Genomic DNA, 1,153,433 nt, shown 5'->3' with positions numbered 1-1,153,433 from the left:
GCCTTCAGCGTGTACTCTGCAGACCTCTGCCATTGCACATTGCCACTCATATCTGGTGTCACAAAAGTGTGCATTTAAAACCAAAAAACTTTTTTCACTGTTATAGATTGAATAGCAGTTAGTTGTCTTCAAGCCGGTGTGTCAGGCCTACAGCGTGTACTCTGCCAACCTCTGCCACTGCACAGTGCCACTCATATCTGGTCTATGTCTCAGTCAGGCATCATTACACACATACGGTGTGATGATGATGATGTTGTACCCGCTGCTGCTTATTTGCTGAGTGTCAGGGTACCTGAGGACTCTACCTCTAAGGGAGGTAGAGACTTGGTGGTTTGCCCGTCCAGGCGAGCTGTTTCCTTCGTTCCTCGCGGTTCATCCAGTCACTTAAACACCGGCCGCGAGGAATCCACGTCCTTTTCTAGCAGGACGCTCAATACGTGACGTCATGACGCTATCACGAGCGACCTGTCACTCAAGTGCCCGATATCCAATCGGTACTTGTCAGAGGCGTGCTTACCATCCGGAGCCAGGGTATTTAAGCTTACTTCTCTCTTCAGCTCATTGCCCTGTCGTGGTTCTAGCTTGTCTAGTCACTCAGTGCTCTGGTATTCTAGTTTGCTCTATTTGGTTTTGACTCGGCTTGTTGTACTACCCTGCTTCTCTGTTATCCCTTGACCCGGCTTGTCTCTCGCTTATCTGTCTTCTCGTTCCCTCGACCTCGGCTTGTCTCTGACTATTCTCTATTACTCTCGGTACGTTAGTCCGGCCATTCTAAGGCCCGGTATACGTACCTTTCCACTCTTTGTACTCTGCGTGTTGGATCCCTGTCCCGATCCTGACATTACGACAGGGCCAATGGATCCTGCAGGTACAAACAGTCAGCTTGGTTCTTCGGATCCCAGGTTTGACGCCATGGAGCATAGGATGGATCAGATGGCTTTGGCACTACAGGCACTTTTGTCTCGTGCTAGTAATCCACCTGAGGAGACACGTACTCCTTCTATTTCTCCTGCAGTCTCAGGTCTAGAGGTAGCCACTGTAGGTGCTTCTTCCCGTATTACCCCACCAGTACGTTATGGCGGGTCACCGGAGAAGTGTCGTGGCTTTCTGAACCAGATTAGCATCCATTTCGAATTACAACCCCGCTCTTATCCTACAGATAGAGCGAAGGTTGGATTTGTTATTACTTTACTCATTGAGAAAGCTCTGAGATGGGCCAATCCTTTATGGGAGAATGATAATCCACTAGTCTATAATTATAATGCCTTTGTAGCTGCGTTTAGAAGAACTTTTGATCCTCCTGGTAGAAAGGTCAATGCAGCTAGATTACTGTTGCGCCTTAGACAGGACAATCGAACACTGGTGGATTATGCACTAGAGTTCAGGTCCTTGGCGGCAGAAGTTAAATGGAACGAACAGGCTTATATAGATGTGTTTCTGAATGGGTTATCAGATGTAATCCTTGACGAGGTCGCTACTAGAGAACTCCCTGAGAATTTGGAGGATTTAATTTCTTTTATATCTCGTATTGATGAACGCTTAAGAGAGAGGCAGAACACTCGAGATAGGACCCGTAGACCCTCCTTTAAACTAGCGCCTACTTTTCAAAATTCTGAGTTCGAGGACTTACGTATTCCTGAACCTATGCAGATAGGCAGTACTCATCTCACAGAGAGGGAGAGACAGTACAGGAGAAGGGAGGGTTTATGTATGTATTGTGGAGTCAGAGGTCATTTACGCCTAAATTGTCCCAATCGTTCGGGAAACGCTCGCACCTAAGTTTCTCTAGAGGACAGGCCTTGGGTGTTTCTACTTTGTCCTCTATTCACAACTACAAAGAGCTCAGGCTTCTGTTACCCGTTTCTTTAAAGTGGGAAAAGGGAGTAGTTAAGACTATGGCACTAATCGATTCTGGAGCTGCTGAGAGCTTTATAGATCAGGGTTTTGCTGCCAAGCATGCTATTCCATCCCAGTTAAAAGAGACACCACTGGCTGTTGAGGCCATCGATGGTAGACCGTTACTTGAGCCTGTTATTTTCCATGAGACCATACCGATTAACTTAACTGTTGGCATCCTACATAGAGAGGACATATCCTTACTGCTCATTTCTTCTCCTTCTATTCCCATAGTCCTGGGGTACTCCTGGTTGAGGAGACATAACCCTATTATTAATTGGGAGTCAGGGGAGATAGTTTCGTGGGGACAGAATTGTCAGGAAAAATGCTTGCGGAAGGTCTCACCCCTCGGATTAACCAACACATCGGCTAACTCTGACAATCCTACAGAGACACAAATTCCGCCTCAGTATCTAGATTTAAAGGCAGTATTTGACAAAAAGAAAGCCGATACCTTACCCCCACACAGGTCCTTTGATTGCAAAATTAACCTACTCCCTGGTACCATGCCCCCCAGAGGTCATGTATACCCATTATCTACGAAAGAAAACTCAGTTCTAGAGGAGTATATTCACGAAAATTTAGACAAGGGATTCATTAGGAGGTCCTCCTCCCCTGCCGGGGCTGGATTTTTTTTTGTTAAAAAGAAGGATGGTTCTTTGAGACCTTGTATTGATTATCGAGGCCTAAATAAGATAACCATTAAAAATGCCTACCCGATTCCCTTGATCACCGAACTCTTCGATCGTTTGAAGGGCTCTACAATTTTCACCAAGTTAGACCTCAGAGGGGCATATAACTTGGTGAGAATCCAGCAGGGACATGAGTGGATGACGGCATTCAATACTCGCTATGGCCACTATGAATATACGGTTATGCCTTTTGGGTTATGCAATGCACCAGCTGTATTCCAAGATCTGATAAATGAGGTTCTTAGGGAATTTCAGCAAGATTGCGTCATTGTATACCTAGATGATATACTTATACATTCTAGTGAGATTGAGACTCATCACAAGCAAGTCAGGAGGGTTTTGCACAAGCTTCTCCAGCATGGCTTGTACTGCAAGTTGGAGAAATGTAGCTTTGATCAAACCCAGGTAACCTTTCTCGGCTATGTGATCTCTGGGGAGGGATTTAAGATGGATCCGGATAAACTCCAGTCCATTCTAGAGTGGCCTTTACCCAAAGGTCTTAAAGCCGTACAGAGATTTATTGGTTTTTCTAACTATTATAGGCGCTTTATTAAGGGCTATTCTTCAATTATCGCACCTATCACTAATATGACCAAACAGGGGGCTGATACTAAGAATTGGACTACTGAAGCTCTTCTTGCGTTCAAAACTCTCAAGGAGCTTTTCGCTTCCGCTCCAATTATAGTTCACCCCGACACTTCACTGCCTTTTCTACATGAGGTAGACGCATCAGAGACTGGTTTAGGTGCTGTCCTATCTCAAAGGTTGGGTGTTGATAAACCATTACATCCATGTGGATTTTTCTCTAAAAAATTGTCCGGTACTGAGAGCAGATATGACATTGGTGACAGAGAATTACTAGCGGTTATCAAGGCTTTGAAAGAGTGGAAACATTTATTGGAAGGTACTTTACATCCTGTTACCATTCTAACAGACCACAAAAATTTGTCTTATATCGGAGAGGCCAAGCGTTTGTCCTCCAGGCAGGCTCGTTGGTCGTTGTTTCTTACCCATTTCAATTACGTTCTGACTTACAGACCTGGCTCAAAGAATTCTAAAGCCGATGCGCTATCTCGCCAATTTGAGCCTTCTGCTTCAGTTGAACCACTTTTGTCCTCCATTGTACCCAAATGCAATATTATTGCTAATACCAGTCTTAAAATTCATTCTCCGCTACTTGACCAGATCTTGAAGTCACAACATCTAGCTCCCGGAAACACTCCTGAGGGAAGAAACTTTGTTCCTCCCGAACTTCAACTGGAGCTCTTACAATGTTTTCACGAAAGTAAAATAGCTGGTCATCCTGGTATTCGCAAGACATACTCTCTGATATCCAAGGATTTCTGGTGGCCTTCACTTCGAAAAGATATTGAGGAGTTCGTCGCAGCTTGTGAGACTTGTGCTAAGACTAAACTACCTCATGCATCTCCATGTGGCCTGTTACACCCCTTGGACATTCCTGAGAAACCCTGGTCCTGTTTGTCCATAGACTTTATCGTTGATTTACCCACTTCCAAGAGACAGACTGTTATTCTCACGGTGGTGGATAGATTTACTAAGATGGCCCATTTCGTGCCATTACCTAAACTTCCGACTTCTCCTGAATTGGCGGAGATTTTCGCGAGAGAGGTTTTTCGCCTACATGGGATTCCTTCGGAGATTGTTTCTGATAGAGGTTCTCAATTTGTCTCACGTTTCTGGAGATCCTTTTGTTCTCAAATGGGTATCAAATTGAACTTCTCCTCTGCCTATCACCCTCAGTCTAACGGAGCTGCTGAACGTACCAATCAAAAGATCGAACAGTATCTGCGTTGCTTTGTTTCCGAACACCAGGACGATTGGGTCGGTCTGATTCCTTGGGCGGAGTTCGCACACAATAACCTTGTTTGTGATTCAACTCGCTCTAGCCCTTTCTTCATGAACTATGGCTTTCATCCTTCGATTTTTCCTTCGGTTTCCTCTTCTCAGGGGATACCGTCGGTTGATGATCATGTCGCCAACCTGAAGAAATTATGGGATCAGACTCGGCAAATTCTGTTACATAGTTCCTCGTTGTTCAAGAAACACGCTGACAAGCATAGAAGAGCGGCTCCTGTTTTTGTTCCTGGGGATAGGGTATGGTTGAGTACTAAGAATATTCGCCTAAAAGTTCCATCTATGAAATTTGCTCCTCGCTACATAGGTCCTTACAGGGTTCTCACTCGTATCAATACGGTTGCGTATCGCCTTGCTCTGCCACCTGCCTTACGCATTCCTAACTCTTTTCATGTCTCCTTGTTGAAACCTCTTATTTGCAACAAATTCTCCTCTAAGGTCTCCTCGCCTCGTCCTGTTCAGGTGGAGGGTCGGGAGGAGTACGAGGTCAGCTCCATCATTGATTCCAGAATTTCAAGGGGAAAATTGCAATATCTGGTCAACTGGAGGGGATATGGTCCTGAGGAGAGGAGTTGGGTACCTCAGGAGGACGTTCATGCTTCTCGCCTTCGCAGAGCATTTCACCTCCGCTTCCCATCTCGCCCCGGTTCCTTCCGCCCGGTGGGCGTATCTGAGAGGGGGGGTACTGTCAGGGTACCTGAGGACTCTACCTCTAAGGGAGGTAGAGACTTGGTGGTTTGCCCGTCCAGGCGAGCTGTTTCCTTCGTTCCTCGCGGTTCATCCAGTCACTTAAACACCGGCCGCGAGGAATCCACGTCCTTTTCTAGCAGGACGCTCAATACGTGACGTCATGACGCTATCACGAGCGACCTGTCACTCAAGTGCCCGATATCCAATCGGTACTTGTCAGAGGCGTGCTTACCATCCGGAGCCAGGGTATTTAAGCTTACTTCTCTCTTCAGCTCATTGCCCTGTCGTGGTTCTAGCTTGTCTAGTCACTCAGTGCTCTGGTATTCTAGTTTGCTCTATTTGGTTTTGACTCGGCTTGTTGTACTACCCTGCTTCTCTGTTATCCCTTGACCCGGCTTGTCTCTCGCTTATCTGTCTTCTCGTTCCCTCGACCTCGGCTTGTCTCTGACTATTCTCTATTACTCTCGGTACGTTAGTCCGGCCATTCTAAGGCCCGGTATACGTACCTTTCCACTCTTTGTACTCTGCGTGTTGGATCCCTGTCCCGATCCTGACACTGAGTTGTCAGATACAAGTGAAGCGGTTGATGATGACTAGTGATGTCGCGAACACGAAATTTTCGGTTCGCGAACGGTGAACTTCTGCAAACGTTCGCGAACCGCGCGAACCGCCATTGACTTCAATGGACAGGCGAATTTTAAAACCCACACGGACTGTTTCTGGCCACAAAAGTGATGGAAAAGTTGTTTGAAGGGGACTAACACCTTGACTGTGGCATGCCGGAGGGGGATCCATGGCAAAACTCCCATAGAAAATTACACAGTTGATGCAACTAACATTCCTAAATCGCAATGAATGTGGATTGACACCTGACATATGACATATTGACACCTTGACATATGGATTGACACCTGTCCTCAGAGCCCCTGATGCACACGGACACAGAGCAGAATAGGGATTGTTCCCCCTACATAGGGTCACTTGGCGGGTCACTCAAAGCCCCTGATACACACTGACAAAGAGCGTAATAGAGACTGTTCCCCGTCCTCAGAGACCATGATACACACTGACAAAGAGCAGAATAGAGACTGTTCCCCGTCCTCAAAGCCCCTGATACACACTGACACAGAGCAGAATAGAGACTGTTCCCCGTCCTCAAAGCCCCTGATACACACTGACACAGAGCAGAATAGGGACTGTTCCCCCTACATAGGGTCACTTGGCAGATCTGGATTGACACCTGTCCTCAGAGACCCTGATACACACGACACAGAGCAGAATGGGGAATATTCACTAAATGCCAAACATTGTTATACAGGGGAATATTCAGTACTGTCCTCCCCCCCGGCCCCCACCCCTGCGCGGTGGGTGGGGGGCATAAATCACAATGGGGGGGACCTACTGTCCTCCCCCCCACCCCCACCCGAGAGCGGTGGGTGGGGGCCATAAAAATAATGAGGGGGGGGACCTACTGTATGATGTTGTATCGATCAGGTAGTGTAAGGGTTACGCCCGCTTCACAGTGACAGATCAAACTCCCCGTTTAACGCACCGCAAACAACCGCAAACAGTCCATTTGCACAAGGTTGGATACCAAGCTAGCCATGTCCCGTTCCTTGCCATGTCATTGAAGGTCTCTTCCTCCACCCAGCCACATACAACACCAAGGGTCCCCAAAAGATGACAACAAGCCCCCTGGGACGCCTGCTGTGTTTGGTCTTCCACCTCCTCAAAGCTACCTTCCTCCTCTGACTCCTCTTCTTCAGACTCCTCTCTCTGCGTTGCCTCTCTCGGCGTTATTATAAGGTGTGTTCACTTAGTAGTACTATTCTTATCAGTTTAATACCTGTTGCGTCTCCTATCAGTGGACGTGTATATGGCAGCGATTTTTGGAACAGGGAGATGGAAGAAGATGCTTGGTCGGTCCTCCTTCTTCAAATTTGAGGCACTGCGCGTGCAATCTAATGTGCCACCTGATAGGAGTGGTGTGTTTAGTACTATTCTTATCATTTTAATATCTGTTGCGTCTCCTATCAGTGGACATGTATATGGCAGCGATTTTTGGAACAGGGAGATGGAGGAAGATGCTTGGCCGGTCCTCCTACTTCAAATTTGGGGCACTGCGCGTGCAATCTAATGTGCCACCAGATAGGAGTGCTGTGTTTAATACTATTCTTATCAGTTTAATACCTGTTGCATCTCCTATCAGTGGACGTGTATATGGCAGCGATTTTTGGAACAGGGAGATGGAAGAAGATGCTTGGTTGGTCCTCCTACTTCAAATTTGGGACACTGCGCGTGCAATCTAATGTGCCACCAGATAGGAGTGGTGTGTTTAGTACTATTCTTATCAGTTTAATACCTGTTGCGTCTCCTATCAGTAGACATGTATATGGCAGCGATTTTTGGAACAGGGAGATTAAAAAAGATGCTTGGTTGGTCCTCCTACTTCAAATTTGGGGCACTGCGCGTGCAATCTAATGTGCCACCAGATAGGAGTGGTGTGTTTAGTACTATTCTTATCAGTTTAATACCTGTTGCGTCTCCTATCAGTGGACGTGTATATGGCAGCAATTTTAGGAACCGCACACCTGGGACCCGAGTGTCAGGATCGGGACAGGGATCCAACACGCAGAGTACAAACAGTAGCCAGATACGTATACCGGACCTTAGAATGGCCGGACTAACGTAAGTAGTACAGTATAGAATGGTCAAAGACAAGCCGAGGTCGAGGGTAACAGAAGACAGGTAAGCGGGAGACAAGCCGAATCAAGGGTAACAGAGATAAGCAGAGTAAGGTATACAAGCCGGGTTCAAAACTAAAAGGGATAATAGAATACACAAGCACTGAGTGACTAGAACAAGCTAGAACCACGACAGGGCAATGAGCTAATGAAAGAAGCTCTGTTAAATACCCTGTTCAGAGCAGTAACCACGCCTCCAAGGCGTCCTGATTGGTCCTGCAGCAATTGAGTGACAGGTCGTTCCGGAGGAGTGTCCTGATGACAACTTCCTGCCTAGATGCTGTAAAAGGCAGTCACTCCCTCGCGGCCGGCCTTGCATGACCGGATAGACCGTGGGGAAGGGAGCCATCAGGCCGTCTGGATGGAGGAACAGCTAAGTCTCTACCTCTTTCGGATGTAGAGACCACAGGTACCCTGACAGTACCCCCCCTCTCAGATACGCCCACCGGGCGGAATACACCAGGGCGAGAAGGGAATCGAGAGTGAAACGCCCTGCGGAGACGGGGAGCATGCACCTCCTCCTGAGGTACCCAACTTCTCTCCTCAGGACCATAACCCTTCCAATCGACCAGATATTGCAGTTTCCCCCGGGAGATTCGAGAATCAACGATGGAATTGACCTCATACTCCTCCTGACCTTCCACCTGAACTGAGCAGGGAGGGGCGATCGTGGAGGAGAACCTGTTACATATTAATGGTTTTAGCAAGGAAACATGAAATGAATTAGGAATGCGTAAGGCATTAGGCAACGCTAAACGATACGCAACTGGGTTAATTTGAGACAGTACCCTGTAAGGTCCAATATATCGAGGAGCAAACTTCATGGACGGCACTTTTAACCGAATGTTTCTAGTACTTAACCATACTCTATCGCCTGGAACAAACACCGGTGCTGCCCTTCTACGTTTGTCAGCGTGTTTTTTAACCAGCGTAGAATTGTGCAGAAGGATTTGTCGAGTTTGATCCCACAACTTTCTTAAATTGGCAACATGAACATCCACCGACGGTATCCCTTGAGAAGAAGACTCCGAAGGAAGGATGGAAGGATGAAAGCCATAATTCAAGAAAAAAGGGCTAGAATGCGTAGAATCACAAATGAGATTGTTATGTGCAAACTCCGCCCAAGGAATCAAACCGACCCAATCGTCCTGGTGTTCTGAAACGAAACAACGTAAATATTGTTCAACTTTTTGGTTAGTGCGTTCAGCAGCTCCATTGGACTGAGGATGATAGGCAGAGGAGAAATTCAATTTGATGCCTAGTTGGGAGCAGAATGATCTCCAAAAACGGGAAACAAATTGGGAGCCTCTGTCAGAGACAATCTGGGAAGGTATCCCATGCAAACGGAAAATCTCCCTGGCGAATATCTCCGCTAATTCGGGCGAAGATGGGAGTTTAGGTAAGGGAATGAAGTGAGCCATTTTAGTAAATCTGTCTACCACAGTGAGGATGACAGTCTGCTTTTTAGAGATAGGCAAATCAACAATGAAGTCCATTGCCAGGCAGGACCAAGGCTTTTCAGGAACCTCTAAAGGGTGCAGAAATCCGCATGGAAGCGAATGGGGTAGCTTGGTCTTGGTACAAACTTCACATGCCCCTATGAATTCTTTAATATCCTTGCGTAAGTCAGGCCACCAAAAATCTTTAGAGACCAGTCTTGCGGATGTCAGGATGCCCAGCCACCTTGCTGTTATGGAGACAGCGTAGCACCTCCAGTTGGAGAGCGGCAGGAACGAAGTGTCGATCCCCAGGGGTCTGTTTGGGTGCCAAATGCTGAAACTTCATGATCTCAGAAAGCAATGGAGAGTGAATCCTGAGATTCGTGTTCGCGATGATATTCCCCTTAGGAACTATGGAGGACAGAAGTGGTTCAGTTATAGTGGATGGTTCATATTGACGAGACAATGCATCGGCTTTAGAGTTCTTAGAACCAGGTCTATACGTAAGTACATAATTAAAGTGAGTGAGGAACAAGACCCAGCGAGCCTGCCTGGCGGACAAGCGCTTCGCCTCCCCAATATAAGACAAGTTCTTATGATCCGTTAGAATAGTAACAGGGTGTAGTGTCCCTTCCAGTAAATGTCTCCACTCCTTTAAAGCCTTAATGACCGCTAACAGTTCCCTCTTCCCGATGTCATATCTGCTCTCAGGCCCAGAACATTTTTTAGAGAAGAAACCACAAGGGTGTAACGGTTTATCCACCCCTAACCTTTGAGACAGAACAGCCCCAACTCCTGTCTCAGAAGCATCGACCTCGAGCAAGAAAGGCAGAGTCGTATCAGGATGAACTAGAATGGGAGCTGAGGCAAAAAGTTCCTTGAGAGTCTTAAAAGCACCAAGAGCTTCCTCAGACCAGAACTTAGTATCAGCCCCTTGTTTGGTCATATTGGTAATAGGCGCAATGATAGAGGAGTAACCCTTAATGAAGCGCCTATAGTAGTTGGAAAAACCAATAAACCTTTGGATAGCCTTGAGTCCTTTGGGCAAAGGCCAGTCTAAAATAGATTGGAGTTTACCAGGATCCATTTTAAAACCTTCCCCAGAAATCACGTACCCAAGAAAGTCTACCTGAGACTGATCAAAACTGCACTTCTCCAATTTGCAGTATAGGCCATGTTGCAGAAGTTTGTGTAACACCTTTCTGACCTGTCTATGGTGAGTCTCAATCTCCTTAGAGTGTATTAGTATGTCGTCCAGGTAAACAATGACACAATCATGCTGAAACTCCCTAAGTACCTCATTAATCAAATCTTGAAATACTGCAGGAGCATTGCATAGTCCAAATGGCATAACAGTGTATTCGTAATGGCCATACCGGGTATTGAATGCCGTCATCCACTCGTGACCTTGCTGGATTCTCACCAAATTGTAAGCCCCTCTGAGATCTAACTTGGTGAAGATTTTGGAGCCCTTAAGACGATCAAATAACTCGGTAATCAGTGGGATAGGATAGGCATTTCTGACAGTTATTTTATTCAAGCCCCGGTAATCGATACAAGGTCTCAGAGTGCCATCCTTCTTCTTAATGAAAAAGAACCCCGCCCCGGCCGGAGAAGAAGACCTCCTGATAAATCCCTTTTCTAAATTCTCCTGAATATACTCCTCTAGAACCGAGTTTTCCTGAACAGACAAAGGATATACATGGCCCCTGGAGGCATAGTCCCGGGTAGAAGCTTAATTTTACAGTCAAATGACCTGTGTGGCGGCAAAGAATCGGCATTCTTCTTGTCAAACACTGCCCTTAAGTCTAGGTAAAGGTCTGGTATTTGTCTGTCTGTGGACTGAGTAGGATTCTCCTGTATGTTAATATTAGCTAATGGAGAAACCTTGCACAAACACCGATCCTGGCAGCCCTGGCCCCACGAGAGTATCTCCCCTAACTCCCAATCGATAATAGGGTTATGTTCTTTCAACCATGGGTACCCCAGAACTATGGGAACGGAAGGAGACGAAATGAGCAGAAGAGATAAATTCTCCACGTGTAGGATACCAACATTTAACTCAATGGGTATGGTCTCACTAAAGATAACAGGGTCTAGTAGTGGTCTACCATCTATGGCCTCAACGGCCAAGGGTGTCTCCCTTAGCTGAGATGGGAAATTGTTTTTACTAGCAAAGGCTTGGTCGATAAAATTCTCAGCAGCACCGGAATCTATCAAAGCCATAGCCCTTACTACTTCCCTCCCGCAAGTTAAGGAAACTGGTAGCAGAAGCCTGTGATCTTTATAATTAGGAGTAGAGGACAAAATAGAAACACCCAAGGCCTGTCCTCTAGAGAGACTTAGGTGCGAGCGTTTCCCGGGCGGTTAGAACAGTTCGAGAGTAAATGACCCTTAGCTCCACAATACATACACAAACCCTCTCTTCTCCTGTACTGTCTTTCCTCCTCAGAGAGGCGGGTATACCCTATCTGCATAGGTTCAGGAAGCAAAGATACCGTGGAGTCAGGACTTGGAAAAGCGGGGGCTAACCTAAAAGAAGGTCTCCGGTTCCTCTCTCGAGTGTTCTGTCTCTCTCTTAAACGTTCATCTATACGAGAGATGAACGAAATTAAATCCTCTAAATTCTCAGGGAGTTCTCTGGTAGCAACCTCATCAAGGATTACTTCAGATAAGCCATTCAAAAATACATCCATATACGCCTGCTCATTCCACTTGACTTCTGACGCCAGAGACCTGAACTCTAGTGCATAATCCACCAGTGTTTGGTTCTCCTGTTTCAGACGCAACAGTAATCTGGCTGCATTAACCTTTCTACCTGGAGGGTCAAATGTTCTTCTAAAAGCAGTTACAAAGGCGTTATAGTTATAAACTAATGGGTTATCGTTCTCCCATAATGGGTTGGCCCATCTCAGAGCTTTCTCAATAAGTAGGGTGATAATAAATCCTACCTTTGCCCTATCTGTAGGATAAGAGCGAGGTTGCAATTCAAAGTGGATACTAATTTGGTTTAAGAAACCACGACACTTCTCAGGAGCCCCACCATAGCGTACTGGGGGGGTAATGCGAGAAGAAGCACCCACTGTGGCTACCTCTAGACCTGAACCGACAGGAGAAACAGGGGTATTACGTATCTCCTCTGGTGGGTTATTGGCACGAGATAACAGAGCCTGTAGCGCAAGCGCCATCTGATCCATTCTGTGATCCATGGCTTCAAACCTAGGATCAGGAGAAGCCAGCTGACTGTTTGTACTTGCAGGATCCATTGGCCCTGTCGTAATTGGCCCTGTCGTAATGTACAGGGATCCAACAGGCAGAGTACAAACAGTAGCCAGATACGTATACCGGACCTTAGAATGGCCGGACTAACGTAAGTAGTACAGTATAGAATGGTCAAAGACAAGCCGAGGTCGAGGGTAACAGAAGACAGGTAAGCGAGAGACAAGCCGAATCAAGGGTAACAGAGATAAGCAGAGTAAGGTAAACAAGCCGGGTCAAAACCAAAAGGGATAATAGAATACACAAGCACTGAGTGACTAGAACAAGCTAGAACCACGACAGGGCAATGAGCTAATGAAAGAAGCTCTGTTAAATACCCTGTTCAGAGCAGTAACCACGCCTCCAAGGCGTCCTGATTGGTCCTGCAGCAATTGAGTGACAGGTCGTTCCGGAGGAGTGTCCTGATGACAACTTCCTGCCTAGATGCTGTAAAAGGCAGTCACTCCCTCGCGGCCGGCCTTGCATGACGGGATAGACCGTGGGGAAGGGAGCCATCAGGCCGTCTGGATGGAGGAACAGCTAAGTCTCTACCTCTTTCGGAGGTAGAGACCACAGGTACCCTGACACCGAGCAAGGTCACCTCGTTCAACAGGCTACAACATTTGTCCCTGGAAACCTAGCCTGGACATCATGCACAACTTGAATGGAAAGCAAGACTAACAGGTCAACCCTGCTTACGGAGACTCTCAGGTCATTGATCGTGTCAAGAGGAGGGGAACAACTTCAAAAAAAGATTACTGGCAAATTCTTAAAAAAAAAGTGGTAACTGCTGCTGCCGAAAATTCCAATACCTGACTAGAACGCTACAGATCCCATTACCCAATGCGTACTTGCGACGTCTACAAAGGACTCTCACTAGCTTCGTGTGGGCACACAAAAAAATCAGGGTAGCTACTAGCATACTCACCAAACCCCTAGAGCAGGACTACCAGAGGTGAGAACCTACTATAGGGCAGCGCTGATGACCACCGCCCTGCAGGCACACACAGCCCACAACACACCACAATGGGTGGACATGGAATCAACGTGGGCTTGCCCCAAGGGCCTTAGGTACTTATTCCGGGTCCCACATAGACATCGCCCTAAACTACCAGACACACCGGCCACTACCGCAATCCTGCTGAAAACCTGGGATACGATTAAGCCACAATTAGGTTATACATATAAATGGGCGCTGGCCACACCACTATACTGCATACACATGATGAATCCCACATTTGACCATCGACTATGTACCGAGCGACGATGCACGTTGGTTAGACACCTCTATAATCAAGGACAGCTGAGACAATTCCCCGACCTGCAACAGAGTTACGATTTGCCACAAAGAGCCATATTCTCCTACCTACAACTAAAGGGAGCACTGACAAACTCCACTATCCTGACAACCCCGACCCACACGCGTTGTATAGAGAAAGCATGCGAATCAAGAACAATGCCCAAGAAACCGCTTTCACTCATGTCTGCAATTCTAAATAATCCTACCCAACAGCCACCACCGCAGCTAGACAAATTCAGAGAGGCATGGCATAAGGATTTGAGTACAGTCTTCTCAGAAGAACAATGGAACCAAGCCTTCATAGCCCATAAAGGTAGATCCAGATGCGCATCCCACCTAGAGCTAATGCGCAAGATACAATATAGGTGGTACTTGGTACCGACTAGACTAGCGACCATATATCCCAACACCTTGAGACTTTGCTGGAGATGTTTAATAGAGTAGGGCACAATGCTCCACATCTGGTGGGCCTGCTCGGCCATCAGAGGATACTGGAAGGCAGTTGAGGGGGTGATACAAGGGGCACTGGTCACGAGAACCAACCTGAGACCAGAAAATGCCCTACTCTTCATCTCGATTGACCCATTACCAAAAGCACATGCCGACCTAACATATCATATTTTGATTGCTGCCAACTTATTAATAGCCAGAGGGTGGAAACAACAACAGCCACCGGAGAGATCTAGCCTTCTCCAACAGATCTCCCTAAACCTAGCATATGAAACAAAAACCTGCCAGCGGCTACACCCCCCACACCACATAGTGGAAGCCAGGAACATATGGGAGGCGTATCTGAGGAAGGAGGAGGAGGGGGTCGTGTTAGAACAATAACATATATCACATATATATATATATATATATATATATATATATATACACGAAGGGTGAATAGTACCACTCCTAAGACCTAAGTGCTCTGACGCAGAGAGACAACGACTCCAAACACCATGGTACAACAGCCAACATTGAGGTATACCAAGCTGAGGTTAAACAATCTACAGGGCATAACGGAACAAACACCCACATTGGACATAGTTAAGTAGTTAGATAAGGGAATAGACCCGGTGACCGCACACAGCGTGTTTACTAAGAAAGAGACAAATGGAGATGAGGGGCTTCCGACGTCTATTTCCCCCATTCTTCTTCCCCTACCGTAGCCTGTTCCCAGGTTTACCCCTTCCCATACCCCGGACCAAACCCAGGTTTAGGAGAGAAAGACAACCCTGACATGGTACTAGACCGAAGGCACAAGGGCAGCGGAAAAACTCCCACGAGAATGAATAACCAGTTTGCTCTTGAATGTATAAGATGTGAATAAGATCGATGTACCTTAACCGCTTACCCTCCCTTTTTTCCTTTCTGTATCCCGAACAAGTTCTCTGATAAAATAAAAATTGTCAGATTCAAGTTCTTGTGCCCCACAGTTCAAATTAACATTCAAATGACAATTCATGACAGATCACACAAGTGAATAGCCCTGCCAATGTCGTCTCAGATTTTTTTTGTTATCTAAGAAGAAATAGAAATGCAAGAGCAGAATAGAGACTGTTCCCCGTCCTCAGCGACCATGATGCACACTGACACAGACCAGAATAGGGACTGTTCCACCTACATAGGGTCACTATGTGCCTTTTTTTGGTTTGGTTTTTGAAGCCACAGTGCTGCACCAGTGGGCCTAAAAATTAGGCATGTACACATGCCTGAAAAATTTGGTATTGTTGCAGCCGCTGCTGTAGCAGCGGCCATAAAAATTGATGTTTGTTTCACAGGCAGAAAGTGCCCTAAAACATGGTGGCTTGAACCCTAGTTGGTGGCGGATAAGTCACACAAGTCAACCGGCATTCAGAGCTAAAATACAGCAGCGTGTGGACCATTTTTAGCCCAAGGCAGCTCATCTCATCAGGCCTTTTTTAATCTAATGTATCGCCCAGTGTCAGTCCCTTCGGGATCCATCCCTCATTCATCTTAATAAAGGTGAGGTAATCTAGACTTTTTTGACCTAGGCGACTTCTCTTCTCCGTGACAATACCTCCTGCTGCACTGAAGGTCCTTTCTGACAGGACACTTGAAGCGGAGCAGGCCAGAAGTTCTATCGCAAATTGGGATAGCTCAGGCCACAGGTCAAGCCTGCACACCCAGTAGTCAAGGAGTTCATCGCTCCTCAGAGTGTCGATATCTGCAGTTAAGGCGAGGTAGTCTGCTACCTATCGGTCGAGTTGCTCTCTGAGGGTGGATCCCGAAGGGCTGTGGCGATGCGTAGGACTTAAAAAGGTCCTCATGTCCTCCATCAACAACACGTCTTTAAAGCGTCCTGTCCTTGCCGGCGTGGTCGTGGGAGGAGGAGGATGACTTCCACCTCTCCCCCTGTTAGATTCCCGTTGTGCTGTGACATCACCCTTATACGCTGTGTAAAGCATACTTTTTAATTTATTTTGCAAATGCTGCATCCTTTCCGACTTGTTGTAATTCGGTAACATTTCCGCCACTTTCTGCTTATACCGGGGGTCTAGTAGCATGGACACCCAGTACAGGTCATTCTCCTTCAGCCTTTTTATACGAGGGTCCCTCAACAGGCAGGACAGCATGAAAGACCCCATTTGCACAGGGTTGGATGCCGAGCTACTCATTTCCCGTTCCTCCTCCTCACTGATGTCATTGAAGGTATGTTCTTCCCCCCAGCCACGTACAACACCATGGGTACCAGATAGGTGACAACACCCTGGGATGCCTGTTGTGTTTGGTCTTGCTCCTCCTTGAGTGGCAATGTGCACTGGCACCGGTCTGCAGAGCACACACTGTAGGCCTGACAGAGCTGCTTGAAGGACACTGACTGGCTGCTATTAGCTTACACTGGAAACCTTTTTTATTTGTAAAAGCACGCTACAGAGACACCAGATAACTGGCAATGTGCACTGGAACAGTTCTGCAGAGCACACACTGTAGGCCTGACAGAGCCGCTTGAAGGACACTGACTGGATGCTATTAGCTTACACTGGAAACCTTTTTTATTTGTAAAAGCACGCTACAGAGACACCAGATAACTGGCAATGTGCACTGGAACAGTTCTGCAGAGCACACACTGTAGGCCTGACAGAGCCGCTTGAAGGACACTGACTGGATGCTATTAGCTTACACTGGAAACCTTTTTTCTTTGTAAAAGCACGCTACAGAGACACCAGATATGAGTGGCAACTGTCAAAGTACGCTGGCACAGGTCTGCAGTGCACACGCTGAAGGAGGCCTGACACCCAGACGCTTGCAGACAACTAACTGCTATTTTTTTTTTAAATGTAAAGCTTAAGCTATTGTGACAACAGATATGAGTGGTGGCACTGACTGTATAAATGGGCACAGCATCCAGCCTGACACAGAAGATGGCAGGCAGGCAACTGCTCTTCTATTACAGTGAAAAAAAATATATATTTTTTTTAAATCTAAAGCTTAAGCTATTGTGACAACAGATATGAGTGGTGGCACTGACTGTGCAAATGGGCACAGCATCCAGCCTGACACAGAAGATGGCAGGCAGGCAACTGCTCTTCTATTTTAGTGAAAAAAAATATTTGTTTTTAAATCTAAAGCTTAAGCTATTGTGACAACAGATATGAGTGGTGGCACTGACTGTGCAAATGGGCACAGCATCCAGCCTGACAAAGAAGATGGCAGGCAGGCAACTGCTCTTCTATTACAGTGAAAAAAAAATGTTAAATCTAAAGCTTAAGCTATTGTGACAACAGATATGAGTGGTGGCACTTACTGTGCAAATGGGCACAGCATCCAGCCTGACACAGAAGATGGCAGGCAGGCAACTGCTCTTCTATTACAGTGAAAAAAAATATTTTTTTTAAAATCTAAAGCTTAAGCTATTGTAAAAACAGATATGAGTGGTGGCACTGACTGTGCAAAATGGGCACAGCATCCAGCCTGACACAGAAGATGGCAGGCAGGCAACTGCAATTACATTTCACAAAAAAAAAAAAAAAAAAAAAAAGCAGACTGATGTTCTAGCCCTAAAAAGGGCTTTTTGGGGTGCTGTCCTTACAGCAGAGATCAGATGAGTCCTTCAGGATTGTAGTGGACACTGAATACCATAGCCTAGCTATCAATTTCCCTATCTAATCAGCAGCAGCTAAACTTTCCCTCCTCTCACTAAGCATGCAGCTTCAGAATGAATCGAAAATGGATGCTGGGAGGGAGGTGGGAGGGTGTGGAAGGGAGGGTGTGCTGCTGATTGGCTGGAATGTGTCTGCTGACCGAGAGGCACAGAGTCAAAGTTTGCTCAATGATGACGAATAGGGGGCGGATCGAACCGCGCATGTGTCCGCTCGCCGTGGCGAACGCGAACACACTATGTTCGCCGGGAACTATTCGCCGGCGAACAGTTCGGTACATCACTATCAAGGATCAAAGATTGAACGTAAAAGGATGTGTTGAGGATCCATCTTGTAGCATGCTGTTATGTTTCAAGAGAACGTGAAGTATGATGTTTGGCATAGAGCCTCCCTTGAGAAGGATGTTTCAATGCTTTCACCCTCGTCTTTACGCCTGTGCAATCTGCCCAGATGCAGATAATCTCATAGTGGTTTTGATTTTAAGAAGCACAGGGGCTAGGTTTGATATATTGGACATAGAACTAGATATGGCTGTAAAGTCCACTTATGAAACCTAGAGTAATTTAATACCTAATATCAGATCTGGGTGACAGTGGCATCATGTTGGCAGCAGATATTGTGGTGTGCATAGTGCCATGTCAAATTTGGCATAAATTAGAATTCTATGACACATGTATCCATTAAGATAAAATATTGGATTAACGTTCATTACATTTTTCACAATTTATCTATAGTCTTTTGTATATTTATTCTGCCATAGCAAAATTGTAGAATAGAACTAAACAAAGTTGAAAACTAGTATAAAAAGATTTGGTCCATATAGGTGACATATGCTTCAAAACACCATTTGTCAATTGATTAATAAAGCACAGATTGCTAGAAGGGGATTAATGTTTCATTACTGAAAAGGATTCAGCAGCTTGATTCACCGCAGGATATTTCATTATAACCACTGGCATTTAAAACTAGCAGAGTATTTTGAACAGCTTTTCACAATAAATTAAATTTAGAACATATCACACAGTGCAACAATAATGGATCTATTTGAAAACAAGGCATATACTGTACAATAAAGTCAAGCAGACCACAAAATTATAACAATAATAATAATAATAATAACAATAAATATCCAACCCTGTTGAGCATACCCTAAAATAAATATGTTTAGAATAAGTTGACAAACAATGAGGAAACTGTGGTATGATCAATCAATCTCAAATATACACATTCATATTTACAGACACAGATAGAAAGATTTACTGACAGGTGCGTACACTATCACAGATACCGCCACAGCAACATACACACACTCTCATTCTCAAATACAAAACTGGATTAAGATTGACCACTACCCTAAACAGGAAGCCATATTGGGGCCCCTTCTTAGTGCCCTGTGATCTATTTTGCCAGGGCTGTGTGATTGTGTGGTGGCTCAGTGTTGTATGTGTGTGGAGGAGATGTTGTGTTGTGTGTGGAGGAGACTATGAGTATGAATGTAGGTTTTTTGGGGACTGTGCTGAGTGTTGTGTGTCGAGGTTGGAGAAGGTTTTTCAATGACCTCCCTGCTTAACTTTTGGCATAAAGGGTTATAATGCCTGATGGTCTGGTGAGGGAGCATATTTGATCTGCACCAATACTGAGTGTGGGCCACTTTAAGAGCTCCCAGGCAGTCTCGTTGTTCAGTTAATCACTCAGAGTGTTGGCTTTGGCTGTTTGAGAAACTCCAGATCCGCACCTGATAGAAGTGCATGCACATTTTTCGAACTGAGGGGTATGCAGGCTGAATAGGGAGATCTTTTGATTTCCGTGACAGCTCAGGGAAGACAAAGCCACAGCTGCACACCCAGACAGTGGATCACTAGGCCCTTGTCTGAGCCCATGCCCTAAGCAGCTGCTTTTTCCACATACTCACAGTCACATTAACAAAAAAATCAAATATAGTGGAGGAAACCTAACAAGTGAGCATGATCTGCCTCAGTCTGCAGGCTAATTTGCATAGCACGGGATCATAACTTTTTATAAACTAGTTTGCTGACTTACAGCACTGACTGCCTTGAGGTGTCTAGGCTGACAAAAGACAGCTAACATTGTTACACTCAACAGTTACAGCTGCAACTCACAGGGATACTCTCTCCAATCTGTCAGTGAGCACCCTATTCAATAGGGATGTGCATGGGGAAAATATTCGGTTCGGTTAGGCATTCCAAACTTCGGAACTTCGGCACTTCGAACACATTTGACTCATAACAACACTCTGATTGGTTGACTGAAAGTAACCAATCAGAGAGTTATGAGTCAAATTACACAGCGTGGGAAAATTCCAAAGAATTTTCCCACTCTGTGTAAAATGACACAGAATACACTGATTGGCTGGATTTCAAGCTAACCAATCAGAGTGCTGTGACACGTAAATGTAGAGATTTGCCCGTCAATCCCTTCATTTACCTGTCAGAGCACTCTGATTGGATGGCTTAAACCAACCAACCAGAGTGCTCTGAGCCTAATTGCATGGTGGGGCTCAGTCTGCGCGGAGACTTCCACGGGTGAAGATGGATTATTTTTTTTTGCGCTCTGTTTTTTTTGTTTTTTTTCAAAGTGCGACGGTTATTATGGATTTTTATTTGTCCTTTTTGGGGCTGAAAAAATAAGATTTTAGAACAAAGAAGACATCAAATGGTAAGTTTAATTAATTTTTTTACAGGTACTTATTTATTGTTCCCCCTCACTATTTTTAGGGTGAGGGGGGATAGGTAGGGGACAATAGGTTCCCCCCTTATTTTAATTTAGGGCCCCCTGCCACTCAGGGGTGGGGGCCAGGGGGGAGGACAATAGGCCCCCCCCTTATTCTAATTTAGGGCCCCCACACACTGCTCAGGGATGGGGCCAGGGGAGAGGACAATAGGTCCCTCCTTATTGGTATTTAGGGCCCCCTCCCACCACTTAGGGGTGGGGCCGGGGGGAGGACAATAGGTCCACCCCCCTTTTTCTAATTTAGGGCCCCCACCAGCCACTCAGGGGTGGGGGCTGGGGAGGAGGACAATAGTTTTCCCCCTTATTCTAATTTAGAGCCCCCACCCGCCGCTCAGGGGTGGAGATCAGGGGGGAGGACAATAGGTCCCCCCCCTTATTTTACTTTAGGGCCCCCACCCACCGCTCAGGGGTGGGGGCCGGGGAGGAGGACAATAGACCCCCCCTTATACTAATTTGGGGGTATGCAGGGCTGAATAGGGAGATCTTTTGATTTCCGTGACAGCTCAGGGAAGACAAAGACTGGCTAAGTAACTTACATTTTATATGAATGTATGTTCTTGATTGTTGTAAGTGTTGCAAATGCTTACAGCTGAATCCTTTGTATACTTTTTATTTAAACTTGTATACAGTGTAACATTCTTCATTCTTCCACTGGGTAGGTATATTAGTACTTCGGCAATACTGTGCTTCGGAACTTCGGCACTTTGAAACTTCTACACTTCGGAATTTCGGCAATTTCGGAACTTCGGCAATTCGGGACTTCGGCAATTCAGCAATTCGGACATTCGGAAGTCTCCGAATGTCCGAATTGCCTGAATTTTGTCAAAATTCACATTCGGAACGAAACGAATTGCACATGTCTACTATTCAACCTATAGCCACCCCTGCCTCCAAGTCACGTACACCTGTACTAGGGCTATTCACTAAAGTAAGAATTTACAAGAATTCAAAGTGAATTCAAAGTCAGTTTCAAATTGTCACAATTTGGTTTATTCTCAGTCTGGTGCAGTACCTCACAGTGCCACTACCTGTATGTGGTGCTTTCCCAGGCTGCTGCACCCAGACTGAGATCTCTCTCTGTTCCTAGCTGGCCTTACTTTGTGATTAACATCTCCCTATTTAGTTGAGCCTCGCCCATTCTTGTTTGCCAGTTCATTAATGTTAATGCTGTTGGTTTGGTCCTTTTATCCTGAGTTCATGTGTGTCATGCCGCCCGCCGGCGCTGCACCTGTCAGAGGGCAGCATGGATCCCAGCGGGCTCATATCGCTACGGCGGTATTCCCACAAACTAAGGGGAATACCGCCAAACACTCACCGGTGGTGATCTCTCCTCTCTCAGCAGCTGGGTCTGTATCATTAATGATACATTAGAATCAGCACACTTTAAACATAAACCCTTCCAAAAATCACACCAATCCCTCCAGTGAATCAAAAGTAAGGTGGAAGTCCTTTATGACCGACCGCAAGCACAATTTCCTGCCCAAAACAGTTCCATAGATTTGGGCTGTGCGGTCGGTCAATTCCATGCAGAAAATCGGCTAAGTCCCATTTCGAACGGGACTTAGTCTCTGGAGCTGCAAGTTCAGTATGGGAGAAGGTAAGGGTCAGCGGTGTTCGGCAAAATGTGTAGCCGATTTCAGTTCCACAGAATCTTTAGCATACACCGCTGACCGCATCTGAATGAACAAAGATGGCCGCCGCCACGTGTTCGTTTGCACGAACTGAGGCCACCCAGCGCTCGGCAATTAACCTGCAGTAACCTCACAGCCTGGGAGGTAAATTGCCTGCACACTTTAACTTTTGGGTGGTCTGCCTGTGTGGTACTTGGTTCAGTAAGCCCTATTTACTGAACCAAGAGGGAGAAAGCCAGGAACAAGTTATTTTACAGGTCTGGGGACATAGTCTTAAAGGAGCGTTGTTCACCACAGTTATAAGATGTCCCCAGACGGTTCTTAAAGGGCCATACACACCCAATACAAGTCCATACGTTTTCAGGGGCCATAGTCTTAAAGGGTATTGTTACCCAAAGTCTCAATATGTCCCCAGACAGTTCTTAAAGGGCCAGCAGCAGTACAATAAAATACCATTCCCTGTGCTTAAAGGGCCAGCAGTCGCACAATAAAATACAATATGCCCCAAATAACCCAGGGGCCATAGTCAGCAGGTAGGAGGCGGGCAAACAGGCTTCTCCAGGGCCCAGTGGCGAGGTTGGTTTCACCACAGCTGACTTGCAGTATTTTTCCCATTTGGCAGTTGGGAACCTGGTATGTATCAGAGAGATCAATTGTAATGTTACATCTTACTTAATGCTATGATTAATTACACTACAGGTTAATGAATTAAAGGGGGGACTTTGGGGGATGAAGACCCCATCAATCTCTACAGCTGGTTGAGGTGACAGGAGGCCCTGCTTCATAAAAACATCCCCAGATGAATGTGGCAGGGTGTTTCGGTACATGTCTTAGTTAGTTAGATAGCATGATGGAAATCACACTGAATACCTAAATGTATAGAATGAGTATGTTTTGGGCTTATGCTTTCATTGAGTTCCTGAAGAGCAACAACAGAATGCTATTCATGGGTAGAGTGGTGAGAAGTTACCATAGAAATGTAGGGATATGTCATGACATACCCCCACCTATCTGTTAGTTTAGGGGTCATCAAGATTTCATTGAGGCTCAAGCCCAGGATTTTCTGGAACCTAGCAATGTCCCTGATAGAAGAATTCTACACTTTGTAGATGTAGGAATTGCACACAGATAAAGTCACTCAATCATATACACCATTGGTGCATCATGTGGCAAGCCTCTCACTTAACCCCTTAAGGACACATAACATGCGTGACACGTCATGATTCCCTTTTATTCTAGAAGTTTGGTCCTTCAGGGGTTAAAGCAACTCCTAATTATGTGCAGTGCTGCAAATCTATGACACAGGCTTGTAGAAAGTCTTAGAACTTTGTTTATGAATTCTTGGAAAAAGACCAAAAGGCATCACTGTATATTTGTAGTGCCCACTACATGTGTTAAATGCCATCTTCCGTTCATGTTCTTTATTTCTTACTAGGTTGTATGCTCCTCTGAAATCCAATTTAGTAAAGCTGTTAGACCCTTTAATCCAGTCAAACAGTATGGTTGTCAGGGGAATCGGATAAGTATCTTTTATGGTGATTTTATTTTATCATTGGTAATCTATCCAAGGGCATAATTCTCCTTTTATTTTCGACAAAAAATAATTCTACTCTTTTGCATATGGGGATTTTGTATTCTTTAACAAATTGAGCATCAAAAACATTTTCAACTGCCCCTGAATCCAAAAGAGTTTAGGCCGGGATTGTGACTCATTTGCAGCTTAGCATGATGGGAACAAAGAAAGAGAGTCTGGATTGTTTAGGGGACAAAATATCCCCTTGAATGGACTTATTTGAAGGTATTTCCTGACCTAATAGGACATGAGGCTCTGAGATGCCCTTTGTTCCCACAATACATACAGAGGCCCTCCCTCCTGCAGTATTGTTTTTCAGCATCCGTGAGTCTAATCAGGCCAAGCTGCATTGGTTCCTCCTTTAAGGGAACCGAAGCAAGTCCAGTAGAGGGTTTCAGATCATGATAGGAGAATTTGGGAGTGAGACGGACAAAAGTTCTCCTAGTCCTCTGCTTTTTTTTAATGTATTTATTTTTAAATATATTTATTTATTTATTTTTGCCTGAAATATATGGATTTGAGTGTAAAATACACAACTAGGTCTTTAAAGTAAGGAGTGGGGTCTCTAGCTGCAACTTCATCCAGAATTATGTCAGAGTCCCATTAAAGTGCTTACTAGGTCATGATTATAAGAGTTAAGTTCAGCCTCATATGTCCTGACAGTTCATGAATTCCAGCGCCTGGAGACTTGTTTTAAATGGAGTAATGATTTAGGGGCAGAGGCATAAAGGGTCAAAAACCTTTCTGAAAGATTCCAGAAATGACTTACAGTCTGAAACAATAGAACGGTATTTTCCCATAAAGGATTCGTCAAAGCAAATGCTTTTCAAGTTAATTGACTAATGATATATCCCACCTTTAGTCTGAATGAAGGGAGAATTTGAAATTAATAATCTGGTTAGGTAAATCTCTACATCCAAGTGTGTTATCTCCATATGGGGAAGGATCAAAGGGGTGCAAGGCGGGAGACAAAAATGCATAACAAGTGCAAAGTAAGGGGAGATAGTTGGGTGTATTAATAGATCTTAGAGTATCTGGACTTAACCAAAGAGCAGGGTCTATGCAGTAACAGAACTTAATAAAATGAATTATTCAGACCAGGAGGAAAACAATGAAAATGTAAACAGTCATAGTAACCTAGTCGGGTACACATACATGTGGGTATCGACGAAAAAGGTATTTGCAGTCTTGTACACTATACAGGAATAGAATACTCATGGCCAAAGTAGCTGGGTCTGATAATTAAGCCGGATTAAATAACAAGAAACCAGAACAAGACTAAGCTTATGGGCTCTGAATAGTTACTAAACAAAGGAGTGAGCATGGTAATAAAGTTATGATGTTGGTGTGACATCATTACGTTGTTAAAAAGGGGCAGAGCTACAGTCTCTATCCCGATAAATGCTGGCAGAGATATCTGAGTATGGTTACAGATGCACAGCCCCATAATTGTGGCTGCACTAATACAGTTACAATTTTATTAAAGACACGGAGGCTCCTATTATGCATATCTCTTTCTTTATTACTCTCAGCAGCAAAGATAGAGAAATATAAATATATCAAAATGAAAGAAAAAACTGTATAGGTACACAGGAAACCAATCACATAACAGAGGAAGTGACTATAAAAGGCCTGTGTCTCCCACAATCCCCCTCTTTCTTTGCTGCTCTCAGACCAGATAAGTACTCACTTGCTCTGCTATGCTGGCTATTGTATATTTATTATATATTTCATTGCATATATTTTACTGTGCTGTTTGGGGCTTTTACTTAACTTGTTGCCCTATCCTATGCCTGTGTGGTGTGCCCCGCTGGGATTCTCCCCTCCCGACCGGTCAAGCCTTTTCCCTGCCGTTTTTCCCCTCCCCTGCCCCTCTCCTTGGGTCGTGGGTGGCCTCCTGTGGGTGGCCATGTGGGTTTGCGGTCGGGCAGGCTGTGGCTGAAGATGCTGGACCAGGAGGAGGATGGCGGCTTTGAGTTTGTGTGCTGCTTGTACTCACGTGTTGATCCCATAGGCATTTGTGATGTGCGGTCATGTACCTCCGCAAAGCAGTTGTACCTAGGTGGGTGTTGGACTTCCCACGACTCAGTTTCTTTTGGCACAGGTTGCAAATGGCATCGCTGTTGTCAGAGGCAGACACACAAAAAAAATTCCACACTGCTGAGCTCTGCAATGACGGCATTCTGGTGGTGGACACAGCATGCGTTGATTGGCGTGCTGTTGGGCTGACCCCGGGTGCCGATGCATGCTGTCTGACTGTGCCACTAGCTCCTTGCGATGACCTCCCCCTGCTTCAAACTCGTCTCCTCCTCCTCTCTGTCTCCCCATCTGAACTTTCGCCCTGTTCTTCTTCTTGCCGAGCGGGCACCCACGTGACATCCATGGACGCATCATCATCATCAACCACTTCACTTATCTGACAACTTAGCAAAGGAAGCAGCAGCGGGTACAACATCATCATCACACCGTACGTCCATGTGTGTAATGCTGCCTGACTGAGACATATCCCTGTTATCTACATCATCTGGCAATAATGGTTGCGCATCACTCATTTCTTCAAACGGATGTGTAAAAAACTCCTCTGACAGATAAAGTGAAGCGGCTGTGATGCTAGTGTTGGTGGTGGCAGCAGGCGGGTGAGTGGGATCTTGAGAGGTGGCCGAAGCTAAGCTGGAGGAGGATGGTGCGTCAAGGTTCCGAGCGGAAGCTGTAGAAGATTGGGTGTCCTGTGTTAGCCAGTCAACTATGTCCTCAGAACTTTTCAAGTTCAGGGTATGTGGCCTCTGAAAACTGGGCATTATTCTAGGGCAAAAGGGAATCACAGCACCACGACCACGAAGGCCCCTGTGGGGTGGCGTGCCTCTGCCTGTTATTTTTTTTGGATTAGTGGTTCTATGCGTGCAAGCTACTGTGAGACCAGATATGAGTGGCACTGTGCAGTGGCAGAGGTTGGCAGAGTACACGCTGTAGGCCTGACACACCCGCTTGAAGACAACTAACTGCTATTCAATCTATAACAGTGAAAAAAGTTTTTGGGTTTTTAAATGCACGCTATTGTGACACCACATATGAGTGGCACTGTGCACTGGCAGAGGTTGGCAGAGTAAACGCTGTAGGCCTGACACACCCGCTTGAAGACAGCTAACTGCTATTCAATCTATAACAGTGAAAAAAGTTTTTTGTTTTTAAATGCACGCTATTGTGAGACCAGATATGAGTGGCACTGTGCAGTGGCAGAGGTTGGCAGAGTACACGCTGTAGAACTGACACACACGCTTGAAGACAACTAACTGCTATTCAATCTATAACGGTGTAAAAAAAATTTTTGGTTTTAAATGCACGCTATTGTGACACCAGATATGAGAGGCAATGTGCACTGGCAGAGGTTGGCAGAGTACACGCTGTAGGCCTGACACCCATTTGAAGACAACTAACTTCTATTCAATCTATAACAGTGAAACATTTTTTGGGGTTTTTAAATGCACGCTATTGTGACACCAGATATGAGTGGCACTGTGCACTGGCAGAGGTTGGCAGAGTACACGCTGTTGGCCTGACACACAGACGCTTGCAGACAACTGACTGCTATTCAATCTATTACAGTGAAAAAAGTTTTGGGGTTTTTAAATGCACGCTATTGTGACACCAGCTATGAGTGGCACTGTGCACTGGCAGAGGTTGGCAGAGTACACGTTGTAGGCCTGACACACACGCTTGAAGACAACTAACTGCTATTCAATCTATTACAGTGAAAAAAGTTTTGGGGTTTTTAAATGCACGCTATTGTGACACCAGCTATGAGTGGCACTGTGCACTGGCAGAGGTTGGCAGAGTACACGCTGTAGGCCTGACACCCGCTTGAAGGACACTGACTGCTATTAGATTACAGTCAAAAAAGTTTTTTTGTTTTAAATGCAAGCTATTGTGACACCAGATATGAGTTGCACTGTGCAGTGGCAGAGGTTGGCAGAGTACACGCTGTAGGCCTGACACACACGCTTGAAGACAACTAACTGCTATTCAATCTATTACAGTGAAAAAAGATTTTGGGTTTTTAAATGCACGCTATTGTGACACCAGATATGAGTGGCACTGTGCACTGGCAGAGGTTGGCAGAGTACATTCTGTAGGCCTGACACCCGCTTGAAGGACACTGACTGCTATTAGATTACAGTCAAAAAGTTTTTTTTTGTTTTAAATGCTAGCTATTGTGACACCAGATATGAGTTGCACTGTGCAGTGGCAGAGGTTGGCAGAGTACACGCTGTAGGCCTGACACACACTTATGAAGGACACTGACTGCTATTATATTACAGTCGAAAACTTTTTTGTTTTTAAATACACGCTATTGTGACACCAGATATGAGTGGCACTGTGCACTGGCAGAGGTTGGCAGAGTACAAGCTGTAGGCCTGACACACACTTATGAAGGACACTGACTGCTAATATATTACAGTCAACAACTTTTTTTTGTTTTTAAATGCAAGCTATTGTGACATCAGATTTAAGTGGCACTTTGCACTGGCAGAGGTTGGCAGAGTACACACTGTAGGCCTGACACCCCCTTGAAGGACACTGACTGCTATTAGATCACAGTCAAAAAGTTTTTTTGTTTTTAAATGCACGCTATTGTGACACCAGATATGAGTGGCACTGTGCACTGGCAGAGGTTGGCAGAGTACACATGTAGGCCTGACACACACTTATGAAGGACACTGACTGCTATTATATTACAGGCAAAAACTTTTTTGTTTTTAAATGCAAGCTATTGTGACACCAGATATGAGTGGCACTCTGCACTGGCAGAGGTTGGCAGAGTACACGCTGTAGGCTTGACACCCGCTTGAAGGACACTGACTGCTATTAGATTACAGTCAAAAGCTTTTTTTTTTTTAAATGCACGCTATTGTGACACCAGATATGAGTGGCACTGTGCACTGGCAGAGGTTGGCAGAGTATACGCTGTAGGCCTGACAAACACGCTTGAAGACAACTAACTGCTATTCAATCTATTACAGTGAAAAAAAGTTTTTTGTTTTTAAATGCAAGCTATTGTGACACCAGATATGAGTGGCACAGTGCACTAGCAGAGGTTGGCAGAGTACATGCTGTAGGCCTGACACACAGACGCTTGCAGACAACTAACTGCTATTCAATCTATTACAGTGAAAACATTTTTTTTTAAATGCACGCTATTGTGACACCAGATATGAGTGGCACTGTGCACTGGCAGAGGTTGTCAGAGTAGACGCTGTAGGCCTGACACACCCGCTTGAAGAGAACTGCTATTCAATCTATAACAGTGAAAAAAAAAAAAATTTTTTAAATGCACGCTATTGTGAAACCGGATATGAGTGGCACTGTGCACTGACAGAGGTTGGCAGAGTACACGCTGTAGGCCTGACACCCGCTTGAAGGACACTGACTGCTATTAGATTACAGTCAAAAGCTTTTTTTTTTTTAAATGCACGCTATTGTGACACCAGATATGAGTGGCACTGTGCACTGGCAGAGGTTGGCAGAGTATACGCTGTAGGCCTGACAAACACGCTTGAAGACAACTAACTGCTATTCAATCTATTACAGTGAAAAAAAGTTTTTTGTTTTTAAATGCAAGCTATTGTGACACCAGATATGAGTGGCACTGTGCACTGGCAGAGGTTGGCAGAGTACACGCTGTAGGCCTGACACCCGCTTGAAGGACACTGACTGCTATTAGATTACAGTCAAAAAAGTTTTTTTGTTTTAAATGCAAGCTATTGTGACACCAGATATGAGTTGCACTGTGCAGTGGCAGAGGTTGGCAGAGTACACGCTGTAGGCCTGACACACACGCTTGAAGACAACTAACTGCTATTCAATCTATTACAGTGAAAAAAGATTTTGGGTTTTTAAATGCACGCTATTGTGACACCAGATATGAGTGGCACTGTGCACTGGCAGAGGTTGGCAGAGTACATTCTGTAGGCCTGACACCCGCTTGAAGGACACTGACTGCTATTAGATTACAGTCAAAAAGTTTTTTTTTGTTTTAAATGCTAGCTATTGTGACACCAGATATGAGTTGCACTGTGCAGTGGCAGAGGTTGGCAGAGTACACGCTGTAGGCCTGACACACACTTATGAAGGACACTGACTGCTATTATATTACAGTCGAAAACTTTTTTGTTTTTAAATACACGCTATTGTGACACCAGATATGAGTGGCACTGTGCACTGGCAGAGGTTGGCAGAGTACAAGCTGTAGGCCTGACACACACTTATGAAGGACACTGACTGCTAATATATTACAGTCAACAACTTTTTTTTGTTTTTAAATGCAAGCTATTGTGACATCAGATTTAAGTGGCACTTTGCACTGGCAGAGGTTGGCAGAGTACACACTGTAGGCCTGACACCCCCTTGAAGGACACTGACTGCTATTAGATCACAGTCAAAAAGTTTTTTTGTTTTTAAATGCACGCTATTGTGACACCAGATATGAGTGGCACTGTGCACTGGCAGAGGTTGGCAGAGTACACATGTAGGCCTGACACACACTTATGAAGGACACTGACTGCTATTATATTACAGGCAAAAACTTTTTTGTTTTTAAATGCAAGCTATTGTGACACCAGATATGAGTGGCACTCTGCACTGGCAGAGGTTGGCAGAGTACACGCTGTAGGCTTGACACCCGCTTGAAGGACACTGACTGCTATTAGATTACAGTCAAAAGCTTTTTTTTTTTTGAAGGGGGGCGGAGCTTGCTAGCTAACGGAGCGGTCGCATGCACCCTGAGCTCCGACGCCGAAAACGACTGAATACCCACATTACCCCGATCGGAATAACGGATATACGCTCCCAAAACATTACCCGAAGCAGGAGAACATGGGCAAACACTCCCGCAAATCTCGGGGCTCGGGTGAGCACAACACCCGAGATATTAGCTTTTTACTCACCCAGACACCCAGGCCTAAAATGGCGGACCGCAGGGCAGAAACACCTCACGGCTCCACATCGGCCTCCGAGGAGGAAGATCCTGAACTGGAAGAGACTCAGCTGCACACCCGAAGTGGCAGAGTTGCCCCCCAGAGGCAATCCGACCCGCAACTGGCTACAAAAAACGACATAGCCGCGATGGTGGCGGAACTCAAAACGTACATAGCCTCTGAAATGGCGGTCCTGAAAACGGACCTCAGCACTCTAGCAGGCAGGATACAATCCACAGAGGAAAATGTCCGCGGCCTCAGGGTTAAACAAGACATCACTGCATCCCAATTGCAGGGAGTAACCCTCGCATGTGCAGAGCTGACAGCGAAGGTGGGACAGCTGGAAGATGCGGCAAGACAGCGCAACCTCAAAATTAGAGGGATCCCAAACAACATTGATGCTGGAGAGCTCCCACAGTACGTCAGGAGATTACTCTCCACTACACTGACACCCAAGCAGGCTAAAGGTATGCAGCTTGACGGGATATACCGCCTCCCGGGTAGCCTCACAACCAAACCCTCGGGGTCAAGGGATGTCATCGTTTGCTTTCGAACACGAACCGACAAGGACATATTCATGGCGCAAACTAAAGGCCAATCACCATTCCTCTTTGAACAGCACGCACTGTGCTTTTTCCAGGACCTCAGCAGATCTACACTGCAGTGGCGCGCCACATTCAAGGAGGTGACGACTCAACTGCGTACAGCAGGACTTCCGTACCGGTGGGGGACCCCACGGGCACTTGTGGTAGAGAGAAGTGGCAAAAAACACAGAATCACCTCACTGTCCGACGCTAATAACTTTCTGCACTCCCTGGGACTGACTGCTACCACCACCACCAGTCAGAACGGCTCAACACACGTGTGGGATGTCGACAACGTAGCGGTCTTTACGCCCGCCAACTCGAAGGCCCCAGGATGAGGCGCCTCATGGACAGACTCTCTTTTTGCTGACACACAGCCTACAGTTATGCTTGCGTTATGCATTGTTATACTCATGCAACTGGTTTTGTTTATGTTTATGTTCTTTTTTTTTTTTTCTCCTTTTACGCTCCGACTCACCTAACCGTAGATAAGTCCCACGGGACAAGCGGCCCCACGAGGGTAGTTCATGCCTTTGTGCAAAGCGCTATAACCAGCAAGCGCTCCTGAAATGCACCCCCCCCCCCCACAGGCTCCGGGGATATGGAGCTTACTTAACTCCCCACCGGGCTCAATCCGCTTCCGCTGTTTATGTGCACAACACAGCCCTTACAAGCTGACAGGACACCGTTGTGTCCATTAAACACCCGCATTGGGGTTCCTGGGAACCAAAACTTTCGGTTACCCACCTGCCACTAAGTTCTCCCTTCCATGCCTTGGCGTGGCTCATTCACCGAACCAAAATTTGGCAGTCTCACTGACTAAAATGTCCCTCCCGGCAACCCACCTTGCGGCCGGCTATCGGTGGCAAACGTACAAATGCATACACAGTGATAGCCCTAGCATGTTCCTCACGTTCTAGCTGGCCTTCCCTATGTGAAGGGCAGTAATAGACTGCAACCACACTAATATCACGACACTCTTCAACATTACTGTGCAATGTACAGTTTTCCATCAAAGCAACATGTTATTATCATAAAAGGTGCCTTATCGCTGACATATGTTGATACCCTAAAGTTATCCTTAACTTATATTTTATGTATAGCACTAATTGTCTTTATATGCTTGTTACCCATCTTGGCACTACAAAAATAAAGAATTTAAAAAAATAAAAAAAAAAAAAAAAAAAGCTTTTTTTTTTTTAAATGCACGCTATTGTGACACCAGATATGAGTGGCACTGTGCACTGGCAGAGGTTGGCAGAGTATACGCTGTAGGCCTGACAAACACGCTTGAAGACAACTAACTGCTATTCAATCTATTACAGTGAAAAAAAGTTTTTTGTTTTTAAATGCAAGCTATTGTGACACCAGATATGAGTGGCACAGTGCACTAGCAGAGGTTGGCAGAGTACATGCTGTAGGCCTGACACACAGACGCTTGCAGACAACTAACTGCTATTCAATCTATTACAGTGAAAACATTTTTTTTTAAATGCACGCTATTGTGACACCAGATATGAGTGGCACTGTGCACTGGCAGAGGTTGTCAGAGTAGACGCTGTAGGCCTGACACACCCGCTTGAAGAGAACTGCTATTCAATCTATAACAGTGAAAAAAAAAAAAAATTTTTAAATGCACGCTATTGTGAAACCGGATATGAGTGGCACTGTGCACTGACAGAGGTTGGCAGAGTACACGCTGTAGGCCTGACACCCGCTTGAAGGACACTGACTGCTATTAGATTACAGTCAAAAGCTTTTTTTTTTTTAAATGCACGCTATTGTGACACCAGATATGAGTGGCACTGTGCACTGGCAGAGGTTGGCAGAGTATACGCTGTAGGCCTGACAAACACGCTTGAAGACAACTAACTGCTATTCAATCTATTACAGTGAAAAAAAGTTTTTTGTTTTTAAATGCAAGCTATTGTGACACCAGATATGAGTGGCACTGTGCACTGGCAGAGGTTGGCAGAGTACACGCTGTAGGCTTGACACCCGCTTGAAGGACACTGACTGCTATTAGATTACAGTCAAAAGCTTTTTTTGTTTTTAAATGCACGCTATTGTGACACAAGATATGAGTGGCACTGTGCACTGGCAGAGGTTGGCAGAGTAGACGCTGTAGGCCTGACACACCCGCTTGAAGACAACTAACTGCTATTCCATCTATAACAGTGAAAAAAATGTTTTTGTTTTTAAATGCACGCTGTTGTGATACTAGATATGAGTGGCACTGTGCACTGGCAGAGGTTAGCAGAGTACACGCTGTTGGCCTGACACACAGACGCTTGCAGACAACTAACTGCTATTCAATCTATTACAGTGAAAACAAATTTTGTTTTTAAATGCACGCTATTGTGACACCAGATATGAGTGGCACTGTGAACTGGCAGAGGTTGGCAGAGTACACGCTGTAGGCCTGACACACACGCTTGAAGACAACTAACTGCTATTCAATCTATTACAGTGAAAAACATTTTTTGTTTTTAAATGCAAGCTATTGTGACACCAGATATGAGTGGTGGCACTGGGCAAGTGGGCACAGTATCCACTGTGAGCCTGACACAGAAGCTGGCAGGCAGGCAACTGCAATTAGATTACACAGGGAAAAAAAGCAGACTGATGTTCTAGCCCTAAAAAGGGCTTTTTGGGGTGCTGTCCTTACAGCAGAGATCAGATGAGTCCTTCAGGACTGTAGTGGACACTGAATACACTAGCCTAGCTATCCATTTCCCTATCAAATCAGCAGCAGCTACACTTTCCCTCCTCTCACTAAGAATGCAGCTTCAGAATGAATCTAAAATGGATGCTGTACAGGAGGTGGGAGGGTCTGGAAGGGAGGATCTGCTGCTGATTGGCTGGAATGTGTCTGCTGACCGTGAGGCACAGGGTCAAAGTTTACTCAATGATGATGAATAGGGGGCGGATCGAACCGCGCATATGTTCGCCCGCCGTGGCGAACGCGAACACGCTATGTTCGCCAGGAACTATTCGCCAGCGAACCGTTCGGTACATCACTATCTAAATATAGGTTTTCATATATGCACCTATATCCTAAGAGTGGGGATTATTCCACTCCAGGCCATATGCAAGGAGCCATTAAAGCTCTGCGAAATTAGTGCTATATAAATACCAATAATAATAATAATAATAATAATAATAATAATAATAATAGAGGGCTCTAACAAATGTGAGTGTGCATTTTTATACTATTTGTTAGGTTTTGGCTTCCTGACATATTGCACTATTTTTTTTCCTTTTGTGTTTATGTTACATATGCATTCCTGATTCGGTCGGATAAAGATTTCCTCATTATGTCCATAGGTGGGGATTGTACTGCCCAGAGGCTACATCTAGAGCTAAGAGATAGCTCCCTACACGGTAAGCGTATTTCCTTCTGTTTTTAAGTTGGATATTTGACATAATGCACCATATATTTCTCCTCTCTTTTCCAACTACATGCTACTTGGAATTTGACAACCCTTCCAAGTCGATTCTCCCAGTTTTTCATCTCCTCTAGCATTTTCTAATAGTTGTCTAAGAGGCCCCTAATTCTTGCAGGTGGAATAGCTGCCCATTTGTCTAGGAAAAATGCCTCCAGTTCATGCAAAGTCTTTGGTCATGCCCTTCATGCAGGCCCAGTGTGACAGAGATTGGCCATGAGCCCAGCTATATCAGGCAGCTTCCCCTCAATGCATCCCGACGTGGTTTCTCCAGGCTTGCCCGTCGCATGTGCAGCACCAATGCCGGCTTGGAGTGCTAATGCAGTCTCCGCCGTCTCTGGTTCACACTGCCAATGGTGGGCTTCGACGTGGGATGCAGCAAGGAGGACTCACCAATTCTTGGCCAGCTTGTGGAGAAGGCAAGTTCATTCTAGAGGTCAGTTTCTGCCAGAAAGTGTGAAAAAATGCATCTAGGTGTTCAAGGCATCTTTCTGATGTGTGCAGGGGGACACCAGGCATCCGCCATCTTGGACATACCGGGTGTAGGATAGCTGAAGCCTGCAGTGTAGTGATGTACCGAACTGTCCGCCGGCGAACAGTTCCCGGCGAACTTAGCGTGTTCGCGTTCGCCACGGCGGGCGGACACATGCGCAGTTTTATCCGCCCCCTATTCATCATCATTGGGCAAACTTTGACCCTGTGCCTCTCGGTCGGCAGACACATTCCAGCCAATCATCAGCACTCCCTCCCTTCCACACCCTCCAACCTCCCTCCCAGCATCCATTTTCGATTCATTCTGAAGCTGCATGCTTAGTGAGAGGAGGGAAAGTGTAGCTGCTGCTCATTAGATAGGGAAATTGATAGCTAGGCTAGGGTATTCAGTGTCCACTACAGTCCTGAAGGACTCATCTGATCTCTGCTGTAAGGACAGCACCCCAAAAAGCCCTTTTTAGGGCTAGAACATCAGGCTGCTTTTTTTTTTCTGTGTAATGTAATTGCAGGTGCCTGCCTGCCAGCTTCTGTGTGAGGTTCACATTGGATACTGTGCCCACTTGCCCAGTGCCACCACTCATATCTGTTTTTACAATAGCTTAAGCTTTAGATTAAAAAAAAATATATTTTTTTCACTGTAATAGAAGAGCAGTTGCCTGCCTGCCAGCTTCTGTGTGAGGTTCACATTGGATACTGTGCCCACTTGCCCAGTGCCACCACTCATATCTGTTTTTACAATAGCTTAAGCTTTAGATTTAAAATAAATATTTTTTATTTCACTGTAATAGAAGAGCAGTTAGTTGTCTGCAAGCGTCTGGGTGTCAGGCCTCCTTCAGCGTGTGCTCTGCAGACCTGTGCCAGCGTGCTTTGACAGTTGCCAATCATATCTGGTGTCTCTTTAGCGTGCTTTTACAAAGAAAAAAGGTTTCCAGTGTAAGCTAATAGCAGCCAGTCAGTGTCCTTCAAGCGGCTCTGTCAGGCCTACAGTGTGTGCTCTCCAGAACTGTTCAAGTGCACATTGCCAATCATATCTGGTGTCTCTATAGCGTGCTTTTAAAACCAAAATTTTGTTTCCACTGTAATAGAAGAGCAGTTGCCTGCCTGCCAGCTTCTGTGTGAGGTTCACAGTGGATACTGTGCACTCTTGCCCAGTGCCACCACTCATATCTGTTTTTACAATAGCTTAAGCTTTAGATTTAAAATAAATAATTTTTTTTCACTGTAATAGAAGAGCAGTTAGTTGTCTGCAAGCGTCTGGGTGTCAGGCCTCCTTCAGCATGTGCTCTGCAGACCTGTGCCAGCGTGCTTTGACAGTTGCCAATCATATCTGGTGTCTCTTTAGCGTGCTTTTACAAAGAAAAAAGGTTTCCAGTGTAAGCTAATAGCAGCCAGTCAGTGTCCTTCAAGCGGCTCTGTCGGGCCTACAGTGTGTGCTCACCAGAACTGTTCAAGTGCACATTGCCAATCATATCTGGTGTCTCTATAGCGTGCTTTTAAAACCAAAATTTTGTTTCCACTGTAATAGAAGAGCAGTTGCCTGCCTGCCAGCTTCTGTGTCAGGTTCACAGTGGATACTGTGCCCTCTTGCCCAGTGCCACCACTCATATCTGTTTTTACAATAGCTTAAGCTTTAGATTTAAAATAAATAATTATTTTTCACTGTAATAGAAGAGCAGTTAGTTGTCTGCAAGCGTCTGGGTGTCAGGCCTCCTTCAGCGTGTGCTCTGCAGACCTGTGCCAGCGTGCTTTGACAGTTGCCAATCATATCTGGTGTCTCTTTAGCGTGCTTTTACAAAGAAAAAAGGTTTCCAGTGTAAGCTAATAGCAGCCAGTCAGTGTCCTTCAAGCAGCTCTGTCAGGCCTACAGTGTGTGCTCTCCAGAACTGTTCAAGTGCACATTGCCAATCATATCTGGTGTCTCTATAGCGTGCTTTTAAAACCAAAATTTGTTTTTCACTGTTATAGATTGAATAGCAGTTACTTGTCTTCAAGCGGGTGTGTCAGGCCTACAGTGTGTGCTCTGCAGAACTGTTATAGTTCACATTGCCAATCATATCTGGTCTCACAGTAGCTTGCACGCATAGTACCACTAATCCCCAAAAAAATGACAGGCAGAGGCAGGCCACCCCGCAGGGGCCGTCGTGGTTGTGGTGCTGTGATTCCCTTTTGCCCTAGAATAATGCCCAGTTTTCAGAAGCCACAGGAGTTGGTGACACCGCCACGACTTGCAGGCAGTCCTGCTGCCACCTCCTCTACTCCTCCTACTCCATCCTCTTCCATAACCTCCTCGGCTGAGTCCTCTTGTGCTGCTGCGTCTTGCTCCACATCAACGGCACCCCCCCAGCTCCCCAGGTACTATTCCACATCCCGGTTACGGCAGTGTCACGCCGTCTTGGGTTTGACTTGCTTGAAAGCAGAGAGTCACACCGGACAAGCACTCCTGTCCGCCCTGAACGCACAGGTGGAAAAGTGGCTGACTCCGCAGCAACTGGATATCGGCAAAGTGGTGTGTGACAATGGAAAAAATTTGATAGCGGCATTGAAGTTGGGCAAGTTGACACATGTGCCGTGCATGGAAAATGTGTGTAATCTGATCGTACAACGCTTTGTGCAAGTACACAGGCTTACAGGACGTCCGGAAGCAGGCCAGGAAGGTGTGTGGCCATTTCAGGCGTTCCTACACGGCCATGGCTCACTTTGCCGATATCCAGCGGCGAAACAACATGCCAGTGAGGCGCTTGATTTGCGACAGCCCTACACGTTGGAATTCAACACTCCTAATGTTCGACCGCCTGCTCCAACAAGAAAAAGCTGTTAATGAATATTTGTATGACCGGGGTGCTAGGACAGCCTCTGGGGAGCTGGGAATTTTTTTTGCCACGTTACTGGACGCTCATGCGCAATGCCTGTAGGCTCATGCGTCCTTTTGAGGAGGTGACAAACCTAGTCAGTCGCAACGAAGGCACCATCAGCAACATCATACCATTTGTTTTCTTCCTGGAGCGTGCCCTGCGAAGAGTGCTGGATCAGGCCGTAGATGAGCGTGAAGAGGAAGAGGAAGAGTTGTGGTCACCATCACCACCAGAAACAGCCTTATCAGCATCGCTTGCTGGACCTGCGGCAACGCTGGAAGAGGATTGTGAGGAAGAGGAGTCAGAGGAGGAATGTAGCTTTGAGGAGGAGGAGGAACACAACAGGCATCCCAGGGTGCTCGTTGTCACCTATCTGGTACCCGTGGTGTTGTACGTGGCTGGGGGGAAGAACATACCTTCAATGACATCAGTGAGGAGGAGGAACGGGAAATGAGTAGCTCGGCATCCAACCTTGTGCAAATGGGGTCTTTCATGCTGTCCTGCCTTTTGAGTGACCCTCGTATAAAAAGGCTGAAGGAGAACGACCTGTACTGGGTGTCCATGCTACTAGACCCCCGGTATAAGCAGAAAGTGGTGGAAATGTTACCGAATTACAAGTCGGAAAGGATGCAGCATTTGCAAAATAAATTAAAAAGTATGCTTTACACAGCGTATAAGGGTGATGTCACAGCACAACGGGAATCTAACAGGGGGAGAGGTGGAAGTCGTGGTAAGAGTGTAGCAGTCACTCCATTAAGCGTTTATGATATGTCCCCGTCTTAGGTGTACCGGTCGTGCGAGAGTGGGTCCCGTTGAGCCTCCTGTGGTGTCAGTCAAGTACGGTCCATGTCAGGGTTAGGCCTGTCGATTGTTGTGCGTGTGTCAGTCTTCTAATAGGGATCGCAACAATATAAACAATAAACCGTTTAAACATCCTTTTGTAACTCAGGTATGGTGTGAAGTTAGATAGGTTTCTCCTGACCTATGCTTTTGTATGCAATTCTTGACTCGTTTTAGACTTCACAAACCCTCGAGCTTAAAGCTCTACACCCACTAAGAGTGCAGGACAAACCCTAATCTTTGCAGAATAATGTACGTTGCCATATGGACACTTTGACGGTAGGTAATGGGTCGTATACAACCTGTACCTTTACTATGCTGCCCTCTTAAAGGCCGGCTACTGTTCAGTATTCTAGATTAGTCATCTATATATTGTCAGCATTTAATGGGATTTAGCAATATATACATTTTGTCAGACCATTTAATCTTGTTTTTGTAGCTTGAAAGTAGTGAGGTGTGTTTATTAAATTTTAGTGCCCCTATTCAGCCTTAGGAGGGTAATGTCCCCTAGTCATGGGACACTGAGCTTGGCTTTAACCTCTATCAGATGTCTGGAGACCTTACAAACTGACAGCCACCGGCTCAAAAACAGGGTTCAGGAGAAAGAACAAGGTAATAAACAATTGTGATTTTCGCATTGAGTGTACGAACTGTAGGAATTATGGTAACGTTTCCAAAACGGCACTTGGTTACCAAAATTGGGCTCACAAAAAAAAAAAATATATATATAAATATATCGTTGCCCCCAAGAACAATGGGGTACTATAAGAAATGTTAAACGTTCAATGAAAATAACTTTGCAGTCTTTAGACCTGAGGTAAAGGTGAGCGCTGGGAAGGTGTCCCTACTGTGACTCATTGTCAGCCAGTCCCTTGAGGCTGTCTTGGGTCCGAGGACCGAGGGCTTCTGTTCCGCGGTACAAACGTTGCGGTGCGCTCTGGGTCCCAATTGGTAGTAGAGGGTCTTGAGGGTGAGTTGGCGGTCGGTGGGTCCAGTCCCAAGGCCTGTATTATTGTGGGTGCCTCTTCCATGGAGGCAAGTGTGAGTTGGGATCCATTCTGTGGTATCACCAGGGATCCGTGTGCCCCCCATCGATAGGTGATGTCTGCTGCCCCAGTCTGTTGGTGAGGGAGCTGAAGGTTTTGCGCCACATGTCTTTGTAAGATCCTGGAAAAAGGTTAGGCTAGCGCCCTCAAATATCAGGGGTGTTTTACCTTTTAATGCAGACATGACCTGAATCTTGTCGTGTACATTTGGGCACCTGAGTATCACATCTCTGGGTGTGTTTGAGCGTACCTTTGAGGACGTAGGCAGGCGGTAGATCTCCTCAGTGACCATCTTCTTGACCGTGGTGTGAGGCAGAATAGTGGCCAGAAGGCGCCTTGTGTAGTGCGGTAGTTCATCTGGCAAGATGGCTGCCGGGATGCCTCTAATTTTTATATTAGTGCGCCGATGGCGTTCCTCCATGGTTGTCTGCTGTGCCATTATGGCTTTTTGTTGCGCCTGAAGGTGGTGCATTGATTCTTGCAGCTCAGCTAGGTGAGTTTGCATGTCTGTAATGTGTTTTTCATTAGTGTGTACCCTGTTTATAGTGGCAGTGATGTCCTTTTTGATGGGGGCCAGTTCTGCCGCAAGGATTTTATGGAAGTCCGATAATAGGATTTTTAGATCATGCCTGGATGTTGGGGTCATGTCTGCTGGAGGGTCTAGTTGGTGTTGTGGCCGTATGTGGGCTTCTGAGGTTGTTTCTGCCTCCGGTTGATACGTGTGTTGGTAGTGGGGCGCCGTACGCGGCGTGTCCGCGGGAGTCGTTGTAGCCGGAGCAGGCCTTTGAAGCATGGTCCCTATGTCCCGGTTTTGTTCTATGGCTTGTGGGCGCTGTTATCGGCGGCCCATGGCTGGTGTGTGTGCCGGATGGTCTGACCTTTGGAGGGAGGCTTCGTCCCGCGCTTGTCGCGCTCCGTAGCTGCCGAGTAGTTTCTCCAGGTCTGGGATTGTGAGCGTGGGGTAGGCCCCAACCTTCCGTCTCCGCTTATGCTGGGTGGAAGCCGCAAAGAAGGGCATCGATCGGCTCGGGAGTAGGTAGGGAGTCCAGCTGGGGGCTGGAGGAGGTTGGATCGGCTGAGGGTGTTGGGATTTTTAATAGATTGTGCCTGTTTACTGGGGAGCTTGTCGAGATGGCGTCCGTTTAGCTCGCTGGTTAAGCTCCATCCCCCACGCTGCTGTATTTTAGCTCTGAATGACTTTTGACTTGCGTGACTTATCCGCCACCAACTAGGGTTCAAGCCGCCATGTTTTAGGGCACTTTCTGCCTGTGAAACAAACATCACTTTTTCTACCCGCTGCTACAGCAGCGGCTGCAACAATACCAAATTTTTCAGGCATGTGTACATGCCTAATTTTTAGGCCCACTGGTGCAGCACTGTGGCTTCAAAAACCAAACCAAAAAAAATCCTCCAAGATGGCACCAATATACCAGTGGTCTAAGCATCTTCCCACCTTGGCCTAAAAAGGGGAGGTGATTCAACAATTAACCCCTTCACGACGGGTGACGGACGAGGTCCGTCATCCAGGGGATACCCTTAACGACGGATGACGGACCTCGTCCGTCACGCGGTAAAATTAACCCCAGATCGCCGCAATCGCGGCGATCGTGGGGTTAATGGTGCTCCGGTCTGCCTCTGTATTAGAGGCAGACCGGGAGCACCGGATCGGGCTGTCCCAGTACATGTGCCCGCTCTGACAGCATGCCAGAGCGGGCACATGTGCTCTGTATACTTACCTTCCGCCTCCCTGCACTTCCGGGTTCAGTGTGAAGTGCAGGGAGACGGATCAGTGCTGATCCTGCCCCCTGGGGGAAAAAAAATAAAGTTTATTTAAAATCTCACCCCCCTTTACCCCCCCTTTACCATTTTAATAAAAAATTAACCCCTTCCCTGCCAATTGATCACTGACTACAGTGATCAATTGGCAGGGATTACATTTTAATATGATCTGATTTTTTTTTTAACCCCTGAGGGTTAATTCTTTTTTTTTTAACCCTCAGGGGTTAAATTTATTTTATTAATTAATTTAAATATTTTAAAATTATAAATTTAGTTAGCGGGGGAGGGTGGAAGTTAGTGGGGAATTGGGGGATTTAGTGTTAGGCTAACTAGGGGTTAACGTTAAAAAAAGTTTTAAAATAAGCTTTAAAAAGTTAAAAAATTAAGTTAAAAAAAGTTTTAATAACGTTTAAGTAAAACATTAAAAAAAATAAACCCTTTACCCAGTCCAAATAAAAATTAACCCCTTCCCTGCCAGTCTATCACTGCCTACAGTGATCAAAATACAGATCACAGTATTATACTGTGATCTAATTTTTTTTTTTTAACCCCTGACGATTAACTTTTATTTATTTTTTAACCCTCAGGGGTTAAATTAATTTAATTAACTAATTTAAATATTGTATAATTAAATATTTTGCTAGCTGGGGTGGGTGGGAGTTATGGGAAAATGGGGAATTTACTGTTAGTGCTGCTTACTGCTAGTTAGGGGTTAACGGTAAAAGAAAAAGCTTAGAAAAATGTTAAATCTGTAAAAAAAAAGTTTTACGAAAGTTTAGGAAACTTTAGAAAAATGAATAAGCAAAACAAAAGTTTAAAAAATAGTTTTAAAAAGTAAAAAAGTTTTAAAAAGTTAAAAAATTAATTTAATAACGCTCATTACCACTACACCTGGTACAAGCTAGTGGAAAAATGATCCCACGCTAAGGTTCAAAATATGCCTTTTGAAATACCCTGGGATGTCTTCTTTAAGAAATGGTATGGCTTTATGGGGTATTTGGATTATATAGCCTGGTAAAATACTCTAAAATGGGACATGGGCACAGCGTAAAAATTTAAAGTTTGAAAAAAATGGAATGGCTGTGTCCCAAATGTGCCCCTCCGATGTCCACATATACCTGGCAAAGGTACATACGGGGGTATTTTTGTACTCAGCCGACATAGCTGAGCAACATATAAAGTATTATAGAGTGGTGGTACACATAAGGTTTGCAAAATATACTGTGCAAACTCACTTTGTGTGTCAAAAAGGCAGAAAAAACGCTTATTACCACTACACTTGGTACAAGCTAGCGGAAAAATGATCCCACACTAAGGTTCAAAATATGCCTTTTGAAATACCCTGGGATGTCTACTTTAAGAAATGGTAGGCCTTTGTGGGGTAGTTTGAATTTAAAACTTACGAAGATGCTTGGAAATTGCACATAGGCCCAGCGTCAAAATTCAAAGTTCTGTAAAAACTGATATGGCTTGGTCTCCAATATGCCACTGTAGCTTCACAAAATAGTGCCAAAGACATTCATTGGGGATGTCTTTTTACTCAGAAGACTTAGCTGAGCATAATTTGGAGGTTTTGAACTTAGTGGCACATATGAAATATACAAAATGCAATCCGTATGTCAAAAAATGCACAAAATTATTTTTTACCACATACTTTGGCATATATTGGTGAAAAAATGGGGGCATGCTAAGGCACAATATGCACCTTATGATATACCCTGGAGTGTCTACTTTTACAAATGGTAGGCCTTTGTGGGTTTTTTTTTGAACAGTCAAACTGTTATAATACCCCAAATGGAAGCATAGGCTCATTAAATCCGTCTCTCAAAATTCTACTGTGAATACTGAAAAGGACAGGTCTCCTGTATGGCACTGTAGCTTCACGAAATAGTGCCATAGAGATACAATGGGGGTGTCCTTTTACTCAGAAGACTTAGCTGAGCATAATTTGGGGGGTTTGAACTTAGTGGCACATATGAAATATACAAAATGCCCAGCAAAAATGCAATCCGTATGTAAACAATGCACAAAATTATTTTTTACCACATACTTTGGCATGTAATGGTAAAAAAATGGGGGCATGTTAAGGCACAATATGCACCTTATGATATACCCTGGAGTGTCTACTTTTACAAATGGTAGGCCTTTGTGGTTTTTTTTTGAACAGTCAAACTGTTATAATACCCCAAATGGAAGCATAGGCTCATTAAATCCGTCTCTCAAAATTCTACTGTGAATACTGAAAAGGACAGGTCTCCTGTATGGCACTGTAGCTTCACGAAATAGTGCCATAGACATACAATGGGGGTGTCCTTTTACTCAGAAGACTTAGCTGAGCATAATTTGGGGGGTTTGAACTTAGTGGCACATATGAAATATACAAAATGCCCAGCAAAAATGCAATCCGTATGTAAAAAATGCACAAAATTATTTTTTACCACATACTTTGGCATGTAATGGTAAAAAAATGGGGGCATGTTAAGGCACAATATGCACCTTATGAGATACCCTGGAGTGTCTACTTTTACAAATGGTAGGCCTTTGTGGGGGCTTTTGAACAGTCAAACTGTTATAATACCACAAATGGAAGCATAGGCTCATTAAATCCGTCTCTCAAAATTCTACTGTGAATACTGAAAAGGACAGGTCTCCTATATGGCACTGTAGCTTCACGAAATAGTGCCAAAGACATACAATGGGGGTACCGTTGTACTCAGCAGAAGTAACTGAACACATAATAAAACTTTGTACAGGAATAGCACACACCAACTTTACAAAATACACATGAGAAGTTCTTTGTTATACGTTTGTGTGCGAAAACCCCCAAAAAACACAATTTTGCTCCAATATTTAGCAGAGGTTGGCGGTAAAATGGCTACGTAGAAAGTGTCAAAACAACCTTAGGTAAATAGCCTGTGATGTCTACTTTATATAAATATATACTTTTGTGTGGCAATTTTGTTTTATTTTATGGCTATTAGGCTTACAAGACAAACATACCAAATTCTAAAATCGCTCCACATTAAAATTGTATTTTACTCCTTGTGCTTTGTGACCTGTAACTACCAAAAAAAACTTAAAATCCCAGACACATTATATATTCTGTAAATCAGAACAAATAAATGAATTTATTTTTAATTACTTTCCTTAACCTGCACTAATTATGCACACATTATGATTGCAAAAACTGTAAAAAAAAACAATATTTTTCTTTTTTTTGCATTTTTCTGTATTTTTTTTATAATAAGTAAGCATAATATATATGTTATATCAAATTAAAGCCCTTTCTGTCCTTTAAAAAACAGTATATAATATGTGTCGGTGCAATAAATGAGAGAGATGCAAATTGCAGTTGAACGCAAACAGCAAGAAAATGCAAAAATTGCTTGTGTCATTAAGCGTAAGTCAAGCTTCTGAAGCTCTGTCCTTAAGGGGTTAAAAATCGCTGAATTTACACGTCCACTGATAGGAGACGCGGAAGGTATTAAACTGATATGAACAATACTAAACTCACCACTCCTATCTGGTGGCACATTAGCTTGCCCGCGCAATGCCCCAAATTTCAAGTAAGAGGACCGACCAAGCATCTTCTTCCATCTCCCTGTTACAGAAATCACTGCCATATGCATAGAAATTGTACATAATATCCAGGAGAGTTTTACAGGGCCAAATCATGTCGCCTGTTGAAAGAGGTGACCTTGCTCGGGTCCCAGGTGTGCGGTTCCTAAAATGGCTGCCATATACATGTCCACTGATAGGAGACGCGGAAGGTATTAAACTGATATGAACATTTACTAAACTCACCACTCCGAGTGCTGTTATTTATTTAATTTTTTTGTGGTGAGGCTTTACAGGACAGAGTGCTTCTCCACGGGACATGTTAACTCACGGGCAGCTGGCTCATCATGGAACCAGAGCAGCTTGAACGAGGTGACCTTGCTCGGGTCCCAGGTGTGCGGTTCCTAAAATGGCTGCCATATACACGTCCACTGATAGGAGACGCGGAAGGTATTAAACTGATATGAACAATACTCCACTCCTATCAGTAGGTCCGCCCCATTGTGATTTATGCCCCCCACCCACCGCGCAGGGAAGGGGGCCGGGGGGGAGGAAAGTAGGCCCCCCATTGTGATTTATGGCCCCCACCCACCGCGCAGGGGTGGGGGCCGAGGGGGGGAGGACAGTAGGTCCCCCCATTGTGATTTATGACCCCCACCCACCGCGCAGGGGTTGGGGAGGACAGTAGCTCCCCCCAGTGTGTATCATGGGCTTTGAGGACAGGTGTCAATCCATACCTGCCAAGTGACCCTATGTAGGGGGAACAGTCTCTATTCTGCTCTGTGTCAGTGTGTATCATGGTCTCTGTGGACGGGGAACAGTCTCTATTCTGCTCTGTGTCAGTGTGTATCATGGTCTCTGTGGACAGGGAACAGTCTCTATTCTGCTCTGTGTCAGTGTGTATCATGGGCTTTGAGGACAGGTGTCAATTCATACCTGCCAAGTGACCCTATGTAGGGGGAACAGTCTCTATTCTGCTCTGTGTCAGTGTGTATCATGGTCTCTGTGGACGGGGAACAGTCTCTATTCTGCTCTGTGTCAGTGTGTATCATGGTCTCTGTGGACAGGGAACAGTCTCTATTCTGCTCTGTGTCAGTGTGTATCAGGGGCTTTGAGGACAGGTGTCAATCCATACCTGCCAAGTGACCCTATGTAGGGGGAACAGTCTCTATTCTGCTCTGTGTCAGTGTGTATCATGGTCTCTGTGGACGGGGAACAGTCTCTATTCTGCGCTGTGTCAGTGTGTATCATGGTGCTGTGGACAGGGAACAGTCTCTTTTCTGCTCTGTGTGAGTGTGTATCAGGGGTTTTGAGGACAGGTGTCAATCCATATCTGCCAAGTGACCCTATGTAGGGGGAACAGTCCCTATTCTGCTCTGTGTGAGGAGGAGGAACGGGAAATGAGTAGCTCGGCATCCAACCTTGTGCAAATGGGGTCTTTCATGCTGTCGTGCCTGTTGAGGGACCCTCGTATAAAAAGGCTGAAGGAGAACGACCTGTGCTGGGTGTCCACGCTACTAGACCCCCGGTCTCTATTCTGCTCTCTGTCAGTGTGTATCAGGGGTTTTGAGGACAGAAGTCAATCCATACCTGCCAAGTAACCCTATGTAGGGGGAACAGTCTCTATTCTGCTTGTGTCAGTGTGTATCATGGGCTTTGAGGACAGGTGTCAATCCATACCTGCCAAGTGACCCTATGTAGGGGGAACAGTCTCTATTCTGCGCTGTGTCAGTGTGTATCATGGTCTCTGTGGACAGGGAACAGTCTCTATTCTGCTCTGTGTGAGTGTGTATCAGGGATTTTGAGGACAGGTGTCAATCCATATCTGCCAAGTAACCCTATGTAGGGGGAACAGTCCCTATTCTGCTCTGTGTGAGGAGGAGGAACGGGAAATGAGTAGCTCGGCATCCAACCTTGTGCAAATGGGGTCTTTCATGCTGTCGTGCCTGTTGAGGGACCCTCGTATAAAAAGGCTGAAGGAGAACGACCTGTGCTGGGTGTCCACGCTACTAGACCCCCGGTCTCTATTCTGCTCTGTGTCAGTGTGTATCAGGGGATTTGAGGACAGAAGTCAATGCATACCTGCCAAGTGACCCTATGTAGGGGGAACAGTCTCTATTCTGCTCTGTGTCAGTGTGTATCAGGGGCTTTGAGGACAGGTGTCAATCCATACCTGCCAAGTGACCCTATGTAGGGGGAACAGTCTCTATTCTGCTCTGTGTCAGTGTGTATCATGGTCTCTGTGGACGGGGAACAGTCTCTATTCTGCGCTGTGTCAGTGTGTATCATGGTGCTGTGGACAGGGAACAGTCTCTTTTCTGCTCTGTGTGAGTGTGTATCAGGGGTTTTGAGGACAGGTGTCAATCCATATCTGCCAAGTGACCCTATGTAGGGGGAACAGTCCCTATTCTGCTCTGTGTGAGGAGGAGGAACGGGAAATGAGTAGCTCGGCATCCAACCTTGTGCAAATGGGGTCTTTCATGCTGTCGTGCCTGTTGAGGGACCCTCGTATAAAAAGGCTGAAGGAGAACGACCTGTGCTGGGTGTCCACGCTACTAGACCCCCGGTCTCTATTCTGCTCTCTGTCAGTGTGTATCAGGGGTTTTGAGGACAGAAGTCAATCCATACCTGCCAAGTAACCCTATGTAGGGGGAACAGTCTCTATTCTGCTTGTGTCAGTGTGTATCATGGGCTTTGAGGACAGGTGTCAATCCATACCTGCCAAGTGACCCTATGTAGGGGGAACAGTCTCTATTCTGCGCTGTGTCAGTGTGTATCATGGTCTCTGTGGACAGGGAACAGTCTCTATTCTGCTCTGTGTGAGTGTGTATCAGGGATTTTGAGGACAGGTGTCAATCCATATCTGCCAAGTAACCCTATGTAGGGGGAACAGTCCCTATTCTGCTCTGTGTGAGGAGGAGGAACGGGGAATGAGTAGCTCGGCATCCAACCTTGTGCAAATGGGGTCTTTCATGCTGTCGTGCCTGTTGAGGGACCCTCGTATAAAAAGGCTGAAGGAGAACGACCTGTGCTGGGTGTCCACGCTACTAGACCCCCGGTCTCTATTCTGCTCTGTGTCAGTGTGTATCAGGGGATTTGAGGACAGAAGTCAATGCATACCTGCCAAGTGACCCTATGTAGGGGGAACAGTCTCTATTCTGCTCTGTGTCAGTGTGTATCAGGGGCTTTGAGGACAGGTGTCAATCCATACCTGCCAAGTGACCCTATGTAGGGGGAACAGTCTCTATTCTGCTCTGTGTCAGTGTGTATCATGGTCTCTGTGGACGGGGAACAGTCTCTATTCTGCGCTGTGTCAGTGTGTATCATGGTGCTGTGGACAGGGAACAGTCTCTATTCTGCTCTGTGTGAGTGTGTATCAGGGGCTTTGAGGACAGGTGTCAATCCATACCTGCCAAGTGACCCTATGTAGGGGGAACAGTCTCTATTCTGCTCTGTGTCAGTGTGTATCATGGTCTCTGAGGACGGGGAACAGTCTCTATTCTGCTCTGTGTCAGTGTGTATCAGGGGCTTTGAGGACAGGTGTCAATGTTAGGTGATTTCTGCCCTTTATGGATTAAAAGCAGACTCTGCATCAACTGTGTAATTTTCCATGGGAGTTTTGCCATGGATCCCCCTCCGGCATGCCACAGTCCAGGTGTTAGTCCCCTTGAAACAATTTTTCCATCACTTTTGTGGCCAGAAAGAGTCCCTGTTGGTTTTAAAATTCGCCTGCCCATTGAAGTCAATGCCGGTTCGCGAACATTTGCGGAAGTTCGCATTCGCCGTTCGCGAACCGAAAATTTCGGGTTCGCGACAACACTACTGCAGTGCTATTTTCCATCTCTAAGATGGCCGGGGAACCTCCAGGGTGGGGACTGGAATCAGCCCCACCGGTCCAGAGGGGGGAGTTGCGGGCCACCTTCTTTATTCAGTCTGTGTCCTGTCTGTACCTTATCCACCGCACTAACTAGTCTGCACAGAGAATGTTGACTTAACAGCTGCCAGGGACGTAAGGGACGCTCTCAGGTCAGTTAGTTGGCTTCGGGGGTCAAGGCTAATAGTGCCTGTCCCAGATTGTGGGTTTTGAGAGGAGCTTGCCAAGAATGAATTGTGGTTACAGGAGGAGGTCTCAAGAAACCCATCCTGTCTCCATTGCAGTCAGGCATGGCCCTTACTTATATATTTAATATTGTAAAGCGCTACGGAATCTGTTGGCGCTATATAAATGGCAATAATAATAATAATAATAATAATAATAGCCCCCTGTTCTTAGCTTCTATTCCATAATAACATTCTCTGGAATATATAATGTTCTACTGTTTTTATAGGACATATATTTTATATTAAAATTACTGAATGTCCTTTGCACTAGTTCAAATTTGAAGTTAAATGAAGCCATGGATCATCAAGGATTAGTGATGTCGCGAACCCGAAATTTTCGGTTCGCGAACGGCGAACGCGAACTTCCTCAAATGTTTGCGAACCGGCGAACCGGGCGAACCGCCATTGACTTCAATGGGCAGGCGAATTTTAAAACCAACAGGGACTCTTTCTGGCCACAAAAGTGATGGAAAAATTGTTTCAAGGGGACTAACACCTGGACTGTGGCATGCCGGAGGGGGATCCATGGCAAAACTCCCATGGAAAATTACACAATTGATGCAGAGTCTGGTTTTAATCCATAAAGGGCAGAAATCACCTAACATTCCTAAATCACAATGGATATGGATTGACACCTGACATATGACATATTGACACCTTGACATATGGATTGACACCTGTCCTCAGAGACCCTGATACACACTGACACAGAGCAGAATAGGGACTGTTCCCCCTACATAGGGTCACTTGGCAGATATGGATTGACACCTGTCCTCAGAGACCCTGATACACACTGACACAGAGCAGAATAGGGACTGTTCCCCCTACATAGGGTCACTTGGCAGATATGGATTGCCACCTGTCCTCAGGGACCCTGATAAACACTGACACAGAGCAGAATAGGGACTGTTCCTCCTACATAGGGTCCCTTGGCAGATATGGATTGACACCTATCCTAATGATCCCTGATACACACTGACACCGAGCAGAATAGGGACTGTTCCTCCTACATAGGGTCACTTGGCAGATATGGATTGACACCTGTCCTCAGGATCCCTGATACACACTGACACAGAGCAGAATATGGACTGTTCCCCCTACATAGGGTCACTTGGCAGATATGGATTGACACCTGTCCTTAGGGATCCTGATACACACTGACACAGAGCAGAATAGAGACTGTTCCCCCTACATAGGGTCACTTGGCAGATATGGCGTGGTCGTGGGAGGAGGATGACTTTCACCTCTTCCCCTGTTAGATTCCCGTTGTGCTGTGACATCACCCTTATAGGCTGTGTAAAGCATACTTTTTAATTTATTTTGCAAATGCTGCATCCTTTCCGACTTGTAATTCGGTAACATTTCCGCCACTGTCTGCTTATACCGGGGGTCTAGTAGCGTGGACACCCAGAACAGATCGTTCTCCTTCAGCCTTTTTATACGAGGGTCCCTCAACAGGCACGACAGCATGAAAGACCCCATTTGCACAAGGTTGGATGCCGAGCTACTCATTTCCCGTTCCTCCTCCTCACACAGAGCAGAATAGAGACTGTTCCCCCTACATAGGGTCACTTGGCAGATTTGGATTGACACCTGTCCTCAAAACCCCTGATACACACTGACACAGAGCAGAATAGGGACTGTTCCCCCTACATAGGGTCACTTGGCAGATATGGATTTACACCTGTCCTCAGAGACCCTGATACACACTGACACAGAGCAGAATAGGGACTGTTCCCCATACATAGGGTCACTTGGCAGATATGGATTGACACCTGTCCTCAGGGACCTTGATACACACTGACACAGAGCAGAAAAGGGACTGTTCCTCCTACATAGGGTCACTTGGCAGATATGGATTGACACCAATCCTAAGGATCCCTGATACACACTGACACAGAGCAGAATAGGGACTGTTCCCCCTACATAGGGTCACTTGGCAGATATGGATTGACATCTGTCCTTAGGGACCCTGATACACACTGACACAGAGCAGAATAGAGACTGTTCCCCCTACATAGGGTCACTTGGCAGATATGGCGTGGTCGTGAGAGGAGGAGGAGGATGACTTTCAACTCTTCCCCTGTTAGATTCCCGTTGTGCTGTGACATCACCCTTATACGCTGTGTAAAGCATACTTTTTAATTTATTTTGCAAATGCTGCATCCTTTCTGACTTGTAATTCGGTAACATTTCCGCCACTGTCTGCTTATACCGGGGGGTCTAGTAGCGTGGACACCCAGAACAGGTCGTTCTCCTTCAGCCTTTTTATACGAGGGTCCCTCAACAGGCACAACAGCATGAAAGACCCCATTTGCACAAGGTTGGATGCCGAGCTACTCATTTCCCGTTCCTCCTCCTCACACAGAGCAGAATAGAGACTGTTCCCCCTACATAGGGTCACTTGGCAGATATGGATTGACACCTGTCCTCAAAACCCCTGATACACACTGACACAGAGCAGAATAGGGACTGTTCCCCCTACATAGGGTCACTTGGCAGATATGGATTGACACCTGTCCTCAGAGACCCTGATACACACTGACACAGAGCAGAATAGGGACTGTTCCCCCTACATAGGGTCACTTGGCAGATATGGATTGACACCTGTCCTCAGGGACCCTGATACACACTGACACAGAGCAGAAAAGGGACTGTTTTTCCTACATAGGGTCACTTGGCAGATATGGATTGACACCAATCCTAAGGATCCTAGATACACACTGACACAGAGCAGAATAGGGACTGTTCCCCCTACATAGGGTCACTTGGCAGATATGGATTGACACCTGTCCTTAGGGACCCTGATACACACTGACACAGAGCAAAATAGAGACTGTTCCCCCTACATTGGGTCACTTGGCAGATATGGCGTGGTCGTGGGAGGAGGAGGAGGATGACTTTCAACTCTTCCCCTGTTAGATTCCCGTTGTGCTGTGACATCACCCTTATACGCTGTGTAAAGCATACTTTTTAATTTATTTTGCAAATGCTGCATCCTTTCCGACTTGTAATTCGGTAACATTTCCGCCACTGTCTGCTTATACCGGGGGTCTAGTAGCGTGGACACCCAGAACAGGTCGTTCTCCTTCAGCCTTTTTATACGAGGGTCCCTCAACAGGCACGACAGCATGAAAGACCCCATTTGCACAAGGTTGGATGCCGAGCTACTCATTTCCCGTTCCTCCTCCTCACACAGAGCAGAATAGAGACTGTTCCCCCTACATAGGGTCACTTGACAGATATGGATTGACACCTGTCCTCAAAACCCCTGATACACACTGACACAGAGCAGAATAGGGACTGTTCCCCCTACATAGGGTCACTTGGCAGATATGGATTGACACCTGTCCTAAGGACCCCTGTATTGGGGAACATTGTCGCCCAAACTAATTTATATGCCCATCAATTCTGAGCTACAAATCCAGACTCTTTTTTGGCAAAGATACACACTGTGCCAGAATTTAAAAGATTCTGGGCATTGACTATGCTGATGGGCATCATAATTAAGCCCTCCATCCGCTCCTACTGGAGCAGTAGCCCCATCTGCTCTACCCCCATTTACTCCCAATGTATGTCGAGGAAGAGGTATGAAATGATTCTGCATTTCATGCACTTCAGCGACAATAGCCTGTGTCCCCCTAGGGAGCATCCCCAGTTTGACAGGCTGTATAAAATCTGCCCCCTGATTACCCACTTTGCTGCCAGGTTTGCAGAGGCTTATACACCTGGAAGGAATATATGCGTGGATGAATCCCTGATGAAGTATAAGGGAAGGCTGGGATTCAAGCAGTATGTTCCTTCCAAGCGCTCTAGGTATGGTGTAAAGATGTATAAGCTCTGTGATAGCGAGACTGGGTATACTCAGGCCTTCCGGGTGTACGAGGGAAAGGATAGCCACCTTGACCCTCCAGGTTGCCCAGAACAAATGGGAACCAGTGGCAAGATTGTCTGGGACCTGATATTCCTCCTGATGAACAAAGGGTACCACTTGTATACTGACAATTTTTATACAAGTGTCCCTTTGTTCAAGCTACTGTACTGTTTTGATACAGTAGCTTGCGGCACAATTAAAAAGAACAGCACAGGTTTCCCAGGACAACTTGCACGCACCCGGCTACGAAGGGGGGAGACCTCAGCTCTGCGCCAAGAGGAGCTGTTGGCGGTTAAGTACAGAGACAAGAAGGACGTCCTGTAAGCCTGTGTACTTATGCACAAAGCGTTGTACGATCAGATTACCCACATGTGCCATGCACGGCACATGTGTCAACTTGCCCAACTTCAATGCCGCCAACAAATTTGTTCCGTTGTCACAAACCACTTTGCCGATCTCCAGTTGCTGCGGAGTCAGCCACTTTTCCACCTGTGCGTTCAGGGCAGACAGGAGTGCTTGTCCGGTGTGACTCTCTGCTTTCAAGCAAGTCAAACACAAGACGGCGTGACACTGCCGTATCCAGGATGTGGAATAGTACCTGGGGAGCTGGGGGGGGGGGCGTTGATGTGGAGCAAGAGGCAGCAGCAGAAGAGGACTCAGCCGAGGAGGTTATGGAAGAGGATGGAGTAGGAGGAGTAGAGGAGGTGGCAGCAGGACTGCCTGCAAGTCGTGGCGGTGTCACCAACTCCTCTGCAGAGCCATTCATTCCATGCTTGGCAGCTGTCAGCAGGTTTACCCAATGCGCAGTGTAGGTGATATACCTGCCCTGACCATGCTTTGCAGACCAGGTATCAGTGGTCAGATGGACCCTTGTCCCAACACTGTGTGCCAGACATGCCATTACTTCCTTTTGCACAATCGAGTACAGGTTGGGGATTGCCTTTTGTGAAAAGAAATTTTGTCCGGGTACCTTCCACTGCGGTGTCCCAATAGCTCCAAATTTTTTGAACGCCTCAGACTCCACCAGCTTGTATGGTAAAAGCTGGCAGGCTAATAGTACAGACAAGCCAGCTGTCAGACGCCGGGCAAGGGGGTGACTTTCTGACATTGGCTTCTTACGCTCAAACATGTCCTTGACAGACACATGACTGTGGGCAGATGAGCGGGAACTGCTCAAGGCGGGAGACGGAGTGGCGGATGGTTGAGAGGGGGCAAGGAGGACAGCAGTGGTTGACGTGGCTGAAGATGCTGGACCAGGAGGAGGATGGCGGCTTAGAGTAGGCGTACTGCTTGTACTCATGTGTTGATCCCATAGGCGTTTGTGATGTGAGATCATGTGCCTATGCAAAGCAGTTGTACCTAGGTGGGTGTTGGACTTCCCACGACTCAGTTTCTTTTGGCACAGGTTGCAAATGGTATCGCTGTTGTCAGAGGCAGACACACAAAAAAAATGCCACACTGCTGAGCTCTGCAATGACGGCATTCTGGTGGTGGACACAGCATGCGTTGATTGGCGTGCTGTCGGGCTGACCCCGGGTGCCGATGCATGCTGTCTGACTGTGCCACTAGCTCCTTGCGACGACCTCCCCCTGCTTACAACTCGTCTCCTCCTCTCTGTCTCCCCATCTGAACTTTCGCCCTGTTCTTCTTCTTGCCGAGCGGGCACCCACGTGACATCCATGGACGCATCGTCATCATCAACCGCTTCACTTGTATCTGACAACTCAGCAAAGGAAGCAGCAGCGGGTACAACATCATCTTCATCACACCGTACGTCCATGTGTGTAATGCTGCCTGCCTGAGACATATCCCTGTTATCTACATCCTCTGGCAATAATGGTTGCGCATCACTCATTTCTTCAAACGGATGTGTGAATAACTCCTCTGACATACCAAGTAAAGCGGCTGTGGTGCTAGTTTTGGTGGTGGCGGCAGGCGGGTGAGTGGTATCTTGAGAGGTGCCTGAAGCTAAGCTGGACGAGGATGGTGCGTCAAGGTTCCGAGCGGAGGCTGTAGAAGATTGGGTGTCCTGTGTTAGCCAGTCAACTATGTCCTCAGAATTTTTCAAGTTCAGGGTACGTGGCCTCTGAAAACTGGGCATTATTCTAGGGCCAAAGATTATTCTAGGGCCCTGCGGGGTGGCCTGCCTCTGCCTGTCATTTTTGGGGGGATTAGTGGTACTATGCGTGCAAGCTACTGTGAGACCAGATATGAGTGGCAATGTGCAATGGCAGAGGTCTGCAGAGTACACGCTGTAGGCCTGACACACCCGCTTGAAGACAACTAACTGCTATTCAATCTATAACAGTGAAAAAAAATTATGTTTTTAAATGCACGCTATTGTGACACCAGAAATAAGTGGCAATGTGCACTGGCAGAGGTTGGCAGAGTACACGCTGTAGGCCTGACACCCGCTTGAAGACAACTAACTGCTATTCAATCTATAACAGTGAAGAAAGTTTTTGGGTTTTAAATGCACAAAATTGTGACACCAGATATGAGTGGCAATGTGCACTGGCAGGGTTCTGCCGGGCACACGCTGAAGGAAGGCCTGACACACCCGCTTTAAGGACACTGACTGCTATTAGCTTACACTGGAAAACTGTTTTTCTTTGTAAAAGCACGCTATAGAGACACCAGATATGAGTGGCAACTGTCAAAGTACGCTGGCAGGGTTCTGCAGGGCACACGCTGAAGGCCTGAAACACCCGCTTTAAGGACACTGACTGCTATTAGCTTACACTGGAAAACAGTTTTTCTTTGTAAAAGCATGCTATAGAGACACCAGATATAAGTGGCAACTGTCAAAGTACGCTGGCAGGGTTCTGCAGGGCACAGGCTGAAGGCCTGAAACACCCACTTTAAGGACACTGACTGCTATTAGCTTACACTGGAAAACAGTTTTTCTTTGTAAAAGCACGCTATAGAGACACCAGATATGAGTGGCAACTGTCAAAGTACGCTGGCAGGGTTCTGCAGGGCACACGCTGAAGGAAGACCTGACACACCCGCTTTAAGGACACTGACTGCTATTAGCTTACACTGGAAAACTGTTTTTCTTTGTAAAGCACGCTACAGAGACACCAGATATGAGTGGTGGCACTGGGCAAATGGACACAGTATCCACTGAGCCTGACACAGAAGCTGGCAGACAACTAAATGCTCTTAAATCTATTACAGTGAAAAAAAATGTTTCTTTTTAAATGTCAAGCTTAAGCTATTGTGACACCAGTGAGTGAGTGTTGGCACTGGGCAAATGGGCACAGTATCCACTGAGCCTGACACAGAAGCTGGCAGACAACTAACTGCTCTTCAATCTATTACAGTGAAAAAAGTTTTTTGGTTTTAAATGCACGCTAAAGAGACACCAGATATGAGTGGAAAATTACACTTGCTGAGGTTGGCAGAGCACACGCTGAAGGCTTGACACCCAGACGCTTGCAGACAACTAACTGCTATTAGCTTACAGTGAAACCCTTTTTTTGTTTTTAAAGGCACGCTATAGTCACACCAGATATGAGTGGTGGCACTGGGCAAATGGGCACAGTATCCACTGAGCCTGACACAGAAGCTGGCACACAACTAACTGCTCTTCAATCTATTACAGTGAAAAACGTTTTTTGGTTTTAAATGCACGCTATAGAGACACCAGATATGAGTGGAAAATTACACTTGCTGAGGTTGGCAGAGCACACGCTGAAGGCCTGACACCCAGACGCTTGCAGACAACTAACTGCTATTAGCTTACAGTGAAACCCTTTTTTTGTTTTTAAAGGCACGCTATAGTCACACCAGATATGAGTGGTGGCACTGGGCAAATGGGCACAGTATCCACTGAGCCTGACACAGAAGCTGGCAGACAACTAAATGCTCTTAAATCTATTACAGTGAAATAAAAATGTTTCTTTTTAAATGTCAAGCTTAAGCTATTGTGACACCAGTGAGTGAGTGTTGGCACTGGGCAAATGGGCACAGTATCCACTGAGCCTGACACAGAAGCTGGCAGACAACTAACTGCTCTTCAATCTATTACAGTGAAAAAAGTTTTTGGTTTTAAATGCACGCTAAAGAGACACCAGATATGAGTGGAAAATTACACTTGCTGAGGTTGGCAGAGCACACGCTGAAGGCTTGACACCCAGACGCTTGCAGACAACTAACTGCTATTAGCTTACAGTGAAACCCTTTTTTGTTTTTAAAGGCACGCTATAGTCACACCAGATATGAGTGGTGGCACTGGGCAAATGGGCACAGTATCCACTGAGCCTGACACAGAAGCTGGCAGACAACTAACTGCTCTTCAATCTATTACAGTGAAAAAAGTTTTTGGTTTTAAATGCACGCTAAAGAGACACCAGATATGAGTGGAAAATTACACTTGCTGAGGTTGGCAGAGCACACGCTGAAGGCCTGACACCCAGACGCTTGCAGACAACTAACTGCTATTAGCTTACAGTGAAACCCTTTTTTTGTTTTTAAAGGCACGCTATAGTCACACCAGATATGAGTGGTGGCACTGGGCAAATGGGCACAGTATCCACTGAGCCTGACACAGAAGCTGGCAGACAACTAAATGCTCTTAAATCTATTAGAGTGAAAAAAAAATGTTTCTTTTTAAATGTCAAGCTTAAGCTATTGTTAAACCAGTGAGTGAGTGTTGGCACTGGGCAAATGGGCACAGTATCCACTGAGCCTGACACAGAAGCTGGCAGACAACTAACTGCTCTTCAATCTATTACAGTGAAAAAAGTTTTTTGGTTTTAAATGCACGCTATAGAGACACCAGATATGAGTGGCAAATTACACTTGCTGAGGTTGGCAAAACACACGCTGAAGGCCTGACACCCAGACTCTTGCAGACAACTAACTGCTATTAGCTTACAGTGAAACCCTTTTTTTGTTTTTAAAGGCACGCAATAGTCACACCAGATATGAGTGGTGGCACTGGGCAAATGGGCACAGTATCCACTGAGCCTGACACAGAAGCTGGCAGACAACTAACTGCTCTTCAATCTATTACAGTGAAAAAAGTTTTTTGGTTTTAAATGCACGCTAAAGAGACACCAGATATGAGTGGCAAATTACACTTGCTGAGGTTGGCAGAGCACACGCTGAAGGCCTGACACCCAGACGCTTGCAGACAACTAACTGCTATTAGCTTACAGTGAAACCCTTTTTTTGTTTTTAAAGGCACGCTATAGTCACACCAGATATGAGTGGTGGCACTGGGCAAATGGGCACAGTATCCACTGAGCCTGACACAGAAGCTGGCAGACAACTAAATGCTCTTAAATCTATTAGAGTGAAAAAAAAATGTTTCTTTTTAAATGTCAAGCTTAAGCTATTGTTAAACCAGTGAGTGAGTGTTGGCACTGGGCAAATGGGCACAGTATCCACTGAGCCTGACACAGAAGCTGGCAGACAACTAACTGCTCTTCAATCTATTACAGTGAAAAAAGTTTTTTGGTTTTAAATGCACGCTATAGAGACACCAGATATGAGTGGCAAATTACACTTGCTGAGGTTGGCAAAACACACGCTGAAGGCCTGACACCCAGACTCTTGCAGACAACTAACTGCTATTAGCTTACAGTGAAACCCTTTTTTTGTTTTTAAAGGCACGCAATAGTCACACCAGATATGAGTGGTGGCACTGGGCAAATGGGCACAGTATCCACTGAGCCTGACACAGAAGCTGGCAGACAACTAACTGCTCTTCAATCTATTACAGTGAAAAAAGTTTTTTGGTTTTAAATGCACGCTAAAGAGACACCAGATATGAGTGGCAAATTACACTTGCTGAGGTTGGCAGAGCACACGCTGAAGGCCTGACACCCAGACGCTTGCAGACAACTAACTGCTATTAGCTTACAGTGAAACCCTTTTTTTGTTTTTAAAGGCACGCTATAGTCACACCAGATATGAGTGGTGGCACTGGGCAAATGGGCACAGTATCCACTGAGCCTGACACAGAAGCTGGCAGCCAACTAACTGCTCTTCAATCTATTACAGTGAAAAACGTTTTTTGGTTTTAAATGCACGCTATAGAGACACCAGATATGAGTGGAAAATTACACTTGCTGAGGTTGGCAGAGCACACGCTGAAGGCCTGACACCCAGACGCTTGCAGACAACTAACTGCTATTAGCTTACAGTGAAACCCTTTTTTTTGTTTTTAAAGGCACGCTATAGTCACACCAGATATGAGTGGTGGCACTGAGCAAATGGGCACAGTATCCACTGAGCCTGACACAGAAGCTGGCAGACAACTAACTGCTCTTCAATCTATTACAGTGAAAAAAGTTTTTTGGTTTTAAATGCACGCTATAGAGACACCAGATATGAGTGGAAAATTACACTTGCTGAGGTTGGCAGAGCACACGCTGAAGGCCTGACACCCAGACGCTTGCAGACAACTAACTGCTATTAGCTTACAGTGAAACCCTTTTTTTGTTTTTAAAGGCACGCTATAGTCACACCAGATATGAGTGGTGGCACTGGGCAAATGGGCACAGTATCCACTGAGCCTGACACAGAAGCTGGCAGACAACTAACTGCAATTACATTACACAGAAAAAAAAAAGCAGACTGATGTTCTAGCCCTTTTTAGGGCTAGAACATCAGTCTGCTTTTTTTTTTCTGTGGGGTGCTGTTCTTACAGCAGAGATCAGATGAGTCCTTCAGGATTGTAGTGGACACTGAATACCCTAGCCTAGCTATTAATTTCCCTATCTAATAAACAGCAGCTACACTTTCCCTCCTCTCAGTAAGCATGCAGCTTCAGAGTGAATCTAAAATGGATGCTGGGAGGGAGGTGGGAGGGTGTGGAACGGAGGGTCTGCTGCTGATTGGCTGGAATGTGTCTGCTGACCGTGAGGCACAGGGTCAAAGTTTGCTCAATGATGATGAATAGGGGGCGGATCGAACCGCCCATGTGTTCGCCCGTGGTGGCGAACGCGAACACGCTATGTTCGCCAGGATCTATTCGCCACGAACAGTTCGGTACATCACTAATGATGACGATGTGTCCATGGATGTCACGTGGGTGCCCGCTAGAAGAGAAGAAGAACAGGGGGAAAGTTCAGATGGGGAGACAGAGGAGGAGGAGGAGACGAGTTGGAAGCAGGGGGAGGTCGTCGCAAGGAGCCAGTGGCATAGTCAGACAGCATGCATCGGCACCCGGGGTCAGCCCGACAGCACGCCAAGCAACGCATGCTGTGTCCACCACCAGAATGCCGTCATTGCAGAGCTCAGCAGTGTGGCATTTTTTTGTATGTCTGCCTGTGACAACAGCGATGCCATTTGCAACCTGTGCCAAAAGAAACTGAGTCGTGGGAAGTCCAACACCCACCTAGGTACAACTGCTTTGCGTAGGCACATGATCGCACATCACAAACGCCTATGGGATCAACACATGAGTACAAGCAGCACGCCTACTCTAAGCCGCCATCCTCCTCCTGGTCCAGCATCTTCAGCCACGTCAACCACTGCTGTCCTCCTTGCCCCCTCTCAACTATCCGCCACTCCGTCTCTCGCCTTGAGCAGTTCCCGCTCATCTGCCTACAGTCAGGTGTCTGTCAAGGACATGTTTGAGAGTAAGAAGCCAATGTCACAAAGTCACGCCCTTGCCCAGCGTATGACAGTTGGCTTGTCCGAACTATTAGCCTGCCAGCATTTTTCGTTGATATGCATTTTTATTTCTTCTTAGATAACAAAAAATTCTGAGACGACATTGGCAGGGCTATTCACTTGTGTGATCTGTCATGAATTGTAATTTGAAGTTTAATTTGAACTGTGGGGCACAAGAACTTGAATCGAAAACATCTTTAAGCGAACTATGTTTTCACTAAGCTTAGTGAATAACTAACATTAACGAGTCGGATTAAACGCACTCTGCACTCGAGGTATGATCTGTTTAACCCCTTAAGGACCAAGCTTCTGGAATAAAAGGGAATCATGACATGTCACACATGTCATGTGTCCTTAAGGGGTTAAATGACCCCACTCTGGGCCCTAAATGGTAAAACGTTTCACATGGGCATACAAAAGGTACACATGGCAATTAAAATCAGAAAATATGTAAAACATTTTAAGATATACTGGAAATTAGTACACCAATAGGATTAAGCACGTTGATTAATAAACTAAAGAAATGTTAATCTATCAAAGCGGCTTGAGAAAATATATGTTTAAAAAGATACAACAATATCAAAATCTGCTTATAAAAAAGAAATACTGCCTTAAAATTCAAAATGCAAGTATGAATATTAGCACACACAAGCTATCTACCAAATGTGAAAACTATTATTTAGCTTTTCTGGCAACTAAAAGTAACATACTACAGAGTTTACTATATTCAGTGCAATAGCCAAAGGAAGTACTGTTTGTTACACGACAAGTACTTTTCTTTTTATCTGGTGAATAAAATGTTTCTACATTATATCAGACAGCTATTTGTCGTCTTCAAAAAATTCTTCTTGTGGTTTTGTCTTTCTGTACTTTCAGGATTCATGTTTGCATGTTTTTTTTGCGAATTTGCCAGGAATCTATTTGAGGACAGGTGTCAATCCCTATCTGCCAAGTGACCCTATGTAGGGGTAACAATCTCTATTCTGCTCTGTGTCAGTGTGTATCAGGGATCCTTAGAACAGGTGTCAATCCATATCTGCCAAGTGACCATATGTAGGGGGAACAGTCTCTATTCTGCTCTGTGCCATTGTGTATCATGGTCTCTGAGAACAGGTGTCAATCCATATCTGCCAAGTGACCCTATGTAGGAGGAACAGTCCCTATTCTGCTCTCTGTCAGTGTGTATCATGGTCTCTGAGGACAGGTGTCAATCCATATCTGCCAAGTGACCCTATGTAGGGGGAACAGTCTCTATTCTGCTCTGTGTCAGTGTGTATCATGGTCTCTGAGGACAGGTGTCAATCCATATCTGCCAAGTGACCCTATGTAGGGGAAACAGTCTCTATTCTGCTCTGTGTCAGTGTGTATCATGGTCTCTGAGGACAGGTGTCAATCCATACCTGCCAAGTGACCCTATGTAGGGGGAACAGTCTCTATTCTGCTCTGTGTCCGTGTGCATCAGGGGCTCTGAGGACAGGTGTCAATCCATATGTCAAGGTGTCAATATGTCATATGTCAGGTGTCAATCCATATTCATTGTGATTTAGGAATGTTAGGTGATTTCTGCCCTTTATGGATTAAAACCAGACTCTGCATCAACTGTGTAATTTTCCATGGGAGTTTTGCCATGGATCCCCCTCCGGCATGCCACAGTCCAGGTGTTAGTCCACTTGAAGCAACATTTCCATCACTTTTGTGGCCAGAAAGAGTCCCTGTGGGTTTTAAAATTCGCCTGCCCATTGAAGTCAATGGCGGTTCGCCCGGTTCGCAAACGTTTGCGGAAGTACCCGTTCGCGAACTGAAAATTTCGTGTTCGCAACATCACTAGTGACCAGACCTGCCAAGCATTGCAATTTGCTCAGACCACCACTTCTGATGATGTCAGCAGACAGAATCGGTTCAGAGGCAGAGTCAGCAGCTGCAAACTACAGCATACAAGTAAGATTTTAGGGAGGCAAGAAGGGGCCAGGGGGGCTAGATGGTGGTTTTTACATTTTAGGGTTAGAAATACATGATTGTGTTCCTGACCTTATATTGTTCCTTTAAGCAAGAGTATGTGAAGAGTAGTTAGGGTTGCCATCTTTCTTGGAAAAAAAATACCAGCCTTAATCATTTGTATAATTAGTTATGCGTGACATCACATGATGTAAATCACAAGGAGTGACATAAGAGAAAATTCTGTAAAGCAGTTTAATTCTGCTGTATAGAGGAATTGCTCCCAGTGTCTCCCTGTCTCCCAGTCTCGCAAGTCACCCAGTGTCTCAGTGTCCCTATGTATCACAGTGTCAGTGTCCCCATGTTGCCCAGTCCCCTAGTCTCCCAGTGTCTCAGTGTCCTCATTTCTCCCAGTGACCCCATGTCTCAGTGTGTCCCCATGTCACTAGGATACTAGGGGACACAGTGAGTCATGGGGACATTGAGAGACCTGGGGACACTGGGAGACATGGAGACACTGGGAACATGTGGGGGCACATGTTAATACAGACATGGGGACACTGGGAGACATGGAGACACTGGGAGACATGTGGACACTGAGACATTTGGGGACACTGGGAGAAATGGGGACACTGAGACATGGGGACACAGACACTGGGAGACATGGGGACACTGAAACATTTGGGGAACTAAGACACTAGGGACACTGAGAGACATGGGAACACAGACAGTTGGAGACTAGGGGACCCTGGGAGACTAGGGGACACTGGGAGACATGGGGATACTGAGACACTAGGGACACTGGCTGGGAGACAGACACTTGAGGACACTAGGAGACATGCGGACACTTGTGGACATAGACATGGGAGACATTTGGGGACACTGGAAGACATGGGGACACTGAGAGACATGTGGACACAGACACTGGGAGACTTGCGAACACTGGGAGACATGGGGACACTGAGGACACTGGCTGGGAGACATGGGGACACTGAGAGACATAGGGACTCTGAGTCACTAGGGACACAGAGGCATGGGAACACAGCCACTGGAAGACTAGTGGAAACTGAGAGCCATGGGGACACTGAGCCACTAGGGACACTGGCTGGGGGACATGGGGGCACTGTGTCCCTAGTGTCTCCGTGTCCCAATGTCTCAGTTTCTCCCAATGTCCCTATGTCTCACAGCATCCCCATGTCTCACAGTGTCCCCATGTCTCACAGTGTTCCCTAGTGTCTCAGTGTCCCCTAGTGTCTCAGTGTCCCCATGTTTTCCAGTGTCCCCAAGTATCTCAGTGTCCCCAGGTCTCCCAGTATCCCCTAGTGTCTGTGTCCCCATGTCTCCCTGCAGCCTTTCAACCCATCCCTCACTTACCTGATCTGTAGAGCTGCTGTCTGGACTCTCTGTGCTGTGTAGCTGCTCCCCCATGGATCAGTGAGTAGTAGAGAGAGGCAGGGATATGCTGTAACTTCCCATCCCTGCCTCTCTCCACACACAGTGGCCCCTACTGGCCGGTGCTGGTATTGCAGAGTAATGTCCGTTTATACTGAGAAAATTACCTGCACTTGTATTGCCGGTATTACTGCAATATCAGCACGGCCAGAAAGCTTTAAATATCAGCTGTGCCAGTAACAGTCAGGCGGCAAACCTAAGAGTAGTGTGTTAAAAAAAAAAAAAAAAAAAAGTAATTTTTTATTTATTCATTTTTTTAAATGGGCCTAGGCCTGGAGCTGCAGCTCCATCAGCCCCTATGTTAATCCGGCCCTGGACACTTCACTCTGGGAAAAACTCATAAAATATTGTTGCAAAGGGAATCTGCATCCCAAGAGGGGACAAATTGAAAGGCGCATGCATAAGCTCTCCTGCATGCCCCTAGCCCCTTAGGGACAGGCCACTGTAACGGATCGCCTGGCACCCCGACTGGGTACCTCCGTTAATGGATGCTCCTAGCGCTTCCTGAGGACTCCAAGCACTCTAGCCGACACCACAATCACCGAATCAGAGAAGCATATGAATCCTCTCAAGCCTCTGAATGCTGTAGACAGTTGAAAAGGAACCATACGAATAGGCTTACACTCCTAGCAGTCAACTGGAACAGCATGCAATAAATCCTTCCCCCAATAATGAGACGACACTTCACTTTGAGGGTAAAACAGTGTCAGGGTACCTGCTGTCTCTACCTCTGTGGAGGTGAGACACTTGGACGTTCTTCCTCGCAAAAGGGTTGAATCACTCGTTCCTCACGGTTCCCTCGGTCGTTTACACGCCGGCCGCGAGGGATCCACTTCCTTTTATGACGCGGCGTTCAGTAGCCGACGTCATGACGACAACCCAACCCGATCTGTCAATCAAGCCCCAAGCACGAATGAGGATTCGTCGGGGGCGTGATTACCTGTTTAGAATCAGGGTAGAAAAGAGGGCTTTCTACGTTTGTTCATTGCCCTGTCGTGGTTCTAGCTTATCTAGTCACTCAGTGCTCTTGTATTCTGTTAGTTTCTTTGGTTTTGACCCGGCTTGTCTGTTCTACCTCGTTTACCTCTATTACCCTTTGACTCGGCTTGTCTCTCGTTTACCTGCTCTCTCGTTCCCTCGACCTCGGCTTGTCTCTAGACCATTCTTTAATACTACTTACGTTAGTCCGGCCATTCTAAGGTCCGGTATACGTACCCTGTACCTGTTTGTACTCTGCGTGTTGGATCCCTGTCCCGATCCTGACAAACAGGAACTCAGGACTGGCTCCTCCAGCCTGGCTTTTATTACACTTGTACACTTACAGGCCACACCCAGGGGGAGGCATAAAATAACCAATCACATACATGGTACAACCCACACATCCCCTCCCCTCAGATAACCAGTTAACATAATTATACAGCCAGGAAAACTACAGTTTTTATACATGTGCTATAACTTTAAATCCATACACCCACTCTTCCTAAAAACTACATATTTAGAATCAGCACACTTTAAACATGCACCCTTCCAAAAATCAGACAAATCCCCCCAGTGGATCAAAAGTTAACTGGAGGTCCCTTTATGACCGACCGCAAGCACAATTTCCTGCCCAAAACAGTTCCATAGATTTGGGCTGTGCGGTCGGTCAATTTCATGCGGAAAAACGACTAAGTCCCATTTCGAACGGGACTTAGTCTCTGGAGCTGAAAAACGAAGTGTAGGAGAAGGTAAGGGTCAGCGGTGTTCGGTAAAATGTGTAGCCGATTTCAGTTCCACAGAATCTTTAGCATACACCGCTGACCGCGTTCGACTGAACAAAGATAGCCGCTGCCACGTGCAATTAACCTGCAGTAACCTCACAGCCTGGGAGGTAAATTGCCTGCACACTTTAACTTCTGGGTGGTCCGCCTGTGTGGTACTTGGTTCAGTAAGCCCTATTTACTGAACCAAGTGGGAGAAAGCCAGGGGCAAGTTATTTTACAGGTCTGGGGACATAGTCTTAAAGGGACATTGTTCACCAAAGTTACAAGATGTCCCCAGACGGTTCTTAAAGGGCCATACACACCAAATAAAAGTCCATACGTTTTCAGGGGCCATAGTCTTAAAGGGTATTGTTACCCAAAGTCTCAATATGTCCCCAGACAGTTCTTAAAGGGCCAGCAGCAGTTCAATAAAATACCATTCACTGTGCTTAAAGGGCCAGCAGTCGCACAATAAAATACAATATGCCCCAAATAACCCAGGGGCCATAGTCAGCAGGTAGGAGGCGGGCAAACAGGCTTCTCCAGGGCCCAGTGGCGAGGTTGGTTTCGCCACAGCCACCATCACTGCCACAGCTTGAACAAGAGCCTGCACAAGCCTGCCCGGCACCTGCACAATTGCAGAGGTGGTGAAACTGCAGTAACAGTGAACAATGCTGCCAGCAGCAACTGCACAATCGATCCCTGGATCGATCTGCAGCAATCCTCACCCCCAAATCTCCCATGTCACACTCATGGACTGCCAGCAGCAGAGAGATCCCAGCAGAATTAATACTGGGCACTGAATGAAAGACAGAAAACTTAACTGTAAAAATCTATTAGCAAAATGTATGGATTTAATATAAAATCTGAGATACGATTAACCCATAAGTGTAATAGGAAAATCGGAGACAGATTTACATTAGCAAATTAAAGAGGAGGATTGGAAGAACTCCCTAAAAATATATATATATAAATACATCCACTGTAAATTGTCGAACAGGTGCTATCTTACACTGAAGGTACTCTCTAAGATCTCACCAGATATTCCAACAAATTGCTGGAGGTGCAATAGGGGTACTTGAAGCTTAATCCATATTTGGTGGCAGTGTGAAAGGATTGTCAATATTTGGAAAGTTATATGGCAAGCAAAAATGGAAAATGGCATATTGATGACCAGATATAATAGAATCAATGAAATAGTACACTGGTTAAGCTGGTTAACTATATTGAAAACAGTGGTGGGAGAGGGGGCGTGTCCTGGAAGCCGAGCGCACCGGCCGCATGTGCTAGGAGCTCCGCTCAAACCGGCTTCAAACGAGCAATTAACCCGGCGATAACGGCGAAATCCAGCGCCCACCGCAACCATGTCGCAGCCTAAAGGCAAGCGGACGACTGACAAGGCTGAAAAAGCAAATTTCTTTGCGGCAAGATCCGGTCACGGCAAAAACTGGCAGCCGCCAGACCAGGCCCAAGATGGCGCCGACAGCGACCAGGAGGCTGTTTCACACACCCTGGTAGGAGAACCCCCACTCACCCACAGCATAATGAAAGACTTGCTGGAAGAAATGTCTGACAAACTCCTCCAGAAGCTAGACACTGCACTGAAAGACCTCAAGAAAGAGGTGCAAGATCTAGGACACAGAACGTCCCAAGTAGAAAACAAAATGGAGGACATCTCAGAAGCCCATAATGCACTGGCGGACAAAGTGGAAGTGATAGCTGCACAGGTACTGGCGCAAGACACCAAGATAGCAGACATGGAGGATCGCGCCCGCAGGAACAATCTGAGAATCAGGGGTATCCCTGAGACGGTGGGCACTGCTGACCTTACCGCACACACCACGGGATTACTACGACACTTAGCCCCTGATTTGCCTGCAGATGTGCTCCTCCTGGACAGGATCCACCGCATGGCAAGGCCTACATTCTTACCACCAGACACCCCGAGAGATGTACTCGTGAGACTCCACTACTTTCACGCCAAGGAGGTCATCTTGGCGGCAAACAGAGCTGGAAAACCACTACCTGCTGAATACAAAAATCATACAATTTTTGCAGACATCTCAGCCTACACTCTAAAAAGAATCACAGTGTCGCTGAGGGACCACAAACTGCCGTACAGATGGGGCTACCCCACCAAACTACTTGTCACCAGAGGAGGGAAAACAACGGCAATTGCTACTCCAGAAGAAGGGGAGAGGATCCTAAAGACATGGGACATTGCTCCGACGACAGTTCCACCTACAACAAGAGATGGGTCCAGAATCGCCCCGGAATGGAGAAAGGCCAAAAAGAAATAAGAACGAGACACCATGGACTATAGGCCGTCACAGCCTTAAACACTCCGCTTGACAGACAGACTCTGTGCAACCAGATGGGTAATGTACCGTTTTGGTAATGGGGAGGAATATGTAAAATATAGCAGGGTATGGGGGAGGCTCAAGAACCTAAGCGGGTACAGGCTACTTTAGGAATATACTCCTCTTTATAGGGCTCTCCCGAAAAGGAGTCGCCCATGCACTTCTCTCTTCCGCCACAAAAAAAAAACCAAAAAAAAAACGCTTTAAAGATAGGCACATTACGAGAGGGACACAGAGGTACGGAGAGAAGGATCTGTACAAACAGGGGAAAGACAATCAAATACAGAAAAAAAAAATATATATATATAAAGAAAAAAAAAAAGAAAAAAAAAATGCAACAGGGTTACATACGGTTACACATAACTCAGAAGCACATGAGGGAGGGAGTTCCCACAGGACGAGAGGTTGTTACCTCTACCCCCAAGGCACGTCCACGCAGTGCCTAGCCATAAGGGTGGCATACGTAGTATCAGTTCAGAATTGTTTGTATTATATGTTATTGATTATTATATGTTATGTTTATTATGTTAATGTGACTGCACACTTCATGGGGCAAATGGGTGGCCCCATTCCTCCAGGGTAACAAACAAGCAACTTATGCTAGACACGACAAACGCCCTCACACTACACTCAGGGGAAGCTCACGAAACACTATGAGGACCACCCTACTCAGCTGGACTTGGCTGGGAAGAGCAGGGACCCTTGCACAAATATACACTCCAAAGAGTAACACACAACCTCGCACACGACAACCACCGTGAGGATATGTACATATAACGTAAGGGGACTGAATGTCCCTGCAAAGAGACACCTCCTCACCCGCGACCTCCGTGCTGCTCGCACTGACGTCCTCTGCCTACAAGAGACACACTATCGCACAGGCGACTTTACCAACACGCTGCTTACAGACTTCCCACATCAGTTCCACTCCACGTCTAGTACGAAATCAAAAGGTGCTTCCATCCTGATAAGCAAGGAGATTAAATTCTCCCTACATAACCAGGACATTGACTCTAACGGCAGATATGTCATAGTGTCTGGGACGCTAAATGACATGGAGTACACGATCGCAAACATCTACTCGCCCAATACTAACCAGCGGAATTTTCTGCACCAAATCCTCCACAAATTAGCAAACATACAATACGACATCACGATACTATGCGGGGACTTTAATCACGTCCTAGACCCAAAACTAGACACTACCCTATCTATACACAGCCGCAGACACCGTCCACTAAAAAGACAAAGCAAGGCCATACAAAAACTCTTACACACACACCACCTTTATGACGCCTGGAGACTCGCTCACCCTACCGATAGAAACTACACCCACTACTCCCCAGTACATAACTCCTATTCCAGGATTGATCACTTCCTGATATCCGGCTCACATCTCGACCAAATACAGTTATGTGACATAGGCCTAATAACATGGTCGGATCACGCACCGGTTACGCTAGAGCTCAAAGATAGTTATGACTTCAGACGCCGCAGCCCCTGGAAAATAAATGACTCATTACTACGGGACAGGAGATTTACAGAGGAACTTACTGCGGAGTTACGGGATTACTTCGAGAACAATGACACGGGAGACATAGCCGCCACAGCGGTGTGGCAAGCCCATAAGGCAGTCATGAGGGGCCTATTAATAAGAAGAGCAGCGTTTGTAAAGAAATCCACACAAACACAACTCAAGGCTTGGCAGAAGGAATTATACGATCTAAACACGCGAAACCAGATCTCACCGACAGACACAGCAAAACACCGCATAACCCACATATCGAGGCTCATACACCAACAAGCTATAGATCAAGTTAACAGGCATATGACCAAGCTAAACGCAACACACTATGTCCAAGGCAACAAGGCTAGCAAATTGTTAGCACTTCGTCTAAAAATCAGACAATCGAACCAAAAAATACACCACCTCATGGACCAGGAAGGGAAAAAAGCTTCGACTCCGAAAGATATCAGCGATGTATTCGCCCAATATTACTCGGACTTATATAACCTTAAAGACAAAGCCTCCACAACACAACCGACTGAACAGGGTATAGCAGACTACCTAGACAGGACACAACTCCCGTCGTTAACCCAATCACAACAAGACACACTCAGCAACCCGATCACGTGTCGGGAAATGATAGACGCAATAAACTCATTGCCAAATGGGAAATCCCCGGGCCCGGACGGACTCAACAACGCATACTATAAAAAATTTAGAGACACGTTAGCGCCTCACCTGGTCAAAACCTTTAATGAGGCAATCACCGCCCAGTCCCTGCCCGGGGAAATCCTACTAGCACACATAGTGACGCTGCCGAAACCAAACAAGACTCCGACAACACCACAGAACTTTAGGCCCATATCACTTCTAAACACAGACGCTAAATTGCTCGCGAAAATATATGCCACGAGACTAGGATCGGTAATACCGCACATTATACACAACGACCAGGTGGGATTCGTTAAAGGGAGGCAGGGATCGGACAACACCAGGAAGGTCATAACTCTATTGCATAAAATACACACTCAGGACAAAGGGGGGATCCTGGTCTCCCTGGATGCAGAAAAGGCCTTTGACCGTCTGCACTGGGGATTCCTCCACAGGGTTCTGGAAAAGTTCAGGGTCCCGGAGGCGGTAGCGGCAGTGATAAAAGCCTTGTATAGCGCGCCGACAGCGCAGGTACTGAACTCTGGATTTCTGTCAGAGCCCTTTAAGCTCACCAACGGGACTAGGCAAGGATGCCCTCTGTCCCCGCTGCTGTATGTGCTGGCACTAGAACCCCTGGCGATAAACATTAGGGCGAACACCTCCATACATGGGGTGAGAGTGGGGAGCAATGAATACAAGGCCAACATATTCGCAGACGACATTCTACTCACACTCACACAACCCCAGGTGTCACTACCAAATCTGCTGCACGAGATCCGCATATATGGAGACCAGTCATACTACAAGCTGAATGTCACAAAGACGCAGGCAATGGGGGTGGGGATACCAGGCCATATCGCTGCACAATTAAAAGCCACGTTCCCACTGGATTGGAGAGATGCTTATCTCACTTTCCTAGGCCTCAGGATCACAAAGACGATAGCTGGACTCCATGAACACAACTACAGAAAACTCAGAAGGGACATAATAGACACCCTACAAACATGGGAGGGTAAATACCTATCATGGGTGGGAAGGATAGCAGCCATAAAAATGATGGCGATGCCTAAACTACAATATCTATTCCGTACGTTACAGATCCCACTCCCCAAAATATTCCTACAAAAACTACAACAAATCCTAAATAGATTCGTCTGGGCGAACCGTAAAATTAGAGTAGCAGAAAAAATACTGCGCAAACCAGGGACAGAAGGGGGCTTGGGGCTGCCAGATATAGGTGCATACTACAGGGCGACCCTCCTAGCTACAATGGTGCAAGCACATAAGGCAGACGACAGGCCGCAGTGGGTGGACATCGAATCGATATGGGCATGCCCAAAAGGGATACACCACCTATTCTGGATACCCCACCACATACGCCCACTACCCAAAGAGGTTCCCGACACCACCTCACTACTATTGAGAACATGGGACACAACCAAACGCCTTGTAGGATACGATAAACAGTGGTCACTAGCAACCCCGATTCAGAGCATACATATAGCCAACCCCACATTCAATTATAAACCGTGGGAAAAAGGGGGATGCACATTAGTCAAACACTTATATCAAAATGGCACATTAATGCAATTCCCGGACTTACAGGACAGGTACGACCTACCGCCCCAATCGCTGTTTTCATATCTCCAACTCAAGTCGCTCCTAGAAAATGACACAGGGGTAACCACACCAAAGAAAGCACAGGGTATTGAAAGAATGTGCATAGCCAGAACGACACCGCGAAAAATAATCTCGACCATATACAAAGCGATGACTGACCCACTAGACGAAAATAGGGAGAAATTCCAGGAGGCATGGCAAATAGATATAGGCAAAACACTAACAAACGAACACTGGCAGCATGCATTTACAGCACACAAAGGCAGATCCAGATGCGCTTCCCACCTGGAGTTGTTGCGCAAAATACACTACAGATGGTACATGGTGCCGGTTCGGCTTGCGACTATATACCCCCACACATCGGTGAACTGCTGGAGATGCGGGAGGGAGAAAGGCACGATGTACCACGTATGGTGGACGTGCCCCCGTATCAAAGATTACTGGGTAGCGGTAGGCAACATACTTTCCACAGCCCTGCACCAACCTATCAAACTGGAGCCCGAATGTGGAATCCTTTTCATGACCCTGGACAGGTTTCCCAAACCCCAGGCATTCACAATGTTCCACATACTAATAGCCGCAAATTTACACATAGCAAAGGCGTGGAAACAAACAGACGCCCCAGATATAGACACAGTGATAAAACAAATCACAATGAACATAGACTATGAAACAAGGATACACACAGGGCACAATGTGCAAGAGTACAGAATAAACGCCAAAAGCGAATGGGATAGGTCCCTGGAGGTGTTTAATAAAGGACAAGGGAAAAGGACAAGTCATAAGCTGCTCCAGTAAGCAGAAAGAGCAAGAAAAATACGGGGAAGGTGGGATAGCAGATGGAGGTACCAGAGCGCACCCAAGACAGCCCACACTAACCATGAGGGAAAGACCAGGGGAATGGACACCCATGATGTATATAGTTGTGTCGAAAGACACCCATAATGTATATAGTTGTGCTGGGGACACCCCACGCTTACGGGGGAGACAGTAAACCTACCTAATAACCACCAAATTAGAGAGACAACCATTAACAACATGATTGAGCAACATGATGAAGCTGAACAAGCCAGTAAGCTCCAGGGACACACCAGGAATTCTCTTCAGGTGGAAAAAGGAACGTGACTGGGTTCCCTCTCCCCCCCCCCCTTCACCCTCCCCCATTGCCCCCTTCCCTATCTAACCTCCCCCCCCCCCCCTACAAAAGAGCACTTACGTCAACTAAACACCAGAGGCCCTAACGGCACATCCCCAGCCTGAGTGACTCCTCTGAGGGAGCCAACACAGGCCATAGGCGAGGCAAAAGCCGGCCGAGCCACGTCAGCGTTACCAAATTGGAAGAGCAACAAGGGTAACACCGCACTTGCATCTGATAAGGGATATGTAATAAGAAAGGGCTGGCAGGATATGTGCACTATATGGATGTAAAAACGGTCAGTAGTTAAGATACCTACATCCCACCCCCTCCTTTTGTTCTGTACCCCTTGATTATCTCTGAACATAAAAAGTGTCAATTGGAAAAACAGAAAGTGTAGCACAGATAAGCCGCACGCAAATGCTGGCAATTTGGGTGATTGCAAACGCTGTGAATCTGAAAATGTAACTATGCACAAATGTCTTATTGCTATATTCCCCTTCCCCGCTTTCCTTTTGTACCCCAAAACGAATAAAAATTGTCAAATTGAACAAAAAAGAAAACAGTGGTGGGAAACAACTAGTCCAGTGGGTCTCCTAAACATAATTTAAAACATTTTTGGGAAACAACAAGGAGGGGGAGGGATGAGCTGCTTCGATTCACCTTTTTCCCTTTCTTTGGTCTTGCTTTCATAAATATAAAGGGAGAGGACAGGATGCTGTCATTGGTACTTCCCAAATAAATAAATAAATCCACAGTCCAAGCCTAGCAAGGACAAGTAGACATCTCTGATTCATCACTGAATTTCGGGCAAACATATATGGACGGGGAGACACACACACACTCTTGTATTTTTGTGTGTTGTATCAGGATCCGTGGATTCAGAGTATGTTCTTTTTAGGGTAGTATTTATGTGTGTTTGTGTAGCATGGCTGTACCAACTACTATAGTCACCAAAACAACTACCGCTTAATTTAGTTGTTCTGGTGTGTATAGTCAGTCTCGGCAGGCATTTTAATGTAAATCCTGCCTTTTCCGAGAAAAGTGCTTACATTGCTGACTAGGGACACCTCCAGTGGTAGTCACTCAGAAGGCCACTAGATGTGCTTCCTGGGTCAGTGATAGGCCAATAGCAGCACTGATGTTCAGTGTCTCCATGCTCTGCATGGAGCGCTGAACTTTCCCCACAGAGATGCATTGATTCAACACATCTCTATGAGTACATGCTAATTGGCGTAAGCAGCGTTTTGCCATGCGTGCGCATTAGCTTCCCAATGCTTTCCTATGAGAAAACAATGGAAAGGCTGAGATCTCAACCAAGGGGCAGAGCATGGGCTGAGCCAGCACCGGCTGAACTGGAATAAAGGTACGTTTATTACCTTTTTAAGCGGGGAAGGGGTGTGCTGGTGACTCAAACTGTGTTTTTAACACTATATATGCAAGTTTGTATTCTGACCCTATATTGTTCCTTTAAATACACTTTTTTAACCCCTTAAGGACACACGACATGTGTGACATGTCATGATTCCCTTTTATTCCAGAAGTTTGGTCCTTAAGGGGTTAAATTGTTATTATTCATTCTAGTATGTCCAGGACATCGGTGTGTGTATACAGGGGCATACTTATTGAGAGTCTGTATGTGTGTGTAAATGCAAGACCAAATTAGCATGTAGTTAGTGGGTGAACCCAGGTTTGCATGTGTGGAAGGTCAGTATACGTAAAAAAAGCAGGGGCATGTAGTGGTTATAGTGCGGAAAAGAGGTAATGGGGGCAATAGTGGATGCAGGGGGTAATAGAAGCCATTAAGTGTTCAGGGAAGGGATAGGGGCTGTAATAGGTGCAGAGAACAATGGTTAATAGGGGATGCAGTGAGTGCAGGGGGTAATAGGGTCTGTGGAAGGTAACAGGGGCTAAAGTCTGTGCAGGCAGTATAGGGGTTGTAGTTAGTGAAGTTGATGTAGTGGGTGCAAGGGATAATAAGGCTTGTAATGGGTGTAGGGGTTGTAGTGGGTGCAGGTGGTAATAGGGGTTGTAGTGGGTGCAGGAGATATAGGCGCAGTAGTGGGTGCAGAGGGTTGTACGGACTCTAGTTTGTGTAGGTGATGTAAGGATATGAAATGGTTAACTCTTTTTGCTTTATATGCTTTAAAATAATGTTTGAAATAATTATGCTAACTTTGGCAGATGTATTTTGTACCAAGGTCTTCCTTCTAGAGGATGTGCGACCTTGCTCGACCACAGGATGTTCCTGTCCTGTTTTTATTCAAATGCTTATCGTTTAATGTCCGACAACTATGTACTATTAACTATAAGGAAGTGATAAATCTCGCTGCTTGCATGATAAACTGTGTATAAATGCTAGCTCTGAAAATATATCCAATGAGAACTTGTTAAGCACTCTTTCGTGTCTGTGTGTTAATTTGCTAAACAAGACCTCCCATCGATTGATGTGGTGACCAGAGAATCGAGAACCGAGGGGAGTTGAGTCCAGCTTGGTGTCCAGAAGTGGGATCAGCAAAGCCATTGGGTAAGTAGCCTTTTTGTGTCTTATTGACGCTAATTGTCTATGACCCCCTTTGGTTCAGTAAGTCTGTATCCAGTAGATAGGAAAGGTGTAAGGACTTTAGTTATATTGAGACTGTAAATAGGTCTCTGTTTTTTACTGTTTTTTACTGGACAGTTGGTCTAGTATAGGGTTCTTGGTAACACAGGTTAGTATCTAAGATAGATACAGGGTATCTCAGATAGATACAGGTTTTGAGACTATAAAGGAGTCTCCGGTTTATTGAGACTATAGGTGTTCTAGGGAACACGGTTTATAGATCTAGAATAACCCAAACTTCTCGCTCCTCTGGTCACCCTGTGTCTGCTTTGTGTTTATTTTGCTTGTTAAGTAGAGACACACTATTGGTAAGTAGGAAGTGTCTCTACCCTGAGCCAGAAATATGGGAAATAATCAGTCTATTTCTTACCCTTTACCCCACCCAGGGGAGTCATGTCTTAATTATGTTACTAGACTAGGAGCACAAGGAGGATTTCTTACTATCCCCTTTGTGTCAAATTTAGCAGGATGGACAGAGAGTCATCTGATCCTTTTCCCAGGTGTGGGGCCAATGATGATTTCCATATGAATATGATTCGAGGATTGTGTTTGGGAGATAGGAAGTCATGGCCGTGGTATAGTCCTGATCCAGATTGGGATAAGGAATATATGAAAGCAGGAGGTGAAAATTGGTGGCAGATAGCCACTCATTGGTTTCATTGTAGTGTAACAGGAAAGGTTTTAAAGGGAGCTAAGAAAGACCTGGCTAAGAGAAAGGGAACTGTTGACAGTAATACCATCGACTTTCCCATAGAAGCCCCTCCTGAGAATCTATATTCACCACCAATTGTGCCCCCTACCCAGTCAGCCCCCAGCCATGCCCAATCACAACCCCCACCTCCCTATAAAGCAATGTATCCTGCTTTACCTAATGCCCCCTCAGAGGATGATATAGAATATATTTGTATTGCTGCAGCTGTTAATTCACAATCACAGCAATTACAGGAATCATCATCTACACCAGATTCTGATATAGAATATCCATCGCCATCTCCCGGTACAATTAAATTAACAGTACAAACAGGAGTTAAACTTAAAAGTGGCAAGGTGTTAAAATCATATGTACATAAGCAAGGTGATGATGATGTAGAGATGCCAGAATTAGAAGGTGCTGATCTTACTGCCCCGTTCATGACTGTTGGTAATCAGTTAATAATGAAACCCATTAATCCCGGAGTACTCAAGGACATTATTCAAGGTGCCCCAAACCCCCGTACTAATCCCTCTGCATGCCTAATGTATCTGAAAAGAATGTGCTTAGGACAGAACATGACACAGATAGACATACAGTTAATTATAAATGGAATATTAGGGTATGACTCAGATTCTGGTTTGGATTGGTCTAAGGTACCCTCTATCAGTGTGACAGACAACGGTACTGGAGTTGGAGAGGCTGGTAGTGATGGTGTTTATGAGCTTAGTACTTCAGCAGAATGTGCTAAAATGTGGGAAGAGGTGGAAGCTGAAATGTTGAGATTATGGAATAATAAGCAGTCTATATCCACTGCTTTGGCACGTAAGCAAGGTGCAAAGGAAGAGATTGGTATTTTTGTAAAGAGATTTTATAAGTGTTGGAAGGACGAGGCAGGTTTGAAGTATGGAGATTATATGGATCTCCTTAAAATACAGTCATGCCTTGGTAATATGTTGCCACAGTATTCTTTGCTTGTGAAACAATTGATTTCAGACTGGGCCAATTTGGGTGGCTCAGATTTTCTTACCAAGGTTATAGAAAAGGAAAATGCAGGTTGTTTTGACTTAAGAAAAGATTCAGGAAGTAAGGTTGCTTATTAAGCTCAGGGATTGCAACACTGTCCACCTACACAGGCCCGAGAGAGAGGATGGGATAGATCACATAGAGCCCGTGGAAGGGGTGGTCAAAGAGGGGCAAGGGGATGGGGACAGGGAAATCAGGGTTATAGGGGCAGGGGTAACCAAGGAGGAATGGACATGATCACTTGTTTCAACTGTGGCCAGCATGGTCACTGGAGGAATGAGTGTCCACACCCCAGGAAACCCCAGCAGCCCCACAATTCTCAAAATACGCCCGGTAGACAAGAACAACACCAGGCCCACTCCCAAAACCACTGGCCAACACTTCCCCCTCTCCCCTCACTCCAGCAAACCCAAACTGCACTAGGGCCATTCACAGGTACCACTGACCAGCACACCCATCACATCCCATGGCCCCAATAGGGCTGCCTTGAAGGTGACACTCCAACTTTTCCACTTTTGTCCTCTACGAATGATGATCAGCCTTTTTGCATTCTGGTCAAAGAAGGTAGATCCTTGCCATTTTTGGTAGATACTGGAGCTACGTGTTCCAGTCTTTGTGACACCTATTATCAAGGGACAAGGGAAAAGTCTACACCTTCATTGGGTATGAATGGAGTGTCAACACCCACTTTGTCACACCACCACTGTCTGTTTTCTGTCCTCTTAATGGTTCTTCTACTGTGCACCCTTTTCGTCTAATACCTAAAGGTCCTGTTAATTTGCTGGGAATGGATCTTCTTGGTATTCTTGGAGCTACCATTACTTGCACGCCCTCTGGGGGTATTAATGTGTCTATGTTGTGTTCTGAAACTATTGATTTGTCTGATGTTCCTTCCTCTGTGTGGGCTTCATCTAAGCTAGATGTAGGAATTGTCAACTGCATCCCCTTACAAAGTCAAACTAAAACCCCTGTCAGAAGCCAAGGTTGAGGGAGTTCGCCCCATGGTCCAATCTTTTCTAAAGCAGGGAATACTAAAGCCAGTAGTTTCCCCATATAACACACCTATTAATCCAGTTCCTAAAGGTAATGGTTATCGCTTAGTTCAGGACTTTAGAGCCCTGAATAGTTTAATTGTGCCCATTGCACCCATTGTCCCTGATGTGACATCCCTCATTACAGCCATTCCACATGATGCCACTTGCTTCACTGTCATTGATTTAAGTAATGCATTTTTGTCTATACCTATTGATCAAGAGACGCAGCTACTTATGGCTTTTACTTTTGAAGGCTGTCAGTATACCTGGACACGCTTACCCCAAGGCTATGTGGATTCCCCAGCAGTTTATTCGCTGGTACTCCAACATACTCTAAAAACACGGACCCCCGGTCATGGTTCCGTCATTTTGCAATATGTTGATGATTTGTTGTTATGTAGCCCTAGCTATGAGGCAAGCACTGTGGATACTGTCAGGTTGCTCAAACACTTAGCAACTGTGGGTCACAAGGTTGCAAAACACAAAATGCAATTGTGTAAATCAAAGGTTGATTACTTAGGTTTTGTTCTGGCTTCAGGCACCAGACAACTGAGTCCAAAACGTATTGAGGTCATTCAGAGGATTCCTAAACCCACTACTCGGAAGGAGTTGCTCACCTTCCTCGGCATGATTAATTACTGCCGCCAATGGATCCCTGAATGCTCCCATTATGACTCAATCCTAAGGGAGGCTGTACGCTCTGACAGCCCTGAAAATGTCTGCTGGTCACCAGACATGCTAGCTGCATATATTGCCCTCAAAGTTGCTATTGTGCAAGCCCCGGCTTTAGGACTACCTGTGTATTGTAAACCATTTCATTTGTATGCTCGGGACAACTGTAAAACCATGGCCGTGGTCTGTGCACAAGAGCACGGAGGCGGTATGCGTCCCATAGCATTCTTTTCCAAAGTAGTTCCAGCTCTGGTACAGGGTATGACGGCGTGTCTCAGAGCATTGGCAGCATGTGCAATGGCTGTTGAGACTGCTACTACTATCACACTAGGGCATCCTACAATACTCCATACCAGTCACCAGGTCACTCAGCTTATAAAAAATCTCACCACACAACACATGACAGCCCAGCGCTTAAGTGGTTATGAGATTATTCTTCTTAATACCCAGAATCTGTCTATTGTCTATAGTCCTGTTAATTCTGGTCCTATGTCTGTTTTGCATGCTATTCTCACTTCTGCATCTGACTATGTGTCTATACCATCTGAGCCTCATAATTGCATTGAACAAATACATATTGCCACATCTCCCAGAGCAGACCTCTCCTCCACAGCACTCAGTGGCCCGGATGTGACCACTGTCTTTGTGGATGGCTCTTGCTCCAGACCAAATGACGGTACCTACCTCACAGGCTATGCCGTGGTACAGCTACCTGATAAAATCATTGAAGCTGACACTATTTTGCAGCCGTCTGCAACTCATTGCTCTCACACGTGCCTGTCAGCTTTTTTCAGGACAGCGAGTGAACATCAGACTCACAATATGCTAATGGGGTAGTGCATGATTTTGGTGTGATTTGGAAACAAAGAGGCTTTGTAGGAGTCATTGGAAAAGCCATTTCACACACAAATCTCATCCAATCACTCCTAGATGCTATCCTACTCCCATCTGAAGTAGCTATTATCCACTGCAAGGCACACACTCTGGGTAGTGATGACATTTCCAGAGGTAATGCCTTGGCTGACAAAGTGGCAAGAGAAGTTGCAGCCGAGACTCTTTACTATGAAATGTTTCCTGCTATGCTCACACCTCCCACATGCCCTACTGACAGTTTTCTTTTGCAGCTTCAAGTGTTTGCAACGCAATCTGACTTTGATTTTTGGATTAAACAAGGTTTAGAGAATGATTTTTTCTCTAAAGAGGGGAGAATAGGCATACCTGAAGTCAGCTGCTTTATTTTCATCAGTCAGGCACATGGTCCCGGTCATAAAAGCATAGCAAGCACCATCCAATTCCTCATGAATTCATTTTATATTAGGAATCTCAGGCAGCATGTACAGTCTTTTGTAAGATCGTGTGAACCATGTATGAGAACACATCCTAATATTCCACACAAATCACAGCACAAACATTTGCCCCCTCCAGCTTCTCCTTTTACACACTTACAGATTGATTTTACTCATGTACCCAAAATTGGTAAGAAACAGCAATACTTACTGGTCATAGTTGATCAGTTTAGTAGATGGCCCGAGGCCTTTGTGACATCTAGGGAAGATGCTAGGAATGTAGTGAAGATTCTTGCTACTGAAATTATTCCTAGGTATGGCTGCCCTCTGCAGATTAACTCTGATAATGGCCAGGCTTTTGCCAGTAAGATTACCCAGGAACTTGCTAAATTCTTGCAAGTTACCTGGAAGTTTCATATACCCTATCATCCACAGAGTTCAGGGGTAGTTGAAAGGATGAATAGGACCATTAAGGAGAAGCTTATGAAAGCTACTGCAGGAACATGGGTAAATTGGACAAAATATCTTCCAGCTATTTTAGCTGAGATAAGAATGACTCCCCACAAGGTGACTAAATTATCTCCATTTGAGATTCTGATGGGACAACCTTTTCCCACACCCTGGGCCAGGGAACCGCTTGTTATAATGTCTAGAGATTTACAGCTAATACAAGAACAATATGTACAGGAATTGTTGATAAAACTGAATGGTATATATGGCAAAGTTTCTTCGCAGTTTCCCTTACCTCCACAGGAACCTACTCATCCATACCAGCCCGGTGACAAGGTGTATATCCGTCAGTTGAACAGGACAAAGAAAGGAGGATACCCTTTCGGACCACCTGCTACTGTGATTGCTGTAATCAGAACCGCTGTCCTCACAGATTCCCACGACATCTGGATTCACGCATCCAGAGTGAAGCTGTGTCCAAAGAGGGGAACCAAGGAAGACAACACCACTCCTCACTCGGAGAAGAATTTCCCCTTAGCGAAGCATCATGGCTTTCACACCATATCGTAGATTGAGAGGATCATACGAACCTGAGACCAAGATTATGTTGTGCGCTATGCTTTCTGGAGTTGTTATTCTCCCTCTGATATTGTTCCTTGAATGCCATTATGATTACAAGTCAATAGGAAGTTTGAAACCTGTTTGTTTCTGGAGAAAAGACTCTGACATGATATACAATTCTTCAATACCCCCAGCCCAATTAGGCCTTAGCCCCTCATCTAGCATTCGTCACACACGCTCCCTCAAGAACCTTTCTCCACCATCTTTCTATCAGCATGTAATATGCAATCACTCATTCACTGAACGCATTTGGATGAATTGGATAAATAATAACCCTTATAAGTACCAGTTACGCATATGGAATGTGTCCACAGCTAATGAAACCGATGCATTATGTTTGTTTGAAGGTTCACGTAAAATTGTTAGATCTTATAACGCAGAAATGTGCACAGTTAAGGTTGCTAATTACACTAGCATCTGTGCCACCTTATTTAATATAAGTTCTGATGGTAAGAAAAAACCACCTAAACAGGTTTGGGATATATATTATAAGAAAGTTAGTAAGGTTGCATATCAATGTAAACAGACAGGCCTTATTACTTTTAATAATGATTATACAACTGGTACCATTAATTGGAAAAGGGGACAAATGTTAGTCATTATGAACGACACTGCAATTGAGAACTGTACACTACCTTATATTTTTACACCTTATTACTGTCCTTTATCCTCTACCATAGAACCAAAAGTCAACAACGACACACACACACCTATTCCGTCCAGGGCCGGCGCTTCCTATTAGGCAAACTAGCCAGCCGCCTAGGGCGCCATATAGGAGGGGGTGCCCTGCGCCCCCATCGCCGGCCCTTTAAGTGCTGCAGCCACCTGAGCGCTCTATAAAGAGCGCTCAGGCGGCTGCCTCACTGCCTCACCTCCCCTCCCCTGTAGCGTGGCCGAGCTCCTCTCCGGTCCGCTCAGTGTGCACTTCCTGTCAGTCCTGCCGGGTACAGGAAACACAAGCTCCTGTACCGCGGACCGGACAGGCGCTTGTCCACGCTACAGGAAGGGGAGGTGAGGGGGGGAGAAGAAGAGGGGGGGAGAAGGGGAGGGGGAGAAGAAGAGGGGGGAGAAGAAGAGGGGGGAGAAGAAGAGGGAGGGGAGTGGGGAGAAGAAGAGTGGGGGGAGAAGAAGAGGGGGGAGAAGAAGAGGGAGGGGAAGAAGAGGGAGAGGAGGGGGAGATAAGAGATAACAGGGAGGGAGAGGGGGAAATAAGAGATAACAGGGAGGGGGGAATAAGAGATAACAGGGAGGGAGGGGGGAAATAAGAGATAACAGGGGGGAAATAAGAGATTACAGGGAGAGGGGGAGGGGGAAGAAGAGATTACAGGGAGAGAGGGAGGGGGGAAATAAGAGATAACAGGGAGAGAGGGAGGGGGGAGAAGAGATTACAGGGAGAGAGGGGGAAAAGAGATTACAGGGAGGGAGGGGGAAGAAGAGATTACAGGGAGGGAGGGGGGAAGAAGAGATTACAGGGAGAGAGGGGGAAAGAAGAGATTACAGGAAGGGAGGGGGGAAGAATAGATTACAGGGAGAGAGGGGGAAGAATAGATTACAGGGAGAGAGGGGGGAAGAAGAGATTACAGGGAGGGGAAGGGGGTAAAGAAGTGATTACAGGGAGGGGAACGGGGGAAAGAAGAGATTACAGGGAGAGAGGGGGAGAAGAGATTACAGGGAGAGAGGGGGGAGAAGAGATTACAGGGAGGGGAGGGGGGAGAAGAAGAGGGAGGGGGGGAGAAGAAGAGGGAGGGTAGGGTGGCGGAGAAGAAGGGGGGAGAAGAAGAGGGAGAGGAGGGGGAGATAAGAGATAACAGGGAGGGAGAGGGGGAAATAAGAGATAACAGGGAGAGAGGGGGAGAAGAGATTACAGGGAGAGAGGGGGGAGAAGAGATTACAGGGAGGGGAGGGGGGAGAAGAAGAGGGAGGGAGGGAGGGAGAAGAAGAGGGGGGAGAAGAAGAGGGAGGGGGGAGAAGAAGAGGGAGGGGGGCGGAGAAGAAGGGGGAGAAGAAGAGGGAGAGGAGGGGAGATAAGAGATAACAGGGAGGGAGAGGTGGAAATAAGAGATAACAGGGAGGGAGGGGGAAATAAGAGATAACAGGGAGGGAGAGGGGAAATAAGAGATAACAGGGAGGGAGACGGGAAATAAGAGATAACAGGGAGGGAGGGGGAAATAAGAGATAACAGGGAGGGAGAGGGGGAAATAAGAGATAAAAGGGATGGGGGAAATAAGAGATTACAGGGAGGGGGGAAATACGAGATTACAGGGAGAGAGAGAGGGGGGAAGAAGAGATTACAGGGATCTTATTTTCTACACTCATCTCTTCATAAAAAGAATGGAAAACTTTATGAGTTTGGGATGCTACGGTATCGGTCTCTATCCCTATAAATAATATTGTCCCAGGATCTAAACCCGTCCCATATATCTGGAACCCAAATAAATTACCAAACCTATCTAAAAATTGTTCAGGATTATTAATAAGTATATGGACTGGGTTACACTCCATAGACTTACAATACGGTTTGGTAGGCAACTTAGTAACAATCATATCCTTATCTACTGTCTGTCCCCAAGTTGCCCACCCCACACAAGACCAATATGGGCAATAATTATAATCCCTATCTGGGCATTTTGGACTTACGTACTTATTTTTACTACTGGGACAAATATACTTATCGTTAGACCCATACGTTCTCTCCCATTTAAGATCCCCACATACATTCCACGGCTTTCTACCACTTGATATCGCTTTACATGCATCAAATAGCAGAACACCCGAAGAATGTACGGTTTCTAATACTGTTTTATTTATAAGGGTCCCCTGTGGATCTCCATTCCGGAGGATCAACCAAATCGTACGGGGTTGATACTCTGGATTGAAGCACTTAGGGTCTCCTACTCCTAAATGGCATACACTATATTCTATACCTAAGTATCTACACCTAGACACATATCCTTTACACTCATATTGTGAATGCCAAATTAGGGTCTGGGAAATATGATTACCTGTTATAGTAGTCTTAATGCAAACCTCACAGCTAGGTGTGTCGGTACCTCTACCTTCCTGAATATTTAAAAACACAAAAATACACATTATCAAAAACACTTATTTCGACGTCTTCATCCTCAGTCTTCGTCCGTGCGATGGCACCTCAGTAGTGTTGTCGCGAACCCGAAATTTTCGGTTCGCGAACGGCGAACCCGAACTTCCGCAAATGTTCGCGAACCGGCGAACCGCCATTGACTTCAATGGGCAGGCGAATTTTAAAACCAACAGGGACTCTTTCTGGCCACAAAAGTGATGGAAAAGTTGTTTCAAGGGGACTAACACCTGGACTGTGGCATGCCGGAGGGGGAACCATGGCAAAACTCCAATGGAAAATTGCACAGTTGATGCAGAGTCTGCTTTTAATCCATAAAGGGCAGAAATCACCTAACATTGACACCTGTCCTCAAAGCCCTGCCCTGATACACACTGACACAGAGCAGAATAGAGACTGTTACCCCTACATAGGGTCACTTGGCAGATATGGCGGGGTCGTGGGAGGGGGAGGATGACTTTCACCTCTTCCGCTGTTACATTCCCGTTGTGCTGTGACATCACCCTTATACGCTGTGTAAAGCATACTATTTAATTTGATCAGCATGGCCACTTGAGTTTTTATAGTTTTCACGCTGCTTGTAGTTTATATATGGTTCACAAAAATTCAAACAAACGATAAAGTAAACGTGTAAGGATTCAGAATATTCTTTCAAACCCTTACACATTGTGTGTACGTATTTTTTGTCTTAAGTTTGTGGCTTTAAAGAGGTTTACGTTGTTTCTATGATGCGCATAACATGTTCTTGTAAATGTTTGTTAAATTTTTCCTGGAATTGCAATTTTTCAATCTGAATAAAGATAGTAAATATCCCTGATACACACTGACACAGAGCAGAATAGGGACTGTTCCCCCTACATAGGGTCACTTGGCAGATATGGATTGAAACCTATCCTAATGATCCCTGATACACACTGACACAGAGCAGAATAGAGACTGTTCCCCCTACATAGGGTCACTTGGAAGATATGGATTGACACCTGTCCTCAAAACCCCTGATACACACTGACACAGAGCAGAATAGGGACTGTTCCTCCTACATAGGGTCACTTGGCAGATATGGATTGACACCTGTCCTCAAAACCCCTGATACACACTGACACAGAGCAGAATAGGGACTGTTCCCCCTACATAGGGTCACTTGGCAGATATGGATTGACACCTGTCCTCAAAACCCCTGATACACACTGACACAGAGCAGAATAGGGACTGTTCCCCCTACATAGGGTCACTTGGCAGATATGGATTGACACCTGTCCTCAAAACCCCTGATACACACTGACACAGAGCAGAATAGAGACTGTTCCCTGTCCACAGAGACCATGATACACACTGACACAGAGCAGAATAGAGACTGTTCACCGTCCACAGAGACCATGATACACACTGACACAGAGCAGAATAGGGACTGTTCCCCCTACATAGGGTCACTTGGCAGATATGGATTGACATCTGTCCTCAAAACCCCTGATACACACTGACACAGAGCAGAATAGGGACTGTTCCCCCTACATAGGGTCACTTGGCAGATATGGATTGACACCTGTCCTCAAAACCCCTGATACACACTGACACAGAGCAGAATAGGGACTGTTCCCCCTACATAGGGTCACTTGGCAGATATGGATTGACACCTGTCCTCAAAACCCCTGATACACACTGACACAGAGCAGAATAGAGACTGTTCCCTGTCCACAGAGACCATGATACACACTGACACAGAGCAGAATAGAGACTGTTCACCGTCCACAGAGACCATGATACACACTGACACAGAGCAGAATAGGGACTGTTCCCCCTACATAGGGTCACTTGGCAGATATGGATTGACACCTGTCCTCAAAACCCCTGATACACACTGACACAGAGCAGAATAGGGACTGTTCCCCCTACATAGGGTCACTTGGCAGATATGGATTGACACCTGTCCTCAAAACCCCTGATACACACTGACACAGAGCAGAATATAGACTGTTCCCTGTCCACAGAGACCATGATACACACTGACACAGAGCAGAATAGAGACTGTTCACCGTCCACAGAGACCATGATACACACTGACACAGAGCAGAATAGAGACTGTTCCCCGTCCACAGAGACCATGATACACACGGACACAGAGCAGAATAGAGACTGTTCCCCGTCCACAGAGACCATGATACACACTGACACAGAGCAGAATAGAGACTGTTCCCCGTCCACAGAGACTATGATACACAATGACAAAGAGCAGAATAGAGACTGTTCCCCGTCCACAGAGACCATGATACACACTGACACAGAGCAGAATAGAGACTGTTCCCCGTCCACAGAGTCCATGATACACACTGACACAGAGCAGAATAGAGACTGTTCCCCGTCCACAGAGACCATCATACACACTGACACAGAGCAGAATAGAGACTGTTCCCCGTCCACAGAGTCCATGATACACACTGACACAGAGCAGAATAGAGACTGTTCCCCGTCCACAGAGACCATGATACACACTGACACAGAGCAGAATAGAGACTGTTCCCCGTCCACAGAGACCATGATACACACTGACACAGAGCAGAATAGGGACTGTTACCCCTACATAGGGTCACTTGGCAGGTATGGATTGACACCTGTCCTCAAAGCCCATGATACACACTGGGGGGAGCTACTGTCCTCCCCAACCCCTGCGCGGTGGGTGGGGGCCATAAATCACAATGGGGGGGCCTACTTTCCTCCCCCCCGGCCCCCATCCCTGCGCGGTGGGTGGGGGGCATAAATCACAATGGGACGGACCTACTGATAGGAGTGGAGTATTGTTCATATCAGTTTAATACCTTCCGCGTCTCCTATCAGTGGACGTGTATATGGCAGCCATTTTAGGAACCGCACACCTGGGACCCGAGCAAGGTCACCTCGTTCAAGCTGCTCTGGTTCCTTGATGAGCCAGCTGCCCGTGAGTTAACATGTCCCGTGGAGAAGCACTCTGTCCTGTAAAGCCTCACCACAAAAAAATTAAATAAATAACAGCACTCGGAGTGGTGAGTTTAGTAAATGTTCATATCAGTTTAATACCTTCCGCGTCTCCTATCAGTGGACATGTATATGGCAGCCATTTTAGGAACCGCACACCTGGGACCCGAGCAAGGTCACCTCTTTCAACAGGCGACATGATTTGGCCCTGTAAAACTATCCTGGATATTCTCTACAATTTCTATGGATATGGCATTGATTTATGTAACAGGGAGATGGAAGAAGATGCTTGGTCGGTCCTCTTACTTGAAATTTGGGGCACTGCGCGGGCAAGCTAATGTGCCACCAGATAGGAGTGGTGAGTTTAGTATTGTTCATATCAGTTTAATACCTTCCGCGTCTCCTATCAGTGGACATGTATATGGCAGCCATTTTAGGAACCGCACACCTGGGACCCGAGCAAGGTCACATCTTTCAACAGGCGACATGATTTGGCCCTGTAAAACTATCCTGGATATTCTCTACAATTTCTATGGATATGGCATTGATTTATGTAACAGGGAAATGGAAGAAGATGCTTGGTCGGTCCTCTTACTTGAAATTTGGGGCACTGCGCGGGCAAGCTAATGTGCCACCAGATAGGAGTGGTGAGTTTAGTATTGTTCATATCAGTTTAATACCTTCCGCGTCTCCTATCAGTGGACGTGTAAATGGCAGAGATTTTTAATTGTTGAATCACCTCCCCTTTTTAGGCCAAGGTGGGATGATGCTTTGACCACTGATATATTGGTGCCATCTTGGAGGATTTTTTTTTGGTTTGGTTTTTGAAGCCACAGTGCTGCACCAGTGGGCCTAAAAATTAGGCATGTACACATGCCTGAAAAATTTGGTATTGTTGCAGCCGCTGCTGTAGCAGCGGCCAGAAAAATTGATGTTTGTTTCACAGGCAGAAAGTGCCCTAAAACATGGCGGCTTTATCCCTAGTTGGTGGCGGATAAGTCACGCAAGTCAAACGTCATTCAGAGCTAAAATACAGCAGCGTGTGGACCATTTTTAGCCCAAGGCAGCTCATCTCATCAGGCCTTTTTTAATCGAATGTATCGCCCAGTGTCAGTCCCTTCGTGATCCATCCCTCATTCATCTTAATAAAGGTGAGGTAATCTAGACTTTTTTGACCTAGGCGACTTCTCTTCTCAGTGACAATACCTCCTGCTGCACTGAAGGTCCTTTCTGACAGGACACTTAAAGCGGGGCAGGCCAGAAGTTCTATCGCAAATTGGGATAGCTCAGGCCACAGGTCAAGCCTGCACACCCAGTAGTCAAGGGGTTCATCGCTCCTCAGAGTGTCGATATCTGCAGTTAAGGCGAGGTAGTCTGCTACCTGTCGGTCGAGTCGCTCTCTGAGGGTGGATCCCGAAGGGCTGTGGCGATGCATAGGACTTAAAAAGGTCCGCATGTCCTCCATCAACAACACGTCTTTAAAGCGTCCTGTCCTTGCCGGCGTGGTCGTGGGAGGAGGAGGAGGAGGAGGATGACTTCCACCTCTCCCCCTGTTAGATTCCCGTTGTGCTGTGACATCACCCTTATACGCTGTGTAAAGCATACTTTTTAATTTATTTTGCAAATGCTGCATCCTTTCCGACTTGTTGTAATTCGGTAACATTTCCACCACTTTCTGCTTATACCGGGGGTCTAGTAGCGTGGACACCCAGTACAGGTCGTTCTCCTTCAGCCTTTTTATACGAGGGTCCCTCAACAGGCAGGACAGCATGAAAGACCCCATTTGCACAAGGTTGGATGCCGAGCTACTCATTTCCCGTTCCTCCTCCTCACTGATGTCATTGAAGGTATGTTCTTCCCCCCAGCCACGTACAACACCACAGGTACCAGATAGATGACAACGAGCACCCTGGGATGCCTGTTGTGTTTGGTCTTGCTCCTCCTCCTCAAAGCTACAATCCTCCTCTGACTCCTCTTCCTCACAATCCTCTTCCAGCGTTGCCGCAGGTCCAGCAAGCGATGCTGATAAGGCTGTTTCTGGTGGTGATGGTGACCACAACTCTTCCTCTTCCTCTTCACGCTCATCTACAGCCTGATCCAGCACTCTTTGCAGGGCACGCTCCAGGAAGAAAACAAATGGTATGATGTCGCTGATGGTGCCTTCGTTGCGACTGACTAGGTTTGTCACCTCCTCAAAAGGACGCATGAGCCTACAGGCATTGCGCATGAGCGTCCAGTAACGTGGCAAAAAAATTCCCAGCTCCCCAGAGGCTGTCCTAGCACCCCGGTCATACAAATATTCATTAACAGCTTTTTCTTGTTGGAGCAGGCGGTCGAACATTAGGAGTGTTGAATTCCAACGTGTAGGGCTGTCGCAAATCAAGCGCCTCACTGGCATGTTGTTTCGCCGCTGGATATCGGCAAAGTGAGCCATGGCCGTGTAGGAACGCCTGAAATGGCCACACACCTTCCTGGCCTGCTTCAGGATGTCCTGTAAGCCTGTGTACTTATGCACAAAGCGTTGTACGATCAGATTACACACATGTGCCATGCACGGCACATGTGTCAACTTGCCCAACTTCAATGCCGCTATCAAATTTTTTCCGTTGTCACACATCACTTTGCCGATATCCAGTTGCTGCGGAGTCAGCCACTTTTCCACCTGTGCGTTCAGGGCAGACAGGAGTGCTTGTCCGGTGTGACTCTCTGCTTTCAAGCAAGTCAAACCCAAGACGGCGTGACACTGCCGTATCCGGGATGTGGAATAGTACCTGGGGAGCTGGGGGGGTGCCGTTGATGTGGAGCAAGAAGCAGCGGCACAAGAGGACTCAGCCGAGGAGGTTATGGAAGAGGATGGAGTAGGAGGAGTAGAGGAGGTGGCAGCAGGACTCCCTGGAATTCGTGGCGGTGTCACCAACTCCTCTGCAATGCCACGCATTCCTTGCTTGTCAGCCGTCAGCAGGTTTACCCAATGCGCAGTGTAGGTGATATACCTGCCCTGACCATGCTTTGCAGACCAGGTATCAGTGGTCAGATGGACCCTTGCCCCAACACTGTGTGCCAGACATGCCATTACTTCCTTTTGCACAATCGAGTACAGGTTGGGGATTGCCTTTTGTGAAAAGAAATTTCGGCCGGGTACCTTCCACTTCGGTGTCCCAATAGCTACAATTTTTTTGAACGCCTCAGACTCCACCAGCTTGTATGGTAAAAGCTGGCAGGCTAATAGTTCGGACAAGCCAGCTGTCAGACGCTGGGCAAGGGGGTGACTTTCTGACATTGGCTTCTTACGCTCAAACATGTCCTTGACAGACACATGACTGTGGGCAGATGAGCGGGAACTGCTCAAGGCGGGAGACGGAGTGGCGGATGGTTGAGAGGGGGCAAGGAGGACAGCAGTGGTTGACGTGGCTGAAGATGCTGGACCAGGAGGAGGATGGCGGCTTAGAGTAGGCGTGCTGCTTGTACTCATGTGTTGATCCCATAGGCGTTTGTGATGTGAGATCATGTGCCTATGCAAAGCAGTTGTACCTAGGTGGGTGTTGGACTTCCCACGACTCAGTTTCTTTTGGCACAGGTTGCAAATGGTATCGCTGTTGTCAGAGGCAGACACACAAAAAAAATGCCACACTGCTGAGCTCTGCAATGACGGCATTCTGGTGGTGGACACAGCATGCGTTGATTGGCGTGCTGTCGGGCTGACCCCGGGTGCCGATGCATGCTGTCTGACTGTGCCACTAGCTCCTTGCGACGACCCGCCCCTGCTTCCAACTCGTCTCCTCCTCCTCTCTGTCTCCCCATCTGAACTTTCGCCCTGTTCTTCTTCTTGCCGAGTGGGCACCCACGTGACATCCATGGACGCATCGTCATCATCAACCGCTTCGCTTGTATCTGACAACTCAGAAAAGGAAGCAGCAGCGGGTACAACATCATCATCATCACACCGTACCTCCATGTGTTTAATGCTGCCTGCCTGAGACATATCCCTGTTATCTACATCCTCTAGCAATAATGGTTGCGCATCACTCATTTCTTCAAACGGGTGTGTGAATAACTCCTCTGACATACCAAGTAAAGAGGCTGTGGTGCTAGTTTTGGTTGCCGTGGCAGGCGGGTGAGTGGTATCTTGAGAGGTGCCTGAAGCTAAGCTGGAGGAGGATGGTGCGTCAAGGTTCCGAGCGGAGGCTGTACAAGATTGGGTGTCCTGTGTTAGCCAGTCAACTATGTCCTCAGAACTTTTCAAGTTCAGGGTACGTGGCTTCTGAAAACTGGGCATTATTCTAGGGCAAAAGGGAATCACAGCACCACGACCACGACGGCCCCTGTTTTTAAAAGCACGCTATAGAGACACCAAATATGATTGGCAATGTGCACTTGAACAGTTCTGCAGAGCACACACTGTAGGCCTGACACACCCGCTTGAAGACAAGTAACTGCTATTCAATCTATAACAGTGAAAAAAAACATTTTGTTTTTAAAAGCACGCTATAGAGACACCAGATATGATTGGCAATGTGCACTTGAACAGTTCTGCAGAGCACACACTGTAGGTCTGACACACCCGCTTGAAGACAAGTAACTGCTATTCAATCTATAACAGTGAAAAAAAAAATGTTTTCAAAAGCACGCTATAGAGACACCAGATATGATTGGCAATGTGCACTTGAACAGTTCTGCAGAGCACACACTGTAGGCCTGACACACCCGCTTGAAGACAAGTAACTGCTATTCAATCTATAACAGTGAAAAAAAAAATTTGTTTTTAAAAGCACGCTATAGAGACACCAGATATGATTGGCAATGTGCACTTGAACAGTTCTGCAGAGCACACACTGTAGGCCTGACACACCCGCTTGAAGACAAGTAACTGCTATTCAATCTATAACAGTGAAAAAAAATTTGTTTTTAAAAGCACGCTATAGAGACACCAGATATGATTGGCAATGTGCACTTGAACAGTTCTGCAGAGCACACACTGTAGGCCTGACACACCCGCTTGAAGACAAGTAACTGCTATTCAATCTATAACAGTGAAAAAAAATTTGTTTTTAAAAGCACGCTATAGAGACACCAGATATGATTGGCAATGTGCACTTGAACAGTTCTGCAGAGCACACACTGTAGGCCTGACACACCCGCTTGAAGACAAGTAACTGCTATTCAATCTATAACAGTGAAAAAAAAAATTGTTTTTAAAAGCACGCTATAGAGACACCAAATATGATTGGCAATGTGCACTTGAACAGTTCTGCAGAGCACACACTGTAGGCCTGACACACCCGCTTGAAGACAAGTAACTGCTATTCAATCTATAACAGTGAAAACAAATTTTTGTTTTTAAAAGCACGCTATAGAGACACCAGATATGATTGGCAATGTGCACTTGAACAGTTCTGCAGAGCACACACTGTAGGCCTGACACACCCGCTTGAAGACAAGTAACTGCTATTCAATCTATAACAGTGAAAAATACATTTTGGTTTTAAAAGAACGCTATAGAGACACCAGATATGATTGGCAATGTGCACTGGAACAGTTCTGCAGAGCACACGCTGAAGGAAGGACTGACAGAGCCGCTTGAAGGACACTGACTGGCTGCTATTAGCTTACACTAGAAACATTTATTCTTTGTAAAAGCACGCTATAGAGACACCAGATATGATTGGCAATGTGCACTTGAACAGTTCTGCAGAGCACACACTGTAGGCCTGACACACCCGCTTGAAGACAAGTAACTGCTATTCAATCTATAACAGTGAAAAATAAATTTTGGTTTTAAAAGCACACTATAGAGACACCAGATATGATTGGCAATGTGCACTGGAACAGTTCTGCAGAGCACACGCTGAAGGAAGGACTGACAGAGCCGCTTGAAGGACACTGACTGGCTGCTATTAGCTTACACTAGAAACCTTTTTTCTTTGTAAAAGCACGCTAAAGAGACACCAGATATGATTGGCAACTGTCAAAGCACGCTGGCACAGGTCTGCAGAGCACACGCTGAAGTAGGCCTGACACCCAGACGCTTGCAGACAACTAACTGCTCTTCTATTACAGTGAAAAAAAATTATTTCTTTTAAATGTAAAGCTTAACCTATTGTTAAAACAGATATGAGTGGTGGCACTGACTGTGCAAATTGGCAAGGCATCCAACCTGACACAGAAGCTGGCAGGCAGGCAACTGCTCTTCTATTACAGTGAAAAAAATGTATTTCTTTTAAATGTAAAGCTTAACCTATTGTTAAAACAGATATGAGTGGTGGCACTGACTGTGCAAATGGGCAAGGCATCCAACCTGACACAGAAGCTGGCAGGCAGGCAACTGCTCTTCTATTACAGTGAAAAAAAATATGTATTTTAAATGTAAAGCTTAACCTATTGTTAAAACAGATATGAGTGGTGGCACTGACTGTGCAAATGGGCAAGGCCTCCAACCTGACACAAGAAGCTGGCAGGCAGGCAACTGCTCTTCTATTACAGTGAAAAAAAAACATTTATTTTAAATGTAAAGCTTAACCTATTGTTAAAACAGATATGAGTGGTGGCACTGGGCAAGTAGGCACAGTATCCAATGTGAACCTCACACAGAAGCTGGCAGGCAGGCACCTGCAATTACATTACACAGGAAAAAAAAAAAAAAAGCAGCCTGATGTTATAGCCCTAAAAAGGGCTTTTTGGGGTGCTGTCCTTACAGCAGAGATCAGATGAGTCCTTCAGGATTGTAGTGGACACTGAATACCCTAGCCTAGCTATCAATTTCCCTATCTAATCAGCAGCAGCTAAACTTCTCTCACTAAGCATGCAGCTTCAGAATGAATCGAAAATGGATGCTGGGAGGGAGGTTGGAGGGTGTGGAAGGGAGGGAGTGCTGCTGATTGGCTGGAATGTGTCTGCTGACCGAGAGGCACAGGGTCAAAGTTTGCCCAATGATGACGAATAGGGGGCGGATCGAACTGCGCATGTGTCCGCCCGCCGCGGCGAACGCAAACACGCTAAGTTCTCCGGGAACTGTTCGCCGGCGGACAGTTCGGTACATCACTACACCTCAGCTTCCAGGATGTAAGGGCTGCAAGAAATGGAGTTCTGCTCTACCCTTCACAGAGGTCCCTTCGAGACACCCTGGCTATGACACGTGGGTAAGTGGTCAGGCTTTATTATGGCCGTCAAAACACTCACTTACTGATCTCTGTAAATACAATTGTAATCCCAATATCTCCTCGTCACTCCGGCTGAGTCGTGCGCTTTAACCGGATCTTGCAGGGATTCTCTGGATCTGGTGTAGCTTGCCAAGAATCTACTGCTGCTGGTTTAACCCTGGAGTGATGAATCCACTGAGTCACTTCAGCCACCTTTATTGCTGTAGGGGTAGACAAAAGAACAACATAAGGACCCCTCCACTTAGGCCCTAACGGTATACTGTTCCACTCTTTAATCCACACTTGATCTCCTGGATGATAGCTACGAACAGGGGGATAAATATTCACAGGTAATCTATCTTGTACCCATTTCTGTACCTCCTCTATAGTTTTACCCAACTCTACAACCTGCTGCCGGGTAATTCCTTCTCCCAACTGACTCAAATCCCCCCTTAAGTTACCAAGTACGGGAGGTGGATGCCCATACATGATTTCAAAAGGTGAGAGACCCATCCTTCTGGTAGGTGTACTATGAATACGTAACAGAGCTATAGGCAAAAGAACATTCCACTTAAGCTGAGTCTGTTGACACATCTTTGCCAACTGGTTCTTAATAGTTCTATTCATTCTTTCTACTTTACCAGAGCTCTGAGGTCTATATGCCGTATGAAGCTTCCACTTAATACCAAGCATATGAGTCAGTTGTTGTAGGCGCTGATGAACAAAGGCTGGACCATTATCCCATCCTATAGAGCATGGTAGTCCATATCGGGTATTATTTCTCGTAACAGGAATCGTACAACTTCTCCTGCTTTCTCTGTACGAGTAGGACATGCTTCTACCCAGCCTGAATAGGTACACACAACTACTAGTAGGTAGCGATGTCCACCGGATTTAGGCATTACCGTGTAGTCTATTTGAAGATCGGACATAGGGAGTCCCCCCATATACTGGACTCCCGGTGGTTTCACTGGTCCTTGCCTTGCGTTGTTCTTTGCACATATTACACATCTTCGTACAATGGCTTGAGTCAAGTTGGACAATCTTGGTATGTAGAAATGTTTTCTGAGAGATTCTTCCATACTATCTCTTCCAGAATGTGTCCCGTTGTGATAGTTCTGGACAATTTCTACAGCTAGTGATGCTGGAATGACTATTCTTCCATCTTCTAACTGATACCATTTGTTCTCCAGCTACTTCCCAGCTTCAGTCTTTAACCACTCTTCTTCTTGAGCTGTATAAACTGGAGTCCATTGAGACAGTGGAGTCGGTATAAGTGCAGCTATATGTTCCACATATTCCTGTCTTCCTGATTCAGCGGCACGCTTAGCTGCATTATCTGCCATCCGATTTCCTTTGGTTACATCACCATCTCCTTTCAGATGCGCCCGACAATGTATAATACCAACTTCTTTTGGTTCCCACACGGCTTCCAGTAGTTGTAATATTTCAGCTGCGTACTTAATTTCTTTACCCTCTGAATTCAATAGTCCTCTTTCTTTATACAAAGCTCCGTGGGCATGAGTGGTTGTTACGACACTCACCGCCTGGGGAATGAAGCCGCCGTTTAGTCAATAATCCCCTTTCTCCAGAAATGCAATTCCAGTATAACCGATCATAAAGCTCCCGAACGGAGCATACGAATGCGGTAACTCCCGATCAGCAATCCATCCGAAATCCTTCCACAGCTAGAAATAAACGAAAACGCTGTCCCAATAGTCAATCCCTCCACAAACGAGACAAAGCTCCGTCTTGAAGGTCAAGCAGTAGTGTGTTTAATGGGGGCTACCTGCCCAGTATTTATGCAGGTCTCCACCAGGTAGACACTCCCCTAGGGGACCTGGTGGAAGACTGTAAAATATATTAGACAGTAGCCAATCACAGTGGCTATAACACAAGCCCTTCCCATCTTACCCATAATACATCTTTTCCTATCCTGGAGATAATTAGGGAGAAACCTAATTAACTCCAAGGATAGGAACCATCGCCATTTTAAAACCAAACACAAAAAATGCAATAAAATACATAAAATCAGAAGTACCGAATATATAGTGTTCGTGCAACGTATCCCCAGATAGCCTGGATCTGAGGGCATATTCCTACCGAATAGCGCTCAGGTCCGATGTACATAGTCCAATCGCCATGGAGTCAAAGTCTCTCATAAGTCCTTCGGTATACGAATGAATCCATGGGACGGCTATCTGGGTAAGTTCATACGGATGAAAGAAACTCCCGAACGGAACAGTGTTCGTATGCCTCCAAGGGAATAGAAGGGGAGACGGCCGTCTCTAGCGGTGTTCGGTAGATAAAGAGTCAGTTTTTAGATCCATGGGTTTTGCACCGAACACCGCTGATTCGCCTCGTGTCCAAAATGGCCGCCGCCTCGTGTTCGGCATACGAACGACGACCACCCGTACGGATGGAATGGAGAAGTGTTTGCGGTTAACCACAACGTTCTAATTTGTGGTCAAGGTGTTAATGAGCCGCACACTCCTCTCCTGGGTGGCCGATGTTCGGTAGTTTCAATCGGTACTTTAGAAAACGTACGAACAAAAGCATACGGACAGGAAATCCACGAATCCAATGCAAACAGACGAACCAGCAATACAGGTCTATGCAGCAGGGTTCGTCACACGGCTCCCCCCTTGTGGAACACTCCGGCAGACCCGGCTTGGCCCTTTAGTGGGTCAACTTGGGGATGACCGGACTAGGAGGAAGCAAGAACGTCGGTTTGCCGTGATAATCCATCTGCATTCCCATTCTGCTTACCGGGTCGGTAGCTGATGGTGAAGTTATAAGGTTGTAATGCTAAACTCCACCGCAGCAGTCTACCATTGTCTCCAGAGACCCGGTTAAGCCAGACAAGGGGATTGTGGTCCGTGATAAGGGAAAATTCCTGTCCATACAAATAGGGACTCAATTTTTTCAATGCCCAGACCAGGGCCAAACATTCTTTCTCCACTGCCGCATAACTCACTTCCCGGGGTAACAGCTTTCGACTGAGATATGCGACAGGGTGTTCTCCTCCATCCTCCCCGACCTGGCTTAGCACAGCCCCCAGTCCATACATGGAAGCATCTGTATGGACGAGAAAACGTTTGTTAGGAACTGGGGCAGCCAGGACAGGGGCATTCACGAGAGCCTGCTTAAGTGCTTGAAACGCAGCTTCACAAGCTGGAGACCACAGGACCTGCTTAGGGAGGTTTTTCTTAGTCAGGTCTGTCAGGGGTTTAGCTATAGAGCTGTAGTCGGGGACAAAGCGTCTGTAATACCCTGCTGTCCCTAGGAAGGCCAATACCTGGGTCTTAGTGATAGGTGTGGGCCAGTTCGCTACTGCCTCTATCTTGGCTGGCTCTGGTCTCTGGTTCCCACACCCCACCCTGTGACCCAAGTATTGTACCTCAGCCATGCCTAGATGACACTTCTCTGGCTTCAATGTCAGGCCAGCGGCCCGAATTTTATCCAGTACTACCCCTACGTGCACCAGGTGTTCCTCCCAGGACCCACTGTAGATCGCAATATCATCCAGGTATGCACAAGCAAATTCCTGGAATCCATCAAGGAGCCTGTCCACCATACGTTGGAAGGTAGCTGGGGCATTCTTCATCCCAAATGGCATAACCTTAAATTGGTATAAGCCAAATGGGGTGACGAAGGCCGACTTGGGGATAGCGTCCTTGGCCAGGGGAATCGGCCAGTAGCCCTTACACAGGTCTATGGTGGTCAGATAGCGTCCCCTGGCAATGCGGTCTAATAATTCGTCTACCCGGGGCATCGGGTAGGCGTCAGTGGTGGTCCGCTCGTTGAGCCTCCTGTAGTCCACACAGAACCGGGTGGTCCCATCTTTCTTAGGCACCAGGACTACAGGGGAGGCCCAAGGGCTATCGGAGTGCTCGATGACCCCAAGCTGGGTCATCTCCTCTATCTCCTTCCGCATTCCTTCTCGGACTGCTTCAGGGATACGGTAAGGGGGCTGTCATAAGGGGTTCTGTCCAGGGGTCTCTACCTTATGTACAGCTAGGGTAGTGTAGCCGGGTTCTTGGGAGAACGTCGCCTGCTTCTCCCACAGAAGCTGTTTCGCCTGTCCTTTCTCTGCGGGGCTTAACCTGTCCCCTAGCTGTACGAGGTCAGTCAGATCCGTCTGGGAACCTCTCGCTAATAAGTCGGGTAAGGGTAAGCTTTCGGTATCGTCTGCAGCTACATCCTCAGGTCGTTCCTGATACTCCTTTAGCATGTTCACATGAAAGGATCGCTGGATCCTGTCATTTGAACAGCTGGCTATAAGGTAGGTAGTATCACACACCTGAGCTAACACTTTATACGGGCCCTGCCAAGATGCCTGCATCTTGTTCGCCTTCACAGGTTTGAGTACTAGCGTCTTCTGCCCAACCTGGAAGACTCGCTGCCGGGCACCCCGATCGTACCATTCCCTCTGTCTCCCCTGGGCCACCTGGAGGTTCTCTCTTACCATCAGAGACAGTTTCTCCATGCGGTCCCGGAGTTCCAGAACATATGGCACTATGGGGGTCCCTTCCTGCTCCGTCTCCCCCTCCCAGTGGCCTCTAATGAGATCTAGGGGTCCGCGGACCCTTCTCCCATAAAGCAGCTCAAAGGGGGAGAACCCAGTAGATTCCTGGGGCACCTCTCTGTAGGCAAACAACAGATGAGGCAGGAATCGCTCCCAGTCTCGGCAAGTGTCAGAAAAGGTCCTCAGCATCTGTTTGAGGGTGCCATTAAATCGCTCGCAGAGACCGTTAGTCTGTGGATGGTATGGGGAACTAAGTATCGGTTTAATGCCGCATACCCTCCACAGCTGCTGGGTGAGCACAGCGGTAAATTGGGTTCCCTGGTCAGAGAGGATCTCTTTAGGGAACCCGACCCTGGGAAAGATCCTAACCAGGGCATCAGCAACTGTCTCTGCGTCTATGTTAGACAGCGCTACTGCCTCTGGATAGCGAGTGGCATAGTCCACCACGGTGAGAATGTATTTCTTACCAGATGGACTAGCCCTGGCCAGTGGACCCACAATATCAACGGCTATGCGGGCAAAGGGCTCCCCAATAATAGGCATTGACATAAGCCTACCTTTTGGGTGGTCCCCCCGCTTCCCTACCCGTTGACAAGTGTCACACGTGCTACAATATATCCGCACAGCCTGGTTAATCCCTGGCCAAAAAAAATTCTGCATAATCCTATGGCCTGTGCGGCGGGACCCTAGATGTCCGGCTAGTGGAACATCATGCCCTATCCGCAGAATCTCCCGCCGGTATTTCGCGGGCACTACCAGCTGTCGATTCGGCGGAGGGGCAACACTTTTCTGGGACGGCTTAGGGATCCGATATAACCTGTCCCCCACCCACTCATACCGCTCCCCCTCTGCTCCTTCTTCTCCAGTGTCTGCTCTGCTCCTATACCTCTGGAGAGATGGATCTGTCTGTGTTTCCCTCCCGAACTCCTCTGGGGAATCCCAACTAGCTAACGTCTGCCCTGGGGTGTCAGTCGGGGAATCGGTTCTTACCTGGGTCTCAGCAGCAGGTGGGCCGGTTCCAGCAGCACGGGTCTGAGCATGGGTAGTCACTGGATTGGCTTCGGCAGGTCCCATAGCAGCATAGGCAGAAATCAGAGGGGCCAAATCATTTCCCAGCAAAACATCGGCAGGCAAGTCCTTCATAACCCCCACATTCACATGTCCAGCTCCCACTCCCCAGTCCAAATGGACCCGGGCAACAGGCAGGCGGAACACGGCGCCTCCTGCCACCCTTACTGCTACCGTATTCCCGGTATGCTGGTGTTCCGAAACCAGGTTCTTTTGGAGCAGGGTCATAGTAGCTCCGGTGTCTCTTAGACCAGTGACCACTTTCCCATTCAACTTAACGGTCTGCCTGTGGTGTTGGCGGTTGTCCTGCTGAGCTGCTTGTACTGGGTCTGCTTCGTGAAGGAAACCCCAAAACTCCTCCTGCTCAAGGCAGTGAGCAGAAGGCTGAGGTGGCTGCTGGGCTCCGCCGGCTGGTTTTCTCCAGGACTGTGCTTGGTTGGCACTGTTTAACCCCTTAAGGACCAAGCTTCTGGAATAAAAGGGAATCATGACATGTCACACACGTCATGTGTCCTTAAGGGGTTAAGGGGCATTCTGGTCTTTTATGTCCCATCTGCTTGCATCCATAGCACTGGATCTGGTTGGAGTAACCCCGGTTGTTGAATCGGGCTGACTGCCCATGGTTGGTTGCTGGCGGCATAGTGGGGGTACGTTGTGCCGGGGGGTGGTATACATGGGTGGTTGGAGGTGCTGCTGGTTTGTACTCCACTCGGGCAGGGACCTTGGCTGCTGTCTGATCGAGCTTACGTGCATCAGTGTATTCGTCAGCCAGACGAGCAGCTTCATGGAAGGTAGCGGGTTTACGGTCTCTGACCCACTCACGAACTCCTGCAGGTAACTTGTCAAAGCAGTGTTCTAGCAGGAACACTTGCAGCACCTCTTCCCCAGTTACCGCTCGGCACCCTGTCATCCAGTGGGCTGCCGTGCGGTGTACCCGGCATGCCCATTCCACATAGGAATCACCAGCCTGTTTATTAGTGTCCCGGAATCGCCTCCGATACGCCTCAGGCGTAACAGCGTACCGGGCCAAAAGGGCATCTTTTACTGCCAGGTAACTAGTGAGTTCCTCCTCTGGGATGGCCCGAAAAGCTTCACTGGCCCGGCCGGATAATTTCCCAGAGAGGATAGGAACCCATTCTTCTGCGGGCACCTGGTGTAAAGCACACTGTCGTTCAAAGTCCGCCAGGAACCCGTCTATCTCTCCTTCAGTCTCAATAAAATTTCTAAAAGCAGCAAATGGTACTTTTTTCTTCCCATTATTATTAGGGGGTACCTCTGCTGCTGCAGCTCCTCTCCTCTGGAGCGCCTGTTGTGCTGCCACTGCGGCTTGTACTTGCACCACAATATCCGCTGCAGGGTTGTGGCCAAAGTGTGCCAGCCTTATCTGAACTGCCCGGTTAAACGCTATCTCCTCGGGTGTTAAGTCCAGCAGGCCCGGCACATTAGCTATCTCCATTCCCTGTGCCGTATCCATCTCTACCAATATAGCAATAATCTCTCTTTTCTTGAGATTGCTCGCTGATCGTCCTCTGCGCTCCAAAATGTCTTTAAGGGTAGCACGCCTTAACTCCTCATATTGCATTTCCAATCCGGGGTGTGTAGCTGGCCTTCAGGGCGGTGGGATTCATCCCGTCGCTTGCACTAATTGTTACGACACTCACCGCCTGGGGAATGAAGCCGCCGTTTAGTCAATAATCCCCTTTCTCCAGAAATGCAATTCCAGTATAACCGATCATAAAGCTCCAGAACGGAGCATACGAATGCGGTAACTCCCGATCAGCAATCCATCCGAAATCCTTCCACAGCTAGAAATAAACGAAAACGCTGTCTCAATAGTCAATCCCTCCACAAACAAGACAAAGCTCCGTCTTGAAGGTCAAGCAGTAGTGTGTTTAATGGGGGCTACCTGCCCAGTATTTATGCAGGTCTCCACCAGGTAGACACTCCCCTAGGGGACCTGGTGGAAGACTGTAAAATATATTAGACAGTAGCCAATCACAGTGGCTATAACACAAGCCCTTCCCATCTTACCCATAATACATCTTTTCCTATCCTGGAGATAATTAGGGAGAAACCTAATTAACTCCGAGGATAGGAACCATCGCCATTTTAAAACCAAACACAAAAAATGCAATAAAATACATAAAATCAGAAGTACCGAATATATAGTGTTCGTGCAACGTATCCCCAGATAGCCTGGATCTGAGGGCATATTCCTACCGAATAGCGCTCAGGTCCGATGTACATAGTCCAATCGCCATGGAGTCAAAGTCTCTCATAAGTCCTTCGGTATACGAATGACTCCATGGGACGGCTATCTGGGTAAGTTCATACGGATGAAAGAAACTCCCGAACGGAACAGTGTTCGTATGCCTCCAAGGGAATAGAAGGGGAGACGGCCGTCTCTAGCGGTGTTCGGTAGATAAAGAGTCAGTTTTTAGATCCATGGGTTTTGCACCGAACACCGCTGATTCGCCTCGTGTCCAAAATGGCCGCCGCCTCGTGTTCGGCATACGAACGACGACCACCCGTACGGATGGAATGGAGAGGTGTTTGCGGTTAACCACAACGTTCTAATTTGTGGTCAAGGTGTTAATGAGCCGCACACTCCTCTCCTGGGTGGCCGATGTTCGGTAGTTTCAATCGGTACTTTAGAAAACGTACGAACAAAAGCATACGGACAGGAAATCCACGAATCCAATGCAAACAGACGAACCAGCAATACAGGTCTATGCAGCAGGGTTCGTCACACGGCTCCCCCCTTGTGGAACACTCCGGCAGACCCGGCTTGGCCCTTTAGTGGGTCAACTTGGGGATGACCGGACTAGGAGGAAGCAAGAACGTCGGTTTGCCGTGATAATCCATCTGCATTCCCATTCTGCTTACCGGGTCGGTAGCTGATGGTGAAGTTATAAGGTTGTAATGCTAAACTCCACCGCAGCAGTCTACCATTGTCTCCAGAGACCCGGTTAAGCCAGACAAGGGGATTGTGGTCCGTGATAAGGGAAAATTCCTGTCCATACAAATAGGGACTCAATTTTTTCAATGCCCAGACCAGGGCCAAACATTCTTTCTCCACTGCCGCATAACTCACTTCCCGGGGTAACAGCTTTCGACTGAGATATGCGACAGGGTGTTCTCCTCCATCCTCCCCGACCTGGCTTAGCACAGCCCCCAGTCCATACATGGAAGCATCTGTATGGACGAGAAAACGTTTGTTAGGAACTGGGGCAGCCAGGACAGGGGCATTCACGAGAGCCTGCTTAAGTGCTTGAAACGCAGCTTCACAAGCTGGAGACCACAGGACCTGCTTAGGGAGGTTTTTCTTAGTCAGGTCTGTCAGGGGTTTAGCTATAGAGCTGTAGTCGGGGACAAAGCGTCTGTAATACCCTGCTGTCCCTAGGAAGGCCAATACCTGGGTCTTAGTGATAGGTGTGGGCCAGTTCGCTACTGCCTCTATCTTGGCTGGCTCTGGTCTCTGGCTCCCACACCCCACCCTGTGACCCAAGTATTGTACCTCAGCCATGCCTAGATGACACTTCTCTGGCTTCAATGTCAGGCCAGCGGCCCGAATTTTATCCAGTACTACCCCTACGTGCACCAGGTGTTCCTCCCAGGACCCACTGTAGATCGCAATATCATCCAGGTATGCACAAGCAAATTCCTGGAATCCATCAAGGAGCCTGTCCACCATACGTTGGAAGGTAGCTGGGGCATTCTTCATCCCAAATGGCATAACCTTAAATTGGTATAAGCCAAATGGGGTGACGAAGGCCGACTTGGGGATAGCGTCCTTGGCCAGGGGAATCGGCCAGTAGCCCTTACACAGGTCTATGGTGGTCAGATAGCGTCCCCTGGCAATGCGGTCTAATAATTCGTCTACCCGGGGCATCGGGTAGGCGTCAGTGGTGGTCCGCTCGTTGAGCCTCCTGTAGTCCACACAGAACCGGGTGGTCCCATCTTTCTTAGGCACCAGGACTACAGGGGAGGCCCAAGGGCTATCGGAGTGCTCGATGACCCCAAGCTGGGTCATCTCCTCTATCTCCTTCCGCATTCCTTCTCGGACTGCTTCAGGGATACGGTAAGGGGGCTGTCATAAGGGGTTCTGTCCAGGGGTCTCTACCTTATGTACAGCTAGGGTAGTGTAGCCGGGTTCTTGGGAGAACGTCGCCTGCTTCTCCCACAGAAGCTGTTTCGCCTGTCCTTTCTCTGCGGGGCTTAACCTGTCCCCTAGCTGTACGAGGTCAGTCAGATCCGTCTGGGAACCTCTCGCTAATAAGTCGGGTAAGGGTAAGCTTTCGGTATCGTCTGCAGCTACATCCTCAGGTCGTTCCTGATACTCCTTTAGCATGTTCACATGAAAGGATCGCTGGATCCTGTCATTTGAACAGCTGGCTATAAGGTAGGTAGTATCACACACCTGAGCTAACACTTTATACGGGCCCTGCCAAGATGCCTGCATCTTGTTCGCCTTCACAGGTTTGAGTACTAGCGTCTTCTGCCCAACCTGGAAGACTCGCTGCCGGGCACCCCGATCGTACCATTCCCTCTGTCTCCCCTGGGCCACCTGGAGGTTCTCTCTTACCATCAGAGACAGTTTCTCCATGCGGTCCCGGAGTTCCAGAACATATGGCACTATGGGGGTCCCTTCCTGCTCCGTCTCCCCCTCCCAGTGGCCTCTAATGAGATCTAGGGGTCCGCGGACCCTTCTCCCATAAAGCAGCTCAAAGGGGGAGAACCCAGTAGATTCCTGGGGCACCTCTCTGTAGGCAAACAACAGATGAGGCAGGAATCGCTCCCAGTCTCGGCAAGTGTCAGAAAAGGTCCTCAGCATCTGTTTGAGGGTGCCATTAAATCGCTCGCAGAGACCGTTAGTCTGTGGATGGTATGGGGAACTAAGTATCGGTTTAATGCCGCATACCCTCCACAGCTGCTGGGTGAGCACAGCGGTAAATTGGGTTCCCTGGTCAGAGAGGATCTCTTTAGGGAACCCGACCCTGGGAAAGATCCTAACCAGGGCATCAGCAACTGTCTCTGCGTCTATGTTAGACAGCGCTACTGCCTCTGGATAGCGAGTGGCATAGTCCACCACGGTGAGAATGTATTTCTTACCAGATGGACTAGCCCTGGCCAGTGGACCCACAATATCAACGGCTATGCGGGCAAAGGGCTCCCCAATAATAGGCATTGACATAAGCCTACCTTTTGGGTGGTCCCCCCGCTTCCCTACCCGTTGACAAGTGTCACACGTGCTACAATATATCCGCACAGCCTGGTTAATCCCTGGCCAAAAAAAATTCTGCATAATCCTATGGCCTGTGCGGCGGGACCCTAGATGTCCGGCTAGTGGAACATCATGCCCTATCCGCAGAATCTCCCGCCGGTATTTCGCGGGCACTACCAGCTGTCGATTCGGCGGAGGGGCAACACTTTTCTGGGACGGCTTAGGGATCCGATATAACCTGTCCCCCACCCACTCATACCGCTCCCCCTCTGCTCCTTCTTCTCCAGTGTCTGCTCTGCTCCTATACCTCTGGAGAGATGGATCTGTCTGTGTTTCCCTCCCGAACTCCTCTGGGGAATCCCAACTAGCTAACGTCTGCCCTGGGGTGTCAGTCGGGAAATCGGTTCTTACCTGGGTCTCAGCAGCAGGTGGGCCGGTTCCAGCAGCACGGGTCTGAGCATGGGTAGTCACTGGATTGGCTTCGGCAGGTCCCATAGCAGCATAGGCAGAAATCAGAGGGGCCAAATCATTTCCCAGCAAAACATCGGCAGGCAAGTCCTTCATAACCCCCACATTCACATGTCCAGCTCCCACTCCCCAGTCCAAATGGACCCGGGCAACAGGCAGGCGGAACACGGCGCCTCCTGCCACCCTTACTGCTACCGTATTCCCGGTATGCTGGTGTTCCGAAACCAGGTTCTTTTGGAGCAGGGTCATAGTAGCTCCGGTGTCTCTTAGACCAGTGACCACTTTCCCATTCAACTTAACGGTCTGCCTGTGGTGTTGGCGGTTGTCCTGCTGAGCTGCTTGTACTGGGTCTGCTTCGTGAAGGAAACCCCAAAACTCCTCCTGCTCAAGGCAGTGAGCAGAAGGCTGAGGTGGCTGCTGGGCTCCGCCGGCTGGTTTTCTCCAGGACTGTGCTTGGTTGGCACTGTTTAACCCCTTAAGGACCAAGCTTCTGGAATAAAAGGGAATCATGACATGTCACACACGTCATGTGTCCTTAAGGGGTTAAGGGGCATTCTGGTCTTTTATGTCCCATCTGCTTGCATCCATAGCACTGGATCTGGTTGGAGTAACCCCGGTTGTTGAATCGGGCTGACTGCCCATGGTTGGTTGCTGGCGGCATAGTGGGGGTACGTTGTGCCGGGGGGTGGTATACATGGGTGGTTGGAGGTGCTGCTGGTTTGTACTCCACTCGGGCAGGGACCTTGGCTGCTGTCTGATCGAGCTTACGTGCATCAGTGTATTCGTCAGCCAGACGAGCAGCTTCATGGAAGGTAGCGGGTTTACGGTCTCTGACCCACTCACGAACTCCTGCAGGTAACTTGTCAAAGCAGTGTTCTAGCAGGAACACTTGCAGCACCTCTTCCCCAGTTACCGCTCGGCACCCTGTCATCCAGTGGGCTGCCGTGCGGTGTACCCGGCATGCCCATTCCACATAGGAATCACCAGCCTGTTTATTAGTGTCCCGGAATCGCCTCCGATACGCCTCAGGCGTAACAGCGTACCGGGCCAAAAGGGCATCTTTTACTGCCAGGTAACTAGTGAGTTCCTCCTCTGGGATGGCCCGAAAAGCTTCACTGGCCCGGCCGGATAATTTCCCAGAGAGGATAGGAACCCATTCTTCTGCGGGCACCTGGTGTAAAGCACACTGTCGTTCAAAGTCCGCCAGGAACCCGTCTATCTCTCCTTCAGTCTCAATAAAATTTCTAAAAGCAGCAAATGGTACTTTTTTCTTCCCATTATTATTAGGGGGTACCTCTGCTGCTGCAGCTCCTCTCCTCTGGAGCGCCTGTTGTGCTGCCACTGCGGCTTGTACTTGCACCACAATATCCGCTGCAGGGTTGTGGCCAAAGTGTGCCAGCCTTATCTGAACTGCCCGGTTAAACGCTATCTCCTCGGGTGTTAAGTCCAGCAGGCCCGGCACATTAGCTATCTCCATTCCCTGTGCCGTATCCATCTCTACCAATATAGCAATAATCTCTCTTTTCTTGAGATTGCTCGCTGATCGTCCTCTGCGCTCCAAAATGTCTTTAAGGGTAGCACGCCTTAACTCCTCATATTGCATTTCCAATCCGGGGTGTGTAGCTGGCCTTCAGGGCGGTGGGATTCATCCCGTCGCTTGCACTAATTGTTACGACACTCACCGCCTGGGGAATGAAGCCGCCGTTTAGTCAATAATCCCCTTTCTCCAGAAATGCAATTCCAGTATAACCGATCATAAAGCTCCAGAACGGAGCATACGAATGCGGTAACTCCCGATCAGCAATCCATCCGAAATCCTTCCACAGCTAGAAATAAACGAAAACGCTGTCTCAATAGTCAATCCCTCCACAAACAAGACAAAGCTCCGTCTTGAAGGTCAAGCAGTAGTGTGTTTAATGGGGGCTACCTGCCCAGTATTTATGCAGGTCTCCACCAGGTAGACACTCCCCTAGGGGACCTGGTGGAAGACTGTAAAATATATTAGACAGTAGCCAATCACAGTGGCTATAACACAAGCCCTTCCCATCTTACCCATAATACATCTTTTCCTATCCTGGAGATAATTAGGGAGAAACCTAATTAACTCCGAGGATAGGAACCATCGCCATTTTAAAACCAAACACAAAAAATGCAATAAAATACATAAAATCAGAAGTACCGAATATATAGTGTTCGTGCAACGTATCCCCAGATAGCCTGGATCTGAGGGCATATTCCTACCGAATAGCGCTCAGGTCCGATGTACATAGTCCAATCGCCATGGAGTCAAAGTCTCTCATAAGTCCTTCGGTATACGAATGACTCCATGGGACGGCTATCTGGGTAAGTTCATACGGATGAAAGAAACTCCCGAACGGAACAGTGTTCGTATGCCTCCAAGGGAATAGAAGGGGAGACGGCCGTCTCTAGCGGTGTTCGGTAGATAAAGAGTCAGTTTTTAGATCCATGGGTTTTGCACCGAACACCGCTGATTCGCCTCGTGTCCAAAATGGCCGCCGCCTCGTGTTCGGCATACGAACGACGACCACCCGTACGGATGGAATGGAGAGGTGTTTGCGGTTAACCACAACGTTCTAATTTGTGGTCAAGGTGTTAATGAGCCGCACACTCCTCTCCTGGGTGGCCGATGTTCGGTAGTTTCAATCGGTACTTTAGAAAACGTACGAACAAAAGCATACGGACAGGAAATCCACGAATCCAATGCAAACAGACGAACCAGCAATACAGGTCTATGCAGCAGGGTTCGTCACACGGCTCCCCCCTTGTGGAACACTCCGGCAGACCCGGCTTGGCCCTTTAGTGGGTCAACTTGGGGATGACCGGACTAGGAGGAAGCAAGAACGTCGGTTTGCCGTGATAATCCATCTGCATTCCCATTCTGCTTACCGGGTCGGTAGCTGATGGTGAAGTTATAAGGTTGTAATGCTAAACTCCACCGCAGCAGTCTACCATTGTCTCCAGAGACCCGGTTAAGCCAGACAAGGGGATTGTGGTCCGTGATAAGGGAAAATTCCTGTCCATACAAATAGGGACTCAATTTTTTCAATGCCCAGACCAGGGCCAAACATTCTTTCTCCACTGCCGCATAACTCACTTCCCGGGGTAACAGCTTTCGACTGAGATATGCGACAGGGTGTTCTCCTCCATCCTCCCCGACCTGGCTTAGCACAGCCCCCAGTCCATACATGGAAGCATCTGTATGGACGAGAAAACGTTTGTTAGGAACTGGGGCAGCCAGGACAGGGGCATTCACGAGAGCCTGCTTAAGTGCTTGAAACGCAGCTTCACAAGCTGGAGACCACAGGACCTGCTTAGGGAGGTTTTTCTTAGTCAGGTCTGTCAGGGGTTTAGCTATAGAGCTGTAGTCGGGGACAAAGCGTCTGTAATACCCTGCTGTCCCTAGGAAGGCCAATACCTGGGTCTTAGTGATAGGTGTGGGCCAGTTCGCTACTGCCTCTATCTTGGCTGGCTCTGGTCTCTGGCTCCCACACCCCACCCTGTGACCCAAGTATTGTACCTCAGCCATGCCTAGATGACACTTCTCTGGCTTCAATGTCAGGCCAGCGGCCCGAATTTTATCCAGTACTACCCCTACGTGCACCAGGTGTTCCTCCCAGGACCCACTGTAGATCGCAATATCATCCAGGTATGCACAAGCAAATTCCTGGAATCCATCAAGGAGCCTGTCCACCATACGTTGGAAGGTAGCTGGGGCATTCTTCATCCCAAATGGCATAACCTTAAATTGGTATAAGCCAAATGGGGTGACGAAGGCCGACTTGGGGATAGCGTCCTTGGCCAGGGGAATCGGCCAGTAGCCCTTACACAGGTCTATGGTGGTCAGATAGCGTCCCCTGGCAATGCGGTCTAATAATTCGTCTACCCGGGGCATCGGGTAGGCGTCAGTGGTGGTCCGCTCGTTGAGCCTCCTGTAGTCCACACAGAACCGGGTGGTCCCATCTTTCTTAGGCACCAGGACTACAGGGGAGGCCCAAGGGCTATCGGAGTGCTCGATGACCCCAAGCTGGGTCATCTCCTCTATCTCCTTCCGCATTCCTTCTCGGACTGCTTCAGGGATACGGTAAGGGGGCTGTCATAAGGGGTTCTGTCCAGGGGTCTCTACCTTATGTACAGCTAGGGTAGTGTAGCCGGGTTCTTGGGAGAACGTCGCCTGCTTCTCCCACAGAAGCTGTTTCGCCTGTCCTTTCTCTGCGGGGCTTAACCTGTCCCCTAGCTGTACGAGGTCAGTCAGATCCGTCTGGGAACCTCTCGCTAATAAGTCGGGTAAGGGTAAGCTTTCGGTATCGTCTGCAGCTACATCCTCAGGTCGTTCCTGATACTCCTTTAGCATGTTCACATGAAAGGATCGCTGGATCCTGTCATTTGAACAGCTGGCTATAAGGTAGGTAGTATCACACACCTGAGCTAACACTTTATACGGGCCCTGCCAAGATGCCTGCATCTTGTTCGCCTTCACAGGTTTGAGTACTAGCGTCTTCTGCCCAACCTGGAAGACTCGCTGCCGGGCACCCCGATCGTACCATTCCCTCTGTCTCCCCTGGGCCACCTGGAGGTTCTCTCTTACCATCAGAGACAGTTTCTCCATGCGGTCCCGGAGTTCCAGAACATATGGCACTATGGGGGTCCCTTCCTGCTCCGTCTCCCCCTCCCAGTGGCCTCTAATGAGATCTAGGGGTCCGCGGACCCTTCTCCCATAAAGCAGCTCAAAGGGGGAGAACCCAGTAGATTCCTGGGGCACCTCTCTGTAGGCAAACAACAGATGAGGCAGGAATCGCTCCCAGTCTCGGCAAGTGTCAGAAAAGGTCCTCAGCATCTGTTTGAGGGTGCCATTAAATCGCTCGCAGAGACCGTTAGTCTGTGGATGGTATGGGGAACTAAGTATCGGTTTAATGCCGCATACCCTCCACAGCTGCTGGGTGAGCACAGCGGTAAATTGGGTTCCCTGGTCAGAGAGGATCTCTTTAGGGAACCCGACCCTGGGAAAGATCCTAACCAGGGCATCAGCAACTGTCTCTGCGTCTATGTTAGACAGCGCTACTGCCTCTGGATAGCGAGTGGCATAGTCCACCACGGTGAGAATGTATTTCTTACCAGATGGACTAGCCCTGGCCAGTGGACCCACAATATCAACGGCTATGCGGGCAAAGGGCTCCCCAATAATAGGCATTGACATAAGCCTACCTTTTGGGTGGTCCCCCCGCTTCCCTACCCGTTGACAAGTGTCACACGTGCTACAATATATCCGCACAGCCTGGTTAATCCCTGGCCAAAAAAAATTCTGCATAATCCTATGGCCTGTGCGGCGGGACCCTAGATGTCCGGCTAGTGGAACATCATGCCCTATCCGCAGAATCTCCCGCCGGTATTTCGCGGGCACTACCAGCTGTCGATTCGGCGGAGGGGCAACACTTTTCTGGGACGGCTTAGGGATCCGATATAACCTGTCCCCCACCCACTCATACCGCTCCCCCTCTGCTCCTTCTTCTCCAGTGTCTGCTCTGCTCCTATACCTCTGGAGAGATGGATCTGTCTGTGTTTCCCTCCCGAACTCCTCTGGGGAATCCCAACTAGCTAACGTCTGCCCTGGGGTGTCAGTCGGGAAATCGGTTCTTACCTGGGTCTCAGCAGCAGGTGGGCCGGTTCCAGCAGCACGGGTCTGAGCATGGGTAGTCACTGGATTGGCTTCGGCAGGTCCCATAGCAGCATAGGCAGAAATCAGAGGGGCCAAATCATTTCCCAGCAAAACATCGGCAGGCAAGTCCTTCATAACCCCCACATTCACATGTCCAGCTCCCACTCCCCAGTCCAAATGGACCCGGGCAACAGGCAGGCGGAACACGGCGCCTCCTGCCACCCTTACTGCTACCGTATTCCCGGTATGCTGGTGTTCCGAAACCAGGTTCTTTTGGAGCAGGGTCATAGTAGCTCCGGTGTCTCTTAGACCAGTGACCACTTTCCCATTCAACTTAACGGTCTGCCTGTGGTGTTGGCGGTTGTCCTGCTGAGCTGCTTGTACTGGGTCTGCTTCGTGAAGGAAACCCCAAAACTCCTCCTGCTCAAGGCAGTGAGCAGAAGGCTGAGGTGGCTGCTGGGCTCCGCCGGCTGGTTTTCTCCAGGACTGTGCTTGGTTGGCACTGTTTAACCCCTTAAGGACCAAGCTTCTGGAATAAAAGGGAATCATGACATGTCACACACGTCATGTGTCCTTAAGGGGTTAAGGGGCATTCTGGTCTTTTATGTCCCATCTGCTTGCATCCATAGCACTGGATCTGGTTGGAGTAACCCCGGTTGTTGAATCGGGCTGACTGCCCATGGTTGGTTGCTGGCGGCATAGTGGGGGTACGTTGTGCCGGGGGGTGGTATACATGGGTGGTTGGAGGTGCTGCTGGTTTGTACTCCACTCGGGCAGGGACCTTGGCTGCTGTCTGATCGAGCTTACGTGCATCAGTGTATTCGTCAGCCAGACGAGCAGCTTCATGGAAGGTAGCGGGTTTACGGTCTCTGACCCACTCACGAACTCCTGCAGGTAACTTGTCAAAGCAGTGTTCTAGCAGGAACACTTGCAGCACCTCTTCCCCAGTTACCGCTCGGCACCCTGTCATCCAGTGGGCTGCCGTGCGGTGTACCCGGCATGCCCATTCCACATAGGAATCACCAGCCTGTTTATTAGTGTCCCGGAATCGCCTCCGATACGCCTCAGGCGTAACAGCGTACCGGGCCAAAAGGGCATCTTTTACTGCCAGGTAACTAGTGAGTTCCTCCTCTGGGATGGCCCGAAAAGCTTCACTGGCCCGGCCGGATAATTTCCCAGAGAGGATAGGAACCCATTCTTCTGCGGGCACCTGGTGTAAAGCACACTGTCGTTCAAAGTCCGCCAGGAACCCGTCTATCTCTCCTTCAGTCTCAATAAAATTTCTAAAAGCAGCAAATGGTACTTTTTTCTTCCCATTATTATTAGGGGGTACCTCTGCTGCTGCAGCTCCTCTCCTCTGGAGCGCCTGTTGTGCTGCCACTGCGGCTTGTACTTGCACCACAATATCCGCTGCAGGGTTGTGGCCAAAGTGTGCCAGCCTTATCTGAACTGCCCGGTTAAACGCTATCTCCTCGGGTGTTAAGTCCAGCAGGCCCGGCACATTAGCTATCTCCATTCCCTGTGCCGTATCCATCTCTACCAATATAGCAATAATCTCTCTTTTCTTGAGATTGCTCGCTGATCGTCCTCTGCGCTCCAAAATGTCTTTAAGGGTAGCACGCCTTAACTCCTCATATTGCATTTCCAATCCGGGGTGTGTAGCTGGCCTTCAGGGCGGTGGGATTCATCCCGTCGCTTGCACTAATTGTTACGACACTCACCGCCTGGGGAATGAAGCCGCCGTTTAGTCAATAATCCCCTTTCTCCAGAAATGCAATTCCAGTATAACCGATCATAAAGCTCCAGAACGGAGCATACGAATGCGGTAACTCCCGATCAGCAATCCATCCGAAATCCTTCCACAGCTAGAAATAAACGAAAACGCTGTCTCAATAGTCAATCCCTCCACAAACAAGACAAAGCTCCGTCTTGAAGGTCAAGCAGTAGTGTGTTTAATGGGGGCTACCTGCCCAGTATTTATGCAGGTCTCCACCAGGTAGACACTCCCCTAGGGGACCTGGTGGAAGACTGTAAAATATATTAGACAGTAGCCAATCACAGTGGCTATAACACAAGCCCTTCCCATCTTACCCATAATACATCTTTTCCTATCCTGGAGATAATTAGGGAGAAACCTAATTAACTCCGAGGATAGGAACCATCGCCATTTTAAAACCAAACACAAAAAATGCAATAAAATACATAAAATCAGAAGTACCGAATATATAGTGTTCGTGCAACGTATCCCCAGATAGCCTGGATCTGAGGGCATATTCCTACCGAATAGCGCTCAGGTCCGATGTACATAGTCCAATCGCCATGGAGTCAAAGTCTCTCATAAGTCCTTCGGTATACGAATGACTCCATGGGACGGCTATCTGGGTAAGTTCATACGGATGAAAGAAACTCCCGAACGGAACAGTGTTCGTATGCCTCCAAGGGAATAGAAGGGGAGACGGCCGTCTCTAGCGGTGTTCGGTAGATAAAGAGTCAGTTTTTAGATCCATGGGTTTTGCACCGAACACCGCTGATTCGCCTCGTGTCCAAAATGGCCGCCGCCTCGTGTTCGGCATACGAACGACGACCACCCGTACGGATGGAATGGAGAGGTGTTTGCGGTTAACCACAACGTTCTAATTTGTGGTCAAGGTGTTAATGAGCCGCACACTCCTCTCCTGGGTGGCCGATGTTCGGTAGTTTCAATCGGTACTTTAGAAAACGTACGAACAAAAGCATACGGACAGGAAATCCACGAATCCAATGCAAACAGACGAACCAGCAATACAGGTCTATGCAGCAGGGTTCGTCACAGTGGTTAAAAACGCATACTTGGAATCCGTGTAGATGTTCACTCTCAAACCTTCAGCCAATTGTAACGCTCGTGTTAGTGCAATTAGTTCTGCCTTCTGTGCCAATGTTCATTTTGACAATGGCCGTGCTTCTATCACCTTGTCTATGGTTGTTACTGCATATCCTGCATAGCGAATCCCTTCTTTCACATAACTACTGCCGTCCGTATAATACTGGACATCAGGGTTCTGGATGGGAAAGTCACGAAGATCTGGTCTACTTGAGAATACTTCATCCATCACCTCCAGGCAATCATGTTGACTTTCAGTAGGTTGTGGCAAAAGGGTAGCTGGATTTAAAGTGTTAACAGTCTCTAAATGCACTCTTGGGTTTTCACACAACATAGCCTGATACTTAGTCATGGGGCTGTAACTAAACCAATGATTGCCTTTATAGTCTAGCAACGTCTGTACTGCGTGCGGGACTCGCACATAGAGTTCTTGGCCCAGAGTGAGTTTATTGGCTTCAGGTACCAGCAGGGCGGCGGCTACGGCTCTTAGACAAGGTGGAAGACCACTGGCCACTGCATCCAGTTGTTTTGACATATATGCAACAGGTCTTTGCCATGATCCCAAGTACTGTGTCAATACTCCCACAGCCATTCTTCTTTGCTCGTGTACATATAAGTAGAATGGACGTGTATGATCAGGTAGACCTAATGCTGGGGCACTCATCAAAGCCTTCTTCACATCTTCAAATGCCTTTTGCTGTTCAGGTGTCCACAGGAAGGGATCGTGTTCTGTACCTTTTATAGCTGCATTAAGAGGTTTCGCCAATATCGCATAACTGGGAATCCATATCCTACAGAAGCCTGCTGCCCCCAAGAATTCCCGCACTTGTCTTCTATTCTTGGGTATTGGTATTTGGCATACAGCTTCTTTTCTCTCTGGCCCCATTATTCTTTGACCTTCAGAGATATGGAATCCCAGATACTTGACAGTTGGCTGACACAACTGAGCTTTCTTCCTGGACACCTTGTATCCTGCCTTCCAGAGAATGTGTAGTAGATCATGTGTTGCTTGCTGACATATTTCTCTAGTAACTGCTGCTATCAACAAATCATCTACATATTGCAGTAGTACACACTCTCCTGGGATGGACTTGAAATCCAGTAAGTCTTGACTTAAAGCTGATCCAAATAGGGTAGGTGATCTTTTAAACCCTTGGGGCAGTCTTGTCCAAGTCATCTGGCGTTTCAAGCCCGTTACAGCATTTTCCCATTGGAATGCGAAGATACACTGGCTTTCCGCAGCAATTCGAAGGCAAAAGAAGGCATCTTTTAGATCTAAGACAGTGAAATAGGTAGCCCCACCCGGAATTAAAGAAAGCAGGTTATATGGATTGGGCACAACTGGATGTATACTTACGACCGCATCATTGACTGCTCTCAAGTCCTGCACAGGGCGATACTCATCTGTACCTGGCTTTTGAACAGGCAGCAATGGGGTGTTCCAGGGGGAAGTACAGAATTTTAGGATACCATACCTTATGAACTTATCCAAGTATGATTGTATATTCTTCTTGGCCTTTTGTGGGATATGATATTGCCTTAAGCTCACTGGATAGAGTTTCAGTTCGATTCGAATTGGTGGGATATTGCGAGCAAGTCCTGGTGGGTTGTTCTCTGCCCACACTCCTAGTATATTAAACAAGGATTCATCACTCTTAGGGTTTTGGCTAGTCAACGCTGTATAAAGTCGCCACTCTTCTTCCTTTGGTACAGATATTGTCATTATACCTGAAGGTCCATTGAACTTTAAAGATGTTGTTCCATTTGGTAGAAACGTTATCTGCGCTTGTAGTTTTGACAACAAATCACGTCCTAGCAGTTGGACTGGACATTCAGGCATATAAAGGAATTGATGTTTTACTACGTGGCCTCCCAATGTACAGAGTCGACTTTTAAGAACCGGTTTAGCAGCACTCCTTCCAGTTGCTCCTATTACGGTGATGGTTCTTCCAGATGGAGGAGCAACTAGGTCAGTCACCACCGAATGTTCAGCACCAGTATCGATCATGAACGCACTCCTTTTTCCCCCTATTGATACATCGACCATAGGCTCCGCTCGGCCAACGGGGATAGAGCCCGGTCGGTATCAATAGTCCTCCATGACCGTGTCAGCCAATCCTACAAAGTCCCTATCTTCTCTATCGCGGGATCTCTGCGCTGCTGGATAATACCTGTCTTCTCTAACACTTCCTCTATTGCTACCATTTTTCCCTCCAGGACCTCCTCTACCTCTCGCTCTGCCTCTATAATTACCATATCCTGCCCTAGGCCTGTCTCTCTCATACTGTTCCCTTTGTGGACACTCACTTCTCCAATGCCCTTCTTCCCTACAGTACGCAAACTGATTCCTACTCAGGGGTTCCCTATTCCACTTACTATCTTTATCTGCTCCCCTATACACCTCTTTTTCCCTTCTATCTATGCCTGCGATCGCTACCGCTAGCATATCTGCCTTTCTACGCATCTTGCGCTCTTCCTCTTTCTTCGTCTCTGTTTCCCTGTTCATATACACCTTATTCGCTACCTCCATTAGTTGGGTTATGGACATCCCTACGAACCCTTCTAATTTTTGTAGCTTGCGCTTTATATCTCCGTAGGCTTGGCTGACAAAGGCAGAGTTAACCATCCGGGAATTCTCAGGGGCCTCCGGATTAAAGGGGGTATACAAGCGGTATGCCTCCAATAATCGGTCATCACTGGGCGATTCATCACATTTCTGCAATTCCTCAGCCGTCTTAGACATGTTAATCGCCTTCTTTCCTCCAGCTTTCATGCCAGCAATAATAGCGTCCCTATAAGCTCTTAAATGAACAAAGTCTGCGCCATTGACATTCCAATTTGGATCGGCATTTGGATAATGTGCTGTGGCCCATGCTGCTGGGTTGGCCTGATTTTGTGTACGGGCCTCTTCTTCCAGCGCTTTAATTGCCGCTTGATTTATCCTAGTCCTTTCCTCGTTATTAAACAATGTCATTAATAATTGCTGGCAATCACCCCAAGTGGTATTATGTGTCTGGACTATTGAAGTAAACAGATCCGTCATGGCTTGAGGCTTTTCGGTGTAAGAGGAGTTATGGGTCTTCCAATTAAAGAGATCGGTGGTCGTGAAAGGGACATAGACGTAGACTGGATCAGCATATTGTATCTGGCCGTCATCGTTAATGTGTGTCGGGCCAGGAGTCAATCGAAGTGGCATTTGATAATGTCGGGGTTGAAGAGTACCGGTCAGTTGTCGGGTTAATATGGGGCTTCGTAGGGATGCGTCAGTTAGGGGTTCCGGTCGAGGGTTAGTAAGACAAGGGGATGGGGAAACTTTACTATGGGGAAGGTTGGTGAGTAGAATATTCCGGGCCGGGCTAGGGGGAGCCTGACCGGAATCTAGATATGGCGCCAAATCTGGGTATGTGGAGTTAACGGAAGCAGGTATCGGAAGGGGAGGGTTTGAAACAAAGGGGCTGGGCTCTGAGCTAGAGGAGGAAGTAGGTGGGGACAACGGGGCAAGGGGAGGAGCGTTTCCAGCAGCACCTCCTCTTCCTCTTCCTGTGGAGGAGGAGTAAGGGGGCGGCATAGGGATCTCAGACTCAGGGGGCGTGTCCAAAATGGGCGTAATTACGGCCTTAGTGGACAAGCGAGTCCTGGCCACCATGAGGCGACATTGTTCCTCGTGGCATACTCGGATCCATTTTGGCGTGTCATTTACGGCCTGCCTCCAACAATCAATAAAGGGAAACTGGCCGTAAAGTTCAGGCCTACCTGATACAGCCACGTGTACACGCTGTACCAGATTAGGATCCAAACTGCCACGTGGTGGCCATGCGGCAACCAAAGTAGGCCATTCCCTACTACACAATGTAATCAGGCGTGCTGGAGACATCTTTACCCCAAAATCACATACTGTATATCCCTTTTTAAAATTCTTTATCATACATCCTAAGGGATCCAAAATCGTCGAATCTGACGCGCCCATACTTAACAATGGAGCGTCGTTTCCAACAGAAACTATACAAACACTCTACCAACGGTCACACCCGTTCCCTCGGCAACAGCACCACGTGGTACAGTTACTAAGTGAAACGAACACAACAAAACACTCAGGGAATTCCCGTACACACACAGCTGTTACACCAGTCACTAAGTAACTAATACTGTGCCCTTTGGCGAAACTATACGGTCACCTACGCTATAATTTCCTATATTTGAATTACCCGTCTATAACATACCCTAGTAACATCGTCTTTACAAACAGTAGTTACAGTACGGTTAGCATAGGTTAAAGTACAATTTAAAGTCACAGTACAATTAGTAGTGGTTATGGTGTTAAACATACAACATAGACGACAATTATTAGTACTTATCTACAGTGTCAGTAATTATACATGGTTATGGTACCGTGCGCTATAATACAATTACACACTATTCACACTCTCGCTAGACGACAGAGCTCACGCTATCTAGCAAGATATAGACGCTACTACAACAATCTTTAACACATATACAATTCCCAACTAATCTATTGGCCAGTACCTTGATGGACTACCTAAAACTATCTACATACGTTTTGGTTAGCCACACTGCCCAAGCACCACATATAGCGAACTAGAGGGCGGAATTTACAACAGTACCCTCTTAGTCTATCTACTCTATCAATAGTCTAGTGGGTTCCAAATTTACACGCCTTCCCACTTAGCCAAGATAGGTTGAGATCTAGCGAACCGAATTTACACAGGCGCTGCTTAGTCTCCCGGTCCCTCCGACCTAGCGAACGTAATATACACCCTAGAACGCTAGTCTAGACAAGACACCGGTGTCCGGCTAGGGCTATTTACACCAGAACCCCGCCTGACTCCAAACCAAAATTAAACGGGCTTACTAAAGGGCGTTTAATTGAGCGGTGCGCCTTCGCTCCTTCCCTCCACTGGAGGGGGCAGATTCCAAATAACCCCTTATGGGCCTACCGCACAATCGGTATCCAATACCCCTAGTGGGTCCGCCGTCTAAAACAGCGGTCGTCTTACCTCCTCGTTCCTGAACCTGAGTTCACACTCATCGACGGGGACACCCCAGCACTTACTATGTAGAGGCTGATGATCTCCTGGACAACAAACCAGTGGCGCCGAGACGAAGGGAGGTCCACGCAGAACTTCAGGGGTGCAGCCGTAGAGAACGTGGGCAAAGATAGACCGTCTCACGCCTCTGCTTCTCAGCTACCGTTGAACGATGAGCTTCGCGGCCAATGCACCAAATGATACCGGAGAAACTGACGGAAGCCAAGCACAGAGAGATGGACACAGGTTTCTTCAGGAAGGAAGAGATTCTTTATTCGGTTCACCGATCGGGACTCAGAGGGACTAATGTCACCAAAATAAAACAAGTTCTGAGCCCCGGACAATAGTGTAGGCTCCTTATATAAGCATGTAACTCCTCCCATAAGTAGCTCCACCCACACATTCTCTTACCCAATCAATCGAATAAGAACTAACTTCCGGTTTGACCGCATGGCTTGCCCAGCACAATGGAGGAGGGGAATACTACATCCGGTATTCTCGCACATGCTCCGTACACTACTGATCGTATCTTTGCCACGTGCAACCAACCGACCGATACACCAGTATATGCACGTACACATGCCACGTGGTAATCTCGGCCTACTAAATTTATTTTTACCGAGATTCCTCCACAGTACTACACACACACTACATTCATTAAACACACTTTGCACTACACACAAACACACACACACTGCATTCACTATACACACGTTGCACTCATTAAAACACACTACATTTACAAAACACACTTTGCACTCACTACAAACACACTACATTCACTAAACAAACTTTGCACTCACTACAAACACACTACATTCACTACAAACACACTACATGCTCTGTACACACTACATTCACTATACACACTACATCCACTACAAAACACACACTCTGCATTCACTATACACACCTACATTCACTACACACACACTCTGCATCTAATGCATTCATACAAACATTACACAAAATGTACAATCTGCATCCACTATACACACTGCATCCATGACACAAATACCACATCCACTACACACATTCTACAGCCACTTTACACACTGCATCCATGACACACATTCTACATCCACTATACACACACACACTTCATCCTTGTGGGCGGACTCGGTGCTGGCCCTGGGGGCCCAGATCTTGATCTGTGTCAGGGGCCCTAAAATTTCTGATGGCAGCCCTACTCAGCAGTCTGTGTGTGTGTAAGGACTCAGCAGTCTGTGTGTGTGTGTGTGTGTGTGTGTGTGTATATGGACTCAGCAGTCTGTGTGTGTGTATGAACTCAGCAGTCTGTATGTGTGTAAGGACTCAGCAATGTGTGTGTGTGTGTTTATGGACTCAGCAGTCTCTGCGTGTGTATAGACTCAGCAGTCTGTGTGTCTGTGGGTGTATGGACTCAGCAGTCTGTGCGTGTGTATGGACTCAGCAGTCTGTGGGTGTATGAACTCAGCAGTCTGTGAGTGTATGCACTCAGCAGTCTGTGTATGTGTGTGTGTGTGTGTGTGTATGGACTCAGCAGTGTGTATGTGTGTGTGGACTCAGCAGTCTATGTGTGTGTATGGACTCAGCAGTCTCTGTGTGTGTATGGAATCAGCAGTATGTGTGTGTGTGTCTGTGTGTGTAGGGACTCAGCAGTCTGTGTGTCTGTGTATGGACTCAGCAGTCTGTGTGTGTATATGGACTCAGCAGTCTGTGTCTGTGTGTGTGTATGGACTCAGCAGTCTGTATGTCTGTGTGTGTGTGTGTATGGACTCAGCAGTCTGTGTGTGTGTCTGTGTGTGTGTATGGACTCAGCAGTCTGTGTGTGTGTGTGTGTGTGTATGGAATCAGCAGTCTGTGTGTACGTGTATAAATCAGCCTGTGTGCATTCAGCAACGCCTGTGTGCATTCAGAAATCTCTGTGTGTGTGTGTGTGTGTGTATGTATTCAGCAGTCTATCAATAATTAAAAATTTTATTCCTGTGAGTTGTTGTGTAGGAAGGGCCCCAGTGCACCGATTTGACCGGGGGCCCTTAACGCTGTTAAGATGGTACTGCTTGTGTGTGTCAGTGAGCTTCTATTTAGTGAGCATGTGTGTGTCAGCGAGCTTGTCTTTAGTGAGCTTGTGTGTGTCCCTAAACTTCTTTGTAGTGAGCCTTGTGTTTTTACAAGTGAGTTTGTCTGTAGTAAGCTTGTGTGTGAGTCAGAGAGTTTTGTCTGTCAGTAAGCCTATTTGTGCATGTCAGTGAGCTTGTGTGCTTACTGTACAATATATACATATTGACTTATAGAAATGGCATACATTTTTTTTCCAGGGCTGCTTTGGATTCTCAGTTTGGCTCTGCCAGCGAGTGAGCTTACCGCTGAATCATCTGTGTGAGCTGCCGCACACTTTAGCCCTATTACACGTGTCTGGGAGCTGCTGTTGACAGGTACTAGTAGTCTAGAGATTGGGACATGGGGTATATGCTCAGCTATCTGTATAATACTATAGTGCTGTATAATACAGATCTGTGTGTGTATAACATCCCGGGATAGTCAGTGTTCCTGTATAGTGCTGCTCTCTGTCTTGGGATATTATGCACAAACAGACCTGTATTATACAGAGAGCAGCACTATACAGGGAGCACTGACTGTCCTGGGATATTATACACACAGCCATGTATTTTACAGAGAGCAGCAATATACAGGGAGCACTGACTGTCCCAATTTATTATACACACAACCCTGTATTATACAGAGAGCACTGACTGTCCAGGGATATTATATACAGACAGTAATTGATAGCTGTGCTGCAAAATGTCCTTGGAATTTTTTTTCAAATGTTGGCAACTATGGCACTGTATCAAAGGAAATGTGTTTGTTTTTTTAATAATCCCTGGTGGAAAATAATGAATCCTCCACCAGGGATTATTAAAAAAAACAAAAAACAACACATTGTGTTGGGGGCGGGGCTTAATATGCGGCAGGAGCGGGGTCAAATTGCGGAGAGGGCAGGGATGAATGTGCGCCCCTACTTTTGTCCCTGGCCCACCATGTGCCCCCCCTAAAAATGAATCCTAGAGACGCCACTGGAAATGGTTAACTCTTTTTGCTTTATATGCTTTAAAATAATGTTTTAAATAATTATGCTAACTTTGGCAGATGTATTTTGTACCAAGGTCTTCCTTCTTAACTATAAATAAGTGATAAATCTTGCTGCTTGCATGATAAACTGTGTATAAATGCTAGCTCTGAAAATATATTCAAAAATATATTCAATGAGAACTTGTTAAGCACTTGTGGCGAAACCAACTTCGCCACTGTGAACTGGAGAAGCCTGGTTGCTAGCCTCCTGCCCAGCGATTATGGCCCTGAGAGATTGGGCCCTTTAAGAACAGTGTTCGCCCATGTAATGACTATGGGAGAAGGATTGGCACTTACTAGAGGGCACTTCGGATGCAGCCGAAGTTGCCGAAGTGTCGAAGTTACCGAAGGTGTCGAAGTCGTCGAAGTGACCGGCATCGGACAAAGGACCACGTGGCGGCGGCCATTTTAAATCGAACACTGCCGACCTGTACCATCGACTGCACTTCGACACTTCGAATAAAGTCGAAGTACCGAACACACTTCGAACGGGACTTAGTCGTTTTTATAACAGGAAGGGACCGACCGCACAGCCCAAATCCATGGAACTATTTTGGGCAAGAAAAGGTGCTTGCGGTCGGTCATAAAAGAACTTCCGTGTAACTTTTTATTTACTGAAGGGATTGGTATGATTTTTGAGAGTGTTTATGTTTAAAGTATGCTGAGTCTGAATATGTGGTTTTTTATGTGGATGTGATGTATGGTTTCAAAGTTATGAAAGTTGTGTAAAAGTATATTTCAAACTGTATGCATAGTGGGATTATGTGTCACACTAAGGGGAGGGGATGTGTGGGAGGTAACATCTGGGTCATTGGTTCTTTTATGCCTACCCCGGGGTGTGGCCTGTATGTGTGAGTTGGAAATAAAAGCCAGGCTGGATGAGCCAGTCTGTTGTTGCTGTTTAACCCTGAAGCTGGAGTGTGTCTCTTTCTTGGGGGGAAAGGGGACTGTATGCCGACTGCCAGGAGTGTAAGCTGTTCGTATTGCTTTTCCTCTTCGGCTGCTTCCAGGGTTCGTGTGTCTGCTGTTCGAGAGTTGGTGAATTCGTGCAGTTTGGGAGTTCGGGAAGTTGGTGCTTATAGTAGCTGCTGGTCTATGGAAAAGGGGATTATCGCCTAAACTGGGTTTTATCCCCTTCTGAGCGAAACGGTCCGTTACAATTGGTGGCAAGCGGCGGGATCGTTCCTACAACCAGAGGGACAGCTACAGACAACACCATTCCTGGATTACAAATTGAGGGCAACGCTAGTACCCGTACAGCGACCCTATCTACAAGGAACCAACTGCAGCAGAGCAAGCATGGCACCCAGCTACACGCAGGAGGAGTTTGACAAAGAGCTGAGATCACGGCTGATTTTCCTCGGACCCAAACCCCCGGAGAAATACGTGCAGCTTGTGAGTAGACAGGTAGAAGAGTACCTGCAGGTCGGAGCAGGGCGGGCACGGAAGTTGGCAGGTTGGGAGAGACCCCAGTGGCCAAGCAAGTTGCAGGGAGAGAAGCGTGTTGTCCTTCCTCCCCAGCAGCAGTATGTACCCCAGGGAGCTGATGGTGTCGCCCATCCTCCCCAGCGGCAGTGTGTGCCCCAGGGAGCAGAAGGTGCAGTCCTTCCTCCCCAGCTGCAGTGTGTACCCCAGGGAGCTGATGGTGTCGTCCATCCTCCCCAGCGGCAGTGTGTAACCCAGGGAGCCGAAGGTGCCGTCCTTCCTCCCCAGCGGCAGGCTGAGTTACAGGGGGCAGAGGTAGTTGTTCCTGCCCCCCAGCAGCAAAGTGATATGCCAAGAAGGCAGTGTGAAGTGAAGGGAGAGGAGAGCAGCGTCCTCCCTCCCCAGCGGCAGTGTGTACCCCAGGGAGCTGATGGTGTCGCCCATCCTCCCCAGCGGCAGTGTGTGTCCCAGGGAGCCGAAGGTGCAGTCCTTCCTCCCCAGCGGCAGGCTGAGTTACAGGGGGCAGAGGTAGTTGTTCCTGCCCCCCAGCGACAAAGTGATATGCCAAGAAGGCAGTGTGAAGTGAAGGGAGAGGAGAGCAGCGTCCTCCCTCCCCAGCGGCAGTGTGTACCCCAGGGAGCCGAAGGTGCAGTCCTTCCTCCCCAGCGGCAGTATATAGCCCAGGGAGCAGAAGGTGCCGTCCTTCCTCCCCAGCGGCAGTGTGTACCCCAGGGAGCTGATGGTGTCGTCCATCCTCCCCAGCGGCAGTGTGTCCTGCAGGGAGCAGAGACAGTCAGTCTCGCACCCCAGCAGCCGGACAAGAGAATGAAAGGGGAGACAGACGGTCCCCCTTTCCACCAGCAGAGAGAGTGGCAGGGAGAGGAGCCTGCTAACCCCTCTCCCCAGCAGCAGTTTACCGTCCAGAGAGAAGAGCTTGTGACACCCTCTCTCCAGCGGCAGCCTAACCCACCAAGGGGAGATGTTAAGCCCCACATCTGTGCAGATGGGACCGTAGTCTCTGCACTTACAGCACAAGGGGTAGGGACGGTCGGTCCTGTCCCCCAACCACAGAGCGGTGTATCCAAAGGGGAGACAGTCAGTCTCCAGCAACCAGGCTCCAACCAGACTACTCCCGTGGTAGTGCTGGCACCAGGACAGAATACCGCTGGTCTCTGCCCACTCAGCAACCCACCAAGGCAGCCTACCAGTCCCCCACACAGCCGTGGTGAGGCACCTGAACCGGGACAAGATTCTCCCTCCCCCAGGTGTAGTAACCGTTTGTTATGGGTGGGCTGCTCTGTTGTTTCTGTTTTGTGGGTGGGTTGCTGGACTAACCAGGGCACTGACCGGCAGGAGGTCAGGTACCCTGTTCGTCTAATTGGTAAAGGGGAGAATTGTGGCGAAACCAACTTCGCCACTGTGAACTGGAGAAGCCTGGTTGCTAGCCTCCTGCCCAGCGATTATGGCCCTGAGAGATTGGGCCCTTTAAGAACAGTGTTCGCCCATGTAATGACTATGGGAGAAGGAATGGCACTTACTAGAGGGCACTTCGGATGCAGCCGAAGTTGCCGAAGTGTCGAAGTTACCGAAGGTGTCGAAGTCGTCGAAGTGACCGGCATCGGACAAAGGACCACGTGGCGGCGGCCATTTTAACTCGAACACCGCCGACCCGTACCATCGACTGCACTTCGACACTTCGAATAAAGTCGAAGTACCGAACACACTTCGAACGGGACTTAGTCGTTTTTATACCAGGAAGGGACCGACCGCACAGCCCAAATCCATGGAACTATTTTGGGCAAGAAAAGGTGCTTGCGGTCGGTCATAAAAGAACTTCCGTGTAACTTTTTATTTACTGAAGGGATTGGTATGATTTTTGAGAGTGTTTATGTTTAAAGTATGCTGAGTCTGAATATGTGGTTTTTATGTGGATGTGATGTATGGTTTCAAAGTTATGAAAGTTGTGTAAAAGTATATTTTAAACTGTATGCATAATGGGATTATGTGTCACACTAAGGGGAGGGGATGTGTGGGAGGTAACATCTGGGTCATTGGTTCTTTTATGCCTACCCCGGGGTGTGGCCTGTATGTGTGAGTTGGAAATAAAAGCCAGGCTGGATGAGCCAGTCTGTTGTTGCTGTTTACCCTGAAGCTGGAGTGTGTCTCTTTCTTGGGGGGAAAGGGGACTGTATGCCGACTGCCAGGAGAGTAAGCTGTTCATATTGCTTTTCCTGTTCGGCTGCTTCCAGGGTTCGTGTGTCTGCTGTTCGAGAGTTGGTGAATTCGTGCAGTTTGGGAGTTCGGGAAGTTGGTGCTTATAGTAGCTGCTGGTCTATGGAAAAGGGGATTATCGCCTAAACTGGGTTTTATCCCCTTCTGAGCGAAACGGTCCGTTACAGCACTCTTTCGTGTCTGTGTGTTAATTTGCTAAACAAGAACTCCCATCAATTGATGTGGTGACCGGAGAATCGAGAACCGAGGGGAGTTGAGTCCAGAACAGCATTAACCCTTTCAGGGGATAATAGGGGTTGTAGTATGTGTAGGGAGTGACAGGGGTTGTAGTTTGTGTAGCGAGTAATAGGGGTTGTAGTATGTCTAGCGAGTCATAGGGGTTGTAGTATGTGCTGGGAGTAATAGGGGTTGTAGTATGTGTAGCGAGTAATAGGGGTTGTAGTATGTGTAGGGAGTGATAGGAGTTGTAGTATGTGTAGGGGATGTAAAGTGGGTATAGAGGGTGATGAAGGTTTTAGTGGGTGTGGGGTGATGAAAGGGTGTGGGGGTGATGAAAGGGTGTGGAGGTTATGAAGGGGTGTAGGGGAGATAAAGGGGTGTAGGGGTGATGAAGGGGTGTAGGGGTGATGAAGGGGTGATGAAGGGGTGTAGGGGTGATGAAGGGATGTAGAGGTGATGAAGGGATGTAGAGGGAGATGAAGGGGTGTAGGGGGAGATGAAGGGCTGTGGGGGAGGTGAAGGGCTGTGGGGGAGGTGAAGGGCTGTGGGGGAGGTGAAGTGGTGTAGGGGGTTGTGGGGGAGATGAAGGGGTGTAGGGGTGGTGAAGGGGTGTGGGGATGATGAAAGGGTGTGGGGATGATGAAGGGGGAGATGAAGGGGTGTAGGGGTGATGAAGGGGTGTAGGGGTGATGAAGGGGTGTGGGGAAGATGATAAATGTGGGAGTGATGAAGGCGTGTGGGAGTGATGAAGGGGTGTGGGGGAGATATAGGGGTGTAGGGGTGATGAAGGGGTGAGGGGCTGATGAAGGGGTTTAGTGGGAGATGAAGGGGTGTAGGGGTGATGAAGGGGTGTGGGGGAGATAAAGGGGTGTAGGGGTGATGAAGGGGTGTGGGGCTGATGAAGGGGTTTAGTGGGAGATGAAGGGGGTGTAGGGGTGATGAAGGGGTGTGGGGGAGATAAAGGTGTAGGAGTGATGAAGGGGTGTGGGGCTGATGAAGGGGTGTGGGGCTGATGAAGGGGTTTAGTGGGTGATGAATGGGTGATGAAGGGGTGTGGGGGAGATAAAGATGTGTAGGGGTGATGAAGGGGTGTAGGGGTGATGAAGGGGTGTGGGGCTGATGAAGGGGTTTAGTGGGAGATGAAGGGGTGTAGGGGTGATGAAGGGGGGTGGGGGAGATGAGGGGGTGTGGGGGGAGATGAAGGGGTGTGGGGGGAGATAAAGGGGTGTGGGGGGATGAAGGGGTGGTAAAGGGGTGTAGGGGTGATGAAGGGGTGTAGGGGTGATGAAGGGGTGGGGGTGGTGAAGGGGTGTGGGGGTGATGAAGGGGTGTGGGGGTGGTGAAGGGGTGATGAAGGGGTGTGGGGGTGGTGAGGGGATGTAGGGTGATGAAGGGGTGTGGGGGTGATGAAGGGGTGTAGGGTGGTGAAGCAGTGTGGGGGTGGTAAAGGGGTGTGGGGATGATGAAAGGGGTAGATGAAGGGTGGAGGGGGTGGAGACATAAGAGCTGTGGGAAAAAAAAAGTTAAATAATGTGTTCCCCCCTCCCTGAGCCTTACCTTTGTCTAAGGAGGGAGGAATCCTTATCCCTGGTGGGCCGGTGGCAGAATAAGCTTGTTTGCACCCCTGGTGGGTCCATGACCGATTTGCCCGAGTGCTCAGTCCGCCCCTGTACACACACACACACACATACATACATAATACACAAGATCCAGTGCACTCACTTATCTACTAAACAGCAACTTCAATGTTGACAGATTTTATTAGTTGTTTTTTTTTTTTTTAAAAACACCTACCGTATATACTCGAGTATAAGCCGACCAGAATATAAGCCGAGGCCCCTAATTTTACCCCAAAAAACTGGGAAAACTTATTGACTCGAGTATAAGACTAGGGTGGAAAATGCAGCAGCTACTGGTAAATTTCTAAATAAAATTAGATCCTAAAAAATTATATTAATTGAATATTGAGAGAAAAAAACAGGTCGCAAGAGTATTCTGAGAACGGACAGCAGCTGAAATAGCCTGCCCTTCGGTGGGTCCCCGCTCAGAACTCAAGCTGGTTTTAGCTCATCTTGTGCCATTACAGAGAGAACATATCTGAAGCATATCAGACTGGTCCCACCCATACAGGCAGTCCAGATCCGAAATGCCAGCAAGTTCTCTCTGCACGAGAGATACAACAACCCCAGACGATCGTTTCAGCCTTGTTAGGCATCATCAGTGAGGCATAGCTGATATCTCTCTAGGCACCGTGAGCAAGGGGTCCACGTCTGGATTATCCTTTAAACTTATGGAGAGAAAAAAACAGGTCGCAAGAGTATTCTGAGAATGGACAGCAGCTGAAATAGCCTGCCCTTCGGTGGGTCCCCGCTCAGAACTCAAGCTGGTTTTAGCTCATCTTGTGCCATTACAGAGAGAACATATCTGAAGCATATCAGACTGGTCCCACCCATACGGGCAGTCCAGATCCGAAATGCCAGCAAGTTCTCTCTGCACGAGAGATACAACAACCCCAGACGATCGTTTCAGCCTTGTTAGGCATCATCAGTGAGGCATAGCTGATATCTCTCTAGGCACCGTGAGCAAGGGATCCACGTCTGGATTACCCTTTAAACTTATGGAGAGAAAAAAACAGGTTGCAAGAGTATTCTGAGAACGGACAGCAGCTGAAATAGCCTGCCCTTCGGTGGGTCCCCGCTCAGAACTCAAGCTGGTTTTAGCTCATCTTGTGCCATTACAGAGAGAACATATCTGAAGCATATCAGACTGGTCCCACCCATACGGGCAGTCCAGATCCGAAATGCCAGCAAGTTCTCTCTGCACGAGAGATACAACAACCCCAGACGATCGTTTCAGCCTTGTTAGGCATCATCAGTGAGGCATAGCTGATATCTCTCTAGGCACCGTGAGCAAGGGGTCCACGTCTGGATTACCCTTTAAACTTATGGAGAGAAAAAAACAGGTTGCAAGAGTGTTCTGAGAACGGACAGCAGCTGAAATAGCCTGCCCTTCGGTGGGTCCCCGCTCAGAACTCAAGCTGGTTTTAGCTCATCTTGTGCCATTACAGAGAGAACATATCTGAAGCATATCAGACTGGTCCCACCCATACGGGCAGTCCAGATCCGAAATGCCAGCAAGTTCTCTCTGCACGAGAGATACAACAACCCCAGACGATCGTTTCAGCCTTGTTAGGCATCATCAGTGAGGCATAGCTGATATCTCTCTAGGCAGTGTGTGTATATAATGAATGCAGTGTGTGCGTATGAATGCAGTGTGCGTATGAGTGCAGTGTGCGTATGAGTGCAGTGTGCGTATGAGTGCAGTGTGCGTATGAGTGCAGTGCGCGTATGAGTGCAGTGCGTGTATGAGTGCAGTGTGTGTATGAATGCAGTGTGTGTGAGTGCAGTGTGTGTGAGTGCAGTGTGTTATATGAATGAAGTGTGAGTGTGTGATGCAGTGTGTGATGCAGTATGTGTTTGTGTATGTGTTGGTGGGGGTGGGCATTTGATATATTATTAATTATTATTTTATTTTTTTTATATTATTTTTTTTGTATTATTATTTATTATTTAAATATTATTATTTTTTTTTGTTAATTATCTTTTTTTTTTTTTTCCCCCTCCCTGCTTGCTAGCTGGCCAGGGAGGGGGGCTCCTTCCCTGGTGGTCCAGTGTCATTGGTAGTTCAGTGGGGAAGGCGGGGGTGTGTGCTGGCAGAGCTGTACTTACCTTTCCTGCAGCTCCTGTCAGCTCTCTCCTCCTCCGCGCGGTCTGTGCAGCTCCCTCTGTCAGCTCCCAGTGTAAGTCTCGCGAGAGACGCGGCTCTCGCGAGACTTACACTGGGAGCTGACCGAGGTGCTGAACGGACGGCGCGGAGGAGGAGAGAGCTGACAGGAGCTGCAGGAAAGGTAAGTACAGCTCTGCCAGCACCCCTCTCCCCCCAGTCTGTATTATGGCAATGTAAATATTACTTACTTATTGCTTTATTATTATTATTATTATTATATATTAATAAAAAATATTAATATTCATATTTAAGTCACAGCCACAATTTACATGTTCAGATTTAAGTTGCGGCCATGACTTAAATATGAATCTCTTAATTAATATATAATAAGTAAGCAATACGTAACAATTGCCTGTTATTGACTATTACATCAGGAAGAAGGAACATGAGAAGGTGGAAAAATACCAAGGACGGAAAGAAGAACTATAAAGGATGTGGAAAGTGAAGGCAGTAGTAGTCCCAGTTGTGTTAGGAGCACTCGGGGCTGTGACTCACAAGTTGGGGGAGTGGCTTCAACAGATTCTAGGTGGGACATCTGAAATTGCTGCCCTGAAGAGTGCAGTTCTAGGAACAGCTAAGAAACTGTGCAGAACCCTCAAACTCCCAGGCCTCTGGTAGATGACATGAGAATGAGGAATAAACATACCACCCAGGAGGCGTGAGAAAATCTAATTATATATATATGCAGTGGGAGATGGGAAGGTAGGGGGAAGGTGACAATATCTCTTTTCTAGGTTATTGTTCCTCACTTATTTCTTTCTCTGTTTTGTTATCCTTTTCTCGTATTTTTATTTCTTCTTTATACATATTTAAAATAATAAGCGGTCACTCTCTCTCTCTGGAATAAATGAGCAAATAGCATAACAGGTGCAATGGGATCACAGGAGGGAGGGACAGAGGTGGAAGGTTTGGAATATATACGGGGAAGCAGATAAGTATTAAGGCAATTTGGCCTGTATTTGTGGGAGGTGCTTGGTATCAACTCCTAGCCTACTTAAGGCACAGCCCTTACCTTGCTCCTTACCGTTCGAGGTCAACGTTGAATGAGGATCCACTTTTGGGTTCTCTCAGACGCCATCTTGGTTTTCAGTATCCACAAGTTTTTTCCGCGGCAAGCTGTGTCCAGGAATCCTGTTTCAGGTTTTTCCGTCTGTCCAGCTTCTTCTGACCCCGGTCATCGTCATAGATCGCGTCCCAGGAACTCCTAAACCGTAAATTAGACCTACCTGTCACGCCAGGATCGGTTCCCACGGCGTCCGGTACATCACGGGTCCTCGCTTTACGGTTTTTCCCTGTTATGTTCGCGGTTTTCATTTCGTACGGTATTCGGCTAATCAGTATATTAGTTAAAGGTTGTCATTTCGCATATAACTGTTCCGTGTTACAGTGAAACAAGTTATCCTTTCGGTTGTTTCGCCGTTCGGCACTTATTCATGATATGCTTAAACACGCTTGCTTGTTCGCATAAAAATTCATGCGTATAAACTATTCATTCCAGCTCCTGTTACCTTGACATAGGGTTTAGTTTTTTCTTGCTATGTATTATGCACAAATCCTTTTGTGGATTACATTCATTTCATGTATATACCATTCGGTTAACGATTTGCTTGATTAAATAGATAGATTAATTCTATTACTGTTTAAAGGTATCAGTATTGTATTAATTTCCATTCAAAACCAGCTCACATATCTGTATGGATCATTTTGACTCCCACGCTTTCAGGGGTTTTCCATACTTATCCATTTCAGTCAATTTGGTTTGGCCTACAATTACAGGTCTAATTTCTGTGTTTTAAACTACGACAACATATACATAAGGATACAGTTTCCTTTTCCAAGTAATGAATTCTCGGGTTGAATCACACGTACTGATCCAACCAATCATACGTCTTTTACATTACAGTAATATTATATATAACTTTACATCACTTTAAAGCATTGTTTTCATCCCTGCCCCTTTGTTGTTATTTAATTATATATCAACAAAATGCTTTGTAAATATAGGCCACACCTCCCTCACCCCATCCTCTTTTCTACTTGACACCCATCATACATCCCCCCCTGTTTTTAGACAGAATTTTGCATTAAAGACACGGCATCACTTTGCTTTGGTAACACAGTGATGGTTTATCACTACACTTCATTTACCAAATAAAACTCCACAATCAAGCCCTTAAAAAATACTGCTGGTATGGGCTACACAGTCTTCATCATTCCCACACAGTCCACACTCACTATATTACTCTTTTTTACCCATTTCCGGCTGTCCAGGTTTATATATATATTTCACCACACGAATTCCCTGTGAGATATTCATACTACCAGGTACGTACGCCTGCTCATATGGTATTCTGCCATACATTTAATTTCTCCCCCCTAGGTTAGAGTACTGGCAATAGGGTCATAGGCTTCCCAATAGGTATTTACCCCTTCTTGGCAATTTCCATCAGTTAGTGGTCCCGCGAGGCCATCACCCTGCCTCAACGTTTCAGAGGCAAACACCCATCGGGCCACACATGAGCTAGTTGCCTCGCATGTTGCATAGAGAGGGCCTCACCTGTCACTCCCTTTCCCTGTTTTTCAGTGTTACAGTCACCGAGAGGCCTACAATTCCTGCCACTACGATGGGTGGCCTCAAATCCCCTCGCGCCAATGCATAGATAGAGCCTCTCAAGCCACTTGGCAACTAGCAGGGCCTCACCTGTCACCAAACAAGTGTTATGTTTCGCCACCTGCCAGTACGATCTTGGTGGTTTTTCATACACTAATTAATTGTTTTGTTTTAGTATGTCTCAGGGAGGGGTAGAGGATTTCTCCCTGCCTAGCACTCCGGCTAGAGCTATCATTCCTACACAAGGAGGAGAGGTAACTAGTCTAGCATCAATCAGATCCTGGACGATCCCTCGTATAACTACGGAAATGAGGGGACGGCAAATCCCCTAAAGCAGAACTTTTCAAACTGCTACGTACCTCAACTAACAACTTGGATGCTGGGGAAGGACCTAGCCAGTCCAACCCAGGAGACATACATTCCATGTTGTCTTCACTCATGGCGTCCATGAGCAAGGTCAACTCCAGGCTAGAGAAACTTGAGTCGGTCACCACGGCCCTTACTCTAGCAGGGCCACCCACTGCTGCTTCACAAGCACCAGCCGACTTGCTATTAGTTGCTCCAGCCATCACCCTGGATGACCAGGACGTTAGCCCTGCTCATATGATCCCTGAGCACATAAAAAGAGATATCCTGGAAGGTAAAGACGTCAACCTGGCTTCCCTGCTGATTGCCTCTCAGGATATTGTGGAGAATAAGACTTATGCTCATGATGATGTGTCTGTTGTTGTCAGATCTAGGGACGCCCACCTAAACAGGAAACTGACTATCCCCGAGTTTGTACTGGCCTTTGGTATTTACCGGGATGATATCTGTGCGGTCTATCCCAATAGACGAGAGGAGTTTGATCTTTATATGCACAAGCTGGTAAACCTGGGCAACAAATATGGTGGTTCTGCCTTTTATGACTCTGCAAAAGTGTCTGAAGCCTTCTCCCAGTATGGAACAAGATCCAACTGGGGAAGGATTGATACCGTCATATTTTGCAGACACTTTGCAGGTCTAAGAACACCGGCTTGTGCATACTGCTCCTCTACGGCCCATATGACAAATTTCTGTCCCAACACGGCAGATGAACATGCCTCCACGCAAGGAGCTAGCTCCTCTGGTGTTCCAGAGAAATTGACCAGAGACAAACTGGGACGCCCAATCAAGTTTCTGGGCAAGTCCCAGATATGTACTAATTTCAATGTTGGGTCTTGTAATTATAACGGTTGCAGATTATTGCATATCTGTTTAAAATGTTTTAGGGCACATGCAAAAACCATGTGTCCAAATAAAATGTACTCTAACCCATACCTAACGTCCATTGATATTCCAATATTTACTGCATTTATGTCACATCACCCATCTAAACACTTGGTGGACTTTCTTATCTCTGGTTTAACAGAAGGCTTCCACACGGGTATTCTACACATAGCGTCCAGGACTCTGGAATGCCCTAATCTACAATCCGCACAACACAATCCCACAGCTGTTGACACTCTCATAGCCCAAGAAGTTGCTGAGGATTTCTTATTGGGGCCTTTCAAAGCTCCTCCATTCAGAGAATGGCGCACTAACCCCATTGGTATTGTCACAGGGAAATCTTCCCTTAAACAGAGACTCATCATTGACTTGTCTGCACCACACTCATTGGCCAACCCCAGTCTTAATTCCCTCATACCCTCCGAAGAATTCTCCCTGCAATACACCACCATAGATAACGACATTACAGCTATCATAAAAGCAGGGGTTGAAGCATGGCTTATTAAGACTGATATTACTAATGCCTTTACATTGCTGCAAATCCACCCCACACTGTGGCACCTGCATGGCATCAAGTGGTCCGGGAACTACTATTTTTTCTCCCGTTTAACTTTTGTTAAAAGGAGCCCAGATATTTTCGACACATTTGCCGAAGCATTGTGCTGGTTACTATTGAACATAGCCAAATGCCCTACGGTATTACATTACCTGGATGATTTCTTACTGGTTGAGGAGAATACTTTCCCTCCTAGTAGCCTCAAAGCTACCACTAAGCTATTCGAGCAACTAGGTGTAGCAATTAGTGATGTCGCGAACATAACATTTTCCGGGCGAACCGCCATAGACTTCAGTGGGCAGGCGAATTTTAAAACCCACAGGGACTCTTTCTGGCCACAATAGTGATGGAAAAGTTGTTTTAAGGGGACTAACACCTGGACTGTGGCATGCCGGAGGGGGATCCATGACAAAACTCCCATGGAAAATTACATAGTTGATGCAGAGTCTGGTTTTAATCCATAAAGGGCATAAATCACCTAACATTCCTAAATTGTTTGGAATAACCTGCTTTAAAACATCAGGTATGATGTTGTATCGATCAGGTAGTGTAAGGGTTACGCCCGCTTCACAGTGACAGACCAAACTCCCCGTTTAACGCACCGCAAACAACCGCAAACAGTACATTTGCACAACCGCAAACTCCCCATTTGCACAAGGTTGGATACCAAGCTAGCCATGTCCCGTTCCTTGTCCTCACTGATGTCATTGAAGGTCTCTTCCTCCACCCAGCCACGTACAACACCAAGGGTCCCCGAAAGGTGACAACAAGCCCCCTGGGACGCCTGCTGTGTTTGGTCTTCCACCTCCTCAAAGCCACCTTCCTCCTCTGACTCCTCTTCTTCAGACTCCTTTCTCTGCATTGCCTCTCTCTGCGTTATTATAAGGTGTGTTAAGTAGTACTATTCCTATCAGTTTAATCCCTGTTACGTCCCCTATCAGGGGACGTGCATATAAGGCATCGATTTTAGGAAGCGGGAGATGGAAAAACATGCTTGGTCGGTCCTCCTACTTCAAATTTGGGGCACTGCGCGTGCTATCTAATGTGCCACCAGATAGGAGTGGTGTTTTAAGTAGTAATATTCCTATCAGTTTAATCCCTTTTACGTCCCTTATCAGGGGACGTGTATATAAGGCATCGATTTTAGGAAGCGGGAGATGGAAAAAGATGCTTGGTCGGTCCTACTACTTCAAATTTGGTGCACTGCACGTGCAATCTAATGTGCCACCAGATAGGAGTGGTGTGTTAAGTAGTACTATTCCTATCAGTTTAATCCCTGTTACGTCCCCTATCAGGGGATGTGTATATAAGGCATCGATTTTAGGAAGCGGGAGATGGAAAAACATGCTTGGTCGGTCCTCCTACTTCAAATTTGGGGCACTGCGCGTGCAATCTATTGTGCCACCAGATAGGAGTGGTGTGTTAAGTAGTAATATTCCTATCAGTTTAATCCCTGTTACGTCCCCTATCAGGGGACGTGTAAATAAGGCATCGATTTTAGGAAGCAGGAGATGGAAAAAGTTGCTTGGTCGGTCCTCCTACTTCAAATTTGGGGCACTGCGCGTGCAATCTAATGTGCCACCAGATAGGAATAGTACTACTTAACACACCACTCCTATCAGTTTAATCCCTGTTACGTCCCCTATCAGGGGACGTGTATATAAGGCATTGATTTTAGGAAGCGGAAGATGGAAAAACATGCTTGGTCGGTCCTCCTACTTCAAATTTGGGGCACTGCGCGTGCAATCTAATGTGCCACCAGATAGGAGTGGTGTGTTAAGTAGTACTATTCCTATCAGTTTAATCCCTGTTAGGTCCCCTATCAGGGGACGTGCATATAAGGCATCGATTTTAGGAAGCGGGAGTTGGAAAAAGATGCTTGGTTGGTCCTCCTACTTCAAATTTGCACTGCGCGTGCAATCTAATGTGCCACCAGATAGGAGTGGTGTGTTAAGTAGTCCCCCTCATCAGGCCTTTTTTAGTCGAATGTATCGCCCACTGTCAGTCCCTTCGGGATCCATCCCTCGTGCATCTTAATAAAGATGAGGTAATCTAGACTTTTTTGACCTAGGCGACTGTGGCGAAACCAACTTCGCCACTGTGAACTGGAGAAGCCTGGTTGCTAGCCTCCTGCCCTGCGACTATGGCCCCTGGACATATTGTACTGGAAAAACTATATTTGGGCATGTAATAATGTATATTACTGCTACTGGGCCTTTAAGGGCCATCCGTGGATCTATGGGGACTTTTGGGATACTGTACCTTTAAGACTGTGGAGCGTAGTACAGTAATCCTGCCTTTAATCCTTTAATGTCATGTATGTATTTTTGTATGCAGTTAACCTGGGTTATATATATATGCAGCATTCATCTGATTGTTCGGTAGAATCACTCCCTTCATTGTATTGAGGAAACTACCGAACAACCAGACCACCCAGGACTAAGTGTGCCTCTAAATTACCGTCTGCAACAATGTTGCAAACGGGTAATTGGCAATCAGTGTAGTGTGGTCTTTGTCCTCTGGGTGGCCGCCATTCGGGAAACAAACACGTGGCGGCGGCCATCTTAAACTACCGAACAGCGGTGTTTTGCCGTCGAGTGTCTGGAACTGAAATCGGACACTCGACTAGGCAAACACCGCTGAGACCTCCAGACTTCCAGGATTTCGTGGGGAAACTACCGAACGGCCCGTCGTTCGGTAGAAAGAAACGTACGAACTAGGGGATTCATGCGAATCCCCCTTAGTCTCTATAACACCAGTAATTCGTCTGTTTCATTCACTTGTTTGTGACCGACCGCAGGGCCAAAATGCATGGAACTGTTTTCGGATACTTTACCCATGCGGTCGGTCAAATCTTTGGAACCTCATATCTCCCGAACCATTCATCCGAATGACCTGATTCTTGAATATGTTGTTCCCCTGAATAAGGGCTATCAGGGGATACCTGTTTTGGAGGTGTAGCATATGTATTTGGGGTACATCCAGGAATTGGGGAAAAGGGTGTACTTATATTAATTATATTAAGTGCTAATCTAAGGGGAGGAAATGTGTGGGAGGTACATCCCTGTGATTGGTTAATTTCATCCTCCCCCTGGGAGTGTCCTGTATGTACTTGTTTGTAATAAAAGCCAGACTGGGTGTCCAAGTCCTGAGTTCCTGCTTAACCCTCAAAATGAAGTGTCGTCTCGTTCTTGGGGGGAATTGGATTGTAAGCTGACTGCCAAGAGTGTAAGCGGATTGTATGCTTTTCTTGTTCAGCTGTTCCAGTTCGGAGTGTTATTTCGTATCCAGATCGGGAGTTTGGTGTTCTGCAGTAGCTGTGCCTGTCTCTAGGAAAGGGGATTATCGCCTAAACGGATTTTTCCCCTTTTATGCTGAATCGGTCCGTTACAGCGACTTCTCTTCTCAGTGACAATACCTCCTGCTGCACTGAAGGACACTTGAAGCGGGACAGGACACTTGAAGCGGGGCAGGCCAGAGGTTCTATCACAAATTGGGATATAGCTGGGATATAGCTTGGGATATAGCTCAGGTCAAGCCTTCACACCCAGTAGTCGCTCCAGGGGTTCATCGCTCCTCAGAGTGTCGATATCTGCAGTTAAGGCGAGGTAGTCTGCTACCTGTCGGTTGAATCGTTCTCTGAGGGTGGATCCCGAAGGGCTGTGGCGATGCGTAGGACTTAAAAAGCTCTGCATATCCTCCATCAACAACACCTCTGTAAAGCATCCTGTCCTTGCCGGTGTGGTCGTGGCAGGAGGAGGATTACTCTTACCTCTTCCCCTGTTAGATTCCCGTTGTGCTGTGACACCACCCTTATACGCTGTGTAAAGCATACTTTTTAATTGATTTTGGAACTGCTGCATCCTTTCCGACTTGCCGTAATTCGGTAACATTTCAGGCACTTTCTGCTTATACCGGGGGTCTTGTAGCGTGGACACCCAGTACAGGTCGTTCTCCTTTAGCCTTTTTATACGAGGGTCCCTCAACAGGCACGACAGCATGAAAGACCCCATTTGCACAAGGTTGGATGCCGAGCTACTTATGTCCTGTTCCTCGTCCTCAGTGATCTCTCTGAAGGTATGTTCTTCCCCCCAGCCACGTACAACACCACGGGTACCAGATAGGTGACAACGAGCACCCTGGGATGCCTGTTGTGGTTGGTCTTCCTCCTCCTTCTCAAAGCCTCCTCATCTGCCTCCTCATCTGACTCCTCTTCCTCACAATCCTCTTCCAGCGTTGCCGCAGGTCCAGCAAGCGATGCTGATAAGGCTGTTTCTGGTGGTGATGGTGACCACAACTCTTCCTCTTCACGCTCATCTACGGCCTGATCCAGCACTCTTCGCATGGCACGCTCCAGGAAGAAAACAAATGGTATGATGTCGCTGATGGTGCCTTAGGTGCGACTGACTAGGTTTGTCACCTCCTCAAAAGGATGCATGAGCCTACAGGCATTGTGCATGAGCGTCCAGTAACGTGGCAAAAAAATTCCCAGCTCCGCAGAGGCTGTCCTAGCACCCCAGTCATACAAATACTCGTTAACGGCTTTTTCTTGTTGGAGCAGGCGGTCGAACATTAGGAGTGTTGAATTCCAACGTGTCGGGCTGATGCAAGTTAAGCGCCTCACTGGCATGTTGTTTCGCCACTGGATATCGGAAAAGTGCGCCATGGCCATGTAGGAATGCCTGAAATGGCCACACACCTTCCTGGCCTGCTTAAGGATGTCCTGTAAGCCTGGGTACTTATGCACAAAGCGTTGTACGATCAGATTACACACATGTGCCATACACAGCACATGTGTCAATTTGCCCAAATGCAATGCCGCCAACAAATTTCTTCCGTTGTCACAAACCACTTTTCCGATCTCCAGTTGGTGCGGAGTCAGCCACTGATCCACCTGTGCGTTCAGGGCGGACAGGAGTGCTGGTCCGGTGTGACTCTCTGCTTTCAGGCAAGTCAACCCCAAGACTGCGTGACACTTCCATATCCGAGATGTGGTACAGTACCTGGGGAGCTGGGGGGGTGCCGTTGATGTGGAGCAAGATGCAGCAGCAGAAGAGGACTCAGCCAAGGAGGTTATGGAAGAGGATGGAGTAGGAGGAGTATAGCAGGTGGCAGCAGGCCTGCCTGCAAGTCGTGGCGGTGTCACCAACTTCTCTGCAGAGCCATGCATTCCATGCTTGGCAGCCGTCAGCAGGTTTACCCAATGCGCAGTGTAGGTGATATACCTGCCCTGTCCATGCTTCGCAGACCAGGTATCAGTGGTCAGATGGACCCTTGCCCCAACACTGTGTGCCAGACATGCCATTTTGCACAATCGAGTACGGGTTAGGGATTGCCTTTTGTGTCCCAATAGCTACAAATTTTTTGAACGCCTCAGACTCCACCAGCTTGTATGGTAAAAGCTGGTGAGCTAAGAGTTCAGTCAACCCAGCTGTCAGACACCGGGCAAGGGGGTGACTTTGTGACATTGGCTTCTTACGCTCAAACATGTCCTTGACAGACACCTGACTGTGGGCAGATGAGCAGGAACTGCTCATGGCGAGAGACGGAGGGGCGGATGGTTGAGAGGGGGCAAGAAGGACAGCAATGGTTAACGTGGCTGAAGATGCTGGACCAGGAGGAGGATGGTGGCTTTGAGTTTGTGTGCTGCTTGTGCTCATGTGTTGATCCCATAGGCGTTTGTGATGTGCGATCATGTGCCTTCGCAAAGCAGTTGTACCTAGGTGGGTGTTGGACTTCCCATGACTCAGTTTCTTTTGTCACAGGTTGCAAATGGCATCGCTGTTGTCAGAGGCAGACACACACAAAAAATGCCACACTGCTGAGCTCTGCAATGACGGCATTCTGGTGGTGGCAACAGCATGCGTTGATTGGCGTGCTGTCTGGCTGACCCCGGGTGCCGATGCATGCTGTCTGATTGTGCCACTAGCTCCTTGCGACGACCTCCCCCTGCTTCGAACTCGTCTCCTCCTCCTCTCTGTCTCCCCATCTCAACTTTCCCCCTGTTCTTCATCTCTTCTAGCGGGCACCCACGTGACATCCACGGACGCATCGTCATCATCAACCGCTTCACTTGTATCTGACAACTCAGCAAAGGAAGCAGCAGTGGGTACAACATCATCATCATCACACCGTATGTGTGTAATGATGCCTGACTGAGACATATCCCTGTTATCTACATCCTCTGGCAATAATGGTTGCGCATCACTCATTTCTTCCAACTGATGTGTAAATAACTCCTCTGACATACCAAGTGAAGCGGCTGTGGTGCTAGTGTTGGTGGCGGCTGCAGGCGGGTGAGTGATAACTTGAGAGGTGCCCGAAGCTAAGCTGGAGGAGGATGGTGCGTCGAGGTTCCGAGCGGAAGCTGTAGTAGATTGGGTGTCCTGTGTTAGCCAGTCAACTATGTCCTCAGAACTTCAGGGTACGTGGCCTCTGAACACTGGGCATTATTCTAGGGCCAAAGGGAATCTCAGAACCACGAACACGACGGCCCCTGCGGGGTGGCCTGCCTCTGCCTGTCAATTTTTTTTTGATTAGTGGTACTATATCTGTGACAAGAGATATGAGTGGCACTGGTGTGACACTGTGCCCTGGCAGGCCCTCAAATGCACACTCGTGAAGGAAACTGACTGCTATTATATTACAGTCCAAAAAGTTTAGTTTCTTTTTAAATGCAAGCTATTGGGACACCAGATATGAGTGAGTGGTGGCACTGGGCAGGCCCTGAAACGCACACTCGTGAAGGAAACTGACTGCTATTATATTACAGTTGAAAAAGTTTTTTTTTTGTTAAATGCAAGCTATTGTGACACCAGTGAGTGGTGGCACTGGGCAAGTGGGCACAGTATACGCTGTGAGCCTGACACACACGCTGGCAGACAACTAACTGCTATTCAATCTATTACAGTCGAAAATGTACACTACTGTTACACCAGATATGAGTTGCACTGGTGTGACACTGTGCCCTGGCAGGCCCTGAAACACACACTAGTGAAGGAAACTGACTGCTATTATATTACAGTCCAAAAAGTAGTTTTTTTGTTAAATGCAAGCTATTGTGACACATGATATGAGTGGTGGCACTGGGCAAGTGGACACAGTATACGCTGTGAGCCCAGTGGTGTATCCTGGTTTTGTGCTGCCCTAGGCAGGACAAAACTCAGGCGCCCCCCTCCCGCCCACACCACCCCCACCCAACCCTCCCCCCGCCCGCGCCACCCCCACCCAACCCTTCCCCCGTCCCGCCTTCTAAATACACACACACATTCACTGACAAATACGCATACACTAGGTAACAGAAACACACACACACTAACAGACACACTCACTAACAGACACACACACTCACTAGCAGATACACACACACACTCACACTGACAGACACACACACAGTCTAACAGACACACACACAGTCTAACAGACAAACACACTAACATACACACACACAGACCCACACACTAACAGACACACACACACTAACAGACACACACACACTAACAGACACACACACACTTACAGACATACACACACACACACTAACAGACACACACATACAGACATACACACACACACTAACAGACACACAAACACTAACAGACATACACACACACTGACATACACACACACTAACAGACACACAAACACTAACAGACATACACACACTAACAGACACACACAGGCCCACACACTAACAGACACACACACACACTAACAGACACACACACACTAACAGACACACACACAGACACACACACACTAACAGACATACACACACACTAACAGTCCCACACACTAACAGACACACACAGACCCACACACTAACAGACATACACACACACACTAACACACACACACACACACACACACACACTAACAGACACACACAGACCCACACACTAACAGACACACACAGACAGACTAACAGACATACACACACACACACACTAACAGACATACACACACACTAACAGACATACACACACACTAACAGACATACACACACTTACAGACACACACTTACAGACATACACACACACAGACACACTAACAGACATACACACACACTAACAGACATATACACACACACTTACAGACATACACACACTTACAGACACACTTACAGACATACACACACACTAACAGACACACACACACAGACACACTAACAGACATACACAGACATACAAACACACTCACTCACATATTTAATACTTTTTTTTTTATTTAACCCCCACAGCCTCCTTACCTTTGGGAATGCTGGGGGGGGGGATATCTGTCTCCCTGGTGGTCCAGTGGCTGCTGGGCAGTGCGGGTAGGTGGGCGGCCGGCGAGGGAGCACTTCCTCTGAGCGGTCTGCTCAGCTCCCTCGCGCGCCGAAGAGTGATGCTGGGAGGTGGAGCCGGAATATGACGTCATATTCCGGCTCCCAGCCTCACTCTGCGGCGCGCGAGGGAGCTGAGCAGACCGCTCAGAGGAAGTGCTCCCTCGCCGGCCGCCCACCTACCCGCACTTCCCAGCAGCCCGCCGGCCGCCCAGCATGCCTTGTTAGCCGCAAGGCGAACAAGGCATTTGCCCTGGGCATTTCGGGGCGGCTTTTTTTGCCGCCCCCTGAAAAATGCCGCCCAAGTTGCCTCGCGGCTAATACGCCCCTGTGTGAGCCTGACACACATGCTGGCAGACAACTAACTGCTATTCAATCTATTACAGTCAAATTTTTTTTTTACACCAGATATGAGTTGCACTGGTGTGACACTGTGCCCTGGCAGGCCCTGAAACGCACACTAGTGAAGGAAACTGACTGCTATTATATTACAGTCCAAAAAGTTGTTTTTGTGTTACATGCAAGCTATTGTGACACCAGTGAGTGAGTGGTGGCACTGGGCAAGTGGGCACAGTATACGCTGTGAGCCTGACACACACGCTGGCTGACAACTAACTGCTATTCAATCTATTACAGTCAACGTTTTATTTTATTTTTAAAAATGTACACTACTGTTACACCAGATATGAGTTGCACTGGTGTGACACTGTGCCCTGGCAGACCCTGAAACGCACACTAGTGAATGAAACTGACTGCTATTATACTACATTAAAAAAAGGTTTTTTTGTTTAAATGCAAGCTATTGTGACACCAGTGAGTGAGTGGTGGCACTGGGCAAGTGGGCACAGTATATGCCGTGAGCCTGACACACAGGCTGGCTGGCAGGCAGGCAACTGCAATTACATTACACAGAAAAAAAAGATGTTCTAGCCCTTACAGCAGAGATCAGATGAGTCCTTCAGGACTGTAGTGGACACTGAATACACTAGCCTAGCTATCAATTTCCCTATCAAATCAGCAGCAGCTACACTGTCCCTACTCTCACTAAGAATGCAGCTTCACAATGAATGTAAAATGGATGCTGTCCAGGAGGTGGGAAGGTCTGGGAGGGAGGGTCTGCTGCTGAATGGCTGGAATGTGTCTGCTGACTGTGAGGTACAGGCCAGGGTCAAAGTTTACTCAATGATGACGAATAGGGGGCGCATGTGTTCGCCGTTCGTGGCGAACGCGAACAAGCGATGTTCGCCGGGAACTATTCGCCGGCGAACAGTCCAGGACATCACTAGTAGCAATCTCCTCTAAGAAAACGGAGGGGTCAGACATGATTATCACATTCCTGGGTATTCAATTAGACTTTACCACAATGCAAGCAAGCCTGCCACACGACAAGATAGAGAACATTCTTACCTACATCAACCACTACCTTCAGCTTGGTACTTGCAACCGCAAAGATCTACAGTCTCTACTGGGTTCACTAAATTTTGCCATGCGTATCATACCTTAAGGCCGCTCCTTCATATCACGACTCTTGTATCTTTTTCCACGCTTCCTACATGACACACTCAGGTTGTCCTTAGATACTCAAGCTACGGCAGACTTACACATGTGGAATACATTTTTAACCACTTGGAATGGTAAAAGTATGTTCCTCCCTCAATTGACTGACTCATCACCTACCAATTGGTCAGATGCGGCATCTACCACAGGTTTTGCAGCAATTTTTGGGAACGAATGGCTTTGGGGCAGCTGGCCTACAGCAGTTCAGGATTTGGAAGGATTTTCCACTACCTCAGCTCTCTTTGAGATCTATCCCATCGTGGCGGCTGCCGTAGCATGGGGTAATTTATGGGCAAACATGCCAGTTCGTTGCTACTCAGATAACCAAGCAACCTGTCACATCATCAACAAAGGTCGTTCCAAATCCCTTACGATCATGAGATTTCTGAGGAAACTCACTTGGTTGGCAGCTTGTCATTTTTTCCTGTATTGTTTCCATGTTCCAGGTATATGTAAGTGCATAACATTGCATTTTTCTACGTTAAATTTCATCTGCCATTTTAGTGCCCAGTCCCCCAATCTATCCAAATCCATCTTCCTCATTAATATTTACATTTGGTGGTTTATAACATATCCCAACCAATAACGTATTTCCCTTTGGTTGCCCCAAGCAGATATCTACCCGTAAAGCTTCCACATTTTCCTCGTCACACTCCACATGCCTAAGATTTGACTTGAACTCATGGCTGACATACAAACATACCCCACCACCCTTCTTGTTTTTCCTATCCCTCCTAAATAATGTGTACCCATTTAAGTTAACTGCCCAGTCATGTGTCTCATCCCACCATGTTTCTGTTATGCCTATTATATCGTATTGTTTAGTGTATGCTATTGCCTCTAGTTCCCCCATTTTGTTATATAGGCTCCTTGCATTAGTAAGCATACATTTAATATTACCATGAGTCATTTGTACTTTTTGTGAATCAATATTACATACCTCCTCTGTTCTGAGCTTCCCCCTCCCCCTCCTTTATAAATGATCTTGAAATGGGCATTGAAAGCCATGTATCAGTGTTTGCAGATGACACAAAACTTTGTAAAGTAATAAAATGTGAGCAGGATATTGCCTTGCTGCAGAGGGATTTGGATAGATTGGGGGACTGGGCACTAAAATGGCAGATGAAATTTAACGTAGAAAAATGCAATGTTATGCACTTCGGGGTTAAGAATGCACAAGCAATTTACACCCTAAATGGTAGTGAACTAGGGATAACCACACACGAGAAGGATTTGGGAATTGTTATAGATAACAAATTGGATAGAAATATGCAATGTCAATCTGCCGTTGCTAAGGCCTGTAAGGTTTTGTCATGTATAAATAGAGGCATAAATTCTCGAGATGAAAATATAATTTTGCCTCTTTATAAATCGCTGGTAAGACCACACCTTGAATATGCTGTGCAATTTTGGGCACCTGTTCTAAAGAAAGTTATCATGGCACTAGAAAAAGTCCAGAGACTAGCTACAAAATTGATAAAAAGGAATGGAACATTTTAGTTATGAAGAAAGGTTAAAAAATTTAAATCTCTTCAGTTTGGAAAAATGGCGCCTGTGAGGGGATATGATAACATTATACAAATATATTTGGGGCCAGTACAAACCATTATCTGGAAATCTATTCATAAACAGGGCTATACATAGGACACGAGGTCACACATTTAAGCTTGAAGAAAGGAGATTTCATCTAAGGCAAATAAAAGGTTTTTTTACAGTAAGAGCAATAAGGATATGGAATTCATTGCCTGAAGAGGTGGTTTTGTCAGAGTCTATACAGATGTTTAAACTAAATTGGATAAATACTTGCAAAAACATAACATACAGGGATATAATTTCTAATTAGTGGGGTAATAGCTGCTTGATCCAAGGAGACATCTGACTGCTATTTTGGGGTCAAGAAGGAATTTTTTCCTAGTTTGTTGCAAAATTGGAAGCGCTTCAGACTGGGTTTTTTGCCTTCTTTTGGATCAACAGCAAAAGCATATGTGAGGAAGGCGGAACTTGATGGACGCAAGTCTCAGCTATTATCTATGTAACTATGTAACCACAACAGACTTGCTCTTTTTACTATCCTACATTTCATTATGGTATTTTACTCTGTACTATCATTAGCACCTAACACAAGTATTAAGGCAATTAGGCCTGTATTTGTGGGAGGTGCTTGGTATCCACTCCTAGCCTACTTATGGCACACCCCTTACCTTGCTCCTTACCGTTCAAGGTCAGCGTTGAATGACCCTCCCACCACATTTTAATATTTATTTTTTTTCTATTTCTTTTTGCTTGGTAGGCCCTCTTCTTTCTCAGGCCTGCCTCATCGTCGGTTCCGGTACACCACAACCGACTTGCTCTTTTTACTATCCTACATTTCATTATGGTATTTTACTCTGTACTATCATGAGCACCTAACACAAATATAAGAAGAGAAATGGCAAACAAATATAGATGAAATAGTATTGCATTTTAAGAAGGCCCATGAATAAGGAGATATTAGCATGTATGAGGGACATAACATGGGGAAATAAACAAATAAATAAATGATGATAAAGGTATCTATGATAAGCCAGAGAGCGGATTGGCCCTCAGACAAAATGTGAGCTGATACCTACCTGATATTTAAAAAAAAATAATAATTCTGGGCAGTGGCTGGACAGAAGCGTGTGATGGCACAACAGAAAGGCAGGAATTGGAGGCTTGGTAATCCCCAGGATCCAGCAGTTAAAGGGACTCTCCAGTGCCAGGAAAACAAACAGTTTTCCTGGCACTGCAGGTCCCCTCTCCCTCCCACCCCCCATCCCATGTTGCTGAAGGGGTTACTTACCTGTATCCAGCGCCGATGTCTCCCGATGTCTCTCGGCGCTGGTTCAGGGTCTGCCAACGCTCCTCCCCTGCTGACGTCATCCGGCGGGGCAGACCTATTGCACATGTGCAGCCGGCGGCAGAGGAGACCTAATGCTGCGCACGCGCATTAGACCCCTCCATAGGAAAGCATTGAAAAATACTTTCAATGCTTTACTATGGGGATTTCAGCGACGCTGGAGGTCCTCACATATAAACCCGGAAGCCCCCTTTAGTGGCTGTCTAGTAGACAGCCACTAGAGGAGGCGTTAACCCTGCAAGGTAAATACTGCAGTTCATGAAAACTGCAATATTTACAGTTTCAGGGATAAGGGTAGTGAGAGTTGGCACCCAAGCCACTCCAGTGGGCAGAAGTGGTCTGGGTGCCTGGAGTGTCCCTTTAAGTAGCAGATATCAAGGCAGGGTCCCTGTAGAAGGCACAGCTTGAAACAGCATGCAGTATGAGAAAGAGCAGCTTGGAGAATCCCAGGGTGAAGACCATCCAACGCAGGAACCCTCAACACTCAACAGTGAGGACCCTGTGAAGCTTGCAGAAGCTACCCTCGTATGCCCTGTCGAGAGAACCAGGGGGCATGTCCCACCTAGCTTTGGGTATGGGATTTTGTAGTGGAGAGTTGATGATTAAAGCGGCACTGTCATGCCGAACTTACCTTTCCTCAATCTCTTCCTCTTCTCCCCCTCTCTCGGGATCTGTTATTCTTTTCTTCCTGTCTTCTTTAGTTTTCTTTAAAACCATAAGACAAAGTAGGGACTCTTTGTCTTATGGGATTCCTCCGCTTGACCAGCTCTGACCAGCGGAGGAGCAAAGTGTGCTTCATTTCCGCTGGTCAGAGCAATTTTCCCATGATCCCTAGCTTTCCTCCCTGTTCCCACAATGCTTCCTGTCAGTATTGCCGAAAGTCCTGTCACTTAGACAGAACGCCGGCAAAACTGCCGAATTGCATCCTAACAGAATGAGCACTGTTTCTCCATTGGTGTTAGGATGCAATTCGGTACTTTGATCGTATCGGAATTTCATTCTAATGAATGAAACTCCGATCCTATTCATTGCTGTGGCTGCATCTTGCAGCCGCTTAGTAGATAACTCCCTAATTCCCACGGCATCAGGGAGCTATCTACTAAAAGGCTGAAAGACCTAAACTGGTCTTTCAGCCAAATTTACTAACACCAAGTAAAAATGACTTGGTATTAGTAAATAATATGCCCCTACTCGCTATACCGCGAGTAGGGGCATGTCTAGTAAGCAGTGAGCAGCCTGTGGCTGCTCACTGTAGAAAAAAAATAAAAAAAATATTGCCCCCCACCCCTAAATGACGGGTGGGGGCCGTAAAGTAAAATAAGGGAGGGAGACCTATTGTCCCCCCCCCCGGCCCCCACCCCTGAGCGGTGGGTGGGGGCCATAAAGATAATGAGGGGGGACGACCTACTGTCCTCCCCCCCGGCCCCCACCCCTGGGCGGCGGGTGGGGGCCATAATAGTAGTAGGGGGGGGGGACCTACTGTCCTCCCCCAGGCCCCCACCCCTGGCCGGCGGGTGGGGGCCATAATAGTAATAAAGGGGGGGGGGAGACCTACTGTCCTCCCCCCCGGCCCCCACCCCTGGGCGGCGGGTGGGGGCCATAATAGTAATAAGGGGGGGGGGACCTACTGTCCTCCACCCCCCGGCCCCCACCCCTGGGCGGCGGGTGGGGGCCATAATAGTAATAGGGGGGGGACCTACTGTCCTCCCCCCCCCGGCCCCCACCCCTGGGCGGCGGGTGGGGGCCATAATAGTAATAAGGGGGGGGACCTACTGTCCTCCAGCCCCCGGCCCCCACCCCTGGGCGGCGGGTGGGGGCCCTAATGGAAAAAAGGGGGGGGGGACCTACTGTCCTCCCCCCCGGCCCCCACCCCTGGGCGGCGGGTGGGGGCCATAATAGTAATAAGGGGGGGGGGGATCTACTGTCCTCCCCCCCCCCCGGCCCCCACCCCTGGGCGGCGGGTGGGGGCCATAACGATAATGGGGGGGGACCTACTGTCCTCCCCCCCCCGGCCCCCACCCCTGGGCGGCGGGTGGGGGCCATAATAGTAATAAGGGGGGGGGACCTACTGTCCTCCAGCCCCCGGCCCCCACCCCTGGGCGGCGGCCCTAATGGAAAAAAGGGGGGGGGGGGACCTACTGTCCTCCCCCCCGGCCCCCACCCCTGGGCGGCGGGTGGGGGCCATAATAGTAATAAGGGGGGGGGGGGGATCTACTGTCCTCCCCCCCCCCCGGCCCCCACCCCTGGGCGGCGGGTGGGGGCCATAACGATAATGGGGGGGGACCTACTGTCCTCCCCCCGCCCCCACCCCTGGGCGGCGGGTGGGGGCACTAAGTAAATTCCCCCCCCCCCCCATCAAGGTGACTAGGGGTGCCCAAGCCCCTAGTCACCCACCCCCCACCCAAATAAAAAATGCCCCTACCTACCCCCCTCACCCTAAAAAATAGTGAGGGGGGAATAAAATTGCTAACCTGTAAAGTAAAATTAAACTTACCATTCGACGTCTTCTTTTTTCTAAAATCTTCATTTTTCAGCCCCAAAAAAGGCCAAATAAAAAACCATCATAGCCGTCGAACTAAAAATAAAATAAAAAACCCGAGCGCAAAAAAAAAAACCCGACGAAAAAGAAAAAACCCGAGCGCACAAAAAAATAATCCATCTTCACCCATGGAGGGCTCCGCGCAGACTGAGCTCCGCAGGGCGGGGCAAGGCTTATAAAGCCTTGCCCCGCCCTGCAATTAGCCTAAGAACACTCTGATTGGTGGGTTTAAGCCAATCAGAGTGCTCTTTGTCATTTTACAAGCGTGGGAAAGTTCTTTGGAATTTTCCCACGCTTGTAAAATGACACAGAGCACTGTGATTGGATGGCTTGAAATCCATCCAATCACAGTGCTCTGTGTCATTTTACAAGCGTGGGAAAATTCCAAAGAACTTTCCCACGCTTGTAAAATGACACAGAGCACTGTGATTGGATGGATTTCAAGCCATCCAATCACAGTGCTCTGTGTCATTTTACAAGCGTGGGAAAATTCCAAAGAACTTTCCCACGCTTGTAAAATGACACAGAGCACTGTGATTGGATGGCTTGAAATCCATCCAATCACAGTGCTCTGTGTCATTTTACAAGCGTGGGAAAATTCCAAAGAACTTTCCCACGCTTGTAAAATGACACAGAGCACTGTGATTGGATGGATTTCAAGCCATCCAATCACAGTGCTCTGTGACATTTTACAAGCGTGGGAAAATTCCAAAGAACTTTCCCACGCTTGTAAAATGACAAAGAGCACTCTGATTGGCTTAAACCCACCAATCAGAGTGTTCTTAGGCTAATTGCAGGGCGGGGCAAGGCTTTATAAGCCTTGCCCCGCCCTGCGGAGCTCAGTCTGCGCGGAGCCCTCCATGGGTGAAGATGGATTATTTTTTTGTGCGCTCGGGTTTTTTCTTTTTCGTCGGGTTTTTTTTTTTGCGCTCGGGTTTTTTATTTTATTTTTAGTTCGACGGCTATGATGGTTTTTTATTTGGCCTTTTTTGGGGCTGAAAAATGAAGATTTTAGAAAAAAGAAGACGTCGAATGGTAAGTTTAATTTTACTTTACAGGTTAGCAATTTTATTCCCCCCTCACTATTTTTTAGGGTGAGGGGGGTAGGTAGGGGCATTTTTTATTTGGGTGGGGGGTGGGTGACTAGGGGCTTGGGCACCCCTAGTCACCTTGATGGGGGGGGGGGGGAATTTACTTAGTGCCCCCACCCGCCGCCCAGGGGTGGGGGCGGGGGGAGGACAGTAGGTCCCCCCCCATTATCGTTATGGCCCCCACCCGTCGCCCAGGGGTGGGGTCTGGGGGGGGGGGAAGGACAGTAGATCCCCCCCCCCCTTATTACTATTATGGCCCCCACCCGCCGCCCAGGGGTGGGGGCCGGGGGGAGGACAGTAGGTCCCCCCCCCCTTTTTTCCATTAGGGCCCCCACCCGCCGCCCAGGGGTGGGGGCCAGGGGCTGGAGGACAGTAGGTCCCCCCCCTTATTACTATTATGGCCCCCACCCGCCGCCCAGGGGTGGGGGCCGGGGGGGAGGACAGTAGGTCCCCCCCCCCCCTTTTTTCCATTAGGGCCCCCACCCGCCGCCCAGGGGTGGGGGCCGGGGGCTGGAGGACAGTAGGTCCCCCCCCTTATTACTATTATGGCCCCCACCCGCCGCCCAGGGGTGGGGGCCGGGGGGGAGGACAGTAGGTCCCCCCCCCCCCCTATTACTATTATAGCCCCCACCCGCCGCCCAGGGGTGGGGGCCGGGGGGTGGAGGACAGTAGGTCCCCCCCCCCTTATTACTATTATGGCCCCCACCCGCCGCCCAGGGGTGGGGGCCTTAGGGGAGGACAGTAGGTCCCCCTCATTCCCATTATGGCCCCCACCCGCCGTCCAGGGGTGGGGGCCTGCGGGGGAGGACAGTAGGCCCCCCGTCCCCCCCCCCTTATTACCCTTTTTTTTTTTTTTTTTTTTTTTTTTTTTTTACAGTGAGCAGCCACAGGCTGCTCACTGTTTAGTGGACATGCCCCTACTCGCGATATAGCGAGTAGGGGCATTGGGGAGATTTTAATCTCCCTTGTGCTATTATGGGGGTCATATTGACCCCCATAGAGTGAGGGGGGGACCTGGGGGGCTTATGAAGTGGTGGGGAGCTCTGCTCCCTGCCGCTTCTATAGTTACATATTACAAGGAGGGAGCTGCACGCCGGTAGCTCCCTCCTTGTAATAAACTGAACGAACAAACTAACACTGATACACAGTGTTAGTTTGTTCGTCTGATTTTTTCTATTCATTCATTCGTCTGTCTGATGAATGAATGAATAGGTGAAATTCCCGTTCGCATGTCCAGGTGTTTCACTGGGCATGTGCGGGAATCTCAGGGCTATCTAGTGTGGGCAGATGACGTGTCCCACAGGGACTTCACCTACCCACACAAAGATGGCGGCGCCCTGAATAAAGATCGGGCAGAAAATAAAGAATAAAAAATAGGTAATGTGGGGGGCATAGGGGCATTTGGGGATGACTAGGGGGTCGATTGGATGTAGTTGAGGCGGGAGGGGGGTTAAAAAAAAAACGGGATTCGGCATGACAGTGCCGCTTTAAATCTGGATATGTTAACACGGAGTCTAAAAACTGGAAAAATTATTTTGTGCCAGGTGTAGAACATTCCTGGGATATCTTCTTGTGTTATCACTTCATTACACCCCTCCAGTGAGAAACACACAGCTATATTATTCTCGCATCAGGAAACTATTCTTGGTTTTTATCAAGAACTGTGTCAAGGGAATAATCTCTTCAAGTAAATTAGCAACTGCAACAACTTCTGCAAACTAGGCTTACTAACATTATTATAAGGCTTTTCTGACATTAAAAAGGATACAGATTAGCATCTGAAAGGGTCAATCAAACTGTAGAGACCGCACTGATTGCAATCACTGTCTAACAAGCCTTGGGATGGTACGATGCCAGTATCTTGCAGGTGCTCTGGTGCCACTTAACAAGTAGTAGAGTGACCTAATTAGTCTTCCTCATGTACATAAACGCTTCCAATTCCTGCATTAAGATGTTGATGAGTTTACATGTGGTCTCCTCTGAAGCTATTTTAATCACGTATAATGCAAAGAGAGGCCCTGCTGTGAGAGAGCAAAAGATTAGGCACAGAGCCTAGGAAATGTCTTTCACAAAATGAGATAACTGAATTACAATGACTTTTTGAAAGAAGGGGTCTTATGTAGCAGTCTTGGGGAGCAGGGAAATCATGCAGCTCCTTAATAAACTAATACCAGTCAATAGATCTTCAAGTATTCACTGAAATATGGTCTAATTGTTGGAAAAAATACAACCCAAATTAAACACTTTACCAAACACATAACATGTCCATAAACAAATAACAAAACTTGTTGTTTTTTCTTTGTGTTTTTTGTCCAAAACACTCCAAAATGCTTTTCTACGGGTTGATGTTATAAATTCACTCACTTTCCATGATTAGAGTCTAAGACGCCTATTGCATAGTTTATGCAGAAGGAGATAAGCATGGTAGGACTGAGAGGAAAAAAGAAGGGGCACTAGGATCACATGCCTTCCAACTGTCCTGCTTTTGGAAGGAAAGTCCCTATTTTAGGGACTTGTCCCAATCCTTTTAATTTGTGTCCCTCATCAGGGACACTAGGGAACTGTCCCCAGGCAGAACAATGCTAATGTATGATTAGTCGCTTTTGCGCTGAGTATCAGGCACTAGGACCATGCAAAAAGGGCCTCAAAAGCACTTTTGGCATGGTCTGCAGTGTTTGGGTCCAGCCTGGAGGCTGTCAGTCAGCCTACTGTGTGTTCCCAACCGGATGACACACATTCTTTCTGTGAGCTGAGCCATTACAATACTTACCAATATTATCCATGATAGACAGCACATGAAAAATGTTGCCCTGTAGAATGTTTAAAATGGTATGCTATAGGAGCTCAATCAATTAATTGTTAATGTAGTATCAAAGATGTTAAATATATTCACTCCACTGATGTTACAATGAAGAAAACTAACTTTGAAATCCCCATTTTGCTGGCTGTTGGAAATGGTTGTAATTGTGTGGTGACTGTGTTTTATGTGTGATGTATGTGGGAATGCTGCATTTTGTAACTTTAGCCTTCCCTAACATTTAATAATGTAATTTCTATGCTGATTTGTTTTAAAAACAATGCTTATTTCCTGTTTACCTTTCCTTGCTGGTTTGGTGCTATAATTTTGTGTGGTCCAGTGGAGCTATGATTCCAAATGTTCTAACAGGCCTATGATCCCTGGTGATCCAGTAGGACCATAGTCCCTGGTAGTCCAGTAGATCCATGATCCCTGGTGGTACAGCAGAGCCATGATCTATGTTGGTCTATTGTTATTGTTATGAACTCTGGTGGTCCGGTGGGGGAGTGCTTGGTCTGTGGAAAATGCATATCCCAGTGAATGGTCTTTCTGGTTCAATGCTAGAGAACCTGTCAGAAGTTCAGACCATAAGTTCCCTGCTTGCACTCATCGGTGAGTGGACGAACCATAACGTGTGACACCACTCCTTCCCACTGAAGAATCCATTGGCATGCAAGATGGCTTTCTGCAATCTGCATCACCATGCAGGCAGCGTGCTGAAGTGCTGACTGCATAGTCCTACTGCCAGCTGCTCAGCGCGAGTGCATTCAATGTTGTGTTCATACTGGCTGTGTGTGGACACTTCCTTGATGTCCCGAGTTTCAGAACACCAGAGAACTAAACTGAGATGGCAGGATATGACCCCCAAATCAGGACCACTCCACTGAAAGCAGGACAGTTGGGATCCCTCTAATTGTTATTGAAAATATTTCCGAAATATTTAATAAAACTATTCCAAATTAACTAACCAAAATATTGAATAAGAATGTTCCAGAGGAGCACAATGGCAGAGGGGGGGCATCAGGCCTTGTAACAACTAACTAACTGCTAGTCTCACTTGTACAGTCCTATTCAATTGACAGATCAGATCAATCAGAATTCAGAGTAACCACATTTCAGGGATAGCATAGGAATTCTTCACACTCCATTGATTTGTGTCGCAAAAAACATAGTGGATCTGTTAAACACACCAGAGTAGTTGCTCCTCAATAGTTCTTGCAACATACATGTCAGGCATAAAACTAAACTACATTACTCGATGTTACTCAATTATACATTACATCACAGATTTACTAAGAGAGCATTGTCCCTATTAAGTTATTGAATGAAAGGATTTAGCAAAGTTGCCATAGGTCATGGACTGTATTGACTCTACAACCACATTTTCCACGAAATAAATTAATTGTGAAAGATTTTGATAGCTTAGTTTGGCAAAAGAGACAAAGTAAAGCTGGTTTGTATAACGTAAACAGTTTGATGAAGTAGAACTGAGTCATTTATATTTTGTTCTTGATTGCTGCTCTCTTTCCAAAACATCCCCCACTGCATGACAGACCTCTCTGTCTTTATGTGAGTGTCTCTGTCCTTATGTAATTAAGGGAGGTTTGAGGAAGTCCCTCCCCATTTCCATATTGCACTCAATCCTGGTTGACAAGTATGTTAAGCTTCACACAATGGCCAAATGATATATGCACTTGAACTTCTCATATGGGCTATAAATAGAGCAATGCTCAAAGCAGCTCCTTATAAACTGGATGTTCCTGCCATCAAATAAAATCACTAGTAACCCTAGCTTAAAAGAACATTTTCAATTTACTTGCTCCCTGCAGTTCCAGGTTTAATTTCTAAAAGTGTGCATTGTGACACAGGGCCAGGCTGGGATAAAAAAAAAATTCCTTGGCATTTTTTTTTTAATCACAGAGGCCAGTAAGAGGGGCGTGGAGCCAAAGAGGGGGCGTTTTGTCATCCCCATATATATCACCATGTCATCACTCAAAGGCCCTGTATTTGTTCTGCTCAGCACAAGATAATTTAATGAAAAGCTGGTGCCGTGCTTGCTTGTACCTCCAGTGTCTCCATAAGTGGGATACCACAGGACAAAAGAGCCAGGAGCATGTGTCCAGAGACTGCTTGTGGGATTGTGTGTTTGTAGAGTGAGCTGATTGTGGTGTTTTGTTTAAATAGGTCAGTTTTAGTTGTGTGTGGTGTAAAATGTAAGGCTAGAGACTGTAGAGAGTAAGAGACTGTGTGCATAGCGGTTATAATGTGTATAGGAGATGTAGTGAGTGTGTATAGGAGATGTAGTGATTGTGGTCACTGTGTAGGGACAGTATAGATTGTGTGTTTATGGAATGTAGTGTATGTGTTTGGGTTCAGGATCAAGTGTGTGCATAGGGGATCCGGAGTGTGAATGTCAAGAATGTGTGTATAGGTGATGCAGTGTGTGTCTACAGGGGATCTATGTTGTGTGTAGGATATCGAGTGTTTGTTGACCATCTAGTGTGTGTTCTTGAAGAGAATCTAGTGTTTGTGTAGGTGATCCAGAGTGTGTATAAAGGGTGTAGTGTGTGTGTAAGTGATATAGTGTATGTATTAGGGATGTGATGTCTTTGGTGGATCTAGTGTGTGTGGGTACAGTGTGTATGAGAGTTGCAATGTCTATTACTTACTCATGTTAAATAATAAAACAATGTTTTGGTGGTGTAATCTAGACATGTGCACCAGTGAAATTTTAGTTTCATACAAATTAATTTGTACTAAAAAGGAATTTAATTTGTCCATTCTGAATTTCGTCCATAAAAACATTTCTTTTTCGGATGAAATTCGGCAAAAAAGAATTCATTTTCGTCCATTAGGACGAAAATAACACTGTGCATGCGCAAAAATAAAAAAAGCAAGGAGGGAGCCGGCAGCGCTACCAGCACCCTCCTTGTAATAATATTAACAATTCCTCCTCCCCGCATTAAAACCTATGGGGGTCACTATGACCCCCATATTAACAAAAGAGAGGTTAATGTCGTCTAAACAGCTGCCCAGTCGCTAGTGCAATAAGGGGGGTGAAAAGAATATGATTCTCACAGTAAAGTGAGAGCAGGGTCCCTGGATATAAAGCAGTATCTTATATAGAAGTGATAGAGAGTACGTGTTACCAATAGTTATAGCAAAAAAATATAACAATGTTGCAATATGGAAAAGTAGCTATTTAGATCAGTAAATAGCTACTTTTTCATATTGCAACATTGTTATTGTTTTTGCTATAACTTTTGGTTACACATACTCTTACCATAGCTCTCTATCACTTCTATATAAGATACTGATTTATATCCAGGGACCTTGCTCTCACTTTACTGTGAGAACATTTTGGTCTTACTTTTTTTGGTGGACAGCCCAAATAACAAAAATGGGGGGATCCTAGTGTCCCCCCAGCCCACATTAGCAGTGGGTGGGGACCCTAATATAATAAAGGGGGGCACATAATGTCCCCCCAGGTCCCCACTCAGAGCTGCGGGTGGGAACCTAATTAAATATGTAATGGGGGGGGCTATCTTTCCCCTCACCCATGAGCAGCGGGCGGAGACCCTAATTAAATAAAAGGGAGGGACCTAATGCTCCCACCCATGAGCGGTGGGTGGGGGCCCTAATTAAAGACCCGGAGGGGGGCATATTGTCTCCCCTCTCCCGGTCTCCACCCATGAGCTGCGGGTGGGGGCCCTAAGTAACACAAGATGGGGGACCTATTGCCCCCCCAGGTCAAATTTACCTATCAGGGCACTATTATTGGTATTGGTTGGCTTAAACCAACCGATAAGAGCGCTCTGACTCAAATTGCAGGACGTATAAGCCTTTCCCACTCTGCGGAGCTCAGTCTGCGCCGTACCCTCGCTGGGTGAAGATGGATTTTTTTTTCGCGTCAGGTTTTTCTTTTTTCAGCATTTTTATTCTGTGCTCGTTTTTTTATTTTATTTTATAAGTTCAATGGAAATAATGGATTTTTATTTGGCATTTTGGGGGGTTGAAAAATGAAGGATTAAAAAAAAGAATAAATCTAAGTATGATATTTTTTTTTCATTTACAGGTGTTTAGTTTTTTGTTCCCCTTCACTATTTTTAGGGAGGGGGGTAGGTAGTATTTAATTTTATTGGGGTGGGGGGTGACTAGTGGCTTTGTGATCCCTAGTCACCTGTGGGGGGGGATCTTTTACATTTAGCCCCCACCCATCACCAATGGGTGTAGGCTGGAGGGGATAATAAGTCCCCCTCCTCTTTTTACTTTTGGCCCCCACCTGCCGTTCATGGGTGGAGGCCGGAGGGAGGAGACAATAGGTCGCCCTGTGGGGAAAGTAACTTTGAAACTGGTTTTTGGAGGGGCCTGTTTGCCAGCCTCCTGCCCTGCGACTATGACCCTGGGATGTATTGCCCTTCTAGGAACTGATTTTGGCATAATTGATTTTTTTATATTGCTGTTTCTGGCCCTTTAATTCCTAGAGAAAGGATTTGTACTTTTAAACTGGCACTTCGGATGCAGTCGAAGTGCCGAAGTCGAAGTGGCTGCCATTCGGAAACTGAACACATGGCGGCGGCCATTTTAACTCATTCGAACGCGGTCAGCGGTGTGTGCAGATAAATCTATGGAACTGTTTTCGGCTACCCAATTGCACGAACACCGCTGATCTGTACCTTCTACTCCACTTCGACAATGCAGCTGAAGACTAAGTCCTGTTTGAAGATTCGTCATTTTCTCAGTGTAAAATAGACACACTGCCGCTGGGGAGGAAGGATGATACCTTCAGCTCCCTGGAACTCACACTGCTGCTGGGGAGGGAGGACGACACCTTCGGCTCCCTGGAACTCACACTGCCGCTGGGGAGGAAGAACGGTCAAAAGTGACATATCTATCTCCTGATTTTGGGGTATGTTTGTATTTGAAATGTGCTGATGAACCCCTTCAGGACGGAGTCAATAGTGCACGTTCTGATCAAAACAAAACGTTAACAAAAACTGGAATTTGCGATATATGTCTGTTCACCCGTAGTTCCCCTCTTTCATATTATATGCACCCACACTTATTATATATAATTTTGTTCAGGAGAAACAGGGCTTTAATTTATCATTAACTATTCATATATGGAACATAATTTATTATGAATAAAATGTAAAAAAACTGTGAGAAAATAAGATTTTTTTTTAAATTTGTATTTCCGTATGACATTTTAACTGTGCATGTCATAACATGGTTTTACTGCAATAAAAATGCACATATTTGTAATCAGCGATGTCTCATGAGTACAACAGTACCCCCCATTAACAGGTTTTATGGTGTTTTGGAAAGTTACAGGGTCAAATATAGAACGTTCCATTTTCAAATTGAAATTTGCCAGATTAGTTATGTTATCTTTGAGACGGTGTGGTAGCCCAGGAATGAGAATTACCCCCATAATGGCATACCATTTGAAAAAGTAGTCAACCAAAGGTATTGAAAGTGGGGTATGTTTAGTCTTTTTTAGTAGCCACTTAGTCACAAACACTGGCCAAATTTAGCGTTCATATTTGTTTTTGTGTGAAAAAAGCAAAAAAACTAATATTTGGCCAGTGTTAGTGACTAAGTGGCTACTAAGAAAGACTGGACATACCCCACTTGCAATACCTTGGGTTGTCTACTTTTGCAAATGGTGTGCCATCATGGGGGTAATTCTAATTCCTGGGCTACCATACGCTCTCAAAGGCAACATAACCAATCTGGCAAATTTCAATTTGAAAATGGAATGTTCTATATTTGACCCTGTAACTTTCCAAAACACCATAAAACCTGTTAATGGGGGTTACTGTTGTACCTGTTAATAGGGGGTACTGTTGTACTCATGTACTCAATGTTCTATATTTGACCCTGTAACTTTCCAAAACACCATAAAACCTGTTAATGGGGGGTACTGTTGTACCTGTTAATGGGGGGTACTGTTGTACTCATGTCAGTGATACTCACTGTCAGTGATACACACTGACACAGAGCAGAATAGGGACTGTTCCCCCTACATAGGGTCACTTGGCAGATATGGATTGACACCTATCTTAAGGATCCCTGATACAAACTGACACAGAGCAGAATAGGGACTGTTCCCCCTACATAGGGTCACTTGGCAGATATGTATTGACACCTATCCTAAGGATCCCTGATACACACTGACAAAGAGCAGAATAGGGACTGTTCCCCCTACATAGGGTCACTTGGCAGATATGTATTGACACCTATCCTAAGGATCCCTGATACACACTGACAAAGAGCAGAATAGGGACTGTTTCCCCTACATAGGGTCACTTGGCAGATATGGATTGACACCTATCCTAAGGATCCCTGATACACACTGACACAGAGCAGAATAGGGACTGTTCCCCCTACATAGGGTCACTTGGCAGATATGGATTGACACCTATCCTAAGGATCCCTGATACACACTGACACAGAGCAGAATAGGGACTGTTCCCCCTACATAGGGTCACTTGGCAGATATGGATTGACACCTATCCTAAGGATCCCTGATACACACTGACACAGAGCAGAATAGGGACTGTTCCCCCTACATAGGGTCACTTGGCAGATATGGATTGACACCTATCCTAAGGATCCCTGATGCACACTGACACAGAGCAGAATAGGGACTGTTCCCCCTACATAGGGTCACTTGGCAGATATGGATTGACACCTATCCTAAGGATCCCTGATACACACTGACACAGAGCAGAATAGGGACTGTTCCCCCTACATAGGGTCACTTGGCAGATATGGATTGACACCTATCCTAAGGATCCCTGATACACACTGACACAGAGCAGAATAGGGACTGTTCCCCCTACATAGGGTCACTTGGCAGATATGGATTGACACCTATCCTAAGGATCCCTGATGCACACTGACACAGAGCAGAATAGGGACTGTTCCCCCTACATAGGGTCACTTGGCAGATATGGATTGACACCTATCCTAAGGATCCCTGATACACACTGACACAGAGCAGAATAGGGACTGTTCCCCCTACATAGGTGAAAGCATACAAAGCAAAAAGTAGTTTAACTGTTTCATATCCTTTCAGTTCAGCAATATTGATTATAAGCCTTATAAAATCATATGAATACATATAAGAGAAATTAACTATCTAATATTCCTTACATTTCCCCTCTTTGAGCAAAAATAACATTTGCTCATATTATTGATAAAATCTTACCAGGACTGAGAAACCTCCACATGGTATTTTCAGGGGTGCTAGTCACTCCCTGCGGGACTTTCATTAATTTATTCACCTCTATTCCCATGTGGTAATTCCTAAGGCCCAGTTTTAAAGATGGGTTGATACCCTCCAGAGGCAGAGAGGAGATTTCCAATTGTTTCTGTTCTGCATTATGAATTAATTTCTGTATTCTCTTCCTCAATATACAAGTAAGGTGGCAGTTATAAAAATTCATACACAATAAAATCAGGGCTACAATAACAAGTGGATAGAAGAATGATTTCATTATCTGGGATCCAGTAAGGGACCAACCAGTAAAGCATTGTACCAATGATGGGCTAAATCATTCTGAACTTCAGAACTCACCTTAAAGAGTTCTCCTTTTAGGATATGTGGCTACCTGTGTGTGTTATCTTTGGGAAAAATATAGTCCCCTGTGCATGTGGGTGCCCACCAGGTTAAATTAATTGCATAAACTGGTACTGGTAATGTGTTAAATTGACAAGCTAATTTAACATCCTTTGATATATGACATAGTGTAAAATAGCATGAGCATGAAAAATATGAAACATTACCAGTTAACCATTCATTGCATTTAGTGGATTGGGGTTTTAGAAGTAACCATTCATTATCTATGAGGTTAAGCATTCCTCTAATCTTCTCTAATTTAGGAATCATTAGTGTGTTTTCTAATGCCAATCTTTGTTGTTACATCCATAAATACCTGATGGCACAAGTACTCCAATTACTTAGACCTGTTGTGAATTTCATAGTTGCAACAGTTAAATTATCTAAATAATTCTACATTGATTTATCTAAATCTAATCCTGTAACCTGTGATTAAACAACATTTGGAGCCCAGTTTGCAGTAGCATGGAAACCAGTCCCTATATGCATACTGGCTGTTTTTAACTTATTCTTGAGGGTCTCCATATCTATAACTATTTAGTATACCCATAGTGGTTCCAGCAACTCCTAACAGTGTGTCATACCATTCCATTTTCTGCCTTTTGTTTGCTGTGTTACAAAAGGAGTAGTGATTTGTAATGACACATATACAGCTTGTAGGAAGGCAGTTGTATTAATACATGTGGATGGAATAGGTGTGTGTGTGTCGTTCATAATAACTAACATTTGTCCCCTTCTCCAATTAATGGTACCAGTTATATAATCATTATTAAAAGTAATAAGGCCTGTCTGTTTATATTGATATGCAACCTTATTAATTTTCTTATAAAATATATATATATCCCAAATCTGTTTAGGTGGTTTTCTTACCATCAGAACTTCTATTAAATAATGTGACACAGATATTAGTGTAATTAGCAACCTTAACTATGCACATTTCTGCGTTATAAAATCTAACAATTTTCCATGAACCTTCAAACAAACATAATGCATCAGTTTCATTAGCTATGGACACATTCCATATGGGTAACTGGTACTTATAAGGGTTACTATTTGTCCAATTCATCCAAATGCGTTCAGTGCATGAATGATTGCATATTACATGCTGATAGAAAGGTGGTGGAGAAAGGTTCTTGAGGGAGCGTGTGTGACGAAAGCTTGATGAGGGGCTAAGGCCTAATTGGGCTGGGGGTATTGAAGAATTGTTCATCGTGTCAGAGTCTTTTCTCCAGAAACAAACAGGTTTCAAACTTGCCATTGACTTGTACTCCTAATGGCATTCAAGGAACAATATCAGAGGGAGAATAACAACTCCAGAAAGCACAGCGCAAAACATAATCTTGGTCTCAGGTACATACGATCCTCTCAATCTACGATATGGTTTAAAAGCCATGATGCTTCGCTAAGGGGAAATTCTTCTGTTTCCGAGCGAGGAGTGGTGTTGTCTTCCTTGGCTCCCCTCTTTGGACACAGCTTCATTCGGGATGAGTGAATCCAGATGTCATCGGAATCTGTGAGGACAGCGGTTCTGGATACAGCAATCACAGTAGCAGGTGGTCCAAAATGGTATCCTCTTTTCTTGGTCCTGTTCAGCTGACGGATATACACCTTGTCACCGGGCTGGTATGGATGAGTAGGTTCCTGTGAAGGTAAGGGAAAACTACGAAACTTTGTCATACATACCATTCGGTTTTATCAACAATTCCTGTACATATTGTTCTTGTATTAGCTGTAAATCCCTAGACATTAAAACAAGCAGTTCCCTGGCCCAGGGTGTGGGAAAAGGTCATTCCATTAAAATCTCAAATGGAGATAATTTAGTCACCTTGTGGGGATTCATTCTTATATCAGCTAAAATAGTAGATAGATATCTAGTCCAATTTACCCATGTTCCTGGGTAAATTCTGGGCTTTTCCTTAATAGTCCTATTCATCCTTTCAACTACCCCTGTACACTGTGGATGATAAGGTATATGAAACTTCCAGGTAACTTGCAAGAATTTAGCAAGTTCCTTGGTAACCTTACTGGCAAAAACCGAGCCATTATCAGAGCCAATCTTGCAGAGAGCAGCCATACCTGGGAATTATTTCAGTAACAATAATCTTCACTACAGTCCTAGCATCTTCCCTAGATGTCACAAAGGCCTCATGCCATCTACTAAACTGATCAACTATGACCAGTAAGTATTCTTACCAATTTTGGATACATGAATAAAATTAATCTGTAAGTGTGTAAAAAGAGCATCTGGAGGGGGCAAATGTTCGTGCTGTGATTTGTGTGGAATATTAGGATGTGTTCTCATACATGGTTCTCCCCTCTTTAGAGAACAGATCATTCTGATCTTTCTCTAAACCTTGTTTAATCCAAAAAGCATAGCAGGAAACATTTCATAGTAAATATTATGGCTGCAACTTCCTTTTGCCACTTTGTCAGCCAAGGCATTTCCTCTGGAAATGTCATTACTAATTATGAGGCTAAGATGGTATAGACACAGTGTCAGATGCAGAAATGAGAATAGCACGCAAAACAAACAGGACCAGAATTAACAAGACTATAGACAATAGACAGATTCTAGGTATTAAGACAAAGAATCTCATAACCACTTAAGCGCTGGGCTGTCATGTGTTGTGTGGTGAGATTTGTTATCAGCTGAGTGACCTGGTGACTGGCATGAAGTATTGTAGGATGCCCTAGTGTGATAGTAGTAGCAGTTTCAACAGCCATTGCACATGCTATCAATGCTCTGAGACACGCCGGCATACCCTGTGCTCAAGCTACCTTGGAAAAGAATGCTATGGGACGCATACCGCCTCCTTGCTCTTATGCACAGACCGCGGCCATGGTTTTACAGTTGTCCCGAGCATACAAATGAAATGGTTTAATACACAGGTAGTCTTAAAGCCTGGGCTTGCACAATAACAACTTTAAGGGCAATATATGCAGCTATCATGTCTGGTGACCAGCAGACATTTTCAGGGCTGTCAGAACGTACAGCCTCCCTTAGGATTGAGTCATAATGGGAGCATTCAGGGAACCACTGGCAGCAGTAATTACTCATGCCGAGGAAGGTGAGCAACTCCTTCCGAGTAGTGGGTGTAGGAATCCTCTGAATGACCTCAATACGTGTTGGACTCAATTGTCTGGTGCCTGAAGCCAGAACAAAAACCTAAGTAATCAATCTTTGATTTACATTTTGTGATTAACAACCTTGTGACCCACAGTTGCTGACAGTATCCACAGTGCTTGCCTCATAGCTAGGGCTACATAACAACAAATCATCAACATTTTGCAAAAGGACGGAACCATGACCGGGGGTCCATGTTTTTTTAGAGTATGTTGGAGTACCAACGAATAAACAGCTGGGGAATCCACATAGCCTTGGGTAAACGTGTCCAGGTAAACTGACAGCCTTCAAAAATAAAATAAAAACCAAAAGTAGCTGTGTCTCTTGATCAATAGGTATAGAAAAAAATGCATTACTTAAATCAATAACAGTGAAGCAAGTGGCATCATGTGAAATGGCTGTAATGAGGGATGTTATATCAGGGACAATGGGTGCAATGGGCACAATTAAACCATTCAGGGCTCTAAAGTCCTGAACTAAGCGATATGCTGGCCAGTGGTGTTGGGAGTGGGTCTGGTGTTATTCTTATCTACCTGGCATATTTTGAGAATAGTGGGGTTGTTGGGGTGTGTGGGGTTTCCTGGGGTTTCCTGGGGTGTGGACACTCATTCCTCCAGTGGCCATACTGGCCACAGTTAAAACAAGTGTTCCTGTCTATTCCTCCTTGGTTACCCCTGCCCCTATAACCCTGATTTCCCTGTCTCCATCCCCTTCCTCCTCTTTGTGTAGGTGGACAGTGTTGCAATCCCTGAGCATAATAAGCAACCTTACTTCCTAAAAACCTTACTTCCTAAATCTTTTCTTAAGTCAAAACAACCTGCATTTTCCTTTTCGATAACCTTGGGAAGAAAATCTTAGCCACCCAAATTGGCCCAGTCTGAAATCAATTATTTCACAAGCAAGGAATACTGTGGCCACATATTACCAAGGCATGACTGTATTTTAAGGAGATCCATATCATCTCCAGACATCAAACCTGCCTCATCCTTCCAACACAAAAATCATATTACCAATCTTTTCACCTTGCTTACATGCCAAAACAGTGAATATAGACTGCTTATTCTTCCATAATCTCAACATTTCAACTTCCACCTCATTCCACATTTTAGCACATCTTACTGAAGTACTAAGCTCATGAACAACAATTCATTTCAAACATATAACTCATACTCCATACAATGTCTCACAAAACAGTATCTTTGTAGAAACACATAATGGGTACCCAGCAGAAATGCCAATACAGAAATCACATTTATGGGCACACAACTACACACTCTGTCTCCCTCCTAGGAAACACGGATAGACACAATATAATCTCCATTCCCATATAGCTATAACAGACCACAACTCTAACTATACTCAGCCAAAAAGCTAGTATTCAACAGCTAATAAAACAGTTATTTGCTAGGTTATTTAGCTGGCATTCTTATCAGTATCACTAGACTGTGACAAACTGATTCACATATAATTTTAAAACAATACAGCAACATATAAATTAAACCACTTTCAAGTTAAACTTCACACTTCACACATTATCACAATCACCATTTACACAGAATAAACAGTTAACAGCTGTAATCACAACATATTTTTATGGTATACCAATATTAGATTTATTTTAATGATTCTTATGTATACATTTTCTTAATTAACTTCATTACTTTAATCTACTATAGTATTGTATATAAAGAAAGGATCAATTTATATAGCGCGCTCATAACTCAACTATTTGTATAAAACTTCCATTAACTAATCTGAGATGCTTCTGCATCAACTTAAATCTTATAGAAATTAAACAAACATCTGGACCAGATTACACAGACATGGTTTCACCAGAATCTTTCAGAACTCTCAGAGACTTAAAAAAAATGTATTCTATACCATGTTTAAAAGGCATGGCAAACCTTAGACCGGTCAGTCTCCAAGAGCCTTAGTACAACAGGTAGAAACCTTTGTCCATGATCTCTGATTCAGGCTATATACCACAATTTAAAATAACACATAATGTGAGACATAGAAGACACAAGCAGTAGTTATTGTACTGGATCATCTAAGGCATCTGTAGCAATAAAAAGGTTAGCTTACAGCATAAAATGAAGCATGTGTTGGACCGCTGAAAATGTAAATGTTTGCTCTGTTATTTTCAAACAAAAATCATATTTAGAGTATGGATCCTTTGCAAAAAACACACAGGGCAGGGAAGATGTGCTGATTGGTGTTCTATACAATTAATCCCATATGGGGAATTAACTTTCAAATACTAATGAAGTGTCTCTTTTTTGTCTCAGTATAAAATATACTGAGCTCATCATTTAAACAATTTAACACATTTACACTTATCCCACTCTCATAGAAAGTGTAGTGGGCTTATGGTATTTTTAAAGCAACAATCATACCAGGCACACAGATCCCATGTGAAATAACTTACAATAAAACTTATGCTTCTATGTGACAGAAAGAATAAAGCAAAAAAGATGTAAGTAGGTCTATCAGGTACAACCTGTGAGTTAGTTCTTTTCTAATATACGGTACTGCTATCTTGCAGAAAGATAAGTCCTGCGCTGACTCCCATCACTACTGGGCAGCAGCAAGGACTACAATACACATCAGCCCCAATATATCATAAAACCAAAGAAAAACAAGTTACCTGCGTTCTCTCCTTAATCCCTATGTATTTGTAAAAACCTCCATTTGTTTAAAAGTACTGCTATCTTATATATACACATATACACACATATATACATACATACATATATACTTACATTCACATATTGGTCACCCAGGACATGGACTCACATTTCCCATACTGCTGACTCAGAGTGGGGACACTACTAACTTACCAAAGTGTGTCCCCAATATAGACAAACAATCACCCACAAAGAACACTTAAGACAAACAAAGGTGACCGGGAGAAAGAGAAGTTTGGGTTATACTTATAGATCTATAAACCGTGCTCCTCAGAACACCTATAGTCTTAATAAACCAGAGACCTCTTATGGTCTCAAAAACCTGTATCTACCTGAGATACCCTGTATCTATCTTAGATACTAACCTGGGTTACCAAAACCCTATATATTTAGACCAAATGTCTAATAAACCGGAGACCTCTTATAGTCTCAATATAAACCGGAGACCACTTATGGTCTTAATATAACTAGAGTCCTTACACCTTTCCTATCTACTGGATACAGTCTTACTAAACTAAAGGGAATCATAGACAATCAGTGTCAATTAAGACACAAAAAGGCTACTTACCCAATGTTTTTGCTGATCCCACTTCTATACACCAAGCTGAAAGGGTTAATGCTATAATGGACTCAACTCCCCTCAATTCTGGATCTCTCGGTCACCATTATCAACGTTGATGGAGAATCATTGTCAGCAATAAGACACGGACAAATGCTTTGACAAGACTCTCAAATGCTTTACTGTGTAATGAGTATTTATACAAATTAAGTTACTTGAGTCATGAGATATGCCATACAGAAAATAAGATTGATTACTTCCTTAAATATTACATGTTATTCTGACAATTGAAAGATATGCTTTTGAATATGTCTGGAAAGAATATCCTGAAATTGAAGATTATGCTAGCGCTAGTGTACTTATAATCTTAATTTTAATAATGACAGGAGGCGAGTATTTTGCATAAACTCTCTTTACTAACTCCACATAGCAGTAAAGAAAAGTGAAAACATTAACCAATCAAAAAGTAGTAGGAGGTATAGTATTCACAGTGATGAGGCTCCTCCCCCTCTTTCGAAAGCGACATCAAATACACATAAAAATGTTTTAAAGAAACGGATAAAGTCTTGAAACATGCACCAATGGGTGACTTTCCAAAGTGTGAAGTCCTAGAGGTTAGAGGATGGCCCAAACATGCACCAACGGGTGACTTTCCGAAGTATGAAGTCCTGGTGGCTGAAGGAAGGTCCAAACATGTCCATCCTGAGCGTAAGCTGTAATGTCTTGAAGTTATGCTGAAAAAGAGCGTGGAAAAGGTTAGGAACCGGTCTGGCAACTGTTTGCAGTGATGTAATAAACCCAACACAGATTCCACTGAAAGGTAAAACTAGTCTAAGTATGACAGTGATTAGTAACAAGGCTGTAGCTAAACAAGGTACAAGTCCGATTATATGAGGTGAGTAAGGAGACAGAGAAAAAAGGAAGGAATATACAGAGTATAGGTATACTTACATGAGATGTCATCCCTCAGAGTATAGGTATACTTACATGGGATCTCATTCCTCGAGGGTGGGAAAATACTCGCCTCCTGTCATTATTAAAATTAAGATTATAAGTACACTAGCGCTAGCATAATCTTCAATTTTACCACATGACAGGAGGCTTCATATTTTGCATTTTTAACGCTGAAACAGGAGAGACGTGGCTGCCCCCGAGTTCGGGCGGAAGTAGAAGGTCCGAAAGGTTGATTCTCGGGAACAATCTGCGGCTCGTAGGATGTCTGCCAGGGACGCGCCTGCGGCGAAAGCTGATGAGGCTGCCGCACCCCGGACGGAGTGGGCTCCGAAGGTCTCCTCTACGCCCGCCAGAGATAGAATCCATCTTACCCATCTGGCCAGGGTGGTGGTAGAGACTGGTACATGGGGTCTAACGTAGGACACCAAGAGTTGGCCCGAAGGTGAGACCCGCAATCGGGATGTGACTTCCACGTACCGATGCAGGGTGGACACCACGCAGAGAAGCGGTTCTGTAGGGAAAAAAGGGTAGAAAACTGATGTGGAATCGGATTTCATACGGCGTGAAATTTGGAAGGTAACTCCCTCCGGGGAGACCGAAAAAGCATCGATGTCGAATGCTCGTATGTCCGAGACTCTGCGGAACGAGACCAAAGAAAGTAGAAGTGTCAGTTTAGCTGATAGCTGTCGGAGCGAGAGTCTGTTGTTGTCCGGCCAGTCCCTAAGGAATTGTAGGACGGGAATAGTCGGGAATATTTAGGTATGTCCGAGACTCTGCGGAACGAGACCAAAGAAAGTAGAAGTGTCAGTTTAGCTGATAGCTGTCGGAGCGAGAGTCTGTTGTTGTCCGGCCAGTCCCTAAGGAATTGTAGGACGGGAATAGTCGGGAATATTTAGGTCTTGGAGGCCTCTGTAGTCTGATGCCCCTGAGAAGACGGCATACCAATGGGTCTTTTCCAACGGGGATCCCCTGGGTCGGTACGTGGGCTGCCGAAATTGCGGAGCGTACGACGTTGAGGGATCGATAAGATCGGCCCGTGGAGAAGAGGTGGGAGAGGAAATTCAAGATGGCTATTATAGGTGCCGTAAAGGGATCGAAATTCCGTTCACTGCACCAAGTAGACCAGGAGTTCCATGCTGATAAGTAACATCGTCTGGTTCCTGGTGCCCATGAGTCCCATAGGAGATCTCGAGACGTTTGCGATAAGTCTTCGGTTTGCTAGGCTCCCCTGAAAGTGTCCAAGCCATCAGCGTGAGACGGTCTTCCAGGATGAGCGGGTGTTGGTTCCCTTTTGGATCCGTAAGGAGTGTCGGATAGGACGTTATGAGGAGAGGATCCTTGTAGGATGCTGTTAGAAGATCTGGAAACCATGGTTGACCCGGCCATAGGGGTGAGATGAGGAGCAGGGATCCGCGTTGGGTCTTCCGGTATTGCATCGTCCTTGCCACCATGGCGAATGGGGGAAAGGCATACGCCCCCGAGGGTGGCCAAGGTTGGAGAAACGCATCTACTGCCTTGCTCCCTGGATCTGGGAGCCAGCTGAAGTACTCGTCTGTCTGCCTGTTGTTGCGTGAAGCAAAGAGGTCTAGGTGGAGGGGACCCCTCCTGGCCGAAAGACGTTGGAAGATCGCTGGGCCCAGTCTCCAGTCGCTGCTGTCCCGCCAGTGGCGTGAGAACCAGTCCGCTGTCAGGTTCGTGTCTCCCGGGAGGTATTCTGCCATCAGGGAGATTCTCTGGGGTAGACAAAATTCGAAGATGTCCTTCGTGATTTTTGACAGGAGCCTGGATCGTGCTCCTCCCAGGCGATTGATGTAGCGGACCGCTGAGACGTTGTCCATCCGGAGGAGGATGCAGCAGTCCATGCGGTCTCTCGCCAAGCTGCGGATCGTGAACGACCCCGCCAGGAGTTCTAAGCAGTTTATGAGGAGGTTGGTTTCTTGTGAAGTCCAAGTGCCTCCTGTCGATCCACCCTCGCCTGTGGCGCCCCAGCCCCAAAGGTTGGCGTCTGATTCCAGAACGATGTCGGGTGAATTCCCGAAGATGGCTCGGCCATTCCAAGCCTCCATGCTGTCCAACCACCATCCGAGTTCTTCCTTGATTTCTTCCGTTACCGGAATGTTCTGGTCGTAGGAAGGGTTCTGGCGGAGGAAGGAGGCCTTGAGATGTTGCATCGCCCTGTAGTGTAGTGGGCCTGGGAAGATTGCCTGAATCGATGCGGACAGTAGACCCACGATCCGAGCTAGGTTGCGGAGAGGAATGGTGTGGCAGCGGATGACCCTGTGTAGTTCCTTCTTGATGGCTGTGATCTTCGAGATCGGGAGTCGTAAGGTGCTGGTCCTGGAGTCTATCTCGAAGCCCAGGAACTGTATCGTCTGGGCTGGGAATAGTTCTGATTTTTGGTAATTTACCACGAAGCCTAGGGACGTCAGGAGTTGAATGGTATATCGTGTGTGTTGCGTTAGACTGTACCTGTCTGAGGAGAACAGTAGCAGGTCATCCAGGTAGATAATGCACCGAATTCCTTGAGTTCGTAGTCGTGATACAACCGGTTTGAGAAGCTTGGTGAAGCACCACGGTGCTGAGCTGAGGCCGAATGGGAGGCATGTGAACTGCCAGGGTTGGTTTTGCCATAGGAATCTGAGGAATTGACGGCAAGATGCGTGGACGGGGACCGACAGGTAAGCGTCCTTGAGGTCTAGCCTCGTAAACCAGTCCCTGTCTTGTAGAAGATCTCTCAGAAGATGGATGCCCTCCATCTTGAAGTGCCTGTACGTTACAAAAGCGTTGAGCCCCTTCAAATTTATAACCGGACGGAACTCTCCAGATTTCTTTTTTACTAGGAAAATGTTGCTCAAGAAACCCTGTCCGCCGTGAGCCGGTTCTATCGCCCCTTTCGTTTTGAGCTCTCGTAGTTCGCCGTCGATCAGGCGGCGGTCCTCCTGGGAGCATTGAATGGGATGCGGAGGAGTGAGCTGGTAAGGGGGTTCTACGAAGTCGATGACGTAGCCCCGAACTGTCTGGAGGATCCATGCGTCCGTGGAGATGGTTATCCAGTTCTGAAAAGACAGAGCAATACGGCCTGCGGTATAATGGGTAAGTGAAACAAGAGGCATGATGTTGCTTACCTGTGGGGAAGCGTGCTCTGCCACGGTTACGAGGTCCTCTGCCTCGGTCTGCTCCTCTGGTATAGGAGAAGGGTTGTCTGAAGCCCACTTCTGGGTAGAAGGGCTGTGGTCTGTGTGACCGGGGGCCAGAAGGCCAGAATCGGCTGGCTGCTCGGCCCCTGTAGCGGCCAGCCCGTCCAAAAACACCCCGACTGGGGTAGCCTCTGAAGACTAGCTTCATAGATGTCTGAGCCTTATTCAGGGACGTAAAGATGTTAACATGCTTGTTCAGCTCTTTTAGGAAGGGTTCCCCAAATAATTTGCCCTGTGCCAACGGTCCCAGCTCTTTGGTGCCCAATTCCACCAGTTTTCCGTCAATACGGAGTAATGCTGCCTTGCGCCTCTCAGAGGAGAGGGCTACGTTGGTGTTACCAACAAAACAGAAGCACCTTTGTGCCCATTCTCTGATATCATGTGCCCACTCTTTAACCATGCTAGAGTCAAACTGATCGGCTCTAATGAATGCATCATCTGCCAGGTACAATATGCGGGAGAGCGGGCCGATTGAGTACAGCAGTTTATCTTGGACCCCGTGGAATCCTTTCTCCGCGCCCCGTCGAGGGTCGCAGCCACCCCGGGACATAAAGGTGTTCATCACCTGGTCAAACTCCGGGGTCTGCGTTACGTGGTCGGGAAGCGAGGGGCGAGGGCATTCAGAGCGTAGACGGTTGCGCACCGTTTTGTCGAGTGGTTTACGGAGCCAGCGGTGCATAAATTTGGAGAGGTGATCGGGGGGTGTCCAGTCCCCAGAGCGTGGATGGCGGATATTCCGAGGGTCAAACAGACGTTGCCCTGTGGGGTCTAGGATGGTACCCTCTTCTTGAGCAGGCGTGAGGTCGTCTGGTAACTGAATGTCATCCAGGAAGGTGCCTTGTAAGAAGCCCGTATGGGAGCCGGAATCCGAGTCCCAATTGTCATTTTGTGGATCAGAGTCCGCGGCTTGCCACTCATCCAACACGGCCATAGAGCGCGTGTGTTCTTCCTCCTCATCCGAGGAGTAGTGGGCAGGTGTAGGTGGGGCTGGCCTATGGCATTTGGGTGCCTTACCCTTGGCTGGTGTATCGCCCGCTTTCCCACCTTTCCAGTGACGTTTGGCGGGGCGGGGGTCCGCCAGTACGTGTGACTCCGAGGCCTCAGAGTCCTCGTCCTGAGGTTGTGTGAGCGTGGCTTTTTTGGGTTTGCCGGTAGATGCCGACATAACTCTGGACAGCACTTTCTCCATAGAGGCGGAGATGGCTTCTGCAATCATAGACTGGAAGTCCCCAGGGGTTTGGGATGCTTCCATAGTGGATATGGTGTTGGCACAGGGTAGATGGGCTAGGGGTCAGGTGGTTATAATAAGCACTCAGTAATAATAATAAAATCTGTAATAACAACACCCCAGCAGGGTGTGTGGTAGTATAGGTACAAGTAATAGTACCCGAAATCCCAGCAGGGTAAATTGGGTTTTCTTGCTGGGCCGCACCCAGAAATGTATATATATATAACTGTGAGGGTGGCACGAAATCCACCTAATGTGAAATCAATATGGGGTTGGGATGCCCCTTTAACATATACATATATATAGGTGGCACGAAATCCACCTGATGGCAGCAGTGCAATAAGGGCTTCACCCTGTTGGAATTAAAGGTGGCACAAAATCCACCCAGTAAGTAAGTAAGGAATAATAATAATAACAGTGGACTCACCACTGAGAAAGGGCCAGCAGCCTCTGAATCCTTACAGGAAAAAAACGCCTGTGACCCCTGCCAGAGCACTAACTAGAAGTTGCAGCTGAAATAATATCCCAGACGACTGGTATGAGCGTGTGTGATCGGAGGCCGGCACTGCAGAGATCGTGGGACTCCCAAAATGGCGGGCGAGAATCTCGCGAGACGCGAGATCCAAGATGACCGCCGGGAAACCGGGAAAGAAGTTTCCCGGCGTGCCGGCAAAACAGAATGCGGCTGCGGAGCCGCAAGGGAGTACTAGGGACAGGGTGAGCATTACCCTGAGGGGAAAACAAGCTGGGAAGCCAGCGGAAACGAAGGGGTATAAAACGGAGGGACCCTGAGGGGAAATTATGGGAAATACCACATTGAAAGTCTGACATAAAACATATGAAAAATAAACACGAAATGAAAGGGGTAACCCCCCAGGATAGGAGGGAGAAATCTCCCAGAAGAAAACAGAATGTAAGAAAATAGAAAAATAACATATAAAATAGGAATACAATACAAATAAAGGGAAGAGCCTGAAACTCTGACCTGTCTGCTGATGGAGCAGTAAAGAAAGAGGGGGAGGAGCCTCATCACTGTGAATACTATACCTCCTACTACTTTTTGATTGGTTAATGTTTTCACTTTTCTTTACTGCTATGTGGAGTTAGTAAAGAGAGTTTATGCAAAATATGAAGCCTCCTGTCATGTGGTAAAATTTGGACTGGGCAAGACATCCTAAGTATTTAGCATTGTCTTACATCCTATAGAATTGTAAGTCTGTCACAGTCAGCATTTCTATGACGTACATTAAATTTAAAGCATACAAAGCAAAAAGTAGTTTAACTGTTTCATATCCTTTCAGTTCAGCAATATTGATTATAAACCTTATAAAATCATATGAATACATATAAGAGAAATTAACTATCTAATATTCCTTACAATAGGGTCACTTGGCAGATATGGATTGACACCTATCCTAACGATCCATGATACACACTGACACAGAGCAGAATAGGGACTGTTCCCCCTACATAGGGTCACTTGGCAGATATGGATTGACACCTATCCTAGGGGTCCCTGATACACACTGAAACAGATCATAATAGGGACTGTTTCCCCTACATAGGGTCACTTGGCAGATATGGATTGACACCTATCCTAAAGATCCCTGATACACACTGACAGAGCAGAATAGGGACTGTTCCCCCTACATAGGTCACTTGGCAGATATGGATTGACACCTATCCTAAGGCTCCCTGATACACACTGACACAGAGCAGAATAGGGTCTGTTCCCCCTACATAGGGTCACTTGGCAGATATGGATTGACACCTGTCCTCAAAGCCCCTGATACACACTGACACAGAGCAGAATAGGGACTGTTCCCCCTACATAGGGTCACTTGGCAGATATGGATTGACACCTGTCCTCAGAGACCCTGATACACACTGACACAGAGCAGAATAGGGACTGTTCCCCCTACATAGGGTCACTTGGCAGATATGGATTGACACCTGTCCTCAGATACCCTGATACACACTGACACAGAGCAGAATAGCGACTGTTCCCCCTGCATAGGGTCACTTGGCAGATATGGATTGACACCTGTCCTCAGAGACCCTGATACACACTGACACAGAGCAGAATAGGGACTGTTCCCCCTACATAGGGTCACTTGGCAGATATGGATTGACACCTGTCCTCAGAGACCCTGATACACACTGACAAAGAGCAGAATAGGGAATATTCACTAAATTCCAAACATTGTTATACAGGGGAATATTCAGTAAATAAGGATAAGGGGGGGACCTACTGTCCTCCCCCTGGCCCCCACCCCTGCACGGTGGGTGGGGGCCATAAATCACAATGGGGGGACCTACTGTCCCTCCGCCTGCCCCCACCCATGAGCGGTGGGTGGGGGCCATAAAAATAATGAGGGGGGGACCTACTGTATGATGTTGTATCGATCAGGTAGTGTAAGGGTTACGCCCGCTTCACAGTGACAGACCAAACTCCCCGTTTAACGCACCGCAAACAACCGCAAACAGTCCATTTGCACAACCGCAAACTCCCCATTTGCACAAGGTTGGATACCAAGCTAGCCATGTCCCGTTCCTTGTCCTCACTGATGTCATTGAAGGTCTCTTTATCCACCCAGCCACGTACAACACCAAGGGTCCCCGAAAGGTGACAACAAGGCCCCTGGGACGCCTGCTGTGTTTGGTCTTCCACCTACTTAAAGCCACCTTCCTCCTCTGACTCCTCTTCTTCAGACTCCTCTCTCTGCGTTGCCTCTCTCTGCGTTATTATAAGGTGTGTTAAGTAGTACTATTCTTATCAGTTTAATCCCTGTTACGAGTAGAGGACTATTTCCTTGTTTCGCCAAACCCCTTCAAAGATGGAAAAAGCGGTATGAGTGGAAGAAACGAGGAAATGTGTTCAGGTGGTGGTGCCAGCCCCACCGAGGGCTTGCACCCAGGTATGCTAATAAACTGAAAAAAGAAAAAATCTCCCAAGAAGGAGATCTAAAACTGGCATAGGAAAAGGTTAGACAACTATAATAAAGTGATACCTACAAATCCTAGTGAGCATAGGTGTATAATAGAGGGAGAAAGGGAAAGCAGAGTAATGCTTCCTAATACCGTGGTTAGTACCCTTTGTTAAAGTAAACTGAGTAATGGACAAAAGTCTTTATTGTATCATTTATAAATAACAAAGGGATACTATACTCATTCCCCTATAGTGGCTAATTGTGTAATAATGGTAATACTATTACCTATTATATAATATAATATAATATTATTATATAATATTGCCAGGGGCAATGAAATTCCCTCTAAATAGATGGGTATAGGCAGAGAGTATGGAGGCCGGAGTGATGCTGTCATAAAAAGTGTCAATAAGGTGATATAAAGTTAAACGTATCACAGACACACAGACACCCTTTCTCTTAGCTAGTTTCCAGAAATGCTGGATAGGTAGAAGGGCTATAAAGACTCAGAGAGGTCTAAGAAGAATCCTCTAAACTAGCCCTAATCTCCTTAACCCCTTCCCGACCGCGGACGTATCAGGTACGTCTGGCAGAAAACGGTCCATAATGAACTTGGACGTACCTGGTACGTCTGTACCTATTTTGAGCTCTGGAAGCTCTGATAGTATAGCAGTGATGCTCTGCATGTGCTGAGTGCCTTGAGGGGTCCTGGCACTCAGTGCATATATAATAATATATATTAAAAAAATATATATAAAATAAATAAAATGATCAATATTAACTCCCCCCCCCCTTTTTCTAAAGGCAGTGAATCATGGGCTTCTGGGGGCGTCCGTAGCATGCCGCATCATAAGCGGCAGGCTGGGGTCATCCAATCACAGCTTGCCCCATTAGCAATTTCATCCCAAGTGTGTTCCCCCTCTGATTAGTGTGGACCTGCCTCCCTCTCTTCACTTGTGTTTTTCGTGAGAGAAGGAGAGAGATCTGTTTTTTAGCTAGAGAGATTTAGGTATTTATAGGTAGGGATTTGTAAAATCTTGAGACCCAAAGGCTCTTTTCAGAGCCATTAACCCCTGTCTTGCCAGTGATCACTATAATCACTGGCTCTTGCACAGCAGCACATTTCTGCTGTTTGTGCCTTTTTTTTTAGGAGTTCATTTTTTGTGATCTTTTTTTCTTTTTTGAGACCCAAAAGCTCTTTTCAGAACGATTAACCCCTGTCCTGCCAGTGATCACTATACAGATCACAGGCTCTTGCACAGCAGCACTTATTTTGGTGTCTGTTCATTTTTTCAGGGGTTAGTTTTTTATTTTTTTTGTGACAGGTCACTAAGTAAAGTGATTGTGATCATGTCACATGGGTCATGGAAGTCAACCAGTGCTGAGCAGTCATATGCCACCCTTGCGCTAGATTCTGACGCGTCTATGTCAGACTCTGACCCTGATTTTGACCCTGCCAGGTGCTCAGATACATCATCACTAGATACAGTGTCTACTGCTAGTGATGTATCTGGTGATTTTGTATCTGTGCCTGCTAGTCCCCCTGCCAGAAGGAGACGTGCTGCTCCAGCTGGCAGAACTGCTGAGGAGTGGGTAGTGCCTTATCGCCAGAGGCCAGACATCCCATCCTTTACTGCAAATCCTGGCATTAATTTGGATGTCACAGGATTTAGCCCTCAGCAGTTTATGGAGGTGTTTCTGGGCGATGATGTATTGGGGAACATTGTCGCCCAAACTCATTTATATGCCCATCAATTCCGAGCTACAAATCCGGACTCTTTTTTGGCAAAGCAGCAATGGAGCCCCCATCAATGTGCCAGAATTTAAAAGATTCTGGGCATTGACTATGCTGATGGGCATCATAAAGAAGCCCTCCATCCGCTCCTTCTGGAGCAGTAGCCCCATTTGCTCTACCCCCATTTACTCCCAATGTATGTCGAGGAAGAGGTATGAAATGATTCTGCATTTCATGCACTTCAGCGACAACAGCCTGTGTCCTCCTAGGGAGCATCCCCAGTTTGACAGGCTGTATAAAATCCGCCCCCTGATTACCCACTCTGCTGCCAGGTTTGCAGAGGCTTATACACCTGGAAGGAATATATGCGTGGATGAATCCCTGATGAAGTATAAGGGAAGGCTGGGATTCAAGCAGTATGTTCCTTACAAGTGCTCTAGGTATGGTGTAAAGATGTAAAAGCTCTGTGATAGCGAGACTGGGTATAGCCACCTTGACCCTCCAGGTTGCCCAGAACATATGGGAACCAGTGGCAAGATTGTCTGGGACCTGATATTCCCCCTGATGAACAAAGGGTACCACTTGTATACTGACAATTTTTATACAAGTGTCCCTTTGTTCAAGCTACTGTACTGATACCGGAGAAACTGATGGAAGCCAAGCACAGAGAGATGGACACAGGTTTCTTCAGGAAGGAAGAGATTCTTTATTCGATTCACCGAACGGGACTCAGAGGGACTAATGTCACCAAAATACAACAAGATCTGAGCCCCGGACAATAGAGTAGGTTCCTTATTTAGGCATGTAACTCCTCCCATAATAAGCTCCACCCACACATACTCTTACCCAATCAATCGAACAAGAACTAACTTCCTGTTTGACCACATGGCTTGCCCAGCACAATGGAGGAGGGGAATACTACTTCCTGTATTCACGCACATGCTCCGTACACTACTGATTGTATCTTTGCCACGTGCAACCAACCGACCAATACACCAGTATATGCACGTACACATGCCACGTGGTAATCTCGGCCTACTAAATTTATGTTTACCGAGATTCCACCACATTCCCCCCTTTGATGCTTCTGATATTTTCACAATTCCAGAGGCATCACTTAACCATAGTTTGCATATACCTCAGGTTGCCATGAACCAGACCAGACTTTGCAACTCCCTAAAGACATGAATCCCTCAACATTCCTCTTCCTGTACTGGTTCTCCCTGATTTAGAGCCTCATATCTATATATGGCCATTATCTGTGCAGCAGCCTTTCTTTCTGCTATATTTTCTATAATGCCCTGCACAGACCTAACTACCAAAGGAACAAGACATGGTAGGAGAAGACACAGCATTAAGATTAGCATGACTCCACCTACCAATGCCTTAAGTCCTCCAAACTGCTCATACCAATTACCAAACCAACTACTTGGATTATACCCTTTCCATACCTGAGTAGGCACATGCGCCAGTTTAACCATATGGCTAGTAAGCTCAGCTATTGCTTGCCCTTCATCATCTATTTGAAGACAGCAATTGCTTAGGTTAAACTTCCCGCATACACCTCCCTCTACTGCCAATAGGTAATCCAAAGCTAATCTATTTTGGTAAACGGCTGTCCTCATCCTAGTATTATGCTTCGCTAAGAGATTGAGCGCTTGCAATGTCTCATTGGTAATTATCTTAACCACTGCCTGTAACCTTATAATACGGTTGAGCATATATATTGGGGTTCTATATCCAAAAGTACCATCCTCTGCCCATGTAGCTGGCCCATAATAATCTATAATACGCTGGGGAGGCCATTCATTATCTTCCCAGGTACCTATCTATAGGGGTCCCCTTTTCTTCCTATGATTTACATCATATACTTTAACTCCCAAAGTCTCTCCTGTTTCAATAGGCAACAAGAAGAAGGATGGTTTGAGCATGCCTAACACACATGCCCCTTCCCAGTCCTGTGGTAACTCCGAATAGGCTTTCTTACCACAGATCCAGTACAAATTTGCCGGGGCTTTCCAACTAGATGTGATAGATCAAACCATACGTCCTTTAAATTGGTATAACTTGCAAACGGGTTAGGTGGTTCTGAGACATTTGAAGCCGACCACCAAGTTGTATTCTTTGTATTATCATCATAAGCTTTTTGCCCTAGACAAGTTAGTTCTCCTACAGATGTATTAAACATTATTCCTTTCCTTGCTATGCAAACATAACCTATAATGGAGGTCTTTAATCACCACTCAGATTTACCTCTAACACTCATTTTATAATCGGCTTGAGAAGATATTATTTGTTCAATTGTCTCAGAACCAGAATACATTACCTCCTTTGCTTCCCAGGGCCATTGGTCTCCCATGTTAGTACCTCCACAAACATAGCAGTTGGTCACATTAAGACTACCAGCAATACTCTCAGCTAGCTCAATAAACAGGTTTTTACCATTATGGGGGATCTTATTTTCTACACTCATCTCTTCATAAAAAGAATGGAAAACCTGACGAGTTTGGGATGCTACGGTATCGGTCTCTATCCCTATAAATAATATTGTCCCAGCATCCAGACCCGTCCCATATATCTGAAACCCAAATAAGTTTCCGAACCTATCTATAAATTGTTCAGGATTATTAATAAGTATATGGACTGGGTTACACTCCATAGACTTACAATATGGTTTGGTAGGCAACTTAGTAACAATCATATCCCTATCTACTGTCTGTCCCCAAGTTGCCCACCCCACACAAGACCAATATGGACAATAATTATAATCCCTATATGGGCATTTTGGATTTAAGTACTTGTTTTTACTACTGGGACAAATATACTTATCATTGGACCCATATGTTCTCTCCCACTTAAGATCCCCGCATACATTCCACGGTTTTCTACCACTTGATATCGCCTTACATGCATCAAATAGCAGAACACCCGAAGAATGTATGGTTTCTAATACTGTTTTATTTATTAGGGTCCCCTGTGGGTCTCCATTCCAGAGGGTCAACCAAATTGTACGGGGTTGATACTCTGGATTGAAGCACTTAGGTTCTCCTACTCCTAAATGGCATACACTATACACTATACCTAAGTATCTACACCTAGATACATATCCTTTACACTCATATTGCGAATGCCAAATAAGGGTCTGGGAAATATGATTACCTGTTATAGTAGTCTTAATGCAAACCTCACAGCTAGGCGTGTCGGTACCTCTACCTTCCTGAATAATTAAAATCACAAAAATATACATTATCAAAAGCATTTCTTTCGATGTCTTCATCCTTATTCTTCTTCCGTGCGATGGCACCTCAGCTTCCAGGATGTAAGGGCTGCAAGGAATGAAGTTCTGCAGGTCCTCTCTTCCCTTCACAGAGGTCCCTTCAAGACACCCTGGCTATGTCACGTGGGTAAGTGGTCAGGCTTTATTATGGCCGTCAAAACACTCACTTGCTTATCTCTTTAAACACACTTGAAATCCCGATATCTCCTCGTCACTCCGACTGAGTTGTGCGCTTTAACTGGATCTTGCAGGGATTCTCTGGATCTGTTGTAGCTTGCCAAGAATCTACTGCTGCTGGTTTAACCCTGGAGTGATGAATCCACGGAGTCACTTCAGCCACCTTTATAGCTGTAGGGGTAGACAAAAGAACAAAATAAGGACCCCTCCACTTAGGCCCTAACGATACACTGTTCCACTCTTTTATCCATACTTGATCTCCTGGATGATAACTTTGAACAGGGGAATAAATATTCACAGGTAATCTATCTTGTACCCATTTCTGTACCTCCTCCATAGTTTTACCCAACTCTATAACCTGCTGCCGGGTAATTCCTTCTCCCAACTGACTCAAATCCCCCCTTAAGTTACCAAGTATGGGAGGTGGGCGCCCATACATGATTTCAAAAGGTGAGAGGCCCATCCTTCTGGTAGGTGTACTACGAATACGCAACAGAGCTATGGGCAAAAGAACATTCCACTTAAGCTGAGTCTCTTGACACATCTTTGCCAATTGGTTCTTAATAGTTCTGTTCATCCTTACTACTTTACCAGAGCTCTGAGGTCTATATGCCGTATGAAGCTTCCACTTAATACCAAGCATATGAGTCAGTTGTTGTAGGCACTGGTGAACAAAGGCTGGACCATTATCCAATCCTATAGAACATGGTAGTCCATATCTAGGTATTATTTCTCGCAACAGGAATCGCACAACTTCTCCTGCTTTCTCTGTATGAGTAGGACATGCTTCTACCCATCCTGAGTAGGTACACACAACTACTAGTAGGTAGCGATGTCCACCGGATTTAGGCATTACCGTATAGTCTATTTGAAGATCGGACATAGGGAGTCCCCCCATATACTGGACTCCCGGTGGTTTCACTGGTCCTTGCCTTGCATTATTCTTGGCACATATCACACATCTTCGTACAATGGCTTGAGTCAAGTTGGACAACCTTGGTATGTAGAAATGTTTCCTGAGAGATTCTTCCATACTATCTCTTCCAGAATGTGTCCCATTGTGATAGTTCTGGACAATTTCTACAGCTAGTGATGCTGGAATAACTATTCTTCCATCTTCTAACTGATACCATTTGTTCTCCAGGTACTTCCCAGTTCCAGTCTTTAACCACTCTTCTTCTTGAGTTGTATAAACTGGAGTCCATTGAGACAGTGGAGTCGGTATAAGAGCAGCTATATGTTCCACATACTCCTGTCTTCCTGATTCAGCGGCACGCTTAGCTGCATTATCTGCCATCCGATTTCCTTTGGTTACGTCACCATCACCTTTCAGATGCGCCCGACAATGTATAATACCAACTTCTTTCGGTTCCCACACGGCTTCCAGTAGTTGTAATATCTCAGCTGCGTACTTGATTTCTTTACCCTCTGAATTCAATAATCCTCTTTCTTTATACAAAGCTCCATGGGCATGAGTGGTTAAAAACGCATACTTGGAGTCCGTGTAGATGTTCACTCTTAAACCTTCTGCCAATTGTAACGCTCGTGTTAGTGCAATTAGTTCTGCCTTCTGTGCCGATGTTCCTTTTGACAATCGCTGAGCTTCTATCACCTTGTCTATGGTTGTTACTGCATATCCTGCATAGCGAATCCCTTCTTTCACATAACTACTGCCGTCCGTATAGTACTGGACATCAGGGTTCTGGATGGGAAAGTCACGAAGATCTGGTCTACTTAAAAATACTTCATCCATCACCTCCAGGCAATCATGTTGACTCTCAGTAGGTTGTGGCAAAAGGGTAGCTGGATTTAAGGTGTTAACAGTCTCTAGATGCACTCTTGGGTTTTCACACAACATAGCTTGATACTTAGTCATGCGGCTGTTACTAAACCAATGATTGCCTTTATAGTCTAGCAACGTTTGTACTGCGTGCGGGACTCGCACATAGAGTTCTTGACCCAGAGTGAGTTTATCAGCTTCGGCTACCAGCAGGGCAGCGGCAGCTACGGCTCTTAGACAAGGTGGAAGACCACTGGCAACTGCATCCAGTTGTTTAGACATATATGCAACAGGTCATTTCCATGATCCCAAGTACTGTGTCAATACTCCCACAGCCATTCTTCTTTGCTCGTGTACATATAAGTAGAATGGGCGTGTATGATCAGGTAGACCTAATGCTGGGGCACTCATCAAAGCCTTCTTCACATCTTCAAATGCCTTTTGCTGTTCAGGGGTCCACAGGAAGGGATCATGCTCTGTACCTTTTATAGCCACATAAAGAGGTTTCGCCAATATCGCATAACTGGGAATCCATATCCTACAGAAGCTTGCTGCCCCCAAGAATTCCCGCACTTGTCTTCTATTCTTGGGTATTGGTATTTGGCATAAAGCTTCTTTTCTCTCTGGCCCCATTATTCTTTCACCTTCTGAGATATGGAATCCCAGATACTTGACAGTTGGCTGACGCAACTGAGCTTTCTTCCTGGACACCTTGTATCCTGCCTTCCAGAGAATGTGTAGTAAATCATGTGTTGCTTGCTGACATATTTATCTTGTAACAGCCGCTATCAACAAATCATCTACGTATTGCAATAGTACACACTCTCCTGGGATGGACTTGAAATCCAGTAAGTCTTGACTTAAAGCTGATCCAATAGGGTAGGTGAATTTTTAAACCCTTGGGGCAGTCTTGTCCAAGTCATCTGGCGTTTCGAGCCCGTTACAGCATTTTCCCATTGGAATGCGAAGATACACTGGCTTTCCGCAGCAATCTGAAGGCAAAAGAAGGCATCTTTGAGATCTAGGACAGTGAAATAGGTAGCCCCGCCCGGAATTAAAGCAAGCAGGTTATATGGATTGGGCACAACTGGGTGTATACTTACGACCGCATCATTGACTGCTCTCAAGTCCTGCACAGGGCGATACTCATCTGTACCGGGCTTTTGAAGAGGCAACAATGGGGTGTTCCAGGGGGAAGTACAGAATTTTAGGATACCATACCGTATGAACTTATCCAAATATGATTGTATGTTCTTCTTGGCCTTTTGTGGGATGTGGTATTGTCTTAAGCTCACTGGATAAACCCCAAGTTTCAGTACAATTCGAATTGGTGGAATATTGCGAGCAAGTCCTGGTGGGTTGTTCTCTGCCCACACTCAGTGGCGTACACATAACCCATGGGGCCCCGGTGCGAAAATTGATCCGTGGCCCCCCCCCCTCGCGCTTACTCTGCGCGGGCCGGGGCAGCAACACATGGCGGCGGGCACCTGGTCGCAGGGGTTGCGACCGCGGTATGTACGCCACTGCATGCAGATGCACACACACTTAAAGGACCACTACAGACACCCAGATCACATCAGCTCAATGAAGTGGTCTGGGTGTCAGGTCCCTCTAGTTTTAACCCTGCAGCTGAAAGCATAGCAGTTTCAGAGAAACTGTTATGTTTCACTGAGGGTTAATCCAGCCTCTAGTGGCTGTCTCACTGACAGCCGCTAGAGGCGCTTCCGCCATTTTAAGACACTGAACGTCCATAGGAAAGCATTGAGTAATGCTTTCCTATGGGCGGTTTGAATGCGTGCGCGGCTCTTGCCGTGCATGCGCATTCGGAGCTGAGAGGCGGAGGGATCCCCAGCGCCATGGGAGTCCGGCGCTGGAGAAAGGTAAGTGCTGAAGACACACACACACTCTCACGAACAAATGCATACACACATTTACTGATAAAGACACACTCACTAACAGACATACATACACACTCACTTACAAAACATACACTCTCACTGACAAACACACACTCACTAACAGACATCAAACAGACTCACTAACACACACTCACACACACTCACACACACACTCACTCACACTCACACACTCACTCACACACACACACTCACACACTCACACACTCACACACTCACACACTCACACACTCACACTCACACACACACACACTCACACACACTCACACACACTTACACTCACACACACACACTTACACTCACACACACACACTTACACTCACACACACACACACTTACACTCACACACACACACTTACACTCACACACACACTTACACTCACACACACACACTTACACTCACACACACACTTACACTCACACTCACACACACACTCACACTCACACTCACACACACACTCACACTCACACACACACTTACACTCACACACACACACTTACACTCACACACACACACACTTACACTCACACACACACACACTTACACTCACACACACACACTAACACTCACACACACACTTACACTCACACACACACTTACACTCACACTCACACACACACTCACACTCACACACACACTTACACTCACACACACACTTACACTCACACACACACTTACACTCACACTCACACACACACTCACACTCACACACACTCACACTCACACACATACACACACTTACACTCACACACACACTTACACTCACACACACACTTACACTCACACACACACTTACACTCACACACTTACACTCACACACACACTTACACTCACACACACTTACACTCACACACACTTACACACTTACACTCACACACACTTACACTCACACACACTTTTTTTTATTTAATCCCCCCAGCCTCCTTACCTTTTGGAGTGCTGAGGGGATTCCCTGGGGTCCAGTGGTGCTGCTGGGCTCCTGGGGGGGCCGGTCACCCGGCGGGCTGGCTGGTCCTGCGGGCGCGCGAGGGAGCACTCTCCCCTGAGTGCTTCCTCTTCAGCTCCCTCGCACGCCGCGTACTGATACCGGCGCCGGAAGATGACGTCATCTTCCGGCTCCGGTATCAGTTTGGTGCGCGAGGGAGCTGAAGAGGAAGCACTCAGGGGAGAGTGCTCCCTCGCTCACCAGCCGGCCGCCGGGTGTAAGCAGGGCCAGCCTCGGGGGGCCCGGAGGTGGCCGGCTCCTGGGCCCCCCAGGAGAAGAAGCTGGCCCAGAGCGTACATACCGGGTCGCAGGGGCGGCCGTGCCCCCTGGTGGGCCGGGCCCGGTCGCAGCCGCGACCCCTGCGACCCTGGTATGTACGCCACTGCCCACACTCCTGGTATATTGAACAAGGATTCATCACTCTTAGGGTTTTGGCTAGTCAACACTGTATAAAGTCGCCACTCTTCTTCCTTTGGTACAGATATTGTCATTATACCTCAAGGTCCATTGAACTTTAAAGATGTTGTTCCATTAGGTAGAAACGTTATCTGTGCTTGTAATTTTTACAACAAATCACGCCCTAGCAGTTGGACTGGACATTCAGGCATATAAAGGAATTGATGTTTCACTACGTGGCCTCCCAATGTACAGAGTCGACTTTTAAGAACCGGTTTAGCAGCACTCCTTCCAGTTGCTCCTATTACGGTGATAGTTCTTCCAGATGGAGGAGCAACTAGGTCAGTCACCACCGAATGTTCAGCACCAGTATCAATCATGAAAGCACTCCTTTTTTCCCCCTATTGCTACATCGACCATAGGCTCCGCTCGGCCAAGGGGGATGGAGCCCGGTCGGTATCAATAGTCCTCCATGACTGTGTCAGCCAACCCCACAAAGTCCCTATCTTCTCTATCGCGGGGTCTCTGCGCTGCTGGGTAGTACCTGTCTCCACTAACACTTCCTCTATTGTTACCACTATTCCCTCCAGGACCTCCTCTACCTCTCGCTCTGCCTCTATAATTACCATATCCTGCCCTAGGTCTGGCTCTCTCATACTGTTCCCTTTGTGGACACTCACTTCTCCAATGCCCTTCTTCCCTACAGTACGCGCATTGATTCCTACTCAGGGGTTCCCTATTCCATTTACTCTCACCTTTATCCGTTCCCCATATACACTTCCTTTGCCCTTCTATCTACGCCTGCGATCGCTACCGCTAGCATATCTGCCTTTCTACGCATCTTACGCTCTTCCTCCTTCTTTGTCTCTGTTTCCCTATTCATGTATACCTTGTTTGCTACCTCCATTAGTTGGGTTATGGACATCCCTACAAACCCTTCTAACTTTTGTAGCTTGCGCTTTATATCTCCATAGGCTTGGCTGACAAAGACAGAGTTAACCATCCGGGAATTCTCAGGAGCCTCCGGATTAAAGGGGGTATACAAACGGTATGCCTCCAATAATCGGTCATAAAATCGGTCATAAAAGACACATTTCTGTAATACCTCAGCCGTCTTAGACATGTTAATCGCCTTCTTTCCTCCAGCTTTCATGCCAGCAATAATAGTGTCCCTATAAGCTTTTAAATGGACCATGTCTGCGCCATTGGCATTCCAATTTGGATCGGTGTTTGGATAATGGGCTGCGGCCCATGCTGCCGGGTTGGCCTGATTTTGTGTACGGGCTACTTCTTCTAGTGCTTTAATTGCCGCTTGATTTATCCTAGTCCTTTCCTCATTATTAAACAATGTCATTAATAATTGCTGGCAATCAGCCCAAGTGGGATTGTGTGTCTGGACTATTGAGGTAAACAAATCCGTCATGGCTTGAGGGGATCTCAGACTCAGTGGGCGTATCCAAAATGGGCGTGATTACGGCCTTAGTGGACAAGCGAGTCCTGGCCACCATGATTGTTCCTCGTGGCATACTCGGATCCATTTTGGCGAGTCATTTACGGCCTGCCTCCAACAGTCTATACACGGAAACTGGCCGTAAAGTTCAGGCCTACCTGATACAGCCACGTGTACACGCTGTACCAGATTAGGATCCAAACTGCCACGTTGTGGCCATGCGGCAACCAAAGTAGGCCATTCCATACTACATAAAGTAGTCAGGCGTGCTGGAGATATCTTTACCCCAAAATCACACGCAGTATATCCCTTTTTAAAGTTTTTTATCATACATCCTAAGGGATCCAAAATCGTAGAATCTGACGCGCCCATACTTAACCATGGAGCGTCGTCTCCAACAGAAACTAAACACACACTCTTCCAACGGTCACACCTGTTCCCTCGGCAACAGCACCACGTGGTACAGTTACTAAGTGAAACGCACACAACAAAACACTCAGGGAATTCCCGTACACACAGCTGTTGCACCAGTCACTAAATAACTAATACTGTGCCCTTTGGCGAAACTATACGGTCACCCACGCTATAATTCCCTATATCTGAATTACCCGTCTATAACATACCCCAGTAACATCGTCTTTACAAACAGTAGTTATAGTACGGTTAGCATTGGTTAGAGTACAATTTAAAGTCACAGTTCAATTAGTAGTGGTTATGGTGTTAAACATACAACATAGACGACAATTATTAGTACTTATTTACAGTGTCAGTAATTATACATGGTTATGGTACCGTGCGCTATAATACAATTACACACTATTCACACTCTCCTAGACGGCAGAGCTCACGCTATCTAGCAAGATATACACGCTACTACAACAATCTTTAGCACATTTACAATTCCCAACTAATCTATTGGCCAGTACCTTGATGGACTACCTAAAACTATCTACATACGTTTTGGTTAGCCACACTGCCCAAGCACCACATATAGCGAACTAGAGGGCGGAATTTACAACAGTACCCTCTTAGTCTATCTACTCTATCAATAGTCTAGTGGGTTCCAAATTTACACGCCTTCCCACTTAGCCAAGATAGGTTGAGATCTAGCGAACTGAATTTACACAGGCGCCGCTTAGTCTCCCGGTCCCTCCGACCTAGCGTACAAAATATACACCCTAGAACACTAGTCTAGACAAGACACCGGTGTCCGGCTAGGGCTATTTACACCAGAACCCCGCCTGACTCCAAACCAAAATTAAACGGGCTGACTACAGGGCGTTTAATTGAGCGGTGCGCCTTCGCTCCTTCCCTCCACTGGAGGGGGCAGATTCCAAATAACCCCTTATGGGCCTACCGCACAATCGGTATCCAATACCCCTAGTGGATCCGCCATTTAAAACAGCGGTTGTCTTACCTCCTCGTTCCTGAACCTGAGTTCACACTCATCGACGGGGACACCCCAGCACTTACTACGTAGAGGCCGATGATCTCCTGGACAACAGACCAGTGGCGCCGAGACGAAGGGAGGTCCACGCAGAAGTTCAGGGGTGCAGCCGTAGAGAACGAGGGCAAAGATAGACCGTCTCACGCCTCTGCTTCTCAGCTACCGTTGAACGATGAGCTTCCCGGCCAATGCACCAAATGATACCGGAGAAACTGACGGAAGCCAAGCACAGAGAGATGGACACAGGTTTCTTCAGGAAGGAAGAGATTCTTTATTCGATTCACCGAACGGGACTCAGAGGGACTAATGTCACCAAAATACAACAAGATCTGAGCCCCGGACAATAGTGTAGGTTCCTTATTTAGGCATGTAACTCCTCCCATAATAAGCTCCACCCACACATACTCTTACCCAATCAATCGACCAAGAACTAACTTCCTGTTTGACCGCATGGCTTGCCCAGCACAATGGAGGAGGGGAATACTACATCCGGTATTCTCGCACATGCTCCGTACACTACTGATTGTATCTTTGCCACGTGCAACCAACCGACCGATACACCAGTATATGCACGTACACATGCCACGTGGTAATCTCGGCCTACAAAATTTATTTTTACCGAGATTCCACCACAGTACTGTTTTGATACAGTAGCTTGCGGCAGAATTAAAAAGAACAGCACAGGTGTCCCAGGACAACTTGCACGCACCCAGCTACGAAAGGGTGAGACCTCAGCTCTGCGCCAAGAGGAGCTGTTGGCAGTTAAGTACAGAGACAAGAAGGACGTCCTGTAAGCCTGTGTACTTATGCACAAAGCATTGTACGATCAGATTACACACTTGTGCCATGCATGGAACATGTGTCAACTTGCCCAACTTCAATGCTGCAAACAAATTTGTTCCATTGTCACAAACCACTTTGCCCATCTCCAGTTGCTGCGGAGTCAGCCACTTTTCCACCTGTGCGTTCAGGGCGGACAGGAGTGCTTGTCCGGTGTGACTCTCTGCTTTCAAGCAAGTCAAACACAAGCGGGAGTGACACTGCCGTATCGGGGTGTGGAATAGTACCTGGGGAGCTGGGGGGGTGCCGTTGATGTGGAGCAAGACGCAGCAGCAGAAGAGGACTCAGCCGAGGAAGTTATGGAAGAGGATGGAGTAGGAGGAGTAGAGGAGGTGGCAGCAGGCCTGCCCGCAAGTCGTGGCGGTGTCACCAACTCCTCTGCAGAGCCATGCATTCTATGCTTGGCAGCCGTCAGCAGGTTTACCCAATGCGCAGTGTAGGTGATATACCTGCCCTGACCATGCTTTGCAGAGTGGTATCAGTGGTCAGATGGACCCTTGCCCCAACACTGTGTGCCAGACATGCCATTACTTCCTTTTGCACAATCAAGTACAGGTTGGGGATTGCCTTTTGTGAAAATACATTTCGTCCAGGTACCTTCCACTGTGGTGTCCCAATAGCTACAAATTTTTTGAACGCCTCAGACTCCACCAGCTTGTATGGTAAAAGTTGGCGGGCTAATAGTACAGACAAGCCAGCTGTCAGACACCGGGCAAGGGGGTGACTTTCTGACATTGGCTTCTTACTCTCAAACATGTCCTTGACAGACACCTGACTGTGGGCAGATGAGCAGGCCTGACACACAGACGCTTGGAGACAACTAACTGCTATTCAATCTATAACAGTGAAAAAAGTTTATTTGGTTTTAAATGCACGCTATTGTGACACCAGATATGAGTGGCACTGTGAACTGGCAAAGGTTGGCAGAGTACACGTTGTAGGCCTGACACACAGACGCTTGCAGACAACTAACTGCTATTCAATCTATAACAGTGAAAAAAGTTTTTGGGTTTTAAATGCACGCTATTGTGACACCAGATACGAGTGGCACTGTGAACTGGCTAAGGTTGGCAGAGTAGACATTGTAGGCCTAACACACAGATGCTTGCAGACAACTAACTGCTATTCAATCTATAACAGTGAACAAAGTTTTTTTGGTTTTAAATGCACGCTATTGTGACACCAGATATGAGTGGCACTGTGAACTGGCAAAGGTTGTCAGAGTACACGTTGTAGGCCTGACACACAGACGCTTGGAGACAACTAACTGCTATTCAATCTATAATAGTGAAAAAAGTTTTCGGGTTTTAAATGCACACTATTGTGACACCAGATATGAGTGGCACTGTGAACTGGCAAAGGTTGGCAGAGTACACGTTGTAGGCCTGACACACAGACGCTTGGAGACAACTAACTGCTATTCAATCTATAACAGTGAAAAAAGTTTTTTGGTTTTAAATGCACGCTATTGTGACACCAGATATGAGTGGCAATGTGCACTTGCAAAGGTTGGCAGAGTACACGCTGTAGGCCTGAAACACCCGCTTGGAGACAACTAACTGCTATTCAATCTATAACAGTGAAAAAAGTTTTTTGATTTTTAAATGCACGCTATTGTGACACCAGATATGAGTGGCACTGTGAACTGGCAAAGGTTGGCAGAGTACACGTTGTAGGCCTGACACACAGACGCTTGCAGACAACTAACTGCTATTCAATCTATAACAGTGAAAAAAGTTTATTTGGTTTTAAATGCACGCTATTGTGACACCAGATATGAGTGGCACTGTGAACTGGCAAAGGTTGGCAGAGTACACGTTGTAGGCCTGACACACAGACGCTTGCAGACAACTAACTGCTATTCAATCTATTACAGTGAAAAAATGTTTTTTTTTTAAATGCAAGCTATTGTGACACCAGTGAGTGAGTGGTGGCACTGGGCAAGTGTCACAGTATACGCTGCGGGCCTGACACACACGCTTGCAGACAACTAACTGGTATTCAATCTATTCAGTGAAAACATTTTTTTTTTTTTAAATGCAAGCTATTGTGACACCAGTGAGTGTTTGGTGGCACTGGGCAAGTGGGCACAGTATACGCTGCGAGCCTGACACACAGACGCTTGCAGACAACTAACTGCTATTCAATCTATTACAGTGAAAACTATTTTTTTTAAATGCAAGCTATTGTGACACCAGTGAGTGAGTGGTGGCACAGGGTAAGTGGGCACAGTATATGCTGCGAGCCTGACACACACGCTTGCAGACAACTAACTGCTATTCAATCTATTACAGTGAAATAAAATATTTTTTTTTTAAATCCAAGCTATTGTGACACCAGTGAGTGAGTGGTGGCACTGGGCAAGTGGCCACAGTATCCACTGTGAGCCTGACACAGAAGCTGGCAGGCAGGCAACTGCAATTACATTACACAGAAAAAAAAAGACTGATGTTCTAGCCCTAAAAAGGGCTTTTTGGGGTGCTGTCCTTAGATCAGATAAGTCATTCAGGACTGTAGTGGACACTGTATACACTAACCTAGCTATCCATTTCCCTATCAAATCAACAGCAGCTACACTTTCCCTCCTCTCACTAAGCATGCAGCTTCAGAATGAATCTAAAATGGATGCTGTCCAGGAGGTGGGAGGGTCTGCTAGGGAGGGTGTGCTGCTGATTGGCTGGAATGTGTCTGCTGATTGTGAGGCACAGGGTCAAAGTTTACTCTATGATGACGAATAGGGGGCTATGTTCGCCGGGAACTATTCGCCAGCGTACCGTTCAGTACATCACTAATACTAATGTAATCTTTTATGTAATTATATGTATTTATCTATATATATATATATATATATATATATATATATATTTGCGGTTATTTGTATTTTATGTATAGATAGATATATATAGAATGTCATTCTAAGTGTATTTTGTTACCAATATATATATATTAAAAACAAAATACAGTTAGAATGAAATTACATATGAATATATAATTTATATCACATTTTGTTTCAATATTTGATTTATTAATTTTATTATTTTATTTATTATTATTGTAATTATACATATTTATATATATATGTGTATATATCTATTATATATATATAATATATATATATATATATATATATTATATGTAACGTCATTCTAAGTGTATTTTAATACTGATATATGTACTTATTTCAATATCAAAATACACTTTGTATGACGTTATGGCCTCTGCCCCCCAAACCCCCACAGCGTGTTGCCCAGTGACCTCAGAGGAATACCCAAGTGCAGTACCTGTTCTGGGTGGGCTGCTCTTGCACTTTGCTGTTGGGGGTGGGTTGTCAGACTAACTCAGGCACCGACCGACAGAAGGTCAGGTACCTGGTTAGTCTACTCCCCAAAGGTGAGATATGTGGTGAAAGTAACCTCGCCACTGGTTTTTGGAGGGGCCTGTTTGCCAGCCTCCAGCCCTGCGACTATGGCCCTGGGATGTATTGCGCTTCTAGGAACTGATTTGGGCATAATTGATTTTTTATATTGCTGTTTCTGGCCCTTCAATTCCCAGAGAAAGGATTTGTACTTTTAAAAAGGCACTTCGGATGCAGTCGAAGTGCCGGAGTCGAAGTGGCCGCCAATCGAAAACTGAACACGTGGCGGCAGACATTTTAACTCATTCGGACGCGGTCAGCGGTGTGTGCAGCCAAATCTATGGAACTGTTTTCGGCTACCCAATTGCACTAACACCGCTGACCCGTACCTTCTACTCCACTTCGACACTGCGGCTGGAGACTGTGGCGAAACCGACCTCGCCACGTGTCCTTGGAGGGGGCTGATTGCCCGCCTCTTGCCTTTGGACTATGGACCAGACTTTATGGGAATGTGATACCCCAGATAGCCATACCATGGAGCCTATTCATATAATGAAAGACTATGGGAAAGACTTTAGCTCCATGGCAATTGTACTGTGTGAGTAGGATCTGCGCGCTATTCGGTAGTTTTGTGCGTGCAGATCCCAGCTATCTGGGGATAGGTGAAATGTCTGTGTGTTATGTGTAAATGTGACTATGTATTTTAAAGTGTTTTATGTTGTTTTGCAACCATGTGGTTAATGGAGTCTGCCTTTAGTCCTGGGTAATTGGATTACTTCTCCAATTAACTCCAGGGCAGAAGGGAGGAAACCAGGGTGCATTGTGGGGATGTTTTTCTGCCAGCCAGAAAGGAACAAAAGATACTTTTAGTAACTTTTGAACCCCTGGTCGGATTCATGCCATTTTTTAATATGTTGTTCCCCTGAATGGATTGATTGTGGATATGTATTTTTATGTGAATGTGATGTATGGTTTTAAAGTTATGAAAGTTGTGTAAAAGTATATTTTACACTGTATGCATAATGGGATTATGTGTCACACTAAGGGGAGGGGATGTGTGGGAGGTAACATCTATGTCATTGGTTCTTTTATGCCTCCCCCTGGGTGTGGCCTGTATGTGTGAGTTGGAAATAAAAGCCAGGCTGGATGAGCCAGTCCAGAGTTCCTGTTTTACCCTCAAAGTGATGTGTCGTCTCATTATTGGGGGGAAGGATTTATTGCATGCTGTTCCAGTTGACTGCTAGGAGTACAAGCCTATTCGTATGGTTCCTATTCAATGGTCTACAGCATTCATATGCTTGGGAGAATTTAAAAGGTTTCTCGGATTCGGTGATTGTGGTGTCTGCCAGAGTGCTTGGAGTCCTCAGGAAGCACTAGGAGCATCCATTAACGGAGCTACTCAGTCGGGGTGCCAGGCGATCCGTTACATTGGTGGCAAGCGGAGGGATGGCGTCCTAGTGCGAGGAGAAGCAGCTCAGAGACACTGGTAACGTTTGGAATTACAAATTGAGGGCAACGCTAGTATCCGTACAGCGCCCCTGGCTACAGCAGGATGGAATCAGCTAGTTTTTGGACAGCGTTCCATGATGAGGAGGAGGAGGCGGCCGCGGACTACAGGGATGCAGACAGAAAGGAAGTCTGGTATGATGCCCTGGAAGACGCCCAGTGGCGGCGAGGTGAGAGTCTCCCCAGTGATGAGCAGCGGCTACAGAAGCGTGTGGCGATGCGCATGTATCTATTGGGAGAGCAGCCCCTGGATGAGTGGGTGACAAGACTAGAGAACCTGGTATGGCGAGAGATCTGGCTAGACAACGCATACCAGGCCCTCTGGTGGCATACCATTCGACTTACCCCCTGGACGGCCGAGCACGACTTACCGGAGGGGGATGATTATGATGGCCCGGGTTTATTATGGGATGCCTTGGAGGACGACATTGATCTTGGCAGCACGGAGGGGTCTAGGTTTTGGGACATCTACGAATACCGGATGGGCATGTATGTCTGGGCTGACGAATGCGAGGTGAGCAAAGACATGACCCACCTGGTAACAAGGGAGTGGGAGCTGGAGCAGGACTACCAACACCTGCTCAGCTTCGTGCAGCTCCAACCTACCCGACAAGCAGAACCAGACCTCATAGACTGGTCCTGGAGACACCCACAGATGGCAGGTGGAGATGGGATTGAGGTCTCTCTACTGGCCCTACAGGGATGCTGGGCAGTCGGCCCAGATCCCCAGCGGCAGGTTACAGTTCAGAGAGAGGAGCTTGTTACACCCTCTCTCCAGCGGCAGCCTAACCCACCAAGGGGAGACCGTAAGCCCCACACCAGCGCAGATGGGACCGTGGTCTCTGCGCCCAAGTTACAGGGAGCTGAAGGAGCCGTCCTCCCTCCCCAGCGGCAGTGTGATTTGTTGGGAATTGGGAGCCCGGTCTCCATTCCCCAGCGGCAGAGTATCCAGCAGGGAATAGAGAGCCCATCCCCCTTTCCCCCACAGCAGGACTCTGTGCTGGGAGGAGAGACAGTCGGTCTCCCTCCGCAGAGACGGGAAGTATGCATGGGAGAGGAGATTGTTACCACCTCTCCCCAGCGTCGGATCATTAATGTACAGGGAATAGAGAGCCCAGTCTCCATTCCCCAGCGGCAGAGTGTTCTAATGGGAGAGGAGCTGGTTACCACCTCTCCCCAGCGGCAGCTTAATGTACCAGGGGGAGACTGTAAGCCCCACACCTGTGCAGATGGGACCGTGGTCTCTGCACTTCCAGCACAGGGGGTAGGGACGGTCGGTCCTGCCCCCCCACAACAGGGCTGTTTAGCCAAAGGGGAGACAGTCTGTCTCCAGCAGCAGCGCTGTGTAACTAAAGGGGAGACAGTCGGTCTCCAGCAGCAGAGTTGTGTAACTCAAGGGGAGACAGTCGGTCTCCAGCAGCAGAGCGGTGTAACTCAAGGGGAGACAGTCGGTCTCCAGCAGCAGAGCGGTGTATTTAAAGGGGAGACAGTCTGTCTCCAGCAGCAGAGCTGTGTAACTAAAGGGGAGACAGTCGGTCTCCAGCAGCAGAGCTGTGTAACTCAAGGGGAGACAGTCGGTCTCCAGCAGCAGAGCGGTGTAACTCAAGGGGAGACAGTCGGTCTCCAGCAGCAGAGCGGTGTATTTAAAGGGGAGACAGTCGGTCTCCAGCAACCAGGCTCCAACCAGACTACTCCCGTGGTAGTGCTGGCAACAGGACAGAGTACCGCTGGTCTCTGCCCCCTCAGCAACCTACCAAGGCAGCCTACCAGTCCCCCACACAGCCGTGGTGAGGCACCTGAACCTGGACAAGATTCTCCCTCACCCAGGTGTAGTAACTGTTTATTGTGGGTGGGATGCTCTGCTGTTTCTGTCTTGTGGGTGGGCTGCTGGACTAACAAGGGCACTGACCGGCAGGAGGTCAAGTACCCTGTTAGTCTGGGGGGTAAAGGGGAGAAGTGTGGCGAAACCGACCTCGCCACGTGTCCTTGGAGGGGGCTGATTGCCCGCCTCTTGCCTTTGGACTATGGACCAGACTTTATGGGAATGTGATACCCCAGATAGCCATACCATGGAGCCTATTCATATAATGAAAGACTATGGGAAAGACTTTAGCTCCATGGCAATTGTACTGTGTGAGTAGGATCTGCGCGCTATTCGGTAGTTTTGTGCGTGCAGATCCCAGCTATCTGGGGATAGGTGAAATGTCTGTGTGTTATGTGTAAATGTGACTATGTATTTTAAAGTGTTTTATGTTGTTTTGCAACCATGTGGTTAATGGAGTCTGCCTTTAGTCCTGGGTAATTGGATTACTTCTCCAATTAACTCCAGGGCAGAAGGGAGGAAACCAGGGTGCATTGTGGGGATGTTTTTCTGCCAGCCAGAAAGGAACAAAAGATACTTTTAGTAACTTTTGAACCCCTGGTCGGATTCATGCCATTTTTTAATATGTTGTTCCCCTGAATGGATTGATTGTGGATATGTATTTTTATGTGAATGTGATGTATGGTTTTAAAGTTATGAAAGTTGTGTAAAAGTATATTTTACACTGTATGCATAATGGGATTATGTGTCACACTAAGGGGAGGGGATGTGTGGGAGGTAACATCTATGTCATTGGTTCTTTTATGCCTCCCCCTGGGTGTGGCCTGTATGTGTGAGTTGGAAATAAAAGCCAGGCTGGATGAGCCAGTCCAGAGTTCCTGTTTTACCCTCAAAGTGATGTGTCGTCTCATTATTGGGGGGAAGGATTTATTGCATGCTGTTCCAGTTGACTGCTAGGAGTACAAGCCTATTCGTATGGTTCCTATTCAATGGTCTACAGCATTCATATGCTTGGGAGAATTTAAAAGGTTTCTCGGATTCGGTGATTGTGGTGTCTGCCAGAGTGCTTGGAGTCCTCAGGAAGCACTAGGAGCATCCATTAACGGAGCTACTCAGTCGGGGTGCCAGGCGATCCGTTACAGAGACTAAGTCCCGTTCAAAGATTCGAACGCTAGTTCGAATGGGACTTAGTCATTTTCTCAGTGTAAAATAGACCGACCACACAGCCCAAATCCATGGAACTGTTTTGGGCATGAAAATGTGCTTGTGGTCAAAAGTGACATATCTATCTCCCGAACGGCTGAACTGATTCGAATGATTTTTGGGTATGTTTGTATTTGAAATGTGCTGATTAATAATATGTGACTTTTATTAATATTGGATGTATAGTTTTAGAGTTATGGAAGTTGGGTAAAATGTATGTTTTAAACTGTGCGTCTAATTGTGTTACCTCTCAGGCTAAGGGGAGGAGATGTGTGGGATGTAACCAGTGTGTGATTGGGTAAATCCATAATTGTCTGTGAGCGTCTCCACAGGGAGAATTGCATAAAAGCAGAGCGTGTGTCATTAAACCAGAGTTCATAATGAGAAAATAAATCATTGCGGCGCACTCAGACTACAAAAAATATAATACAAAGAAGGCTACTAAAATGCCTATCTAAGAATAAATATGGGATTTGGTTCCACCATATGGCCATATGTTGTTAAGCCCACCACTACTTTCAAAGTACCCCAATATTGGTGGGCCCTACGCTAAAATGTGGGGGACAAATTAAATCGTACTAGTGTTAAAAATAAAAGGTGTTAAATTAAATCCTGGTAAGAGCATAGTGAGTATACAAAAATAAGTGATGAAAGCAATTAAAAAGTGTTAAAACTAAACAATTAATGTGTTAGTGCTAAAATGAGTATACTCACTATTGCAGATGATATCTGTGCTGACTGGAGAAAATAATAAAAGTGACCTGACTATTGAAAAACAGCTAATCTTCCATTCGTATTAATTCTCTTGTTTGGGACATTGATTTTACCAAACAAGGGGCTGACTAGTCCCTCAGTTCGGGAGTTATGGAGCTCTGGAGGTCTCAGTGGTGTTCGGTTGTTTGAGTGTCCAATTTGAGTTCCAGACACTCGACGACCAAACACCGCTGATATTTTCTTGCGTAAGATGGCTGCTGCACATGGTTCGTATGCCGAACGGCGACCACACAGGCACATACAATGTATCGATTAAGCTGCAGTTTATAGAGTGTGAACGCTTAACGAGGTGCACACTTCTCACTGGGGTGGTCTGATGGTTTGGTAGTTTCATTCCTATCAATCATACGAACAATCATACGAAAGCTACATACACTTACAGATATACAGGGAAACAATTACATGAATAAATTTTCAATACAATCCGCTACAGTAGCCAACACTGATATATATTTTTTTTAAATTGGGGTAGCCCCCAAAATATTGGGACATATACTAAAAGAAAACAAGAATAAGTGCACTTGAGTATAACAATGGCTGGGCGAGGCCGGTATAAATGTCTATTCTGCACAAGGTACAGACAAGTCTGGTGGGATCCATGCCTGGTTCATTTTAATAAACATGAGCTTGTCCACGTTGGCTGTGGACAGGCGGCTGCGATGTCTCTGATAATGCCCCCTGCCATGCTAAACACACGTTCAGACAATACACTGGCTGCAGGGCAGGCCAGCACCTCCAAGGCATAAAGGGCAAGCGCAGGCCATGTGCCCAATTTGGAGACCCAAAAGTTGAATGGAGCAGACCTGTGCACACATACTGTGGCGTGCTGACAAAGCTTTTCCACATTTCGGCCATGCTAATCCTGCCTTCTGAGGTGCTGGCAGTGCTCCAGCTGCATTGGCAACCTCTTACTCCTTCTCTGCCTTCACCTTGTGCTTCCACTGAGCCCCCGGTGTCAGTTGGGAATGTCCTCAGCAGCGCATCTACCAGCATGCGCTTGTAGTCGCGCATCTTCTGATCACGCTCCAGTGAGGGAATTAAGGATGGCTCGTTGTCCTTGTAACGGGGATCCAGCAGGGTGGCCACCCAGTAATCAGCACAAGTTAGAATGTGGGCAACTCAGCAGTCGTTGCACAGTCACTGCAGCATGTAGTTGCTCATGTGTGCCAGGCTGCCCAGAGACAAGGACAAGTTGTCCTCTGTGGGAGGTGTATCGTCTGTGTCCTCCGTATCTCCCCAGCCACGCTCCAGTGATGCCCACGAGCTGCATTGAGTGCCACCCTCCTCCTCCTCATCCTCCAGAACTGTGCCCTGGCTGGACAATTGTGTACCTGGAATATGCTGGTGCAGGAACCCATCCCTCCAAGCCACTTGAATGACTGGCCTGATAACCGTAGAAATGACCCCTCTTCCTACTCCTGTGCCACATCCTCTTCCATCATCGCCCAAAGCGATTTTTAAAGGAGACATAGAAGCGGGATAGTAAGGCTGAGAACGGTGTCTGGTTCATGTTGGTGGAGTACTCGAAACAGTGCAAAATGGCAGACAGGTCTCGCATGGAGGCCCACTCATTGGTGGTGAAGTGGTGCTGTTTCGCAGAGCAACTGACCCGTGCGTTCTGCAGCTGAAACTCCACTATCAATACAGAAAAAAGAAGGTTAACTATAAGTGCTATAATACACAGAGTACCTAAGGTTTTAAAGTGTTCCCTTACAGACACTCAAAATACAATAGTAAAAAAGAAAAGAAAAAAACAAAGGAAAAAACTGTGTAGGTTCACCACAAAGTGATAATAAAAAATAATACAAACTGGATAATGTAGGTATATTCAGCCTTAGATATATATCTATATGGAGAGATATAAAAGTATATAGTGTAATACCATTAACACATATAGAGGGTGGGGGTGGTAGAGAACTCACAAGATAAAGATGAATTCAGGCGTATCTCCCTTAATATTTAGGGAATAATGAAGTATAAGGGACCTCCAGCGATGTAATTCTGGATAGAAAGTAGCAAATCTTCTTGCCCACTCAAAATAGAAGGAAAGAAAATAGATAGTGCAGATTGTATATAAAAATAACAATTTATTATATATATTGCACTCACAATGTGTCAGATAAAAGACAGCGTGTCTCCACATCAAAGTGGAATCCACGTATTTCAGCCAGTCCAATCACAGCAGGAAAAGGCAAAAAACAGCACCAGCAATAATAAAAATAAAATGAAAATTAAAAGTTCATATGAACCAATAAGCAGCTCCTGGACTGGTAGGACAGTAGGATGTCGGCCATTATTAACAAAAAATGGACTATGCCCAGAGGAATCATGGTCAGCATTGTTCATGGTAAACTTAAAATTGGGCCTGAGGAAATTTTGGGTGATCTTATGGGCTGTGCGGCGGGACCCTAGATGTTCAGCTAACGGCACATCATGCCCAATCTGCAGAATCTCCTGCTGGTATTTTGCAGGCACCACCAGCTGCCAATTCTGCGGAGGGGCAGCCCTTTTCTGGGAAGGTTTAGGGATCCTATACAGCCTGTCCCCCACCCACTCGTAACGTTCCCCATATACCCCCTCTTCCCTAGCATCTGCCCTAGCCCTATATTTCTGAAGGGTCGGATCCTCCTGGGTTTCCCTCCCAAACACCTCCGGGGTATCCCAGCCTAAAGGGGGCCTGATCTAGGGTACAAGTCGGGGGAGAGTCTTACCTGGGTCTCAGCAGCAGGTGGGCCGGTCTCGGCGGCACGGGTCTGGGCACGGGTGGTCACAGGGTTAACATCAGCTGGGTTCATCGGAGTGTACAAGGTGGGCCAAGTCATTTCCAAGGAGAACATCAGCTGGCAAATCCTTCATGACCCCCACGTTCACATGTCTAGCGCCCACTCCCCAATCCAAATGCAACAGGCAGGCGGAACACAGTGTCCCCTGCTACCCTCACAGCCACAGTGTCTCCGGTGTGCTGGTTCTCAGATACCAAGTTATTTTGGAGCAAGGTCATGGTAGCACCGGTATCTCGCAGACCACTGACCTCTTTCCTATTTACTTTAACGGTTTGCCGGTGCTGCTGTCTGTTGTCCCGGTGGGCTGCTTGAACGGGGTCTGTTTCGTGCAGGATGCCCCAGCATTCCTTCTCTTCAATGCAGTGGGCAGCAGGCTGAGCGTTACGCTGGTTTACGCCGGCGGGTCTCCTCCATGACTGTGCTTGGTCAGGGCCGGTGCATGGATTTTTGACGCCCTAGGCAAAAGTAAAGTTTGCCCCCCCCCATGTGACATCACAATGCCCCACCCATATGATCTGCCATGTTAACTAACGCCAGTGCTGCAGTGCTGCCGTGTTTGCATTAAAAGGCCTGCAGGGACAGGCTATAGGCACCAGAACCACTACATTAAGCTGCAGTGGTTCTAGGGACTATAGTGTTTCTTTAATGTGAGGTAAATTAGAGATTAGTGCCACGAATAATATACTAGATTGCCTACTTACAACCAGATGAGGATGATGATGGGCTCTAGCTGCAGTCTGGCCCCACTGGTCTGGTGTAGAACAGGCTCGCTGGAGGCTGTTTGTAACTGTGGTCACAAAAATCAATGTTCTGGGAGAACGGGAAGCAGCTCAATTTTTGGGGCCCTTTACACAGCTCAAGGTCTGGGTCCCCGGGTCCACCTTCATGTTCCACCAATTAGTTTGTTCACAGGGGTTGGAGTGTTTAGGGGATGTCCTGATATGTGTGTAAGGAATGCATTGTGTGAATCTGTGTTTGTATGTGTAAGGGCTGCAAGGTGTGTTTCTGTGTATGTACGGGATGCAGTGTGTGCGTCTGTAAGGGGTGCATTGAGTGTGTGTAAGGGGTGCATTGAGTGTGTGTGAGAAATGCATTGTGTTTGTGTGTGTGTGAGGGATGCATTGCTTGTGTGTGTGTGTGTGTCTGTGTGTGTAATGCATTGTGTGTGTAATGCATTGTGTATTTTTCTGTGTGCAAGGGGTACATTGTCTTTGTGTGTAAGGGGTGCATTGCGTGTGATTGTGTGTGTGTGTGTGATGGATGGATGTCAATCTCTCCCCCCCCCTTGTCACTCTCTTCTCCCCCCTGTCCCTCTCTTCTCCCCCTCCCTTGTCACTCTGTTCTCCCCCCTCCATTGTCACTCTCTTCTCCCCTCCACCTCCCCACTGTCATTCCCCCTTCCTACCCTGTCACTCTCACCCCCTGTCAATTTCTTTCTCTCCCCATCAATTCCCCCCTCTCAATTTCTTTCTCTCCCCCCTCTCCCTGTTAATTTCTTTCTCCCCCTGTTAATTTCTTTCTCTCCCCTCACTGTCAAATCCTCCTACCCTCACTGTCAATTCCTCCCCCCCTCACTGTCCAATCCTCTCCCCCCCTCACTGTCCATTCCTCCCCCATCACTGTCCATTCCTCCCCCCTCACTGTCCATTCCTCCCCCCCTCACTGTCCATTCCTCCCCCCCTCACAGTCCATTCCTCCCCCCCTCACTGTCCATTCCTCCCCCGCCACTGTCCATTCCTCTCCCCCCCTCACTGTCCATTCCTCCCCCCCTCACTGTCCATTCCTCCCCCCCTCACCTCTATTGTAGTGTGGCTGAGCCCTGTATGATCCGCGGGTACTGGGAGCATCTGTCTCCTGTACCTGGCCGGACTAAAAGGATGTGCACACTGGTTCTTTCTGGTGTGCTGGGCACATTGCCTCCCTCGGTCCCTTGCTCCGTCCATCTCGGTCAGTATTGCAATGATCTCCCCCTTCTTGAGGTTACTGGCTTGTCGGCCCCGGTGTTCCAGCAGGTCTTTAAGGGTAGCTCTTTTTAGTCTTTCATATGGTACTTCCATCGGTCTAGGGTTTAGCTGCCCTTCTGGGCGGTGAGAACCATCACGTTGCTTGCCACCAGTTGTTACGGTATAACCCGGTGGGGTGAGGGTTAATACCGATTAATGGATTCACCTTTACAAGGGAACAGCAGCTCACGAACACTCGAACCCAACGAACGGGAAACATACGAAATCCTTCTCTCCTGGAACAGGCAAAAGAATACTCCACAGTAGCAATCCCCCAATCACGAGACCAAGCTCCATATTGAGGGTAAAACAGGATTCTGATTTATTGAGGGCTACCTGCCCAGTATTTATGCAGGTCTCCCACCTGGTGGACACTCCCCTAGGGGACCAGTTGGGAGATTGTGACAAGGGACAGACACATATCAAGGACAGACAGACAAGGGGTAAAACATTCCCAGGATACACTGCGTTCCTGCCTCTGTGTCCTGGGAAAGAGGCAAATCGCCATTACCCACGAGGTGACAACAGGAGAGAGAAATGCAATAAAATACACAATGTCACGAGTGATACATAAAACATATATGTGTAACACATCCCCAGATAGCTTAGGTATGAGCGCACATTATTACTGAATGGCAGTCAGACCACACACATACAGTTCAATTGCCATGCAGCCAAAGTCTTTTATTACATGAAAAGGCTCCATGGCATTGCTATCTGGGTACAACATTCACTAAATACAAAGTCCTGATAGCTCCGGCGTTCGTCAATACGACCATAGCTAGAAGCAGGGAAGGCTGCCGACTCAGCGGTTTTCACGAGTAAAAGTGTCAGTTTTTAGTTCACTAAGGCTGGGCTGAACACCGCTGGCTGTCTGAGAGCCGTAGAATGCCGCCAACGTGCGGCCGCCATGTGTAACCGCAACCACCCGGTAACAGTCAATTAAGTTGTGGTTAACTGTAGCTATGGGGAGGTCAATTGACGGCACACGCCAGCTTCCCGGTGGTCGCGCCTTTGTGCGTCTTTCGGGAAATAACAAGGGAACACACAGGGACTGTACAGGCAAGGAAATAACCGAACAAACAGACAAACGGAGGGAGAATAAACACAATCCACAGACAGACGGTTCTGTCACACACACATACAGACAGACATACACACACACACACACACAGATAAATAGAGACACATAGACACACACAGACACATACATACAAACACACATACACACAAATACATACCGACACATACATAGACACACACACAGACAGACACACATACATACATAAACACACAGACACACACATACACATACACATACAGACACACACATACAGACACATACATAGACACACAGAGACACACAGACACATATACTAACACACAAACATGCAACATATTTAGTCACCCTCCTATTACCTACCTTTTAGGTGCAGGAGGGTGACTTCCCTGGGGGCCAGTGGCTCAGGTTTATGGGAGTCCGATTTCCCCCTCTGCTTCCTCCCGTGCGGCTCCTGGTGGTTGCTGGGAGGAGTGACCGCGGCAGCCACTTCCTTCCAGCGTCTGACATCATCAGAGTTGGCCGGTCGCACTGTTACCGGGCCCACTTGGATGATGATCTTCATTTCCATCGGGTGGCCCTAACAGCATGGGCCACCTGATGGGCCCGTTTACCTGCGGCCCCTGCAATTATACTGCGGGACCTGGGCCACAACACATGGCGGAGGGCACATGGTCGCAGGGGTCCGCAGGGGTGACGGGCCCGGTCGCAGCTGCGACCCCTGCGACCGCGGTATTTACGCCACTGATTACCTGGGTAGTTCTCCCTACAGTCTTTACCATTTTCTTTTCCTTCCTAATTTCCTTATGCAACTCTCTGATGTGAATGATGATGTTATATTGCTAGTGTTCATTTCATACTATTTGTTTTTTTTATATATTTTTAGAAAATTTCAATACATCAAATTGAGAAAATACAAATGGATAGTTTCCTATTTACGCTCTATCCATATTTATTTTCTCAATTTAAAAATGTATTGACATTTTTTAATAAATAAATTACCAGACTTCTCTAAAGTGCTGTCTTTGTTGACAGAAATTATACAAGAAAAGGAAGTAGCTGCATCTACTGCTACACATTCACTATAATCCAGCCACAATGCTTGGTGACCAACATTCTATAATTTTTATCCTCCTATAAATACATGATAATATTTAAAGAGAAACTGCCACTTCTCTGGAATTTTGACCACTGACTAAAACATGATAATATTTATTATATAAGTATTTTAAATTTATTTTAGCCCCTTAACACCGTTACGGCGTTCTATGCCATCCCCATTTAAATGGGCTTTAAATCCGTTGCGGCAGCATAGAACGCCGTAACGGCTTAAGCCCACAGGAGGTGAAATTTACTTACCTCCGCTGCAATCCTCTTCGGGAGGGCTGCCTAACAAATCAGGGCCCCAGGGGCAATGTGATCGCTCTCAAAGAGCGATCACATGGCCCCCAATAGCTGGCTGTGGATCTGCCAGCAGGGGGACTGTCTGGGCTGTCAGACAGTCCCCCTGCTGGTGGGAAGTATTGAAAAAAATTATAGAAACAGGTTTAAAATAAATTAAATGTATGTATGTATGTATGTATATGTATATGTGTATATATATATATGTGTGTATATTATATATAGATCTTATATATATGTAACGTCATACGTAGTGTATTTTAACGTTAATATAAATATATATATTATTATTAAAATACTAATATATTAATATACATCTATATATATTTTATATTTATATATACACGTACTCTCCTATCATTAGGAGAGTAGATAGGGCAATATACCGCTCTGGTCGGCTCAACCGGACAGTTTGCTGTCTCCCGGGTGCTCGGGTCCGGCATGTTGCTGACAAAGTGGATGGATTATTGGGAGGGGCTGGGGATGGTCCATGTTGGTACCAATGACAAAGTAAGAGGAAGATGGAAGGTCCTAAAGAATGATTTCAGGGAATTAGGTAGGAAACATAAGAAAAGGACCTCCAAGGTGGTATTCTCTGAGATATTACCTGTGCCACGCGCTACAGTGGAAAGGCAGTGGGAGATTAGAGAGGTCAATGCGTGGCTGAAGTCTTGGTGCAGGAAGGAGGGTTTTGGGTTTTTAGAGCACTGGGCCGACTTTGCGCTTTGGTACAACCTTTATAGTAGTGATGGATTGCACCTAAACAGGGGAGGATAGTGCTGGAGGATAGGATGGTTAGAAGGTTGGAGGAGATTTTAAACTAGTAGTAGGGGGGGAGGGTCATAGCAATCTACAAAATGGAGATAGGACAGAAAGGAGATGGGCTCTAGCACAGTATAAGGGGGGTGGAGACGGGGGGAGGGGCAAGCTCAGAACAGAGAAGGTATGTTCCTGATATCTTCCTGATATAAATTGGAAAAAAAAAGTAGCTACTTGTGCCAGGAGCACACATATTCTAAACTCCCTACTGGGATTGTCTCTAAAACAAGTCGTTGAGGAGCCAACTCGTAAAGAGGCCATACTAGATTTAGTGTTAACAAATGGAGATTTGGTATCAGATATTACTGTAGGTGAAAGTTTAGGATCCAGTGATCATCAGTCAGTGTGGTTTAATATAAGAACAGTGACTGAGTCACACCACACAAAAACAAAAGTTTTAGACTTTAGAAAAACAGACTTTTCCAAAATTAGAATATGTGTAAAGGAGTCATTATCAGACTGGAGCAATTTAAATGGAGTCCAAAAGAAATGGGATTATTTAAAAGTTGCACTACTGAAGGCAACAGAAAATTGCATTAGGCTTGTCAGTAAAAGCAAAAAATTCAAGAAACCACTGTGGTACTCCACAGATGTAGCCAAAATAGTAAAAAACAAAAAGTTAGCATTTAGTAATTATAAAAAAACCCAGAGTGAGGAAGACAGAATGACCTATAAGATTAGGCAGAAAGAGGCTAAGCAAGTTATAAGAGCTTCCAAATCACACACAGAAGAGAAAATAGCACAGTCAGTAAAAAAGGGGGACAAAACCTTTTTTAGATACATAAATGAGAAAAGAAAAGTAAAACAAGGATTAGTTAGATTAAAAACAAAAGAAGGAAGGTATGTAGATGAGGATAAAGGTCTAGCTGACTGCCTCAATGAATATTTTTGTTCGGTATTTACAGATGAAAATGAAGGAAAGGGACCTCAGTTAAGAAAAAGGATAAATGAGTCATTTTTTTTTTTTTTAAATTCTTTATTTTTGGTACGGTTGAACACCACATGTACAATACACATCGATACAAATAACGCCACCTGAACATATGCAGGAATCAATAGAAACATAAGGCACATCATATAAGGTACATTATAAGTCTCTTGAAGCTTCGTCGATGTCATCGGCGGGTTGGTATCGAGGATTGCACTTGAGGTCGTGGTGTCCCTCCATTTTCATATATATAAAACTCAAAAAGAACTAGAATGGCTATAGCATGTGATATACATGACATTGAATATTTTACATATGTAGTAACATATCCTTCGGGCTATAGAAAAAACTTTGTCCGGCCTCGCCTGTTGGAACGCCTAATAGTGCAATCGTACATTTCCAAGAAAAGCTCCCTGTAGTAGCGTCCCTGTCTAGACAGGACGAGGTCTAAGCCAAGGTAGCGGAGAAAAAGAATATGCAGCCATTCAGAAGAAATAAAGAGAGAAACGGAAAGGAAGGAAAGATAGAAAAGACATAGAAAAGCGGGAACAGGAAAGATTATAGGATGAAGAGCCAGGAAGGGAAAACCAGGGAAGGGGGGGGGGGTGGGAAAGGGAGGGGATAGTAGTCGCATGTCCTCCGCCTGTAGTTCGCAAAGTAGCGCCAATAACCCCAAACCTATTGCGCTGTACGTAGCCCCGAATCTCCCTGCCCCCAAAAAGCTTGCTGCCTCCCGGAGGCCGCCAAATGAGAGCCTCAATATGCCCTCTAAAGGGAGGTAAACCGTGTTCACATCCGTCTTGCACCCAATCATAGAGGGAGGGGTCTGTAGGGCTACGCCTAGGACCCTTGCGCCCTAATCACTCATACCGCTGTCCATCCAAGGTGCCCAAACTTTATTAAATTTGGCAATTGTGCCCCTGACCTTTGCTGTGAGTTTATCCATAAGGAATGTATCTTTAATCTTCAGTAGCACTACCTGGATCGGGGGGGCGGAAGGTTGAAGCCAGACCTGAGCCAAGGCCCGCCTTGCTGCCAGGTTAATTTTGTGTACCAGTTTCTGCTCAGTTCTGGTCCATCCCTCTAGAGGTCTGGCCAGAAGGAACACCCATGGGTCCAGCTTAATCTCCCTGCCGAAGATATCCTTCAGCAAGTCCGCCACCCGTTTCCAAAATTCCTGGGCCTCAGGGCACTCCCACCACATGTGCAAATATGTACCTTTGTGACCGCAACCTCTCCAGCACATGTCCGTAGACAACCTATGCATTCTACACATCTTCACCGGGGTGGTGTACCACCTGAACATGGTTTTATAAGCTTGTTCCTGCATGGAGACACATATGGAGGATGTAGCTGCAGCCTCCCAGATCTCCTGCCAATCCACCCCCTCCAGCTCCTCTCCTAGGTCAGCCTCCCATTGTGCTATGTAAGTAAGTTCCCCCCATTCTGACGTGGATGTGCTTAAATGCGCGTATAAAGTTGTTATGAGGCCTCTTGGAAATTGCTCCTTTAGGCACATGTTTTCGAAGAAGGTGGGCGGCCGCAGCGCGCAGGCTTTATTAGCCGGGGTCTGTGCGTAATCCCGGAGTTGGAGGAATCGAAAGAAGTCAGAGGGGCGCAGAGCAGCCCTGGTCTCCAAGTCCTTAAACTGAAGGAGTGATCCTCCTTCGTACAGGTGGCAAAGGCGTTGAACGCCCGTACCCTCCAGCCCCTTAAATTCTCTAGCGTCCATTCCTGGGGGAAAAGCCTTATTCCTCAAAAAGGGAGTTAGTGGAGATGCCTGGGAGGACAACCTATATTTAAGTGACACAGTGTCCCATAATTTCATCGAATTTGCGATAGCCGGACATTCTATATGCGTCGTCGGTCTGTGTTCCCGAGGGACCCACATGAAGAACTGGGGAATATCCGGACCCATGAGGGATGCCTCCAAGTCAACCCACCTCCTTTCTTCCGGGGGGGAGTGCCAGAGTGCTACTTGTGTGAGCTGGGCCGCTAGATAATAAAAATAGAAGTTTGGTAATCCCAGTCCCCCCCTCGACTTCGCCCTGTACAGAATGTTTCGAGAGACCCTGTGTTTCCTGTTCTGCCAAATGAACTTTCCAGCTGCCTGCTGGAGCGCGCCCAGGTCCGACTTAGTGAGTCGTACCGGGAGTGCCTGAAATAGGAATAAAATCCGGGGGAGTACATTCATTTTTACCGAGTGGATTCTACCAATCCATGAGATCGGTTTGTCTTGCCAGTGCTCCATATCCGCAATAAGAGTGCGAATCAAGGGGGTATAATTCTGTTGGAAAAGCCGGGCGGGGTCCGCCGTCAAGTAAACTCCCAGATATTTAATATTACTCTTTGAGATTCGAATATTGTGTGCAGATCCCACGTGGGCAATTTCCGAGTCGCGCATACAAACAGGGAGTGCGCTAGATTTGGGTAGGTTCACCTTATAGCCGGCCAAAGCTCCATAGGACTCCAGTACCGTTGCTAACGCATGCATTGATTCCGTCGGTTCCGTCAGAGTCAACAACACGTCGTCCGCGAATGCGGACACCACGTACCGCTGATCTCCTATCGAGATCCCCCGAATCTCCTGGGTACAGCGCACTGTTTGCAGCAGAGGTTCCAGTGATAGGGCAAAAAGCAGAGGTGACAGAGGGCAGCCCTGTCTGGTTCCATTGCTCAAGGTAAAGGGTTTCGCGTTCGAGCCTGCTATGCGGACCCGTGCCTGAACACCTGTGTACATTGCCTTAATTGCAGTGACATAAGCGACAGGGAGGCCAAAGTGCCGAAGAACCTCGAATAGGTAAGGCCACTTAACTCTGTTGAAGGCCTTTTCTGCATCAAGCGATAGGATCAACGTCGGGATCTTCCGAGTCGCTTGCCTCCATATAAGGTCAATGTTGCGTCTAGTATTCTCATATAACTGTCTGCCGGGTATAAATCCCACTTGGTCTGGATGAATTAAGTGTGTTAAGAAGGGGCTTAGGCGGGTCGCCAGTATTTTGGCCAAAATCTTAGAGTCATGGTTTATCAGCGATATCGGGCGAAAGTTCTCAGGAAGCGAATCGTCCCTGCCCGGTTTTGGTAGGAGAACCACGTCGGCCAATGACATGTCCCTGTCCGGTACTCCCCCCTCCATGAGATCGTTGAACAACGTCTCAAGATGGGGTGTAAGCTCTTCACGAAAAACTTTATAGTATCCGCCCTCAAAACCATCCGGGCCTGGGGCTTTATTGCCCTTCAATGACGTAATTGCCGCGTCTATTTCGTCGGCCGTGATCCGCGCTCCCAGGACAGCAATGTCTCCTTCCCCCAGCTTCGGCATAGCCAAGCGATTCAATAAAACTCTCGTTTCCTCAATCTCGCGATGTTGTTGAGTGCTGTCGCCGCCGTCAGAGTGGTTATATAATTTGGAGTAATACTCTGTGAAAACCTTCGCGATATCGGTGGGATCTGTGCGATACGTACCTGTGGCGTCTTTAATCCGTGTGATATGGGAGTGACCCTGTCTCGGGCGAAGAGATCTAGCTAGCAACGTGTCCATCTTATTGGATTTTTCATAGTACGTCCTCTTAGACCATACCACTGCCCTAGCTGTATCATCCATAAGTGTCTCGCGTACTGACGTGCGTAGTTTCTGCACGTCCGCCAACATACTGGCGGACGGGGCAGCTTTATGTTTCTCCTCAGCTTTTCCCAAGGCCTCCAGGAGGGATGACAATAGTTGCATTTTGCGTTTCTTTTTTAACGTAGCTTCACGAATAAGTATGCCCCGTATGACCGCTTTATGAGCGGCCCATACCGTAGCCGGGCGTACGTCGGACACCGTATTCCGAACGAAGTACTCCGATAGTTCCCTGCGGACTGTCTCCACTACGGCCGGATCTTGTAGTAACGAAGTATTCAGTTTCCAGGACCATGGAGACGCCGAACACAAGTTGTCCATTGTCAACGTGACTTCAGCATGGTCCGACCAAGTGATGGATCCAATCGCGGAGTCCGAAACCCTGGACATCGCATGAGAGTTCACCAGGAACAGGTCGATCCTGAAGTAAGTGCCGTGGGGTGCAGAATAGTAAGTAAAGTCACGGTCATCAGGATGGTGGGCCCTCCAAACGTCCAATAGGCCCGTGCGCTGAATAAACGTGCGGAGCAGTTTATCTTGGCCCCCCCTACTGTGTGACCTTGGTATCCCGCTTCTATGGCTCCGGTCAGCCGCTGGACACGGGGCAGCATTAAGGTCCCCTCCTACGACAATCATGCCGTGGGGTAAACCATTGACAGTTTGGGCCATATTGTCCCAAAATGCAGCGGAAGGGTCATTGGGGGCATAAATATTTAGAAAGTGGACCGTGTGGGAATACAGACTCCCTGAAAGCAGTAAAAAGCGTCCAGCCGGATCCATTATCACATTTCCCAATCGAAAAGGGCATCTATGGTGGATGAGAACAGCTACTCCATTCTTTTTATTTAGGGCTCTCGCCTCAAATACAGTCCTGAACGTATGATCCCTCAAAGTGAACTTCGCTGGTGCTGGCACATGTGTCTCCTGCAGGAATGCTATGTCTGGGTTTATACGTTTAAGTTCTCGAAACATAAGGCGCCTTTTTCTTGGGGCATTAAGGCCCTTAACATTCAAGGATAGTAGTTTCAACGGCATTACGGTGGGTTAAAAGGTGAGCTCGTCTCAACAGGCAGACCCACCAGGGGTCGACCCATATAAAGCAAATGAGGCACAGCGACAACCCCTCCCAAAGAGACGTGGGCGGGGAAGGGGAGAGAGGAAGGGGGAAGACTGAGGAGGGTAGAATAGAGGGGAAAAAGAAGAAGAGAACAATAGAATAATAGAAAGAACAATTGCCTGGTCTTACCTATCGCCAGGACAGGACGGGGTATATGTTGAAGCTCCTCCATAGCGCCAAAAGGGCGCCGGAGATGCCTAAACATAGACCAACTAAGCAAAGCACCCCTGGGGTGCCAAGCGAACCTATATTAGAGACAAAAATCGAATAAAGGGGGACAAAAATCCCCATAAAGGCAGGGGAAGTCGGACGGGCCGCAGGGAATGGAATCCCGAGGGACTCGCATCCCACTCCCCCGGCTCACGACAGCGGGCTGTTGGGCAAGGTATCTTCATGGTAAAACTGCAGGGCCTCAACAAAGAGGGGGAAGCAACTTAGGATGCCAAAGAGGAAGGCTACCATAGCAGGCCCAGTTGCAAGAGGGCACAGCCAGGAAATACACGGGTAATATGTAAGGGGCCACATAGCGTGATAACATGACCTGAGCTAAACATGTCAAACCTCAATTTACGCATGTATAATAAGATTGGCTACATATGTTAAGTGCACAAACGGATACAACCAGTCTAGATTAAACCCTTATCCCCTGTTGCATAGTGCCTCGTGGCCGCTGAGGGCATTCTGGGGGGGGGGGGGAGTGGAACACTAGCGTTAAGAAGAAGCCCAAGGCTAAAACCCCTGAGAACCTGCCTGCCCCCCAATAGAACCCATTTTGCAACGATACCGTCAGTTGGGAAGCTATTATGTAGGGGAGGTAGGGGCATAAACGGCTTTCTTCCCCACAAGCTTAAACTTGGGCCCCGTATTACAGGACGGACCGGAAAACATAGTATGCACAGTTTCCCACATAAAATCCCCCGCCGCCCCGGGTCCCAACCCCTCCCGGCGAAATACCCCACCGCCACACAATGAGCATATAACACAATCGGTACCCGGCACAAATATATTTGCAATATACAATCCGAGGGCGCCAGGTGACTTCCTAGAGCCCAGCCCGCCGCCCACCGCCCGCCGCCCGAAACCATTCCCGCACCCCAACATCAAAACCATCAAAACGAATATAAGACCCCAATCTCGAGGAACCTAACAATAAAGTCATAAACAAAAGGGTATGTGGCATAACAAGCCAACAGTCCGCAGCTGAGGGTCAGCCCAAGGAAACTAGCGCGGGAGCCAAGGTGAGGCCCAGGGACGTGAAGCAACCCTAACCCACCCAAGTAGAACCGAGCCCACCCTCGAGACCGGGAACCCGTTGACCCACAGGAGCTATATCGGGGATCCCGCCATACTGGGCCCCAAAAAAGAAAATATAGGGAGCGGGGCTCCAGACCCACCCTCCCAAACAATATTATCCCCCCGTGAGGCCTTACCAGCCGGTACAACAGCCAGCCAGCCTGGAATTGCAACAGGAGATCCGCCTTCCTCATTCATCTGCCGCATACCACTCACGGGGGAGAACGGCGAGGACCTCCGCCGACGCCCCCGGCACTGCGAAGTCATCAGGAGTTTGGATCCCAAAGTCGCCAAGAAATTTTGTCGGGTCGCCATCCGGGAAGAGAAGTTTAGTGCGGCCATCTTTGAAGGCCATCAGCCGAAAGGGGTGCCCCCAGGCATACCTTATGGAATGTTGCTGTAACAGTTCCGTAATCGGGCGCCAATTACGCCGCCTCTGCAGTGTCAGCGGGGTGAGGTCCTGGAAGAGAGCGAGGCTTACCCCTTTGTGAACAATCGGGCGGTCCCTGCCATACTTCATCAGGGCCTCCTTCGTTTGGAAGGAAAGAAATTTAATTATCACGTCCCTGGGGTGCCGGTCATCCGCCCTCCTAGCCCGGAGAGCCCTATGCGCCCTTTCGATGTGCCACAGATGATCCGGGACGTCGGGGAGCAGCGGTTTAAAGATCCCCAGCACGACTTCTCCCAGAGACCCTTCCCCCTCTTGCTCCGGTAAGCCCCGGAGGCGGACGTTATTCCGTCGCGATCTATTACCGAGGTCATCTATTGCCGATTCTGCGGTAAGTAGTTGGGAGGTTAGACGGTTGATTTGGGTGGCGGCAGCATTGTGGGCCACGACTGTGGATTCCACCCGGTGCTCGAGCGCCGCTGTCCGCACCCCCAAGGCGTGGATTTCGGCCTTCACTTCTGCCGTGTTGCGGGTAATCTCAGTGGCCAGGTACTCACGGACTTCCGCCAATTTAGCCAGGATTTGGCCGGTATCGGAGTCTGAAGAACCCATGGTCACGCCGCTCGCTGGGCTCGAGGGTGAACGGGGCGCACCATGACTGTCCCGTCCGCCATCTTGTGTGCCTGAGCGCACTGCTCGAGAGGCCGCGAACATATCGGTCACCGTTAGACCTGTTTCCGTCACTCTTTTCGTTTGTTTTCTCGAGGCTTTCCTATCCATCCTGCTTCCCCCACCGAATTCAGATGTTTTTAGGGATTTGTCTCTGCTTTTGTTAGCCGTTGGCACCGCGGTCGCAGCAGAGCCTTACCCGGACACGTCCAGCTCGCTCGGCCGCTAACCACGCCCCCCAAATGAGTCATTTATTACACGTGAGTTTACAGAGGAAGAGGTTCTATTTCAACTGTCAAAAGTAAAGACAAATAAGTCAATGGGACCTGATGGAATACACCCAAAGCTATTAAAAGAGCTTAGTGGTGTACTAGCAAAACCATTAACAGATTTATTTAACCAATCATTGATAACAGGAGTAGTCCCAGAAGATTGGAAGTTAGCGAATGTTGTGCCCATTCACAAGAAAGGTAATAGGGAGGAGTCGGGCAACTATAGGCCAGTAAGCCTAACTTCAGTAGTGGGGAAAGTGATGGAAACCATGTTAAAGGATAGGATTGTTGAACATCTAAAAACACACGGATTTCAAGATCAGAGACAACATGGGTTTACTTCAGGGAGATCATGCCAAACTAATCTTATTGATTTTTTTGATTGGGTAACTAAAATTATAGATCAGGGTGGTGCAGTAGACATTGCTTACCTCGATTTCAGTAAGGCTTTTGACACTGTTGCACATAGAAGGCTTATCAACAAACTACAATCTTTGAGTTTGGATTCCAATATTGTTGAATGGGTAAGGCAGTGGCTGAGTGACAGGCAACAGAGGGTTGTAGTCAATGGAGTATATTCGAAGCTTGGGCTTGTCACCAGTGGGGTACCTCAGGGATCTGTACTTGGACCCATTCTCTTTAATATTTTTATTAGTGATATTGCAGAAGGTCTTGATGGTAAGGTGTGTCTTTTTGCGGATGATACTAAGATATGTAACAGGGTTGATGTTCCAGGAGGGATAAGCCAAATGGAAAATGATTTAGGTAGACTAGAAAAATGGTCAGAGTTGTGGCAACTGACATTTAATGTGGATAAGTGCAAGATAATGCATCTTGGACGTAAAAACCCAAGGGCAGAGTACAGAATATTTGATAGAGTCCTAACCTCAACATCTGAGGAACGGGATTTAGGGGTGATTATTTCTGATGACTTAAAGGTAGGCAGACAATGTAATAGAGCAGCAGGAAATGCTAGCAGAATGCTTGGTTGTATAGGGAGAGGTATTAGCAGTAGAAAGAGGGAAGTGCTCATGCCATTGTACAGAACACTGGTGAGACCTCACTTGGAGTACTGTACACAGTACTGGAGACCCTATCTTCAAAAGGATATTGATACCTTAGAGAGAGTTCAAAGAAGGGCTACTAAACTGGTTCATGGATTGCAGGATAAAACTTACCAGGAAAGGTTAAAGGATCTTAACATGTATAGCATGGAGGAAAGACGAGACAGGGGGGATATGATAGAAACATTTAAATACATAAAGGGAATCAACACAGTAAAGGAAGAGACTATATTTAAAAGAAGAAAAACTACCACAACAAGAGGACATAGTCTTAAATTAGAGGGACAAAGGTTTAAAAATAATATCAGGAAGTATTACTTTACTGAGAGGGTAGTGGATGCATGGAATAGCCTTCCAGCTGAAGTGGTAGAGGTTAACACAGTAAAGGAGTTTAAGCATGCGTGGGATAGGCATAAGGCTATCCTAACTATAAGATAAGGCCAGGGACTAATGAAAGTATTTAGAAAACTGGGCAGACTAGATGGGCCGAATGGTTCTTATCTGCCGTCACATTCTATGTTTCTATGTTTCTATGTAATGTTGATCATTCACAAAAAGTGACTCATGATATTAAATGTATGCTTACTAATGCAAGGAGCCTAAATAACAAAATGAGGGAACTAGAGGCAGTAGCATACACTAAACAATATGATATAATTGGCATAACTGAAACATAGTGGGATGAGACACATGACTGGGCAGTTAACTTAAATGGGTACATGTTATTTAGGAAGGATAGGAAAAACAAGAAGGGTGGTGGGGTATGTTTGTATGTCCACCATGATTTAAAATCTTAAGCAAGTAGAATGCGATGAGGAAAATGTGGAAGCTTTATGGTTAACCCCTTAACGCCGTTACGGCGTTCTATGCCGTCGCGGCTTTAAAGGGCTTTAAAGCCGTTGCGGCGGCATAGAACGCCGTAACGGCTTGCAGCCCCAGGAGCAGAGGTGTACTCACCTCCGCCGCGATCCTCTTCTGGGGGGCTTTCTGAGAGCCCAGGCAGCCCCCCTCCGGCAAATGAGGCCCCCGGGGGCCATGTGATCGCTCTCAAAGAGCGATCACATGGCCCCCTATAGCTGGCTATGGATCTGCCAGCAGGGGGACTGTTTAAAATATTAGACAGTCCCCCTGCTGGTAGGTAGTGTAAAAAAATAAATATTAAAATGTTATAAAATAAATTAAATGCCTTTTTATATATATATAATATGTATATATATTATATATATAATATATATACATATTATATATATGTAACGTCATACGTAATGTATTTTAATATTAATATTAGTATATATATTAATATTAAAATACACTTAGAATGACGTTACATATATATAATATGTATATGTATTATATATATAATAGATCTACATATATATATTATATATATATACGCATAATTACAATAATAAATAAATAACATAATTAAATAAATAAATAAAATATTGAAACAAAATATAAAATAAATTATATATTCATATGTAATTTCATTCTAACTGTATTTTGTTATTAATATATATATATTGGAAACAGAATACACTTAGAATGACATTCTATATATATCTATCTATATATAAAATACAAATAACCGCAAATATATATAGAGAGATAAATACATATAATTACATAAAAGATTACATTAGTATACACGTAGAATTTATATACCTATAAATGCATATATATAAAAATTCTACGTGTATATTTAAGTAATTTTTTAACATAATTATGTCATTTGATTAATTAAAATTTGATTGACATGCCTGACAACACAGGGAGAAAGTGCAGAGAATTTAATTCGCATGCACTATATTAGACCCTGTAACTCTCCAAGACACCATAAAACCTGTACATAGGGGGTACTGTTTTACTCGGGAGACTTCGCTGAACTCAAATATTAGTGTTTAAAACTGGTAAATTGTATTACAACGATGATATTTTAAGTAAAAGTGACGTTTTTTGCATTTTTCACAAACAAACGGCACTTTTATGGACTATATTATTGTTGTAATATGTTTTACTGTTTTAAAACACTAATATTTGTGTTTAGTGAAATCTCCCGAGAATAACAGTACCCCACATGTACAGGTTTTATGGTGTTTTGGAAAGTTAGAGAGTCACATATAAGGCTTGCATTTCATTTTTTTGACATTGAAATTTGCCAGATTAGTTATGTTGCCTTTGAGACCGTATGGTAGCCCAGGAATAAGAATTACCCCCATGATGGCATACCATTTGCAAAAGTAGACAACCCAAGGTATTGCAAATGGGGTATGTCCAGTCATTTTTAGTAGCCACTTAGTCACAAACACTGGCCAAATATTAGTTTTTTGCTTTTTTCACACAAAAACAAATATGAACGCTAACTTTGGCCAGTGTTTGTGACTAAGTGGCTACTAAAAAAAACTAAACATACCCCCCGTTCAATACCTTGGGTTGTCTACTTTTTCAAATGGTATGCCATTATGGGGGTAATTCTTATTCCTGGGCTACCACACCGTCTCAAAGGTAACATTACTAATCTGGCAAATTTCAATTTGAAAATGGAACGTTCTATATTTGACCCTGTAGCTTTCCAAAACACCATAAAACCTGTTAATGGGGGGTACTGTTGTACTCGTGAGACATCGCTGATTACAAATATGTGCATTTTGTTGCTGTAAAACCTAACAGTATTATGACATTTACAGCTAAAATGTGAGGCGGAACTACAAATGTAAAAAAAAAATTCAAATTTCTCACAGTTTTTTTTAATTTTATTCATAATAAATTGTTTCAAATACAAATATTTTATATGAAATGAAAGCCCTGTTTCTCCTGAACAAAATGATATATAATAAGTGTGGGTGCATTTAATATGAAAGAGGGGAACTACGGGTGAACAGACATATAGCGCAAATTCCAGTTTTTGTTTACGTTTTGTTTTGATCAGAACGTGTACTATTGACTCCGTCCTGAAGGGGTTAAATATCTGCTTGGGGGAAAAGAAGGGAAACCAACTATTGGTTGGGATATGTTATAAACCACCTAATGTTAATATTGACGAGGAACAACAGCTGTTTGAGCAAATTGAGAAAGCTGCAATTCTGGGTAACACTTTAATTATTGGAGATTTTAATTACCCGGACATAAATTGGGACAGAGGGACTAGTAGCTCAGCAAAGGGAATAAGGTTTTTAAACTTGTTAAAGGACGCCTTCATGTCACAACTTGTACAAGCACCAACTAGAATGGACGCTTGTATGGACCTGGTTTTAACAAACAACATTGATCTTTTGACCAACATTCAAGTAGGTGAGCACTTGGGAAATAGTGATCACAATATAGCGTCCTTTGAAATAAACTCAAAAAAACAAAAGCACATGGGGTATACTAAAACATATAATTTTAAAAAGGTACATTTCAATAAGTTAAGGGCAGCTTTACAATATATTGACTGGCATAAACTCTTTAGTGAAAAGAACACTGGGGATAAATGGATCATCTTCCAACAATTTCTCAGTATGTACCATTGGGTAATAAATATAAAAGAAACAAATTAAAACCAATGTGGCTTAGTAGAGAAGTAAAACAAGAGATTAAAAATAAGAAAAGGGCATTTAAAGCATTTAAATCGGACAAATCAGATGCATCCTCTAAAAGATATAAGGAAGCATATAATGTGTGCAAAAAAGATAATTAGATTTGCTAAACTTCAAAATGAAAAAATGATAGCTAAAGAGAGCAAAACCAACCCCAAAGCATTTTTTAAGTACATCAATTCTAAAAAAAAAAAAAAAAAAAAAAATGAAAGTGTAAATACACTTAATGAAGACCAGGAAAAGGCAGGAATTTAAAATAACAATTTCTCCTCCATATATATTAAAGGACCACTATAGTGCCAGGAAAACATACTCGTTTTCCTGGCACTATAGGATCTCTAGGTCCCTCCCACCCTCTGGGCCCCCCTCCCGCCGGGCTATAAGAGGGTGGAAGGGGTTAAATCTTACTGGGCGCGGGGAACTCTCCTTCTCCTTTTCGCCGACATTGGCTGAATGTGCATGCGCGGCAAGAGCTGCACGCGCATTCAGCCAGTCCATAGGAAAGCATGCTTTCTTATGGACGCTGGCGTCTTCTCACTGTGAAAATCACAGTGAGAAGCGCGGAAGCGTTTCTAGCGGCTGTCAATGAGACAGTCACTAGAGGCTGGATTAACCCATAGATAAATATAGCAGTTTCTCTGAAACTGCTATGTTTACAGCAAAAAGGGTTAAACCTACATGGACCTGGCACCCAGACCACTTTATTAAGCTAAAGTGGTCTGGGTGCCTATAGTGGTCCTTTAAGGAAGAAGCCATGGCAATAGATGTGCAAATGATTGCTACAGAATAATTGTTAACTCAAGAAAAGGTGCTGCAGCAACTAAGAACTGTTAATATAAACAAAGCTCCACGGCCTGACGGTATCCATCCACAAGTACTTAAGGAACTAAGTGTAGAAATAAGTGAACCTCTGTTTTTAATCTTTCAAGATTCCTTTCTTTCAGGAAGTGTTCCAGAAGATTGGAGGAAGGCAGATGTGGTTCCTATATTCAAAAAGGGTTCAAAATCCTTGCCTGGAAATTATAGACCTGTGAGCTTAAGTTCTGTGGCTGGGAAAATATTTGAAAGGTTATTAAGGGATAATATTCAAGAAATCCTTGAGAAGAACATGGTTATCTGAAAAAATCAGCACGGTTTTATGAAGCACAGGTCATATCAAACTAACTTGATTGCGTAGAAGTAAGTAGAAGTATAGATCAGTTGCAGTGTTGCAGTGGATGTGATCTATTTGGATTTTGCCAAGGCATGTGATACAGTTCCACACAATAGATTAGTGTTCAAACTCAAGGAAATAGGTCTAGATGAAAATGCTTGTTATTGGGTAGATCATTGGCTTAAAAACAGAGTACAAAGAGTTGTCATTAATGGTAAATGTTCAAGCTGGACAGAGGTGGCAAGTGGTGTCCCTTAGGACTGTTCTGGGACCCCTTCTATTTAACATGTTTATAAATGATCTTGAAGAGTGCATTGGAAGTCGTGTTTCAGTGTTTGCAGATGACACAAAACTCTGTAAAATAATACAATGTGAGGAAGATATTACTTTGCTGCAGAGGGATTTAGACAGACTGGGGGACTGGGCACTCAAATGGCAGATGAAATTTAAGGTTGAAAAATGCAAAGTTATGCACTTCGGCGTAAAGAATACACAAGCAACGTATACCCTTAATGGAAGCGAATTAGGGATAACAACACACAGAAAGGACTTGGGAATTGTTATAGACAACAAACTATGCAACAATGTGCAATGTCAATCAGCAGTGGCCAAGGCCAGTAAGGTATTGTCATGCATGAAAAAGGGCATTCATTCTCGGGACGAGAATATAATTTTGCCTCTTTATAAATCACTGGTAAGACCACATATTGAATATGCTGTGCAATTTTGGGCACCTGTTCTAAAGAAGGATATTATGGCACTAGAAAAAGTGCAGAGGCGGGCTACAAAATTAATAAAAGGAATGGAACATATCAGCTATGAAGAAAGGTTAACAAATTTAAACCTATTTAGTTTAGAAAAACATTGCCTGAGAGGGGATATGATAACATTATACAAATATATTCGGGGCCAATACAAACCATTGTGTGGAAATCTATTCACAAACCGGACTTTACATAGAACACGAGGTCATGCGTTTAGACTGGAAAAAAGAAGACTTTTTTACTGTAAGAACAATAAGGATGTGGAATTCTCTGCCTGAAGAAGTGGTTTTATCAGAGTCCATACAGATGTTCAAACAGCTATTAGACGCATATTTGCAAAAACAGAATATTCAAGGATATCCAAGGATAAATCTGACTGCCATTCTGGGGTCAAGAAGGAATTTTTTTCCTAGCTTGTTGCAAAATTGGAAGTGCTTCAGACTGGTTTTTTTTTTTGCCTTCTTTTGGATCAACAGCAAAAAACAAATGTGAGGAAGGCTGAACTCGATGGACGCAAGTCTCTTTTCAGCTATGTAACTATGTAACTATGTATGTATAATGACAATAATAAATAAATAAAATAAATAAAATATTTTTAAAAAAATGTAAATAAATTATATATACACATGTACTTTAATTCTAACTGTATTTTGTTATTAATATATATATATATATATATATATATATATATTGGTAACAAAATACACTTAGAATTACATTCTATATATATATATATATATATATCTATATACATCTGGCCAGTGTTTGTGACTAAGTGGCTACTACAAAAGACTGGACATACCCCAGTTGCAATACCTTGGGTAGTCTACTTTTGCAAATGGTATGCCATCATGGGGGTAATTCTCATTACTGGGCTACCACACGGTCTCAAAGGTAACATTACTAATCTAGCAAATTTCAATGTGAAAAAAAATGAAAAATAGAATGAGCTATATTTGACCCTTTAACTTTCCAAAACACAGTAAAAACTGTTAATGGGGGCTACTGTTGTACCCGTGAGACTTTGCTGAATCCAAATATGTGCTTTTTTTTTTGCAGTAAAAGCTAACAGTGTTATGACATTTACAGCTAAAATGTGAGGTGGAATTAAACATTTAAAAAAAAAAAATTAAATTTCTCACAGTTTTTTTTATTTTATTCATAATAAATTATGTTTCATATATGAATAGTTCATGTGAAATTAAAGCCCTGTTTCTTTCAGGAAGTGTTCCAGAAGATTGGAGGAAGGCAGATGTGGTTCCTATATTCAAAAAGGGTTCAAAATCCTTGCCTGGAAATTATAGACCTGTGAGCTTAAGTTCTGTGGCTGGGAAAATATTTGAAAGGTTATTAAGGGATAATATTCAAGAAATCCTTGAGAAGAACATGGTTATCTGAAAAAATCAGCACGGTTTTATGAAGCACAGGTCATATCAAACTAACTTGATTGCGTAGAAGTAAGTAGAAGTATAGATCAGTTGCAGTGTTGCAGTGGATGTGATCTATTTGGATTTTGCCAAGGCATGTGATACAGTTCCACACAATAGATTAGTGTTCAAACTCAAGGAAATAGGTCTAGATGAAAATGCTTGTTATTGGGTAGATCATTGGCTTAAAAACAGAGTACAAAGAGTTGTCATTAATGGTAAATGTTCAAGCTGGACAGAGGTGGCAAGTGGTGTCCCTTAGGACTGTTCTGGGACCCCTTCTATTTAACATGTTTATAAATGATCTTGAAGAGTGCATTGGAAGTCGTGTTTCAGTGTTTGCAGATGACACAAAACTCTGTAAAATAATACAATGTGAGGAAGATATTACTTTGCTGCAGAGGGATTTAGACAGACTGGGGGACTGGGCACTCAAATGGCAGATGAAATTTAAGGTTGAAAAATGCAAAGTTATGCACTTCGGCGTAAAGAATACACAAGCAACGTATACCCTTAATAGAAGCGAATTAGGGATAACAACACACAGAAAGGACTTGGGAATTGTTATAGACAACAAACTATGCAACAATGTGCAATGTCAATCAGCAGTGGCCAAGGCCAGTAAGGTATTGTCATGCATGAAAAAGGGCATTCATTCTCGGGACGAGAATATAATTTTGCCTCTTTATAAATCACTGGTAAGACCACATATTGAATATGCTGTGCAATTTTGGGCACCTGTTCTAAAGAAGGATATTATGGCACTAGAAAAAGTGCAGAGGCGGGCTACAAAATTAATAAAAGGAATGGAACATATCAGCTATGAAGAAAGGTTAACAAATTTAAACCTATTTAGTTTAGAAAAACATTGCCTGAGAGGGGATATGATAACATTATACAAATATATTCGGGGCCAATACAAACCATTGTGTGGAAATCTATTCACAAACCGGACTTTACATAGAACACGAGGTCATGCGTTTAGACTGGAAAAAAGAAGACTTTTTTACTGTAAGAACAATAAGGATGTGGAATTCTCTGCCTGAAGAAGTGGTTTTATCAGAGTCCATACAGATGTTCAAACAGCTATTAGACGCATATTTGCAAAAACAGAATATTCAAGGATATCCAAGGATAAATCTGACTGCCATTCTGGGGTCAAGAAGGAATTTTTTTCCTAGCTTGTTGCAAAATTGGAAGTGCTTCAGACTGGTTTTTTTTTTTGCCTTCTTTTGGATCAACAGCAAAAAACAAATGTGAGGAAGGCTGAACTCGATGGACGCAAGTCTCTTTTCAGCTATGTAACTATGTAACTATGTATGTATAATGACAATAATAAATAAATAAAATAAATAAAATATTTTTAAAAAAATGTAAATAAATTATATATACACATGTACTTTAATTCTAACTGTATTTTGTTATTAATATATATATATATATATATATTGGTAACAAAATACACTTAGAATTACATTCTATATATATATATATATATATATCTATATACATCTGGCCAGTGTTTGTGACTAAGTGGCTACTACAAAAGACTGGACATACCCCAGTTGCAATACCTTGGGTAGTCTACTTTTGCAAATGGTATGCCATCATGGGGGTAATTCTCATTACTGGGCTACCACACGGTCTCAAAGGTAACATTACTAATCTAGCAAATTTCAATGTGAAAAAAATGAAAAATAGAATGAGCTATATTTGACCCTTTAACTTTCCAAAACACAGTAAAAACTGTTAATGGGGGCTACTGTTGTACCCGTGAGACTTTGCTGAATCCAAATATGTGCTTTTTTTTTTGCAGTAAAAGCTAACAGTGTTATGACATTTACAGCTAAAATGTGAGGTGGAATTAAACATTTAAAAAAAAAAAAATTAAATTTCTCACAGTTTTTTTTATTTTATTCATAATAAATTATGTTTCATATATGAATAGTTCATGTGAAATTAAAGCCCTGTTTCTCCTGAACAAAATGATAAATAATAAGTGTGGGTGTACTTAATATGAAAGAGGTGAATTACGGTTGAACAAACATATAGCGCAAATTCCAGTTTTTGTTTACATTTTGTTTTGATCAGAACGTATACTATTGACTCCGTCATGAAGGGGTTAAAGATTTAAAAAATTATGTCTTAATCCAGTTCAGACAAGGCAATGGCAGAACACACTTTGCAAAGGAAGAAATTAAATTGAAACATTGTATTATGTCTCCTCTTCTGTGTATTCACAGCAAGTATAATGCCTGAAACCACGGAGCAACGCGGGGAGGAGTGGGCCTTGACAGAGCCAGGAGTAGGCAGGTGAAGTTTAGGTCAAGGGGATGTCCTATGGTTGTGCTAAGGGGCGTGGGTTAGAGGGGAAGTTAAATAGCGCCCATTTTAGGGTAAGTTCATTCTAACTTGAGCCTTTCTTACCTGTAAATTGTTGCAGGTTGGCTAGGCTCTTCTGTTCTTCTTTTTCAGGTGCAGTTCCTTGGAAGAAATTATGTTGGGTGTGCGGTCCGTGGTGAAGGAGAAGGGTATGGCGTGGCTGCAGGAGCAGCTGGGGGTTCCGAGCACGTCTGCTCCCCCCCATGCGGTTCCGGAGCGAAGGCCGGAGAGGAGAGCCAGGCCACCCATGTGGCTGAGTCCTGGAGCGGGTCCGGCAGCGAGACGGAGGAGGAGCTCGGCGGGAGGCAGTGCACGGCAGAGTGGTGCGGCAGCCGGAAAGCAGGGACGTGGAGCTGGTTGTCGGCCGGGACCGCCAGCCAGGCACAACGCCGGGGCGGTGAGGTTGCAGGCCAGGAGGAGGCCTCCCTTGAAGAGCGCCCCCTGCCGGATGGCGGCGGGAGGGCAGGCGGATGTGTCAGCCAGTGCTGGAGTAGAGCTGGACGAAGAGGATTCGGCTGCAGGGCCCAGGAGCAGCCCAGGACGTCCCGGTGAGTCGCCCCCTGGGGGCAGCACTGAGGGTCAGGGGGGCTGAGGGGTGCTGGCAGCGATAGGGCAGCGGTCTCACAGGTCATGGAGAGGGACCAGGTCAGCGGGGCATGGCAGGAGGCGGCTGGAATTGTGTGCAGGAAGGATGGCTCAGCGGATTTAAGGGACCAGAGGAGCATGGCCAGGAGCGTGGGAAGGAGGGGAGACGGGCACAGCAGCAGTATGTCGGGGGTCACAGGAGACATGAGGAGCGGCTGTATGGAGCGAAGTAAGGGCAAGCGCGCAGGTGTGCAGGCAGGGAAGAAGGTAGACGCAGCTGACACCGGGCGGCGGGTGGCTGGCCGGGTGGACAGTGACACCCAGGACGACAGTGGGCGGGAGGCCATCAGTGGTCACTCCCAGGAACAGCGGGATGGGAGGAGCGCCAGCAGTGGGACTAGCGGAAGACATCGGCAGGGAGGGGCAAAAATCGGCGGGACAGCAGGTTAGGATCTGAAGGCAGAAGGCGGAGAAGGGACAGGAGCCCAGCAGGGAATCGGAGCAGGGGGAGGAGGTCCACTTCTGAGGACAGGTGGCTGTGGCGCCGGCGCAGTGAGTCAGGATCGTCGGAGAGGAGCTACGCTGCACGGAGGGGGAGGAGAAGCGAGCGGGAGGGACGATACAAGCATGGGAGTAGGGATGACAGGTCTGATCCCAGGGATGAAGGGCGGGTGAGGCTGCAGTCGCACAGACCACTCAGGCTGTATTTTCCTTGCAGGTCGATGAGTAAAGTAGGACGCCCACGAGATCAACACACGAACAGGCGGGCAGGAGTTGGCGTCCCCTGGTTCCTTCTGGGTCGGTTGATGCTGTGGACAAGATGGCGCCCCCGTGGACTGAACGGTGAGTCTCCAACTGCACCACACTCAGGAAGTTTATTGGGATGTTTAGGATCGCTGTTGGAATCATGGTCGGGGGACGGGGGGTCTCCGACACAGTTTGAGAAGGTGTGGGTTGCGGATGGCGGTCAGGTGACGGGGGTGAAGGCCGCAGCGTCTGCAGCGCCTAAGGGGGGTGAGGGCACCGCGGGAACGGGTCATGGGGCATCGGGTGGTGAAGGGGAGCATGTTGATCTCTGCGGGGAAGTAACGGATGCGGCGCGGCAAAATGTACATGTGTCTTTTGCGGGGCCACTGGGGTGCCACTTAAAGGTAGAGGTTAAGGATAAAATATGGAAGGGGGAATTTGTGGAAATATTTTCCCTGCTTCCCCTGGAGGAGTTTTTAGATCTGAAGGAAGAGGATAAGAAGGATGTGAAGAAGGAAGAGGAGGAGAAGAGGCGGAGGTATCGGAAGATACCAAAGTCTTTTGGGAACTGGTTGAGGGCCTTTTGCATCCTGGCAAGCGTGATCGGGGAAAAGTACCCTGATCGCTGTTCGCAGCTTTTTTGTTATTTGGACGGAATAGGGGACTCGTATCGGACCTACGGGGGTTTAGCGTGGTGGAAGTATGACAAAAATTTCGTCAGCGTTTAGTGGCTAATCCATCCATGCGGTGGGACCAGATGGACCTGCCTTTGTGGATGCGGCTGATGATGGCGCAGAAGAGTGCCCCCTTTCTCGGAGCGGCCGGCGCATGCTCGGGTACCGCGTCGGCGGGCCAGAAGAAGGGTTTTTGCTGGCTCTACAATGAGAGCCAATGCAAGTGGGGTGCAGCGTGCAGATTCAAGCATGAGCGCTCCGGTTGCGGGGGTAATCATGGAGTCTCAAGGTGCTTAAGGAAGGGTAAGCCAAATTTGGGAGGGGGGGGCGCCGGCGCATCAACCGCTGCGTCTGCAGCTGGGGGCGTCGCCGGTGAAGGTAGGCGCGATGCTGCCTTGGTTAAAAATATACGATAACCAGGAGGTGGCGAGGTTTTTACGGCTCGGTTTTACAGAAGGCTTCAGGATTCCGTTTCAAGAAAGGGCTGCGGGCGAGTTATGTAAAAATCTTCAGTCAGTGGGGGAACATCCGGGGGTAGCTCGAGAAAAGTTATATAAAGAGGTGCAATTGGGGAGGATGGCGGGGCCGTTCGCTTCCATGCCGTTAGTTGGTTTGCGAGTGTCTCCACTCGGGGTTGTCCCCAAGAAGGAGGTGGGTAAATTCCGTATGATTCATCATTTATCATACCCGTATGGCGCATCGGTTAATGATGATATCGACGATGCCTTGTGCTCTGTTTCCTACACATCATTCGACAAGGCTGTTGAGTTGGTCAGGAAAGCAGGACCAGGGGCACTGATGGCGAAATTGGATGTGGAAGCAGCGTTTCGGCTGCTTCCCATACACCCAGATTGTCATCACTTGGGGTGCTATTTCGACGGGGGGTATTTTGTGGACTTATGCTTGCCTATGGGTTGTGCCATCTCATGTGCTTACTTCGAGAGGTTTAGCACCTTTTTGGAGTGGGTCGTGCGGCGGGAGTCGGCTGGGGGTGCGGTAGTACACTACCTTGACGATTTCTTATGCGTTGGCCCGCCTCGCATGGAGCTTTCAGTGGGTGGCGCACACGTTTGGGGTGCCGTTGGCAGAGGACAAAACGGTGGGGCCCACTACGTGCCTCAGCTTCCTGGGGTTGGAGATCGACTCTGTGCGGAGGGAGTGCAGGTTGCCCGGGGACAAGCTACGCGCCCTTCAGCGACTGGTTGACACGGTTGGACAGGCAAGGAAGGTAACCTTGCGCGAGCTTCAATCGTTGATAGGGAGCCTGAATTTTGCGTGCCGAGTGATTCCAATGGGGAGGATTTTTTGCAGAAGGTTGGCACGGGCGACAAGCGGGGTGAGGAAACCGTCGCATTATATCAGAGTTTCAGTGGACATGAGAGAAGATTTGAGGGTATGGGCAAGGTTTTTGAGGGAATTTAATGGGAGAGTGTTTTTTCGGGATCCTGGGGGTTCCTCCGCAGACGTGGGATTATTTACGGATGCATCGGGTAGCGCCGGTTTTGGGGCGTACCTGGCGGGAAAATGTTGCGCGGAGGGGTGGCCAGAGACATGGAAAGCGGTCCCCTTGATTAGGAACTTGGCCTTTTTGGAATTTTTCCCGGTTGTCATGGCGGTGGCGTTATGGAGTCCGGAGTTAGCCAATAAAAGGGTGGTGTTCAATTCGGATAACATGGCGGTGGTGCAGGCTATCAACGGTCTCTCCGCTTCCTCGTGGCCAGTGGTACAATTGTTGAGGCAATTAGTCCTCTTGTGCATGTAATTTAATATTGTGTTCCGTGCTCGGCATATTCCGGGGCTCACCAATGTAGTCGCTGATGCACTGTCTCGCTTGCAGTGGGAGCGTTTTCGGGAGGCGGCGCCGGAGGCAGAGGAAGAGGGCCTAGCCTGTCCTGCGGAGATGTGGGAGCTCGGGACGTCCTGCTTGGGGAATACGTAAAGAAGTCTCTGGCGCCTGGGACGTGGTTTTCCTATGTTAAGGTTTGGCAGGTTTGGGAGGATACAATGCAGCAGGTAGGGGCGGAGGGCTCTGGGGATAATCGGCTGGACATGCTGTTATGGATACTATGCCGGTTGTTCGCAAAGCAAGCATCGCCATCGATGGTGGATAGGCACTTGTCAGCGTTGGCGTTTATGTTTAAGTTTAATGGATGGGTGGATATGACGAAACATTTTATAGTGAGGCAAGCGGTTCGGGGATTCAGGAAGGGTAAGAAGATGAAAGATACGAGACGGCCAGTCTCGTTCGCAGTGTTGCAGGGGTTGTTAGGCACACTGCCTGAGATATGTTTTTTCCGGGTTCGAGGTGGCGTTATTTACGGTGGCCTTTTCGTGGGCCTTTTTTGGGGCGTTTCGGATTGGTGAATTGCTTAGTGCCAGCAAGAAAGGGGTTGGTGGGCTTAGGTTGAAAGATGTGACGGTTAGTGGGGACAGGGTGATGATCCGACTGGTTCGATCGAAGACGGATGTCTTCGGGAAAGGTTACATGGTGACGTTATTTGAATTGCCGGGGTCAGGGTTGTGTCCAGTGGCAAGCGGGAATGAGTTTTTGGTACTCCGCCCAGTAAGGAGCGGATGTTTCTTCATACATGCCGACGGTACGGCGCTGTCGCGGTTCCAATTTGTGCGGGTTTTCCGTTTGGGCTTACAGAGGTTGGGTCTGGAGCCCATGCAGTTTGGTACACATTCGTTCCACATTGGTGCAGCGACCGAAGCGGCTCGCTTGGGCTTAGGAGATGAGCGGATTAAACGGATCGGAAGATGGGAATCTCTTCGATTTCGCTCTTATGTGCGGCCGGATAGGTTGGTGTGACGTGGGGGTTGAAAGTGGATGTGTTTGGAGGGGTGTATGTGCTGTTTCATCACTGTTATGTTTTCTTTTAGGTTGGACGGTGTGGATAGTTGGCCATTTGTATATTCACTGGGCAAGGAGGAGGGCTGCAGTTAGAAGAAACGGAACGCAGCTGGGCTTTCTTGTGGATTGGGTGGCATTATTCTGGTTTGGTTATCGGGGGTTTGATTGGCAGCACATTAGTACGGCACTGTTTCGGAAGGTAGCAGAGGGGGCCTTACCGAATGTGGTGGTAGTTCACGGGGGTGGAAACGATTTAGGCTTGGTCCCACAACGTGAACTGGTTAAACGTATGAAGCAGGATGTGGATAAACTAAGGGGGCTTATCCCTGGCGTGAAAGTGGTATGGTCAGAGATGGTACCTCGTTTATGCTGGAGATACGCCAGGGATGCGAAGGCAGTTTCTCGATGCCAGGGTAAGGTGAACAAGACCATGTCGGTATTCATTCGTAGGCTAGGGGGAGTGGTGGTGCGGCATTGGGAATTGGAGGAAAGGTTACCCGGTTATTTTCGTGCAGACGGAGTGCACTTGTTGGATGTGGGTTATGACCTTTTTTTTTTTTTTTAATATAATTTTTATTATTGTTATAATTAGTTTCTTTCTTTACATACAAAAACAAGAACATTCATTGTGCTTGATTACATAAAACTTAGTCTTCGAGGTTTAGTCACAAAAAAGTACAATAAATACATATACATACATTACATCACCTTGCATGCCGAAAAGAGAGCAGGGGAGATCTGCTGGTTCATCACATAGTCTCAGAGTCACACCAGGGTCCTTTGCCGGTTATCAACCCCTATGTTTAGCAAGTGTGACCTGGGTATCACTCAGGGACAAACCTAATTACCGCTATCATTTTGTAGTTTTTCTCTCCAAAAAGTGCTATAAACTTTGGCTTTCAAGTCTTTGCCATGAAACTTATCTAGTTGGGATTCCATCCCCAGTTGGAACTTTACTTGAGATAGAAGTTTATCTACAGAGAAGGGAAGTGAGTTTTTCCAATTCCTAGCTATTATAATTTTTTACAGCTATCATAAAATGAATGTAGACAGTAGAATCTTTCTGAGATAGAGAATCAATATTTAAGTGTAGAATAGCATTTTCTGGACATTTGGGTATAGGCTTAAAAATCAATTTTTCAATAATAACAAAAGTTTCCTGCCAAAAGTTTCTTACATTCTCACAGTCCCACCAAATATGTATGTAAGAGCCCACTTGTCGGTTACATCTCCAACATAGGGGTGAGGTCGAGCTATACATATTAGCTAATCTGGTGGGGACAAAATACCATCTGTTTATTACTTTATATAATGTTTCCAGTAAATTTAAGCAATGAATATTTTTGGCTGTTTTAGATATAATCGTACACCAATCTTCCCTTTTAATTCTTATTTTTAGTTCTTTCTCCCATTTTTGCACTGAGGTAATAACAGGAGGTGCATCAAGTTTTAGAATAGCTTTCATTGCTAAAGCAGAGACTCTATTAACTCTTTTGTTGTTTAAAAATAGACATATCATCTTAGCCCCAGCTTGTAAATTATGGTCAATCCTTTGATTTAAAAAATGTTTTAATCTCAAGTATGTAAATAGTTCTTTATTAGGCAGCTTGAATTCCTGCTTCAATTGTGGGAAAGGTTTAATTTTATCATTTACAAACAACTGATCTGTCTGGACAATACCACTCAAAACCCAGCACTTTAAATTCAGATCTGTTACATAATATGGAATTAATTCAATTTTAAGAGTTATGGGAATTTTGATTTCCAAATTGCATTTCCTTTTTATAATATGCCAAATTTCTAATATTGAGTCTATACATGTATTTAATGTTCTTATAGATCGAACTTTGGGATCAACAGAGCTATACCATAACAAAGAACTTAGATCTTGGACCTGGCAGATCTCTCTTTCTAAATTATACCAACCCTCATTCTTAACACTTTCCAGCTGGGTTCGGTATACATGAAAAAACCCGTTTGCCAGATATATATCATTAATGGTTGGGAAGCCCAGGCCTCCTTCTTTGATTTTTTGTGCCAGAAGTAACTTGTTTAGTCTGGGTCTCTTATTTTTCCATATAAAATTGGTGACCGAATTCTGAACCATTTCAAGCCATGGTCTAGGTATCTTTATGGGAAGCATTCAAAACATATATGCCCATTTAGGGAAAAGATATGCCTTTATTAAGTTCATTCTACCCCACCAAGAAATTTCTATTTTTTTCCATCTATTTAGGGCTTTTGTCATATCTCTAAAATTACTCAAGAAATTAATCTGCATTAAATCTATAAGATCTCTTGTCAAAAGTATCCCTAAATATGGGATATTATTTTTAGCCCATTTGAAGTTGTATAAATCTTGTAGGTTGTAATAATTATACAGTCATACTCTTCTGTTCTGGTAATGTACCAGAAAAAACAGATTGGCCTCGCAACCCGCCCAAGAACCTTGGTGGGTGGAGCCATTCTCTCGAAAGTGGGTTAGAGACGAAAAAACCCTCCTAACGGTATTAGTGTCTCAACATGGACACATGGCCGGGGTGAGGAACCCTGGCCTGAGGGGAAAAACTACTTCCTCTTTTCTCCCTCTCCCTTATATTCTCTGAAAAACCATGTATTTTGACGTTAGAGAGAAGAGAGAGGGAGGGGAGAGGGAGAAGGAGAGAAGAGAGAAAGAGAAAAAAAAAAATATATATATATATATGTACATTAATCCCTATTCTTTCTTTTCAAATTATGAGTTGTGCTTGTATCTACTGTTACACATAATAGTTTAAGAATCCTTCACTATCCTATACCATCAAAAAGTATTAATCCCTGTTCTTTCTTTTTCAAATTGTGAGTTGTGCTTGTGTCTATTGTTACACATAATGTTTTAGAAAATCCTTCCTTATCCTATATTTCTTAATACCCCAAAAAAAAAAAAATACATATATATTAATCCCTTATCTTTCTTGTCCGAATTGTGAGCTATACTTGTGTCTACTAATACACAAAATGTTACAAAGATCCTTCCTTGTCCTGTGTTTATTAACCCCGTCCTAAGTTTATTACCATGGATCCCCTTCTCCCCCCCTCCTACCCTCCTCTTAGCTTTCTATTACCAGTCAAGTGGTGCTATAGGCATTGAGTGATACAAACAAGTGTCTATGGAGAAGAGAAATCAGAAAAAAAAAAAAAAAAACATATATATATTAATCTCTATTCTTTCTTTTTTACATTTTAAGTTATGCTTTTATCTACTGTTACACATAATATTTTAAAAGTCCTTCCTTATCCTATACCAAAAAAATATTAATCCCTATTCGTTCAAATTGTGAATTATACTTGTGCCTATTATTACCCATAATATTTTAGGGATCCATCCTTATCTTGTATTTAATACCATTAAAGAAAAAAAAAAAAAAAAGAAAAATATATATATATATATATATATATATATATATTAATCCCATTTCTTTCATTTTCCGATTGTGAATTATACCAGTGTCTACTACTACACCTAATGTTTCAGAAATCCTTCCTTATTCTATGTGTCTTAATATCATCGAAAATATTTACATACATAATTCCCCAATCCCGCCCCTCCCCCCAACCCTCCTCTTGGCCTTTCTATTACCAACTAAGTAATACTATAGGCTTTAGATGGTACAGGAGTCTATGAAGGAGGAGAAAAAAAAAAGAAAAAAAAAAAAGGGAAAAAGTCCTTGTTTTATTATGGGCTCCTTTCCAAGCCTCTTCATGGGTTAGTTATGGGTATTTCAAGTATATTTAGTTGTTCCATCCAAACCTTCAGTGCTTCTTTTGAGGCAAAATTAACCATTTTCCCATTCCAAGACACTCTTAATAGATAGGGAAATCCCCATCTGTAGCCTATGTTCTTCTGTCTTAAAATAGGCAGCAATTCTTGGAAGCTTTTCCTCCACATTCTTGTTGAATATGATAAGTCTTGGAATATCGATAAATTCTTGAATTTGTCTTCTAATATAGGATTATTCCTCATCGCCATCATCACTTTTTCTTTTGTTTGGTATGAATGAAATTTAACCAATACATCTCTTATAAATGTCTCCGGAACATTATGGGGTCTAGGTAGTCGATGTCGGCGATCCATTAAATAATCGTGTGAAATTACGCCTGGAATTAAATTTTGAAAAAATTCCATCAGGAAGTTGTCCAAATTCTCATTGGAGATTTCTTCTGGGATGTGACGGATTCTAATATTTGATCTTCTGGATCTGTCTTCCATATCGCTAACTTTAGCTTCCAATGTTCCTATTTTATTTTTCATCATAATAATCTCTTCTTGGCAGAGTTTATATTTGTTGTCTAACTTAGTAAAGTTATCCTCCATAGTTACTAATTTAGCTTGTATCGTTTTAAATTCTTGTTTTAGTTCTTTCGTATTTGCGGCCATATCATCAGCTAATGTTCTGGAGAATTTTTCCAAGTTTTTGGTGAGAATATCTTCCGTCATAGTGGTAGACGTTTGTGTCTCTTTAATTAAACTAAAATTCATTTCTGCATTTTCATCTGTATTTTCTTGTGTAATTTGTGTCTTATGTTGAGATGGGGAAAAGTACCCTGATAGTCTTTTGTCAGGTGGTAAGTCTCTTTTATCTTTTTTCCTCCGCTCTTCCTGAGCTTTTTTAGAAGCCATGCTGGAGAGAAAAAAAAAACCTTTGCTTTTCTTCTTAATTTTCTCCTTCTGATGCCTTGATTTCTGTTTCCTTGATTTCTGTTTCTGTAACTGTAAATCTTCCTTTGGAACAGAATCAATCCTTATTGTATAAGTGAGTGAACCATGCATATATTGTTCTCTGGGATTCCTCAAGGCTTTCTCTAAATCATGATCTTAGGGCATCAGTTCATATATTGCTTTCTTTGGACTGTATCCTTGTCAACCCCATTAAAGTTCTTTGGATTATGTTGTCTTCTGCCCCTTTAACGAATCCGTCCGCCCATCCGCTGTGTCTGGGCTTTCTCCGGGCGTTATCTGAATTGTACCCTATCTGCCCCTTTAACGTTTTCAATTATTTGGCGTTTTCCGTCGTTTATTGTTTTCTGGGGAGTCTAGGGAGTCTCTGAATGCCCACACATCCCTCCATTAATCTCCTCTGCACTCGCAGGGACTTCACAATCCTAGTATCTCCCTTTCTTGTCCTTTTCCCCTTCTGTCTCATTCCTCCACCTTCCTCCCGTCTCTCTCCTCTCCCCCTCTGGTCTCCCTCCTCTTCCTTCTGTTCTCCAGCCCCACGTTCAATTTTTCTTTATTACATTATATAAATTTTCTTTGCTGATGTTCCTACCTTTGCCCCCGGAGTCAAGCTCTGAACCCAGACCTCGTCCAGCCCCTCTTCACTGCTTTGGCTTCACGCCAAAAATCTCCCGCTTTTCAATATCTGGCCGGCCGGCCTTCCGAGCGGTCCGAGACACCCGGAGGGGAAAAAAGGTAAGGAGTCTGCTTGTGTTGCGGAATAGGGTGGACGTGGAGTAGATGGTGGGTATGCTGGAGGGCAGAGAGCAGGGAGTAGGGAGTAGGGAGAAGGCTGCTTCCACCGTGGCTGCTACTGCTTCAGACGCTTCCGAAGCTCCCCTCGGTCAGGCATTCCGACCCCGCCTCCCGATGTCAACGTGTTACGTCATACGACTGATCTCGGGTTATGACCTTTTTAATCTAGGATTGCAAGATGGGATAGCACAAACCCTGTTTCTGTGTGGTGGGGGTCGCACAAGTGTCCTTAAGGGGTCAGGGCAAGTGCTGTGGCGGAAAAGGTCTGGGTTAAACTGGAAGTTTGGTGGGTTAAGAAATTGGTAGGCCAAGGTCTAGGCTGGAGTAGGCCGGAAGTTAAAAGTATGGAGGTAGGTTCGAGACCATCAGTGGCTACGAACCAAGGGGTGTAGGGGTGTCTGGGTACACCCCTGCAGTTAGACAATTGGAGGTGGGGCCTCTTGGTAGGCCTTTCAGTTACGTGTATGTATTTTTGGTTATGTTAATGTTTATTTTGGTAGGGTCATTGTCGGGGGTATGATACAGGAGAGAGCGTAACCAAAGGAGTACTGTTGACAATGACCCTAAATTGTTAATTTATATATTGATATTAATTAATAAAAGCTGTGGACTTTATACTCCAACAGAACTTTTGGTGTCTGCGTGTTATTAAGGTTATGGTTGGCACATGCCGAATAACGACTGTGCAATAATGTCATGACATGGGATCAAGATGGAGGCACCCTCATGCAGGAAAAAGAGGTGTGGATTTGGATTTCTACATTTTATTTTTCCTTTTACAGATACAAATTTGTTGAATATAGTGGATAAGTGAACATAATATTAAAAATCTAGAGAAGTGAACATTCTTATTAAGAATAATATATTTCCATAAATAGAGTGCCTCTCCCCTGGCTTCATTCTTATATGGCCCATCTCATGTGAAACATGGCACGTTCAGAAACCAGTATGCATTTCCCAAGGTCCTGTATGTTTTGTAATAACTAGATGTCACTATAAGTCTCTATACTCTTGCAGCAGATGGAGCATGATGTTGAGATATAAAGGTTACTCTTGCCTGTAGGACTAACAAAATGTCAAAGGAAAGTATTACATGAATTGAATTCCCTAAGCAGAATGAACTTATAAATAAATATGTATATTCAACTTACAGTTTTCAAGTAACCACAATTGTGTGAGAAATCACAAATAATGAAAAGTCCAATAGACTCATATGTTTATTTTAAAAGAGGTAGAATTTATTAAAATTTGTAGCAGGCTTGCAATAGCTTCAACATAACACAAAGCAGTTCATATGACTTTATTTAAAAGCTACTTTATTCGACAATTTACTGGGAAAATACTACAATGTGGGGAAAGTCAACTCATTGTTGTAAGATGCTTAAGAGTTAAAGGACCACTATAGTGCCAGGAAAACATACTCCCGCCGGGCTCTAGGGGGAGGAAGGGGTTAAACTTACCTCTTTCTCCAGCGCCAGGCTCTCCTCCTCCTCGGCTGAATGCGCATGCGCGGCAAGAGCCGCGCATTCAGCCAGTCTCATAGGAAATCATTTACAATGCTTTCCTATGGACGCTGGCGTCTTCTCACTGTGAAAATCACAGTGAGAAGCACGCAAGCGCCTCTAGCGGCTGTCAATGAGACAGCCACTAGAGGCTGGATTAACCCATAGGTAAACATAGCAGTTTCTCTGAAACTACTATGTTTATAAAAAAAAAAAGGGGTTAACCCTAGCTGGACCTGGCACCCAGACCACTTCATTAAGCTGAAGTGGTCTGGGTGCCTATAGTGGTCCTTTAAATAGAGAGAAACTATATATATATATATATATATATATATATATATATATATATATATATAAATTAAAAAAAAATGCTGTAAAAAAATCAAAGAATAATCCGTCTGATTATTATGTAACAAGAAGTGACTTTCATACCTATATAAAAGTGCTTTAGTGATAATATAATATTAAAAATATTGATGGACTTCCCTTCAAGTGTAGAACACCTCAATACAATCTTCAATAGATATCAAAGTATAAAAATAGGGGTTGTCCTGTCAGGGAAGAAAACAGCACTGCAAAACTGTGTAATCAAATTTTAATGAAGATATTTGCCAAATGGTCACTCACAATTTGTAAATAATAAAAGAGCCTTCAGTATAGTGGATGTAGGTCTATTCACAGTCTGGATCTTGATGTATCACGTGATAAGGAAAGACAAGGTGCAATCCAATTTATTATCAATTAGTTAAAGTGTACAATGCAGATTTATTGACTTACATCAAGGTCTATAATAGCAGATGTAGTATGTCACCATAAGATAGGTCCTACTTCCTCAGGGACAATTCAGTGTTGTGCATATAACCCCTTTTTCCCTTCCCCAGTCTTTATATACCCTTTACTCAGCTGTATTCAGTGAAGTCCAATGTATTTCTGGTTCCACCTTTTCTGACGTCTCCATGCTCCCGCGTGATGACGTTTGCGTTCCAACTGTGTTCCATTGGCAGACTCCATTGTAGAGTAGTTCATAAAAATTTAGTCCATAAGGGGAATGCCTCAATAAAAGGAGATAGAAAGAGTTATATAGGGATGTGTTTTCATTAATGATAAATACATTTTATTATCAACCACAATTTTTTTATTTAAATGTGTAATAAGAACTTAATAAAAACATGATAAAAAGCTGCCTTATCTCAGCTTTACTATATGCCCTCAACCTGTAAAAATGAAGAGACGCCAGTAAACAAAGTGGAGATACAAGAAGAGGAAATGACGAACTTGCGATGTCATTTGCGGAAATCGGGAGCAGTGAGTCAAATCAACTGTGGACAAGACGCCCACAGTTCTCGCAAACTGGATTGGATAATGAACGATAGACAGGATGAATCACGGAGCGAGACACGGGTTTAAACGGAGGAAGTGAGAAGAAAATATGATGACTACGATTGAGAAAGCCCAAGGAACGGGCAAAATGCATCTTAAAGGGAGCAAGCCTTTTATGAAGACAATATTTTATTATTTTTTATACTTATGTGTTTACGTTTTAATAAATTTATCCAATGGATTTTTAAGTCCTACTGGCAGCAGACTCCATCTACCTCTAACAAAAAAGGTTACCCCTTTAGTGGGTAACAAGCTTTTTTACCTTTTTTTACCTTGCCCACAGTTCTCGCAAGCCAGATTGGATAAGGAACAATAGACAGGACGAATCGCGGAGCGTGACACGGGTTTAAATGGAGGAAGTGAGAAGAAAATTTGATGACTACGATTGAGAAAGCCCTAGGAACGGGCAAAACGCGTCTTAAAGGGAGCAAGTCTTATATGAGGACAATATTTTATTATTTTTTATACTTGTGTGAGGGGCAAATAATGCCGTATAGGAAGTAAAAAGGGAAATAAGTCGGTTGAGGTGTGCCGGAAGCGACGTCGTGGTAGGCCTGTAATAAAAGAGAGCAAAAATTGGGTACCTGTCAGAAACAAAAACAATCAATCAACAAAACCTAATTGCCTAGCTCTATGGTAAATGCAGAGTGAGGAAATAGTTGCCCAGCACTTTAAACCAGCACTCTTAATTGTACAAGGGGAAGTAAGGTATATAAACATGGATGGCCCTCCTAGGGTAGACTAAATGTGGGGTAGAGAAGGTAATCAATAGACTGCATGAATTGGTGACAATTCCTAAGAAAAAGCTGCAAGAAGGACATGGTGGCTGTGGGAAAGTATGAGAGACCCAAGAAACTGTGGAAGCGGAATAGCGGCTCAACAACTAGATTACAAAATTAAAGTGGCTAGTGCCCATCAAGTACAGCCTTCCTCACATTTGTGTTTAAACGGTTGATCCAAAAGATGGAGAAAAACCCAGTTTGAAGCGCTGCCAATTTGCAACAAGCTGGGAAAAAAATCCTTCTTGACCCCATAACGGCAGTCAGATTTTCCTTGGATCAAGCAGTTATTGCCCTACATTGAAGGTTGATGCCCGATTCGTAGTGACAGGCATTTAATAAGTCTGATAGTGAGTGAGATACTTGGATTTTGATGTGAAAACTGTAAATTTGAAATTCCCTGGAACCTGAAACGCCTTGAGTATGCTTGTAGTCTGGAATGAGGACATGAAACTGCGTATGAATGGTAAACCTGTACAACATGTGGAGTTGTGAATCAGATAGGAAGAGTTGATGCAAGTTAGAGGTGGCAAAAGAAGCAAAACCAAGATGCAGACAACATAGCTACAGGCACAGTATCGGTATACGCGAAGAAAGGAGCCTCAAAGGGGAAGAAGGCCCGAGCATTGGAAAAAGAGCCAGTAGCGAAAAAATGACGACCATGCGCCAACCAGGCTGGAAGCCCATGGTCGGGACCCCGAAAGGTGCTGGGAGCCTGGATCGGATCCAGCCAAAGTGGCAGATGCCAGTTACCCCAAACTGCCATCCGTCACTGCCCCATAGACGACAGCAGCGAAGACAACCAGGAGGCGAAACGGAGAAGTAAGAGCGAACTTGGGGGCCCCAACCAGCAACAGCGTTACCTGTGGAGTGCGGACTGAGAGTTCAGCTGTCCGAAAGGCTGATAGGTAGGAATAGCCGAAGCACCACCGCGTGAAGGGTACCAGACCAAGCCAGAGAGCCCAGACGGACAATACCACGCCAACGCCTAGCAGCGGAGACCTGCTAGAAAAAAGACGAATAGGCAGCGCATAAGCGACCCAATGCGTGTGTGTGTGGGTATGTGTATGTATATGTGTGTGTGGTGGCATACTAGCTAATGCCAAAAGGCGAAGCAATTAAAAACTAGGTTAGGTGACAGGTGAGGCCCTGCTAGATGCCAAGCGGCGAGAGAGGTTCTATCTACAGGCACGAGGGGGTAATGTGGCCACTGAACGTTGTGGCGGGGTGTCGGCCTCTCGGTGACAGTTAAACATAAGATAGAATGGGGGTGACAGGTGAGGCCCTCCATATGCCACAATGCGAGGCGACTAACTATGATTTGGCCTGAGGGGCGTAGTACCTCCGAGTATGAGGATGGGTGTTGGCCTCGCGGGACCACTAACCTAAGGCGAAGAAGCCAGGGGGAAATTACCACTGTGACGAAGTGCCCTTCGCCACTTTGTCCTGGAGAGGCCTGCTTGCCTGCCTCCTCCCCTGCGACTATGGCCCTGGACTATATTGCCCTGTAAAACTTACATTTGGGGGTGGCGAAACCGACCTCGCCACGTGTCCTTGGAGGGGGCTGATTGCCCGCCTCTTGCCTTTGGACTATGGACCAGACTTTATGGGAATGTGATACCCCAGATAGCTATACCATGGAGCCTATTCATATAATGAAAGACTATGGGAAAGACTTTAGCTCCATGGCAATTGAACTGTGTGAATAGGATCTGCGCGCTATTCGGTAGTTTTGTGCGCTCAGATCCCAGCTATCTGGGGATATGTGAAATGTCTGTGTGTTATGGATAAAAAGTAACTTTCTGTATTTTAAAGTGTTTTATGTCTTTCTGTAACCATGTGGTTAATGGAGTCTGCTTCTAGCCCTGGATAATTTGATTACTTTCCTCTTTGTCTCCAGGATAGAGGCCTATGTAAAACCTGTCTAAACCGGTTTGCCATGCGGCTAGTAAGGGACAAAAGATACTTTTAGTAACTTTTGAACCCCTGCTCGGATTCATGCCATTTTTTAATATGTTGTTCCCCTGAATGGATTGATTGTGGATATGTATTTTTATGTGAATGTGATGTATGGTTTTAGAGTTATGAAAGTTGTGTAAAAAGTATATTTTAACTGTATGTATAATGGGATTATGTGTCACACTAAGGGGAGGGGATGTGTGGGTTGTACCCATGATACTATTGGTTATTTTATGCCTCCCCCTGGGTGTGGCCTGTATGTGTACACTTGTAATAAAAACCAGGCTGGGTGTTCCAGCACCTGAGACCTCTTCTGACCCTCCATACGTAGCCTCGTCTCGTTATTGGAGGGAACTGCTATATCACACTGGAGATTACTATGCTCTGCATATTCCCCTGAGCTTAATCACTTAGCTCTTTTAAGAGCCTGTTCCGGATACGCTCTCCTGGAGGAGAGGTCTTCTCCACACGGTCCTGGAGGACAGAATCCGATCCAGGGTGGAAGGAAGACGGCGAGGCTCCAGTTAAGCTACGGCGGTTGTGGAGCCTGCGGTGGTTGTGGTGTGGTCTGCAGTGCTTGGAGTCCTCTGTAAGCTCTAGGAGCATCCATCAACGGAGGGTACTCGGTCGGAGTACACGGAGCTCCGTTACAACCACTATTGGACACCTGGTACCCCGACAGCCAGCAACAGCTACCTAAGAAGGGAGGGTAATGAGTGAGAGAGGGGACGGTAATGAGTGAGAGAGGGGACGGTAATGAATGGGAGAGGGGACGTACTGTGCGAAATTAAAAGAAAAAGGGGGCCGCGGTAAGAGGGAGAATCGTAGGGGCTGACCGTAACTGGAGGGCAAAGTGAGCCCGGCGGAGTCCAGGTGGTCAGGCTGTAGGAGTACACAAGGGAAATAGAAACAGAAAGCGCATGCACGTGTATAGCCCACAGGTCACGTAAGGCCAGAACACATTCCCGGTAACAAAACATAACGCTCCTTCTGGAAAATAACACGGTTATTGCAGGCAGACATGGCCCATCCAGGCAAAAAAATAAATAAATAAAAAAACGAAGTAAAACGCAGGACAGACCCCTTGATGGGACCAAAACTGCTCGTTAGCAGCAACCACGTATCTTAAGACCGCGTATGAAACGGTAGAGAAGGAAACTCGAACGAGATAATACACCCCCTTTTTTGGGGGGGGGGGGGAGGGGAGCCATTAATTCCTCATATCTGTGGCACAGACATGAACTTGGGAATAGGTCGGTCATTTACAGATAATAAGAGACAAAAAAAAAACACTGAATACAAATAAAACAATGTAGTAAGCTTCTTGCAATCAACACAATTTACACTGATTTTAGTCGTGATACAATCAAGTTGATTGACAGACAGAACGTTCAGTTTGTAGCAATCTGATTTTATGCGGTCATAGAACAAACCTTAAAACCAATTGATTTGGAAAAACGAAACAAAAAAAAAATTCAAGGAGAAATATAAATTAATGCATACAGTACCCGAGCAGTTGACCTGTAATAATGGTCCCTACCTACCGCCCAAAACTGCACCCAGACACAAACTGCGGCCACATGCATCCGACCGCCAGCAAGTGCAGAAGTGCACGTGCGACAGCACCGCGGGCAGCGAGGGTGGCCGACAGCCCGGAATGCTGGAGCGAGCTGCGCCGCAGCATGGCCTCCCCCTCCCCCCAGGGACACGGCCGACGGGACCGACGCGGAGGGCAAGACACAAAATCCTCAGGACAGCAAGCCCAAACAACCACAGCCACAAAACGTAAGGGACTGAGGAAGGTGAGTAGGGGAGTTTAAATAGGTACCATGCCCCTCCCACAACTGCAGGCCAAGCCTTTACATTTATGTGTGTATTTACGTTTTAATACATTTATCCAATGGTTTTTTAAGTCCTACTGGCAGCAGACTACATCTACCTCTAACAAAGAAGGTATACCCCCCTTTAGTGGGGAACAAGCTTTTTTACCTTGAGCACAACTATTTTGTTTATTCATTTATATATGACACCTGACTTACTACACTAGAAGCAATCTCTCTGTGTTTCCTTTTGAGTATACGAGGAAAGAAAGAGGGAGGGTGTCACCTTAATACACCAAAGTGGTCATGATTTGAGCCAGTTCCTACATTTGGCTCTTCACTTGTGAGTTTGTTCTTTATACATTTCTGTATACGTCACACAGTACTAAATATACTACACTATTAGATTTGTTTCTCTCCCTATTTTTATACACCTATATAGGACTTACTGATACCCATATATTAAGAGTGAATGTTTATTTACAGCGCTCCACTTAAGGGATTAATGGTGGATGTTTCCCTTTAAGTCCCTTTATCTGTACAATATCTGTAGTTTTTTTTTTTTTTTGGTTCAACAGTCTCACATATCACTTCTAAAAATATTAGCAGCATACTCAGACTTACGACAATTTAAAAATCATGATGGGAAATCTTGAATGGTTAACATTACAGTGCCAGTGAGTTTCAACATTGCAATCTAACTTCCCCTATAAGAGGTTGTTGATCCTGTGGAACTATCTAGGCTTTGTCAATTAAACTTTCTTCCTCTGCTCAGTACACTCTGGGCAATTAGGAAAATACGGTTACTCCTGCACATCTCCTTGTGTGGATGAATTTAAAGTGTCTCTGTCACTGCACAAAAACATATTTTACAGTATACTCACATTGACTGCATTGGAGTCTCTTTGAAATAACACAGGAAATTTGTATTTATTTATTGTACAGCCAATGCTGACATCATGCGACATATATATATATATATATATATATATATATATATATATATATATATATATATATATATATATTGCAAGGAAGATCCTTAGAGAGGATCATCTAAGGTTTTACATTAAAATTTCTCCTCTGAAGTTAGGGAACCAAATGGAGGCTTATAGATGCAACAATTTTGTAGCTATAAATTTGTAGTTATACAGTAACCATGCACAGTTGATACGGTGCTTTAAACTGAATATCACTACAATGTATATTTAAAAACATATTTTCCAGAACACATTACCTTACCTTGACTCAATTTGCAAAAAATGCCCTTCAAGTACAAGTGAAAGAGAAACAACTATTGAGAGAAAAGATGGTGTTCTTTTGCTGTGACCATATTGTACATTTACACGATCTGACTACAGTTTCAACAAGGAACTTGATGTATAGAGTGTGTTATCAGGCTGGAAACATGTACATTATCAGTATTGCAGACTGGCTGAGTGTTGAACACTCCTTATCTTTTCTCACTCTATAAGGAAAAGGAATCTGACAGCTTGTAGCTTTTAAATAATCAAGGACACACTCTTAGGTTATCAGCACCACCCAAACCCAGAAAACTAATTCCAAGCTCCCAAGCTAGCTTTGTCTTCAAATGGCTAAAGATTTGCACATTGCCATATTCTGGAACAGTTAGATCAAAGCTGGCTAAGGCCTAATTTGACTGGCATGTTACTGACTACTGACTTGGGTTCATGGTATGGATTTTTTTTTTCACCAACTATGGACTATATCTACTATAATTAAAATATTTTCATTAATTTTAGGAAAGGAGCTCCAATTAAGAAAACTGAAAAGCATATAAAGTTGAAACTGTCACTTTTCTGAAATTCCAACCATTGAGTAAAACATATTAATGAAAAATCACCTATATCGTGTGTTAACATTTTTAATGAGTTGCTTGCTCTGCTTTCTTTTGAATGCAAATTACAACATAATTCAGTTAAGACAAGGCATAGCCATGGCAAACATAGCAAATGAGAAGGTGAAATAAAGATGTTTTATTTATCTTCTTCCCTGAGCTGACTGACATGTGCAAAGGACATAGTTTGTATGATGACCTAAGAAAGCAGCACCTATTTGCAAGATAAAGAGATGTGAATTTCTGCATTTAATTTTATTTTTCACACTTCACAAATACATATTTATTAAATATAGGAACAAGCAAACATAATAAAAATCCTATTCTGTGACAGTTCCCCATTAAAGGGACACTCCAGGCACCCAGACTACTTCTGCCCATTGGAGTGGTCTGGGTGCCAACTCCCATCATCCTTAACCCTGCAAGAGAGGGGCACTGCAGGAACCTAGCACTGTTTTCTTGCCACTGGAAGGTCCCTTTAAGCATTTTCCATTAAAACACACACAGTAAATGGCATTCAGCTATTGTAACAGCTTGGTTATTTTAGCAATCTGGAATTCAATTCATTACAATTCCAGGTTTACTAAATTCACCATGGATTGTCTGAAATTCATAGCAAATTCTACATTTTAGAACAAAATTTTAAACTCACTGTGTTGAAACTCATGTGCTAGTGAATAACCCTGTTATTTGAATTTACTTTGAATTCTCCCCTGTTCAGTTTGGTGTAAAATGTATAAAAAACTTCCTGATCAATTTCACACTTTATGAATGACAAGTAGAGTTGAGCGCACACCTGGATGTTCGGGTCCGGCGGGTTCGGCCGAACTTTGAAAAAAAGTCTGGGTTCGGGCTCGAACTTGACCCCGAACCCAAACCCATTGAAGTCAATGGGGACCTGCAATTTTGGGCACAAAAATGGCTCTAAAAAACTCCTGGAAAGGGCTAGAGGGCTGCAAAAGTAAAATGGGGGTTAGAGTAGAACAAGTGCCCTGCAAACAAATGTGGATAGGGAAATCATTTAAAATAAGCAGCCGCTTAGTAGATAACTCCCTAATTCCCACCGTATTAGAGAGCTATCTACCAAAAGGCTGAAAGATCTAAATTGGTCTTTCAGTCAAATTTACTAATATTAAGTAAAGATTACTTAGTATTAGTAAATTCAGACCCTACTCGCTATACCGCGAGTAGGGGTGTGTCTAGTAAACAGTGAGCAGCCAGTGACTGCTCACTGTAAAAAAAAAACAACAAAAAACTATTGCCCCAACCCCTGTGCGACGGATGGGGCCCTAAATAACAATAAGGGGGGGACCTAATGTCCTCCCACCTGGCCCCCACCCCTGAGCGGCGGGTGGGGGCCCTAAATAAAAATTGCCCCCCCCCCCCAGGTGACTAGTTCGGGTTTGCTCAACTCTAATGACAAGTAACTCTTTTCTTGATTATAGGTGAAATTTCCTTTGTCAAAATCCCAATGGTTTCTTGAGTTTTATACAGTCCTGGTAATCATAGGTTATTAAAGAGTTGTATGTATCAGTATATATATACTAAAAGTTGCCATTAATTAGGACAGAATATTAATGATTCATAATGAAGGATACAATGAATTTGCTGTGTCCCTACTGCTGTATATATGGCAATCTATGGTATTAGCTCCTCAGTAATAGTATTTTATAGTCTTTATTTTTGCTATTGGTTATGTAATGTCTATCAATAATATAAGTACAGCTCCTGCGGCCACAATACGCCTGGATCTTGGGTAGTGTTTGTTCTTCTTAGTCTCAGGCACCTTCCCTCAAAAACGCACTATCGTGTCATTTTGCAAAGTTGTTCAAAACCCGGACCAATTTGTCCTCATGCCGAAAACAGTTCAAAAACATTCACGGCTAAGTCCCACTGAGGTGACCGGGAACCCACAAAGTCCTTGTGTTGAATTTAGTTACATAACGATCGTGGCTAAGTATCGCTGAGGTCAATTAGTGGGTTTCTTCATGCGAATGGCTGCCAGGGAGCTTTGTTGACTGCCAGGGAGCCCATAGTCCTTGGGCAGGAGGCTAGCTAGTATGCTCCTCCAGGAGCTCGTGGCATAGGCACGTTTGCCACAGCCTCATCAAGCACTTTTCCAAATAGCAAGTCTCTTTGAAAAGGAAGAGCTGCCTTAGAAGTGTAATCTCAGAAATGTAGCCATAAGCCTCTCCTGGATGTCACTGACAATGCCATACTTTTTTCCACCATCTTGGTGATATCCATAAATGCTTCAGAACAAAACTCAGTAGCTAATTTGAAGTCCTTGAGACTTACAATAAGATGTTATCTGCTTACATCTCTTGCAAATCCTTTTCTAGGTTTTCCAGCCAGACCTTTAGTGTTCTAGAACGAGTATTTACTGCCGAACCCAGAGATAGGTATGATATAATGAAATCTGATTCAAGATGTTTCTCCATAGGTTGCCTTAATTTGGAAACTCCAGTGCCAGGAAAACAATCAGTTTTCCTGGCACTGCAGGTCCCCTCTCCCTCCCACCTCCCAATCCTCGGTTGCTGAAGGGGTGTGTCTTCAGTCACTTACTAATGGCAACGACATGTCCCACGTCGCTGCTTCTTCCTCCGCCGCCGCTCCTCCTCTAAATTATGTCAGCCGGTGGGAGAGACTGATCCCGCCCGCTGGCCGGGGAGACCTAATGCGCATGCGCGGCAATGCCGCACATGCGCATTAGAGCTCCCCATAGGAAAGCATTGAAAATGCTTTTCAATGCTTTCCTATGTGGAACTGAGTGACGCTGGAGGTCCTCACACAGTGCTAGAGACACGGAAGTGCCCTAGAGACACGGAAGCGCCCTCTAGTGGCTGTTTAGTAGACAGCCACTAGAGGTGGAGTTAACCATGCAAGGTAATTATTGCAGTTTATAAAAAACTGCAATAATTACACTTGCAGAGTTAAGGGTAGTGGGAGTTGGCACCCAGACCACTCCAATGGGCAGAAGTGGTCTGGGTGCCTGGAGTGTCCCTTTAAGTTAACCATAGAGTCTAAAGGCAGTGTTGTCTCTTTAGACGAATGACTGCTGCGTCTATTTTTGGAATAATGTTCCATGATTTATAGTCATTAGATATACCCTAGATACTTCATTCTTAGGGGAAACTTTCTTCTCTGGTTTATTCCATTCTTGAGCAATTAATTCTTTGATCGTACAGTGAACCGGAAATGTATGTCTGTGAGTTTTGAGATCCTCAAAATATATGTCCGATTCTTGAATGTCAGATTTCTCCTCTGGAACACTCAAAGTGTAATTAGTGTAATTAATATTTCTGCATATATAGAGTCCAGAGATCTAGAAGAATGATCAACATCTTCAAGTTCTTCTACAGAAACTTCTACTATATCCTAGTTTTTATCAGATTTATCAGAGGAAGGAGGCTCAAATCTGGAACATTTAGAAGATGTAAACTTTTCTGTAGTTGATCTGAAGCCTTCAGCCATTGCTTGAGATTTCCATTGTTTCAAGTCTTCCTGAGGAGAACTCCTTTTATTCAAGTAATCTGATGCATCTACAAGACACACTCTGCATACATTCGTCTGGAGCAAGCAGATTGCAGTTCACACATCTGTTCAGATTTCCTAATGCTTACTTGGAGAGTCCTGTGTTTTGCTGGGCCTGTAAAAAAAAAAACATTTCTCTCTTTTAATCCTCCAAAATAAAATTTATTTTGCTCACCTATGCCTTCTAATTCAGAGTGTCTTGAGACAGAGGGAGAAGAATCAAGAAACACTGGGCGGTAAACTTTAACCCATTAAGGACACATGACATGTGTGACATGTCATGATTCCCTTTTATTCCAGAAGTTTGGTCCTTAAGGGGTTAAAGAAGAAGAAAACTGCACTGGGGATGACTGTTGGGAATGGCTTAGACTTGAGTCTAAGAAAGCCAGGCAGAGAAATACTACTTTGTCTCTGTATATCTCTTGACTGGGTTGTAATTTCAGTGAATTTCCAACATAGTCACAATAAGTAGTTCATAAAGATTCTATCTAAGAGAGAGGGGAAGCAGGGGTGACAAAGGTTTGAACAAATTTGATGAAGGGTGCGCCGAGTGTTCATGAACATCCATGTCAGTTTCCATGGCCGGTCTCACTATTTTACTATTTTAACTCGGTTGACTCAGTTTCTCTGAGCATACAAAATGACACAGACGATTCCGGTCATGCCGGAAATGATGCACTCAAATTTTAGGTTTCCAGAGCATGCGCTGCTAGTGGCGTGAATTCCACACCACTGGACATGTGCGAGTCCCGGTATTTAAAAGGACATGCAAAATGTGATCATCTCCATTTCTTCTGGGTATTGGTCTAAGCAGTGAATTCACCTAATTGGTATATCTAATTACATAATTGCCTTAAAGGCACAGTAGAGGCACTGTTACTGCCTCATCTGAATGAAGTGTTAGTAATAGTGTCTGATGACCCCATATGCCAACCTTCCATTCAGCATTAAACCATATTTAACATTTTATTGATAAACAAGAGTCCCCAGCAGCCCACATCCTCTGTACTGCTTTGGCTAACATGTAGCACTAGCTCAGGCATCTATGAGTGACTGTGATTGGCTAACAACAGTATCAGCTGACCACTTTCAGCCAGCAGAGCACCAATTCCTGGTATGATTTTTAATAAAGAGAATATAATTTTGCCTCTTTATAAATCACTGGTAAAACCACATCTTGAACATCCTGTTCAATTTTAGGCACCTGTTCTAAAGAAGGATATTATGGCACTAGAAAAAGTGCACAGACGGGTTACAAAATTAATAAAAGGAATGGAACATTTTAGCTATGAAGAAAGGTTAACAAATTTAAACCTCTTTAGTTTAGAAAAATGGCACCTTAGAGGGGATATGATAACATTAAACAAATATATCCAGGGCCAATACAAACCATTGTCTGGAAATCTATTCACAAACAGGACTATACATAGGGTATGAGGTCATGCATTTAGACTGGAAAAAAGATTAAGTCTAAGGTAAAGGAAAGTTTTTTTTTACCGTTAGAACAATAAGGATGTGGAATTCTCTGCCCGAAGAAGTGGTTTTATCAGAGTCTGTACATATGTTTAGACAGCAAGTTAAAAGGACATGTGAAATTTGAAAATCACCATTTCATCTAGCAGAGCACCAATTTCTGGTATGATTTGAATGAAGAGAATATATTTTGCCTTTTTATAAATCACTGGATACATCTGACTGCCATTCTGAGGTCAAGAAGGAATGTCTTTCCTGCTTTGTTGCAAAATTAGAAATACTTCAAACTAGGTTTATTTGCCTTCTTTTGTATAAACAAGAACCATATGTGAGGGAGGCTGAACTTGATGGACACATGTCTCTTTTCAGTTTATGTAACTGTGACGGTAGTAAGCTGTATCACCGTCCAGTATTCCCTTTTTCCCAATAGCAGAATAACAACAATAATCCACAGGGTAAAATAACGCTGGTATCGCCAAATAATCCACATATGAGTCAAAGCTTAATGCTGGAACAAGACTGATTTACTGGAAGCATCTGAATTCATGATAAGTAAAATTCTAAACCAGTCCAAATTAGCTTAGAATTTACTTAAATTGAAAAGGGCACAAACTGTTCAATAATTCATTCCCATATGTATGTTATATTTATTATTATTATCGCCATTTATATAGTGCCAACAGATTCCCTAGTGCTTTACAAAATTATGAGAGGGGGGATTTAACTATAAATAGGACAATTACAAGGAAATGTACAGGAACGATAGGTTGAAGAAGACAGTCTATAGGAGGTGTGGTATAAAACACATTAGGACAGGAAATAGCAATCAAATAAGATGGGAGTGAAGCAGAGCTGGAGGAGAGAGTAGAGTGCTGCCCTTTAGGAGAGAGCAAGATACAGGTATGTAAGGTAGAGGTTACTCTTGAAGGCCATAAGCTTTCCTAAAGAGATTGGTTCTAAGGCACTTCTTAAATGATTGTGTCATGGTACCTGTTGTGGCCACTGGAGAGGAGGTTGGGCATCTGGACGCCCATTCTCAGGGAGGTACACAGGCACCCATCTTCTTCAGCCAGCTCGGACGTTTAGACGCCGGCCGCGATAGCCCACCTCCTTTTATGACGCGGCGCAAATTCGCCGACGTCATGACGTCACGGCCTGCCAAAAAGTTCAAACCAGGACGTTTTGGGGGCGTGGAAATCATTTAAAGAGCCAAGGTATAAAAGGTACTCACTTACAGTGAGCCATTGCCCTGTCGTGGTTCCAGCTTGTCTGTTCCCTCAGTGCTATTTCTGTAATTGATTTTGGTTATTGACATGGCTTGTATTCTGACTTTGCTACTTTCTCCTACCCTTGTACTCGGCTTGGCTTTTACTTACCTGTCTTCTCGTTCCCTCGACCTCGGCTTGTTCCTGACCATTCTTTGTTTGTGTGACGTTAGTCCGGCCACTCTAAGGTCCGGTATACGTCTTTATATTTGTTAGTACTCTGTGTGTTGGATCCCTGTCTCGATCCTGACAGATTGAAGACTAGGGGAGAATCTGATGGCGGTAGGCATACTTTTCCATAGGAAGGAAGCCGCCCACGAGAAGTCCTGCAAGCGTGAGTTGGCCGTATGGGTGTGAGCAACGGACAGGAGAAGGTCACGGGCAGAGAAGAGAGACCAAGAAGGGGCATACCTATGGATCTGTGAAGAGATATAAGAGGGGCTAGAATTGTTCAGTGCTTTATAGGTATGAGTTAGCACTTTGAATTGACTCCTATAAGATACAGGAAGCCAATGTAAGGACTAAGGTGAGGTGAGGTGAGGTGTGAGAGGACCGACTAGAGAGGAAAATCAGTCTGGCGGCAGCATTCATTACAGACTGTAGAGGGGCAATACGGCATTTGGGAAGACCAATTAGGAGAGGGTTACTATAATCCATGCAGGGAATTACTAGAGCATGGACAAGCTCCTTGGGTAAGAAAGGGGCGGATGCGGGCTATGTTTTTAAGATGGAATCTTCAGGATTTGGCAGCATACTGAATGTAAGGCTCGACGGTGAGGTCAGAGTCACGTATGACGCCAAGACAGCGCGCTTGCAAGGATGGACTTATGTGGATACCACTAACCTGAAGGGAGAGCAAAATAGGATGATCAGTATTAGGAGGAGGAAAGACAAGGAGCTCAGTTTTAGGGAGAATATGTCTAATATAGTCAGTATATTGCATATAAACAATGATTCCTGTTTGCTGAACGCAGACACAGAGATTAAAATATGTAAACATGTGGCAGAAGTCCCAATAACTTCCCAAAAGAGATTAACTTTCTTTTTTTTTGTCACACTATATGCAGGAGGAGAGACATTTCTCACATCTAACAACATTGTATTTTTGGGGATCTTTTCACAGGGTGCATTTAGTGAAAAGTACCCCCAACCCCCCTAGTCTTATGGAGACTACCACATAATTTATTAGCCATTCATCTCTGACACATGAGGGGACTAACGGCTAAACTTATCTGATAAGTGTGACTGTCTACAATTTTTTTTTAATGCTTTATGATTTCAAGAAATGCATTAATAAATAATAGCATTTTATGTTTTTTTCACATGATTTGTATATTTTACCCATATTTAGCAGTGGGATAGGTTTTTCACCTCCTTTAGTTTTTTCCACCTCATTTGTATATTATACCAAAATTTAGCCCTGGGATAGTTTGAATGGTATGGAAATGTTTTGGGGATTGAAGAAAGAAGATTGAAGAAAGACCTTCAATCAAGACTTTAAAATGTAATGTGTGGGGGTGGAGCCGGCTCCCAAACGAGCTGGACGTGTCTCGGAGCTGCTCCGCAAGACGGCCCGAGAAAAGACTGATTAACAGTGGAATTACTCACGATCCAGACCCATGACGGCTGCTGACCGATCCCCGACACCATGGGGAAAAAGAATAAAAAGCTCAGACCCGGGATCGGGGTCCCAAGATATAGGCGCATATATGCGCAAAGCCGCGCGGCCTGCTCCCGCCAAGATGGCGCCCGCATCAGAATACACACCGCTGTCCTCAGAGGAGGACAGCAGTACAGCCGACCTCTCACCTCCACCGAGGCGGCGAACAGGGCCAGCAGTGACCGCAGTACTGGAAGACTCGGCCCCAGCCACAAATGCAGACATCAAAGCCTTGGTGGCAGAGATTTAAGCCATGTTCACTGCAGATCTGGCACCAATAAGGGAGGCAGTGCCAGCCCTCACCACACACATGTACACAGTGGAAGAGAATATGACAGGCCACAAGCTCGTACAGTCAGCCACAGATGCAGCTATTGGTGCCGTGCAGAAGCAATGCACCGATCATCAGGCTCAGTTTGCCAATTTAGAGGACAAAGCCAGGGCACGCAACTTAAGGATTAAGGGAGTACCGGAAACAGTTGCAGAAGCAGAACTCCCTCACTACTGCAGGAGACTCCTTGCCACCCTCCTCATGCCCAAACAGTCCAAACAGCTGGTGGTGGACTCCTGCTTCAGGCTCAGCAAGGCGACCATCGCAGCCCAAGAGGTACCCAGGGATGTACTGCTCAAACTGGTGTGGGACTCAGATCGGGGTGTTATCATGGGGGCAGTCAGATACACCCCCACAGTGTCCTTTGAGGGAGTACAACTAGCTTTTTTTCAGGACTTATCCAGACATACCCTAACCTGGTGGAGATCTCTCAAGCCTATCACCCAGCTTCTCCAAAAGAAATCCATTGCCTACAAATGGGGCCCCTGTCGACTACTCGCCGACAAAGCTGGGAAAACACATACTATATCACACCCTGACGCAAGCCCTCTGTAACGAGTATATACCCCTACACGCAGGATCCAGCCTAACAGAAGACAGTACAGAGGAGAGATACGTCTACCGGACCTTAGAGTGGCCGGACTCGACGTAATAGGATAAGACAGAGTCAGGAACGATCCGAGGTCAAGGGCACAAAGAGACAGCGTAAACGAAAACTAGCCGGGGTCTGGTACACAGGAATCAGCAAGCCGGCAAACAGTACAGAATAGGATAAAGCGAAAACGAAGTCAGAATACAAAGCCAAGGTCAAATACGGAGAAACACAACTGAACACAACAAGCACTAAAGGGAACTGTAGCAGAAACCACGATAGGGCAAGGAACTAAGGGAAAAGGGTAAGTATAAGTAGCCTTCAAACTAATGTGATTGGCTCCTGTCACTTCCACTCCCCCAACAGGTAAGTGTATGGGGTGATTGGCATGACAGGAGCCAATGGGAGCCTTTTTGCAATTTAGGCTCCCACTGTCTCTTTAAGAGCGCGCCCGAGATTCGCGGCGCGCTCTTAGCTGCAGGCGGGACACGTGACCGCTTCTCGCGGTCACTGCCCGCCTTCCTGTCTGAACAGTCGGACGAGCCGCGCGCGGCTCGTGCAGCCGCAGGACCGCGCGCGGCTTGAAGAGAGGACCGCGGCCGGCCCCCGGATAAGGTAAGTACCGCTACAGTACCCCCCCCTGAGGACACGCCCTCCGGGCGGGCAGGACCAGGCCTGGCAGGAAAACGCGAATGGAAAGAACGTACAAGGCGGGGAGCATGAACAGCATCCGCAGAAATCCAACTGCGCTCCTCAGGCCCATAACCCTTCCAATGTACCAAGTACTGAAGCCGACCCCTAAGAAAACGAGAGTCAATAACAGCAGATACTTCGAACTCCTCATGACCCTCCACAGAGACAGGAGGGGGAGGGGGAGTATGCCGGGTATAGCGGTTGCGTACGTAAGGCTTCAACAAAGAGGTGTGAAATACATTGGGTATACGCAGATTCTTAGGCAGACCCAAGGCATAAGAAACGGGATTAACCTTATGTAAAATGCGATAAGGACCAATGAAGCGGGGAGCCAATTTCATAGAAGGCACCCGGAGGCGAATATTCCGTGTGGAAAGCAAAACCTTGTCCCCCACAACATAGGAAGGAGCCGCTCTGCGATGCTTGTCAGCCTGAGCCTTCTGGCGGGCAGCAGAGTCCACCAAAGAACGCTGAACCTGCTCCCAAGTATTACGCAAACCAGCCAAATGCTCATCCAGAACTGGCATGCCCTGAGAGGAGAATGCAGCCGGAAGAACAACGGGATGCTGGCCATAGACAACGTAAAAAGGGTTTTTGCCGGAAGAATCATGAGTGGCATTATTCCGAGCAAATTCAGCCCAAGGAAGCAGGTCAGACCAATTGTCCTGATGGTGAGACACAAAACAACGGAGGTACTGCTCTAGAGACTGGTTGGCACGTTCAGCAGCTCCATTAGACTGGGGATGGTAAGCGGAAGAAAATGAGAGGGAAATACCCATCTCCGAACAAAAGGCTTTCCAGAACCTGGAAATAAATTGGCTACCCCTATCGGATACAATAGATAAGGGAATACCATGTAATCGAAACACTTCTCTAGCGAAGATAAGAGCCAATTCCTTGGAAGTGGGCAACTTGCGAAGAGACACAAAGTGAGCCATTTTGGAAAACCGATCTACTATCATTAGGATGACTCTGTTACCATTCGAAGGGGGTAATTCAACAATAAAATCCATTGATAGATTAGACCAAGGTCTCTCGGGAACGGGTAACGGATGCAACAGCCCACAAGGAACTCTACGAGAGGTTTTCATACATGCACAAGTAGTACAAGCACTTATATAGTCAGTAACATCCTTACGTAAGGTATCCCACCAGAAATACCGAGAAACGGCTGACACTGTTTTGGAAATACCAGGATGTCCAGCAGTCTTAGTATCGTGATAAAGCGACAGAATATCCCGTCTCTCGGGAACGTCAACGAACAATTTATCATTAGGCCTCTCGCTGGGTGCCATGCTTTGTTTCGCTTGTATGGCCTGCAAGAGGGACGAGGAAATAGACAATATAGTAGTTGCTATTATCCTGTCTGGGGGAATGACAGGAGTGACATCAATCTCCTGTTTGTCAATAGTCTCGAATTGTCTGGACAGAGCGTCCGCTTTAGTGTTCCGGTCACCTGGCCTATAGGTGATTATATAATTAAAATGAGACAAGAACAGTGACCACCTAGCCTGCCTTGAAGACAATCTTTTAGCTTCGCTAAGGTAGAATAGGTTCTTATGATCTGTAAATATGAGAATAGGATCCTTAGTTCCTTCTAGCAAATGTCTCCATTCTTTGAGTGCTAAAATGATAGCAAGGAGTTCGCGATTACCCACATCATAATTCCTCTCTGCCTTGGACATTTGTTTAGAAAAGAAGCCACAAGGATGCAATGGCTTGTCAGGAGACTCTCTTTGGGATAAGACAGCACCTACCCCTATATCGGAAGCATCAACCTCAAGTATATATGGCAATGAGGGGACAGGATGCTGTAAAATAGGGGCAGAGGCGAACGTAGTTTTAAGAAAGTCAAAAGCCTGAAGTGCCTCAGTAGACCAGACACGTGTATTGCCATCCTTTTTAGTCATACGAGTAATAGGCGCTACTATAGACGAAAAACCTTTGATAAAACGTCTATAATAATTAGAGAAACCCAGAAAACGCTGGATGGCTTTCAGACCTTGCGGCAGAGGCCATTCTATGACTGCAGCGAGCTTCTGGGGATCCATCCGAAAACCCTCAGCGGAAATCAAATACCCTAAAAACTGGACCTCGGACTGGTCGAATAGACATTTTTCTAATTTGCAATAAAGACCATTAGCAAGAAGGGTCTTCAGAACTGTTGTAACATGTCTGTGATGAGTGTGAATGTCTGTAGAATATATTAAAATGTCATCCAAGTACACAATAACAAATGAGTGAATAAAGTCCCTTAAGACATCATTAATAAATTCTTGGAACACTGCTGGGGCATTGCAAAGCCCAAATGGCATGACGGTATACTCATAATGACCTGACCGAGTGTTAAAGGCTGTCTTCCATTCGTGGTCCTTTTTAATACGTATCAAATTGTATGCTCCTCTAAGATCTAATTTGGTGAATACCGTAGCATGTTTGAGCCTGTCAAACAATTCTGTTATTAAAGGTATAGGGTAAGCATTTTTGATGGTGATCTTGTTAAGACCTCTATAATCAATGCAAGGTCTTAAATCACCTTCTTTCTTTGATACAAAGAAGAACCCCGCTCCAGCCGGAGAAGAGGATCTTCTAATAAATCCCTTGTCTAATGACTCTTTAATGTACTCCTCCATGACACGGTTTTCTTGAACCGATAGGGGGTACACCCTGCCCTTAGGAGGTATAGCACCAGGCAACAAATCAATAGCACAATCGTAGGGTCTGTGATGCGGTAATTTGTCAGCCTCTCTTTTATCAAAGACAGTCTTTAAAGTTAAATACTGAGAGGGTATAGCCGTAGATAAAGGAGGAACAGTAGGAACGTTAATAGAATTCACAGGCGTGACTTCAATAGTACATGACTCATGGCAGGCTTCACTCCATGATTTTATCTGCCCTGTCTCCCAGTCAAAAATGGGATTGTGGGCACGTAACCATGGATACCCTAACACCAACTGTGAAGAGGGAGAGGTGATGACCTGGAACCGAATGGTTTCATAGTGTAGAACCCCTGTGTACATGTGTAGCGGTGCAGTCTCGTGAGTAACAACAGGAGATATCAATGGTCTACCATCTATGGCCTCAACGGCCAAGGGTATCTCCTTCTCTCTGATGGGAATATTGTTTCTCTTTACAAAACCAGAGTCTATAAAGTTCTCGGCTGCCCCAGAATCAACCAGGGCGTCTATGTTTTCAACTATACAACTCTCTCCCATATGTAAAGAAACAGGGAGAAGCAGTCGGTTAGGAGGCAATGTAGGAGACTTAGAAATCACACCCAAGGCCAGTCCCCTATAAGGTCTTAGGTGCGAGAGTTTTCCGGGAGCAGAGGACACTCCTTTACCATATGGTCTCTCTTACCACAATATAGGCAGAGTCCCTCCCTTCTCCTATGTAATTTCTCAGTATCTGAGAGTTTGCAACCCCTAATTGCATAGGTTCCTCTTCAGATACTTTAACACTCTCCGGTATATTAACTCTGGGTTGAATAGGTGTAACAAAACGTCTATTCCTGTTCTTAGTATAGAGCCTGTCACGAATCCTATTATCTATATCGATGAGGTAGTCAATAAGGTCCTCTAAGGCAATAGGAAGCTCCTTAGCTGCTACCTCATCCAATATAGAGTCTGATAAACCTTCCATGAAGGCCGTAGTTAACCCATTATTGGTCCAATCGACCTGTGAGGCAAGGGTACGAAACTGTATAGCGTAATCAGCCACAGACCTAGAACCCTGTTTAACCCTCATTAATGCTCTAGCGGCATTCTTAGACCTTTTCATAGTATCAAAAGTTCTGCGAAAAGCTGTTAGGAAACTGTGAAAGTTATGCACCATAGGTCCATTAGCCTCCCAAATAGGGTTTGCCCATTCAAGTGCTTTGTCGGTAAGTTGGTGCATAAAGAACCCAACTTTAGACCTCTCTGTGGGAAATGAACGTGGATACATTTCAAAATGAAACTCTATTTGGTTAATGAACCCTCTGCATGTCTTAGAATCCCCTCCATACCTAGGAGGAGGCGTTAAATGTGCTGTAGCGTTAGGCATAGTCGATACTTCAGGAAGCAGGGGTGTAGGAGGGTTAGGTGCGGTTGCTGGAATGGTTCTAGCTAAGAGCGTCTGGAGAGCCTGAGCTATTTGATCCATACGGTGATCCTGCTCTACAAATCTAGCCTCATGGGTCGCCATCTGTTGAGCTAAATCTGCGGGGTCCATGGCCCTATCGTAATGTAACGAGTATATACCCCTACACGCAGGATCCAGCCTAACAGAAGACAGTACAGAGGAGAGATACGTCTACCGGACCTTAGAGTGGCCGGACTCGACGTAATAGGATAAGACAGAGTCAGGAACGATCCGAGGTCAAGGGCACAAAGAGACAGCATAAACGAAAACTAGCCGGGGTCTGGTACACAGGAATCAGCAAGCCGGCAAACAGTACAGAATAGGATAAAGCGAAAACGAAGTCAGAATACAAAGCCAAGGTCAAATACGGAGAAACACAACTGAACACAACAAGCACTAAAGGGAACTGTAGCAGAAACCACGATAGGGCAAGGAACTAAGGGAAAAGGGTAAGTATAAGTAGCCTTCAAACTAATGTGATTGGCTCCTGTCACTTCCACTCCCCCAACAGGTAAGTGTATGGGGTGATTGGCATGACAGGAGCCAATGGGAGCCTTTTTGCAATTTAGGCTCCCACTGTCTCTTTAAGAGCGCGCCCGAGATTCGCGGCGCGCTCTTAGCTGCAGGCGGGACACGTGACCGCTTCTCGCGGTCACTGCCCGCCTTCCTGTCTGAACAGTCGGACGAGCCGCGCGCGGCTCGTGCAGCCGCAGGACCGCGCGCGGCTTGAAGAGAGGACCGCGCCCGGCCCCCGGATAAGGTAAGTACCGCTACACCCTCGGCCTGACCGCGACAAAGACGCCAACGGCAGGCCACCCAGCTTGGAACATGGCCAACGTCACCCCATTTGTGTCCAGAGGGGGAGCACCTGCGGCAGAGGAACTGCCACCCTGAACTTGGGGACTGAATTTACCTGTGCATAATCTCATGCATGATAAACCTCACAAAGTTCTATCATAGTCGCTCTCCTCTAATGTTGATAACGTAAATATTGCCTTTATTATTGTGTTGCCGGCTCCGTAAGCCTTAGCTGTAGCTCTAAGTTAAAGTAATCATGTCCCCCCACCCCATCAGCACAAGGTTGCCAAGGGAAACCACTGAGCAAATGTAGCAGATCCTGATTATATAGCGCATGACACCAAACTCCCAGACCAATACTACTAAGTGAAAACCCATATCCGGCTTTGAGAAGTACTACACCCGCACCCACCTTAAATAAGCGCCTTACTAAAGCTTAAGTATCATGGCGCGACGTGAATTAGTCATTAGGCGCTTGCAGCCCAACTCCAGCACCCCCCCAAACCACACGCCTAAGGACCACCTATAGGGGAGCCTGGGTGCACGAGCTCCTAAATAACAAAAAATTGAGTAGGCCCAGCTTTGTGACGAATATATACATGTACTGTTAGAATCATCAACCTGCTGCTCACTGTAACATGTGCACTCGCAAAAATAAAGAATTGAAAAAAATAAATAAAAATGTAATGTGTTTTATTTAACCCACAAGTATTTTTCAATGTTTTTAGATTATATGTGCAATTCCTCACTAATGAATGAAGATGTGAGAAAATGTTGGTAGTGACATGCATTAGCTAGGGACAGATGATCTTTTAGCCACTCAGGGGTGTTAATTATGAGCTAAGAGCAAGGACATCTCTTGGCCTCATGACATATTTGTGAGGCTGGGTATATCCTAACCCCATGACAATAAAGAGGATAACATGCTTAGTGGGTTAACCCATTTGGAGCCAATTAAGGGAGCAGGAAACACTGACCAATCCAGTGCATCTCATAGTTAAGCATTTAGACTCAGGATGCATGTGTATAAATATATGAGAAGCATTGCCTGCAGCTTTGTTTTGGGACACAAAGCAATCAGGAAGAGTGTTCTCGAGACCTACTGCCTGACTGTTGGAAGGGTGCTACTTATCACCTTCATAAAAGTGCATATTTGTCTTGAAATATGCCCTTTAATCACATAAGAAAAAGAGACATTCTGGAGTGTTCCGGTAAGGTCTAATACAAACACTGGGGCATTCAGAATCTTTTTTTATGCTTGGCTGAATGGTTTCAGTTCAGTGTTGTCAGCATGGAAAAACTTGAATTTCGTCATAACGAAAAGGCTACAGCAATTCTGTACAGCGGAATCATCTTATTTCCCAGTGCTTACAATACTTCACTATATGGCATGAGTACACTAGGCATGCTCACATAATTCACCACACACACCCAAGTGTGATGTCCTAAAATGTTACCTCAGTAATAATTATAAGGGGGCACACTTGGTATGTGGTGCCATAAGGCACGTCTCCCTTAATTGTTCCTTTTATCTATTGGTAGAAACACCAGCTAAAAATGTGTAGAATATACAAATTGCTAACAATTCCAATTTTTCCATATATATTTACAACATAGTGCTTAAACTACAACTAGTGCTAAACCTGAAAGAAGTTAAACTTTTGACTGCAGTTCAGTACTTCCTTTCAGCATTTGACATCTTTGTAGGTCCCGCCCCCCAAAAAAATCACTGGACTTGCCTGGAGTTGTTTTATACAAAACTATTAGGGTAATGGGTAACCATAGCCCTCCGGATATTTGTTAACTGCATTCCCGTGGTGCACAGCCAGACTTCGGGGCGCTTGAGCATCATGTAAAATGTAATTCACAAACATGCTGCCATGTTTCTCATTTACTGATGCAGACAGACACGATTGGCTGGTGCAGTCAGCACAAGTCCTAAAGTTGCAAGCTTCTGTTCCAGTTTCCTTAACACTGTCCTAGACTTTAGACACCCCAATGATTTTTCCTAGGAATATACCGTAGTACCCTAGAGGTGAAGTCTCGGAAGACTAGAGCACTGCAATTCTGGTTAAAGCAGCTAACTCAGGTAGAGGATGAAATGGCTCCTCCTCTCAGTCCCTCCCTCCTGTCCTGCCTCGTGCTCAGCTGTGCTGCACTGTCTGAGCACCAGTGAGACAGAGCATAGTGTGTGGGGTGCAGCACACAAAGAGTGCAGAACCAGCTTAAATCAACGTGTGAATACGGGTTGGAAGTTGGCCACAGAGAGTTCAAAGCTTGCAAACTCTTGCGTGCAGGTGATCTAAGACTTCACTGAGTTACATGTGCAGACCGTGTGCGGAGAAGCCAGCACTGAGGACAGCAACAGAGAAAAGGTGAGTAACATCGTCATGATGTATTAGATAGATTAATTAAAGCAGAAAAAAGCTGTAGTATCAGCAACACAGAGGAGTTAAAAGCATGTTCTGATTTTGCATTACTTGTTATATGAGAAACTTGATAAAAACACAAACAAAAAACCCTGCATTTTGATATGTTCATGATTGTGTGATTGTATCAATTTATATATACAGTGTGCCCAAAAGTAGGCATACAGTTGAATCAATGGAATTCATCACTACAGATTGCAAAGTGACAGTTACATTTCAGGCATATAAATATCAGTGTGGTTGTTGGGAAGAATAGTGGAGGCAGGTAAAATAATTTAGAACTTATAATGCAAAGTTAGATATATATTTACTTTTGGACCAGACTTTATACTGTTACATACATACGCGTATATCCTGTATAACAACTGTGTTTAACTTGGAATCTTCTGAAAGACATGTGTGTGTTCATCTACTGAGGACTAATTAATGTGCATTATTATTGCAACTCACTGGCTAGGGTATATATAATATTTCAATATATGTTGTATGTTTGTTATGGTTTATTATCTAAACAGTGAGTTGTATAGAACTGGCAACTGATCTGAAAAAATGATTGGGGTGAATGGCAAAATTATTTGTAGCCAAATTTGGAAAATAAAACATTTTGAGTTGGAGAATTTTCCCAGTTTATATTGGCAAACATTTTGCAATTTGGTTGTTAATTCGCCATATTCACACATTTAGAGCAAGCATTTGTTAACATAGAAACATAGAATGTGACAGCAGATAAGTACCGTTTGGCAAATCTAGTCTGCCACATTTTCTAAACATTTTCATTAGTCCCTGGACTTATCTTAAATCTAGGATAGCCTTATGCCCATGCTTAAACTCCCTCACTGTGTTAACCTCTACTATTAAGGAGCAATGTGTGCATTTAAGAATGACATCCCTCAGTGTCCAGCTGCTCCTTAATATTGATTATATTATTATTACTTTTTATGGTCTACAGTAGGACTGTCTCTTTTAATCCCCTCGAGCCGGGGAGAGTTGTGTGTCTCACTTTGACAACCATGGGTGTCCGCAGCACAAGACAAGAGGGAGCCACTGCCCCCTTGGAATTTGCTTTTACTTTGATTTAAAAGGGGCCTGAGAGTGGCAATGCCTATACACATTATGACTTTGCCATCCCTTTGAAAATTTTCTGAGGACATTCACTGATGACATCTGCATGTACCGTAACTAACCACTGGATTACCTGCAGTCTGGTAAGCTGAGATGCCTCCTTTAGATATGTTGTCTCTGAAATCACACTGATTGACTGCACAGCCTTAACCCTGGCATTAATTCCCTCTGTCAATATAACGTACATCTTGTCTTACATCTTAACACACCACAATGGCTTTTAAAGTACCATATGCTCCTCTTGCATGTTTAATGGAATACTCCGCAAACGAAGAAGTTCCTGATGTGTAAATTGCAAGTGAACACTACATTTTATAATATCAGTCTGACTTGATGTGCAATGGATTCTTTGGAAATTCTGGAGAGGTTTATTCACTTAGCAGTGAATTTTTGATTAATTCAAAGCAAAATAAAGTTTAGATCTCTAATTGCATTTATTTTATATTACAACTCTTTTAGTCCCATTCGTTGAATTCAGCTTTTAATTACCACACATCTACTGTTTATGATATGTTCAGCTCATGCTAAGCGAAGTTGCAATCACGTTCAGTTACTGCAAGTTAAAGACTGAATTGAATGGCATTGGTGTACTCACTTTGTCACAGTACTGACAACTCAATGGGGAAACTACACAGATAAAACAATAACTATCCCTTACTGAGATAGTGAGTGATATACTAAAGTGCCTGAATAAAAGCAGCTCAACACAAAAAGTGGAATACCTTAATCCACAATAAAGTGCAAAATACAAGAAAAAGAAAGGTATAAACAATATACCAGCGAGTGGAGCGCTATAATGAATATAGATATAAATAATGAGGGGGTATACTCACCCCTCCAACGTAGTGATACAATGTGTCCAAATGTACATACAAAGTAAAACAACAACAAAAGAGAATATAGTGCAGATGGTTTGCAAAAATAAAAAATGAATAATAGTAGCAATTGGTTGAAACCACTCACGTGGGTTGGAGCATATAAGCTATTGGCTCCGTAAGTGACTCCTTTTTGCTCTTGAGGCAGCAACACACCCCGTTATCCCAAACGATGTTCTCCCGAAGCTATTGAACAAGCAGAGAGAAAAAAATGTCATAGGTGGTATTGTACAAATAGTGTATACAATATAGTGAGATAGTAATGATTATGCTCACCTTAGACAGAGCCTTGAATTCCTGGCTCTGAGGCTTGTTGGCAATATGCTAATTTATTGGGATAGCATTCCCCACATAGTGTTCCTGGAGACTAGAAATGACTATATGGACTAATATAAAAAAAAAATAACGATTTATTGTAGAGATAAAAAATAATACTAAAAACAATACTTAGACTTCTCAAAAGCATATAAGCAAAATGATAGAAAGTCCAAGTATAAAAGTCCAAACTCCAGCTACACGCGTTTCACTCTTGTATGAGCTTCCTCAGTAGCTGTGAAGTAGCCTCAGGAATCTTCCACTTTATAAGTGTTCTAAAGTTAATTTGGATCCTCCCTTTGGGGTCACAGGATGTGTAATTATCCAATCATAAGGTCAGAGTCTCTTTCAAATTTCTTATACTGATCACCTGTGGTAAAAAAGCTTACATTGGCTGAATTGCCTGTCAATCAATTAAAAAACTTGATTAGAACAAATTCTATTGGTGGTTGGATGGGGCTGTCATGCATAGCATCCATTCAGGGCAGTGGTTGGCGAAGTGACATCACTGCCACCCTCCAACATCTTCCCGAATGTCATTATTAATAAATAAAAAAACAAAAAAACAACGGAATGAATATTAACCCCTTAACGCCGTTACGGCGTTCTATGCCGTCGCGGCTTTAAAGGGCTTTAAAGCCGTTGCGGCGGCATAGAACGCCGTAACGGCTTGCAGCCCCAGGAGCAGAGGTGTACTCACCTCCGCCGCGATCCTCTTCTGGGGGGCTGTCTGAGAGCCCAGGCAGCCCCCCTCCGGCAAATGAGGCCCCCAGGGGCCATGTGATCACTCTCAAAGAGCGATCACATGGCCCCCTATAGCTGGCTATGGATCTGCCAGCAGGGGGACTGTCTAAAATATTAGACAGTCCCCCTGCTGGTAGGTAGTGTAAAAAAAAAAAAATATTAAAATGTTCTAAAATAAATTAAATGCCTTTTTATATATATATAATATGTATATATATTATATATATAATATATATACATATTATATATATGTAACGTCATACGTAATGTATTTTAATATTAGTATATATATTAATATTAAAATACACTTAGAATGACGTTACATATATATAATATGTATATATATTATATATATAATAGATCTACATATATATATTATATATATATATACGCATAATTACAATAATAAATACATAAAATTAAATAAATAAATAAAATATTGAAACAAAATATAAAATAAATTATATATTCATATGTAATTTAATTCTAACTGTATTTTGTTATTAATATATATATTGGAAACAGAATACACTTAGAATGACATTCTATATATATATCTATCTATATATAAAATACAAATAACCGCAAATATATATATATATAGAGATAAATACATATAATTACATAAAAGATTACATTAGTATACACGTAGAATTTATATACCAATAAATGCATATATATTAAAATTCTACGTGTATATTTAAGTAATTTTTTAACATAATTATGTCATTTGATTAATTAAAATTTGATTGACATGCCTGACAACACAGGGAGAAAGTGCAGAGAATTTAATTCGCAAGCACTATATTAGACCCTGTAACTCTCCAAGACACCATAAAACCTGTACATAGGGGGTACAGTTTTACTCGGGAGACTTCGCTGAACTCAAATATTAGTGTTTAAAACTGGTAAATTGTATTACAACGATGATATTTTAAGTAAAAGTGAAGTTTTTTGCATTTTTTACAAACAAACGGCACTTTTATGGACTATATTATTGTTGTAATATGTTTTACTGTTTTAAAACACTAATATTTGTGTTTAGTGAAATCTCCCGAGAATAACAGTACCCCCCATGTACAGGTTTTATGGTGTTTTGGAAAGTTAGAGAGTCACATATAAGGCTTGCATTTCATTTTTTTGACATTGAAATTTGCCAGATTAGTTATGTTGCCTTTGAGACCGTATGGTAGCCCAGGAATAAGAATTACCCCCATGATGGCATACCATTTGCAAAAGTAGACAACCCAAGGTATTGCAAATGGGGTATGTCCAGTCATTTTTAGTAGCCACTTAGTCACAAACACTGGCCAAATATTCGTTTTTTGCTTTTTTCACACAAAAACAAATATGAACGCTAACTTTGGCCAGTGTTTGTGACTAAGTGGCTACTAAAAAAAACTAAACATACCCCACGTTCAATACCTTGGGTTGTCTACTTTTTCAAATGGTATGCCATTATGGGGGTAATTCTCATTCCTGGGCTACCACACCGTCTCAAAGGTAACATTACTAATCTGGCAAATTTCAATTTGAAAATCGAACGTTCTATATTTGACCCTTTAACTTACGTACTGTTGTACTCGTGAGACATCGCTGATTACAAATATGTGCATTTTGTTGCAGTAAAACCTAACAGTATTATGACATTTACAGCTAAAATGTGAGGCGGAACTACAAATTAATAAAAAAAATAAAATTTCTCACAGTTTTTTTTTTTTAATTTTATTCATAATAAATTGTTTCATATACAAATATTTTATATGAAATGAAAGCCCTGTTTCTCCTGAACAAAATGATATATAATAAGTGTGGGTGCATTTAATATGAAAGAGGGGAACTACGGGTGAACAGACATATAGCGCAAATTCCAGTTTTTGTTTACGTTTTGTTTTGATCAGAACGTGTACTATTGACTCTGTCCTGAAGGGGTTAAGAAAGTGAAATAAATAAATAGGTACAATCAGGGCCGGACTGGGAAGAAAATTCGGCCCGGGCATTTTTTAATCACAGCAGCCCACTAAGAAGGGGGCGGGGCAGAGAGGGTGTGTGTTTTGTCATCACCAATGACAAACACGCCCCCACTCAAAGTGAGCATGTTGGTTCAATGCTCTTCCAGGGCAGACCATGCGCAGAGCTCTTCTAAAGAGCTCTAGCATGAGAAAAAAAGCCCTGTATTTGTTCTGCACAGTGCAAGAAATTTTAATAACATGCTTGCACGGTGTTTCCTTGCAACTTGTCTCTGGTGTCTCTATAAATGGATACCAGGAGACAAAAATGCCAGGAAAGAGTATTGTGCATGTGTTTGGAGCCTGCTTGTGGTATTACGTGTGTGTAGAGTGAGCTGATTGTGGTGTGGTATTGTGTAATAGGGTCGGTTTTAGTCGTGTTGTGTTTGTGGTGTAATGTAATGCATATGTGGCTAGGGACTGTAGAGAATGTGTGTATAGGGGAATGTAGCAAGTGTGTGCATACAGGCTATAGTGTGTGTGTGTATAGGTGATGTTTGTAGAGAGTGTGTGTTTAGGGGTGTAATATGTGTTTGCTTACAAGGAATCTGGTGTGTGTGTGTGTGTGTATATATATATATATATATATATATATATATATATATATGTATAGGAGTCTAGTGTGTGTTTGAAGGACCCAGAATGTGTATAGGAGATCTAGTGGGTGTGCGTATATAACGGATTCAGAGTGTATATAGGGATCTAGTGTGTGTATGTGTGTAGCTGATCCAGAGCTGGGTAAAGGATGTAGTGTGTGTCTGGAATGTAATGTGTTTAGGGGTGCAGTATGTGTGTGAGGGGTGCTATATTATATAAATATGTTTGGAAGTATTGTGTATGTGTGTGATGCAGTGTATCAGGGGGGGGTTATGTGTGTATGTGCTGTGTGTGAGGGTGCTGTGTGTGAGGGTGCTGTGTGTGAGAGTGCTGTGTGTGGGTGCGTTGTGTGTTGTGTGTGATGTGTGAGAGTGTTGTGTGTGATGTGTGTGAGTGCTGAGTGTGAGAGTGTTGTGTGTGATGTGTGTGAGTGCTGAGTGTGATAGTGCTGTGTATGATGTGTGATGTGTGAGAGTGCGCTGTGTGTGAGAGGGCTGAGTGTGATGTGTGTGAGAGTGCTGAGTGTGATGTGTGTGAGAGTGCTGAGTGTGATGTGTGTGAGAGTGCTGAGTGTGATGTGTGTGAGAGTGCTGAGTGTGATGTGTGTGAGAGTGCTGTGTGTAAATGTTGTGTGTGTAAATAAACAAATAAAAAAACTAAGGGGGTAACTAAACAAATAAAACTAAGGGGGGGTAAATAAACAAATAATAAAACTAAGGGGGGGGGTAAATAAACAAATAATAAAACTAAGGGGGGGGGGGTAAATAAACAAATAAGAAACTAAGGGGGGTAAATAACCAAATAAAAAAACTAGGGGGGTAAATAAAGAAATAAAAAAACTAAGGGGGGGGGGGTAAAAAAACAAATTATAAAACTAAGAAGGCATTAAATCCCCCCCTCCCTTCTTACCTTTAGCCGGGGAGGGGGGGACAGGCATGGTGGTACCTGGGAGGGGGGGGACCGGCACTCCGACACCATCCCTGGTGGTCCAGTGGTGAGTGAACTCTAGCCTGAGGGCTAGAGTTCACTCTCGCGAGATCCGGTCGTTGCCATAGCAACGCTCCCGATCTCGCGAGAGGAACCCGGCGGAGCTGCAAGATAGAGCTCCGCCGGGTCCTCTCCCTCCCTCCCCAGCCGCAGGTCTATTCAAGTGGGCCGGTGAGGGAGATCTCTGATCTCCTCACCGGCCCGCCATGGCACACAGCGGGGCCGGCGCTCGGATAGTGCCGGCCCTGCATAGACCGGCAGGGGAGATCATGGGACCTTCCCCTGCCGGCCTCGGCCCCTGGCCACCGCGGCCCACCGGGCATTTGCCCGGTGTGCCCGATGGCCAGTCCGGGCCTGGGTACAATAACAGAGAGGTATCCCTCAAATATAGAATAAAAGGGATTACCAAAATGGGGGTCGATTTAAAAACTTACTGGATGAGGAAGTGCAATCAAGACAAACTCCTCCCATTGGAATTAAAGACTTTTTTATAAAAAAACATTTTATAAAAGGACATAAAACCAAATAGCATAAAAATTTTTCCGATGGTACAAATATAATATTGCAGATGGTACAGATATAATATGATAATGTTAAATATATGTTGAGGATAATTAAAGGAAATGATAGAGTTCGAAATCTATATTTAAACCTTTGGGTTGTAAAGTCCCAAGGCTAAAAATCCACCTCATTTCATTTTGAGCTAAAATTTTATTAAAATCACCGCCTCTCCAATTTCCTAAAGTTTTGTGTATGCCCATAAATATGAGCCCCTGAGGATTGCTGCTGTGTGTAATCTTGAAATGATTGGATACACTGTGTCCTTCATATCCCTTCTTAATGTTCCTTATATGCTCTTCTATTCTAATATGCAAGTTACGTTTTGTGCGGCCCACATACTTGAGGCCGCATGGACATTCCAACAGGTACACTACATTGGTTTAATGGCAAGTGATGAGATTGTTTATGTTGAACTCTTCATTTTCTTTAGTACTTTTGAATTTCCCTATATGTCTTTTTTTGCTTCCAGTGTTCCTGCACGCCAAACATATTCCACAACCAAAGAAACCTTTCCTAGTATCAATTGGCTTTATGCTGCATGGTTTTCTGATGTGGTTCCTTACTAGTAATTTTTTCATGTTAGGTGCCCCTCTAAAGACCACCTTGGGTTTGTCTGGTAGAATGGTGGACAGGACTGGGTCTTCCTTTAGGATTGACCAGTGTCTATTAATAATTGTTTTTTTAAATGACGGTTACCATGACTGTAATTACAGAAAATAGGTATGTTGTCACTATCATTAAATCTTTCTTTATTCTCATTAATCCCTTTATCTGTTAATAGGGTTTCTCTCTTAATTGCCATTACTTGATTGAGATCTTTGGTTAGATCATCTTGTTTATATCCTTTTCCCAACATTTTACCTTCTAATTTATGCGACTGTTTAATAAATTTAGTCTCCTCAGTGCAGTTTCTTTTTATCCGGATAACTTGGGATTTGGGGATTCCCTTAAGCCAAGGTGTAAAATGACAGCTCGTGGTGTGAATAAAACTATTCACATCTACTTTTTTAAAATGAGTGCTAGTTTTGATTTTATAATCTTCAATAAAAATGTCAAGATCTAAAAAGTTCACTCTTGTTTTGTTAAAATCCGTAGTAAGGGCTATGCCCCAATCATTATTGTTCAATGTATTAATGAAGTCGGTTAGTGATTCTTCTGTACCTTCCCAGATAAAAAACAGGTCATCTATGTAACGGCGCCCGTCGCCCAGCCCACCCCATGATGGATAAACTGGAGCTCCCAATATGCCATAAAAAGATTGGCATTGCTGGGCGCGAACTTCGTTCCCATCACCGTTCCACAGGCCTGTAAATAAAAATGTCCATCGTACCAGAAGTAATTGCTGGTTAAAATTAAAAGAATCCCTTGCATAATAAAATCTATATATTGTTAATATTCATTCTGTTTTTTTTTTGTTTTTTTTTATTAATAATGACATTCGGGAAGATGTTGGAGGGCGGAAGTGATGTCACTTCCGCCAGCCACTGGCCTGAATGGGTGCTATGCATGACAGCCCCACCCAACCAACAATAGAATTTGTTCTAATCAAGTTTTTTAATTGATTGACAGGCAATTCAGCCAATGAAAGCTTTTTTTTTACCACAGGTGATCAGTATAAGAAATTTGAAAGAGACTCTGACCTTATGATTGGATAATTACACATCATGTGACCCCAAAGGGAGGATCCGAATTAACTTTAGAACACTTATAAAGTGGAACATTCCTGAGGCTACTTCACAGCTACTGAGGAAGCTCATACAAGAGTGAAACGCGTTTAGCTGGAGTTTGGACTTTAAAAAAAAAAAAAAAATCATTTATTTGCAGTGCAAATGTACGTTACATGCAGGCTTGGGGTGCCCCAAGAGCAGTCCTCAAGCATTTCTCCTCGCTGAACATGCGGGGTATTAGATTATCTAGCACATTTTCATATAATATAAACAAGTTGGTTCAGTGAAGCTTCAACAGTACAGTAAGGTAAGTATTCAAACAAGCTCTATCAGGTGTGTCTATTACTATCCCCAGTACTGTGGGTATACAGGTGAAATAGGTGTTGTTTTTAACAAAGATTCAACGTAGCTGCAAACATTGTTCAGGCACAGTTTAGAAGTTAAGGTGAGCCATAGTTCAACAGGTTGGTGTCTCGTTTTGTTTAAATAAGTTAGTACATAGAGTATATCAGGAAAGCTTATTCAGAGGAGTAATAGAGATGAGAGACAAGGCATGTACAGGCATAGTAAAGACTAATCTATACATTAGAAGACATGTTAGGCAATCTAGTGTGTTGGTTAAGCCTGGCTCTTGTCTGACTAAACAGGCGGTACATGTTTGCTGGTTGTGCTAGGCTGGAGCTCAAGCTAGATTGACAGTTGCTAGATTACAGTGGTGACAAAACTAAAATATGTAATAACTATAATAACCAAATACGTAATAACCATAGCATCGACATCAGAAGAGAGGTTGCTAAGCATATATATTACCCTCCCGGGGAGCAAGCCTTGTGTTTGTGTAGGCAACAATTGGGCTCAGTGTCCACAGCCATGGCATCAGCCAATACCATAGTCCCAACCCAGCAAAACCCCGGCTCCGCTTCTCGGTGATAGGGCTGTAGAGGCTTCGCCGCCGTTTACCATTTTTCCAGGAGCACCTCGTGTGGTGAGAGAGCTTTTTCTATGGTTTGACTGCCTCCTTGCTTCCCGTGCTGAGTTGTGGTCTAGTATCTGTGCCGTTCGTCTCGATGTAGGGTCAGATCTCTCCCGGGCGCTGGTGGCGGCACTGCAGTGTCTAAGGCAGCGAACTCGCTGAGTATCCATCCCGGTTCCGCCAGTAGGGGGCCGAGCACCGGCCCTCCAAGTGTGACTCCGTAGCTTGGGCTGCAGTGGACCATGGGTGGAAATTCTCAGTGTGCCGGGACCTCAGAAGGCGGTGTCTGGTGAGTGATTTGCGGGTCTTGCGTTGTGCCGCAGCCCCCCTTTTCTCTGCTGTGCTAGCCCGGTGGACAGCTTCTTCATGCGTGTTGGAGCTGGTTCATGAGTCGGAGGGGTGCCGGGCCGTCGGGTTGCCGCTTGGGTCCATGCCAGTATGGTCCCTAGACGTGCCCAAAAGCAGTCGAAGGCTGCTGTTATGCGGTCCTCGTGGGCATATGGCGCTTGTAGGGGTTGGGTGGGTTTAGGCCCTGGAGCTTGATCCGCAGCCGCCATCTTGGCTGTTGGTTGCGTGTAGCGGAGGCTTGTGAGCTCCTGTGGCCTCGCTTAGTGCAGACCGGGATGACCCCTGCTGGTACATAGGGGGGGGGAACGTGGGTTCAGTAGTGAGTCAGCCGGGTATGCAAACGGCGGCAGAGCGGCCGTCTCTCCAGTGCCGCCCGCGTGAGTAGGCCACGTGATGGTGCCGAGCGGGTTTTCAGCGTGTGAGGTGTCCATGTGTAAGTCTCGGTTTCCTCTGTTCGATACCAGCTTCCAGGAGCCCGATTTGTGTGTTGGTTTTGTCATAATCCGCTTTAATTGTCGGTCAGCTCAGGAGCTTTTGCTGTGTGCGTCCGCTCAGCTCCGCGGTCTTGCCCCGCCCCGAGTTTGGACTTTTATACTTGGACTTTCTATCATTTTGCTTATATGCTTTTGAGAAGTCTAAGTATTGTTTTTAGTATTATTTTTTATCTCTACAATAAATCGTTATTTTTTTACATTAGTCCATATAGTCCTTTCTAGCCTCCAGGGACACTATGTGGGGAATGCTATCCCAATAAATTAGCATATTGCCAACAAACCTCAGAGCCAGGAATTCAAGGCTCTGTCTAAGGTGAGCATAATCATTACTATCTCACTATATTGTATACACTATTTGTACAATACCACCTATGACATTTTTTCTCTCTGCTTGTTCCATATCTTCGGGAGAACATCGTTTGGGATAAAGGGGTGTGTTGCTGCCTCAAGAGCAAAAAGGAGTCACTTACGGAGCCAATAGCTTATATGCTCCAACCCACATGAGTGGTTTCAACCAATTGCTACTATTATTCATTTTTTATTTTTGTAAACCATCTGCACTATATTCTCTTTTTTTGTTGTTTTACTTTGTATGTACATTTGGACACATTGTATCACTATGTTGGAAGGGTGAGTATACCCCCTCATTATTTATATCTATATTCATTATAGCGCTCCACTCAATGGGGAAACTAGACTGCCTCATATGAGTAAATTGGGAAAGGCTGGAGCTTATGTGCCAAATATTGAGAAGAAAATGCATTGACATTTAACTGGCTGGTTATTATGGACAATTTCTTAGCATTAAAAAGACTACAATGGAAAAACTACTGCATTTGTTATGGTGAATATATTGTTGTAATATTCATTGCATTTAAAATACTTCATCTCACACCATCTCCATCATGTTTGTTTTTAAATTCTTGTGGGCAAGAAAAATTACAGCATGTATAATCAGCATGAATAAGTCAACAAGGTATCAGACATAAATCATACAACCACAAAAATGAGTCTTCATTTTAGTAATATTAACAAGAGTAGACACAGAAGCTACATAAACATATAAAATAGAGCCAGCTGACAAAATCTCAGATGTGAATAGTAATGTACGGAGGCCAAGAAAAGCCCAGTACGCCCATGCATTAAGGCACAGAAATAACAACCAAGTCGGATGAAGATAAGCCTCACCACACTTGGTAAATGGTAGGTGACACCCTTTAAAGCCCTCCTAATGTGTGATCACTTACCAGTGAATTATAGCGTGGTCAGGGGGGAAGAGGGATACGAAAGGCATTATAGGAAGCCTAATGAAGCACAACAAACATAACAATAAAGCTGTAAAAGTGTCAAAACTATATGGAAAAAATAAAGTAAAAAAATAAAGTCAAACCCAAAACTAAACCCCTTTCAATAAAAGTAAGTCTTGAAAATCCCATCAGTCCATGTCCTCTGATCTCTGGGGGGACAAGATTTGGGATATTGTCCACTCTGCTGACAGTCTAGCCACTGCAGTAAGTGGTGAGATACCCAAAGATTACAAATGTGCTGCAGATTCAGAAAGAGATGTTACATGCCATCTTTATCCACTAGGTGTACCCCAACAAAAGATAATTCCCAAGTCCAGTAGTCATTTGTCACTGGACTCAGAGAGAATCTCCATTGCAGGGTAAAGTGACATACGTCCTGAAAAAGGTGAGCTGCTGGTGAGCTCTTAAAAATGGAGAGGTATATTGACCGTGCCACCAGCACCTTATGATTACCCTGTTATGCTTTGAAACACTCCATCTATATCCAGTCCTTAAGCAATTTTAGATGGGCCTTAGTGTTTTTTACTTGTGAACTGTGTCATGTAGAGTGTTAACTCTTAAGGTGAGGGCTGTGTAGGAATCTGCAAATGTGTGTCGGATTGTAGTTGCACTCACAGCACACGTAATTTAGGCAGCATGGAACTTTTTTTCCCACTGCCTAATTTCAATTCTGTGCATAAAATGGAGCGTCTCCATCCCTCACTCTCTCCAGTTTTCTGAGCCCACATGTCTCCCTAGCCTAAATATGTCTGTTTTATTTTATTTTGAATAAAAATATGAAAAGCCTGTGATTGGGCCACAATCGAGCACCACTGACATTGGGTGTAGGCATGGGACAGCGCCGGGAGCTTTGCACAGCGCTGGATTTGTGGTGAGTAAAAAACTTTTTTTGCAGGTTTTATCGCTGAATGCAAATGCAATGTTGTCTAGAACAACTTTTTAATGTCATTCAGGAGATCCAATATGTCCCCTTTTTCTTTGAGCTTTGAACCCATATTGCTCCAAAGAGTTAAACAGTGATTTGCCTTCCGGCGCCACCTTTGGTCTCTGAAGCCTGATATCTGAGTCTTCAATGTTGTGTAAATAGATGAATGGGAGAATTTATTCTTCTTGGAGTTTTCAGCAATGGTGTCTAGCAATAATGCCTTTTTATTTGCAGTGTAAAATAGGCTGCTAAAACTTTCAGAGTAGAAAGTCTGCTAAGCTCTCATCAGAAACATCTCTTGTTGCTGGTAACACTGCTCCCCATCTTTATTTTTTCTATATATTAAATTCTAATATATCCCAAGCGATTTCCTGTTTAATAATCTGCTATAGCGCAATACTGGTTAAAAGCTGGTGCCCTATTGAAGATGGTTCACCTCAAGATCAAAGACAATTAGCTGATGGATAAGCTCATCTGTGAAGTTGGGAACATACTTCCTTCTTTAAAAAAAACCTGGCAACCCTGGGAAGATTTTTCGACAGTGCTGCTTTGAGTTATACTAGATACGTAAAATATTGAAATGCATGATTGTGACGAAACCAATCTCGCCACATTGTATTGGAGGAGCCTGCTTGCCCGCCTGCTGCCTTTGGACTATGGCCCTGGGAGATTGGGCCCTTTACAAACAGTATTCGGCCCTAACAGAGTGCATGTCACTCATTCTGGCCCTTTAAATACAGTGGGGCCATTCGGTACTTGCCCTGTGTGAGCAGTGATACCCCCCAGATAGCTATGCCATGGAGCCTATTCATATAATGAAAGACTATGGGAAAGACTTTGGCTCCATGGCAATTAAACTGTATTTGTGTGGTCTGCGTGCCATTCACCTAATAATGTGCACGCAGACCTGAGCTATCTGGGGATATGTTAAATGTCTGTGTTTAATGTATAAAATATGACTTTATGTATTTTAAAGAGTTTTATGTTGTTTTGTAACCATGTGGTTAATGGAGTCTGCCTCTAGTCCTGGATAATTAGATTTCTTCTCCAATTATCTCCAGGGCAGAAGGGAGGAAGCCAGGATGCATTGTGGGGATGTTTTACTTTTACTGTTTGAGCCAGGGGGAATAAAAGATACTTTTATTAACTTTTGAACCCCTGGTCTGATTCATGCCATTTTTTAATATGTTGTTCCCCTGAATGGATTGATTGTGGATATGTATTTTTATGTGAATGTGATGTATGGTTTTAAAGTTATGAAAGTTGTGTAAAAGTATATTTTGAACTGTACACATAATGGGATTAAGTGTCACACTAAGGGGAGGGGATGTGTGGGAGGTAACATCTATGTTATTGGTTATTTTATGCCTCCCCCTGGGTGTGGCCTGTATGTGTACTCATGTAATAAAAACCAGGCTGGGTGCCCAGCACCTCAGACCACTGCTTGACCTTCAACACGGAGCCTTGTCTCGTTCTTGGGGGGATTCACTGTATGCTGTTGGAGATTTGACTGCTAGGAGTGTAAGCTGATGTCTGCTTTTCCTATTCATCTGCTAGCAGCTATTCGTGAGGTTCCAGCTTGGAGTGCTATCTTATTCCCTGGTATGCAGTTCGGGAGTTTGATGCATTCGCCTGTATCTAGTTCATGAGTTTTGATGTTCTGCAGTAGCTGTGCCTTTCTGAGAAAAGGGGATTATCGCCTAAACGGATTTTAACCCCTCATATGCTGAAACGGTCCGTTACAATGATATACAATATTCCTTTGTTTGATCAGATGCCAATATATCAACAAGTGAAATTTTGAATGTAACATAATACATAATTGTCACATATTTTTCAATTATCTGTAACTTCTGATTTCCAGTCAAAAATAAATAAAGGAAATAAAATGTATTTTGCAAATATCACCCTGTCTACATTAACCCAAGCTGTCACATTGAAATAATTCTCCCTCTATAGTGGAATAATCCACCCCTTTTGTAAACTAGAACTTCCTAGCATGTCCCCTGTGCCTGCCAAAAGTGGTCTGAACGGCAGTGAAAATGTTACACTATATTTCACAACCATACAAGATGTGTAGTGTTAATGCAAGCAATCCATTACAGGCTTTTTGTTTTTTTACAAATTACAGCCACAGGCATTTTCTCCCTGATAGAATGAATTACCCTCAATTTAGGTAAGCTGTTTCACAGTCTGAATACAGCCCTCTCTCTGTCTAAAATCGTTTTACTGTGTGAGTAATACACATAGTCAGTAATTCAAAGCAATTTAGGAGTGCTTTTTGGTCAGAACTATGGAGTAGTAGTGATTAAAAACTAGTTGTTTGAAACAATTTTTTTTTAAGACTATTCGGGTTCTTTACTAAATTGAGAATCATTAGACATTCAAAGTGAATTTCACTTTAAGGCCAATGTAGCCAAACTGTAAGCACAGCTGACTGGGAGACTTTTCTTCCAAGTTTTGCTACATTGGCCTTAAAATTGAAATTCACTATGAACTCCCAACAATTCTCACTTTGGTGACCATGCTCAGTTCCTAGAATTTTTGATGATCTGGATTGGGTATACATTACATCATTATAATTTGCACTGTACACATTGCCCTAGTTATAGGGAAATAATTGGACCACTAAATTCTAAACTTCCACCAGGTAGCCTGTGACAATTTACATAGTTACATAGTTTCATAGCTGAAAAGAGCTTGCGTCCATCAAGTTCAGCCTTCCTCACATTTGTTTTTTGCTGTTGATCCAAAAAAACCCAGTTTGAAGCACTTCCAATTCCTTTTTGACCCAATTCCTTCTTTACCCCAGAAATAGTTGTAACTTCTACTATTTAGATGGAGATTCTATAAAACCAGGCTCTTCAACTGTTTTTCCCTCCAGTTTTTGTTAAACTACAACATATTGCCTGCTTTGCTTGTGAGGCTAATAGAGGATGATAAGCGTTTTAATACAAAAGCATTACTATTACTACCACAATCATAACAAAGCCATAAAAGTTACCTGCCCATGGCTTTTTTTTTTTTAGTTTTGTTTTATAAATTGGGCTGATGAATGATATAGCCATTGCTGTTGACCCAGAGTAGCTGGACTACTTTTAGGAGGAAGGAGGCAGTGCAGATAGGTGTTTAGGGACACAACTTTGGTATTACAATTACAATGATTTATATAGTGCCTAGAAGCGATTTATAATCGATAAACCAAGACAAATAATTAAGACAAAAGTCAAACACAGTCGTGGCCATTCAGCATCTCCTCATAGAGATTAATTAAATCAATGCATCTCTATGAGGAAAGTTCATTGTCTGTATGCAGAGGGTGGAGACACGGAATGGCAGTATTGCACAGTGTGCAGCACTACCCCAGGAATCACCTCTATTTATATTTTGGGTACATAGGCGAAGATGCATTTTTCCACCCCCCGAAAAACATCTTCACCTGTGTACATCTTAACCCCCCTTTTGTGTTTTTTATCCCGTCTTTTAGTTATCTTACTCCCTTTAGTGTATTGTATCTCCTATTTTTCCCCTTGTCTCCTATCTCTCCTCTTCGTATGACTTACATCCTCCCACATTTTGTGTGTCTTACTCCTCCCAGCCCCTTTGTGTGACTCCTTCTCTCCCAGCCCCTTTGTGTCTTTTACTCTTCTCAGCTCCTTTGTGTGTGTCTCTTTCCCCCAGCCCCCCTGTGTGTTTCTTTCACATTCAGCCCCTCTCCCTGTCCCTTAGTGGTCCCCTCCCTTCCCTGACCCTTACTGTTCCACTCCCCTCCCTCCTCCTTTTCCTGTCCCTCAGTGTTCCTTTCCCTTCCCCCCTCCTTTCCCTGTACCGCGGTACGCTCCGCTTGGCCACACTACACTCAGTGATGTATACACACTGACAGTCACACACACACACCCAATGACAAACACACAGACTTCTCTGACAGCCAGACTCACTTACCTGACACACTCATTCATTGACAGACACACACACATGCACACTGACCGACCTATACACTGACAGACACACACACACACTCACAGACACTCACACATAGACACACAAACTCACAGACACACACACTCACTCACAGACACACACTCACAGACACACAAACTAATTATTAATATACATTTTATTTAAATTTCCCACCAAGCCTCCCTACCTGGAGGGTTGGCGTGGGTCTCTCATTGGAGGTCCAGTGGGGCTGCTGGGAGGCGTGCGGCTGAATTAAAATACGACTATCAAAGCACCATGACCATACAATTAGTGTTCAAACTCAAGGAAATCGGTCTAGATGAAAATGCCTGTTCTTGGGTAGAACACTGGCTTAAAAACAGAGTAGAAAGAGTTGTCGTTAATGGTAAATTTTCAAGCTGGACAGAGGTGGCAGGTGGTGTCCCTCAGGGGTCTGTTCTGGGACCCCTTCTATTTAACATGTTTATAAATGATCTTGAAGACCGCATTGAAAGTCATGTTTCAGTGTTTACAGTTGACACAAACTAATACAATGTGAGCAAGATATTACTTTGCTGCAGAGGGATTTAGATGGACTGGGCACTCAAATGGCAGTTGAAATTTTATGTTGAAAAATGCAAAGTTATGCACTTCGGCATAAAGAATACACAAGCAACGTATACCCTTAATGGAAGTGAATTAGGGATAACAACACATGAAAAGGACTTGGGAATTGTTATAGACAACAAACTATGCAACAATGTGTAATGTCAATCAGCAGTGGCCAAGGCCAGTAAGGTATTGTCATGCATGAAAAAGGGCATTCATTCTCGGGCCGAGAATATCATTTTGCCTCTTTATAAATCACTGGTAAGACCACATATTGAATATGCTGTGCAATTTTGGGCACCTGTTCTAAAGAAGGATATTATGGCACTAGAAAAAGTGCAGAGGCGGGCTACAAAATTAATAAAAGGAATGGAACATATCAGCTATGAAGAAAGGTTAACAAATTTAAACCTATTTAGTTTAGAAAAACGTCACCTGAGAGGGGATATGATAACATTATACAAATATATTCAGGGGCAATACAAACCATTGTGTGGAAATCTATTCACAAACCGGACTTTACATAGGACACGAGGCCATGCGTTTAGACTGGAAGAAAGAAGATTTCGTCTAAGGCAAAGGAAAGGTTTTTTTACTGTAAGAACAATCAGGATGTGGAATTTTCTGCCTGAAGAAGTGGTTTTATCAGAGTCCATACAGATGTTCAAACAGTTACTAGATGCATACTTGCAAAAACAGAATATTCAAGGATATAATCTTTCAATGTAGGGTAATAACTGCTTGATCCAAGGATAAATCTGACTGCCATTCTGGGGTCAAGAAGGAATGTTTTTCCTAGCTTGTTGCAAAATTGTGCTTCAATCTGTTTTTTTTTGCCTTCTTTTGGATCAACAGCAAAAAAACAAATGTGAGGAAGGCTGAACTTGATGGACGCAAGTCTCTTTTCAGCTATGTAACTATGTAACTATCCGAGGTGGTGAGGGAGCTCTGATCTCTCTGCTCTGCTCCCTCGCAGGCTGTATACTGATGACGGGAGCTGGAATACGACGTCATATTCCGGCTCCCGGCATCAATAAAAGGGAGCAGAGCAGAGAGATCAGAGCTCCCTCGCCGCCTCAGATAGTCGGATTTCAATTCAGCCACGCCAGGGATCCAGAAGGTGGCCTGGTAGGAGGGAGCACTTCCCTCCTTCCAGTCATTGGAATTTTGCACCCCCAGAGCCGGTGCGCCCTAAGGCGGCCACCTGTGCCGCCTTATGGACAAGCCGGCCCTGGGGCTATAGTAACACAAAAGGTAGGTTGCACTGATGAGCACTATGTTTTTGAGAAGGAAGAGGCAGGATTTGGCGATTGACTGGACATGAGGGGTGAAGGAGAGGTTGGAATCAAAGAGAACAGCTAAGCAACAATCCTGCAATTTAGAGCTGATGGTAGCGCTGTTGATTTGGAGGTGAAACAGAAATGTGAGTAGCAGCACTTCAGCAAGGAAAAAACAGATGTACTGTTTTGAACAGGTTCAGTTTAAGGAAGTGAGCAGCCATCCAGCTCAGACACACAAGTCAAAAGGGATGACGAGAGTGGAGGATGACAGATAGATTTACATTTATCCATGTAGAAATTATTGTGGAGCCGAGTTTACCAAGAGAGGCAGTATAGATCGAGAACTGTACTGGACCAAAAACAGAGACTTGGGGAACACCAGCAGAGTGGGGTTGGGGAGAAGAGGCACAGCCAGAGAAAGAAACACTAAATGAGCGCTGAGAGGGGTAGGAAGAGCACCAGAAGAGAGCAATATCTCGTAGACCAAGATTACGGAGGATAAGAAGAAGATGTTGCTGAGCAAAAAGCAGCAAAAAGGTCAAGGAGAATTAGGATAGCATAGTGTCCATGAGTTTTTGCAGTGATTAAATCATTGGTATTTTTAGGTCTATTTTAATGCCTGGAGTTAGGGCCAGCAGGACTGTACTGTTAGGGAATTATTTATCTGTCCAGAGACAGTTACATGAAAGGTTACCCAAAGCACCATGACCACAAGAATGATTTGAAGTGAATATGGTATGGGCATGGAGTCTGTATGTACTGAGATTTCCTTTGAAATGCTGCACACAGGGCTGGCCTTAGGCCTTAAGGCACCCTATGTGGCCACACTTCGTCATGCAAAACTTTCGATCCTGTAAAAAATGCATGCCTTTATTACATAGATGTTATGTATTAATTGAATTTCTCGGCATAATATGCATATACACATGTAGATAAGTTTAAATATTATATATAAGCATAATATACATATATTAATAATACACACAATTTCATGTTTTTTTTTTAATAATGAACACAAAATGAATTAAATTATTAATTGAATTAATTCAAATTTAATTCTCAAAATTAATTAAAGTTCATTCTCCCTCCCTCTTGCATACCTTTGGCCAAGGAAGGGGGAATACTGATCCCTGATGGCCCAGTGATCTCTGCCGGATGCAGGAGCCTTCTTTCGTGAGCTCCAACACTGATGGTATCAGAGCGTTGCAATGGTAATGCACGGCAGAACTCTGAATAGAGGTAAAGCTCGTGGGAGAACTGCTCAGTATTTGCACCCGGTAAATTTGCAGAACTGAATTGCTCTGGGCTCCCCCTCCTCCACATCAGGTAGACATCCTCAATTTTTAGCATTGGCTGGCTATTAAGCATAGTAGAGGCCATTACCTGAACAAAGTGACCTTTATGGGAAACATAGTTTAGGATACCTACGGTCCTACCTAAAGGTAGACTTTGTCTGGTTTAGTTGTACAGCAATCCAGCACGGAAATGGATAATAGTTATTGCAAGCAAATTCAAGTCTTCTTCAAACTGCTTCCATTATGGACTGTTCAACTAAGTGGGAACATTAAATCTGGCCAAGCCATGTCATTAAGTTTTGTAATAAAAAAAAATCAATAATTTGCCATTTTAATGCTCACAAAAGATTTAAAAAATGTTGTTGAGCTTCCAAATGTTTAAAGGAGAACCGTCACTTCCCATGTTTTTAATATGTTTATTTATGCCTTTATTTAACAATATTTAACTTATCCTCGATCTTATTTATTTGTGTGTGAATAATAAAATCAAATGTAGAAATCCACACCTCTTTATCCTGCAGATAAGAGCCTCCATCATCTTACTTGTCAGTCATTTTTATAATCTCTCTCTTTTGCAGCATAGAGAAAGCATGTAACTGGGTTGTTTGCCTTCTTTTGGATCAACCTCAAAAACAGAAGTGAGAAAGGCTGAACTTGATAGACAGCATGTCTCTTTTCAGCTATGTAACTATGTAATCAGGGCCGTCTTTAACGCGGGGAAAACGGGGCAGCTGCCCCGGGCCCTGTCCCTGCTGGGGGCCCAAGACAGCTGCTCCATTTGCCATCTGCCCGCAAACTATGGGGGCCCATCGGGTGGCCCATGCACTTAGGGCCACCCGGTGGGCCTGTGTCAGCAGGGGCCCGGTCGGGCGCTGTGGCGCTTTAACAGCGCAACCAGGTCCTTGCTTTTCGGCAGCCGACTGGGAGGAAGTGACAGCCGCGCGTCACTTCCTCCCACAGAAACAGGTGCCGCGCGGGAGGAAGAAGCTGTTCCGGAGGGGGCCAGGCCGGGAGAGCTTAACTCCCAGCCACCCCAGCCAGCCCACTGGACCCCAGGGAAGCCACCCTCCAGGAAAAGGTAAGAAACTGGAGGGTGGTTATCAAATTTTGCATGAGTGTGTGTGTGTGTGTGTCAGTGTCAGTATATATGTATGTGTGTATGTGTTAGTGTGCCAGTATGTCTGTCAGTGTATCTGTATGTCTGTGTGTGTGAGTCTGTCAGTGTCTGTGTGGTTCAGTATGTGTGCATGTCTGTCAGTGTATGTGTGTATGTCTGTCAGTGTATCAGTATGTCTGTGTGTGTGTGTGTGTGAGAGAGAGAGAGAGAGAGTCTGTCAGTGTGTCAGTATGTCTGTGTGTGTGAGTCTGTCAGTGTGTCAGTATGTCTGTGTGTGTGTGTGTGAGAGAGAGTCTGTCAGTATGTCTGTGTGTCAGTATGTCTGTGTGTGTGTGTGTGTGTGTGTGTGTGAGTCTGTCAGTGTGTCAGTATGTCTGTATGTGTGTTTCAGTATGTCTGTGTGTATGTGTGCCAGAATGTCTGTATGTCTATGTGTGAGTCTGTCAGTGTCCGTGTGGTTCTGTATGTCTGTGTTTGTCAATATGTCTGTCAGTGTATGTGTGTTTCAGTATGTCCATCTGTCTGTGTGTATATGTGCCGGTATGTCTGTCAGTGTATCTGTATTTCTGTGTGTGTGAGTCCGTCAGTGTCTGTGTGGCTCAGTATGTATTTGTGTATGTGTGTTTCAGTATGGCTGTCTGTGTCAGTACGTCTGTCAGAATGTGTCTCTGTATCTGTATGTTGTCCATTTGTGTTTGTATCTGTATGTGTCAGTGTTTGTATCTGTATATCTGCAGGTGTGTCAGGTTGTGTATCTGTGTGTCTGTATGTGTGTCAGTGTGTGTGTCGGTGTATCTATATGAAGTCAGTGTGTGTACCTTTGTATCTGCATGCATGCCAGTGTTTGTATCTGTGTGTGTCAGTGTATCTATATGTAGTCTGTGTGTATCTGTATGTTCTTGTGTGTATCTATATGCGGTCAGTGTGTATCTGCGTGTGTTTGTCAGGTAGTGTATTTGTGCGTATCTATATGTAGTCAGGGGGGCCCAAGTAAATGCTTGCCCATTTCAATCCAAATTAAAGACGGCCCTGTATGTAATATAGACCGTTTTCATTGAATGACCTGTTATGAGGCCATTTGCTAAATTGTTAATGTGAATTTAAAAGAAAACTGTGCATCTCATTTAAAAAAAAAAGCTTAAAACAAGTTGAAGGCAAATTTAATTTTTTCATTCAAATGTGTAATTTTAAATGTGTGAGTTTCAGTTTAAGTTTTACTTTAAGAGGAGAATATTTCAGGGCTTCTGGCATGGAGAAAGGGTTAAAGGTTGAGCGTTTCCCTTTGCTGATTTTCCTGCGGATTATGTTTTCTATTTTTTTTAAGTTTCTTAGGAAATAGCAATCAGACTGAACAATCACTTCATGTTTTATTCATGTTTTTTACATTTTTAATGCTCTTCCTAATAAAATGGAAATCAGTACAAAAGCTCAATATATAACATTTTCTGTGTAAGATTGCAAGTAATCTTCTCCTACAGTTGTTTATTATATTTAGAATGTTGGAATAAACAAACATGGACATTTGTTCTTTCTTTTACTTCATGGGAGTTGTTCTATATGGTGTATATTTAATATTTCTTTATGAGGTTTTCCAGTGACAAACACCAATACACTACTCTCGGTGATTTTGGAAGTCATTTTACTATTGATTTTCGTTTGCTTAAATGGAACCTGGGGCTCTTCCAAAAGGCTAAAGACTGTTATTATCAAAACCATAGGAACAGAGTCATTTATATTTTTCACATTTTAGCTGCCTATATTACCTCAAAAGGAAATGTGTGTGCTGTCCATCTTGATGCAGTTTTCAACCTTGACTTTAGAATTTTGCTTTTAGAAAATGGAAAATTTCTGTTAGATTCCATACTAGCTAAAGCTCAACAATTGTATTTATTGAGAGGAGAGCTTGTTGTTTACAAAGATATTAAAAGTATATTTTGGAAGCACTATTTCCATAAATAAATGATAAAATGCTTCCAGTATATTGAGTAAAGTCCTAGGAGAGCACAGATATTGAACTTAAGGTAGATGTGTTGGAAGTGAGCATATACAAATTGACATCTCGATGGATATCCTGTGTTTTAACATTGAAGATGTAACTACAGATGAGCGTAAATTGGTGTCTATGTCTGTTAAAGGGACAGAAAAGCCATTTTTTTTTTTATAAACAAAATTGTGAATTTTCCATTATTTTCAATTTCTAGAAAGTGTTTAGTGGAAGATTTTTCTTTCCAATATAGTTACCATCACTGCCTCCCTCGTGACATAACAGAGTCAATGCTGAAATCCATAAAGAGAACAAGTATTCACATAAACGTATTTAAAGGATTGATTTCTCAAACAGAACACGGAAGACATCATAGATGATGATGACATGGGTACATATGTCTAGCAATGAACATTAATAGCTTAAAGGGACACTATAGTCACCTGAACAATGTAAGCTTAATGATGTTGTTCAGGTGAGTATAGAAATGCCTGCAGGCTTTTTCGTGTAAACAGTGTATCTTCAGAGAAAATAAAGTGTTTACCTCAGAGCCTGGGAACACCTCCAGTGGCAGTCACTCAGACGGCCACTTGAGGGATTTCCCGGTTAAGTCCTGCCTGATGTGCAGTACTCACGTTTGACGTCTTCACGTTTAGCTGAAGACTTCAAACGTAGTGTCAGAACACTGCAGGCACTGTGAACACGCCTGCAGTGTCCTTTAGTAACCCCTGAGGCTGACTGTGATCAGAGCCGATAGAAGGATCTCCTGCACACACAGCGGCTCTGGCTGACAGTCTGCTGAAGGCAGAAGACAGGAGGATGGAGACCGAGTAGAAGGATCCAGAGATCTACTGGACTTCAAATATTAAGTAAACTTTTTTAAAAAAATAAGTGAGTTATAAAGAGAGTGAGTTAGATAGTGTACCAGAGAGTGTAAGAGCTATAGAGTGTGAGAGAGAGTAAGAAAGAGTGAGAGAGAGTTAGAAAGCAAGAGTGAGTTAGAGAGAGTGATATGTTAGAGAGACAGTGTGAGAGTGAGAGAGTTAGTCAAAGAGATAGTCAGAGAGTTAGAGATCTCTATATATAGGGTTTCTATATAGACACAAACTTTGGGCTGAGGAGGGTTGCAGGAGGAGGGGGGCAGGCATAAACAATGAACTGAGCTGTCAGTCAGCTCAGCTTGCGAACGCACACTGCACGGTAGAGCGCTCAGTGATCATTCATAGAGCAGCATTAATTTTTTGAAGAACGCAATTGGTGTGAGCAAATCCATGCATGCGCACCACAGGGCGATGACACTTCTCTGAGAGAAGCATCTGATTGAGCCCTGGTGAATCGTCATTTTGACAAAAAAGGGGGCTTAGCCTGCTGAGGATCTCGGCGCTAGAATGGAGGAAACTTTTTATTATAATAAGGACTCAAACTGATTTTTTTTCAAGGGGAAATTAATAAAAGCAAGAAAGAAGGCTAGGGGACCTGTCTTTCTTGCTTTTATATTTTTACTAGACTTGTGCAATTCGTTTCGTTCCGAATGTGAAACCGGCCGAATTTCGGAAGTGCCGAAGTGCTTCGGATTTCTGAAAAGTGGCAAAGCAAGAGAGGGAAGGAAAATTATGTGAATGATGACAGGGGTAGGGGTAGGGGTAGGGTCCGAAGTGCCGAAATTCCAAAGTGCCGAACCAAACTAAATTGCCGATGTGCCAAATTTCGGAAGTGCCAAAGTGCTTCGGATTTCTGAAAAGTGGCAAAACAAGAGAGGCAGGGAAAATTACGTAAATGATGACAGGAATAAGGGTAGGGGTAGGGTTAGGATATTGCAAAGTTCCGAAATGCCGAAGTCCCGACTTGCCGAAGTTCCGAACCGAATGCTGAAGTGGCGAATTATTTTACTTACTCGAATTTCCATACCGAACCAAATTTTTTGCCCATGCACATCCCTAATTTTTTGTCAATCTTTCTTTTATTAAGGCATATTTGAGGGGTACAGAATAAAGAACGGGAAATACGTAAGAGATTTACAAAATAGGGTAAAAAACATTGCAAGCAGTGGTCATATACATTTCCAGGGCAGTAATGCCTCATTTTTTATTTTTGTGCGTCGATGAACTGTATCATATTATCAGCAGGCTAAAGTGAGAGTCAAGGAGTCAAGCGTGGTTCATTCAATGTGTCTAGTGCCTCTCTGTCATGCTATGTCGTATAAGGTTGTTTTTCCGTTACTTCCCGGTCTGCTTAGCCTAGCACATGTGCTGTCATTGTCGTTGGGGTATATTCACTACTCTTTAGGTCAGTCTACAGCCCTATCGCTGCCCATCATGCTATGCTGCCATGTTGTGCTAAGGACATACGTTTGGGGTATATGTTAGGCACAATCAACATTAAACGTATAGATACGAGCAGGTACAGCTGTCACAGTCTAGTATCACAAGCTAGCAAGGTAAACCAATAACGTCAGATTACCGTAGTCGATTAGATGGACATAAAGGTGCAAACAAATGTATATTGAAATGTATCAAAACATTAGTTAACGACATAGCAGAGTATACATTTTTAGGCTAGCACTAGCAGTGCCTGCTTAATGGTTCCTAGGTGTAAGGTAGTGACAAGTGATTGAATTTAGCTAGGTTAGAATGAAGTAGAGCAAAACAAAATGCTTAAACATACTAGCGCTATACTGTATACGAAGTGTTAAACAATATATTGCACGACGGAAACTTGTTGCTTCTCCGCAATTAGGTCTGCAGGGTTATAGGCAGTCATAATGTCAGTCAGTTTTGTTCAGCCTATGCCGGCTCTGAGCGCTTGACAGTTGGGCCATGCACAGTGGTCGGATTGATGCCTCGGAATACGTCCTCTAGTAGGCCCTGAAGGGGCTCCCTATCCGTGTCTGCTGCCGGCGGGAAGCTGTGTTTTCATTGTGGGTGTCGGTACTTTGAGAGTTCGTCGAATGCGGGAGAGTTGCGAGGGCGGCCGGGCCTCCTCTTGGCCCCAGGCTCTGTGTGGGGTCTGCATCTTGGCGCCACAAACTCGGGTGCTACTAGAGGCCAAGTTTTTCCCTGCAGGGGCGCTTCGGAGAGCCCTGGTGTTCCGTCGCCGACAGCGGCGGTGAGGCTTCCGGCGATGTGGCCGATGCTGAGGAGTTAGCCTCCTGGTGACCCTCGGCCCGGGTGGGCGGTCAGTGCTCGACATTGGCGCTAGAGGGTTTGTTTTGCCCTTAGTAGGCCCGTTCCGCCTCTGCTTCCCCGGTCCCTGTGCTGTACCTCCGTTTGTCATAGGGGGTTGTGCGAAGAGTCGGTCCAGCTTTTCCATAAATTGCTGGAATATCAAATCCAAGCTTGTGGGTTGCGTGTGTACAGGTTCCATATAATACGGTGCTTCCGCCATACTGCTGGGCCCGGAGCCCCAACCTGAGTGGGCAGGTGCAGTCCGTGCAGCCATATGTGTCGCGTTGGTGGGGACCGGGATAACCCCCGCCGGTCCATAGGGGGGGGGGGAACGGGGGTTCCAACTTCGCCTTGCCGTGTGTATCAGCCGTGGGAGAGCGGCCGTCTCCCCCACCGCCGCCATGCTTGTAGGCCGTAATCCTGGGTGGGTCAGATCCGGTACAGAGATCCACTTGCGTGGTATCATCATGTCGGTCTCGATGTCCCCTATCACTTGGGAGCAACTAGATGTCGGTTTACAGCCTCCGTTCATCGAGAATTGGCGTCAGGTGAGTTTAGATGCGGGAGCAGCAGCGACATGCGTCCGCTCCACTCTGCAGTCAGGCCCCGCCCCCCCACATCCCTAATTTTGACTATAGTGCTCTTTTAATGTAATATCCTCAACATTTCTTTATATAACTTTGGAAAATTAAGAGTATTTTTTTTACATGGCCAGTAAGTAGATATATGAACATTACTTTAATTAATTAATGATTTGTAGATGAGTATATATAAATAGGTTTTAAAGTGGTTTTGTCACTTTTAGGGATGTTTACATATTTTGCTAAGAACCCCAATGGTGACATTGGCCCGGGGATGCAGCAAACATACATGTGTGTAAGTAGTGTGGAATTGTGTGCAGTGCCCTTTTTCTTATACCCCCTTTACATTCCAATAATACGATATGAGACATGGTTGGTGAAAATAGGCCACAGCTTTTTTATTAAAATATTTCACAAAACAATATTACCAATATTAACTTTGTATCAAATGTGTATGTGTATATATATATATATATATATATATATATACGCACACACACAATATTTTGATAATTTGAACATCAAACAATATAACGAATATATAACTTAACAATATAACTTAATGTTCCATAAACATACCTGTCCTTGCCAACCAACTATTCGTAACCTCAGAACTCACCTAGGCACTTCTCCTCGTCCCAACCAACACTGGCCACAGAACCTGGCCTTCCACCAACACCATGCTAACCACTAGCCGACCTTTAGCTCAGTGGGCACGTCCGTAATAAACCATACCTTAATTTTATCGAGGCTAGGGGAGGGATCGACCCCACTTTCCTTCACACCCAGTCCAACCCACATTGGCAAGGACAACCACCCGCTGTTTACCCCCTAAAATCAACGGTGGCGACCACCCACAAAAAACATGGCTTTGTCCAACCCTTCTTACACAAGTTAAAAAGATTCAACCCCACATCAGTAAGGTGAACCCCATCACCCCTAAAGTACATAGTTTCTTCCCGTTAAAACACCCGATGCAGCACCGCAAAGCCCCCAACTCCCTACACAAACCTAGAAACCCGTCTATTGAGCTTCATCCAACACCGATCCATGGCCCACTGATCCCTGGCAAACCTCCAATATTTACGGGACACGAGCTTGGACCACACCGGACAGAGGTCGGGTAGCAGCACATAAATACTGGACAAGTCCTGCAAAATTAAGTCAGAAAATTCCATCAGGAACTCCCAGGAGATGGGACAAACAGAACAGCTCCAGAACCAGCTGCACCTACCGCATACCATGGACCCCAAACCAATGCACCTCCGCTACTGCTGGGGACAGACCCAGTTGACATCCCCCGGGGCGGACCATGGCCCTCTGCAAGGCCCAGTAGATGTATGAGTGCCCAATAACACACACACGCCGAGCGGGCCCTACGGAGACACAACAGGGGGAAACGCTATCAGACCACAGGGCCAAACCTAACTGCTGAACCACACAGATTCCCAGCACCCTCTTCTACGAATAGCTTGCTCAGAAAACCCAAGGCGCGATGCCACATTTACCTACACATACCCACACAGACACACACACAGATACACACATCTACACACATACACTGGCACACACACACAGATACACACACATACACAGTTTACACACATACACACACACATACCTACACATACTGACACAGATGCACACACAGATACACATACCTACACCCAGATTTACACAAACACACACAGATAAAACACATACACACTGGCACAGGTACACATACACACAGTGGCACACACACAGATACACATATACATAAACTGGCACACAGATACACACACATACCTACACAGATACACACTGGCACACACAGATACACAAACATACCTACACAGATACACACATACACATACTAGCACACAGAGGGGCTTTGTCTCTGCAAAATTTAAAGGGGACCTTTGTCCGGTAGTAGATAGTTCTGCCTATAGGAGCGTCTCTATTTTCTCGGTGGGGGGTAGGCTTGCAATTGTGAGCTTCCCATACCATGACATCAGTCAAATCCCAAGAAGCATTCTCCTCAAAATAAGAAGTCAGTTTGAGTGACCTGTTTGTTCACCTCCAGGTCTAGTAGCAGGGTATCAGTTGACAACATTTTCTGTCACTCTTCAATGTGGATAATTTTCTGTGACAAGTAAACAACTCTTTTGATCTTCTTTTTAAATATCCTTCAAATTACAATTTCATCTTTTTTTCCCCTCCTAATATGATTCATTTTGTCTTATTTTGTGAATGTTCTCTATGCTAAATCATCAGAAATAAAAGGAGCAAAAAAATGGTAAAAAGTTTAAGAAGTTTCCAATGTATGAAGGTTAAACAATAGTTTCATAAATGGAAGATGGCGTATTTGCACAAAACTGACACGAACGTAAAAGCAAATGTGACAGTTTTTATACATTACCATAGTTCTAATACTTTCACCTGCCCCCTAATACTTTGTACTCTAGATAAGTTGTATACATAGCCAACCCTCAATTAAAGGTTCAGACATCAGTCCTCTTTGAGGGCATAACAATTAAAGTCAGCTGATTTGTTTATCTCAACTGGGGCATCATTTGTAATTCAATAAATGTTATTTATTTCTTCTTTCTAGTTTGCTCTATTATACATTAGAGGTGTTTGTGTTTATTACTCATATTATCCAATATGAAGCACAGTAGCTTTCTTTAGACGATTGATTTATTGAATTATATTAATGGTACGCTGTAGGCACTATAGCCATTTTATCTCATTGAATTGTGTATAGCACCTAGAGTGTCCTGGCACTGTCACTTCATTCAGTGTTAAACCATTTTTGAGCTGGTCACCCGCAGCCAAACCCTCAGTCGAGGTATGGTTAAGGCACAGATGCCACTCTTCCTTAGCCATATTAATTAATTCCAGCAATAAGCCGCTATAATAGGCAGTCAGCGGACCCTCAGCCAATTACCTCTTGTTTAGCATTAAACCATAAAATTGGTTTAACACTAGATGAAAGTATGGTGCATAGAGGACTCGAGACACTATACGCAGTTTAATCAGATGAAGTTGTTACAGTGCCAAAAGCTGTTTATAAACTTTTTTTTTTTAATTTGACAATTTTTATTTTCTGCGGGTAGATAGGGGTACAGAAGAGAAGGGATGTTGCGGGGGGGGGTTAACTTCTGCAAACTAGGCTTACTAACATTATTATAAGGCTTTTCTGACATTAAAAAGGAAACAGATTAGCATATTAGTCGGGTACACACAGGGGGGTGGGATGGGGTTGGGCAGGCTACGGGGGGGGGGGGGCTAGAAGGGGTTAGCAAGGTTTCCTTTGCCCATTTTCTTCACCAGGGCTTGACGTTAGTTGTGTGTAGTTTCCATATGTCCCAAGCTTTATGCCATGGTTCTGCATTAGGTCGTGTTCGTCTTGCCATCAGTTCATATTTGCAGTTAGTGTCTACTGTGCGTATACATTGTGCAATTGTGGGTGGTTGTGTGTCTTTCCAGTGCCTACTGATTTCTGTAAGGGCTGCGATGAGTATTTGGTATAGTATGTATTGTTGCAATTTTTGCAAGCCTTTCGGGGGCAGAAGGAGTAGGAATGTTTCCGGTCGGAGTGGGATTTGTGTGCCTGTGCATTGTTTTGCTAGCTTTTGGACCTCTTGCCAGTAGGTCTGGAGTTTGGTACATTGCCACCAGGTATGTAGCATCGTGCCTTTTGAGTTTGGCATCTCCAGCAAGTGTCCGACGTGTTCGGGTAGCTGTGTTTGAGATGGGTGGGGACTAGGTACCATCTATATAGCACCTTACGTGATAGTTCGATGTGTGTTGCGCATAGGGTCATTTGTTTTTGGGCCTGGATTATTTTTGAGTACCATCTTGACTGCTGCTATTCTACCGGTTCGGGAGATGTATTTCCCCTTCCAACCTTGAATGCTGGTTTTTAGTTTGGTTATGTCAGGATCGGGACAGGGATCCAACACGCAGAGTATAAACAGGTACAGGGTACGTATACCGGACCTTAGAATGGCCGGACTAACGTAAGTAGTAAGTAAAGAATGGTCTAGAGACAAGCCGAGGTCGAGGGAACGAGAGAGCAGGTAAGCGAGAGACAAGCCGAGTCAAAGGGTAATAGAGGTAAACGAGGTAGAACAGACAAGCCGGGTCAAAACCAAAGAAACTAACAGAATACAAGAGCACTGAGTGACTAGACAAGCTAGAACCACGACAGGGCAATGAACAAATGTAGAAAGCCCTATTTTATACCCTGGTTCCAAACAGGTAATCACGCCCCCGACGAATCCTCATTCGTGCTTGGGGCTTGATTGACAGATCGGGTTGGGTTGTCGTCATGACGTCGGCTACTGAACGCCGCGTCATAAAAGGAAGTGGATCCCTCGCGGCCGGCGTGTAAACGACCGAGGGAACCGCGAGGAACGAGTGATTCAACCCTTTTGCGAGGAAGAACGTCCAAGTGTCTCACCTCCACAGAGGTAGAGACAACAGGTACCCTGACAGTACCCCCCCCCCCTCAGAAACGCCCACCGGGCAGAAGGAACCGGGACGAGATGGAAAACGGGAGTGAAAAGCCCTGCGGAGGCGAGGCGCATGCACATCCTCCTGAGGTATCCAAGACCTCTCCTCAGGACCATATCCCTTCCAATCAACCAGATATTGTAACTTCCCCCGGGAGATACGAGAATCGATGATGGAATTGATTTCATACTCCTCTTGTCCCTCAACCTGAACAGAGCGAGGAGAGGATGCAGTGGAAGAAAACTTGTTACATATTAGGGGTTTTAACAAGGAAACATGAAAGGAGTTAGGAATGCGTAAGGCAGATGGAAGAGCCAGACGATACGCAACTGGGTTAATTCGAGTCAGGACCTTGTAAGGTCCAATGTAACGAGGAGCGAATTTCATAGAAGGAACCTTCAAGCAAATGTTTTTGGTACTCAACCATACCCTGTCCCCTGGAACAAAGACTGGAGCCGCCCTTCTATGTTTATCAGCGTGTTTCTTGAACAACATGGAATTATGCAGAAGAATTTGTCGAGTCTGATCCCACAACTTCCTCAAATTGGCAACATGAACATCAACCGACGGTACTCCTTGGGAAGGAGAAACCGAGGGAAGAATGGAGGGGTGAAAGCCATAATTCATGAAAAAGGGGCTAGAACGAGTAGAATCACAAACGAGATTGTTGTGTGCGAACTCTGCCCAAGGAATCAGACCAACCCAATCGTCCTGGTGTTCGGAAACTAAACAACGCAAATATTGTTCGATCTTTTGATTAGTGCGTTCAGCAGCTCCGTTAGACTGGGGATGATAGGCAGAAGAGAAATTCAATTTGATACCCATTTGAGAGCAGAATGACTTCCAAAAACGGGAAACAAATTGGGAACCTCTATCAGAAACAATTTCGGAAGGTATCCCATGTAAACGAAATATCTCTTTAGCGAATATCTCAGCCAATTCAGGAGAAGATGGAAGTTTAGGTAAGGGCACGAAATGAGCCATCTTAGTAAACCTGTCAACCACCGTGAGAATCACAGTCTGTTTTTTAGAAACGGGTAAATCGACAATGAAGTCCATAGCCAAACAGGTCCATGGTTTCTCGGGAATTTCCAAGGGATGCAAAAGCCCACATTGAAGCGCCTGAGGTCGTTTAGTCTTCATACAGACCTCACATGCTTCTACGAAATCACTTATATCTTTACGTAAGGAGGGCAACCAGAAATCTTTGGCTATTAAGGAGCATGTCTTACGAATGCCAGGATGCCCAGCCACCTTACTATTGTGAAAGCATTGTAGCAGTTCTAGTTGGAGTTCAGCAGGAACAAAATACCGTGACTCAGGACTCTGTCTAGGAGCCAGATGTTGTAGCTTCATAATCTCGGCAAGCAACGGAGAATGAATCCTGAGGCTAGTGTTGGCGATAATATTGCACTTGGGAACTATAGAAGACAAAACCGTCTCAGATATAGTAGAAGGTTCATGTTGGCGAGACAAAGCATCGGCCTTAGAGTTCTTAGAACCAGGTCTATAAGTGAGCACGTAATTGAAATGGGTGAGGAACAAGGACCAACGAGCTTGTCTGGCGGATAAGCGCTTGGCCTCCCCAATATAAGACAAGTTCTTGTGATCCATCAGAATAGTAACAGGATGCAAGGTCCCCTCCAATAAATGTCTCCACTCCTTTAAAGCCATGATAACAGCTAGTAGTTCCCTGTCACCAATATCATATCTGCTTTCAGTCCCAGATAGTTTCTTGGAAAAAAAAACACATGGATGTAATGGTTTATCCACGCCTAACCTTTGAGACAAGATGGCACCTATACCTGTCTCTGAGGCGTCTACCTCGAGTAGGAAAGGTAAAGTTGTATCGGGGTGAACTAAAATTGGTGCAGAAGCAAAAAGTTCCTTAAGTGTCTTGAAGGCAACGAGAGCTTCAGTAGACCAAGTCTTAGTGTCAGCCCCCTGTCTGGTCATATTGGTAATAGGAGCAATAATGGAAGAGTATCCTTTAATGAAGCGCCTATAATAATTGGAGAATCCAATAAACCTCTGAATGGCCTTGAGACCCCTGGGTAATGGCCAATCTAAAATAGACTGGAGTTTATCCGGATCCATTTTAAAGCCTTCCCCAGAAATCACGTAACCAAGAAAGTTTATCTGAGATTGGTCAAAACTACATTTCTCCAATTTGCAGTACAACCCATGTTGTAGGAGTTTGCGCAATACCCTTCTGACTTGTCTGTGGTGGGTCTCAATTTCTCTAGAGTGTATTAGTATATCATCCAAATATACAATAACACAATCCTGTTGAAATTCCCTAAGAACTTCATTGATCAGATCCTGAAATACTGCCGGTGCATTACAGAGCCCAAAAGGCATTACCGTGTACTCATAGTGCCCATATCGAGTATTGAACGCTGTTTTCCACTCGTCTCCCTGCTGAATTCTCACCAAGTTATACGCCCCTCTGAGATCTAACTTGGTGAAAATCTTGGAACCCTTTAAACGATCAAAGAGCTCAGTAATCAAAGGGATTGGGTATGCATTTCTGATAGTTATTTTATTCAAACCTCGGTAATCAATGCAAGGCCTTAACGTGCCATCCTTCTTATTCACAAAAAAAAAAACGGCCCCGGCAGGCGAGGATGATCTCCGAATGAATCCCTTGTCTAGATTCTCACGGATATACTCCTCTAAGACTAAGTTCTCCTTAGTGGATAAAGGATATACATTGTCCCTCGGAGGCATAGTACCAGGTAGGAGATTAATCTTGCGATCAAAGGACCTGTGTGGAGGTAAAGTATCAGCATTCTTCTTGTCAAAGACTGCCTTTAAATCTATATACCGAGACGGTATTTGTAAGTCTGTAGACTGGGTGGAGTTAACCGGTGTATTACCTACGCAAAGTGGTGAGACTTTCTGTAAACACCTGTCCTGGCAACCCTGACCCCACGAAGTTATCTCCCCTAGCTCCCAATCAATAATAGGGTTATGTTTCTTTAACCATGGATACCCCAGAACTATAGGAACAGAAGGGGACGAGATAAGCATAAGGGATATACCCTCCTCGTGTAAGATACCAACAGTCAAAATAACAGGTATAGTCTCATGAGAAATCACAGGTTCAGATAATGGTCTACCATCTATGGCCTCAACGGCCAAGGGGGTGTCTCTTAGCTGCGATGGGATAGAGTGTTTAGAAACAAAAACTTGGTCAATAAAGCTCTCAGCAGCTCCGGAGTCTATCAATGCCATAGTCTTTATTACTCCCTTCTCCCATGCTAAAGAAACAGGTAGCAGAAGCCTGTGATCTTTATAATTGTGTATAGAGGACAAAATAGAAACACCCAAGGCCTGTCCTCTAGAGAAACTTAGGTGCGAGCGTTTCCCGGACGATTAGGACAATTTAGGCGAAGGTGCCCTCTTACTCCACAATACATACACAACCCCTCCTTTCTCCTGTACTGTCTCTCTTCTTCTGAGAGGCGAGTATTGCCTATCTGCATAGGTTCAGAAAAAACTGGGATAGCGGTTTGAGGACTTTGAAATAAAGGAGCTAGTTTAAAGGAAGGTCTACGAATATTATCTTGAGTGTTCTGTCTCTCTCTTAAACATTCGTCAATACGAGAAATAAAAGAAATTAAATCCTCCACATTTTCAGGAAGCTCTCTAGTAGCCACCTCGTCTAGAATTACATCAGATAATCTGTTTACAAATACGTCTATATAGGCCTGTTCATTCCACTTAACTTCTGCCGCCAAAGACCTGAACTCTAGTGCATAATCCACAAGGGTTTGGTTATCTTGTCTAAGGCGCAATAGTAATCTAGCTGCATTGACCTTTCTACCTGGAGGGTCAAAAGTTCTTCTAAAAGCAGCGACAATGGCATTATAATTATAGACTAACGGGTTATCATTCTCCCACAGAGGATTGGCCCATCTCAGAGCCTTATCAATGAGGAGTGTGATAATGAATCCAACCTTTGCCCTATGTAGGGTAAGAGCGAGGTTGTAATTCAAAATGAATACCAATTTGGTTTAAGAAACCACGGCACTTCTCCAGAGAGACACCATAACGTACAGGAGGTGTAATACGGGAAGAAGCACCTACAGTGGCTACTTCTAGACCTGAACTTACAGAGGAGATGGACGTGGCTCGCATCTCTTACGGTGGATTACTAGATCGAGATAATAAAGTTTGCAGCGCTAGAGCCATCTGGTCCATTCTGTGATCCATGGCATCAAATCTAGAATCGGAAGGACCAACCTGAGTGTTTGTACCTGCAGGATCCATTGGCCCTGTCGTAATGTCAGGATCGGGACAGGGATCCAACACGCAGAGTATAAACAGGTACAGGGTACGTATACCGGACCTTAGAATGGCCGGACTAACGTAAGTAGTAAGTAAAGAATGGTCTAGAGACAAGCCGAGGTCGAGGGAACGAGAGAGCAGGTAAGCGAGAGACAAGCCGAGTCAAAGGGTAATAGAGGTAAACGAGGTAGAACAGACAAGCCGGGTCAAAACCAAAGAAACTAACAGAATACAAGAGCACTGAGTGACTAGACAAGCTAGAACCACGACAGGGCAATGAACAAATGTAGAAAGCCCTATTTTATACCCTGGTTCCAAACAGGTAATCACGCCCCCGACGAATCCTCATTCGTGCTTGGGGCTTGATTGACAGATCGGGTTGGGTTGTCGTCATGACGTCGGCTACTGAACGCCGCGTCATAAAAGGAAGTGGATCCCTCGCGGCCGGCGTGTAAACGACCGAGGGAACCGCGAGGAACGAGTGATTCAACCCTTTTGCGAGGAAGAACGTCCAAGTGTCTCACCTCCACAGAGGTAGAGACAACAGGTACCCTGACAGGTTAGTAGTTTAATGTAGTTGGCTTTGTATAGTTTCGTTGTCGTAGGAGTTATGTTGACCCCTAGGAATTTTATGTGGTCTTTGCGCCAATCGTATGCGTAGTTTTGTGTTAGAGTTGTCGTTTGTCCCGTGGGGATACGTAGTCCCATTGCTTGTGTTTTTGTCACGTTTAATTTATAGTAGGAGCATTGGCTGTATTGTTCGAGTAGTTTGTGGAAGTTCGGTAGGGAGATATGAGGCTGTTCTAGCGTTAGCAGTATATCGTCCGCGAACAGAGTTATTTTGTGTTCTTGTCCATGCATGGTTATGCCTTGGATATTTGGGTTGTCTCGGATTCTCTGTGTTAGAGGTTCCAGTGCCAATATGTAGAGGATCGGAGACAATGGGCACCCTTGTCTGGAGCCATTTGATATCGTGAATTGGCGGGATGTAAAGCCTCCGTTGACCACTTTGGCCGTGGGTGCAGAGTACAGTGCTTTAATTAAGGATGTTAGTTGAGGGGGAAATCCAAATTTGGTGATAACCGCGTGGAGGAAGGGCCAGTGTAGTCTGTCGAAGGCCTTTTCAGCGTCCAACGACAGCCAGACACTCGGCCCTCTGCTTTTCTGTGTCCCATATAGTATATCTAGCAGTTTTCGTGTTCCATCCGCTCCTTGTCTGCCTCCCACGAAGCCTACTTGGTTCTTGCCGACAATCATAGGGATGATCGGTGCCATGCGGTTGGATTAGATTTTGGCCAGTAGCTTCACATCCGTATTTAGTAAGGATATAGGTCGCAGATTTTGGCTTTTGGTGGGGGGTTTTCCCGGTTTTGGTAGAGTTGCCACATGGGCCATTAGCATTTCTGGTGGCATTGAACCGTCTTGTAGGATTTTGTTGAAGGCGGATTCTAAGTATGGTGCTAGCGAGGTAGCGAAGGTTTTATAATAGAGGTTTGAGAAACCGTCAGGGCCTGGTGATTTGCCCAGGGGTAACGCTTTAATCGTGTCGACGATCTCTTGAGTGGAGACAGGTTTTTGGATGGCTTCACTTTGCGTGGGCGTCAGTGTTGGCAGCGTGTTTTTTTGTAGGAAGTCTGTAATTAATTTGGTAGTTGGTTGTTTCACTGCCGTGTCTTGTTTGAGGTTATAGAGGGTGTGATAGTATGCAGCCATCTCATCATTGATATCTTGTGGGTTGTATAGCTTCGTGCCTTTGCTGTCTATTAGGTAGGGAATTTTGGCGTTAGCCTGTTTTTGGCGTAGAGTGCGGGACAGGGTTTTCCCGGCTCTATTGCCTTGTGAGTACGTTGTTTGCTTCAGTTTCGTTAGAATATGAGACGTTTTGGCTAGGGAGATCTCGTTTATTCGGTCAGTTGTTTCAGCTATCGTTTTAGCGTGAGCGTCTGAGGGGTGCATGAAGTGTACATTGGTAGTGTCTCTCAGTATGCGTAGTAGATTGAGATAGTTTTGCCTCGCTAGTTTCGTTGTGTGTGCGGCTCTGCTTATTAGTATGCCTCTGATCATGTGCTTTATGTGCTTGCCATAATGTGGTGGGGCTAACTGCTGTAGTGTCATTGAGTTCAAAGTATGTGTGGATGTCTTCTGTAAGCTGTGTGTTGAACTTGGTGTACTGTAGTAGTGTGTCGTTAAGGCACCAGGGGGGTTTGCCCCTATGGTGGTATTGGTCGGTTAGTTGCACCGTGATCGGGCCGTGGTCAGACCAGGAGATATTTCCTATTTCGCAGTGGGAGATTTTGGGAAGGAGTGTGCCTGATGTGAGAATGACATCAATTCTGGAGTATGTCTTGTGTACTGTAGAGTAGAACGAGTAGGCCTTATCAGAGGGGTGTAGTGTCCTCCAGGCATCGTACAAGCCATATTCCATGAGCAGTTTTGTGAGTGCTTTGCTTTGTGTCGCCAGGGTTTTATGTCTATGTGAGTCGCTCGGGATTGTTGTGTCCATGCGGGAGTTGAAGGTGTGGTTTAGGTCGCCACATAGAATCAGGGGAGCGCCCGTGTTTTGTGGGATTTTGTTAAGGACTTTGTATAGGAAGTTTCGTTGATGTTCGTTGGGGCTGTATATCTCCACAAGAACATATGGGAGGGTGTTAATGATACAATGGAGTATTAGGTATCTTCCCTGATTGTCTTTCTTGACGGTTAGTTTAGGCTTCGGGACCCTGTGGACCCTGTCCACTAATAGCATAACCGACGGTATTTCTGGGGCGTATGCATGCATGAGGCTCCTAACGTATACTTGGAGGTCTCCTGGTGGCACAGATTCTGTAGATTATTCCGCCTTGCCCTATCTTCGGTGTCAGCCATGCGGGTCTCCATAGTGTTCAGCCTGTGTTCCAGTGCCTGCATTTGGTCGGCCATTTCAGTATGCGACGACGCCAGTTCCTTGTAGTAAGATTCTATGCGGGACGTTCTATTGGCGAGATTAGCGAGCTCAGATTTGAGCTGTGTGGCTGTCAGTTGCCAGGTCACAATCAGTTTTGTGGACATCGCGTCCATAGCTATTTCGAAGTGGGATTTTGTGAGCATTTCGGAGGGTCGCGAGTCCCGCTTGGTATCCACACAGCCTTCACCTTCGCTCGAACCCTCTCCTTCCATTGCCGCGGTCGTTTTTGGCCAAAGAAGTTTTGTTTGTCTCCTTTGGTGGAGGTTTTCTTAGATTTATGTTGAGACATGTTCATTTTGTGGGGTGAATAAAGATTTCCGCTGGGATAAATCGTGGTTACAAGAGCCCATGTGCCGGAGCAAATCAATGTGCGGCCATCTTGCTCGGCGGTCGGCCACACCCCCTGTTTATAAACTTTAACCCCTTAAGGACACAACTTCAGAAGCTTGACTTACGCTTAACCCCTTAAGACCGCAGGGTGTTCTATGCTGTCCTTAGTGAAGCGGCTCTAAACGCCGCAGGGCGGCATAGAACGCCCTGCGATCTTATGTACTTACCCGGTCGCTGGCGATCCCACGCCGGCGATCGCGGTATGGGGACTCATCTGAGAGCCCAGGGAGCCCCCCTCCGTCCTCTTCGGCCCCCCTGCGCCATGTGATCGCGAGGTAATGACAGGTACTCCCCCTGCTGCCGAAAATAAAATAATAAATGTTAAATCAGTGTAAAAATAAATAATATATACTTAGATCATATATATATATTTATTATATATATGACCTAAGTATATATACACACACATACACACATACACTTACACTGTCTATGTGTATTTTAATATTAATATATACATAATTATATATATATTAATGTCAAAATACACGTACAATGATATTGATTAAATATATATACAATTTTCATTATATATATTCATTATATATATTTATATATAATAAAAAATAAATATGTAAATACGTTAAAAAAAAAAAAGAAAACATAATAAAAAAAAAAAAAAGTATATATACATGTGTAATTTCGTTCTGTTACGGACCGTTTCAGCATAAAAGGGGGAAAATCGGTTTAGGCGATAATCCCCTTTTCCCAAAAAGGCACAGCTACTGTAAAAGCACCAAAACTCACGAACTGGATATAGATGAATAAGGTAGCACTCCAGCTGGAACCTCACAAGTAGCTGCTAGCAGATGAATAGGAAAAGCAGACATCAGCTTACACTCCTTAGCAATCAATCTCCAACAGCATACAGTGAATCCCCCCAAGAACGAGACAAGGCTCCGTGTTGCGGGTCAAGCAGTGGTCTGAGGTGCTGGGCACCCAGCCTGGTTTTTATTACATGAGTACACATACAGGCCACACCCAGGGGAGGCATAAAATAACCAATAACATAGATGTTACCTCCCACACATCCCCTCCCCTTAGTGTGACACTTAATCCCATTATGTGTACAGTTCAAAATATACTTTTACACAACTTTCATAACTTTAAAACCATACATCACATTCACATAAAAATACATATCCACAATCAATCCATTCAGGGGAACAACATATTAAAAAAATGGCATGAATCAGACCAGGGGTTCAAAAGTTAGTAAAAGTATCTTTTATTCCCCCTGGCTCAAACAGTAAAAGTAAAACATCCCCACAATGCATCCTGGCTTCCTCCCTTCTGCCCTGGAGATAATTGGAGAAGGAATCTAATTATCCAGGACTAGAGGCAGACTCCATTAACCACATGGTTGCAAAACAACATAAAACTCTTTAAAATACATAAAGTCACATTTTATACATTAAACACAGACATTTATCATATCCCCAGATAGCTCAGGTCTGCGTGCACATTATTAGGTGAATGGCACGCAGACCACACAAATACAGTTTAAAGGACCACTCTAGTGCCAGGAAAGCATACTCGTTTTCCTGGCACTAGAGTGCCCTGAGGGTGCCCCCACCCTCAGGGACCCCCTCCCGCCCGGCTCTGGGAAGGGGAAAAGGGGTAAAACTTACCTTTTTCCAGCGCTGGGCGGGGAGCTCTCCTCCTCCTCTCCGCCTCCGTTCCTCCCCGTCGGCTGAATGCGCATGCGCGGCAAGAGCTGCGCGCGCATTCAGCCGGTCACATAGGAAAGCATTCATAATGCTTTCCTATGGACGCTTGCGTGCTCTCACTGTGATTTTCACAGTGAGAATCACGCAAGCGCCTCTAGCGGCTGTCAGTGAGACAGCCACTAGAGGAAATAGGGGAAGGCTTAACTAATTGATAAACATAGCAGTTTCTCTGAAACTGCTATGTTTATAAAACAATTAGTTAACCCTAGCTGGACCTGGCACCCAGACCACTTCATTAAGCTGAAGTGGTCTGGGTGCCTAGAGTGGTCCTTTAATTGCCATGGAGCCAAAGTCTTTCCCATAGTCTTTCATTATATGAATAGGCTCCATGGCATAGCTATCTGGGGGGTATCACTGCTCACACAGGGCAAGTACCGAATGGCCCCACTGTATTTAAAGGGCCAGAATTAGTGACATGCACTCTGTTTGGGCCGAATACTGTTTGTAAAGGGCACAATCTCCCAGGGCCATAGTCCAAAGGCAGCAGGCAGGCAACCAGGCTCCTCCAATACAATGTGGCGAGAATGGTTTCGTCACACGTTCTAACTGTATTTTTAAATTAATATATATATATATTGATATCAAAATACATGTAGAACAAAATAATATATATATATCTATATACATCTATAAAAAAATATATCCATATATATATATATATATATATATATATATATAAATACAAAAAGAGAAGTCCTGCGCTTATCTCTAATGAGACAGAAAAGGGTATTTTTTATATACACCCCTTTACTTATTAACCCTTAATAGGGAACACATGGGATGGGTAGCAGCATTGTAACCAGGCTGTGTGATACAAAGTAAATACAAATACAAAAAGAGAAGTCCTGCGCTTAAGCAGCAAGGACTACAACACACATCAGCCCCAATATATTGTAAAAACCAAAGAAAAGAAAATGTTACTTGCGCTTTCTCCTTAATCCCTATGTATATTTAGACAAATGGAGGTCATTTAGTTGCTCCAATGGCCATTGGAGGGAATGCCCGCCTGCCAACGTCAAGGCAGACCCCCCTAAGCGGATCCTAACACTGACCCTTCAGCCTGCTTCCTTGAGCTTCTGGCAAAGATATCTCTAATGAGACAGAAAGGGGTATTTTTTATATACACCCCTTTACTTATTAACCCTTAATAGGGAACACATGGGATGGGTAGCAGCATTGTAACTAGGCTGTGTGATACAAAGTAAATACAAAAACAAAAAGAGAAGTCCTGCGCTTAAGCAGCAAGGACTACAACACACATCAGCCCCAATATATAGTAAAAACCAAAGAAAAGAAAATGTTACTTGCGCTTTCTCCTTAATCCCTATGTATATTTAGACAAATGGAGGTCATTTAGTTGCTCCAATGGCCATTGGAGGGAATGCCCGCCTGCCAACGTCAAGGCAGACCCCCCTAAGCGGGTCCTAACACTGACCCTTCAGCCTGCAATATATATATATATATATATATTGATATCAAAATACATGTAGAACAAAATAATATATATATCTATATACATCTATAATTTAAAAAATATATACATATATATATATATATATATATATATATATATATATATATATATATATATATATACACATGTGTATATATATAATAATTATATGTATATATTTATGTAATAATTTTACATAATTAGGTCATTTTATTAATTACAATTTGCAGGACCTGCCTGACAACCCAGGCCGAAAGTTCAGGGAATTTAATTTGCTAGCACTATATTAAACCCTGTAACTTTCCAAGATACCATAAAACCTGTACATGGGGGATACTGTTGTACTCGGAAGACTTCGCTGAACACAAATATTAGGGTTTCAAAACAGTAAAATGCATTACAACGACGATATCGTCAGTGACAGTAACAATTTTTGCATTTTTCACACACAAATTGCACTTACACGGACGATATAATTGTTGTGATACATTTTACTGTTTTGAAACAATATTTGTATTCCTCAAAGTCTCCCAAGTATAACAGTACCCCTCATGTACAGGTTTAATGGTGTTTTCAAAAGTTACAAAAAGTTTTCAAAAGTTAGAGTCAAATAAAATGCTTGCGTTTCAGTTTTTTTTACATTAAATTTCGCCAGGTGTGTTATGTTGCCTTTGAGACCGTACGGTAGCCCAGGAATGAATATTACCCCTATGATGGCATACCATTTGCAATAGTAGACAACCCAGGGTATTGCAAATGGGGTATGTTCAGTCTTTTTTAGTAGCCACTTAGTCACAAACACTGGCCAAAATTGGCGTTCAAATTAGTTTTTTGCATTTTCAAATATTAACACTAACTTTGGCCAGTGTTTGTGACCAAGTGGCTACTAAAAAAACTGGACATACCCCATTTGCAATACCTTGGGTTGTCTACTTTTGCAAATGGTATGCCATTAAAAAAAAAAAAGAAAAATGTAACACGCTATATTTGACCCTGTAACTTCCCAAAACACCATAAAACCTGTACATAGAGGGTACTGTTTTACACGTGTGACATCGCTGAATACAAATATGTGTATTTTATTGCAGTAAAAGCAAACGGTATTTTTACATTCACAGTTAAAGCGGCACTGTCATGCCGAACTTACCTTTCCCCAATCGATTCCTCTTCTATCCCTCTCTCAGGATCTGTTCTTCATTTCTTCCTATCTGCTCTAGTTTTCTATAAAACGTAAGAAAAAGTAGGGACTATTCCTCGTATGGAGGTTTCCTACGCAGTGACCTGCGGTGACCAGCGGAGGAGCAAACTGTGCTTCGTTTCCGGTGGTCACAGTAATTTTCCCACAATCCTTACCTTTCCTCCCTGTTCCCGCGATGCTTCGTATCACTTAGACAGGACCCCGGCAAAACTGCCGAATTGCGTTTTAACAGTTTCTCCATTCGTGTTAGAATGCAATTCGGGACTTTGTTCGTATCGGAATTTCATTTGAATGAATGAAACTCCGATTCTATTCATTGCCGCGGCTGCATCTTGCAGCTGCTTAGTAGATAACTTCCTAATTCCCACGGTATTAGGGAGTTATCTACTAAAAGGCTGAGAGACCTAAATTGGTCTTTCAGCCACATTTATTAATACTAAGTAAAGTTTACTTAGTATTAGTAAATGATCTGCCCCTACTTGCTATACTGCAAGTAGGGATGTGTCTAGTAAACAGTGAGCAGCCCAAAAAAAAAAACAGACGAAAAAGAAAAAACCTGAGCGCAAAAATAATAATCCCATCTTCACCCATGGAGGGCTCCGCGCAGACTGAGCTCTGCAGGGCGGGGGAAGGATTTTAAAGCCTTGCCCCACCCTGCAATTAGGCTAAGAACACTCTGAATCTAACCAATCAGAGTTCTCTTTGTCATTTTACACAGCGTGGGAAAATTCCAAAGAACTCTCCCACGCTGTGAAAAATGACACAGAGCACTCTGATTGGATGGATTTTAAGCTAACCAATCAGAGTGCTCTGTGTCATTTTACACAGTGTGGGAAAGTTCTTTGGAATTTTCACAAGCTGTGTAAAATGACAGAGCACTCTGATTGGCTTAAACCAACCAATCAGAGTGTTCTTAGCCTAATTGCAGGGCGGGGGAAGGCTTTATAAGCCTTCCCCCGCCCTGCAGAACTCAGTCTGCGCGGAGCCCTCCATGGGGGAAGATGGATTATTTTTTTTGCGCTCAGGTTTTTTCTTTTTCGTCAGGTTTTTTTTTTCACTTGGGTTTTTTATTTTATTTTAAGTTCGATGGGTGTGATGGTTTTTTATTTGGCCTTTTCTGGGGCTGAAAAATGAAGATTTTAGAAAAAAGAAGACATCAAACGGTAAGTTTAATTTTTCTTTAAAGGTTAGTTATTTTATTCCCCTCTCACTATTTTTCAGGGTGAGTGGGGTAGGTAGGGGGTATAGCGAGTAGGGGCATTTGGGAGATTTTAATCTCCCTTATGCTATTATGTGGGTCATATTGATCCCATAGAGTGAGGGGGTACATGGGGGGTTTAGGAAGTGGCGGTGAGCACTGCTCCCTGCCGCTTCTATCTTTACATATTACAAGGAGGGAGCTGCGCGCCAGTAGCTTTAACCTTGTAATAAACTAAGCAAACAAACGAACACTGATACTCAGTGTATGTTTGTTCGTCTGACAATGCAGTTGAAATTCCCGTTCGCATGCCCTAGTGTTTCACTGGGCATGTGCGGGAATCTCACAGCACTATCTAGTGTGGGCAGATGACGTGTCCCACAGGGACTTCCTCTACCCAAAAAAAGATGGCGGTGCCCTGAATATAGATCGGGGCAGAAAATAAAGATTAAAAATATGTAATATGGGAGGCGTATAGGCATTTGGGGGTAACTAGGGGGTGACTAGGGGTCAGTTAGATGTAGTGGAGTCGGGAGTTTAAAAAAAAAAAAAAAAACGGGATTCGGCCATAACCGTTCCTGCTTAAACCCTTAAGGACACATGACATGTGTGACATGTCATGATTCCCTTTTATTCACGAAGTTTGGTCCTTAAGGGGTTAAAATGTCACGAAGAACTAAGAAGGTTTAAAAAACATCTTATTTTCTCCCATTTTTTTTTATATTTTATTCATATTAAATTATGTTCCATACCTAAATATTTAATGTTAAATGAAAGCCCTGTTTCCCCTAAATAAAATTATATATAATAAGTTTGGGTGCATTTAATATGAAAGAGGTGAATTACAGGTGGACAGAGATATAGCGCAAATGCCAGGTTTTGTTTTGATCACACCTTGTACAGTTGGCTGCGGTCTTAAGGGGTTAAGGACAAAAGCCATTTTTGCATTTGTTTGCTGTTTGTGTTCAAACGCAATTTGCAACTCTGTCATTTATTGCACCAACACATATTATACATCGTTTTTTAGAGGGCAAACAGGGCTTTAATGTGATGTCACATATACAAATAAACATTCTCATTAATTATAAAAATTGCCAAAAAATTGGGAAATTTTTTAAAATTTTTTCACAGTTTTGGCAATAATACCTTGTGCATAATATGTCCAGCTTAGAAAAAGTAATTCTAAATAAATAAATTTATGTGTCTTGATTTATAGAGTACATTATATGTACAGGATTTACAGGTCACAAAATACAAGGACTAAAATAACATTTCAATTTGCAACAATTTTAGAAGTTGGTATGTTTGTCTTGTAGGTTTAGTAGCACACACAGAAAAAAGAATTGCCACACAAAAGTATATATTTATATGAAGTAGACATCACAGGCTATTTAACTAAAGGTTAGTTTGACACTTTTTACGTAGCCATTTCATCACCAATCTCTGCTTAATACTGGAGTAAAATTTAGTTTTTTCTTTATTTTGGCATATACACATACAACAAGATTTTTGTAATGTGTATTTCGTAAAGCTGGTGTGTGCTATTCCTGCACAGAACCCCATATTGTGTTCAGCTACATCTGCTGAGTATAACGATACCCCCTTTGTATGCAGTTTTCTGTAAAGCTACAATGCCATATAAGAGACAAGGCTATTTCAGTTTCTATAGTTAGAATTTTCGTGTGAACCTTAGCATGGGATAATTTTTCCGCTAGCTTGTACCAAGTGTAGTGGTAATACGCATTTTTTTCTGCCTTTTTGACACACAAAGTGAGTTTGCACAGTATATTTTGCAAATCGTATGTGTGCTACGACTGTATAATACTTCATGTGTTGCTCAGCTATGTCGGCTGAGTACAGCAATACCCCCGTATGTACCTTTGCCTGGTATATGTGGACATTGGAGGGGCACATTTGAGACACAGCCATTCCAGTTTATTTCAAACTTTACATTTTTACGCTGTGCCATGTCCCATTTTAAACTATTTTAGCAGGCTATATAATCCAAATACCTCATAAAGGCATACCATTTCTTTAAGAAGACATCCCAGGGTATTTCAAAAGGCATATTTTGAACCTTGGCAGGGGATCATTTTTCCGCTAGCTTGTACCAAGTGTAGTAGTAATAAACGTTTTTTCTGCCTTTTTGACACAAAGGCAGTTTGCACAGTATATTTTGCAAATCGTATGTGTGCTACGACTGTATAATACTTCATATGTTGCTCAACTTTTTTCTAGATTTAAAATTTGTATAAACTTTTTTTTTACCGTTAACCCCTAACTATCAGTAAGCAGCACTAACCTTAAATCCCCCAATTTCCCATAACTCCCACCCACCCCAGCTAGCAAAATATATAATTTTAAAATATTTAAATTAATTAATTAAATAAATTGAGCCCCTGTAGGTTACAAAAAAAGTTAACCCTAAGGGATTAAAAAAAAAAAAATGGATCACAGTATAATACTGTGATCTGTATTCTGGTCACTGTAGATAGTGATCAACTGGCAGGGAAAGGGTTAATTTTTATTAGGACTGGGTAAATTGGGGTGGTATTTTTTAAACTTTTTTAAAAAAACGTAATTAAAACATTTTTTAAAAAAAACTTTAAGACTTTTTAAAAACTTTTTTAACCCCTTAAGGACACATGACATGTGTGACATGTCATGATTCCCTTTTATTCCAGAAGTTTGGTCCTTAAGGGGTTAAACTAACACTAAATTCCACAATTCCCCCACTAACTTCCACCCACCCCAGCTAGTGAAATATATCATTTTATGATATTTAAATTAATTAATAAATAAATTTAACCCCTGGGGGTTACAAAAAATAAAAGTTGACCCTCAGGGGTTAAAAAAAAATCAGATCACAGTCAAATATGTATAGGGAAGGGGTTAATTTTATTAAAGCAGGGGAAAGCGGGTGGGATTTCACTTTAACTTTATTTATTTTTTTAACAGGGAGAAGATCAGCAGTGATCCGTCTCCCTGCACTTCACACTGACCGCGGAAGAGCAGGGAGGCTGATCGTGAGTCCCTGCAGCCTGTCAGAGCGATCACTGCTGCAGGGGGAGCGCGATCGGGTGCTCCCGGTCTGCCTCTAAAACAGAGGCAGACCGGAGGAGCGTTAACCCTGCGATCGCTGCGATTGCGGCGATCTGGGGTTAACTTTACCGCATGACGAACCTGGTCTGTCATTCGGTGTTAAGAGCTTCCCCACCATGATGGACCAGGTCCGTCATTCGTCGCAAAGGGGTTAATATATGTTACTGTACATTAATACTGTATATCTTGATAATAACTTAAATTATGTTGCATTTAACTTCTAGATCTAGATCATTCTGTAGCAACATTAGTCAGTAAAGTTGGCCATGTTTCTCCACCAATCTTAAGGATGTTTTTTTCAGTCAGATGAGGAAACTAGTGGTGTGTTCAATGTTTTTAGTGGTGCACTGTTCCTTAATCTGTAGTTAGTTCATTTAGGGAAAATGAACAGCTCACAGACTCACTTCTGTATGTGTTTGTATTACTTACCAATCACATAAGCCACAGAACATGAAGTATAAAAAAGTTGCCAGGTAGATCTCAGAAAAATGAGAGAGCCTGTTATCAAAGTTAATAGTTCACAGGGAACTTCTTTAAAACCACTCATGGTGTACCATGCTGTATGTGCTGCTATATCGCTCTCTGCATGCCTCTAGTGCCCTCAGAACAGTGCAGGAAAGTTTAATGGTGATTTAAAAAGCTAGATCAGCAGTTCCCAAACTGTGTGACGGGCACACAGTGGTGCTGCAAGATATTTTCCCGGTGCCATGATCATAGCACTGGGAACTGTGCCTCCCGCTCTCTTGCTGGCTCTGCAGGACCAGAGGGGAGATCAGAGATCTCCCTCACTGGCCCGCTAGCACTGTAATCCTGGCAGCAGGCAGGGGAGGGAGGGAGAGAGGACCCAGGGAAGCTTTAACTTGCAGGTCCGCCGCGTTCTCCTCTTGCAAGCTCGGTGAGTTGCAGCGGTTACCACGGCAGCACTCTGGATCTCGCGAGAGTGAACTCTAGGCTGAGCTGCAGGCTAGAATTTACTCTCACCACCAAACCACCAGGGATTTGTACTGTCACCCCTCGCAGGCAAAGGTAAGCAGGGAGGGGGCAATATCAAAATGTTACGGTATAACCCGGTGTAGTGAGGGTTAATACCAATTAAGGGATTCACCTTAACAAGGGAACAGCAGCTCACGAACACTCAAACCCACTGAACGGGAAACATATGAAATCCTTCTCTCCTGGAACAGGCAAAAAAATGCTCCACCGTAGCAATCCCCCAATCACGAGACCAAGTTCCGTATTAAGGGTAAAACAGGATTCTGATTTATTAAGGGCTACCTGCCTGGACACTCCCCTGGGTGACTGTAACAAGGGACAGACACGTATCAAGGACAGACATACAAGGGGTAAAACATTCCCAGTATACACTGCGTTCCCACCTCTCTGTCCTGGGGATAATTGGGAAGTAATTCAATTATCTCCCAGGACAGAGGCAAATCGCCATTACCCACGAGGTGACAACAGGAGAGAGAAATGCAATAAAATACACAATGTCACAAATGCTACATAAAACATATATGTGTAGCACATCCCCAGATAACTTAGGTCTGAGCGCACGTTATTACTGAATGGCGCTCCGAACACACACATACAGTTCAATTGCCATGGAGCCAAAGTCTTTTATTACATGAATAGACTCCATGGCATAGCTATCTGGGTACAACATTCACTAAATACAAAGTCCCGACTGCTCTGGCGTTCGGCAACACGACCGGGGCTAGAACCCCACTGCACCCCTCACACGCACACACGGCACCCCTCACACACACACACACACACACACACACTGCACCCCTCTCACACACGCACACTACATCCTTCACAAACACAATGCACCCCTGTACACTCACTGCACCCCTAACACACACACACTGCAACCCACACACATGCACACTGCACCCCTCTCTCACACACACACACACATTGAACCCCTCACACACACTCCACCACTCACACACATATTGCTCCCCACACGCACACACTGCACCCCTCACAAACACTCCACCACACACACACACTCACTCCACCATTCAAACACATATATTGCACCCCTCACACACACTACTGCCTCTATCCCCTACTAAAGCCCCAATCCTGGCAGATCCCAGGTAAGTTGCCAAACTGTTATTAAACAGTTTCACTGCTTACTCTGTGAAGGCACTATGGAACTACTGGCACCATAACCACTACAAAGAACTGTAGTGGTTATTGTGCCTGGATTGTTTCTTGAAATAATATACCAGTGCCCCTCCCAGGGTTAGGTTCTGGATCTGTGCTTGAACGGCATGCATTGCTGCCGAACAGGGGCCCAGTATATGCCGCTGCGTTGTACATATATAAAACCTAGAAAATATTTTGACTTGGGGCCCCCCTAAGCAACAATCCATTTTGCCGCCCGCTCATGAATGCAACCACATTCTCTCAGAGGTTTATTCACTAAACTCTGAATTTCAGTGAGGAAACATTTAGGGAAAGAAACACACTGAGTAGCCATTACAGGGAATCTATAGTGCCAGGAAAACAAACTTGTTTTCCTGGCACTATAGCTTACTTCTCTGTCAAGCGCCCCTACCCCTTGGTATAAAAGGGGTTTAAAACCCCCTTCCGTCACTTACCCTCGGGTACACCTGCACTCCTCAATGCCTGCATTAGGATTTCCCCATAGGAAAGTATTATACAATGCTTACCTATGGGGTTTTGCGTGACGGTGGACGTCCCAGTGCATAGCCACTAAAGGTGGAGTTAACCCTGAATGGTAATTATTGCAGATTGTTAAAAACTATAATAATTACAGGGTTAAGGGCCCTGATATAGTGCATCCAGACCACTTCACTGAACTGTAGTGGTCTGGGTGCCTATAGTGTCCCTTTAAGTGAAAGCAGACGCACAGTGAGAAATTAAGAGAAGGGAAACAGCCTGGGGAGACATTTAGGGAAAGGATAGAGAGACTGTTGAGATATTTAGGAAACAGAGACTGGAAGACATTTAGGAGAGAGACATAGTAAGCACACATTTTAGCACACATTTAGGGAAAAAAGAGACACACTCTCACTAACACACACACTCACTGACATACACAGTGTCAACCACTCTCACTAACACACAATGTCTCTTGCACACTCATTAACACACACGCAACGTCATTTGCACACTCACTAACACACAGTGTCGCTTGCACACTCACTAACACACCGTTTCACTTGCACACTCTCACTAACACATACAGTGTCATTTACACACTCTCACTAACACACACAGTGGCATTTACACACTCACTAACACACACAGTTTCACTTGCACACTCTCGCTAACACACACACACCATCTTACAACCATTTATACAATAAACAAGCCTACCTGGGTGCTGTGAGGAGAAGAGGTCCAGGCTGCAGGAAGTTGTTCTTTCTGCTGGGGGGTGGCAGGAGAGCCGTGCACTGTGAGCACAGCCTACTTCCTGTTCCCCTCAGAGAGTTTCCGATGTTCACAGGCAGGAGGCAGTGGGGACAACAGGTCATGTCCCGGCTTCCCTACCTGCAGGAAGCAGTGTGCGCTGCTCGGGTGCCGGGATATAGCAAAACCCGCTCCCTGAGCAGACAAGCAGCAGCAGAGGGAGCCGTAAATGGCTGTGCTGGGGAGTGGCTAAGGAGCCGCTCACCCATCATTCCAGCACCAGACAACAGCAGGGCAGCCCACCATAAAACGTCCCGGTTGGCGCCCCCTGCAGTTCGGCGCCCCAGGCGAATGCCTTATTTGCCTTATGGTAAGGGGTTTGGGGTGCCTTGGAAAAATATTGAAATATTAAGGGCGCCTTGAACCTAAAAAGTTTGGGAACCACTGAGCTAGATGATGTTTTTTTTTTTTTTTTTTTTTTAATTACTGCCTGTTTATTTGATTTCCAGAGTAGAGTGGTTTGAGAATTGTAATCCACAATTTTTTTCCCTTGGTTCTAGTAATTAGCAGAAAGAGGCTGGCAACATCTGCCAGCAGCAGGGTTAATGAAAGAAGCAGCTTGTGCCACTTCTAAAGGTAACAGAAATACAGAGCACTCCCTCCTCACCCTGTAAGGAATGCTAAGTTTTTCAGCTATGATAACTTGCACAGTTGCCAACCCAGGAGTGAGAAGGGCCAACGCTAACAAGTTCTGAGTACAGGTCCAAATTAAGTGAGGAATGTGGTATCTTAAACCTTGGACATTTATCAAAGAGGACGATTGTTGGCCTGAACATACCAAAGAATCTTTTGAATCTACAAGCAGAAAGTAGTGTGTGAATACACAGGCCTCACTGTGCTGTGTCCAAGCCAATTTATTGAAGTGATAAAAAATGTTCAAAGGTGGAAAAAGTGGCTTGTTAATCCAATTCACCCGTGGTAAGGTTAATATGTCAAGACTGCATGGAGTATGACTGGCCAGTGTCCACGTAGCTTTGCCTACACTGCAGAGGGTACGTCTATACAGAGTTTATCGAAAATCATTTCTAATTTTGTAGTGTTTTAAAAATGCAACCTTTAACTTTATATTCTGCTATGGGTTACCAGAGAATTCTAGGAAAAATATCCAGTAACATCTGGAATTTAAGGATGGATACTTATGATCTATCTAGGCTGAATATCCTGTGGGTAGGATAGATGGGTCTGTTGGTCTTGTAGGATGCATTCGATGGCAGTGTTATAGTGTAATATATATGATATATTTTGTATGTATATAACATTCAAAATCCAGCACACTCGCTAATTCACTAAACAGAACTTCCAAGTCTCACAGAATGTAATTTTTTTTATTAAACACCTCACCTAGGCAAAAAATAATGGGGGTCAGTTACAGTATATGATCATACATTGCATAAGCCACAACGTCAATGTACCCCATTTTTGGCAGGTCATAGTCTAGCAGCCTAATGCCTGCTCTTGGTTATATATATGTGTGTGTATGTGTAAAGACTTTGCCTGGTGTTGTGGAAGGGGCATGTGTGACCTATATAAGTTACTCACAAACAACTAAGTCCTGCAGAATCTTTTAAACAGAGGTATCATCTCTGGAAGATCTACTCAAGAATTCCTGTACTACATATTGTTTCCTTTCACTCTTAATTTAAAATAGTGTTCTATTCCACCTCCCTCCCTATACTATTACTACTTAATTGATAACTATTATATCTCCCATCCTGATCTTCTGTTTTTTTTGTTTGTTTTTTAAGTTTGTATGGTCATGTCATTTTTTGTTCATTCTCTAAGACATTTTGTTAATTGTTTTGTTTAGGTAGTGTTACTACTTTCACTGATAATTTTGTAAATTTATGTTCATGGTTTATGACTTTAACATATCTGATCCTTCATATCTTTTTTATCCCAAATGGGTTAATCCATCCATCCATCCATAATTAATTACCTCAATAGCCCCATGTCTCCCCACCCATAATAGTGTGTATTTCAGACTGGGCCCCTTAAAACAGCATTAACACCCAGCACTCACAAGCAACCAGGTCCTGCAGAATCTTCTAAGCAGAGGTATCATCTCTGGAAGATTGCCCAGCCTCCCACCACACACCATCCCACCCCATGGTACTTAACCTTACCTATAGATAGTGCAGGTCAGCTGGTTTTCAAAACATACCAATCAAGTCACTAAACCTCTCCTCACCTGAAATCCCTCTGTTAACATACTGCATTCTTAACAATGGTTTAAACACTCATTGATATATGTATGTATATATATATATATATATATATATATATATATATATACACATATATATATATATATATATATACATATATATATATAATCTTCATATCTATATAATAATACACATTTTCTCTAAATAATGTTCTCCCTTCTATTTTTCACTTTCACACTAACTTCTCTCATTACTAAAATATCTCTATCCTTCTGCTCACCTGTCCCTGGTAACACCATCTTCATTACTTCCACTTTACTACCCTCCCCTCTCTATTCATCCCATGCACTCTACATATACCGTTCCAGCCTATCTCCACCAACTCCTCCCAAACCCTCTATATACATACCATCCTACAAAACTTTAAAATCCTATTCCCACCTTCACTTCCTTTCTATCCTTCTGCTCCTAGCAGCTGGTGATGTCTCTCCAAACCCCGGTCCCATCTCGGCAAACTCACCACATACTAACCCAAGGATCCACACTAATATCATACCCATCTCATGTTCCTCTAAATCCTCCTTTAATACTGCCCTCTAGAATGCATGCTCTGTTTGCAATATTACAAAATCCACTGCTGTCCATAACCTCTTCATCTCTAACATTGCCATTATTTATTGCCCCCCCTGGTTCCCCTCTCCTCTTCCTTGATCACTTTGTTGCCTGGCTACCCTATTTCCTCTCTTCTAATATTCCATCCCTAATTCTCGGGGACTTCAATATTCCCATTAACCCACCTTTTAAATTCTTTATTTTTGTGGGTATGAATAATATAAGATTGCTTTACAGTAAGTGCAATATGTTTTCACGATATACAACACATGAGAGAAAAAACTAATGGCAACAGTTACACTTTTGCTTAAGCCACCCATTTTATATATAAAGAGTCATACTGGTTACTCCTCTTGCGTATCACTTATTTGGAATGCCGCGTGTTAGGAGGGTGCATGGAGCCGGCTGGATGGGCCCTGTTTATAGATGCCGGGGCTGATGGCTTACGTGGGCTCTCAGATTGGGATTTGGGAAATCACGGGTATGTGGCCATTGGCCGCTTAGACAGCTTAGTGGGGGGGGGGGGGGGGGGGGGAGTCATCTTAAATAGAATCCCATGTTGTCTGCTCTCGGAGCCACTTATCATATATGAAGAACTAAAACTGTGGATAAAAGCATGGTGATGTTTGGAGTTATGGTGCAAACGCAATCTAAACATTTTTTAAAAAGTAATGAACTTAAAACAAACTTAAAACTAAATCGCAGTGTTATAACAGGTATGTATGCTTGTGCAAAGAGTCCAGCAAACAGTCCCGTATAGGCGACTTGTGTAGGTCGGTAGTGGGCGACAAGTCCGCTGGGCGCTGAGCTCAGGTCAGGGAGTTTGTCGCCTTCAGTGCCGGTTCTCTGGGCGCAAACGGGGTTATGTCTTCCACGTTCCACAGCGGGAGGGTGCTCGTAGGTGCCGCTGGCAGCGAAAGTCCCAGCGATTGGAGGAAGTTGGTCGCCTCTGATAGATGGGACAGCTAAAATGTCTTACCGGCTCGTTCCGTTATGAGACGGTTTAGTCCCCATTTATAAGGGATGGAATTCTCCCGAAGCTGTAGAGAACCTGACGAAGGGATCTGCGCCACGTGATGGTCTGTCTGGAGAGATCCCTGTAAAACGTCAGGGTATCCCCCTCAAAGGTTACTGTTGGGGAGCCTTTAGCGGCGCCCATCAGGGCCCCTCGGTCTTAGTCCTGGACAAATTTGAGTAATACGTCCCGTGATGCTTCCTGGGGAGCCTTAGCCGCTTTAGGTAAACGGAAGCAGGAGTCTAATCCTACTTGCTTGGCCTGCTTCGGGACCAACAGCGTGGCTAGAAGCCTTCTGCAATAGTGCGGCAATTCCATGCTATTGACCGATTCGGGCACCCCCCTGATTCGCAGGTTTCTGGCCTTCGTCTTGTCCTCCATGCCGGCCATTTGGGCCGTCAGCGTTGCACACTGCTTTTGTAGGGATCCCAGCATTGCATCCGTGGCAGATTGTGCCACCCTGGTGCTCTTGAGGGATTCTTCAGCCAATACCACGCGGCCAGATAGTGTGGAAATCTCACTTTGGACTTGCGCCATGTCCGCATCGAACATTGCTTTAATGTTAAGCATCAGTGCCTTTATGTCTGCCTTTGTTGCAGGTGCCGCATCCCCTAGCTCGTGCAGCTGTGGAGCTTTGATTTGTGCCTTGCTATCCTCGTCCGAGGTATAGGCCTTACTCGGCGCCATCTTGGCGGGCTCCTGTCACTGTGCCAGGCGCAGAAAGTTGCCAATATCTTGAGATCCGGAGTTGGGATCAGCCCGGCTTTTCTTGGCCGTTTTCCCCATAGCGTAGGGGGTCCGGGGGTCTGAATGTTTTGTCCCGGAATTTGCTTTTAGTGCTGAGATGTGGGTTTTAGCGGGTCTCGTTTTCGGAGCTGTTGTAAGCTGCGACTTGCTCGGTCAGGCGCTGGCTCCGCCCCCCCATTAACGCACCTTTGACCTCAGCAGCCTCCAAACTACTTTCAATTACTTCCTCCCTCGGGCTATCACAGTGGGCTAATTCTACCACCCATGTAGCTGACAATACCCTTGACCTAATCTTCTCTTATGCATGTACACTATCTAATATCTGCAACACTCCATTTTCTCTCTCTGATCACCACCTCTTTGTTTGCTCTTGTGCACCCCCTCACCCAACAACCTCAGCCTAACCGTCCTCAACTCAGGAGGAACCTTAATTCTCTTGATCTCCAGCAGCTGTCAGTTGATATTGATTTACAACTGCTACCCATCCCTTCCCTCTCCGCATATAACACTAGCCTCACCTCTGCCTTGAACGCTGCAGCACCGCTCCAAACAAGCACCTTGAGGAGGACACGCCCACAACCGTGGCATACTAAATCAACACGCTACCTGCAAATATGCTCCTGTTGTGCTGAATGCCTCTGGAGGAAGCCTCGCACCCAGTCAGACTCTCCATTATAGATTCATATTGTGTTCATAAAGCACAGCCCTTGCCCTCACCAAACAGTCCTAATTTTCCTCTCTCATTAGTTCATGCTCCCGCAATCCCAGGCGTCTCTTTGACACCTTTAATTCTCTTCTTCGCCCTGCTGTGGCCCCCCGCAAACTAACCTTACTGCCGATAGCTTTGCATGTTACTTTACTGACAAGATTGAACAGCTAAGGAAAGAATTCTCCCCTCCCTACAGTTCTCTTTCTCAACCAAACATAGATCACGCCTTTCTTACCTTTCAGACATTCTCCCTGGCTACTGACCAAGAGGTGGCTGCTCTTCCTCTCGCCCCTCCACTTCCCCACTCGATCCTGTCCCATCTCACGTTATCAGATCTCTCTCCACTTGTCTCGTGCCTTGCTTAACGCATATCTTCAACTGCTCTCTCTCTTCTGGTGTTGTCCCTGCTGATCTTAAACATGCCACTGTAGTACCTATCCTGAATAAAACATCTTTTGACCCGTCCTCCCCCTCTAACTATCGTCTTATATCCCTGCTCCCTTTTTCCTCAAAGCTTCTGGAAAGACTTGTCTTTACCCGTGTGTCTCATTTCCTCAATTCCGACTCTCTCCTTGACCCTCTTCAATCTGGCTTCCGCCCTCTCCACTCTACTGAGACTGTGCTTATCAAAGTTACTAACGACCTAATCGCAGCTAAATCTAAAGGCCACTACTCTATACTAATTCTTCTTGACCTCTCTGCTGCCTTTCACACCGCATCCCCACAACATCCCCCCTCTCAGGTTTTTAGGTGAACTGGCTGGATAGGGTCTTGAGGGCCACTAGTAGTAGCATTTTTGGCCTCTTCACCTCATTTTACAATGGTCCTGCGAGGCCAACACCCATCCTCCATGCTTGAGGTAAAATTCGCCCCTTGGGCCAAATCACAGATAGCCGCCTCACACGGTTGCATAGAGAGGGCCTCCCCTGTCACTCCCAAAATGACTTCTGCTTTAAAAGTCACCGAGAGGTCAACACACCACCACGAAGTCCGGTAGCCAGAAATCCCCTCGCGCCAATGCATAGATAGAGCCTCTCAAGCCGCTTGGCAACTAGCAGGGCCTCATCTGTCACGATCCTAGTGAACTGTTTTGCCACGTGGCACTAGTTAGCCAGCCAGAAAAAAATACCAGTTTTCTGATTTATGCTTGTTATTTGTTTTAGTATGTCTCAGATCCCTGAAGAAGCGGATGATTTATCTCTCCCCAGTACTCCTTTCAGGTCCATTTTACCTACTCGTAAAGATGATAACAGTAGCCCTGCATCTATCAGGTTATGGATGTAGCGGAGAGCTGATTACCCACAGCTGAACTCCACCAATATATCCAGAGGATGCAGGAACAAATACAAATCCAATAGGGTAAATAGCACGATCAGCAATATAATCCACAGATATGCCATCACCTTTCCCAATAACTGTACGACACACAGTATCAGGAGTAGAACTCAAGTTTAATGGCAACATTCCTGCTTTTTATGAGATTCTCCCATGCAAGGGAGGGATTTACATTAATCACACATTGCACCAATCATACAGACGTTACCTCCCACACATACATAGGGTACACCCTGATAGCCCTGATCTGGGTGAATAACATATTCAAAAATCACCCAGATCGGACCAGGGGTTCGGGAGTTATGGGGTTTAAAAGTTAGGTGGATTTCCCTTTAGTTCCACTGAAGCATGGCTCTCCAGCCCAAACTTTCCAGCTCAAACCAGTTCCAATTAGTCTGGCAGTGTGCCTGGGACAACGCCCTGCTGGAGAACAATGGGACAGGAAACTGGGAGGGGTACACCTTCCTATACACAATCTATACACAGTTTGACTATACAGTCAAATAAAAATCCATCAGGCCCAAAGACTGTCTTTAAAGGGCAATACCCCCCAGGTCCATAATCACTGGGCAGGAGGTGAGCCATCAGCCCCCTCCAGGAAACTGGGGCATACTCTGGTATAGGACCGAGTCCGCTACATGGTGCAATGTCAATCTGTATAATCCAGACATGTAAAACCTCAGCAATGGTAACAAATAAACGATAAATGGGACAGCCAAAACAGGGGTTCCGCTACAATGGAGCATTCCCCGCATCACGGCTGAACTTTGCAAATGCAATATCCCTTTCCCAGCCACGGCCAGGAAAGCAGAACTTTTTTAGGCTCATGCAGAAGAAGGAACTAGTGGTTCAGGCAACTCGGATCTCCACACCATGGTGGCCTCACTCGTAGCCTCTATTGGAAAGATTAATGATAGACTGGATATAATTGAGGCTCGTAGCCTTCCCCTAGCATCATCTTTAGCCCTTAGCTGCGGAATTTCCTGGTTCTCCACAGTTGCAAGCTGGTAATAACATACCCTCAGGATCAGGAACCCATGTCGTCAACATGGCCCATATGGTACCTACGAATCTCAAGAAAGATATCCTGGAGGGCAAATACATTAATCTTGTCTCACTACTGTTTGCCTCTCAAGATATAGTGGAGAATCGCACGTATGCATACGGTGATATATGCGTTGTATTGAAGTCTAGGGACCCCAGACTGAGTAAAAAATTGTCTATCCCGGTTTTAGTTATTGCCTTTGGAATATATAGGGATGTCATATGCTCTGTACACCCTCATAGGAGAGAGGAGCTGGACCTCTACTTGCATAAGCGGGTGGACTTGGGTAATAAATACAGTAGTACGTAATTTTATGATTACCACCGGTCCCGTTCAGCGAAGGCGTCTGCTATTCTGGCTCAGTTCAACATCAAAACTGATTGGAGCAAGATGGACACTGAGCTGTTTTGCAGGCACTTCGCTGGGCTGAGGACATCAGCTTGTGCAATCTGTGCATCCACTGCGCATGCCACGGATTACTGTTCGATCTTACCCGATACCTCTCCTTTTTGGGTTTCCCAGGAGCCAGAGCCAGGTCCTACAAATCAGTAAAGGATAAGCTTGGTCGTTCTATTGTATATTTAGGGATATCACAGGTGTGCAATAATTCCTATTAAGGTACCTGCGGCTATATTGCCTGCCGCTTGTTGCATGTATGGTCTCACTGCTTTAGAGCACATGCGAAGTCCATGTGTCCAAATAAAATGCATTCTTAACCTTATCTGACCTCGGTGAATGTTTGCTCTCTGGCTTGCTCTTTAGCTTCTCACCCTTCCAAACACTTGGTCGATTTCTTGATTACAGGCTTCACACATGGTTTCCATACCGGTTCTATTCACATTCCAGCAGGCATTGTGGAATACAATAACCTCCAATCAGCTTTGGCAGATACTGATACGGTTGATACACTGTTGCAACAGAAACTGGAAGAAGGGTTTTTATTAGGACCGTTCAAGGAGCCTCCATTCTCCAACTGGAGGACTAACCCAATAGTCCTCAGCTAAACAGAGATTGATCATAGATCTCTCCACACCTCACTCATCAGGAATCCCTAGCCTTAACGCCTTAATTCCATCGGAGGAGTTTTCACTGCTGTATGCCACAATAGATAATGCAATTAACGCCATTATTACAGCAGGGTTGTAGCCTGGCTCAGTAAAACAGATATTATTAACACCTTCAAATTACTACCCATTCAACCATCTGTATGGCATCTGCAAGGTATTAAATGGAAAGGACTGTACTATTTCTTTACAAGACTCCCCTTTGGTTTGAAAGCAGCCCTAAAATTTTCGATACGTTCGCTGAGAGCTTGTGTTGGGTTCTGTTGAACACGTGCAGGTGCCATACAGTTATCCACTATCTGGATGATTTTCTGTTTATCGAAAACAATTCCTCTCCCCCAAGTGATTTGATCAAAGCCATTCAATCATTTCATTCCTTAGGTGTACCAGTCTCTCCCAAAAAGACAGAAGGTCCTGACACATTGATAAGTTTCCTGGGTATGCACCTTGATTCTATGGCCATGTAAACCAGTCTCCCATTATGAAAAATAGATAATATCCTACAGATTATCAACCAATACCTACAAGTGGGTACCTGCAACCGCAAGGAGTTACAATCTCTGTTGGGTTTCCTTAATTTTGCCATAAGGATTATCCCGCAAGGTAGAGCCTTTATCACTAGACTCCTTAGCCTAATTCCCAAATTTGCCAACATTTATAATCGGATTCCCCTCGATCCTCAGGCAACTGCTAACCTACTCATGTGGCACAAATTCCTGTTACACTGGAATGGGAGGAGCATGTTTCTCCCACAGTTGTCAATACATTCCCCATCATCTGGACGGATGCAGCAGCTACCACTGGTTTTGCGGCCATATTTGGTGACAGACGGCTCTGGGGTAGTTGTCCACAAAAGGTGCAGGATATTGAAGGGTTCTCCTGCAACGTGGCCTTATTCGTGGCATATCCTATTGTTGCGGCAGATTTAGCATGGGGCCATTTGTGGGCTGGTTGCTCAGTACGATGTCTTTCCGACAACCTAGCTACTTGCCATATCATAAACAAAGGGTGTTCATCCTCGCTGACTATTATGAGGTTCATTAGGAGACTAAATTGGTTAGCTGCCTGTAATAATTTTTATCTGGTTTGTTGTCATGTTCCTGGTATTTTCAATACAGCAGCTGACCAATTGTCCTGCTTTAAATCTCAGGCGTTTAGGAGAACTCTACCCACTGCCTCATGGGTAGCCACAGCCGCCCCTCCGTTCCAGGAGCTAGTCATGGATTAAAGGATTAAAGGAGTAACTGGGTCTAGCATTCCCTGGGGTCCAGTGGGAGCTGGATGGCTGAGGTTGATGGGAGTTTGAGGAACTTCACTACCTCAGTCCCTCTCCTCCTCCTTCTTCTTGGTGCATCCTCCTTCTCCGTGTGTGCCTCCTCCCCAGTGGCACTCTGTTACTTGGGAGGAAGTGACAACACCTCACTTCCTCCCAGCAGGCAGGAAGACGGGCCGGTCGGGAGCACTCTTAAAGGGCCAGGGGCCCCTGATTACTTCACCTGCTGCAGCATATTTCTCAGTATCCTGGTGGGCTGTTCATACCTGGTTGCGGGCCCACTGGTCAGCTGCCTTGGGCCCCCCAGAGGTAACTGGGCCTGGGGCAGCTGCCCCATTTGCCCCGTGTTAAAGACAGCCCTGTGTGAGACTCTTACTTATAAGCAGGGCCACCATCAGGGGGTGACAACCATGCCGGTTGTCACAGGCCGGAGGACTTGGGGGGCCCGACTGCTTTGGCAGTCCAATGTGCACATATTAGGCATGTGCATGGGGGAAATTTGCGGTTCGGCATTCCGAAATTTGGGACTTTCGAAATTTGGGACTTCGGCAATTCGGCACTTCGACACTTCGGAAATTCGGCACTTGGGCATTTCGGGACTTCTCTTGCAGCCGCTTAGTAGATAATGGATGGATTACGCAAGGGCAGCGTATTCAGATTTAGATAAGAGAGTGATTTCAGGGTTACAATCCAAAGTAAGGGTGTTTTTGACATCTCTCCTGTCTCTCTGCGGTTTGTGTAGCTGGGTGGTTTCAGAGATCAGGTCAGATTTGGAAAACATGGTCATGGTTAGGGGTGAGATTGCACAGGGACCTCCTGTAATGTTACCTGGGACATAAGCATAAGTAGCATTTCCAAGTCCATCCTTTAGGGAGATAGACATGGTGATGGTAACTCATAATTTGGTGAGTTTTGTTACATTTCATGGTGGTGTTCAGGACTCTACAATTTGTGCTATTTTTCCACCATGTGGGGCAAAACAGGCACTTAATATTAGGGTCTCTTGAACAATTACATGAAAAAAACCAACATAGTTCAGCAGCTGTCACATTAATTGTTTTCAGGGCTAAAAGGGGGCTTGCCTACCAGTGGGTTGAAAGAATAAGAAGGTAGTTTTAGCATTTTATGGGGTCTATTGGTATGTAGGTACTTCTCCAAAAGTGAAATGGGGGTAGGGACAACTATAAGACAAGATTGTATGGCGTTTTCAGTACTGAGGAGAGGGTTGAGGCAAAAGGAGGTCAGAGTAAAAGCCTTTGCTATCTGCATTCATATATTCTCCAGGTTGTAGTTTATGAGTGGTAGAACTGGAGTCTGGATCTGGAATAGAATCAAACACTTGTTTATGCACCTGCCCTAACTTTTTATGGAGGGCCTGGACATAAGTGGTCATGTTACTATGTTGTAATTGGAGTGTCTGGGGGAAATAGAGTCCTGTCTTTGTGGCACAACCAAACTGAATTTCAAAGGTAGACAAACAACTTCTAGGATGGGGGGACAGGGGGGTGTATCTCATAGAGAAGAGTACTAGGGGAAGACATTCAGTCCAGGATTTCCCTGTCTCTTGCATGGTTTCGGCAATTTTATTTTCCAAAGTGCCATTTGCTCTTTCACCTACTGCCACTACTCTGGGGGAGGGGGGGGGGGGAGGGGGGTAGGGAGTGTAGAAAGCCTGGTTGATCCCTAGTGCTTTCATTATTTCTTGCATTATCTCTCCAGTGAAATGGCTACCTCTGTCACTTTCAATGTCTTTAGGTATCCTGTATCTACATATCAGAAGCTTACTTGCTGTGACCTTCAATGTGGCTTTCGACACTGGGTAGGCCTCAGGCCAACCTGAAAAGAGATCAATGCACACCAACACATATTCATACACTCCTACATTAGGCAGTTGAATATAGTCTATCTGCAGTCTCTGAAACGGGTAAAGTGGCCTTGGTATATGTTTACCTGGTGTTTTGACAGCCTGTCTGCGGTTATTTCTAGCACAAATCATGCAAGCCTGGGTGTGCTTAGCTGCTACAATGGTAATACCAGGCGCCACCCAGTGGGTGTTTACTATACAGTTCATGTTCATTTTGGACAAATGGGTTGGTCCATAGATCATCTGGGCCATCATAGGGTATAGAACCCATGGTAAACATAGTCTTTTACCTTTTCTCCACATCTTGTCATCATCAGGTTCTGCATCGTGTTTCCTCCAGAGATCTTGTTCTTCTTTGCTTGCTTGCTTCTGCAGGCTCAACGATATATTGTAGTCAACAGTCTCACCTGGAAGGACAACCTGTAGGAAGGTATTACCTGAGAGTGTGGAAGGATAAAGTTTGATTGCTGCTTTGTGATTTCCTCTTGTAATTCCATCTGTGACCTTCACATGAGCTGCCACCTTGATGATGCCTACTTGAGTGGGTAGCAGGATAGCATCCATAAGTGCACTCACGGCTTCCTAGTTCTTGATTGGAGTTCCTGCTTAGGTGAGAAAATCACGAGCCTGCCATATAGGCCCAAATTCATGGGCTATACCGAAGGCATAGCGAGAGTCTGTGTAAATATTAGCTGTCTTACCAGAGGCCAGATTGCACGCTTCAGTGAGTGCCTTCAGCTCAGCCTCCTGTGCAGAGCTTTTATTACCTTGTGTGCAGAGACTACCGCATATCCAGTGGGGAAATTCCCCTTCTCATCAGCATATCTGGAGCCATTCACAAAAAACCCAAAGTCTAACTCATCCGGTGACATTGAATTTACAAAATGATCAGAATCACCACTGTGACAAACTGCCATTTGCCACTGGGCATTGGAGAGGACTGATCGCTAGCCTCCAGCCCTGTGACTATGGCCCAGGAATGCATTGCTTTTTAAGAACTGCATTTGGGCATAATGGATTTTTGTATACTGTTTCTGGCCCTTTAACTGTGTTGTACAAAGAAAGGGTTTGTACTTTTAAACTGGCACTTCGGATGCAGTCAAAGTGCCGAAGTAGTCAAAGTAGTCAAAGTGGCCGCCATTAGACAGTCGAACTCGTGGCGGCGGCCATTTTAATGCAGTCGAACGCGGTCAGCGGAGTGTGCCGTCAAATCCCTGGAACGGAAATCGGCCACACATTTGAACGAATAACGCTGACCTGTACCTTCCCCTGCCCTTCGACACTGCGGCTGGAGACTAAGTCCCGTCCAAAGATTCGAACACGCGTTCGAACGGGACTTTGTCATTTTGGCGTAAAATAGACCTACATTAGACTATTGAACACTGCTAAAACGCGAACCCGGTTCCACTTCGACACTTCGACAAAAGTCGAAGTGAGTTCGACGATTCGAACGCCGCCTTCGGATGGGACTTTGTTATTTTCAAGGCAGAAATAGACCAACCGCACAGCCTGAATCTGTGGAACTGTTTTGGGCATGCAAACAGGCGTGCGGTCGGTCCAAAGAGCCTTTTTAATATTTCTGGAACCACTGGACGGATTCTCACAAATTTTGAATATGTTGTTCAACAAGTTATGTTGTTTATAAAAAGGTAAGTTTTATTCATGTACTATGTAAAATGAGAAAGTTATTAAAATGCATAAAAGTATTCAGCTTGGAGATAATTGAGTAGATACAGTAAGAAACTCAATTATCTCCCAAGCAGAGGGGAGGGAATTTGTGGGATGTAACAGATATATGATTGGTTAATGCCTAATTGCCTGTGGGCATCTCCCTTGCAGGGGAGCACTGTCATTAAACATCAGAGATCTTTTTGACCCTCAATACGTAGCCTTGTCTTGTTATTGGAGGGAACTGCTATATCACACTGGGGATTGCTATGCTCTGCATACTCCCTTGAGCTTTAATCACTTAGCTCTTGTTCCTGATACGCTCTCCTGGAGGAGAGGTCTTCCCCACACGGTCCTGGAGGACAGAAGCTGATTCCAGGGTGGACGGAAGACGGCACGGCTCCAGTTAAGCTACGGTGGTTGTGGAGTCTGCGGTGGTTGTGGTGTCCAGTGCGGTGCTTGTGGTCCTCGGCGCAAGCTAGGAAGCGTCCATCAATGTAAGGTGATCCGTTACAACCACTCCCCTCTTTTAAATCCAGGGGAAGCAATGTAGATGGATTTAACACCATGCACCTTTTCCAAGTTACATTTGGAGGCATGAGGAGAGCACACTGCATCCTGAGATGCCTTGCAGTATGTATGTGTTTTAGCTGAACTTGTGATAAAATGCTGTTAATGTCATGCGGGGTGTAAATGGTGACAGGATTGTCCAAGACAATGTCAGTGGCTTTGTGCAATAGGGCAGTAACAGCAGCTACTGCTCTTACACAGGAAGGGGCACCTCTGGCAACAGGGTCCAACCTGGTGACGTAATGGGCAATGGGTCTCTGTTTCCCACTGTGGTCCTGTGTAAGGACAACTGCTCGTGCAAAATAGGGTGAAGGGTTTTCTGTAATCTGGGAGACCCAGTGCTGGGGCAGAGGTGACAAGCAGCTTAAGAGTGTAAAAAGCTTCCTCTGCATCAGGAGTTTAAGTAAAGGGTTCACAGGTGAGGCAATCATACCCCCAGCATGTAGATTGCTGCAGAGCAAAGCCATGGCAACAATAGGAGACTAGACCCAGGAAAGTACGTAGTTGGGCTAGGTTGCATTGAGGGTTCATCTTTTGAATTGCATGTTTCCTATCTTCTGTGAGATGTTTTGTACCATGGGAAATACAGTGTCCTAAAAAGATAACACTGGAAACACATGCCTGCAGTTTGGCCTTGGTAGCTTTGCACCCTGCTTGCGTTAGACATTTTAGTAATTACAGGGTGTGTTCTGTACATGATTTCTGGTCTGGGCAACATAAAAGCAAATCATCAACATATTTTAATTACACAACACCATCTGCCCTTTACCAAGCTTCTACAATTTAGGCCATTGTCATGCTGTACATAGTAGGTGAATTTTGTGCACCATGGGGTAATACAGTCCATGTGTATTGTTTGTGTTTATGTGTAAATGCAAAAAGGAATTGACTGTCTGGGTGCAAGGGAACAGAAAAGAATGAATTTGCCAAGTCAATGACAGTAAACACCTTGGAAGAAGGTGGAATCTGTGACAACAGTGTATGAGGGTTGGGAACATTGGGGGCAATTAGTTCGGTCATGGCATTAATCGCCCTTAAATCATGAACCATATGATAAACCACATGTTTTCCTTTCTCATGTTTCTTTTTAATGGGGTACAGGGAGGAAGTCTCTCTTTACTAGAACTCCACAGCAGCACAGAAAAACAACCAATCAGAAAAAAGTTAAGTACTATAAAACTCCCCTCCCCATGCATCATTTCCTCTTTCAAGCTGCGACAAAACAGAACAAAAGGCAGAAAGTATAATGGGGAAGAAATGAAGTCCTAGATACAATGAATACAATAATGTCCACCATCCGAGAGGAACTGCCAAACCAGATAGCGTTGATGGACTGTAAACTGAAACGAGAGAAAAAACAGAATCGAACAGGTTGGTTAGCCAATGAAATGTACTCTAAACAAACATGTAGGTACCCAATGTAGCAACCAAAAGTACCCTAATATGTAGATATCCCAACCCTACTTATGGAAAATAGACATAAGAACAAGTGACAGGTAGCAGAGACAACAAACAGAGTTGCATACGTACCTGATGAATCCAAACTCTAAAATTAAACCAGGGAGGGATAAGAATGGGCGGGAAATACTCGCCTCCTGTCATTAATAAAATTAAGATTATAGGTACACTAAAGCTAGTATAATTAAAATTTTATAACATGACAGGAGGCTTCATATTTGCTGTTTTAACGCTCAGCCAACAAATCCAACGCTGTTTGTTTCGCTGGTACCTATTCCGGGAGATAACCAGAGCAATCCCCAATGGACCCTCCAACTGCGAGAAGTGACAGTAGACGGATCAATGAAGATGCTAGCTGTCGATGCACCTCAAAATACGGGAAAAACTCCATCCATTGCAAGATTCACTGTACGTGTGGCTACGACCTGTTTCCTAGAAGACGTCCATGAACTGCAAAGCTGACCTAATAGCTATTTCCCTGTAGTGTAAAACACTGAGGGTCATCTGTGGATTTTGGATCGCGGAAGAAACTGCCACCAGATCTCGATCTTGATGTGGAAGATGGCTTCTTCGATCGTGCTGGATCACCAGGCGATGTAGCCTTGTAGACAAAATTCCAACCTCAGGTAATGATGTGTCTGAGTCTACCATCATTTCCGTAACCGAACCGAGTCTTATCGTTCCCTCATGACCTATTCGGTGTGTGGTCTCGTCCGAGAATGAACCTATTATGCCAGTAAGAGTGTTTCCAGTACTCCAAATGGACTGCGTAACCCACAACTGTGGTAGAATAAGGTACTCCCCGGGAACGTCCAATCAGAGTCCCAACTCTGAACTAGCGTAGCGAAACGGTGGTCGACTACTCTGAGGACCTGTGAATCCTGGATATAACCAAAAAGGGAAACTAAACTAGAGTATGACATTTCCATCCAAATATATCCTCGTTGGGAAGTGATAGGTGATCCGGATCCAAGGGTAATAGGGCCCTGCATAGACGAAGAAAAGTCCTCCATGTTGTATTCGCGTGGAGGACCACAAAGTCTTCGAAATCGTTTCGAAGTGTAGGCCGGCGGACAAAAAAACAAAACGGCCCTGGTGAGCGGGTCTGAAGCAGGACTTCCGTCTGTGAAAACTGGTGACTGCTTAGGGGAGAGTGAATAGTCTGATTAATCGCCTCTATGATCCTGTTCCATGCCAGACCTGTTAAAGTTTGTGGAAGCACGCCACTTTCAAGATAGTGAGACCTTAGGTCCCTGTATGCCTGACTGTCCGGGCACGTATCTCCACAAGTAGGGCCCAGGGATGTGAATTTGAGAAACGTGCTATAGGAATTCCTCCCTTCCTAGCCTGGAGTCCCACAAACTCCTTGCGTTCTCAAATACGCAGGTAAGACGTAAAGTCCCTTCACAAACGACAGTAAACTCCGGAGAACAGATATAGTAAACAAACAAGGTCCTAGCTTCAACTGTCCGAAGCAGGGTCAGTCCAGTATGGGAACATTGGCAGTCATATCCAAACCGGCTACCAATCCCGAGCATACTCCACCTGTAGGTGGTGTCCCGACTTGTGACGTTTGTGTTGGAGTCAGGGTACACAGGATTCCCCCCATAGAGTCCAAGCAGGCCTCCTTGACGGTAGTAGCATAGTTGGGTTAGCGGAAACTCACAACCAAGACGGTTCCCATGAGGGATTAAAGCATACCAAGAGGGTCCTCCATAACCGAATTATGTTCTCAGAAGAGCAGAGGCAGTCCTGTCCTCTATCCCAAGGTTGTAAACAACCAGGGAACCCAAAGTCGACCGATGGTACCACTCTCTCCATGCAATCTAAGCGTACGTGTACCTGCAGCCCAGGTTGAGGGCCTTCCCCAGTCTTGTCACGTGGGTAAGGCAGTGCACGTTTGTTCTATGAAGGCCTCAGGGTCTCGTGTCACCCTGACCTGGGTAAAAACAGTCGTTAGCACGCAATGGTCTGTATAACTTGGACAGGGTGCGATTGTTAGTTTGATATAGCATAGATCATACTAAAACCTGCACTCTAGTAATAACTGGGGCACCTCCGTTAGCCATACCATCTCCAGGAGTACATCCCATAGGGAGGTATAGGATCACCAACAAAATGGGGCGATCCTGGGAGCTGTACCCAAGATGGACAGTTCAAACAGACCCTACACTGTCCCATAGAGTCTCAGGGGAGAATGTAAATAAGGTGCGTAACATCCCCCAGTAATACCTCAGTGAGTATTTCTCGCCTGAGATACCGTGGTACTGTGGTACGGACCCAGCAGGTCCATTATAGGAGGTGAAATAGAGAAATCCGGTCTAAACCGTTATACCCTGCACGATCAGGTAGCCCTCTATAATGAAGTCAGTAGCACAGACGTTAGATTAAATGGATGAGTTCTCTCCCCTTACCCAGTGGTTATGAAGCATCGTCACCCTTGCATACCGGTGAGGTACTAAAGCCCTGTACAAGAGCTGAAGCATGATCGGTAAATCCGGTATGTGGCACGTACCTCCATATTGAATTGAATTGAAGAGGGACGCCCCTCTATGCAGACATCATTGTCCTGTACAGGTACAAGCCTGTGTGATGAACAATGGAGAGGCACCGTAGTGCATGAGTGAATGAGAGAGAGCCGCACTCTCTAACAGTGTAATCGAACTCTGTCAGCATCAGGCTGATAGCAGGAGCGGGCCGCACCTGTTCATAACAAAAGGCAGTGTCTACATCGGTGTCCTGTTCCTTCAATGAGAGTGGGCCACTGGTTCAGAATATGAGAGGGGTTCGTTCTCTACTCGTGTAAATAGATATCAATCTCGGGTCGGGAGGGCCGCCCCTCTTGCAATCCAAACTACAGTCCATATCAGACTCAGGGTGACCAACTGTGGGGGTTCACCCTTTAGTAATATCAGCCTAAGACTGAGGTCCTTATGGGGGTCCCTCTCTGACCACGAGACCTCTCTCTGAATCACTCCCCTGAGAGGTGAGATCAACGGGTAATAAACCTTGGGTTGTGCCCCTCTTGAAAAACAGAAAGGGATGTTGAGAGAATGCAACCTCTAGAATACGAATGTAATCTACCAACGGCCGGCCCGGGTCCTGTGAGCGCGGGGTCCAGGATGACCGTCGGCAGCCTGAGGAAAGCTGGAGACGTTCTCCGCAATCCACGAGAGCCCGGAAGGTCAGAGGAGGTCAAGTCAGGCCTCTCGACGACCCGAGCAATAGGAAAATCGAAAGGCATAATACAAAGAAATGACAATTTAAATAGGTACCTCGGAGAGAAGCTAAAAGGCAGACCGGAAAAAACAGACGAGTAAACCCAACTGAGGGTCAGGAGCTAAACCTGATGCATAAATAACTACCAATACCTAAGATGGATACCGGAAAGGCAGCCAAAGAAAGATAGTTGCCAAAGACAAGGAAACACTGTGCTACCCTGTTGGCGTCTCAGCACTGGACCCATCACGTGCAAAGTCCTCCTTGGAGATGTGTCACAGCCGGGCTGGCGTAAACCGTGGTTGCGCGCCCGGGGATCTTCATAAAAAGCCTTGCAGGGCATGAAGTTTAGGGCCTTCACCCTTCCAATCACATTTAGGTGCCCATATACTGGTGTCCTCTTAGACAGTATGACAGCAGTGGTTGCCTGGACATCCACCTATTTGCATGTCCATAGTGGGTAATGGGCTTATTACCTCTGTGATATTCCCCCAGGCCTGCGGCCAAAATGGGGTTCTGGCACAGACATAGCAGGCCAGTCAATGGGGCACAGACAGAGCAGGCCAATCAAAGGGGCACAGACAGAGCAGGCCAATCAATGGGGCACAGACAGAGCAGGCCAATCAATGGGGCACAGACAGAGCAGGCCAGCCATGGGTGGTGTCTGATGTAGTAATAAGGGATCCCCGTGTTTGGGCAGGGTCCCATGACTATCTGTAAATCCTCATGGTATCTTGTGACACAAGACCTCAGACACCAATCCCTTTAAACAGCGTAATGCTGTGAGAATAAGCCTTAATGGGAACTGGTGGTCCCTTCATGCCCCGCAGGCAAAATAATGGTAGTCCAGCTGAAGGTGATCTTGAAGTTGGTGTTGCTCCAGTGATTATAGTGCTCATTAAAACAAGAGATATAGGGTGATTTGCACCAATAGCCATCTTAGAGATCCTTTATATATATATACACACACACAACCTCATCATATTACCTGCAGGTTAATGTACCATGCTCTATACGAAGAAGGTGTAACATAGTCATATATGAACCTCCCCTTGAGCAACCTTCCCAACTCAATAGCTAACGAGCCTGTGGCTCCCTAGTAGGCTCAGGGGCAAGTACACTAACAGAAACATATTGCTAGAGCTACACCAGTAACTGGCTCTGTAGGCGCCATGCTACAGAGTCAGAAAGCCAGCAAGACAACAACCCCGCGATCAGACCTCCACAGGCGGGCGGGCGGGGGCCTTGAGTAAGCACCCCCTCCTCTAGCCGGTCGGACGCACGCGGCTCGCAGCACGGGCCAGTTGCGGGGAGGCGGCCACGTGTGCAAGCAGATCCGGCCACCGGTACTCGGGAGTTTCACCTTGCCGCTCGGGGAATCCGGGGAGGCAGCCAGACGGCTAGCCACCTGAAACCTCGAGCGGAGCACCCACAGCCCGCAAGCAAGAAGGGCGGGAAAACTGCCGGGAAAGAGCTAGTGGGCTAGCCGGGGTGGGGAAGGGGGGGGGAGCAATGGGAAGGCACGCTGACATAAGGTACCCCCAGGACCCCCCATAAAACCACCACAACAATAGAAGACATCGCAGAGAAAACATGGGAAATAAAAATCATAAGTAAAAAATGATTAGTCTAAATCATAAATAAATCCCAAATAATCTAAATAAGGGCAATCTAAATCATAAGAAAAACAGGATTAATTTAAATCATAAATAAATCCCACATGAGTTAAAGGTAGTATATATCATAAGTAAAAACACAATAGCTATAAATCATAAATAAGTCATAATAAACCCCAAAGCCACCCACTATAAGCAGGAGGCAGTGGTACTCTGACCTGTACTGATGCGGAGCAGCAAAGAAAGAGGAAATTATGCATGGGGAGGGGAGTTTTAGAGTACCTAACTTTTTCTGATTTGTTGTTTTTCTGTGCTGCTGTGGAGTTCTAGTAAAGAGAGACTTAAGAAAAATATGAAGCCTCCTTTCATGTTATAAAATTACTCCTGCCTGCAGTAGTTTTTAAACAGATTGGGAGATGGTGTCCTCCTGTGCCGGGCTGAGGAGGTAGTGTTTCTGGCGGGGAGAGGTGGCTACTGGCAGAAGATTCACTTTGACCGTGAGCACAGTCTGCCTGTATCCGTTTTCCCTGTTGCCCATAGGAAGTCAGGGACTGAGGTCAAGTCAGTGGTAGGTTGGGCAAAGTGAGGGTCACTAGTAAATTGGCAAGGGGTATCAGGTGATTGTCCTCTAGAGGCAAGGACAAAGATACCTCTCCAGACGGACTAAACTGAATGTTGGCATTAATAGCAGACACAACATCACTGCCTAGCAAATTAACAGGTGCATTAGGGCTGACAAGCAATCTGGTAACCAGAGAAGTAGAGTCATGGAGCTTCAGCTTCATCTGGTGGGTTAAAGGGATTTCTGCAGGGAAAAGTTCTGCATTTCTGCATCATCAGATTTCTCATAGGGAAAAATATATATCTCTTGCACAAAAGAACAGACTGCCCCAGTGTCTAGCAGAAAAGGGACTTTTCTATCACCTGGTAATGTAACATTAGAAGTAGGAGAGGGTCCAAGTATGTCAGGAATAGTTTAAGCTTGCAGGGACACTGAGTTGTCAATTTTATATTGGGGCAGTGGTGGTGGTAGCTGAGTGTCATGAAAGTTGTTTACAGTTGCGCTTAACCCCTTAACGACGAGTGACGGACGAGGTCCGTCACTCAGGGGAAAGCGTTAATGACGAGTGACGGCGATCGCGGGGTTAATGCTGTTGCTGGGTCCCTCCGAGTCAGGGGCAGACCAGCAGCAGCAAATCCGGATATCCCAGCCCATGTGATCGCTGTGACAGCCAGTCACAGCGGTCACAATGCTGCTGGGATATCTGATTCGCCTCCCTCCACCTCGTGTGGGTTTGTGAAGTGGAGAGAGACGGATCGGTGCTACATTGTGTCCCAGAAGAATAGTTAAGGTTCAAAAAAAGTTCCCAATCCCTTTACCCTTTATTTAAAAAAAAAATAACCCTGCTAGCAGTGATCAATATACAGGTCACAGTACTTTACTGTGATCTATTTATTTTTTTTTACTTTCAAGGGTTAATTTTTAGTTTTTTTGTAACCCTAAGGGGTTAAATTTTATTATTTGGTTTGATTAATTTGTGATTTAGTTATTTTGGTGGGTGGAATTTAGTGGGAATTAGGGAATAAAAAAAACAAAAAAATATTATTTTTTGTTAGAGTTTTGTTAGCTGTGTTATCGCTATTAACAATGTTTAGGAAGTATAGCGCAGAGGAGGCTTATGCCCTGTTAGCGGCCGACTCAGAGGCGACTGACACTGCCTCAGAGAGTGAAGCAGGGAGTGACGCAGGGGACGCAGGGGACAGGGACTATGTGCCAGATACTGCAGGACCATCAGGGGAAATCGACGATTCCCCTAATGCTGAACATGGCGCAGATGACTGGGTACCCCCTAATAATTTTTCACCAGACATCCCAGTGTTTACAGCCAATCCTGGCATACAGGCTGACCTGTCTGCCTATAGTGCGCTGGATGTTATGCAGCTGTTCTTGGGGGATGAGATTTTTGGGGAGATAGTCACCCAGACTAATCTCTATGCGGAGCAATATCTGGCACGCAATCCAGACTCTCTTATCTCCAGGAAACAGATGGAACCCAACCAGTGTGCCAGAATTAAAACAATTCTGGGCACTGACCATGTTAATGGGGCTAATTAAAAAGCCCACAATTAGGATGTATTGGTCCAAACATCCTATTTGCAATACCCCCATTTTTGCCGAGACAATGACGAGGGAAAGATATGAAGACATACTAAGATTTATGCACTTTAGTGATAATAGCAAGTGCCCCCCAAAAGGTGATCCACAGTATGATCTTCTTTACAAAATACGCCCTTTAATTGCCCACTTTAACAGTAAATTTGCCACTATATATACCCCCAATAAAAACATTTCCATTGACGAGTCCTTAATGAAGTTTAAGGGAAGACTGGGGTTTAGACAATATATCCCATCCAAAAGATCCCGATATGGGAAATTTTATAAATTATGTGAAAGTGGCAGTGGCTACGTATACACCTTCCGTGTATACGAAGGAAGGGATAGCCACCTTGATCCCCCAGGGTGCCCAGATATAGTAGGGACAAGTGGGAAAATTGTCTGGGACTTAATAATGCCACTACTTAATAAAGGTTATCATCTATACATCGATAACTTTTATAATAGCATCCCACTGTTAAAAATGTTGTACTGCTTCGAGACCGTGGCCTGTGGCACTATTTGGAAGAGTCGCACTGGTTTCCCAAAGGCTCTAGCGAACAAAAAAATGAAAAGGGGGGAAACAGCAGCTCTCTGCCAGAATGAACTGCTGGCACTCAAGTACAGGGATAAAAAGGATGTTTTCATCTTAACCACCATCCATGGTGAAAACACTCGGAGGGTCGCAGTTCGTGGCAAAGACGAATATAAACGGGTGCCAGTCTGCATACGGCAATATAATCGGCATATGGGGGGCGTTGACCTGTCCGATCAACTGATGCAGCCGTATTTGATCATGAGAAAGACCAGGGCATGGTATAAAAAAGTGGGCATATACCTGATGCAGTTGGCAATCCACAATACCTTTGTCATTTTTAAAAAGGCAAATGCTGGGCTGAAAAGTACTTTTCTTTCTTTCCAGTTTGAGCTAATTTCTAAGCTGCTAGAATGCCACACAAGGAGACCATCAGTGGAGCCTAGCAGAATAATGGAGGCAGGTCACTTCTGCTTTAAGATTCCACCAACCCCTAAAAAACAAAACCCCCAGAAAAGGTGCAGGGTGTGATACAAGAGGGGCGTAAGAGTTGAGACCAGCTATTACTGCCCTGATTGCCCCTCTCAGCCCGGCCTATGTATTGGCCATTGTTTTAAAAATTTTCACACCCAGGCCGAATAAGTAGACCAGTTTTGGGGTGTAATTTTAGTTATCTGTCTGATTGGTTACCGAATCTTGGCTTTGTCTACCGTTTATCCTGTCTTCTCTGATCCTTGACCTCGGCGTGTCCTATCGTTGTTCCGTTTCTCTTTACTCCTTTGACCTCGGCTTGTACCTTGACAATTCTCTGCTTGTATAGCCCGGCCATTCTAAGGACCGGTATTACAAGTTTCTTTCTCTGTGTTCTCTCTTTGTGGTCTGTCTGTGTTTTGGTTTCGGAATCCATGACAGCTTTGCCCGGGACGCAGATGACTGGGTACTACCCCCGGATAAGTTTACCTCAACTATTCCCACTTTTCACAGCAAATAGTATGCACTTGTTCATAATTCGAATTGATGAGCTGCTTATACTTAAAAATATATGTGGCCTTTGAGAGGTAATTTGCAGTCCTGAGCTGCTAAAATGAGACTTGGGCCCAGCATCCACTTTTGAAAAATATGGAAGTGGTGTGTCTCCAATGTGCCCCTTCAACATCCACATAACCCTGAAAAAGGTACACATGGGGGTATCATTGCACTAAGATGCCATAGATGACATAGGCCTTTGTGGGGTAGTTTGAATTTAAAACCTGCTAAGATGCTTGGAAATTGCACATAGACCCAGCGTCAAAATTAAAAGTTTGGTAAAAACTCATATGACTTGGTCTCCAATGTGCCCCTTCAACATCCACATAACCATGAAAAAGGTACACATGTGGGTATCGTTGCACTAAGATGACATAGCTGAGCAACATATTAGGTGTTATACTGCCATAGCACACATAAGGATAGCAAAATATAAAGTAACATCTCCAAGTGTGTGTAAAAAAGGCAGGCAAAAATGCTAATTGCAACGAGACTTGGTACAAACTAACAAAAAAATGATCCTACACTAAGGTTTAGAATATACCTTTTGAAGTACCCCAGGGTGTCTACTTTAAGAAATGGTAGCCCTTTGTGGGGTAGTTTGAATTTAAAACCTGCTAAGATGCTTGGAAATTGCACATAGACCCAGCGTCAAAATTAAAAGTTTGGTAAAAACTCATATGACTTGGTCTCCAATGTGCCCCTTCAACATCCACATAACCATGAAAAATGTACACATGTGGGTATCGTTGCACTAAGATGACATAGCTGAGCAACATATTAGGTGTTATACTGCCATAGCACACATAAGGATAGCAAAATATACAGTAACATCTCCAAGTGTGTGTCAAAAAGGCAGGCAAAAATGCTAATTGCAACGAGACTTGGTACAAACTAACAAAAAAATTATCCTACACTAAGGTTTAGAATGTACCTTTTGAAATACCCCGGGGTGTCTACTTTAAGAAATGGTAGGCCTTTGGGTGGGTAGTTTGAATTTAAAACCTGCTAAGATGCTTGGAAATTGCACATAGGCCCAGCGTCAAAATTCAAATTTCGGTAAAAACTGATATGGCTTGGTCTCCTATATGGCACTGTAGCTTCACGAAATAGTGCCAAAGACATACAACGGGGGTGTCATTTTACTCAGAAGACTTAGCTGAACATAATTTTGGGGGTTTGAACTTAGTGGCACATGTGAAATATACAAAATGCCCAGCACAAATACAATCCATATGTAAAAAACGCACACAATTATTTTTTACCACATACTTTGGCATCTATTGGTGAAAAAATGGGGGCATGTTAAGGCACAATATGCACCTTATGAGATACCCTGGAGTGTCTACTTTTACAAATGGTAGGCCTTTGTGGGGTTTTTTTGAACAGTCAAACTGTTATAATACCCCAAATGGAAGCATAGGCTCATTAAATCCGTCTCTCAAAATTCTACTGTGAATACTGAAAAGGACAGGTCTCCTGTATGGCACTGTAGCTTCACGAAATAGTGCCAAAGACATGCAATGGGGGTGTCATTTTACTCAGAAGACTTAGCTGAACATAATTTGGGGGGTTTGAACTTAGTGGCACATGTGAAATATACAAAATGCCCAGCACAAATACAATCCATATGTAAAAAATAGTGCCAAAGACGAAATAGTGCCAAAGACATACAATGGGGGTACCGTTGTACTCAGCAGAAGTAACTGAACACATAATAAAACTTTGTACAGGAATAGCACACACCAACTTTACAAAATACACATGAGAAGTTCTTTGTTATAAGTTTGTGTGCGAAACCCCCAAAAAACACAATTTTACTCCAACATTTAGCAGAGGTTGGCGGTAAAATGGCTACGTAGAAAGTGTCAAAACAACCTTAGGTAAATAGCCTGTGGTGTCTACTTTATATAAATATATACTTTTGTGTGGCAATTTTGTTTTCTTTTATGGCTATAAAGCTTACAAGACAAACATACCAAATTCTAAAATCGCTCCATATTAAAAGTTTATTTTACTCCTTGTGCTTTGTGACCTGTAACTACCAAAAAAAACCTGAAAATCCCAGACACATTATATATTCTGTAAATCAGAACAACTAAATTTATTTTTAATTACTTTCCTTAACCTGCACTAATTGTGCACACATTATTATTGCAAAAACTGTAAAAAAAACAAAATTTTCATTTTTTTTGCATTTTTCTGTATTTTTTTATAATAAATAAGCATTTATGTATATATATGTTACATCAAATTAAAGCCCTTTCTGTCCTTTAAAAAACGGTATATAATATGCGTCGGTGCAATAAATTAGTCAAATGCAAATTGCAGTTGAACGCAAACAGCAAAAAATGCAAAAAATGCCGTTGTCATAAAGCTTCCGAAGCTCTGTCCTTAAGGGGTTAATATGTCCCTTTCTCCCACAATTCCAACACTCAACCGGTCTTCTTTCTGTACTTGATCTGGGGGCAGTCAATGCCATAAGGTGTGTTGTTCTTTTCCTTTTATTTAGGTTGGCTTCTACTCCCACTTTAACTAAATCACTGTAATTAAGGCTTCTCCATTCTGGTCTAGCATTCTGGAGTCCTGTTCTTATAGGAGCATGGAGACCATCCATGAAACAATTAACAATCTAGTGGATGTTACTTTGGTTTCAGTATAGCCATAGGCGTGCACAGCCTATTGCATTAGGGTATGCACCCTAAAGCACAAATAATTATCTATATAAACAAACATTTAGAAACTGTATTAAAACTTTTTTTTTTTTATTAATTAAGCATTTAGCAATGTAAACAAACATTTCACATTTTTTAACTTAAAAAAACATTTAAAATAAATAAGCTGTTATAACTGTAACAAATCTAAGTAAACATTTTCACACAAAGTGCATGGTACATGGGAATTTTTACAACAGAAACCAAATCAAAATGTTGCTTCAACCAATTTGGCATCAGTAAAGTTGTCAGGACACCTACAGACTATTATGGATTGCTCTTCTTTATGCTCTAGAGAAGAAGACGTCTCACAGAAGGTGTTATAGACTTAAATTCTTCAATGATCTCGTTATAAGTAGCCGACCAAGCCAATTCTTGCTCAATATATAATATCATGAGTGCACCCCAGGCGTTCTTGGGACATTGTACTCCTCAGTTTGGTTTTTACATGTGTCAGTTTTGAAAAGGCTCTTTCACATGAACATCTTGTCACAGGTAACACTGTAAAGCACTGAACACACTTATAAAAAGCATTAAATGTGTTGGATCGATCTGGATCGATTCTTTAAACCAATCAAGCCACTCTTTGATGGTATTTGGGGTGCAACCTTTGGGAGTAGGTCCATCATACTCCCTTAGCAGTTTGGCTTCTGCTTCCAATTCATCCACTGACACCTTAAATTTGTTGGCAAGGATTTCTATGTCACCTTTAGGAATCTCCAAGTTTAGCAGTTTTCCTACTGCTGTTACAATATCACACGACTCCTGTTCAAATCGCTGGTCAATGCCAGTTATCAATGAATCCAATAGTGGGTAAAATTAAGTTATCCTCTCCTGCTCCTCTTTTGTTTCATAGTGATACTGAGACTGTGCTGCTGCTTCACCAAGAAGGACAGAAGGTTTTCTCTTCCTAACTGGGGGAATGGCGATGTTATTTTCGGCACACTTTTTTTCACAGTCATGGAAAATGGACTGAAAATAATCTGGTTCACTTCTCATGGAAACCAAGGAGTTGCGCAGGCTTTTCACCACTGTCATTGCAGTAAGCAAGTTGAGATTTGATGCTTGCAGAGTCTTGCTAACTTTTACCACCAATTGGAGAATAGGGTGCATCATGTGCAGAGCAAAGATAAACTTGAAATAATTAAATTCACAAATAAGACCTCTTGCTTTTATTTTAGCATCAGCTAAGCGACTTGATTCAATGATCTCATTTAAGGCCTGTAAAATAACCGAGAAGTTTTCTTTTACTGCAGCCACTGCTTCTGCTCTGCATGCCCACCTTGTGTTTGACAGTGACTTTAGAGTCTTCAGCTGAGTTCCTACTTCTTGAGAAATCTTCTCCATTACAGCATGTCTCACAGGACTTCCCTCCATGAAGGCATAAAGAGTCTGGATAATGCCAAAGAAGTCAAACACTGTTCTGTTTTGTCTACTTGAGGTGCATGCATCAACTAGGACAAGGTTTAAACAATGTGCATAGCAGTGTACATAGAGTATTTCATGTTTTTTTTCTTTACATTTCATCTGAACTCCTGCAGTGCATCCAGACATAGTAGATGCTCCATCAAAGCACACAGAGATCACTGATGACCAGTCGGGTTTAACATTTTCAAGAACATTATTTATTTGGTCAAAAATCGACTGAGCATCAACTTTTAAAAGCCTTTGAATTGAAACAAAATGCTCAACTGGACTTTGCTGTTCATTATTCAAATATCGTACTACAACAGACATCTATTCATGGTGTCCACAGTCAGCAGTATCATCTGCAATTATTGAGATCATTTTTCCATTTATTGCTGACACAATTTTTTGTTGCACAATATTATGTAAGGCCATAATTAAATCATTCTGGATGCGGTTACTCAGATATGTAGCATTGCGAGGAGATTCTTGCAAATGTCTTTGCATGACAGGATCATATTTTTCTAGTAGCTTGACAATATTTAGAAATAAACCTCTCTCGTGGCTATCGGCTTTTTCATTGTGACCTCGAAATGGTCTGCCACCTGTTGCCAAACACCGAACAATGTCAATCAGTCGCTTCATAAGATTTCTGTTCTTGCACCTTTCTTCTTCTTTTTTTGACAAATAAACTTTCTTGCTCTCATCTAGTAACACATCAATATGTTTTCCTTCACTAAAGCTTGACCACGCAGAAGTGCTGAGCATGTGAGATTTTGATTGTTGGTGAGTTTTAAAACATTCATTAGCCCTGTGCCAGTTTCTGAATCCCTTTTCAATAAAGGCTGGATCAGCGTGACCTTTTTGTGTTGCATCATTAGAAGAAAAGCGACGGCAGTAGAAACAAAATGCTGCATCTTTTGCTGGACTGTATTCGAGCCACCTGTATTTTCCATACCAATTTCTCTCTTTATTCCCTATTTTAGTTCTCGGAAACATGCTCAGTTTTGGCTGATAGGGGCCTCTAGCTACTCGATTCTGGCGTTCAAATCTGTTTTGGGGAATACTACAGACTGGATCATCAGCTGCTATGCTTGGTTGCTTTTTTGAATATGAAGTACTCTGACTTGAAAGACTTGAACTAAAATATGTAAGGTCTTCTGTTTGGTCATGACCTGCCGCTTGGCACTCACTGGAACTACACATTGGTTCTGGTTCATCAGTTTGTATGTCTGATGGCTTTGAATATGAGCTCTGTTCTGAACTAAAAAAAATAACATCCTCAGCTTCATCAAGACTTGAAGCTTGTAATACACTGCTACACACTACATCATCAATTGGTACATTTTCTGAGTGTAAACTGCACTGATCGGAACCAACAGAAATATCTTCTTCTGCACTTTTATCAGCAACATACTCAGGCACAGTGTTAGCCACCAAGTCTGAGGTGTTGGCTTTTTTTGGTTTCTTGATAACAAACCGATCCATATTTTGAAATTCTGTATCTCACAATTATTGTTTTCAGGATAACAGACTGTGTTTCAATATGTTCGATAAATCTTGGTTAAGATTTAAACAGACTGACTTGAATTAACAGACGTATCACTCTGGACATCCACAATGAGGCAAATATATCAAGAGTTCATAACCTATGAAGACAAACATAACCTATATTATACCTATAAAGTACCTATAAAGTACATAATGATAATCTATATATAAAAATGTAACAGAGGATAGGCTCCCTTCCCCTCTCCAACCACTTACCCTCTCAAACAAGTAATAGCTCCCCTTATAGAATTGCATGATTAATCTGAATGATGACCAGCTGCACAGATATGAGTAGCTGTGTGCCACCAGTGTGCCATTACATGATCACTAAATGATTGAACAACTTACTGTCACCCATACAGAGCACAGTATTGACAGATTATACATTGCACATTTATTAATGGAACATGGCACATTAATTGGACATGGCACATTGAATGCATAGCAATGGTACAATGTGATGGCCCTTTAATGTGTCAGTGCCGTACAGAGTGTCTCTATCCTTGCAGTTTACCTCCAGATAGTACAGGTCGTTGAGAGGGGTGATCTGAGACTGAAAGTCCAAAAAGTCTTCAGTTGTTGTGAAGACACCAGCAGGCTCAGGAATCAGGGAGGAAAGGCTGTGAGACAGGTGACTGACACCGCTCTGCAGTTCTTGGAGGAGACTAATGCCGCTGCGCTACGACCCTAGATACACACAATCAGGGATAAAATACACTAATGAGAGTTGTACGACACAAAGGAGGGACTAAGAAACAAAGGAGTACGAAATTCAAGAGGGGGGTACCAACAAAATCAATCTTTGCCTGTGTAGCTCAAAACCTTGCACCGGCCCTAGGTACACTTACGGATAAGTTCCATCCCACTTTGTATGATTCATTCTATTTCTCTCTTGCTGTCCTCTTCCTCCACTTCTTTGTCCTGTACTTGTCTGTTGAACAATGAAACAATGGCCAGATATAAAGTCTTCTCTTGTTACGAGCAGTGTATCTAAAGGTAAAACGTGCTTCATGCTTCCCTTGTGGAAATTTGTTCTGTGACATTATTCTTTGATACTCGATTATTATTATTATTTTCTTATTTTTATGAGCATTCTGCTCTGCTTCACAATTAAACAATGGGTGTATAATCATCATTAAGCTAAAATAATTATCATTATTAATGAAGAGAAATAGGAGTGGCCAATCGATAATGCGGACAGAGCAGGGGGTAACCCTAATAGTAAATTGGAACAAAAAAAGGAGAGAAATCTGTCCTATAGGATATAGATCGCAGTGAATGCAATAGGTAATGAACAGTTAAAATACCCTTTAATAGAGTGGGGTAAATACAGTGAAACTAATATAACGAAAAAGGTAAAGAGTAAAGTGCAGAGACACACACAGAAAGGAAAAATTAGTGTGTCAAAAAACAACTAAATACTACGTATAACTACTATCGGTGCCCTAATGTCATAAACTGGGCAAGTACTGTGAGTGCCGCAATTAATCTATATGCTGGTAATTAGTACCACAGTGGTAACTATGATCGGTGTGGTAACAGGTAACCCAACAGTAGATGAGGCAGATAACAGTAAGGGATATCAAATATCACGGGGTAACGGTAGTGGTATACGTATATTAATTTTTAAAATAAAACAGTACCGATGTCCTACATGGAGTCAGTACATCCCCAAAGATATCTCAATTGGAGAGTAGGAAAGCCATGTATTGACATGGAGAGTACCACCGACCAATCTTAAGCTCAAACCGCCGGTCCCTAACTGGAACCATATACTAGGGTATACAATCCTAGTGGGCAGTATGAGAGAAGAGAGTAGCCGGGTATCGGTTTAGTGGAGGGGGTGAGCCGTATACCGACTAGAAAAATGTCGGATTACAGTGTGCCTCCCTCCGGGTTAAACATACATACCCATAAAAATTATGGTCAATGAAGGAAAAGGTCGAGGTTATTCCCCATAGTTGCCGATGTTAGGCGGACTGTATGGGTAGATAAATTTTGATATCACAGGTTAGTCGTGTTTCTTAGACTAACTTGTTTTGACCTATGGTTGCCAGTGTCGGACAAACCAAGGTGGTGACCCGATAATAAAATCGAGACAAGAAGTATCCTTACTCGACTACCTTACTATAGTTGGCTATCATTGCTGGTGTTTTATATACAATAGACGCTACCAAGTAGCCCTCTGTTAAGTGTACAAATGTCTGTATGATAAGCAGAAAGTTTAAGTACAGGGAGGGAAGAATGGTGCCTTCGTGGGTACCAGGTATAGTAAAGTGGTAGGAGACAAGGAAGAGGGAAGGGTATGTAATAATTGTTTGCCCTAATAGTTCTTTTTCAAAGGTAAAGTTAATTTAGTTGTAATAAAGTAGTATCCTGGTTGATACTGAAGGTTACTGTTCGTCCGGAGCTTAGTTAGGCAACCCGTATGTGTGAGGTAGTAAACCGGGATGCTGGATGATAATAACAAGTATCGCTCGAGTCCAAGGTTTTGGTCAACCAAGAGATTTTCGTAATAATGTCCGAGGAGTCAGGGTAACCTTGAGGTGGACGGGTTAGTGTCAAACCCGAGACCAATAATAGGTGCCACACTTCAGCCCGACGCGCGTTTCGCCTGTGTGAAGAGGCTCATCAGGGGGAAAAGTCTTCCCTGATTCGTCAGGTTTAAAAAGCCCGCTCACAAATCTGATTGGTTGCTGTAGATAAGAGAGGGAGGGGCCAAAAGACGGTGGTCCATGGAGCACAAACTAGTGCTAATTGCGAAATTCGCAATGGGAGTCTGTACGGTAGACGTCTCCGGTAGATGAGTCATGGTCAACGTTATCCTTAGGGGAGGTGTACAGATCGGTCAAAATTACGCTGAGTCCATGGGGGATGGTACAGATGCCCAATAACTCAACGCAAAAGAAGAGAGTATGACGAAAAAGAAAAATAACATAGATTAAAATGTAGACAGTCAATACCAATGACTGATAGAATGCCCAAAAAGGGCTTATTGCCGTAAGTCCATGATGGTGAGGCTTAGTGATCGTACAATTAAGTGACGATCCTGATAAGGTCTTAACGATTGTAGGTTACTCAGGGATTAGATATTGAACCGGCAGTTTGGTTGGTATTGTGACATAAGCTGGTAGGACCTTATCGGTTGTCAACCATAATTAGTGTGACACATGATATAGTCTGGTAGTCAGACCCAGAGGTGATGACACGAGACAGACTCTGCTGGTCTTGACCCATTCATGGATCGTCAAACGTCTGCACTCAGTGCGGCTGGAATCTAGGAATAGAGTGAAAAAGATACTACAACATGTCGATAGGTGAATACAACAGTTTCCAGAAAGAGTCCCGATGGTGTAGTATCCAATCGGGAGTGGATGCCATTGGGAAAGGGCACAAAGGTAGGTAAATTATCCATAGTGGTGCCCTCCAATTGCCCAAGTTAGTGGATTGTTGTAGAAGTCGGTCCCCAAGGCGGAGCCATAGTCCCAGAGATACACCACCTTAGTGTATAAATGGGGTGTAGTTGAACTCCTCATTCAAGCCGAGAGGGGATAATGTCTTGAAAGAAAAAATCCACTGAGATTCTTTGAATCTCAGTGGATTTTTTCTTTCAAGACATTATCCCCTCTCGGCTTGAATGAGGAGTTCAACTACACCCCATTGATACACTAAGGTGGTGTATCTCTGGGACTATGGCTCCGCCTTGGGGACCGACTTCTACAACAATCCACTAACTTGGGCAATTGGAGGGCACCACTATGGATAATTTACCTACCTTTGTGCCCTTTCCCAATGGCATCCACTCCCGATTGGATACTACACCATCGGGACTCTTTCTGGAAACTGTTGTATTCACCTATCGACATGTTGTAGTATCTTTTTCACTCTATTCCTAGATTCCAGCCGCACTGAGTGCAGACGTTTGACGATCCATGAATGGGTCAAGACCAGCAGAGTCTGTCTCGTGTCATCACCTCTGGGTCTGACTACCAGACTATATCATGTGTCACACTAATTATGGTTGACAACTGATAAGGTCCTACCAGCTTATGTCACAATACCAACCAAACTGCCGGTTCAATATCTAATCCCTGAGTAACCTACAATCGTTAAGACCTTATCAGGATCGTCACTTAATTGTACGATCACTAAGCCTCACCATCATGGACTTACGGCAATAAGCCCTTTTTGGGCATTCTATCAGTCATTGGTATTGACTGTCTACATTTTAATCTATGTTATTTTTCTTTTTCGTCATACTCTCTTCTTTTGCGTTGAGTTATTGGGCATCTGTACCATCCCCCATGGACTCAGCGTAATTTTGACCGATCTGTACACCTCCCCTAAGGATAACGTTGACCATGACTCATCTACCGGAGACGTCTACCGTACAGACTCCCATTGCGAATTTCGCAATTAGCACTAGTTTGTGCTCCATGGACCACCGTCTTTTGGCCCCTCCCTCTCTTATCTACAGCAACCAATCAGATTTGTGAGCGGGCTTTTTAAACCTGACGAATCAGGGAAGACTTTTCCCCCTGATGAGCCTCTTCACACAGGCGAAACGCGCGTCGGGCTGAAGTGTGGCACCTATTATTGGTCTCGGGTTTGACACTAACCCGTCCACCTCAAGGTTACCCTGACTCCTCGGACATTATTACGAAAATCTCTTGGTTGACCAAAACCTTGGACTCGAGCGATACTTGTTATTATCATCCAGCATCCCGGTTTACTACCTCACACATACGGGTTGCCTAACTAAGCTCCGGACGAACAGTAACCTTCAGTATCAACCAGGATACTACTTTATTACAACTAAATTAACTTTACCTTTGAAAAAGAACTATTAGGGCAAACAATTATTACATACCCTTCCCTCTTCCTTGTCTCCTACCACTTTACTATACCTGGTACCCACGAAGGCACCATTCTTCCCTCCCTGTACTTAAACTTTCTGCTTATCATACAGACATTTGTACACTTAACAGAGGGCTACTTGGTAGCGTCTATTGTATATAAAACACCAGCAATGATAGCCAACTATAGTAAGGTAGTCGAGTAAGGATACTTCTTGTCTCGATTTTATTATCGGGTCACCACCTTGGTTTGTCCGACACTGGCAACCATAGGTCAAAACAAGTTAGTCTAAGAAACACGACTAACCTGTGATATCAAAATTTATCTACCCATACAGTCCGCCTAACATCGGCAACTATGGGGAATAACCTTGACCTTTTCCTTCATTGACCATAATTTTTATGGGTATGTATGTTTAACCCGGAGGGAGGCACACTGTAATCCGACATTTTTCTAGTCGGTATACGGCTCACCCCCTCCACTAAACCGATACCCGGCTACTCTCTTCTCTCATACTGCCCACTAGGATTGTATACCCTAGTATATGGTTCCAGTTAGGGACCGGCGGTTTGAGCTTAAGATTGGTCGGTGGTACTCTCCATGTCAATACATGGCTTTCCTACTCTCCAATTGAGATATCTTTGGGGATGTACTGACTCCATGTAGGACATCGGTACTGTTTTATTTTAAAAATTAATATACGTATACCACTACCGTTACCCCGTGATATTTGATATCCCTTACTGTTATCTGCCTCATCTACTGTTGGGTTACCTGTTACCACACCGATCATAGTTACCACTGTGGTACTAATTACCAGCATATAGATTAATTGCGGCACTCACAGTACTTGCCCAGTTTATGACATTAGGGCACCGATAGTAGTTATACGTAGTATTTAGTTGTTTTTTGACACACTAATTTTTCCTTTCTGTGTGTGTCTCTGCACTTTACTCTTTACCTTTTTCGTTATATTAGTTTCACTGTATTTACCCCACTCTATTAAAGGGTATTTTAACTGTTCATTACCTATTGCATTCACTGCGATCTATATCCTATAGGACAGATTTCTCTCCTTTTTTTGTTCCAGTTATCATTATTATCTGCATTTTCTTAAGTTTTATTCTTATCTCTTAAACATAGCTTTTGCTATCTGTTGCCCCTTTATATTTGAAGGGTATAATACTACCTTACTACCTATACTGATTTTGAGGAGCATAGGCTTGCTCAGTAATGTCTGAGCAGCCATGTTTTATTGCTAAGTGGGTTGACTTTGCATTTATGCGATGTCAAGGAAGGAACATGCAAGCTCACTGATTGAGTCTTTTAATTGACATGTGACTGCAGATTGTGTTTTTAAGTAAAAAAAAAAAAGGTAGTGTGTGTAGTGACTGCAGAGTGTGTGTAAAGATGTAGTGTGTGTGTGTGTGTAGTGACGGCAGAGTGTGTGTAGTGACTGCAGAGTGTGTGTTTGTGTGAGGTTGTAGTGTGTGTAAATGTTGTAGTATAGTGTAGTGTGTGTAAATTATGTTATATTTAGTCAGTCACTCACAGCCATGCTTTTACACATGGCTGTTATGTATTTAGACATTTTTGAATCTGGATAGGACAATTGAACACACTAATTTTATAACATGACAGGAGGCTTCGTATTTACTTAAGTCTCTCTTTACTAGAACTCCACAGCAGCACAGAAAAAACAACCAATCAGAAAAAAGTTAGGTACTATAAAACTCCCCTACCCATGCATCATTTCCTCTTTCTTTGCTGCTCTGCAGTCAGTACAGGTCAGAGTACCACTGCCTCCTGCTTATAGTGGGTGGCTTTGGGATTTTATTGCTTATATTCAGTATTTTAGCCTTATAAATGCAGTATTGTTGTAATCCTTAGGGGATTTTATTCTTATATGCAGTATGTTATATCCTTATGGGATTCTATTCTTATTATGCAGTATGTTCTATCCATGTGGGATTTTATTCATGTAAATGCTATACTGTTTTATCCTTATGGCATTTTATTTTTATATGCAGTATGTTTTGTCCTTATTGCATTTTATTTTTATAATGCAGTGTGTTTTATCCTTATGGCATTTTATTTTTATAATGCAGCATGTTCAATCCTTATGACATTTTATTTTTATATACAGTAGGTTTTATGCTTATGGGATTCTTTTCCTGTAAATGCAGTATGTTATAGGCCTTGTGGTATTTTTCTTCAGTGTCTGTACTTCAGATCATCACTGCTTCTTCCTCTATAATTGTTGCCCTCTCCCTGTCCGTTTTTATATTTCAGTTTGTATATTTCAGTTTGTGTGTGTTATCCGCCTTTGTTTTATTACTGGCGGTTGGTGTGCCGCTCGGGGTCTTCAGGAGGCTGACCAAAGCATTGCCTCCTCTGTTCCCCGAGATCTGGGACCACGGAGTTCATCTCCGACAGCCCAGTGTGTTTTTTCGACCACCCGGCGGCCGGATCTTCTTTCCCACGTGGCTGCTTCGCTGCAGCCGTCTCCACCCGCGGACCATGTGGGTCCCATGTGTTTTACCCGGTCGCAGGGGTACTCGCGAGTGAGCACGAGTACCCGGCGACTGGATCTTCTTTCCCACATGGCTGCTTCGCTGCAGCCGTCTCCGCCCGCGGACCACGTGGGTCCTGTGTGTTTTACGCGGTCGCAGGGGTACTCGCGAGTGAGCGCGAGTACCCGGCGGACGGATCGTTTCCTCCACGTAGAGGCTTCACTGCGGCCGCCTCCGCCCGCGGACCGCGTATGTCCGGGCATGGGGGGGGGGGCGTGCCCACGCGCAGCTCCTTCCCCGCCAGTACCGTTCTTGGTGGAGGTCTGTGGAGGGGCTTTCTCCTCCCCCATCTATAGTCATCTATAGTCTCCTCCCCATCTATATTCAGACCCCAACCTAATTCACTGGCAGTCTGAGAGGGCCACCTCCACCCTGCTCAGGGTGCATATCTATATAGAGATATATAGCAATTATGTGATACAAGCTTATATATTATATATTTATACTTCTATATTTCTACTAGGGCTGGAGAACAGCCTGTAGGCAATACACCCTGTACTGCTGAGTTTTCCTGCAACGGGATATCCTTATTTTTGGCCACAACCATTAAGGTCTAACAGTTTCCTATATATCTGTAGGCACATTGCCTCTGCCTAGGGGGGTTTGCATATTGGAGTTATTTCACACTAGGTCCCCAGGTTTTCATTACACATATAGGGGGCTCTACACAGATTGACCCCCTGCTACTGTCGGAATACAACGCTGGGGTATGACCTGCTAGGTCCGTGCCCCATTGATTGGCCTGCTATGTCTGTGCCTATTTGATTGGTCTGTCACCATTTGATTGACCTGCTAGGTCTGTGCCCCATTGATTGGCCTGCTATGTCTGTGCCCATAAGAACGGCCTGCTTTGTCTGTGCCCATAAGCACGGCCTGCTATGTCTGTGCCCATAAGATTGGCCTGCTGTGTCTGTGCCCATAAGATTGGCCTGCTATGTCTGTGTCCATAAGAACGGCCTGCAATGCCTGTGTCCATAAGAACGGCCTGCAATGCCTGTTTCCATAAGAACGGCCTGCTATGCCTGTGCCCATTAAAACGGCCTGCTATGTCTGTGCCCCATTGGATAGCCTGCTATTAGGTGCCGACTTGAATGGCCGGCTATGTCTGTGACTATTTGCTTGGCTAACCTTTCTGTGTCCATTCGTTTGACCTGCTGAGCCTATGCCCTAATGACGGGCCTACGCTATTGGTACCGAACCCCTTTTGGCCGCAGGCCTGGGGTAATATCACTGAGGAAAACCCAGTGCACACCAGTGACATGGAGATAAGCAGGTGTCCAGGCAAACACCATTGCCATAGTGTTCGAGAGGACACCAGTATATGGCCATCTGAATATGGTGGGAAGGGTGAAGGCCCTAAACCTCATGCCTGAAGGGCAAAGTTTCTTATGAAGACCCCGGACACATCCACGGTTTACTCCAAGCCGACGACGGCACATCTCCAAGGAGAACTTCGCACCGGCAGGGACCGGTATTCAGACTCCTTCAGGAGAAAGCTGTGTTTTTTTCCTTGTCTTGACCAGCTACTCCGTATCTGCCTCCAGGAGTCCTTATAGGTTCGGTAGTTTTTTCCTGCGTTAGGTTAGCTCCTGGCCCTGTCCAGTGGGATTTACTTTTCTTACCTTCCGGCCTGCTGTTTACATTCTATCCGAGATAGAATGGGTGTATTTTCGCTTATCTACGTTTATTGTTGCTTTTTTGTTTTTTCATGACTTCCTTTTCCTATTCGCTCGGGTCGTCGTGAGGCCTGACTTGGCCTCCTCCGACCTCCCGGGCACTCGTGGATTGCGGAGAACGTCTCCAGCTTTCCTCGGACTACCAACAGCCTACCAGGACCCCACGCGCACGGGATCCGGATAGTCGGTTGATAGTTTTCCATTCCTTGTTTCCCAGATTGCCCTCAACCTTATGATGACATTTATAATTGGTGCGCCCTACAGTTTTGGTCACCCTGAATCTCTAGGGACTCTAGTTTGCACCACAGGAGGGTGCGGCCCTCCATCACCTCGATCCGAGTATATTTATTTTCAGGAACAGTGGGCGAATCCTCTCATACGGAACCGGATACTGATTTGTTATTAGAGGGCACAGCCCCTCACTCGTCCTCAACCAGATACTGGACTGGATACAGAGGACAAGTTGGGTGGACCCATTCTCATAGAGAGAACCGGTCTCGGATGTAGACTCTGCTGTTGGTTACTAACGGGTGCGGCCCGCTCAGGCTAGCAGCCGGACGCTCTCACGGTATGCGATCACAGTAGTAGAGAGCGCGGCTCTTTCATACACTCGACGCTCTACAGTACCGGCCATTTGTTCATCACACAGGCTTGTGCCTGTGCAAGACATTGATGACTGCATAGAGGGGCGTCCCTCCGGAATTCAATTAGAGCTGACATCCACGCTACTGGCTTCGTCCTAGAGGACTGCCTGGTCATGCAAGTATTACATGTTTAGACTAGATCCCTCTATCCTATCTCACGTGATGGATCTACTGGATCCGGGCCGCTGTAAAACACGTGAGAAATACTCAGAGGTATAACGGGGGGAGTCTCCCATTTATTTACACACACTCCTGGAGATGGTACGCTAACGGATGGTCCTCCGGTATTTTGAGAATGCAGGTTTTTGGCATATTCTGCACCATATAATACAGAGTTTGCTTTCTGTTTTGGATATCCAGACCATTACGAGCAAACTGAGCAGACAGTTTCTCCCATGTCAAGATGTCAGGAGATACGGAGACCTTCATGGAGCAAACAAGCACTGCCTTGCTCGGGTAACAACATTAAGGAAGGCCTATTGCCCGGTCTGAAGGTAAAACCGTACGTATGGGTCACATGGTAAATCAGGAATCCCCGGTTGTCTTGACTTCTCCGGTCTTTACGATCTTGGGATAAGATGGCGGGACTGCCCCGTCTCTTCGGAGCACATACCCGGTGAACATGGTTTGACGGTTACTCTCGGATGGTGGACATCGTTATATTCATCGTATCTAGGACTTTGTTTCTTCCTCATGATGTTCTCTGCCTTTTATTCTGTTTTGTCACAGCTTGAAAGAAGAAATGATGCATGGGGAGGGGAGTTTTATAGTACCTAACTTTTTCCTGATTGGTTGTTTTTTCTGTGCTGCTGTGGAGTTCTAGTAAAGAGAGAATTAAGTAAATACTCGGCTCCGGTCATTAATAAAATTAAGATTATAGATACACTAAAGCTAGCATAATCTACAATTTTTTTTTAATTATTTTTCTATTTACTATTTTGCTATTTTAACTATTGGGCATTTTTTCTTCTAGGATTGAAGAAGCATACATGAGAATGGAGAATCCTGGCTGTATAGTAGTTAATGCCAGTGCTTTGAAGGAAACTGTTTTAGCACAAGCACATGTGTTGTCTATTATATATAGGCATTGTGCACTTGCATTGTGAAGGACATTATACAAGTAAAACTACAATATACAATAACACATCCACCAGTAAATTGAGCAAAATCAATCAAATGCACTTAGTGTTTTGGAAGTGCAATAATTCAGAACTGCCATGTATATTGCAAGTATTTTATATGTCAGAGTATGGAGCTGTAACATTCCAGAATAATGATAAATGGCATAATATTTATTAAGAAATACATTTGGATTCCTTCAATTCTCAAGTATGTTCTCAAATGCAGGCGTCAATTATATCTATTTCATAGTATTCATACTCAATCTCAGAACTAAAAATAACATAGCCGGACCTCGCTAAAATCAAACCTGCAGCCTCATGATCAAGAAATCAATAAAATTTAAACTTACTTTACCAGCCAGCCGCCCGCCCCGGAACCCTGGGAAAAAACGCTGTGCCTGTGCTCTGCACCCTCTCCCCTGGCACTGCGGCTGGGCCTCACCCTTGCGTTGCCGTGACTCCGCCTCTGCGTGACGTCACGGAACGCGTTTATGCGAACGCGTACATTACAGGGGAGGTCCGAGGTCTGAGGGAGGAGCAAGTCCGTCCTTCACTATGCGGCGCTTCCGTTTGCATAGTGAAGGATCGGATTAGATTAGGAGACAAACTCGGGCGGCAGACGGCAGTGCAGCACGGAGGTGAGAGAGCCTCAATTTTGAGGCTTGGTTAGGGTGTGCCCGTGCGCACGCCTATGAGTATAGCCCAGTGACTCCCAAGCTATTTGCAGTCTGACAAAGAATTTTTCAACAGATTCATCTTTCCCCTGTATAATATCTCCTAGCTTGTGGGTCAGTTCTTTGGTTTCTACTTTGTCCCAATCTTTAAGGGCAGTTACATAGGATTTTCCTGAGGCTGCTTTAGATCTAAACCATTGGTCTGTTTTTGGTGGTTGGTCTTGTCCACCTTTCCTGCCTTTAAATCAACTATTTGCTTTAGGTCTGACAAAGTTAATTGGTAAGTAGCCTAAATAATTGACAGTGATTGAACTAAAGCTAAAAGAGCTTTTCCCACATCTGGCAACTGTTGAATTAAAGCTAGTTGTTCACTTGGGGTCCATGGCTTATACTCTTTCCACCCTATTGGACCTGTTTGAACCTCTAGTGGTCTACTTTCATTAAAAGCTTCCTGACTCTTTTTCTTTTTATCTTTTTTCTTTTGTGTCTTACTTCGGGTAGTTATACTATCCCCTCCCATTACTCCTTCCTCTCCCCCTCCCTCCTCCTCTGATTTATAGTGGATGCAGGGACTTAGGACATAAGAAGGGGGGCTGAAACCACAGAATGTCACAAGTTAAAAGTGATTTTGATGCGTACGTGTCAGGCACTAAAACTAGGGAAAAGTTCAAAGCATATCATGATCTAAGTTAGCCAATTTTAAACAGACTGGTCATCCGGTCACCTGTAGCTTGAGCCTTGGGTTAAGGTGATTTTCCTTCACACTGGGCACCCCTACAGTTACAGAAAACCGGGAGCCCGCACCATGCCACCAGACCACCAGGGAATGGAATCTCCCCCCCTCATTTAGCATGTTGGTGGAGGAGCTCCTCCGTAAAAGTAAAACAGCCACATACTAATATGAAACTAAAATTGGAGATTTTGGGGGGAAACATTTTGCAGTTTGGCAACTTGGTCCCTGTGTTTAGAACTTAATATATTAAGGGGGAGAGCTTGTGCAAGGGGTACTGTAACTTCTCTGGAATTTACATATCTGAACGAAACCTTCAAAATCTCCCATAACTTATTTTAACTTTAGTTTTACAGGATGCTCAATTTTCTTTAAAATTTATGTTTAAGATTTAGCAAACAACAATGTAATCAGATCGGACAAGGTAAAGCCATGCCAAACATTGCAAATGAGGAGCAAAATTAGAAACATTTTTTAATTTTTGTTTAAGTGGTGTGGATGGCTAAGTTTAATTTTATTTTTCTCACACATATGTAATTGTTATATATCCAGTACTCTTTTTATATTTCTTGTTTAGTTTTTTCTGGTTTTCTATTCTATGTCTGTTTTTCTTTATGCTGGGTTTTTCTGGGTTCATTCCTGTAATCTGTCCCTAGAATTCCCAGTGCCCAGGTTTCCTTTAAATGTTTGTTTTGTGTTGCCACACCTGTTTGTTTTCCATCTTTGTTTTGTTTCATTCTGGACCTGCAGCAGTGTTTCAAGTCTCTGCCCTTTCTTGCAGGTAAGTGCTATATATGTGTTTCTTATGGTTCTTTTAGTATACATTAGGTAGAGTAGGACCTGCCGAATATGGGGTACATTGGCGTCGTGGCAGGCTTATGCAATGTATGATCATATAATGTAACTAAATCCCCTTACTTTTCATATATAGTGCTTAGTTATGTCTCCTCTCGTTTTACCTATTATATCTTGTCTTGTTGTATTTTGTAATCCCAGTCCATGTACAGTCCTGTCCTGTCCCTGTTTAGTTAATGTTCCCTTATGTATTGTGTACATGTTCTGGGTTTAGCTTCCTATCCTTCTCTGGTTCAGGGTTCTACTAGTTCTGTCTTGTTTTCATGTTTGGTGCCTGTTCTAGTCTTGTCTTGTTTCTAGTACTGGATACATCCCTGCTTGAGAGCCTCCCTATTCAGCTCCTGGGAGGTCTGCTTACTTCAAGCTCCTAGTTCCTGGGATCCGCTGAAGCTGCATCAGGGTTCTGGTATGTGGCCACACAAATGCTGGTGCTCAACACCAGGGGGCGTGTGGTTGCCCTGCACCAGGCCCTGATAGTCCACTTCCACGCTGAGACTCCCAACAACATCAGGCACTCAGGGGTCCCGGTCTCCGTACCGCCACCCGTGACAGTTAGCTGGCTGAGGCATTGCCAGCAGGGCGACTAACTGTAATGACACGTAGACTGATACTGATTAAATATATATAAATAATTACTGTTATATATATTTATATATAATATAAAAAAAATGTAAATACGTAAAAAAAAAAAAAATTTAAAAATATATAGATGTGTGTTATTTCGTTCTAACTGTATTGTGATAATATATATATTTATATCAAAATACACGTAGAACGAAATAATATATCTATATACATAAATTATACGTATATATCACTACATATATAAATAAAAATATAAAAAAATTATATATATATACACATATACACATACGTATATATATACACACATATATTAATTCTACACATATATTTATGTAATATTTTTACATAATTAGGTATCTTAATTAATTACAATTAGCGGGACCTGCCTGACAACCCATGCCGAAAGTATAGGGAATTTAATTTGCTAGCACTATATGTAACCCTATAACGTTCCAAGACACCATAAAACCTGTACACGTGCTGTTTTACTCGGGAGACTTTGCTGAACACAAATATTAGTGTTTCAAAACAGTAAAATGTATTACAACGATGATATCGCCAGTAAAAGTGACGTTTTTTGCATTTTTCACGCACAAACAGCACTTACATGGACAATATTATTGCTGTGATACTTTTTACTGTTTTGAAACACACATATTTGTGTTCAGCAAAGTCTCCCGAGTACAATAGTACCCCTCATGTACAGGTTTGTGTTTCATTTTTTTCACATTAAAATTCGCCAGATTGCTTTCGTTGCCTTTGTGACCCTATGGTAGCCCAAGAACGAAAATTACCCCTATTATGGCATACCATTTGCAATAGTAGACAACCCAAGGTATTGCAAATGGGGTATGTCCAGTCTTTTTTAGTAGCCACTTAGTCACAAACACTGGCCAAAATTGGTGTTTTTTGCATCTTTCACACACAAACAAATACTAACGCTAACTTTGGCCAGTGTTTGTGACCAAATAGCTACTAAAAAAGACTGGACATACCCCATTTGCAATACCTTGGGTTGTCTACTATTGCAAATGGTATGCCATTATGGGTGTAAATTTATTTCCTGGGCTACTATACAGTCTCAAAGGCAACGTAACCAATCTGGTGAATTTCAATTTCAAATGTAACACGCTATATTTGACCCTGTAACTTCCCAAAACACCATAAAACCTGTACATAGGGGGTACTGTTTTACACGTGAGACTTTGCTGAATACAAATATGTGTATTTTATTGCAGTAAAAGCAAACAGTATTATGACATTGGCAGTTAAAATGTCATGTAGAACTAAAAAAATAAAAATAAAATTTCTTGTTTTCTCCCATTTTTTTCATATTAAATTATGTTTCATAGCTAAATATTTGATATTAAATGAAATCCCTGTTTCCCCTGAATAAAATGATATATAATAAGGGGGGGGGGGTGCATTTAATATGAAAGAGGTGAATTACGGTTGGACAGACATATAGCTCAAATGCCAGGTTTTGTTTACGTTTTGTTCTGTTCACAACGTGTACATTTGGCTCAGTCCTTAAGGGGTTAAAAACACCTCACCTAAGCAAAAAATAATGGGGGTTTAGTTACATTATATGATCATATATTGCATAAGCCTGCCACAACGTCAATGTACCCCATTCTCGGCAGGTCTTACTCTAGCAGCCTATTGCTTGCTCTTATGAGATTAATCCAATTACTTGTAAGGGTGCTGTGTGTGAGGGTGCGGTTAGTGTGATGTGTGAGGGTGCTGGTAGTGTGCTATGTGGGTGAGGGTGTTTGTGATGGTGCTGTTAGTGTGGTGTTTGTGTGAGGGTGCTGTATGTGTATAGGTGCTGTATGTGTGTAGGTGCTGTATGTGTGTGGGTGCTGTTTGTGTGCTTTATATGTGTGTGTGTTGTATGTTTGGGTGGTTGTGTGTATTGTGTGGGGGCCGTTTAGTTAATACCCCCCTCGCTTCTTACCTTATATAGGGAGGGGGGGGGCGTGCTGCTGCCATCCCTGGTGGTCCAGTGGAGAGTGAACTCTAGCCTGGGGGGCTAGAGTTCACGCTCGCGAGATCTGAGCTTTGCCACGGCAATGCTCAGATCTCGCGAGAGGAACCCGGCGGAGCTGCTGGCAAGAGCTCCCCGGGTCCTCTCCTGCCTCCCTCTTTGCATGTGGGTCGCTGAGATCTCCCCTGCCGGTCTCAATCCATAGGCGTGCCGCGGGGATTAGGGTGTACCCAGGTACACCCGGCACACCCTATGCCCCAGATAGCTATCCCATGGAGCCCATTTGTATAATGAAAAACTATGTGAAAGACTCACAAGCACTGGCCAAAATTAGCATTCAATTTTTTTGGCATTTTTCACACACAACAAATATGAATGCTAACTTTGGACAGTGTTTGTGACTAAGTGGCTACTAAAAAAGACTGGACATACCCCATTTGTAATACCTTGGGTTGTCTACTTTTGCAAATGGTATGCCATCATGGGGGTAATTTTCATTCCTGGGCTACAATATGCTCTCAAAGGCAAAATAACCAGTCTGGCAAATTTCAATGTGTTTAAACAGAAAAATGTAATGTGCTATATTTGACCCTGTAACTTTCCAAAACACCATAAAACCTTTACATTGGGGGATACGGTTTTACTTGTGAGACATCGCTGAATATAAATATGTGTACTTTATTGCAGTAACAGCTAACAGTATTGTGACATTCACAGTTAAAATGCCATGCAGAACTAAAAAATAAAAAAAATCTTAATTTCTCAATTTTGTAAAATATTTTATTTGGGGGCGTGGCCGGCAGAGCATTGAACCAGACGTCTTTCTGTGGAGCTCCGGCAAAGCCCCACGAAAAAAGTGAAAAAAGCCGCAAAAAAAAAAACAGATAACAAACCGCACAAGACCCACCACCCTCAAGATAACTAAATGGGGCGCAAAAACGAATACAAACAGCGTCCTGAGCCCCCTCGCATGTAAGATATCAGGCTCTCCTTCAGCAGGCCTGCACCGCGGCCACAGTCAAATATGTCGCCCAAGTCCCATACGGACCCCGAGACCACCGAAGACTCCCAGGAGGGAGAGGAATCGATTCCCTTATCCACACATGGGGAGACCCCCCACACCTCTGAGTCGGAAGAAGACTCATCCCCATCTACTAAAGGGGATATCAAGAGGCTGCTAACAGACCTAAGGAGGATCTGGAAGGCGGACCTGGCAGAGGCTCAAAATGAAATGGGGGTCATACACCAAAAGGTGAGGGAGGTGGAGGCGAGGGAAACCGATAGAGACAGGAACATACAAGAAAACCGGAGCCTCATAAAAGGTCTCACAGCACAAGTCCACCAGCGGCACCGGGCAGTGACCCTGCTCGAAACAAGGCACAGGCACCGGAATATCCGAATTAGGGGCATCCCAGAGTCAGTAGAGGGGGAGCAGCTATTGGAATTTACCAGAAACATGATCGCAGCCCAGGGAGTTCAGAGTTGTGTAGCCTCTCCCCATATAAAGTCAGTATTCAGGGTGAAAAAAAATCTTCTGCAGCACCTAGCAATGCCCCAAGAGATACCATTGCACTCACGAGAGACATAGCGGCACGGCACCCTTTTTTGGTGTTGGCGGAAAGAGGAAACTAGCACCCGCAGCAAAAAGACAGAGACAACTCAGTGAAATTCTGATGGGGAGCCGACGATTCCCTCTCAGCAATGTTGGGAGCAGGACCCATCACCCTCACCTCCTCTGAAGATCCAGAATCTTTCCTCCGGAATCTAAACATACTAGCCAAGGGGCAGGAGCACACACCAGCTATACTTACACCCCATAAGCTAACTGACACCAAGGGGCATGACAAAACGATTCAGAGACACACCACACAGTGGCGGCGCCCAGAGAATGCTGAAATAGAGACCCTCCCACTGCAAAAACCATGGAGTTCGAGGCTCGCCACCTGAGCTGACCCAGTGGAGATGCAACCCATGTGGATGGTTTTTCAGGCCTCCCACCAGAGACATGAGATAGCATTCAGTGATACGAGATATTCAGCTAAAGTTCATATTGTTTCGCTCTATCCTAAATTCATATGAGTTTGTTCATATTGGTCAAGATACATTCCCATACACAGCATTACTTGATGTATTCACTTTATGTTACCAATATATTGGTCACGTAAAATTTGTATGCAAAAGCAAATAAAATACAAGTTGAAAAAAAATATATATATATTTTATTCATATTAAATTATGTTTAATATACAAATATTTGATGTGACATGAAAGCCCTGTTTCACCTGAACAAAATGATATGATACATGTGGGTGTACATAATACAAAAGATGTGAATTACGCCTGAACAGACATATAGCACAAATTCAAGGTTTTGTTTACGTTTTGTTTTGATCACAACTTGTACAACTGCCTCAGTCCTTAACCCCTTAAGGACAGAGCTTCGGAAGCTTGTCTTTCACTTTGTGACAACGGCATTTTTTGCATTTTTTGCTGTTTGCGTTCAACTGCAATTTGCATTTGACTAATTTAAAAAACGGTATATAATATGCGTCGGTGCAATAAAGGACAGAAAGGGCTTTCATTTGATGTAACATATATATACATGCTTATTTATTATAAAAAAAAATACAGAAAAATGCAAAAAAGATGAAAGATTTTGATTTTTTTTTTTACAGTTTTTGCAATAATAATGTGTGCCTAATTAGAGCAGGTTAAGGAAAGTAATTAAAAATAAATTCATTTAGTTGTTCTGATTTACAGAATATATAATGTGTCTGGGATTTTCAGTTTTTTTTTGGTAGTTACAGGTCACAAAGCACAAGGAGTAAAATAAACTTTTAATATGTAGCGATTTTAGAATTTGGTATGTTTGTCTTGTAAGCTTTATAGCCATAAAAGAAAACAAAATTGCCACACAAAAGTATATTTTTATATAAAGTAGACACCACAGGCTATTTACCTAAGGTTGTTTTGACACTTTCTACGTAGCCATTTTACCGCCAACCTCTGCTAAATGTTGGAGTAAAATTGTGTTTTTTGGGGGTTTCGCACACAAACTTATAACAAAGAACTTCTCATGTGTATTTTGTAAAGTTGGTGTGTGCTATTCCTGTACAAAGTTTTATTATGTGTTCAGTTACTTCTGCTGAGTACAACGGTACCCCCATTGTATGTCTTTGGCACTATTTCGTGAAGCTACAGTGCCATATAGGAGACCTGTCCTTTTCAGTATTCACAGTAGAATTTTGAGAGACGGATTTAATGAGCCTATGCTTCCATTTGGGGTATTATAACAGTTTGACTGTTCAAAAAAAACCCACAAAGGCCTACCATTTGTAAAAGTAGACACTCCAGGGTATCTCATAAGGTGCATATTGTGCCTTAACATGCCCCCATTTTTTTACCATTACATGCCAAAGTATGTGGTAAAAAATAATTTTGTGCGTTTTTTACATACGGATTGCATTTTTGCTGGGCATTTTGTATATTTCATATGTGCCACTAAGTTCAAACCCCCAAAATTATGCTCAGCTAAGTCTTCTGAGTAAAAGGACACCCCCATTGTATGTCTATGGCACTATTTCGTGAAGCTACAGTGCCATATAGAAGACCAAGCCATATCAGTTTTTACCGAACTTTGAATTTTGACGCCGGGCCTAAGTGCAATTTCCAAGCATCTTCGCAGGTTTTAAATTCAAACTACCCCACAAAGGCCTACCATTTCTTAAAGTAGACACCCCAGGGTATTTCAAAAGGCATACCATTTTTTTTTCCAACTTTCAATTTTTACGCTGTGCCCATGTCCCATTTTAGAGTATTTTACCAGGCTATATAAACCAAATACCCCATAAAGCCATACCATTTCTTAAAGAAGACATCCCAGGGTATTTTAAAAGGCATATTTTGAACCTTAGCGTGGGATCATTTTTCCGCTAGCTTGTACCAGGTGTTGTGGTAATGAGCGTTATTAAATGTATTTTTTTACTTTTTAAAACTATTTTTTAAACTTTTGTTTTGCTTATTAATTTTTTTAAAGTTTCCTAAACTTTCGTAAAACCTTTTTTTTACAGATTTAACATTTTTCTAAGCATTTTTTTTTTTAGGTTAACCACTAACTAGCAGTAAGCAGCACTAACAGTAAATTCCCCATTTTCCCATAACTCCCACCCCAGCTAGCAAAATATTTAATTATACAATATTTAAATTAGTTAATTAAATAAATTTAACCCCTGAGGGTTAAAAAAGAAATAAAAGTTAATCGTCAGGGGTTAAAAAAAAATTAGATCACAGTATAATACTGTGATCTGTATTTTGATCACTGTAGGCAGTGATCGACTGGCAGGGAAGGGGTTAATTTTTATTTGGACTGGGTAAAGGGTTTATTTTTTTACATTTTTTACTTAAAAAATTTTTTACGTTATTAAAACTTTTTTTAACTTAATTTTTTAACTTTTTAAACTTTTTTTAACGTTAACCCCTAGTTAGCCTAATACTAAATCCCCCAATTCCCCACTAACTTCCACCCTCCCCAGCTAGCTAAATTTATAACTTTAAAATATTTAAATTAATTAATAAAATAAATTTAACCCCTGAGGGTTAAAAAAAATAATTAACCCTCAGGGGTTAAAAAAAAAATCAGATCATAGTAAAATGTAATCCCTGCCAATTGATCACTGTAGTCAGTGATCAATTGGCAGGGAAGGGGTTAATTTTTTATTAAAATGGGTAAAGGAGGGGGGAAGGGGGGGGGGGATTTTAATTAAACTTTATTGTTTTGTCACCAGGGGGCAGGATCAACACTGATCCGTCTCCCTGCACTTCACACTGAACCCGGAAGTGCAGGGAGGCGGAGGTGAGTATAGAGAGCACATGTGCCCGCTCTGGCATGCTGTCAGAGCGGGCACATGTACTGGGACAGCCGGATCCGGTGCTCCCGGTCTGCCTCTAATGCAGAGGCAGACCGGAGCACCATTAACCCCACGATCGCCGCGATTGCGGCGATCTGGGGTTAATTTTAACGGGTGACGGACGAGGTCCGTCACTCGTCGTTAAGGCAATCCCCTGAGTGACGGACCTCGTCTGTCACTCGTCGTTAAGGGGTTAAGGGGTTAAAAATTGACCCCTTAAGGCCAGCCTGTTTTTGCGATGTTGTACGTTAAGGACCAGAGCGGTTTTAACACTTTTGTGGTGTGGCTGTAATTTTCTGCTCTCTCATTTACGGTTCCCAAACAAATTATATATTGTTTTTTTCAGGACAAGAAGGGCTTTCTTTACATACCATTATTTTTATTATGTCATATATTTTACTTTAAAAAAAATAATAAAACATGGTGAAAAATTGAAAAAAAAACATGTTTTTGGACTTTTACTTGAAAAATATTTTACTTATCTACAAAAGCTAATGGAAAAAACTGCTAAATAGATTAAAAATGTTGTCCTGAGTTTAAAAACACCCAGTGTTTATGTGCTTTTTTGCAAGTTATAGGGCTATAAGTACAAGTAGGAAATTGCTCTTTCAATATATATATATTTTACATGTCATAAATCCCAAAATCACACCCCACATGTACATATTTTTTTAAATTAGACAGGGTATTTAATATGGGGTATGGTCAGTCTTTTTTAGTAGCCACTTAGTCACAAACACTGGCCATTTATATTTGTTTGTGTGTAAAAAATTCAAAAAACGCTAACTTTGGCCAGTGTTTGGGACTAAGTGGCTACTAAAAAAGGCTGAACATCAGCATTTGCAATACCTTGGGTTGTCTTCTTTTGCAAATGGTATGCCATCATGGGGGTAATTCTCATTCCTGGGCTACCATACGCTCTCAAAGGCAACTTTACCAATCTGACAAATTTCAATGAAAAAAATTAAGCCTTATATTTGGCCCTGTAACTTTCAAAAGCACTATAAAACCTGTACATGTGGGGTACTGTTATACTCAGGAGACTTTGCTGAACACAAATAATAGTGTTTCAGAACAGTAAAACCTATCACAGCAATAATATCATCAGTGAAAGTGCAAACAACTTCACTTTCACTGACCATATCATCGCTGTGACATGTTTTACTGTTTTGAAAGACTAATTTTTGTGTTCAGTGAAGTCTCCCGAGTAAAACAGTACCCCCCATGTACAGGTTTTAGGGTGTCATAGAAAGTTACAGGGTTAAACATAGTGCTAGTAAATTAAATTCTCTGGACTTTCGGCCTAGGTTCTCAGGCATGTCCCTCAAATTGCAATCAATAAAATTACTTAATTATGTAATAATATTACATAAATATGCATGTAGAATTTAAATATATATACATATTTATATATTTGAAGTCTACGTGTATATTTATTAAATTATTTATGTAATTATGTATATTTCATATTTTTTATACATATATATATATAATTTCATTCTAATTGTATTTTGATATACATATATATGTTAATATCAAAATACTGTTATAGTATTTATATATATATAATTTTTTCCAAATTATTAAAAAATATTTTTAAATTGTTTTATTTATTTTTATATACGTATTATTTATATTTTATAATAATATATATATATAATATATATAGTTAATACACGTGTGTAATTTAATTATACATGTATTATATTAATATATAAAAAAATAACAGTGATGGCTCTGATTCAGAGGTCGCAGTTTTGACCAATGAATTAGTTCCAGGGAGCCCTAAAATTACTCTCCCTATTTGGGGAATAACCCTCGAAGACAATATAAGAGTAAGAAAGAAATAGGACTAAATAAGTCCTCAGTGGGAGAGTAATAGAGGGGAAGGGGGTCCCTACCTTTAATAATCCTAAAGGAAAACAAAATAAAATAGGACAGATGGGAGAAGGAAATTTAAGTGGTGAACCATCTAAAGACAAATGCAGAAATCAGGTGTCTACTGAAAAAAGAGACTGCCTGACAAATGTTCTAAACTAAAGTTGAACAGCATGCATCCTAAGTCTCATAGGCAACCAACCCAGGTAATAGAGGTAGCTAAAAAACTGAGCCAATATAAAGAGGTTGGAAGAAGCCTCTGTCGGAGAAGTAAACTACCCCAATTCTATGCCCAGACAGAAACCCCTGTCGGTAGGAGACTGTCCCTACTTACCTCAGCACTGTGGGAGGACCACTAGTGCCTACCCGAACCCTAATCCCTATCTGTCCTAATAATTAAAAAGATTTAAATAAATAAATCCATAAGTGCTACCAAAAGTGAACAAAAGAAAATTAAATAAATAAAGTAAGCTTTCCTTTAGGATTATTAAAAGGTAGGGACCCCCTTCCCCTCTTTTACTCTCCCACTGAGGACTTATTTAGTCCTATTTATTTCTTTCTCTTATATTAATATAAAAATATACTTAGTATGACATTATATATAGATATAATACATGTGTATATATATATATATTTTTTTTTTACACAGATTCAATTTTTTTTTTTAATTTATTTTATGATTTTTACTTGCAGGGAGACTGCCTGTCAGCACAGACAGCCCCCCTGCAGGCAGATACACAGACACTTATTGTGGTCATGTGATCAAGCGATCACGTGACCGCAGGGGGCCTGATCTGCCGCAGGGAGACTGCCTGGGCAGACAGGCAGTCCCCCTGAACCCGGAGGAGCGCTGATCGCCGCCGGGGGACCGACGGCGATCAGTTAATTACCCCCAAGACATTATGACGGTTCAGGACCGTCATCGGTCCTCGAGGGGATGTTTCCGATGACGGTCCTGAACCGCCATCGGTCGTCAAGAGGTTAAGGATGGAGCCCATTGTACAAGTTGTGATCAAAACAAAATGTAAACAAACCTGGAATTTTCGCTATATGTTGTTCAACCATAATTCACCTCTTTTGTATTAAGTGCACCCATACTTATCATATATCATTTTGTTCAGGTGAAACAGGGCTTTCAGGTCACATCAAATATTTGTATATTAAACATAATTTGTTTAATATACGGAGCTATGAGCAAAGGGGGAGCAGTGTGAAGGAATAGCCCCATCATTTTGGCACATTTCACGGAAATTGATTCGTTTTTTTAAAACATTATGTGTTTGAGTTTTTGTAATCAAAAGGTAACATTACAGAAACTGTTATTAGGCAGATCATTTATAGCATTCAACCGTTTCTGTTGTTCGTCAATTACAAGGTTTGTTGTCAGGGTACCGTGATTATACAGTAGGTAAATGTCTCAGTATAAAATACAGTGCGGTATAAGTGACAAAGACCTACACCTATAAGTGGAGCGCTCAAACAAATATAAAGCTTACCAAGCGTGACTTGATTCAATAGTACAATATGAAGTACATGCCAAAAAAATATACAAAAAGATACAATATAGTGCAGATGGTATTTAAAATTACAATATAGAAATGATAAAAGCGTAATGAATGAATATAAAAAAACTGGCTCCGTATTGAGGCTTGTGTGCTTTTTATGGTAGTACCACCCTTCCACTTCGGCTTGGAGTAGTTCTCATGAATAAAACATAAAAGGAGAACAAACCAATGTGTAGACTGTAGCAATAAAAACACGGATGTAGAATAATAGATGTGGTGCTCACCTGGTCCTGAGCCTATGGGTCCCGGTTCTAAGGTGTATAGATGTGGTGCCAATTTAAATAGGGATGGCACTGCCCATATGAAGATTCCAAAAGGCTGCAAAAAGGACTTGAGCAGGATATCTTGCTAAAATAACACATTTATTGATATACAATAATAATAAAAAATAAATGGTAAAAAAGTCCTTTAAAATGGCCAATATGCGTTTCACTCTCAATAGAGCTTCCTATGTCTTAGTAGCCTATGGGCTCTGTTTGGTGGTCTGCATATGGGGTTTCCATCTTGTGGTGAGGTTTTTTGGCTGTTTTGATGTCAGTGTCATTCAAAACATATCGTATATACTGAATATAATCAAAACAAAATTATACAGTAACATAAACAATTGTAACCATTGGTCTCAGGGGCTGAGTCGTGGTCCGACTAGTCACTCTGGGAGTCCTAATTAGGGGTCTCAATTGTATGTGTGGGTATGGTTAAGGTCAGCCTCTAGTGAGTCATGTAAGTGGGCCAGGGAGAGGTCTTTTGTGTTGGGTTTATGAATGGGTCGCCGGTCCGGGTTCCTTTGTGGGATCTGTGACCTGGACCAAGGACTGCAGTGTTGTTGCCTAAGCATGTGTCTCCCCTTGTGCTTGCCTTCGACAGGTGCTTGGGCTTCCCTCCACCCCCTGTTTTGTTGGCCCGACTCAGTCGTGGAATTAAAGTGCATGGGGTGTAAAAGTCCCAAGTGAAGGAGGTTAGGCCTCAAACGCCCCCATTTCCCCCCCACCCGAGGCAGTGGTCACTCGGTCTCCCCTACCCCCACTGTGGTGCGGTGTGTGTAGGGCCTGGGGTTGCGTCTGAATGTGTAAAGGGCTATTCTGCTATGGGAGTTGGTTATGATAGGGAAGATTCATTTAGCCATGCTTTTCAGATATTGTAAAAATGGTTTGTGGACTTTGGCTGAGATCCTATTCATTTCTATTGCTTCCTTGGTTTTACGAATAACTGTTGGGAGTGTGGGTATGTTTTTAGTTCCCCAGAATTCCGCTATTGCTCTTCTCGTTGCCAGTGCTGTTCTGTTTGTTAGTTTGTCTTGTTCCCCGGTTAAGGGGTCCCAGGGTTTCGAGAGGAGCCAGATCCAGGGATCTAGTGGGATGGTCACTTGGAGTAAATTGGAGATCAGGTATGCAACCTGATTTTATTGGGAAAAAGACATCTGTGGCGGTGATACATTGGCAGACCGCAACAGGTGGTTTGGGTGGGATACTGCTATCCACCCCAGACTTGATGGCACCATGGAGAGAACTAATCTTTATGTTGATCACCCCCTTGATGGTGAAATTTTGTAAACCATATAGAAATGCATGTGTTGTGCCAATAAAATATGCTTGGTTTCACCGTTTGCTGTTGTAAAGGTAACGGAGCTGTAGTTGGGTACATTGGAGAATAAAGTTCTGACATTATTTTGGTCGTATATGTTAAAAGTATTGTAGAAGTAGAAGAGTTCAAAAAAGTGACTGTTAAATTCCATCATTTTGCTCGCTTTTATTAAAAGTGTTCTTAACCCCTTAAGGACCAAACTTCTGGAATAAAAGGGAATCATGACATGTCACACATGTCATGTGTCCTTAAGGGGTTAAAGAGATCTAAAAAAAATAAGTGGTTTTCTTCATAGTAAATTCTCAAAGTTTTCACACAAATTTCTATTTCAGAAGAATGCCAAATTTAGATATCAGAAAAAGAAAAGTGAAACAGAATGTTTTTCTGTCAGAAAAGCTGTTGGAAAGATTGATAAACCTAAAAAATAATAATTTTTAATTACAGTTAGGGTGCAAAAGAAGCAACAGATGAGAAAACAAAAACTGACAGGTTTAATACAAAGTGCTGCAAATGCTCATATTTCTGTAATCTCAAAAGTCGTGTATTACAGGACAGGATTGGCAGCAGCTGCCCACTAGTTTATAGAAATAATTAACCTTATGATATAAATATGTATTATGCTGATTTTATATCACATGGGTGATGTTTTGTGTGATTCAAAAGGTACAAAAAAAATAAAAGAAACCAAATATTTGACAAACTGAGTAATACATCTAAACTTCTCTGTACATATGTTCTGATAGGGTACTATGAGAAATGTATTGTCAAAATGTTTAAAAGATGATTTTTCCATGGGTGGTACATATACAACGTTAGATTTATGATCCTATAACTAACTTGCCAACATCTAAATATTGACTAGTTTAAGAAATTATTTCACATCCTGTAAGGTTATCCTCATCCAAATACTTTGTGCTCTCTAAAATATTCTGTTTTGTGTAGCCTCCAAAAAGTAAAAAAAAGACAACTTAAAGAATGTCACAAACCACATTCAATTTGAAGTACAACGTAGAAGTCAACAGATTCTTTTTCATTTTGGGTAAAGTGTTTGACCTCTTTCCCTTCAAGTGATCGGATGGAAATGCCTGCATAGAGGTTTCACTGTGTCCAGTAACATTAAGCAACTCTTGGATAGTTTCCTGAGATCCAAACATTTTCTGTTTGGTTACGAAAGAAGAGAGAATTTAGTTTTAAGCTTCTCTTTCATAATAGTTAGTTGTATGTATACCGACCACCACATATGAGGTATGTAAACAGTTTCTCTCAACAGGTAAATATTCGCGTGAAAGCAAGCATTATGAGCCAAGAGCAATTAAAAGAAATGCGGTTGAGTGAAAGAGGATTCCAACTCATAACAGTAAAAAAAAAAAAAAAAAAATGCTTAAAAAAAAAAGTTTTAACTGGTCCTTACTTTTCAGTTTCTGAAGTAAGTGTGTGTGTGTGTGTGTGTGTGTATATGTATGTATAAGTATATACATTTTATATGTGTATATGTATATAAAATGTGTATCTTGTAATACCTTTTTTATTGGACTAAATGCTTTAGACGTGAGAAAGGGAGGTTCTCTCGAAAGTTTGTGATTAAAAAATTCTGTTAGTCCAATAAAAACGGTATTACAAGATACAATTTGTATCTGTTTTTTTACATCTGCATTACTGGACTAATATGGCAACAATCTCTACATGAACACTATATGTGACGGACCGCCTGGAATCCCACATCCCACAAAACGCAGCAGCTTGGTTGGGGTCTCGCTGTCCTCCACCCACCTTGGACCCAAGACCAGGATCCAGCTTCCAGTGGATAGACCTTTCCTAGTCCAGATAGCAAAGCAGGCTGCTCTTACAAGAACAATCATTGTAATCCAAGGGAGTATAGTGATTATAGCAATCCCCAGAGTGAATATAGCTCTCCAATCCCCCAAACATCTGTTTAATGGCAGCCACAACTGGCCTTATATGCAGGCCCCCATGCAAGGGGCACTCCCCCCTGGACCTGAGAATAGACTATAGTAAAAACATACACACAATTACATTGGCTCTCAGGTCCAGGACACTCCCATACGAAATAGGTCTATCTCTTCCCTATGCCTTGGAGATAATTGAGTCAGCACTGTATTGAACTCCATTTTCTCCAGGCACAGAAAACCTACATTGTTACAAAACCTCAAAAATACCTTTAAACACACAAAATCCCTACAAAAGTTACATCCCCTGATAGTCTTTATCTGGGTGGCGAACATATCCAAAAAGCACCCAGATCGGTTCAGGGGTTCATGAATTTCCTGGAAGTCATAATTTGACTGACCGCACGCATGGTCCCATGCCCAAAACAGTTTCAGAGAATCAGGGTCGGTCTAGTTCGGTAGTTTAAAAACTGAACAAACTATAGAACATATTCAAGAGTCTTACCCTGGAGTTTGTTCCCCTTGTTCGTGGGAATGTCTTCCTAAGTGTTATAAAAACCGAACACAGCGATCATGGAAGTTAAAGTGTCCAAAAATAGTTCCATTTAAATCTACAATCACTTCAATTTAGAGAAAGATTTATATATTTCCACTTCGTGGCAGCGGTGAAAATAATAATTGCTAGGAGTTGGTGTGAATTTTACACAGGTACAACTATACTCACAAGTCCAATATTAATTAACTATGGAGGCCTTAGGATACCAGACGAGCAAAATTAGAGATATTAGTAATTTTTGGAGAAAACAATGGAGAGTTTGCATATACAAACCCCTGGACAGAGTATTTAGAATTACTTTTTTTTTTTTTTTTGGTTCATTAAATTAAAAAGTAATAAAATTGAGAGTCCACTGTTATTCCCCAAGTGGAGTATGCAACACGTGTGAGTTTGTTTTTGTAATGTGAGTTATGTCTACTTGAATAATGAAGGTATATGAAGTCAACTAGCCAACATTGTAGTTTTTTGTGTGTAAGTAAGAAATGGGGTTGTCTTATATGGTTAAACACAAAGCACTTGAATTTTAGAAAAAAGGGTTGGATAAAATATTGATATATACAAAACACAACGAGGGAACCGGCTGGTAGCCTAAATTGAGATAAATACAAAAACAAAATATAGTGTAATAAAGTTTGACAGAAATATCATTTGCGCAATATGAAATGCACTCACAGGATCTTGGACAGTTCAGGCATATATGGTGCCTCCCCTGATGGTATGGGGGGCTGGGGGGAATTCCCCTGGACACTTCCCTGGATCTTTCCACCAAAAAGCAGGACTCCGGGTGAAGGTATGAAAAAGCGGCTTTAATTTTCGATAAAATATATAAAAAATAAATACAATAGAGGTCCTACGCGTTTCGTCCCTTCTATAAAGTATGGGACTTCCTCAGGGACCAACAATATTAAAATTACAATTAATGCAGTACAAAAAAGCAGCCTAACCACCCTCCACCCATAAGTCCTTTAAATAGGGCTAATCCCTAAAGTCAATTTAGTCACATGTGCCTCTCTGTCCCTCCTCATTGGTCCTGTGTCGATCGGTATCATCTGTTGGCAATTGCATTCTTCTTCATTCACAGCTGATCTTCACTGTTGTATTGCAGTTAATTTCGGCATTTTCGTACATTCCGGAAACCGGAAGTGCTATGCGTTCCAACTGAGTTCACAAACCCGGAAACCGGAAGTGGCTTGCGTTCCACCTTCGCTTTTTTTTTTTTTTTTGCAATCCACCTGTATTGGGGGAAATCTAGCCACAACAAATACACTTAAAAACGCATGAAAGGTCTGTGTTATAACCCAAATGTTATTTTCACCATAAACTGTGTATCTTTATTGACCTTAAATGATCTATACAATGTTCAATAATAAAAAAAATTTCATTATATTTGTGCAAATAGTTAGTAAAGTGTTTTCTAATGTAAATTAATTCTTTATCTTATAATTTTACAATATTTGCCATTTTTAATATCCTATTTTCGGATTGTCAATCTAAAAAAGACAGAAGTTTTTTCTAGTTTTGTCACTGGGGAAGTATTCCAGATTAAAACAGAAATTGGTTGCCGCACGGACTATGTAGTGTATGTACTGCAATGTCCGTGCGGCAGGCAATATGTGGGCAGAACCAAGAGGCCCCTAAAAGTGCGTCTCTTGGAGCACATAAATAATATAAAAAAAGAACTTGGCCACACACTCCATCCCAGTACACTGTAATCATTGTCCCCAATTTTCTTTTACGGGTTTCAAATGTATGGGCATTGAAAGGGTATGTGTTGATTGGAGAGGGGGGGACAGAATCACCAAGCTATCCCAGAGGGAGACCTACTGGATCCATAAGCTACAAACTCTGGAACCTGGTGGTTTAAACGTGGATGTGGATCTAGTATGTTTTTTATAAGACACATTATTATTAGTTATAGTCACTATAATATAAGGAATAAGGTTGGGATTAATATAAAGCACCTTTTGTCATAAGAATAATTTGGTTTATTAATAACACAAAATATATTCATATAAAAGAAAAATATATTCTCTGATTAGAAGGAGAAAACAAGATGACACATAAATTAGAAGCATTATATGTAAACAATATTACACAAAATAGGATATTAAAAATGGCAAATATTGTAAAATTATAAGATAAAGAATTAATTTACATTAGAAAACACTTTACTAACTATTTGCACAAATATAATGAAATTTTTTTTTATTATTGAACATTGTATAGATCATTTAAGGTCAATAAAGATACACAGTTTATGGTGAAAATAACATTTGGGTTATAACAGACCTTTCATGCGTTTTTAAGTGTATTTGTTGTGGCTAGATTTCCCCCAATACAGGTGGATTGCAAAAAAAAAAAAGCGAAGGTGGAACGCAAGCCACTTCCGGTTTCCGGGTTTGTGAACTCAGTTGGAACGCATAGCACTTCCGGTTTCCGGAAGGTACGAAAATGCCGAAATTAACTGCAATACAACAGTGAAGTTCAGCTGTGAATGAAGAAGAATGCAATTGCCAACAGATGATACCGATCGACACAGGACCAATGAGGAGGGACAGAGAGGCACATGTGACTAAATTGACTTTAGGGATTAGCCCTATTTAAAGGACTTATGGGTGGAGGGTGGTTAGGCTGCTTTTTTGTACTGCATTAATTGTAATTTTAATATTGTTGGTCCCTGAGGAAGTCCCATACTTTATAGAAGGGACGAAACGCGTAGGACCTCTATTGTATTTATTTTTTATATATTTTATCGAAAATTAAAGCCGCTTTTTCATACCTTCACCCGGAGTCCTGCTTTTTGGTGGAAAGATCCAGGGAAGTGTCCAGGGGAATTCCCCCCAGCCCCCCATACCATCAGGGGAGGCACCATATATGCCTGAACTGTCCAAGATCCTGTGAGTGCATTTCATATTGCGCAAGTGATATTTCTGTCAAACTTTATTACACTATATTTTGTTTTTGTATTTATCTCAATTTAGGCTACCAGCCGGTTCCCTCGTTGTGTTTTGTATATATTGGTATTGAAGTTGATTGCTAGCTGGGAGCGATCTGAGGGAGGCTGTATTTCACCTACCACTGATAAGTATCATTGTATATAAGTGTGTGTATAAGGTGTATTTCTTTGCCAAACAGGCCAATATTTTATCCAATATAACAATCATGTTATTATGCTACATGGGCTCAATTTATGTGTTAACATTTCTGTTTACAAGAGAAGCGAGTTGGAATATTTACTATTGGGAATCTTGTAATATAATAATTATATATGTTATGTATTGAGAAGAGATTGGTTTCTTTTTACTTTTGTGGATGGAAACGTTTTGTATATGTGTCAAATAAAATTAAAATAAATTATTATAAAAAAAGAGATCCCCTTGAGAAAAAGTCAAGGATCAAAACGTTGGGGGTAGTTTTAGTCTCCAAGCTCTAGGTTAGGATATCTTGTTTGTAATTTTTTTTTTTGGTAAAAACATTTTGTCATAAGCACTTTATTACCATGCATGCAGTTTTGTTTAGCAATACCAGTGTGATTGTAGCAGTTCACCTCCAATCACGAGACAAGACTACGTGTTGAGGGTCAAACAGGAACAGCAGATCTGAGGGTTTATTGAACAACTTGGTCTTTTATACAGTTTTCCCCCCAAGGTTACCACCCAGCCAATAAAAACAGTTTTAAAATTCAGTCACTCCCATACAGTGTACACAAACCCCCCCCCCCCCCCTCTGCCTGGTTTAGATGTTCAGGAATTTCCTGGAAGTCTTATTTTTGCCCCACCGTGTACATGGTCCTTTGCCCAAAACAGTTCCATACACTCGACGACAAAACACTGCTGAACAATTTAAGATGGCCGTCACCACATGTTTGAATCTGTTCCAGTTAAAAGTCACAGGGGCAGAAACAGTACTTTTGAACATGGGTTATCATAGGGCCCATGGCCCCAGGGTAGGAGGCTAGCAAACAGGCCCCTCCAAAAACCAGGGTCTAAGTTGCTTTCGTCACACATCTACCCTTTCCGGGGGAGACTAACCAGTTACCTGACCTTCTGTCGATCAGTACCTGAGTTAGTCGAGTAGCCCACCCACAAAAAGAAATGCGTAGTAGGGGGAGTTGGTAGTTCCTGGATTAAGGACCAGGGTAGGGCAGAGGCTAACTGCGCTCTGCCCGGTTGCCAGCACTTCTGCTGGGGTGGCCTGCAAGGAGTCAGCCCTGTGCAAAGGGAAAGGAGAGGGCAGAGGCCAGCAGTGCTCTTCCCTCATGCCAGCTCCTCTGGGTATGGTAGTCCTATCCACTAACCCCAGACCCCTGGCTGGAAATTGGAGGTAAGACATTGCTTACCTCCTCCCCCTGGTATCCCTGCGAGGTTAGTTGGAGATCTGGACAGGACATCCAGCATCCCTGTAGGTCTGATGCAGAGACCACGGTCCCATCTGCACCATCGGGGATAGAAGTGCCACTCCTCTGTAGCTGGGGAGATGGACCGGTTGTCTCCTCTCCCTGTTGGGTAAGCTGCCGCTGGGGAGAGAGGGTGATATGCTACTCTCCCTGTAACACGTACTGCCGCTGGAGAGTGAGACCAACCGTCTGCGTTCCCAGTAACTTTTCCTGTTGCTGGGGAGAGAGACCAACTATCTCTTCTCCCTGTACTGTAAACTGCCACTGGTGAGGGAGACCGGTTATCTCCTCTCCCTGAAACTCACCCTGCCGCTGGGGAGAGAGACCCATTGTCTCCTCTCCCTGAAACTTTCACTGCCGCTGGGGAGAGAGGCCGGTTGCCTCCTCTACCTGCAATTCACACTGCTGCTGGGGAGAGAGACCGTTGTCTCCTCTCCCTGAAACTCCCTCTGCCGCTGGGGAGGAAGGACGACACCTTCTGCTCCCCTCGTTTTAGCCATCAGAAATTCGTGGTCTCTCCTGGCTTGGATATCCCTTCTCTTTAGATGCTTTCCTAAGGCCCCAAGCCTTTATTTTAAAATCCTCGATAGTAGAACAGTTATGCCTAAGTCTTAGGTACTGCCCAATGGGTTTACCTGCTTTCAGCAGTTGTAGATGGTAGCTAGTCCAATTTAAAAGACCATTAGTTTTTTTTCCTGATACAGCGTGGTTGCCACCTTTACCCCTGGTTGTATCGAAATAGTCAAATCCAGGAAGTTAAGCGGTTTATCACCCATTTCGCTAGTGAATTGCAGGTAATAGTCGTTCACATTGAGGAGTCGTACAAATTAATCAAAGTCTCTGTTAGATCCTGTCCAGATGACGAAAACGTCATCAATATACCTCTTCCAACAGTATATCATTTCTAAAAAGATATGTAGTGTTGGATCTGCCTTTATGTGCTTCTCCCATGCACCTAAATAAAGGTTTGCATAGGAGGGAGTGCAAGATGTTCCCATGGCATACCCCCTTACTTGTTTAGAAATGATATACTGTTGGAAGAGGTATATTGATGACGTGTTAGTCATCTGGACAGGATCTAACAGAGACTTTGATGAATTTAAAGACAAGGGATATCCAAATAGGGTTTTAAGGAGAGCCTTCTCCAGAGCAATCGGACTTGACAGAGACTCACTACTCACTATTGATAATAGATGTACAACAGATTCCAATTTGATCCGGTATATAGCCACATACAACGCAGGATGGTCATATAGGATAGGTACCTTGGGATGATTCTGGCCAATTTTAATGTCAGACCCACACATCAAACAAGTGATCACTCCATCCCCCTCAGTAACTGCAGGTAGAGGTAGGAGTCTGAGAGACACGTTAGTACAGATTCATCTAGCCCCCCTGAAAAATCGTCTAAACACTACTTACAGTTCATATAAACGTGGACATTGCAGTGCTTGTGAACACATTGAGAAGCACTCCAAACAGTTCACAGACAGCAACGGTGAGGAAACATTCCTGGTTCCTTCCTTTTTTAACTGTCAGACGGAGGGTGTGATCTACTTACTTACCTAGGAAAAACGTTTACACCATTCAAATTGAGAATTAGGAAGCATGTTAATTCCGTGAGGAGACCTCTGGAGACCCCTTTCTCACACCACTTAAAAATTCATCACGCAAACTCTAAGAAACTTAGATTTATGGGAATAGAAAATATTCCACAAACCCAACGAAGAGGGGATTGGGATCTGTGGCAAACCTAGCCATTTCAGACTTGAAAACTGTGTCTCTAAAGGTTGTCCTAAGCACTGCTGCCATATTGTGTTTAAATGCTTTCCTGGGTGTCCGTCGTTCGACTACCGACCACGCGGCGGTCGGCCATCTTGGATCCTTTGTCTCCCCAGCGGTGTTTTGTCGTCGAGTGCCTTCTGATTTTGAATGTTTGTCCACTGACAAAGAAATGATCAGTCTATAATTGTAATGGTAGGTGTATTTTAATAGTGAGACAGAAAAAAAAAATTCACAAAAACGCATGTCAAAAAAGTTCTAAATTGATTTGCATATCAATAAGTGAAATAAGTATTTGATCCCTATCTATCAGCAAGATTTCTGGCTCAAAGGTGTCTTTTATACAGGTAACAAGCTAAAAATAGGAGCACTCTCTTAAAGGGATATGAAAGACACCTGTCCACAGAAGCAATCAATTAACCAGATTCCAAACTCTCCACTATGGCCAAGACCAGAGAGCTGTCCAAGGATGTCAGGGACAAGATTGTAGACCTACACAAGGCTGGAATGGTGAGAAGGTGACAACAGTTGGTGCGATTATTCGCAAATGGAAGAAACACAAAATAACTGTCCGTCTCACTTGGTTTGGTGCTTCATGCAAGATCTCACTTTGTGGAGTTTCAATGATCATGAGACTGGTGAGGAACAGCCCAGCACTATACGGGAGGATCTAGTTAATGATCTCACGGCAGCTGGGACCATAGTCATCAAGAAATCAATTGGTAACTCACTACGCCGTGAAGGACTGAAATCCTGCAGCGCCCCCAAGATCCCCTTGAGAGAACTGGGTGAAAGTGTTGCAGTCAGATGAGACCAAAATCGAGCACTTTAGCATCAACTTAACTCGCCATATTTGGAGGAGGAGGAATGCTGCCTATGACCCCAAGAACACCAGACCCACCGTCAAACATGGAGGTGGAAACATTATGCCTTGGCTGTGTTTTTCTGCTAAGGGGACAGGGCAGCTGCACCGCATCAAATGGACGGGGCCATGTACCATCAAATCTTGGGGGAGAACCTTCCCTCAGCCAGGGCATTGAAAATGGGTTGTGGATGGGTGTTCCAGCATGACAATGACCCAAAACACACAGCCAAGGCAACAAAAGAGTGGCTCAAGAAGAAGCACATTAAGTTCCTGGAGTGGCCTTGCCAGTCTCCAGACCTCAATCCTATAGAAAATCTGTGGAGGGAGCAAAAGGTTCGAGTTTCCAAACCTCAGCCTTGAAACCTTAATGACTTGGAGATAGTGATGTACCGAACTGTCCGCCGGCGAACAGTTCCCGGCGAACTTAGCGTGTTCGCGTTCGCCGCGGCGGGCGGACACATGCGCAGTTCAAACCGCCCCCTATTTGTCATCATTGGGCAAACTTCGACCCTGTGCCTCTCGGTCAGCAGACACATTCCAGCCAATCAGCAGCACTCCCTCCCTTCCACACCCTCCAACCTCCCTCCCAGCATCCATTTTCGATTCATTCGGAAGATGCATGCTTAGTGAGAGGAGGGAAAGTTTAGCTGCTGCTGATTAGATAGGGAAATTGATAGCTAGGCTAGGGTATTCAGTGTCCACTACAATCCTGAAGGACTCATCTGATCTCTGCTGTAAGGACAGCACCCCAAAAAGCTGCTTTTTTTTTTTTTTTTTTTTCCTGTGTAATGTAATTACAGGTGCCTGCCTGCCAGTTTCTGTGTGAGGTTCACATTGGATTCTGTGCCTATTTGCCCAGTGCCACCACTCATATCTGTTTTAACAATTGGTTAAGCTTTAGATTTAAAATAAATAATTTTTTTTTCACTGTAATAGAAGAGCAGTTGCCTGCCTGCCAGCTTCTGTGTCAGGTTGGATGCCTTGCCCATTTGCACAGTCAGTGCCACCACTCATATCTGTTTTAACAATTGGTTAAGCTTTAGATTTTAAATAAATCATTTTTTTCACTGTAATAGAAGAGCAGTTGCCTGCCTGCCAGCTTCTGTGTGAGGTTCACATTGGATACTGTGCCCACTAGCCCAGGGCCACCACTCATATCGGTTTTAACAATAGCTTAAGCTTTAGATTTTAAAGAAATCATTTTTTTTCACTGTAATAGAAGATCAGTTAGTTGTCTGCAAGCGTCTGGGTGTCAGGCCTACTTCAGCGTGTGCTCTGCAGACCTGTGCCAGCGTGCTTTGACAGTTGCCAATCATATCTGGTGTCTCTTTAGCGTGCTTTTACAAAGAAAAAAGGTTTCCAGTGTAAGCTAATAGCAGACAGTCAGTGTCCTTCAAGCGGCTCTGTCAGGCCTTCCTTCAGCGTGTGCCCTGCACAACCCTGCCAGCGTGCTTTGACAGTTGCCACTCATATCTTGTGTCTCTATAGCGTGCTTTTACAACCAAAATTTTGTTTCCACTGTAATAGAAGAGCAGTTGCCTGCCTGCCAGCTTCTGTGTGAGGTTCACATTGGATACTGTGCCCACTAGCCCAGTGCCACCACTCATATCTGTTTTAACAATTGGTTAAGCTTTAGATTTAAAATAAATATTTTTTTTTCACTGTAATAGAAGAGCAGTTAGTTGTCTGCAAGCGTCTGGGTGTCAGGCCTACTTCAGCGTGTGCTCTGTAGACCTGTTCCAGCGTGCTTTGACAGTTGCCAATCATATTTGGTGTCTCTATAGCGTGCTTTTAAAACCAAAATTTGTTTTTCACTGTTATAGATTGAATAGCAGTTACTTGTCTTCAAGCGGGTGTCTCAGGCCTACAGTGTGTGCTCTGCAGAACTGTTCCAGTGCACATTGCCAATCATATCTGGTGTCTCTATAGCGTGCTTTTAAAACCAAAATTTGTTTTTCACTGTTATAGATTGAATAGCAGTTACTTGTCTTCAAGCGGCTCTGTCAGTCCTTCCTTCAGCGTGTGCTCTGCAGAACTGTTCCAGTGCACATTGCCAATCATATCTGGTCTCACAGTAGCTTGCACGCATAGTACCACTAATCCCAAAAAAAATGACAGGCAGAGGCAGGCCACCCCGCAGGGGCAGTCGTGGTTGTGGTGCTGTGATTCCCTTTTGCCTTAGAATAATGCCCAGTTTTCAGAAGCCACGTACCCTGAACTTGAAAAGTTCTGAGGACTTAGTTGACTGGCTAACACAGGACACCCAATCTTGTACAGCCTCCGCTCGGAACCTTGACGCACCATCCTCCTCCAGCTTAGCTTCAGGCACCTCTCAAGATACCACTCACCCGCCTGCCGCCACCACCAAAACTAGCACCACAGCCGCTTTACTTGGTATGTCAGAGGAGTTATTCACACACCCGTTTGAAGAAATGAGTGATGCACAACCATTATTGCTAGAGGATGTAGATAACAGGGATATGTCTCAGGCAGGCAGCATTAAACACATGGAGGTACGGTGTGATGATGATGATGTTGTACCCGCTGCTGCTTCCTTTTCTGAGTTGTCAGATACAAGCAAAGCGGTTGATTATGACGATGCGTCCATGGATGTCACGTGGGTGCCCGCTCGGCAAGAAGAAGAACAGGGCGAAAGTTCAGATGGGGAGACAGAGAGGAGGAGGAGGAGACGAGTTGGAAGCAGGGGGGGGTCGTCGCAAGGAGCTAGTGGCACAGTCAGACAGCATGCATCGGCACCCGGGGTCAGCCCGACAGCACGCCAATCAACGCATGCTGTGTCCACCACCAGAATGCCGTCATTGCAGAGCTCAGCAGTGTGGAATTTTTTTTGTGTGTCTGCCTCGGACAACAGCGATGCCATTTGCAACCTGTGCCAAAGGAAACTGAGTCGTGGGAGGTCCAACACCCACCTAGGTACAACTGCTTTGCGTAGGCACATGATCTCACATCACAAACGCCTATGGGATCAACACATGAGTACAAGCAGCACGCCTACTCTAAGCCGCCATCCTCCTCCTGGTCCAGCATCTTCAGCCACGTCAACCACTGCTGTCCTTCTTGCCCCCTCTCAACCATCCGCCACTCCGTCTCCCGCCTTGAGCAGTTCCCGCTCATCTGCCCACAGTCATGTGTTTCTGTCAAGGACATGTTTGAGCGTAAGAAGTCAATGTCACCAAGTCACCCCCTTGCCCAGCGTCTGACAGCTGGCTTGTCCGAACTATTAGCCCGCCAGCTTTTACCATACAATCTGGTTGAGTCTGAGGCGTTCAAAAAATTTGTAGCTATTGGGACACCGCAGTGGAAGGTACCCAGCCGGAATTTCTTTTCACAAAAGGCAACCCCAACTTGTACTCGATTGTGCAAAAGGAAGTCATGGCATGTCTGGCACACAGTGTTGGGGCAAGGGTCCATCTGACCACTGATACCTGGTCTGCAAAGCATGGTCAGGGCAGGTATATCACCTACACTGCGCATTGGGTAAACCTGCTGACGGCTGACAAGCAAGGAATGCGTGGCATTGCAGAGGAGTTGGTGACACCGCCACGAATTGCAGGCAGTCCTGCTGCCACCTCCTCTACTCCTCCTACTCCATCCTCTTCCATAACCTCCTCGGCTGAGTCCTCTTGTGCCGCTGCTTCTTGCTCCACATCAACGGCACCCCCCCAGCTCCCCAGGTACTATTCCACATCCCGGATACGGCAGTGTCACGCCGTCTTGGGTTTGACTTGCTTGAAAGCAGAGAGTCACACCGGACAAGCACTCCTGTCCGCCCTGAACGCACAGGTGGAAAAGTGGCTGACTCCGCAGCAACTGGATATCGGCAAAGTGGTGTGTGACAACGGAAAAAATTTGATAGCGGCATTGAAGTTGGGCAAGTTGACACATGTGCCGTGCATGGCACATGTGTGTAATCTGATCGTACAACGCTTTGTGCATAAGTACACAGGCTTACAGGACGTCCTGAAGCAGGCCAGGAAGGTGTGTGGCCATTTCAGGCGTTCCTACACGGCCATGGCTCACTTTGCCGATAACCAGCGGCGAAACAACATGCCAGTGAGGCGCTTGATTTGCGACAGCCCTACACGTTGGAATTCAACACTCCTAATGTTCGACCGCCTGCTCCAACAAGAAAAAGCTGTTAATGAATATTTGTATGACCGGGGTGCTAGGACAGCCTCTGGGGAGCTGGGAATTTTTTTGCCACGTTACTGGACGCTCATGCGCAATGCCTTTAGGCTCATGCGTCCTTTTGAGGAGGTGACAAACCTAGTCAGTCGCAACGAAGGCACCATCAGCGACATCATACCATTTGTTTTCTTCATGGAGCGTGCCCTGCGAAGAGTGCTGGATCAGGCTGTAGATGAGCGTGAAGAGTAAGAGGAAGAGTTGTGGTCACCATCACCACCAGAAACAGCCTTATCAGCATCACTTGCTGGACCTGCGGCAACGCTGGAAGAGGATTGTGAGGAATAGGAGTCAGAGGAGGATTGTAGCTTTGAGGAGGAGGAGGAGGAGCAAGACCAAACACAACAGGCATCCCAGGGTGCTCGTTGTCACCTATCTGGTACCCGTGGTGTTGTACGTGGCTGGGGGGAAGAACATACCTTCAATGACATCAGTGAGGAGGAGGAACGGGAAATGAGTAGCTCGGCATCCAACCTTGTGCAAATGGGGTCTTTCATGCTGTCCTGCCTGTTGAGGGACCCTCGTATAAAAAGGCTGAAGGAGAACGACCTGTACTGGGTGTCCACGCTACTAGACCCCCGGTATAAGCAGAATGGGCGGAAATGTTACCCAATTACAACAAGTCGGAAAGGATGCAGCATTTGCAAAATAAATTAAAAAGTATGCTTTACACAGCGTATAAGGGTGATGTCACAGCACAACGGGAATCTAACAGGGGGAGAGGTGGAAGTCATCCTCCTCCTCCTCCTCCCACGACCACGCCGGCAAGGACAGGACGCTTTAAAGACGTGTTGTTGATGGAGGACATGCGGACCTTTTTAAGTCCTATGCATCGCCACAGCCCTTCGGGATCCACCCTCAGAGAGCGACTCAACCGACAGGTAGCAGACTACCTTGCCTTAACTGCCGATATCGACACTCTGAGGAGCGATGAACCCCTTGACTACTGGGTGTGCAGGCTTGACCTGTGGCCTGAGCTATCCCAATTTGCGATAGAACTTCTGGCCTGCCCCGCTTCAAGTGTCCTGTCAGAAAGGACCTTCAGTGCAGCAGGAGGTATTGTCACTGAGAAGAGAAGTCGCCTAGGTCAAAAAAGTCTAGATTACCTCACCTTTATTAAGATGAATGAGGGATGGATCCCGAAGGGACTGACACTGGGCGATACATTAGATTAAAAAAGGCCTGATGAGATGAGCTGCCTTGGGCTAAAAATGGTCCACACGCTGCTGTATTTTAGCTCTGAATGACGTTTGACTTGCGTGACTTATCCGCCACCAACTAGGGTTCAAGCCGCCATGTTTTAGGGCACTTTCTGCCTGTGAAACAAACATCAATTTTTCTGGCCGCTGCTACAGCAGCGGCTGCAACAATACCAAATTTTTCAGGCATGTGTACATGCCTAATTTTTAGGCCCACTGTTGCAGCACTGTGGCTTCAAAAACCAAACCAAAAATTAAAATCCTCCAAGATGGCATTAATATACCAGTGGTCTAAGCATCTTCCCACCTTGGCCTAAAAAGGGGAGGTGATTCAACAATTAAAAATCTCTGCCATTTACACGTCCACTGATAGGAGACGCGGAAGGTATTAAACTGATATGAAAAATACTCCACTCCTATCTGTAGGTCCGTCCCATTGTGATTTATGCCCCCCACCCACCGCGCAGGGATGGGGGCCGGGGGGAGGAAAGTAGGCCCCCCCATTGTGATTTATGCCCCCCACCCACCGCGCAGCTGTGGGGGTCGAGGGGGGGGGAGGACAGTAGGTCACCCCATTGTGATTTATGGCCCCCACCCACCACGCAGGGGTTGGGGAGGACAGTGTGTATCAGGGGCTTTGAGGACAGGTGTCAATCCATATCTGCCAAGTGACCCTATGTAGGGGGAACAGTCTCTATTCTGCTCTGTGTCAGTGTGTATCAGGGGTTTTGAGGACAGGTGTCAATCCATATCTGCCAAGTGACCCTATGTAGGGGGAACAGTCTCTATTCTGCTCTGTGTCAGTGTGTATCAGGGGTTTTGAGGACAGGTGTCAATGTTAGGTGATTTCTGCCCTTTATGGATTAAAAGCAGACTCTGCATCAACTGTGCAATTTTCCATGGGAGTTTTGCCATGGATCCCCCTCTGGCATGCCACAGTCCAGGTGTTAGTCCCCTTGAAACAACTTTTCCATCACTATTGTGGCCAGAAAGAGTCCCTGTTGGTTTTAAAATTCGCCTGCCCATTGAAGTCAATGGCGGTTCACGCGGTTCGCGAACATTTGCGGAAGTTCGCGTTCGCGAACCGAAAATTTCTGGTTCGCGACAACACTACTTGGAGAGGATCTGCAAAGAGGAGTGGGACAAAATCCCTCCTGAGATGTGTGCAAACCTGGTGGCCAACTACAAGAAATGTCAGACCTCTGTAATTGCCAGATAAAATACTTTTTTCACTGATACACAGATGTCTATAAAATAGGTAGAAGTCTGGAGACAGGATAAGTTCTTCCAAAACATCAGTATCAAATTGATCTACAAAGATAAAAAAAAAAAAATGTAATTGATTGTATGTGCATCTGGCAATTGTCACGTTAGTGATTAACCCTGTAAGTGTTAATGTAGTGTGTTTGGTTAATTGGTAGTTAATGGGAGGATTTGTAGGAGGGTTTGTGGGATCTATTGTGCAGATCAGGCACTTTCAGCCACCACACTGCATTGAGTTGATGTTTGTTTTATTTTCTATTTGCTAATGGAAATAAGTTGGTGTGTCAATGTGTGTCTGTCAGTGTCAGTAAAAGTGTGTGTTGGTTAAACCGTATTTATGCCAATGACTGTATCTGTCGGTGAGTGTATGTCAGTACATGTATGTATGAGGGTGTGTGTCTGTTAGTCAAAAAAGTGGCGTTGATATGAAGATTGGGAGGGTTGCCTGAATGTAGCCGTGCCTAGGGCAGCACAAATCCCAAATACACGACTGCATCTACTTGATTTGTAACCTGTATTTCTGACCATAGAGGGCTAAAAAACAAATACCTCCAAAGGCCAACTATGAGGAAGCTAGAAAGTGCACTAAAGAGATATTTTCTTAGATCTATACTTTACAAAGCAATACTTATGGGGGGGGGGGGGGGGCGCCAAAATGCATCTTCGCCTGTGTAGTCAAAAATCCTTGCACCGGCCCTCTACCAGTACTTACTTCACCAGTGGAATATATCTTTCTTGTACTCACTCCTATATATGCCCTGCATACTGCACTTTATCTGAGGCACTCGGGACGTCCATATCATCATATATCCTTAGACAGGGATTGTTCTGTCCATGTGCAATACAGCTATGCTCTAAGTTAGCTCAAGAAAATGTGAGTGAAAAACACACAAGATTTTTCACCACTTATTCACTGTACATACTGTACTATTATTACTTTTTGTTTTTTTTTATCTTTGAGGCCAAATGTGTGTACAACGCTAAAAGGCCTATGTACGTATACATTTCTGTAAATATATTTTTTACGGTTTCTCCTTCCTTTTCCATACTTCACTATCTACAAGGTTTGGGAATCCTTGAACCGATTATTGCAGCCCATACCCATCCTGTGTTAATTATATAGTGAGTGCCTATTCCCTGCCTTTTTTTACATTTTGTACTCATTCCCTTATAGTCAGCCCTATAAAATTACAAGGATGACACTATTCAAATATTGAGACAATTACAGTATTAATATTAATGACATATTTAATAACATAGAAGGTCTGGGAGATCTAAATACCAATGAACCTTTAACCATGTTTGACAATCTACAAGAATTACTTAAATAACTAGAATTCTCCCTAACTAAAGAAATGAAGCTTAGATGGGAGATAGCTACTCTTACTAAATACATTGAGGATAAAGAGATTTAAGGCTATTCAAAATGCCCACATCTGACACAGATAACAAAACTTTTATGGATGAATTGTACAATCATTTAGAATTTTGCACATTTGGTCTGATGAAAAGCCTTATTAAAGTAAAAAGCGATAAATTATTAGCTTTGGGCAAAAAAATGCTGATACGGAAGAGTATTTTAATTCTACACAAAGAAAAAAAAAAGTAGAAAAGACAGAAACAGATATGAAAAAGATCAAAATCAACAAATACAATAGAGACAAACACGATTATGCACAGAACCAAGTATGCACATACAAAATCAAAACAGATGGAAAAATACAACACACCAATACAATCCAAATACATCTTTTGAGAAAGACCTAGACGACTCCTAAGCAAAGACTTCAATAAGAGAAATGACCGACCACATAGAGCACAAAACTGGAACAGATCTCCAAGAAAATTCACAGAAAGATATACCACTAATGGCAAACAACCACATGCTAAATATAACGATAAACACAAATAAGATTCACGTATGCACACCAAACCTTTAGAAATTAGAAAGAATACACACACACACAACATACCACACAGAAAAAGATAGAGGACAACGTAAGGATAGACACTATACTCAACATGAATCACCTCTAGTAGTCAGACCCAAGACGCACAGATTCACATATGCACCAATATCGCCGCAACAGAGACCAAAAGAAAGAAAATATTCTTGGGAAAAGGTATGCACTAAAACCCACAAAAGACATGAGGACAACGGACTTAACTCATCCAATGAATTAACAAAAAACAGATGCCATGATTTGTCATTTTGTGAACCATTTGACGAAACCTCTTTTTTAGAGACTCCATCCAATCGAGAAAGACATACCAGCCACTTAACTATAACACCTATAAAGAGCCGGAAAAGAGATTTAGAGGAAGAAGATCAGGCAGAAGAAAACAAGAAAGGGAGACTAGAGTACAGTTGAGCGAACCCGAACTGTACATTGCGTTTTTCTCAACCCCGGACCCGAACACGGACATATCACTGTATGTTCGGGTTGGAATTCGGTGATTTAATGGCGCATTTTCAAAGGCTGCATGGCAGTCAATCAACAAGCGTTTGACTTGTGTGCCCTTAGAAGCCATCACAGCCATGTCTACTAATGGCATGGCTGTGATTGGCCAGTGCAGCATGTGACCCAAGCTCTATATATAAGCTGGAGTCGCGTAGCGCCGCACGCACATGAGTTCTTATTAGTGTAGGAGGGAGAGGATGCTGCCGCTTTCAGGGACAGATTAGGAAAGAATTCTGCAAACTAGTACATTAGTGGGGTGCGCTTCATATCTGAGAGTCAAATAAAAGCATCAAATACTGCGGTTACATCAGAGTTTTAAAAAGTCATTTTTTTGGGTGCTAAAAAGTACATTTGGGGTGTGCACTTCATATCTGAGAGTCAAATAGAAGCGTCAAATACTGCTGTCATATTGCAGTTTTAAAACTTTAAATTTTTTTGGGTGCTAAAAAGTACATTAGCACCCTCTGAAGGCCTCTCTACAACCGGCTCCCCAGCCAGCTACACGACAAGGGACCTGGAAATAACGTACCGTGGACTGTTATCAAGCTCAGGGTAGGCAAAATGGACCTAGGCCAGGCCCTGATGACCACAACCACCAGGACACTGAGCACCCCCCGATAGGCATTGGCTAAGCGGGCAATCAAATGCAGCTACCCCCGCACAGAGGGATGGGCCATCTTATCTAATTTAACATACCCATGCCTTTACAATGTGGTCACATACCCAGTGGTCTTTATTATTATTTTTATTTCTATTATATTGATTATTAACGACTCAGGTGTAGCCTAACCTGTATAAACAACTTGTATTATCTTTAACCACTTATCAGTATGCATATACTACACAGACGCATGTTCAAAGAGGTCTAGGCTCCATGTTTCGATACAGGAGCTTTTAACTCTTATGAGGCCAGTAGACCATAAGCACATAGCAGAAGCACCTAATAAGTACATCAGCGGACAGGTACACAAACGAGACAGTTCATCACAACACAGCCTAGACATGAATCCGGTTGTAGATAATTTCATTAGATGTATGCAGTATGATAAGTTTAGGACACGTTATACCCTCTTGAACCATATTAACAAAAATGTGCAGTATCCTCAAATGCCAACAAATGTTTTCATATGTTTACTGCTTGAATTCGCAATTGCTATTGTGACATTGCAAATGTATGCGTCTAATCCATGCACAAATAAAATAAAGAATAAAAAAAAAAAAGTACATTAGTGGGGTGCACTTCATATCTGAGAGTCAAATACTGCGGTTACAGCACAGTTGTAAAAATTCTAATTGTTTTGGTGCTAAACAGTAAATTTGGGGCGTTCTCTTCATATCGGAGAGTCAACTAGACGCGTCAAATAGTGCCGTTACAGCGCAATTGTAAATATTCTTGTTTTCTGGGTGCTAATCTGCTAAATAGTACATTTGGGCCCTGCACTTCATATCTGAGAGTCAAATAGAAGTGTCAAATAGTGCGGTTGATACCGGAGAAACTGATGGAAGCCAAGCACAGAGAAGTGGACACAGGTTTCTTCAGGAAGGAAGAGATTCTTTATTCGATTCACCGACCGGGGTTCAGACGGACTAATGTCACCAAAATACAACAAGATCTGAGCCCAGAACTGACTGTGTAAATGCATAATATAGACACATAGCTCCTCCTATAGTTAACTCTTCCCACATATACTCTTTACCCAATCAGCTGAACAAAGCCTAACTTTCCTTACCTGTTAGACCACATGGCTCACCCAGAACAATGGAGATGGGGAAGTGTTTTCAGTTTCTGCATTCCTGCACTTGCTCAGTACACTGTTGATTGTATCTTAGCTACGTGTAACTGACTAACTGATACACCAACATTTACACATATGCCACGTGGAAATCTCGGCCTACTAAATTTAATTTCTACCGAGCTTCCACCACATTCCCCCCTTTGATGCTTCTGATATATATATAATAATTCCAGATGCATCACCTAATCATCGCTTACTTACACCTCAAGTTGCCATGAATCAGAACAGACCTCGTAAGCATCTTAGCATCATTACAAATTCCTTCAGCACTCCTCATTCTGAATATATTCTCTCTGGGCTAAGGGTTCATACTTGCAAACAGCCATTACATGCGCAGCTGTTTTCCTTTCTGTCGTGCTCTCTATGACACTCTGTATGGACCTAATTACCAATGGAACCAAACATGGTAGAAAGAGACACTATAATCAACATGACTCCTCCTACCAATGTCTTGATCCCTCCAAGCTGCTCGTACCTACTTCCAAACCAACTACTAGAATTGTACCCGTTCCAGGCTTAAGTCGGTACATGCGTCAGTTTAGCCATGTGGCTTGTGAGATCAGCCACTGCCTGCCCTTCATCATCTATGTGCAGACAACAGTTGCTGAGATTGAACTTTCCACATACACCTCCTTCTATTTGCACTGGAAGTGAATGGAGGACTTTATCAACAGCCCAACTGGTTTACCTGGTAAGAAGGCTATGTGCTTTATAGAGGAATCCACGGTTGCCTAATGGTAGAATGAGGCTTGAATCCCTGTATTAGAATACAATAACACTTCATGGGCATACAGTTTGGCTGTTAACCAGTTCCCTCACATATTACATCCCTCCTATTGGCAATGAAGCGTGCTAAGGTAGCCAGTGCCACTCATTATCTTCCCAGCTACCTACATTCAAGGATGCTAGCTTCTTTTTATGATTCACATCATAAACCTTAACTCCCAAGGTCTCTCCTGTTTCAATTGGCAACAAGAAGAAGGGTGGTTTGAGCATACCTAATACACATGCCCCTTCCCAGTCCTGTGGTAACTCCGAATAGGCTTTCTTACCACAGATCCAGTACAAATTTGATGGGGCTTTCCAACTAGATGTAGCAGATAGGTCAAACCACACATCCTTTAAATTGGTATAAATTGTAAACAGATTAGGTGGTTCTGAGACATTTGAAGCTGACCACCAAGTTGTATCTTTTGTACTATCATTATAAGCTTTTTGCCCTAGACAAGTCAATTCTCCTACAGATGTATTAAACATTATTCCTTTCCTTGCTATGCAAACATAACCTATAATGGAGGTCTTTAATCGCCACTCAGATTTACCTCTAACACTCACTTGGTAATCAGTTTGAGAAGATATTAACTGTTCAACTGTCTCAGAACCGGAAAACATTACCTCCTTTGCTTCCCAGGGCCATTGGTCTCCCATGTTAGTACCTCCACACACATAGCAGTTGGTTACATTAAGACTACCAGCAATGCTTTCGGCTAGATCTATAAATAAGTTTTTCGCATTATGTGGGATCTTATTTTCCACACTCATCTCCTCATAGAAGGAATGAAAGACCTGATGAGTCTGGGTTGCCACAGTATCTGTCTCTATTCCTATAAATAATATTGTCCCAGGATCCAAACCTGTTCCATATATCTGGAACCCAAATAAATTCCCAAACCTATCTATGAATCGTTCTGGGTCATTGATAAGTATATGGACTGGGTTACACTCCCTAGACTTACAGTATGGCTTGGTAGGCAACTTAGTGACGATCATATCCTTATCTACTGTCTGTCCCCAGGTTGCCCACAGGACCAATACAGGACCAATAATTATATCTTTATTTGGGCACTTCGGATCCATATTGTAACGGACCGTTTCAGCAGACAAGGAGTTAAAATCCGTTTAGGCGATATGCCCCTTTCTGAGAGACAGGCACAGCTACTGCAGAACACCAAACTCCCGAACTGGATACAAAATAGCACTCCAAACTGGAACCTCACGAATAGCTGCTAGCAGACGAACAGGAAAAGATATACATCAGCTTACACTCCTAACAATCAGTCTCCAACAGCATACAGTGAATCCCCCCAAGAACTAGACAAGGCTCCGTGTTGAGGGTCAAGCAGTGGTCTGAGGTGCTGGCACACCCAGCCTGGTTTTTATTACGGTTGTGCACATACAGGACATACCCAGGGGGAGGCAAAAAATAACCAATCAAGTAACAGTACAACCCACACATCCCCTCCCCTCAGATAAGCAGTTAACATAATTATTACATACAGTAAAAATACAGTTTCCACACATGTAACTTTAAAACCATACATCACATTCACATAAAAATACATATCCAAAATTAATCCATTCAGGGGAACAACATATTAAAAAATCATGAATCAGACCAGGGGTTCAAAAGTTAGTAAAAGTATCTTTTGTTCTCCCTGGCTGGCAGTATTTTAATCTGGCTCAAACAGTAAAAGTAAAACATCCCCACAATGCATCCTGGCTTCCTCCCTTCTGCCCTGGAGATAATTGGAGAAGTAATCAAATTATCTCCCAGGTCAAAGACAAAACTCCATTACACATGTGGGGACCTAAATACAGGATTATGTTTTAAAATATATAAAGTCACTTTTATTACACCAAACACAGACATGTTACATATCCCCAGATAGCTCAGGTCTGGGTGCACATTATTAGGTGAATGGCACCCAGACCACACGAATACAGTTTAATCGCCATGGAGCTAAAGTCTTTCCCATAGTCTTTCATTATATGAATAGGCTCCATGGCATAGCTATCTGGGGGTATCACCGCTCACACAGGGCAAGTACCGAATCGCCCCACTGTGTTTAAAGGGCCAGAATGAGTGACATGCACTCTGATAGGGCCGAATACGTTTTTTTTAAAAGGGCCCAATCTCCCAGGGACCATAATCACATGGCAAGAGGCTGGCAAGCAGTCCTCTCCAGGCCCAAGTGGCGAATGGGCACTTCGTCACACATATATATTTGTACTTACTACTGGGGCAAATATATTTATCATTAGACCCATACGTTCTTTCCCATTTAAGATCACCACATACATTCCACGGTTTCCTACCACCTGATATCGCCTTACATGCATCAAATAGCAGAACACCTGAATAATGTACGGTTTCTAGTATGGTCTTATTTATTAGGGTCCCCTGTGAGTCTCCGTTCCAAATAGTCAACCAAATTGTACGGGGTTGATACTCTGGACTAAAACACCTAGGTTCTCCTGCTCTTAGATGGCATACACTATAATCTATACTCAAGTATTTACACTTAGATACATGTCCTTTACACTCATATTGTGAATGCCAAATAAGGGTCTGGGAAATATGATTGCCTGTTTTCGTAGTCTTAATGCAAACCTCACAGCCTGGTGTGTCGGTACCTCTACCTTCCTGAATAATTAAAAAACACAAATATACACATTATCAAACACATCACTCCTGACATCTTTGTCCTGACTCTTCGACCGTGCGATGGCACCTCAGCTTCCAGGGTGTGAGGGCTGCAGGGAATGGAGTCCTTCCTGATACTCACTTTTCTTCACAGAGGTTTTTCCTCTGGCTTAACGTTGGTAGGTGGTCAGGCTTTATTGTGGCCATCAAAACACCTACTTGTAGATCTTTGTTGATGTTCCCTTTTAACAATATTCTCTTCGCAAAAAACACTTAATCCTACTGGGTCACACGCTTCAGCCGGATCTTGCAAGGATTCTCTGGATCTATGGTAGCTTGTCAGGAATCTGCCGCTGGTTTTTACCCTAGAGTGATGAATCCACGGAGTCACTTCTACAACCTTTACAACTGTTGGGGTAGATAAAAGAACATAGGGACCTCTCCACTTGGAACCTAATGGAACAGTGTTCCATTCTTTTATCCACACTTGATCCCCTGGATGGTAAGAATAGACAGGTGGATATATGTTCACAGGTAACCTATTTTGCACCTATTTCTGTACCTTCATCATAGTTTTACTCAACTCAGCCACCTACAGCCGAGTAATTCCATCATCAAACTGACATAAATCTCCTCCTAAATTACTGAGTATGGAAGGTAGATGCTTGGGCTATGTGCTTGTGTTTCCATGGGCACCCACTTTTGCTGTGGGAGGTTATGTGGGGACGTTCAACTTTTGTTCACCAATACGGGTGCAGCAGGTGTGGGGGTGTCTGTCAAAGCTTAAATGTGTTTTTGCCAGGTAAACGTTGTGGTGTATGTCTGTCAGGTGCTGTCTCGTGGCGATTAGATGGAGCTTGGTGTAAGGTTGTCAGGTAGGTTGGGTCTTGTGTGTGGCCGTGTGTGCGGGTGTAGTCCAGCGTTTCAGGTTAGGTGCAAAGTCCTAAGTTAGCCAATGCCCAATGTGGGAGGTCCGCCATCTTGGGGTGATCCATCTGGCCAGTACTCTGCGACTTGATTAATGCCCGGGCCTTGTGGTAGTTAATTGTGGTCGCCCGTGTGGACCGGGATAACATCCACCGGTCCTAAGGGTGGGGGTCTGCAAGACGCCGAATGAAGAACTGGGTTAGCAAGCCATCTCTCCTTAGCTCAAGCTCGGGTAGGCCTCAGGTCTCGATCGGGTTACTCCGAAGCCGTGCTGGATCGTTAATGGTACCTCTGCGTTCGCCTGTAGCTTGTGGGTATTTTGGACACCAAAGTGAGTCGGTTGCTGTTATAGGCATGGAGTTGGGTCTGATATTCCGGTCCACGTCTGATCCGTTCAACGGTCAGGCTCCGCCCCCCTTATTTATTTTTTAAACTCTAAAGAAGAAGGTATAGTTTTAACCGCAGATTTTTAGCAACACTGATGTCACTTATCTGGATTTCAATATCTACATAAAAGAAAAGAAAATAAATACAAAGATACATTTCAAAGATGTACATGTTAACAACTACATAGACACCAAAAGTTGCCACAACAAAGTATGGCTAGACAGTATACCCAAAAGCCAAATAACAAGACTAAGAATAAACTGTTCAGAGACCACTATTTTCAAAAAACAAGCAGATAACATAAAGTGATTCAAACAAAAAGGATATGAGAATAAAGCCACAGAGTCCACTATAAATCCAACATTATTATTAAACCAAAAAGATCTTATATACAAAGTAAAAACTCAAAGAAAACTAAATTTCTCACCCATAGTGTTGGACTACAATAACAAAAACAGACAACTTAAAAAGATTCTGAACTAACATTGGCACCTTTTGAAAGTAGATGAGATACTTAAAAATGTAATCACAGAAATACTTAAATAGTATCTAGAGGTGCACCAAATTTGAAAATGAACCTCACAAAAAAACTACACCAAAGACAGTCCAAATAAGATCCACAATTTTATGATAGAGAAAAATGTTTTTATAACTGTAACTGCTGCCTAGCCTACAGAAGACCTAACCCAACAGAGAAATTGAGAACCACATTTAAATCAAGTAACAGTGGTAAAACATACAATATTAAAGACGTAATTACCTGCAACAGCAGAAATGTAATCAACATATTGGAGTGCCCATGCAGACTCCAATATATTGGACATACGACCAGGCCAATAAAAACAAGAATAGCAGAGCACTGCAGAAATATAGACAAATTATATGCAGAAGTGGGATGATACAGAGTGTTTTTTATATATGAAACAAATCCCAAATATCTCACCTTCACGGGTATTACTATGGTAAAGAACCATTGGAGAGGGGGGAGATTTTATTTAAAAAATTGGAAAATCGGAAACGGAATGGGTTTACTATATGGACACTCTACACCCAAACGGTTTAAATATAGAATTTGATTTAATTTTTTATAACATTTTTCTACATACCATTCTTATATATAAACAATATTTTTTTCCTTTCTGATTAGAAACAGTCACTGCCATAACACCCATTCCTATTTCTGGTTACCAGCTTTTTCCACCCCACCTATATAAGTTTGTGCAAGGTGACAAGCCATATGTTAACATCACTATACTTATGTATATGTTTTTTATGTACATGTTAAGATCTACACAATCTTAGGGTTATTTTTAGTGTTAAACCATTTTTATTGAATTATTTTTATTATTTTATCTTATTGAGTTTTTAAATGGATTTTTTTTACCCTATATCAATGTAAATACTCTTATGAATAATATAGTCATAGAACACATATCCTGCTATTTGCTGCAACCTAGATATTGTATTTAGCAATACAACTAAATGTCTTTTTTCTGACACACTCCTTCCTTTTTCCCATATATTGCCCTTCTCAAACATGGCCGGAAAGATACTAATGGGATTCAAAGTACACAAGAGATGGGTACGTCACGTCACTTCCTCTGTGACGCCACGCCCATCCCGGAACAACACTAGCCTATTCAGATGATAAAATTACCGTATATACTAGAGTATAAGCCGACCCGAATATAAGCCGAGGCCCCTAATTGTACCCAAAAAAACTGGGAAAACTTATTGACTCGAGTATAAGACTAGGGTGGGAAATGCAGTAGCTACTGGTAAATTTCTAAATTAAATTAGATCCTAAAAAATTTATATTAATTGAATATTTATTTACAGTGTGTGTATATAATGAATGCAGTGTGTGTATATAATGAATGCAGTGTGTGTGTATATATGAGTGCAGTGTGTGTGTGTATGAGTGCAGTGTGTGTGTGTGTGTATGAGTGCAGTGTGTGTGTGTGTGTGTGTATATGAGTGCAGTGTGTGTGTGTGTGTGTATATGAGTGCAGTGTGTGTGTGTGTGTGTATATGAGTGCAGTGTGTGTGTGTGTGTGTGTGTGTGTGTGTGTGTGTATGAGTGCAGTGTGTGTATGAGTGCAGTGTGTGTATGAGTGCAGTGTGTGTGTAGCGGAGCCTTGGTGGGGGGTGGGCAATTTTATTATTTATTTTTTAATTATTTTAATTATTTTCTATTATTAATTATTATTTTTTAATTTAATTATTATTTTTTATTTTATTAATAAAATAATTTGTCCCCCCCCCCCTGCTTGATACATGGCAGGGAAGGGGGCTCTCCTTCCCTGGTGGTTCAGTTGCATTGGCAGTTCAGTGGGGGGGAGGGGGCTGTCAGAGCGCTCTTACCTCTCTTGCAGCTTCTGTCAGCTCCCTTCTCCTCCGCGCCGGTCCGTGCAGCTCCTCTGTCAGCTCACAGTGTAAGTCTCGCGAGAGCCGCACTATGACCCCGCGGCTCTCGCGAGACTTACACTGGGAGCTGACCGAGGAGCTGCACGGACCGGCGCGGAGGAGGAGAGAGCTGACAGGAGCTGCAGGAGTGTTAAGTAACCGCTCTGCAGCCCCCACAGACCCCTGTCTGTATTATGGCGATGCAAATTGCCATAATACAGACATTGACTCGAGTATAAGCAGAGTTGGGGTTTTTCAGCACAAAAAATGTGCTGAAAAACTTGGCTTATACTCGAGTATATACACGGTATACTGTGTCAAAATAGACACAAAACTGCGTAATTCAACTTACCTCTATTACCCTTACAAGAAGGGATAGTTATTACATTAATTGGAACCTGACAGCGCCATTTTGGTTGCGTATGTGTTCCAAGCTGGAACACATGAAACACCATACTGGTAGAACGTCGTGTCACTTCCGGTATGACGCGTGCATTGCAGAATGGTTACAACATTTTAAAATAGAATATAACTTGACAATTATTTTTTTTTTCGATTTTTTTCCTTCTTATACTTTCTTTTTAAAAACTTTTGAGTCACCCAAAAGAAATAATTTACTTTTACACTCCATGAGTAAAAATCCAAGAACCATGTTATACATTTATTTGATGCTCTCTTTGTCAGGGTTATTCACTAAACTCCAAATTAAAGTAAATTTAATCCAAATGGCTGTGACTATAACTGAGATTGAGATATATTCCAAATCCTTCAATTTTTGTTTCTATTGTAGACTTAATTTTGCCATTCAGATTTAATTTGTTCGGAGCTTAGTGAAAAACCCTGTGTATGTGTATATGTGTGTGTTGTTGTTTTCCTGAAGCACAGTGTTAATATAATTGATGTATATTATGGGTTATGTTGTGCCACACATCTCTGAACAGTAAGCAAACCACCAAGTAAGAGTCTTACACAGGCCTTGTATAAAAGATGTTTATACAGCTTGATACTCTGCAGTACAGAATATTTGTTATACACAGGATGGAGCCAAAGTTACAAAGGACTCCAGGCAGGTTAGCAATTGCCACCACAACCCTGAAAACAGCAAAACAGAAGGGAGCTTTGTGATGTTTGTGCTTCACTCCCACCCAAAACATCTTTGACTGTGCTTAAAAGGCTGAGAACATTCTTGCTCCCAATGTCAATTACACCTTTTCTGTTCTTAGTTTAAATGCTTTATTTATGTTCCACCTACCCTCAAGGGGCCCTGCTAATGAAATCCAAACAGCACTTCATACTGTATGTGTGAGACCATCATTAAATATGTGCATTAAGTTTTCTGTAATGTCTCTTTAGGGTGTGTTCATTTTTTTTAGAGCATTGTAAAGAATTTAATCCTGGCGTGAGAGCAGGATGTGTTATCGTACCAGTTTATAGGTGTGTACAAGGGGTGCTCTTGGTTTGCCTAGGCATATCATAATAATAGCTATCCTCCCTCATTCTATATAGGGCTTTAGGGGAACACTATTTAGGCAACATTAATAACTTCATTGAGATTACGTTGTTATTGTGCCCAGCCTGGTCCTTTAATGTAGTTGTTGTGACAGTTTGGATTCCCTATTTATCTAAAAAATAATAATTTCTGCACGTACAAATTAGATATTCTAAAGAGTACATTGTTAAGTTAGTGTATTTGATAAATGAGGCCTACAGATTAAATTGCATACCTCCTAACAGTACAGCATCCAGCTGGATTATCTCAATTGTGGGGTTCTGTCACATTGTCCTAGTTTAGTTTCCTGATGTCTCACATCTGTGGTCATCAGGGAAATGTCCACAGTCACCATAGTGTGACGGCATCAAAATACTTGCTTGCGCTCTGCAAATGGACGTCAGGGCATTAAGCCCATGGCCAATGGTCTTTCAAAAGCACTCTGCTTATGTACTGCCATGAGTGACATGGATTTTTTCCAGCCTGACATGCCCCTTCTTTGCATGGCTAGGCCCCATTTGAAAACAGGATCACCCATTTTTAATATTGCCAGTAACACAAGTGGCATCACTGGCACATGGCCACAGGCCTATCCCTCTGTTCTGATCCATGGCGCCCTGTGCGGCCGCACAGCTCACACACCCCTAAGGCAGGCCCTGCCCATAATGCTAATCTAGTCAAGAGCCTAGCTAAGTAAAATTTCACTGCCTTATATTGTTTAAATTGAAAGTGTTAGGTGTCACCCGGAATCATTTTCAATATATTTCCAACACTAGCAAACTTTGTAAACCCAGAAATGAATGTGTTATGAATGTCAGGAGTACTGTCACCTTGCAGTTACTTGCAAATACCCCCAGACACATCCCAGATCTGGAGAAAACAGAAATGTTGGGTTAACAAACCCACATTACTGACCTATCAAAGGACAGGCTTGAAATATGCCTATTTTTTGTTTTTTTAGCTGAACTAATATTTATGCTTCATTTGCTTCTATATAGAATATGAACGGGGTTGAATTAACAAGTTAAAGAGCATAATACAATGTTCACTTGGTTGTATGTGTAACGAGAGGAGCTTCTGTGTTGCAAAATATTAGAAAAAAATAGTAAACCAATATCATCATACAATGATTAAATTGTAAAACTATGAAGATAGTCAGCTCTCTACAGCATAGGTGCCAACAGGGCAAAATTTGCAGGGAAAGTCCTGCATTTTAGTTGATTGTCCTAGTAAACATATGTCCCGGGGACCTGTCACACATTTTAAAATAAAAATTTCAAAATGCAAGAGAAAACAGGGCTCTCAGACTTTGATCGGGTAGGCCTGAAATAAATGAAGGCCCATCTAAGAAGTATTTGCCAAGGGATGTGGTGAGCGGGGAGTCTGGGTCGATGTCGGCTCTCATTAGAAGTAAGTCTGGGTTCAAATAGGCTGGTTAGCCCCTCCCACAACTCCAGGCTCCACCTTAACATTTGTAGTTGGGGACATTGTATTTGATGTCATGGTTGTGATTGATAGTCGGTTGTGGTGTGCCTAAACTGACAATCGGGTAGGCCTGAAATAAATGAGGGCAAAAAGGTTTAAACATAACGCTTTTAATGCTTTGTTATTCACCTGACCAATTCTTTGAAAGCTTTCCTGAGTTCTCTTTCTGGCTGTGGAATGTATTTCCTGTAAGCTGCTGATTTCCACCTGCCTAATTTCTTAATGATATGTACGGGAAAGTTTTTGCTGGATGCGGCTGAAGCAGCGCCGATCCTAAAGGAGTGCACTGAGATGGACATTGGGTCGAACGGCCATGGCTCTCACATAGTATAAAATTTTGCAGTGGTAAGGGGTTTATCGTATATTGTGAACAGAGGTGAGTATCCAAACCCACAACAAATGGTGTCCGGTATCCGTATTGGATACCTTTTGCCTCTCTGTTGTTCTGTGAGGGAGAGGCAAAAGGTATCCAATACGGATACCGGACACCATTTGTTGTGGGTCAGAATGTATTGGACCTCTGTCAGGGGGCCCAACTGGTTCGTCTTCATTTTTCTCAGTTGTAGTACATAGTGGTCCCCTCATTTATGTAGATCCCTTTTCTGATATAACTTGGATTCCCAGAAAGTCTACTCACCGTGAATTCATTGGGTCTTAAGAACCCGTAAAATGCCATGTACATTTCTGCCTTGAATATGCAGTTAGTACTGGGTTAGAACGGGTGGGTCTCTAACAAGTCTGATAGTGCCTTGAATTTATCCCCGTCTATTGGTTGTCTTTTTGCGGTAGGTGGGCCGTCCGTCCGCTGTATGCCTTTGAGAAAGTTTTTCAGGTGATAGGATGACATGAATGGTCTGTGATGGGGAAATAAGGTGAGTAGGTGGTGTTGTACCCCTGTCAGGTACAGCTTGATGGTGTTGTGTTCCAGCTTTAGGTGTAAGTGGCATTGAGCAGTGAAGGCAACTATCGTGTCAATAGAGAAGGTGTTGGTGATGTGATGTCCAGGAGGTGAACCTGGTAAAGATAGTAAGTGCTCTGTCGTAGGACTTCCTAGTGTTGTCTGACAAAGCGGATTTTGCCTGAATTGGGCATGTTGTTTTAGGAGACTCAGTCCATTATCAGGTCCTGGAATGTTGGAGTCACCTTGGGTGTGCTGGCCGCTGTGGGGTGGTGTTTTAAAATGGCCTGAAAGTTGCAATGAGTCAGCTGCGATGTTTTCCAGACCAGTTACGTGTATGCAAATCAAATGAAAGTTATGTGATGCTGCCAACCACGGGAGTCTCCTTATGAGTCTCATGATGGCTCGTGAGGAGGATCTCCCTTTGTTTATGATTTTGCATGTGGCTTCGTTATTGGAGAGGCATTTGACTGCTTTGCCTTCCCATAACGAACCCCCAAGTGTGGGCTGCTGCTACTATTGAATAAAGTTTGAACAGAGGGGATGTGGTATTGAAGGCCTGTAGCGTCGAGGTTTCGGAGGGCCATGAGTCACAGAACCATTGGTTTTGGTATATGGCAGCGAATCCTGTGTGGACTGCTGCGTCGGTCCACATGACCGGAGATTCCTCGTCTAGTGGGGGTATGAACATTGATTTTCCATTACAGAAGGAGAGAAAGTCTGCTTTAGTGTTGTTGTCTATAAGAATGGTATTATTGATGTGAGGGGCCTCAGTTAGGAGGTGTAGTAGGCGTGAAATAAATGCATGGCATTGTGGTATTATGCGAATTGCGAAATTCAGAGAGCCTAGAAGTGACTGTCGCTCTTTGCGGGAGCAATTGCTCTTGTGCAGGAACGCAGTTATTTTGTTTCTGATGCGGTTAATTTTCTCCTCTGGCAGACTGGCTATCATGGTTGTCGAATCTAGGTGGATGCCTAGAAAGGTTAGAGTGGTAGAGGGACCTATTGTTTTCTCTGCTGATAGGGGGACTCCCAATGTGGAGAATAGTGCAGCTGTTTTGTCAATGCTGTGGGGAATTTTATTAGGTTCCTCAACCGTAAGGAAGTAGTCCAGGTAGTGTATTGCAGCAGCACAGTGTTTTGGCAAATGTGTTGAAGAGTTTGTGGCTGCTCTTGGCCCCAAACAACAGACGCGTGGAAAAGTAGTACTGGCCCCTCCATTTGACGCCATGTAGATGCCACAGTGATGCATGTGTGGGTAGCAACTTGAAAGCATTTGCAATATCAGTTTTCCCTAGCCAGACGCCCTGCCCTGTTTTCAAGATCTCTCCCATAGCATTGTGCACTGTGGCATACTGTAGTGAAAATTCACCTGATGGTATGAGTGGATTAATACTAGGAACAATAGAGGAATGAGGTGCGGAGAAGTCAGTGATCAAATGTTTTTTATTGTTAAATTTGACAGTCGCAGTGCCAATTGGGTTTGTTCTAAAATTGGAATACGGGGGTTGTTTGAAGGGACCTATCATGAACCCATCGTTGAGTTCTGCTGTGAGTAGTGTGTCCGTGGTGTCAGTGTCTAAGGTGGCTGATTGGAGGTTTCTGCATTCTAGAGTGCTCCCTGGGAGTGCCACTAGCCTAGTGTGGAATCCTTCCGTGAATCCCGTGGTGAGGAAATTGACCAAGAGTGGGGAGGGGTAGCTGGAGAGATAATAGGTGAGGTTGCTAATATTAATTTCGGTGAGTCATTGCTTAGGGAAAAGCCGGTTGGGGGACATGGTCTTTGGTTGTGCCCTGAAGCAAAGGGAACAGACATGCAACAATCGACAAGCGCTGAAGCTGCAACCTCCAGCGTTGAAATTGTTGCATATCTGTGCCTTACATAGCTACATAGTTACATAGCTGAAAAGAGACTTGCGTCCATCAAGTTCAGCCTTCCTCGCTTGATAGCTCTCATTCAGGGGGGCAACATATCCAAAAATCAGTCCATTCGGATAAACGGTTCGGGAGTTATGGGGTTCCAAAGTTTTAACCGACCGCACAGGCAAACTAGCCGAAAATAGTTCCATAAGTTTTGGCCTTGCGGTCGGTCCTCGTTTGTACGGTGAAACGGTATGAAAATCTCGCCATCCAGTCGAATCTCTATGGTCGCTAGACTCCCCATAGTCTATTAAGTCTTTCTACCAAACGGCGGGTCGTTCGGTAGGTCCAGCACAAAGTTAAGTTATCCTGGAGGTCTCAGCGGTGTTTGCCTGTTTGCGTCTCCGTTTTTAGTTCCAGACGATTGCTGGCAAACACCGCTGTTCGTACGTAAGATGGCCGCGAACACGTGCAAAGTCCCGAAATGGCAGCCACCTATACTTTACACAAAGGATTCGTGCTGAACCATGCGAACGGCTGGAATGAAGCTGGGAGGTAAAATATCCCTTAATTACACACCAAGGTGGTCCGGTGTTCGGTATTTTGAGTCCATTCGTGGGTAATGGTAAATCCAATTGTAACGAGTCATTCGGTTCTTTGTATGTCCCACTGCATTATGGGTGTCCAGGCAGAATATATAGTTCCATTACAGGGGGAAAAACCAGAACACAAAAAAAAAAATGTAAAAAACAAAACTTTTTTTCTTTTTTTTTCTTTAAACTTTACCAACTGAACCAATTAAACAAAAATAAAATACAAACCCCTCTCCACAGTATACAAACCACTCCAAGTAACTCCTGGTTTTCTAACTCCTACTTGAAAGAGTCTACTTAATAGAGTCTGCTTCCAAGTAATGTGAGCAAGCTCAGTGAGTTAGGGGTGTGCCTTTATGGGGATACAAATCCCACACAGGTGCAATTAATGAACACTCCCCCCAATCAAGCAGCAGCACTTTCTTGCCTAGAAAGACTGTGTCATTGAGTACCCTGTCTGATTTGTTGGGAGTGAACTCTGCATGGCTGGTTGAAGGCGGGCTAAGTACGGTGGGGCACAGATTGGTAGAATGTGCAGAGGATGCGGAGGCCAGCGAAGTGGTGGCAGAACAGCTCCGTGTCAAGTTGGCTTCAGTCTGAGCATAAGTTGAATTGAATCAATGCTGCCGCTGCCTTCGCTAAGAATGAGACAGACTGAACAAATAACGTCCCTGTACAGGCCGAACACTATCACAAATTTGGGAATGGACAGCTTCTTATTGAATCTGGGGTCCCTGGCCTTGATTACTACAAACACGTCCCCATAGCAGTAAGCCTTGTTCTCAACCAAATCTTGGGACACTATCAGAAGGGAGACTAAGTTTACATCTTTCCCTTCTAGTATGTCTTTCTTGATGGACTGGGGTACTAAGTGGGCAGGTGTGATTATGTGTGAGGTTGTTGGTGTCGGGTTAGAATTTGTGCTGTTACCCAGGGTTGGGGATGTCTGTGGAAGTGTGGCAGGGATAGCTGCCACGGTGATAATGGCAACTTGGTTCTCTAGTTTCTCCAGTCTCTAATTGATGAGGTTAATGGAGGACAGAAGTGCTGACATGGTAGCCTGGTATTCCTGATGTGCTTCTGTTGTTTCCCTGTGTGCTAGTCAGGTGGTATAATTCTGCTTTACGAGCCGTGGCCAGGTATGGTACGCCTCTTCTCCTGAGTTCGGCTGCGATCTCGATGTTCTTGACAGGGGTGGCTCGTCTGGCTTGAGATTCTGACGTGGATGCTATGTCAGAAGCGTGTGATATTCAGGAACATGAATACACACCTGAGTTAGGTGTAATAATTATTTAAGGAAAAGAGTATTATCTGATGTGTATTTGGCTCTTTCATGGAGGGCGAGATCCTTATATTATGTTAAGAGGGATGGAGGTGATCTTTTGGTGACAAGTGATCGTTTTACCCGTGATGGAGGTGAGCGGAGTGGTATCCGCTTGTGAGGACGGAATAAACGGAGTGTCGTGAAACCATAGTTTTATCTATGATACAATGTGAGGAGGCCGTTGCTTCTGTGAAGTGTCCTGGATGGACCTATGCGAGGGGCAGGGGCGTGACCTTGAACGGTAATTAGTGATGTCCCGAACGGTTCGCTGGCGAATAGTTCCTGGCGAACATAGCATGTTCGCGTTCGCCACCGCAGGCGAACACATGCGATGTTCGGTCCGCCCCTATTCTTTATCATTGAGTAAACCTTGACCCTGTACCTCACTGTCAGCAGACACATTCCAGCCAATCAGCAGCACACCCTCCCTAGCAGACCCTCCCACCTACTGGACAGAATCCTGTGACAAAACCAACCTCGCCACTGGGCCCTGGAGAAACCCGTTTGCTAGCCTCCTACCTACTGACTATGGCCCCTGGGTTATTTGGGGCATATCATACTGTATATGGCTGCTACTGGCCATTTAAAATCATCTATGAACAGATTGGGACTTTTGGGACTACTGTCCCTTTAAGACTATGAAGCATATTCCAGTGTACTGCCTGTAATATTGTATATGTATTTATGTGTTAAGTTTAACCTGGGTGATTTGTATGCAGTATTCATCTGATTGTTCGGTAGAATCACTCCATTCATTATATTGAGTGAAACTACCGAACAACCAGACCACCCAGGAATGAGTGTGCCTCCAATTACCGTTTGCAACAATGTTGCAAACGGGTAATTGGCAATCTGTGCAGTGTGGTCTGTGTCCTCTGGGTGGCCGCCATTCGGGAAACGAACACGTGGCGGCGGCCATCTTAAACTACCGAACAGCTGTGTTTTGCCGTTGAGTGTCTGGAACTAAAATCGGACACTTGACTAGGCAAACACCGCTGAGACCTCCATACTTCCAGAAATTCGTATAGAAACTACCGAATGACCCGCCGTTCGGTAGAAAGAACCCCACAAACAAGGGAATTCATTCAAACCCTCTCCAGGCTCTATAACACAGGCAATTCGTTTGTTTTCATTCCCTTGTTTGTGACCGACCGCAGGGCCAAAATGCATGGAACTGTTTTCGGATACTTTACCCATGCGGTCGGTCAAATCTTTGGAACCCCATATCTCCCGAACCGTTCATCCGAATGACTTGAATTTTTAATATGTTGCCCCCCTGAATAAGGTAAAGGTGTACCCCCTGTTTTTGGGGTACATCCAGAACCTGGCTAAAAATGTGTGCCGTATAATTGGGTTTACTGTTATCTGAGGGGAGGGGATGTGTGGGTGGAACCATGTATGTGATTGGTTATTTTATGCCTCCCCCTGGGTATGGCCTGTAAGTGTACAAGTGTAATAAAAGCCAGGCTGGATGAGCCAGTCCAGAGTTCCTGTTTTACCCTCAAAGAGATGTGTCGTCTCGTTATTGGGGGGAAGGATTCGTTGTATGCTGTTCCAGTTTGACTGCTAGGAGTGTATGGTTTTTATGGTGTATGGTTTTTCCTATTCGGCTGTATACAGCATTCATATGCTAGAGAGGATTTCTATGCTTCTCAGAGTCGGTGGTTGTGGTGTCTGCTGCAGTGCTTGAAGTCCTCAGGAGCGCTAGGAGCATCCATTAACGGAGGTACCAAGTTGGGGTGCCAGGCGATCCGTTACACATCCATTTTAGATTCATTCGGAAGCTGCAACCATTTTATTTAATTTTTATAATTTATTATTATTATTTTTTTTTTGTGTGCATATATGTTACAAGCAGATACTCCCCCAGACACTCTGTATTACTGCAGATACTCCCCCCAGACACTGATACTGCAGATACTCCCCCCAGACACTGTGATACTGCAGATACTCCCTCCAGACACCCTGTGTTACTGCAGATACTCCCTCCAGACACCCTGTGTTACTGCAGATACTCCCTCCAGACACCCTGTGTTACTGCAGATACTCCCTCCAGACACCCTGTATTACTGCAGATACTCCCTCCAGACACCCTGTATTACTGCAGATACTCCCTCCAGACACCCTGTATTACTGCAGATACTCCCCCCAGACACTGACACAGAGCAGAATAGGGACTGTTCCCCCTACATAGGGTCACTTGGCAGGTATGGATTGACACCTGTCCTCAGAGACCATGATACACACTGACAGAGCAGAATAGAGACTGTTCCCTCTACATAGGGTCACTTGGCAGATATGGTGTGGGAGGAGGAGGATGACTTCCACCTCTCCCCCTGTTAGATTCCCGTTGTGCTGTGACATCACCCTTATACGCTGTGTAAAGCATACTTTTTAGTTTATTTTGCAAATGCTGCATCCTTTCCGACTTGTAATTCGGTAACATTTCCGCCACTGTCTGCTTATACCGGGGGTCTAGTAGCGTGGACACCCAGCACAGGTCGTTCTCCTTCAGCCTTTTTATACGAGGGTCCCTCAACAGGCACGACAGCATGAAAGACCCCATTTGCACAAGGTTGGATGCCGAGCTACTCATTTCCCATTCCTCCTCCTCACACGGAGCAGAATAGGGACTGTTCCCCCTACATAGGGTCACTTGGCAGGTATGGATTGACACCTGTCCTCAGAGACCATGATAAACACTGACACAGAGCAGAATAGAGACTGTTCCCCCTACATAGGGTCACTTGGTGTCAGGGTGGCGGTCCGATGTCCGGAACCCAGACACAGTGTCCAGGCGGCGGAGCAGGACCGGGACCCAGTATGACTGTTCAGAGTAGGAGTCAGTGTGGAGGTGGATTAGCAGGGTCTGATGCAGGGTAACCACACGCCCCCTGGTGTTGAGCACCAGCGTTTGTGCAGCCACATACCAGCTGAATCATTTTAAGCGGATACCAGGAACTAGGATCTTGGAAATTAAGCAGACCTCCCAGGAGCTGAATAGGGAGGCTCTGCAGCAAGATTGTATCCAGTACTAGAAACAAGACTAGACTAGAGATAGGCACCAAACATGAAAACAAGACAGAACTAGTAGAACCCAGAACCAGAGAAGGATAGTAAGCTAAACCCAGAACATATACACAAGACATGAGGAAAACATGAACATAACTTGGGCATGACTGAACAGAACTGTACATTGACTGGGTATACAAACTAAAACAAGACAAGATAACATAGGCAAAACAAGTGGAGAAATAACTAAGTACTACATATGGAAATGATGGGGATTTAGTCACACTATATCATTGCATAAGCCTGCCAACAACGTCAATGTACCCCATATCTGGCAGGTCCTACACTGCCTAATGTATGCTAAAATAACCACAGATTCAGAACACATATATAGCACTTACCTGCAAGAAAGGACAGAAGCAGTGAGCAGCTGCCTGCAGGAACACTGAAACATAATGAGAGATGGAAACAAACGGGTGTGGCAAATAAAACAAACATTTAAATGAAAGCTGGAGACTGGGAAATCCAGGGACGAACTATAGGAATGAACCCAGAAATCCCAGCATAAAGAAAACCAGACACAGACTAGAACACCAAAGAACCAAGGAAAACTAAGCAAGAATAGCTAAAAGAGTACTGGATACCAGAAGCCAAGGCCAGACATCTCCACAGAACAGAGCAGGACGTGACATAACGCCCCTCTTAATGAGCGAACTCCGGACGCTCCAAACAGCTCCCAGGCAGAGACCAGGAATGGTGAGCGGATCCTGCAACGAAGTCCTCTTGACTTCCACGGAGGCAAGGATCCCCCACCGAAAAGGCCTCCTGCATAGGAACCACCAGCAACGCAAGAAGGTCCATTCAAAAACAGAAGCATTACCAGGAAACAGAATCAGAGCAGGTTGTGACCCAACGCCCCTCTTAAGGAGCGAACTCCAGATGCCCCAAACAGCTCCCAGGCAGAGACCAGGAATGGCGAGCGGATCTGCAACAAAGTCCTCTTGACTTCCACAAAGGCAAGGATCCCCTGCCGGCCGAAAAGCCTCCTGCATAGGAACCACCAGAAAAGGAACCAAGCATCACAAGAGAACACCTGAAGCAACCACTGTACAGCTTAGCAGATAGACCTCCACCACGACAAAAATAAGGAAACCGTCTCCAGCAGACTGGTCCAGATACAGGAACTCTTGCATGCCGAAACAGGAACTAGAACAAGAAGCAGAACAAGATGACACCTGCAGAGACCACCGAACTGCTTAGCAGATCGGCCCCCTCCAAGACAGAAATCAGACAGACTGAACAGGAATGAGGAAGTCATCTCCAGCAAACTGGTCCAGATACAGATACTCTTGTATGCTGCATAATCCAGGCTTGACAGGATACAGACAGAACAGATCAGGAAAGCTGCAGGGTCCACTCCACGAACTCCAAGGGCCTATGGTCATACTGTCAGGGTGGCGGTCCGATGCCCGGGACCCAGACACTGTGCGGGCAGCGGTGCAGGACCGGGACCCAGTATGCCTGATGTTCAGAGTAGGAGTCAGTGTGGAAGTGGATTAGCAGGGTCTGGTGCAGGGTAACCGCACGCCCCCTGGTGTTGAGCACCAGCGTTTGTGCAGCCACATACCAGCTGAATCAGCTTAAGCAGATACCAGGATCTTGGAAATTAAGCAGACCTCCCAGGAGCTGAATAGGGAGGCTCTGCAGCAAGATTGTATCCAGTACTAGAAACAAGACTAGACTAGAGATAGGCACCAAACATGAAAACAAGACAGAACTAGTAGTACCCAGAACCAGAGAAGGATAGTAAGCTAAACCCAGAACATATACACAAGACATGAGGAAAACATGAACATAACTTGGGCATGACTGAACAGAACTGTACATTGACTGGGTATACAAACTAAAACAAGACAAGATAACATAGGCAAAACAAGAGGAGAAATAACTAAGTACTACATATGGAAATGATGGGGATTTAGTCACACTATATGATCATACATCGCATAAGCCTGCCAACAACGCTAATGTACCCCAAATCTGGCAGGTCCTACACTGCCTAATGTATGCTAAAATAACCACAGATTCAGAACACATATATAGCACTTACCTGCAAGAAAGGACAGAAGCAGTGAGCAGCTGCCTGCAGGAACACTGAAACATAATGAGAGATGGAAACAAACGGGTGTGGCAAATAAAACAAAACATTTAAATGAAAGCTGGAGACTGGGAAATCCAGGGACGAACTATAGGAATGAACCCAGAAATCCCAGCATAAAGAAAACCAGACAGACTAGAAAATCAAAAAAACAAGGAAAACTAAGCAAGAATAGCTAAAAGAGTACTGGAAACCAGAAGTCAAGGCCAGACATCTCCACAGAACAGAGCAGGACGTGACACCTGTCCTCAGAGACCATGATACACACTGAAACAGAGCAGGATAGTGACTGTTCCCCCTACATAGGGTCACTTGGCAGGTATGGATTGACACCTATCCTAAGGATCCCTGATACACACTGACAGAGAGCAGAATAGGGACTGTTCCCCCTACATAGGGTCACTTGGCAGATATGGCGTGGTCGTGGGAGGAGGAGGATGACTTTCACCTCTTCCCCTGTTAGATTCCCGTTGTGCTGTGACATCACCCTTATACGTATTAAAAGTAAAGCATACTTTTTAATTTATTTTGCAAATGCTGCATCCTTTCCGACTTGTAATTTGGTAACATTTCCACCACTGTCTGCTTATACCGGGGGTCTAGTAGCGTGGACACCCAGTACAGGTCGTTCTCCTTCAGCCTTTTTATACGAGGGTCCCTCAACAGGCACGACAGCATGAAAGACCCCATTTGTACAAGGTTGGATGCCGAGCTACTCATTTCCCGTTCCTCCTCCTCACACAGAGCAGAATAGGGACTGTTCCCCCTACATAGGGTCACTTGGCAGATATGGATTGACACCTATCCTAAGGATCACTGATACACACTGACACAGAGCAGAATAGGGACTGTTCCCCCTACATAGGGTCACTTGGCAGATATGGATTGACACCTATCCTAAGGATCCCTGATACACACTGACACAGAGCAGAATAGAGACTGTTCCCCCTACATAGGGTCACTTGGCAGGTATGGATTGACACCTCTTCTCAGAGACCATGATACACACGGACACAGAGCAGAATAGGGATGTGGAATAGTACCTGGGGAGCTGTGGGGGGGTGCCGTTGATGTGGAGCAAGACGCAGCAGCAGAAGAGTACTCAGCCGAGGAGGTTATGGAAGAGAATGGAGTAGGAGGAGTAGAGGAGGTGGCAGCAGGCCTGCCTGCAAGTCGTGGCGGTGTCACCAACTCCTCTGCAGAGCCACGCATTCCATGCTTGGCAGCCGTCAGCAGGTTTACCCAATGCGCAGTGTAGGTGATATACCTGCCCTGACCATGCTTTGCAGACCAGGTATCAGTGGTCAGATGGACCCTTGCCACAACACTGTGCCAGACATGCCATTACTTCCTTTTGCACAGTCGAGTACAGGTTGGGGATTGCCTTTTGTGCAAAGAAATTTTGGCCGGGTACATTCCACTGCGCTGTCCCAATAGCTACAAATTTTTTGAACGCCTCAGACTCCACCAGCTTGTATGGTAAAAGCTGGCAGGCTAATAGTTCCGACAAGCCAGGTGTCAGACGCCGGGCAAGGGGGTGACTTTCTGACGCTTGCAGACAACTAACTGCTATTCAATCTATAACAGTGAAAAAAGTTTTTGGGTTTTAAATGCATGCTATGGTGACACCAGATATGAGTGGCAATGTGCACTGGCAGAGGTCTGCAGAGTACACGCTGTAAGCCTGACACCCGCTTGAAGACAACTAACTGCTATTCAATCTATAACAGTGAAAAAAGTTTTTGGGTTTTAAATGCACGCTATTGTGACACCAGATATGAGTGGCAATGTGCACTGGCAGAGGTCTGCAGAAAACACGCTGTAGGCCTGACACACCCGCTTGAAGACAACTAACTGCTATTAGCTTACACTGAAAACCTTTTTTTCCTTTGTAAAAGCACGCTATAGAGACACCAGATATGAGTGGCAAAGTACACTTGCTGAGGTTGGCAGAGCACACGCTGAAGGCCTGACACCCGCTTTAAGGACACTGACTGCTATTAGCTTACACTGAAAACCTTTTTTTTTTCTTTGTAAAAGCACGCTATACAGACACCAGATATGAGTGGCAAAGTACACTTGCTGAGGTTGGCAGAGCACACGCTGAAGGCCTGACACCCAGACGCTTGCAGACAACTAACTGCTCTTCAATCTATTTGTTACGGACCGTTTCAGCATAAAAGGGGAAAAATCCGTTTGGGCGATAATCCCCTTTTCACAAAAAGGCACAGCTACTGTAAAAGCACCAAAACTCACGAATTGGATATAGGTGAATGCACCAAACTCCCGAACTGCATACAAGGGAATAAGGTAGCACTCCAAACTCCCGAACTGGAACCTCACGAATTGCTGCTAGCAGACGAACAGGAAAAGCTCCCAAGCGGCTTACACTCCTGGCAGTCAGTCCCTATCAGCATACAGTGAATCCCCTCAAGAACGAGACAAAGCTCCGTGTTGAGGGTCAAGCAGTGGTCTGAGGTGCTGGGCACCCAGCCTGGTTTTTATTACATGAGTACACATACAGGCCACACCCAAGGGGAGGCATAAAATAACCAATAACATAGATGTTACATCCCCTCCCCTTAGTGTGACACTTAATCCCATTATGTGTACAGTTCAAAATATACTTTTACATAACTTTCATAACTTTACAACCATACATTGTATCCACATAACAATCACATATTCAGACTCAGCATACTTTAAACATAACCCTGTCATGCCACGTTCCCCATACACTCACGTTTTGGGGGCGTGGATATGACAGGGGCCAATCAAAGTGAACACTAGGGTATTTATACTCACCTGTTTCCTTAGTACCTTGCCCTATCGTGGTTTCTGTTCAGTTCCCTTTAGTGCTTGTATCGTTCAGTTGCTTTGTTGGTGCTTGACCTTGGCTTTGTTCCTGACTCCGCTCTCTCTTTATCCTTGCTTGTCTATCCGCCGGTTTGCTCTCCTGTGTACCAGTCCCTGGCTTGTTCTACTTTACGCTGTCTCTCCGTTCCCTTGACTTCGGCTTGTTCTGGACTCTGTCTTTTCTTGTACTCGTCCGGCCATTCTAAGGTCCGGTAAGACGAATCCCGTTTTCTTGTCTCTTGACTATCTGGACTATTCCTGCGTGTTGGGGTATATTACCGTGACAGCAGGGGAGTACTTAATAGCACCTGTAATTAACAATCCTTTTCAGGTGAGGTAAATTAGGATTGAAACTCTGGAACTGGACTTCTCCAAGCAACTTCCAAAATGTGGAGTGGAGCACTGGCCCACCCTACTCTCCACGTGCTCCACCCCAGGGCCCAAATATACACATATTTAAAGTGCAATATTCATTTTAACATAACACATTTCCCTGGGGCTAATTACACAAAGTAGGAACCTTGCAAAATCTGGGGAGATATATTGATTCCCTCCAGCACAATTCCTCACACATCCTCCCCCCAGCTCAGACATATTGGGTTGAGCGACCATGGACATTAGTGAGTGCATCCGCGAAAGACCATCTGCATTTCCCTGTTTACACCCAGCCCTATGGAAAAATTATAGGGTTGCAAGCTAAGGAACCAGCGGGTTACTCTACTATTTTTCTCCCTGTTTTGGCTCATCCAAGTAAGGGGTGCATGGTGTGTCACTAGTCTGAATTTCCATCCCAAGAGATAGTATTTAAGTGTGTCTACTGCCCACTTTATTGCCAGACACTCCTTCTCAACAATGGAATAGTTTCTTTCTTGGGGATTAAGCTTCCTGCTTAAATATAATATGGGGTGCTCCTCACCCTGAATTTCCTGAGAGAGAATGGCACCAAGTCCTACATCAGATGCATCTGTCTGTAAAATAAATTCTTTAGAAAAATCAGGTGTTACCAACACTGGTTGGGCACAAATGGCTTCTTTAAGCTTTCTGAATGCTTGTTCAGTCTCTGGGGACAATTTTACCACTACTGGAGAGTTAGCTTTAGTAAGGTCAGTTAATGGGCTTCCAATTGTATCAAAATTGGATATAAATCTCCTGTAATATCCAATGAGGCCAAGAAATGTTCTCACCTGTTTCTTAGTCAGTGGTCTTGGCCAATTTCGTATGGCTTCAATTTTAGCAACTTGGGGTTTCACTAGTCCCCTTCCAATAGAGTAGCCCAAATATTTTGCTTCCACTACGCCAATCGTACACTTACTGGGGTTAGCGGTTAGGCCAGCATTTTGTATTGAGTTAAGGACAGCCTGTACTTTTGGAAGGTGAGATTCCCAACCCTCACTGTGTACAACATCATCCAAGTATGCAGCTGCATAGCGCACATGCAGCTTTAGTATTCTGTCCATCATTCTTTGGAATGTGGCAAGGGCACCATGCAAGCCAAAACTCTGTACTGAAATAGGCCATCAGGAGTAGAAAATGCTGTCTTTTCTTTTGCTCGCTCTTTGAGTGGTACTTGCCAATAACCTTTGGCTAAATCTAGTGTAGTGAGGTAAGAGCTCTCCCAAGTCGTTCCACTAGCTCATCAACTCTAGGCATGGGGTATGCATCAAACTTAGAAATAGCATTCAGTTTGCGATAATCATTACAAAACCGTATTGTATTATCAGGTTTTGGTACCAGCACAATTAGACTGTTCCAATCACTTTGTGACTCCTCAATGACTCCAAGATCTAACATTTTCTTAACCTCTGCTCGGATAGCTTCTCTGCAAGCCTTGGGTATTCTGTATGGTTTGAGATTGACCCTTTTTCCTGGTTCTGTCAAAATGTCATGTTTAATCACACTGGTCCTTCCTGGGACTGGGGAGAATACCTCTTTATTTAATCTAATAAACTCCTTAACTTCCCTTGTTTGGTGTATTGACAGGGTCTCTGAGATATTTACTTCGGGGTCAATATTACACTTATCAAGGAAGGTTGAAGTCTCTGTAGTAACAAGAACTTCCCTTTCTTTCCATGGTTTTAGCAAGTTGACATGGTATAATTGCACTTCATTTCTTCTACCTGGTTGCCTTACTTTATAATTTACCTCTCCCACTCTTTCAATAATCTCATATGGCCCATGCCAAGTTGCCAGGAATTTGTTCTCTACTGTGGGAACCAGGACTAATACTCTGTCTTCTGGTTGAAATACTCGAATTATAGCATTCTTATTATAGCTATTCTGCTGATTTTGTTGAGCCTTTTGCATGTGTTCTCTGACTATCGGCATAGTGGCTTCAATACATTCCTGCATCTGAGTTATGTGTTCTATTACACTGCGATGTGGGTTAGCTTCTTGTTCCCAAGTTTATTTTGCTATGTCAAGTAATCCCCTGGGGTGTCTGCCATATAATAATTCAAAAGGTGAGAAACCAGTAGAAGCTTGGGGTACTTCTCTAATGGCAAACATTAAATAGGGCAATAGAAAGTCCCAGTTTTTCCCATCTTTATCAGTTACTTTGAGCAGCATAGCTTTTAAAGTTTTATTAAATCGCTCAACCAAACCATCGGTTTGTGGGTGATAAACAGAGGTTTTGAGGTGTTTAATGTGAAGGAGCTTGCAGAGTTCCTTTGTAACCTTGGACATGAATGGAGTACCCTGATCTGATAGGATCTCCTTGGGAATCCCAACCCGGCTAAACATCATTAACTGTTTAGCAATGGACTTTGCTGAGGTTGTACGCATAGGTTGCCTCAGGGTAACGGGTAGCACAGTCTAGTACTACTAATATATACTGATGCCCCGTAGTGGATTTTACCAGAGGACCCACAAAATCCATAGCAATACGTTCAAAAGGCACTTCAATAACAGGCAAGGGTACTAAAGGGTTACGGTAAGCCGTAAAGGGCGCAGTGACCTGACATTCAGGGCATGACGAACAGTAGTTTTTGATAGCTGCGATTACTCCAGGCCAATAAAATCTCCTCAAAACTCGCTCTCTTGTTTTGTCAACCCGTAGGTGGCCACCCAAAGCATGGCTATGTGCAAGGTTTAACACAGTGCGCCAACAGGCTTGTGGTACTAACAGCTGCTCTTTTTTCTCAACTCTGTACAACAGATCATTATCCACTTCAAAATAAGGGTAAGTAAGATAATTCCCTGGATTGACAGGGGGATCCATTCCTTATAGAAATAGTATTCCTGGCTACCAATAATGTTGGGACAGACCACTGTGCACTTCTGAAGTTACCAGGCCTAACCTCTAAATAAATTAACTCTATTTCTGGTTCAGAGCTTCTAGAAGGTCCCGCATTAGTTTGTTCTGGGTTTTCACCAACTAATGTTTTTATAGGGGAGTGCTGCATATTGTTAGGCCCATCATCATGATCTCTCTCATCTGCCAGAGTATCTGCAAAAGGAAATTCATCATTCTGTTCACCTGATGGGTTTTCAAAACAGGCCCATAGGTCTAGAAAATGGGGAAAATCCCTTCCAATAATCATCTCATGCGCCAGTTTTTGTACCAGCCCTACTCTGCAGTTTACAGTACCACACTGGGTCTTAACAAGGATATCTGCATAGGGTAGTTATGTATATTATGTAGTTATGTATATCCCTGTGCACACAAGCAATATCAACTTTTTCAGAGTTAACAATATACCGTATATACTCGAGTATAAGACGAGTTTTTCAGCAAATTTTTTGTGCTGAAAAACCCCAACTCACCTTATACTCGAGTCACTATCTGTATTATGGCAATTTACATTGCCATTGCCGATGGGAGCCGGGGACGCACTTGGGGACTCGGGCTGGGTGTGGGGGGTGGGGGGATTGGGGGGTGAGGGCGGATTTGAGCGTACTGCTCCTCCGCGAGCAGGCCTAACAAACATAGATAGCTCAGGGTTGACAGCTCTGAAACTACCCAAAGGATGGCGACTAGGCATCTAGTTTAAGGTACACTTGCGCAGCTGGCAACACACCTGTACCTGGCCGGGGGATACCCGATGGTGGACACACACATGTAAAAATAACACCTTATCAACACATAGTGCTTTCTCAGGACACTAGCAAACACAGGCCGCCCCAACTCACAGTTCCCATGTGGCAAACTAAACCTGATATACTAGGCGCACGCACCTGGCCGGGGACTGAGCCACATAACCCTTGCACACCCGAACATAATAGCGATATACACCCCACCTCTAGCACACACTCTCACGAGTGATGCTTTCATACACCATCGCGCCCCCTGACGCCCGCCCCTTTACAAGCCCTGATGCAAACAACGCTTTACACCTACAGCCGCTCATACGCAACTACTTATTGCACCTCGGGCAGCCTCAGCGCTGGCCTCCTGGCATGCCTGGATGAGCAAATGGTCAGCGACTTGGGACTAGCCCCCACGATTATGGCCCGCCTGCGCAAACTGGTCTACTAGGTAGTATAGATAGCAAAGGGTCTCTTGATGTGAAATATTGATGTGAAATATGTATTGTACATTCTGATGGTATAATAGAACATGCCTCTGCGAAGGCATCACCACCCTTAACATTTTAAACCGATCTGTGTTTGCTATGTTTGCTGGGTCCAACTGGCGCTGGTATACATGACACACGCTGTATATTGCACATGCACCACATGAGGAGACAGTGCTGAGGGCCCACCGGAGGACATGACAGACCCACTGCCGGAAGCTTACCACGCCAGTCTTGACCGTACCGACCGGTTCCACCCGAGTAACGACAGGCCCCCAGGGACGCTACCTTTTTTTAAAAGGCGAAATCCAAGACCGTATTTACACATTTGCGACACTGTACGTGCCGAACTGCAACCAGGCCCAACACATCCGCAGGACCCTGTCCCAACTCTCCTCATTCACGGAGGGGACCCTGATGCTAGGAGGGGACCTCAACACCCCCCTACACCCACTGCTAGACTCCTCCACAGGGCATAGTAGCATTCCCCAGGGGGCCCTGAGGAGTATACAAATATCCCTACGCAACCTAAGACTCGTGGACTGCTGGAGGGCAACCCACCCCACAGACAGGGAATATACCCACTACTCAGCTCTCCATAAACGGTACGCTAGGTTAGACTACTTATTTATGCAACAGGAGCACCTCACGAAACTGCAGTCAGTGGAGATGGAGCCAGCCCTGTGGTCGGACCATGGCTCAGCTGTTATGGTAGTGGACTCGCCGTTGATGTGCCCCGCCACGAGAACATGGAGACTCCAGGACTCACTCCTCCTGGACCCGGGGATACGTGACAAGGTAGGCGAAGCACTGAATACATACTTCGACCTGAACACAACGGACGACCTAACGGCCACCGCAGTTTGGGAGGCGCACAAGAGCGTCATTAGGGGCACACTACTCAGCCTCACTGCTCAGAAGCGAAGGGAAACCCGACAACAGATGACTGACCTCATAGAGAAAATTGCGGAGCTGGAAGCGCTACCCCAACGATCCTAAATGATCTCGAGCCATGCTGCACTACAAGAGGCACGCAGGTCCCTGCGAGACCTCATCACCCGAGTTCACCACAGCTCAATAAAACGTTCGAAGGCGTTCTTCTACCAACACGCCAACAAGGGAGGCAAACTCTTGGCAAAAATGCTCAAGGGCCCCCAAACATTAGCTCAGGTGCACAAGCTCCGGATGACTGATGGAACGCTTACCCAACTCCCAGACAAGATCGCGACCGAATTCCGAGCCTTCTACGCAGCGCTCTATAACATCGAACAACCCGCCCAACAAACGGGGGAGGAAGAGAGACAACGACGTATGCAAGACTACCTGAGGAAGCATATAGCGACCAGGCTCCAACCGGACGAAAGAGAAGCCCTGGAGGCCCCGATCACAGAGGCAGAGATAGCTAAGGCCATCAAGGTCGCTAAAACGGGACGCGCACCCGGCCCAGATGGATTCACACTGGAGGTTCAAAACCATACTCATCCCAAAGCTTACGTTAGCCCTTAACGTCCTCACATCCGGAGCCCTATTCCACCACGAGTCATTATCGGCTACCATCTCGGTCCTACCTAAACCAGGGAAGAACCCGGAACTCTGTGGTAGCTACAGGCCAATTTCCCTCCTCAATGTGGATGTGAAACTTCTCACGAAAATCCTCTCCAGCAGACTGGGTCCCCTACTGCCGAAACTTGTCCATCCGACCAAACCGGATTTATACCCGGGAGGGAGGCCAGGGATAGCACCCTACGTACTCTATCCATCCACCACCTAGCACGACACCATAAAATTCAGACCCTCCTCCTATCCACGGACGCCGAGAAGGCATTTGATCGGGTGGATTGGTCATTTCTCATGAACACCCTACGGGAAATGGGAATAGGAGCCCACATGATGCTATGGATCCAAGCGCTCTATAACGGACCGGACGCAAGAGTCAGGGTTAATGGCGCACTCACGGATTTGTTCCAGATACGGAACGGCACGAGACAGGGCTGCCCACTGTCCCCAATGCTCTTCGCACTCTCCCTAGAGCCTTTCCTGGAGGCGGTTCGGCAGACGGCAGGCATACAGGGCTTCCCGTGGCAGGCCACCACACACAAAGTGGCCGCCTACGCAGACGACCTCCTATTCTACGTGGTCAAACCGGAGACCACACTGCCCAGCCTGATGATGCTATTGGAGGAATACGGAAAATTGTCCAATTTTAAATTGAATATGGCAAAATGCGAGGCAAAATGCGAGGCACTAAATCTCACGACACCTACATCAGACATAGAACCCCTAAAAAGCCAATATCCCTTCCGATGGTGCTCGTCTCACATGCGGTACCTCGGAATAGCTCTTCCTACAGACATGTCAGAACTATACCGGATAAATTATGTGCCCCTTCTCCAACGAATTCTACAAGACCTGAAGAAATGGGCATATCCCCACATCTCCTGGATAGGTAGAATAGCAGTTCTGAACGTGCTACCCAGAATACTCTACTTATACCAAACACTGCCACTGGCCCTGCCGACAACCTTTTTCTCCTCCCTACGCACCGCTATGACCAGAAACGTCTGGAACGGACGACAGGCGAGAATCTGCCGAGACCTCCTCTGCCTCCCGAGACCCTGGGGGGGCCTTGCACTACCAGACATGCGCAAATATCACCAGGCGGCCACCCTACAGAGGATTCTAGATTGGCATGCACATCCACACCACAAACAGTGGGTCGCGCTCGACAAAGGACACCTTCACCCAAACTTGATCCCGAGGGTATGGAACACGGGTAGCTCCTCGCCTGCTACCCTTGACCCAACCTCCACAGTAGCACACACGCTGAGGGTATGGGACCGTCTCAGAGGAGCCATCAATGTGTCGCCGACCCCAAGCCCACTGATCCAAGTGCAGCACAACCCCAAAATAGGAGGAGGAACACACCCACAAGCCTGGGGTTTCATCGCCGAGGGCAATTACGTTCCTATATACCGAGCCATGGGCAACGCGAACTTAAAATCTTTAAGAGAACTGACTGATGGCTCCCCAGCATCACTTATGCAAATTCTCCGCTACACACAACTCAAAAACTTCTACCAGACCCTCCCAAATAGGGCCAGGATACACCGAGACCTAACATGGTTCGAAGGCCTTTGCGACAGTAAAACTACCCCGGACAAAGCCCTCTCCCTCCTCTACCAGCACCTCCTGGTTGGACACCTGGAAACCAAAAAAGCCCACAAGAGGGGATGGGAGCGAATGCTAGACACGACATTCACTGAACCCCAGTGGGAAAAGATACTGATCCTGCACCATAAAAGCTCATCTAGCACCTATTACCAGGAAACAAACTTTAAACTCCTGACCCAGTGGTACAAAACACCCGACAAACTACATAGAATTTTCCAGACACTACCGAACGTATGTTGGAGGTGTGGCACGGGCCCAGGGACACTAACGCATATATGGTGGGACTGCCCCCACATCACGACGTACTGGGCAGAAATACAACGGGAAACCACGATAATACTAGGCGACGCAGGCGCATTCAATAAAGAACTAGCCTTGCTTCACTCCACACCAAAGCACTGATCCCGCAATACTGGAAACAGACCACCATCCCAACCGTAACGCAATGGTTGGATAAAGTAGATGAGATCTACACGGCAGAGTCCGTGCAGGCCACACTCATGGGTACGGAAGAGAAACACACGGATAGATGGCTCCCGTGGTTGGTCTACGTGTCGACCCGGGCGACGGGGACGGGAGGAAGTGCAGGTCCATAGACACCGAGGATAAAGAGCCTGGCAGGTGAACCTGCCCTCACCCCGAACTGACACGCCCGGGGCGGCAGACGGGACGACGGGCCCCGGGGGCGACGGTTCAGGCACCTCCCCTTTGACCCTCTCTCCCCCTCCCCTCTCCCCCAAATCGACCATATAAGTTCATAACAGACCACTCTCGCGACCAGGGTGATAATACACGCAACATAACGAAAAACAATCACATAACCATGATCCTACCCGCCTTACAACCCACAGCCATGATATTCAGAACGACCACATTTCGCTGCAACATTCAACCTCGCCACCACACACTCATACTCTAGCAGCCCCCCAACTTCCCATTGCCCACATGCCCGCCCGATATAACAACCCACACACATACCGAGCCTCACCCCAAATCTTTAGTGTCTAACACTACAATACCAACCCAAAGTAACTTGACAACATCTGGTTACGCTATAGAGTACGATGTTACACACCTAACGGCCCCCACAGACCTGGGAGACTACCAACGGCGATAGAACAAACACCACCGTTAGGACACGCAAACTCTCACTATCGCTCACAATCAGCCCTTCAACAGGCCATCCGGGACTCACATCATAACACGGCAGCCTAGTTGGTAGACACACATACTCGCATACCGACACATGTACCGCAGCCTCACCTCCCAACGCAACCTAATATCCACACGGCACAACGATACGGGTACGCCACAAAGAACATACACTATCCTCTCATTCGATGGTTGACAACGTATGTATCACACTGGAGATGTCAACACAACGCCACTATTGAACCCGGTTGAACCCTCACACACATAATCGACACCCTTCATTGAAAGCTGAGCTCTCCCTCTTTTCAGTTACTTGTTGACAATAAAGGCCTTTATATCACAACAATAATTAAAATTTAAATAAATATTCAATAATGTAATTTTTTTAAGATCAAATTTTATTTAGAAATTTACCAGTAGCTGCTGCATTTCCCAGCCTAGTCTTATACTCGAGTCAATACGTTTTCCCAGTTTTTTGGGGTAAAATTAGGGGCCTCGGCTTATATTCGGGTCGGCTTATACTCGAGTATATACGGTAAGTATCCTGTGATAAGGATTGAACTAGAAGGGTAGCCATACTCCCTGAATCTAGCAATGCCTGTATATTTTTTCCCTCCACATTAACGGTACACCCAGGGTGACTATTCAAACAACCATTTTTTTTTCCGCAGAACATACAACCTGTGAATAAAGTGCAATTCCTTCCCAATTATTACCAAAGTTACACTCCATGGGTTGAACATTTTCAAGACAGTCTTTTGCAATATGCCCAACGTTTCTGCATTTAAAGCATTTTATACCATAATTAGTACTTTTTGATTCCTTTGTAGGCTCTTCCCAGCTCCCAAAGTCTCTCTCTTTTAACAATGTCTCTTGGGTAATAAAACCCTATTCTCTCATCAAAAGACCCCCTTTTCCCTGGAGTGTCTTACCAGATTTACTGGGGCTGTAGGTTTTCTGATTCTTGGGTCTCTCTTGGCCAGGAGGTTGAAGCAGTTCTCCCACTGCTATATACCGTTCAACCAATTCAACCAATTGGTCTGCTGTTTGGGGATTACTCTGACTGACCTACCGACAAAGTCCTCTCAGGAATCTTTCCATCACCAGTTGCTCCACAATGCGGCTGGGTGAGTTGATCTCTGGCAAGGTGTATCAAGTCAAACATCTGTGAACGAATCGCTTTATCCAGGCTGTAAGTCCACGAATGACATCTCTGGGCATGGACGGCTGTTGTCACCCCCAGGCGTGCCAGTATTTCTGCTTTCAAGAAGAAAAAACTCACAGGCACTCCAACTTCAAGCCGCAGGCAGATTTATTATGACAGAATGCAACGCAACGTTTCGACCGGAAAGGTCCATTTAAAAAAAAAACAAAAAAAAAAAAAACGACCTTTTCGGTCGAAACGTTGCGTTGCATTCTGTCATAATAAATCTGCCTGCGGCTTGAAGTTGGAGTGCCTGTGAGTTTTTTCTTCTTGGATTATTGTACTGCTCTGGAGCACCCTTGGCCGTTGGGACTGCGTGCGATTCTCATCACTTACTCTGCTCAATAGTATTTCTGCTTTCAGCTTCTTGTAGTCACTGGCTTCAGCTGGTTCCAGATCATGCTTTCTGGGATTAACCAGTAATAAATGGTGCTAGCAGACTTGCCCATTCCACTGCAGGCCAACCTTCTCGCTCAGCGGTTCGCTCAAATGCCATCAGGTAGGCCTCTACATCAGCTGTGGATACCATATTTTGCAAGTAGTGACTCACTCTGATCAGCTTTGGACATTGTGGTGATTCTGTGGCATCCCTGGCCAGCCTTTGTGATAGACTCTGGATCTCCTGCTGTATGGCACATGTGGCATGCTGCTGCTCCTCTGAGCAATTGATGAGCTGCTGCCTGTGCCGCTTCAACTTGATTGAATAAAGCACCTGTATTTTCCTTTTGAGCCAGTACAAGCTGCTGCAGTATTGAAATGCTCTCTTGCTGTATTGCATTAGTCTCTGCAGTCCTTCTGTTTGTTTCTTGCTGTACAGCAGTGGACTGGAGCAAAGCTTTCATGACATCCTCCATTTTCTCAGCAGTCTCTTTCTCCCTACTTACAAACTTTGCCATGTGTTGCCTGCTTTCTCCACCAATATGTGACAAAAGTACTCCTTTCCCTTGGTACCTTGTCCTGGGATTGGGGTGTTACACACAGTCTTTTCAGGCTTTAGAGACACTTCACACGCTGGATGAGGTAAAAGGACTTGCTCTTTTTATTGTGGTTCCAAAATAAATGCACAGTAAGGTATAAAAGGTTGTAACAAAATATATAAAACAAAATGATTGCTCTTCTGAGCACTAACTAAACAAAATAATTAGCTAACTGGGTTGGATGGCTTGTCCATTTCCCAACATAAACATAAACAACAACCTTACGGTTTCAGGGTTTTTTCAGCTCTCTGTTTCCACTCACAGAAATCAAACACAATCTCCCTCCTCCTTTGGCAGGGGAGTACTTAATAGCACATGTAATTAACAATCCTTTTCAGGTGAGGTAAATTAGGATTGAAACTCTGGAACTGGACTTCTCACCTGTAGGTTCCAAGCAACTTCCAAAATGTGGAGTGGAGCACTGGCCCACCCTACTCTCCAAGTGCTCCACCCCAGGGCCCAAATATACACATATTTAAAGTGCAATATTCATTTTAACATAACACATTTCCCTGGGGCTAATTACACAAAGTAGGAACCTTGCAAAATCTGGGGAGATATATTGATTCCCTCCAGCACAATTCCTTGCTTTCGGTCACAGCCTATACGTGTGTATGTCTGTTTCAATATGTGTGTCTATTAGTGTGTGTATTTTTGTGTTTGTATCTGTGTTCTTTTGTATCAATGTGTGTGTTTGTGTCTGTGTGTGTATTCCTGTGGGTGTGATTTAGGGCCCAAAGGGCCCAATCCCTGAGCTGAGTTAGGGGTTCAAATATTTCTGATGGCGGCCCTGCCCCAGAGCCATTGCTTAACACAGATGGCTGCGAAGCCTGTATCGGCCACAGCATCTGTCCAGAGTGTTAGACAATTTGGGGGAATTGGGGGAATAAACATAGCTTTCCTGTTCCATGCGTGAGAAAAGTGCGCCACATCAGTAAATCAGCTGTCGCGTGTGGGACTAACGTGATGTGTGTGTTGTCTGATGGAGGGTCTGGGAACAAACAGAGTGGTCGGGAAATGAAGGATTTACCTTGTGGGTTGATCCTCATGGCAAAATTGAGCGAGCCAAGCAGAGACTGTAGTTATTTGCGGTTGCAAGAACCTAACTGCAAGTATAGATCAATGCTTGACAGGGTGCACTCAATCTTATCATGAGGGAGACAGGACTGCATGTTAACCAAGTCTAGTTAAATACCTAAGAAAATGTATTCCCGTGTCAGAGCCTTCCATCTTTTTTGGAGAGACCGGTATAAGCTGAGATTCAAAAAGACTGATAGTTTTTGTGATACCGTAAGGGGGGAGAGTTGTCTTTAATTGTGAGGAAGTCATCTAAATAGTGTATGACAGTTGGGCATCTGCACACATTATGTAGTAACCAGCACAAGGTTTCCGCGAATATGTAGAATATCTTGGGCTACTCTTAGAACTGAACGTGAGCCAGGAGAAAAATGTATATAATCCTCGCCACTAAATGCCGTGCAGATGCCAAAATGAGGGGTGGATAGGAAGTAGTTTGAGTGACAATATCAGTTTTACTGAGTCATGCACCTGTCCCAGCAGCCAGAATTATCCAGATGGCATTGTCAATGGTGGAGTCTTGCAGAGAGAATTCTTCAGAAGGTATGAGAAAGTTAAGACTAGGGACCGTGGAGGAATGTGGCGCTGATAGGTCAATGATCAACCTGTGTTTATGTGAAGATTTACCCGGGACTATACCAATAGTAATTGTTCTCCAAGAAGTAAAAGGAGGGGACCTGAAATGCCTGAATACAAATCCCTGTTCCAATTCAGTCTTGATTAGTTTATCAACTAATTCTGGATCTGCTAGCACCGTTTGCAAATGATTGTATTCCAGCGTACCAGATGGCAAGTGTATGATACCCATCTGAAACAGATGTGTTAACCCATCAGTGAGGAAGTTAACCAAGTGTTCAGAGGTGTGGTATCGTAATAATTTAGTAAAATACATAACATTAATAAATGTGAGGTAAGGTTTAAGGAACATTTTATTAGGGCACATAGATTTGGCATGTGCCAAATAAACAGTAAGAGCAAACGTGCAATAACCTGAACCCACTAGTACCAGCATTAAAAATTTTGCAAATTTGGGACCTGCCTAGAAAGACAATGTCCCTACGCAGCTTATCCTTCATAACTTTGTCAGATTTTGTCATAGTGTAACTTCTGCCATATCAAGACGAGTGTGACGTGTACGCGCAAACACAAAATGCCTGCAGAATAATTAAGTATCTAGTCTACTCCAATGCATATTGAAGTTAAACTGAGTAAGAGCTTCAGCCACATTTGCCGGAAATGAAGGTGGTAGTCATAAAAGGCCGTACCACCGTATTTGTGCCCCAGATCCATCAGCTTGTGCATATACACGTCCAATTCCTCTTTTTTCTCGGGATATACAGAGCAATACACATCCCTATAAATCCCGAAGGCCAAACTGTTTTTTGTTCAATCTCAGGTCTCTCGCTTTCAGTACCACTGAAATATCCCTATGCGCATATGTCCTATTCTCAACTACATCCTGGGAGGCAATTAGGAGTGAGACAAGGTTAACATCCACGTTGTGTTTCTTGAGATTAGCGGGGACCATATGCGAAGGGTTGATTACCTCAGGGACCTTGAGTGGAACAAGAGAATTACCCGGGTGTGTGGAAGATGTACCAGCTGGAATAAGGTCGGTGGGTCAAGCAGGCAAGTTAGTGGTGCAGCCTGATTCTAACTTCTCCAGTCTATCATTAATAAGCCCAATAGATGACAACAATGAGGTCATAATGGCATGGACATCAGGCTGCTGGGACCCACTAGACCCTTCCCCCGCATCTGAGTTGTTTGTGGTGGTATTCAGCAGTCTGAACAACTCGGCTCTCCTGGCAGTAGTCTGGAATGGAATATTACTTCTACAGAGCTCAGCAGTAAGATGTGGAACAGTCCATGATCTGAGAGAAGATGGACTAGCTGCGTCTGCTCCACGGGAAGGAGTACCAGACCTAGCTGGGGTGCTGGGAAGGGACAGTTCTTCTGCTTCATACATACATACATACATACATACATATATATATATATATATATATATATATATATATATATATATTTACCATTAGTGGGAGACCTAACTGGTACTGGCATACTAGCCAATGCCAAGTGGCGAAAAGATTACACTAAAAGGGGGTGACAGGTGAGGCCCTGCTAGTTGACAGGTGACTTGAGAGGCTCTAACTATGCGTTGACCCGAGGGGATTTGTGGCCACCAAACCTTGTGGTGTGGTGTCGGCCTCTTGGTGACAATTAAAGCAAAAGATAGTATGGGAGTGACAAGTGAGGCCCTCTCTATTCAACCGTGTGAGGTGAATATCCATGCATTGGACCAATGGGTGTATACCTCTGAGTATGAGGGTGGGTGTTGACCTCTCGGGACCACTAGCCTATGGCATAAAGGCCGGAAAACATACAATATGGACACCTGGATTTGTTTCAATTCGTGTAGCCTGTGGACTTAGAATTGAAAGGCAATAGTGAGTAATCGTACGAACACCCTATGATTTAAAAAGGTGTTTGTGCATTTCTGATATGTTTTACACAAACAGTTCTTACGAACTGATACGAAAGCCTAAGAATAGCATGTATTGGCTAGTATATGCGAAGGGAGACGAACGAGGGTCCCTGTTCGTGCCGGTGAAAGACCTGATAGAGCCCAAAAATATCAATGAAGGTATGAGTATGTGTGAGCCTGTGCAAAAACAGCCGAACACATGTGAAAACATACAAAACACCCGAACACATGTGAAAACGTACAACTTTGATGAGCTGCCCAAAACAGGAACAAATGCCCCTGAATAACAGTTCTTGAATTAACTTGCAGGTATTATATAACAACACATAGATGTTAACCAAATAGCAGGTTTCAGCATGCAACATTAAAAATAATTCAATCTCCTGTCAAGATATTACAACATGTGATATTTATAAAATTTTAACTGCAATATCATATTTGACCAGGAGGGAGAACCTTAACCAGGGTTGGTTAAAATATACGACCAATTCGTTTTAATTCGCGAAGCCTCTGGACTGAGAATTGAAAGGCAATCAGGAGTAATCGTATGAACAACCTATGATTTAAACAGCTGTTCGTGTCTTACCGATATGTTTAGCACAAACAGTTCGTACAAATTGATATGAAAGCCTAAGAATAGCATGCATTGGCTAGTATATGCGAAGGGAGCCAAACAAGGGACTCTGTTAATGCAGGTGAAAGACCTGAAAGACACTAAAAATAGCAACAAAAGTATGTGTACGTGTGAGCCTGTACGAAAACAACCGAATAAATGTGAAAACGTACAATACAGTAAGTAGTGGAATAGATCCAAGCCGGGATGATGCCAAACGATCCGACCTAGGCGCGATGGCTTGGGCCTAAACTTACGATTCAACAATCACTTCCGGGTCAGTCTCCAAGCAAGCTGGAGGAGTAAGCGGGCTGGAAACGTTCTGTAAGCGGCAAGGTAAGTAGAACCAGACGGACAGGAAGCCAGGAACCAGGACCAGGTAAGAACAGCAAGATGGTGACTTGTAATTTACCGGAAGTAGTCACACTCAACTCACCAGACCAATAACAGCTGTCCCTGCTGTGTGCCTCCATGGGCCGGTGGGGAGATCAAAGATCTCCCTAACCGGCCCAGAGGCACTGACATGCGGCCGCCGGCTGGGGAGTGAGAGAGGAAGGAGAGAGGACCGGCAGAGCTCTAGCCAGCAGCTCCGCCGGGTTCTCTCGCTGGATTCTGAGCGTTGCCGCAGTTACCACGGCAACGCTCAGATCTCGCGAGAGTGAACTGAGTTCAGTCTCACCACTGGACCACCAGGGATGGCAGCATGGTCCCCCCTCAATGGATACCTGGCTCTCTCCCCCCCCCCCCCACCCCCCAGGCTAAAGGTAAGAAGGGAGGGGGGGGAATATAACTTTTATTATTATTAATAAAAAATATATTTAAATAAAAAAATACATTCCCTACCCTTACCCTTAAAATCGAATAAACAATGTTATTTTAACAAAATAGATCAGCCCAGGCTTACAAACGTTGAAACATTTCACTAGGGCCAGACAGAATAAAGCAATAGATACACTTTATTAACTTTAGGGTAGCCAAGATTCAAGTCACAATGGGAGCTGTAAAGAGACTTTCATAAGAAGCTTTCAGTTATTCTTGTCTCTTATCCTTCCCCAATGCACACCGTGTCAGCAGCTGAAAAAAGGTGGCTCCCATTCTGTTAAGCAGGCAGTTCAAATTCTTTTTTTTAGACTCCGGTCACTGCATGTGGATTTTCTGCCATTTTGCTTAATGTGTACAACACTGTTCTGGGAAGTTCTAAAAAAGTCCAGTCATGTGTTTCCTGTAAGTGTCCACCACTTCCTTCTGACATGGGGAGATAGGGTGGGATATAACTTTTTTTTATTATTATTATTAATAAAAAAAATATATTTACATTTAAATAAAAAATACATTCACACTCACAGCCCCCAGACACACACAGCGCACCCGCTCACAAACACAGCACACTCCCACATATATATATATATATACATATACATATACATACTAGAAACCTAGAATGTGACGGCAGATAAAAACACCCTCACACATAGCACCCCTCTTACATACACACACTGCGCCCCTCACACATACAATACATCCAAATATATACACACACACTACAGCACCCCTACACACATTACTCTCCAGATACACGCTAGATCCCTTGCCCTATATGCACTCTTAATCACACATATATATATATATATATATATATATATATATATATATATATATATATATACACACACACACACACACACACACTCTGGGTCCTTTACACACTAGATCTCCTACACACACACTGCACCACGTGCACACACACACTACATTCCTTGTCAGCAAACACATACAACATTCTCTAAACACACTCTCTACAACCCCTACACACACTACGTCACCTATACACACACACACACACACACACACTACATCCCCTATAACACTATGCCCCCTATTCACACACTCTCTACAGCCACTAGCCACACATATTACACCACAAACACAAATGAAATTGACCTATTTACACAATACCACACCATACTCTACACACGCAATCCCACAAGCAGGCTCCATACACTTTCCTGGCCCTTTTGTCCTCTGGTATCCCACTTGTGAAGACACCAGAGACAATTTAAAAGCAAACACAGCGCAAGCATGTTATTAAATTTGCTTGCAAATTTTTCTAATGTCAGAGCTCTTCAGCGGGGCTCTGCGCATTGAACCAACATGCTCACTTTGAGAGGGGCGTGCTTGTCATTAGTGATGACAAAACACACCCTATCTGGCCCCGACCCCTTCTCAGGGGGCCGTTCTGATTGAAAAATGCTCGGGCCTAATTTTTTTCCCAGTCCGGCCCTGGCCTGTGGGAATTGATAATATATGTACCATTTTTTAAAGAAAACATGAGTGAGCAGGCAAAATACATTTCTTTAATTTCTTACGGGGTTCATATTTGGTTTACTTCAGGGAGATCATGCCAAATTAATCTTATTGATTTTTTTGATAGGGTAACTAAAATAATATATCATGGCAGTGGCTGAGTGAAAGGCAACAGAGGGTTGTAGTCAATGGAGTATATTCGAAGCATGGGCTTGTCACCAGTGGGGTACCTCAGGGATCTGTACTTGGACCCATTCTCTTTAATATTTTTATTAATGATATTGCAGAAGGTCTTGATGGTAAGGTGTGTCTTTTTGCGGATGATACTAAGATATGTAACAGGGTTGATGTTCCAGGAGGGATAAGCCAAATGGAAAATGATTTAGGTAAACTAGAAAAATGGTCAGAGTTGTGGCAACTGACATTTAATGTGGATAAGTGCAAGATAATGCATCTTGGACGTAAAAACCCAAGGGTAGAGTACAAAATATTTGATAGAGTCCTAACCTCAACATCTGAGGAAAGGGATTTAGGGGTGATTATTTCTGATGACTTAAAGGTAGGCAGACAATGTAATAGAGCAGCAGGAAATGCTAGCAGAATGCTTGGTTGTATAGGGAGAGGTATTAGCAGTAGAAAGAGGGAAGTGCTCATGCCATTGTACAGAACACTGGTGAGACCTCACTTGGAGTACTGTACACAGTACTGGAGACCCTATCTTCAGAAGGATATTGATACCTTAGAGAGAGTTCAAAGAAGGGCTACTAAACTGGTTCATGGATTGCAGGATAAAACTTACCAGGAAAGGTTAAAGGATCTTAACATGTATAGCTTGGAGGAAAGACGAGACAGGGGGGATATGATAGAAACATTTAAATACATAAAGGGAATCAACACAGTAAAGGAGGAGACTATATTTAAAAGAAGAAAAACTACCACAACAAGAGGACATAAATTAGAGGGACAAAGGTTTAAAAATAATATCAGGAAGTATTACTTTACTGAGAGGGTAGTGGATGCATGGAATAGCCTTCCAGCTGAAGTGGTAGAGGTTAACACAGTAAAGGAGTTTAAGCATGCGTGGGATAGGCATAAGGCTATCCTAACTATAAGATAAGGCCAGGGACTAATGAAAGTATTTAGAAAACTGGGCAGACTAGATGGGCCGAATGGTTCTTATCTGCCGTCACATTCTATCTACCCAGCAGTTTCCCCAGCAAGCTGGAGATGCAGAAAGCACCGGGTACGATGCTGCATATATTCTGGGAATACGGTCATTCAAGGCCTGCATAAAAACGCTCGTACACACAGTCACCGCTCTCTCACTCCTGATGTCCCCCAAAAGCTACCTACTTCACATATTGCCCATAACAAGCCCCGCCCGACACTCCACAATTATCATTAACTTACTAACGATAGCTAAGATAGCAATAGCCTCGAACTGGAAAAGTGAAAAAATCCCCTCCCTGGAGGAGGTTTCGAAAAGAATGGATCGCATATGCCTCTATGAGCAAAATGTCCCTCAGGCTACGGGGTGCGCCAGCACAAAATACTAAACTGTGTCCCAGTTGGCTGCGATTCTGTGACAAGGATGGGGCAGATGCTGACACTGACCCACCTGAGCAGCTCCCTGAAACTGTGGGGGGGGGGGGGGGGGGGCTGCGGGAGAACAGGCCTAAGGGTCGGTTACGGACACAATGAGGTGCACAACTGTTGAACAAACATCGAAATTTTACCTGGGTTATAAAGTTTTTTGCTGATGTCTTTTTGCTGATGATACTTCCTGTTCCAGGAGGCAGGGCCAGTGCTAGGATTTTTAGTTACACAGACGAAGATGCATTTTGCCACCCCTCACAATCCTTTTAAAAAAAAAAAAAAAAAATGCATCTTCACCTGTGTGTATTTCCTCCCAAGCCACAGGCATCATTTTTCAGTCACACAGGTACACTGTCATACAAACACAGAAATAATCATACAGAGACATACAGACATACATACATAAACATACAGAGACATGCCGCCATACAGGCACATACATACGTACATACAGGCATACATAAACATACATACAAGACATACAGACACATACAAACATACATACATAGGCAAACCGTCATACAGACATATACATACTGAAACATGCATACAAAGACATACAGAGACACACAGATACATACATACATACATACAGAGACATAAAGGCACAGCGTTACACACATGCATACAGATACATCCATGCATGGATACAGAGACATACATACAGACAGAGACATACATACATACATACATACATACAGAAACATACAGACATCAGTTCAATCTTGTCCCCTGGGTGCATGCTGTCCGGCTCTGTGGAGTCCTGTCCTGCAGCCCAGCCTCATCATTGGGCGCCAGCCGCGCTGTGCGATACACAGGGAGCAGGGATATGATGTCATTCATATCCCCGCCCCCTCCACACAGCCTGCGGCAGACACCAGGGTAGGAGGTGGGCGGGCTGAGGCTGGGCTCCGCGTGCGGGAAGATCTGGGCTGCGCTCGACCACGCTACAAATTGTAACTGGCTGTAGGGGAGCGCAGTGCGCTTCCCTCCTTCCGGTCAGCCTGACATTGCACCCTGTGGGGATATTTATGGGATAATAATAGTAAACCGTTGAGAATTACCCACTATTTTAATTCTCAGATCCCAAAGAACGTTATCATTTAAGTGAAATGTATACCATATAAAGAAATCACAATTTGTTATAAAAATAGATACAATTTATTTTTATATTCAAATAATAATAATAATACGTAACATGCGTGATAATAATCAATGGAAATTCAGTATAACATGAGTATTCAATACAATATGGTAATATAAAAACATCCCCCAATGACTAAGACAATATTTACGACTGTCTTCACAGAGAAAGAATGTTAAAGTTTCACACAGAGAATAGAATTGCTTAGAGTGCAGCGTAAGGTCGTAAAAACTTTAGCTGACAGAATAACCCTTTCAATGCTGGCTAGACCTCTTCTAGGCATATAAGATCTATTCTTATGTAATTTTAAATAAAATAACATTAAAACCAGTCATTAGTCATTTCCTGAATCCATCCAATGAGAAACCTACATGCTCTATAAGCAGAATTTTATTAATTTGCCTAAACAGATATTTAATCTTATTTTATAGCAAATCAATACAGCTGGATAAATATCACGATATGCTAACATGTGATATGTCACAAATACAGAATTATTGTTTTTTTATCTGCAGAATAAAACAATTTAATAATGTATTTCTTATTAACCAAGATTTCTAAATATCGAAATCTTATCGTGATTTATCCAGTTATATATCATGCTATTAGCATTAGCTACAATTTTAATTAATTTAAATTCATTAAATGAAACCAGTATATTTACCAGTTAAGTAGATATTCTCACCAGATGTTCTCAGGTAGCTAAGTGTCAAGGAATGTTTCTCTGTCTTTTCTTTCTTAGCTTGCTTCCGACTCTTTTGCCCTGACTGCTTTCTCTCTCCTGATTTTCTCTTGATTGCTTGAATGCCCCTCTCTTCCCTTTGTCTTGAATTTTTAAAGGGGCAGATTCTCTGTTCGTCACTGGCTAATAGACCAATAGCAAATTGGAGGTGTGATTACCTCCCAGATAACCATTTTAGTATTTGGACTATAGAGGGCAGTCTTGTCCCACTAAACATACCTATCCAGGAAAGAGTTAACTTTTCTTGGTGGCTATTTTGACATCATTTACGTTATCTATATGGTTGCTATAACTCAAGTTTACTCGTCAGATCAAACGGTTTCTTTAAGTTTTGTCCAGACTATGTGTCTCCAAATTCTGTAGTAATTCCTAATATGACAGTTCTTAAACTTCAACTTAAATTTCAACTTCCATTAACAATGGGATCTAGATATAGAAAGTACAATTAAATTATTTAATCTTCTCTGTCACTTATGTCTGGGTTTAGAATTTATTCTATTCCATTAGCATTTAGACAGTCTCTTATCACTTGGTTTGTTTATACTATACATTCCATTCAGCTCTGGTAAAGCGGTCAGTTTTACAGAAGGGATTGAAATCTTGTGTCTTTTGTTAACTTTAAAATAACAAAATGGAGTCTGGTCGATTCAGATTGACTCAGAATATACACTTTTAATTTCTATCATAGCACAAAATGTCTGCCGATATAAATACCCTGACAGCCCCCAGGGCTGGTAGCGCCGGCCCTGCCAGGAGGGATAAGCCAAATGGCAAATAATTTAGGTAAACTATAAAAATGGTCAGAGTTGTGGCAACTGACATTTAATTTGGATAAGTGCAAGATAATGCATCTTGGACGTAAAAACCCAAGGGTAGAGTACAAAATATTTGATAGAGTCCTAACCTCAACATCTGAGGAAAGGGATTCAGGGGTGATTATTTCTGATGACTTAAAGGTAGGCAGACAATGTAATAGAGCAGCAGGAAATGCTAGCAGGATGCTTGGTTGTATAGGGAGAGGTACTAACAGTAGAAAGAGGGAAGTGATCATGCCATTGTACAGAACACTGGTGAGACCTCACTTGGAGTATTGTACGCAATACTGGAGACCGTATCTCCAGAAGGATATTGATACCTTAGAGAGAGTTCAAAGAAGGGCTACTAAACTGGTTCATGGATTGCAGGATAAAACTTACAAGGAAAGGTTAAAGGATCTTAACATGTATAGTTTGGAGGAAAGACGAAACAGGGGGGATATGATAGAAACATTTAAATACCTAAAGAGAATCAACACAGTAAAGGAGGAGAGTAGAAGAAAAAAACATTTAAAAGAAGAAAAACTAGCACAACAAGAGGACATAGTCTTATAAATGCATAAGACTGTCCTATTAGATAAGTCCAGGGACTAATGAAAGTATTTTTAAAAATTGGGCAGAATGGTTCTTATCTGCCGTCACATTCTATGTTTCTATTCAACTGTAGGTTATAACAGAATGGCACAATCATACAACAAAAAAAATTGAAACGACCCCTGTTAAAAAATATGCATACTCTTAGTTCTTAATACTGTGTATTGCCCCTTCAGCATCAATGACAATGAGGCCCCTAATTCTTGCAGGTGGCATAGCTGCCCATTTGTCTTGGCAAAATTCTTCCAGGTCATGCAAAGTCTTTGGTCGTCTTGCATGAACCGCACGTTTGAGATCTCCCTAGAGTGGCTCGATGATATTAAGGTCAGGAGACTGTGATGGCCACCCCAGAACATTCATCTTTTTCTGCTGTAACCTCTGCAACTTGACCGTGTGCCATTGTCATGCAGGAAAGTCCAAGAACATCCCGTGCGCAGCCTTCATGCAGAAGAATGCAAATTGTCTGCCAGTATTTTCTGATAACATGCTGCATTCATTTTGACATTAATTTTCACAAGATTCCCCATGTTTTAGAGCTCACGCACACCCAAAACATCAGTGAGCCACCTCCATGCTTCATAGTGGGGCTGGTATTCTTTTCACTATAGGCTATGTCTACCCCTCTTCAAACGTACTGCTTATGGTTGTGACCATAAAGCTCTATTTTCGTCTCATCATTCTAGCTTACAGTGTGCCATAAGCTTTGAGGCATGTCAAGGTGTTGTTGGGCATATTGTAAATGGGCTTTTTTGTGGCATTTGCACAGTGAAGGCTTCTTTCTGGCAACTCGACCATGCAGCTCATTTTTGTTCAAGCATCGTCGTATTGTGCTCCATGAAACAACCACACCATGAATATATATTGGTCTACATAAATAGTGACTATATATACACACACACATACATACATATATACACACACTGTGTATATTTATGTAATATTTTCATATTACTGTGTGATCAGTGGCGTACATACCGGGGTCGCAGGGGTCACGGCTGCGATCGGGCCCCGGACGCCCTGCGACCCAGGTATGTATGTCACTGGGCCAGCCTCTTCTCCTGGGGGGCCCAGGAGCCGGCCACCTCAGGGCCCCCCCGAGGCTGGCCCTGCTGTCACCCTGCTGGCGGGCGTGTGAGGGAGCACTTTCCCCTGAGTGCTTCCTCGTCATCTTCCGGCTCCTGCATCAGTACGCTGCGCGCGAGGGAGCTGAAGAGGAAGCACTCAGGGGAGAGTGCTCCCTCGCGCACCCGCTAGCAGGGTGACAGCAGGGCCAGCAACACCACTCAGCTCTCCCACAGGTAAAGAGGCTGGGGGGATTAAATAAAAAAACAAAACAAAAATAAAACCTGTGTGTATGTGTTTGTGTTAGAGCGCGTGTGTGTTAGAGCGCGTGTGTGTTAGAGCGCGTGTGTGTTAGAGCGCGTGTGTGTTAGAGCGCGTGTGTGTTAGAGCGCGTGTGTGTTAGAGCGCGTGTGTGTTAGAGCGCGTGTGTGTTAGAGCGCGTGTGTGTTAGAGCGCGTGTGTGTTAGAGCGCGTGTGTGTTAGAGCGCGTGTGTGTTAGAGCGCGTGTGTGTTAGAGCGCGTGTGTGTTAGAGCGCGTGTGTGTTAGAGCGCGTGTGTATGTCTGTCACTGAGTGTGTGTCTGTCAGTAAATGTGTGCGTCTGTCCATGAGAGTGTGTGTGTGTGTGTCTTAAGCACTTACCTTTCTCCAGTGCCGGACTTCCTTGGTGCTGGGGAACTCTCCGCCCCGATCCACCTCTCAGCTCCGAATGCGTGGCAAGAGCCACGTGCGCATTCAAACCGCCCATAGGAAAGCATTACTCAATGCTTTCCTATGGACGTTCAGTGTCTTCTCACTGTGATTTTCAGCTGCAGGGTTAAAACTAGAGAGACCTGGCACCCAGACCACTTAATTGAGCTGATGTTATCTGGGTGTCCGTAGTGGTCCTTTAAGTGTATGTGTTTATGCATGCACTGGCGTACATACCGCGGTTGCACGGGTCGCAGCCCTGCGACCAGGTGCCCGCCATGTGTTGCGTCCCCAGCCTGCGCTGAGTAAGCGCGCAGGGGGTGCCACGGATCAGTTTTTGCACTGGGGCCCTATGGGTTGTGTGTACGCCACTGCGTGTGATCTTACAATTTGAGGGACCTGCCTGAAAACCCAGGCAGAAAGTCCACAGAATTTATTTTGCAAGCCCTATATTTAACCCTGTAACTTTCCAAACCACCATAAAACCTATACATGGGGGTACTGTTTTATATGTCAGACTTCGCAGAACACAAATATAAGTATTAAAAAAGTAAAATGTATCACAACGATTAAATCAGTGAAAGTGCTGTTTTTGTGTAACGATTGGCTAGGGTTTGTGACTAAGTAGCTACTAAAAAAGAAAGGAAATGCCACAATCGGCAAATTTCAATTAGGAAATGGGCAAGTCTTATATTTGACCCTGTAATGTTCCAAAACACCATAACAATCAAATCATAAAAAAACAACAGTAGAACTCAGGGCTATGTTTAATAGTGAAAGTAAGAGCTTTTCCACATGCACAAAGCAAAGGGAAATCAAGGAATTGGGACTGAACAGCTGTGAAGCCTTAAGAAAACCACTAAACAGTGAGGCTAATTGGGAAAAAAAAGGGCTTCAATTTGCTAGGGAGCATAAAGATTGGACTCTGGAGCAATGGTAGAAGGCCATGTGGTCTGATGAGTCCAGATTTACGCTGTTCCAGAGTGATGGGTGCATCAGGGTAGGAATAGAGGCAGATTAAGTGATGCATGTACCTAGTGCCTACTGTACAAGCCTGTGGGGGCAGTGCTGTAAACTGGGGTTGTTGCAACATTATGTGCCCAAAGAAGGAGGTCAGCTAACTACCTGAATATACTGAATGACCAGGTTATTCCATCAATGGATTTTTTCTTCCCTGATGGCACGGGCATATTCCAAGATGACAATGCCAGGACTCATCGGGCTCAAATTGTGAAAGAGTGGTTCAGGGTGTCATGACAGTGACCCCTTCTCGCAAAGAGTAACCCAGAAAGAGACGTATACCGGACCTTAGGGTGGCCGGGCTCAACGTCAAAGAGTAGTCAAAGGAATAGCCAAAGGTCGAGGGAGTACAGAGATCGGAATACACGAGAAATAACCAAGCCAATAATCAGGGAACAAGAGAGGAGAGGAGTCAGTAAGGAAAGCCAAAAGTCAAAATACCAGAAAACAGTCAAGAATTGCAAGAGCACTAGAGGGAACACACAAGAACCACACTAGGGCGCTGAAGAAATGACAGAGGCACCCTTTTATAGTGAGGTGTCTTTTACTTTAAAAGTCACGCCCCCAAAAGGTTTAGGATTGTGGCCACGTTTGAAATTCTGCTGTAATATTCTGATGATGTTGGCGCGCATGCGCCGCGTCATAAGAAGAGGCGTGTTGCGAGTGGCCGGGGCAGACAGACTGTGCCGCCTCCCGGAAGCAGCAAGGGAGAATGCCGTGCTGCGCATGTCCGGTGGGTAAAGGTAAGGTATCGTTACACAGGTAGCATGAGACATCATTTTCACACATGGATTGGTCACCACAGAGTCCAGACCTTTCCCCTATTGAGAATCTTTGTGATGTGCTGGAGAAGGCTTTACGCAGTTGTCTGACTCTCCCATCATCATTACAAGATCTTGGTGAAAAATTAATGCAACACTGGACAGAAAAAAATCTTGTGACATTGCAGAAGCTGATCGAACAAATGCCACAGCAAATGCGTGCCGTAATCAAAGCTAAAGGTGGTCCAATGAAATATTAGAGTGTGTGACTTTTTCTTTGGTGGCGACTTTTTTTTTGGCCAGGCAGTGTATATGTGTATTTTATTACAGTGAAACTAACAGTATTACAACATTAACCGTAAAAATGCTGTACAAAACTAAGACAATAACAAATTTGTTTAATTTTTCACACTTTCAGTTTTTATATCCTATAAAATTAGGTTTCATATTTAACCCCTTAGTGACCAAACCGTTTTTCAACTTTCTTACCGTTAAAGACCAGGGCTGTTAAATTTCTGCTGTGTTTAGCTGTAATTTTCTTCTCACTCATTTACTGTACCCACACATATTATATACAGTTTTTCTCGCCATTAAATGATCTTTCTAAAGATACCATTATTTTCATCATGTCATAATTACCTATAAAACAAATTATAAAATATGATGAAAAATTTAAAAAAAACAAACACATTTTTTCTAACTTTGACCCCCACAATCTGTTACGCATCTACAACCACCAAAAAGCATCCATGCTAAATAGTTTCTACATTTTGTCCTGAGCTTAGAAATACCCAATGTTAACATGTTCTTAGCTTATTTTGGAAAGTTATAGGGCAATAAGTAAGTACAAGCATCACTTTGCTATTTTCAAACCATATTTTTTCAAAAAACGAAAGTTACATTGTAACACTGATGTCTATCAGAAATCCTTGAATAACCCTTCAAATGTATATATTTTTTTTAAAAGAAGACAACCTACGATATTAAACTTGGGGTATTTTGACTTGTTTCATGCAACCATTTTACCACCAATCTATGCCAAAGTAAAAAAAAAAAATTAAATTGGTAATGTTTTTTTTTTTTTTCAATGTATTTTATTTGTCAATTTTCATACATGAAGAACACGTAACATCCGCGATGGCGGAGGGGGTACAGAAAAGAAAAGGGGAAGGGAGGGGGGGAAAACGGTATATATCATATCGATTTTTGTATAGAGGTAGATTCAAACAGCTCTACATAATTACAGTTTTAGTTACATTTGTCCCTTTAACATATATAAATCGAAACATAACATTTTATTTGTTAATGTCCACATAACTTTGTATGCGTTAACTGTGATGCATTCAGTCCTAACTAGGTATTAGGGGGGGGAGGAGGCAGAGGGGGTGAGGGTGGGGGTAGCAGCATCTTTCACGCTTGTAACCTCTATGACATCTATGGAGTCGTTAATGTCCGTAGTAGCCTTAGGTCTTATTAATGTTGCTAAATGTTGATGGATATTGTATGAGGGTGTTATATACTATTGTTACTTTTATTTATTTATTTGATTTTTTTTTCTCAATTTCGTGTTTCTCCAGGTCTATATTCCACCCATCTTTGCCAGCGTGTTGCATGTTTGGTTTGTTTATCTGTTAGTCAGCTTGCCATGCATTCATATGTGTAAGTTGAATCTAGCCTATTCAGAATCTCTGGCAAAGTGGGCGCTTGTGTGGACTTCCATTTATGGGCTATTGCGGTTTTGGCTGCTATCAGGCAATGGATCGCTAGAAATAGTTCATCATCAGGGAGGGTGTCTGTGAAGATGTGGAGCAAAAAGCACTCAGGGCTCGTTTGTATCTTGATCCCTAGATTATTGTATAGAAGCGACGCTATGTCGCTCCACATTGTGGTGATTTGTGGGCATGTCCAGAATATGTGGTAGAGGGTGCCTTCCTGAGTTTGACATCTCCAACATACATGGTTTGTCCCTGGGTAGATATGAGCTAGCTTGGTGGGAACAAAGTACCAACGCATAATTAATTTGCAGTAAGATTCCCAGTGTGTAAGACTACGAGTAGCCTGCTTTGTTTTCTTTTGGGCACGGTTCCATATTTCTATCGAAAAACATTTACCCATATCTAGTTCCCATTTAGTCATATAAGGTGGCTTGAATTGTGCGTCCTGGAAAAGCATTGTGTTGCAACACAGAGACAGAGCTCTAGTTTTTGGCAATTTTCCCATGCATTTTTGGATGAACGGCGACAGCAGTGCGGGCTCCCCAAGCCGCAGTCCTCACTCCTGCGCTATATTCCTAATTCGCAGGTAGGGGAACAGTTCTCGTGGCGGTAGGCGATATTCCTTAGCTAATTCAGGGAATGGTTTAATACCTTGGGGGGACAATAGTGAGCGCAGATTTAATTCCCTGTCGTAGCCACGATTCCAATTGGAGGTTAGTCGTTCGTGCCGATAGAGCCCGCAGCGGTGCCGCCAGGAGTAAGTCATTTTGTTGTAGGAATAGTGGGGTAGTCTGTTTCCAAGTGCGGAGCAACGTCTCTGGTTGGTAGAGGGGGCTTCGGCCTGGGGAGCCGAGCTCCCGTCCAAAGAGTGAGCGGGACCGTGCTATTAGGCATGCACGCATTTTCCAGCGCCAGCCACACCGGAGGAGATGCTCGCTCAAGAACTGCAATGCCCTGCGCCAGTATGGATGCTTTACAATATAATTTTAGGTTGGGTATGCCCAGTCCGCCCTTTGTGTATGAGCGCCACATCGACTTTTGTGCTATCCTCGGCGGTTTTCGTTTCCAGATGTGTGAGTTTATTATGGCTTGGAATTTCTGTAAGATAGGGTTGGGGATTGTGATAGGAAGGGTGCGAAAGAGGTATAGTATGTGTGGTAATATCATTTTTATAGTGTGAATTCGCCCCAACCATGAGATCTCTTTATCCTCCCACTGTTTAAGCTGTTGCTCTAATCTATTGACAAGCGGTAGGTGGTTTTCTCAAATTATCGCTGAGTGTGAGGCTGGCAGTTTAATGCCCAGGTATGAAATGGAGGTTGTTCGCCAATCGAAATGATAGATCGATTTCAATTGATTGAGGGTGGAGGATGGAATCCCCATTGCTAGCGCCTGTGTCTTTTTAGCGTTGTTCTTATAATAAGACATCTTTCCGTATCGGTTTAGTAATGTCAGCAAGGTTGGTAACGTGGTTTCCGGGTGTGTTAAAAATAGGAGGACATCGTCCGCAAAAAGGGCTCTCTTTTGGACCCCTATCGGCGTGTCTAGTCCTCTGACTGCAAATGTATTTTTTTATGTGTCTAATCAGGGGTTCCATGCACAAAATAAAAATTAAGGGGGATAGAGGGCATCCTTGCCTGACGCCATTGGTAATATGGAAGGAGCGTGACAGGAAGCCAGAATTAAATATTTTAGCTGCGGGTGTGGAGTATAGAACCATAATACAGTTCATGAATTCCGTTGGAATGCCCAGGTGCAGCAGCACCGCCTGCATATATGTCCAATTTAAGCGATCGAATGCTTTTTCTGCATCCAACGCTAAAAGTATGCCCTTTTGGTTGGTGGATTGGGCCCAGGAAATTAAATTTAAGAAGTGGCGTGTGTTGTCCCCTGGTTGCCTGTTCGGGACAAACCCTGCTTGTTCAGGGGAGACTAAATCTTGTAAGATGGGTTGTAGGCGCATAGCCAACAGTTTGGCGTATAATTTTAAGTCCGCATTAAGGAGCGAGATCGGTCTTAGGTTGGCACATTCGGTAGGGGGTTTCCAGGTTTAGGGAGCGTAACTATATGAGCTAGCAGCATCTCCTCCGGTATGGACCCCGATTCCCGAAAAAAAATTGAAAAGATTTGTAAGGTACGGTGTCAGAAGGGGTTCGAATGTTGTGTAAAAACAATTGGGGAATCCGTCCGGGCCAGGGGCTTTATGTTTGGGAAGCTTGCGAATCGCACTTCGCACCTCATCTTCAGTGAAAGTGGCAGTCAATTTGGAGCTGTGGTAGGCAGTCAGGTGTGGGAGGTTAGCCTCTCTTAAGTAGGTCTCTATTTCCATCTCTAGTGGCTGGTGGAGGTTGTCGTCCAATGTGAGATTGTACAAATTATAGAAGGTTGCTACTACTATGTTTTGTGGGTTAAATAATTTTGCACCTGTAGCTGATGTTATATACGGGAGTTTGGATTGGATATATTGGGATTTTAGACGTCTTGCAAGCATTTTGCCTGCTTTGTTCCCCTGCATATAATAGGAGAGTTTCAGTTTTCGTAAATGTCGTTCTAGGGTCAGTAACGACAGCGCATGTAACTCGCCTCTTGTCTTTTCGATTTGTCGAGAGAGTAGTTTTGTTGGCCTGAGTTTGTTGTCCTTGTCTAGTGTTTTGAGACGTGTGAGTAGTTTTTCATGGTCGGTGTATATCTTTCGCTTTTTTATCGAACCCGCTTGGATTAGGAGACCACGCACTACAGCTTTGAGGGCCAGCCATTTAGTATCGATACGCAAGGGGTCATTCACATGGTTTTCGTGAAACATTGTGATGCATGTACGAAGATTAGCGGCGATATCGCCATCAGCTATGAGAGATTCGTTCAGGCGCCATGCACCCCGCCCTCGTGCCGGATACATGGCCCTAAACGTGACAGTTATTGGGGCGTGATCAGACCAAGTTCTCTCTCCTATGTGTACTGCCACAAGATTCGTGAGGGATCTCTTGTCTACCCAACACATATCTATACGGGAGTATGTGTAGTGTACCTGTGAGAAATAGGTGTAGTTTTTCTCCTCCAGGTATAGGGTGCGCCAAGTGTCGTATATGTCATTCTCGTGTAATAGCGTACTAAGGTTATAGCTCATAGTAACGGCCTGTTGAAGTGGGCGTTTATCTCCTAACCTTTTGATGTCTAAGTCTGGGTCTAGTGTGCAGTTGAAGTCCCCACAGATGATAGTGTGGCCCACCCGCATTTTGTTTATCTTGTTTAGCGATTTCTTTATAAAAGAGGTTGGGGAGTTGTTAGGTGCGTAGATGGAAGCAATCGTGAGTTGCATACCGTTCAGTGTGCCTACCACGATGAGGAGCCTTCCTTGTGCATCTGCGTGGGTGGTATTTAGTTGGAAAACCCAGTCAGTGTGGAACAATATGGCTACGCCTTTTGTTTTGTTAGGCGAAAGAGCATGGTACACTTGGGGATATTTGGAGGGTAGGAAGGTAGGAGGCTTTTTTTATACACATATGTGTTTCTGGAAGGCAAACTATCGCCGCCTTAGATTTATGTAAATCTTTGATTACTGCATTTCTTTTGTATGGACTATTGAGGCCGTTTACATTCAGAGATAAGCATTTAAACTGGCATGCCATTAGTGGCGTGTGTTTGGATTGGGATGCTTATTAGAGGTAGATCTGTCACCCCTCATGAATGCGGACTTCCGGAGGTTTAACCAGACATTGGACAGTTGAAGGTGGTGTGGTGCCCGGCAGGGCCCTTTAGGTGTACAGGAGGTCGCTGCTATCGGGATAGGGGTTGGGAGTGGGGGACGAACAGGGGGAGAACAGAAAAGAATAAATATAAGTATATACAATTTCTCTCGAGCCCGAGAGAGTAGCAAGGGATACAATGGGGAGACTTCCCACTCCTCATCCATAAATTAACATATATACATATATAACTCCACACAGTGTTATACAGTGACCCAACCGTCCTTGCCAATAAACAGAGTGGTTCCTAATCACCACTCCCTCGTCATAAAAATCATATCTGTCCAATGCCTGCCATCAGTCGACCTTATCCACGCTCGATGGGCACGAGACTTCAGGCAACCTAAAGTTTAACCTTTGGAGCAGGGGAGGTTTGAGACCTTAAAAACTTGTTCATCTCATTCCATATACTTAAACGTAACCTCAAACTCAATTGGCAAGGACATACCCCCGGCTAGCTGCGACAAAATATACTAATAGGGCGGGCGGGAAGCTGTTTGCTGGCCCGAATCCCAAGTGGCACTGAGGTAAGACCTCCCACACAGAACATAATCCCACCCACAGACTCTTTCCCAACCAATCCCATGCATCTATCCCCACACTCCTACATGTGCGCTATCTCCCCAGGGCCTAATACAGTGGTACTTTTGTTGCACCCAGCAAACAATTATGTATAGATTGGTTTGATAAATGGCTTAAACTGAGTGATGCTTGTCATTCAGGACTCTTTGAGAACCTGTTAATGTTGTGGAGTGGAATAAGACCGGACCCAGTCTCAGTGGTTGTCCTGTATTTAAATTCCGTTAAGTTTAATCGTTAATCTTTATTTTATGGAGAAGATTGCGTTTCAGTTACTCTGTAAATCTGTTCTTGGTCTTCTGCGTAACAAGGCAGCAACAGAATTTCTGTTCTAACAAAATGTTTGGTTCTCTAGGGATATTGCCAAAAGTTACAGATTTCATATTTGGCTAATAATTTACCCTTGCTAAATAAATACCTTTGCTTCTAAATACGATCTTTTCCAGATAGAGCACAAGTTTATGCAGGTAGAGTTAAGATAAGAGATGAAAATAAGCAAAAGATAAGCAATAAGCATTATTCTTAACACTATTAATTATTATCGATCATGCAAATTTCTTGAGGGGGAACATAATTTGAATCACTATTCTATTTTAGTTTTTATGCCGCACAAATCCATTCAATAGGGTTGCATAGCAGTTTACATTGGTTACAAAGGTTTTCTAGGATCAATACAAAAAAAGATTAAAATGGGGGGGACGAGATGAGACCATCATGATGCAAAGATGTGTTTTACATTAGGTCCCACACAATCTTAGCAATACAGGCTTATTGCAGCTTATTTCAATGAGACCTGAGACCATCTACTTTTCATCATACGATCATGCGGCCTGGTGCACATCGGGTGGGATAGGCAGCTGATCTCTTGACTTGGGGATGCCCTGTGTATGTAACGGACCACCTGGCACCCCGACTGGGTACCTCCATTACTGGATGCTCCTAGCGCTTCCAGAGGGCTCCAAGCGCTCCGTCAGACACCACAACCACCGCAGAGCCCACGAACCGCCGTAGCTTGGTTGGGGTCTCGCCGTCTCCTACCCACCCTGGACCTACGACAAGGCTCCAGTGGGGGAACCTCTCCTCTAAGAGAGGTAGGCAGGAACAAGCTCTTAAAAGAGCTTAGAAGTGAATATATACATATATTAATATAAAAATACACCAAGAGTAAAATTACACACACACACATATATATTTGTGTTAGGTGCTTATGATAGTACAGTATGAAATACCATAGATAAATGTAGGATAATAAAAAGAGCAAGTTGGTTGTGGTGTGCCGGAACCGACGAAGAGGTAGGCCTGAGAAAGAAGAGGGCAAAATTGAAGTAAACAAATGTATTTACAGACAACCAATACGTATACATTTTATCAACCAGACATGTTTTTGAAAGCATCCCTTAATTCTTGTACTGGGTTAGGTATGTACCGTGATTAAGCGGATGACTTCCAGCGCCCCAGTGTTTTGATAACATGAGTTGGGATGTTTACACTGGAGGCTGTGGACGTGGCTCCTATATGAAAGGAGTGCCCTGAGTAGTTGGCTGCGTTGAGGCCCAGTTGTGTGAGCAAAGACCTGACGTAGGTCATGAAGGTTGTAGTGGTGAGTACTGAACCTTGCAGCTGTAGTAATTGTTGTGAGGGTAGTAAGTTATGATGCTGTATGTAGGCATCAAGAACCCTGACTGGACACCATCTGTTGTGCGTGGGATAGTACGGAATGTTTACGGGTATGTGCTGACTGGTTTTGGAGTGAGGTAAAGTCAGGATGTAATGATCCATATGTTTTGTCAAGTGGGAATAGAGGAGGAAAGGAGTAGTTTGGGTCGTGGAGGTTGTAGTGAGTTCTCTCGGTCTTAGAAATCCATAGAACGCTATGTATATTGCTGTTTTGATGATATAGTTTGTATTAGTGTCAAACGGTTTTATTCTTTATTTTTTTTTTTTCAAATTTGACTTTTATTGTTTTTCAAATAAAAAAGGGGGGGAAGATGGGATACAGAAAAAAAGAAGGGTGGGGGGAGGGAGGGGAGACAACAAATCATAAAGTTACATGTCTTTATTTTTAAGCCTGTACCGACATAACAAGGTGTTTCGGGGTAAAATATCATCAAATCAAGGTTATGGAAGGTGGTTCTTTGGTTCAAGATTACAAAATATCTCCACCTAAAAAAGTTGAGTAAAGAACACAGTGGTTTGTCGAGGTGTAGCAAGTAGCACTGATTGCTCTTCTTTCAGATAAATCCGTAGGCCCTCACTGGGTCCTTTGTTAATTAATAAGTTGTATAACAGAAATATAACAATAATAATACTAATACTAGGTTTAGATTAAGATCGAGTTGAACTAAGCCAGACTTTTAGAGCATAAGTGGTGTAGTCTTGTGTGTCGTGGTGTGTCGGGTCTTGTGGGACATAATATGGCAAAGAACTATTTTGTGCCTGCGTGCGTCTGGGTGGTGAGTACATGACTGTCTCATATTGTGCCTGTCAGTAGGATAGGTTGTGTTTCTTAGCGGTGGAGGTCGTCACAAGTTGGTTTGAGTGTGTCAAGTTTGTAAAGCCCAGATATTGCGTGTTGTTATTTCCGTATCATGGGGGTCTTCTCTGATCTTTTGTCTTTTTGTTCGGTATCTCTTTGTTTAGAAGTGTAAGCCAAGGTAGCCATATACTTTCTATTCGTTTTGCTGAGATGTGGGAGGCTGCTGAGAGCAGTTCGTATCTATAGTACTGGTAGATTTTGTCAGCCAGTTCTTTATGTGACGGGCAATATGTTGTCTTCCAATGCCCAGCTAGGAGATTCCTGGTTGCTAGAATGATAATAGTGATTACTTTCTTTGCTGCAGTATTCCATGTAGTTGGAAGCAGCAGTAGAAGGCTTTCCCGTGGGGTAAGATGTTGCGTTTTGGGCAGAATGGTTGTTATGAGCTTTTGAGTTTTGTTCCACAGAGGTCTAATCTTTTCACAATCCCACCACAGATGCATCATAGTTCCTAAATGCGACCCGCATCTCCAACACGTGGGAGTTGTTTTAGGGAATATCTGCTGTAGGCGTTGTGGGGTGAGGTACCATCTGTAGACCATTTTTCTGTGCGCTTCTACGTGTGAGAAGCATGAGGTGTTACCCTTGAGTGCATTGAGTGCTTGTAGCCATTCTTCGTCTGAGAGACCAGACAATCCATCCTTTGCCCATTGGGACACATATGTGAAGGACTTGGGAGGTAAAATATGTAAGAGAGTTTTGTAGCATAGGGATAGTGATTTGGGTTTAGTGGGGGCCGTGCGACATCTCTCAATTAATGACGTAGCAATGTTTGCCTTTTGTTCCGATGTTTGGGTTTGGAGGGTTAGTTTATCTTGGACAATGCTTTTCAATTGGAGGTATGGGAATATGAAGGAACTCGGTAGGTTGTATTTTTCTTGTAACTCCGGGAAAGCAAGGATCCCAGTTCGAGAACACACATCTCCAACATAATGAATACCGTGTGTTGCCCATGCCTTTAGTGAGAGCCATGGGGATAATTCTTCTATTGCCACTAAAGGGGCATGTACGCTATATTTCCCTTTTTCGACCTTGGTGGTGAGGAATTTGTCCCAAATTTTCATTGTTAAAGACGTGGTAGGGTACCATGGTAACCCTTTTTTCCTATATAGCTTCGGTGTCCATAGCGCTGTCGTCAAGGATGACGTAGTAATTCTGTCTCTCTCCATGTCTACCCACTGGAAAACTTGTGGAGATGCGTGGAGACGTATTGCTGATTCGAGAACGGCAGCTTCATAGTATGTGCTTATCTTTGGTAGGCCTAAGCCCCCTTCTGACTGGGGGTTTTGAAGCAAGGAAAGGGGCAATCTAGGTTTTTTGCTATTCCATATAAACCTGTTCAATGTAACTTGGAGTGTCTTAAAGAAACTAGTCGGGACTTGCAGAGGAAGCATCCGAAATATGTACAGGATTTTCGGTAGCAGCACCATTTTAATAGTGTGAAGTCTGCCTAGCCACGACAGCTTGACCTGTCTCCATTTCTGAAAGCTAGAGATGCAGGTGTGTTGTAGGGGGTTATAGTTTAAGGACACCATTGTCTGTTTGTGAAGGGCTAGTTTGACCCCTAGGTATGTAATATGTTTCTGCCGCCAGTCAAAACGAAATGTGGTGTGTAAATGTTGTATACGTATTGTAGGTATGTACAACGGTAAGGCTTGTGTTTTAGCAGTGTTTAGTTTGTAGTATGAGATGCGTCCAAATTCGTGTAGCAAGGACATAAGTTTAGGCAAGGATGCCTCCGGGTTGCTCAGGGTTAACAGGATGTCATCTGCAAACATAGTCATACGGTAGTCATTATCTTTGATTCGGATGCCAGTGATGGTTGGGTCTTGTCTAATCTTAGTGGCTAGAGGCTCTAGTGCTAGAATGTAAAGGAGGGGGGATAAGGGGCACCCTTGACGGGTTCCATTAGTCAGGATAAAGGGTGCGGAGAGGAAGCCTGATTGGGACACTTGAGCAGATGGGCCATTGTACAGTGCCATGATCCCTTGGATTAGCTTCGGTGGAAAATTGTATTTAGCCAACACCGAAGACATATAGCCCCAGTGCAATCAAATGCCTTTTCGGCGTCTAAGGCCAGCAAAAGGCTTTCTATGTTTTCATCCTCTATGTGGGATAGTATGTTCAACAGTTTTCTAGTATTATCCGACCCCTGTCTGCCTTTTATAAATCCAGATTGGTCATTGTGTATCAATCTCGGGAGTATTAGTGCCAATCTGTTCGCTATTAACTTGGCGTAAATTTTCGTGTCACAATTTAAAAGAGAGATGGGTCGAAAGTTGGCACAATGGGTGGGAGGTTTCCCTGGTTTCGGCAATGTGGAAATGTGTGCCCTCAGCATCTCCGCGGGCATAGAGCCCGTTTGGAAGCACCGATTGAAGAGGTTGGTCATGTGTGGTGCTAAAATGTGTTTGAATGTATGGTAGTATAGATTAGTAAAGCCATCCGGCCCGGGAGATTTTTGTTTTGGTAGGTGGTTGATTATGTCTATTATTTCTTGAGTTTGGAACGGTTGAGTCAACATATGGCAGTCTTCTGTCGAGAGCGTGGGGATATGGATATCTCGAAGATAATTATCTATATCGGTCTGGTTGGGGGAGTGTGTGTCGCTATTGCGGGCTAAATTATAGAGATCGCTATAGTATCTGCCGAACTCTTCTACAACGTCTTGTGGATTAGTGAGCTTTTGTCCCTTCTTGTCATGTATAAATGCTATTTTAGATTGTAGCATTCTCGATTTTAGTTGGGCTGCTAGAATTTTGCCTGCTCTATTGCCCTCCTTAAAAAATTTATGTTTCAGTTTAGTTAGAAAATAGGTTGTTTTCGCTAGCTCCATATCTCCTAGTTTTGCCTGTAGTTGGAGGAGTCGTTTCGTCGTAGCGTGCGATGGTGAGGCTTTGTTCGTGCGGGTGAGTTCTGCAAGTTCGGTGACCGTGTCTGTGTAATCTTTTATACGTTGTCGTTTGCAATAACTGGCTTGTTTGATGAGCTGGCCCCGAAGGACCGCTTTGTGCGCCTGCCAGAGTGTATCTACTTCTATGTCTGCCGTTTTATTTGTGGCAAAGTAGGTCTCCATGTCCCCAGAAAGTTGTGTTACAAATGAATGGTCTCTAAGGAGTGTGTCGTTAAGGCGCCATGACCTATTGCCTGATATTGGGTATTAAGTCATGTACGATATTGTGATCGGAGCGTGGTCAGACCATGTGGTGACACCGATGTCTGCTTTGGTAATCTGTACCATTTGTGTTATTGGGAGGAGGAAGCGATCTATTCTCGAGTATGTATTATGAACCAGGGAGTGGTGTGTGTAATCTCTCCCTAGGGGGTGCAGGGCCCTCCATACATCGGTGTATCCGTGGTTGAGAAGAGTGTTTGCTATCAGTGAGGTGTTGCGTTGCCTCTTGCGCGTTGTTGCTTGAGCTACCTGTGTGGATGAAGTAGTATCCAATAGTGGGTCTATAATAAAGTTGGTATCCCCACCGGCAATAATGTGTCCAAATTTGTGAGCAGTTGCGAGAGAAAGAACTTGGTCCAAAAAGATGTGCTGATCATTATGTGGACCGTAGAGGTTGACCAATGTGTATTGGGCATTGTTAATTATGCATCTCCCTTTTTTGTCGCTTAATTTTTTGATCAGTTGGAACGAAATTTCTTTGCTTATCAGAATTGTGACTCCCCGTTTCTTTTTCTTGTATGTGCTATGGTACCCTATTGGAAAGTGTTTGGACATGAAGGTGGGTTTGTGCGCCGTCTGAAAGTGGGTCTCCTGATAGAACGCAATGTGTGCTTTGTGTCTTGTGGCTTCCTGGAGTGCGAGACGTCTTTTGTGAGGGGAATTAAGGCCTTTAACATTTAAAGAGATGATATTAAGAGCCATACTTGTGGGTTGTTTGGTTGTTTGTGAACCTTGGGCATACTACTTGGGTTTCTGTATTTGTTAGGTGTATGGGCAGGTAGCTCACCTTGACATTAGGTCTGAAGGTTGACCCCGAGTTCTTGTGGGCTTTATGTGAAGACATATATGCAAAAGTTGTCTGGGCAGTAGCTAGGACGTATGCAACATGTGGTAGCTCGATCTGTTGTCTTTGGGTGATTCTGCGGGTGTAACGGGACCGGGGGGGAGGAAAGTAGATAACTTGGATGGGGTTATATACAGGAAGATGGTCTCCATAGTGGGACCGAGAAGTCATATAGACAATTGAGCAATGAAGCTCGCGTCGGGGGAGGAGTCTTCTGTGGCCCCCAGAGGGGTTAACTCTTAACTTGTATATTCTTGGGGAAAGCACTATCTCAAATGTTAAGTTTCCCATATGTAGAATAATAGGACTTGGGTGCATGCTAGTTATCTGTTACTCAGATCTCCAACAGTAATACATTTCCAATAGCTAGTTATACGATCATAACCTGGGACAGCAGCCTAAACATCAATTCAAACATTCATATGAACAACAAGAGAAAGAAAAAATAAACAGCCGTTTTTCCCAGATCCTATACATAGTTTGACTATCTTGGTTGTACCCAATATATATATATATATAAAGGTAGTAGAACACACATGAGTCATGTTCTAATAGTTTAGACTTGAGGCATAGCTATTCGCAGCGTTTGCCGGTCGGTGTAAATCAAGGTGTATATTGTAATATCTGTGGGATTGCAGACCCCTAGATAAAGTATCACATTGAGAATGGTAGTGTGACATGGGTATATGGACGTGAAACTTAAGCAGGTCAATAAAGTGCACGTTAGTTGGTATCTGCTTGTGCGTAGCCTGGTATTATAATTCCTGCAAGATGTCCAGTTATATTTAGTGCCCACATCGTATGGGTGTAATCATGTAAATTAACTTAATTGGGAAAAGGGTTAATATATATGACCGAGGGCTGCATATAGGACTTAGGGCTACTTGAGCAGCGGTGTGCTGTGCGAAAATAGCACCTAGGAAGTTACATTTCTTGTGAAGCTAAATAGCATTAAACATATTAACATTTGAACATAGTAAGGGTGGAAATACCACAACAGTATGAGGAGAGCTCATGACCAGGTTACTGGTGAGCTGGGTAATAGGTAGTCTTGGGAGGACATTGTGAGACAGTCACTTAGCTGTGGCTACAGATTTCCAGTCCTGCGGTATTTTCAGCGGTGAAGTGACGGCTGGTTTCTTAGCGGCAACGCCGGGTGTGATGTCTTCTAGCGGGATGTTCCATGCGGTCAGGAGCTTTTCCCCGATCTCTGGTGTTGTAACGACGTGTTCGGATCCGTTGTATCGGGCTATGATTTTCGCTGGAAAGCCCCATTTGTATGTTACGCCGGCATCTCTCAAGGCTTTAGTAATTCGCTGAAACGACTTTCTTGCTGCCAGGGTAGTTGCCGAAAGATCAGTGAACAGGTGAATATTATGAAAGGTCTCCGGTAGGGCTGGTTGTCGTCTAGCAGCCTGCATTATCTGTTCTTTAGTGGTATAATAGTGCAGTCTGGCGATAGTATCTCGAGGCATAGAGGTTGGGAGATTTTTGGGCCTCGGTAGCCGATGAATCCTGTCTATTAAAGTGGCTTCTTCCGTGAGCTCCGGCACCATGAGGAGGAACAATTGTTTGGCAAATGAGCTTAGGGCCTTAGGGCCGATATCCTCAGAAATGCCCCGGATTCGGATATTGTTCCGTCTGTCTCTGTCTTCATGATCCGCCAATTTAGTTATGATAGAGGAAACTTTCGCTTCAATGGTCTCAAAGGCTGTAGACATATTATTGTGCGCCGAGATGATCTCCTCCGTTTTTGTTTCCAGATAGTCAGTTCGCTCACCAAGTGATTGTAAATCCGCCCGGATTTCTTTAGCTATTTTGGCAAAGTCGGAAGTTAAGGATGACTTCAATTCATTAAGCATTCTTTGTATAGATGCGTCTGTTGCTGGGATGGCTTTAGCCGAGACAGAGGTAATGTCGCTTCTGTCGGAGCTGGAAGCTGGCGATGTAGGCCTGCCGGCGCCATCTTGGATGCAGCGTGGCGGTGACTGCATAGCCGAGATCTGCAAAGGAGCCGGTTTTGGCTTTACTTTCTTCAGAGAACGGTGAGCCATCAACTCGGGTGATTTCCCCGTCGTAAGTAGGTAAGTTTAGGTGAGTATTATTCTGTTAATCGCTGTCAATTAGTGACTCCCGCACGGAGCTGATCTAACAGGCGTCCGTCTCCATTAGCCGTCAGGCCACGCCCCCAGTGTCAAACGGTTTTAAGTCAAGCAGGATAGATAATGCTTTAAAGATATGGTTATCTATGGGTAGCCTCTGGGCTGTATGTGTGGGTTCTGATTTCTGAATACCTCTGAGTATGGTATTAATTTGGTGAGAGACCATGAAACTGTTATTTGGGTGTAAGATTAGCATGTGGTGTTGAATGCCAGTGAGATAGAGTTTGATGGTGTTATATGACATTTTAAGATTAAGGTGGCAAAAAGAAGCAAATCCCCAAAAAGATGTCATAACAAATGGTTGCATGATGTTATGTTTCAGAAGGAATCTTTTGAATAGTGTGAAAGCTCTGTTATATGTTGTGTGTATTGTTTGAAAGTGCCAATTGGGACAATGTCCTACTATGCTGCATGATGGTTTCTAGTCCAGTATGAGTTGTTGAAATGTTGGAGTGATGGTGGCTGTGGGCGCCGCTGACGGGAGTGCTTGATGAAACGCCTGAAATTTAAAGCGAGACAAATTGTCAGCAGCTGTGTTACATACACAGGTAGGGGATTTGTAGTCTCCTCAATTCCGTGGTTATACATGGGATCGTCCAGGATCTGATCGATGCTGGACTGGCTAGCTCTCCTCCTTGTGTGGGAGTGACCGCTTTAGCCGGGGTGCTAGGCAGGGAGAAATCCTCTACCCCTTCCTGAGACATACTATAAACAAAACAATTAATTAGTATAGGAAACCACTAAATTGTACTGGCAGGCTAGCTAGGCCAGATGGCGAAAACATTATACTTGTTTGGTGACAGATGAGGCCCTGCTAATTGCCAAGCGGCTTGAGAGGCTCTATGCGTTGGCGTGAGGGGTTATTGAGGCCACTCGTCGTAGTGGCAGGAGTTTTAGGCCTCTCGGTGACTAAGACAGAAAGCAGGGGAAGGGAGTGACAGGTGAGACCCTCTCTATTCAACATGCGAGGCGGCTAGCTAACGTGTGGCCCGATGGGTGTTTGCCTTTGAAACGTTTGAGGCGGGTGTTGGCCTCGTGGGACCACTAACTGATGGCGATTGCCAAGATGGGGTAAATACCTATTGGGATGCCTGTGACCAGGGCCGGCGCGTCCATAAGGCGGCACAGGCGGCCGCCTTAGGGCGCCAGAGAAGGGGGGCGCAAAAATCCGAATCCCCTGCCTCTGGCTGGAGACTCGGATTTTTAATCTCACCTCTCTCCCTGCAGCCAGCACACAGGAGCCTGGCAGTGAAGTCAGCCGTCCTCCTCTGATGATGTCAGAAGGGGGCGGGACTTCTACTGCTCCCAGACTCCCCAGCGGTCCTGATTGCAGCTCCAGCCTCCAGCCTCCAGTGCAGCCCATCCCATCCCATCCGACCACCAGGGGTAAGGTTCTCCCTCCTGGACCAAGGTAAGTCTCTGGGAGGGGGTGGGGGAAGAACTTCAGCCCCTGCCCCCACCATACTCCCCCCTGCCCCCCACCATACTCCCCCCTGCCCCCCACCATACTCCCCCCTGCCCCCCACCATACTCCCCCCTGCCCCCCACCATACTGCCCCTGCCCCCACTATACTGCCCCTGCCCCCACTATACTGCCCCTGCCCCCACTATACTGCCCCTGCTCCCCCTGCCCCCACTATACTCCCCCTTCCCCCACTATACTCCCCCTGCCCCCACCATACGGCCCCTGCCCCCACCATACGGCCCCTGCCCCCACCATACGGCCCCTGCCACCTCTATAGCCCCTGCCCCCACTATACTCCCCTGCCACCTCTATAGCCCCTGCCCCACCATACTACCCCTGACACCTCTATAGCCCCTGCCCCACCATACTACCCCTGACACCTCTATAGCCCCTGCCCCCTCTACAGCCCCTACCCCTCCAAACTGCCCCACCATACTACCCCTGCCCCCTTTACAGCCCCTCTATAGCCCCTGCCCCACCATAGTGCCTCTGCCCCCTCTACTGCCCCATGTGCCCCTCTACAGCACTTCTATTTCCCTCTATAGACCCTGCCCCCACCATACTGCCCCCTTTACAGCCCCTGCCCCCACTATACTCCCCCTGCCCCCACCATACTCCCCCTGCCCCCACCATACTCCCCCCTGCCCCCACCATACTCCCCCCTGCCCCCACCATACTCCCCCCTGCCCCCACCATACTCCCCCCTGCCCCCACCATACTCCCCCCTGCCCCCACCATACTCCCCCCTGCCCCCACCATACTCCCCCCTGCCCCCACCATACTCCCCCCTGCCCCCACCATACTCCCCCCTGCCCCCACCATACTCCCCCCTGCCCCCACCATACTCCCCCCTGCCCCCACCATACTCCCCCCTGCCCCCACCATACTCCCCCCTGCCCCCACCATACTCCCCCCTGCCCCCACCATACTCCCCCCTGCCCCCACCATACTCCCCCCTGCCCCCACCATACTCCCCCCTGCCACCTCTATAGCCCCTGCCCCCACCATACTACCCCTGCCACCTCTATAGCCCCTGCCCCATCATACTACCCCTGCCCCCTTTACAGCCCCTCAATAGCCCCTGCCCCCTCTACTGCCCCATGTGCCCCTCTACAGCACTTCTATTTCCCTCTACAGCCCCTGCCTCTGCCCCCCTTTCACACGCCTCTACTGCCCCTGTCTCACCCCTCTACCCGCCTCAACAGCCCCTGTCCCCCCCTCTACTTCCCATTTACCCCCTACCATACTGTCCCTGTGACACCACTTTATTGCCTCAGTGTCCCTCGTTACAGCCTGTGCCCACACCATACTGCCCCTGTGTCCCCCTCTACTGCCCCCTTCTACAGCCTCTAACTCCCTTACTTCACATCCCTTCCACTCCCTTTTACCCCATAGCTCCAGTACAGCCCCTATTCCCTTACTACAGTCCTTACCCCCACTACAGCCCCTCTCCCCCAAATTGCTACCCATATCCCCCACACTACAGCCCCTGTTCCCACTTGCAGCCATCAACCTACTTCAGTCCCTAACCCCCTACTACAGCCCCAATTCCCCACTACATTTCATAAGCCCCAAATTACAGCCCCTAACTCTCAACTACAGCCCCTGTCCCCCTACTACAGCCCTTAACTCCTTAATTAGAGCCCCTATTACCCCACTAAAACTCACTACCCCCCCCCCCCCCCCAAGATTAGGTTCTGGATCTGCCCCTGCTCTGTATACCTGTCTGCATGTCTCTGTATGACTGTCTGTCTGTATGTCTCTATATGACTGTGTCCGTGTGTTTCTGAATGTCCCTGTATGCATATGTCTCTGTATGCCTTGTTCTGTATATCTTTGTGTGACTGGCTGTGTATATATGTCTCTGTATGCATTGTTCGTTATGTCTCTGTATGCCTGCATCTTCATGTCTCTGTATGCCTGTGTTTGTATAACTGTGTTTTTATTTATCTATATGCCAGTGTCTGCATGTCTGTGTGTGTGTGTGTCTGTATGACTGTATGTCTGTGTACCTGTATGTGTTGATTGTATGACTGTGTGCCTGTATGGCTGTGTTTGTTTGATTGTGTGCCTGCATATTTCTGTGACTATGTGCCTGTATGTGTGTGTGTAGCTATATATCTATGTCTATATGGCTTGGGAGGGAAAAGTTACACAAAGGAGCCTGAGGGGAAGAGACCCACAGAAAAGGGCTGTGGGAAAGAAAGACACACAAAGGGGCTGGGGGGGGGGGGGGAGGAGATACACATGGGGGTTGTAAGAGACATACAAGGGGGTGTAAGACACACTAAATGGGGATTTCAAAAGGCTGGATATGAGACACCGCTAAAGATACATCTTATTTGTGTGTGGGGGGGCGGCAAAATTCATCTTCGCCTGTGTAGCCAAAAATCCTTGCACCGGCCCTGCCTGTGACCCTATTGCCAGCACTCTAACCTAGGGGGATGAAATGAAATGTATGGTCGAAATACCATATGAGCAGGTGTACGTACCTGGTAGTATGACAAATTCACAGGAAAAACCTGTGTAGAGCAAATATATATAAGCTTGACAGCCTGAAATGGGTAAAAGAAAGTAGTATGCAAATAAAATGTTGATACTATGCAATAGATGTGTTACTCAGAAATGTTGGCATGGTTTTAATAAGATATCTGAGGGAGGCCGTGGCATATGTACCAACAACATTGTCACGTTCACATAGATTTGGATGGAGCTCAACTGCAGATTTCAATCTAAATAGATGTGAATGTAAAATTATTGAGAAAAATAAAGAGATGACAGTTCTCTATAGAATTCACTAATACTGTGTCTTTAATATTTTGATTGAAGAAAACATAGGTACTGTATCTTTAAATGCTTCAGTATTGGTTAGTGGATTCTTAGACTATCCTATACAATTGAATTGCAGCAATAATTCGATAAGAAAATATAATGGAGTTTAACCTGCAGAGATTTGTTCTAGCTTAACTGGTAGAAAACGTTATCAGCTGGAGAATGAAGGGTTAACGAGCAGGGATTACTCTAATAGTGATAGGAGAACGTGAGAGCAGGCTGAAGCTTGAGTGCTCAGAAGTCTGTGGAAAAGTTCGTATAACACAAGTACGGTAACTTAGCTTCCAGAGGTTGAAGTTGGTCCCAGAGTCCCCTCCGGGGAGGTTCCGTTGGAGAAAGGTCGAGAGGAGTCAAAGTACTAGCCGTGGTCGAGGGAAGGAGAAAGAGGTCTGTCGGGTACAAGTCCGGTTCGGTACACAGGTAAGTTTGTAGAGCAGAGTGGCAGCCGGTTAAATTCCACGGTACGCTGTTCATTAATCCAGCGTCTGTTGTCTGGCGCGGTCGCATTATGTAGCGTAATGAGACCGCGTCAGAGAGGGGGTGTGGCTACAGTCCGTCAACCCGGAAGAGACAGGAATTACTGGTAACGGCCATGACAAACAAACATATATGTTATATAATGGTGTGTAAGGGGAACATAAATGTAAGATAGAGAGATATATATATATATATATATATATATGTGCAGGAAACGTATGATTGGTTGGATCAGTACGTGTGATTCAACCCGAGTATGCATGAAAAGGAATTAAATCCTTATGTGTCATGGTTAACAACAAAGAAATGAGGCCTGTAACGTAGGCTGATTTAATTGTAATGAAATGGATAATTTATAAAAAAAAACTCCAGTTTTTACGGAAATGTTAGCTGGTTTCATACCCTTGATGTAATAAGTGATACCTTAAAAATAGCATGAAAATGGTCTTTCTATTTAACCAAGCAACTTTTTAACCAAATGTAAATACATGAAATGTAACTCACGAAAAAGATCTATGTGAATACATAGCAGAATAACCGAATCTTAGTATGAAGGGAAACAGAAGTTAGCATGACTAGCTTAACCATATGCATTTTAATGCGAACAGCAATCGTGCATAGAATATACTATGAATAAGTGCCAACCAGAAAACACAAACCGAAATGACAATCGTTTAAATGAAGCAAGGTTGGTTTTTACATGAAATGCAATAATGTCTGAGAAACCTGTAGTACACCAAATGACCGGTAGGGGTCAGTGTGTAGGCAAAAATGCAGTGGTTCGTTGGTTTGTACATGAAATGCGATAATGTCTACGAAGCCTGTAGTACCCCCAAAGACCGGTAGGGGGTTTAAAACGAATGATATGCATGAACATGCAATGGTTTTAGAACAGACTTAGACAAAATGCAGCCGTAAAGTGAGGACCTGACCCGTGCATGGTGCCGTGGGACTGATGCCTGGCATAACAGGTAAGTCGACTTACGGTTTGTGAGTCACTTGGACACCATCCACGGCGATGGATTGAAGAAAGAAGGTGGTAGGCCGGAAAAGCCTGTGGCTGGATTCCTGACACAGCTCTGCTTAGAAAACCTCATGGAGTAATCAGGTAAAATGGCGTCTGGATGACCCGGAAGTGGAAATCATTCAACGCTGACCTCAAATGGTAAGGAGCAAGGTAAGGGGAGTGCCTTAAGTAGGCTAGAGGTAGCAAACAGCCCCTCCCACAAATCCAGGCAAATTGACTTAATACATATAAAATGTATATACATATATTTATATCAAAATACACTTGGAAGGAACCTATATATCTATGTATATATAAATAAAAATACAAAATATACATATGTCCATATACATAATTACATAAATCATTTCATAAATCTACACATAGACTTCAAATATATATATTTAGCTTCCTTTATAGCAGAGTGTTTAAATTAGAAAATCTTATCTCCTGCTCAGGTAATACTCTGCTAGAGCATGCAACAGCCTCCTGTGTGCAATTTCAAGTTACATTTCACAATCTTAAAATGGTAAAAGTGTTTTTTTTTGTTTGTTTTTTTAAGTATCAGAACTGAGGACTCTGATCACTTTAACAATGGGTGTTTAACAGTCATTAACAATAAGTAGCAAATATATTTTCCTTAGTTTTCCTAAATTTGTTTCTTGATAATTTTGTTGGGTGTGTGGGACTTTTAGACAAATAAATTGTTATTTTTTTCTTTGGTTTTGACTTGCCACAAGCTGAATACTAGATAAGATCATTAAACGGGCATGCAGAACGTTTTGACATTGAGATATTGGCACCTTCCAATGGAACATCTAAGATATCACTTTCTTGGATTTTTATTATAGTGAAATGGAGTATACCCCCTGTAGTTCCAAGGCTGGCAGGGATTTTCCGGTCAGAAGTCATGTTGAAATTATATCATCTTGTTCCCCTAATTACACCTGCTGTATTTTTTTTATTGCTTGTTAATCCTTTTAACATACACTTCTCAGGTTGTGTTTTAATTGGCAAGAATATTTGGCTATTAAAAAAAATTTGAATGGTGAATTTAACCAAAATCATGAGGACTATTCAAGGTAAATTAGTCTTCAATCCTGTTGACAAAATGACTTTATATAGAATATGAATTAAATAAAATAAAGCTCAGATTGATCTAAATTTGTCCAAACTCAAAGCAATCTGAATTACCTCTGAAAATAGATTTGATCATCCTCATCTTTCTTTCCATGTTGGCAAAAAAAAAAATGGTTTACCTTGGTTCTAAGCATATGCAGTAGTAATAATTTTGACAATCTTTAATTCAAATATCCACTATGCAATGGACAAAAGCAGAAAACTAGAAATTTGCAATCCCATAGTTATTTTGACGTAGTAGACCAGTGGATGTACTTGTGATGTTACTTTTTCTACTCCGTAGAATATTTAAAAACTCCTTCTTGTTCATCAAACACTAAGCATCTTACAGGTATTTGAGTGTTTCCTGACTTGACTCACCTTGTAAACCAGAGTTAGTCAACCTGGTCTCTACTGGCCACAAGTGGGCGGTTTGGGATTTCAGATGGGGGGGTGGTGGGTTCTGTAGAAAACGCCCAGTGGGCCTTGATGGCCGTGGACAAAGGCTGGCAGGGGAGATCCTTTCATCTCCCTGGCTGGTCCATGCAGAGCCAGCGTTGCTGTAAGCCCTCTCTGGCTGGTGAGGAGATTAAATAACTCCCTCACCGGCCTGCTGGCCCTTAGTTCCAGTAAAGGGAGGGAAGGGCTGAGGAGGCTCTGTGTTCCTCCCGCAAGCAGGCTGGTCGGAGTATTGCTGCATGTTACCATGGCAACACTATGATACAGTGCTGTGCTTGCAGGACAGGACAGGACCACCACTGGACCACCAGAGTTTGCAGCATTATGTCCCCCTTCCCTGGTAAAAGTAGAAGGGAGGGGGAGAGATTAAGATAGATTTTCATATCTCACCCAATACACACAGCATATACCCTAAGGACCCATCCCTCACGCACACACACTGCCCCCACCCCCACACACACACAGTGCCCCCTCACACAAACGGACGACCCCCCGCACACACACACACACACTGCCCCCTCACACAGACTGCCTCCTCACGCACACTACACTCCTCACACACAAGCAGACTGCCCCCTCACACATGCAGTAGCGGAATGGACCTTGCTACCATACTCTTGTACCGGCTACGGGCTGTCCGGGACCATTTTCCCCCTCCCCATTGCCCCCTATGTTTGGGACTTGCAGTACCTGTGTAAGACCTATTCCCCTCTCATTGAAACTTAAAGGGACACTATAGTCACCTAAACAACTTTAGCTTAATGAAGCAGCTTTAGTGTATAGATCATTCCTCTCAGGTTTTACTGCTCAATTAACTGCCGTTTAGGAGTTAAATCACGTTGTTTCTGTTTATGCAGCCCTTGCCACACCTCCCATGGCTATGATTGACAGTCTGCACGAAAAAACTTTAATCACATATAGGAGGCTCTTGCAGGGTCTAGCAAGCTATTAACATAGCAGGGGATAAGAAAATCTAAATTAAATAGAGCTTGCAAAAAAAGAAAGGATAAACTTCAGATGGCTGTTTACAGGAAGTGTTTATGAAAGCTGTGCAAGTCACGTGGTGGGAGGTGTGACTAGGGTTCATAAACAAAGTGGTTTAACTCCTAAATGGCAAAGAATTGAGCAGTGATGCTGCAGGGGCATGTTCTATACACCAAAACTGCTTTCCCCCTGTTTCACCTGGCCGTTCGTTCAATTCAAATTCCATTCCCCCTACCGTTCGACAACCGAATAAACTACTAAACGGTAGACCACCCAGATGTGGAGTGGGCCGGTTATTAACACCATTCACACCTCCAGAAACCGCAACTACACGAACATTCTAAGCGGTCGGCTGGGTGATCGCCGTTCGTATAGGTGAACACGTGGCGGCGGCCATATTGGAACACGAACAAAGACATCGTCGAGTGTGTGGAACTAAAATTGGACACTCGACGGCACAAACACCGCTGGAACTTCTACCTTCAGTTAATTTGTGAGAAAGCATACGAACAGAGCAGCATTCAGGGGGAGCAACCTCCCAAACCAGAGATTCATACAAACAGATTGCCATGTTATTTTATGTTATTTGTACTCCCGAAAGAGACCGACCGCACAGCCCATATTTATGGAACTGTTTTGGGCAGATGCCTCGTATGCGGTCGGTCTAAACTACACCCCAGTGGTTAAGTTTCGACTACGTTTGTGGGATCTGAGCGCTTTTTCGGATATCTTGGGTGCTCAGACCCAAGCTATCCGGGGATATAGTACTTGAGGGGGTACCTTATGGGGAAATTCATATTTTGGGGTGTTATATATTTTAGATGTCCTGGACCTGAGAGCTAATGTAATTATCTTGTGTATTTTGCCCTGTCTACTCTCAGGTCAAGTAGGGAATGTCCCTGGAATATGTATATGGAAACCCCTTGCAGGGGAATTTTCATAAAAGGCCAGCTGTGGCTCCATTAAAATCAGTTTACCCCCAGAGCTGAGTATTGTCCAGTTGCTGGGGAGGTGTTGGGAGAATCTTGAGCTACTTTTCTGCATTTGGCTGTTCCCTTGGAGTAATTTACTTGTTCCTGAGTACATATTGGGGTAACCAGCTGAGGAGAGTCCCTGCTAGGACTAGCGCTCTGCTACAAATGCAGACTGCCCCCCTCACACAAACTGAATGCCCCCTCACACAAACTGAATGCCCCCTCACACAAACTGAATGCCCCCTCACACAAACTGACTGCCCCCCTCACACAAACTGACTGCCCCCCTCACACAAACTGAATGCCCCCCTCACACAAACTGACTGCCCCCCTCACACAAACTGACTGCCCCCTCACACACACACCCAGCACCCTTCACACACACACACACACACACACAGCACCCTCACACAGTATCTCACAGACACACATAGAAAAAAAAATAGTAAACAAAGTCCTGCGCATCCAGTATAAATGTGCAATGCATTGAGAAAGGGCTGCTGTCACGATTCGGGGAACCCAACACGCTAACACACACACAAACACACACACAGAAAATGTGCAGTACCGGACCTTAGAGTGGCCGGGCTAAGCACACACAGAATAGTCAGGAGACAAGCCGAGTAAGGGGAACCAAAAGTCAGAATAACGAGAAACAAGCCGAGGTCAAAGGGTAGGAGAAAGTCACAAAGTCAGATTAACAAGCCAGAGAGTATGTAACCAGAAACACAAGTTCAATATCAATACTAGTAAGCAAAGACCACAACAGGGCACTGAGATACAGGAAAGGTAAGTATTTAAATAATTGCCTTAATCCTGATTGGATAACTTCCAATCAGTATTAACAAACACACGTGGGGGATATCTATACCCCCCACTGTGATTGTTGCGCTGTAGCTTTAACGCCGGGTCACGTGAGTGACCCCGGTATTCTGATATTAGTGCTGGCTCCCAGCGTGCAGCATTAGACATGCTGCCGCTGGGAGGAGGAGAGGAGGACGCGAGCGGCGTGTCAAGGGGAGAGGACGCCGCTCGCTGACCGGTAAGGGGAGGGGGGACCCTGACATAACCCCCCCCTCGAGGACTGCCTGGAGGGCGGGAAGCCGAAGGCTTCAAAGGAAACCGCGCATGAAAGGAGCGGATCAAAGAGGGAGCGTTCAAGTCAGAGACAGAAACCCACGACCGCTCCTCAGGACCGTAACCCTTCCAATCAACCAGATACTGCAACCGACCTCGAGAGAAACGAAAATTAAGGAGAGCAGCCACCTCGTACACGTCACTAGAGACCGCGCGGAGGGCATCGGAATGCTTGAGAGACCCAGAGAACCGATTACAGAGCAAGGGCTTCAAAAGGGAGGTGTGAAAGGTGTTAGGTATACGCATGGAAGGAGGCAAGGCCAGGGAGTAGGACACAGGATTCACCCTACGCAATACCTTATAGGGACCAAGAAACTTCATCGAGGAGCTGTGGTATGTCAGCAGGTTCCATTATGGCCCTGTTGTAATGACACGATTCGGGGAACCCAACACGCTAACACACACACACACACACAGAAAATGTGCAGTACCGGACCTTAGAGTGGCCGGGCTAAGCACACACAGAATAGTCAGGAGACAAGCCGAGTAAGGGGAACCAGAAGACAGAATAACGAGAAACAAGCCGAGGTCAAAGGGTAGGAGAAAGTCACAAAGTCAGATTAACAAGCCAGAGAGTACGTAACCAGAAACACAAGTTCAGTATCAATACTAGTAAGCAAAGGCCACAACAGGGCACTGAGAGACAGGAAAGGTAAGTATTTAAATCATTGCCTTAATCCTGATTGGATAACTTCCAATCAGTATTAACAAACACACGTGGGGGATATCTATACCCCCCACTGTGATTGTTGCGCTGTAGCTTTAACGCCGGGTCACGTGAGTGACCCCGGCGTTCTGATATTAGTGCCGGCTCCCAGCGTGCAGCGTTAGACATGCTGCCGCTGGGAGAAGGAGAGGAGGACGCGAGCGGCGTGTCAAGGGGAGAGGACGCCGCTCGCTGACCGGTAAGGGGAGGGGGGACCGAGGGGGAGTGCTGCGAGAGGATTGCAGCCTCCCCTCACAGCCGCCCGCGGAGCCCTGACAGCTGCTGCCGAAACGTTTGCTGTTTGAATTGTGTCCTCAAATAAACTGTGGTAGCACCTGGGTGTGCACACTTATACTGGATGCGCAGGACTCTTGTTTGTTTATAGTTTGTTGTAAATACACTGTTGGGACTACAGTGTGGAGTTTCTGCAGAACCAGTGTAATTTATTTTTTTGTCATACTTTGAATTGTGTAGGCATATTTTTTGCCTCTACCTCACCCTATATATAGAAAAAAAAAGTAGAATAGAAAATAGAAAATAGAAAAAAAAATGAGAAAAAATGCCATCTTTCTAAATAAAAAAAATTGATCTTGCACCATAAAATTAGTTACTGCGGCACTGGTGGGCGGTAAGGGAATGTTACCATCAACAAAGACACAAGTGGGCGGTAGGTATTAAAAGGTTGCTTACCCCTGCTGTAGGATCACCATAGTGTCAGGAAAACAAAGCGGGTTTCCTGACACTATAGTGCCCTGAGGGTGCCCCCACCCTCAGGGCCCCCCTCCCGTGGCGCTGAAGGGGTTAAAACCACTTCAGTTACTTACTTTAAGCTGAAGTGGTCTGGGTGACTATAGTGTCCCTTTAAAAAAAAAAATGTGACACCCAACTAACTCATTTCAGACATGAAATGTGCACCAGTATTGTAGTATTTGCAAAATGCAGGCTAAAATCACCAAGACTGGAACACTAAAACTGGAACACTGGTCAAGTTTTAGCTGCAGATAAATAAACATTGGTTGATTCAAGCAGTGTAGCACAAATTAAAGATTCAACTTTTGTAAAGTATATTCGTCATTTGCATGTATGGGCCTAATGTTTTTAAATACTCACAAACTGGGGATGACCATTTTATTTTCTTATTATTATTATTTTTATTTTATTTTTTTATGGATAACGTCATTTGAAATGTAATTTCAAAAGGTCTGGCTCCAGAGCTGTTAAAAACAGAACGGAAAAAGAAACCTCTCCTGGGAGGAAAATGGCCTAATTGAAGGAAAATAAACACAGAATAGAGGTGAAGGTTGGCAAGTAAAAAATAAAAAAGGCTTTATTATCAGGAAACCTATAAGGAGGTAGGTTTACCATCCCTGAAATGAGTTTGTTGTATAAATAGATCTTTATGGTTCTTTGCTAGTACAAGAGAGACTCTCTTATACGTATTTTGGCTCATGCTCTGACTGTGTGAAAGGAAGGGACTTTACTTGGGAGATCAGAGTGCTACGTACACTGGACATCTTGTTATAAAAGTTGCCTTTTGGTTTAATGGTCATAGGCTGGTATTTTCAAAGTGTGTTGATAACATTTCAGGTCTGGCTCTAATGAAACACTTCATAGGGTTTCCATTTTCATTCCTAGCTGCCCTTGATGGTAAATCCAGAGCATTTAGCAAATTGTGAAGTGGATTATGCAGAACATACTTCAGCTCCAGTTTAAAGGGGAACAACCCTTTAGAATGGAAATTATATCATTAAGGGCTGCGTTAAAACCTGTAGGATGTGTTTTCTGTAGGTTTTCTAAACTGTTAAACTAGCAATACAGTCCCAAATTACATATGTCAAGTTTAAATGTATGCAGCAAAGGTTTGTGGCTTACAATATCAACAGACTTCTTTGGTCAACACATGTATTTAGTGTATGCACGCTACGCACGTCTTCCTGTTTGCAAATTGTAATTGTATCAAGGCATAATTGTAATGAAAAAGTGTGTAATATCACATTTGTGGTTTAACACTTGAAATTTAGAAACACCTGGTGATTCATTAAATGGTTTTAGTTCTTGGAACGATCCTTTAAGCTCAGAGTAACAGTATCTAATAAAAGCTTATTCAGGACAGCGCACTGCACCACCAGTATGCCCCCCTCCTTTGGTCATAGGTAACAAAAAGGAAGGGAGGAATAAATATTTAAATTGTAAATAAAAATTAAAAAAAATAGTTGTTTATCATAAACATCCCTGCAGACACTACAGCCCGTACTCACTTACACACTACAGTCCCTTTAAACAGACACTTCAGCCCCTATTCACACATACACACAACCAAGACAAACTCCTACACTACACTCTCTAGACACACACATACTCTCTCTTTACAGCCCATAGACGTGCACTCTTTGAAATGGGTTACTCCTCGCCAATAAAACACTTCAGCAAACTAAAAGTTTCCAGGGACACTTGCAGCACAGCTATCAAGTACTTACTTGAAAATTTACCACACCCACTTCTGCAAAGCTCCACCTACTATGTCCAACCCACAGAATTAATCTCCTCCTACTTATAGTGCTGCTTACAGGGTCTACTCAATAAAGAGAGAATTACAGGGAATTGAGTTGGTTATTTTAAACTTAAAGGGACACTCCAGGCACCCAGACCACTTCTGCCCATTGGAGTGGTCTGGGTGCCAACTACCACTACTCTTAACCCTGCAAGTGTAATTATTGCAGTTTTTTATAAAGTGCAATAATTACCTAGCAGGGTTAACTCCACCTCTAGTGGCTGTCTACTAGATAGGCACTAGAGGGCACTTCCTGGTTTCTAGCACAGGAGCATCGCTGGAAGTCCTCACACTGTGTAAAGGACCTCCAGCGTAGCTCATTTCCCAATAGGAAAGCATTGAAATGCATTTTATAGGGAGAGCTATAGGGAGAGCTAATGCCGCGCATGCGCATTAGGTCTCCCCGGCCGGTGGGCGGGATCAGTCTCGCCCACCGGCCAACGCAATCAGAAGGAGGAGCGGCGGCGGAGGAAGAAGCAGCGACGTGGTACATTGTTGCTACCTCAGGTAAGTTACTGAAGGGGTTTTCACCCCTTCAGCAACCAGGGATTGGGGGGTGGGAGGGAGAGGGGACCTGCAGTGCCAAGAAAATGGATTGTTTTCCTGGCACTGGAGTTTCCCTTTAAGGCCAAAGTAGCAGAGTTGGAAACATTTTCCCTTTCAGCTGCACTATTTCTGCAGAAAGTTTGAAATTCCCATCACAATTCCCTGCAATTCTCTCTTTATTGAGTAGACCTTTATAACACCCACCAACAGTACCATCGTCCTAGGTATGCCATAGATACATTCACAGCACAGCATCTACATCAGGCAGGTGCATTTTATTACTTTTAGGTGAGTTGGGTATCAGTGGTTAGTACAAGAGCCTTGCACGCATTCTAACTATTCTATTTCTCAATGCTTTCCTATGGACGTTCTGCACGCTGGATGCAAATTTTGCATCCAGCATCGCAGAAGCGCCTCTAGCGGTTATATAGAGGTTGGATTAAAACTGCTATTGATACCAGAGAAACTGACGGAAGCCAAGCACAGAGAGATGGACACAGGTTTCTTCAGGAAGGAAGAGATTCTTTATTGGATCACCGATCGGGACTCAGAGGGACTAATGTCACCAAAATACAGCAAGTTCTGAGCCCCGGACAATAGTGCAGGCTCCTTATATAGGCACATAACTCCTCCCATATTAAGCTCCACCCGCACATTCTCTTGACCAATCAATACAAATAAGAATTAACTTCCTGCTTGACCGCATGGCCTGTCCAGCACAATGGAGGAGGGGAATACTATATCCTGTATTCTTGCACATGCTCCGTACACTACTGATCGTATCTTGCCTCGTGCAACCAACTGATCGATACGTCAGCATATGCACGTACACATGCCACGTGGTAATCTCGGTCTACTAAATTTATTTTTACTGAGATTCCACCACATTCCCCCCTTTGATGCCTCTTGATATTTCACAATTACTTGAGGCATCACTTAACCTTGGTTTGCATACACCGCAAGTTACCTTGAACCAGTCCAGACTTATCTATGATGTGAATCTTCAACACTCATCTTCCTGCATTGGTTCTCCCTGATCTAGAGCCTTATATTTATAAATTGCCATTATCTGTGCAGCAGCCTTCCTCTCTGCTATATTTTCTATCAGGCTTTGCACAGACCTAACTACTAAGGGTATAAGACATGGCAGGAGTAGAAACAACATTAAAATCAGTAGGACTCCACCTACCACTGCCTTAAGCCCTCCAAACCACTCATACCAGCTACCAAACCAACTACTTGGATTATACCCTTTCCATACCTGAGTAGGCACATGCGCTAGTTTAACCATATGGCTAGTAAGCTCAGCTATTGCTTGCCCTTCGTCATCTATTTGAAGACAGCAATTGCTCAGGTTAAACTTCCCACATACACCTCCCTCTACTGCCAAAAGGTAATCCAAGGCTAATCTATTTTGGTATACTGCTGTCCTCATTCTGGTATTATGCTTCGCTAGAAGATTGAGCGCTTGTGATGTCTCGTTAGTAATGATCTCAACCACTGCCTGTAATCTTATAATACGGTTGAGCATATAAATTGGGGTTCTATAACCAAAGGTACCATCCTCTGCCCACGTGGCTGGTCCATAGTAATCTATAATACGCTGGGGAGGCCACTCATTATCTTCCCAGGTGCCTATCTCTATGGGTCCCCTTTTCTTCCTGTGATTCACATCATACACTTTAACACCTAAAGTCTCACCTGTTTCGATAGGTAACAAGAAGAAGGATGGTTTGAGCATACCCAACACACATGCCCCTTCCCAGTCCTGTGGCAACTCCAAATAGGCTTTCTTACCACAGATCCAGTAAAAATTTGCTGGGGCTCTCCAGTTAGATGTGATGGATAAATCAAACCACACATCCTTTAAATTGGCGTATCTAGCAAACGGGTTAGATGGTTCTGAGACATTTGAAGCCGACCACCAAGTTGTATTCTTTGTATCATCATCATAAGCTTTTTGCCCTAGACAAGTTAATTCTCCTTCAGAAGTATTATACATCATTCCTTTCCTCGCTATGCAAACATAACCTATGATGGAGGTCTTTAATCTCCATTCAGATTTACCTCTAACACTCATATGATAATCGGCTTGTGTAGATATTAATTGGTCAACTGCCTCAGAACCGGACATTACCTCCTTTGCTTCCCAAGGCCATTGGTCTCCCATGTTAGTACCTCCACACACATAGAAGTTGGTAACATTAAGACTACCGGCAATACTTTCAGCTAAATCAATAAACAGGTTTTTAGCATTATGGGGGATCTTATTATCTATGCTCATCTCTTCATAAAAGGAATGGTATACTTGATGAGTCTGGGAGGATACCGTATCAGTCTCTATCCCTATAAACAATACTGTCCCAGGATCTAAACCCGTCCCATATATTTGAAACCAAAATAAATTACCATATTTATCTAAGAACTTGTCGGGGTTATTTATAAGTATATGGACTGGATTGCATTCCATAGACTTACAATATGGACTGGTAGGCAACTTAGTCACAATCATGTCCTTGTCTACTGTCTGTCCCCAAGTTGCCCACCCCACACAAGACCAATATGGGCAAAAGTTATAATCTCTATTTGGGCATCTAGGACTCACATACTTATTTTTACTACTGGGACAAATATATTTATCGTTAGACCCATACGTCCTCTCCCATCTAAGATCCCCACATACATTCCACGGCTTTCTACCACTTGATATCGCCTTACACGCATCAAATAGCAGAACACCTGAAGAATATACGGATTCTAACACCGTTTTGTTAATTAGGGTCCCCTGAGGATCTCCATTCCTGAGAGTCAACCAAATTGTACGGGGTTGATACTCTGGACTGAAGCACTTAGGTTCTCCTACTCCTAAATGGCACACACTATATTCTATATTTAAGTATCTACATCTTGATACATCTCCTTTACACTCGTATTGCGAATGCCAAATTAGGGTCTGAAAAATATGGTTACCTGTTCTTGTAGTCTTAATGCATACCTTACAGCTAGGAGTGTTGGCACCTCTACCTTCCTGAATATAAAAATACACATATAAAAACATTATCAGAAACACATCTTTCGTCTTCATCCTCAGTCTTCGTCCGTGAGAAGGCACCTCAGCTTCCAGGCTGTAAGGGCTGCAGGGAATGGAGTTCACTTCACTTCACAGGGGTCCCTTCGAGACTTTTCCTGACTTATACACTCGTTGGTGAGCGGACAGGCTTTATTATGGCCTTCTCACTCACTTACCAAATCTCTGAAACAATAAAATTTGTAATCCACAAAGTTCCTCGTCACTCCGACTGAGTCGTGCGCTTTAACCGGATCTTGCAGGGATTCTCTGGATCTGCTGTAGCTTGCCAAGAATCGACTGCTGCTGGTTTAACCCTGGAGTGATGTATCCACGGAGTCACTTCGGCTACTTTTATCGCTGTAGGGGTAGACAAAAGAACAACATAAGGACCTCTCCACTTGGGCCCTAACGGTACATTATTCCACTCTTTAATCCACACTTGGTCTCCTGGGTGGTAACTATGAACTGGGGGATAAATATTCACAGGTAATCTATCTTGTACCCATTTCTGTACCTCCTCCATAGTCTTACCCAACTCTACAACCTGCTGCCGGGTAATTCCTTCTCCCAACTGACTCAAATCCCCCCTTAAGTTACCAAGTACGGGAGGTGGTCGCCCATACATGATTTCAAAAGGAGAGAGGCCCATCCTTCTGGTAGGTGTACTGCGGATTCGCAATAGAGCTATGGGCAAGAGAACGTTCCACTTAAGTTGGGTTTCCTGACACATTTTAGCCAACTGATTCTTAATAGTTCTATTCATTCTCTCTACCTTACCAGAACTCTGGGGCCTATATGCCGTATGAAGCCTCCACTTAATACCAAGCATATGAGTCAGTTGTTGTAGGCACTGATGAACAAAAGCTGGACCATTGTCCGATCCTATAGAGCAGGGTAGTCCATATCGGGGTATTATTTCTCGTAGCAGGAATCTCACAACTTCCCCTGCTTTCTCTGTACGAGTAGGACATGCTTCTACCCAGCCTGAATAGGTGCACACAACTACCAGTAGGTAGCGATGTCCACCAGATTTAGGCATCACTGTATAATCAATTTGTAAATCGGACATGGGGAGTCCCCCCATAAACTGAACTCCTGGTGGCTTTACTGGTCCTTGCCTTGCATTATTCTTAGCACACGTTACACATCTTCGTACAATGGCCTGAGTCAAGTTGGACAATCTTGGTATGTAGAAATGTTTTCTGAGAGATTCTTCGGTACTGTCTCTCCCAGAATGTGTCCCGTTATGATAGTTTTGGACAATTTCTACCGCTAGGGATGCTGGAATGACTATTCTTCCATCTTCTAACTGATACCATCTGTTCTCCAAATACTTTCCAGGTTCAGTCTTTAACCACTCCTCTTCTTGAGCTGTATAAACTGGAGTCCATTGAGACAGTGGAGTTAGTATAAGAGCAGCTATATGCCCCACATACTCTTGTCTTCCCGATTCAGCGGCACGCTTAGCTGCACTATCTGCCATCCGATTTCCTTTGGTTACATCACCATCTCCTCTCAGATGCGCTCGACAATGTATAATACCGACTTCTTTCGGCTCCCACACTGCTTCCAATAGTTGTAGGATTTCAGCTGCGTACTTGATTTCTTTGCCTTCTGAATTCAATAGTCCTCTTTCTTTATACAAAGCTCCGTGGGCATGAGTGGTTAAAAACGCATACTTGGAGTCCGTGTAGATGTTCACTCTTAAACCTTCAGCCAATTGTAACGCTCGTGTCAGTGCTATCAATTCTGCCTTTTGTGCTGATGTTCCTTTTGCCAGTGGCCGAGCTTCTATCACCTTGTCTATCGTTGTTACTGCATATCCTGCACAGCGGATCCCTTCTTTCACATAACTACTGCCGTCGGTGTAATATTGAACATCAGGGTTCTGGATGGGAAAATCACGAAGATCTGGTCTACTTGAAAATACTTCATCCATTACTTCCAAACAATCATGTTGACTTTCAGTAGGTTGTGGCAAAAGGGTAGCTGGATTTAAGGTATTTACAGTCTCTAAATGCACTCTTGGGTTTTCACACAACATTGCTTGATACTTGGTCATACGGCTGTTGCTAAACCAATGATTTCCTTTGTAATCCAACAACGTCTGTACTGCATGTGGGACTCGTACATAAAGTTCTTGACCCAGAGTGAGTTTATCGGCTTCAGCTACTAGCAGGGCGGCTGCAGCTACGGCTCTTAGACAAGGTGGAAGTCCGCTGGCCACTGCATCCAGTTGCTTAGACATGTAGGCAACAGGCCTTTGCCATGATCCCAAGTACTGTGTCAATACTCCCACAGCCATTCTTCTTTGCTCATGTACATACAGGTAGAATGGTCGTGTGTGATCAGGTAGACCTAATGCTGGGGCACTCATCAAAGCCTTCTTCACATCTTCAAATGCCGTTTGCTGTTCTTGAGTCCATAAGAAGGGGTCGTGCTCTGTACCTTTGATAGCTGCATACAGAGGTTTTGCCAGTATTGCGTAGCTGGGAATCCATATCCTACAGAAGCCTGCTGCCCCCAAGAATTCTCGCACTTGTCTTCTATTCTTGGGTATCGGTATTTGACATACAGCTTCTTTTCTCTCTGGCCCCATAATTCTTTGACCTTCAGAGATATGGAATCCCAGATATTTGACAGTTGGCAAACACAACTGAGCCTTCTTTCTAGACACCTTGTATCCTGCCTTCCAGAGAATGTGTAGTAGATCGTGCGTTGCTTGCTGACATATTTCCTTTGTAACTGCTGCTATCAACAAGTCATCTACATATTGTAACAATACACACTCTCCTGGGATGGACTCGAAATCCAATAAATCTTGACTTAGAGCTGAACCAAATAGGGTAGGTGAATTTTTAAACCCCTGGGGCAGTCTTGTCCAGGTCATTTGGCGTTTTGAGTCCGTCACTGCGTTTTCCCATTGGAAAGCGAAGATACATTGGCTTTCTGTGGCAATTCGGAGGCAAAAGAAGGCATCTTTGAGGTCTAAAACTGTAAAATGAGTAGCCCCGCCCGGAATTAAAGCAAGCAGGTTATATGGATTGGGCACAACTGGATGTATACTAACAACCGCATCATTGACTGCTCTCAAGTCCTGCACAGGTCGATACTCATCTGTACCGGGCTTTTGAACAGGCAGCAATGGGGTGTTCCAGGGGGAAGTACAGAATTTTAGGATACCATACCGTATGAACTTATCCAGATAGGATTGGATGTTCTTCTTAGCCTTCTGCGGAATATGATATTGTCTTAGGCTCACTGGATAAACCCCAAGTTTTAGTTCAATTTTAATAGGTGGAATATTGCGGGCCAGTCCTGGTGGGTTGTTCTCTGCCCAAACTCCTGGTATGTTGAATAAGGATTCATCACTCCTAGGGTTTTGGCTAGTCAACGCTGTATAAAGTCGCCACTCTTCTTCCTTTGGTACGGATAATGTCATAATACCTGAAGGTCCATTAAACTTTAAGGATGTTGTTCCATTTGGTAGGAACGTAATCTGCTCTTGTAATTTGGATAGCATATCACGTCCCAGCAATTGGACTGGACATTCAGGCATGTAAAGGAATTTATGTTTTACTACGTGGCCTCCCAATGTACAGAGTCGACTTTTAAGAACCGGTTTTGCAGCACTTCTCCCAGTTGCTCCTATTACATTAATAGTTCTTCCAGATGGAGGAGCAACTAGGTTAGTCACCACCGAATGTTCAGCACCAGTGTCGATCATGAACGCACTCCTTTTTCCCCCTATTGATACATCGACCATAGGCTCCGCTCGACCAAGGGGGATGGAGCCCGGTCGGTATCAATAGTCCTCCATGACCGTGTCAGCCAATCCTACAAAGTCCCTACCTTCTCTATCGCGGGACCTTTGCGCTGCGGGATAGTACCTATCTTCCCTTACACTTCCTCTGTTCCCATTACTTCCTCTACTACCATTGCTCCCTCCGGGGCCTCCTCTACCTCTCGCTCTGCCTCTAAAGTTTCCGTAACCTGCCCTGGGTGGGTCTCTCTCGTACTGCTCTCTTTGCGGACACTCGTTTCTCCAATGCCCTTCTTCCTTGCAATACACGCACTGATTCCTACTCAAAGGCTCCCTATTCCATCTACTATCGCCTCTATCTGGGCCCCGTCTATCTACGACGGCGATCGCTACCGCCAGCATATCAGCCTTTTTACGCATCTTGCGCTCTTCCTCTTTCTTTGTCTCTGTTTCCCTGTTCATGTATACTTTATTTGCTACCTCCATTAGTTGGGTGATAGACATTCCTGCAAACCCTTCTAACTTCTGTAGCTTGCGCTTAATATCTCCGTAAGCTTGGCTGACAAAGGTGGAGCTTACCATTCGGGAATTATCAGCGTCTTCCGGATTAAAGGGGGTATACAAGCGGTATGCCTCCAATAATCGGTCATAAAAGACACTGGGCGCTTCATCACTTTTCTGAATCACCTCAACTGTCTTCGACATATTAATAGCTTTCTTCCCTCTGGCTTTCATGCCAGCAATTATAGCGTCTCTATAGGCTTTTAGCTGAACCATATCTGCGCCATTAACATTCCAATCGGGATCGGTATTAGGGTAATGTGTTGCGGCCCATGCTGCCGGATTGGCTTGATTTAAAGCACGGGCTCTATCCTCTAGCGCTTTAATGGACGCTTGGTTAATCCTTGTCCTTTCCTCATTATTAAACAATGTCATTAATAACTGCTGGCAATCAGCCCATGTCGGATTATGTGTCTGAACTATCGAGGTGAACAGATCGGTCATAGCTTGTGGTTTCTCAGTGTACGAGGAATTGTGGGTCTTCCAATTCAAGAGATCGGTAGTCGTGAACGGGACATATACGAAGACTGGGTCAGCATGTGCCATTTGACCTGCGGCATCGAGATAGGCTGACCCAGGATTCAGACGAAGAGGCATCTGATAATGTTTGAGTTGTTGGGTACCGGTCAGTTGTCTGGTTAGTATAGGGCTACGTGAAGGGGTGTCAGTTACGGGTTCCAGTCGGGGGGAAATAAGGCATGAGGATGTGGGAGCTTGATTTTGGGAAAAGCTAGTAAATAGAATACTCCCAGCCGAGCTAGAAGAAGCTTGACCGGAAGTTTGAAGTGGCGCCAAATCAGGATATTCAGATCTAACGGGGGTTGGTTCTGGTTCCGGAAGGGGAGGTTTAATACGAGGGGGGGTGGATTCTGTACTGGAGGAGGAAGCGGAAGTGGATGAGGGCAATGAGGGGAGGGGTATAGAACTTCCTGCACTCGCGTCACCTCTTCCTATAGGGAAGTAAGGGGGCGGCAAAGGGATCTCGGACTCAGGGGGCGTGTCCAAAATGGGCCTAACCACAGTCCTAGTGGACAAACAAGTCCTGGCCACCATGAGGCGACATTGCTCCTCGTGGCATATCTGAATCCATTTTGGCGAGTCGTTTACGGCCTTTTTCCAACAATCAATATATGGAAACTGTCCGTAAAGTTCAGGCCTACCTGACACAGCCACGTGTACACGCTGTATCAGGGTTGGATCCAAACTACCACGTGGCGGCCATGCCGCAACCAAAATAGGCCACTCCCTAGTGCACAAAGTGACCAAACGTACAGGAGAAATTTTAACCCCAAAATCACATGTTTTAAATCCCTTTTTAAAATGCTTTACCATACAACCTAAGGGATCCAAAATCGTTGACTCCGACGCGCCCATACTTATCAATGGAACGTCGTTGACAACGAATACTATGCACGCGTTCTATTCAACAGTCACACCCGTTTCCTCTGGCAACAGCACCACGTGGTACGGTTACCAAGTGAAACGTACACAATAACACAATAAACACTCAGGGAATTCCCGTACACACACAGCTGTTACACCAGTCACTAAATAATCAATATTATGCCCTTTGGCGAAACTATACAGTCACCCACGCTATAATTCTCTATATACGAATTACCCGTCTATAACACACCCCAGTAACATCGTCTTACAGTACGGTTAGCATAGGTCAAAGCACAATTTAAGGTCACAATACAATTATTAGTGGTTATGGTGTTAAACATGCAATAGACGACAATGATTAGTACTTATATACAGTGTCAGTAAATATACAGGGTTATGGTACCGTGCACTATGATACAGCAACACACTATTAACACTCTCGCTAGACGGCTGAGCTTGCGCTATCTAACAAGATATACACTTTACTAACAATCTTTAACACATATACAATCCCAACTAAACTATTGGCCAGTACCTTGAATGGACTACCTAAAACTATGTACACCCGTTTTGGTTAGCCACACTGCCCAAGCACCACATATAGCGAACTAGAGGGCGGAATTTACAACAGAACCCTCTTAGTCTATTTACTCTATCAAAAATCTAGTGGGTTCCAAATTTACACGCCTTCCCACTTAGCCAAGATAGGTTGAGATCTAGCGAACCGAATTTACACAGACGCCGCTTAGTCTCCCGGTCCCTCCGACCTAGCGAACAAAATATACACCCTAGAACGCTAGTCTAGACAAGACACCGGTGTCCGGCTAGGGCTATTTACACAGGACCCCGCCTGACTCCAAACCAAATCAAACGGTCTTACTAAAGAGCGTTCGATTGAGCGGTGCGCCTTCGCTCCTTCCCTCCGACAGAGGGGGCAGATTCCATACACAGATTTAAACCCCTTTTGGGCCTACCGCACAATCGGTATACCCCTAGTGGGTCTGCCGTCTAAAACAGCAGTTGTCTTACCTCCTCGTTCCTGAACCTGAGTTCACACTCATCGACGGGGACACCCCAGCACTTCTTACGTAGAGGCCGATGATCTCCTGGACAACAGACCAGTGGCGCCGAGACGAAGGGAGGTCCACGCAGAAGTTCAGGGGTGCAGCCGTAGAGAACGTGGGCAAAGATAGACCGTCTCACGCCTCTGCTTCTCAGCTACCGTTGAACGATGAGCTTCCCGGCCAATGCACCAAATGATACCGGAGAAACTGACGGAGGCCAAGCACAGAGAGATGGACACAGGTTTCTTCAGGAAGGAAGAGATTCTTTATTGGATCACCGATCGGGACTCAGAGGGACTAATGTCACCAAAATACAGCAAGTTCTGAGCCCCGGACAATAGTGCAGGCTCCTTATATAGGCACATAACTCCTCCCATATTAAGCTCCACCCGCACATTCTCTTGACCAATCAATACAAATAAGAATTAACTTCCTGCTTGACCGCATGGCCTGTCCAGCACAATGGAGGAGGGGAATACTATATCCTGTATTCTTGCACATGCTCCGTACACTACTGATCGTATCTTGCCTCGTGCAACCAACTGATCGATACGTCAGCATATGCACGTACACATGCCACGTGGTAATCTCAGCCTACTAAATTTATTTTTACCGAGATTCCACCACACTATGTTTACATGTGAAGGGTTAAAACCTGAGGGACCTGGCACCCAGATCACTTCATTGAGCTGAAGTGGTCTGGGTGACTATAGTGTCCCTTTAAAATAAAAAAAATAAAAAAGCTGAAAATAAGAAATGAAAGATACAGAAGGATAATTTACAGAATGGAATTAATTAGAAATGAGAGCAAAAGGAAAACATATGCACATATTCCATTAGCCCCTTTTCATGCCACCAATTGAAGCTAGCAGGGCAAATTAACATCCCTTAATTAAAGAGATCCTAAATATTATATAAAATTTTATTTAAACGTACAGGCAATTCTTTACAATCTCTCTTCTACCCCTGTTTCTGCCTTCTCCTAATTGGTCCCTATCTGATAGCTGAGTCACTTGTTCAGGGCCGCTATCAGGGCATGACAACCGCAACGGTTGTCATGGGCCCGGCGGTCCTGGGGGGCTCGGACTGCTCAGGTCGTCCGGGCCCCACATTCAGTGGGTACATACCGGGTCGCAGGGGGCCCTGCGACCCCGGTATGTACCCACTGGGCCAGCCTCTTCTCCTGGGGGGCCCAGCAGCCAGTCACCTCAGGGCCCCCCAGAGGCTGGCCCTGCTGACAACCGGCGGGCGCGCGAGGGAGCACTCTCCTCTGAGTGCTTCCTCTTCAGCTCCCTCGCGCACCGTACTGATGCCGGAGCCGGCATCAGTACGCGGCGCGCGAGGGAGCTGAAGAGGAAGCACTCAGAGGAGAGTGCTCCCTCGCGCGCCCGCCGGGTGTCAGGGAGGAAATTTGAGTGAGTGGGGGTGGGGGAGAGGGAGGGAGGAAATTTGAGTGAGTGGGGGTGGGGGGGGGAGAGGGAGGGAGGGAGGGAGGAAATTTGAATGAGTGGGGGTGGGGGTAGAGGGAGGAAGGAAGTTTGAATGAGTGGGGGGGAGAGGGAGGGAAGGGAGGAAATTTGAGGGAGTGAGGGGGGGAGAGGGAGGGAGGAAATTTGAAGGGGGGGAGAGGAAGGAAATTTGGGGGGGAGAGGAAGGGAGGAAATTTGAAGGGGGGAGAGGAAGGAAATTTGGGGGGGAGAGGAAGGGAGGAAATTTGAAGGGGGGAGAGGAAGGAAATTTGAGGGAGTGGGGGGGAGAGGGAGGGAGTAAATTTGTGGGGGAGGAAGGGAGGAAATTTGAAGGGGGGAGAGGAAGGGAGGAAATTTGAAGGGGGGAGAGGAAGGAAATTTGAGGGAGTGGGGGGGAGAGGGAGGGAGTAAATTTGTGGGGGAGGAAGGGAGGAAATTTGAAGGGGGAGAGGAAGGGAGGAAATTTAAAGGGGGGAGAGGAAGGGAATTTGGGGGGAGAGGAAGGAAATTTGGGGGGGAGAGGAAGGAATTTGAGGGGGGAGAGGAAGGGAGGAAATTTGAGGGAGCGGGGAGAGGAAGGGAGGAAATTTGAGGGAGGGGGAGAGGAAGGGAGGAAATTTGAGGGGGGGAGGAAGGGAGGAAATTTGAGGGGGGAGGAAGGAAATTTGAGGGAGGGGGGAGAGGAAGGGAGGAAATTTGAGGGAGGGGGGAGAGGAAGGGAGGAAATTTGAGGGGGGAGAGGAAGGGAGGAAATTGGAGGGGGAGAGGAAGGAAATTGGAGGGGGAGGAAGGAAATTGGAGGGGGAGGAAGGAAGGAAATGAGAGGGAGGGGGGGAAGAAGGAAATTGGAGGGGGGGAGAAGGCAATGAGAGGGAGAGGGAGGGGGAGAAGAAGGAAATTGGAGAGGGGGGAGAAGAAGGAAATTGACGGGGGTAGGGGGAGAGATTGACATCCATCACACACACACACCCAATGCACCCCTTGCACACAGAAAAACACACAATGCATTACACACAGACACACATACACAAACAATGCATCCCTTACACACAGCAACACACAATGCACCCCTTCCACACACTCAGTGCAGCCGTTACAGACACACACACTGCATCCCATACATACACAAACTCACTTTGCAGCCCTTACACATACAAACACAGATTCACACAATGCATTCCTTACATACATCAGGACATCCCCTCCCCCCCCACACCCCTGTGAACAAACTCATTGGTGGAACATGAAGGTGGACCCTGGAACCCAGACCTTGAGCTGTGTAAAGGGCCCTCAAAAAATGGAGCTGCTTCCCGTTCTCCCAGAACATTGATTTTTGTGACCACAGTTACAAACCGCCTCCAGAGAGCCTGTTCTACACCAGACCAGTGGAGCCAGATGGCAGCTGAAGCCCATCATCATCCTCATCTGGTTGTAAGTAGGCAATCTAGTATATTATTCGTGGCACTAATCTCTAATTTACCTCACATTAAAGGGACACTATAGTCCCCAGAACCACTGCAGCTTAATGTAGTGGTTCTGGTGTCTATAGCCTGTCCCTGCAGGCCTTTTATTGTAAACACGGCGGCACTGCAGCACTGTGTTAGTTAACATGGCAGATCATATGGGTGGGGCACTGTGATGTCACATGGGGGCGGCAAACTTTACTTTTGCCTAGGGGGGCAAAAATCCTTGCACCGGCCCTGCAGACACTGCATCCCTGTAGGCGGACTCGGGGGGGGGGGGGACTCGGGTGCAGGCGCCGGGGGGCCCAGACCTTGAGCTGTGTCAGGGGCCCCAAAATTTCTGATGGCAGACCTGCACTTGTTAGAAAAGTGATCCAGAAGCTAATATATTCTCAGCACAGAGATTCTATTTTTGGATGGGAACAGAATCCCTTATTTTGACAATATATAATAAATTACAGCATTACATGTATATTTATAATAATTTAGACCTCGCTCAGTACCTATCAAAACAGCAGCTGCTTCCAGACTGCAGGAGCGTGTGACAGGGCTGGGGAAAGGATGAAAGCGGGAGCTCATACAGACCTGCACGGAGCCATCTGACCCTGAACGATGATGTCACACAAAGTGCTTTGGCGAAAAAGCGCATTTCCCACGACAGTCCCGGCAGAGTAAATTACCCGGCAGAGGCGGCTCTCTAATTAGGCGGTTTAGGCGGCCGCCTAAGGCCTCGCGGCTGCCTAAACCGCCTGTGGGCAGAGTGTGTCCGGTCCTCGGTTAGTGACCGAGGACCTGACACCAGGATGGGGCCCGGCGGCTTGCCCGGTATGCCGCCGGGTGCGAGGCCCCTCCTGGCTGCCCGGCCACCATCGCAGACACTGGTCTGCAGCTCCGCAGTGTGCAGAGCTGCAGACCATGTGACTCGCGAGAATTGGCCAATCAGAGCGTTGCCGCGGGTTACCACGGCAACGCTCTGAAATCTCGCGAGATTACATGGTCTGCAGCTATGCAGAGCTGCAGACCGGAAGCAGTGGCCACCGGACCACCAGGGAACCCACTGGACCACCAGGGAAAGGTAGGCTCTCCCATCACACTCAGCCTCACCCACAGCTTCACCCCCCATCACCCCCACCACCATCACCACCCTCAGCCTCACCCCCACCACCCTCAGCCTCACCCCCCACCACCATAACCCCCACCACCCTCAGCCTCACCCCCCACCACCGTAACCCCCCACCACCCTCAGCCTCACCCCCACCACCCTCAGCCTCACCCCCCACCACCATCACCCCCCACCACCCTCAGCCTCAACCCCCCCACCATAACCTCCCACCACCCTCAGCCCCCACCATCACCCCTCCCCACAATCACCATCACCCCCACCACCCTCAGCCTCACCCCCCACCACCCTCAGCCTCACCCCACCACCATCACCCCCCACCACCATAACCCCCACTGATACCGGAGAAACTGACGGAAGCCAAGCACAGAGAGATGGACACAGGTTTCTTCAGGAAGGAAGAGATTCTTTATTGGATCACCGATCGGGACTCAGAGGGACTAATGTCACCAAAATACAGCAAGTTCTGAGCCCCGGACAATAGTGCAGGCTCCTTATATAGGCATATAACTCCTCCCATATTAAGCTCCACCCGCACATTCTCTTAACCAATCAACACAAATAAGAATTAACTTCCTGTTTGACCGCATGGCTTGTCCAGCACAATGGAGGAGGGGGAATACTATATCCTGTATTCTTGCACATGCTCCGTACACTACTGATCGTATCTTGCCTCGTGCAACCAACTGATCGATACGTCAGCATATGCACGTACACATGCCACGTGGTAATCTCGGCCTACTAAATTTATTTTTACCGAGATTCCACCACATTCCCCCCTTTGATGCCTCTTGATATTTTACAATTACTTGAGGCATCACATAACCTTAGTTTTGCTTACACCGCAAGTTACCTTGAACCAGACCAGACTTATCTTATGATGTGAATCTTTTAACACTCATCTTCCTGCATTGGTTCTCCTTGATCTAGAGCCTTATACTTGTATATCGCCATTATCTGTGCAGCAGCCTTCCTCTCTGCTATACTTACTATCAGGCTTTGCACAGACCTAACTACTAAGGGTATAAGACACGGTAGGAGTAGACACAACAGTAAAATCAGTAGGACTCCACCTACCACTGCCTTAAGCCCTCCAAACCACTCATACCAGCTACCAAACCAACTACTTGGATTGTACCCTTTCCATACCTGAGTAGGCACATGCGCTAGTTTAACCATATGGCTAGTAAGCTCAGCTATTGCTTGCCCTTCGTCGTCTATTTGAAGACAGCAATTGCTTAGGTTAAACTTCCCACATACACCTCCCTCTACTGCCAAAAGGTAATCCAAGGCTAATCTATTTTGGTAGACTGCTGTCCTCATCCTGGTGTTATGCTTCGCTAGAAGATTGAGCGCTTGTGCTGTTTCGTTAGTGATAATCTCAACCACCGCCTGTAATCTTATAATGCGGTTGAGCATATAAATAGGGGTTCTATAACCAAAGGTACCATCCTCTGCCCACGTGGCTGGCCCATAATAATCTATGATACGCTGGGGAGGCCATTCATTATCTTCCCAGGTGCCTATCTCTATGGGTCCCCTTTTCTTCCTATGATTCACATCATACACTTTAACACCTAAAGTCTCACCTGTTTCAATCGGTAACAAGAAGAAGGATGGTTTGAGCATACCCAACACACATGCCCCTTCCCAGTCCTGTGGCAGCTCCGAATAGGCTTTCTTACCACAGATCCAGTACAAATTTGCTGGGGCTCTCCAGGTAGATGTGATGGATAGATCAAACCACACATCCTTTAAATTGGCGTATCTAGCAAACGGGTTAGATGGTTCTGAGACATTTGAAGCCGACCACCAAGTTGTATTCTTTGTATCATCATCATAAGCTTTTTGCCCTAGACAAGTTAATTCTCCTACAGAAGTATTATACATTATTCCTTTCCTTGCTATGCAAACATAACCTATGATGGAGGTCTTTAATCTCCACTCAGATTTACCTCTAACACTCAAATGATAATCGGCTTGTGTAGATATTAGTTGGTCAACTGCCTCAGAACCGGACATTACCTCCTTTGCTTCCCAAGGCCATTGGTCTCCCATGTTAGTACCTCCACACACATAGCAGTTGGTAACATTAAGACTACCGGCAATACTTTCAGCTAGGTCAATGAACAGGTTTTTAGCGTTATGGGGGATCTTATTATCTATACTCATCTCTTCATAAAAGGAATGGTATACTTGATGAGTCTGGGAGGATACCGTATCAGTCTCTATTCCTATAAACAATAATGTCCCAGGATCTAAACCCGTCCCGTATATCTGAAACCCAAATAAATTGCCATACTTATCTAGGAACTTGTCGGGGTTATTAATAAGTATATGGACTGGGTTGCATTCCATAGACTTACAATAAGGGCTAGTCGGCAACTTAGTCACTATCATGTCTTTATCTACTGTCTGTGCCCAAGTCGCCCACCCCACACAAGACCAATATGGGCAAAAGTTATAGTCTTTATTTGGGCATCTAGGACTTACATATTTATTTTTACTACTGGGACAAATATATTTATCATTAGACCCATACGTCCTCTCCCATCTAAGATCCCCACATACATTCCACGGCTTTCTACCACTCGATATCGCTTTACACGCATCAAATAGCAGAACACCCGAAGAATGTACGGATTCTAACACCGTCTTATTAATTAGGGTCCCCTGAGGATCTCCATTCCTGAGAGTCAACCAAATTGTACGAGGTTGATACTCCGGACTGAAGCACTTAGGTTCTCCTACTCCTAAATGGCACACACTATAGTCTATATTTAAGTATCTACATCTCGATACATCTCCTTTACACTCGTATTGTGAATGCCAAATTAGGGTTTGGGAAATATGGTTACCTGTTCTCGTAGTCTTAATGCATACCTCACAGCTAGAAGTGTCGGTACCTCTACCTTCCTGAATATAAAAACACATATAAATAAACACAATCAAAAGCACATCTTTCGCCGTCATCCTCAGTCTTCGTCCGTGCGATGGAACCTCAGCTTCCAGGATGTGAGGGCTGCAGGGAATGGAGTTCTGCTCGTCTTCACAGGTGTCCCTTCGAGACTTTCCTGGCTTATACACTATGTGTTGGTAAGCGGACAGGCTTTATTATGGCCTTCTCACTCACACCTGTAACAATAAAATTTGTAATCCACAATAATTCCTCGTTACTCCGACTGAGTAGTGCGTTTCAACCGGATCTTGCAGGGATTCTCTGGATCTGCTGTAACTTGCCAAGAATCGACTGCTGCTGGTTTAACCCTGGAGTGATGTATCCACGGAGTCACTTCTGCTACTTTTATCGCTGTAGGGGTAGACAAAAGAACAACATAAGGACCTCTCCACTTGGGCCCTAACGGTACATTATTCCACTCTTTAATCCACACTTGGTCTCCTGGATGATAACTATGAACAGGGGGATAAATATTCACAGGTAATCTATCTTGTACCCATTTCTGTACCTCCTCCATAGTCTTACCCAACTCTACAACCTGCTGCCGAGTAATTCCTTCTCCCAACTGACTCAAATCCCCCCTTAAGTTACCAAGTACGGGAGGTGGTCGTCCATACATAATTTCAAAAGGAGAGAGGCCCATCCTTCTGGTAGGGGTACTGCGGATTCGCAATAGAGCTATAGGTAAGAGAACGTTCCACTTAAGTTGGGTTTCCTGACACATTTTAGCCAACTGGTTCTTAATAGTTCTATTCATTCTCTCTACCTTACCAGAACTCTGGGGTCTATATGCAGTATGAAGCCTCCACTTTATACCAAGCATATGAGTCAGTTGTTGTAGGCACTGGTGAACAAAAGCTGGACCATTGTCCGATCCTATAGAACAGGGTAGTCCATATCGGGGTATTATTTCTCGTAGCAGGAATCTCACAACTTCTCCTGCTTTCTCTGTACGAGTAGGACATGCTTCTACCCAGCCTGAATAGGTGCACACAATTACCAGCAGGTAACGATGTCCACCCGATTTAGGCATCACTGTAAAGTCTATTTGTAGATCGGACATGGGGAGTCCCCCCATAAACTGGACTCCTGGTGGCTTTACTGGTCCTTGTCTTGCATTATTCTTAGCACACGTTACACATCTGCGTACAATGGCCTGAGTCAAGTTGGACAATCTTGGTATGTAGAAATGTTTCCTGAGAGATTCTTCAGTACTGTCTCTCCCAGAATGTGTCCCGTTGTGATAATTTTGGACAATTTCTACCGCTAGTGATGCTGGTATGACTATTCTTCCATCTTCTAGCTGATACCACTTGTTCTCCAAATACTTTCCCGGTTCAGTCTTTAACCACTCCTCTTCTTGAGTTGTATAAACTGGAGTCCATTGAGACAGTGGGGTTGGTATTAGAGCAGCTATATGCCCCACATACTCCTGTCTTCCTGATTCAGCAGCACGCTTAGCTGCACTATCTGCCATCCGATTTCCTTTGGTTACATCACCATCTCCTCTCAGATGCGCTCGACAATGTATGATACCGACTTCTTTCGGCTCCCACACTGCTTCCAATAGTTGTAGGATTTCAGCTGCGTACTTGATTTCTTTGCCTTCTGAATTCAGTAGTCCTCTTTCTTTATACAAAGCTCCGTGGGCATGAGTGGTTAAAAACGCATACTTAGAGTCCGTATAGATATTCACTCTTAAACCTTCAGCCAATTGTAACGCTCGTGTTAGTGCTATTAATTCTGCCTTTTGTGCTGATGTTCCTTTCGCCAGTGGCCGAGCTTCTATCACCTTGTCTATTGTTGTTACTGCATATCCTGCATAGCGGATCCCTTCTTTCACATAACTACTGCCGTCGGTATAATATTGAACATCGGGGTTCTGGATGGGAAAATCACGAAGATCTGGTCTACTTGAGAATACTTCATCCATTACTTCCAAACAATCATGTTGACTTTCAGTAGGTTGTGGCAAAAGGGTAGCTGGATTTAAGGTGTTTACAGTCTCTAAATGCACTCTTGGGTTTTCACACAACATTGCTTGATACTTGGTCATACGGCTGTTACTAAACCAATGATTTCCTTTGTAATCCAACAACGTCTGTACTGCATGTGGGACTCGTACATAAAGTTCTTGACCCAGAGTGAGTTTATCGGCTTCAGCTACTAGCAGGGCGGCTGCAGCTACGGCTCTTAGACAAGGTGGAAGTCCGCTGGCCACTGCATCCAGTTGCTTAGACATGTAGGCAACAGGTCTTTGCCATGATCCCAAGTACTGTGTCAATACTCCCACAGCCATTCTTCTTTGCTCGTGTACATATAAGTAGAATGGTCGTGTGTGATCAGGTAGACCTAATGCTGGGGCACTCATCAAAGCCTTCTTCACATCTTCAAATGCCGTTTGCTGTTCTTGGGTCCATAAGAAGGGGTCGTGCTCTGTACCTTTGATAGCTGCGTACAGAGGTTTTGCTAGTATCGCATAGCTGGGAATCCATATCCTACAGAAGCCTGCTGCCCCCAAGAATTCTCGCACTTGTCTTCTATTCTTGGGTATTGGTATTTGGCAGACAGCTTCTTTTCTCTCTGGCCCCATAATCCTTTGACCTTCAGAGATATGGAATCCCAGATACTTGACAGTTGGCAAACACAACTGAGCCTTCTTCCTGGACACCTTGTATCCTGCCTTCCAGAGAATGTGCAGTAGATCGTGCGTTGCTTGCTGACAGATTTCTTTTGTAACTGCTGCTATCAACAAGTCATCTACATATTGTAACAATACACATTCTCCTGGGATAGACTCGAAATCCAGTAGATCTTGACTTAGGGCTGAACCAAATAGGGTAGGTGAATTTTTAAACCCTTGGGGCAGTCTTGTCCAAGTCATTTGGCGTTTTGAGCCCGTTACAGCGTTCTCCCATTGGAAAGCGAAAATACATTGACTTTCTGCGGCAATTCGGAGGCAAAAGAAGGCATCTTTGAGATCTAAGACTGTGAAGTAAGTAGCCCCGCCCGGAATTAAAGCAAGCAGGTTATATGGATTGGGTACAACTGGATGTATACTAACAACCGCATCATTGACTGCTCTCAAGTCCTGCACAGGTCGATACTCATCTGTACCGGGCTTTTGAACAGGCAGCAATGGGGTGTTCCAGGGGGAAGTACAGAATTTTAGGATACCATACCGTATGAACTTATCCAGATAGGATTGGATGTTCTTCTTAGCCTTCTGTGGGATGTGGTATTGTCTTAGGCTCACTGGATAAACCCCAAGTTTTAGTTCAATTTTTATAGGTGGAATATTGCGGGCCAGTCCTGGTGGGTTGTTCTCTGCCCAAACTCCTGGTATGTTAAATAATGTCTCATCACTCCTAGGGTTTTGGCTAGTCAACACTGTATAAAGTCGCCACTCTTCTTCCTTTGGTACGGATAAAGTCATAATACCTGAAGGTCCATTAAACTTTAAGGATGTTGTTCCATTTGGTAGGAACGTAATCTGCGCTTGTAATTTTGATAGCATATCACGTCCCAGCAATTGGACTGGACATTCAGGCATATAAAGGAATTGGTGTTTTACTACGTGGCCTCCCAATGTACAGAGTCGACTTTTAAGAACCGGTCTTTCAGCACTTCTTCCAGTTGCTCCTATCACAGTAATAGTCCTTCCAGATGGAGGAGCAACTAGATTAGTCACCACTGAATGTTCAGCACCAGTGTCGATCATGAACGCACTCCTTTTTCCCCCTATTGATACATCGACCATAGGCTCCGCTCGACCAAGGGGGATGGAGCCCGGTCGGTATCAATAGTCCTCCATGACCGTGTCAGCCAATCCTACGAAGTCCCTACCTTCTCTATCGCGGGACCTTTGCGCTGCTGGAATATACCTGTCTTCCCTAACACTTCCTCTGTTCCCATTACTCCCTCTATAACCATTACTCCCTCCGGGGCCTCCTCTACCTCTCGCTCTGCCTCTAAAGTTTCCGTAGCCTGCCCTGGGTTGGTCTCTCTCGTACTGCTCTCTTTGCGGACATTCGTTCCTCCAATGCCCTTCTTCCCTGCAATACGCGCACTGATCCCTACTCAAAGGCTCCCTACTCCATCTATTATTGCCTCTATCTGGGCCCCGTTTATCTACGCCTGCGATCGCTACCACTAGCATATCAGCCTTTTTACGCATCTTGCGCTCTTCCTCTTTCTTACTTTCTGTATCCCTGTTCATATAAACCTTATTAGCTACCTCCATTAGTTGGGTGATGGACATACCTGCAAACCCTTCTAACTTTTGTAGCTTGCGCTTAATATCTCCGTATGCTTGGCTGACAAAGGCGGAGTTAACCATTCGGGAATTGTCTGCGTCTTCCGGATTAAAGGGGGTATACAAGCGGTATGCCTCCAATAATCGGTCATAAAAGACACTGGGCGCTTCATCGCTTTTCTGGATCACCTCAACTGTCTTCGACATGTTAATGGCTTTCTTTCCTCCTGCTTTCATGCCAGCAATTATAGCGTCTCTATAGGCTCTGAGTTGAACCATATCAGCACCATTTACGTTCCAATCGGGATCAGTGTTGGGATAATGTGTTGCGGCCCATGCTGCTGGATTAGCTTGGTTCAAAGCACGGGCTCTATCTTCTAATGCTTTAATGGCTGCTTGATTTATTCTTGTCCTTTCCTCATTGTTAAATAAAGTCATTAATAACTGCTGGCAATCAGCCCATGTCGGATTATGCGTCTGTACTATTGAGGTGAACAGATCAGTCATGGCTTGTGGTTTCTCAGTATACGAGGAATTATGGGTCTTCCAGTTTAAAAGGTCGGTAGTGGTAAATGGGACATATACGAAGACTGGGTCAGCGTGTGCCATTTGACCTGCGGCATCGATATAAGCTGACCCGGGATTTAGGCGAAGAGGCATCTGATAGTGCTTTAATTGTTGGGCACCAGTCAACTGTCGGGTTTGGATGGGGCTACGTAGAGAGGCGTCAGTCATGGGTTCCGGTCGGGGAGAGGTAGGGTATGGGGATGTGGGAGGTTGGTTTTGGGAAAAGGTCGTAAATAAAACACTTCGAGCCGAGCTAGATGAAGCTTGACCGGAAGTCTGAAGTGGCGCCAAATCAGGATATTCGTTTTTAATGGGGGTGGGTTCTGGTTCCGGAAGGGGAGATTTAGTACGAGGGGGGGTGGATCCTGTACTGGAGGAGGAAGCGGAAGTGGATGAGGGTAATGAGGGGAGGGGTGCAGGGCTTCCTGCGTTTGCGTCACTTCTTCTTAACGGAAAGTAAGGGGGCGGCAAAGGGATCTCGGACTCAGGGGGCATGTCCAAAATGGGCCTAACACCAGTCCTAGTGGACGAACAAGTCCTAGCTACCATGAGGCGACACTGCTCCTCGTGGCATGTCTGGAGCCATTTTGGCGAGTCATTTACGGCCTGTCTCCAACAGTCAATATAAGGAAACTGGCCGTAAAGTTCAGGCCTACCTGATACAGCCACGTGTAAGCGCTGTACCAGAGTTAGATCCAAACTGCCACGTGGCGGCCATGCCGCAACCAAAGTAGGCCACTCCCTAGTGCACAAAGTAACTAAACGTACAGGAGACATCTTAACCCCAAAATCACAAGTTTTGAATCCCTTTTTAAAATTCTTCACCATACAACCTAAGGGATCCGGAATCGTTGACTGCGACGCACCCATACTTAACAATGGAACGTCGTCGACAACGAATACTATACACGCGTACTATTCAACAGTCACACCCGTTTCCTCTGGCAACAGCACCACGTGGTACGGTTACCAAGTGAAACGTACACAATAACAATAAACACTCAGGGAATTCCCGTACACACACAGCTGTTACACCAGTCACTATATAATCAATATTATGCCCTTTGGCGTAACTATACAGTCACCCACGCTATAATTCTCTATATACGAATTACCCGTCTATAACACACCCCAGTAACATCGTCTTTTACAAATAGCGGTTACAGTACGGTTAGCATAGGTCAAAGCACAAGTTAAGGTCACAATACAATTATTAGTGGTTATGGTGTTAAACATGCAATGGACGACAATGATTAGTACTTATATACAGTGTCAGTAAATATACAGGGTTATGGTACCGTGCACTATAATACAGCAACACACTATTAACACTCTCGCTAGACGGCTGAGCTCGCGCTATCTAACAAGATATACACTTTACTAAAACAATCGTTAACACATTTACAATTCCCAACTAAACTATTGGCCAGTACCTTGAATGGACTACCTAAAACTATATACACCCGTTTTGGTTAGCCACACTGCCCAATCACCACATATATAGCGAGCTAGAGAACCGAATTTACACAGGCGCCTCTTAGTCGCACTATCAAAAGTCTAGTGGGTTCCAAATTTACACGCCTTCCCACTTAGCCCAGATAGGATGAGAACTAGCGAACCGAATTTACACAGGCGCCGCTTAGTCTCCCGGTCCCTCCGACCTAGCGAACGTAATATACACCCTAGAACGCTAGTCTAGACAAGACACCGGTGTCCGGCTAGGGCTATTTACACCAGAACCCCGCCTGACTAACCAAATCAAACGGTCTGACTAAAGAGCGTTCGATCGAGCGGTGCGCCTTCGCTCCTTCCCTCCGACAGAGGGGGCAGATACACAGATTCAAAACCCCTTTGGGCCTACCGCACAATCGGTATACCCCTAGTGGGTCCTGCCGTCTAAAACAGCAGTTATCTTACCTCCTCGTTCCTGAACCTGAGTTCACACTCATCGACGGGGACACCCCAGCACTTCTCACGTAGAGGCCGATGATCTCCTGGACAACGGCCCAGTGGCGCCGAGACGAAGGGAGGTCCACGCAGAAGTTCAGGGGTGCAGCCGTAGAGAACGTGGGCAAAGATAGACCGTCTCACGCCTCTGCCTCTCAGCTACCGTTGAACGATGAGCTTCCCGGCCAATGCACCAAATGATACCGGAGAAACTGACGGAAGCCAAGCACAGAGAGATGGACACAGGTTTCTTCAGGAAGGAAGAGATTCTTTATTGGATCACCGATCGGGACTCAGAGGGACTAATGTCACCAAAATACAGCAAGTTCTGAGCCCCGGACAATAGTGCAGGCTCCTTATATAGGCATATAACTCCTCCCATATTAAGCTCCACCCGCACATTCTCTTAACCAATCAACACAAATAAGAATTAACTTCCTGTTTGACCGCATGGCTTGTCCAGCACAATGGAGGAGGGGGAATACTATATCCTGTATTCTTGCACATGCTCCGTACACTACTGATCGTATCTTGCCTCGTGCAACCAACTGATCGATACGTCAGCATATGCACGTACACATGCCACGTGGTAATCTCGGCCTACTAAATTTATTTTTACCGAGATTCCACCACACCACCACCCTCAGCCTCACCCCCACCACCCTCAGCCTCACCCCCACCACCATCACCCCCCACCACCATAACCCCCACCACCCTCAGCCTCACCCCCCACCATCACCCCTCCCCACCCTCACCATCACCCCCACCACCCTCAGCCTCACCCCCCACCACCCTCAGCCTCACCCCCACCACCATCACCCCCCACCACCATAACCCCCCACCACCCTCAGCCTCACCCCCCCACCCTCAGCCACCATCGCAGACACTGGTCTGCAGCTCCGCAGTGTGCAGAGCTGCAGACCATGTGACTCGCGAGAATTGGCCAATCAGAGCGTTGCCGCGGGTTACCACGGCAACGCTCTGAAATCTTGAGCTGTGTCAGGGGCCCCAAAATTTCTGATGGCAGACCTGCACTTGTTAGAAAAGTGATCCAGAAGCTAATATATTCTCAGCACAGAGATTCTATTTTTGGATGGGAACAGAATCCCTTATTTTGACTATATAATAAATTACAGCATTACATGTATATTTATAATAATTTAGACCTCGCTCAGTACCTATCAAAACAGCAGCTGCTTCCAGACTGCAGGAGCGTGTGACAGGGCTGGGGAAAGGATGTAAGCGGGAGCTCATACAGACCTGCACTGAGCCATCTGACCCCGAACGATGATGTCACACAAAGTGCTTTGGCGAAAAAGCGCATTTCCCACGACAGTCCCGGCAGAGTAAATTACCCGGCAGAGGCGGCTCTCTAATTAGGCGGTTTAGGCGGCCGCCTAAGGCCTCGCGCGGGCTGGGGCCTCGCGGCTGCCTAAACCGCCTGTGGGCAGAGTGTGTCAGGTCCTCGGTCAGTGACCGAGGACCTGACACCAGGATGGGGCCCGGCGGCTTGCCCGGTATGCCGCCGGGTGCGAGGCCCCTCCTGGCTGCCCGGCCACCATCGCAGACACTGGTCTGCAGCTCCGCAGTGTGCAGAGCTGCAGACCATGTGACTCGCGAGAATTGGCCAATCAGAGCGTTGCCGCGGGTTACCACGGCAACGCTCTGAAATCTCGCGAGATTACATGGTCTGCAGCTATGCAGAGCTGCAGACTGGAAGCAGTGGCCACCGGACCACCAGGGAACCCACTGGACAACCAGGGAAAGGTAGGCTCTCCCACCACACTCAGCCTCACCCACAGCTTCACCCCCCATCACCCCCACCACCATCACCACCCTCAGCCTCACCCCCACCACCCTCAGCCTCACCCCCCACCACCATAACCCCCACCACCCTCAGCCTCACCCCCACCACCGTAACCCCCCACCACCCTCAGCCTCACCCCCACCACCCTCAGCCTCAACCCCCACCACCATAACCTCCCACCACCCTCAGCCCCCACCATCACCCCTCCCCACAATCACCATCACCCCCCACCACCCTCAGCCTCACCCCCCACCACCCTCAGCCTCACCCCACCACCATCACCCCCCACCACCCTCAGCCTCACCCCCACCACCCTCACCCCCCACCACCCACCACCATCACCCCCCACCACCCTCAGCCTCACCCCCCACCACCATAACCCCCCACCACCCTCAGCCTCACCCCCCCACCATCACCCCTCCCCACCCTCACCATCACCCCCACCACCCTCAGCCTCACCCCCCACCACCCTCAGCCTCACCCCCACCACCATCACCCCCCACCACCATAACCCCCCACCACCCTCAGCCTCACCCCCCCCACCCTCAGCCTCGGCCACCATCGCAGACACTGGTCTGCAGCTCCGCAGTGTGCAGAGCTGCAGACCATGTGACTCGCGAGAATTGGCCAATCAGAGCGTTGCCGCGGGTTACCACGGCAACGCTCTGAAATCTCACGAGATTACATGGTCTGCAGCTATGCGGAGCTGCAGACCGGAAGCAGTGGCCACCGGACCACCAGGGAACCCACTGGACCACCAGGGAAAGGTAGGCTCTCCCACCACACTCAGCCTCACCCACAGCTTCACCCCCCACCACCCTCACCACCATCACCCCCACCACCATCACCACCCTCAGCCTCACCCCCACCACCCTCAGCCTCACCGCCCACCACCATAACCCCCCACCACCCTCAGCCTCACCCCCCACCACCGTAACCCCCCACCACCCTCAGCCTCACCCCCACCACCCTCAGCCTCACCCCCCCACCCTCACCCCCACCACCCTCAGCCTCACCCCCCACCACCATCACCCCCCACCACCCTCAGCCTCACCCCCCACCACCGTAACCCCCCACCACCCTCAGCCTCACCCCCACCACCCTCAGCCTCACCCCCCCACCCTCACCCCCACCACCCTCAGCCTCACCCCCCACCACCATCACCCCCCACCACCCTCAGCCTCAACCCCCACCACCATAACCCCCCACCACCCTCAGCCTCACCCCCCCACCATCACCCCTCCCCACCCTCACCATCACCCCCCCTCAGCCTCACCCCCACCACCCTCAGCCTCACCCCCACCACCAACACCCCCCACCACCATAACCCCCCACCACCCTCAGCCTCACCCCCACCACCCTCAGCCTCACGCCACCACCATCACCCCTCCCCACCCTCACCATCACCCCCACCACCCTCAGCCTCACCCCCCACCACCCTCAGCCTCACCCCCCCACCCTCAGCCACCATCGCAGACACTGGTCTGCAGCTCCGCAGTGTGCAGAGCTGCAGACCATGTGACTCGCGAGAATTGGCCAATCAGAGCGTTGCCGCGGGTTACCACGGCAACGCTCTGAAATCTCGCGAGATTACATGGTCTGCAGCTATGCAGAGCTGCAGACTGGAAGCAGTGGCCACCGGACCACCAGGGAACCCACTGGACAACCAGGGAAAGGTAGGCTCTCCCACCACACTCAGCCTCACCCACAGCTTCACCCCCCATCACCCCCACCACCATCACCACCCTCAGCCTCACCCCCACCACCCTCAGCCTCACCCCCCACCACCATAACCCCCACCACCCTCAGCCTCACCCCCACCACCGTAACCCCCCACCACCCTCAGCCTCACCCCCACCACCCTCAGCCTCAACCCCCACCACCATAACCTCCCACCACCCTCAGCCCCCACCATCACCCCTCCCCACAATCACCATCACCCCCCACCACCCTCAGCCTCACCCCCCACCACCCTCAGCCTCACCCCACCACCATCACCCCCCACCACCCTCAGCCTCACCCCCACCACCCTCACCCCCCACCACCCACCACCATCACCCCCCACCACCCTCAGCCTCACCCCCCACCACCATAACCCCCCACCACCCTCAGCCTCACCCCCCCACCATCACCCCTCCCCACCCTCACCATCACCCCCACCACCCTCAGCCTCACCCCCCACCACCCTCAGCCTCACCCCCACCACCATCACCCCCCACCACCATAACCCCCCACCACCCTCAGCCTCACCCCCCCCACCCTCAGCCTCGGCCACCATCGCAGACACTGGTCTGCAGCTCCGCAGTGTGCAGAGCTGCAGACCATGTGACTCGCGAGAATTGGCCAATCAGAGCGTTGCCGCGGGTTACCACGGCAACGCTCTGAAATCTCACGAGATTACATGGTCTGCAGCTATGCGGAGCTGCAGACCGGAAGCAGTGGCCACCGGACCACCAGGGAACCCACTGGACCACCAGGGAAAGGTAGGCTCTCCCACCACACTCAGCCTCACCCACAGCTTCACCCCCCACCACCCTCACCACCATCACCCCCACCACCATCACCACCCTCAGCCTCACCCCCACCACCCTCAGCCTCACCGCCCACCACCATAACCCCCCACCACCCTCAGCCTCACCCCCCACCACCGTAACCCCCCACCACCCTCAGCCTCACCCCCCCCACCCTCAGCCTCACCCCCACCACCCTCAGCCTCACCCCCCACCACCATCACCCCCCACCACCCTCAGCCTCAACCCCCACCACCATAACCCCCCACCACCCTCAGCCTCACCCCCCCACCATCACCCCTCCCCACCCTCACCATCACCCCCCCTCAGCCTCACCCCCACCACCCTCAGCCTCACCCCCACCACCAACACCCCCCACCACCATAACCCCCCACCACCCTCAGCCTCACCCCCACCACCCTCAGCCTCACGCCACCACCATCACCCCTCCCCACCCTCACCATCACCCCCACCACCCTCAGCCTCACCCCCCACCACCCTCAGCCTCACCCCCCCACCCTCAGCCACCATCGCAGACACTGGTCTGCAGCTCCGCAGTGTGCAGAGCTGCAGACCATGTGACTCGCGAGAATTGGCCAATCAGAGCGTTGCCGCGGGTTACCACGGCAACGCTCTGAAATCTTGAGCTGTGTCAGGGGCCCCAAAATTTCTGATGGCAGACCTGCACTTGTTAGAAAAGTGATCCAGAAGCTAATATATTCTCAGCACAGAGATTCTATTTTTGGATGGGAACAGAATCCCTTATTTTGACAATATATAATAAATTACAGCATTACATGTATATTTATAATAATTTAGACCTCGCTCAGTACCTATCAAAACAGCAGCTGCTTCCAGACTGCAGGAGCGTGTGACAGGGCTGGGGAAAGGATGAAAGCGGGAGCTCATACAGACCTGCACGGAGCCATCTGACCCTGAACGATGATGTCACACAAAGTGCTTTGGCGAAAAAGCGCATTTCCCACGACAGTCCCGGCAGAGTAAATTACCCGGCAGAGGCGGCTCTCTAATTAGGCGGTTTAGGCGGCCGCCTAAGGCCTCGCGGCTGCCTAAACCGCCTGTGGGCAGAGTGTGTCCGGTCCTCGGTTAGTGACCGAGGACCTGACACCAGGATGGGGCCCGGCGGCTTGCCCGGTATGCCGCCGGGTGCGAGGCCCCTCCTGGCTGCCCGGCCACCATCGCAGACACTGGTCTGCAGCTCCGCAGTGTGCAGAGCTGCAGACCATGTGACTCGCGAGAATTGGCCAATCAGAGCGTTGCCGCGGGTTACCACGGCAACGCTCTGAAATCTCGCGAGATTACATGGTCTGCAGCTATGCAGAGCTGCAGACCGGAAGCAGTGGCCACCGGACCACCAGGGAAAGGTAGGCTCTCCCACCACACTCAGCCTCACCCACAGCTTCACCCCCCATCACCCCCACCACCATCACCACCCTCAGCCTCACCCCCACCACCCTCAGCCTCACCCCCCACCACCATAACCCCCACCACCCTCAGCCTCACCCCCCACCACCGTAACCCCCCACCACCCTCAGCCTCACCCCCCACCACCATCACCCTCAGCCTCAACCCCCCCACCATAACCTCCCACCACCCTCAGCCCCCACCATCACCCCTCCCCACAATCACCATCACCCCCACCACCCTCAGCCTCACCCCCCACCACCCTCAGCCTCACCCCACCACCATCACCCCCCACCACCATAACCCCCACCACCCTCAGCCTCACCCCCACCACCCTCAGCCTCACCCCCACCACCCTCAGCCTCACCCCCCACCACCATCACCCCCCACCACCCTCAGCCTCACCCCCCACCACCATAACCCCCACCACCCTCAGCCTCACCCCCCCACCATCACCCCTCCCCACCCTCAGCCTCACCCCCACCACCCTCAGCCTCACCCCCCACCACCCTCAGCCTCACCCCCACCACCATCACCCCCCACCACCATAACCCCCCACCACCCTCAGCCTCACCCCCCCACCCTCAGCCACCATCGCAGACACTGGTCTGCAGCTCCGCAGTGTGCAGAGCTGCAGACCATGTGACTCGCGAGAATTGGCCAATCAGAGCGTTGCCGCGGGTTACCACGGCAACGCTCTGAAATCTTGAGCTGTGTCAGGGGCCCCAAAATTTCTGATGGCAGACCTGCACTTGTTAGAAAAGTGATCCAGAAGCTAATATATTCTCAGCACAGAGATTCTATTTTTGGATGGGAACAGAATCCCTTATTTTGACTATATAATAAATTACAGCATTACATGTATATTTATAATAATTTAGACCTCGCTCAGTACCTATCAAAACAGCAGCTGCTTCCAGACTGCAGGAGCGTGTGACAGGGCTGGGGAAAGGATGTAAGCGGGAGCTCATACAGACCTGCACGGAGCCATCTGACCCCGAACGATGATGTCACACAAAGTGCTTTGGCGAAAAAGCGCATTTCCCACGACAGTCCCGGCAGAGTAAATTACCCGGCAGAGGCGGCTCTCTAATTAGGCGGTTTAGGCGGCCGCCTAAGGCCTCGCGGCTGCCTAAACCGCCTGTGGGCAGAGTGTGTCAGGTCCTCGGTCAGTGACCGAGGACCTGACACCAGGATGGGGCCCGGCGGCTTGCCCGGTATGCCGCCGGGTGCGAGGCCCCTCCTGGCTGCCCGGCCACCATCGCAGACACTGGTCTGCAGCTCCGCAGTGTGCAGAGCTGCAGACCATGTGACTCGCGAGAATTGGCCAATCAGAGCGTTGCCGCGGGTTACCACGGCAACGCTCTGAAATCTCACGAGATTACATGGTCTGCAGCTATGCGGAGCTGCAGACCGGAAGCAGTGGCCACCGGACCACCAGGGAACCCACTGGACCACCAGGGAAAGGTAGGCTCTCCCACCACACTCAGCCTCACCCACAGCTTCACCCCCCACCACCCTCACCACCATCACCCCCACCACCATCACCACCCTCAGCCTCACCCCCACCACCCTCAGCCTCACCCCCACCACCATAACCCCCCACCACCCTCAGCCTCACCCCCCACCACCGTAACCCCCCACCACCCTCAGCCTCACCCCCACCACCCTCAGCCTCACCCCCCCCACCCTCAGCCTCACCCCCACCACCCTCAGCCTCACCCCCCACCACCATCACCCCCCACCACCCTCAGCCTCAACCCCCACCACCATAACCCCCCACCACCCTCAGCCTCACCCCCCCACCATCACCCCTCCCCACCCTCACCATCACCCCCCCTCAGCCTCACCCCCACCACCCTCAGCCTCACCCCCACCACCAACACCCCCCACCACCATAACCCCCCACCACCCTCAGCCTCACCCCCACCACCCTCAGCCTCACCCCACCACCATCACCCCCCACGACCCTCAGCCTCACCCCCCACCACCATAACCCCCCACCACCCTCAGCCTCACCCCCACCACCCTCAGCCTCACCCCCCCACCATCACCCCTCCCCACCCTCACCATCACCCCCACCACCCTCAGCCGCACCCCCACCACCCTCAGCCTCACACCCCACCACCATAACCCCCACCACCATCACCACTCTCAGCCTCACCCCCACCACCCTCAGCCTCACCCTCCACCACCATATCCCCCACCACCCTCAGCCTCACCCCCACCACCCTCAGCCTCACCCCCATCACCCTCAGCCTCACCCCCACCACCATCACCCCCACCACCATAACCCCCCACCACCCTCAGCCTCACCCCACCACCCTCAGCCTCACCCCCACCACCCTCAGCCTCATCCCCCACCACCATCACCCCCACCACCCTCAGCCTCACCCCCCACCACCATAACCCCCCACCACCCTCAGCCTCACCCCCACCACCCTCAGCCTCACCCCCCACTATCACCCCTCCCCACCCTCACCATCACCCCCACCATCACCCCCACCACCCTCAGCCTCACCCCCACCACCATAACCCCCACCACCATCACCACTCTCAGCCTCACCCCCACCACGCTCAGCCTCACCCCCACCACCACCCTCAGCCTCACCCCCACCACCATCACCCCCACCACCCTCAGCCTCACCCCCCACCACCATAACCCCCACCACCCTCAGCCTCACCCCCCACCACCATAACCCCCACCACCCTCAGCCTCACCCCACCACCCTCAGCCTCACCCCCCCACCATCACCCCTCCCCACCCTCACCATAACCCCCCACCACCCTCAGCCTCACCCCCCACCACCATCACCCCCACCACCCTCAGCCTCACCCCCCACCACCCTCAGCTTCACCCCCCACCACCCTCAGCCTCACCCCCCACCACCCTCAGCCTCACCCCCACCACCCTCAGCCTCAACCCCACCACCGTTAGCCTCACCCCCACCACCCTCAGCTTCACCCCCACCACCCTCAGCCTCACCACCCCCCACCACCCTCATCATCACCACCACCCCCCACCACCCTCAGCATCACTCCTCTCACCACCCTCAGCATCCCCTCCTCACCACTCTCAGCCTCACCCCCCACCACCCTCAGCATAACCCTCCGTCACCACCCTCAGCCTCACCCCACTCACGATCACCCCCTCCTTCTCACATTACCCCCTCTCACTCTCACATTACCCCCTCACTCTCACATTACCCCCTCACTCTCACATTACCCCCCTCACTCTCACATTACCCCCCTCACTCTCACATTACCCCCTCACTCTCACATTACCCCCCTCACTCTCACATTAGCCCCCTCACTCTCACATTAACCCCCTCACTCTCACATTAGCCCCCTCACTCTCACATTAGCCCCCCCACTCTCACATTAGCCCCCCTCTCACATTACCCCCCTCTCACATTACCCCCCACTCTCACATTACCCCCCCACTCTCACATTATGCCCCCCCACTCTCACATTACCCCCTCACTCTCACATTACCCCCCCTCACTCTCACATTACCCTCACTCTCACATTACCTACCCTCACTCTCACATTACCCCCCTCACTCTCACATTACCCCCTCTCACTCTCACATTACCCCCCCTCACTCTCACATTACCCCCCTCACTCTCACATTACCCCCCTCACTCTCACATTACCCCCTCTCACTCTCACATTACCCCCTCTCACTCTCACATTACCCCCTCTCACTCTCACATTACCCCCTCTCACTCTCACATTACCCCCCTCACTCTCACATTACCCCCCTCACTCTCACATTACCCCCTCACTCTCACATTACCCCCTCACTCTTACATTACCCCCCTCACTCTCACATTACCATCACCCCCCGCTCCCTGTCACATTACCATCACCCCCCGTTCCCTGTCACATTACCATCAACCCCCCGCTCCCTCTCACCATCAACCCCCCGCTCCCTCTCACCATCAACCCCCCCGCTCCCTCTCACCATCAACCCCCCGCTCCCTCTCACCATGAACCCCCCACTCCCTCTCACCATGAACCCCCCGCTCCCTCTCACCATCACACCCCCCGCTTCCTCTCACCACCACAACCCCCGCTCCCTCTCACCATCACCACCCCCGCTCCCTCTCACCATCACCCCCCCGCTCCCTCTCACCATCACCCCCACACCATCACCCCCCTGTCACCATCACCCGCCTCTCACATCACCCCCCCATACACACAACACACTTCAAGCAGCTACCCCATACACATAGGGTCTCAGACAAAAACGCAAACATGCTCACAGAGACATACATTCACACACACGAGGATACTCTCTGTCAGGCACACTCTCAGGCACATACACAGGTAAACAGTGCATCAATGTGTATATGTGACACTTTTTAGTTAGTGGGGCCTCATGTTTGCGTTTCGCCTAAGGCCTCATAAAGTCTAGAGCCGCCTCTGTTACCCGGCACAGGCTCCCAGCTAGAATGAGCCATAATTCTACATATTCCAGCAATATATTGTCCCTGCAACTTATCACACTCTAAGTATCACTCTCTGCCTCCCCTCCACCCCTCCATCCAGCTACTCTTGCAAGGTCTCCTCCATGCTCTGGCTGTGCTGAGCGCCTTGTGAGAGGAAGACGCGTTACCTGGGGGATGGGAAGTTGCTTCACTTTCTGCCCTTTCCTCTCTTGTAGAATCTGCTGAAGCCTGGCAGGTATGTAAATATTTTGTTAAGCTGCTATCCCCTTTACCCATCCCAGACCCTTTCCCCCCATTACCCATCCCAGATCCTACGCCCCCATTACCCATCCCAGCCCTTATGCTCCCCATTACCCATCTGAGCCCCTATGCCACCTTCAACCATCCCAGACCTTATGCCCCCATTACCCATCACAGCCCCTATGCCCCCTTACCCATCACAACCCCTATGCCCCTTTACCCACCACAGCCCTTATCTTACCTTGCACCCACCACAGCCCCTATCTCACCCTACACCAACCACAGCCAATCAAGAAGCTAATAGATTCTCAGCACAGAGGAATCTATTAGCTGCTGGATCACAGACACATGTTCTTTTTTTTACCCATCCCAGACCCTATGCCCCCTGCACCCATCCTAGACCCTATGCACCTAAAACAGCCATTATCCCCCCTCACACACTGCAGCCACTATCCACACACATACTGCAATCTCTGTATCCCCCCACACAGTAGAGCCTCTAGTATCCATACAAACACACTAAAGCCCCAGTATCCCCCAGACGCCTACTACTATATATCCCACACACATACAACAGCCACTATCCGCACACACTCTGCAACACACCCAGCCCTCTCCATTACTACACTGCAAACAGCTCCATCCACACATGCAAACCCATAAGGAACATCACTATATGCACAGAATCCCACAAGCAGCATCTCCACACATGCAGGACCACATGCAGCCTCCCTACACACACATCACAAGCAGCATCCCCAACATTGCAATACTGCATACAGCCTCCTTATACACACAAATTAAATTATTAAAATTACTTATATAGCACAAACCTATTCAGCAGCACAGTCCAATAGGTAAAGCAAGAAAAAGTATTAATTCTAACTCAACACGTTGACAGTAACACAGCATCACAAGCAGCATCCCCCAGACACAACCCCACAATTAGCCTACAAACATATGTGTTTCGAGGCTACATGTATGGACTTGTATGGTTGTTCTTGTGGGGGACACTGCTTGTGATGTCACAAGCATACACAGAGGAAGGGTGTAATTAAATTAGCTTTATTTCTTTATTTTAATGGGGGGCGTGAGGCATGCCAGTAGTGGTTACTCCATTCATAAACAGTGCTTTAATAAAGCACCGATTTTGGTTGGATTCACCCCTTAAAGGTATACCTGGCCCTGTTTGGGGTTCTCACACAGCCAATTTTGTGCTGGGCAGCGCTCATATAATATCTGTATAAGAGCTGCACAAGGACCTTGCACCAGGAGAGGGACCCTTGATCTCCTTTTGCTCAATGAAATTTCAGTCCGCCACTGGCTGAGGCAGAGTTCCAGGGCAAACATACACCCTGTTCCAAATTATTATGCAAATTCTATTTAAGTGTCACAAAGATTAAATATTTTGTTTTTCAGTTTAACTGGATGGCATTGTGTCTCAGTGCTCTTTTGATCACTGAAAACAATCTCGGACACCTGTGATAATTAGATTGCCAGGTGAGACCAATTTAAGAAAAAACTACTAAAGGAGGGTGTTTCACATTATTAAGCAGATCACCATTTTCATGCGATATGGGAAAGAAAAAGGATCTCTCTGCTGCCGAAAGAGTGAAATAGTTCAATGCCTTGGACGGGGTATGAAAACATTAGATATTTCACGAAAACTAAAGCGTGATCATCGCACTATTAAAAGAGTTGTGGCTGATTCAGAGCACAGACGGGTTCGTGCAGATACAGGCACATTGAGGAAGACTTCTGCCAGATCCATGCATCGGATCAAGAGAGCAGCTGCTAAAATACCATTACATAGCAGCAAGCAGATATTTGAAGCTGCTGGTGCCTCTGGAGTCCCACGGACATCAAGGTGTAGAGTCCTCCAGAGTCTTGCAACTGTGCATAAACCTTCTATTCGGCCACCACTAACCAATGCTCACAAGCAGAAATGGATGCATGGGGCCGAAAAATAACATGAAGACTAATTTTCAAACAGTCCTGTTAACTGATGAGAGCCGTGCAACCCTGGATGGTCCAGATGGATGGAGTAGTGGATGGTTGGTGGATGACCACCTTGTTCCAACAAGGCTGTGACGTCAGCAAGGCGGTGGTGGAGTCATGTTTTGGGCCGGAATCATGGGAAGAGAGCTGATCGGCCCCTGTAGGGTCCCCAAAGGTGTAAAGATGACCTCTGCAAAGTATGTGGAGTTTCTGACTGACCACTTTCTTCCCTGGTACAGAAAGAAGAACTATGCTTTCCGTAATAAAATCATCTTCATGCATCAATGGCTGCTATGGGGATAAAAGGAGAGAAAGTCATGGTGTGGCCTCCATCCTCCCCTGACATCAATCCTATTGAGAACCTTTGGAGCATCCTCAAGCAAAAGATCGATCAGGGTTGGGAGGCAGTTTACATCCAAACAGGAGCTCTGGGAGACTATTCTGACATCTTGCAAACAAATTTAAGCAGAAATTGTCCAAAAACTCACAAGTTCAATGGATGCAAGACTTGTGAAGCTGCTATCAAATAAGAGGTCCTATGTTAAAATGTAACGTGACCTGTTAAAATGTTTAAAAAGTTAAAATGTTGTTATAAGTTTGATTGAAATAACCTTTGATTTCAGTAAAGATGCTGCAAACACAACAAATGACAATTTTCAGTTCTTTACAACATATAAATTGTTTTTCTGTGCGTAATAATTTGGAACAGTGCATTGTAAGTTTTTTATGTTTAAAAAAAAATACTATTATCATTAGGAGGTTTGTTCAATAAAATTTGAATTGTACTCTTAATAGTTGATAACATGATAATTATGCTGACTGTTATTTACATCAATTATTTAGGTAAATGAGAAAAATATCATTTGCATAGTAATTTGGAACAGGGTGTATACTCTCACTGATAGTCTAGACAGCTCCCAGGGCCATCTTTACGCACGAGCACGCTGTGCAGTTGCCCAGGGGCCCCACAATCTGAGGTGCCCCACTGCATTGCCCATGTGCCAAGGCCAACAGGTGAGATCCTTTCATCTCCCCTACTGGCCCATGCAGAGCTGACTTTGCGGTCTGCCTTCCCAGCCAGGGGGGAGATCAAAGATCTCCCTAATTGGCCTTGGGCACTTCATGCGGGAGAGGGGGTAGGAAGGGCCAGGGAGGCATATAGTGTGGCTGAACCACTGCCTGTCAATGAATTGCCTTTTTTTCTACTGTATGTGTTTTTCCCATTCTTTCATTTATTGTTCTAGGTCCTTCACGAAGGGAATCCATTCACCTCCCCAACGGGGACCACCCTGATACCTCATTTAGAATGTTACATTACAATGTTTACACCTTGCTTTGATAGGTGTCAAACTGCAAACCGCAAAGGGAAACAGTTAATGAGTACTTCCCTGGGTTGCCGCCATTCGTACAGATGAACACCCCCAGGACTTCTCGGGACAGAGGGTCCTGGGAAGAAGACCTCTGGCGATTAGTGTGGTAAACCCTGTGTTCACAGTGGCAGGCTTTGGGGACAAAGGGAACAAAGTCCCTTCCATGCTAGGGTCCCAGGGAGGGGGAGGATCTTGGGATGTGACCGTGTGCATAAAAGCTGTTTGTGGCCAATAAAATTGTGTTGTACCTCCAGGACTGTGTGTCGTCCAGTTACTGAGGGTGTGACTGACCTCTCTGCCCCTGGATTTTGTATTTCTGATTATGAGTCCGTTGGTTTATTCAGTGATTTTAACTCTCCTATGTACAGTCTGATGTTTGTTCGAATAACCAAACTAATTACCGAACGACCACCCTGTAGTGGAGTGTGCTGCCTATTGACCCTTTTAACCTCTGTAACACTTTGGGAAACGCAAACACCTCAATGTTCTGAGCGGTCATCTGGGTGGTCGTCGTTCGAATGCACGAACATGTGGCGGGGGCCATCTTAAACTGTCGAATGGCCAGCTGTGTTTTGTCGTCGAGCTCATAAAACAGTTTTCGGACACTCGATTGCACGAACACCGCTGGGACTTCATACGAACGCAGCGGCGTACATTGAAGCACACGAACAAGAGACACTGGAGAATCATAGAACAGTTCTTTAGTTATTTTAATGTGTTTCCCTACCCCTGCAATAGACCGGCCGACCCAGCTAAACTTATGGAACTATTCTGGACAGTAGCCACGTGGGCAGCCGGGCAGAAATGTGACCTCCAGCTATCTTTTAAACCCCTGAACGATCTGGGTGATTTGTAAATATGTTGTTATCAGGAAATGTATGTTTTGTGGGGGTTTCCTATGTTTTTGGGGTGCTTCCAAAAATGGGTAAAATACTTGCATTTTTCGTTAGATTCGGAGATAATTTAGATGATACAGTAATTAACTCAATTATCTCCCAAGAGAAGGGGAGGGATTGTGTACACTGTATGAGAGTATCTGAATGTTTTTTATTTGCTTGTTGATCTTGTGTCCCTGTGCCCAACCAGGTCCACCTGGGTGGCACCCTGGTTGGGAAAACTGTATAAAAGGCCAGTGTGACCCATTAAACCTTCAGTTCCTGATTTACCCTCAACACAGAGCCTGGTCTTGTGCTTGTAGGGAAAAGCGATACCAGCGATAATCCCTGCTCTTGGGATAGCTCTTTGGAGCATTATAATCACTAGCGCTTTTAAGAGCTGTTACTGGTCTGCTCTACAGCCTCCCTCTTACTATAGGGGAGAAAGGACATCTCTCGTGGTGGCGAAAACCCCTCACACTATCGGGGTAACCGCTACAGGGGGGAAATGGGTCTATTTGTACTTTACATTGTTTCTGACCACCTGAAGGAAGGGAATTAGTGGAGGTAACCAGTTGGGTTACCCGTGGTCCGCTACATATAGTTCCTACCGCGAGCAGGCTGTGTGGAGCCTTGCCACGCATTACCATGGCAATGCTCTGACACAGCTCACAAGAGGAGAAGAATGATGTCAGCCAGAGGAGCTGGAGGCTGAAGTTCCCGTGCCTCCACTGGACCCTCCAGAGATTGGAGGGTCCCCCCTGGCCAAGGGAAACCTTTTTTCTTTGTAAAAGCACGCTATAGAGACACCAGATATGAGTGGCAACTGTCAAAGTACGCTGGCAGGGTTGTGCAGGGCACACGCTGAAGGAAGGCCTGACAGAGCCGCTTGAAGGATACTGACTGGCTGCTATTAGCTTACACTGGAAACCTTTTTTCTTTGTAAAAGCACGCTAAAGAGACACCAGATATGATTGGCAACTGTCAAAGCACGCTGGCACAGGTCTGCAGAGCACACGCTGAAGTAGGCCTGACACCCAGACGCTTGCAGACAACTAACTGCTCTTCTATTACAGTGAAAAAAAATTATTTCTTTTAAATCTAAAGCTTAACCTATTGTAAAAACAGATATGAGTGGTGGCACTGACTGTGCAAATGGGCAAGGCATCCAACCTGACACAGAAGCTGGCAGGCAGGCAACTGCTCTTCTATTACAGTGAAAAAAAATAATTTCTTTTAAATGTAAAGCTTAACCTATTGTTAAAACAGATATGAGTGGTGGCACTGACTGTGCAAATGGGCAAGGCATCCAACCTGACACAGAAGCTGGCAGGCAGGCAACTGCTCTTCTATTACAGTGAAAAAAAAATATTTCTTTTAAATGTAAAGCTTAACTTATTGTTAAAACAGATATGAGTGGTGGCACTGACTGTGCAAATGGGCAAGGCATCCAACCTGATACAGAAGCTGGCAGGCAGGCAACTGCTCTTCTATTACAGTGAAAAAAAAATATTTATTTTAAATGTAAAGCTTAACCTATTGTTAAAACAGATATGAGTGGTGGCACTCACTGTGCAAATGGGCAAGGCATCCAACCTGACACAGAAGCTGGCAGGCAGGCAACTGCTCTTCTATTACAGTGAAAAAAAATTATTTCTTTTAAATGTAAAGCTTAACCTATTGTTAAAACAGATATGAGTGGTGGCACTGACTGTGCAAATGGGCAAGGCATCCAACCTGACACAGAAGCTGGCAGGCAGGCAACTGCTCTTCTATTACAGTGAAAAAAAATTATTTCTTTTAAATGTAAAGCTTAACCTATTGTTAAAACAGATATGAGTGTTGGCACTGACTGTGCAAATGGGCAAGGCATCCAACCTGACACAGAAGCTGGCAGGCAGGCAACTGCTCTTCTATTACAGTGAAAAAAAAATTATTTCTTTTAAATGTAAAGCTTAACCTATTGTTAAAACAGATATGAGTGGTGGCACTCACTGTGCAAATGGGCAAGGCATCCAACCTGACACAGAAGCTGGCAGGCAGGCAACTGCTCTTCTATTACAGTGAAAAAAAAATATTTCTTTTAAATGTAAAGCTTAACCTATTGTTAAAACAGATATGAGTGGTGGCACTGACTGTGCAAATGGGCAAGGCATCCAACCTGATACAGAAGCTGGCAGGCAGGCAACTGCTCTTCTATTACAGTGAAAAAAATATATATTTCTTTTAAATGTAAAGCTTAACCTATTGTTAAAACAGATATGAGTGGTGGCACTGACTGTGCAAATGGGCAAGGCATCCAACCTGACACAGAAGCTGGCAGGCAGGCAACTGCTCTTCTATTACAGTGAAAAAAAATTATTTCTTTTAAATGTAAAGCTTAACCTATTGTAAAAACAGATATGAGTGGTGGCACTGGGCAAGTAGGCACAGTATCCAATGTGAACCTCACACAGAAGCTGGCAGGCAGGCACCTGCAATTACATTACACAGGAAAAAAAAAAAAAAAGCAGCCTGATGTTATAGCCCTAAAAAGGGCTTTTTGGGGTGATGTCCTTACAGCAGAGATCAGATGAGTCCTTCAGGATTGTAGTGGACACTGAATACCCTAGTCTAGCTATCAATTTCCCTATCTAATCAGCAGCAGCTAAACTTTCCCTCCTCTCACTAAGCATGCAGCTTCAGAATGAATCGAAAATGGATGCTGGGAGGGAGGTTGGAGGGTGTGGAAGGGAGGGAGTGCTGCTGATTGGCTGGAATGTGTCTGCTGACCGAGAGGCACAGGGTCAAAGTTTGCCCAATGATGACGAATAGGGGGCGGATCGAACTGCGCATGTGTCCGCCCGCCGCGGCGAACGCGAACACGCTAAGTTCGCCGGGAACTGTTCGCCGGCGGACAGTTCGGTACATCACTATATATATATATATATATATATATATATATCCAAAGAGGTAGCAGCACTCACAGAGTTTAAAAGTTCCAATCTTTATTTTTTCATATTAAAAATCACGATCAACGTTTCAGTCCTCTGTATGGGACTTTCCTCAGCATCAATACAATTAAACATTCAACAAAACAAACATATATAGGCAGATATATTAACGAAATTGGCTTACCCCCAGGTGAAGAGCATCTCAGATCAGCGATCTAATGTGACCAGTGTGCATGCGTGGTGAAGCTCCACCCCCACGTGACGTTGCAGCGTGCCGTCATTGTGCCCGTTGCCATGGCGATGCGGCACAAATGGCGTCACTATGGAGATAGGATAGCAACAAGATTAGCTGAATATAGAAGTGTGTGCAATATACTGCTCGATCTGAGGATCAAATAGGTAGTACAGAGAAAGGATGAAGTGCATGATAGATGCAAAGTGCTATGTGCTACATCATAAGATCACAAGTTAATATAGGTCTTAGTTGCCATAGTGCCAAGTTATAGAGCATCAATGACTTATAGAGAATAAAGAGTCATTTAAAGTGACAGGGTACATAACAGGTGGTGATGAATACCAGGTTATATTGTTACTTTTAAAGTGCATATATTTGGAAAAAGTGCTGTGTGCCAACGTATAAAGTGCTAACTGTAATATTATAAAGTGCCATTGTGAATATAACAAAAAAGTCCAAATATAAACTAACACTTATATACAATAATGAAAACCTTTACAAATACAGCAATAACCTGAAGATAGCTTCAATAGAGTAAACAGTGCTCTAAAATATAATAGATATTAAACGTTACAATATAGTGTAATAAATTTATAGACCCATAGTTGAGGAAAAAAGAAACATGGATGAAAATACTGTTAGACCAAGGATTACATCGAAGCAACCCCATCATGGTATTTAATTGTGTAAAACACTATATTTGAAGTATAAGCCTGTTACAATACACTAACAACTATACTATATAAAAAATGGTGACTGTGTATTATTACCACCAAAGATGACTTAATAGTTAAAAACACATTTAATCCTATATTCTAAAATAAAACAAAATAAAATAAAATGTAATGAAGCTGGAGCTGAGACTCATAGGAAGGAATGAAAAGAAATGGTTACATTGAGTCCCTTGGGAGACACAGTGTCCAGTTCAGAGATCCAGAATACTTCTCGGTTTAGCAGTATTTTTCCACGATCACCTGCTCTTTGTGATATGAGGACATGGTCTATACCCAGGAATTTCAAGGAGGTCAACGGATGTTTGTGTTGCAGGAAGTGTTTAGCCACTGGTTTGTCAGATGTTCCGTCCCTGTAGGCTAGTCTGATGCTGGAACGGTGGCCTCTTATTCTTTCACATAGGGCTGTTTCAGTTTTCCCGACATAAACCAGTCAACATGGGCATGTAAGCTTGTATATTACGTGTGTAGTTCTACACGTAATGGTGTGTTGTATAGTATACTTCCTGTTTGTGTGCGGGTGGGGAAAACTTTTTGAAGGTGTCATGTGCCCACATGTTACACATCCTAGACAGCGAACAGACCCCCGATTCTGGATAACGTTCCTGTCTGCATAGCTTTTAATCAGGTTTGTGTGTACCAACATATCTTTAAAGTTCTTGTTTCTCTTGTGGCAAATCAACAGGATTTCACAAAAGACCCTGGGAAGCGTGTGGTCTGTAGCCAACATTCTTCAATATTTCTGGATCGCTGAAGAAATCTGTGGGGTCAAACTGTTAAATGTCATAGGAAAGACTAAGTTTTGGGGTGAAGATGCCACCCTCTGTGCTTGAGATGCCTTGGCATCTTCTAAAGCCATGCTAAGAGTTTGACTATGATACCCATGATTCAAAAACTTTCTAGTCATTTCCTGTAGTTGCATTTCTTTCACAGTATCATTCGAGTTATTCCTTATTACTCTTAGGAATTGTGCTTTCGGTAAAGATTTCTTCAAAGCTTCAGGATGCGCGCTTTGTGCATGGAGTAAGGTATTACGATCTGTGGCTTTTGTGTATAAGCAAAATTCAATATTATTCTTCCCAATTGATAGTTCAACGTCCAGATATTGGACTTTAAAGTAAATTGAGTAATGGACAAAAGTCTTTATTGTATAATTTATAAACAACAAAGGGATACTATACTCATTCCCCTATAGTGGCTAATTGTGTAATAATGGTAATACTATTACCTATTATATAATATTGCAAGGGGCAAGGAAATTCCCTCTAAATAGATGGGTATAGGCAGAGAGTACGGAGACCGTAGTGATGCTGTCATAAAAAGTGTCAATAAGGTGATATAAAGTTAAATGTATCACAGACACACAGACACCCTTTCTCTTAGCTAGTTTCCAGAAATGCTGGATAGGTAGAAGGGCGATAAAGACTCAGAGAGGTCTAAGAAGAATCCTCTAAACTAGCCCTAATCTCCTTAACCCCTTAAGGACCAAACTTCTGGAATAAAATGGAATAATGACGTGTCACACACGTCATGTGTCCTTAAGGGGTTAAACACCTTAAGGACCAAACTTCTGAAATAAAAGGGAATCATGACATGTCACACATGCCATGTGTCCTTAAGGGGTTAAACACCTTCAAGGGTGTTCTAAGCTAAAGCTCAATCTAAATGTTTAGATGACTGCCTGATTTCCCATCATTGATGCTGGCTAGGAATAACACTGTGCAAGACAAAGAGTGGGTCTAAGTGCCCATAGTGCAGTAAAGTGTCCCTAGTGAAGTGAAAAAGAGTATAACGAGCTGGTGCCCTATCAGGGGACGTGTATATGGCATCGATTTTAGGAACCGGGAGATGGAAAAATATGCTTGGTCGTTCCTCCTACTTCAAATTTGGGGCACTGCACGTGCAATCTAATGTGCCACCAGATAAGAGTGGTGTGTTAAGTAGTACTATTCCTATCAGTTTAATCCCTGTTATGTGCCTTTTTTTTTGTTTGGTTTTTGAAGCCACAGTGCAGCACCAGAGGCCCGAAAAATTAGACATGTGCACATGCCTGAAAAATTAGGTATTGTTGCAGCCGCTGCTGTAGCAGCGGCCAGAAAAATTGATGTTTGTTTCCCAGGCAGAAAGTTCCCTAAAACATTGCGGCTTGAACCCTAGTTGGTGGCGGATAAGTCACACAAGTCAACCGGCATTCAGAGCTAAAATACAGCAGCGTGTGGACCATTTTTAGCCCAAGGCAGCTCATCTCATCAGGCCTTTTTTAGTCGAATGTATCTCCCACTGTCAGTCCCTAGGCGACTTCTCTTCTCAGTCACAATACCTCCTGCTGCACTGAAGATCCTTTCTGACAGGACACTTGAAGCAGGGCAGGCCAGAAATTCTATCGCAAACTGGGATAGCTCAGGCTACAGGTCAAGCCTGCACACCCAGTAGTGAAGGGGTTCATCGCTCCTCAGAGTGTCGATATCTGCAGTTAAGGCGAGGTAGTCTGCTACCTGTCGGTCGAGTCGTTCTCTGGTGGATCCCGAAGGGCTGTGGTGATGCGTAGGACTTAAAAAGCTCCGCATGTCCTCCATCAACAACACGTCTGTAAAGCGTCCTGTCCTTGCCGGCGTGGTCGTGGGAGGAGGAGGATTACTTTCACCTCTTCCCCTGTTAGATTCCCGTTGTGCTGTGACATCACCCTTATACGCTGTGTAAAGCATACTTTTTAATTTATTTTGCAAATGCTGCATCCTTTCCGACTTGTTGTAATTTGGTAACATTTCCGCCACTTTCTGCTTATACCGGGGGTCTAGTAGCGTGGACACCCAGTACAGGTCGTTCTCCTTCAGCCTTTTTATACGAGGGTCCCTCAACAGGCACGACAGCATGAAAGACCCCATTTGCACAAGGTTGGATGCCGAGCTACTCATTTCCCGTTCCTCCTCCTCAGTGATCTCAATGAAGGTATGTTCTTCCCCCCAGCCACGTACAACACCACGGGTACCAGATAGGTGACAACGAGCACCCTGGGATGCCTGTTGTGGTTGGTCTTCCTCCTCCTCCTCAAAGCCACATTCCTCCTCTGACTCCTCTTCCTCACAATCCTCTTCCTGCATTGCCGCAGGTCCAGCAAGCGATGCTGATAAGGCTGTTTCTGGTGGTAATGGTGACCACAACTCTTCCTCTTCACGCTCATCTATGGCCTGATCCAGCACTCTTCGCAGGGCACGCTCCAGGAAGAAAACAAATGGTATGATGTCACTGATGGTGCCTTCGGTGCGACTGACTAGGTTTGTCACCTCCTCAAAAGGACGCATGAGCCTACAGGCATTGCGCATGAGCGTCCAGTAACGTGGCAAAAAAATTCCCAGCTCCCCAGAGGCTGTCCTTGCACCCCGGTCATACAAATATTCATTAACTGCTTTTTCTTGTTGGAGCAGGCGGTCGAACATTCGGAGTGTTGAATTCCAACGTGTCAGGCTGTCGCAAATCAAGCGCCTCACTGGCATGTTGTTTCACCGCTGGATATCTGCAAAGTGCGCCATGGCCATGTAGGAACACCTGAAATGGCCACACACCTTCCTGGCCTGCTTCAGGACGTCCTGTAAGCCTGTGTACTTATGCACAAAGCGTTGTATGATCAGATTACACACATGTGTCATGCACGGCACATGTGTCAACTTGCCCAACTTCAATGCCGCCAACAAATTTGTTCCGTTGTCACAAACCACTTTGCTGATCTCCAGTTGCTGCCACTTTTCCACCTTTGCGTTCAGGGCGGACAGGAGTGCTTGTCCGGTGTGACTCTCTGCTTTCAAGCAAGTCAAACCCAAGACGGCGTGACACTGCCGTATCCGGGATGTGGAATAGTACCTGGGGAGCTGGGGGGGTGCCGTTGATGTGGAGCAAGATGCAGCAGCAGAAGAGGACTCAGCCGAGGAGGTTATGGAAGAGGATGGAGTAGGAGGAGTAGAGGAGGTGGCAACAGGCCTGCCTGCAAGTCGTGGCGGTGTCACCAACTCCTCTGCAGAGCCACGCATTCCATGCTTGGCAGCCGTCAGCAGGTTTACCCAATGCGCAGTGTAGGTGATATACCTGCCCTGACCATGCTTTGCAGACCAGGTATCAGTGGTCAGATGGACCCTTGCCCCAACACTGTGTGCCAGACATGCCATTACTTCCTTTTGCACAATCGAGTACAGGTTGGGGATTGCCTTTTGTGAAAATAAATTTCGTCCGGGTACCTTCCACTGCGGTGTCCCCGATCATGTGCCTACGCAAAGCAGTTGTACCTAGGTTGGTGTTGGACTTCCCACGACTCAGTTTCTTTTGGCACAGGTTGCAAATGGCATCGCTGTTGTCAGAGGCAGACACACAAAAAAATTCACACTGCTGAGCTCTGCAATGACGGCATTCTGGTGGTGGACACAGCATGCGTTGATTGGCGTGCTGTCGGGCTGACCCCGGGTGCCGATGCATGCTGTCTGACTGTGCCACTAGCTTCTTGCGGCGACCTCCCCCTGCTTCCAACTCGTCTCCTCCTCCTCTCTGCCTCCCCATCTGAAATTTCGACCTGTTCTTCTTCTTGCCGAGCAGGCACCCACGTGAGATCCATGGACGCATCATCATCATCAAACGCTTCACTTGTATCTGACAACTCAGCAAAGGAAGCAGCAGCGGGTACAACATCATCATCATCACACAGTACACCCGCTTGCAGACAACTAACTGCTGTTCAATCTATAACAGTGAAAAAAGTTTTTTGGTTTTAAAATGCAATCTATTGCGACACCAGATAAGAGTGGCACTGTGCACTGGCAGAGGTTGGCAGAGTACACGCTGTAGGCTTGACACACACTTATGAAGGACACTGACTGCTATTATATTACAGTCAAAAACTTTTTTTGTTTTTAAATGCAAGCTATTGTGACACCATATATGAGTGGCACTGTGCACTGGCAGAGGTTGGCAGAGTACACGCTGTAGGCCTGACACCCGCTTGAAGGACACTGACTGCTATTAGATTACAGTCAAAAACTTTTTTTGTTTTTAAATGCACGCTATTGTGACACCAGATATGAAAGGCACTGTGCACTGGCAGAGGTTGGCAGAGTACACGCTGTAGGCCTGACACACACTTATGAAGGACACTGACTGCTATTATATTACAGTGAAAACCTTTTTTGTTTTTAAATGCAAGCTATTGTGACACCAGATATGAGTGGCACTGTGCACTGGCAGAGGTTGGCAGAGTACACGCTGTAGGCCTGACACCCGCTTGAAGGACGCTGACTGCTATTATATTACAGTCAAAAACTTTTTTTGTTTTTAAATGCACGCTATTGTGACACCAGATATGAAAGGCACTGTGCACTGGCAGAGGTTGGCAGAGTACACGCTGTAGGCCTGACACACACTTATGAAGGACACTGACTGCTATTATATTACAGTGAAAACCTTTTTTGTTTTTAAATGCAAGCTATTGTGACACCAGATATGAGTGGCACTGTGCACTGGCAGAGGTTGGCAGAGTACACGCTGTAGGCCTGACACCCGCTTGAAGGACGCTGACTGCTATTATATTACAGTCAAAAACTTTTTTTGTTTTTAAATGCACGCTATTGTGACACCAGATATGAGTGGCCCTGTGTACTGGCAGAGGTTGGCAGAGTAGACGCTGTAGGCCTGACACACCCGCTTGAAGACAACTAACTCTTATTCAATCTATAACAGTGAAAAAAAAATGTTGTTTTTAAATGCACGCTATTGTGACACCAGATATGAGTGGCACTGTGCACTGGCAGAGGTTGGCAGAGTACAAGCTGTTGCCCTGACACACAGACGCTTGCAGACAACTAACTGCTATTCAATCTATTACAGTGAAAAAAAAAAATTGTTTTTAAATGCACGCTATTGTGACACCAGATATGAGTGACACTGTGCACTGGCAGAGGTTGGCAGAGTACACGCTGTAGGCCTGACACACACTTATGAAGGACACTGACTGCTATTATATTACAGTCAAAAAAGTTTTTTTGGTTTTAAGACAACTAACTGCTATTTAATCTGTAACAGTGAAAAAACTTTTTTTGTTTTTAAATGCAAGCTATTGTGACACCAGATATGAGTGGCACTGTGCACTGGCAGAGGTTGGCAGAGTACACGCTGTTGGCCTGACACACAAACGCTTGCAGACAACTAACTGCTATTCAATCTATTACAGAGAAAAAAAATGTTTTTAAATGCACGCTATTGTGACACCAGATATGAGTGGCACTGTGCACTGGCAGAGGTTGGCAGAGTAGATGCTGTAGACCTGACACACACGCTTGAAGACAACTAACTGCTATTCAATCTATTACAGAGAAAAAAATGTTTTTAAATGCACGCTATTGTGACACCAGATATGAGTGGCACTGTGCACTGGCAGAGGTTGGCAGAGTAGATGCTGTAGACCTGACACACACGCTTGAAGACAACTAACTGCTATTCAATCTATAACAGTGAAAAAACTTTTTTTGTTTTTAAATGCAAGCTATTGTGACACCAGATATGAGTGGTGGCACTGGGCAAGTGGGCACAGTATCCACTGTGATCCTGACACAGAAGCTGGCAGGCAGGCAACTGCAATTAGATTACACAGGAAAAAAAAGCAGACTGATGTTCTAGCCCTAAAAATGGCTTTTTGGGGTGCTTTCCTTACAGCAGAGATCAGATGAGTCCTTCAGGACTGTAGTGGACACTGAATACACTAGCCTGGCTATCCATTTCCCTATCAAATCAGCAGCAGCTACACTTTCCCTCCTCTCACTAAGAATGCAGCTTCAGAATGAATCTAAAATGGCTGCTGTACAGGAGGTGGGAGGGTCTGGAAGGGAGGGTCTGCTGCTGATTGGCTGGAATGTGTCTGCTGGCTGTGAGGCACAGGGTCAAAGTTTACTTAAGGATGACGAATAGGGGGCGGATCGAACCGCGCATATGTTCGCCCGCCGTGGCGAACGCGAACAGTCTATGTTCGCCAGCGAACCGTTCGGTACATCACTATTTATATTTGGACTTTTTTGTTATATTCACAATGGCCCTTTATAATATTACAGTTAGCACTTTATACATTGGCACACAGCACTTTTTCCAAATATATGCACTTTAAAAGTAACAATATAACCTGTTATTCATCACCACCTGTTATGTACACTGTCACTTTAAATTACTCTTTCTTCTCTATAACTTGGCACTATGGCAACTAAGACCTATATTAACTTATGATGTAGCACATAGCACTTTGCATCTATCATGTACTTCATCCTTTCTCTATACTACCTATTTGATCCTCAGATCGAGCAGTATATTGCACACACTTCTATATTCAGCTAATCTTGTTGCTATCCTATCTCCATAGTGATGCCGTGTGTGCCGCATCGCCATAGCAATGGGCGCGATGACGGCACGCTGCAACGTCACGTGGGGGCGGAGCTTCACCACACATGCGCACTGGTCACATTAGAACGCAGATCTGAGATGCACTTCACCTGGGGGTAAGCCATTTTCGTTAATATGTCTGCCTATATATGTTTGTTTTGTTGAATGTTTCATTGCATTGATCCTGAGGAAAGTCCCATACAGAGGACTGAAACGTTGAAACTTTTGGTCACATCAAACTTTTGGTCACATTAAAACACAGAAAAAGAAGTCCTTTTTGAGTGCTCCGATTATTCTTCGATTATATATATATATATATATATATATATATATACACTTTACTCCCTTATCAGATCATGCCCACACACACCCCGCACCCCGCACAAACACTGCACGCACTCCCAACACACACACTGCACCCCCCACTCACGCATTGCACCTCTCACACACTGCACTTCCTCACACAATGCACCCTCGCACACACTGCACCCTCTCACACACTGCACCCCTCGGACACACTACACCCCCTCTCACACTGCACGCTTCACACACAATGCACCCCTCACACACACTATACCTCCTCACACACTGTACCCCTTCATACACTACACCCCCTTCACACACTGCACCCCTCAAACACACTGCACCCCCTCACACACTACACTCCCTCACACATTGCCCCCACTCACACACTGCACCTCCTCATACACAGTGCACCACTGACACACCGCACCCCTAACAAACACCGTACCCCTCACACACTGCACCACTTACACATACTGCACCTCTTCACACACACTGCACTCCTCACACATACACCACACACACTCACACACACCCTGCACCCTTCACTGCAGTCTGTATATTTAGTAGTTTGTGTGTGTGTGCTAAGCAGTGTGTGTGTGTGTACTAACCAGTGTGTGTGTATTCAGCTGTTTGTGTGTATGTATTCAGCAGTCTGTGTGTGTGTGTACTCAACAGTCTGTCTGTGAGTATTCCATAATCTGTGTGTTTACTCAGCAGTCTGTGTGTATTCAGACATCTGTATGCATGTATTCAGCAGTTTGTGAATGTATTCAGCAATCTGTGTGTATGTATTGTATGTGTTGCATTTGTTGGAGGCACCAATAAATATAAGCTTAATTTTATCGATAATTTAGATTTTTATTACTGTGTGAGTGGTTGTGTAGGCAGGGCCCCTATGAACCGTTTTTTACGGGGTCCTATAATGCTGTTAAGATGGCGCTGCCAGCTTCCTGAGAATGTCTTCTGGGTAGGCAATAAGGGGCACTGAAAAAACAAATACAGAAGAGAGAGGCAACCAAGGGGACACTTAGCAAATCATAGTCTTTTGAGTGAGTTCTTTACAAATCATATTTATATCTTGCCCAGAGCTGTAGAGTGATATTTACAGTGTGGGCATAAATATAGGTGTGTATGTAAATGGGAGAGTGTCGGAATGCCTATGTGTATGTATGGGAGTGTGTGGGTGGAATTAACGCACTGAACTTCAAAGTGACCTGATTAAACCAGATAGCCCTCTGTTTGCCACTTTTCGACCTGACACCCGTCAACTCCAGTGGCATGCCTAGGGTATAGCATGTCCTGGGTGCCACTTGAAGGGGTGCCTCTGAAAAGTTCCAGGGATGTGGAATTTGTATTGCCTGAGACCTTGGGCATATTGTTTTGGGCAACAGGCAGACAGGATTTTGGGGGCATTTAACCCTGCTGCAAGCATGCGGCAGAGCTGTGGCGGCTACCCTGAGAGGATGAGGGGTTTCGCCGCCTGAGCCATTCTTTTCCCCCTGTCCAGAGTGATCATTTCCGATTTCCCAAGATATAGCTCTTACAAAAGCTGGTGATTATAGCAGGTATAGCTGGTCCCTACAATCATAAATTGAGACTCTATGATGAGGGTAAGCAAGGAATGATTTTAATGGTGCCACACTGGCCTTTTTTTTTTTTTTTAATTCTTTATTTTTGCAGTGCGTATAGTGGTCACAGGCATACATATGGTACCCCAACGGCATTCCATATGCTGATTTCAAGACATTAGTTACAGTGGGGGGGTAGATAGACAATGCACTTTTTTTTTTTTTTAGATATTGCATAAAGATAACAAGCTAAAGGTGTCGCTTTATGGTATAACATTGTGTTTAACTGAACTAGTTGCACATCAGATTGTAGTTATAGTATATTTACCCTTACGTGGTAAAGTAGCTAGGCGCAAGATGATAATGAGTGTTCTAAAAGCAGCAAGCGCGTTTGCGTTTCTAGCTAAGTGCACATTCATTACTGTAGGCTGCTAACATATTGTGTAGTGTTGGTGATGGGAGCTGGTTTATGGTGTGGCAATACATTACATAAAGTCCCAATAGGTAGAAGCAAGCTCATGCATCTTTTTAGCAGTTTAGTCCCATTGAGTGAAGCTCCATCACCAGACTGCAACTGCATCCCCTATCCAGACTTGTCATCCAATTCCTGAGCGTTGCAGAGTGTGGGAGCGTTCAGAGGTGTTCAGAGGTGCTGCCACTCTGGCGGGGGAGGGGGTGTCCCTCCTGCCCCAGGCTGATGTGTAGGCCTGCGTTTTCTGGCCTGAGACTCGGTGGCATACATTGCCCGAGTGTCTCCCCCTCGTGGGGGTGGCGGGAGGTCTGCAGGTTGGTTGCCGCTTGTGTTTCCGCTCATGTGGCCGACGCTTGCGGGTCGTGGCCCTCTTGGCCTTCCGCCCGGGTGGGCTGGGGTAGGTGAGTGTCAGCTTTTGGTCCGATGCTGTGCCCGAGGGTGTCCCCCTCTCGCCAGGCTGCCCATAGCTCCCCTTTCTTGGGTTCATGGGATCTTGTCGCTTTGCCTCGGCGCGCTGTGCGCGTTGCTGGAGCTTATCCCAGAAGTTGTGGAATAGGGCATCCAGACGCTGCATGAGGTCTGTGCCGCAGTCGGAGCCCTGCTCAGGTGCTGCAGGCTGAGTCTGCTGTTGCCGTGAATACTCCGCCGCCATTTTCGATGGGCCACGTGTCGCCGGCCCCGATGCCCTCATGCTGTGTATAGGCTCGGTCTGGGCTCGCGGCGAGGACCGGGATATCCCTCACCGGTCCTGGGGGGGGGGGGGGGGGGGCAGGATGACTGAGCGTTGAGGTGGTCGTGGAGCAGGTAGGAGGAAAGGAGAGCGGCCGTCTCCCCCTTGCCAGCCATTCTGTAGGCCTCGGTCACCGCAACTTGGAGTCTCGGGTGGGTAGTTCGTCGATTAGGGTGTCCAGAGGTGCACCCCAAGAATCCCCGTTCAATTATGCCCCTTTAGAGTGGGTCTGTGCCGGGTTTACGGGGTATTTTCCCCAAAATCAAGCAGATATTGCAGGAGCTGGGTTTTGGCACGTCCACTCTGCTTGGCAGCTAGGCTCCGCCCCCCCACACTGGCCTTTTATGCAATTCCCCAAGCAAGGGGTACTCCCACATGGACCTTGTCGGGAACTTACAAGATAAAGACATAGACCAATGACAATGATGTTCAAATGGATGACACTCTCCTTCTGCCTAATAGATAATTGAGCCAGATACTGTACTAACTCAATTATCTCTAGGTGAAAATGAACACAATTTGCAGGTAACCTGAGAGTACCCCAAAAACTCACATAACCCCCACACAAGTTATATCCCCTGATAGCCCCAATCTGTGGGAACAACATATTTAAAAATCACCCAGATTGGTACAGGGGTTTAAAAGTTTTATGGAAGCCTTGTTTCTGACCGACAGCACACGAGGCTCCTGCCTAAATTAGTTTCAGAGATTCAGGCTGTGTGGACAACCCGTCGGCATTGCCATTCTGCTTACCGGGTCGGTAGTGGATGGTGTAATTGTAAGTTTGCAGGGCCCAGGAATTGCCTGGAATGTGTCTGTTGCTTTCCATGATAGTTTCCCGGATAAAATAGTGACCCATTTGTCAGAGGGTACCTTGTGCAGTGCACACTGCCGCTCAAAATCCGCAAGGTACCCATCTATTTCTCCTTCTGCTTCTAGGAAATTTTTAAACGCTGCAAATGGCACTTTCTTACGTTCTCTGTCGTATTTTCCGCTGCTGGGCTCTCGGAGCGCTGTATTGCCGCTACTCTGACTTGGCTTTCTAGTTTAGCTCTTTCCTCTGCATCTACAATTTCCATCACCTGCATCACGATGATGGAAATTGTTAGGATCAAACAGGGTTAGTGGTGACTGAATGGTCTGCATCCGTTTGTCTTCTCCTGCATTCAGTAGCATCAGTTCGGGTAAAACGTTAGCACTATCCATCTCCAGTAATTCTTGTATTAGTTCTCTCTTAGGACGATTGTTCGCCGTTCGCCCACATTTCTCAAAAATATCCTTTAGTGTGGTTCTCTTCAGTTGTGCATACGATTCTCCATCTGCTAGGCTGTTACTGCATCAAATATCAGCATCTTCTCTGGGGAACAAGAACCATCCCGCGCTTGCCACCGATCGTGGCGGCTACCCCGAGAGGATGAGGGGTTTCGCCGCCTGAGTCATTCTTTTCCCCCTGTCCAGAGTGATGATTTCCCAGGAAAGTATAGCTCTTACAAGAGCTGGTGATTATAGCAGGTAGGTGAAAAAGAACACAATTTGCAGGTAACCGGAAAGTACCCCAAAAACTCACATAACCCCCACACAAGTTATATCCTCTGATAGCCCCACTCTGTGGAAACAAGATATTAAAAATCACCCAGATCGGTTCAGGGGTTTAAAAGTTTTATGGAAGTCTTGTTTCTGACCGACCGCACACGAGGCTCCTGCCCAAATTAGTTCCAGTTTTTCAGGCTGTGCGGTCGGTCTCTTTCGGGAACTCCAAACATAACAAAATACCAAAAGGAACCGTTCATGAGCAGGCTAGTTGTGTATCCCTCGTTCGGGAGTTTGGTTTCACCGAACGCCGCTTTCGTCAGATGAATGGGAACGAACATAAGTGGGGATGGAAGTCTTAGCGGTGTTCGGTCCGTCGAGTGTCCGATAATAGTTCCATGCACTCGATGACCAAACCACGCTAGAAGCGTTCGTCAAAACAAGATGGTCGCCACCTCGTGTTCATCCATACAAATGGCGGCCACCCAGCTGACCACTTAGAATGTTTAGGGATTGCGGTTAGCGAAGGTGTTAGGAAGGTCAAGGGGGTTAACTAGCGGCACACAACGGTCCTGGGTGGTCGGTTGGTTCGACACTTTGTTTGGTATATGAACTGGGTAGGTTTTAAGTGTTTGGTTAGTTCATATACCGAATGATGCAAGGCAGTAAAATGTAGAATTACACAGAAAAGTTTACAGGGTGCAATCCATGAAGAAGGCATCTGTTACAGGGGTGCGCTATAGCTGGTTGCACTAGAGGAAATGATAATAGCATATGTCATATCTCCCCTCCCCATTGGCATCCAAGCTGCTATCCTGAGTAAGGTAGCCGATGGGGTGGACAGATGATTTTACAGACTTAATTAATTAGGTCTCCAGGCCCATCCCGCAAATTTAGCCCATCTTCTCACATCAACTAGTTGCTACATGTTCCTGGACACCCCTCAAAGAGCTGCAAATAAACTTCACGGATGCCAATAGAGCATGGCTGTGCGGTAGAACAAATGATGATATGGGGAATGGCACAAAGTGGTAAAGGGCATGTTTAGTGACAAATATTGAAAAGGGCTATAGCTGAAGGAGCAAGGCTGTGAAATGAGAGGGAGGATGGAGGTGATTTTGGAACATAACAGGCAGTGGAGGCCAGAAGAAGGAACAGGGGCTTAGAGTCAAATCTATCTAATGGTCCAAGGGTCAAAGTAACTGAGATGCATGCAGGTTTACTCATACATACATTTATATAATTATATATTTATTTTATATAATTTAACAAAAGACTAATTTTACTTGTTTTTATAATTATTTTCTTCACCCACATTCCAGTGGATGCTAGTCCAACATTTTAAAAACTCTACCAGCCACCACCGAATCATTGTCCTGCAGGACAGAGTAGGACTAACAATAACCTTAGGAGATTGCCTGAAGCCCAGGGGTTAGAAGGGAGACTCCAAAACTACGAATTTGTTTGGCCCAAATCACCACCCCTATGTGAAAAATTAAGGGGGGGCATAAGGCTGTCCATTAACCTGCTCGAGGCTCTATGGCAGTGGTTCCCAACCCAGTCCTCAAGTACCCCCTAACAGTCCAAGATTCAGGGATTACCTGTAACAAATTCATCCTCACCTTGTGGTCAGTGGCCGTGCATCTGCATGACTAACACTTGCGGCATGTTAATGGACGCCAGCCGCTGCGGATCCATGGCTAATTATACCCCTACGTCCGCTCACGTGATTAACTACGTCCGCGTGCACCTGACGTCATGCACGCGCCACGCACGCACATTTTGTGGTCAAAGGGCGATCTCGGCCAATCAGAAAAGTAAAGCAGGTATAAAAAACTAAAAAATTACCTTTCCTCATTGCCCTGTCGTGGTTTCCCAAGTGGTTGTCCGAGAGCACGTTCCTGATTCAAATTTCTTCTGTTTTTTTTTTACTTTGGCTTTGATTTTGACTTCCCTGTATTCTGGTATCCCTGACCTCTGGCTTTCCTTTATCGTTGTGTCCCTTTCTGTGTCCCCTGACCTCGGCTAGTACCCTGATTATTCTTTGGTACATTAGTCCAGCCATTCTAAGGCCCGGTAATACGTTACCTATTAGTCATCATTACCCAGTTGTGTCTAAGGTGGTTTTAGAAAAAGAAAAAAAAAACACTTTATATACAACAGGGTAATCCCTAAATCCTGGACTGGTAGGGGGTACTTGAGGACTGGGTTGGGAACCACTATTCTATGGGATCTTAATCTATCTTTGCTGTAGGTCCAGGGGTTATTAGAAAAGGATATCAAAGCAAAGTTTCCAAATGTTCAATTGCAAAAGGTCATTGCATGATGTTTCTGTCCATGTCTAAAAACATCTGCATTGATCATTGGCAATTAATAGTTGGCTGGAGTTTTGTTTTTTTAAATATGTACCAAGTTTAGATCATGGGTAAGGTACGCCACAGATATTCAACAGGTTTGGTTTAGTTTAACCCCTTAAGGACACATGACATGTGTGACATGTCATGATTCCCTTTTATTCCAGAAGTTTGGTCCTTAAGGGGTTAAGAACTGTGATATTCCTTTAATTCTTTTAATTAATTAATTCATATTTGTTATTCTGCTTCTCTGTTAAAAAAAAAATATATATGAAAATGAGTTAATGAGAATAGATATCCTTTAATATCTGAATGTAATTAGACTACAGGGAGATGCAGTATAATGCATAGCTATACCTAAATGGCCTGAATATAAACAACATGTATGCAGTATTGAAATTAGACATCTACTTTCCCCTCATTCATGCACAAGTAAGAGCTCATCAGAAGCATTTTAAATTACTTCCAGGTTGTGGCTGATAAAAGCTTCAGGATTAGGATTTGTGCTAAAATATTCACAGTATGATAACCCAAAGGAGAGTCAAGAACAATTAACTTGGCACAAATTTTAAGTATAAAATGTGTGGTTTGTATATATAGCTAGAATAGCTGTGTGCTGGATAGTACATAAATAGCGAACCAGTAGAGAAAATATCACATTATTATTATTATTTTATTATTTATATAGCACCAGCAAATTCGTAGCGCTGTACAATGGGTGCACTAACAGACACTTAATTGTAACCAGACAAATGGACGCACAGGAACAGAGGGGTTCAGGGCCCTGCTCAATGAGCTTACATGCTAGAGGGAATGGGGTATAGTAACACAGGTATATGTATTCCATCATATTAATGATATTTTGCATATAATATATCATCATAAACACAACCTTTTATCACAAGTTCCAGAATGCAGATGCAAAACTATTCCCCTCCCCCATCCCCCATTCAAAAGGGAGGGTGGTGAGAGGGACAACTAACAGGTAAGTGAAGGTTTGATTAAAATGGCCACTTCCTAAAATGGCCAAATTATATATGACAGATAACCCACCCCCTCCACTAGCCTGACCAATTATCTAATTGCCTAATGCCTATCTCCTGGCCCTGTCAAGGCCCATTCCCCTGCTGCGCTGATCTGTGGGCTACATGATTACAAGGTCTGAGTTAATTTGGTACATTTGCAACACCCCCGAGCCTCAGATCATGAGATGGCAAGTAATTATCTACTAAACTGCAAGAGCATTTGTAGAGCATTTTCCAATAATGATCTTGTATCCTTACCACCAAATTATTAAAGGGACACAATAGGCACTAAACAGCCTTAGCTTAATGTTTTGGTGTATAGATCATGCCCCTGTAATATTACTGCTCAATTCCCTGCCATTTAAGAGTTAAATTACTTTGTTTATGCAGCCTTGTCACGCCTCCTTACATGTAACATTCACAGCCTTCCAAAATACTTCCCGTAAAGTAAGATTCTATTAAGTAATATCACTTCCTCTATTGCATAGTCTGTTTAATTTATAAATTCTTACCTCCTGCACTGCTAGACCTTAAAGGAGCCTCCTGAGTGTTATTAAAGTTTAAATTTACAGACAGGAAATAAAAACCTTTAATGTAAGTTAACATCTGATTGAAAATTAAACTTGTAGTGGAGATCCCTAGCTGGAACAGAAACCTCAGCGCTTCTGCCCCAGTCGCCGTAACTTGACTGGGGTCATCCTGGAGCCTCTCCATCCTGTAGCAGGAGCCGGAGTAGCTCTATTCCCTCCCAGGAACTGGACGACACACAGTCCTGTGAGCTCTAGTTCTTACAAGGACTTTCCCCACCGAATCCTCCACGAGCTGGAACAAGGTGCTAAGCAGTGATTATAGCCCTTCCCCACCCAGTAACTAGAAAACACATAGTTCTGGGAATAGAACTCATTTAATGCGTCCAAACACAGCCATTTTATGCACAAACCCCAGCAGGGGTCTCCATTGTCTTCACCACAAGCCCCTCCCAGGAATCTCTGGCCCTGGGAGATAAGTGTGTTAAAGACCGGTAAGCTAATTATCTCCCAGGAACAGAGAGGCAAACATAAAAATATCCAAAAACATTAAACATAATAAAAACATAGTATAACCCCACAAATAATATATTGTTAAAAGCCATGATCTGAGCACCCAAGTTCTCCAAATTGCGCTCAGATCCATGCAGTGTGGGGGAAACTCCACCGTGTTAAAGTTCTGAACGGCTACACATGTGGTCCTATGCCCAAAATAGTTGGGTTTGGTGCTTTTGACGGTCAACTTTCGGGAGCTTCTGCGGCCGCAATACATGGTGCTCCGCCTGGCTCTTAGGTAGTGTTTGTTTCTCTTAGTCTCAGGCACCTTCCCTCCAAAAAGCGCTGTACTGGCGGATTTCAAAGTGGTTCAAAATGTGAACCAAGCTGTCCGGGAACTGCACGGTCACCTCATGCCGAAAACAGTTCCATAACACTCGTGGCTAAGTCCCGCTGAGGTGACCAGGAACCCATGAAGTCCTCATGCCAAAATTGGTTCCATAGCAGTAGCTGCTAAGTACCACTGGGACCGTTCGTGGGTTTGGTTCATGCGAATGGCCACCAGAGAGTCAGCGTTCAGTTCTATTCGCATGAAGGGAAAGTGCCGAACCAGGGGCACCCAGGGAAAGCTACTAGTGGCGACTGGGCAACTCCCAAATGGTGTCCCAGACCTGGACCGGCAGGAGGCTGGCTTCTAAACTCCTCCAGTAGTCTGTTGCAAACGTACGTGGGAAGGAGCGAAGGAGCGTCACAAAACTCATTTTTTTTCCATGCAGACTGTGTCAGTCACAGCCAAGAAAAGTGTGGGCTGCATGGACAAAAGCAAAAGTGATTAAACTTCTAAATCATAGTTTGAGCAGTGAGACTCCAGAGGCATGATCCATACACCAAAATTGCTGAATTAAGCTAACGTTGTTTTGGTAACTAAAGAAGTACTCAAAACACTTTATTAACTTTGACTTTCTACGTTTGAAAAATGTGTCATATTTTTTCATTTTACAAAAAGTGAAGACTTCAACAGACTTCAAGACTTCTCCTGGAGCTGCATTGGGAAGTCTGTAATTGGACAGCCACAAATCGTCTGGTCTGGGGAAAAAAGGGAGGGCTTGCAAAAGCTGCAGACAAGAGATCTGTAGCTTTTGCAAGATGTTTTTAGATATACCCCCAATGCAAAAGTGCATAATTAAATGCACGCATGTCTATTTATAATTAATAATAGTGTTGTTTTGTTTTTGGTTTTTTTAATGTTTTTTTATTTTTGTTTGGTAATGGATTTTATTTTCCTCTACATTAATAGAAGTGTCCAAAAAGGCCAATACTACCAGAGATATACCGTATATACTCGAGTATAAGCCGACCCGAATATAAGCCGAGGCCCCTAATTTTACCCCAAAAAACTGGGAAAACTTATTGACTCGAGTATAAGACTAGGGTGGGAAATGCAGCAGCTACTGGTAAATTTCTAAATAAAATTAGATCCTAAAAAAATATATTAATTGAATATTTATTTACAGTGTGTGTATAATGAATGCAGTGTGTGTGTATGAATGCAGTGTGTGTGTATGAATGCAGTGTGTATGAATGCAGCGTGTGCGTATGAGTGCAGTGTGTGTATGAGTGCAGTGTGTGTGTGTGTGTGTGTGTGTGTTGCAGAGCCCTGGTGGGGGGTGGGCAATTTTATTATTTTAATTTTTTTATATTATTATTTCTTATTATTATATTTAATTTAATTATTATTATTATATTTTTTTTCGGCCCCCCTCCCTGCTTGATACATGGCAGGGAGGGGGGCTCTCCTTCCCTGGTGGTCCAGTGGTATTGGCAGTTCAGTGATGGGGGGGGGAGGGGGGCTGTCAGCAGGGCCGGCGCGTCCATAAGGCGGCACAGGCGGCCGCCTTAGGGCGCACGGGCTCTGGGGGCGCAAGATTTCAGTGACCGGCAGGAGGGAAGCTCTCCCTCCTGCCGGGCCACCATCTCGGCCCCCGGTGCTGTGTGCGGCTGTGCTGTAATCAGACGCGGCGAGGGAGCTCTAACCTCTCTGCTCTGCTCCCTCGCGCGCTGCCTGTCTGCTGATACCGGGAGCCGGAATATGACGTCATATTCCGGCTCCCGCGGTATCAGCAGACAGGCAGCGCGCGAGGGAGCAGAGCAGAGAGGTTAGAGCTCCCTCGCCGCGTCTGATTACAGCACAGCCGCACGCCGCCCAGCAGCCCCACTGGACCCCAGGGAGGGATTCATCATCCACACCAGCTCTCCAGGTAGGGAGGCTGGGTGGAAAATATTTATTTATAAAATAATTAGTGAGTGTATGTGTGTGAGTGTGTGTGTGAGTGTATGTGTGTTAGTGTATGTGTGTGTGTGTGTGTGTGTGAGTGAGTGTGTGTGTGAGTGTATGTGTCTGTGTGTGTGTGTGTGTGTATGTGTCTGTGTGTGAGTGTATGTGTCTGTGTGTGAGTGTATGTGTCTGTGAGTGACAGAGTGTGTGTCTGTGAGTGACAGTGTGTGTCTGTGAGTGACAGTGTGTGTCTGTGAGTGACAGAGTGTGTGTCTGTGAGTGACAGCGTGTGCGTCTGTGAGTGACAGCGTGTGCGTCTGTGAGTGACAGAGTGTGTGCGTCTGTGAGTGACAGAGTGTGTGCATCTGTGAGTGACAGAGTGTGTGCGTCTGTGAGTGACAGAGTGTGTGCGTCTGTGAGTGACAGAGTGTGTGTGTCTGTGAGTGACAGAGTGTGTGCATCTGTGAGTGACAGTGTGTGCGTCTGTGAGTGACAGAGTGTGTGTCTGTGAGTGACAGTATGTGTCTGTGAGTGACAGAGTGTGTGCGTCTGTGAGTGACAGCGTGTGTGTGTGAGTGCGTCTGTGTCTGTCAGTGTATGATGAGTGTGTGTCTGTCAAATCAGTGAGAGTATGTTTGTCATTGAGTCTGTGTGTGACTATCTGTGTGTCTGTTAATGAGTGTCAATCAGTGTGGGTCTGTCAGTGTCAATGAATGAGTGTGTGTCAGATCAATGAGTCTGTGTCTGTCAGTGACGTCTGTGTGCTTGTCATTGAGTGTGTGACTGTCAGTGTGTACAGAGTGTAGCGGAGCGCGGTACAGGAGCTTCTGTTTCCTGTACCTGGCCAGACTGACAGGAGGTGCTCACAGAGAGAGCACTCCCTGTCAGTTCGGCCGGGTACAGAAAACTGAAGCTCCTGTACTGCGCTCCGCTCCGCTACACTCTGTACACACTGACACACCAGGAAGGGGAGTGTGACCACTAAAGGGGTGTGGGGTGCACCAAGGGACAGGGAGGGAATGGGAGAGAAACACCAAGAGACAGGGAAAAGAGGGGGTAGGAGAGAAGAACACTAAGGGACAGGGAAGGGACCATTAATGGTCAGGGAGGGGAGAGGGGCTGGTTAAGAGGCACATAGGTGAAGATGTTTTTTTGGGGGGGGAGGGGGGGGCGGAAAAATGCATCTTCGCCTATGTACCTAAAAATCCAAGCACCGGCCCTGGCTGTCAGAGCTGTAACTTACCTCTCCTGCAGCTCCCCTATATAGTGTATCTTATCTTATTTTCCAATCTCCCCTATGACATATTAAAATGTAAGCATCAAATGCTATTTAGTATGTAATGATAAAGGACATTCCACCAACATGCGAAAAACGAAGAAGGTTGTTTTGCTCTGCTGCTATTATTCCCTCCCCTTCTGCTTATGTATGTGTAATACTGACACTTTAATGAGGAATGGATTAAAAAATAAATAATACAAATTGTGGCAGGAGCCACATGGGGAACAAATCACAAGTCAATAGACTGTGTTGACCACAGTAATGCTCAAAAAATATTGTGATGCCACATAAACAAGTTATTTTATTGTTCTTAAACTAATACTCTAAGCACCATAACCACTACGGGGCATTGTACCGGCTGTGGTTGGTTCCAGGAGTGCCATGGCACTCCCATTATATATAGTCAAATCATTTTAGAATAACTTGACTTGAGCTGGAAGCTCTGTTTGAGACAGTGGCATATTCTTTATTATGGGAGAAGGGCGAGATGGAGGGCGGTCACCCTGCCTAACTGCTTGCTGGACCGCCACACATCGACTCTGTGATGCACCTCACAGGCCCCTACCACCACCCCCCCCCCTTTGGGCCGGGGGGGTTATCCCAGTCCCCACCGGAGGATGCAAAGGCGGTCCCCACCAAAACCTGCAGGATACACTCTGATGCCCCGCACTTAAAATGGCCGCCGCACTGCCTCTCCACCACGCAGCAAGCTGAGCAACACAGGCAACCAGCTAAGGGTCTTGCCTGCCCAAACCAGGCGACTTGACACCCCACACTTCCAGCTCTCGATCTCCAGCAGACCACCCACAACCCTCATCAAGGCTGGGAAAGGCAAAGGCAGCCGCCGGGCAGGAAATGAGACGAGGGGACATTACACTAACAGCAATTACTCCGCCTCATAGAGACAATCAACCACTTACCTCATGAGGAATCTTGAGCCCAGCGGACACTCTAAATAGGGCAGAGGCAAGGGGGCCACGGGCCCGGAGGGTCGGACAGGCCCCATGGCTTACCACTTACAGCAGCCCAACGGAGCAAGACCTGAGGAACGTGGGGACTCGCCTGCGTGGAGCCGGTGGAAGGTAAAAAGCTTGCATATTTCACTCACATGCTTATATGATTCTGTCAAGCATGCCATATTTAGTCACCAACATAGTGTATTGCACCTCCAAGTATACATTGAGATACGCCCTGCACTTACTGCTAGTCTTATACAATAAGAGGCACATCATAACGTACACCCTTTAACTTCAATGATCCCACGCATACCACACACAGACAAACAAAGTATTACTTAATGTACCTATATGGCTGATGTTCTCTGTACCAACCACCAGAGCTACTAATTTACCTACGATACCTACTATGTTTATGTTTTTTAGCCACATTATTTTAATCTACTCAGGTCACCTATATCAAAAATTACTGCTTGGTTTACTCGTAATTACTATGTTATGTTTAACTGCTTTACTAGCTACAATACTTTAAATATAAAAATATGTGCTAATAGTTACATAGTTACATAGCTGAAAAGAGACTTGCGTCTATCAAGTTCAGCTTTCCTCACATCTGTTTTTTGCTTTTGATCCAAAAGAAGGCAAAAAAAAAACAGTCTGAAGCACAATTTTGCAACGAGTTAGGAAAAAAATTCCTTCTTGACCCCAGAATGGCAGTCAGATTTATCCTTGGATCAAGCAGTTATTGCCCTACATTGAAAGATTATATCCTTGAATATTCTGTTTTTGCAAGTATGCATCTAGTATGCATCTAGTAGCTGTTTGAACATCTGTATGGACTCTGATAAAACCACTTCTTCAGGCAGAGAATTCCACATCCTTATTGTTCTTACAGTAAAAAAAACCTTTCCTTTGCCTTAGACGAAATCGTCTTTCTTCCAGTCTAAATGCATGACCTCGTGTCTTATGTAGAGTCCAGTTTGTGAATAGATTTCCACACAATGGTTTGTATTGGACCCGAATATATTTGTATAATGTTATCATATCCCCTCTCAGGGGACATTTTTCTAAACTAAATAGGTTTAAATTTGTTAACCTTTCTTCATAGCTGATATGTTACATTCCTTTTATTAATTTTGTAGCATGCCTCTGCACTTTTTCTAGTGCCATAATATCCTTCTTTAGAACAGGTGCCCAAAATTGCACAGCATATTCAATATGTGGTCTTACCAATGATTTATAAAGAGGCAAAATGATATTCTCGTCCCGAGAATGAATGCCCTTTTTCATGCATGGCAATACCTTACTGGCCTTGGCCACTGCTGATTGACATTGCACATTGTTGCATAGTTTGTTGTCTATAACAATTCCCAAGACCGTTTCGTGTGTTATTATCCCTAATTCGCTTAAGGGTTTACGTTTACGTTGCTTGTGTATTCTTTACGCCGAAGTGTATAACTTTGCATTTTTCAACATTAAATTTCATATGCCATTTGAGTGCCCAGTCCCCCAGTCTATCTTAATCCCTCTGCAGCAAAGTAATATCTTGCTCACATTGTATTATTTTACAGAGTTTTGTGTCATCTGCAAACACTAAAACATGACTTTCAATGTTGTCTTCAAGATCATTTATAAACATGTTAAATAGAAGGGGTCCCAGAACAGACCCCTGAGGGACACCACTTGCCACCTCTGTCCAGCTTGAAAATTTACCATTAATGACAACTCTTTGCACTCTGTTTTTAAGCCAATGTTCTACCCAAGAACAAGCATTTTCATCTAGACCGATTTCTTTGAACACTAATCTATTGTGTAAAACTGTATCAAATGCCTTGGCAAAATCCAAATAGATCTCGTCCACTGCAACACCCTGATCTATACTTCTACTTACTTCTTTGTAGAACACAATCAAGTTAGTTTGACATGACCTGTGCTTCATAAAACCGTGTTCTTCTCAAGGAATTATTGAATATTATCCCTTAATAACCTTTCAAATATTTTTCCTGCCACAGAAGTTAAGCTCACGGGTCTATAATTTCCAGGCAAGGATTTTGAACCCTTTTTAAATATAGGAACCACATCTGCCTTCCTCCATTCCTCCGGAACACTTCCTGAAAGAAAAGAATCTTGAAAGATTAAAAAAAGAGGTTCACTTATTTCTACACTTAGTTCCTTAAGTACTCGTATTGAAAACTCAAATGATGCAAATTAATGTCTTTAACAGTTTTCAATGCTATTCAACATGTATCATTAAATGTACTGCAACCCTTGCATTCGCTGTTGTGGCGATGCAGGATCCACTGTAATTTTATGCACAAGCAAAAATAAAGAAAAAAAAGTTACATTCATTCACTTTATATATCATATGTTATACCAATCACCCCACTTTGTTTCTCAGGTTACAGTTGAGCCAATTAAGTTGTGTGATTCGTATGTCTTTTTTTTGTGACCCCTGCTGTGTAAGACTGGAATTAACATAGATTGATTATCTGGATAAGTTAAAGTTAAAGATCATGTTTTTTTGTTTTTTATTAAGTAGTTATTGTAGGTTTTAGCTTATTACTTTATGGTAAATTATTTTTATTAAGCTACTATAGAGCTCTAATACCAGATGTATTTTGTAGGGATAGGCTCTAGATTTCCATCTTGGTCAAAGGTGTAGTCTACCTAGCAAGTCAAGGACGTGACTCCGACAGAAGGTCTAGAGTGAAATGAATAATGAGGAAAAAGAAAGAGAGAGAGAGAAAAAAAAGTATAATACAGTTTTTATAACCAAAAGTTACATCTCTACACCGAGATTCTCAGTTTTTAAGAGTTATTAGTTAGTATGATTGTTATTTAGATTAAGTCCCACTGCCCTTCACTCTTCATAAATAGCCTGGTACTGATTGGTATGAGGGGAATTTTTGAAGATAAGTCCTCCACTCATCTGCTACTTTGGGGCTTAGTTTCCTTATTCTTGTCTGATTCCACATAATAAGTTCATAATCTACTGTAGTGGTCATTCATTTTTTGCTTTCTTGTAAAGAGGGAAAGTTTGAAGATTTCCAATTTTATAGCATGACAGGAGGCTTCATATTATCTTTCTTCTTCTATCAACAACAGCAACACTAATAGCCAGAAATTGTAGATTATACTAGCTTTAGTGTAACTATAATCTTAATTTTTTAATGACAGGAGGCGAATATTTGCTTAAGTCTCTCTTTAGTAGAACTCCACAGCAGCACATTAACATAAAGATAAAAACACCAGAGACAAAATAATCAGGAATCTATAAAAGGCTTCTCCCAACGATCTATTTCCTCTTTCTTTGCTGCTCCGCAGACAGTACAGGTCAGAGTACCACTGCCTCCTGTTATATATGGGTGGCTGTGGATATTTTACTGTATTTATATGTTTATTACTGTATTGATTTATTTGTTTAGAGAGTATTTTTGCATCTACCTTCTTAGTGCTCCAGTGATTTATTTATTTAGCTATACTGTATTTTCTGCATCTACCTGCTTAGTGCTGTAGGGATTGATTTATTTAGCTATACTGTATTTTCTGCATCTACCTTCTTAGTGCTGTAGGGATTGATTTATTTAGCTATACTGTATTTCTACATCTACCTTCTTAGTGCTCTAGTGATTTATTTATTTAGCTATACTGTATTTTCTGCATCTACCTTCTTAGTGCTCTAGTGATTGATTTATTTAGCTATACTGTATTTTCTTCACCTACCTGCATAGTGCTGTAGTGATTGCTTGATTGATTGATTGCTTTACTCTGTTTTTCTGCATCTACCTTCTCATGGCTGCAGGGATTTATTTGTTTAGAATGTGTTTACCTCCCTACTGCCATTATGATTTATTTATTTAGATTGTATTTTTCTGTCCCTACTTTTTTGCTGTAGGGATGTTGTGACGAAGTGCCCTTCGCCACTTGGGCCTGGAGAGGACTGCTTGCCAGCCTCTTGCCATGTGATTATGGTCCCTGGGAGATTGGGCCCTTTAAAAACGTATTCGGCCCTAACAGAGTGCATGTCACTCATTCTGGCCCTTTAAACACAGTGGGGCCATTCGGTACTTGCCCTGTGTGAGCGGTGATACCCCCAGATAGCTATGCCATGGAGCCTATTCATATAATGAAAGACTATGGGAAAGACTTTGGCTCCATGGCAATTAAACTGTATTTGTGTGGTCTGCGTGCCATTCACCTAACAATGTGCACTCAGACCTGAGCTATCTGGGGATATGTTACATGTCTGTGTTTAATGTATAAAAAGTAACTTTATGTATTTAAAGTGTTTTACTGTCTTTGTGTAACCATGTGCTCAATGGAGTCTGCCTCTATCCCTGGATAATTGGATTACTTCCCCCCATTGTCTCCAGGATAGAGGCCTCTGTAAAACCTGTGTGAGCCAGATTTTGCCATGCTGCCAGCCAGGGCCCAAAAGATACTTTACTAACTTTTGAACCCCTGGTCTGATTCATGCCATTTTTAATATGTTGTTCCCCTGAATGGATTGATTATGGATATGTATTTTTATGTGAATGTGATGTATGGTTTTAAAGTTACAGAGTATGTGTGGAAACTGTATTTTTACTGTATGTAATAATTATGTTAACTGTTTATCCGAGGGGAGGGGATGTGTGGGTTGTACTGTTACTTGATTGGTTATTTTATGCCTCCCCCTGGGTATGTCCTGTATTTGCACAACCATAATAAAAACCAGGCTGGGTGTGCCAGCACCTCAGATTCTGCTTGACCCTCAAAACGAAGTGTCATCTCGTTATTGGGGGAATTGGATTGTATGCTGACTGCCAGGAGTGTAAGCGGATTGTATGCTTTTCCTGTTCAGCTATTCCAGGGTTCGTGTGTTTCCAGTTCGGGAGTTGGAAGATTCGTACAGTTTGGAGTTCGGGAGATTGGTGATTGCAGTATCTGCTGGTCTATCTGAAAGGGGATTATCGCCTAAACTGGGTTTTATCCTCTTGTGTGTGAAACGGTCCGCAACAGATGTATTTTCTCTTATGATTTTTCTGCATTTTCCTGTTTTGGGCACCCCTGTCTAGGGAACATTTTTTTCTTGGGTTTGCAGGGGTTCCCTCCCTCCCTCTACCTTTTCTGGGTGGCTTTGCCCCCTTCACTTTTCGTCCATTTTGCGGCCGCTGGAAAGCGGTCCTCCGACCGCTTTCCATTGCCGACCGCCGGGACCCCGGAGTAAGACTCCGGTGGTCCCACGTGTTGGATCCCGCCCGCCGGCTCAGTCCGCCGAGCGAGATTCTCTGCTTCCCATGCAGTGCTAGGGCCCCGAGCATCCACTTCCCCGCGACCGGTGGGGGCGGGGGCGGCCAGTTACCAGGCTTACCGCATTAGTTCCGTCGATGGCAGGCACATGTGCTTTAGCTTTGACTGGGACTCAGCTATGACTTGGGCGCATTGCACCCTCAGGCTGTCCTGGCTTTGTGCCCCATGTGGCTGGCAGGTTAGGCTACTGGGGACCATAGTGGATTATATAGATCACAGTCATGCTATATAGAGCTGTGCACAACCCCTCAAGGGTTACAGGCACAACTGGCAGTGTTTCCACTTATACTCATCCCCCCCCCTTTTTGTTTGTTCAGATGATTGCTTGCAGCGCTCTGTTTTATCATATTGACCAATGGAGCACCTCTTGTGAGGTAACTCAGTTGGTGAGTTCCCTGACTACAGGTGTACTCATTATGCAAGTTCACTATTTAACTGAAGTGCGTTATCTACAGTTACACAATGGAATGCTTGGTACAGTCACACAGAAGAATGCTATCTACAGTTACACAGTAGAAGGCTATGTACAGTTACACAGAAGAATGCTATGTACAATTACACAGAAGAAGGCTATGTACAGTTACACAGAAGAAGGCTATGTACAGTTACACAGAAGAAGGCTATGTACAGTTACACAGAAGAAGGCTATGTACAGTTACATAGAAGAAGGCTATGTACAGTTACATATAAGAATGTTATGTACAGTTACACAGAAGAATGTTATGTACTGTTACACAGAAGAGTGTTATGTACAAATACACAGAAGAATGTACGTACAGTTACACGGAAGAGTTGTACGTACATTTACACAGAAGAATGTTATGTACGGTTACACAGAAGAATGTATTGTATGTTTACACAGAAGGATGTTATGTACGGATGCACAGAAGAGTGTTACGTACTGTTACACAGAAGAAGGTTACATACTGTAACGGATCCACTGGCACCCCGTCTGGGTACCTCCGTTGAAAGATGCTCCTAGCGCTTCCAGAGGACTCCAAGCACTCCACCAGACACCATAAGCACTGCAGGCTGCAGCTATCTCCCTTCAGAACGAAGCAGGAACAAGCTCTTACAAGAGCTCAGTGATTATAGCAAGGGAATATGCCTAGCATAGCAATCCCTTGTAGCAGATTCCCCCAATAAGAGACAGGACTCAAGTTGAGGGTAAAAATAGAACTCTCTGGCTGCTAGCTTGCAGCCCTTTTTATTAGGTGCTCCCATGAAGGGGAGGGACACACAGTAACATACATTAACCAATCACACAATAGTTACATCCCACACATAGCCCTCCCCTCTACCTGTAAACTAATTATCTGTACACACAGGAAATACAATTATCCTAGGTAGGGAAAATACAGTTTTTACACAACATTCATAACTCCCAAAATATACATCACATTCGCATAAAAATACATATACACAATCAATCCATTCGGGGGAACAACATACTCAAAAATCATACGAATTGGACCAGGGGTTCAAAAGTTAGTACAAATGTGCATTTGACCTTCTGGAAGCATGGTTTTTAGAAGCTCAAACTAGTTCCCCAGAATCCTCTATCCTGGAGACAATGGAGAAGCTGATTTAATTATATCCAGGGACAAACACAGCCTCCATTAAGCACATGTTACCAGCAACCACCAAAAGACATAAAAATACATAACTCCTGTTATACTAAACAGAACCCCCACATTCAACCCATCCCCAGATGGCTTGGATCTGAGCGCTCAACATATCCAAACAGCGTTTAGATGCCACAAACACAGTTCAAACGCCATGGGGTTTAAGTTTCGTATGGGCTGATGAGAGGGCCCATAATCCTGGGGCAGCCCAATAACCCACAGTATGCCCAAATACCGTGCATAAAGGGCCAAATCGCCCAGGGACCGTAGTCACAGGGTAAGAGGCGGGCAAGCAGCCCCCTCCAAACCACAGTGGCGAAGTGGCTTTCGCTACACATACAATTACACACAAGTGTGTTAATTACAGTTACACAGAAGTGTGCTATGTGCTATCAATCTGAAGAAGTGTTATGTACATCTTATCTGAAGAGCGAAAGGTACATTTTATCGGAGAATGGAATGCGCAGTTCCTCACCTGTACATCTCTGAAGGTCCTGACTTTTCTGTGCCCCAGGACTTGGCCGGCTTTGTCCGTGCCTTACTGATTGGCCTGCTCTGCCTGTGCCCCATTGATTGGCCTGCTTTGTCTGTGCCCCATTGATCTGGCCTGTGCTGTCTGTGCCAGAATGTCTGCATGCCAAGCCTACTGCCACATACTTACGCTTGTGCATTGTTTGCGCTGCCCAACTTGCCTCGGTCACTATATGGGGTGCTGCCCCTATCTCCCTGTCAGTGACTCTTGTCCTCTATACTCCTTGAAGTCGCTTTGCCTGGGACCGCTGCACAGGAGAACCCTGTGGCGAAACCAACCTACTGACTATGGCCCCTGGGTTATTTGGGGCATATTGTACTGTATATTGCTGCTACTGGCCCTTTTAACAGCATCTATGGACACATTGGGACTTTTGGGACTACTGTCCCTTTAAGACTGTGAAGCATATTCTAGTGTACTGCCTGTAATATTATATATGTATTTATATATGTGTTAAGTTTATCCTGGGTGATTTGTATGCAGCATTCAGCTGATTGTTCGGTAGAATCACTCCATTCAGTATATTGAGTGAAACTACCGAACAACCAGACCACCCAGGAATGAGTGTGCCTCCAATTACCGTTTGCAACAATGTTGCAAACGGGTAATTGGCAATCCGTGCAGTGTGGTCTGTGTCCTCTGGGTGGCCGCCATTCGGGAGCCGAACACGTGGCGGCGGCCATCTTGAACTACCGAACAGCGGTGTTTTGCCGTCGAGTGTCTGGAACTGAAATCGGACACTCGACTAGGCAAACACCGCTGAGACCTCCAGACTTCCAGGATTTCGTGGGGAAACTACCGAACGGCCTGCCGTTCGGTAGAAAGAAACTCACGAACTAGGGGATTCATGCGAATCCCCCTTAGTCTCTATAACACCAGTAATTCGTCTGTTTCATTCCCTTTTCTGTGACCGACCGCAGGGCCAAAATGCATGGAACTGTTTTCGGATACTTTACCCATGCGGTCGGTCAAATCTTTGGAACTCCATATCTCCTGAACTGTTCATCCGAATGACTTGAATTTTGGATATGTTTCCCCCCCTGAATAAGGGCTATCCAGCGATGCTGGATTTAAAGGTGTACCCCTTGTTTTTGGGGTACATCCAGAACTTGGCTGGAAAAGTGTACCGGATAATTGGGGTTAATGTTATCTGAGGGGAGGGGATGTGTGGGCTGAACCATGTATGTGATTGGTTATTTTATGCCTCCCCCTGGGTGTGGCCTGTAAGTGTACAAGTGTAATAAAAGCCAGGCTGGATGAGCCAGTCCAGAGTTCTTGTTTTACCCTCAAAGTGATGTGTCGTCTCATTATTGGGGGAAGGATTTATTGCATGCTGTTCCAGTTGACTGCTAGGAGTACAAGCCTATTCGTATGGTTCCTATTCAATGGTCTACAGCATTCATATGCTTGGGAGAATTTAAAAGGTTTCTCGGATTCGGTGATTGTGGTGTCTGCCAGAGTGCTTGGAGTCCTCAGGAAGCACTAGGAGCATCCATTAACGGAGGTACCAAGTCGGGGTGCCAGGTAATCCGTTACAAACCCTTATCCAGGTTAACAGCGCAGACAATGACTACTATGGCAGTGACCGCCTCTGTGGAATTAGGCTTCAGCCAGGGTCCTCCCTTAAGCTTATCAGGAGCGTAACGCTAGAGGGCCCACCTTTAAAACGTCAGACGACTTGAACGAGTCAGACTCTCCTGGAGGAGACTAGGCAAGGGCACATAAGCGCTACTGGAAGGGTGAAGGCCCTGAACCAGTGACTTGAATGAGTCAGACTCTCCTTGAGGAGAGCAGGCAAGTGCGCATGAGCGCTACTGGAAGGGTGAATGCCCTGAACCATGTTCCCGGAAAGATAAGACTCCGAGGAGTGGCTAACCCCTCTGCAGTCGGCCAGACGGCCCTGCCTATATGGCGCGGGGGAGGCGATGACCACCGGATGTGGCAGTGACCACCTTCTTAGAAAGGCAGCTGACTTGGAGGAGTCAGACTCTCTGATTGGAGAGCAGTCAAGGGCGCATAAGCACTATGGGTAGGATGAAGGCCCAGAACCAGACGCCCGGAAAGATTAGACTCCGGAGAAGTGTCTAGCCCTGATATGATCAACCTTGACGGCCAGACGACACTGCCTATGTGGCGCAGGGGTGAAGGTCCCCGTAAACCCCCCACCATGGCCGCCCTAGCTGAATGGCCGGCGGACCGGTTCCCCTCGGAGGGAGAGGACGATGGGGGTGTGGATTATGATGACGGCCCCTAGTGGCACCATGAGATGTAGAACAAAGTCTACTACAGGGGCCCCGACGACCTTGGAAGAAGAGGTCGTCTCGTGGATCGCCCCTGTTTGACCCTCGATCCATTGCTCACCTGGTTTCTTTGGAATGATCTCTGCCCAATCACCTAGCACCATCTGTGCGTTTCTGGGCCCGTAGACCACTGGCTTGAGAAGCCCGCAGGATAATTCAAGCGGTATTCCCAGCCGGGTTCCCGAACAAAGTAGCCGCAAACCCAGACTTAGACCCCGATGGGGCACTGCGGTTTTTGCTGGTTAAGCACCTGTCTAGTATTCAGGAGATCCTGAGTGCGGCCCACTGCAGTGCCTATACTATTAAGTCCGCACTGTTCTCCGCTACACGAGTGAGTTGTGCTAGCGGAACATACGAGGAAGTATAAGAGCTGTACTTTTTTACATGGAAGTACTTCACGAAGGCTTATCCCAGCTCCAACCCGTACCTTTTATAGGGGATTGGACCCTTGACCCGGAATTTCACACTTGCCTCCACTTTCGGATGACATCCCAGATGGGGCCCCGAGCCTGGGGTGGCAGACAACCCTATCCTAAACGCAGTTTGGACCGCTGGAGGTGCTTGGGATAAAGGGATCTGAGCCCCTAGGAGTCCCGGCACGAGTCTAAGATTGAACGTATATTCATTAGTTACTGTGAATTAGACGCTGCCCTCAAGAAACTTCTAGGGACCGCAGGGCCCAGTTCTGGTAAGGTGGCCTCTATTTTTTCCCTGGTGAGATAGGTATCTTGTGCATAAGTCATTTGTTTTGAATATTTTTATTGAAGTCGCAATAAATTGTGAGCAGGCACATTACGGATTCATAGAGATAACATTAGGTTGCCTGCGCAGAGGCATAAATATAGAAATAAACAGGCATTGAAGTAAATGTAAGGTATCTAAACTTTGCAAGAGGAAAGGCGCTGTATGTCAACCATTTCAACTATACGTAGGCCATTAGTGGCCTTTATCAGGTTAATTACTCAGGCAACAATTAGAGGATGCATGCTTGCAGGATCCAGTATGCAATTGGTAAGCAGTATAAACAGAACATTAGGTCTTAGCTGCCTGGTCCGGGTCTGGCATTGTCCAAACTTTATAGCATCTAGTGACCATTTGGCATTAAATTATATCATATCGGCAAGACCTTACTGTCCGACCAGTTTCTCATTGGTTATCTTTAAATTTTTATATTATAGTTTCTCTTTTTTTTTTTTTTTTTTTCCTCTTTTTCATATTTATCGCCAAACATAATGCTCAGTAACATGTAAGCATGTAGGTAGTCATTAAAATAGCTTATAACGTATGGTCAGTATAGACTGTTGCTAACAGTGCAGTGCTGGTAGAGGGTAGATAAACGGACTCCCTATATAAAATGCTGTTGTCTGGTATAGTATATGTGCATTAACTTAAATTAGTCAGGCATCTTGAGGCATCAATATATCCTGTTTACATCATTGCAGCCTCTAGCTAGGGACAATATTGGCATGCCTCGCACTGTGTGTAATAATTAGCGGAGCTATGAAAGCAGTGTACATGTTTTACTGGGCTTATTAACGGCCTCTGGATTCGTGGAGGACCTGCACATTGATGCTAATTGCTTAAATTGTAAATACAGGCGTGGAAATAATAAATTAAAAGAAAAATAAAATAAAAAAAATTAAATACACAATGAAGATCAAAAGAGGAAAATAAAGAATTGTGAACTATCGAACGGCAGCAAGGCCTTGTCAGACCATCTAGCCGTCTGGAGGGGGTCTCCCATGGCGCTGCAACCACACCGTCCCTGGGTCGCCAGGCCTCCGTCCTTCTTCCCCATGTCGGTCTCTGCTCACCGGTCGGATCCCCACTGTGCTGTGGGCACTCAGGAGTAGTAGCTGTCCGTCAGACCCCACCACAAAAGTCCTTGGGGCATCCGCTCCCTGCACCTCCCCAGCTCTACGTGGGTCTCCTGAAGTGCACACTCCATTGTCTCGCCCGGTGTCGGCCACGTGCTTGGGGCCGGTGCTCCACCCCCGGGACCACCGGTCCGTCGGGAGGGTGGCACAATCCCGCCCCACCGGGCTCACGGCATCGGGGACATGGGTCTCCGGGGACCTCCCAGACCCAGAAGCCCGGGTATCCACTTCTCCGGCGGTCAGGGACTCAGCACGGGGGATCTGTCTAGCGCTCGGTTCTACCAGGGCCCGTGTGAGCCGCCCATGGTTGGCTCCCTGTTGCCTCTCTGTCTGAGGCAGATCTTCGGGCGGGCTCCATTCCGGTTGCCTTTGCCCGTGCAGGCGGTCTGCTCCAACCCCTCGCGGTATCTTTCGCCCGGGGCGCGCCTCCGCCATGTGGCCGGGTCTGTATCCCCCCCCCGGCCGGTGGGGGGGGGAACGGGGCCAGACCGCCTCTTGTAACGGTATGGTCCTCCTTGTGGGCAGCGGAGCTGGCAGTCCGCCGTCTCGTTGGCTGCCAATCAGTGATCGATGCGTCTTTGAGAGCCGCCATTTTCCATGTCTGTGATGGCGAGTAGGCCCGTTTTTGTATTTGCGGTGTTCCTGACTCGGTACCCAGCCCTGTTTGGGCTCTCCCTGAAGCTTGGATGCTGCTTGATAGGGATGTGTCGGTTATTTTGGTATTAAGTCTGTTTATATGCCGAGTTTTAGCGTTTTTTCAGCTTTCAGGCCGGGAGGCATATTGCTCTGCTGCCTCTCAGCTCGGCGGTCCGGCCCCGCCCCCCTGCATAAGTCATTTGGGTGACAATACAACCTGGTTGGGAGGAATTGAGGACATTCAGGAATACCAGAACTATCTGAAGAGATCTTTCTTGTTTTCCACGCGTTGGGACCCGGATGCGACTCTTCATCGATATAGGACATCTTGCTGTGCGGTCTACCTGGACGGGCTTGCCGGACCCCCTGCGAGGTACCTCCCAGACCGAAAGGTCAGAAGCTCTCTGCGTTTTCCCTTGTTAGAGTCCCTGGATTTCGTTTTTTTTTTTTCATTCAGGGAAATATCGACCTCCTCTACATCTCAAGGAGTGGAGTCCTGGAGGGCGGATTGGACGCAAGGGGGTGACCTCTGCCTGAGTTCTCGTACATATGGAATAGTTTTCTCTGGGAGGACCCGTCGTCAAGACTTTAGTCCACGGAGGAGGACAAATCAGGCCCCGACCAGTTCGGCTGGATGACGGACCCGTTTGCTCAGCGATGGACGCTTCCCTCCAGGAGTGTTCGACATGGAGATGCGGACGAGTCTCCTCCGTTTGTTTGGTCTCAGGACCTTTCTACAGGTGCTTCGGTCTGCTGGTACTTTGGAATTATGATCTCCGTTTCGGCAGATTCAAACCTAGTTCCTGGATTCCCTGGACCCTTGCTCATTTGATCTCTGGGATTGTGAGACTTTGGTCTGCATGGCGACCCTGACGTAGTTGGATCTCCTAATTTTGCTACCGCTTTTACAGGGTTCGGGTATTGTTCGGTCACTTTATTACCGGGGACTGCCATATTAATAAGATTAGGTAGTGTGTACGACTGTTGTCGGCGGGCCTCGCTCTGCTTAGAATTCCCTTTACGATTCCTGAGGACGGGTATTCATCTCCCCAGGGGGTACAAGCATTTTTGTCATGCTCCTATGGTGGGTTCTGTCGGGTTTTGCCCATTCACTGATTCTGGATTTATTTCAGTTATTATACCTTGTTTTTCTTTCAGATGGGTTCGGCGGTTCGGACCTTAGTTGTCTATCAGCCTTAGTCGGACCCGAGGGTCATATTCTTACTTTGGTAGCGCTCCCACCTTTAGGCGGTGTTCGACGTCACCGTTTGTTTAAATGGTTCTTCCCTTTTTCTCGCCCTTCATGTACCGCTTTGTTGTGGTTGGCATTGACTTCAGGTACCGACATGGCGGGCGTTTTTCTCCAAGACATTCTACGCTTTCCTGCCGGTTACGAGGAGCTATCTTCATAGATTTTAGATTGGCACGGCGGATCGTGTTTCTTTGGTCTTTGCTGTCCGAGCGTCGAAACAGCAAATATGAAGCCTCCTGTCATGCTATAAAATTGTAGATTATACCCACTGGTTCCACGGTTTCAAGTTCGCATGGCATTCATTGTTATGTTATGTTTGTTTCTTCTGTTATTGTATTTGTGGTGTATTGTTCATGTACTTTATTTGTCACAGCGTGAAAGAGGAAATAGATAGTTGGGAGAAGCCTTTTATAGATTCCTGATTATTTTGTCTCTGGTGTTTTTATCTTTATGTTAATGTGCTGCTGTGGAGTTCTACTAAAGAGAGACTTAAGCAAATATTCGCCTCCTGTCATTAAAAAATTAAGATTATAGTTACACTAAAGCTAGTATAATCTACAATTTCTGGCTATTAGTGTTGCTGTTGTTGATAGAAGAAGAAAGATTATTTTCAGTGTAACTTTGTGTATGTTTTCTGATAAGGCTTTAAGTTTAAGTATCGTCTTAGGTATATGTTCACGCTTGTAGGTTGTAACTTCTTGAATCAGTGTTACTATATCTTTCCAGAGACTTTATCGCATGTCCACCATATATGCAGCATAGTGCCTTTATGCAAATGGCACCTCCAGCACAAGTCTTCCGCTTCCGGGTATATTGATCTAGAATCCCATTTCTGATTTCACAGTCTGGACAAAAGATTATCCAACCTGACCAGATCTGCGAAGAATTCGCAAGGTATCACAGCACATTATATAACCTAAGAGATCAACAACATATATCACAACCTACTGTTACTGCCATTCGCCAATATCTAAATAAATTAGATTTACCCACCAGATAACACAGCTTACAGCACCTATTACCACAGAAGAAATAGTAAAACATATAGATGGAATGCCAAAAGGGAAAGCACCAGGTCCTGATGGATTTACAAATTTGTATTATTCCACTTTTAAACATCTATTGGCTACAGCCCTTACTCAGTTCTTTAATGAAGCAACTAAAATGGAAAATTTCCCAACTGAATTTTTATCAGCAAACGTTATTACTATCCCTAAACCAGGGAAAGCACCAACGGCGTGCCAACATTGTAGACCTATATCATTGCTTAATACAGACGTCAAGCTATATGATTTCTTGTTAGTTGTTGAGACTATCATAGCAGATGGATAATGTTTTCTTTGGTGGGGATAATGTTGCACATAGTTGTTCAAATTTCGTGGTAGAAGATCTTAAGGTTTGTTGAATTGTGCGTATCTTGTTGTTGGTCATGAGTGCTTTTATTTGAAGATATGCAAAAATAACATTTGAGGGGAGTTCAAACTCCGCCTGAAGATCGGGGAAGAGTTTTAAGCCATCCAATTTATAGAGATGAAACATATGTGTGAGTCCTCTTCGGCTCCATTGTGTCATTAAAATTATATAAGGTTTTGGGGGCGGGGCCTAACGCTAGACCTGAATGGCCGCACTTTTACAGAGCTCCTGACAATCGACAAAAAATCAACACTAATCGCCAATCCCAAAGTGCCATCGATGGGCACAATCACTCCAACAAGCACACATTAAGGTAGAGCCACATACCGATGCCTTTCCTGTTCCCACACACGGGCAGGAAAACCCGGAGGAGGACCGGGGCCTACCTCGAGGCGCAAGCCGCGAAGGCCGCACAAGGCCTAATTGCAAGAGTGGCAGGAATCTCCTACGACACCAGTCTGCAGTGCGGTCCCACTACACCAGACACCCACAACATGGGGAGGAGGTCCCAGAAACCTACCTCGGCCACCGGCAGAGATACCCAAGACATCGGGGCCTTGCTACAGCGCCCGACGATGCACAAGATGGCGACCTCACCGGACCGCGAGCGGAACCCCCCAGACATGGAGGAACTCCCCGCAGAACAACCGGAGCCCTCTGGGGCGCAACTGGCCGCGGTAACACCAGCGGGCAGAGACATACAGGGCCCGGCCACCAGACAAGACATTGCCGACCTGCTGCAGGAAATGAGGCAACTACATGCCGCAGACTTTAACCTCCTCCAGACCGAAATACAGGCAGTGACGGCGCGCACGCAGGCCTCGGAGGAAAACATACAAGACCTGCGACAAGAGGTACAGGGGCTTGCAGAACAAATCCACCAACTCCAAACCTCCCAGACCGCCCTCAATACAAGAGTGGATGTGTCAGAGGATCACAACAGACGTGTTAACATCAAACTCAGGGGGATCCCCGACACCATAGATTCTACTGAGCTACCCCACTACCTTAGGCGCCTCATAGCCACGATCCTACCACACTCCCAAGCGTAAAAAAATGGTACTGGATGGCTTCTTTCGTATCCGAAAGCCTAGAACAGCACCCTCTAAAGCCTCACAAGATGTCATCATACGATGCCACTCTACAACGGACAAAATCAGGCTTCTTACTGCAGTCCGGGGTAAAACCCCACTCTCCTTCGAATCCTCCAACCTCACCTTTTATCAAGATGTGACAAAGAACACCTTATTATGGCACAAGTCCTTAAGCCACGTCACTAGCCAACTGCACGCAGCCAACATCGCCTATAGATGGACATTACCAAGATCCCTAACGGTAACTAAAGACGGCACCACAACCAGCCTCACCTCGCTACAAAATGCCGAACTATTCCTGCAGAACCTAGGGATTCCCACACAACCTAGGCAACAGGCAACTTTTACCGCGACACATTCCTGGGACCCGAGTAGAACAGCACCTTTCGTCCCCAGGGGCGCGGAGAGGACGGGTGCCCCGACATGAACTGTCTATCGAGCTAAGCCTCTACCACCTTCTCCTGTTCCACGTGCTCTACCGTTATGATCACTGTGATTTCTATAATTTTGTTAAAATGTTTTATAATTGTAATGCTCTAGTTTAATTGTTATTGAAAATACACCAAGGGCTCTAAATCTACACACACTAGACATAGGGCTGCTAGGCACAAGGACCCCGCATAGGGGCACCCCTGGGCCCTAGCGCAGGCTTTCATTACACGGGGAACTACGACAGACACGCACAAGACCACACTCTCTCTCCCCCCCCCCGGGATAGGGGGCATCAACATAAGAGACCGAACCTAGGCGGGACACCCGCACTAAAATGTAAACCACTACTGGCTAGATCATTACTGTGCATCCAGAGGGAAAGGGTCCTACTGACCTCACACCGACTTCCTACTCCACTCCCTTATGGCTTAAGACAACCCAACTAGGAAAGGGCAAGTCCCTCACCAAACATAAGGGACGATAGCCAAGAATCGTACGACAGACATGTCCACACCAAACGACCGGCAGCTACGTGACTACCTTCAGCCTACACTCAGAAAAGCGTGTTCATTACATTCTAGCCAACGATGTACTATCACACTTACATACCAGCCATGTAACTTAACTTGCCTAAAGACGCAATTGATTTTCGACTAATACAGTACACCATACATGTCCTGTCCGCAAAATTACGCCTAACTGATAAATCATATTGTTCCTCACTAGTTGCCTGCTATCAAAGTTAATGTATATATCGTTTATATTATATGCACCCAACGAGACTTTTCTTACCAAAAAAGTGCCGATATTGCATGCCACAAAATGTTTATACTATGTACATTTCTTCGCTTGCATCTGCTATTGTGGCAGCACAGGCGTGTTTGTTCAACTATGCACTGCAAAAATAATAAATATTAAAAAAAAAAAAATTATATAAGGTTTTAAGTGGAGCTGCCAGAGACCATGGGTGTGCTGAGCATAATCTTTCTCTATTGATATCCCAGATATTAAGTAAAAGCCTAGTAGTAGATAAGGCATCCGGGGTTATCTTTCATCTTTGTTGGGGCATCCAGATCAAAGAGGGTAAGTCAAAACGTACACTACAGCTGCTCTCTATGGCAACCCATTGAGGGGTATATATACCTGAGGATGCGTTAATTATATTAAGTAAGATTGCCAAGTGGTAATATAATTTCAGGTTTGGAAAGCCCATGCCCCCACATTTCACTTGTTTCAGTATTAATCCTTTTGGGACTTGGGGATGTTTCCCGGCCCCAACTAAAGCGTACAAGTATTGCCTGCAGGGTTGAAATATACAATTGCGGAACTTTAATTTGCAAAGATTTGAATAAGTATAACATTTTTGGTATTATAGTCATTTTGAGTGCCGCTATTTTCCCTACCCTGGAGAGAAACATATTTCCCCATGTTTTCAGTTGCTTTTAGATATCTTTAAGTAGTTTTGTATAATTTGTAGAAAATAATTTGTTAGTTTTTTTTGTAAATCTAATTCCAAGATACACAAGTTAGACCTCTCTCCAATCAAAACAGTGTTCTGATTTAAGTTTTTCTTCCATTGGTTTGGAGAAGTTAAAGCACATTGCTTGGGTTTTGGTAGTATTAAGCTTATAATAGGAAAGTTGGCTGTACGCATGTATTTCTTTATGTAGGCTTGGTAGTGTAATGTGTGCTTGTGTGAGCAAAATATCATCGGCGAAGATGTTGAGTTTATACTCCTCTTTTCTCACTTGAACTCCATGAATATCTTTGTTATGTCGCATAGCTATGGCTGGAGGCTCTAAGGCCAGAAAATAAAGCAGCAGGGACAGGGGACACCCCTGCCGTGTCCCGTTTGTAATATGGAAAGAGCTTGAGCAGAAGCCCATGTTCATCACTGTAGCTGTAGGGTTGCTATATAAGGCTCTGACCGCTGAAAGAAATAAAGGGGGAAATCTATATGCAATTAAAGTTTCATATAGTAACTGCCAATTCAGGTGGTCAAAAGCCTTTTCGGCATCCAGAGATAACATAATACTTTCTGTCTAGACAATTTCACAATGTTGTAGATGTTTAATACTTTTCTTGTGTTATCCGGGCCCTGTCTGCCTGTCACAAATCCGACCTGATCTGTATGGATTAAAGTAGGTAGAATGTATTTGAGTCTTTCTGCATATATTTTTGCATATAGCTTGACGTCTGTATTAAGCAATGATATAGGTCTAAAATGTTGGCACGCCGTTGGTGTTTTCCCAGGTTTAGGGATAGTAATAACATTTGCTGATAAAAATTCAGTTGGGAAATTTTCCATTTTAGTTGCTTCATTAAAGAACTGAGTAAAGGCTGTAGCCAATAGATGTTTAAAAGTGGAATAATACAAATTTTAAATCCATCAGGGCCTGGTGCTTTCCCTTTTGGCATTCCATCTATATGTTTTACTATTTCTTCTGTGGTAATAGGTGCTGTAAGCTGTGTTATCTGGTTTTCTTGTATGGTGGGTAAATCTAATTTATTTAGATATTGGCGAATGGCAGTAACAGTAGGTTGTGATATATGTTGTTGATCTCTTAGGTTATATAATGTGCTGTGATACCTTGCGAATTCCTCGCAGATCTGGTCAGGTTGGATAATCTTTTGTCCAGACTGTGAAATCAGAAATGGAATTCTAGATTGTGATTGCTTGTCTCTTAGTTTCTGTACTTTCGTGGCTTTATTACCCATAGAGTATGATGTAGCTTTAAGTTTCTAAAACGCGATGCTGGCTTGTCACAGGTGGATTTTATTAATATCATTTTGTGTTTGTTGTAGGTTTACTTGCAGTTGTAGAGTTGGGTTTGCTTGGTTTTGCTTATGAAGATCATAATTTTTTTTTAGCAGGTTGAGCAAGGCTGTTTGAGTAGTCTTCTTGAGATATGATGCTCTACTTAGCAAGAGTCCTCGTATTACAGGTTTATGCGCTAGCCAGAGTATTGTTGAGCTTATGTCTGCGGAATTGTTTAAATTAAAATATTGATGTAATTCTTGTTGGATTTTATCTGTAAATTCCGGGTTATTTAATAGTTCTTCATTTAATCTCCATGGGCTTTTATTAGTGTAATTATATTTGTAGCTTAAGGTAATTATTACTGGGTTATGATCAGATTCTGTGGATGAACCAATTTCACATGACTTAAACTAGGATAAGTGTGAGCTATGCATTAGAAATCCGTCTATACGAGAATATGTATTATGGACTTGAGAGTAATATGTGTATTCTCTGGCATTAGGGTGGAGAGTTCTCCAAATATCATAAACGCCATGGGATGTTAGTATTTTATTGAGAGTATTGCACACTTTATATAAAGAGGTCTTTCTTTTAGGTGAGTGAAGGGTGGTGGAATGCAGTTTGGGATCTAGAATATGATTATAATCTCCACTAATAATTGTGATGCCAGTTTGAAGCTTCACGACTTCATTCATAAGAATACTTTATTTGGTTCTCGTTTGGAAAATATGCATTCACTATAGTGTACGTTACGTTATTCAATATACAGATTAAGATAAGGAATCTACCTTGTGGATTTAAATGTGCTGTTATCTGTTCAAAGGCTAATCAATGGCTTAATATAATTGACACTCCTTTGGTTTTATTGGGGGATGTAGCATAGTACTGATGTGGAAAGTCCTTGGGACTAATTGTAGGGTTGGAATTATGTTTAAAGTGGGTCTCTTGGAGACAGATAATATCCGCCCGGGTGTTTCGTAGTTCTTTATGTGGTACATTTAATCCTCTGACATTATGTGTGTAGATTTTCATGGTTTGGTCTATAGACTAAATAGGAGTTAGTGGTTAAGTTGTTTGGCTAATCCTATAGCAGGCCTTTGTTTATGATGATGGAATGTGAATACAGAATATATCTCGGTGCTCCAGTAGATGAAAACAAGAAGAAAAAAAAGAAGGAAAACGAGAGAAAAATATTTCAATTACAAGTGCCTTAAACTGGCACTTCTCGGTGGTGGGTAAAGTGGACGGTTCGGGCCTTAGTGACAGCTACATTAGCTCATGTATACTTGACTGTCCCGTCTAAATATAGATTCATATTTACTTGATATTGGAGCCTTAGTTACATATTAACCATATGTCTATAATTTAGGCTTTGGGGGATTATTTGTTCTAATATTTCTAATGTTTTGATTTGTATCTAGGCTAATTATTGGAACATTCAGCAATGCATTCTACATTTATTATATTGCTCCTGTAAGCTGTATCGCCACAAAGCATCTCATTATTTAAATATTATACATATCCCTAAAGAAAAACACATAAAAAATGTAAACAAAGTATAATGCAAACAAATATACCGTATTTATCAGCGTATAATACGCCACGACGTATAACACGCACCTCATTTTAAGAAGGAAATTTCCCCCCCTCCCATAGTATTCTCCTCCCCTCCCATAGTGTTCCCCCACCCTCATCCCATAGTATTCTCCCCCCCTCCCATAGTATTTTCCACCCCCTCCCATAGTGTTCCCCCCCTCATCCCATAGTGTTCTCCCCCCCTCCCATAGTGTCCCCCCCCTCCCCTTGTCCCATCGTGCACTTTCCCTCCCCTTGTCCCATAATTACTTACCTGTCTTGAAGCGTGGGCTGGCTTCACAGCGCGCACCGCGGTACAGGAACTTAAATTTCAGGTTCCGGTTTCCGGCGGGACTGAAAGAAAGTGTGCACACTGAGTACGCACTTCCTTTCAGTCCCGCCGGAAACCGGAACCTGAAATTGAAGTTCCAGTACCGCGGTGCGCGCTGAACACCGGCCCATGCTTCAAGACAGGTAAGTAAACCTTCACATTCGCTCCATAAGACGCACAGACATTTCCTCTCACTTTTGAGGGGAAAAAAAGTGTGTCTTATGGAGCAAAAAATATGTATATAGGCGTATAACACGCACACATCATTTGCCCCCTATTTTCAGGGAGAAAAAGTGCGTGTTATACGCCAATAAATACGGTAAGTGTTTTATCTCATTGTCATTTATAAACGGCTCAGGCATCAATGTCGATTACCGAAGATCTAGTTTATTTAGTATTGTCTAAGTCTTAATATTTATCACCCAGATTAGAATTAATATACTGTTATTATCTTATGATTTGGGCACGGCTACTTTTAATTTGCCGCAAAACGGTTGTTCAATACAGATTTATCCACTAGTAAGTTTTCAGTGTGTCATTCTGTCCTATCAATCATTTAATTGAATATGTTTTTATCCTTGAGTTAAAGAAAATAGGTAAAAAAAAAAAAACACCAATAATTAAATAAAGTATAATACATAAAAAAAAAAAAATGGGTCGAATATAGGTGTCTTAAAGTAACCCTGCTCCTGCTTGATGAGGAGTAAGCTCTGGCCGCAGCTAGCTTATCTATGTACGGTTTGGTCGTCCTAAAACAGACTCCTTTTCCCTTAATATTATCGGAGCTTTAATATTTATCATCCAAGTTTTATACCCAGAATTTTTGCCTGTATTGCTTGTACTCAAACCGTTCACTTAGGAATTTAACAGTGCTTTACCAGCTCATTATTCTATTTCAATTTTCTCTTCCCCCTTAGGCTAAACTAACATATAACATATACCATGTAACAACCTAATGTTAGTCATTAAGTGTATCAAAGTAATAACTTGCGGTCTTATGTCGTTAGTTTTCTTTTGGTAAAGTTCTCTTTGATCTAAGTAGCAGTCTATCTTCCTGGGGCTTCTTGTTAGTTGAAGCATCTTGTGCAATCTGTATGTCATTTAAAGGGATATTCCATTTTTTTCACAGCTTCATTCCTTCTGCCGGTGATGTTGCTGTAAAAGGTTTTCCTTCTTTCGTAATAACTAGCTTGGCTGGGTAGCCCCAGCAGTAAGGGATGTTGTTTTGTCTTAGGTGTTCTGCAATATTTTTATATAATCGTCTGCGCCTTAAAGTTTCTGCCGAGAGGTCTGTAAACATTAAAACTCCTTCAAATTTCTTTGGTAAGTCCTTTTTATTTCTTTAAGCTCGCAGGATCTGCTCCTTAACGTAGAAGAAATGCAGCCTCATAAGGACATCTCTCGGCGAGGAGGAGGGTAGATGCTGTGGTTTTGGAATTCTGTGTATCCGGTCTAGTAGTAACCTATCTACTGGGGTATCTGAAAGTAGTATCTTGAATAGTTCTGTAACAAAAGCTGTTAAATTCTCCCCGCTCACCTCTTCTGATACACCTCTCAGATGGATGTTATTACGTAGAGATCTGTCCTCCATGTCCATAATTTTGGAATCATGGGTGGACAGCTGCTCCTCCAACTGCCGCATGCGATCACCCATCTCACCTATTTCAGTGTGTAGGCTATCTACTTCTTTCTACAATCCCTGGGTTCTCATACCCAATTCCAAAATGTATTTTTTCACTTCAGCTACTGCGGATGTAACCGTAGTCTGCATTTTAGAGACCGCAGTATCCAACATAGTTTGAAGCATAGATTGTAAAACACGTTGGGTGAGTGGGGCATCAGCCTCAGTGTTTCTCCCCACCACTTTGGACTGGTCTGTATCCAAGCTTAGATCAGCGTTGTCGGCGCCATCTTGAAGTTGGTAATCGGCTTGCTTCATTTGAGATGTTCTAACCGTAAAAAAAGGTAGATTTGTCCAGCTTCTTTACTTGTTGCACAGACATTATAGACCTGCTGTGTTCCGATTATGGTCCGGTTATTGGTGTCAGGGTCAGCGCTCAAGGCCGTGCTTAGAGCCTGGAGCTACCGGAGCCCACCTAGTGTGCTGGCATCATGGTCAACATCCGGCCACGCCCCCGTGTGTGGATTTCAAAGTAGAATAGCAAACTGTAATGAAGAAAATTTCAAATATGACAAGTATAAAAGAGACATAGAAATCTACAACCAAATTCTACAGCTGTGAAACTAGTGGCCAGTTAGAACCTTCTAAACTCTAGAAAGGTTCTGTCCCTTATAACAACAGTACCACATGGACACTGTAGGAAAGAGAGATGTGAGGAAGAGAAGTAAGAGAAGAGAGTAAGAGGTGAAGGGAAGTGAGAGGTGAAATCATGTCATGATTCAGATAATATTATTATTATTATTATTATTATCATTTATAAAGCGCCAACAAGTTCCATAGCACTGTACAAAGGGTGAGCTAACAGACACTTTTTTGTAACCAGTCAAGTTTGATGTACAGGAACAGAGGGATTGAGGGCCCTGCTCAACGAGCTTACATGCTAGAGGGAGTGGGGTATAGTGACACAAAGGGTAAAGGCAGGATAGAAAAGTATGTTGCTAGGATAGTATTCATTGAGGGCTTAGTGTTTTGTTTTGAGGACAGTTTCAGGAGAGGAATCAGGGTGCAGGGAGGGAAAGCTGTTCACAGTTTAATTGATATGCTTTCCTAAAGAAGTAAGTTTTCAAAGTTTTTTTTAAGGAATGGAGATTGGGTGAGATTCTAACAGAGAGTGGAAGGGCGTTCCATAAGAACATCAGAGGTAGGAGTACGAACAGAGGTTAGACGTAGATCTCTGGCAGAGTGTAGAACCTATTATTTAGGCTAAGTAGGTGGGAGCAGCAGTGTATAGAGATTTGTAAGTAAGTGTCAGGATCTTAAATTGAGCCCTATATCTTACGGGAAGCCAATGGAGGGGCTGACAATGGGTGAGGCGTGGGAAGTGCGGGTGACAGCAAGATGAGCCTCGACGCCGCATTCATTATAGACTGTAACGGGGCATGTTGGGAACACGTAACCACTAAAAAACGGATTAGAGTAGTCAAGGCATGGGCAAGCACCTTTTCCCTGTTAGGTTTTAAATAGGGTCGGATGCGCGCAATGTTTTTAAGATGGAAGCGGCAGGATTTGTCGATTGATTGGACATGAGGGGTGAAGGAGAGGTCGGAGTCAAAGAGAACACCTAGGCAGTGAGCATTAGAGGTAGAGCAGATGGTAGCGCCAATGACTTGGAGGGACACAGACAGGGGAGTAGCAACACTTGAGGGAGGGAAGACCAGAAGTTCTGTTTTGGACAGGTTCAGTTTAAGGAAATGAGCAGCCATCCAGTTGGAAAAAGCAGAGAGGCAGTCAGAGACACGAGTCAAGAGGGGTGGTGAGAAATCAGGGGAGGACAGATAAATTTACGTGTCATCTGCATAGAAATGATATTTTAAGCCGAAGGAGCTGATGAGTTTACCAAGGGAGGCAGTGTAGATTGAGAACAAGGACAGACCCTTGGGGAACACCAAAAGAGAGGGATTGGGGAGAAGAGGCAGAGCCAGAGAAATAAATACTGAATGAGCTCTGGGAGAGGTAGGCAGAACACCAGGAGAGAGCGGTATCTCGTAGACCAGATTACGGAGGATGAGAAGAAGCTGTTGATGATCAACAGTGTCAAAAGCAGCAAAAATGTCAAAGTGACACTAGAGTAGTGCCAATGGGATTTAGCAGTGATAAGATCATTGTACGCTTTGGTCACAACTGTTGAGTGACGAGCGCGGAATCCAAATTGAAGCGGGTCAATCAAAGAGTTGGATTCAAAGAAGTCTGTCAATCTTGCATACACAACTCGATCAAGGATCTTGGAGGCAAACAGCAGTAGCAAGATGGGGCAGTAGTTGGACGGGGAATAAGGGTCCAGGTTGGGCTTTTTCAGAATCAGGGTTATGGTTGCATGTTTGAAGGGTAGAGGAAATGTGCCAGAGGAGAGGGAGAGATTGAAAAGTTTAGTGAAAGGCAGTGCAAGAGAAGGAGACAAAGTGCGGATGAGATACGAGGGAATAGGATTGAGGGAACAGGTGGTGGGGTGGAAGGAACAGAGCAGAGCAAAAACCTCTGCTGCTGTAGCGGGTGCAAATGAGTGTATGACAGCTGAGGGAGTGTTGTTAGGGGAATAGTTTGTAGTGGATGGAGAGAGATGAGACATCTCTTCCGTGATTGTAGAAATCTTCTCAGTGAAGTGAGTTGTAAAGTTTGTGGGGGTCAAGTTGGAAGGAGGAAGAGGAATGACAGGGCGGGAGAAGAGAGTTAAAAGCATGATACAGTCATTTGGGCTCGCGGGAGAGTGTGGTTATGATTTTATTGAAGTAATTTTCTTTTGAAGAGGCAAGAGACAGACTGTAGGAGCACAGTATAAATTTATAGTGGAGGAAGTCAGACGCAAAACGAGACTTTCTCCAGTAGCTTTCAGCAGTTCTGGAACATTTTTAGAGGTATCGGGTCAGCTTGGTGTGCCAGGACTGTAATTGGGGACACTTAGAGCGTTTAAGTGTAGGAGGTGCAATGATGTCTAGTTGAGGGGAGAGAGTGGAGTTGTAGAGGGAGGTTGCAGTGTTAGGGCAGGTGAGATTTGAGATTGGTAAAAGGACTTTGGAGGTTGGTGGAGAATTGCTGTAGGTCAAGACAATGGAGGTTTCTGCAAGACTGATGTGGTGAGGTTGAGGTACTTTGGGTAAGGGACAGCAGATGGTGGTCAGATAGAGGATGTCAATGGACAGCAGATGGTGGTCAGATAGAGGAAATGGAATATTGGAGAGATTAGATGTGGTACAGAGATTGTTGAAGATGAGGTCAAGAGTGTTTCTTGCTCTATGAGTTGATGAATTAGACCACTGTGTGAGTCCAATGGAGGAGGTTATAGAGAGCAGACGAGAGGCATCAGGGCAGTTGGGGTTGTTGATTGAGATATTAAAGTCTCCAAGAATGAGGGAAGGAGTGCAAGAGGAGAGGAAATAGGGTAGCCAGGAAAATAAATTGTTCGATAAATAGCCTAGGATGACCGGGGTGTGGGGGGGATGATAAATTATGGCAATTCTTAGAGTAGTTAGTTTAAATAGACAGACAGTGTGAACTTCAAAGGAAGTAATGTATAGGGCGGGGGCAGGGAGGATCAGTTGAAAGGTACATTGAGGGGAGAGAACGATGCCTACACCACCTCCTTTACAGTTGTTTGGTCTGGGAGTATTGAGAATTGTAGCCCACCATAACATAAGGAAGCAGGAGTAGCAGTATCAGAGGGGGACAGCCAGGTCTCAGTGAGTGCAAGAAGTGTGAAAGAATTTAAGATGAAGAGGTTGTGTATGGCTTTTTATTTTATATTGCTGCAGATGAAGTAGGCGTACCAGAGTGCACACTGAATATTGGTAGATGGGTATAGACCGCAAGGTATTGGGATGAAGTTTGTGTGGTTTCTGGTTGACTTTGTGTGAGTAGAGCAGATGACGGGCCATGGGTTGGGAGAGACATCACCAGCTGCTAGAAGCAGGAGGAGAGATAGAGACAGAATGTGTGAGTTTTATATGGATGGAGTCTGGAATGAGATTGAGTGCGAGAAAGAAGGAGAGAATAGAGAAATGAAAGAAGGGGCAAGCACAGCATAGAGGGTTTAATGTGGAGGTTGTTGGCAACTGCTGTGACACAAAACCTCATGCCTAAACTTATGGCTTGTTGCCATGAGAAAGTACTAATGAAACCTGTCTGAATACCATTTCAGAGTCTGCCAACAAGGATAGGACTGAAACTTATGACAACCTAGACGCTTGTATCATGTTCATTGCCCTCATAGTATTGCTCTTAGCCTCACGACCTGGACAAAGGCTTCCCATTCTTGGTGTATGAAGCAAGGTAGGATGTTGAAGGTTGTGAAGACAGCACCTGTCTGCTCTGCCTGCTGGTTTCCGGCGATGTTTCAATGAGGAAGCTGAAGAGAAGCTAAAAATTGGGTAGTGCAGATGTATTAACTTTCTCACAAAGTTTTTTAAATGGGAAGTTAGTAAAAATGGTAAAATAGCAAATGCTCACCATTTTTTTAAAAAATTTATTATTATTTATTTATTTTAAATTTAATTTATTTAATTATTTTTTTTTTTTTTTTAAAGTTCTCCGTTCAGTACCAAATCGCTGTCCTTTATTATTAATGACTGCTCTACTTGTTGGATTATGAGCATTTGGTTATATTGACACCGATATTAATGTCTGTATGGACGCCTACAGTTAATCCCAGATATGCGTTATTTTTTTATGCAGCCATGTTCCATAAATTTGGTGTGTTATTAAAAGTAATGTGTTTTAATTCCTGAGTAGCTATTCCAGAAATGCACATACCCTTTATCTTCAATATATTTTACTTTGTGAGTTTTAGCTTTATAAGCTTGCCACTTAAGTATGGTCATCTTAATACTGAGTCGCTAGTAAGACTTCAGTATGGAACTTGCAATTATTCTTGAAGTACTAAATAAGCCAAATAGCAAATCATCGCATTACAAACTGGATTGGCGTAGACTGGCAAGTTGTGAAAAGGACTTTGCAAATTGAGATCTCTTGGCTCATGAACATGGACTGTCTCATGCTCTACTCTGCCTCTTTGGAGAGACCTGCCTGCAAGGTGGTAGAAACGTAGTAACAGTGTAAAGAAATGCTCAGTTTATGGCTTTGCATGTCAGAGTGAGCAAGAAATGTCATCAAAATACTGATCTGCTATAGAACCGCGACACTGATCTCAAGTGAATATTGGAAAAATAAACCGTTATCTGTAAAGGATTGTAAACAAACACCAAATACTCACATGGTCGCTGAGAGAGTTGCTATAATTGGCTTCTTGGGTTTTGTAATAAATTAGGCTGTTGGTTTGTGAGTTCAGTTCAATGTCTATTACTGCCAAAATGAATCAAGATGCACTAGATGCAAAAAAAACAAGCAATGCTAAAAATGAACACTCTTACATTATTTAGAAACAGTAATTCAATATAAGTATAATTGTTCACAAGGTCAAAATTGATTTTTCAACTAAAGACAGAAATGGTTATTCACTAAAGTAAGAATTCAAAATGAATTTAAAATTTCAAAAGGCCAAAATAGCTGAACTAAAAATAAATTCTAAATCACCTTTGCTTCTATTTCAGCTACCTTGGCCTAATATTTGAAATTCACTTTGAATTCTCACTCTAGTGAGATTATATTGTACATATTATCTCTCATGTGCATGTTTTTTGAGGTGCAGAGCCCAATTATAGCAGAGTGGACAGCTTCACCAAGCTCCACAATGTTGTCGCTGGCATAGGCGTACTACGGAATACAAAGAAAAGCAAGATGAGTGAAAGAGGAACTCTATTAGTGTTTTTGAAGAAGGGTGATCTTATAAGTTATGACCAGATAGGGATATGCCAGGAGCATCAGGTCTATTCTAAAATTCAAGGCAATCAGTAATTGTTAAATTACAGAGAGACCAGCCAAGATTTAGAAGTTCAGCAATCCACACAAGAAGGAGTTTGGTTAGGAAATGAGAGAAGGATAATTAGGAACACTGTACACTCAACAGGAGAAGTTGAGACAGAGGTCTGGAATTACCAAAGCAGTAGCTTTAGAATAGCAGAGTATTAGTGTGGGTAAGGGCTGTGGCTTTACAGAAAGTCATGTTGTGTGTGTTGTCTCTACCTGTTACCAGAATAGTGCAAGCATCTGTCCTGCCTTCCCGACTTCCCATCAACCGGTGTCCCACTTCTAGGGATGCCAATGCATGCGTACTTTTGTTATCATGACACAATTGCAGCTTTTGAAATTTCAGGGACATGGAGTCACAATACTTAATTGGACACTATAATCACCAGAACCACTACAGGTTAATGGAGGAGATGCTGACTGGTGCTGCTAGGCATTGTGGCATGCATGTGCAATAGCATTGGATTGGCTAAGATTAACGTCACCGACACCACGTGTAATATGAGTAATATCAGCTTACCTAAGCGATCTAAATACTGTAGTGTCAGGAATACATATTTGGGTTATGATGCTATAGTGTTCCTTTAACATCCATTTGTATGAGTCACTGAGTGTGTCAGTGAGTGTGTATGGGTCACTGTGTGTGTCAATGTGTTTGTATGGATCACTTTGTGTATCATGTTTGTATGGGTCGCTGTATGTGCCAGTGTTTTTATATGAGTCACTGTTTGTCAATGAGTGTGTATGGGTCACTGTGTGTGCCAGTGAGTGTGTATGGGTCACTGTGTGTCAGTATATTTGTGTGGGTCACTGTTTGTGTAAGTGTGTTTGTATGGGTCATTGCTTGTCAGTGAGTATGTATGGGTGACGGTGTGTCAGTATGTCTGTATGAGTCACTGAGTGTGTCAGTGTGTTTATATAGGTCACCTTGTGTGTAGGTAAAATTGTGTATGGTGACCATGTGTTAGTGTGTTTGTATGGGTTACTGTGTCTGTCAGTTTGTTTCTATGGGTCACTGTTTATCAGTGAGTGTGAATGAGTCACCTAGTGCTTCAGTGTGTTTGTATGGGTTACTTTGTGTGCCAGTGAGTGTGTGTGGGTCACTATGTGTGTCAGTGTATTTTATTGGGACACTGTGTGTGTCAGTGTGTTTGTATGGGTCACTGTATGTGTCATTGCGTGTGTATGGGTCACTGTGTGTGTCAGTGTGTTTGTATGGGTCACTGTATGTGTCATTGTTTTATTCAACCCCCAGCCCCTCCATGTGTCTCACTCAATCACCGCACCCGGCCTCATGTGTCTTATTCCACCTCCCCAGCCCCTCAATGTGTCTCACTCATCGCCCCAGCAACACCATGTGTCTCATTCCCCACTCCAGACCCTCCATGTGTCTTATTCCCCCACGCCATCCCCTCCATGTGTCCCATTCTCCTTTGACAGTCCCTCCATGTGTCTCATTGCTTTCCCCCGACCCATACCTCATGTATAGCATGGCCAAGCCATAGACCGCAGTGCAGGAGCTTCTGTTTCACTTCCCGGACATAATATGATTCTCCCCTTGTGTCTCCCCTCCCTGCAGCCCTCCTGCCTCCCTATGCCCTCAGTTCAGTTTTTGTTCTTAAGGCTTCCTCCCAATCTACATCTCCACTCCTCCCCCCCTACCTTTCCAGCTCAGAGCATGTGCATGTGCTCTTAGCCCGATAAACGGTTCAATTAAATGCTTCTCTATGAGAAGTCTTTGATTGGACTGCGCGACTGCAGGCATGATGTCAGGAGGGCATGTAAAAAAAGCAGCACCAGAAGCTACACTTGTGCTGGATTTCAGGAAAGTTACACTTTATTTTATTACATATTCTTATAATTGACAATAAAATATAACATGTAATGTAGCCTCTGTGTAGCTTGGAGGAAAGACGAGACAGTAAAAGAGGAGATTATATTTAAAAGAAAAACTACCACAACAAGAGTACATAGTCTTACATTAGAGGGGCAAAGGCTTAAATATCAGAAAGTATTATTTTACTGAGAGGGTAGTGGATGCATTGAATAGCCTTCCAGCTAAAGTAGTAGAGGTTAACACAGTGTAGGAGTTTAAGCATGCGTTGGGGATAGGCATAAGGCTATCCTAGCTATAAGATAAGGCCAGGGACTAAAGTATTTAGAAAATTGGGCAGACAAGATGGGCTGAATTGTTCTTATCTGCTGTCACATTCTATGTTTCTATGTTTCATTAAATTGTATGAATAACTGTAAGTTAATATTTGCATCTCCAGGCTTAATCTTGCTCTGTGGGGCCAGCCACCTGTAGTCCTGTTTGGTCAGAAGCAACAGGCATCTGTTCAGGTCATGTACAATTTGATAGTATTAAACCATTCTAGAGTGCATTTCTGAGATACCCTGCACATGTGCATGATATCAGAGTTCCTGGACACACACAAGCTCTTGATTGCAAGCATGGTTTTAGATCATATAAGCCAGGGCTCCTCAACCCAGTCCTCAAGGACCCCCTACCGGTCCAGGATTTAGGGATTACCCTGTTGTGTCTTAAGTGTTTGTTCCCACCTGCCCCTCCCAATAACACATTAGACACAACAGGGTAATCCTTAAATCCTGGACAGTTTAGGGGGTCCTTGAGAACTGGGTTGAGTACCCCTGATATAAGCAATTGTTCTGGCCAAAGACCAAGAATAATTCAGAAGAGACTAAAAAGAGGTATTTAGCGATCATACCAAAGTAGAGGCTGTAACACATGCAATCTTTTATTTCAAATAATAAAACTTGATGGCAGTTTTCCTTTAACTGTCCCTCATTTCCTATAGAGCAGGGGTTCTTAACCTTGTCCCCAAGGACCCCCTACCAGTCCAGGGTTTAGGGATTACCTGAGTGTGTCTAAGGTGTTTAGAAAAAGGAAAAAAAAAAAACATCTTAGAGTCGAAGGTGTTTTTTTCCCCTTTTTCTTAACACCTTAGACACACCCAGGTAATCCCCAAATCCTGGACTGGTAGGGGGTCCTGAGGACTGGGTTGAGAACCCCTGGAGGATCATAGGGATTTAACATATTCTCAGACAAAATACATAGCCTTGCTGTATATAGAGTTAGTGATGTGAAAGTCAGTGTGAAGGACACATTTAAATATGATCTCAGCGTAGGAGGATAGAAGTGATTCTATAATTTGTCTCTTACTGTTGACCCCAGTGCTCTGTTTCAGGGGAATCTGCAAAGTATGTTGTGCCGGCCTACGGCTAAGCTATCTGCATCTCAAGACACTGTTATCTTGTTACAGACCTGTTCACTGGCCAACAATCAGCTCTTCCACTCAAATGAATATCATTATTTTTATTATTACTGACTTTCATTTTGGACTATAGAGTGGCAGTATGTTCTCTGGAGAGACCTGTTATGAGAGAATTACATTAATCAATAGAAGAATTTGCAAAAGCTTGAACAAGTTCTTAGAAGTATCTTGTGTAAAGTAATGTTAAATGCTGGCAATGTTTTTAATGGAAAAATTTGGATTTGGTGAGCGACATGATATGGAGAGTAATGGTGAGTCCAGAGATAAAGATAAAACCAAGGCAGATATTAGATATTAGTTGATAGGCGTATCATCAACTTGCAGGGAGAGTGACAGGAGAGGATTAGTTTTAGGAGGGAAAATTGTATTCATATTCGGAAATCTCGAGTTTGAGAAATCAGGATACTTTGAATGGAAATCACTTATTTCACCTCGAAAATAGATCATATCTTAGCCCAGCCTTTAAACCTGGCTGGTTTGTTCATACTATTAGTTTTTACATATACACATATGTCATCCATTTAACCCCTTAAGGACCAAGCTTCTGGAATAAAAGGGAATCATGACATGTCACACATGTCGTGTGTCCTTAAGGGGTTAAAGGAATACTATAAGGTTAGAAATACATATATATGCATTTTTCCCCTCACTCTATATATATAGAGTGAGGAGGGAAAAGTATTTGATTGTTGGTAGTGAAATTTGCCATATTTGAATGAGGAACGAATATGGACTGCAAAGCTAATGCCACCCTAGTTAGTGAAAGGCCAAATATGAGCTGAACACATTTGGAATGTCAATGATAGCGTGGCCCAACACGGACCAAAACTGGGCCGGATGTGGCAGTGCCCCATGAGCCATTTACAATATATTTATGTATACACACATAACAGGAAATCCTTGCACTCAGACTATAATGTCCTATACTTGCCGGGTGCTCAGCCTGGGACTTTTAAGAGACCAGAGGAATGGCAGCAAGATTTTTTATTGTAGCAAGATTAAAAAGTGGGATCAATGTTTCAGTCCTTTTCCAAAACTTTCATCAGGATCAATAAAATACATATACATAAACTCACTATATATAAAAAATATGATTTTACAAAATCTACGGAAAAAAATCTATAAAAAAAATCCGTAGGTTTTGTATAATTATAACATTTTATTATCCTTATGGAATATATTTCTGCTAAAGGTGTATTGAAAAACACACATGTCCAAACTACAAGGGTCTTCATAATATAAAATGTTGACAAATTCAAGTAGTCTGTGATAGGCATTGAATGGAGAATTTTCCATATAAATGGGGCTATCACCCTATTTTTAGCCAGTTTAGCATAAATAAGATGAACCTCTTGATGGCTTGGATATGTATGATTTTAATAATGTATATTTTGATATATTGTAATGTTTTTATTTAGGAGAACACACCATCTATATTTCCTTCACTTATGTGATAGTGATATATCTAAGTCACTTTGCAATTCACTTAGCACTTTATCTTTAATGGCACTTTTTTAATATTAAGCACTTTATTAATTACAAGCACTTTTTTTAAAGGAGCACTGTGACGGAGTGCCCAACTGGGTGCCTTGGCCTATTGATGCCTCCTAGCGTCTTTGAGGACTTCCAAGTACTCCGCCATACATTATAACCACCATAAACTACACGGCCAGCGTTTGGTTGGGGTCTCGCTGTTCTCCACCCACCCTGGACCCAAGGCTAGGATCTAGCTTCCAGTGGGTAGACCTCTCCTAGCCCAGAGAGTAAAGCACTTACAAGTGTTGTAATCCAAGGGAGTATAGTGATTATAGCAATCCCCAGAGTGAATATAGCTGTCCCCTCCACACATGAGACGAGACTCTATGTTGAGGCTGAAGAGGAATGGCAGCCACAACTGGCCTTATATGCAGGTCCCCATGCAAGGGGTTTCCGGTTACATATTCCAAGGGCATTCCCCACTGTACCTGAGAGTAGACTAAAGCAAAAACATACACATGATTACATTGGCTCTCAGGTCCAGGACACTCCCACACAAAACAATATAATCCCTCCCCTGTGCCTGGGAGATAATTGAGTCAGGAACTATACTAAACTTAATTATCTCCAGGCACAGAAAACCTACATTTAACAACCTCCCAAAAGTACCCCAAAAACACATGGAATCCCCTGATAACCCCGATCTGGGGGACCAACATATCCAAAAATCACCCAGATCGGTTCAGGGGTTCGGGATTTCCATGGAAGTCATAATTTTGACTGACCATGCGGTCTCTCTTTCTGGAGTTCAAAAGTATATAAATCATATGAACGGAGCCTTTTAAAGTGCATTGGACAAGGTATACTGCAGGGCCCATAGTCCTGAGGCAGGAGGCTGGCAAGCAGGCCCCTCCAAGAGCCTGTGATGAGGTTCAGTTTTTCACAAGCACTTTAATGGTATATGACTTGAGTTATAGGCACAGTCACATCACATCAAATATAATTACACATGATAGCTTTAATAGCTCTATTAGCTACTACACCAAGCACCTTAAATAAGTTCCTTCTGATTAAGTATACGTTCTTAACATGTTTTCTTTTTTCTGTTTGCCTTTATGCGTTATGGCATCTACACCATATTCATCCATCTCTGTGACAACCTTTATGACAGTCTCTGTTTACTAGCACACACTTTATAATACATGGGTCTTAGTGCGAAGACACTTTTCCCCCTTATAACTTGCATGGCACTTTATTATTGTTATTTCAGGTAACTATAGTTATCAGTCATGGCTTGCCACGTTTCTATGCCAACGTGCACGCCGTCATCACGCATTCACGCCGCACGTCAGTTCTAGGGGTAGAATCTATTCCCGCATGCACACAGTTTCCGCATGCACTGCACCTGGGGTGAGTCTATTTTCTAATCTATATCTCTATATATCCTATATATAGTGAGTTTATGTATATGTATTTTATTGATCCTGAGGAAAGTCCTGGAAAAGGACTGAAACGTTGATCCCACTTTTTAATCTTCCTACAATAAAGAAGTTATTTTATTGAAGAGCATGACTGCTGACATTCCTCTTGTTGTTTATTAGTGATGTCCCGAATGGTTCGCTGGCGAATAGTTCCTGGCGAACATCGCATGTTCGCGTTCACCACGGATGGCGAACATATGCGATGTTCGGTCCACCCCCTATTCGTCATCATTGAGTAAACTTTGACCCTGTACCTCACAGTCAGCAGACACATTCCAGCCAATCAGCAGCAGACTCTCCCTCCCAGACCCTCCCACCTCCTAGACAGCATACAATTTAGATTAACTCTGAAGCAGCATTCTTTTTTTTTTTTATTCTTTTTTTTGTTTTGTTTTTTTTGTTTATTATACATTATCTTCCATAGCCAGTAACCTGTGTTTATTATACATTATCCCCCATAGCCAGTAACCTGTGTTTATTATACATTATCCCCCCATAGCCAGTAACCTGTGTTTATTATACATTATCCCCCCCATAGCCAGTAACATGTGTTTATTATACATTATCCCCCATAGCCAGTAACCTGTGTTTATTATACATTATCCTCCCATAGCCAGTAACCTGTGTTTATTATACATTATTCTCCCCATAGCCAGTAACCTGTGTTTATTATACATTATCCTCCCATAGCCAGTAACCTGTGTTTATTATACAGTATCCTCCCATAGCCAGTAACCTGTGTTTATTATACATTATCCTCCCATAGCCAGTAACCTGTGTTTATTATACATTATCCCCCCATAGCCAGTAACCTGTGTTTATTATACATTATCCTCCCATAGCCAGTAACATGTGTTTATTATACATTATCCCTCCATAGCCAGTAACCTGTGTTTATTATACATTATCCTCCCATAACCAGTAACCTGTGTTTATTATACATTATACCCCCCACAACCAGTAACCTGTGTTTATTATACATTATCCCCCCACAACCAGTAACCTGTGTTTATTATACATTATCCCTCCCATAGCCAGTAACCTGTGTTTATTATAGATTATCCCCCCCCATAGCCGGTAACCTGTGTTTATTATACATTATCGCCCATAGTCATTTATCGTTTGACCTAGGCAGCATGATCTCTTAGGCCGGCCCAGAGAGTGAGTGAGTGAGTGAATGAGTGAGTGAATAATATAATATATATGTTCAGAAACAAATTAGTAATATATGTAAATCGGGTTCATGCAAAGAGGGTGAAAAGGTATTAAAGAAAAACACACTTATTGCATCAAATTTACAAAGCCAAATTTTTAAAAGCTTTTAAAAGCTTTCCTCATTTCTTTCTCGGGATGAGGAATATATTGGTTGTAGACTGAGGATTTCCATCTGCCCAATCTTTTAATAAAATGCACTGGAGTGTCAGTGTTGAAGGAGACCGAAGCTGCCCCTATTCTAAATGAAAGACCCGAGACATGGATACAACCCAATCTTAGGAGTAGTGTTCTGATGTAGAAGATGAATTTAGCCGTAGTCAGAGGGATTCAGTGAGAGTAGTGGTGAAATGTGTGGGGCATGACTGAGTGTGGGTAAGTAAGAGTCAAGTATTTTAACTGGGCACTAGTTCTAGGTGAGATAAAGTGGTATAGCGGATGGATGAGTAGTTTGGTTCGTTTTAGAGGTTTGTAGAGAAAGTATATAGTGATCATGATTTTTAGCGATATCCAATATTTTTAAGGTGGTCTCAAACAAACATAAAATGCTATATAAAATTTGTGGGAATATCGAATAGTCGTGTACAGTAAATCAGAGAGGGCTCAGAATATCGAACCATCGATCGGTATCCAACCTTGTGCAAATGGGGAGTTTGCGGTTGTGCAAATGGACTGTTTGCGTTTGTTTCGGTGCGTTAAACGGGGAGTTTGATCTGTCACTGTGAAGCGGGCGTAACCCTTACACTACCTGATCGATACAACATCATACCTGATGTTTTAAAGCACGTTATTCCAAACAATTTAGGAATGTTAGGTGATTTATGCCCTTTATGGATTAAAACCAGAATCTGCATCAACTATGTAATTTTCCATCGGAGTTTTGCCATGGATCCCCCTCCGGCATGCCACAGTCCAGGTGTTAGTCCCCTTGAAATAACTTTTCCATCACTATTGTGGCCAGAAAGAGTCCCTGTGGGTTTTAAAATTCGCCTGCCTATTGAAGTCTATGGCGGTTCGCCCGGTTCGCCCGTTCGCGAACATTTGCGGAAGTTCGCGTTCGCTGTTCGCGAACCGAAATTTTTTTGTTCGTGACATCACTAGTTATAAATAGATATGCATGTCAATAAGTGAAATAAGTATTTGACCCCTTCGACTTAGTACTTGGTGGCAAAACCCTTGTTGGCAATCACAGAGAAACATGTGCGGAAGTTCGCGTTCGCCGTTCGCAAACGGAAAATTTTATGTTTGCGACATCACTATTGTTTATATATATATATATATATATATATATATATAAATATATATATGCACACACACATATAAAAAGGGAAAAAAGTATTTGATCCACTGCTGATTTTGAACGTTTGCCCACTGACAAAGAAATGATCAGTCTATAATGTTAATGGTAGGTGTATTTTAACAGTGAAAGACAGAATAACAAAAAAACAAAAAAAGAACACATGAAAAACACATGTCAAAAAAGCTATAAATTAATTTACATGTCAATGAGTGAAATAAGTATTTGATCCCCTATCAATCAGCAAGATTTCTGGCTCCCAGGAGTCTTTTACACAGGTAATGAGCTGAGATTAAGAGCACTCTCTTAAAGGGAGTGCTCCTAATCTTAGCTCATTACCTGTATAAAAGACACATGTCCACAGAAGCAATTAATCAATCAACCAGATTCCAAACTTTCCACCATGGCCAAGGCCAAAGAGCTGTCCAAGGATGTCAGAGACAATATTGTAGATGTACACAAGGCTGGAATAGGCTACAAGACCATCCCCAAGCAGCTTGGTGTGAAGGTGACAACAGTTGGTGTGATTATTCGCAAATGGAAGAAACACAAAATAACTGTCAGTCTCCTTCAGTCTGGTGCTCCATGCAAGATCTCACCTGGTGGAGTTTCAATGATCATGAGAACGGTGAGAAATCCGCCCAGAACTACACGTTAGCATCTTGTTAATGCTCTCAAGGCAGCTGGGACCATAGTCACCAAGAAAACAAGTGGTAACACACTACACCGTGAAGGACTTAAATCCTGCAGCCCCTGCAAGGTACTCCTGCTCAAGAAAGCACATGTACAGGCTCATCTGAAGTTTGCCAATGAACAGCTGAATGATTCAGAGGAGAACTGAGTGAAAGTGTTGTGGTCAGATGAGACCAAAATCGAGCTCCTTGGCATCAACTCACTTTGCTGTGTTTGGAGAAGGAGGAATGCTGCCTATGACCCCAAGAACACCATCCCCATCATCAGATATGGAGGTGGAAACATTATGATTTGGGGGTGTTTTTCTGCTAAGGGGACAGGACAATTGCACTGCATCAAAGGGATGATGGACGGGGCCATGTACCGTCAAATCTTGGGTGAGAACCTCCTTCCCTCATCCAGTGCATTGAAAATGGGCCGTGGATGGGTATTCCAGCATGACAATGATCCAAAACACACAGCCAAGGCAACAAATGAGTGGCTCAAGGAGAAGCACATTAAGGTCCTGGAGTGGCCTAGCCAGTTTCCAGACCCTAATCCCATAGAAAAACTGTGGAGGGAGCTGAAGTTTCAAGTTGCCTCAATGACTTGGAGAGGATCTGGGACAAAATCCCTCCTGAGATGTGTGCAAACCTGGTGGCCAACTACAAGAAACATCTGACCTCTGTGATTGCCAACAAGGGTTTTGCCACCAAGTACTAAGTCGAAGGGGTCAAATACTTATTTCACTTATTGACATGCGTATCAATTTATAACTAGTGATGTCACGAACAAAAAAATTTCGGTTCGCGAACAGCGAACGCGAACTTCCGCAAATGTGCGCAACCGGGCGAACCGGGCGAACCGCCATAGACTTCAATGGGCAGGCGAATTTTAAAACCCACAGGGACTCTTTCTGGCCACAATAGTGATGGAAAAGTTGTTTCAAGGGGACTAACACCTGGACTGTGGCATGCCGGAGGGGGATCCATGGCAAAACTCCCATGGAAAATTACATAGTTGATGCAGAGTCTGGTTTTAATCCATAAAGGGCATAAATCACCTAACATTCCTAAATTGTTTGAAATAACGTGCTTTAAAACATCAGGTATGATGTTGTATCGATCAGGTAGTGTAAGGGTTATGTAAAAACAAAAGAAGAGTATATACACTAAAGGTGAAAAAACTTATGACTGGAAGTGATCCCAGGTGTACTTCACAACCACCTAAGAAAATATACGAATATACAAGAAAAGTGGAAACCACCCAGAATACGTTTAAATATATATAGAATAGAATGACCTGTATTCAGGTAGAATCTCCGAGAATATGCTAAACAAATGAAAAAATCAGGCCTTTCATCCACTCAGGGGTACTGTGATGGATATGAGTTGAGGTATCTTCCAACCAAGTATGTAAAATAAAGGAAATAAAATATGGTGAAGATTATTATAAAATTATATAAGACACATTTATTAGTCGCACTTACACATAGAAGGTATAAAAACAGCGTATCTCCAAATAATCATGGGACTCCTGGATGGTGATGTCAAAATATCCACAGTGGGAGTCCAGGCGCAACGATATGGATATAGCAGAAAATCAAAATAAACAAATATAAGTATAAAAAGTACACAAGGAATAAATCCAACGCGTTTCGTCCGGTAAGATGCTGGACTTCTTCAGGGATGTCTCTGGGTTTTTATAGCGTGAACAATCTCCATTCTTCTGGAATACTGGTGGTTTGGAATTGACTCAGTACAATTGGGATGGAGAGGAGGAGATAAAATGCAGGAGTTAGTTAGAAAGGAGGCTTCATGGATTTTTAATCTCAAAACTCTAGATTTAGGACTAAATCAAGAAATTGACTTACAAGGTCTTAAAAGTATTGTTTTCTTTGTGTTTTTCATAATTATGTATGTAAATCTTCATGTGTATAATTAAAGGATCAAAATATGTACGCATGAGTATGTTGGGCATTAGTGGCTATCACCTCTATACAACTATGGTTGATTATGAATATTTTATTCATGGCATTACCTCCTTAACAAATGGCTATATATGGTTATATAAATATATTCAGTGTGATACATCAGAACACTATACATACATATATTGGAACAGTGTGTATAATATACTATTTTATTTAGCTTTTGGCTTCAATATATTTGGAGTTCTCTTTATTTTTATATATGTTATATATATATATATATATATATATATATATATATATATATATATATATATGCATATTATTTTTATATATATATATTATTGATCTGTGTTCAATTTAGTCTATTTTCCGCTATAACCATTTATTATTATCCCATTATAATCTTTTTATACATATTTTCTCCATGTCTAAATATGCAGTGGTGGTTCTGGTGTTATCACACTGATTTCATCTTTTCTTATTAGTCAGACATTCAGGCGTTTTCGCCATATGTTTTTTGTCCTTCCTAGGTCACGGTCCTCTATATTCATGCATGCATGTGTTTTTTTTTTTTTTTAAATGTACACTACTGTTACACCAGATATGAGTTGTACTGGTGTGACACTGTGCCCTTGCAGGCCCTGAAACGCACACTCGTGAAGGAAACTGACTGCTATTATATTACAGTCCAAACATTTTTATTTCATTTTTAATGCAAGCTATTGTGACACCAGTGAGTGAGTGGTGGCACTGGGCAGGCCCTGAAACGCACACTAGTGAAGGAAACTGACTGCTATTATATTACAGTCCAAAAAGTTATTTTTTTGTTAAATGCAAGCTATTGTGACACCAGATATAAGTGGTGACACTGGGCAAGTGGGCACAGTATACGCTGTGAGCATGACACACACGCTGGCAGACAACAAACTGCTATTCAATCTATTACAGTCAAAACATTTTTTTTTTTTTTAAATGTACACTACTGTTACACCAGATATGAGTTGCACTGGTGTGACACTGTGCCCTGGCAGGCCCTGAAACGCACACTCGTGAAGGAAACTGACTGCTATTATATTACAGTCCAAAAAGTTTTTGTTTTTTTTAAATGCAAGCTATTGTGACACCAGTGAGTGAGTGGTGGCACTGGGCAGGCCCTGAAATGCACACTAGTGAAGGAAACTGACTGCTATTATATTACAGTCAAAAAAGTTTAGTTTTTTTTTAAATGCAATCTATTGTGACACCAGATGTGAGTGGTGGCACTGGGCAAGTGGGCACAGTATACACTGTGAGCCTGACACAAACACGCTGGCAGACAACTAGACAACTAACTGCTATTCAATCTATTACAGTCAAATGTTTTTTGTTTTTTTTTAAATGTACACTACTGTTACACCAGATATGAGTTGCACTGGTGTGACACTGTGCCCTGGCAGGCCCTGAAACGCACACTCGTGAAGGAAACTGACTGCTATTATATTACCGTCCAAAAAGTGTTTTTTTTGTTAAATGCAAGCTATTTTGACATCAGTGAGTGAGTGATGGCACTGGGCAATTGGGCACAGTATATGCTGTGAGCCTGACACACAGGTTGGCAGGCAGGCAACTGCAATTGCACTACACAGAAAAAAAAAAAAAGCAGACTGATGTTCTAGCCCTAAAAAGGGCTTCTTGGGGTGCTGTCCTTACAGCAGAGATTAGATGAGTCCTTCAGGACTGTAGTGGACACTGAATACACTAGCCTAGCTATCAATTTCCCTATCAGATCAGCAGCAGCTACACTGTCCCTACTCTCACTAAGAATGCAGCTTCACAATGAATTTAAAATGGATGCTGTCCACAGCGCATGTGTTCGCCATCTGTGGCGAACGCGAACAAGCGATGTTTGCCAGGAACTATTCGCTAGCGAACAGTTCGGGACATCACTATTTATAACATTTTTGACATGCGTTATACTTATGTGGGGAAAATATCTAACGATCTCAGAGAACGCATGAGAGGGCACAGATCCAACATTCGCTCTGCTCTTTCCAGTGGGTCTGCGAGCACACCTGTCTCCCGACATTTCTTGACAAAGGGCCATAACCTGGCTTCATTTCACTTCATGGGCATCGGCCATGTACCCGTGTCCCACAGAGGTGGTGATTGTGACACTTTATTGTTTTATTGGATTTACACCCTGGGAACTCTATCTCCTGATGGCTTAAATGAAAAAAAACTTTTTATATTGCATTTTACCAAGAAATAAAGAGCTGATCATAGATATATATATATATATATGTTATGCTTTTGTTTTCTCTTATAATGTCGACTAAATAATCTAGATCTAGATCTTGTGCTTTGAGTGTGTCATATGTTTTTTCTGCTGTTCCTCCATGATAAGCCCTCTCTGGGCTTCGCATGAGCATAGTCAATTGTACTTTAACATTTTCATAGTTATGTCTGTTATATGGTTATCTAGCATGCCTCATCTAAATGTTATAGTCGCACTTCAATCAAGACATACCATGAACCAGGTCCGCCACTTGGGACACTCCACTGCCCCCAATAAAAAAAACAAAAAAAAACTGCTTAGTAGATATACCCCAAATGAAAACATGCATTTATTTTTTTGATTGGGATAATATTTACAAGTATGTCTTAAAGGGACACTATAGTCACCAGAAAAAACTACAGTTTTTTGACTTTGTTCTGGTGAGTAGAATCATTAGTCAGGCTTTTTGCTGTCAACACTGTATTTTCAGAGAAAATGGAGTCTTTACATTACAGCCTAGTGATAACTTCACCGGCCACTCCTAGATGGATATTAGAGATCCTTCCTGTGTCATGTCTGCCTAAAATGCATCTAAACATTCAGTGTCTCCTCCCTCTGCATGCAGACACTGACCTTTCCTCATAGAGATTCATTGATTCAATTAATCTCTATGAGGAGATGCTGATTGACCAGGGTTGTGTTTGATTTGTGCTGGCTCTGCCCCTGATCTGCCTCCTTGTCAGTCTCAGCCAATCCTATGGGGAAGCACTGTGATTGGATCAGGCTACCACTTCTGCTGACGTCAGCAGGCAGTGGGCAGGTCAAAAGGAAACAGGGACAAAGCCAGCAGCTCCAGACTTGAATACAAGTAATATTTTACTATATTTAAGGAGGCATGAGGAGACAAGTGTGGCTAGATGGTGGTTTTAACCCTATAGGGTCAGGAATACATGTTTGTGTTCCTGACCCTATAGAGCTCCTGTACAAGCCCTACAGGGCCTCTAACGCATGGTACTGCCATTCAATTTGACTGTCACTAGCCTCACATTAATGCATGTTACTCTACGTTGTAGCATACATTTGCCATTGTTTTCAACCCTATTGTGCCATAACAATTATGCATGCAAGTGTTAATCATCCTCCTAAGCATTCCACAAGTATTCCTTATATGGAAAAAAATTATGAAATAAAAATATTACATTCACCATTTCACAAGCTAGAGATTTTATAAATGTATGTCTTATAAACTGTCTCCTCCTGCGTTTATCACGGCCCCAAACCAATTCAGCACTATTGCATTCTAGTGGTCTAAACCTCATTCCTGTTATAAATTCTCTTTTCATTTGCATAACATCCACTTACAGGAGTTGCATACTACCCCACCACACTACACGATATTGATCAACTAATCATACCTTACTATACGGCTTTCACTAGGTCATCCTCCTGGGGAACTTTTATTCTTCATCACATATGTTGTCCCTACCTCATGTCAAACACTATGGTTCAGCAGTATCTATTAGGCAGGATATTCATCACCTACATAGGACAAAGCCTAAATATACTCACATGTTGCAAACAATTGAGTGTCATCAATACTGTCCAGATGTTGATTCATGGAATACCTTTAAACATGGTCCTTACTTGACCTTCACTACATTCACTTCACAAGACCCTCTATAGGCAACCCAATACAACCCAATTTGGCCCCTCATTTGGGCTTGAAATGAGGGGTCTGCATCACAAGGGTTATATACTGCTTATCTCACTTCGTTCAATTAGACGCACGGTCGCGCTAGACCTACACCAACCTATATGGCTCTCTCGGAGTCTAAGGAATCGTTAATTCGTACTACATCGATACCATGGTGACATTCACATCCTTTTTCCACCTTAACCTTATATTAGCTTACAAACACTTAAACTTATCTCATACCCACCAGTAGACATATACCTACATACTATCAACAATAACGGGTGCCAGGTTAACATACTAGACCGACTGGCTGCTCGCTGTCATTTAAAACTGTATATAAATGTAATTTAAAACGGGCTATAAATGTATCTTGTATAGAAGTGTAAAGAGTACGGTAAGAGTACATGTAAAAAGTAGCTATTTAGATCAGCAGCACAGCCTTATTGTGTTACTGATCTAAATAGCTACTTATCATACATGTACTCTTACCATAGCTCTCTATCACTTCTATATAATATATTGATTTTTATATCCAGTTTTATATGACAGCGAGCAGCCACTGGCGATGGAGCGAACACCTGAGAAACTACGTAATGTGGCCGGGGAGCGTCCACTCTGAGGAGCGTAGAATCGTGAGGAAACGTGGGTTGAAGAGAGGCCGTCCCGAAGAATCCAGTATCTTCATGGGATCGTCAGCAACCGGGAAAATGTTGTCCACCATCTCTGTAACATAGCGGGAGTAACAACCAAAGGTGCCTTCGCCAGACAAGCAGCGTACAAGTTGTCAACCTTGTAGAAAATAAGTTCATTCCAATCAAGGGCCCAGAGAAGGTCTCCACGTCCAGCCGCACCTGGGTCCAGTCTAGCCAATTTAGCAGGCAATTTGCGCTAGTGCATGAGGGTACCTTAGCCTGTCTAGGGACGTTTGCTTGCGGAGCTTGTCCCCAGGGGGTGGAGAGACCCATCTGAGTTAGAGCCTCTAAAGCCATGGGCGAGAGGAGTAGGCTGCGAGGCAATTGGGGGGTCAATCCCATGGAAGGAGGCAAGCACCTTAGGTACCGAGTCCATGAAAGGGGCACACACAGGCAAGTCTGGAGATATTGACCATAGTAGTTCAACTGAAACAGATAAAAAAGCACAGGTCAGTGAGGTAGAGGACGCATGGTCGGCTGGGGGTCACCCAGAGTGCAAGAGGGGGTCACTGTTAAGACACCCTCAGTGTCTGTAAGTAAAAGCGCCGTTTAGTTCACCTTCCCCTCTCACCGTATCAATTCTCCGTTTGTATAAATTGTAATCCACGAACCATAACCAGGGGAATCCAATTGTAATCCACGAACCATAACCCGAACGGGATCCGTGAAGGGACTCCGGTTCCCGAACAGAACCTCACGAACTGCCGCTACTAGCCGAACCACGACATCCACCAAGCGGCATACGTTTCCAATAAGCAGTCTCTAAGCGTGAATAATAAATCCCCCCAATAACGAGACAGAAGCTCCGTATTGAGGGTCAAACAGGATCTGGCTTTACTGTGGGCTACCCGCCCGTATTTATGCGGGTCTCCCACTTGGTGGACACTCCCCTAGGGGACCAAATGGAAGACTGAAATTACAGAAGTACAGGAAGACATTCCAGACATACAATCACAGACTTTTCCCACAATGCAATATGGTTCCCTCCTCCCTGCCCTGGAGATAATTGGGAAGAAATACAATTATCTCCAGGACAAAGACCCATCGCCATTTTAAATATAAAACCAGAAAATACATAAAAATACATAACTTTATAATAACTGTACATTTCACATTCACATCACATATCCCCAGATAGCCGGGATCTGAGGGCACATTATTGACGAATAGCGCTCAGATCCCATACGTATAGTTCAATCGCCATGGAGTCAAAGTTCTTACAGTCTTTCGGCAGGCGATTGACTCCATGGGAAGGCTATCTGGGTTAAGTACTTTTCGTCGACGGTAAAACTCCCGAACAGCTGGTGTTCGTACGGGTTTGTCGAGACAGCCAGGCGACCCATGGTTTCAGCGGTGTTCGGCAGAAAGAGTGTCCGCTTTTAGATCCATGGAATCGGAGCCGAACACCGCTGGGCTTTCGTACGTTTTAAAATGGCCGCTGCCTCGTGGTCGACATACGAACGACGGCCACCCTGAAGTCGGTTTAATTGAGAAGTGACTGCGGTTAACCACAACGTTCTAATTGGGATCAAAAGGTTAACCAGCAGCACACTTCTCTTCTGGGTGGCCATCCGTTCGGTAGCTTTATTCGTTGCAAACATTCATTTGTATGGCTATGATATTGGAAACAGTCATTTACACGGATGGGAATAAAATAGACGAATCCACCAAAAATAGACAGACGGATGGTTCTGTCACACGGCTCCCCCTTTGTGGAACACTCCGGCAGACCCGGCTTGACCCTGTGGCGGGTCAACTTGGGGATGCCCGGACTAAGAGGTGGTGGAGACGTCCGTTTGCCGAGATAATCCGTCCGCATTTCCGTTCAGCTTACCGGGTCTGTAGCTGATAGTAAAATTGTAAGGCTGCAGTGCCAAGCTCCATCTTAGTAGTCTCCCATTGCCTCCTGAGACCCGGTTAAGCCAAACGAGGGGGTTATGATCAGTCACCAGGGAAAACTCTTGCCCATATAAGTAGGTACTTAACGTTTTCAATGCCCAGACCAAGGCCAAACATTCTTTCTCAACTGCCGCATAGCTCACTTCTCTGGGTAGTAATTTTCGACTGAGGTATGCGACAGGATGCTCTCCTCCATCCTCCCCGACTTGGCTCAACACAGCCCCCAGTCCATACATGGAAGCATCTGTGTGAACGAGAAAACATTTGTTAGGGACTGGGGCAGCCAAGACAGGGACATTCACGAGGGCCTGTTTCAGTGCCTGGAATGCAGCTTCACAAGCCGGAGACCACAGGACCTGCTTAGGCAAGTTCTTCTTCGTCAGGTCCGTCAGGGGCTTAGCAATAGAGCTGTAGTCAGCGACAAAACGTTGGTAGTACCCTGCTGTCCCCAAGAAGGCCAATACCTGGGTCTTAGTAGTGGGTGTGGGCCAGTTAGCCACTGCTTCTACCTTGGCTGGCTCTGGTCTCTGGCTCCCACATCCCACTCGGTGACCCAGGTATTGTACTTCTGCCATACCTAGATGGCACTTCTCTGGCTTTAATGTCAGGCCAGCGGCCCGAATCTTATCCAGTACCACCCCTATGTGTACCAGGTGTTCCTCCCAGGACCCACTGTAGATCGCTATGTCGTCCAATTATGCACAGGCAAATTCTTGGAAGCCATCCAGGAGTCTATCCACCATCCGTTGGAAGGTAGCCGGGGCATTCTTCATCCCAAAAGGCATGACCTTAAATTGGTACAGACCAAATGGGGTGACAAATGCTGACTTGGGGATAGCATCCTCAGCCAGGGGAATTTGCCAGTAGCCTTTACATAGGTCTATGCTGGTCAGGTAACGTCCCCTGGCAATACGATCTAGTAATTCGTCTACCCGGGGCATCGGGTAGGCGTCAGTGGTGGTCCGCTCGTTGAGTCGCCTGTAGTCCACACAGAACCGGGTGGTCCCATCCTTCTTGGGCACCAGGACTACAGGCGAAGCCCAAGGGCTGTCGGAGGGTTCGATGACCCCAAGCTGGGTCATCTCCTGTATCTCCTTCCGCATTCCTTCTCGGACTGCTTCAGGGATACGGTAGGGTGGTTGTCGTAAGGGGGTTTGTCCAGTGGTCTCTACCTTGTTTACTGCGAGATGGGTATAACCTGGCTCCTGGGAGAATGTCGCCTGTTTCTCCCACAACAATTGCTTCGCTTGTACCCTTTCTGTGGGGTTTAACCTGTCTCCTAGCTGTACGAGGGAGGTGAGGTCAGTCTGGGGGTCCCTTTCTAACAGATCGGGGAAAGGCAAATTCTCAGGGTCATCTGTAGCTGGGGCACATACTGCTGCAATATTCTCAGGTCGTTCTTGGTACTCTTTCAGCATGTTCACATGAAAGGATCTCTGGACCCTTTCATCTGTACAGCTGGGTATCAAATAAGTAGTATCGCAGATCTGCGCTACTACCTTGTACGGGCCTTGCCAAGATGCTTGCATCTTGTTGGCCTTCACAGGTTTGAGCACCAATACCTTTTGCCCAACCTGGAAGGCTCGCTGTCGGGCACCCTGATCGTACCATCTTTTCTGTCTCCCCTGGGCCACCTGGAGATTCTCCCTTACCATCAGGGACAGTTTCTCCATGCGTTCCCGGAGTTCCAGAACATATGGCACTATGGGGGTCCCCTCCTGCTCTGTCTCCCCCTCCCAGTGGTCCCGGATGAGATCCAGGGGTCTGCGGACCCGTCTCCCATACAGTAACTCAAAGGGGGAGAACCCAGTAGATTCCTGGGGCACCTCCCTGTATGAAAACAACAGATGAGGCAGGAATCTCTCCCAGTCCCTGCAAGTGTCTGTAAAGGTCCTCAGCATCTGTTTGAGGGTACCATTAAAACGCTCGCAGAGACCATTAGTCTGTGGATGGTAAGGTGAGCTAAGCAAGGGTTTAATGCCACACACTTTCCACAGCTGCTGGGTGAGCACAGCGGTAAATTGGGTTCCCTGGTCGGAGAGGATCTCCTTAGGGAACACGACCCTAGTAAAAATTCTAACCAGGGCATCAGCAACCGTCTCTGCCTCTATATTAGACAGCGCTACTGCCTCTGGATAGCGAGTGGCATAGTCCACCACAGTAAGAATATATTTCTTACCGGATGGACTAGCCCTGGCCAGTGGACCCACAATGTCAACAGCTATGCGGGAAAAGGGCTCCCCTATAATAGGCATCGATGATAGCTTAGCCTTAGGGTGGTCCCCACGCTTTCCTACCCGTTGACATGTGTCACAAGTACTGCAATACATCCGCACAGCCTGGTTAAAGTTGGGCCAAAAGAAATTCTGTGAGATCCTATAGGCTGTGCCCTATAGGGGACATCATGCCCTATCCGCAGAATCTCCTGCTGGTATTTTGCGGGTACCACCAGCTGTCGATTCGGCGGAGGGGCTACACTCTTTTGGGAAGGTTTCGGGATCCTGTATAGCCTGTCCCCCACCCACTTATACCGTTCCCCGTCTATTCCTTCCTCTCCAGCATCTGCTCTATCCCTGTACTTTTGGAGGGTCGGATCTGCCCGGGTTTCCCTCCCAAACTCCTCTGGGGAATCCCAGCGTAAGGGGGCCTGATCTAAGGTACCAGTCGGGGAAAGGGGTCTTACCTGGGTCTCCTCAGCAGGTGGGCTGGTTCCAGAAGCACGGGTCTGAGCACGGGTAGTCACTGGGTTAACGTCCAGGGGGCCCATCGGGGCATAGGCCGAAACCAAAGGGGCCAAATCATTCCCAAGAAGAACATCAGCGGGCAAGTCTTTCATAACTCCGACATCTACGTGTCTAGCGCCCACTCCCCAATCCAAGTGAACACGGGCAACAGGTAAACGGAATACGGCTCCCCCTGCAACCATCACTGCCACTGTGTCTCCTGTGTGCTGGTGCTCTGAGGCTGGTGTTCTTTTGAAGCAGTGTCATAGTGGCTCCTGTGTCTCTAAGTCCATTTTCCACTCGGCCATTCAGTTTCACAGTCTGCCGGTGTTGCTGGCGATTATCCTGATGGGCTGCTTGCACCGGGTCGGCTTCGTGCAGGATGCCCCAGAATTCCTCCTGCTCTACACAGTGAGCAGCAGGCTGTGGTGGACGCTGATTCCCGTTGGCTGTTCAGTGGACACTCTGGATGTTTGTGCCCCAACTGTTTGCACAGAAAGCACCTGATGGGTTGTGAATAATCCCGGGCACTGAACTTGGACGGCTGCACATAATTATTTGTTGGTGGTACCGCTGGGGTGCGATGCACTGGGGGTTGGTAGGCTGTTGGAGTTGGAGTTGCTGCTGGTCGGTACTCCATTCTGGCAGGGATCTTGGTAACTGTACTGTCCAATTTGCGAGCATCGGTATATTCGTCTACCCTCGGGTAGGGTAGAGGGTTTTCTATCTCTGACCCACTCCCGGACCCCGGCAGGCAATCTATCGAAACAATGTTCCAGTAAAAAGACCTGCAGCACCTCCTCCCCAGTTACTGCTTGGCATCCAGTGGGCTGCAGTACGGTGAACCCTGCAGGCCCATTCTACATAAGAATCACCAGCCTGCTTGTTGGTTTCCCTGAAGCGTTGTCTGTAAGCTTCTGGGGTCAGCGCATACCTGGCTAGGAGCGCATCCTTCACTGCCCGGTAGCTGGTGATCTCCTCTGGGATGGCTTCCCAGAGAGGATGGTGACCCATTAATCTGTGGGTACCTGGTGTAGGTACCTTTCAAAATCGGCCAGGAACCCATCAATTTCTCCTTCATTTTCAATAAAAGTTTTAAATGCAGCAAATGGTACCTTTTTCCTTCCGAAATTGTTATTGGGTACCTCTGCTGCTGCAGCTCCTCTTCCCTGGAGCACCTGGTGTGCTGCTACAGCGGCTTGCACCCGTTCCACAATGTCTGCTGAGGGGTTGGGGCCAAAGTGTGCCAGCCTTATTTGTACTGCCCGGTTAAATTGTATTTCTTCGGGTGTTAAATCCAAACTGCTGGGCACATTAGCTCTCTCCATTCCCTGTGTTGCATCCATTTCCACTAGCAAAGCAATAATTTCACATTTCTTTAAATTGCTTGCTGATCGTCCTCGGCATTCTAGTATGTCCTTAAGAGTAGCACGTCTTAACTCTTCATACTGCATTTCTTTCCTTCAATTGGGCTGTGTAGCTGACCTTCTGTGCTGTGGGATTCATCCCGTCACTTGCCACCAATTGTTAAGACACCCTCAGTGTCTGTAAGTAAAAGCGCCGTTTAGTTCACCTTCCCCTCTCACCGTATCAATTCTCCGTTCGTATAAATTGTAATCCACGAACCATAACCAGGGGAAGCGGTAATCTCCCGAACGGGATCCGTGAAGGGACTCCGGTACCCGAACAGAACCTCACGAACTGCCGCTACTAGCCGAACCACGACATCCACCAAGCGGCATACGTTTCCAATAAGCAGTCTCTAAGCTTGAATAATAAATCCCCCCAATAACGAGACAGAAGCTCCGTATTGAGGGTCAAACAGGATCTGGCTTTACTGTGGGCTACCCGCCCGTATTTATGCAGGTCTCCCACTTGGTGGACACTCCCCTAGGGGACCAAATGGAAGACTGAAATTACAGAAGTACAGGAGGACATTCCAGACATACTGTCATAGACTTTTCCCACAATGCAATATGGTTCCCTCCTCCCTGCCCCGGAGATAATTGGGAAGAAATACAATTATCTCCAGGACAAAGACCCATCGCCATTTTAAATATAAAACCAGAAAATACATAAAAATACATAACTTTATAATAACTGTACATTTCACATTCACATCACATATCCCCAGATAGCCGGGATCTGAGGGCACATTATTGATGAATAGCGCTCAGATCCCATACGTATAGTTCAATTGCCATGGAGTCAAAGTTCTTACAGTCTTTCGGCAGGCGATTGACTCCATGGGAAGGGTTAAGTACGCAAACATAATCACAGATCCACACACACATATCATACACTTATACACACAATCACATACATACAAACACATAATCACAGATATACATACACAATCACAAACGTACACACACAATCACAGACATGTCCACAGACCCCTCTCCCGCCCCCACCACACACACACACAACAAATCACTGACAAGACATACACAAAAATTGCATGCATACACATTTAATACTAAAGGTCTACCCAGCTTCTCTAACTTGCTCTGGAGGGCTGGAGTGGATCCTCTGCCTGGTGACCAGTGGTTGCTGCTGGGCTGGAGCTTGAGACCTCTGTGCTCTTCATGCACAGGTCCCTCACAAGCCCAGTAGTGATGCCGGGATGACATCATATCGAGCCCAGTAGTGATGACGGGATGGCTCACTGCCGGTCAGCCAGGAAGCTGTGCAGGAGGAGCACAGAATGTAATGGTCTCAGGGGCATACATAGAGATTTTGGCATCCGTGATGCATCCTGAGTTTGGCACTACCCAAGCCCCAATTCAAATGTAAAAAAAACACCCACTATTTTTTTTTATGTTTTCTAATTTTTTTATTTTTTTTATTTTTTAATGCCTACTACCTGCCCGACCCCACCTTCTAAACTCCCCCCATTCTACAAAACCTCTGCACCCCCTCTACAAAAAAAACAGCTTAGTCCCTCCTAAAATCCTGTCCAGTCCCCATTCTACAAATCCCCTGCCCCACTCCACAAAACCCCTGCTCAGTCCCCTCTCTACAAAAACCCCTGCCCTCTGATTCACGAAAACCCCTCCCCCCCTCTACATGACCCATGCCCACCCCTTTACAAAAAACCCTGCCCTCCCCTCTACAAAAATCCCTGCCCACCCCTACAAATACCCCTGCACCCTCCATTCACAAAAAACTCCTGCCCCCTCTACAAAGACCCCCACCCACCCCGTCTACAAAGGCCCATGTCAAGACCCTAGCACAAAAAAAAACACTTTCAAACAATAACAATAAAAACCAACAATATTAGCAAGCACTCACCCTGCTCCACTGCCTTCTTGCTGCTCCTTGCTGATCCGGGCTCCAAACTCTCCCGCCGCAGCGCCATCCACACAGAGTGACAGAGCGCTTCTGTTTTGAAGACACCATGAGGGCGGAGCATGTGGACAGCACTGCATTGCGTGTCTCCGTGCACCGCCGCATTCCTCCTCCTGCTGCCTGGCCGCAGCTCTCGCTAAGATGGTGGACCTCCTCCCCCTATTAGTACACCACTGAATAGGCTCCCTGCCTTCCTCTCTGCCCAGCAGCGTGGACGGCAACCGGGCCACACTGCTAGCGGTCCCGGGCCATGGGTTGGACACCCATGACGTAGAGGAAGTGATCTCAGATCACTTCCTCCCAGCACTTGTGAATGGGAATCCACACTGTAGTTGAGCAACCCGCAACTGATGTGCAGCTCCTGCCTTGACCTGTACCTGGCCAGCTTGGTCCCTACTGGAACCCATGGAAGCCACCCATACTGCTAGATATACACAGAGCTGCAGAATAACCCTCCCCTCATACAAATAATATGAACAGCCCACACACAAACATACACACAATCCCAAAAAACTCAACACCACTAACAATCCAGTGTGTACATAAGGTTTATGGTCGTAAAGATAAAAAAAAAAAAAAAAGGAAAGATAAAACACTAGTGCAATATCGTCTGAAACTAGTATTTGGATCTATAAATACATAAGTGGTGCACTCACAAGTTGGGAGCCAGTGGGTTACTAGGCTCAATGTATAAGCTTGGTAGGGTTTGTGGGATCTTCTTTATTAATTGGTAGTGGCTTCCCTTGATTGTAGTCACAAATCCACCAATATTCATGGATGAAATGTTTTATTGATCCATAAAGTGCAATAAAAAGGCAAGTAAATTAAATGAAATAAAGTACAGTCCTTAGTCTCTCTTGTAACAAAACATGTTTCACCTCTCTTGGAGGCTCCTTCAGTTATTGTAACAAGTCTATAGTTCGTTATTCTTTTTATATAATTTTATAATTGTTTATAATAAGTTTATAATTGCTGCCTTCAGGTGCTTCCTATTCGGTTTGCATCGTCCGGAAATGAGATCCGCGTGCGCATGATGTGTTTCCGACTCCGTGCAATGCTGCGTTCCAACGTGGGCGCCCTCCGTTCCCACACAATATGGGAGGTCCGCGCTCATCGTTCTAATTGGAACGCACTGCTGCGTTCCACCACCCTTTTGCACAACTCCCTCCTCATAGCCATCTGTGACGAATTGCACCTCGCCACTGGCTTTTGGAGGGGCCTGATTGCCAGCCTCTTGCCCCAGGACTATGGCCCATGGGATGTATTGCCCTTTAAAACCACTAACTGTGCATATTGGGACTTAGCACAATGCCCCTTTAAACATTCGAAGTGGTCGAAAGTGGAATTCCAAACTAGCGAGTAGCCGGGCCACACACAAGTGGAGTGTGCTGCTTTTTCACCCCCCAGAAGCTGTGGTTAACCGCAGCTAATTGACGAACGGCTGGGTGGTCGCCGTTCGTATAGTCGAATGTGTAGTGGTGGCCATCGTGTTTAGTCAAACGCGTTCAGCGGTGTTTGGTCGTCGAGTTCAGAGAACTCAAATCGGACACACGACTGCACGAACACCACTGAACTTTACCTTCTCCGGAACTTTGTCTTCGTCTTCGACAGGAGTTGAACGATTCGACAATTCGAACGCCACTTTAACATTGGTTAGGAAGTAAGAGGCCTTTATTCACATACCGATCGGGTCTCACACTGAACTTGTGTTCAAAAGGTATGAGCCCTGAGCACATGTTTCAGAAGCATTTTATTAAACAATAACACCTCACATTAATAGCTCCACCCACACATGCACTCAGACCAATCAGTGTATACAACATCCTGGATCTCCTTATATGGGCAGACCACATGGCTTGTTGAAGACAAAGGAATTTACTATCCACTTCCACACATGCTCAGTATACTGATGACTCACCCAACTGTTTGTAATCAGATACTAATTAGCATATGCCATGTGGAGATTTTGGCCTACTAAATTTTGACCATGCTGGAATCCCATCACAGCACTAGGAGCATCCCTTGGCGGAGGTACTGAGCCAGGGTACAGGGAGCTCCGTCACACCATCTCTTATAGTCTTTGAAAATGTAAAAAGTTCTCGTCAGTAACATATGTGAGAATAAAGAGCGGGTGAAAAATGTAGTTAAAAAAAAGTAAGGAAAGGAAAAGAACGATATGAAAGTGACTATACAGTTAAAATAAAACATTTTTAAAATCCAAAAGAGAAAAATAAATAAAGTGCAGTTTAAAAAAATACCTTTTGTTAACTTATATTAATCTATTCATGAAACACAGTTTAGGTGTTAATTTGTAGTAGCTAACCAGATGTTAGTTAAAATAATGATATTTATTTATAATAAGTGCTCCTTAATATAGTTAAAAATTTGGAAAATATTAAAATATAAAAAACATATAAAAAATGTATAAATTGTTATTGGAAGAAAATCTAATATGTAAAAAAAATGCACAATTTCCCTGCTGTTTTCCCTTATATTGGTAAAGTGCAGTTGAATAATTAGTCCAACTTTTAGGTTAATATTCTATAAAATATTGGTTGTGTATAATATGCAAACTGAGGTTACTTTCTTACTCTAAAATGTACACTTAACCCCGTAAGGACACATGACATGTGTGACATGTCATGATTCCATTTTATTCCAGAAGTTTGGTCCTTTAGGGGTTAAAATGCTTAATAAAATATTATTTAAAATGACAGATTTCAAAGTCAGAATTTAAACCATGTGGAATCAAAGTGTTCAAATTTAATATGAACTTCATTTCCTTTGTACCCAATTTTTTGACATACCGTATATACTCGAGTATAAGCCGAGTTTTTTAGCACATTTTTTGTGCTAAAAAAACCCAACTCGGCTTATACTCGAGTCATAGTCTGTATTATGGCAATTTGCATTGCCATAATACAGACCGGGGGAGAGGGGGGCTGGCAGAGCTGTACTTACCTTTCCTGCAGCTCCTGTCAGCTCTCTCCTCCTCCGCGCCGTCCGTTCAGCACCTTGGTCAGCTCCCAGTGTAAGTCTCGCGAGAGCCGCGGCTCTCGCGAGACTTACACTGGGAGCTGACAGAGGGAGCTGCACGGACGGCGCGGAGGAGGAGAGAGCTGACAGGAGCTGCAGGAAAGGTAAGTACAGCTCTGCCAGCCCCCCTCTCCCCCCCACTGAACTGCCAATGCCACTGGACCACCAGGGAAGGAGAGCCCCCCTTCCTGCCAGGTATCAAGCAGGGAGGGGGGACGAAAAAAAAATAATTAGTAATAATAAAAAAAAATAATACTTAAATAATAAATAATAATCCAAAAAAAATAATAATTAAATTAAATAAATAAGAATAATAATAAATAATAATAAAAAAAAATAATTAAAATAATAAAAAAAAATTAAAACAAAATTGCCCACCCCCCACCAAGGCTCTGCAACACACACACACACACACCACTCATACACACACCCTGCATTCATACACACTGCACTCATACACTGCATTCATATACACACACTGCACTCATACACACGCTGCACTCATACACACGCTGCACTCATACACACATGCTGCACTCATACACACATGCTGCACTCATACACACACGCTGCACTCATACACTCACACTGCATTCATACACACACGCTGCACTCATACACTCACACTGCATTCATACTCACACTGTATTCATACTCACACTACATTCATACACACACACTGCATTCATACACACACACTGCATTCATACACACACACTGCATTCATACACGCTGCACTCATACACACACGCTGCACTCATACACTCACACTGCATTCATACACACACACTGCATTCATACACACACACTGCATTCATACACACACACTGCATTCATTATACACACACTGTAAATAAATATTTAATTAATATATTTTTTTTAGGATCTAATTTTATTTAGAAATTTACCAGTAGCTGCTGCATTTCTCACCCTAGTCTTATACTCGAGTCAATAAGTTTTCCCAGTTTTTTGGGGTAAAATTAGGGGTCTCGGCTTATATTCGGGTCGGCTTATACTCGAGTATATACGGTAATCTCCTCCTCTCCAGGATATAATGGCATTCTGGCTTAATCATGGCCATAGCAAAATTCAAGGTTTGACAGTTTGTAAATAAAACAGGTAGTACATAATGACATAAGAAATGGTACATAGTAGTTTTACAGAACTTCAACAGTGGGTATTATTTTGTGCCTTTGGCTTGTGAGGATTACCGATAGAGCATTCAGCAATATCTGACTTTATCAGTGCCATTTTCTGCCTTCGGCCAGGTTTTATTTCAGTGTAACTGAGAGGAAAGAAAAAAATGAAAAGTGAGAGAGTATAGTAAAGGAAAACTAAAGAGAAAAGGTTAGTCGATCTCCAGAAGGGCTGAGTCCAGGATTTAACATTTCTTATGCAGTGAGTCAACTTAAGCTGTTATCCTGTACCATAGCCTAGACCAGAAACCCTCCTGATAGAGGTGCCGGTGCCTCTCATTGGGGTTCTGGAGTTCTGGAGTGTTTGTGAGGATATTTCCCAGAAGTTAGTGCTGCAAATAGGTAAGGATGCCACCTTGCGTCGCCAGAACATGCCCCAGCCCTCCCCGCCAGAACATGCCCCAGCCCTCCCCCTGCTTCCGAACACAGTAGTACTTTATGTATCATATTGCTCCCAGAGGTCCCATACCTTATTTAATGTATTCAGAGAGTTTCTGACTTGCGCTGTTAGCTTTCCTTAAGGTAGTTGCCCCCCCCCCCCCCCCCCCCCCCCCCCCCCCATTTGGGGGATTTCTGTGCAGGACCATTTTTGAGCTAATGCTCTATGGGCCGCTAGAGTAATCATGTTATGAAGTTTTTCTTCGTGTTTGGTCAGGCCTTCTGTGGGTCTGGACAGCAGGCATGCCCATGGGTCCAAAGTTATTTTCCTCTGTAGGACCTGTGAACCTAAATCCATCATTTTATGCCAGTAATCTGTTACCTCTGGGCATTCCCAACACATGTGTATATAAGTACCCTTTCCGCCACACGTGACAGCATGCATCTGAGGAATTCAGTTTCATCTGATATTGCTTCACTGGGGTCGTATACCATCTGAATAATGTTTTATAGGACTGCTTTTGGAGCATTATACATATTGTTGTTTTTGTACACGCCTCCCAGATATCTTGCCAATCTGTTTCCTCCAACACCTCTCTCAGGTCGGCCTCTCATTAGTCTGTATAGCATAGTGCCCCTTCTTTGTCGGTTGCTGTACTAAGGTGGTTTCATTAAATAAAGAAAGTAATTTGTGTTGTAGCCTTAACTTCCGCGCTCTGTGCAAAGTCCCGAATTTGTAAATATCTAAAGTAACTGCATGTTTTGAAAGGGGCTAGGGTGTTCAGATGTTCGTAAGTGACTATATCTTGATTTACATAGAGGTGAACATATCTTTGTAACCCTGTAGACTCTATCCACCCTAGCTCTCATCCCTGGTGGAAAATCCCTGTTCCTAAACACTGGTGTCATAGGGGAGGGGAGGTTACTTAGGGAGTGTGCTTGGTCCCATATTTGAATGGAGTTGAGGATAGCTGGGTTTGTGGTCCTCAGGATAGCTTGTTGGGTCATGAGTACTCATATGTAGAACTGGGGTAGATCCATCCCTGTCATCAGGGATTCCAGTTCTACCCAGTATCGTGTGCCACTGTATGATCTGGGTTAGTTGTGTCGTTATGTAATACTAGTAAATGTGGGGCTTTCCTAAGCCCCCTCTCAGTTTTAGGCGGTACAAGAGGCTGCGTGCCAATCTTATATATAGACATTAGCCATATAAATGTGTAAATTGCCCTTTGTATGCCTACTAGGTCTCCCTGGGTAACTCTCACTGTTAGTGATTGAAATAGATATAATAATCTTGGTAGGATTTTCATTTTAATTGAGTGTATGCACCCCAACCAGGAAATAAGTCTATTTGTCCACTGGTCTAACTCTCTGGTGAGGGTTTGGAATAGGTGGGCATAGTTGCGTGTGAACAGTAATTTGAATGCCCAAATATGTAAATTTCTCTGCATTTATTTTTAGGTGGTATTGGCTGCGGATGAGTGCCGTGTCCTGAGTTGTTAGATAAAAGGGCATGGCCACCGATTTAGTAAAGCTAACTTTGTAGACTACTAGATACCCGAAGCGGTCTAGTAATGACGTTAAATGATGCAGGGAGTTTAACAGGTTCTGAAGGGTTGGGAGGACATCATCAGCATAAGCCGATACTGTAAATGCGTTACCCATTACTTCTATCCCCTGGATGATTGGGTGCTGTCTAACAACTTGTAAGAGTGGTTCCAATGTCAGTGCGAACAATAGTGGGGATAATGAGAATGGGGTCCTCGTTGCTCCTGTTATGAGTGTCTGAGCTCGTATGTCTGTGTATAGTGCCTTTATTGCTGTCACAAAGGGTTCTGGGAATCCCTGAAATGTAAGTAGGTTGAATAGGTATGGCCACAGCACCCTGTCAAATGCCTTCTCTGCATCTAATGAGAGCGCCAGAGAAGGCACCTTTGACTCCGCCATGTACCACCTTAGGTCCACTCCTTATCGGGTATTTTCATATAGTTGTCGCCCTGGTTGTCGCCCTGGTGATAAGATTTTTGCGAATATTTTAAGGTCGGAGTTAATGAGCGATATCGGTCTGTAGCTTGGGGCCAGTGTATTGTCTTTTTTTGGTTTCAGTAGTAGTATTATGTTTGCCATGGCCATGTCCATATCAGGCTTTCCTCCCTGCATGAAGTGATTACATAAAGTCATGAGGTGAGTCGTCTCTAAATCATTTGTAGTAACTAATGTCTCAGCCATCCAGTCCAGTGGCTCTATTTCCCTTGAGAGATGCTATGGCCATCTCCACTTTATCTTGTGTGATTGGGTCCCTCAGTGCTACTGCCTCTTCACCTGTCACCCTTGGCATGGTCAGTTCTGATAGAAACTTATGTAGGTCCATGGTGTATGTTGTGTTGTCTTTTGTAAGGTGGGCCGAGTGATTATATAGGCCTGAGAAGTATGTTGTTAATACTGCATGTATAGCATCTGGTGTTGTGACTACATAGTTCGTTTCGGTACATATTTTGTTTATAGGTTTGCATCCCATTCTTGGTCATAATAGTCTGACTAGGAGGGTGTCCATTTTGTTTCCTTTCTCATGGAATAATTTTTTAGACCAGAGTATTGAACGGAATACGTCTTCTATTCGTGTCTGGGTTTTAGTTGAGCTTGAAATACTCTTTGATAGCTTTTCAGGTCGTGTCTTTTTTTTTTTCATCTTTAAGGAGGTTGGTGTTAAGTTTCCATGTCCAGTTTTAGTTGTATTGTAGCTTGCCAAGGGTGACTGTTATGTCCACGTGATCTGACCAGGTAATACTTTTTATTTCCAAGTGAATTGCCTTGCCCATTCCCGTCCCATTAAAGGACCACTCTAGTGCCAGGAAAGCATACTCGTTTTCCTGGCACTAGAGTGCCCTGAGGGTGCCCCCACCCTCAGGGACCCCCTCCCGCCCGGCTCTGGAAAGGGGAAAAGGGTTAAAACTTACCTTTTTCCAGCGCTGGGCGGGGAGCTCTCCTCCTCCTCTCCGCCTCCGTTCCTCCCCGTCGGCTGAATGCGCACGCGCGGCAATAGCTGCGCGCGCATTCAGCCGGTCACATAGGAAAGCATTCATAATGCTTTCCTATGGACGCTTGCGTGCTCTCACTGTGATTTTCACAGTGAGAATCACGCAAGCGCCTCTAGTGGCTGTCAGTGAGACAGCCACTAGAGGAAATAGGGGGAAGGCTTAACTAATTGATAAACATAGCAGTTTCTCTGAAACTGCTATGTTTATAAAACAATTGGTTAACCCTAGCTGGACCTGGCACCCAGACCACTTCATTAAGCTGAAGTGGTCTGGGTGCCTAGAGTGGTCCTTTAAGAAATATATTGTCTATTCTAGAGTATGTATTATAGGGTGTTGAGTAGAATGTAAAGTCTCGCTTGTCAGGGTGCTGTAGTCACCATACGTCTAATAGTCCAGTGTGTGTCAAGAACGTCTCCAGTTTTTTGTTTTTTTTATCCACATCAGGTTATAATAATACAAATAAATGTAAATACAACTTGGAAAAAGCCCTGATAAAGGAAATGAAAGTTAAATGGGAGATAGCAACTCTAAAAAAATATGTATCTATTGGGAGAGCAACCCCTGGATGAGTGGGTGACAAGACTAGAAAACCTGGTATGGTGAGAGATTTGGCTAGACAATGCATACCAGATCCTATGGTGGCATACCGTTCAACATACCCCCTGGACAGCCGAGCACAACTTACCTGAAGGTGATGATTATGATGGCCCTACCTTGGAGGAGGACATTGATCTCGGCAGCAGGGAGGAGTCTAGGTTTTGGGACATCTATGACTACAGGATGGGCATGTATGTTTGGGCTGACGACTGCGAGGTGAGCAAAGACATGACCTACCTGGTAACAAGGGAGTGGGAGCTGGAGCAGGACTACCAACACCTGCTCAGCTTCGTGCAGCCCCAGCCTACCCGACAAGCAGAACCAAACCTACCACCCTACAGTTGGGAAGACCTGGCTGAGGTACCCTCTGCTTCCCTACCAGCTACCAAAGTGGGGGACCTCATCAACTGGTTCTGGGATAACCTCCAGATGGCAGGTGGAGATGGGACCGAGGTCTCTCCACCGGCCCTACAGGGATGCCGGCCAAGATCCCCAGCTACAGCCGGAGCTACCGGAAGAGGAGACGGTCGGTCTTCCTACCCAGCGGCAGGGCATCTCACAGGGAGAGGAGACAACTGGTCTCTCTCCCCAGCGGCAGGGTGAATTACAAAAGGTCGGGACAGTCGGTCCTACTCCACAGTGGCAGTGTACCATACAGGGAGAGGAGTGGCAGGGTGAGTTCCAGCGAGAGGAGAGTCTCTCTCCCCAGCAGCAGACAGTATTACAGAGATAGGAGATTGTCGGCCCCTCGTCCCAGCACCAGGCAGGTTTACCAGGAGTCGAGACAATCGGTCTGACTCCCCAACAGCAGCTTACCTACCAGGGAGAGGAGACAACCGGTCTCTCTCCCCAGCAACAGTGCATCTTACAGGGAGAGGAGACAACCGGTCTCTCTCCCCAAAAGCAGTGTGCATCCCAGGGAGCCGAATGAGTCGCCCTTCTTCCCCAGTGGCAGTTTACCTCACAGGGAGAGGAGACAATCGGTCTCCCTTCCCAGCGGCAGTGTGCAACACAGGGAGTGGAGACAGTCAGTCTCCCTCCCCAACTACAGGGGAACAGCACGCCTGACCCCAATGGTGCAGATGGGACCGCGGTCTCTGCACCAGAGCTACAGTGATGCTGGACAATCGTTCAGAGCCCCAACTCACCACGCCTGAATACCAGGAGGAGGGGGTAACCAATTTCTCCCATCCACAGCCAACTCCCAACCAGGTACTGTGGTCAGTGAATAAGACTGAAAACCCCACTGGCCCCCTTCCCGCAGAAGAGCTGGCATCAGGGCAGAGCGCTGCGGGTCCCTGCCCTAACTTTCCCCTTATTACATGGCAGGACTATGTACCCGTTCCCCCAGCAAAAGCGCTGGCACCAGGGCAGAGAGTAGTTGGCCTCTGCCCACCAAGTACCTACAGCTCAATGCCTGGGAGTGCAATGGAGACCAGAAAGACTAGATGCTCACTTGATCACTGGGGACAGAGATGGGCTTCAGGCGTCACCAGGTCCAGTACTTGCTTGTTGTGGGTGAGTTGCTCAACTAACTCAGGCACCGACCGAAAGGTCAGGTTTTTGGAGGGGCCTGTTTGCCAGCCTCCTACCTTGGGACTAAGGGCCCTGTGATAACTCATGTTCAAAGTGCTGTTTCTGCCCCCTGGGACTTTTAACTGGAACAGATTCAAACATGTGGCGCAGCCATCTTAAATTGTCCAGCGGTGTTTTGTCGTCGAGTGTATGGAACTGTTTTGGGCATGGGACCATGTGCCCGGTGGGGCAAAAATAAGACTTCAGGAAATTCCAGAATCGATCTGGGTGATTTTTAGATATGTTGTTCACCCACCCTATACAGTGCACTCGGGCATTAGACATTGTAAGACCGTGAGGTCAGTAATAAGAGGCCTGAACACCAGGCATACAAAGATGTGGCACTCTGCAACAGACAATCTCTGGCTGGAACACACAATACAAGCACTAGAGTTTAGTAGGTAGTAGTGCAAACAAACAGTGAGGGGGGAGCAGCACATCCATGTCTGCAGAATACATACTGTGCTGTCCTCACATAAATAACCTGCAAGAGAGAGGAGGAAAAAAAGGAGTGCCAGCCACAAGGCCAGTAGAACCCAGACGCAGTGCTGCAAGTGCAGCCCAAGGGCCAAAATGCAAAGCGAGCATGAGAGAGCCGCGTGGCTCCGACAAAATGGCCACCACGGTAACATGCCGCGGCAAATGCAGCTGCTCGCCGTAAAGCGCCCGCCGACTGGAAGAGCACACAGGACAAGTGCTGGTAAGAACATGGCGCCGGGTGCTGATATCTGTGCAGGGGGAAATGGCGCGGCGGACTCACAAGAGTGCAGCGACTGTAGCAATGCACAGTGAGGGGAGCCACAAAGTAGCCCACACCAGCCCATACCTCCAATACAAAACTACATGGAATAAAAAACAACCAAATATACTAGACTAAATACAGTAGACATCAAGGCAAAATGAGGCAAAATATTACAATATTAAAAATAGAGTAATAAACACAACAATGAGCAGATACACTCTCTGAGTTAGGGAATGTTCATCAGGCACACCGTCTAAGAGCTGATGGAATAAATAATCAAACATACGAACTAAATACAGCTTAGAAAAGAGTGAAGTGAGTTTGATAGGTATAAGGCTATCCTAGCTATGAGATGAGGCCAGGGACTAATGAAAGTATTTAGAAAATTGGGCAGACTAGATGGGCCGAATGGTTCTTATCTGCTGCCATATGCTATGTTTCTATGTTTCTAAATCATGGTAAACATGCAGCATATAGTAATACATGAACCATAAAGCAATACATAGCCCAGAGCAGACACACTCTCTGAGTTAGGGAATGCTCATCAGGCACACAGCCCAAAAGCCCCACACAAAACTGGATGGAATAGATAACCAAACATACTAGCTTATACAGCTTAGAAATCAAGGCAAACATGCAGCATATAGCAATACATGAACAATAAAGCAACAAACAGCCCAGAGCAGACACACTCCAGCAGCAAAGAAAGAGGAAGTGGAGGGTCTGCCTGAGAGTTTTTACTGTTCTTTTGTTCTGATTGGTTGTTTCTGAAAAGGTATGTTAACTATTTATTAGCTGCTGGAGGTTTCAGTAAAGAAAGTAAAGCAAATATGAAGCTTCCTGTCTTGCCATAAAATTGGATTTGCACACGCAATAAATATCATTCCAGAAGATCCTTAATATGCCTGAACAGTCGCATAACTACCGGGAGGTGGGAGGGGGCACAGTGTGGCTACACCAGGTGTAAAAACTCTGCCAAGAGAGCAGGCCAAACTCTTCCAAGTGAGTTATTACTGATATCTTTCCAGTTCTTCATTGCTCCCTTGCGCACCCTGCAGTGAATAAAATGTCACTCCAACCCCGACATCACTAAACAGTGCACAAGCAAGCAGTGAGGAACTGGAAGAGTAGAGGAGTCACTGGACCCTAAGGAGAAGATCCCCACTGGACTACAGGGAGAGGACCCACAACAGCTCTATGAAAGGTAGGGAGGCTGGATGGTCCATGTGACAGAGCTCCTGTACTCCAACCGAGCAACAGGGGATTCTGGAGCGCTTCAGACCAAGTCACTGAAGCTTGAAATGGGTCTCTCTGGAATACTTCCACCCGACCAGACTGTAGCTCTCTCCTTCCAGGCAAGTGTATCCAGGGTCGTCTATATGATTAGGACCCTGGGCAATGCATTTTCTTGGGCCCCCTGGGCCCTGCTCCTCCCACCCTCCCATTATGCCCAAATCGCAATCACACTGACAGACATACTGACACATACACACACAGACAGACATAATAAAACATTCGCAGATACATACTGACACACAAATATATACTGGCAGACATATTGACACACATTCATAAATACACAGACACATAAACTGACAGATATACTGACACACAAAGACACATACACTGTCAGACGTATTGACACACACACAGACATGCTGACACACACAGGCATAGTGACACAGACACACAGGCAGACATACTGACAAACACACAGACATACTGACACACACACAGACATACACAGACATACTGACACACACACAGACAGACATAGACACACACAGACATACTGACACTCACAGACATACACAGACATACTGACATACACACACACACACAGACATACACACACACACAGATACATACACACAGACATACTGACACACAGACAGACAGACACATACACTCATAGACATACTGACACTCACAGACATACACACACACATACTGACACACACACACATACTGACACACACACAGACATACTGACATACACACACAGACATACATTTAGCCACCCTCCAGGTTCTTACCTTTTTCTGGAGGGTAGTTTCCCTGGTCCAGTGGCAGGCTGAGGCAGGTGGAAGTTCTCCTCTGGAATTCCCCTCCTCCCTGCCTTTCTCCTCCCGCGCAGCTGTGATCTCCGGTGGGAGGAAGTACGCGCAGCACTCACTTCCTCCCAGCCGGCTGCCGAACAGGAAGGGACCGGTCACGCTGTTTAAGCATCACCGCGCCTGACCGGGCCCCTGCTGACACATGCCCACCAGGTGGCCCTTAGTGCATGGACCATCCGGGGGGGCAGTGTATGTGGTGGTCAGTGTGGGGGTCAGTGTTAGGGGCAGGGTATGTGGTCTTCAGTGTGGGGGCAGTGTATGTGGTTGTCAGTGTGGGGGCAGTGTATGTGGTTGTCAGTGTGGGTGACAGTGCATGCGGTGGTCAGTGTTGGGGGTAGGGTATGTGGTTGTCAGTGTGGGGGGCAGTGTATCTGGTGGTCAGTGTGGGGGGCAGTGTATGTGGAGGTCATCAGTGTGGGGGGCAGTGTATGTGGTGGTCAGTGTGGGGGGCAGTGTATGTGGGGGTCATCAGTGTGGGGGCAGTGTATATGGTGGTCAGTGTATGTGGGGGGCAGGGCATGTGGTGGTCAGTGTGAGGGCAGTGTATGTGGGGGCAGGGTATGTAGCTGGCAGGGAAATGTAGGTACAGTGTACGTGGTGGGCAGGGCAGTGTGGGGGGCAGGGCAGTGGGGGTGGGACGGTAGTGTTGGGGGAGGGCAGTGTTGGGGACAGGGCAGTGGGGGTGGGAGGGCAGTGGGGGTGGAGGCTGTAACAAGCCTCCACACAATTAAATACCTTATTTTTGACTCTGGTGGTCCGGTGGTTGAAGTCCCTGGTGGTCCGGTGGGATAACTGTTCCGTCTGCAGCTCCACGAGAGTGCCTATCAGAGCGTTGCCATGGTAACCCGCGGCAACGCTCTGTGTGCTCGCGAGAACCACATTTGATCTGCAGCTCTGCACTCGGCGGAGCTGCAGATCTGTGGGCAGACCATGTGGAGGGGCCACCCGGCGGCATACTGGGCAAGCCGCCGGGCCCCCTCTCACTGTCGGATTCTCGGTCATGGACCGAAGATCCGACAGTTCAGTCTGCCCTAAGGCGATTTAGGCGGCCGTGAGGCACCAGCAAGCGCGAGGCCTTAGGCAGCCGCCTAAATCGCCTAATTAGGTAGCCGCCTCTGTGGTGCAGGATCCCTAAAAATCCACACAGGACACAGTTCTAAAATGAACTTAGATCCTCAGCTTTATTTTTACTTGGGACTAGCTCATTACATATAGATTACAGTTACAAAGCAATAAAAATACAAACAATCAAATCACATTAGACAACATACATGAACTTATAATGACGTATTTATAAAGGGGTGGGGAAGATGCTGGTGCTTTATAAATGTCAGTAATAAAAAAATAAAATAAATAAGACAATAACTGAATAACTGAACGAGATGGATGCATAGAGTGTGAGCCCTGCTCCGCCGGCACCTAACACAGCCTCTAAATCAGCATCTTTTAACACACATGGGACACCACCGCCGTACTGATGCCCCCCAGACCCTGAGGGGCTCCCAGACTGGGCACTCTCACGGACCGATGGATGGTTTCCTCCAAAACCAAGCCGAAATGAGCGGGGAGGCGAGCGGATTCAATATGGCGCCGGCAGCGCCGGCCCCTAGAGAGCCTCGTGGCACAATGCTGGAGGGGATCGGGAAAGAGATACGCACAATAGCTGCTGCCATGGCCACAAAGGTGGACCTCTTAATACACACCTCCATACAAGATGCCTTGCGAGCTGAAATAGCGGGTATCCGAACTGAGGTAACTGCCCAAGCAAGCAGCATCCAAGACATAGAGCGCTCACAGGAAGCTCAGACCACACGGCTGTTGGTGACCGACACGGCCCTCGCACGCCAAGGGAAAATGCTACTACACATAAGGAGGACCATGGAGGACCTATACAACAGGGGGCAAAGATCCAATATCAGGGTCCACGGGGTCCCTGAAAGTGACGGGGAAGAAAACATAGAAAACACCCTGAATTACCTCTTTCATATGATTATGGGTGAGACCGCCCCACACACCTTCAGATATGAAAGGGCACACAGAGCGCTGGGCCCCAGGTCACTAGATGATAGCCCACAAGATATAATATGCTGCCTCAGCTCCTTTCGTGACAAAGATGCCATCATGAAGGCGGCCCGATCTCAGCCTACGTGGAACTACCGAGAGGCACTGATCTCCTTATTTAATGATCTCTCACCCATCACATTAGAGGCCAGGTGGGCACTGAAGCCTAAAACTGCGGCCTTACAAGAACGGAATATCCCATACAGATGGGGCTTCCCCTTTGCCTTGATGGCCCATCACCAGAATGGCTGGGCCTCCGTCCGATGGGCCGAAGAGATCCCAAGATTTCTGTAGGAAATGGACCTGCCACATATCTCGGTCCCGGGCTGGGTCCTGGGCCCGCTGGGGGGGAAGACCCCAACAACAAAGAGCACCCCGGAGATGAGGAGGTGGACCACCACAGGGCCCAGCGCAGACCAGGATGGCGGAGTCCCCCATAGGTCCCCCATCACGGTCTGGTTACTGGGGTGGACCCGGGCATCTCTTGCCATCGCACGGCTACACCCTCCTTTCCTCAAAGGGGGACCGAGGTGAACACTTTCCCTCCCTTCCCCTTCTCGGGGTCACCTCTACTTGGGGATCTCCAGTACTCCCCACTTTTTTACTCTATACACTTTACCTATTCTACATCCTACCCTCGACAACCTCTCCCCTGCCCTGAAGTGCGTCCCGCGTACAGGCGAACTTGCCACTCCTGACACTCTACTCACCCTCCACATACTCTATAAATACAACATATAAAGACCCACAACCTTACACACCAGACGAATTAACATAGAACCGGCTACAGGTTGGGATCCCCGTGTACTCCATGGGTTTGCGCCGCTTGGACCGCCGCTTTGCGACCGCGCTGAATGTTGACTTTTGGGAGACTACACAGGGATGCGAAAAGTAGGGGGACACGTGCTGGGGTTTCCGCGTGACCTGGCCCGGCTGGCAGAAGTGACCATGGCGTACCTCTGTGCCCCGCTAAATGTTATGACTCTCAACTGTCGGGATCTGAACGTACCAGAACGTCGCACTCATCTGCTCCGAGAACTACGAAAAAAACGGATATCTATGGCAATGCTCCAGGAGACCCACTTCCTTGAGGGTTCCGCACCTAAACTACGAAATCGGCAATATCCCAGTAACTTCTTCAGCAATCACGCCACGGCCGGTAGGCTATTATTCTTGTGGCTGAACTGGACTTATAGAACTAGACAAGATGACTGACACACAAGGGAGATTCCTCTTCCTAAAAGGCACAATAGCTGATAAAATATATACCCTGGTATCCGTTTATGTGCCCAACACGAATCAGGCACGTTTCCTTCAGGGAACATTGAATAAGTTGCGAGGATTCTCGGACGGAACACTCATTATGGGGGGAGATTTCAACGCCCCACTAGACCCTCAGATGGACACGTCAACGAGGCACAGCTATATACCTCAATCTAGCATCCACTCGATACGTAAATCGATGGGCGACCTAGGCCTGGTGGACTGCTGGAGAGCGCTCAATCCGTGTACCAAAGACTACACCCACTACTCTGCACTCCACGACCGCTACTCGCGGATTGATTACATACTACTCCAACAGGAAGGCCTGTCGCGATTACGGACGGCCACAATCGACCCCGCCACATGGTCGAACCATGGCCCGGTAACTGTGGAATTGGAATCACCACTATTCAAACCGGCACAATGGACCTGGCGTCTGAATGAGTCCTTACTCCAGGACCCCGAGGTGAAGGGGGAAATCACACAAGCCCTCGATCTTTACTTCCAGGAAAATGATGTGGCAGACACATCTCCAATAACACTCTGGGAAGCGCACAAGAGTACCATCCGTGGCACACTTATAAAAATAGCCTCCCGCAGAAGGAAGGCAACTATGCGGGAAATGACAGACCTGTATGGAACCATCTCGAAGCTGGAACTCCAGCACAAACAGACCCAGCTTGCCAACATACAAAAGGACCTGACAGACGCCCGGCGCCGATTGAGAGACCTTATCACCAGACGATACCACCGCTCTCTACAACACTCCAAAAATGTCTTCTATATCCATGCAAACAAGGGTGGCAAATACTTGGCCCACATCCTAAAAGGCGAGACCCCCTGACACACGGGTACATAAAATTCGCCTTCCATCGGGGAACGCATCACAATTTCCAGAGGACATCGCGAATGAATTCTGACAAAACTACCACGCTCTATACAATCTATCTGACCCTGGAGACACATTGTCAGGGCAACGCAACACCACACCCACTCAAGACTATCTACATAACAACGTAGGCAGGCAAGTAACACTGGACGAACCGATTAGCGCTGAGGAGATGGCCGCGGCCCTGAAGAGCGCCAAGGTGGGCAAAGCGCCGGGACCAGATGGATTTTCCACAGGATATTACAAACGCTTCTCCTCAATCCTTCTGCCCCGACTAACGACAGCGGTTAACTCCGTCACTGGGGGAGGGTGCTTTGGAGCCGCTTAAGTAGGACTGCTACTATCACGGTCCTACTTAAACCCGGAAAAGACCCCGAGCATTGCAGCAGGTACCGGCCAATATCCCTGCTAAACGTGGATACGAAATTGTTTACAAAGGTGTTGGCAACCAGGCTACAACATGTGCTGCCGAGTCTGATCCATGCGGACCAGACAGGGTTTATACCGGGGAGGGAAGCACGGGATAGCACTCTGCGCCTCTTCTCCATACAATACAGAGCACGGGAGACACGGGACAAAATCGTATTACTTTCCACGGACGCTGAAAAAGCCTTCGACCGTGTCAACTGGTCGTACATGATGAACATACTACGGGCTATGGGAATAGGACACAACATGATGACGTGGATATCTGCCTTGTATGATAAACCACAGGCAACTGTCCGGGTGAATGGGGCCCTGACACCCAGCTTTGAGATCAACAACGGGACTAGACAGGGGTGCCCCCTATCACCGCTCCGGTTCGCAATGACCCTGGAACCGTTATTGCAAGCGGTCCGACAGAACCCAGATATCACGGGATACACATGGAAGGAAACGGAACACAAAGTGGCTGCTTTCGCGGACGACCTTCTCCTCTTTATATCTAACCCACGGATCACGATGCCCTGCCTGCTCCTAGAATTTGAAAAATGTGGAAAGATCTCGGGATTCAAGCTTAACCTGTCGAAATGTGAAGTGCTCGATATAACCTTCCAGACGGAAGAATACACGGAACTGGGAACCACCTTCCCATTTCGCTGGTGTGAGGGGGAGATGAAATATCTAGGCATATGGATAACCAAGAACTTTATCGACATAACTTTGCAACCATCCTGCAACAGATAACCCTAGAACTCGACAAATGGACATACCCACACATCACATGGCACGGCCGAATTGCCGTGCCTAAGATGAATGTGCTGCCGAGAGTCCTCTACCTGTTTCAGACAATTCCAATGGCACTGCCGACAACCTTCTTCTCCACCCTGAAATCGGCGGTCATCCAATACGTCTGGAGAGGAGAAAGGTCCAGACTGTGTCACGAAATACTTTGCTTACCTAGACTTGGGGAGGCCTGGCACTCCCGGACTTTAAACAGTACCATCAAGCCGCCACAATGAAACGAATCCTGGAGTGGCATGCAGCTTACTCCCCTAAGCAATGGGTGACCCTGGACAGAGGAGACTCAAAGACCAAACTCAAAGCGGCGGTGTGGCAAGGGGGATCGGGATGTCTCAAAGACGGAGAAACGTGGGAACCCGTGACACAGACACTGATGACATGGGAAACACTAAGGAAAACTACACATGTCTCTCCGATTCCTAGCCCCCTGCTTCCCATCGCTCCCAATCCAAACATGGGGGGGGATCCTGGCCTGGGCCTGGATATTCCTGGAAGAGAGTGAATACATCCCGATTCAAGCAGCTCTAAGCGAGGGAGCAATACGACCCCTACACGCATTGCTGGCCGACCTAGTACACCAATGGCGTCCCTTCGATATATGCAGCTAACACACTACTACAAATCACTCCTGTAATGGACCGTTTAAGCAGACAAGGGGTTAAAATCGTTTAGGCGATAATCCCCTTTGCAGACAGCTACTGTAGAATCTACTGTAGAATCACCAAAACTCACCAAAAATCAGCACAGCTACTGTAGAATCACCAAAACTCACAAATTGGATATAAGTGAATGCACCAAACTCCCGAACTGCATACAAGGGAATAAGGTAGCATTCCAAACTCCCGAATTGGAACCTCACGAATAGCTGCTAGCAGACGAACAGGAAAAGCTCCCAAGCAGCTTACACTCCTGGCAATCAGTGAAGTGAATCACCCCAAGAACGAGACAAGGCTCCGTGTTGAGGGTCAAGCAGTGGTCTCAGGTGCTGGCACACCCCGCCTGGTTTTTATTACAGTCTTTTCAAATACAGGACCGCCCACAGGGAGGTATAAAACAACAAGTCACATATCAGTTACATCCCACATATTCTCTCCCCTTATCCTGAGAGGAAACTCAATTACACATACAGTTAAAACATACTTTCTACCCAACTTTCATAACTCTAAAACCATACATCACATTCGCATAAAATTACATATTCACAATCAATTCATTCAGGGGAACAACATATTAAAAAATGAATCAGACCAGGGGTTCAAAAGTTAGTAAAGTATCTTTTGGGCCCTGACTGGCACATGGCTATCTGGCTTAGACCGGTTTTACAGAGCCCTCTTTCCTGGAGACAATGGGAAAATAATCCAATTATATCCAGGGATAGAGGCAGACTCCATTGAGCACATGGTTGCAAAAAGACATAAAATACAATAAAATACACAAGGTTACATTTACTACATAAAATAAAGACATGCAACATATCCCCAGATAGCTTAGGTCTGAGCGCATATTATTGAATGGTGCTCAGACCACACACAAACAGTTCAATTGCCATGGAGCTAAAGTCTTTCCCATAGTCTTTCATTATATGAAAGACTATCTGGGGTATCACCGCTCACACAGGGCAAGTACCGAATTACCCCACTGTATTTAAAGGGCCAGAATGACCTCCTGCCGGTCAGTGCCCTTGTTAGTCCAGCAGCCCACCCACAAAACAGAAAAAACAGTACAGCCCACCCACAATAAATGGTTACTCCACCTGGGTAAGGGAGAATCGTGTCCATGTGCCTCACCACCGCTGTGTGGGGGACTGGTAGGCTGCCTTGGTGGGTTGCTGAGTGGGCAGAGACCAGCGGTACTCTGTCCTGGTGCCAGCACTACCACGGGAGTAGTCTGGTTGGAGCCTGGTTGCTGGAGCCCGACTGTCTCCCCTTTAGGTGCACAGCTCTGCTGCTGAAGGGGGAGACCGACTGTCTCCCCTTTGGATACACAGCTCTGCTGCCGGAGGGGGAGATCGACTGTCTCCCCTTTGGCTAAACAGCCCTGTCGTGGGGGGGTAGGAACGACCGTCCCTACCCTCTGTGTGGTAAGTGCAGAGACCACGGTCCCATCTGCACAGTTGTGGGGCTTACAGTCTCCCCCTGGTACATTAAGCTGTTGCTGGGGAGAGGGGGTAACAAGCTCCTCTCCCGATAGAACACTCTGCCGCTGGTGAATGTAGACTGGGCTCTTTATTCCCTGTACATTACTAATCTGCCGCTGGGGAGAGGTGGTAACAAGCTCCGCTCCCATACATACTTCCAGTCTCTGCGGAGGGAGACCGACTGTCTCTCCTCCCAACACAGAGTTCTGCTGCTGGGGAAAGGAGACTGGGCTCTCTATTCCCTGCTGGATACTCTGCCGCTGGGGACTGGAGTCTGGGCTCCCAATTCCCAACAAATAACACTGCCGCTGGGGAATGGAGACTGGGCTCCCAATTCCCGGCACATCACACTGCCGCTGGGGAGGGAGGACGCTGCTCTCCTCTCCCTGCATTTCACACTGCCTTCCCGGCATATCACTCTGCCACTGGGGAATGGAGACTGGGCTCCCAATTCCCTGCAATTCACACTGCCGCTGGGGAATGGAGACTGGGCTCCCAATTCCCTGCAATTCACACTGCCGCTGGGGAATGGAGACTGGGCTCCCAATTCCCTGCAGGACCGGTGGAGAGATCTCGGTCCCATCTCCACCAGCCACCTGGGGTTCTTCCCAGTAACACTCTACAATATCTGCCCAGCTGAATGGGTCTGGATCTGGGTCTGTCACCTTACTGTCCTGCTGAGCCTTCCCAATGGAGTGGAAGAGATATCGGTAGTCCTGCTCCAGTTCCCACTCCAGGGTTGCTAGGTGAGCCAGGTCTTGCTCTACCTCATGGGGGTCATCCCACTCATGCCTAGCCTCCCTCTCATAGAAAATGTCCTGAAGTCTGGTTTGTGCAGGGCTCCCGAAGCCAGGCTCTGCAAAGGACTCCCATAACAAGCCAGGACCATCAAACTCCTCTCCCTCTGGCTTGTCATGTTCGGCTGTCCAGGGTATATACTGTGCCATATAGCACCAGAGCGCCTGGTAGGCATCCTCCAGCCATAGCTCCTGCCATACCCGGTGTTCTAGTTCCTTCACCCATTCCTCCAGGGGCTGCTCTCCCAGAAAGGGCATCCGCAGGGCCACTTGCTTCTGCAACCACTGCTCTTCACTGGGGAGACTCTCACCCCGCTGGTATTGTACATTATCCAGGGCCTGGTACCAGATGCCTTTCCTTAATGCATCCTGGCCATCCAGGTCCTCCTCCTCGTATAACACTGCTGGTTCCATCCTGTTGCTTTTAGGGTCGCTGTACTGGGACATGCGTTGCCCCCAACTTGTAAAATCCACAGAAATGGTGTCTCCTGTAGCTGTCCTTCTGTAGGAACGATGCCGCCGCTTGCCACCAATTGTAACGGACCGTTTCAGCAGACAAGGGGTTAAAATCGTTTAGGCGATAATCCCCTTTGCAGACACAGGCACAGCTACTGTAGAATCACCAAAACTCACGAATTGGATATAAGTGAATGCACCAAACTCCCGAACTGCATACAAGGGAATAAGGTAGCACTCCAAACTCCCGAACTGGAACCTCACGAATAGCTGCTAGCAGACGAACAGGAAAAGCTCCCAAGCGGCTTACACTCCTGGCAATCAGTCTCTATCAGCATACAGTGAATCCCCCCAAGAACGAGACAAGGCTCCGTGTTGAGGGTCAAGCAGTGGTCTCAGGTGCTGGCACACCCAGCCTGGTTTTTATTACAGTCTTTTCAAATACAGGACCGCCCACAGGGAGGTATAAAACAACCAATCACATATCAGTTACATCCCACATATTCCCTCCCCTTACCCTGAGAGGAAAATCAATTAAACATACAGTTAAAACATACTTTCTACCCAACTTTCATAACTCTAAAACCATACATCACATTCGCATAAATTACATATTCACAATCAATCAATTCAGGGGAACAACATATTAAAAAATGGCATGAATCAGACCAGGGGTTCAAAAGTTAGTAAAGTATCTTTTGGGCCCTGGCTGGCACATGGCTATCTGGCTCAGACCGGTTTTACAGAGCCCTCTTTCCTGGAGACAATGGGAAAATAATACAATTATATCCAGGGATAGAGGCAGACTCCATTGAGCACATAGTTGCAAAAAGACATAAAATACAATAAAATGCACAAGGTTACATTTACTACATAAAATAAAGACATGCAACATATCCCCAGATAGCTTAGGTCTGAGCGTATATTATTGAATGGTGCTCAGACCACACACATACAGTTCAATTGCCATGGAGCTAAAGTCTTTCCCATAGTCTTTCATTATATGAATGGGCTCCATGGCATAGCTATCTGGGGTATCACCGCTCACACAGGGCAAGTACCGAATGACCTCACTGTATTTAAAGGGCCAGAATGAGTGACATGCACTCTGTTAGGGACTAATACGGTTTTTAAAGGGCCCAATCTCCCAGTGCCATAGTCCAAAGGCAGCAGGCGGGCAACCAGGCTCCTCCAATGCAATGTGGCGAGATTGGTCTCATCACAACTCCCATGTAAAGAACAACTACACAGAGACCTCACCTGGTTTGAGGTCCTATGCCACTGAGGAGCTACACTCGAAAAGGCAGTCTCAACACTCTACCAACATTTACTGGTGGGACACGGATAATAACACCTTCAGAAGACAATGGAAAGAACAACTAGGTGGACCAATCTCGCCACCGCAATGGGACACAGCACTCCTGTGGCAACACAAGAGCTCCTCCAGTTCCCACTATCAAGAAGTCAACTATAAACTGATGTCCATGTGGAACAGAACACCAGTCGCCCTACACAGGATCTTTCCGACGGCGTCCCCGACATGTTGGAGGTGTCAGGAGGAGAGAGGGACGGTGATACACCTGTGGTGGGACTGTAGAATCATTTGGGACGAATTCGATTAGAAATCAAGACAATCCTGAGGGATGACACGGAATGGTCCAAGGAACTGGCCCTCCTACATATCACCTCACGGTCCATCTCTGGATATAAAAAGGCTAACCTACGCCACCTACTGAATGCAGCCAAGGCCCTTATCCCTGTTTATTGGAAGCGAACTGAGACCCCCACAGTCGAGGAATGGCTCCATAGGTTCGGAGACATACAAATGGCGGAAGCACTGCAGGCATCCCTAACGGGTCGGGAGGCCAGGCACGCGGAGATATGGCAGCCGTGGTTCGCATATAAGGCTAGAGGGTAATGAGCACCTCGTGCGCGGGGGCGGAGGGCCGGGAGGCGGACCATGACACCCTCCATCAGCACTTTCGGAGATGTGATCACCCCAACACTAGGGGAATATCTCCAAGGATAGAGAAACCAACATCAGACCGATGACTCAGTCTTCCCACACGCACATCACAACGCTAGGGACACCTGACCCAACCGGGACACACCATCTCTCGCATGACCTTAGAACTCACATGCCCCGCGGGGCGCACTGCAGGGACACGGGGGGGACCCTGTTACAACCACTACTCTAATCTCCCTTCTCCATCTCTACACACCACTCTGATTTCTCTTACTAACAAAATTAAAAAAAAGAATACCTGACAGAAACTATCACATACACATTAACCTAAGGGAAACAGGAACTCACCTATGCGATGGCATACCCTAACCCTGGGATCAAGGTATCTATACTTACCCGTACACAATGCAATGAACACTTGTTTCTATACAACCCCAAAGTATTCCTACAGAAACTAACACTATATCCCACACATAACGACGAATTGATGCTAAACAATATGTCAGAATACTGTTAACCTATATTTAGAGAATGTTAAAATGTGACTGTGTACAGGAGCCACAACTGTTTCTACTGAAGGCCTGCGAGACTAACTTTTCTGTTATCTTCTATATACATATAATTATAAAAAAAAAAAAAAACACAACGATGTAATTGAGCACCGCTCCACGGAATGGTATTTTGAATTCAAAAAGATTGACATTGAATTTGTATTGTGTCTTTACAAATGTTCTTCATGAAGGCCTGCGAGCCTAACACTATTGTTAACCTATTCTCAATAAATAAAAAGATTTACAAAAAAAAACCACAAAATATCGCTCCTGTCTGCAAAATTTGCAATATGCAAACCTACCTAAATATGCAAATTATTATTATTATTTTATTATTATGGTATTATTTATATAGCGCCAACAAATTCTGCAGCGCTTTACAGTGGGTGGACAAACAAACATGTAGTTGTAACCAGACAAGTTGGACACACAGGAACAGAGGGGTTGAGGGCCCTGCTCAATGAGCTTTCATGCTAAAGGGAGTGGGGTAAGGTGACACAAAAGGTAAGGATAGTATTAGACTAATAACAGTTGCAAGAGAGGAATCAGTCGGGAGCAATTAACAGTTTAATTGATACGCTTTTATGAAGAAGTGGCTTTTTAATGATTTTTTTAAGGAGTGGAGACTGGGTGAGCATCTAACGGAGGAGGGAAGTGAGTTCCACAGGAACGGTGGAGCCCTCGAGAAGCCAAATTAACAAGCCGTGCTATTCAGGTAGTGCATATAACTGTTGCTACGAACAGAGGGCGTTATACAGGCTCCGTAGCCAAATCCACCTAAATGGTAGCAAGCATCAGCAGGACAGGAGAGCACACAAAACAATTAACAAACACTTAATAAACACCATGCACCTGTAATGGGCACAGGGTGACTTAGACAGGGTCCTTCATAAAGTGTCCTTCATAAAGTGTCCGTATGAAACTCCAGGTCATGTTGACGACCTAAAAAAATGTAATCAATTTGTGAGTGTGTGTACATGTGTGTCTATCAGTGTCTGTCAGTGAGTGTGTTTCAAATCAGTTAGAAAGTGTATTTAACAGTGAGTGTGTCTGTCATTGTGTGTGTCTGTCAGTGTATGTGCGTGTATCAGTGAGTGTATATCTCACTATATGTGTATGAGTCAGTATGTACATGTGTTTGTGTGTGTTTCATTGTTAAAGTACGAAGCATTATATGTGCACCCAGCAACCAAATGCCAATTTTACATTCAAACACTAAACACAAGTACCCCACTGCTTTCAAATAGCAACAGTACATACAAACATACAACAGCATTCAAATGTCACCACACCCAAATGCATCCATACATTCAAACAAACAAAACATGCTTAAATTCGTCACCGGTTCTTTTTCACGAAAACGTGTTTATTCCTAAAAATTGTAATGTACTTTATCAACAAATTCTATAGTCTGTACATGTGTTTCATTAGCCTCACAGCCAGAGGGACAGGGTGGATATGGGCAGGGGGAGGGGTGGAGGGGTACATTGAGAGGTGCAACATTTTGTTCTGCTCCTGGCGACCATAACTCTGAATACCCCATTTTTAGCTATTGCTAGACCAACCAGTATTTATTTGGGAATATTCCAAAAACATCTGTTTATAGTACTTTGAAAGATCTAGTACACTAAATGAAGATATTTATTAAATCAGTGGTGACTTAAATGACAGATTAACTCTCGATAAAAAGCAAAATTCAGTAAATGAACAAAGTAAGAATATTGCAGCAAAAACTAGAATTGATGGACTAGCAAAAAAATATATATATATAAATTTAAATAAAATATGAATTACATGAGCAAGTGGCATTTCTAACTATATAGTTATTTAAATTGTATTAAATAATATTAAACTAGATGCATGTATGCACAGCAGTGGGAAAATTAATCAGTGCTCCATATCCACTGCAGTATTTTTGTATGTGATATAATTAGCCATGTCTCTCTATTATTTTAGCCACTTGGAGCTATTTATGACTGAGCTAACATGCATCTGAACATAATTTGAGCTTAATCTCATTTGTTAAGTAGTAGCTCATTCATTATTTACAGCTTATTAGGCAAGCTTACTGAGAAATAAATACTTCATAAATATGATCAGAGTTATAAATAAACAATCTGGCTTGGAAATAGTCTGGGCACAGGACATTAAGCTCTTTAGACTGCTAAAAATAGGATTGTAACACATTGTTGGAGTAGGATGAATGTCTTGATGATATATGGGTGATAGACAAAAAAGGATGCTATCAATTAAACTGGATTATCCTTAAAAATAAAAATGTAATTTTGGAGTGCCAGATACATATATTTTGAAAGAGTGGTAGTGAAATTAATTTACTTGTTCAGTTGTTGTAGAAAAATAGCAATTGGTGATAATGCAAGCTTCACCCACCATACAGGTCACACACACCATAGTCTCAGGCAGAACATGGAAATATTTACACTGCCTTCAGAAAGCACACAGACGCCAATTTTAAATTATTATTTTTTTTCATATCAACATTCACACAATATTCCATAATGACAAAACAAAAAACAAATGTTTGAAAACTTTTTTATTAAAAATAAAAATCTGAAATATCACATTGGCATACACTTTCAGACCATTTGCAATGTCACTTAAAATGTAGTTCATATTCATCCAATTTATCTGTATCGTCTTTAAGATGTTTCTATACTTTGACTGAAGTCCACCTGTGGCCATTTCAATTGATTGGGTGTGATTTGAAAAGGCACATACATGTCTATATACAGTATCTCACAAAAGTGAGTACACCCCTCACATTTTTGTAAATATTTTATTATATCTTTTCATGTGACAACACTGAAGAAATGACACTCTGCTCTGCTGTAAAGTAGTAAGTGTACAGCCTGTATAACAGTGTAAATTTGCTGTCACCTCAAAATAACTCAACACACAACCATTTAATGCCTAAACAGTTGGCAACAAAAGTGAGTACACCCAGGGCCGGCCTTAGGGGTGTGCGAGCTGTGCGGCCGCACAGGGCGCCATGGAGCAGTGGGCGCCCTGTGGCCGACACAGCTCGCACATGGCCGGAGTGCAAGGGAGCTAAAACAGGTGCCTGGGTGGAGGATTAATTATTCTCCACCCGGGTCTACTTTAAAAAAAGGGGTGGGGCTTACTGAGAGGGGGCAGGACTTATCGCAAGGCAGAGACGGGGCTAATACCTCCCGAAGCCCCTGCTGCACAGGAAGAGGGAAGGAGTCCCTGCTTCCCCATCAGCCAACTGCATCCACTGGAAAGAGGTAAGTGTGTGTGTGACTGTCTGTCTGTCTGTGTGACTGTCTTTCTGTGTGTGTGACTGCCTGTGTGTGACTGCCTGTGTGTGTATGTGTGTGACTGCCTGTGTGTGTGACTGTTTGCCTGTTTATGTGACTGTTTGTGTGACTGTCTGTGTGTGTGTGTGACTGCCTATGTGTGTGTGTGTGTGTGTGTGTGTGACTGCCTGTGTGTGTGTGACTGTGTGTGTGTGACTGTTTGCCTGTTTGTGTGATTGTCTGTGTGACTGTCTGTGTGACTGTCTGTGTGACTGCATGCCTGTGTGTGACTGCCTGTGTGTGTGACTGTCTGTCTGTGTGTGACTGCCTGTGTGTGTGTGTGTGCCTGCCTATGTGTGTGACTGCCTGCCTGTTTGTGTGACTGCCTGCCTGTGTGTGTGTGACTGCCCGTGTGTGTGACTGTCTGTCTGTGTGTGTGACTGTCTGTCTGTGTGTGTGACTGCCTCTGTGTGACTGCCTGCCTGCCTGTGTGTGACTGCCTGTGTGTGTGACTGTCTGTCTGTGTGTGTGACATTCACTCACAGACACACACACATTCACTTAGACATACACACTCACAGACACACAGACACACACACATAGACATTTCCACTAACACTCACAAACTAATATTTTTTTTTTTATTTATTTTAAATCCATCCAGCCTCCCTGGGAGAACGGGAGTGGATTTCTTACCTGCAGTCCAGTGTGGCTGCTGGGCAGGCAGGCAGGGGGCGCACAGCCTGAGTAGGTGGCGCTTAGTGATGCCGGGAGCCGGACTGATGTCACATTCCTGCTCCCGGCTTCATTAAGCGGCGCAGCGGGAGCTGAGCAGGAAGAGCTCAGGTGAGTATGCTCCTTCGCTGCCCGCTGCCAGCCTCAGGGGGGCTCAAAAGTGGCCAGCCGGCCAGCTCTTGGGCACCCCAGGACACGAGGCAAGCAAGCGATCTGCCTGGGGGTTTGGGGCGGCTTTTTTTGCTGCAAAGTGCCGTCCAAGGCAGATGCCTTGTTTGCCTAGCGATACACACGTCCCTGGTGCTTGTGTGTGTTACTACCTTTCAATATTACAATGATCCTAAGAATACAATGCATTAGTAGCTTAGGGATAACATTTTTAATGGTTGTTCACTAATGGTCTCCATCCAACCAGCTTGAGAGAGTCTGCAGAGGTGTGTGTAAATCCAATTGTACAAAGCTGGTTTTATAATTCCCCCCCAAAATTACTGCAATTATGGCAATTACTGCCAAAGCTGTTTTAAAAAAAGTGCTGAGTTAAACGTCTGAATAGTTATGTCAATGTGGTATTTCATTTTTTTTCTGTAATATATCTGTAATAGTTTCAGAAATCTGACCTTAAATTAGATCACCTAATCCAATATTTTCAATGTATTTTCAATCATTGTTAAGTTTAGCTAGTGCAGATCATGTCCCCCTGTTACTCGCCCTGCAGCCCATGCCCTATTTGCTCACCCTCCAATCCATGCAGCGGCATAGCTAGAGCTTTTGCCTCCCTTATCTTGACCCATGTCATGTCCGGTGCAGTTGTGGACATCTGTGGCTGCAACAGACATACCTCTTTTAAGTACTCAACGTCTCTAGCCCAACACAGTTTGTAACAGATCGACGGGCACCCCGACTGGGTAACTCCGTTGATGGATGCTCCTAGCACTTCCTGAGGGCTCCAAGCATTCCAGCAGACACCATAACCACCGTGGACTCCTTCAGAGAGCAAGACAGGAACAAGCTCTTACAAGAGCTTAGTAGTGATATAGCAAGGGAGTATGAATAGCATAGCAATCCCTTGTAGCAGATTCCCCCAATAAGAGACGGCACTCCAAATTGAGGGTGAGGTAGAACTCCATTTTTTAATGACACACACTCTGCTTTTATGCAATTCTCCCGTGCAAGGGAGACGCCCACAGACAATTATGAATTACCCAATCACACACTGGTTACATCCCACACATCTCCTCCCCTTAGCCTGAGAGGTAACACAATTAGCTTTTAAAACATACTTTTTACCCAACTTTCATAACTCTAAAACTATACATCCAATATTAATAAAAGTCACATATTATTAATCAGCATATTTCAAATACAAACATACCCAAAAATCTTTCGAATCCGTTCAGCCGTTCGGGAGATAGATATAAGTCACCTTTGACTGACCGCAAGCACATTTTCATGCCCAAAACAGTTCCAGAGAATCAGGCTGTGCGGCTGGTCTATTTCCCATGTTTAAGTCCGTTCAAACAGACGAACGACAACCATTTGAATTGTCAAACTGTCGAATGAACTGTCGAATGAACTGTTGAATGCATTAGGTCCAGGGAAGGTAAAACTTCAGCGGTGTTCGTGCCATTCTGTAGGCGATTTTAGTTTGGTGAATTTGACGGCACACACGTGTGCACATGTTCGGTTTTCTAATGCTGGCCACTTCGACTACTTCCGCTGGATCCGAAGTTCCATGACAAAACTGCAGGTCTGTGGGGGATCTGTGCAGGGGAGGGAAGGGATCTTTACAGGGAAGGGAGGGGGAGAGGGGTCTGTGCAGAGGAAGGAGGGAAGGAGGGAGCTGTGCAAGGGAGGGGATCTGTGCAGTGCAGGGCAGGGGGTATGTGCAGATGAGGGAGGGGGAGGGGATCTGTGCAGGGGAGGGAGGGGGGCTGTTAGGGAGACAGAGGGATCTGTGCAGGGAAGGTGTGCAGAGAAGGCAGGAGGAGACAGGATCTGTTCAGGGAGAGGGGCTGTGCAGGGAGAGAGGGGATCTGTGAAGGTGCAGTAAGTAGGGGGACTGTAAGGGAGCCAGGGAGAGTGGGGATCTGTGCAGTGGAGGGAGGGGGAGAGGGATATGTGCAGGGAGGGGGCTGTCAGGGAGGCAGGGGGATGTGTGCAGGGGAAGGGGTGAAAGGGGATGTGTGCAAAGGAGGCAGGGGGAGAAGGGATGGAGGCAGGGGGATCTGTTCAGGGAATTGAGAGGAGTTGTGTGCAGGGGAGGCATGGGGAGTGGGGGTCTGTGCAGGGAGGGGGACTCTCAGGGAAGCAGGGGGATCTCTGCAGGGGGGAGAGGGGATGTGTGCAGGGGAGGCAGGGGGATCTGTGCAGGGGAGGGAGAGGGGTTGTGTGCTGGGGAGACAGGGGGACTGGGGATCTGTGCAAGGAGGGGGACTGTCAGGGAGGCCGGGGAAGAGGGGCTGTCAGGGAGACAGGGAATCTGTGCAGTGAGGAGGGGAGTTGTGCAGGGAAGAACATACCTGATGTCTCTGCCAGGCTGCTCTTCCTCATTAATCCGCAGGACAGGAGAGCACAGGAAGTGACCTCACTTCCCATCCTCCTTCCCCGCCTTTTCCCCTTACTCACTGCACCGCACGGAGACCTGGCAAGCAGAGCAGGATTGCTGCCAGCTCTCACTCAGAAGGTGGGAGCTAGGACCTTGCCGCCCCCAAAGAGTGCCGCACGGGCGTACCGCCCCACGTTGCTACGCTGTCCATGTCCCCTGTCACTCACTCTGCAGCCCATTATTTCCCTGTTACATCTTGCAGCTCTTGTTCCCCTTTCATACCCTGCAGCCCATTTCCCCCCACTCACCCTACAGCCCATATCTTCCTCTCACTATTGTGATTTTATTTTTTTTAGGCTCATCCAGCCTCCCTACCTTTAGGAGAGTTGGTGTGGGTTCTCCCCCTGGAATCCAGTGGGGATCCAATCGCCCGGGTACTCACACTGCTCTCTTGCATGTTGCTTAGTAATGCCGTGGCCAGAGTTATGTCCTATTTGAGCTCTGGGCATCACTACAGAGGGCACGCAAGGGAGCAGTGTTGAGGAACTCCCTTGCCACTGCATCCTGCCTATTCTCTCCCCCAGAATATTTCTGCAGGGCAGACACCTGCCATCCAGGTAAGCATCTGCCTACTCTGCCTTAGGGAAATATGCCTGCTCTGGAGTACCTAAAGGTGGGCAGTTGGGCCACCTTAGTCCCCTGGGACCGGCCATCAGAACGCTGCTCTCTGCCCCCCCTCCTCTCCCCCCGTTATTTGCTCAGGCAGCTGCAACGTCTGTCTGCCCTGTAGTTACACCACTGATCCACAGACACGCCAACCAATGAGCATCATCTCTTCCACACACAAAGCCTGATAGCAGCCTCCCAGCCACAGGCAAGATTCGTCATATTTGCATACCCACAAGCAGCTTTCTATGCACACATAACACCACTGATAGTCTACCCCACACACACACAAGCAGTCTACAAATGGATACATCCCAGCCAGCCTTCCCTGCAGTGCACACACAGCACCACTTTGACCCTATCTCACTTTTGTTCACTGATATTCCACTTATGGAGCTCCAGAGGCAAATTTGCTTGTACTGTGCTGTGCTAAACAAACAGGGATTTTATTAAAGACACGGAGGCTCCTATTATGCATTCTCTTTCTTTATTATACTCCCAGCAGCAAGAAAAGGGAAGTATGAGAGAATCATAGAAAAAAGAAAACCATAACAATAGCCTGGTAACAGTAGCACCAATCAGCATACAGTATAATCCATATAGGTGCAGTGTTCCTTGACTCCCCCTCTTTCTTGCTGCTCCCTCAGACAAGTTAAGTACCTCATCTTGCTACTCCTGAATTTTTATACATTTATTTGTATTTAATTTCTACACATTAATTGGTTATTCACTAAATTGTGTGTAATACTTATATTGTGATATCATTATTGTTTGCTCCTGTGGTGTATCCCCTTCTGGTGTCAGGAGAGTGCTTCTTGCCTGCTTCAGGGAGTGATTCCTCCCTGCCCTCACCTATTGTTTCCCTGTTAGGTGTCTGGGGCTTTTACTCTACCTTCTGGTGCTTGGCTTGCACCTCCGGTTTATGTCCGTGGTCTTTCCGCGGTTTTGCGGGCGGCCGCGCATGCGCGGTCCCTGAAATTAATTTTCCCCTTTCAGTCCGGTCGCGCATGCGCAGTTGGTAGCGCGGCGGCCATCTTTTTGGTTTTATGTCGCCGGGAGTGTAACTTACACTCGCGGCGGCCATTTTAACGCGATTTCGGTGGGAATCTGCTGGGTTTTAGCTCCTACCGGCTTCTCCTACCCGCCAAGCACTCTCCTAAGACCCAGACTGGGATGTTATTACAGGTTATTGGCTGTCCTATCTCTACCAAACTGTAAGTGTGGTGTGGAGGATTAATCTATCCTGACACCCTTCTTTTGTGCTGTTTTTTCCTCAAGCTAGTTTCCTTTACAGGCTATTTATATTGGCTAGGTACCAAGTGTATAGAGGATTTTACTGGGCCCAATATTTTCCACTATTTGAACTAGGGTATATATATTCCCTGTAAGGATTTATCTGCTATGCAGGATCAGAGTGACAGACCCTCAGGGTCTATGTGCCCCATATCAGGCGTTTCCCCCTCTAACAAGGGAAGTTTAAGTGATGCCAGCCTCATGGCATCCGAGGAGTTTCAATCCCTCCTGGACGCTACCATGGCACAATCTGCGATGGGGGTCATGTCGTCCTCTATCACTCAGTCTATAACAGAGGCACTGATACAGACACAGACTAGTGGAATGCAGAACACACGCAACCCGATACCCACTAACGTGGCACAACCGGGACGTAAGGCGTTGGCAAAGAGCAGACATGTGACCTCCCCTCCAGAACTGCAGGCTCAGCCTGCATTGAATGACACGCCCCAGGCTGTCAAAGATGGCGCGATACCACCGCGCACTAGAGCCCCTGGCCGGGCAAAATCGGCCAGAACTTGGAAACGGGCACGTGCCCATGGGGATTCGTCCGATTCGGACCGGAGTGTGGAGGAGGAGTATGAGGACTCCTATATGGGTCACTACAGCGCGGAACTTTCAGATTCCGGGTCTGACATCCAAACAGGCGTTGCTACCCAAAAGAGTACGGCTCAGTGCATTGCGCCTCCTGACTCTGGCGAGGGCGACCATTTGCGGGACCCACTGGGTAACCCGTTATTTGACCCAGATGATCTCCGTCACCCTCGCTCGGCAGCATGGGAGCCGCCTACTCACATTGCGAAGTATCTCGCACTTCGGGTGCGAAAGCCTTTATCTAAGGTAATAAGTTACAGGCAGAATGCCCACGTCCCATCCTCCCAGACTCGGTGGAAAAGACACCGGACGTGGACCCTCAGTTGGTCCAATTCTTGAACAAGTCTGGTTGGAAACCAAGGAAGGGATTAGATTTTTCCCTCAGAAATTGTCAAGACAAATTCCTTGATACTTTGGGACCCATAACTAAACTATACGAGCTAGTGGAGTCCGCCCAATTGGGCGAAAGCGAATTTGATTTTGAAGTAGCGATAGGCTGGTTGCAGAGATTAGTCTGCATGGTGGGTAACGCCAATGCGGCTATGGCTACCGAACGCCGAAAGGCGATTATCCTAAAAATCGAGCCCAAACTGACCAGCATGGCGACCAACGAGCCGGGCCCAGCGGCTAAAGGCTTATTATTTGGCGAATCCTTTATTAAGGATCTGGGGCTGTACGTTAAGACGTTCACGGCGATTGATAAGGCTCAGACATCTCTTAAGAGAGTATTTGCACCACGGGTTTTTGGAGGGGCCGGCAGAGGAAGGAGCCGTCTACCCGGCCGTGGATTTCGAGGCTCAACCAGAGCCGGCAGAGGCTCCTTTAACAACCAGAGACCAGTACCAGAGAGGCACTATACCCCTTTCTTCCCATCTCGGGGACGGCCCTGGAGTTCCCGTGGACCACGGGGGTCTGTTTCAAGCAGACGACCTTATGGTGAGTACCGAATATCTCAGTTTTCCCATGTAAAAGTGGGGGGCAGACTGGCATTGTTTCAGCATGCTTGGAAGATTTTAACCGCAGATGTTTGGGTTTTAAATACGATACAAGGGTACATGTTGGAGTTAACCTCCCACCCGGTTCAGACACAGTTCCCTCGAGAACTAAATATGGCCAGCCAACACCAGATGATGATCTCTACAGAGATCGCAGAATTAGCGTCCAAGAACGCTATTCAACAAATCCCATGGGACACAGAAGGTTTCGTGAGCAACTTGTTTCTGGTCCCCAAGAAAGGAGGCGGGGTACGTCCAGTAATAAATCTCCGGCCTCTAAATGCGTATGTCCAGTACCACCATTTCAAAATGGAGGGTATTCATTGCCTTCGGGACCTCCTCATACCATCAGATTGGATGGTCAAAATAGACTTACGGGACGCTTATCTGACAATCCCGATCGCAGAAGCGCACCGAAACTTACTACAGTTTCAATGGCAGGGAACGAAGTGGAGGTTTGTATGTCTGCCGTTCGGCCTATCCTCCGCTCCATGGTGCTTCACGAAAGTGCTAAAACCAGTGATTGCCTTCCTGCGCACACGAGGGGTCAGATTAATAATTTATCTAGACGACATCCTTCTTCTGTCCCAATCTCAATCCCAACTTCGCATTCACTTATCCTGGACGATCCACCTTATCCAAAACTTAGGATTCTTTGTGAATTGGGAAAAATCAATTCTACAACCCTCCAGGCAGATGGAATTTCTGGGTTTCCAAGTCGACTCTGTTCAACAGAGGTTGTGTCTACCCAAAGACAAAATGATTTCGATCAAGAAGGAGATCAGACGGCTTATGCACCGTACAACTATTTCCCTCCGACAACTTGCGAGGATCATAGGGCTCTTGGCATCGTCCATACAGGCGATCTTTCCAGGACCGCTACACTATCGTGCCCTACAACGACTCAAAGCCTCATATCTACGCTCTGGTCACTCATACGAAACCTGCGTCACACTGGACGAAGACTCCAGGGAGGAACTAGACTGGTGGCTAGCACACATGGAGGCATGGAACGGACGGGCGATATTTGGATCGACGCCGGACCTGGTCATAGAGTCGGACGCCAGCTTACACGGCTGGGGCGCGCGTTGCGGGTCAGTTTCCACCGGTGGCAGATGGTCGAACGAAGAGTCTCTGTTACACATCAACTGCCTAGAGCTACTAGCAGCGTCTTTTGCCATTCGCAGTATGACCCCCACAGGCATTTCATGCTCAATCTTAATCAAGATGGACAACGTCTCAGCGGTACGTTATATCAACCATCTAGGGGGTACAAAATCGAAGGTTCTCGCTTTGATGGCTCGAGATTTTTGGCACTATTGCCTGAAACACAGCATTTCGGTAATAGCAGAATACATTCCGGGGCAGGACAATACAATGGCGGACTGGAACTCCCGATACCTTCGGGACGCAGGGGACTGGCATCTCCATCCAATGATTTTCCAGCGCCTCTCGCGGCTCTGGGGACCTTTCAGTATAGACCTCTTCGCGTCTCGACTGAACACCCAGCTTCCTCGGTTCTTCAGTTGGAGACCGGATCCAGATGCTCTGGCAACAGATGCATTCCTGCAGGACTGGACCAAAGACAGGAACTACGCGTTCCCCCCGTTCAACCTCATTTCTCGGACCCTGGCGGTCCTTCGATATTCCAAGGGGACGCTAGCACTGATAACCCCGTTATGGAGGTCACAACCTTGGTTTCCTCAATTATTGGAAATGTCGATAGATTTCCCACAACTGTTGCCGGACATTCCCTACCTCTTAACCAACCCAGAGGGAATGAGTCACGAACTGGCCAACCAAGGCCTACTGCAACTGATGGCATGGCTCATTTCAGGAGATCATGGAATCTCGAGGAGGTTTCGCAGACGACACTCAGTCTCTTGGCAGAGTCATGGGCACCAGGTACCAGACGTGCCTATGGATCGGCTTGGAGAAAATGGTCTGATTGGTGCATGGGACAGTCAATGGATCCCATATCAGCTTCTACAGAAGCAGTCCTACAATTTCTGACTCTACTCTTTGAGGCAGGGAAAGCCTTTCGTACTATAAATCTGTACAGATCAGCTATATCGGCGAGACATATGGGGTTGGATGGCACCCCAATAGGTAAGCATGCCCTTATCTGTCGTTTACTCAAAGGCATCCGTCTTACTCGACCTCCTCAAACTCGATATTCTTCCTTTTGGGATGTCAATGTGATGTTGCAATTGATCGAATCGTGGCCAATGAACCAGGAACTTTCACTGAAACAATTGTCGGCCAAACTGTTGATGCTGTTTTGTTTACTTTCATGTAAACGAGTCGCTGATGTCAGGGCGCTAGACTGGCATGCACGTGTTTTTACCCCAAACGGAGTATCGTTCAATATTTCACGTAGAACGAAATACTCGACTAAGGAAGTTTTCTACCCATCATTGCCGGACAACCCAAATTTGTGCCCGGTGTTATGTCTGAAGGAATATGAGCATCGCACGGCTTCACTCCGTCCAGGACAAATCCATCCACTGTTCATCTCATTCAAAAGACCTCACCTACCAGTATCTACTGCTACTTTAGCTCGTTGGATCAAGTGGTTGCTGTCAATGGCAGGCATAGACACCTCGATTTTTTCTGCACATTCCGTTCGCGGAGCTATGGCCTCTAAAGCGTCCATGTTGGGTTGTAAATTGGAAGATATACTACGGGCAGCCGACTGGTCGAATGAGTCTACATTTCGTAATTTCTATTTACGCCCAGTGCAACACATTACGAATACAGTGGTTGCTCAGCTTTGAAATAGCATAATAGGAGCCTCCGTGTCTTTAATAAAATTAACAGATTTTACTATTAACATGACGTAAAGTCATGATTTTATTAATGACACGGAGGCGAGTATTATTCCCACCCGCCCTACCCAGGGTGGTGAGTAGGTTACAACCCAGAACATGAAGCATTTAGGATGCCTTAATACGGTAGGTACAAGATCATTCATGACACAGGTGAGTGAGTAGTCTATGAATATGACTTATGTGATACATTTTTCGATCTAGCAATATAGCTGAAAAATTGATATAGTTACATCGTTTGATTAACATGGTTTACGAGTTGTTGATTGCGGAATAACAGTCAAGAGATTTCGATATTACCATATTTCTCCTCTCTTTTAGCTTGAATACAACTGGAGAGTTCACGGTTGAAACGGTTCTAGATTGAAGTTCCAGTTATGGTTTTTTGTTCGTGGATTCGTATTTATGGTTGGAATACTTGAATTTTGCACTAACGGTCTTCAGGAGCTACGCAGAAAGAGGAGGAGTCAAGGAACACTACACCTATATGGATTATACTGTATGCTGATTGGTGCTACTGTTACCAGGCTATTGTTATGGTTTTCTTTTTTCTATGATTCTCTCATACTTCCCTTTTCTTGCTGCTGGGAGTATAATAAAGAAAGAGAATGCATAATACTCGCCTCCGTGTCATTAATAAAATCATGACTTTACGTCATGTTAATAGTAAAATCTGTTAATTTTTTCCTAAGCAAGAGCTCTTCAACAGGGCTCTGTACATGGATTACCCTGAGTATTATCAAACTGACATACCCTCTTTGGGGAGGCATGCATGTTGCAATGGTGATGACACAACACGCCACGCCCTCCTATAGGGCTGCTATGCCTTTTAATGCCCAACGTTTTGTCCCAGACCGGGCCTGCTTGTAATGTATCTATGTATGAGAGAATGTGGGTTTGCCCTTATGTATGTGTTTTCCCGCGTGAGCAAGTCGAGTGTAGCACTCTGCTATTGTAAAACCAGTGGGCACTGATATAACAAACACCCTAATATTATCATCTATTTTGGAAGAGATTGGTGTTCAATGGAAGAATGAAATATAAAACTTGAATCGCTAGGATATGTTTACAATTGTATATAATTTTGTGGGGATTTTGAGTTCTGTGCTTGTTAACTTAAGTGACCAGCCTACCAGATTGTTATAGCATTTACAAATAAATCACTGATGTGTTTGACCAGCATAAAATAGTATGAAACAGAGTAAAAGCCTAGATATAGGACGTCTTCACAAAATTAAGGTGAATACATGAATCATTTTTTTTATCTGCACTAGCTATGCTTAAATTAAGACCCATCTGTCCCAACAGGGGCGGACTGAGAGCCTTTGGGGCCCCCGGGCAAAATTAGATCCCAGGCCCTTTGAATGCACAAATATATGTGCATTAAATAAATGTTAAAGGATCACTATTTACCTTTATCCAGCACCGGGCCCCCTCGACGCTGGTGACCTCTCCTCCCCCGCCGACATCAGCTCACGAGTGGAGCGAAATGCGCATGCGCGGCAAGCGCGCTTTCAAACAGTCCATAGGAAAGCATTTCTCAATGCTTTCCTATAGACGTTCTGCACGTCAGGATGACACCCACTAGAGGTTTGATTAACCCTGCTAAGTAAACATAGCAGTTTCTCTGAAACTGCTATGTTTACATCTGAAGGGTTAAAACCTGAGGGACCTAGCACCCAGATCACTTCATTGAGCTGAAGTGGTCTGGGTGACTATAGTGTCCCTTTAAATATAACTCTCATATAATACAGCATTCCTTTGGATGTGTATATTGTGAAGACCTGTGTATCAATGCATGTTTGTATTTGAGTCCGTGTGAATGCACTTGTACATGTCTGGATGACTACATGTGCTTTTTTGTATATAGTGTCAGTGTGAATGCATATGTGACAGGTGACAGAGTGTGTGAGGGAGAGGGTGACAGGTGGCAGAGTGAGGGGGTACCTGGAGGCAGAGTCAGGGAGGGAGGGGGTGACTAGTGACAGAGTGAGGGAGGGGGTGACTGTCCCCTTTACTCTGTCACTATTCACCACCTCCCTCCCTCACTCTGTCACTAGTCACCCCCTCCCTCCCTCTGTCACTAGTTACCCCATGCCTCCCTCAATCTGTCACTAGTCATCTCCTCCCTCTATCACAAGTCAACCCTCCCCCTCCCTCACTGTCACTAGAGTGAGGGGGTGACTAGTGACAGAGTGAGGGAGGGGGTGACTAGTGACAGAGAGAGGGGGTGACCAGTGACAGAGGGGGGGTGACCAGTGACAGAGGGAGGGTGACCAGTGACAGAGGGAGGGGGTGACCAGTGACAGAGGGAGGGTGACTAGTGACAGGGGGGGGGTGACTAGTGACAGAGGGGGGGTGACTAGTGACAGAGGGGGGTGACTAGTGACAGAGGGGGGGTGACTAGTGACAGAGGGGGGTGACTAGTGACGAAGGGGGGTGATTAGTGACAGAGGAGGGGTGACTAGTGACAGAGGGGGGTGACTAGTGACAGAGGGGGGGTGACTAGTGACAGAGGGGGGGTGACTAGTGACAGGGGGGTGACTAGTGACAGAGGGAGGGGTGACTAGACTAGTGACAGAGGGAGGGTGACCAGTGACAGAGGGGGGTGACTAGTGACAGAGGGAGGGGTGACAGTGACAGAGGGGGGTGACAGTGACAGAGGGGGGTGACTAGTGACAGAGGGGGGTGACTAGTGACAGAGGGGGGGTGACTAGTGTCAGGGGGGGTGACTAGTGACAGAGGGAGGGTGACTAGTGACAGAGGGGGGGTGACTAGTGACAGAGGGGGGGTGACTAGTGACAGAGGGGGGGTGACTAGTGACAGAGGGGGGTGACTAGTGACAGAGAGGGAGGGGGGTGACAGTGACAGAGGGTGAGGGGGGTGACAGTGACAGTGACAGAGGGGGAGGGGGTGACAGTGACAGAGGGGGAGGGGGGTGACAGTGACAGAGGGGGGGGTGTGACAGTGACAGAGGGAGGGGTGACTGTGACAGAGTGGGGGTGACTAGTGACAGGGGGAGGGAGGGGGAGTAGTGACACAGTGGGGGGGTAGGGGGGTGATTAGTGCCTACCTGTCTCTTGCTCCCTCTTCTCTCCCAGGCTGCTGCTCCTTCCTCTCTCGCTGATCGGCTCTGTGTGAGAGGAGAGTACAGGAAGTGATGTCACTTCCTGGCCCCGCTTCTCCCCAGCACACAGAGCACCGCGTGGGACAGGAAGGAGGAGACCTGGCAGAGAGGAGGTGAAGCTGCCAGGTCTTGGGTGAGGGTGAGAGGGGGGTGATTTACAGAGCGGTAGGTTGCTTGGGCCCTGCGCTCCATCAGGGGCCCCAGCAACCTATTAAAGGAAATTATTTTTTATTTTTCTTGCTGTTCCAGTTGGAGAGATCTCTGATCTCTCCAGCTGGAGCATGGCTGTGCTGCCGGGCCCCTGGCTGCCTCGGGCCCTCGGTCCATGACCGATATGCCCGAGTGGTCAGTCCGCCCCTGTGTCCCAATAAAAATATATTATTTTTGTTACATATACTGTAGGCCATTTAAACAAATATGACTTAAAGTAAAAAAAAAAATACATGTATATCAAATGCCCAAAACTGGCCTGGCAGTGACACTGCTAAGCAAGATTCAAATAAGTTTTCCATTTAGAATTAATATTGAAAATGTTACATCTCCTCATAGGAAACCACAATGGAGAAATATGTAGTCAGAATTTTAAGGGTTACAAATATTAAAACTCTCTCAGTATAATCCCATTTGGAGGGCCCTCAGGTAATGTAACATTACACTAGAAAATAATCTAGTCCATTACAACTGGGGCTCATAACTATAGATTGTAAGCTTGTTTGAGCAGGGTCCTCTTCAACCTTTCATTCCTGTAAGGTTTCTTGTAATTGTTGTATTTATAGTTAACCCCCCCCCCCCCCCTCTAATAATATTGTAAAGCGCTACTTAATCTGTTGGCACTATATAAATGGCAGGAATAAGAATAATAACTACCGAAAAGGTTATGAGATATTTCTACTGTAGAGTACGTTAGAAATCCTAAACCCTTTTGCTGCCTGGTGTCCCTTACTGAGTGGTATGACTTGGCAGACGCACATGCTACAAACAGTGCCAATTGGCACATGTCACCCATTTGCTGTAACAGTGGCACTTACGTATCTGTTCTTACCCGTGCATCGAAAGCAAAAAAACAAACAAAAAACACAGGAAAATGATGTTCATAAAATATCTATGTAGTGTTAGAACAGCTGATTTAAATCCTTTTCATAACAAGACTTAGATGATAGCTGTGCTGACTGCTATATAGTTCAGCTATGTCCATCCCTTCCCCGTTTGACAGTACATGGTGGAGCTTGGGAAAAACATGCAGGGAAGGAAGCAGAGTGTCTGGAGACCACAAGGTAGGAAGGTTTTTTTTTTGCAGTACTTACTTGAGAAGGAGGATCTTAGAAAATCATAACACAATTCTTTTCGGGAAAAGTAACCAGTTTCAAGTACATGTACAGAGCAGACTGAACTGTTTGAAGTACAAGTGCAAATAGACATAGTTTTATAAATGACAGGCAATTCCAAATACCGTATGTAAAATATATTACAGTGACAGACTACAGGACAGTGAGCATATTTAAAGAGACTAGCTAGAAAGAGAGGTTGCATAGCAGGTTCAGAGTGAATGCAATGTTATTAAATTTTGAAAAATCAAGTGCCGGAAATAATAGTTTATATGGATTAAAGAAATGGATCATTCACAATATTATTGACTAAACAGGGAGTTGTTAGTGCTCACCTATGAATTTCACACTTCAGGCCCAAATAGTTGAATTGGAAAAAATCTCCAAATGAGCTAGGTTTCCAGCTGAGCTAGTTTAGTGAATAGTTGTGTTTAATTTTAGAAGGTATCCTGGAGTGAAGAAAACATTTCTTTACAAAATTCAGAATATCTAGTTATTGCTCTGTCCATTGAAATTGACAAACAAATACCGCTTTAAACATAAGTGAATAATAGAGTAGTTTAGTGTGCATTAGAACAACAAGAGAAATTAAAGCTAATTCTTTCAACTTGATAGATATTGATCTGAGGCGATTTGTTTTATAATTTTGTATATATTTTATATATATTTTTTATATATTTTTATATTTCTGTATCTATATATTTTTGGCTGTGGTAACTTATTCTTCAAGAGTAGTATCACTTGTTGCCAAAACAATATTAATTTGCTTTATCAGATCAGAGTTATATTTATAATATCTAGTAGCTTCTCCAGTAGGGTGAAGGTATACAAAGGTTACCATACCCAATAGCACTTGTTGCACTTTAAGAATATTGAGTTGCGGTGAATGAATATCCCATTGCACTTTTAAGGAGGTGTATCCCTTTAAATGTAGATTTAAACTAATGCTGTTTTTTATTTTTATGTTTATACATTGTAATAGTCACAACTATTCACAAACCGGACTTCTATTCACAAACTGGACTTTACATAGGACACAAGGTCATGCGTTTAGACTGGAAGAAAGAAGATTTCGTCTAAGGCAAAGGAAAGGTTTTTTTACTGTAAGAACAATAAGGATGTAGAATTCTCTGCCTGAAGAAGTGGTTTTATCAGAGTCCATACAGATGTTCAAACAGCTACTAGATGCATACTTGCAAAAACAGAATATTCAAGGATATAATCTTTCAATATAGGGTAATAACTGCTTGATACAAAGATAAACATGACTGCCATTCTAGGGTCAAAAGGGAATTTTTATGCTAGCTTGTTAGAAATTGGAAGTGCTTCAAACTGGGTTTTTTGCCTTCTTTTGGATTAACAGCAAAAAACAAATGTGAGGAAGGCTGAACTTGATGGACGCAAGTCTCTTTTCAGTTATGTAACCATGTCATATTCATATTTGTATGTTGGAAAGGTAGATTCACCTGTTGGTATTCAAAGAATACTCAATTTTGTATTTAATTTCATTGTTGAAGAGTTGTATATTTTTTAAATGTAGATTTTTGACTACATTCTAGGTCTTTAGATAACTCCATTAGCCATATAGTTTGGCGGGGTTATTATTTTACTATAATATAGTAGTACATATAGTACAAGGCCTTATCTAGCAGAGGTAAAATTTATATATTTTTTTTATAAATATATTCGTGTCCTGCTATCAAAATAATGTATTTTATGTAAATTGACTACTGATAGCTGAAAAATATATCAGATTTTACACACTACTTTAACCTTGATGCTTATAGGCATCCAGACCACTTCAGTTTAATGAAGTGCTCTGGGTGCAAGATCCAGCTAGGTTTAACCCTTTTTGCTGTAAACATAGCAGTTTCAGAGAAACTGCTATGTTTACAATAGGGTTAATCCAGCCTCTAGTGGCTGTCTCATTGACAGCTGCTAGAGGCGCTTTCGCGCTTCTCACTGTGATTTTCCCAGTAAGAAGACGCCAGCGTCCACAGGAAAGCGTCCATAGGAAAGCATTGAGAATGCTTTCCAATGGACTGGCTGAATGTGCGCGCGGCTCTTGCTGCACATGCGCATTCAGCCAATGACGGAAGAGGGAGGAGAGTCTCCAGCACCGAGGGAGCCCGGCGCTGGAAATGAGGTAATCGATTAACCCCTTCCTTCCCCCTCAGCGCCACGGGAGTGGGACCCTGAGGGTGGGGGCACCCTCAGGGCACTATAGTGCCAGGAAAACAAGTATGTTTTCCTGGCACTATAGTAGTCTTTTAACAAATGTTTAGGCTCACACTGCATCAGAAGAAATATACCGTATATACTCGAGTATAAGCCGAGTTTTTCAGCACATTTTTTGTGCTGAAAAAACCCAACTCGGCTTATACTCGAGTCAGTGTCTGTATTATGGCAATTTACATTGCCATAATACAGACTGGGGGCTGTGGGGGATGTAGAGTGGTTACTTACCTGTCCTGCAGCTCCTGTCAGCTCTCTCCTCCTCCGCGCCGTCCGTTCAGCACCTCGGTCAGCTCCCAGTGTAAGTCTCTCGAGAACCGCGGCTCTCGCGAGATTTACAGTGTGAGCTGACAGAAGAGCTGAACGGACGGCGCAGAGGAGGAGAGCTGACAGGAGCTGCAGGACAGGTAAGTAACCACTCTGCAGCCCCCACAGCCCCCCCACTGAACTACCAATGCCACTGGACCACCAGGGAAGGAGAGCTCCCCTCCCTGGCCAGCTAGCAAGCAGGGAGGGGTGACGAAAATAAATATAAATAATACAAAATATAAATAATAAAGTAATATTAAAAATAATACAATAAAAAATAATAAAAAAAATATTAATAAAATAAAAAAATTATTTAAATAATTTAAAAAAATATAATAAAAATGCCCAGCAACACACACACTGCATCACACACACTCACACTGCATTCATACACACACTACATTCATACACACACTGCATTCATACACACACTGCATTCATACACACACTGCATTCATACACACACTGCATTCATACACACACTGCACTCATACACACACTGCACTCATACACACACTGCACTCATACACACACACTGCACTCATACACACACTGCACTCATACACACACACACTGCACTCATACACACACTGCACTCATACACACACACTGCACTCATACACACACACTGCACTCATACACACACTGCACTCATACACACACTGCACTCATATACACATACTGCATTCAGTATATACACACACACTGTAAATAAATATTCTATATAATTTTTTTAGGATCTAATTTTATTTAGAAATTTACCAGTAGCTGCTTCATTTCCCACCCTAGTCTTATACTCGAGTCAATAAGTTTTCCCAGTTTTTGGGGGTAAAATTAGGGGCCTCGGCTTATATTCGGGTCGGCTTATACTCGAGTATATACGGTAGTTTGAAAATACCTGTCATGGTTAATCATCATTACATAGTTACATAGTTACATAGCTGACAAGAGACTTGCATCCATCAAGTTCAGCCTTCCTCACATTTGTTTTTTGCTGTTGATCCAAAAGAAGGCAAAAACAAAAACAGTTTGAAGCACTTCCAATTTTGCAACAAACTAGGAAAAAATTCCTTCTTGACCCCAAAATAGCAGTCAGATGTCTCCTTGGATCAAGCAGCTATTACCCCACTAATTAGAAATTATATCCCTGTATGTTATGTTTTTGCAAGTATTTATCCAATTGCAGTTTAAACATCAGTATAGACTCTGACAAAACCACCTCTTCAGGCAATGAATTCCATATCCTTATTGCTCTTACTGTAAAAAAAACCTTTTCTTTGCCTTAGAGAAAATCTCCTTTCTTCAAGCCTAAATGTGTGACCTCGTGTCCTAAGTATAGCCCTGTTTATGAATAGATTTCCAGATAATGGTTTGTACTGGCCCCGAATATATTTGTATAATGTTATCATATCCCCTCTCAGGCGCCGTTTTTCCAAACTGAAGAGATTTAAATTTTTTAACCTTTCTTCATAACCAAAATGCTCCATTCCTTTTATCAATTTTGTAGCTCGTCTCTGCACTTTTTCTAGTGCCATGATATATTTCTTTAGAACAGGTGCCCAAAATTGCACAGCATATTCAAGGTGTGGTCTTACCAGCGATTTATAAAGAGGCAAAATTATATTTTCATCTCGAGAATTTATGCCCCTATTTGTACATGACAAAACCTTACTGGCCTTAGCAATGGCAGATTGACATTGCATATTGCTACCTAATTTGTTGTCTATAACAATTCCCAAATCCTTCTCGTGTGTGGTTATCCCTAGTTCACTACCATTAAGGGTGTAAATTGCTTGTGCATTCTTAACCCCGAAGTGCATAACTTTGCAATTTTCTACGTTAAATTTCATCTGCCATTTTAGTGCCCAGTCCCCCAATCTATCCAAATCCCTCTGCAGCAAGGCAATATCCTGCTCACATTTTATCACTTTACAAAGTTTTGTGTCATCTGCAAACACTGATACATGGCTTTCAATGCCCATTTCAAGATCATTTATAAATATGTTAAATAGAAACGGTCCCAAAACAGAACCCTGAGGGACACCACTTACCACTTTTGTCCAGCTTGAAAATTTACCATTTATGACAACTCACTGTACTCTATCCTTAAGCCAATGTTCTACCCAAGAACAAGAGTATACATCTAGACCAATTTCTTGTAGTTTGAAGACTAACCTATTGTGAGGAACCGTATCAAATGCCTTGGCAAAATCCAAGTAGATCACATCCACTGCAACACCCTGATCTATATTTCTGCTTACTTCTTTGTAGAATGCAATTAGGTTAGTTTGACATGACCTATGTTTCATGAAACCATGCTGAATATTGCTAATAACACAGTTCTTCCCAATGAATTCCTGAATATTATCCCTTAATAGCCGTTCAAATAATTTCCCAGTCACAGAAGTTAAGCTCACAGGTCTATAATTTCCAGGCAAGGATTTTGAACCATTTTTAAATAGAGGAACAACATCTGCCTTCCTCAAATCCTCCAGTACAATACCTGAAACAAAAGAATCTTGAAAAATTAAGTCCCTAGAAAAAAAAAATAAAAAAAAAATTAGTCCCTAAATAAAGAAGTATCACGTTTCACTGTCAAACTACAGTCATATGTATTATTTAACAATATCTTACACATTTTATTTCCTCTTATAATAGTTTTTTTGTCAAATAATTTTTGTTTATATCTTTATCGTGAGAATAATAGCTCATGAACATTCAGTGATATTTTTTGTAGTAAAGAAGACTATTTAGGGATATGTAATCAATACAATTATGGAATTTCGCTGTTTTTTGTTTTATTGTCATTTATACTGCTTCCAAAATGTGCATGGCAAAAAAAAAAAAACATTATCCTCTACATTTCTGCCCTATAGTGTCACTAGAGAATAATGATGAGCGTCAAAAAAACTAATTTCTTTATTCTAAGAATGGTGTTGATTGCCACTTAGAATTTCTTATTCCAATGGTGTCCTTTCTACGATCCATATCTCTGCCCCCACACCTGCTAGAGAGGCAAGAGATCTATGATATACAAGGTAGGTATGTTCCAGGTGCAAGTGGGAAAAAGATCCAAAAGATGGCTCTGGAAGAGTGGTGCTCTAACTCAGGGGTAGTCAATCCGGTCCCTACCGTCCACTAGTGGGCGGTTTGGGTTTTTATGTGGGCGGTGGTGGGTTCTGCAGAAAATGCCCAGTGGCCCTCGATGGCCGTGGACCAAGGCTGCAACCAGCCCATGCAGAGCCAGCCTTGCTGTAACCCCTCTCTGGCTGGTGAGGTGATACAAAGATCTTCCTCACCGGCCCACTGGCACTTAGTTCCAGCAGTGGGAAGGAAGGGCCTGGGAGACTCTGTATTCCTCAGAGGGAAGGAAGGGCCTGGGAGACTCTGATACACTGCTGTGTTCGCAGGACAAAAGAGTCAGCCTGCAGCCAGAGGAGCTGCAGCCTAAAGTGAACATGCCATCACTGGACCACCAAGGCTTGCAGCATTATGCCCCCCTCCCTGGTAAAAGGTAAGAAGAAGGGAGAGGGAGACATTAAGATAGATTTTTCACTAGTGATGTTGCGAACACAAAATTTTCAGTTCGCGAACGGCGAACGGGAACTTCCGCAAACGTTCGCGAACCGGGCGAACCGCCATTGACTTCAATGGGCAGGCGGATTTTAAAACCCACAGGGACTCTTTCTGGCCACAAAAGTGATGGAAAAGTTGTTTCAAGGGGACTAAAACCTGGACTGTGGCATGCCGGAGGGGGATCCATGGCAAAACTCCCATGGAAAATTACACAGTTGATGCAGAGTCTGGTTTTAATCCATAAAGGGCAGAAATCACCTAACATTCCTAAATTGTTTGGAATAACGTGCTTTAAAACATCAGGTATGATGTTGTATCGATCAGGTAGTGTAAGGGTTACACCCGCTTCACAGTGACAGACCAAACTCCCCGTTTAACGCACCGCAAACAACCGCAAACAGTCCATTTGCACAAACGCAAACTCCCCATTTGCACATGTTTTAGTGCAAACTAGTCTAACTACTAATATAGTTGAAACATGCTACTTTTATTCAGGCCAGACAACCATGCAGGCCAGACTAACAAACATGCCAGGGCCAATCATAGTTAACCACCTCAGATAGTAACATGGCTCCCTCTATATACAGAGTAAACATGGCTCCCTCTATATACAGAGTAACATGGCTCCTCTCTATATACAGAGTAACATGGCTTCCCTCTATATACCGTGTAAACATGGCTCCCTCTATATACATAATAACATGGCTCCCTCTATATACAGAGTAACATGGCTTCCCTCTATATACCCTGTAAACATGGCTCCCTCTATATACAGAATAACATGGCTCCCTCTATATACAGTGTAAACATGGCTCCACTCTATATACAGAGTAACATGGCTTCCCTCTATATACAGTGTAAACATGGCTCCCTCTATATACAGAATAACATGGATCCCTCTACATACAGAGTAACATGGCTTCCCTCTATATACCGTGTAAACATGGCTCCTCTATATACAGAATAACATGGCTCCCTCTATATACAGAGTAACATGGCTTCCCTCTATATACCGTGCAAACATGGCTCCCTCTATATACAGAATAGCATGGCTCCCTCTACATACAGAGTAACATGGCTTCCCTCTATATACCATGTAAACATGGCTCCCTCTATATACCATGTAAACATGGCTCCCTTTATATACAGAGTAACATGGCTTCCCTCTATATACCGTGTAAACATGGCTCCTCTCTATATACAGAGTAATATGGATCCCTCTATATACAGAGTAACATGGCTTCCCTCTATATACAGTGTAACATGGCTCCCCTCTATATACAGATTAACATGGCTCCCCTCTATATACAGTGTAAACATGGCTCCTCTCTATATACAGAGTAACATGGCTCCCTCTATATACAGTGTAAACATGACTCCCTCTATATACAGAGTAACATGGCTCCCTCTATATACAGTGTAAACATGGCTCCCTCTATATACAGAGTAACATGGCTTTCCTCTATATACCATGTAACATGGCTCCCTATATATACAGAATAACATGGCTCCCTCTATATACAGAGTAACATGGCTTCCCTCTATATACCGTGTAAACATGGCTCCCTCTATTTACAGAATAACATGGCTCCCTCTATATACAGAGTAACATGGCTTCCCTATATATACCGTGTAAACATGGCTCCCTCTATATACAGAATAGCATGGCTCCCTCTATATACAGTATAACATGGCTCCCCTCTATATACAGATTAACATGGCTCCCCTCTATATACAGAGTAACATGACTCCCCTCTATATACAGAGTAACATGGCTCCCTCTATATACAGTGTAACATGGCTTCCCTCTATATACAGAGTAACATGGCTCCCCTCTATATACAGAGTAACATGGCTCCCCTCTATATACAGTGTAAACATGGCTCCTCTCTATATACAGAGTAACATGGCTCCCTCTATATACAGTGTAAACATGGCTCCCTCTATATACAGAGTAACATGGCTCCCTCTATATACAGTGTAAACATGGCTCCCTCTATATACAGTATAACATGGCTCCCCTCTATATACAGATTAACATGGCTCCCCTCTATATACAGAGTAACATGACTCCCCTCTATATACAGAGTAACATGGCTTCCCTATATATACCGTGTAAACATGGCTCCCTCTATATACAGAATAACATGGCTCCCTCTATATACAGAGTAACATGGCTTCTCTCTATATACCGTGTAAACATGGCTCCCTCTATATACAGAGTAACATGGCTTCCCTATATATACCGTGTAAACATGGCTCCCTCTATATACAGAATAACATGGCTCCCTCTATATACAGAGTAACATGGCTTCCCTCTATATACAGTGTGAACATGGCTCCTCTCTATATACAGAGTAACATGGCTTCCCTCTATATACAGTGTAAACATGGCTCCTCTCTATATACAGAGTAACATGTCTTCCCTCTATATACCGTGTGTGGCGAAACCGACCTCGCCACGTGTCCTTGGAGGGGCTGCCTGCCCGCCTCTTGCCTTTGGACTATGGACCCGACTTTATGTGAATGTGTTAACCCAGATAGCTATGCCATGGAGCCCATTCGTGTAGTTAAAGACTTCGGCTCCATGGCAATTGAACTGTGTGAATAAGATCTGAGCGCTATTTGATAGTTTTGTGCGCTCAGATCCCAGCTATCTGGGGATATGTGACATGTCTGTGTTTTATGTATTAAATGTGACATTGTGTATTTTATAGTATTTTAATGCTTTGTGCTCACCATGTGCATAATGGAGTTTTGTCTCTGTCCTGGGAGATAATTGAATTATTTCTCAATTATCTCCAGGATAGAAGCCTCTGAAACCGGTCTGGGCCGGAAAGCCATGCTGGCAGGGGTTTTTAATATATACTTTACTAACTTTTTAACCCCTGGTCTGATTCATGCCATTTTTTATATGTTGTTCCCCTAAATGGATTGATTGTGAATATGTAATTTGTGTGTGAATGTGATGTATGGTTTTAGAGTTATGAAAGTTGGGTAAAAAGTATGTTTTAAACTGTATGTATAATTGGATTACCTCTCAGGCTAAGGGGAGGGAATCTGTGGGATGTAACCATTGTGTGATTGGTGTATTGTAAATCCCTCCCTTGCATGGGAGATTCCTTTATAAGACAGTGTGTGAATAAATCTTGAGTTCCTGTTTTAACCCTCAAAGTGAAGTGTCGTCTCATTATTGGGGGAGGATTTATTTTATGCTGTTCCAGTTTGACTGCTAGGAGTGCAAACCTATTTGTATGGTTCCTATTCAACTGTCTACAGCAGGGGTAGGCAACCTTTTAGCAGCACTGTGCCGATATAGGATTGTAATGTCCCGTAGCGTGCCGGTCCTATTTTTTTTTTTTTTTTTTAATTAAGTTGTGTATGCTGCCGTATTCTGCTTGTGTTATTTGTACTGTAATTGCTTTGGATCGTTGTATTTGTGCATAAATAAGCCATTATATTGTATATGTTCATTAGTAGTTTATGGTATCGTGTATGATACATATGAATGTGGGCTGTGTATGGGGGCTGCTTGTGGAATTGTGTGTGGATGCATATGTCACATTGTGTGTTTAGTAGTGTGTGGGGGCTGTTTGGGGTATTGCATGTGAGAGGCTGCATGTGGGGTTGTGTGCATGTATGTGGATTGTTAGCAGGTTGCGTTTGTGCGGATTGTGTGTATGTTTGTGTGTGGGCTGTTTGTATTATTTGTATGAAGGGAGGGTTATTGTGCATTTCTGTGTATATCTAGCAGTGTGGGTGGCTTCCCTGGGTTCCAGTGTGGTCCAGGCTGGCCAGGTACAGGTCAAGGACAGGAGCTGCAACAGCAGCTATGGGCTGCTTTACTACATGTGGATTCCCATTCACAACTGCTGGGAGGAAGTGATATCCATGTGCTACAATGCTTACATTGAGGATTGTCAATCTTTCTTTTATTGAAGCATATCAAGTGGGGTACAGAAGTAAAGAGAGGGAAATGTAAAAACGGTTCACATTAAGGGATTAGTACATCAACATTGTAGAGAGATTACATTTCCAGAGTGACAATGCCTCATTTTATAATTATGTGAATACAGAGTGGCAAACGATAACCCTGTACAGATTAAAGTTAAACAGTGAGCAAGATAAACAAACATGTCTAGGTCAGGTTGCTAGAACAAGAGGTGTCTAACGGAGGCCGACATGTATAGATAAACAAGCAATTGATATACAGGCTTTTCATGTTTCAAGTAACTCAGAGTTGTCTAGCTAGATATGCAGAGTAAGGCTGTCTCATGTGGTACCATGTGAACAGACTAGTTGAGTATTAAACCGAGCATCTGAGTAGTCGGGGTTTCAGCAACTTAGCAGTTCAGCCCAAGTAGGGTGGCTGGGAGAGTAAGGCGAAACTTTGGCCAACATGGCGTATGCGAAGAGTTAATGCGCGTATCAGGGACATGCTATGTGTCGGGGGTCAGTGTATGCTAGCGAGATAGGAGTAAAACACAATAACATGTTAGTACATACCCCGAATATACCCGTTGTGTTAGGCCTATAAACCCCTATAACTTCTGTAAGACATATGTGGAACCAGAGGATAGCCATGTAAGGTCATTTAGTTTGGCAGGAATAAGCGGGTCATGCACAGTGCTGCAAGCGTGTAATATAACATGACTAGTATGGCAAACTGGCTATAAGGGTAGAGGTAACGGTCTAAGTTATACAGGGATTGCTAGCAGAGAGGTTTGCTATGTCAGGCAGGTGCACTAGTGTTACACGGCTAAGACATGTGTGAGTCCAGAGCGGTAGTTTTATATTTACGGCTGGTAGGTTAAGTAGTCCGAGATTCAGCGTAGACCTGTCCCTGTGTTCCGATGCTCGGAAACCAGGGGTAGCAATCCAACAAGGACTTAAGGCAAGTTCGCAGTCGTATGTCCTATGAGGTGCGGGTGTGTGCCCGTTGTCGCCTGCTGAGCTGATCCCAGGGCACTGGAGTAGTTGCCGATCATCCGATTCCCACGGTTGGCAGCTGTGATGCAGACTCTAGGTAATCCTGCAGTCTGTTTAGGCTTGAGGAAGGTTGTAGCCGTATGCTCCAGTCAAGGAGGTGCCCAGAGGCCCCTGCAGCTCTGCTGGCGGTGTCAGTGTTGCGTGGGCCGTGGCGGACCCCGCTCCAGCCCCAGGCCTTGTGGAAGGTCTGCATCAGTGTGCCACAGACTCGGGTATGCAGTGCAGCCGGGTCTTCCCTTTTGTGGGCGCTGCAGAGGGCCCCGATGGTGAAACGCCGCCAGCGGCGGGTGGTCCTCCGGCGTCGTGGGTGATGCTGCGGGGGTATACCCCATTTGGCCTTCGGCCCAGGAAGGCAGGGAGCTTGGGTAGCGTGTGCTCCAGGTCGAGATCTGCCCGAGCGGGGTGAGCTCGGCCCTTTCTCCGCGGTCTCCCGTGCATACTCTGGTGGCTGTAGAGCCATGCGCTGCTCCAGTCTCTCCCAGAAGCGCTGGAAGGCCTCGTTTATGCGTCGGAGGGAGCGCTCGATCATGTCCTCGCCGGGGCCTGTGTTTGCAGGCGCCATTTGTGGTGTGGCCTGTACACGAGGCCCGTCTTGTTTCGAGCACAGTCCTACATGCAAAGTGAGGTTGTAAGTGAGTACTTGCTGCTTGTCAATGGGGACCGGGATAACCCCCGCCGGTCCATAGGGGGGGAACGGGTAGTCCTGTTGTAATGCTTCTCTCTATGTCCCTGCGGGAGAGCGGCCGTCTCCCCCGCCCCGGCCATGCTTGTAGGCCGCAGAGGTCGCTTGGGTGATTGCAGCTCGAGGGGCCACATGTTTGGTATCAGTAGGTAGGGTTTGCTTTCCCCCTGCCTCCGGTAGCTGGTATCGAGTCCGTAGTTGCTTGGTGTCGATATTAATCGATAAATTTCACTACCATGAGCAGGAGCTTTGGTATCGTGCGACTGCTCTGCTGCAAGGTCAGGCCCCGCCCCCTACATTGAGGATTGTCCTTCACATCCTCTTCGTATTAGCAGATATCTGAAGTTTTACTGGGACTCCTGATAGGCCAGATCCTGTTTGGCTCTAGCAGCCTTGAGTGCCGTGCAACGACACCTTGAGTTCCGTGCATGGCACTAGTGCCGTAGGTTGCCTACCCCTGGTCTACAGCATTCAGAGGCTTGAGAGGATTCATATGCTTCTCCGATACGGTGATTGTGGTGTCTGCGAGAGTGCTTGGAGTCCTCAGGAAACGCTAGGAGCATCCTTCAACGGAGGTACCCAGTCGGGGTGCCAGGCGATCCGTTACACCGTGTAAACATGGCTCCCTCTATATACAGAATAACATGGCTCCCTCTATATACAGTGTAAACATGGCTCCTCTCTATATACAGAGTAACATGGCTTCCCTCTATATACAGTGTAAACATGGCTCCTCTCTATATACAGAATAACATGGCTCCCTCTATATACAGAGTAACATGGCTTCCCTCTATATACCGTGTAAACATGGCTCCCTCTATATACAGAATAACATGGCTCCCTCTATATACAGAGTAACATGGCTTCCCTCTATATACAGTGTAAACATGGCTCCTCTCTATATACAGAGTAACATGGCTTCCCTCGATATACAGTGTAAACATGGCTCCTCTCTATATACAGAGCAACATGGCTTCCCTCTATATACCGTGTAAACATGGCTCCCTCTATATACATAATAACATGGCTCCCTCTATATACAGAGTAACATGGCTTCCCTCTAAATACTGTGTAAACATGGCTCCCTCTATATACAGAATAACATGGCTCCCTCTATATACAGAGTCACATGGCTTCCCTCTATATACCGTGTAAACATGGCTCCCTCTATATACAGAATAACATGGCTCCCTCTATATACAGAGTAACATGGCTTCCCTCGATATACAGTGTAAACATGGCTCCTCTCTATATACAGAGCAACATGGCTTCCCTCTATATACCGTGTAAACATGGCTCCCTCTATATACAGAATAACATGGCTCCCTCTATATACAGAGTAACATGGATTCCCTCTATATACCGTGTACACATGGCTCCCTCTATATACAGAATAACATGGCTCCATCTATATACAGTGTAACATGGCTTCCCTCTATATACAGTGTAAACATGGCTCCCTCTATATACAGAATAACATGGCTCCCTCTATATACAGAGTAACATGGCTCCCTCTATATACAGGATAACATGGCTCCCTCTATATACAGAGTCACATGGCTTCTCTCTATATACAGAGTAACATGGCTTCCCTCTATATACCGTGTAAACATGGCTCCCTCTAAAAACAGTGTAAACATGGCTCCTCTCTATATACGGAGTAACATGGCTTCCCTCTATATACAGTGTATACAAGGCTCCTCTCTATATACAGAGTAACATGGCTTCCCTCTATATACCGTGTAAACATGTCTCCCTCTATATACAGAATAACATGGCTCCCTCTATATAGAGTGTAAACATGGCTCCCTCTATATACAGAGTAACAGGGCTTCCCTCTATATATCGTGTAAACATGGCTCCCTCTATATACAGAATAACATGGCTCCCTCTATATACAGAGTAACATGGCTTCCCTATATATACCGTGTAAACATGGCTCCCTCTATATACATAATAACATGGCTCCCTCTATATACAGAGTAACATGGCTTCCCTCTATATACCGTGTAAACATGGCTCCCTCTATATACAGAATAGCATGGCTCCCTCTATATACAGAGTAACATGGCTTCCCTCTATATACCGTGTAAACATGGCTCCCTCTATATACAGAATAACATGGCTCCCTCTATATACATTGTAACATGGCTTCCCTCGATATACAGTGTAAACATGGCTCCTCTCTATATACAGAGCAACATGGCTTCCCTCTATATACCGTGTAAACATGGCTCCCTCTATATACAGAATAACATGGCTCCCTCTATATACAGAGAAACATGGCTTCCCTCTATATACCGTGTAAACATGGCTCCCTCTATATACAGAATAACATGGCTCCCTCTATATACAGAGTAACATGGCTTCCCTCTATATACAGTGTAAACATGGCTCCCTCTATATACAGAATAACATGGCTCCCTCTATATACAGAATAACATGGCTCCCTCTATATACAGTGTAACATGGCTTCCCTCGATATACAGTGTAAACATGGCTCCTCTCTATATACAGAGCAACATGGCTTCCCTCTATATACAGTGTAAACATGGCTCCCTCTATATACAGAATAACATGGCTCCCTCTATATACAGAGTAACATGGCTTCCCTCTATATACCGTGTAAACATGGCTCCCTCTAAAAACAGTGTAAACATGGCTCCTCTCTATATACAGAGTAACATGGCTTCCCTCTATATACAGTGTATACATGGCTCCTCTCTATATACAGAGTAACATGGCTTCCCTCTATATACCGTGTAAACATGGCTCCCTCTATATACAGAATAACATGGCTCCCTCTATATACAGAGAAACATGGCTTCCCTCTATATACCGTATAAACATGGCTCCCTCTATATACAGAATAACATGGCTCCCTCTATATACAGAGTAACATGGCTTCCCTCTATATACAGTGTAAACATGGCTCCCTCTATATACAGAATAACATGGCTCCCTCTATATACAGAATAACATGGCTCCCTCTATATACAGAGTAACATGGCTTCCCTCGATATACAGTGTAAACATGGCTCCTCTCTATATACAGAGCAACATGGCTTCCCTCTATATACCGTGTAAACATGGCTCCCTCTATATACAGAATAACATGGCTCCCTCTATATACAGAGAAACATGGCTTTCCTCTATATACCGTGTAAACATGGCTCCCTCTATATACAGAATAACATGGCTCCCTCTATATACAGAGTAACATGGCTTCCCTCTATATACAGTGTAAACATGGCTCCCTCTATATACAGAATAACATGGCTCCCTCTATATACAGAGTAACATGGCTCCCTCTATATACAGAATAACATGGCTCCCTCTATATACAGAATAACATGGCTCCCTCTATATACAGAGTCACATGGCTTCTCTCTATATACAGAGTAACATGGCTTCCCTCTATATACCGTGTAAACACGGCTCCCTCTAAAAACAGTGTAAACATGGCTCCTCTCTATATACAGAGTAACATGGCTTCCCTCTATATACCGTGTAAACATGGCTCCCTCTATATACAGAATAACATGGCTCCCTCTATATAGAGTGTAAACATGGCTCCCTCTATATACAGAGTAACAGGGCTTCCCTCTATATACCGTGTAAACATGGCTCCCTCTATATACAGAATAACATGGCTCCCTCTATATACAGAGTAACATGGCTTCCCTCGATATACCGTGTAAACATGGCTCCCTCTATATACAGAATAACATGGCTCCCTCTATATACAGTGTAAACATGTCTCCTCTCTATATACAGAGTAACATGGCTTCCCTATATATACAGTGTAAACATGGCTCCTCTCTATATACAGAGTAACATGGCTTCCCTCTATATACCGTGTAAACATTGCTCCCTCTATATACAGAATAACATGGCTCCCTCTATATACAGAGTAACATGGCTTCCCTCTATATACAGTGTAAACATGGCTCCCTCTATATACAAAATAACATGGCTCCCTCTATATACAGAGTAACATGGCTCCCTCTATATACAGAGTAACATGGCTTCCCTCTATATACCGTGTAAACATGGCTCCCTCTATATACAGTGTAAACATGGCTCCTCTCTATATACAGAGTAACATGGCTTCCCTCTATATACCGTGTAAACATGGCTCCCTCTATATATAGAATAATATGGCTCCCTCTATATACAGAGTAACATGGCTTCTCTCTATATATAGAGTAACATGGCTTCCCTCTATATACCATGTAAACATGGCTCCCTCTATATACAGTGTAAACATGGCTCCCTCTATATACAGTGTAAACATGGCTCCCTCTATATACAGAATAACATGGCTCCCTCTATACACAGTGTAAACATGGCTCCCTCTATATACAGAATAACATGGCTCCCTCTATATACAGTGTAAACATGGCTCCTCTCTATATACAGAGTAACATGGCTCCCCTCTATACAGGGGCGTACCTGGAGCATTTGGCACCCGGGCGGATCCTTTATTTGGCCTCCCCAACTTTGAAATGTAAAAAACAACTGCATTTTTTTTTAAATGTATGTTTATGCAGTGTGTGTATAGTGTGTACAGTGTGTGTATATTGTGTGTGTAGAGTGTGTGCAGTGTGTGTATAGTGTGTGCATAGTGTGTATAGTGTGTACAGTATGTGTGTATAGTGTGTGCAGTGTGTGTATAGTGTGTATGCAGTGTGTGTATAGTGTGTGCAGTGTTTATAGTGTGTATTCAGTGTGTATGCAGTGTGTGTATAGGGTGTATGCAGTGTGTGTATAGTGTGTGCAGTGTGTATGCAGTGTGTGCAGAGTGTGTATAGTGTGTGCAGTGTGTGTAGAGTGTGTGCAGTGTGTGTATAGTGTGTGTATAGTGTATGCAGTGTGTGTATAGTTAGTGCAGTGTGTGTATAGTCAGGGCCGGACTGGGAGTTAAAAGCAGCCCTGGAAAAAAATATTTACCAGCCCCATAATGCGTCGCGACCTGGGGTCTGCTGGGATATGGGGCTGTAGTAGGGTATTGGAGCAGTGGTGCAATGTGTGAGGGGTGCAGTGTGTGTGTGTATGGGGGGCTGTGAATGTGTGTGTATGGGGGCTGTGTATGTGTGTGGGGGGGTAGTGTGTGTATGGGGGGTAGTGTGTGTATGGGGGGGTAGTGTGTGTATGGGGGGGTAGTGTGTGTATGGGGGGGTAGTGTGTGTATGGGGGGGTAGTGTGTGTATGGGGGGTAGTGTGTGTATGGGGGGGTAGTGTGTGTATGGGGGGTAGTGTGTGTATGGGGGTAGTGTGTGTATGGGGGGTAGTGTGTGTATGGGGGGGTAGTGTGTGTATGGGGGGGTAGTGTGTGTATGGGGGGTAGTGTGTGTATGGGGAGGGGTAGTGTGTGTATGGGGGGTAATGTGTGTATGGGGGGTAATGTGTGTATGGGGGGTAGTGTGTGTATGGGGGGGTAGTGTGTGTATGGGGGGGTAGTGTGTGTATGGGGGGTAGTGTGTGTATGGGGGGGTAGTGTGTGTATGGGGGGTAGTGTGTGTATGGGGGGTAGTGTGTGTATGGGGGTAGTGTGTGTATGGGGGGGTAGTGTGTGTATGGGGGGTAGTGTGTGTATGGGGGGGTAGTGTGTGTATGGGGGGGTAGTGTGTGTATGGGGGGGTAGTGTGTGTATGGGGGGGTAGTGTGTGTATGGGGGGGTAGTGTGTGTATGGGAGGGGGAAATGTGTGTGTATGGGGGGGTAGTGTGTGTATGGGGGGGTAGTGTGTGTATGGGGGGGGGGGGTAGTGTGTGTATGGGGGGGTAGTGTGTGTATGGGCTGGAGTTCACTCTCAACACTGCGACCACCAGGAATTCATGGTGGTCACAGTGGTGAGAGTGAACTCTAGCCCATAGCTCCAGGGCTAGAGTTCACTCTCGTGAGAGCCAGAGCATTGCCGTGGTAACCGCGGCAACGCTCTGTGCTCGTGCGAGAAGTACGCAGAGGAGCTGCAGGTTGAGCTCCCGGCCCTCTCTTCCTCCCTCCCCTGTCGGCTGCCCGCACGGTGCCTGTGGAACGGGGAGGGAGATCGGCTGGCAGGGAAGAGCCTCGTGGGGCTCTTCCTCCCCTTGTGTGTCTCTCTCCTTTCTCCCTCTGTTTCTCTCTTCCCCTCTGTCTCTTCTCCCCCCTTTCCCTGTCTCTCTCTCCCCACATCTCTCTTCCCCTCTGTCTCTCTCTCCCCCACATCTCTCCCCCCTTTCCCTGTGTCTCTCTCTCATTCCCCCACATCTCTCTTCCCCTCTGTCTCTCTCTCCCCCACATCTCTCTTCCCCTCTGTCTCTCTCTCCCCCACATCTTTCCCCACCCTTTCCCTGTGTCTCTCTCTCTCTCCCCCACATCTCTCTTCCCCTCTGTCTCTCTCTCCCCCCTTTCCCTGTGTCTCTCTCCCCCACCTCTCTTCCCCTCTGTCTCTCTCTCCCCCACATCTTTCTCCCCCCTTTCCCTGTGTCTCTCTCCCCCACATCTCTCTTCCTCTCTGTCTCTCTCTCCCCCACATCTCTCTTCCTCTCTGTCTCTCTCTCCCCCTCTGTCTCCCCCTTCTCTCTCATCCCCCCTTCTCTCTCTCCCTCTCTCCCCCTTCTCTCTCTCTCTCCCCCTTCTCTCTCTCCCCCTTCTCTCTCTCTCCCCCTTCTCTCTCTCTCTCCCCCTTCTCTCTCTCTCCCCCTTCTCTCTCTCTCTCTCCCCCTTCTCTCTCTCTCTCTCCCCCTTCTCTCTCTCTCTCTCCCCCTTCTCTCTCTCTCTCTCCCCCTTCTCTCTCTCCCCCTTCTCTCTCTCTCTCTCCCCTTCTCTCTCTCTCTCTCTCCCCCCTTCTCTCTCTCCCCCCCTTCTCTCTCTCTCTCCCCCTTCTCTCTCTCTCTCTCCCCTTCTCTCTCTCTCCCCCTTCTCTCTCTCCCCTTCTCTCTCTCTCCCCCTTCTCTCTCTCTCTCTCTCCCCTTCTCTCTCTCTCCCCCTTCTCTCTCTCTCCCCCTTCTCTCTCTCCCCTTCTCTCTCTCCCCCCTTCTCTCTCTCTCTCCCCCTTCTCTCTCTCTCTCCCCCCCTTCTCTCTCTTTTTTTCCCCTTCTCTCTCTCTTTTTTTCCCCTTCTCTCTCTCTTTTTTCCCCTTCTCTCTCTCTTTTTTCCCCCTTCTCTCTCTCTTCCCCCCCCTTCTCTCTCTCTTTTTCCCCCCTTCTCTCTCTTTTCCCCCTTCTCTCTCTTTTCCCCCCTTCTCTCTCTCTTTTTTTCCCCCTTCTCTCTCTCTTTTTTTCCCCTTCTCTCTCTCTTTTTTCCCCTTCTCTCTCTCTTTTTTCCCCTTCTCTCTCTTTTTTTTCCCCTTCTCTCTCTTTTTTTCCACCCCCTTACCTGCAAGTAGTGAGTAGGGTTTTTTGCTGGAGCCGCCGGACCGGGTGGCAGCCTCGCCGGTCCGGCGGCACTCCTGTCAGGCTGTCACTAGCGCTGGGGGCTGAAGGAGGAGCATGTCTCTGTACCATGCTCCCTCGCGGTTCCCACAATTCCCAGCACAGAAACCGCGAGGGAGCATGGTACAGAGACATGCTCCTCCTTCAGCCCCCAGCGCTAGTGACAGCCTGACAGGAGTGCCGCCGGACCGGCGAGGCTGCCACCTGGTCCGGCGGCTCCAGCGTGGAATGCGGCCGCCGGCCGGCCCCCTCAGAGTGTGTGCCACCGGACCGGCCACCCGGTGGCACATACATGGTCAGTGCAGCCCCCAGGTGCCGCGGCCCACCGGGAAATTTCCCGGTATCCCGGTGGGCCAGTCCGGCCCTGTGTATAGTGTGTGCAGTGTGTATGCAGTGTGTGTAGAGTGTGTATAGTGTATACAGTGTGTGCAGTGTGTATATAGTGTGTGTATAGTGTATGTATAGAGTGTGCAGTGTGTGCATAGTGTATGCAGTGTGTGTATAGTGTGTGTAGTGTGTGCAGTGCGTATAGTGTGTGCAGTGTATATTGTGTGCAGTGTGTATGCAGTGTGTGTATATTGTGTGCAGTGTGTATGCAGTGTGTATAGTGTGTACAGTGTGTGTGTATAGTGTGTGCAATGTGTGTATAGTGTGTATGCAGTGTGTGTATAGTATGTGCAGTGTGTATAGTGTGTATATAGTGTGTATGCAGTGTGTGTGTATAGTGTATGCAATGTGTGCAGTGTGTATGCAGTGTGTGTAGAGTGTGTATAGTGTATGCAGTGTGTGTAGAGTGTGTGCAGTGTGTGTATAGAGTGTGCAGTGTGTGCATAGTGTATGCATTGTGTTTATAGTGTGTGTGTATAGTGTGTATGCAGTGTGTGTAGTGCATGTAGTGTGTGCAGTATGTGTATAGTGTTTGCAGTGTGTATAGTGTGTGTAGTGTGTGTGTATACAGGGAGTGCAGAATTATTAGGCAAATTAGTATTTTGACCACATCATCCTCTTTATGCATGTTGTCTTACTCCAAGCTGTATAGGCTCGAAAGCCTACTACCAATTAAGCATATTAGGTGATGTGCATCTCTGTAATGAGAAGGGGTGTGGTCTAATGACATCAACACCCTATATCAGGTGTGCATAATTATTAGGCAACTTCCTTTCCTTTGGCAAAATGGGTCAAAAGAAGGACTTGACAGGCTCAGAAAAGTCAAAAATAGTGAGATATCTTGCAGAGGGATGCAGCACTCTTAAAATTGCAATTGCAGGGTCGCAAGAAGCGTGTGGAAAAACCAAGGCGCAAAATAACTGCCCATGAACTGAGAAAAGTCAAGCGTGCAGCTGCCAAGATGCCACTTGCCACCAGTTTGGCCATATTTCAGAGCTGCAACATCACTGGAGTGCCCAAAAGCACAAGGTGTGCAATACTCAGAGACATGGCCAAGGTAAGAAAGGCTGAAAGACGACCACCACTGAACAAGACACACAAGCTGAAACGTCAAGACTGGGCCAAGAAATATCTCAAGACTGATTTTTCTAAGGTTTTATGGACTGATGAAATGAGAGTGAGTCTTGATGGGCCAGATGGATGGGCCCGTGGCTGGATTGGTAAAGGGCAGAGAGCTCCAGTCCGACTCAGACGCCAGCAAGGTGGAGGTGGAGTACTGGTTTGGGCTGGTATCATCAAAGATGAGCTTGTGGGGCCTTTTCGGGTTGAGGATGGAGTCAAGCTCAACTCCCAGTCCTACTGCCAGTTTCTGGAAGACACTTTCTTCAAGCAGTGGTACAGGAAGAAGTCTGCATCCTTCAAGAAAAACATGATTTTCATGCAGGACAATGCTCCATCACACGCGTCCAAGTACTCCACAGCGTGGCTGGCAAGAAAGGGTATAAAAGAAGAAAATCTAATGACATGGCCTCCTTGTTCACCTGTTCTGAACCCCATTGAGAACCTGTGGTCCATCATCAAATGTGAGATTTACAAGGAGGGAAAACAGTACACCTCTCTGAACAGTGTCTGGGAGGCTGTGGTTGCTTCTGCACGCAATGTTGATGGTGAACAGATCAAAACACTGACAGAATCAATGGATGGCAAGCTTTTGAGTGTCCTTGCAAAGAAAGGTGGCTATATTGGTCACTGATTTGTTTTTGTTTTGTTTTTGAATGTCAGAAATGTATATTTGTGAATGCCGAGATGTTATATTGGTTTCACTGGTAAAAATAAATAATTGAAATGGGTATATATTTGTTTTTTGTTAAGTTGCCTAATAATTATGCACAGTAATAGTCACCTGCACACACATATATCCCCCTAAAATAACTAAAACTAAAAACAAACTAAAAACTACTTCCAAAAATATTCAGCTTTGATATTAATGAGTTTTTTGGGGTTCATTGAGAACATGGTTGTTGTTCAATAATAAAATTAATCCTCAAAATTACAACTTGCCTAATAATTCTGCACTCCCTGTAGTGTGCAGTGTGTGCAGTGTGTGTGTATAGTGTGTGCATAGTGTATGCAGTGTATAGTGTGTGTGTATAGTGTGTGCAGTGTGTGTATAGTGTGTATGCAGTGTGTATAGTGTGTGCAGTGTGTATAGTGTGTATGCAGTGTGTGTATAGGGTGTACAGTGTGTGCATAGTGTGTGTGCAGTGTTTGCAGTGTGTGTAGAGTGTATGCAGTGTCTGTAGAGTGTGTATAGTGTGTGTAGAGTGTGTATAGTGTGTGTAGAGCGGCAGGTGGGGGCCCTAAATGAAAATCCCCCCCTCCCCCATCAAAGGTGACTAGGGGTCCCCAAGCCCCTAGTCACACAACCAAATAAAAAAGCCCCTACCTACCCCCCTCACCCTAAAAAATAGTGAGGGGGAATAAAATTTACTACCCTGTAAAGTAAAATTCAACTTACTATTCAACGTCTTCTTTTTTCTAAAATCTTCATTTTTCAGCCCCAAAAAAGGCCAAATAAAAAGCCATCATACCCGTCGAACTTAAAAAAAAAAAAAAAAAAAACCCGAGCGCCCCAAATATATGAATCCATCTTCACCCATGGAGGGCTCCGTGTCAGTGTTTATCAGGGATCCTTAGGATAGGTGTCAATCCATATCTGCCAAGTGACCCTATGTAGGGGGAACAGTCCCTATTCTGCTCTGTGTCAGTGTCTGGAGGGAGTATCTGCAGTAACACAGTGTCTGGGGGGAGTATCTGCAGTAACACAGGGTGTCTGGAGGGAGTATCTGCAGTAACACAGGGTGTCTGGAGGGAGTATCTGCAGTAATACAGAGTGTCTGGGGGGAGTATCTGCTTGTAACATTTATATGCACTAAAAATAATAATAATAATAAATTGAAAAAAAAATGGTTGCAGCTTCCGAATTAATCTAAAATGGATGATGTCCAGTAGGTGGGTGGGTCTGCTAGGGAGGGTGTGCTGCTGATTGGCTGTAATGTGTCTGCTGACTGTGAGGCACAGGGTCAAAGTTTACTCAATGATGACGAATAGGGGGCGGACCGACACCGCATGTGTTCGCCCGCGGTGGCGGACGCGAACATGCTATGTTCGCCAGGAACTATTCGCCAGCCAACCGTTCGGGACATCACTAATTTTCACATCTCACCCACCTACACACAGCATAGACCCTATGCACCCTTCACACACTACACCCATCATATACACTGCCCCACTCTCTCTCACACACACACACACACACACAAACTGCCCCCTCACACAAACTGTCACCTCACACACACTGCACTTCTCACACACACACACTACACCTCTCACACACACTGCACCCCTCACACACTGCCCCACACACACACTGCACCCTTCACACACACAGCACCTCTTACACAAACATCACACACACTCCAACCCTCACACACACATTGCACCCCTCACACACTGCCCCTAATACACACTGCACCCCTCACACACACACACACACACACTGCACCCCTCACACACACTGCACCACAGACACACACACAGCACCCTTCACACACACACAACACCCTTCACACACACACAGCACCCTTCACACACACACAGCACCCTTCACACACACACAACACCCTTCACACACACTGCCCCCCACACACACTACTCCATGTACACACCAACACACACAGCACTCTTCACACACACCGCACCCCTCACCCACACACTGCAACCATCACACACATACAGCACCCTTCAAGCACACACAGCACCTCTCACACACACTGCACCCTTCACACACACACACATACTGCTCACCTCACACACACAGCACCCTTTACCCCTTAACACACACAGCACCTCACAGAGACACATAGGGGGAAAAAGTACAATAGAAAATAGAGAAAAAATAGATACATTGCGCTATAAAATTAGTTACTGCGGCACTGGTGGGTGGTAAAGAAATCTTATCATCAACAAAGATACAAAAGTGGGTGGTAGGTATTAAAAGGTTTACAAAACATGCTCTAACTGATCCTCATTCTTTCCCTCAAGTTTTCTAAGTGAGTACTTCAAACAGCCTTTTAAATATACGGTTATATACCTTCTCACAATAGGGACACCCAGGTAACTCCCTTCTATCAACTTGGGCCACATCTAGTGAGTGCTGCATAAGGCCTTTATATTAATTGAGAACACCAAGATGATTCTGGACTGGCAGTTCTTCAAGGGATACCCCCTGAGAAGGTCTCCCAGAATGGACTAATGTTGATTTATGATCGGTGCTGGCCTTGATCAGCTTCCCAGACTGATCACAGTGTAATCGGCATTCCTGATTTTCAGCAATACAGGTATCCACTCGTAATGCTGAAAACATCCAGAAGATGATTGCAACATACAGCTCTCTACTGTTTTAACTAGGAAACTGTCACGGCATAGTTTTTGGGGAGGGGGTAATGTCACAGCACTGCATTGCAGCGTGTTCACATAAGGTTGTGGGAATGCCATCAATACCGCAAGCAGCAGTTACTGTACTACTAGATTTGCACGAAGAACCCACTACATCTACAAAGTGTGGAAAAGTGCAAACTGGAAAGGTATGTATAGTATCTAATAACAAGTCAAAAACAACTAAACTATATACAGTACTAGAGTAAGGGGTCACATATCAGAATACCATAAAATGAAAGACCTAGACCTGATCTATTTTTGTTTTCTTCTTTTAAATGTACATTGTAGGTACTGTAACTCTTCCCTCCTCCGTTAGATGCTCACTCCTTCAAAAAATCGTTAAAAACCCACTTCTTCATAAAAGCATATCAATTAAACTGTTACTAGCTCCTGACTGATTCCTCTTCTGCAACTGTCACTAGTCTAATACTATCCTTACCTTTTTGTGTAATTTTACCCCACTACCTCTAGCATGTAAGCTCATTGAGCAGGGCCCTCAACCCCTCTGTTCCTGTGTGTCCAACTTGTCTGGTTACAACTACATGTCTGTTCGTCCACCCATTGTAAAGCGCTGCGGAATTTGATGGTGCTATATAATAATAATAATAATAATGCCTGGAGTCTCCTGGTGATGCCGTTCCACTTAGGGTAGCTTACCCACTCTTTACTGCTTGGGCTAATAATGAAGCATTACCTTGAGCAACAGTGAATGGCTATGATTGGCTAAGAGTGTCAGCTGACCGCTTTTTGCCTCTCACAACATTCAAGGAATCTTTGCCATACCTTCAATAGTGATCGGGCCGTGGGTGGCCAAGGAACCATATTTAGTGAATCTGCTCCAAAATGGTTTAACATTGAATGAAGAGAGAACACCAGCGGACTCTAAACAATAAAACCAATTCAATTAGAAGAAATGGTTTTAGTGCATAAGGTCTCCCTTTAAGGGAATTTGGACAGGGGTAGAATTGTGCATAATTGTATATATTATTTAAATAGAGCTGTCCATTTTTAACCCCATCAGGATGGGCGACGGACGGGTTCCGTCATCCTGGGGAGACCCTTAACGGCGGACGACGGACCCCGTCCGTCACGCGTTAAAATTAACCCCAGATCGCCGCAATCACGGCGATCGAGGGGTTAATGGTTCTCAGGTCTGCCTCTGTATTAGAGGCAGACCGGGAGCACCGGATTGCGCTGACCCTGCAGCAGTGCTCGCTCTGACAGGCTAAAATCCCACCCCCCGTTACCCATTTTAAATAAATATCAACCCCTCCCCTGCCAATTGATCACTGACTACATTGATCAATTGGCAGGGTATACATTTTACTGTGATCTGATTTTAGTTTTAACCCCTGAGGGTCAACTTTTACTTTTTGTAACCCTTGGGGGTTAATTTTATTTTGTTAATTCATTTAAAAATATTAAAATGGTATATTTAGCTAGCTGGGTGGGTGGGAGTTATGGGAAATTGGGGAATTTACCCTTAGTGCTGCTTACTTTACCCAGTCCTAATAAAAATTAACCCCTTCCCTGCCAGTTGATCACTACCTACAGTGATCAAAATACAGATCACAGTATTATACTGTGATCTGATTTTTTTTTAACCCCTGAGGGTCAACTTTTACTTTTTGTAACCCTTGGGGGTTAATTTTATTTTGTTAATTAATTTAAAAATATTAAAATGGTATATTTAGCTAGCTGGGGTGGGTGGGAGTTATGGGAAATTTGGAAATTTACCCTTAGTGCTGCTTACTTTACCCAGTCCTAATAAAAATTAACCGCTTCCCTGCCAGTTGATCACTACCTACAGTGATCAAAATACAGATCACAGTATTATACTGTGATCCGATTTTTTTTTTTAAACCCCTTAGGGTTAACTTTTTTTTTTTTTTTTAACCCTCAGGGGTTTAATTTATTTAATTCATTAATTTAAATATTTTAAAATAATATATTTTGCTAGCTGGGGTGGGTGGGAGTTATGGGAAATTGGGGAATTTACCCTTAGTGCTGCTTACTGCTAGTTAGGGGTTAACGGTAAAAAAAAAAGCTTATACAAATGTTAAATCTGTAAAAAAAAGTTTTAAGAAAGTTTAGGAAAGTTTAGAAAAATGAATAAGCAAAAAAATAGTTTCAAAACTAGTTTTAAAAAGTAAAAAAAGTTTAAAAAAGTAAAAAAATACATTTAAAAATGCTCATTACCACTACACCTGGTACAAACTAGAGAAAAAAAATATCCCATGCTAAGGTTCAAAATATGCCTTCTTTAATAACAGTATGTCTTGTGGGGAAGATTCAAGACATACTTTCATAACCAACCATCTAAACTACTCCAAAATGAAACATAGACACAGCGTAAAACTTCAAAGTTAGAAAAAAACTGAATGGCTGCTTCTCAAATATGCCCCTTCAACATCCACATATACCTGGCAAAGGTACACATTGCTGTACTCAGACGACACAGCTGAGCAACGTATGTAGTATTATACAGTCGTAGCACACATAAGGTTTGCAAAATATACTGTGCAAATTCACTTTGTGTGTTAAAAAGGCAGAAAAACGCGTATTACCACTACACTTGGTACAAGCTATCAGAAAAGTTATCCCACGCTAAGGTTCGAAATATGCCTTTTGAAATACCCTGGGATGTCTTCTTTAAGAAATGGTATGGCTTTATGGGGTATTTGGATTATATAGCCTGGTAAAATACTCTAAAATGGTGCATGGGCACAGCGTAAAAATTGAAAGTTTGAAAAAACCTGGAATGGCTGTGTCCCAAATGTGCCCCTCCGATGTCCACATATACCTGGCAAAGGTACAAAGGGGGGTATTGCTGTACTCAGCCGACATAGCTGAGCAACATATGAAGAATTATACAGTCATAGCACTCATACGATTTGCAAAGTATACTGTGCAAACTCACTTTGTGTGTCAAAAAGGCAGAAAAAACGCTTATTACCACTACACTTGGTACAAGCTATCAGAAAAGTTATCCCACGCTAAGGTTCGAAATATGCCTTTTGAAATACCCTGGGATGTCTTCTTTAAGAAATGGTATGCCTTTATGGTGTAGTTGTAATATATAGCCTGCTCAAGTGCTCCAAAGTGGGACACGGACGCATCAAAATCCTTCATGAAAATTCACACTTAAAAACCTGAACTTGTCACGTCTCTTTTACAGCACTGTAACTTCACAAAAAATAGTGTCTAGGTCACACATTGGGCATATTGTTTCACTCAGAAGACTTAGCTGAGCATAATTTGGGGTGTTTGAACTTAGTGGCACATATGAAATATACAAAATTCCCAGCAAAAATGTAATCCGTATGTAAAAAAAAATATTTTCTACCACATACTATGGCATATATTGGTGGAAAAATGGGGGCATGTAAAGGCACAATATGCACCATATGAGATACCCTGGATTGTCTACTTTTACAAATGGTAGGCCTTTGTTGGAGTTTTTTGAACAGTCAAACTGCTATAATACCCCAAATTGAAGCATAAGCCCATTAAATCCGTCTCTCAAAATTCTACTGTAAATACTGAAAAGGACAGGTACCCTATATGGCACTGTAGCTTCACAAATAGTGCCAAAGACATACAATGGGGGTATCGTTGTACTCAGCAGATGTAACTGAACACAAAATAAAGTTTTGTACAGGAATAGCACACACCAACTTTACAAAATACACATAAGAAGTTCTTTGTTATAAGTTTGTGTGCCAAAAACACAAAAAAAACACAATTTTACTCCAATATTTAGCAGAATTTGGCAGTGAAATGGCTACGTAGAAAGTGTCAAAACAACCTTAGGTAAATAGCCTGTAATGTCTACTTTATATAAATATATACTTTTGTGTGGCAATTGTGTATTTTGTTATGGCTATTAAGCTTACAAGACAAACATAACAAATTCTAAAATCGCTCCAGATTAAAAGTTTATTTTACTCCTTGTGCTTCGGGACCCGTAACTACCAAAAACAACTTAAAATACCAGACACATGATATATTCTGTAAATCAGGACAACTACATTTATTTATTTTTATTACTTTCCTTAACCTGCACTAATTACGCACACATTATTATTGCAAAAACTGTAAAAACACAAACATTTTAATTTTTTTGCATTTTTCTGTATTTTTTTATAATAAATAAGTATATAAATATATATATATATATATATATATATATATATATATATATATATATGTTACATCACATTAAAGCACTTTCTCTCCATTAAAAAACAGTATATAATATGTGTCGGTGCAATAAATTGGTAAAATGAAAATTGCAGTTGAACGCAAACAACAAAAAATGCAAAAATTGGGGCAGGGCCGGGCCGCCATGCCGGCTGGACGCATGTTAGACCAGCTCCCGCTATGGTCCAGCTTTTTGCCTCATTTGGTGAGTTCAGCCCGGCACCCTGAGATACAGAGCGAGACCCCATACCCACTAGGGTTCCTGCCACAACTATAAAGCCTGGAAACAACATTTTGCTCCACCGTGGCACGACATCCAGCAACTGCGGCCTACCTGGGCGGTGAGTGGAGTGGACGGCCGCCATTCCGCTATCCAGCCTGGGGGCAGTAAGGAGACAACCCCCTTCAGCCTCGGGGGCCCTGGCCCCTAACCCCCCCACTGGACCGGGGGGGTCATCTCGGTCCACCCTGGGGCCCCAAGCATACCAGAAATGGGCAGAGGACACACTCAGCTCGCAAGAAGACAGCGGAGACTGCTCCGAACCTCGAGCACTCTGCAAAGATGGTGACCTCCCTCGGGGCTCTTGGCACCCGCTGCGGGAAACTGTTAGGCTTGCGGCCTTAAGGGCTCAAACCGGGCACTAACAATCGACACCGAGGCCCCACAATAAAGAATAAAAAAAATAAAAAAATGCAAAAATGAAGCTGTGTCCTTAAGGGGTTAAAATCAGAATCTTGTTTAGTTTAAAAAGAAGCTGTATTTTATATTTAGATATATTTTGTTATGCATTTTCTACAAAGTTTCAAAAATAATACATTTTATTTTCTAATATTTAACAGTTCTCCTTTTATCAGAACTGTTAAATATTGTGGGGATATTTATGGGATAATAATAGTAAGCAGTTGAGAATTGCCCACTATTTCAATTCTCAGATCCCAAAGATCGTTATCGTGTAAGTAAGAAATGTATTCCATATAAATAAAAATCACAATTTGTTATAAAAATAGATACAATTTATTGTGACAAATTAAATAATAATAATATGTAACATGCGTGATAATAATCAATGGATATTCAGTATAACATGAGTATACAATACAATGGCAATACACATTCCAATGGTTAACATAGCAATTGTCAAACAATATTTATGACGGTGTTTCACAGAGCTTGCAGCGTAAGGCCATAAAAACTTTAGCTAACAGTTAGAATAACAATTTCAATGCTGGCTAGACCTCCTAGGTAATTAAGATCTATTCTCATGTAATTTTAAATAAAATAACATTTAAACCAGCTCATTAGTCATTTCCTGGAACCATCCAATAAGAATAATCTACCATGTTCTATATTCTGAATTTTAATTTGCCTAAACAGATATTTTATCTTATTTTAGAGCAGGTCAATACACCTGGATAAATATCACGATATGCTAACATGTGATAAATCACATAAATACATAATTATTCTAATTCCATCTGCAGAATGGAATGGTTATAACTATATATATATATATTTCTTAGTTAACTAAGATTTCTAAATATCGAAATCTGATTGTGATTTATTAAGTCATATATCATGCAATTAGAAAATTTTAATTAACAATGTCTGGGTTTAGAATTTATTCTATTCCATTAGCATTTAGACAGTCTGTCCATCCCCTGTTCTCATTTCTTATCACTTGGTTTGTATATACTATGCATTCCTTAGCTCTGGCAAAGGGGTTAGTTTTACAGAAAGGATAGAAATCTTGTGTCTTTTGTTAGCTTGAAAATAACAAAATGGAGTCTGCTCTGTCAGAGTGACTCTGACAATATACATTTTAATTTCTATCATAGCACAAAATGTCTGCCGATATAAATACCCTGACAATATTAGAAAATAAAATGTATTATTTTTGCTGTGTCCTTAAGGGGGTAAAATCAGAATCTTGTTTAGTTTAAAAAGAAGCTGTATTTTATATTTAGATATATTTTGTTATGCATTTTCTACAAAGTTTCAAAAATAATACATTTTATTTTCTAATATTTAACAGTTCTGCTTTTATCGAATAGGTAAGGATCCTAATTTTTTTTTAAATTTTTTTTGGGAAGCTGAATTGATTTTGATTGTGAAACTGTTACATGTATGTTTGCAATACTTATAAAATAGTGACACCCATGTTGTTATTTATTGTTTATTATGTGGTAATGCGGACAATAATATGGTGGCCTTTCAAGTATTTGAAATTTCTGTAAACTAAAGGTTTGAAAATGAACATCTAAAAAGAAATTAGCACTGTGTGAAGGGCTGTACTGTGGGAAGTGTACTTTGTGTATGGGAGTGCACTGTGTGACAGGGGTGTACTCTGTGTGTGGGGTGTACTGTATGTGTGAAGCGGTTCACTTTGTGTGGGGGAATTTACTGTTTGTGGGCTGCATTGTGTATAAGTGTATTGACACATATAAATTGTGCACATCCAATATTTATCCACTTATAATATATAACAATGCGCCAAAATGATATACCCCATAAAATATTGCAACCAATTATAAAGTGGTACACCAGGGCCGGCCTTAGGCAATTAGGCGCCCTGTGCGAAAAGTCTTCATGGCGCCCCACCCCCCACCAAGTTGCCTGAATACAGTAACACACACAGGCACCAGGGACGTGTGTATCACTAGGCAAACAAGGCATCTGCCTTGGACGGCACTTTGCAGGGGGCGGCAAAAAAAGTCGCCCCAAACCCCCAGGCTGATCCCTTGCTTGCCTCGTGGCTCAAGAGCTGGCCGGCTTGCCACTTTTTTTTTTTTTCAATTTGACAATTTTTTTTTTGTCTTAAAACGTGTGTGGGGTACAGAAAGGAGAAAAGGGGAGGGTAAACAGTTGAGGTACAGCGATCTTAGACATATCTTATGCATATCATATACAGTGAGGAGTAAAGCTCGTTGGTCCTACTTGTGGAAGTTCCTTCCCTATCCTTTAGACCTTGGTCCCGCTCCTCGTCAGGTTTGTCTTTCCCTCACAACCGTGGGTTCAGTGCTGGGTGGGGGAGTGGGAAAACAGGGGGTTGGGCAACTAGGGAAGAATGGGGGAAGTAAAGTGGGAAATAGACCACGGAGGCCCATTTTCTAACTGTTTCTCCCTCTTGGTCGTCTAATGTTGCTTGGCCTTCGCATCTAGTCCCCTAAGCAACTATTTACAATGTGGGTGGTTGTTCCGCTAATGCCCCGTAGTTCAGTTAACCTCAGATGGTTTTACCCCTGTGTCTGCTTTCGTACCTTGATATTGTGAGTTATGGTCACTCTGCGTCCCAGCAGTGAGGTATTAAGCGTGGTACTGTTCCGTCTCTTGTTCATGGCTATGCCTCTGTTTTTTTTTTGTTTTGTTTTTTGTTTTTTTTCTCCCTCTCTCCTCTCCTCTATCGTTATTTTTCTGACTCTGATTGTTCTCCCTCCTCCTCCTCCCTTCTCAGGTATGCCTCCCATATGTTTCTGGCTTCCCTTATGTGTATCGTTGGGTGCATCAGTTGGCAAGTTTTCGTTTCGTAAATTAGGTTTAGGGAGATCTGTTGGAGAAGGCTAGATCTCACCGGTGGTTGTGACTGTTTCCATCCCCTGGCTATTAGTAGGTTGGCAGCTATCAATATGTGGTATGTTAGGCCGGCAAATGCTTTTGGGAATGGTTCGATAGAAATAAAGAGCAGGGCAGTTTCTGGCCTCAGATTGGTTTCTGTGCCTAGTGCTCCTCTTATCACCCCTTCAACCTCTTTCCAGTATCCCCTGATAGACTCACAGGTCCACCATATGTGGAGCAGTGTGCCCTCCTCTTTCTGACATCTCCAGCATAGCCGAGAGGTATTGGGATATATGGTTGCCAGTCTGGTTGGCACCAAGTACCACCTATATTGAATCTTGCGCATTAGCTCTAGGTGGGATGCACATCTGGATCTACCTTTGTGGGCTATAAAGGCCTGTTCCCATTGCTCGTTTGAGAATGTTGTACTCAGATCCCTATGCCACGCCTCTATGAATTTATCTAGCTTCGTTGGTATCTGTGTAATTGGGTTATTGAGTATTGCGTACATAAGTGAGAGCGGTCTCTTGGGCATTATCTTGGATTCACATGCCTTCTCTATGCATTGCGCATGGGTTGGGGTAGTCAGGTCAGTGGAGTCTGTCAGTATTCCTTTTAGTTGTAAGTAGGAAAATATAGCTCTGTTCGGTAAATCGTAACTTTGTTGCAAGTCTGGGAATTGTCTCAGTTTCCCTTGTTTATAGAGGTGTCTAACTAACGTGCATCCGCGCTCGGTCCAAATGCGATGGTCGAATGTGGGATTTGCGATGTATATGCAGTATAATGGTGTGGCCAGCGCCCATTTATTCATGTATCCTAACTGCGGTTTAACCATATCCCAGTTTTTTAGTAGGAGTGTTGTAGTAGCTGGTGTATCAGGGGATATGGGGCGATGTCCATGAGGGACCCAGAACAAGTATCTAAGGCCCTTGGGGCATGCCCACGCTGATTCCATCTCTACCCATTGTGGTGCGTTGTGTGTTGTATGCGCCTGCAAGGCAGTGGTCACCAGTGCTGCTTTATAGTATGTTTTCACCTCAGGTAAACCTAGCCCTCCCTGCGCCAGGGGTTTGGTGAGTATATTTGTAGCTACTCTGACTTTCTTATATGCCCATACGAAGCTGGTGAGAGTTCTTTGTAAACGTCTCAAGTACTCGTTGGGTAGCGGGATCTGTAACGTTCTAGTTAGGTATTGGAATTTCGGCAGCAGCATCGTCTTTATTGCCGCCATTCTACCCACCCAGGACATAAACTTGCTATCCCAGTGCTTCAAGGTAGCGATGAATTCATCTAGTAACCTCCCATAATTTAACTGCAAGAGTTTTTTAGGGTCCTTTGGGATCTTCAGCCCCAAGAAAGTGAGGTGGTCGTCCCTCCAGTCTAGCAGGAATGACATTTTTAAGTTTTCTATGGTATCGTGCGCTATCCCAATCCCCATTGCTTGCGTTTTTGTCACGTTGAGTTTGTAGTATGATTGCTCCCCATAGAGTTCTATTTCCCTCAACAGGTTTGGGAGTGACAAGTTTGGTTGGGTTAGAGTTAGCAGGATGTCATCCGCAAATAGGTTAGCTTTATATTCCCTTCCCCCTAGCTCTAGGCCGTGTATTGCGGGATTTTCTCTGCTTCTAACTGCTAGCGGCTCCAGTGCCAGCACATAGAGCAGCGGGGACAGGGGGCATCCCTGTCGCGTACCATTTGTAAGGCGGAATGGCTCCGACAGGAACCCCGCATTCAGCACTCGCGCCGCGGGCTCGCTGTAAAGGGCTCTGACAGCTACCACGAAGCTGTCGGGGATATCAAACCTACCCAATACTTCTTGTAGGAACCCCCAGTGTAGGCGATCGAAAGCTTTTTCGGCGTCGAGGGAGACCAGCAGACCCCCCCGCCGCCGAATCTGCAGGTAGTGGAGGATATTAACCACTTTCCTGGTGTTGTCTCCCCTTAATGAAGCCCACCTGGTCATCATGTATTATGTGTGGGAGGATTGCACTTAGTCTGTTAGCATACAATTTGGCGTACAGTTTTGCGTCCGTGTTGAGAAGGGAGATTGGTCGGAAGATCTGCGGGATAGTCGGGGTTTTGTTTTTGGGGTTTTGGGAGCGTTACGATGTGAGCGGCTAGTGTTTCCGTGGGGAGTTCCCCCTTCTGAGTGGCCACTGTAAATAATCTGGCTAAGTATGGTGCAAGTGTGGTGTTGAATTTTTTGTAATACTGGTTGTCAAATCCATCCGGTCCCGGGGATTTCCCCGCTGGGAGACCTTTAATTAATTCCTCGACTTCCAAAGTTGTTATTGGTTTTGTTAGGTCTAGCTGCTGTTGCTTCGTGATCTTAGGTAGTTGCACACCATCTAGGTAGCTTCTAATGCTAGTGTTCGTCGGGTGACTAACCTTCGTGTCGTGTTGAATGTTATATAACGATGAGTAGTATGTAGCGAACACATCGCTTATGCCTTTTGGGGTACGTATTGGTATACCTGCTTGGTCTGTGATATAGGATATTTTTTGTTGCGCCTGTCTAGCTTTTATCCTTTGTGCTAACAATTTGCTCGCCTTATTCCCTTGTACATAGTGGGTTAGCTTAAGCTTCTGCATGTGGGTGTTGAGTGTTCCAAGTGTGTGTTGGTGCATAAGTCTCGTAATCTGGGTTATCTTGTTTCTAGTCTCTGGGGAGGGGGTGTGTTGGTTGAGTCTGTTAAGGTTATATAGTTCTACCTGCCAGGATCTGAGTTGTGCCTGGTTCGTCTTTTTCACATAGGCTGCCCTTCTGATCAGTAGGCCTCGAGCTACTGTTTTATGCGCTAGCCATAGAGTGGAGTCTGAGACATCCCCTGTGTCATTGTGTTGGAAGTATGTATGAAGGTCCTCCGATAGGGTCCTTGCAAATCCCTCGTCCCGCAGCAGTGAACTGTTTATTTTCCACGGGCTGCGGTTTTTGAAGTCATAGATATTTTTTAGCTCTATAGTTACCGGAGCGTGGTCTGACCACGTGATCTGCTGTATGTCACTATCAATGATTTGGTCTAATGCCGACCCAGCTAGGAGGAACCCATCTATTTTAGAGTACGAATTGTGTATCGCTGAAAAGTGGGTGTAAGCCCTTTCTGTGGGGTGCGTAACTCTCCAGGCGTCGTATAGATGTTGGTCATGGAGTAATTTTGCTATGGCTCTACATTGTCTCTTCAGGGGGCGGTGACGTTTGCTACGTGAATGTAATGTGGTATCTGTCTGTGGGTCAAAGATGTGGTTGAAGTCCCCTCCTATGATCGTGATTCCCTTTTGCGCTGTGGCCGTCCTAGTTAGAATTTTGTGCAGAAAATTCCTTTGATTGGTGTTTGGGGAATACATATTCACAATGGTATATTGCATATCGTTAAACAGTCCTACAAGTATGATATATCTGCCAGTCTGATCTATGTCCACAGTCTGCAGCGTGAATGAGACCGTTTTGCTAATGAGGATGGATACTCCTCTAGCTTTAGTGGGTGCCGTGGCATGGAACTGGTGCGGGAAGTCTTTGGTCAATATTGCTGGGTGGTCATTGTGTCGAAAATGAGTTTCCTGGAGGCATAGTATGTCTGCTCCCAGAGTTCTCACTTCTCTGGTGAGGAGATGGCGTTTTACCGGGGCGTTGAGGCCTCTAACATTAAAGGTGCAAAGCTTCACGGTGGTTTGTGATGTTTGCATCTCTTATACCTGTGACTCTGGTCTATGTATGTGAGGGTCACTGCCCTCCCCAGCTCTATCAAGCGGGGCAGTGAGACCCTCTGTGTTGTCTCCATTATGCTAGTGGGGTCTGCGGAACTATCTGATGTTCTGTTTTCTGTAGGCGGGTGAGCTAGCTCCAAGATGGCCGGGGTCGGGTCACCCACTAACCCAATCCCCTCCTTTGGAGCACAGTATTGAACATGTAGTATACATACAATATACAAATCAACATATAACAAAACAGTAACAATAACAAAAGTATTTACAATGGTATACCGAAGAAGTATTCGCGCCATTAATACGGCGTGGCACTGCATAGTCGTGCCTTGGGGGTAGAGGCGTAAGGCATCTAGTCCTTCGGGATCTAACTCCCGCTACAACTATAACTAGTGTTTGTTGGGATGTCCCAACTAGTGTACTTAGCCCTGCGAGTCCGTTACTACGATTTCTACAGTTATACAATTATACAATTTTAGTTTGTCTGTGTGTTCCCCTTTTTTTTTTTTTTTTGTTTGTATATATATATATTTTTGTATTTTTATTATTTTTATTTTTGTTTTTTGTGTTTTTTTTTTTATTATTAATATTTTATTTATTCCCTCAATCTGGGTGTAGGTGAATGTTGAATGCGTATCCCTCCCTCCAGCAAGCTGTCTACCTGTGGTTGGGTGTGTCTAGGTAATAGTATTCACTCCTATGTAATAGATGGCTATTTTACGGGCAGTGGTTGTGTCGTTCCCAAGTTTATATATTAAAACCGTGTTCCCTCGCCCACCCCTGTGCCCCATCGTGAGCACTACCTTACCCCGTTGCAGTTCGAATAGTGGTGTACGTTACCCAGCCCCTGGATTTAGAGTCCTACAGCTTGTGATGCCGTAAGGTCTTAACTCAGTCTCTTTGGAGTTATCTCCTTTTCGCCTTTTTCCAGTCCGGTGAAGCTCTGATGTTACTGTTCTCCTGCTCAGTCGTCGGTGCAGGTGCGATGTTCCAGTCTCTTAGAATACGGCGGCCTTCCTCTGGGGATCCAATGGTTGTGGTCCTCCCCTCACGTAGCACCAGTAGCACCAGGAGCTTTGTAGGGTATCCCCATCGGTAAGGGAGGTGGTTGTCTCGGAGCTGAACGGTGATATCTCTGAAGTCGCGCCGTCTCTTTAAGGTGTAAGAGGAGATGTCTGAGTATATGGTTATCCCTCTGTAGGCTGCAGGCATTTCTTTCCTTTTTCTGTTCGCATTCAGGATAACTTCCTTAGCATGAAAGTAATGCATTCTTAGCAGAGTATCTCTCGGGGTTTCTGGTGGTAAGAATTTTGGTCTAGCGGTCCTATGGATCCGATCCAGCAGGAGCAGGTCCAGCGGCAGGTCCGGAGCAAGTGCTTTTAGTAGGCCCGTGACATGGGCGTTAAGGTCCTCATTCTTAACAGTCTCCGATATTCCCCTTATGCGGAGGTTGTTGCGGCGTGCCCTATCTTCCATATCTGCTATTTTAAGGTCCTGGTCGTTTAGTCGTGCGACCAGGCCTTCTACAGTGTCTGCAAGTGAATTGTGGGCCTCCGCCATTTCAGTGATTTGTTCCTCCGTCCTAGAGGTGCGCTGGCCTAAATCCTGTATTTCTGTTCTCAGAACTTTCATGGCACTGTCCATTTTCCCCACTATTTTGTCTGACATTTCGTCTAGGAGTTTCCTGATCGAGCTGTGTGTCAGTGGGCTTTTGTTTTCCCCCTGCTGGGTGTCTACATCATACTCCTCACCTGCGCCATCTTGGGCCTGCTCAGGCTGCTGCGGAGTCTTCGCCTGTCCCGACCTGGAGGCGAAGAAGTTGGACTTTTCTCCCCTGTCCCCTGTCCTCTTGCCTTTGGGGTGCGACATCGTGCTTTGATGCCGATCCAAATTGCTCTTATCGGGCTTTAATATCTCCTTTATAGTAGTCGCGGCACGGAGCTCTGATTACATGCGGCTGCTCCGGTCCGCGTCCAGGACACGCCCCCCCGGCTTGCCACTTTTGAGCCCCCCTGAGGTTGGCAGCGGGCAGCGAAGGAGCATACTCACCTGAGCTCTTCCTGCTCAGCTCCCTCTGCGCCTCTTAATGAAGCTGGGAGCAGGAATATGACATCAGTCCGGCTCCCGGCATCACTAAGCGCCACCTACTCAGCCTGTGCGCCCCCTGCCTGCCCGCCCAGCAACCACACTGGACTGCAGGTAAAAAATCCACTCCAGCTCTCCCAGGGAGGCTGGGTGGATTTAAAAAAAAATAAAAAAAAATATTAGTTTGTGAGTGTTAGTGGAAATGTCTGTGTGTGTGTGTGTGTGTCTGTGTGTCTGTGAGTGTGTATGTCTAAGTGAATGTGTGTGTGTCTGTGAGTGAATGTGTGTGTGTGTGTCTGTGAGTGTCAGTCAGTGAGTGTGTATGTGTCGGTCAGTGAGTGTGTGTGTGTGTGTGTCGGTCAGTGAGTGTGTGTGTGTGTGTGTCGGTCAGTGAGTGTTTGTGTCGGTCAGTGGGGGCGTGCGTCTTTCAGTGAGAGTGTGCATCTGTCAGTGTGTGTCCAAGTAATAGTGTGTGTGTGTATGTCATTGTTTGTCAGTGTATATGAGAGTGTACGTCTGTCAGTGAGTGAGCGTCTGTCAGTCAAAGTGCGGCCTTGACAGGAAGGGGTGAGGGAAATTTAAACTCGGTTACAGGCATGTACACACACACACTCGGGTAAAGGCAGTCACACATACAGGCACAGGCACACACAATGGCAAAGCTACAGCGACACACACAATTAGTCACAGACAGACAGTCACACACAGACAGTCATACACAGTCACACAGACAGACAGTCACACACACAGACAGTTATACACACACACAGGCAGTCACACACACAGTCACACAGACAGGCAGTCACACAGACAGTTACAGACAGACAGACACACACAGGCAGGCAGACAGTCACACACAGTCACACACACAGGCAGGCAGTCACACAAACAGGCAGGCAGTCACACACACAGGCATGCACACACACACACACAGGCAGTCACACACACAGGCAGTCACACACAGGCAAGCAGTCACACAGACAGTCACAAAGACAATCACATAAACAGGCAAACAGTCTCACACATACAGTCACACACACACTGTCACACACACAGACAGTCACACAAACATGCAGTCACACACACACACAGGCAGTCACACACACACACAGGCAGTCACACACACACACACATAGGCAGTCACACACAGACAGTCACACAGACAGTCACACAAACAGGCAAACAGTCACACACACAGGCAGTCACACACACAGGCAGTCACACAGACAGTCACACACAGGCAGTCACACACAGACAGACAGACAGACAGTCACACACACTTACCTCTTTCATGTGGATGCAGTTGACTGATGGGGAAGCAGGGACTCCTTCCCTCTTCCTGTGCAGAAGGGGCTTCGAGAGGTATTAGCCCCGCCACTGCCTCGCGATAAGCCCCGCTCTGCTCGGTAAGCCCCGCCCCCTTTTTTTAGTAGACCCGGGTGGAGAATAATTAATCCTCCACCCAGGTACCTGTTTTAGCTCCCTTGCACTCCGGCCATGTGCGAGCTGTGTCGGCCACAGGGCGCCCCCTGCTCCATGGCGCCCTGTGCAGCCGCACAGCTCGCACACCCCTAAGGCCGGCCCTGGGTACAGTGCATAAGAAGGGCTACTAAAAGTGATGCATGTGATGACTTCAATCCTCAAAAACATACAAACAAATTGCTTTCAATCCACTAGATTAATATATAAATCATTTCACCATTATATAATCATAAAGTATATGTTATGGTATAGTGCATGAAAAGTGCTGCTCAAGTATATTGAGTGATAGCAGCAAACAAACATCAGTACTTGCATGCGAATTGTACAGACAGATCCAGAAAATAATCAACTAGAAATTAAACAAAATACACACAGTGGTGTATCCTGGTTTTGTGCTGCCCAGATAATGATTGGAATAGTTTACTATAGATGGGTAGTGTTTAGAGGGTAAAGTCGTGTCAGATTTTTGGATTCCTTTCAGTAAGGTTTTGATTTGGTAGGATGATAGGAATCCCGTTTTGTTAGGGTGTTGTAATAGCATGTGATGTTGAATGCCCGTTAGATAGTATGATAGTGTTAAATGATCATTTTAACTTAATGTGGAAAAAGGAAGTAAATCCCAATACAGCCTCCATAGCAAACATGTCTTTAATTTGAAAATTGGATATGACTTTAGTGAAAAGGTGAAAATCCATATCTTAAGATTTCCTAGTGTTAACCAAGAGTGGTAGGTGGGTAAGATTCTGTGCATGTGTCAACAAAACATTTAATCCAGTAACATGTCTTGGAATGGAGGGGCAAGAGTAGCCAGACGGGAAGTGGTGGGCAGAGTCTTGTGGAATGCCTGCAAGCGTAAACGAGACAGGTGATCTGCTGATACATTAGTGACGCCGGGGATCTGAATACAAGTGAGGAAAAAATGGCAAGTGGCCGCCACCAAGGTGAGTCTCCTCATAAACCTCATAATTACCAAGATGATGATCGGCCCTTATTTACAATGGGGCAAGTAGCTAGGTTGTCTGAAAACATCTGACCGAGTGACCTGCCCAGCAAGGACTCCAGGCGATTGCTGTCGCCACTATCGGGCAATGTTCGAATAAGGCTGATGTCTTGAAGAAACTAGGCCATGGACCCCAGAGCCATTGATTGCCACAGATGGCTGCAAAGCCCGTATTGGCCTTAGCATCTGTCCAGAGTGTCGGGGAATTGTTGTTAATCAGGGGAATAAACATGGCTTTCCCGTTCCATGTCATGAGAAATATGCGCCACATCATTAAGTCAGCCATCGCTTTTGGGTCTAACGTGATGTGGGAATTGTCTGAGGGAAAGTCAGAGAACAAACAGAGTAGTCGGGAAACTAAGGATCTACCTTGTGGGATGATCCTCAGGGCAAAATTGAGCGAACCAAGCAGAAACTGTTGTTCTTTGCGGTTGCAAGAACCTAACTGCAAGTATAGGTCAATGCTTGACAGGGTGCGCTCAGTCTTATCATGAGGAATACAGGAATTCATGTTGACCGAGTCTTGTTGAATACCCATAAAATGTATTACCGTGTCTGGACCTAATGTATGTAAGGTATGTAAGCCAGCATACGTGCAAACAAAGACTGATCGCTTCTGTTATACTGGGGTGGGGGGTGAGAGTTGTCTTCAATTGTGAGGAAGTCATCTAAATAGTGGATAACAGTCAGGCATCTGCATACATTAAGTAGTAACCAGCACAAGGTTTCCACGAATATATAAAATATCTTGGGGCTACTCTCAGAACCGAATGTGAGCCGGGAGAAAAAGTAATATAAACCGCGCCACTAAATGCCATGCAGATTCCAAAGTGAGGGGTGGATAGGAAGTAGTTTAACTGCATTGACAATAGCAGTTTTACTGAACCATGCACCTGCCCCAGCAGCCAGAATGGCCCAGATGGTGTAGTCAATGGTGGTGTATTGCATGGAGAATTCTTCTGAGGGAGATAAGACTAGGGACCGTGGAGGAATGTGATGCTGGTAGGTCAATGATCAACCAATAGGATTTGTCCGCTAAGTAAAAAGAGGAGACCCAAAAGGCCTGAAACTAATCCATGTGCCAACTCAGTCTTGATTAGTTTATCAACCAATTCTGGATCTGCTAGCATTGTCTGCAAATTATTGCATTCCAGATGGCAAGTGTATGATACCCATGTGAAACCCCTGTGATAACCCATCAATGAGAAAGTTAATCAAGTGTTGTGAGGGGTGGTACCATAATAGTTCAGCAAAATACATAACATTAATACATATGAGGTAAGGTTTATGGAACATTTCATTAGGGCACATAGATTTGGCATGAGCCTGGAAACAGTAGGAGCAAACGGGCAATAACCACAAGTACCATTAATAAAATTATTGCAAATTTGGAACTTGCCCAGAAAGACAATGTCCCTACCCAGCTTATCCTTAATAACCTTGTCAGATTTCGTAGTTGTGTAAGGAACCGAGTGGCCCTGAGAAACTTCTCCCATGCTAGGGAACAATTTCCTCTAAAAGGGTGACAGGTGAGGCCATGCTAGTTGCCAAGTGGCTTGAGAGGCTCTAACTATGCTTTGGCCCAAGAGAATGTTGTGGCCACCGAACGTTGTAGCGGGGTGTCGGCCTCTCTGTGACAATAAAAGCAGAAGATAGTATAGGAGTGACAGGTGAGGCCCTCTCTATGCAACCATGCAAGGAGAATATCTATGAGTTGGACCGATGGTCTTGTACCTCCGAGTATGAGGGTGGGACAAATGGAACCCTAAAAGCCAGTAACACCTGCTAATATGGGACTACAAAATTTAAGTAACATGTAAATTTCGCACCTGAGACAGTAAGAATCGGAAATGTTGATTCACAGTAGAAGTAGAGTAAAGGGGGAGTAGTAAGGTACAGCAACCTAAAGATGAGATTAAATTCAAACTGCAATACCACATTTAACCAGCAGGGGGATCCTTAACCTGGAATATTATTCAAACATACAACCAATTTCATATCAATTTGTATAGCCTAAGTGAATGTAGAAACAAAAGAGGTGTCTGTGCGTTTCCGATAAGTTTAAACAAACTGTTCCCACGTTTCAGCTGCTGTTAAACACTCAAAAGGCCACTGCAAACAACCCAAAAAGTACTAAAAGACAAATACAAAAAGCTCAGTGTTTAGGTGATATGACCCTCCACTTAAACCTACCGAGTGAGAGTGAAGCACTACAAAGTAAATGTGGATTTGCTATATAAATTAATATCTACATAATACACTTTATATTTCTATTTTTTTCTGGTCCCATATATCATCAATTGAGAAAGGTCTGGTTGCCACCTGAAAAAGTGCACGAAAACCTGTTTGTTTAGATCCTATACCAAAAAAGGCTCTAAAGAATGTGAGTTGGGATATGTAAAATTATCATTTATACATATGGTTTAACAATATCACACTATATATACTTTTTGGTTTCTTTTTTACTTTTATGACAACATCGTCCTTATATGTGGTACTGAAGGACAAGTGTCCATTTACCCTGTAGCACTGCACTCTCCCTCGGTAAGTTTAGGTGGAGGGTTATATCACCTAAACACTAAGTTTTTTGTATTTGTTCACACAAATTGACATGAATGCATAAGAATAGCATGTATCGTTACTTATATGCGAAGGGTGCTGAACAAGGGTAACTGGTCATGCAGGTGAAAGACCCGAAAGCTCCCAACGTTAGGTATCTAAGCAAGTGTACGTGCGAGCAGGCAGGAAAACAGCCAAAAACATGATAAAACATACAAAACAGTATGTAATGAAATAGACCCAAACCGGGATGACACCATACTATGCGACCAAGGCACAACGGCTTGACCCTAACACTTACGGTTCAGTGAACACTTCAGGGTCAGTCACCAAGCAAGCTGGGGTAGGAAGCGTGCTGGAAAGTGGAAGCAAGGACTGCACCACGGACAGCAAGCCAGGAACCAGGACCACGAAGATACAGGTAAGCTCTGCAAGATGGCGTGACTTATGTGTGACTCGCCAGACCAATAACGGTATGTGAGAGAGGATTGGAGGCCCTTATAAAAGGGATCCAAGACCCTCCCACAACTACAGGCCCAGCCTTAAATATATATTATGATTATATATTTATTTATTTTAATTTATTGGGGGGTGGGGGTTGATTTTGATTATTACTAAGGCTTTACATGTATATTTGTGTGCAATCTATTATTTGCATTTTTCACTAATAACTCCTGTTTAAGACTATCCAAAAATTACTTGGCTGTAATTTCATTTTCCAGCACTTCTGCTGAAAGGATTCTCCTTAAAAAAAAGCAACATGTTCTACAATATCTATTCCGTACGTTACAGATCCCACTCCCCAAAATATTCCTACAAAAACTACAACAAATCCTAAATAGATTCGTCTGGGCGAACCGAAAAATTAGGGTAGCAGAAAAAATACTGCGCAAACCGGTGACGGAAGGGGGCTTGGGGCTGCCAGATGTAGGCGCATACTACAGGGCGACCCTCCTAGCTACAATGGTGCAAGCACACAAGGCAGACGACAGGCCGCAGTGGGTGGACATCGAATCGATATGGGCATGCCCAAAAGGGATACACCACCTATTCTGGATACCCCACCACATGCGCCCACTACCCAAAGAGGTTCCCGACACCACCTCACTACTATTGAGAACATGGGACACAACCAAACGCCTTGTAGGATACGATAAACAGTGGTCACTAGCAACCCCGATTCAGAGCATACATATAGCCAACCCCACATTCAATTATAAACCGTGGGAAAAAGGGGGATGCTCATTAGTCAAACACTTATATCAAAATGGCACATTAATGCAATTCCCGGACTTACAGAACAGGTACGACCTACCGCCCCAATCGCTGTTTTCATATCTCCAACTCAAGTCACTCCTAGAAAATGACACAGGGGTAACCACACCAAAGAAAGCACAGGGTATTGAAAGAATGTGCATAGCCAGAACGACACCGCGAAAGTTAATCTCGACCATATACAAAGCGATGACTGACCCACTAGACGAAAATAGGGAGAAATTCCAGGAGGCATGGCAAATAGATATAGGCAAAACACTAACAAACGAACACTGGCAGCATGCATTTACAGCACACAAAGGCAGATCCAGATGCGCTTCCCACCTGGAGTTGTTGCGCAAAATACACTACAGATGGTACATGGTGCCGGCTCGGCTTGCGACTATATACCCCCACACATCGGTGAACTGCTGGAGATGCGGGAGGGAGAAAGGCACGATGTACCACATATGGTGGACGTGCCCCCGTATCAAAGATTACTGGGTAGCGGTAGGCAACATACTTTCCACAGCCCTGCATCAACCTATCAAACTGGAGCCCGAGTGTGGAATCCTTTTCATGACCCTGGACAGGTTTCCCAAACCCCAGGCATTTACAATGTTCCACATACTAATAGCCGCAAATTTACACATAGCAAAGGCGTGGAAGCAAACAGACGCCCCAGACATAGACACAGTGATAAAACAAACCACAATGAACATAGACTATGAAACAAGGATACACACAGGGCACAATGTGCAAGAGTACAGAATAAACGCCAAAAGCGAATGGGATAGGTCCCTGGAGGCGTTTAATAAAGGACAAGGGAAAGGGACAAGTCATAAGCTGCTCCAGTAAGCAGAAAGAGCAAGAAAAACACGGGGAAGGTGGGATAGCAGATGGAGGTACCAGAGCGCACCCAAGACAGCCCACACTAACCATGAGGGAAAGACCAGGGGAATGGACACCCATGATGTATATAGTTGTGTCGAAAGACACCCATAATGTATATAGTTGTGCTGGGGACACCCCACGCTTACGGGGGAGACAATAAACCTACCTAATAACCACCAAGTTAGAGAGACAACCATTAACAAAATGATTGAGCAACATGATGAAGCTGAGCAAGCCAGTAAGCTCCAGGGACATACCAGGAATTCTCTCTCGGGTGGAAAAAGGAACGTGATTAGGTCCCCCCCCCCCCCTCACCCTCCCCCCTTGCCCCCTTCCCTATCTAACCTCCCCCCCCCCCCCCCACCCCACCCCCCCTACAAAAGAGCACTTACGCCAACTAAACACCTGAAGCCCTAACGGCACATCCCCAGCCTGAGAGACTCCTCTGAGGGAGCCAATACAGCCAACAAGGGTAACACCGCACTTGCATGTGATAAGGGATACGTAAGAAGAAAGGGCTGGCAGGATATGTGCACTATATGGATGTAAAACCGGTCAGATACCTACATCCCACCCCTCCTTTTGAATATAAAAAGTGTCAATTGGAAAAATAGAAAGTGTAGCATAGATAAGCCGCAAGCAACTGTTGGCAATTTGGGTGATTGCAAACGATGTGAATCTGAAAATGTAACTATGCACAAATGTCTTATTGCTATATTCCCCTTCCCCGCTTTCTTTTTGTACCCCAAAACGAATAAAAATTGTCAAATTGGAAAAAAAAAAAAAGCAACATGTTTTACCAAGCCCTTATCGTTATGTGCCCTGTTCTTTATCTGACATTTGTTTTCTGCTGGTTCCTGTGGGTGAATCTGCAAGACCCATACCATATTAATCTGCCTATCAAATAGTTGGCAGCTCCAGAAAATGAAAGTTCTTATCTCTGACTCTGGCTGTGATTCAGAGACTAACTAGCATTTAGAAAAGGGCCTTGCTGAGGGATGGATCTGCCATCACATTTCTGTTTCAGCATATGAGTGTTGTTGTGTTTTTATTGGTCCTGGTCGGTGAATTTTGTAATTGGTAATACTAAATTGTCTAAAAAATATTAAATTAACTCTAACCCAGAATTGAGAATTTGAATTTTTCTATCACGCATTTCCTAGATTCCATTTGAATTTTTCAACCCAAAAAAAGGTGTGTGTTTTGACCATTTCACCTTCTAGGTAAGTATTTTGTCTTTTATGGCATTGCTCGAATTGGCAAAAATGAAACAAAAATAATGATAAATACAAAAGAAAATGAAATACTGTTGGACAATTATAGTTTGGGTTCTTTTGAATGTTTCTTTGTGTATCTTATTTATGTGCTAAAGAAATTAATAATTCAGAAAATTTGCAGTGGCATTTCTTTTTTTTAGACAAAATCAATTTTTAACTTGACATTTTAACAATTTAAATGCTTTGAATGTTTTACCTAATTAAAAAGTTACTTAGTTTTCTTTAAAAAATCTGTTCTTTATTAATCTAAAATATTTTCCTGTTGCATGCACTTATCTTCTTACTTTTGATCTTTATAACATCTTCAAGAACACAAATGTTTCGTTACTTGAGTCTATTATTTTTTTTTTTAAATGGTATTAGTAATGGAATTAAAATGAAATGGAACAAATGGAATTATATATACATGAAAGTTATGGTAAAAGTTTGGAAAAGTTTGATTAAAAACAGATTAATCATTTCAATTACACCAATGCATCTGCTTAATGCATTTGGGAACTTATGTCCTTTATAATTCGTTTGAGCTGTATTTAAAATGTTTATATAGTTATATAATGTTCATAATTATAGATAGATAAAAAATATGCCAGTATAAAAGCACCATGTTTAACCAATTAATCAACTGTCTATTCAAACAATCAATTACTTGTTCCCACTGTACCAATCTTTATCTATTGGCATCATTAACGCAGGATAGACATAATGGACATAAAGTTCAGTATACCTTTATGAAAATTCCTAAATATTAATGCCTTTTCCTTTGACCACAATAGTATCACAAAAAAGTAATTGATAAAGATCAAGCTTTAAAGCATTCATTCTCCAGCTGTCCAAAATTATTATTCATTTTTTTAAATGTTTCTCATTCTCTGGACCCAAATTAGCAACCTATGGACCTTGCTATTAGTTTGCATGATTGGGTGAAAATGCTGTATGTGCCATCTTGTGAAAATATTCAGGAACTGCATTTTAAAGCTCAAGATTTGTGAACACCATAGTTTATTTTTATTTTTTTAAATCCTATGAAACTTGAATTAATTAGGTTTTTTTCTTGTTTATGTTTAAATTCTTTACATATCTATGTAAACTTGTGTTGGAAAGTGTGTTGACGTGCTTGCATTTTAATTATCGTTATACTGCCAGCAGTATTTTGATGTCTCTATGTAAAATGAGTTGATATGTTGTTGACTTGTTTCCATTGAATATTTTTGCGTGTCCAAAAAAATATTTGTTGACCCTATGTACAAAAATACACTAGCACGTATGTTGCTAACACAGAGGCCAATGCAATATACATTGACACTTAAACTAGGTTGTATAATATTCAGGTATAATGAGCAACATACTGAATTTGGTGAATTTGCAGAGAGTTAAGCTCCTAAGCTGTTTTCCTTTTGATGGGAATAGTGGCTGCACTTATAGGAAAGTTATAGCCGTTCACCAGGTGCTTATTACCATTTGGAAGGATTTTTTTTTGCAGGATTATTCACTAAAGAGAGGATTCAAAGTGAATTTAAAATGTAGGCCATACAAACCAAGTTGGGGAAATTATTAGTAAGCTATGCCTCTAGTTCTACTTTTGATCTTAAAGGGATAAGCTAAAGTAATTTTTATGCCTATAATACCCCTTTTATAGGCATAAAAATTACTTTAGCTTAATGAAACAGGTTTGGTGTATAGATCGTGCTCCTGCAGTCAGAGTCTCACTGCTCAATTCTCTGCCTTTGGGGAGTTAAATCACTTTGTTTATACAGCATTAGTCATACTCCCCTACAAGTGATTTGCACAGTCTTCCTAAACACTTCCTGAAAAGGAACTAGATATTCTAGCTTCCTTTATTGCACATTATTTTTAATCTATAATTTCTTATCACCTGCAGGAGCGTCTTGTGTGTGATTAAAGTTCAATTTACAGAGAAAAACATAAAAACTTTATAAAATAAGTTAACATCTGACTAATCATTTAGAAAAAAAAATGCATGCTGTGTGAATAACAGAATAAACAGAAACAAAAGTGATATAACTCCTAAATGGTAGACAATTAAAATATGAGACATTAGGGACATGATCTATGCAGCAAAACTGCTTCATTAAACTAACATTGTTTTGATGCCTATGGTATCCCTTTGAGTTTGAAATTAACATTGAATTCTGATTTTAGTGAATAACCTTGTTACTGTTTATTTGAGTAAACCACACAATTAAAAAAAATGTTTTTTATAGTATTTCAAATGGTAAAATGCAAGTTGAACCTTGCATCCTATTCTTTGCAATCAAATAAAAACATTTTATTTTCAATAGTGTCAGAGGTCAATTGTTTCACCAAATGTGATATCCTTTGATAATTGGGTACCTGATGATCTGGACTCAATCATATACCTTTGGCACTGACATATTAAAAAAATTATACAAGCTAAACAATGCAAATTGCAAGGTGTTTGTGTTTTTCTACCGTCATAACTGTTTCAGTGCAGGAAGACAGTGCAATGCTCTTAGAAACATAGCATGATACATTATGTATGTATTTGTCCTTCAACCAAGTACAAAGGAGAGAAAAATTTAACTCTTGGAAATATATAGAGAAATTTTCATGTACATTTTCTTCTTGCAGTTATGAAACGTCCGATGAGCCCTACTTATTTGTCAAACCCCATGGTAACCTTTCCAAACTGTGAGAATGGACTATCCGACACCCATACCTCAGATTTGCAGTCCAAGAGAAATAAGAACAATCTACCATCATTCACTCTGTGCGAGGTTTGTAATATCCAACTCAACTCGGCTGTCCAGGCACAAATACATTACAATGGCAAATCCCACCAGAAGCGTCTGAAACAGATCAAAAACGGGAAGAAGAACAGTGCTGTCCACGGTAAGGGCACATTATTTTCATGATTTGTTTGTAAGAGACTGTGCTATTATCTTTAGTATCTTCATGGGATATTGATCATCATTTATCAATATGAGGGCTAACAGTTTGCTGATAATAGGAGAAATCTGATTGCTATTTTGGATTCAAGAAGGATCTTTTTTACCCCACTCTGTGTCAAAAATGAGAAATGACTTCAAATTGTGTTTTACTCTTTCTTTTGGATCATCAGCAGAAACTGAAAGAGATGTGCAAAAGGTTTAATTTCATGAACTGGAGTCCTTTTTCATCCTGTATTACTATCCAATTATGTAAGATATGTGTGTGTGTACTTCATTTTACAAGTTCAGAATGTATTGAAAATGCATGGTTGAAAACTTTTTCATTGAGCTTAAATATATAGAAATCTAGTTCTTGAATTATTGACAGTGACCGTGTTGACAGTGACCTAAAAGACAGTCTCTGAAGACTGTCTTACATAATTCGTACACAGTAAGAGAGGAGGCAGGGCATAACTGAGCATGATGTGGAAAACTTGGCTAAAATACTGTTTTGATGGAGGTCTTGGTGCATTTGAAAATGTCATAAGAGACACTTAATAGGGTAAAAGAGTGAGTAGCAATGTCTAGTGCCCAAACATCAGGCACTCATTTGCAGGAGACAACGCAGAATAGCATAACCAACTGAGCAACAATTGTCATATTGAGAGATCCATGTTAGAGGGACATTGTTGGATGAAGATGGACATCCTAGATGGTTGAGGAGGTTCTGCTAATCATATGACACAGAGTAGACGACAAATCAACAGATGTTTCCCTGCTGGAAAACCATCAAATCCAGACTGTCCAGCAGAGATAGCCCAAGCACCTGCTAAAAGTTCCAGCGCTGAGTGTGGAACATCTGTGACAAACCAAAGTCCCTAGTGAGGAGCCAATTTATACATTGATGTTGGCCTTGGGGGAGGAGGGGATGCAAGTTACTATGTGAATCCTTGAGTAGATCTGCAAAGGATGGATGAAGTTATTTATTAACATTTCCAGCAGAGTGGGGAACCAAAGTTGAGAGTTCATTGTGGGGAAGTGAGGATCAGTGAGGTCATGTAACTGAAGGTGCAAAAGAGTATGCAATATGAGATAAAATGGTGGAAAGCATAGTTCCGAGATAGAGGCTGTGATGATAGTCACCATAACCAGGAGTTTCAGCCAAACACTTTATGTAGGAAGCTCTGCATTTTACATCCTGCAGAAAATCCTACCACTCTCAGGCCTCATCTCACACTCAAACTCAGTGAAGCTCTGCATTTACATCCTGCGGAAAATCCTACCACTCTCAGGTACTGACTGAAGCTTGGTAGATACTCCATCTCATTTATTCTTGGATTGCTTCCATATTATCATTTATTATATTAACATTTACACCGGTAGTTTGCCACTGTAATTTTATGTGCATGCAGTTTGTACTATTGTCATTTAATGTTTCTGACCAATATTTCATGTACACAGTTATTCATATTTTGGGTGATAGAATTTGGTAGCTAAACTTTTCAATAGTATATAACACGTCTACTCTACCCTCCTCCCTTCTACCCCCTCCCCCCCCCCCACCCTGTTTAATCTCCATCTCTGTTCTTCAGGCCTCATCTCACACTCAAACTCAGTGAAGCTCTGCAATTTTTCTCACCACTACCCACCCACTCTCCCCTCCTCCTGCCCCCCCAAGTTCCCCCTAAATATATAGCATGTTCCACCAGCTGTTTGAAATTCTTACTCAATTACCTCTTCATTCCATTTATATTTTACCAATAGCTGCTTCTCTCTGTTAACTCTTTTAGTCATCACCTCCAAATTTCCCCTGCTACCTCTTGTCTCCAATCCCCATTGTATCCTTTAGATTGTAAGCTCACGGGCCATCTAGCTAAGCACTTTGTATAAAGAGCTCCAATGGTTAGATATCAGATTACAGGCAGAGCTCTCTCTACCTCTTGTATTTGTGCGTGTATATTGTAGGTTCTCCACTAATTGTACAGCACTGCGGAATCTGTTGGCACATTATAAATACCAGTAATAAATAAAATAAATAAATGTAGATATGCATATTGCTAATTCTACAGGCAGAAAATATATTTTGTGTTAATTGTGGTCTTCCCCAACCCTTACAATATTTTATAAATATGTAATTGTGTTATAGTAAGTTGTTGTATATTGTCTGCTATGATTTGGTTATTTGTATTTTATTGAAGTTGTCACAACAATCTCAGTGTAATGAGCAAATGGGCTTGTCCTGAGTAAAAATAAAGCTGTGTATGTTAGTTACTTTTGGAACTTTGTGTCCTGTGTGGATTTTAGGGATCCCAGAAACAGAGTCTTTGGACCTATTGGCTGGCTGCAAGATCTCTCTAGCCATGGAATAAATCAAGAGAACTAGTCCTGAGAGCCACAAGTGCCTTTGTAAAGGTAATAGCAATCACATTGCAGGCAGAAGTGGATACTGGAATTGGCAGAGGTACTTGTCCGGAGAGGCGATGGTTGGAGAAAGGAGTCTGTTGTGAGAACGGTCTTCAAATGAAGAAGCAGGGTACTTGCATAGTAAATCGTAAGGTGAAAATATCCAAATCCAATGGTCCTCAAAGATGTAAAATCTTGGGAAAAACGTTCCAATCCACAATAGTGTTGTTCAATCATGGCAAATGTTCTGCTTGAGCTGAAAGGTTGGAGGCTAGAAGAAACTGCCAAAATGATTTTACTAGGTCTGTCAGGATTCATGATTTGGTGCCGCCTAAATGTTTTATATATCAGACACTGTCCAATTGGAAAAGTATAGAGCAATTCTGCGAGTTATTCGTAAGACTGCGAAAGGCAAAAAAAATGGCCAAAAGTTTGAGGTAGTTTATGTAGCGTTCCTTCTCCACGTGTGACCATTTTTAGTCTGTGAAGATACATCCATATCTCATGCACCTTGTGTCCGACTCGATAACAAAACTTGCGTCCAACTCAATGACAAATTCCTGGGTGGCACCAAAGATTGCTCTACTGTTCTATACATTGATATGCAGGAGGCACCATGAGAGCTCTTCTATAGCTTTGCAGTCTATCAGAATGGCATGACTGTACACGAGTCCCTGATGAAGAGAGCATTTGTTTAGGCATTGGAGAGATTGATAGTGTAATGGACTAGGTAAATGGCCTTAATCTAGACCAGCAATAGGCCGATCATCCTTGCCAGATGACAGATCATGGTCACAGGTCAAGCAATACTTGTCTGATTTCTTTCTTGATGGTCTTCACCTTGGAGGGTGGTAAATTAAGAGAGCAGTGAATGGAATGTATGGTGAATCCCAGGAAGTGCATGTGTTGAGATGGGGTGAGAATTTACTTGTCCGAGTTGAGGAGAAATCCTCCTTGTCTCATTAGTAACAAGACTGTCCATGAGAGGTGTAGTTTGAGGGTTAAGACATCTTGAGACATAATCAGTAAGTTGTCTAAATAGCGAACAAGCCATTTTTTTTCTGTGAAGGATGCTCATTACCAGTTTTAGGAGCTTGGTGAAACTCAAGGAGCTAATGACAGGCCGAACAGTAGACCAGTGAATCGCCACTTCGTTTCCCCCCCCCGCCCATATGAATTGCAGATAACTGTAATGATCCTCTACTATGGGAATTATGAGTTATTTATCCTTTAGGTCAAGCTTGACCATTCAGTCCCCTTGAGTAACACATTCTGTAAGCAATAGATGCCTTCCATTTTGAAGTGTTGATGTAAAACATACATGTTCAGAGAACAAAGGTTGATTACCCCTCTTTCTTTCTTGGGCACCAGGAAAAGGTTGCTGAGGAAGCCCGGAGAATAGACAGGAATGAGTATAATAGCACCCTTGTTGGCTATTGCCTGTCCTTACTGAGACATTAGAATGTCATTGTGTTTGGAAAAATAAATTGTGTGTGGTATAGAAATTGAAGGTGTAAAGAACTCTGTTCGATATCCCATCATGGGAAGAAGGTTGAATAAATGATCGACTTATCATAAGGTTGTCAGCCTTGAGGAGTTCCCCTGGTGCTATAAGCCTTCCGAAGGCAGTCTCTCTGGGGAAGAAGGTGGATGAGGACTGTTTAGTCTCCTGGAAGGACGTCCTTGCATGTCCCGATACTTCAACTTAATGGACTCAACACAATCAGCAAAAATAGATTTGAGAAAGGCTAAACTTGATGGGCATAGGTCTCTTTTCAGCTATTTAATTGTAACAATGGAATGGACCTCTAGTGGAGCGGCTAGCAAGACAGCTTGAGCTCTGCTGGCCCACCCAAATTTTTGGTCTAAATGCTTTTCCCATATTGGATTGGGTCTTATCTAGGGCCATGAAGGTGCCCATTTAATTTACAAACTTATCTCCAAATAAGAGACCTTTTGCCTGGGTTCGGTAGTGGCTAGATTAACGGGCTTGGGTTCTATCTTCAGTAAGAAAGCCATGCATCATTCAGTAGCCAAAGTGGAATTAGCATTAATAAAAAGGCAAATAATCATTTTGTGCCTGCTTAACACATAATGGAAAATGTCAGGCAATTCCTGTATGTCCAATTTTCCCAAGAATTGTGGTGGAGCAAAGTAAATCAGGGAGCTTGTTTCTACTGGTCTGATTGTGTGGTTTGCACAGCACTGAGTACATGAAGTGACATAAGTTTGAATAGCCTGGGTCACAGACTTTGCCATAGTGACATCTGGAAGAGTATGAAACTCCTCTGAATTAATCTGATCAGCCAATGGTTCCTCAGTATCAGAGAACTCAGCATCACAAGTAATGGGCCTCATCCTGCTGGAAGTGATCCAGCCAGAGGGCAAATAGGGTTAGTGTTTGTCTGTATATACAGGAGTATGAACACCACACTGAGTATTGGAGGTAATAAAGTCATGTTGTTAAGAAAACAACCAGGCAAAAAATACAGCACATTATATGAACAAAGTGATAACACAGTAAATATGATATCCTTAAGATAAAGGGCACTGTAGTGCTATGGCAGCTCATCAAAAGTTCCCTTAGGTACACTCAGGGGCACCCACAGCCTATCAGTTCAGTCATGCCCTTAAAACAAGCATTGTGAGACTGCAAAAAAGGTGGCAAACTCTGAGCCCACCAAGAACATATCTGCCACACACTTTGTGGCGCAATCGCAAAGTACCAAAGGAGAAAGTTTGCAGATATGAGTAAGCAGAGGGGGACACAACAGACTCCAACCAGAAACATGATGGGAAAGGAGGCGAGTGGCACAACCGGTACCCAAACCAGACAGGCAGTGAAAGAAAAAGAGAAAAGGGATCAGGTAAAAAAGATATACATAGCTACATATAGTGGGAACATTAAATATGCATAGGCATATAAATTGGGAACATCAAACACCATAAACCCAGAAATAATAATACATAGGTCAAATAGTGAATGAAAGATGTATTTATGAGGGAGTTTGGATAACATGTATGTTTATATATTGATAGGATCCACTGTGTGGGATGTTCCGATTGACTAAGTTATGAAGCTATGTTAACCATTTGTATGCTATTATTTGATATACTTAAACATCAATGTTTTTTCTCTGCCTTTGCTGCTGAGTGAATAAAGGAAGAGTTAAGCCTCTGTGTCTTCATAAAATCAATGGGTTATTTCCATATTCCTTTTGTAATCCATATTAGCATGTTTGTTGAACAAGTCCCAAGCAGAAAATAAGATCAAGAATGCAGGATGTGCATTAAAGTATAAAACACACAAAGTAAAATGTACAACATAAAAGTACCACAGGATGAAAGGTGCAATTCATCTAAATGAGAGTGTTCATTAATGGTAAATTTTCAAGCTGGACAGAGGTGGCAAGTGATGTTCCTCATGGTTCTGTTCTGGGACCCCTTCTATTTAACATGTTTATAAATTATTTTGAAAAAAGCATTGAAAGTCATGTTTCAGTGTTTGCAGATGACACAAAACTCTGTAAAGTAATACAATGCGAGCAAGATATTACTTTGCTGCAGAGGGATTGGGGGACTGGGCTCTCAAATGGCAGATGAAATTTAATGTACAAAAATGCAAAGTTATGCACTTCGGCATAATGAAAAAATGGAAAAAGTGGTGGGACAATACTAAAAAGATCTCTAGGCTAAGGGGGTAGGGCATGAACCCAAGTAATTAATCAACGCTGGAGGAGAGAGAGAAGTTTTTAGCCCAAATAGAAGTCGTAAGATAATAAAATGTAGCTTTATATTATAGCAATTAGTAAAAGGGTTATAATATAACCACAAGGTGGCAGTAGAATATAACCACACAGGAAATAATATAATAATTGAACACAATGATACAAATTGATCTATTAACAATATATACAGTGCTATAAAAGCAAACGAAAATATATATACATATATACATATGCTAGTAGCAACCAGAGCTGAGTGGCAACACTATGGGTAATACGTGTCCTGTAAGAGATAAAGTATACTATGTCACTAATATCAATCAGATACAACGTAATATCCTAGTTGCTATGCTGTGCCAGGGGGAACCCTCGGCTAAACAGTGCTTAGTCTTTGTAAAGCATCTTCTATCGAGGATGTCATTAGCAAAGGTAATGGTGATAGGAATGATAAACTATCAAATCTTATGTCTAATCTGTGCCTTCATGGGCACCTATACTAGAGTCTGTAGGACTAGTACTAGCTATCTCTAATCAGAAGCATTTGATCACTATCATCATACTGAAGTGCATGAGGTAAATAGAATATTAATGCTGCTCGTTATATTGGCTAATCTGTGCCTTCGAGGGCACCTGTGTTTACCTAAGGTAAACAGAATCTAGCTGCCACTGGTTAAGCAGTATTTGAGTACATAAGGTAGAGGAATAGGTCATAAATAATACTGCTTGTTATGTTAGCTGATCTGTGCCTTCAATGGCACCTGTATTAGCCAAAAGTAATTGCAATCTAGCTGTCACTAATAGAGCAGTATTGTAGAGAGATGTACACTTGGGTCAAACTGCGTCTGAAGGATACAGTAAGCGGAGGTTTGCTGCACGTGCTGATTGCACGGCGGGATGTAACAGAATGTCAGTTAGGCATCTGCAGATTGACCACAAGTGATAAGTAAAGCCCTGACGCGCGTTTCGCCGGTAGGGTGGCTCTTCAGGGGGAAATGAACCTCTGTTAACAGAGGTTTTAAATATCCTTCTGTAATTTTTAATTGGTTGAAGTGTGCCCAATCGGGTGATTTTTGTTTGATTGACAAGTGAGTCGGCCAATTGGAGTGGTCGATTGTGTTACACTAAAAGGATGGGTGGTATAATGATTTTAGAAAAACGAGATTGGCAGTGGATTGAACAGAAGTATAAATTGATAGGTACAATATAACTTAACAACCTATTATATATGTAAATAAAGATATCTTGAATTATAATAGTGTATATTGTTAGTAGTAATGTTAATCTCTGAAGTCCTAGAATAGGAGAGAAAATATATAAATATAAATATAGGGCTATACTTTTTAGTTGGAATGTGTCCAATCAGAAAACTGTTTTATACAGATTGACAGTAGGGTCGGCCAATTGAAGTAATTAGTGGTCAAATGGTGTACCAGTAAAAGGCTAGACTATAAGGAAATTAAATTATTTGTTAGATAGCTTGAACACAAGGGATAATAAGAAATAAATAAAACGAATAAGGGTTAACAGCCCATTGGGTATGATGAAAGTGTCTTAATTTATTGATGCATACATTAATGGTAGTGATGTCCGAACTGTTCGCCGGCAAATAGTTCCCGGCGAACATAGCGTGTTCGCGTTCGCCACGGTGGGCGAACACATGCGCGGTTCGATACGCCCCCTATTCGTCATCATTGAGTAAACTTTGACCCTGTGCCTCACGGTCAGGAGACACATTCCAGCAAATTAGCAGCAGACCCTCCCTTCCAGACCCTCCCACCTCCTGTACAGCATCCATTTTAGATTCATTCTGAAGCTGCATTCTTAGATAAAGGAGGGAAAGTGTAGCTGCTGCTCATTTGATAGGGAAATTGATAGCTAGGGTATTCAGTGTCCACTACAGTCCTGAAGGACTCATCTGATCTCTGTTGTAAGAACAGCACCCCAAACAGCCCTTTTTAGGGCTAGAACATCAGTCTGCTTTTTTTTTTGTGTAATGTAATTGCAGTTGCCTGCCTGCCAGCTTCTGTGTCAGGCTCACAGTGGATACTGTGCCCACTTGCCCAGTGACACCACTCATATCTGGTGTCACAATAGCTTAAGCTTGACATTTAAAAACAAAAAAAAATGTTTCACTGTAATAGATTGAATAGCAGTTAGTTGTCTGCCAGCTTCTGTGTCAGGCTCACAGTGGATACTGTGCCCACTTGCCCAGTGCCACCACTCATATCTGGTGTCACAATAGCTTAAGCTTGACATTTAAAAACAAAAAAAAATGTTTCACTGTAATAGATTGAATAGCAGTTAGTTGTCTGCCAGCTTCTGTGTCAGGCTCACAGTGGATACTGTGCCCACTTGCCCAGTGCCACCACTCATATCTGGTGTCAAAATAGCTTAAGCTTGCATTTAAAAACAAAAATGTTTTTTCACTGTAATAGATTGAATATCAGTTAATTGTCTGCAAGTGTCTGGGTGTCAGGCCTTCAGCGTGTACTCTGCCAACCTCTGCAAGTGCACTTTGCCACTCATATCTGGTGTGACTATAGCGTGCCTTTAAAAAGAAAAAAAGTTTTTCACTGTAAGCTAATAGCAGTCAGTGTCCTTAAAGCGGGTGTCAGACCTTCAGCGTGTACTCTGCCAACCTATGCCAGTCCACTTTGCCACTCATATCTGGTGTCACAATAGCGTGCATTTAAAAACAAAAAACTGTTTTCACTGTTATAGATTGAATAGCAGTTACTTGTCTTCAAGCGGGTGTGTCAGGCCAACAGCATGTACTCTGCCAACCTCTGCCAGTGCACATTGCCACTCATATCTGGTGTCACAATAGCGTGCATTTAAAAACAAAAAACTGTTTTCACTGTTATAGATTGAATAGCAGTTACTTGTCTTCAAGCGGGTGTGTCAGGCCAACAGCGTGTACTCTGCCAACCTCTGCCAGTCCACTTTGCCACTCATATCAGGTGTGACAATCACGTGCCTTTAAAAAGAAAAAAAAGTTTTTCACTGTAAGCTAATAGCAGTCAGTGTCCTTCAAGCTGGTGTGTCAGGCCTTTAGCGTGTACTCTGCCAACCTCTGCCAGTCCACTTTGCCACTCATATCAGGTGTGACAATAGCGTGCATTTAAAAACAAAAACGTTTTTCACTGTAAGCTAATAGCAGTCAGTGTCCTTAGAGCAGGTGTCAGACCTTCAGCGTGTACTCTGCAAACTCTGCCAGTCCACTTTGCCACTCATATCTGGTGTCACAATAGCGTGCATTTAAAAACAAAAAACTTTTTTTCACTGTTATAAATTGAATAGCAGTTAGTTGTCTTCAAGCAGGTGTCAGGCCTTCAGCGTGTACTCTGCCAACCTCTGCCAGTCCACTTTGCCACTCATATCAGGTGTGACAATCACGTGCCTTTAAAAAGAAAAAAAAGTTTTTCACTGTAAGCTAATAGCAGTCAGTGTCCTTCAAGCTGGTGTGTCAGGCCTTTAGCGTGTACTCTGCCAACCTCTGCCAGTCCACTTTGCCACTCATATCAGGTGTGACAATAGCGTGCATTTAAAAACAAAAACGTTTTTCACTGTAAGCTAATAGCAGTCAGTGTCCTTAGAGCAGGTGTCAGACCTTCAGCATGTACTCTGCCAACCTTTGCCAGTCCGCTTTGTCACTCATATCTGGTGTCACAATAGCGTGCATTTAAAAACAAAAAACTTTTTTCACTGTTATAAATTGAATAGCAGTTAGTTGTCTTCAAGCGGGTGTCAGGCCTTCAGCGTGTACTCTGCCAACCTCTGCAAGTGCACTTTGCCACTCATATCTGGTGTGACTATAGCGTGCCTTTAAAAAGAAAAAAAGTTTTTCACTGTAAGCTAATAGCAGTCAGTGTCCTTCAAGCTGGTGTGTCAGGCCTTCAGCGTGTACTCTGCCAACCTCTGTAAGTGCACTTTGCCACTCATATCTGGTGTGACTATAGCGTGCCTTTAAAAAGAGAAAAAGTTTTTCACTGTAAGCTAATAGCAGTCAGTGTCCTTAAAGCGGGTGTCAGACCTTCAGCATGTACTCTGCCAACCTCTGCCAGTCCGCTTTGTCACTCATATCTGGTGTCACAATAGCGTGCATTTAAAAACAAAAAACTTTTTTCACTGTTCTAAATTGAATAGCAGTTAGTTGTCTTCAAGCGGGTGTCAGGCCTTCAGCGTGAACTCTGCCAACCTTTGCAAGTGCACTTTGACACTCATATCTGGTGTGACTATAGCGTGCCTTTAAAAAGAAAAAAAAGTTTTTCACTGTAAGCTAATAGCAGTCAGTATCCTTCAAGCTGGTGTGTCAGGCATTCAGCGTGTACTCTGCCAACCTCTGCCAGTCCAGTTTGCCACTCATATCTGGTGTGACAATATCGTGCCTTTAAAAAGAAAAAAAGTTTTTCACTGTAAGCTAATAGCAGTCAGTGTCCTTAAAGCGGGTGTCAGACCTTCAGCGTGTACTCTGCCAACCTCTGCCAGTCCACTTTGCCACTCAAATCAGGTTTGACAATAGCGTGCTTTTAAAAAGAAAAACAGATTTTCCACTGTAATAGATCGAATAGCAGTTAGTTGTCTGCCAGCTTCTGTGTCATGCTCACAGTGGATACTGTGCCCACTTGCCCAGTGCCACCACTCATATCTGGTGTCACAATAGCTTAAGCTTGACATTTAAAAATACATTTTTTTTTCACTGTAATAGATTGAATAGCAGTTAGTTGTCTGCCAGCTTCTGTGTCAGGCTCACAGTGGATACTGTGCCCACTTGCCCAGTGCCACCACTCATATCTGGTGTCACAATAGCTTAAGCTTGACATTTAAAAACAAAAAAAAATGTCACTGTAATAGATTGAATAGCAGTTAGTTGTCTGCCAGCTTCTGTGTCAGGCTCACAGTGGATACTGTGCTCACTTTCCCAGTGCCACCACTCATATCTGGTGTCACAATAGCTTAAGCTTGCATTTAAAAACAAAAAAATGTTTTTCACTGTAATAGATTGAATAGCAGTTAGTTGTCTGCAAGCGTCTGGGTGTCAGGCCTTCAGCGTGTACTCTGCGAACCTCTGCCAGTCCACATTGCCACTCATATCTGGTGTCACAATAGCGTGCATTTAAAACCAAAAAACTTTTTTCACTGTTATAGATTGAATAGCAGTTAGTTGTCTTCAAGCGGGTGTGTCAGGCCTACAGCGTGTACTCTGTCAACCTCTGCCAGTGCACATTGCCACTCATATCTGGTGTCACAATAGCGTGCATTAAAAACAAAAAAATGTTTTCACTGTTATAGATTGAATAGCAGTTACTTGTCTTCAAGCGGGTGTTTCAGGCCAACAGCGTGTACTCTGCCAACCTCTGCCAGTGCACATTGCCACTCATATCTGGTGTCACAATAGCGTGCATTTAAAAACAAAAAACTTTTTTCACTGTTATAGATTGAATAGCAGTTACTTGTCTTCAAGCGGGTGTGTCAGGCCAACAGCGTGTACTCTGCCAACGTCTGCCAATGGACATTGCCACTCATATCTGGTGTCACAATAGCGTGCATTTAAAAACAAAAAACTTTTTTCACTGTTATAGATTGAATAGCAGTTACTTGTCTTCAAGCGGGTGTGTCAGGCCAACAGCATGTACTCTGCCAACCTCTGCAAGTGCACTTTGCCTCACATATCAGATGTGACAAGAGCGTGCCTTTAAAAAGAAAAAAAAATTTTCACTGTAAGCTAATAGCAGTCAGTGTCCTTCAAGCTGGTGTGTCAGGCCTTCAGCGTGTACTCGGCCAACCTCTGCCAGACCACTTTGCCACTCATATCAGGTGTGACAATAGCATGCCTTTAAAAAGAAAAAAACGTTTTTCACTGTAAGCTAATAGCAGTCAGTGTCCTTCAAGCTGGTGTGTCAGGCCTTCAGCGTGTACTCTGCCAACCTCTGCCAGTCCACTTTGCCACTCATATCTGGTGTCACAATAGCGTGCATTTAAAAACAAAAAAGTTTTTCACTGTAAGCTAATAGCAGTCAGTGTCCTTGGAGCAGGTGTCAGACCTTCAGCGTGTACTCTGCCAACCTCTCCCAGTCCACTTTGCCACTCATATCAGGTGTGACAATCGCGTGCCTTTAAAACGAAAAAAGTTTTTCACTGTAAGCTAATAGCAGTCAGTGTCCTTAAAGCTGGTGTGTCAGGCCTTCAGTGTGTACTCTGCCAACTTCTGCCAGTCCACTTTGCCACTCATATCTGGTGTCACAATAGCGTGCATTTAAAAACAAAAAACTTTTTTCACTGTTATAAATTGAATAGCAGTTAGTTGTCTTCAAGCGGGTGTCAGGCCTTCAGCGTGTACTCTGCCAACCTCTGCAAGTGCACTTTGCCACTCATATCAGGTGTGACAATAGCGTGCCTTTAAAAAGAAAAAACATTTTCACTATAAGCTAATAGCAGTCAGTATCCTTCAAGCTGGTGTGTCAGGCCTTCAGCGTGTACTCTGCCAACCTCTGCAAGTGCACTTTGCCACTCATATCTGGTGTGACTATAGCATGCCTTTAAAAAGAAAAAAAGTTTTTCACTGTAAGCTAATAGCAGTCAGTATCCTTCAAGCTGGTGTGTCAGGCCTTCAGCGTGTACTCTGCCAACCTCTGCCAGTCCAGTTTGCCACTCATATCTGGTGTGACAATAGCGTGCCTTTAAAAAGAAAAAAGTTTTTCACTGTAAGCTAATAGCAGTCAGTGTCCTTAAAGCGGGTGTCAGACCTTCAGCGTGTACTCTGCCAACCTCTGCCAGTCCACTTTGCCACTCAAATCAGGTTTGACAATAGCGTGCTTTTAAAAAGAAAAAAAGTTTTTCCTCTGTAATAGATCGAATAGCAGTTAGTTGTCTGCCAGCTTCTGTGTCATGCTCACAGTGGATACTGTGCCCACTTGCCCAGTACCACCACTCATATCTGGTGTCACAATAGCTTAAGCTTGACATTTAAAAATACTTTTTTTTTCACTGTAATAGATTGAATAGCAGTTGTCTGCCAGCTTCTGTGTCAGGCTCACAGTGGATACTGTGCTCACTTTCCCAGTGCCACCACTCATATCTGGTGTCACAATAGCTTAAGCTTTCATTTAAAAACAAAAAAAAAATTTTCACTGTAATAGATTGAATAGCAGTTAGTTGTCTGCAAACGTCTGGGTGTCAGGCCTTCAGCGTGTACTCTGCGAACCTCTGCCAGTCCACATTGCCACTCATATCTGGTGTCATAATAGCGTGCATTTAAAACCAAAAAACTTTTTTCACTGTTATAGATTGAATAGCAGTTAGTTGTCTTCAAGCGGGTGTGTCAGGCCTACAGCGTGTACTCTGCCAACCTCTGCCAGTGCACATTGCCACTCAAATCTGGTGTCACAATAGCGTGCATTTAAAAACAAAAAAAATTTTTCACTGTCATAGATTGAATAGCAGTTACTTGTCTTCAAGCGGGTGTTTCAGGCCAACAGCGTGTACTCTGCCAACTTCTGCCAGTGCACATTGCCACTCATATCTAGTGTCACAATAGCGTGCATTTAAAAACAAAAAACTTTTTTCACTGTTATAGATTGAATAGCAGTTACTTGTCTTCAAGCGGGTGTGTCAGGCCAACAGCGTGTACTCTGCCAACCTCTGCAAGTGCACTTTGCCACTCATATCAGGTGTGACAAGAGCGTGCCTTTAAAAAGAAAAAAAGTTTTCACTGTAAGCTAATAGCAGTCAGTGTCCTTCAAGCTGGTGTGTCAGGCCTTCAGCGTGTACTCTGCCAACCTCTGCCAGTCCACTTTGCCACTCATATCAGGTGTGACAATAGCATGCCTTTAAAAAGAAAAAACGTTTTTCACTGTAAGCTAATTGCAGTCAGTGTCCTTCAAGCTGGTGTGCAGGCCTTCAGCATGTACTCTGCCAACCTCTGCCAGTCCACTTTGCCACTCATATCTGGTGTCACAATAGCGTGCATTTAAAAACAAAAAAAGTTTTTCACTGTAAGCTAATAGCAGTCAGTGTCCTTGGAGCAGGTGTCAGACCTTCAGCGTGTACTCTGCCAACCTCTGCCAGTCCACTTTGCCACTCATATCAGGTGTGACAATAGCATGCCTTTAAAAAGAAAAAACGTTTTTCACTGTAAGCTAATTGCAGTCAGTGTCCTTCAAGCTGGTGTGCAGGCCTTCAGCATGTACTCTGCCAACCTCTGCCAGTCCACTTTGCCACTCATATCTGGTGTCACAATAGCGTGCATTTAAAAACAAAAAAAGTTTTTCACTGTAAGCTAATAGCAGTCAGTGTCCTTGGAGCAGGTGTCAGACCTTCAGCGTGTACTCTGCCAACCTCTGCCAGTCCACATTGCCACTCATATCAGGTGTGACAATCGCGTGCCTTTAAAACGAAAAAAGTTTTTCACTGTAAGCTAATAGCAGTCAGTGTCCTTCAAGCTGGTGTGTCAGGCCTTCAGCATTTACTCTGCCAACCTCTGCCAGTCCACTTTGCCACTCATATCAGGTGACAATAGCGTGCCTTTAACCCCTTAAGGACACATGACATGTGTGACATGTCATGATTCCCTTTTATTCCAGAAGTTTGGTCCTTAAGGGGTTAAAAAGAAAAAAGTTTTTCACTGTAAGCTAATAGCAGTCAGTGTCCTTTAAGCTGGTGTGTCAGGCCTTCAGCGCGTACTCTGCCAACCTCTGCCAGTCCACTTTGCCACTCATATCAGGTGTGACAATCGCGTGCCTTTAAAAAGAAAAAAAGTTTTTCACTGTAAGCTAATAGCAGTCAGTATCCTTAAAGCGGGTGTCAGACCTTCAGCGTGTACTCTGCCAACCTCTGCCAGTCCACTTTGCCACTCATATCAGGTTTGACAATAGCGTGCTTTTAAAAAGAAAAACAGATTTTCCACTGTAATAGATCGAATAGCATTTAGTTGTCTGCCAGCTTCTGTGTCAGGCTCACAGTGGATACTGTGCCCACTTGCCCAGTGCCACCACTCATATCTGGTGTCCCAATAGCTTAAGCTTGACATTTAAAAATATTTTTTTTTCACTGTAATAGATTGAATAGCAGTTAGTTGTCTGCCAGCTTCTGTGTCAGGCTCACAGTGGATACTGTGCCCACTTGCCCAGTGCCACCACTCATATCTGGTGTCACAATAGCTTAAGCTTGACATTTAAAAACAAAAAAAAAATTTCACTGTAATAGATTGAAAAGCAGTTAGTTGTCTGCCAGCTTCTGTGTCAGGCTCACAGTGGATACTGTGTCCACTTGCCCAGTGCCACCACTCATATCTGGTGTCACAATAGCTTAAGCTTGCATTTAAAAAAAAAAAAATTTCACTGTAATAGATTGAATAGCAGTTAGTTGTCTGCAAGCGTCTGGGTGTCAGGCCTTCAGCGTGTACTCTGCCAACCTCTGCAAGTGCACTTTGCCACTCATATCTCGTGTGACTATAGCGTGCCTTTAAAGAGAAAAAAAGTTTTTCACTGTAAGCTAATAGCAGTCAGTGTCCTTAACCCCTTAAGGACACATGACATGTGTGACATGTCATGATTCCCTTTTATTCCAGAAGTTTGGTCCTTAAGGGGTTAAAGCGGGTGTCAGACCTTTAGTGTGTACTCTGCGAACCTCTGCCAGTCCACATTGCCACTCATATCTGGTGTCACAATAGCGTGCATTTAAAACCAAAAAACTTTTTTCACTGTTATAGATTGAATAGCAGTTAGTTGTCTGCCAGCTTCTGTGTCAGGCTCACAGTGGATACTGTGTCCACTTGCCCAGTGCCACCACTCATATCTGGTGTCACAATAGCTTAAGCTTGCATTTTAAAAAAAATAAATAAAATGTCACTGTAATAGATTGAATAGCAGTTAGTTGTCTGCAAGCGTCTGGGTGTCAGGCCTACAGCGTGTACTCTGCCAACCTCTGCCACTGCACAGTGCCACTCATATCTGGTCTCACAGTAGCTTGCACGCATAGTACCTCTAATCCAAAAAAAAATGACAGGCAGAGGCAGGCCACCCCGCAGGGGCATCATGGTTGTGGTGCTGTGATTCCCTTTGGCCCTAGAATAATGCCTAGTTTTCAGAGGCCACGTACCCTGAACTTGAAAAGTTCTGAGGACATAGTTGACTGGCTAACACAGGACACCCAATCTTCTACAGCTTCCGCTCGGAACCTTGACGCACCATCCTCCTCCAGCTTAGCTTCGGGCACCTCTCAAGATAGCACTCACCCGCCTGCCGCCACCACCAACACTAGCACCACAGCCGCTTCACTTGGTATGTCAGAGGAGTTATTCACACATCCGTTTGAAGAAATGAGTGATGCGCAACCATTATTGCCAGAGGATGTAGATAACAGGGATATGTCTCAGGCAGGCAGCATTACACACATGGACGTACGGTGTGATGATGATGATGTTGTACCCGCTGCTGCTTCCTTTGCTGAGTTGTCAGATACAAGTGAAGCGGTTGATGATGACGATGCGTCCATGGATGTCACGTGGGTGCCCGCTCGGCAAGAAGAAGAACAGGATGAAAGTTCAGATGGGGAGACAGAGAGGAGGAGGAGGAGACAAGTTGGAAGCAGGGGGAGGTCGTCGCAAGGAGCTAGTGGCACAGTCAGACAGCATGCATCGGCACCCGGGGTCAGCCTGACAGCACGCCAATCAACGCATGCTGTGTCCACCACCAGAATGCCGTCATTGCAGAGCTCAGCAGTGTGGCATTTTTTTTGTGTGTCTGCCTCTGACAACAACGATGCCATTTGCAACCTGTGCCAAAAGAAACTGAGTTGTGGGAAGTCCAACACCCACCTAGGTACAACTGCTTTGTGTAGGCACATGATCGCACATCACAAATGCCTATGGGATCAACACATGAGTACAAGCAGCACGCCTACTCTAAGTCGCCATCCTCCTCCTGGTCTAGCATCTTCAGCCACGTCAACCACTGCTGTCCTTCTTGCCCCCTCTCAACCATCCGCCACTCCGTCTCCCGCCTTGAGCAGTTCCCGCTCATCTGCCCACAGTCATGTGTCTGTCAAGGACATGTTTGAGCGTAAGAAGCCAATGTCACCAAGTCACCCCCTTGCCCAGCGTCTGACAGCTGGCTTGTCCGAACTATTAGCCCGCCAGCTTTTACCATACAATCTGGTTGAGTCTGAGGCGTTCAAAAAATTTGTAGCTATTGGGACACCGCAGTGGAAGGTACCCGGCCGGAATTTCTTTTCACAAAAGGCAATCCCCAACTTGTACTCGATTGTGCAAAAGGAAGTCATGGCATGTCTGGCACATAGTGTTGGGGCAAGGGTCCATCTGACCACTGATACCTGGTCTGCAAAGCATGGTCAGGGCAGGTATATCACCTACACTGCGCATTGGGTAAACCTGCTGACGGCTGACAAGCAAGGAATGCGTGGCATTGCAGAGGAGTTGGTGACACCGCCACGAATTGCAGGCAGTCCTGCTGCCACCTCCTCTACTCCTCCTACTCCATCCTCTTCCATAACCTCCTCGGCTGAGTCCTCTTGTGCTGCTGCGTCTTGCTCCACATCAAGGGCACCCCCCCAGCTCCCCAGGTACTATTCCACATCCCGGATACGGCAGTGTCACGCCGTCTTGGGTTTGACTTGCTTGAAAGCAGAGAGTCACACCGGACAAGCACTCCTGTCCGCCCTGAACGCACAGGTGGAAAAGTGGCTGACTCCGCAGCAACTGGATATCGGCAAAGTGGTGTGTGACAACGGAAAAAATTCGATAGCGGCATTGAAGTTGGGCAAGTTGACACATGTGCCGTGCATGGCACATGTGTGTAATCTGATCGTACAACGCTTTGTGCATAAGTACACAGGCTTACAGGACGTCCTGAAGCAGGCCAGGAAGGTGTGTGGCCATTTCAGGCGTTCCTACACGGCCATGGCTCACTTTGCCGATATCCAGCGGCGAAACAACATGCCAGTGAGGCGCTTGATTTGCGACAGCCCTACACGTTGGAATTCAACACTCCTAATGTTCGACCGCCTGCTCCAACAAGAAAAAGCTGTTAATGAATATTTGTATGACCGGGGTGCTAGGACAGCCTCTGGGGTGCTGGGAATTTTTTTGCCACGTTACTGGACGCTCATGCGCAATGCCTGTAGGCTCATGCGTCCTTTTGAGGAGGTGACAAACCTAGTCAGTCGCAACGAAGGCACCATCAGCGACATCATACCATTTGTTTTCTTCCTGGAGCGTGCCCTGCGAAGAGTGCTGGATCAGGCTGTAGATGAGCGTGAAGAGGAAGAGGAAGAGTTGTGGTCACCATCACCACCAGAAACAGCCTTATCAGCATCGCTTGCTGGACCTGCGGCAACGCTGGAAGAGGATTGTGAGGAAGAGGAGTCAGAGGATGATTGTAGCTTTGAGGAGGAGGAGGAGGAGCAAGACCAAACACAACAGGCATCCCAGGGTGCTCGTTGTCACCTATCTGGTACCCGTGGTGTTGTACGTGGCTGGGGGGAAGAACATACCTTCAATGACATCAGTGAGGAGGAGGAACGGGAAATGAGTAGCTCGGCATCCAACCTTGTGCAAATGGGGTCTTTCATGCTGTCCTGCCTGTTGAGGGACCCTCGTATAAAAAGGCTGAAGGAGAACGACCTGTACTGGGTGTCCACGCTACTAGACCCCCGGTATAAGCAGAAAGTGGCGGAAATGTTACCGAATTACAACAAGTCGGAAAGGATGCAGCATTTGCTAAATAAATTAAAAAGTATGCTTTACACAGCGTATAAGGGTGATGTCACAGCACAACGGGAATCTAACAGGGGGAGAGGTGGAAGTCATCCTCCTCCTCCTCCTCCCACGACCACGCCGGCAAGGACAGGACGCTTTAAAGACCTTTTTAAGTCCTATGCATCGCCACAGCCCTTCGGGATCCACCCTCAGAGAGCGACTCGACCGACAGGTAGCAGACTACCTCGCCTTAACTGCAGATATCGACACTCTGAGGAGCGATGAACTGGGTGTGCAGGCTTGACCTGTGGCCTGAGCTATCCTAATTTGCGATAGAACTTCTGGCCTGCCCCGCTTCAAGTGTCCTGTCAGAAAGGACCTTCAGTGCAGCAGGAGGTATTGCCACTGAGAAGAGAAGTCGCCTAGGTCAAAAAAGTCTAGATTACCTCACCTTTATTAAGATGAATGAGGGATGGATCCCGAAGGGACTGACACTGGGCGATACATTCGATTAAAAAAGGCCTGATGAGATGAGCTGCCTTGGGCTAAAAATGGTCCACACGCTGCTGTATTTTAGCTCTGAATGACGTTTGACTTGCGTGACTTATCCGCCACCAACTAGGGTTCAAGCCGCCATGTTTTAGGGCACTTTCTGCCTGTGAAACAAACATCAATTTTTCTGGCCGCTGCTACAGCAGCGGCTGCAACAATACCAAATTTTTCAGGCATGTGTACATGCCTAATTTTTAGGCCCACTGGTGCAGCACTGTGGCTTCAAAAACCAAACCAAAAATTAAAATCCTCCAAGATGGCACCAATATACCAGTGGTCTAAGCATCTTCCCACTTTGGCCTAAAAAGGGGAGGTGATTCAACAATTAAAAATCTCTGCCATTTACACGTCCACTGATAGGAGACGCGGAAGGTATTAAACTGATATGAACAATACTAAACTCACCACTCCTATCTGGTGGCACATTAGCTTGCCCGCGCAGTGCCCCAAATTTCAAGTAAGAGGACCGACCAAGCATCTTCTTCCATCTCCCTGTTACATAAATCAATGCCATATCCATAGAAATTGTAGAGAATATCCAGGATAGTTTTACAGGGCCAAATCATGTCGCCTGTTGAAAGAGGTGACCTTGCTCGGGTCCCAGGTGTGCGGTTCCTAAAATGGCTGCCATATACATGTCCTCTGATAGGAGACGCGGAAGGTATTAAACTGATATGAACAATACTCCACTCCTATCAGTAGGTCCGTCCCATTGTGATTTATGCCCCCCACCCACCGCGCAGGGGTTGGGGAGGACAGTAGCTCCCCCCAGTGTGTATCATGGGCTTTGAGGACAGGTGTCAATCCATACCTGCCAAGTGACCCTATGTAGGGGTAACAGTCCCTATTCTGCTCTGTGTCAGTGTGTATCATGGTCTCTGTGGACGGGGAACAGTCTCTATTCTGCTCTGTGTCAGTGTGTATCATGGTCTCTGTGGACGGTGAACAGTCTCTATTCTGCTCTGTGTCATTGTGTATCATGGTCTCTGTGGACAGGGAACAGTCTCTATTCTGCTCTGTGTCAGTGTGTATCAGGGGCTTTGAGGACAGGTGTCAATCCATACCTGCCAAGTGACCCTATGTAAGGGGGACAGTCTCTATTCTGCTCTGTGTCAGTGTGTATCATGGTCTCTGTGGACGGTGAACAGTCTCTATTCTGCTCTGTGTCAGTGTGTATAATGGTCTCTGTGGACAGGGAACAGTCTCTATTCTGCTCTGTGTCAGTGTGTATCAGGGGCTTTGAGGACAGGTGTCAATCCATACCTGCCAAGTGACCCTATGTAGGGGGGGCAGTCTCTATTCTGCTCTGTGTCAGTGTGTATCATGGTCTCTGTGGACAGGGAACAGTCTCTATTCTGCTCTGTGTCAGTGTGTATCAGGGGTTTTGAGGACAGGTGTCAATCCATATCTGCCAAGTGACCCTATGTAGGGGGAACAGTCCCTATTCTGCTCTGTGTCAGTGTGTATCAGGGGTTTTGAGGACAGGTGTCAATCCATATCTGCCAAGTGACCCTATGTAGGAGGAACAGTCCCTATTCTGCTCTGTGTCAGTGTGTATCAGGGGTTTTGAGGACAGGTGTCAATCCATATCTGCCAAGTGACCCTATGTAGGGGGAACAGTCTCTATTCTGCTCTGTGTCAGTGTGTATCAGGGATCATTAGGATAGGTGTCAATCCATATCTGCCAAGTGACCCTATGTAGGGGGAACAGTCCCTATTCTGCTCTGTGTCAGTGTGTATCAGGGATTTGACTATCTTTATTCAGATTCAAAAATTAAAATTCCAGGAAAAATTTAACAAACATTTACAAGAACATGTTATGCACATCATAGAAACAACGTAAACCTCTTTAAAGCCACAAACTTAAGACAAAAAATACGTACACACAATGTGTAAGGGTTTGAAAGAATATTCTGAATCCTTACATGTTTACTTTATCGTTTGTTTGATTTTTGTGAACCATATATAAACTACAAGCAGCGTGAAAACTATAAAAACTCAAGTGGCCATGCTGATCAAATTAAAAAGTATGCTTTACACAGCGTATAAGGGTGATGTCACAGCACAACGGGAATGTAACAGGGGAAGAGTTGAAAGTCATCCTCCCCCTCCCACGACCCCGCCATATCTGCCAAGTGACCCTATGTAGGGGTAACATTCTCTATTCTGCTCTGTGTCAGTGTGTATCATGGTCTCTGAGGACGGGGAACAGTCTCTATTCTGCTCTGTGTCAGTGTGTATCAGGGGCTTTGAGGACAGGTGTCAATGTTAGGTGATTTCTGCCCTTTATGGATTAAAAGCAGACTCTGCATCAACTGTGCAATTTTCCATGGGAGTTTTGCCATGGATCCCCCTCCGGCATGCCACAGTCCAGGTGTTAGTCCTCTTGAAACAACTTTTCCATCACTTTTGTGGCCAGAAAGAGTCCCTGTTGGTTTTAAAATTCGCCTGCCCATTGAAGTCAATGGCGGTTCGCGCGGTTCGACGGTTCGCGAACATTTGCGAAGTTCGCGTTCGCCGTTCACGAACCGAAAATTTCGGGTTCGCGACAACACTACTTATGAACTTATCCAAATATGATTGTATATTCTTCTTGGCCTTTTGTGGGATATGATATTGCCTTAAGCTCACTGGATAGACCCCAAGTTTCAGTTCGATTCGAATTGGTGGGATATTGCGAGCAAGTCCTGGTGGGTTGTTCTCTGCCCACACTCCTGGTATATTAAACAAGGATTCATCACTCTTAGGGTTTTGGCTAGTCAACGCTGTATAAAGTCGCCACTCTTCTTCCTTTGGTACAGATATTGTCATTATACCTGAAGGTCCATTGAACTTTAAAGATGTTGTTCCATTTGGTAGAAACGTTATCTTCGACAACAAATCACGTCCTAGCAGTTGGAATGGACATTCAGGCATATAAAGGAATTGATGTTTTACTACGTGGCCTCCCAATGTACAGAGTCGACTTTTAAGAACCGGTTTAGCAGCACTCCTTCCAGTTGCTCCTATTACGGTGATGGTTCTTCCAGATGGAGGAGCAACTAGGTCAGTCACCACCGAATGTTCAGCACCAGTATCGATCATGAACGCACTCCATTTTCCCCCTATTGATACATCGACCATAGGCTCCGCTCGGCCAAGGGGGATAGAGCCCGGTCGGTATCAATAGTCCTCCATGACCGTGTAAGGCTATCCTACAAAGTCCCTATCTTCTCTATCGCGGGATCTCTGCGCTGCTGGATAATACCTGTCTTCTCTAACACTTCCTCTATTGCTACCATTATTCCCTCCAGGACCTCCTCTACCTCTCGCTCTGCCTCTATAATTACCATATCCTGCCCTAGGTCTGTCTCTCTCATACTGTTCCCTTTGTGGACACTCACTTCTCCAATGCCCTTCTTCCCTACAGTACGCGCAATGATTCCTACTCAGGGGTTCCCTATTCCACTTACTATCGCCTTTATCTGTTCCCCTATACACCTCTTTTTCCCTTCTATCTACGCCTGTGATCGCTACCGCTAGCATATCTGCCTTTCTACGCATCTTGCGCTCTTCCTCTTTCTTCGTCTCTGTTTCCCTGTTCATATACACTTTATTCGCTACCTCCATTAGTTGGGTTATGGACATCCCTACGAACCCTTCTAACTTTTGTAGCTTGCGCTTTATATCTCCGTAGGCTTGGCTGACAAAGGCAGAGTTAACCATCCGTGAATTCTCAGGGGCCTCCGGATTAAAGGGGGTATACAAGCAGTATGCCTCCAATAATCGGTCATAAAAGACACTGGGCACATTTCTGTAATACCTCAGCCGTCTTAGACATGTTAATCGCCTTCTTTCCTCCAGCTTTCATGCCAGCAATAATAGCGTCCCTATAAGCTTTTAAATGAACCATGTCTGCGCCATTGACATTCCAATTTGGATCGGTGTTTGGATAATGGGCTGTGGCCCATGCTGCCGGATTGGCCTGATTTTGTGTACGGGCCTCTTCTTCCAGCGCTTTAATTGCCGCTTGATTTATCCTAGTCCTTTCCTCGTTATTAAACAATGTCATTAATAATTGCTGGCAATCAGCCCAAGTGGGATTATGTGTCTGGACTATTGAAGTAAACAGATCCGTCATGGCTTGAGGCTTTTCAGTGTAAGAGGCGTTATGGGTCTTCCAATTAAAGAGATCGGTAGTCGTAAAAGGGACATAAACGAAGACTGGATCAGCGTATTGTATCTGGCTGTCATCGTTAATGTGTGTCGGGCCAGGAGTCAATCGAAGTGGCATTTGATAATGTCGGGGTTGGAGAGTACCGGTCAGTTGTCGGGTTAATATGGGGCTTTGTAGAGGGTTCCGGTTGAGGGGTAGTAAGACAAGGGGATGGGGAAGCTTTACTATGGGGAAGGTTGGTGAGTAAAATATTCCAGGCCGGGCTAGGGGGAGCCTGACCGGAAGCTAGATATGGCGCCAAATCTGGGTATGTGGAGTTAACGGAAGCAGGTATCGGAAGGGGAGGGTTTGAAACAAGTGGGCTGGGCTCTGAGCTAGAGGAGGAAGTAGGTGGGGACAACGGGGCAAGGGGAGGAGCGTTTCCAGCAGCACCTCCTCTTCCTCTTCCGGTGGAGGAGGAATAAGGAGGCGGCGTAGGGATCTCAGGGGGCGTGTCCAAAATGGGCGTAATTACGGCCTTAGTGGACAAGCGAGTCCTGGCCACCATGAGGCGACATTGTTCCTCGTGGCATACTCGGATCCATTTTTACGAGTCTTTTACGGCCTGCCTCCAACAATCAATATAGGGAAACTGGCCGTAAAGTTCAGGCCTACCTGATACAACCACGTGTACACGCTGTACCAGATTAGGATCCAAACTGCCACGTGGTGGCCATGCGGCAACCAAAGTAAGCCATTCCCTACTACACAATGTAATCAAGCGTGCTGGAGACATCTTTACCCCAAAATCACATACTGTATATCCCTTTTTAAAATTCTTTCTCATACATCCTAAGGGATCCAAAATCGTTGAATCTGACGCGCCCATACTTAACAATGGAGCATCGTTTCCAACAGAAACTATACAAACACTCTACCAACGGTCACACCCGTTCCCTCGGCAACAGCACCACGTGGTACAGTTACTAAGTGAAACGCACACAACAAAACACTCAGGGAATTCCCGTACACACACAGCTGTTACACCAGTCACTAAGTAACTAATGCTGTGCCCTTTGGCGAAACTATACAGTCACCCACGCTATAATTCCCTATATTTGAATTACCCGTCTATAACATACCCCAGCAACATCGTCTTTACAAACAGTAGGTACAGTACGGTTAGCATAGGTTAAAGTACAATTTAAAGGCACAGTACAATTAGTAGTGGTTATGGTGTTAAACATGCCACATAGACAACAATTATTAGTACTTATTTACAGTGTCAGTAATTATACATGGTTATGGTACCGTGCGCTATAATACAATTACACACTATTCACACTCTCGCTAGATGGCAGAGCTCACGCTATCTAGCAAGATATACACGCTACTACAACAATCTTTAACACATATACAATTCCCAACTAATCTATTGGCCAGTACCTTGATGGACTACCTAAAACTATCTACATACGTTTTGGTTAGCCACACTGCCCAAGCACCACATATAGCGAACTAGAGGGCGGAATTTACAACAGTACCCTCTTAGTCTATCTACTCTATCAATAGTCTAGTGGGTTCCAAATTTACACGCCTTCCCACTTAGCCAAGATAGGTTGAGATCTAGCGAACCGAATTTACACAGGCGCTGCTTAGTCTCCCGGTCCCTCCGACCTAGCGAACGTAATATACACCCTAGAACGCTAGTCTAGACAAGACACCGGTGTCCGGCTAGGGCTATTTACGCCAGAACCCCGCCTGACTCCAAACCAAAATTAAACGGGCTGACTACAGGGCGTTTAATTGAGCGGTGCGCCTTCGCTCCTTCCCTCCACTGGAGGGGGCAGATTCCAAATAACCCCTTATGGGCCTATCGCACAATCGGTATCCAATACCCCTAGTGGGTCCGCCGTCGAAAATAGCGGTCATCTTACCTCCTCGTTCCTGAAGCTGAGTTCACACTCATCGACGGGGACAACCCAGCACTTACTACGTAGAGGCCGATGATCTCCTGGACAACAAACCAGTGGCACCGAGACGAAGGGAGGTCCACGCAGAAGTTCAGGGATGCAGCCGTAGAGAACGTGGGCAAAGATAGACCGTCTCACGCCTCTGCTTCTCAGCTACCGTTGAACGATGAGCTTCCCGGCCAATGCACCAAAATGATACCGGAGAAACTGACGGAAGCCAAGCACAGAGAGATGGACACAGGTTTCTTCAGGAAGGAAGAGATTCTTTATTCGGTTCACCGATCGGGACTCAGAGGGACTAATGTCACCAAAATACAACAAGTTCTGAGCCCCGGACAATAGTGTAGGCTCCTTAAATAAGCATGTAACTCCACCCATAAGTAGCTCCACCCACACATTCTCTTACCCAATCAATCGAATAAGAACTAACTTCCAGTTTGACCGCATGGCTTGCCCAGCACAATGGAGGAGGGGAATACTACATCCGGTATTCTCGCACATGCCCCGTACACTACTGATTGTATGTTTGCCACGTGCAACCAACCGACCGATACACCAGTATATGCACGTACACATGCCACGTGGTAATCTCGGCCTACTAAATTTATTTTTACCGAGATTCCACCACACTATAACCTTGGTAAGAAAATCTTAGCCACCCAAATTGACCCAGTCTGAAATCAATTGTTTCACAAGCAAAGAATACTGTGGCAACATATTACCAAGGCGTGACTGTATTTTAAGGAGATCCATATCATCTCCAGACATCAAACCTGTCTTATCCTTCAAACACTTGTAAAATCTCTTTACAAAAATCATATTACCAATCTCTTGCTTTGCACCTTGCTTATATGCCAAAGCAGTGAATATAGACTGCTTATTCTTCCATAACCTCAACATTTCAGCTTCCACCTTGTTCCACATTTTAGCACATCTTACTGAAGTACTAAGCTCATAAACACCAATTCATTTCAAACCATATAACTCATACTCAGCATCCAATGTAATACTACACATCATCTCACAAAACAGCCATAGTAGAAACACATAATGGGTACCCAGCAGATATGCCAATACAGAAATCACATTTATGGGCAAGCAACTACACACTCTGTCTCCCTCCTAGGAAACACGGATAGACACAATATAAGAGCAATATTAAACTAACACCTCCAAATCTCCATTCCCATATAGCTATATCAGACCACAACACAGAGCCTCTCTGAGCTGATAGAACTACTCCAACTTCAACTACTTTTGGCCAAAACACTAGTATTCAACAGCTAATAAAACAGTTATTTGCTAGGCTAGGTTATTTGGCTGTCATTCTTATCAGTATCACTAGACTGAGACAAACTGATTCACATACAATTTAAAACAATACAGCAACATATAAATTAAACCACTTTCCAGTTAAGCTGCACACTTCACACATTATCACAATCACCATTTACACAGAATAAACAGTTAACAGCTGTATTCAGAACATATTATTGGAAGGTATACCAATTTTAGTTTAGATTTATTTTAGGGATTCTTATGTATACATTTTCTTAATTAACTTCATTACTTTAATCTACCATAGTATTGTATATAAAGAAAGGATCCATTTATATAGCGCGCTTATAACTCAACTATTTGTATAAAACTTCCATTAACTAATCTGAGATGATGCTGCATCAACTTAAATCTAATAGAAATTGAACAAACATGACATGGTTACACCAGACATGGTTACACCAGAATCTTTCAGAACTCTCAGAGACTTAAAATTTTTTTATTCTATACCATGTTTAAAAGGCATGGCAAACCTTAGACCCGTCAGTCTCCAAGAGCCTTAGTACAACAGGTAGAAACCTTTGTCCATGATCTCTGATTCAGGCTATATACCACAATTTAAAATATCACATAATGTGAGACATAGAAGACACAAGCAGTAGTTATTGTACTGGATCATCTAAGGCATCTGTAGCAATAAAAAGGTTAGCTTACAGCATAAAATGAAGCATGTGTTGGACCGCTGAAAATGTAAATGTTTGCTCTGTTATTTTCAAACAAAAATCATATTTAGAGTATGGATCCTTTGCAAAAAACACACAGGGCAGGGAAGATGTGCTGATTGGTGTTCTATACAATTAATCCCATATGGGGAATTAACTTTCAAATACTAATGAAGTGTCTCTTTTTTGTCTCAGTATAAAATATACTGAGCTCATCATTTAAACAATTTAACACATTTACACTTATCCCACTCTCACAGAAAGTGTAGTGGGCTTATGGTATTTTTAAAGCAACAATCATACCAGGCACACAGATCCCATGTGAAATAACTTACAATAAAACTTATGCTTCTATGTGACAGAAAGAATAAAGCAAAAAAGATTTAAGTAGGTCTATCAGGTACAACCTGTGAGTTAGTTCTTTTCTAATATACGGTACTGCTATCTTGCAGAAAGATAAGTCCTGCGCTGACTCCCATCACTACTGGGCAGCAGCAAGGACTACAATACACATCAGCCCCAATATATCATAAAACCAAAGAAAAACAAGTTACCTGCGTTCTCTCCTTAATCCCTATGTATTTGTAAAAACCTCCATTTGTTTAAAAGTACTGCTATCTTATATATACACATATATACATACATACATATATACTTACACACACATATTGGTCACTCAGGACATGGACTCAAATTTCCCATACTGCTGACTCAGAGTGGGGACACTACTAACTTACCAAAGTGTGTCCCCAATATAGACAAACAATCACCCACAAAGAACACTTAAGACAAACAAAGGTGACCGGGAGAAAGAGAAGTTTGGGTTATACTTATAGATCTATAAACCGTGCTCCTCAGAACACCTATAGTCTTAATAAACCAGAGACCTCTTATGGTCTCAAAAACCTGTATCTACCTGAGATACCCTGTATCTATCTTAGATACTAACCTGGGTTACCAAAACCCTATATATTTAGACCAAATGTCTAATAAACCGGAGACCTCTTATAGTCTCAATATAAACCGGAGACCACTTATGGTCTCAATATAACTAGAGTCCTTACACCTTTCCTGTCTACTGGATACAGTCTTACTAAACTAAAGGGAATCATAGACAATCAGTGTCAATTAAGACACAAAAAGGCTACTTACCCAATGGTTTTGCTGATCCCACTTCTATACACCAAGCTGAAAGGGTTAATGCTATAATGGACTCAACTCCCCTCGATTCTGGATCTCTCGGTCACCATTATCAACGTTGATGGAGAATCATTGTCAGCAATAAGACACGGACAAATGCTTTGACAAGACTCTCAAATGCTTTACTGTGTAATGAGTATTTATACAAATTAAGTTACTTGAGTCATGAGATATGCCATACAGAAAATAAGATTGATTACTTCCTTAAATATTACGATATTCTGACAATTGAAAGATATGCTTTTGAATATATCCTTCAAACACTTGTAAAATCTCTTTACAAAAATCATATTACCAATCTCTTGCTTTGCACCTTGCTTATATGCCAAAGCAGTGAATATAGACTGCTTATTCTTCCATAACCTCAACATTTCAGCTTCCACCTTGTTCCACATTTCAGCACATCTTACTGAAGTACTAAGCTCATAAACACCAATTCATTTCAAACCATATAACTCATACTCAGCATCCAATGTAATACTACACATCATCTCACAAAACAGCCATAGTAGAAACACATAATGGGTACCCAGCAGATATGCCAATACAGAAATCACATTTATGGGCAAGCAACTACACACTCTGTCTCCCTCCTAGGAAACACGGATAGACACAATATAAGAGCAATATTAAACTAACACCTCCAAATCTCCATTCCCATATAGCTATATCAGACCACAACACAGAGCCTCTCTGAGCTGATAGAACTACTCCAACTCCAACTACTTTTGGCCAAAACGCTAGTATTCAACAGCTAATAAAACAGTTATTTGCTAGGCTAGGTTATTTGGCTGTCATTCTTATCAGTATCACTAGACTGAGACAAACTGATTCACATACAATTTAAAACAATACAGCAACATATAAATTAAACCACTTTCCAGTTAAGCTGCACACTTCACACATTATCACAATCACCATTTACACAGAATAAACAGTTAACAGCTGTATTCAGAACATATTATTGGAAGGTATACCAATTTTAGTTTAGATTTATTTTAGGGATTCTTATGTATACATTTTCTTAATTAACTTCATTACTTTAATCTACCATAGTATTGTATATAAAGAAAGGATCCATTTATATAGCGCGCTTATAACTCAACTATTTGTATAAAACTTCCATTAACTAATCTGAGATGATGCTGCATCAACTTAAATCTAATAGAAATTGAACAAACATCTGGACCAGATTACACAGACATGGTTACACCAGAATCTTTCAGAACTCTCAGAGACTTAAAAAAATGTTTATTCTATACCATGTTTAAAAGGCATGGCAAACCTTAGACCGGTCAGTCTCCAAGAGCCTTAGTACAACAGGTAGAAACCTTTGTCCATGATTTCTGATCCAGGCTATATACCACCATTTAAAATAACACATAATGTGAGACATAGAAGACATAAAACATATGCAATAGTTATTACACTGGATCATTTAAAAGGAATCTGTTGCAATAAAAAGGTTAGTTTACAGCGCAAAATAAAGCTGAAAATGTAAATGTTGCTCTGTTATTTTCAAACATAAATCATGTTTACAGTATGGATCCTTTGCAACAAACACACAGGGCAGGGAATATGTGCTGATTTGTGTTCTATACAATTAATCCCATATGGGGAATTAACTTTCAAATACTAATGAAGTGCCTTTGTTGTCTCAGTATAAAACTACCGAGCTCATCATTTAAACAATGTAACTAATTTACACTTATCCCACTCTCATAGAAAGTGTAGTGGGCTTATGGTATTTTTAAAGCAACAATCATACCAGGCACACAGATCCCATGTGAAATAACTTAGAATAAAACAGAGTAATAAACTTATACTTCTATGCGACAGAAAAAAATAAAGCAAAAAGATTTAAGTAGGTCTATCAGGTACAACCTGTGAGTCAGTTCTTTTCTAATATACAGTACTGCTAAGTCCTGCGCTCACTCCCATCACTACTGCACTACTGGGCGGCAGCAAGGACTACAGTACACATCAGCCCCAATATATAGTAAAAACCAAAGAAAAACAAGTTACCTGCGTTCTCTCCTTAATCCCTATGTATTTTTAAAACCTCCATTTGTTTAAAAGTTCTACTATCTTATATATACATATATACATATACACACACATATATATACATACATACATATATACATACACACGCATATTGGTCACTCAGGACCTGAACTCACATTTCCCATACTGCTGACTCAGAGTGGGGACACTACTAACTTACCAAAGTGTGTCCCCAATATAGACAAACAATCACCCACAAAGAACACTTAAGACAAACAAAGGTGACCGGGAGAAAGAAAAGTTTGGGGAATACTTATAGATCTATAAACCGTGCTCCTAAGAACACCTATAGTCTTAATAAACCGGAGACCTCTTTGGTCTCAAAAACCTGTATCTACCTGAGATACCCTGTATCTATCTTAGATACTAACCTGGGTTACCAAAACCCTATATATTTAGACCAAATGTCTAATAAACCGGAGACCTCTTAAAGTCTCAATATAAACCGGAGACCTCTCATGGTCTCAATATAACTAAAGTCCTTACACCTTTCCTATCTACTGGATACAGGCTTACTGAACCAAAGGGGGGTCATAGACAATCAGCGTCAAATAAGACACAAAAAGGCTACTCACCGCAATGGTTTTGCTGATCCATCCCACTTCTAGACACCAAGCTGAAAGGGTTAATGCTGTAATGGACTCAACTCCCCTCGGTTCTCGATCCCTCGGTCACCATAATCAACGTTGATGGAGAATCATTGTCAGCATTAAAGACATGGACAACAGGATGCTTTGACAAGATTTCTCGAATGAGTATATTTCAGAGCTGACTTTTATACAGTTTCTTACATAAGCAGTGATTTATCGTTTCCTTGTAATTAATAGTACATACTAGTCTGACAATAGAAAGATAAGCATTTGAATAAAGTCTGGGCAAGAACATCCTGAAATCTGACTGGGCAAGACATCCTGAGATTTAGCAATGTCGCACATCCTCTAGAAGGAAGACCTTAAATTGTATAAGTCTGCCACAGTCAGCATAATTAGCAATGTTGTACATTATTTTAAAGCATACAAAGCAAAAAGAGTTTTAACTGTTTCATATCCTTTCAGTCAGCAATAATGATTATAAACCTTATCTAAGCATAAAATACATATGAACAAGAAAAGTTAACTATTTCATTTTCTTACAGCCCCTGTCCAGGAGCGGTCCCGGGCATCAGATCCTCTGAGCCTGTGGACCCCAATACCAGGATATTAGTCCACTAACCCGATCTAATACTAGGTCCCATCAGGACCAACTCTGACACAACACCGTCCACACACACACACTCTCTCCCCCCCTTTTTTTTTTCTTTTTTTTTTCCCCCTCTACTCTTCCTCTCCCTCTTTCCTGCCCCTCCTCGTCCTGCCCCCCCACCCCATCCGCCGCGGTTGCCCCAGATAGCAGCCCAGGGGATGCAAGCCCCGGGGGCTGCCCGCTACGTCAAGGAAGATATGAACGTCATTTCATACAATGTCCGGGGCCTCAACATACGGGAAAAATGCTCCCGACTCCTACGAGATCTGAAACGATACCACGCATCCGTAGCATTCATACAAGAGACGCACTTCCAGGAGAACCGTACACTGTCCCTAGGAGACCGCAACTACCCACAAGGATTCTTCAGCAACAACCCACTGCGCCGCACACTGGGCATAGGTATCCTGTTCTCCAGGGTGATCCCTTTCATCTAATCAGACACACTTCGCTGCCCTCAGGGCAGATACATCTTTACGAAGGGGGCCATACACGACCAGACATACACCTTCGCGAATATCTATGCACCGAATGCTAACCAATACAGATTCCTCCGGGCGACACTAACCACCTTGATGAGATTCACGGAGGGCACATTGATCATAGGTGGGGATTTCAACATACCGTTCCATCACCAAGACACTTCGTCAAACCCCGCTTGTGACAAAGTGCCCTTCGCCACTTGTGCCTGGAGGGGACTACTGGCTAGCCTCCTGCCTTCCGACTATGGCCCATGTGCTGATAGCGGTATTTTCCCCTGCAGAAAGGTTTATTTGTGTATTCCTGCTGGGGCGTTCTGGACTTTCAGTATGGTAGTAGTGCTATCCCAGATAGCTATGCCATGGAGCCTATTTGTGGAACAAAAGACTATGGAAAAGACTTTGGCTCCATGGCGATTGAATTGTATGTGTGTGATCTGAGCGCCATTCAATAATAATGTGCACTCAGATCTAAGCTATCTGGGGATATGTTTTATGTAGTCATTGTAACATTGTGTAATTTTATGTCTTTTTGTAACCATGTGGTTAATGGAGTCTTGCCTCTGTCCTGGGAGGTAATTTGATTACTTCCCAATTATCTCCAGGATAGAGAGGAGGGATTGTGATGTCACTGTGGGAGTGTTTTGTTTGTATTATCTGTGATTGGTTGCACTGTGTCCCACCCTGTGGGATGTTCCTTTGCATGGGGACTTGCATAAAAGCCAGTGTGTGGTCATTAAAATCAGATCATCTTGAACCTTTCTTGAAGCCTTGGCTCATGCTTGGGGGATGGGATAACTACACTCTGGGGATTGCTATAATCACATACTCCCCAGAGTCAGCTCTTGCAAGAGCTTGATTTGTTCCTGCTACGCTCTCTGAATTTAGGAGTGGGTCACCCACTGAGAGCTGGATCCTGGTCGTGGATCCAGGGTGGGTGGAGACGACGAGACCCCGGCTAAGTTGTATCGCTGGAAGTGGGGTCTGCAGTGCTGATGGTGTCGGTTGGAGTGCATAAGAGAACATACAATCTTGCAGAGCCACGACAGCTGATGCAAGCATTTCAAAATTATTTATGTACGTGGGAGGAAAACAGCACATTTTATATATATATATATATATATATATATATATATATATATATATATATTGAGAATAGCAAGCTTTGATGCATCGGTAAAACATGGTGTTAATGCCTAGCTACACAAGCGTATGATAGGTATGGTTATGCTTAGAGTTATAGGTGTGTGGCATAGCAGTTATAGTTTAAATTTTAATTTTATAATATGTATTATAAACAGGCTGGGTCATTTAATGCAGAATAACATCGACTTAAAGTGTATTATTAAGCTGCAAACAGGCTAGGTCCATTCGTCGATCTGGTAATATCATGAGATATACAGGCTTACATAGCCAGGTACCTACACAGGCTAGTGCGATTCGGTATGTTTATATTAGTGATATGTGCGAGGCCCAGAGGCAGCCCTCCGAGGGGAGCCAGACACCCATCACCGAGCACATATAAAAATCAACTTATATCTTAGCAGATAAACTACAGAGGTAACCCGCCTGAGCGTGAAAAAGCTAAGCTGTTAAATGGTTAGTAATATGGCTTAACAATGTATGAGAAGTTAAGTAGATAGATGGTACACATGCTGAAACAAAGAAGGAGTTAAACTAAGACGATACACCATCCTAGTGAGGGGTGTCTAAATCTTTTAGATTATCCTTAACTAGCAGAGTCAAGCAGGTTTAGCGATGGCACCAGTGCTTGCATATCCGGAAATATTAACTGGTTAATAGAAACAGGCTTAACATAACTGTTGACCACAGAACAACATTTTTCGCAGGTAGGATATGAACATGAGGGGTGAACAGTGGATATTATAGGGTACAAGCTTTTCTATAAGTCTGTGACATTGGTATATGTTGCAGTTCATTAAGTTATATGCTAAGCAAACCAACACTTCCAGCTGAGCAAGCTTGCTGGTAGGTTAATGCTTGCAGGGTCATTTCCTGAAGTGGTACTGCTCTAATTTCCCAAGTGTGTTAGGGGGGGAGATAAACAGGAATATATCCTATGCTTCATGGAGGGAGAGGGGGGGGCATGTTGTTAGTAGCTTGAGGACAAAAGGTAAAACAGATATTAAGGCACAGCAAATATTAAGGCAAAACAAATATTGAGCATAACCATGTCCTTGGTTAATATGGCATTCACAGAGGTCCGGCAGATCAGGTTGCTCTGGCGTGACTTGTGCAGCAGGAGGTAAGTCCGCGATCAGCCCACTCCCATCAACGGGAACTGCAGAGACCCTGGGGAATGATATTCGGCCCGTGTGCCAGGCGGTTGGTGCTGATGTGGTTTGGTATTTCCCCTCCAGAATTGCGCAAGGGCCGATTGTGTCTCCCGCGTGTGGGTGTTGTGGATGGCCCGGGCTGGGTCTCCGGAAGAGTTTGTCGGCAGCTGGTGTCACTGTGGGGTTCCCGCCATCAGGAGCCGTGAGCCGCGTGCGGGCTGACTCACCCGCTTGAGCTGGGCTCCAAGTATGTGAGCACTGGCAATAGGTTGGTGTTTCCTGAGTTGGGGCTTCTTCCGTGTCTTATTGAACGGAAGGAAAAAGAAAAAATAATCAATACACTGTAAGTCCTCAAAAACTTAGAGTCAGTCCTGTCTTTTTGTTCGGCTCTGTGAGGCTAAGCAAGATAGACTTTAGACCCAGTGTTCATCTGGTGTCGGCTGCTGCAGTTCCAAAGGGTAAGTGGAGGCAGTGATAAATTAGATAGAAAAAAAGAAAAAAAAAGAAAAATGGAAAAGAAAAAAAATTATATATATACACATTGAATTGAGGACGGAGTAGTCTGCGGCTATGGTAACGGGACGGTATTATAATAATTGGGAAGGACGGCATATCTCTTCATGCTGTCTGAGGTGTTTCAGGTGGTATTTGTTGTATGGAGTTCTCTCCTTAGTTCTCGTGGGATAAATGGAGGGGCATTAGCTGGGTTCCAGCTGTGAGTGGTAGTGAGTGGTAGTAGTTGGAACACCATTAGCCATAGAGTCCCCTGGGAGCCCCAGCACTGGTAGTATCCCTTTTGCTCCCTGTATGTCGTGGACTGGGTGTGTGGCGTCTCCATGTTGTACCTGCAGTGTGCGGGGAGATCTCCATCTATAGGGGATGCTGTTCGCTCGTAGGAGGGCCGTGAAGGGCTAAAGAGAGCAGCGCCAAGCAAGTGTGTTCCCCGATAGGTCAGCGTAGAAGGAGAGCGCCATGCTCTCAAAGGAATATGGAGAGTGGTTGAGGACTGACGTTTTGTCTCTGCTCCTCTGGAACCGGACGATCAGGTCTCGAGGTGCCCCTACCGGGGCCTTAGTCGGTTTGGGTAAGCGAAACATCCCCTCAATCTCCACAGCTTTCGCTTGCTTGGGCGGTAGGAGCGCTTGGAGCAATCTGCGTACCAGGTGAGGTAGCTCTGCCTCCGTTGTAACTTCAGGGATCCCCCTGACTTTGAGATTTAGGCTTCTCCTGTGGTCCTCTGCCGCCGAGAGCCTCAGCTCCATTTTTGCCTGTTGCTGCGTTAGCTCACATACCGTTTGTTGCAGCTGCGATATTTGCATCTTGTTTTGGTTAGTGTCCTGTTCCAATGTGGCCATGCGGCTTGTCAGGCCTCTCAGGTCCTGTCGTATTTGGGCCACGTCGGCCTGTAGCGTACGTTGTAGGCCCGCGAGCAGGTCTTTCAGGACCGCCGTTGTGACTGGGGCCGATTCTGGTGGTGCAGGTGGTGGCTTGGGGGCCGGTATTGGTAGTACCTGTTCCTCCGCTGCCCCATCCGAAAAGTCATCCGACATGTCGGAGGTGAAGTCCGCAAAGGCGGCCATCTTGGCCTCTCCCGCTCTTTGGGCCTGGCACCAGAGGTCCCCTATGTTTTTGCTTATGCTGGGCTTGTCAGGCTTATATTTCTTGGTCTTTCGACCCATTGTGTCCTCTGGATGCTCCATTTTGGGCTTGTGTCTGAGGGTTGTTCAGCTCGTTTTCAGCATTTTAGTGGCTTGTTAGTGCCGAGCTGTTCCGACATGCGGCCATTCAGTTCAGCTGCTTGGCTCCGCCCCGCGTTTTTCGCATTTTTAACACACAAACAAATATAAATGCTACCTTTGGCCAGTGTTTGTGACTAGGTGGCTACTAAAAAAGACTGGACATGCCCCATATGGAATACCCCGGGTTGTCTACTTTAAAAAAATATGTACATGCGAGGTGCGATTCGGGGAATTATGACAGATAACAGTGTTACAATGTCACTATTGATAAATTTAATATATATATATATATATATATATATATATATATATATATATATATATATGCAAGAATGGGGGTCAAGGGCTGCGCTTGAACAAAATAAGTAAAAAGTGTATAAAAATATATATAGATAAAATAAGCAATAATAATAAAATCAAGTAAAGTTCATCTGGATGTATAGAAAAATAAATATAAATGAAATTGAAACAGTCTCACTGGTGTGTAATGATACGGTAATAATCCTCAAGTGTTGCTCCGTCCGTATGGTAGGTAGTCCATATATGTGAAAATAAAAGAGAAAAGAAAAAGCTGCCAATGGTGAAATATTGTATGTCCAGATGTGGTATATATTCAAAGGAAATGTATTTCACAAAAACTGAAGAAAAAAACTATTTTTCAATTTTGGGGCATTTTAAAAAAACATTTTTTATAATAAATAAGCATTTATATATGTATATGTTACATCAATTTAAAGCCCTTTTTGTCCTTTAAAAACGGTATATAATATGTGTCGGTGCAATAAAATAGTAAAATGCAAATTGCAGTTGAACGCAAACAGCAAAACGTGGAAATTTCTTGTGTCCTTAAGTGCAAGACAAGCTTTTGAAGCTGTGTCCTTAACGGGTCAAGGGTTAATAATATATAGGGGTGTATATAAAAAAATAACCCCCTTCTGTCTCATTAGAGATCTTTGCCAGAAGCTCAGCATCCCCTATAGATGAGATCTTCCCGCACACTGCAGGTACAACATGGAGACGCCACACACCCAGTCCACGACATACAGGGAGCAAAAGGGATACTACCAGTGCTGGGGCTACCAGGGGACTCTATGGCTAATGGTGTTCCAACTACTACCACTCACTACCACTCACAGCTGGAACCCAGCTAATGCCCCTCCATTTATCCCACGAGAACTAAGGAGAGAACTCCATACAACAAATACCACCTGAAACACCTCAGACAGCATGAAGAGATACGCCGTCCTTCCCAATTATTATAATACCGTCCCGTTACCATAGCCGCAGACTACTCCGTCCTCAATTCAATGTGTATATATATATTTTTTTTCTTTTCCATTTTTCTTTTTTTCTATCTAATTTATCACTGCCTCCACTTACCCTTTGGAACTGGAATTGGAATTGGTCCTAGTATAAAAGGTAACCTTATTAAAACCATTTACGCGTTTCACCTTTGGGGTTTTCTCAAAATGGTAAAAGCCTTTTACCATTTTGAGAAAACCCCAAAGGTGAAACGCGTAAATGGTTTTAACAAGTGTATTTTAATCAATAAAAGTTATTTTTGGTTACCTTTTATACTAGGACCAATTGTATACTTATTTTTATTGTATTTTATACACTTTTTCTACTCCTGGCATTTTTTATATTTTTTATATATTTTTTATATTATCATACTATAGTTTTATTATTACTTTTTATCCTTCTATTTTTTATTTTTTATTCGGAGTGTATCCCGTCAAAAGAAATCCTTAGGTGGGGATAATTCCACCAGCGCTGTGGCAATAGAGCAGTACCTGTCTGCTCTATTCTTGTAAGTATAACTCTTTTAAATATATTACCTTGTTGTTCACACTGAGAGCACTATTTGCTGTTTTATATATATTCCGTGGACATCTACCATCCAATACCGGAAAGGCGGACCTATCTCCCCAGCATTAAAGAACAACGCATATCTGATTAGGTCCTAGCCTACACTACAGGAATCCCAAGCCGGATAGACGGACCAACCATTAAGTACATCCGACAGTGGGGATCAAACCACTAAGTGTCTTTTCTCCTAGAGCTGGCTAAAGCTCCAACAAATGTGAGTGAAATACATTTCCTTTGAATATATACCACATCTGGACATACAATATTTCACCATTGGCAGCTTTTTCTTTTCTCTTTTATTTTCACATATATGGACTACCTACCATACGGACGGAGCAAAACTTGAGGATTATTACCGTATCATTACACACCAGTGAGACTGTTTCAATTTCATTTATATTTATTTTTCTATACATCCGGATGAACTTTATTTGATTTTATTATTATTGCTTATTTTATCTATATATATTTTTATACACTTTTTACTTCTTTTGTTCAAGCGCAGCCCCTGACCCCCATTCTTGCATTTTCTTGTTTTCAATAAAGGGTTTCCCGAGGGATCTCCCTTTTAGGGTTGCAGCTTAATTGAATTAGCGCAGACTCTTCCTCCTTTTTGTTTTACCATATATATATATATATATATATATATATATATATATATATATATATATATATATATATATATATATTGAAACAGCAATTTCCTACTTGTATTTATAGGCCTATAACTTGCAAAAAGCAATAAAGCATGTGAACACTGGGTGATTTTAAACTCGGGACAAAATTTTGAATCTATTTAGCAGTTCTTTTCATTAGCTTTTGTAGATAAGTAAAAGATTTTTCAAGTTAAAGTCCAAAAACATTTTTTTTTTTTTCACCATATTTTATTTATTTTTTTAAAATAAAATATATGACATGATACAAATAATGGTATGTAAAGAAAACCCTTCTTGTCCTGAAAAAAACAATATATAACTTGTAAACAGTAAATGAGAGAGAGGAAAATTACAGCTAAACACAAACACCACAAAAGTGTCAAAACTGCTCTGGTCCTTAATGTACAACTTCGCAAAAACAGACCGGTCCTTAAGGGGTTAAAAAAGGGTTTGTAGAAGACCTTTAAGCTCATTAGGTGGGCAGTAATTGAGCACAGTGGGTGTGCCATTTTTTACCATTTTTTTTAAAACATGGCACTTTGATAAATCTCACCCATTGTGTGTTTCATCTGAAACATGGTGCAAAGTATTCAGAGTGGATTAACCACGATGGAAACCAGAGAAACCAGCCAGAAGATTCCACTGGTGACTAACTCTTCCTCCTTTACTCCTTTTGCACCTCTTTTTAGAACATGATATTTTAATAAATGTCCCCTAAACGTGCATATATGACTCACAGAATACCTATGTACTCATGGGATTAGTTCTGCTAACAAAATGTCAAATGCAGAAAGATAAGTCCTGCGCTCACTCCCATCACTACTGGGCGGCAGCAAAGACTACAGTACACATCAGCCCCAATATATAGTAAAAACCAAAGAAAAACAAGTTACCTCTCCTTAATCCCTATGTATTTTTAAACAAATGGAGTTTTTTTTAGTTACCTCCAATGGCCATGAGAAGATAAGCCCACCTGCCAACGTCAAGGCAGACCCCCCCAGGTGGGTCCTAACTCTAACCATTCACCTTGCTTCCTTGAGCTTCTGGCAAAGATCTCTAATGAGACAGAAGGGGGTTATTTTTTTTATATACACCCCTATATATTATTAACCCTTGACCCGTTAAGGACACAGCTTCAAAAGCTTGTCTTGCACTTAAGGACACAAGAAATTTCCACATGTTTTGCTGTTTGCGTTCAACTGCAATTTGCATTTTACTATTTTATTGCACCGACACATATTATATACCGTTTTTAAAGGACAAAAAGGGCTTTAAATTGATGTAACATATATATATAAATGCTAATTTATTATAAAAAAAATTTTTTTAAATGCCCAAAAATTGAAAAATAGTTTTTTTTCTTCAGTTTTTGCAATAAGAATGTGTGCATAATTTGTACAGGTTAAGGAAAGTAATCAAAAATAAATTAATTTAGTTGTTCTGATTTACAGAATATATAATGTGTCTAGGATTTTCAGTTTTTTTTAGTAGTTACAGCTCACAAAACACAAGGAGTAAAATAAACTTTTAATGTGGAGCGATTTTAGAATTTGGTATGTTTGTCTTGTAAGCTTAATAGCCATAAAAGAAAACAAAATTGCCACACAAAAGTATATATTTATATAAAGCAGACATCACAGGCTATTTAACTAACATTATTTTGACACTTTTTACGTAGCCATTTCACCGCCAATCCCTGCTAAATATTGGACTAAAATTTTGTTTTTTGACACACAAAATTATAACAAAGAACTTCTCATGTGTATTTCGTAAAGTTCTCGTGTGCTATTCCTGTACAAAACCTAATTTTGTGTCTACATCTGCTGAGTACAACGATACCCCCATTGTATGTCTTTGGTACTATTTCGTGAAGCTATAGCGCCATATAGGAGACCTGTCCATTTCGGTATTTACAGTAGAATTTTGAGAGACGGATTTGATGGGTCTATGTTTCAATTTGGGCCACTGTAGCAGTTTGACTGTTCGAAAAACCCCAAAAAAGTCCTACCATTTGTAAAAGTAGACACTCCAGGGTCTCTCATATGGTGCATATTGTGCCTTAACATGGCCCCATTTTTTCACCAATGTATGTCAAAGTTTGTGGTAAAAAATAATTTTGGGCATTTTTACAACTGCATTACTTTTTTCTGGGCATTTTGTATATTTGACATGTGCCACTATGATCAAAGCCCCAAAATTATGCTCAGCTAATGCAGGAGAGAGGAGCTGGAGCGGTGCTGGGGGCTGTCTGTGGCCAGAGAGAGCACTGACAGGCTCCCCGGCACAGGCCCCGCTCCAAAACGAAGCCCCGCCTCCCGCACACAAGCCCCGCCCCCACCGTTAAGCAGCAGCCCATGCTGCTGCTGGAAAGCATGGAAGATGGCTGCCTAACCCCCAGCAACAGGCTCCAGTGACATGTAGGCTTAATGTGTGTGTGTGTGTCTGTCTGCTAGTGAGGAAGCTTGTGTGTCTGTATGTGTGTCTGTATGTATGGACCCTCCCCACCACCCTCAGCCTCATCACCCTCCCTACCGCCCTCAGCCAGCCTCACCACCCTCCCTACCACCATCAGCCAGCCTCACCACCCTCCCTACCACCCTCAGCCTCAGCCTCCCTACCACCTTCAGCCTCACCACCCTCCCCACCACCCTCAGCCTCCCCACCACCCCGACCACCCTCAACACCCCACAACCCACAACCCTCAGCCTCAGCACCCCACACCACCCTCAGCCTCAGCACCCCCCACCACCCTCAGCCTCCCCACCCTCCCCAATAACCTCAGCCTCCCCACCACCCTCAGCCCCCCCACCACCCTCAGCACCCCCCACCACCCTCAGCCTCAGCACCCCCCACCACCCTCAGCCTCCCCACCCTCCCCAATAACCTCAGCCTCCCCACCACCCTCAGCCTCCCCAATAACCTTCAGCACCCCCACCCTCCCCACCACCCTCAGCCTCACCACCCTCCCCACCACCCCCACCACCCTCAGCATCCCACAACCCTCAGCCTCAGCAACCCACACCACCCTCAGCCTCACCACCCTCCTCACCACCCTCAGCCTCACCACCCTCCCCACCAGCCTCAGCCTCACCACCACCCTCCCTCACCACCCCCAGCATCACCCTCCCTCACCACCCCCAGCATCACCCTCCCTCACCACCCCCAGCATCACCCTCCCTCACCACCCTCAGCATCACCCTCCCTCACCACCCTCAGCATCACCCTCCCTCACCACCCTCAGCATCACCCTCCCTCACCACCCCCAGCATCACCCTCCCTCACCACCCTCAGCATCACCCTCCCTCACCACCCTCAGCATCACCCTCCCTCACCACCCTCAGCATCACCCCCCACCCCAACCACCCGCAGCATCACCCCCTCACTATCCTCAGCATCACCCCCACCCCCCTCAGCCTCACCCCCCACCCCCTCAGCCTCACTCCTCACCACCCTCAGCCTCACTCCTCACCCCCCTCAGCCTCACCCCCCACCCCCTCAGCCTCACCCCTCACCCCCCTCAGCCTCACCCCCCTCAGCCTCACCCACCTCAGCCTCACTCACCTCAGCCTCACCCCTCACCATCAACCCCCCTCCTTCTCACATCACCCCCCTCCTTCTCACTCTCACATCACCCCCCCTCACATCACCCTCCCTCACTCTCACATCACCCCCCCTCACTCTCACATCACCCCCCCTCACTCTCACATCACCCCCCCTCACTCTCACATCACCCCCCCTCACTCTCACATCACCCCCCTCACTCTCACATCAACCCCCCTCCTTCTCACATCAACCCCCCTCCTTCTTACATCACCCCCCTCCTTCTCACATCACCCCCCCTCTTTCTCACATCACCCCCCTCTTTCTCACATCACCCCCCTCTTTCTCACATCACCCCCCCTCTTTCTCACATCACCCCCCTCTTTCTCACATCACCCCCCTCTTTCTCACATCACCCCCCTCCTTCTCACATCACCCCCCTCCTTCTCAAATCACCCCCCTCCTCACATCACCCCCCCTCCTTCTCACATCACGCTCTCCCTCTCACCATCACCCCCCTCTTCCTCTCACCATCACCCCCCTCACACCATCACCCGCCATACACACAACACACTTCAGTCTCAGACAAAAACGCAAACATGCTCACAGAGACATACATTCTCACACACAAGAATACTCTCTGTCAGACACTCTCAGGCACATACACAGGTAAACTGTGCATCAATGTGTATATGTGACACTTTTTTTGTTAGTGGGGCCTCATGTTTGAGTTTTGCCTAAGGCCTCATAAAGTCTAGAGCCGCCTCTGCTCAGCAGTCTGTGTCTGTATGGACTCAGCAGTCTGTGTCTGTGTGTGTGTGTGTGTGTGTGTGTGTGTGTGTGTGTATGGACTCAGCAGTCTGTGTGTGTATGGACTCAGCAGTCTGTGTGTGTATGGACTCAGCAGTCTGTGTGTGTATGGACTCAGCAGTCTGTGTTTGTATGGACTCAGCAGTCTGTGTTTGTATGGACTCAGCAGTCCGTGTGTGTATGGACTCAGCAGTCCGTGTGTGTATGGACTCAGCAGTCCGTGTGTGTATGGACTCAGCAGTCCGTGTGTGTATGGACTCAGCAGTCCGTGTGTGTATGGACTCAGCAGTCCGTGTGTGTATGGACTCAGCAGTCCGTGTGTGTATGGACTCAGCAGTCCGTGTGTGTATGGACTCAGCAGTCCGTGTGTGTATGGACTCAGCAGTCCGTGTGTGTATGGACTCAGCAGTCCGTGTGTGTGTATGGACTCAGCAGTCCGTGTGTGTGTATGGACTCAGCAGTCTGTGTGTGTGTATGGACTCAGCAGTCTGTGTGTGTGTATGGACTCAGCAGTCCGTGTGTGTGTATGGACTCAGCAGTCCGTGTGTGTGTATGGACTCAGCAGTCCCGGTGTGTGTATGGACTCAGCAGTCCCGGTGTGTGTATGGACTCAGCAGTCCCGGTGTGTGTATGGACTCAGCAGTCCCGGTGTGTGTATGGACTCAGCAGTCGGTGTGTGTATGGACTCAGCAGTCGGTGTGTGTATGGACTCAGCAGTCGGTGTGTGTATGGACTCAGCAGTCGGTGTGTGTATGGACTCAGCAGTCGGTGTGTGTATGGACTCAGCAGTCGGTGTGTGTATGGACTCAGCAGTCGGTGTGTGTATGGACTCAGCAGTCGGTGTGTGTATGGACTCAGCAGTCGGTGTGTGTATGGACTCAGCAGTCCGTGTGTGTATGGACTCAGCAGTCCGTGTGTGTATGGACTCAGCAGTCCGTGTGTGTATGGACTCAGCAGTCCGTGTGTGTATGGACTCAGCAGTCCGTGTGTGTGTATGGACTCAGCAGTCCGTGTGTGTGTATGGACTCAGCAGTCCGTGTGTGTGTATGGACTCAGCAGTCCGTGTGTGTGTATGGACTCAGCAGTCTGTGTGTGTGTATGGACTCAGCAGTCCGTGTGTGTGTATGGACTCAGCAGTCCGTGTGTGTGTATGGACTCAGCAGTCCGTGTGTGTGTATGGACTCAGCAGTCCGTGTGTGTGTATGGACTCAGCAGTCCCGGTGTGTGTATGGACTCAGCAGTCCCGGTGTGTGTATGGACTCAGCAGTCCCGGTGTGTGTATGGACTCAGCAGTCGGTGTGTGTATGGACTCAGCAGTCGGTGTGTGTATGGACTCAGCAGTCGGTGTGTGTATGGACTCAGCAGTCGGTGTGTGTATGGACTCAGCAGTCGGTGTGTGTATGGACTCAGCAGTCGGTGTGTGTATGGACTCAGCAGTCGGTGTGTGTATGGACTCAGCAGTCGGTGTGTGTATGGACTCAGCAGTCGGTGTGTGTATGGACTCAGCAGTCGGTGTGTGTATGGACTCAGCAGTCGGTGTGTGTATGGACTCAGCAGTCGGTGTGTGTATGGACTCAGCAGTCGGTGTGTGTATGGACTCAGCAGTCGGTGTGTGTATGGACTCAGCAGTCGGTGTGTGTATGGACTCAGCAGTCGGTGTGTGTGTGTGTATGGACTCAGCAGTCTGTGTGTGTGTGTGTATGGACTCAGCAGTCTGTGTGTGTGTGTATGGACTCAGCAGTCTGTGTGTGTGTGTATGGACTCAGCAGTCTGTGTGTGTGTGTATGGACTCAGCAGTCTGTGTCTGTGTGTGTGTATGGACTCAGCAGTCTGTGTCTGTGTGTGTGTGTATGGACCCAGCAGCAGGACCGCCATCAGGGCATGACAACCATAACGGTTGTCATGGGCCCGGCGGTCCTGAGGGGCCCGAACTACTCTGGCAGTCCGAGCCCCACATTCCTTATGTGCACTTATATATAATTGTTGCTATATATATATATATATATATATATATATATATATATATATATATATGTGTGTGCACAGAGGGCCCCCTGCTACCTGTACATTGAAAAGGGGGCCCAGCAGCACACTCTGTCCTCCTTTCCAGCTGCTCTCTGTCTAACTTCCCTATGCCCTGCGGCCGCCAGCGCGTTGCCATGGGTTACCATGGCAACGCTCCGCACAGCACGCAGACCTGTCTCGCGAGAGTTAGTCAGAGAGGAGCTGGAAAGGAAGACAGTGTGTGCTGCTGGGCCCCCTCTTCAATGTAACGCGGCTGGCTCGCTCCACCATGCCACCGGACCACCAGGGAATGCGATATCCCCCCTCCCTGGCACAGTAAGAACCAGGGAGGGGGAGAAAAAATTTAAATATACACAAATAAATAAAAAAATACTCCCCCCCTATTTTACACACACACACTGCATCCTTACAAGTACACACTCTGCACTACACACACTACATTCACTAAACACACTCTGCACTACACACACACACTACATTCACTAAACACACTCTGCACTACACACACACTACATTCACTAAACACACTCTGCACTACACACACACTACATTCACTAAACACACTCTGCACTACACATACTCACACTACATTCACTAAACACACTCTGCACTACACATACTCACACTACATTCACTAAACACACACTGCACTACACACACACACCACATTCACTATACACACTTTGCACTACACATACACACTACATTCACTAAACACACTCACACTACATTCACTATACATTCTCTGCACTCACTACAAACACTACATTCACTAAACACACTCTGCACTACACACACACACACTGCATTCACTTTACACACGTTGCACTCACTACAAACACACTACATTCACTACAAACACACTACATGTTCTATACACACTACATTTACTATGCACACTACATCCACTACAAAAACACACACTCTGCATTCACTATACACACCTACATTCACTACACACACACACTCTGCATCTAATGCATGCATACACACATTACATACATTACACAAAACGTACAATCTGCATCCACTATACACACTGCATCCACTACACACATTCTACATCCACTTTACACACTGCATCCATGACACACAACGGTTGTCATGGGCCCTACATCCACTATACACACACACACACACCCTTCATCCTTGTGGGCAGCTTGGGGCTGGCCCTGGAGGCCCAGATCTTGAGCTGTGTCAGGGGCCCTAAAATTTCTGATGGCAGCCATGCTCAGCAGTCTCTGTGTGTGTGTATGGACTCAGCAGTCTGTGTGTCTGTGTGTGTGTGTGTGTGTGTGTGTATGGACTCAGCAGTCTGTGTATGTGTGTGTGTGTGTGTGTGTGTGTGTGTGTATGGACTCAGCAGTATGTGTATGTGTGTGTGTGTGTGTATGGACTCAGCAGTATGTGTGTGTGTGTGTATGGACTCAGCAGTATGTGTGTGTGTATGGAATCAGCTGTCTGTGTGTATGGACTCAGCAGTCTGTATGTGTGTATGGACTCAGCAGTCTGTATGTGTGTATGGACTCAGCAGTCTGTATGTGTGTATGGACTCAGCAGTCTGTATGTGTGTATGGACTCAGCAGTCTGTATGTGTGTATGGACTCAGCAGTCTGTATGTGTGTATGGACTCAGCAGTCTGTATGTGTGTATGGACTCAGCAGTCTGTATGTGTGTATGGACTCAGCAGTCTGTATGTGTGTATGGACTCAGCAGTCTGTATGTGTGTATGGACTCAGCAGTCTGTATGTGTGTATGGACTCAGCAGTCTGTATGTGTGTATGGACTCAGCAGTCTGTATGTGTGTATGGACTCAGCAGTCTGTATGTGTGTATGGACTCAGCAGTCTGTATGTGTGTATGGACTCAGCAGTCTGTATGTGTGTATGGACTCAGCAGTCTGTATGTGTGTATGGACTCAGCAGTCTGTATGTGTGTATGGACTCAGCAGTCTGTATGTGTGTATGGACTCAGCAGTCTGTATGTGTGTATGGACTCAGCAGTCTGTATGTGTGTATGGACTCAGCAGTCTGTATGTGTGTATGGACTCAGCAGTCTGTGTGTGTGTGTGTGTGTGTGTGTATGGATTCAGCAGTCTCTCTGTGTGTGTGTGTGTGTGGGTGGGTGTATGGACTCAGCAGTCTGTGTGTGTGTGTGTGTGTGTATATATCTGTGTGTCTGTGTGTGTGTATGGACTCAGCAGTCTGTGTGTGTGTCTGTGTGTATGGACTCAGCAGTCTGTATGTGTGTATGGACTCAGCAGTCTCTGTGTGTGTATGGACTCAGCAGTATGTGTGTGTGTATGGAATCAGCTGTGTGTGTATGGAATCAGCTGTGTGTGTGTGTATGGAATCAGCTGTCTGTGTGTATGGACTCAGCAGTCTGTGTGTGTGTATGGACTCAGCAGTCTGTATCTGTGTATGGACTCAGCAGTCTGTATCTGTGTATGGACTCAGCAGTATGTATCTGTGTATGGACTCAGCAGTCTGTATCTGTGTATGGACTCAGCAGTCTGTATCTGTGTATGGACTCAGCAGTCTGTATCTGTGTATGGACTCAGCAGTCTGTATCTGTGTATGGACTCAGCAGTCTGTATCTGTGTATGGACTCAGCAGTCTGTATCTGTGTATGGACTCAGCAGTCTGTGTGTGTGTGTGTGTGTATGGATTCAGCAGTCTGTGTGTGTGTGTGTGTGTGTGTGTATGGATTCAGCAGTCTGTGTGTGTGTGTGTGTGTGTATGGACTCAGCACTCTGTGTGTGTGTGGGTGGGTGTATGGACTCAGCAGTCTGTGGGTGTGTGTGTATGGACTCAGCAGTCTGTGTGTGTGTGTATGTCTTTGTGTCTGTGTGTGTGTATGGACTCAGCAGTATGTGTGTGTATGGACTCAGCAGTCTGTGTGTGTGTCTGTGTGTATGGACTTAGCAGTCTGTATGTGTGTATGGACTCAGCAGTCTGTATGTGTGTATGGACTCAGCAGTCTCTGTGTGTGTATGGATTCAGCAGTCTGTGTTTGTGTGCGTGTGTGTGTATATGGACTCAGCAGTCTGTGTGTATGGACTCAGCCCACTGTGTGTGTGTATGGACTCAGCAGTCTGTGTGTTTGTGTGTGTATATGGACTCGGCAGTCTGTGTGTGTGTGTGTGTGTGTGTGTGTATGGACTCAGCAGTCTGTGTGTGTGTGTGTGTGTGTATGGACTAAGCAGTCTGTGTGTTTGTCTGTGTGTATGGACTCAGCAGTCTGTGTGTGTGTATGGACTCAGCAGTATGTGTGTGTATGGACTCAGCAGTATGTGTGTGTATGGACTCAGCAGTATGTGTGTGTGTATGGAATCAGCAGTCTGTGTGTGTGTCTGTGTGTATGGACTCAGCAGTCTGTATGTGTGTATGGACTCAGCACTGTGTGTGTGTATATGGATTCAGCAGTCTGTGTGTGTGTGTGTGTGTGTGTATGGACTCAGCACTCTGTGTGTGTGGGGGGGGTGGGTGTATGGACTCAGCAGTCCGTGGGTGGGTGTGTATGGACTCAGCAGTCTGTGTGTGTGTGTGTGTGTGTGTATGTCTTTGTGCCTGTGTGTGTATGGACTCAGCAGTATGTGTGTATGGACTCAGCAGTCTGTGTGTGTGTCTCTGTGTATGGCCTTAGCAGTCTGTAAGTGTGTATGGACTCAGCAGTCTGTATGTGTGTATGGACTCAGCAGTCTGTGTGTGTATGGACTCAGCAGTCTGTGTGTGTATGGACTCAGCAGTCTGTGTGTGTATGGACTCAGCAGTCTCTGTGTGTGTATGGACTCAGCAGTCTCTGTGTGTGTGTATGGACTCAGCAGTCTGTGTGTGTGTGTATGTCTTTGTGTCTGTGTGTGTGTATGGACTCAGCAGTATGTGTGTGTATGGACTCAGCAGTCTGTGTGTGTGTCTGTGTGTATGGACTTAGCAGTCTGTATGTGTGTATGGACTCAGCAGTCTGTATGTGTGTATGGACTCAGCAGTCTCTGTGTGTGTATGGATTCAGCAGTCTGTGTTTGTGTGCGTGTGTGTGTATATGGACTCAGCAGTCTGTGTGTATGGACTCAGCCCACTGTGTGTGTGTATGGACTCAGCAGTCTGTGTGTGTGTGTGTGTGTGTGTGTGTATGTCTTTGTGCCTGTGTGTGTATGGACTCAGCAGTATGTGTGTATGGACTCAGCAGTCTGTGTGTGTGTCTCTGTGTATGGCCTTAGCAGTCTGTAAGTGTGTATGGACTCAGCAGTCTGTATGTGTGTATGGACTCAGCAGTCTGTGTGTGTATGGACTCAGCAGTCTGTGTGTGTATGGACTCAGCAGTCTCTGTGTGTGTATGGACTCAGCAGTCTCTGTGTGTGTGAATGGACTCAGCAGTCTCTGTGTGTGTGTATGGACTCAGCAGTCTCTGTGTGTGTGTATGGACTCAGCAGTCTCTGTGTGTGTGTGTATGGACTCAGCAGTCTCTGTGTGTGTGTGTATGGACTCAGCAGTCTCTGTGTGTGTGTGTATGGACTCAGCAGTCTCTGTGTGTGTATGGAATCAGCAGTCTGTGTGTGTGTCTGTGTGTATGGACTCAGCAGTCTGTATGTGTGTATGGACTCAGCACTGTGTGTGTGTATATGGATTCAGCAGTCTGTGTGTGTGTGTGTGTGTGTGTATGGACTCAGCACTCTGTGTGTGTGGGGGGGGTGGGTGTATGGACTCAGCAGTCCGTGGGTGGGTGTGTATGGACTCAGCAGTCTGTGTGTGTGTGTGTGTGTGTGTGTGTATGTCTTTGTGCCTGTGTGTGTATGGACTCAGCAGTATGTGTGTATGGACTCAGCAGTCTGTGTGTGTGTCTCTGTGTATGGCCTTAGCAGTCTGTAAGTGTGTATGGACTCAGCAGTCTGTATGTGTGTATGGACTCAGCAGTCTGTGTGTGTATGGACTCAGCAGTCTGTGTGTGTATGGACTCAGCAGTCTCTGTGTGTGTATGGACTCAGCAGTCTCTGTGTGTGTGAATGGACTCAGCAGTCTCTGTGTGTGTGTATGGACTCAGCAGTCTCTGTGTGTGTGTATGGACTCAGCAGTCTCTGTGTGTGTGTGTATGGACTCAGCAGTCTCTGTGTGTGTGTGTATGGACTCAGCAGTCTCTGTGTGTGTGTGTATGGACTCAGCAGTCTCTGTGTGTGTATGGACTCAGCAGTCTGTGTGTGTGTATGGACTCAGCAGTCTGTGTTTGTGTGTGTGTGTGTGTGTGTGTGTATGGACTCAGCACTCTGTGTGTGTATGTGTGTGTGTGTGTATATGGACTCAGCAGTCTGTGTATGTGTGTGTGTGTGTGTGTGTGTATGGACTCAGCAGTATGTGTGTGTGTGTGTGTGTGTGTGTGTATGGACTCAGCAGTATGTGTGTGTATGGAATCAGCTGTCTGTGTGTATGGACTCAGCAGTCTGTATGTGTGTATGGACTCAGCAGTCTGTATGTGTGTATGGACTCAGCAGTCTGTATGTGTGTATGGACTCAGCAGTCTGTATGTGTGTATGGACTCAGCAGTCTGTATGTGTGTATGGACTCAGCAGTCTGTATGTGTGTATGGACTCAGCAGTCTCTGTGTGTGTGTGTGTATGGATTCAGCAGTCTGTGTGTGTGTGTGTGTGTGTGTGTGTGTATGGACTCAGCACTCTGTGGGTGTGTGGGTGTGGACTCAGCAGTCTGTGTGTGTGTGTGTGTGTGTATGTCTTTGTGTCTGTGTGTGTGTGTGTGTATGGACTCAGCAGTATGTGTGTGTGTCTGTGTGTCTGGACTTAGCAGTCTGTATGTGTGTATGGACTCAGCGGTCCGTGTGTGTATGGACTCAGCAGTCCGTGTGTGTGTATGGACTCAGCCCACTGTGTGTGTGTATGGACTCAGCAGTCTGTGTGTTTGTGTGTGTATGGACTCAGCAGTCTGTGTGTGTGTGTGTATATGGACTCAGCAGTCTGTGTGTGTATATGGACTCAGCAGTCTGTGTGTGTATATGGACTCAGCAGTCTGTGTGTGTATATGGACTCAGCAGTCTGTGTGTGTATATGGACTCAGCAGTCTGTGTGTGTATATGGACTCAGCAGTATGTGTGTGTGTATGGAATCAGCAGTCTGTGTGTGTGTCTGTGTGTATGGACTCAGCAGTCTGTATGTGTGTATGGACTCAGCAGTGTGTGTGTGTGTGTGTGTGTATGGATTCAGCAGTCTCTGTGTGTGTGTGTGTGTGTGTATGGACTCAGCACTCTGTGTGTGTGTATGGGTGTATGGACTCAGCACTCTGTGTGTGTATGCACTCAGCAGTATGTGTGTGTGTGTATGGACTCAGCAGTCTGTGTGTGTGTCTGACAGCCATACTGAAACACACATACACAAAGACATACTGAACCACACAGACACTGACGGACTCACACACACAGACATACAGATACACTGACAGACATACTGGCACATATACACACAGACAGATGGACATACTGAAACACACATACACTGACAGACATATTGACAAACACAGACATACATACCCACACGGACACTGACAGACTCACACAGACATACAGACATTCTGGCACACATACAGACAGACATACTGAAACACACATACAGACATACAGATACACTAACAGACACACACACACATACTGACAGTCTCTCTCACACACACACACACACACACACAGACATACTGACACACATACATATATACTGAAGCACACAGACACTGACAGACTCACACACACAGACATACAGATACACTGACAGACATACTGGCACACTAACACATACACACACTCGTGCAAAATTTCATAACCACAGTGTGACGGGGCTGACAGTGTGAGGTGGGTTGACATAGTGTTGAGGGCTGACAGTGTGAGGTGGGGTGACAGTGTTGGGGCTGACAATGTGAGGTGGGGTGACAGGGTGAGAGTGGGTGACATGGTGAGAGGGGGTGACATGGTGAGAGGGGGTGACAGTGTTAGGGGCTGACAATGTGAGGTGGAGTGACAGGGTGAGATGGGATGACAGTGTTAGGGGCTGACAATGTGAGGTGGGGTGACAGGCTGAGAGGGGGTGACATATTGTTTGGGGAGTGGCAGGGTGAGGTGACAGAGTAAGGGGGTTGACATAGTGTGGGGGGTCACAGGGTGGGTGACAGAGTAAGAGGTGGGGTGACAGTGTGAGGGGGTGACAGGTGGGGTGAGAAAGGGGTGACAGGTGAGGTGGCAGGGTGAGAGGGAGGTAAAAGGGTGAGGGGGTGACAGGTGGGGTGACAAGGTGAGAGGGGGTGAGAGGGAGGTGGCAGGGCGAGAGGGGGTGACAGATGGGTTTGCTGGGTGACAGGTGGGGTGGCAGGGTGAGAGAGGGGTGACAGGTGGGGTGGCAGGGTGAGAGGGGGTGACAGGTGGGGTGACCGGGTGAGAGGGGGTGACAGGTGGGGTGACCGGGTGAGAGAAGGGTGACAGGTGGGGTGACCGGGTGAGAGAAGGGTGACAGGTGGGGTGACCGGGTGAGAGAAGGGTGACAGGGTGAGGGGGTTGACAGGTGGGGTGGTTGCAGGGTGAGGGATGTGACAGGGTGAGGGGGGGTGACAGGTGGGGTGGTAGGGTGAGGGGGGTGACAGGGTGAGGTGACAGAGTAAGGGGGTGACAGTGGGGGGGTCACAGGGTGGGTGACAGAGTAAGAGGGGGTGACATGGTGAAAGGAGGTGACAGGGGGTGGCATGGTAAGAGGGGGGTGTCAGGTGGGGTGATAGGTGGGGTGACAGATGGGGTGGCAGGGTGAGAGAGGTGTGACAGGTGGGTGGCAGGGAGGTGACAGTGTGATAGGTGGGGTGGCAGGTGGTGTGACTGGGTTAGGGGGTGACAGGTGGGGTGGCAGGGTGAGAGAGGGGTGACAGGTGGGTGGCAGGGGGAGGGAGGTGACAGTGACAGGTGGGGTGGCAGGTGGTGTGACTGGGTGGCTGAGTGAGGGGGGTGACAGGTGGGGTGGCTGGGTGACAGATGGGGTGACTGGGTGAGGGGGTGGCAGGGTGGCAGATAGGGCGACAGGGTGAGGGGGTGGCAGATGGGGTGACAGGTGGGGTGGCAGGATGACAGATTGGGTGACTGGGTTAGGAGGGTGGCAGATGGGGTGACAGGGTGAGGGGGTTGCAGATGGGGTGACAGGGTGAGGGGGTGGCAGATGGGGTGACAGGGTGACAGATGGGGTGACTGGGTGAGTGGGGTGACAGGTGGGGTGGCAGAGTGGCAGATGGGTTGACAGGGTGAGGGGGGTGACAGGTGGGGTGGCAGATGGGGTGACAGGGTGACAGGTGGGGTGGCAGATGGGGTGGCAGGGTGACATATGGGGTGACTGGGTGAGGGGGATGGCAGGGTGGCAGATGGGGTGACTGGGTGAGGGGGTGAGGGGGTGGCAGCGTGAGGGGGTGGCAGATGGGGTGACAGGGTGAGGGGGTGGCAGATGGGGTGACAGGTGGGGTAGCAGGGTGACAGGTACCTTTTTCCCTGGTGGTTCAGTGGTGGCAGACTCCCTGGTGGTCCAGTGGTGGCAGACTCCCTGGTGGTCCAGTGGTGGCAGACTCCCTGGTGGCAGACTCCCCGGTGGTCCAGTGGACTCTCCGATCTGCAGCTCTGCCGGATGCAGAGCTGCAGACCACATGGTGAAGGTCTCGCTCTGATTGGCTAGAAATCGCGAGACACTTCAGTCTGCAGCTCACACCCAGCGGAGCTGCAGACTAAAGGTTGGCTCTCCCGGGCAGACTGACAGGAGGGGCCTCGCACCCGGCGGCACACAGGGGAAGCCGCCGGGCCCCCTCCTGTGTCGGGTCCTCAAGGACCCGACATGTCAGTCTGCCCTATGGCGGTTTAGGCGGCCGCGAGCGCGAGGCCTTAGGCGGCCGCCTAAACCGCCTAATTAGAGAGCCGCCTCTGCCCTCATGTACAGGTTTTATGGTGTTTTCAAAAATTACAGCGTCAAATATAAGGCTTGTGTTTCATTTTTTTCACATTAAAATTCGCCAGATTGCTTACGTTGCCTTTATGACCCTATGGTAGCCCAAGAATGAAAATTACCTCTATGATGGCATACTATTTGCAATAGTAGACAACCCAAGGTATTGCAAATGGGGTATGTCCAGTCTTTTTTAGTAGCCACTTAGTCACAAACACTGGCCAAAATTGGCGTTTTTTGCATTTTTCACACACAAACAAATACTAACGCTAACTTTGGCCAGTGTTTGTGACCAAATGGCTACTAAAAAAGACTGGACATCCCTTATTTGCAATACCTTGGGTCGTCTACTATTGCAAATGGTATGCCATTATGGGTGTAAATTTATTTCCTGGGCTACTATACAGTCTCAAAGGCAACGTAACCAATCTGGCGAATTTCAATTTCAAATGTAACACGCTTTATTTGACCCTGTAACTTCCCAAAACACCATAAAATCTGTACATAGGGGGTACTGTTTTACACGTGAGACTTTGCTGAATACAAATATGTGTATTTTATTGCAGTAAAAGCAAACAGTATTATGACATTGACAGTTAAAATGTCATGTAGAACTAAACAAAATTTCTTATTTTCTCCCATTTTTTTCATATTAAATTATGTTTCATAGCTAAATATTTGATATTAAATGAAAGCCCTGTTTCCCCTGAATAAAATGATATATAATAAGGGGGGGTGCATTTAATATGAAAGAGGTGAATTACGGTTGGACAGACATATAGCGCAAATGCCAGGTTTTGTTTACATTTTGTTTCGTTCACAACTTGTACATTTGGCTGCGGTGTTAAGGGGTTAACCATTCTGACTGCTTTTCAACTACTTGCTGCCAGGCAACAATATAGGGAAATTGATCAGGGTGATCTGGGGAACCCGTGACTAAAGTATGGACCTCCAAGTCCAAACTACCCTCAGGGGGCCAACCGGGACAAATAACGGGCCATTCCCGTTCACACAAAATGATCAATATTTTAGGATACATTTTTTTTTTTTTTTTTTTAATTCTTTATTTTTGGTCTGACGATCAAGGTGATACACAACAAGGTAGATATATTCATGCATGTGACAACGCAGTGTCAGAGAGTGTGTTACAGAATGTAAATTGCATGGATTAATACGATTATTAAGCATATATTGTGCACTCCGTGTGTGTTTCCGTCAGGTATTTTTGTTCTGCAGGCAAGCAAAAGTAACTATGTACAATGGTAGTAGTGTGGAGGAGTAGGTTTGGTAGGCATAGGGTCTCCCCGCGTCCCTGTGGGGCCCAGGAGTAGTCCCCCATTCCCTCTTGCTGTTTGCGTCTTATCCGTGTGTGGTAGCTTGTTACTCCTCGTGCCAGATCGCTTGTCTGGGGTGCTTGCATTCAATGAACATGTAGAGAGGAAAGATAAAGAACTAGAGACAAGTAGAGTTTGGAAATGATAGCGTAAGATGATCTCCTGAGGGTCCAGAGACAGGGGTCGCCAGTCTCTTCTGGCTGCGCCCTATGTCCTGGTTTTGACCAGGAACCCGTCCTGTAGTGGTGCCGCTACCACCCATTCGGGTTCCGGTGTGACCGTAGCCAAAGGGGGAATCCCAATCACTGTCAAAGCTATTTAGCACGTGGATGCCGCCCCACGTCCCGGGTTGTGGTTTAGGTACTGCTCCCACAGATCCCACACCTTGTAGAACTTTGTTATAGTGTTTCGCACCTGGGCGGTTAATTTATCCATTAAGTAGTTGTCTCGCAACTTTGTCTTAACCAAAGAGATCTGTGGAGGGTCTGGGCATGACCACTGTTGTGCCAAGGCCCTTTGGGCCGCTAGGTATATCATATTTAGAAGTTTTTAATTGTGTCTTAGGAGGCCCTCTGTGGGTCTGGATAGCAGGCACGCCCACGGGTCTAGCGTCAGTCGTTTTTGCATAATTTGTGAGCTAAGCTCTACGATGCTGCGCCAGTACGCCGTGACCCTCGGGCATTCCCACCACATGTGTATGTAGGTGGCCCTCCCCCACACAGATGCCAACAGTCATCTGTGGGGCTCAGTCCCATGTGTTTTTGTTTCACTGGTGTCATGTACCATCGAAACATTGTTTTATAGGGCTGTTCTTGAAGTGTTACGCATATTGTGGTTTTGGTGCATGCCTCCCATATATCCTGCCACTCCGTTCCTTCCAGTTCCTCCCCCAGGTCGGCTTCCCATCGGTCAGTGTATCGTAGCATGCCCCCTTGTCTAGAGCCCCATTGAGATGGTCGTATAGTAGTGTGATAAGTTTAGATTGGGTGGTCTCAGTATAGCACAGTTTTTCAAAAAGGTCAGTGGTCAGGGCAGCCTTCCGTACTTCGGGCGTCAGTGCGAAGTCCCGGATTTGCATATATCTGAAATAGTCTCTTGTTCGTAAAGTGGCTTTGGTGCTTAGGTGCTCGTATGTAACTATGTTTTGGTTCACATATAGGTGGATGTAGCGTTGTAGCTCTGTGGCCTCTATCCCTTTGTAGTCTTGGGCCCTCATCCCTGGGGGGAATGCCCTATTTCTGAAAACTGGTGTCATTGGGGACGGGTGTGAGCTTAGGGCGAATTTCTTGTTGGTTTGGTCCCATATTTGTATGGAAGTGAGTATGGCCGGGTTCATGGTACGCAGTATGGTTCTTTGTGTTTTTGGCATCCATATGAAGAATTGTGGGAGGTCCTGACCCGTCATTAGAGACTCCATGTCCACCCATCTCCTCCTATCTGGGGGTGAGTGCCATTGTATGATTTGGGTAAGTTGCGCTGCTAAATAGTATGCATGGATATTAGGTAGTCCCAATCCCCCCTTGGGTTTTGGTCTATACATGAGGGCGCGTACTATTCTCGGGCGTTTATTATGCCAGATGAAGGCGTCAATCGCCCGCTGCATGCATGTCAGGTTCCCCCGAGTTACCTGTATCGGGAGTGCTTGAAAGAGGAACAGTAGCCTCGGCAGCACATTCATTTTTATGGAGTTTATGCGCCCTAGCCAGGAGATGGGTCTGTCTGTCCACTGTTCCAGTTCTGTGATGAGGGTTCGAATGAGGGGTGTGTAGTTGCGGGCGTATAGGTCGGATGTATTTGCAGTGAGGCGGACTCAAGTAAGTACATAAACTCGTCGGTCGCGATCTTTAATATTATATGATATTTGTTGTGTATGTGTGTTACAGTGAGGGTCCTAAATGGAAGGGCATGGCGACCGATTTGGAGTAGTTGATTTTGTACCCTGCGATATTGCCAAATCGCTCCAGTAAGAGCGTTATGTGGTGGAGTGAGGTCATGGGTTCCTGAAGCGTTAGCAGGACGTCATCGGCGTACGCCGAAACCGTGAATGGTGTTCCCTTGATTTCAATGCCTTTGATGTGTGGGTGTTGCCGAATAGCCTGCAAGAGGGGTTCTAAGGATAGGGCGAATAGTAAAGGGGACAGAGGACAGCCCTGTCTGGTTCCGTTCCCTAGTGAGAAAGGTGTTTTACGTGCCCCCGTTATGACTATCTGTGCCCTCAGGTCAGAATATAGTACTTGTATCGCTGTCACAAATGATTCTGGGAACCCCTGAAAACGAAGAAGCCCGAACAGGTATGGCCACAGTACTCTGTCGAAAGCCTTCTCCGCATCCAGTGACAGTGCCAGAGAAGGTGCCCTGGATTCCCCCATATGCCATATCGTGCTAACTCCCCGGCGTGTGTTTTCATATAGTTGGTGGCCGGGTATAAAGCCCACCTGGTCTGGATGAATTAGGCGTGGGAGTAGGGGAGTAAGTCTGGATGCTAATACTTTTGCGAATATCTTGAGGTCGGTATTTATAAGTGATATTGGCCTGTAACTAGGGGCTAGTGTGTCGTCTTTTCCGGGTTTCGGCAAGAGTACTACGTTTGCCGTTGCCATGTCTCTGTTGGGCGTCCCACCCTGCATGGAGTGGTTGCTGAGGGCTGTGAGGGGGGGGGCTAGTACCTCTTTGAATTGCTTATAGTAACTAATGTCATATCCGTCCGGTCCTGGTGCCTTATTACCTTTCAGGGATGCTATAGCTGATTCCAGCTCGGTCTGCGTAATCGGTTCTCTCAGAGTGGCTGCCTCCGCCCCATTCACTTTGTGAATGTTGAGTTCGGAGAGAAATTGATGTATGCTCGCCATATAGGGCGTGCTGGTGGCCTGGAGGTGGGTGGCGTGATTGTAGAGGCCGGAGAAGTATGACGTGAATACTTCATTAATAGTATCTGGCGTCTGAACTAGTTCATTGGTTGGTGTGCGTATTTTCGTTATGGCTTTGCCGCGGAGCCGCGGGCGAAGCACCCTGGCCAGGAGTGTATCTGTTTTATTTGCCTTCTCGTAAAATAATTGTTTTGACCACAGTATGGAGTGCGATACCGCCTCCAGCGTGATGTCTCTGATCGAGTGTCTGAGTGCGTTTAGTTCCCTGAGTTTCAAGTCTGTCGGGTTGGCCTTGTAAAGGCGAGCTAACACAAAACACCTGCTCGAACTACAGTCAGCCCTACGCAAGACGGAGCAACAACTGCTCCGTCTTGCGTAGGGCTGACTGTAGTTCGAGCAGGTGTTTTGTGTTAGCTCGCTTTTTTTGGGTGGCTATTTTTATAAAGTGGCCTCGTAAGACTGCTTTATGTGCTGCCCAAACCGTGGTGGGGTCTGCTTCGGGGGTTGCATTAAGTTCAAAGTATTCCGTGATGGCCTGTCGGGTTGTGATTTGTGTTGTGGTGTCCCTTAGGAGACTAGCATTTAGTTTCCAGGACCAGTTGGAGTTATATCTTAGGTTGCTGAGGGTTAGTGTTATGTCAGCGTGGTCTGACCATGTGATGCTGTTAATGTCCGTGTGAAGGGCTTTAGCCATCCTTGCCCCATTGAGGAATACGTTATCTATTCTGGAATAAGTGTTGTGTGGTGTGGAGTAAAACGTGTAGTCGGAAGTAGTCGGATGTTGCAGCCGCCATGCGTCCAGGAGGCCCGTGTGTGTTAAAAATGTGTGTAATAGCTTGTCTTGGCTCCCTCTACCCTGTGATCTCACGGTACCCGGTTTTGAGCTTCTGTCTGTCGCCGGGCACGGTACTGCGTTAAAGTCACCGCCCACAAGGAGAATCACCCCCCCCAGCATCTCCAGGCTTGTCCAGAATAACTGGTCCGGTTCATTGGGTGCATAGACATTTATGATGTGTACCTTGGTGGTGTATAGTGTGCCCCCTATGTAGATAAATCTGCCCTCTGGATCTGCTTGGGTGGTGGTGATGTGTAATGGGCAATTTTTATGGAGGAGGATCGCCACCCCTGCTCGTTTGCGTTGTGTACGAGCCTCGTGTACTGTCGTGTAGGTTCTGTCAGTCAATTTGGTGGGTGCCGACCTGGGGAGGTGCGTCTCCTGTATCAGTGCTATGTCTACTTTCTTGGACTTTAAGTCCCTTGCTAACATCCTTCGTTTGTTAGGGGAGTTGAGGCCTTTAACATTAAACGATAGTACCTTAAGAGCCATGTGGTGGCATAAGTAGTGCTGTTGAAGTTGCGGGGTCTCTGGTTCTCCGAATATCGTGGAGTGCCCTGTGTGTTGGGTTTGTCATGGGAGCCCCGCCCCTTGTGACGCGGGCGGCATCCAGGTAGAGTGTGTGGGTTGGAGATCAGTACTTGTCATAAGAGATTGTAGAAGAGAAAGTAAAAAAAGGTGAGTGTCCAGGAACCTCGTCATCAAGAAACATACAAATAAACATACAAATAAACAAGTGAAATAAACATATGGTAATAATCTGGTCTTAACCTGTGCCAGATTAAGGTGGGGGTGCTCACCCCCTCCGAGTGGCGTACAAAAGGTCACCCCTCGGATTAGGTGATCTCCCTGCGCTTTCCACTGTGGTGTGGTAGGCAACCAGCGTATAGTCATATCCCATAGTCTGAGGTGCTTGAATGGGTTGGTAGTGGTTATATTATATTAGGAGCCATGTGCATAGTGGTTGTGTTCTTTCTGCCGTATAGCAGTGTTCTCCCCATGTTGCTTGTGTTTCGTATTTTGCCTAGTATAGGGTCCCTAAGGTCTGCTGGGGTGCAGGGTCCCCTGGGCGTCATGTTAAGGAGTAGGCCTCGGTCTTGTCTGAGCTGAGGGTGTTGTGGTGAGGATTAGGGGAGCTGTGCTTGGGTCCCCTGGTAGTTTTTTTTTTGGTTTGTTTGGGGGTTTCCATCATGGCCCCCTCCTCCCCTCCCCGGCATTGCCTGTCTTGCCATCCCATCCCTCTTTCGTGTGTTAGGCGTGTCTCATGACTCCCCTGTCCCCGCCAGGTATCGAGGGCCTATCTTGGGCCTCATGCGCACTAGCTGTATGTCCACCATGTCTATGCATTGCCGCGGAGGCGGGTGGTACCTGTGTGTTTAACCCCCCTGGGCCTATAATACATCAGTGCATTTACTCCAGCATTTCATCAGGACATCATACATAGCATTATACACAACATTGCTCTGTCTGAATCACTCTCCCCCCGTCTCATCTCCGACTAGTGCCCCGTTGTCCCCCCAAATGATAAGGCTTGGTATGGAGTTTCTATTGGGAAACTTAGCTGTCCATCGTGCAGATACTGCAGCCTTGAGTCCTGTGGGAGCCCCCACAGGGCTAGAAATGTCAGCCGCAGATGTTAGTTCTCCTGGTCAGCTCGTATTGATACCGTGTACCAGTCTCTTGGAAGAGGTGTGAGGGTTAGCCTAACCGGTCCCGGTAAGGCAAAGTCTCGTGGGGGAGCAACGTCCAGGTCTTGCAGGAATTTGCGCGGGTCTCCTCCCGGTGATAGCGTGAGCGTTTTTCCAGCTTTGAAGGCTACAATTTTAAATGGATGGCCCCAGGTAAAGCGGATCTCATGCTGTCCGTTAATGGCCTCCACTCCCGCTTTCTCTGTAGTGTGCTAGGGGCCAGATCTTGATAAAGGGAGATGGGTTTGCCCTTGTAGGTGAATTCATGGTGTCTGTTGTGTCGCAGGAGGGCCTCTTTGGTGGCATAGTAATGGAAACATATTATAATGTCTCTTGGCACGTCAACGTTCAGGCGCCGGGCCCGCAGAGCCCTGTGCGCCCGGTCCATCGCCCACTGGGCCTTTGGTATATCCGGCAGCATTTCGCTAAAGTATGCCTCCATGAGGGGTGCGATAGGGCCTTCTTGTGGTGCTTCTGGCCAGCCCCTGATGCGGAGGTTGTTCCGTCTGGAGCGGTTGGAGAGATCCTCCACTTGCATTTCTAGTTCCAGCAGGTGATGGTTTAGGGATGTGGAGTGCTGTATCACAGAGTTATGGCCTTGTACTAGCCCTTCCATGCGCTGCTCCAGTTCCGATTGCGGGCGCCCAGGGCCTGGATCCCGGCCTTAATGTCCAGCGTACTGCGAGTTATTTCGCCCGCCAAATATGTCTTAACTTCTTTTGTCTGTTGCAGAATTTGTGCGGTGTCTCCGCCGCTGCGATCCGGGTGTCTCCCGTCTGCATCAGTGGAGGGAGAGTGGGTTTGGGAGCCTCGTGCATCCGTCCGGCGGCCATCTTGGGCGGCCTGAGTTGATTGCGAGGCCGCAAACATGTCGGCCACTGTGGGTGATGATTCGTGTGGGTCCCCTCGTTTCTTCCTGCGTGGGGTGACTCCGGTGCCTGTGTGGGACATGTAGGTAGCAGTTTGGGGTTGTGATGCTTGTTGCAGATGCTGGATTGAGCGTGGATGTGCGGGAGCTCGCTCGTTAAGCTGCCATCTTAGTCGGCTGCTAGGCCACGCCCCTTTAGGATACATTTTAACCCCATTTATATCCTTTCTTGATCATGCAATCAAGGGGCCTAGGCGATTTAGATCCTCCCCCTCCCATAATGCAGGACAAAAGAATCAACAGGCAAACAATACAAACAAGTTCTCTTTAACAGTATAACCCGTTTTACGGTTACTGATCATACAAGCTGGAGGTATGGGTGACTCCGACCCCCCTTAGACCCCTCTCCTTCCCAAGCTGAAGAGACAGGCTAACATAAACAGTATAAGCTGCTGTCTCTTATCAGTAACTTGGCACAGTGCCCGATCAAGAAATACTCCTAAACAAAGTCCACACTCGCTGCGTTAATGATAGCCTCTCAGGCACTCACATCACTCGCAGCCACACGCACATACAGACAAACCCCACAGATACCAATACCAATGCCAGTCTATACCGACAGCGGAGAGTGATCAGGTCTCCCTAATCCTTAGTGGAGGAGGGCAAATTGTACATGTACCAAACACAGAACTGAACGACCCCAGAGTCTTACTGTGATCCAGACATTTACTGGTTCCACAACCCGGACAGGAGTGAATCCTCGGGGAGCTCCGGAGCAAGGCCAGAAGAGGTTGAGGTATTCCTAGACAAAAGAGTCTAGCGGCGCCTGAGTCCTCGGCGTCCGCCGAACCCGCTCCTGAGCACGCCGCATCGAGTCGCTCCTGGTTCTTTAACGTAATGGAATTCCCGGTCAATGCACCAAGATATATAGCGGGATCTCTCGGGTATTAAACTATACAAGGACGCTCCAGACACAGGTCGTTGGATAAAGCAAAATAATCTTAATTTGCATCTGCAAAAGTCCCAGCTCATTTATCAGTTACATGATTGTTGCGGCACCCCAGGTAGGAGAAGGGGATAACGCCGCCAGAGGGTGTTCTTTCCCCCAAGCACGAAATCTGCTACCAAATAATCCCAAATGCTAAGCAGGAACCTGAAGAAATAAAGCTGGATAAGATCCCCCCAAGCACGAGACGAGGCTCTGTGTTGAGGGTCAAGCATGAACTGGCTTTAACTGGCTTTAATGGGTTCCACAGGCTGGCTTTTATGCAAGTCCCCGTGCAAGGGGTTTCCTGAGAACATTTTCCAGTGGCATTCCCCACCGGACCTGAAGGGACACTGCGGTAGGAGCAGGGAGATAATTACATGACCCTTCAGGTCCAGGACATACAAACTTAAAAACACCTCAAAATACATTTTAATAGTGGGGTACCCCCTCAAGTCCTATGTCCCCAGGTAGCTGGGATCTGAGCGCCCAACATATGTTGAGTGCAATCAGATCCCACGAAAGTAGCCAAAACGCCACCGGGTTATAGGATTGACCGACCGCACAAGAGTCGTCTGCCCAAAACAGTTCCACGAAAACAGGCTGTGCGGGCGGTCTCTTTCGGGGATACCAAACTACACAAAATACACACATTAGCTGGTCGACGATCTGTTCGTACAAAGTCCTTAGGTCGGATCTTTCAAACTACCGAACAGTGTCCTGTTTGTGCGGTTGGAAGTCTCAGCGGTTTGCGTTTGTATGTCCGATAATAGTTCCAGACGCACAACGACAAAACACCACTGGCTAGATTAGACTTCCAAGATGGCCGCCACCACGTGTTCGTAATTACGAACGACGACCACCCAGCCAACTGTTTGGGAGATGTAAGTGCCAGCGGTTAACCACAGTGTGAAAGAGGTCAAAAAGGTTAACAAGCAGCACACTTCCCTGCTGGGTGGTCGATCTTTGGTAGATTGTTCGGTTGGACGAAATAAACCAGGGAAACAGACGAATAAAGGGGAAAAAAAAAAATGAATAAACAGACAAACACATCTCTAGCAATAATCCACCAACTGGGAGGTCTGTCACATAGCTCCCTCCTTGTGGGACACTCCGGCAGACCCGGCTTGATCCTACTCGGGTCAACTTGGGGAAGTTCGGAACTAGGTAGCTGGGGAAATGTCTATTTGCCTGGACAACACATCGGCATTGCCATTCTGCTTACCGGGTTGGTAGCTGATGGTAAAGTTATAAGGTTGCAGGGCTAGGCTCCACCGTAACAAACTGCCATTGTCTCCTGCGACCCGGTTAAGCCAGACCAATGGGTTGTGGTCGGTGACCAATGAAAACGCTTGTCCATACAAGTAAGGTGCCAACTTCTTTAGCGCCCAAACCAGTGCCAAGCATTCTTTTTCCACTGCCGCATAACACTTCTCTGGGTAATAACTTTCTGCTGATATATGCGACAGGGTACTCTCCTCCGTCCTCTCCGACTTGGCTCAGCATTGCCCCCAGTCCAAACATGAAAGCGTTGAATAAACAGACGAACACATCTCTAGCAATAATCCACCGAAGGTCTGTCACAATGATGTACTGGGCTTCGAACAACAAGTGAGCAAAGAATATTTACTGTAAATTACGTATTCCATACATATATATAGAGAATACAAAATGACACCCACATTACCATGATTATATCCAATTATTAAGCTAATACTTATCTCTTACTATCCAACTAATGATGGGCATTCCTGACATTCCACACGTGCGCCCTGGTCTAAGATGTTTACACAGTAGTGTTAACCATGTTAGTGCTACAGCTTTTCTTGAACATCCTGTAGCTTCTACCACAATACATCTTTGTGTCTAGCAGAAACTTGTTATCTTGATTCAACCTAGAATCGCTAAACTTTTTTTTTAATGTGCAATTCTAGTTAATTATTGTGTATCACGAAGCCTTCCTTTACTGGTTATTTTATCTCAGTGCAGTTAAAAAACTCTGGTTTGAAATCTGCAGTATTACTATGCAACTGATGACCTTTCCTTACATCTATTATTAAGGGTCTAAGTTTTAAGCCATTTCCCTCTGGAATTGAGAGGCAAAGTAGGGTGCAGCCATTTTGTAAGGTTAGTGTACTTGTATTCTCAGAATCCATTGTGCAGTGGCTATTTTGACATCACCTAGACTTTCAAACATAGAATTTATCATCAGAACATCTGTACCAGATAATCTTCTTGTTTGTTAGTTAAAACGGTTCTGCATTCATTTTAGTTTAATTATCAAATCATTCAAAACATATCTATCCAAGGCATCTATCTAAGGACAATGTCATGATCTTTAGCATATTCAGTATTCAGTTATTCAATGTTTAATAATATTTTAAATCTAGGGATACAGGAGTATAAATTCTTTATATAAAAGAGTTAAAGAACAAATTTGAAATAAAGTGAGAAAGTCGGAATGCTTCTCTGCAATGGCACACTCCACTATATACTTGTGTCTAAATTACAAAATAAATAAATCTGCCACCTTGCTCCTCAGCCGTAGCATCTCTGACAGCTGCATCGATTTTCAGCCGAGGAGACTTAAACAACATTAGCATTGTTTCAGTGTGAGATTGCCTTGTGGCTAATTGAAAATGAAACCGGAGAAAGAACACAGAGAAGTCAATAGATCTCTCTTGGGTAAATGAGTGCAGATAGCTCCCTTGTGGACAATAACAGGGGACAGCTCTATCAACCTTGTTGTCCTAAACAAACTGATGCCTCTCAAAGATAACTGGGTACAGCTTTCTACAGCCCAATCCTACAGCACTTTCTGTTTTTTGAGTGGGGCACTGCAGCTTGCTCTGACAATGAATGACAGAAAGGTAATGTGAACTGTCCAAGTAGTTAAATTGTACCATTTTCCATTTAGTGTAATAAATACCTAACAAACACTCTTTGTAAAAGTGTCAAGGGTAAAACAGTATGTAATGTGTAATTTTATTAAAGACACGGAGGCTCCTATTATGCATATCTCTTTCTTTATTACTCTCAGCAGCAAAGATAGAGGAATATAAATATTATCAAAATGAAAGAAAAAACTGTATAGGCACACAGGCAACCAATCACATAACAGAGGAAGTGACTATAAAAGGCCTGTGTCTCCCACCATCCCCCTCTTTCTTTGCTGCTCTCAGACTCATTTGCTCAGCACTACTGACTATTTGTTCTGTATATTTTATTGTATATATTTATATTGTGCTTTTTGGGCTTTGCTATGTGGTTTTGCCCTATCCTGTGCCTGTGTGGTGTGCCCCTGCTGGGATTTTCCCCTCCCGACCAGTCAGGTTTTTCCCCGCTGCCTTCCCTCCTCTCCTACCCCACTCCTCAGGTCATGGGTGGCCATGTGGGTTTGCGGTCGGGCAGGCTCTTGCGAGCCTCCGCTCATTTCAGCGATGGCCCCTGGTGCAGACCGGTCGGGTCGCATGGGTAGTGTGCATGCGACCTTCCCCTGCAGTTTTGCTCTCCATGCTTCTACTCTGCCTCGTGCGGCGGCCATCTTGGACCGGAGCTTTTTCAGCGGTTTTACCGTGAGCGTTAAGGGTTCCCTCTCCTCTTACCCGGCCCTCCTCCTCCTTACTCTGTCAGTCTCTGAGGCTTTTTCTTGGGCACACCGCTGGTCAGGTATTCTGTGTTTTTTGTTATGTATGCCTAATTAACCATTTTCTCTCCTGTGGGTTACTCAACCCTGTCCTGCTAGTTCCTACTTATTATTCTTTTTCTTCTTGTGCAGAAATATCCACTTATATATTCTTATGCTCTGTCACCCTGTTTGTGAGTCTGTACATTGCAATGTATAAGTGATATGGGTAGATTACTATGTGTGTCACTAGTTCACATGATACAGTTCCACACAAAAGATTAGTGTTCAAACTCAAGGAAATCGGTCTCGATGAAAATGCTTGTTCTTGGGTAGAACATTGGCTTAAAAACAGAATACAAAGAGTTGTCGTTAATGGTAAATTTTCAAGCTGGACAGAGGTGGCAAGTGGTGTCCCTCAGGGGTCTGTTCTGGGACCCCTTCTATTTAACATTTTTATAAATGATCTTGAAGACAGCATTGAAAGTCATGTTTCAGTGTTTGCAGATGACACAAAACTTTGTAAAATAATACAATGTGAGCAAGATATTACTTTGCTGCAGAAGGATTTAGATAGACTGGAGGACTGGGCAGATGGCAGATGAAATTTAATGTTGAAAAATGCAAAGTTATGCAATTCGGGGTTAAGAATGCACAAGCAACGTATACCCTTAATGGAAGCGATTTAGGGATAACAACACATGAAAAGGACTTGGGAATTGTTATAGACAACAAACTATGCAACAATGTGCAATGTCAATCAGCAGTGGCCAAGGCCAGTAAGGTATTGTCATGCATGAAAAAGGGCATTCATTCTCGGGACGAGAATATCATTTTGCCTCTCTATAAATCACTGGTAAGACCACATATTGAATATGCTGTGCAATTTTGGGCACCTGTTCTAAAGAAGGATATCATGGCACTAGAAAAAGTGCAGAGGCGGGCTACAAAATTAATAAAAGGAATGGAACATATCAGCTATGAAGAAAGGTTAACAAATTTAAACCTATTTAGTTTAGAAAAACGTCGCCTGAGAGGGGATATGATAACATTATACAAATATATTCGGGGCCAATACAAACCATTGTGTGGAAATCTATTCACAAACCGGACTTTACATAGGACACGAGGCCATGCGTTTAGACTGGAAGAAAGAAGATTTCGTCTAAGGCAAAGGAAAGGTTTTTTTACTGTAAGAACAATCAGGATGTGGAATTCTCTGCCTGAAGAAGTGGTTTTATCAGAGTCCATACAGATGTTCAAACAGCTACTAGATGCATACTTGCAAAGACAGAATATTCAAGGATATAATCTTTCAATGTAGGGTAATAACTGCTTGATTCAAGGATAAATCTGACTGCCCTTCTGGGGTCAAGAATTAATTTTTTGTCCTAGCTTGTTGCAAAATTGTGCTTCAAACTGGGGTTTTTTTTTGTTTTTTTTTTCTTTTGGATCAACAGCAAAAAACAGGTGTGAGGAAGGCTGAACTTGATGGACGCAAGTCTCTTTTCAGCTATCTAACTATGTAACTATGTAACTATGTGCTTTAATTTGCAAGTTAACTTTACTGAAGGAGTGACCTAATCTTGCACTGTGTTTCTGTTTATTTTAATTGCTTAAATAAAAGTATTATTTTCTCCTTCTAGCTATAAGCGTTATTACATGCAAGTGTGCTTTGTCATGTAGACAATACATCTTATTTTTTGTATATTAGTCCATCTTGCTATGCAGGCTGAGGGTGATGGGCCTGAGAGCCCATTTAAGGTTTTCCCTCTAGGGCGACTGGGGAGCCTGTGACCTCTGGAAGGTTTGTCAGGCCTTACTAGACTCCAGTATGGCGTATTCCTGCCAAGGAACATTTACCTCAGCCCTGGGAGCGATGTCGTCTTCGCTTTCCCAGTTTGTGACGCAGCTCTTTTAGTGCCCCCTGCGGCTACCCCTACTCTACTGGGTATTGGGCTGCCCCGCCTCGCCTGGGGCCCGTGAGGCTACGGCAAAGGCTTATCATCTCACCTCCCACTCCTTGATGCAGGTCCTGCCTGCAATGACGGACTCGCTGAGGCGGTCAAAGATGGCGTGCTCCCACCGCGCATAAGAGCCCCTGGTCGGGCTAAAAAGACCAAGCTGTGGATACGGGTTAGACCCCGTACTGAGAGGTCGGTTACCGACTGGAGTGAGGAGAAGGATTATGAGGTTATGGTAGGTGTTAAAGGTCCGACCCCTTCTGGGTTTCTCCGGGTAGTCCCCAGTTTTCTTTACGAATCGGGCTGATAACCTCAATAGCTCTGGGCTTCTCCCTGGAGAATGTAAGGATTTACTTATGGATGCACTGGGTCCCCCACCCCCATTTTTTCTGTACACAGTGTATGTTCTACTTGATTCCGCTACAGCGGGGAATCTGAACGGCAGGCTGCATCACCTATTGGCACTATTGGCAAGATTGCTATGGCCGTAACGGCCGAACGCCAGAAGGCGATTATTTTGAAGGTTGACCCTCGATTGGCGAATGTGGCCATCTCCGAACCGGTCCCTCAGCTGAAGGGAGGCTGTTCAGGTGCAGAATTTTGTCAAGGTACTGGGGTTCTACGTGAAGACTTTCACGGCGATTGATAAGCCCCAAGTAAATAAGAATGCTTTCTTTTGATGGGGCTGGGCGTAATGGGAGCCGCCCGTCTGGCCGTGATTTACGGGACTCGTTCCGAACACGCCAAAGCTCCTTTTTCCCTATGCAGGATTTCCACGCACTCTAGCCTCCACACTAATCCCCAGCAAGGGGGAGAATATATTTTAAGTCCCTACCACCCCATGGTAACACATCGGGCGGACGCCCTTCTGATGTATACCCATTGTTTCCCCTCCTCCTCGAGGACGGATGGCGGACAGGTTTGGCCCAGTTTCTACTACGGATGCTGCCTTGACTATAGGCTCATGGTTTCTCCAAGCGGTGCGGGGCTACCATCTAGAGTTTTTTTTTTTTTCTATCGTAGCCTGTTCAGCATTTTTGGCCCCATTGCACTTGCCTGTCAGTGGGTCCGGAATCGTGGTTCTCCATGGAGATCTACGATCTGCTCGCCTTAGGGGCAATTCGAGAGTTGCCCGGTGGTTACCGAGCTTCAGGTCAGCCTAGTCTTGGTACCTAAACAGCGGGGAGGGGTTCGCTACTTCCTTGACCTCTCTGTTTTTCCTTTGGTACCTACACTTCCATTGATGGGCATCCACTGCCTCCGGGATCATCTCTAGGCATCATATGGGATGGCCAATCTGGAATTGGAGGTATATCCTGTAGCAGTTATTATAAGCACGGAATACAGGGTTTTTTCGTTCGTGTTTTTTTCTAGGGCTACTGTTCGGTCTCTCATCGGCTTCTGGGTATCCCACCATGAGGTACAAGGGATACCTGTCTGATTATCTACCTAGACAACGTCCTGGTCATGTCCCTGTCCAGGTAACAGTTACGGTTACATGTCAACTAACCGTTTACGGTGCTTCAGAGTTTGAATTTATTATGAGCAGTTGGGAAGTCGGTTTTCTGTATCCCTCACAGACGGTGGAGTTTTTCTTGGGTTTCACGATGGAATTCTATCAGGCTGTTCCTGTTCCTCCCTGGCTCCATGATGAAAACCATGACGAAGGTAGTCATGTGGACTTTTAGGACAGAGGTCCTGGTGGTCAGGCGTTTCGTGAGGGTACCAGACCTGCCTATGGCTTCCATCCAGACTACATCTGGATGGAAGGATTCCTATCTCTGTCCGGATCACTCTTATGAGGCAAGGCGGAAGTTGAACGACAGGTCCAGAGACTAACTGATCCGATGGCTTGGCTCATAGGTAGGCCTGGATCAGCAGGACCCTCTGTGAGCTGTGAATCTTTTTTCTTCCAGAAACGTGTGGTCCGAGTTCAAGAAGATGTTGCACATCAACTGTTTGTAACTCTTGGCGGGAACCTTTTGCTTTTTGCAGTGCTGCCCCGGTCGCGCTAATGACTGCGTTATGCTCTGAGTGGACTGTATGTCGGCGATGAGTTCCATCGCCTAGCTAAAGGGCAAGAAATCGCGCACGTGGCTATTCGTGGCATAAACCTTCTGGAGACTTTGTCTTCACAGAGTCTCGGTGACAGCAGAACACATTCCATGCCTGGACATTTCTAGGGTCGATTGGAATTCACGGTTATTCATGAGTTTCTGGAGACTGGCGCGTATACGCTTCGGTGTTTTTCACATTTTGCAACGGTTGTGGAAGCTGTTCGAAGTGGATCTGTTGGCATCTTGCCTTAACACCTAGTTGCCGAGGTTTTAGGGCTGGAAGGCGGCACCTATCGACTGTAGCGATTGGCTCGTTCATTCAGGTTTGACCGGATACTTGGATGTAGGCCTTCCCTCCTTTCGACTCGGTTGCTCGCAGGTTTTTGCAATTGGCCCATTATTAGGTTGCGTTGGTATTGATTGTACTCTGCGAAGGTCGCATCCATGGTTTTCCTCGATTACGGAGAATGACGATAGTTTGCCCAGGTTTGATTACAAGCGTTCAGAACCCTTCTAGACTGAATGGGAACACACTTAGTGGACCAAGGCCTTCTTCACCGGATGACGTGACTCCTTTCGGTGTGCTTGGATTATCGCGGGCGTTCCGCGATTAACTCCCCGTCTCCTCTGTAACACATGGACACCGGGTAATCGATCGACTATCGGTCATCATGACAAGTGTGGTCCGGTTGATGCGTGGGACTGACACTGGTTTCCGTATCTAACCCTCGACATTGGATTTTGGGTTTTTCGTTCCTAGTGGTTAATATCCTTCGTAGATCATCTATGTAGAGGATTCACCTTACTAGGCCACCTGGAGCTAGAAATTTTGCCCTGTGTTCAGGAAATTTTTGACGCTATGGCCAGTGGGGTGTCTGAAGACTTACCTGGAGGTTATGCAGCCACTATGTTCTCCGGACCGTGCACTTTGTTCTTTCCTTCTGGCGCTCCCCACCTACCGGTGTCCACTCCTACATTGGCGCAATAGGTTTAATGACTACTATGTTGGCTGGTTTCAACATGTCGTTTGTTGCATCCCACTTGATACATGGAGGTATGACGTCCAGGGCCTCAGAGGACGGTTGTCGTTTGGAGGAAACCTTACCGGCTGTTGTCCGGTGGCAAATGTCGAGTTTCGTGATTCTCTATTTCAGGCCGTTGATCACATTGCATCTCATATGGTGACTCAGCTTTGAACTTGCATAATAGGAGCCTCCGTGTCTTTAATAAAATTCCCAGATTTTACTATTAACATGACGTAAAGTCATGATTTTATTAAAGACACGGAGGCGAGTATTATTCCCACCCACCCTCCCGGTGTTGGGTTTTGGGATGAGATGCTGTTGGACTTTTCAGGTATGTTGCAATCTAGTCTGTTTATTGTATTGATTTATTGTGTATATTTACTGATGATGTCTCAACTTTCTATGGTTTGGTACTAATGGTATTTTCTATATTCTAGGTTTGAGTTCCCAGACTGCTCCTGATGAATTTATTTGATGAGTTTCAGTTTGGAGTTTGGATTTTACCATATTTCTCTCTTTTTTGTAGCTTGAAGTTGTCGATTTGTTCCTGTTTCCTGTTCATACCGATGTGTGATGTCGGTTCATGTTTCCTGGTCTTCGGTTTTCGCAAGAAAGAAGGGGATTGTGGGAGACACAGGCCTTTTATAGTCACTTCCTCTGTTATGTGATTGGTTGCCTGTGTGCCTATACAGTTTTTTCTTTCATTTTGATAATATTTATATTCCTCTATCTTTGCTGCTGAGAGTAATAAAGAAAGAGATATGCATAATACTCGCCTCCGTGTCTTTAATAAAATCATGACTTTACGTCATGTTAATAGTAAAATCTGGGAATTATGAAGCGTTTTAGGAATGCAGATTCCTAAAATGCCATCAGCAAATACAATTGTTTGTATATAGCCTTAACGTGATACTATAGGCATCCAGGCATATTAATCTCAATTAAGTGGTCAAGGTGTCATGTCCCCCTGTTTAGCACCACAGCAATCATTGAAATGACTCATTGGATTGGAAAAAATATTTGATCTTGATGAACTCAGCCAAGGAGGTGGGTTGGCAACGCAGAGTGTAATAGAATGTTGCTAGTTACAGTTGGGGGCCGAGGACACAGTCATCTGCACTATATAGGGAGGGGAGGTGCGTCTTTGCATAGACTCAAGGCTGCCAGAGGAAAACAGGCTCAGATATTTGCTAGTGCAATGGTGAGGGGTAATCCTTAATTTACACATTGCAGCACTTAGAGGGAGTGATCTCCATGGAGTATAACAGCCTGTAGAAGCTATTGTAGCTCCTACCCTTGACCTGTAACTAGCCAGCCTGGTCCCCAGGGAAGCCACACACAATGCTAGATATACATAGAGCTGCAGGTAAAGTCTCTTACTCATACAAATACAAACAACACACACACAGTCCCCACAAAGGCAACACCATTGACAATCCACATACGCACACAACCACACAAGCAGCCTCTCACACAGTTATACAAGCACCCACTACACACAAAAAAAGTGTACAGAAGGACACTTAAAAACTTAAATAAAGGCAAGGGCTCCCTCACAGGCCCTATAGGTATATAGGTATAAGGAAGGAGAAAACGGTGGCACCACAGAGATAATGTATAAAATAAAATATAAGCAAATAGTAATATAGAAATAAAAAATTATATCTAATACAGAGAAAGAACAATAAAAATAATTATATATAAAGATCAGTCCAAAAAGAGTCCAGTAAAACTTTTGGATGAGAGAACAATCACAGTTCTATCTGAGATAGAGACGTCAATGGAGTAGTGAGATCGAGGGGTTTGTGGGATCCGTATGAAAGAGAAAAGAAAATCTAATAGTGCAATAAAACCCAAATAGGTAGGAGCCGATAAAAGAGGTCTATATGGTCCTACTCACGTTTTTGAGAGCTAAAAACTAGCTCTAGTATAAACAGCATACAGTGGTATAATCCCCACTTATGGGATACGTGAGGGAGTGTTGTAAGTAGCTATCTCATCAGATGGGGACTGTAACGGAGCTCCCTGTACCCCGGCTGGGTACCTTCGCAGCGGGCAGTGACTCTGCTTGAAACAAGACACAGACAAAGGAACATCCGTATCAGGGGTATCCCAGAGTCTGTAGAGGGGGAGAAACTATTGGAGTTCGCCAAGAACATGATCGCGGCTTTGGGAATCAACAGCGGAGCAACCTCTCCCACCATAAAAGCAGCATTCAGGGTAAAAAAGTCTGCTGCAGCACCCAGCGACGCCCCGAGGGATACAATTGCTCTCACAAGAGACATAGCGGTACGAGCCGCGATCATGGCCAGATCCAGGGAACTACAAACCATACACTATGAAAACAATGCACTGGCGATATACAGTGATCTCCCTTTCGCAGTGCTGGCAGAAAAGAGGAAACTAGCACCCATAGCAAAGAGACTGAGAGACAACTCCGTGAAATACAGATGGGGAGCTGACGGGTCACTCTTGGCAATTTCGGGAGCAGGACAAGTCACCCTCACTTCCTCTGAGGAACCAGAACCTTTCCTCCGCAGCCTTAATGCACTAGCAGACAGAAGACAGCAAACGCCACCTGAGCCTATACCAAAGAAGCGAGCTGACCCCAAGGGGCACGACAAACCGACCCCAATGGCTCAGGGTTACACTGCACCACGGTGGAGACTGGAATCCGCAGTAATAAAGACCCTTCCGCTGCAAAAGCCACGGAGCTCGGGGAACACCACCTGAAATGACCCAGCGAGGATATATACCATGAGGACGGCAAATCAAGCCTCCCATCAGAGTCAAGAGACCGCAGACGCAACTAAAGTCTAGAGACACTCTATTCTAACCCTAGACATTACAAGTTAAACTAGCATAATTTAATTCAATTCACTATAATATATCTTTAATGTATATCTGTGTTTGAAATATTTGCGAAAAGGACCCATACACAGCATTACAAAATGTTTATGTTTATATTTTACTTTACTCTACCCATATATTGGTCACGTTGTAAGATTTATGTGCAAATGCAAAAAAAATGCACATTAAAAAAAAAAAAAAAAAAAAAAAAAGAGTAGGATAAGTGCCCTGCACACAAATGTGGGTAGGGAAATCACTTAAAATAACATAAAATAAGCAGCCGCTTAGTAGATAACTCCCTAATTCCCATTACCTATCTACTAAAAGGCTGAAAGACCTAAATTGGTCTTTTAGCCACATTTACTAATACTAAGTAAAGATTACTTATTATTAGTAAATTCAGCCCCTACTCGCTATACCGCGAGTAGGGGCGTGTCTAGTAAACAGTGAGCAGCCACTGTAAAAAACAAAACAAAAACTATTGCCCCCACCCCTGTGCGACAGGTGGGGGCCCTAAATAAGAATGTGGAGGGGGGACCTACTGTCCTTCCCCCCTGGCCCCCATCCCTGTTCGGCGGGTGGGGGCCATAAATAACAATAAGGGGGGACACCTACTGTCCTCCACCCCCGGCCCCCACCCCTGAGCGATGGGTGGGGGCCATAAATAAGAATTTGGTGGGGGGGGGGGGACCTACTGTCCTCCTCCCCAGCCCCCACTCCTGCGAGACAAGTGGGGGCCCTAAATAAGAATGTGGAGGGGGGAGGGACCTATTGTCCTCTCCCCCCGGCCCCCTACCCTGAGTGGTGGGTGGGGGCCCTACATAACAATAAGTGGGGGGACCTAATGTCCTCCCCCCACGGCGGGTGGGGGCCCTAAATAACAATATGGGGGGACCTAATGTCCTCCCCCCATCCCCTATCCCTGAGCGGTGGGTGGGGGCCATAAATAAGAATTGGGGGACACACACCTACTATCCTCCCCCCCGGCCCCCACCCCTGCATGGCGGGTGGGGGCCCTAAATAACAATAAGGGGGGACACCTACTGTCCTCCCCCCTGGCCCCACCCCTGTGCAGCAGGTGGGGGCCCTAAATAACAATAAGGGGTGGACCTAATGTCCTCCCCCCTGGCCCCCACCCCTGCACGGTGGGTGGGGGCCCTAAATAACAATAGGGGGGGGGAACTAATATCCTCCCCCCCGGCCCCCACCCCTGAGCGGTGGGTGGGGGCCCTAAATAAAAATGTACCCCCCCAGGTGACTAGGGGTCCCCAAACCCCTAGTCACCCCCTTCCCCCCAAAAAATGACCACTACCTACCACCCTCATCCTAAAAATAATGAGGGGGGACCCTTATCTAAATACCCATTAAAAAAATAAATAGACTTCCCATTTGATGTCTTCTTTCTTCTAAAATCTTTTTTCAGCCCCAAAAAAAGCCAAATAAAAATCCAGAATAACCGACGCACTTTAAAAAAAAATGTAAAAAAAAATTCATTTTCACCCATGGAGGGCTCTGCGCAGACTGAGCTCTGCAGGGCGGGGCAAGGTTTATAAAGCCTTGCCCCGCCCTGCAATTAGGCTCAGAGCACTCTGATTGGTGGGTTTAAGCCATCCAATCAGAGTGCTCTGACAGATAAATGAAGAGCAACTTCAATGTTGACAGATTTTATTAGTTTGTAAAAGTTTTTTTTAAAAACACCTAATCTAGGCAAAAAAATGGGGAGAGTAGGACCTGCCAAAGATGGGGTACATTGACGTTGTGGCAGGCTTATGCAATGTATGATCATATAATGTAACTAAATCCCCATTTTTTGCCTAGATTAGGTGTTTTTAAAAAAAACTTTTACAAACTAATAAAATCTGTCAACATTGAAGTTGCTGTTTAGTGGATAGGAGAGTGCGCTGGATCTTGTGTATTGTTTATTGTATAATATGGCCCCCAGCAGCACCCCATTTAAGCATGTTTAGGTGAGTGCAACCATCCCCCCATGTTTCCTAGATAAATTAAGAGACTGACAGGTAAGTCTCTACATTTACCTGTCACAGCACTCTGATTGGTTGGCTTGAAATCCACCAATCAGAGTGCTGTGTCATTTTGCACAGCATGGGAAAGTTCGTTGGAATTTTCCCACGCTGTGTAAAATGACACAGAGCACTCTGATTTATTGGTTGGCTTGAAATCCTCCAGAGTGCTGTGACAGGTAAATGCACCGCTCAGGGGTGGGGGCCAGGGGGAGGACATTAGGTTCCCCCCCCCCCCCAACTTTTATTTATGGCCCCCACCCACCGCTCAGGGGTGGGGGCCGGGGGGAGGACATTAGGGTCCCCCCCGCCAATTTTTATTTATGGCCCCCACCCACCCCTCAGGGCTGCGGGCCGGGGGAGGACAGTAGGTCCCCATCCTTATTGTTATTTAGGGCCTCCCACCCACCGCTCAGGGGTGGGGGCCGAGGGGGGGCTTTTTTTTTTTTTTCAACAGTGAGCAGCCGTTTAATAGACATGTTTAATAGACATGCCCCTACTAGCTGGGTCACATGCTGCACTGGCCAATCACAGCCATGCCATTAGTAGGCATGGCTGTGATGGCTTCTAAGGGCACACAAGTCAAACGCTTGTGGATTGGTTGCCCTGCAGCCTTTCAAAACGCATCATTAAATCGCTGAACACCGAACTCCAACCCAAACATACAGTGATATGTCCGTGTTCAGGTCCGGGGTTCAAAAAACAATGTTCGGTACGCACTCATTGGCAGATGTAGATAATTATCACATTGTGATCAAGGCTTATACATCTGCTTTCTTTCATATCATGCAATCCATATCCATAGTCTTTTACCATATATTTCAGGAATATGTAGAAATTATAAAAAGTGCACAGCCCAAAAATACATTTACAAACAGAAATAGTTTCATGCTGAAGCACTACACATAGAAACATACACATGGATCAACAAACATTAATTATATATGCATGCTCAGATGGCTGTGTATATGTGTTCTTGCGTGTGTTTGTGTATGTGTGCGATCGTGTAACTTATGTATGTTGGTTACATAGATACCTGCAATGCCCTATTGTTTGTAATGTCCAACTGATACACGGACATGAATATGGTTTTAACTATTTTTTTTAAAAAACAGAGTTAATTCAATGTAGTGGCAAAACTAATGCTGGTTGCGTCGGTACCCAATGGATGGGGAGGACACATCAGGTGTTTCTCACACTTAGAGCCACCCATTGCCAATTTCCAATCTGGGGCATGGTTGGGCTCCAAAGCCCTTGGACAGCACAGAGGACTAGGACCTTGTCAGATCATCAGTTCAACTTCAGTGCTAGGAGGAAGTTCAGGTGAATTCCTTCCAGCTAACAGAGAGCCACTTGGAAATAGAGAGGAGGATGTAGAGAGGAGGGAGAACTGACAGCCTGAAACAGCATTTGATTCCAATAAACCTTAGCCAGCACTGGACCCCAGGGAAGCCATCATCCTGCAACCAAAAGGTATGGAAACAGGATGGTTGCTAGTAAAAACTGCAATTTTACTCACCGTAAATTCCTTTTTCCTTAATATGGTGGCAGTACAATAGGGATGTACTCTTCGGGACAAGCATCTGAAATAAATAATTAACATAAAATGTTCCTCCCCTTACCAGGTATAAGAGACCCCACCAGCCCTAGGACCTCAGTACGTACCAAGAACACCACAGTGAATCCATAGAACACAAAAATTAAATATATACATAAAGGGAGGGATTGCTGTACTGCCACCATATTAAGGAAAAAGGAATTTACGGTGAGTAAAATTGCAGTTTTTCCTGACATATGGTGGCAGTACAATAGGGATATATCGAGATCCCAGACTAAGGGCGGGAATTTAGGCAATAACAGCTTGTAACACCTTGTGCCTAAAATCAGCGTCAGAGGCAGAGAATACGTCTAGTCTGTAATGTTTGACAAAAGTGTTGAAAGAAGACCAGGTAGCCGCTTTGCATATATCTTCCGGAGAGGCACACGCTTTTTCAGCCCAAGAGGCAGCCATGGCTCTAGTAGAATGTGCTTTCAAGGAGACCGGCAGAGGTAGATTCGAGGAAGAATAAGCCATTTTTATAGTATCCACCAGCCATCTTGCCAAAGTGGCCTTGGAGGCAATTTGGCCTTTACATTTTCCAAAGAAATTCACGAATAGATGATCAGTCATCCTATATGCAGAGGAGCGGTCTAAGTAGATTTTCAGAGACCTACCCACATCTAGTTGGCTCCAATCAAATTCCCAATCTGGCTTAAATGGACCATTAACCCCTTAAGGACACATGACATGTGTGACATGTCATGATTCCCTTTTATTCCAGAAGTTTGGTCCTTAAGGGGTTAAAGGAAGGAAGAAAAATAGGTTAGTTGATAACCTTGGAGGAGATGACTTCCGGAAGAAAAGACGGCTTAGGGAACATAACCACTTTATCCGGATAAAATTTCGTAAACTCAGGAGATGAAGAAAGGGCCTGGAGTCCCCCTATCCTCTTAGCTGAAGTAATGGCCACTAAAAACACGGTCTTCAGTGACAGATTATTCAACTAAGCTTTTTCCAAAGGTTCAAAAAGGCTGAGTACACAGAGATTTAAAAACCAAAGACAAATCCCAAGAGGGAAAACAGATTTTCTTAGGAGGCTTTACAAGCCTTACCGCTCTAAAAAAATCTCCTAATGAGAGGATTAGAAGCCCAATTTTTTACCAAGAAATGACTGAGAGCGGAAACTGGACTTTGAGGGTGGACAGACTAAAACCTTGAGCAAGACCATCTTGTAAAAAATGAAGGATAGTATCAGTAGAAGGAGAGGATCCTATGCAATGATTAGAAATGCACCAGTGAAGAAATCTCGTCCAAATCTTTAAGTACCGTATATACTCGAGTATAAGCCGACCCGAATATAAGCCGAGGCCCCTAATTTTACCCCCAAAAATTGGGAAAACGTATTGACTCGAGTATAAGACTAGGGTGGGAAATGAAGCAGCTACTGGTAAATTTCTAAATAAAATTAGATCCTAAAAAAATTATATTAACTGAATATTTATTTACAGCGTGTGTATATAATGAATGCAGTGTGTGTGTATGCAGTGTGTATGAGTGCAGTGTGTATATAATGAATGGAGTGCAGTGTGTGTATATGAGTGCAGTGTGTGTATAATGAATGCAGTGCAGTGTGTGTATGAGTGCAGTGTGTGTATGAATGCAGTGTATGTATGAGTGCAGTGTGTATGTATGAGTGCAGTGTGTGTATATGAGTGCAGTGTGTGTATATGAGTGCAGTGTGTGTGTATGAATGCAGTGTGTGTATGAATGCAGTGTGTGTATGAATGCAGTGTGTGTGTGTGTGTGTATGAATGCAGTGTGTGTGTGTGTGTGTGTATGAATGCAGTGTGTGTGTGTGTATGAATGCAGTGTGTGTGTGTGTATGAATGCAGTGTGTGTGTGTGTGTATGAATGCAGTGTGTGTGTGTGTGTATGAATGCAGTGTGTGTGTGTGTGTGTGTGTATGAATGCAGTGTGTGTGTATGAATGCAGTGTGTGTGTATGAATGCAGTGTGTGTGTGTGTGTCTGTGTGTATGAATGCAGTGTGTGTGTATGAATGCAGTGTGTGTATGAGTGCAGTGTGTGTATGAGTGCAGTGTGTGTATGAGTGCAGTGTGTGTATGAGTGCAGTGTGTGTATGAGTGCAGTGTGTGTATGAGTGCAGTGTGTATATAATGAATGATGAGTGCAGTGTGTGTGTATGAGTGCAGTGTGTATGCAGTGTGTGTATAATGAATGCAGTGTGTATGAATGCAGTGTGTATATAATGAATGCAGTGCAGTGTGTGTATGTGTGAGTGCAGTGTGTATGAATGCAGTGTGTATATAATGAATGCAGTGCAGTGTGTGTATGTGTGAGTGCAGTGTGTGTGTGTGTGTGTGTGTGTGTGTGTGTGTGTGTATGTGTGCAGAGCATTGGTGGGGGTTGGGCATTCTATTAATTATTATTTAATTAGTATCTTAATATTTTTTTTTAGTTTTTTTTTAGGTAATTATTTTTTTATTTTATTATTGATTGTATTATTTTTTTTGTTATTATTATTTTAATATTTTTTTTTATTATTATTTGTTTTATTAATATTTTTCTTTTTCCGTCCCCCCTCCCTGCTTGTTAGCTGGCCAGGGAGGGGGGCTCTCACTCCCTGGTGGTCCAGTGGATGGGCTGTAGGAGGGGGGCTGGCACTGGCAGGAAGCTGTAACTTACCTTCACCGCAGCTCCTGTCAGCTCCCTTCTCTCTCCTCCGTCCGTGCAGCTCCCAGGTCAGCTTCCTCTGCAACTCTCGCGGCCGCGCGGAGCGTTGCCACGGTAACCCGTGGCAACGCTCTGACCCCGCGGCTCTCGCGAGAGTTGCAGAGGAAGCTGACCTGGGAGCTGCACGGACGGAGGAGAGAGAAGGGAGCTGACAGGAGCTGCTGTGAAGGTAAGTTACAGCTCTGCCAGCCCCCCTCTCCCCCCAGTCTGTATTATGGCAATGAAAATTGCCATAATACAGACACTCACTCGAGTATAAGACGAGTGGGAGTTTTTCAGCACAAAAAATGTGCTGAAAAACTCGTCTTATACTCGAGTATATACGGTATATAGAAGAGGTAGAGCTCCTGGTAGAATTTAATAGTAACTGAAACCTATCTTCAATACCCCTATTATGCAGAATTAGCCTTGCAGCAGCCAAGCTGTCAACTTGAACATGTTCAAAACTCCCACCGGTATTCCCTCGTTTTCCAGAAGATCCGGTGTTACCGGAAGAATCCAGTACGTTAAAGCCATTTTCTTCAAAACCGAGAACCACCTAAATGTGTGACCTTGTGTCCTATGTATAGCCCTGTTTATGAATAGATTTCCAGATAATGGTTTGTACTGGCCCCAAATATATTTGTATAATGTTATCATATCCCCTCTCAGGCGCCGTTTTTCCAAACTGAAGAGATTTAAATTTTTTAACCTTTCTTCATAACTAAAATGCTCCATTCCTTTTATCAATTTTGTAGCTAGTCTCTGCACTTTTTCTAGTGCCATGATATCTTTCTTTAGAACAGGTGCCCAAAATTGCACAGCATATTCAAGGTGTGGTCTTACCAGCGATTTATAAAGAGGCAAAATTATATTTTCATCGAGAATTTATGCCCCTATTTATACATGACAAAACCTTACTGGCCTTAGCAACGGCAGATTGACATTGCATATTGCTACCTAATTTGTTGTCTATAACAATTCCCAAATCCTTCGTGTGTGGATATCCCTAGTTCACTACCATTTAGGGTGTAAATTGCTTGTGCATTCTTAACCCCGAATTGCATAACTTTGCATTTTTCTACGTTAAATTTAATCTGCCATTTTAGTGCCCAGTCCCCCAATCTATCCAAATCCCTCTGCAGCAAGGCAATATCCTGCTCACATTTTATTACTTTACAAAGTTTTGTGTCATCTGCAAACACTGATACATGGCTTTCAATGCCATTTCAAGATCATTTATAAATATGTTAAATAGAAGCGGTCCCAAAACAGAACCCTGAGGGACACCACTTACCACTTTTGTCCAGCTTGAAAATTTACCATTTATGACAACTCGCTGTACTCTATCCTTAAGTCAATGTTCTACCCAAGAACAAGAATATTCATCTAAACCAATTTCTTTTAGTTTGAAGACTAACCTATTGTGAGGAACCGTATCAAATACCTTGGCAAAATCCAAGTAGATCACATCCACTGCAACACCCTGATCTATATTTCTACTTACTTTTTCGTAGAATGCAATTAGGTTAGTTTGACCTGACCTATGATTCACAAAACCATGCTGATTATTGCTAATAACACAGTTCTTCCCAATGAATTAATGAATATTATCCCTTAATAGCCGTTCAAATACTTTCCCAGTCACAGAAGTTAAGCTCACAGGTCTATGATTTCCAGCCAAGGATTTTGAACCCTTTTTAAATATAGGAACAACAGTCTTCTTCCTTCTTTGACCATTGGACAAGAATTTCCCACTGTAAGGGCCTTGATCCGCTCTGGCCCATTTTACTGCCGGGATTGTAGAGGTCAGATGACCCAAAACCTGCATGGCTTTCCTCACCGAACATTCTGACATCCGAAGAAGGTTTTTTATCTAAATCTTTATCTTTTTCCTTTTTTCTCTTGTCAGATGAATCTACAGAGTGTCTGACTTGATAAAAAAAAAAAAAACCTAGAAATAGGATAGACCTTGTTGGGGTAAGGTGTGATTTTTCTAGGTTGATAATCAAACTATGTTCTTCCAGGATTTCTAGTGTATAGGCCACATCTGATTCTAGAGCGCCTCTTGAATCTGCCTTTATCAACCAGTCGTCCAAGTATGGTACTACTGTGATTTCTTGCAACCTTAAAACAGCTGTGACCGGTGTGAGGACCTTTGTAAAAATCCTAGGTGCCGAAGCTAGCCCGAATGGAAGGGCCCTGAATTGGAAATGATGGATAGTTTTCCCTTTCCTTATAGCATACCTTAGGTATTTTCTTGATTTCACATCCATAGGAATATGCAGATAGGCATCCTTTAGATCCAAAGTTGCCATGAAATCTCCTTTCCGAAGGATATGAGTGACAGACACTATAGTCTCCATTCTGAAATGTTGGTAAGGAAAACAGTTTAGGGTTTTTAGATCTAAGATTTGACGAAAAGACATGTCCGGTTTTGGGACTAGGAACAAACGGGAGTATACCCCTTGATAAACTTGGGAAGTTGGAATCCTTTCTACCACACCTTTTCTTACTAGGGAGACAGTGGCAGAAAAAAGGGCTTGGTTTTTTAATTTTGACTGGTAGGAGGAGACAAGGAAACTTGGTCTTGGAACATCTAAGAATTTTATTTGGTATCCTTTTTGCACCAGATTTAAAATCCATGTATTTGTAGTTGTCTCCCTCCATCTGTGAACAAAACCTTGCAACCTCCCGCCCACTCTGATGGCGTCAGAAACGTTTGTTTCTGTCAGACTTATTGTCTTTTTGTGGTTCAAATCTTGGATTTCTCCTTTGTTGACGAAAAAACCTTTTTTTTTCTTGAAATCTCTTACGGTGTTTGAATTGAAAATTTCTATATCTGGGTTTCCAGGTATATTTTCTGTCTTGAGGCAAGGCCTTCTTGGTTTCCGACATCTGTCGGATTAACTCTTCCAGAGGAGAACCAAACAACTTTTTCTTCTCCAAGGGAAGTTCACATAATGCAGATTTTGATGCAGTGTCTGCTGTCCAGGCCTTAAGCCACAGTGCCCTTCGGGCTACAGATGTCAAACCCATGACACAAGCCGAAAGCTTAATAACCACCGTGACAATATCCATAAGGTACTCATTAGACAACCTTAAATTTTGGAACAGGAGCGACAGGCCTTTGTCTTGGTTATCACCCAGACCTTCTTCCAAAGTATTAAGCCAAAGATTCTGAGCTCTCACCACTGAAGCCCTGGCTAATGCTGCTTTAGCCTGAAAACCTGCAGCCTGATAAGCCCTTCTGCTGGAAGTTTCAGCCCTCTTATCTATAGGGTCTTTAAGACCAGAAACTTCCCCAATAGGTAAGGTAGTTTTTTTAGATAATTGAGCCACTTGTACATCAACTACCGGTAGATCTTCCCATTTATCTTCCTCCTGCATTTTAACAATGCTTTTAAAATGTCTGGAGATAAAAGCCCTTTTCTCTGGGTTCTTCCATTCTCTGAAAATTAAAGCCAGCATTTTTTGTGGGACTGGAAGTGCTTTACTCTTGGCTTTGTCTACCGTTTCATCAGCAAGGATCACATTAACCTCTTTAATACATTTTCTCAACTCATCATGAGGAAACCCCACCTCAGTATCAGAAGAGTCACTAGAGGATTCTGAATATGAAAAAGAACATTCCCCAGAAGAGAGTTCTGAACTAGACGGTGTTCTCTTCCTTTTAGACTTTTGTTTAGTAGCTTTTATAGGAGAAGTGTGAGCCGGTACTTTTAAAGACTCAAAAGTCTGGGCCAAATTATCCTGAAACCAAGACAAAAAGGATTTCATCTCTTGCTGCTTGGATTTTTCTAGCGTCAAAGAAGAGCAAATATTACAGACTTTCCTTTTAAAACCATCTGGTAAAGGAGTGGAGCATTCACTACAACAGAGATGTTTAGTTTTGGAACTGGCTTTTTTTAGAAGCAGGAGTAGGTACTTTGTCTTTATCCATATTGTCAGTAGAAACAGGACTAGACATATCTGCAATACATAATCAAATAAACCATATTTGTAGTTTAAACAATAAAAACAGAGAGTTTTAAAGATTAGAAACCTAAAGAATTATACCTCTAAAACCTCTGATCCGTGTGGGGGGGCTGGTGACACGGTAGACCTTTACTGCCCAGCATCCATGATGACAGTAAGATCTGCACAGTATAAATAGGCAGATCCTTTGAAATCTGGCACCATTTCGGGGAGTTCAGACCGCGCGTGCGCAATAGCTCGGTCGGATCGGAACTCCGGTGGAACGCATAACCACCCGGGCGTGCATTCCACCGCTCTGCGCATGCGTCTCCAACGGACAGTGATTTTCTGTCACTAGAGACCGCCTCCCTGCTTTGCCGGTGACTGCACGTGGCATAAATGCAGTCTTACATACCTGCTCCGTAAGTCTGCAGGATGTTTCCTGGCCATTCAGCTCTCCACCCAGGAGGCTATCAGACCGGATCCCCCTGGCAGCAACCCATGTGCCTCACCATCCATATTCCAGATGCCGTCCGTTCCTGTTGGAACAAGAAAGAGAACTGAGGTCCTAGGGCTGGTGGGGTCTCTTATACTTGGTAAGGGGAGGAACTTTTTATGTTAATTATTTATTTCAGATGCTTGTCCCGAGGGAAGAGTACATCCCTATTGTACTGCCACCATGTGTCAGGAAAAATGTAATTATTACTTTATATGTGTGTATCTGTATATCTATTCTGTGGATCTCCCTTCCCTCCTCAATCACACTTTCACCCAGCCTCCACTCCTTCAAAAAATCTTTGAAAACTCACTTCTTCATTAAAGCATATCAATTAAACTGTCAGCAGGTTTCTCATCCCCCACTCCATGACTCCTTTCCTGCAACTGTCAAAAATGACCTACCAAGCACTCAATAAACCATTCTCTAACAAACTATTTAATTCCCCTACTTTAAACCTTTGTGTCACTATACCCCACTCCCTCTAGCATGGAAGCTCATCGAGCAGGGCCATCAACCCCCTCTGTTCCTGTACATCCAGTGGTCTGATCTCAATTATGTGTCTGTTAGTCCACCCATTGTACAGCGCTACGGAATTTGTTGGCGCTATATAAATAAAATAATAATAATGTGTGTATCTGTGTTTCAGTGTTTGTGTATCACATTTTGTGTATTGTTGTTTTATATTCATCTTGTGGGTACCAGTTTGTGCATCTGTGTTTGTGTGCATTCCTACATTCACCATCAAACAAACAAATACTGCTCACAAAAACAACCCTGTAATAATGGGCAAATGGTAGGCAAACTATGACTTCCATAACATTTCTGAACCCCTGATCTGGTCTGGGTGATTTTTGGATATGTTGTTCACCCAGATCAGGGCTATCAGATTTTTTTAATGACAATCTTTCGCAAGAACTTCCCTTTCTGAAGTCTGAAGCATTTCTGAGCAAGACAACACAACTAAAATTCAAAGTTGAGTTGTGATACAGAGGTTAAAGCGACATGAGTGCAGATAAGACAGGTTTGATAGAACATAGACACCAATCTTGCAAAGAGGGTCGTAAATATCTTATGCGAAGATGCAAGGATGAGGGCACTCACTTTAATCCCGTCTCTTTGTAGAGAAAAAATCTCCAAATGAATAGTAATGCCTTGGTGCACCCCGCTGGAACCAATATATAACCAGATATTCAAGCAAGAAAGTGGGCATTCGTAGGTCTTAATTAATTGAAAAAAAAATCTTTGTTTTTTATTCGTGTAGTGTCAACATTTCGGACCTGCTTTTAGATCCTCTCACGAGTTTTGAGAAAGGATCGAAAAGCAGGTCGAAACGTTGACATTACATAAATATAGAAAGGAAAAAGAAAATTCAATTAACGAAGACCTACGAGTGCCCACGTTCTTGCTTGAATATCTGGTTGTATACAGTGTATATATATATATATATATATATATATATATATATATATATATATATATATATATATAAAACCAGATAGAGAGAGAGATGTATGAATGTATTATTTACTTTGATTTAGCACATAAAGTACCAATTTTTATATGCATTTAGGAGTTTTGTATCTTCATTTATGTCAGGATCTACTGATTTACTGAAATGATTTTATGTAAGAATCCCTATTTTTATTGTTGCTTGTTTAATGTTCTAAATACAGACTTAGGTAGGGACCATCTATAAATGATGAGCATACAGGCACTTGAAAATGTAAAAACAAAATCTGGTACTGTTTGAAATGCAAAGTAAGTTTAATAATGTTAATAATATTTAAAGGTTGATGCATATCATGCATATATACAAACGCATTCTTAGCAGGGTGTACAATTGAAATACAAACAGCTATAGAATATAATAAATACTAGTAAATATGTAAAAACAAATAAAAGCATCAGTGCTCCAAGTTATCAATTGTGTGATTTGTTTTCTAATAACCAACACAAAGAAAACAAAGCAGATCTTTGTTTAAAAACCATACATTTTTGTGTAGTTTTGATTTGAGATTGCTTGGTTTGGAAAAATGTTTGTTAGTTAAATTTTCTTATTTTGACACTCAATGCCATATTTCAAAACTAAATTTAATTCTGGATGATAATCCAGCAACATGTAGAAACTGGTTCAAGTTTATTTTAAATGCTAGACTTTCATGGCACTGCTATTGATACACTGTGGTCAAAGAATGGACTTACATCTTAAGCCTGTGGACCTACTCATCAAACTGTGAAATCCATTATAGCTCATTATTTCACTTTAATGGTATTTAATGATCTGTAATTTACATTGTTCTTTAGTGAATAGGACCATGTGAGAGCCACTGATGCATATAATGGGATGATCACAGCATTTTGCAAGGTGACCCCACAGAAGTCTATTGGGACATTAGTGTGTGAGAGGGCCATTATAATTTAAATGAGGGTTATATCTACAGACTCAAGTCAATTTAAGGGGTTTCTTACACGACAAATAGGGTTGCCACCTGGGTTTTGGCTTTTCAGTCTGTGTTTTTCAACAACTACAATGCTTTCACAATTCACTGTCGGTAAAATGGTCGAATACCCTTTCATTGCCAGAGAGGCATTTAATGCTGCTTTGTAATCTTGCAGCTGTCATCATATTTGATAGTCGAACTAAAGCTAGGCATGTCATATCACTTGGAGAAAAGATTAAAACAGACCATTGTTTATATGTTTTATATTGAACTATGTGACCACACATGATGTTTAGTGTGTGTTGTCTAAAGGAAAACATGTACATTTGTATTACTGATGGATGGGTACAAGAATATTCAAACCTCTTCCTTAAATATCTTAGCAGCATGTAACTGGATGAGTTTTGCTTACACTCGGCAACTATGTTTTTCATTGTCTTTCTACACTACTGAGGGGGTGTCCTGTGTCAGGGACAGTCCAGATTTAATTACACTCTTTCACATGGAACTGGATTTTATTCCCTATTATTATAAATTAGCCCTATTTATATCTATAATTCCCCCTATAGGCTAGAAAAAAACAATTCTGAAAGAAGACATGATAATATTACAAACAAATCGTTATTTTACTAGCCTATGTGTCTCATAATAGGAGAATAATTTCTACTAAAAGTATAGTAAATAATTAGAATCTCCATATTCCACAGTCAACGACTGTTTACAAATAAGAGAATACTGGGAACTATTGATTAGAGTGACCTCCCTGTTATCTCTGTTCTATACTTGGTGTGTACTAATAGACAATGCCAATTTCAATGCATTGCACGATTAGATTAGTTATAGCTGATATTTTGTGTTTATACACAGCCTTATCCAGGGTGTTTTACAAAGATTACTGAGGTTACAAGGTCTGCTATAAAAAAAATACATAATCAAATTGGTGGAATAGGCAATGAAATGTAAGCTGATGACCACCTGAAAATCTAGCAACCCTTTAACACATCAAAGAGCAGAGTCCATTTGTAAAATTCTGAATTTAATACATGTATAATTTAATTTATATTTTTGTATTCACAATTTTTGAACGGTGAGAGTTGGATATGAACAATCATTCAATTATATTGGGTCTCGAATTCTTATTATATTTACTATTTCTTAAGCTCAATCTTTTAATCATATAAACATAAGAAAGGCAAAAGTTTATGTTATGCATGTTCACCCAGTTCTGGTATGCATACATTTAAAAACATGTACATTTGGAAACTCAGTGGTGTTATGATCATTTTACATATTGTGATATTTAAAATACTGCTGGTAAAGGAAGACTTTGTGTAAGATTAGGATTAGGGGAAGATTAGATCAAAATTAGGTTAAGGGGATTTAAGCAGCATGTTTAGGAGTTTTGTAATATATTGGGGAGGTTTAGGCATAGGAAGTATTTATGTTTAAGGGGACTTGGGGTTAGGGAAAAACCTCCTCCAAGATACTGTGGATGAAAGTACCTTAGAAATGCAAGGTAACTTAGAAATGCATAGAGAAATTTGGATAAGTAACTAAACTATTAGCTGTGGTAACTTGAGAACGGATTTAGAAAACCGAGACCAAAACAGCAAACCAAGATAAAAGTATGCATTAATTTATTTATTTTTTAAAGTCAGTATTCATGAAACTATACTCACTGTTTAAACCTCCAGTAGTCCAGCATAGTCTTTTCAAACACCACCCCAATAAATACATATTTAACGTAAACATCACAATCAATTATATTTTTGTTTGACCTAATTTTTTATCAATTTGGAAATTATTTATAATGCCTCAAAATTAGCTAGAAAACCAAAACTGGATATAGAAAACCTTCCTGCTACTTCATGAAATATTTTACTACTATGCAATTCATCCATATTCTTGAAATCTTTGCATGCATACATTACCTTTTCTGTATTTGGCCACTACTGCCATACTAGTGGTACTGGTGGTACTTTGTGATGAGAAATGTGTTTCTGACATTATTATCCTGGCTACTCTATCCTGATGCTGTAGTTATTGCAGGACGTACATAATACATTCATTGAATTGTACAAAACTATATATTTTGCCAGGATCAAGTTATTTATACAAATTGTGTTATGCACCTCTCTGACCATATGATTCTAAACATTAGAAATACTATTTGGGGGTAAAAGTTTAAAATAATGAATATATATATATATATATATATATATACACACACACACACACACACACACATATATAAACACCCATACATACATACAGTTGCTGTTTAGTAGATAGGAGAGTGTGCTGGATCTTGTGTATTGTTTCATATATATATATATATATATATATATATATATATATATATATAGTGACAAAAGTACTCCTTTCCCTTGGTACCTTGTCCTGGGATTGGGGTGTTACACACAGTCTTTTCAGGCTTTAGAGACACTTCACACGCTGGATGAGGTAAAAGGACTTGCTCTTTTATTGTGGTTTCCAAAATAAATGCACAGTAAGGTATAAAAGGTAACAAAATATATAAAACAAAATCCTTGCTCTTCTGAGCACTAACTAAACAAAATAATTAGCTAACTGGGTTGGATGGCTTGTCCATTTCCAAACATAAACATAAACATAAACATAAACATAAACATAAACATAAACATAAACATAAACATAAACATAAACAACCTTACTGTTTCAGGGTTTTCAGCTCTCTGTTTCCACTCACAGAAATCAAACACAATCTCTCATCCCTTGGTAGGGGAGTACTTAATAGCACCGGTAATTGGCAATCCTTTTCAGGTGAGTTAAATTAGGATTCAAACTCTGGAACTGGACTTCTCACCTTAGGTTACAAGCAACTTCCAAAATGTGGAGTGGAGCACTGGCCCACCCTACTCTCCAAGTGCTCCACCCCAGGGCCCAAATATACACATATTCAAAGTGCAACATTCATTATAACAACACATTTCCCTGGGGCTAATTACACAAAGTAGGAACCTTGCAAAATCTGGGGAGGTATATAGATTCCCTCCAACACAATTCCTTGCTTTCGGTCACAATATATACATACACACATATATACACACACTCTTCATGAAGTCTTGAACTTGCTCAGCTGCACAGTATAGTCGACGTTTCAGTTTGTCTAGCGAACTTTCTTCAGGACATAGTAGTACTTTACTATGTCCTGAAGAAAGTTCACTAGACGAACTGAAAAGTCAACTATACTGGGTTTTTACCTGAAATAATTTCTGGATACAATTATTCCTTTCATAAGACCTTGAGTGCTGGTTTTATATACAATTGTGTGTGTATATATATATATATATAGATCGTTTTGCATATTATATATGTTGCTGACTGAAACATATTTACTTTTAATAACTTTTAAATGATTGATATATAAATATATATTATACATAATGTCATACTTCTAATAATCTTTTTTTGAAATGATGAGAAGAAATGTAGAGAATGTTAAAAGAAATATATTAACTATCTTAACAGGCTTTTTTCCACAAGAATTGGATATGGTTTGCTGATTTAAAGGTGGCAAGGTTTTAAGGGTAACGTGGTAATACTGATTGACTGAAATACTAGTGGTATCATGAAACACTTCCAAATACAGCTGGCAGGGACTAATATATGTATTATGCTATCAGGTAAAAGTTAACATTTTATAGTAATAAATTCCAAGTGGATGAATTTGCAGGTTTTACATTTTCATCTCTGTCTTGTCACGATTTTTTCATTTTGGTTGTTCTGATTCCTCTGTTATTTCACTCTGTGTTTATCCTGCAGTTTAGAAAACACATGCAATTTTTTACCAACAAATGGTAGTCTTTGAAAACTGAATAATAATAAATTGAACAAAACTGTACAGAATACACGGAGCAAAGTAAAAAAAAAAAATGATGTCTAAAAAGCTTGCAATCTTTGCTGTGACCAGAGTAGGAATAATGTTAGCCATATTTCGCAGGTCAAAGTTTTATCACTTCTAGATAATTTGTTTCCACATATTTGCAAGGGCACAGAGTGGTATTATGTTCAGCGATAACCTCTGTGCTAAAGTGTGCCAAGGCTGCTAATCGTGTAGAAGCTAGGATGTCCTCTGTGTGAGAAAAGACAAGAAGTGCGTTCTGACTTTCATCGTTCTCTCAACACCCCCTTCAGACCTCCCATCCGATTTGTATGTTAATACAGTATCTTTTGGTTTGCAGAGCTCTCAGCTGGGAGAGGCTACACTGGGTAATTTCTTCATCTGTGCTTGGTGATTGGGTTAAAACAAGGGCCAGTGGCTGCAGATAGAGTACAGCTTGTTTACCTCCTACGGGCAGAGATCAGTGGAGCATTAAGCTTTTAATTGAGGTATAAGTGTATCATTTGGAAGGTGAACGAATTGGAGGCCAGTCGCCTCTCCATCAGAGGCAGGATCTGTGTGCGAATGCAGTTGGTCTGATAAATCAGATAGCGATTTCGGCAGACAAGACGACGACAAATAATCAAGGATGCTTTTGGGTAAGTGAACCCAACTTTACTGTTTTTTCTGCATTTCCGGCAATGGGCTAGAGATATGCGTTTTCCCCCCTGCATGCTGTAAAGGTGACGTCTCTTGCATTGTACCTATTGCCGGTCTGGAAATTTAGAAGGTCGGGAAGAGATTGAGAGACGAGACGCGTACAACATTGCACATATTGGCTACCATGAGCACAAAAAAAGCAAAAACCTCAAACTGATATTTAGCTAATGTGTTTGTTCGACAAATGTTGAATGGTTGTTTCTGTTTTATATATGGCAGTTTTTTGAAAAGATGTGTGACCTTGGTGTGTTTGTGGACAACGCGTGGTGTATACATATGTGATGTCTTTGTAAAAAGGCAGAAAGTGAAAGGCATGTTTTGGTAACACTACAATAGAGAGAGAAAGGTTTGCAAGTTATATATCCCTTATATTGTTAAAGAAATACAAAGAAGTAAGATAAATGTATTTGTAGTCATTTGAATAAGGAGACTATAAGGGGTATGTTTTCCTTATATTACTATTAAAAATGAGCGGTTGGTTAATTATTTTTTCAAACATCCACGTATTAGGTGCTGTGATGCTTTTTGAGGTCTTCGTTATAAAGAGGATAAAGGTGACAGACCATAACATAATCTATGGTACAGTATAAGCGTTAGAGGCATGTTTCCCAGATATTTTTTCCAAGCTGTGGGTTAACATATCCGTAATGGTATTTATGACATTCAGAGCATATACCTAATGCGTCAACGAAAAATATGGAAGTTATGTGTGCCATGCATTGTCTTGCTGAAGGTTTGAGATGTCCATGTATATAAATGTATATGTTTTATACTAGTGCAGAAATATGGAGGGTTTTTTTTGTGTTCTATCAGTAACAAACAATCCCAACAAGTATGTGTAGGCTATATCTCCACAAATACAGAGGAGGAATTGTGCGTTCCTAATGATACCATTCAAGGGCAAATAAGGTTTTGTGTTTCTTATTTTTTAAATCTGTTAAAGTAAATTTTCAAATGAATCTGGAAGTGGCTTTTTGTCTTCTTGTCGCTGTTTTTTGAGGTCACTCATTTCCCCCTTGCACAGAAGGTATAATGTTGATATCAGAATCCTATTTAAGAACTGTTTATTTTTTCTGATTAGAGGCCAGTTCTATTTGCAGGCAGATCAATCATAATACACAGCATCAGTCAGGGTCTAGAAAGAAGCAGGGACTAGAAGTGCTTGCAATCTGGTTTTATTCTCTCCCAATAACCACTGTAGACATAAAGTGGCAAGTACAAAATCAGAAGGTGCGCTGCTTGCTATTTTGTAATTTCTTATCTTTTATCGCCATACGCTATATGCAAATGATGCCCTTATTCATATAAATGACACCAGTGAAGAGATTTGCTTGAATGGTCCATAAACTGTCCTTAATTATTGACTTGTTAATGGATAAGCAAGGGTTGGTTTTGTATTGTGTAGTGCATGTATTTGTCACTGCAAGGGTTAATGTGTATAAAAAGGAAGGCCATGAATGTTCGCTTACAAACTGTGACAGTATTGCAATATTATCTTGTTATAATGGGACACATTGTGTATAGAGCAGTTTGTATACTTTCAGATCTATTCTCACTTCAAGAAATATTAAAATTATGGTTTCTCTTATTTGTGATACCTCTGCTTACAAGAATATATAAAAAATAGGGTTCATTCATCGACTTTTATTCAGCTTTTCTTGCTTTTTCTCCTGGCAGGTCTATTTTCCTTCTGTATAATTGGACGAAAACCTTATGTCCTTTAAGATTACTATAAAAAGACAAACAGCTAGGTCATGGTCGAAATGGCGGTTTACTTTGTCAGTGTAGGGGTATGTAAGGTGAACACTCATTTGGGTCCTTACTTTCTTAAAGGAAGTGAACCACTAATTCCTCAATTATAATGAGCTATTGCTGTTATTTGTTTTATTAGTGTGTGTGTGTGTGTTATATATATATACACACAAACACACATACACACATACACACATATATATATATATATATATATATATATATATAAAATGGTGGGATTGTTGTGTCTTGCAGTACATTTTTTTTTTTTTTTGTGTTGGCTACAGACCCAGTGTGAAATCAGCCATTGCATACTATGGCTTCCAAACTAGGCACTGCATATTGCGCCTGAAAGCAGGCAGGGCCAAGTGATCAAATAGCATATTGGTTGTTAATAATATATACAATCTATCTATTAAAAATACATACATTGCAAAGGCTTTAATTGACATTGTATTTATAAATATCATTACTGGTTGTTAATAATAACAACAGAAACGGTATATCTATTAAAATACATAAATTATCAAAGCTCCAATTTCTATTGTAGTCATAATTCTGAAAACATTAACCCTTCTGGAAAATTAGCAAAAAAAATATATATATTATTTTTTTTTTTACTAAGCAAGGAATTCTAGAAAATTGACAAAACACTTGCCCTTGAACATTTCTCCAACTCGTCAATTTTTCCAACTTGTCTATTATGGCCTTAAACTTTCCAATTCTCTATAATTATTAGATTAGTTTAGCAACTTCAATAGGTTTTCATTTATATATAATTGCCAGCATTGGCATAAAAGGTGTGACCTTTCGAATGCTGGAGATTTCAAATGATCAAGTCCCAATTAATTCCATAAACTGTAAGTGCTTTTTGGTGCAGCTGGAATATGGTTTTAAACATTATCTTTGGGATGTTCACATGAAAATCTGTCAGCCTGTTCTATAGTGCTCTAAAGACCTATGTAGTCATCAGTGTTTGAGAATACGATCAGGCATCCCATTAATGTGAAAAGGAATAGAAACGATTTGTAATGGCAGATATTTTCAGACACTAGGGTATGCGCAATCATGTGCATTTTAATAATCATGTACATGTTTCTGAACCAAACATATATGTTTCTCCTGTCTACGCTTGACCAGTTATTTTAATCTATAGTATTGTGTTTCCACAATCACAGTCTTCTTTGAAAGAAGACAAATATTCTGTTGTTACTTGGTTGATGGAAGTCAAATAATCTTAAAAGAATTGGAGACAGTTGCTTTGGTTGCTTTGTCAAATGCAAAGATCAGATGTTCCTCTTAGGCTTCAAGTCTTTACTGGAGCAGAAACTACAGTTTATGTAGCAGCCATCTCTGCAAATGATGTCTGTGCCTGCTCATAGCATAAGAAATTGCCTGTGTTGGCATTAACCCATGAGATACTGGATACAAATACACATCCATTGCCTTTTCCAGCAGCATTCATTGACTTCACAGCTGCACAAATGCATCCGAATCAAGCAACCCCCACCAACACAGGGTTAGGGGAGTGCAGCCCCCCTCTCCTCACTGCAAATCACCTTACTAAATATCACAAGATATTTCAGCATTACTAATAACTGCCCAGCCTCAGGCCACACATTTCCATAAGTCTTCAGAACTATTAATTTGAAAGCTTTTAATTTATGGAAATAAATTGTTTAACCTTTAAAAAAACAACACAATTATATGGATCTTGAAGAAAAATTAGTGTGTTTTTTTCCCAGTTGCAATTACAAAGTGTTATTACTTAAAATATATTACTGGATGAATTGTTTCTAGTTTTAATAAATTCTAATGTTAAACCACAATTTTATGTATTATATTTCATTTTCTCATTATTTATCATTACAAATTGTAGCTATCAGGCATAAGATATTGGTGCATTAATACATTAACATAGGCTACTGAACAGGAAGTCCGCAATTTCTCAATAAGCACTAATCAATAATAATCACAAATCTGCTATAAAATCATATACTGAGATTATAATAGTCTGTTATGTCTCTGAAAGGACTGTTAAATAAGTATGGTCAAAATGGATATTTGTATACCTGCATAAGGAGAGAGACAGCCATATTTACAAGTAAAATTGGAATCCATACGTTTATCTTTTATACACTTTACTGTACTACTTACAAGATAAGAGAAATATGGCAACATTTGAAAAAAAATTCCACGGACACTTTGCAGCACAGCTACCAATTACGGTACTACCTTGAAATTTTACCACACCCACTGACACAAAGCTCCGCCCACTCTGGCCAACCCACATAATTAATCTCTGCCTACTTATCATTACAGGGCCTACTCAATAGAGAGAGAATTACAGGAAATTGAGATGGTGATTTTTAAGGCCAAAGTAGCAGAGTTGGAAAAATTCTCTAATTCAGCTGCACTATTTCAACCTAAAGTTTGAAATTTCCATCTCAATTCCCTGCAATTCTCTCTTTATTGAGTAGACCTTTATGCCCATTGTACAGTGCTACGGAATCTGATGGCGCTCTATAAATAATAAAATAATAATAATAATAATAATAACTCCAAGTTCCCACCAACAGTACCATGCATACTTGGTATGCGTAAGATACCGTATTTTTTGCTCCATAAGACGCACCACACCATAAGACGCACCTAGTTTTTAGAGGAGGAAACCCAGAAAAAAAATATTCTGAACAAACGGTCCCATAGTGTTTCTTACTATGGGAAAGTTTGTTCAGAATATTTTTTTTCTCCCCTCTTCCATAGTGTTCCTTACCACCCACTCCCCTCTCCTGTTCCATAGTGATCTTTAAACCCCCCTCCCCTGTTCCATAGTGACTTTTAACCCCCCCCTTCCTCGGTCCCATAGTGATTTCAACCCCTCCTCCCCTGTCCTATAGTGTTCTTTAACCCCCTCGTCCCCTTGACCAATAGTTTTCTCATCCCATAGTGTTCTCCCCCCCTTCCCATAGTGTTCTCCCTTCCTTCCCATAGTGTTCTCCCCCCCCTCCCCTTGTCCCATAGTATCCCCCTCCCCTTGTCCCATAGTGTCCCCCTCCCCTCGTCCCATAGCGTCCCCCCCTCTCCTTGTCCCATAGTGTCCCCCAATTACTTACATGTAGCGTGGGCCGGTTTCACAGCGCACACCGCGGTACTGGAACTTCAATTTCAGGTTCCGGTTTCCGGCAGGACTGAAAGGAAGTGCGCACACTGAGTGCGCACTTCCTTTCAGTCCCGCCGGAAACCGGAACCTGAAATTGAAGTTCCAGTACCGCGGTGTGCGCTGTGAAGCTGGCCCACGCCACAAGACAAGTAAGTAAAGCTTCACATTCGGTCCATAAGACGCACAAACATTTCCCCTCATTTTTGAGGGGAAAAAAAGTGCGTCTTATGGAGCGAAAAATACGGTACATGTTATCACTTTTAGGTGAGTTGGGTATGAGTGGTGACACTGTCAGTACAAATATAGAAAGACCTTGTGCAGATGTGCTTCAGAGAGTTCTGTCTATACAATAGAACATAAGTTAGTTCACAAACAGACAAACTCAGTGACACACACAAGCTTACTTCAGACAAGCTCACTGACAAAGACATGCTCACTAAATAAAAGTTCACTGACACACAAGCTCACTAAATAGAAGCTCACTAAATAGAAGCTCACTGATGCACACAAGCTTACTAAATACAAGCTAACTGACACACACAAGCAGTACCATCTTAACAGTGTTATGGGCCCCCAAGCAAAGCAGTGCACTGGGGCCCTTCCTATACAACAACTCACAGGAAAGAAAAATTAAATTACCGATAAAATTAAGCTTATATTTGTTGGTACCTCCAACAAATGCAATTCATACATACAATACATACACACAGACTGCTGAATACAGTCACAGACTGCTGAAAACATTCACACACAGATGACTGAAAACACGCAAAAACCCACTGCTGACCACACATACACCTACTGCTGAGTACACACACACACACACACAAGCACACGCACAGAGAATGCTGAATACACATACACACAGAGAGACTGCTTAATACACACACACTGCTATAAATGCTGTGAGAGGTGCAGTGTATGTGTGTATTGTGCTGTGTGGGTGTGAGAGGTGCAGTGTGTGTGTTTGTATGTGTGTGAGACAGATGCTATGTGTCTGTGTGTGTGTGTTTGTGTGTGTGTGTGTGTGTGTGTGTGAAGGGTGCAGTGTGAGGGTACAGGTACTGTGTGTGACAGGTACTGTGTGTGTGTGTGAGGGGTGCTGTGCCCTGGTGGTACGGTGGTGGTGAGTGGTCTATAACCTGCAGCTCCTCTCGCTGCAGGCTGTCTTAACTCCTCCCACATGCAGAATGCTGTGTTGGAGCATTTCCAATGTTAAAATACGGCAACACTCTGCACAGCATGCTCACGGGAGGAGCGCTCTGCCTCCCAGATCCTCCCGCCCTCCCTATCACTAACGAAGGTCTTTTGGGCAGGTGAAGGAGATCTTTGATTTTCTCACTGGCCCCAGAGGGCCCACAGCAAGAAAACAGGTCTACTCTGTCAGCCTGAGCACATGGGCATCATAGTGAGGCCCCCTCGCTTGTTGTGCCCCCGGGCAACTGCCCAGCATGCCCATGCAGAAAAGATGACCTTGCACACAAGCTCACTACAGACAGGCTCGCTGACACACACAAGCTCACTACAGACAAGCTCGCTGACACACACACACACAGACGCTCATTACAGACAAGCTCGCTGACACACACACACACATGCTCACTACAGACAGGCTCAATGACACACACACAAGCTCACTGCAAATTAAAGGAAAAGATGACCTTGCACACAAGCTCACTACAGACAAGCTCGCTGACACACACAAGCTCACTACAGACAAGCTCGCTGACACACACACACAGACAAGCTCACTACAGACAAGCTCGCTGACACACACACACACACATGCTCACTACAGACAGGCTCACTGACACACACACAAGCTCACTACAGACAAGCTCACTGACACACACACAAGCTCACTACAGACAAGCTCACTGACACACAAGCACAAGCTCACTACAAACAAGCTCGCTGACACCCACACACAAACTCACTATAGGCAAGCTCACTGACACACAAGCTTACTCACTAGCAGGCATGCACACACAAGGCTGAGAATATCAAGCCTACCTGGCACTGGAAGCGGTTACTAGCAGGTCAGGTAGACATCTGAGGCCTCTTTCTCCTGCAGCAAGGTCTATTGCTTAGCAGGGGCAGAGCTTTCATGCAGGAGGCGGGGCTAACATGTGGGCAGAGCTTGTGGCATGGTGGAGGAGCCTCCATCAGTAAGGCAGAGCAGGACTCTGTGTGCCGGGGAAGCTGCGGGGAATTCAGAAGGGAGACTGTCAGTGCCCACAGCACCTCTCTCCAGCCCCCAGCATCTCCCAGCACCTCTCTCCTGAATTCCCTCGGACTGTTACAGGCTGTTACAGTCTGAGGGAATATAATAAAAGCACATGGCCCAGCAAGTTGCCAGGACTGTCCCGGGAGAGTAAGTTGCCCGGGACAAACTCCAGCTTGCCGGGACTGTCCCGGGCAAAACGGGTAAGTTAACAGCTATATTAAAAATATATTATGTGAAACAAATAGTCTTGAATGGATTCACATACTGTATGTTTGGTGTGACAGAAAAGCAAAGAAACTCCTCTAGTACCAGTTTGTTTAACAAAACATCATGCAACATTTGTCCTTAAGACAACCCCCCGCACGCCCCCCCCTCATAACACACACTTTTAGAGTAATTTACTAAACGCTAAATGCTTAATAATTCACAAAGGAATTTCCCATTTTTTCAGGCAAAAGGAGCTGAATTGAATAAAACTAAGTTGGAAATATATATTTAGGATAGATATATTTAGGTAAAAATTTAATTTCCTTTGTTAATTTGGCACAATTTCAGATTTAGTAAATAAACCCCTATAGTTATCGTGTAAGCATCTGAGGTTTTAATGGTTTCAATGGGTCCATTATCTGTTCAGAGCCATACTGTGCGTTACATGGCACATAAACATTATTAAGAGTAAAATGGGTTTTCTGATCCATTAAATTATAAACAAATGGGGCTGGTGTTTGTGGATTCACAGAGCTGGTTTTGAAAACAGCATCCCACTTTTAGTTCTCCATTACACAACATTATGAAAATGCAGCTTCACACTTATGTTTTTTTCCCAATAACAAAACATTAATTGAAAACAAATATTATATTTTTTTTTTTTAGTGTTCCCCCTCATCGCATTTTCTTCTGATGCATTGTTTGTTTGTAATATTGTATCCTATTGTAACAACGCAATGTTTTGTGGACCCAGGACATACTTGAAAACAAGAGAAATCTCAATGTATCCATCCTGGTAATTTTTTTTAGAAATAAATAAATAAGCCACTTATTCTCTTTATTAGCAGAAGCATCATTATTTTATTCTGATTATTCTCGATCATCCTGATTTGCATGAGGTTGGTAATAATTGAGATTTGTGGGTTATCTGTCCATGTACAGCGCTACGGCATTTGCTGGCACTGTATAAATAATAAAATAATAATAGTGACATTTTATCGAAACTCGAATTAGAGTGATAAGTCTGGAGAGGTCCACAAATTTATCTTTAACCTTGTCTGTGCCAGAGAGACTATGAATGATTTAGATAGGCAGCACTGCTAATTTGGCCTTCAAGCCTGAGGCTCAATCATATTATTGTCTATTTCGTGCTCTGATAGTTTTTAAGATAAGCAGGATTTCCCCCAACCTTCTGCAACGTCTTCTGTTGGTTCCCCAAGTCCTGGTGGTAATGAAATTGAAAATGACACATTTAGCTAATTCGCTCTATTAATGTGGTTTTTTTTTCCTGTGGGGAGTGCTCGATGGAAAATGCATTAATTGTAATATATTGCATATAGACCATATTTTCGAATACATATGCATGCTCCTTTACGGTTCATCACTGGGAATATAAGTTTGAATGGATTTCCTTTATCTCATAAATCTTGAAAGGGGGAGAAAGTGTATTTATGTTTTTAACAAGGGAATGGCTAAATATCCAAATGAGAGAAATGCTTCAGTTTAGCTGAATTTCTAGCATTATAAATATCCTATTAATTCTACACAGTTACCGTATATACTCGAGTATAAGACGAGTTTTTCAGCATATTTTTTGTGCTGAAAAACCCCCACTCGTCTTATACTCGAGTCAATTGTCTGTCTTATGGCAACTTACATTGCCATAATACAGACAAGGAACGGGGGCTGGCAGGAAGCTGTAACTTACCTTTCCTGCAGCTCCTGTCAGCTCCCTTCTCTCTCCTCCGGTCTGTGCAGCTCTCAGGTCAGCTCCCTCTGCAAGTCTCGCGAGAGCCGCGGGGTCAGAGCGTTGCCACGGGTTACCATGGCAACGCTCCGCGCGGCCGCGAGACTTGCAGAGGGAGCTGACCTGGGAGCTGCACGGACCGGAGGAGAGAGAAGGGAGCTGACGAGAGCTGCTGTGAAGGTAAGTAAGAGCTCTCTGCCAGCCCCCCTCCTACAGCCCATCCACTGGACCACCAGGGAGTGAAAGCCCCCCTCCCTGGCCAGCTAACAAGCAGGGAGGGGGGGACGAAACAAACAAAAAAAAATAATAATAATAAAAAAAATAATAATAATATAAGAAAAAAAAAATTAAAATAATAATTCAATAATAAGAAAAAAATGCCCCCCCTCCAATGCTCTGCATCACACACACACACACACACACTGCACTCATACACACACACACTGCACTCATACACACACTGCACTCACACACACACACTGCACTCACACACACACTGCACTCATAATATACACACTGCACTCATACACACACTGCATTCATTATATACACACACTGTAAATAAATATTCAATTAATATAATTTTTTTAGGATCTAATTTTATTTAGAAATTTACCAGTAGCTGCTGCATTTCCCACCCTAGTCTTATACTCTAGTCAATAAGTTTTCCCAGTTTGTTGGGGTAAAATTAGGGGCCTCGGCTTATACTCGAGTATATACGGTATTTAGATCAGTGAATAAACACCTTTATCTGTCTGCTTGCCTTCCTGATTGTCTATCTATATAACGGTCTGTCTGCCTGCGTGCCTGTCTATTCGGTTATTAAAGCATAGGTGCATTATAACATATACCTTGTTAATATCTTTAAATATAAATATAAACAATGCATGATTACCATGCTTTATTTTGGGGAGTATAAGGTAATGTAATCCTCAATACTTGTACTGGAACTTTCCTGTATAGTAGCAATATATTTTAAAGTAACTATATTTTAAAGACGGTGGAAAACATGTAAATATGCAACAATAACTGAACTACAATAGAAATCTACTCAAGAAACTTTGCAAACATTAGTACTTCACAAAAGAACATAAGAACATGAGGTAATCACACCTCAATGGCACCACTGCTGCATCAAACGCTGTGGTGTCATTTACTTGCTTCATTATCAGCATTCCAATGTCTGAATGGAGTCGTTCTGTTCTTATGCTCCCTAGCTAGCTCTAGAAAAATGGGTTAGGGCAGGGGTCAGCAATCTATCGCACTCACGGCTGCCACAGACAAACAGACTCTGGCCTATCAGGGTCCCACTGTAACATCGGAAAGGATCTGCTAGTGCAAACCGAGCAGTGATTGCATGCGGTGAGGGACAATTTTCAATTTACACTTTGCAGCACTTAGAGGAAGTTATCTCAGAAAACACTTTGCAGCACTTCTGAAGTGGAATCCGCACTGGAGTAGAGCAGCTGTGGCCCCTGACCTTACCTGTACCTTGCTAGCCTCTGGATCCCATGGAAGCCATCCACAAAGCTGGATATACACAGAGCTAGAGAAGAAGTCTTCCCCTCATACAAATAGTACAAAGAGTGTCTCAAAGTGTCACAATGTGACATATCATTAACACACAGAATTCACAAGCAGACCCCATATACAGTCCACTTTCATAGGTATTATACACAATACCACAAATTCATGCACATATACAATATAACAGTCCACATATGCACAAATACAGCCCACCACCCATAAATAACACAAGCAGAACATACACACACCTCACTCTAAAAAAAAAAAAATAAGACTGGCATGTCAAGGGACTTCAACAGCTTGTTTTCTCACAGTACCACTAAAAGGTTGCCTACCTCTGGGTTAAGGAGTAACTAAGCGATCTTGTAGGAGGTCTTTCCTGCTCTCCTTGCAAGTCATCTTTGTGGCACTGAGGTCTGTGCAAGAAAAGTGATTTAGAAGTGGGAGGAAAACATAATTTTAAAATGTTTTTATAAAATCCATACATTTGATAGTTCAATGTATAGATGAAATTGTGTGCTTTTTAAAAGAAGTATAAGCATGGGCGTCCGCAGGAATTTTTCCAGGGGGGGGGGGGGGGGGGGCATAATTGTAATGACATCCATGCTTGGTCCCTTTTTGACAGTGTCATGAAGGGGAGGAGCATAGTCATTATCACATAAAGCCAGGGTGAATAGCATTTTCACAACTATGGTGTCAAGAATACATGTTTGTATTCCTGACACTATAGTGTTCCTTTAAGCAAATTAAAGAAACATTGTGGTCACCATAACAACTTCATCTAAATGAAAATGCTATGATGCCAGGAAGCCCCTGAAGCCCCCACTCTCAAATGGTTTAACCTCAAAGGCTTCCTCCAGCTCCAGATTTCCAGGTCGCTCAGTGATATTCGGCTTCTGAAGTGTCAGGAAGTGCAGATTGAGGTCAGGCATGGGTGCTACAGATTGGCTAGAGTGGTCAGTTGATGCTCTTAGCCAATTGCTAGTTCCCGGTTCATAAAAATGTTTTACTTTTTTATGAATGGGGAGCTACTGATTGGCTTACAGTGCCAGCTGACCGCTCTAGCCAATCAGTGACACCCCTCCCCAGCGGCCCTCTGTGCTTCCTGAACACATTAACATTAACACATTATTATATTTTTTTTACCTGGGGAGATGAGAAGGTCCAAAGTTTCCCTGCCAGGCCCAGGTACCAAAGCCTTATGATGTGGTGTCCAGAATAAAGTGGAGGGTTCACTTCACTTGTCCTTCCTGCTCCAATCTCCTTTTCTTCTCCTTCATTTGACAAAGTCTTCTTCTCCTTCATTTGACAGTCTTCTCTCCTCCTTGGCTCCTTCTGCTCCATCTGCTACTTTACCTTTCTGATACTTTCTGCTTATTCTGCTCCCCCTTCTGCTCCTTCTCTTACTTTACCTCCCCCATCCCTCACTTCCCTGATTTATAGGCTCTCTCTGCCCCCCATATGCCTCACTTCCCTGATTTCTAGTCTCTCTCTGCCCCCCATATGCTTCACTCCCCTAATCTATAGGCTCTCTCTGCCCCCCACATGCCTCACTTCACAGATTTCTAGGCTCTCTCTGCCCCCCCTCACTTCACAGATTTTTAGTCTCTCTGCCCCCCCTCACTTCACAGATTTCTAGGCTCTCTCTGCCCCCCCCTCACTTCACTGATTTCTAGGCTCTCTCTGCCCCCCATATGCCTCACTTCACAGATTTCTAGGCTCTCTGCCCCCATATGCTTCACTCCCCTAATCTATAGGCTATCTCCCCCCCATCCCTCACTTACCTAATCTGTAGGCTGTCTCTGGCTGCATGTGTTGCTCCCCGGAGGATTCAGTCAGAGAGAAGCAGGGATAGATGCAGCTTCCTGTCCCTGTCTCTCTCCATACACAGCGCCGGTATTGCACTGTATTTTCAATTTCACACGGAAATCAGCAGAACAAGCTGAAAAATGCAGGGGGGGGGGCAAGAGCCCCCCCTGTGGACGCCCATGAGTATAAGTAGTGTGTGCCATGACTGGTACGCCATAATATAAGAACATGCAAAAATGAAAAAAGAGAGAAAAAAAGAAGACAATAATAGTGCAGTATATTTACAATACCACCAGAGCAGGAAGCATCAGAGGTGAAGATTTTGATCTATCTTAAGTGTTTATAACACATATTTTTATTTAAATTTATTGGGAGCTATATCGTTTGTGAGGAAAAGCTCACATGGACTTTATTACTCTCTTTTTTTATGTTTAATTTACACAGGGTACAGTAATCTGACATATTGAAAGAAGACTGAACTGCAAAATGCACTGTACAAACTGATGTGTGGGGCTGCTTTGTGTATAGACAGGTATATTAGATCCCTGCAATGTTAAAAAGTAGTTTTTATTGTCATTTCATCTTAGCTCCTCTCTTTTATTTTAATTTTTTTTTTTTTTTTTAGAATTGTCAATCTAATTATGTGGCGTGTGTTAACCACCAGTACTCTTATCTCCTGCAGATGGACTATTAATTTGCATGTGCATTTCTCAAATTCTTATTTGTATGCCAGATTGTGGTTTGAATGTGTATATGGAGGGATAAATGCATGTTACTAAAAGCCACACTATTTAAAAAAATAAGCATCTTTTAACTCTGTTATTAAACATTTTCATAAAAAGGTCTCAAAAATCACTCACATTTTTATTCCGAAATTGCCCCAGTCAATATGTAGTATCAGACATTCCTTCCCTTTTATATTGCGTTTTCAACTTTCTTTTTCTTTATTTAATGCCAAAAATTTTAGCACTCTGTTAAAATTAGCATTTAATTGTGTTTCTAAAATATTGCAAAGTGTTTTGACTGTATTCAGAAATCTGAAACATATAATAAAACCACAAATTGTCTAAATAGAGAATGTGTCCCAATATTGAAAATGTTGTTAGCAATTAAATGACTTAAAGTTATGAATTGGAGAAGACACACGTGCCCTTTAGGAAGCCTTCAAATGACATCACATTACTTTTTCATATCACTAGAAAAAAAAGTCTCAAATATACAGACTTTACATTGGACTATTTGTTTATTATACAGATTGGGAAATTAGTCAATATTATTTTATATAATTTAATTCTATAATAACCTGCCTTTTAGAATTTAAGTAGCTAGCTAATAGCTGTGTCTCACATTAAACAATGCTCCATTTTAGTTTAAATTTGATCAAATGCTTGCATGTAAAGTCTCAGTAAGGCAGTTGATGAACATTAACTTCAACTCCCATGATTCCAGGCATTAGCAAGAGTTTAGGGTACTGATTTCATCAGTAAGCATGGGTGATGAATAACTGGGAATATTTTTTTTGCATCAGAGGTATGTTAGATTACTTACTTACAGTGTATTTCACCGCAGCAAACACTGAAATTGTATTTATTGGGGTGAATAAAAAAGGGCTGTCTCAAAAAAACAAAAAAAACATGATTATTTCTATTAAGCTCTTCTAGAACAACCCTTAATGAAGGAAATCTTACTATAACAGATAAAGGACTGTATAAAAAGAGAGAGTAGAATTTGCTACAGAATCGACAAAGCTTCTTTTTCCTCTAGCAAATGTCATAACTGATGTGGGATGTCAGTGATCGTTAGATAATCCGTTCTGAGTGTGGAACGTTACCCAAACTCTCGTACATCGCCTGGTTCCCCTGCTCTCCGAGTACCTGTCACCTTGTGTTAGAGCTTCTTTGTTGACTTATCTTAGGAAGAAGAAAGTGTATGACTCCAGGCTCTGTGTTTCTCTTCCCTCATTTCGATTCAGAGATGTTGCCATTATGTTTTCTGAATTCACACAGGGCTGTCTCCTTTTCTTCACAGATTTACAAAAACCATCATAAGTAAATTATAATTTGGGGAGAGGGGGGGGGGGAATTTGCCACGTCTATATACTTTTACTATTTGAGGTGATTGTTTCACCATTTTGTAGGACACACTAATTCCAAGTGACATTTCTGTTACAAAAGAGAAATTCTACTTACCAAGTTGGTGTAAGGGACTACTCTGACTGGAACTTTGGAGCTGTACTTTCGCCTTATCTCAATTAAAGTCAACATTTCATAGTGTGCTTCCTTTACTGCTGCCAGGACCAAAAAAAACAACAAAGTAAGTTTAATGATTTTAGAGTGCAAGATTCCAAGAAGCAATTACTCTCTTCCAAGACTCTACAGAGTCCCTGTGAATGCTAGGAAAGTGCAAGGATACAGCTCTCTGTACACAGCCTTGGCTCTTCACTGAGATGAAGATGGATACAAGTGGGGGAGATAAATGTATTGTGTGGTATGGATAAATATATATGTTGAAATGAGCACCAGTAAGGAGAAAAGGATAGGTAAGCACAACACACACACACACACACCTGCATAAACAAACACTATCCTTCAATACTAATACATCCCTTCCGGCAAACACAGGTACTGAGGGCCTGTGCAAGGGTTTTTGCCACCCTAGGCAAACAAAAATTCCCCTCCCCCATATGCTCTGCCAACTATGTGACATTGTTACAGGAAAACATTGATGATGCCATGCACAGAGAGTCCGGACACAGGTCAGTTTTATTGTAACCGTCCGGGTCTCAGGCTGACTCGTGTCCAAGTCTGAGCACTGGAGTTTTGAATTACAGGCTTTTTGTAGACTATACATCCCTCAACTGTACCCTTACACCAATCAGTAACTATTATACACAAGATCACCTTATAAGGATAGGCAATATGGGGCTAGGAGAGAATGGAAAGTGGTTTCAGGTCTTGCACATGCTCATTACATTTGATTACTGTAACTTGGCTACATGTAACTTAGATACAGATAAGACACGTGTAGATTTTGAGCCTAGCTAAAATCCTGTCACATTCCCCCCGTTGAGGCTTCTGGTACTAAGTACTCAATGCATCACTTATCAGAGATTGCTAATACCAATCGGGTAATCACAGGACAGGAGAGACCAACATAACTTTTAGCTTGGCCCTGGGGCCCCTGTATAATCTTTATCAGGGTTCAAATACTGGATTGCATGTTACTTCTCTCTGGGCTAATTATGGAAGATTTTAGTAGCCAAGTTGGCTTGGTTTGTAAAGTGGGAAGGCAATTTTTGATCGTTAATTCCAGTATCTGAGTACCATACTTCTCTTGCCTCCCATGGCGACTGACCTCCCATATTAGTACCTCCACAAACAAAACAGTTGGTTACATTGAGGCTACTTGCAATACTCTCTGCCAGATAAATAAACAGGTTTTTGACTGTATGAGCACAACTTTAGTGCTCATCTCTTCATAGTATGAGTGAAATACCTGGTGAGTTTGGGCGCTCAAGGACTCTGTTTCGACTCATATATATATAGCATGGCCCCTGGGTCTGTCCCTGTACTGTATATATGGAAGCCATAAGATTTACTGACTTACTGATCAACTGGTGGGGATTTGAAATAGTAAGGTAAACAAGGTTACACTCCATTGATTTACAATGGGGGGGGGGGGGGTGAGGGGGTTGGTAACTAGCCATTAAATCATTAGGCCCGCAGTTCCCAGTGGACTTCCATGCTTGCTACTCCAAAAAGAAAAGGGGAGTTTCAATCCTCATTAGTAAGGATATTTGTGGCGGAACCAACCTCGCCACTGGAGGAGCCTGGTTGCTCGCCTGCTACCTTTAGACTATGGCCCCATGTTTAACACTATTTTTCCCTGTAGAAAGGCTGGTTTGTGCCTTTCTGCGGACTGTTAAAGTCACGAACACCGCTGAGCTGCCGACCTCCCTTCTCCTAAATGCAGTCAATTATCCGAACACCGGTCCATTCAGTACTTTACTGTTTAAACCATGCTACCCCAGATAGCTATGCCATGGAGCCCAGCCGTATACTGGGAGACTGTATAAAAGACTTTGGCTCCATGGCGATTGAACTTTATGTATGTGATCTGAGCGCCATCTGGTAGTAATGGGCGCTCAGATCTAAGCTATCTGAGGATAGGTAGAATGTGTATGTTCTATGTGATAAATGTAACAGTATGCAATTTTATGTATTTTATTGTCCTTTGTCTGCCATGTGGTTAATGGAGTTTTGCCTCTGTCCTTGGAGATAATTGGATTACTTCCCAATTATCTCCAGGACAGAGAGGAGGGATTGTGATGCATTGTGGGATTGTAAGCTTGTGATTGGTCAATGTCCAATATGTTTCCCAGTCTTCCATCTGGTCCCCTAGAGGAGTGTCCACCAGATGGGAGACCTGCATAAAAGCTGGGCAGGTAGCCACAGTAAATCAGTTTTGCTTGATCCTCAAATGAAGTGTCGTCTCGTTCTTGGGGGAATTGGATTGTATGCTGTTACAGTGTGACTGCCAGGAGTGTAAGCTATTCGTATGGTTTTTCCTGTTCGGCTGTTTAACAACATTTGTGTGTTCGGGAGTTTGAGTATTCATGTGTTTGCAATTCAGGAGATTGGTGCTTGCAGCAGCTGTTCGTGTATTTAATAAAGGAATATCGCCTAAACGGTTTTTAACCTCTTGTGTGCAAAACAGTCCGTTACAATATTGCATTTACCTTGGTGGAAAACCACGCAGATAGGAACGGAAGGTACTTGATAATCCAATGCACTATCAATAATGCACAGTTCACGCTCGTTAATATATATATGGTCTGCAAAAGGCAGGTTTTCTTAGAAAGCGTATTTCAAAAAATAGACAAATGGAAACTGGGGGAGGTGATCATGGGGGGGTGACACGAATTTCATCCTGGATGTTACGTCCTCGGGGGAGGTGGCTCAGGCCACGGCGAGTTACAGGCGCTGGATATATAGATGAGTGGCGGGTGACACACCCTATGGGGAGATACAACAGGTTCCATTCTCTCGCTCACAATTCCAACTCTTGGATAAACAGATTCCTTATACATAGTTCGATGGTAATGAAGTACATGTGACTGGGTTGGGCCTAGTCTCGTCTCTCGTGGTCTGACCACGCGCCAGTAACGATGCAACTGGGGGGAACAATTTCCCAATAAAGGCATAGGCTCCTGGCGCATGAACGAGCACTTGCTCACTAACCTACACGTACTTGCAGATATCTGTAAAGAACTGCAGGTGCCAGGCATTAAGCCGGACTCGCTTTGGTTAGCTCACAAAGCTTACATTAGAGGGGGCTTAATTAAACATGCTAGCTATGCTAAAACACAAAGGCTCGTTTTCCTGGCACTATAGTGTTAATAGGTCCCCCCCCCCACACCCTCATGGCCCTCCTCCCACCGGGCTCTAGGGGGAGGAAGGGTTTCAAATCTTACCTTTCTCCAGCGCCGGACTCCCTCTGCGCTGGGGACTCTCCTCCTCCTTCCGATGTCATCGGCTGAATGTGCATGCGCGGCAAGAGCCGCATGCGCAGTCAGTCAGTCCATAGGAAATAATTCTGAATGCTTTCCTATGGACGCTGGCGTCTTCTCACTGTGAAAATCACAGTGAGAAGGGCGGAAGCGCCTCTAGCGGCTGTCAATGAGACAGCCACTAGAGGCTGGATTAACCCTAATGTAAACATAGCAGTTTCTCTGAAACTGCTATGTTTACAGCAGGCAGGGTTAAACCTAGATAGACCTGGCACCCAGACCACTTCATTAAGCTGAAGTGGTCTGGGTGCCTATAGTGGTCCTTTAAAACATATTACTAAAAGGTTGGCAGAAAAATCCTCCTTAAACAAGTCTGCCCCTTCCCCTCAGCAAGCCCTAAAGCTAGATATACGCTAGTTATCAGAATTAGAACTGACCTAAACCAACTTTCTGCTCTGCAGATTTAAACAGCGCCATTTTGAACTTGGCAACAGGGCTGGAGCTCTTCTACCCTCTCAATTGAAAAAAAAAAGGACATTGGCTACAAAGATTGCGTTCATACATACGACACGGGGCGAAAAACTATTGAACCCACGCAATCGTTCAAGAATTCGCCACATACAGTTCACTGTACAACCTTAGGGATGACCCCTCCACCCATGTCCCAACGCAGCACGAGATCAGTGCATTCCTAGATAGAACCCACCTACCCAGGTTACAGGACACAGACATGCACCCTCATACCTATCACTTTTGGGGAAATACAGAAACATATCAAAGCCCTACCCACAGCCAAGAGCCCAGGGCCGGATGGCCGGCCAGCTGCTTATTACAAAACTTTTCAAAGTCAATTAAGCTCTCCCTTACTGTACCTATTCAATGACAGCTTTCAAAGAGGCTCCCTCCCAAAGAAGATGCGCCTAGCCCATATAGTTACTCTACCAAAGCCGGGCAAAAAAACATCTGTCTGTTCGAATTTTAGACCAATATCCCTTCTAAACACAGATACCAAATTATATGCCAACGTTATAGCGGACAGACTTAGCTCACTCCTGCCAAAACTTATACACTACAATCAATCCAGCTTTATTAAGGGGAGACAGGGGTCAGACAAACATCTCTTAAATGTGATCGATCACATCCATAATAAATCGAGCAAGGACCTTCTCTTAGCGCTGGACACGGAGAAGGCCTTCAATATTCTTAATTGGTTGTACATGAGGGAGTGTTGGGGCGATTCGAACTCCCTCCAGCATTCATTACAGTAATAATGGCGCTATATACTTGCCCGACGGCTAGCGTCTCTAACGCAGGTTTTATATCCCTTCCATTTGCTATCACAAATGGCACTAGGCAGGGATGCCCCCTGTCCCCTCTTGTTTATCTTGTGTTTGGAGCCTTTGGCTCAGCTCATTCCCAAATCCCCCGACATAAAAGGCATCTCAATAGGAGAACAGACCCCCAAACTCTTGCTCTTCGCAGACGATTTCATCCTAACGCTCTCTCCCCCCAAAACATCACTTCCCAAACTGATTGACCAGTTGACTACATTTGGGTCAGTTTCTTACTACAAGCTTAATAATGACAAAACACAGGCGCTGCCTATTAACATACCCCGCAACCAACAAATGACCCTCTCTAGCTTCTTCCAGTTTGGAGGGAAGACTATGTAGTTTAGTCTCGGAGTGAAAATAACTAAACCTATAGCAATGCTAATGAAACACAACCATTTGCCGATGCTGACAACATTGAGACAAGAGCTAGATAGGTGGAGAGAAGTTTGAATCTCTTGGTCGGGCCGCATAACATTACCTAAACTGTTATATATCTTCAGGATGCTCCCTATCCAGATACCGAAGAGCTAATGTGATAAGGCACAAAAACTCTTAACAGATTTTATCTGGTACAAGGGTAGGACCAGAGTAGCGAGGGAGGTGTTACAGAGATCTTTCCTCGAGGGTGGGATTGGTGTCCCTCAGGTATGGGCGTATAGTAGTGCAGCTTTGTTGGCTCAGGCAATTAACCTCCACGCATCCTGTGGATTGTTGAGCTGGGTAGATATGGAACGGAGGCAAATGCCAGGAGACTTACTGATATCGCACATGTGGACACCTCCATCCCTCAGACAGAAGTCCGTCCCCCTTATGCCCAACCACAAGAGCATCAATAGCCGCTTGCAATGCATTACACAACGCGAGACACTCACCTTCTAAATAGCTGCCTTGAAAGCTATCTCCCCATGGCGATCTATCCACCACTGGGAGGACTGGGGATTTAAACGTTTATTATAATTGATATTGGGGGGTACACTAATCCCCTTCCAGACATTGCAATTAACATTCCACCTCCCATCGAAATTTACGTTCTCATATCTACAACTTAAAAGTGTGCTTCTAGAACATGTTGATTATGAGACGAATGGCACCACCCCTGTCAGGAGAGACACACTGCTTTTGCTGGCCTCGTGTTGGTCAACACCGGTAAAACCCAAACTCCTCTTTGGCTGCTGTAGGGCCCTGAATGCCCCTGGGTCCCAGACCCCCACGGCACTGGTGTCGCAATGGGAAAAAGAGGCATTACCAGATGCTTCTCGCATATAGAAGCTCATATCGCTGGTATCTCACACCTGACAAACAAAGCCGCATATATACAACGGCATCGGCCATATGCTGGCGATGTGGCTGGAAAGAGGCACCATGTTCCATGTTTGGTGGGACTGTAGGGTTATAAAACCACTATGGGCCGCGGTGGCAAAGCTGGTGGCGGCACTCCACCTGGAGGTACCATTAGAACCTGAGGTACATCTCTGGCTGTAATTCCCTCCCTTGATATCACACATTGCCCTTGCGGCTAGAGCGTTTATCACTCTCAAATGGAAAACTAACCTATGTCCCAAGCAAATAGTGCTAATATACAAGAGAAAACTTAACGCATACGAGCGTATGGCAAATTGGGAAAGCTGGGGAAAAATTGGGAAAGCTGCAAATCGGGGTAACACGTTAATTATTGGAGATTTTAATTACCCGGACATAAATTGGGATAGAGTGACTAGTACTTTAGCAAGGGGAATCAGGTTTTTGAATATGTTAAATGACACCTTTATGTCACAACTGGTACAAGCACCAACTAGAAAGGATGCTCGTCTGGATCTCGTTATAACAAACAATGTTGATCTTTTGACCAACATTCAAGTATGGGAGCATTTGGGAAATAGTGATCACAATATGGTAATTTTTTAAAATAAACTCAAAAAAGCAAAAACTAAAACGTATAATTTAAAAAAAAAGCTCATTTCAATAAGATTAGGGAAGCACTACAACATATCGACTGGCATAAACTCCTTAGTGAAAAAAACACTGAGGATAAATGGAAACTATTCAAACAAATATTAGAAAGGTACATTTCTCAGTATGTACCATTAGGTAATAAATATAAAAGAAACACATTGAAACCAATGTAGCTTAGTAGAGAAGTAAAACAAGACATTAAAATTAAGAAAAGGGCATTTAAAGCATTTAAATCGGACAGAGGCATCCTATATAAGATATACGGAAGCTAATAATGCTTGCAAAAAGGCAATTAAAGTGGCTAAACTAAAAAGTTAGAAATTGATAGCAAAACCAACCCCCCAAAAGGTTTTTTCAAGTACAACAATTCGAAAATAAACAAAAAATGAAAGTGTAGGTACACTGGAAACAGAGATTGGCCTGTTAGTTAATGAAGACCAGGAAAAGGCAGACATTTTAAATAACTATTTTTCTTCAGTATATATTAATGAAGATCCTATGGCAAACGATGTGCAAATGATTGCTGCAAAAAACTTGCAGATAACTCGAGACAAGGTGCTACAGCTGTTAGAGAAAATTAATGTAAATAAAGCTCCGGGGCCTGACTGTATTCACCCACGAGTACTTAAGGAGCTAAGTAGGGAAATAAGTGAACCACTGTATTTAATTTTTCAAGATTCTTTTGTTTCAGGTATTGTACCGGAGGATTGGAGGAAGGCAGATGTCATTCCTATATTTAAAAAGGGTTTAAAATCCTTGCCTGGAAATAGACCTGTGAGCTTAACTTCTGTGACTGGGAAAATATTTGAAACATAGAATGTGACGGCAGATAAGAACCATTCAGCCCATCTAGTCTGCCCAATTTTCTAAATACTTTCATTAGTCTCTGGCCTTATGTTATAGTTAGGATAGCCTTATGCCTATCCCACGCATGCTTAACCCCTTAAGGACCAGACTTCTGGAATAAAAGGGAATCATGACATGTCACACATGTCATGTGTCCTTAAGGGGTTAAACTCCTTTACTGTGTTAACCTCTACCACTTCAGCTGGAAGGCTATTCCATGCATCCACAACCCTCTCAGTAAAGTAATGCTTCCTGATATTTTTAAACCGTTGTCCCTCTAATTTAAGACTATGTCCTCTTATTGTGGTATTTTTTCTTCTTTTAAATATAGTCTCATCCTTTACTGTGTTGATTCCCTTTATGTATTTAAAGGTTTCTATCATATCCCCCCTGTCTCGTCTTTCCTCCAAGCTATACATGTTAAGATCCTTTAACCTTTCCTGGTAAGTTTTATCCTGCAATCCATGAACCAGTTTAGTAGCCCTTCTCTGAACTCTCTCTGAGGTATCAATATCCTTCTGAAGATATGGTCTCCAGTACTGCGTACAATACTCCAAGTGAGGTCTCGCCAGTGTTCTGTACAATGGCATGAGCACTTCCCTCTTTCTACTGCTAATACCTCTCCCTATACAACCAAGCATTCTGCTAGCATTTCCTGCTGCTCTATTACATTGTCTGCCTACCTTTAAGTCATCAGAAATAATCACCCCTAAATCCATTTCCTCAGATGTTGAGGTTAGGACTATCAAATATTCTGTACTCTGCCCTTGGGTTTTTACGTCCAAGATGCATTATCTTGCACTTATCCACATTAAATGTCAGTTGCCACAACTCTGACCATTTTTCTAGTTTACCTAAATCATTAGCCATTTGGCTTATCCCTCCTGGAACATCAACCCTGTTACATATCTTAGTATCATCAGCAAAAATATATACATTACCATCAAGACCTTCGGCAATCTCACTAATAAAAATATTAAAGAGAATGGATCCAAGTACAGATCCCTGAGGTACCCCACTGGTGACAAGCCCAAGCTTCAAATATACTCCATTGACTACAACCCTCTGTTGCCTGTTACTCAGCCACTGCCTCGCCCATTCAACAATATTGGAATCCAAACTTAAAGATTGCAGTTTATTGATAAGCCTTCTATGTGCAACAGTGTCAAAAGGGCTATTAAGGGATAATAGTCAGGAATTCATTGGGAAGAACTTTGTTATTAGCAATAATCAGCATGGTTTTATGAAACATAGGTCATGTCAAACTTACCTAGTTGCATTCTACGAAGAAGTAGGTAGAAGTACACATCAGGGTGTTGCAGTGGATGTGATCTACTTGGATTTTGCCAAGACATTTAAAATAGGTCCTCACAATAGGTTAGTCTTCAAACTAAAAGAAATTGGTCTAGATGATTATTCTTGTTCTTGGGTAGAACATTGGCTTAAGGATAGAGTAGAATGAGTTGTCATTAATGGTAAATTTTCAGGCTGGACAAAAGTGGTAAGTGGTGCCCCTCAGGGTTCTGTTTTAGGACCGCTTCTTTTTAACATATTCATAAATGATCTTGAAATGGGCATTGAAAGCCATGTTTCGGTGTTTGCAGATGACACAAAACTCTGTAAAGTAATAAAATGTGAGCAGGATATTGCCTTGCTGCAGAGGGATTTGGATAGATTGGGGGATTGGGCACTAAAATGGCAGATGAAATTTAACGTAGAGAAATGCAAAGTTATGCACTTCGGGGTCAAGAATGCACAAGCAGCTTACACCTTAAATGGTAGTGAATTAGGGATAACCACATGAGAAGGATTTGGGAATTGTTGTAGACAACAAATTAGGCAGCAATGATCTGCAGTTGCTAAGGCCAGTAAGGTTTTGTCATGTATAAATAGGGCATACATTCTCAGGATGCCATAATTTAGCCTCTTTATAAATCACTGGTAAGACCACACCTTGAATATGCTGTGCAATTTTGAGCACCTGTTTTAAAGAAGGATATCATGGCACTAGAAAAAGTCCAGAAACAAGCTACAAAATTGATAAAAGGAAAGGAGCATTTTAGTTACGAAGAAAGGTTAAATCTCTTTAGTTTGGAAAAACGGTGCCTCAGAAGGGATAGGATAACATTATACAAATATATTCGTGGCCAGTACAAACCATTATCTGGAAATCTATTCATAAACAGGGCTATACGTAGGACACAAGATCACACATTTAGGCTGGAAGAAAGGAGATTTCATCTAAGGCAAAGAAAAGTTTTTTTGTTTTTGTTTTTACAGTAAGAGTAATAAGGATATGGAATTATCTGCCTGAAGAGGTGGTTTTATCAGAGTCCATACAGATGTTTAAATTGAAATTGGATAAATACTTGAAAGAACATAACATACAGGTATATAATTTCTAATTAGTGGGGTAATAGCTGCTTGATCCAAGGAGACATCTGACTGCTATTTTGGAGTCAAGAAGGAATTTTTTCCTAGTTTCTTGCAAAATTGGAAGCGCTACAGACTAGGTTTTTTGCCTTCTTTTGGATCAACAGCAAAAACATATGTTAGGAAGGCTGAACTTGATGGACGTAAATTTATTTTCAGCTATGTAACTATGTAATACTACTTGATGTATATTGCATGTTTTTCAAGCCAATTACCCCCCTTGACAGGGAGTACAGTTAGGGCCCATGCCTAACTTACTCAGGAGGGGGAGTAACTTCTCCCCCACCCCAACCCTTATCACAAACATCTACTACGCTGACATAAACATGTATGCCTGTAATTCATTGTGTGACCCAACAGTAGGGGAGACATGGTGTGATAAACTGTTTAACTTTGTTTTTGTAACTGTAATGGTTGACCTAATAGATGACGTGGCAATGTGATGTGAATTGTAAATGTATTAAATGACTATAAAACAATAAAATGCAATTATGAAAAAAAAAAAAGTAGGATGCCCAGCAATGTGGTAGTACTAATTAGGGTCTTATTTATTAAAATCCCCTGAGAATGTGCATTTCGGAAAACCAACCAAATTGTACGAGGTTGGAGTTGGGGGTCAAAACACTTTGGTTTACCCGAAACTTTCTAGCAGACACTATAATCAGTGTCTAAGTATCTGCATTTAGACACAGATCCTTTGCACTACGAATACCAGATGAGGTTTTGGGATATCTGATTGACTGTTCTAGTAGTCTTAATGCAATTACCACAACCTGTTGGATCAGATTCCACCCAAACAACTCATTATAGCAGAAGTCATCCTATAATTCTTCGACCATGCGATGGCACCTCAGCTTCCGGTTGTGGGGCTGCAAGGAATGTAGTACGTCTGATGCTCTCTTCCCTTCACAGAGCTCCCTTAGAGACACTTTGGCTATGTAACATTGGTAGGTGGTCAGGCATTATTACAGCTGTCAAAACACCTACTTGTAGCTTTTAATGTCCACCGGTAAAGATACACAGGTGTGGATCTGAAGTTAGATTCCTGTCCCTGTGATTGGTTAGTCACGCCCTAGTGACTGGGTGTTGCATTTTAACCAGATTTTACAAAGATTCTTAGGATCAGGGGTGGCTTGCCATAAGTCTGCCGCTAGTTTGACCCTAGAGTGATGTATCCAGAGTGTCACTTCTGACACCTTTACAGCTTCTTCTATAACTCTTCCAAAAATGCTTCCAACAATTGCATTATCTCAGCTGCATATTTTATATTTTCCTCCTGAGTTCAGTAGTCCCCTTTCCCTGTTGTCTCTATAATAATGATAGTCTTTCTGAATTTTCAGCACCTGTGTTAACCATGGAAGCACTTTTCTTGGCCAAGGGGGATGGCCACTTGGCCAAGGGGGATGGAGCCCAGTATGTTTTAATAGTGTTCCAGAATTTTATCAGCCAGACCTATAAAATCCCTATCTCCTGGTCCCTGAATCGGAATATAATATCTACCATCCTGAACCTCACCTCTACTCCAACCATCATTCCCTTTGTAGCCTCCTCGTCCCCTTCCCCTTCTCTATACAGGGAGTGCAGAATTATTAGGCAAATTAGTATTTTGACCACATCATCCTCTTTATGCATGTTGTCTTACTCCAAGCTGTATAGGCTCGAAAGCCTACTACCAATTAAGCATATTAGGTGATGTGCATCTCTGTAATGAGAAGGGGTGTGGTCTAATGACATCAACACCCTATATCAGGTGTGCATAATTATTAGGCAACTTCCTTTCCTTTGGCAAAATGGGTCAAAAGAAGGACTTGACAGGCTCAGAAAAGTCAAAAATAGTGAGATATCTTGCAGAGGGATGCAGCACTCTAAAAATTGCAAAGCTTCTGAAGCGTGATCATCGAACAATCAAGCGTTTCATTCAAAATAGTCAACAGGGTCGCAAGAAGTGTGTGGAGAAACCAAGGCGCAAAATAACTGCCCATGAACTGAGAAAAGTCAAGCGTGCAGCTGCCAAGATGCCACTTGCCACCAGTTTGGCCATATTTCAGAGCTGCAACATCACTGGAGTGCCCAAAAGCACAAGGTGTGCAATACTCAGAGACATGGCCAAGGTAAGAAAGGCTGAAAGACGACCACCACTGAACAAGACACACAAGCTGAAACGTCAAGACTGGGCCAAGAAATATCTCAAGACTGATTTTTCTAAGGTTTTATGGACTGATGAAATGAGAGTCTTGATGGGCCAGATGGATGGGCCCATGGCTGGATTGGTAAAGGGCAGAGAGCTCCAGTCCGACTCAGACGCCAGCAAAGTGGAGGTGGAGTACTGGTTTGGGCTGGTATCATCAAAGATGAGCTTGTGGGGCCTTTTCGGGTTGAGGATGGAGTCAAGCTCAACTCCCAGTCCTACTGCCAGTTTCTGGAAGACACCTTCTTCAAGCAGTGGTACAGGAAGAAGTCTGCATCCTTCAAGAAAAACATGATTTTCATGCAGGACAATGCTCCATCACACGCGTCCAAGTACTCCACAGCGTGGCTGACAAGAAAGGGTATAAAAGAAGAAAATCTAATGACATGGCCTCCTTGTTCACCTGATCTGAACCCCATTGAGAACCTGTGGTCCATCATCAAATGTGAGATTAACAAGGAGGGAAATAGTACACCTCTCTGAACAGTGTCTGGGAGGCTGTGGTTGCTGCTGCACGCAATGTTGATGGTGAACAGATCAAAACACTGACAGAATCCATGGATGGCAGGCTTTTGAGTGTCCTTGCAAAGAAAGGTGGCTATATTGGTCACTGATTTGTTTTTGTTATGTTTTTGAATGTCAGAAATGTATATTTGTGAATGTTGAGATGTTATATTGGTTTCACTGGTAAAAATAAATAATTGAAATGGGTATATATTTGTTTTTTGTTAAGTTGCCTAATAATTATGCACAGTAATAGTCACCTGCACACACAGATATCCCCCTAAAATAGCTATAACTAAAAACAAACTAAAAACTACTTCCAAAAATATTCAGCTTTGATATTAATGAGTTTTTGGGTTCATTGAGAACATGGTTGTTGTTCAATAATAAAATTAATCCTCAAAAATACAACTTGCCTAATAATTCTGCACTCCCTGTAATTTGCTTTATATCCCCTCTGTGGGCATTCAATCTTCCAATGTCCTTCCTCTCTACAATCAGCACACTGGTTTCTACCTAACTGTGGCCTGTCACTCCTTGTCTCACCTCCCCTTCACCATCCTCTCCCTCTATCATAAACAGGGCTATACATAGGACACGAGGTCACACATTTAGGCTTGAAGAAAGGAGATTTCATCTAAGGCAAAGAAAAGGTTTTTTTACAGTAAGAGCAATAAGGATATGGAATTCATTGCCTGAAGAGGTGGTTTTGTCAGAGTCTATACTGATGTTTCAACTGCAATTGGATAAATACTTAATATATATATAATGTATAAAAACATAATATACAGGGATATAATTTCTAATTAGTGGGGTAATAGCTGCTTGATCCAAGGAGACATATGTTACGATTGCCTCCGGTCTAGCAGGAGGTTGGATCGTTTGGATGTCCTAGTTCCCGAACACAAAGAGTCGAACGGAGCTGTAATCGGTAGAAACCTGCAAGTGTAGAATCTCCCACAAGCTATAGCTCAGCTAGGATACCCTTTCCCCACAAAACGAGTCGAGGCTGCGATTTGAGGGTCAAAATACGAACTGCCTTTACTGACACAGGACAGCATTATTTATGCAAACGTTCCCGGTCCAGGGACAGCCCCCCTAGACCGGGTGGCATGTAGGGACAAAATATACAATCAGCCAATTACAATACACTGTATCTTTTGAAATAAGTCCCCTCCCTCCTTGGGGATAATGAATCCAACGGTTTATGTGCCTCGATTATTCCCAAGGGCCCAAAATCCCATGTGTAATAGCTATACGGGAAAACAGTATAAAATATATAATTCTAACATTTTACCAGGAATCCTTCACATCCTACCCATCATTATATAGCTCAGGTCTGAGTGTATCATTCGAGTGAATAGCGCTCAGACCTCACGAATAACAGTCAGTTCTTTTAGATACAAAGTCTTTCGTGCGTTCTTTGTCCCAAACACGAGGTGGCGGCCATGTTTTGAGCGGTGACAATAGGCAGCGGTACTTCGGCGTGATCTTATGGAACTCTCCCAGGCTATGATGATATACGAATCCCCGCTCTCTGTCTGGGTGTTATCATTGTTCGGTAAACTAATGGGGACCGCCATGAAGGGCACTTAGTCTGCGGTTAACCACAACATTCCACCTACTGATTGGGGCCACACGCCTGGTCGTAGGTGGTCAATTGGCGGCACACTTCCCCAGCCGGGTGGTCGGCCGTTCGGTAGTTCCAGAGGTGGCCGGGGTTAAATGGCGGCATGCGCCAAGGACTGGGGGGTCCGTCGATCGGTTGCCGAACCTCGGTATAAATCCATTTGTGGGTTTTGTATTCCTAGTGTGACAACAGCTCTTTGTAAAGTATCCAGCATAATGTTAGTTGTAGCAGTGATATAAACAGTAACAGTGTAACAACATCTGACTGCTATTTTGGGGTCAAGAATTTTTTCCTAGTTTGTTGCAAAATTGGAAGCGCTTCAGACTGTGTTTTTTGCCTTCTTTTGGATCAACAGCAAAAGCATATGTGAGGAAGGCTGAACTTGATGGACGCAAGTCTATTTTCAGCTATGTAACTATGTAACTATCACCCCCTTGTCTGCCCACTCCTGTACTTGCTACGGCTAACATATCCACCTTCCTTTTCATCCTACATTCCTCTTTGTGCTTAATTTCAACATACCTGTTCATATATACTTGGTTTGCAACCTCCATTAACTGTGTAATAGACATCCCTGCAAATCCCTCCAGCTTTTATAACTTCCTCCTAATATCACCCTGAGCCTGGCTGACAAATGCTGTATTGACCATACGTGAATTTTCAGGGGCTTGTGGGTTAAAAAAGTGTGATGAAGTGCCCTTTGCCACTTGTTCTTTGAGAGGACTAATGGCTAACCTTTTGCCCTTTGACTATGGCCCTGGTGTGTATTGCCCTTTAAGAACCCTATTGGGGCATTTTGGCACAATGCCCCTTTAAAACTGTCAAAGTGGTCGTAGTGAAATTTTACCGAACAGCCATACCACACACACACACAAGTGGAGTGTGCAGCCAATTTACCTCCCAGGCTGGTGGTTAACCGCAAGCTAATAGACAAACGGCTGGATGGTCGTCGTTTGTATAGTCAAACACATGGCAGTGGCCATCTTGTTAAGCCGAACGCGGTCAGCAGTGTTTTGTCGTCGAGCTCATGGAACTAAAAACGGATATACGACAGCACAAACACCGCTGAGCTTTTACCTTCTCTAGAACTTCAGCGCTTTGACAGTTTTACAGGGGCATTGTCTAAGTTGGTGAAGTGAAATGAGAAAAATATATACATTACACAATTTTTTAGAACAAGAAAACAGAAAATTGGCATGTGCGTATGTATTCACCCCCTTTGTTATTAGCCCCTTAAGGACACATGACATGTGTGACATGTCATGATTCCCTTTTATTCCAGAAGTTTGGTCCTTAAGGGGTTAAGCCCATAAAAAGCTCTGGTGCAACCAATTACCTTCAGAAGTCACAATTAGTGAAATGATGTCCATCTGTGTGCAATCTAAGTGTCACATGATCTGTCATTACATATACACACACCTTTTTTGAAAGGCCCCAGAGGCTGCAACACCTAAGCAAGAGGCACCACTAACCAAACACTGCCATGAAGACCAAGGAACTCTCCAAACAAGTAAGGGACAATGTTGTTGAGAAGTACAAGTCAGGGTTAGGTTATAAAAAAATATCGAAATCTTTGATGATCCCCAGGAGCACCATCAAATCATTCATAACCAAATGGAAAGAACAAGGCACAACATTAACCTGCCAAGAGACGGCCGCCCACCAAAACACACGGACCGGGCGAGGATGGCATTAATCAGAGAGGCAGCACAGAGACCTAAGGTAACCCTGGAGGAGCTGCAGAGTTCCACAGCAGAGACTGGAGTATCCGTAAATAGGACAACAATAAGCCGTACGCTCTATAGAGTTGGGCTTTACGGCAGAGTGACCAGAAGAAAGCCATTACTTTCAGAAAAAACTAAATGGCACGTTTCGAGTTTGCGAAAAGGCATGTGGGAGGCTCCCAAAATGTATGGAGGAAGGTGCTCTGGCCTGATGAGACTAAAATTAAACTTTTTGGCCATCAAAGAAAACGCTATGTCTGGCACAAACCCAACACATCACATCACCCAAAGAACACCATCCCCACAGTGAAACATGGTGGTGGCAGCATCATGCTGTGGGGATGCTTTTCAGCAGCCGGGACTGGGAAACTGGTCAGAGTTGAGGGAAAGATGGATGGTGCTAAATTCTTGAGCAAAACCTGTACCACTCTGTGCATGATTTAAGGCTAGGACCAGGGACGTTTTAGCCGCGAGGCAAACAAGGCATTTGCCTTGGGCGGCATTTTCCAGGGGGCGGCAAAAAAAGCCGCCCCAAATGCCCAAGGCAAATGAGTGTTACACAAATATGACACCTCACCCCTGCTACCACTTAATTCCCTTATCCTTATTCTGTATAAGCCCTGCAGCAGAACTTTTCCGCAAACTGGGCACACTTCCTGTATGTTGCTGAACAGCATGTCTGGGTTAGAATGAAGTGACATCACTCTATTCCTATATTCTTTTAGCATAATGCATGGTTTACTCACCATAAAGCAATAAGCACAGCAACTACATCATTGTTACAGAGGCAATAGAGCAGAAGAATCGCCTGCAGGAGTAGGAAGGTTCTCATGTTCCCTCATGCCAAGAATTCAGTAACAGTTAACAAGTGGGTTCCTATCTTTATTTAGGTATTTATGAACATTTACTAATATATGTTCAATCATTTATAACAAAATATTTGATTTATTATAAAATAAAAACTGTAGCCATTTTTTTTTCTAAATATATGGCATTTTACCCAGTCTGGCTCTAAGTGACAAATGTCATTTGTAGGAATTTCACCGTGAGTATTATCAGCCTGAAACAATGTTTCTTGATATATTATCTCATGGCTTGTGTCATGGTAGCTGTGCACTAATACATGAAGCAACTTTGTATTACACTGAGCTGCCTCGTCGTGCATTAGAAATGCAGTTTACCTCTGTGTCTACTAAATCCCAGGACCCCCCTCTCTACTAAATCCCAGGACCCCCCTCTACTAAATCCCAGGACCCCCCTACTAAATCCCAGGACCCCCCCCTCTACTAAATCCCAGGACCCCCCCTCTACTAAATCCCAGGACCCCCCCCCTCTACTAAATCCCAGGACCCCCCCTCTACTAAATCCCAGGACCCCCCCTCTACTAAATCCCAGGACCCCCCCCTCTACTAAATCCCAGGACCCCCCCCCTCTACTAAATCCCAGGACCACCATGCCCTACTAAATCCCAGGACCCCCCCCTCTACCTCATCCCAGGACCCCCCCCCCCTACTAAATCCCAGGACCCCCCACTAAACCCCGGCACTTAGCCAACAAGCAGACTCCACTCACGTTGCCAGTATGTGACTCCGAAATCCAGCCTCTGGTATACCCCCAATGGTGCCGTCCACACCCTCACACACACTCAGACACACTCACTCACTGACAGACACACACACACACTCACTGACAGACAGACACACACACACATTTACACATTCTTGCACACACTCACATCATTTTATTTATTGTTCCCTGGTGTGGGGTCTCTCCCTGGGGTCTACCTTCCTGCTCCTCACTGCTCCCTCACGCGCACAGTTTAGTGATGCTGGAATATGACGTCATATTCCGACACCCGGCATCACTACAGTGGGTGCGCACGAGGGAGCAGTGGGAAGCAGGAATCTGAGCTCACTCGCTGCTGCCAGGGACCTCTCCTCCCTAGCCAGGTAAATTTTATCAGAGTAGGCATCTGCAATGTGGGGAGAGCAGGAGCTTTCCCATGAACAGTTATTTGTGATATTTTGTTATATTTGAAGCCCACAAAAGAGACCGGACACACAGCCCGATTCTATGGATTCTATGGAACTATTCTGGGCAGCAGCCTCGTGTGTGGTCGGTCAGAAATAAGACTTCCATACGAATCCCAAACCGATCTGAGTGATCTTTGGATATGTTGCTCACCCAGACCCAGATGCGTTGCTTGCTCCAGTAGGACCCGATACTGGGCTTTTTAACAATACCCATCATTAGGGTTAAAGCCCAAAACCGCTTCATCTCTGCGACATCCGTGAGTCTCCACATATTCCAGCGACCATGATGGGACCCCGGATGTGCAGAGAGATACTGCTCAAAAAAACGAATTGGCTCGCAGTCGTCCACTGTTACAGTGATGCCAGGTGTAACAGTGAACGGCGGTATTTCTGGGGCCATCATATTTGGAGGCACCCAGTCTCCGTCTGGCATTGGGCTTGCTGAGCGTCCTCTTGTGAGTGGTGGTGGGGCACCATCACTTGAGGTCTCACTTAGAGGCTCAATGTCAGAGGCAGTGATAGTGTCACTGTCTTGCAGAGTGTCACTATCACTGCCTGCCAGAATGGCATACGCCTCCTCGGCTGAGTAGCAACATGCCATTCTAGGGGGACAAATTAATTAATTTATATACTAAAGTGGGTAATTAATTATCTACCTGCCTAACACCTACTACCCGCCCTCAAAAAATAATATAAATGTACTGATCACAGTATAGGCAGCTGCAATCAGTACACGGAAAGGGTTATTTTTAGATCTATAAAAATAACCCTAAAAGAAAGTCAGTCTAATCAGAGAGCCCTCTGATCACAGTGATCACTGATACAGTACCGTACAGCACATATACTGTAGTGATCACGGCAGCGGGGAAAGGGTTAAAGGGAAACTCCAGTGCCAGAAAAACGATCAGTTTTTCTGGCACTGGAGGGTCCCTCTCCCTCCCACCCACCATGCGCATTACGTCTCCCCATAGGAAAGCATTGAAAAATCATTTCAATGCTTTCCTATGGGGTTTTGAGCGACGCTGGAGGTCCTCACACAGCGTGAGGACGTCCAGCGACGCTCTAGCACAGGAAACCTGTGCTAGAAACAAGGAAGTGACCTCTAGTGGCTGTCTAATAGACAGCCACTAGAGGTGGAGTTAACCCTGCAATGTAAATATTGCAGTTTATGAAAAACTGCAATAATTACACTTGCAGGGTTAAGGGTAGTGGGAGTTGGCACCCAGACCACTCCAATGAGCAGAAGTGGTCTGGGTGCCTGGAGTGTCCCTTTAAGGGAGATTTGGGTTGCTGCGACTGACACAAAGGGTCAAAAAAAAATCTGAAATAATTTTTGACCCAAAAAACGTTTTTAAAACTGAAAGGATTATTTTTTGATCTGTAAAAATAACCCTAAAAAAGGTCAGTATGATCAGAGAGCCCTCTGATCACAGTGATCACTGATACAGTACTGTACAGCAGATATACTGTACAGTATAGTGATCACGGCAGCGGGGAAAGGGTTAAGAGAGATTTTAGTTGCTGCGACTGACAAAAAGGGTCAAAATAAATTAGAAATCATTTTTTTGATCCAAAAAAAAAAATATATAGTACAAAAGTACTAAATGCCCTAATCGGGTTGATTACAGTAATATGCTGTGATCAGCACTGAAAGGGTTAAATAATATATATATTTTAAAAAATTTAAAACTTTGTTTTTCACAGGAGCTGCAAAAGCAACGATCTCTCTGCCTCTCTCTCTCAGATCGAAGTGAGGTGAGGAGAGGGGCAGAGACAATGTGTCAGCCAGTGATCTGAGATCATTGGCTGACACATACTAACAGTGATCACAGTGACTGGCTGTCACTGGGATCACCTCATACAGATCGCGGTAATTGGACACAGGGGGAGTGCCTGGGTGGTACAGGAATGCCCCCCACCGCGATCTGTAGGGGGCTAATGGCTGCAGTTAATAGGCTAACACATAGTAACACTGATCGCACTGACAGGCTATGGCAGCCTGTCAGTGTGATCAGACTGCAGCCTGACAGTGCAGATCGCGGTCACTGACCGCAGGGGGGCTGCCTGGGGGGCCAGGCATGTCCCCTGACCGCGATCTGCTGAAGGAGAATGCGGCCGGCTCCATGTGTCAGCCGATTTCAAATCAGCTGACACATGGTAAATACCGATCGCAGTGACAGCCTGTCACTGCGATCAGAAGCTGCAGACCGCGGTCCCCATGCACAGGGGGGTTGCCTGGGGGCATGCCCCCTGACCATGATCTGCAGCGGCCATGTGCCGCCGGCCACGTGGGGGGTAAGACCACCCAGGACGTTCTATGCCGCCTAGCGGCATTTAGAGCCGGACAGTTAAGGACGGCATAGAACGCCCTCCGGTCTTAAGGGGTTAAAAAGGAAGAAAAAAAAGAAAACAGCAGGGCATGCAACTATATAGCTGCATATATGTATGTATATAAATTGATCCACTAAAGGTGAAACGAGAATATTGAAAAATAACAATATAAGATTAAGATTAGAGTTGAGCAAACCCGAACTGTAAAGTTCGGGTTCGTACCGAGCATTACATTTTTTGGACCCCGAACCCGGACCTATCACTGTATGTTCGGGTTGGAGTTCGGTGTACGGTGATTTAATGGCACGTTTTGAAAGCCTGCAGGGCAGCCAATCAATAAGCGTTTGACTTGTGTGCCCTTAGAAGAGATCACAGCCATGCCTACTAACTGCATGTCTGTGATTGGCCAGTGCAGCATGTGACCCAGCCTCTATATATAAGCTGGAGTCCTGTAGCGCCGCACGTCACATGAGTTCTTATTAGTGTAGAGAGAGGATGCTGCCCCTTTCAGGGACAGATTAGGAAAGAATTCTGCAAACTAGTACATTAGTGGGGTGCACTTCATATCTGAGAGTCAAATAGAAGCGTCAAATACAGCGCAATTGTAAAAATTCTAATTGTTTTGGTGTGTGCTCTTCATAGCCGAGAGTCAAATAGAAGCGTCAAATACTGCGCTTACAGCGCAATTGTAAACATTCTTATTTTTTTTTGGGTGGTAAATAGCACATTTGCGGCCTGCACTTCATATCTGACAAACAGAACCGTCAAATACCAATATAATAATATTGTAATTCGGGGGCAATACCCTCACAAGTCTAACTGAGAGGTCAGATTATAGGGAAAACTGTTGCCTGGATACAATTCTAAAAACAATTTCCATATGTCCTTTGCAGAGTTTACATGCTGGAAAAAACACAGGTGCCAACTGCTGTGGCTTTTTGCATTGTGCAGACCGGCAAGGAGTGTAGGGTTGAGGAGTGGGTGGAAGATGATGAGGTCCTAGACCCCACATAGAATCAAGGTCATGCGAGTGACGTGTGCAGTTTGGAGGAAGAGGCGCTGGTCGCACAGAGGCACCAGCACAGCGTAAAAGGGAGCAGGGTGCAAAAGCGTAGCGGCCGTCCCCTAGCGCTCGTCGGCATGTATTATCTTTAGAATTCCCACAGTTATCCAAGTAACAGATGGAGCGATAAAAGGAACCATAACAGATTTAACAAGCCATTCACAGTTTTGCAGTCCGGTGACCGGGACCCAGACACTGTCTGGGCAGCGGTCGGACGACCGGGACCCAGTATGCCTGATGTTGAAGTTAGGAGTCACAGTGTGGAATGGATTAGCAGGTTCTGGTGCAGGGTAACCCCCTGGTTTTGAAACCAAAAGTTAGCCAAAGAAGCAGGTTTATCTAACACTGACTACCAGCACTACCAAACACTTTTATCTCTACTAGATGAGCAGGATCCTACCCAACCACTTACCAGTCTTAAGCCTGAAAGTTGGTTTACCCCCAACCTTAAGGAAGTGTCCAGCGTAGATCTCTTTATAAAAATGACCACCAACGAAATCGAGTCCCTAGAGACCCCCACCAGTTATGATGACAACCTTACTATAGCAGAAAGAAGGGCCCTGTTTGAACTAAGCCATGATCCAAATTTGGTTATCAAGGCCTCTGACAAAGATGGAAATATCGTCCTGCTAGACAAGAGTAACTACATAAAGATCTGCATGGAACACCTCCAAGATACACAGCACTACAGCCATCTTCCAAATGACCCCACCACAGAATATCTTACTGAACTTAAAAATATCTTGGATGCAGCAGAATCGGATGGCATTATTAGTAAGGATGAACACAGATTCATCATCCCTAATATGACTCCAACAATTGCCACTTTCTACTGTCTCCCCAAGATACACAAGAACCCGAGTAATCCCCCTGGCAGGCCAATCATTTCAGGTAATGGCTCTCTGACTGAGAGAAGTAGCCAATTCCTAGAAAAATTATTACATCCTTTGGTTATCACACTAAAATCATACCTGAAAGATACTAAACAAACACTGTTACTACTCGAAAATCTAGAAGTCCCCCCCTACTGTATGCTGGGGAGCCTGGACGTGGTAGCCCTGTATAACAATATCCCACACAATATTGGCCTACTAGCTACGTCCTACTTCTTAAAGAAAACGCCAGTGTTCACATCAGCACAAAGCGATTTTATCATAAAATTATTGGAATTTGTACTGATGCACAACTTCTTTGTCTTCAATGGTCAACACTATCTGCAACTCAAGGGGACTGCTATGGGGACGGCGTGTGCTCCCAGCTACGCCAACTTATACTTAGGGTGGTGGGAGGAAACCATCTTGCCAACTGTTACCAAAGACCAGTATGACACATGTATCTATAGCTGGCATAGATACATTGATGACATACTGGTCTTTTGGCTAGGATCTATGGAAGAATTCTTGAATCTTGTGAGAGATCTGAATAATAACACCATAGGCCTCCAACTCACCCACGTGATCGATTCTGAACATTTGGTATTCCTAGACCTCAATATAAAAATCCTGGAAGATGGCAAGGTAGAAACTGAACTCTTCAGGAAAGACACAGCAACTAACAGCCTGCTCCACTGGAGGAGTTATCATCCTATCAAGTTAAAGTCAGGCATACCTTTTGGCCAGTATCTGCGCGCAAGGCGAAATTGTTCGACCGAAACAACCTTCCTAATGGAAGCGAGAAAACTGAGAACTATGTTTAAGCAGAAAGGGTATCCAAACAGAATCTTAAAACGCGCTTTTCAACGAGCACTATCAACAGACAGAAGCGAAAGCATAAGAACTAACAAACCAAAGCTTGAAACTAAAATTACTCGTTGCATAGGTACCTATGATCTGTATTGGGACCAAGTGAAAAGCATTATGGCACACAACTGGCCGATACTCCAACATGACACAGACCTTGGTGAAAACATTGGCAGCTACCCTCAAATTACTGCACGCAGGGCCAAAAATCTGAGAGACGTTCTGGTCCATAGCCACACCGAACCAATCAAACCATCTCAATCTACATGGCTAACACAGACTACTGGAATTTATCGCTGCGGACACTGCAAAGCATGTAAATACATTAAACCCACAAAAATAGTCACAAGTTCTATAACAAAAAAAGAAAATAAAATTAAGGAGTTCATCAACTGCAGCTCTTCTCGGGTAGTATATTTGATTACATGCAGTTGTAATATCCAATACGTGGGAAAAACCTACCAACAACTGAAACGCAGGATACTACAGCACATCTGCTCCATTACTAACCCAAACATCTCCACTCCAGTATCGAACCATGTCCGCAATTACCATCAGGGAGACCCAACACACCTCACATTTCAGGCACTGGAGAGACTAACTTTAAACTCCAGGAAAGGGAATTTTAATAAAATTCTCCTGATGAAAGAGTCCAGATGGATTTACTTCTTGAAAACACTTACACCTGACGGCTTGAATGAAGAGTTCAATTTTACCCCTTTCATACATCAATGAATTATCTGCAGAATACTGATGTTTTAAGTATTTAATTATTAAACATGGTGTAACAGCAGCATTCGTTTTACTACACGCTTAAAATCTGGGTCTAGGGGTCTAGTCCATCATAACTGGTGAGAATATAACGTGGTCGGTCCACCTAAGAACCAGTAAAAATATAGACTTCTGCCTAGCATTACTCAGAGACATAACTCTGTAGATATAATATCATATACTACAACAATGCTGTAACTCCATTAACGGTTAGCTACAATTGAGCACGGGCATATATAACCCAATCCACTCATTTTCTCTTCCACCATATATTGTCTAATCCAAGTATTGGTATTTTCTCCTATACAGTTGTATCCCGTGTTCCTTTCATTATACCCAGCACTGAAGGGGTTAAGCAACTTCAGTGACTGAGCCCCGCCCACTCACTTCGTCATTACTGACGAAATGGGTACTCACCTATCAGACGATGGTCCTTTTTATCCAATAGGAATTCATGCATCTAGATTTAAACCAGACGCAGTGTACCGGCCGGTTCCCCTCTGACGAGCCAGGTCGGGCGAAACGCGCGCGTCAGGGTGTCCTTTAGTACTTCTCCTATGATTTAGAGGGAAGCACTGGCACTAGCGACCACGCTATGTTTCTAACTACATTGAATTTTGCCTTTATTTTGAAGCTCTTAGTGTGCCCATGGACCTTTATTGCAGCACACCAGTAGTTAGAATCTATTACTAGCTCCTTTTTATCTTGAGGATAGATATCTCTACCAGTGGGATTAGATTTGAGGTGCCCTCGAAGGCACAGTTTCCAGCGTTAGCAGCAGGGTAACTCTGTTCAGCAGCACTCTTGTTTTTTAACTAGTGTTAACTAGCTTCTGCACTAACTATTTTGCTCTGGTATAGGCATAAGACTCTATGTGATCGAGTGGGATTATTGTTAGGTGCCCATGAAGGCACGGGGACTAGCTTTTCCCTCTCCTAAAAGAAAACTTACTAACACTGCTTTTTTCACCGTATAAAGCAAATATATATACGAAGGTATACTTAAGAGACTTTGTTTGATCGAGTGGGATTATTGTTAGGTGCCCATGAAGGCACGGGGACTAGCTTTTTCATTTCCAATAAGACTATTGTATTAATACTGCTCTGCTTACCGCACAAAGCAAATGGTCCTTTGAGGATTTCGTTATGGTGCAGATAGCTAACACTCTACGCTATATTTGACCACTTACGATTTCGGGCTGCCGCTATCAGATGGACAGCTCTACCACTGCCACTGCTATAATATACGCTTAGACAACAGGTCACGAAGTTGCTAACTACCAGTTCATGAATAATTACTAATTCCAGTTACACTGTGACATATTATACAGCCGTGACCGCCACTAACTTTCCGTATGTACGGGGAGAAAGTGCTCCTTTCTCTTTCTATCCCTACCTATATATTCTTTACTCAGGACTGAGCCTTATCATACTGGCCTGGTCCCCCTACTTTATACGCACTACCTTGTGCTGCCGCAAGAAAGGTTTTGAGATTTTCTCATACCTACCAAGCAGCCTGGGGACCACTCACCAGTCCTGATAATAATATTTTTACGATATATAGATATATAGGTCCTGGCTGAGATTTTTTCTTTTTTCATTTTTTTCATTTTTTTCATTTTATTTATTTATTACACCTATGTTGGGTTTTCAGGTATCACCATTTTAGGTTTACACTTTTGTACACTAGCACGTTGTGGTTTAAATATCAATTAATAAAATTTATTTGTTTTTCTTTGCTTAATTTGCTGAGCAATTGACCAAGGGTAGACCTTGTCTTACAGTTGAATACTCTGTATAGCTTACCGTAGCCCTCTCTGAATCTACGCATATTTGAGCAATGACTCAGTATACATAGGTACACTTTTTGCCCTCTTTTTGCTATGTTACTTTTGGGGTTACCCCCCGTTCTCTAAAAGTGTACTTTTCTTGTGGCTCTTTCGTTACTCCCTGTTTGTTCTATTCATTTCCGGTTTTAATACCACTATTGAGCCTAGACAAGTCGACTATAGACTATGTCAACCTTTCTAACAAGTGTGGTGAACCCTGACCCTGGAACCACTGATATAAATAATGTCTTCTCACTAAACCCACTTAATACAATACCCAGTAACGATATAAGTGAAACATTCTTCCTAATTCAAAAACTGTACCAACAACAGATAAAAGGTTATTGGGAATTAGTGAGTCTTAAACAGTATATAGACCAGAGACTGGTACCAAGGGGCCTCAGACCCGAGATCCCACTTCCTGACAAAGTCACTACGGAAAAACAGACCCAAGAATGGAATAACATTCTACTAGAATGCTCAGTAAAACTAATGCAATTTTTAATCAAACTCAAGTCAGAAAATCTAGAGACCACTAATCAAAATCTAGAAAAAGAACTACTGAACGTGAGAACGTTCAAGGACCAATCGGAGTTTCCTCTCATGGAAAACAAACTCCAAAATAACTTAGATTCGTTTAAGAAACATATCAAAGAGAAAAAACATTTGAAATTTGTCAGAGATCATAAAGATTTCCAAGCGGGGAACATATTTTGTTCTAAAAGGAAATTTCGAACACGCTCTTTCAGCAGAAACAGCTCCACATCTGGTAACACGGACTGGACTGATTCGGACTCAGGGTCATCCAGATCCAACAGTAACCAAAGGAACAGGGACTACCCTAATCAGAATAGAGGTAGAAGCATCCTAAAAAAGCCCACTAGAGTGGTAACTTTTCCAGGTAATCCTAGAGCTGAGAACCAAGATTCCACCAACCAAACAGATAGGACGGTAAAATCATCCTCACTTCCTTTTTTAGAGGACGACTGGCCACTCCCACTAGGGGGCAGGCTAAGGGACCGGAAAAAATGGGGGTACAAACTGGACAAAAGAACCAATTCGACCCAAGAGTGAATTATGACAATCAAGTAATTAACTTATCAACATTTAAACTTGAAAAACACCATCTTTCACTCCTTAACAAAGGTCTGTCTTTTGTACCAACACCGAACTCAAAAAAATTCGACTGGCAGGAAACTGGCCTTAAATGTAGTCCACAAAAGAAAAAACCAAAAGTTAGCCAAAGAAGCAGGTTTATCTAACACTGACTACCAGCACTACCAAACACTTTTATCTCTACTAGATGAGCAGGATCCTACCCAACCACTTACCAGTCTTAAGCCTGAAAGTTGGTTTACCCCCAACCTTAAGGAAGTGTCCAGCGTAGATCTCTTTATAAAAATGACCACCAACGAAATCGAGTCCCTAGAGACCCCCACCAGTTATGATGACAACCTTACTATAGCAGAAAGAAGGGCCCTGTTTGAACTAAGCCATGATCCAAATTTGGTTATCAAGGCCTCTGACAAAGGTGGAAATATCGTCCTGCTAGACAAGAGTAACTACATAAAGATCTGCATGGAACACCTCCAAGATACACAGCACTACAGCCATCTTCCAAATGACCCCACCACAGAATATCTTACTGAACTTAAAAATATCTTGGATGCAGCAGAATCGGATGGCATTATTAGTAAGGATGAACACAGATTCATCATCCCTAATATGACTCCAACAATTGCCACTTTCTACTGTCTCCCCAAGATACACAAGAACCCGAGTAATCCCCCTGGCAGGCCAATCATTTCAGGTAATGGCTCTCTGACTGAGAGAAGTAGCCAATTCCTGGAAAAATTATTACATCCTTTGGTTATCACACTAAAATCATACCTGAAAGATACTAAACAAACACTGTTACTACTCGAAAATCTAGAAGTCCCCCCCTACTGTATGCTGGGGAGCCTGGACGTGGTAGCCCTGTATAACAATATCCCACACAATATTGGCCTACTAGCTACGTCCTACTTCTTAAAGAAAACGCCAGTGTTCACATCAGCACAAAGCGATTTTATCATAAAATTATTGGAATTTGTACTGATGCACAACTTCTTTGTCTTCAATGGTCAACACTATCTGCAACTCAAGGGGACTGCTATGGGGACGGCGTGTGCTCCCAGCTACGCCAACTTATACTTAGGGTGGTGGGAGGAAACCATCTTGCCAACTGTTACCAAAGACCAGTATGACACATGTATCTATAGCTGGCATAGATACATTGATGACATACTGGTCTTTTGGCTAGGATCTATGGAAGAATTCTTGAATCTTGTGAGAGATCTGAATAATAACACCATAGGCCTCCAACTCACCCACGTGATCGATTCTGAACATTTGGTATTCCTAGACCTCAATATAAAAATCCTGGAAGATGGCAAGGTAGAAACTGAACTCTTCAGGAAAGACACAGCAACTAACAGCCTGCTCCACTGGAGGAGTTATCATCCTATCAAGTTAAAGTCAGGCATACCTTTTGGCCAGTATCTGCGCGCAAGGCGAAATTGTTCGACCGAAACAACCTTCCTAATGGAAGCGAGAAAACTGAGAACTATGTTTAAGCAGAAAGGGTATCCAAACAGAATCTTAAAACGCGCTTTTCAACGAGCACTATCAACAGACAGAAGCGAAAGCATAAGAACTAACAAACCAAAGCTTGAAACTAAAATTACTCGTTGCATAGGTACCTATGATCTGTATTGGGACCAAGTGAAAAGCATTATGGCACACAACTGGCCGATACTCCAACATGACACAGACCTTGGTGAAAACATTGGCAGCTACCCTCAAATTACTGCACGCAGGGCCAAAAATCTGAGAGACGTTCTGGTCCATAGCCACACCGAACCAATCAAACCATCTCAATCTACATGGCTAACACAAACTACTGGAATTTATCGCTGCGGACACTGCAAAGCATGTAAATACATTAAACCCACAAAAATAGTCACAAGTTCTATAACAAAAAAAGAATATAAAATTAAGGAGTTCATCAACTGCAGCTCTTCTCGGGTAGTATATTTGATTACATGCAGTTGTAATATCCAATACGTGGGAAAAACCTACCAACAACTGAAACGCAGGATACTACAGCACATCTGCTCCATTACTAACCCAAACATCTCCACTCCAGTATCGAACCATGTCCGCAATTACCATCAGGGAGACCCAACACACCTCACATTTCAGGCACTGGAGAGACTAACTTTAAACTCCAGGAAAGGGAATTTTAATAAAATTCTCCTGATGAAAGAGTCCAGATGGATTTACTTCTTGAAAACACTTACACCTGACGGCTTGAATGAAGAGTTCAATTTTACCCCTTTCATACATCAATGAATTATCTGCAGAATACTGATGTTTTAAGTATTTAATTATTAAACATGGTGTAACAGCAGCATTCGTTTTACTACACGCTTAAAATCTGGGTCTAGGGGTCTAGTCCATCATAACTGGTGAGAATATAACGTGGTCGGTCCACCTAAGAACCAGTAAAAATATAGACTTCTGCCTAGCATTACTCAGAGACATAACTCTGTAGATATAATATCATATACTACAACAATGCTGTAACTCCATTAACGGTTAGCTACAATTGAGCACGGGCATATATAACCCAATCCACTCGTTTTCTCTTCCACCATATATTGTCTAATCCAAGTATTGGTATTTTCTCCTATACAGTTGTATCCCGTGTTCCTTTCATTATACCCAGCACTGAAGGGGTTAAGCAACTTCAGTGACTGAGCCCCGCCCACTCACTTCGTCATTACTGACGAAATGGGTACTCACCTATCAGACGATGGTCCTTTTTATCCAATAGGAATTCATGCATCTAGATTTAAACCAGACGCAGTGTACCGGCCGGTTCCCCTCTGACGAGCCAGGTCGGGCGAAACGCGCGCGTCAGGGTGTCCTTTAGTACTTCTCCTATGATTTAGAGGGAAGCACTGGCACTAGCGACCACGCTATGTTTCTAACTACATTGAATTTTGCCTTTATTTTGAAGCTCTTAGTGTGCCCATGGACCTTTATTGCAGCACACCAGTAGTTAGAATCTATTACTAGCTCCTTTTTATCTTGAGGATAGATATCTCTACCAGTGGGATTAGATTTGAGGTGCCCTCGAAGGCACAGTTTCCAGCGTTAGCAGCAGGGTAACTCTGTTCAGCAGCACTCTTGTTTTTTAACTAGTGTTAACTAGCTTCTGCACTAACTATTTTGCTCCGGTATAGGCATAAGACTCTATGTGATCGAGTGGGATTATTGTTAGGTGCCCATGAAGGCACGGGGACTAGCTTTTCCCTCTCCTAAAAGAAAACTTACTAACACTGCTTTTTTCACCGTATAAAGCAAATATATATACGAAGGTATACTTAAGAGACTTTGTTTGATCGAGTGGGATTATTGTTAGGTGCCCATGAAGGCACGGGGACTAGCTTTTTCATTTCCAATAAGACTATTGTATTAATACTGCTCTGCTTACCGCACAAAGCAAATGGTCCTTTGAGGATTTCGTTATGGTGCAGATAGCTAACACTCTACGCTATATTTGACCACTTACGATTTCGGGCTGCCGCTATCAGATGGACAGCTCTACCACTGCCACTGCTATAATATACGCTTAGACAACAGGTCACGAAGTTGCTAACTACCAGTTCATGAATAATTACTAATTCCAGTTACACTGTGACATATTATACAGCCGTGACCGCCACTAACTTTCCGTATGTACGGGGAGAAAGTGCTCCTTTCTCTTTCTATCCCTACCTATATATTCTTTACTCAGGACTGAGCCTTATCATACTGGCCTGGTCCCCCTACTTTATACGCACTACCTTGTGCTGCCGCAAGAAAGGTTTTGAGATTTTCTCATACCTACCAAGCGGCCTGGGGACCACTCACCAGTCCTGATAATAATATTTTTACGATATATAGATATATAGGTCCTGGCTGAGATTTTTTCTTTTTTCATTTTTTTCATTTTTTTCATTTTATTTATTTATTACACCTATGTTGGGTTTTCAGGTATCACCATTTTAGGTTTACACTTTTGTACACTAGCACGTTGTGGTTTAAATATCAATTAATAAAATTTATTTGTTTTTCTTTGCTTATTTTGCTGAGCAATTGACCAAGGGTAGACCTTGTCTTACAGTTGAATACTCTGTATAGCTTACCGTAGCCCTCTCTGAATCTACGCATATTTGAGCAATGACTCAGTATACATTGGTACACTTTTTGCCCTCTTTTTGCTATGTTACTTTTGGGGTTACCCCCCGTTCTCTAAAAGTGTACTTTTCTTGTGGCTCTTTCGTTACTCCCTGTTTGTTCCCCTGGTTTTGAGCACCAGCGTTTGTGCGGCCACATACCAGGACCCTGATGCAGCTTCAGTAAAAAGAGTACTGGATACCAGAAGCCATCACCAGACTGATCCGCAACTTGGAACAGGATGTGACATTCACTGTAGCGGCTGTGCGCGCTTTCGGCGTTCTCACCCTGCTGCTGCTCGCCTGTCTGCGCTGCAGCGTTAATTTGGCCTTCCCGCTCACCGCCTCATATGCGACATGCCCACAAGGTGGAACTCCACCTTGCACATGCTGGAGAGACTGTGCGAGCAGCAGCTGGCGATAGTGGAGTTTCAGCTGCAGCACGCATGGGTCAATCGCTCTGCGGAACAGCACCACTTCACCACCAATGAGTGGGCCTCCATGTGACACTTGTGCGCCATGTTGCGCTGTTTTGAGTACTCCACCAACATGAACCAGAAGCCGTTCTCAGCCTTACTATCCCGCTTCTATGTCTCCGTGAAAAAAGCTTCAGGTGATGATGGAAGAGGATGTGGCACAGGAGGAAGAGGAGGAGGAAGAGGGGTCATTTCCACGGTTATCAGGCCAGTCATTCACAAATGGCTAGGAGGGTGGGTTCCTGCACCAGCATAGGCCAGGTACACAATTGTCCAGCATCTCCACACTGTCCCATGGAAGCGTTCAGCTGTCCATGTCCCAAACACTGGAGAGAAAGAGGAAGTACCCCCTTAGCCACCCGCGATCCCTGGCCCTGAATGCCAGCATTTCAATATTTGTGGCCTTTGAAATGCTGTCATTCCGTCTGGTGGAGATGGACAGTTTTAAAAACCTGATGGCGTTATTGGACTGCAAGAAATGCACCGTAGATGTTTCTTTTTTTATATGTCCCAATATTTTTGGGGCTACCCCAATAAAAAACAAAAAAACAAAAACAAATAAAAAACAGTGTTGGCTACCTCCTCCTCCTCCACCACCGCTTCCACCTAAATCGCCACGGTCACCGCCTCCTCAACCTATGGGTAACTTAGTATAAACTATGTACACAATAGCAGAGGCTTGTGAAGGCCTTTTCTCCATGCATCAGGAGTTGAGCTCAGTTTGAACAATGAAAGAGAATACCCTGCACTCCAACCCTCTCTCAAATGGATAATTCTGGTGATCCTCCTGACAGCCATGCTTTAGATTTTGATTAATGTTCTTCCAAAGCTAAAATCAAAGCTAAAAAGATTCCATCTAGTGCTATTTTATGGTTCAGCTGTATTTTAATTTTTTTGGTATTGTATGTTATTTTAAGTGATTTCCCTGTCCACATTTGTTTGCAGGGCACTTGTCCTACTCTTACCCCCATGTTACTTCCTTTTGCAGCCCTCTAGCCCTTTCCAGGAGTTTTTTAGAGCCATTTTTGTGCCCAAAAGTTCGGATCCCCATTGAAATGTGTGATCATTCGTGCAGATGTGCATGAATATGATCCCTTTATGTTGTAGGATTTGTTATTGTGCCTGGCTGTGTTATTGCCACATATATGTTGACACAGTTTACAGTTTACTTAATGTTGTATCCAACAGCAATTGGATAAATACTTGCAAAAACATAACATACGGGGATATAATTTCTAATTAGTGGGATAATAGCTGCTTGATCCAAGGAGACTGCTATTTTGGGGTAAAGAAGGATATTTTTCCTAGTTTGTTGCAAAATTGGAAGCGTTTCAGACTGGGTTTTTTGCCTTCTTTTGGACCAACAGCAAAAACATATGTGAGGAAGGCTGAACTTGATGGATGCAAGTCTCTTTTTAGCTATGTAACTAGTTATGAATGTAGTTGTTCTGGTGAGTATAGTCAGTCCCTGCAGGCTTTTTTCTGTAAACACTGTCATTTTAGAGAAAAGGCAGTGGTTATGTTTACATTACTGGGACGAATACCCACACACAAACTATAGAACCCTTTTCCTATACACAAAGACGTATTACTGGACCTTAGGGTGGCCGGACTTAACGTAGATAGAGAATAGTCAGACAGGTGAAGGTCAGTAAAGAGACGGAAGGATAATCGTAGAACAAAGGCAACGGTCAAGGATACCAAAGTAATGGATAAACCAAATACAAAGCCATGGGTGAAGGATGCTAGAGTAACGGATAAATAAGATAAAATGCCAAAGTCAGAAACATCAGAACTATAGGAATGCACTCTCTGGCTGCAAAGACCACAACAAGGCAAGTAAGAGATGTCAACGGTATAAATAGGCTTAGGTGTGTGTTGGTAGGCTAGTGAATTAGGAAACAAGTATAAATAGAGTGCATTTACTGGGCTTTAAAGAACCAAGAAAAAGGTCCAAAAGTAAGCTGTGTGCCCCCTATTTGTTATTACTCTGCAATGTTGTGCCTCTGTAATGTCACAATGACATCCTGGACATTCATTGTCTTCATTGCATGGAGACACTGACCTTTCCTCAAAGATATGCATTTATTCAATGCATCTGTATGAGAAGATGCTGATTGGCCAGAGTGGTGTTTGAGTCCACTCCTTAGCCTGCCTCCTTGGCTAAGATCATCAGAATTGACAATCTTAGCCAATCCAATGCTTTCCTATGGAAACGCATTGTGATTGGATGAGATCATCATTTCTGATTATGTCAGTCAAGGAGGCAGGTCAGGGGCAAAGCCAGCATCAGCAGACTGGGAAAAAAGATTTTACTATGTTTAAGAGGGCAAGGGGACAGGGAGGCTAGATAGTGATTTTAACACTATAGAGTCAAGAATACATGTTTGTGTCTGTTCAGCAGCCCGTGTATATTCAGCAGTATGTGTGTGTGTGTTAAGCAGTCTGTATGTATGCAGCAGTCTTATCTGTGTATGTATTCAGTAGTCTGGGTGTGTGCTGAATAAACATGCAGATTTTTTTTAACAATCTGTGTTTATGTAATCAGCAGTCTGTGTGTATTTAACAGTCTGTTTGTGTATTCAGCAGGCTGTCAGTGTGTGTTCAGCAGGCTGTGTCTATGTACAGTACAGTGGTGTTCATACAGGAGTCGCAGCTGCGACCGGGCCTGTCACTCCAGGGGGCCCGGCCACCTGGCGGAATCCTGTGACTGGGTGCCCGCTAACCGCACTGAAAGGGCCCATCGGGTTGCCCATGCTGTTAGGACCACCCAATGGAGATGAATTTCCAGGGGGCCAGGTCAGTGCTGCGCTTTAACAGCGTGACCGGGCCCCCTCTGATGATGTCAGACGCTGGGAGGAAGTGACTGCCCCAGTCACTTCCTCCCATCAGCCTGAGCCACTGGACCCCGGGAAAGTCCCCCTCCTGCACCCACCTACAAGGTAGGCAATAGGAGGGTGACAATTTTGCGTGTATGTATGTGTCTGTATGTCCCCCCTGTGTGCAGCCCTTTTCCCTTGTTTTTGGTGGAGTATGTATGCATCATTATTTCTGTGCGCTTATAATGACATAAATATAATGTATATGTTTACATACCTACCAACTCTTGCCCCTAGCAAATCGCTCAGAGGTAGTGCTTGGCAGGACAGCAGGATTGGCAACCAAAAATCGTCCTGTCCCGCACAAAGCAGGACTGTTGGGAGGCATGTATATGGGATTTCCAGTGTGGAGGTGAATGGTGGGGGAGGGAGGGGCCATGGATCAGTTTTCGTACCGGGCCCCATGGATCGTATGTACACCATTGTGCATGTATTATATGTATGTATTGCATAAATCCCCTGAAATGTACAGCCAGGAGAGCATATTGTGTTGTGTGTTAAATAATATTGGAGGAATGATTAGACTATGCTATTATACAATGCTGCAACGTGTATTTGTTGTGCCGTCTTCAGTGAGATGTTTCTAATGTCTCTAATGTGATACCTTTGCAAACCCTTCCCCCCACCCCCCCCTTTTCCTTTCTGTAACCCTAACCCAGATCCCACCTTTTTGAAAAATAAAAATTGTCAAATTGAAAAAAAAAATAATATTGGAGTTTGCAGGCTTCTAAGGTTGGTGCTTTTTATTCCTGGAGTATGAGACAAACGGTTGCGGCACCTTTGGCATCAAGTAAATAACTAGAGGAGAGGAAAGCTTTTGACAAGTGCAGTACTTTTATTCTTTTGCATCAAGGGTGTGCAGGAGGGTTGAACACCACCAACATTAATCTCTTTAACACCTTGAGCATCGTGAACCATAAGCACCAAGTATCGAGCACCGTGAAAACTGTAAAATGACAGAATACATTTTACAGAGATCACCAAAAAGGGGATTACAAATGTGGAGTTCAGTTATCTGCACACATTGATATTACATTAAACATCTGAGAAATACAAACTATATACAAAGATTTTGACTAACAGCATGGACACAATTTATGCCTAAGAAGATATATACTATTATAAACAATACACTTTTACTGCGTACCGCGCTCCGCTTGCCAAGGGGTGCACTTAAACTTTAGGAAACCTCAGTGACAATTTTCTTCCCACGAGGTGCTGCTGGCTTGCTTTGCATCTGAATGCTGAGTCTTCTGCTCAAACATTCCCCAGGGAAACAAGAGGAAAGGTTCCACCTGTGGCAGTCAGTGCTAAACAAAGATTTAAGTAATAAGAGGACAGTTACACTCCCACTGTGGTGGAATCGCGGTGAAAATGAATTTAGTAGGCAGAGATTACCACGTGGCATGTGTACGTGCATATACTGGTGTATCGGTCGATTGGCTGCACGTGGCAAAGATACAATCAGTAGTGTACGGAGCATGTGCAAGGATACAGGATATAGTATTCCCCTCCTCCATTGTGCTGGGCAAGCCATGTGGTCAAACAGGAAGTTAGTTCTTGTTCGATTGATTGGGTAAGAGTATGTGTGGGTGGAGCTTATTATGGGAGGAGTTACATGCCTATATAAGGAGCCTACACTATTGTCCGGGGCTCAGATCTTGTTGTATTTTGGTGACATTAGTCCCTCTGAGTCCCGTTCGGTGAATCGAATAAAGAATCTCTTCCTTCCTGAAGAAACCTGTGTCCATCTCTCTGTGCTTGGCTTCCGTCAGTTTCTCCGGTATCATTTGGTGCATTGGCCAGGAAGCTCATCGTTCAACGGTAGCTGAGAAGCAGAGGCGTGAGACGGTCTATCTTTGCCCACGTTCTCTACGGCTGCACCCCTGAACTTCTGCGTGGACCTCCCTTCGTCTCGGCGCCACTGGTTTGTTGTCCAGGAGATCATCGGCCTCTACGTAGTAAGTGCTGGGGTGTCCCCGTCGATGAGTGTGAACTCAGGTTCAGGAACGAGGAGGTAAGACGACCGCTGTTTTAGACGGTGGACCCACTAGGGGTATTGGATACCGATTGTGCGGTAGGCCCATAAGGGGTTATTTGGAATCTGCCCCCTCCAGTGGAGGGAAGGAGCGAAGGCACACCGCTCAATTAAACGCCCTGTAGTCAGCCCGTTTAATTTTGGTTTGGAGTCAGGCGGGGTTCTGGTGTAAATAGCCCTAGCCGGACACCGGTGTCTTGTCTAGACTAGCATTCTAGGGTGTATATTACGTTCGCTAGGTCGGAGGGACCGGGAGACTAAGCGGCGCCTGTGTAAATTCGGTTCGCTAGATCTCAACCTATCTTGGCTAAGTGGGAAGGCGTGTAAATTTGGAACCCACTAGACTATTGATAGAGTAGATAGACTAAGAGGGTACTGTTGTAAATTCCGCCCTCTAGTTCGCTATATGTGGTGCTTGGGCAGTGTGGCTAACCAAAACGTATGTAGATAGTTTTAGGTAGTCCATCAAGGTACTGGCCAATAGATTAGTTGGGAATTGTAAATGTGCTAAAGATTGTTGTAGTAGCGTGTATATCTTGCTAGATAGCGTGAGCTCTGCCGTCTAGCGAGAGTGTGAATAGTGTGTAACTGTATTATAGCGCACGGTACCATAACCATGTATAATTACTGATACTGTGAATAAGTACTAATAACTGTCGTCTATGTTGTATGTTTAACACCATAACCACTACTAATTGAACTGTGACTTTAAATTGTACTCTAACCAATGCTAACCGTACTATAACTACTGTTTGTAAAGACGATGTTACTGGGGTAGACGGGTAATAGACGGGTAATTCAGATATAGGGAATTATAGTGTGGGTGACTGTATAGTTTCGCCAAAGGGCACAGTATTAGTTATTTAATGACTGGTGTAACAGCTGTGTGTGTACGGGAATTCCCTGAGTGTTTTGTTGTGTGCGTTTCGCTTAGTAACTGTACCACGTGGTGCTGTTGCCGAGGGAATGGGTGTGACCATTGGGAGAGTGTTTGTTTAGTTTTTGTTGGAGACGACGCTTCATTGTTAATGTGGCGAAACCAACCTCGCCACTGGGCCCTGGAGAAGCCTGTTTGCTAGCCTCCTACCTGCTGACTATGGCCCCTGGGTTATTTGGGGCATATTGTACTTTATATTGCTGCTACTGGCCCTTTAAAATCAGCGATGGACAGATTGGGACTTTTGGGACTACTGTCCCTTTAAGACTGTGAAGCATATTCTAGTGTACTGCCTGTAATATTGTATATGTATTCATGTGTTAAGTTTAACCTGGGTGATATGTATGCAGCATTCATCTGATTGTTCGGTAGAATCACTCCATTCATTATATTGAGTGAAACTACCGAACAACCAGACCACCCAGGACTAAGTGTGCCTCCAATTACAGTTTGCAACAATGTTGCAAACGGGTAATTGGCAATCAGTGTAATGTACTCTTTGTCCTCTGGGTGGCCGCCATTCGGGAAACAAACACGTGGCGGCGGCCATCTTAAACTACCGAACAGCGGTGTTTTGCCGTCGAGTGTCTGGAACTAAAATCGGACACTTGACTAGGCAAACACCGCTGAGACCTCCATACTTCCAGAAATTCGTATAGAAACTACCGAATGACCCGCCGTTCGGTAGAAAGAACCCCACAAACAAGGGAATTCATTCAAACCCTCTCCAGGCTCTATAACACAGGCAATTCGTCTGTTTTCATTCCCTTGTTTGTGACCGACCGCAGGGCCAAAATGCATGGAACTGTTTTCGGATACTTTACCCATGCGGTCGGTCAAATCTTTGGAACCTCATATCTCCCGAACCATTCATCCGAATAACTTGAATTTTGGATATGTTGTCCCCCTGAATAAGGGCTATCCATCGATGCTGGATTTAAAGGTGTACCCCCTGGTTTTGGGGTACATCCAGAACTTGGCTGGAAAAGTGTACCGGATAATTGGGTTTAATGTTATCTGAGGGGAGGGGATGTGTGGGCTGAACCATGTATGTGATTGGTTATTTTATGCCTCCCCCTGGGTGTGGACTGTATGTGTATTATTGTAATAAAAGCCAGGCTGGATGAGACAGTCCAGAGTTCCTGTTTTAACCTCAAAGTGATGTGTCGTCTCATTATTGGGGGAAGGATTTATTGTATGCTGTTCCAGTTGACTGCTAGGAGTACAAGCCTATTCGTATGGTTCCTATTCAATGGTCTACAGCATTCATACGCTTGGGAGAATTTAAAGGTTTCTCGGATTCGGTGATTATGGTGTCTGCCAGAGTGCTTGGAGTCCTCAGGAAGCACTAGGAGCATCCATTAACGGAGGTACCCGGTCGGGGTGCCAGGTGATCCGTTACATTGGTGGCAGCGGTGGGATGGCGTCCTAGTGTGAGGTAAAGCAGCTCGGAGACACAGTTCGTTTGGATTTACAAATTGAGGGCAACGCTAGCAGTCGTGCAGCGCCCCTGGGAGCAGACAAGTATGGAAGGTTCTGGCTCTGGAGATGATTGGCTGGCCGAGGTGAGGCAGCGAGTGGCCGAGTATGGGGATGATATACCCATGGAGACACGCCGGGTGATCTGGAACCAGGTCATGGCTGAGCGAAACACAAGGCTGGACCGAGAATTCCGGTTGGCAAAAGAGAGGAAGTATGCTCAGCAGCAGGAGCGTTACAGCAGCCGGGTAGAGGCTGCATCCGAGGAGGTTAGCCGTCTTTCCCTGAGGCGGCGGGAGGAACCCGAAGTGGGGGTCCTCATAGACTGGTCCTGTGAGGAACCACAACAGGCAGGTAGAGATGGGACCAAGGTCACTCCACCGGGATGCTGGGCAGCCGGCCCAGATCCCCAGCAGCAGCCAGAGTTGCCAGGTGGGGAAGCAGGTGGCCCTTACTCACAAATGTTGAGGGGCCTCACGGATTGGTCCTGGGAAGACCCACAGATGGCAGGTGGAGATGGGACTGCGGTCTCTCTACCGGCCCTACAGGGATGGTGGGCAGTCGGCCCAGATCCCCAGCGGCAGTGTGCGTTACAGGGAGCTGAAGGTGCCGTTCTTGCTCCCCAGCGGCAGTCTACGGTGCAGGGAGAGGAGCCTGTTATCCCCTCTCCCCAGCGGTTGAAGGTGTGTAAGGGAGAGGAGTTTGTTATTCCCTCTCCCCAGCGGCAGCTTAGCACACCAAGGGGAGACAGTAAGCCCCAAACCAGTGCAGATGGGACCGTGGTCTCTGCGCCCGAGTTACAGGGGGCAGAGGTAGTGGGTCCTACCCCCCAGCAGCAGCGTGATTTATTGGGAATTGGGAGCCCAGTCTCCACTCCCCAGCGGCAGTGTGAATTGCAGGGAATTGGGAGCCCAGTCTCCATTCCCCAGCGGCAGGCTGAGTTACAGGGGGCAGAGGTAGTTGGTCCTACCCCCCAGCAGCAGCGTGATTGTTTGGGAATAGAGAGCCCAGTCTCTATTCCCCAGCAGCAGGACACTGAATTGGGAGGAGAGACAGTCGGTCTCCCTCCACAAAGACTGAAAGTAGGCATGGGAGAGGAGATTGTTACCACCTCTCCCCAGCGGCAGATCATCAATGGGCAGAGTGTTCTAATGGGAGAGGAGATTGTTACCACCTCTCCCCAGCGGTGGATCATCGATGGGCAGAGTGTTCTAATGGGAGAGGAGCTGGTTACCACCTCTCCCCAGCGGCAGCTTAATGTACCAGGGGGAGACTGTAAGCCCCACACCTGTGCAGATGGGACCGTGGTCTCTGCAATTCCAGCACAGGGGGTAGGGACGGTCGGTCCTGCCCCCCCACAACAGGGCTGTTTAGCCAAAGGGGAGACAGTCTGTCTCCAGCAGCAGAGCTGTGTAACTAAAGGGGAGACAGTCGGTCTCCAGCAGCAGAGCTGTGTAACTCAAGGGGAGACAGTCGGTCTCCAGCAGCAGAGCGGTGTAACTCAAGGGGAGACAGTCGGTCTCCCCCTCTGGCAGCAGAGCTGTGCATCTAAAGGGGAGACAGTCTGTCTCCAGCAAGGCTCCAACCAGACTACTCCCGGGGTAGTGCTGGCACCAGGGCAGAGTACCGCTGGGCTCTGCCCACTCAGCAACCCACCAAAACAGCCTACCAGTCCCCCACACAGCCATGGTGAGGCACCTGGACCGGGACAAGTTTTTCTCTTACTCAGGTGTAGTAACCATTTATTGTGGGTGGGCTGTACTGCTGTTTCTGTTTTGTGGGTGGGCTGCTGGACTAACAAGGGCACTGACCGGCAAGAGGTCAGGTACCCTGTTAGTCTGTTTGGAAAAGGGGAGAAATGTGGCGAAACCAACCTCGCCACTGGGCCCTGGAGAAGCCTGTTTGCTAGCCTCCTACCTGCTGACTATGGCCCTGGGTTATTTGGGGCATATTGTACTTTATATTGCTGCTACTGGCCCTTTAAAATCAGCGATGGACAGATTGGGACTTTTGGGACTACTGTCCCTTTAAGACTGTGAAGCATATTCTAGTGTACTGCCTGTAATATTGTATATGTATTCATGTGTTAAGTTTAACCTGGGTGATATGTATGCAGCATTCATCTGATTGTTCGGTAGAATCACTCCATTCATTATATTGAGTGAAACTACCGAACAACCAGACCACCCAGGACTAAGTGTGCCTCCAATTACAGTTTGCAACAATGTTGCAAACGGGTAATTGGCAATCAGTGTAATGTACTCTTTGTCCTCTGGGTGGCCGCCATTCGGGAAACAAACACGTGGCGGCGGCCATCTTAAACTACCGAACAGCGGTGTTTTGCCGTCGAGTGTCTGGAACTAAAATCGGACACTTGACTAGGCAAACACCGCTGAGACCTCCATACTTCCAGAAATTCGTATAGAAACTACCGAATGACCCGCCGTTCGGTAGAAAGAACCCCACAAACAAGGGAATTCATTCAAACCCTCTCCAGGCTCTATAACACAGGCAATTCGTCTGTTTTCATTCCCTTGTTTGTGACCGACCGCAGGGCCAAAATGCATGGAACTGTTTTCGGATACTTTACCCATGCGGTCGGTCAAATCTTTGGAACCTCATATCTCCCGAACCATTCATCCGAATAACTTGAATTTTGGATATGTTGTCCCCCTGAATAAGGGCTATCCATCGATGCTGGATTTAAAGGTGTACCCCCTGGTTTTGGGGTACATCCAGAACTTGGCTGGAAAAGTGTACCGGATAATTGGGTTTAATGTTATCTGAGGGGAGGGGATGTGTGGGCTGAACCATGTATGTGATTGGTTATTTTATGCCTCCCCCTGGGTGTGGACTGTATGTGTATTATTGTAATAAAAGCCAGGCTGGATGAGACAGTCCAGAGTTCCTGTTTTAACCTCAAAGTGATGTGTCGTCTCATTATTGGGGGAAGGATTTATTGTATGCTGTTCCAGTTGACTGCTAGGAGTACAAGCCTATTCGTATGGTTCCTATTCAATGGTCTACAGCATTCATACGCTTGGGAGAATTTAAAGGTTTCTCGGATTCGGTGATTATGGTGTCTGCCAGAGTGCTTGGAGTCCTCAGGAAGCACTAGGAGCATCCATTAACGGAGGTACCCGGTCGGGGTGCCAGGTGATCCGTTACAGTTAAGTATGGGCGCGTCAGATTCAACGGTTTTGGATCCCTTAGGATGTATGATAAAAAACTTTAAAAAGGGATATACTGTATGTGATTTTGGGGTAAAGATGTCTCCAGCACGCCTGACTACTTTATGTAGTAGGGAATGGCCTACTTTGGTTGCCGCATGGCCACCACGTGGCAGTTTGGATCCTAATCTGGTACAGCGTGTACACGTGGCTGTATCAGGTAGGCCTGAACTTTACGTCCAGTTTCCATATATTGACTGTTGGAGGCAGGCCGTAAATGACTCGCCAAAATGGATCAGAGTATGCCACGAGGAACAATGTCACCTCATGGTGGCCAGGACTCGCTTGTCCACTAAGACCGTAATCACGCCCATTTTGGACACGCCCCCTGAGTCTGAGATCCCCATGCCGCCCCCTTACTCCTCCTCCACCGGAAGAGGAGGTGCTGTTGGAAACGCTCCTCCCCTTGCCCCGTTGTCCCCACCTACTCCTTCCTCTAGCTCAGAGCCCAACCCCCTTGTTTTAAACCCTCCCCTTCCGGTACCTACCTCCATTAACTCCACTTACCCAGATTTGGCGCCATATCTAGTTTCCGGTCAGGCTCCTCCTAGCCTGGCCCGGAATATTTTACTTACCAACCTTCCCCTTAGTAAAGCGTCCCCATCCCCTTGTCTTACTATCCCTCGACCGGAACCCCTAACTGACGCATCTCAACGAAGCCCCATACTAACCCGACAAATGACTGGTACCCTACAACCCCGACATTATCAGATGCCTCTTCGATTGACTCCTGGCCCGACACACATTAACGGTGACGGCCAGATACAATATGCTGATCCAGTCTACGTCTATGTCCCTTTTACAACCACTGATCTATTTAATTGGAAGACCCATAACTCCTCTTACACCGAAAAGCCTCAAGCCATGACGGATTTGTTTACCTCTATAGTCCAGACACATAATCCCACTTGGGCTGATTGCCAGCAATTGTTGATGACATTGTTTAATAATGAGGAAAGGACAAGAATAAATCAAGCGGCAATTAAAGCGCTGGAAGAAGTGGCCCGTACACAAAATCAGGCCAACCCAGCAGCATGGGCCGCAGCCCATTATCCAAACACCGGTCCAAATTGGAATGTCAATGGCGCAGACATGGTCCATTTAAAAGCTTACAGGGACGCTATTATTGCTGGCATGAAAGCTGGAGGGAAGAAGGCGATTAACATGTCTAAGACGCCTGAGGTATTACAGAAATGTGATGAATCGCCCAGTGTCTTTTATGACCGATTATTGGAGGCATACCGTTTGTATACCCCCTTTAATCCAGAGGCTCCTGAGAATTCCCGGATGGTTAACTCTGCCTTTGTCAGACAAGCCTACGGAGATATAAAGCGCAAGCTACAAAAGTTAGAAAAGTTAAAAGTTAGGGTTTGTAGGGATGTCCATAACCCAACTAATGGAGGTAGGAAATAAGGTATACATGAATAGGGAGACAGAGACAAAGAAGGAGGAAGAGCGTAAGATGCGTAGAAAAGCAGATATGCTAGCGGTAGCTATCGCAGGCGTAGATAGAAGTGAAAAGGAAGTGTATAGGGGAACGGATAAAGGCGAGAATAAATGGAATAGGGAACCCTTGAGTAGGAATCAATGCGCGTATTGTAGGGAAGAAGGGCATTGGAGAAGTGAGTGTCCACAAAGGGAACAGTATGAGAGAGACAGACCTGGGGCAGGATATAGTAATTATAGAGGCAGAGCGAGAGGTAGAGGAGGTCCTGGAGGGAATAGTGGTAATAATAGAGGAAGTGTTAGTGGAGACAGGTACTATCCAGCAGCTCAGAGACCCCGAGATAGAGAAGATAGGGACTTTGTGGGGTTGGCTTACACAGTCATGGAGGACTATTGATACCGACCGGGCTCCATCCCCCTTGGCCGAGCGGAGGCTATGGTCGATGTAGCAATAGGGGGAAAAAGGAGTGCTTTCATGATTGATACTGGTGCTGAACATTCGGTGGTGACTGACCTAGTTGCTCCTCCATCTGGAAGAACTATCACCGTAATAGGAGCAACTGGAAGGAGTGCTGCTAAACCGGTTCTTAAAAGTCGACTCTGTACATTGGGAGGCCACGTAGTGAAATATCAATTCATTTATATGCCTGAATGTCCAGTCCAACTGCTAGGACGTGATTTGTTGTCAAAACTACAAGCACAGATAACATTTCTACCTAATGGAACAACATCTTTAAAGTTCAATGGAACTTCAGGTATAATGACAATATCTGTACCAAAGGAAGAAGAGTGGCGACTTTATACAGTGTTGACTAGCCAAAACCCTAAGAGTGATGAATCCTTGTTCAATATACCAGGAGTATGGGCAGAGAACAACCCACCAGGACTTGCTCGCAATATTCCACCAATTCGAATTGAACTGAAACTTGGGGTTTATCCAGTGAGCTTAAGACAATATCATATCCCACAAAAGGCCAAGAAGAATATACAATCATATTTGGATAAGTTCATAAGGTATGGTATCCTAAAATTCTGTACTTCCCCCTGGAACACCCCATTGTTGCCTGTTCAAAAGCCTGGTACAGATGAGTATCGCCCTGTGCAGGACTTGAGAGCAGTCAATGATGCGGTCGTAAGTATACACCCAGTTGTGCCCAATCCATATAACCTGCTTGCTTTAATTCCGGTCGGGGCTACCTATTTTACTGTCCTAGATCTCAAAGATGCCTTCTTTTGCCTTCAAATTGCTGCGGAAGGCCAGTGTATCTTCGCATTCCAATGGGAAAATGCTGTAACGGGCTCGAAGCGCCAGATGACTTGGACAAGGCTGCCCCAAGGGTTTAAAAATTCACCTACCCTATTTGGATCAGCTTTAAGTCAAGACTTACTGGATTTCAAGTCCATCCCAGGAGAGTGTGTACTATTGCAATACGTAGATGATTTGTTGATAGCGGCAGTTACAAGAGAAATATGTCAGCAAGCAACACATGATTTACTACACATTCTCTGGAAGGCAGGATACAAGGTGTCCAGGAAGAAAGCTCAGTTGTGTCAGCCAACTGTCAAGTATCTGGGATTCCATATCTCTGAAGGTCAAAGGATAATGGGGCCACAGAGAAAAGAAGCTGTATGCCAAATACCAATACCCAAGAATAGAAGACAAGTGCGGGAATTCTTGGGGGCAGCAGGCTTCTGTAGGATGTGGATTCCCAGTTATGCGATATTGGCGAAACCTCTTTATGCAGCTATAAAAGGTACAGAACACGATCCCTTCCTGTGGACCCCTGAACAGCAAAAGGCATTTGAAGATGTGAAGAAGGCTTTGATGAGTGCCCCAGCATTAGATCTACCTGATCATACACGCCCATTCTACTTATATGTACATGAGCAAAGAAGAATGGCTGTGGGAGTATTGACACAGTACTTGGGATCATGGCAACGACCTGTTGCATATATGTCCAAACAACTGGATGCAGTGGCCAGTGGTCTTCCACCTTGTCTAAGAGCCGTAGCTGCTGCCGCTCTGCTGGTAGCCGAAGCTGATAAACTTACTCTGGGTCAGGAACTCTATGTGCGAGTCCCGCACGCAGTACAAACATTGCTAGACTCTAAAGGCAATCATTGGTTTAGTAACAGCCACATGACTAAGTATCAAGCTATGTTGTGTGAGAACCCGAGAGTGCACCTAGAGACTGTTAGCACCTTAAATCCAGCTACCCTTTTGCCACAGCCTAGTGAGAGTCAACATGATTGCCTGGAGGTGATGGATGAAGTGTTCTCAAGTAGACCAGACATTCGTGACTTTCCCATTCAGAACCCTGATGTCCAGTACTATACGGACGGCAGTAGTTATGTGAAAGAAGGGATTCGCTATGCAGGATATGCAGTAACAACCATAGACAAGGTGATAGAAGCTCGGCCATTGTCAAAAGGAACATCGGGACAGAAGGCAGAACTAATTGCACTCACACGAGCGTTACAATTGGCTGAAGGTTTAAGAGTGAACATCTACACGGATTCCAAGTATGCGTTTTTAACCACTCATGCCCACGGAGCTTTGTATAAAAAAAGAGGATTATTGAACTCAGAGGGTAAAGAAATCAAGTACGCAGCTGAGATATTTCAACTACTGGAAGCCGTGTGGGAACCGAAAGAGGTTGGTATCATACATTGTCGGGCGCATCTGAAAGGAGATGGTGATGTAACCAAAGGAAATCGGATGGCAGATAATGCAGCTAAGCGTGCCGCTGAATCAGGAAGAGAGGAGTATGTGGAACATATAACTGCTCTTATACCGACCCCACTGTCTCAGTGGACTCCAGTTTATACAGCTCAAGAAGAAGAGTGGTTAAAGACTGAAGCTGGGAAGTACCTGGAGAACAATTGGTATCAGTTAGAAGATGGAAGAATAGTTATCCCAGCATCACTAGCTGTAGAAATTGTCCAGAACTATCATAACGGGACACATTCTGGAAGAGATAGTATGGAAGAATCTCTCAGAAAACATTTCTACATACCAAGATTGTCCAACTTGACTCAAGCCATTGTACGAAGATGTGTGATATGTGCCAAGAATAACGCAAGGCAAGGACCAGTGAAACCACCGGGAGTCCAGTATATGGGGGGACTCCCTATGTCCGATCTTCAAATAGACTATACGGTAATGCCTAAATCCGGTGGACATCGCTACCTACTAGTAATTGTGTGTACCTACTCAGGTTGGGTAGAAGCATGTCCTACTCGTACAGAGAAAGCAGGAGAATTTGTGCGATTCCTGTTGCGAGAAATAATACCCCGATATGGACTACCATGTTCTATAGGATCGGATAATGGTCCAGCCTTTGTTCACCAGTGCCTACAACAACTGACTCATATGCTTGGTATTAAGTGGAAGCTTCATACGGCATATAGACCTCAGAGCTCTGGGAAAGTAGAAAGGATGAATAGAACTATTAAGAACCAATTGGCAAAGATGTGTCAAGAGACTCAGCTTAAGTGGAATGTTCTTTTGCCCATAGCTCTGTTGCGTATTCGTAGTACACCTACCAGAAGGATGGGTCTCTCACCTTTTGAAATCATGTATGGGCGTCCACCTCCCGTACTTGGTAACTTAAGGGGGGATTTGAGTCAGTTGGGAGAAGGAATTACCCGGCAGCAGGTTGTAGAGTTGGGTAAAACTATGGAGGAGGTACAAAAATGGGTACAAGATAGATTACCTGTGAATATTTATCCCCCTGTTCATAGTTATCATCCAGGAGATCAAGTATGGATAAAAGAGTGGAACAGTGTACCGTTGGGGCCTAAGTGGAGGGGTCCCTATGTTGTTCTTTTGTCTACCCCTACAGCTATAAAGGTGGCCGAAGTGACTCTGTTGATTCATCACTCCAGGGTTAAACCAGCATCAGTAGATTCTTGGCAAGTTACACCAGATCCAGAGAATCCCTGCAAGATCCGGTTAAAGCACACGACTCAGTCAGAGTGACGAGGAGATATCGGGATTTCAAGTGTGTTTAAAGAGATCAGCAAGTAAGTGTTTTGACGGCCATAATAAAGCCTGACCACTTACCCACGTGACATAGCCAGAGTGTCTTGAAGGGACCTCTGTGAAGGGAAGAGAGGACCTGCAGAACTCCATTCCTTGCAGCCCTTACATCCTGGAAGCTGAGGTGCCATCGCACAGACGAAGAATGAGGATGAAGACGTCAAGAGAGATGCACCTGATAATGTATATATTTGTGTTTTTAATTATTCAGGAAGGTAGAGGTACCGACACACCTAGCTGTGAGGTTTGCATTAAGACTACTATAACAGGTAATCATATTTCCCAGACCCTTATTTGGCATTCACAATATGAGTGTAAAGGATATGTATCTAGGTGTAGATACTTAGGTATAGATTATAGTGTATGCCATTTAGGAGTAGGAGAACCTAAGTGCTTCAATCCAGAGTATCAACCCCGTACAATTTGGTTGACCCTCCGGAATGGAGACTCACAGGGGACCCTAATAAACAAGACAGTATTAGAAACCGTACATTCTTCTGGTGTTCTGCTATTTGATGCATGTAAGGCGATATCAAGTGGTAGAAAACCGTGGAATGTATGCGGGGATCTTAAATGGGAAAGAGCGTATGGGTCCAATGATAAGTATATTTGCCCCAGTAGTAGAAACAAGTAGTCCAGATAATGCCCAGATAAGGTGTCATGCCTTAATTATGATATCCTCTTACTTCCTGGTTCCACGGAGCTTAGCCACACCTCTTTATGACACGGTCTCCCTATTTAATCTGACCGCACCAGCTGATCGACGCTGGATTATCGAACTACGTTCCGTACTCACGAACCGGCTGCAACATCGTTGTGAAAGCCCTCTGTTACCGGACCGGACTGGAAGACTTCAAGTTCCCTTCACCTTTCCTCATCCACGACTAAAGCTGAACTCTCACCATTCAGGATAAACCGCCTCTGAGGAGATCTCGGGAACCAGTGTTCTATGTGCCGGAAGCTAAGTAAAACCCCTGTGATAAGCGTTGCATCTCAAAGCTGTTATTTCCTGTCTCCAAAGTCCTACGTTAAAACAAACCCGTTACAGCTAACTTCAACTCATACTTTGTCTCAGTTAGCTGCATCTGTCTTACTTCAGTTAAAGTCTATGGAACAGCTATTGTAACTTCTTATCACCTAATTAATTAATACTACTAAAGGACTCTTTCTGATTCAGTCACCGTTTACTACTTAAAGCTACAGTGCATATAATTGTGGACTTCAGTTATCGTTTACTACTTAAAGCTACAGTGCATATAATTGTGGACTTCAGTTATCGTTTACTACTTAAAGCTACAGTACCTGTAATTGGAATTAAAGTCAATACCTTTTACTTTTTATAATAAATATTCAAACTATAAAGAAATCTGCAGTTGTGTTCCTTCATAACAAATGTTTAGACGTGACAGAATAATCCAGCCATTGTAATGGATCCAGCAGATTTCGATTCTACTATAACTACGCTGAATCAAAGAGTTGATACACTAGCCCAAGGTGTGCAAGACCTGCAAGTTACTAACGAAAGAATTCTCACTTATGTCAGAGATCTACAAACTCATACTCCTCATACTGTTCTGCACTCGGCTAGTGATCCTGCTGTATGTAACCCAGAAAAGTTCTCTGGAGATCGTTCAAAATACAGGGAGTTCCTCAACACCTGCAAATTATTAATTGCTTTGAAACCCAGATCTTATCCTACAGAAAGAACTAAAGTGTGTTCGGTTATTTCCTTTCTAAGAGGTGAACCTATGTCATGGGCCCATTCCTTTCTGGAAAACGACGACCCCATCTTAGACTCACTGGATGAATTTTTTGAAGCCATGTCTCTTCTCTATGAAGATCCTAACAAACAAGCTACAGCTGATTTAACAATCAGAACTCTGCAACAAAGAAATAGACCCGTTGAAGATTACATTGCTGAATTTAAAAGATGGGCTGTAGAAACGCAATGGAACGACATCACATTGCGCAACCAATTTCGTATTGGGTTATCTGAAGCTGTAAAAGATGAACTGTCTAGAACATAACTTCCTACTACTTTGAACGCTCTAATTCACTTATCAATCAGCATTGACAGAAGATTAAGAGAAAGAAAGGCAGAAAAAGCCCTTTTTCATTCTAAAGACCGTAAACCTTTTACTCCCTCAAAAGCTCCAGAAAATACTTCATTTCATCCTCCAAAGCCTCCTGACAACCCATCCGAACCAATCGAACCTATGGAAATAGGGGTAATAAGAAGTCCTCTCACTCCTGAAGAGAAGAACCAAAGACGTCAATTAAACCTATGCATGTATTGTGCCTCTCAAGATCATCTGGTCTCTGATTGTCCCTTATTAAAACGGACAAGGGCCGGTAGACAAGCCTATACCTCTGCGATCTTCAGTGCACTCCCCTCAACACCGACCACTCCGTTCACACCTATATCCCTTGTAATACAGTGGGATAAGGTGAGAATTGTTACTGAAGCTATCATCGATTCAGGTGCAAATGGAGTATTCATCGATTCAACCTTTGTAACAAAGAATAAAATTCCTTGTGTTCAAAAAGCCATTTCTGTTCCTATTAAAGTGATTGACGGCTCCTTTATCTCCTCGGGACCGATTCTTCATGAAACCATCCCTCTAAAGGTAACCACCAATCATATTCATACTGAATTTCTAGTATTTGATGTTATTCCATCACCTCTCTATCCCGTTATAATAGGGATCAACTGGTTAAGGAACCACAACCCTCAAATTTCATGGTCTCCTTTCTCTATCACCTTTAACTCACATTATTGTAAAGAAACATGTTTACAGCAAATTCCTATTCTTCAGATCTCCAAAGAACCAACGATACCTTCTTGTTATTCAGACTTTTCAGACGTATTCAGTAAAAAAGAAGCTGAAACGCTCCCACCTCATCGTTCCTACGATTGGCCTATAGACCTCATACCTGGTGCCCCTATGGATAATTCAAAAGTCGATTGTATTATCAACTGGCCTGTTCCCGCTACAGTAAAAGAATTACAGCGATTTCTAGGGTTCGCCAATTTCTACAGAAAATTTATTAAAAACTACTCTGAGATAGCTCACCCACTCAATCAACTTAACAGTAAAAAACATCCCTTCAATTGGAACGAGAAGGCTCAAACTGCCTTCAATGAATTAAAGAGAAAGTTTACAACAGCTCCTGTTCTTCAACTTCCAAATCCTTCATATCTTTATGTCCTTGAAACGGATGCTTCGGAAATTGCAATTGGAGCTGTCCTTTCTCAACACAAAACTCCTCAAGAACTTCTTCATCCTGTCGCCTTCTTCTCACGATCATTATCTCCTGCCGAAAAGAATTATCCTACAGGAGAAAAAGAATTATTAAGTATCAAAGTGGCTTTAGAAACCTGGAGACACCTTCTTGAAGGCGCTCAGAACTCTTTAATCATTTATACTGACCATAAAAATCTCGAATATCTTCACTCCAATAAAACACTGTCTGCTCGACAAGTAAGATGGAATCTCCTTTTTTCCCGGTTCAACTTCCAAATCGTCTTTAGACCTGGGTCTAGAAACAAAAAGGCTGATGCCCTCTCCAGGATCCATAAAGACACAAAAATTGAACCTCCTTCGCCTAAAGTCATTGGAATCTTATCTTCTCTTATTGATGACATTAAAGATCTCAGTGAAGATGCTCTCGAACTTCCTAAATCAATGAAATTATCCAAGAAAAACGGTCTCTACTATTTCAAAGACCGGATTTACGTACCTCCCTCTTTCAGAATTAAAGTACTCGAATTTATTCATGATTCTCCTCTGGCAGGTCATCCAGGTATAAAAAAGACCCTTGAATTGTCTAAAAGATACTATTGGTGGCCTCGTCAAGACCAAACTATTGAATCTTATGTCAAATCTTGTTCTGAATGCCAAAGATCCAATCATATGTCCTCTTTATTCAAGAAATTACATGAAAATCTGGAATCGGCCTCCTCCAATCAAAAGAAGTTTTTTGATACAAAAAGACAACCTTCACCTTCTTATAAAATCGGTGATCTTGTCTGGCTATCTTCAAAGAACATCTCTACAAATCGTCCATCAAAGAAGTTAAGTTCTCTTTTTCTTGGTCCTTTTCCAATAATATCGGTTATCAACCGTAATGTTGTTAAATTGAAACTTCCACCAACTTTAAAGCTACATCCTGTTTTTCATGTGTCCTTGTTGAAGCCTCATCATCCTGACCCTTTCCAAAGAAATGTCACTACTTCTCCTGATCCCATATTGGTCCAGGGTGAAGAAGAATACGAAATTCAAAGTATACTGGATTCAAGGATCCATCGTGGCTCCTTACAATACCTCATCAGATGGAAAGGATATGGAGTTGATGAAGATACATGGGAAAACTCCTCTGTCGTTCATGCTGACAAATTAATTTCCAAATTTCAGAAACGTTACCCTTCTAAGCCTAGTCAATAGCACCCAGAGGTTGCTCATTAAGGAGGGGATACTGTCATGCCTTAATTATGATATCCTCTTACTTCCTGGTTCCACGGAGCTTAGCCACACCTCTTTATGACACGGTCTCCCTATTTAATCTGACCGCACCAGCTGATCGACGCTGGATTATTGAACTACGTTCCGTACTCACGAACCGGCTGCAACATCGTTGTGAAAGCCCTCTGTTACCGGACCGGACTGGAAGACTTCAAGTTCCCTTCACCTTTCCTCATCCACGACTAAAGCTGAACTCTCACCATTCAGGATAAACCGCCTCTGAGGAGATCTCGGGAACCAGTGTTCTATGTGCCGGAAGCTAAGTAAAACCCCTGTGATAAGCGTTGCATCTCAAAGCTGTTATTTCCTGTCTCCAAAGTCCTACGTTAAAACAAACCCGTTACAGCTAACTTCAACTCATACTTTGTCTCAGTTAGCTGCATCTGTCTTACTTCAGTTAAAGTCTATGGAACAGCTATTGTAACTTCTTATCACCTAATTAATTAATACTACTAAAGGACTCTTTCTGATTCAGTCACCGTTTACTACTTAAAGCTACAGTGCATATAATTGTGGACTTCAGTTATCGTTTACTACTTAAAGCTACAGTGCATATAATTGTGGACTTCAGTTATCGTTTACTACTTAAAGCTACAGTACCTGTAATTGGAATTAAAGTCAATACCTTTTACTTTTTATAATAAATATTCAAACTATAAAGAAATCTGCAGTTGTGTTCCTTCATAACAAATGTTTAGACGTGACATAAGGATTATAATTATTGTCCATATTGGTCTTGTGTAGGGTGGGCAACTTGGGGACAGACAGTAGATAGGGATATGATTGTTACTAAGTTGCCTACCAAACCATATTGTAAGTCTATGGAATGTAACCCAGTCCATATACTTATTAATAATCCTGAACAATTTATAGATAGGTTCGGAAACTTATTTGGGTTTCAGATATATGGGACGGGTTTGGATCCTGGGACAATATTATTTATATGAATAGAGACCGAGACCGTAGCATCCCAAACTCATCAGGTTTTCCATTCTTTTTATGAAGAGATGAGTGTAGAAAATAAGATCCCCCATAATGCTAAAAACCTGTTTATTGATCTAGCTGAGAGTATTGTGACCAACTGCTATGTGTGTGGAGGTACTAATATGGGAGACCAATGGCCCTGGGAAGCAAAGGAGGTAATGTATTCTGGTTCTGAGACAATTGAACAAATAATATCTTCTCAAGCCGATTATCAAATGAGTGTTAGAGGTAAATCTGAGTGTCGATTAAAGACCTCCATTATAGGTTATGTTTGTATAGCAAGGAAAGGAATAATGTTTAATACATCTGTAGGAGAACTGACTTGTCTAGGGCAAAAAGCTTATGATGATAATACAAAGAATACAACCTGGTGGTCGGCTTCAAATGTCTCAGAACCACCTAACCCGTTTGCAAGTTATACCAATTTAAAGGACGTGTGGTTTGATCTATCTATTACATCTAGTTGGAAAGCCCCAGCAAATTTGTACTGGATCTGTGGTAAGAAAGCCTATTCGGAGTTACCACAGGACTGGGAAGGGGTATGTGTGTTAGGTATGCTCAAACCATCCTTCTTCTTGTTGCCTATTGAAACAGGAGAGACTTTGGGAGTTAAAGTATATGATGTGAATCATAGGAAGAAAAGAGGACCCCTAGAGATAGGTACCTGGGAAGATAATGAATGGCCTCCCCAGCGTATTATAGATTATTATGGGCCAGCTACATGGGCAGAGGATGGTACTTTTGGATATAGAACCCCAATATATATGCTCAACCGTATTATAAGTTTACAGGCAGTGGTTGAGATAATTACCAATGAGACATCGCAAGCGCTCAATCTCCTAGCGAAGCATAATACTAGGATGAGGACAGCCGTTTACCAAAATAGATTAGCTTTGGATTACCTATTGGCAGTAGAGGGAGGTGTATGTGGGAAGTTTAACCTAAGCAATTGCTGTCTTCAAATAGATGATGAAGGGCAAGCAATAGCTGAGCTTACTAGCCATATGGTTAAACTAGCGCATGTGCCTACTCAGGTATGGAAAGGGTATAATCCAAGTAGTTGGTTTGGTAACTGGTATGAGCAGTTTGGAGGACTTAAGGCATTGGTAGGTGGAGTCATGCTAATCTTAATGTTGTGTCTTCTCCTGCCATGTCTTGTTCCTTTGGTAGTTAGATCTGTGCAGGGCATTATAGAAAATATAGCAGAGAGAAAGGCTGCTGCACAGATAATGGCTATATATAGATATGAGGCTCTAAATCAGGGAGAACCAGTACAGGAAGAGGAATGTTGAGGGATTCATGTTTTTAGGGAATCGCAAAGTCTGGTCTGGTTCATGGCAACCTGAGGTATATGCAAACTACGGTTAAGTGATGCCTCTGGAATTGTGAAAATATCAGAAGCATCAAAGGGGGGAATGTGGTGGAATCTCGGTGAAAATAAATTTAATAGGCCGAGATTACCACGTGGCATGTGTACGTGCATATACTGGTGTATCGGTCGGTTGGTTGCACGTGGCAAAGATACAATCAGTAGTGTACGGAGCACGTGCGAGAATACAGGATGTAGTATTCCCCTCCTCCATTGTGCTGGGCAAGCCATGTGGTCAAACAGGAAGTTAGTTCTTGTTCGATTGATTGGGTAAGAGTATGTGTGGGTGGAGCTTATTATGGGAGGAGTTGCATGCCTATATAAGGAGCCTACACTATTGTCCGGGGCTCAGATCTTGTTGTATTTTGGTGACATTAGTCCCTCTGAGTCCCGTTCGGTGAATCGAATAAAGAATCTCTTCCTTCCTGAAGAAACCTGTGTCCATCTCTCTGTGCTTGGCTTCCGTCAGTTTCTCCGGTATCACCACCAAATCATGCCATGACGAATATAAAACTTAAGGAGTCATGTGTGATTTACAGAACGTAACACTAACCGCTATGAACATGAGTTGTATGCAATTAGCTTATAGGTTCCACATGTGGCAGTCAGTGCTAACCAAAGATTTAAAGTGATAAGCTGACAGTTAAATAAACCATGCTGGTCAAAGTGAACTTGAGAAACAGCAGTTGCAATGTATATTGTAATTTTAATGAAGGGTCATCTACTCAGTGTAGGAAGTGTTTTCATATTGTTTGAAATATATATCTATTATTTGGTCTCAGCTCAATTGTCTGGATTCACAAATTTATTTGACCTGCTTACAATGAGATCAGAAGAACCTGTACCCTGTACTCAAAGGTATTGTGTTGTACAGCCAGGTTTAAAATACATTAAAACTTATATTTTTATATATCAATTAAATGCAGTATCTACCTTGTGAGAGTATTTGCATACACAAGTATTCTGTCTAGACAGAAAAAAAAATGACAACTCCATCCACTAGAAGGCAGCACTACCATTGCTGCATAGGGAGACATACACACACTCCCACACTCACACTCACATCATGGCTGCTCCCATGTCTCCATAGCTCTCTGCGGCTGCCTCCAAAGCATTGTTTTTGAAGAGCTGAATGCATACTGTCACTATTTAGAAATGTACAGTTACATTTTACTTGCAGCAAGTTTGAATGTCAGGATTAGTGCAGTGTGTAATCTGTGGTAGGGAATGCATGGAGGGCTCTCCTCTTTGTGTGTCTGAGAAGAGGAAGAAAGGGATGAGAGGGGGTAGGTAAATTGTGTCCAGGAATATTTTGCTGCAGTCTGGAAAGTTAAAATAGCTCGATCATCCTCTAAAGGGTATGTATGTGTGTACGTATACATAGTATTTTCTCTGTTTAAATACTGAGTTAACCCTTTCACCTGCCACTTTAACGTTTTCCTGATGTGTTATATTAAGCTTTTTTAAATGGACTGAAAAGTGTGTGGTTGTCGTTGCGTTTTACAGACCTCTTTTTGCTGCTTTTTATGGCTGTGTGTCTGTGTAGTTTAGCAGAAATATGCATACATGCATTTGTGTGATATGCTTTAACACAGAAAGTCAGAGTAATAGGAATATGTAGTGTGCGTAAAAATTGTGTGATGATAAATAGGCAGGCAGGAAGACATATATAGATAGGTATAGGTTGAGTTACAGAATAAGACATGTAGACTTTTGTTTACACTATTTACATTTTTATTTTTTTTAGACTGAAGATTGTTTTGCTCTGTGGCTTCACAGATGTTGTCAAATAGAGTCCCAAGCATTTGCAGAACTACAGCCCGTGAGTCTTAACCAGCTATTTACTACACTGCAAATCACATGAGCTTGTGGCTATGTAGACGTGCACGTGACTTATTGCTCTTTTTAGAGTGCAGCAGTTCATTTGCATGTAATGAACAAATGTACATCACACAACAGAGAAGGGAAATCATTAAAAAATCTATTCTGTTTCATGATCTCTTTTAGTGCATAACTATTAGCACAACTATCTGACTTTCTGTGCTCAGATATGCTCCTATTAACCTTCCCCTAAATAGTTTTAGAGAAAGCATTGCTTTGAAATGCTGCAAATCTTTTTTACCACCATTTGTTATATTTATGTTTTTACTTCCTAAACAGAAACTGTTTAAAAATAAAATTTTCACAGAGATGTGATGCACTAGGTGTAGGGGTAACACAATAAAGTTATGTAAGATATTTATATTGGATCCAAGAGATAGAAAAGTGGTTATGTTAACACCCTTAATGCCATCAGAACTGGGTATGATAGAAAGGAAATTGTCCGATCCCTAATATCTTTCACTTGTCTCTTTCGTTCACCAGTCCAACTCTGAAGCTCTATTAAAGTTCCTTACCCAGTTTAATGCAGCATGGAAAGTATCAGCCCTCCCATAATATTTGATTTCAGCATGGGCAGCAGCGGAGTCATGGTGACCCCTGGGAAAAAGCCAGCGGGTGAAACATCCAACTCCAATAAAAAATGTAAGCGGTATTTCAATGAACATTGGAAGGAGGAGTTTACTTGGCTGGAGTTCGACTATGAACGCAAGTTGATGTTTTGTATTGAGTGTCGCCAGGCTCTGGTGAAAAACAAGCATGGCAAGGCTGAGAATGCCTTTACTGTGGGCACAGATAACTTTCAACGTCATGCACTTCTGCGCCACGTGACCTCTGGTGCCCACAAACAGGCTCTTGCTGTCAACAGTGAGCAGATGGCTATGGAATTAAAATTTCATCAAGAGATGAAGTCGGTTATTAAAGCTGAGATGAATCCGTCCAAGATAGCTATCCTAACCACTGTCTATTCCATGGCCAAGGATGGTATCTCAAATGGCAAGCTGTCTTCTCTGCTGGAGCTGCAAAAGTTCAATCTTTGCGAAGCTTTGTTGTCCTCTGAACAAAATGAATATTACCACCCAAGCAGTGTGAGAGAGATGCAGGTGTGTATCATTGCCACAAACTAGGTCTTGGCATCCATTCATGCCATAATGAATATTGCACCCAACCCTTGGCTTTTTTATGCTGCCCTATAAACCCTCTAGGGGATTAGAAAGGATGTTTGAATGCTATTGGCAATAGAACAAATACCGCAGCTAGTGCAAAAAAATCGATAATAATGCAACACAATTATTAATGAGAACAATCCATTCAAATATTACCTGTTGCAAAAAGGTCTAATCATGGTCTTCGCATTGCTCAATGTTTTTTTTAGTTCAAAGATGAATCAAAAAGATCAGATTGATTGCCTAAATAACTTTGCTACAGCTGTGTTATTTATTGTTTTGCTCTTTTTAGATGTCATAGATTGGCAACATTGTTTTAAAGCGCTGCTACATTATTTTAAAGTACTGCTACTGCACAGTATAGGAAATATAATAGTCTGTTTATGACCCAAGTGAAAAGGGTATTCTGAAACTCCTATTCTGCAGCAAACAAGACAACTGATCATTCAATATGTAAATTATGTTATTTTATAAAATGACAACAGATTCCCAAGAGCAATACAGTATGGCAGAGTTACAGACATATTGACTTGCGTGAGATAATAACATAACATGACAGGACCATGGGTTTGAGGAGGTTTGAGGATACTGCTCTAGTGAGCTTACAATCTATGTTGAGGTTGGGGTAATAGTAGCATATGGTGGAGGGATTGCCTGTACTTACAAGACCAAATTATGATGGGAGGATCACTAGAGCAGTGGAGGATAGCTGAAATGGAAGCCCAGGTGAGGCAATTGGGAATTCAGTTTTAGAAAACTGCATATCACATTCCTGAGCAGTAAGTAGTTAAATCAATAACATAATGCTGGTTAGTGGACCTAAAAAAGCATCACCATTCCTCCAATTACTCTACTTGCTATGTATCCTAGTATTGTTTCTCTCTTAAAGGGAAACTCCAGTGCCAGAGAAACGATCTGTTTTTCTGGCACTGGAGGGTCCCTCTCCCTCCCACCCACCAATCCCTGGTTACTGAAGGGGTGAAAACCCCTTCAGTCACTTACCTGGGACAGCGGCGATGTCCCTCGCCTCCGCGACGCTCCTCCCAGTGATTGCGTCGGCCGGTGGGCGAGACTGATCTCGCCCACCGGCCGAGGAGACCTAATGCGCATGCGCGGAAATGCCGCGCATGCGCATTACGTCTCCCCATAGGAAAGCATTGAAAAATAATGTCAATGCTTTCCTACGGGGTTTTGAGCGACGCTGGAGGTCCTCACACAGCGTGAGGACGTCCAGCGACGCTCTAGCACAGGTTTCCTGTGCTAGAACCCAGGAAGTGACCTCTAGTGGCTGTCTACTAGACAGCCACTAGAGGTGGAGTTAACCCTGCAATGTAATTATTGCAGTTTATGAAAAACTGCAATAATTACACTTGCAGGGTTAAGGGTAGTGGGAGTTGGCACCCAGACCACTCCAATGAGCAGAAGTGGTCTGGGTGCCTGGAGTGTCCCTTTAAATGTTTTCATAGGTTAATTGGTTGGGTTGTTAGTTGCATAATGCATCAAAATACTGGTCTGGTGCTAAGATTTTGCCCACATGAAAGAAGATACATTTTGCTGTACCATGTACTCTTCACGTTTTTCTACCCCATTTGTGAGGCTTTAATCAGGATATAATGAGCATGTTGGCCAGCACCAATGTGAGAGACGCATTATCATGACTCCCACACAGGGCCCGATTTACTTTTAACGCACAGAGTTTGGGAAGGGTCCCCTATCCTCTTCAAAAATAATATACAAGGTCCAGCACACTCCCTTATTTACTAAACAGCAATTACAAAGATCACAGAATGTAGGCAAAGCTAATGGGGGTTTAGTTACAATATATAATCATACATTGCATTGTATTAATATTGTTTTTGTATTTTATTGTACTCTATTGTATCAATGCAGTGTTTTGTGGGCCCAGGACATACTTGAAAACAAGATAAATCTCAATGTATCCTTCCTGGTAAAATATTTTATAAATAAGAAATTATTTACTGGACTTAATGGACATAGTCACCCAAACATGGATAGATTATATTCATATATTAATGAAGTTGTCATCGTGCCTGCAGTCCTGCCTAACTCACCTACCCCCAAAGCCTTCTAGTTAGCTAATTAGAGGGCTTAGAAGCACAGCCTCTAGCCCTCTGGGTATGAGCTGTGAATGTTACTTCCCGGTTCTCATACAATGAAGTCACGTGCGCATATGCATTGCCGTCATGGTCGGCCATAGAGAATCATTGTATTAATGATTCTCTATGGCAGAATCTTAGATGTATCGCGGAGAATGTTGCGCAGGGGCCACAGTTGCAGAATATACATAGATACATACTGCTTCCAAGTTTTTTTAAAATAACTACTGGGCACACAAGGGAGCTGTGTGGGCACAGCAAAAATAGATCGCAGCTCTCTCCCCACCCAGATCCTGTACAAGTGGACAGAATAGGCAACTCTTGTAGTGGTAGGCTGGAGCCTACTTTGTTTTTGCACATTGTGCATGTCCCGGCCCTTCTGTATACCTTATCATTCTTTATTGGTTGCTTGAATTAGTAAAACAATGGGATGATAGATTGTTCCCTCCTTTTTTATGGTTTTGTTACTATCCTTTAAAGGGACACTATAGTCACCTGAACAACTTTAGCTTAATGAAGCAGTTTTGGTGTATAGAACATGCCCCTGCAGTCTCACTGCTCAATCCTCTGCCATTTAGGAGTTAAATCCCTTTGTTTATGAACCCTAGTCACACCTCCCTGCATGTGACTTGCACAGCCTTTCATAAACACTTTCTGTAAAGAGAGCCCTATTTAGGCTTTCTTTATTGCAAGTTCTGTTTAATTAAGATTTTCTTATCCCCTGCTATGTTAATAGCTTGCTAGACCCTGCAAGAGCCTCCTGTATGTGATTAAAGTTCAATTTAGAGATTGAGATACACTTATTTAAGGTAAATTACATCTGTTTGAAAGTGAAACCAGTTTTTTTTTTCATGCAGGCTCTGTCAATCATAGCCAGGGGAGGTGTGGCTAGGGCTGCATAAACAGAAACAAAGTGATTTAACTCCTAAATGACAGTGAATTGAGCAGTGAAATTGCAGGGGAATGATCTATACACTAAAACTGCTTTATTTAGCTAAAGTAATTTAGGTGACTATAGTGTTCCTTTAATATGCAAACTGTAATATAATTTGAACTGAGTCATCCCTGCCCTCTCCTCTCTGTTTTCCTTCTTTACCATGAGATCTTTATGTTTGTGTACACATTGTACGGTGCTGCAAGAAATATTGGCAGTCTATAATTAAAATAAATGATATTCGAAAATATGTTTTGATTAAATATATATGCATATGTTGTAGTTTTAATGTAGCAAGGTAAGAGTCTACTATGAAACTATCCTCTTTACCTTAAAGGAACACTATAGTCACCTAAATTACTTTAGCTAAATAAAGCAGTTTTAGTGTATAGATCATTCCCCTGCAATTTCACTGCTCAATTCACTGTCATTTAGGAGTTACATCACTTTGTTTCTGTTTATGCAGCCCTAGCCACACCTCCCCTGGCTATGATTGACAGAGCCTGCATGAAAAAAAAAACTGGTTTCACTTTCAAACAGATGTAATTTACCTTAAATAATTGTAGATTATTCTAACGTAGTGTACAGATAATCTTAATTTTAATAATGACAGGAGGCGAGTATTTTGCATAAACTTTCTTTACTTTATGCTCCAGCAGCACAAATCAATCAAAAGAAAAAAGTTTTAACCAATCAGAGTCCAGCACATCTAGTATATAAATCCCTGACAGGCTCTCCATTTCCTCTTTCTTTGATGTATCCATGCCCGGAGAAAAACTTCCAATGTTGTGTTGAAGAAACTTGAACCATAGAACTTGATAACTTGCGGAATAACTGTGCAACCGATTCCCCTTTACCATGTGATGTCAAGCTGAAAAACATAGAAACAAGTGAAAGGTTTTGGAAAACAACTGTTGTCCACATACCATATCTTCTCTAAGCTGTCCACATGATACCTATGATCTGAGAGTGTTGTGTCGATTAGCTATCGTCATGTGAGTGTCCTTTGGTTCCGTTTTTACCCTCATTCTACAGTATGTGTCTCTCGAGTAATACTTACCAGTAGACACCCTAACACCCCCAAGAGTATAGGGCGGGAGAGAAAAGTGGAGGGAAAATACTCGCCTCCTGTCATTATTAAAATTAAGATTATCTGTACACTACGTTAGCATAATCTACAATTTTATTACATGACAGGAGGCTTCCTATTTTGCATTTTTAACGCTGTGGTAAATCCTGAAGGTATTTTCCCGTGTCCAATCCGCAGTACGTAAAATATCAGTAAAAAAGGCCCTAGATGCTGCTGCCCCCCTGACTGAATGGGCCCCAAAACTAGTGTCAATTCCACCTGGCTAGTGTAGTTGTAGTAACCGGTTTGTGAGGTTTGGTGTACGAGATTAATAATTGTCCGGATCCCGAAGCCCGCAGGGTCGTTACCTCAACATATCTGAGCAGTGTATCGACGACACAAAGACGAGGAACCGTCGGGAAAAAAGGGGTAGGACACGGATTTGGAGTCCGTCTTTGTCCTGCGTGAAATCAAAAATGTAACACCGACGGGGGTTATAGAGAACCCGTCTACGTCGAATGCCCGAACATCCGAAACCCGACGAAATGATACTAAACATAACAAAGTGAGCTTGGCTGTCAATTGTCTGAGTGACAGGGCCGTGTTATCATGCCAGCCCCGGATGAAGTGAAGAACCATGTCTATATCCCATAGACATGGTACTTTGGAGCTGGTGGCCTGGATAATTTGATGCCCCGTAGTAGTCTGCACACTAATGCTTCTTGGCCCACTGGGGTACCGTTAATAGGGATATGCGCTGCTGAGATAGCGGAGCGAGTAACATTAATAGATCGATATGATTTTCCGTTGGAGAAAAGGCATGAAAGGAAATTTAGTATGGCTGAGACAGGTGCTGTAAAGGGATCAAGACATCGTCCCAAACACCAGCTGTCCCATACATTCCATGCTGCCATGTAGCTCCTTCTTGTACCCGGTGCCCATGAGTCCCATAGGAGGTCTTTAGTCGTTTGCGATAGATCGGGGACTGCCCAAGATCCCCTGAAAGAGTCCAGACTACTAATTCTAGACGGTCCTGCACTATTAATGGGTGAGGTTCCGCACTCGGGTTCGTGAGAATCGTTGGAAAGGTTGGTAGTACTAGTGGGTGGTCCTGTGACAATGCCAGTAGGTCCGGGAACCACGCTTGGCTTCTCCACAGTGGTGTTACTAGTATCAACGACGTTTTGGACATCCGTACTTTGTGTAGTACCCTTGCCAACATCGAAAAAGGTGGGAAAGCGTATGCTCCTACCGCTGGCCATTGTTGTAGGAATGCGTCTACCGCCTCGATCTGCGGATCCGGTAGCCAGCTGTAATACCTTGGCAGTTGCGCATTCGTGCGTGATGCGAAACGGTCTATGTGGAGCGGTCCCCTGAGTGTTCTCACCATGTCGAAGATTGTTGTATTCAGCTGCCAATCGCTGTTGTCCCGCCAATGACGTGAAAACCAGTCCGCTGTGAGATTGTTGAGACCCGGTAAGTACTCCGCTCTGACCGTTATATTGCGTGGAAGACAAAAAACGATATATGTCCTTGGTAGCCTCTGTCAAGGCCCGTGACCTGGATCCCCCCAGGTGATTAACGTACTGAATCGCCGATATGTTGTCCATACGTAGAAGTATGCAACAATCGGACATTTTCTTGGCTAGGCTGCGGATAGCAAAGGAACCGGCTATCAGTTCCAGGCATGGTCCTCCCGTGGATGCGTGCGCGCAGTGGGCTCCCCAACCCCATAGGCTGGCGTCCGATTCCACAACAACGTCCGGGTTCGGGCCGAAGATGGCTCTGCCGTTCCAAGCTTCCATGTGGAGGAGCCACCAACGGAGTTCCGTCCGTATCTCCGCAGTCAATTCGATTTCCTGATCGTACGAATGTCCCCGTCTGAGATGGAGAGCTTTCAACCTCTGCATGGCCCGATAGTGAAGGGGTCCCGGAAAAATCGCTTGTATGGAGGATGATAGCAGACCTACTATCCTGGCCAGGAGCCTTAGGGGGACCGTGTCTCTTCGTAGAAAACGTTGTATCTCCTTTCGAATGTTCGCGATCTTCGACTTGGGAAGGCGCAGCATGCATGACACTGAATCTATCTCGAATCCGAGAAATTGAACAGTTCTTGATGGGGAGAGTGACGACTTCTCTTTGTTCACTATAAAGCCTAAAGATTCCAGAAAGTGTATTATAGATTTCGTCTGAGATCGAAGTCTGGATTCGCTCTCGCAGAATATCAGAATGTCGTCTAGGTAAATTAGGCAGCGAGTACCCAATGTAGGCGTGTTCCGCTGATGTTCCTATTGGTTGTGGGTGGCGTGCTTGGAAAGGAGTGTCCGTAAAATCTCTCGTAGCCCCTGATCGTTCTTAGGATCCAGGCGTCGGATGAAATCTTTTCCCAATTCTGTGAAAAGAGAGACAATCTGCCAGCAGTTAAGTGAGAATGGCAATGTATTGGTGTTTGAGTGCTCACTTGAGTTAATGCGTCCGCGGGCGCGTGCCCCTCTGGGACGGAAGGTGCCTCTAGTGAACGGTGGTCTTGATGGGAAGAAAGCTTGCGACGCCTGTTGGCCAGAAGCAGCTGGTGGCTCGGCCCCGTTGGTGACCAGCCCTGCCGAAAACCCCTCTGTATATTGTGGGCTTACGGAAAACTAGTTTGATCGAAGTTTGAGCCTTGCTTAAAGTAGTGAAGAGGTTCACGTGCTTCTTCAATTCGCCAGTGAATGGTTCCCCAAACAATTGACCGTTGGCTTGTGGGCCCAACTCCTTTTTCCCCAGCTCCAGCAGTTTGGAGTCCATTTTGAGAAGAGCGGCCTTGCGGCACATTCCCGGATGTCGTGGGCGCCCAGAGCACTGCCTCCAGTGAGGGCTTCTTTGGCAAGATATAACATCTTTGCTAGTGGGCCTAGCATGTCTAAAAGCTTATCCTGTGACGCCTTGAGGCCCTTCTCGAAGCCTTTGCGCGGATCACGGCCCGCTCGCGACAAGAACAAGACTACCGTAGTGTCAAATTCTGGGGTATGAGCAATCTTGTCCGGAAGTATGGGTCTCGGACACACTGCCTTTAGTCGTGCGCGTACTTCTCTTTCCGTTGGCTGTCGTAGCCAAAAATAAATGAATTGGGCCAGGTGGTCCGGGAGACCCCACTCCGATGACCTTGGATGGCATATTGTGCGCGGGTCAAACATCGGCGTGCCCTGGGGGTCCAGGAAAGCACCCTCTTCCGATCAGTCTGCCCGGATGCAGGGTTTCCTCTGCCCATGACGGGTGTCTCTGTCTTCATCAGGGTCAGACCCAGGGTCACCTCGGTGTGTGTCCAACCAGTCTTCCTCCTCGGACGGTGAATCCTCCACCTTCCATTCATCCATAACCTCTAGTGCAGGAGGTGGGTTATGCTCTTCCTCATCAGAAGATGATAGTGGGAGGGTAGAAGGGTCTTGGCGTTCCGCCTGGCGACTCCTTTTCAGTGGAGCCTTGCCCTTCGATTTTCGTGGGGCTGGGCCACTACCTTTCCAATGTCTCTTGGATGAGACCAGGTCCCCTGCAGACCGTTCCAGATCTTTAGAATCAGGATCCTCGCCTGAATTATGGGCCCATAATTTGGCTATAGCCTTCTCCATGGAGGCCGCTACCGCAGAGTTAATCATTGACTGAATGTCGGGCTGTGTGGGTTGAGAGGATTCACTCATAATGACACGGTCTGTCTGTGGGAGATAGAACAGGGTCAGTTACCGAAAAACTGGAAAGTAAACGGTAATAAAATACTGTGGCCTTCCACTTACGACTGGGGTTCCCCAGTGTATATAGAATGGACCCAAACTGTTCGCAGACCGGTCCTGTATGTATTGCACCATTGGCTGTAATCATGGGCTGGTGAGGGGGTCACCCTCTGTGAGACCGGGATGAGCGGTCATAAATTAACAGGTGAAATTCGTTCAGCCTGTGTCGTCCAATAATAAGGTTCTAGGACGTGTCCCAATAATGATAGCCCAATGGAAACCTATTATCACAGGTTTCGCCTCCGTTGTCCGGTCACCCGAATAATGTGGAGGGTGCCGGTGTTAATATCTGCAGATTATGAATAGGGGGGTCACCCCAAAATTGTTACAGCTTGGTGCAGTGTCAGAACATGCCTGGGGGTCACCCAGTGCAGGGGGTCACCCCTTTTATCACAATAACCAGTGTGCTTGTGGGGGGTCACCCCCCTCTGGAGAGTACACTTCTGCTGACAAAATCAGTGTGTCTCTTTAAAATAAAATATGTATTATTTATTATTGCATTGCAACTTTATTTCCACAGATTAACTTGAATATGTTGCAGTCAGAATTATCCAGTTGACTGTCCCTTTAAATGCAGAGCAACATGTAGGTAAACTGATGTGTATGTTTAAATGATGGATGTGTGATTGAATGGCCGACCGTTTGAATTGACGGTTTGCCAGTAACCAAAAATGGCCGACTTGGATCTCGCGGTCTTCCGCGGGATCCAAGATGGCCGTCGTTCGCGCCAAAATGCTGAGCGGTCCGCGGTCGCGGTGTTAGCCGCGATCGCGGCCGTCAGCAAAACAAACTACAGTTAACTCCGGTCCTCCCCATGCGAATCCCCCCCCCCCGAGGTAATCCCTGCACATAACGTTGAGCGCGATCGCGGTAGATACCCGCGATCGTGCAGTGAAAAAATAAATCTCCAGCAGGGAAGGGAAGGAAGACAGGGAGGGGAGAGGCAGAGAGGGAAAGCAGGGAGATAACTGCCGTCTGTAATACAACTAATCTAAGAAAAAACTTAATAATGTGAATAAAAAACAATATGAACAATAATAATAAAATATGAATAATAATAATAGTAGAAATTAGTAGAAAAAATCAATACTCTGACCTGTGCCTTGGCTGGAGCAGCAAAGAAAGAGGAAATGGAGAGCCTGTCAGGGACTTATATACTAGATGTGCTGGACTCTGATTGGTTAAAACTTGTGCTGCTGGAGCATAAAGTAAAGAAAGTTTATGCAAAATAGGAAGCCTCCTGTCATGTAATAAAATGGTATCTCAATCTCTAAATTGAACTTTAATCACATACAAGAGGCTCTTGCAGGGTCTAGCAAGCTATTAACATAGCAGGGGATAAGAAAATCTTAATTAAACAGAACTTGCAATAAAGAAAGCCTAAATAGGGCTCTCTTTACAGGAAGTGTTTATGGAAGGCTGTGCAAGTCACATGCAGGGAGGTGTGACTAGGGTTCATAAAAAAAGGGATTTAACTCCTAAATGGCAGAGGATTGAGCAGTGAGGCTGCAGGGGCATGTTCTATACACCAAAAATGCTTCATTAAGCTAAAGTTGTTAATGTGACTATAGTGTCCCTTTAACTTGCTTATTTGGGAGGCGGGGTTGTATGTATTGACCTGCCTATGAGACTTCAGTTTATGTGTCTACATTTGCACTCTATCATAAAATGCAATATGTGTATTTATTTTTGGATAACTGGGAGGCACTTCCAAAATTCTACACAAGGCTTAAAAATATCACCGAGCTGAAAATAATACAATTTGGAAATGTTGAGTATTTTATAAAAAATACCCAACATATTTCTTCTTAACTTCTTAACTAAATAAGTCTGAGCACCAGTGATGTATTTAGTATTTATCCTAGGCATGACAGAACTTGGGCACCCCCTAATTTACATTTGCCCAAACCCTTCCTGTCAATGCCACACCTCTTCCTGTTAAACGACTAACACACACTTTGACTGACAGACACACTCTCAGATACACTGACATACACACACTGATTTGACACAAAGAATCACTGACATACACACACAATGACGCAGACACACACAATCACTCACACACTGACAGGGCCGCCATCAGGGGGTGACAATCATGACGGCCCCACGTGTAGCGGAGGAACTTCCGCCAGTGCAGTTGCACCAGGGCCCGCACGCTGTTGGGGCCTATCGGGTGGCCCACGCACTTAGGGCCACCCGATGGGCCCTACATCTTCAGGGGTGCAACCGTGCAATAGCGCGACTGGGCCCCTTTAAAAAAAAAATCGCAGCCGCAAAGTACTGCTGGGAGGAAGTGGCCATCACTTCCTCCCAGCTCGGGAAGGAAGAAAGCCAGGCCGCGGGAGCCACGCCGACTCCCATCAGCCACAGCCTTCCACCTGCAAATAAAAGGTAAGCAAAATTAGCTGTATTTGTGTCTGTATGTCAGTATGTCAGTATGTCTGTATGTATGTCAGTATGTATGTATGTCAGTATGTGTGTCTGTATGTATGTGTGTCAGTATGTATCTATGCATGTGTGTGTCTCTATGTATGTATGTGTGTCTGTCAGTATGTATGTGTGTATGCATGTCTGTCTGTGTGTATGTATTTTAATATGTATGTATATGTCCATGTCTGTCTGTTTATATATGTATGCGTGTGTATTTATGTCCTTATGCCTGTGTGTGCAGTGTGCATAGGAATTAGTTCATATTGCTTATTGTCCGGCCCCCAACAGTGTGTGAGGGACCGTGAACTGGCCCCCTGTTTAAAAAGTTTGAGGATACCTGTCATTATGTATGTATGTCATTATGAATGTATGTCTGTATGTATGCATGTATGTCAGTATGAATGTATGTCTGCATGTCATTATGAACGTATGTATGGATATCAGTATGCATGTATGTCTATATGTATGAATGCCAGTATGAATGAATGTATGTCTATGTGTATGTATGTGTATGTCCTCATGCATGTGTGTCTGTATGTATGTTAGTATGTGTCTATCTGTTTCTATGTATGCCTGTGTGTCTGTATATGTGTGTATGTCTCAGTATGTATGTGTCAGAATGTATGCCTATATGAGTGTATGTCTGTTTCAGTATGTGTATCTGTGTCCTTTTGTATCAGTGTGTGTTTTTGTGTCTGTGTGTGTATTCCTGTGGGCGGACTTTAGAGGTGGGCTGAGTTAGGGGCCCCAAAATTTCTGGTGGCGCCCCTGCTGAGATACCTACACACTGACAGCCAGACACACACTGATATACGCACACTGACAGCCAGACACACACTGATATACGCACACTGACAGCCAGACACACACTGACAGACATACGCACACTGACAGCCAGACACACACAATCACTGACGCACACTGACAGCCAGACATACACAATCACTGACACACACTGACAAACATACACACACTGACAGCCAGACAAACACTGATATACACATATTGACAGCCAGACACACAATCACTCGGACACACACTGACAGACATATACACAATCACTCAGACATACACAGACTGCCAGACACACACAATCACTCAGACATACACGCACTGACAACCGCCCCCCCCCCCCACTCCCCACCCCAAATATTAACCAATTACTTTTTCTATTTTAGTTTAAATCCACCCAGCCTCCCTACCTTTGGGAGTGCTGGGTGTATTTATTTTTTACCTGGGGTCCAATGGGGCTTCTGACAGTTAGGGAGGCAGGCGGTTGTGCAGCTAACTTAAAATCCAGGTGGGTGGGCGGCACTGGTGAGGGAGCACTGATTAGTGAGCTGTCTCTGTTCAGCTCCCTCGCGCGCCGCAGAGTGATGCCGGGAGCCGGAATATGACGTCACAAATCAGTGCTCCCTTGTTTTTTGCTGCCCCCTGGAGAGTGCCGCCCAAGGCAAATGCCTTGTTTGCCTCCCGGCAAATACGTCCCTGAGTCTGAATATTGTTTCAAATTGACAAAATATATAGAATGTTTTGTTTTATGAGGAAATTGGAGGTTAATTGTCTGCTTTAAAATTAACAGGATCGGGTATGAAGGCAAGAGGGAAAACTTGTGTAGTATTATCAGTAGCATTTAGATGTTGGATCTAGAAGCTATGTGTCCTATTTCATCCACTTTTTCATAGCTGCAGCTATACGCCTACCTCCACCATAGAATAAAAAGGAAAGTAATTATTACATCCACCTGTACAAGATTTTGTACAAAATGGCCAAGCCTTATTTCTCCCTTGAGGCTTGCATCAACTTGTTAGTTGCATAATACATCTAATTACAGGGCTGGTGGAAAGATTTTTCCCACATAGTTTAAGATACATTTTACTCCCCCAATTGTGTGGCTTTCATACAGATATAATGATCATGATGCCCTCATTATGAGAGCTCCCATGGCTCCCCCACCTACAGGCCCCATTTACTTTTAATGAGTAGAATTTTGGAAGTGCCTCCCAGTTCTCCAAAAATAAATACATATATTGCATTTTATGATAGAGTGCAAGAAGTTGAATTAATGAAACAATTCAAATTCAATGATTTGGCAAGCTAATACATTCTGCTTTTAGTTTTCTGAATAGTTTCACTTGGTCATGAATAGAGTTGAGCGGACAGCTGGATGTTCGGGTACGGCGGGTTCAGCCGAAATTTGAAAAAAAGTCCGGGTTCGGGCTCGAACTTGACCCCGAACCTCATTGAAGTCAATGGGGACCCAAACTTTTGGGCACAACAATGGCTCTAAAAAACTCCCGGAAAAGGCTAGAGGGCTGCAAAAGGAAGTGAAATGGGGGTAAGAGTTGGACAAGTGCCCTGCAAACAAATGTGGATAGGGAAATCACATAAAATACATAAAATAAGCAGCCATAAAATACATAAAATAAGCAGCTAACTCCCTAATTCCCACGGTATTAGGTAGCCATCTACCGAAAGGCTGAACGACCTAAATTGGTCTTTCAGCCATATTTGCTAATACTAAGTAAAGATTACTTAGTATTAGTAAATTCAGCCCCTACTCGCTATACCGCTGTGCGGCGAGTGGGGGCCCTAAATAACAATAAGGGGGAGACCTTATGTCCTCCCCCCCGGCCCCCACCCCTGCGCGGCGGATGGGGGCCCTGAATAACAATAAGGGGGGGGACCTAATGTCCCCCCAGCCCCCACCACTGAGCGGCGGGTGGGGGCCCTAAATAAAAATTTACCCCCTCCAGGTGACTAGGGGTCCCCAAACCCCTAGTCACTCCCCCCCAAAAAAAAATTTCCCTACCTACCCCCCTCATCCTAAAAATAATGAAGGGGGACCCTTATCTAAATACCTGTTAAAAAAAAAATAGACTTACCATTTGATGTCTTCTTTCTTCTAAAATCTTTTTCAACCCCCAAAAAAGGCCAAATACTAAATCCATAATAACAGACGCACTTTTAAAAAAATTATAAAAAAAATAAATTTTCACCCATGGAGCTCTGCAGGGCCACGGAAGGCTTATAAAGCCTTGCCCCACCCTGCAATTAGGCTCAGAGCACTCTGATTGATGGGTTTCCCCCCCCCCCCCCTACCCTGTCCCATAGTATTCTTTCCCTCCTCCCCCATAGTGTTCTTCCTCAACCCCCGTCCCATAGTATTCTTTTCCCTCCGTTCCCTTAGAGTTCCTTCCTTCCATCTCTTAGTGCTCCTCTCTTTCCCCCCTTGGTCCTCAGTGTGTCTCCTACCTTTCTTGTAGCGTGGCCGAGCGGAGCAGACCGTGGTACAAGAGCTTCAGTTTCCTGTACCTGGCCGGACTGACAAGAAGTGCTCTCTCAGTGATCACCTCCTTTCAGTCCGGCCAGGTACAGGAAACAGAAGTTCCTGTACCGCGGTGTGCACTGCTCCGCTCGGCCACCCTACAAAGAGTGACTGGCGTGTGGGTGCGCTGCATGCCCACCTCCTGCCGGTCACTGTAATCTAGCACCCCCCGGGCTGGTGCGCTGTAAGGTGGCCACTTGTGCCACCTTATGGATGCGCCGACCCTGAGTACACACTCAAGCAGTAATGCTGCACATACTGATTCCTGCCACCATGACCACTTCTAAAAGCAGAAGTGGTCATGGTGGTTGGAGTAAATTCTCAAGCTTGGGCAAAGAGTGTGACGCCTGTTGGCTGAGAAGAGCAGTTATTATTATTATTATCGTCATTTATATAGCGCCAACAGATTCCGTAGCACTTACAATATTATTAGAAGGGGGATTTAACTATAAATACGACAATTACAAGAAAACTAATAGGTTGAAGACGGCCCTGCTCAAAGAAGCTTACAGTCTATAGGAGGTGGGGTATAAGACACATTAGGACAGGAAATAGCAATCAAATAAGGTGGGAGTGAAGCAGAGCTGGAGGAGAGAGTATAGTGCTGTCCTTTAGGAGAGAGCAAGAGACAGATATGTGAGGTAGAGGTTAGTCTGGGAGGCCATAAGCATTCCTAAAGAGACTGTACACTTTAGTGTCTCTTTAAAATTCTGATTAGAAATTAGCTCAATGCATATTAAAACCAAAACAAAATTAAAAAAAGTGTGAATATATGTTATTTTGTAAAAAGTATAAACATTGTTTTATATTTTCTGATTCTGACTTACATGAACAAGAGATAATAAGGGCCCTGCTTTGAAGCAAAATAATGAATCAAATATATTTTATTTAGTTTAATCAATAGCTCAGCATATAAAAAAAATGCAACTGATTAGTATATTTTAAATGCCCTAGTGTATATTTGTCAAAAATGTTATTGCATAGAAGTCATTTTCCTTGCTCAAGTTGTTTTAGACATTGATGAATGAGCCTGCATATGAATAAGACGTAGGGCTTTTTCCCTTGTGGGAGATAACATCGGTTTGATATATATATATATATATATATATATATATTAAATGCCAATAAATGTTATACTGAGGCTAAAATTAGGATACATAGTTTGAGATAAGTTGATTTGTTATAGAATTAAACAATTAAGTCAAGTCCATGCATATTAAATGGGCTCTACATACTTGCAATATTAAAAAAATAAATTAAAAAATTCGTAATAGTATTTACATATTGGTAAAACTACAGTATAGAATTGCCTATGGTGATGTTTAAACGTTTAAACAGTTTCTATTGAAATGATATATTCTATATAAACAATCATTACTATGATTCCTCTTCTTACCCATTGCCGTGGGAATGCCCTAGCCATGCCACCCTATCCAGGCATTTATGGAAGAAAAATAATCTGAAAGACAGAAAAACAAAATTAATTTGAAGGGCAGACTCAAAGGTCACAGCTATTTGGATGTTTGCCCTTCATTATGTAAAAAAATAACAGATAAAGAATCAAACAGTGTCCAGAGCTAGTAATTAGCCATTACCCAATCTTCAAAGCACCCCTAGATATGGCACACAAAACAAATGCTGAAATACTTCTCTCAAAAGTAAACAGAATAGTAAGGCTGCTAAAAGGCATTGTGTGCAATCAACTAATTCTTGCAGCGACTGGAGATTTGCATGCCAGTTAAAAGGAAAGAGAAACTGGGATATAGGCTTGATATCCTTTGCAGTCTAAGTATTATTAAAGGGACACTCCAGGCACCCAGACCGCTCTCAACTCCCACTACCCTTAACCCTGCAACTGTAAATATTGCAGTTTTTATAAACTGCAATATTTACCTTGCAGGGTTAACTCCTCCTCTAGTGGCTGTCTAATAGACAGCCACTAGAGGGCACTTCCAGGTTTATAGATTTTACAGATTTTCTGTGCTATAGCGTCGCTGGACGTTCACACGCTATGTGAGGACCTCCGGTGTCGCTGAAATCCCCATAGGAAAGCATTGAAAGCATTTTCAATGCTTTTTCTATGGGTAGGTCAAATGCGCGTGCGCGGCATTGCCGCTCATGCGCATTAGGTCTCCCCCATCGCCGGCCGCACATGTGCAATAGGTCTCCCCCGCCGGATGATGTCGGCGGGGGAGGAGCGTGGGCCGACCCTGAACCAGCGCTGAGGGACATCGCCGCTGGATACAGGTAAGTCACTGAAGGGGTTTTAACCCCTTCAGCAACCTGGGATGGGGGGTGGGAGGGAGAGGGGACCTGCAGTGCCTCTGGAGAGTCCCTTTAAGTAGGTCAAGTAAAGTTGTAAAGTCCAGATACATATAGAAACTGAATCACAAGTGGGGCAAAGGTGGGAACCTAAATATTTTTGTGACCATGTTTCCAAAATAAACCAGTAGTTCTTGATTAATAAACTGGTTTCAATTGATACAAATATGTTAGCAGAACATATAACAATATTACATATCATTAAAAATAGCAGACCATTTTAACACAATTCCTGTATGTAGGATTTCACTTGACATGTATAAGACAGAGTGAAGACAAAACAGAAAGCTTGAAATACAAGTAAAAGGGTTACTTCAAGCATCATCATAACTACAGCCCAGGAGTAACCTGGTCTCATGTCCTGCTAATGGGGCAACTGTTTTACAACAATTTGTCCTTTTACCTGGGTCCCATCCATGTGCCATGGTTCCTAAAGTGACCACTGACCACTCATTCATTGACTGAGAGTGTTAGCGGATTGATCTCAGCTAGTGCATTTAAATATGCACATAATTGACATTAACCAGCCTGAAACTCTAGTTCTGGGTTGGCTAATGATTCACCTATGACGGTGCATGTGGTGGAGTTATAACCCCAGCTGAAAGGAGGTTTTAAATCCATATGTGCAGTGTTTCCAAGCAAATCACTGCAAATACAGATTCCAGATATCAATAGTGACCTGTGAAGTATGCAGATAGCGAGGCACAATGCTCCACCCCTGGAAATTAATCCTGCCCCTCTCCATAAACTTAAGTCTATAAGGCTTTTCTCTGATCGATAATTCAAGGAATATATTGATACAACTCTCGTAAATTAAAGTTCCCTTTCAGGAAGGGTTTGGCATATGTTTTAGAATGGGGCAGTTCATCCCCTACTCCATATTAACATGCATTTTGTCACTCCACCAGCTCATCACAGAGTGTTGTAAGAATAGTTGGCATAATCAATAGCTCTTTAAAACATTCCACAAATTGTGTATGCACATACTTTGAAATTGTTTATAAAGTTTTTGTCCTAGAACCACAATAAACACAACACTTATTTTTATCAGACATAAAATTATATGGTGACATCTCTAGAGTTGTCTGTAGTCATAGTATATCATACATTTTGAATAACACATGAAAGGATTGACATAATCTTGTGTTTTAATCAATTCAGGCAGCAATTGTTAAAGTTCTACATAATGAAGATCGTCGGAGATTGAAAGAATCCCCATTTATTGGACTTGTAATCGATGAGACTGTGGACATCACAGAACACCGAAACCTTGTTGTATTCACTACATCAATCTCTTCTTGTGAAGGGCATCTCTGCATTACATTCCTAGGCAGGTTTGAATTGTCCTCTGGGGATGCTAACTCTATTACAGAAAAATTGTTGGAAATATTGGATGAATTTCATGTCCCAGCGAAAAAGGTTATTTGGCTCAGTTCAGATGGTTCCTCCATGATGACAGACAAACTAAATGGTGTTGGGGAGAAATTAAGATCTGTCTACCCACTAATAACACTATTTCATAGTATCTTACATAGGCGGTCATTACTTCCAGCTGAGAGTTTCATCAGCATTGAGTATGCAAAGAAATATGAAAGTATAATGGATGCAGTGTATAGATTGTATGGCAATAAGAATGGAGAGAATCATATCTTTCAAGAGTTGCAAAATGTTCTTAACTTCTGCGGCATTGACTTCAATAGTCCAGATGCTGTCCACTGGATCTCTATTTTGTCAGCTGTTGAAACCATTGACTCCTCATGGCCTACTCTTGTTCTTTTGCTTGAAAGTGAATCATCAAAATCTCCTATAGCTAATGGATTGTGTGTAGAGTTGAAAAAGTTCTGGTTTGTGGCATTTACAAAGGTTCTGCTGGATATCCTCCCTATCTTCCAAAAACTCAGTCAGTTCTTCCAGATTGATGATCTGGATATATCCATGGTTAATCCAATTGTCTCAGCATCTCTGGCCACAATTCAGGCACAAAAGTCCACAAGTGGACAGAATTTTCAAGAATTCCTTAATGAGCTGAATGAACATCCAGATGAAGATAATGAGAGCAGGTTCTATTACAAAGGTGTGGAGCTGGCTGACTGTTCCAAATCTCAACTAAAGAGTTTTGAACTCCTGAAGGAGGCTTGTCTTGAAAATATTTGCAGAAGCCTTCAGGATCGGTTTCCCAGTAATGTCCTTAAGGTGATAAGCTCCTTTTCTGTTATTTTCAACCCAAAATGTTACTCTTCATCGTTGGATGATATAGGTTCATATGGTGAGGAGGAATTGCGTCACCTCTTGCAATGCTTTTCTCAAGTACTCAATGCAGATCGAGCCTCAAATGACTTTGCACTCTTTAAACGCATTGTGTTTAGCCTTAGCCATCTAACTTTTAGGGATATCTGCATTAAGCTGGTTCACACCAACTCTGAAATGCATGAACTCTTCCCTGACTTTACAGTTTTAGCTGCTGTTGCTTTGATCCTTCCTCTAGGCTCAGTACTTTTTGAAAAAATCAATCATGCAGAGGAGCTTTGGAAACATAGCCGACGGGAAGGGAAAATGGAAGGGGAACTATGTGACATCCTAAAAATCAGCATTGATGGGCCAGCACTTAATGAGCTAGACTTTGCAAGAGCTATTGACTACTTTGAAAATACGAGACAACCAGAACCCTTTGCCTCTGAAGACAAGTGGGATACTGAATGCACATAAGCGATTATTCACTATGAAGTTAAATACCACTGTTGCAGCAAATACAGGGTGATTTGTGTAAAAGCATTTTGTGCTATGAGGTTTTGCAAGTGCAGTGGAACAAAATCTCTCTATTAATGAGAGATTTATAAAATTGCTATAAAAAAAATAAAATAAAAAATAAATGCATATATAAATATATATTTTTTTTATTAATCTGAAAATCCATATTTTAATGTTACATCTGTGGAAATTCTTAGATGCATTAGAGCTAAGATGATTGTTCTGCAGTTCACCTTTTTAGCACTTGAATTAGAATTTAATTACTTAGTAATAACGGCTATTTTGGCTTGGAGTGGTAGAAATTTTAACCATTGATATCACAGAATGTAGACAAATTATTACAGATATGGCACATAAGACCACATGTTAGTGACAAGTGCAAAACATATTTTTAAATGTAATAATATTGTGAATATTATAACTAACAATTGATTGGAAAATGTTCCACAAGTTCTGATTTTATGATCATTGGGGAAATCAGGTCTACTGTTTGTAGCACAAAGCAGAACTGATAATCTGGAGTTCTATAACTATGTACATATATACATACCACATCCATCAAATTTATGCCACAAATACTTTTCTAGCATTAGCATTAGCAATTTTTTTATTTTTGGGGGGTATTTTTATTTGGATAAATAAATCCATTCCAGTATTGAAAATAATCTGAGTTCTTTTAAAGGTTCATATATCATCAAAGCAAATGTAGCCATTTAAAAAAAAAAAAAAAGAAATCTAAATTAGTTTTAAAATAATAGATCATTTGTATGATTATCTAACAGAAATCTGGAAAAACTTTTCAGAGATCACCGCAGCTAAAGCCTTTCTAAAACAACACATACAATTAAAACTTGAGTTGTGATGTATGGATTCAAACAATATCAGTACACAGTATGATTAGGGTTGGAGAAAAATAAAAGAGGTAATGGACACCAACTATCCACAGGGTCATAAGTATTTTGTATAAGGATCTATGTCCATTGCTTAAGGCATCTGCAAAAATGCAGTTCTTACGTCTGCAACATAATACCTGTTTACATTTGCATGGGATTCTTGTGGAAACATGACTATAACAGTGTATAACAGTGTTTTTTGTATATGAACCAGAGAGTGAGAAATAATCAAAAACAGACAAAAAAACAGACTTGTAAATGCTACTGGCAGGGGTAGCAATAAGACACGGAGAATAAGAATGAATGTAAACAATATGTGCCATTTTGTTTAAAAATGCTTCAGACTTGATGATAAAAAGGGATGATCTCCTCAAAGCTTGTTATTCCACAATTATGTTAGTCCAATAAAACCGGTATTAAACAATACTAAGATTATCTGTTATTTTTCTTTTTCATCACTGGACTAAATAAGTACTCCAAAAAGAGTATTAATAGAAAACATAAAATATACCAAAACATATAATATAAATATACCAATGACACACTAACCATTCCTTACATTAAAAAATAAATTATTTCTAGTTTTTATAAAAGTTAAGCTACACCCAAAAAAACGTTAAATGTGTTTTGTCATCATATCCGGAAGCAATTCATTCTTCATGATGTTGCTACCTATATTTTTTAAAGATGGGTAATATTAGCTTTTGGGGGGCATATATTATATTGCTATGACATATTGCATATTATTTCAAGTTGATTAGATTCGGCTTTTTATTTATCTTTCCCATAATTTATTGTCTTGGCTAGTGACTTATTTTTAAAATATTTATTTATATAGCTCTGTTGTAATGTAATGTAAATTTCAGCATGGGGCAATGTGTTCTGCAGAATGTTACACAAGTTTGCTTATTGTACTGTGCAGAATTATTATTATTTGCTTATTGGAAGTTCAGAATGTCCTGCCTAAAATCCAAAGCAAACTTTACTGTCCTATAAATATAAAATACACAAAAGAAAATATTTCTGCATATTTAGTGGTGTATATTGTTTGACAGAGGTTCAATTGACTTTTTTCTTATTTCTTTTTTAAAGAGACACTATAGTCACCAAAACAACTTTAGCTTAATGAAGCAGTGTTGGTGTATAGATCAGTCTCACTGCTCCATTCTCTGCCATTTAGGAGTTAAATCACTTTATTTATGAACCCTATTCACACCATTCTGCATGTGACTTGCACAGCCTTCCTAAACACTTCTTGTAAAGAGTCATCTAAAGTTTATCCTTACTTTATTGCATGTTCTGTTTGATTTACATTTTCTTATCCCCTGCTATGGTAATTTCTTGCTAGACCCAGCAAGAGCCTCCTGTATGTGAGTTTAATTTACAGAGAAATAGATAAAATTGTTTAAGGTTAATTACATCTGATTGAAAGTGAAACCAGATTTTTTTTTCATGCAGACTGTGTCAGTCAGAGCCAGGGGAGGTGTGACAAGGGCTGCATAAACAGAAACAAAGTAATTTAACTCCTAAATGGCAGTGAATTGAGCAGGGAAGCCTGAGAGACATGATCTATACACTGAAACTGCTTCATTAAGCTAAAGTTGTTTAGGTGACTATAGTGTTTCTTTAACATTTACTTAGTAGATATAAGCATTTACAAAGGAAGCTCACTTTTTACGATACATGCCATTTTACCATACATAGGGTACGTAGCTGCCCTGTCTGCATTCAGGGACGAAGGTAGGCAAGCAACAGAGCCGGCTGCAGAGAGTGGCGGGCCCACCTGTAAAATGGGCAGGTTTGCTCACCGACCGTCTGCCCCCCCTCAGTAGGCAGAGCATGCACAGAGCTGAAGCACTAGTGCCTAGTTCCTTCTTGCATTTAGAAGTCTGTCTGGCACATTTGAACTGTTGGGCAGATTTCAACATGTGGGAAAGGTCTTGAATACCTATTTTTGCTGGGATAGTACTCCAAAAATGTGTCACTGTCCCAGAAAAAAAACTGTTGGTACTTATGACGATATAAGATGTGCTGGATTTCTGTAATCACATGTCTCTTGTATATTTTAAATGATGGGCAATAGGAAAGCACTCTATATGTATAATTCACTAAAATGCACTTTCACTTTAGATGCAAATGTTTTAATTACCTTTGATGATACATCCACAGAATACATGCAATTACTGTCTCTAAAAGATACATGTTATTTTATTTCCATGTTTCATCTTGCAGCATGCAGGCTGCTTAGTTGCTTACAGACACATACGTTTACATTTAATTACCGACTCAATTTTAAATGGATTCGATAAAGAGGAACAATCTGTACTAATTTTTTTTTAATTTTTTTTTTTGCATAATCTAGCTCTCTCATGATGACAGCCACAGTTCATTAGCTGGGGCATATATTTGTTCTGCTGACATTTGTAGAGATCTGTAAGTAGGTGTTAATCTCTCGCTGCCTCCTGCAATACAGACTAATTTGCAGGAGTCTTCATATGTAACTGGTAAAAGTATCCAAGTTATAATTATTTTTGTTGATGACTTATTAATTACCAATAATTAGTGTTCTTCAACATGAGGTTGTTCAGGTGAGAACTATAGCTCCCTGCAGCCTCTCTCATATAAACACTGTATTTTCTGAGAAAATACAGTGTTCACATTGAAAGCTAGGAACGCCTCCAGTTGCAGTCACTCAGAGTGAACAAGAGAGACTTCGGAGTTGATGGATGCATAATATGCCTCCATCCACTCAGATCTGCTGTCAGCAGAGCACAGGGCAGCACTGTGCACAGCATCCTGCGATTCAGTGTCTCCTCCCTCTGCATGTAGACACTGAACTTTCCTCATAGAGATTTTGATTCAATGCATCTCTATGAGGAGATGCTGATTGGCCAGGGCTGTGCTTGAATCATGCTGGCTTGGCCCCTGATCTGACTCTTTGTCAGTCTCAGCCTATCCTATGGGGAAGCACTGTGATTGGAACAGGCTACCACATGTCAGCAGACTGCTTGTTTTTCTGAGTCTAACAGCATGCAGATTTACAGATTCAGGCTTGAATACAGTAAGATTTTTACTATATTTATAAAGGCATGAGGGGCCCAGGGGGGCTAGATGGTGGTGTTAACACTATAGGGTCAGGAATACATGTTTGTGTTCCTGACCCTATAGTGATCCTTTAAAATAGTATGTATCCTAGAAAGGCATTTCTCCTCATTACCTATTTGTTTTTAAGCAGTTAAGAAGTCAGACTTTGTGGATCTGCTTAGACAGTTTTAAATACACTGAAACGCTCTTGGTTGCAATTAACTAGTTCATGGTATGTAATGTTTATCCTTTTCCTTTTCTGACTGGTTAATACTAGTTATATTTTTCCAAACTTGTCAATGAATGTTCATTTAACTTTCAGAAATCTGTTTGTAAGAAATGCAAAGATGGAATTTCTGACTAAGTCACACCTCTTTTTATTTTGGACAATGAAGGTGACTAAAGCTTCATATAATGACTATAGTTGCAGTCCATACAGGGAATTCACTGGCACTCATGTTTTTCAGTGTGTATAAATGTCTGAGAGAGAGAGAAAGTGAGAGAGAGAGTGAGAGTGAGAGAGAGAGTGTGTGTGTGTGTGTGTGTGTGTGTGTGTAACAGTATGGCTAGCACTAGCAGCAGTGTATGGTGTAGTGTGTGTGGTTAGTGTGGGTAGCAGTATGAATGTGTGGGCAGCTTTATGAGTAGCAATGTGTGTATAACAGTGTGAGGAGCAATATGTGTAGTAGTGTGTACAGTCTGCGTAGCAGTATGTAGAGCTGTATTCCCTGGTTAAAACTATACCACTATAATTTGAATTTAAAAAAGTAAAAACTGATAAAGGGAGTTTTCAGTGCCCTCCCAAATAAAAAAAAAATCGGCAATATATCTAAAATATGTGACCAGGTTTGCCTGCCAGTCATGCCCACCCAAAATGGCTGTAGATTCCAATTCTGCCATAAAAAAGGCTGGCATAACTGGGGGCAAACCTGGTCCCCATAGCAATCCCTTGTTTATGTAGATAAAATGAATCTAAAAACCAGAAATAAGTTTTTTTAAATTATATTTATACCTTGAATGATAAAACGTATTTGTTGGTCTGAGATTTTATTCTCAGCCCTTAAAATAGTTTCAACTGCTAAACAACCTTTGTCATGAGGAATAATTGTGTACAAAGATTGTACATCACGGGGCGTGGCCTAACCACCGAAGCGGACAGTCGCACGGCCTCAGAGCTCCGGCTAAACAACGGAAAAAAAAACCTAAAAATAGAGGTGACCTACGAACAAAAGGCACCTAAAAGGCTCCCAACACTCACAGATAGGAAAGAAAATGAAAAAACTGAAGCCTGACCGACCCCAGCAGGGGAGAAGCATTGGGGACCTATGGCGGCAGGTGCATGGCGCCCAGGAGTCTGCAATGGCGTCCCTCCATGGAGGCTGCTCCGACTTCTCCGATGGGATGTCGAAGGAAGGAGATGAAGACCACACACTGGCAATGGTGCAGCAACCGACAACACGAGCAGCACCCCTGCATGGATCTCCCGATGCCGTCCCAGTAACCCTAACGGCCATCAGGGAAATCATGGCGAATTTCCAAATCAAAATCTCGGCGGATGTGGCCTTGATCCGTGAGGACCTGCGGGGCCTGACAGGCCGCCTCGGAGAGATGGAACACACAACACAAGCCCACACACAGCAAATTAATGTGCTAACACAACGGGTGGAAGAGCTCACGAAACGGAGCGCAACTTATGAGAGCAGATTTGACACCCTCGAAGACAAGAGGAGACAGAGGAACATAAAACTCAGGGGTGTCGGGGAGACGGTGCCACCAGAAGAACTCCCACACCTCGCAAGGCGCCTCCTGACAGCCATACTCACGCCGAGGCAAGCTAAAACAATATCACTGGAGGGCATATTTCGACTCCCGAAACCAATCAAGGCACCAACCGCAGCCTCCGGAGACAAAGTGATGCAGTTCCAGAACCTCAGAGACAGGGCAGCAGTAATGGCGGCCGTCAGGGGGCAAACTCCCTACAACTTTGAGGGAATGTCCTTAACCTTCTTTGCTGACCTGTCGGGGGGGAACCCTTGCTTGGCGACGGTTGCTCCGACCCCTTACCTCCCTCCTACGCACGAAGATGGAGCCAGTCTCGTTCACTGCAGATACCACGCGGAGACACCATCATCACCATACGTGACCTGCCGGATGCATCAAGCCACTTGCAAGCATTGGGCCTACCACCGGACTCGGGCCCGACAAACCCTCACGGTTGGGATCCCGGGGCTACCCGTGACTTTGTGCCCAGGGACAAAGCGCTATCCGCTAGAGCAGGGACCACGTCCTAATTCCAAAAAGGACCAGACCCAGAGGAACCGGCAACTGGACTCTCAAGCACTCCCGACCCCTACCCTCAAGAGGAATAAAGCCTGAAAGGGAACCCATAAACAGGGAAACACTGAGGTCCAACCCTAGCATCTCTGACACGTTGGACACTGCTTAAGACCATACTGTAACTTTCTGACACGGGAATCCAGCTACAGCGGCTCGGCAACACAAGCCCCTCCACAGGCAGCGGCTAGAGGACCCGGCCGACAGACAGCGGGAACCCCACAGACCTGATGGACTTACGGGACATTTGCCTGCTTGTAGGGCAACCCTGCTCTTCCACACTCCTCAGATGCCTGATTCCTGACACACTCTCCTCGCAGTTTGGAAACACTCCCTGTTATGTATAAACCTCTCCTTGGGCTAGATTCCACGCAAGTACCATTTCAAATGACACTTAACCTATTCTGCGCACTGGTAGTACACAGCGCATAGCTTTCACATATGATTTTACTTTAGTCAGACATATTCCTGCATTGCTTTATTGTATTAATATGACACCTGAGTAACTCCGCAAAACGTCACAAGAGGGTCTTTGCAGAAAGCAAATATGTTCATATAGCTGGCAGCATTTGTATGCAAGTAGCCAGTGTACTTTTCTTTTGTTTTGTAATCAAATTGGCACAGAGTACCACTATAGGCGGCCCTTCAGGGCAGGAGCCAAGTTTAACCCAACCCTGACACTACACGTCCCGGCCCAGCAGCCTAGCGCAGATGATTAGAATCCGACCAGCCTCCCCCACGGGAACGCAGACCTCCATACCTATACCCACAGAGCACCCCGCGGGGACCTCTTCAGTTTCCACAAGCAGGTATCGCACACCTCCCCTAAGCAAGCTAACCACACTACAGAAACAGCCTGTCACACAACTACTACACACGGCACGATCGTTCAGTAGAGAACCCTATCCCACAAGCACTGAATTTACCTAATCCCTGCTGACACATCATAAACACACAGTACATACACCTGGCGCCACCACAGTGGTGTCACGTGAACCAACCAATAAGCCCTGTACATAGTTTAATATTTTTATGTCTAGATAAACCGGTGAGGACAATATCAGTTGTGAACCAGAATTAGTTGAGTGCACCCTTACTGTTCATTACCCGACTTACCCAAGTCTAACCTTTGCTGGGAAGTAACTTTATCTTGTAGGCGAAACGTATTGCTGATAACCGTTTTTCACTCTGTAACTGCTATTACAGGAGCAGCGCAACCCGTTTGCATATCACCTATAAGCCAAGTAATGCTGCAATGTAAACCATGCTATTAGCACAAACCATACTATTAACATAACTAATCTAGAACTGTTAAACGTTGACCGTCTTATTTTATTTTATTTTACTTTACTAACTTCACCATTTAGCTATGCTTGTTATTGCTACAATTATATAAAACTGTGCACTTCCTCATGCCACTGTCAATCTTCAGTACATCTTTAAACACGCTGATGTGGCGTATGTCGATAACATGTAACACCCTGCACAACAAAAATAAAGAAAAAAAAAAAAAAAGATTGTACATCACATGTAACTAAAAAATATGTATCTTTCCAAATAAAATTATTTAAAAACCGAAGTAAAGTCATTGAATCTTTTAAGTACGATTTCATACATTTTACTGAGGGTTGTAAAAGAATATCCAAGTATTCGAATAAGTTGGATGAAATTGAATTAACTCCTGATACAATAGGCCTCCCGAGAGGGTTTGTAGCATTTTTGTGGATTTTCGGTAGGAAATAAATCACAGGGATTTTCGAGTGGGAGACATTTAAGAATTCAAATTCTTGTTTGTTTAAAATATTTTGGTCCCGGCCACGGTTTAAAAAGGAAATTAAAACCTGTTGGATTTTTAAAGTAGGGTCTTGTGATAGTCTCTCATATACATTGGGGTCATTAAGTTGTCTCATAGCTTCTCCAACATACATATCTTTAGATAATATTATAATCCCTCCACCTTTGTCAGCCGGTTTTATAACAATACTTTTTTTTTCTTTTTTTTTTTAATTCTTTATTTTTGCAGTGCATATGGTGGTAACATTCAGGCACGTGGTACCCCAAAGGCAATCCGCGTGCATATTCAAAACAGAGAGTGTGTAACATGGAAAGCATTAGGGTATGGTAGTACAATGCACTATTTTATAATTATGAACAGGCTTAAATCATGCTATTTAGGATTGTGACATTAAATTTTCAACTTACAAAGTAAAGGGAATCAGTACTGTATAAAACAAAACATAAGTGTCAGCGTCGCTTATTATATAATCCCATGGAAAGACTGTCACATTTTTAAAATATATTAACACGGTTATACAGGTTGGGTACAACTATTTCTGGAGATTAATGAGGAAATACGTTTGCTGTGCCTCTTGCCAGATATACCTAGTACAGTTAATATGTTATTTACGGTATATTGTAAGCTTGTTAGTGTAACTAATGCGAGGAGACACGGTGAAATCAACAGGCTAGCACAATTATAAAGAAATGCGTGTGCTGTGCTTTTCGTCAGGGACGCATAGGAAAGTAAACATGTTATCTCCTATATGGTACAAGCAAATTTAGTATAATTAACGTTGTTGATCACAATGGAATGAACAGGCTTGCATCATTAAACATATAAACGTTCAAACACGTAGAAATAGGCTGACGAGAGTAAGAAGAACATGGATGAACAGACGTGGATTAACTGCGTAGTGGAAATGTCAGGCTTATGGGCCACCTTGGGACACATTCCGCTATGTTGGGGGTGTTCACAGTTGTGGGGACCCCTTGGGGGGCAAGTCCAACTTATTCATTGCCGATATCAGTCAATTAGGGGTCGCTAAAAGAGTCTACTTATGAGGGTCGTGTGTTGTTCAGCATTGTCGGTGCGATTCCCCCTGGGTGCCAGTCCGGGTGCTATGCTCACTTACTGGCTTAAGCGCAATTCACGGGCTGATTTGTCAGCCGACTCCCCTGCGTGGCTGTGAGGATGCTGGTGCTTGCGAGGAGATTGCAGCCGCTTGGCTCCCTTGCCTTCCGCCCACTCTCACTGCTTTGCTGGGGTGGTTTCTCTGTGTGTCTGCAGGGCTCGCCCGAGATCTCCTGGAAGCCACTGGCATGAGGGTGTGTATGAGGATGACCTTCTTGCCCCAGGTCTGTGTGAGGTTTTGCATCCGTCGGCCACAAACCCTGTGCGTGGTGCAAGCAGAGTTTCCTCCACGTGTGGGAGTAATAGAGGGCTTGGCAATTTGCTTGCGCTGCTTGGGCCTCCATTTGTGTGGTTGATGCGGTCGGGTGTTCCCCAGTCTGACCTTCAACCCGGGTGGGCTCTGTGGCTTGGGATTAATTGGGGATACTGTCGCTGTGCCCAAGGACTTCCCCTCACCTCCCTCCGCCCGTGGCTCTGCTCACCATTGATCTTTGGGGTGTTCAGCACGGACCGTGATATCCCCCATCGGTCCAAAGGGGGGGGGGTAGGAGGTGAGTATATAGAGGGGTCGGTATGTGCAAGTGCCGGTGCGGAGAGCGTCTGCCTCTCCCCGGCCTCATGGCAGGTAGGCCCCATGCTGTGTGTGTGGGTACCCGGAGGTTGTTTGTTTCGGTTTTGGTCTTGATTTGTTCCTCCGGGTGTGCCAGTCTTCGCTGTCACTTTCCAGGCAGCATGTGTGCCACTTTTTGGGGGTTTTACCCCTTGTTTCGGTGGTTTGTGCCTGGAGCTGCGGGATAGCACGTCCATCCAGCCCAGAAGTTAGCTCCGCCCCCTATAACAATACTTTTATCTTTTTGTAATTCCAGAAGTGCCTTTCGTTCTAATTGTGTGAGATTGTCCTGATTAAATGTATCTTTTTGGATTTTTTCAAAGTCTTTTATAACCAATTTTTCAAAGACTTCTAAGGGACCTGTTTTAAAACTAGATGGAAAGAGGTAAAGATTATTTTGGGATGCTCTTCTAATGAGGTAGCTAGGAGTTGAGGAGTAGATGCATCTAGGTCCTTACTAGCAAAGAATCTTTTAACAGTAGCCTTCCTTATGAATGTGTTTATATCTATAAAGGCCTTGAATGGTATAAAGGGATTCGTTGGGACGAATTTAAGTCCTTTGCTAAGGACTGATAATTGTGTAGATGTTAAGGCTTTTTGAGATAAGTTAAAAATACCATGTTCTTTCTCATCTATGAGGGTTGTTGTCGATCTAGCCTTTCTCTTTTGTGCTCTTGTCCTACTTCTCCTTCCTCTAAACTTGGACTTTGTTTCCTTGTTTTTTTAGGATGTGGTGTTTGCACATGAGTGTTGGTTTGGGTGCATAGTTCTAAAAAATAGTCCTCATTATATGATTCAGAGTCTACAGATAGCATTTGGTATCTGTTTTTGTGAGCATAATTGACAGGTGACTTAGTGCTTTCAAAGTGTCTGTGTGCATATCTAGATCTTTGGGTTTTAGGTCTTGCTCCTCTGTCATTTTGATACGTCCCAGGGGAGTATAGTTTATTATCAGCATATTTTTGGTGATTGGAAGATAAAGAAAAAGAGTTGTGATATTCTTGTGCTGGATATGAGTGTCTTGGTGGGACTTGGTAGTCATTGCTATACCGAGTAGCGTGTGATCGGTTCGGGTAATAATTACGTGATGCAGTGAAGGAATTTTTTCTTACAGGATGGTGTCCCTTTAGTCTAAGGGAGTAGGGCAATGCACAAATCAGGCTTTCTCAGACAGTCTCTATGCAGCTACTTACACTGACTAATGGGAAATCCATCTCTAGGTCAATCCAGTACTGCCATTCCATCCTATTCCCCATGGTTTAGAGTCCCTTGTTGTGTGGCATGTTGATGCTGTACAAGCATGTCGAAATTGTGAAATTTCTTCATTATAATGTCATCAGCTGTGGGGGATGTACTTTGGATGCTAGGAAGTCTTTTGTTGTTTTCAATCTGCTTGAAAACGTTAAACATAAACAATGGGTGCATTCCTGCACCCATAGCTTCCTAGTTCTATAACCACTACAATAAACCATAGTAATAATAGAGTCTGGAGCCTGAATCCATACATATTTAGTGTTCTAAAATCCATACATATTTAGTCTTGCCTATTTATGAATGGGCTTTATTGTGACAAAGGGTAGATGATAGGATGAGTAAAAATGTATTTGTGTTTTTCTGGTAAAACTGTACATGAGTTCCCTGACATGACGCTTTCTAGGAGGAATTTTCTAGAATGAAAAAGATTAGTTTAGTTTTGCATATAATGTATGCTTTAATGGCATCCTCTAAAATGCCCCATAGCATCCATCATAACTTGGTAACTACCAGTACTGCTTTTTGAACACAAAAATATATACTGTGCTCTGTAAGCCAATGTTAGAATGTTTGTATCTTTATCCAGTTTTACTTTGAATGTGATGTTTTTTTGCATGTCTGTTTTGTTAAAGCACATTTTTTTATCCAATATATATAAAAAAATATATACATATATAGCATTCGAAAAAAGCCAGCACTCAAGGACTTCAATAGATAAAAAGTAAAAAACCTTTTGTTCCAATGTGTCAAAAGGGTCGACGTTTCAGTCCACCGTAGTGAACTTTCTTCAGGACATCAAGAAGAATGATGTCCTGAAGAAAGTTCACTACGGTGGACTGAAACGTCGACCCTTTTGACACATTGGAATAAAAGGTTTTTTACTTTTTATCTATTGAAGTCCTTGAGTGCTGGCTTTTTTCGAATGCTATATACTTGTGCAGCTGAGCACTGGGCAAAACACTGAAGCTGGAGTGCAACTCCCATCATCTTTGTGTATATATATATATATATCCTGGCTAATCATGGCAACACATACACATAGGTTAGCTCTGCCCCTTACAGCCGATAGGAAAAACACCAAGTCTTTAAAAGGAGGCTCCATTCCTAAGGTCCTGTCTTTTTCCTGTCCTACAGCCCTGAGGATGTGAGCAATTTGCTCCCTTTACTTACGGACATGTATGTTTTTTTTCTTCGTTACTTTATTTTTTTTTTTTATTTTTTTTTTTTTTAGGGTACATTATGCAGTTGTGCTTTTATGCTTTGATGCATTTAAAGGACCACTATAGTGCCCCCACCCTCAGGGTCCCCCTGCCGCCAGGCTCTGGTGTGAGGAAGGGGTTAAACTTACCTCTTTCTCCAGCGCCGGGCGGGGAGCTCTCCTCCTCCGATCCTCCTCCTCTCCTCCCATGCGGCTGAATGTGCGGCAAGAGCTGCGCGCGCATTCAGCCGGTCGCATAGGAAAGCATTTACAATGCTTTCCTATGGACGCTTGCGTGCTCTCACTGTGATTTTCACAGTGAGAATCACGCAAGCGCCTCTAGCGGCTGTCAGTTAGACAGCCACTAGAGGATTTAGAGGCTGGAATAACCCTAATATAAACATAGCAGTTTCTCTGAAACTGCTATGTTTATTTAAAAAAAAAAAAAAAGGGTTAACCCTAGCTGGACCAGGCACCCAGACCACTTCATTAAGCTGAAGTGGTCTGGGAGCCTAGAGTGGTCCTTTAATCTATGAGGAATTTAGACTGTGATGCATTTAAGCTTTGATGTCTTTAAACTAGTGCATTATACAGCTGTACCTTATGCTATAATATCTTTACATTGTGGTACATTATGCAGTAGTGCTTTTATACTGGGAAGCATTTCATCTGTGAGGCATTTAAACTGAGGCACTTAAACTAATGCATTTAAGCGGTGTTGCATTTAAAGGAACACTATAGTCACCTAAATTACTTTAGCTAAATAAAGCAGTTTTAGTGTATGGATCATTCCCCTGCAATTTCACTGCCATTTAGGTCTTAAATCACGTTGTTTCTGTTTATGCAGCCCTAGCCACACCTCCCCTGGCTATGATTGACAGAGCCTGCATGAAAAAAAAAACTGGTTCACTTTCAAACAGATGTAATTTACCTTAAATAATTGTATCTCAATCTCTAAATTGAACTTTAATCACATACAGGAGGCTCTTGCAGGGTCTAGCAAGCTATTAACATAGCAGGAGATAAAAAAATCTTAATTAAACAGAACTTGCAATAAAGAAAGCCGAAATAGGGCTCTCTTTACAGGAAGTGTTTATGGAAGGCTGTGCAAGTCACATGCAGGGAGGTGTGACTAGGGTTCATAAACAAAGGGATTTAACTCCTAAATGGCAGAGGATTGAGCAGTGAGGCTGCAGGGGCATGTTCTATACACCAAAACTGCTTCATTAAGCTAAAGTTGTTCAGGTGACTATAGTGTCCCTTTGTAACGGACCGTTTCAGCATAAAAGGGGAAAAATACGTTTAGGCGATACACAGCTACTGTAAAAGCACCAAAACTCACGAATTCGGATATAAATGAATGCACCAAACTCCCGAACTGCATACAAGGGAATAAGGTAGCACTCCAGCTGGAACCTCACGAATAGCTGCTAGCAGACGAACAGGAAAAGCAGACATCAGCTTACACTCCTAGCAGTCAATCTCCAAAAGCATACAGTGAATCCCCCCAAGAACGAGACAAGGCTCCGTGTTGAAGGTCAAGCAGTGGTCTGTTTATTCAGGGCTACCTGCCCCTGTATTTATGCAGGTCTCCCACCTGGTGGACACTCCCCTAGGGGACCAGATGGAAGACTGAAACAGCAGACAGACATGTATCATTTTCGTACACAGCCACAATACTTTCCCACCATGCATCTTGGTTTCCTCCTCCCTGCCCTGGAGATAATTAATGAAGTAATTCAATTATCTCCTAAGACAAAGGCCAGACTCCATTATGCACATGGTGACACAGAAACAGACTATCACTTTAAAATACATACAGACACATTTTATACACAAAACCTAGACATGTAACATATCCCCAGATAGCTCAGGTCTGGGTGCACATTATTAGGTGAATGGCACCCAGATCACACAAATACATTTTAATTGCCATGGAGCCAAAGTCTTTAATTATACGAACAGGCTCCATGGCAGGCTATCTGGGTTACTACAGTTCACATAGATTGTGATAGAAATTCAAAGTCCCGAATAAGAACCAGGGGGCTGGAGGCTCAGCGGTGCTTGCACGCAAAAGTGTCCGCTTATAGTGCAGGAAAGCCGGGCAGACAAGCGCTGGCTGCCCGGGGGGCTCCAGAACACCGCCATCGTGTGGCGGCTAGGTGTAAACGCGACCACCCAGTAACAATCAATTAAGCTGCGGTTAACCGCAGCTACTGGGTGGTCAATTGCCGGCACACGCTTGTTAAGCCGCGGTTAACCGCGGCTTCAGGGAGGTCAATAGGAGGCACACGCCAGCTTCTGGGTGGCCCCTTAACAACGCCGGCCGGCTTCCCACGGCTCTGGGGAGGCTGAAAAGAAGCTGATTGTTCGGTAGATAGAACGGCTGTGCAGAAAGGGAAAAATAAACCTTTCTGCACAGTAAAATTAACACTTTAGCTGCCGGTCCATAGTCCAGAGGCAGCAGGTGGGCAACCAGGCTCCTCCAATACAATGTGGCGAGATTGGTTCCGTCACATCTCTCCCCCTTTCCAAAAAGACTAACAGGGTACCTGACCTCCTGCCGGTCAGTGCCCTGGTTAGTCCAGCAACCCACCCACAACGCAAAAAAAACAGTACAGCCCACCCACAATAAATAGTTACTACACCTGGGTAGAGAAGTTTGTCCATGTCCAGGTGCCTCACCACGGCTGTGTAGGGGACTGGTAGGCTGCCTTGGTGGGTTGCTGAGTGGGCAGAGACCAGCGGTACTCTGTCCTGGTGCCAGCACTACCACCGGAGTAGTCTGGTTGGAGCCTGGTTGCTGGAGACGGACTGTCTCCCCCTTAGTTGCATAGCTCTGCTGCTGAGTGGGGAGACCGGTTGTCTCCCCCTTGGATACACAGCTCTGTCGTGGGGGGGTAGGACCGACCATCCCTACCCCCTGTGTGGTAAGTGCAGAGACCACGGTCCCATCTGCACCGGTGGGGGGTTTACAGTCTCCCCCTGGTACAGTAAGCTGCCGCTGGGGAGAGGGGGTAATAAGCTCCTCTCCCATACATACTTTTAGTTTTTGCTTAGGGAGACCGACTGTCTCTCCTCCCAATACAGAGTCCTGCTGCTGGGGAAAGGAGACTGGGCTCTCTTCCCTGCTGGATACTCTGTCGCTGGAGAATGGAGACTGGGCTCCCAATTCCCGGCACATCACACTGCCGCTGGGGAATGGAGACTGGGCTCCCAATTCCCGAAAAATCACGCTGCCGCTGGGGAGGGAGGACGCTGCTCTCCTCTCCCTGTACTTCACATTGCCTTCCTGGCATATCACTCTGCTGCTGGGGGGCAGGAACAACTACCTCTGCCCCCTGTAACTCAGCCTGCCGCTGGGGAGGGAGGAGGCTGCTCTCCTCTCCCTGCACTTCACATTGCCCTCCTGGCATATCACTCTGCTGCTGGGGGGCAGGAACAACTACCTCTGCCCCCTGTAACTCAGCCTGCGGCTGGGGAGGGAGGAGGCTGCTCTCCTCTCCCTGCACTTCACATTGCCCTCCTGGCATATCACTCTGCTGCTGGGGGGCAGGAACCTCTGCCCCCTGTAACTCAGCCTGCCGCTGGGGAGGGAGGATACTGCTCTCCTCTCCCTGCACTTTACACTGCCGCTGGGGAATGGAGACTGGGCTCCCAATTCCCTGCAGGCCCGGTGGAGAGACCTCGGTCCCATCTCCACTGGCCACCTGGGGTTCTTCCCAGTAAAATTGTACCATCTCGTCCTCTCTGAATGGGTCTGGCTCTGGGTCTGTCCTGCTGCTGTCCTGCTGAGCTTTCTCATAATATTGGAACAGCTGTTGGTAGCCCTGTTCTAGCTCCATCTCCCGGGTCACCAGGTGGACCAGGTCTTGCTCAATTTTATGAGTGTCATCCCAGTCATACCTGCTCTCCCTCCACCCCAAGAGATCACTGAACCGGTCTTGTGTAGGGCTCCCAAATTCAAGCTCTGAAAACGACTGCCATAACAAGCCAGGACCATCAAACTCCTCTCCCTCTGGCTTGTCATGCTCGGCTGTCCAGGGCAGGTACTGTGCAACATACCACCAAAGTGCCTGGTAGGCATCCTCCAGCCACATCTCCTGCAATACCCGGAGCTCCAGTTCTTTTACCCATTCCTCCCTGGGCTGCTCTCCCAGGAAGGGCATCCGCAGGGCTAGTCGCTTCTGCAAACGCTGATCTTCCTTGGGAAGTCTCTCACCTCGTTGGTATTCCACAATGCCCAGTGCCTGGTACCAGATGCCTTTACGGACTGCATCTCGGTCCTCCATGGCACCCTCCTCGAACTCTACTGCTGGTTCCATGCTGGTGCTGTCAGGGTCGCTGTCCTGAGACATGCGTTGCCCTCAAATTGTAAAATCCAGAGTAATGGTGTCTCCTGTAGCTGTCCTTCTGGCTGTAGGAATGATCCCGCCGCTTGCCACCAATTGTAACGGACCGTTTCAGCATAAAAGGGGGAAAATCTGTTTAGGCGATAATCCCCTTTTCACAAAAAGGCACAGCTACTGTAAAAGCACCAAAACTCACGAATTCGGATATAAATGAATGCACCAAACTCCCGAACTGCATACAAGGGAATAAGGTAGCACTTCAGCTGGAACCTCACGAATAGCTGCTAGCAGACGAACAGGAAAAGCAGACATCAGCTTACACTCCTAGCAGTCAATCTCCAAAAGCATACAGTGAATCCCCCCAAGAACGAGACAAGGCTCCGTGTTGAAGGTCAAGCAGTGGTCTGTTTATTCAGGGCTACCTGCCCCTGTATTTATGCAGGTCTCCCACCTGGTGGACACTCCCCTAGGGGACCAGATGGAAGACTGAAACAGCAGACAGACATGTATCATTTTCGTACACACAGCCACAATACTTTCCCACCATGCATCTTGGTTTCCTCCTCCCTGCCCTGGAGATGATTAATGAAGTAATTCAATTATCTCCTAAGACAAAGGTCAGACTCCATTATGCACATGGTGACACAAAGACAGACTATCACTTTAAAATACATACAGACACATTTTATACACAAAACCTAGACATGTAACATATCCCCAGATAGCTCAGGTCTGGGTGCACATTATTAGGTGAATGGCACCCAGATCACACAAATACATTTTAATTGCCATGGAGCCAAAGTCTTTAATTATACGAACAGGCTCCATGGCAGGCTATCTGGGTTACTACAGTTCACATAGATTGTGATAGAAATTCAAAGTCCCGAATAAGAACCAGGGGGCTGGAGGCTCAGCGGTGCTTGCACGCAAAAGTGTCCGCTTATAGTGCAGGAAAGCCGGGCAGACAAGCGCTGGCTGCCCGGGGAGCTCCAGAACACCGCCATCGTGTGGCGGCTAGGTGTAAACGCGACCACCCAGTAACAATCAATTAAGCTGCGGTTAACCGCAGCTACTGGGTGGTCAATTGCCGGCACACGCTTGTTAAGCCACGGTTAACCGCGGCTTCAGGGAGGTCAATAGGAGGCACACGCCATCTTCTGGGTGGCCCCTTAACAACGCCGGCCGGCTTCCCACGGCTCTGGGGAGGCTGAAAAGAAGCTGATTGTTCGGTAGATAGAACGGCTGTGCAGAAAGGGAAAAATAAACCTTTCTGCACAGTAAAATTAACACTTTAGCTGCCGGTCCATAGTCCAGAGGCAGCAGGTGGGCAACCAGGCTCCTCCAATACAATGTGGCGAGATTGGTTCCGTCACACCCTTTAAGCAGGGCCGGATTAACATAGGGGCTGATGGAGCTGCAGCTCCAGGCCCAGGCCCATGGAATAGGCCCATTGGTTTTAAAAAAAAAAAAAAAAAAAAAAAATTTTTTTTTTTTTTTTTTACACACTACTCTTAGGGTTGCCAGGTATTTCTCATGTATTTCGTAGGGTTGCCAGGTATTTCTCAGAAGTATTTCTCAGGTATTTGAGGCTGCCTAGCCGGTGCCGGTATTGCAGTAATACCGGCAATACAAATGTCTGTCTCAGTATAAACATACATTATTCTGCAATACCAGCGCCGGCCAGTAGGGGTCGCTGTTTGTATGGAGAGAGGCAGTGATAAGAAGTTACGGCATCTCTCTCCCTGCCTCTCTCTACTCACTGATCCGCGGGGAGCAGCTGTGCACAGAGACTCCAGACAGCAGCTCCAAGGCATGGGGACGCTGAGACATTGGGACACTGGGGAACATGGGGACCCTGAGCATGGACGTCCGCAGGAATTTTTCGGGGGGGAGGGGAGGGGGCATAATTGTAATGACATCCATGCTTGGCCCCTTTTTGACAGTGTCATGAAAGGGAAGGAGCATAGTCATTTTCACATAAAGCAAGGATGAATAGCGTTTTCACAACTATGGTGTCAGGAATATATGTTTGTATTCCTGACACTATATAGTGTTCCTTTCATCAAATTACATTCTTTACATTACATTACAAACATTCTGGTCACCATAACAACTTTATCTAAATGAAAATGCTGTGATGCAAGGAGGCCCCTGGGTGCTCTTTCTTTGAAGGGGTGAAACCGCTCTCAAATGGTTTACCCCCAAAGGCTTCCTTCAGCTCCAGATCTCCAGGTCGCTCAGTGGTATTCGACTTCTGAAACAGAGTGTCAGGAAGTGCAGATTGACGTTGGGCATGGGTGCCGCTGATTGGCTAGAGTGGTCAGCTGACACTCTAAGCCAATCACTAGTTCCCGATTCATAAAAATGTTTTACGTTTTTATGAATGGGGAGCTACTGATTGGCTTAGAGTGCTAGCAGACCTATCTAGCCAATCAGCGGCACCCCTACCCAGCGGCCCTCTGTGTTTCCTGACACTCAGTAAATAAAAGTGAACACATTAACACTGATATTGTTTGTTTTTACCTGGGGACATGAGAAGGTCCAAAGTTTCCCTGCCAGGCCCAGATACCAACGCCTTATGATGTGGTGTCCAGAATGAAGTGCTCCAATCTCATTTTCTTCTCCTTCATTTGACACAGTCTTCTTTGTCTTCTGAGGCTCCTTCTGCTCCTTTACCTTTCTGCTACTTTCTGCTTATTTTGTGCCCTTCTGCTCCTTTCTCTTTCTGATCCCTTTCTGCTCCTTGATGGCTCTTCCTGCTCCTTGATGGCCCTTCCTGCTTCTTGCAGACTCTTCCTGCTTCTTACTGCCCTTCCTGCTTCTTTCTGCCCCTTCCAGCTTCTTGCAGCCCCTTGCTGATCCTTTCTGTTCCTTCTGATTCTTCCTGCCCCTTCCTGCTCCTTGCAGACCCTTCCTGCTCCTTGCAGACCCTTCCTGCTTTTTGCAGACCCTTCCTAATCCTTTCTGCCCCTTCTTTCTCCTTGCTGCCCCTTCTTTCTCCTTGCTGCCCCTTCTTTCTCCTTGCTGCCCCTTCCTACTCCTAGCAGACCCTTACTACTCCTTGCTGACCCATCCTGCCCCTTGCAGACCCTTTCTACTCCTTGCTGACCCCTCCTGCTCCTTGCTGCCTCTTCCTACTCCATGCTGCCCCTTCCTACTCCTTGCAGACCCTTCCTGCTCCTTGCAGACCCTTTCTACTCCTTGCTGACCCCTCCTGCTCCTTGCTGCCTCTTCCTACTCCATGCTGCCCCTTCCTACTCCTTGCAGACCCTTCCTGCTCCTTGCAGACCCTTCCTGCTCCCTCTTCATACTCCTTGCTGTCCCTTCCTACTCCTTGCTGCCCCTTCCTACTCCTTGATGCCCCTTCCTGCTCCTTGCTGCCCCTTGCTGCCCCTTCCTGCTCCTTGCTGCCTCTTCCTGCTCCTTGCTGCCTCTTCCTACTCCTTGCTGCCTCTTCCTACTCCTTGCTGACCCCTCTTGCTCCTTGCAGACCCTTCCTGCTCCTTGCTGCCTCTTCCTACTCCTTGCTGACCCCTCTTGCTCCTTGCAGACCCTTCCTACTCCTTGCAGACCGTCCCTACCCCTTCCTGCTGCCCCTTCCTATTCCTTGCTGACCCCTCCTGTCTCTTGCAGACCCTTTCTACTCCTTGCTGACCCCTCCTGCTCCTTGCTGACCCCTCCTGCTCCTTGCTGCTCCTTCTACTTTACCCTCCTGCTCCTTGAAAACCTTTCGACCCTTTCCTGCTTCTTGCTGCCCCTTTCCATTCCTTGCTGACCCCTCCTGCCCCTTGCAGAACCTTTCTGCTCCTTCTACTTTACCTTCCTCTATGCGGTCTCCCCCACCCCCCATCCCTCACTTACCTGCTCTGTAGGCTGCCTCTGTGCTGCTCCTCTGCGGTTTCAGTCATGAGAGAGAGGCAGGGATAAGCTGTAGCTTCCTGCCTTTCTCCATTCACAGCGCCACCTACTGGCCAGCGCTGGTATTGCACTGTATTCTCACACTAAAATGAAAAATAGCAGCACAAGCTGAAAAATCTGGGGGGGGGGGGGGAGGGCAAGTACCCCTCTTTACCCCCACATTCGAACACCCATGACCCTGAGACACTAGGGACACAGTGGCCCCATGTCTCCCAGTGGCCCCTAGTCTGTGTCCCCATGTCTCCCAGCCACTGTCCCTAGTGTCTCAGTGTCCCCATGTCTCTAAGTGTCCCCTAGTGTCCTAGTGACATCAGGACACTGGGAGACATGAGGACACAGACTCTAATGGACACTATAGACATGAGGTTACAAACACTAGGGGACACTGGGCAACATGGGGACACTGAGAGGCATGGAGACACAGGGAGACATGGGGACACTGGGCGACTTTGAGACATAGGAGACATGGCAGTGTCCCCATGTCTCCCAGCCAGTGTCCCTAGTATCTCAGTGTTCCCTAGACTCCCAAAGTCCCCTAGTCTCCCAATGTCTCTGTGTCCCCATGTCTCCTAGTGTCTCAGTGTCCACTAGTATAAAAGAAAAAATCTCAGGCACTCACTGTGATAGATTTAGGCAGGTTTATTGGACACCGCAACGTTTCGACCTGTACCCAGGTCTTTATCAAGTCTCCAATGTCCCCTATGTATCAGTGTCCCCTATGTATCAGTGTCTCAGTGCCCCATGTCTCTCAGTGCCCATAGTGTCTCTGTGCCCATAGTGTCTCAGTGTCCCCTAGTATTAAAGAAAAAAATCTCAGGCACTCACTGTGATAGCTTTAACCAGGTTTATTGGACACCGCAACATTTTGACCTGTACCCAGGTTTTTATCAAGTCTCCAGTGTCCCCTATATATCACAGTATCTCAGTGCCCCATTTCTCCCCGTGTCCCCTCGTGTCTGTCACCCAGTGTCCCCAAGAGTCTCAGATTTCCCAGGTCTCCCAGTGTTCCCTAGTATCTGTGTCCCCATGTCTCCCAGTGTCCCAATGTCTCTCAATGTCCCCTAGTGACATGGGGACCCTGGGAGACATGAGGACACAAACACTAAGGGACTGGGAGACATAGGGACACAGACATTCCCCCTTTTTGTGTATGTTCGCCCTTTCGGCCGTTCTGGTTATGGGATTTGTGTCAGTAGCCCACCCTTTTACCGCATCCATAGACTTCCTGCTTTACTGGACACTGCTGTTAGGGGGTATGGGTTTACTTGAAAGATTAAAGCATGAGATTAGCAAAGGGTATGTGTTTTCTCATAGTTGCATCCTATGAGTTTCCCTACTGCATCATCTCCATCAGATACATGACGTTTAGGAGGTAGGACTGTTTTAGTGTTTTTGGTCAATAAGATTTAGTAATTAGGCCCATCATAATTATCAGCACCAGGCCCACTGGGCTCTTAATCCGGCCCTGCCTTTAAGCTGGGTTGTATTTAAAACTTGCATCTAAAACTGCAGTGCATTTGAAACTGTGGTGCATTTGAAACTGTGGTGCATTTAAGACTGAAGTGCTTTCAGAACTGCAGTGCTTTCGAAACTGCGGTGCATTTTGCAGCTGTGCTTTAAGGCTATGAGGCCTTTTTATACTATGAGGAACTTTTACATTATCTTTTTGCTTCCCCTCTGTCCCAGTGATTTTTTATTTTTTTTCCCCGGTTCCCTGGGTGTTCAGGGGCCATGTATGCTTCAGACCGAGCTCTCTCCTTGGTCTCTAAACAACACACACCCTCGGAAAGGGCCCACGCGTGTGCAGTTTGTGCCTAAAGGGCCTAATACAGATGACTTGCATTAAGGGAATACAAGTTGTGGCAGCCATCTTGGATAAGGGTTATTGCCAGAAAGTATCTAAAAGGAAGGGAGAATTACAGTAAACATCCCAAACTTATTTGGCAAGTATTTGAGGGTGTCCAGACAGGGATAGGTGCTGTCTGTATCGGACCGTTTCACTCACAAGAGGATAAAAATCGTTTAGGCGATAATGCCCTTTTCCATAGACCAGCAGCTACTGCAATCACCAATCTCCCGAACTCCAAACTGTACGAATTCACCAACTCCCGAACTGGAAACAAACGAACCCTGGAATCAGCCGAACAGGAAAAGCATACAATCCGCTTACACTCCTGGCAGTCAGGATACAATCCAATTCCCCCAATAACGAGACGACACTTTGTTTTGAGGGTCAAGCAGAATCTGAGGCTGGCACTCCCAGCCTGGTTTTTATTACAGTTTTTGAGAATACAGGACCGCCCACAGGGAGGGACAAAACAACCAATCAATCTGTACAATACACACAGACACGCCCACACAAAATCCTCCCCTCTGCCTGTAATAGGATTACTGAACACAATGGGTAATCTCATTATCACAGGCAGAAGAATACAGTTTTATAAAACATATCACAGGGACCCCAAAACATAATAACCCCATATAAAGTATATGCTCAGAACCAGGGGATATGGGTGAACCACATATCCAAAATTCACCCAGATCCATTCAGTAGTTTGGAAGATACAGTTTAATGCAGATTCCGCAGAACAAATACAGTTTATATAAAAAATAATTACTGTATAATGTGTCCCCTGTTGTATAGTTTAAAACTACTGCACGATGTCGTTGTGTACCAAATACCGGCGAGATGGCACCGTGTAGAAAAGTCACAACAATGTCTGTGAGTTAAAATGGCCGCCATCCATTGTTCTCACCATGTGCTTCTGATACATGAAATGGTGGCGACCCAGTAACTCCACAGTATGTCCCCAGATGGTTCTTAAAGGGCCAGTAGCAGCATAATATAATACAACATGCCCAAATCAGTTATTTCAAAGTACAAATTTACCAGGGGCCATAGTCAGCAGGTAGGAGGCGGGCAACCAGGCTTCTCCAGTGGGCAGTGGCGAGGTTGGTTTCGCCACACTGTCTACAGCCAGTTTTTAATCTGTTTCACTGGTTTCTTAATAGAATTTAACAGTGCACTTTTTTTTACTTTAGTGCTTTGCCACAGGTAAGATTTATTTTCTATTATTTATCTGATGTCTGAATCTTCATCAGGTTTTGGTTATGAGGGGAAGACACTGGAAGGAAAACAGCTATGCGCTGACTGCCCCCAGAAGGTAGCTGTTTCAGCATAACCTATCACTGTGCAACCACATGACATCTGGGCATGGCTTACAAACAAAGTTCTAAGGTATTCCAGAGGCCTTGGGGGTAAGAAAAGAGGCCAGGCTTTACCCTGTGGAGGAAGGTATTTCCAACCCCTGAATTACACCACCTAAGTTGCAAACTTATGGATGAAAAGTGGACGCAGACCTGTCCAAATTTATACACCTGCCAATGCAGGATGTCAGCCAGCTGTAGCTTTCGCTGCTGTTTCTTCAACCATGAAAAAGATGATTAAGCATCTGAAGGCTACTATGAAGAGCGATATATTAAGAGCCAAGATTGAAGATGCAGTCTGAAGTCTTCAGGTTACAACTTACTTCTTCACAGAAGCTTCCCTAGAGGTAACTAGGATATGCTCTTGATCAAATGGCTTTATCTATAGCATCTATAGCAGCTAGGAAAGCATTATGGTTCTGTTTATAGGATGATGACACATCCTTCAAGTCTGCCTTCTACACCATTCTTTTGAAGGAGAGGTGCTGTTTGGGAAAGCTTTGGATGAATCCAATGAAAAGGCGATTGAGGGCTATTTGTACCTCAGGACTGATGTTCCAAGAATCCCAGCTCCTCATAGTCAGACCGGAGAACCTCCAATGACCAGCATTTCTGAGATACATGGAGCTACTGACCCTGCAGGGAATACTCCAGAGGTAACTCATGGCAGTTGGTAAACCTGCCTTTCAAGGTTCTAATGGAGCTATGAAGCAGTCATTTTGCTCCTTAGCAATGAACGTGTCTCCTCCAGTACTAGGAGCCTCATTTTCTGATCAGACAGACCTGGGCTCCTCACATTCTGGAGACTTGGGTGGTATCCATAGTCCAGATTGATATAGACTGGAGTCTTTTTTTTCTTCTTACACAGGAGTCTCTATACCAACAAGAGAATTAAGACCGGTGAATCAAAAGGTAAGCACTGAAGGAATATGTAAGAAGCCTTCTGAACGAAGAGGTGATTTCCTAGGTCCCATAACGAGCAGTTCCAGGGACAATATTCGCCTATCTTCTGGTGCTTAAAGAAAAAGCACATGGAAGCCTACACTGGACCTAAGAAGGGCCAACAAAAGGGTGAATGTCAGAGTCTTCAAGATGGAGTTAATCAGATCCATATCTCAAGCAATTTGGAAGGATAATTTCTTTATCTCTATATATATCTCAAGGATGCTTACTATCATTTAAGTCGACCTAGATCTTCAGCATTATCTCCAAAGAGAACTTCCAATTTAGTGCCCTACCATTTAGCCTCACTGCAGCCCAAATAACCTTTTATGTGCTTATAGTGATATTGAGAGTCCAGAACTGGTTCCATTATCTGGATGAGCTACTTATGGTAGCTTCAGACCCACAGAGGCAGGCACACAGAGGAAGATAGTTCTTTCAGAACTCCTGAAGTTTGGCTGCTTGATGTATATCAAGAAAAGCAGTTTCACACCTGTTCAGTGGTTGACATTTCTGGGTGGAAGAGGCTATGCTCTGTTCTTTTTCTATCTCAGGAACAGTGGCACAGATTGTGGAGGTTTTCTCTCCCAGTTTCTTTAATTTTGCTTGGTAACAGCAAGAAAGTATATGCAACTACTAGAACTCCTGGCTTCCACCATCAGACTTGTCTGATGGGCCCAATGGCATCTCGACATTTCTCAAAGATTCTTCCTATCTTGGTTTAACAAGAGAGATTATTGGAGCCAGCCACTGACTAGGTCCCCATCAGTGGAGTTACACCTTACTTGGTAGCTGAAAAGAGAGAATATATCTGTTTCCAGTGAACAGATCCTCATTGGTCAATTATAAGCTCTGATTCCAGTTTTCAAAAGATTGGTTGCACGGTGTTTGGACCATGTTGCACATTATTTCCATTCAATTGTATGGAATTACAAGTCAATTTCAGGGCTCTTCTTCACTTCAGAGGGTTGCTGAAGAACAGGTGGGTCCAAATTTGCTCAAATTTCAAGTAACTGTATCCTATATCTATCAAGATGGGTCTCACAGCTACGTATTGATGGAATTACAGTCCATGATGATCAGGGCACAGGAGAACCAGGGGCTCAGGATACAATGGCTGATTACCTGAGCCGTATAACTGTGGAGATTTGTCTAATACCGTACGTAGATCTGATGGCCATTACTTGGAACTACCAGGTCCAGAAGTATTTTCTGGATTTTACGACCAGAATGCTCAAGGTCAGGATACGCTGACTCAAATTTGGAATTTTAATCTGATGTACATATTTAGATACACTTATATAGTTTCCGGTTTTCAACTTTCCTAAAGGTAATTCAAAAGGAGACCGTAGAAGGCCACGTTGACTCTAAATTCCTATGATGAATAGATGATTCTGGCACCTCCAAGGGAAATTCCAGTACGTCCAGACCTATTACAAGGTCCCTTGACACACCAAGATCCTCAAGTTCTGGTGTTTATTTAGGAGTCCCCATACGTATGGGCATCCCTGAGATGGTCATTGAGATCCTCTTACCGTCCTATTAATACTACAAAACATGGCATGCATTTGTCTGTGCAAATTATTTGTCAATCAGACCTAGAAACGGTCTGATTTATAACACTCTAGAGGAGCACATATCTGCACTTTCCACATAGATGGGTGCCCATTGAACATTGGAGCCCCTGGTGCTTTGCTTCATGTAAGCATTGATTGATCTCAAGCCTCCACTAAGTGTGGTGAAGCCAATATGTGACGTACCACTGGTCTCACGGGCTCTGATTGAACCATTATTCGAACCTCTAGCAGGAGCTTCCATGGTGGTAGCACAGAAAGTGCTGGTGACTGGTACCTCAGCAAGGAGAATGTGTGAACTCCAGGCTTGGTCCTGTGAATCCCCATTCACTGATTTTCAACAGGTTATGGTTGTCTTGCATTTAACACCTGAGGTCTGGCCTAAAAGGAAAGGATTATTGATGCCATTCTCTACCTGTGCCAGAGGGTATCTGGGCACTCTCCACTCATGCTGTTGCAGCATCGTGGGCTTCCATGGCAATGGCTTCTATTGACACTTTTTGTAAAGCTAGCATTTGAACCTCTTTATACACATTTGTCCGGCATTTCATACTGTTCATTAAAACAGTCAATGATGCATAATTTGGACGTCAAGTACTTCACTCAGTTCATTCTTCTATCTATGTTGAATTGTTCTGATTATTTGATTGGCATTTATTTACATTTATGTCCCTCCCTTTGTAAGCCTGGGTATTCCCCATGTGTATATGCTGCCATGATTAGCCAGGAAAGTGGAAAATGTATTCATACTTACCGTAATTTTATTTTCCTGGCTATTATTCATGGCAGCATATACTACCCACCCATTAATGTCTCTATTTATCTACTGTAGAGCTTGTAAACTGACTGATGACCTTAGGAATGTAGCCTCCTTTTAAAGCCTTGGTGTTTTTCCTGTCCTATTCACTGTAAGGGGTGGAGCTAACCCAAGAGTATATGCTGCCATGAATAATAGCCAGGAAAAGAGAATTACGGTCATAGGCGTGCGCACGGGGTGTGCCGGGTGTGCCTGGGCACACCCTTATCCCCGCGGCACGCCTATGGATTGAGTCCTGCAGGAACGGAGTTCCTGCACTTTTTTTGTGCAGGAACGCTGTTCCTGCAGGCACTCAGCGCCCCCCTTCCTCCCCCCATGTCCCCCCTGTCATGGATGGGAGGGGGGGGGGCAAGAAGTTATGGACAACCCCCCCCGGTCGGCTATCTCAATATCAGCCGCGGCGAGGGAGCTGTGAGCTCTCTGCTCCCTCTCGCCGCGCGCTGCTTGCTGATGCTGGGAGCCGGAATATGACGTCATATTCCGGCTCCCAGCTACAGCAGACAGCCCGCGCGGCGAGAGGGAGCAGAGAGCTCACAGCTCCCTCGCCGCGGCTGATATTGAGAGAGCCGACCGACCCACTGGACCCCAGGGACAAGTCCACGCCAGCACTCCAGGTAGGGAGGCTGGGTGGACATTTTTTTAATTAAAAAAAATAATAATTTGTGTGTGTGTGAATGTGTGTGTGTGTCTGTTTGTGAATATGTGTGTGTGTGTGTGTGTGTGTGTGTGTGTGTGTGTCTGTGTCTGTGTATCTGTGAATGTGTGTCTGTGAATGTGTATGTGTGTCAGTGTATGTGAATATGTGTGTCTATGAATGTATGAGTGTGTGTGTGTGTTTGAGTATGCGTATATGTATATATATATATATATATATATATATATATACACACATACATACACACACACACACACACACACATACATACATACACACACTGGAGTGTATATTATTTTTTTGGGGGGGTGGGAATCTTGGTTCCCACACTTTATTCCCCAGGACTTTATTCTCCCCTGTCAGCTCACGCAGAACCGGCGCTGAGTGTCGGCTCTGCTCTAAGCCTCCATGGGCCGGCAGGGAGATCAAAGATCCACCTCACCGGCCCACAGCAGCATGAAGGGAGGCAGGAGAGGACCCGGGGAGCTCTAGACAGCAGCTCCGCCAGGTTCCTCTGGCGAGATCTGAGCGTTGCCGCGGCAACGCTCAGATCTCACGAGAGTTAACTCTAGCCCCGCAGGCTAGAGTTCACTCTCCACTGGACCACTCTTCACTCTCCACTCTCTAGGGATGGCACATGGCAGCAAGGATCCCCCCTCCCTACATAAGGTAAGACGGGAGGGGGGATATTTACTAATCTGCTCCCACCTCCACAATCTGTCCAAACATACAGCACACACACACACACATACAGCACCCACACACAAAAAGCACCTACAGACATACAGCACTCTCACACAAACAGCACCCAAACAGCACCCACACACATACAGTACACATACAGCACCCTCACACACACAGTACACTAACCGCACCCTCACAAACACACACAGCACCTTTACAAACACACAACACCCTCACACACTGCACACTAACAACACCCTCGCAAACACACACACAAACAGCACCTTCAGAAATACATGACACCCACACACATCACACAAACAGCACCCTCACACACACAGCACCATCACACAAACAGCACCCTCACACACACAGCACTCTCACACAGCACACTAACAGGACCCTAACACACACACACAAACACCCTCACCAACATAGCACACTACCAGCAGCCTCACACACACACACACAGCAGCACCCTTACACACACCACCCTCACACAGCACACTAACAGCACACACACACACACACACAGAGCAGTGTATGTATATATGTGTGTGTGTTTTTATATGTATATATATATATATATATTTGTGTTAAGGGCTCCTGATAGTACAGAAGATACAAACACTGATAAGTGTAGGATGGTATTAAAAGAGCAAGTCGGTTGTGGTGTGCCGGAACCGACGATGAGGTAGGCCTGTAAATAAAGAGGGCCCACCAAGAAGAAATGTAAAGAGAAAAGGAGTTAATAATGAGGAGTGGGTGGGAGGGTGATGCAGTGCTGACCTCGAACGATATGGAGCCAGGTAAGGGGTGTCCCTTAAGTAGGGAAGAGGTGTGTCATACGCCCCTCCCACAATTACAGGCCAAAAGGCCTTAATACTTGTGTTAAGGGCTCCTGATAGTACAGAAGATACAAACACTGATAAGTGTAGGATGGTATTAAAAGAGCAAGTCGGTTGTGGTGTGCCGGAACCGACGATGAGGTAGGCCTGTAAATAAAGAGGGCAAAAGTAGAAAATCACATTTATTACATACCAGCAATATACATACTTTAACCAGACATGTCTTGAAAGGCATTTCTTACTTCTTGTACCGGGTTAGGTATGTATCTAGAGTAAGCCGATGATTTCCAGCGCCCTAGTGACTTGATAACATGAACTGGAATGTTTGCACTGGATGCTGTGGAGGCCGCTCCTATGCGGAAGGAGTGGCCCGAATAGTTAGCTGATTTGAGGCCCAGCTGTGTAAGTAAAGACCTGACGTGTGTCATAAAGGTGGTGGTAGTGAGTACCGAACCTTGTAGACTGAAAGTGGTTGAGATGGTGGTTCGTTGTTATGCTGGGTATATGAGTCCAGTAGTTTGACGGGGCTCCACCTGTTGTGAGTAGGATAGTACTTAACCTCTACTGAAAGTGCATGTTGACTGGTTTTGGAGCGAGGCAGAGTCAAGATATAATAGTCCATGTGTTTTGTTAAGTGTGAATGAAGTAGGATGTGAGTGGACTGTGTTGTGCTGATGGCGGTAAATTCTCTTGGTCTCAAGAAACCATAAACAAGGCTACGTATATGGCGGTTTTAACGATGAGGTTTGTGTTGTTGGCAAAGGGTTTAAATCTAGTGAATTGTATAAGTCTTTAAAAATATGGAAATCTATGGGTAGCCTCTGGGCCGTACGTGGGGGTTCGGATCTCTGAATACCCCTAAGGATGTTCTTAATTGGTAGGAGGACACTTGATTTGTCTGGTTGTAAAGTTAGCATGTGATGTTGGATGCCTGTCAGATATGGTTTGATTGTGTTGTATGATAGTTTGAGTTTGAGGTGGCAAAAAGAAGCAAAGCCCAACCAGGATGTCACGATGAAAGGTTGTAAGATGTTGTGTTCAGAAAGGAATCTTTAAATCAAATGAAAGCTCTATCGTAAGTTTCCCGGGTATTAGTAGACAGTGCTAATTGGGACAATGTTCTGCTATGTTGCATAATAGCATCTAGTCCATTACTAGATGGTGGAATAGTGGGGTGTTCGTGGCTGTGAGTGCGGCTGACGGGAGTATTTGACGAAAAGCCTGGAAATTAAAGCAAACCAAATTGTCAGCAGCAGTGTTACATACACCTGGAACATGAATACAAAACAAGAGAAAATTATGACATGCAGCCAGCCAAGTGAGTTTCCTCAAGAATCTCATAATAGTCAGTGATTTGGATCGGCCTTGTTTATAATGTGACAAGTTACTTGGTTGTCTGAGTAGCAACGTACAGACGAACCTGCCCATAAATGCACCCATGCCACGGCAACCGTCACGATGGGATATATCTCAAACAGAGCTGAGGTAGTGGAAAAACCTTCTGAAGGCCAGCTGCCCCAAAGCCATTCGTTCCTGAAAAATTGCTGCAAAACCTGTGGTAGACGCCACGTCTGACCAAATGGTAGGTGAGGAGTCAGACAATTTTGGAAGGAACATGCTTTTACCATTCAAGGTGGTTAAAAATTTTCCCCACATAATTACGCCTGCCGTGGCTTGGGTATCCAGGGGTGACCTGTGTCCATCATGTCTAAAAGTGGGAAACATGTAAAGGAGTTGTGAGATGAAAGCCCAGCCTTGAGGTATGATGCGAATGGCAAAATTCAGTGACCCAAGCAGAGACTGTAATTCTTGCGGTTGCAAGTACCGAGTTGTATGTAGAGATTATGTTGATCAGAATGTTTTCTACCTTGGGCGTGGCAGGCTAGCTTGCATGGTGGCTGAGTCTAGTATGATACCCAGGAATGTGATGAAGGTATCTGGTCCTTCAGTCTTGGTGGAGGAGACTAGGACACCCACCTGTTCGAATAGACTGATGGTTTCTTTTAGGCTACTGGGAGGGGAAATATTCTCCTCGGCCAGTAAGAAATCATCCAGATAATGTATAACTGTAGGGCATCTGGCTTTATTATATTTAATAAAACCAGCATAGGGTTTCGGCGAATACGTCGAAAATGGCCGGACTACTTTGGAACCTAAATGTTAAATGTGAGCAAAATAGTAGTTCCCTGCCCACTTGATACCATGCAGGTGACACAGTGTAGGGTGGATAGGCAGTAACTTGAAAGCATTGTGATATCAGTCTTACTGAGCCATGCTCCGGCCCCTGCCTGCATGATAGCCGTAATGGCGTGATCTATGGTGGAATATTGCAGTGAAAATTCCTCAGAGGGTATGAGGAGGTTCAGACTATTAGTGGCAGAGGTGTGAGGTGTTGATAGATCAATGATAAGTCTCTGTTTGTGAGAAGATTTCCCCGTGACAATACCGATGGGGTTTGTCCGCCATGTGGTGAACGGAGGGGACTGGAAGGGCCCCCATAGGAAGTCCTCTGCCACTTCCTGGCTATGAGTGTCTCCACCTCTGTAGGGTTTGTTGTGCGGATTGTAAATTAGGACATTCCAGGATTCCGGAAGGCATGTGTATGAGGCCTGTGTGAATCCTTCTGATAGACCCGAGATAATGAATTCCACCAAATGTCTAGATGGATGATGTGGCAGTAATGTCGTAAGTACAGAAATGTTTATTGATGTTAAGTATAGTTTTGGGATACATTTTATTTGGACACAGATTTAGCATGTGCCCTGAAACAGATGGCTGGAGAAAGTGATTGCAACTCAACCAGTGCTGGAGGGGTCGCAGCGGCCGACCCAGCCATGGTAAGGGGTGTAGTGACCGATTCCCCAGGGGTGATACTGGCAGGCTAACTAGGCCTGAAAGGCGAAAAATTAATCTTGTTTTGTGACAGGTGAGGCCCTGCTAGTTGCCAAGTGGCTATGAGTTGGCGCGAGGGGTTATTGAGGCCACCCGTCGTAGTGGCAGGAATCGTAGGCCTCTCGGTGATAGTAAAAGAAAACAGGGGGAGGGAGTGACAGGTGAGGCCCTCTCTATAATATTGCGAGGCGGCTAACTCACGTGTGGCCCGATGGCGTTTGCCTCCGAAACGTTGAGGCGGGGTGTTGGCCTCGCGGACCACTAAACGATAGGCAGAAATGCCAAGAAGGGAGGTACCTATTTGGGCCTATACCCCTAACTTGCCAGTACTCTATGGCCTAGAAGAATGAAACGTATGTGAACTACAACGTGAGCAGGCTTACGTACCTGGTAGTATGTATGAAGTTTTGAGATTCGACAGGTATGAAAACCTGGATAAACCTAAAAAGGGATAGAGTGAGAATGGATCCTGTGAGACCTGTGTAATCTGTATAGGCTGTGATTAGGACTTCTAGCAGTATGTGTGGGAGGTGTAAAATCTATGAGTATGATAGTGACATGACTGCCCATGCTTGGTGACAAGCGTTACGCTGAGTCCGATACCTGGCAGCAGGGGATTGGCCGTGTAATGTGTATATATGGAAGGTGATCAGATGATATGCATGTCACTAAACTGATCTGGGAATGCAAGGGACTTTTTAATGTGAAGTGACAATATGCAGAATCATAAATGTTGCTGTAAAGTGACGTATGAATGTATGAACCAGAACGTGTGATTCAAAAACCGAAAGTCTTGTGAGACGTATATGCCGTGTTCTTTAATACTCGTGTTACGTCGTCTGAGTGTGTCAAGAAAAGGCCTGAGTTTGTAAATGCCATGTGAAATTATGTGAAATGACAATCTATGCAGAAAATGTTGTAACGTGACGTATGAGTGGTTGAACCAATGCGTGTGATTCAACCCGAAACCCTCTGTGGAAGGTAGGACCGTGTTCTTATATACTCGTGGTATATCGTATGAGTATGATAAGAAATGGCCTGAATAGTTAGTGCCATGTAATCGTAATGTACATGGTTGTAATAACATCATATCTCCATTATACTCTTTGAAAATAGGACCGTGTCCTTGAACTCGTGGTATGTCGTACGAGCATGACAGAAAAAGGAGCCGTAATCTAGGCTAACCATAACAGTAATATACATGTAATATCTGCATTGTAAAATAAAATAACTATTATTAAAACCATATATATATATAATAAGCAAACTGAAACAAAATAGACAACCTAAGATCGTGTAAAATAAGTATTTGAAAGTTTAACCGATTACTGTGCAGGAAACGTATGATTGGTTGGATCAGTACGTGTGATTCAACCAGAGTATGCATGAAAAGGAATTAAATCCTTGTGTCATGGTTAACAACAAAGAAATGAGGCCTGTAATGTAGGCTGATTTAATTGTAATGAAATGGATAATAAAAAATTAAAAAAAAACCTCCAGTAATCGTGGGAGTCCAATGTCTATACAGAAATGTTAGCTGGTTTCATACCCTGATGTAATAAGTGATACCTTAAAAATAGCATGAAAATGGTCTGTCTATTTAACCAAGCAACTTTTTAACCAAATGTAAATACATGAAATGATGAAATGTAACTCACGAAAAAGATCTATGTGAATACATAGCAGAATAACCGAATCTTAGTATGAAGGGAAACAGAAGTTGGCATGAATAGCTTAACCGTATGCATTTTAATGCGAACAGCAATCGTGCATAGAATATACTATGAATAAGTGCCGACCAGAAAACACAAACCGAAATGACAATCGTTTAAATGAAGCAAGGTTGGTTTTTACATGAAATGCAATAATGTCTGAGAAGCCTGTAGTACACTGAATGACCAGTAGGGGTCAGTGTGTAGGCGAAAATGCAGTGGTTCGATGGTTTGTACATGAAATGCAATAATGTCTGAGAAGCCTGTAGTACACCGAATGACCGGTAGGGGTCAGTGTGTAGGCGAAAATGCAGTGGTTCGATGGTTTGTACATGAAATGCGATAATGTCTAAGAAGCCTGTAGTACACCCAAAGACCAGTAGGGGGTTTAAACGAATGATATGCATGAACATGCAATGGTTTTAGAACAGACTTAGACAAAATGCAGCCGTAAAGTGAGGACCTGACCCGTGCATGGTGCCGTGGGACTGATGCCTGGCATAACGGGTAGGTTGACTTACAGTTTGTGAGTCACTTGGACACCATCCACGGCGATGGATTGAAGAAAGAAGGTGGTAGGCCGGAAAAGCCTGTGGCTGGATTCCTGACACAGCTCTGCTTAAAAAACCTCATGGAGTAATCAGGTAAAATGGCGTCTGGATGACCCGGAAGTGGAAATGATGCAGCGCTGACCACGAACGATATGGAGCCAGGTAAGGGGTGTCCCTTAAGTAGGGAAGAGGTGTGTCATACGCCCCTCCCACAATTACAGGCCAAAAGGCCTTAATACATATATATATATATATATATATATATATATATACATATACATGCGGCGCCTATGATTACGGTAAGTATTAATACATTTTCCATTAAATATCCAATATAAAAAAAATAAATAAACACACACACCGATGTTTCCTGTTTTGTGGTTTGTAATCTGACATTCTGGTGTCCTTACAGATTCCACAGTTTAAAATGGAGTTTGGATATCCAGAGAATAAACCTTTTCAAAAATATTTTTCAGTTTAAATAAAGTCTGTCATTTTATGTGTTTTATAATGACATTAACAAAGTGGTTTTGATTGTCCTTTTCATGTATTTTAGGGTTTTTCTCACAGCGCGTATAAAGTAAATTTCAACAGACCTTTTAAAGGGACACGTAACCAAACTAAAACAAGTTTAGCTTAATGAAGCAGTATTTATGTATAGACCATGTCCCTGCAGTCTCACTGCTAAATTCTCTGCCATTGAGGAGTTAAATCACTTTTGTTTCTGTTTATGCAGCCCTAGCCACACCTCTGCTAACTGACTGACTGACAGCCTCCATGAAAACAACATGGTTTCAATTTCAATCAGATGTAACTTACTTTTATTATTATTATTATTATTATTATTATTATTATTATTATTATTATTATTACTGGTATTTATATAGTGCCAACATATTCCGTAGCACTTTACAATATTATCAAAGGGGGAGATTTAACAATAAATGAGACCATAACAAAAAATTGCAGGAACAATAGGTTGAAGAGGGCACTGCTCAAACAAGCTTACAGTTTTAAAGGTTTTTTTCTTCTGCTGTGTAAACTGAACTTTAATTACATACAGGAGGCTCCAGCAGGGTGCAGCAAGCTATTAACAGGACAGGAGGTAAGAAATTCTAAATTAAACAGACTATGCAATAAAGGAACTGTAAACATTAGAAGATGACTCTTTACAGGAAGTGTTAGGAAGGCTGTGTAAGTCACATGTAGGGAGGTGTGACTAGGACTGCATAAACAAAGTGATTTAACACCTAAATGGCATAGAAATTAGCAGGTGAGATTGCAGGGGTATGATCTATATAATCATTAAGTTAAAGTTGTTTTGGTGACTATAGTGTCCCTTTAAGGTAATGCGATATAACAATGTAAATAACTGTCTGTATATTGGGACACAATAGACATTATGGGACTGAGTCACTAGGTTGTTGATACACACCTGTTTTCCATTGCCAACTTGAAAGCAATTTAATTAACCCCTTAAAACCAGAGGGCGTACTATTACGCCCTATTCTAAGCGGCTCTAAACACCGCAGGGCGTAATAGTACGCCCTCTGTTTTTTTTACATACCCGGTCGCCGGCGATCCCACGCTGGCGATCATGGTTGGGGGGACTCCCAGGGAGCCTCCGGCGGCACATCCGACGTCCTGCGAGGACCTCCTTTTTTAATATAAAAAAATGTTCGTAAAAAAATTAAATTACAAAATAAATAAAAAAATAATTATAAAATATATAGATGTGTGTTATTTAGTTCTAACTGTATTGTGATATTAATATATATATTTATATCAAAATACACATAGAACTAAATAATATATATATATCTACATACATAAATATATACGTATATATCACTATATATATATATACCTATATATAAATAAAAATATTTAAAAAAATTATATATATATATTTATATACACATACGTATATATATATATATATATATATATATATATATATATATATTCTACATATATATTTATGTAATACTTTTACATAATTTGGTATCTTAATTAATTACAATTAGCTGGACCTGGCTGACAACCCATGCCGAAAGTATAGGGAATTTAATTTGCTAGTACTATATTTAACCCTATAACTTTCCAAGACACCATAAAACCTGTACATGGGGGGTACTGTTTTACTCCGGAGACTTCGCTGAACACAAATATTAAAAACAGTAAAATGTATTACAACGATGATATCGCCAGTAAAAGTGAAGTTTTTTGCATTTTTCACGCACAAACAGCACTTACACAGACGATATTATTGCTGTGATACTTTTTACTGTTTTGAAACACAAATATTTGTGTTCAGCGAAGTCTCCCGAGTACAACAGTACCCCTCATGTACAGGTTTTATGGTGTTTTCAAAAGTTACAGTGTCAAATATAAGGCTTGTGTTTCATTTTTTTCACATTAAAATTCGCCAGATTGGTTACGTTGCCTTTGAGACCCTATGGTAGCCCAAGAATGAAAATTACCCCTATGATGGCATACCATTTGCAATAGTAGATAACCCAAGGTATTGCAAATGGGGTATGTCCAGTCTTTTTAGTAGCCACTTAGTCACAAACACTGGCCAAAATTGGTGTTTTTGCATTTTTCACACACAAATACTAACGCTAACTTTGGCCAGTGTTTGTGACCAAATGGCTACTAAAAAAGACTGGACATACCCCATTTGCAATACCTTGGGTTGTCTACTATTGCAATTGGTATGCCATTACGGGTGTAAATTTAATTCCTGGGCTACTATACAGTATCAAAGGCAACGTAACAAATCTGGCGAATTTCAATTTTAAATGTAGCGTGCTATATTTGACCCTGTAACTTCCCAAAACACCATAAAACCTGTACGTAGGGGGGGTACTGTTTTACACGTGAGACTTTGCTGAATACAAATATGTGTATTTTATTACAGTAAAAGCAAACAGTATTATGACATTGACAGTTAAAATGTCATGTAGAACTAAACAAAATTTCTTATTTTCTCACATTTTTTTCATATTAAATTATGTTTCATAGCTAAATAATTGATATAAAATGAAAGCCCTGTTTCCCATGAATAAAATGATATATAATAAGGTGGGGTGCATTTAATATGAAAGAGGTGAATTTTGGTTTGACAGACATATAGCGCAAATGCCAGGTTTTGTTTACGTTTTGTTTTGTTCACATGTACATTTGGCTCAGTCCTTAAGGGGTTAAGTACAGTTCTTGACCGAACCATGGCTGCATTAAACATTCCAAGCCAGTGACACCTGCTGACGTTTTAATATGGTGGTGCGCTAGACTCCTCCTCTGGAATTTTACTCTGCCCCTTAACTATATAACCACCATCTGCTAAACTGTGGTATCCTCCTGCTTAACCTCACATAGTCAGCTATTAATTTTAGTCACCATACAATACTCAGAGCTAGATACAATATAGAGCTATCCATACAACACTCAAAGCTATTTACAATCTAGAGATACCTATACAACATACAGAACTGACTACAATACAGAGATACCTATATGAGGGCCGGACTGGCCATCGGGTATACCGGGCAAATGTCCAGTGGGCCGCCATGGGCCGAGGCAAGCAAAGAAGATCACAGGATACGTATTTAATTTAATAAATTTAAATGAATCTGTCTCCCCCTCACAGACACAATCCTTCCAAACATATTCGCACACAACTCCCTCACACACACAGCACCCTCACACTCATAGCACCCTCACACATACAGAACCCTTACACACACAGCACCCTCACACTCACAACACCTTCACATATACAGCACACACAGCACGCTCACACTCACACACACAGCCCCCTTTACACTCGCAGCACTCACAAACATGCACACCACCCTCACACACTGCACCCCTGACACACACACACACACACACTATACCCTTCACACATACACACAGCATTCCCAACACACTGCGCCCCATACACACATATATATACTACAGCACCCCTTACAAACACACACTGCACCACTACACACATTACATTTCAGATACACGCTAGATCCTTTACCCAACACTGGATCATCTAATCTACACATCCACACACTAGATCCCTACATACACTCTGAATCCTCTACACACACACACTAGATCTCCTATACACGCTTTGGGTCCTTCACACACTAGATCCCCTACACACTGCACCACGTACACACACTACATTCCTGACAAACTCTGGATCTCCTTTGCACACACTACATTCCTTGTAAGTAAGCACATACTACATTCTCTAAACACTAGGGATTAACCGATATTTATTTAGAGCCGATACCGATAATCGGTTAATTTTCAGGCTGATAGCTGATAACTTGCCGATATTCTGTTCATTTACCATTTTGAAAAAAATAAACAATTTCTAAAGGTAAATGCACAAAATATACAAGCCACCTGCACTGGATGCAGTGTGTTTAGACAGTGGAGCTGTGTATATTTGTGTAGTGTGTATATAATGAATGCAGGGTGTGTTTGTGTAGTGTGTATAGTTAATGCAGTGACTGTTTGTGTAGTGTGTATATAATGAATGCAGAGTGTGTGTTTGTATAGTGTGTGGTGTGTAAAGGGAATGCAGTGTGTGTAGTGTGCATATAGTGAATGCAGTGTGTTTGTATAGTGTGTGTTATAATGAATACAGTGTGTAGTGTGTGTATAATGTAATGTGTGTGTATATATAATGTAGTGTTTGTAGTGTGTGTGTATATAATGCAGTGTGTGTATATAATGCAGTATGTGTGTAGTGTGTGTGTGTGTATAATGCAGTGTGTGTAGTGTGTGTATATAATGCAGAGTGTGTAGTGTGTGCATTATACACACACACACTACATTATATAGACACACACTACATTATATATACACACACTACATGACATTATAGACACACACACTACATGACATTATATAGACACACACACTCCATTACATTATAGACACACACACTCCATTACATTATAGACACACACACTACATTAAATTTTATAGGCACACACACTACACTACATTATATAGACACACACACTACACTACATTATATAGACACACTACACTATATACACACTCTGCATTATATTTATGTTTATTTTTAATATTTATGTTTTATTATTTTTCGTTGTCCCCCCCCTACCTGCTTGTTGCCTGGCCAGGGAGGGGGACTATGACAATACCTGGTGGTCCAGTGGCATTGGCTGAGCAGTGGAGGGGCCCGCAGGGTCTCGCAAGACTCACACTTGGGAGCTGGAGGAGCTGCAGGGAAGGTAAGTAAACGCTACCTGCGGGCCCCCCCCAGGACCGCCGGGCTTGTAATGAGACCGGCGGTCCTAGGAGGTATTATCGGCAATATCGGTATCTATATTGGCCGATATTGCCGAAAATACCCAATATCGGACGTTTTATATTGGTCGATCCCTACTAAACACACACTCTCTACAACCCCTACACACACTGTCACCTATACACACACACACACCACAGCCCGTATGCACACACTCACTACATCCCTTATACACACTACGCCACCTATACACACACTCTCTGCAGCACCTAGCCACACATATTAAACCACAAACATGACTGAAATCAATCTATTTACACCAGTGGCGTACACACAACCCATGGGGCCCCGGTGCGAAAACTGATCCGTGGGCCCCCCCGCGCGCTTACTATGTGTGGGCTGGGGCCGCAACACATGGCGGCGGGCACCGGGTCGCAGGGCTGCGACCTGTGTGACCGCGGTATGTACGCCAGTGCATGCATAAACACATACACTTAAAGGACCACTACAGACACCCAGATCACATCAGCTCAATGAAGTGGTCTGGGTGCCAGGTCTCTAGTTTTAACCCTGCAGCTGAAAACATAGCCGTTTCAGAGAAACGGCTATGTTTCACTGAGGGTTAATCCAGCCTCTAGCGGCTGTCTCATTGACAGCCGCTAGAGGATTTTCTGCGATTCTCACTGTGAAAATCACAGTGAGAAGACGCTGAACGTCCATAGGAAAGCATTGAATAATGCTTTCCTATGGGCGGTTTGAATGCGCGCGTGGCTCTTGCCACGCATGCGCATTCGGAGCTGAGAGGCGGATCGGGGCGGAGAGATTCCCAGCGCCAAGGGAGTCCGGCGCTGGAGAAAGGTAAGTGCTTAAGACACACACACTCTCATGAACAGACGCACACATTTACTGACAGACACACACTCAGTGACAGACATACATACACACTCACTAACAGATGCACACAAACATACTCCGTAACAGACACACACTAACACACACTCTAACACACACATTAACATACACTCACACACACACTCTAAGACTAACACACTAACACACACACTAACACACACTCACACTCACAAACACACACTAACATACACTCACACACTAAAACACTCACACACACTAACATACACTCACACACACTAACACTCACAAACACACACTAACATACAAACACACACTAACATACACTCACACACTAACATACACTCACACACTAGCATACACTCACACACACTCACACTCACAAACATACACTCACACTCACAAACACACACTAACATACACTCACACACACTCACACTCACAAACATACACTCACACTCACAAACACACACTAACATACACTCACACACACTAACACACTCACTAACACACACTCACACACACTAACATACACTCACACACACTACCATACACTCACACTCACAAACACACACTCACACTCACAAACACACACTAACATACCCTCACGCTCACAAACACTAACATACACTAACACTCACAAACACATTTTTTTTTAAATCCCCCCAGCCTCCTTACCTGTGGGAGAGCTGAGGGGATTCCCTGGGGTCCAGTGGTGCTGCTGGGCTCCTGGGGGGCCGGTCACCCGGCGGGCAGTCAGGCTGGCCGGTCCTGCGGGCGCGCGAGGGAGCACTGTCTCCTGTGTGCTTCCTCTTCAGCTCCCTCGCGCGCCGCACTGATACCGGAGCCGGAAGATGACGTCATCTTCCGGCTCCGGTATCAGTACGGTGCGCGAGGGAGCTGAAGAGGAAGCACCTAGGAGACAGTGCTCCCTCGCGCGCCTGCAGGACCGGCCAGCCGGGTGACAGCAGGGCCAGCCTCGGGGGGCCCTGAGGTGGCCGGCTCTTGGGCCCCCCAGGAGAAGAGGCTGGCCCAGTGACATACATACCGGGGTCGCAGGGCGGCCGGGCCCCCTGGTGGGCCGGGCCCGGTCGCAGCCGCGACCCCTGCGACCCCGGTATGTACGCCACTGATTTACACAATACCACAGTACAATCAGCTCACTCTACACACACAATGCCACAAGCAGGTTCCAAACACATACACAATATGCTTTCCTGGCCTTTTTGTCCTCTGGTATCCCACTTACTGAGACACCAGAGACAAATTGCAAGCAATCATGTTATTCAATTTGCTTGTGCTGCGCAGAACAAATACAGGGCCTTTTTCTCATGCTAGAGCTCTTCAGAAGGGCTCTGCACATTGAACCAACATGCTCACTTTGAGAGGGGGTGTGCTTGTCATTAGTGATGACAAAACACACCCTCTCTGTCACCGCCCCTTTCTCAGGGTGCCACTGTGATTGGAAAATGCCCAGGCTGGAATTTTTTTGCCAGTCCGGCAATCAGGGCCGGACTGGCCCATCGGAATACCGGGAAATTTCCCGGTGGGCCGTCTGCACCTGGGGCCGGGGAGACATTTGGGTGACCTGTCCTGCTGCCGCAGGGAGAACGTGGATGACGGCCGCAGGAAGAATGTGGATGGCGGCCGCAGGGAGAACGTGGATTGCAGCCGCAGGGGGAGCTCCTCTGGCAGCCGCAGGGGGAGCCGGCTGTTCTGTCTCTGCTCCCCCGCCCTCGCGTGCAGCTTAATGAGACCGGGGCCGGAATATGATGTCATATTCCGGCCCCGGTCTAATTGAGCTTGCTTGCATGTGTGTGTGTGCCTGCTAGTGAGTGAGCTTGTGTTTTTATGTCAATGACCTTATGTATATCAGTGAGATTGTTTGTCTATGAGGCTGTGTATCAATGAGCTTGAGTGTGTCAGTGAGATTGTTTGTCTGTGTCTGCATGTGAGTATGCTTACTGTATAATTAAACGTTTTACTCTGAAAGGACCAATATTTTATATTAGAAAAAGCAATATATATAATATAAATATATATATTACTCAATCATCTAGGATGGCAAGACATAGCCTTACATATTACATGTGACAATATATGGCGCAATGACTTATGGGGCTGGCATAGATTTTTTTTTTTTTATCCCCATTCTGGCCCTGCCGGCAAGCCTATACGGTACACAGAGCCAGGTATCACCTACTCATACAATACACAGAGCTGGGTAGACTACAGAGATACCTATACAACAGGCTGAACAGAGACACAATACACAGAGTTGGGAACGAATAGGAGATACTTTTAATTATCCCACACAGCCAGGGACACTGTGATATAAATAGCTGCAATACAGCTATAAATATATAGTGCAATGCCTTTGTATAATAATCCAGCGCTCTATCTATCTTTAGCCCTCTCTGAGAGACTATCTTTCTTTTTCTGATCTCATATTTAACAGTACTTCTGCTACAACTATAGCTTTCACACATGCAGTGTGGAGCTTCACAACTTTTCACCTAGCCACAGCATGAGTGTCTCAGCTACAAAGTAACTTAGCACTGTAAAGAATATGGTGGACACTGGGCAGCTGAACCTACAGTATGCAATGTACAGTATGAGTAATTAAAACTGTAAGCAGCATAGTGCTGTCTGTTATGAATGTCTGTCATGTCCCTTCCCTTGTTCTCATTGGGCTTCCCTGGCTGTATATTATTTTATTATAGTCCCTTTCTTAATCAAACCTCAAATGGCCACTGAGGCTACTGAAGGAGAGACATTTATTTATAATACTATACAGTATACTTACATTTGGCAGAGTTCAGTAGAGCTGCTACTGCTGTGTAGTGGCGTACTAAGGGTGTACAGGTGCTGCTGTGTCTTATGTAAAGGTACCAGGGCACTTACAGGAGTCTACACGTTTGTTTCACATCCAGCAGCAGTAAGTCCTCTGTTCTTGCTATTCACGAGAGCATTGCCGCGGGTTGCTATGGCAACGCTCTGTGCTGCACACATTGCACACCGGAGCATTGCCCATGGCAACCCGTGACAACTCTTCCCACCAAGGAATGCAGTGTGTGTCCCCTCCCTGGATACAGGTAAGAGTCAGGGAGGGGGAAAACTCAAACAATACAAACAGCTCGCACCCCAGCACTTATCCAACACACACACACTGCATACACTACAACAGTACTGAATCATTTTGAAAGTTTATTAAATTAATTGGCTTATAGTAACTGCCACAACTGCTTCTACAGTTAAAGGAAACTATGGTATTGGGGGGGGGGGAGAAAGCTGTATTCCTAATGCCTTGGTGTCCCACTGCTCTCCCTCTCACCCTCCTCCATGGCAATTAAAGGGTTAAAATTCCTATTTAATTTTCCACATTGGATTAAAATCCAAAATTATTTTTGAAAGCGGGATTTTGTTAAGAGGTAAACCAATCTAGTAATGTTAGTTAATTTAAAATATGTTAACTGCCTTGATGCAGTTGGCTGTGATTTTGAAATACCGTACTTGCTTCTGCAGATGAGCATTCTGGAAACTATTTCACTGTTTGAAAACATCCCTTACTGTAAGTGATTTTGTGTGTTTTTGGTATTGAGAAGATATTGTATAGCACGAGGCAAAGTCTAATGCCCAAAAAGTCATGATGAACAGCTCAAATATGTTGAATTCAGCATTCAGCCTATAAGTTTGACAATACATAAGTCGCAACCCTATCGTCCACCTGACTAATTTCGCTTGTTGTACACATTTACTCGAAATACTTGTATAATAGCATTCTACTGTTCAAAATTTGGAACATTCCGATTTTGCTGGGACCTGCGTGTACGTTCTACTGTATTTGACTGTTGCATCCAATAAACAGCTTTGAGAACTAAAATATATTGTATAGCATGTTCTAACTGCACCCTGCTTTTGGTTATGGGCTATAATGTAAACTTATTGGCAGAGGGTATTCCATATAGCTTCCACTTGAATCAGAGCTATATGTCACAGTAAATGGTTTACCACGCTTCATTGATATAACTTGTAGAAAACCCATAATTTAACTTCAAATCTCACTGAATTGCTCATTGTGTCACAGTATTTGTAACATTTTTTAGACTTTTTATATCTGATATGAAGCAATAAATGTTGAATTTCACTGGACATTACTCTTGAATTGTGCTGTTTATCTCAGTTTTTATCTTGTGTGGTAAAGAGACAGATCTTGTTGAGTGACTACCAGTATAAATTTGCAGAAATTCTGACACACCTGTCTTATATGAAGCCTTATAATATATGCAGCTATATAATGGTTATAATTACATAGTAATAAAAATATTTTTTTTGAAATAGGGACATGAACAGTTGTACATCTAAAATGTTGTTTGCGCTAAAAAACCCCACAATGTTTACCTGCACTAATTTACTTCTGTTTAGTTGCTTAGTGCTGTTGAGTGTTTCCTTCAGTGGCTTGTTAGACTGCCTACTACAAGGGTTGTGTAGGCACTGTTGGGCAGTGTAAAAGAGACTGACACCGACCTGGACTGTTGCATTGAAAACTGGCTGACCATTGCAAGTCTAAACTAAAGATGCAGATTTGACAGATTTTCTTTTTTTATCTGGAGCTTTGTATGATTATATGGCTACATGATAATATGGCTACATCTGGAGCATCAGTTCTCAAAGCCCACTCCAAACAGTACTACTGAATTCACTATTGATCAATAGTGCTGCCTCCTCCGGGCCCGCCCAACTTGTCGAGATTGTTGGAAGCTATGGCACTATCCTGAATTCATTGGAACCTTCAGACAAAGATATTACCCATGTTTATAGTGTAAATTTGGTTAGTGAGTATGGTTTGACGCAGTTTAGATCTATCAACATGTGCAAGTGCTCATGTTCAGCAGGAATTTGTAGTGACCAAACTGACCTAGACTGGGTATATTTCTGTCTGCTCCCCCACTAGCCATGCTACTGTGTTTAAAGCTTATCTTCAAAGATTTATATATTGGTAAGGTGTAATAAACTGTCACCAGTCTATGAATTCCCTTCTCTTCCACCTAATTTTGTTCCATAATGCAAGACAACAAAATACGCTTCAGCCATCTGCAATATTTCTTGCTTTCATAACCTTGCTCCAAAACCTACAGACCCCCCAAGGGATTTAGTGCTGTTAATCTGTAACATTCTCTATTTGATTTTCTTGCTCTTTTTTTTTTTTTTCCTTTTCTTTCTATAAATTTAGATTTAATTTAGTCATTCTTTCAATAAACAGTTCCCAGATTTCCCCTCGGGTGAGATTTGGGAATTAATTTGAACAATGTCACGCTTGAGAGAGCTTGCTGCAGTTTCTATGCCTGTAGTTAGAAGCAGTTTGGGGACGCAGATAAGGATTTCAATAGGACAATTCTGCCAGAAAGAGGTCACTTTATCTCTGCCAGGCTGCAACAGCCTCTTTTATTTTATCATAAATGCAGCATTTTTTTCCATCTTGATGCTTTATCTGTATATCTGATTCAACAAAGTACAGAAGTAATATAGATATTAAAGTGAGTCTTTTCATAATTTCCAACTATAACTAAATTATAAATTAGATGTATACTTGCCAAAGTATTTTTATACCCTGTTTTGCAATAGAGTTTCATCAAGTTTTAAATATACTCACTTCCTTCACAGTGATTCCCAAGGCACCATAATCTTGTCCAATCTATCATTGGGAAAGCCTTGGATGTTTTTTTTCTTCATTGTCAGCACATAAGTCCACTGAAGAGAGTGACGTCTGATGTCATTCCATTTGTGTATGCTTCTGTAAATGCAAAATGTGTTCTTGCATTGTTATTAAAGCTCCTCCTTTTATAGGCCCCCATTAGACTTTCTAATAGAGAGACATTTCCATAGTCTGTGCTGATAGTTTGTTTGCCAGCAGGGAGGGCTACATTGTTACTTAAATATTATATATAATTATACATTTGCTCGCGATTTTGTTAGCACAATGTATAGATGAAATTACATAAGGAATGCATAACTGGCAGGCTCAAACAGGGCATCAGGCAAACCGTAAAAATGCCCGGTTTGTCACGATGGTGATGGACAAAAGCCAATAGGGAAGTTCTAATGATCTGCCCTGCCAGCCAATATGGCGCTGGCAGTATCCAAACGTCAGCCTTGTTGCATGCCTTCATGGCTGGTGGGGGAGATCAGCAGAATGAGGGAGGACTTGGGAGTATTGCTCCTTCATGCTCCTCCTTCATGCTCCTCCTGGTCTAGAGTCATAAAATACCACCGGACCACCAGGACTGTCAAAGTCCTCTATCGTTGGACAAATGTAAGAAGAAGGGGTAGGTGGATATAAAATAATAAAATAAATAAAAGTAATTTAAAAAGTATAGTTTATATATAAAATGTTGTACTTTTTAAATTAATATATGTAAGATACCAAAATACCAGACTATTGCAATATGCAATGATACCTTTTTTTATTGGACTAACATAATACTGAAGACACTCTTTCAAGAGTTTTCCTCTCTTCTTCAGGTTTGAAGCAATACGTCAGACCTGGGGAAGAGAGGAAAACTTGCGGAAGTGTGTGTGTGTATTTATTATAATTGCTCGCTTCTTACCCCCACACACAATACAGGCCCTATACCACCCAAGTCATTCACACACATATACTACATTTCTAAAAGACACAACATCCCCTATACACAATCTGGATCCCCTACTTACACACTAGAAACCCTATACACACACACTACAGCTCCTGTCCACATACTTGCTAAATCCACTATACACACACTATACCCCATATACACACACTCTCACACTATGAGAGTGCACACTACAGCTTCTAGCCAAACACCACAACACAACTAAAACTGACATTGTTAAACAAAACATTACATCAGTAATAATGATCATAATCACAAATAGCTCACTCTGCGCATACACAGTCCCACATGCAGCCTCCAAACACATGCACAATTTTCTTTCCTGACCCTTTTGGGCTCTAGTATCCCGATTATGGTATACTACACTAGTCACAAACAAACACAACACAAGCATTTCAAGAGCTATATAGCAGGACAACGTGCATGGGCTGCCCTGGATGAGCATTAAATTAACATGCTCACTGTGGGGAGATGTGCATGACATAGCAGACCTGGGTATCTCTGATTAAAATATGCCTGGACCAAATTTTCTTCCTAGTCTAGTCCTCATAACTGGTATCTTTTAAATACTGAAAAATTTCAGAACAAGAAACCATGGCAAATTGTGTGCATGGCTTGGGAAATCGTATTAGATACAAATTTACGGAAACAACTTCATCCAAAGGAACTTATAATGGTCCCAGGAGGCCCATGGGCACATAAACTGTTTAACCTCAAAAGTGTCCTCCAATCTTCTGTTCCCCCCTTCTAGCGTCTAAATCTCAGTTTCAGGCGACATCTAGCTTCTGAATCTCAGTTACAGGAAGCTTGGAGAACCGCTGGGCAAGGGGAACCAGTGATTTGCTAAAGAGGTCAGCTGACACTCTAAGCCAATCATTCCCCATCGATAGAAAAATAAAAGGTAAGAGTGCAACCGCGATCTCCTGGCACTATAACTTAATTCAAATTACATTTTATGTGACCTTTGTGTCCCTTTAACATTAGGCAGCCGGAATTCATGTGTGCTGGGGTGCAACTAGCCCCATGCACAAAAATGCAGGTTAATCTCGATGTGCAGCTTTGCAAGCTGAAACCCTGCATACACAGACTGCTTGCTCCATGACCACTTCTAAAAGCAGAAGGGGGTTATGGAGCTTAAAGTAAACCTTAAATACCCCTTCAACCTCAGATGCATTTGTGTTTCTCAATATATTAATCTTGTCAAAAATCTTGTGAAAGTGCATTCCATTGCTACATATTGATCATCATATGTACTACTGAGCTACCCAGGAGGAAATAATGTGGGCTTTGAAAATGTTGACCCAGACCTGTATAGTAACTATTTTGGGTTGCTGACAGGGCAGGACTGGCCCACCGCAGACTCTTCTGGCAGCCGCAGGGGGAGCTGTTCTGTCTCTGCTCCCCAGCGCGCTACCTAATAAGACCGGGGCCAGAATATGACGGCATATTCCGACCCCGGTATCATTAAGCTGCGCGCTGGGGAGACAGAACAGCCCCCCTTGCTGATACCGGAGAAACTGACGGAAGCCAAGCACAGAGAGATGGACACAGGTTTCTTCAGGAAGGAAGAGATTCTTTATTGGATCACCGATCGGGACTCAGAGGGACTAATGTCACCAAAATACAGCAAGTTCTGAGCCCCGGACAATAGTGCAGGCTCCTTATATAGGCACATAACTCCTCCCATATTAAGCTCCACCCGCACATTCTCTTGACCAATCAAATACAAATAAGAATTAACTTCCTGCTTGACCGCATGGCCTGTCCAGCACAATGGAGGAGGGGAATACTATATCCTGTATTCTTGCACATGCTCCATACACTACTGATCGTATCTTGCCTCGTGCAACCAACTGATCGATACGTCAGCATATGCACGTACACATGCCACGTGGTAATCTCGGCCTACTAAATTTATTTTTACCGAGATTCCACCACATTCCCCCCTTTGATGCCTCTTGATATTTCACAATTACTTGAGGCATCACTTAACCTTAGTTTGCATACACCGCAAGTTACCATGAACCAGATCATACTTATCTATGATGTGAATCTTCAACACTCATCTTCTTGCATTGGTTCTCCCTGATCTAGAGCCTTATATTTATAAATTGCCATTATCTGTGCAGCAGCCTTCCTCTCTGCTATATTTTCTATCAGGCTTTGCACAGACCTAACTACTAAGGGTATAAGACACGGCAGGAGTAGACACAACATTAAAATCAGTAGGACTCCACCTACCACTGCCTTAAGCCCTGTAAACCACTCATACCAGCTACCAAACCAACTACTTGGATTATACCCTTTCCATACCTGTGTAGGCATGTAACGGAACGCAGTATATTAGTCCACGATATCCGTTGGTATCCTCAGGAAATCCACAGTCAAGACAGAAAGCACGGCAATATTCCCCATCCTCCCAATAACCGGACGAAACACAGTTTGGGAGTCAACTAACTCGCTTTATTCACAGACTTCCGTATTTATGCAGTTCCCCGTGCAAGGGGTTTCCTTACAGTTATTACAGGGGATTTCTCCCATCAGGCATTGCAATTATCCCAACAGGCATTGCTGCACGAGGGGGATACTCCCACTAAAATGGACGATTAAGTGGATTATCCCCTCGTGGAGCAAAACCGACAATTTATACAGAAATCTGTAGTTTATCCATTACAGCTCGCTTTTAGATGAATGACCGTTCGGTAGATAGCTGGGGTCGGTGGGCACATTTAGTGAGAATACCGCTCCGATCCCAGCTAAACTAACCGAACGCCGCACAAAATACATCCAAACAGGGAATTCGGTCTAAAAGTACCGAATATGTATGGGGCACATAATGTACTAAACGCGGTACTCCCCACCGCTCTGGAAGTCCAGCGGTGTTCGAATCATTGAGTAGCCGTTTTCGGTTCCAGGCTCTCGACGACCGAACACCGCTGCAGAGACAAAGGATCCAAGATGGCCGACCGCCGCATGGTCGGTAGCCGATCGGCGGCCACCAAGGAGAGCCTTTAAATACCGATTGCACCCGGAGTGCAATCGGTTACTTGGTGCCACACGACTGGTGAAAGTGTGGTCTACCTGGGGAGCCCATATTCGGACGGCGAACGGCTGTACATAGCATTATCACAGGTAACAACTTTCAGTATACATTCAGCCTATGGACAACCTACGATACTTATAAGTCAGAAGTGGCTGGGTTTGCCACAATGCTCCCCCAGAACCAAGCCGGCATACACAGTCTGATCCCAACGGATCGGCTTGGGGATGTCCGGGGGAGTACTCACAGATCATTTTTCTAATTCTGTTTGTCTGGACAACCCGTCGGCGTTACCATTTTGTTTTCCTGGTCGGTAGTGGATGGTAAAGTCAAAGGGCTGCAGCGCCAAACTCCAGCGCAGCAGCCGGGCATTGTCTCCAGATACACGGTTTAGCCATACCAACGGGTTATGATCTGTGAGTAAGGAAAAAGGTTGTCCATACAAATACGGCTGTAACTTTTTAAGGGCCCACACCACGGCCAGGCATTCTTTCTCAATGGCGGCGTAGCTTACTTCGCGGGGTAATAACTTGCGGCTTAAGTAGGCTACGGGATGTTCTCCGCCATCGGCTCCCACTTGGCTCAGCACTGCCCCCAATCCAAACATTGAAGCGTCTGTGTGGACAAGAAATCTTTTAGTTGGATCAGGAGCCATTAATACAGGAGCATTAGTTAGTGCGGTCTTGAGCTGTTGGAATGCCTGCTCACACTCTGGGGCCCAGACAACCAGTCGGGGAAGGTTCTTTTTGGTCAGGTCCGTCAGGGGTTTGGCCAGGGTACTGTAGTCGGGTACAAATTTCCTATAATACCCTGCGGTCCCTAGAAACGCTAGCACCTGGGTTTTGGTCCTGGGGGTAGGCCACTTGGCCACGGCCTCAATTTTGGCTGGCTCGGGTCTCTGCTGCCCACACCCTACTCGGTGTCCTAGGTACTGTACCTCGGCCATCCCGATGTGGCACTTACTCGGTTTCAGCGTTAACCCCGCTCCCCCAATACGATCTAGGATCGCCCCTATATGTTGGAGGTGATCTTCCCAAGTCTGGCTGAAGATGGCTATGTCGTCCAGGTAGGCACAGGCATAGTCCTGGAAGCCGTCCAGTAGTCGATCTACCATCCGCTGAAAAGTAGCCGGAGCGTTTTTCATCCCGAAGGGCATGACCTTGAACTGGTACAGGCCAAACGGGGTGACAAACGCCGACTTGGGGATGGCATCATCGGCTAAAGGAATCTGCCAGTATCCCTTACATAAGTCAATTGTAGTGAGATACTGGCCCCGTGCCATTTTATCTAGCAGTTCGTCTATACGGGGCATCGGGTAGGCGTCAGACACGGTCTTGTCATTCAGCCTCCGGTAGTCAACGCAGAATCGGGTCGTGCCGTCCTTTTTAGGTACCAGGACTACCGGCGATGCCCAGGGGCTATCGGAGGGCTCGATAACCCCTAACTGCAGCATCTCATCCAGCTCGGCCTTCATATGAGTCCGGACTGATTCCGGGACCCTATATGGGGCCTGCCGCATAGGTAGCTGTCCCGGGGTTTCAACCCGGTGGGTGGCCAGCGGAGTGTACCCAGGTACATTAGAGAACGTAGCCCCTTTAGCTACGATCAGCGCCTGTATCTGGGCACGCTCACGAGGGCTTAGCCGCTCCCCCAGTTGAACCCCCCGGGAGGGCTCTACCGGCTCTTCCTGTTCTAGCAGATCAGGTAATGGTAAGTTCTCCTGATCTTCCATGGCTGAGGCACAGATTGCCGTCACATCCTCTATCCGCTCGTGGTAGGGTTTGAGCAGGTTGACGTGAAGCATGCGTCTCTTCCCTACCCCGGAGCAGGGGCCAATCACATAGGTAGTGTCGCATCGCTGCTCCACTACCTGGTATGGGCCTTGCCAGATGGCCTGCAGCTTATCGGCGCGGACAGGTTTTAAAATTAAAACCTTCTGCCCCACTTGAAAGCTGCGGTCTCTGGCTCCCCTATCGTACCATCGCCGCTGACGTTGTTGGGCCGCCTGGAGGTTGGTGTGTACGGCCTGGGTTAGCGCCTCCAGTCGGTCTCGGAACTCCAGTACGTACGATACTATAGGGGTTTCGCTAGCGATACTCTCCCCCTCCCAGTGCTCCCTAATTAAGTTTAAAGGTCCCCGTACTCTCCTCCCGAACAGTAGTTCGAATGGGGAGAACCCGGTCGATTCTTGGGGAACCTCTCTATACGCAAAGAGCAGGTGAGGTAGAAACCTCTCCCAGTCTTTGTGGGTCTCCCCGAACGTCCGAAGCATCTGCTTCAGCGTCCCATTGAAGCGTTCGCATAGTCCATTGGACTGGGGGTGGTAGGCTGAATTGACTATGGGCTTAATGCCACACACTTTCCACATCTGTTGGGTAACCTCAGCAGTAAATTGGGTGCCCCGGTCAGATATTATCTCCTGGGGGAACCCTACTCGGGAAAATACTTTTATGAGAGCTTCCGCCACGGTTTCAGCGTGAATGTTAGAGAGGGCTACCGCTTCGGGATATCGGGTGGCGTAGTCCACCACAGTTAAAATATATTTCTTCCCAGAAGGACTGGGTTTTGGCAGGGGCCCTATTATATCGACTGCGACCCTGCTGAAGGGTTCGGCGATAATGGGAAGGGGACATAACTTGGCCTTGTGGCGATCCCCTCGTTTTCCTACTCTCTGGCAGACGTCGCAGGATGTGCAATATTGTCGCACATCCTGTGAGATTCCGGGCCAGAAAAACGCGTGCGTTAGGCGGTACCGGGTACGGGTCATCCCTAGGTGCCCTGATAAGGGGATATCATGAGCAATTCTGAGCAGCTCCTGCCTATACTTCCGAGGTACCACTAGTTGTTTGTTCGTTAAGGTGACGGACCCCCCCACGTCCTTGGCCGTGACACGGTACAGTAACTCTTTTTCCCACGTGAAATGCTCCCCCTCTAGCCCGGCCTGTACAGCTTGTGCCCGGTCCCTATAGACTTGTAGAGTGGGATCGGTCTGTACTTCGGTGCTAAAGGTAGTCGGGGTATCCCAGGATATGTAAGTCGGGTGAGGGTCGTGGTCTCTTACCTGAGCCTCAGAGTGTATCGGTGTAGCCGTGGTGCGTGCCTGTTGCCGTGTGGTTACCGGATGGGCTTCCTGGTAGGGTGCCTGAGGAACAAAGGCAGAGGTCATCTGACCCAAATCATTCCCTAACACAACATCTGCTGGTAAGTTCTGCATTAGTCCCACTTCTATTGTCCCCTCTCCCGCACCCCAGTTCAAATGTACTTTCGCCGTGGGTAGCCGGTATACAGCTCCCCCGGCTACCCGAACGGCCACTGATCCGCCGGTATGCGTGCCCTCTGAAACCAAATGGGGGGCTACCAAGGTTAAGGTAGCTCCCGAATCTCGCAGACCCTGCACTTCGGTCCCCTCCAGAGTTACTAGTTGTCGGTGATGTTGCCGGTTATCAGTGGCTCGGACCGACATGACCTCGTGCAATATGCCCAGAGGTTCCTCCGCCTGCACACTCCATACATCCTGAGTGGCGGAGTCCCTCTGGTAATGGTGAGCAGCCGCCCTGGGTGCTGGGTTTGGACGGCCCTGATTCCAGGTGGGCCGGCTGCGATTCTGGTTGCACTCTCAGGCCATATGCCCCCATTGTTTGCAGGAATGGCATTGGATGTTTGCCCGCCCGTTGTATCTGGACGGTGGCGGTATCTGTCCTTGTGAGGGACGGAACGGGGCAGCGGTGGGTGCTAGGGGTGTTGTAGCGCTAGGTAGTCCTGGGGGTCGGGAGTAGCTTTTGGCTACGGGTCCCTGGGGTCTCCGGGCATCGAAATGTTGATCGGCCAATCTAGCCGCTTCCGTTAGGGTAAGGGGTTTCCTATCCCGTACCCATTCTTGCGTCTCCGGGGATAGTCCATTAAAAAATTGTTCCAGCAACATCAGCTGGCGTAATTCCTCCATGGTGGTGGCGTTGCTGGCCTGGATCCACCCTTGGGAGGCTTGATCTAATTTGTGTGCCCATTCTGCGTGCGAATCTCGCTCTGGTTTGCGTACCCCTCCGGGGTAATGGCATACCTCTCCAAGATTGCACGCTTTACTTTGGCATAATCTTTGCTGTCCTCACTGGGTACAGCACGGTACGCTTCGGCTGCCCGACCTGCTAGTTTGCTTGCTAGCAGTTGCACCCATACGGACCGTTCTAGCTCATGCAGATCACACAGTCTTTCAAAGTCCTGCAAGTACCCGTCTATCTCGTCCTTTTCCTCGCAAAAAGCCCTGAAGGCCTGGTACGGGATCTTGGGCTTTACTGGGTTGTAGAGTGATCCTGGGTTTGACTCGGTTCGAGCCAGGGTGTGTTGCGGGCTGTGTGCCATAACGTATTCCTGCACATTTGCCATTACCATATTTAACATGGCATCTGATACCGGTTGCGGCAAAAACGCTAGCCTGGTCCTCATCTCTCTTTCATAGAGTGTTTCCTCCATAACTACCAGGGGGGTAGCGCTGCGGGCTTGGTCTCCCTCCATCAGCTCGGCAATGATTGTCGCCTTCTTTTTGCTGCTGGCTACTTTCCCTCTGGCTTCCAGTAGTTCCTTTAACGTCTGTCGCTTCAGTATGGTATAGTCAATCTCCATACGAATTGCCTTTGCTTTCCTCGTTCGGTAGTTCCAGTTACACGAACTCTGTTTTTCGGCTGTAAGGTTCGGATCCCGTCGCTTGCCACCAATTGTAACGGAACGCAGTATATTAGTCCACGATATCCGTTGGTATCCTCAGGAAATCCACAGTCAAGACAGAAAGCACGGCAATATTCCCCATCCTCCCAATAACCGGACGAAACACAGTTTGGGAGTCAACTAACTCGCTTTATTCACAGACTTCCGTATTTATGCAGTTCCCCGTGCAAGGGGTTTCCTTACAGTTATTACAGGGGATTTCTCCCATCAGGCATTGCAATTATCCCAACAGGCATTGCTGCACGAGGGGGATACTCCCACTAAAATGGACGATTAAGTGGATTATCCCCTCGTGGAGCAAAACCGACAATTTATACAGAAATCTGTAGTTTATCCATTACAGCTCGCTTTTAGATGAATGACCGTTCGGTAGATAGCTGGGGTCGGTGGGCACATTTAGTGAGAATACCGCTCCGATCCCAGCTAAACTAACCGAACGCCGCACAAAATACATCCAAACAGGGAATTCGGTCTAAAAGTACCGAATATGTATGGGGCACATAATGTACTAAACGCGGTACTCCCCACCGCTCTGGAAGTCCAGCGGTGTTCGAATCATTGAGTAGCCGTTTTCGGTTCCAGGCTCTCGACGACCGAACACCGCTGCAGAGACAAAGGATCCAAGATGGCCGACCGCCGCATGGTCGGTAGCCGATCGGCGGCCACCAAGGAGAGCCTTTAAATACCGATTGCACCCGGAGTGCAATCGGTTACTTGGTGCCACACGACTGGTGAAAGTGTGGTCTACCTGGGGAGCCCATATTCGTACGGCGAACGGCTGTACATAGCATTATCACAGGTAACAACTTTCAGTATACATTCAGCCTATGGACAACCTACGATACATATAAGTCAGAAGTGGCTGGGTTTGCCACAAGGCACATGCGCTAGTTTAACCATATGGCTAGTAAGCTCAGCTATTGCTTGCCCTTCGTCATCTATTTGAAGACAGCAATTGCTCAGGTTAAACTTCCCACATACACTTCTCTCTACTGCCAAAAGGTAATCCAAGGCTAATCTATTTTGGTATACTGCTGTCCTCTTCCTGGTATTGTGCTTCGCTAGAAGATTGAGCGCTTGTGATGTCTCGTTAGTAATGATCTCAACCACTGCCTGTAATCTTATAATACGGTTGAGCATATAAATTGGGGTTCTATAACCAAAGGTACCATCCTCTGCCCACGTGGCTGGCCCATAGTAATCTATAATACGCTGGGGAGGCCATTCATTATCTTCCCAGGCGCCTATCTCTATGGGTCCCCTTTTCTTCCTATGATTCACATCATACACTTTAACACCTAAAGTCTCACCTGTTTCGATAGGTAACAAGAAGAAGGATGGTTTGAGCATACCCAACACACATGCCCCTTCCCAGTCCTGTGGCAACTCCGAATAGGCTTTCTTACCACAGATCCAGTACAAATTTGCTGGGGCTCTCCAGTTAGATGTGATGGATAAATCAAACCACACATCCTTTAAATTGGCGTATCTAGCAAACGGGTTAGATGGTTCTGAGACATTTGAAGCCGACCACCAAGTTGTATTCTTTGTATCATCATCATAAGCTTTTTGCCCTAGACAAGTTAATTCTCCTACAGAAGTATTATACATCATTCCTTTCCTTGCTATGCAAACATAACCTATGATGGAGGTCTTTAATCTCCACTCAGATTTACCTCTAACACTCATATGATAATCGGCTTGTGTAGATATTAATTGGTCAACTGCCTCAGAACCGGACATTACCTCCTTTGCTTCCCAAGGCCATTGGTCTCCCATGTTAGTACCTCCACACACATAGCAGTTGGTAACATTAAGACTACCGGCAATACTTTCAGCTAAATCAATAAACAGGTTTTTAGCATTATGGGGGATCTTATTATCTATGCTCATCTCTTCATAAAAGGAATGGTATACTTGATGAGTCTGGGAGGATACCGTATCAGTCTCTATCCCTATAAACAATACCGTCCCAGGATCTAAACCCGTCCCATATATTTGAAACCCAAATAAATTACCATATTTATCTAAGAACTTGTCGGGGTTATTTATAAGTATATGGACTGGATTGCATTCCATAGACTTACAATATGGACTGGTAGGCAACTTAGTCACAATCATGTCCTTGTCTACTGTCTGTCCCCAAGTTGCCCACCCCACACAAGACCAATATGGGCAAAAGTTATAATCTCTATTTGGGCATCTAGGGCTCACATACTTATTTTTACTACTGGGACAAATATATTTATCGTTAGACCCATACGTCCTCTCCCATCTAAGATCCCCACATACATTCCACGGCTTTCTACCACTTGATATCGCCATACACGCATCAAATAGCAGAACACCCGAAGAATGTACGGATTCTAATACCGTCTTATTAATTAGGGTCCCCTGAGGATCTCCATTCCTGAGAGTCAACCAAATTGTACGGGGTTGATACTCTGGACTGAAGCACCTAGGTTCTCCTACTCCTAAATGGCACACACTATATTCTATATTTAAGTATCTACATCTTGATACATCTCCTTTACACTCGTATTGCGAATGCCAAATTAGGGTCTGGGAAATATGGTTACCTGTTCTTGTAGTCTTAATGCATACCTCACAGCTAGGAGTGTCGGTACCTCTACCTTCCTGAATATAAAAATACACATATAAAAACATTATCAGAAACACATCTTTCGCCGTCATCCTCAGTCTCCGTCCGTGCGAAGGCACCTCAGCTTCCAGGATGTAAGGGCTGCAGGGAATGGAGTTCTGCTCGTCTTCACAGGGGTCCCTTCGAGACTTTTCCTGACTTATACACTCGTTGGTGAGCGGACAGGCTTTATTATGGCCTTCTCACTCACTTACCAAATCTCTAAAACAATAAAATTTGTAATCCACAAGGTTCCTCGTCACTCCGATGAGTCGTGCGCTTTAACCGGATCTTGCAGGGATTCTCTGGATCTGCTGTAGCTTGCCAAGAATCGACTGCTGCTGGTTTAACCCTGGAGTGATGTATCCACGGAGTCACTTTGGCTACTTTTATCGCTGTAGGGGTAGACAAAAGAACAACATAAGGACCTCTCCACTTGGGCCCTAACGGTACATTATTCCACTCTTTAATCCACACTTGGTCTCCTGGGTGGTAACTATGAACTGGGGGATAAATATTCACAGGTAATCTATCTTGTACCCATTTCTGTACCTCCTCCATAGTCTTACCCAACTCTACAACCTGCTGCCGGGTAATTCCTTCTCCCAACTGACTCAAATCCCCCCTTAAGTTACCAAGTACGGGAGGTGGTCGCCCATACATGATCTCAAAAGGAGAGAGGCCCATCCTTCTGGTAGTTGTACTGCGGATTCGCAATAGAGCTATGGGCAAGAGAACGTTCCACTTAAGTTGGGTTTCCTGACACATTTTAGCCAACTGATTCTTAATAGTTCTATTCATTCTCTCTACCTTACCAGAACTCTGGGGTCTATATGCCGTATGAAGCCTCCACTTTATACCAAGCATATGAGTCAGTTGTTGTAGGCACTGATGAACAAAAGCTGGACCATTGTCCGATCCTATAGAGCAGGGTAGTCCATATCGGGGTATTATTTCTCGTAACAGGAATCTCACAACTTCTCCTGCTTTCTCTGTACGAGTAGGACATGCTTCTACCCAGCCTGAATAGGTACACACAACTACCAGTAGGTAGCGATGTCCACCAGATTTAGGCATCACTGTATAGTCAATTTGTAAATCGGACATGGGGAGTCCCCCCATAAACTGGACTCCTGGTGGCTTTACTGGTCCTTGCCTTGCATTATTCTTAGCACACGTTACACATCTTCGTACAATGGCCTGAGTCAAGTTAGACAATCTTGGTATGTAGAAATGTTTTCTGAGAGATTCTTCTGTGCTGTCTCTCCCAGAATGTGTCCCGTTGTGATAGTTTTGGACAATTTCTACCGCTAGTGATGCTGGAATGACTATTCTTCCATCTTCTAACTGATACCATTTGTTCTCCAAATACTTTCCAGGTTCAGTCTTTAACCACTCCTCTTCTTGAGCTGTATATACTGGAGTCCATTGAGACAGTGGAGTTGGTATAAGAGCAGCTATATGCCCCACATACTCTTGTCTTCCTGATTCAGCGGCACGCTTAGCTGCACTATCTGCCATCCGATTTCCTTTGGTTACATCACCATCTCCTCTCAGATGCGCTCGACAATGTATAATACCGACTTCTTTCGGCTCCCACACTGCTTCCAATAGTTGTAGGATTTCAGCTGCGTACTTGATTTCTTTGCCTTCTGAATTCAATAGTCCTCTTTCTTTATACAAAGCTCCGTGGGCATGAGTGGTTAAAAACGCATACTTGGAGTCCGTGTAGATGTTCACTCTTAAACCTTCAGCCAATTGTAACGCTCGTGTCAGTGCTATCAATTCTGCCTTTTGTGCTGATGTTCCTTTTGCCAGTGGCCGAGCTTCTATCACCTTGTCTATCGTTGTTACTGCATATCCTGCATAGCGGATCCCTTCTTTCACATAACTACTGCCGTCGGTGTAATATTGAACATCGGGGTTCTGGATGGGAAAATCACGAAGATCTGGTCTACTTGAAAATACTTCATCCATTACTTCCAAACAATCATGTTGACTTTCAGTAGGTTGTGGCAAAAGGGTAGCTGGATTTAAGGTGTTTACAGTCTCTAAATGCACTCTTGGGTTTTCACACAACATTGCTTGATACTTGGTCATACGGCTGTTACTAAACCAATGATTTCCCTTGTAATCCAACAACGTCTGTACTGCATGTGGGACTCGTACATAAAGTTCTTGACCCAGAGTGAGTTTATCGGCTTCAGCTACTAGCAGGGCGGCTGCAGCTACGGCTCTTAGACAAGGTGGAAGTCCGCTGGCCACTGCATCCAGTTGTTTAGACATGTAGGCAACAGGCCTTTGCCATGATCCCAAGTACTGTGTCAATACTCCCACAGCCATTCTTCTTTGCTCATGTACATACAGGTAGAATGGTCGTGTGTGATCAGGTAGACCTAATGCTGGGGCACTCATCAAAGCCTTCTTCACATCTTCAAATGCCGTTTGCTGTTCTTGAGTCCATAAGAAGGGGTCGTGCTCTGTACCTTTGATAGCTGCATACAGAGGTTTTGCCAGTATCGCGTAGCTGGGAATCCATATCCTACAGAAGCCTGCTGCCCCCAAGAATTCTCGCACTTGTCTTCTATTCTTGGGTATCGGTATTTGACACACAGCTTCTTTTCTCTCTGGCCCCATAATTCTTTGACCTTCAGAGATATGGAATCCCAAGCAAACTGAGCCTTCTTTCTAGACACCTTGTATCCTGCCTTCCAGAGAATGTGTAGTAGATCGTGCGTTGCTTGCTGACATATTTCCTTTGTAACTGCTGCTATCAACAAGTCATCTACATATTGTAACAATACACACTCTCCCGGGATGGACTCGAAATCCAGTAGATCTTGACTTAGAGCTGAACCAAATAGGGTAGGTGAATTTTTAAACCCTTGGGGCAGTCTTGTCCAGGTCATTTGGCGTTTTGAGCCCGTCACAGCGTTTTCCCATTGGAAAGCGAAGATACATTGACTTTCTGCGGCAATTCGGAGGCAAAAGAAGGCATCTTTGAGGTCTAAGACTGTAAAATAAGTAGCCCCGCCCGGTATTAAAGCAAGCAGGTTATATGGATTGGGCACAACTGGATGTATACTAACAACCGCATCATTGACTGCTCTCAAGTCCTGTACAGGTCGATACTCATCTGTACCGGGCTTTTGAACAGGCAGCAATGGGGTGTTCCAGGGGGAAGTACAGAATTTTAGGATACCATACCGTATGAACTTATCCAGATAAGATTGGATGTTCTTCTTAGCCTTCTGCGGGATGTGATATTGTCTTAGGCTCACTGGATAAACCCCAAGTTTTAGTTCGATTTTAATAGGTGGAATATTGCGGGCCAGTCCTGGTGGGTTGTTCTCTGCCCAAACTCCTGGTATGTTGAATAAGGATTCATCACTCCTAGGGTTTTGGATAGTCAACGCTGTATAAAGTCGCCACTCTTCTTCCTTTGGTACGGATAATGTCATAATACCTGAAGGTCCATTAAACTTTAAGGATGTTGTTCCATTTGGTAGGAACGTAATCTGCGCTTGTAATTTGGACAGCATATCACGTCCCAGCAATTGGACTGGACATTCAGGCATGTAAAGGAATTGATGTTTTACTACGTGGCCTCCCAATGTACATAGTCGACTTTTAAGAACCGGTTTTGCAGCACTTCTTCCAGTTGCTCCTATTACAGTAATAGTTCTTCCAGATGGAGGAGCAACTAGGTCAGTCACCACCGAATGTTCAGCACCAGTGTCGATCATGAATGCACTCCTTTTTCCCCCTATTGATACATCGACCATAGGCTCCGCTCGACCAAGGGGGATGGAGCCCGGTCGGTATCAATAGTCCTCCATGACCGTGTCAGCCAATCCTACAAAGTCCCTACCTTCTCTATTGCGGGACCTTTGCGCTGCTGGATAGTACCTATCTTCCCTTACACTTCCTCTGTTCCCATTACTTCCTCTATTACCATTACTCCCTCCGGGGCCTCCTCTACCTCTCGCTCTGCCTCTAAAGTTTCCATAACCTGCCCTGGGTCTGTCTCTCTCATACTGTTCCCTTCGTGGACACTCACTTCTCCAATGCCCTTCTTCCCTACAGTATGCGCACTGATTTCTACTCAGGGGTTCCTCATTCCATCTACTATCGCCTCTATCTGGGCCCCGTCTATCTACGCCTGCGATCGCTACCGCTAGCATATCAGCCTTTTTACGCATCTTGCGCTCTTCCTCTTTCTTTGTCTCTGTTTCCCAGTTCATGTATACTTTATTCGCTACCTCCATTAGTTGGGTGATAGACATTCCTGCAAACCCTTCTAACTTTTGTAGCTTGCGCTTAATATCTCCGTAAGCTTGGCTGACAAAGGCGGAGTTTACCATTCGGGAATTATCAGCGTCTTCCGGATTAAAGGGGGTATACAAGCGGTATGCCTCCAATAATCGGTCATAAAAGACACTGGGCGCTTCATCACTTTTCTGAATCACCTCAACTGTCTTCGACATATTAATAGCTTTCTTCCCTCCGGCTTTCATGCCAGCAATTATAGCGTCTCTATAGGCTTTGAGTTGAACCATATCTGCGCCATTAACATTCCAATCGGGATCGGTATTAGGGAAATGTGTTGCGGCCCATGCTGCTGGATTGGCTTGATTTAAAGCACGGGCTCTATCCTCTAGCGCTTTAATGGCCGCTTGGTTAATCCTTGTCCTTTCCTCATTATTAAACATAGAAACATAGAAACATAGAATGTGACGGCAGATAAGAACCATTCGGCCCATCTAGTCTGCCCAGTTTTCTAAATACTTTCATTAGTCCCTGGCCTTATCTTATAGTTAGGATAGCCTTATGCCTATCCCACGCATGCTTAAACTCCTTTACTGTGTTAACCTCTACCACTTCAGCTGGAAGGCTATTCCATGCATCCACTACCCTCTCAGTAAAGTAATACTTCCTGGTATTATTTTTAAACCTTTGTCCCTCTAATTTAAGACTATGTCCTCTTGTTGTGGTAGTTTTTCTTCTTTTAAATATAGTCTCCTCCTTTACTGTGTTGATTCCCTTTATGTATTTAAATGTTTCTATCATATCCCCCCTGTCTCGTCTTTCCTCCAAGCTATACATGTTAAGATCCTTCAACCTTTCCTGGTAAGTTTTATCCTGCAATCCATGAACCAGTTTAGTAGCCCTTCTTTGAACTCTCTCTAAGGTATCAATATCCTTCTGAAGATAGGGTCTCCAGTACTGTGTACAGTACTCCAAGTGAGGTCTCACCAGTGTTCTGTACAATGGCATGAGCACTTCCCTCTTTCTACTGCTAATACCTCTCCCTATACAACCAAGCATTCTGCTAGCATTTCCTGCTGCTCTATTACATTGTCTGCCTACCTTTAAGTCATCAGAAATAATCACCCCTAAATCCCTTTCCTCAGATGTTGAGGTTAGGACTCTATCAAATATTTTGTACTCTACCCTTGGGTTTTTACGTCCAAGATGCATTATCTTGCACTTATCCACATAATGCATCTTGGACGTAAAAACCCAAGGGTAGAGTACAAAATATTTGATAGAGTCCTAACCTCAACATCTGAGGAAAGGGATTTAGGGGTGATTATTTCTGATGACTTAAAGGTAGGCAGACAATGTAATAGAGCAGCAGGTAATGTAATAGAAACAATGTCATTAATAACTGCAGCCCATGTCGGATTATGTGTCTGAACTATCGAGGTGAACAGATCGGTCATAGCTTGTGGTTTCTCAGTGTACGAGGAATTGTGGGTCTTCCAATTCAGACAATGTAATAGAAACAATGTCATTAATAACTGCTGGCAATCAGCCCATGTCGGATTATGTGTCTGAACTATCGAGGTGAACAGATCGGTCATAGCTTGTGGTTTCTCAGTGTACGAGGAATTGTGGGTCTTCCAATTCAAGAGATCGGTAGTTGTGAACGGGACATATACGAAGACTGGGTCAGCATGTGCCATTTGACCTGCGGCATCGAGATAGGCTGACCCAGGATTCAGACGAAGGGGCATCTGGTAATGTTTGAGTTGTTGGGTACCGGTCAGTTGTCTGGTTAGTATAGGGCTACATGAAGGGGCGTCAGTTATGGGTTCCAGTCGGGGGGAAATAGGGCATGAGGATGTGGGAGCTTGATTTTGGGAAAAGCTAGTAAATAGAATACTCCCAGCCGAGCTAGAAGAAGCTTGACCGGAAGTTTGAAGTGGCGCCAAATCAGGATATTCAGATCTAACGGGGGTTGGTTCTGGTTCCGGAAGGGGAGGTTTGATACGAGGGGGGGTAGATTCTGTACTGGAGGAGGAAGCGGAAGTGGATGAGGGCAATGAGGGGAGGGGTATAGAACTTCCTGCACTCGCGTCACCTCTTCCTATAGGGAAGTAAGGGGGCGGCAAAGGGATCTCGGACTCAGGGGGCGTGTCCAAAATGGGCCTAACCACAGTCCTAGTGGACAAACAAGTCCTGGCCACCATGAGGCGACATTGCTCCTCGTGGCATATCTGAATCCATTTTTGCGAGTTGTTTACGTCCTGTCTCCAACAATCAATATATGGAAACTGTCCGTAAAGTTCAGGCCTACCTGACACAGCCACGTGTACACGCTGTATCAGGGTTGGATCCAAACTACCACGTGGCGGCCATGCCGCAACCAAAATAGGCCACTCCCTAGTGCACAAAGTGACCAAACGTACAGGAGACATTTTAACCCCAAAATCACATGTTTTAAATCCCTTTTTAAAATGCTTTACCATACAACCTAAGGGATCCAAAATCGTTGACTCCGACGCGCCCATACTTATCAATGGAACGTCGTTGACAACGAATACTATGCACGCGTTCTATTCAACAGTCACACCTGTTTCCTCTGGCAACAGCACCACGTGGTACGGTTACCAAGTGAAACGTACACAATAACACAATAAACACTCAGGGAATTCCCGTACACACACAGCTGTTACACCAGTCACTAAATAATCAATATTATGCCCTTTGGCGAAACTATACAGTCACCCACGCTATAATTCTCTATATACAAATTACCCGTCTATAACACACCCCAGTAACATCGTCTTTTACAAATAGCGGTTACAGTACGGTTAGCATAGGTCAAAGCACAATTTAAGGTCACAATACAATTATTAGTGGTTATGGTGTTAAACATGCAATAGACGACAATGATTAGTACTTATATACAGTGTCAGTAAATATACAAGGTTATGGTACGTCTGTGTCATGGTGTGTGTCTGCATCATGGTGTGTGTGTGTCTGTGTCATTGTGTGTCTGTGTGTCTGTCTGTGTCGTGTGTGTCTGTGTCAAGGTGTGTGTGCCTGTGTCACGGTGTGTGTGTGTGTCTGTCTGTGTCACGGTGTGTGTGTGTGTCACGGTCTATCTGTGTCATGGTGTGTGTGTCTGTCTGTCGTGGTGTGTGTCTGTGTCATGGTGTGTGTGTGTGTGTGTGTGTCGGTCATGGTATGTGTGTGTCGGTCATGGTATGTGTGTCTGTGTGTGTTTTTAAAAATAGTGTCTTTATGCATGCTGTATAACTCCTGATAGACTGGGATAATGATACGCCTCTTGCTTTGACTCATGTGTTTTGCCATAAGCTTAAATGTACTCAACTGTGAGACCCTGACTGTTCTCTCAATGCACTGACCTCGCCTGTACCACTCAGTTCATATGTTTCCTTATGGTAATTGCAGTAACTCTAGCGAAGTTGCACCCAGCTATACCTGTTCTGATAAAGCTACCTCTATATATTAATATGATAGTTAATGATCTGTGACTCACCTGCATGTAGCAGCTAGACCTAGCTTGTACCAATCAGTTCATAAGTTAAGTTATGTTATTCTACGGTAACCACGACGACTTTAATTAGGATACATTCAGTTAATACGGTTATAATATGCTGCCTTTTCATTTTATTTTAATGACCTCACTGTATAACCAAGCCAATGTTCAACATCAATATATAAAAATGTGCAATTCCTCTTGCCACTGTTCAACCTAAGTACGTTCTTAGACACGCTGTTGTGGCGTCTGACGTTGCTATGTAAAACATGCACAACAAAAATAAAGAATTTAAAAAAAAAAAGTGTCTTAACTCCCCTCCCCCCCCCCCCCCACATTGTGCTGGTCTCCCCTCAACTGGCCCTGCCTCTGTGGCTGAGATCATCAAGCTTGATTAATGGCGAGGAAAGTACTACTTCTCCACACGACTCACTTTCGGCTCTCGAAGCAGCCCCAAACTTTTCGATATTTTCGCTGAGACACTATGCTGGCTGCTTCTGAACGTCCTCAGGTGTCACTCCGTTATCCATTACCTAGACAACTTCTTACTGATAGAGCCAGGGGCACAAACACCCACCGCTATCAACAGTACTACAGCACTTTTTTCCACACTTGGTGTACCATTATCCCTATCAAAAACAGTCGTCCCCACAACTAAATTAACCTTTTTGGGGATAGAGCTAGATTCTGTTACCCTCCGAGCTAGCCTTCCCCACGACAAACTGACCCGCTTGAGAGGGAAGATAGACATGTTCCTGCGGAATGATGTTTGCACCAGAAAAAAACTTCAGTCCCTTCTGGGATACCTTAACTTCGCCATGCGCATCATCCCGCAGGGAAGGTCTTTTATATCCAGGCTTCTTTGCCTGCTCCACGGGGTACCGGAAGTTTCATTGGACCCCCACGCTAAGGCCGACTTAGCTATGTGGGGGACGTTTTTGGCAGCTTGGAACGGTATCTCCATGTTTATCCCCCCTCTCTCCACTTCTTCACCCATCATTTACACAGACGCTGCAGCCAACACTGGTTTCGCAGCCATCTTTGGGAACCACTGGTTTAGGGGTCACTGGCCCTCTGAGACGGATGCCTTGCCAGGATTCAGGGAGACCTCAGCCCTATTTTAAATCTATCCCATTGTGGCGGCCGCACACAGCTGGGGTCATCTCTGGTCCGGCAAGGCAGTAAAATGCTACTCTGACAACTCGGCGGCTTGTGAAATCATTAACAAGGGGTGCTCATCGTCCCTGACCATCATGCGGCTGATTCGCAAGCTGACCTGGCTGGCAGCAACCGTTCAGTTTTCACATCCCGGGTATCCACAACATGGCTGCTGATGCTCTTTCTCGCTCTCAATTCCAGGTATTCTCTCAGGCACTCCCTACGGCTCACCACCAGCCATCCAGGACACCACGAGTTCACAAACTAATCCTGGACTGAGCACACTAATGCATCACGCTAGGACTCTCACTCACCAAGCACTATCACCTTGTGGAGTATGGATCATTATTTAATGTGCAGTTTGCAATATATATGTGTATTATATATGGTATGGTGCATATATATATATATATATATATATATATATAATACGAATGTACATTTAGCTGTATACAATAGGTGTATTTTCATATTGCAGGCCCTTTTGCTTAGATAAAGTTAACATTTCAATGACATCCCACAAGGTTAAAATTAAATTAGAACAAACACATGTGTTGTCAGTCAAATGTATACAAAACTCGTTGTAAGCTAATTACAGGCAAGAGCCTTCTAGAGAATATTCCAAAAACACATGTGCTGTCAGTTAAATGTATACAAAAACACTTCGTAAGCTAACTACAGGCAAAGCCATTTAAGGAATATCCCAAACTTAGATATGCAATACATTACATCATGTAACAAGTTAGAAAACCTTTTTGGGAAAATCACACAGGTGGGGGCTGCTTTATGGAGGACAAAATGGCTATTTAACTGAAGGAGAAAGGATAGGACGTTGTCATTCTTTAACATTCATTCACTCAGGCATACATTCATTCATTCAACCATTATTCCATTCTCACTTGCACGTAGAGCATCATACACAAGGACATATGCTGTCACTAATACTTTGGTAAGATTGATTATTTACTGACTATTTTTGCATTCTGCTACATTCATCCAATACACTTTTATCATATTTATTTGAGTCATTGTTTCATTTATTACAATATTATTACAGTGCCTTTTGGGTCTTCAGACACTGAATCATTTTAGTGGTAATTATCATCTAGAATGGTTAAAGAAAACAGTATTTATAAGTAATTTGGAAACGGAAGGGTCTACTCCGTATACAGCTATAGATTGCATAAAGACACGCTAAGCTTAGAATGACCCGGAGTGACCTTTTGTCGGTAAAGGTCCACATCATACCTGAAGCGAGCCATAACTATCAAAATTGAAGTATCACCGAAACCGACACACCTAACACAGCTATCTCTTATAATAGGGCACTTACCATATTTAACGAATTCACTGCGGAATTCGGTTTACAAGGCGACTTTTCTATACAAATCATGGTGGCTTTTGCCTCTTTCTGCCACTTACATCTTAAACTTTCTCACAACACCATTAAACTTTACCTCACCGGGGTTCAGCACCATAGCCTCACCAATTTTCCTAACAACACCCCCTTCTTGTCATCATATCCCATTAAAAAGGTATTGAAAGGTATATTAAAGGTTTCAGTTCCACTCACCATCACAAGACTACCTATAGATGGGCCTATCTTCAGATCACTTAGCAATCTCCTTGACGAATCCCCGTTCGATCCCAACACAAATCTGGTGATCAAATCGGCTATTTATCTTGCTTTTTACGGTTTTCTCAGACCCAGAGAGTTTACCGTTGTCTGTCAAGGAGATATCATGCACAGCCTAAAAACATCACACCTCACAAAGGTGGAGGATCACGACCTACTTTCGATCCCATCAACTAAAACCAATCATTCACAACACCCCACTATAATTCCTCTCTTCCCTACCGATAATGCCTGGTGTCCGGTCAAAGCGCTAGACCACCTACGGTCAACCCATCACACGCACTTACCAGACTCTCCGCTCTTATCACTACAAGGGCACCCGCTCACCACGGCTAAATTCACGTCACACGTCAGAACACTACTATCCAAACTGGGTTTGAATCCGGCTTCATTCTCCGGGCACTCCTTCCGAATAGGAGCCGCCTCATCAGCCTCTAGCACAAACACACCGGTCCACATCATCAAGAGACTGGGTCGTTGGAAATCCTCCATATACCATACATATATACCACGACCGGAAAAAGAGCTTTGTCAAGCTCTCAGGAACTTGGTTATGTAAAAGGCAATAAAGTGTGTATTTTCCCGAAGTTCTCTTTTGCCCTCTTTTATTTACAGGCCCACTCGTACATTGGTTTCGGCACACCACAACCAACTTTGCCCTTACAGATACTATCTATTACGTATTAAATTCCGAGCACAAGTAGAAAGGCCATTAGGCCTGAATTTGTGGGAGGAGTAAGTCCCCTACTTAAACTCCTAGCCCCTACTCACCTCTGCCGTTCAGTTGATTGTCCCCACTCATCTACACCCTGTTATTCTCCTTGGTGGGCCCTCTTTTATTTACAGGCCCACTCGTACTTTGGTTTCGGCACACCACAACCAACTTTGCCCTTACCGATACTATCTATTACCGGTACGTATTAAATTCATGCCATTTTTTAATATGTTGTTCCCCTGAATGGATTGATTGTGGATATGTATTTTTATGTGAATGTGATGTATGGTTTTAAAGTTACAGAGTATGTGTGGAAACTGTATTTTTACTGTATGTAATAATTATGTTAATTGCTTATCTGAGGGGAGGGGATGTGTGGGTTGTACTGTTACTTGATTGGTTGTTTTATGCCTCCCCCTGGGTGTGTCCTGTATGTGCACAACTGTAATAAAAAGCAGGCTGGGTGTTCCAGACCTCAGACCTCTTCTGACCCTCAATACGTAGCCTCGTCTCGTTATTGGAGGGAACTGCTATATCACACTGGGGATTGCTATGCTCTGCATATTCCCCGGAGCTTAATCACTTAGCTCTTTTAAGAGCCTGTTCCGGATACGCTCTCCTGGAGGAGAGGTCTTCTCCACACGGTCCTGAAGGACAGAATCCGATCCAGGGTGGAAGGAAGACGGTGAGGCTCCAGTTAAGCTACGGCGGTTGTGGAGCCTGCGGTGGTTGTGGTGTCGTCTGCAGTGCTTGGAGTCCTCTGTAAGCGCTAGGAGCATCCATCAACGGAGGGTACTCGGTCGGAGTACACGGAGCTCCGTTACAGGGCCTTCAAATGTTTGACCCTAGAACCATCCGTCATCCCCGCTCAGAGGAGTGGTCCCCTCCCGAACATTTAGCCAGATTTATGCACTTCTGGCTCAGAAAACCTCTGGACAAGTAAGTGAGGAAACGGATGAAATCAGAATGCCATCGCCCAATTCTGCCAGACAAAGTGGCACACACTCCCGAATTCGACCCACTCATGACCACTTTCATGTCCAGAGGGGGTCGGGACCCGCGCAAGGGCATAGAACGTGGTTTTAAGGGAGCCCAGGACAAGCTGCTAGACGCCATTGGTCCGCTAGCAAGAATTATGGACATGGCAGATGACGCCTATGAGAGGGCATACGATTACCCGAGATACCCGAGAATGGGCACAAAGGTGCCTCTGTTTCCTCGGGAACACCAATGTAGCACTTTACCGTATCGACAACAAACTTATCGAACTTGGGGATAAAGAATTAGGCCCTTTGGCACAATGAAAACTATTCGGAGAGGCCCTCCTTAAAGAGTTGAACAAAGGGGTCAATATTTTTACGTCCCTTAACAAGGCGCAAACATCGATGCGGAAAGTTTTCCGCGGCCCTAACACCCGAGGTGTTTTTGGCAGGGCTGGCCGGCAGAGGGGCCGTGCTGCCAGTCACTTCTGGCTGTCCAGCCCCCGCACAACTAGGACTCAACCATTCTACCAAACAGACTTGTCTACTCGACATCGATTCCACCAATTCAGGGGATCAGATTGTGGCCGCCGCGGCCGAGGACGCTCCCGGGCAAAATTCTCCAACGGTAAGTCAACATTCTTCCCTGCCTCTAACCACCTGTCATATCGCAGGTCATGTTTCTCTTTTTTTCCAGAACTGGGCAGACCTATCCTCAGACACGTGGATCCTCCCAACAGTGCGGTTGCTATCCTAACTATAAGATAAGGCCAGGGACTAATGAAAGTATTTAGAAAAGTGGGCAGACTAGATGGGCCGAATGGTTCTTATCTACTGTCACATTCTATGTTTCTATCAAATAGAGTTTGAGACGACCCCGTTCCAACGGGCCCCTCCACGTCCGATCCAGGTTACACGGGCGGATGCCCATCTAATAGACTCGGAATTACGAGAACTACAGTCCAAAGGTGCCATTCAGCCGGCCCCGGATTCAACCGGATTCTACAGCAACATCTTCCTGGTCAGGAAGAAAACCAGCGAATTTCGCCCCATTATCAATCTCAGGGAGCTCAATTCTCATGTGGTATACCGAAATTTCAAAATGGAGGGTATCCACCTTCTCCCGGATCTGCTTCGAGACAACGACTGGTTTACTCGTCTAGACCTCAAAGATGCGTACCTTACCATCCCGGTACACAAAAGGAGCCACCCCTACCTCCGCTTCTTCTGGTATGGGACACCCTGGCAATTTACCTGCCTCCCGTTCGGCCTCAGTTCAGCCCCGTGGTGCTTCACCAAGATGATGAAGCCAGTAGTGGCGAAACTCAGAGCCCATGGCATAAGATGCATCATTTACCTCGACAACATCTTTATCTTCGACGAGGATACCGGTACTCTAAGGAGGCACACAAGCAACACGATACATCTACTCGAGCCTCTAGGTTTCATTATCAATCGCCCCAAGTCCTTGATGGCCCTGGCTCAATCAATTCTATTTCTCGGATTCGAAATAGACTCCACATCATGCACTCTGCGCCTCCCGGCCGCAAAGATTGCAGCCATTTGCAGATAAATCAGGAAAGTACTGTAATTGACATCCATACCCCTGCGATTACTGGCACGGATCGTAGGCCTTCTCTCCTCATCCATCCAGGCCATTTTTCCCGGACCCCTGCACTACAGAGCCATGCAACGCCTCAAGACCAAATTCCTTCACAGAAAACCTACATATGACTATGTCGGACGAGGTTTGGGAGGAACTGCACTGGTGGCTGAACTGCATGCAGGCTTGGAATGGCAGGGCCATATTCGGAAACCAGCCAGACTTCGTGTTGGAATCAGATGCCAGCCGATCAGGCTGGCGAGCACCCATCTAGTCTGCCCACTTTTCTAAATACTTTCATTAGTCCCTGGCCTTATCTTATAGTTAGGATAGCAACCGCACTGTTTGGAGGATCCATGTGTCTGAGGATAGGTCTGCCCAGTTCTGGAAAAAAAGAATGGCCGGACTTAACGTCTCCAAGAATAGTCAAAATACTTTCCGAGGTCAGGGACACAGAATCAGACACAAAGATGAGGGAAAGCCAAAAGTCAAGGATGCCAGATATCAGGGAAGTCAAAACAAAGCCAAAGTCAAATACCAAAAAATAAAGATCAGGAACGCACTCTCGGATAACCATAGGCATGAAACCACGACAGGGCAGGCTGTAAACCTTCTGCCTTTCCATACAATCAAATTACCACTTTTGGAATTGGCAATACCACCTCTACCAAGCAGCTAATTAATCTATGCACTACACAAATTTCAATAAATGCCAATATTCCATTATGCAACAATGAATTATGCACCCTTGCCGTGACATTGGTATGTTTATACTTTTTACCACTGCATATATTATTTTACTCCTATTGCATTCCTCCCACTGCATATGTCCTCAGTCATTCCAGTTACATGACAGGCCAGCGCTGTCACCTGTTGTTGGGAGGACTGAGGAAAAGTGCAGTATGAGAATATGTTTAAACGTGCCCATGCTGCATAAAGATATGCACACATATCTTACAAAAAATGATAAGGGGGAGTAAACCTACCATAACGACAGGGTTAATGAACTCTTCCCTTCCTCTAACATCATTGCACAAAGAACATGGCTGTACACTGGTCAGCCACAACACTAAACCAATTACAGGTAGAGTAAATAACATTGATTACATCATTACAGTGTAAAATGGCACCTGTCAAGAGGTGAAATATATTAGATGTCAAGTGTACCGTCAGTTCTTGAATTTCATGTCTTGGAATTAGGAAAAATGAGCAAGAGAAAATATCTGACTTTGACAAGGGACAATTAGTGATGGCTAGATAACTGGGTCAGAGTGTCTCCAATATAGCAACCAAAGTCCAAATCTAAAATAACCACATGTAGTGGTTATATTATATATAGGTTTTTCTTTGTCGTTTCTCACAGTTTACTCAAAAACGTTCCTTTTACTTGAGAAACACATCATACCAGGGTACAACACCAATTCGTTGGATGCCATTTCTGTAGAGCGCAAGTGCAAAAAACCTGCGCCAAGGACTTTAGGCTTACCACGTGGGAATCCCGCAGCTATCCTGTGATGAACCCTGGAAAAGCAACATCTCTGAAGCAGCTTTTCCATCTCAGAGCCCCTTTAAAGCTCAGTTTGGTACAAGAAGGAGCCACAAATCACAGAAATATGATTTTATGCAAATGGAGACAGACTATTATTGTATGTCTTCACCTGTACCCTGCAATCACTGGTCTATATAAAACCCAAACACTGACAGGTTAATTCACTAAACTCTGGATGGCCTGTACCGAATTCGGTAAAACCATCCAGAGCTTTGCAGGGCCATTCAGAATGCAAAATCTTATTTAACAATGTCTGGATTTTGCAGAGAAGGCTCTGAATGAGTCTGAATATGGTCTGGCTTTAAGCCAGAACGAAAACTGCTAGACACCTAAAATTTGTGCCCACATTTTAAAGAGCGGAACTGTTTGCTTGGCAAATAGTTTAAAAAAAACCTTGGCAGCACAAAGGTTAACCAATTGGTGGCTGGACAGTGCTTGTCAGACTGACTGACAATCTCTTTGGCTGCCCCCACACTGGACAGACTGTGCAGAGAGCACTGGTAAAATACTCTGGACGTGATTCTAGTGCTTCTAATAATGCACTCTTGTTTTCTTGGGGCGGTTATTCACCCAAGGACACCAAGGAACAAACTAGGACAGCCCGACAGGACCCAAAACCAAAATGATGTCGCCAAACCTGGGACAGTTAAGGGGTATGTTTAGATACATAGTACCTGTGTACTGGAGAGCCTGTTCACACAAGCACTGCTGTGACTACAATTTTCTGCATCTTTCCTGGCATTAAACATGGTCAAACTGAATGCACGAGAACACCTCACAGATGCAAATAATACCAATCGTAACACTACTTGTGCAAGTGCATGTATACATCCATTTAAAGTACAAATTACATACTGTTAATAAGAAAAGCTACCCACAGCTTCATGAATTCTTAATATATAAGGCTGCTATAGAATAGGTGTCGTGACTGGGCACTAGCTTTTTATATTATATTTTGTGAGTCAAGAATTGACAGCATGATTGTTATTGATGCTTCTAAAATGAACACAGATCTTAAGGGCTCAAATTTTTCATTTACCCATTTGTAAATAAAAATTAACCCCTGATCCACTGTGGAGGATGACTTTTGTGAACTTTGGTGATTATTTCACTTATTGCGTGCTATAGGAACATCATACAGTCGTTAAATTTATGTAGGCCTGATAAGCCTTCTAGTTCAGGAAGATTAACGTCATTCTTTTGTTAACTCTAATTTACAATTCACAAGATAATCTTTCTTACTTGCAGTTTAGTAAGCCAATCTGCACAATCATTGAAGGAGGTACACAGAGAGTAGACCTTGTTTATATGCTTGCCGTCTTTTGTCTATCTGCTCTTTATCTCATAGTGCCAACAGTTGGGATGTGTCAAAGTATACATGATAGTATTACCATCGTAAAGGTTATGTGTCAAAGCAGATGTAATAATTGCAAGCTGTTACAATGGATAGCCAGTCTATTTTCACATTCTCATAAAATATTGCTAGATTGAAAACTTGTTTGAGCAGAGCCCTCATTAACCTTATATTCCTGTTAACATTTGTTGTCTGTCATTTATTTGTTGTTATATGCCCTTTGTTAAAGTGGGAGAATGTGTTGATGTTACATAAATGTTAGTAACAATCTGGCAGCACGCAGGGCTTTAGCGCAACATTGGAATACAATAGACACCCCACCTATCACACTAGTACGGACAAAAATCAGAGACAACTGTCTGAAGGACAGGATGACAGCCCAAGTGCGAAACACCACCTCCACCTACCGAAAAGTATGGGAACCATGGGAACAGTTTGACACATGAATCAGGGGAAATTACACACAATTGAGAAAGATCAATGGAAAAGAATAAATAAGGTTGTTATCAACCCATGCTATTCTTTACAAGATAGTACTTTTTTATGTATTGAATAAAACTCCATAACACTTTGTCTTGTGGTCATTCTTTTTAAATAAAGTATTTTATCAGCAATTTGGTTAATTAAAGGAACACTCTAATATTATAAATAAATATATTTATTTATAACATTACAGTTTTCTGTTCTCCATTAATTAAGTGATCATTATTGATCAAATACAATGCATCTCATAGAGAAACATCATGGCTCTACAGCACATGCACTGCAATACTGCACTCTGCCAATCGGTGCTTCTTATACAGAAACAATTAACCCAGTGTTTCTCTGTGACAAGCATTAACATAATTTGGCAACAGTGAACATGAAAATTTAAAGGGACACTGTAGTCACCAGAACAACTACAGATTAATGTAGTTTTTTTCTGGTGAGTATAGTTGTCACTGCAGACTTTTTGCAGTAAACACTGTATTTTCAGAGAAAAGGCAGTGTTTACTTTACAGCCTAGGAACACCTCCAGTGGCCACTCCTCGGATGGCTGCTAGAGGTGCTTCCTGGGGTAGTGCTGCACAGTATTCAGTTGAGTATCTAGCCCTTCTTTCCTCTACATGCATATGTAATGGTTTTGGTGCTTAGAGTGTCCCTCTTTTTCTGGCTGTATGTGAATGAATAGTTCAAAGTAAAGAGATTGTTGTGTACACAAAGTCTCACTATGTGCCTTAAAGGGACTCTCCAGTGCCAGGAAAACAATCCGTTTTCCTGGCACTGCAGGTCCCCTCTCCCTCCCACCTCCCATCCCCGGTTGCTGAAGGGGACAGTTAAGGGGACAGTTAATCGATGTTCCTCGTCGCTGCTTCTTCCTCTGCCGCCGCTCCTCCCCTTCATCATGTCAGCCGGCAGGGGGGAATGATCACGCCTGCCGGCTGGGGAGACCTACCGCGTATGCGCATTAGACCTCTCCATAGGAAAAGCATTGAAAATGCATTTCAATGCTTTTCTATGGGGATTTGAGTGACGCTGGAGGTCCTCACATAGCGTGAGGATGTCCAGCGACGCTCTAGCACAGAACCTGTGCTAGAATCCCGGAAGTGCCCTCTAGTGTCTGTCTAGTAGACAGCCACTAGAGGAGGAGTTAACCCTGCAATGTAATTATTGCAGTTTATGAAAACTGCAATAATTACAGTTGCTGGGTTAAGGGTAGTGGGAGTTGGCACCCAGACCACTCCAATGGGCAGAAGTGGTCTGGGTGCTTGGAGTGTCCCTTGGAACTCCTTCCTTTAGTGACAGCCCTCTCCGGATTGTTAAAATAGACTTCTCGTAAAATATTCCCACTCATGCTCCATCTCTCGTTTACTTCTTCCCTCTCTCTCATCCTCCCTGACAAACGTCTTCATGTCGCCCCTACAGATGCAAGAGCTGACTGCTAGGTGCTGCATTGGGGGTGTGAATAAAAGGAAAAGAAAAGTTCTTTTTTTTCTTAATTTCTGAGCTATTTCTCTTTTTAACATAAAAATGTAGGGACTACATAGTCTTGTGCATTTTCTACACTTTACAATCTTGGCAAAGGGTGAAGCCAAAGGGCAAGCTTCCTTTCTTTTGTCAAGATAGTGGAGCCTGCCTTAAGAAATTTAAGCTGAAATGGAAGAATAGCTGGCGTACAGAATGTTTCCATTTGAGCTTTTTTTGCATTGAATTTTAAATTCACTTTATAGTCTTACTTTGCTGAATAATCCTGATAATCTTACAAAAATCTAATTTAATGCATATAATTTGGGGGGGGGGGAAACTGTCCTGTTGTGCAGTTTAGCTTTATTAATTATTTTGGATACCACACTGAATTAAACCCAGTACATATAGCAAAATGTAAATCCTTCATATGTACCCAAGAACATGGGTGCACTGGTTTAGGTTAAGGTCACATGGTTTTTAACTTTCTGAGCTATGATCAAGCTTTTAGGTTTTAGGCAGGGCTGGCACAGGGGGTGCAATGTCAGGCTGACTATAAGGAGGGGAGCACACAGCTTTCCCACTCCTGCCAGTCACTCAATGTAGTGTTGCTGTGTGAACCACGGTAGAGGATCTTCTGTATCCTCTACCTGGTCTGACAGGAATCTGCTCACTGTGAACAACGGATAGCTTCCTGTCAGACTGGTTAGAGGATACAGAAGATCTGGTCATCCTTTAGATAAACTAAGCAAGCAGGCACATCAGGAGAGGAGAATAAAAAAGGGACGGAGCTAGGGGGATGGACAAAGAGACAAGGTGCTGAGGGAGAGGAAGAGACACAGAGAGGGACTGGGGCGGGGAAGTGGCAAAGAAATGGCTGAGGGGAGACAAACAGTGATGGGCTGGGAAGAAAGAGGCACAGAGAGGGCCTGGGGAGAAGCACAGGGGCTGGGGAGGAAAGAGACACAGATAAGGAGCTAGGAGGTAAAGAGACACAGAAGACTGGGAGGGAGTGTCACATATTCATCCACACATACAAAATGTGGTTAGTGGCATTTACTGTCCTGACAGGAAAAGTTGTGCCAAGTAGCAATCATGCACATGGAAACCTGATAATTACTTTTGAGGTTAAAGGCCGGTTACAGCCAATCGGATCCACAGGAGGGGTATTTAAACCCAATTCTCCTCTTGCTTATTGCCCTGTCGTGATTTCATGCCTATTGTTATTCCGAGAGTGCGTTCCTGATCTTGATTTTCTGGTATTAGACTTTGGCTTTGTTTTGACTTCCCTGATATCTGGTATTCTTGACTTTTGGCTTTCCCTCATCTTTGTGTCTGATTCTGTGTCCCTGACTTGGCAAGTATTTTGACTATTCTTGGAGACGTTCTAAGGTCCGGTTATACGTTATCCTTAGTCCTAGGTGTGACACAGCACTGCGTGCTGGTTCAACTTGTAATCCAGACATTACGACATAAGCCATTGTGTCAGCACATAGCAGCTTTGAGAGAAAGCTAGAGGAGAATGATCACTGTATGGAGCAATTATCCTCATGGTAATTGACCGTTTTTTTCCAAAATGGCACACTTTACTCCACTTAAAAATTGCCATTGTCTCAGGAACTGGTGCACATATTTATATATTATGTATATATTTATACATGGTATTCCTGGAGGGCATTCTATAAACAGTTGGACATTAAATTGTCATTTTCCTCTGCTTACCATCCCCAAACTAATGGTACAGCTGAAATAGCTAACCAATCACTTGTACTGTATTTACGTTGCTTTGTGAATAGTTCACTCCGCTCTTGAAACTGCGTCTGCTCGCTTTAAGTTTCAAGCGGATAAACTGCGGAGTGACAATCCAGTTTACCAGGTGGGTGATCGGGTTTGGTTATCCTCACGCAACATCAGGTTGAAGGTTCCCAGCATGAAGTTTGCTCTGATGTTCCTTGGTCCTTTTCGTGTGGTTAGGAGAATCAACCCTGTTTCTTATTCTCTGGCTCTTCCAGCATCCTTACGTATACCTAATACTTTTCATGTGTGCACTTATGACAAATCACGGCTTGAACTATCTTGCTTTGCATGTAATGCGTCTATCTCATATATTAGTTTCCCCTTTTGCGTTGCATTACTGAAATAAATTTACTTTTGCACGATATTCAAATTTTTCGAGTATCACCTGTATAATAACACATGCCAAGAACCTAGTAGAAGTCAACTGTTTGGCTCTTTTAAGTCATACATTTTACCCAGATGTGTGTACTTTTTTTAGAATGGTCCCTCATCTTGGCTCAAGACGGTAAACACAGCTTTTTTAAAATTTACCTGGCTGAAGAAAAACCCAGGATAGCTACAAAATTAATTTATCACTACAAGAGGCAGGGAGGGGTTGGCTTTCCTGATATAAATCTTTATTATAGAGCTTCATCACTAATGCATATCTTATTTATGCATATACATGAGGGATGGTTTGAAAAGGAGGAAAACAGTCTAAATGATCCTATGAAAATTATCTTTGACTTGTTAACTGTAGTAATAATAATAGAAAGAAACCATATGGGATTGAAAACTTTGAATTACAAAACTTTCTGAAATTTTTTTTTTAACCATTTTAAGAGACACACAAATCTAGATAATAGGTGTGGCCACTGGTTTTTGGAGAGGCCTGCTTGCCGGCCTCTTGCCTTGTGACGATGCCGGCATCAGTACGCGGCACGCAAGGGAGCTGAAGAGGGAGCACTCATGGGAGAGTGCTCCCTCGCGCGCCCGCTTGCCTGCCTGCCCGCCCGGTGACCGGCCGCCCAGGAGCCCGGCAGCACCACTGGACCCCAGGGAATCCCCTCAGCACTCCAAAAGGTAAGGAGGCTGGTAGATAAAAAAAAAGTGTGTGTGAGTGTTAGTATGTGTGTGTTAGAGTGTGTGTGTTAGTGTGTGTGTCTGCTAGTGAGTGTCAGTGAGTGTGTTGCTGTGTGTAACGGATCGCCTGGCACCCCGACTGGGTACCTCCGTTAAAGGATGCTCCTAGCGTTTCCTGAGGACTCCAAGCACTCTGGCAGACACCACAATCACCGAACCGAAGAAACATATAAATCCTCTCCAGCACATGAATGCTGTAGACAGTTGAATAGGAAACCATACGAATAGGTTTACACTCCTAGCAGTCAAACTGGAACAGCATACAATAAATCCTCCCCCAAGAATGAGACGACACTTCACTTTGAGGGTTAAAACAGGAACTCCCTGTACTGGCACATACAGCCTCTTTTATTCACAATCCACAAAACATAGTACTGCCCACAGGGTTTTGCAGAACAACCAATAAACACATTACAACACATACAATGCAAGTACAGCAGCCAATCAGACACAATGGGACAATAGAAACACACCCAGCATATTCCTCCCTTCTGCTTAGGAGATAATTGAGTCAATTACTGTATCTACTCAATTATCTCCAAGCTGAAAAGTTACACTTTTTATACATTTTTATAACTTTGTGAGTTAACATCATACATACATAAAACATATTATTTAAAAAAAATAAATTTCAATTCTTTATTTTGGTGAAGACAGTTACACAATAGTACATATGCTTTGTTTGGCTTACGCAGAAGCCCATTGTTTATGTCTTGGTAACCGTCAGTTTTTCTTTTTGTATTTAGTAAAAACATGAATTTAACAAACAATATAAACTTAGTTAACATTTGTCACATAGTTGCGTATTACAGGGTTGTTTGACTCGTCATTGTTATCTTTTCCATTGATCTTTCTCAATTGTGTGTAATTTCCCCTGAATCATGTGTCAAACTGTTCCCATGGTTCCCATACTTTTCGGTAGGTGGAGGTGGTGTTTCGCACTTGGGCTGTCATCCTGTCCATCAGACAGTTGTCTCTGATTTTCGTCCGTACTAGTGTGATAGGTGGGGTGTCTATTTTATTCCAGTGTTGTGCTAAAGCCCTGCGTGCTGCCAGGTTCAGTGAGTTTAGTAATCTTTGGTTGTGTTTGTCTAACCCTTCGGTCGGTCTGGACAGGAGGCAAGCCCATGGGTTTGCGGTCAGTTGTTTCTGTAGTATGCGTGAGTTTTGGTCTGTCACCTCCTTCCAGTATTGTCTAACCTTTGGGCATTGCCACCACATGTGGATGTAAGTGCCTTTTTCCCCACATAGTCTCCAGCATGTGTCTGATGGGCTCAGTCCCATATGGCATTGTTTTGTCGGGGTGGTGTACCACCAGAATAGGATTTTGTACATTTGTTCCTGCAAGGTGGTGCATATGGAAATCTTGGAGCTTGCTTCCCATATGTCTCGCCACTCCTCTCCCTCTAGTGTCTCTCCCAGATCCGTTTCCCACCTGTCTGTGTAGGTTAATGTACCCCATTCTCCTGACTCCTCCCCTATATGGTTATACAGAGTTGTTATCATTTTCGTGGGTATGCGCTCCTTAAGGCACATGCGCTCGAAAAAGGTTTTGCGTTTGGATATTGCTGTCCTGACTTCTGTGGTTTGTGCGAAATCTCGGATTTGAATGTATCTGAAGAAGTCATGGTTTGTCAGGGGTGCTAGAGTCTTTAGTTGGTCGAAGGTGATTACCTGTTTGTCTTGGTACAGATGTGTATATCTGTGTGTCCCTGTGGCCTTTATCTTTTTGAAAGCTGTTGTGCATAATCCTGGTGGGAACGCTCTATTGCGCAGGATCGGTGTCATGGGGGAGGGGTTGTTCATGAGCTGGTGTTTTATGGCTGTTTTGTCCCAAATGTCTATAGAGTTTAGAATTGCTGGGCAGGTGGTTTTGATAAGCACCCTGTAGCTTTTGGGGGTCCATATGAGTAGTTGTGGTGGGTCCTCGCCCATGAGGGTGGTTTCTATATCTACCCATTGATGTCGGCCCTCAGGGCTGTGCCAATGTGCTATTTGCGTTATCTGCGCTGCTAGATAGTAGTGGTATAGGTGTGGCAGTCCCAGGCCTCCCCTCCACTTTGGGTTGTATAACACCGCCCTGGCTATCCGGGGTCTTTTTCCCTGCCATATAAACTCATCTATTGCTTTTTGGATGTCGGCTATATCCCTTTTGGTGACTTTAACGGGTAATGCTTGGAATAGGAATAGGAGTCTGGGCAGGACATTCATCTTTATTGAGTGTAATCTTCCTATCCATGTAATTGGTTTGTCTGACCAGTTCTCCAATTCTTTTTTCAATTTATGTATTAGTGTTGTGTAGTTTAGCTTGTATAGCATGGAATGTTTTTTTGTTAATTGTATCCCTAGGTACGTGAATTGTTCTTTGGCCATTTTGATTTTGTATGTGTTGGTTAGATGTGTGTTTTCCTCTTCTGTGTTGTGGAATGAGAGTGCCACCGATTTGGTGAGGTTCACTTTGTATCCTGATACCTCGCCATACTCCTGTAGGAGTGTGTGTATGTGTGTCATTGATTGCTTTGGATCGGAAAGCGTAAGCAGAACATCATCTGCATACGCCGCCACTTTGTACTGTTTTGTGCCTATCTGTATCCCTTTGATGTTAGGGTCTTTTCTGATGGCTTGCAGCATGGGTTCTAACACCATCGCGAAGAGGAGCGGGGATAAGGGGCAGCCCTGTCTCGTTCCATTGCTTACTCTGAAGGGTGTTTTTTGGGCACCGGTGATGAGTGTTTGGGCTTGTATGTCTGTGTAGAGTGCTTTGGTAGCTGTTATGTATCGTTCTGGGAATCCCTGCTTTTCCATGAGTCGGAACATAAAGGGCCATTGTACCCTATCAAAGGCCTTCTCTGCGTCCAGCGATAGGGCCAGTGATGGGGAGTTGGTCTGTTTCATGTGCCATAATAAGTCTACCCCTCTGCGGGTATTTTCGTATAACTGTCTGCCTGGAATAAAACCCACTTGGTCTGAGTGTATTAGTTTAGGCAGCAGTGATGTGAGTCTCGTTGCCAGAATTTTAGCGAATATCTTTAGATCCGCGTTGATAAGGGAGATTGGTCTATAGTTGGCGGTCTGAGTGGCGTCTTTGTTGGGTTTTGGCAGCAGCACTATGTTTGCTGAGGCCATGTCCCGGTCGGGGGTTCCCCCTGTCTTGAAATGATTATAAAGTTTGGTCAGCTGTGTTATCAGTTCTGTTTTAAATGTTTTGTAGTATTGAATATCGTATCCGTCGGGGCCTGGGGCTTTGTTGCCTTTGAGTATTGAGATCGCTGCTGCGATTTCCTCTGGTGTGATCGGTTCATTTAGAAGGTCGGCTTCTCTCTCTGATACTGTGGGCAAATCAGAGTGGTTGAGGAAGTTCTCTATGTTTGTCAAGTGTTGGTTTAGCTCGCTGCCATTGCGGGGGGAGTGGTTATACAGGTTACTGAAATTGCTCGTGAACTCCTTGTTGATTTCTTTAGGTGTGCTAGCTATGGTGTTAATATGTGTCTTTATGGTCGTGATTGGCCGAAATTCGGGTCTGGGTTTCAGGGTCCTAGCCAATAATGTGTCCATTTTGCCTGCTTTTTCATAGAAAAAACGTTTGGACCACGTGAGGGCTTTGGTGATCTCGCCTATTGACATTTCTTTCAGGGCATGTCTAATATCCTGAAGTGTTTGAAGGTTAACTGCGGTAGGGTCTTGTTTGTGTCTGGTTTCCGCTTTCCGTAGGTTAGTCTGTAATTCTAAGAGCTGTTTTAGTTTTCTTTTTATGGGTCGCTATTTTAATGAAGTGTCCTCGCAGTACTGCCTTATGTGCTGCCCATAGTGGTGTTGGGCCAATATCCTCCCCCTCGTTAGTGGTGAAGTAGTCTGTTATAGCTTTTTTGGTGTAATTGAGTATGGTTTCGTCTTGCAGGAGGGACGTGTTTAATTTCCATGTCCAGCTACTGTGGTGCTGTATTTTGGTCAGGGTCGCTGTTACCGCTCCGTGGTCTGACCATGTGATGCTATGTATTTCTGTTTGGCTCAATTTAGACATTCCAGCTCCGTTTAGGTATATGTTGTCTATCCTTGAGTATGTGTCGTGTGGTGCTGAGTAGTATGTGTAGTCTTTTGTGTGTGGATGTTGAATGCGCCAGGCGTCTAGTAGCCCTGTGTGTGTAAGAAAAGCGTTGAGCAGTTTGTCTTGTCTCCCCCCCCCCGAGAGCGAACCGTTCCTGGTTTGCCACTCCTGTCTATTGCCGGGCAGGGGACCGCGTTGAAGTCCCCCCCCATCACCAAGATGCCACCTGTGAGGTGCGTTAGTAGTGCTTTTAGAGATTCCCAGTATCCTGGTTCCGGAGTGTTGGGAGCGTATATATTTACTATATGCATCTTTGTTGAGTGTATGGTGCCAGTAAGAGCTATATATCTGCCCTCTGGATCTATGTGTGCTTTAATCAGGACAAATGGGCATCGTTTGTGTATCAGGATGGCCACTCCTGCTTTTTTCCTCAGAGCCCTCGCTTCGTGGACAGTATTGTATATATGATTTTTCAGTTGTACGGGTGCCGACCTGGGTAAGTGGGTTTCTTGTATTAGAGCGATATCCGCTTGTTTAGCCTTAATGTCTCTGTGGAGGGTTCTGCGTTTGTTGGGTGTATTTAAGCCCTTGGCATTTATTGTCAGAATGTTCAGAGTCATGGAGTCGGTCGTCTGATATGCGGAATGTGTGGGTGTAGCGACCGATGGTCTAGTTTTAGGTGGGGTGGGTGCTGTGGGAGGTCAGTCTCCTTCATTTGTTTCGTGACTTCTTGTGGCTTTGTGACATCGTTATAAACAGTTAAAACATTAACATCAATATCAATAACATAACAATAAACAGACATGTATATATACAGTTGTACATTCCCCTGGTCTTACAATTCCCCAGAGTATATGGTGAGCGTACACCTGACTTACGGGTTTTACTGTTAATACCCGGTTAGGTGTGGGTGCTCCTTGCATCCTTCGAGCCCTGGTGTCGTGAGCCCCGTGTCTGGTTGTTTGTCCCCCCTCTGGTAGTTTTAACCCTTGGCCCATTCCCCCCCCCCTTTCACCCCTGATCATTGTATGAGTGGGTACCCCTTCCCTCCTCTCCTCCCCCCCTATCCTTATGTTGTATGGTCTGTGTGTCGTGCCTTTTATTGTCCGTTCCCGCTAATTACTGGTTATGAGTAGTTGTGGTTGTAGGGTGATCCCCTCCCTCTACTTGTTCTTCCCTAGAGAGTGTTGTGTAACCTCCACTCATAGTGAGTGATTTTTCGTCTCTTATACCAAATGGCCTCTATTGCCTTGCACCTTGTGGGTCGGAGTAGGGTATGGCTCTATGGTGTCTACATGTCCCATACCCATTGTGCATCATATTTACATAGCTTGGTACATCCACATTACCCTTCCCTGTAGTTTTTTTTTTTGTTTTTTTTGGTTACATACAGTTTTTAGGGTGTTTATAGGGTGTTTATAGGGTATATAGCGAATCCTTGAGTCCTTCCCTTGTGGGAGATATGAGCGGTACTTAGCTGCGGTCTGTACCAAATCGGTCTCTATGTCCCCAGCGGTGAAGTGAATGTGTCCGCCTTGCCAGGTAGGGTGGCTTCTTGTGTCCTAAGCGTCAGTCCATTCTCTTTGAAGAGCTGTGAGTCCTGACATCTGGTCCGTTTGCAGGTTGAGGGTTGGTGGGGGTTCAATGCGGAGGTTGCGGAGAAAGCGCTGTGGGTCGTTCCCGGGCAAGAGGGTGTGTGTGGCTCCCTCCTTGAAGGCCACCAGCTTGAAGGGATGGCCCCACGTGTACTTTATTGTGTGTTGTTGTAGTATCGCCGTCAGTGGTTCCCATGCTTTTCTTCTCTGTAATGTCGTCGGTGACAGGTCTTGGTACGCTGTAATGGTTACTCCCTGGTATTGCAGAGTATTTAGGCGTGTGTATTGCATGACCGCCTCTTTTGAGGAGTAATAGTGGAACTTGATAATAATGTCCCTTGGCGGCATCCCCTCTGCTCATCGGGCGCGCAGAGCCCTGTGCGCCCTGTCTATCGCCCATTTGTCTTTGGGGATATCGGGTATTATTTGGTGAAAGAATTGCTCCATTTTCCTTACCAGGGGGCCTTCGTTTTGCTCCTCCGGTATGCCTCTTAATCTGACGTTGTTCCGGCAGGAACGATTCGCCAAGTCTTCTATTTCCAACTCTAGGTCGGTGATTCTTTTTCCTGCTGCTTGTGAGTAGGCCACTACTTGATTATGGGCCTGTGCTGCAGCGTCAGCTCTGGCTTCCAATATTGCCGTCCTGGCACCCAGAGCGTGTATCTCCGCCGTCAGTGCTTGTGTGCTCTTGGAGATCTCCCCTGCCAGGTAGTATCTGACCTCCGACAGCTTGTTTAGGATGTTAGCTGTGTCCGTCTGAGTGTGGCTGGGTGATTCCGGGTCTGTTGTGACTGCCGGAGAGTGATGCGGGCTGCACCGGCGGCCATCTTGCGCGGCCTGTGAGCCTCGTGGAGAGGTAAGCATGTCGCCCACCGAGACAGAGGCTTCCCTCTGCTCACCTTTTTTCTTCCGCTGTGCTTTGACTCCGGACTGTGTCCCTGACATTTTGGGGGTAATTTGGCTGTGTTTGGGGGCTCGATGCTGCTGATAGTGGGTAGATTGCGCTCGGATGCTGCGGAGCTCACAGACTACACGTCCATCTTAGTCGGCAGTCCGGCCACGCCCCCCCAAACTTATATTATTTTAACCAGTATAACTTGGGGACAAACATATCAAAAATTCACTTGAATAGGTTCAGGGGTTTAACGGTTAGGTCGAAGGCCTTTGTTTTCACATGCAAGCATGGCTTTTCCTGTCCAAACGTGTTCCCACTGGTTTGGCAGTGTCCCTGGGACAACACCCTGCTGGAGAACAATGGATCCGGGGGAGGGGAAGAGGAAGTGTCCAAAAAGTTTCAGTTTGTCCATACACTGTTTTTAAAAGGCCAGCACAGTACAATAAAAGTCCATTCACTGTGCTTAAAGGGCCAGTAGCCGCACAATAAAATACAATATGCCCAAATATTGCCTTCAAAAGTACAACTTTACCAGGGGCCATAGTCAGCAGGTAGGAGGCGGGCAGCCAGGCCTCTCCAATGCCCAGTGGTGAGGCGGGTTCCGCCACACTGTGTGTGTCTGTTAGTGAGTCTGTTTGATGTCTGTTAGTGAGTGTGTGTTTGTCAGTGAGTGTATGTTTTGTAAGTGAGTGTGTATGTATGTATGTCGCCGTGTGTGTCTGTTAGCTAGTATGTATGCGTCTGTTCGTGAGAGTGTGTGTGTGTGTCTTCTGCACTTACCTTTCTCAAGCACGGACTCCCTTGGCGCTGGGGATCCCTCCGCCTCTCAGCTCCGAATGCGCATGCGCGGCAAGAGTCGCGTGCCGCATTCAAACGGCCCATAGGAAAGCATTACTCAATCTGGATTAATCTGGAGTCTGGATTAACCCTCAGTGAAACAAAGCAGTTTCTTTGAAACTGCTATGTTTTCAGCTGCAGGGTTAAAACTAGATGGACCTGGCACCCAGACCACTTAATTGAGCTGATGTGATCTGGGTGTCTGTAGTGGTCCTTTAACCCCTTAAGGACCAAACTTCTGCATTAAAAGGGAATCATGACATGTCACACATGTCACGTGTCCTTAAGGGGTTAAGTGTGTGTGCATCTGCATGCATTGGCGTACATACAGCGGTCGCAGGGGTCCCTGCAACCCCTGTGACCAGGTGCCAGCCACCATGTGTTGCGGCCCCTGCCCGCGCAGAGTAAGCGCGGGGGGGGGGCACGGATCAATTTTTGCACCTTGCCCCATGGGTCATGTGTACGCCACTGCTCTCCCCCCTTCTTCCCATGCAGCCCCTCCATTTCTCTCTCCCCTGCCCCCCCATTCTCTCTCCCCTGCTCCCTCCCTTCTATTTCTATCTACCCCCTCCTCTGCAGACCCTCCATTTTTCAACCCCCCTCCCTTCCCCTGCAGCCCCTCCATTGCTCTCTCCCCTACCACTTCCCTGCAGCCCCTCCATATCTACCCCCTTTTCCCCGCAGCACCTCCATATCTACCCCCTTTTCCCCGCAGCACCTCCATATCTACCACCCTTTTCCTGTAGCCCCTCCATTTCTCCCCCCTTATAGCCCCTCCTTTTCCTCTCCCACCCTTTTCACTGCAGCCCCTCCATTTCTCTTCCCCCAACCCCAGTACCTGTTGGCCACAGTACCCATCTGACAGCAAGTGCTCTTTCAGCGAGCACTTCTTGTCAGACTGCTCGGCCACACTACACACAGTGGCAGGAGGGGAGCAGCACAGCACAGCACATTGTCTGCAGGGGTGTCAGATACAGACATTCAGACACACACACATGCAAACTGTGTGTCTGAATGTGTCTCTCCTGTTTCCTACCTTTTAGGTGCATGAGGGTGACTCAAATTTTGTCCCCTCCTTCTCCGGCACTCTCCTCCCGCATGGCTCTGGAAGTGATGTCTTCCTCCCAGCGCTCTGACATCATCACTGATGCTGGTCGCGCTCTTGAAGCGCCATAGCGCTGACTAGGTTCCTGGGAATATATTGCCATCGGGTGGCCCTAAGAGTATAGGCCACCCGAGGGGATCCTCAAATCAATTAATGATCAATTAACTGTAAATTCTTGACAAATTCAAGTTACTATTGTATGTCTTGTGGTCTTGTGAGATGTCTTCCCGGAGCTACTGCTAACAGAGACAGGAGATGTATTTGTAATATTGTTAAGCGAGCAAAGCAGGAAGGGGAATTGGATGTATTTGTGCATCTAGGGACAAATGACTTTGCTTCCAATGAGGTTTCAGAGGTTAAGGAAGTGTTTAGTGTTTTTGCCAATGATATATGGCAGGTTGCTTCCACACTGTCCTTCTCTGAAGTTCTGCCTGTGCATAACACTCAGAACGACAATCGGATGCGTATTAGGGACTTTAACTTGTGGCTTGGTGAATGGTGTCTGGAGCAAGGATTTGGCTTTATTTCTCATTGTAGCTCTGTTTGGAATGGAAATAAACTGTACAAAAAAGATGGTTTGCATCTTTCTCAAAGGGGAACAAATGTTCTCAGTGAGCAGTTCAGAGGTTTTGCTAGGATGTATTTAAACTAGGAGGGGGGGCAAAAGGGTGATAAAACATAAATCCAATTGCCCCCCAAAACAAGGACAGAAGGTACCTTTAGCAAGTGTGTTTAAAAAATGATAAGCTTAGAGTCATGTCTACAAATGTTTGCAGTTTAATGGCAATAATGGCAACTGATAATGTAGATTTATTCGCTGTTACTGAGACATGGTATAATGAGAAAAATGACTGGGACATAGCAATACCAGGGTACTCTTTATATAGAAAAGACAGGGAAGGCAGGAAAGGGGGAAGGGTGGCCCTGTATGTGAAGGATAGCATGACATCTAGCCTAATAAAAGTTAGTGAGGCGAACATAGAGTCTGCTTGGGTTACGTTAGAATTTGGCAATCACGCAGTAACTCATGTGGGTGTGATTTATAGGCCCCCAGGACAAATAGAAGAGTTAGATAATCTACTAGAGGAAATAGCTAAAATGACAATGAAGGGAGAAGTTATCATCATGGGTGACTTTAATCTTCCTGATGTGAATTGGAAAACAAAAGTAGCTGCTTGTGCCAGGAGCACACATATTCTAAACTCCCTACTGGGATCACACCACACAAAACGAAAAGTTTTAGACTTTAAAAAAACAGACTTTTCTAAAATTAGAATATGTGTAAAGGAGACGTTATCAACTTGGAGCAATTTAAATGGAGTCCAAGAGAAATGGGATTATTTAAAAGTTACACTGCTGAAGGCAACAGAAAATTGCATTAGGCTTGTCAGTAAAAGCAGAAAATTCAAGAAACCACTGTGGTACTCTGCAGATGTGGCCAAAATAGTAAAAAACTAAAAGTTATCATTTAGTAATTATAAAAAAAAAAAAAAAAAAACTGAGTGAGGAAGACAGAATGCTCTACAAGATTAGGTAGAAAGAGGCTAAGCAAGTTATAAGAGCTTCCAAATCACACACAGAAGAGAAAATAGCACAGTCAGTAAAAAAAGGGGACAAAACATTTTTTAAATATATAACTGAAAGGGAAAGTAAAACAAGGATTAGTTAGATTAAAAACAAAAGAAGGAAGGTATGTAGAAAAGGATAAAGATCTAGCTGACTGCCTCAATGAATATTTTTGTTCAGTATTTACAGATGAAAATGAAGGAAAGGGACCTCAGGTAGGAAAAAGGACAAATTAGTAATTTATTACATGTGAGTTTACAGAGGAAGAGGTTTTATTTCAACTGTCAAAAGTAAAGACAAATAAGTCAATGGAACCTGATGAAATACACCCAAAGCTATTAAAAAAGCTTAGTGGTGTACTAGCAAAACCATTAACAGATTTATTTAACCAATCATTGTTAACAGGAGTAGTCTCAGAAGATTGGAAGTTAGCGAATGTTGTGCCCATTCACAAGAAAGGTAGTAGGGAGGAATCGGCAAACTATAGGCCAGTAAGCCTTACTTCAGTAGTGGGGAAAGTAATGGAAACCATGTTATAAAGGATATGATTGTTGAACATCTAAAAACACATGGATTTCAAGATCGGAGACAACATGGGTTTACTTCAGGGAGATCATGCCAAACTAATCTTATTGTTTTTGTTTGATTAGGTAACTAAAATAATAGATCAGGGTGGTGCAGTAGACATTGCTTACCTAGATTTCAGTAAGGCTTTTGACACTGTTGCACATTAAAGGCTTATCAATAAATTGCAATCTTTAAGTTTGGATTCCAATATTGTTGAATGGGTAAGGCAGTGGATGAGTGACAGGCAACAGAGGGTTGTAGTCAATGGAGTATATTCAAAGCTTGTCACCAGTGGGGTACCTCAGGGATCTGTACTTGGACTCATTCTCTTTAATATTTTTATTAGTGATAATGCAGAAGGACTTGATGTTAAGGTATGTCTTTTTGCTGATGATACTAAGATACTGACTTGCAATATTTCTCTCGTTGGACCATTGGACTAGTGGATGACTGTCCAAGACTAGTGGCTCCTGGATTCTCTCCTAGTCAGTGTGATATTATGTTTACTTTTGTGAACTTTGCTAAGTTGGAAATTTCATTAATCATTATTTTGCATATTGACTTGAAAGACTCTATCGCTATCAATATACACTCATCATTATAGTACATGGCTCTGGAAGCATGATAGGTCAGCAAAATAAGATACACTTCCAGGGCCATTAACTGAAACTTGCTTGAATTCAAAGTAAATTTCAAATGTAAAAACAAAAGAGCCAAATTGGAGGAATAGCTCACTTTGAGAATTTTTCCAGTTTGACCTTAAAGTAACACTATAGTGTCAGGAACAGAAATGTGTATTCCTGACCCTATAGTGTTAAAACCACTAATATAGTGAAATCTTGTCTGCGGGTGCTGGCTCTGCCCTTTTTCCGCCTCTTTGGCTGACATAATCAGAAGGGATGATCTCAGCCAATCACAATGATTTCCTTTAGTGCAGTGATTAGAAAAACGGACCAACATATTTAAATACCTTTTTCTCTATCATAGATGTGCGCAGCCTATTGCATTAGGGTATGCACCCTAAAGCACAAACACACGCCGTGCGTGTGTGTATATATATCCTATAGAATGTAAGCTCGATTTGAGCAGGGTCCTCTTCAACCTATTGTTCCCGTACGTTTTTTGTAATTGTCCTATTTATAGTTAAATCCCCCTCTCATAATATTGTAAAGTGCTACGGAATCTGTTGGCGCTATATAAATGGCAATAATAATATCCAGACCAGATTCCTTTGGGGTTAAACACCCCGCCCAGGCCCCCCAGCTTCAGAGCCTCCTTTAGAGGTGGCCACAGGTGTATATATAGGAGAAGTTTTTCAATAGTCAGGTCACTTTTCTTATTTTCTCCAATCAGCACAGATATCATCTGCAATAGTGAGTATACTCATTTTAGCACCAACACGTTAATTGTTTAGTTTTAACACTGTTTTTAATTGCTTTCATCACTTATTTTTGTATACTTACTATGCTCTTACTAGGATTTAATTTAACACCTTTTATTTTTAACACTAGTACTATTTAATTTGTCCCCCACATTTTAGCGTAGGACCCACCAATATTGGGGTACTTTGAAAGTAGTGGTGGGCTTAACAACATATGGCCATATGGTAAAATGCCTGTGTGCAATAATGTATTTTGATGACAGGTTCTTGGCATATAAGATTAATCATATTCTGCTTTATCAGATCAGCTTAGACCAAAGAACCATGGTGAAAATTCTCATAAGCAGTTTTTCATATTACCAGCAAACTGCATCCAGGGACTTATAGCACCATAACCACTGTAGCACACAACAGTGGTTATGGTGGCTAGTGTCTCTTCCAGTCAGGGTAGGCACCCAATTAATCCCCTCATCTAATGTTGGATGCTGCCAGTTCACAATTGACCCTTCCCCCCCAAATAAATACATTCATAAAGTATATTAGGCTACTTATATATTGTACCAAGGCATTATTAGAATTTTTATTAATTTACACAAACTTTTTGACAATGATACAATGAACATTATATCAATGTAATGACCAGACGATTGATAGGCTTATTATGGCATTTACAGTTTCAAATGTTTATTGTAATGAGAAATAAATGAAAGTCTCTCATTTATTTCTCATTACAATAAACATTTGAAATTGTAAATGCCATAACAAGCCATGCTGCAGGATTCAGGAAGGGAGGAGAAATTAACTGTACCTGCCGTTCTTGGAGAAAATGGCGCTGCGCTATGACCCGGCCGGGCCTCACCCTAGCGATGCTGTGACTCCGCCTCCGCATGACGGAGGCGGTCTGGAGGAAGAGCAAGGTCTGGAGGAAGAGCAAGTCCATCCTACACTATGCGGCAATACTGCTCGCATAGTGAAGGATCGGATGGGAGGGTAAAAGATGGCAGTGCAGCAGGGAGGTGACGGAGCCTCAATTTTGAGGCTTGATTAGGGTGTGCCCAGGCCTATGTCCTCTATTCATCTAAGCATATTCTCACAGTTTTGCAGCCAGGACTCTAGATTATTTTTGTTTGTTGTTGTAAAAAAGTCACATTTATTTTACATTCTTGTGATTCCTTCTGGAGGTCTAAATCATACCTAATTGAAATGACTGCTGTCTCTAGAGTCGTAAGCGCTAGCTGACAGCTTTTCTATTACATAAAATTTGTGGAGATATAGGATGATTGTCAATTACTTTGCCTACTCTAGGTGAATAGTCTGAGATCTATATAAATCACAATGGCATGTATAGCAATGATGCCTGCTTATTCTTAAGCAATATCAGCAAGTAGACAACCAACGACTTATAGAAAGAGACAGATTTCTTATCCTAAACTTACTGTTCCTGGTAACTCAAGAATTTTCACCAAATCTCAGTTGGTCACAGTAATTTTATATTTTAGCAAACAGATTGCCTTCATAATATTTAAACGAAACAGTTCTTACAAAATAATTTATTTCAACAAAGTTATGATTGTGTGCTAACATATTTCTCCATTTTTTTAGGTGCCCCATCACATGGTGGACCTTTGCTGGCTTCCTTAGGCATCCACAGCAGACCCATCCAAACATACTTTGACATCAAGCACTTTCTGACCTTCAGAGTAAATGGGGTGTCTCCTCTCAGCCTCTTCCCTAACTTTAATGCGGTGGGTATATATGATACTTGGAATAACATTATTTTATCTCATTTATCAATAATTTGTTATACTGAGAAAACGTAAACTGTTCTAGTTCCAGTACTACATACTCTGCAAATTACAAAAGAAATCTCCCACCACCATGTACTGTTGTGTGAAAAACAAGGTAGAGAGCCTGACATTTTGGTGTATAGTAAATATAGATAAAATATACATCATAGTAAAATGACACAATAAAAATTCCAGTAAAAAACAAAAGCCTATTTTTTATCTTGTACGTATGCCTATAGCCATATTATATAAAATACAAAAGCTAGAACTCTATAATGTGATTACCACTATCCTAGGCTACATATACATTATAGCAGCGGTTATTAACCTCAGCACCACAGATATAATTTTACACTGAGCAGCACAACATTAAAACCACCACATTGCCCAGGCCATAACACTGCATCCAACGGCCTGCCTTCATGCATAGTGCATCCTGCTACCCAGGCACACACTCACCCGGCCATCCACCTGCACTAAAAGAAAACACGAATCATCAGACCAGGCAACCTTTTTTCATTACGCCATGGTCCAGTTCTGATGCTCACATCCCCATTGAAGGCACTTTTGTCAGTGGGCAGTGGTCATCATGGGCATTCTGACCGGTCTGTGGCTAAAAAGCCCCATACACAGCACTGTGTGTTTTGACAGCACTGTGTGTTTTGACAGCTTTCTGTCATTGGCAGCATTATGTTTTTCAGCAATTTCAGCTACAGTAGCTGTTCTGTGTGTTTGGGATAGCTTTCGCTCCTCACATACATCATTGAGCCTTGAGCACCCACGACCCTGATGCCAATACACCAGTTTTCCATCCTTGCACTACTTTTGGTAGGTTACCACCTCATACTGGAATCACCCCACAAGACTTGCCGTATTGGAGTTGCTCTGACCCACAGGGATTAACAAATTTGCTTAAAATCTAGGAGCTAGCTAAAAAAGTCAAGTTTTTCAACATCTAAATACAATTCTTAAAGGGACACTATAGTAATCAGAACCACTACAGCTTAATGTAGTTGTTCTGGGGTTTATATACTGTCCTTGCACGCTTTTCAATGTAAATGCAAACTTTTTAGACTTAAGGCACCTTAAGCACCTATGTTACTGCACCCCATAGCGATGAATTGATTCAGTACATCTCTATGAGGAGAAGTTTATTGCGCAGCATGGCGTTTTGCCACGCATCTGCAATAGTCTCCAAATAGTTTTGTATGGGGAAGCATTGGATTGGCTGAGATCGTCAAGATTAATGATTTCAGCCATTGAGGTGTGGGAAAAATAGTGAGTAAAACACCTTTCCCATGTGAATGGATGGGGGCAGGTCACCTAAATACACTCACTGACAGACAGACACAAACACACTGACAGACACACACACACACACTGCAACACTCACACTCACAAATCATGTTTTTATTTTATTGTAAATCCACCCAGCCTCCCTACCTTTGATAGAGCTAGAATGGATTAGATTTCCCTGGGGACCAGTGGGGCTGTCATCTCCCTGCTCTGCTCCCGAGAGAGATGTTTAATGATGAGGGGCCGAAATGATGTCATATTCCAACCGTCCTCCTGCTTACCTCAGCCTTGCATGAGCAGACTGCCTGCCTCCAATCTCAGGGGCTGAACAGGCTCATAAATCCACAGGACAAATTTTTAGACACGTGCAATTTGTTTCTTTCTGAATGTTAATTCGGACGAATTTCGGGCAATTAGGACATTCGGATACTTCCGAATAGCTGAAATGCTGAAGTGCCGAAGTGCCGAATTGCCAAAGTCCCGAACTTCCGAAATTGTCGAATTTCCAAAGTGTCAAAGTTCCGAAGTTCCGAAGCACAGTATTGCTGAAGTGTCTTTGTGGGAAAGTTAACAAAAAAAATGGTTTTTTTTGTTGTTGTTTTTTTTCTCCCTTTCTTTTTTGTTAACTCTCCCACAAGGACACTTCAGTCCAATCCCTCTTTTTAGTTAAACACTGTGGGTTATTCCCCATTTAGGGAGAGTAACTGGGTATTTTTTGGCACTGCTCCATTGGTCCCCTATCATATCGGGTCCTTTAGATCAGAGCCTATGTTTGTACTTTTAGTATTGCTGAAGTACTAATATACCCACCCAGTGGAAGAATGAAGAATGTTACACTGTATACAAGTTTAAATAAAAAGTATACAAACATAGCCAGGATTCATCTGTAAGCATTTGCAACACTTACAACAATCAAGTAACATACATTTATATAAAATGTAAGTTACTTAGCCTGTCAATGGAATGACAGGAATGAATAAGTAGATAACTCCCTAATGCCCACGGTATTAGGGAGCTATCTACTAAAAGGCTGAAAGACCTAAATTGGTCTTTCAGCCAAATTTACTAATACAAAGTAAAGATTACTTAGTATTAGTAAATTATGCCCCTACTCGCTATACCGTGAGTAGGGGCATGTCAATTAAACAGTGAGCAGCCAGTGGCTGCTCACTGTAAAAAAAACAAAAAAACATTCCCCCCCCCCCTTGAATGTAACCCCTCCCAAAAAAGATTAACCCCTACCTACCCCACTCACCCTAAAAATAATGAGGGGGACCATTAACTAGATACCTGTAAAATAAATACAAATAAAACTTACCATTTGATGTTTTCTTTCTTCTAAAATCTTATTTTTTTTTCAGCCCCAAAAAAGGTCAAATAAAAATCCATAATAACCGACGCACTTTGAAAATAGTGTCACTGCACTCTGATTGGTTAGCTTGAAATCCAGCCAATCAAAGTGCTCTGTGTCATTTTAAACAGCATGGGAATTTTCCCACGCTGTGTAATTTGACTCATAACAATACTCTGATTGGTGGATTGAAAGTAACCAATCAGAGAGTTATGAGTCAAATTACACAGCGTGGGAAAATTCCAAAGAACTTTCCTATGCTGTGTAAAATTACACTGAGCACTCTGATTGGCTGGATTTGAAGCTAACCAATCAGAGTGTTGTGACAGGTAAATGTAGAGACTTACCTGTCAGTTCCTTCATTTACCTGTCAGAGCACTCTGATTGGATGGCTTAAACCAACCAACCAGAGTGCTCTGAGCATAACTGCAGGGCGGGGCAAGTCTTTATAAGCCTTCCCCCGCTCTTCAGAGCTCAGTCTGTGCGGAGCCCTCCATGGGTGAAGATGAATTTATTTTTTTTGCGCTCAGGTTTTTGTTTTTTTTTCCAGTGCGTCGGTTATTATGGATTTTTATTTGGCCTTTTTTGGGGCTGAAAAAAGATGTTAGAAAAAATAATACATTAAATGGTAAGTTTTATTTTTATTTTTTTCAGGTACCTAGTTAATGGTCCCCCCCCCCTTATTATTTTTAGGGTGAGGGGGTAGGTTAAATAATTTTTGGGGGCTTTGGGGACTCCTAGTCACGTGGCCACAGGCTGCTCACTGTTTAATAGACATGCCCCTACTCGTGGTATAGCGAGTAGGGGCAAAATTTACTAATACTAAGTAATTTTCACTTTTGGTAGATAACTCCCTAATGATGTGGGAATTAGGGAGTTATCTACTAAGCGGCTGCAAGAGAAGTCCTGAAATTCTGAAGTTCATGGCAACCCACGGCAATGCTATCTCGGCTCCTGGGTTCCTGCTATAGCCACCGGACCACCAGGGAAATGTGTCCCCCTTCCTGGCCACAGGTAGGAGGCAGGGAGGAAATAGTGTGATGTGTGTGTGGATGCAGTGTGAGTGTAGTGCATGTAGTGTGTGGATGCAGTGTCTGTTTGTGTATTGCATGTACTGTGTGTGTTTGTTGTGTGGGATAAGTACTGGGGGAAGGAAGGTGCAGTTAAAAAAAAAAAAGTTGGGCTTTTTCCCCCCTCCCTGCCTCTTGCCTGTGGAGGGAAGGAGGGAATAAGCCCAACTAATTAAAAAAAACTGCACCCCTTTTCCCCCAGTACTTATCCCACACAACATACACTGCATCCACACACAAACTACATGCACTACACAAACACTGCATCCGCTACACAAAACGCACACTGCATTACATGCATTACACAAGCGCTCACACAACAGAAACACGCACACTACATGCACTACACACAGACACTGCATCCACTACACACAGTGCATCCACTATAAAAACACACACACTGTGTACCTGTCAGGTCTTGTATCAGTATGTGTGTTTGTATCTGTTTATCTATGGGCGACTGTGTGTCAGTGTATCTGCATGTGTGTACCTGTGTGTCTGTTTGTATCTGTGTATTTGTGTCAGTGTTTGTGTCTGTGTGTCGATGTATCTGCATGTGTGTTCCTATGTGTTTATCAGTCTATCGTCAAATCCTGCCACTTCCATCTCAAAAACATTGTACGCATCCGACCCTACTTAACGCCAAATGCGACTAAGGTGCTGGTCCATTTCACTGTACTTTCTCGCCTTGACTACTTCCGCTTCTCAGTGGTCTTACGTGCTCCCAACTTGCACCATTGCACTCTATAATGAATGCGGCGGCGAGGCTCATCTTTCGGACCGCCCGCAACGCCCGCCCCTCACCGTTCTGTCAGTTCCTACATTGGCTTCCTGTAAGATATAGGGCTCAATTTAAAATTCAGATTCTTGCTTTCAAATCTCGACATAATGCTGCTCCCGTCCAATCTATCCTCCCTAACACTAATAAAAATACTATACCCTTAACCTCTAGTTGCAGTTTCCATTGCTGCAGTGTTATGAACTAGACCAGGGGTAGGCAACCTTTTAGCAGCACTGTGCCGATATAGGATTGTGATGTCCCGTAGCGTGCCGATCCTCAGGCTCGTCGCTACCAGGCAAGCTAACCAAGCAATTGCTTTGGGTCCTGAGCTGGCCTGGGCCCCCAAGCAGGGCCGGCGCTTCCTATAAGGCTGCAGCCACCTGAGCGCTCTATAGAGAGCCTCAGGCGGCTGCAGCACTGCCTCTCTCGTCACCTCCCCTTCCCTGTAGTGTGGCCGAGCTTCTCTTCCTCCTGTCAGGTACCACGCGGTACAGGAGATTCAGTTTCCTGTTCCCGGCTGGACTGACAGGAAGTGACAGGAAGTGAGCTCGGCCACGCTACAGGGAAGGGGAGGTGAGAAGAACGGAGGGAGAGGGGGGGAGTAAAAAGAACATAGGCGGGGGAGTAAGAAGGACACGGGGGAGGGGAGTAAGAAGGACACGGGGGAGGGGAGTAAAAAGGACACAGGGGGAGGGGAATAAGAAGGACACAGGGGGAGGGGAATAAGAAGGACACAGGGGGAGGGGAATAAGAAGGACACAGGGGGAGGGGAATAAGAAGGACACAGGGGGAGGGGAATAAGAAGGACACAGGGAGGGTGGGAGGGGAGTAAGTAAGAAGTAGTAAGAAGAACATGGGGGGAGTAGTAAGAAGAACATGGGGAGGGGGGAGGAGTAAGAAGAACATAGGGAGGGGGGAGGAGTAAGAAGAACATGGGGACAGAAAGAAGAACATAGGGAGGGGGGAAGAAATAAGAAGAACACGGGGGTGAGGAGATAAGGAGAACACAGGGAGGGGGAGGTGAGGAGAAGGGGAGATTAGGAGAACACAGGGAGGGGGATGGTGAGGAGAAGGGGAGATTAAGAGAACACAGGGAGGGGGGGTGAGGAGAAGGGGAGATTAGGAGAACACAGGGAGGGGGTGAGGAGAAGGGGAGATGAGGAGAACACGGGGGGGTGAGGAGATGAGGAGAACACAGGGAGTGGGGTGAGAAGAAGGGGAGATGAGGAGAACACAGGGGGGGGAGAGGAGAAGGGGAGATTATGAGAACACAGGGGGGGTGAGGAGAAGGGGAGATGAGGAGAACACAGGGAGAGGGGGTGAGGAGAAGGGGAGATGAGGAGAACACAGGGGGGGTGAGGAGAAGGGGAGATGAGAACACGGGGGTGAGGAGAAGGGGAGATGAGGAGAAGAGGAGATGAGGAGAACACAGGGAGGGGGTGAGGAGAAGGGGAGATGAGGAGAACACAGGGAGGAGGGTGGAGAAGGGGAGGTGAGGAGAACACAGGGAGGGGGGTGAGGAGAAGGGGAGATGAGGAGAACACAGGGAATTTTCAATTGTTGAAAATGTTCAAGTTTTATGCACATTATATGCAACAGCAGTATTTGCACTGTAAACCTTTTTTATTTATATAAAGTGTGGGTGAACTTAAACTGTATGGCTAGGCTGTGGTTCATGTAGGCTTTGCGGGCGGGGGGGGGGGGTGGGGGCACCATGTCCATTTTGCTTGGGGCCCCCATATTCCTTCAAACGGCCCTGCCGATCCTATTTTTTTAAATTGAGGTGTGTATGCTGCCGTATTCTGCTTGTGTTATTTATACTGTACTTGCGCGTATATGAGCTATTATATTGTATATGTTCATTAGTAGTTTATGGTATCGTGTATGATACATATGAATGTGGGCTGTGTATGAGGGCTGCTTGTGGAATTGTGTGTAGATGGATATGTCACATTGTGTGTTAGGTAGTGTATGGGGGCTGTTTGGGGGTTTGCATGTGAGAGGCTGCATGTGGGATTGTGTGCATGTATGTAGATTGTTAGTGGTGTTGCGTTTGTGGGGATTGTGTGTATGTTTGTGTGTGGGCTGTTCGTATTATTTGTATGAGGGGAGGCTTATTCTGCAGGTCTGTGTATATCTAGCAGTGTGGGTGGCTTCCCTGGGTTCCAGTGGGGACCAGCCTGGGCAGGTACAAGTCAAGGACAGGAGCTGCAACATCAGTGTGGGCTGCTCTACTACAGTGTGGATTCCTATTCACAAGTGCTGGGAGGAACTGATCTGAGATTACTACCTCTATGTGCTGCAATGCATAAATTGAGGATTGTCCTTCACTACCTCTTTGTATTAGCAGATATCTGAAGTTTCACTGAGACTCCTGATAGGCCAGACCCTGTTTGGCTCTAGCAGCCTTGAGTGCCGTGGAAAGACACCTCGAGTGCCGTGCATGGCACTAGTGCCGTAGGTTGCCTACCCCTGAACTAGACTATCACTTTAGGATAGTCAAACAGTAATATATCGTAATTAACAATAAAACAAAAATCAATAATAAATCTCATATAATGAATGCAACAGACTAAATAAAAATAATGTCACTCCGTAACCGAAATGGATATATAAAAATGCAAAGAAAAAGTGAATTAGTAACTTTCTACTTCAATGCATGAAAAGACAATCCAAATATATGGAAAATAAAACTGGCTTTATAAGAGTCTTAGCTCTGAGCTAAAAATCGATGTTTTAAAAATTCAAAATAAAACAGATTCCAGGTAAAATTTGCATTAGCAATAATCAGACTTCATTAACATGTGTCTGCAAACTGATACAGAAAGTGCATATTGGGTGCAGACCTTGTATTGCTCACGGCGTCCCGGATCAGCAGCTTAGATGTTACTATGCTTGATCCAATGCAGGTAAATGCTTCCCAAATGCTGACTTTCAGTGATCGGTAATCAGTCCTTCCAAACGCGTTTCTCCGTCAGAACGGCTTTGTCAATGGATACGGACTGTCAGGCAATTCCCGCTTATATAGCAGTTTGTTCCTCTCGTTTTACACATATCAATAAACAATGTTTCCAAATCTTTAAACATACATAATGTTCATTACTATTACAATGTTGCAATTCTGGCAAATATTCGTAATCATACATATAATATTACGTTCTTTGTTAACATATGTAACCATAGTTACTCCCGCTGGATTCGAATTTGAACGTAACTGTCATTCATTTGAACTATCGTTTTCTAAATATATTCCAAAAGGGAATTTGTCACAATAGTGCACAATAGTGTATTACATAGTTCATACTATTAGTACTACTCTCAGAGGGTGATTCACTAAAAATAAATATGCTGAAAGTAGTATTTGTATCCTGATGGCTTTTACTTAATGTTTGCAATGATATACCGATTGCAAGGTAGGTGCCTACCATATAAAAGTAGGCACTGATATATCTCCAGATCTTTTGGCATTCATGTTCATAAAAAATAAAAAGTTACAAATAAGTCTATCCCATGCTTATATCCCAATTAAAGATACATGCATATTAACGAGACTTATCTCATGTCTTTAAAATACAGAATAAACTATAAATGAAAATCATGATAAAATCATATCCTACATAGGGAAATAAATACATATTATATGTATGATTACGAACAAGAGTTTAAAAATATTTGCCAGAATTGCAACATTGTAATAGTAATGAACGTTATGTATGTTTAAAGATTTGGAAACATTGTTTATTGATATGTGTAAAACGAGAGGAACAAACTGCTATATAAGCGGGAATTGCCTGACAGTCCGTATCCATTGACAAAGCCGTTCTGAAGGAGAAACGCGTTTGGAACTCATATACAATTCATATACAATTAATACTTGGGGTTTGTCAGCCCTTCTTTTTGCCTCTTCCCTTTCCTCACTGCCTCTTTAATAGTAGGATGGACATTAATGCACTTAGACAAAGAGTGGCTAGCAATGCAACTAAATGCTTTGGAACAGATATCCTTAGGGATTACACAACCAAATATAACAATAACTTTTTTTAACCCCTTAAGGACCAAACTTCTGGAATAAAAGGGACTCATGACATGTCACACATGTCACGTGTCCTTAAGGGGGTAAAGGTAGAAACATTATTGAAACAAGAACTGAAAGTCAAATGGGAAGTAGCCACATTACAACAGTATATTATTGATAATATCACCCCAAGAGGGTTAAGATTATTTAAAGAGCCTGTATTTTCAATAGAAGATTCTGAATTAAAAGAAAGATGGTATGAGGCAATGGAGGACTGCTCCGTTGTCTTCATAGACATCATCATGGAATGTAGGAAGAGGCAACTCAAAGAATTAGATCAAGAGATTAAGGGAATCCAAAGTATTTTGGAGCCCCTACTGGAAGATGACAATTCACAAGAAAAGATTACGAAAATATCAGATAGTGTGGACAGATTAGAAGAAGATATTAAGAAAATTAAAAAGAAAAAGTTCATACCGGACATGGAAGATTATAAGAACGACAGTGTCAGACACTTCCATAAGAAATATAATATGCAATATAACCATACCCACTATCAGGAAGAAAATGGCTCATATGATCAATCGAAGGACAACTATCTGTCAGGATCGGGACAGGGATCCAACACGCAGAGTACGAACAGTAGAGATGTACGTATACCGGACCTTAGAATGGCCGGACTAACGTAAGGAGAAAGCAGAGAATAGTCAGAGACAAGCCGGGGTCGAGGGAACGAGAGGACAGGTAAGCGAGAGACAAGCCGAGGTCAAAGGACACGAGAGGTAAACAGGAAGGATAGTACAAGCCGAGTCAAAACCAGATAGAACGATAAACATAAGAGCACTGAGGGACCAGACAAGCTAGATCCACGACAGGGCAATGAACCATTAGCCACATCCCTCTTTTATACCCTGGTTCTCTAAATCATGGCTCTGCCCTTGCCGAGCCCTGATTCGTTGTTCCGAACCAGATTGACAGGTCGGGATGTGATTGCCGTCATGACGTTGGCTCCTGAGCGTCATGTCATAAAAGGAAGTGGGGTTCTCGCGGCCGGCGTGGGAATGACTATGAGAGCTGTGAGGATTAGATGAATCAGCCCCGCTGAGAGAACGGACGTCGGGAAGTCTAACCTCCTCCGAGGTAGAGACTTCAGGTACCCTGACAGTACCCCCCCCTTCAGAAACGCCCACCGGGCGGAAGGAACCGGGGCGAGACGGAAAGCGAGCATGAAAAGCCCTGAGAAGGCGAGGAGCATGCACATCCTCCTGGGCCACCCAAGACCTCTCTTCAGGACCATATCCTTTCCAGTCCACAAGATATTGCACCTTCCCCCGAGAAATCCGAGAATTGAGGATGGAATTGATCTCATACTCCTCCTGACCCTCAACCTGGACAGGACGAGGGGACGGCACAGTGGAGGAAAATCTGTTACATACCAAAGGCTTCAATAAAGAAACATGAAAGGAGTTCGGGATGCGTAAAGCAGGCGGAAGAGCCAGACGATATGCAACAGGATTTATCCGAGACAGAACCCTGTAAGGGCCTATGAAACGAGGAGCAAATTTCATGAAAGGAACTTTCAAGCGGATGTTTCTGGTACTCAACCATACCCTATCGCCCGGAGAGAATACAGGAGCCACCCTTCTGCGTTTGTCAGCGTGTTGTTTGGACAACATGGAACTATGAACAAGGATTTGTCGAGTCTGATCCCACAACTTTCTCAGATTGGCAACATGAATATCAACCGACGGTATCCCCTGGGAGGGGGAGGCCGACGGAAGAACGGAAGGATGGAAGCCATAATTCATGAAAAAGGGGCTAGAACGAGTAGAATCGCAAACACTGTTGTTGTGCGCAAACTCCGCCCAAGGAATCAAACCGACCCAATCGTCCTGGTGTTCAGAAACAAAACAACGCAAGAACTGTTCAACCTTTTGGTTGGTGCGCTCAGCAGCCCCATTGGACTGGGGATGATAGGCAGAGGAAAAATTTAATTTGATACCAAGCTGGGAACAGAAGGATCTCCAAAACCGGGAAACAAATTGGGAACCTCTATCAGAAACGATTTCAGAAGGAATCCCATGTAAACGAAAAATCTCCCTCGCGAAAATTTCAGCCAATTCGGGAGAAGAGGGCAATTTGAGCAGAGGTACAAAATGAGCCATTTTGGTAAACCTGTCAATTACTGTGAGGATAACCGTATGTCTTTTAGAAACCGGTAAATCAACAATGAAGTCCATAGCCAGACAGGACCATGGTTTCACAGGAATTTCTAGGGGTTGCAAAAGTCCACATGGAAGCGTATGAGGTTGTTTGGTCCTCATACAGACATCACATGCCCCGACGAATTCCTTAAGATCCTTACATAATGAAGGCCACCAGAAATCTTTAGAAATCAGAGAACATGACTTGCGTATGCCAGGATGTCCGGCAAATTTACTGTTATGAAAACACTGCATAAGTTCCAGTTGGAGTTTAGGAGGCACGAAGTAACGGTCCCCCGGAATAGGTCCGGGTGCCAGATGTTGTAACTTCTTGATCTCCTCCAGCAACGGAGAGTGAATCTTAATGCTAGTGCTGGCAATAATATTACGCTTAGGAACTATAGAAGAAAAAACCATTTCAGGCATAGTAGAAGGTTCATGTTGGCGGGACAATGCATCGCCTTAGAATTCTTAGAACCAGGTCTATAAGTGAGAACATAGTTGAAATGAGTAAGGAACAAAGACCAACGAGCCTGCCTGGCAGATAATCGCTTGGCTTCCCCTATATATGACAAATTCTTGTGATCCGTCAAAATAGTAACCGGGTGTAAAGTCCCTTCCAACAAGTGTCTCCACTCCTTTAAAGCCAAAATTACCGCTAACAGTTCCCTGTCACCAATATCATACCTGCTCTCAGGCCCAGACAATTTCCTAGAAAAAAAACCACATGGATGCAGTGGTTTATTCAAACTTAACCTTTGGGACAGAATAGCGCCTACACTTGTCTCTGAGGCGTCTACCTCGAGTAAGAAAGGCAAAGATGTGTCTGGATGAACTAATATCGGTGCTGAGGCAAACTGTTCCTTGAGAGTACTGAAAGCAACAAGCGCTTCTGGAGACCATGTCTTAGTATCAGCACCCTGTTTAGTCATGTTAGTAATAGGAGAGATAATAGACGAGTATCCCTTAATGAAGCGCCTATAGTAATTCGAGAAACCGATGAATCTCTGAATGGCTTTGAGTCCCTTGGGCAATGGCCAATCCAAGATAGATTGGAGTTTAACAGGGTCCATCTTAAAGCCCTCTCCAGAAATAACGTAACCAAGAAAATTTACCTGAGATTGGTCAAAGCTACACTTCTCCAATTTGCAGTACAACCCATGCTGTAGAAGTTTATGTAATACCCTTCTGACTTGTTTGTGATGAGTTTCAGGCTCTTTAGAATGTATTAGTATATCATCCAAATAAACTATAACACATTCCTGTTGAAATTCCCTAAGAACCTCATTAATCAAGTCCTGGAATACAGCAGGAGCATTGCAAAGCCCAAAGGGCATTACCGTGTATTCATAGTGGCCATACCGGGTATTGAAAGCCGTTTTCCATTCATCACCCTGCTGAATTCTCACCAAGTTATAAGCTCCCCTCAGGTCTAACTTGGTAAAAATCTTAGAACCTTTCAGGCGATCAAATAGCTCAGTAATCAGGGGAATCGGATAAGCATTTCTGATTGTTATCTTGTTCAAGCCCCGATAATCGATGCAAGGCCGTAGTGTGCCGTCTTTTTTATCTACGAAAAAGAAACCGGCTCCGGCTGGAGAAGAGGACCTCCTAATAAAGCCTTTGTCTAGATTCTCCTGAATGTACTCCTCTAAGACTAAGTTCTCCTTAGCGGATAGAGTATATACATTACCCCTCGGGGGCATAGTACCAGGCAGGAGATTAATCTTACAATCAAAGGACCTGTGTGGAGGTAAAGTATCAGCCTTCCTCTTATCAAAGACTGCCTTTAAATCCTGATACTGGGAAGGTATCTGTAAATCTGTGGGCTTGTTAGAGTTGCTAGGTGTGTCCACTAGGCACAACGGTGAGACTTTCTGTACACAACCTTTCTGGCAACCCTGACCCCAAGAGACTATCTCACCTTGTTTCCAATCAATAGTAGAGTTATGCTTTTTAAGCCAGGGATACCCCAAAACTATAGGAACTGAAGGGGATGAGATAAGCATGAAAGAAATCTCCTCCTCGTGTAAAATACCAATGGCTAGTTTAACTGGTAAAGTTTCACGAGAAATAACTGGATCTAACAACGGTCTACCATCTATGGCCTCAACGGCCAGGGGAGTCTCCTTTAACTGAGATGGGATAGCATGTTTCTTGACAAAAGTTTGATCAATAAAGCTTTCAGCTGCTCCGGAATCTATTAATGCCATAGCTTTAAGTGCTCCCTTTTCCCAAGTTAAAGAAACCTGTACTAGTAGCCTATGATCCCTGTAATCATATGTAGAGGACAAAATAGAAACACCCAAGGCCTGTCCTCTGGAGAAACTTAGGTGCGAGCGTTTCCCGGACGGTTAGGGCAATTAAGGCGTAGGTGACCTCCTACTCCACAATACATACACCGACCCTCCCTTTTCCTATTTTGTCTTTCATTCTCTGAAAGGTGAGTGTTACCAATCTGCATAGGTTCTGGGAGAGCTAGAATAGTAGATTCAGAATTCTGAAATGCGGGAGTTAGACTTAAGGAAGGTCTATAACCAAAATCACGAGTGTTCTGCCTCTGTCTCATGCGTTCATCTATACGAGAAATAAATGAAATTAATTCCTCTAAATTTTCAGGAAGATCCCTAGTGGCAACCTCGTCTAGGATCGCATCTGACAATCCGTTCAGAAATACGTCCATATAGGCTTGTTCATTCCACTTGACCTCTGCCGCCAAGGATCTGAACTCTAGCGCATAATCCACAAGGGTTAGCCTATGCTGTCTAAGACGTAATAGTGATCTAGCAGCACTGGCCTTTCTCCCTGGAGGATCAAAAGTCCTCCTAAACGTAGTAAGGAACGCATTATAGTTATAGACTACTAGATTATCATTTTCCCACAGAGGGTTAGCCCATCTAAGAGCTTTGTCAATGAGTAGCGATATTATGAATCCAACCTTCGCCCTGTCAGTAGGATAGGCGTGGGGTTGTAATTCAAAATGAATTCCTATCTGGTTTAGGAAACCACGACAAGTATCTTGAGCACTGCCATACCGTAAAGGGGAAGTAACACGGGAAGAAATTCCCCCTGTGGCTACCTCTAGGCCTGTGTTAGCAAGAGAGATAGATGGAGTACGAATTTCCTCTGCTTGATTACTCGGATGGGATAGTAATGCCTGCAGCGCCAGAGCCATTTGGTCCATTCTATGGTCCATGGCTTCAAACCTTGAGTCAGGTGAACCAAACTGAGCGTTAGTACCTGCAGGATCCATGGCCCTGTCGTAATGTCAGGATCGGGACAGGGATCCAACACGCAGAGTACGAACAGTAGAGATGTACGTATACCGGACCTTAGAATGGCCGGACTAACGTAAGGAGAAAGCAGAGAATAGTCAGAGACAAGCCGGGGTCGAGGGAACGAGAGGACAGGTAAGCGAGAGACAAGCCGAGGTCAAAGGACACGAGAGGTAAACAGTAAGGATAGTACAAGCCGAGTCAAAACCAGATAGAACGATAAACATAAGAGCACTGAGGGACCAGACAAGCTAGAACCACGACAGGGCAATGAACCATTAGCCACATCCCTCTTTTATACCCTGGTTCTCTAAATCATGGCTCCGCCCTTGCCGAGCCCTGATTCGTTGTTCCGAACCAGATTGGCAGGTCGGGATGTGATTGCCGTCATGACGTCGGCTCCTGAGCGTCGTGTCATAAAAGGAAGTGGGGTTCTCGCGGCTGGCGTGGGAATGACTATGAGAGCTGTGAGGATTAGATGAATCAGCCCCGCTGAGAGAACGGACGTCGGGAAGTCTAACCTCCTCCGAGGTAGAGACTTCAGGTACCCTGACACTATCAAGTCCGTAAATGGGACTGGAAACAAGCAAATAGTCGTAATCCAAACGATAGAAGATCATTACAAGGACAACACAGAGAGAGAAATCCTAATCTGATACCACTCAACAGAAATAGAAGGATGAATGAGAAATGGAAGAATTCCAACATGAATACGAAAGAAGATCAACCAGCAAGAAGAAAGACACAACCTACAGAATATAGAGGAATGGAGAGACCAGACAGGCAGAGTAAGGAAAATGAAAATCTAAGAACATCGAGCAAGATGGGAAGGTGCACACATAACAAGATGACATACTCAAACAGAGAAAGAGGGAAAGAATTAAGACAAGAAAATATGTCCGAGACAAGAAGACGTGAAGAGAGCAGTAATGCACCTAGAACAAGCAACACTGTGACGATACAAGCAGAGATCCATAATCCCTCTAGACAGGAGGTTTTTTAGGCAAGAACACAAGAGAAATTACATCATGGTTTCATCCAGTAATGCCAAAAAGGAAAAAAAGAAAGGGCTCAAATCCAGAGGAGATAGAGGAGGTAGAAGAGCAAGAAATTCGAATCCAGCGGGAGTAACTATGGGTACATATGTTTTTTTTTTTTGTCAATCTTTCTTTTATTGAAGCATATCAAGTGGGGTACAGAAGTAAAGAGAGGGAAATGTAAAAACGGTTCACAATAAGGGATTAGTACATCAATATTGTAGAGAGATTACATTTCCAGAGTGACAATGCCTCATTTTATAATTATGTGAATACAGAGTGGCAAACGATAATCCTGTACAGATTAAAATTAAACAGTGAGCAAGATAAACAAACATGTCTAGGTCAAGTTGCTAGAACAAGAGGTGCCTAACGGAGGCCGACATGCATAGATAAACAAGCTATTGATATATAGGCTTTTCATGTTTCAAGTAACTCAGAGTTGTCTAGCTAGATATGCAGAGTAAGGCTGTCTCATGTGGTACCATGTGAACAGACTAGCTGAGTATTAAACCGAGCATCTGAGTAATCAGGGTTTCAGCAACTTTGCAGTTCAGCCCAAGCAGGGTGGCTGGGAGAGTAAGGCGAAACTATGGCCAACATGGCGTATGCGAAGAGTTAATGTGTGTATCAGGGACATGCTATGTGTCGGGGGTCAGTGTATGCTAGCGAAATAAGAGTAAAACAATAACATGTTAGTACATACCCCGAACATACCCGTTGTGCTAGGCAGTGGTGTATCCTGGTTTTGTGCTGCCCTAGGCAGGACAAAACTCAGGCGCCCTCCCTCCCCCCGCGCCACCCCCACCCAACCTTTCCCCCCGCCCCGCATTCTAAATACACACACACACATTCACTGACAGATACGCATACACTAGCTAACAGAAACACACACACACACTAACAGACACACTCACACTCAGTAACAGACAAACACACTCACTAACAGACATACACTCACTCACTAGCAGACACACACTCACTCACTAGCAGACACACACACTCACTAGCAGACACACACACTCACTAGCAGACACACACACACACACACTAACAGACACAGACACACACACACACTAACAGACACAGACACACACACTAACAGACACACACACTAACAGACACAGACAGAAACACTAACAGACACACACACTGACACAGACACTAACAGACACACACACACTAACAGACACAGACAGAAATACTAACAGACACACACACTAACAGACACACACACACACTCACCCACCCACATTAACACATTTAAAAAAAAAATGTAACACATTTAAAAAAAAAAAAAAAATTTAACACATTTTTTTTTTTATTTATTTGTAAACACATTTTTTTAAATTTATTTTTAACACATTTTTTTTTAATTTAACACCCCCCCCCCCTGCCTCCTTACCTTTGGGAATGCTGGGAGGGGGGGGTGTCTCTTCCTCCCTGGTGGTCCAGTGGCTGCTGGGCGATCGGGCGGCACGCCGGCCGGCGAGGGAGCACTTCCCCTGAGCTGTCTGCTCAGCTCCCTCGCGCGCCTCAGAGTGAGGCTGGGAGCCGGAATATGATGTCATATTCCGGCTCCGCCTCCCAGCCTCACTCTGCGGCTGGCGAGGGAGCTGAGCAGACAGCTCAGGGGAAGTGCTCCCTCGCCACAGGCCAGCCAGCCAGCCCACAGGCTGGCAAGTAGCCAGCCAGCCAGCCCACAGGCCACCAGTTAGGCCACAGGCCAGTAGCCAGCCCACAGGCCTACAGCAAGCCACAGGCTTACAGCCAGCAAGCCCACAGCCTGACAGCCGCAGCCAGCAAGCTACAGCCTGCCAGCCAGCAAGCCACAGCCTGCCAGCCAGCAAGCCACAGCCAGCAAGCCACAGCCTGCCAGCCGCAGCCAGCAAGCCCACAGCCTGCCAGCTGCAACCAGCAAGCCCACAGCCTGCCGGCAGTAGCCAGCAAGCCCACAGCCTGCCAGCAAGCCCACAGCCTGCCAGCCGCAGCCAGTAAGCCCACAGCCTTCCAGCAAGCCCACAGACTGCCAGCCAGCAACAGTAATTAAGGTAAGAGGAGCCAACTTGGCCTAGGTATCAGCGAGCTATGTTGTATTGCTATATTGTGAATAGGAACCAGAGTGTTGGAGAGACCCCCCTCCAGGCCCCATTAGACTCCATTGTAGTCTCTAATGGGACCTGGAGGAAATTATTTCTAACACACTCTCTAAAGGACAATGAGATAGTCTCTGCTAGAATGACCCCCCTCCATGGCCCATTAGCCCTCAATTGTAGTCTCTACTGGGGCCTCAAAGGGATTATTGCACTTTTGTTCCTTGTGTCTAAAGATTGTGTAGGGTGTGGCTGGAGGTGGTGCATGGAGGCGGGACAAGAGTGGCGCTTGCTGCGGAGTATGGGTGGGGCCTGTAAGGGGGCCCTTGATTTATTTTGGCCGGGGGCCCTGAGGGTTCTCAGTCCGCCCCTGCTGGACTTTATTATTTAGTCTGTTGCATTCATTATATGAGATTTATTATTGATTTTTGTTTTATTGTTAATTACGATATATTACTGTTTGACTATCCTAAAGTGATAGTCTAGTTCATAACACTGCAGCAATGGAAACTGCAACTAGAGGTTAAGGGTATAGTATTTTTATTAGTGTATGTTTTTATTTCAATAGGTCGTTAGGTCTCCTATTTTATATACCCTCCTCTCAATTAGATATAATTAATCAGCGCTCCACTTCCTGAATATTTTCTGTATCCTCCCTAATACACAAGTATGTCCCATCTAGGCCCTTTCGCTCTGCTGAAGACTTATGTCTATGCTCGACTTCAAGACTCCTCGAGGGCTGCATCGTTCCTGTGATACTCACTTCCCTCCTCCGTTAGATGCTCACCCAGTCTCCACTCATTCAAAAAATCATTAAAAACCCACTTCTTCATAAAAGCTTATCAATTAAACTGTTAATAGCTCCCGACTGATTCCTCTCTTGCAACTGTCATTAGTCTAATACTATCCTTACCTTTTTGTGTCACTTTACCCCACTCCCTCTAGCATGTAAGCTCATTGAGCAGGGCCCTCAACCCCTCTGTTCCTGTGTGTCCAACTTGTCTGGTTACAACTACATGTTTGTCCGTCCACCCACTGTAAAGCGCTGCAGAATTTGTTGGCGATTTATAAATAATAACATAAAAATAATAATGTATGTGTGATTATGTATATGTGTGTGTGTCAGTGTGTGTGTCTGTGTATCTGTCAGTGTGCATCTGTATGTCTATATATCTGCAATTGTATCAATGTGTGTATCTGTGTGTGTGTGTGTGTATGTACATATATCTCAGCATCTTACGAACACTACACACAAGTACACCCATGTATACAAACATCAACACTACATACAAACACACCTACGTATTAAAACACCACCATTATAAATAAACACACCACTGTATAAAAAAACACACTACACACAAATGCATGCCTGCATTCAAATGCCAGCACTACATACAAACACACTCCTACATTCACTCACATACTCCATACAAAAATATACTTGCTTCCAAATACACAAGCACTGCTCAATGCTAAATACATTAAAACAATTTTTCATATTTTTTTTCTTTACATTTTAAAGTTGGTGGATGCCAAATTTAGGATCCACCCCGGCGGCCAAATGCTCTAGGTATGCCCCTGTCTATAAATATATATATATATATTTATATATATATATATATATATATATACACAAACATTTTTGCTTTAAAATTCACAAATCCACCTTTTTTTTAAATTATTTTTTAACTCATAGACATTTGGTTCCATTCCCGGGTTGCTTTAAATGCAATCTTGTTCAGAAAGAATAACTTTAATTTGAGTTAAAAAAATCCTTAATTAAAATTCCTGGGGTGTTTTTTTGCACTGCGCCACTAACTCCTGAAAACACCTGCAAAGATAATGAGCAGTAACACATGATCAGTAGACTCAAGGTTTTAGGAATAAGCTCCACTGCTGTCATGTAGTATGCAGATACGCCCTCTCCTACACATCAATAAAAATTGTGTTTAATTTGTAAACTGTATTCCAACCACTAAACAAACAAAAAATAAGTGAAAAATTATCTTATTTTGAAAATATTTTTTATGAAATGCCAAAAAGGATTTTGGTTATTTTTAAAAGAGCACAATTTAAAAAAACATGTTTAAACTGAAAAAAACAATTTCCCAGATCTATGCTGCCATAAGAATATAATAACTAATTACGTTGACATATGTACTCGTTTATAGTTGAAAGTGACAATAGCTGAACCTTTTCAAACCTCAAGGTCACATATTAATTTACCAGCAGTGTAGCAGACCAGAATTCAGAATCACTAACATGTTTACCCGGTACTTGGACCAATCGGTCCAAATTCTGTAAATTATCATTCGAACAGAAAAATATATGGGGGTTATTTACTAAACTGGGAACTGTGGAAAAAATGACAAGGGAAATAAAGATTTTAAACCAAAATCGAAGAGTTGCTTTTATGTGAGTAACTTGTTCTTTTAGGACACAATAATAGAGGCGGCCCTAAATAAATGGGTTTCTTTCTAAAAGTGGAGTGTCCCTTTAAATATTTGACAAAACATGTCAACTGGTCTCTCAAAATGTTTGTTGCAAGGTTTAATTTGATGGTGAAGTTTATATCAGTGATGCCTGTTGATAGGTATTCACTGTTAAGATGAATAGGACATAGAGATAGATATGCTTTCCCCCGACCCAAAAAAGATTCACTTGTTTTTTTAAACTTTCCCAGAAAGTGTTCAGTATGGCCTAGCTATCAGTTCAGATATACTGCTCACATTTCCTCTATATATAAGAGCCTGAGGAGGCGGCCAAAGGCTGGCTGGATAAAGGGCATCTGTGGGTGTGGGAAAGTGTAGGTGTAACTGGTGAGAATTTCCGCAAATGTTCGCGAATGGGTGAACCGCCATAGACTTCAATAGGCAGGCGAATTTTCTGGCCACACTAGTGATGGAAAAGTTGTTTCAAGGGGACTAACACCTGGACTGTGGCATGCCGGAGGGAGATCCATGGCAAAACTCCTATGGAAAATTACATAGTTGATGCAGAGTCTGGTTTTAATCCATAAAGGGCATAAATCACCTAACATTCCTAAATTGTTTGGAATAACGTGCTTTAAAACATCAGGTATGATGTTGTATCGATCAGGTAGTGTAAGGGTTACGCCCACTTCACAGTGACAGACCAAACTCCCCGTTTAACGCACCACAAACAACCACAAACAGTCCATTTGCACAACCGCAAACTCTCCATTTGCACAAGGTTGAATACCAAGCTAGCCATGTCCCGTGTCCTCACTGATGTAATTGAAGGTCTCTTCCTCCACCCAGCCACGTACAACACCAAGGGTCCCCGAAAGGTGACAACAAGCCCCCTGGGACGCCTTCTGTGTTTGGTCTTCCACCTCCTCAAAGCCACCTTCCTCCTCTGATTCCTCTTCTTCAGACTCCTTTCTCTGCATTGCCTCTCTCTGCGTTATTATAAGGTGTGTTAAGTAGTACTATTCCTATCAGTTTAATCCCTGTTACGTCCCCTATCAGGGGACGTGTATATGGCATCGATTTTAGGAACCGGGAGATGGAAAAAGATGCTTGGTCGGTCCTCCTACTTCAAATTTGGGCCACTGCGCGTGCAATCTAATGTGCCACCAGATAGGAGTGTTGTGTTAAGTAGTACTATTCTTATCAGTTTAATCCCTGTTACGTCCCCTATCAGGGGACGTGTATATGGCATCAATTTTAGGAACCGGGAGATGGAAAAAGATGCTTGGTCGGTCCTCCTACTTCAAATTTGGGGCACTGCGCGTGCAATCTAATGTGCCACCAGATAGGAGTGGTGTGTTAAGTTGTACTATTCTTATCAGTTTAATCCCTGTTACGTCCCCATCATCAGGCCTTTTTTAGTCGAATGTATCGCCCACTGTCAGTCCCTTTGGGATCCATCTATCATTCATCTTAATAAAGGTGAGGTAATCTAGACTTTTTTGACCTAGGCGACTTCTCTTCTCAGTGACAATACCTCCTGCTGCACTGAAGGTCCTTTCTGACAGGACACTTGAAGCGGGGCAGGCCAGAAGTTCTATAACAAATTGGGATAGCTCAGGCCACAGGTCAAGCCTGCACACCCAGTAGTCAAGGGGTTCATCGCTCCTCAGAGTGTCGATATCTGCAGTTAAGGCGAGGTAGTCTGCTACCTGTCGGTCGAGTCGTTCTCTGAGGGTGGACCCCGAAGGGCTGTGGCGATGCGTAGGACTTAAAAGCTCTGCATGTCCTCCATCAATAACACGTCTGTAAAGCGTCCTGTCCTTGCCGGCGTGGTCGTGGGAGGAGGAGGATTACTTTCACCTCTTCCCCTGTTAGAATCCCGTTGTGCTGTGACATCACCCTTATACGCTGTGTAAAGCATATTTTTTTTTTTTTATTCTTTATTTTTGTTGTGCGGGTGGTTACAGAGCATTGTCATGCGCCAAAATAGCGTTCATTTACATAAAGATACACATAGGTTAAATAAAGATACATATAGGTTAAGCAGTGGCATGATAAACTTGCACAATTCTTTTTTTTTTGTGTGTTGTAAAACATGCTAAACTAGGCAGTTTTGTTTAAACAGTAGTGTTGCGGACCGTTTCAGCATAAAAGGGAATAAAATCCGTTTAGGCGATAATCCCCTTTCCAGATGCACAGTCAGCTACTGCAAACACCACTCTCCCGACTGGAGACACACGGACACTGGAACAGCTGAACAAGAAAAGCATATAATCCGCTTACACTCCTGGCAGTCAGCATACAATCCAATTCCCCCAAAGAACGAGACGACACATCGCTTTGAGGGTAAAACAGGAACTCTGGACTGGCTCATCCAGCCTGGCTTTTATTTCCATCTCACACATACAGGCCACACCCAGGGGGAGGCATAAAATAACCAATCCGAGATATGGTACAACCCACACATCCCCTCCCCTTAGCCTGAGAGATAATCCACTTATTATACAGTTTAAAACATAACTTTTACACAATATCTGTAACTTCAAAACCATACATCACATTCACATACAAATCACATATTCAGACTCAGCATACTTTAAACATAAACACTTCCAAAATTCAGGCAAATCCCTCCAGTGGATCAAAAGTTACATGGAAGTCCTTTTATGACCGACCGCAAGCACATTTTCTTGCCCAAAACAGTTCCATAGATTTGGGCTGTGCGGTCGGTCAATTCCTGGCATAAAAACGGCTAAGTCCCATTCGAAGTATGCCTGTACTTCGACTTTGGTCGAAGTGTCGAAGTGGAGTTGATGTTAAGGGTCGGCGGTGTTCGAAGTTAAAATGGCCGCCGCCACGTGGTCCTTTGTCCGATACCGGCGACTTCGACGACTTCGGTAACTTCGACAGCTTCGACAGCTTCGACTGTGTCCGAAGTGCCATATACAAAAGTACCAATCTGTCCCCAAAGTATTTAAAGGGCTAGGGACAGTATTATACAATCCACATGCCCAAAAGTAGTTCTTAAAGGGTCAGTACATTATGGTAGCAGTCCATAAGCCCCAATTCAGTCCCTTAAAGGGCAATATCTCCCAGGGACCATAATCACTGGGCAGGAGGCTAGCAACCAGGCTTCTCCAGTTCTCAGTGGCGAGGTTGGTTTCGCCACAAGTAGCAATCTATTTGATGAACGAATGTGTTTGTGTTAACCTGATAGCTTTGGGTCTCAGCGTTGCACATAAAAAGAGAACAGTGAACCAGCATAAACATTTGTGTCATTCTGCGGCGTTGTGTTATGATTAGTGATGTCGCAAACACGAAATTTTCGGTTCGCAAATGGCGAACGGGAACTTCCGCAAACGCTCGCGAACCGGGCGAACCGCCATTGACTTCAATGGGCAGGCGAATTTTAAAACCCACAGGGACTGTTTCTGGCCACAAAAGTGATGGAAAAGTTGTTTGAAGGGGACTAACACCTTGACTGTGGCATGCTGGAGGGGGATCCATGGCAAAACTCCCATGGAAAATTACACAGTTGATGCAGAGTCTGGTTTTAATCCATAAAGGGCAGAAATCACCTAACATTCCTTCATCGCAATGGATATGGATTGACACTTGACATATGACATATTGACACCTTGACAAATGGATTGACACCTTGACATATGGATTGACACCGGTCCTCAGAGAACCTGATACACACTGACACAGAGCAGAATAGGGACTGTTCCCCTTACATAGGGTCACTTGGCAGGTATGGATTGACACCTGTCCTCAAAGCCCCTGATACACACGGACACAGAGCAGAATAGGGACTGTTCCCCCTACATAGGGTCACTTGGCAGATATGGATTGACACCTATCCTAAGGATCCCTGATACACACTGACAAAGAGCAGAATAGAGACTGTTCCCCCTACATAGGGTCACTTGGCAGGTATGGATTGACACCTGTCCTCAAAGCCCCTGATACACACTGACACAGAGCTGAATAGAGACTGTTCCCCGTCCTCAGAGACCATGATACACACTGACACAGAGCAGAATAGAGACTGTTCCCCCTACATAGGGTCACTTGGTAGATATGGCGTGGTCGTAGGAGGAGGAGGATGACTTTCACCTCTTACCCTGTTAGATTCCTGTTGTGCTGTGACATCACTCTTATACGCTGTGTAAAGCATACTTTTTAATTTATTTTGCAAATGCTGCATCCTTTCCGAATTGTAATTCGGTAACATTTCCGCCACTGTCTGCTTATACCGGGGGTCTAGTAGCGTGGACACCTAGCACAGGTCGTTCTCCTTCAGCCTTTTTATACGAGGGTCCCTCAACAGGCACGACAGCATGAAAGACCCCATTTGCACAAGGTTGGATGCCAAGCTACTCATTTCCCGTTCCTCCTCCTCACACAGAGTAGAATAGAGACAGTTCAACCTACATAGGGTCACTTGGCAGATATGGATTGACACCTGTCCTCAAAGCCCCTGATACACACTGACACAGAGCAGAATAGAGACTGTTCCCCGTCCTCAAAGCCCCTGATACACACTGACAAAGAGCAGAATAGAGACTGTCCCCCGTCCTCAAAGCCCCAGATACACACTGACAAAGAGCAGAATTGATACCGGAGAAACTGACGGAAGCCAAGCACAGAGAGATGGACACAGGTTTCTTCAGGAAGGAAGAGATTCTTTATTCGGTTCACCGATCGGGACTCAGAGGCACTAATGTCACCAAAATACAGCAAGTTCTGAGCCCCGGACAATAGTGCAGGCTCCTTATATAGGCATATAACTCCTCCCATATTAAGCTCCACCCGCACATTCTCTTGACCAATCAATACAAATCAGAATTAACTTCCTGCTTGACCGCATGGCTTGTCCAGCACAATGGAGGAGGGGAATACTACATCCTGTATTCTCGCACATGCTCCGTACACTACTGATCGTATCTTGCCACGTGCAACTAACTGATCGATACGTCAGCATATGCACGTACACATGCCACGTGGTAATCTCGGCCTACTAAATTTATTTTTACCGAGATTCCACCACATTCCCCCCTTTGATGCCTCTTGATATTTCACAATTACTTGAGGCATCACTTAACCTTGGTTTGCATACACCTCAGGTTACCATGAACCAGACCAGACTTGTCTATGATGTGAATCTTTCAACACTCATCTTCCTGCATTGGTTCTCCCTGATCTAGAGCCTTATATTTATAAATTGCCATTATCTGTGCAGCAGCCTTCCTCTCTGCTATATTTTCTATCAGGCTTTGCACAGACCTAACTACTAAGGGTATAAGACATGGCAGGAGTAGACACAACATTAAAATCAGTAGGACTCCACCTACCAATGCCTTAAGCCCTCCAAACTGCTCATACCAGCTACCAAACCAACTACTTGGATTATACCCTTTCCATACCTGAGTAGGCACATGTGCTAGTTTAACCATATGGCTAGTAAGCTCAGCTATTGCTTGCCCTTCGTCATCTATTTGAAGACAGCAATTGCTCAGGTTAAACTTCCCACATACACCTCCCTCTACTGCCAATAGGTAATCCAAGGCTAATCTATTTTGGTATACTGCTGTCCTCATCCTGGTATTATGCTTCGCTAGAAGATTGAGCGCTTGTGAGGTCTCATTAGTAATAATCTCAACCACCGCCTGTAACCTTATAATACGGTTGAGCATATAAATTGGGGTTCTATAACCAAAAGTACCATCCTCTGCCCACGTAGCTGGCCCATAGTAATCTATAATACGCTGGGGAGGCCATTCATCATCTTCCCAGGCGCCTATCTCTATGGGTCCCCTTTTCTTCCTATGATTCACATCATACACTTTAACACCTAAAGTCTCACCTGTTTCAATAGGTAACAAGAAGAAGGATGGTTTGAGCATACCCAACACACATGCCCCTTCCCAGTCCTGTGGCAACTCCGAATAGGCTTTCTTACCACAGATCCAGTACAAATTTGCTGGGGCTCTCCAACTAGATGTGATGGATAAATCAAACCATACGTCCTTTAAATTGGCATATCTTGCAAACGGGTTAGATGGTTCTGAGACATTTGAAGCCGACCACCAAGTTGTATTCTTTGTATCATCATCATAAGCCTTTTGCCCTAGACAAGTTAACTCTCCTACAGAAGTATTATACATCATTCCTTTCCTTGCTATGCAAACATAACCTATGATGGAGGTCTTTAATCTCCACTCAGATTTACCTCTAACACTCATCTGATAATCGGCTTGTGAAGATATTAATTGTTCAACTGCCTCAGAACCGGACATTACCTCCTTTGCTTCCCAAGGCCATTGGTCTCCCATGTTAGTACCTCCACACACATAGCAGTTGGTAACATTAAGACTACCGGCAATACTTTCAGCTAAATCAATGAACAGGTTTTTAGCGTTATGGGGGATCTTATTATCTATACTCATCTCTTCATAAAAGGAATGGTATACCTGATGAGTTTGGGAGGTTACCGTATCAGTCTTTATCCCTATAAACAATACTGTCCCAGGGTCTAAACCCGTCCCGTATATTTGAAACCCAAATAAATTACCATATTTATCTAAGAACTTGTCGGGGTTATTTATAAGAATATGGACTGGATTGCATTCCATAGACTTACAGTATGGATTGGTAGGCAACTTGGTCACAATCATGTCCTTGTCTGCTGTCTGTCCCCAAGTTGCCCACCCCACACAAGACCAATATGGGCAAAAGTTATAATCTCTATTTGGGCATCTAGGACTCACATACTTATTTTTACTGCTGGGACAAATATATTTATCGTTAGACCCATACGTTCTCTCCCATCTAAGATCCCCACATACATTCCACGGCTTTCTACCACTTGATATCGCCTTACATGCATCAAATAGCAGAACACCCAAAGAATGTACGGATTCTAACACTGTTTTATTAATTAGGGTCCCCTGAGGATCTCCATTCCTGAGAGTCAACCAAATTGTACGGGGTTGATACTCTGGACTGAAGCACCTAGGTTCTCCTACTCCTAAATGGCACACACTATATTCTATATTTAAGTATCTACATCTTGATACATCTCCTTTACACTCGTATTGCGAATGCCAAATTAGGGTCTGGGAAATATGGTTACCTGTTCTTGTAGTCTTAATGCATACCTCACAGCTAGGAGTGTCGGTACCTCTACCTTCCTGAATATAAAAATACACATATAAAAACATTATCAGAAACACATCTTTCGTCGTCATCCTCAGTCTTCGTCCGTGCGATGGCACCTCAGCTTCCAGGATGTAAGGGCTGCAGGGAATGGAGTTCTGCTCGTCTTCACAGGGGTCTCTTCGAGACTTTTCCTGACTTTTAAACTACACGTCGGTGAGCGGACAGGCTTTATTATGGCCTTCTCACTCACTTACCAATCTCTGAAACAATAAAATTTGTAATCCACAAGGTTCCTCGTCACTCCAACTGAGTCGTGCGCTTTAACCGGATCTTGCAGGGATTCTCTGGATCTGCTGTAGCTTGCCAAGAATCGACTGCTGCTGGTTTAACCCTGGAGTGATGTATCCACGGAGTCACTTCGGCCACTTTTATTGCTGTAGGGGTAGACAAAAGAACAACATAAGGACCTCTCCACTTGGGCCCTAATGGTACATTATTCCACTCTTTAATCCACACTTGGTCTCCTGGGTGGTAACTATGAACTGGGGGATAAATATTCACAGGTAATCTATCTTGTACCCATTTCTGTACCTCCTCCATAGTCTTACCCAACTCTACAACCTGCTGCCGGGTAATTCCTTCTCCCAACTGACTCAAATCCCCCCTTAAGTTACCAAGTACGGGAGGTGGTCGCCCATACATGATTTCAAAAGGAGAGAGGCCCATCCTTCTGGTAGTTGTACTGCGGATTCGCAATAGAGCTATGGGCAAAAGAACGTTCCACTTAAGTTGGGTTTCCTGACACATTTTTGCCAACTGGTTCTTAATAGTTCTATTCATTCTCTCTACTTTACCAGAACTCTGGGGTCTATATGCCGTATGAAGCCTCCACTTTATACCAAGCATATGAGTCAGTTGTTGTAGGCACTGATGAACAAAAGCTGGACCATTGTCCGATCCTATAGAGCAGGGTAGTCCATATCGGGGTATTATTTCTCGTAGCAGGAATCTCACAACTTCTCCTGCTTTCTCTGTACGAGTAGGACATGCTTCTACCCAGCCTGAATAGGTGCACACAACTACCAGTAGGTAGCGATGTCCACCAGATTTAGGCATTACTGTATAGTCAATCTGTAGATTGGACATGGGGAGTCCCCCCATAAACTGAACTCCTGGTGGCTTTACTGGTCCTTGCCTTGCATTATTTTTAGCACACGTTACACATCTTCGTACAATGGCTTGAGTCAAGTTGGACAATCTTGGTATGTAGAAATGTTTTCTGAGAGATTCTTCTGTACTGTCTCTCCCAGAATGTGTCCCGTTGTGATAGTTTTGGACAATTTCTACCGCTAGTGATGCTGGAATAACTATTCTCCCATCTTCTAACTGATACCATTTGTTCTCCAAATACTTTCCAGGTTCAGTCTTTAACCACTCCTCTTCTTGAGCTGTATAAACTGGAGTCCATTGAGACAGTGGAGTTGGTATATGAGCAGCTATATGTTCCACATATTCCTGTCTTCCTGATTCAGCGGCACGCTTAGCTGCATTATCTGCCATCCGATTTCCTTTGGTTACATCACCATCTCCTCTCAGATGCGCTCGACAATGTATGATTCCGACTTCTTTCGGTTCCCATACTGCTTCCAATAGTTGTAGGATTTCAGCTGTGTACTTGATTTCTTTGCCCTCTGAATTCAATAGTCCTCTTTCTTTATACAAAGCTCCGTGGGCATGAGTGGTTAAAAACGCATACTTGGAGTCCGTGTAGATGTTCACTCTTAAACCTTCAGCCAATTGTAGCGCTCGTGTCAGTGCTATCAATTCTGCTTTTTGTGCTGATGTTCCTTTTGCCAGTGGCCGAGCTTCTATCACCTTGTCTATTGTTGTTACTGCATATCCTGCATAGCGGATCCCTTCTTTCACATAACTACTGCCGTCGGTGTAATATTGAACATCGGGGTTCTGGATGGGAAAATCACGAAGATCTGGTCTACTTGAAAATACTTCATCCATCACTTCCAAACAATCATGTTGACTTTCAGTAAGTTGTGGCAAAAGGGTAGCTGGATTTAAAGTGTTGACAGTCTCTAAATGCACTCTTGGGTTTTCACACAACATTGCTTGATACTTGGTCATACGGCTATTACTGAACCAATGATTTCCTTTGTAATCCAACAACGTCTGTACTGCATGTGGGACTCGTACATAAAGTTCTTAACCATGAGTGAGTTTATCGGCTTCAGCTACTAGCAGGGCGGCTGCAGCTACGGCTCTTAGACAAGGTGGAAGTCCACTGGCCACTGCATCCAATTGCTTAGACATATAGGCAACAGGTCTTTGCCATGATCCCAAGTACTGTGTCAATACTCCCACAGCCATTCTTCTTTGCTCGTTTACATACAGGTAGAATGGTCGTGTGTGATCAGGCAGGCCTAATGCTGGGGCACTCATCAAAGCCTTCTTCACATCTTCAAATGCCGTTTGTTGTTCTTGAGTCCATAAGAAGGGGTCGTGCTCTGTACCTTTGATAGCTGCATACAGAGGTTTTGCCAGTATCGCGTAACTGGGAATCCATATCCTACAGAAGCCTGCTGCCCCCAAGAATTCTCGCACTTGTCTTCTATTCTTGGGTGTCGGTATTTGGCACACAGCTTCTTTTCTCTCTGGCCCCATAATTCTTTGACCTTCAGAGATATGGAATCCCAGATATTTGACAGTTGGCAAACATATTTCCTTTGTAACTGCTGCTATCAACAAGTCGTCTACATATTGTAACAATACACACTCTCCTGGGATGGACTCGAAATCCAGTAGATCTTGACTTAGAGCTGAACCAAATAAGGTAGGTGAATTTTTAAACCCTTGGGGCAGTCTTGTCCAGGTAATTTGGCGTTTTGAGCCCGTTACAGCGTTTTCCCATTGGAAAGCGAAGACACATTGGCTTTCTGCGGCAATTCGGAGGCAAAAGAAGGCATCTTTGAGGTCTAAGACTGTAAAATAGGTAGCCCCGCCCGGAATTAAAGCAAGCAGGTTATACGGATTGGGCACAACTGGATGTATACTAACAACCGCATCATTGACTGCTCTCAAGTCCTGCACAGGTCGATACTCATCTGTACCGGGCTTTTGAACAGGCAGCAATGGGGTGTTCCAGGGGGAAGTACAGAATTTTAGGATACCATACCGTATGAACTTATCCAGATAAGATTGAATGTTCTTCTTAGCCTTCTGCGGGATGTGATATTGTCTTAGGCTCACTGGATAAACCCCAAGTTTTAGTTAGATTTTAATATGTGGAATATTGCGGGCCAGTCCTGGTGGGTTGTTCTCTGCCCAAACTCCTGGTATGTTGAATAAAGATTCATCACTCCTAGGGTTTTGGCTAGTCAACGCTGTATAAAGTCGCCACTCTTCTTCCTTTGGTACGGATAATGTCATAATACCTGAAGGTTCATTAAACTTTAAGGATGTTGTTCCGTTTGGTAGGAACGTAATCTGCGCTTGTAATTTGGAAAGCAAATCACGTCCCAACAATTGGACTGGACATTCAGGCATGTAAAGGAACTGATGTTTTACTACGTGGCCTCCCAATGTACAGAGTCAACTTTTAAGAACCGGTTTTGCAGCACTTCTTCCAGTTGCTCCTATTACGGTAATCGTTCTTCCAGATGGAGGAGCAACTAGGTTAGTTACCACCGAATGTTCAGCACCAGTGTCAATCATGAATGTACTCCTTTTTCCCCCTATTGATACATCGACCATAGGCTCCGCTCAACCAAGGGGGATGGAGCCCGGTCGGTATCAATAGTCCTCCATGACCGTGTCAGCCAATCCTACAAAGTCCCTACCTTCTCTATCGCGGGACCTTTGCGCTGCTGGATAGTACCTGTCTTCTCTTACACTTCCTCTGTTACCATTACTCCCTCTATTACCATTACTCCCTCCGGGGCCTCCTCTACCTCTCGCTCTGCCTCTAAAGTTTCCATAACCTACCCTGGGTGGGTCTCTCTCGTACTGCTCTCTTTGCGGACACTCGCTTCTCCAATGCCCTTCTTCTCTGCAATACGCGCACTGATTCCTACTCAGGGGCTCCCTATTCCACCTACTATCTCCTCTATCTGGGCCCCGTCTATCTATGCCTGCGATCGCTACCGCTAGCATATCAGCCTTTTTACGCATCTTGCGCTCTTACTCTTTCTTACTTTCTGACTCCCTATTCATGTACACCTTATTTGCTACCTCCATTAGTTGGGTGATGGACATTCCTGCAAACCCTTCTAACTTCTGTAGCTTGCGCTTAATATCTCCGTAAGCTTGGCTGACAAAGGCAGAGTTTACCATTCGGGAATTATCAGCGTCTTCCGGATTAAAGGGGGTATACAAGCGGTATGCCTCCAATAATCGGTCATAAAAGACACTGGGCGCTTCATCACTTTTCTGAATCACCTCAACTGTCTTCGACATGTTAATGGCTTTCTTCCCTCCGGCTTTCATGCCAGCAATTATAGCGTCTCTATAGGCTTTTAGATGACGCATGTCTGCGCCATTAACGTTCCATTCGGGATCGGTATTAGGATAATGCGTTGCGGCCCATGCTGCTGGATTGGCTTGATTTAAAGTACGAGCTTCTTCCTCTAGCGCTTTAATGGCCGCTTGATTAATCCTAGTCCTTTCCTCATTATTGAACAATGTCATTAATAACTGCTGGCAATCAGCCCATGTCGGATTAGGTGTCTGAACTATCGAGGTGAACAGATCGGTCATAGCTTGTGGTTTCTCAGTGTACGAGGAATTGTGGGTCTTCCAATTCAAGAGATCGGTAGTCGTGAACGGGACATATACGAAGACTGGGTCAGCATATACCATTTGACCTGTGGCATCGAGATAGGCTGACCCAGGATTCAAACGAAGAGGCATCTGATAATGTTTGGGTTGTTGGGTACCGGTCAGTTGTCGGGTTAGTATAGGGCTACGTGGAGGGGCGTCGGTTATGGGTTCCGGTCGGGGGGTAATAAGGCGTGGGGATGTAGAGGCTCTATTGTGGGGAAGGCCGGTGAATAAAATATTCCGAGCCGAGCTAGAAGAAGCTTGACCGGAAGTTTGAAGTGGCGCCAAATCAGGATAATTGGGTTTAACGGGGGTTGGTTCCGGAAGGGGAGGTTTAGTACGACGGGGGGTGGATTCTGAACTGGAGGAGGAAGCGGAAGTGGATGGGGACAATGGGCGAGTGGGGGTGGAACTTCCTGTACTTGCATCACTTCCTTCTACAGGGAAGTAAGGGGGCGGCATAGGTATCTCGGACTCAGGGGGCGTGTCCAAAATGGGCCTAACCATAGTCCTAGTGGACAAACAAGTCCTGGCCACCATGAGGCGACACTGCTCCTCGTGGCATATCCGGATCCATCTTGGCAAGTCTTTTACGGCCTGCCTCCAACAATCAATGTATGGAAACTGTCCGTAAAGTTCAGGCCTACCTGATACAGCCACGTGTACACGCTGTACCAGATTTGGATCCAAACTGCCACGTGGCGGCCATGCCGCAACCAAAGTAGGCCACTCCCTAGTGCACAAAGTGACCAAACGTACAGGCAGGGCTGCCACCAGAAATTTTGGGGCCCCTGACACAGCCTACGGTCTGGGCCCCCCGGGGCCCGCCCCCAAGTCAGTCCACATGACCCGCCCCAAGTCCGCCCACATAACCCGCCCCCAAATGCCCCCACAGGGCCCATCTTAAGTCTACCCACAAGGATGAGGTGTCTGTGTACTGAATTTGTTTGTGTGTGTATAGTGGCTATAAAATGTGTGTAGTGGATACAAAGTGCGTGAGTAAAGTGGATACGCTGTTTATAGTGGATTCAGATTGTATGTTTGTGTAGTGGACAGAGTGTGTATGCATAGTAAATGCAGAGTGTGTGTTTGTGTACTGGATGTAGTATGTGAATAGTGAATGCAGAGTGTGTGTTTATGTAGTGTGTGTGTATAGTTAATGCAGAGTGTGTGTTTGTGTAGTGGAGGTATTGTGTGTATAGTGTATGTAGTGTGTATGTATAGTTATGTATAGTTAATGCAGAGTGTGTGTTTGTGTAGTGAATTCAGAGTGTGTGTTTGTGTAGTGGATGTAGTGTGTGTATAGTGAATGCAGTGTGTGTTTGTGTAGTAGATGATGTGTGGTTGTGTAGTGGATGATGTGTGTGGCTGTGTAGTGGATGATGTGTATGGTTGTGTAGTGGATGCAGTTTGTCTGTTTTATGTAGGGGATGATGTGTATGGTTGTGTAGTGGATTATGTGTATGGTTGTGTAGTGGATGCAGTTTGTCTGTTTTATGTAGTGGATGATGTGTATGGTTGTGTAGTGGATGCAGTTTGTGTGTTTATGTAGTGGATGATGTGTGTGTTGTGTAGTGGATGATGTGTATGGTTGTGTAGTGGATGCAGTTTGTCTGTTTTATGTAGGGGATGATGTGTATGGTTGTGTAGTGGATTATGTGTATGGTTGTGTAGTGGATGCAGTTTGTCTGTTTTATGTAGTGGATGATGTGTATGGTTGTGTAGTGGATGCAGTTTGTGTGTTTATGTAGTGGATGATGTGTGTGGTTGTGTAGTGGATGGTGTGTGTGGTTGTGTAGTGGATGATGTGTGTGGTTGTGTGGTGGATGATGTGTATGGTTGTGTAGTGGATGCAGTTTGTCTGTTTAATGTAGTGGATGATGTGTATGGTTGTGTAGTGGATTCAGTTTGTCTGTTTGGTGTGTGTGTGTGTTGGATGTGTGACAAATGCTGCTGGGATTTTTTTTTTTTTTTTTATGTAGAATATGTATAATTAAAAAATATGTATTCCCCCTTCCCTGCCTCTTACCTGTAGCCAGGGAGGGGGAACACTGGATTCCCTGGTGGTCCGTTGGCTCCGCTTATTGGGGCAGCAAGGAGGAGCCCAGCAGACTCCCTCCATGTTCTCCCTCCTGCCAGCCACTGCTCTAGCCCAGCATGCATTGCGCGCCGCGGAGCGTTGTCATGACAACCCGCGGCAACGCTTTACTGCTGTGGCTTGCGAGAGTGCTGGAGGGGAGGTAAGTATATCCTGGGCCCTGCTTGGAAGCCAGCAGGGCCCGCAGAGGCATATATACATAGCGGTACTCGCTATGTATATATGCAGATTGAAGGGCTGGGGGCCCGGGCATGCAGAGGATTACCTGTGCAGTCCGGGCCCCCCAGGACCGCCGGGCCCGTGACAACCGTCATGGTTGTCACCCCCTGATGGCGGCCCTGCGTACAGGGGACATTTTAACCCCAAAATCACATGTTGTAAATCCCTTTTTAAAATTCTTTACCATACAACCTAAGGGATCCAAAATCGTCGACTCCGACGCGCCCATACTTATCAATGGAGCGTCGTTGACAACGAATACTATGCACACGTTCTATTCAACAGTCACACCCGTTTCTTCCGGCAACAGCACCACGTGGTACAGTTACCAAGTGAAACGTACACAATAACACAATAAACACTCAGGGAATTCCCGTACACCCACAGCTGTTACACCAGTCACTAAGTAATCAATATTATGTCCTTTGGCGAAACTATACAGTCACCCACGCTATAATTCTCTATATATGAATTACCCGTCTATAACACACCCCAGTAACATCGTCTTTTACAAATAGTAGTTACAGTACGGTTAGCATAGGTCAAAGTACAATTTAAGGTCACAATACAATTATTAGTGGTTATGGTGTTAAACATGCAATAGACGACAATGATTAGTACTTATATACAATGTCAGTAAATATACAGGGTTATGGTACCGTGCACTATAATACAGCAACACACTATTAACACTCTCGCTAGACGGCTGAGCTCGCGCTATCTTACAAGATATACACTTTACTAACAATCTTTAACACATATACAATCCCAACTAAACTATTGGCCAGTACCTTGATGGACTACCTAAAACTATCTACATCCGTTTTGGTTAGCCACACTGCCCAAGCACCACATATAGCGAACTAGAGGGCTGAATTTACAACAGAACCCTTTTAGTCTTTCTACTCTATCAATAGTCTAGTGGGTTCCAAATTTACATGCCTTCCCACTTAGCCAAGATAGGTTGAGATCTAGCAAACGATAATGTACATCAGAGTCTGCTTAGTCTCCCGGTCCCTCCGACCTAGCGAACGTAATATACACCCTAGAACGCTAGTCTAGACAAGACACCGGTGTCCGGCTAGGGCTATTTACACAGAACCCCGCCTGACTCCAAACCAAATCAAACGGTCTTACTAAAGAGCGTTCGATTGAGCGGTGCACCTTCGCTCCTTCCCTCCGACAGAGGGGGCAGATTCCATACACAGATTTAACCCCTTATGGGCCTACCGCACAATCGGTATACCCCTAGTGGGTCCGCCGTCTAAAACAGCGGTCGTCTTACCTCCTCGTTCCTGAACCTGAGTTCACACTCATCGACAGGGACACCCCAGCATTTCTTACGTAGAGGCCGATGATCTCCTGGACAACAGACCAGTGGCGCCGAGACGAAGGGAGGTCCACGCAGAAGTTCAGGGGTGCAGCCGTAGAGAACGTGGGCAAAAATAGACCGTCTCACGCCTCTGCCTCTCAGCTACCATTGAACGATGAGCTTCCCGGCCAATGCACCAAATGATACCGGAGAAACTGACGGAAGCCAAGCACAGAGAGATGGACACAGGTTTCTTCAGGAAGGAAGAGATTCTTTATTCGGTTCACCGATCGGGACTCAGAGGCACTAATGTCACCAAAATACAGCAAGTTCTGAGCCCCGAACAATAGTGCAGGCTCCTTATATAGGCATATAACTCCTCCCATATTAAGCTCCACCCGCACATTCTCTTGACCAATCAATACAAATAAGAATTAACTTCCTGCTTGACCGCATGGCTTGTCCAGCACAATGGAGGAGGGGAATACTACATCCTGTATTCTCGCACATGCTCCGTACACTACAGATCGTATCTTGCCACGTGCAACTAACTGATCGATACGTCAGCATATGCACGTACACATGCCACGTGGTAATCTCGGCCTACTAAATTTATTTTTACCGAGATTCCACCACAGAATAGAGACTGTTCCCCCTACATAGGGTCACTTGTCTGGTATGTATTGACACCTGTCCTCAAAGCCCCTGATACACACTGACAAAGAGTAGAATAGAGACTGTTTCCCGTCCTCAGAGACCATGATACACACTGACACAGAGCAGAATAGAGACCGGGGGTCTAGTAGCGTGGACACCCAGCACAGGTCGTTCTCCTTCAGCCTTTTTATACGAGGGTCCCTCAACAGGCACGACAGCATGAAAGACCCCATTTGCACAAGGTTGGATGCCGAGCTACTCATTTCCCGTTCCTCATCCTCACACAGAGTAGAATAGAGACTGTTCCCCCTACATAGGGTCACTTGGCAGATATGGATTGACACCTGTCCTCAAAGCCCCTGATACACACTGACACAGAGCAGAATAGAGACTGTTACCCCTACATAGGGTCACTTGGCAGATATGGCGTGGTTGTGGGAGGAGGAGGATGACTTTCACCTCTTCCCCTGTTAGATTCCCGTTGTGCTGTGACATCACCCTTATACGCTGTGTAAAGCATACTATTTCATTTGATCAGCATGGCCACTTGAGCAGAATAGAGACTGTTTCACGCTGCTTGTAGTTTATATATGGTTCCCAAAAATCAAACAAACGATAAAGTAAGCATGTAAGGATTCAGAATTTTCTTTCAAACCCTTACACATTGTGTGTACGTATTTTTTGTCTTAAGTTTGTGGCTTTAAAGAGGTTCACGTTGTTTCTATGATGTGCATAACATGTTCTTGTAAATGTTTGTTACATTTTTCCTGGAATTGTAATTTTTTAATCTGAATAAAGATAGTCAAATCCCTGATACACACTGACACAGAGCAGAATATGGACTGTTCCCCCTACATAGGGTCACTATGTGCCTTTTTTTTTTGTTTTGTTTTTGAAGCCACAGTGCAGCACCAGAGGGCCTAAAAATTAGGCATGTATACATGCTTGAAAAATTAGGTATTGTTGCAGCGGCCAGAAAAATTGATGTTTATTTCACAGGCAGAAAGTGCCCTAAATCATGACGGCTTGAACCCTAGTTGGTGGCGGATAAGTCACGCAAGTCAACCGGCATTCAGAGCTAAAATACAGCAGCGTGTGGACCATTTTTAGCCCAAGGCAGCTCATCTCATCAGGCCTTTTTTAATCGAATGTATCGCCCAGTGTCAGTCCCTTCGGGATCCATCTCTCATTCATCTTAATAAAGGTGAGGTAATCTAGACTTTTTTGACCTAGGCGACTTCTCTTCTCAGTGACAATACCTCCTGCTGCACTGAAGGTCCTTTCTGACAGGACACTTGAAGCGGGGCAGGCCAGAAGTTCTATCGCAAATTGGGATAGCTCAGGCCACAGGTCAAGCCTGCACACCCAGAAGTCAAGGGGTTCATCGCTCCTCAGAGTGTCGATATCTGAAGTTAAGGCGAGGTAGTCTGCTACCTGTCGGTCGAGTCGCTCTCTGAGAGTGGATCCCGAAGGGCTGTGGCGATGCGTAGGACTTAAAAAGGTCCGCATGTCCTCCATCAACAACACGTCTTTAAAGCGTCCTGTCCTTGCCGGCGTGGTCGTGGGAGGATGACTTCCACCTCTCCCCCTGTTAGATTCCCGTTGTGCTGTGACATCACCCTTATACGCTGTGTAAAGCACACTTTTTAATTTATTTTGCAAATGATGCATCCTTTCCGACTTGTTGTAATTCGGTAACATTTCCGCCACTTTCTGCTTATACCGGGGGTCTAGTAGCATGGACACCCAGTGCAGGTCGTTCTCCTTCAGCCTTTTTATACGAGGGTCCCTCAACAGGCACGACAGCATGAAAGACCCCATTTGCACAAGGTTGGATGCCGAGCTACTCATTTCCCGTTCCTCCTCCTCACTGATGTCAATGAAGGTATGTTCTTCCCCCCAGCCACGTACAACACCACGGGTACCAGATAGGTGACAACAAGCACCCTGGGATGCCTGTTGTGGTTGGTCTTCCTCCTCCTCCTCAAAGCCACATTCCTCCTCTGACTCCTCTTCCTCACAATCCTCTTCCAGCATTGCCGCAGGTGCAGCAAGCGATGCTGATAAGGCTGTTTCTGGTAGTGATGGTGACCACAGGCATTGCGCATGAGCGTCCAGTAACGTGGCAAAAAAATTCCCAGCTCCCCAGAGGCTGTCCTAGCACCCCGGTCATACAAATATTCATTAACAGCTTTTTCTTGTTGGAGCAGGCGGTTGAACATTAGGAGTGTTGAATTCCAACGTGTCGGGCTGTCGCAAATCAAGCGCCTCACTGGCATGTTGTTTCGCCGCTGGATATCGGCAAAGTGAGCCATGGCCGTGTAGGAACGCCTGAAATGACCACACACCTTCCTGGCCTGATTCAGGACGTCCTGTAAGCCTGTGTACTTATGCACAAAGCATTGTACGATCAGATTACACACACAGGGCCGCCATCAGGGGGTGACAACTTTCCCTCCCTGCACACATAGATAGCGAATATCGCGATCTATGTGTGCAGCCGCGGGCCCCCGGCTCCCTGTTACCGCAGAGGGGGCCCAGGCAGCACACAGCCTCTTCTCTTCTCGTCTCTGCTAATAACTCTCGCAAGACCCGGTTGCCATGGCAACGCTCCACGGGTCTCGCAAGAGTTATTGGAGGAGAGAAGAGAAGAGGCTGTGTGCTGCCTGGGCCCCCTCTGCGGTAACAGGGTACCCGGGGGGCCCCACCATGCCACCGGACCACCAGGGATGGAATCTCCCCCCTCCCTAGACACAGGTAAGCAGGGAGTGGGGAGAAACAATTAAATTTAATGTAATTTAAAGAAAAAAAATATGTTAAAATGCCCCCCCTCCCCCTCACCCCAGATGGCACATTTACACACACACACTACATACACTGACACAACACACACTGCATATACTGACACAACACATACACACACACACTACATACACTGACACAACACACACTGCATACACTGACACAACACATACACACACACACTACATACACTGACACAACACACACTGCATACACTGACACAACACACACACACACTACATACACTAACACAACACACACTACATACACTGACACAACACACACACACTGCATACACTGACACAACACACACACACTACATACACTAACACAACACACACTCTGCATACACTAACACAACACACACTGCATACACTAACACAACACACACTCTGCATACACTGACACACACTACATCCACTACTCAAACACACTCTGCGTTCACTATACACACTGCATCAGCTACACAAACACACACTCTGCATTCACTGCACAAACAGTATATAATACACACAAACACTACATCCATTACACACATTTGAATTCACTTCCACTATACACACCACATTCAATCTCGCATCATTGTCAGCGGACTAGGTAGGGCGTGTTCGGGCCCGGGAGGGAGGGGGCGGGGGGGGGACCAGACCTTGTGCTTTGTCAGGGGCCCCAAAATTTCTGATGGCAGCCCTGTACACACATGTGCCATGCACGGCACATGTGTCAACTTGCCCAACTTCAATGCCGCTAACAAATTTTTTCCGTTGTCACAAACCACTTTGCCGATATCCAGTTGCTGCGGAGTCAGACACTTTTCCACCTGTGCGTTCAGGGCGGACAGGAGTGCTTGTCCGGTGTGACTCTCTGCTTTCAAGCAAGTCAAACCTAAGATGGCGTGACACTGCCGTATCCGGGATGTGGAATAGTACCTGGGGAGCTGGGGGGGTGCCATTGATGTGGAGCAAGACGCAGCAGCAGAAGAGGACTCAGCCGAGGAGGTTATGTAAGAGGATGGAGTAGGAGGAGTAGAGGAGGTGGCAGCAGGACTGCCTGCAAGTCGTGGCGGTGTCACCAACTCCTCTGCAGAGCCACGCATTCCATGCTTGGCAGCAGTCAGCAGGTTTAACCAATGCGCAGTGTAGGTGATATACCTGCCCTGACCATGCTTTGCAGACCAGGTATCAGTGGTCAGATGGACCCTTGCCCCAACACTGTGTGCCAGACATGCCATTACTTCCTTTTGCACAATCGAGTACAGGTTGGGGATTGCCTTTTGTGAAAAGAAATTTCTGCCGGGTACCTTCCACTGCGGTGTCCCAATAGCTACAAATTTTTTTTTATTTTTTTTGTAATTCTTTATTTTTCGAATGGTACAGTCAATTAATACAAGTATTTGAAATATAGACAATTTGTAGGCTCATGCAAGAGCCGTGTCTCAAGTGTTACAACAGTATATTCGTGTATAGCTGAGTTTATACATAATAGCTGAGTTCTATCAGTGTCTAGTTCCAGGCATAAGTCGTGTTACCATTCTATCCAATTTTTATGTAACTATATAACTATATAGGTAATTCCAACAGGGTAGGTTAAAACTGTGGGTAATTTAAGAGAGCGATATCGAGGTCTGGGGTTTGCGTAACCAGTTCCCATCTTTGTATGTGGAACTGTGGGGCTTAGTAGAGAAGCTCCTTATGTCGGGGCTTACAGTGGGTGGGTCGTGGTCCCGTCAGTCCCAGGGGCTAGCGGGTGCAGTCGTAGGATGGGGTGTAGGACAGGGTAAGTAGGGGTGTCTCTACGGTTTTTTAGTCCAAGTAATTTTCTTTTGGGGGGGGGTTTCGGGGATCAGGATGGGTAGGCAGGGGGAACGGGGGGCGGGGGTGTCCGGCCTTAGACCCCTCGGCCCGCGCGACCATGCCAACAGCACCCCCCAACAGCGGTCAACTCGTGGGCCGCTGGTGGCCACGTCTCGAGTGTCTCACCCTTGTGTGACTTCTAATGGCGGCTTATGCCGTCCTGTTTGACAGATATGATTTCCAGGGGAACCACCTAAGAGCACACTTGTCGGAGCGCCCCTGCAGGGAGGCGGTCATGATCTCCATGTCATAGATGGTTTCGACTCTATCTACCCATTGTTGGAATGTGGGGACCGTTGTGCGTTTCCAATGTAGTGGTATAAGGGCTTTCGCTGCTGTAAGTAAGTGAATGGTGAGGGAATTTTTGTATGTGCGTACTGGTGTGGTTGTGTGGTGTAGGAGCATCTGTAGGGGTTGTAGGGGAATGTCCGAACCTGTGATCTCTCTGATCTTTGAGTGGATCATCTGCCAGTATGGCTTGATGTGCCGGCATGCCCACCATATGTGTATGTGGGTACCCAGTTCGGTCCCACATCTCCAGCATTCCCCTGTGTCGGTGACTCGTCTGAGGTCGTCCGGTGTTTGGTACCATCGAGTCAGTACTTTATAATTTGTTTCCTGGAACTTTGAACTTATGGAGCATTTGTGTGTGAGTTGGAATATTTTCACCCACTCCTGGTCCGTAAGTTGGGTCTCGGTCTCCGCCTCCCACTTGCTTACATAGGCTGGCCTGCCCTTGTCCTCCGACTCCTGAAGTATACTGTACATCTGGGAGATCCCGTGTTCGATATGTGTCCTGTTTGTGCACATTCGTTCAAATTCAGTGAGTTGCCTGTGGAGTTGGGCTCTACCGGGCAGTAGTGTATAATACATCTTCACCTGGTGGTAGTGAAACGCGTCCAGTAGTGTGGGGGGCCGGCCTTCCATCAGGTCCATCAGTGGCCGGAGTGCATTTCCCGTGCTCCATTGCCGCGTGTAGATCCAGTTTGACCTTTGGATGTTTTTGAAGGTTGCGGGGGGGAGGCCCCCTGCTAGGTCGGGGTTGTAGGTGATTGGGGTGAGGGGGTTTGGGGAGGTCGTCAGTTGACGGGTGTATCTAAGAGTGCACCAAGTTTTGAGTGTGGCATCAATGATGGGGTTGCCCGTCTGTAATTCAGTGAAGGTTAGTCTTCCCAGCCAGAGTCTGGACGGGATGGTGCCTGGGTACTGTTTCGTCTCCATCTGTACCCATCGTCTGGGGCTAGGGTGGGCGTGCCAATCTACTATTCTATGTAGGTGGGTTGCTTGATGGTAGGCGAGGAGGGAAGGCAACCCTACCCCCCCGGCGGCTTTGGGGCGTTCTAAGGTGGTCTTGCGGATTCGGGTCGGTCTCTGATTCCACACAAATTTTTGGATGGCCGTCTCCGCCGACCGGAAAAAGGCTCCTGGGATCCTCGTGGGCAGGGTTGCGAATAAGTATAGCAGCCGAGGCAGGATATTCATCTTAACCGCATTAATGCGGCCGAACCACGATATGTAGTGACCTGTCCAGCGTGAGCTACAAATTTTTTGAACGCCTCAGACTCCACCAGCTTGTATGGTAAAAGCTGGCGGGCTAATAGTTCGGACAAGCCAGCTGTCAGACGCTGGGCAAGGGGGTGACTTTATGACATTGGCTTCTTACGCTCAAACATGTCCTTGACAGACACATGACTGTGGGCAGATGAGCGGGAACTGCTCAAGGCGGGAGACGGAGTGGCGGATGGTTGAGAGGGAGCAAGGAGGACAGCAGTGGTTGACGTGGCTGAAGATGCTGGACCAGGAGGAGGATGGCGGCTTAGAGTAGGCGTGCTGCTTGTACTCATGTGTTAGGCGTTTGTGATGTGAGATCATGTGCCTACGCAAAGCAGTTGTACCTAGGTGGGTGTTGGACTTCCCGCGACTCAGTTTCTTTTGGCACAGGTTGCACCCACGTGACATCCATGGACGCATCGTCATCATCAACCGCTTCACTTGTATCTGACAACTCAGCAAAGGAAACAGCAGCGGGTACAACATCATCATCATTACACCGTACGTCCATGTGTGTAATGCTGCCTGCCTGAGACATATCCCTGTTATCTACATCCTCTGGCAATAATGGTTGCGCATCACTCATTTCTTCAAACGGATGTGTGAATAACTCCTCTGACATACCAAGTAAAGCGGCTGTGGTGCTAGTTTTGGTGGGGGCGGCAGGCGGGTGAGTGGTATCTTGAGAGGTGCCTGAAGCTAAGCTGGAGGAGGATGGTGCGTCAAGGTTCCGAGCGGAAGCTGTAGAAGATTGGGTGTCCTGTGCTAGCCAGTCAACTATGTCCTCAGAACTTTTCAAGTTCAGGGTACGTGGCCTCTGAAAACTGGGCATTATTCTAGGGCCAAAGGGAATCACAGCACCACGACCACGATGGCCCCTGCGGGGTGGCCTGCCTCTGCCTGTCATTTTTTGGGGGATTAGTGGTACTATGCGTGCAAGCTACTGTGAGACCAGATATGAGTGGCAATGTGCAATGGCGGAGGTCTGCAGAGTACACGCTGTAGGCCTGACACACCCGCTTGAAGACAACTAACTGCTATTCAATCTATAACAGTGAAGAAAGTTTTTTGGTTTTAAATGCACGCTATTAGCTTACACTGGAAAACTTTTTTTCTTTGTAAAAGCACGCTATAGAGACACCAGATATGAGTGGCAACTGTCAAAGTACACTGGCAGGGGTCTGCAGGGCACACGCTGAAGGCCTGAAACACCCACTTTAAGGACACTGACTGCTATTAGCTTACACTGGAAAACTTTTTTGCTTTGTAAAAGCACGCTACAGAGACACCAGATTTGAGTGGCAACTGTCAAAGTACACTGGCAGGGGTCTGCAGGGCACACGCTGAAGGAAGGCCTGACACACCCGCTTTATGGACACTGACTGCTATTAGCTTACACTGGAAAACTTTTTTTCTTTGTAAAAGCACGCTATAGAGACACCAGATATGAGTGGCAACTTTCAAAGTACACTGGCAGGGGTCTGCAGGGCACACGCTGAAGAAAGGCCTGACACACCCGCTTTAAGGACACTGACTGCTATTAGCTTACACTGGAAAACTTTTTTGCTTTGTAAAAGCACGCTATAGAGACACCAGATATGAGTGGCAACTGTCAAAGTACACTGGCAGGGGGCGGGGCCAGGCCGCCAAGCAAGATGGTCGCATGTCAGACCAGCTCCTGAAACCTCAAAAGAAATAAGCATGAAAACCGGATTTTTGGCATGAAAAGCCGACCAGCTGAGGTGGACCTCATCGGGTGGAGAGTACCAGACCCAGGGTGAGGCTGGCCTGCCTGGTTTCAGTCCCCTGGAGGAAGAATCCTCACTGGCGCAAACGAGGCCCACTCCGGCGGTGAGTGGGGCAGACGGCCGCTGCCCCACTGTCCTGCCCATCGGTGCTCAGCCAAGGCCAGACCTGTCGGGAAATGGCCCCGTTCCCCCCCTCTGGACCGGGGGGGGTGATCTCGGTCCACACCCCCGCACGCCCCGATCATCCAGGGCACAGCAGCAGGGCCGACCTGCTCCGACACCCAGACACAGCAGCCAAGATGGCGGAGGCCAAATGTGATGCCGCCAAAATCAGATCCACCACAGGCTACTCATTACAACAGGCAAAGTGGCGCAGAAGTAGCCCACACAGCTCCCCCTTCAAAGGAACTTACCTGCGGGTCAACCCGGCAAGAGGTGATACTTTAATAAGGTATTTCAGCCCAACCATGAGGGGCAACAGCACCCAAGAACTCTTCTAAAAAAATCCATAGGCAACGTAACTTAACTAGAAGAGGAAATTTGCTGCAAGTTCCCGGGATACCTGAGCCGTCTACCATCGCCACGCTGCAACACTCGAAACCAGGTTGAATTGTAACCCTTGCTTTGGGCCCTCTCTTACCAATCTCCTCAGGGACTGTACTAGGCACTCGGAGGGAAACGGCTGAGCAGCTGCACACGACCGGAGCCTGCCAGGCGCACACCTCGCTACAAGTGGACTCCCTCACCATACCTCATAACATAAGACCTGCATTTTACAGGCTAGAAATGTGCACAGTAATAGACTTTAACCTGTTATTATTTCCTTTTACATTAATTCTTACAGAGCTTTTGCCTTTGTTTTTATTTTATGTGAGACCAGCATAACTTGAGATAGCATCTTGAACCAGATCATACAGGGCATCATACTAATGGTTCACTTTTTCGTCTAACATACACTATTCATCTTATTTAGCAAAAAAGCAATGTTACTTATTATGCAGCCTTTGCTTCTTTAAAATTAGATTCTATACTGTGTTCCATATGTGGTGTAGTTACAACTTCTACTCTACCAACTTAAGCCCGGCAGGCTATTAACCCCCAATCATATATTCATCAGGACCTTAAGTGTCCCTACCATAAATGCAGGGAGGATTTATGCTTGCGCCGGTCAGGCTGAATGTAGTCTACCCCAGTTGGCCCACTGTCATATTTAGTACGGCATTTAAATTACACAGCTAATATAGCCCTCGGGTGTGCCCTCAGACCATCTTGCACGCTTGCCTCCAGCTGTCAAGCGCCCAGTTAGTTTCACTGGTTAAATCTAAGCCCTTTATCCCTCAATAGGCATTACTCAACCTAGTGCTACTGACCGTATGAGTCGGCTCTATGTGTTTAAAACTTCTTTTGAATAGCGGGGAATAATTACAAATCATAGCATAGACTGTACCAAGGGCATAACACAGTACAACCCACCGCAAAGCTAACAGTATAAAACTATGCTCTGTAATGCAATGTCTCAGCTTGACCGCTAGTCTTAATGTGACTATAAAGCGACACATATCTGTGAATCAAACTACTACTTTAACTTGTCTTTATAAGCGTGAGAAATTATCCTGTTTATATAACTACTAAAAAGTGCAATGTCATTAATGCCATGTAACTAAGCGTGTTTGCAAACTTGAGTGCACCAGCTATTGTGGCAGTGCAAATTCACATGTTAACCTTATGCACGAACAAAAATAAAGAATTTAAAATAAATAAATAAATAAATTCACTGGCAGGGGTCTGCAGTGCACACGCTGAAGGAAGGCCTGACACACCCACTTTAAGGACACTGACTGCTATTAGCTTACACTGGAAAACTTTTTTTCTTTGTAAAAGCACGCTATAGAGACACCAGATATGAGTGGTGGCACTGACTGGGCAAATGGGCACAGTATCCACTGTGAGCCTGACACAGAAGCTGGCAGGCAACTAACTGCTATTCAATCTATTACAGTGAATTTTTTTTATTTTTTTTTTTAAATGTCAAGCATAAGCTATTGTGAAAACAGATATGAGTGGTAGCACTGGGCAAATGTGCACAGTATCCACTGAGCCTGACACAGAAGCTGGCAGACAACTAACTGCTCTTCTTCAATCTATTACAGTGAAAAACTTTTTGGGGTTTTAAATGCAAGCTTAAGCTATTGTGACACCAGCAGTGAGTGAGTGGTGGCACTGGGCAAATGGGCACAGTATGCACTGTGAGCCTGACACAGAAGCTGGCAGGAAGGCAACTGCAATTAGATTACACAGAAAAAAAAAAAGCAGACTGATGTTCTAGCCCTAAAAATGGCTTTTTGGGGTGCTGTTCTTACAGCAGAGATCAGATGAGTCCTTCAGGATTGTAGTGGACACTGAATACCCTAGCCTAGCTATCAATTTCCCTATCTAATCAGCAGCAGCTACACTTTCCCTCCTCTCACTAAGCATGCAGCTTCAGAATGAATCTAAAATGGATGCTGGGAGGGAGGTGGGAGGGTGTGGAAGGGAGGGTCTGCTGCTGATTTGCTGGAATGTGTCTGCTGACCGTGAGGCACAGGGTCAAAGTTTGCTCAATGATGACGAATAGGGGGCGGATCGAACCGCCCATGTGTTCGCTCGCGGCGGCAAACACGCTATGTTCGCCGGGAACTATTCGCCAGCGAACAGTTCGGTACATCACTAGTTATGATGATTATTGTATTAGATAATGACTTATGCGTTTCAAAAGGTTGTCTAGTGTTAATGTTTGCATTAGCAGTGTGTGTTTGAGTGAGACACGTGTATGGCATGGTGGGCCAATGCTAGATTGGCGGTGTTTTATGTACTGGTTTAGGTAAGAGTTGACATTGACTGCATTTCTCAAGTATTGTGTGTCAGGGTAAGGCTTTTCGAGCTAGCAGGTTGAAGTTTGAGCTAGTCTGGCTAGTCCTGGGTAGGTAGGAGCTGAGCTGCTATGCGTAATATTATAAGCGTTAAGTGGTAGGAACACAGTTCTAACATTTTAACAATAGAATGACAACTTTAACCTTCGTAATATTTTTGCTGCACTGGTGCCGCTGGGTCATTAGTAGCCTAGGTTAGAGTTCCCATCCGGAGCCTTGTCTTGGCCGGCAACCAGCACCCAAAGTTGTTAAGTCAGCCGGTTCCCTGGCTGGGCCTCATTTTACCTTGTGCATAGTGTCCACTCCAGCATGGCAGTTCTTGTGTTGTGGCATCAAACTGGCCGTGCGGGTAAAATTATTATGCTTGTGTCCCCCTATTATATTACATGCTGAATGTGGTAGGAATGTGATGTGGCAATAAGCAATTGTGTAACTATATTTTAAGTAACCTTCAGACTGTGCATATTGCCACAGTATAGTCTGGCGCAGTATTAGCAGAGTTCCCGTGGGTCGGAATCTGGCTTCAAGTGGTGGCCGTGGCATAAGGATCCGAGGGTCGTCCCCGGGGAATAAACTCTGGGGCATTTGAGGCATTTCCTCCGAGTGTGCTTGTACGGTCCGCCGGGTGCGGGTAAGTGTTAGCGAGTCTGCGGGTAGGTTAAGTAGGCTTAATGTCCCAACGGCTTCCTGCATATCGTGTACAAAATTTTTGGAGTCCCCTTTGTTGACGTAGATGGTGCGGCTGGGTCCCCAGCGGTACCTGATTTGGTGGAGCCGTAGTAAAGCTGTGTATGCGTGCATGGATCTTCTCCACGCTAGTGTCCCTCCTGACAGGTCTGCGTAAAAGGAGAGGGTCATCCCTTCGAAGGGGTAGCAAAGCATACTTTTTCATTTATTTTGGAACTGCTGCATCCTTTCCGACTTGCGGTAATTCGGTAACATTTCAGGCACTTTCGTCTTATACCGGGGGTCTAGTAGCGTGGACATCCAGTACAGGTCGTTCTCCTTCAGCCTTTTTATACGAGGGTCCCTCAACAGGCACGACAGCATGAAAGACCCCATTTGCACAAGGTTGGATGCCGAGCTACTCATGTCTCGTTCCTCGTCCTTAGTGATCTCACTGAAGGTATGTTCTTCCCCCCAGCCACGTACAACACCAAGGGTACCAGATAGGTGACAACGAGCACCCTGGGATGCCTGTTGTGGTTGGTCTTCCTCCTCCTCCTCAAAGCCACATTCCTCCTCTGACTCCTCTTCCTCACAATCCTCTTCCAGCATTGCCGCAGGTCCAGCAAGCGATGCTGATAAGGCTGTTTCTGGTGGTGATGGTGACCACAACTCTTCCTCTTCACGCTCATCTACGGCCTGATCCAGCACTCTTCGCAGGGCACGCTCCAGGAAGAAAACAAATGATGTCGGTATGATGTCGCTGATGGTGCCTTCGGTGCGACTGACTAGGTTTGTCACCTCCTCAAAAGGACGCATGAGCCTACAGGCATTGCGCATGAGCGTCCAGTAACGTGGCAAAAAAATTCCCAGCTCCGCAGAGGCTGTCCTAGCACCCTGGTCATACAAATAGTCGTTAATGGCTTTTTCATGTTGGAGCAGGCGGTCGAACATTAGGAGTGTTGAATTCCAACGTGTCGGGCTGTCGCAAATCAAGCGCCTCACTGGCATTGTTTCGCCGCTAGATATCTGTGCGCCATGTCCGTGTAGGAATGCCTGAAATGGCCACACACCCTTCTGGCCTGCTTCAGGACATCCTGTAAGCCTGGGTACTTATGCACAAAGCGTTGTACGATCAGATTACACACATGTGCCATGCACGGCACATGTGTCAACTTGCCCAAATTCAATGCCGCCAACAAATTTCTTCCGTTGTCACAAACCACTTTGCCGATCTCCAGTTGGTGCGGAGTCAGCCACTGATCCACCTGTGCATTCATGGCGGACAGGAGTGCTGGTCCGGTGTGACCCTCTGCTTTCAGGCAAGTCAACCCCAAGACGGCGTGACACTGCCGTATCCGAGATGTGGAATAGTACCTGGGAGCTTGGGGGGTGCCGTTGATGTGGAGCAAGACGCAGCAGCAGAAGAGGACTCAGCCGAGGAGGTTATGGAAGAGGATGGAGTAGGAGGAGTAGAGGAGGTGGCAGCAGGCCTGACTGCAAGTCGTGGCGGTGTCACCAACTCCTCTGCAGAGCCACGCATTCCATGCTTGGCAGCCGTCAGCAGGTTTACCCAATGCGCAGTGTAGGTGATATACGCTATACGATATATGCTTTGCAGACCAGGTATCAGTGGTCAGATGGACCCTTGCCCCAACACTGTGTGCCAGACATGCCATTACTTCCTTTTGCACAATCGAGTACTGATTGCCTTTTGTGCAAAGAAATTTTGGCCGGGTACCTTCCGCTGCGGTGTCCCAATAGCTACACATTTTTGGAACGCCTTACCCACCAGCTTGTATGGTAAAAGCTGGCGGGCTAAGAGTTCAGACAAGCCAGCTGTCAGATGCCGGGCAAGGGGGTGACTTTGTGACATTGGCTTCTTACGCTCAAACATGTCCTTGACAGACACCTGACTGTGGGCAGATGAGCAGGAACTGCTCAAGGCGAGAAACGGAGTGGCGGATGGTTGAGAGGGGGCAAGGAGGACAGCAGTGGTTGACGTGGCTGAAGATGCTGGACCAGGAGGAGGATGGCGGCTTTGAGTTTGTGTGCTGCTTGTACTCATGTGTTGATCCCATAGGCGTTTGTGATGTGCGATCATGTGCCTTTGCAAAGCAGTTGTATCTAGGTGGGTGTTGGACTTCCCACGACTCAGTTTCTTTTGGCACAGGTTGCAAATGGCATCGCTGTTGTCAGAAGCAGACACACAAAAAAAATGCCACACTGCTGAGCTCTGCAATGACGGCATTCTGGTGGTGGCAACAGCATGCGTTGATTGGCGTGCTGTCTGGCTGACCCCGGGTGCCGATGCATGCTGACTGATTGTGCCACTAGCTCCTTGCGACGACCTCCCCCTGCTTCCAACTCGTCTCCTCCTCTCTGTCTCCCCATCTGAACTTTCCCCCTGTTCTTCTTCTCTTCTAGCGGGCACCCACGTGACATCCACGGACGCATCGTCATCATCAACCGCTTCACTTGTATCTGACAACTCAGCAAAGGAAGCAGCAGCGGGTACAACATCATCATCATCACACTGTACGTCCATGTGTGTAATGCTGCCTGACTGAGACATATCCCTGTTATCTACATCCTCTGGCAATAATGGTTGCGCATCACTCATTTCTTCCAACTGATGTGTAAATAACTCCTCTGACAGATCAAGTGAAGCGCTGTGGTGCTAGTGTTGGTGGTGGCGGCAGGCGGGCGAGTGGTAACTTGAGAGGTGCCCGAAGCTAAGCTGGAGGAGGATGGTGCGTCAAGGTTCCGAGCGGAAGCTGTAGATGATTGGGTGTCCTATGTTAGCCAGTCAACTATGTCCTCAGAACGTTTCGAGTTCAGGGTACGTGGCCTCTGAACACTGGGCATTATTCTGCGGGGTGGCCTGCCTCTGCCTGTCATTTTTTTCGATTAGTGGTACTATGCGTGCAAGCTACAGTGACAACAGATATGAGTGGTACTGTGCACTGGCAGAAGTTGGCAGAGTAGACGCTGTAGGCCTGACACACACGCTTGCAGACAAGTAACTGCTATTCAATCTATTACAGTCAAAATTGTATTTTTTTTTAAAATGTACACTACTGTTACACCAGATATGAGTTGCACTGGTGTGACACTGTGCCCTGGCAGGCCCTTAAACGCACACGTGTGAAGAAAACTGACTGCTATTATTTCACAGTCAAATTTCTAGTTTTTTTTTTTTTTTAATGTACACTACTGTTACACCAGATATGAATTGCACTGGTGTGACACTGTGCCCTGGCAGGCCCTGAAACGCACACGTGTGAAAGAAACTGACTGCTATTATTTCACAGTCAAAAAAGTGTTGTTGTTTTTTTTTAAATGTACACTACTGTTACACCAGATCTGAGTTGCACTGGTGTGACACTGTGCCCTGGCAGGCCCTGAAACGCACACATGTGAAGGAAACTGACTGCTATTATTTCACAGTCAAATTTCTAGTTTTTTTTTTTATTGTACACTACTGTTACACCAGATATGAGTTGCACTGGTGTGACACTGTGCCCTGGCAGGCCCTGAAACGCACACATGTGAAGGAAACTGACTGCTATTATTTCACAGTCAAATTGCTAGTTTTTTTTTTTAATGTACACTACTGTTACACCAGATATGAGTTGCACTGGTGTGACACTGTGCCCTGGCAGGCCCTGAAACGCACACGTGTGAAGGAAACTGACTGCTATTATTTCACAGTCAAAAAAGTGTTGTTTTTCTTAAATGTACACTACTGTTACACCAGATATGAGTTGCACTGGTGTGACACTGTGCCCTGGCAGGCCCTGAAACGCACACGTGTGAAGGAAACTGACTGCTATTATTTCACAGTCAAATTTCTAGTTTTTTTTTGTTAATGTACACTACTGTTACACCAGATATGAGTTGCACTGGTGTGACACTGTGCCCTGGCAGGCCCTGAAACGTACACGTGTGAAGGAAACTGACTGCTATTATTTCACAGTCAAATTTCTAGGTTTTTTTTTAATGTACACTACTGTTACACCAGATCTGAGTTGCACTGGTGTGACACTGTGCCCTGGCAGGCCCTGAAACGCACACGTGTGAAGGAAACTGACTGCTATTATTTCACAGTCAAAAAAGTGTTGTTTTTATTTAAATGTACACTACTGTTACACCAGATATGAGTTGCACTGGTGTGACACTGTGCCCTGGCAGGCCCTGAAATGCACACGTGTGAAGGAAACTGACTGCTATTATTTCACAGTCAAATTTCTATTTTTTTTTTTTTTTTAAATGTACACTACTGTTACACCAGATATGAGTTGCACTGGTGTGAAATTGTGCCCTGGCAGGCCCTGAAACGCACACGCGTGAAGGAAACTGACTGCTATTATTTCACAGTCAAATTTCTAGTTGTTTTTTTTTTTAAATGTACACTACTGTTACACCAGATATGAGTTGCACTGGTGTGACACTGTGCCCTGGCAGGCCCTGAAACGCACACGTGTGAAGGAAACTGACTGCTATTATTTCACAGTCAAAAAAGTGTTTTTTTTTAAATGTACACTACTGTTACACCAGATATGAGTGGTGGCACTGGGCAAGTGGGCACAGTATACGGTGTGAGCCTGACACACACGCTGGCAGGCAGGCAACTGCAATTAGATTACACAGGGGAAAAAAAAAGCAGACTGATGTTTTAGCCCTTAAAAGGGCTTTTTGGGGTGCTGTCCTTACAGCAGAGATCAGATGAGTCCTTCAGGACTGTAGTGGACACTGAATACACTAGCCTAGCTATCGATTTCCCTATTAAATCAGCAGCAGCTACACTGTCCCTCCTCTCACTAAGAATGCAGCTTCTGAATGAATCTAAAATGGATGCTGTCCAGGAGGTGGGAGGGTCTGGGAGGCAGGGTCTGCTGCTGATTGGCTGGAATGTGTCTGCTGACTGTGAGGTACAGGGTCAAAGTTTACTCAATGATGACGAATAGGGGGCGTACCGAACATCGCATATGTTCGCCCACCGTGGCGAACGCGAACAAGCTATGTTCGCCAGGAACTATTCGCCAGCGAACTATTCGGGTCAAGTGTAAATAAAGCTGTGGCCTATTTCATACCACAAGTATGTCTCAGGTTTTCATTGTAAAGAGGGTGGTTGGAATGGGGGATTTTGGTGTCGCACTACACGTTACCATTACCTACACACATGCTCGAGTTCTTGGTCAGGACATCATAGTCTATCACAGTTGCTTAAAGGACCACTCTAGGCCCCCAGACCACTTCAGCTTAATGAAGTGGTCTGGGTGCCAGGTCCAGCTAGGGTTAACCCATTTTTTTATAAACATAGTTTCAGAGAAACTGCTATGTTTATTAATGGGTTAAGCCTTCCCCCAAATCCTCTAGTGGCTGTCTCATTGACAGCCGCTAGAGGCGCTTGCGTGATTCTCACTGTGAAAATCACAGTGAGAGCACGCAAGCGTCCATAGGAAAGCATTGTAAATGCTTTCCTATGCGACTGGCTGAATGCGCGCGCAGCTCTTGCCGCGCGTGTGCATTCAGCCGACGGGGCGGAACGGAGGAGGATCGGAGGCAGAGATCTCCCCGCCCAGCGCTGGAAAAAGGTAAGATTTACCCCTTTTCCCTTTCCAGAGCCGGGCAGGAGGGGGACCCTGAGGCTGGGGGCACCCTCAGGGCACTCTAGTGCCAGGAAAACGAGTATGTTTTCCTGGCACTAGAGTGGTCATTTAATGGCTTTACTTTCCCAAAAGATTTGATAGCAGCTGCATCCTTTAAAATGAAATTTGTGAGCCAAAACTATTTAGAGAAGTCACATGTGTAACAAACAGGAAAAGTCTGGATGAAAGAAAATGTAATTCATATTCCCCTTTCTATGTCTGTGACAATTTAAACCCTTTCTCTGTCTGTGCCGATTCTACTCAATGTGAAATTAAATTTCACACCATTTAGGTGGTCATGTGACTAACTACAAACAATTTGCATTCCGTTACACTGAAGTCACAGATATGAGATGGAATCTAGAGCAATAATTGCTAAATTTATGATATCAAGGAAGTTAATGATATCATGGGGGAACTATGCTTTGTTTTAATCATTTGCATATTTCCCACTCATTCTATTTGCTGTTTTTCCAACAATTAGTCCATTTACAAACATTACTCCATCATTTAATGAAGGAAATTAGTGGTTTGCTTGACCCCAGAGTCTCAGAAGGCTTCTTTGTTCCAGTGGAAAAAACAAAATACAAATCTGCTTACCAATAACAGTGTAAAAAGTATATTTAGAAATTTGGGCAAAGTCACCCAAATTAGCAACACCAAGCAGAAAAACATATTGTGATGGACATCTCATGTTTTTTTTTTTTTTTTTTTTAAATTCTTTATTTTTGCATGTGCATAAAATTTACAGACAGGCGTGCAGAGCCACGACAGCAGCTGCAGGCATATTCATGGCATTGCAAAGAGTGGCATTTTGATACAGCACAACTTCTAGGTAGCTCATGTTTTGTGTCACCAAAGCACATGACTGTAATTGACACACAGCAACATAACTGAATGAATGGCTAGCATGGGACTGCCAAACAGTTTTGGATGCCTTCTCACGTTAAGAGAAACACTCTCTTGTTTATAACTTGGAACACAGCCTTGTTACTGCCAGAAAGCACACACAAGCCAGTATTTACAAAGTCAGACTGCTTGATAGCTAAAGTGAAATAGATGATGAGATTATAGCGGACCATGCACAGATGAAACCAAACTCTATCCCTGAATTCCCACATACAAGGATGAGGTCAAGTGCGTGGGATTAGGAACAAACATACTTTGAGAGGGTGCCTTATTAAATTGGGGTTGTATACAAACTGAAACTTGAGATGAGGTCAAGTGTGTAGGATTGGGAAGAAACATAATTTGAGAGGGTGGCTTATTAGGTTGGAGTTGTATACAAACTGGAACTTTAACATTTAAACCAGTCATCAGCCATTTAAAATGTTAAGTGTCACTGAAACTGGTAATCTGGTAAACAAGAAAACACAAGGGAAATATAAAATAAAATCTCCTTGTAATTAACACAACATGTTTAAACAAATGAAAGTTACATACTTTAACAATGAAAGTTACATACTTTAACATCATTTCTCCTTCTTCCTGGACTCTGTTTCGGTAGTTAAAAGGTGACTTATACTCTACATACTGCACAATACATCTAAAATCAGTCAGGGAGAGTGAATTTTATAACATGACAGGAGGCTTCGTATTTGCTGAAGTCTCTCTTTACTAGAACTCCACAGCAGCACAGAAAAACAACCAATCAGAAAAAAGTTAGGTACTATAAAACTCCCCTCCCCATGCATCGTTTCCTCTTTCTTTGCTGCTCCGCAGACAGTACAGGTCAGAGTACCACTGCCTCCTGCTTATAGTGGGTGGCTTTGGGATTTTATTGCTTAAATTCAGTATTTTAAATTATATTTTGTAGATTGCACTTGTGGAATTTAGTCATAATTATTTTTATCTTCAGTAATTTATTTATTTATTTTACTCTTGTGAGATTTTTTTCTTATGTATTTATATTATTTCTGCCCTTGTTCGATTTGTTCCAATCATGCTGTGTTATATATCTTATGTGATTTCTTAGTCCCCTGCAACTTCAGTCTATCGCTGTATTTTCCTATATATTTGTGGGGGGTCTTTGGGGTCCTTGCTGTTTTTTCCTTGGACTTGTGCCCACCCCCTGTCCATTTCCCATGGCTTGTGTATGCCCGTTTTCCATGCTATTTGTTTTTGCGTGCCGTTTGGGGGCTTCAGGAGGCTTACTACATCTGCCTCCTTCGACCCCCGAGCTCCCGGACCGCGGAGTTCATCTCCAGCGGTCCCATGTACTTTGCCGGCCACGGGGTACTCGCGTGCACTCCCCCAAGTACCCAGCGGCCGGATCTTCTTCCCCACGTGGCCGCTCGCCACGGTCGCCTCCGCCCGCGGACCGCGTGTGTCCGACCGCTCGTGGCCCCTCCCCCATCATTACCTTACTCGTTGGAGGTCTGCCTCCACCCAGTTCAGTTTTCCTGCTGCATGTCAGTTTGTTTTTTTCATTAGGCGACTGCATACAGCTTGTGCTTGCACCTTCTGTTTAGGGGACAATTGTAACGAAAATATACCCCAACTCGCAGGATTCAACTCAACAAAAGACAACACAGAGGAGAGATACGTCTACCGGACCTTAGAATGACCGGACTCGACGTATATGAGAGGAGACAGAGTCAGGAACAATACGAGGTCAAGGGCACAAAGAGACAGCGTAAACTAGGACTAGCCGGGGTCTGGTACACAGTAAACAGCAAGCCGGCAAACAGAACAGATAAGGATAAAGAGATAACGTAGTCAGAAACAAATCCAAGGTCAATACGAAGGAACACAACTGAACACAACAAGCGCTAAAAGGAACTGCAACAGAAACCATGATAGGGCAAGGACTAAGGGAAAAAGGTGAGAATAAGTACCTTATAAATTAATGTGATTGGCTCCTGTCATATCCACACACCCAAAAGGTAAGTGTATGGGGAGTGTGGCATGACAGGGGCCAATGGGAGCCTTTTGCCAATTTAGGCTCCCACTGTTTCTTTAAGAGCGCGCCCGAGACCCGCGGCGCGCTCTTAGATTCAGGCGGGACACGTGACCGCTTCTCGCGGTCACTGCCCGCCCTCCTGTTGCAGCCGTCGGATGAGCCGCGCGCGGCTCGAAGAGAGGACCGCGGCCGGCCCCTGGAGAAGGTAAGTAACGCTACAACAATGTAGTGACATTTTCACATGAGATTCTATATCCAGGTATATGTATGTGTGGGTGTATGTATTTGTATATATATGTATGTAGATTTGTGTGTGTGCATGTGTGTGTATATATGTTGAGATGTGTATATTTAGATTTCTTTTCTGGGATGGAGTACATGCCTATAGGCAGTATACCATGTACTGCTCTGTCTGTGACACAGACCTTGTTTTGCCACTGTAGGCGTACTTCATACGCTTACTTCCAGTGGGAGCCTGTACCCTGCATGCACCATAGCTACTGTATCAGAGGCCTACGTCTGGCCCATTATTGCATGGTACACCAGGACCTATTATGTCACTCAGATTGCTGTGAGTTTTGCTGACAGTGTATATCGCAGAGTGCTGTGAGTTTTGCTGACAGTGTATATCACAGATTGCTGTGTGTTTTACTGACAGTGTATATCACAGATTGCTGTGAGTTTAGCTGACAGTGTATATCACAGATTGCTGCGAGTTCTGCTATCAGGATATATAACAGATTACTGCGACTTACAGGTATATTGGAAACTCAGTTATACAGGCTCTGTACAGGGCTTACACAGCACCAGCTATTCTAGGATTCGTGTGCTTCTCAGTATATATTTTTTCTGGCCCAGCTATGAGGACTCAGATGAGTCTACTCTGGTATGGATTCCCTGTCCATGGCACATATAGACGTTACTGGACCGGGCTCTGACTCTACCTGGTATGGGAGACCAGTCTACGCTGTTACTAGGCAATTTTGTCAGGTTCTTGGGGAGAGTCATTGAGTTGGCTATTTAGCCCTACTCCTGGAAGTGTCCATGGTTACAATATCCTTCAGATGATATGATGATGGTAATCTATAATGATGCTAAGAAATTTCAAACGGATCTGTGTGGGCATGTGCATACCGATTCACAGTTTAAGGAGAGTATCGCTCAGTGTATCTTACATTCATGGACATGATGGTCACTGGAACAACTTCCGCTTATACCCACTACTGCTGTCACTGTTTGCCTGCTGGGCATTTAGAGGCTGCCAGTCCCAGTTCAGGTTACTCACACGGCATTACACTGTGTAAAAGGGTTGGTGTCTAAAGGGTCCTATGTCACAAGATGCCCTGAGGATCTACAACTTTTAGGGACCTCTACCCGAACGCAGAGGTCCCCGTTACTCATTCAGTACCCATTGTAAAGCGCTACGGAATTGGAAGGCACTATATAAATACATGATAATAATAATATAATGGTAATACACAACCCATTGATTGGCCTGCTATGTCTGTGCCCCATTGATTGGCCTGCTATGTCTGTGCCCATTGATTGGCCTGCTATGTCTGTGCCCATAAGAACGGCCTGCTATGTCTGTGCCCATAAGAACGGCCTGCTATGTCTGTGCCCATTAAAACGGCCTGCTATGTCTGTCCCCCATTGAATGGCCTGCCATGTCTGTGCCTATTTGCTTGGCTAACCATTCTGTGTCCTTTCGTTTGGCCTGCTGGGCCTGTGCCCTACACACGGGCCTGCACTATTGATACTGAACCCCTTTTGGCCGCAGGCCTGGGGGAATATCACTGAGGAAAACCCAGTGCCCACCAGTGACATAGGGATAGGCAGGTGTCCAGACAAACACCATTGCCATAGTGTTCAAGAGGGACACCAGTATACGGCCATTTGAATTTGGTGGGAAGGGTGAAGGCCTTAAACCTCATGTCTGAAGGGCAAAATTTCTTATGAAGACCCCAGACACACCCACGGTTTACTCCAAACCGGCGACGGCACATCTCCAAGGAGAACTTCGCACAGGCAAGGACCGGTACTCAGACACCTTCAGGAGAAAGCAGTGTTTTTTCCTTGTCTTTACCAGCTACTCCGTATCTGCCTCCCGGAATCCTTATAGGTGTTGGTAGTTTTTTACCGCGTTAGGTTAGCTCCTGGCCCTGTCCAGTGGGACTTACTTTTATTACCTTCCGGCCAGCTATTTGCCTTCTATCTGAGATAGAATTGGTGTTTTTTCGATTAACTACGTTAATTGTTGCCTTTTTGTTTTTTCATGACTTACTTTTCGCTCGGGTCGTCGTGAGGCCTGACTTGACCTCCTCCGACCTCCCGGGCACTCGTGGATTGCGGAGAACGTCTCCAGCTTTCCTCAGACTACCAACGGTCTTCCTGGACCCCACGCACGCGCACGGGATCCGTATAGACGGTTGATAGTTTTCCATCATTGTTTCCGAAGATTGCCCCCAGCCTTATGCTGACATTAATAAGTGGTGTGCCCTGCAGTTTGGTCACCCTGAGTCTCTAGGGACTCTAGTTTGCATCAGAGGAGGGTGCGGCCCTCCATCACCTCGAACCTCGATCCGAGTATATTTATTTTCAGGAACAGAGGGCGAACCCCTCTCATATACAGAACCGGATACTGATTTGTTATTAGAGGGCGCAGCCCCTCCCTCGACCTCAACCAGATACTGGGCTGGATACAGAGGACAGGTTTGGAGGACACATTCTCATAGAGAGAACCGGTCACGGAGGTAGACTCTGCTGTTGGTTATTAACAGGTGCGGCCCGCTCAGGCTAGCAGCCGGACGCTATCGCGGTATGCGATCACATTAGTAGAGAGCGTGGCTCTCTCATACACTCGACACTCTACAGTACCGGCCATTTGTTCATCACACAGGCTTGTACCTGTGCAAGACATTGATGACTGCATAGAGGGGCGTCCCTCCTGCATTCAATTAGAGCTGACATCCATGCTACTGATTTCGTTCTAGAGGACTGCCTGGTCATGCAAGATATACATATTTAGACGGGATCCCTCTATTCTATCTCCTGTAATGGATCTACTGGATCTGGACTGCTGTAACACACGCGAGAAATACTCACAGAGGTATAACGGGGGGAGACTCACACTTATTTACACACACTCCTGGAGATGGTACAGCTAACGGATGGTCCTCCGGTATTACGAGAGTGCAGGTTTTTGGTATATTCTGCACCATATAATACAGAGAATTGCTTTCTGTTTTGGATATCCAGACCATTCCGAACAAACTGCGCAGACAGTTTATCCCATGTCAAGATGTCAGGAGATACGGAGACCTTCATGGAGCAAACGGGCACTGCCTTGCTCAGGTAACAAGATTATGGAAGGCCTATTACCCGGTCTGAAGGTAAAACCATACGTATGGATCACATGGTAAGACCGGACACCCCAGTTGTCTTGACTTCCCCGGTCATTATGATCTTGGGATAAGATGGCAGGACTGCCCCTTCTCCTCGGAGCGCGTACCTGGTGAACATGGTTCGGAGATAGAGGATGCTCTATTTATACCTCACGGGAGCCGTTTTGTTGGATTCGCGCTAACCTTTTTTTCAACTACCGTCGAGGAGACCTACTAGACTTTATGGAGGTACCTGGTGTGCCCCGACTCCTACACAGACATCTTTCACTCTTGGACTAGGGCATTTCTGGATGGAAATCTGCGTTCCGGTTTGCTTTTCCCATTCCTTTGAAGATTTCTGGCATTCACTATTCCCAGAGTAGTCGACCACCGTTTCCTCCACACAAGTTCAGTTTGGAACCCTGAATGGACGTCCTTTGGAGTCTTTTCTCTACTGCGTCCGAAGATTACACAGTCCATTTGGAATATTGGTATCACTTAGAATACGGCTGGTTTGGCCACACTCTTGCCTGGATTATGAATTTATCCTCGGATGAGACATCTCACCGGGTAGGACAGGAAGGAATGGAAGATCCTCCTCGGTTTTCTATTGCGATTTTGGTGGTGGACTTAGGCGCATTCCTTGAGATTGGAGATCTACCTGCAAGGCCGCATCGCCGAACGACCCTGGCACGATCGGAGGAGCCGCCTTACGGATCATGAGTTGAGACATGGTGGCAGTTTCTTCTCGCGACCCTAAGTCCGAGATTGACCTTTGATATTATACAACTACAGGAATATGGCTAATCGGTCAGCTTGCCAGTTCATGGACCGACCGCTACGAAACAGGTCGCAACACCACGTACAATAGATTTACCAGCGGATGGTGCTTTTTTCCGTATTTGAGATGCTTCGTCGGCTGGCATCTTCTTTGATCCGTCTGCTGTCATTTATCGTACTTGGAATGTCCAATTAGGATTACTCTGCTATTTCCTGGAATAGATACCAGCGACACAAACAGCGTTGGATTGGTGAACTGAGCGTTGAAACAGCAAATACGAAGCCTCCTGTCATGTTATAAAATTGTAGATTATGCTAGCTTTAGTGTACCTATAATCTTAATTTTATTAATGACAGGAGGCGAGTATTTCCCACCCATTCTTGTCCCTCCCTTGTTTAATGTTATAGTTTAGATTATCAGGCACATATGCAACTCTGTTTGTTGTCTCTGCTACCTGTCGCTTGTTTCTTATGTCTGTGTTTTTTCATAAGTAGGGTTGGGATATCTACATATTAAGGTTCATTTTGGTACTTGGGTACCTACATGTTTATTCAGAGTACATTTCATTGGATAATCATCTCGATTCTGTTTTTCTCTCGTTTCAGTTTACAGTCCATCAACACTATCTAGTTTGACAGTTACTCTCTCGGATGGTGGACATCGTTATATTTATCGTATCTAGGACTTTGTTTCTTCCCCATGATGTTCTCTGCCTTTTATTCTGTTTTGTCGCAGCTTGAAAGAGGAAATGATGCATGCTGAGGGGAGTTTTATAGTACCTAACTTTTTTCTGATTGGTTGTTTTTCTGTGCTGCTGTGGAGTTCTAGTAAAGAGAGACTTAAGCAAATACTCTCCTCTTGTCATTAATAAAATTAAGATTATAGTTACACTAAAGCTAGCATAATCTACAATTTTCAGCTATACCACTGACTCTTAGAATACCATTGACTCTCAGAAAAACATGTCCAGAAGTGTTGATGTATGTCATACAAATATTCAATACCATCATGTGAACATTAAACATTCAGTAAGCTAATTCTCTTTCACATTTTACTTATGGTCACTCACAAATTGTCCATGGTAGCTTGTTTTCGATCTAGCTTTAAGCATGGTGCATGTTTGAGACCAACAAGATAATTGTTCTTATGACATCTGATACTTTATGTAAGCCTAAAGTTGAAGGTTAGGTTTGACCAGTGTAAGGAGCCCCAACATTTCTGATGGCAGCCCTGGGGCAGGAGTTTGAATGTTGTGTGTGTATGTTCTCCCCTCCATGGTGGCCATGGTGAGGCTATTTTTAAGAAATTTTAGGTAACTTACTGTCAGGACACTCACCTGTTACTCCCTCACCGTGACTCTCCCCGCGGCCGACACAGTCCCTCCTCGGCATACACCGGACCATTCAATGTGTTCACCGCCGAGGGGGGAGACCATGCATCTGACTTCTGTATTACAGTGGTGCCGCAGCTCTTCCCATCTCGCCGCAGCCTGCAGCCTGCAGCCACACAGCAAACAGTCATGGGCGTGCACGCCTAGACAACAGTTTCTTTAAGGGGCAGAAGACCTAAAATACAAAGACCAGTTAACCAATAAAATAGGAGAAACATAGAATGTGATGGCAGATAAGAACCATTCGGCCCATCTAGTCTACCCAATTTTCTAAAAACTTTAATTAGTCCCTGGCCTTATCTTATAACCTTATGCTTATCCCACACATGCTTAAACTCTCTCACTGTGTTAACCTCTACCACTTCAGCTGGAAGGTTATTTCATGCATCCACTACCCTCTCAGTAAAGTAATACTTCCTGAAATTATTTTTAAACCTTTGCTCCTCTAATTTAAGACCATGTCATCTTGTTGTGGTATTTTGTCTTCTTTTAAATATAGTCTCCTCCTTTACTGTGTTGATTCCCTTTATGTATTTAAATGTTTCTATCATATCCCCTCTGTCTTGTCTTTCTTCCAAGCTATACATGTTAAGATCCTTTAACCTTTCCCTGTAAGTTTTATTTTGTAATCCATGACCCAGTTTAGTAGCCCTTCTCTGAACTCTTTCAAAAGTATCAATATCCTTCTGGAGATACTGTCTCCAGTACTGCGTACAATTCTCCAAGTGAGGTCTCACCAGTGTTCTGTACAACGGCATAAGCACTTCCTCCTTTCTACTGCTAATTCCTCTCCGTATACAACCAAGCATTCTGCTAGCATTTCCTACTGCTCTATTACATTGTCTGCCTTTAAGAAATCAGAAATAATTACCCCTAATTAGGACTCAAAATATTATATCAAATATTCTATTCTCTGCCTTTGGGTTTTTACGTCCAAGATGCATTATCTTGCACTTTTCCACATTAAATGTAACCTGATGGGTCACCTATCTTCAGGGGCCCGGTCTGCGCTGTGGCTGTGTAATAGCGCAACCGGGCCCCTTTAAAAAAAATTGCAGCCGCACCGCAAGTAGAGCTGGGAGGCTCTTCCTCCTAGCTCACTACGCGGGTAGGAGAGACACCATGGAGGCCATGAAGACTGAGAGCCCACATCAGCTTCAGCCACCCGCCTGCAATGAAAAGGTAAGAAACATGAGTGTAACGGAGCTCCAGTACTCCGACCGAGTACCTCCGCCAAGTCTGCTTCCTTGTAGCTATCAGGGACCCTGAAATACTTCAGACCCAGACGCCGAGGCTTGACTGGGATCACTTAGGGCCTTTTCCACCCTGGACCAAACACCAGACGACACATGGTGAAGGTTAAACAGCAACTCTTTAATGAATACAGCACACATAGTTCAAGCCCCCAACAGCCTCATTTACATATAATAGATTACTATAGTGCAAGGATGGGTGAGGTCAGACAATAGCAAGGGCTGATGAGAGATTGAGGAGGGACAGAGCAGCTAGATTAAAATGGTCTGGCAGTGTCCCTGGGACAACGCCCTGCTGGGGAAACAATAGGACAGGAAAAAGAGGGGAGGGGGAGATGCACAGACCAGCAATATATTCAACATACCCTTCACAAATAATAGGCACAATGTGACAAAACACAAAAGGAATTTGGGAGCCCACCCATAGTGTCTGTCTTCCATCCCCAGTGATGGTGACTACTGTCACAAGGAGGGTGGCTGAAAAATGAGCTGTGTGTGTGTGTGTATGTATGTGTGTGTGTATGTCAGCATGTATGTCAGTATGTATGTATATCTGTCTGTATGTATGTCAGTATGTATGTCAGTATGTATGTCTGTATGTCAGTATGTATATCTCTACGTCAGTATGTATGTATATATGTAAGTATGTATGTATGTCAGTATGTATGTCTGTTTGTATGTCAGTATGTATGTATGTGTGTGTCTGTATGTATGTTAGTATGTGTCTGCTTGACACTATGTATGTCTGTATATGTGTGTCAGTATGTATGCCTATATATGTGTATGTCTGTTTCAGTATGTGTGTCTGTTAGTATTTATGTGTATGTCTGTGTCAGTATATGTGTATGTTTGTGTGTTTCTGTGTCCTTTTGTATCAGTCCGTGTGTTTGTGTGTGTGTATTCTTGTGGGCGGGATTTGGAGGTGGGCCCTGTGGGCAGGCATGGAGGCAGGCCCCCAGGGGCCCTGGTCCTGAGCTGTGTTATGGGCCCTAACATTTCTGATGGCAGCACTGACCCTGTTACATATCTTAGTATCTTTAGTGTATTTGCATGTTATATATTCACAAATGGCTCTCAGACATTGTAGTAAAATAGAACTTCTCTTTACTTCAGTACACACACATAATGACATAACACCAAAGAGACTAAACACAACAGAACAAGTGCATAACTTCACTATGCTGCCATCTACTGGAAGGTGGACTGCATAAACCTCAATACATAACACTCCTCCCCCCTAGACCTCAAAGTCTTTGAGATAACTGGGAGGTTTAATATTTCGTCTTGGGCGCCCCAAAACCGTGTTTGGAACTGCTTCACCTGGACCTTCAGTTGTGCCCATCCCTTCTTCCTGTGCTCTGTCAGATGGACCACACAGAACTGGTTCTTCAATAACAACTCCTGGAGAACTGAGACCTGTATCATCCAGTGGTTCCACATAATTTGGTATCACAGAAAACCCAGTATGACTGGGACCGGCAGCAGGCACAATCTCATCACTCCGTTCCCGAATCTGATCGACATGCCTTCGTAATATTCTACCATCAGGAATTCGTACTTTGTATGACAAAGGTCCTGTGGCCATAAGTACTTTTGCAGGTATCCATTTAGGCCCAGAAACATAGTTCCTGACATAGACATCACTGTCAGGTGCAAATACTCTGACAGTAGAAGCATTATAGTTCTTATTGAATTGCAATTCTTGCTTCTCTTGTAACTCAGTTGTCAAATCAGGATGTAAACGATCCAAACAAGTTTTAAGACGCCGGTTCATAAGGAGCTCTGCTGGACTACTACCAGTGCTTGAGCAAGGTGTCACATGTTGTTGCAGAAGGAAATTTGCAAGTCTACGATTCCAATCTCCTTCAATAATTCTCTTTAATGAGTCTTTGGTAGTCTGAACCATACGCTCAGCTTGACCATTTGATGATGGGTGAAATGGTGCAATAGTAACATGTCGAATAAGATTACTTGCCATGAACATTTTGAATTCTGATGAGGTAAATTGTGTTCCATTATCAGACACAATTGTATCTGGCAACCCATGTGTAGCAAACAACCTCCTTAGAATCTTTATGACTGTGACTGAGGTAGCAGATGTAACTGGAACAACTTCTAACCATTTTGAAAAAGAGTCAACAACTAAAAAAAACATCTGCCCGTGAAAAGGGCCAGCAAAATCTATATGTAAACGGGACCAAGGTGACCTAGTCACTTCCCAAGGATGTACTGAGGCTTTAGGTGGAGCATGACGAGTAGATTGGCATGGTACACAGTTCTTCACCCACTTTTCAATAACTTCATCCATTTTAGGCCACCAAACATAACTTCTGGCTAAAGCTTTCATGCGAACTATTCCAGGATGTCCTTCATGAAGAGCATGCAATACTCGAGCTTGTCCTGCATTTGGAATTACCACTCTGTTTCCCCATAATAGGCACCCTTTATAGGCAGATAGTTCATGTTGGCGCACTACAAATGGTTTGAACTTGTCTTCCACTTTTGATTTTGGCCACCCCCTCCAAACCCAGTTGAGCACACGGGACAGCAAAGGATCCTTGGCAGACATACAAGCAATGTCACTTGCATGTAACGGAGGGTTTGGAATGGATTCCAACATGAGGACCTCAGACATAGGAGGAACAAGGAAGTCAGGAGAAGGCAAAGGTAATCGGCTTAATCCATCAGCATGTGTGATATCCTTGCCAGGACGATACTTGAACTCACAATCATAGGCATTCAGCAGAAGGGACCACCTGAGCATGCGTGGTGAAATTATTTGAGGAGTGGGAGTATTGCTGGTGAACAGACCCAGTAAAGGTTTGTGATCTGTTATAATAGTAAACCTCCGCCCATACAAATAGTCATGAAACTTTTTTACACTGGACACAATAGCTAAAGCCTCCTTGTCAATTTGGGCGTAATTCCTCTCTGTAGTAGATAAAGTCCGTGAATAAAACGCAATTGGAGCCTCAACCCCATTTCTCAAAGTGTTGCTCAATACAGCCCCTATGCCATACGGAGAAGCATCACAGGTGAGGTTGAGCGGTTTCTCCAAATCATAGTGTACAAGCAAACTGTCAGAAGACAACAGTTTTTTAGCAGCGCTGAAAGCGGTAGTATGAACGTCAGTCCACTTCCATGGAGCATCTTTATCTAGTAGGCGATGCAGAGGTTCAGCAACAGTGGCTTTATCAGGCAGAAAAGAATGGTAAAAATTAAGCAACCCTAGGAAAGCTTGCAGTTCTTGTTTGTTTGTTGGAACCGGAGCTCTATGGATAGCTTCAACCTTAGAATCAGTTGGATGAATGCCCTGTGCGTCAACTCGGTAACCAAGGAAATCCACGCTGCTTACACCAAAAACACACTTTTCTTTTTTAAGTTTTAGACCAGCATCAAGAAAACGTTGTAAAACAAGTTGTAGCTGTGCAGCCAATGACTGTATACAATCTGCTCCAATAAGAACGTCATCAAAATAAGGCACTACACCTGGAAGTCCAGATAAGAGGTCCTCCATTAAATTCTGGAATATGCCAGGAGCAATGGAAACTCCAAACTGCAAACGTCTTGCTCGGAAAGCTCCTTTGTGTGTTATTATCGTTTGTGCATCAGCAGCCTCATCATCCACAGGTAACTGCTGGTAGGCTTGAGCCATATCCAACTTGGCAAATACTTTTCATTTTGCCAAAGTAGTAAGAATTTGATTAACAGCTGGAATTTGATAAGGATGCTCTTGCAACGCTTTATTTATTGTACATTTGTAGTCAGCACAGATTCTGACATCCCCATTTGGTTTCATGACCGGAACTATGGGTGTACACCACTTTGGGTGTGTTATGGGTTCAAGTATGCCTTGTTCCACAAGACGTGTAATCTCAGCATCTATTTTTGGTCTGAGAGCTAATGCAATTTTGCGAGGCTTCATACGAATTGGGGGTACTTTTGAATCTAATACAAAATAAACAGGAGGGCCTTTAAACATGCCAAGACCTTCTTCAAAGACTGCACTAAATTTATCAATCACATTCTGTAGAATATCTGTGGATACATTATTAACTCCAGTTAATGAAATTCCTAATGGTTCAAACCACTCTCTACCTAGCAAACTTGCTCTTTGTCCCTTAGTAATTATTAAACGTAAATGTCCTCTGAATTTACCATATTTTACTGGTATAAAACAAGCCCCTTTAACATCCACAGCCTGTTTGTTGTAGTCCACGAGATGAATATCACAAGGTACTATTGAAGGAGAATTATGAGGCCATAACAATGTAAATGTCTCTTCTGAAATCAAAGAATATGCGCACCCAGAATCTACTTCCATTTTGCACGGAACATCTTGAAGCACAATTTCAGTGTAAATCTTCAGTCCTGATGGTGAATTTTCCACTTTATTCACATAGTCATTTGAGTAAACACCTGCAGTCATTTCACTATCTGAAACGGTTTGTGGAGTATTAAAAGAGTGCGCTGTGGTTTGTATTTTATTCACATTCTTATATTTGGTCTGAATTCCACTGGCTTGACTTTGGCAAACTGTCTGTATGTGACCTGTACGTTTACATGTGTGGCAAACTGCATTTCGAAAACGACATGTATTACGCCTGTGTTTTCCACCGCAACTATAACAAGTTCCTTTAAATGGAGCTGTGACATCAGTGTGTGGTGAACAGTGTTTTGATTTAACATCAGTCTTCTTCACTAGATTTACTTCAGGTGAGTTATCTTTGCTGGAGGATTGTATCTCTTTTGAATGGACATATGCAGCCTCATTTGCAAACGCTTCCTCTTGTGCAATAATAAAAGTTAAATTCTGTCTTGCAAGCAGTCTCCTCTGCAGTGATTCATCTTGCACCCCACACACAAGCCTGTCCCTTAACAAGGATTCTAAGCTGGTACCAAAATTGCAATTTTCAGACAGCCTGCGCAGTTCTGCAATGTATGCTGCAATGCTTTCACCTGGTTTCTGATTTCTTCTATTGAAATGGAAACGCCTCACTGTTTCAGATGGGGTGGGTGCTAAATGATGTTTTAACAGTGCCAGTATTTCTTCAAATGAGTAGTCTTGTGGTTTAGCAGGAGATATCAGTGAGCGGACAATATCAAATGTTTTGGATCCAATAACACTCAGTAACACAGCTCTCTTCTGAATAGCATCCACCACCTTATTAGCTTCCAGGAAAAACACTAACCTGTCAGCATATGAGTCCCATGAGGCTGGATTAGCCAGATCAAATTCCTCCATGTGTCCCAGAGAAGCCATGCTGGAAATATTTGTAGATAAAAGAATTCCAAAAAAAAGTTTTACTTCCTCACTCAGGCTGATTTCATTTCCTTTATATATATTCTGCAGTGTCCATTTATTATAATCCCATCCTCGTCGCCAGTTTAGTGTATTAGCATGTTATATATTCACAAATGGCTCTCAGACATTGTAGTAAAATAGAACTTCTCTTTACTTCAGTACACACACATAATGACATAACACCAAAGAGACTAAACACAACAGAACAAGTGCATAACTTCACTATGCTGCCATCTACTGGAAGGTGGACTGCATAAACCTCAATACATAACAGTATCATAAGCAAAAAGACATACCTTACCATCAAGACCTTCTGCAATATCACTAATAAAAATATTAAAGAGAATGGGTCCAAGAACAGATCCCTGAGGTGCCCCACTGGTAACAATACCATGCTTTGAATTTACTCCATTGTCTACAACAATTTCAAAGAACATAGAAAGAAATTCAGCCCAGATAGGGTTAAAATTAAGACATTACTTTTAATATATAGTTTTAAAGTAATATAAAGGTAATACCTTACAAACATTGCAAACATTATTAAAAAGCCTTAGGAGTAGGATGTCAGTAGGATGTCAGAGAAATTGACCACTAACTCAAAATGCCATTTAGGATACAACCCTAGCAAGCAAACAAAATAATTTGGCACATTCAAAAAGAAATCCTATGACTACCGTAATTCCCAAATAATGGTGTCAAAGTTAGCTGAAAAATAAGGGCAAATCAAGATTAGTTGAAATAGTTTAAACCAGGTAGGAGATTAGATAATATATGAAGAAAGAGATAAAAGAGAGAAGGGGAGATAGGGGCACCAGCGGATCCAGAGTCTTATCTCGGGAGGGGCACTCATAGATTATTTAATTAAACAATCCAGGCACAATAACCACTACAGCTCTATGTAGTGGTTATGGTGCCAGGAGTGCTGTGGCACCCTCCCAGAGTAAATAATCAAACTGCCAGGATAGGGGTTGTAGTAGGGGATAGGGCCTCTAGTAATGTGTGTGTGTGTGTGTGTGGCACCTAGTGTGTGAGGGATGCAAGGTGGGTAAGGAGGCAGTGTGTGAGGGATGCAGAGTGTGTGTGTGTGTGTGAGGGGTGTTGTGTGTGCATGGGAGTGCAGTGTGTGTATATATATATATATATATATATATATGGGGTGCAGTGGGAGCACTGTGTGTGTATGGGGCCAGTGTGTGTATGGGAGTGCAGTTGAGGAAGTGTGTGTATGGGGGAGCACTGCGTGTATTGGAGTGCAGTGCGTGTGTGTGTGGGAGAGAAGTGTGTGTGAGGGAGATGTGTGTAGGGGTGCAGTGTTTGTGTGGGGGAGCACTGTGTGTATGGGGATGCAGTGTTTGTATGGGGGTGTAGTTTGTGGGGGGGGAAGTGTGTGGGGGTGCAGTGTTTGTTTGGGGGAGAAGTGTGTGTGTGGGGGAGACATTTGTGGGAGTGCAGTGTTTGTATGGGGACCACTGGGTGCAGTGTTTGTATGGGGGAGAAGTGTGTGGGGGGGAGATGTGTGTGGGGGTGCAGTGTTTGTGTGGGGAAGCACTGTGTGTATGGGGTGTAGTATGTGGGGGAGAGAAGTGTGTGGAGGTGCAGTGTTTGTATGGGGAGCACTGTGTGTATGGGGGAGAAGTGTCTGTGTGAGGGTGCAGTGTGTATGGAAGAGAAGTGTGCGTATGTGGGGGAAGTGTGTGTATGGGGGTACAGTGTGTATGAAGAAGTGTGTGTATGGGGGGCTGTGGGGGCAGTGTGTGTGGTGGGGCAGTATGTATATGGGGGGCTGTGGGGGCAGTGTGTGTGTAGTTGAAGGAGGGGGCAGAGGAAAACAAATGTGTTTTTTTAAATTAAAAAAATATTATTTATATCCCCCCTCCCTTCTTACCTTTGCCTGGGAGGGGGGATATTATTTCCAATCCCTGGTGGTCCGGTGGAATCCCTGGTGGTTCTAGTGGGGTGTGAACTCTAGCCTGCAGCTTCTGAGGCTAGAGTTCACTCTCGCGAGAACGGAGCATTGCCATGGTAATCTCTCCCCTCTCCCTCCCTCTCTCCGTGCCGGCTGCCCAGCAGTGTGCCTGCGGACCGGTGAGGGAGATCTCTGATCTCCCCTCCGGTCTATGAAGGCACTTAGCAGGGCCGGCGCTTGGATAGCACCAGCCCTGCAGGAGAGAGCATTGGCTCTTGGGGGGAGGAGCAATTGCCCCGTTGCCCCTTCCCCTGGATCCGCCACTGGATAGAGGAAGGAAGGAGAGAGAATCCTTAACCTTGTTTCCCACTCGTTTCCCACTACACTGGGCCTTCAAGGGCACCTAACCCCCTCTTCCCTCTGTCTAGCTTAACCCTAAGGCTGTGATAGTAGCTATCAGCATGCAAAAAAAAATTGTCTTTGAAAACAGACTGAAATCATTGTGTGGAATGGTGTCAGTAAACTAGATATCTCATAGCGATATACGTATTCCGAGAGTAGCTACCTAACTGCCCTAGTCCTAGTCTATTACATACAGGATAAAGGAAGTCCCGACGCGTGTTTTGCCACACCACCGGGCTCTTCAAGGGACCTCCATTGACTACAACCCTCTGTTGCCTGTCACTCAGCCACTGCCTTACCCATTCAATAATATTGGAATCCAAACTTAAAGATTGCAGTTTATTGATAGGCCTTCTATGTGCAACAGTGTCAAAATCCTTTCTGAAATCTAGGTCTACTGCACCACACTGACCTATTATTTTAGTTACCCAATCAAGAGAATCAATAAGATTAGTTTGGCATGATCTCACTGAAGTAAACCCATGTTGTCTCTGATCTTAAAATCCATGTGATTTTAGATGTTCAACAATCCTATCATTTAACATGGTTTCCATTACTTTCCCCACTACTGAAGTAAGACTTACAGGCCTATAGCTGCCCGACTCCTCCCTACTACATTTTATTGTAAATGGGTACAACATTTGATAACTTCCAATCTTCTGGGACAACTCCTATTAACAATGATTGGTTAAATAAATCCATTAATGATTTTGCTAGTACACCACTAAGCTTTTAAATAACTTTGGGTGTTTTCCATCAGGCCCCATTGACTTATTTGTCTACTTTTGACAGTTGAAATAGAATCTCTTCCTCTATAAACTCACATGTAACAAATGACTCATTTGTCCTTTTTCCTAAATAAGGCCCCTTTCCTTCATTTTCATCTGTAAATACTGAACAAAAACCTTCCTTTTCTCATTTATGTAAAAAATGTTGTCCCACTTTTTTACTGACTGTGCTATTTTCTCTTCTGTGTGTGATTTGGAAGCTCTTATAACTTGCTCTTCCTCGCTCTGTTTTTTTTTTTTTATAATTACTAAATGCTAACTGTTTTTTTTTTTACTATTTTGGCTACTTCTGCAGAGTACACAGTTCTTTAATTTTTTGCTTTTACTGACAATCCTAATGCAATTTTCTGTTGCCTTCAGTACTGCAACTTTTAAATAATTCCATTTCTCTTGGACTCCATTTAAACTGCTCCAGTCTGATATTGACTCCTTTACACATATTCTAATTTTAGAAAAGTCTGGTTTTCTAAAGTCTAAAACTTTTGTTTTTGTGTGGTGTGACTCATCACTGTTCTTTATATTAAACCACACGTACTGGTGATCACTGGATACTAAACTTTCACCCACAGTAATATTTAGGGTTGACACCTTTTTTGGAAAGAAATACCGCCCATGCTAATTTGCGTAATTAATTATATATGTGTGACATCACAGCGCACAGCGTACATAAAAGAACGAGAACATTTGGAAGCTGAAAATTCCCTAATTTTGTTTTAGAGACAATCCCAGTAGGGAGTTTAGAACATGTGTGCTCCTGGCACAAGCAGTAAATTTTGGTTTTCCAGTTAACATCAGGAAGATTAAAGATTATTAGAGAGGTATACACCTCTCTGCTACAAAACCCCATCCCATCATGTCCCCAATGCTCAGTTATACTGTGCTTACTGTGGTGTTAAATTCAGTGTACCTATCCTGCCTTGTCTGAGTTATCTGGTATCTGACCCTCTGCTAGTTTAATCGGACGTGAACCTGTGCTGCCTGTTCTGACCCCTGGCTCTCCCTGACTACGACTTGTTTATTCCTTCGGTACCTCACTTTGGTTCATTCCTGCTATCTGGGCTTCTCCTGTTAAATACCTAACGCTTACCTGTAACAATTTATGCAATTAAAATGTAGTTTAGAACAAGATCAACGTAATTTATTTATACAGACTGATTTCTAAAAATTCGTTGTTGTTTAAAAACAAATTAATGTGAATGTTATTGCTGTATAGCTCTGGTATAAATTCAGATACACCAACAATATGGAGATCGTAGAAAAGAGGGACATTAGGTAGGTAGGTAGGTATGTATGAAATGAGGTTTATAGTACTGCCCCCTGCATGCTGGAGCCTGTGGGTAGCATGTGGCATTGAGTGTGGAGGTGTTGGAGCGGCTTTTGCATCAAGTTTTGGAGCCATTCTGGAAATTGTTTGCTATTGTTTTGGGAATTTTTGGTGCATTTCTCAAGCTGTGGAAAGGTGGGGAGCTGAGCTTCATCGTTTGCATGCCTTTTATTGTGTGTTCTGCATTGTGGGTTGGTTTCCATGCCAGCTCATTTTGACTTTTTTTCTGACCTCCAGAACGGATTAATTGGTTTTCAATACATTCCTATGGGAAACCGCGTTTCGGTTTACAAATTTTTCGCAATAAGAAACGTCCCGGAGAACGCATTAAATTCGTAAACCGAGGCCCCACTGTACATGTAATAAATAAATAAGAAATTATCACAAAATGGTTTTGCACATAAAAAGAGTATTTATTCATGCACAGAAAATACAAGAAGATATAATTATAACAGTATATTATAACAGTAAAAAAAAGTATAGTGACCAAGAACATTCTCATTTCTCCTGCTCTTGGTCAGTATACCTTTTTAATGTTTTTTTTGCATTTAGCACTTTACTTACATTGTGGTTTTGGTACTATATACTGGTTTAGCACTATACTATACACTTTCTCTCTGTTATAATGATATCTTGTTGTATTTTCTCTGCATGACTAAATACTCTTTTCATGTGCAAAACTGTGGTGTGCCTTGGGATCATTTCTTATTTTTTATTTCTGAACATTCTGTCTGCCTGCCTGACAGCTCTGAGAGCTGGCTTAGAATTTTTGCAAATCGCTTGCAAATCGCTTTAGTTCTAAGTGACTCTCAGAGGGTGGGTGCCGGATCCTCATCTTTCCAATCATGCAGTCCTAGTGGGGTTTAAAATGACCCTTTAAACAGAATCTGTTGGGTTTTGATCTGCAGGGATTTATGTGCCTTTTAAGAAGTTATAGAAAATGGGTTTTTGTCCAGTTTGTCTGAAAAATAATAAAATACACCTAAAACAACAATCAAAGGATATATAACTAAAGAATATATATAGCCTACAAAACTGTTTTTTTCATCAATCCAAGAAATCCATTTCCAGGGATCTGTACCCCTATTTACATTTTATATTAAAGAACAATATTTAAAGATAGAGTCTTCTACAAGGAGAAAAAGAAGGGAAAAAAAGAATGTAGTCTTTGTTAAATGGCTTCTCCCAATCTATAAAGCCAGCTTTGTCCTCATTCCTGGCCTGAGGTTTAGGAAGATTATCTTATCTCCAACATGACTGTCTGGAGATAGTCTGCAATTGTATTTCTTTGCAAAACTATTTAGCCAAGGAGACAGATGCATCTGTCTTGGAGGGCACAAGGCTAGGAGAGTGAGAGGAATTATCAGGGCCCCGAATTCCGTTCAGAGAGATGAACAGCATGGCAATGTGAGATGATTAATAGGATGTCTGAGATCCAAACTTTTCCACTAATCAGGGACCTGTCTATGATGAAAAAAATAAATGAATTGTCTTTGTGCATTAGATCCAGAGAGAAATAATATCCACCTGCTTTTGTACACATTGGGATCTGTATTAAAGGGGTTGTAATACATCTGCTTAATTATGTTTTAAATATTTATTGCTACAAACAGATATTTATAATTGTTCTCATTGTCGAGTCCTGTACTATAGATGTTATAGTCCCAATCAGACTTTCTCCATTATAGATTCATATTGTGTTCATACAGTGCAGCCCTTGCCCTTGCCAAACAGTCCTATTTTTCCTCTCTCATTAGTTCATGTTCCCGCAACCCCAGATGTCTCTTTGACACCTTTAATTCTCTTCTTCGCCCTGCTGTGGCCACCCCCCAAACTAACCTTACTGCTGATAACTTTGCATGTTACTTCACTAACAAGATTGAATAGCTAAGGAAAGAATTCTCCCCTCCTTGCCTTTCTGTTTCTCAACCACACGTAGATCATGCCTTTCCTACCCTTCAGACATTCTCCCCAGCTACTGACCAAGAGGTGGCTGCTCTTCTTTGCTCCTCTCACCCCACCACTTGCCCGCTCGATCCTGTCCCATCTCACCTTATCAGATCTCTCTCCACTTGTCTTGTGCCTTCTTTAACACCCATCTTCAACTGCTCACTCTCTTCTGGCATCGTCCCTACTGACCTTAAATATGCCACTGTAATACCTATACTAAAAAAAAAACATCCCTCGACCCATCCACCCCCTCTAACTACCGTCCCATATCCCTGCTCCCTTTTTCCTCAAAGCTTCTGGAAAGACTTGTCTTTACCCGTGTGTCTCATTTCCTCAATTCCAACTCTCTCCTTGACCCCCTTCAATCTGGCTTTCGCCCTCTCCACTCTACAGAGACTGCCCTTATCAAAGTTACTAACAACCAAATCACAGCTAAATCCAAAGGCCACTACTCCATACTCATTCTTCTTGACCTCTCAGCGGCCTTTGACACCGTTGATCATGCTCTCCTTCTTCAAACTCTTCAATCGCTTGGTCTCTGTGACTCTGTCCTCTCGTGGTTTTCCTCTTATCTCTCCCAACACTCATTCAGTGTCTCTTTTTCTAATGATACCTCCTCCCCTCGTCCTGTCTCGGTTGGAGTCCCCCAAGGCTCCGTCCTTGGTCCTCTTCTATTTTCTCTTTATACTGCATCTCTTGGCAAACTTATTACCTCTTTTGGACTCCGCTACCACCTGTATACTGATGACAGCCAGCTATATCTCTCCTCCCCGGACCTCTCCCCTGCCGTCCTGCAACGTGTCACCGCTTGCCTTTCTTCCATCTCTGACTGGATGTCCTCCCGCTTTCTGAAACTCAATCTCTCAAAAACTGAGCTCCTTGTCTTTCCTCCTCCTAATACTAATCCTCCTCTTTCGCCCTCCCTTCAAGTTTCTGGTACTAACATCAGTCCATCCTTGCAAGCGCGCTGTCTTGGCGTCATACTTGACTCTGGTCTCACCTTTGAGCCTCACATCCAGCATGTTACCAAATCCTGTAGATTCCATCTTAAAAAGATAGCCCGCATCCGCCCCTTTCTTGCACCAGATACTACCAAGGTGCTTGTCCATGCTCTAGTAATTTCCCGCATGGATTATTGTAACCCTCTCCTGATTGGTCTTCCCAAAAGCCGTACTGCACCCCTACAGTCCGTAATGAACGCTGCTGCTAGACTGATTTTTCTCTCTAGTCATTTCTCTCACACCTCACCCCTTACATTGGCTTCCTGTATGCTATAGGAGTCAATTCAATGTACTAACTCACACCTATAAAGCACTGAACAACTCTAGCCCCTCTTATATCTCCTCACAGATCCATAGGTATGTCCCTTCTCGGTCTCTCCGCTCTGCCCGTGACCACCTCCTGTCCGTTGTCCACACCCGTACGGCCAACTCGCGCTTGCAGGACATCTCGCGGGCGGCTCCCTTCCTATGGAATAGCCTGCCTACCGCCACCAGACTCTCCCCTAGTCTTGCATCTTTTAAGAAGTGCCTTAAGAAGTGCCATCTCTTTGGGAAAGCTTATGGTCTCCAAGACTAACCCTTACCTCACATACCTGTCTCTTGTCCTCTCCTAAAGGGCAGCCCACCTTATTTGATTGCAAATTCCTGTCCTAATGTGTTTTACACCCCACCTCCTATAGAATGTAAGCTCGATTGAGCAGGGTTCTCTTCAACCTATTGTTCCTGTAAGTTTATTTGTAATTGTCCTATTTATAGTTAAATCCCCTCTCATAATTTTGTAAAGCGCTATGGAATCTGTTGGCGCTATATAAATGGCAATAATAATAATAATAATTATTATTTTTAAACATTGTCATTGTTATTCATTTATACAGCCGGAAACTGTTAACTGATACATTGAAGTGATTCTAGTGTTTGGAGTTCCATTCAGCATTAAAAAAAAAATTCCATTCAACATTAAACCATTTTTATGTATTATTTCTAAACCACAGCCCCCCACCAACACATTACTTCTGTACTGGTTGGGCTAAAGCAGCAATGAGCAGCTGTAATTGGCGGGAGGGTGTCCGCTACCACAGCACCTATTGCTGATATGAACTGGCATTGCTAGAAAGAAATATGTTAAGTGAGGGAAAAAAGTATTTGATCCCTTGCTGATTTTGAGCATTTGTCCACTGACAAAGAAATTATCAGTCTATAATTTTAATGGTTGGCATATTTTTTTTTTTTTTGTAATTCTTTATTTGTATTCGACATGGGTGATGTGAGTACGGTCAACCAAGGTTACAAATACGTTATAGTACAGATTACAAATTGTATACATAGGCAAATAGAAATCGCGTTTGTGTCAAACCACCTAGTACTATTGGTCACCCGTGCCTGTAGGGTCTACTGATCAGGAGGTCCTAGCTATCGGTGGTTCCCCTGTTCGTTTGTTTGCCTTGAGGACTGCTCCCCACTATTTGCTCAGTGACCCTCTGTGGGGTCTGTTCGGGTGTTGTTTCTTAATGGATTCGTGTGGTGGGTGACTTGAGTACCCTGAGAGATCGTCTTATATCACATCGTTTGTGAGTCGAATTTTTGGTTCGTGTCGAACCGTATACAGGAGATAGAAAAGAGAGCAGAATGAGAGGTGGGGGTGGGAGGAGGGGGGGGGTATGGGGGAGGGAACTTAGGTTGTGTTGGCCATGTTGAGGTGGTTTATGGGAGATTGGCCAGGTTGGAGTTTTCCCACGGTTCCCATACCTTCTGAAAGGTTTTTAAGGTGCCTCGTAATCTAGCCGTTAAATTGTCCATCAAGTGGACTTCCTTGATCCGCCTTATGACCCCGGCCCTGGAAGGTATGGTTGGTTTGAGCCAGCCGGAGGCCACCGATCTCCTGGCTGCTAGAGTGATTTTGTGGATTAATGTTTGCTCGTGTCTAGGCCAGCCGTCTATGGTTCTGCTTAATAGGAAGAGCCACGGATCCAGGTCCGGAGCTCTAGAGAGGACCTGGGAGACTAGGTCTTGAATCTGCTTCCAGAATGTGCCTATTTGTTGTTTATCGGTGCTACTTCTTTGCTGCTACTTTGTACTAAAGTGCTTTTTACATTTTTTGCTTCTCTATAGATTTTAGTTTTTTCTGGTAGAATGTCCTTAAGGATCGGGTCATCTTGTAAGATGTGCCAATATTTGTTTATAATCTTGTTTACATTTTTATGGTTTCCATTAAAACTATAAATGAACGGGATGTTATTGTTACTCCTTTTTTGGTCTTTCTTTTTATCTTTATACACTAGGAGTTTATTTCTTGGTATTCTAAGTACCTCTTCTAAAGCTTTTTGAAGATTGGTTTCGTCATACCCCTTTTGTAGAAACTGGGTTTTTATTCTACCTACCTGTGCTATATAGTCCTGTTCATTCGTGCAATTGCGCCGTATTCTTAAAAATTGACCTTTTGGGGCATTTGATAGCCAAGGTGTGTGATGGCAGCTTTGCTTTCTAATGTAGCCATTTGCGTCCACTTCTTTAAAACGATTCTTGGTAATGATGTGTGCATCTACTATGTTAATATCCAAGTCTAAAAAGTTAATTCCTTCTGTGCCAATTTGTGCAGATAAAATAATGTTCCATTCATTATTATTCAGGTGTGTGATAAAATAATCCAAATCAGTACCTGTCCAGATAAAAAATATATCATCTATGAAATCTACTCGCCCCCCAAGGGTGCCCCTGGTAAACAAATTTTTCTTCCCAATACGCCATAAACAGGTTGGCGTAGCTAGGGGCGAATTTGGTGCCCATCGTCGTCCCTCTGGTCCGAAGATAAAAAACATCATTAAACCAGAAAAAAATATTGGTTAAAATCAGGTGAATATCCTCTAGAATGAATAATACTTGTTCTTTAAAATTGTGTTTCTTTAAAAAATATTGCACAGCTTCTAACCCTATCTCATGTGGTATAATGCTATAGAGGGAAGTCACATCACATGTGACCAATAAATTACCCTCTTTTCAAGTAATTTCCTCTATTAATTGCAGAATATGGATAGTGTGTTTCAAGTGGGCAGGATTTTGGGTTACTAATGATTGTAGTAAGTTGTCTAAGTATTCCAATACCTTTGCTGAGATGGAATCGGTCCCTGATATAATGGGCCTACCAGGTGGGTTTTCTTTATTTTTATGGACCTTAGGCAGATGATAATATACTGGTGTTTTAGGAAATGGGGTGGACAGGTATTAAGCTTCACTTGTTGTTAAGATTCCCTTTTCTAGGCCCTTCTCAATGTAGTTATCAAACTACAATGTAGTTCTTGATTTCTTCGATCAGATTCTTATCCAATTTTTGATATGCCTCTTGTAGATAATTGGTCTTTGGGATGACTACAACCCCCCCCCCCCCCTCCCCTCCCTTATCTGTTGGCTTGATTACTACCTCTTTATTTTGTGTTAGTTCCTTCGCTGCTTTCTTTTCTCTACTTGACATATTTTGTTGATACTTATTTAATGGTTTAATTTTCCTTACCTCTTTCATTACCATTAATTCTAAAGTTTTGATTTCATTTGAAATAAGGTGTTTGGGGAAAAAATGATTTTATCTTTAAATCTGTGTGTATGGAATGGGAAGAGAATGACATGGTAGGGCTGGGGGAATGAGACATGTGTGAGGTGTGGGAGAATGAGACACATTGAGGAGTCAATGGTCCCTCCTCTTCCTCTTAAATCACCACCATTGGCAGAGAATAATGTAACAAATATAACTAAATCAACATTATTTTACCTATGGATATTGAGGTGAATTCTTCCAATTCTCTTTGCTTCATGTTCTGACCTCACTCTTGTTAAAAAGTGGTTTTATGGCTTATCTGCATTTTTAGTTAGAATTCCATTATTATCCAGACATGGACTGAAGTACAGACTACAATTCAGGATATTTCTAACCTTAGTGACCGAATCTAAATTTTATTATAGACAGCAGCAAAGAAACAGTTAACAGTAAGTAAAAAAGTTTAACCAATCAGAATGTATAACAGAGCATGTCCAGTCATCAGGCTCCTCCCAACTCCTCTTTCTTGATGCAGCCGACAGTCGTAGAGTCAACCATGTAAATGAAAACAGTAGATCGATGAGTAGATCCTAACAAAGTCAACCATGTAAACGAAATGAAGAAACTAAGATAATTCCTTGCAAAGATAGCGAAGAGCCTTCACACTAGAAAAAAAGAGAGAGAAATTATGAAAGTATAGTCTCTTGGGTTAGAGAATCAAAACACTTTAATTACCTTTAAGCCATGTTTCCAACAATAGTGTGTACCAAATACTCTGACAAATCGTAAGGCTATGAATTAAAGGTTGAGAATAACTGTAAATGCATTTCTGTAAAGAGTAAATCGAAACCTTAGAAGATTACAAAAATAATTGGAGCAAAATATAGAGGTGTTGCAAAATACCTACCTAGCAGGGTGGGGAGAGTATTCCTTATGGGTGGAAAATATTCACCTCCTGTCTTTAATAAAATTTAGATTATTCGATCACTAAGGTAAGGCTTCATATTTGCTGTTTTAAAGTGAGGAGAACATGGAACTAGACACATGAGGTGATTGTCTAAAATAAAAGGTACAGAAGGTAGATTTCCTGGACCAATCTGCAGAGGCTAAAATCTCCGCCAGAGAGCCCCCAGTGTTAAATGCAGAAGAGGCAGCTGCACCTCTAACGGAATGAGCACCAAAAGATGAGTTGATGCCGGCTAGAGCCAGGAGCCATTTGATCCAACAAGCAATCATGGGACATGACACTGGCTTGTGAGGACACACATAAGACACCAGTAGAGGGTCCGTTTGTGTTCTAAGGGAAGTAGTGCGAAAGATGAAATGACGGACTCAACTAGCTACACATAGCATGGGTTGATCCTGGAAATAAGGATAGTTCACTGTAGACTAATTGGTTTTAGTGCGTCGGGTAATGGAGAAGTGTACTTCCTCGGGAGTAAAGTCAATGGCATGAACATCAAATGCTCTGATGTCCGAAACCTAAAGGATACCAAACAGAGTAGCAGTGCCAATTTGGCTGACAGTTGTCAGAAAGAGAGTGCTTCATTAGAAGGCCAAGCCTCTAAAAACGATAGCACAATAGAAACATCCCGAAACTGATTATATTTGGGAGCCAGAGGTCTTGTGAGGGGGATGCCTCGCAAGAGTCTACATATGGAAGAGTGTTTGCCAACTGAGGAGTTGTCAACAGGGTTATGAGCTGCAGAAATAGCGAAAAAATCTAATCGACCAATAGGATTTATCCTGCTCAAAAAGGGATGACAGAAAATTCATGATATTAATTAAAAAAGTTGAAAAGGGATCGACGTCCCTCTCCAAACACCAGCCATTCCAATGTCACCATGCCGAGAGGTAAGACCGTCTTGTTCCTGGGGCAGAAGAATCCCATAGGAGTCCTCGAGCAGTAGCCAAAAGGCCAGAGACGTTCTAGGATCCTCTGAAATGGTGCAGGCCACCAATCGGAGGTGGCCTCGTAGTTCCAGTGGATGGAAGTTGTCTGAAGGATCCCTGAGGAGATCGTAGGAGGTGGGTAGAAGTAGGGGATAGTCCACTGACATTTCCAGGAAATAGGGAAAACATTTCCAGGAAAACCATGGTTGAGTTCACCATAACGGGGTCACCAGTGTTATTGTGACGCCCTGTGTTCTGAGATATTGTATCATTCGTGGGATCATGGAGAAAGGGGGAAAGGCATATGCCCCGGACATTGGCCATAGTTGGAGGAAAGCATCCACTGCCAGGCAAGCTGGGTCTGGAAGCCAGCTAAAAAATGTGTCCGTCTGACGGTTCCGGCGAGATGCACACAGGTCCAGGTTGAGTAGTCCTCTCAGGAGCTGGAGATGGTGAAAAATTTGTGGGTCCAGTTGCCAATCGCTGGAGTCCCTCCAATGTCGGGAAAACCAATCTGGGACGAGTTTGTCGGAGCCTGGGAGATATTCTGCACAAAGGGAAATATTTCTGTTCAGGCAGAATTGGTACAATTCCTTCGTCAGATCCGATAGCGTCTTTGATCGAGAGCCACCTAGGCAGTTCACGTATTGTACTGCTGAGACATTGTCCATCCTCAGGATAAGGCTGCAGTTGTAGACTTCTTTGGCAAAGCTGCGTCTCGCGAAAGAACCAGCAAATAGCTCGAGGCAATTGATGTGCAGTGCTCGTTCTGATGGGGACCAGAGGCCTCCAGTAGAATGTTCCGAGCAGGTGGCACCCCATCCAAGGAGGCTGGCATTTGATTCCAGAATGAAATCGGGTTGTAGACCGAAAATAGCCCTTCCGTTCCAGGCTTCTATATGTTGAAGCCACCAGTGGAGTTCCAATCTGACTTCGTCTGTGAGAAAAATCTGTTGGTCGTAAGATGTTGAGCGATGTAAGTAACATGTTTTTAAACATTGCATTGCTCAATAATGTACTGGAGATGGAAATATTGCCTGGATTGAGGCAGAGAGTAATCCGATTGTGCGGGCTAAATCCCTGAGGTGGAGATTTGGGGAGACCAACAATCTCTGGATTGTTGCCTGAATCGAATCTATCTGAAATCCCAGAAATTGTACCGTCTGAGACAGAGTTAGAGATGATTTTTGGAGGTTGATTATGAAACCCAAATTCTGGAAAAGAGACGAAGTCATGTTTGTATGAAGACGTAGAATCTCTTCGTCTTGAGCCATAAGGAGGATATCATCCAGGTATATGATGGATCGAATCCCTTGTGAACGGAGTAGTGCCATCACCGGTTTCATTAGTTTGGTGAAGCACAAAGGTGCAGAACATAATCCGAAGGGGAGACAGGTGAACTGCCATAGTGCTTGACGCCAACTGAATTGGAGGAAGGTGCGATGCTTTGGCGTTACTGGTACTGTGAGGTATGCATCCTTGAGGTCAAAGCAGGAGAACCAAGCTCCCTCGCAGAGATGGTCTTGTAATAGATGGATGCCTTCCATCTTAAAGTGTCTGTATTTGATTAATTTGTTCAGTTCTTGTAGCGGAGCTGCAATGTTAAATCCCAATATCTCCGCTGGTACAGAAAGTAATCCAAGTAAAGCGCTGAAAATGAAGGCAATATACCAAATCTGTGAAGGCAGCTCTGCCAGCCGTCGGCTTCTGTAGTGGCTGGCTCTCCCAGAAAAACGCTGGGTCCTAAATACCTTGCGTAAGGAAGATTGCGCTTTGGTAAGCGTTGTAAACACAGAGACGTGTTTACTCAGTTCCTTAATAAATTTGTCTCCAAATAGCATACCTTGTACCTCAGGGCCAAGCTCTTAAGTGCCTAATTCGTCAAGCTTTGAATCAATTTTGTAAAAGATGGCTTTCCGTCTTTCAGTTGACATGGCGACATTGGCGTTGCCTTGTAGGCATAGTGCCCTCTGTGCCCATTCTTACACCATATGTGCATCCAAAGTGCCACCTGCCAAAGCCTCATCTGCAGTACTGAATATCTGGATAAGCGGGCCCGCCATATCCATCATTTTATCCTGAGTGGCCTTCAGGCCTTGTTCCAAACCCTTATGGGGATCTTTTCCCGTCTTATATAGGAAGGTGATGAGCAAGGGATCAAATGGGGTAATCTGGGGTAATAGCCACCTTGTCTGGGATAAAAGGTCGTGGCATTCTGCTCTTAAATGACCACTATAGGCACCCAGAGTGGATAGTGGGAACCGCACTCAATCCCAACAGCTAAGGGTGCTCCGGATCAGGACCAGCAATCCCAGGATAATGTACAAAAAAGAGAAGACCACAGGCACTCCAAATTGAAGCCGTATGCAGATTTATTGGGAAAAAAATGCAACGCCAAGCAACGTTTCGACCAACAGAGGTCTTTTTCAAGCTTGAAAAAGACCTCTGTTGGTCGAAACGTTGCTTGGCGTTGCATTTGTTTCCCAATAAATCTGCATACGGCTTCAATTTGGAGTGCCTGTGGTCTTCTCTTTTTTTGTACACTATAGGCACCCAGACCACTTCAGCTTAATGAAGTTGTCTGGGTGCCTGGTCCATCTAGGGTTAACCCTTTTTTCTATAAACATAGCAGTTTCAGAGAAACTGCTATGTTTATATTTGGGTTAATCCAGCCTCTAATGGTTGTCTCACTGACAGCCGCTAGAGGCGCTTGTGTGCTTCTCACTGTGAAAATCACAGTGAGAAGACGCCAGCATCCATAGGAAAGCATTGTGAGGAGGAGAGGAGGAGGAGAGGTTCCCGCCCGGCACTGGAGAAAGAGGTAAGTTTACCCCTTCCTCTCCATCCAGCCCAGAAGGGGGACCCTGAGGGTGGGGGCACGAGTATGTTTTCCTGGCACTATAGTGGTCCTTTAATTTATCTCTCACTTCCTTTTCCAAAGGCTTACGGTGCCACATCATGCAGAACTTAGCAATGTGGTCTGGAGGGGTCCACTCAGCAGATCGGGGGTGTTTAACCCCTTAAGGACACATGACATGTGTGACATGTCATGATTCCCTTTTATTCCATAAGTTTGGTCCTTAAGGGGTTAATATACCTAGGGTCGAACAGGGGGCGGCCAGAGGTATCTAGTAATATATCATCAGAGATGGCGTTAGAATCTGAGAGGGATTCATTCTGGAGTTCATGAGAGGGGTAAGCCTCGTCCGAATACACTGCACAGTATTCGTCTACTACCTGAAGGTGCAGATTGGAAGTTGAACCCTCTAATGGGTTAAAGTTATAATTGGGGTTATCTTTCCTAGTTCCTGAAAGGTACAATCTTAGTGTTTTTGCCGGTGCTTTGCCTTTACCAAGGGAGTTTGCGGGGGCCTTCGTCATGGTCTGAGCTTTTGGAATCATCAGAGTCTGACAGATGAACAATAGGAGCCCTAGGGGCGGACCTTGACTGTTCGTGGAAACCTGCTAAAGCTAAATAAATATATCAACAGGCAGTGGACTTGAGTAAAATAACGCAAGGTGTGGATAGAAAGTGGTTTTCGCCACCAATTGAACGTGGGGGCACCCACAGTTTACCAGTGCAAAAAGGACAGTATAACTGACCAGAGTTAATAAGAGGCAATGAGGGGGTCACCCTCAGGAGACAGTGAGGGGGTCACCCTTTGAAATTAGGCAAATAATGATATAGAATAGAGGGGGTCACCCTCTTCAATTAGGCAAATAGTAATATAGTATAGAGGGGGTCACTCTTTTATGCAAGGATTTAGATCAGAATAGTGCAATCTGTAACAAAAACAGAGTAAAAATGCTTCTAATACTTGTGACTACAGGGTTATTTAACCCCTTAAGGACCAAACTTCTGGAATAAAAGGGAATCATGACATGTCACACATGTCATGTGTCCTTAAGGGGTTAAATTGATGTTAATAGAATAGTTGGAGTAGTATAACTTACCTGAATTAACCAACAGAGGAGCTCGAGAGCTTGGAGACACCTAACCATCCAAACGTTCCGGAATCTAGAGGCTAAAAGCATGTGAAAATGGCGAGAGGAAATTGCCGCAGGAAGAGGGACGCGTCGCTATGGTGACAGGTAGGGACCGCGAATAATGATTGCAGCGATGAAGGCGATGATACTGCCCATGGTTTGCAGCCGGCCAGAAGCTACAATCAGATTTCTGTCGCGGTTCTAGCTGTAAGAAGGAGGGCAGTGAAACAGTGTTTCTGAAGGGATCAGAAACTAAAGTAGAGGGCTGGGCGTGGGAATTAAGGAAAATTTAAAGGAAAAATGTCTTCATAATACAAATAGTAAGAGAAAAATACAATGCCATTTGAATATGAGCAATAAGCAACAGTAGTAAAATATATTAAGTCAGTTTAGTCATGTTAAATACAGACTGTAATTGCAATATAGAAACATAGAAACATAGAATATGACGGCAGATAAGAACCATTCGGCCCATCTAGTCTACCCAATTTTCTAAATACTTTCATTAGTCCCTGGCCTCATCTTATAGTTAGGATAGCCTTATGCCTATCCCAGCATGCTTAAACTCCTTTACTGTGTTAACCTCTACCACTTCAGCTGGAAGGCTATTTCATCCATCCACTACCCTCTCAGTAAAGTAATGCTTCCTGATATTATTTTTAAACCTTTGCCCCTCTAATTTAAGACTATATCCTCTTGTTGTGGTAGTTTTTCTTCTTTTAAATATGGTCTCCTCCTTTATTGTGTTGATTCCCTTTATGTATTTTAATGTTTCTATCATATCCCCCCTGTCTCGTCTTTCCTCCAAGCTATACATGTTAAGATACTTTAACCTTTCCTGGTAACCAATCCTGCAATCCATGAACCAGTTTAGTAGCCCTTCTCTGAACTCTCTCTAAAGTATCAATATCCTTCTGAAGATACGGTCTCCAGTACTGCGTACAATACTCCAAGTGAGGTCTCACCAGTGTTCTGTACAATGGCATGAGCACTTCCCTCTTTCTACTGCTAATACCTCTCCCTATACAACCAAGCATCCTGCTAGCATTTCCTGCTGCTCTATTACATTGTCTGCCTACCTTTAAGTCATCAGAAATAATCACCCCTGAATCCCTTTCCTCAGATGTTGAGGTTAGGACTCTATCAAATATTCTGTACTCTGCCCTTAGGTTTTACGTCCAAGATGCATTATCTTGCACTTATCCACATTAAATGTCAGTTGCCACAACTCTGACCATTTTTCTAGTTTACCTAAATCATTTGCCATTCGGCTTATCCCTCCTGGAACATCAACCCTGTTACATATCTTAGTATCATCAGCAAAAAGACATACCTTACCATCAAGTCCTTCTGCAATATCACTAATAAAACTATTAAAGAGAATGGGTCCAAGTACAGATCCCTGAGGTACCCCACTGGTGACAAGCCCAAGCTTCGAATATACTCCATTGACTACAACCATCTGTTGCCTGTCACTCAGCCACTGCCTTACCCATTCAACAATATTGGAATCCAAACTTTGATTGCAATTTATTGATAAGCCTTCTATGTGCAACAATGGCAAAAGCCTTACTGAAATCCAGGTAAGCAATGTCTAATGCACCACCCTGATCTATTATTTTAGCTACCCAATCAAAACAATCAATAAGATTAGTTTGGCATGATCTCCCTGAAGTAAACCCATGGTGTCTCTGATCTTGAGACCTTCAGCAGTGCAACTTTTAAATAATTCCATTTCTCTTGGACTCCATTTAAATTGCTCCAATTTGATAATGACTCCATTACACATATTCTAATTTTAGAAAAGTCTGTTTCTAAAAAAAAAGTCTAAAACTTTTGTTTTTGTGTGGTGTGACTCAGTCACTGTTCTTATATTAAACCACACTGACTGGTGATCACTGGATCCTAAACTTTTACCTACAGTAATATCTGATACCAAATCTCCATTTGTTAACACTAAATCCAGTATGGCCTCCTTACGAGTTGGCTCCTTCATAACTTCCCCCTTCATTGTCATTTTAGCTATTTCCTGAACTAGTTGATTATCTAACTCTTCTATTTGTCCTGGGGGCCTATAAATCACACCCACACGAGTTACTGTGTGATTAGCAAATTCTAATGTAACCCAAATGGACTCTATGTTCGCCTCACTAACTTTTATTAGGCTAGACTTTATGCTATCCTTCACATACAAGGCCACCCCTCCCCCTGTCTTGCCTTCCCTGTCTTTTCTATATAAAGAGTACCCTGGTATTGCTATGTCCCAGTCATTTTTCTCATTATACCATGTCTCAGTAACAGCGACTAAATCTACATTATCAGTTGCCATTATTGCCACAAGTTCATGCGAGCATTTGTAGACATGACTCTAAGGTTTTCCTTTTTTTAATACACTTGCTAAAGGCACCTTCTGTCCTTGTTTTGGGGGCAATTGGATTGATGCTTTATCACCCTTTTGCCCCCCCCCCCCCACCCTCCTAGTTTAAATACATCCTAGCAAAACCTCTGAACTGCTCACTGAGAACATTTGTTCCCTTTTGAGAAAGATGCAAACCATCTTTTTTGTACAGTTTATTTCCATTCCAAACAGAGCTACCATGAGAAATAAAGCCAAATCCTTGCTCCCGACACCATTCACAAAGCCACAAGTTAAAGTCCCTAATACGCATCCGCCTGTCGTTCTGAGTGTTATGCAGAGGCAGAACTTCAGAGAATGACAGTGTGGAAGCAATCTGCCGTATATCATTGGCAAAAACACTAAAATCTTCCTTAACCTCTGAAACCTCATTGGAAGCCAAGTCAATTCCCCTTCCTGCTTTGCTCACTTAAAGGACCACTATAGGCACCCAGACCACTTCAGCTTAATGAAGTGGTCTGGGTACCAGGTCCAGCTAGGATTAACCCTTTCTTCTATAAACATAGCAGTTTCAGAGAATTATTATAGGGTTAATCCAGCCTCTAGTGGCTGTCTCATTGACAGCCGCTAGAGGCGCTTCCGCACTTCTCACTGTGATTTTCACAGTAAGAAGATGCCAGCGTCTATAGGAAAGCAATGAGAATGCTTTCCTATGGACTGGCTGAATGCACACGCGGCTCATGCCGCAAATGCGCATTCAGCCGATGACAACGAGAAGGAGAGTCCCCCACCCGGCGCTGGAAAAAATTTAACCCCTTCCACCCCCTAGAGCCCGGCAGGAGTGGGACCCTGAGGGTGGGGGCACCCTCAGGGCACTGAAGTTCCAGGAAAATGAGTATGTTTTCCTGGCACTATAGTGGTCCTTTAACAATATTATAAATACGTCTCCTGTCTCTGTGAGCAGTAGCTCCGGAAAGACATCTCACAAGACCACCATTGTCCATCTCCACACCTCTTATGATGGAATCCCCCAACAACAACTGCTTTCTATTAGGCCTAGACTCACCTGGGAGGCAAGCAGCAAAGAAAGAGGAGTTGGGAGGAGCCTGATGACTGGATATGCTCTGTTATACATTCTGATTGGTTAAACTTTTTACTTATTGTTAACTATTTCTTTGCTGCTGCGAGTTACAGGAAACAAAGATAAAGGAAATATGAAGCCTCCTGTCTTGCCATAAAATTGCATAAACCTTGTTAATTGCTTACTGTGGCCAGAAGTGTACTCGCTACACTCTACTGATGATAGTCTGGGGTTACTGTATCTCTGTATACAGAGCAGACGTTTTGGCTTTGGACATCCCCTATGGGTGGGATCTGTCTGATATGCAACTGGTGTAGGTCCTCTTTATAATGGCACAAGTGACTAACTGAAAGGAATGCTTTAAATTTGTTTTCTCACATAACTCTGTAATTGCCTTTACAGCAATTTATCTTCCTCTCTCTCACTAAAACTGAAAATACTGACTTGATAAATGTTAGGGTTTTTGCAACAGTGAGAGAAAACTACAATACTGAGTTATTTTGCAGTCTTATTCAAAATGATTTGCTTATTACAATTATTTATTTATTGCAATACTAGGATCAAGCAAGAAATTAGTTTACCACCTGTAAGTACACCTAACCAATTTGTTAATAGCCATGCTTAGCCACTAATACAGACATTGATGGACATTTGCAAGCCAAAGAAGTAATCTATTCCAGACAGAGCTACCACTGCGTAATTAGGCTAGATCGCTCATGTACTTACCAATTCCAAATAAAGAGTGAGAAACAAAGTGACCCACCAGTCTTTAAACAAGAATATCCTTTGCTACTGTAATGTAATTGTCCGGTGTTGTAATTCAACATAGCTCAGTTTTGAAATATATTTTGTATGTTCTGCCTCTTTGCAGATGGATCCTGTTCAGAAAGCCGTCATTAATCACACATTTGGTGGACCATCACCTGCAAAAAGAAAACCTTTTATATCCTGCAATGTCTGTCATCTCAGGTTCAACTCCCTGGTAAGTTACTTTAATGCCAAAAAACAGGAGCTACTTACCTTACCTCACTCTGATTCTCAAATCCACCATCTAGTCTTCCATCCAGCTTGACCTGGTACTTTGATACTCTTAACTTTCAAGTATGCTTTTGGTTTGATCTTTGATTTGATTTGGTTTGATTTTGTTCCATCAAAATCTTTAAATTTTGTTCCATCAAAATCTTTAAAGCACTTGCTTTATGTAAATATGCTATATTTTTTATTCCTCTAGCATAAATTTAGTCTTTTGTATTTAGTTGGGATTACATCTAAAAGTCAAAAATAGGTTTGGTATTAATGCTGGTTAGCTATTTGTATTAGACTAGCTTGGTTAAAGCGTGTGGAGATGCTGAATGTTAGTGCTGCACATAGGTTTATGTAATACTCTAAATTAATTCAAGATTTAGTGGCACAATGTTATTTATAGAGCATGTTATGGTTTAAGGTTGAACTTTAGGTGTGGCATTGAGCATCAGTCAATATATTTGGGAGGAGCCTTAACATTTACTCTTGGGCTAAAGGCCTTGGTCTTTTGTCACCTAGCATTGCTCCTGATCCTCAGTACTGCCCCACAACTTACTCTTCTTTGTAGAAGTACCTGTGTCATCCAGTTGAATAGCTGAACATCTATACATCATCTGTGGATATGGCTAAAGGGTTATAAGCATCATAACAGTCTGCTACTGGACAAACTGTTTGACAACTGCTTGCCTCCTTACAGGGTTCCCCACCAGGCTAAGTTGCTCCCTGTATCTCCCTTGACCCGCTTCTGCAGAGCCACAGAAGCAGGATGCCACAGCTGTAACCATTCATTAGCTCATATCACTGACTTTTAAATAGTCATCTATGTTTATATGCTTCTTCTTTAGCTAATGACAGACATTCTGTGCCAACTAGAAACTCTAGTACCACTATGACGCTGCCAGAGGTGGATACTCCACCGTCATATGATGGGTTAATCTTTATATGTGCAGCATTTCAAAAGTGCTCTGTAATTTTTAATATTATGGCCTACATTTTTAGTTTTGGACCTATAACGATTGTGAGCTCCCCGGCCGCCATTTACTTACCTGGACCAGTTATCCGCAGTGATCCCTGTCCAGGGGGACTTATAAAAAAAAAAAAAACAGAGGGAGAAAGACAGAATGCTCTATAAGATTAGGCAGAAAGAGGCTAAGCAAGTTATGAGAGCTTCCAAATATCACACAGAAGAGAAAATAGCACAGTCAGTAAAAAAAAGGGGACAAAATGTTTTTTAGAAACATAAATGAGTAAAAGAAAGTAAAACAAGGATTAGTTAGATTAAAAACAAGAGAAGGAGGGTATGTAGATGAGGATAAAGGTCTAGCTGACTGCCTCAATGAATATTTTTGTTCAGTATTTACAGAGGAAAATGAAGGAAAGGGATCTCAGTCAGGAAAAAGGACAAATAAGTCATTTATTACATGTGAGTTTACAGAGGAGGAGGTTCTATTTCAACTGTCAAAAGTAAAGACAAGCCAATGGGACCGATGGAATACACCCAAAGTTATTAAAAGAGCTTAGTGGTGTACTAGCAAAACCACTAACAGATTTATTTAACAAATCATTGTTAACAGGAGTAGTCCCAGAATATTGGAAGTTAGCGAATGTTGTGCCTATTCACAAGAAAGGTAGTAGAGAGGAGTTGGGCAACTATAGGCCAGTAAGCCTTACTTCAGTAGTGGGGAAAGTAATGGAAACCATGTTAAAGGAAAGGATTGTTGAACATCTAAAAATACATGGATTTCAAGATCAGAGACAACATGGGTTTACTTCAGGGAGATCATGCCAAACTAATCTTATTGATTTTTTTTGATTGGGTAACTAAAATAATAGATCAGGGTGGTGCAGTAGACATTGCTTACCTAGATTTCAGTAAGGCTTTTGACACTGTTGCACATAAAAGGCTTATCAATAAATTGCAATCTTTAAGTTTGGATTCCAATATTGTTGAATGGGTAAGGCAGTGGCTGAGTGACAGGCAACAGAGGGTTGCAGTCAATGGAGTATATTCGAAGCTTGGGCTTGTCACCAGTGGGGTACCTCGGGGATCTGTACTTGGACCCATTCTCTTTAATAGTTTTAATAGTGATATTGCAGAAGGTCTTGATGGTAAGGTATGTATTTTTGCTGATGAAGATGAAGATGAAGATATGTAACAGGGTTGATGTTGCAGGAGGGATAAGCCAAATGGCAAATGATTTAGGAAAACTAGAAAAATGGTCAGAGTTGTGGCAACTGACATTTAATGTGGATAAGTGCAAGATAATGCATCTTGGACGTAAAAACCCAAGGGCAGAGTACAGAATATTTGATAGAGTTATAACCTCAACATCTGAGGAAAGGGATTTAGGGGTGATTATTTCTGATGACTTAAAGGTAGGCAGACAATGTAATAGAGCAGCAGGAAATGCTAGCAGAATGCTTGGTTGTATGGGGAGAGGTATAAGCAGTAGAAAGAGGGAAGTGCTCATGCCATTGCACAGAACACTGGTGAGACTTTACTTGGAGTGTTGTATGCAGTACTGGAGACCGTATATCCAGAAGGATATTGATACTTTAGAGAGAGTTAATAGAAGGGCTTCTAAACTGGTTCATGGATTTCAGGATAAAACTTACAAGGAAAGGTTAAAAGGTAGGAGGAAAGATGAGACGGGGGGGATATGATAGAAACATTAAATACATAGGGAATCAACACAGTAAAGGAGGTGACTATATTTAAAAGAAGAAAAACTACCACAACAAGAGGACATAGTCTGAAATTAGAGGGTCAAAGGTTTAAAAATAATATCTGAAAGTATTACTTTACTGAGAGTTTAGTGGATGCATGGAATAGCCTTCCAGCTAAATTGGTAGAGGTTAACACAGAGAAGGAGTTTAAACATGCGTGAGAAAGGCATAAGGCTATCCTAACTATAAGATAAGGCCAGGGACTCATAAAAGTATTTAGAAAATTGGGCAGACTAGATGGGCCGAATGGTTCTTATCTGCCTTCGCATTCTATGTTTCTATACGTTAATTAAAACACCTGATTAGCATATTACACATTTATAATACATATATAATTTAATTCTAAGTGTATTTTCGTATTAATACATATATTAATACCAAAATACACTTAGAATTATTATTATTATTCTCGCCATTTATATAGCGCCAACAGATTCCGTAGCGCTTTACAATATTATTAGAGGGGTGATTTAATTATAAATAGGACAATTACAAGAAATCTTACAGGAAAGATAGGTTAAAAAGGGCCTTGCTCAAACAAGCTTACAGTCTATAGTAGGTGTGGTATAAAACACATTTGGACAGGAAATATTAATTAAATAAGGTGGGAGTGAAGCAGAGCTGGAGGAGAGTGCTGCCCTTTAGGAGAGAGCAAGAGACAGGTATGTGAGGTAGAGGTTAGTCTGAGAGTCCATAAGCTTTCCTAAAGAGATGGGTTTTAAGGCACTTCTTAAATGATTGAAGCATAGGGGAGAGTTTGATGGCGTTAGACAGGCTATTCCATAGGAAGGGAGCTGCCAGCGAGAAGTCCCGCAAGCACGAGTTGGTCATACGGGTGCGAGCAGCAGACAGGAGAATTGTTCAGTACTTTATAGGTATGGGTTAGCACTTTGAATTGACTCTTATAGGGTACAGGGAGACAATGTAAGGACTGACAGTGGGTTAGCACTTTGAATTGACTCTTATAGGATACAGGAAGCCAATGTAAGGACTGACAGTGGGGTGTGGGGTGAGAGGACCGACTAGAGAGGAAAAGTAGTCTGGCAGCAGCATTCATTACACTCTGTAGAGGGGCAATATGGCTTTTGGGAAGACCAATCAGGAGAGGGTTACAATAATCCATGCAGGAAATTATTAGAGCATGGACAAGCTCCTTGGTAGCATCTTGTGTAAGAAAGGGCCGGATGTGGGCTATGTTCTTAAGATGGAATCTACAGGATTTGGGTGTGAGGCTCAAAGGTGAGGCCAGAGTCATGTATGACACCAAGACAGCGCGCTTGCAAGGATGGACTTAAGTGGATACCACTAACTTGAAGGGAGAGCGAAAGAGGAGGATCATTATTAGGAGGAGGAAAGACAAGGAGCTCAGTTTTAGAGAGATTGAGTTTCAGAAAGCGGGAGGACATCCAGTCAGAGATGGAAGATAGGCAAGCAGTTTGCAGGACAGCAGGGGAGAGGTCCGGGGAGGAGAGATATATCTGGGTGTCATCAACGTTCAGGTGGTAGTGGAATCCAAAAGATGTAAAAAGATAGCCAAGATGGGCAGTACGAAGAGAAAATAGAAGTGAACCAAGGACAGAGCCTTGGGAGTCTCCAACCGAGACAGGATAAGGGGAGGAGGTGTCATTAGAAAAGGAGACGCTGAATGAGCGTTGGGAGAGATAAGAGGAAAATCACAAGAGGACAGAGTCACAGAGTCCGAGTGATTGAAGAGCTTGAAGAAGGAGAGCATGATCAACGGTGTCAAAGTCAAGAAGAATTAATATGAAGCCTTTGGATTTAGCTACAATTAGGTCATTAGTAACTTTGATAAGAGCAGTCTCAGTAGAGTGGAGAGGGCAGAAGCCAGATTGAAGAGGGTCAAGGAGAGAGTTGGAATTGAGGAAGTAAGTTCTTTCCAGAACTTTTGAGGAAGAAGGGAGCAGGGATAAGGGACGATAGTTAGAGGGGGAGGACGGGTCAAGAGATGTTTTTCTTAGCATAGGTACGACAGTGGCATGTGTCCTTGCCTTGTTTCCAGCACTGGGAGCTGAACTTACCCGTGGCATGTTTAAGGTCAGCAGAGATAACATCAGAAGAGAGCAGTTGAGGATGCGCGTTAAGGAAGGCGCAAGACAAGGGAGAGAGATCTGATAAGGTGAGATGGGACAGGATCGAGCGGGCAAGTGGTGGTGCGAGAGGAAAGGAGAAGCACAGTCACCTCTTGTTCAGTAGCCGGGGAGAAAGGATCTGAAGGGTAGGAAAGGCATGATCTACGTGTGGTTGAGAAAGAGAACAGCAAGGTGGGGAGAATTCTTTCCTTAGCTGTTCAATCTTGCCGTTAAAGTAGCATGCAAAGCTATTGGCTTTGAGGGGTGGCCACAATAGCTTTCAAAGCTACGCCTGGGATTGTGTCACGGTTCTCACCACGACATCCAGTCTGCCAGACGAGGTCACCCCAGGAGTGCCCAGCAGGGGATTTGAACCCTGGACTTTGGCTTCTTGAATCCTGCTCTTTTGCCACTTTGCTATCCAGCCATTCATAGTATTGCCTTAATAGGTGTCCTTGCCTTGTTTCCAGCACTGGGAACTGAACTTACCCGTGGCTGCTCTTGCACACCTGTATCCCATATTAATTGGCTGGATATAAAAGCCTGCCTCACCCTGGGAAGGGGGTCAGTTCATTGACTCTAGTTCCCTTGTTTGGTCCCTGTCTCTTCGTATCAGCGTTCCAGTATTTTCCTGTCTGATTCCAGCTTCTGACCTTGGCTTTCCTCCTGGACTATTATGATCTCTGACTTCCCCTGACTTTGGCTTTCCTTGACTACGCTTCTGCTAATCCCTGCTGTACTGCTACTTGGAGCACTATTCCTGGAAAGCCCCCGTGCACAGACTCACAGGTCAGGTGGCGTCTTACCTGGTCACCCTGGTCTGTGTCTACTTTGCAAGGGTGAGCGTTTAACTCTGCGAGCCGGACTCCCCTTCAGGTAAGACTCCTGACAGATTGTGGGAGCATGGACTAATGAGAGAGGAAAAGTATGACTTTTTGGCGAGGGCAAGGGCAGCGCTGTATGAACACCATAGGCGTGCGCACGGGGTGTGCCGGGTGTGCCTGGGCACACCCTAATCCCCGCGGCACGCATATGTATTGAGACCGTCAGGGGAGATCTCAGGATCCCCCCTGTCGGTCCATGCAGAGCCGGCGCTATCCAAGCGCCGGCTCTGCTCTCAGCCTCTCTCCCCACTGGCCCACATGCAGGGAGGGAGGCAGGAGAGGACCCGGGGAGCTATTGCCAGCAGCTCCGCCGGGTTCCTCTCGCGAGATCTGAGCGTTGCCGCGGCAACGCTCAGATCTCGCGTGAGTGAACTCTAGCCCTCACTCTCCACTGGACCACCAGCATGGATGGCAGCAGCAGGATCCCCCTCCCAGGCATAAGGTAAGAAGGGAGGGGGGATATTAACTGATCTGCACCCACCTCCACTGGACCACCAGGGAAGGCAGCAAGGAAGGATCCCCCCTCCCTACGTAAACTAAGAAGGGAGGGGGGATATTAAGTAATGTACCCCCACCTCCACCCCCCCACAATCACCCACACACACACATACACAGCACCAACACACATACACAACACCCACAGACATACACAGCACCCACAGACATACACAGCACCCACAGACATACACAGCACCCACAGACATACACAGCACCCACACACATACACAGCACCCACACACATACACAGCACCAACACACATACACAGCACCCACAGACATACACAGCACCCACAGACATACACAGCACCCACACACATACACAGCACCAACACACATACACAGCACCAACACACATACACAGCACCAACACACATACACAGCACCAACACACATACACAGCACCCACAGACATACACAGCACCCACAGACATACACAGCACCCACAGACATACACAGCACCCACACACATACACAGCACCCACACCCATACACAGCACCCACACACATACACAGCACCCACACACATACACAGCACCCACACACATACACAGCACCCACACACATACACAGCACCCACACACATACACAGCACCCACACACATACACAGCACCCACACACATACACAGCACCCACACACTTACACAGCCCCCACACACATACACAGCACCAACACACATACACAGCACCAACACACATACACAGCACCCACACACACACACAGCACCCACACACACACATTACACAAACAGCACACTCACACACACATTACACAAACAGCACACTCACACAGCACACTAACAGTACCCTCACAAACACAAACAGGACCCTAACAAACACACACACAGCACACTACCAGTACCCTCACACGCAAACAGCACCCTCACACACAGTACATTTACAGCACCCTCACAAGTGCACACACACACACAAACAGCACCCTGACACACAGTACATTCACAGCACCCTCACAAGCACGCACACACAAACACCCTCACCCACATAGTACACTACCAGCACCCTCACATACACATCACACTAACAGCACCCTCACACAGCACACACACAGCAGTGTATATATGTGTGTGTGTATATATATATATATATATATATATATACATACATACATACATACATACATACATACATACATACATACTTTAGGGTGCACACTATGATGAACACAATATGAATCTATAATGGAGAAAGCCTGTCTGGGTGCGAGACTTCCTCCAAGAATGTTAAGCACAACGGGAGCAAGTTTGCAGGTAGCGTGTTGATTTATTATGCCACGGTTGGGGGCGTGTCCTCTTCGAGGTGCATGTTTGGAGCGGGGCTGCAGCTTTCAAGGCCGAGGTGAGGGTAGTTTTATATGTGGAGATGGCCAGTGAATCAATATCAGCTGACATCTGCTGGAGGTTAATAGAATTAAGGTTTCTCCTGAGTTGAGGGGGGTTAGGCTGAGGTTGTTGGGTGAGGGGGGTACTTGAGAGCAAACGATAAGAGGTGTTGATCAGAGAGAGGAAATGGAGTGTTGCAGATATTACATACTGTACATACATAAGAGAAATGAGGTTGAGGTAAAATTTAATTTTATATGTATTATATATGTATAATATGCTAATCAGGTGTTTTAATTAACTTATAATATATTATATATTATAATATATATATGTTATATATATGTTATGTATGTTTATATATATTAATACCAAAGTACACTTAGAATGAAATTGTATATTCATGGACGAATAAAACAAAGAATAAAAAAAAAAAAAGAATTAAATTGTATATGTATTAAATATGTATAATATGCTAATCATATCAACTTATTAATATATTGAAAGAGTATCCTCACACCATGCCAGGGCCATCACAAACCATGAGACCCTCAACTCCCTTCTCCCCCCCCCCACCACCACTAGTCTCGTGCAACACTGGTATCATACCACGACACATGCATGTTACTTTGAATGAATCACCACACAACCCCACATACAATTTCTCACTGCCAACATTGAAAATTCGTAATGTGTAAGGATATCGCATATATATCCACGCTCTTTAATGACTTACAAATTCTGCTATGCCCGCAGTTCCATGATTACCAATAGACATACACGTCCACACAGATTCATATAATATCTACACAAAGCAACCATTTGTATGAAACAATTACGATTTTGTTTATTGTCACCGGATGTAAACTGATACTGGAATGTAATTATGATTGTATACAAATATGTCCAGAATACGTATATGCACTGTTTCTATGCTATTACTATTTTACATCACTATGTTGAGATGGGCCTGCGTGCCCAAAATGTGCTCCACTATCTTGATAAAACTCAAATAAAAAGATTAACAAAAAAACAAAAAACTTATTAATATATTATAGATATATTACAAAATATACATAAAATAAAACATTTATAAAAAGTAATTTCATAAGCGTATTTTGATATATACATACAGTTGCAAGAAAAAGTATGTGAACCCTTTGGAATGATATGGATTTCTGCACAAATTGGTCATAAAATGTGATCTGATCATCACCTAAGTCACAACAATAGACAATCACAGTCTGCTTAAACTAATAACACACAAATAATGAAATGTTGCCATGTTTTTATTGAACACACCATGTAAACATTCACAGTGCAGGTGGAAAAAGTATGTGAACCCTTGGATTTAATAACTGGTTGAACCTCCTTTGGCAGTAATAACTTCCACCAAACGTTTCCTGTAGTTGCAGATCAGATGTGCACAACGGTCAGGAGTAATTTTTGACCATTCCTCTGTTTCAGTTCAGCAATATTCTTGGGATGTCTGGTGTGAATCGCTTTCTTGAGGTCATGCCACAGCATCTCAATCGGGTTGAGGTCAGGACTCTGACTGGGCCACTTCAGAAGGTTGTATTTTCTTCTGTTTAAGCCATTCTGTTGTTGATTTACTTCTATGCTTTGGGTCATTGTCCTGTTGCAACACCCATCTTCTGTTGAGCTTCAGCTGGTAGACAGATGACCTTAAAGGACCACTCTAGTGCCAGGAAAGCATACTCGTTTTCCTGGCACTAGAGTGCCCTGAGGGTGCCCCCACCCTCAGGGACCCCCTCCCGCCCGGATATGGAAAGGGGAAAGGGGTTAAATCTTACCTTTTTCCAGCGCTGGGCGGAGAGCTCTCCTCCTGCTCTCCTCCTCCGATCCGCCTCTTCTCCTCCCCGTCGGCTGAATGCGCACGCGCGGCAAGAGCTGCGCGCGCATTCAGCCGGTCACATAGGAAAGCATTCATAATGCTTTCCTATGGACGCTTGCGTGCTCTCACTGTGATTTTCACAGTGAGAATCACGCAAGCGCCTCTAGTGGCTGTCAGTGAGACAGCCACTAGAGGAAAAAGGGGAAGGCTTAACTAATTGATAAACATAGCAGTTTCTCTGAAACTGCTATGTTTATAAAACAATTAGTTAACCCTAGCTGGACCTGGCACCCAGACCACTTCATTAAGCTGAAGTGGTCTGGGTGCCTAGAGTGGTCCTTTAAGTTCTCCTGCAAAATGTCTTGATAAACTTGGGAATTCATTTTTCCTTTGATGATAGCAATCCGTCCAGGCCCTGACACAGCAAAGCAGCCCCGAACCATGATGCCCCCACAACCACATTTCACAGTTGGGATGAGGTTTTGATGTTGGTGTGCTGTGCCTCTTTTTCACCACACATAGTGTTGTGTGTTTCTTCCAAACAACTCAACTTTGATTTCATCTGTCCACAGAATATTTTGCCAGTACTGCTGTGGAACATCCAGGTGCTCTTGTGCAAACTCTAAACGTGCAGCAATGTTTTGTTTGGACAGCAGTGGCTTCCTCTGTGGTATCCTCCCATGAAATCTATTCTTGTTTAGTGTTTTACGTATTGTAGATTCGCTAACAGGGATGTTTGCATGTGCCAGTGACTTTTGTAAGTCTTTAGCTGACACTCTAGGATTCTTCTTCATCTCATTGAGCAGTCTGCACTGTGCTCTTGCAGTCATCTTTACAGGACGGCCACTCCTAGGGAGAGTAGCAGCAGTGCTGAACTTTGTCCATTTATAGACAATTTGTCTTACCGTGGACTGATGAACAGCAAGGCTTTTGGAGATACTTTTATAACCCTTTCCAGCTTCATGCAAGTCAACAATTATTAATCGTAGGTCTTCTGAGAGCTCTTTTGTGCGAGGCATCATTCACATCAGGCAATGCTTCTTGTGAAAAGCAAACCCAGAACTGGTGTGTGTTTTTTATAGGGCAGGGCAGCTGTAACCAACACCTCCAATCTCATCTCATTGATTGGACTCCAGTTGGCTGACATCTCACTCCAATTAGCTCTTGGAGATGTCATTAGTCTAGGGGTTCACATACTTTTTTCCACCTGCACTGTGAATGTTTACATGGTGTGTTCAATAAAAACATGGCAACATTTCATTCTTTGTGTTATTAGTTTAAGCAGAATTTGATAGTCTATTGTTGTGACTTAGATGATGATCAGATCACATTTTATGACCAATTTGTGCAGAAATCCATATCATTCCAAAGGGTTCACATACTTTTTCTTGTAACTGTGTGTATATATATATATATATATATATATATATATATATATATATATATATATATAATATATGTGCGTATGTATGTATATGTATGTGTGTGTGTACGTGAATATGTGTATATAGTTTTATAGCTGAAAAGACACTTGCGTCCATCAAGTTCAGCCTTCCTCACATTTGTATTTTGCTGTTGATCCAAAAGAAGGCAAAAAAAACCCAGTTTGAAGCACTTCCAATTTTGCAACAAACTAGGAAAAAAATGTCCTTCTTGACCCCAGAATGGCAGTTAGATTTATCTTTGGATCAAAAAGTTATTACCCTACATTAAAAAATTATAACCTTAAAGGATCACTATAGGGTCAGGAACATAAACATGTATTCCTGACCCTATAGTGTTAACACCACCATCTAGCCCCCCTGGTCCCCTCAAGACTCCATAAATATAGTAAAAATCTTACTGTATTCAAGCCTGAAGCTGTAAATCTGCATGCTGTTAGACTCAGAAAAACAAGCAGCCTGCTGACATGTGGTAGCCTGATCCAATCACAGTGCTTCCATAGGATTGGCTGAGACTGACAAAGAGGCAGATCTGCGGCAGAGCATATTATGCCTCCATCAACTCCGAAGTCCCTCTGGTTCACTCTGAGTGACTGCAACTTTAGGTGTTCCTAGCTTTCAATGTAAACACTGTATTTTCTCAGAGTGCTGAGGCTGCAGGGAGCTATTGTTCTCACCTGAACAACCTCATTAAGCTGAAGTTGTTCAGATGACTATAGTGTCCCTTTAATTATTCTGTTTTTGCAAGTATGCATCTAGTTGTTGTTTAAACATCTGTATTGACTCTGATAAAACCACTTCTTCAGGCAAAGAATTCCACATCCTTATTGTTCTTACAGTAAAAAAAAACTTTTATTTGCCTTAGATGAAATCTTCTTTCTACCAGTTTAAACACAAGACCTCATGTCCTATGTAAAGTCCGGTTTGTGAATAGATGTCCACACAATGGTTTGTATTGGCCCCGAATATATTTATATAATGTTATCATATCCCCCTCAGGCTACGTTTTTCTAAACTAAAGAGGTTTAAATTTGTTAACCTTTCTTCATAGCTGAATTGTTCCATTCCTTCTTTAGAACAGGTGCCCAAAATTGCACAGCATTTTCAATATGTGGTCTTACCAGTGATTTATAAAGAAGCTAAATTATATTCTCAATTTGCTCAAACAGTTGTTTTTCCTTTTCTATATTAACATTAAGTGGTTTATAACATATCCCAACCAATAGTGGATTTCACTTATTTTCCCCCCAAGCAGATATTTACCCATAAAGCTTCCACATTTTCCTCATCACATTTCACTTGCTTAAGATTTGGCTTTAACTCGTGGTTGACATACAAACATACCTCACCACCTTTTCATTTTTTTCTGTCCTTCCTAAATAGTGTGGACCCATTTAGATTAACTGCCCAGTCATGTGTCTCATCCCACCATGTTTCAGTTATGCCTATTATGCCATATTGTTTAGTGTATGCTATAGGCTCCTTGCATTAGTGAGCATACATTTAATATCATGTGTGACTTGTACTTTTTGTGAATTATCAACATTACATAACTTCTCTGTTCAGAGCTTGCCCCTCCCCCCATCTCCACCCCCCTTATACTGAGCTAAAGCCCATCTCCTTTCTATCCTATCTCCATTTTGTAGATTGCTATGACCCTTAATATATATTGTGACAGAGTGTTGGGGGTGGTGGTCAGGGATGTATATCTGGCACCCAGGCTTTTGCACAGCCACTATCCTGACATGTGGGTAAGCACATGCAGCCCCAGGGAAAGTTACGTTTAACCCCTTAACGCCGTTACGGTGTTCTATGCCGTCCCGCATTAAATGGGCTTTAAAGCCGTTGCGGCGGCATAGAACACCGTAACTGCTTTCTGCCCCAGGAGCTCGGCGGTACTCACCTCTGCCGCGATCCTCTTCGGGAGCCCCCCCGGCAAATCTGGCTCCCGGGGACCATGCGATTGCTCAGACAGACACCCTGCTGCTGGGAAGTAGTAAAAAAAAAAAAAAAAACATGTTAAAATAAATTAAATGTGTGTGTGTATATATATATATATATATATATATATATATATATAATATGTAACATCATACGTAGTGTATTTTAATATTAATATAAGTACATATATTAGTATTAAAATACACTTACAATTACGTTACATATATATAAGATGTATATTATATATATATAATACATCTATATATATTTTATATTTATATATACACGCATAATTACAATAATAAATAAATAAAATAATTAAAAAAAAAATTAAAATAAATTATATGTAATTTCATTCTAACTGTATTTTGTTATTAATATATATATATATATATATATATATATATATATACGTAACAAAATACACTTTGAATGACATTCTATATCTATTTATCTATATATAAAATACAAATAACCGCAAATATATATAAACAGATAAATATATATAATTACATAAATAACTACATAAGTGTACACGTAGACTTTAAATATATATATATGAAAATTCTACGTGTATATTTAAGTAATATTTTAACATAATTATGTGATTTGATTAATTAAAATTTGATTGACATGCCTGACAACCCAGGCAGAAAGTGCAGAGAATTTGAATTGCAAGCACTATATTTAACCCTGTAACTTTCCAAGACACCATTAAACCTGTACATGGGAATACTGTTTTACTCGGGAGACTTCGCTGAACACAGATATTAGTGTTACCAAAACGGTAACTTGTATTACAACAATGATATTTTTTGTAAAAGTGAAGTTTTTTGCATTTTTCACACACGAATGGCACTTTTACTAACGATATTATTGTTGTAATATGTTTTACTGTTTTAAAACACTTATTTATGTGTTCAGTGAAGTCTCCCAAGTATAACAGTATCCCCCATGTACAGTTTTTATGGTGTTTTGGAAAGTTAGAGAGTCAAATATAAGGCTTGCTTTTAATTTTTTTCACATTAAAATGTGCCAGATTGGTTGGTTATGTTGCCTTTGAAACCGTATGGTACTCCAGGAATAAGAATTACCCCCATGATGGCATACCATTTGCAAAAGTAGACAACCCAAGGTATTGCAAATGGGTTATGTCTAGTCATTTTTAGTAGCCACTTAGTCACAAACACTGGCCAAATATTCGTTTTTTTTGCTTTTTTCACACAAAAACAAATATGAATGCTAACTTTGGCCAGTGTTTGTGACAAAATGGCTACTACAAAAGACTGGACATACCCCACTTGCAATACCTTGGGTAGTCTACTTTTGCAAATGGTGTGCCATCATGGGGGTAAATCTCATTCCTGGGCTATCACACTCAAAGGTAACGTTACTAATCTTTCAAATTTCAATGTGAAAAAAATGGAATGTGCTATATTTGACCCTTTAACTTTCCAAAACACCATAAAAACTGTTAATGGGGACTACTGTTGTACTTTGCTGAATCCAAATATGTGCTTTTTCTTTGGCAGTAAAACAGTATTATGACATTTACAGCTAAAATGTGAGGTGGAACTACACATTTTTATAAAAATTTACATTTCTCACAGTTTTTTTATCTTATTTATAATAAATTATGTTTCATATATAAATATTTGATATGAATTGAAAGCCATGTTTCTCCTGAACAAACTGATATATAATAAGTGTGGGTGAACTTAATATGAAAGAGGTGAATTACAGTTGAACAGACCTATAATGTAAATTCCAGTTTTTTTTTTACATTTTGTTTTGATCAGAACGTGTACTACTGACTCCATCCTGAAGGGGTTAAATGTAGATTTTTTTCTATGTTGTTATTTGGGTCCCTGGGGTGGAGTATTCGGAAGAGCAGGGTGGGCCGATTCTCCACCCACTGTCAAAGTGGCTGTGCATGAGTCCAGTCCAGGTATTCTGAGGAGTTCTGGCTCACTGCCTAACGAGGTCATTAGCCTCACCTGTAGGGGCTGTGAGCAGCTTTATCACTGCTGTTAAAGCAGGGTGGAGCGAGGGAAGTGTTTTGTGGAGAAAGAAGGTTTGCTGCTGGTTGTATCCTGTTGTATCCTGTTGTATCCTGTTGTATCCTGTTGTATCCTGTTGTATCCTGTTGTATCCTGTTGTATCCTGTTGTATCCTGTTGTATCCTGTTGTATCCTGCTACTTCTTAACCACAGAAAATATATACACAAACAATGTTTCTTGGCACTCACCCTTTCATGGGTATAGTTCAATTTAGCCTGGGTGCAATCCCACGTTGAAAATATATAAACAGAAATAAAGAGATGCACTCCAAGGACTTGATAGATGAAAAAGGGGTAGTTTATTTCAATAGGTATAGCATTTAAAAAATAACCGATGTTTTGACCTGTTCGGGTCTTTCTCAAGGACCTTGAGAAAGACCCGAACGGGTCGAAACGTCGGCACAGTCCCTCAGGGACTTTCTTCAGGATCATTAAAATACACACATCAAACATTGTGAATATATAGGATACATAAATAAATATATTGACTCACCCCAGGTGCTGTGTGTTGAAACCGGCATCCTGCTGGACCCAGTGCGCATGCGTGGTAGGAACTCCACCCCTAATCATGACGTGGTTACGTGTGTGCCGCCGTCGTAACCATAGTTTACAATTTCTATGGGAACGTGAATACAATAGTGTGAGTTCCCTCTGTATCGTGCAACCAGTTTACGGGCTCTAAAGACCCTGTGAGTTATAAGGAGCTAAATGATTTAGATCACAGACCTGAAAACAAATAGGACGATTTCCAACCAGTCTTTGTTTTAAAAAAATTTAATTGTATTATGCCCGGTATTATAAAGTGTTTTAGCTATTAAAGTGCCATTATATCTAAAGTGATTCACTGTTATATAAAGTGATCCTGTGAAAACAAGCATGTAAAGAGTGGCGTTGTGCTTATATTAAAATATTGTGATATCTGTGTTAAAAACTGCCAGTGAAAGTGACCCTGATTAAATAAACAAATAAAATTATACTTGCAGGCTATATGCATACATGAACAATATCACAATATAAATCATCCTAGTGAACTTTATATACCAATTTATTCAAATGTATCTCAATTTCATGTATTTCTAGTGCTGTATTTATATTATTAATTACCACTACTTCCACACTTTCACCAAGATTGTAGGGTCATTATGCTTCTGTCTGCAAGAATACATTAAACTAATTAAAATTAAAAACAATGCAAGCTATAAAAAGAGGGGTTCATTTACAAAAATTAATGACGAGATAAGGTCTCGTTAAATCCATGATAAGGTCTCGTTTAGTTCATGAATCCAATAAGCTTCCTTCTTTAGGAGCATTTTTCCACAGTCACCACCTCTCTTAGGCATGGGTATATGGTTTATAGCCAGGAATCTTAACGTATGTTTTGCAAATGGCTTCTCTGAATGCCCATATCTATACTCCAGTCTGATGCTGGAAAAATAATCCATCTTCACCCATGGAGAGCACCGCGCAGACTGAGCTCTGCAGGGCGGGGGAAGGCTTATAAAGCCTTGCCCCATCCTGCAATTAGGCTCAGAGCACTCTGGTTGGTTGGTTTAAGCCATCCAATCAGAGTGCTCTGACAGGTAAATGAAGGCACTGACAGGTAAGTATCTACATTTCCCTGTCACAGCACTCTGATTGGTTAGCTTGAAATTCAGCCAATCAGAGTGCTCTGTGTCATTTTACACAGCGTGGGAAAGTTCTTTGGAATTTTCCCACGCTGTGTTATTTGACTCATAACAACACTCTGATTGGTGGATTGAAAGTAACCACCCTACCTCTTTCTTATTATATCTCGACACTTTTCTATCTCTTTTATATATCTCTTTCTATGTGTAACATTTGTCTCCCAGAGGGAGTAGGGAGAACACGACTTAAAGTATAGGGGTGACTAATGGGGCACACGCCACAGCCCTCAAGGGTCCCTGCCGGCTGCCGGCAATAGGTACAGCGCGCACTGATGCCTGCAATGGGAGACTCCACGGGCCCTCAAGACACCGGAGGATGGAAAACCACGGTAGTTTCTTTACCTCTAGCATACAAAGCAACCCTTTATAAAACACATTTATCGGATCAGAGGGATTCCGGCAGTTGGCAGGCACACTCCTACATCGTGTATGTACTTGTTCAATAGCTATGTTACATATGTTACTACTTTTCTTTGTTTTTTCTTTTCTTTCGTTTATAACCCTCAAACTTAAAGTTGACAGATTGTAGCTCGCTTTGCCAGGGAGTATTGAAGTGTATAAAACATACGTTAAGGGGGTAATGGTGGAGACTCTTAGGCAGTCATCCGCCACATGGTTATACCTTGGACGAACTAATGTACCCTGTATACTATGTGTATGTCAATCATTGTGAATTACGAGCTATTCTCGACCTATGCATGTTATCTCTGTCAACATAAAAAAAAGAATTAAAAAAAAGAAAGTAACCAATCAGTCCCTTCATTTAGCTGTCAGAGCACTCTGATTGGATGGCTTAAACCAACCAACCAGAGTGCTCGGAGCCTAATTGGAGGGCGGGGCAAGTCTTTATAAGCCTTCTCCCGCCCTGCAGAGTTTTTTTTAGTTTTTTTTGCGCTTGGGTTTTTTTTTTAGTTTTTTTTCAAAGTGCGTTTGTTAATATGGATTTTTATTTGGCCTTTTTTGGGGCTGAAAAATAAGCTGTTAGAAAAATTAAGACATCAAATGGTAAGTTTAATTTTTTTCAGGTACCTAGTTAATGGTCCCCCCTCGTTATTTTTAGGGTGAGGGAGGTAGGTAGGGGCTAAATAGATTTTTGGGGAGGGGGGTGACTAGGGGTTTGGGCACCCCTAGTCACCTGGGGGGGTATATTTTTATTTAGGGCCCCAACCCGCTGCTCAGGGGTGGGGGCCGGGGTGGAAGGACAATAGGTCCCCCCCCTTATTGGTATTTAGGGCGCCTACCCACCGCTCAGGGGTGGGGGCCATGGGGTAGGACAGTAGGTCCCCCCCTTATTCTAATTTAGGGCCCCCGCCCACAGCTCAGGGGTGGGGGCCAGGGGGAGGACAATAGGTACCCACCATTATTGGTATTTAGGGCCCCTACCCGCTGTCCCCCCCTTATTCTAATTTAGGGCCCCCACCTGCCGCTCAGGGGTGGGGACCAGGGGGAGGACAACAGGTCCCCCCCATTATTTTACTTTAGTGCCCCCACCCGTCGCTCAGGGGTGGGGGCCTGGGGAGAGGACAATTCTAATTTAGGGCCCCCACTCACCACTCGGGGTGGGGGCCGAGGGGAGGACAATAGGTCCCCCCTTTTTTTACCTTAGGGCCCACACCCCCCACTCAGGGGTGGGGGCCGGGGGGGGGCAATAGGTCTCCCCTTTAGTTTAAAAGCCCCACTCACGCGTCACAGGTGGGGGCTCGGGAGGGGGGTCTTGTTTTGTTTTTGTTTTTCATAGTTTTTCATAGTTCATGTTTAATAGACATGCCCCTACTCGCGGTATAGCGAGTAGGGGCAAATGTACTAATACTAAGTAATTTTTACTTAGTATTAGTAAATTTGGCTGAAGGTCTTTCAGCCTTTTGGTAGATAACTCCCTAATACCATGGGAATTAGGGAGTTATCTACTAAGCGGCTGCAAGAGAAGTCCCGAAGTCCCGAATTGCCAAAGTCACGAATTTCGGAATGCCGAACCAAACTGAAAATGTTCCCCATGCACATCCCTAGTTATAATTAGAGTCACAAGTAAATGTTAAGTAAATCTAAAATAAAGGATAAAGCTCCCATAAGAGTAGAAGAGACTTTAAAGCAAGTATTTTTTTTTTTTTTTTATGGTGAGGAGGTTGTACGATCACATACAAACATGATCAAACATAGAATCTGTAAACATATTACTTATGTTTAAGTCATTTTATAGTGGCTGGGCATATTAAAAGGGGGACTTTTAAATATTCATCTATATTTATATGCTTCCCTCACATGTCCACACAACAAGATATGCATTCAGCACACCCAGATAAAACACCATATTTATAGTACAATAACAGTGCAAAATGATTCACGTAGTAGTAGGTAGTGTGTCTGGGCATCACATTTTCATTGGGCACAGGTAAAATGTATGGGAGAAGAGGTTGAGGCAGTTTGCCAGGCCCTGACTTCAGAAGTAGAAGGAAAATCTTTATTATTGGGAATTTTGTTAAAAATATGATGTAAAAGTGAACTTATAAAAGTGTAACCAATTTTAAGTCACATTATTACACAAATAGTATCTACTATTTTGTATGATAGTGTGATCTATAGTGTCAAGTAAAATTGTTCAGTATTTTTTATGTGAATATTGGATGTTGCTTTAAAATGACAGCACTCTTCATGCATCTCACCAAACATTTTTTGTTCTTAATATATACAATCAAACTGCTCCCTTGAAAAATTAACTGGCAAAGTACAACTGCTTCTTCTGCTTCATCTGGCTCAAGATGTTGAATGTTGTGTTCAGGGCCATGAGCAGTGCAGTTCTCCTTCTGGCCCAGCATGAAACCCGACCCCCTGTAGTCTCCAATCAACATGCTGATTTGATGTGTTACCAAAGGCTGTCCAGCTCCTGTAGTGAAAAGCTCTGTCTTCTCTCCCCTGCAGCATTTACTCTAGTTATTGTTTGTTAAAATCAGAAAGATGCACAGCCAACACTGGAGGGTAAAATTAGAAAAGGTCTAATGTAGGCATGCTGTGTCAGCAAACTGACAGCATTGCTTAGTGATGATGACCAATAGCTTGTTTATTATATAAATAAAAACTTGTTTATTAGATATATATATGTACAAGCTTTTGGTCATCATCACTAAGCAATGCTGTCAGTTTCCTTAAATCAATAAACATTATTGTTTAAATAATAATAGTTGATATATATTTGTATATTTGTGTGTGTGTGTATATATATATATATATATATATATATATATATATATTTTTTTTTTTTTTATGGCAATTTTGAATTTACTGGCAATACCAATACATAATGCTTTGCATTTGCCTCTGTTTTGGTAGGTATGAAAGCAGGACTTGATGTGAAGAGAGGACTGTGGTGGAATCTCGGTAAAAATAAATTTAGTAGGCCGAGATTACCACGTGGCATGTGTACGTGCATATACTGGTGTATCGGTCGGTTGGTTGCACGTGGCAAAGATACGATCAGTAGTGTACGGAGCATGTGCGAGAATACCGGATGTAGTATTCCCCTCCTCCATTGTGCTGGGCAAGCCATGTGGTCAAACAGGAAGTTAGTTCTTGTTCGATTGATTGGGTAAGAGTATGTGTGGGTGGAGCTTATTATGGGAGGAGTTACATGCCTATATAAGGAGCCTACACTATTGTCCGGGGCTCAGATCTTGTTGTATTTTGGTGACATTAGTCCCTCTGAGTCCCGTTCGGTGAATCGAATAAAGAATCTCTTCCTTCCTGAAGAAACCTGTGTCCATCTCTCTGTGCTTGGCTTCCGTCAGTTTCTCCGGTATCATTTGGTGCATTGGCCGGGAATCTCATCGTTCAACGGTAGCTGAGAAGCAGAGGCGTGAGACGGTCTATCTTTGCCCACGTTCTCTACGGCTGCACCCCTGAACTTCTGCGTGGACCTCCCTTCGTCTCGGCGCCACTGGTCTGTTGTCCAGGAGACCATCGGCCTCTACGTAGTAAGTGCTGGGGTGTCCCCGTCGATGAGTGTGAACTCAGGTTCAGGAACGAGGAGGTAAGACGACCGCTGTTTTAGACGGCGGACCCACTAGGGGTATTGGATACCGATTGTGCGGTAGGCCCATAAGGGGTTATTTGGAATCTGCCCCCTCCAGTGGAGGGAAGGAGCGAAGGCGCACCGCTCAATTAAACGCCCTTTAGTAAGCCCGTTTAATTTTGGTTTGGAGTCAGACGGGGTTCTGGTGTAAATAGCCCTAGCCGGACACCGGTGTCTTGTCTAGACTAGCGTTCTAGGGTGTATATTACGTTCGCTAGGTCGGAGGGACCGGGAGACTAAGCGGCGCCTGTGTAAATTCGGTTCGCTAGATCTCAACCTATCTTGGCTAAGTGGGAAGGCGTGTAAATTTGGAACCCACTAGACTATTGATAGAGTAGATAGACTAAGAGGGTGCTGTTGTAAATTCCGCCCTCTAGTTCGCTATATGTGGTGCTTGGGCAGTGTGGCCAACTAAAACTGATGTAGATAGTTTTAGTTAGTCCATCAAGGTACTGGCCAATAGATTAGTTGGGAATTGTAAATGTGCTAAAGATTGTTGTAGTAGCGTGTATATCTTGCTAGATAGCGTGAGCTCTGCCGTCTAGCGAGAGTGTGAATAGTGTGTAACTGTACTATAGCGCACGGTACCATAACCATGTATAATTACTGACACTGTAAATAAGTACTAATAATTATCGTCTATGTTGTATGTTTAACACCATAACCACTACTAATTGAACTGTGACTTTAAATTGTATTCTAACCAATGCTAACCGTACTATAACTACTGTTTGTAAAGACGATGTTACTGGGGTATGTTATAGACGGGTAATTCTGATATAGGGAATTATAGCGTGGGTGACCGTATAGTTTCGCCAAAGGGCACAGTATTAGTTACTTAGTGACTGGTGTAACAGCTGTGTGTGTACGGGAATTCCTTGAGTGTTTTGTTGTGTGCGTTACGCTTAGTAACTGTACCATGTGGTGCTGTTGCCGAGGGAACGGGTGTGACCGTTGGAAGAGTGTTTGTTTAGTTTCTGTTGGAGACGACGCTCCATGGTTAAGTATGGGCGCATCAGATTCAACGATTTTGGATCCCTTGGATGTATGATAAAAAACTTTAAAAAGGGATATACCGTATGTGATTTTGGGGTAAAGATGTCTCCAGCACGCCTGACTACTTTATGTAGTAGGGAATGGCCTACTTTGGTTGCCGCATGGCCACCACGTGGCAGTTTGGATCCTAATCTGGTACAGCGTGTACACGTGGCTGTATCAGGTAGAGACAAAAAATACACCTTTTACACAAAAACCAGTGGATAAAACTTGAGTGGGTATATATACACAAATGAGTAAAAATAAATACCTGTATCAGGTAGGCCTGAACTTTACGGCCAGTTTCCATATATTGACTGTTGGAGGCAGGCCGTAAATGACTCGCCAAAATGGATCCGAGTATGCCTCATGGTGGCCAGGACTCGCTTGTCCACTAAGGCCGTAATCACGCCCATTTTGGACACGCCCGCTGAGTCTGAGATCACCATGCCGCCCCCTGACTCCTCCTCCACCAGAAGAGGAGGTGCTGTTGGAAACGCTCCTCCCCTTGCCCCGTTGTCCCCACCTACTCCCTCCTCTAGCTCAGAGCCCAGCCCTCTTGTTTCAAACCCTCCCCTTCCGGTACCTACCTCCGTTAACTCCACATATCCAGATTTGGCGCCATATCTAGTTTCCGGTCAGGCTCCTCCTAGCCCGGCCCGGAATATTTTATTTACCAACCTTCCCCTTAGTAAAGCGTCCCCATCCCCTTGTCTTACTACCCCTCGACCGGAACCCCTAACTGACGAATCTAAACGAAGCCCCATACTAACCCGACAAATGACTGGTATCCTACAACCCCGACATTATCAAATGCCTCTTCGATTGACTCCTGGCCCGACACACATTAACGATGACGGCCAGATACAATATGCTGATCCAGTCTTCGTCTATGTCCCTTTTACAACCACTGATCTATTTAACTGGAAAACCCATAACTCCTCTTACACCGAAAAGCCTCAAGCCATGACGGATTTGTTTACCTCAATAGTCCAGACACACAATCCCACTTGGGCTGATTGCCAGCAATTGTTGATGACATTGTTTAATAATGAGGAAAGGACAAGGATAAATCAAGCGGCAATTAAAGCGCTGGAAGAAGAGGCCCGTACACAAAATCAGGCCAACCCGGCAGCATGGGCCGCAGCCCATTATCCAAATACTGATCCAAATTGGAATGTCAATGGCGCAAACATGGTCCATTTAAAAGCTTACAGGGACGCTATTATTGCTGGCATGAAAGCTGGAGGGAAAAAGGCGATTAACATGTCTAAGACGGCTGAGGTATTACAGAAATGTGATGAATCGCCCAGTGTCTTTTATGACCGATTATTGGAGGCATACCGTTTGTATACCCCCTTTAATCCGGAGGCTCCTGAGAATTCCCGGATGGTTAACTCCGCCTTTGTCAGCCAAGCCTACGGAGATATAAAGCGCAAGCTACAAAAGTTAGAAGGGTTTGTAGGGATGTCCATAACCCAACTAATGGAGGTAGCAAATAAAGTATATATGAATAGGGAAACAGAGACAAAGAAGGAGGAAGAGCGTAAGATGCGTAGAAAAGCAGATATGCTAGCGGTGGCCATCGCAGGTGTAGATAGAAGAGAAAAGGAAGTGTATAGGGGAACGGATAAAGGCGAGAGTAAATGGAATAGGGGACCCTTGAGTAGGAATCAATGCGCGTATTGTAGGGAAGAAGGGCATTGGAGAAGTGAGTGTCCACAAAGGGAACAGTATGAGAGAGACAGACCTAGGGCAGGATATGGTAATTATAGAGGCAGAGCGAGAGGTAGAGGAGGTCCTGGAGGGAATAGTGGTAATAATAGAGGAAGTGTTAGTGGAGACAGGTACTATCCAGCAGCGCAGAGACCCCGCGATAGAGAAGATAGGGACTTTGTAGGTTTGGCGGACACAGTCATGGAGGACTATTGATACCGACCGGGCTCCATCCCCCTTGGCCGAGCGGAGCCTATGGTCGATGTAGCAATAGGGGGAAAAAGGAGTGCTTTCATGATTGATACTGGTGCTGAACATTCAGTGGTGAGTGACCTAGTTGCTCCTCCATCTGGAAGAACTATTACCGTAATAGGAGCAACTGGAAGGAGTGCTGCTAAACCGGTTCTTAAAAGTCGACTCTGTACATTGGGAGGCCACGTTGTGAAACATCAATTCCTTTATATGCCTGAATGTCCAGTCCAACTGCTAGGACGTGATTTGTTGTCAAAATTACAAGCACAGATAACATTTCTACCTAACGGAACAGTTCAATGGACCTTCAGGTATAATGACAATAGCAGTACAAAAGGAAGAAGAGTGGCGACTTTATACAGTGTTGACTAGCCAAAACCTTAAGAGTGATGAATCCTTGTTCAATATACCAGGAGTGTGGGCAGAGAACAACCCACCAGGACTTGCTCGCAATATTCCACCAATTCGAATTGAACTGAAACTTGGGGTTTATCCAGTGAGCTTAAGACAATATCATATCCCACAAAAGGCCAAGAAGAACATACAATCATATTTGGATAAGTTCAGAAGGTATGGTATCCTAAAATTCTGTACTTCCCCCTGGAACACCCCATTGTTGCCTGTTCAAAAGCCCGGTACAGATGAGTATCGCCCTGTGCAGGACTTGAGAGCAGTCAATGATGCGGTCGTAAGTATACACCCAGTTGTGCCCAATCCATATAAACTGCTTGCTTTAATTCCGGGCGGGGCTACCTATTTTACTGTCCTAGATCTCAAAGATGCCTTCTTTTGCCTTCGAATTGCTGCAGAAAGCCAGTGTATCTTCGCATTCCAATGGGGAAATGCTGTAACGGGCTCGAAACACCAGATGACTTGGACAAGACTGCCCCAAGGGTTTAAAAATTCACCTACCCTATTTGGATCAGCTTTAAGTCAAGACTTACTGGATTTCAAGTCCATCCCAGGAGAGTGTGTACTATTGCAATACGTAGATGATTTGTTGATAGCGGCAGTTACTAGAGAAATATGTCAGCAAGCAACACATGATTTACTACACATTCTCTGGAAGGCAGGATACAAGGTGTCCAGGAAGAAAGCTCAGTTGTGTCAGCCAACTGTCAAGTATCTGGGATTCCATATCTCTGAAGGTCAAAGGATAATGGGGCCAGAGAGAAAAGAAGCTGTATGCCAAATACCAATACCCAAGAATAGAAGACAAGTGCGGGAATTCTTGGGGGCAGCAGGCTTCTGTAGGATATGGATTCCCAGTTATGCGATATTGTCGAAACCTCTTTATGCAGCTATAAAAGGTACAGAGCACGATCCCTTCCTGTGGACCCCTGAACAGCAAAAGGCATTTGAAGATGTGAAGAAGGCTTTGATGAGTGCCCCAGCATTAGGTCTACCTGATCATACACGTCCATTCTACTTATATGTACACGAGCAAAGAAGAATGGCTGTGGGAGTATTGACACAGTACTTGGGATCATGGCAACGACCTGTTGCATATATGTCCAAACAACTGGATGCAGTGGCCAGTGGTCTTCCACCTTGTCTAAGAGCGGTAAACTCACTCTGGGTCAGGAACTCTATGTGCGAGTCCCGCACGCAGTACAAACGTTGCAAGACTATAAAGGCAATCATTGGTTTAGTAACAGCCGCATGACTAAGTATCAAGCTATGTTATGTGAAAACCCAAGAGTGCATCTAGAGACTGTTAACACCTTGAATCCAGCTACCCTTTTGCCACAACCTACTGAGAGTCAACATGATTGCCTGGAAGTGATGGATGAAGTGTTCTCAAGTAGACCAGACCTTCGTGACTTTCCCCTTCAGAACCCTGATGTCCAGTACTATACGGACGGAAGTAGTTATGTGAAAGAAGGGATTCGTTATGCAGGATACGCAGTGACAACTATAGACAAGGTGATAGAAGCTCGGCCATTGTCAAAAGGAACATCGGCACAGAAGGCAGAACTAATTGCACTCACACGAGCGTTACAATTGGCAGAAGGTTTAAGAGTGAACATCTACACGGACTCCAAGTATGCGTTTTTAACCACTCATGCCCACGGAGCTTTGTATAAAGAAAGAGGATTATTGAACTCAGAGGGTAAAGAAATCAAGTACGCAGCTGAGATATTACAACTACTGGAAGCCGTGTGGGAACCAAAAGAAGTTGGTATTATACATTGTCGGGCGCATCTGAAAGGCGATGGTGATGTAACCAAAGGAAATCGGATGGCAGATAATGCAGCTAAGCGTGCCGCTGAATCAGGAAGACAGGAGTATGTGGAACATATAGCTGCTCTAATACCGACTCCACTGTCTCAATGGACTCCAGTTTATACAGCTCAAGAAGAAGAGTGGTTAAAGACTGAAGCTGGGAAGTACCTGGAGAACAATTGGTATCAGTTAGAAGATGGAAGAATAGTTATTCCAGCATCACTAGCGGTAGAAATTGTCCAGAACTATCACAACGGGACACATTCTGGAAGAGATAGTATGGAAGAATCTCTCAGGAAACATTTCTACATACCAAGACTGTCCAACTTGACTCAAGCCATTGTACGAAGATGTGTGATATGTGCCAAGAATAACGCAAGGCAAGGACCAGTGAAACCACCGGGAGTCCAGTATATGGGGGGACTCCCTATGTCCGAACTTCAAATAGACTATACGGTAATGCCTAAATCCGGTGGACACCGCTACCTACTAGTAGTTGTGTGTACCTACTCAGGTTGGGTAGAAGCATGTCCTACTCATACAGAGAAAGCAGGAGAAGTTGTGCGATTCCTGTTGCGAGAAATAATACCCCGATATGGACTACCATGCTCTATAGGATCGGATAATGGTCCAGCCTTTGTTCACCAGTGCCTACAACAACTGACTCATATGCTTGGTATTAAGTGGAAGCTTCATACGGCATATAGACCTCAGAGCTCTGGTAAAGTAGAAAGGATGAACAGAACTATTAAGAACCAATTGGCAAAGATGTGTCAAGAGACTCAGCTTAAGTGGAATGTTCTTTTGCCCATAGCTCTGTTGCGTATTCGTAGTACACCTACCAGAAGGATGGGTCTCTCACCTTTTGAAATCATGTATGGGTGTCCACCTCCCGTACTTGGTAACTTAAGGGGGGATTTGAGTCAGTTGGGAGAAGGAATTACCCGGCAGCAGGTTGTGGAGTTGGGATAAAACTATGGAGGAGGTACAGAAATGGGTACAAGATAGATTACCTGTGAATATTTATCCCCCTGTTCATAGTTATCATCCAGGAGATCAAGTATGGATAAAAGAGTGGAACAGTGTACCGTTAGGGCCTAAGTGGAGGGGTCCTTATGTTGTTCTTTTGTCTACCCCTACAGCTATAAAGGTGGCTGAAGTGACTCCGTGGATTCATCACTCCAGGGTTAAACCAGCAGCAGTAGATTCTTGGCAAGTTACACCAGATCCAGAGAATCCCTGCAAGATCCGGTTAAAGCGCACGACTCAGTCCGAGTGACGAGGAGATATTGGGATTTCAAGTGTGTTTAGAGAGATCAGCAAGTGAGTGTTTTGACGGCCATAATAAAGCCTGACCACTTACCCACGTGTCATAGCCAGGGTGTCTTGAAGGGACCTCTGTGAAGGGAAGAGAGGACCTGAAGAACTCCATTCCTTGCAGCCCTTACATCCTGAAAGCTGAGGTGCCATCGCACGGACGAAGAATGAGGATGAAGACGTCGAAAGAAGTGCTCTTGATAATGTATATTTCTGTGATTTTAATTATTCAGGAAGGTAGAGGTACCGACACACCTAGCTGTGAGGTTTGCATTAAGACTACTAAAACAGGTAATCATATTTCCCAGACCCTTATTTGGCATTCACAATATGAGTGTAAAGGATATGTATCTAGGTGTAGATACTTAGGTATAGATTATAGTGTATGCCATTTAGGAGTAGGAGAACCTAAGTGCTTCAATCCAGAGTATCAACCCCGTACAATTTGGTTGACCCTCCGGAATGGAGACCCACAGGGGACCCTAATAAATAAAACAGTATTAGAAACCGTACATTCTTCAGGTGTTCTGCTATTTGATGCATGTAAGGCTATATCAAGTGGTAGGAAACCGTGGAATGTATGCGGGGATCTTAAATGGGAAAGAACGTATGGGTCCAATGATAAGTATATTTGCCCCAGTAGTAGAAACAAGTATGTAAATCCAAAATGCCCAGATAGGGATTATAATTATTGTCCATATTGGTCTTGTGTGGGGTGGGCAACTTGGGGACAGACAGTAGATAGGGATATGATTGTTACTAAGTTGCCTACCAAACCATATTGTAAGTCTATGGAATGTAATCCAGTCCATATACTTATCAATAATCCTGAACAATTTATAGATAGGTTCGGAAACTTATTTGGGTTTCAGATATATGGGACGGGTTTAGATCCTGGGACAATATTATTTATAGGGATAGAGACCGATACCGTAGCATCCCAAACTCATCAGGTTTTCCATTCTTTTTATGAAGAGATGAGTGTAGAAAATAAGATCCCCCATAATGCTTAAAACCTGTTTATTGATCTGGCTGAGAGTATTGCTGGTAGTCTTAATGTGACCAACTGCTATGTGTGTGGAGGTACTAACATGGGAGACCAATGGCCCTGGGAAGCAAAGGAGGTAATGTATTCTGGTTCTGAGATAATTGAACAAATAATATCTTCTCAAGCCGATTATCAAATGAGTGTTAGAGGTAAATCTGAGTGGCGATTAAAGACCTCCATTATAGGTTATGTTTGCATAGCAAGGAAAGGAATAATGTTTAATACATCTGTAGGAGAACTGACTTGTCTAGGGCAAAAAGCTTATGATGATAATACAAAGAATACAACCTGGTGGTCGGCTTCAAATGTCTCAGAACCACCTAACCCGTTTGCAAGTTATACCAATTTAAAGGACGTGTGGTTTGATCTATCTATCACATCTAGTTGGAAAGCCCCGGCAAATTTGTACTGGATCTGTAGTAAGAAAGCCTATTCGGAGTTACCGCAGGACTGGGAAGGGGCATGTGTGTTAGGTATGCTCAAACCATCCTTCTTCTTGTTGCCTATTGAAACAGGAGAGACTTTGGGAGTTAAAGTATATGATGTGAATCATAGGAAGAAAAGAGGGCCCCTAGAGATAGGTACTTGGGAAGATAATGAATGGCCTCCCCAGCGTATTATAGATTATTATGGGCCAGCTACATGGGCAGAGGATGGTACTTTTGGATAAAGAACCCCAATATATATGCTCAACCGTATTATAAGGTTACAGGCAGTGGTTGAGATAATTACCAATGAGACATCACAAGCGCTCAATCTCCTAGCGAAGCATAATACTAGGATGAGGACAGCCGTTTATCAAAATAGATTAGCTTTGGATTACCTATTGGCAGTAGAGGGAGGTGTATGTGGGAAGTTTAACCTAAGCAATTGCTGTCTTCAAATAGATGATGAAGGGCAAGCAATAGCTGAGCTTACTAGCCATATGGTTAAACTAGCGCATGTGCCAACTCAGGTATGGAAAGGGTATAATCCAAGTAGTTGGTTTGGTAATTGGTATGAGCAGTTTGGAGGACTTAAGGCATTGGTAGGTGGAGTCATGCTAATCTGAATGCTGTGTCTTCTCCTACCTACCATGTCTTGTTCCTTTGGTAGTTAGGTCTGTGCAGGGCATTATAGAAAATATAGCAGAGAGAAAGGCTGCTGCACAGATAATGTCCATATATAGATATGAGGGTCTAAATCAGGGAGAACTAGTACAGGATGAGGAATGTTGAGGGATTCATGTCTTTAGGGAGTCGCAAAGTCTGGTCTGGTTCATGGCAACCTGAGGTATATGCAAACTATGGTTAAGTGATGCATCTGGAATTGTGAAAATATCAGAGGCATCAAAGGGGGGAATGTGGTGGAATCTTGGTAAAAATAAATTTAGTAGGCCGAGATTACCACGTGGCATGTGTACGTGCATATACTGGTGTATCGGTCGGTTGGTTGCACGTGGCAAAGATACGATCAGTAGTGTACGGAGCATGCGCGAGAATACCGGATGTAGTATTCCCCTCCTCCATTGTGCTGGGCAAGCCATGTGGTCAAACAGGAAGTTAGTTCTTGTTCGATTGATTGGGTAAGAGTATGTGTGGGTGGAGCTTATTATGGGAGGAGTTACATGCCTATATAAGGAGCCTACACTATTGTCCGGAGCTCAGATCTTGTTGTATTTTGGTGACATTAGTCCCTCTGAGTCCTGTTCGGTGAATCGAATAAAGAATCTCTTCCTTCCTGAAGAAACCTGTGTCCATCTCTCTGTGCTTGGCTTCCGTCAGTTTCTCCGGTATCAAGGACTACTTAGTGAGCTCCTCTCAATCTAAACCAGCTACACTGCAATCTCTAGAGGTAAGCAGGGCAGCCACAGGGCAGCAAGACTGTATTTATTAAAACAATATCTAGTAATGTTCAAGGTCTTTTTCAGTCTTCCATCTCATAGAACACATTGGTTTTGAAGTCAGAGACACAACAGACTCAAGTAACAACTAACCATTTATTATTCTTATTATTATAACTCTCTCACCCTATTTCACCATAGATGTCAAATTAAGCTTTTGATAGGGTACTGAGATGTTCTGTTTGTATAAAGCATTATTCTTCAAGGCTCAGAAAAGGTGCAATCAAGATATTGCAACTTTACTTCCTCCTTTAGTTAGTGGTTTTCGATCACTGGTTTTCAAATGCTTATTAACTACAATAATTTCAACTCTAGCTTAGTAATGTCCTCCTAGAATTTAACTTATTTTTTTACAGGTACCTTATTTAGCTCTTGACAAACTGTAACTATATGTCCTTTTCTAATGCACATTTACGATTGCAATCACAATTAATTATTACCACATTTTTATTTTTATTACTACTTTTGCTTTTCTTAATAATCCATATATGCATTTTTTGGATGTAACGTTTGTTTTTTACTTACTTTCTGTCTGTTGTAATTATAAAAAAAAAAAAAAAAAAACTATTAGGGACACGATAGTCACCAGAACAACTACAGCTTTTTGCTTTTGTTCTGGTGAGTAGTATCATTCCTTTCAGGCCTTTTGCTGTAAACACTGTCTTTGCAGAGAAAATGTAGTGTTTGCATTACATCCGGGACGTATTAGCCATGAGGCAAACAAGGCATTTGCCTTGAGCGGCACTTTCCAGGGGGCGGCAAAAAAAGCTTCCCCAAATGCCCAGGCAAATATCTTGTTAGCCTGGCGGCTAACTAAGAATCCAGACGGAAGCACTGGCGAGGGAGCACTGATTAGTGAGCTCTCTGCTCAGCTCCCTTGCGCGCCGCAGAGTGATGCCGGGAGCCGGAATATGACGTCATGCCTAGGGCAGCACAAAACCAGGATACACTGATTACAGCCTAGTGATAACTCCTCTAGCCACTCCTTAGATAGCTGCTAGAGGTGCTTCCTGGGGCAGTCCTGCCTAGTGTGCAGCACTGCCATTCAGATTCTCCAGTGTATGCAGACACTGAACTTTCCTCATAGAGATGCATTGATTCAATTAATGTGTTAGCATTTTTTAAAGTCTGGGATAAAAAATTTGTGTATTGAAATATTAATCATGCATACTTGCCAAGCAGGCAGGGGAGGGCTGGCAGACGTAGGCCTGGGGAGGCAAATCCAGTCAAGTGGCCCATTGCACCACCGAATCAGCTCACCATCCATGCCCACCTTTTCCTGGTTTTATAATGGATATTGATGTTATGCTAATCAGTAGCTCTTTGCCACACCCAATCTGCGGCGCCATTACGCAGCGGCACTCTGACCTTTCTGAAACTCTGTTTCAGAAGCTAGTTTCTGCTGGGGGACCTGAAGATCTAGGATAGGTTTTAACTCATTAAGTTAATAGAGCGCCCCTGGGCCTACTGGCACCATAACAACTTAATTTATATTAAACTGTTATGGTAAACAGTGTTCCTTTAAAAATAGCCAATATGTCTACATCTCACATCAAAAAAATCAAAAAAGTGAATACATTAATAGTTTTTTTTTATTTTTTATTTTTTTACCTGGGATGATGAGAGGCCTCAGCTTAGTTTAAGGGATGAAGTGGAGGCCTCAGCTTAGTTTAAGGGATGTTGTACTCCCTGCTCCAATCTCTCTTTTTTGCCTTCTTCTGACACTGTCTTCTCCTCCTTGACTCCTTCTGCTCTTCTTTCCTTTCGCTCTCCTTCTGCTTTCCCCTCTTTTCCTTTTGCTCTCCTTCTGCTTTCCCCTTCTTTCCTTTTGCTCTCCTGCTTTTCCTTTTTTTCTCTCTTCTGCTCTGCTCTCCTCTCATTTTGCTCTCCTTCTGCTCTGCTTTCCTTTAATTCTCCTCTCCTTTTGCTCTCCTTTCCTTCTCCTCTACTTTTGCTCTGCTCTCCTTTCCTTCTCCTCTCATTTTGCTCTGCTCTCCTTTCCTTTCCTTCTCCTCTCATTTTGCTCTGCTCTCCTTTCCTTTCCTTCTCCTCTCCTTTTGCTCTGCTCTCCTTTTCTTCTCCTCTCCTTCTGCTCTGCTCTCCTTTCCTTTCATTCAGCTAGTCTCCTTCTCTCTTTTTCTTCCTTTCTCCTTCTTCTGGGCAACACAGGCGAGGGGAATGCATAGAGGGGTTTGCTTTGTAACGTGACGTCATCGGCGTCACAGTGTGCTCTGCAATTGGCTGGCAATCGGCACTATCCATCTAGCAACAAGACGCGGATTGGCCAGTTTCCAGAAGCAGGGCTGTCTTTAACGTGGGGCAAACAGGGCAGCTTCCCCCGGGCCCCAGAGCAGCTGCCCTGTGGGCCCCACAATTTGAGCAGCCCTCATGGACCGGGCAGTGCGGCTGCACAGAGCTGCACCAGCCCGCACTCTAAGGAGGCACCCCGGGTGGCCCATGCACTAAGTTGTGCTTAAACAGCGTGACCGGGCCCCTTCCTGTTCGGCAGCTGGTTGGGAGGAAGTGAGTGACGGTCTCCCACCGGAGATCAGAGCCACGCGGGAGGAGGAAGGCAGGCCAGGAGTTCCAGAGGATAACTCCTAACTGCCTCAGCAGGGAAACCAGGGAAACCACCCTCCAGAAACAGGTCAGAACCTGGAGGGTGTCTAAATGTAAATACGGGCATGTGTGTGTGTCAGTATGTCTGTCTGTCTGTGCGTGTGTGTGTGTCAGTATCTCTGTGTGTGTGTATGTCAGTATGTCTCTGTGTGTGTCTCAGTATGTTTGTTGTGTGTGTGTATGTCAGTAAGTCTGTGTGTGTGTCAGTATGTCTTCCTGTCAGTGTTTGTGTCAGTATGTCTGTTTGTGTGTGTATGTCAGTATGCCTCTGTGTGTGTGTGTGTCAGTATGTCGGTCTGTCAGTGTGTGTGTCAGTTTGTGTCTGTGTGTGTCAATATGTATGTGTGTGTGTCAGTATGTATGTCTGTCAATGTGTGTGTCAGTATGTATGTGTATGTTTGTGTCAATATGTCTGTCAGTGTCAGTGTGTCTGTGTGTGTCAGTGTGTCTGTGTGTGTCAGTGTGTCTGTCAGTGTGTGTGTCAGTATGTCTGTCAATGTGGTGTGTGTTAGTGCGTCTGTCAGTGTGTGTTTGTGTCTGTATGAGTCAGTGTGTCTGTCAGTATGTCTGTCAGTTTGTTTCAGTGTGTCTGCCAGTGTGTGTGTGTCAGAATGTGTATGTGTGTGTCAGTATGTCTCAGTATATGTGTCAGTATGTCTGTCAGCATGTGTCTGAGTATCTGTTTGCTGTCATTGTGTATCTGTATTTTGTAAGTTTGTGTATCTGTGTGTGTTTGTCTCAGTGTGTGTGTCAGTGTGTCTGCATGTTTTTTAGTGTGTGTATCTGCATGTGTGTTTGTGTGGCAGTGTATGTGTTCATGTGCGCACATCTCAGCATTCAAACACTCACATGGTGCACAAATACACCACTTCATTTAAACTTCAACACTTTATACGAGCACACTCATTCATTGAAATGTCAACAATACATACAAAAAACCTCTGTGTTAAACACCAAAATTATATATAAACACACCCTTGCATTCAAAAATTAACACTACTCATAAATGCATTCTTGCATTCAAACACCAACACCACATATAAGCATACTCCATACAAAACTTACATTCAAAGACACTGCTCAGTGCAAAATACAACTCTGCAAGCATGGGGAAATGGTAGATTCCCAGCTGCCCAGCTGTCAAAGCATTGTTGGCCACCCTTGTGATGAGAAGCACAAAACATTCTTGCACCAGGGCCCTCTCTACTTTAGCGCAGTCACTGCAGTGGGGTGTAGGGTGTGATTGCATGCCAGTGAGTGGGAAATGGGGGCCCAAGCTAATGCTTGCCCAGGGTCCAATCAATATTAAAGATGGATGTGGCCAGAAGGTTTAGCGTGCAGGAGGAGGGTACTGTGAGGGGTTTCATCTTGTATTAGTAGCACCGCGACAGGGTCATGGAAGGCTTAAATTATATTTTTGTACTGGAAAAGACTGATGGCAATAAGTTAATATTGGTGAAGCACTGCAGCTCTCTGATTAAATGGTTTAGGCGGCCGTGAGGCTTTAGGCGGCAGGCAAGTAGGCAGAGACTGCAGCCTTTTTTTACATAATTTAGGCATGGGCGGATACAGAACCTAATCTCAGGAGGGGCACTGGTAGATTAATTAAAGGAACAATTCAGGCACACTAACCACTACAGCTCTGTTTAGTGGTCATGATGCCTTGAGTGCCGTGGTGCCCTCCCAGAATAAGTAGTTAAACCGTTTTAAAATATTTTGATAACTTACCTGGAGTCTGCCGGGATAGAGGCTCTAGTAGGATGTAGGGACAGTAGTGTATGTGTGTGTGGTGCAGTGTGTGTGAGGAGTGAAGTGTGTATGTGAGGGGTGAAGTGTGTGAGTGCATAGAGAGACGCGCTGTATGTGTGTGATGCAGAGTGTTTGAGGGATACAGTGTGTGTGAGGGGTGCAGTGTGCATGCGTGGAGGAGTAGTTTGTGTGTGCGTGTAAGGTGGCAGTGTGTGTGTGTGTGAGGGGTGCAGTTTTATTGTGTCTGATGGATGCAGTGCATGTGTGAGGGGCACAGTTTGTGTATGTTAGGGGTGCAGTGTGTGTGAGGTGTGCAGTGTGCGTAAGGGGTACAGTGGCTGTGTGAAGGGTACAGTGTGTGAGGGGTACAGTGCATGAAGGGTACAGTGTGTGTGGGGTACAGTATGAGTGTGTGTGTGGGGTACAGTATGAGTGTGTGTGGGGGGTACAGTTTGTGTGTAAGGGGTACAGTTGTGTGTGTGGGTACAGTGTTTTTGGTGAGGGGTACAGTGTGTGTGGGGGGGTACAGTGTGTGAGTGGGGGTTACAGTGTGGGTTGGGTACAGTGTATGTGTGGGGTGCTTTGTGTGTTTGGGGTACAGTGTGTGTGGGCTACTGTGTGTGTCAGGGTACAGTGTGTGGGGTGGGAAATATATGGGGAGGCCATGTGTGAATGTGAAGTTTTTTGTGTGTGTGTGTGTGGGGGGGGGGGGGGTATGGGGGAAGATTAAAACATATATACATATGTGGTTACATAGTTACATAGTTACATAGTTACATAGTTAGATAGCTGAAAAGAGACTTGCGTCCATCAAGTTCAGCCTTCCTCACACCTGTTTTTTGCTGTTGATCCAAAAGGCAAAAAAACAAACAAAAAAAAACCCCAGTTTGAAGCACAATTTTGCAACAAGCTAGGACAAAAAATTCCTTCTTGACCCCAGAATGACAGTCAGATTTATCCTTGAATCAAGCAGTTATTACCCTACATTGAAAGATTATATCCTTGAATATTCTGTCTTTGCAAGTATGCATCTAGTAGCTGTTTGAACATCTGTATGGACTCTGATAAAACCACTTCTTCAGGCAGAGAATTCCACATCCTGATTGTTCTTACAGTAAAAAAACCTTTCCTTTGCCTTAGACGAAATCTTCTTTCTTCCAGTCTAAAAGCATGGCCTCGTGTCCTATGTAAAGTCCGGTTTGTGAATAGATTTCCACACAATGGTTTGTATTGGCCCCGAATATATTTGTATAATGTTATCATATCCCCTCTCAGGCGACGTTTTTCTAAACTAAATAGGTTTAAATTTGTTAACCTTTCTTCATAGCTGATATGTTCCATTCCTTTTATTAATTTTGTAGCCCGCCTCTGCACTTTTTCTAGTGCCATGATATCCTTCTTTAGAACAGGTGCCCAAAATTGCACAGCATATTCAATATGTGGTCTTACCAGTGATTTATAGAGAGGCAAAATGATATTCTCGTCCCGAGAACGAATGCCCTTTTTCATGCATGACAATACCTTACTGGCCTTGGCCACTGCTGATTGACATTGCACATTGTTGCATAGTTTGTTGTCTATAACAATTCCCACGTCCTTTTCGTGTGTTGTTATCCCTAATTCACTTCCATTAAGGGTATACGTTGCTTGTGTATTCTTTACGCCGAAGTGCATAACTTTGCATTTTTCAACATTAAATTTAATCTGCCATTTGAGTGCCCAGTCCTCCAGTCTATCTAAATCCTTCTGCAGCAAAGTAATATCTTGCTCACATTGTATTATTTTACAAAGTTTTGTGTCATCTGCAAACACTGAAACATGACTTTCAATGCTGTCTTCAAGATCATTTATAAAAAATGTTAAATAGAAGGGGTCCCAGAACAGACCCCTGAGGGACACCACTTGCCACCTCTGTCCAGCTTGAAAATTTACCATTAACGACAACTCTTTGTATTCTGTTTTTAAGCCAATGTTCTACCCAAGAACAAGCATTTTCATCGAGACCGATTTCCTTGAGTTTGAACACTAATCTTTTGTGTGGAACTGTATCAAATGCCTTGGCAAAATCCAAATAGATCACATCCACTGCAACACCCTGATCAGTGGCGTACACATGACCCATGGGGCCCCGGTGCGAAAATTGATCCGTGGCCCCCCCCCCCCCCTCGCGCTTACTCTGCGCGGGCCGGGGCAGCAACACATGGCGGCGGGCACCTGGTCGCAGGGGTTGCGACCGCGGTATGTACGCCACTGCATGCAGATGCACACACACTTAAAGGACCACTACAGACACCCAGATCACATCAGCTCAATGAAGTGGTCTGGGTGTCAGGTCCCTCTAGTTTTAACCCTGCAGCTGAAAGCATAGCAGTTTCAGAGAAACTGTTATGTTTCACTGAGGGTTAATCCAGCCTCTAGTGGCTGTCTCACTGACAGCCGCTAGAGGCGCTTCCGCCATTTTAAGACACTGAACGTCCATAGGAAAGCATTGAGTAATGCTTTCCTATGGGCGGTTTGAATGTGTGCGCGGCTCTTGCCGTGCATGCGCATTCGGAGCTGAGAGGCGGAGGGATCCCCAGCGCCATGGGAGTCCGGCGCTGGAGAAAGGTAAGTGCTGAAGACACACACACACTCTCACGAACAAATGCATACACACTAGCTAACAGACACACACATTTACTGACAAAGACACACTCAGCAGCAGACATACATACTCACTTACAAAACATACACTCTCACTGACAAACACACACACTCACTAACAGACATCAAACAGACTCACTAACACACACACACTCAGTAACAGACACACACAGTAACACACTCACTGACACTCACTAGCAGACACACACTCTAACACAAACACCAACACAAACACCGACACACACACACTAACACACACACTAACACTCACACACTAACACTCACACACACACTAACACACACACTAACACACACACTAACACACACACTAACACACACACACACACACACACACACTCACACACACACACACACACACACACTAACACTCACACACACACACACACACACACACTCACACACACACACACACACACACACACTAACACACACACACACTAACACTCACACACACTAACACTCACACACACTTACACATGTTTTTTTTTTTTATTTAATCCCCCCAGCCTCCTTACCTTTTGGAGTGCTGAGGGGATTCCCTGGGGTCCAGTGGTGCTGCTGGGCTCCTGGGGGGGGCGGTCAACCGGCGGGCTGGCTGGTCCTGCGGGCGCGCGAGGGAGCACTCTCCCCTGAGTGCTTCCTCTTCAGCTCCCTCGCGCGCCGCGTACTGATACCGGCGCCGGAAGATGACATCATCTTCCGGCTCCGGTATCAGTGCGGTGCGCGAGGGAGCTGAAGAGGAAGCACTCAGGGGAGAGTGCTCCCTCGCGCACCAGCTGGCCGCCGGGTGTAAGCAGGGCCAGCCTCGGGGGTCCCGGAGGTGGCCGGCTCCTGGGCCCCCCAGGAGAAGAGGCTGGCCCAGAGCGTACATACCGGGTTGCAGGGGCGGCCGGGCCCCCTGGTGGGCCGGGCCCGGTCGCAGCCGCGACCCCTGCGACCCTGGTATGTACGCCACTGACCCTGATCTATACTTCTACTTACTTCTTCGTAGAACGCAATCAAGTTAGTTTGACATGACCTGTGCTTCATAAAACCGTGCTGATTTTTGCTGATAACCATATTCTTCTCAAGGAATTCTTGAATATTATCCCATAATAACCTTTCAAATATTTTACCAGCCACAGAAGTTAAGCTCACAGGTCTATAATTTCCAGGCAAGGATTTTGAACCATTTTTGAATATAGTGTAACGGATCCACTGGCACCCCGACTGGGTACCTCCGTTAATGGATGCTCCTAGTGCTTCCTGAGGACTCCAAGCACTCTGGCAGACACCACAATCACCGAATCCGGGAAACCTTTTAAATTCTCCCAAGCATATGAATGCCGTAGACCATTGAATAGGAACCATACGAATAGGCTTGTACTCCTAGCAGTCAACTGGAACAGCATGCCATAAATCCTTCCCCCCAATAATGAAACGACACATCACTTTGAGGGTAAAACAGGAACTCTCTGGCTGCTAGCTTGCAGCCCTTTTTATTAGGTGCTCCCATGAAGGGGAGGGACACACACAGTAATGTACATTAACCAATCACACAATAGTTACATCCCACACATAGCCCTCCCCTCTACCTGTAAACTAATTATCTGTACACACAGGAAAATACAATTATCCTAGGTAGGGAAAATACAGTTTTTACACAACATTCATAACTCCCAAAATATACATCACATTCACATAAAAATACATATACACAATCAATCCATTCGGGGGAACAACATACTCAAAAATCATACGAATTGGACCAGGGGTTCAAAAGTTAGTACAAATGTGCATTTGACCTTCTGGAAGCATGGTTTTTAGAAGCTCAAACTAGTTCCCCAGAATCCTCTATCCTGGAGACAATGGAGAAGCTGATTTAATTATATCCAGGGACAAACACAGCCTCCATTAAGCACATGTTACCAGCAACCACCAAAAGACATAAAAATACACAACTCCTGTTATACTAAACAGAACCCCCACTTGGATCTGAGCGCTCAACATATCCAAACAGCGTTTAGATGCCACAAACACAGTTCAAACGCCATGGGGTTTAAGTTTCGTATGGGCTGATGAGAGGGCCCATAATCCTGGGGCAGCCCAATAACCCACAGTATGCCCAAATACCGTGCATAAAGGGCCAAATCGCCCAGGGACCGTAGTCACAGGGTAAGAGGCGGGCAAGCAGCCTCCTCCAAACCACAGTGGCGAAGTGGCTTTCGCTACATATAGGAACCACATCTGCCTTCCTCCAATCCTCCGGAACACTTCCTGAAAGAAAAGAATCTTGAAAGATTAAAAACAGAGGTTCACTTATTTCTACACTTAGTTCCTTAAGTACACGTGGATGGATACCGTCAGGCCCTGGAGCTTTGTTTATATTAACTTTCTTTAGTTGCTGCAGCACATTGTCTTGAGTTAACCAATTACAATTATTCTGCAAGTTTTTAGTAGCAATCATTTGCACATCTATTGCCATGGGTTCTTCTTTAATATATACGGAGGAGAAATAGTTATTTAGAATTCCTGCCTTTTCTTGGTCTTCATTAACTAACACCCCCGTTTCAGTTTTAAGTGTACCTATACTTTCATTTTTGTTTTTTTTGGAATTTATGTACTTAGAAAATGCTTTGGGGTTGGTTTTGCTCTCTTTAGCTATCATTTTTTCATTTTGAAGTTTAGCAAGTTTAATTGCCTTTTTGCACGCATTATTTGCTTTCTTATATATTTTATAAGATGCATCTGATTTGTCTGATTTAAATGCTTTAAATGCCCTTTTCTTATTTTTAATCTCTTGTTTTACTTCTCTACTAAGCCACATTGGTTTTAATTTGTTTCTTTTATACTTATTTCCCAATGGTACATACTGAGAAATGTACCTTTCTAATATTTGTTGGAAGATGATCCATTTATCCTCAGTGTTCTTTTCACTAAAGAGTTTATGCCAGTCAATATATTGTAAAGCTTCCCTTATCTTATTGAAATTGGCCTTTTTAAAATTATATGTTTTAGTATACCCCATGTGCTTTTGTTTTTTTGAGTTTATTTCAAAGGACACTATATTGTGATCACTATTTCCCAAGTGCTCACCTACTTGAATGTTGGTCAAAAGATCAACGTTGTTTGTTAAAACCAGGTCCAGACAAGCGTCCATTCTAGTTGGTGCTTGTACAAGTTGTGACATGAAGTTGTCATTTAACAAGTTTAAAAACCTAATTCCCTTTGCTGAGCTACTAGTCCCTATGTCCCAATTTATGTCTGGGTAATTAAAATCTCCAATAATTAAAGTGTTACCAAGATTTGCAGCTTTCTCAATTTGCTCAAACAGCTGTTGTTCCTCGTCAATATTAACATTAGGTGGTTTATAACATATCCCAACCAATAGTTGGTTTCCCTTCTTTTCCCCCAAGCAGATATTTACCCATAAAGCTTCCACATTTTCCTCATCGCATTCAATTTGCTTAAGATTTGGCTTTAAATCATGGTTGACATACAAACATACCCCACCACCCTTCTTGTTTTTCCTATCCTTCCTAAATAATGTGTACCCATTTAAGTTAACTGCCCAGTCATGTGTCTCATCCCACCATGTTTCAGTTATGCCTATTATATCATATTGTTTAGTGTATGCTAATGCCTCTAGTTCCCCCATTTTGTTATTTAGGCTCCTTGCATTAGTAAGCATACATTTAATATCATGCGTCTCTTGTTTATTTTGTGAATTACCAACATTACATAGCTTCTCTGTTCTGAGCTTGCCCCTCCCCCCGTCTCCACCCTCCTTATACTGTTCTAAAGCCCATCTCCTTTCTGTCCTATCTCCATTTTGTAGATTGCTATGACCCTCCCCCCCTACTACTAGTTTAAAATCTCCTCCAACCTTCTAGCCATCCTATCCCCCAGCACTGCAGACCCCCTTCCGTTTAGGTGCAATCCATCACTACTATATAGGTTGTACCCAATCGCAAAGTCGGCCCAGTGCTCTAAAAACCCAAAACCCTCCTTCCTGCACCAAGACTTCAGCCACGCATTAACCTCTCTAATCTCCCGCTGCCTTTCCACTGTAGCACGTGGCACAGGTAATATCTCAGAGAATACCACCTTGGAGGTCCTTTTCTTGAGTTTGCTACCTAATTCCCTGAAATCATTCTTTAGGACCTTCCATCTTCCTCTTACTTTGTCATTGGTACCAACATGGACCATGTCCGCTGGGTCATCCCCAGCCCCTCCCAATAATCCATCCACTCTGTCAGCAACATGCCGGACCCGAGCACCCGGGAGACAGCAAACTGTCCGGTTGAGCCGATCAGAGTGGCAGATTGCCCTATCTGCTCTCCTAATGATAGAGTCCCCTACCACCACAACCTGGTCTTGCCTTCCTTACATTTTGATCCCCACCCGTACTAGAGGGGCTGTCACCTCGGCTGTTAGAAGTAACAGCTTCCTCTAATACAGCTACTCCTGAGCTGATGCTCCCAACATCATGGTCATCATGTTTTTTTTTTTTTTTTATTAAAATGAATAATCTTTAGATCCCCCCTCCCTTCTTACATTTGCCAGGGAGGGAGGATCTTTCTCAATACCTGGTAGTCCGGTGGAGAAGCCCTGACGGTCCTAGTGGTGAGAGTGAACTCTAGCCTGCAGCTCAGGCTACAGTTCACTCTTGCAAGATCTGGTGCGTTGCCGTTCCTGTCCGTGAAGGCACATAGCAGGGCCGATGCTTGGATAGCACCGGCCCTGCATTGGCTCTCAAAGGGGGGAAATTGCTTCATTGCCCCACCTGGATCCGCCACTGGATTTAGGGCGGACTGGGGGGCAATTGCCTCCCTGCCCCCCGTCCCAGCCGCTCTTGAAAGCAGGTGCCTACATTTAAAAGCATACTTACTGAAGCTTGCTGATACACCCTGATACGCATTCTTTATCCCTCCCCTCAAACTATCACTTACGATACAAACTGCATGCCATGTAAGGTGTGGTTGGTAGAAATGCCAGGGACATTGGTGAGTGAAAATGTAGCCTTGGCAATTAACATTTCACCCTCAGTGACAGTTGCTTGGACTCTCGAAGCTAGCAGGGGCAAGAAACCTTTAAGGCCTGGTTAGTAGTATAGGACTTGAAGTGTCCTTTAAAAGGAACACTGTAGGAACCCAGACCACTTCAGCTCATTGAAGTGGTCTGGGTGCAGTGTACATTTTGCACCTAGTGCTGCAATGTAAAACAGAGTTTGACATTGTTTACATTTCAGCTCTCAGTTTGCCCACTAGAGGGCTTCCGGAATCCAAACTGACTTTTGGTTCGTTATCTGACACTTGACGTCATCACAAATCGTAGCGTAGTGGCGTAGGAGGCCAATAAAGATTGAGGTGAGTAGGCCTTTAAGTTAGTCGACGGTCTCCTCACCTTCAGGTAGACCCCTGACCCTCAGGTTTTGCCTGTGGTCTCTATTGTAGAGGTCCTCAATGTGCTGTGCCATAAGTTGCAGCTGGGCTGTGTGGAAGTCCAGGGTCAAAGTAGTGGCAGTTAAAGCCGCTAGGAGGTTGTTGTGATCATTCAACACATTTTTAATTTTTTTAAAAAATTTAATATTTGCTCTAAAATTTTATTTTTGAGTTTACAGGAAAACATTAGAAAGAAACAAGCCTAAAGTGGGTAAGATGAGTAAGGTTATGAATATGGTTTATTTTTTAACTGGTGTATTCCCCAGGTCTAAACAGTGAAACAGTTTGTGACTTTTTAATTTAAATTCAGCAGTCAAATTATGTCAATCGTGATTTTTTTTTGTAAATAAGATTTTGAGTGAGGCATGGTTTACTCCAAATGCTGTGGCCATGCAAATTTCTGATAAAAATATATTTAATTTATAATATTTTTAGAAAATGTGTAGGTGAAATGAGAAAGTAACAAAAATAAGATGTTTGAATGTCAGATACTAGACATTTGGAGGACATAAACTCCTTGGAAATTGCACAATGTTTTAATTGACTTAAAATGAGTAGCCTGTCCGTCTGGGAATTAACTGGTTAAATAAAAACATGCTGCGGAGGAGAGAGACTGTGTCTATCTCCCGATATAGTCAGTCCCAGCTCAGCGGATTTTTTAATACCACTCCCACCTCTTATTGTAGCTGTCTTATCAGCATCTTGCAGGCTTGCCATCAGTATGCACCTCATTATCCCAACAATAATATCCTCTGAATGCAAATAGATCGCCGGCTCGCCTGGTGCTCCCTTTTCCATGCTGTATGTAGAGTGTTCAGTCCTCTCTCCCATTTATGTGTATTTTTCTTCCTTTGGAAGACAATCCTGAAGCTTGTGTGAACAGTTAGTATGGAGCTCCCCCACTTTATCTCTAGTTAGGAAAACAGGGATTTTAGTAGCAGATGTTTCGGATAAACTATTACATCTTAAAGCTTATGGCCAAAATTAATGTATTGTTAGATAAAATCTCCTACTGCATTTCTGTTTTCATACCCGCTATAAGCCTTGTAAATGAATGTATTGTTTTAGTAGATATTGTAGATATATATATAGCTTTTGGTCATCATCACTAAGCAATATATTACAATATAGTATGTGTATATTATTATTATTATTATTTATAAAGCACTAACACATTCCACAGCACTGTATAGAACTGTTTGCTACACAGTATTTTTTCTTCAAAGAATAAGTTTAATATTTACCTGAAACAGAAATCAGAAACTTGGGCAGTAAGACAAAACAGGTATTTGATTGCTCATTAGATTGTGGGAGTTTAATATCAAGTCTTGATCTGTAATCTGTCCCTTATGCTGCAATAGTTCTCAAAAATAGTACAGCACATGCATGTAAACCAATGTACCAGGTATCAGCTGGTATTTTTAGAAATGCTTAGCAATTGATTAAATGGGAAGTGATAAATACAGTTTCATTGTTTACTTTAGATCCTGCTAAATCTGTCAAGATATACTTCTATAAAGCATGCATCCTTATATTTTATTTTTGCATGAGGTCTTTGTTGCTGTTGTATGTTCTCCAATATTTACATGAATCACTTGATATAACTTGGTATAAAGACTGATCACGCAAGATTATAGTAGGAAAATATTTCCACCTCAGCTAAAATTTGCAACTGCAATTTGCATTTCCCCGATTAGTCTTTTCAGACGTACTGAAATGCAAGGATTAAGGCATTAGAATAATGGTGAGAGTGCATGTGGGCATTGATGATAACAGCCACCCTGTTAGCGCTGATAAGAGGGCTACATGTCAGATGAGAGGAAAGGTATGCATATAGATACAGACAAGTTTGTCTTTAGGCTACTTACAGATAGTAGATAGATAATTTATACATAAAAGTGAATGTGAAACCTGAATTCTATCATCTTCTTTCACCTAATCCCTATGCTATTTTAACCTATTAACTAGCTGTGGTCACCTTCTTTGTCACATTTGCAGATTTATTCTCTGTGTGACTACAGGTATTAATCGTTTCATGGTTTCATAAATTCTTCCTCCGGTACATTGCCAGGCATTAAAACATTGAGCATCTGTATTTTTATATATTCCTCATTTCAAAAGAGTACCCAAAAGAGAGACTAATACATAAAGGAACCCACGTACTCAACCAAATTATATTGGCAGCTGTCAGGTAGTTATATCTGCATGAAAATCATTGTCCAGCATAGCAGCACACCAGTATTTACAGGGATTGAACAGTCAAATGAAACTTAGACTAATGACAGTATAGGAAAACAATTGAACATTCTGGGTGAATATCCACTAGACTGCTGGTGCACAAATGCAGGCCAGTGATCATGTGTATAGTGCATATAGATATTAAAGGAACAGTCCAAGCACCGTAAACACAACAGCAGGCCCGAACTGGCCATCAGGCAAACCGGGAAAAGGCCGGTAGGCCGCGATGGCCATGGGTCGAGGCCAGCAGGGGAGATCACAGGATCTTCTGCCGGCCCATGCAGGGCAGCACTGGCCCTAGGAGGGACCACTGTCTCTTCACAGGCCGGAGGAAAGATTTGTGCGTCCTGGCAGCCTCCTTGACTCCCTCTCGCGAGCTCCGATATTATCAGAGTGTTGCCATGGTACCCTGGGGCAACACTCCGTAATACCAGTGCTCACGAGAGAGAAGCATGGTCTGTACCCTGCAGCGATACAGACCAAATAACCTGCCAGCTGGACTACCAGGGATCGTTATCAGCATGCTCCCCTCTACCCCAGCAAGGTAATAAGATAAGAGGGAGGGGGAGCAGTATGAACATACTTCCCCTAACCTCACTCCCTCTGCTGTTCTATGTTCATTCACAGCTGCTACAGCGGAAGAGGTTTCTGCTCTGCTCCAGTCCTCCCGCCCCACCACCTGCTCCCTAGATCCAATTCCCTCGCATCTCATCCGTACTCTGTCTTCTTCTCTTTCTCTACCTCTCACTAAAATTCTCAATCTCTCTCCTCTGGCATATTTCCAACGCCGTTCAAACATGTAACTGTAACCACAATTCTAAAGAAGCCCAACCTTGACCCTAACTCCCCATCCAACTACCGTCCTATCTCGCTACTGCCTTTTGCGTCCAAGATCCTTGAAAGAGTTGTGTATGTGAGATTGACAGACTTCCTTGAGTTTAACTCTGCTAAACCCGCTTCAGTCTGGTTTCCACGCTAAGCACTCTGTGGAAACGGCACTGACCAAAGTATCCAATGAGCTACTCGCTGCAAAATCTCATGGTCACTACTCTATCCTAATTCTTCCTGACCTTTCTGCGGCTTTTCACACTGTTGATCATCAGCAGCTTCTTCCCATACTCCGCAATATCAGTCTACAAGATATTGCTCTCTCCTGGTGCTCCTCCGACCTCTCCCAGAGCTCTTTCAGTGTTTCTTTCTCTGGCTCTGCTTCTTCTCCCCAACTGTTTGTGTCCCCCAAGGTTCAGTCCTTGGTCCCCTACTGTTCTCCATCTGTACTGCCTTCCTTGGTAAACTCATTAGCTCCTTTGGCTTCCAATATCATTTCTTTGCGGATGACACGCAAATCTATCTGTCCTCTTCTGATCTCTCCCCATCCCTCTTGACAAGTGTCTCTGACTGCCTCTCTGCTATTTCTAACTGGATGGCTGTCCACTTCCTTAACCCCTTAAGGACCAAACTTCTGGAATAAAAGGGAATCATGACATGTCACACATGTCATGTGTCCTTAAGGGGTTAAGCTCAACTTGTCCAAAACAGAACTTCTGGTCTTTCCTCCCTCAAGTGTTGCTACTCCTGTGTCTGTCTCCCTCCAAGTCAACGGTGCTACCATCAGTTCCACCACGCAGGCTCGCTGCCTAGGTGTTCTCTTTTACTCCGACCTCTCCTTCACGCCTCATGTTCAGTCTATCACCAAATCCTGCCGCTTTCATCTCAAAAACACACGCGCATCCGACCCTACTTAACGCCAGATGCGACTAAGGTGCTGGTCCATTCCACTGTCTCTTCTCGCCTTGACTACTGTAATCCACTTCTCAATGGTCTAACGTGCTCGCAATTTGCGACGTTACAGTCCATAATGAATGCGGTGGAGAGGCTCATCTTCCTGTCCGCCCACACATCCCATCCCTCACCCTTCTGTCAGTCCCTACATTGGCTTCCTGTAAGATATAGGTATCAATTTAAAATTCTGGTTCTTGCTTTCAAATATCTACATAATGCTGTTCCCAGAGACGGCCGCTCTCCCAGTTCTCTGACAGATGCATTGCAGTCCCCCCCCCCCCTGGACCGGTGGCCAACAACACCCACTACTACCATCCAGCCCACGCACCGACAGAGGTCCTGGACGGGACCGGTCACCCCAAGATGGCGGACACACTACTACCACATGCGCTGCAACCTACCATTCTCATACACAACGCTCATGGGCAACCACCGCAGAACCTGACTGGGACCGGGGAAATACTATGGGTCACGCTGGAAGCTCACCAGCCCACGCACCGACAGAGGTCCTGGACGGGACCGGTCACCCCAAGATGGCGGACACACTACTACCACGTGCGCTGCAACCTACCATTCTCATACACAACGCTCATGGGCAACCACCGCAGAACCTGACTGGGACCGGGGAAATACTCTGGGCCACGCTGGAAGCTCACCTTACCCTATCAGGGGCTCCGGCTGAGGCAGGGGAGCGGAGACAGGAGGGGCAATAGTTCTGCACCTACATGATATGTATAATCTTGAATCCGCATGTGCTGTCAGGGCATTGTAGGATCTGTTTACTTTAGAATGTCTCATAAAAAGCTAGTGGAGAAAAGCTCACACATAATCGTATGTTTGGTATGTCTTGTTACAATCTCATACCTAAAATGCCTGATAATAATGTTAAAACCTGTTATATTGTGCATATGAAAACTACCATCGGAGCGATCTTTAAGTGTCTCCTTGACTCATGTCTCATACAATTGCATGTGTTATTTGTTTGTTTGACGTTTAAAAAAAAAAAAGTATGGCAGTCATTCTTGGGAGTGCAATATACACCATCTTGATACCATTAACTTGCATTACCCCCATATGCCATAATAAAAGAAAGATTGACAAGAAAAAAAAAAAAGAGAGAGACATCCCTCTTGAACTCAGAATGGCAGTCAGTTTAATCCTTGGATCAAGAAGCATTTACCCTACATTGAAAAATTATATCCTTAAATATTCTGTTTTTGCAAGTATGCATCTAGTTGCTGTTTAAACATCTGTATGGACTCTGATAAAACAACTTATTCAGGCTACGAATTCCATATGCTTATTGTTCTTATGGTAAAAAAACATTTCCTTAGCATTAGACTAAATCTTCTTTCTTCCAGTCTAATCACATTACCTTGTGTCCTATATAAAGTCCTGTTTGTGAATAGATTGCAACACAATGGTTTGTATTGGCCACGAATATATATTTGTATAATGTTATCATATCCCCTCTAAGGCAATGTTTTTCTAAACTAAAGAGGTTTATATTTGTTAACCTTTCTTCATAGCTGAATTGTTCTATTCCTTTTATTAATTTTGTAGACCACATCTGCACTTTTTCTAGTGCCATAATATCCTTCTTTAGAACAGGAACCCAAAATTGCACAGCATATTCAAGATGCGGTCTTACCAGTGATTTATAAAGAGGCTAAATTATATTCTCATCCCGAGAATGAATGCCCTTTTTCATGTATGACAATACCTTACTGGCTTTAACCAGTGCTGATTGACATTGCACATTGTTGTATAGTTTGTTGTCTATAAAAATTTCCAAGTTCTTTTCGTGTATTGTTCTCCCTAATTCGCTTCCATTAAGGGTATAAGTTGCTTGTGCATTATTTACGCTATGGTGCATAACTTTGCATTTTTCAACATTTAATTTTATCTGCCATTTGAGTGTCCTGTCCCCCAGTCTATATAAATCCATCTGCAGCAAATTAATATCTTGCTTACATTGTACTACTTTACAGAGTTTTGTGTCATCCGCAAACGCCAACATTTTCAATGCTTTTTTCAAGATCATTTTATAAACATGTTAAATAGAAGAGGTCCCAGAACAGTTCCCTGAGGGACACCACTTGCCACCTTTGTCCAGCTTGAAAATTTACCATTAATGACAATTCTTTGTACTCTATTTTTAAGCCAATATTCTACCCAAGAACGAGAATTTTCATGTAGACCGATTTCTTAAAGTTTGAACACTAATCTATTGTGTGGAACTGCATCTGTATTGTGTGCAGCACTGCCCCCAATAGTGCAACCATCCTCATATTTCACTGGTCTAAAGTGGGTATATAATATTATGTATAAAATTGTGAATGTATCTGTCTCCTCTCCTAGAACCAAGCTGAGGCCCATTACAAGGGACACAAACATGCACGGAAGCTCAGAGCCATGGAGAGCGCAAGACACAAACAGAAGCATGGTGGCACTCGAGAAAGAGCAGCACTGCCCCCAATGGACACCAAAAGAAGAACAAGCTCTCAAAATGAAAGTAAGATAATTAATACAATTTCTGAAATTCCAAATCTTTTCAGAGACAATGCAAGATTGTTTAAGCAAATTTTGCCTCTTTAGATGATAAATTTATCAATTTAGATGATACATTTTACAAACATTAAATGGGTCCCAACTAATTTATAATGGATCTTATAACATCGGGGAGATACATTTAGAATGCTGTGTTTTGAATAGCTTAATAACAAACACATTTATAGAGTTTTGCTGATTTTAACAGCAGCAGCCGATCCTGATTTGATAAGTCTGGTGAGTCAAAAATCTGTGTCACCTTGAAAAAATGATCAGTTTTTCTTTAAGGATCATACTGGTTTGTGTGTTTTACTGGATATATTGCTTGCTTTGGGGCAGAACTGGTGTCTGTGTATTGCATTCCTGTAACTTTTGTTATTGTTTCCCTTTGAATGTTTTTTAGATGTTGGAAACTATAACCTACTAAAAGTAGGATATAGTACAAATATATTAAATGTGGGAAATGTATATGATTGGGGTGTTGAATCCAAAAATAAAAATACATTTAGAATCACATACATTTGCAACATACAAAAAGTCTGCATTCATACAACACACACAATCCATCTACATCTCCACCCTTCCACCTCTCCATGTGTGTCTTAAATGCCCCCCAGGTGGGTGAGTGGCAGGATTGGGGGAGTTATTTTCAGCGTGGAAGGGTGGTGACAGTGTGTGTGGAGGGGTGACAGTGTGTGTGTGTGTGGGTGGGGGGGGGGGTGACAGATACACAGAAACACTGGTGCATACACTGACAAACATACAGATAAACAAATAGACAAACACACTGACATACATACAGATACACACAATATAACACACACAGATACATACATGAACACATATGCTGATACACAGACACACAGAATGACACACATTCAGATACACAGAATGACACTAATACAGATACAAACACTGACACACATACAGATACACACATACACACATATGGATACACAGTCACACATGCAGATACACAGACATACTTAATGATACACAGAATGACACTCGTACACAGGCCCGGACTGGCCATCGGCTATCTAAGCGCCGGCCCTGCTGCATTCCATGATGGGCCGGTGGGGAGATCAAAGACCTCCCTCACCGACCCACTCGCACAGACATGCGGCCACCGTCAGGAGAGGACCCGGCAGCACTCTATCTTGCAGCTCCGCCGTGTTCCTCTCGCAAGATCCAGAGCGTTGCCATGGCAATGCCCCCAATCTCGCAAGAGTGAACTCACCACTAGCACCACCAGGGATGGTGTGAGAGTGCCGGTCTCCCCCTCCCAGGTACCACCGTGCCGGTCCCCTCCTCCCAGGCTTAAGGTTAGAAGGGAGGGATATAATGCCTGTTTTGTTTTTTTATTTAAAATAAATACATTTCAATATAGGCATTAATCTTCCTCCCCTCAACACACAATCCCTCCTAACATATACACACACAAATCACCTTCACACACAGCACACTCACATCACCCTCACACACAGCACTCTCACACACAGCACTCTCACACACACACATCACCCTCACACACAGCACTTTCACACACATTACCCTCACACACAACACTCTCTCACACATTACCATCACACACACACACAGCACTCTCACACACAGCACCCTCACACACTTCACCCCTCACACTCACAGCATCCATCACACTTTTCTCACACACACACACACTTTACCCCTCATACACACACACCCACTGCACCCCTCACACACACACATACTGCACCCCTCACATAAAAACTACACCCCTCACACACACCCACTACACCCTTCACTCACACATACTGCACTTCTCACACATACACACAGAGCCCCTCCAACACACTGCACCACTCACACAATACTTCCAAACATATATATAGATAGATAGATACATAGATATATAAATATACTACAGTACCCCTCACACACATACTGCACCCCTAAACACATTACATTCCAGACACACACTAGATCCCTTACCCATCTACACACACTAGATCCCTATATACATACACTCACTAGATCTCCTATACACATTCTGGGTCCTTCAAACACACAGTAGGCCCCTATACACACACACGCACACACTGCACCACCTACACACACACACTACATTCCTGACATACACACTCTGGATCCCCTATACACACACTAGATTCCTTCTAAGCAAACACATACTACATTCCCTAAATACACACTCTCTACAACCCCTACAAACACTACATCACCTACACACACACACACACACACACACTATAGTCTGCATGCACACAATCGGTACATCCCTTATACACACACTCTCTTCAGCCCCTATCCGCACATGCATTACATTACACCACAATCAGCTCACTTTACACACACGCAATCTCACAAGCAGGCTCCAAACACATGCACAATACTCTTTCCAAGAGTGCACGACTCACTGTACAATTTAGTCAGATTTTACTCTGATTGTATGTTGCTTGGAATGCTTTTTTAAGTGTTGAGGTATGAAGCCAGCCCTACAGCATTTAAGCTCTTTATTTGTGTAACAGGACCAGGACCCATTTATAGAGACACCAGAGACAAGTTGCAAGGAAACACAGCACAAGCATGTTATTAAATTTGCTTGCACTGTGCAAAACAAATACAGGGCATTTTTCTCATGCTAGAGCTCTTCAGCAGAGCTCTGCGTATGGTCTTCCCTGGAAGAGCATTGAACCAACATGCTCACTTTTTGAGGGGGCGTGCTTGTCATTGGTGATGACAAAACACACCCTCTCTGCCCCGCCACCTTGGGCCGATGTGATAAAAAAATGCCAAGGCCGAATTTTTTTCCTGAGTTCGGCCCTGCTCATACAAACAGTGACACACAATAGGGGCATACACTGACACACATGCAGACAAACAGATACACATACAGACACATGCAGACAAAAGTATATGCATACATACACACAGATACACACACTGACACCCATGTGGATACACAGACACACATAGACACACATGCAGATACACAGAATGTCACTCATACAAACAGTGACACACATACAGATTCATAGGGGCACACACTGGCATACATGCTGATACACATGCAAACAGATACACATACTGACACACGTTCAGAAAAACAAATACACATACAGACATACAGATACCCATATAGAGACATGCAGACTAACAGATACACATACAGACACACAGATACACACAAACATGCAGGAAAACAGATACACATACAGACCAATACGTTGGTGGACTAATGGACAAAAAAATAAACTTCGGAAATGCCAGTTGAAAAGAATAAAGCGATCACGGCAAAAAACGCAAATACGTCATCAGCACATAGCACGAAAACGAGGCTGGAGACACAAAGCTTCCACCACAGGGATGCAGGTGAATACTATTATACCGCCGCTCCCAACTGGCTGAAGGGGCGGTGGGAAAATGGGTATTAAAACCAAATGAAGATGGAGAATAAACGTGACACTATCGGATGACCCTGAGGAAGTTCTGTCTTAGGATGAAATGCGTAGGGCCTGGAGACCTACATAGTGACCAGACTGTAGTGATTTTTGTCAATTTTATTGTTTTATTGGATTACTTGCTGCTATTTTATTGTTCTGGCTCGGGAGAAATCCCTTTCGCTATCCTGACTTTGGAAGAGCAATATTTTTGATATGCAAGACATTTTTATCCTTCTTGTAATTGCAATATAAATAAAAGGTGTTTTTACTTTTATATTGGAACACTATGTTTGTGTCTCTCCCTCTCTTTCCTATGTACATATGAGATAAGAGAGAATAACAGAAGGAAACCCATATGAGCCTGCAATTAATTAATATCTTCTGAGTGCAATAATACCACCAGCGATTTATCGTTTTAACAGTACTACACTATTATAGTTTTTTCTTTCTATAGATTGTATACTTTATATATTAATGCAGGAGATAAGAGGAGTCTTACCATCTTAATATTTGATCCAAAATGGTAATACTTTTTATGTTTTTATCAATTTCCACTTTCTGGTGTTCACTTTTCTTATATATACCATATTTGTTTTATTTGTATTTTTGGTGGGGCTAAAACACTAGATGCAGGAAGCTATAGCCCTGGAGGTCAGAATATTTGTGTTTTTATTTTTAATTGTACATTAGACACATGCTTCTTTAAAGGAAGATCACTATTATAGTGATCCACAAGGCTACTAAGGGCTCCACCAGGTTGGGATGACGTGCTAAAGAGCATACTGTTCTATTAGTTAGGTAGCATGGTGAAATGTCATTGAATACCTGGATGTGCAATATAGGCTTGTTTCCTCATGGAAAGCATAAGCAGCACACTATTCATAGGTGGAGGGGAGTGGGGATATGTCATGGCATATCCCCAAAACTTTTTCAGTATATGGGGTAATTGGATTTTGCTTCAGGCTCAAGCCCCAGTTGTTTCTGGATACCAAGGAAAACCACTGGTACCAATGGAAAAACTGCCCAGGTTCCAAGTACTTTAGGTATACCTCTGCCAAGCACAGTTCTGACATTTTAATTTTGTATGTATTTCTTAATAATATGACAATCCTATTTAGTGAAGATGCATTTAGGGAGGTTTCTATTACTGCTACATTTGTCATCTTCTGCATAATCAGCCTGCAAATCAGACTGAACAAAAGGAAGAGATTCCTCTTTGATGTCAGTTCTGGATGTTAACATATCCCAAGGAGGGGGCCTGCGATAAGCCTGAAGAAGCATTTGTTAATTGCATTTGAACTAGCTGGCAGAGATAATTGCTTGATTGTCCCAGCAGAGCTCCAGTGCCTATTGTGCTCTTGTAAAAAAAAAAAAAATATATATATATATATATATATACACATATATATATATATATATATATATATATATATATATATAAGTTGAAAAAAGATTATACATTATTTTTCTGTAAGCACTGGCTGGTACATAGCAATCTTAATCAAGATCGGAGGTAGATTAATCTGGGGAACATGAAAGAAATGGTTTTACATTTCTACGTGCTAATGGCTTGAACATTCTCAATAACAAGTATTCCTGAGCTTCTCTTGTGTGCACTAAACAATAGCTGGACTTCATGTTTGGTTATGGTAAGCAAATTGTAATATGAACAATTGACACAGAGGGAAAACATATCAGTGCTTTGCATGTACCCCACATTTTACGTTCGTGTTCTTTGTATCAGGTTAAAAATTAGTTCTTAGAGAGTTTCTCTAACCATAACCACTACAGTTTAATAGAGTGGCTTTAATGCCATGAGTCCCTTCAGCTTTTATCAAAATGTTTCTGAGCAATTAATAAAAACTTGGCTTATCCTGTCACCCAATGCCCAGTTCATATTTCCTGGTCCTTTAATCCCTGTTTGGACCTGACAAGCTACCATTGTAAAGGGTTATTGGCTGAATTTAGAAAGGTGTACAATTAACAGAGGGATTGCAAATGTTTGGCCTAAAAAGGCCACTGTATTTTTGTAATGTAATGTCATTATTTTTACCTACAGTTAAGGGAACATATAGTCCTGAAAATATTTTCCCAACTCTGATGCAGCACCCAGTTTCACCTCCATCAATCACTGCTGACGCAATTCATGATTTCATCCCATCCAATACTTTTCATAAAGAAGCATTAGAGCCAAGAATGTATTTGTATGCTGCGCATCAGCAGCATTTGATTGAAGAACCAAGTTTTATTATGTTGTGGAGGTGGAAAAGCCTATAGTGTCTGTCTGGGTAACATAGAATGTAGAAAATTGATGGAAGTGCACTCCACCCCTTGCCAAGGAATCCAGGGTGCTTAACTGGATATGTCCCAGTACCAAAGTGGACCAAATATAATAGTAAAAATAGAAAATGAATCCAGGCACTCCAAATGAATTCCAAGAAAAAGGCAGTTTATTGGAACCAGCAGCTACAAAGCGAAGTTTCAACCTCTAAGGGTCTTTATCAAGCTGATATCAAGCTTGATAAAGACCCTTAGGGGTTGAAACGTCGCTTTGTAGCTGCTGGTTCCAATAAACTGCCCTTTTCTTGGAATTCATTTGGAGTGCCTGGATTCATTTTCTATTTTTACTAGGGTAACATAGAATGTGACGGCAAGTAAGAACCATTTTGCCCATCTAGTCTGCCCAATTTTCTAAATACTTTCATTAGTCCCTAGCCTTATCTTAAGTCTAGGACAGCCTTGTGCCTATCCCACGCATGCTTAAACATGACATCCACAACAGGCGAGCTGTCTACAAAGTGTTTAAAGAGTTAAAACTTCAGGACCAATTACACTTAGACCACTTCATCTCAATGCCATTCTAATGAATAACGCTGGCAGTATTTGCCAATGCTTTAATAGGTGCAGTCATCAGTATTAAGAGGCATGTGCTATTGAAACAGTAAAGACAGTAGATAACATTGCTTATAGAAACCTCTCTGTATCATGCTGAGTGTGAATATTTAGAACAGAATACAATACTTACAGTAGTGTATATTGTAATAACTAGACATGTGCTTTTCCTTAAATGGATCAGTTCATTCAGAGGCGGCTCTAGACTTTGAGGCCTTAGGCGAAACGCAAACATGAGGCCCCACTAACAAAAAAGTGTCACATATACACATTGATGCACTGTCTACCTGTGTATGTGCCTGAGAGTGTGTCTGACAGAGAGTATCCTTGTGTGTGTGAATGTATGTCTCTGTGAGCATGTTTGCATTTTTGTCTGAGACCCTATGTGTATGGGGTAGCTGCTTGAAGTGTGTTGTGTGTATAGGGGGGGTGATGGTGAGAGGGAGAGACGGGTGATGGTGAGAGGGGGGTGATGGTGTGGGGGTGATGGTGAGAGGGAGAGGGGAGGGTGATGGTGAGAGGGAGAGGGAAGGGTGAGAGGGAGAGGGGAGGGTGAGAGGGGAGGGTGAGAGGGAGAGGGGAGGGTGATGGTGAGAGGGAGAGGGGGTGCGATGGTGAGAGGGAGCGGGGGGGGGTGATGGTGAGAGGGAGCGGGGGGGTGATGGGGAGAGGGAGCGGGGGGTGATGGTGAGAGGGAGCGGGGGGTGATGGTGAGAGGGAGCGGAGGGGTGATGGTGAGAGGAAGCGGGGGGGTGATGGTGAGAGGGAGCGGGGGGGTTATGGTGAGAGGGAGCGGGGGGTGATGGTGAGAGGGAGCGGGGGGGTGATGGTGATGGTGAGAGGGAGCGGGGGGTGATGGTAATGTGAGAGTGAGAGGGGGTAATGTGAGAGTGAGGGGGGTGCGATGGTGAGAGGGAGTGTTATGGTTAGAGGGAGAGGGGGTGCGATGGTGAGAGGGAGAGGGGGTGCGATGGTGAGAGGGAGAGGGGGTGCGATGGTGACAGGGAGCGGGGGGTGATGGTAATGTGAGAGGGAGGGGGGTGGGGGTAATGTGAGAGGGGGTAATGTGAGAGTGAGAGGGGGGTAATGTGAGAGTGAGGGTAATGTGAGAGTGAGGGTAATGTGAGAGTGAGGGTGGGTAATGTGAGAGTGAGGGTGGGTAATGTGAGAGTGAGGGGGGTAATGTGAGAGTGAGAGGGGGTAATGTGAGAGTGAGGGTAATGTGAGAGTGAGGCTAATGTCAGAGTGAGGGTAATATGAGAGTGAGGGGGGTAATATGAGAGTGAGGGGGTAATGTGAGAGTGAAGGGTGGTAATGTGAGAGTGAGGGGGGTAATGTGAGAGTGAGGGAGGTAATGTGAGAGTGAGAGGGGTAATGTGAGAGGGGGTAATGCAGGGGTCAAGTCCTGGGGAATAAAGTGTGGGAACTCACTTGAGTTCCACCCTCACCCCACCACCAGAAAAAAACAAAACTTGCATGCATATATAAACACGTACACACACACTCACAGACACACACACAGACTCACAGACACACAGGTACACACACACACATACACTCAGACACACACACGCACTCACAGACACACACGCACACACTCACAGACACATACACACACTCCCAGACACACACACACTCCCAGACACATACACACACACACTCCCAGACACATACACACACACTCCCAGACACATACACACACACTCCCAGACACATACACACACACTCCCAGACACATACACACACACACTCCCAGACACACAAACTCCCAGACACACACACTCCCAGACACACACACTCCCAGACACATACACTCACAGACACATACACTCCCAGACACACACACATACACTCACAGACACATACACACTCCCAGACACATACACACACACAGACATACACTCACAGACACACACACAGACACACTCCCAGACATACACACACACACACTCACAGACACACACACACACACACACACTCACAGACACACACACACTCCCAGACACACACACACACAAACATACACACATACACTCACAGACACATACACACACAGACACATACACACTCCCAGACATACACACACACACACACTCCCAGACACACACACACTCCCAGACACACACACACACACAAACATACACTCACAGACACATACACACTCCCAGACATACACACACACACACTCCCAGACACACACACACTCACAGACACACACACACACACACACAGACACACACACTCACAGACACATACACACTCACACACACACACTCTCATACACTCCCAGACACATACACACACACACTCCCAGACACATACACACTCCCAGACACACACACATACACTCACAGACACACATACACTCACAGACACACACACATACACACACACTCACAGACACACATACACTCACAGACACACACATACACAAACACACACTCACAGACACACACACATACACTCACAGACACACACACATACACTCACAGACACACACAAAAATTATTTGTATTTTTTTTTTAAAATTTTAAAATGTCCACCCAGCCTCCCTACCTGGAGAGCTGGCGTGGACCTGTCCCTGGGGTCCAGTGGGGCTTCAGTGCGGCCGGCTCTTGTCTCTCTCTCAGACGCAGCGAGGGAGCTGTGTCCTCTCTGCTCCCTCTCGCCGCGCGGGCTGTCTGCTGATGCCGGGAGCCGGAAATGACGTCATATTCCGGCTCCCTGCATCAGCAAACGGCGCGGCGAGAGGGAGCAGAGAGGACACAGCTCCCTCGCCGCGTCTGACAGAGAGAGACAAGAGCCGGCCGGGGAGGTCCATCAGGTGGCCATTAGGCCACCTCTTGGGCCCCCCATGACAGGGGGGACATTTGGGGGCGGCAAATGCGAGGACCTGCAGGACCATAAACGGGAACGGCGTTCCTGCACTAAAAAAAGTGCAGGAACGCCGTTCCCACGCGTTCCTGCAGGACTCGAGCCCTGGGGTAATGTGACAGTGAGAGGGGGGTAATGTGAGAAGGAGGGGGTGATGGTGAGTGGGGTGAGGCTGAGGGTCGTGACGGAGGGTTATGCTGAGGGTGGTGAGGGGGTGATGCTGAGGGTGTTGCTGAGGGTGCTGAGGGTAGTGATGCTGAGGGTGGTGGGGGGTGGTGAGGCTGAGGGTGGTGGGGGTGAGGCTGAGGGTGGTGAGGGGGTGATGCTGAGGGTGGTGGGGGAGTGATGGTGAGGGTGGTGGGGGGTGGATAGGCTGAGGGTGGTGGGGGGTGAGGCTGAGGGTGGTGGGGGGTGAGGCTGAGGGTGGTGGGGGTGATGGTGAGGCTGTGGGTGGTGGGGTGATGGTGAGGGTGGTGAGGGTGAGGCTGAGGGTGGTGGGGGTGATGGTGAGGCTGAGGGTGGTGGGGGGTGATGGTGAGGCTGTGGGGGTGATGGTGAGGCTGAGGGTGGTGGAGGGTGATGGTGAGGGTGGTGGGGGGTGATGGTGAGGGTGGTGGGGGGTGAGGCTGAGGGTGGTGGGGGGTGATGGTGAGGGTGATGGGGTTGAGGCTGAGGGTGGTGGGGGGTGATGGTGAGGCTGTGGGTAGTGGGGGTGATGGTGAGGCCGAGGACCTGACACACTCTGCCCTCAGGCGGTTTAGGCGGCCGCGAGGCCCCAGCCAGAGCGAGGCCTTAGGCGGCCGCCTAAACCGCCTAATTAGAGAGCCGCCTCTGAGTTCATTTGATGATGAATCAATTTGTTTGATGAGAAATCAATTTGTCTGGCATAGAACCCCTTTCAGTTTGTTTTCAAACTTTTTTTTGACAGTGTCATGAAGGGGAGAGGCATAGTCATTATCACATAGATGCAGTTTAATGCACGTTTTAATTTCTGCTGCTACAGGCACACAGAATGGACTTTCCAAGCACAGCGACCTGGAAACAGAACACAGTCCCTTAACCCAGACACCAGAACCTGCCACAGCTGATCATGAGGAAGAATGTTCTTCTCCCGAGGCAGCAGAAAGCCTTGCTGGGGCTTTGGACTCTGAGACCATGGTGTCTGAGATAACTTACAATCTTGATAAAGGACCTGGAGACACTTGTGATACAGCACCGGATGGTGAGAAGGATCCAAAGTGCAAGGAGCACCTGTACTGTACTACCTGCAAAGTCACTGTGAATTCAGCATCTCAGCTAGAAGCCCATAATGCTGGTAAAAAAGACTACGTGCATCCTAAGTCTACTAATGATGCAATATTTCTGACCACATTCTGAAGTAGTCATAACTATGATGTATAACAAAGCATGAGGCGCCATTAAGTAGGTAAACCCTTAAACCCCCGTTAACGGCGAAACGCGCGTCGGGACTGTTATAGAGTAGAAAGCTGGTCTCACAGACATGGGATGATATATTCTGAGATACATTAGATTTCACCAGCTGCACTCTTTTTCATTTATTTATTTAACTTTATTTAATTTATTGTTCTGATTTCCTATTACTACCTACCTACATAGGGAATCTATCTGGGAGATCGCGCTTTACTATACCCCTCTATACTCATTTATTCTAACAAGATGGACTCACAGAGTTACTATATATAACAGAGAAGCGAGGAGGGATTTAGAACTTTTTAAGGGGTGCCCTCGAAGGCACAACAGAGTAGGAATCTTACTACTTACTGATTTCTGTTTTGGCCCCTATCTGATAAACAACAATTCTCTCCCTGATCGATAACTATTGACCACTTGTTGGAACTTGGCAATACAAACCTGTATAGAGCGATCTACTTGTACATATTTGTTTTACTTAATATATATTTCTCCTGTTGTCTTGGGTATTTGTATATATATTTTTATCACATAATTTTGGGCTAGACCGAAAGGAAATAGAACGGTAGCAATATAGTCTTTTAGGGGCTAATCTTTAGTCTGGGATTTTCTTTTTTTTTTTTTTTGTCCTACCCTTTTGATTTGGTTACTTACCTTATAGATATATTTTAATCGACATATTAAAAGTGACGTTTTTATTATTTTTTTGGGTTACTCATTTTTGTTTAAGGGTTTACCTACTTAATGGTTCACCCAGGTGCCTCATGCTTTGTTATATTATTTAGTCTGGGGGTTACCCCCCCTCTTTCCATAGAGTAACCTGACACCTTTTTCCTAAATTATCTCTCAGTTTGTAACTATGATGTATGTTTTATACTTATAGTCATCAACATTTAAAGAATAGCATTTTTATTTAGGTTTAGAGGATTTAAAATGTTAAATTAAGACACATCTTGCCCTGTCACAGTCTTTAATGAGCGAGGCTCATCTTCCTGTCCACTAGCAACTTCCACCCGTATTGTACAGTGCTGCAGAATTTGTTGGCGCTTTATAAATAATAATAATAATAACTGAAAACAAAGAAAGCTTCATTGGCAAATGGCTAAACTCAGACATTTAACACATTTCCTATTCTTATTTCTGCACCAGTTATAATAATGTCTTTAATAATGCTTGCTGGTTAATTGCATGTTCTAAATAGAGACAGGGAATATAATACCAGTAATAATTGTGTTTATGGCAGCTGTGACTGCATATTGTGCAAGCAAAATGCTTTCTGGCACAGAGAAAGCAATGAGCTACTAGTACAAACTGACACCATTTCAGGTATACACACAGCTCTCTACCTGTAATGTCAGCAGATGCACTTCGTTGTTTAAACGTTAGTAGCAGAGTTGTAACAGTCATATAAATCAAACTAGCAATATATGATAAACTAAGATTATATTAAAATTACTAGTTCTTAAAAATGTAAGCATAATATTTGGACAGCATGTATGATCTACGGATTAATATAATGTTTTAAATTGTCTACTGAACAAATCTGTAAAAAAATTAATAAAATGTTTTCTTAGAATCTGGTTGTCACCCTAATGTACCCAATAAATATGCACGGTTTGCCTTAATTATAAAGAACTTATAAAGAATAATGAAAAATAACCTTACCAAGTCTGCCAAATTATTAATACCTGTAGCTTCTATTTTTTTGTGGTTAGTTATAACTAACTATCGCTATGATGGTATTTGTGACCCTTGTTTCCCAGTGGCTCCACTTGTTTAAAGCTTGGTAGAGCATCAGGGGAAATGTCTCTTCACACCTTTGCAGGGCCGAGGTTAGATATTACTATTCTACAGATTTACATTTAGTAATAAAGCTACATATATGTCATGTTCCTGTTGTTTTTCTGAACAGGTGCAAAGCACAGGTCCATCTTGGAAGGACAGAGTACCCACCCTAGGAAGGGGAAAGGCAAAGTGCTAAACCGTGCAGCACGGAAACCTAAGAGGATTGGCAACAAAACCAGTGTTGGCATTCAGAACAAGGCCTTCAACTGCCCTGTGTGTGAGATCCATGTGAACTCCGAGACACAACTGAAACAGGTGAGGTGAAATAAAATGTATGAATTGGATGATTGTCTGGAATATCCTGTGGGATTCAAACCTACCAATATAACCAGAATATCATATCTCTTTCACCACCAGTGAAGGCATTTTTACCCTCATATTCCTAGTAGGTAACATTCTTGATACACATTCTTGAAGCACTATTTATAGACACATAACATTAGCCTTGCCTTTTCCATACATATCTCCTATCCACAAATACATTGTATTGTCTTGTATAATCTGAATGTACCTTTAATACTTTGTTATTATTATTATTATTATTAATACAGTCTCCAGTCTTCAATCACATGTAACTCTGGTAATCAAAATCCCTGCTGCTGTACCTCAAAACAACAACACCACTAGCATCCTTCTGTTTCCACACTCCTCCAAATAGTGCTGCTTGGCCTCATGGCTTACGGTATAATACCACTGTATATATAGAGATGTTCTGGATACCGCACTCATCAAGTAATCCAGGTGCTCTGAAGCCAGGGATGGCCAGGCCTCCCTTTCAAGATATGCAGAATAAATCATGGTTCAGGCACTCCGGGATAACAAAAAAATAGCAGCTTTATTAGTGCAAACAGCAAGTTTGACAGTTACAAGCAGACAGACACACACACAGTTACAGGCAGGCAGCCATACACACAGTCACAGGCAGACAGTAAACAAACACACACATACAGGTAAAGGCAGTCAGTCACAGTTACAGGCAGACAGTCACATACACAGGACCGGATTTAGGTTTTAGGCGCCCTGTGTGAAACATTTTCACAGCGCCCCTCCCTGGTCAAACCCACGCATCTATGTATCGTGTATGTATAAGGATGTTGTGTTTGTATATGAGTATTTAATTCAGATTTTAGAAAATGCACGTAGGCCCATGTGTGAATGCTAGTGTGTATTTTTGCAGTGTCACATGCACACAGTCCCACAGTAAGACATACAATCAAATGCACACAATTATACACATAGTGTCAACTATAGCCACATGTATATAGTTCCAGATGCATACCCACTTGTTACAGTCTTTCAGTCTCATGCATACATCTAAACACAGTCACAAGAAGAGGCAGTCACACACAGTCAGTCATACACACACACTCACTCAGTCAAAGGCAGACAGTCACACACACACACACACACACACACACAAAGCTACAGGCAGCCACAGGCAGACAGTCACACACACACACAGTTACAGGCAGACAGTCACACACACTGTCACACGCACAGAGTTACAGACAGTCTCACTCACACACACACAGTTACAGGCAGAAAGTCACACACACACAGAGTTATAGACAGTCACACACAGTTACAAGCAGACAGGCAGTCTCACACACACACACCAAGTTATAGGCAGTCTCACACACCCACACACACAGTTACAGGCAGTAATTTACACACACACACACACACACACAGTTACAGGCAGTCACACACACACACACACAGTTATAGACATTAACACACAGTTGCAGTCAGACAGACACACACACACAATTACAGGCAGTCACACACACAGTTACAGGCAGACAGTTACATACACAGTGACAGGCAGACAGTCACACACACACACACAGTTACAGGCAGACAGTTACACACACTGTCACAGACACACACAGTTACAGACAGTCACACATACATAGTCACACACACCGTTACAGATACACAGTTACAGTCACACACCGTTACAGACACACACACAGTTACAGATAGTTACACACAATCACACACACAGTTACAGGCAGACAGTCACACACAGTTACAGACACACACACACAGACACCTTTCTCCATTATGCTCTGGAAGGGGGAGGAGTGGAGGCTGCAGTCCCTGTCTAGCAGTTGTGGAAGCAGGAACTACTTCCTTCTTCCCCCTCAGTGTGCAGAATAACCAGGCAGCGGTAGCCCCACACTTAGCCCCACCCCCCATAGCCAATTTAGCTCCGCCTCCTCTGTCAATTTAGCTCTGACTCTTCACCAGTGTGTGAGCTGTGTCGGCCGCCTGGCGCCCCTGCTGCCATGGTGCACAGCTCACACACCCCTAAGGCCGGCCCTGCACACACACACACACACACACACACAGTTACAGGCAGTCACAGGCAGAGAGACACACACAGTTTCACACACACAAAGTTACAGGAAGACAGTGTCACACACACACTCTCTCACTTACAGACAGTATGGACTGGAAGAGAAGTGGATCTATTGAAGCTCCTGGAGTCTGTTAGTTGGGGAAGCAGGGACTCCTTCATGCTTCCCCTAGATGTGCAGCAGTAACAGCAGCGGGTGGAGGCAGTGTTTGGCTCCGCCCTCACTTTTCTTACCTGCAGCTGCCTGCCCTTGTGCGTGTGAGCTGCAATGGCGCTGCACAGCTCACACATCCTAAGGCCGGCCCTGGTCATGGCACCCGGGGTGGACTGCCACCCGTTAGTATACCACTGGGTATGCCACTTATCACTCCCTGACTCCTCTACAGTTAAGTGAGAGCAAAGACCTGAAGTTTATGGATAATCCATTGGCTAAGGAACATCACTTGAGCATTTTCAGCCAATGAGCTAAGCCCAGCATCGCTGAGTTTAATTCAAAGCTTCTGGCTCTCACTGAGCAATATTGGAGGCAGAGAGCAGTACCTGCCGAACCCCAGATAAGAAGTAAAAAAAATCTTAAATGGTATGATTGTGTACAAGGGTATGGTGCTTGAAGTGTTCCTTATTTTTCTAGTAAAAATATACCTGTTCCTATGCATTCTGTTCAATGTAATGGTTATGTTCACTTTCCTCTATCGTGCATTCTGTATCTTGCACATTACAAAACACTTCACTCACATGTCAATGTGTGTAGGCAAATTTCATCTCACACCAGCATGTGGAAGAGCAGATATACTCTGATATATGTCGTAATATTTATTTACTTGACATGTGATGATTTAATCATTTCACATGTGGCAACCATGCTGCTTCTAAGTATTGCCACATGGCAAAAACTCCTCATCCCGACACATACTTTGTCATATGCAACCATATGGTGGAATACTAACTCATACTCACACATGTTGAAATTATTCTTCATGTACTGACAATTGGTACAATCTGACAGATGACAGGATATGTCTAAAAATTTCCACTTGCTCACTAGTCATTTACACATGGAATTGTGACCCTGTCAACTATGCCATTGATCCCTCCAGCGCATGACTGTTGTTTAAAGCAGTAGCGTAGCCTAACAGTGGAAGCATACACATCCTAATTATAATGACATCCATGTTTGGCCCTTTTTTTGACAGTTTTCACATCTATGGTGTCAGGAATACATGTATGTATTCCTGACATTATAGTGTTAATTTAATCAAATTAAAATAACATTCTGGTCACCATAACAACTTTATCTAAATGAAAATGCTATGATGCCAGGAGGCCCCTGGGTGCACTCTTTCCTTTAAGGGGTTAAACCTCGCTTAAATGGTTTAACCCCAAAAAGACTTCCTCCAGCTCCAGATCTCCAGGTCGCTCAGTGGTATTCGGCTTCTGAAACGGAGTGCCAGGAAGTGCACATTGACGTCAGGCATAGGTGCCACTGATTGGCAAGAGTCAGCTGATGCTCAAAGTCAGTGGTTCCCAACCCAGTCCTCGTGGAACCCCTACTAGTCCAGGATTCAGGGATTACCCAGTTGTATCTAAGGTGTTTTTAGAAAAAGAAAAAAAAAAACACCTTGGACACAACAGAGTGATCCCTAAATCCTGGACTGGTAGGGGTTCCACGAGGACTGGTTTGGGAACCACTGCTCTAAGTCAATCGCTAGTTCCCGGTTCATAAAAATGTTTTACTTTTTGTGAATGGGGAGCTACTGATTGGCTTAGAGTGCCAGCTGACCTTTCTCGCCAACCAGCGACACCCCTACCCAACGGCACTCTGTGTTTCCTGACACTCAGTAAAAAAAATTAACATTAACACTGAGATTTTTATTTTTTTCCTCGGAAGATGAGATGGTCCAAAGTTTCCCTGCCAGGCCCAGGTTCCAAAGCCTTATGATGTGGTGTCCAGAAAATGGTGGAGGGATTCCCTTTCTGCTCATTTCTCTTCCTTTGTGCTCCTTTTCCTAATTTACCTTTGTGCTTCTTCTGCCCCTTCCAGCTCATTTCTACTCCTTGCTGCCCTTTCTGCTCCTTCTTCTACTTTACCTTTGTGCTCTTTCAGATTATTTCTGCTCCTTTACCTTTGTACTCCTTCTGTCCCTTCCTGCCCTTCTTCTCCTTGCAGACCCTTCCTGCTCCTTGCCACCCGTTCCAGATCCCTCTGGCTCCTTGCAGACCCTTCCTGATCCTTGCTGCCCCTTCCTGTTCATTTCTGCTCCTTCTCCTACTTTACCTTTGTGCTCCTTCTTCCCCTTCCAGCCCCTTTCTACTCCATGCTTCCCTTTCCAGGTCCTTGCTGGCCCTTTCTGCTCCTTCTTCTACTTTACCTTTGTGCTCCTTCTGAATCTTTCTGCTCCTTTACCTTTGTGCTCCTTTTGTCTCTTCCTGCTCCTTACAGACCATTCCTTCTTCTTGCAGCCCCTTTCTGCTCCTTGCTGAACCGCCCTTCTTCTTGCAGACCCTTCCTACTCATTTATGTTCCTTTCTGCTACTTCTCCTACTTTACCTTTGTGCTCCTTCCAGCTCATTGCTGCCCCTTCCAGACCCTTTATATTCCTTCTCCTGCTTTACCTTTGTGCTCCTTCTGATTCTTTCTGCTCCTTTACCTTTGTGCTCCTTCTGTTCCTTCCTGACTCTTTCTGCTCCTTGCAGACCCTCCCTTCTCCATGCAGACCCTTCCTGTCCCTTTCTATTCCTTGCTTACTCTTTTTGCTCCTTGCAGACCCTTCCTGCTTATTTCTGCCCCTCCTGCTCCTTCTCCTACTTTACCTTTCTGCTTCTTCTGTCCCTTCCAGTTCATTGCTGATCCTTTCTGCTCCTTGATGTCCCTTCCTGCTCATTTTGGTTCCGCAGGGGGTGAATGGGCAAGCGCACCACCCTGCGGACGCCCATGACTGTAACTGTGCCTTGCAAGAAATACCTCTTTCTAAATCTGGAAGTTTGCATATATCTCATCCAACATAGTTCCACAACATGCAGCACTTCAGAATACTTTCATGGCTTCAGTGAACACTATGAATGTTTCTTAGACAGGTTGACTGATTTATAGGGGAAATAGATCAAAAAGTAAGTTCCTTTCTCTTTCTAGATATACAGGAATATCTATGGTAATCACAGTGAAAATAATAATATACTAAACCCCTATATGTTTACTGGGATTCAAATCATGTACAACATCTTACATTATGCTGTCAGATACATTGTGAGTTCTTTCTAGGCAGGGAAGCTGTGCATCCGGCTGTCCCAGAGGACACATTAAAGAAGGAGGCTTGCAGTGGTGGTATACTTTCAGGCCAGTCAAGTAGCGTTGGGATTGACATTTAAACACTGTGAAACATGCACACTAGGAAGAATGCTTCCTCACAGAAAGACATGTGGCAAAATATTTACCTTACATATATAAGAATCCATTTTTTGCTAAAATACTTCCTCTCAAAATGATTTATTAAGGATTTTTTAATGTATTACATTTATATATGAATAGCTTCAATCTTATAAAAGTCACCTTATTACTATAGATAATCATCCGTCTTGCTTTATTTCGCAGCACATGAGCAGCCGTAGGCACAAAGACAGACTGGCCGGAAAGCCCCCAAAACCTAAATACAGCCCCTTTAGCAAGTTACAGAAGAATGCAGCATTAGCAGTAAGTATGCATGTATCAAATTGCCATCCACAGACTGTACAACATTAATTCTATTTGATTTGTCTATAGAAGATTGCTTGACTCTCTAAAAAATAAAACAAACAAAACAGAATACATTTTAAAAAATCAAACAGAAGAAAACAGTTTTGTCAAGCCTTTAAAAGAAACAGGAAAATGCAGAATAACTCTTAGATATGAATTACACATATAAAAATTTAAAGGGGCTTTTAGTACCTTCTGGTGGTACATTCTAGATATAGCATTCTTGAAGGGAATTAGCACTTAGAGTTCCAAAAGATAAATAAAAGACATAGTTTAAGAGTATAGGTAAAATATAATGATATATTTATATAATTTCACAAGAATTTAACATTCATGCACATAACAATTTTAATATATGTTTTATTTTTTTCTCATTATAACAGACCAGACTGGCATTGCATAAACACCTGACCAAGACTCTTGCTGCACGCTTTCTCCCAAGTCCCCTCACACCAGCAGCTGTCTGCACTCTTCCTGGTCCCCTTGCCTTGCGCCCTGCCACTGCGGCTGCACTCTTCCAAACTCCTCTCTTGGGACCAGCTCTGTTCCGAAATGCACCCCCTGCCCTGAGGCCAGCTCCGACATCCATAATGTTTGCTCCTTACTAAACTGTATCCCAAGGAGAATGTCATAGAAAACAGTAAAAAGGAGGCTTTCCCACAATGATACAACCAATGCCTTCCTCTGGGTTGACAAATTGTATACCATTCTTGCTTCGTTCTTGATCCAAAGCACATCATCCATTTTGGAAACTGGAATTTGCCATCCAAGCCATAAAGTCTAAAGTCTATAGACTTGGACGGGACAGTCTTATCGGCCCATGTCTGACTGTTCTTTTTTTTTTTTTTTAAGTAAGGATGGCACTGGGGGGGAGGGGTGGTGTTTGAGAGTCTCATTATCTTCCATTGCACTGGGTCAGGGAACTTTTATCTTATATCAGGGAATCTGTCTCCCTGCTACATAGTGGGAGTGAGATGTGAGATGATGTTAGCAATAAGAATGTTTTGGGATAGTTGTTAATGGCCCAATAAAAAGCAGGTCAAAACTACACTTAATCAAGTTACCGGTAACTTAATAAAATATCAACCTGGATACTAAACTGATATATGAAAAGCAGTGCATTTGCAGCCTTGACCTCAATAATCCAGGTAAAAATACACTGTCACCGAAATACATACATAAATACCTACATACATGTGCCAAAAGTGACATAAATTACACAAAAAGAAATGCCATACTTTGAACTTTACGTTCTCACAGCTAATATTAAAGAAAAACTCAAATTAAAACACAAAAATGTAGGTTTAAAAGATAGAAAATCCATGGCATAAAATGTGCAATCTTTCGCGTAAAAAACAATAAACATTGCAAGAAAAATATGCCTACATTGAAGCACTTTAGTCTTGAATGAAATTAAGTGAGTAATTAGATCTTTTTTTTGTAACAACCTGTCTGCACCGATAATTTTTTTACATAGCAAAGATTTTTTTTTCTTCAGCTTATGTTGTTCTTTGTTGCCATGTTTCTTTGTTGGAAAAAGTATGTGAACCTATAAAAAGTTATTTTAAGGTGTTTCGCATTATGGCAGACATTATCATGGAAGAATAAAAGTGTCCAAGCTAAGATCAAAACTGGCAAAGATATGATCTTAATTGTGAGTAAATTAATTTAAGATGTAAATCACATATGATGTGAAAAAAAAACCATCATGTGAAAAAACACAAGAGAAAGGAATGATGTAAATTGGTATGACAGATTTATATCCTAGGCTCAATTATTTTACAACCAAATTTCTTCATGACATTTCGATAGGTTACTTATTGGAGGAAACAGGCATATCATAGCATTCAATCCTCAAGCAACTATCCACAGAAAATAAAAGCACTACTGTAACCCACTTGACTTGTAGAAAGAAGACAGCAATTTATATATGACAATTAATGATTATCATAATAGTTCTGTGAAGAATAATTGGCAAAAATAACCTAAAAGGAAAATGTCCATGTTTTGTTGCCAAAGCAGATATCACCAGTTATAAAAGTATATGCTTCTTGCTTCACATACTTTCTCTAATAAAAACGGATTTCGTAACAATGTGTTCAATAAAGGCAGGCCTTTTGGGGTAATTTAACCATATTATCATTAGTTATCACTTGGGTTACTCAAAATGATGTGAAGAAATGATGCTCATGGGTTTACAAATGTTCTTTTAAGACCTATATTAAATATTATACCAACTAAGTATAATATCCATTGCTTGCATTATCGATTTATGCTATACTCCAGTGCTTCACAACCATGGGATCTCCCCTAATTCCACAAAACGAATCAGAAGGAGAAAGTCATTCAACAGGTGCAATATATTCAAGCATGCTCTAACCTTGTTAATTTCTTATGCCTCAATTACACACAATAGCAAAAATCCACTGAAATTTACCATGGATTCAAACTGGACTTAGATTAGCTACTAACCCTGTTAGTTTAATAGTTTTCCTCTTGTGTCAAATCATGTTACTTGCTCTGTTTGTCAGGAGTCAACAGATCCCTTGGGTAAGAGCACTGGTGTAGAAAGATGGCACATTTGAATCCATAGGTGACATAGTTATGATTTGAGTACTACACTTTCTTTTTGTAGAGAATATATACACATTTATGCACATAATAACGCAACTTGGAATACAGTGCAAGAGTCCTTCTATTCACACACAAAGGATAAAACTAACCAAACTTTTCAAAAGGTGTTTTTCTGCCTTATCCATGTAATATGTACAACATTCTAAGAAGTTCAAGCCATATCATTGCATTAGATTTGTCTGTTATTTCAGAACTTGGAACCTGGAGCCTTAAAAGGTTATGCACGAACATAAACCAAATTATCCCAGATGTTTTATTTATTAATTTGTTTATGTAAGCAAAGAAACAAATACATATTATGGTAACTAGACTGTTTATCGTGTAAAGGATTAAATATAAATCTTATATATAATATATAATTAATAATACAGATATGACATGGAAATGCATTTTGCACAACGTGTTCAATTTTGGAATGTGTGCAATGAAAGGTGTTCTTGGCCATCTGAGATTTCCATTTTCATTCTCAGTTGACTATTACTGCTCCACCCAAAATATCAGCCATGCTGCTACTTCCATACGATTATAATTTCTACTGGCCAGTCTAAAATAATTGAGAAAGTATTTTTTCCATCTATACTGAGACAGTGATATTACACACTGTTACAGACACCATAGAATGGTGACACCAAGGCCATGTAGAATTGCATTAGACTTGTCAGTAAAAGCAAAACAATTCAAGAAACCACTGTGGTACTCTGCAGATGTGGCCAAAATAGTAAAAAACAAAAAGTTTGCATTTAGTAATTATAAAAAACTCAGAGTGAGGAAGATAGACAAATCTATAAGATTAGGCAGAAAGAGGCTAAGCAACTTATAAGATCTTCCAAATCACACACAAAGAGAAAATTGCACAGTCAGTAAAAAAAGGGGAAAACATTATTAGATACATAAATGAGAAGTAAAGTAAAACAAGGATTAGTTAGATTAAAAACAAATGAAGGAAGGTATGTAGAAGAGGATAAAGGTCTAGCTGACTGCCTCAATTAATATTTTTGTTCAGTATTTACAGAACAAAATGAAGGAGAGGAGCCTCAGTTAGGGAAAAGGACAAATGAGTAATTTTTTACATGTTAGTTTACAGAGGAAGAGGTTCTATTTCAGCTGTCAAACGTAAAGACAAATAAATCAATGGGACCAGATGGAATACACCCAAAGTTATTAAAATAGCTTAGTGGTGTACTAGCAAAACCATTAACAGATTTATTTAACCAATCATTGTTAACAGGAGTAGTCCCAGAAGATTGGAAGTTAGCAGATGTTGTGCCTATTCACAAGAAATGTAGTGGGGAGGAGTTGGGCAACTATAGGCCAGTAAGCCTTACTTCAGTTGCAGGGAAAGTTATGGAAACCATGTTAACGGATAGGATTTTGAACATCTAAAATCACATGGATTTCAAGATCAGAGACAACATGGGTTTACTTCAGGGAGATCATACCAAACTAATCTTATTGATATTTTTGATTGAGTAACTAAAATAATAGATCAGGGTGGTGCAGTCGACATTGATACCTAGATTTCAGTAAGGCTTTTGACACTGTTGCACATAGAAGGCTTATCAATAAACTGCAATCTTTAAGTTTGGATTCCAATATTGTAGAATGGGTAAGGCTCAGGTTGACCATGATAACTTAGGAGAATAAAGCGTGTTTTCTCTACAGTAAGGCAAGCCATTTCCAAATGAATGTGCACACAAATTCAATAACTTGTGTATACAAGTCTCTACTAGTTATTAAATCTTCCAGTGCATTTCTCTACAGTAAGACAAGCCATTTCCAAATGAATGTGCACACAAATTCAATAACTTGTGTATACAAGTCTCTACTAGTTATTAAATCTTCCAGTGCATTAACTAGACTATATGGCCATTAATATCAATCTATGCTATAACAGGACCATGCCTAATCTTTAAATGAATGCTCAGCCCTGAACTTTGTTTCAGAAATATAAGACAAAAAAATCACTGTAGGTGTACTTCTTCAGAAATAAAATGGTTTGCTATCCATCATTTAAAGGATGCCTACAAGAATAAAAAAAGTCTGCTGTTATCCCAAGAGGCATATTTTTATATTATGATAGAATCTCAATCTACTTTAATATGTTATTATAAGGTAAAAATCAATTCACCTACTGATTATACATATGTAATATAAGTCTATTTATACAACCTCTGTATTTCAAATAAGCTAGTACTCGCCCTACTCTTTAAAGGTGGCAAAATCAATATTATCATGCATGTTTTTGGAATTAAGTGCATTTCAGGAAGTTTCTACTAGGCGGAACAATTTAAATGATGAGTTAATTTGCCTGCAATTACAATGGCTCAAAGTTTATCATTTGTAAATCAGAATATCCTCTGGGAAAGCCAAAATATATTATTCTGCTACCTTTTGTAAAACTATACACTTTAGATTGTTTGCTTAGTGCTAGAATTAGTTCATTAGTGACTTTCTAGTTTTCTAGTAAAAAAAAAAAGGAAGATGGAGTTATAAGAAAAATGTGTTTATTTAAGTCTGAATTTGGTGGCCATAATAGAAATAAAACAATCCCAGGAGCTTCGGCCAAACCTTTAAAACTATCCAAAGGCAAACATTGACCATGAACATTGTTGGGCATTATAAAATGTATGTAGTTTTGTCAATAGTATTGTTTGCTTTTCAACAGGCACAACAAATCCCAGCACTGATGTGCTTACATTTAGTTGTGTGACTAATGGTTCTGAAGAAATGATAGTTCACATCCACCCACTTCCTACATTAGCCTTCAGGTGGTATGGGTAACTTTGTTTAGCCAACGTTGGACAGTGGGAGCCAAGTTGTTCTCTTTGGCTGTTAAGCCCAACCGGTCCTAAACAGATGTACAGTATGCTTGGAAAGGAAATAGTCCAGTTAGTTCCACTCTCCACGTCCGACTATGTCACAGCAACTGTCTGAGTAACCTGTCATGCCCTTTCTTCCAGACTTAGGAGACTGTTTATTACATATTTTTGGATGTAAATGAAGAAATAAAAAGAAATGTTTGATAAAAAGCCACAGTCTATGATGAGTTATTTCTTAAATAAAGTACACAAGCTGTTCAATGATGTTTGAGATGTCCCTATGCACCAGCTGTTCTTTTTGTATTAGTCTTGCAGAAGAAACACTCATGTGTGTCAATGTTGTATTAGGTTTGTGTCACCTTCAGAGAGGATGAACTCTGCAAATCAACACTGACTTATGTAACTTGTTCACTAGAGAGGAGAGGACTCTGCATTAATGCCTTTAAACATAGTTGTTACAGTACTGTTAAACAGTTCTGAACTATATTGAGCATAATCCGAATATCATCCTAATAAATCCAGATGGTGCAGCTTTTATTGTGGTGTATCCCCATGGATGAGGATACCATAACAACAAACTAGTTAAAGGGACATACATTACTTGACAACTGTTTTTTTTTAAACCAGCAAACACTTTAACCCCTTAAGGACCAAACTTCTGGAATAAAAGGGAATCCTGACATGTCACACATGTCATGTGTCCTTAAGGGGTTAAAACAAATATGCAAACCAAAAAAGACTTTGAAAAGTATGTGATACAATATTCATAAACTTACTATAAACTAGGTCAGAGTAAAAAACAGAGATAAAGGATGGCGCTAACCTTTCTCCTTTTATAAACTAGGTCAGATTGCATAATTGGGTACAACTCTGAGCTAGGGGAGTTTTGTCAGCATCCCAGGTGAATATGAAAAATAAATAAATAAAGCTTTTGAATGAGACAGTTGTCTCAAAGTAATGCATGTCCCTTTAACTGCAAATCTGAAAATCACAAAACATGCAAGGTCACAACCACTGATTGTTGTGGTTCTGTTATTTTAAGGTTTTGTCGTAACTTTTCAACATTGAATGAAACAATAAAAATCACCTCTAATGTACACACATTTCTTTATAACCTTTTTTTTCTTGTAATGCTCCATTTTCTTTTAAATTAATACAAAATGGACATTTTCACACCCGAGGTGTTTTAACAGTATTTTTACTTACCACTATGTTTATCAAATATGACTTTTAAAGGTTAGAAAAAGTATAAAAATATACAAAAACTGTAGTTGATAAACAACCTATCACATACAACACTCAATGATGAATAAAAATGGTATACTTCACAATATGCTAAACAACTATGTGATAATAAATGGCTTCATATACAGGTAATCATATAACTCTGTAGAGAAGATTTGGAGAATTATCTTCAACGTGTATAGAAGCTTTGTATTTATTGTTTATATAGAATTATTTTTATTCTTAGTTGCACTCTTTTTCTTGTGTCATAATTTCTATGTTTAAAAAAAGTTGTTAAAATATTACCTTGAGCGTTATATTGTTCGACGTCACTACAGTTCCTTAACATTCTAATGCACTGTCCTTTGGGAATATTGTTAGAGGAACAGGAGCGTCCATCACTGCACTGAGGAAGACTGCTTAAAGTCGACGCGTATTCGCATATTTTAAATGACATATGTGGTTGTGGTAGTGTATATACCAGTGATGGCGAACCTATGGCACGCGTGCCACAGGTGGCACGCCGAGCCCTCTCTGTGGGCACGCGGCCACAGGTCCGCCATCACTGCAGAATAGGCGCCTGCCTGCCCGAAACGGCAGGCGCCTATTCTGCTTCCGGGTCGGGAGGCAGGGGGAGGGATCTGTGTAGCAGCTCCCCCTGTCCTCCCGCGCGATGCTGTGTGGAGCGTTGCCGAGCGTTACCATGGCAACGCTCCACACAGCATCGCGCGGGAGGACAGGGGGAGCTGCTACACAGATCCCTCCCCCTGCAGTACTTACCACCACCGGACCACCAGGGATTGAAGGTAAGAAGGAGGGGGGTGGGATACTATCACACCACCCCTACCCCCCCAGAAGTACCCTTACCCCCCCAGCACCACCCCTACCCACCACAGCACCTTACCCACCACAGCACCACCCCTACCCCCCCAGAAGTACCCTTACCCCCCTGCAGCACCCCACCCCCCAGCACCACCCCTACCCCCCACAGCACCACCCCACCCCCCACAGCACCACCCCACCCCCCCCAGCAGCACCCTACCCCCCAGCACCACCCCTACAGCACCACCCCTACCCCCCAGCAGCACCCTCCCTACCCACCACAGCACCACCCCTACCCACCACAGCACCACCCCTACCCCCCACAGCACCCTACCCACCCCCCCACAGCACCCTACCCACCCCCCCAGCAGCACCCTACCCCCCACAGCACCACCCTACCCCCCACAGCACCACCCCTACCCCCCCCAGCACCACCCCTACCCCCCACAGCACCACCCCTACCCCCCACAGCAGCACCCTACCCCCCCAGCACCCTACCCACCACAGCACCCTACCCACCCCCCCCAGCAGCACCCTACCCCCCAGCACCCTGCCCACCACAGCACCACCCCTACCCTCCACAGCACCACCCTACCCCCCAGCACCACCCCTACCCCCCCAGCACCACCCTACCCCCCAGCACCACCCCTACCCCCCAGCACCACCCCTACCCCCCCAGCACCACCCTACCCCCCCAGCACCACCCCTACCCCCCAGCACCACCCCTACCCCCCCCAGCACCACCCCTACCCCCCCAGCACCACCCTACCCCCCAGCACCACCCCTACCCCCCAGCACCACCCCTACCCCCCCAGCACCACCCCTACCCCCCCAGCACCACCCTACCCCCCCAGCACCACCCCTACCCCCCAGCACCACCCCTACCCCCCCCAGCACCACCCTACCCCCCAGCAGCACCCTACCCCCCAGCACCACCCCACCCCCCAGCACCACCCCACCCCCCAGCAGCACCCTACCCCCCAGCACCACCCCTACCCACCACAGCACCCTTCCCCCCCAGCACCACCCCTACCCACCACAGCACCCAGCACCACCCCACCCCCCCCAGCACCACCCTACCCCCCAGCAGCACCGTACCCCCCCAGCAGCACCGTACCCCCCCAGCACCACCCCACCCCCCCAGCAGCACCCCACCCCCCCAGCAGCACCCAACCCCCCCAGCAGCACCCACCCCCCAGCACCACCCCTACCCACCACAGCACCACCCCTACCCACCACAGCACCACCCCTACCCACCACAGCACCACCCCTACCCACCACAGCACCACCCCTACCCACCACAGCACCACCCCTACCCTCCACAGCACCACCCTACCCCCCAGCACCACCCCTACCCCCCACAGCAGCACCCTACCCCCCCAGCACCACCCTACCCCCCAGCACCACCCCTACCCCCCCAGCACCACCCTACCCCCCCAGCACCACCCCTACCCCCCAGCACCACCCCTACCCCCCCAGCACCACCCCTACCCCCCCAGCACCACCCTACCCCCCAGCAGCACCCTACCCCCCAGCACCACCCCTACCCCCCACAGCACCCTTCCCCCCCAGCACCACCCCTACCCACCACAGCACCCAGCACCACCCCACCCCCCCCAGCACCACCCTACCCCCCAGCAGCACCGTACCCCCCCAGCAGCACCGTACCCCCCCAGCACCACCCCACCCCCCCAGCAGCACCCCACCCCCCCAGCAGCACCCTACCCCCCCAGCAGCACCCCACCCCCCAGCATCACCCCTACCCACCACAGCACCACCCCTACCCACCACAGCAACACCCCACCCCTACCCACCACAGCACCACCCCTACCCACCACAGCACCACCCCTACCCACCACAGCAACACCCCACCCCACCCAGCACCACCCTACCCCCCAGCACCACCCCACTCCCCCAGCAGCACCGTACCCCCCCCAGCACCACCCCACCACCCCACCCCCCCAGCAGCACCCCACCCCCCCAGCACCACCCCTACCCACCACAGCAACACCCCAGCAGCACCCCTACCCACCACAGCACCACCCCACCCCACCCCCCCAGCAGCACCCCACCCCCCCAGCAGCACCCCTACCCCCCAGAAGTACCCCTACCCCCCCAGCAGTACCCCTACTCCCCCACACACAGTACCCCTACCCCCCACACAGTACCCCTTACCCCCCACAGCACAGCACCCCTCTCACACACATACAGTACCCCTCTCACACACATACAGCACCCCTCTCACACACATACAGCACCCATCCCACACACACACAGCACCCCCCCAAACACACACACAGCACCCCCCAAACACACACACAGCACCCCCCCAAACACACACACAGCACCCCCCAAACACACACACAGCACCCCCCAAACACGCACACAGCACCCCCCCCAAACACGCACACAGCACCCCCCATACACCCAGCACTCCCCCCCAAACACCCAGCACTCCCCCCACACCCAGCACACCCCCCACACACACACAGCACACCCCCCCACACACACAGCACACCCCCACACACCCAGCACTCCCCCCCCAAACACCCAGCACTCCCCCCACACCCAGCACACCCCCCACACACACACAGCACACCCCCCCCACACACACAGCACACCCCCACACACACCACCCCCCCACACACACAGCACCCCCCAAACACACACACAGCACCCCCCCCAAACACACACCCAGCACTCCCCCCCCAAACACCCAGCACTCCCCCCCCAAACACCCAGCACTCCCCCCCACCCAGCACACCCCCCACACACACAGCACACCCCCCACACACACAGCACACCCCCCCACACACACAGCACACCCCCCCACACACACAGCACACCCCCCCACACACACACCACCCCCCCACACACACACACACAGCACCCCCCCCACACACACACAGCACCCCTCATACACACACAGCACCCCTCATTTACACATACAACACGCACCCTCCCCCACACACACGCACCCCCCCCACACACACACGCAATTGCCGTGTTGGCACTTTAAGGAAAAAAAAGTTGGCATGTATTGCGGTTTGGGCACTCGGGCTCAAAAAGGTTCGCCATCACTGGTATATACCTTTTATGTTATTTCAACACACTGCTTTTATATGTCCTGACTTTTTAAAAGTATATTTTACTTGATAAAAACGATTTTTAAGATCTACTTCAAGCCTACCTGTGGATGAATAATTGTAGCCATTATTGGCACCTAGAAGCTGTTTATATAGAGCCTGGTAAGACTCTACACTTGTGAGTGTATACATACCACTTTATGCTTTCATTTCTATATACACATTGTTTGGTTATTTCTATCTTTTGTAGATTCCTGTGTGCTGTATAATTACAATCTATGTGTGGATATCCATCTTTTAGCGTATACCATTTTTTCCCATCAAAGGGTGTTGTATGTGATAGGTTGTTTATCAACTACAGCTTTTGTTAATTTATATGCATGTTAAGGTGATTGGGGAAATACCTCAAACTCATATACACACCATATAATCAATTTGAAGTGCCTATACACCTACTGTTTTATAGTGTTATTTGTCAGAAAAAGTATATATTTTGTGGAGTTTAAAAATCTGTTCCAGTTAATGTTTTAAATAATAGTCTAAAAATGTATATTCCAACAGATTTTTGCACATGTACTATTGAAAAGGTGGTTTTATCAGACTCTGTGCATATTTATAAACAGCGACTGGATGAATTCTTGCAAAAGCATTATTTAATATGTAGGTTAACAGCTTACTGATCCAATGAGGATTTTTCCCCTAGATTGTTCTAAAATTGGAAAGAACTTCAAAACTGTGTTTTTTGCCTTCTTTTGAATCAACATCATAAACAGATGTGAGAGAGGCTGTACTTGATGGGCCCAAGTCTGCCTATATACTCAACGTGTAGGTATTCTTCATGTTTTTTTACGCCAAGATAAAAGAGGCACAAGAGAACAACAAACAACAAAATACTTTCACTGGAGGGAGAAAAGGTAGAAATATAAATAAATTCAATGTGCTACACAAAAAGTAAGTAAATAAAGAAGAAAAAGTTACAAAAGTAATTAAATATATAAAAGACCAAAATGTTAATGCAGAAGAGAAAAAAAATCTCAGAAAACAGCAGCATATTCACCAACACTGCTAAATCCCCCCATAGTTGATTCTCCTTCAATGCAACTTCACTGAACTGTATTGTGTGGTCATCTTTGATCTATAGCTAAAAGAAAACATTTGACTAGGTTTTTATAGAAGTTACAATGTTTTTACAAGATGGAATTAACAATGTTTTATTTAACTATGTGACTTCTATAGATATCACTGTAAAAATGTATAGAGTTAAGCAAACCCGAACTATAATGTTTGGGTTCGTACCGAACATTAAGTTTTTTTGACCCCGAACCAGTAACAGTTCGGTGTTCGTCGATTTAATGGCGCGTTTTGAAAAGCTGCAGGGCAGCCAATCAACAAGCGTTTGACTCGTGTGCCCTTTGAAGCCATCACAGCTATGCCTACTGTCCTCCCCCCCTGACCCCCACCCCTGTGCAGTGGGTGGGTGGGGGCCCTAAAAAAGAATGAGGCGGGGGGACCTACTCTCCTTCCCCCATGGCCCCCACACCTCAGCGGTGGGTGGGGGCCATAAAGATACTGTGTATTTTAGAACAATAAAAGTTTTTGGGCTACCTTACCATACCAATCCTCTTTTTATTGCACTCTCTATGCACTTTAAACTTTTTTACTTATTCCTGGCATTTTAAACGTTCCTGGTTACTTTTACTTCCACTGGCAATTTTACTGTTCCAGTACTCCAACAAAAATCCTAGGTGGGGATCATACCACCAACACCTATTCATAGAGCAGTATCTCTGCTCTATCTTTGTGAGTATTATTTTATCTTCTATTTTACTATCTTATCCCATCACAATTGAGAGCACTATTGTTGCTTTTTATCCTTCTATCTTGGAGCTTTGGACTACCAGATGGTGCTGACGGACGTACTGCCGCTACATATCCCATAAGCGGGGATTATACCGCTGTACGCTATCCACACTATCTGGCCATAGTGTGGTGGAATCTCGGTAAAAATAAATTTAGTAGGCCGAGATTACCACGTGGCATGTGTACGTGCACATACTGGTGTATCGGTCGGTTGGTTGCACGTGGCAAAGATATGATCAGTAGCGTACGGAGCATGTGCAAGAATACCGGATATAGTATTCCCCTCCTCCATTGTGCTGGACAAGCCATGTGGTTAGTTCTTGTTCGTTTTGATTGGTTAAGAGAATGTGTGGGTGGAGCTTATTATGGGAGGAGTTATGTGCCTATATAAGGAGCCTACACTATTGTCCGGGGCTCAGAACTTGTTGTAGTTTGGTGAGATTAGTCCCTCTGAATCCCGATCGGTGAATCGAATAAAGCATCTCTTCCTTCCTGAAGAAACCTGTGTCCATCTCTCTGTGCTTGGCTTCCGTCAGTTTCTCCGGTATCATTTGGTGCATTGGCCGGGAAGCTCATCGTTCAATGGTAGCTGAGAAGAAGAGGCGTGAGACGGCCTATCTTTGCCCATGTTCTCTACGGCTGCACCCCTGAACTTCTGCGTGGACCTCCCTTTGTCTCGGCACCACTGGTCTGTTGTCCAGGAGATCATCGGCCTCTACGTAGTAAGTGCTGGGGTGTCCCCGTCGATGAGTGTGAACTCAGGTTCAGGAACGAGGAGGTAAGACGACCGCTGTTGTAGACGGTGGACCCACTAGGAGTTTGGATACCGATTGTGCGGTAGGCCCATAAGGGGTCTGAATTGTGTATGGAATTGGCCCCCTCCAGTGGAGGGAAGGAGCGAAGGCGCATCGCTCAACTAAACACTCTTTAGTAAGCCCGTTTAATTTGGTATGGAGTCAGGCGGGGTCCTGTGTAAATAGCCCTAGCCGGACACCAGTGTCTTGTCTAGACTAGCGTTCTAGGGTGTATATTACGTTCGCTAGGTCGGAGGGACCGGGAGACTAAGCGGCGCCTGTGTAAATTCGGTTTGCTAGCTCTCAACCTATCTTGGCTAAGTGGGAAGGCGTGTAAATTTGGAACCCACTAGACTTTTGATAGAGTAGATAGACTAAGAGGGTACTGTTGTAAATTCCGCCCTCTAGTTCGCTATATGTGGTGCTTGGGCAGTGTGGCTAATCAAAACGGATGTAGATAGTTTTAGGTAGTCCATCAAGGTACTGGCCAATAGATTAGTTGGGATTGTATATGTGTTAAAGATTGTTTTAGTAGCGTGTATATCTTGCTAGATAGCGTGAGCTCTGCCGTCTAGCGAGAGTGTGAATAGTGTGTAACTGTATTATAGCGCACGGTACCATAACCATGTATAATTACTGACACTGTATATAAGTACTAATAATTGTCGTCTATATTGCATGTCTAACACCATAACCACTACTAATTGTACTGTGACCTTAAATTGTACTTTGACCTATGCTAACCGTACTGTAACTACTGTTTGTAAAGACGATGTTACTAGGGTGTGTTATAGACGTGTAATTCAAACATAGGGAATTATAACGTGGGTGACTGTATAGTTTCGCCAAAGGGCATAGTATTAGTTACTTAGTGACTGGTGTAACAGCTGTGTGCGTACGGGAATTCCCTGTGTGTTTTTGTTGTGTGCGTTTCACTTAGTAACTGTACCAAGTGGTGCTGTTGCCGAGGGAACGGGTGTGACCGTTGATAGAGTGTGTGTATAGTATTCGTTGGAAACGACGCTCCATTGTTAAGTATGGGCGTGTCGGATTCGACGATTTTGGATCCCTTAGGATGCATGTTAAAGAATTTTAAAAAGGGATTTACAAAATGTGATTTTGGGGTAAAAATGTCTCCAGCACGCCTGATAACATTATGTAGTAGGGAATGGCCTACTTTGGTTACCGCATGGCCGCCACGTGGCAGTTTAGATCCTAATCTGGTACAGCGTGTACACGTGGCTGTATCAGGTAGGCCTGAACTTTACGGACAGTTTCCATACATTGACTGTTGGAGGCAGGCCGTAAATGACTCGCCAAGATGGATCCGAGTATGCCACGAGGAGCAATGTCGCCTCATGGTGGCCAGGACTCGTTTGTCCACTAGGGCCATGATTACGCCCATTTTGGACACGCCCCCTGAGTCTGAGATCCCTATGCCGCCCCCTTACTCCTCCTCCACAGGAAGAGGAAGTGCTGCTGGAAATGTTACACCCCTTTCCCCGTTGTCCCCATCTACTTCCTCCTCCAGTTCAGTGTCCAGCCCCCTTGTTACAAAACCTCCCCTTCCGGTACCTACTTCCGTTAACCCCACATATCCTGATTTGGCGCCATATCAAGTTTCCGGTCAGGCTCCCCCTAACCCGGAATATTTTATTCACCAACCTTCCCCATAGTAAAGCTTCCCCATCCCCATGCCTTACTACCCCTCGACTGGAACCCCTAACCGACGCATCTCAACGAAGCCCTATACTAACCCGACATCTGACCGGTACTCTCAAACCCCGACATTACCAAATGCCACTTCGTTTGACTCCCGGCACAGCACACCTTAATGATGAAGGCCAACTACAATACGCTGACCCAGTCTTTGTATACGTCCCCTTTACGACTACCGATCTCTTTAATTGGAAAACCCATAACTCCTCATATACCGATAAACCTCAAGCCATGACCGACCTGTTCACCTCAATAGTCCAGACGCACAATCCTACTTGGGCTGATTGTCAGCAATTACTAATGACATTATTTAATAACGAGGAAAGGACTAGGATAAACCAAGCGGCCATTAAAGCGCTGGAAGAAGAAGCCCGTACATTAAATCAAGCTAACCCAGCAGCATGGGCCGCAGCCCATTATCCGAACACTGATCCAGAGTGGAATGCCAATGGCGCAGATATGATTCATTTAAAAGCATATAGAGACGCTATAATTGCTGGCATGAAAGCCAGAGGAAAGAAAGCTATTAATATGTCTAAGACGGCTGAGGTGTTACAGAAAAGTGATGAATCGCCCAGTGTCTTTTATGACCGATTATTGGAGGCATACCGCTTGTATACCCCCTTTAATCCGGAGGCCCCTGAGAATTCCCGAATGGTTAACTCTGCCTTTGTCAGCCAAGCCTACGGAGATATTAAGCGCAAGCTACAAAAGCTAGAAGGGTTTGTAGGGATGTCTATAACCCAACTAATGGAGGTAGCTAATAAAGTTTATATGAACAGGGAAACGGAGACTAAGAAAGAGGAAGAGCGCAAGATGCGTAAAAAGGCGGATATGCTAGCGGTAGCGATCGCAGGCGTAGACAGAAGGGGAATGGATAAGGGCGATAGTAAGTGGAATAGGAACCCCTGAGTAGGAATCAGTGCGCATACTGTAGAGAAGAAGGGCATTGGAGAAGTGAGTGTCCACAAAGGGAACAGTATGAGAGAGACCGACCCAGAGTAGGATATGGTAATTATAGAGGCAGAGCGAGAGGTAGAGGAGGTCCTGGAGGGAGTAATGGTAACAATAGAGGAAGTGTTAGGGAGGATAGATATTATCCCGCAGCGCAGAGATCCCGCGATAGAGAAGATAGGGACTTTGTAGGATTGGCTGACACGGTCATGGAGGACTATTGATACCGACCGGGCTCCATCCCCCTTGGCCGAGCGGAGCCTATGGTCGAAGTATCAATAGGGGGAAAAAGGAGTGCATTCATGATTGATACTGGTGCTGAACATTCGGTGGTGACTGACCTAGTTGCTCCTCCATCTGGAAGAACTATCACCGTAATAGGAGCAACTGGAAGGAGTGCTGCAAAACTGGTTCTTAAAAGTCGACTCTGTACATTGGGAGGCCACATAGTGAAACATCAATTCCTTTATATGCCTGAATGCCCAGTCCAACTGCTAGGACGTGATTTGCTGTCAAAATTACAAGCGCAGATAACGTTTCTACCAAATGGAACAACATCTTTAAAGTTTAATGGACCTTCAGGTATCATGACACTATCTGTACCAAAGGAAGAAGAGTGGCGACTTTATACAGCGTTGACTAGCCAAAACCCTAAGAGTGATGAATCCTTGTTCAATATACCAGGAGTTTGGGCAGAGAACAACCCACCAGGACTTGCTCGCAATATTCCACCTATTCGAATCGAACTAAAACTTGGGGTCTATCCAGTGAGCCTACGGCAATATCATATCCCGCAAAAGGCTAAGAAGAATATCCAATCATATCTGGATAAGTTCATACGGTATGGTATCCTAAAATTCTGTACTTCCCCCTGGAACACCCCATTACTGCCTGTTCAAAAGCCCGGTACAGATGAGTATCGCCCTGTGCAGGACTTGAGAGCAGTCAATGATGCGGTCGTAAGTATACACCCAGTTGTGCCCAATCCGTATAACCTGCTTGCTTTAATTCCGGGCGGGGCTACCTATTTCACTGTCTTAGATCTCAAAGATGCCTTCTTTTGCCTCCGAATTGCTGCAGAAAGCCAGTGTATCTTAGCATTCCAATGGGAAGATGCTGTAACGGGCTCGAAACGCCAGATGACTTGGACAAGACTGCCCCAAGGGTTTAAAAATTCACCTACCCTATTTGGTTCAGCTTTAAGTCAAGACTTACTGGATTTCAAGTCCATCCCAGGAGAGTGTGTACTATTACAATATGTAGATAATTTGCTGATAGTTACAAGAGAAATATGTCAGCAAGCAACACATGATCTACTACACATTCTCTGGAAGGCAGGATACAATGTGTCCAGGAAGAAGGCTCAGTTGTGTCAGCCAACTGTCAAATATCTGGGATTCCATATCTCTGAAGGTCAAAGAATAATGGGGCCAGAGAGAAAAGAAGCTGTATGCCAAATACCAATACCCAAGAATAGAAGGCAAGTGCGAGAGTTCTTGGGGGCAGCAGGCTTCTGTAGGATATGGATTCCCAGTTATGCGATATTGGCGAAACCTCTGTATGCAGCTATAAAGGGTACAGAACACGATCCCTTCCTATGGACCCCAGAACAGCAAAAGGCATTTGAAGATGTGAAGAAGGCTTTGATGAGTGCCCCAGCATTAGGTCTACCTGATCATACACGTCCATTCTACCTGTATGTACACGAGCAAAGAAGAATGGCTGTGGGAGTATTAACACAGTACTTGGGATCATGGCAAAGACCTGTTGCCTATATGTCCAAACAACTGGATGCAGTGGCCAGTGGTCTTCCACCTTGTCTAAGAGCCGTAGCTGCAGCCGCCCTGCTGGTAGCTGAAGCCGATAAACTCACTCTGGGTCAAGAACTCTATGTGCGAGTCCCGCACGCAGTACAGACGTTGCTAGATTACAAAGGCAATCATTGGTTCAGTAACAGCCGCATGACTAAGTATCAAGCTATGTTGTGTGAAAACTCAAGAGTGCATTTAGAGACTGTCAATACCTTAAATCCAGCTACCCTTTTGCCGCAACCTACTGAAAGTCAACACGATTGCTTAGAGGTGATGGATGAAGTATTTTCAAGTAGACCAGATCTTCGCGACTTTGCCATCCAGAACCCTGATGTCCAATACTATACAGACGGCAGTAGTTATGTGAAAGAAGGGATTCGCTATGCAGGATATGCAGTAACAACGATAGACAAGGTGATAGAAGCTCGGCCACTGTCAAAAGGAACATCGGCACAGAAGGCAGAATTGTTTGCACTAACACGAGCGTTACAATTGGCTGAAGGTTTAAGAGTGAACATCTACACGGACTCCAAGTATGCGTTTTTAACCACTCATGCCCACAGAGCTTTGTATAAAGAAAGAGAACTATTGAATTCAGAGGGTAAAGAAATCAAGTACGCAGCTGAAATATTACAATTATTGGAAGCAGTATGGGAACCGAAAGAAGTTGGTATTATACATTGTCGTGCGCATCTGAGAGGAGATGGTGATGTAACCAAAGGAAATCGGATGGCAGATAATGCAGCTAAGCATGCCGCTGAATCAGGAAGACAGGAATATGTGGAACATATAGCTGCTCTTATACCGACTCCACTGTCTCAATGGACTCCGGTTTATACAGCTCAAGAAGAAGAGTGGTTAAAGACTGAACCTGGAAAGTACCTGGAGAACAAATGGTATCAGTTAGAAGATGGGAGAATAGTTATTCCAGCATCACTAGCGGTAGAAATTGTCCAGAACTATCACAACGGGACACATTCTGGAAGAGATAGTATGGAAGAATCTCTCAGAAAACATTTCTACATACCAAGATTGTCCAGCTTAACTCAAGCCATTGTACGAAGATGTGTAATATGTGCTAAGAATAATGCAAGGCAAGGACCAGTAAAACCACCAGGAGTTCAGTATATGGGGGGACTCCCTATGTCCGATCTACAAATTGACTATACAGTTATGCCTAAATCTGGTGGACATCGCTACCTACTAGTAGTAGTGTGCACCTATTCAGGCTGGGTAGAAGCATGTCCTACTCGTACAGAGAAAGCAGGAGAAGTTGTGCGATTCCTGCTACGAGAAATAATACCCCGATATGGACTACCATGCTATATAGGATCGGATAATGGTCCAGCCTTTGTTCACCAGTGCCTACAACAACTGACTCATATGCTTGGTATTAAGTGGAGGCTTCATACGGCATATAGACCTCAGAGTTCTGGTAAAGTAGAGAGAATGAATAGAACTATTAAGAACCAGTTGGCAAAGATGTGTCAGGAAACTCAGCTTAAGTGGAATGTTCTTTTGCCTATAGCTCTGTTACGTATTCGAAGTACACCTACCAGAAGGATGGGTCTCTCACCTTTTGAAATCATGTAGGGGCGTCCACCTCCCGTACTTGTTAACTTAAGGGGGGATTTGAGTCAGTTGGGAGAAGGAATTACTCGGCAGCAGGTTGTAGAGTTGGGTAAAACTATGGAGGAGGTACAGAAATGGGTACAAGATAGATTACCTGTGAATATTTATCCCCCTGTTCATAGTTATCATCCAGGAGACCAAGTGTCCATTAAAGAGTGGAATAATATACCGTTAGGGCCTAAGTGGAGGGGTCCTTATGTTGTTCTTTTGTCTACCCCTACAGCAATAAAGGTGGCTGAAGTGACTCCGTGGATTCATCACTCCAGGGTTAAACCAGCAGCAGTAGATTCTTGGCAAGTTACACCAGATCCAGAGAATCCATGCAAGATCCGGTTAAAGCGCACAACTCATTCGGAGTGACGAGGAGACATTTGGATTATAATTATATTTAAAGAGATTGGTAAGTGAGTGTTTTGACGGCCATAATAACGCCTGACCACTCACCCACGTATTATAAGTCAGGATGTCTCGAAGGGACCCCTGTGAAGAAGAGCAGAACTCCATTCCCTGCAGCCCTTACATCCTGGAAGCTGAGGTGCCATCGCACGGACGAAGACTGAGGATGAAGGCGTCGAAAGAAGTGTTATTGATAATGTTTATTTATGTGTCTTTTTATATTCAGGAAGGTAGAGGTACCGACACTCCTAGCTGTGAGGTTTGCATTAAGACTACTAAAACAGGTAATCATATTTCCCAGACCCTAATTTGGCATTCACAATATGAATGTAAGGGATATGTGTCTAGGTGTAGATACCTAGGTATAGAATATAGTGTATGCCATTTAGGAGTAGGAGAACCTAAGTGCTTCAATCCGGAGTATCAACCCCGTACAATTTGGTTGACCCTCAGGAATGGAGATCCACAGGGGACCCTAATAAATAAGATTGTGTTAGAAACCGTACATTCTACGGGTGTTCTGCTATTTGATGCATGTAAAGCGATATCAAGTGGTAGAAAGCCGTGGAATGTATGTGGGGATCTTAAGTGGGAGAGAACGTATGGGTCTAATGATAAATATATTTGTCCCAGTAGTAAAAACAAGTACGTGAGTCCGAGATGCCCAGATAAGGAATATAATTATTGCCCATATTGGTCTTGTGTGGGGTGGGCAACTTGGGGACAGACAACAGACAAGGATATGATTGTTACTAAGTTGCCTACCAACCATATTGTAAGTCTATGGAATGTAACCCAGTCCATATACTTATAAATAATCCTGAACAATTCTTAGATAGGTTCGGTAACTTATTTGGGTTTCAGATATATGGGACGGGTTTAGATCCTGGGACAATATTGTTTATAGGGATAGAGACCGATACCGTAGCATCCCACGCTCATCAGGTTTTCCATTCTTTTTATGAAGAGATGAGTGTAGATAATAAGATCCCCCATAATGCTAAAAACCTGTTTATAGATTTAGCTGAGAGTATTGCTGGTAGTCTTAATGTGACCAACTGCTATGTGTGTGGAGGTACTAACATGGGAGACCAATGGCCTTGGGAAGCAAAGTAGGTAATGTCCGGTTCTGAGGCAGTTGAACAAATAATATCTTCACAAGCCGATTATCAGATGAGTGTTAGAAGTAAATCCGAGTGGAGATTAAAAACCTCCATCATAGGTTATGTTTGCATAGCAAGGAAAGGAATAATGTTTAATACTTCTGTAGGAGAATTAACTTGTCTAGGGCAAAAAGCTTATGATGACAATACAAAGAATACAACTTGGTGGTCGGTTTCAAATGTCTCAGAACCACCCAACCCGTTTGCAAGATATGCCTAGTTGGAAAGCCCCAGCAAATTTGTACTGGATCTGTGGTAAGAAGGCCTATTCGGAGTTACCACAGGACTGGGAAGGGGCATGTGTGTTAGGTATGCTCAAACCATCCTTCTTCTTGTTACCTATTGAAGCAGGAGAGACTTTGGGAGTTAAAGTGTATGATGTGAATCATAGGAAGAAAAGGGGACCCATAGAGATAGGCGTCTGGGAAGATAATGAATGGCCTCCCCAGCGTATCATAGACTATTATGGGCCAGCCACATGGGCAGAGGATGGTACTTTCGGATACAGAACCCCAATATATATGCTCAACCGCATTATAAGGTTACAGGTGGTGGTTGAGATAATTACTAATGAGACCTCACAAGCGCTCAATCTTCTAGCGAAGCATAACACCAGGATGAGGACAGCAGTTTACCAGAATAGATTAGCCTTGGATTACCTATTGGCAGTAGAGGGAGGTGTATGTGGGAAGTTTAACCTGAGCAATTGCTGTCTTCAAATAGATGACGAAGGGCAAGCAATAGCTGAGCTTACTAGCCATATGGTTAAACTAGCGCACCACTCAGGTATGGAAAGGGTTCAATCCAAGTAGTTGGTTTGGTAACTGGTATGAGCAGTTTGGAGGGCTTAAGGCATTGGTAGGCGGAGTCATGCTGATTTTAATGTTGTGTCTACTCCTACCATGTCTTATTCCTTTAGTAGTTAGGTCTGTGCAGAGCGTTATAGAAAATATAGCAGAGAGAAAGGCTGCTGCACAGATAATGGCCATATATAAATATGAGGCTCTAAATCAGGGAGAACCAATGCAGGAAGAGGAATGTTGAGGGATTCACATCATCAAAAAGTCTGGTCTGGTTCATGGCAACCTGAGGTATATGCAAACTAAGGTTAAGTGATGCCTCAGTAATTGTGAAATATCAGAGGCATCAAAGGGGGGAATGTGGTGGAATCTCGGTAAAAATAAATTTAGTAGGCCGAGATTACCACGTGGCATGTGTACGTGCACATACTGGTGTATCGGTCGGTTGGTTGCACGTGGCAAAGATACGATCAGTAGCGTACGGAGCATGTGCAAGAATACCGGATATAGTATTCCCCTCCTCCATTGTGCTGGACAAGCCATGCGGTCAAACAGGAAGTTAGTTCTTGTTCGTTTTGATTGGTTAAGAGAATGTGGGTGGAGCTTATTATGGGAGGAGTTATGTGCCTATATAAGGAGCCTACACTATTGTCCGGGGCTCAGATCTTGTTGTATTTTGGTGACATTAGTCCCTCTGAGTCCCGATCGGTGAAACGAATAAAGCATCTCTTCCTTCCTGAAGAAACCTGTGTCCATCTCTCTGTGCTTGGCTTCCGTCAGTTTCTCCGGTATCAATAGCTCCCTCAAATGTGAGCTCTTTATCTTTCTCTCCCTATTGCACATTGAACCCCATCAAAATTGAGAGCACTATTGTTGCTTTCTAGTTTCTTTTCCGAGTTTTTTAACTACCAGATGGTGCTGACGGAGACCCCCTCCCTACATATCTCATAAGCGGGGATTATACCGCTGTACGCAATCCACACCAGAGCTGGCCATAGTTTTCCTGAATGTGAGTTCTCTACTTCTGCTATTTATTGCACCCTGAATTTTACATACTACACAATTGGTCGCCTCTATCTCTCTTGTATTTGCATATACTGAACGATCAACACCAGACGCACCTACCTCCAAAAAGAAACTATTATACTAAACAGACTATCTACTGGTATCCTAGCAATATTTTACTGGACTATCTACCTCTATTTGGCGCAGCCCTTACATATCTTTTTCTCTATCTGTGTTTATCCACTGAAGGACTTGAGGGGTTTTCCTTCATTTGGGTTGCTGCCTACCTCTACAAATTGTGTGTTAACTAGCGCTGAATTATTTTTGTGTTTATGGCTGTGATGGCTTCTACGGGCAGTAGGTCCCCCCCCCATTGTGATTTCTGGCCCCCACCCACCGCTCAGGGGATCGGGGCCGGGGGGGAGGACAGAAGGTCCCCCCATTGTGATTTCTGGCCCTCAACCACCGCGCAGAGGTGGGGGCCCGGGGGAGGACAGTAGGTCCCAACCTCGCCACGCAGGGGTGGGGGCCATTTTAGAGCCCAACAGTTCGGGTCCTCATTGACTTCAATGGGGTTTGGGTTCGGGGTCAAGTTCGGGTCAAGTTCGAGTCCCAAACTCAAACTTTTTGCCGAAGTTCGGCCGAACCCGAACATCCAGGTGTCCGCTCAACATTTATCATTTGACAACAAAATTCAGTTTGATCTTGGTACAGCCAGGTCTCATACTGCAGTCTTTATGTGCAATAATAGAAAAAAAGCAGAGCTTCTAAAAGTGCTTGACAGTCAGCAAAATGGAAACACTCATTTCAAGGTATAGCATTAACAACATACTGCAGTGTGAATTTCTACTTGTAAATTTATTTTTCAGACCTCAAAAAAATACATTTGTTGAATATACAGTTGCAAGAAAGAGTATGTGAACCCTTTGGAATGATATGGATTTCTGCACAAATTGGTCATAGGATGTGATCTGATCATCATCAAGTTACAACAATAGACAATCACAGTCTGCTTAAACTAATAACACACAAAGAATGAAATGTTGCCATGTTTTTATTGAACACACCATGTAAACATTCACAGTGCAGGTGGAAAAAGTATGTGAACCCCTAGACTAATGACATCTCCAAGAGCTAATTGGAGTGAGATGTCAGCCAACGGGAGTCCAATCAATAAGATGAGATTGGAGGTGTTGGTTACAGCTGCCCTGCCCTATAAAACACACACACACACACACACACACAACAGTTCTGGGTTTGCTTTTCACAAGAACCATCCTAGAGTGTCAGCTAAAGACTTACAAAAGTCACTAGCACATGCGAACATCCCTGTTAGCAAATCTACAATACGTAAAACACTAAACAAGAATAGATTTCATGGGAGGATACCACAGAGGAAGCCACTGCTGTCCAAACAAAACATTGCTGCACGTTTACAGTTTGCACAAGAGCACCTGGATGTTCCACAGCAGTACTGGCAAAATATTCTGTGGACAGATGAAACCAAAGTTGAGTTGTTTGGAAGAAACACACAACACTATGTGTGGTGAAAAAGAGGCACAGCACACCAACATCAAAACCTCATCCCAACTGTGAAATGTGGTTGTGGGGGCATCATGGTTTGGGGCTGCTTTGCTGTGTCAGGGCCTGGATGGATTGCTATCATCTAAGGAAAAATTAATTCCCAAGTTTATCAAGACATTTTGCAGGAGAACTTAAGGCCATCTGTCTACCAGCTGAAGCTCAACAGAAGATGGGTGTTGCAACAGGACAATGACCCAAAGCATAGAAGTAAATCAACAACAGAATGGCTTAAACAGAAGAAAATACACCTTCTGAAGTGGCCCAGTCAGAGTCCTGACCTCAACCCGATTGAGATGCTGTGGCATGACCTCAAGAAAGCGATTCACACCAGACATCCCAAGAATATTGCTGAACTGAAACAGTTCTGTAAAGAGGAATGGTCAAAAATTACTCCTGACCGTTGTGCACGTCTGATCTGCAACTACAGGAAACGTTTGGTTGAAGTTATTGCTGCCAAAGGAGGTTCAACTAGTTTTTAAATCTAAGGGTTCACATACTTTTTCCACCTGCATTGTGAATGTTTACATGGTGTGTGCGATAAAAACATGGCAACATTTCATTCTTTGTGTGTTATTAGTTTAAGCAGACTGTGATTGTCTATTGTTGTGACTTAGATGATGATCAGATCACATTTTATTACCAGTTTGTGCAGAAATCCATATCATTCCAAAGGGTTCACATACTTTTTCTTGCAACTGTAGCGTACATGTAAACATCAAATTTAAAATCATGTTAAGTGATGGTTTCCCTATAAGAAAGCAGCCAGGGGTGTGGTAAAAAAAAAAAGGAAAAGGGGAAGGAACAGCGCTATAGAACTAATCACAGTAAGGAAAAAGACTGCACATCTGGGGGGAAGGGTAACCCTCAAACCCTTCAAAAAACTTGTAAGACAGAAAACAGCGAGTACAGAGTGGGTCAAATATAACAAAATTTAAAAGTAGTGAAAAGGTACCAAAAACAAGCAAAGAAAGTCTCTAGGTATCACATGTATTTCTTCAGGAATTCATAAGACATCTTGAATCAAATCCTCAGCAGCATACGAAAAAGAGAAAACAGAGGGGACCAATGATGCAATAACGTTTGCCCATACTCCTATATGTCATTACACCATTGGTCCCCTCTGTTTTCTTTTTCATATGCTGCTGAGGATTTGACTCCTGAAGAAATGCATTTGATACCTTGAGACTTGTATTGCTTGTTTTGGGAACCTTTTCAATACTTTTAAATGTAGTTTTATTTAGCGCACCCAGAACTTGCTGTTTTCTGTCTTCCCAGGGATTTGGTAAAGGCTAACCATTACTGACATTTGTAATGAGGAAGTGGAACCTTAGCAAACCAGCTAATGGGAGGCTGGCAGTGGGGTAGCTAGAGCTTTTGCCGGCCGGGGCTGCCCCTGAGTTTGCCGCCTCTATCTCGACCCATGTCATGTCCGTTGCAGTTGCGGACGTCCATGGCTGCACCAAACATACCTCTTTTAAGTACTCTAACCCAACAATACAACCTTTTAAAGCTTTTTTTTAAGATATACACCCAATGAATATATGCAATGAATTCATTCATGTAATTCATTGGGGCATATCTACTAAACAGTGATTTTATTTGGGGGGGGAAGGGGGGTTCCCCTTTGGCAGTGTTCCTTTAAATAATTGTTACTGAAGCGCTTCAGTATAGCTGACTTTTTATTGGTGTGAAAGGACATATGCTTATTGAATTTCATTTTACATACATTAAAAAAAAATACTTTTTTTACATGGAGAGGGGGGTGTGTGGAGGGGGAAATGTGGAAGGTGCAGGGACTGAGTGGGATCTGTGCAGGGAGGGAAGAGAGGGGCTCTGTACAGGGAAGGGAGGCAGGGGGAGAGGGGTTCTGTGCAGGGGAGGGTGGGCGAGAGGGGATCTGTTCGAGGGGGAGGAAGGAGGAGACGGGATCTGTGCGGGGAGGGAGGGGGAGACGGGATCTGTGCAGGAGATGGAGGGGGAGAGGGAATCCGTGCAGGGGAGAGAGTGGATCTGTGCAGGGGAGAAGTGTATGTACAGGGGAGTGAGGGGGACTGACAGGGAGATGTGTGCAGGGAGATGGGCTGTCAGGGAGAGAGGGGATCTGTGCAGGGGAGCGAGGGAGACTGTCAGGGAGGCAGGGGATCTGTGCAGGGGAGGCATGGGGACTGTCAGGAGGGGAGGGGGAGTGGGGATGTGTGCAGGGGAGGCAGTGGGGAAGGGGATGTGTGCAGGGGAGGCAGTGGAAAATGGGATGTGTGCAGGGGAGGCAGAGAGAGAGGGGATATGTACAGGGAGGGGGCTGTGAAGGGAGAAAGAGGATCTGTGCAGGGGAGGGAGGGGGACGTTCAGGGAGGCAGGGAGAGAGGGGATCTGTTCAGGGGAGGGAGGGGGGCTGTCAGGGAGGGAGAAGACAGGTAGATGACAAAGTTCTACCTACCAGAGTAAAAACCTTGGTAAGTAGTTGTCAACTGGAAGGTAATATCCAAATTAAGAATGATAATGATATTAAAATGTACAATGTCCCATATTGTGTCCACGGATATGAGGTCAAAACAAAGAAAAATAAATATAAAAAAAAACAACTTTAGTTTAAATTGACTGTAGCCTACTGGCTATTCCTTCAATGGGCTCAAATGGTTCATATCCCAATCGTCAAGCTTCAGACTTTAATAAGTGTTGTCTATGTATAGAGTAGGATATAAAATTGAGTAATATTCAAGGTTGTTGAGATCAAGGAGTGAATTCTTAATATAGCTTGATGGAAAGACACAGAATAAAAAATAAATAATAATAAAGATATTATATCTATCTGGTCTCTTGGCAAATGGTAGAGAAAATAAATGGCGTTATGCTTGTGGTTTAGTAGGTTACATGAATCAACTGGCTATAAGTCTGCATTGGCCGTAAAGAAACAGTGTTGCTAAATTGTTGCCACTGAAACTAAGTATCCCTATGGCAATTGTAACTATCATTCCTTGTACAGGCTTAAAGGGACACTATAGTCACCTGAACAACTTCAGCTTAATGAGGTTGTTCAGGTGAGTGCTACAGCTACCCGGAGCCTTTTTCTTGTAAGCACTGTATTTTCTGAGAAAAAGCAGTGTTTACATTGGAAGCTTGGAACACCTCTTGTTGCAGTCAATCATACGGCCACCAGAGGGACTTCTGAGTTCAGAGGCCCTAAAAAGGCCTCACGTCTGACGTATTCACGCAGTTCTTTGGAATTTTTCCCACGCTTGTAAAATGACACAGAGCACTGTGATTGGATGGATTTCAAGCCATCCAATCACAGTGCTCTGTGTCATTTTACAAGCGTGGGAAAGTTCTTTGGAATTTTCCCACGCTTGTAAAATGACACAGAGCACTGTGATTGGATGGATTTCAAGCCATCCAATCACAGTGATCTGTGTCATTTTACAAGCGTCGGAAAGTTCTTTGGAATTTTCCCACGCTTGTAAAATGACACAGAGCACTGTGATTGGATGGATTTCAAGCCATCCAATCACAGTGATCTGTGTCATTTTACAAGCGTGGGAAAGTTCTTTGGAATTTTCCCACGCTTGTAAAATGACACAGAGCACTGTGATTGGATGGATTTCAAGCCATCCAATCACAGTGATCTGTGTCATTTTACAAGCGTGGGAAAGTTCTTTGGAATTTTCCCACGCTTGTAAAATGACACAGAGCACTGTGATTGGATGGATTTCAAGCCATCCAATCACAGTGCTCTGTGTCATTTTACAAGCGTGGGAAAGTTCTTTGGAATTTTCCCACGCTTGTAAAAGGACACAGAGCACTCTGATTGGCTTAAACCAGCCAATCAGAGTGTTCTTAGCCTAATTGCAGGGCGTGGAAAGGCTTTATAAGCCTTCCCCCGCCCTGCAGAGCTCAGTCTGCGCGGAGCCATCCATGGGTGAAGATGGATTATTATTTTTTGTGCGCTCTTTTTTTTTTTTATTGCGTCTGTTATTATGGATTTTTATTTGGCCTTTTTGGGGGCTGAAGAAAGAAGATTTTAGAAGAAAGAAAACATTGAATGGTAAGTTGTTTTTATCTCTCCTTTTTTTTAACAGGGTTTTAGTTAAAGGTCCCCCCTCATTAATTTTAGGGTGAGGGGGTAGGTAGGGAGATATTATTTTTTGTGTGTGGGGGGGGGGGGTGACTAGGGTCCCACCCCCCTTTGTATTTAGGGCCCCCACCCACCGCTCGGGGGTGGGGGCCGGGGGGGACAGTAGGTCCCCCCCATATTTTTAATTTTAGGGCCCCACCCACCGCTCAGGGGTGGGGGCTGGGGACAGTAGGTCCCCCCCATTGTTATTTTTAGGGCCCCCACCCGCCGCACAGGGGTGGGGGCTGGGGGAGGACAGTAGGTCCCCCCCATTGTTATTTTTAGGGCCCCCACCCACCGCTCAGGGGTGGGGGCCGGGGGGGGACAGTAGGTCCTCCCCCTATTGTTACTTTTAGGGCCCCCACCCACCGCTCAGGGGTGGGGGCCGGGGGGGACAGTAAGCCCCCCCCCCTTATTTTTAATTTTAGGGCCCCCACCCACCGCTCAGGGGTGGGACAGTAGGTCCCCCCTTATTGTTAATTTGTGTGTGTGTGTGTGTATATGTGTATATAGAGATATAGTGTTTGCATGCAAAGTTTTGAGTAGGAGGGGGGCGGGTATAGAAGCGAGCTGAGCTGTCAGTCAGACAGCTCAGCTCGCGAACGCGCATTCCGCGCGGCAAAGCGCTGAATTTCTTCATAGGGCGGCTGTCAATGCCGCTCTATGAAGAACGCGATTGGTGCAGCACGAAGCCGTGCATGCGCACCACATCGCGATGACGCTTCTCTCAGAGAAGCGTCCTATTGGGCCCCGCGATTTCGTCATTTTGACGAAAAAGGGGGCGCGGCATGGCTGGGAGCTCGGCGCTGGAACGGAGGTAAGTTTTTAATATAAAAACACCTCGAAAATATTTTTTTTTGCTGCAAGTACATATAAAAGCAAGAAGGAAGGCTGGGGGACCTGTCTTTCTTGCTTTTATATGTTGGCTATAGAGTCCCTTTAAAGTATACTTTTGATGATAATTATGCAAGTCACAGTTTGAGATTGCTGGACATGCAATTTGAATCTAGTATTGCTAAGGTAAACACTTGCTACTAAACCAAAGTACAGACATGATGATCGTTTTTCGGATTTCTACCATTCTAATTGATCTCGAGGAATGTCTAAACATTGGAGGAAAAACATTTAGAAATAATTAGTGCTAAGGGTGTAGAACCATGCTTAGGATGCTGGTTACCTACACCAGTGTTTCCCAACCCAGTCCTCAAGGCACACCTACCAGTCCAGGATTTAAGGATTACCCAGTTTTGTCTACGGTGTTTTTAGAAAAAAAAGAAAAAACACCTTAGACAAAACTGGGTAATCCTTAAATCCTGGACTGGTAGGTGTGCCTTGAGGACTGGGTTGGATAACACTGACCTACACCATAGTGAAAGTGCCCTGTGAAGAAGAGAGAAATCGACGCGCGATTCGGTGCACATAGAAACATACCGTATATACTCGAGTACAAGACGAGTTTTTCAGCACATTTTTTGTGCTGAAAAAACCCCACTCGTCTTATACTCGAGTCAGTTGTCTGTATTATGGCAATTTGCATTGCCATAATACAGACATGGACCGGGGGCTGTCAGGAAGCTGTAACTTACCTTCACAGCAGCTCCTGTCAGCTCCCTTCTCTCTTCTCCGGTGCGTGCAGCTCCCAGGTCAGCTCCCTCTGCAACTCTCGCGAGAGCCGCGGGGTCAGAGCGTTGCCACGGGTTACCGTGGCAACGCTCCGCGCGGCCGCGAGAGTTGCAGAGGGAGCTGACCTGGGAGCTGCACGCACCGGAGAAGAGAGCTGACAGGAGCTGCTGTGAAGGTAAGTAACAGCTTCCTGACAGCCCCCTCCTACAGCCCATCCACTAGACCACCAGGGAGTGAGAGCCCCCCTCCCTGGCCAGCTAACAAGCAGGGAGGGGGGACGAAAAAATAAAAATATTAATAATAAAACAAAAAATAATTAAAATAATAACAATAATAATAAAATAAAATAGTTACCTAAAAAAAAATAACATTTAAAAAAAATATTAAAATAATAATTAAATAATAATTAATAAAATGCCCACCCCCCACCAATGCTCTGCACTCATACACACACACTGCACTCATACACACACACTGCACATACACACACTGCACTGCATTCATACACACTGCACTCACACACTGCACTCATATACACACACTGCACTGCATCCATTATACACACACTGCATACACACTGCACTCATACACACACACTGCACTGCATTCATTATATACACACTGCATTCATACACACACACACACTGCACTCATATACACACACTGCACTGCATTCATTATACACACACTGCATACACACTGCACTCATACATATACACTGCACTCATATACACACTGCACTGCATTCATTATACACACACTGCATTCATTATACACACACTGCACTCATACACACACTGCACTCATACACACACACACTGCACTCATACACACACACACTGCACTCATACACACACTGCACTCATACACACACACACTGCACTCATACACACACACTGCACTCATACACACACACTGCACTGCATTCATTATACACACACTGCACTCATACACACACACACTGCACTCCATTCATTATATACACACTGCACTCATACACACACTGCATACACATACACTGCATACACACACACTGCATACACACACACAGCACTCACAAACACACACTGCATTAATTATATACACACACTGTAAATAAATATTCAGTTAATATAATTTTTTTAGGATCTAATTTTATTTAGAAATTTTACCAGTAGCTGCTGCATTTCCCACCCTAGTCTTATACTCGAGTCAATAAGTTTTCTCAGTTTTTTGGGGTAAAATTAGGGGCCTCGGCTTATATTCGGGTCGGCTTATACTCGAGTATATACGGTAGAATGTGACGGCAGATAAGAACCATTCGGCCCATCTAGTCTGCCCAGTTTTCTAAATACTTTCATTAGTCCCTGGCCTTATCTTATAATTAGGATAGCATTATGCCTATCCCACGCATGCTTAAACTCCTTTACTGTAATGTAATGCACTGGTATGTGCACCTTCGTCAGGGGTGAAAGTTGTACTGACTGAGAGACCTCTTAAACAGGTTGCTTCCTTGCTGCAACCGGATACATGACCAATCAACTGTTGACACGTTTGAGAGGGTGGTACCGTACCGATGGCATCACGTATCAATCAGCGGGCGGATCGTCACTCTAATAATATCAACCAATTGGGTCTAGATTTAGGTTATGCCGAGAATAACCCTTTAGTTTCTAGATGGTTATCGGTGATACTTGTCTCGGACATATTTCTACAGAATCCAAAATTAGCTTTAAAAAATTTCTCTCGTACTCGTTGAAAATTAGTAATTTGTGCAGGGGAGAGGGGATCTGTGCAGGGGAGGCAGTGGAAAAGGGGATGTGTGCGGGGCAGGCAGTGGAAAAGGGGATGTGTGCGGGGCAGGCAGTGGAAAAGGGGATGTGTGCGGGGCAGGCAGTGGAAAAGGGGATGTGTGCAGGGTAGGCAGTGGAAAGGGGATGTGTGCAGGGCAGGCAGTGGAAAAGGGGATGTGTGCAGGGCAGGCAGTGGAAAAGGGGATGTGTGCAGGGCAGGCAGTGGAAAAGGAGAGGGGTCTGTGAAGGGAGAGAAGGGATCTGTGCAGGGGAGGGAGGGGGACTTTCAGGGAGGCAGGGGTGAGGGGGATCTGTTCAGGGGAGGGAGAGGGGCTGTCAGGGAGGGAGAAGAGAGGTGATCTGTGCGGGGAGGGGTACTGTCAGGGAGGCAGGGTAGGCACGGCTAGAGAGGATGTGTGAAGGGAAGGCAGGGAGAGAGGTTAGAAAAGAAATTAGGAACAGTGCTAAACAAAGGTCTGTGCAGGGGAGAGAGCAAGGACTGTGAGTCAGGGAGAGAGGGGATCTGTGCAGGGGATGGAAGGGGGTGTCAGGGAGGGAAGAGAGAGGGTACCTGTGCAGGGAGGGAGGCTGTCAGGGAGGCAGGGGAGAGGGGATCTGTGCAGGGGGAGAGGGGATCTGTGTAGGGGAGGCACGGCTAGAGTGGATGTGTGCAGGGGGAGAAGGAGATGTGTGCAGTTGAGGCAATGGAAAAGGGGATATGTGCAGGGGATCTGTACAGGGAGGGGGCTGTGAAGGGAGAGAGGGGACTGTGAGTCGGGGGAGAGGGGATCTGTGCAGGGGTGGCAGGGAGGGGTACTTTCAGGGAGGCAGGGGAGAGGGGATCTGTGCAGGGGAGGCAGGATCCGTGCAGGGGAGGCAGGATCCGTGCAGGGGAGGGAGAAGAGTGCAGGGGACTCAGGGAGAGAGGAGATCTGTGCAGGAGAGAGGGATTGTCAGGGAGGCAAGGATCCATGCAGGGATGGGGACTGTCAGTGAGGCAGAAGAGAGGAGATCTGTTCAGAGAGGGGGACTGTCAGGGAGGCAGAGGGAGAGTGGATCTATGCAGGGAGGGGCATCTGTTCAGGGGAGGCAGGGGGCTCTTTGAGGGTGTTGAGAGGAAGGGGATGTGCAGGGAAGAGCTTACCTGTTGTTTCTGTCAGGCTGCTCTTCCTCTTCACTTGCAGGACAGGAGGCACAGGACATGACCTCACTTCCCATGTTTCCTGCTCCGCCTCTTCCCCTCACTGCTTTACACGGTGGAGACCTGGCAAGCAGAGTAGGATTGTTGCCATTTCTCACTCAGAGGGTGGGAGGGAGTATGGGATTCAGCAGGGACCTTGCCACCACTCAAAAAGTGCCGCTTGGGGTGGACCAACCGCCCCTCGCTTTGCTACGCCACAGTTAATTGATTTTATTCAGTGTCCCAGAGAGGCAGAGCATCAAGAAATTGACCAGAGTTGGTCCTGCAAGCCCTAAGTCCATCTCAATGACATATTACTTTATATCGCCTAGATCAGTGATGGCTAACCTTGACACCATAAATTGTTTCTGGACTACATTTCCCATGATGCTCAGCTAGCTTTTAGAGACTGTGCAGGGGAGGCAGTGGTACTGCCAGGGAGGCAGGGGGAGAGGAGATCTGTGCAGGGGAGGCAGAGGAGATCTGTGCAGGGGAGGGATGGGGACCGTCAGGGAGGCAGGGTGAGAGGGGATCTATGCAGGGTGGGGGACTGTCAGTGAGACAGGGGATCTGTGCAGGGAGGGGGACTGTCAGGGAGGCAGTGGGAGAGTGGATCTATGCAGGGAGGGGGATCTGTGCAGTGAAGGGGGTATCTGCAGGGGAGGCAAGGAGAGGGGTGATCTGTGAGGGTGCAGGGAAGAATTTACCTGGTGTTTCTGTCAGGCTGCTCTTCCTCTTCACTCGCAGGGCAGGAGGCACAGGAAGTGACATCACTTCCCATGCCTCCTGCCCCATCTCTTCCCCTCACTGCACCGCACAGTGGAGACCAGGCAAGCAGAGGATGGGAGTCAGCAGGGACCTTGCCACCCCTCAAAAAGTGCCACCTGCGGTGGACCACCCACCCCTTGCTACGCCACTGGAGGCTGGGCTACTTTAAAACAGTTAATTGATTTTATTCAGTGCCCCAGAGAGGCAGAGCAACAAAGAAATGACCAGTGTTTGCCTTGCAAGCCCTAAGTCCATCTCAACGACCTCATACTTTACATCGCCTAGATCAGTGATGGCTAACCTTGACACCATAAATGGTTTCTGGACTACATTACCCATGATGCTCAGCTAGCTTTTAGAGTCTAAAAGCTAGCTGAACATCATGGGAAATGTAGTCCAGAAACTATTTATGGTGTCAAGGTTAGCCATCACTGGCCTAGATGAAACATCTGGTAAGAACTTAGCAATATTGAATCAGAACCTTCTACTTCAGATAAAGAACTTGTGGCGTTATACCCATGAGGGACGCCTAGGTTGTCCCCTTCCCTTGTGTAGAAGCTCCAGAGTGATTATGCTTTCTTGCAGAGTGTATAGCTGTCTCACTCAAACGCTAGCAGAGATTTAGTGAAGGGTGATTAAGAACTGCTTTTTTGAGGCAAATTGTCACCTTATATACTTGGACCAGGCAAGTTCCAAGGGAGAACAATAGATTACGACATAAACAGCACCTTAGTACCTGTGCCTGAGCTGGTAATTTAATTATCGGCCAGACACTTTGGCACCAGGGTTAACAAAACCGGTAATAACACATAGTTCGCGTGCCAACATCCCCACAACAGTGCCATCCCCAAAAAGGTCTCTCTGGAGCACCCATTCTGTCCAAAATGCACCCAGATCGGAGATGGCTAGCCCGAATTAGATGGAAATCCAAAGTTCAGAAGGATGTGGCTAGCCTCTGATCTGGCGCAGAGTTCCAGAGTGGTGGATAGAGATCCCGGTCACCTGAAAAAAAAAACGCTTTTTGTGGGTACATGGAGATTCCCCAGGTCCTTGGTATCATTCGATGCCTCGCCACCTCTTTATTAACCCTCCGGATTGCTGGTTCTGGGATCGAGATCGCTCTTGTTAAAGTTTTAGCACACCGTAGCAACTCTGCAATCCGTCTTAGAGTTCCAGGAGGTCTTAGGGTTGCTCCCAGTCAGGCGCAGCCTCAGCGGCCCCCTGGCTGGTGTTGGAGCTTCCTGAGCCAATAGAAGAGGTGCTGTGCTGGGAGGCACTAGCTGGAGGGTTAGTGAAAATAGTCTTTATTGAGAGGGGTGGCGGCTGGGAAGACATGAACCCGGCTTAGGTGACCAGATGGTCTGTCACAGAACTATTCAACCTTTCCTTTATTTAAAGCACTATGCTCATACTGGGTTTAACTTTCTGCTTAGGAAAGAAGCAAATAAGGCATTATTCAACTTTTGATACAAAAATACAGAAGGGATGTAAATTCTTGTACAGAACATTAGTTTTATGTATCATACTGTCGCATATCAAAGAAAAGTCTCAAATGCTCCTTTACACAATAAGCAGAACACATATGTGTAGTAAATCAGGCAAACATTTACAATCATTTTGAACATATTAATATAATGCAAACTCTAAGCTTTGTGTTCCTTACAGGGATGAACCTGGCACCAGGTTTGGACCTTTATGGATTAAACAGTTCACAAATGGTTTAAGGAAGCCTGAGACATGGGTGCCGCTGATTGGCTCAGAACGTTAGGTTATGATCTAAGCCAGTCAGTCGTTCCCCATTTATAAAAACGGTTTCTTAAGTCATTTTGTGAATGGGGAGCTATTAACTGGCTCGAGCAATCAACTGCCCCACTGCCTCATACTACCTGTTTTAAGAATGTAAGGGCAGAACTAAACAAACGCAGGTCTTGCGACTTCTCCTTGCAAACAATCTTAGCCTTACAAATCCTGTACAAAGGAAGAGATTATGTAAATAATTTACTATTCCAATTCTTCAAACAACAGTTACATGAAAACTGCAGAAAAAAGTAAAAACGCATTTAAAGACTAAACCATTTCATTTTGGAACGAAAAACATTAAGGGAATAAACTGGAATTGGCCTGACTAAATCATCATAAAAGCCATTTGAATTTCATATAGGGAAAAAATAAAACACCTCAAGTGTGAGGGGGCAGAGCCTGACCTTCCAACAGATCAGACGTGTGGTGCATGAGCGCCTGTTTCTCTTGCCATTTTAGGAGTACTACCCCAGGCCAACAAGCTTTTGTACCTACCACAGTACACCACTTCCGTTGGGGAATCCCAGACGAATGACTAGAGCCATCTCTTGCGGCTTAAACGTCCCGGTAACCCAAAAACATGCCTGCTTGCTGAGCACAGAGTTTGGGAGAGGCGCAATCTGCAGGAAAGTCCTGCGGCACACCTACCCTCCCCACACTCTGGACCAGCTTGAATAACTTCAGTAGGCACCGAAATATCCTCCATATTTCGGTGCCCACTGAAGTTATTCAAGCTAAATCAGTTGCACTTACCTCTCGATCTCGAAGCCGTACTTCAGCCGTGTTTCAACAACTCAGCTTACCAAAGATGGCGGATGTGCCTTGCTCGTACATCTCAACTTCCTCATACTTTACATCGCCTGGATGAAATCTTCCAGACCTTCTGGCAAAAGCGGAGTGAAAGTCTTAGAGACTCTGAGTCTAGCACGAGAGGAGACCGGGGAAGCAGAACCGCGCTGGAGAGGAGGGAATTCCCTAAGGGCAAATCTGCTCCAAAAGCGCTAGCCCCATCCTGTTGTCTGCCCTCCTGGGCTTAGAGCCTCGATAGGCTTTGCCTCAATGCATCGACCACAAAAGACGAAGATCTGCAGTCAACAACAGTACTCACCATCTGCATCTTCCAGCTGACCCCATCGGGGAAAAGGTTTGATACCCAAGTGACACCAGATTTGTGGATCTCGGATGCTGGTCCTCATTTAGGCGTGGCACTGGAGGAAAACTCTACTCTGGAGCGGCAAGGCGAACTCTCTTGTGGACTCTCGCAGAAATGCTCTATTACTACCCATTACAGGGATGGCTGATGCAGGTTCAGTATTCGTTCTGTGCATAACCTTAAAATCTTGTGTTGATGTACTTTGCCTGGCTAGTAATAAGAGGAATGTGACTTGTTCAATTGTTGTTATACCACGTTCCTTACCTCAGTTTATTCTGTTTAATGTTCCTTAGTGCAGTAGTCTACGGCTGTCTAATCTTCAGTGGCACACATATAGGCTAGTGGAGCTCTGATCAATTATTCTAACTGATAAATTGATGCCTACTTATGCCTCACTCGCTATGGCTAAATGTACTCATCTGATTGAATACAGTCCTAGACTTGTTTACTTGAAAATAGTGCAATTCCTTAACATGTCTCTGTTTAAACCTAGGTCAACCCTTGTCCTTGCTGACGTGGCATTACAAGCATGTGTGTAAACGTTCGCACTGCAACTTGTTCTACAATAAAACATTTTTTTATTTTATTTAAATGTGCAGTTCCTATTGACATTTTGTGCTTTAAAGGGACACTATAGTCACCAGAACAACTACAGCTTATTGAATTTGTTCTGGTGAGAAGAATCATTACCTTCAAGCTTTTTGCTGTAAACACTGTCTTTTCAGAGAAAATGCAGTGTTTACATTACAGCCTAGTGATAACGTCACTGGCCACTCCTTAGATGGCTGTTAGAGCTCCTTCCTGGGTCATGGCTGCCTAAAATGCATCCAACCATTCAGTGTCTCCACCTTCTGCATGCAGACACTGAACTTTCTTCATAGAGTTTCATTGATTCAATTCATCTCTATGAGGAGATGCTGATTGGCCAGGGCTGTTTGAATAGTGCTGGCTCTGCCCCGATCTGCCTCTTTGGTAGCCTCAGCCAATCCTATGGGGAAGCATTGTGATTGGATCAGGCTACCACTTCTGATGATGTCAGCAGACAGATTGTTTTTCGGAGGCAAACAACATGCAGAGCTATAGCTTCAGGCTTGAATACAAGTAAGAGTTTGCTATATTTAGGGAGGCATGAGGGGCCCAGGGCGCTAGATGGTGGTTTTAACACTATAGGGTCAGGAATACATGTTTGTGTTCCTGACCCTATAGTATTCATTTAACTGTAAGCCTGTTTTTAGTTGTAATGCTACTGAACTATATGTCACTGTCACTCTGTGTATTTTGCATTGCCCTTCAAATTAAAGAATACATTTTTTTTTAAACAGCTAAAGTGGTGTTTGGTTGCATTTTGTTTCTTTTTCAACTGTAATCCTTACATAAATTGCCAATACTTGAAAAAAAAAAAAAGTATAATGACCGAAAAGGACAGAGAATGATTAAATCTATTTCTACCTAGCAAATCAAAAGGGCTTTTTTTTAAAAAAAAAAAAACGATTTAACATCTGAACTGCAAAACTTAGGCCACAAAAGCTGATTTGGATGAATTCTCAACTCAAAATGTTACAATTGAAGATTATGCTAGCTTTAGTGTACTAATAATCTTAATTTTAATAATGACAGGAGGCGAGTATTTTGCATATCTCTCTTTACTAACTCCATACAGCAGTAAAGAAATACATAGAAAAAAGAACCAATCACAGGAGAGCAGGATGTACACAAGGCAATGTGACCTTATAATTTCCTCTTTCATAAAGCGACAACAAGCAGAACTAAATATATAGCAAACAATAAAACTAATAACAACTCCAAGTTCCCATGTGCGAAGGAGCAAACTTTCAAAGAATTCTATTCGAACAACGAAAAAGAGTTCAGGGTTGAGACAAATCCGAAGGATAAAATCTCCAATAGTTTCACGTGAACTGCCAATTATCTTCAAAGACAAATCATACTGAAAAGAGAATGTGTGACAGGTTTAGACATAGTCACGAACATGTAACTCCAATTAAAGTACCACCTAACATCCCATTGGAGAACATAGTAACTATAATCTGATAACTGAGTAATTGTAATGAGATTGAGGATTCCATATTAATGGAAGTACGGACATATCATATAAGCACCAATGTGAGAGGCAAACCTACCTTAGCACATGATATCTGCAAAGCAAACAAATAGAAAGGGTGGGCAGCGAAGCAGGAGGGGGGGGGGGAGAAATTCTCGCCTCCTGTCATTATTAAAATTAAGATTATTAGTACACTAAAGCTAGCATAATCTTCAATTTTACCACATGACAGGAGGCTTTGTATTTTGCATTTTTAACGCTGAGAAAAGAGTATAGAACTAAATAAGAGGACTACGGTGTGCCGAGACCCAGTATTTGGCGTTGTGGGGAGGTCTTCCCCATTGAGCGCCCACGTATACACCATCTAACGGGAAATTATACAAGACCAAGTCTGACCGTTTGTCAGCAGGATGTTTAGTCCCATAGAGTGAAAGGAGAACGACCTCCACAACTCATAAGCTGGAGATGTATGACATTGGTTAGTTGGTATCCTAGTCCCGTGGGCATCCTCAGGTAGTAATACGGGCTGCAGTTCCGTCTCCAACCTCACATAAGGGATCAAGGTGCAGGGCCGAACCAGACAGGCTGGGAATTTCCAGATGTAGGGGTAGGGTCATCGCATCCCTGGGTTCCCAGATTCCCAAGAGGTCACCGGCAGCCTGCGATCGTCCGCTGACCTGCCAAGAAACCCCCAAAGTGGGTCCAGGTCCCCAGGTAGCCGACCCTCCTGTGATAGAAGATGTGAGTATCCTACGGCTCCGTGAGGAATTGTTTGCCATTAATGTAGCAGGAGAAGATCCTCGCCTGCTCGAGAATTACTGTAGACCTTGTAAGCATGAGAAGCATAAGTCTTCCGGGGTGGTCAGGTCGGACTGAGCGCGATCACCATCGTGCCTCGACTTATAGTGTGACGAGTGGTAATATCCAAATCAGTCGGCCACTATGAGATGTGTCTCCCCCGGGAGACAGGTTGATCTTATGTGAAGAAGACGGGGATCGAAGGAGCCTACATGTTGTCTGATAAACGTGAGTTGGTCCATCCCGGTGGATGTAAAACCTGACCGCTTAATCTGTGGTTACCTGCAGTAGGGTGCAGCCGTTCTAGTAATTCTTTATCAATCCATGTATTGTGAAGTATAGGACCAAGAAGTCTGGGTATACAACGTACAGGGTTACGGTGGTGCCGCGGAGAGCCGTACGAATATTCCCAAGTTGTGGAATAGTCTACGAATCCTCTGAGCGAATAGTCTTCTACAAGAGGTTCCAGCTGGTTCTCGGATGAACGTGGGTGTTGACGAGTTTTCAGTTCCCTGGAGTGATCTGAATGAGGTTCTCCCGTAAGAGAGTGTCTCGTCTTCCCCGCCTGTATTCATTACTTCTTTCGGTAGTTTATCAGGGCCCCGAGCTACTGGATCGGGAAGGAGAGGATGTCGCCTGAAAACTGGGTAAGGTGGTCGAGCGGGAAGCAAGAAGACCGTCCTGACGTGTCTTTAGGTCCTGAAAGCAAGTCGGCTTACTACGTGAAAGTGGTCTTCCCCAGGATTGAGTGCCTTTCACCTAGATGTGGTGAAATCCCCTCTGGATGTAGTAGGAGGTATATTGATGGTATCTGTGTGTACGGTGTTCTCTGTCCGCTTATCTGGAGCACCATTGGTTGACTCTCGCTCTATATGGGTAATAGAGCTAGCGGTAGCTGATCTCGGGTCAGATGTCCCGAAGTGGTCGACGACCGGCTCTGTTGCCAACCGGTTCCAAAGAATCCCTTGTAAAGGTAATCGCATAACACCTCCTTCCTAGGGGTTTGGGCCCTTATGAAAGCCGTGGGACCCTTGCGTGTCTAATAAGTTCCCTTCAGAACTTTGTGCCTTGTGCCTGGGGTTCAGACTATCTTGGCGCCCAGTACCGCCAACCATCCGTCAGTGCGGAGGAGTGCTGCTATGGGCATCCTATGGGAGAGGCCAACACTGGGGTTTCCTGCGAGGAGCAGAAACAGTTTTTTGAGTCCATATACCCAAGTTGTATGCCCGTTCTTGGACGATGTTTGGCGGCATCCAGCATCGCCCATGGTAAGGTCGTGAATCCTGAAAGACCTCCTCCGTTGGTCACTATAGTCGTCTGAGCCGTTCTGACCGGCATGGAAGGGCATGGGTTTGTCCGACCGTCAGCGGATATGGACATTCTAAGCAAGAGGCTGCAAAGCCACGAGTGCATAACGTTGTCAAGTAGGTTTATCGTAGTAAGGGATACCCCTATGTAAGGCACAAACCAGTATTCAGGCACAGGATGCAGGGCAAACAGATCAGTCTACTATGACAGTAGGCAGTGTTCATGGAATCCCTTGCGGGTCTATTCCGAATCGTGGCCAAATAAAACAGACTGGGGCTCACCCAGTACATAGAGGTTGCCATAGCATTGCCTCCGCTCAGCAGCACCATGCAGCGCATGTATAGTGGGGGCTCACCCCGGGTGCACAGGATATGAACCCTTAAGTGCTGGCCATTGCCCTGATAGAGAGTGTCAGTCACCTCTTCCATTATTAAATTCACCTCAAGGGGAATATATATCGCTAAGTAGGCGGCTCGGAACTCCTGTTCAGCAGTTGTAACCGCATGCCTCTGTTCAGCATTTTAGTGCATGCCTAGTCAGGCCTGTGGGCCTTTAATTGCAGGCCGCAGAATAGGTACAGGGCAGCAGTGGTGTAGGGGGCTCACCCCGGTGGCACAGGGTATGAACCCATCAGTACTGGCCATCAGCCTGATAGAGAGTGTCCTACAGCTCTATCAATAATTAATGCACCGCCATGGGGGATATTCTGCACTGAAGCTTGCGACTCTGTCCCCTTTTTTGCCGAATAGATTGGCTTATACCTAGTCAGAGATCACCTCAGGTGCGTGGGGTATGTACCCGTCCAGCGTGGGTCGCGGCCAAAGAAAACAGACTGGATGAGAGCACAATCCATTTCATTGTGTGCAATGCACCATGCAGACCCCAGCAGGGTGTAGTAATGTGCAATTTATTGTCTCAAAGTATCAAAACAACCCCAGCAGGGTGTGTGATTTGCAGTAGTGTGCACTTATTGTGTGCAATTTATTGTCTCAAAGTACCAAAACAACCCCAGCAGGGTGTGTGATATGGGGTACACCAGCAGGGTATCTGTTGTAGAGTAAATAATGTCAGTGGACCCCAGCAGGGTCTGTATAAATGACAGTAAGGTGTAATAACCCCAGCAGGGTATTCTGTATCTGACACTTAGTGTTGTCAAATTGTCCCAGCAGGGCAAACCACAATATTGGGATTTGTATAACTGGGCCTCACCCAGGATTACAGAGGTGGCCACAGGGCGACCTCCAAAAAGCAGCACGGTAATAGGGGCAGCACCCCAGGCAGCCACAGGTAATAAGCCCTTTAGTGCCCAATATGGCAGTAATGAGACAAAAGTGACTGACCTCTGAGGGATAATAGGATATAACACTAGCTCTAAGCTCCGTCGTGTTCTGACAGGTAGTCTTAAGTGATAGGGGTCATCCCTTTGAGCATCCATTACCAGACATAGAGTCTTGCTGTAGATTCCTTAACACTGATCCAGGTGATATCCCTTCAAATATCCCATCACTGATATGTATTTATACAGTACCATCTTGATACTCCGTGTGCAAGGGTGCTATCCCTTTAAGGAATTCAAGGGTGATATCCCTTTAAGGATTTGGTATCACTTTTAAGTAGTTCCAGAGTGGTATCCTTTTAAGGAGTTCCCTCTAAGGGTCCGCACATATCCTGGGTGCATGGTATTGTGCAGCATGTGAGAGCGAGGTCAGTGAGTCCGGCCGTCCCCCTGAGGGTTGTAGGAGGAAGGGGTCGAACGGATAGGCCGGAAGAAGGGGTTAATGCCCGGGAGCCAGTGGGAGCCAACGGGAACCGCGGGACGGAAGGGGTTAAGCCCCAGCCAGACCCCAGAATCCCCATGAGACCCTGGGGGGGGAAGGAGGAAAGCGGGAAAAGAGGGTCCCCAGATGCTCCAAGTATAGAAGGCCAGGAAAATCGCCAGAAAAGTCATGATACATATGGTATAAAGTACATCTACCATAACTACACATAAAACCTATCAAGTCAATAATAAAATTTACAACTAACACCTATTAAATCCATGTTATAAAATACATATGACATCTATTAAATACATATAAAGTAAATATAATACTTATCAAAACAAAGAATGAAATGCCTATAAAACTGTTAAATTACAAGTGATATTAATCACAACTAAAGGTTATAAAATAAGTATAACATTAAATCTACATACTATCTATGAAATAACATAGAAAAAACACAGCTGCACATAGTACAGAAGCACAGCAAGAACATACAGCAAAGTATATAAAAATACTACAGTATATACAGATAAAAATACTACAGTATATACAGATATATACAATAATACAGAAACAACCTCAAAGAGGCAATAGAAACATAAAGTAATGGAGGAGAGTAATACTCTGACCTGTCTGCTTGATGGAGCAGTAAAGAAAGAGGAAATGATAAGGTCACATTGCCTTGTGTACGTCCTGCTCTCCTGTGATTGGTTCTTTTTCTATGTGTTTCTTTACTGCTGTATGGAGTTAGTAAAGAGAGATATGAAAAATACAAAGCCTCCTGTCATGTGGTAAAATTGGTTTTGATACAGCACAATTAAATTAAATGTAATGAGTAATTTCAAATACAGTTAAAATAGTATAAAGCAGGGTCTTGGGGTTTTAAAAAGGATAAGATTTATCCATGACAACCTTGTTTTCACTGTGTTTAAATTAAATGACTTGTTAAAAAATATGTATTGCGTGTTCTTTTCGTCTTGTTATGTTTTTAGTAGCAACAGAGACATCAACTTAGTAAATAAAATCTTGCAGCTAAGCTACATTATCAGATAAATCAACAGCAGTCCACAAGAGGGTAGTGTAAGGTCATAAAATGATTTAATTATGCAGAAATACGTCAAATATATTGTTCTACTGTCACTGGAAAACAAAACAAAACATATTCATGCACAATGAATGTAGGTATTTAACTACACTTATATAAGAGTAGCAGCAATATGAAAGGTAACTTGCATCTCAGTAAAGTATTTCAGGATTAAGTTGGTAAATCATGGCCCTTCATGTATTATTCATGACACATAAATCATTTTAGGGAACATCATAAAGACACTGATTATATAAAAACCTTCCATGACGTATCAAATAAGAGGAACCTACAATTCTAAAAAAAATGTCATATATTCACAAGGAAATATTCACTTAGACAAGTCACAGAGAAAGATAAAAATGAAACCGTTTGGATGAATGTAGCGTTGCCATGTTATGTGTGACTTAAAGGAACAAACTTGTTTTCCTTGCACTATAGGGTTATTAGGTCCTCCCCTCCCTCAGAGCTCCCCTTCAGCCACTTACCTTAATCCAGCGCCAGGCTCCCTCGGCGCTGGTGACCTCTCCTCCCCCTGCCGATGTCAGCTTTGAATACGCATGCGCAGCCAGAGCTGTGCGCGCTTTCAAACTGCCCATAGGAAAGAATCACTTAATGCTTTCCTATTGACGTCCAGCGTGAGTTCAATGCGATTTTTGCATTGAGGATCGCGGAAGCGGCCTCTAGTGGCTGTCAGGGAGACTGCCACTAGAGGCTGGATTGACCCTCAATGTAAACAACTGCTATGTTTTCAGCTGCAGGGTCACTACTAGGGGGACCTGGCACCCAGACCACTTAATTGAGCTGAAGTGGTCTGGGTGCCTGTAGTGTTTTTTTTTTTAAAGGTGTTGATGATATCCACCTGTTTCAGGTACGGTCAAATGCAGGTATGTGAAGTGTGGACACTCGAGGCTGGGATGATGGCACAGGCCATAGCATTCACCTCTATAGAAAAGAATACAGGAAATTAATTGTCCAACGAACCACCTCCTTTGTTTCTCCTGCTGAGCGGAAATGCAGATTTGTTCTGTGGTTGTGTCATTTTGCTAGCCAGAAATATAAAAGGTTCAATAAGTGTACGTCTCTCACTCACAGACACCTCCCACAGTTTCACTTTTTCACTTTTGGCCCACTGCTGGGCAGATTCATGATCCACTCGCCATTCCTCTTGCAAGTCACACTTGTTGCCAAGAACAACAATGGTCACCTTCAAAACAAGATTAGAGAGTTCAGATCAGGTACATGCTTTATTGATATTAACCTCTTAAGAACTGAGGCAGTTGTACAAGTTGTGATCAAAACAAAACGTAAACAGAACATTGAATTTGCGCAATATGTCTGTTCAGGCGTAATTCACCCCTTTCATATTATGTGCACCCACACAGGGCTTTCATGTCACATCAAATATTTGTATATTAAACATAAGTTATATGAATAAAATATGAAAAAAATTGAGATATTAAGATTTTTTTAATTTTTTCAGTTCTGCATGGCATTTTAACTGTGAATGTCACAATACTGTTAGCTGTTACTGCAATAAAGTACACATTTCTATTCAGCGATGTCTCACGAATAAAACAGTCCCCCTAATGTACAGGTTTTATGGTGTTTTGAAAAGTTACAGGGTCAAATATAGCACATTACATTTTTCAGTTATACACATTGCAATATTAGCGTTCATATTGGTTTGAGTGTGAAAAATGCAAAAAACTAAATTGAACGCTAATTTTGGCCAGTGTTTGTGACTAAGTGGCTACTAAAAAAGACTGGACATACCCCATTTGCAATACCTTGGTTTGTCTACTTTTGCAAATGGTATGCCATCATGGGGTAATTCTCATTCCTGGGCTACCATACGGTCTCACAAGCAACATAACCAATCGGGCAAATTTCGGAAAAAAGGAAATTCAAGCCTTAAATTTGACTCAGTAACTTTTGAAAACACCATAAAACCAGGAGGGTACTGTTCTATTCGGGAGACTTCGCTGAACACAAAAATATTAGTTTTTCAAAATAGTAAAACGTTTCACAACAATTATATCGTCAGTGAAAGTACAGTTAGTGTGTAAAAAATGCAAAACAAGGCATTTTCACTGACGATATCATCGTTGTGATCAGTTTTACTGTTTTTAAACACTAATATTTGTGTTTAGCGAAGTCGCCCGAGTAAAACAGTAGCCCCTATGTACAGGTTTTATGGTGTCCTGGAAATTTACAGGGTTTATGCCTGGGTTGTTGGGCAGGTCCCTCAGATTGTAATTAATAAAAAGGCTTAGTTATGTAAAAAAAAAAAAAAAAAATATATATATATATATATATATATATATATATATACACACATATACACACACACACAGAGAGAGAGATACATATATGTATTTATAACATCCTTCTAAAGGCATTTTGAATTTAATATATATGTATATTAATGTCAAAATACAGTTAGAACAAATTAAAACCGGTATATAATTATTTTTAAATGTATTTTAATTTATTGATAATTTTATATATATATATATATATATATTTATTAAAATACACTTTTATTAATGATGTATGTATGTGTATATAAAAGTACTTAGATTATATATGTAGGCAGGAGGGGGAGGGGGTGCCGGGTCAGGCAGAGGCAGGCTCCATGATCAAAGGACGGCGGGGACATTCTATGCTGCCCGCCAGCGATTAGGACAGCCTAAAAAAGGACGGCAAAGAACAACCCGCCGTCCTGAAGGGGTTAAAAAAAAACAAAAAAAACATTGCATGCAGTCAATAGGTTGTTGCTGACTCCAATTGAAAATAGAAAAAAAAAAGTTTGTCTGAAGTACATTATACATATTAAAAACCATTTACTACTATTGTATAAGGTATTGCTTGTTTCTAGGATAGATAAATCAATAACGATAATGATCTTAAAGAGAAGAAAGAGAGGTACTTACTTCCCCAAACAGTACAGAGTTTAATATTGAGTTTGACATTTGGGCATTAAAGATGTCTTTAGCTGAGGCCTAGTGAACATTAGTAACAAACTATATGAATAATGAATACGGCATAGCATTTATTATACAAAAGAACGTAGGGTGACTAAATTGTATATTATAAAATACGATATGTTTGAATACAGTAAGCAGAATGCATGAACCGAATTGAGCTATCACTGTTATGCTGTGATTGAAATAAGCCGTATTTGCATTAGTACTGAAACTCGCCATAT

The 1,153,433-nt window shown here is 44.6% G+C and overlaps 3 protein-coding genes and 1 long non-coding RNA gene across 9 annotated transcripts in view; 2 read left to right on the top strand and 2 right to left on the bottom strand.

Moving 5' to 3' along the window:
• The first annotated feature begins 262,430 nt into the window (after window positions 1–262,430).
• ZNF385C (zinc finger protein 385C) lies at window positions 262,431–1,107,966 on the top strand. Of its 3 annotated transcripts, none has more exons than XM_063458900.1 (9): window positions 262,431–262,545; window positions 673,195–673,455; window positions 949,384–949,526; window positions 1,038,688–1,038,798; window positions 1,087,738–1,087,891; window positions 1,098,139–1,098,450; window positions 1,100,479–1,100,666; window positions 1,106,363–1,106,461; window positions 1,106,887–1,107,966. In XM_063458900.1, the coding sequence occupies exons 2-9, from the start codon at window positions 673,197–673,199 to the stop codon at window positions 1,107,109–1,107,111; spliced, it is 1,491 nt and encodes a 496-aa protein (XP_063314970.1). In that variant the 5' UTR covers window positions 262,431–262,545; window positions 673,195–673,196; the 3' UTR covers window positions 1,107,112–1,107,966. The 3 variants fall into 3 exon arrangements, with proteins under 3 accessions (XP_063314970.1, XP_063314969.1, XP_063314971.1); XM_063458899.1 differs by lacking the exon at window positions 262,431–262,545 and adding an exon at window positions 624,306–624,429; XM_063458901.1 differs by lacking the exons at window positions 262,431–262,545; window positions 673,195–673,455 and adding an exon at window positions 765,597–765,683.
• Window positions 815,497–815,915, bottom strand: LOC134614765 (uncharacterized). Its single transcript, XR_010091271.1, has 2 exons — window positions 815,829–815,915; window positions 815,497–815,627 (listed from the first exon to the last, which is right to left on the bottom strand). It is a non-coding gene; the product is annotated as an uncharacterized LOC134614765 (long non-coding RNA).
• Window positions 835,794–857,810, top strand: C6H17orf113 (chromosome 6 C17orf113 homolog). Of its 3 annotated transcripts, none has more exons than XM_063458896.1 (3): window positions 835,794–836,087; window positions 837,094–837,710; window positions 854,905–857,810. In XM_063458896.1, exons 2-3 carry the CDS (start codon window positions 837,141–837,143, stop codon window positions 856,447–856,449), a joined length of 2,115 nt encoding a protein of 704 aa, XP_063314966.1. In that variant the 5' UTR covers window positions 835,794–836,087; window positions 837,094–837,140; the 3' UTR covers window positions 856,450–857,810. The 3 variants fall into 3 exon arrangements, with proteins under 3 accessions (XP_063314966.1, XP_063314968.1, XP_063314967.1); XM_063458898.1 differs by having other exon boundaries at window positions 835,796–835,886; XM_063458897.1 differs by lacking the exon at window positions 835,794–836,087 and having other exon boundaries at window positions 836,221–837,710.
• A 42,248-nt stretch (window positions 1,107,967–1,150,214) lies between the features above and the next one.
• NKIRAS2 (NFKB inhibitor interacting Ras like 2) overlaps window positions 1,150,215–1,153,433 on the bottom strand; it is a 30,803-nt gene continuing 27,584 nt past the window's right edge. For both annotated transcript variants that reach the window (XM_063458904.1, XM_063458905.1), the window contains exon 4: window positions 1,150,215–1,151,429. In XM_063458904.1, the coding sequence (XP_063314974.1) occupies window positions 1,151,190–1,151,429 (240 nt within the window). In that variant the 3' untranslated portion in view covers window positions 1,150,215–1,151,189. The remainder of the gene's footprint in view (window positions 1,151,430–1,153,433) is intronic.

This window comes from Pelobates fuscus, chromosome 6, assembly GCF_036172605.1.
Source record: "Pelobates fuscus isolate aPelFus1 chromosome 6, aPelFus1.pri, whole genome shotgun sequence".
NCBI classification, from domain to species: Eukaryota; Metazoa; Chordata; class Amphibia; order Anura; family Pelobatidae; genus Pelobates; species Pelobates fuscus.
Note: the sequence above shows the minus strand (reverse complement) of the source record. Positions and strands in the feature narration are given on the sequence as shown.

Excerpts from the sequence above, each read along its gene's own strand:
- ZNF385C (XM_063458899.1), top strand. The coding sequence starts at position 624,372 with ATGGTGGAGCTTGGGAAAAACATGCAGGGAAGGAAGCAGAGTGTCTGG. Across the intron at positions 1,038,799-1,087,737 it reads ATCTCAGGTTCAACTCCCTG|AACCAAGCTGAGGCCCATTA; the intron begins GTAAGTTACTTT and ends CTCCTCTCCTAG. Across the intron at positions 1,100,667-1,106,362 it reads CCGAGACACAACTGAAACAG|CACATGAGCAGCCGTAGGCA; the intron begins GTGAGGTGAAAT and ends TTTATTTCGCAG.
- C6H17orf113 (XM_063458896.1), top strand. The coding sequence starts at position 837,141 with ATGGAAAGTATCAGCCCTCCCATAATATTTGATTTCAGCATGGGCAGC. Across the intron at positions 837,711-854,904 it reads GCAGTGTGAGAGAGATGCAG|GCAGCAATTGTTAAAGTTCT; the intron begins GTGTGTATCATT and ends TAATCAATTCAG.